General features: G+C 42.2%; 5 protein-coding genes, 2 long non-coding RNA genes, 1 other non-coding gene and 1 pseudogene across 17 annotated transcripts; 4 read left to right on the plus strand and 5 right to left on the minus strand.

Moving 5' to 3' along the window:
* Positions 1 to 204,377: 204,377 nt before the first annotated feature.
* LOC126203842 (alpha-tocopherol transfer protein-like) lies at positions 204,378 to 223,306 on the minus strand. 2 transcript variants are annotated; one of them, XM_049938216.1, is made up of 7 exons: positions 223,161 to 223,306; positions 220,956 to 221,090; positions 218,363 to 218,519; positions 214,465 to 214,717; positions 214,064 to 214,174; positions 213,832 to 213,937; positions 204,378 to 204,837 (listed from the first exon to the last, which is right to left on the minus strand). In XM_049938216.1, the coding sequence occupies exons 2-7, from the start codon at positions 221,032 to 221,034 to the stop codon at positions 204,683 to 204,685; spliced, it is 861 nt and encodes a 286-aa protein (XP_049794173.1). In that variant the 5' UTR covers positions 221,035 to 221,090; positions 223,161 to 223,306; the 3' UTR covers positions 204,378 to 204,682. The 2 variants fall into 2 exon arrangements, with proteins under 2 accessions (XP_049794173.1, XP_049794174.1); XM_049938217.1 differs by having other exon boundaries at positions 223,129 to 223,168.
* Positions 223,307 to 225,530: 2,224 nt separating this feature from the next.
* Positions 225,531 to 256,101, minus strand: LOC126203413 (alpha-tocopherol transfer protein-like). The gene is made up of 7 exons (XM_049937720.1): positions 255,952 to 256,101; positions 252,495 to 252,629; positions 250,247 to 250,403; positions 240,130 to 240,382; positions 239,758 to 239,868; positions 239,517 to 239,622; positions 225,531 to 226,018 (listed from the first exon to the last, which is right to left on the minus strand). Exons 2-7 carry the CDS (start codon positions 252,571 to 252,573, stop codon positions 225,864 to 225,866), a joined length of 861 nt encoding a protein of 286 aa, XP_049793677.1. The 5' UTR covers positions 252,574 to 252,629; positions 255,952 to 256,101; the 3' UTR covers positions 225,531 to 225,863.
* Positions 256,102 to 356,533: 100,432 nt separating this feature from the next.
* LOC126203414 (uncharacterized) lies at positions 356,534 to 365,427 on the minus strand. The gene is made up of 3 exons (XR_007540263.1): positions 365,291 to 365,427; positions 360,334 to 360,578; positions 356,534 to 356,915 (listed from the first exon to the last, which is right to left on the minus strand). It is a non-coding gene; the product is annotated as an uncharacterized LOC126203414 (long non-coding RNA).
* On the plus strand, positions 360,575 to 702,217 carry LOC126203412 (alpha-tocopherol transfer protein-like). Of its 3 annotated transcripts, XM_049937717.1 has the most exons (7): positions 360,575 to 361,961; positions 461,523 to 461,681; positions 524,902 to 525,058; positions 534,143 to 534,395; positions 687,170 to 687,280; positions 692,536 to 692,638; positions 700,748 to 702,217. In XM_049937717.1, exons 1-7 carry the CDS (start codon positions 361,946 to 361,948, stop codon positions 700,903 to 700,905), a joined length of 957 nt encoding a protein of 318 aa, XP_049793674.1. In that variant the 5' UTR covers positions 360,575 to 361,945; the 3' UTR covers positions 700,906 to 702,217. The 3 variants fall into 3 exon arrangements, with proteins under 3 accessions (XP_049793674.1, XP_049793676.1, XP_049793675.1); XM_049937719.1 differs by lacking the exon at positions 692,536 to 692,638; XM_049937718.1 differs by lacking the exon at positions 461,523 to 461,681.
* Positions 565,863 to 565,980, minus strand: LOC126204629 (5S ribosomal RNA; annotated as a pseudogene).
* An 811-nt stretch (positions 702,218 to 703,028) lies between the features above and the next one.
* On the plus strand, positions 703,029 to 879,702 carry LOC126203847 (hydroxyproline dehydrogenase-like). 3 transcript variants are annotated; one of them, XM_049938221.1, is made up of 10 exons: positions 703,079 to 703,099; positions 729,768 to 729,865; positions 749,905 to 750,094; positions 772,212 to 772,396; positions 804,255 to 804,378; positions 804,483 to 804,648; positions 820,119 to 820,270; positions 843,040 to 843,200; positions 869,336 to 869,529; positions 879,457 to 879,702. In XM_049938221.1, the coding sequence occupies exons 3-10, from the start codon at positions 749,927 to 749,929 to the stop codon at positions 879,633 to 879,635; spliced, it is 1,329 nt and encodes a 442-aa protein (XP_049794178.1). In that variant the 5' UTR covers positions 703,079 to 703,099; positions 729,768 to 729,865; positions 749,905 to 749,926; the 3' UTR covers positions 879,636 to 879,702. The 3 variants fall into 3 exon arrangements, with proteins under 3 accessions (XP_049794179.1, XP_049794178.1, XP_049794180.1); XM_049938222.1 differs by lacking the exon at positions 729,768 to 729,865 and having other exon boundaries at positions 703,029 to 703,099; XM_049938223.1 differs by lacking the exons at positions 703,079 to 703,099; positions 729,768 to 729,865 and adding an exon at positions 703,123 to 703,205.
* On the plus strand, positions 758,572 to 758,646 carry Trnat-ugu (transfer RNA threonine (anticodon UGU)). The gene has a single exon. It is a non-coding gene; the product is annotated as a tRNA-Thr (tRNA).
* On the minus strand, positions 768,270 to 782,768 carry LOC126203848 (uncharacterized). The gene is made up of 4 exons (XR_007540395.1): positions 782,635 to 782,768; positions 769,373 to 769,564; positions 769,167 to 769,269; positions 768,270 to 768,417 (listed from the first exon to the last, which is right to left on the minus strand). It is a non-coding gene; the product is annotated as an uncharacterized LOC126203848 (long non-coding RNA).
* A 115,089-nt stretch (positions 879,703 to 994,791) lies between the features above and the next one.
* Positions 994,792 to 1,076,457, plus strand: LOC126203486 (protein suppressor of sable). 5 transcript variants are annotated; one of them, XM_049937809.1, is made up of 14 exons: positions 994,792 to 995,065; positions 1,041,658 to 1,042,183; positions 1,043,853 to 1,044,021; positions 1,045,273 to 1,045,628; positions 1,046,032 to 1,046,253; positions 1,050,096 to 1,050,474; positions 1,061,358 to 1,061,652; positions 1,061,831 to 1,062,012; positions 1,062,116 to 1,062,231; positions 1,065,345 to 1,065,458; positions 1,066,771 to 1,067,033; positions 1,067,800 to 1,068,231; positions 1,069,871 to 1,070,258; positions 1,075,050 to 1,076,457. In XM_049937809.1, exons 1-14 carry the CDS (start codon positions 995,010 to 995,012, stop codon positions 1,075,671 to 1,075,673), a joined length of 4,122 nt encoding a protein of 1,373 aa, XP_049793766.1. In that variant the 5' UTR covers positions 994,792 to 995,009; the 3' UTR covers positions 1,075,674 to 1,076,457. The 5 variants fall into 5 exon arrangements, with proteins under 5 accessions (XP_049793766.1, XP_049793768.1, XP_049793767.1 ...); XM_049937811.1 differs by lacking the exon at positions 994,792 to 995,065 and adding an exon at positions 995,236 to 995,284; XM_049937810.1 differs by lacking the exon at positions 994,792 to 995,065 and adding an exon at positions 1,021,081 to 1,021,209.
* Positions 1,076,458 to 1,100,723: the final 24,266 nt, after the last annotated feature.

Here is a 1,100,723-nt window from a genome sequence, read left to right on the forward strand (position 1 = left end):
AAAAATACGAAAGTTCAAAAAATGTCCGACAGACGGCGCTTCATCTGATCAGAATAGCAATAATTAGCATAACAAAGTAAGTCAAAGCAAAGATGATGTTCTTTACAGGAAATGCTCAATATGTCCACCATCATTCCTCAACAATAGCTGTAGTCGAGGAATAATGTTGTGAACAGAACTGTAAAGCATGTGAGGCATTTGCGTCGGATGTTGTCTTTCAGCATCCCTAGAGACGTTGGTCGATCACGATACACTTGCGACTTCAGGTAACCCCAAAGCCAATAATCGCACGGACTGAGGTCTGGGGACCTGGGAGGCCAAAGCATGACGAAAGTGGCGGCTGAGCACACGATCATCACCAAACGACGCGCGCGAGAGATCTTTCACGCGTCTAGCAATATGGAGTGGAGTGCCATCCTGCATAAACATCGTACGTTCCAGCAGGTGTTTATCAGCCAGGCTGGGGATGATGCGATTCTGTAACATATCGGCGTACCTCTCACCCGTCACGGTAGCACTTACAAAACCAGAATCACGCATTACCTCGAAGAAAAAAGGCCCGATAACGGTAGATCTGGTAAATTCAATCCATACCGTGACTTTCTCGTCGTGCAATGGAGTTTCCATGACAGTTCTAGGTTTTTCGGTAGCCCAAATTCTGCAGTTGTGGGCTTCGACAGACCCTCGGAGCGTGAAATGAGCTTCGTCGGTCCACAACAAGTTACTCAACCAATCGTCATCTTCCGCCACCTTTTGAAACGCCCACACGACAAATGCCCTCCGCTTCACTAAATCGCCAGGTAACAGTTCATGATGCCGATAGATTTTGTGCGGCTAGCATCGGAGGGTATGCCTAAGTGCCAACCAAACAGTAGTGTATGGAATGCCGGTGCGACGTGCGACTGCACAAGCGCTGACTTCCCCGTGCATAGACGAACCCGCTGCGGTCTCCATTTCTTCCTGATCTGTCTCAGCAGCATTACGCCTTTTATTCGGTCGGCCACTACGGGGTCTATCGTCTAAACAACCCGTGGCTTCGAACTTCGAAATCATTCTCGCCACAGCTGCATTTGTCAACGGACCTTTACCCGTTCGAATCCCCTTCCTATGGTGATAGGATTGTAACGCTGAACTAGCACATTCCCCATTCTGATAATACAACTTCACTAAAAGCGCCTTTTCAGGTAACGTCAACATGCTGCGACTGCTGGCGCATCTTATTCTCTCTCTCATTACAGCTCCTTTTATACACGATTGTCATGCGCAGTCACTGACGTTTTGCTGTCCAGCGCCATCTGTCGGACATTTTGTGAACTTTGGCTTTTTTTTTTGTTCTAATAAAACCCCATGTCATTCCAAGCACGTGTGTCAATTTTTACCTCTCTATCTACATTATTCCGTGGTTTATTAAGTTTTCAAATGTATACTGACTTTATGATCACCCGGTACATATCGATATGCTCATGTACGTATGGCGGTAGTCTCACTTACACAAGGTATAAAAGAGCAGTGCATTTGCGGATCTGTTATTTGAACTTAGGCGATTCATGCGAAAAGGTGTCCGATGTGATTATGGCCGCACAACGAGAATTAACACACTTTGAACGCTGCGTTTTCGTAGAGTTGTCGGTGCTAACAGACAAGCAACACTGCGTGAAATGACCGCAGAAATCAATGTGGGACGTACAACGAACGTATCCATTAGGACAGTGAGGTGAAATTTGGCGTTAATGGGCTGTGGCAGCAGACGACCGACACGAGTGCCTTTGCTAATAGCACGATATCGCCTGCACTAACTCTCTTGGGTTTGTCACCATATTGGTTGGACCCCGGACGACTGGATAACCGTGGCCTGGTCAGATGAGTCCCGATTTTAGTTGGTAAAACCTGAAGGTAGGATTCGAGTGTGGCACATACCCAACGAAGTCACGGACACAAGTTGTCAACGAGGCACTGTGCAAGTTGGTGGTGGCTTCATAACGATCTGGGCTATGTTTACCTGGAATGGACTGGTTCCTCTCGTCCAACTGAACCGATAATTGACAGGAAATGATTAAGTTGCGTTACTTAGAGACCGCTTGCAGCCATTCATGCACCTCATGTTGCAAAACAAATGGGTCAAACGGCTCTAAGCACTGTGGGACTTAACATCTGAGGTCATCAGACTTAGAACTACTTAAATCTAACTAACCTAAGGACATCACACACATCCATGCCCGAGGCAGGATTCGAACCTGCGACCGTAGCAGCAGCGCGGTTCCGGAGTGAAGCGCCTAAAACCGCTCGACCACAGCGGCCGGCGTTTCGAACAAGTATGGAATTTTTATAGATAACAATGGATCAGGTCACAGGGCCACAGTCGTCCGTTACTGATTTGAACATCATTCTGAACAATTCGAGTGAACAAATTTGCCATCCAGATCGCCCGACATGAATCCAATCGAGCCTATATGGGACATAATTGAGAAGTCAGTTCGTGCAGAAAGTGCTGCAGCGGACACACTTTCTCATTTATGGACGGCTATAGTGGTTCAATATTTCTGCAGGGGACTTCCAACGACTTCTTGAGTCTATGTCACGTCGAGCTGCAGCACTACCCCGGGGATAAAGAGGTTCGACGCGATATTAGAAAGTATCCCGTAACTTTTGTTACCTCGGTGTAAGTCTTGATTTGTCATCATTGGAATGTTATGTCATTATTACCCGAATCCAATGCTGAGAAGAAGGACCCAGGTTCGATTCCAGGTACCTCCTCCAACTTCTCTGAGAAAATAGGGCACATCATGACAGATACAGTTATTAGTGACGACAGGGTCGTTGTAGCGAGACTGTGTTCCGTAACATCCAAAACACTAAACATAAATGCAAAACACACCCATTTTTAAAAAAAGCAGAAGCAACTCTAACGTTTAATATAGGCCAGTCTTCCGGTCCGGATTGAATATCAATCAAATTCTTTTCAAAGTACGCTCATATAATAGCTCCATACCTATCGATCACATACCACCGCTCGCTCGAAGAAAGATCCGTACCTGAAAAGTGGAACGTAGTACATGTCACGCCAATACTCAAGAAAGGAAGTACGAGTAATCCGATGAACTGCAAGCCCATATCACTCACGTCGATTTTCAGTAGGGTCTTGGAACATATACCGTGCTCGAACATTACGAATTATCTTGAAGAAACGATCTATTGACACACAGTCGCCAAGGATTAACAAAATATCGTTCTTGTGCATAACAACTACATGTTTATTCTCAAGAAGTAATTAATGCTGTCGACAGAGGATCTCCAGTTGATTACTTATATGTAGATTTCGAGAATGCTTTTGATACCGTTCACCACAAGCCGCTTCTAATCAGACTGCGTGACTATGTCGTATCGTCTGAATTCGTGATTTCCTGTCACAAAGACCAGTTGGTAGTAACTGACGGAAAGCCACTGAGTAAAACTGAAGTGATATCTTGCGTTTCCCAAGGAAGAGTTACAGGCCCTCTGCTATTCCTATTCTGTACAAATGATTCAGAAGCCAATCTGAGCAAAGTTCCTGAATTATTAGCAGACGATGCTACTATTTACCGTCTAGTTAAGTCTTCAGAAGATAAAAACCAATTGCAAAATGATTTACACATCTGTATGGTGCGAAAAATGAAAACTGACTGTAAATAATGCAAGTGTGATGTCATCCACATGAGTTCTAAAAGGACTCCGTTAAATTTCGGTTACACGATAAATCACACAAATCTAAAAGCTGTCAGTGCAACTAAATATCTAGGCATTACAAATTATGTATAACTTCCATTGGAACGATCACGTAGATAATGTTGCGGAGAAGGCGAACCAAATACTGCAGTTTATTGGCAGAGCTCTTACAATCAGAAGACGAAACAAATCTATTAAAGAGGTTGCCTACACTACGCTTATCCATCCTCTTCTTGAGTATTCCTGTGCGATATGGGAAACTTACCAGATAGTATTGACGGGGGACGCCGGAAAAGTTCAACGAATGGCAGCTCGTTTTGTATTACAACGAAATTGGGGAGAGGGTGTCACGGATACGATACTTGAGCTGAGGTGGCAATCACTAAAACAAAGGCGTTATACGTCACGGCGAGGTTTTCACGAAATTTCAATCGCCAACTTTCCTCTTCAAAGACAAAAATATTTTGTTAGTCATCGTAAGAAAATAAGAGAAATTAGAGCTCATACGGAAAGATTTAAGTGTTCTTTCCTCTCAGAAGAGTTGAAAGGTAGAGAATTAGTGTGAAAATAGTTCGTTGATCCCTCTGCCAGGCAGTTAAATGTGAATTGCAGAGTAGTTATGTAAACGTAGATCTGGAACGGCGTCCAGTCAGCCTTGTGAGGCTAAATGAGGAGCCGCCTGATTAAAGAAGCAGCGACATCATCGAAATTCTTCCACTGGCAATAACGCCTCGACAGGCATGCTGGCCACATGTCCCGCAGTTGTAGATCGCTCCCCGTGCTGCCTTGCACGTTTGTGTCGGTTAGTGGTAACAGGCCAAGGCCTAATGTCCGTAAGTGGTGGTTACGCTTACATTTTAATCGAAAAATGACTACCTAAGTTCCTTGTGACGTGATCGAGAACGACAAGGAGACCAGGATTGCTTTTCAGAAATTGATCAGCAAAAATGAGTGTGAGAGGATTACAATGTTGTAGCAAGATACATGACTACGGAAAGGGTAATCTCACAGATCAAAATATTACTCACACTTTAAAGGACCTCACGTTTCGATTTGGACCACTGTAATACTGGTCTCAGCCGGTCATTTGGCGTTCCCTCGCTGACGTCGGGACTGAAATGTATGAGGTGTGATCAAAAAATACGGTAAACAATTTTATTAGAAACAAAGTAATAATAGTGCATGTAATTTGAGTTAATCTCCTTCAAACTACTGTCCTTGGCTAGCAACGCACTTGTGCCAAGGTTGAATCCATGACTGGAAAAATGGTTCAAATGGCTCTGAGCACTATGGGACTTTACTGCTGAGGTCATCAGTCCCCTAGAACTTAGAACTACTTAAACCTAACTAACCTAAAGACATCACACACATCCATGCCCGAGGCAGGATTCGAACCTGCGACCGTAGCGGTCGCGCGGTCCCAGACTGTAGCGCCTAGAACCGCTCGGCCACTGCGGCGGGCCATGACTGGAAATATTTCTGGAAGGCTTCCTACGGAAAGGCGTTCAGTTGCTCTGTTGTGGCCCTCTCAATGATAGGAATTGTGTCAAAACTTTTCCCTTTAAGAACGGGTTTAATTTTTGGGAAGAACCCGAAGTCGCATGGTGTTAAATCTGGTGAGTAAGGCCGATGTGCCGGCCGATTTGGCCGAGCGGTTCTAGGCGCTGCAGTCTGGCACCGCGCGACCGCTACGGTCGCAGGTTCGAATCCTGCCTCGGGCATGGATGTGTGTGATGTCCTTAGGTTAGTTAGGTTCAAGTAGTTCTAAGTTCTAGGGGACTGATGACCTCAGCAGTCAAGTCCCATAGTGCTCAGAGCCATTTGAACCATAAGGCCGTTGTGGACAAGCAGGAACACTTTTCCCGGCCAGAAACTCGCAAATCAAAAGCGAGGTGTGGCACGGCGAGTTGTTGCGATGAATAAGGAAGCCAATGGCCCATTTTTCTGGTCTGTCTCTTCGCACGTATTTTCGCAAACGTTGCAGTACGCCCTTGTCAAATTAGGCGTTTGCAGTTGTTTCCCTTGGAACGGGTCTAATCGCAGTATGCTCTGAATGTCGTAAAAATGAGCACGCCTTTGATATTCTTATTTGACTGCCTTGGCTTTTTAGCGCGATGAGATTCATTGCTTTCCAATAAGCATATACAAATCGCTAATACCACATCCTGGGTGTTTCATAGAAATGTTATACTGAATCCAAACACTTTATTGCGCATTTCGGGGATTCCCCCTTCATCATACAATCTGTTAAAAAATATATACATCATGATCACAAAAATACTTCACGACCCAAACAGTAAGGAATAACAAGTGACAGACAAATTTACAGAATATACACCAGTGTATATAACAAAGAAAGTTGCGTTGACACTGACATATAGTTCACGAGATTTCACAGTGAAAAACAGTCAAGTGCAGTTGTTGAACATGAAAAGTAAAGTGTACAAAACATGCTAACCAAAGCGAAGTAAACTAAAATCCCGCCAAATGGCGTGCCAAACAAAGCGCTCCAAACGATTTCAAACACAAGAAAAATTACAGAAAGTAACAAAAAGGCTATAGTCAGTCGTGTGTGACGATGAATATCATCAAAATGCATAGCGTTATTGGGAGCAATACATATAGTACGGTAAAATACATTAAAATACGTACGTATTAAAAGGCAGTAACATATGCTAGCAGTAATTTATACAGACTACGTGATTAAAGCTGGAATCAGGGATATATGGACAGAAGAGGATATTTTACAAAAAATGATTTTTACACATGCACAGGAATTCAATTTTGAAGTCGTATAATAAAATCATAGGAATAAATCCGTGGGAAATCCTTGATTAAAAAATCACTGTGAACAAAAATTACGAGGAGAACAACTGAAAATTATGGTCAAACTACCAAATCGTTATTATAAAACATAAAAAAACTGTAGGAGGAGGAGCATGCTGCGCTCAGGGCGGCCTTACCCAGTCATCAGTTATATTTGAACGTTATAACAAGAGACAAACTTCAGCCAACAAAACTATTCCAGGTGTAAGGCAAACTAGGAAGACCAGACACACATTTTCACATAGGGTCGCATGGGAAAAAAAAAACAGTATCCACTCATATAGAAATAAATCAATGAAACAAACACAAGCGTGATAAACGAGAGTCGTGGTGGCAGCAGTCCTAAATGAGATCACTAAAATGATATTAAGATATTAAATAAACCGATTCCTGTTGCTTGCAATATGCACGTTAACTATAGTGCTAGGATCCAAGTTGTGGTGCACATACGCTTCGAGTTACTCCAGAATATCCAAGTCCCTAACCTTATGTTCGATGTGAAGGCTGTGTAAACCTCTATTCATCGAGGATAAAACATGGTCCTTCATTTTTAAACGGCAACGTAATGCACTATCATTACTTCTGTATGTGTGTTCTCTAAACGTTATTATGAAGTCTACCCAGTCTGATCCTCATAAATCCCGTCACGGAAACCACACACAATTTCATAAACTCCTGAATTTTTAGTTGTATTACCTCTAGTATCGTGCTTGTATCGCTAAAGAACCCCAAGTTTTTTGCATGTGCCAAAACCTACTTGTACCTCTGCCTTTCTAAAGGCTTGCGTTGTTTTATCGCATCATGGGTTGAAACAGGATAAGGATACATGCTGCGAGCTGTCTTTATACATAGATACTGTACGTAGGGTTGCAATTTGGTGAGGATTCTGTTGCCCATATTTCGTATACTCTCTTCAGAAAAACGATTGGCCAGGCCCACCTGCGTTACGACATAATCTCTTTATTAACCGCTTTGTCATCTAAACCTAACCTATCAAGCCTGTGGAACATAGACGAAAAGAGTGCACGCTTATGTGCTGCAGAATGACAAGAGTCTGAAGCAATAATGACGTCAGATCCAGTCGGCTTGCGAAAGATACCCGTAATCAACTACGAGCCTGCCAAGGAAATCTGAAGTTCAAGAAAATTCAAACTACCATCAACTTCGTTTTCCACCATGAACTGTGTGTTCCCATGTGTTGTGCAAATGAATGAAAAGGACATATATATCATCCGCATATCTGCGGTATACAGTAGTTTTCTTTTTTAGATCAAGATAAGAGTTAAAGTACCTATTAGCAAGATAATCCACAAAAATATCAGAAAGGATCCAAGAAAGGCTACACTCCATGGCGAGACCATCACTTTGATGATAAATGCGACCGTTAAATGTAAAGTAATTAAAAGACAAGGATACGCGCATGGCCGGCCGCTGTGACCAGCGGTTCTAGGTGCTTCAGTCCGGAACCGCTCTGCTGCTACGATCGCAGGTTCGAATCCTGCCTCGGGCATGGATGTGTGTGACGTCCTTAGGTTAGTTAGGTTTAAGTAGTTCTAAGTCTAGGGGGCTGATGATCTCAGATGTTCAGTCACATAGTGCTTAGAGCCATTTGAACCATTTGATAAGCGCATGAATTAACGAGCTCATTGGCTTCACCTAGAATTATTTTGCCTAACTTAAAAAAAATCATAATGATTTCCAGGCTTTCTTTAATGGGGATATTAGTGTCTGGAAGCAAGCATCGCCCCATCCGGGACATCAACGTCCATTAGCAACCTGACTAATTCAAGGCTATTTTTTTAAACTGTAGGGCTTTTAACAATAATATTATCTTGGAACTCTTCCATTTTGGTCCGTGTTTGCATAGAAAAACAGTAATATCACAAGTTGAGTCGGCCTAGATGCAAAACACCGTGTTATTTGTTTATTTCTTTATTATCTCAAACTTATTTCGGCGACAAATATCACCATCATCAGCGGGGGTTTTTTAATCTAAAACGTGCAGAAAATGGTATGGGTGTACAAACACAGTAAAACATTATTACATTTTTACAAATCGTCTTTTGAAATATAGTTTTATATTGATACTTTCATACTACCTTATTTATTGTATGCTACAGCATGTTTTAAGCTATTATTGGCACTGTTTGTGACATATTTTCTGTGCTCTTTTTTTCTGTTGCCGTCTTTATTACTTAGCGAACATCATATCATCTGCAGCCATGTGAGCGGCTGTTAGTAAACAAATACTCACCTTTGAGTATTCAAAGGCGTTCCGTATTATCCTTCTGAACCCACCGATTCCATATTCTGCTAACAGTAATTGGATCTCGACCAATGCGTGCAGGAATGTCGCGATACGATAAACCGCAATCGCGAGAGGCTACAATCCGACCTTTATCAAAGTCGGAAAAGTGATGGTACGCATTTCTCCTCCTTACACGAGGCATCACAACAACGTTTCACTAGGCAACGGCGGACAGCTGCTATTTGTGTATGAGAAATCGGTTTGAAACTTTCCTCATGTCAGCATGTTGTAGGTGTCGCCACCGGCGCCAACCTTGTGTGAATGCTATGAAAAGCTAATCATTTTCATATCACAGCATCTTCTTCCTGTCGGTTAAATTTCGCGTCTGTAGCACGTCATCTTCGTGGTGTAGCAATTTTAATGGCCAGTAGTGTATTTTCATGCCACGTGTTTTGTTGTCGTGCTTGTGTTGTCTTTTGTAGTGTTCTTAAGTGTGGTCTGTTTTGTCTGTAAGCTTCAGGATGGGTTTCAGATACGTCATCTGATAGTCTGTTCAGGGTGTGCCATTAGTTCTGATTTCTTACTGTTTTTCCAAGATCTTGTAATTCTACATTCGGTCTTAGGTGTGTTAATGTGTTGCAGTGGAGAAAACTACATGTTCAGCGGTGCCATATCCACTAAATTCGCAAGTGCCGGTTTCTTTTAGAGCTACACGATGGAGACAGGCAGCATACGGGCCATGTCCCGTCAGCAAATGGGCCATTCCTCTTGTGCAGTCAGTATACGAAGGTTGGAACTTTAATAGTGGCAATTATTTATTTACAGCTCGTACAAAATAGATACGTGTTTCAAAGTTTTACCGACCTTCAAAGTAGTCACCAATAGTGTGTATAACCCGTTGCCAGCGATGTGGAAGTCGTAGGATACTCTCAGCAGTGCCATTTGTGTTGACAGTTCGAGCGGTGCAGTCTATTGCCCGACGAATCTGTAGCAGTTCTGAAGCGAATGCCGTGAAGTGTTTCCTTCAGTTTAGAAATCGAGTTGAACTCACGAGGGCCTAAGTCAGGGGAGTGCAGTAGGTGATACAGCAATTAACAGCCCCACCAGTCAAACAAATCAGTAACAGCTTGCACTTTAGTGCTTGAGCACTGTCCGGCAAAATGATGGTCAGGTCCTGCAGAAAGTGTCATCTTTTCTGTGTCTAAGCTGGTCGTAGGTTGTGTTCCAAAAATGAAGAGCATAGATACAGAAGTGTGCAGGACCTGACCATCATTTTGTAGGACAATGCTGAAGCACTTACAGTGTAAGCTGTTACTGATTTGTTTGACTGATGGGGCTGTTAATTGCTATATCACCTACTGCACTCCCCCGACTTAGGCCCTCGTGAGTTCAACTCGATTTCTAAACTGAAGGAAACACTTCACGGTATTCGATTCAGAACTGCTACAAATTCGTCGGGCAATAGACCGCACCGCTCGAACTGTCAACACAACTGGCACTGCTAAAAGTATCCTAGGACTTCCACATCGCTGGCAACGGGTTATACATAATGCTGGTGTCTACTTTGAGGGTCAATAAAACTTTGAAACGTGTATCTATTTTGTACGAGCTGTAAATAAATAGTTGTCATAATTGAAGTTCCAGTCATCATATTTCAGAGTAGACACATCGTCGCATGTGTCTCTGGTTCCATTCCTCCTGCCATGTCTCAGTCTGCTATATGTTAAGCTGTCTTTGGTCTGTTATGTTGCGTCCAGTTATGTCTTGTATTCTGTCTGGCCTATCTTTCTTTAACCAGTATGTCGCTACTCGGTGACGAATAGTGATATCAACGGGGCACACACCCATGATTACACACAGTACCTCTATGGATGTTGTCCTAAAAGCTCCAGATATTCTGATGACCACGCTCCTTTGTCCGCTTCTTACAATATTTTTATATGTGGTCAGTCTGAGCGGTGTGCCCAGATGCTCGCAGCAAAACGAACTGTTAACTGAAAGAGTGCCATGTGGTACATCCGCATAGTCTGCAGTGGAAGTCTGTTGGATCGTATTAAGTCTAGCTAATTTACGCATTATTGTCATTGTTAATTTTGTTATAGGCTTCGTTTTAAGAGTCCCCTTTACTAACAGGTACACTGTTTTGTTAAATTCTATAGACAGCTTATTACTTGTACACCAACTGTTAATACTTTCAGGGAGTTGTGTGGCCTTTGTTTCTAATTCTAGTCTTGAATTTGCTGACACTACAACCAGCATGTCGTCAGCCTGTGGCACCACCCCTTATGCTCTGTTATCCTCATTGATTTTATTCAGTAGAGGCTCGATGTCAATGTCCCGGAATACTGGCTCGCAAATGGACCCTTGTAGACATCCTTTGGTAATCTTTTTGATAACCTTCCGGTGGCCACACTTCCATTCAACTATTCTGTGCTTGCAGTAGTCTACCAGACTATTACACAAAGCTGATGGATTCCCTGTATCTCTTTGTATTCCGAAGAAAGCCGGCCACCAGAGGTCGTCAAAAGCTCCAGCAGTGGCTATCGATACAGCCGCTGCATATTCGTCGCCAGTTGTGTGTATTGTTTCTATTACTCTGTTTACTGCGTCGTCTATGGATCTGTGTTGTCTGAAGCCGTACTGATGGGGATTTAGTCCCACTAACTCTCTGTACGATTGTAGTCTGTCACATAGCAGTCTTTCTTGTATTTCCCCTACGATGTTGATAAGCCATATGGGTCTGTAGGTCTTTTGGTCAGTCGGGTCTCGATCTACTGACTTTTTAATTATTACTGACCTGGCAGTTTTCCATAATGTAGGTATTCATCCCTCTAGTAATGTGTCGTTTAGTAAATTTGTTAGGTAAGGTATAATTTGTGGAGCAGCATCTTTGATCGTTTCCGAGTGAATGCCATCGGAGCCAGGAGTTTTCCTATTCTTTAATTTTCCGATTGCCAAGGCGACCTCTTCAAGTACAAAAGGGGCACTGACTCCGTTATTTGGATATGATTCAAGTTAGTAGTCTGCGTAAGTTTGTATGTTGTTAGTTTTCTTGTGTATAGTCGTCATCTGGAAGGAGTTTATTGGAAAGGTATAAAGCAGACCATCTCCAACCTTTTGTGAACGTGCCATCCAGTCTTCTAAGCGGACAGTTTATGTCAAATGGTGTAGCGTTAGCAGTTGCTGAAAAAAAAATAATTCATCAGTCTTTCATCACACCTCGTATACATGCCTGCCGGTTGCATGGAATTAATATGGTAAGTTGGTTTGACGTGAGGGCGTGAGAGAATGGCAGAAAGGGGCTATCGTATTTGCACGTGCCCATGAAGAGCAGTAAAAGAAGTCACCCGTTTTCTTTGTATATCGAAGCCGAGTGTCCACAGTTTCTGCAGCAAATTATGTACCACAGGCAACTATGTATCAACGCGCAAGAACGGTGGTCGTAAAAATATCCTAACCGGTAGGAACTGCAGACGAGTGTCACGCCTCGCCAACAACAATCGATTTTCAACCCGACATGAATTTCTGCTGTCAATGTAACGCTAGTCCATCTCATACAATTTCTAAACGAACCTTGCGAAAGGAACAGCAAGCAATGGAAAATTGGGGTTGGCTACGTTTGGTTCACAGCAGCACATGTAACTGCACGTCTTCAGTGTTCCGAACGACACACAAACTGACGAAAAGCGTGCACTGTGGTCCTCGGAGTCCCGGTTTTACCACATTTCATATGATGCGAGGCGTTAAACTCAACGACGGCTCAACGAGGCGTTAACTGGCAGTGCGTGGAGTATGCAGTTCAGGCCAGCAGTAGTTCTATGATGTTTTTTGGGGCTTTTTCCCTGAGCGATGGAGCGACGTGTCGCAGTAGTCAGCACATTGGGCCCGCTTTCGGGAGAACGGCGGTTCCGTAATCCAGATTTATGTAGGTTTTCCGTAATTTTCCTAAATCGCTCCGGCAAACGCCGGGATAGTTCCTTTGAAAGGGAACTTCCGATTCCCTTTCACATGCTTGAAACTATCCGAGCTGGGCCTGCCGGGGTGGCCAAGCGGTTCTAGGCGCTACAGTCAGCGGTCGCACGGTTCGAATCCTGCCTCGGGCATGGATGTGTGTGATGTCCTTAGGTTGGTTAGGTTTAAGTAGTTCTAAGTCCTAGGGGACTGATGACCTCAGAAGTTAAGTCCCATAGTGCTCAGAGCCATTTTATCCGAGCTTGTGCTCCGTCTCTAATGACCTTAACGTCGACGGGACCTTAAACCCTCATATTCCTTTCTTTTCATGAAACAAAAGGTTTATTTGAACAGTCTCGACGACCAAACGTTGCTCTTACCTCTACATCAGGGCCGGCCAAATGCTGCACACTGTGCAAAAGTGCGGAAGTACGGCACAAGTGCGGAAGTACGGCACAAGTGCGTACCTCTCAGCTAGCGGAAAAAGGAGAACAGTGACATCTGTGACCAGACACGTATACCAAATGAGCGGCGACGGTTCCGCTTTCTGTTTACGCGGTACCACGAGGACCGAAGCACACCCAGTCTTGCTTCCCTCTGGCGACTGTAACCACGCGTGAGGCGTACTGATAAATGGCGAGTATTGCAAAAACAGCAGAGAACGGGAGATCAGTGTGTAAACACGACTGTGAACTGGAGTTCTTTACAGCAGTAGGTGAAAACTCACGGTGTCTGCTGTGCCGCCGATTAATAGACGGCCACACCACTTAAAGACACTACAACTCATTTCATAGGGAAGAGTGGAGTGTACTGAACAGCGGTGAACGACAAGCCAAATAAAAATGCTCTTAAGAAAATGGATGAGAGAAATCGACAAGTTTTTAATGTAAGTCATAATAATTAATACCTCTTGAACTCTTCGTTTCTAGTGTTACATTCGTGTATATTTTACTGTACAATGCACTTTTTTCAATTTCCCAGAATTACAATCACACAGTACATTCGATTGCAAGCATGTTTCAAAATTGCATTAAGAATTGCAAGATCCTGGAAACGGTTTTCCGAAGGGGAGTTTGTAAAAGAGTGTTTAATTAATGCTGCAGAGCTTTTGTATCTCACGAACGTTAAGACGTTTCAAGAAATCGGCTTTTCCAAACAGTGACACGACGTATAAATGTTATGGTCGATTATCTGCGCAGGCTTCAAAAATGGCTCTGAGCACTATGGGACTCAACTGCTGTGGTCATTAGTCCCCTAGAACTTAGAACTACTTAAACCTAACTAACCTAAGGACATCACACACATCCATGCCCGAGGCAGGATTCGAACCTGCGACCGTAGCAGTCGCACGATTCCGGACTGCGCGCCTAGAACCGCGAGACCACCGCCGCCGGCATCTGCGCAGGCAGTTAATAAAAAAGGCTAATAACTTCGTTGCTTTCTCTGTTGTGTTGGAGGAAGCAACAGATCTTACAGGTACGGCTCAGATGGTGATATAAAAAAGAGTTGTCGCTAACGCTCCGTGAGTAACAGAGGACGTGCCTCTGAAACGGACTACGACAGGTATAGACTTACTCCAAGTTGTCGAGCAAGCGATTAATGGTCTCTGTACGGACTGTAATAGCTTAATGTCAGTGACCACGGATGGATCACCGGTAATGCGACGCCGTCAGAGATAACTCATACACTGACGCGCAAAAAGCTAGGACGCACAAAAGAGACATGGTTTGGAGTTCGCTGCATTCTACATAGGGAAACGCTTTGCGCAAAATCAGAAACGTTAGAAAACGTCAGGAAACGTGTGGTGCTTACTGTAAACTATGTGAAAGCACATGGGCTTACGCATCGCCAGTTTCGGCGGTTCTTGGAGGAATTAGGAGATGAATATGCGACATACCTCTCTATACCGAAGTGTGTCGGCTCAGTCGAGGTAAAATGCTAAAAAGATTTTTTGGTTTACTTTCAGCCGTCGATGAGAAGCGAAAGAGCGAACCGAAATTAGAAGAACCTTGCTGGATATCAGACGTTACATTTCTCGCAGACATTACGTCTTACATGAACAGCCTGAATGTCATTTTTCAAGGTGAAAATAATTTGGTTTCTGACATGCTCGAAAAAGTAAATGCTTTTGAAAGGAAGCTTGCTGTTTCGGAGAGCGAACTATTGTCTGACAGCACGGCACATTTCCCTGCCGTTGTTTTGGTCAGTGGAAGTGCTAATTTTCAAGAATATGTGTCAATAATTGTAAAAATTAAGGAGCAATTTCGAGCATGATTTATAGATGTTACGAATGTGTCTACTATCTTTCGTTTCTTTGCACGGCCGTTTTCAGCATCAGTTGAAGATGCTCCGTGTCTTCTACTGATGGAACTAATCGATCTGCGGTGCAATTCACGGCTGAAGGACAACTTCTTTGCAGTACAAAGTACAAAAGAATTCTACGAAAACTTTCCGTAGCAAGAATTTCCACGCCTGAATCACGAAGCTGCGAGAGTTATTTCCATGTTCATCTCTACTTATGTGTGACAAAGCTCTTTCTCCGTAACGAAAATGAATAAATTAAGGTTTCGATCGAGTATTAGCGAAAAAATCTTCGCAACTGTTTGTGTTTATCAATGTGCTTTTGTGTCCGACATTAACTTCATCATTTCTCATCACCAACGATAACATGTTTCGGATTTCTTTCTTTTTCTAATTTAAAATTATTATTTACTAACTAAAACGAGGATAATGGAATGTAGTCGAATTACGTCGTGTGACGCTGAGGGAATTAGATTATGAAATGAGACACTTAAAGTAGTAAAGGAGTATTGCTATTTGGGGAGTAAAATAACTGATGATGGTCGAAATAGAGAGGATATAAAATGTAGACTGGCAATCGGAAGGGAAGCGTTTCTGAAGAAGAGAAATTTGTTAACATCGAGTATAGATTTAAGTGACAGGAAGTCGTTTCTGAAAGTATTTGTATGGAGTGTAGCCATGTATGGAAGTGAAACATGGACGATAAATAGTTTGGACAAGAAGAGAATAGAAACTTTCGAAATGTGGTGCTACAGAAGAATGTTAAAGATTAGATGGATAGATCACATAACTAGTGAGGAGGTATTGAATAGAACTGGGGCACAACTTGACTAGAAGAAGGGATCGGTTGGTAGGACATGTTCTGAGGCATCAAGGGATCACCAATTTAATATTGGAGGGCAGCGTGGAGGGTAAAAATCGTAGAGGGAGACCAAGAGATAAATACACTAAGCAGATTCAGAAGGATAGAGTAGAATGGAGAGCTGCATCAAACCAGTCTCAGGACTGAAGACCACAACAACAACAACAACAGTGTTCATGCTGCACGATGTTACGTAGGCGAACATTATTATCTGAAAAAACTGGTATGAATCCGGTTGTTCAAGATATACTTGCGTGTTTAAAAATTATCCCTAATTATTTAGAGACGTGTTTGATATGCTTGCCATGAAGGGTATTCAGATACCTATCGCGGGCGTAAAACTAGTCCGACGGATTTATGCCCCATTTATTCTTCTGTTTTTTTTTTTTATATACCGTGACGTTTGTTGATAGAGCAGTGGAATAACACGATACCTTTCCATGACTACATTGCACAGTGTGAAAAGAACAGTAGAGGTTCAGTGTGTCCCAGCTAGTGGGTAAAGCGAAGCAGCGACATCTGTGCTTAGAGATATACACTAAATGACCGGTGATAGTTTAGTTTCCCTGTTTACACGTTTGCTAGGTTTGTAAACTGTGACCAGGAAGTTACACACCTGCAGATCTCCTCACGTGTTTGCTAGGTTTGCAAACTGTGACCCGGAAGTTACACACCTGCGGCATTTCCTCACGTGTTCGCAATTTCTGGCCGGCCCTGGCCTACATCTTTGTGATGAATATGCTGCTCACACTCCCTTAAACCAGGTTGACAACAGACGTGCACATCTTCCTGGTTTGATATACACTTAGGTACGAAATCACATCTCGACTGATCCGAAAATCATCCGATCTGAATCCCATAGAAAATGTCTAGAGCTATTCGGAACGGTGACTGAAACATAATAATGAATATCCCCGCAATTTGGTAGCTCTGCGGAAACAGTCATCAGTGAGTGGCTTCAGACAGATATGGCATGCCTGCAAAAACTTGTGGACTCTGTTCATCGCCGAAATGAAGCAGTTATTAAACGAAGGAAATCGGAAAGTTGTGGTAAGTTCCTATGGGACCAAACTGCTAAGGTCACTAACTTACGCTAAGGACAACACACACACACACACACACACACACACACACTCACTCACTCACACCCTCTCCGACTGGGGGGGGGGGGGGCGGGAGCCGCACGAAACGTGGCAAGGCGCCTCGGACCGCGCAGCTACACCGCGCGGCCTGTTATTAAGCCTAGATGTGATGTTAGACGGCGGTCGCGTAATAGCTCTTGGGGGCAACTAACTTTCCTTCCGATGTGCTTTGATACTGCCTATACACAAAGGAATTTTTGGAGAGCAGAAATGCGCCATCACGAATATTAAGAGTTTAAGCATCAGGCCAATACAAAGCAAAAACGGCCGAAAGGCGAACGGAATATAATTAAAGTTTAAAACAAATGAACATATTTCTGCAGGAGATACTATTGGTCAAACCTAGAAGAAGAGTTCATGTGATAAAGTTTCCCGAACGCAACAGCTGTTGAGATACAGAGGTTGGACAAATGTGTGAAAGCACCCGCAGAAACACATGCTTGGACACAAAGCAGCTGATAGCGAAGTTTGTACATTGTACTGTTGTATTTCGTCAAGAACGGCACACGTGCAACGTCTCCAGTACGTTGCAAGTGTCAGTCGCCGTCAGAATAGTTTTCTGCATGGTTGTGAGTGCATTATGTCAGAGCTAAGTGAATTCGAACATGGGCAAATTGTTAGTGCTCGAATGGTGGACGCTTCCGTAATCAAAGTAGTCGAAGTCACTGGGTCGGATAAGTTTTGTTTCACACTGTTTCCAGCTTCTGGCCAACTTTACGTCCCAAGAGTGAAACATGACGGTGGCTCCGCTGTGATATGGGCAGCTATATCTTGGTATTTCACGGACTCTGTGCGTATTCTGCAAGATTGCATTACTTCCAATGATTATGCAACCATTTTCGTTCATCAGGTCAGTCCCACGGTACAGTATTTGTTCCTTATGATGACGTTGTGTTCCAAGATGACATACCCCTATTCACACAGCTTGCATCGCCCAGGACTGGTTTCATGAGCATGATGATAAATTGCCGTATCTTCCCTGACCACTGCATTCGCGAGATCTCAATATTATTCAGCCTTTGTCGTCTACTTTGTAGAGAAGGGTCCCTAATCGCTATCCATCTCCATCATCATTAGCTGAACCTGCCACTATTTTGTAGGAAGAATGGTATAATTTGCCCCTCGAAACCACACAGGACCTGTATTTATCAGTCCGCAGCTCGTGGTCGTGCGGTAGCGTTCTCGCTTCCCGCCCCCGGTTTCCCGGGTTCGATTCCCGGCGGGGTCAGGGATTTTCTCTGCCTCGTGATGACTGGGTGTTGTGTGCTGTCCTTAGGTTACTTAGGTTTAAGTAGTTCTAAGTTCTAGGAGACTGATGACCATAGATGTTAAGTCCCATAGTGCTCAGAGCCATTTGAACCATTTTTTTTGTATTTATCGATTCAGAGACGACTGCAAGTTATTTTGAATGCCAGTGCGTTTTCTGCAACATTTAAGTTTGGTAATGTGTTGTGTCTGTGGTGTTTCCATCTTTTTGTGAAACCCCTGCATAGGCCGTTTTTCTTGTGACAAGAAACGAGTAAGGAAGGTCTCCAAAGAGCTCCAGTTGTGACGGAGCTAGCTAGCAACAGCGCCATGTTCCTTGCTTCCCAACCCACTACTCTTGCCAGTCTCCATCATTCTTGGCATAGCAGCCGTTAACGATGGAAGGGAAAATCGATGCTCTGGCCAAATGTGAACTGTGTTCTGTGATTATATTTCTGTGCTTTAAGGTGTCAACCACTACTGAAATCCATAGCCAGTTGACCGATGTGTACGTAGAAAAGTGTATGGAGCTCAAACATGTGCGTAAGTGGTGTAGGGAGTTCGAAGACAGCCGTACGAACATGTACGACGAGCCCGGCCCGGTGGTCGATCAGTTGCGGACGAAACAGTGACAAAAGTCGAAAAATTTTTGCCTGCGGTTCGCCGTGTGACTGTGCGAGAGATTGCTGAACTGATAGTGGAGTCTCTAAGACTACCGTGGACAGGGTTTTGACTTAAATTTTGAAGTCTCACAAAGTGTCTGCCAGGTGGGTGCAGCGGATGCTCACTGACGAACACAAAAAGAAGCGCATCGAAAATGCCTGCAAGTTTCTGCGCCGTTACCGGGAAGAGGGTGAGTAATATCTGGATTCAGATGTAACCGGGGACGAGACGGGTCCACTGCTTCACGCCAGAGATTAAGGAACAATCAAAATAAAGGCGGCGTTCCGGTTCTCCAAATGTCAAGAAGTTCAAGCAAACGCCGTCAGCGGGGATGGCGATGGCTTTTGGCATTCTGAGATAGGGAATGCATCCTGCTGGTTGACTACCTGTAAAGAAGTACAACAGTCAACGCGGCAAGGGACTGCGAGACACTAACAAAGCTATGCAGGGCTATACAGAACAAAAGGACGGATCGGCTAACAATAGGAGTTCGTTTGCACCGTGACAACGCCCGCCATCACGTCGCCAGCACCACGACACATCTTATAGCCAAATTCGTGTGCGAAATCATTGACGATCCTCCATACAGCCCTGATTTGGCTTACAGTGACTAGTGTTTGTACCCAAACTTGAAACAACACTGGAAGTGAAATTCTCAAGCGACAAAGAACTGAAGCAACTGTCCATTCATTCCTGAACGAATCGGCAGGAGAATGGTACGACGTGGGTATGAAAAAGCTTCCGAAGCGTCTCCAAAAATGAGTCGATCGTGACGGGGACTAAGTTGAAAAAAATCTAAAAGCCCACCTTTCACAATCTGTAATTGGTTTTGCAATAAAAGGATGTTTACTGTGCGAAAAAGCATTGGAGACCTTAATTTAGTCACAACGCTCGTAAATTACCATATTACGCTCCTGCAGGCAGAGCGATTCTCAAAATGAAGCATCAGGATTGCGTCAGTATCTGTGTATGTACAGCAACTGCCAGTGACAGAATCATAGGGCCGTATACTTCACGAAATAGATAAACAGAGGCGATATATCACCGATTTCTGTGCAATGAATTACCAGCGTTTTCGGAGAACGTTATCTTTGCCAAAAGACAGAAACTGAGCTTTATGCACGTCGTGGCATCACCTTATTTTCTACGTACCTCATCGCACCGTTTCATGGGCGATGGATTGGTCAAGGACGTAGGGTAGCGTGGCCTTCCCGTTCAACGGACTTGAATCTGTTCTGGCTATGGGGACATTCAAAGGCATTGGTATGTGTTCAACCAAACGACAGTGCACAGACGTTACTGGAGCATGTGGCTAAGCTAAGTGACACAATATGAATGGTGGCAGGTGTATTTGAAACAGTGAGTAATCCAGTGCGAAGAAGGCCTGAAGGATGCGTCAGGACGTGCGCTAGCCTGTTGTAGCGCTGCCTATAGTGTTTCCTTTTACGTAAGACAAAGATAGGAATGAAAGGCCAGATTGGCCTATATCTCAACAAGTATTCGTTTCCGGACGTATCAGTACAGAAACCTTTCTACTAGTTTTTACCAATACCACCTGCTGCATGAATGTGTGACACTTTGGTTAAACAACCTGTACTAAAAAAATGGTTCAAATGGCTCTGAGCACTATGGGACTTAACATCTATGGTCATCAGTCCCCTAGAACTTAGAACTACTTAAACCTAACTAGCCTAAGGACAGCACGCAACACCCAGTCAATCTGTACTAATGTGTTATACAAAGGAAAACAACTTTAAGGCAATACTATGGAAAGTGACTATCAAGTGGTCGAAGATGAGCTGGGAAATATTAGATTGCGAGAAAAATTTGACAGAGTGCCGAAAGACCTATATAGAGGCAAGACAAATAGCGTAGACGACATTCGCTCTGTAATTATAAGATCAGTAGGACATCCTACCGTGGCAAAAATATTCCAACTGACAAGCAAGATATATGAGTCAGATTAAATACCCTTAGAGTTCTACAAGAATATAATTGTTCAAATTCCAAAAATAGGTACGTGCTAAGAGATGTTAATATTACCAAAGCATCAGTTTAGTAAGTCGCTGATGTAAAGTACTGACACAGATTATTTACAGAAGAAACCAAGAAATGGTAAAAGCCGACATCGAGGACGATCATTTTGGGTATGTAAGAACACGTGAGGAAGACTTACCTTAGAAAGAAGGCAAACCTATATTTGCAGCATTTGTAGATTTAGAGAAAGTTTTTGACTATGTTGACTGGAGTATATTCTTTGAATTTCTGAAGATACCAAGGATAAAATATAGGGACTGAAAGGTCGATGTTATTTAATGAGTTCATTTCTCAAGCAGTACAGGAAACCTGGTAGTCGGAAAGGGAATTGTAGTCTGCGGAGAAGACTTGGAGACTTAAGGTTCTCGATAACATAGTAATTCTGTCGGTGACAGCGAAGGAACAGAAGAACAGTTGTTTCAAACGGATTTTGTCTTAAAAAGAGATTGTAAGCTGATCACCAAGAAAAGTAAAATTGGGGTAATGTAATGTAGTAGAACGATGCTCGGAGAATTACACTGCCTGACAAGGAAACTGAAGCACCCAGAAGGGGAGGAGGAAGCGACATGAAACTTGACGGGATGAGTGGGTATGTTATGTTATTTCAATGGTTAAAGTATCGAGTCAAATTTACAAAGAACTTGACTCTAAGAGCTCACTTATCAGCGTGACGTTGAACCCTCTTTGGCCCGGAAGCACGCATTGATCCACTTGGGGAGGGTGTGAAATGGTGTCGTGTCCTCTAGTGAGGCAAGCTACCGCACAACTGTTGCAACTAGTCCTTGATACCACGAAGATTGGCTCTAGGATGCAGTTGACAATCGAACTGCTCCCAAACATGCTCGGTCGGGGACAGATGTGGAGTTCTTGCTGGCCCCTGGAGAGCCTTAAAATCACGCACACAATTCGTAAAGACACGTTCCATGTGTGGACGAGTAGTGTTATGTTGAACAATAACACCACGATACAGTCACATGAAAGGTTCAACCATAATTAATGGCAGCCTAGGCTTGGGATGGCAAATTCCTAGTTTGGCTGCTTTTAGTCTCTGACTAATAGTATGTGATGACACAGAATGTTGCATGGGATTCATTACTTACGATGTATTTAGTGCACAATACGGCTATCCTACAGTGGTTAGACGTGTGCGACGAAACCTTCACAATCTCCAAGGTATCAAGGACCAATTGCAACAGCTGAGTGGCACCTTGCCTCATTAGAGGACACAACACCACTTCACACCTTCCCCAAGCAGATCAATGCGTGCTTCCATGCCAAAGAGGGTTCAACGTCACGCTGATAAGTCAGCTCTTACGGTCAAGTTCTTTGTAAATTTGACTCCAAACTGTAATCATTGAAGTAACATCACTGGCCTGGTGCCAGTCTTCCCAGTGGATGCCACTTCAGCTACCTGTGTATCCCTAAGCTACCCCAGTTATCCAGCCGGAGAACGAGAACCTACAGTTTAGTATGGAATCTGAACCACGTGTTGTTTCCAGCCAATCTTCACATCACTGAGAGGTGAAGGGGCTAGGTTAAGGGCAGACTCAAAAATCCGAGGTTAACACGTGAGGACGCAAGGTATTCTTGACGTACCTTTCTGCCATCAGAGTTCCTGCAGTCACTAACAGTTATGACCTTACGTTATTTCCAATGACTCCCAGCACCATACCGCCAGGAGTAACACCGCTATGCCACTCCAAAAAATTTGGTAAGTGAGACCTACCCCGAGGTCATCGCTGTACTCGGCGACTGCGGTCACCCAGAATGGAGCAGATACCTTGATTCGTAGCTGGAAATGATGCGACGCTGCTCTTCAGCAGTCCATGCTTCAGGGTCAATGGTCGCGGCTCCACTCCAAATGTAGGCTTTTGTGTTTAGGTATTAATGGCAGCCTAGGCTTGGGATGGCAAATCCCTAGTTTGGCTACTTTTGGTCTCTGACTAATAGTACGCGATGACACAGAATGTCGCATGGGACTCATTACTTATGATGTACTTAGTGCACAATACGGCTATCCTCCATTGGGTTACCGAGCGAGGAGGCGCAGTGGTTAGCACACTAGACTCGCATTCGGGAGGACGACGGTTCAATCCCGTCTCCGGCCATCCTGATTTAGGTTTTCCGTGATTTCCCTAAATTGCTTCAGGCAAATGCCGGGATGGTTCCTTTGAAAGGGCACGGCCGATTTCCTTCCCCGTCCTTCCCTCACCTGAGCTTGCGCTCCGTCTCTAATGACCTCGTTGTCGACGGGACGTTAAACATTAATCTCCTCCTCCTCCTCCTCCTCCAGTGCTTAGACGTGGGCGACGAAACCTCCACAGCGAATATGCGTGCCCTCATGTTCCCACGCAGTCCAACACTGGAACACTGTCATATCCGAAAATACCAAAATCTGAACATTACTCGATTCGACCAACTGACGAAATGGAGGCCCACAATGAGGCCGCTTTCAGACTTTCGTCAAGTGTTGATGACACTTCCTCAGACGATTACGCGGTGTCTCCGTATCCCTTAACTCATCTCTCATCATCTCACGCTGTTCACGCTGGTTATCTACCCTATCACACTTGCTAACAATACTAAAAGCGAACAACATTTACGCCCTCTGACGCCCGTTTTACCTGTCGCACAGAATTGTAACCGTAATTATTGACATACCCACCGATGGTGTGTACGTGCACGGAATTACTTTGGCATCCAATCAGGTCTTCTGGGTGCTTCAATGCTTTCTATCAGGCAATGTAAGTTAGGAAATGAGGCAAAAACTCATAAAGATCTTCGAGTAATTGAGGAATGCACGTTGGAAATTATTGGTAGAGCTAAGGAAACGAGCAATTAGATGAGAGACAGAGAGGAGTGAAAGATGTGAGTACGACTGTAATGGAAGAGAAATTGAAGTGGGTAGATCATGTAGACAGATGGGGAGGGGGGGGGGGGCTGGATCGAGTAAAAATGTATCTGTTGGATTTCAAGATTTTAAAGAGCGAGACTATGACGTCCTGGATGGTGAGCAGATGACATTAAAATACATGCAGGAAAAATATGGAGAAAACCTTTGTCTAGTTAAGTATGTCAAAAGGCTGACTATGTTTGTCATCTTTATACAACCACGACTCACATCTAGCAGATGACATCTTGAATGCTACTCATCATCAGGTATTCTTCGCAAGCAAACTTGATGTTCGCTGAGAAACAGACACAGATTTTTTTTTATTTCATCTTCCCCTACTTAGTAGTGAGGTTTCTTGTGCCTCTTGCATTTCCTTGGTTAGCAAGATGTATGAAAATACAGAAGGGTAGCAGAAGTGATGCACAAAATAAGCGTCCAATATCCTTGACATCCATCTTGTTGTAAAATCTTAGAACATGTTCTGAAATCAAACGCAATGAGGTATCTGGATCAGAATGCCTTCCTTTATGGCAACCAGCACGAATGCCGAAAACAGGTCACCTGAATGTCAACTTGCGCTTTCCTCACATGACATCCAGAAAGCCATGGATCAAGGCTGTCAGGTAGATAAAGTATTTCTTCATTTGTGAATGGACTGAGGATTTTTTGTTAGCAAGGACACACCGTGTTAACTTATATAGAGAGTCGTCGTCAGCTGTGCCTCATGGAAGAGTTTGGGGACTTGCACTTCATTTTATATATCAATGACTTTGCAGAGAATGTTATAGTATAGTTGGAATTTTCGCAGATGATGCCGCTACGTATAATGAGGTTCTGCCCGAAATAATGTACACGAATGTTCAGTCAGATCTTCTTAGCATTTCAAGATGGTACAAGGTGATAACTTGCTTTAAATCTTCAGAGGTGTGAAATTCTCACTAGTTTTTATAAAACGAAAAAATAAAGCAAGGGGAAGACTTCGGTCCATTCGCAGGGAACTAGGAAAATGCAGGCTCCAGTTCTCAGTTGATATACGAGTGAATAATTTCTTTTATTGCATCATACATTTCTTCAATCTCTTCATCATCTGCGGAGCTAATTAGCATATAAACTTGTACTACCTTGGTAGGCGTGGGCTTCGTGTCTATCATGGCTACAATAATGCGTTCACTATGCCCTTCATAGTAGCTTATCGGCGCTTCAATTTTTTTGTTCATTTATAAAGCTACTCCTGCGTTACCCCTATTTGATTTTGTATTTATCATCCTGTATACACCTGACCAGAACCCTTGTTCGTCCTGCCACAGAACTTCACTAATTCCCACTATATCTAACTTTAACAAATGGTTCAAATGGCTCTGAGCACTATGGGACTCAACATCTTAGGTCATAAGTCCCCTAGAACTTAGAACTACTTAAACCTAACTAACCTAAGGACATCACACACACCCATGCCCGAGGCAGGATTCGAACCTGCGACCGTAGCAGTCCCGCGGTTCCGGACTGCAGCGCCAGAACCTCACGGCCACCGCGGCCGGCTATCTAACTTTAACCTATTCATTTCCCTTTTTAAATTTTCTAACCTACCTGTCCGATTAAGGTATCTGACATTCCACGCTCCGATCCGTAGAACGCCAGTTTTCTTTCTCCTGATAACGACATCCTCTTGAGTAGTCCCCGCCCGGAGATCCGAATGGGGGACTATTTTACCTCCGGAATATTTTATCCAAGAGGACACCATCATCATTTAACCATACAGTAAAGCTGCATGCCCTCGGGAAAAATTACGGCTGTAGTTTCCCCTTGTTTTCAGCCGTTCGCAGCACCAGCATAGCAAGGCCGTTTTGGTTTATGTTACAAGGCCAAATCAGTCAATCATACAGACTGTTGCCGCTGCAACTACTGAAAAGGCTGCTGCCCCTCTTCAGGAACCATACGTTTGTCTGGCCTCTCAACAGATACCCCTCCGTTGTGGTTGCACCTATAGTACGGCTATCTGTATCGCTGAAGTACGCAAGCCTCCCGACCAACGATAAGGTCCATGGTTCCTGGGGGGATTAGCGATTATGATGTCATTATAACAACTGTGATTGCGAAAGTTAATAAATCAGTCAAGAAGGCTAAGGGAGTGCTTCTGCTAAATACAGCAGGTAATCAGTCATTAACAACGCACTTAGACCGTGAATTGGCATCACTCAGTTCTAGTAAGGTGGATGTAGAGGAATTATAGGCAAAGTTCAAGCAGATTGTAAATCTTTGTCTGGAGAGTTATGTGCCTAGTAAGTGGATAAAGGAAGGAAAAGACCCACCATGGTTTAATAACGAAATTCGAAGGGTGCTGAGGAAGCAGAGGCTGTTGCTCTCTCGGTTTAAAAGGGAACGCACAAATGATAATAAGCGAAGGTTAGTAGAGATTCGTGCGTCTGTATAAAGACCTGCGCGTGAGGTACACAACACCTACCACCGTCATACCTTAGCAAAAGATATCGCAAGAGAACCTGAGAAAAATCTGGTCTTACGTTAAATCACTAAGCGTGTCTAAGGTTTCCATTCAGTCCCCTGTTGATCAGTCTGGTGTGGCAGTTGAAGATAGGAAAACGAAATCCGAAGTATTTCTCACGTTCAAGAAATCGTTCACACAGGCGAATCGTACAAACATACCGTCATTTGACCATCGGACAGACTCCCGTATGGGCGACATAGTAATTAGCATCCCTGGCGTAGGGAAACAACTGAAGTACTGCAAGCAAATAGATCACCAGGTCCAGATGTAATCCCAATTCGATTTTACAAAGAGTTCTTTAGAGCATTGGCCCCTTACCTAGCTTGCATTTATCATGAATCTCTCGCCCAGGACAAAGTCCCAGACGACTGGAAAAAAGCGCAGGTGACTTTAGTATATAAGAAGGGGAAAGAAACAGACCCGTAAAATTACAGACCAATATCCTGAACTTCTGCTTGTTGCAGGACCCTTGAACATATACTCAGTTCGAATGTTCGTAATAAACTTTCTTGAGACTGAGAAGCTTATATCCACAACTCAGCATGGTTTTAGAAAGCATCGTTCATGCGAAACTCAGCTTGCCCTTTTCTCACATGATATACAGTGAACTATTGATGAAGGGTAACAGGCACAGTCCATATTTCTAGATTTCCGGAAAGCATTTGACACGGTGCCCCGTTGCAGGCTGTTAACGAAGGTACGAGCATATGCAACAAGTTCACAGATACGTGAGTAGCTCGAAGGCTTCTACATCTACATCTACATCTACATGATTACTCTGCAATTCACATTTAAGTGCTTGGCAGAGGGTTCATCGAACAACAATAATACTATCTCTCTACCATTCCACTCCCGAACAGAGCGCGGGAAAAACGAACACCTAAACCTTTGTGTTCGAGCTCTGATTGCTCTTATTTTATTTTGATGATCATTCCTACCTGTGTAGGTTGAACTCAACAAAATATTTTCGCATTCGGAAGAGAAAGTTGGTGACTGAAATTTCGTAAATAGATCTCGCCGCGACGAAAAACGTCTTTGCTTTAATGACTCCCATCCCAACTCGCGTATCATATCTGCCACACTCTCTCCCCTATTACGTCATAATACAAAACGAGCTGCCCTTTTTTGCACCCTTTCGATGTCCTCCGTCAATCCCACCTGGTAAGGATCCCACACCGCGCAGCAATATTCTATCAGAGAACGAACGAGTGTAGTGTAAGATGTCTCTTTAGTGGACTTGTTGCATCTTCTAAGTATCCTGCCAATGAAACGCAACCTTTGACTCGCCTTCCCCACAATATTATCTATGTGGTCTTTCCAACTGAAGTTGTTCGTAATTTTAACACCCAGGTAATTAGTTGAATTGACAGCCTTGAGAATTGTACTATTTATCGAGTAATCGAATTCCAACGGATTTCTTTTGGAACTCTGGATCGCCTCACACTTTTCGTTATTTAGTGTCAACTGCCACCTGCCACATCATACAGCAATATTTTCTAAATCGCTTTGCAACTGATACTGGTCTTCGGATGACCTTACTAGACGGTCTTCTTAAATAATAGAACCCAGTATGTTGTCCTCGACGGCGAGCGTTCATGAAAGACGAAGGTACCGAAAAGAGTGTCGCGGGGAAGTGTGATAGGATCACTGTTGTTCTCTATACACATAAATGATTTGGCGGGCAGGATTGGCAGCAATCTGCGGTTGTTTGCTGACGATGCCGTGATGTACGGTAAGGTGATGAAGTTGGTGACTGTAGGAACATACGAGACGACTTAGATAAAATTTTCAGTTGGTGTGATGAATGTCAACTAGCCCTAAATATGGAAATATGTAAGGTGATGCGGATGAATAGGAAGACCAAACCTGTAATGCTCGCATATAGTATTACTATAAACCGTTCATCATAAGAATAAAGCTGATGTAAAAAACACAAACGCGATGATTGGTCAGAAGCCGTACCACACGTACACTGGTGGTGTTACGCTCTTGGAAGTAGGTCCTACTTCTGTATTAGATATTTTATTACTAAGTTACGTTAAATGAAACCTTAAGGTATTCAAATGTATTAACAGCCATCAACGTTTTTCTTAATCACGTTGTAGCTACGTAGTTTTATTTCAAAAATCGTGTAGAGTCACAGCCTCTGCAGCATTGTGCTCTGGTTGTCGGACTGTTAATGCACAGTATGAAAATGGCTGAAGCTACTTTCTGTTCCGCAGTGAAACATGCGCGTGAAACACGGTAAAAAAGTGCCGAGAAATAGGCTGTACTTAATGTTTTTCATAAATTTACGAAGATAATCGGCTTTGAAATTTTCCTCAGAGTTGTATATACTGCAGTTTGTAATCAAATCAACATGTAACTTGTAGCGCAGTTGGTTGCGTATGGGTATATGAATCAAATGCCGTTATTCGTGCGTAAATTAAAATTTCCCCACAATCATTTTTTTTCTCGTTCAGTTTGAAATACCTACATCTCGTAATTATAAAACTCATCATTTTTTTATGAATAATGCACGTCTTCTTGTTTCTAATTACATGTTGGACTGGAAATTCCTGTTTCCATTTCAAATACAAATCCATAACTATCGATGTTTTATGAAAGACTTTTCATAAAAGTTGTTTAAATTAAGAAAACATAACAATTTAATTTTTAAGGCAAAAATGAAAAACCAAATCCTCTTTATTTGGACTATGTCCATCATTTTATAGGTAAGTATCGTAGAAACATGAAAAACAATTATTTTCACAGCATGGAGCACATAATACAAATGCTGCCTTTTTACATTTGCTACTGTACCATTATACAGGGTGTCCGAAAAGTCCTTCCCTGATTATATAAATTGATAACTCAGGCTAGAAGTAAGATACAAATATGAAACTGATGTCTAATTGTTTACAAACTATCAAAGTTTTTTTCACACATCAGTAAACTTTCACATGAGCACCCTTGGTAGCACGTAGCACATCTAGGCGATATTCAATTTCCGTCCACACATTAGCCAACATCACTGGATGGGTCGGTTCAACGACTGTGGTTATCCGTTGCCGCAGGGTTTCAAGATCTGGTACACGTGTTCGGTAGACCTTGTCCTTGACATAACCCCATGAAAAGAAGTCTAATGGGGTTATGTCAGGAGAGCGTGGAGGGCAAACCGTTGGCCCATCATGACCAATCCATCGCCCAGGAAAGATCATATCGAGATAGGTACGGACGTTCAAACCCCAATGAGGCGATGCACCGTCTTGCTGAAACAAGACATCGGGGTGATACTGAAGCAGCTGAGGAACAGCATACAGTTGCAACATGTCCAGATACACTGCAGATGTGATGGTAGCCTCAGCGAAAAAGAATGGCCCAATAATTCGATCGTGCAATAGCGCCCACCAAACATTCACCTTTGGACTGCCTCTGGTGCACTCCATGACCTCGCCAGGGGGTTGTGAACCCCAAATGCGCACATTATGGCGATTCACTACTCCACTGACAAAGAAAGGTCGCTTCGTCGGAAAAGGCAATTCGTCTGAGATAACCATCATCGTCCTCAATACGTGACAGCACTTCGACCGCAAAGTCATATCGACGTGTACTGTCATTGGGCAACAAGGCCAGCACGATTTGCACTTTGTATGCACGAAACAATAAAAGTTTGTGTAAAATGTCATTGAGAGAGCTTTTTGGCATCTGTAATTCACGTGAGGCCCTGCGCACCGATTTCTTCGGACTTCGCAGAAAAGACTGCCTTACAGCTTCCAACCTGTCTGCTAAGGTTCTTGGTCGACCAGACCTTGGAAGGTCAGCAACCGATCCTGTGTTCTTGATCTTCTCATACCAGGCTTTAATGCTCTTGACAGCAGGTGGATTCCTTCCAAATGTTCTCTGGAAGTGTTTCTGCACTGTGGTTGGTGATCGTGTCTCATGGTACCACAGGACACACTGTGCCTTCTCCTGATTGGTTAACATGGCTTCTTGGGCACTGCACCTCATCCACTACTTACGTACTGCGAACCTAAAACAGAAAAAAAACTTTGACGGTTGTAAACAATTCGACACAAGTTTAATATTTGTATCTTACTTCTGGCCTGCGTTATCAATTTATGTAATCAGGGAAAGACTTTTCGGATACCCTGTAATATGAACCCAACAGAATTGATCTGGAGCCAAGCTGCGGGATTTGGCCAGGAAGTAACAAGACTGTTAAAGTGCCAAACGTATTGGAAATAACGCGCGCAGCTTTTTCACACGTCACTGCCGAAAGCTGGCAGGATATAGAACGGCTCGTCATAAAAGAAGAAGAGAAAATGCTGCGCCTGGCTGGCTTCGTGGATTCTGTTGTTGATAGGCTCGTTATCAACGTAGCAGGTGACACTTCCACAACTGAAACGTATTTCTCGAATTCGGATAAGAAAGGAGCTAAGAGATTACCAGCCGTCTAAGGAGCGTAATGTTGGAGATTTGCCGTGTATTATTTCATTCTGCTTAAAAATGAAATGACATTCATAGCTGTATTGCTCCTCTGCTCGTCTCTGCTCTGCAGCTGGCCACGTCACTGCAGGCTAGCTGTACCAGCTGACCGGCCACTGCTAAGCTAAAAGAGCCGATAAAGCTGTTGTTCCGTATTATCGCTAATTCGATGTGCGCGTAAAGCACAGCACAAAACATACCATTATTATCGAACATTACAGTACTCGAGACAGATTGGCTGCAGTCCCATGTGAAGCGGAAATCCAATGAGGTTCCAGCAAACGCGGAAGGATACATAGTGTAATGTTTACAACAGGTTTATTCTTATGAGGAACGGATTATATTACTGCTTGACACAGTCACGTCGTTTAAATATCTGGAATTAGCGTTGCAGAGTGGTATGAAGTGGAACGAGCATGTGGTAGGGAAGGCGAATGATCGACTTCGGTTTATTGGGAGAATTTTAGGAAAGAGTGGTTCAGCTGTAAATAGACTGCATATAGGACGCTGGTGCGACCTATTCTTGAGTACTGCTCGAGTGTTTGGGATCCGTGACAGGTCGGATTGAAGGAAGCCATCGAAGCAATTCAGAAGTGGGCTGTTAGATTTGTTACCGGTAATTTCGGACAATACGTAAGTGTTACAGAGATGCATCTGGATCTCAAATGAAAAATCTCTGGAAGGAAGGGAACGTTCTTTTCGAGAAACATTATTGAGAAAATTTAGAGAGCCGGCATTTGAAGCTGATTGCCGAAAGATTCTACTGTCGCCAACATACATTGCGTGTAAGGACCACGAAGATAAGATACGAGAAATTAGAGCTCATACGGAGGCATACAGACACTCGTTTTTTCCTCGCCCTATTTGCGAGTGGAAGAGGAAGGAAGTGGCTAGTAGTGGTACAGGGTACTCTCCGCATGCAACGTATGGTGGCTTGCGGAGTGTCTATGTAGATGTAGATGCAGAAAGAGGTTACTTACAAAACACTGTCGTGACACATCCTACAACATCTTTCAAGTGTGTGGGACTCCTATCAGACTGGATTAAGAGTGGATAGTGAAAATATACGAAAGAGGCAGCATGAACTGTTGCTAATAGGGAAGAGTGTTATACCTTGGCGCACTTTTCAGGCGCCTGTAGCCAGTTCTGTAGTAGAAGTTTGATATACTAGTATTTTAGTAGTCTGTTCCTAAATGATGCCAGTCACTTTTTATGTGCTGCAGTCTTTCCTTAAATTATAGAAATTACTCTGGAAAAGTAAGATTTTTCGTAAAAACAAGTTCCGAAATACAACATAGTCATGTACCTAGGAACAAAAATTCGATTGAAATTTAAAAGTGTTGCAATCGACAAAATGTCACTGCTGTATTTAATATTCTGTTGCTTACATTACTGGGTGGTTATAATTAAAGTAAAAATATTCCGAGTGCTGTAATACGAGCTGTATATATCGTTTGGGACATCGTAGGTACTCATATATTCACTAATCGGAGTGCTCACGGAGCATGCTGAAAAGAAATATACAGATGCACCATCTGCCACAAGATGAAAAAAATGGCGCAGTAAGCAGTCAGTTTGTGAAATGTTTCCTGTTTTGACGCCAGTATACTGTTTGTCACGTGGCGATGCATGTTGATTTTGTAAAGTGGCTGTTGGAGTAAGAGGCTAAGAAGGTTGAAGTCTTGCGTACGAAACTCAGTGGCTATGTATTTTATTTATTTATTTTGATCCATCTTTGGAAATTTTTGTGCAGTCGATGTCGTTACAGGGAGTTTACATACACTGTACAAACACATTTTCTTGACATACTTACAGTACACATACTAATAATAATGCAAGGCACATAAAATATACACTAGAGAACAATTTCTTAATTTTGCAGTACGTAGAAAATAATATACAGAACTATCAAATAAACTATTGATATACTAAGGTAAATACAATTGGCAATAATTCAGTATCTCAGGTCATCGTTCGAACAGTTTGAAGTCCCAAAATATTGTAGAAAGACTTTTCCTTCAACCATTTTCCAGTTTTTGTTGTAAAGTCATTAACTGAAGTATGATGCACCTGTAAAGATAAAAATTTTATGTTCTGGCATTCGTAACTAGACTGTGTTTTCTTTAATCTGGCTGTGAGCATATCTGCCTGTTTCCCTTTGCCTAGTTTTATGTTGGTGTACAGCATCGCTTAAGATGTAGTTGTTTAAGTCTTCTTTCATCTTTAGCAGGCAACAGTACATAAAAAGTGATGAGACTGTCAATACTTTTAAGTCTTTAATAAGTGATCTGCAGGAGGTTTTAGAGTTTGAAACTCCAGTAATAGACCTGATAGCCTTTTTTTGGCCCCTGCATAATTACACCAAAAAAGGGTACCATATTGCATGTGGCAGTGAGGGAAGCCATAGTAGGAGTTAAGTAACAGAGGTGTAGTTACGCATGTCTGTGATTTATTCAATAAAAAGGTAACATATTAGACCTTTCTGAAAACGTTGTTTGTGTGTTAGTCCCAAGTTAATTTGGAATCAAGGTATGTACCAAGTAGCTTAAGAGTTGAGCAATCACTTTCACAGCTTGATAAACTGAAAATTATTTTCAATGCCTTTCTGAAGTTGACAGAGAGCTCATTGGCTTTGAACCATATATTAGACAGATTAAGATACCCTTTTTTCCAGCCTCAGTATGTTTATGCCTTTCCCAGAACTGATGAATGTTGTGGCATCAGACTAAAGTACAGATTTATAGGGCACGTTACTGGGGAGTTCACATATTATAAACAGTAAAGGGCCAAGCACAGAACACTGAGGAACACCTCGAGTTTCATCTGGGTATTGGGACTTTTGGTTATTGTAAGCTACAAGTTGCTTCCCGTCACTCAAAGAGGAACTTATGAGGGAAAGTTCTAAGTTTCTAACCTCATAAACCCAAAGTTTCTCCAGTAGTATTGTATGGTTCACTAAATCAAATTCCTTGCTTAGGTCGACCAGAATGGCTTCATCGGACAAGTTTGATTCAAACGATGTTCGCGCACTGCTGGTAAAGTTGTTTTATCAGACCGGCAGCAATAGCAGCGCTGCGATTCGGGAATATCGCCGACAGAGACATCTGATAAGAGACCCTATCTCAATAACTGGGCTGAACAATATGATCAAGAAATTTGAAGAAACAGTGAAATAGGTGGGGTATCAAGGAGAGAGAGGCGGTTCCCGTGGCAGTTGTTGATGAAACCTAACTACAGCTGTTCATGCAGCACATGCATGTGTTCGAGCTGTCACGGGAACTGTCTATTACCTGGTCTTCAGTTTAAAAGATTTTGCGGCGCATTTTACACTGGAATCCCTGCAAGATTCAGAATGTGCACCAAATGAAGCGCCATGACTTTGGGCTTCGTTTTTTGGTACGCATGAAAATGAATTACATGTGGCCGGGGAATATTCTTTGGACGGACGAGGCACATTTAGCTCTGCAAGATGGCGTTAATGCACAACACTGTCGCATATGGGATTCTACTCCGCCGCATGTTGTGCAGGGACACCCACTGCACTTTGCATATGTGACTGTGTGGATAGGTTTCACAAGCTCCTTCATTCTCGGTCCGTTTTTCTTCTAGGGGATGACAACTAGTGGGCCTGCTGGGTGCACAATGGCATCTGCACATTATAAGGACCTTCTTGTGCAACGCGTGTTTCCAGCTTTGCAAGAACGCAGCTGTGTCCACACAACTATTTTCATGCAAGACGGGGTGAAACCTTATGTCGCTTTTAGATGACAGATTTGCTTTGAGAAACGTTCGGTAATGACTACCTCATCTGTAGGCAGTTTCAAGATACGTGGCCTTCCAGATCCCCTGACTAAATCCATGTGACTTCTGGTTGTGGGGATATCTGAAAGATGATGTCTATCAGGGACCTATCAGAACACTTTGCCAACTGAAGGATACCATACGATGACATATTGCTCTAATTACACCGCATATGCGGCGAGAACTATCGACCATGCAGTTTTTGCAGATCCAATAGTTTGCTGAGCCGGGACACCATACTGAACACATGTTGTTAACTTGTGATCATTTCATAAAAGTAATACGTGAACACGAAAACTGAAGTACCGATTTTTAATATTAATTGTACAAGAAGGCCAAAGATCCTTGTATAATTCGAAAGGTACTTTGCCATAGATGCGCACAAAGAGAAAATAATGTGTGTGTGTAGCCATTCAGAGTGGGAAGAGGAAGTAGAAGCTTTCACATTTCGTAACACTAATGTTACATTCTCTATCACGCATTAAAATCTACAGTACTGAGTAACTGATCAGGTCAGAGAAAAACTGACAGGGAAATCTGCTCAGAAATGGAGATACTGGGGAAAGAGTGCAAGTACTAAGAGATGTAAAGAGTAGCCAAGGAGATAATGTCTGACGAAAGGAAAAACAAACTCAATGTGAAGATAGAAAGAGAAGACGGAAGTCTGTTAAGCGATCCACATGAAGTTCGTAATAGGTGGGAAGAGTAGATTTAAGTTGCCAATGAAGCTGATCAAAGACGTTCTGATCTGAAAATTGTAAAGGAACAAGCAGTAAACGAAGAGTAAAGGGGAGAGTTTATTCTAGAGTCAGAAGTAAGTAAGGCTTTGGAGAAAATGAAGAATAAAAATGCGTATGATGTCGACGATATTCCAGCAAAAATTTTGAAGATTTTAAGAAAACGAGGTGAAAAGAGTTGATATCTCTCTGCAGTTACATTTACGACAATGGGGACTGGCCCGAGGACTTAATTCTATCCACAACAGTCCAAAACCCAATGCGGATAAATTATAAAAAGTGAGAAGCACACCGGGCCATTAGCCTGATATCGCGGGCAGCAAAATTTCTCTTAGAGTTCTGATTAGAAGCCTATAAGGAACGCTGGACGAAGCGTTTGGAGAGGAGCAATATGTCCGAAAGAACAGACACCACATATACATTATTAAGGCGAAGACGGACATTGATCTCTTCAGTGCGGATCCACACCAGTTTCGATCTCTTACGGGAATCGGCGAAATGCCGCGAGTAATGAGGACAATGGTTAAGGGGCACTACATTAGTAGTGAGTGGATAAGTTGAAAGTTTGGGTCTGACGGGAGGCCTGCTAGGCTAGACCATGCAGTTGCGATGGCACTGTGTCCGGATGCCTTAGTGGTCCGAGCCTAGAGAAAAGGGGTAACGTGGAAAGAAAAAATACACGTTGTAGATCTGTAATTGAATTTGAAGGCGACGGTACGATGGGAAGTTAGATCTTGGAAGATAGTGAAATCGAGAGAGGATTCAGATAGGGCTGCTATTTCTCGCCTATCCTATTTAATGTTTATTTGGTAGAAATAGCGAAAATTTGTTTTGATGGCAAACAAGGCTCCAGGGTAGACGGAAGGAAAATAGTATGCTTAAGATTCCCAGAAAACATAGTGATTCTTCCATAAAATGAAGAGACACTGATTCAAATGCTAAATGACCTGAATGAAGCGTATGTGGTATACGGTATGACATAAATAAAAATAACAAGGGCTTATTGCAGGCTTAAAGAAAAGAAGAGCGAAGTATAAGTTAGGGCCTTAAACCACAGAACACGAGAATGCGTTCAAATTTTTGTAATTCCGGCTTAGGAAAGATAAGCATTGTAAATAAGACGTCAGAGTCAAAATGATACTGGCGAAATAGGCATTTAGAAAGCAGAAAAGAATCTTCGCTCGTCGTTTGAGCACAGAATTAAGAAAGTGATAGTGAAATACGTGTTGTGGAGCTTCGCCTTGTACGGATCAGAAAGTGGACATTGAGAAAGAAGGAGGAGAGAATAGATGCTTGTGAAATTTGGATGTGGCGCAGAATGGAGAAGACCACCTGGACTGTAAAACTCCGGAATGACGAGGTACTGAAAGAGTTGGAGAATACCGGAGGATGTTGCTGAAAGTGAAGAACAGGAAATTCTAATTGGAGAGGACACAGTATGAGACGAAACTGCCTTCTAGTAGAGAAATTTGAAGTTTTCTTTTTTTTTTTTTTCGGGGACGAGAGAGATAGACAGATGAAGATACCAGATGCTGGATGACGTCAGTAGACCAGAAGGAGGGAACCAAAGAATGAAAGAGAATACAGAGGACAGGAAAACATGAACGGCTATGAAGTCTAAATCTGCCACAAGACAGCTAACCAAGCGACGATGAGCAAGAATATCTATGGAGTGAGCATTCAGATACACCGACCAGAATTTTTGCTGTCGAAACAAATGGACTCCACAAGTGACATTACTACGTTGCAGTCTACGATTTGTTTGGAAACGCTCTGCAAATTCTGAATGTCGTTACATCGTTAGTACAGGAAGCACCCGTCAAAAGTACCATTTATTTTGTACAATTGTTCCATATGGATCTTTTGGCGTTTTCTCCAAAAGGAGCCGAAAATGAAGCCGTACATAATTCAGATGTTGCAGTGACAAAGTTAATCAACATGATATTCGAATATGAGATACAGAAAATCCTTCATGAGCGTCATTCACCAAAAGTTAGTGTTTTCCGTGCTACGTCACAACAAAAATTGTGCGGTCCAATTTCTTTCATTGAACTAAGCACTTTACCTATACATGTTTGAACAGTGGGCGACACCACAACACCATATGGATTCCACGGATTACATCGTTCAGGAAGATGAAGCACCCTAATATTTGGCTATGCGGATTTGTACATTTATAAATCATTCTTTAGGTCTGTTGCTCCAGATGGTAAACTGTTTATTTTCGAAGTTGTGTTTGAATAGATATATGTATCATACTCTCTTATTCTCAGGTAATATATTTAGGTTTATTGGATACTAGCTTTGCTGATGCTGCTTCGGTAGCGTAGACTGTGCGTCCCGCAAAGATTTTTTTCTTTGATCGAATTTTATGTTGTTTCACGATAATTAAAACCATAGAAGAACACTCGTTTCTGAATGTACCTCTGACTAAAAAGCGATTCTGGTAGCTGGAGTCCAAGGTTTTTACTAATCATGCCTTCTATGTTATTGTGGTGATATTTCCTTAGAAACTTTCATCCCCTAACACATATTTCTTTATATCTAACCGAGAAGTAAAATACCAGTTTTCATAGATTTAGCTTTAAAAATTTTTTTAATACAACGAAACAGTTTCTTAAAACTTTTCATCCCCATTTCCACTTGCTTAGGGGGTTGAATTTCCAAAAATACTGGAACACATTTTTTTTTATATCTAGCCGACAAGTCAAATATCAGTTTTCACAGGTGTAGCTTCAAAATGGCTTCTTTAATAACGATTTATTTTGATAAAGCTGTCACCTTTCAGCTTTCCATTTAGTAGCTGAATTTCCCAAAATACTGGCACACGTATGTTTTCATTTCTGACTGAGAAACCAAATACCAGTTTTCGTAGTTATAGCTTCAAAATTGCCTTCATGTTGAAATTTTTCAAAAAGCCTTTCATCCCTTATTTCACCGTCTCAGGAGTGTAATTTCAAAAAATTCCTTCTTAAACCATGCCACGAGTGCAAGATCCACACCCTTTCCAAATTTCAAGTTAGCGCTTTGGGCTGTCCTTAGAGCTTTGGACTGGGCGATGATGAGTCACTGAACCGGTGTGGCCCTATTTCATCTCCTTTGGGATCGAATTTCCAAAAAATCTTTATTTGTAACCGGGAAGTCAAGTACGAATTTTCATAGATGTAGCTGTAAAATACTTTAGTTGTTCTTTAATAACGATTTAGTTTTTAAAAAACGTTCACCCGCTGTTCCACCCCATAGGGGTTAAATTTCCAAAAATGACAAAGCACATATTTCTTTATTTCTGTTCGAGGAGCCCAATACAAATTTTCTTAGGTCTAGCTTCGAAACTGCCTTTATAGTGGCAGATTTTCGAAAAACCTTTCATCTCCTATTCTGCCCCTTAGGGATGGAATATGGGAAAATCCCTTCATAAACGAGCCCTACATCATAAGATCAACACACTCTGCAAATTTAAAGTATCTACCCTTAGTAGTCTTGGCTGGCCGATGATGAGTCAGTGAGTGAGCCAGTCAGTCGGAACACTGCTCTTTGTTCACTGAAGAGCATTATGGCCGCTGCCCACCGCGAGGTTGTATGATGCCTGGTGGCGCTGAAGACGTGACGCCATAAGAGAAGTACATGAGCGGAGCAGTGGCAAATGGGGAGTCATTCTAACGGCAAAAAGTGGCGCAAATGCAGAAATCCTCCACTGTAAGTGACTTTGTCAAAAGCCAGGTTGTTGTGGCCCAGTGTCTGGGAACGAGCATCTCGGAAACGGCAAAGATAGTCGGATGTCGTGAGCATCTATGATAAGTGGTTGAAGAATGCTGAAACTACGAGTAGGCGACAAGAAGTTGGACGTCCGTGCCTCATTATACAACACTGGGATCGAACGCTTACCCGCTCTCTAAAGCAGTATAGGCGGCGATCTGTGGCAACTCTGATGACAGAGTACAGAGCTGGTCCAGGCACAATTATTTTGAAGCACCCTGTTCAGCGCACAGTGTTGAACATGGTGTTCCGTAGCAGGGGACCTCTACATGTTCCCATATTGACCCAACAAAATCGTTAATTGAGCTGCTCGGGGGAACAAAATGGTAAGCGCCAAAATCACAGTTTCGAGGTACAGCGCATCTAATGTTTCAATTGATCTGCAAATCTGAATAATTTTTTTTAACATTCCTTTTATTCTGTAGTGATTCTAACATCTATCTTCTACTATACAGACATAAATGAAAATCAGAACTGACTAAAACAAATGTAATATACAAAAATTTTTAGATTGCCATACACGATTAACAACACATAGTGATAGAACATTACATATTAAATTTTACAGTAAGTCTTCAACACTTTACTGAAACTGCAAAATCATTCATCACTCTCATTACTAATGTCTTTTTCATCTAAAACTGTTGGCTTTAGTGACAGGAAAAATCCATTATGGACAGGAGGTATGTAATTTAGGAGCGACAGGACGTCAGCAACTTTCTTCTTTTCAATAAGCCTTGGCCCATTGTATTTAAGTCGAAGCGTAGGAACTGGTCCTTGCCTTCCACGTTTCCTGAAGTTTATTTCATGCCAAATGTCACGACAAAACGTCTCGCTGATGAATAAAGATGATGGATATTCGGAGGTCACCTTCCACCTACATATTTTCCTTAGGTCGACAAATGGCTCTGAGCACTATGCGACTTAACTTCTGAGGTCATCAGTCGCCTAGAACTTAGAACTAACTAAACCTAACTAACCTAAGGACATCACACACATCCATGCCCGAGGCAGGATTCGAACCTGCGACCGTAGCGGTCGCTCGGCTCCAGACTGTAGCGCCCAGAACCGCACGGCCACTCCGGCCGGCCTTTAGGTTGACATCTTGATCGTCAACTGTCTTCTTTCGGAAGACAAATGCTTCTTAGAGTGTCGTATTTGATAGAAATCCTCTCTTTTCGTATTATATACAAGCCGAATTCTTGATGATCTCGCACCATTGATCTGGACCGTACACATCTTGTACTTGTCGGCGAACGTAATTTTCAATTGTACTTCAGGAACATAATGGTATGTACATGCACTTACCATTATGTTCGTGAAACGTACTAAAGACAGTATATTTACAAAATTACATACCTCTGTGTCATCTGAATCGTTAGAAATGTATTCTGGATCCCTCTCGAAGATATTAGTATCATTGGAGGTATTTCCTCGTCTTCTGCCATGTTCACTGTTTCCATAATCTCAGAGATGTTTTTACTTGCCGCCATTCTCTCCGTCACTTACCATTATGTTTCCGCAACAGACGGACAGTGGCGCTTACCATTAAGCTCCTCCCTGACATCTGTTGAGTGAATTTGGAACTACTAGTAAGTTCACTGCATTGTGCATCCCACAGGTGGTGTCATTAGCCATCTACCGCAAAATTCACGGCGATGGCGCTTACCATTGTGTTCCCCCGAGCAGCTCAATTATGTCTACAGTGGGCCCGGGATCGTCGAGATTGAACCGCGGATCAATGGAATCCCGTTTATTGTTAAACCAGGCCTATGGTCGTGTCCAGCTTAGCCGTCATCCTGGTCAACGGCTACTCGAAACACGCAGCGCGCCACGGACACAGGCCAGACACATGTTATGGGAGACATACACTTGGGCTTCCACGGTACCTGCGGTAGTAATCGAAGGCGCCATGACAGCTGTAGACTACGTGAACATTATTAGCGACCTGTAACCCCTTACGCTTGATGTCTTCCTCAACAGCGATGACAACTTCCAACAGGATAACGGTCCGTGTTACAAGGCCAGTATCGTGCTGCAGTGGTTTGAGGAGCTTGACAGTGAACTCGCTTTGATATCTTGGCCACAAAATTCGGCTTATCTCAATCCGATGAAACTCAACTGGGACGCTGTTGGGCGCCAACTTCGCGCCTACAAACCAGCCACCCGTAATTTACGGGAAGTGTGTGACCCGTGCGTTGCCATCTGGTGCCACAAACCTCTGGAAAACTGTCAAGTACTTGTCGAGCGCATGGCACACAGAATCACTGCTGAATTTCTTTCCAGAAACGGACCAACACGCTTTTAAGTAGGAGGTCATAATGTTTTGGTTCATCGGTGTATATAGAGATTAAATAGGGCGTCTCTCTTAAGAATCATCAGCGCATTTTATCTGGTGCTACACGAGAAATTTGCAATTTCAAAACGTCAAAGAAAGTACGCCCGACGACTCTTATGACAGACGCGCAACTAAGCTCTTAATCGTGATGCCTTTCGCTTAAAACCGTATCCTCTAGCCCCTTCTTAACAACTGAACTGATCAGCCCGAAATATTTCGTTCTGTGTGCATTGTTGGCGGGGCCTGATGACGCAACCATGCATATCCAAATTCTAATAGTATTAAAAATGACCATAAAGTGAAATCTGAAATAAATGTATGACAGTACATTAACTAGATGTAAACTACTGTGAACCTCAATCGAATCGAAATAATATTCTAAAGGAATTATTGTGGCCAAGATAGATACGAAGCCCACGCCTACCACAGTAGTACAAGTTTATATGCCCACTAGCTCCACAGATGAAGAGATTGATGAAATGTATGACGAGATAAAAGAAATTATTCAGATAGTGAAGGGAGACGAAAATTTAATCGTCATGGGTGACTGGAATTCGATAGCAGAAAAAGGGAGAGAAGGTTACATAGTAGGCGAATATCGATTGGGGGGAAGAATTGAAAGAGGGAGCCGCCTGGTAGAATTTTACACAGAGCATAACTTAATCATAGCTAACACTTGCTTCAAGAACCATGAAAGAAGGCTTATACATGGAAGACGCCTGGAGATACTAGAAGGTATCAGATAGATTGTATAATGGTAAGACAGAGATTCAGGAATCAGGTTTTAAATTGTAAGACATTTCCAGGGGCAGATGTGGACTCTGACCACAATCTATTGGTTATGAACTGTAGATTAAAACTGAAGAAACTGCAAAAAGGTGGGATTTTAAGGAGATGGGACTTGGATAAACTGAAAGAACCAGAGGTTGTAGAGAGCTTCAGGGAGAGCATTAGGGAACGATAGACAAGAATGGGGGAAAGAAATACAGTAGAAGAAGAATGGGTAGAAGAAGAATGGTAGAAATTGTGAAGGTAGCAGAGGATCAAGTAGGTAAAAAGACGAGGGCTAATAGAAATCCTTGGATAACAGAAGAGATATTGAATTTAATTGATGAAAGGAGAAAATATAAAAATGCAGTAAATGAAGCAGGCAAAAAGGAATAGAAACGTCTCAAAAATGAGGTCAACAGGAAGTGCAAAATAGCTAAGCAAGGATGGCTAGCGGACAAATGTAAGGATGTAGAAGCACATATCATTAGGGCTAAGATAGATACTGCCTACATGAAAATTAAAGAGACCTTTGGAGAAAAGAGAACCACGCAGATCAGATGGAAACCCAGTTCTAAGCAAAGAGGGGAAGGCAGAAAGGTGGAAGGAGTATATAGAGGGTCTATACATGGGCGATGTTCTTGAGGACAATATTATAGAAATGGAGGAGAATGTAGATGAAGATGAAATAGGAGATATGATACTGCATGAAGAGTTTGACAGAGCACTGAAAGACCTGAGTCGAAACAAGGCCCCGGGAGTAGACAACATTCCATTAGAACTACTGACAACCTTGGGAGAGCCAGGTCTAACAAAACTCTACCATCTGGTGAGCAAGATGTATGAGACAGGCGAAATACCCTCAGACTTCAAGAAGAATTTAATGATTCCAATCCCAAAGAAAGCAGGTGTTGACAGATGTGAAAATTATCGAACTATCAGTTTAATAAGCCACGGCTGCAAAATACTAACACGAATTCTTTACAGACGAGTGGAAAAACTGGTAGAAGCCGACCTCGGGGAAAACAGTTTGGATTCCGCAGAAATGTTGGAACACGTGAGGCAATACTGACCCTACGACTTATCTTAGAAAATAGATTAAGCAAAGGCAAACCTACGTTTCTAGCATTTGTAGACTTAGAGAAAGCTTTTGACAATGTTGACTGGAATACTCTCTCTCAAATTCTGAAGGTGGCAGGGGTAAAATACAGAGAGCGAAAGGCTATTTACAATTTGTACAGAAACCAGATGGCAGTTATAAGAGTCGATGGGCATGAAAGGGAAGCAGTGGTTGGGAAGGGAGTTGTAGCCTATCCCCGATGTCATTCAATCTGTATATTGAGCAAGCAATAAAGAAAACAAAAGAAAAATTCGGAGTTGGAATTAAAATCCATGGAGAAGAAATAAAAACTTTGAGGTTCGCCGATGACATTGTATTTCTGTCAGAGACAGCAAAGGACCTGGAAGAGCAGCTGAACGGAAAGGATAGTGTCTTGAAAGGAAGATGTAAGATAAACATCAACAAAAGCAAAACGAGGATAATGGAATGTAGTCAAATTAAATCGGGTGATGCTGAGGGAATTAGTTTAGGAAATGAGACGCTTAAAGTAGTAAACGAGTTTTGCTATTTGGAGAGCAAAATGACTGATGATAGTCGAAGTAGAGAGGATATAAAATGTAGACTGGCAATGGCAAGGAAAGCGTTTCTGAAGAAGAGAAATTTGTTAACATCGAGTATAGATTTAAGTGTCAGGAACTCGTTTCTGAAAGTATTTGTATGGAGTGTAGCCATGTATGGAAGTGAAACGTGGACGATAAATAGTTTGGACAAGAAGAGAATAGAAGCTTTCGAAATGTGGTGCTACAGAAGAATGCTGAAGATTATATGGATAGATGACATAATTAATGAGGTACTGAATAGAATTGGAGAGAAGAGAAATTTGTGGCACTACTTGACTAGAAGAAGGGATCGGTTGGTAGGACATATTATGAGGCACCAAGGGATCACCAATTTAGTATTGGAGGGCAGCGTGGAGGGTAAAAATCGTAGAGGGAGACCAAGAGATGAATACACTAAACAGATTCAAAAGGTTGTAGGTTGCAGTAGGTTCTGGGAGATGAAGAAGCTTGCAGAGGATAGAGTAGCATGGAGAGCTGCATCAAACCAGTTTCTGGACTGAAGACCACAACAACAACATTCCAAGGGACTATGTATTGTGAAGCTTGAGGTGGAATATTATAGCTTCATGAGCGAAAAATGTTACAACGGACGTGCAGCTATACCCTTTCTTCTCTCCCTCAATAAAGGTCTAGTGTCTTACTATTGCGACGGCTCAATCGGTAGTCAAAATCCTGATGATATTTACAGCGAATGCCGACTCTACGGGAACCAATTCACTGCGGTGTTATGTACAAAGGCAGTCAACAACATTAGCAGATACGCGTTTCTGGAGTGATGAAATCGCCATAAAGGTCATTACGTAATAGATGAAGCCCTGATGATGCTGTGATTTCGAAATGTACTTTCGCAAGTGAAAAAAAAAAAAAGACAGAAGGTGGGGTTTATTACGAGAGCTGTTCAATAACAAATGATCATAATTTTTATGGTCATAATTTCTCGCGATAAAATGATATTCTGTTACCTTAATGTGTAATAAACACGACGTAGTTGTGATTCTTCAGTTTCTCCCGGCGTATTTGTTGCTCGAACAGTCCACTGGTATACTGCCGGTTCATAGTGTCCAACAGGCACAATATTTCGGCGATCAGACATGTCGCTATGGCGTATTTGTTGCTCGAACAGTCCACGGGTATACTGCCGGTTCATAGTGTCCAACGGGCACAATATATATCGCCGAAATATTGTGCCCGTTGGACACTATGAACCGGCAGTATACCCGTGGACTGTTCGAGCAATAAATACGCCGGGAGAAATTGAAGAATCACATAAAATACCTTTACGGGGAGGATATGTATCGCAGCAAGAAGAAACTCGACAAGCTGCGCCATCGAAGATGCCGTTTGCTGAGTGCTCTTGCATTCCTGAAGTGATGTCGTACCGCGCAGATTGTGCCGAACTTTGCTAAGGTCACGCATCACATCGATTCTGCAGCAGCCGAGAGAATTAAGAGACGGGCCAGCCTTGCCTTGGTACGTGAGATGGTGCACTTTACTCGCCGCAGCCATGAATACAACACCCCGGAAACTATTTAAACTTCATCTTAAACTGGCTAATCAGTTTAATATCGTGGACCTGGGACTGGGTGAATGGTGTTACCTGGACGACAGCCGATTCTGCACATAAAAAGGCCACTGGACGTCAGATTTCAAAATTCTCACGTCTCTCGGATAAGCCATCGCTGGAGGCACCATGCAAGACGATCATCAATCTCACTGACATGGAGCTGTCTCATGAGGCGGTTTCGGTTCTGGAGAAGAGACTCAACTTTGCTCCCATTCCTAGGTTCACGCCGGTCGCAGACATCGTCAGTGCAGTGGAACAGGTTGCAGCGCGATTACCACGTGAAGCAGCAGAAGAAGTGCGTCGGGAAGCCTGCCGGGCTCTGACCAGAACTAAACCTACGAAGACTAGCATTACCAGTAGAGAGAGGGCGGCCATTCGGGACCTAAGAGAGTGCTCTGAGATTGTTATCTTACCTGCTGACAAAGGCAATGCCACTGTTGTTCTTTCCCGTAAGGACTACATTGAGAAGATGCAGCGCCTGCTAGATAACGACTCCTATAGGAAGATCAACGCTGACCCCACGAAGAAGGTGGATAACAAGACCAGGGCTCTACTCAAGGATGCGGATGCACCAGAGGGGGACGCCAAGAAATTGTCACCTCAAGGACCTGCACCACCAAATGGCGACATATCTGTTCGCCGAAATATTGTGCCCGTTGGACACTATGAACCGGCAGTATATCCGTGGACTGTTCGAACGACGTAGTTGTTCCATTGTTGGGACTCCTGGTTCCCGCCTGTGAGAGGCAGGCAAGGTCAGACGTGTTCAGTATCGCCTACTGCTGCAATGGAGGTAACACGTGAGGAACAATATGCGGCTTTGAAATTCTGCTTTCCTCTCAACAAATCTTCAGCTGCCTGTACAATGTTACAGGAGGCCTATGAAGAGTCTGTTCTTCCCTACAGCACAGCTCGAAGATGGTGTAAAATTTTTAAAGGGGGGACAATCAATTTCAAAGGAAGGTGCTCCAGTTACTGCTCTTTCGGAGGAAAACATCAACACTGCTGCTGTCATTGTGAGTGAGGATCGACGAATTACCTTAAGATCACTTTCTGAAATACTCAACATTTCATTGGGTGCCACCCACACGCTGGTGACTGAAAAATTACGCATGACACGTGTGTGTGCGCCATGGGTTCCAAGACTCTTGATTCCCAAATAAAAGGTCATTCGCGTGCGGGTCTGCATGCAGTTAAAGTTGATGTTAGGAAGAAGATTCGAAGTTTCTTTCAAATGTAATCACTGCTGATGAAACTTGGCTACACCATTTTGATCCTGAGAGGAAACACAAAAGCACAGTGTGGAAATCTCCTTCATCACCAACACCCAAAAAAGCAAAAGTGGTTGCTTCTGCTGGAAAAGTTATGGTCATCTCATTCTTTGATATTCATGGAAAGGTTTATCAGCACACACATTAGTAACTGGACAATACTACAGGGATGCCTCGAAAATATTGCAAGTCCATATCAGGCGCAAAAGACCACATTTCCGTGAGGCAGGCTGGATGTTGCACCACGATCATGCGCGGCCGCATATTTCCAATGTTGTTGCTGAATATCTTGCAAAAATCAACGTGAAGTGCATCCCTCACCCTCCCTATAGTCCGGATTTAGCCACAAATGACTTTTTCTATTCCCTAACATCAAGAAACGCCTTCGTGGGATGCATTATTAATCATCATAAGCAGTGGCGGAGGCGATTTTGAAAGACCTCTCAAAAAATGATTTCCAGCATGTATTTGAAGACTGGCAGAAACGCTGGGACAAGTGCATCGCATTCATGGGAGACTGAGGAGGACCGTAAAAAATTATCATGATGAGTAAAGGCTTGTTGTCAAAAAAATTATGATCATTCTTTATTGAACAGCCCTCGTATTAAGGTTTTTCTTTGTTTCTCTGCCTCGTTTTGTTGTGACTTGGCAAGACAGCCAAGTCACTGGGAGGTAGCCGAAAGGCACGCGTTTAAGCTCACGCAGGCTGGCGTGAGGTCTGGAACAGGTAAAGTAATTATACTATCAAGAAAAGTACGTAGCTGCTGGAATACTTAACTTTAATCCATAATTGGAGAACATCGCTCTTGATGATACATGAATTACAAGATCAATAGCAAATGATAATGGCGCCTTGCTTGGTCGTAGCAAATGACGTAGCTGAAGGCTATGCTAACTATCGTCTCGGCAAATGAGAGCGTAATTTGTCAGTGAACCATCGCTAGCAAAGTCGGCTGTACAACTGGGGCGAGTGCTAGGACGTCTCTCTAGACCTGCCGTGTGGTGACGCTCGGTCTGCAATCACTGACAGTGGCGACACGCGGGTCCGACGTATACTACCGGACCGCGGCCGATTTAAAGGCTACCACCTAGCAAGTGTGGTGTCTGGCGATGACACCACACGTTTTATCAAGGATAGCACCTACAGCTACAAAGAAATGATAAAATGGTCTTCATCATGACACACGATGAATTGCTAAGACACTAATCAAATTGTTTGAATATAGTATAGTGTAGATGATAAAAGATCGCTCTTGAGCGTTACGACCTTTGCTGACGATGTCCTCAGGTGGATTCAGTATTCACCGACTTGAGTTTTACATTAGAAAATATCAAACGAGATTTGCGACCCCATCTCACGTATACCATTTAAGCTTGTCCACTGTGTATATTCTGAAGACTGTGGTCGTACATTAAATCAGTTACAGCAACATATAGATGCAGTCAGCTGAGAGTTGCAGTTGAGAGCGTTATGTTGTGTTACATGAGAACCGAGTTTCGGTATGCGAAAACACACACCATCTGATCACATGTATATGGACATTATTAGTGGAACTCTGCTGGGGTCACATTCAGTGAGATTTCTCAATATCTGTGGAGGAATGGCACCGCATTCTTCCTTAAGACTCAAAACCATAGAATTTAGTGATGTTGGACCTCGGGGTCTGGAGCTCAAAATGGCTCTAAGCACTATGGGACTTAACATCTGAGGTCATCAGTCCCCTAGACTTAGAACTACGTAAACCTAACTAACCTAAGGGCGTCACACACATCCATGCCCGAGGCAGGATTCGAACCTGCGACCGTAGCAGCCGCGTGGTTCCGGACTGAAGCGTCTAGAACCACTCGGCCACAGGGGCCGGCCCGGACTGGAGTGAAGTCGATATACTAACTCATTCCAAAAATGTTCCACTGGGTTCAGGTTGGAACACTGGGCAGACTGCTCCATTTCAGGAATGCTACTGTCCATAAATCATTGCTTCACAGTTGCTGCTTTATGACACAGTGCATTGTCATGCTGATAACAACAACATCATCTGCGAACTGTTCCTTTGCTATACGTAGTACAAAATGCTGTAAACTGTGTTCAGATCCATCCAGATTTACTGCTTTCTTAAGCGCAATAAAAGATCCACACTCTAACCATGAAAAACATCCCCATATCGTCACAACACCTCCTCCGTGTTTCACTTCTGGCACTACACAATACGGCGGATAACGATCTCAAGGCATTCGCCAAACTCAAACCCTTCCATCTAACTGCCAAAAGGTACAGCATGATTAATCACTCTAAATCATATGTTTCCAGTCATTCACTGTCCAAGGGCGTCGCTCTTTACAGCACCTTCAGCGTCGCTTAGCAGTGACTACAGAAATGCGTGATTTTTGAGGAGCTGCTTGACCATTATTTTCAACCTCGCTATAAGAGGGTATATAACATACCCACGGTCACTGTCGAAAAATGTTCGTTTTGGTGGTACATGTGGTATGGTATGGAGAGACAATAAGGTACTGACCATGAAATATTTGAACAGGGTACACTCAACGGTCAACGTCATTGTCACATCTTCCCCCTTCTCCATGTGCATCTTTTCAGGGGAACATTTGGCCCTGACTTCACTTTTATGAATGCCAATGCGCGATCACATGGAACAGAGAAAGTGTAGGAGCTGTTGGAACGTGCGGATATTTGCTGAATGGAATGGCCTGTATGTTCCTCCGATTTGAATACCATAGAGCACGTATGGAATGCGTTGGGGAGACATACTGCAGAATGTCCAGATGTACCTTCGACCATCCAGCAGCTGTCAACGCTTTAATGGAAGGATGTTATGCTCTACCACATGAACTCCTTACCAACCTTGTGGTGGCCAGCATGGGAGCACGTCGCAGAGAACGCTTTGCTGTCCGTGGTCAGAACGCATCCAATTAAGAACTGAGACGCGGTTTATGTAATGTGCAGGGTACCATCACAAATCGCGGTAACTACAGTATAATCATTGTCTTTGAACAGAAGTGTCATTTATTTTCGTCTCATTGCGCATTTCTTTCAATTGCGCTGTGCATTACACTGAAGCAGTTATTTCTAGGTGTTGTCCAAATTTTAATCGATTTATGTATCTTGGTAGAGCCACATCATGCGAAAGTTACTTTCGACATTAAGTTTTGCCCACAAGAATACGTAACAGATTTTGGAGACAATGTGAATTGCTCTTTTAGATTGTTTGCAGATGATGCTGTCTACCGTCTCCTAGTCATCAGAAGGTCAAAAAGAGCTGAAAATGATTTAGAAAATATATCTGCGTGATGCAGCAAGTGGAAATTGACGGTGAACAATAACAAGTGTGAGGTCTTCAGCATAAGTGTAAAAAAAAATTACTTAAAATTTCGATTACACGATAAAACAGATATGTAAAGTTTTTTTTTTTTTTTTTTAATTTGTGATAAGATCTTATGGGACCAAACTGCTGAGGTCATCGGTCCCTAAGCTTACGCACTACTTAATCTAACTTAAACTAACTTACACTATGGACAACACCCACACCCTTGCCCGAGGGAGGACTCGAACCTCCGACGGGGATAGCCGCACGGACCGTGACAAGGCGTCCTAGACCGCGCGGCTACCCCGCGCGGCGATTTAAAGGTTTCTGATTCATCTAAACGATCAGGGATTATAAGTACGAACAATTTAAACTGGAGCCATTACTTAGAAAAATAAATGGGGGAGGTGAACCAAAGACTATGTTGGTGGAACACTTCGAAGTTAAAACATGTCTGCTAGAAGACACTTGTCCGTTCTCTTCTGCAGTATTGCTGCCTGATGTAGGTTTATTACCAGATAGACCAGCCAGATAGCATCGAAAAGGTTCAAAGAACGGCAATTTGTTTTTAATTTTCAAGAAATAAGTGAGAGAGTGTCGCGGATATGATAAGTGAGCTGGGGCCACAATCGTTAAAACGAGGCGTTTTACATTGCGGTGAGATCCTTTCACAAAATTACAGTCACCGAATGCTAAAATATTTTTTTGACTCCCATCCATTTAGGCAGTAATAACTATCGTGATAAAATGAGGGAAATCAGAGTTCACGCAGAAAGATTTAGGTGTTCATCTTTCCCACGTGGTAAACGGCAATAGAACGAGAGAGAATACTGTGAAAATTGTCCTATGTACCCTCAGAGACTCTTCGAAATACCTGAGCGTAAACTATAGACTAATAATGCAGATGTAAATGATCGTGAAAACTTTGTCGAGTACAGAGCCTCCTACGAGGTGACTGTTACACCAACAGGTAGTCAGTCGTTCCCCGCGTCATACAGTGCTGCCTGCTCATGGGCGCCGGGTTGCTGAGTGAAAGGAGAGTTTATCCGCCGCCGGAGAAAGCACGGCAGTGGTTTCGCCTTCGTTAGCGAACGCAGAGTCGCCGGATGGGACGGAAACAGGTTACAAGGCGTGCAGTAGTTGGTGCCTACACTTGCTTTCTCTGCACGCTTAGTGAACCGCAGACTTCCGTAGGCACGTTCTAGCCGGCGACCACAGCAGCACCTTACCGGAAAACGGCACAGAAACAATTTCACACCAGATTACAGCGCTTATTCAGTCACAATATGACAAACTGTCAGTCTAGAGATCAGCATGTCACCAGCGCAGTAGGCAAAGGGGCGAAACAGAGAGGAAACTTAGCCGGCCGGGGTGGCAGGTTCGAATCCTGCCTCGGGCATGGATGTGTGTGATGTCCTTAGGTTAGTTAGGTTTAAGTAGTTCTAAGTTCTAGGGTACTGATGACCTTAGAAGTTAAGTCCCATAGTGCTCAGAGCCATCTGAGTTGACAGATTAGAAAAGTCAGTCACAGGTGGGTTTGAAAAGCACCTTGTCCTTCACATGCTACAGTCTTACTCTCACAACTTTGCATGCACGCCTCGAAGCACGAGTCTCATTTTTCACTCTTCTATTATCCAATATTTGGTGAGAGCACTGAAAATGTAAGGCAGGGTCCGGATTCGTACCGCAGTGGAAACGCTCATATAATTGTGAGACTCAAAAACGTGGAGTAATGTGCGTGTGGGAACTTCAGAAAGTAAGTTACACATTACTGTGGCACACCAAGTAACTTTTATCCAATCTGAAACTTTCTAAATGGTGGAACTTTCTAAGTGCTGAATGAACGGGATGCAGCTATTACATTTTACTTGTTAGTATAAGTCTTAAATTCCTATTACAGATTAGGATATACACTGAAGAGCCAAAGAATATGGTACACCTCCCTAATATTGTGTAAGGCCCCGCGAGCACGCAGGAGTGCCGCAATACGACGTGGTATGGAATCGCAGCACCGTATTGTGCCTGTTTACATATCTTCGCGTGTAAATAAGCATGAGTTGCTTTAGCTACTTTTTTTTGTAACACGAACATATCTTTATGTGATAACAATTAAACTAAACTGCATCTGACTATCCGTAAATAAAACTGAATATAAAGAACGGCATCAGTAATAATGAGAATGGTTTTGTCACGAAACAATCACAAAAAGAATGGTTCAAATGGCTCTAAGCACTATGAGACTCAACATCTCAGGTCATCAGTCTCCTAGACTTAGAACTACTTAAACCTAACTAACCTAAGGACATCATACACATCCATGCCGTAGGCAGGATTCGAACTTGCGACCATAGCAGCAGCGCGGTTGCAGACTGAAGGGCCTAGAACCGCTCGGGCACAACGGCCGGCCGAAACAATCACACATATTGACTAACTATTGCGTAACTAAAACTGTGCTCTGTTATAAAACATATCTACTGAATTTATGTGACAATTTTGCTAATGAATACGAGGGGCGTTTGAAAAGTCCGTGAAAAGTCCGATAGACGGCACCACCGGCGCGTATCGAGGTCATGTTTAGTTAGTAGCATCTTTGGAAAGAACGCAGACCAAGTTTCAGCCATATTGGTCTATTTCTTTGTGTTTGGCATTCGTGTGAATCAAGGAAGTTTAGTGATTGTCAAAATATGAACGAAAAAGGATTGTGTGCGGTGCTTAAAACTTACTTTATGAAAGGCAAAACGCCTCAGGAGACTACAAAGAAGCTTGATAAACATTACGGTGACTCTGCACCTTCGATTAGAATAGTTTATAAGTAGTTTCAAAATTTTCGGAGTGGCCATACGGGGACAAGTGATGCTGAACTTTCTGGACGCCCTGTGTAGGTTACGGCTCCAGAAATCATTGATAAAATCTATGCCATGGTGTTGGATGACAGAAGAGTTAAGGTCCATGAGATTGCTAGTGCCGTGGGCATCTCGAATGAATGGGTACATAATATTTTGCATAAACACTTGGACATGAGAACGCTATCCGCAAGATGGGTTCCGCGATGGCTCACGCTTGACCGAAAACGGAATTGTGTGAAGTGTTGCAAGGATGGTTTGCAGCTTTTCAGGAAGAATCCGCAAGACTTTAAGCGTCGTTTTGTCACTGTGGATGTAATATGGATGCATCACTATACTCCTGAGGCCAAACAACAATCTAAACAATGGGATACCAATTGAGAACCTGCACCAAAAAAGGCGAAGACCATTGTTTCGGCCGGAAAGGTTATGGCGACAGTCTTTTGTGATTCTCAAGGGATAATCCTCATCGACTGTATGAAAAAGGGTAAAACTTTACAGATGCATATTATTCATCGTCACTGGACCATTTGAATACCGAGCTGCAAGAAAAACGTCGGCGATTGGACCGCAAAATGCCCTTTTCCATCACGACAATGGACCAGCACGCACCTCAGCAGCTGTGGTCGCAAAATTAATGGAAATAGGATTCAAACTCGTTTCACATTCCCCTATTCTCCAGACTTGGCTCCCTCGGACTATAATTTGTTCCCCATTTTGAAGAAATGTCAGGCGGGACAAAGATTTTATTCAAACGAGGAGGTGATTGCAGCAACTAATAGCTATTTTGCAGACTTGCACAATTTCTTTTATTCGGAAGGGATCAACAAATTAGAACAGCGTTGGACGAAGTGCACAACTATAAAAGCAGACTGACGAAAAATAAAAAAATGTATACCCCATACACGTAAATAGTTTTTATTTTTGCATGGACTTTTCAAACGCCCCTCGTATTGTTCCTAATTTTCATCCTGAAGATTCGTTTAGGACCCACAAACGTTTCTTTACTTACGACGGATAAGTCTGCTCTACTGTGTATGCACCCTGCAAGAATGTGAAGTGCCCAACTGCATGATCACCTGCCTTACCTGACTTATTTTATTTATCAGGCTGCTTTATTCAAATTAAACTTTTGTTCCTTTTTTTGAAATTAAGGTTAAGTCAAGCAATAGTGCAAGACGTGACAGAGCAGGCTTTACCAACTCTGTCTTTCATCTAATACTTGGGATAAGCTTCGTGAAATATTTATAAATGACAAAAAGAAAGTATTCTGCAGTTATACTGAATCTTTTGAATGACACAAAAACGACTTGAACTAACATAAACAATAACCTTTTCTTAGCATTGTCATACCACCATAAAAATTACTTTTACACACAGTATCTAAATTGCAAAAAATTTGATATACTTTCAGCTAACGATTTACATCTTCATCTACAAGGATACTCTGCAAATCACACTTGAGTGACTCGTAGAGGATTCATCGGACCATATTTACAATAATTCTCTATTAGTCCACTCTCGAACAGCGCGCGGAAAAAACGAACACCTGTATCTTACCGAGCGAGCTCTGATTTCCCTTATTTTATTATGATGACCGTTTCTCCCTATGTAAGTCGGCGCCAATAATATATTTTTGCGTTCGGAGGAGAAAGCTGGTGATTTAAATTTCGTGGGAAGATTCCGCTACAACGAAAAACGCCTTTGTTTTAATGCTGTCCTTCCCAAATCCTGTATCATGTCCGTGCCACTCTCTCCTCTATTTTGTGATAATACACAACGTGCTGTTCTTCTCTCAATGTCTCGATGTAAACCGTTAGTCTTATCTGGTAAGGATCTCACACTGCGCAACAGTACTCTAAAAAAAGACAAAACGAGCGTAGTGTAGGCAGTCTCTTTAGTAAATGTATTACGTTTTCTAAGTGCTCTGCCAGTAAAACACAGTCTTTGGTTTTCTGGAAGAAATGATTTCCTTCTGTCACTTAAAATGTTTTTATACGAAGAGAAAGATCTCTCTACATCACACGAAGTCACAGGACAGTACCGAAAAGAGGCTATGTCACTAACAGAATAACCATTAAACTGTTTTTCAGATTCTCCTTGTAACACCTTATTCACATCCCGAAGAAACATTAAACCTGGATTCCTTGCATCAGTTTTGTTGCGTTGTGCCATACGTGCACCCAGGTTCGTCGTTGAGTACACCATCGCAGGCTCTCCTGTCCGTGATGCAGCGTCAAGGGTAACCGCAGCCATAGTCTCCGAGCTGATAGTCCATGCTGTTACAAACGTCGTCGAACTGTTCGTGCAGATGGTTATCATCTTGCAAATGTTCCCATCTGTTGACTCAGGGATCGAGACGTGGCTGCACGATCCGTTACAGCCATGTGGATAAGATGCCTGTCATCTCGACTACTAGTGACACGAGGCCGTTGGAATCCAGCACGGGGTTCCGCATTACCCTCCTGAACCCACCGATTCCATATTCTGCTAACAGTCATTGGATCTCGGCCAACGCGAGCAGCAATGTCGCGATACGATAAACCGCAATCGCGATTGGCTACAATCCGACATTTATCAAAGTCGGAAACGTGATGGTACACATTTCTCCTCCTTACACAAGGCATCACAACAACGTTTCACCAGGCAACGCCGGTCAATTGCTGTTTGTGTATGAGAAATTGGTTGGAAACTTTCCTCATGTCAGCACGTTGTAGGTGTCGCCACCGGCGCCAACCTTGTGTAAATGCTCTGAAAAGCTAATCATTTGCATATCACAGCATCTTCTCCTGGTCGGTGGTCTAGCAATTTTAATGGCCAGTAGTGTACATAGTTGCAAAAGAAATTATTTATGGGTGGAGAAACAAACAAGCCCGCAGGCAAACGGAAAGAAGGCATGCTACATCAAGTAACAATCAATGCAATCTTCCGTATTTTTATCTACTGTACCATTCTATTCATGATATCTCAGTTGACCAGAATATGGCTTACGACGTATGACACCAACACAACTTTCCATTGGTTCGGTTTTTCAACAGACTTGTAACCTCAATTATTCATTTTGTACTCCCAGAGCTGATTTAATTTTTTACTCCGTTTTGTAACAAAAATTTCAAATGCTTCCAGTTTCTACTACCCTTTTTTCTCCACTCACTACATTTCATTTCACATCCATTCATCAGAATTCCAGATATTCTGTCTGAGAAATTTCCTCAGTTTCATGTCAGACTTTATTTTTCATGTACATCTATATATACATCTACATCGATACTCTGCAAATCACACTTAAGTGTCTGACAGAGGGTTCATCGAACCACCTTCACAATTATTTTCTATTATTCCAATCTCGAACAGCACACGGAAAAAATGAACACCTATATCTTTGAGTTCGAGTTCAGATTTCTCTTACTTTATTATGATGATCGTTTCTCCCTTTGTAGATCGGCGTCAACAAAATATTTTTGCGTGCGGGTGAGAAAGTTGGTGATTGAAATTTCATGAGAAGACTCGTTTTGTTTTAATCATGTCCACCCAAATACTACATCATGTCACTGACACTCTCTGCCATATTTCGCAATGATACAGAACGTGCTGCTCGTCTTTGAACTTTCTCGGTGTACTCCTTTAATACTATCTGCGAAGGATCCCAGAATGTGCAGCAGTACTGCATATGTATACGGACAATCGTAGTGTAGGCAGTCGCTCGTGTACATCTGCTGCATCTTCTAAGTATTTTGCCAATAAATCGCAATCATTGGTGCGCCTTCCCCACGACATTTTCTACGTGTTCTTTCCAATTTAAGTTATTCGTAATCGTATTTCCTAGGTATTTAGTTGAATTTATGGCCTTCACAGTTGATTGATTCATCGTGCAACCGAAGTTTAACGGGTTCCTTTTAACACTCATGTGGATGACTTCACATTTTTCATTATTTAGTGTCAACTGCCAATTTTCGCACTATTTATATATATTTTCTAAATTGTTTTGCAGATTGTTTTGATCTTATAATGGCTTTACTAGACGGTAAACTACAGTATCACCTGCAGACTACCTAAAACGGGTGCTCAGATTGTCTCCCACATTTTTTTTTATTATCATCAATGAGAGCTCTTCTTCTACTGAATTATGTGTTTTTCGCCTGCACCATTCTGTTCATGAGGTCTCAACAGATCCGAACATGTCTTTTGCTATTCAGCGTGCAATTCTACGCACATATGCCGCAAATCACTGTGAAATAGCATTGCACCACATGTTAGGAATTCTTCCGTTGCAATCACGTGTGGAGAGAAATGAGAACGATTGCTTACATGGCTCTGTGTTCACTGTAATGAGTCTGATCTGGTCCTTTTGGTCTCTACAGCAACGACCCGTACGAGAGTGTTTCTAGATTATACTCGGTCTTGAAACTTCTTAGGTAACCTTTCGCGGGATAACTGACTCCTATCTTCAGTCGTATGCTAGTTCTGGCTTTTCAGCATTTCCGGAACGCTCTTCGGAGTTTCAAACAGACCTGTGACCACTCGCGCTGCCCTTCTATGCACGAGTTCCTCTGTTTGTCTATTTGATATTGGTCGCACATACACACGACCAATATTCTAGGATGAGATGCACAAACGTGATGTAAGCTGTATTCTTTGTAGAATTACTCCACTTCCACAGTATATGGAAGATGGACCGAAGTCTGCTGCCACTTGCTTTACCCACAAATTATCCTACATGATCATTTTATATCCCTACCTAGGGACTAGTATGAACTCACAGATCTAATTATGATTCATTGGCATTCTAGTCATACGAGTACGATACCACTTTTCAGCGTTTTATTAAAACAGCGTTAGATATCTCTGCATGTAAAGCAAGTTGCTACTGTTTACGCTACGTTGTAATCTTTTCAACAGAAGAGCGTACTGGCTGGATATTTATGCAGCTTTTTTCAGTTATTATTGATAGGCAACAATATGTCCCGCTTTCTTTACATCTACATAGATACTTCGCAATCCACCGTACGGCACATGTCGGAGGGTGCCTTGTACCACCACTAGCCATTTCCTTTCCTGTTCCTCTCGCAAACAGAGCGAGGGAAAAACTACTGTCTATAAACCTCCATACGAACACTCATTTGTCTCATCTTATTTTCGTGATCCTTAGGCTAAATATACGTTGGTGGTAGCAGAATCGTTCTGCAGTCGGCCACAAATACCGGTTCTATAAATTTCCTCTATAGAGCCTCACGTAAAGACCGTGTTCGCTCCAATGATTCTCAATGTAGTTCACGAAGCCTCTCTGTAATACCTGCATGTTGATCGAGCCTACCGGCAACATACTTAACAACCCGCCTCTGAATTGCTTCGATGTCTTCCTCTTATCCGACCACCGGGAATCCCAAACACTGGAGCAGTATTCAAGAATGGATCTCTTTTACAGATGAGCTACGCTTTCTCAGAAGTCTCTTAATAAAACGAAGTCGACCTTTCGCCTTCCCTACTATTAACAATACGGATTGAGGGTACGAAATGAAAGAGGAAGCCGCCTGGTAGAATTCTGCACAGAGCATAACGTAACCATAGCAGTTGGTTCAAGAATCATAAAAGAAGGTTGTATACATGGAAGAATCCTGGAGATAATAGAAGGTATCAGATAGATTATATAATAGTAAGACAGAGATTTAGGAACCAGGTTTTAAATTGTAAGACATTTGCAGGGGCAGATGAGGACTCTGACCACAATCTACTGGTTATGAACTATAGATTAAAACTGAAGAAACGGCAAAAAGGTAGGAATTTAAGGAGATGGGACCTGGATAAACTGACTAAACCAGAGGCTGTACAGAGTTTCAGGGACAGCGTAAGGGAACAATTGACAGGAATTGGGGAAAGAAATATAGTATAAGAAGAATGGCTAGCTTTGAGGGATGAAGTAGTGAAGGCAGCAGAGGATCAAGTAGGTAAAAAGACGAGGGCTAGTAGAAATCCCTGGGTAACAGAAGAAATATTGAATTTTATTAATGAAAGGAGAAAATATAAAAATGCACTAAATGAAGCACACAAAAAGGAATACAAACGTCTCAAAAACGAGATCGACAGGAAGTGCAAAATGGCTAAGCAGGGATGGCTAGAGGACAAATGTAAGGATGTAGAGGCTTAACTCATGAGGGGTAAGATAGATACTGCCTACAGGAAAATTAAAGAGACCTTTGGAGAAAAGAGAACCACTTGCATGAATATCAAGAGCTCAGATGGAAACCCAGTTTTAAGCAAAGAAGGGAAAGCAGAAAGGTGGAAGGAATATATAGAGGGTCTATACAGGGGTGATGTTCTTGAGGACAATATTATGGAAATGGAAGAGGATGTAGATGAAGATGAAATGGGAGATACGATACTGCGTGAACAGTTTGACAGACAACTGAAAGATCTGAGTAGAAACAAGGCCCCGGGAGTAGACAACATTCCATTAGAACTACTGACAGCCTTGGGAGAGCCAGTCCTGACAAAACTCTACCATCTGTGAACAATATGTATGAGACAGGCGAAATTCCCTCAGATCTCAAGAAGAATATAATAATTCCAATCCCAAAGAAAGCAGGTGTTGACAGATGTGAAAATTACCGAGCTATCGGTTTAATAAGTCACAGCTGCAAAATACTAACGCTAATTCTTTACAGACAAATGGAAAAACTGGTAGAAGCCAACCTCGGGGAAGATCAGTTTGGATTCCGTAGAAATATTGGAACACGTGAGGCAACACTAACCCTACGACTTATCTTAGAAGAAAGATTAAGGAAAGGCAAACCTACGTTTCTAGCATTTGTGGACTTAGAGAAAGCGTTTGACAATGTTGACTGGAATATTCTCTTTCAACTTCTGTAGGTGGCAGGGGTAAAATACAGGGAGCGAAAGGATATTTACAATTTGTACAGGAAACAGATGGCAGTTATAAGAGTTGAGGGGCAGGAAAGGGAAGCAGTGGTTGGGAATGGAGTGAGACAGGGTTGTAGCCTCTCCCCGATGTTATTCAATCTGTATATTGAGCAAGCAGTAAAGGAAACAAAAGAAAAATTCGGAGTAGGTATTAAAATTCATGGAGAAGAAGTAAAAACTTTGAGGCTCGCCGATGACTTTGTAAGTCTGTCAGAGACAACAAAGGACCTGCAAGAGCAGCTGAACGGAATGGACAGTGTCTTGAAAGGAGGATATAAGATGAACATCAACAATAGCAAAACGAAGATAATGGAATGTAGTCGAATTAAGTCGGGTGATGCTGAGGGAATTAGATTAGGAAATGAGAGGCTTAAAGTAGTAAAGGAGTTTTGCTATTTGGGGAGCAAAATAACTGATGATGGTCGAAGTAGAGAGGATACAAAATGTAGACTGGCAATGGCAAGGAAAGCATTTCTGAAGAAGAGAAATTTGTTAACTTCGAATATAGATTTAAGTGTCAGGAAGTCGTTTCTGAAAGTATTTGTATGGAGTGTAGCTATGTATGGAAGTGAAGCGTGGACGATAAATAGTTTGGACAGGAAGAGAATAGAAGCTTTCGAAATGTGGAGCTACAGAACACTGCTGAAGATTAGATGGGTAGATCACATAACTAATGAGGAGGTATTGAATAGAATTGGGGAGAAGAGCAGTTTGTGGCACAACTTGAGTAGAAGATGGGATCGGTTGGTAGGACATGTTCTGAGGCATCAAGGGATGACCAACTTAGTATTGGAGGGCAGCGTGGAGAGTAGAAATAGTGGAGGGAGACCAAGAGATGAATACACTAAGTAGATTCAGAAGGATGTAGGTTGCAGTAGGTACTGGGAGATGAAGAAGCTTGCACAGGATAGAGTAGCATGGAGAGCTGCATCAAAACAGTCTCAGGACTGAAGACCAGAACAACAACAACACTATTAACAATCTGACGTGCTCTATCTATTTCACATCGCTTTGCAACGTCACGCGTACATATTTAATTAATGTGACTGTGTCAAGCTGTAGACTGCTAATGCTGTGCTTGGGAGTTACAGAATTGTTTTTCGTACTCACCCTCCTTAACTTATGTTTTGATGTATTTAGAGTAAGCTGCCATTCATCAAACCAACTTTAAAGCTGTGTACAGCTTGTGGCACGACTTGTTGTCAGCAAAACTTGTTACTTCTATTTTTAGATTTTCTCTTTCACTTCGCTGCATCCCTAACCGCTGCAATGAGCACGTGTATACTTATTTACCGTTTTTCTGCTGCTTTCCGTTCTTCCTTTCATTCTTTGGTATATGTGTGTGTGTGTTATCTGTATAACTGAAAATATTCGAGTGTTTTGAAGCACGCTCCCCTGTAGCGAGACACTATCACAGTGACATTGTCGTATAGTGCCAGCTAAACTTTTCAGCTGCTTTCTGAGTTCAATGAATCCCTGTAGGCGTGCCTAACTCGAATAATTTGGGAGTTACAGAACTTTTATGAAACTGATAGAGTTTCGCCGTCAACCATCACGTTTTCCATCGTGAAAGTGCGCGGTGCCTTTATCCTGATCGGAGCGAATAGGAAGCTGCAGTTAGTGAGCAAGTTGGTTACATACATATGCAGAAGGTTGCTGCCCACCGATAACTTTAATATTTTTCTACGTTTGTGTGTTGTAGCGACAGATTCGCGGGGCACAGCGACGCTCACCTCCCTCGTACTCTGCAGTGCTCTCTGAGTCATATTGAATATTCAGTTTAGCCAGATTACTGTAGATGAACTGCTGCATGTGTATGTGTTGTGCATGAGTCTGCGTCTGATGCCTTTTTCGATGGCCAAATCATGATCAGTCGTGCTGAATCCGATTAAATCACGACTAAGTAGTTTTCTTGCTATATACTGAACAATGTTAACTAAATATCAGATTCATATCGAATTTTCTATCGGATGTGTGTGAGGTTGTGGGAGAACCCTGTCGAGTAGACTAACAAATCAGCACTAACTCTGAAAGGAGGAAAAGCACTCTATATTCCAGCGCCATTTCTCTATTCCAGTCATTCCTTTATGGATCCATAAATAATAATAATAATAATAATGTGGTCCAAAGGCATTAGTAAGCAAAAGAAACACTACGGTCTCATATCCTAATTATTTTTTGCACGGCTCACGATCTTCTTCTTGATCCTGTATGACCATCATGTCCAGCCGCATCCTAATGTCTCTACCGTTGTGCTACAAAAAATCATTACTAACTGTCTCATAGGGCCATCCATGCCATATATTGTGCTCAAATCTTGTCTACTGACATACAAGCTAGTGAAGAGCGCGCGTGAGCCAGACGTGACTATAAAAGCAGGGCATAGCAGGGGTAGGTATTAGGTAAGCATCCCTGAGATTAATTTCACATCCAGCGATTGAGCTCTTATATGAGGGGAGTCTTTCGGTGCTTTACTAAAGATAACTGCACCCTCGGCAATATAGTCTGAGGTTACTATTCACATCGCCAACACATCATTACAGGATACATAAACAGCAAGGGTTTGAGTACATTTCCCTAGCGCAAGCATGGCTCACCTCAGTCGAAGGCTCTTCATTCAAGACAACGAGCTGCGAACTCGCTACTTAAAAATTCCTGTTCCTGTCAAAAGTTTCTTTTGATACCCGTCTGATCGTACTCTCATTGCTAACAATGTCACCAAAGCATAGTTACTAGACGCGGTTTTCCGTAGTTCCTTCGCCAAAGAAGACAAAATAAATATTCCAGAATTCGAATCAACATCAGCTGCCTACATGAGTAACTTAGAATCAGATATCCACGGTGTAGCAAAGCGGCCTAAGTCCATACATATTACGTGGGTAAGTCAATTGTTATCCGCATAGTAGTTATAAAATGTTATTGTATTCGAACAGAAACTTACAAGAACATCATTTTTCGACATAGTCTCCTTGCGTTTCAACGCACTTGGCCCATCGTTGTACAAGCTTCCTGATGCCCTCATAAAAGAAGGTTCTCGGTTGACCTGCGAGCCAGGAATGCACCGCTCCTTTCACTGCTTCGTCCGAGGGAAATCCACGGCCCCTTAGTGCCTGTTTGAGTGGACCAAACAAGTGATAGTCAGAAGGGTCTAGATCGGGACTATATGAAGGATGATCCAGTACTTCAAATTTGAGTTTCTGCAGCGTTTCAGTAGTGTGGCAGCAGTATGCGGACGGGCATTGCCGTGCCACAACACAACACCTTTTGACAGCAATCCTCGGCGTTTGCTTCGAATTGCAGGCTTTAGGCTGGCAGTGAACATCTCACTGTAACGTAAACTGTTTACTGTTGTGCTCCTTTCCCCATAATGTTCAAGCACTGGATCTTGTGCGTCCCAAAAAACTATAAGCATCAGTTTTCCTGCGGACGGTTGGCTCTTGAACTTTTTCATGCACCGCGAATTTGCATGCTTCCATTCCATACTCTACCGTTCACTCTCCGGCTCGTAATGATGGACCCATGTTTCGTCACCAATAATGATCCCGTCTAAGTTGTCCCATTCGTCACCATAGCGATCCAAATGTTTTTTGCAGGTGTCCAAGTGCGTTTGTTTATGCAACTGTGTGAGTTGGTTCAAATGGCTCTGAGCACTATGGGACTTAACATCTGAGGTCATCAGTCCCCTAGAACTTAGAACTACTTCAAACTAACTAACCTAAGGACATCACACACATCCATGCCCGAGGCAGGATTCGAACCTGCGACCGTAGCGGTCGCGCGGTTCCAGCATGAGGCGCCTAGAAACGCTTGTCCACACCGGCCGGCATCTGTGTGAGTTGTTTCGGGACCCATCTTGAACAAACTTTATGAAACCCAAATCTGTTGTGGATGATTTCGTAGGCAGAACCGTGACTAATTTGTCGACTATGTGCCACTTCGTCAATAGTTAATCGTGTAAGAGAATCATATCACGTGAACGCTCAATGGTGTGTGTGTTGTGTGTGTTTGAGGTTTACGGGCGTTAAACAGCGTGGTCATCAGCGCCCAAACGCATAAAAACAGGAACAGATACAGTGAAGGGACTAAGACGGACAGCGAACAAGGAGAACGGCTAAAAGACCCAGACCTGACGCAGTTCCAAATCCTCACATACAGAGGCAAAACAAGAGGAGAAGAAACGCACTAAAAAAGGAAAGGAAACACAAGGAAAAGAGAACAGAAAACGAACGGAAACAATGAGGTAATCGTGACCGGCGGGCCTCTTACCTAAAATCTGGGTGAGCCAGTCACCCAGCAACACATTAAAACCCTCTCCCTAAAATCCGAGGCAACAAATTGGACAGGACACAAAACCGTAAGACCTTAACCACAGTCGTTGCGTCGTCTTGCAAAATAGAGGGCAAATCCGGTGGCAAAGAAACCACCGCCCTCTGGTCAGAGAATAAAGGATAGTCAAGTAAAATGTGGCGGACAGTAATCTGGACGCCACAAGCACTGCAGATTGGGGGGTCCTCCCGCCGGAGTAAAAAACCATGCGTTAAGGGACTGTGCCCGATGCGGAGGCGAGTGAGGAGAACCTCATCCCGCCTGCATGACTGGTAGGACGTACGCCATGGCCGCGTGGTGACCTTGACCAGACGCAGCTTATTTTCACCGACTGCCAGCCACTCCTCATCCCACTGACGCATAACACGAAAACGCAGGAGGGAGGTAACAGCATGGAGGGGGAAGGCACATTCAACAACGTGAGGGAGGGAACATGCATCTTTGGCAGCCACATCTGCCAGTTCGTTTGCCCTAATACCCACGTGCCCCGGCACCCAGCAGAAAGAAACCTCCTTCCCCTGCCGTTGCAGGTGAAGTAGGGCATCATGGATGTTCTGGACGACCGTATCCGCTGGGTACAAGTGTTGCATGGTCTGAAGGACACTCAGGGAGTCAGAACAGATGAGAAACTTCAGACTGGGAACACATCTCATCTGCTCCAACGCCCGCAAGATCGCAAACAATTCGGCATCAAAGATGGTAAGCGCCGCAGGAAGCCGTAACTTGACGACTCGATCAGCCATCCGTAAATACTGGTACATGGTCGGGATGCTGGTGTAAAATATCGGAAAATAAGGAGGTAAAAAAAAACGCAGGAGTGCAGCTCCTCCGGTACTCCGACAAGTCTAAAAGACGCTGGGCCTCTGGAGCAACCAGGGAGGCAGGCGGATAAAACCTTGGAGTTGGGGGGCCACACGCTCCACACCAAGGGACTCAAGCAAATGCTTGGCACGAATCCCAAATGGTCTCGTTGCTCTGGGACGACTGGAAAAGAGACGTTCGATAGGCGGTCGGGCAACGGTAGGTTACGCAGGGGAGGTAGCACAGGCAAGGAATTGACACACCCGTCGCACCATGAGGAGTTTCCGCCGGATGGCGAGCGGCGGTTCCCCTGCCTCAGCACACAGGCTGGGGATGGGACTGGTACGGAAGGCACCAGTGGCCAGCCTGATACCATCATGGTGTACTGCGTCAAGAATCTTCAGATACGAAGGCCTCGATTACCCATACATGGTGCAACCATACTCAAGACGCGATCGGACGAAAGCCCTATAAAACTGCAGCAGACGCGCCCGATCTGCTCCCCAAGACCGATGGCTCAGACACTTCAAAATATTGTGCCTTCAGGGCCCGCACCTTGAGGTCTTTAAGCTGAGGCAACCACGACAACTTGGAATCAAAAGTGAGGCCCAGGAACCTCACAATGTCGCTAAAAGGAAGAATGGTGTCCCTCAGACGCAATTCAGGCGAGATAAAAAGACGTCGAGAACGATTAAAATGAACACACACACATTTGTCTGCAGGAAAGGTAAAACCCGTCTTCGCAGTCCACGCCTCTAATCTCTTTATCGTAAGCTGCAACTGCCGACTAGCAGTGACAAGACTGGAGGAAGAACAGAAAACAGCAAAATCGTCCACAAACAAGGAGCATTGGGTAGGACTCCGGATAGTGGACGTGATACTGTTAACGGCGACGGCAAAGAGGGTGACACTTAAAACGCTTCCCTGAGGGACACCATTCTCCTGCACGTACAAATCAGATAGAACATTACCAACCCGATATCGAAAGAGGCGGTGGGAAAGAAAGGACCGAATGAAGATGGGGAGACGGCCACGAAAGCCCCACTGATGGAGTTGATTGAGGATAAGGCGGCGCCAAGTAGTGTCATACGCCTTATTAATGTCAAAGAATACACCTAGACAATGCTGGTAACGTAGGAAGGCCTGCTGGATGGCCGCCTCAAGCAGGGTCAAGTTGTCTATAGTTGAACGACATCTCCGAAAGCCACGCTGAGAGGGACTAAGGAGCTGCCTGGTCTCGAGCGGCCAAACTGGGCGACGGTTGACCATGCGTTCCAACGTCTTCCCGACACAGCTCGTCAAAGCAATACCCCGATAACTACTGGGATGCATTCGGTCCTTCCCCGGTTTGAGGAGGGGAATCAAAATCGCCTCCCTCCACGAGTCAGGGAACGTGCCGGGTAACCATATCATATTAAAACAATTCAGGAGAACTTCCTTGGATGGCAGCAACAAGTGCTGCAGCATGCTGTACCGGATTTGATCATGACCAGGCGCAGTATCATGAGCCACAGACAGCGCCGAATCCAGTTCCCACATTGTGAAGGGGCAGTTGTAGGGCTCAGAATTTGGAGTCCGGAAGTCCAAGTGACCCCTCTCGATGGCAGTGCGGTAGCGGCAGAAATCTGGATCACAGTTAATAGGGGCGGTAGTTTCCGCAAAATGCATGGCCAGTGTCTGGGCAATGTCTCTCGGCGCCGTGAGGAGACATCGCTGATGCAGCAATGCCGTGACAGGTAGTTGGCTGAGTTTCCCGGAAATCCTCCTGATGGCTTCCCATACTTTCGTAGAATTTGTGGAGCGGGAGATGGAGTTCAAGAACGATTGCCATGACCGTCGTTTGCTCTCTTTAATCACCCGCCGCGCCTTGGCCCTTGCCACCCGAAAGGCCGCAAGATTGTCAGCTGAGGGACGGCACTTGAAACGGCGCAGAGCTGCACGGCGGGCTCGGATGGCTGAGCGGCACTCAGTGGTCCACCAAGGGACAGGACGCCTCTTGGGAAGACCGGATGACCGTGGGATTGACAATTCAGCAGCATGGGAGATCACGGCTGTAACATGGTCGACCCATTCGTGGACGCTGGCACGATGTTCCAAAACAGCTAGTTGGCTGAAAAGTGTCCAGTCAGCTCTGCAGAGGTGCCACCGGGGCGGCACTGGTAATGCCACAGCCTCATCCAGGAGGCGAATCCAAAGGGGGAAGTGGTCACTAGAATGGAGGTCAGCAGCAACCTCCCACAGAGCAGAATCCGCGAGTGCTGGAGAGCAAAAGGAAAGGTCATTAGCTGATGACGACCCAGAAGCAGTACAGAAATGAGTGGGAGCACCAGAGTTGAGGATGCACAGTTGTTCAGACATCATGAGGCTTTCCACAACGCGACCCCTGGGGCAAGTAGTCGGAGAGCCCCATAAGGCATTATGAGCATTGAAGTCCGCCAGAAGAAGAAATGGGCGGGGAGTTGGCTAATAAGGTCTGTGAGAGCCTCAGAGTCTATTGCATCCTGAGTCGGTAAGTAAACTGAACAGACTGTGAGCCTCCGACCCACAAGAAGGTCAACTGCAACTGCTTGCAAGTCTGTAACGAGAGGGAGCTCAGATGAGTGGTACATGTCACGGACAAAAACCGGAATACCACCCTTTGCACCGTCAGATCATCTTTTCGATATACGGTATAGCCCCGTAAAGAAGGAGCATCAGTGGCCCGAAAATGTGTCTCTTGGAGACATAAGCACAAAGGGCACTCTCGTACAAGGAGTTGTAATTCGGCCACATGCGTCCTGAACCCATTCAGGTTCCACTGTAATATGGGAGCCAGTGATCAGAGTGGCTGAACTTTCAACCTGCCTGTGTGCTTTGGAGGAGAGCCCGTACTGGCCGGAGATTTATTCCTGGGGCGAGAAGATCGCCCCCGGTCGACATCAATGACCATCAGCTCCGATGACGACCCACGGGAGATGTCAGACAGTACAATGGCCTCGTCATCGGACCGACCCTGACTAGTCTCCTCAGGTGGCAAAACCTTCACCTTCGGCGTCTTTGTCTTGGGGGGCTTAGAATGCAGAGCCTTGTCAACAGTTGGAGCTTTACTCGCATGGGCAGAAGGCGCCATATGGGGAGAGGCGGGAAGTACCCCAATATCAGCAACTATGGCCTTGTCCGACGTTGCGGTGAGAGCTGCAGGTTTCAAAACAACCGCAGCAGCACAAGTGCACTGGCAAACGCAAGTATTAGTGATAACACTAGCAACATCCGTTTGCGTAGCAACAGTGGCCAACTGTACCGGTTTTTTCAGAGCGGAAGCAAAAGATGTTGTAAACACAGGAGGCTGCATGACCTTAAAGAGCTTCTTGACCTCACCATATGGGATGCACTTAGATGTTTTAATCTCCTGTATCTTCCGTTCAAAAAAAATGGTTCAAATGGCTCTGAGCACTATGGGACTTAACATCTATGGTCATGACTCCCCTAGAACTTAGAACTACTTAAACCTAACTAACCTAAGGACATCACACAACACCCAGCCATCACGAGGCAGAGAAAATCCCTGACCCCGCCGGGAATCGAACCCGGGAACCCGGGCGTGGGAAGCGAGAACGCTACCGCACGACCACGAGATGCGGGCTATCTTCCGTTCTTCGAGATAGATGGGGCAGACCCGGCTCCAGACAGGGTGACTCCCAGAGCAATTCACGCACTTCACAGGCGATGAACAATCGGCTCCTTCATGGGCAGGCTGACCACATTTACCACAAGTGGCTATCCCATTGCATCCCAACGTAGTATGCCCAAAGCGCTGACATTTAAAACAACGCATTGGGTTGGGGAAATATGACCGTACTGGCAAACGTAAGAACCCCGCTTTAACATGCTCTGGGAGTCTCGGGCAACTGAACGTGAGAATAAACGAGTCGGATTTGACTAGGTCCCCATCGACTCGTTTCATAATATGCTGCGCGTCAACAATACCTTCGTCAGCCCACTCAGATTTTAACTCGTCTGTGGGGATATCCAGCAAGTCCCTACATGTCACAACACCCTTACTATAGTTCAAAGTGGAATGGAGCTCGGTCTCGATAGCGTACTCTCCGAGACAGGTTGCTTTCCGAAGAGAAGCGACTTGACGGAAACTAGAAGTCTCAACTAACAGAGTCCCATTCCGCAGTCGCTTCACAGATTTCAGTGTTCCTGCAATTCCCTCAAGAACCTTGTGGATGTAAAAGGGAGAAACTCTCTCAAAGCTACCCTCCTTTCGTTTAATAATCAAAAACACATTCTGATTATCAGCATGTGCTCTGTTACGACAGTCTGATAAATCCCTAGCAACACCAGGCGCTGGAGGACTCGCAGCACGAAGTCGCTTTTTCGATGGGGTGTTTTTTCCTACCAGTGGCCCACCCAATCCACTGGTAGGGGGAAATGTAGAGGTCGAAGGGTCCATTGCGGTCCCACGAGCACCTAGTGAATTAAAGGTACGCTCAGACAGAGCCCCGCGTGCCTGAGTAAGCCTTATACAACTGGGGTGCGGCAGGTGCCCCAGAGGTTGCCCGCTTGCGACTGTTCCACCCCAACAGCCATGCATCTTATAGGCGCGAAACACACCGTAAGATTGAGGGGTTTTTATAGAGGTTGGCCTTCCTCGCAATCCAGGTGGTCAAGCCAAGATTACCATTCCCCGCAGCACACAACATTCCACCGCCGCGCCATACGGTGGTCGCTGAAGCATGTCCGGGGGTTACGGTGACAGGAGACTGGCGACGCTGACCAGTCCCCAGCTCAGGACCCCGGGGTCGCCAAGCCCGTACTCAGCAAATGAATGCTGGGTCCCTGGGGGCGTTGAATGATTTCTTCATTTATGCGGTAAACGGTCGTCCGGCTCCTTCATCGTGCGTAACACTAGTGCGACCATTTCGGAATTTTTCAATCCATTCGTAGACACTCCGTTGCGGCAAAACACTGTTCCTGTACTGTACAGAACGTCTTCGATGAATTTCGGCCCCTGATACGCCTTCAGACCACGAAAAACGGATCACTGAACGTTTCTCTTCTTTGGTGCATGTAGACAGCGGAGCAGCCATCATTAACAGCACGGCAGCGATAACGAAACTAACCTAGCAGCTTAAAAATTGCAAAGTTATAACAACAAATAAACAAAGCACGCGTCATCAACGTAAAGCGACACTAATACACAAAATAAACTAAATTGCGGATAATAATTGACTTACCCTCGTATAAAGATGTATGTACGTGTACGCGCGCACGCGCGCGCGCCTGCACGTTTGTGTGTGTTTTCCACAGGAGCAATTTGAATCAAGCTTGGCACACACGTCATTTACTGTGAAGCAACAATAGTTGAGGAGGTGAGAGCCCTTACCTACCGTAGTTCAGGAGATGTGACGTCATGAACGATGAGATGCCTGAAAAACTGCTGCGTCATGTATCACGTTTACATTTATTACTTCTTTCCTACTACCTTTCTTCTCAAAACATTTGCTAACAGTATCCACATACACCTCTGAATGTACCTACAAAATTGTGTCAATGAATGACGCATAGAGCAGGAGATATGACGTCATAAACGTGGAGATTCATGCAAAACTGCAGCATCGTTCTTGAGTTTAAATTAATTACTCCTTTGTTACTAAATCCACATGCAACATATTTCGCAGACGGTATCCACATATACCGCTGAATGTACCTACACAATTACATCATAGTGCGGCGCTTAGATCAAGACGTATGGTGTCGTAAATACGGAGATGCGTGAAAAATTGCCGCATCATACATGAAGTTATAACACAATTATTCTTTACTACTAAGACACTCGTTCAGAGAAGACTAATTAAGGAAATCCCTGAAGCCCGGCTGCGCTTTTGACAGCTTTCAATTGCGAAGCGCAAATGGCTGTAGCCCAAAACAGGAGCTGTCCTTAAGAGTTATGAAGAGGTGTTGACATAGAGGCTTTTACAAAATCTCGTTGTAGACACGAGAAGCAGCTGCGCCCAACGTAGTGAAACATTTGTACATTATGCGTATTCCTTTGTAAGACTGTTTCATATTTTCAAGGATGTTTTCACGAATACATGTAAATGAAATTTTTTTCATACAGTTGATTTTTTGTTTCCATTTCTAATACGAGAGTGAGTCAAATGAAAACCTTAAATTTGTAATAACAAATCGAAATTTCGCGCCGTTATCCTGTAAGTTGGTAAGCGTGCTACAAACAGCTTGCAGAATGGTCTGCAGGTGGCAGCATAGTGCAGATGCACACATACCGTCGCAGTATCAGTATAAAGATGGCCGCCCCACTTGTGACTTGCACCAGCGAAGAACAGCGTTCTGTTATTCGGTTTTTGCGTAGTGAAGATGTGAAACATATGGAAATTCATCGACGAATGAAGGTTCAGTACGGTGATGCATGTTTGTCACAGCAGCAAGTCTACGAATGGAGTAGGAAGTTCGCAAATGGTGTGACTTCAGTGGAAGATGCTCCTCGTACAGGTCAGGCACAATGAGTTGTAACTCCACAGAACATTGCAGCAGTTGATGCCATAGTGAAGGAAAACTGCCGAGTGACACTGAATGACATTGCAGCATGTTTACAGGTTAGTCATGGGTCAGCATACCACACTGTGCATGATGTGCTCCAGTTTCACAAAGTGTCCACAAGATGGGTGCCACGGCAGCTGACTCCTGAAGTGAGAGAACGACATGTTGATGCTTATGAAGAACTTCTTCGGCGCTTTGAACGAGAAGGTGATGGCTTCCTTTCAAGAATCGTTACTGGGGATGAAACCTGGGTTCACTTCCACCAACCGAAAACGAAGAGAGCGAGCAAGGAGTGGCGCCGTTCCTCATCACCAAAACCAAAGAAGTTCGAACAGAACCATCAGCAGGGAAGGTTATGCTGACTCTCTTTTGGGACGAAAAAGGCGTCATTTTGGAGCAATACATGCCTAGAAGGACCACTGTCACCAGTGCATCATACACAGATCTCCTAAAAAATCATCTGCGGCCTGCAATCAAATCAAAGCGACGTGAATTCCTGTCAGCAGGTGTCCTTTTGCAACATGATAATGCAAGGCCCCACAATGCCCGTACAACAGTTGCAACAATCACAGACCTGCATTTTGAGTGTCTTCCTCATCCACCATACTCACCAGACCTTTCCCCAAGTGATTTACATATGTTTGGATCGCTCAAAGACGCTATGGGAGGAAAGAAATTCCGTTCTGATGAAGAGGTACGCCACACAGTGCATGCGTGGTTGCGCGGACTACGAAAAGAATTTTTGTCCAAAGGAATTTATACACTTTGTAAACGCTGGAGCACTTGCAATGAGCGTGGGGGAGATTATGTTGAGAAGTGGTACAGCTTTGTACCACTTCTGCACAATAAATAATATTTTAAAAAATATTTAAGGTTTTCATTTGACTCACCCTCGTAGCAAATTGGCAAACTAAATACCCAGGGAATGTTGGGTTTGTCAGCTAGTACTTAGTAAAGGCATATCCTCCGGTTCCGACTGTATGCCAGTTAGGTTCGTTTAAGAGTATCCTGACATAACAACTCCATCCTTAGCAATCACATACAACCTCTCGCTCTACGAAATACTGGTAGCTAGAGACTGGGGTTTTCCACAGGTCACACCAGTACTCAGCAAAGAAAATGGGAGTAATCTGTTCAGCTAGAGACATGCCACTAACGTCGATTTCCAGTAGGATTTCGTAAGATATACCTTAATCGACCATTATGAATTATTTCGAAAAAAACGATTTATTGACAAATAGTAAACACAGATTCAGAAAATATCGTTCCTGTGAACGATTTATTCACACGAAGTAATGATTGCTATCGACAGATGATCTCAAATTGATTCTGTTTGCCTAGATTTGTAGAAAACAAGTGACTGCCAATCAAACTTCTTGGTACATAAAAACTGTGTGTGTGATCGAGACCCGAACTCGGGACCTGCGCTTTTCGCAGCCAAGTGCTCTACCGACTGAGCCACCCAAGCACGAACCAGAACTCGACCTCATAGCTGTACTTCTGCCAGCTCCTCCTCTCCTACGTTCCAATTTTCACAGAAGTTCTCCTGAGTAACTAGCAATTTAGCAGACCTGGAAGAAAGAATACCACTGAGGCATGGCTTAGCCACCGCCTGGGGGATATTTACAGAGTGAATTTTTCGCACTGCAGCGGAGTTTGCGCTAATAAGAGACTTCATTGCAGATTAAAACTGTGTGCCGACCGAGATTCGAACTCGGAACATTTGCCCTCTTCGGGCAAATGTTTAGGAGTTAGGAAATGAGGTACTGGCGAAAGTAAAGCTGTGATGACGACTCGTGAGTCGTGCTTGGATAGCTCGGGGTCGGTAGAACATGTGGCCGTGGATGACAAGGGTCCCAAGTTCTTGGCTCGGTCCGGCACTCAGTTTTAATCTGCCAGAAAGTTCCGTATCAGCTGACACTCCGCTGTACAGTGCAAAATTCATTCTGGATTTGTAATCAAATTACGTGTCGACGGAGTATCGTCGCAGATGTGCAAGTGGATTCGTGGTTTCCCGTCAGAAAGGTCACAGTCCGTAGTAATTGACGGAAAGTCATCAAGTAAAACAAATGTGATATCTGGTGTTCGTAATCTAAATAAACGATTTAAGAGACAATCTGAACTCTGAGATCGTTTCCAGATGATTCTGTCGTTTGCAGTCTTATCAGACGATCAAAACTAACTGCCAAGCCATTTAGAAAATACATCTGTCTGGTGAGAACAGTGGCAGCTGACTCTAAATAATGAAAAGTGTGTAGTCATTCACATGAATACTAAAAGGTATCCGCTAAATTTCGGTTACTCAACAAGTCACACAAATCTGACGGCTGTCACTTCAACTAAATAGTTACGGGTTATAATTACGAACGACTTACGTTACAACGAGGACAAAGATAATGTTGTGGAGACAGTGATCCAAAGACTGCGTTTTATTGGCAGAACACACAGGTCTACCAAAGCGACTACCTACACTTCACTTGTCCGTCCTCTGCTAGTATACAGCTGTGCTGTTCAAATGTTTCAAATGGCTCTGAGCACTATGGGACTTAACTTCGGAGGTCGTCAGTCCCAGAGAACTTAGAACTACTTAAACCTAAGGACATCACACACATCCATGCCCGAGGCAGGATTCGAACCTGCGGCCGTAGCGGTCGCGCGGTTCCAGACTGTAGCGCCTAGAACCGTTCGGCCACCCCGGCCGGCCTGCTGTGCTGTATAGGATCGTTACCAAAGATAGGATTGAAGAAGAACATTGAAATTTCAAAGAGGAACGACTCGTTTTGTGTTATCACGAAGCAGGGGAGAGTGTCGTGGGTAAGATACGCGAGCTGGGGTGGCGATCATCAAAACAAAGGCGTTTTTCGTTGCGGCCGGATCTCATCACGAAATTTCAATCACCAACTTTCTCCTCCAAATACTCAAATTCTTGTTGGCGCCCACTTCCGTAGGTGGATGTGGTGTCACAGCCAGACACCACACTTGCTAGGTGGTAGCCTTTAAATCGGCCGCGGTCCGTTAGTATACGTCGGACCCGCGTGTCGCCACTGTCAGTGATTGCAGACCGAGCGCCGCCACACGGCAGGTCTAGAGAGACTTCCTAGCACTCGCCCCAGTTGTACAGCCGACTTTGCTAGCAATGGTTCACTGACAAATTACGCTCTCATTAGCGGAGACGATAGTTAGCATAGCCTTCAGCTACGTCATTTGCTACGACCTAGCAAGGCGCCATTATCATTTGTTATTTATCTTGGTCAGACCGATGTTCACCAATACTCTACCTGTTCCAGACCTCACGCCAGCCTGCGTGAGCTTAAACGCGTGCCTTTCGGCTTCCTCCAAACCCCGTGAATTGGCTCCTGCCAATTCACAACAGTGGAAATGTCGTTGTAATAAAATAAGAGAAATCAGAGCTCGTGTGGAAAGATTTAAGTGTTCATTTTTCCCTCGCCTGTTCGAAAGTGGAGCAGTAGAGAAATAGCTTGAAGCTGATTCAGTGAATCCTCTGCCAGGCAATTAATTATGAATGGAGAGTAATCATATACGCGTAGAACTAGTTGAATAGCCGTTGATGTGCTGCTGAATCGAACGTAAGTCAGTGAATACTGCAATCACCTGTTTGCCATGAGCTGTGGCTTTCTGGATGTAACGTGAGAAAAGCGCGAGTTGAGTTTCATGTGAACGTTGTTTCCGAATCTATTCTACTTGCCGTGGAGAAGGTCGCTCTGTTCTAGATGCCTCATTATGTTTGAGCTCAGAATACGTTCTAAGATTTTAGAACGGGTGGGCGTTTATGAGACTAGACGGTAGTTTTGTTGATTACTTCTGACACCATTCTTGTAGACGGGTATGACTCGCGCTTTCATCAAACCACAGGGGTCAGCTTCTGTCGAGGGATCTACGGTGAATTATGGTTGAAGTGGGAGCTAACTCAGTTGCAAATTCTGTATCGCACCTAACAGGGACCCTGGAGCCTAGTTTATTTTAGTGATTTCATCTCTGTCTTAACACCACTGGCACTATTATCTATATCACTCACGTTTACGTATCACGTATCGTCCATGAATGTCTATCTCTGACAGATTTTTCATACCGCCAAAAATTTTTTGGGTATTGTGAGAGATGTTTCGATAATATTTTACTATGGTTGCCATTGAAGGTTTACCCTTTTGACAGCCAAATCACCTTTGATGCCGCAATGCTGCATCTCTCTTTCTCCCTCTCTATCTCTCTCTCTCTCTCTCTCTCTCTCTCTCTCTCTCTCTCTCTCTCTCTGTCTCTCTCTATCTGTGCAGCTCCGAACTTTGTTTTACACCTATTATGCAGCAGTCACTGTTTCTTAAGAAGTTTCTTTACAAAAGCTATAGACCATGAGGGCCCCTCTCATCATGAACTGTATCACTAGGTAAACACCTATCCAGTTTGAGATCGAGTACTATTTTGAACTTGACTCACTGTTCCACTACATGCTTCTGCTCAGAAGAATATGCTTTGAGTTTCTCTTTGGGACATGACACTGTGACGTCCCCTCTCTTCCTTTTCTTCTTCTGTTTTCTCTCCTTTCGCACCTCTCTCCTTTCTTCTTCTTTTCTCCTCTTCCTTCTTCGTTCGGCGGCTATATCTCAGGGTATTCAACACAAAAAAGGAGCGAGAAAGGGGGCACACGTGTGTGGTTGATCACGATGACGTAGTGCTATGTGTGAGTGTCACTCTTATCTCCGCTTTGATAAGATTGATGACTGAAGCAGAAACATTCTTCTAAAAGAAAAAGGTAAGTGCTCTCTTTTTGAAAAAAAAGGTAAATATGGCAGTGTAGACTATAATGTCTATCGTTCTACCAAACTGAAGGAACACGACATAGTTTGTAAAGTTTCAACTTCGGATGAAGTTTATTGATCCCAAGGAGCTGAAACAAAACTCATCCGTTCCAAATGTCATTCACAACGAGAGTAGTTAGTTTTCTGGTGTGTGTGTGTAGTGGTCATTAATGATTGAAATGATCGTTCCGGTAATTCTATCATAATCTGTTTATGGGTTGCTAAGCAACGTATTAACTAGCCGACTATTCCGTGATTAATATCTGTCGTATTCAAACAGTAAATCAACTCACACTTGCTTTAAGCATCAATAACACTTACTATCCCTTCCGATAATTCTTTGATAATTATTACTAAGTTAATGTCAATAATCATGGTCAGTGTAACTTAATCCTTCACGCGACTATAACACTCGATAGCCTATCGCGTATCTCAAACTTCGCGCCGATATTTCTAAGTCCGCGCGCGACTTGTTTGTAACAAAGTTTGACCGGGGTTTCCTTGACTATTTTTTAAACCTACTCCGGGTTGTGAATTATCATTTCTATGCCCATCCATAAAAATTACAGAGGACCCACACTCGATTATGACTTGTCCTCGCACTCGAGCATCTCAGAAGGTATCATCCTTCTCAAAGAGAAAAAATATCACGTATAACGCAGCATTCCGATCTGCTATGTCAAAACACATTTATATCCATCTCATAAAGACTCATTACCTATTGATCCTAAAACATATTATACTTAATTAAACTCTTTACTCCATAAATAACTAATAAAATTTAGAAATGATTTACATGTATACTGTGTCAATCACTCAAAAAGATTTTACAAAAAAATCTCGACTTGAGGTGACGACATGGGTTACTACCTGTTATGACTCTCCTACCCTCACGTGACACAAGGTATATCCGACTGTAATGGACATCCCCATAAGATTATTTCTTAAAGATTTCGAGGGTTACACGGACGATGACCCGTGTAATGCTACAACACGACTGTCCTTCTGTCTGACTTACTATTCCATAATGCACAGAAGAATTCTGTTATTTCTTCTAGCGACTTCCTTACTTCGCCATTTCTGAATTCTACCAAATCACAATTCTCCTAATACTCTTCACCAAATCCTTCTTGTTTAAACCGAATTGTGGACTAAGTAGCTATGTATTTGAATCAACAACTCGTGTGAGCCTCCTTACCGTGCTGCCTGCGGACACAACATTACTTGTCAAATTAACTTCCCATTAGTATCTTTTTCCGTTTCACTTTTACCAGGATGTTTTCTTGGATTGTTTCTGCGATTTACAAGCTGTGTCGATAAGGTGGAACGCTGCCTCACATTACTTATAAGACACTTCCCATCCTTTGTTTCAACATTTATTGCCCTACTAGGCTTTTAAACTCATGTAAATTCTGCTCCTCGCTGTTGTTTTTCCGCAATCTTCGTAATACACACTAAGACAAAAAAAAAATGACGGAGCACAAAGGAATTGTCCGACTGAGACGGAAATCAATACATGTAACATATTTTTACATACAGACAAATGAATACAATTTCAGAAAAATTGGATGATATATTCAAGAGAAAGAGCTTCACAAATTAAGCACGTCATAAACCCATTGTTACACGTCTGGCCCTTCTGCAAGCAGTCATTCGGCTAAGCACTGATTGACAGAGTTGTTGTATGTCCTCTGCGGGATATCTACCAAATTCTGTCCAATTAAATGTTTAGATGATGAAGATCGCGAGCTGGTTGGAAGGTCTTGCCCATAATGCTCCAAATGTTCTGAAGTGGGAAGAGATCTAGTGACTTTGCTGGCCGAGGTAGGGTTTGGCAAGCATGAAGAAAGCGATAGAAACTCTCGCCACATGTGGGTACGCATTGTCTTGTTGAAACGTAAGCCCAGGACGACTTGTCCCGAGGGGCAACACAACGAGGCATAGAATACCGTCGACGTACAGCTGTGCTGTAAGGGTGCCACGGATGATAACTGTGGTGTCACCGCCAGGCACCACACTTGCTAGGTGGTAGCCTTTAAATCGGCCGCGGTCCGTTAGTATACGTCGGACCCGCGTGTCGCCACTATCAGTGATTGCAGACCGAGCGCCGCCACACGGCAGGTCTAGAGAGACTTCCTAGCACTCGCCCCAGTTGTACAACCGACTTTGCTAGCGATGGTTCACTGACAAAATACGCTCTCATTTGCCGAGACGATAGTTTAGCATAGCCTTCAGCTACGTCATTTGCTACGATCTAGCAAGGCGCCATTATCAGTTACTATTGATATTGATTCATGTACCGGCAAGACCGACGTTATTCATTAACGGATTAAAGTTATGTATTCCACCAGCTACGTCCGTTTTTCTAAATTCTAATTTCCTTGTCCTGTTCCAGACCTCACGCCAGCCTACGTGAGCTAAAACGCGTGCCTTTCGGTCTCCTCTAGTAACACGGTGTTGGCTCTCCTGCCAACCAAAACATTGGCGACGAGGCAAAACCGCGTTCTTCTTTAAACTGCCCTGATTTACTTGTGTAATGGCTTCGCCACAATCTCCAGATGTATTGTCCGAATTTTATCGCTTACAGAATCAGCAGACGCAGGCCTTACTGGATGCCCTTGGACAGCTCGTCCAGGGCCAACGGGCAATGCAAAACGATGCGGCAGCCGCCGCTCCACCGCTAACGCAGCCACAACACGCTGTTGCACCAACTTTTCGACCATTTGATGCTGCACTGGAAAGCTGGACGGAGTGGTCACGCCAATTTGGATTCCATCTCGCCGCCTACAGAATTCAAGGTAACGAGCGACTGCCTTTTTTGTTGTCCTCAGTAGGGGTGAACATGTACCGTGTGATAGTCAAATTATTTCCCTGACGTGACGTAGCAACTCTGTCCTACGACGAAATTTTGTCTGCATTAGATGCATATTTCAAAGAATCAGTCAATGTAGTTGCGAAAAGGTATACCTTCTTTCGTACAAAATGTACGGCAGGTCAGACTAATCGGGAGTGGGTTGCAACCTTGCAAGGCCTTTTTTCTGTAATAAAAAAGGACATGTTCAGAGTGTTTGCCAGAAAAACCTCAGATCGGACACTCACAACCATTCCAGGCCCTTCGCTTCGCGCCGAATTCGAACCAAGGATACTCAGGCTCGTGAAACCTCGCCCATGGAAATTCATGTCGTTCATTCCACTCCGCCCAGTGCCACTCTCTCTAACAGTGACTGTGTTCGTCCCACAAATAGTGTGCGTCGACATCGCCGGAAATCCCGTCAAGTCGCAAGTGATTATGTGCCAGTGTCAGTTCCTGTTGCACGAGACAGTCGCTCTTGTCGTCAGCAGGACAATAAACTTTTTGTAGACTTGGACATTAATGGCAAAGTGATACCATTCCAGCTCGATACCAGAGCTGCAGTTTCACTGATCAATCAAGACACGTACAAACAGCTGGGCACACCTCCGTTGCGTGCCGCAAATGTTAAGTTAACTAGTTATTCAGGTGAAGATATCCCTGTATTAGGACAGTGCAGCCTTCTTGCAGCATACAAAGGACAAACAAAACTTGTGTCATTTTACGTGCTTCATTCTTCTTCTGCAGTGAACTTGTTTAGTTTCGATTTATTTCAGTTGTTTAACTTGTCTATAGTAAATCAGGTCCTATCAGTGAACCAGACTGTGCCTTCAGACAGTGTTTCTCGTCTATGTGAAGAATTTGCAGACATTTTTGCACCGGGCCTTGGTTGCGCTAAGAACTATAAAGCACATTTGGAAATGAAAGTAAACGCGCAACCGAAATTTTTCAGAGCGCGCAATATTCCCCACGCATTGCGTGATGAGGTCGCAAAAACATTACACGATTTGGAATCACACGGTGTAATTGAACGTGTGCAGGCTTCTCTCTGGGCATCACCCTTAGTAATTTTGCCAAAAACTTCGGGAAAATTGAGACTTTGTGTGGACTTCAAGGCAACAGTGAATCCGCAACTAGTGATTGCAACTTTTCCTTTACCCTGCCTGGAAGATCTTTTTGACAAACTGTGCCCGGGTAAATGTTTTTCGAAGTTGGACTTAGCAGATGCGTACTTGCAAATACCGGTGGACGAAGAATCCCAGCGCGTTTTGGTGGTTAACACGCATCTTGGTTTGTATCGATTCAAACGACTGCCATTCGGGTGTGCGTCCGCCCCTGCATTGTTTCAGCAGTATCTACAAACTGTTTGTGCGTCGGTCCCTACTGCAGCAAACTATCTGGACGATATTGTGATCTCCGGAAAGACGGAAGAAGAACATTTATTTCATGTCTTGCGACGAAATGGTCTTCGCTTGCGGAAGGACGAATGTGTGTTATTTGCTGGTGACTTGCCCTACCTGGGACATGTACTCAATGCCCAAGGCATACATACTAGTCCCGAGCACCTCCGTGCCATACAAGACTTGCCTTCGCCGCAGAATTTGAAGCAGCTACAGAGTGTGCTGGGAAAAATCAACTATTATCATAAATATGTGCCGCATGCCTCTCGCATTTCAGCTCCGCTTCATCGCTTACGCCGTAAAGGTGTTCCGTTCGTCTGGACGACGGAATGCGAACGCGCCTTTCGCCAGTTGAAATCGGCGTTGCTTTCCAATACTTTCCTTACGCCATTCGATCCCCAGAAGCCCCTTTTGTTGATGGTGGATGCATCGGATTTCGGGATCGGTGCTGTGCTTGCGCACAAAGATGGATCGCACGATCGCCCTATTGCCTTTGCGTCCAAATTACTCTCGTCTGCGCAAAGAAATTATTCACAGATCGAGAAAGAAGCATTGGCTCTCGTATTTGGTGCTACAAAGTTTCATGATTTCTTGCATGGTCGTCACTTTACCATAATCACAGACCACAAACCTTTGACATCGCCTTTTATCTGAACAAGCCTGTACCTCCACGTACAGAGCAGAAATTCATTCGCTGGTCTATTTTCCTCTCGCAGTACCGCAACGATATCTTGTATCGGTCCACTGCTAAGCACGGAAACGCCGATGCGTTGTCCCGTTTGCCTGTTGCTGAGGATAGAGCATTCGATTCCTCCGAACTTGCTTGCATGTTCATTGATTCGGCAACCGATGACGTGGTCGAATCGTTTCCGATTGATTTTCGTGGTGTAGCTACAGCCACAGCTGCCGACCCTGTCCTTGCTACCGTTCTATGTTTTGTTGCTACGCAATGGCCCTTGTCAAAGTCACGGATCGGGGATCCGTTGGTTCGCCGATTTTTTGCTCACAAGGAGAGACTTTTTGTTCGACGTAGTGTTTTGCTGTTGCGTTCTGATAATGATCAGTCCAGGGTCGTGGTCCCACGTTCGTTATAGTCCTCTGTCTTACAGCTTCTCCACCAAGGACATTGGGGTATAGTGAAAACGAAACAACTTGCTCGTCAGCACTGTACTTGGTTCGGAATCGATGCCGCGATTACGAATATGTGCTCTTCTTGCATGGTGTGTGCCGAATAACAATCAGCCCCACCGCGGAAATTCTTTGCATGGCCACAAGCCACTTTCCCTTGGCAACGCTTACACATCGATTTTGCTGGTCCATTCTGGAATGCTCGATGGTTGGTTGTGGTAGATTCATTCAGTAATTTTCCTTTTGTTGTCCGGATGTCTTCCACGACGTCATCTGCCACCATCCAAGCGTTATCTGCTATCTTGTGCATTGAAGGTCTTCCACAGACTATTGTTTCCGACAATGGCCCAAAATTCATGTCCGCCGAATTTCAGTCATTCTGCAAGGCCAATGGTATTCAACATCTGACGTCCGCGCCGTTTTCGCCACAGTCAAACGGTGCCGCTCAACGATTGGTCAGGACTTTCAAGTCACAGATGTTGAAGTCAAAAGAGTTGCATTCTCGGGAGGACGCGTTATTGCTCTTTTTGTCCTCGTATCGCTCTCAGCCCCTAGATGATCGCTCACCGGCTAAGTTGCTCCACGGTCGTCATCATCGAACCTTGATGTCTTTGCTACATCCGCCGCATCAGGTTCCTGTGCAGCAGCAGACACCTGCTTTTGCTCCAGGCGACGTTGTCTACTATCGTCACTACCGAGGTTCACGGCGTTGGCTCGCAGGGCGCATTCTTCGCTGCCTCGGACGCGCTATGTATCTGGTTTTGGGGGCCTCTGGTGAGGTGCGCCGGCATCTCAACCAGCTTCGCCTCTGTCGTCGCATGGGATCTGCCGCTCGCCGTCTGCTTTCAGCGACGGTGCCGTCCGGTCAGCGCCCTTGGGACCCATCTACTGGCTCGCCTCAGCCCCAGGTGTTACCGACGCTGTCTTCCATTTTGCCCCATGGCGACGCGCCGCCGCCGCCGCCTGTTCTCCCGCCGGCGACGCCCGCAGTGGACGCTTCGCTGCCGCCGCCGCCGCCACCGGGCGCCTCCCTGGGTCACGCACCGCCGATCGCTTCCCGGGACCAGTTGTCCTCCGACATGGAACTCTTGCCCGCTCCGGACCATATGTCGTCTTCGCCCGTCGGGTGGAGGTCGACCCTTCGGCCCCTCCTGCCTCTCTACGGGCGCATACACCGCATGTTGGCGTGCACCCTGGAGCAGGTTTTCAGGCGTTTCCTAGCTCCCCGCGGTCCGAATGGCAGGGTGCGGGTGGCACAGCCTCGCCTTTTGTTAGGCTCCCCACCTCGTCGCATACGTCAACATGGGGTCCTCCCACGGCGGGCGGAAGCCTTATGCCACCACCGTACGCCGATTTGAGGGGGAGGAATGTGGTGTCACCGCCAGACACCACACTTGCTAGGTGGTAGCCTTTAAATCGGCCGCGGTCCGTTAGTATACGTCGGACCCGCGTGTCGCCACTATCAGTGATTGCAGACCGAGCGCCGCCACACGGCAGGTCTAGAGAGACTTCCTAGCACTCGCCCCAGTTGTACAACCGACTTTGCTAGCGATGGTTCACTGACAAAATACGCTCATTTGCCGAGACGATAGTTTAGCCTTCAGCTACGTCATTTGCTACGACCTAGCAAGGCGCCATTATCAGTTACTATTGATATTGATTCATGTACCGTCAAGACCGACGTTCTTCATTAACGGATTAAAGTTAAGTATTCCACCAGCTACGTCCGTTTTTCTAAATTCTGATTTCCTTGTCCTGTTCCAGACCTCACGCCAGCCTACGTGAGCTAAAACGCGTGCCTTTCGGCCGCCTCTAGTAACACGCTGTTGGCTCTCCTGCCAACCAAAACAATAACCAAGGGGGGTCGCGCTATGAAGTGGAATGACACCCCAGACTACCACTCATAGATGTCGGGTAGTGTGACGGGCGAGAGTGAGGTTGGTATTTATCAGTGGCGTTCCCAGAGACGTCTTCGCTGCACATCGGGGCCTGCAGTCTCACTGACTGGAGTAGAGTTGTCTTCAGTGATAAGTCCCGCTTCGAACTGAGCCGCAGTCACCACTGAAGACGAGTTTGGAAACGCACCAAACAGCACCAAGATACCAACCTGTCAGATACCAACCTGACAACCAAGAGTGGTGGTCAGGGGTGCCATTTCACATGATGGCAGGAGTCCTTTGTTGTCATCCGTTGTGCCCTTACAGCATGCACAACGGTAAGTCGACGAAATTCTGCTTCCCTTTTCGTTGCCCTTCATGGCAAGCCATCGAGGGCTTACATTTCAGAAAGATAATGCCCAACCGCACACGGCGAAGGTTTCTACCGCTTGTCTTCGTGCTTGTCAAGCACTATTTCGGCAAAAATGTCGTCGGATCTCTCCCCAGCTGAGAACGTTTTGAGCATTATGGGCAGGGTCTTCGAACCAGCTCGAGACTTTGATAACCCAGCGTGCCAGTTGGACAGAATTTGGCGCGATACCACTCAGGAGGACATTCCAACAACTTTAACAATCAGTTCCAAGCCGAGTAACTGCTTGCATAAGCGCCAGAGGTGGACCAACGCGTTATGGACTTGCTCAATTTGTGGAGCTCTTCGTGTTGAATAAATCATCCACCTTTTTCTGAAATTGTAATCATTTGAGGTCTCATCTACTGATTTCCGTTCTATCTTATAATTCCTTAGTGATGCGTCGTTTTTTTCTTTTCTTAGAGTGTTATTTCAGAAATCTTATTTTACTTAATCTTGTCGGTGGTTTATTACAAGCACACAAGCAGGAACAAGATGTCTTGCATTATTTTTATTATTCTTTCCATTACTAAATAACAGTAATTTCATGTTACTCAATAGCGTGATGCTGTTTTTTTCTGTTGAGCGCCACTTCAGCGACTTGCGTGTGCCTAATCCATTTCAGTTATCCAACTGGCGAAAGGGGACCTACAATTTAATGTGGAATCCCAACTACATGTCGTTCCTGGGGATCCCTCACATCGTTGAGAGGTGGAGGTTAAATTAAAGGCAGACTGAAAATTCATTGGTCCGTTCGGGATTTCATCTCGGGACCTCTCTCTTGCCAGCAGACTATTTACCACTAGACCACAAAGCCCGGCATTTATCAAACACAAGGTAAATATTCTTTACTTTTCTCTTTACAAAGATTATCTTCGTCCAGTATATTTTCTATTATTCCCTGCATCTTTCTAGTTTGCTCATAGTTGCCGTTAGTTCACGAAGAACTTTTTTAATTGTCATTTTGACAATACATTACTAGAAAACCAATTGCAGGTCTCTTATTTCACCAGTTGTGGATACCACAACTTATTGTTTCTAATATCATCCACTGATTTAATAACTCCGACAATACCTTATAGTCGATTCTTATAGAGATCAAACAATTAAGTTCAAGTCATTTTCGCTCTTAACACAGCACCCTTATTCCCTGTAACTGTTTTTGCATTCGTATTTAATAGAAGTTACCTATCATGAGGTCTACGTCTTCACGCTTTATTTATCAGAAATGGCGTCCGATGTCTTTTTTATGTTTTCCATCGTGTTAGATGTCTTTCTGGTCCGTTCTGATTTTCTCCTTTCCATTTCTTGCTGGTTTCATTTCTAAGGTGCAAGACTGCTGGTTTACCATACTTTCCTCTGTAAGCCAAAGTGCATCCTGTATTAACTACAGCTTATCGTTTCAGACTGTGATGAACCGATGACAGCATTTCATTATTATTTTCATAATCATGAAGTTAATTTCCCCTTGTACTAAACTATACACAACACTTAACTTGGTCAGTATCACTACCTAACTCAATTTCAAATTCGTCTCACCGTTAAATTACTCAGTGCCCAATTATTTGAACGCTCTTTTATTTTCATTGCTCCTTTGAATTTTTCCTACTGTTCACGCATTGTGATTAAAATGCACAACGTGAATACTGCTTTGCAATTCAATGATTTTTTTCCTAACTACATGTTTAACCGGGATGAAGAGCAGAAGAATTTCCAAAGGTGTTTAAATGGTTGAAAGTTAATTTTCTGAGATTAGAATCACGGAGGAATATTAAGGTTTAACGTCCCACCGACGACGGTGTTATTAGAGATGGGGCACGAACTCGAATCTTTACGAAATTTGGCTTAAGCAGTTTAGGGAAATTACAGAAAATCTAAATGGGAATGGTCGAACGGAGATTTGAATTGTCGTCTTCTCGAATGGGTGTCCATAAGTATCTCATCTCTGCCCCCATGCTCTCTGAAATTTGTGGGATTCTGTACAGTTGCCTGCTCTTTCCCACGATGGAGGAAATCCTGTAGACAGCCATTGCTGATCGTTCTAGAGACATCATTCGTGTAATAAATAATGCCAAGGACTCCCTTTGCTATTATTACATATCGCAGGGTGTCCATAGAAGTCCGATATCATTTTAAAAAATTCTTAACTTGGAAACTATTAGAGACAGAGATTCGTGGTTTGTTGTAAAACGTTGAATATCTCTCAAAGCTATTTTTTTTTCGTCCTTTGTTGCAGCTTTGACTAGGAGTACATCAAAATGGCGACAGACCAGGAGAAGGCGCATCGTGACATCTGGTATGCAGAATCCAAATTTATGGCAACAGTACTGAAGAATTATCGACACCACTATGGGAGGGGACCACCAGCACAAACGAGCGTAATGAGGTCGTTCAAAAAACGTAAAAGAGACAGGCAGTGTCGGGGACCTCACTCGTAATGAAAGAACTCCTGTGTCTCAAAGACGTCTCGACAGAGTGCAAGCCACATTTCAAAACACCTCCCAGAAGTCAATTCGATAGGCATCATGCGACAAAATATTGCAGCCAAACTACCTTCCTTTGCAATATGCATTCGTGTATTTCATGCTGGTCTCCATAGACGCTGACAATGACGATCTGAAAAGTGCCTCTTTTCAGATGGGCAAGATTCCAAATTTCTCAACATACGAATCACCGCCAGGCCTGTATAAGGGAGGTTGCGGGAGGGGGGGGGGCGGCGGTGGGAGGGGGGAGAGGGTCAAGTTAACATTCTTGAAGGAAAAAAATCTTGTTTCACAAAGTGCCTAGCATCCAGCGCACGTTAGTCTATTGATTGTTCATATGATTTTGAAATGCGTCCCTGTCGGTTTTTGAACAAATTCTAAGTGTATTTCTGAGAGAATCATAAGTTGCCTTTTGAATGTGTGCATAGTGTACGTGATGTCTCTGCCAGGGGAATCCTTGCCGCCTGTGGAAACAGAAAACTTTCCCGAGGACAAAAGGGGACAGGGTTATACGAGCTGAGTCGAATAAAACCGAACGGGTGAATGCCAATCCCTGTTTGTTTACGCGGTTGATTAGGTGTTCAAATAATAACTGTTGTTATAATTAGTAGCAAAATCCATAGATTCAGTCGTTGATTGTTTGTGCAAATGATAAGCGTTGCGCCGGCCGTGGTGACCGAGCGGTTCTAGGCGCTTCCGTCCGGAACCGCGCGACTGCTACGGTAGTCGGTTCGAATCCTGCCTCGGGCATGGATGCGTGTGATGTCCTTAGGTTAGTTAGGCTTAAGTAGTTCTAAGTTGTAGGGGACTGATGACCTCAGACGTTAAGTCCCATAGTGGTCAGAGCCACTTGAACCATTTTTTATATGCGTTGTTATAATTAGTAGCAAAATCCATAGCTTCAGACTACCAGAGCGGAAATAAATGATTAACAGGAATAACAGGTAAGAAAGATAACATGTTACCTTCTCGGTGTATCCAAGAAAATAAAATTTTGACAGAAAATTTTTGCCAGATCGCTAGGCTACTAAGGGCCAGTTGTACAGCCCGCATCTCGTGGTCGTGCGGTAGCGTTCTCGCTTCCCACGCCCGGGTTCCCGGGTTCGATTCCCGGCGGGGTCAGGGATTTTCTCTGCCTCGTGATGGCTGGGTGTTGTGTGATGTCCTTAGGTTAGTTAGGTTTAAGTAGTTCTAAGTTCTAGGGGACTGATGACCATAGATGTTAAGTCCCATAGTGCTCAGAGCCATTTGAACCATTTTTGAGCCAGTTGTACAGTCCCCGGTTAGCATCCGCTTAAGTTCTCTTCTGGAAACAGCTCGGAAAATGCGTAGCACGAACACATAATAACGCCTAACCGAAGAATAAACGCGGGATAACTGAACCGGCGATACTGGTAGGATTAGCGAAGTGAATCGGAGAATAAGTTTTGGCAGTGGTGGGAACAGTTACAGAATTAGTGATGACAAGATCGTTTATTAGAACGAGGAAGGAGAAGAAACGGGGACATCACACAAATTTTATGGAAGAATGTGACAGTTCCAAATTTATGTAAAAATTTCGTACCACTACTACTTTTCGATATCATGCTTCAGAAACTGGAGGGTACGAATGAAATCTGAAATTATTTCCTAACATAAAACTTCGTGTCTGTAGCAGGCCTAACAGGCATCTGATGTGGGTACTTTGGGAATTATATTGTCGTGTTACTTATGTAAATGAGGTAGATAAAAATGAGCATTTGTGCCAGATATGGCGTGTGTTACAAATTGTTGCAATATTAGGAAGGCCAGTTTCGTTTTATCTAGCAGACAATTACAAAACAGACGCAATCAAATCGAGAAACCACGCCGATTTTGGGTACTATTCGTGTTAACATCTTTCAGTGTTATACAACGACATTTATATTTCGCATAGCAAAACGTTTTTCGAACTGTGATGAGTTAATAGATTCTTTTGCAGAAAGGAAAGCACGCCGTGTAAATCTGTAGCAAGATTAGAGAGAAAAAAATGCTGTAACTTAAGGATTGAAGAAATGTGTACTGTCTTGCTTGTCTCTTGTCTTTACGGATTATATGTTTCCCATATTTAATTTTATGTCACAAAAATGGTTCAAATGGCCCTGAGCACTGTGGGACTCAACTGCTGTGGTTATCAGTCCCCTAGAACTTAGAACTACTTAAACCCAACTAACCTAAGGACATCACACACATCCATGCCCGAGGCAGGATTCGAACCTGCGACCGTAGCAGTCGCACGGTTCCGGACTGCGCGCCTAGAACCGCGAGACCACCGCGGCCGGCTTTTATGTCACACAAGAGAGAAAGTTATTAGCTAATAGGCAATATAGAGTGCAAATTTTCTGAAAAGTCCTTATTCTCACGGTAACAAATAATCCCACCCAGTATTAACTGCCAGTTTTTTTTAAGTGGGGTAGGGTGTGAAACCGGCCGACTGGGAGCAGGAGAGGCGCCACAGGGCATTATCACGTCCAATGTTCTGAATATAGGCTTTATGGCTTCCAATACAAAATATACGCGTTTGAATTCCACAGAGCGAAATAAAGTGAAGCGTAACAGAAGACTGCTGTGACAAGAGGCGTGGCACTGCACATTGGCACACTTAAGAGCAAACAACATGTCATACATCTCCTCGAACATACGTGTTTTATATATCACGCTCCTCAGAAAGATGTGTGCTAGAAAAATAACATAATTTTGAAAAATCGATTTCTCCTTTTTAAATTTGTTAGCGTCCTATCTCAAACGCTCGAGAGGAGGGGGGTTCGGAGCCGCCACTATCAGGTAGATTCACTCCTCAAAGTCGTCTGCAATCACCGAGTATTCTAACTGTGGTATGGTATCACTGACCTGATGACCTTCACTGAAAGGATGAGACAGAGAACTGCCACTAGCCATAGGATCTTCTCTATTACTACACTACTGACCATTAAAATTGCTACACCAAAAAGAAATGCAGATGATAAGCGGGTATTCATTGGACAAATCTATTATACTAGAACTGACATGTGATTCCATTTTCACGCAATTTGGGTGCATAGATCCTGAGAAATCAGTACCCAGAACAACCGCCTCTGGCCGTAATAACGGCCTTGATACGCCTGGGCATTGAGTCAAACAGAACTTGGATGCCGTGTACAGGTACGGCCGCCCATGCAGTTACAACACGATATCACAGTTCATCAAGAGTAGTGACTGGCGTATTGTGACGTGCCAGTTGCTCGGTCACCATTGACCAGACGTTTTCAGTTGGTGAGAGATCTGGAGAATGTGCTGGCCAGGGCAGCAGTCGACCATTTTCTGTATCCAGAAAGGCCCGTACAGGACCTGCAACATGCGGTCGTGCATTATCCTGCTGAAATGTAGGAATCGAATGAAGGGTAGAGCCACAGGTCGTAACACATCTGAAATGTAACGTCTACTGTTCAAAGTGCTGTCAATGCGAACAAGAAATGACCGAGACGTGTAACCAATGGCACCCCATACCATCACGCCCGGTGATACGCCACTATGACGATGACGAATACACGCTTCCAATGTGCGTTCACCGCTATGTCGCCAAACACGGATGCGACCATCATGACGCTGTAAACAGAACCTGGATTCATCCGAAAATATGATGTTTTGCCATTCGTGCACCGAGGTTCGTCGTTGAGTACACCATCGCAGGCGCTCCTGTCTGTGATGCAGCGTCAAGGGTAACCGCAGCCATGGTCTCCGAGCTGATAGTCCATGCTGCTGCAAACGTCGTCGAACTGTTCATGCAGATGGTTGTTGTCTTGCAAACGTCCCCATCTGTTAACTCATGGATCGAGACGTGGCTGCACGATCCGTTACAGTCATGCGGATAAGATGCCTGTCATCTCGACTGCTAGTGATACGAGGCCGTTGGGATCCAGCACGGCGTTTCGTGTAACCGTCCTGAACGCACCGATTCCATATTCTGCTAACAGTCATTGGATCTCGACCAACACGAGCAGCAATGTTGCGATACAATAAACCGCAATCGCGATAGGCTACAATCCGACCTTTATCAAAGTCGGAAACGTGATGGTACGCATTTCTCCTCCTTACACGAGGCATCACAACAACGTTTCACCAGGTAATTCCAGTCAACTGTTGTTTGTGTATGAGAAATCGGTTGGAAACTTTCCTCATGTCAGCACGTTGTAGGTGTCACCACCGGCGCCAACCTTGTGTGAATGCTCAGAAAAGCTAATCATTTGCATATCACAGTATCTTCTTCCTGTAGGTTAAATTTCGCGTGTGTAGCACGTCATCTTCGTGGTGTAGCAATTTTAATGACCAGTAGTGTAGTTAAGTACATTGCTTGCCGCTGCTGGCGCAGCGAAAGAAAGAATTTTGACGATCACAAGGTTATAAGCAGAGAGAATAATTACATTTTTCGTTCTGGCTCCAAGGCATTAACACCTCATGAGGTGACCTCACCACACCCTCAAAGAAGTCATCATCATCATCACCATCTAATAGGGTCAGATCAGAGCGCCTTTCCTCCTCTAGTTCAGTAGCCCTTTATCTGATCCATTCAGGCATGTCATTGTCCCCGTCAGAACCGACATGTGGCAATTGGTCTGCCTTGCCTACAACAACAGCAAACAAGATATATAAACCGAAAAACAAGTATGAAATAAGAAAATTTTAAATCGCTACTATACAAGAATAAATTACAATAAAAATTATACTCTCTTGGCAATTCTGGCTGTGAACCCACCACAGGAGGCTGAACTTCGAGAGTCTGCCACGGTCCAGCCCCCTCCTGTCTCTTCTCACACTCCAAGGTAAAGTCCTGAAGTTGTACTGTAACAAGGAGGCGGAAATAATAAGGCCAATTTAAAATACACACGAAAATTTACCCTTAAAATACAAATTATTTACTCACTTGGTAATCCCATCTGCAGAACTCTATGCCTCTTGCCGCTACACTCTGAAGCTTGCTGCAGCTACCTCTCTTCATCTTGGGGAGAGAAAACAACAAGTACACACGGAGATGATGGAACGCACAACAAGACGGGCAGCAGTGGACTGAAGACCATGGAGGTTAGTTGTGGGTTTATATATTGACTGGGGCAACCAATGTGAGAGCTTCATTTGAATGTACAGCCAATGAGAAGCTTTTATGGAATGTCACTATTTCTGGAAGGGCTTGATGAGACCATCGTCTCTCTCTCTCTCTCTCTCTCTCTCTCTCTCTCCAAATAACAAGAATACTTTTATGATTAACGGTGTCTTCGCAAGCGTGCAGATACACGACGAAGGCTTTTAGCGGTGAGAAGTTTACCGTTTCTGAGACATAAGTTTAAAGCAAGATATTACGATTTCCGGGAAGAGTAACATGTGATGCCTCGTTAGGACCATCAGGAAGAATGCAGTCGGCGTTATTCTGGGCTATTTTTGCAAACAGGTCCTGTTAGGACAAAAATTTCCATAAAGACAAGCCGAGACGTCACGAAAGCTCCAGAAAAAGCGATGGTTAACTATTTCGGTGACACTTCACTATTTCCGAGAGGTAGACTTGGCTCTTATTTACATAGACATGTGACGTCAGTGTAACACAGAGAACCTTTCAGCTGCACCTGTGTGGGTGGGTCATTACACAAACATCTTGCACTTGGCAATTAGGCCTGTGCTGGACTGGCAGGTACGCATGGTGGCTGAGTAAATATGTACGTGACCGAAGACGTCTCGCATGTCCTGTTAGGATTGCTAGAGAGAATGCACCCTGTGCTAGTCTGGGAAGCATTGCAACACATTTCTATAGCGCGTCCAGAGGGTGACTTGGCCCTTATTTACATAGACATGGGATGTCGGTATAACACTCGATGAATTCTAACTGTATACCTGAAAATAGACGTAACTTTGACCTGCTGGCTGTAGGTGGCAATGGCCTGAGAGCAATGGCTAGCGCCCCTGCATTCATCTCTCCAGTGGTCGCTCATGTCTGGAGTCGGCGGAGTCGACGCATGCGCAAGTTCGACCTCTGGTATGTCGCAGTCGAATTTCTTAACAATAGTTCGAAAGCGATTTTATGTGCAATGAGTGTTTGTGCACTACATTATTTTCGGTTGTTTAAGCATTGTGATCGTATTGGCAGAGCATTATATATGCATTATTTCGGTAGTTTTATCCGTAGTGGATGTGTCTGTTGCATTATTTTGTGAACAGGTCTGTTGGCTGTGCTATGCACTATTATGGTAATTTACGAGTTATTTGCGTGTCTGTACATCTGTGTACTGCATTTTTTTCTGTAATTTTCGAGTTGTTTGCGTGTCTGTACATCAGTGTACTGCATTATTTCGATAATTTACGAGTAGTTTTCAGGTCTGTAGGCTGTGTGTTGTGCCTCCAAGCATGTCAGAGTGACGTGTTTTGTATCAGTGTAATAAATAAACTACATGAAATCTGTCCCTAAATAAATTGTTCCAAAATAAATAAAGTACACTCCTTCCTCTCTACAGCAGCCCACACAAGCTCAGTCCTTTTCCTGCCATTTTCCCCCCAAATCGCCATCTTGGATAACATCACAGAAGGGATGGCAGCACTCTCTGGTGGCAGTACTGTGTACCAGGTCAGTTGGACTCTGGGCCTCATGGTGAACACACTGGATGGAGCTACTGGCTCAAATTGTTTAAGTGATCACTGCAAGCAAAATAAAGACTTACGTCCATCCTAACCAGGAGCCCAGCACAGGCCGGGTCCTTTTCCCACCAATTCCAAGCAAGAGTTGGCAGTTGGATGACTTAGGTTAGTGGAGGTAGCCCAAGTGACCTTTTTTTCCCATCATTTTCTCAGGTTAGTGGAGTAAGGCCAATTGATTTTATCGCTGCCAAAATTTGAACTTCCCGCCATGACATCATTGCGACGTTGCCATATCTATCATCGCCATCTTGGATCCTCCATCTTGAATAAACCTGGAAACAATGCAGAGTGGGGCGACACCGGCCTTGTCCCACTACTGGTGTGTGGGAGCTGCAGTATGTTGTAAGATCTATAGCAGCACTTGGTAATAATAAATTTTATACCTGAAACAGTAACTGACTTTTCACACCTTTTGAAAACTGTGGTGTTCTCTGGCCCGTTTTCACTTAAGAAACTTACAGGAAACATCAACTGCAGTGAAGCAACGAAACGAAGATAAGTTCTGGTCAACATTTATTATTTCGAACGAACTGAGTTACACATGCAAAATTTCAAAAATATTTATTTAGCCTTTATCTTCGAAATTAAAATGTAGTAAAGAAAGTTTACTCTGAAATACTTTCTGTTGCCAAAATTTATCGCCAGCAAATTGGTTACACCGCAGGTGATATGACCATTTTTCTTCATAGAGAAAAGATTATGGGAAATGTTTTGCTGGACATGTGCGAACATTTCCATCTATCACTGATCTAAGGAGAGCTACACACGTTCATCATTTTCGAACATAGTAGTGCATCCCCACATTGGGGTCTGACGCGAGGACTGTGCTCAACGACACATTTGCTGAGAGGTGGATGGATCATGATTGCCCCCACGCTCTCTTGACGCCATTAGACATCTTTCTTGTGTGGTTACGTCAAGGATCGCATATAGACAACACTATGCAGTGATGTTTCTACCCTTCGTGCACAAAGCAGTCAGAAATGTTGATTGTGCAACACATACCCACACATGGTCAGAAGTCGACTCTCACCTTGATGTTATGTGCGTGATGACTGGAGAACACATTTGAACTCGGGAATCAGAAGTACAACACTTTGAGTCCCATTAAACGTTTTACAACTCTCTATTTCTAATGCACGGTTCACACTGGGAAGATACGGTACGTGATACAACACATTGCAATAAAGGTTGCGTGACACAATAATTATTGGTGTGACACCTGTGTTGCCACTGGGATGATGTGATGCGTGATGTGATGAGCATTGCGCCTTGTCATACAAGACAACAAGATGGCACGAATCACGTTTCTGATTCAGTTACAATTGCCATCACAAGCTCTTCCGAGCAGGCGCTATTCTGGCTTATCATTATTTAAAACTGAAAGAACTGAAAAAGGAAAGGATGTACTGGTTCCACATGCACAACGCTATAAATATCAGACATATACTGAGATGACAAAAGTCACGGATTAGCGATATACACATATACAGATGGCAGTAGCATCGCGGACACAAGGTATAAAAGGGCACTGCTTTGGCAGAGCTGTCATCTGTAATCAGTTGATTGATGTTAGAAAGTTCCCGACGTGATGATGGCCACACGATGGGAAATAACAGATGTTGGAAGCAGAATGGTAGATGGAGCTAGATGTGTGGGACATGCCATTTCGGAATAAGTTAGGGAATTCAGTATTCCGAGATCCGTATGTCAAGAGTGTGCCAGGGAAGCCAAATATCAGACACTACCTCTCACCACGGACGGCCTTCGCTTAACGACCGAGGGCAGCGGCATTTGCGTAGAGTTGTCAGTGCTTACAGACAAGCAACGCTGCCTGAAATAACTACAGAAATCAATGTGGGACGTACGACGAATATATTCGTTTCAACAGTGCGACGATATTTGACGTTAATGGGCTAAGACAATAGACGACCGATGTTACCGCCTATCGTATAACAGTGGGTCGTGAGCTCTGGGTGGGGGTGGACAATATTTTTGAAGAATGGAAGAAGCCCATGATGACGAGGAAAGTCCCGACGTGCCCTCCTGGGCTTCGTTAAGCTGCTCCTTACTTCCATGTAATCGTATTTTAAATAAAATGCAACTGTATTAAATAAATCTTTTACTTCATCTGAGAGTGTCCCGACGAGGTCCCAGGTAGGTAATGGCAACCCTACTTCCTCTGGCTTCTATGCGCTCCAACGATGCGGGTTGCTTCTGTGTCGTATCGCGAGTGTCGCATCGCGTTCGCGTCGCCTCGGTGTGAACCTTGCCTGATGGTTTCCAAATTATAATTTTCTAAAATGATAACATGACTTTATGGACACCCTATTAACCTCCATTCAGAGGTTTTCCACATGTTCTCGTTCACTGAATGTGTAACATGTCTCCTTCCTTTCTCAATCATGATAAATTATTGCCTTGCTTTTGAGTGAATTTACCTGCCGTATAAATACATTTTCTCGCTCATAATAAAGATGTTCAATGTGGTTCCGCTCGGAGCTCACCAGTTAACAAACCCACGTGATTTCCCTTAAATTCCGAAACCATCTATGCCCTTCGATTCCCGAACTGCTACGATAATATGTGAGTACTTATTGTTCTGTCTACAATGGCTTCATAAATAGGTGCTTTCATACGACTTTTTACTAAAATTAAAGGTTGGAATCCAAAGCAGAACACCAGACCATCACATTATCGGCATCCGCAAGCGTCCGAAAGAGCGGTTAGGTGTGAGGGGAGCAAGAGGCGGCACCTGTCCCTTTCCTGGGATCTGGGGTAGAGATTTTATTCAGTACAGAATTCTCTCGAATTTCTAGTAATTATTGCTTACGACGCTACTAAACTGCAGATTAACGTTATCGTGCGAGACTGGAAATGCTGTGACTGCTTTGGATAACAGTGCTGAAATAGTGGCTTCAATCCTTCTCTGCTTCTTCCTCGGAAGGCCCTTTCCGAGCTCCCAGAAGACACCGGTCCAGCACGCGCGGCACAGGTTTCCTTGCGTGACATAAAGATGGCAGCAGCATGCGCGTGCACTTCGTCTGTGTCCACTTTCGTCGAGAACGTCCCGTCTTCTTTCTGCACAACAGATGCTCAATTGTAGTTTACGTCTAGTGTGTGAATAAAGAAGACCAATGCTGACGCAAAATCTACTCTCAGTTTTACGTAGTAGACATATTGCAATAGACTCTAAAGAATACGGCCGTCTGTACTTAATGCATGAGTCTGAATTCATAATCGAAACAGAAAATCCCATTTTACACGCTAGAAGAGAGGGAAAAAGTTTGAAATTTCGTCTCCAGTAGTTGAAACTAATGACGGGAAACACCGAACGGCTAATACCGATACCGGTATCTTAGTTCTGAATAACCGGTATTTTTCGGTAATCGTTTGGCTCAGTTATAATAGTTGTTTTTACTTTTTACTAATAACCGAATAAAATACTAAATATCAGTTAGCCTAGCAGTAGTGCCAGTGCTAAAATTTTTCATTTTTGTATCAACCTCTTTTAAAAGAAGGAGTAATATTTATTCGTAAAATTTGCATTGGTTTGAGATGTTGCGTTATTATAGAAAATGGAAGAAGCGACGAGTGCTATTTTAGTAACAATGCCGACAGAAACCAGCGACAAACACAGGGAATAAGACTCGGTACAACATTCACTACGTTTACATGCGACACATCTCCCGAAAGACGAAAAAGAATTTCGGAAACCATTTTTCGCTGTCATGTTTATAATACATGTTAAGGCCTGAAGCAGATTTGCTAGCCCAGTTAAATATGGCGTCTAGAAAACAACTGATCCAGTCTGTAATTATTCAACAAAATCGTTGGTTCTCTTCACTTAAATATTACAGGTTGACAGCTTCATTCTTAGTCTAATATTTCTGCCTTTCCTTCGCTGCACGATAAGTCCATACTAACCAAATATTATGAAAACAAGACCTAACTTGACAATCCACGCACGTTTCTAAACAGGATGCGTTTACAAGGGAGCGAAAATAGAATTGCGAAATTGGAAAACTAGCAACTAGATGCGGATTTCCAGAATCGATTTTGAAGGCTTCACATGGTCACCCAGAAGACGTATTGAGAACGCGGTTTACGAGATCCGGTTTTGGGAGCCCCAGAAAAAATGTGATTTTTGAGACTATATAACAGTTTCTCGCTGTCGTCGCCAAACGTCAGTTGTATTGCAGTTTGGAAATATTTTTATGAAGTTAAGTAGCAGTGAAGTACAATGCCTCATTTTCTTTAAAAGATTAAAGATTTGTTTGCCATTTCTATGAAATAATAAATCCACTACTCTTGTCATCGCATTTACATCATGAGTCATTTCTCTTCAACAATTCACCCCGCTGTTCGGCAGGCAAATTACGGCGTAGTTTGCATCGTTCTTAGCAACGTCCACATTGTTTCTTGTCTTCAGTGTCTGCCGGTCAACAGACCAAGTCAGATGGCGCACTGTTATTCGGGAGGACGACAGTTCAAATCTCTCGCCCAGACAATCAGACTGGTTTTCCGGCAGGTCCAGCAAACGTCGGGGTGGAAATGGCTGAATTCCATCTCTATAATGTGCCCCGTCCCTAATGACCTCGTCGTCGACGATACGGTAAGCGGTAATCTTCCTTCCTTCCTTCCTTCCTGGGCAACTGACCGACTGTGAAATCTGAATCGTGTCGCCTCTCGACACAGTGTTCCTTTAATGAAGCTTTTCCTTGCCTGTTCAAACGCCCATCCAATCATACAAATTTAGATTTTCTGTGATTTCCCCAAATTACATGAGGCGAATTTAGCTGTGGTGTCTTGGAAAATGAGCTGGCTAATTTCCTTACTCATCTTTGTTGTGTCTGAACGTGAGTTCTGTCTCCAATTATCGCGTCACCGACGGAACGTTGAAGCCTAAACCTTATTTTTTCTTCTTCTCGTAGCTGAGCATCAAGGAAAGCACTCTGTAATAGCTGACAAGAATGTTTGACGAATGGTTGGTATATCAAAATTTTGGGTTCAAACAAGCCTCCCCCAACCTCCGATTGTTTAAACCTTTGTGTACCAATGGTTTCTGCCTGGAGCCGCCGTTTTACTAATTCTTTCGCATAAAACAACCGACGCTACTGCAAGCTCGAGACATCGAGTGGTACACTGAGGCTACGAATTTAGTGCATTTTAACAGTCACTTACAGTATTCAAAGCAACATTTGACGCGGAGATTGTGTTATATGATTGTAGGAGATTGTGACGCGCTTTTTTTTGTTTTTGTTTTTTTGTTTTTTTATGGTAATCGTATTGAGGAGATCATCCAAAGTGAAATTAACTGTATTTATAGTAATCGTACCACAAATTTTGAATTTGCTACTATTGTAAGTGGTTTCATAGCATGGGCTTTTGGTATGACTTTTTTAAATTTTAGACCCATTTTTGCTTGTTATTTATGACTATAATTTGTTTTAGGTATTATGAGTTGATGGAAGTTTCGAGATGTGAGACTGGGTCTAGGAAAAATGCGAAATTGCTTTCAAATATACATCATGAAATGATAGGTGGTTGTAAACTTCATGTCTTAGTGGCTGCAAAGTGAAACCACAACTTCAAAATAACCCATTCTTTACTTTTACCAATTTGTTATTTTATTCATTGCTTACTATAATGATAAAGGTCAATTCTGTGAAAAATATGTTAAATTAAATTTTTTTCTTATATTCTTGCGGCTCAAAGGGTTAAAGAATCAAACTTCATGTACAAAAATCTTGTTTTTCACCCATTTCAATGTTTATGACGTCGTATCTCCTGAACAATGATATGATATGTTAGGTATATTCAGTGGTATATGTGGAAACAGTCTGCAAAGTGTTTCGCGAACAGAGGTAGCAATAAAGAAGTAACAAATTAAAATGTCGTGCCTGACGCTGAAGGTTTACTGCATGAAAAGCGAAAATTTAGTAAGCCATAAACGTTCTTCCTTTCTTTATTTCGTGGGGAGTATCAACGAAGAAAAATTCGAAAATGTTTGAAATTACGTGTAAAGTTTGTAGGAAATCCCTATATGTTCTCATACTCGAAAACTGGATGAATATAGAGTGAATAATTTGCGCGGCATAAGTTAAACTTCCCCCATACATACACACAGTTTCAAACTTCAATACTTGACTTATTTTGTTAAGTATTTAACGTAAGGTTATACCTCTTAACGAATAGATACCTCTTAATGAGTAGATTGCTACAACATTTTAAATTAATAAATTCTGATAATAATTGTATGAAATAACGTAAATAAAATTTCGTTCCCCCTCTGGCTGCATGACATAGGCAACCCGAAACAGGTCTTGGGTGACCTGGTGATCGATTTAACCGTTCAGTATTACAGACTGCTGCTGGCAGTTAATCTTTTCGATTTACCATAACAGTGAATTCGTCCTTGGCATTTGACAAGAACGTCAATCTGATCTTGTCCCTCAGGTTCACCTTCATTGTTACAATAAAGGTCAATTAGGTATCAAATTCCGTGCTACGGTGAAACGCAAAATTTGTCGATACAGAATCAGAAAGACTTCTCCAGCACTATGGCGCTAAAAACGATGCAACAGATGATGAGCCTCACTAATGTATGTCAGCCATCTTAAAACGACCGATTTGTTCAAAGTTGGTAATGGCAAGAAACAATAAATTATTTACGTGTGCCATAAATTTAGTGTTATTATCTATTTCACAACATGTATTACCATACTTCTACACTACTCTCAACATTTAGTTTATTCACAAGGTTTCAAAGTGATATAAATATTGAAAACTTCCCTGAATATTCAGAAATGCAAAATTGTGCCCTTCACAAAATGCAAAATCATAGAATCCTGACACCATAATTTTAGTGAGTCTCTACTGGAGTGAGTCAGCTAATATAAATATCTGAGTGTAATAGTTTGTTGGAGTTCGAAAAGTAGTGATCAGACATGTGCAATTGTACGTAAAATATGAGGTAGACTTCTGTTAACTGGTAGCTCACTGGGCACATAAAATCACTCTATAAAGAAGATTACTTATAAAACACTTGTACGACCTATTCTACGACATTGCCCAAGTCAATAGCACCCATATCTAATACGACTAACAGGGTACACTACACATATACAAAGATGGGCACTACTAATGGTCACAGGTTTTCTTGACTCACGTAGGAGCCAGGCGACACAGACTCGCTGGCCACCAAGAGCTGTTGCAAGACGATTGATTCACGGATCCAGTTATATGGCTCCTTCCGTGTATAGTGATTTTACGACTATGACGAGTGAGGCCTGAAGATGGCATCAATGTAATGCCGAAACTGGTAGCACGTAGAAGTTCATAAAATAAAATAAACTTCTACAAATCATACGGCTGTTGGTAAATTATTGCATCAAGAAAAAAAATGAATGGAAGCAGGTGATCAGACGTACGTATCACCTGTGAGAGTCGTATCTAGACGTATCAGGGGTCCCATATCACTCCAACTGCACACGACCCACACCATTACACAGCCTCCACCAGCTTGAACAGTCTCCTGCTGACATGCAGGGTCCATGGATTCATGACGTTGTCTCCATACCCGAACACATCCATCAGCTCGATACAATTTGAAACAGGACTCGTCCGACGAGGCAGCGTGTTTCCAGTCATCAACAGTCCAATGTCGGTGTTGATGGACCCAGGCAAGGCGTAAAGTTTTATGTCGTGCAGTCATCAAGGGTACGCGAGTGGGCCTTCAGCTCCGAAAGCCCATATCGATGATGTTTCGCTGAATGGTTCGCACGATGACACTTGTTGATGTCCCTGCACTGAAAACTGCAGCAATTTTCGTAAGGGTTGGAATTCTGTCACGTTGAACGACGCTCTTCAGTCGTCGTTGGTCCCTTTCTTGTAGGATTTTTTTCCGGCCGCAGCGAAGTCACCGGGTTCCTGATATTCGCGGTACACTCGTGAAATGGTCGTAGGGGAAAACCTCCACTTCATCGCTACCTCAGAGATGCTGTGTCCCATCGCTCGTGCACCGACTGGAACACCACGTTCAAATTCACTTAAATCATGATAAGCTGCCATTGTAGCAGCAGTAAGCAATCTAACAACTTCACTACACACCAGTTCTATTAGGCGTCGTCGACCGCAGCGCTGTATTCTGCATATTTACATATCTCTGTATTTGAATACGCCTGCCTATACTAGTTTCTTTGGCGCTTCACTGTATTTCAGTTTGACTATAATGTGCAGAATATCTGTAACATGCTTGGAACGAGAGTACAATCGATTAATGGACTGGCTTCCCGGTTCCCCCGATTTGTATCCCATCGAGCACATGTGGTATGGGTTCGATAGATGTATTGCAGCACGTCCATATGCACCAATCACCATACAGCACTTCTCAGCCGCGCTTGTGGAAGGATGGAACGCGTTACCACAAGGACTGCTCACTAACCTTGTGGCCAACATGGGAACACGTTGCAGTGTATGCACTGCCGTCTGTGATGATCAGACACATTACTGAGAGTCGTGTCCTGCCTTTTGTAATAATTTTTGCCTGCCAGTATGGAGTGCTCCGGAAAAGATGCGAAGACAAGTGTAGATTACTCACAGTGCGCAAAGGGACATTAAAACATATTCATTCCGCGCTTGAAATGTGAATGAAGCGACGAGAAACACTGATATGTGGTATAGTGGAAAGCGCTCTCTACCATCCACTTCATTATGGTTTTGCTGAGTATAGATGTAAAATAGATCTAAAAAAAAAAAAAATACTGCTGTTGATATACCGTATTTCACTGACTTTCTTTCTCGTTATTTAACATGATGTGATTTAATTGGTGCGTTGGTGTTAATGATTACGCTATCATGTACCCTAACATGAACCAGATAATGGAGTCCCATACAGCCAAAGAGTTTAATGCCGCATACTTATAGTTACGATATCTGTGTCGTGTTGTGCGACACCTAGCGCCGTCTCAGATAACTCTTGTGCGAGATAAGTACACGATAACCTCACCAGGTAGCAGGAGCGATTTATGTTCCGGAAAACGGGGACTTCTATCATTGCAGGCTGTGAACCAGATATTTTTAACAAGAAATTTGCAACTTGAGAAAATTTCAGGTTGGTATACTACGGTAAATTTTGAATTTAGTCGTTATCCACAGAACTGGAAAAACAATGTGAAAACCTACCTGCAGTAGGGAATTGTGAGAATGAATGATTTTCAAAACTTCTCCTCTGATAGGCTGAAGACCGGCGTACTATGCTGCTACCAGCCCGCCCCCTCTGCGGGGAATTTAAACTCAATAAAGGTAAAAAAAACTTCTCTGGATTCCTGAATAACAAGATACCAAAGCAACGTTTGTGGTGCCTGGAATTATAAGTCAGTTTTAGTGCATCACTTCGAATAAACTGTCATTCTTTTGTACTAAAGAGAGACATTTATTTCACAAATGAATTTCAACACTTAATATGGAGATATACATGTACGCCATAAATAAAATGTTTATGCCCTGTCTATAGAAACCTACAACGTAAAAAGAGACAAAAGTAAAAGCCGCTTATTGCATGCTTCCCATTTTTCAAAATCTTTTGCACAGTGGAACCATTAAGTTTTCCATGTACTGCACATCTACATTTAACGTTAGTTGTTTCACATTACAATTATTTTGCCTACAGGTAGATCAAATTATCTTTAAGGTTATGTAAAAGATACCCGACACCTCTCCAACGTATTTGCTGTCGCGAAGCAGTTCTACAATGAGGGGAGCACCAGTGGTTTTGGCGGTACAAAATTCATTGTCGAAAGGAAAATGTTATCTGAAACCGATTTTAAACAGTGTATGTGAGGAATTTCGACAGGAAGTCAGAGCTTCCTCTTTCAATTTAGACCAAGCATCTATTAGTCCAAAGGTTCATTTGATCATTGCAATTTACCAGACACGAATCTTGAGCTGATAGTGTGCTCCTGTCCGCCCCAGTAGCTGAGTGGTCAGCGTGTCGGATTGCCGACCTCTGGGCCCGGGTTCGATTCCCGGCTGGGTCGGAGATTTTCTCCGCTCAGGGACTGGGTGTTGTGTTGTGTTCATCATCAATTCATCCCCATCCGGCGTGCAGGTCGCCCAATGTGGCGCCGAATGTAATAAGACCTGCGATATGGCGGCCGGACCTGCCCCGCGAGGGGCCTCCCGGCCAATGACGCCAAACGCTCATCATCATCAGTGTGCTCCTACTCCTGAGCGCCATTTTCCAGCCAGGTCCTACAGTTTATGTAGATTCTAGACCCTTATGCGCTGCACATTAAGTTACAGGATGGCTGTAATTAAACTTTCGCAGTGTAGAAGGAAAACTATTTACCACATGGGTATCCAAGTTTCGTGTCTGGTAAATTGCAATGATCAAATGAACCTTTGGACTAATGGATGCTTGAACTAAATTGAAAGAGGAAGCTCTGAAGTAATGTGTGACTGTAGAAATTCCTCACATACACTGTTTAAAATCAGTTTCAGACGACATTTTCCGCTCGATAATGAATTTTGTACCGCCAAAAACCACTGGTACTTCCATCATTATGGAATGATGTTCAGATTGTGCGCTACAGGATATACGTTGTTGATAGTGTTAATGTAATGTCTTAACATTAGGCGCCAGTACTAGTACGGTGTTGAAGGGTTGAAATACAAATATCTGGGCGAAGTGAGCAGGGCTTTACACGTAAAGCTGTTTTGTCAACACAACAGCAATAGTGCTGCTACTCTTCGCGAATATTTGTATGGACACATACAACGAATACGGAGATGTCCCCTTTCCCCATCGAGGATGAAGAACATTATTCGGAAGTTCGAATTATCTGTCGATTTGGGAATCACTCCTGTAAGAGGCTGATGGCCAATTATTACTGTTACCATAGCTGAGAATGCTGGACGCAATGTGCCATCTTCCAGCAGTGCACGAGCTGTGTCACGACAGCTGGACATTCCATGATCCACCGTTCGAAAACTGCTGCGGACAGTTGTATGATGGCATCTCTAGTGCAGTAACAACCTGTCGTGGATGTACATGGTCGTCACATTGGACAACGTTTGTAACGTGGAATGTAAACATTGTATGTAACTAATAAAAGTTCATGGGGAAATTAAAATATGTTTCTTTCAATGGTTTATTCGTTATTTCTCTTCCACATCTCCTTACAAGTTTTTCCGCTAAGTTGCATAGTCTTACGATCACCCTCTTTTTCGTGGGAGCCCTCTCAAGTGCGGAAGTTTAATAATAACCACACCGTAAACAAGCATTAGCAAGCGGCGAAACTCGCGTTAAAATAGAAACAAAATGTTAAATCATATTAGGGATAAAATCTAATTCCACGAGACAATTAAAGCGGCATTTTATTTACCTAGTCACAAACCCACATCCCTAATAAATCTATTAAAATGCTGTTTAAAAACCACCTATACATCAACAACAAATACGATTAAATGTCAATACAAATGTTTTCCACATTGTAGACAAACGGAAATAGAGGGTATTTCAAAAAGAATATACGTATTTCGAATGCATATATTTATTAAACTTTAAGACATACGAATATGAAACTTTACACACATACTTACGAACCTCTCAAGCTCAGATGGAAATGGAAATGCCGTGTGGCTAGGGCGTCCCGTCGGATAGACCGTTCGCCTGGTTTATCATCAAGTCTTTCGAGTTGCCGCCACTTCGGCGACTTGCATGTCGATGGGGATGAAATGATGATGATAAGGACAACACAACACCAAGTCCCTGAGCAGAGAAAATCTCCGACCCAAACGAGAATCGAACCCGGGCCGTTAGGTATGACATTCTATCGCGCTGACCGCTTTTTTTATCATTTTGTTCTATATTGTTCGTCGTATTTGGTAGTGGTGGACGTCCGATGACACCCGTTCAGGTTGTTCGTTAATCCGTTCTCTCAGTTTTTTCTGTCACAGAGGGTAGCTAAATCCTCTGACCGAACAAGCTTTTTTTTTTTTTTTTTTTTATGGGAGACAGATCACATTTCGAATCTGCACCCGCTGAGCCACCGTGCCGGCGCCACTCAGCTATCAGGGGCGGAAAAGCTCACATTACAAATGTTCAACACGTCCTCCATCAACGACACGAACAATATCACATCAATACTCAAATTGCTCCCACACTCGGTTCAAATGGTTCAAATGGCTCTGAGCACTATGGAACTCAACTGCTGTGGTCATCAGTCCCCTATAACTTAGAACTACTTAAACCTAACTAACCTAAGGACATCACACACATCCATGCCCGAGGCAAGATTCGAACCTGCGACCGGAGCAGTCGCACGGTTCCTGACTGCGCGCCTAGAACCGCGAGACCACCGCGGCCGGCCCCACACTCGGACAAGCATGTCCTTCGTCACTGATGTTATTGCAGTACGGATCCGGTTCTTCAACTCTTCCAATTTCTGTGGGAGCTGTGGTACGTAAACGTTGTCTTCAACGAAACTCCACAGGAAGAAGTCAGAGGATATCAAATCCGGTGACCGTGGAGCCCAGCTGAGACATACTAGGTCGCCAGCTCCATGACGACCAGTCCAACGGTTCGGTAGAGTTTCATTCACATATTCACGCACTTTGTGACTCCAGTGAGGGGGGTACCCCATCTTGTTTAAAAATGAAGTTGTCTTTGTGCAGCCTCTGAAATAACCAGTTTTGTAACATAGCGAGATACTGCTGACCGTTAGCCGTGTTTCCATCAGAGAAGAATGGGCCGTAAACAGATGGTCTGGATATCGCACAAAACACATTGACTTTGAGTGAATATCGTACATGTTCAATGGCTGGATATTGGTTCTGTAGGTCCCAAATTCGAACATTGTGTTTTTTTACCTGACCACTAACATGGAAAGTCGATTCATCACTGAACACGATGCGTTGTGCGAAAGTGTTATCATTGTCAACAGCATCAAGAACCTCGTTACAAAATGCCACACATTTGCGTTTGTCACCAGGACGCAGAACTTGTAACAGGTATAACTTGTACGGCTTCATAACCAACCGACGTCTCAAAATATGCCAAATTATTGTTGAAGGCAGTTGTAACTCCCGACTGGCACGACGAGTTAATTTTGAAGGACTACGTTGGAAAGCAGTTTGAATTCGTGCAACATTTTCTTCAGGAACACGAGGGCGGCCAGGAATCTTTCCTTTACATACACATCCTGTATCTAGAAACTGTCGATACCAACTGTGAATGTTCCACCCTCTCGGAAAATCAATTTGGTACCTCAACCTGAAACGCCTTTGCACTGTAATCACGGAATAGCACTTCTCAAACTCGAGATCACAAAATGATTTCTGCTGCGGAGTAGCCATTTCAAACATATGACGGTTACCAAGCAAAACAGAAGACAACTGACATCTAGCGGCTATTAATATAAGCTAGACTATGTATTCGTTTCTCCAACAGCCGAGCCGAGGCGCAGTGATCGATAGTTTGCACAAAATAATACTTTGTAATACGTAAATTCTTTTTGAAACACCCTGTATAATGCGTGTGCAAAAAAATCTTGGTTCACAGGTACAAAACGACTGATCTGTGGAAACTTTATCGGTGGATACTACACAGGTGAGGCTGCTGACGATGAACATTTTAGTCGGTGTTTCTGAGGCAGTGTGCTCACTGCATACCGAATGTCCAACATTCGCCCGCACATAATATTTCAGGTTTAAAATATAACCCATCATTTTGTAATGAGATTTTTTGATATGACGCAATGTAAAACATTTAATATCTTACCTGTTACTACGAGTGACTACCAAGAGTATTGTTTAGAAATCGTCACAGCTCTCATAATATTGAAATTTTGGTTCAAATGGCTCTGAGCACTATGGGACTCAACATCTTAGGTCATAAGTCCCCTAGAACTTAGAACTACTTAAACCTAACTAACCTAAGGACATCACACACACCCATGCCCGAGGCAGGATTCGAACCTGCGACCGTAGCAGTCCCGCGGTTCCGGACTGCAGCGCCAGAACCGCTAGACCACCGCGGCCGGCTTGAAATTTTGGGCTACAAAACTTATGTTGAGATGCAAATTCCTGTGGTAGGTATCTGAGGTGACTAAATGATCTCACTTGTGCAATAAAATATGTATGTGCTGTAAAGAGCAGGCTGGATTCTTCCTATGCGGATGGGCTAGCAATTGTAAATTATTAAAAGCTGTGCCTTACCAGAAATAAAGACCGGAAAGGGACGAGGAAGCAAAATGAAACCTCACGGTCTGAGAGTGTATATGTTATTTCAGTGATTACAAAGTCGAGTCAAATTTACGAATAACTTGGCAGTATGAGCCTACCTCTCAGTATGATGTCGCTGCCTCTCTGGTCTGGATGTGTGCACTAATTCGGTTGGGAAGAGCGTCATTAAGCCGTTGTCTTGCCTCCTGAGGCAAGCGGCCTCACTTTTGTGACTGGTCCTTGATACTTGATATTCTGGATACTGGCGGTGAGACGAGGTTGACGTCGGAGCTGCACCTACATCTGCTCTACTGGGAGATCAGGGGATCTCGCTGGGCACGGGTGTCCCTCAGCATCGCACAGACAGTTCTTATCGACACGTGCCACATGTGGACGAGCATTGCCCTGTTAGAAACATGGCACACGATATTGGCGCACGAGAGGTGACCCATGACGTCACCACACCACGACTGTAGCAGTAATACCGCTGCGCCTCTACAAAACACTGGAGGAATGGCCCCTCTCCTACATCGGCACTATAATCGCCGACGATGGTCAACCATGGTAATGCAGTGCCGCGATCCATCTCCGAACACAATTCGATGCCATTCATCAGCATTCCCGACCACGGTACTGCTCAAGACGCAGCCGTCTGTGCCGTGGTGTTAGCGGCAGCCTACACAAGGGACGGTCATCTGATAGCCCGGCTACTGCGTCTCTGACCAGTGGTTCGGGATGACACAGAATGTACCGGGGAGGCCGCTGCTTGCTCGCTGACGGCTAGCGAGGACTTTAAGGGGTTACAATGAGCTCGGTGTACAATACAGCGATCCTTCCTTGTGATTGTTAGACGTGGTCGATAGAAACCTTGACGACGAGTGCCCTCACGTTCCCGAGCGGTCCAACATCGGGCCACTGTCACTTCCGAATGTCCATCAAATCTGTATATTAAACGATCCGACAAGCCAGCCAAATGAGGCCCATGACGAGGCTCCTTTGTAGCTCTGTTAGCTGCTGATAGCTCAGTCTTACACGAGTATGTGGTATCTCTCTGTCCTTCACAGTGTTCACTCGACATGTAACACTTTTCACGCCTTTTATACACCCTATCCAGCTTGGTAACAACACTAAACAAGACCAACAGTAATTCATTTTGGTATCCGTTCTACTTCTCGTCCGCAGCTCGTGGTCTAGTGGCTACTGTTGCTGCTTCCGGATCACGGAATCCTGGGTTCGATTCCCGGCCGGGTTAGGGATTTCCTTCACCCGGGGATTGGGTGTTTGTGTTGTCCTTATCATTTCATCATCATTCGTAAAAGTGGCGACATTGGACTGAGTAAAGATTGGGAATTTATACGGGCGCCGATAGCCGCACAGTTTAGCGCCCCACAAACCAATCATCATCATTACTTTCTACCTCTCACACAGAATTGCCACATTGATTATACAGGGTGATTCAAAAAGAATACCACAACTTTAAAAATGTGTATTTAATGAAAGAAACATAATATAACCTTCTGTTATACATCATTACAAAGAGTATTTAAAAAGGTTTTTTTTCACTCAAAAACAAGTTCAGAGATGTTCAATATGGCCCCCTCCAGACACTCGAGCAATATCAACCCGATACTCCAACTCGTTCCACACTCTCTGTAGCATATCAGGCATAACAGTTTGGATAGCTGCTGCTATTTCTCGTTTCAAATCATCAATGGTGGCTGGGAGAGGTGGCCGAAACACCATATCCTTAACATACCCCCATAAGAAAAAATCGCAGGGGGTAAGATCAGGGCTTCTTGGAGGCCAGTGATGAAGTGCTCTGTCACGGGCTGCCTGGCGGCCGATCCATCGCCTCGGGTAGTTTCATAACTAACCTTTTTCGTAGGACTCTCCATACAGTTGATTGTGGAATTTGCAGCTCTCTGCTAGCTCTGCGAGTCGATTTTCCTGGGCTGCGAACAAATGCTTGCTGGATGCGTGCTACATTTTCATCACTCGTTCTCGGCCGTCCAGAACTTTTCCCTTTGCACAAACACCCATTCTCTGTAAACTGTTTATACCAACGTTTAATACACCACCTATCAGGAGGTTTAACACCATACTTCGTTCGAAATGCACGCTGAACAACTGTCGTCGATTCACTTCTGCCGTACTCAATAACACAAAAAGATTTCTGTTGAGCGGTCGCCATCTTAGCATCAACTGATGCTGAAGCCTAGTCAACAGCGCCTCAAGCGAACAAATGTACAACTAAATCAAACTTTATAGCTCTCTTAATTCGCCGACAGATAGTACTTAGCTCTGCCTTTTGTCGTTGCAGAGTTTTAAATTCCTAAAGTTGTGGTATTCTTTTTGAATCAACCTGTATTACCCGCCGATGGTGTGTTACGTTGACTTCCGAACATGTCACCTGGTTGTTTCACTTTTTATCAGGCAATATATATATATATATATATATATATATATATATATATATATATATATATATATAAGGATTTTTTTGGCCTAAAGCAGTGATTACGGGGTGCTCAAGTGATGCTGATGTGCGTAGTTTGTGCACTATGACGATGATTGTCGTGAAGGCTCTAGGTAACAATGTAATTCATTTGGATGAAGCTGGTGGGGCACTGGTTTATGAAAAACGATATGAGGTGTGTTCTAGCAAACGACGGGATAGAGGGATTAAAGTGTTGGCAGTTGCGTAAGATTGCAATTGTGCAAGCAGAGCAGGATTGTAAGTTTCATATGGTTCGTTTACAGATTATAAGATCAGTCATTCCACGATCTAGAAAGAAGAAGAGTGAGGCCCGATTGAAATTTCCCTGGGAAATTTAGAGATTGGAGGATGTGGGATGTGTTGTAGTTGAAGCTGTTATTCCAAACTTAATGTGCTTGTGCAGCATACGTGGGGGACAGTGTAGTCGTAGCCTCTTAGCGGCAAGTACGGTACCTGAGTATTAATCATACGACTAAGATATTACCTATGCCTGACTGACAGGCAGAATTACCCCGATTTCTTTCAATGCTAAGGTGCTATTGCGGTGTTAGTGGGCCTCTGCAACAGCAATTCTAGTTAAAAATGGGAAATTTGTGGTAAGTGAACCGTGAAATTGCTTTCAACTTTTTCTTAAGAATTTACTTTATTTACTAGCGATTCATCAAAACATTAACACATTTAATCACACTATGTGAGCTTGGAAGTAATTGTCAGGGAGTAACTGATTCAATCAAAATGAAATTGCTTTTAACAAATGGGAATTTTATTCCTAAAAGTCATTTTTTTAAGAAACATTTAAAATTATAAGCAGAAAGCACCCTCTAAATATCACATTACAATTTATTCAGAGTCAGAAAGAAACAAATTTTTGACTGTATGACCTTTCGGGCTGAGAACCTTGCCGCTCCCTTTTGACACGGCCATAATCACGACCGCTCACAGCAACCTGTGAAAGACTACACAGGTGCAAATCTGCAACACGCCAGATTACCTTAAAGTAAAAGTTTTAAAAATTCACACAAGCACACAAACTATGCACCCCGTAGGAGGGATGGAAATGGTAGAAAACACTCAAAATTAAAGATTAAGTTGCCACCGAAGGTGCAACTTGATTTTAACTACTAAGAAAAATCTTACGGTGGATGGGTGGCAACCTTATATACTAAAATAACCATTTAAATAAAAGCCCATGAAATGCAATCTTACATAAAATTATACAAGGTTGGGCAAACATGCTCTACAGAACACATATACCGCCTCTCAAGATGATGGGCAAGATAAAAATACATTTCAGGAATTAGGCCTTCACACCTTAAGCAATAAATTCGTTGTGATTCTTGAGTTTCTCCCGGCCTATTTGATAATCAAAATATCCACGGGTGTACTGCCGGTCTACAGTGTCCAACGGGCACAATATTTCGGCGATCATACATGTCGCCATCATCAGGTGAACTGACGGACTGAGCTCCTGTGAACGTGCCGGCACGGAGATCCGTACACTATGGCTGCTCAGTAGGAACTGGGTTCGGTCGCGGCGGCGGCGGATTTAAATACCCTCCGCCCGCGGCGCGCTCACTCCGCCGTCCGCGCCCCGCGCCACGGTCGCGCGGTGGAACAGATTGCGACGGCGTCTGAGATGACGTCGGTGTGACGGCTCCGTCCGCCGTGGTCGTCACAACTATACATTTGCTCGATTTACTCTTGAGTAATACATTTGCTCGATTTACTCTTGAGTAAATCGAGCAAATGTATAGTTGTGACGACCACGGCGGACGGAGCCGTCACACCGACGTCATCTCAGACGCCGTCGCAATCTGTTCCACCGCGCGACCGTGGCGCGGGGCGCGGACGGCGGAGTGAGCGCGCCGCGGGCGGAGGGTATTTAAATCCGCCGCCGCCGCGACCGAACCCAGTTCCACCTGAGCAGCCATAGTGTACGGATCTCCGTGCCGGCACGTTCACAGGAGCTCAGACCGTCAGTTCACCTGATGATGGCGACATGTATGATCGCCGAAATATTGTGCCCGTTGGACACTGTAGACCGGCAGTACACCCGTGGATATTTTGATTAATAAATTCGTTAACACACTGAATCCGACAAACATGACAGAGGCAGCTATTAACGTACGGCATTATGATAGGGAGATTACCGAACAACCCGAACGGCAGGTTGCTCTAAGCCGCCCCTATTCCACAAGGGAAAAACGGACCACCTAATTCATTAATAACGGGTGGGCAAACGGAGAATAATAGTGGGGCGATCCCAAAACAAAGCGGCTCGTGACCTCACCAAGAAAACAAGTAGAATTTAACAAGTAAATAAAGCAACATATAACCAATAACTCAGTGTCTAATAAACTGCGATTTCTGGCGAAGACCTGGCGCAGCACCCCCAAAACGGTCTCCCGAACCGTCCTCTGCCAGCCACTTCAACGTACGCAGGAAGGCGCGCCGATCTCCCGTCTCACGGCGTCGCAGCTCGCACCGACCAGACCGATGTCGTGGGTTGACTCCTGTTGCTCTCGTGTCGGCCGCGAAGCCACTACCCCTCGCTATACGGCGCGGCCCACTGGACTCACGTGGCGACCTCACATGCGGCGACGCTCAAGGCGGACAAGTCATCTTGTGTCTCAGTGCGCGACCGACCAACCGATCGATCAAACCGCCAATGACCGTTGCCTGAGTGACTCGAGCAGACTGGCGGCCTAACGCGCACTCAGATGCAGGAAGCCCCGACCGGGCGACCACTCATTGAGTTCTCTCACTGCGCCACAAATTCGGACGAGAGACAGACCCCAGACTGTCTCCAGACTCACCCAGACTGACCAACTGGCGAGCTCATAGCGCCCTTTAAATGCACGTGAACAGGCAACCTTTCCCCTTTCCCACCAGAGGGAGTCACCAAAGCTGCGACTGCCACAGCGGCGCCACCGCCAGAAATGGAGGGCGACTGCTTCACACATCATGCTGCGACGCGCTCTTCAAAACAGCAATTTTTACCACGGCTCAGTAAGGTCTTATGGGACCAAACTGCTGCGGTCATAAGCCCCTAAGCTTACACACTACTTAATCTAACTTAAACTAACTTACGCTAAGGACGACACACACACCCATGCCCGTGGGAGGACTCGAACCTTCGACGGGGAGAGCCGCGCGGACCGTGTCAAGACGCCCCAGACCGCGCGGCTACCCCGCGCGGCGATACGAGTTAAGAAGGGGAACATAAAGATGGGCCAAGGTGTGAACTGGAGGGAAGGAGACATACTAGGGTAATCCGCGCAGCCGTGATAGCTACAGCGCCTGGGTGTCGCAGTGGTTAGCGCATCTGCTTCGTGAGCAGGAGACTCAGGTTCCAGCCCCGGCCTTGATACAAACTGTAGTTCATTGCTTCGGCCTGTAGTCATTAACATAAGTACCTGTCTATTATAACAATGAATCTTATGGTCTACTGGTTTTGAAGGGAGTGCTAAATCTTGAGAGGAATGGAAATTCACTATAAGGAAATTAATGGACATGCATTCGATAGGCATCTTTTTAGATGGATGGCGATCCATAGTATCTCCATTTCAGCCTTCGTGATTTATCGCTTATACAATTTTATTACGTCTCATAAAGTGACTAACGAAACATTCTGAATCCGAACCTAGCGAGAGCGTGCAGTGGCCAGACTGTGTAGCGGCAGTCGGCAGGACGCAGGACGCCTGTACAGATCCCAGTCTGGCCATCCTGATTCATTTTTTCCACCAGTAACCTTGTAACAATACGAGTCAAGATAGATGTAACGGAACTTGAATAGCGTATTTGTCCCTATTGGTTACGATAGAGAGATCGATCTTTCGGTCCTGTCTGTATATTTATATATAGGTATTGGCAGAAGTAAAGCTGTGAGGACGGGGCGTGACTCGTGCTTGGGTAGCTCAGTTGGTAGAGCACTTGCCCGCGAAAGGCAAAGGTCCCGAGTTCGAGTCTCGGTCCGGCACACAATTTTAAGCTGCCAGGAAGTTTTAGATCAGCGCACACTCCGCTGCAGAGTGAAAATCTCATTCTATATATAATATTGCATGAATAAAGGCTGGGCGAGTGTAAAGCTATCGTTAAAAACGCACGCCGCGCAATTTGTTACGATTTAGTCGGTCATAATAATAATAACATGCTTTTGAATACAATTAAAATATAACGGCGATACCTGTTTAGTATTATTGGAAATAATATGTAGTAAATTAATGAGTAAGGTAGCCGCTTCTATAAGAAGAGGTAAAATTCGGCATATTGAGGTATTTTGCTTTATATCTACGAAGCCGATGATACGGCGTCATTTTTTCGTTTACTCTTAGAAATAAACAAGTAAAGAAGTGCTAACTGTGCGTTGTGAAAAAAATATAGGGGTGAGTGTTAAATTACTACGGTATACGATCAGAGTAACAAAACGACATTTAGTTACACGAAATCGCGGATAGCGAAGTGTGGTCATTAAATTGAGTACACCTACAGGGCGGTCAATTCCGGGATAAATCTATACGCATCTCACGAGGGACGCGGTATTGAGACCTTTTTTTTTTTTTTTTTTAGTTATATCGCGGAGAGCTGACTCCAATTTATGAAAAGTAGAAAAGCGTTAACTTTTACGCGAACCCTTAATAATAGCGGACCGGAGAGAAAAGTGTGTAATTGTCTTAACGCCCAACAAACATTCGTGGAGGGCGGTGGCTAAACTAGAAGAGTCAATTACAAAATACTGTATCATTATCATTGACTGTTGGTGTCGAGCAACCAAAACTGTTCATCAAAGTGTTTCGATGGAACTTGGGAGTTAGGGTTCAGGCACTCGCATATACTCCACATCAGAGTGTGAATGAGTGGTGAATGCGAAATAAAACTGTGAACAAAGTTGCGTTAAATAAAACAGAAGAAACAAGACAGTTTGGTCGTATCTGTCATTATTCCATAAACTGTAACATTTCTTATCGTTGTACGAAGCCTTTAATGACGATCTTTATGACAATTTGCTTCGAAGGGATCTCGTTACGAGTTAAGTTTTGGGGACCTGGTCAAGAGGGGGTAGTTAGTAGATCCTAACTACTGCAGCTATTCCGGAATCAGGAGCTATCGTGACCGTTGTGTGTTGTGAATAACTTAAGGTTACCGTATCTCATGCTCTAAGATCGACGCGCCTTTCCACTTGGTATAACGGTGCCTCACGGCAACAACGACAACGCCGACGACGAAGGAAGATACGGTAGAACCTCACCACCGATTCCTTAAAGAATCGAACTCTCATTTACAAAACAGCTTCAAATGGCTGATTACTTTGCAAACGAGTTACTGTGCTAAATATCTGACGTTGGTCCCAAACGATGGAGGAGAATAAACTAGGTAGTTTGTGCTCCGTTTTCGCGCATCTCACAATTCATGGTGTCATATCTCCTTAACTACGCGTCATACTGTGGTATCATGTTGCAGGTACATTCAGTCATATATGTGTATACTGCCTTCTAAACGTGTTGTGAATGGAGTTACTGTTTTAATAGCAAAGAAGTAGAAAAATTAGACATCATGGCTGATGCTGACCTTTTACTGCAAGAACAGCTTTTCGCGGATGATGCTGTAGTATACAGAGAAGTTGCAGCATTAGAAAATTGCAGAGAAATGCAGGAAGATCTGCAGCGGATAGACACTTGGTGCAGGGAGTGGCAACTGACCCTTAACATAGACAAATGTAATGTATTGCGAATACATAGGAGGAAGGATCCTTTATTGTATGATTATATGATAGCGGAACAAACACTGGTAGCAATTACTTCTGTAAAATATCTGGGAGTATGCGTGCGGAACGATTTAAAGTGGAATGATCATATAAAATTAATTGTTGGTAAGGCGGGTGCCAGGTTGAGGTTCATTGGGAGAGTCCTTAGAAAATGTAGTCCATCAACAAAGGAGGTGGCTTACAAAACACTCGTTCGACCTATACTTGAGTATTGCTCATCAGTGTGGGATCCGTACCAGATCGGGTTGACGGAGGAGATAGAGAAGATCCAAAGAAGAACGGCGCGTTTCGTCACAGGGTTATTTGGTACGAGTGATAGCGTTACGCAGATGTTTAGCAAACTCAAGTGGCAGACTCTGCGCGAGAGGCGCTCTGCATCGCGGTGTAGCTTGCTCGCCAGGTTTCGAGAGGGTGCGTTTCTGGATGAGGTATCGAATATATTGCTTCCCCCTACTTATACCTCCCGAGGAGATCACGAATGTAAAATTAGAGAGATTGGAGCGCGCACGGAGGCTTTCCGGCAGTCGTTCTTCCCGCGAACCATACGCGAGTGGAACAGGGAAGGGAGGTTCAAATGGTTCAAATGGCTCTGAGCACTATGGGACTTAACATCTATGGTCATCAGTCCCCTAGAACTTAGAACTACTTAAACCTAACTAACCTAAGGACACCACACAACACCCACTCATCACAAGGCAGAGAAAATCCCTGACCCCGCCGGGAATCGAACCCGGGAACCCGGGCGTGGGAAGCGAGAACGCTACCGCACGACCACGAGCTGCGGACGGAAGGGAGGTAATGACAGTGGAACGCAAAGTGCCCTCCGCCACACACCGTTGGGTGGCTTGCAGAGTATAAATGTACACTCCTGGAAATTGAAATAAGAACACCGTGAATTCATTGTCCCAGGAAGGGGAAACTTTATTGACACATTCCTGGGGTCAGATACATCACATGATCACACTGACAGAACCACAGGCACATAGACACAGGCAACAGAGCATGCACAATGTCGGCACTAGTACAGTGTATATCCACCTTTCGCAGCAATGCAGGCTGCTATTCTCCCATGGAGACGATCGTAGAGATGCTGTATGTAGTCCTGTGGAACGGCTTGCCATGCCATTTCCACCTGGCGCCTCAGTTGGACCAGCGTTCGTGCTGGACGTGCAGATCGCGTGAGACGACGCTTCATCCAGTCCCAAACATGCTCAATGGGGGACAGATCCGGAGATCTTGCTGGCCAGGGTAGTTGACTTACACCTTCTAGAGCACGTTGGGTGGCACGCGACACATGCGGACGTGCATTGTCCTGTTGGAACAGCAAGTTCCCTTGCCGGTCTAGGAATTGTAGAACGATGGGTTCGATGACGGTTTGGATGTACCGTGCACTATTCAGTGTCCCCTCGACGATCACCAGTGGTGTACGGCCAGTGTAGGAGATCGCTCCCCACACCATGATGCCGGGTGTTGGCCCTGTGTGCCTCGGTCGTATGCAGTCCTGATTGTGGCGCTCACCTGCACGGCGCCAAACACGCATACGACCATCATTGGCACCAAGGCAGAAGCGACTCTCATCGCTGAAGACGACACGTCTCCATTCGTCCCTCCATTCACGCCTGTCGCGACACCACTGGAGGCGGGCTGCACGATGTTGGGGCGTGAGCGGAAGACGGCCTAACGGTGTGCGGGACCGTAGCCCAGCTTCATGGAGACGGTTGCGAATGGTCCTCGCCGATACCCCAGGAGCAACAGTGTCCCTAATTTGCTGGGAAGTGGCGGTGCGGTCCCCTACGGCACTGCGTAGGATCCTACGGTCTTGGCGTGCATCCGTGCGTCGCTGCGGTCCGGTCCCAGGTCGACGGGCACGTGCACCTTCCGCCGACCACTGGCGACAACATCGATGTACTGTGGAGACCTCACGCCCCACGTGTTGAGCAATTCGGCGGTACGTCCACCCGGCCTCCCGCATGCCCACTATACGCCCTCGCTCAAAGTCCGTCAACTGCACATACGGTTCACGTCCACGCTGTCGCGGCATGCTACCAGTGTTAAAGACTGCGATGGAGCTCCGTATGCCACGGCAAACTGGCTGACACTGACGGCGGCGGTGCACAAATGCTGCGCAGCTAGCGCCATTCGACGGCCAACACCGCGGTTCCTGGTGTGTCCGCTGTGCCGTGCGTGTGATCATTGCTTGTACAGCCCTCTCGCAGTGTCCGGAGCAAGTATGGTGGGTCTGACACACCGGTGTCAATGTGTTCTTTTTTCCATTTCCAGGAGTGTAGATGTAGATGTAGATGAATTGATTAACATTTCAAGACCACGGGTTAATGCAAGAGCGAGATAAGCCTTTGCAAATGTGAAATGCTGGTGCATTCATAGCCAGTGTAACCGCCAGAATGTTGAGTGGAAGGGTGCATACATTGTGCTGTACAGGTGCTGGATGTCAGTTTCTGGGACGGAGTTCCATGCCTGTTGCACTTGGACAGTCAGTACAGAGACGGTTAATGGTAGTTGTGAATTAGGCTGCAGCAGTTGTCCGATGACGTCATATATGTGCTCGATTGGAAACAGATCTGAGCATGCCAAGGCAACATGTCCAAACTCTGTAGAGCTTGTTCGGTTACAACAGCGGTAAGTGAGCGAGAGTTATCTTCTTGGAAAACAAGCCCCTGGAATGCTGTTCATATACGGCAGCACAGCAGGTTGAAACAATAGCTTGACGTATAAATTAGCAGTAATGGTGCGTGAAGTAACCTGAGAGTGCTCCAGCTGTCATATGAAGCAGCACCCGAGACCATTACTCCAGCAGCTGCTCCACTGCGTCTAGCACACCGACAGACTGGTTGCAGGCGCTCAACAGGCCTCCTCCTAATCAACACACGGCCATCACTTGTACCGAGACAGAACTAGCTTTCATCAGAGGACACAACAGACCTCCACCCTTCCTTCCAATGAACTAGCAATTGACAGTACTGAAGTCGCAAATAGCGATGGTTTGTGTTGAGTAGAATGCACGCTACAGAGCGTCTAGCTCGGAGCTGCTCTTGAAGCGACCGATTTGCAACAGTTAGTTGTGTCACTGTGGTGCCAACTGCTGCTCAGATTGCTGTTGTATATGCAGAACGATGCACCAGAGTCGTACTCCAAACACGATGGTCTTCTCTCACGGTAGTGACACCTGGCCGTCCGGGGCCCGGTTTTCTGGTGCCCGTACATTCTCGTGATCACCGCTGCCAGCAGTCAGGTACAGTGGCTACTTTCCTGCCTAGTCTTTCTGCAGTATCGCAGAATGAACATCCAGCTTCTCGTAGCCCTATTAGACGACCTAGTTCAAACTCAGTGCGGTGTTTATAATTATGGTTTTGTCGCTCTTGATTAACATCGACTTACCAGGTCTAATCTCGAAGGTAGCTAACGCTCACGACCGTTGCAGCGTGTATTTAAAGCAACCTGACTGGTATCATCGTAGTGACGCTGCTAGGGCCAGTTTAGCGACTGGCGCGAAATTTGAACGGATAATATTTTTCAGATGTAGAAACACGCCTACCAACTTTCGTTTATGTCGCACAACTCCTACTTGGTGCTGCAATTTTTTTCCGTCAGCGTTTATGAAATACTGAAAACATAATTTTTGTCGCCGATAGGCAATCAGCAATTGGAATTATGTGACCGTTTAGTCGTTTAGAACCAGAATCAGTTAAGGCAAACGCCCAGTTGTTTGCAATAATATGGACAAACCCCGTATCCTTCTCGATCTTTCTGCAATGTGATCTCGTATCCTTTCTCTAATGAACTCGTCGTCAACAAGACATCAAACGCTGGTCTTTCTTCATGCCTAATTCAAGGCCGCTTCTACGTCCTTTCCAATAACGGACGCAGCACGGCAGCGATGACCATGTAAGGGCTGCTTTCCCTTCTCTCTCTCTAAACTAGAAAAAAAATTGCTAATCCGTATTGTGCGGCGCGAAAGAGACGGAGTATCATTTGTTCTGTATCAATTCGTAGAAAGACAGAGCATGCACTGGATGCTGCCTAGCAGCGAGCCATTTCAAAACTACCACATCACTCACCGCGAAACTAATATCATTTGCCACCCACTCCTCCTGCCGGGTTTCTGGGTACACTGTCGATCCTTTCCTGTGGGTTTTTTTTTATTTTTATTTTTATTTTTTATTTTTATTTTTTTTTTCGGCTGCGCGTGCATGAACAGGATGAAGTCCAACTAGTTTACAGCCTTGCGGACAGATGGCGACTGTGTTCGCTCAGAGGAGCATGCGAGGCGCCAGGCTCCGTGCTACCGAAGATATCGAGTCGTACCCACGGCCTATCAGAGCTACTTGTTGCTGCAAGGTGACACCGCGCCTTAGCGCAAAGTACACAAGGAAAACGATAAGAAAACAGAAATATTCCCCGAACATCATTACTCTCATTACAGGGTTTAACTGCAGTCAGAATACTCTACACCTGTCGATATATACCTGTACGTACCAGATGATGCCTTCGTAACATATTTAAAATATTTTCCACGGGGCTTGAAATATCTGAAAAGAAAATGAAGTGAAAATTAGAGACAGATAGGAAAGAATAACAATACCGAATAACAGATAATCAAAAATATCCCAACAGACGTAATGTAACAAAGAAAATTTGGGACAAAATATTTAAAAGGATTATTAGAACATCTGTTAATGGTCTTTGGCGTAATCCATAAAAAAATTTAAAAATTTCATTTTATGTTGAGCACAACGAAGAGTACAACAGTTTTTCAGATGTTATACATCGGCAAATGTTTATGCGTAAGGGGTCTCAAAATTTATAATTTTACCATGATTTTCCAAATGAAAAACACGTTTCTGAGACCTCTTATCAATTCGGTGCAACTTTTTCTGCGCTTCTTGTCAGTGACGGAATTGGAAAGAAGGAAATAAGTAAGTTACCTCGCTTTGCCTATTTTCAGTCAACGATTTTCTATGGAAACATTCACTGGATACCTCCATGACATAAGAACTATCAACGCTTCATTGAAGAAGTAACAGCAACAGCTAAAAAATGTATGCCAAGAGGATACCGAAAAGAATATGTTCCAGCAAAATTTAGATGGTTTACTTAAGTGAAACTGAAATAACGCAGAGTTAATTTTACACCTCAGAGCGGATTTTGCGTTCAAAAAAATGTTGTATGTCCTTCAGTATTACAACATTGGGTTCTCACATGATAAAGGAGACACTTTACAGCATATTTCTCCGTGCCACGTCATTTATCAACTACGTTTCCGCCTCACACCCGATTTTGCGTACATATTTTACGTTTATAAGTAGTGTAACTTCGAACCTCTCTGTTTCGGAAACGGATGAAGATAAAAGAAAATTTTCAAAATTGTTCAATATCTGAATATCAGGAATATATCGTAAAAAGTTCAGCCATTTGCTGCGTATAGCCGTCTTCGAATCTTCAGCTCGGTTTTGGTCCGCCGGTGATGGTGAAAATATAGTAAAAAGACCTTTTTAGGGGTTTCCCGAGGAACCGCTCATGAACTAATAGTGTCTCCGTAAGTCCCATCAAGCCCACCGTAGACCACTTCAAATGCAAAAGCAACCAACAGATTTTCTCCAATTGCCTAAGCAGGAGGAAGTACGTAATATTCATACATCTAACTTGTTCCGTGGGTTAGCGACACTAAGATGGTCCTTCTGTTAGGTATAAAATCGTCCCTAGCACAAAGACTATCCAAAGCACTTGACCCTGCGTTTGCTGTCGCATGCATACCGATACCGCGCAATTTGTTTTGAACAACACATTGAAGTTCAGAAGGAATAACGACACCCATACCAGAATGAAATTTTCACTCTGCAGCGGAGTGCGCGCTGACATGAAACTTCCTGACAGATTAAAACTGTGTGCCGGACCGAGACTCGAACTCGGAACCTTTCCCTTGCCCGCGAAAGGCAAAGGTTCCGAGTTCGAGTCTCGGTCCGGCACACAGTTTTAATCTGCCAGGAAATTTTTATATCAGCGCACACTCCGCTGCGGAGTGAAAATTTCATTCTGGAAACATCCCCCAGGCTGTGGCTAAGCCATGTCTCCGCAATATCCATTCTTCCAGGAGTGCTAGTTCTGCAAGGTTCGCAGAAGAGCTTCTGTGAAGTTTGGAAGGTAGGAGACGAGATACTGGCGTGAGTCTAGCTTGGGTAGCTAAATTGGTAGAGCACTTGCCCGCGAAAGACAAAGGTCCCGATTTCGAATCTCGGTCCGGCACAAAGTTTTAATCTGCCAGGAAGTTTCAATGACACCCATTGTTCAAAGGCTGGAGGAAAAATTAGTTATTATTCTTCATTCCTCAAACTGAAGTGCAGATTGTGTGAAAACTGCTGCTATCAATATTCTCGGAGAACTGTCTAACGGCATGAAATGTCTGACACACAGGGAAACTAAATTTGAAACCAGCCTCAAAAAAGAATACTTCTGGACAATTTCTAGTCTCTTATTCAAATGTTATTTAATAATTTGTAGCTTATGTATAAAACCCAAAAAATTGCATTCCTATCTCAGATGAACAAAATATTGTTCCTATTACATCACAAGTTATAAAACTTCAGTATATAGAAAATATGTTAAGTAGATTGAAAATTGATTTTTTGTATGCTGTTACAAATTACCGTACAAATTAGTCATGGAAAGTGTAATAATCTAACATATAGGACAGTTAAACAACCCGATATTGTCAATTTAAAGTACAAGGAAAGAAGGCGTTGACATTGATGAAAATTACCGGACTATCAGTTTAATAAGTCATGGTTGCAAAATATCAACACGAATTCCTGACTGACGAATAGAAAAACTGGTAGAAGCCAACCTCGAGGAAGATGAGTTTGGGTTCCGTAGAAATGCTGGAACACGCGATGCAATACTGACCCTACGACTTATCTTAGAAGATAGATTAAGGAACGGCAAACCTACGTTTATAGCATTTGTAGACTTAGAAAAAGCTTTTTACAATGTTGACGGGAATACTCTCTTTCAAATTCTAAAGGTGGCAAGTCTAAAATACAGGGAGCGAAAGGCAGTTTACAATTTGTACAGAAACTATATGGCAGGTATAAGAGTCGGCGGGCATGAAAGAGAGACGGCTGCGGTGGCCGAGCGGTTCTAGGCGCTGCAGTCCGGAACCGCGCGACTGCTACGGTCGGGCATGGATGTGTGTGATGTCCTTAGGTTAGTTAGGTTTAAGTAGTTATAAGTTCTAGGGGACTGATGACCTCAGATGTAAGGTCCCATGGTGCTCAGAGCCATTTGAACCATTTTGAACCATGAAAGGGAAGCAATGATTGAGAAGGGGGTGAGACAGAATTGTAGCCTATCAGCGATGTTATTCAATTTATGTATTGAGCAATCAGTAAAGGAAACAAAAGAAAAATTTGGAGCAGGAATTAAAATCCATGGGGAAGAAACAAAAGCTTTGAGGTTTGCCGACGACATTGTAATTCTGTCAGATACAGCAAAGGACTTGGAAGAGCAGCTGAATGGAATGGACAGTGTCTTGAAAGGAGGATGTATGATGAACATCAACAAAAGCAAAACGAGGATAATGGAATGTAGTCGAATTAAGTCGGGTGATGCTGCGGGTATTACATTAGGAAATGAGACACTTAAAGTAGAAGATGAGTTTTGCTATTTGGGAAGCAAAATAACCAATCATGGTCGAAGTAGAGAGGATATAAAATGTAGACTGGCTATGGCAAGGAAAGCATTTCTGAAGACGAGAAATTTGTTAACATCGAGTATAGATTTAAGTGTCAGAAAGTCTTTTCTGAAAATATTTGTGGAAGTGAAACATGGACGATAAACAGTTTAGACAAGAAGAGACTAGAAGCTTTCGAAATGTGGTACTACAGAAGAATGCTGAAGATTAGATGGGTAAATCACTTAAGTAATGAGGAAGTACTGTATAGAATTGGGGAGAAGAGGAATTTGTGGCACAAGTTGACTAGAAGGCATCAAGGGATCACCAATTGAGTAGTGGAGGGGAGCGTGGAGGGTAAAAATCGTAGAGAGAACCAAGAGATGTATACACTAAGCAGATTCAGGAGGATGTAGGTTGCAGTAGTTATTCGGAGATGAAGAGGCTTGCACGGGATAGAATAGCGTGTAGAGCTGCATCAAAACAGTCTGTGGACTGAAGACAACAACAGAAACTACAAGTTACTGTAACCAGTCATAAATTAATTTTGTTTATACTACGCGTTTCGGAGTGTTAAACCTCTCATCAGCGGGTGGGTATACGTCAATTTATAACGCATGTATGTGTTGAATACATGATTTTTGGTTAACCTGCGGCACTGTCTGCAGAAGACAAGTCTCACAGTTCTATGAAGATCTTCGATTGGAAAAGATGTCTAGCAATCCAAATGTAAATAACTCCAGTGGTCACAGGCTCCTCTTCGTGTCGTGTTTACCTCACATATAATAAGGGAGCGTAAGAGAGGCTAATAAGTACAAAAATATTAGTAACAGTGACAATAAATGGGCCCTCATCACTTTGTAATATTATCAAACTGTCAATATATTAAATGGGTGATGGTGTGTATTCACGTACGCTTAATACTAGGAATACTGACGAGCATATCGATCGCCACTAAAATATTCTCACTACTGCCAATACGTACTGAGTGTGTCAAGATGAGAACTGGCGGTTTGGCAATATTTACCATTCAGATGTTGACAGAGCTTCAAGAACCAACCATATAGCGTAACCGTGCACTGTATATGTTTTCAGTCAGTCTCTGTGCATGAACTGCATATCACTGCTCACATACAATTTTTCAAGTAATTAACACAAAACAAATAGGACTATGCTGGGGCAGACGCTGTATCTACCACTTTAGGGTGGTCAGTGAAGGATTAACTACAGCACTGGTTTCTTTATTAATGTGAAAACATAATAGGTGTATTAGCTTGTTGAATTAGACAGCAGTGCAGGAAAACGCTTGTACTTAGAGCAATACAATGTGCAATGGGTATAAGTGCAGAGTTTTCTATTGGCGGCTGAGAGCGGTGTACCGAACAACATAACATCGGTATTTAAGTCATTTTCAGACTAATAGCTATAGATATTACAAGTCGTATGTTTTTAGGTCGGGTAATAGCTTCAAATACATGTGGCAAGAAAATTTGGGAAATTTGTGGTAAGTTCCTATGGGACCAAACTGCTGAGGTCATCGGTCACTAGGCTTACACACTACTTAAACTAGCTTACGCTTAGGGCAACACACACATACACCCATGCTCGAGGGAGGACTCGAACCTCCAACGGGGGAAGCAGCGCGAGCCATGGCAAGACGCCCGAGACCGCGCGACTCAGACAGCGCGGCTACGCCGCGCGGCCTTGTGGTAAGAGCAAGTCATTATTGTTTATTTTTCCTGAGCTGCAGGTCGGGTGTTGAATTTTGGATACGTGGATGCAAAATGGTTACTCTATACTGACAGTGGTAGTTCACTTAGTGGCGCACTTACGACCACGTAGAAAACAGCAGGTAATAAATTTTGTATCAGATTGCGGACAGACTGTTCGAGGCAGGGAAAAGACAACCAGCACTCTGATGTGTGTACATATTAAGGTACCACATATAAAAATATCTGCACTCATACCCGTTACACCACGTATACATGCAGTAACTATTAAGAGGACTGCGAACGCATGTCATCCTCACCACATTACCACAAAACCTAAGAAAAATTGTTACGTCAATTACTTGAATATGTCACTGCAGGACAGATACGATTACTTCACAGATTTGGTTAATTGTGTTTGTTGATATTACAGCACGGAATTTCGAGTATTTTAAAGACCTGTCTGACGCCAGAAATCGCAAGGTACACCTAACCTCTTGTCCACTGCGATCACCTCTCTCAGTACCGTATTCTGATTCCCTATTTTGTATTGTAACAACAATAGTAAATTATCGAAAGATGTAGGAGTCTCATGAAAACAGTTTACGTAATCTTTCGGTTCCCTGTTTATGATTTTAATCAATAAATTAACGTACAAAAACTCGTTCCTTTTTCCAGCCATTCTCGGACATATTTCCTCTTTCCCGTTGTTTGCTATTGTTTAGCGGCTATAGGTAATACAAATGTGGCACACGCTTTCTTTTGGTGTTCGACATTACAATCCTGTCAAATTATTAATAAAAAATAGGATACCTTCTCTGGCTCAATGGTTTCCTTACACTTCGCAAAATTTCTAAGATTTACAATAAATTTTGTTGCCGATAAAGACAAATATCGTCTGAGTACTTAGTCTGCTACGTTTTTTGGAATTTCAGGAAAAATCAACAGCGCCATATTAAAAACCTGAAACATCGGCCAGCGGGGGAGATGACAGAAAAGTCGCTACTGTATTACAATTATTACGCAGACATTTCTTGCATGTTCAAAAATATAAAATTTTCATAGGCAGGAAAATTTTAGAAATAAAGCTTGGCAGACAACTCCTTTCTCTAATGACCGAGGAAAAGTTTTAACGACATTTTACTGTTTTAACGACCTTTTACTGTTTTAACGACATTCTACTTTGGAGCCACAAGATGTATCAGAACGGTGTACTTCACGGTCGATCATCTACTTTTCGTAGCTTGATATCTTCAGATAAGTAATGTACCTGCAAGTCATCGCTGTAAGAGCTCCGCACTTATAACTTATCACTGCGAACCTTGGCCCCTAGTACCAACTGGCTATTGTAAACATCACTTAACGAGCTTAAATGTCAGTACTTGAAATCCTGAAATGTCGGTCCTTGATCCACGACCTCTTCATCGCAGTAGCGCCACATCAAAGTAGTATTTTGGACTGTGACACTCATCGATCATCACCGATGTTTAATTCCGATGAGAAAAACCTCATATGACGTAAAGACGCCCAGGTGAATCTTTCCTACTGCTACACATGCTGCTAAAGTAACCTAACATTCAAGACTCGATTCCACGTCCAACTACATTTGTTTGAATGTGACTCTGATACCACCCTTGGTGAACCCAAAGTACACGCTGTATCCGTTCTCACGTGGCAGTTACCCCATACTATCGCCAGAGTGCTCGAACGCAGTTTTACGAGGGATGACATAGAGACAGTGGCAAATTTAAATTTTCAATCAGCTCGTAAGAAGGTTATATGATGGCTGAATTGGAAGCGCACTAAAGCCCTGTGTTCGTGTTCCTACATTTATAACTGCAATTCTTAAATCAACGCATGATATATCGTACAGATAGCAATTCCCCATCAGAACTAGGGAAGAGCGATTAGAATGACTCAACACACGCTCCTCCCGCTTTTACCGGCATAGTTATTACCGAAGGGAGTAATTTGAGGAAAAAAGAAAAACCATTTTCTCTGAGAATTTCAAAGGTTAGTATAACGTAGGTGCATATCGTCTTTATAGTAGCGTCTCCCACTCATATGTGGAGAGTTTCTGTGCTGTTCTTGTGATGTTTTGTTTGTCTCACGAGGTTCCAGTCCTGTCAGTCGCCAAAGTCTCATGTTCTTCTTTGTTGGGGGCTGAGGATTCCCATACTGCATTAACGTCGGTGGAAATATTTTAAGCTTTACCTCCTATCTCGTTGTTGGATCTTCGTGGCAGAAAACATCTGATCGTCTCTGTTCTTCCTTTGTGTTTAAGACTTCAGGGCTGCATAATTCCATTTAGTTAATGATTCATAATATGTCTACTTAAATAATAAAAGTCTGATGCTGTTGCACGCTTTATTTGAAGTCCTAAAGGTGCTTCCTCACATAGTAATATGTCGACTAGTGCTAGTACACGAAGATAGTTCCGTTTGCTATCATGACTAGAATGCAAGGCACCCATAGATTTGTATGGGAGACTCTTCGCATGTTTAAAATAAAAGCTAAAGGGAGCTGCCATGACGTCACAGACTTGAAGCTGACATCCACCACATCAACTGTCTCAAACATTAGTTGGTGGTGAAAGTGTTCTGATCAAAAATGTCAGATTGCGTTATTTACGAGTGTACGAATCGTTCTGAATAAAGTTTAAAGTGTAAAGTAATCACATGCCATTCGTAACAGGACTCATTGAAGCTATATTTTCATTTACGCATGTGAATTTTGGTCGCGCTGCTTTCTTTTACTGTAGTAGTTTTAGTTCTGTTATTCGGCCATAGATTTCCTATCTACCCAGCTTTCTGGGCGAAAGCTGTGAGAAGGAAAGATAGGAACCAAACGAAACATAGCAAAATATGTTCTCAGCATTTTCGGTAAGAGCACAGACCGAACGTCAGTTTCGTCAGTCCATATAAAGGAAAGTGCTCGATTACGAAAGTATTCTTGTCACATTTACGTACCTCTCTTCTTGATTATTTGAAATGTACCAAAAAAGCAAAATCACATTAACGAGGCCAACAGCATCGTATTACTGTATCAAACATACAATTAAGACCACTAAAACGTCGAAAATGTCTTGCTGACATTGTGTTATTCACGAAAGCAGTGTAACAGTTATTATTTGAAATAAATGAAGCGTGCACTCGGCAATATTAAAAACAAGAAGCAATCGTAAACACTAATCCGCTAATGTTTTGGGGCATCCAATGTGGCGGCGCCGTCTTCAAAGCAATCTACAGCGTAATCATGTAACGCCATCTCCCCTTATTACACTTCCATGCAAAATTCGCAAACTTAGTTGAAGACTGCCCCCTTATGCCATTGCACTACCGTATAATTAAAAATTTTTGCCGTCTGGGAGTGTTACAGCTGATCAAAGAAATTCGCGACGAATTGAGCGGTTCTTCTCTGAATATATTCCATATACAGCAAGCTCTCGATTTTTCAGGTTATTGCGGTCCAGGGCCTATAGTGATGACAAAAAAACAGGGATAATCCAAAACACACATATTTATACCGGAATCAGCTTTTTCTGTGTTTATAAAAAACACTACATGCCACTTCTGAAAGCCCACGTCATTACTTACGTGTTACTCGCCGTAAACTGACAACTTATTTACAAAACTGCACACAAAATAGGATGTATTCCGTTTCATTTCCTTTCAGTTCACTTTCTGGAAATAATCGTTCAGTATTTCCGTTTTTCATTCAGCTTTTTCGTGCCGACGGAGAGTCCGCCCGTGTAACAACAAATCACTGCATTTCAGAGCCTCGGTGTGCATAATAAAGTATTTCTCCATGGCATCGTCTTCGTTCACTTAGCTTCTCAGATTCCGGTTCATAGTCATCGGTATTTAAGACCCCGTTGATGTTTTCGTTATCTACGCGTTTACAGCCATAAATTTATATTCTAAACAAAAATATTTGTTCGGATTGCAACAGAATGATTCGTCTTATTATATTTTTCAAAACTGATCGAACTATGGATGGATAATCCACAAGCTGGATAATCTACTCCCGGATATTCCATAGTTTGCTATATGTAGTTCATCCAACTTTGTGTACGCTTTAGAACTAAACAAAACGTAAGAATGAATAGATAACTTGGTAACCAACCTCCTTTGTGTATATTTAAAAGATTTTTCCAATAAATCTCAATTAGGGACCTCCCTTCCTGACAACTCCATTAAATCACCCCGTATTGATACACCTCCTACCCTGCCCCTTCAAGATTTGACGGTTATGTAGTGAACGAGAAACGTCGAATCTATTTACGAGTACAAGGTGAAAAATACTCGGTCTGACGCAGAGACAGCGTTTTGGTCATTGATTACTACATCGTTTTTTACTGTTGTGAATGTACTGTCACAGAAAAAAGGTAATTCAGATAACAACGCGTATAAATCACAATCAAATTACTACTATGTAACGAGCCACAGAAGACCACGCGTCTCATATATCAACATAATCACGGAGGGTCCCTGAACAATCTTCTAAATTCTGCCGGTTTCATTCTGCATACTGCGTTCTGCATCTTGTGAACTAAATGAACAACTCACACACGATGGTATGCGTGTTGTTTGTTGACGCAAATGAACAACATACAGTGTAATCCTACAGTAAAAAAATGTTTGTATGCCGTTGTCAACAACTTTCTTTTCTGAAGAGACTCCTCCCTTCAGCCACGTCCTTAGGCACCACCAGCGTCCATCGGGGCTCTGCACGTGTGGCGGAAAGGTGCTTGGGTCCACACGGTGTGTTGGGGTCGCGTCCCAGTGAACTCCTCCTCTGCACCTAGCGACGCAGTTCGAACCAAATCTGGATTCAGCAGCTGTTTTTTAGAAGAGCCTTGCATTAAAAAGCAGATGAACTGATTCGTAGAACTATAGCTCCATATCACTTACCCATATTATTATCAGAATTCTAGAATATATTCTAATCTCCGACGTGCTGTTCTATCTAAAACAGAACGAGAAGCCCTTTGACAACTAGTATGGATTCTAGTAGATCGACCGTGGGCAAAACAACCCGCAATCTTGGAAAGCTTTGTTGTCATTAACACACCGATCCCTGCTACAAAAATTATCTTCGTACAGGCTGCCTGACCACGTTTATGACCGCAGTGAAAATCCCTGACAGGCATAAGGTAATACGTTATCCTGGATGAAGACTCCTCCACACAGTCGCAAATAGTTTTGCACCTCTAGAGAGTGAATGAGGAACACTGTTCTTCACGTTTAAGGTCTAATGCCTACTGAGTATGTAAACCTGTGACAAAGCGTCCCACGAGCTTTGACAAATAACGCGCGGGTAAAACAGACACATGCAGAAGAATGTGGTCTCTACTACTGCATGTCAACTGGTCGTCTATTGTGCATTATAGTACGACAAAGCACGAGCTTCAAATCAGTCTGACAATTTCGAGCCACTCGCGTGACACAGCGATGGACTACAAGAAGCTAATCAGCCTGCTGCGAACATGAAAATGCTTGTGGGCCAAAAATGCCTGCCGGCCGCTGGTGGCCGAGCGGTTCTGGCGCTACAGTCTGGAACCGCGCGACCGCAACGGTCGCAGGTTCGAATCCTGCCTCGGGCATGGATGTGTGTGTTGTCCTTAGGTTAGTTAGGTTTAAGTAGTTCTAAGTTCTAGGGGACTTATGACCTCAGCAGTTGAGTCCCATAGTGCTCAGAGCCATTTGAACCAAAAATGCCTCACCATCATACGAGCAACTGGAACTTCAAACTTGTGAGACAAGATATCAGTGGAGTTAGAAGCGACATATAATTTTCTTCGCTCTTGTGTGTTTCGTGATCAATGCGGATGGTACTGTACAGATTATCTTCTCTAGTTCTCCCCAAATTCTTAATTGCGTTTCCTGTTGTATTTAAAGAACTGTTACGGTAACAATTGTCGCTGATGTTAACGGACCAGTGTAGTCTGACTAGTTCTCTTACGATTCCTTATAAACTACCCTCTGTAAAATTTAAGTAACGCTTGAAGTGGGGCGTGCTAAGTGTCACATGCCAAACCTGAAGATGAATATGCGAGTTAGCCTTGATTGACAAATAGTTTCTTAGAGCACTTCTTGAAGAATTTTATATGTTAACGTTAAATCACTTTCGTTTCTAGGTCGTAAAATACCAGAGGAATGGTGTAATGACAGAAATGACGATTAGTAAAATCAGGCTTTAAATTTAATTACAAGATAAGTTTGCATAAGCAACCTACTTACGTGCATTTAACTAATTGGAAAATTCATATTCTTTTAAAACCATTGCTACTGTCCTCTGCAGTGTCTCATAAGGGTACACTGGTGTGCAAAACTTAAGAACGAAAGCAACTTTCGCTTGATGTGCCACTGGCAGATAGCAGAGCTCGATGTAAGCTGTATCACACACAGAAATAAATGCTAGAGAGTAGCGCAGAATGTAACTGAAAGAAATACGCAACAAGACAAACGGTAATGACGGTGGTATTCAAGGCAATAATTACACTAAAGTCACCGCAATTTGTGGTGGTCCCCTGGAAAGACGGGAAATCATTCTTAAGAGCGAGTGTGATCACCATGGACAGCAACGCATGCCGTGCAACGTGCTCCCACGCTGACCACAGGATTGGTGAGGAGTTATTGTGGCTGTTGTTGTGGCCCTCAGTCCAGAGACTGGTTTGATACAGCTCTCCATGGTACTCTATCCTGTGCAAGCTTCTTCATCTTCGAGTAACCACTGCAACCTACATCCTTCTGAATCTGCTTAGTTTATTCATCTCTTGGTCTCCCTCTACGATTTTTACCCTCCGCTCTTCCCTCCAATACTAAACTGGTGCTCCCTTGATGCCTCGGGACGTGTCCTACCAACCGATCCCTTCTTCTAGTCAAGTTGTGCCACAAATTCCTCTTCTCCCCAATTCTATTCGGTACCTTCTTATTAGTTACGTGATCTACCCATCTAATCTTCAGCATTCTTCTGTAGCATCACATTTCGAAAGCTTCTATTCTCTTTTTGTCTAAAGTATTTATCGTAGATGTTTCACTTCCATACTTGGCCACATTCCATACAAATACTTTCGGAAAAGACTTCCTGACGCTTAAATCTATGCTCGATGTCAACAAATTTCTCTTCTTCAGAAATGCTTTCCTTGCCATTGCCAGGTCTACATTTTATATCCTCTCGACTTCGACCATAATCAGTTATTTTGCTCCACAAATAGCAAAACTCCTTTACTACTTTAAGTGTCTCATTTCCTAATGTAATTCCCTCAGCATCACCCGACTTAATTCGACTACATTCCATTATCCTCGTTTTGCTTTTGTTGATGTTCATCTTATATCCTCCTTTCAAGACACTGTCCATTCCGTTCAACTGCTCTTCCATGTCCTTTGCCGTCTCTGACAGAATTAAAATGTCATCGGCGAACCTCAAAGTTTTTATTTCTTCTCCATGGATTTTAGTACCTACTCCGAATTTTTCTTTTGTTTCCTTTACTGCTTGCTCAATGTACAGATTGAATAACATGGGGGATAGGCATCAACCCTGTCTCACTCCCTTCCCAACCACTGCTTCCCTTTCATGCCCCTCGACTCTTATAACTGCCATCTGGTTTCTGTACAAATTGTAAATAGCCTTTCGCTCCGTGTATTTTACCCCTGCCACCTTTAGAATTTGAAAGAGAGTATTCCAGTCAACATTGTCAAAAGCTTTCTGTAAGTCTACAAATGCTAGAAACGAATGTTTGCCTTTCCTTAATCTATTTTCTAAGATAAGTCGTAGGGTCAGTATTGCCTCGCTTGTTCCAACATTTCTACGGAATCCAAACTGATCTTCCACGAAGGTGGATCCTACCAGTTTTTCCATTCTTCTGTAAAGAATTCGTGCCATTATTTTGCAACCGTGACGTATTAAACTGTTAAACTGATAGTTCGGTAATTTTCACACCTGTCAGCACCTGCTTTCTTTGGGATTGGAATTATTATGTTCTTCTCGAAGTCTGAGGGTATTTCGCCTGTCTAATACATCTTACTCACAAGATGGAAGTGTTTTGTCATGGCTGGCTCTCCCAAGGCTGTAAATAGTTCCTGTGGTAAGGAGCCCCATTCCTCAACGAGCGCAACCGTCAACTGCTGGGCGGTCGTAGCTGCATGATGAGTTGCTGCACTATGCCCCCCCGCCCCCCCCCCCCCCCCCGACGCATCCCAGAATCCACACGCTGGTGAGTCCATTCACCGAATATCCTTTCGTTCCAAGAGCTCCTTCACCTGCACTGCTTGATGCGTTCGCGCATTGTCATCCATAAGTGTGAAGTTGGGGCCGAATGCACCCGTGAAAAGACACCCTTGTGATAGGAATACAGTGTCACAATATCTTTGTCCAGTGAGTGTACGGTGTTCATAGATCTGGAAGTCAGTACACCTATGCAACATTATGCCTCCCTAAACCATTCACCTAAACCATAAGAACGATGATGTTCGACAATGTTCTGGAACCATCACTTGTTCATAACTCTCGCCATATGAGGGTATGTCCAGAATCACTAATCAGAGTGAATCTGCTCTTATCCGAGCACGCGACTATACTCCTAGTTGGCGCAGTCCGTATGCCCTTGGGACTATCGCGAATGCTGCAAGCCTGCTTTTTGTTTTTGCGCTTGTACCCGCTGTTTGACGTGGGTTCCTTCTTGCTTGTTGAACAGTCTTGCAGTCATTTGGTTGCTGTAGTTGACTGTCGCACGGCTGCCATATGGTGGTGGTGTTTTTGAACGCCAGCCAGTATGTTGTAGTCCGTGACGTCCAGCTTTCTGTGCAGGACTGGGAGACCTCTGGCAGCAGGCTCTTGCACTTTCATTCATTTCTACCGAGTAGTTAATATGTTACGGCATTTTATCTATTTCGTCCGTACATTTTGCTGAGCAGTGTATTTCGTTGTATTCATCAATTCTTGCTTCCCTCTTCCGTTTATTCGTCTAGCTAGCCGTGGTGTCTCCGGTGCGTATATAATAAGTAAATCGAAGAAAGAAATGACAGCATTACTAATCAAACGGCCGACTGCACTGATTTAGTCGGACTACTTCGTCAGCAAAAGACGCATAGTTTCCGCGCGGTGACGTGAAGCACCACATCGTGTCGCATATTTACGCATCCAGTAGCTACCTAGTCATTATATGGAAATGATATTGCGTGATATACTAACAGAAAACTCTCAAAGTCATACCTGCCACCTTTCGAAAATAGAAATCTACACTACTGGCCATTAAAATTGCTACACCAGAAGATGGCGTGCTACAGACGCGAAATTTAACCGACATGAAGAAGAAGATGCTGTGATACACAAATGATTAGCTTTTCAGAGCATTCACACAAGGTTGGCGCCGGTGGCGACACCTACAACGTGCTGACATGAGGAAAGTTTCCAACCGATTTCTCATACACAAACAACCAGTTGACCGGCGTCGCCTGGTGAAACGTTGTTGTGATGCCTCGCGTAAAGAGGAGAAATGCGTACCATAACGTTTCCGACTTTGATAAAAGTCGGATTGTAGCCTATCGCGATTGCGGTTTATCGTATCGTGACATTGCTTCTCGTGTTGGTCGAGATCCAATGACTGTTAGCAGAATATGGTATCGGTGGGCTCAGGAGGATAATACGGAACACCGTGCTGGATCCCAACGGCCTCGTATCACTAGCAGTCGAGATCACAGGCATCTTATCCGCATGGCTGTATCGGTTCGTGCAGCCACGTTTCGATCCCTGAGTCAACAGATGCGGACGTTTGCAAGACAACAACGATCTGCACGAACAGTTCGACGACGTTAGCAGCAGCATGATCTATCAGCTCGGAGACCGTGGCTGCGGTTATCTTTTATGCTGCATCACAGACAGGAGCGCCTGAGATGGTGTACTCAATGATGAACCTGGGTGCACGAATGGCAAAATCTCATTTTTTCGGATGAATCCAGGTTCTGTTTACAGCGTCATGATGGTCGCATCCGTGTTTGCCGACATCGCGGTGAATGCATATTGGAAGCGTGTATTCGTCATCGCCATACTGGTGTATCACCCGGCGTGATGGTATGGGGTGCCTTTGGTTACACGTCTTGGTCACCTCTTGTTCGCATTGACGGTACTTTGAACAGTGGACGTTACTTTTCAGATGTGTTACGACCCGTGGCTCTACCCTTCATTCGATCCCTGCGAAACCCTACATTTCAGCAGAATAATGCACGATCGCATGTTGCAGGTCCTGTACGAGCCTTTCTGGATACAGAAAATGTTCGACTGCTGCCCTGGCTAGATCTCTCACCAATTGAAAACGTCTGGTCAATGGAGGCCGAGCAATTGGCTCGTCACAATACGCCAGTCAATACTCTTCATGAACTGTGGTATCGTGTTAAAGCTGCATGGGCAGCTGTACCTCTACACGCCATCCAAGCTCTGTTTGACTCAATGCCCAGGCGTATCAAGGCCGTTATTACGGCCTGAGGTGGCTGTTCTGGGTACTGATTTCTCAGGATCTATGCACCGAAATTGCGTGAAAATGTTATCACATGTCAGTTCCAGTATAATATATTTGTCCAATGAATACCCGTTTATCATCTGCATTTCTTCTTGGTGTTGCAAATTTAATGGCCAGTAGTGTAGAAGACCCCCAAATCGCAAAAATTTAACATGTGCATGCGTCGCAAACCGTTCAACATTGGGAGCATTGGGTGCAGTTTAGACACTACACAAAAATGAGCTTTTCTGCACTTGATCTTCCAAGATATAACATGAACGACACTGTCAAAACTACTAAACTGAACATTTATTAACACTTATTTACAAAATTTTCTCAAGTTCACAGATCACTGGCAGCATTCAATGACACGTTGCATAGAAGAGATGAAGACGAAAAGCTTTCTTCAGAAGTTCTGAAGGAAAAATATTCATGTAACGTGGACCACTGCTTCTTGTTTTCGAAACAGCAATGGATCCCAAAGTTTCATTCTACATGGAGGACCTAAACTGATTGCAATTCGTCTTCACCATCCTGAACATACACTCACACTCAGCATTGCTGTGCGGTAGAGTCAAAACAGAAAGCATCAGCCTGGATAACTTATCGTACTTAGGAATACCATCAGCTCCACGAATGCTCATCAAGCGAGCCCATTTGATATAATCTGACAAGTTCTCGCTCTCATAAGTAGCAGATTCATCAACCTGCAGGGCCACAAATTGCCTCTGAAGCACATTCATTGCGTCCTCAGCTGACTCATTGTCCTTCCTCAGCAGCAGTGATGGAAACCTTTCTAAAAGAAATTCTACAGAAGCAAACTTGGTTTCCTCAATTTTTGAAACTTCTGCAACCTTTGCATGTTTCAGTACTTCATCACTGAGGGGAAACTTGTTTTTGATATAATCACATGCAGAGCAGTAGTAAGCCCTGACAGACGAAAAGAAAGTTGATTTGTCTTTATCATTAAGTTTCTTCACCAAATTCACTGTCTGAACGCCAATAACTAGATCATTATTGTCTCTCTGATTCTCAACAAGATGGTACTCATCTTTCTGTAACAAGGAATTCTTTATAACTTTAGGTTTAACAAACCTGGAAAGAAGCAGCTGTAATAGATTCGTCATTAGTTCGTTATGAATTTGAGAGAAGCACTCTGAAGTGCAGAATTGAGATTCTCAAATACAGGAATGATAGTGCACAGGAAAGCACAGTATGCCTTGTTTAAACCCGAAGAGAGAAACATAAACAGTTTTTCCTCACAGGTTTGAATAATGTTGTTCTTCAACACAGGATTTTGTGGCAGATGAAAATCTCGTTGGGGCCAACCAGTTCTGATGACTTGATAGCTATCCTCCTTCCATGGTCCTTAGAACCACGAAGTTCGGCTTTGGGATTTTAAATGATGTTAAGCTACTTGATGCACTCTGAATACTAACACGCACCTCATCTTTAAAGAACCCAACTAATTGATCCCACTGTTCCAACAGTCTCTTCATACACTTTCCTAAAGGTAGCCATCTTATGCCGACATGTTATAATGCCTTCTTAGTTCCTTGTCGTGAAGCTCTTGGAACTTCTCAAAGCGTTCCTTCCTCTAGCAACTCTTTTCTAAATAATAAAAAATGACGACTAAAAGTTCATAAATTTTAAAGGGCAAACTGCTTACACCGTTCTCAGCAGCCAAGTTAATCAAATGACGTGAGCAACCCACACATATGGCTGTGCTTCCCTTAAAACAGCAGCAACCCCATTTTTCTTTCCAATCATCCCTGGAGCATTGTCTAAACAGAACGCTACACAAGTTTCAATTGGTATTTTGTAGTACCCCAACTGCGAAATTAACAATTTCCCAATATTATGACCCATTAAATCACCCCCCAGGCTGGGACAGACAGCACCTAAGTAACTATTTTTTCCTGCTTTTCCTCAAAACAGGTGACGACTAACGGATAACGCTTAGCATCACTGTAATTGCTCCCAACTGTAGCCAGAGTAAGTGGTTCACGTTACATGCAGCTAATGAGTTTATTTCTTGAATCTGCAGCCATTTCTTTCAAAATATGTGAAGTCTTTGTACGACCACAAATGCATCTTTTTGCGATTTCTGAACAAGAGATCACTTGCTTAAAGTGGGCACCAGCATGATCAGCAGCAGCTAACGGAAAATTATGTTCAATTAAAAAGAACGTGAACAAACATTCTGCTCTTATTATATCAAGGTCAGCTCCAGGAGTGGTAAGAAATGAATCAATTTTCCTACTGCTATCCTTCATTTTCGTATTGGAGACGTGTTTAAGGGATTTGATAAGATTTATTAACTCAGTTTTCCCTCTGTAAGCAATGTTTGTATCACACGAACACATGGAACAGAATGCGAATGTTTCACCTTTCCGCGATTGCATGATACACGGAAATTCAGCAGAATATGCATCCCTGAAAGACTGATGACATCGCCTCTCAGTTGAACTCATCACGAAAATACTAAATCGACAAAAATTCGTGACACAGTTGCACGAATACCAGAACCACAGCAAACACCGCATAAAACCAAGCGTAAACAAAGCTTTCCCGCTAACACGCAGTCGAAACACAACACGTAAACACTAAATCGGACACCAATTCGTCACGCAATTGCATGTATACCAGAACATACAGCAAACAACACATACAAGCAAGAATAAACAAAGCTTTCCCGCTAACATGCAGTCGAAGCACAAAGAATAAACAGCGATACTCGGCGAGATGTGATTGTCGATAGAACATTCGATCGACTTTAGCCGGCGGTGTTTCAGACACAGAGTTAATGAGAAATGCGCAGCGATATTCTGCGAGAAGGCATTATCTATAAAATTGTCGGTCGACTTTCATTCGAATTTCAAACATTGGCATCTCAGAATAGCAGCTATTATCGAAAGTCAAAACTGAAATGCGATATGAATGGGAGAACAAGCCTGGGAGTTCAAAATCCGGAAAAAAACGATAGTCATCCGGAAAACGACCCCGGAAGACTACCCCGAAATCTGAAAATCTTCCGGGAAATCTGGAAAACTTGGCAGGTTGAAAGTTATCGTAGATGAAGGTGTTATCTATGGAAGACAGTTTGCAGTAGCATAAAGGTGTAAACAGACATGTCAACCTGACTAGAAGATTGACGACTAGCTCTTGTGTAGAGGTATGATGACTCTATATATATCACAGATGTAACAGGATAAGTCTAAAAGTCTTTGACCGCACAGGTAATAAGTTGTCGTTGGAATTATAGAAATGCCTGCTAGCAATATTGCGTAAGGTTACGAAATGGAACTACCACATATGATCATTTTCAAGTGAAACATACGACAGGCTGCTTACAAAACACGTGCACTCACTCAGAAACATTGTTCGAGCAGGTCACACCAACATGGCACATCGGGAAAATAATGTCAAGTTAATTGACTGGTGGAGGAAAATAACAGATCTGATGAAAAATGTTAACTGGCGGGCGCCGGAAGAAAGATGTTTTTTTTGAAAATTATGTTTCAACGAACACCTGATCTACATTCAATTAAGAAATCAGACTTTTTTATTTCTTGCAAGCTTTCATGTTTTTGTTGGTTTAATTTGGTTTTTTTTTCAGTCACGTATTTGTTTATTTGTTTCACAAATACAGTGCCACACAAATCCAGAAAACCCCCTATTCTTTAAAGGAGCGATCTTTCGCGTATTAAACAGCTTCTGATAACTTTACAAATGAGTAAACGAGGTAAATATTTCACTTTAAGTGTGCACCAAGCAAGAAAAACTTTAGAAAGGATTTGAAATAATGCTTACAGTTGGTTGATGTCGCTAAGTGCTCTCACTGTGAAATACTGGATGAACATAATCAGGGTATTTGAACGCCGTCAGTTAAGCTGTCTCAGGATGAACTCGCAGTTCCTAACTGTAATACTTGTCTTACTGTATTAATACGATTCAATGACCACATTATGACAGCAAGTTAAATTTTTGAATTCGGTCAATAATTACGCGAAACATTGAAAATCAAATTTTTGTTGCTCCTGGAAACCTTTAGACAGGTATCCTGTAGCTGCCACTAGATTCCAACCAACCGATACTAGGTAAGCTCGTATTATTGTTACTAAACGGAAGAAAGGATGGCGTTAAATGCCTTAATGAAGTTGAGCGCCGGCCGGAGTGGCCGAGCGGTTAAAGGCGCTACAGTCTGGAACCGCACGACCGCTACGGTCGCAGGTTCGAATCCTGCCTCGGGCATGGATGTGTGTGTTGTCCTTAGGTTAGTTAGGTTTAAGTAGTTCTAAGTTCTAGGGGACTTATGACCACAGCAGTTGAGTCCCATAGTGCTCAGAGCCATTTGAACCATTTGAACCTGAAGTTGAGGAACACTGCATCAACCTGAGCGCCTACGTTTCCCAAGGACGTCATTATTCTTGAGTATAAAACGTGTTACAACATATCTTCATGTTCTTCATTGGTATAGATGTGCGGCATTTTGGCCAGCGAGAGTACGAACGCAGTTAACCGATGCTTCTCCTAGATACACTCACAATCCCTCGCACTACTTCACTCAGAACACACCATGGACAACTGTGCGTCCATCGTGCTAGTTTGGTGGCAGAGAGACATTACGAGTAAGCAAAGTGGTAGGATGGGCTGGAATAAGTCAAAGAGGCTGGGTGGGTAAGATAAACACGCACTCGCTACTAGCCCAAAAACAAACGTACAGTACATTGAATGTGTTCTGTCTCAAAACCATTCGGAATAGGGCATATGTTCATCTGAAGTTTTTGCTTCAAAATTAGCGTTCCTGTGATATCCCTTAACGTACTGACCATTCATTCTGGGACACGCTTTATTTTGCCGTATTTACTTTCGCTCACTCCACACTTCGACAAAATAGGTAGCCTGTAAAAGTACCAGGAAGGGGCCTAAGGCACTGTCTCTGGTAATCGAATAAGATAACCTTGGCTTAATCTGTCTCATATGATGTCGCTATCAGCGGGTATTCACGCTCGAAACAAACAATTTGCTAAAGTAAATATTCCATTCGGAATCGTGGACTTTCATCAATGGTTATCTGTTGGAGGTAACGACTTGTACCTTATCTCCCCGCTTCCTCTGTTTAGAAATTCTGTGTGTACAATGTCGCATCGTCTGTAATGAACAGTGCATATTCCCACCATGACTTCTCATTTCAGCATTTCCCACGCAACTTGGTTAGTGTTTACAAGCACACCGGTCAAAAGTTAGTCTCCAGGAGCCATCATGGTAATACTACGCCTCTGGCGTCGATAATGGCCTCAATTCGACGAGGAGGAGAGTCCATAAGTTCCCTCAGACACGCCATGTTCGACTCAACCTACCAGACTGCAATGTTTCACCCGCTTTTCAAATATCCCCATATATTTTCTATGCGTTTAAGTTTGGGCGATTTAGCCGGCCAATGAGCTGTATCATGGAGCCTGAACCAGGTAAGAATGCGAATAACCCTGTGAACATGTCTGTTTTCCTCTTAAGAAACGTACCTGCGGACAGCACACTGATCAAAAGATGTAGAACAAAGGACGACTCAATGAGAATCCAGAAACATATTATAAATGTGGATGTGTGTATGCATGTTTCACACCTCCTCCTAAACCACAGGATCCATTTCAATTAGATTTGGTTCACGTATCGCTTATTGTCTGGAAAGAACTATTAAATGGGTACGAACCAACCATTTCTCAAAGGGGTGGGGGTGAAAAAAATAATTCACTATGCGCAAATAGATTTTCATCTATTGCTTGAAAACAAGACCACTTAGTGACTTGCAACAAACTTTACTCACAATTTCAAACCTTTATGAGACTTTTGCTCACTGACACCTCGTCACCCACAAAATGGTAAAAGGAAAAACGTTTGTCACTTGCTACATTTTTTGCGGGCAAGAGCTCTACCAGTTGAGCTATCCAAGCACTACTCACGACCCACCCTCACAGCTTCAAGCTGGCAGGTAGAAGATGAGGTACTAGTGGAAGAAAAGCTGCAAATAATGCAGTAAAACTACCGCAGTAGGCATGTCTTTTAATTTACTACTTGTTTGCTACTCACTCTATTTGCAACGTATTTAGCATATACCACTGAATGTAGTTGCAAAAATATATCATTTTACCACACATAAATCATGAGATATGGCGTCATACACTCAGAGATGCGTCAAAATATCTCACTTCATTTACGCTGTTTTAATTTATTACGTCTTTGCTCCTAACTCTGTTCGAAGAGATTTTGCAGACAGTGCCCACATATATCACTGGATCTACTTGCAAAAGTGTATCATTGTACAACAGATAGTTCATGAGATATTAATTATAAACCTTTAGCTGCGTGAAAACGAAACTGCAGGGTGAAATTTGCTAGAGATTCAGGATGAGTAAGAAGTAGCAACCTACTATCGGAGTGAGGGTTTAATACAGAGACAGACGCAGGAGGAGGAGACAGAGGCAGACAGAGAGGGGGAAGGAGGAGATAGACATAGATAGGGGGAGAATGAAGTGGACAAAGAGAGGAGAAGGGGAAATACTCAGAAAGGTAGGAGGAGGAAACTCACTCAGAGAGAGAGAAAGGGGGGAGGGGGACAGAGAGAGGTAGGGGGAGGAGATGGATAGAGAAGGGAAAAAAGAGATCATGGAAGAGAGAGAGAGAGAGAGGAACAGATGGACAGACAGAGAGGTGGGAGGAGGAAATGGGCAGTTGCAGGGGGAAGAGGAGAGGGGAAGGGGGAGACAGACAGAGATGGGAGAGGAAGATATGGACTTCGAGGAGGTGCAGAGGAGTAGAGAGGGGAGGTGATGGATTTAGAGTGGCGGGGGGAAATGAACACAGAGAGAAGTGGAAGTGGACAGAGAGGGGACTAGGAGATGGACAGAGAAAGGTGGGATGAGTATTGAACTTAAGAGGGGTGAGCAGGAGGTAGATGGGGGAGGAGGATATGAATGTAAAAGGAGTGATGAGGAGATGGACAGAGGAGGAAGGAGCAGATGACCAACGGGGGAGGAGATGAATGGAGAGAAGGTGGTGGAGGATGTGGACAGAGAGAGATGGAGTTGGAGGTGGACAGAGAGCAGATTGAGGAGGTGATGGGCAGAGGGGGAAGAAGTAGATAAACTGAGAGGGGAGGAGCAGATGGACAAAGAGAAGGGACAGAAACAGATGGGTAGAGAGAGGGTGGTGGAGGATGTGAACAGAGAGAGGCCATGAGAAGGAGCTCGACAGAGAGAGGCGGAAGGAGACAATGGAATATCAGAAGATTGGAATATGTACATACCTAGGCAAAGCCGGATACTAGACAGTACTGAAATAAACGTCCTGGTTCATGTTCACGGTAACCTGAACGTGTGGGCCCCGAGTCATGGTACGAGAAACACTCCTAAAACATCAAATAATCATCTCCACTATGAACTACTCCCTTACACTGTGGATTAAGCGGCTCAGTGGGCTGTCAGTGCACACGATGTCTTGCATCATTTGAAAAGATACAAAACTGAATTGCGGCTACATGAATCCAGTCAGCTATTGGCGAGTTTCTATGTTGTCTGGCCCATGGAGGACGTCCAGTTTTGTGTGCCGCTGTGAGTAATGCTCTTTATGACGCACTGGACACCAAAAATGTACGTTTTATGCAGTTCGCTTCACAGCGTTCGCTTAGAAACTGTTTGACTTAGGCCTACGTTCATTGACAGCAACAATTCATGTCCACTTTGGAACCATTCATTAGTAAGAGGGCGTGACACTCGCCCTATCCCTTATTTTACCAGCGCTGTTCTTACGCCATGTTCGATGGCTGCGAGTGGGACATCTCTTTGTAGATATGTCGGACCTCCGCTTTGATAGACTAACAAGTAGCACACCGTCATTCACGGTGTGCACATGTGCGTATCTAAACACGACAGCTACTTGGCATCATATGGCAGGTTAATATTGTGTGCCGGACCTTTGTTGTTTGCCCGCATCTCGTGGTCGTGCGGTATCGTTCTCGCTTCCCACGCCCGGGTTCCCGGGTTCGATTCCCGGCGGGGGCAGGGATTTTCTCTGCCTCGTGGTGGCTGGGTGTTGTGTGCTGTCCTTAGGTTAGTTAGGTTTAAGTAGTTCTAAGTTCTAGGGGACTTATGACCACAGCAGTTGAGTGCCATAGTGCTCAGAGCAATTTGAACCATTTTTTGAACCTTTGTTGTTTGCGGGCAAGTGCTCTCCCGGCTGAGCTGTCCAAGCACGACTCACGACCCGCCGTCACAGTTTCTCTTCCGCCAGTAACTCACCTCCTACCTGCCAAACTTGAAGCTGTGAGGGCGGGTCGTGAGTCGTGCTTGGGTAGTTCAATAGATAGAGCTCTTGCCCGCAGACAACACAGACCTCATGTTCGAATCCCAGTCCGGCAGACAGTATTAATCTAACAGGAAGTTTCAAATCAACGGATACCACGCTGCAGAGTGAAAATTAGTTCTGAAAACTTTAACTGCCTTCCGTCATTCTGTCACTTTCCACGTCGACCCATATTAATGTGCTGATTCCATACAACCCATAAGGGAACTGTGTTACTTCATATGGCTCATGGTGTGTTATACAACCTGATTTAATTGATGTATGAATATGCAATGATGTTCATATAGAAAGATAGATGTAATCAACACCTTGGGAAAGCATAAGATTATTTGATAAAAGATATTTAACTACTGATCTAGCCTTAAATAAACACTGAAGCAGCAAAGAAACTGGTACAGGCATGCGTACTCAAATGCAAAGATATGTAAACAGGCTGTGTACGGCGATGCGGTCGGCAACGCCTATATAAGACAAGTATCTGGCGCAGTTGTTAGACCGGTTACTGCTGCTACAATGGTAGGTTGTGAAGATTTAAATCAGTTTGAACGTGGTGTTTTAATCGGCGCATGAGTGATGGGTCACAGCATCTCCGAGGTAGCGATGAAGTGGGGATTTTCCCTTACGACCATCACGAGTGCACCATGAATATCAGGAATTCGGTAAAGCATCAAATCTCCGACATCGCTGTGGCCGTAAAAAGAACCTACAATAACAGGGCAAACGACGACTGAAAAGAATCGTTCAGCGTAACAGAAGTGCAACCCTTCCGCAAATAGCTGCAGATTTCAATGCTGGGCCATCCACAAGTGTCAGCGTGCGAACCATTCAACGAAACATCATCGACGTGAGCCTTTGGAGCTGAAGGTCCACTCGTGTACCCTTGATGACTGCACAACGCAAAGCTTTACGCCTCGCCTGGACCATTCAACATCGACATTGGACTGTTGATGACTGAAAAGATATTGCCTGGTCGGACAAGTCTCGTTTTAAATTGTATCGAGCGGATGGACGGTATGGAGACAACCTCATGAATCCATGGACCCTGCATGTCAGCAGGGGAGTGTTCAAGCTGATGGAGGCTCTGTAATGGTGTGGGGCGTGTGCAATTGGAATGATATGGGACTCCTGATACGTCTAGGCATGACTCTGACAGGTGATACGTACGTAACCATCCTGTCTGATCACCTGCATCCATTCATGTCCACTGTGCATTCCGACGTACTTGGGCAATTCGAGTAGGACAATGCTACACCCCAAACGTCCAGAATTGCTACAGAATGGCTCCAAGGGATGCCTTGCAACGTGCTGTTCAGAAGAGATCTCCACCCCATCTTACTCTCATGGATTAATGGACAGCCCTGCAGGATTCATGATGTCAATTGCCTCCAGCACTACTTCAGATATTAGTCGAGTCCATGCCACGTCGTTTTCCGGCACTTCTGCGTGCTCGCGGGGGCCCAACTCGATATTAGGCAGATGTACAGTTTATTTGGCTCTTCATTGTATAAATGAACACTAAATGTAAATGATCTGAGCTCCACCTAAGGGTAAATTAAATATTTGTTACGTAGTGAATACTATTCTGCATTGGAACTGTTGCAGCCATTAGACCTGAGGATAACCGGGTCATTCCCCCTGTCGTTCAGTTTTGGAAATGTATTTTCTACGAGGGGATAGCGCAGCAGGTTCGCTCAGGGGACAGCACAAAAGAAGGATGGCAGGTGTGACTCGGCGTTTTGGGAACGCCTTTTTTCCCCAATAGGAAGTTTCCTGCAGACAAATTGAGCTGTGGAGAGGAGTCTGCCGGTAGTCATAGTGAGAGGTCATGTGTGCGCTCTACAACACTGGAATATTTGTGGTAACTTTGGAACAATTGATGGTAACAAATAGTAACTAGCACTTCTGCAAGTAAACATCGTCCCTGTTATATTTTTGACGTGGACACAAGACTTTTCTCAGCATTATTGGGTGTGGCAAATGCTGCACCATATTGTTTCAAGTGTGTTGGGCAAGGGTAGCCAATATGACACTTCAGTCTACCCAAGTTATTGGGGACGTAAAAAATATGCTAGACTACCTTAGAACCGCGTCCTCTTCTTCACTGCATCAACAAACAAAAGCAACAGATATTTTATTCTTTAGTATCGTGCAATAGAGCCAGACTCGTATTAATTCGACAGTGTGAGAAGTGTTTTGATTTCATACACCAACTGTGAAAATTAACGAGTGTCCACATTTCACTTCAACCACGTTTCCCATATATTTTAAATCTTCTCTTAAAATTATTAGTTCACCAGTTAAAGCAGTGGTGCTGTTGTGTATTAACGATAGAAAAGGAGTCTCACAAATCTGATGGATCGCACTGCATCATATTTGCTGGACTTTCGATGACATAAATTCATTCACTCACGGTTCAAGATTAAAATAACTGATTGCTGAAGATCAGTATTAAGCTCAAGTCTGTTAACAAGTTACATAAAGTAATGCTTAAATGCGAAGTAAATTAAACTCTGTAAGTTTCATTCCGGTACAGCAAGCATTAATAATATTCATAAAATATTAAATTCAATAACTGTTATTAATCAAACTAACTAGTTGAGTTTCGTATCTTCAGGAGATGCCTGCCGTTTATAACAATTACTAAATTACTTCTCAGAAGAATAGTTCACAATCTGAATCATTATTGATTCTGCCCAGGTGCTTTAGTGGAAAACGTCATCTTTTAGTTGAAGGTAAGAAGTAAAGTGCATTTCATTGGTTCTCAACGATCCTCTAGTTTGTCCACTAAACGATTCAGACGAATTAAGATTGCTTAGTTAATTTTCAATCCAGATAATTATGTGAAGCGTCTACAAGTTAAAACAACAATCTACGAAGTGTTTATATTGTTGATTTAGTTGCGGGTCGAAAATTATAAAAAATGGTTCAAATGGCTCTGAGCACTATGGGACTTAACTTCTAAGGTCATCAGTCCCCTAGAACTTAGAACTACTTAAGTCTAACTAACCTAAGGACATCACACACTTCCATGCCCGAGGCAGGATTCGAACCTGCGAGCGTAGCGGTCGCGCGGTTCCAGACTGTAGCGCCTAGAACCGCTCGTCCACCCCGGCCGGCCGAAAATTATAAGTTCCGAAATTGGTGGCAACGTCACGCTGCTTTGCAGGTGCGACAAAAAACTCTTAACATAAGACGATCACAGAACACTCTATTTTACTATAAGGAAAGGGACTGATAGGATAGCTACAAACCAACTGGCACGTACACATCGTTGTGACCTCCTTCAGCCGTGAAGGATCACGTGACCATCTGGTTGCAGCACTAGAGCATCAGCAGCGCTTCAGATCAAGAAAGGGATGACTAGTATTTTGTTTGAAGAGCCTATTTTGTATTAATGTCTGCACTGGTATCGTTCTTAGCTCTCGTAGACTTTCGTTCTCAGTTTTCCCTGCTCTGTATCGTCGCTTTTGCAGCTGTAAGTTACGTTTCCTGGTACAGAGTATATGTAATCACAATGGCGACGCAGATTTGTATCCACCTCCAGAGCCCAGCCTTCAGCATGTCTGACTACCAGACAGAGGTCCTCGGTTCGAACACCAGCACAACAGAAGATTTTTTCCGTGATGCAGCGCTACCGTCGCAGGTTCGAATCCTGCCTCGGGCATGTTTGTTTGTGATGTCCTTAGGTTAGTTAGGTTTAATTAGTTCTAAGTTCTAGGCGACTGATGACCACAGAAGTTAAGTCGCATAGTGCTCAGAGCCATTTGAGCCAACCGTGATGCAGGGCAGTATGTCAACACGTGCTCTTCGCAATGAAGCCTTGTGGTGATGCCCTAAGGCACAGTGTGAAGAAATGTGAGGTCGAAAAGGCTAATGTCTTCTAGGTTTCACCTCGCTAAGGAGTTTACTTCACTCATGTTTTCACTAAAAAATGATCATAACGTGCCTGATGGGTAGTGGTTTGGGGGCAGTGATTTACGAGCCTATCGGTGTATTTAGACTCATATAAAAGTTTAATTTAGAAAAGAAGACAACTCAATAAGAAATACCAGAAGCAACGTATTTCAAAACTTCTTGGAGATGTCACTGCAGAGTATATGCAATACAATGAATTAACGGACAGGAAAAAGAAACAATCAGTTAGCACAACATTCCATCAGAAATACTTCCTACACGAAGAAATGAAATTTAGTACATTTCACGTATTTGCCAGATACCAACAGCGTGTTGCAAGACAACTGTAAATATTACAGACTGGGAATAGGATTTCTCAACATATTACATCTTTTATGTGAATGAATACGTTAGTGATCAACCAGACATGTGCAATATATTTAATAGCCAGCCACATCCTGTCAACAGCTAGCAGGTTAAATCAGAATGCCAATAATGGTCCAACCATGTTTCAACGAACAGGGTTGAGCAGCAAGTATTGAAAATTTTTTCACGGCAGGTTATGATTTCTCAGATGTCCTGAGATGTTCGCATTCGAAGATAGCGTATTTAGTTTAATTATTTTTTCTTATTATTTGGTTGTAGTTTTATTTATGTTTTGTTTCATAAGGCTTATTCTTTGATTCATGCTCCCCTTGCACCTAAATCGATCCGTGTTAGCAGACACACTGGTGGTGCCAAACATTTTTTATCATTTTATGCAAATCAACGTTCGATATCTAAAGTGAACAGAGACCGGGTGCCAAGCACCAACAATTCATTTACATACTTTTCATCTGTGTCACCTTCCGCCTTAGTCTTTCGTTTCCTGCCTTACTACACAACTAACATCTTTAAGAATCAGAAACAAGTCCTCAGTTAGCCACATGTGCAAGTCTACGGAAAAAAGGAGTGAGGTTAAAGCATAATATACCGCCGACGTTGAAGTCATTAGAGATGGGACACCAGCTCGGACCAGCCAAGAAAGAATCCTGTCGTGGCTCAGTTTAAGCAACCGCACAATCATTCGCCTATATAGACGCCTATAAACCATTGCAAGACTCACTCAGGATTGAAATTTGTTCTCCGCACTATGTCATATTTATTGTATCTCTTCGCTCATTGCCGGCCGGGGTGGCCGAGCGGTCCTAGGCGCTACAGTCTAGAACCGCGCGACCGCTACGCTCGCAGGTTCGAATCCTGCCTCGGGCATGGAAGTGTGTGATGTCCTTAGGTTAGTTAGGTTTAAGTAGTTCTAAGTTCTAGGGGCCTGATGATCTCAGAAGTTAAGTCCCACAGTGTTCAGAGCCATTTGAACCATTTTTCTTCGCTCATTAACTCTGATCGGTAGTATTGTAGGGATTCAGAGGGCAACTGGTCCCTTAATTTCATTTTAACATTTTAATGGCAAGACTAATACCCACCCTGACAGCTGCGCACATTATCACGCAGCTTTCGAGATTCTGAGAGGTGCGTCAAATGGTTCAAATGGCTCTGAGCACTATGCGACTTAACTTCTGAGGTCATCAGTCGCCTAGAACTTAGAACTAATTAAACCTAACTAACCTAAGGACATCACACACATCCATGCCCGAGGTAGGATTCGAACCTGCGACCGTTGCGGTCACGCGGTTCCAGACTGAAGCGCCTAGAACCGCACGGCCACACCGGCCGGCGAGAGGTGAGTCAGCCCCCGATCGAATCTGCCCGACGGGTTAGAGATGAGGAATGATGTGCCGGTCAGCCTGGATGTGATTTATGGGGGTCATCCAAATCCGACTAGGTGAACATCGAGCTGGTACTTACGTCCAGGCTGTTTTACTTGGTTCACAAACATTTCGAAGAAACGTTCTCTCAATTTCACATGGATTAACCCTAGACGCAAACAAATGAAGGGGGACCAAGGGGGGGGGGGAGGGAGGGGAGGAGGAGGCGACAGGAAGACCATCTGACTACCCTCTGCTACTCTCAATGCCAACTCCAGAATAACACGCAGACCATGTATAGACACAAAATAACGCCAGGACGCCGTGAATGCAGCATGCAAGGTACTTCAAATTGCTACGGACGTTCCTTCATGCTTTTATATGCAAACAATTAGGATTTGAACATAACCGTACGATGTAGCTAGCAGTAACACCATCTACATTCTGTACAGAACGAAAGATTATCCAGCAGGCTTATCATTCAGCAGCTGCATTTGAACATTCTTAGCTTGTGGAAATGCCGTATTATGGCCTGTGTAGGGAGGAGGAACGCCTACCAATAAGTGTCGAAATTCGACGGCGTAGGATCTTGATCTTTCTACTTATCCGGCACTTGAGTTACAAAGTCTACCTCCTCGAGCTGTGTCGCAACCGTAATGGCAGCGGCTAAATCCTTCGGATTCTCCGTCCACACTTTCCTCGACATATCAGATGGAAGTCACCTCAAAAATACATCCAGCGGCCTGTACTCTGCCTCTTACACAATCATCTTATCAGCCTCTTCATTTTGTGTGAACTCGTAGATTTGTGCATTGATATTTCTGATTGTATCCAGAAATGCTTCTAAAGAATCGTTTTGTTTCTGAGACAATCCATTTAGTTGTTCCCTGGTTAACCTAGCACTATTTTGTTTTCGGTAACGCCGAAGAGTTCGTTCTTAATGTGTTCAAATATAAACGCGTAATTTAACTCCTCATGATACATGACGTACGTCTTCGCATTACGCACCAGTCGTAACTTGGCCACGTGCAAGCGTATCTCATCTGACCAAATACACAGCAAATCGGCGGCTTCCCAGTCATTAATAAACCAGTCGGTCAACCTAAAAAAAAGATCCACTAAGTTAGCCACAATGGGACCCACCGAATTACCTGGTCTGTCCTCATTATCTGCCTCTGGAGTGTCTATCCCCCATTGTAATGCTTCATTCTTCTCTCTCAGCTTGGAAAACAGTTTCGACGAAACTTCACTCAGCTCCTGCGTCGTTATGACTCCTGTTTCCTGCATTGGTGCAACCTGTATGTAACAACACAGTACAATTAAATTACGGCACAATTCAAGGACACGAACTAGAAATACACAAACAGAGATATCAGACGAACGACACTAGTGTCTATGACAGATCACAGCCCACCGAAAGTCCGGGCGCTGATAAGACCTCGTGCCCATCATGTCGGCATATTTCACAATGATTCACGACCAACTAAATCACAATATTGTCACTTCAAACACCTTTCTTTATAAATACTCTTAAACTGTGTTAATCCGGAGCCCCATCAGCTTTCATGAACTGTACTTTCATATTACTACATTTGCCGGCCGGAGTGGCCAAGCGGTTCTACGCGCTACAGTCTGGAACCGCGCGACCGCTACGGTCGCAAGTTCGAATCGTGCCTCGGGCATGGATGTGTGTAATATCCTTAGGTTAGTTAGGTTTAAGTAGTTCCAAGTTCTAGGGGACTGATGACCATAGCAGTTAAGTCCCATAGTACTCAGAGCCATTTGAACCATTTATTACTACGCAAGTCCCGTCTGTTCACCATGGTCGTGAACAAAAGAAAAAAAGGCCACAAAAATAAAAATCACTCACCAGAATCTGTATGCTGAAATGCACCTGCAAATGGAGATGTGGTCCAGGATCCCAAACCACTGACCACTGTGAAACCGTTCGTAGCGACTGGAGTGGTTGGTTGCTATGGTGGTTGGTGGAACTGGATAAATCCAAGTCAGGAAACCGGTAATCCAGCACTCAGGGCGAGGGTAGCAGTGGTGTGGTGAGTGGGTGCCTGCTGGACGCCCGATGAGACTTCAGAGAAAGAGCGTTGGAAAACTAATCATTTATTACTCAGACTACATCAGTAGTCTGTTCGTTCCCCAAAGAGTTAGCGCGCATAGGGCATCAGTAGTACACGTTCTAGGGGAGGAAGAAAGCAGTGATCAGCACACTGCTTTTGGCTACGGGCAAGAAAGCAGTGACGTCAGCCCCAGTGACACCGCAAGGCCGCTGACCCAAGACGTGAACACTGCATCAACCGCTTCGACTAGAGACTGCTAACGGCCAAGGCGTGCCGGACCACGCTGGTGGCCTCGTGCTGCAGAGGCAACTCACAACAGCAGAGTCTGTCAAGAGCTGAGGCTGGCAGCAACCAGTTCGACCGCACAAGCGATGATGGTTGAACAGCTACACTGACCTGGATGAAAGCCAGCGATCTTCAGAGTGGAAGCTGGCATCAGCCAAAGTAGGCTCTCCGTGTGGCCCGCTGGACCCTGCACAAAGAGCAGCGCCGCAGTCAGCAGCGACTAAGTCCAAAGGAGGAGATTTGTACAACCACAGAGACTGGTAGATTGCTAGGCGCAAAGACTTCACGCCGTCATGGATTCTTGTAACTGATTGCCAGCAGACTGCAATGCCTCTGGCTGAAAACGAATATCTTTTTAGGTTTGTCCTGTCCTTTTTTTGCTACTTTACTGGTTTCTTCCACACAAGTCACAACAGAACCATGACCCGAACACGGATAATCAAACCATCCGCGCTGTAGGAGCTCCTCCTTTCCGCTGCAAAAAAATGTTCAAATGTGTGTGAAATCTTATGGGACTTAACTGCTGAGGTCATCAGTCCCTAAGCTTACACACTACTTAACTTAAATTATCCTAAGGACGAACACACACACACCCATGCCCGAGGGATGGCTCGAACCTCCGCCGGTTCAAATGGCTCTGAGCACTATTGGACTTAACATCTATGGTCATCAGTTCCCTAGAACTTAGAACTACTTAAACCTAACTAACCTAAGGACATCACACAACACCCAGTCATCACGAGGCAGAGAAAATCCCTGAGCCCGCCGGGAATCGAACCCGGGAACCCGGAACCTCCGCCGGGATCAGCCGCACAGTCCATGACTGCAGCTCCTTATTTTTTTTCTTTTTTTCTTTTTCTCTTTTTGTTCGTTATTGATCATTGTGTTAGGCCGTTTCGGACGTCGCAAGACATCTTGTTCAAGTTCCGTGGTTGATCCCTCCACTCAGTTTTTTTTTATTACAGAGGCCAACCGGCTCTCTGACCGAACACGCTGAGCTACCGTGCCGGCTGTTTTTTTTGTTCGCTTTTGTTCGTTGCATTGGCTCGGGGCGGACGACGTAAGACATCCGTTTTAGTTCGTTGTTGATCGATTAACTCAGTTTTTTTTTTTAATTACAGAGGGCAGCTAACCCTCTGACCGAACACGATGAGCTACCGTGCCGGCGGCCTTAGAGCGCTCGGCTAATCCCGCGCGGCCCTTTCCGCTGCATTGATGCTTTTGCGCCTCTGGTCGCCCTGCTTGGAGACAACCTGAGGTAACTCCCTCCGCGTCGCGGCTGTAACAATCACTGCATCAACAGGCCACCCTAACGTACCTTGCTCGGACGCCCCTTCTTCACCCATTTGTCTGACTCTTGCAGTATTCGAAGAAGCTGCCTCACTTTCCCTCAGCGGCGCGAAGTGAATTATTTGTAGCGCAACAACGCCTTCAATGGACCGCACATCGCAAACACTGGACAGCAGCTGACAGGAGGCGATTTTGTCTCGTTTCAAATGATACAAGGCATCGACTGCAGTGACAGCCGAATGAGGCGTTTAACCAGCGGAGCAGGTAGTTTTGACCGCCGCTTCCTGGACTAAGAGTATTCTTCGTGAATGCACAGACTTGCCCCACAACATGATACTATAAATATAACACATAATCAACTACGAAAGTGTAATAATTTGTTTCGGAAATAGATGTAGTAATGCCAGATTCCAACCTTATTGCTTGGATGTTAGTAAGAATGATTGCCTAAATTGGGGCAACGACCACTGAACTATTAGCAAGAGCGAAAGGTGAATAAATAAAATAGAATCAATGTAGATGTCGAACGTTATTTCCAAAATTGTTCACCTATAAACCCGGCAATAATGTTTTAGTGTGGCGATTTACAGAGGGCACCGCGAAAGGAAAACTGAATGTTAAGTGAACATGAACAATTGTACTAAATATCTCACCAAGCATAAAATCGTTTATGCAACGTGGCTTTTAGCCTTATACTACAAATGTGCCTGTGGGCCTGAACTGTTATACTCAAACAACAGGCGCTGAATAAGCACACTATCTGTAGAACAAACTACTGCGTCTCTGCCACCTGCTTCAGCAACAATACCTACCTTTTCTATTGAAAAGCATGCAAAGGAACATATTATACAGTATTATTAGCGATTGTTACTGTTGTTGACAGAAATTGCAACGATGAAAATCAGGAAATTCTACCAATTCCGCTGGGGAAATAATACGTTTCCCAGTAAATTATCTTATTTCAACTGCTGAATGCAAATCGGCTTAATTCGTTTAAACAGGAAAATGACTGACATGGAAAATGTATGGAAAGGATATTTGAATGTCAATTCATATACTTGTCTTTAGAAAAATGATTAACTCATAACGACACAAGTACTACTGGTGCCCAGAAAACGTGTAGCACACAGAGTTCCAAATGCAAGAAAATCGAAGAAAGTGCGATGTTCGCTAGTAGAGAGTGTGACTACATCGACATTATGAACTGATTACAAACGGATTCTGTAGCGAAATATATTCCTTCACAATGAAAGAAATACTACTATTCACATTTGAGACGCGTGTCCAGCACACGAAAGCTAAAACAACTTAGCGATCCGAATGAAGAAAATAGTTGAGCCTGAACCACACTTTCGTCGCGAATGAGTAACTGAACAGTACTGTAAGCGTGCACTGGCTGCAAGCCACTTCTCACCACCGTACCATCCAGTGACCAGAAACTCACAGCATTCGGCACCAAACCACGACCTTCCCCAACACGGCGGAACAGCAAGGTGTATATCCAAACTCGTGACGCAGCATTCCCAGCGAAGCTGGCTGTGACCAAATTGATCGGTTCACCCGGTACTCAAAGAGTCCTACCTGTACGCCTCACGGACTACCTCAAAGATAGCTAAGCTGTTCATAATAGGTAGTAAATACGGAAGTATATCTTTGCAGTAAGCCTGCAGAATTAGTAAACGAAAATAAATGAATTGTAAAAATATTTTAAAAAATATTGAATTCTGCAATGTAACAGACATCTTTCAAGGGGATGTAACATTGTTTGGAAGATAAACGTAGCTATTCCAATGTGTGGCATCTGAGGTGCGATTAGATCTTGTCATGGATGTGGAACCTTTGTCAGAGATCTATCGCTCTCCTCGGCCTGTACGTCACAATTTTTGCAAACAGAATCTCACAGGACTTTCATCACGCAGAATATGCCTCTGAGCGGAAGACAAGAATGGCATAATATGCTAACCGCTGCTGCGACGGATGCATTATGCGTACATTGGCTGTAATAAAATCTAATCCTGGATAGCAGGTGGGTAGCACAGGTTACAACGAGTGACAGTATTCGCTTTGAAATGCATTTTGTACGTCTTTACCAGCTTCAAATAATTTAGCACACATTTTGGGGAGGCGCACGTTTAATTATCAGCTTCTTCGTGCTTTCTTCATGCTTTCCACACCAAATATAATTCAGAATTCATTTTAACTGCACTCTTATCTATGTTTCTCGTACTCTGAGTAAGAGACGTAAATTTATAATGAGGAAGCAACTTGTTATGACTTAAGATGCGAAATTAAGAGAAAAATTGATTGTGTCGTATTGAAGGGACAATACCCATCATCACCCGAGTGTAGGAAAGGAAACGTGAATATTTAGAAAACGGATGTGAAAGCATACGAAACCGGCAAAGAAAAAGAAAACACATTGCAAAATCGAAACTGTACCTCTCCGATGCACCCCTCCACCTGCAACAAGCCTTGCATGATAATACTCTTTTAAGCCTGTCGTAGTGTACCATCATTCACTCTAAGACAAATAACTGAGAAGGTATGGGAATTCCAAGTAGATGTCCACATATTATTTTTAGATTTCAAAAAGGCCTACAACAGCATACACCGACAGACACTCCTAAATATAATGAGGGAATCTGAAAGACCATCAAAGCTCATACGATTAGTTAGAATCTGTATAGACAAAACTTTCTACGTCCACATCTACATGGTTACTCTGCAATTCACACTTAAGTGCCTGGCAGAGGGTTCGTCGAACCATTTCCATACTATTTCTCTACCATTCCACTCTCGAATGGCGCGTGGGGAAAAGGAACACCTAAATCTTTCCATTCGAGCTCTGATTTCTCGTATTTTATTATGATGATCATTTCTCCCTTATTAGGTGGATGTCAAACAAAATAACTTCGCATTCGGAAGAGAAAGTTGGTGATTAAAATTTCGTAAATAGACCTCGCCGCAAAGAAAGCCTTTGTTTCAGTGACTGCCACCCCAACTCGCGTATCATATCAGTGACACTCTCACCCCCGTTGCGCGATAACACGAAACGAGCTGCCCTTCTTTGCACCCCCTCCATGTCCTCCGTCAATTGCACCTGGTAAGGATCCCATACCGCGCAGCAATATTCCAGCAAAGGAAGGACAAGTGTAATGTAGGCTGTCTCTTTAGTGGGTTTTTCGCTCTTCTAAGTGTTCTGCCAACAATGCGCAGTCTTTGTTTCGCCTTCCCCACAATATTATCTATGTGGTCTTTCCAATTTAAGTTGCTCGTAATTGTATTTCCTAGGTAATTAGTCGAACTGACAGCCCTTAGATTTGTGCGCTTTATTGTATACCAAAAATTTATCTGATTTCTTTTAGCACCCGTGTGGATGACCTCGCACTTTTCTTTGTCCAGTGCCAATTGCCGCTCTTCGTACCATACAGAAATTCTCTCTAGATCATTTTGTAATTGGATTTGACCGTCTGATGATTTTACTAGACGGTAAATTACAGCATCATCTGCAAACAATAACATCATTTATGTAAATCATGAAGAGCAGAGGGCCTATGACACTACCTTGCGGAACGCCAGATATCGCTTCTGTTCTACTCGCTGATTTACCGTCTATCACTACGAACTGTGACCTCTCTGAGAGGAAATCACGGATCCAGTCACACAACTGAGACGATATTCCATATGCACGCAATTTGATTAATAGTCGCTTGTGAGGAACGGTATCAAAAACCTTCTGGAAATCTTGGAATGTGGAATCGATCTGAGATCCCTTGTCGACAGTACTCTTTACTTCATGGGAATAAAGAGCTAGCTGTGTTGCACAAGAACGATATTTTCTGAATCCGTGTTGGTTATGTATCAATAAGTCAATTTCTTCAAGGTAATTCATAATGTTCGAGTACAGTATATGCTCCAAAATCCTACTGCAAATTGAGGTCAGTGATATGCGTCTGTAATTCAATGGGTTACTCCTATTTCCTTTCTTGAATATTGGTGTGACCTTGTGCTACTCTCCAGTCTTTAGGAACAGACCTTTCGTCAAGTGAGCGGTTGTATATGATTCCTAAGAAAGTCACTATTGTATCTGCATACTCTGAAACGAACCTGATTGGTATACCATCTGGACCGGAAGACTTGCATTTTTTAAGTGATTTGAATTGTTTCGCAACACATAAGATATCTACTTTTATGTCACACATGCTAACAGCTATTCTGGTTTCGAATTCTGGAATACTTACTTTGTCTTCTTTCGTGAAGGAATTACGGAAAACTGTATTTAGTAACTCCGATTAAGTGACACCATCATCGATAACATTTCCATCACTATTGCGCAGTGGCGATATTGACTGTTTTTTGTCACTGGTGTACTTTACATACGACCAGAATCTCTTTGGGTTTTCTACCATATTTTGAGACAATGTTTCATTGTGGAAACTATTAAAAGCATCTCGCATTGACGTCCGTACTAAATTTCGAGCTTCCGTGGAACTTAGCCAGTCTTGGGGATTTTGTGTTCTTGTGAGTTTGGCATGCTTTTTTCGTTGTTTCTGCAACAGTGTTCTGACGTGTTTTGTGTACCATGGTGGATCAGTCCTGTCTCTTATTAACTTATGCGCTATGAATCTCTCTATTGCTGTCGATACTGTATCTTTGAATTTGAGCCATATCTGGTCTACACTTACATAATTAGCTTGGAAGGAATGGACACTCTCTCTTAGGAAGGCATCAAGCGAATTTTCATCTGCTTTATGTCATATAAAGACACCTGTAGGAGAAACTGAAAATTTTAAGGTGTTCTCTGGACCGAGACAAGAGGAAACCATTTCACCTATTTCCATTTTAATGTAGTCTTAGTTGAGATCAAATGTTTCAAATGGCTCTGAGCACTATGAAACTTAACTTCTGAGGTCATCAGTCCCCTAGAACTTAGAACTACTTAAACCTAACTAACCAAAGGACATCACACACATCCACGCCCGAGGCAGGATTCGAACCTGGGACCGTAGCGGTCACGCGGTTCCAGACTGAAGCGCCTAGAACCGCTCGGCCACTGAGACCGGCTTAGTTGAGATCGATGGAGAATTTAGTAACACTTGTCCACAAGGGATCCAATAGGATTAATAAGTAGTTCCAAAATAGAATTAATCAGAGTGATGCAGAATTATTACAAAATCGCTGATAAAACAGGACTGCGGGTCAATGAAGAAAAGACTGAATATCTGATCATATGTGACAAAATCCAAAGTGATGCATCTCTGGCTGTAGGTGGATCCACTTTCAAGACCGTTGACCGCTTCAAGTAATTACGGTGTCTTTTTAGTAACAACAATAGAAAGGAAATATAAATAGATGCCCGTGTAACAACAGCGAACAAAACACTTTTTAGTATGATCAAAATCTTAAAGAAAAGATCATTTAGTACACTTAGTGGTAACTTAAAAATCCGTGCCGCGTGGTATTAGCCGAGCGGTCTAGGGCGCTGCAGTCATGGACTGTGCGGCTGGTCCCGGCGGAGGTTCGAGTCCTCCCTCGGGCATGGGTGTGTGTGTTGTCCTTAGTATAATTGAGGTTAAGTAGTGTGTAAGCTTAGGGACTGATGACCTTAGCAGTTAAGTCCCATCAGATTTCACACAAATTTGAACATTTTTCAAAATCCGTTTGTATCAATCGACTGTTATACCAATAACGTTATACGGATGGGAAGATTAAAATTGAAAAAAAAAAAAGATGAAGAAAAACTGGTAATATTCGATAGAAAAATACTGAGGAAAATTTTGGATCGGTATGTGATAAAAATAACATGGTATATTGAGGCAACAGCTTTTGCTACTTTAGATGCGAAAGTAACAGAAAAACTGATTACGTCGTATTGGAGATTGAACTAAGCAGGCCGTGTAGCAAGAGTAACAGTAAATAGGCTACCCAACACAGCATTCGACATGGCATTAGATGGAACGAGAGGAAGAGGAGGATCCAGTATTAGGTTACCAGATAACGTCAAGGTTTCACTTCCATATCCGAGGGAAAGATAGTGTTTACTGGGCTTCCCAGGCGACATGGAAATGCTGCGCTGCGTTCTTTACAAAACCTAGTGGAGATGGATTACCAATTTCTACCTCCACCATATTGATTGAGAGGTCGCATGTGTCATGGGGGTCACTGTGAAAAGTTCTTAGACACTGGAGTGTGTTTCTGTTGGTAGGGATCGCAGGATCAAATCAGATGCCGACGTTCAACTTGCGCTTATCGAAGAGCAGTGTGGTTACAGTCAAGACTGACCCCACGCGTCGGACCTATCTTACTACGTATTAGGTTACTAATTCTTAAATGCACCATAGTGAGATTCGGAACTTAGTACAGAAACGTAAACTGTAAGTTTTCAGTGTTGTTCCTCTACCTGCTCAAGCTCAGATTACGAAAGGGTAGGAAGTGAAATCGGCTGTTCCCTTTTCGAAGGAACCATTCCGTCATTTGCGTGGAGCGATTTAGGGAAATCATGCAAAAACCTAAATCTGGGCGGTCGGACGGGGATTTGAACCGTCATCCCCCCGACTGCGGGCCCTGTATGCTAACCACTGCGTGACATCACCTGGTCACAGTCGAAGGAATGTCAGCGTTTGATGTCCCGTCTAAGTTAACGACATCGGGATAAAGTAGTTGTCCAGGTCGAAAGTAATAAATCGACATTTCGCCGCAGTAGAGCTCTTCAGTCTGTTCCCCTGAAGCGATTTGCAGGAAAAAAATCAAGGAGCATAAAAATCATAATGGTCAGTTGGGGATCTGAACTCATATCTGAAGAACGGAAACCTAGCGGCGTGGCCACTACGTCTCCTCGTCAGAACGCTACGCAGGCTGTCTCCACGGTTCATTAGTGAGCATGGGATATTCTAATACGTTTAAGCAAAGGTTAACAACGCACACGCTTTCGGTAAATGCTGTTAATTCATTGCCAGAGATATCCGTAGGTTCAAATGTTCGCATATCCACGTCTTCTGCGGGATCGAGTAAAAAAAACAAAATAGATTTTTATCTCGAAGTTATAATACCCTGACGAGAAGCACTTTCATTTGCAAGGCCGATGTTGACGTGCGAGACTTTAAAGCTATAAAGCTGCATTTGGGAATTTGACCTCAGTGGCGTTAGCTAATTAACTTCTTTAGAGCGCCTGTCTTCTAAAGAGATAAGTTACAGTGAGAAGTGGAATCAAAGTGCAGTGCAAACAGGACGCTGGCCACTGATAAAATTCGAGCGACTGCTGCTTCCAATCTTGATAATTTTCGTATGGCGAAGTCACGCGTTATATACGAAGCGGCTTAGAGGAAGAGGTTCCTCACAGAAGTCGAACAAGACTGCTGTGACTGTTACAGCCCTAAAGGGCCCCCAATTTCACCTCCGTAGCCAACTGCCTTAACGTACACGAGTACCGTGGCGCTCAACGAGCAGATACCTGATTCAGAATATGGTGGTGGAAGGAAGTTCACCAGAAGTCCAGAATAAATGTTTCACTGTGCAGAGGAGCGTGCGCGGCTTTTAAACTTGCTGGCAGATTAAAACAGTGTGCCAGATGGCGGCTCGAAATAGAAACTTTTGCTTTACGTTGGCAATGCTCCTACCGACTAAGCTACTCAGGCACGACCCAGCACTCGACTGCACATCTGAAATTTCGCCAGTACCTCACTCCTACTTTCCAAATTGCACAGAACGCTGTCTAGCATATCTCGCTGGACTAGCACTCCCGAAAGTTAGTGTATATCAGAAAAATGTCTTTGACACTCTGTTGGTTGTTCACTCTGCAGCGGAGTGTGCACTCTTATAAAACTTCCAGACAGATTAAAGTCTGTGTGCCTAGCTAGTAGTCGAAATTGGAACATTACTAGTTTTGGAAGACAAGGGAGGAAAGGATATGGCGTGCAGTTAACGACTAACTGATTTTCCGACAGTACACCCAGCACCTACAATCGTTCTCGGTCTTGATGCTAGATTTGCTACCTATTGGTTCGACAAGTACATCTACAGCTACATCTACATAATACTCCGCAAGCCGCCTAATGGTGTGTAGCGGAGAGTACTTTCGGTACCACTATCTGATCCCTCCATGCCTGTTCCACTAGCGAATAGTGCGTCGGAAGAACGATTGTCGGTAAGCTTCTGTATTGGCCCTTATTTCTCGAACTTTCTCCTCATGGTCAGTACGCGAGATGTATGTGGGAGGGGGGGGGGGGGGGGGAACGGAAGTAACATGTTGTCTGACTCCTCCTGAAAAGTGCTGTCCCGAAATTTCAGTAGCAAATCTCTCCGTGATGCACAACGCCTCTCTTGTAATGTCTGCCAGTGGAGTTTGTTTAGCATCTCCGTAACGCTCTCTCGCCAGCTAAACCATCCCGTGACGAAACGCGCCGCACATCGTTGGACCTTCTCTATCTCCTCTATCAGTCCTACCTGACAGGGATCCCAGATAGATGAACAATACCCAAGAATCGGGAGAACAAGCGGCTTATAAGCCACTTCTTTCGTAGATGAGTTACATTTCCTTAAGATTCTTCCGATGAATCTGAGTCTGGTGTTTGCTTTTCCCACTATCTGTTTTCTATGGTGGTTTCAGTTAAGGTCGCTCTGGATAGTTAGGCCTAGATATTTTACGGCAGACGCTGTCTCCAGCTGTTTGTCATCAATAGTGTAGCTGTATAGTAGTATGAGATCTTTACGGACATGCTCTGTGAACTTATGCGGGAATCCTTGAAGGAAGGAATATGGATAGCGGACCGAAAGATTATGGAAAACAACGGGGAGGACGTGAGGAAAGATACGAACCAAGTGGTTGTTGGACTGAGGTAGGATTGGTCGAAATCGGGGACCATGGTGGAACGGTAGGCATATTGCAAACACCAGTATACACCGACCAATATGCCAGAGAGAAACTACAGAGAATCGCACAGGAAAAGGGTAGACAGTAACCAGTGGAGCAGATGAGAGAACAGAATGCTGAAGATCCCGGAAGAAGAGAAAGCATGAAATTTTGGGAAAAGAGAAAAGATGAAGAAGAAAACGCAATCCATGAAAGAGCTACTGGTGGTCTTCAATAGACAGTAACGAAAGAAGAATACGAATAATGTTAGAGTATGGAAATTGCGTGTGTTACGTTATTACGTAAGATTTGTAGATTGCGGGTATACAGGGCGTGAAGTGTATAGTGACGTGTACTTCGATCACTAAAGTGTACCGTCTAATTAAGTTATCGTAGCTTACGAAAATGCCTAAGGACGGAAAGAGAAAGTGTCACTTTTCGCATGATTACATAAAAGAGTGGTATTTTGACAAGAAAGGATGGTACGATCAGAAAGCATTGCGTGAGATTTGTAGCTGTTTCATCTTAGGGGAGGATGGGGAAGGAATTCGACTGTGCCCTTTCAAAGGAACCATCCCGGCGTTTGCCTGAAGTGATTTAGGACAATTCCGTGATCCAATACCCGATTCTCGCTCTCTACGACTGTCTACTACTCACTAGCTACACATGCGTCTTAATATCGCAGCATTCAACGGTGTAAACTTAGTGTCACAGTTGATGATTTCATTTCCCGATGACAAGCAATTCTTCGCCATCCTAACTCATTCACATGCTAGTGTTACGACTAGTCTGACTTACGATTAATCTTTGAAGAAATTTCCGAGTAGCACTGTTTGCGTCCGGCAAATTGTAACATTAAAAATAAAACAACACCAATTAGTATATTTTGTAATCTTTCCAAGGCGTTTCACTTCATTAATTATGTTACTCTCCTAGAAAAACTATAATTTCATGGAATTGATGACTTTACACACAACTGGTTTCGGTCACACTTAACAAACACGAGGCAAAGAGTTGTGCTGAATAATTCAAACACTGTTGAAAGGAGAGAAAACTGTAATGATTGGGGAGGAATCATGAAGGGAGTCCTGCAAGGTTCAATTACAGGTCACCCCTATTCCTTATATATGTGAGTTACATTCCACTTGACGAAAAATGGTTCAAATGGCTCTGAGCACTATGGGACTTAACTGCTGAGGTCATCAGGCCCCTAGAACTTAGAACTACTTAAACCTAACTAACCTAAGGACATCACACACATCCATGCCCGAGGCAGGATTCGAACCTGCGACCGTAGCGGTCGCGCGGTTCCAGACTGTAGCGTCTAGAACCGCTTGGCCGCTTCGGCCGGCTCCACTTGAGATTCATGAAGCAGAATTGGTACTTTTTGCAGACATGACTATTGTTATAATTAATCCCATTAGAGTGAAAGCAAGATTATAGATTGTCAAACGATGTATTTCAAACAAACTCTCCCTAAATTTTGAGTAAGCACGCCATATTCAGTTCTGTACAGCAAATACAGCCATACCAACAAGTGACGTAGCTCATGAACAGGAGTCAGTAAAAAGGGTAGAATGCTCCAGATCTTTTGGTGTATGCATATGAAGCTTGCCCAGAAAGTAATGCACCGCATTTTTTTCTCAGCCGAAAACAATGCTACAAATGCGATAGTACCGTATTGTTTGAAATCTGAGTGAGCATGCCAAGTTTCCGTCACTCCCGACAGATAGTATAGCTGCAGGACACTTTCAAAATGACGTCTGTAGGTGATGTACGTTACAAGCAACGTGCAGTGATTGAATTTCTCACTGCAGAGAAAGAAACTGTGGGGAATATTCACAAACGCTTGTGGAATGTCTACGGAGCATCTACTGTCGACAGAAGTACGGTTGGTCGCTGGGCACGATATGCAACGGTCGGGGAGAACATCCACGGCTGTCACACCTGAGCTCCACTTGTCTGGGCTGTTACAGGATGCCATTCGTGGAAGACAGTTTAAGGACGATGAGGAGGTGATTCATATAGTGACGCACTGGCTACGCCACCAGGACAAGGACTGGTACAGACAAGGCATACACGTCCTTGTTTCTCGCTGGAGGAAGACCATGGAACGAGATGGAGATTACGTGGAAAAATAGGGTGTGTAGATAAAACTCCATTCTTTTGTGTGTGTAGTTATCAGTATGTTCAATAAAGAACTGTTGAAGGAAAAAAATTCGTTGCATTACTTTCTGAGCAACCCTCGTATTTATGCAAACTTGAACCGGAGGAACCATATTATTGAGCTGCTCAGACAGTTAGATTCTGCTATCTTTGGTCCTCATAGAATTGCTACTCTTGGAAGCACACGAAGCATCCTTCTCACATATTTTGCCTGTTTCCACTCAATGCCCTGTGGAATAATTTTCTGGCGTAACTTATCACTTTTATAGAAAGTAATGATTGCACATGTACGAGCAGTAAGAATAATATTTTTTGTTCACCTGCGATTGTCACATCTAGACACCTCTTTACGGAGTTAGGTATCTTAGCTATACCATCACGATACACAAAATAGCTAGTGAAATTAACCCCAAATCCATCACAATTTGGGAAGAATAGTGATGTCCATAACTACAACACTAGAGGAGAAAGTGACCTTCGTTACCCGTTATCAAAAATGTCAGTGTCTCATAAAGGAGTTCAGTATTCAGGAACAAAAAATTTTCATCATTGACCCAATAACATAAAATATCTGACAGGTAGCAAGAAAAGTCTATGCCTAACCTAAAATCATTTCTCCTGGATAACTTCGATTTCATGGGCGAATTTATATTCGAATGTGGTAGCCTGTAAAAAACTAGTTTTTAAATATATTTCCATGAGTAGGAATAAAAAATTCCGTATTTATTAATGTTAATACTAATTATGTATGTGTATCCTCCAAACTGGCTCGCTCCAGATCGTTTCGGTGAAAGAATCATCCAAATGATCTATAGAACGAGTAAATATTTAACTGACTGAAATGAAGACAGGCTGGGAGACCCATCTTCGTATCAGGCTGTGTGACGTAGCTTCCCCGACTACGCGCGTGGTTCTGTTTCCTCGTTTTCTGTCTGCAACTGGGAGACGTTGTAGCATTTGAACGTCACACGCGCAGACGGCGGTGACTGAGAACGCGCTTAGTACCCACTCATCTACGCACGAGTACGAGGATAAGTTATGAAGCTTCTCTACAGAAACTAGATATTAGGGGTAAAAAAACTATTTAATTATTGAAAAAATCTCTCTTCCATTAATACGGCTTGAAACACGTCACATACAGCGAAGGGAATTCAAAGGTAGTTCAGATAAATTTTTAGTCTGGTTTTTGTGCCGTACAAAAATCAACAGGCCAGAAAAGATACCTATGGTCGCTCCATTTCATGTTGGTTTGAACTGTCACACGAAAGTATTTAAATGATGTAACTGGTTGTAGCGACTTTTTGATAGTTGCATATATACTCAAGGGGAAGGGTTCATTGGTTGAGTCTGGACATCATCACACGTATCTGTTTATACCTTCTGACTTGAAAATTCATTAAATAACGATCAGCTGCTTTTAAGTGTGCCCACGCACGTAAATGCAAGCTTGACAACTATGCGCAATCAGACATTTTGTGAAGCTATCGACGAAGACCCTACGACTCCACCGAGTGCAAGCACTCTTGTAAAAACGAAAAAAAGGAGAAATGTTATATGTTGGGTAAACAGTTCTTAATCAAACGAGAAAGGGGTTCTCACATTAAACTACTCCGAGGTAAAATACATTCCCATGACTGGTTAATTATTTCGCGATAAATCGAGCAACCTCTTTGAACCTCCTACTAGTCGCGACATTGTCAATTAAAAAGCAATATACAAGTCATGAGAGAAACCGTAACACCACACGAAAGACTGACAGCAAAATCCCGACTTGTCGAGTTATTAAAGTCTTGGGAAATTTCAAATAAGCACCCATACACAACTGTAAAACAAAAGTGTTGAGTTGTGTACTTAGTCTTCCTGTCCCGGATCAATCTTCCATTTTTTCCGTTCTGGCATGATTCTCTACGACTATGTTAACTGCTTTTTATTTTGTTGAAAGTATAATGTATGGAACGTTCCTCTTAGCCTTACGATGATAGGATTTCGATTGTTTAAACAAGGCTAGCTTTAATATACTCGAATAAACTATTCCGGCATTTTGCTTTTGATTTGTTTCGTGTCGCTTCACGTAATGCCAGTACAAAGATTGCCTGGCAACTGACGTTTGCTTGTACAAGCCTGCATATTGTCGGTCATCGCGCTAAAGTACATCTATTTTGGCATTACTGTGAAAACTTGCAAAACTGAAAATCGACCAAGCCTCAAGCAGCTTGAATAATCCCAGTGGTTGCCAAAAATTATCCTACAGACAGTCAAGCACCCATGTGAGTCAATTCTAGCGTCCGATTCCACCTGTCCGTTTTGAGCAATGACGTCGTTAGGGCAAAGGCGCTAAGCAGTGTCAATCTTTAAAAAACAACAGATCATATTCGTAAACAAAAAGATGTATCATTACCATAAAATTACAATTACGATTCACGTGATTAATTACTTAGCCACGAATTATATCGAAAAAAGGATGGTAACGAAAATAAATAAGAACAGAGAAAGAGAAATGTACAGGTCTGAAATAAATTATTATTGTAATTTGTGCGAGTAAGAAAAGCACAGAGAACCTTTAAATCCATTACAGTATAGCGTATGGTGAAGTCGTAATATCGTGACATAGCATTAATTTATAATAACAATTATTATTGAATTAACGGGACTACTACGGGAAGGTTGTGGTTTTGCAACAAAGGGTAACTAAATTGGAAGACAACAACAGGGAAATGAAATACATAAAAATGTATATGAAACAGTAACACGAAATGTGGAGCAACAGACACAGAAATCCTAAAAGAAAAGCCAACACATAAGTAACTGAAATTCACAAAAAGTAACAAATACTGAAATCGGTAAAGCAATATAGGTCAGTTCTAGTTACCGATTCCAAACATTCCATGATTCGTTAATTAGATCGTTTTTTCAGCTCGGTTGTGCACTTCACTTTTAGTGAAGTTTTCTGCAGTTGCAATTTCTCTCCGAACTACGGCGAGAAAATAACCAATATTGAAATCTGTAACTAGTATTAAGCTACATAGATCAATTCTAGCTACCGTTTCCAACCATTCCACAGTTTGTTATTTAGATCGTTTTTGAAACATTGATATTACCCTCTTTATTACAAAACTTGGAATCAATACCTACTACAGGGTGTTTCAAAAATGACCGGTATATTTGAAACGGCAATAAAAACTTAACTAGCAGCGATAGAAATACACCGTTTGTTGCAATATGCTTGGGACAACAGTACATTTTCAGGCAGACAAACTTTCGAAATTACAGTATTTACGATTTTCAACAACAGATGGCGCTGCGGTCTGGGAAACTCTATAGTACGATATTTTCCACATATCCACCATCCGTAGCAATAATATGGCGTAGTCTCTGAATGAAATTACCCGAAACCTTTGACAACGTGTCTGGCGGAATGGCTTCACATGCAGATGAGATGTACTGCTTCAGCTGTTCAATTGTTTCTGGATTCTGGCGGTACACCTGGTCTTTCAAGTGTCCCCACAGAAAGAAGTCACAGGGGTTCATGTCTGGCGAATAGGGAGGCCAATCCACGCCGCCTCCTGTATGTTTCGGATAGCCCAAAGCAATCACACGATCATCGAAATCTTCATTCAGGGAATTAAAGACGTCGGCCGTGCGATGTGGCCGGGCACCATCTTGCATAAACCACGAGGTGTTCGCAGTGTCGTCTAAGGCAGTTTGTACCGCCACAAATTCACGAAGAATGTCCAGATAGCGTGATGCAGTAATCGTTTCGGATCTGAAAAATTGGCCAATGATTCCTTTGGAAGAAATGGCGGCCCAGACCAGTACTTTTTGAGGGTGCAGGGACAATGGGACTGCAACATGGGGCTTTTCGGTTCCCCATATGCGCCAGTTCTGTTTATTGACGAAGCCGTCCAGGTAAAAATAAGCTTCGTCAGTAAACCAAATGCTGCCCACATGCATATCGCCGTCATCAATCCTGTGCACTATATTGTTAGCGAATGTCTCTCGTGCAGCAATGGTAGCGGCGCTGAGGGGTTGCCGCGTTTGAATTTTGTATGGATAGAGGTGTAAACTCTGGCGCATGAGACGATACGTGGACGTTGGCGTCATTTGGACCGCAGCTGCAACACGGCGAACAGAAACCCGAGGCCGCTGTATCCTTTATTGTATCGCTTTTCGGTCCTTTGGTTGCATTAAACCTCCGTTGAAAACTTCGTCTTGTTGCAACAACACTGTGTTCTAGGCGGTGGAATTCCAACACCAGAAAAATCCTCTGTTCTAAGGAATAAACCATGTTGTCCACAGCACACTTGCACGTTGTGAACAGCACACGCTTACAGCAGAAAGACGACGTACAGAATGGCGCACCCACAGACTGCGTTGTCTTCTATATCTTTCACATCACTTGCAGCGCCATCTGTTGTTGAAAATTGTAACTACTGTAATTTCGAAAGTTTGTCCACCTGAAAATGTACTGTTGTCCCAAGCATATTGCAACAAACGGTGTATTTCTATCGCTGCTCGTTTAGTTTTTATTGCCGTTTCAAATATACCGGTCATTTTTGAAACACCCTGTATATTTGTTGCATTTTCACAGTAGTTCAGAGAACAATAGGAACTCTACAAATCCTACAAAAACCGAGTTCATACACTTACTTCAAACATGTCTAAAATTATGAACCATCGAATGGCTGAAATCGATAACCAGAATTAACCTCCTATGTGAGTCAGTTCTGCTTACCAATTCAGCATTTTCATGGTCCATTATTTAGGTAGTTTTTCCTGTTACTGTGTACAATAAAATATAATAGCATTTCTGCATTTATATTTCCTCTCTAAACTACTGGGAAAAATGTCAGACATTGGAATAGGGAACTATAATTAAGTTGTATAAAAGGTAGGTTCTAGTTACCGATTCCAACAACTGATAGCTCATTACACAAATCGTTTTTGCAGCAGGTGTGTGCTTTGAAATGAAATAGGATTTCTTCACTTGCAATTGCTCTCTGGAGTGCTGCGAAAAAGTAACTAACATTTTGTTCGGTGACTAGAATTAACGAATAAAGGTCAATTCTAATTACCGATTACAATATTGGTTACTTTTTGTGAACTTTCGTTATTTGCGTACTGCCTTTTTTATTTCTCCACGTTTCATGCTACTGTTTCATATGCGTTATTATTTATATCATTTTTCCGTTGTTGTGTTACATTTTAGTTTCTTGCCGCCCACTTTCCAGTGGTAGTCCTGTTAGATTCAATAATTGTTATTACATATTAACACTACTTTACAATTTTGCGACTTCACCACTATACTGTAAGGAATTTAAAGGTTGTCTATGCTTTCCTTACTCGCATAAATTACGACAGTAATAGATGTCAACAACATATATATTTCTCTTATGTTTTGTTCTTATTTATTTCCGTTATCTTCAATTCGTTTTGAGATAATCTGTGCCTAAATATATAACCTCGTGAACTGTGATCGTAATTTTATCGTATGCTACATTCATTTGTCTGCTAATATCATCCACTCATGGAGGTAAAAAAAATAGGGGGGTTTCATTACGTCACGAACTTGAAGCCGATGCCCGCCATCTTAACTAGCCCAAAACATTAGGTTCACCGCATTCATACCTCCATAGTTCAACGCTTTGACGCTTCCCATGACGTCACTCTGACGTGCCCGTACCCAGTTTCGACCGTGTTGGGTCTTAATCGTGTGGAGACGTTGTTGTTTCATCAAAAATGTCATCTTACATTGTTTACGGCTGTACTAATCGATCCGATCGTAATCTAAAGTTTAAAGGAATCGATTTCATTCGTAAGTGGTGCCATTAAAGCAATATTTGCTTTTATATACTTGAATTATTGCTACGCTCTTTACTTTTATTGTGGTGGTTTTGTTTCTGTCATTTGTCTTTAGATTTGCCTTAACGTTACTCAGTGTTCATTCTTTCTCTTCTTTCCTGTGTTTTCCTATATCCGACTCGCACTGTATCAAACGTCTGGTCGCCGCACAACACAGGCCTACGTAACCGCGCTGATTCTTGGCAGCATCTGATCCCCTAAATTCCTCTCGTTATTAATTATTATTCATTGTGTTAATTTCCTCCCCCTATAAAAAATATTTTGGCTAGAATAGCTGGAGACAGCAGTCTTGTGCGCGCGAGTTTTGTGTGTATGAATGTGTATGTGTGCTATACTCCCTTTCTGAAGAAGGCTTTGGCTGAAAATTTATGTGAACACACGTTTCGACGTGCCTGCCTTGTGCTCGGCGTGCAACTAGCAATCTATCTGTTTCGCTGTATAATTATTCCGCCATAAAGTTTGTTGTAAATAATCCACTGCACTTAAACACTAACAATGATGTACATAAGTACAATACCAGAAGGAAAAAATGGCATTCATTACGCCACATGAAGTCTGTATGTAGCACAAACAGGGATTTACAATGCAGCAATCAAAAATTTTGATCACTTACACATTGATATAAACTGCGTGACACACAGCAAATTAAAATTTGAAACTAAACTGAAAACTTCCCTCTTTGATAACTTCTATTCCGCAGACGATTATCTATTACTCTAAGGTGTAAATGGTGTTGGGTAGGAATTACTGACTAACAGCTGTCTGTCTTCAATTAAAATACGTAAACACTAATAAATAATCAGCGTAGACGCATATTTACAAAAAATTGATGTCAATATCATGATTAAGATTTATCGTTTAAATGATACATGGAACATGAAACTAAGTAACTAACTATTCGTATATTACAAAACATGGTATAGACTTATATGCTATGAAAACCTCAAAATGAAATTCAAAAGTAAAATCAAGCAGATGATCAATGCAGACGTATATTCCGGAAAAACTGATAGAGTTGCTGGCGAGAAATATTCCGGGAAAAGAAGCAAAGAGGCTACTGTTGGAAAGGTAGGCCCACATCTTACACTCGTTAGGCTATCATTACAAAAAAGTTACTCACTGAAGCGTTTGAGACCATTCCCTTAATCACACTTATGGCATTCCAAAAGGTTTAAAAATATATATCTTTTTTTACTCTGTAAGTTGCTATTATTGGCCACTGAATGACGCATCATATGTAAGATTTCAAAGCAAGAAGATGTGTAAACCACAGGGAGACTAACGCACGCACAATCTAATAAAACAAGAACTCATTCTGCATGGAAGTACACCTCTACGCAATTCTGTTTCTTTGACATTTCGGTGATCATTCACGTTGTTGACGTGCACATTATACGATGATAGCATGCCTTGCATCTTTCCTCATTGCACACGTTTATGGGCTAGCAAAGAACATGTAGGCAACCTTTTTGCAAACGTTAACACTGCTAATGTAGTCATTAGGGTTGAAAGGCGAAAATGTAATGAACAAGAAGCATTACTGATACCAAAAGCCAAACATACATTGGTTTCAGAGTTCCAGTTTCATTTGCTATCGATACACATAGGCTACAGTAACAGTGGAAATAAATAAACTACGAAAGCATGCTTTTCACATCACTGCTTTCTGTTTCTGATTATCCAACATATAGCAAAAAAAAAAAAAAAAAACAAGTTACTTTAAGGCCCGTCCACACACAACGATCTGTCTGCGCAAATGTCTGCGCACATCACATCTGCGCAGACAGATCATTGCGTGTGGACAGAAGATTTGCACCAACCTGAGGTGTGTGCAAACCTGGAAGTTGGAGTTGGTGGTTTGAGCGAAACCTCTCAAATCTGTGGGTTCAAACCACATCTGCGCAGACAAGTTGGAGCGTGTGGACAGGAGATCGCCGCAAATCTGGCGCGAAACAGCTGTTTGCTCAGTCTAGTGTTTGTATTTGTGCGCACAGGGCATTAAAATGGCTGATACTCATCAGTGTTCTCGAGAGTTTGTAAGTGAATTCATTGAAATATATAGAAACCACCCATGTTTGTGGAAGACCTTCATCAGGGCAATTTCCAACGCCTCCCCCTCCCAGATGACGAACTTCGCCGTGACATCTACCCTTCCTTCCAACTATAACCTGGCCTTGTTCCCCCCCCCCTCTCCCCAGGGCCCCCTTTTCCTCTTTCCTCCTTCTCCCGGAGCGGATTTTCCTCCGTCCCCCCCTCCCCTGAGACCCTGCACCCCATACTTGCCTCTCTCCTTCCCACATCCCACCCTACCTGTCGCTCTTCCGCGCACCCCCCACTCACCTCCCCCATCTCTTCCCCTCCCTCCCTTCTTCAGGTCTTCCTCATCTCCTAGCGCCTGGCAGATCCCCTGTATTGCTCTTCATCAGTGTGCCACATCAGTGTTGTTTAGTGCTGTTTCTCGTGTGCGTCAAGAGGTGTGCTTTTAATTGTGTCCTGCCTTGAGGTCCGCCGTCAGTGTTACGTTATGTGCTACGCCATCCGTCGCTACATTTATGCTCCAGACATACTGTGTCTTGTGTTCTTTTAACCGTCGCAGTGTGTGGCTTTTTGTGTGTGCTACTTTTAAACAGTTTTTTATCTCCTTTTTACAGTCACCCCGTTTTTTGTCTATTGCCTTCCATTATGTTCCCCTTTTTTATATCTATGTTCACCTTATTCTCTCCTTTGCTGTTTTTAAATGTCTTCTATTGTTTTGTTCTATGTCTTTCGGCTGAAGAGCAGCGCCTCTGATGCTGCCAGCCCGCCCCGATGGGGAATTGAAATACAATAAAGGAAAAAAAAAAGTTTGTGGAAGATTAAAAGTAAAGAATATAGTGACCGAGACAAAAAGACAACACCATACAATGCTCTAGTTGAAAAATTGCGGGCAGCTGACGCCTCGGCAAACAGAAGGAAAAAAAAAAAAACCGTTGCGAACTGTTTACTGCCGAATAGAGTTATCCAAAGTTCAGAAATCTAGAAGATCTAATGTAGGAGTAGATCAAGTATACCAGCCAACGTTATGGTATTTTGATCTGCTTGGCTTTCTTAAGGTTCGCCCTGCAAATCTCGCAGTAAATTTACGTGAGAAAACTGCTTTCGCTTTAGCAGCCACTGTCTACAACATTTTGACCGCTTTCTCTGTTTCCTGCGGTTGGTCTGAATGTTTTTTGCAACACAAGTTGCGAACACAGACCACAGCAGAACTTCCTCCATTTCTATATTTCAAAATAACTGAATTAAATTTTTGACGTTTACGGGGAGCGTAGTCGCTTGCCACTGATATTTCTTTTCTACACCGACAGATGGCGGGAGAGTAGTAGATTGGGGTTTGTGTCGTGTGAACACACCACATTTGCAGCGATCTTTTGCATGTACAGACATTTGCGCCGATGTCTGCGCAGACAGATCGTTGCGTGTTGACCGGGCTTTAACGAGGCCGAATGTGTGGTATTACTAGAGCAAATGCACATTCAAGAACAGAAAAACGTTCGAAATACCCTTCCTTACACTATGTTATTCACGTAAACACTGTAATTTTTAGTACTGAAAACAGTTGTTGCGCGCACACGACAGGAATAATGAACAAGAAGCAATCGCAAACAGTAGCCTGCTAATGTTTTGGGCTACTTAAAATGGCGACACGACCAGCTCACTCTGGCTTCAGAACAAAGTAAAGCAAACGTCTGTAGTGCCACCTCCCTTATTTTTCACCCCCACGCATTCGCTGCTTTCAAAGATTGCCTCAATGTAGCGTCTTTGCCTCTGGTACCACGTCGTTGCTCAAAGCCGACGAGTGGGATCGTACACTAGAATCTATCCCAAAGTTCTTCCACATGCATGCTTATTAAACTTGCAGTTAGATCTGTGGCCGCCTTAACCGCTATTCTTATAATTTACGGCGAGACCCACAAAGATATTCGCGTTTTTTCTTTCGATTTAATTAACTGACGGTTTATATAAAAATTTTGTGTTAGGTTCTGACAAATGTGTGACAATCGTCAATAACTGTTCCGTGATTGTGGAGAGGGACAACGGTGTTAGGAGACATCGAAATGAGAAAAGCTTCTAAGTTTACCTTAACGTAACACTCACCGCAGGAACAACAAAGTGCGACACCACTTCTTACAGAAGTAGCGAAAGCTTGCCGATTACGCATCGTTTGTGAGAACTCCACACATGTCGTGCAATGGCTCATCACTGCGGATAGCGAATGTCACAAATCAGTAACCACGGAAACCTCGTCGTGTCTAGTCATTGTCGGCGGAGGACTACGACGCCAGAAAGAACTTCATAATATCCTCGCGCACACAGGTGAGACAAGAATATATTATTTTGAATACGATTCTGCTTTCAGATGAAACAGTTTTCCGTGTTTCTGGGTTCGTCATTGCCACATTTGCCATTATTATGCTTCTCATGTAGAAAGGAGAAAACTGCAAACGAGGAAATTAATTTGTTGTTCGTCAATCGTCGTGTGTTGTAATAGCCAAGATAGTAATCGGTTGATTACGTACCTTCTTAGCGATCTAATACGTACGGGTAGTTGATTATAGCATCATTCGTTCAACCGGCTGTTGTAACACAGAACGCTGAAGATGATGAGCACATTTTGCACTATGGAACAATACTCTTCAAATGATATTTGGCGCATGCCAAATGTACAGAAAAGCTGATTAGCTGCAAGGAGTCTTGTTTTGAGAATGGCGGATATATGCTTTTCTCGCAGGTCTTGTAGAGGGCCCAGCTCTTAGCAACCTAGTAAAAATTAACATTATCTCATTCTGTTAAAAAATTCTCTATTTATTTCCACGATATTAGCCCGAGCAATACCAATGCATTTTCCATATCCCGTGTTACCAAGGGGTTTGGGCTGTACCTTTCCAACCCTAAAGAAATCAAAAAGCAAATTTCATTAATTGATGTTGACTTGTATTAACAATATGCTTTTTAAAGAGATGCCGATGTGTAAACAGGATTCAGAACCTGAAAATACCTTTCAACACACTCTTAGCAGTCGACCGGAGTAGCCGAGCGGTTCTAGGCGCTACAGTCTGGTCGCAGGTTCGAATCCTGCCTCGGGCATGGATGTGTGTGATGTCCTTAGGTTAGTTAGGTTTAAGTAGTTCTAAATGCTAGGGGACTGATGACCTCAGAAGTTAAGTCCCATAGTGCTCAGAGCCACTTGAACCACACTCTTAGCAATACTTAGGAAGGGCACCTAAAAAAAAGTTTTAAAATACAAATTTCGTTATTTTAAAGATATTTTGATGTGTTAGTAATGACCCGAACATGAAAATAATGAATACAACATTCTTCGGAGAAAGTGGGATCTACTACTAAGATTTACATTTTTGGATTAGATTTAACTGAAAAATTTGAAACATTTATGAAATCTGGTAGAAAAATTCATTAAAAACAATAAACATTTTTTTCAAAATTTTAAAATATAAAGTGAGTGACTAGAGAACGATACTTTTAAGGTGGGCATAAAGTATCTCCCCCACCCCCCCACCCCCACATTGATATTGCGAGGATTAACCACAATAACATTATTTGTAAAGAAAGACCTCTTTGGCCGCGACATAAAATGCACACATTCATATTCAGTAAGTGCGCTGACAATAAAGCCGTCGAACGCCTTAAAACCATCACCATCATCTCCGTCTTCTTCTTCTTTTCATTTAACCCCGCTTGGTGTGTTTCTACGAAGGTTTATAGCTAGCTCGTCAATTATGCTAATTTTCAGTTGTGCAATTTACGGAGTGACCTTGATCGTCTAGCAAGTAGAGCACTAGTCTCCAGGCATGCAGGTCCCAAGTTCAGTCCTAGATAGAGGAGGGGATTTTCTCAGGATGGAGACAGGTCCTCTCAGTCTGCTGTCAGACAAGGGCTGAGGATCGTTCCCGGGGCAAAAGGCGGTCTGGGCCATGGTCACACCATCCTCCCTCTCATAGTGTGGGTGGAAGAAAGGCTAATTACAGTCCGGCCAACAGACGTTACATTTACTAAACGTAAAAAATGTATCCTCTGCCTCCAGATTAAATGGGCCACAATTGGAGTCAGGTATGTCAGACAAGTGTCTGGGAGTAACAATGTGTAGAATGTCAAACAGGGCGACCGCCTGCGCTCATTTCAAGCTAAAGGAAACAGCAGGGATCGAATAAACGGTAACATCGTAAAAATAGTTATTTGTATACGAATGACATTACTTACTAAACACCTGTGCAATTTTTATTGCGGTCGATTTACACGACAATGTTTTGGGCTTACTCTTAAGTCTACTATGTATCACACCAGTATAGGACTGATAATACAAAATAAAACTACTAACAAGTCAAACACAGGCACAGGAGCTTCCTTTCCTCCGTCTGCTAATGAGATATGAAGAAACTGTGATATAAAGGAAAACATACCTTCGTTAAGCAGTTTAATGTATAGAGATTGATGCGGACCTAGATGTACCTAAAATTGCGTACATTAGTGCAGAGTCTGTCTTCAGTGTTTGTGTGTGTATGTATGTGTGTGTGTGTGTGTGTGTGTGTGTGTGTAAAGTTCGATGCATGCGTGTCCGAAAGAACATAGCATCGAACTTTATAGACACTGTCAAATACAGACAACGCAATAAAGTATTTCACGCCAAAGCCGAGGCAACCTGACGAGAAAACTAGTCTCCCGCTGTGCGAGAAGTGTGGGAAGCAGACACTGGGACAAGCGGAAGTTTGAGTCTGTCCAGAAACTGTTCAGATAGCCAAAGCGGTTAAGGTTACCGCTCGCGTAAAGCGGGAAATCGGGGTTCGAGTCCCGATCCGATACATATTTTCATTTGTTTCCAATAAATTGTGTAACTGTGGAGGCACCCTACACGCAATGTGCGAATACGTTTCATGATAAAACAGCGTACCCTTAAAACCACGTGGTTGCAACACATTAGAAGCTATTATTAGATAAAACAAAGTGCATGCACGTCACTGGACATACTGTCACGACCCTACCGAGCGTTCAAACACACCTTCAGTAATGTCTCTTGCATGTCAATTCTTCGATTGAAACTTGCAAGAGGAATTTGCATACTACACTGCCTAATAAAAAAAAAATAATAAAGCACCAAGAAGTGAAGGAAGTAAGAGGAGGGTTTAACGTTCCGTCAACATCGAGATCATTACAGACGGAGCACAAGTTCGGATTGCCTCAAGGATGGGGAAGGAAATCGGCAGTGGCTTTTCAAAGTAAGCATCCCGGCATTTCCAGGAGTAATTTAGGCAAACCACGTAAAATCTAAAACGAAAGGGCCGGGCGCGGATTTGAACGCTCGTCCTTCCGAATGCAAGTCCAGTGTGCCAACCAATGCGCCACCTCGCTAGGAATCTAGAACGGGAGAAGGAAACGAAAAGAAATTTCACGGGTTGAGACGAAATGTGATGTTATTTCAATAATTCAAAACCGAGTCAAATTTACAAAGTAATTGGCAATATGAGCCCCCTTATGACGTTGCACCCCCTCTGGTCTGGAATTACATTCTCTCTTGAGACAAGCGGGCCCAAACCGTTGTAAGTGGTCTTTGATATCCTAGATACTAGCACTGGGATGGAATTGACATCCGAGTTGTTCCCACGTATGTGCTATCAGGGACAGATCTGGAGATCTTCCTGGCCACGAGAATGCATCAGTATCATGCACACAGTTCCTAGAGACACATGCCGTGTGCAGACTAGTATTGTCCTGTTGAAAAATAGTACCACGATGAAAGATAACATATGACGACGTACGATATCCGTGATGAACCGTTGTGCCGTCAGATGTCCTTCAATCATTATCAGCCCTGACCAGACCCTATGGCTCCCGGTAGAATGGGATCTCTCCCCAAATCACCGCCATATATGGCAATGATGGTCATTCGGGGTATGCAGAACCACGATTCACCGCTAACACAATGTGACGCCATTCATTAGCATTTCGTGCTTCCCAGTCACGGCACCACTCCAAATGCAGCCATTTGTGTTTTGGTGTTTATGCACTACTACGTAGTGTCAGTGGCAGTCTACGCATTGAATGGTTATTCGCCAGTCCTGCTGCCGCTAGTCTCTGATTACTGGTGCGGTATGGCACAGAATACTACAGGGAATCCATTAACTTTTCTGGGATGTCAGGCGTAGATGAGAAGCGGTTAAGACGTGCTTGGTGCACAACACAGTGTTCCCCCTTGTGGTGGTCAGTTGTCGACCGGAGCCATGAAGACGAGTACGCCTGCCCGCATGTTCTCATGCAGTCCTACAAGGCACCACTGTCACATCCGTATGCCCACAAATGACATTAGTGGACAACCTGACTAGTGGGCAAAAAGGAGACCCACAATGAGGCCCCTTTCAAACTCTTTTAGGTGCTGATAACGCTGTCTCACACGAGAACGCAATGTCTCCGTGTCCTTGAGGGTGCCGTGCGGAGTGGTCGCACGGTTAGAGGCGTCATGTCACTAATCGTGGGGCCATTCCCGCCGGAGGTTCGAGTCCTCCCTCGGGCACGGATGTATATCTTGTCCTTAGCGTTAAGTTAGTTTAAGTAGTGCGTATGTCTAGGGATCGATGACCTCAACAGTTTGGTCCCTTAGGAGTTCACACACATTCGAACATCCTTGAGGGAGATCATACAATATATGACGCTGTTCACATGCCTTATATACCCTACCAGGCCTAATAACAACACTAAAGACGAAGAACAGTAATGTACTCCAGTGACTGTTGGAACTGTCACAGAAAATTGTAACTACACTGGTGTCAAAAATTAAAGCAACAAACGGAAATTTTCCAAGGTTCCGTTTATTTCGTCACAAAGTAGTATAAACAGGTGACAGTAAAGTAGAAAATGTAAAGAATGCACAACGTAAACAGCTGCAATATGCATAACGGTAGGCAAAAATGTTCTTCGTTTTTGCCAGCTTAACGGATTTGTACACACTTTCCGACAACTGGTTAATGTGCTCAGTACTGCCCTGGCATGTTGTGAATGATATCACCAATCTCAAGTTGAGGTAATAACGCCCATTCTTCCTGGAGAGCTGCTCGCAAGTGTTGGTGGATGCTGACGTGATGCAACCCGTCTTCCTAGTGCACTCATAGGATTCAAATCAGGAGAGCGAGCAGGCTACGCGATACGTGCAATATCTTCCGCTTCCAAGAAAAAGCCAACCGTTCTTGCTCTAAGAGGGCGATCATTATCGTTCATCAATACAAGTCTGGGCCCGCACAACCTCGCAACAGCGGCACATGAGATCCCAACATCCCGTCAAGATACCTGACAGCAATTAAACCTTGCTGATTCATCCATACTACTTCATGAAGAGGTTTTATTGTGGTCAACACAATCCCTGCCCACAACATTAGGGATCCTCCTCGATATCGGTCTCTTTTCACAATGTTTGAGTCCCGAAATCGTGTTCCACGTTTCCTCCAGATGCGAATGCGTTGAGAATCACTTTGCAGACCAACTCGGGACTCATCTGTAAAAAGAACTTTGGCAAACTGTTCGACCGCCAGGTGGCATGTTGACGACACCACTCTAGACGTTCCCTTCTGTGAAGACACATCAGAGGTACACATACAGCACGTGTGCAACAATAAAAACCACTCTGCTGAAGCCTTCTGGACAAAGTTTGTCTCGACAGAACATGTCCAGCGTATGGTGTGAGATCAGACGCCAGTTGCTGTGCAGTGCTAAGGTGGTATCATCCCTCCCTTACAGCCAAATAACGGCCCTTTCTTTCTGATATCACACGTGGGATACTGTTTCGGTCTCTATAAATCGTTGCCACATCCGAGAAACAACAGAACAATTCACATTAAGCCATCGGGCCTCATCAGTGCTTCCTGTCTTCTTATGGCTTTCCACAGCAGAGAGTCTGGCAGGCGCCTTCTTTGTGCCATACTGCACTGTCGGTGGCTGTATACACAGCGATTGTGGATGTGGGACTACCCAGCAAACACTAACCCGTTTGATAGGTACTCTCACGTCATCGTTGACGTGGTTGTTTGTTGACCGTAATGCCATTTTCCGTGCAGAAGACAACTGTATGACATCTGTTGACAGTTTGCACGATTATACGGTGAATTAGACACAAGACGAGGAAATAGGGTTCGTTGCTTTAATTTTGGACACAAGTGAATAATCATTTATGTACCCATCGATGGTGTGTACGTGTACAAGTTACATTGACATCCGACCACGTCTTCAAAGTGCCTCACTTTTTTCGTCAGGTGGGGTACCTTTTCTGCGTAATTTGTAACGCAATGATGCCAAATTTTAAATAGTGATGTATTTGTATTGCCGAATACTGTAATTTATCCTATTATCGAAGAATATAATTCTGTATTCGGCTACAGTACCTATACTTTCAGCAGTATGACGTATCTCACTATCTCACGAAAAATATACCAGAGTTTTTCTGTGAACAAAGCAAAGGCATGAAAGCACTTCCATCGAACCCAAAGCCACCAGACCTTAATTATGCTGAATACAAATTGAGATACTGTCCAAAGTAAAACCCGGCGACAGTTGTACAACAAAAACAAGTGACCCACGAAGCATAAAGAATAAACAAATAATGAGAAGATGGAGGTGCCGTCCAAAGTGACGGAAGAATAATTAAAAACAGTAAATACAATCGAACGTCAGTGAGTCATTTCCAATGCCAACTTTCATAATCAACAAAATGCTGATAACTCTGATCTCTAAGGACATTCCAACAGTAGCCTACCCTCTGCCTTGTTTTCTACACCTTTCTTGTAAAGCTTTGTGTTCTCCAATACAACAACAAAGAAATCTAGCAACGTATGTGGCGTTCGGCTTGCCTCTTGTCTGTCAAATCTTCCGCTTTAGGTCCAAATTGCACTTGGAAAGGCTTCATCATGGATCATGAGAAACAAAAGTAGAATCAATTAAATGCGGCTCTCGCATCAACTGGCACATGATAATATTAGTGATGTTGTCTCCAACAGAAAGTACGACTGCAGTGAATCGACACCAAATCTAATATCTTCTTTTCGTGTCTCATATTTCCCATAACTAAGAACAAACACATGATGTCTGATTTCCGTTCTGAACGACTTGAGATCATTTATGTATTTTAATTTGATTTTGTGGTCCTCGTGGCTATGTTGTCACTATCAGACACTGAAGACAACTCCTTGTAGATGCAGCCATCATTCTCTGAATCTCGCCATCTTTACCATGTGGTTCTAGTTGCAGCAGTTGATTCTGCGGATAGCACTTTGTAATATATTTTTCCCCGTGATCTTTCCTTCGAAATAATTTATACGAAGCTGGTATGACGAGTTAGCTGTCTAGTTAATTTAGTTCTCCTTCCCTATATCATGTTAATCAACGTACTTTTCTCTTTAATTTCTTTTAGTGTTCGTTCATTTGATTTTTTTAAGTCCGGTTAATTTTTGTGATTCTTCTCCGTATTCACACCTCCATTGCTTCTAATATTTCTTTTTCCTCGTTCACCCTGAGGCCATCCTTCACAACCATAATTAAAACGCTCCAAACACACGTCTTGATGACATGCCCAGTCGGAAATTGAGTTGTCCCTCTTTCAGGCTGCATGCGTTCACTAGAATTTGCACTTTCGGCGGTATTTGGCTTTTAGTACTGATGTGTTTCAAAAACATTGTCATTTACAATATACTGTGTGGAATTCCGGGCAAATGTGGTTCACATTTACAGATCGGTCATAACGGCGATAAGCGTTCTGTCAGGGGCAATAGCACGAAACTCCCATATTACATGAGTCACGTTAAGAGTCTGATAACTATTGTAATGAATTTATGTTGATATTCAGCGCCGATAAGACTTGTTGTGAACACTTGTGGTACGCCAGCAACAGACGTCAATCAGATTCCCTATTTCCCCTGTCCAGCTCCTCCCGTTGTATGAGGGATATGCGGCGAACAAACGCTGGTTAGAATAGCAAATAGAAGTACCTAACGACAAATTACAACTCAGGTAGCAAGAGCTCGACAGGAATACAGTTAGCAGGTGTATAGCAGCAAAACGTCAGAGAATCATTCGTCGCCGTCGTATGTAATATTGACAGTGAATTAGAATGAATCAGTAAGGTTCATAGGTTGTCAGTCAGCGATGTCGTTGTTTAAAGTAAATACTATGGCTGTAAATTTGCAAAAAAGCTGTAAACGGAGTCAGTTACTTACATAAACGTTAATTTATTTGTCATATACGTATTATAGCAAGATTTATACAAAAAACGAAATACAGATACATCTACTGTACATCTACATGGATACTCTGCAAATCACATTTAAGTGCCTGGCAGAGGGTTCATAGAATCACTTCACAATCCGTATTACTCCAGTCTCGTATAGCGGCCGGAAAGGACGAATACCTGTATCTTTCCGTAAAAACTCTGATTTCTCTTATTTTATCATGGTGATCGTTTCTCCCTATGCAGGTCGGCGTCAACAACATATTTTCGCATTCGGAGGAGGAAGCAGGTGTTTGGAATTTCGTGAGAAGATTGAAATGGCTCTAAGCACTATGGGACTTAACATCTGAGGTCATCAGTCCCCTAGACTTAGAAACTAGTTAAACCTAACTAACCTAAGGACATCACACACATCCATGCCCGAAGCAGGATTCGAACCTGCGACCATAGCAGCGGCGCGGTTCCAGACTGAAGCGCCTAGAACCGCTCGGCCACAAATGCCGCCGTGAGAAGATTCCTCCGCAACGAAAACCGCCTTTGTCTTAATGATGTCCACACCATATCCTGCATCATTTCAGTGACACTCTCTGCCATATTTTGCGATAATACAAAGCGTGCTGTCCTTCTTTAAACTTTCTCGATGTACTCCGTCAGTTCTGTGTGTAAGGATCCCAAATTGCGTAGCAATATTCTAAAAGAATGGACAAGCGTGGTGTCTCTTTAGTAGCACTGTTACATTTTCTAAGCCTTCCCCACAACATTTTCTATGTGAGCTTTCCAATTTAAGTTGTGCGTAATTGTAATTCCTAGGTATTTGACAGAATTTACAGCCTTTAGATTTGAGTGATTTATCGTGTAACCGAAGTTCAACGGATTTCTCACACTTTTCGTTGTTCACGGTCAATTGCCAATTTTCACACCATTTAAATATCTTTTCTAAATTTGCAATTTGTTTTGATCTTCTGATGACTTTACTAGTCGATAAACGACAGTGACATCGGCAAACAACCTAAGACGGCTGCTCAGATTGTCTCCCAAATCGTTTACAAATATAGGGAACAGCAAAGGGCCTATAACACTACCTTCGGGAATGCTAGAAAACACTTCTGTTTTACTCGATGACTTTCCGTCAATTACTACGAACCATGACCTCTCCAACAGACAATCACGAATCCAGTCACATAGCAGAGACGATATTCCATAAGCATGCAATTTCACAACAAGCTGCTTGTGTGGTACAGTGCCAAAAGCCTTCCGGAAATCCAGAAATACGGAATCAATTTGATACTTCTACAGTCGAGTCGACTTACGGAAATCACTGATATCTGTCAGCGCTTTTGACTGTAGCAGTATCTTAGTAGTAAAGAATAAATGTATAAAAACTTCATGCGTGAAGCGGCATTTTTCCACGCATCCTAGTGTTTATGGTGTCATATCTCCTGAACTAAGATAGGTACATGGTTCTTACACTGACAATGATTGTTGCCTGACAGGAAGGGAAATGTAAACCAAGTTTGGTTGAAATGGTTTAGGAGGGGAGTTTGAAATTTGTCTTATTCAAAAACGTTTTTATTACTATTGCCAGTCTCCATTTTATACCCTTTTAAGTCAGCCTTCTTCAGTTATTTCACTCTCCTAATAACAGAACTGATACGCTATTTTGTTGCCCCCTTTCCTAACATAATTCTTACAGCATCACTTGATTTAATTCGATTACAATCCATTACCTTTTTTTCTACTTTTGCTGATGTTCTGCAGGTACATCTACATCTACATAGATACTCCGCAAGCCACCGTATGATGTGTAATTTCCTTTCCTGTTCCAATCGCAAATAGAACGATTCCGTATAAGCCCCAATTTCTCGTATATTATCTTTGTGGTCCTTAAGTGCAATGTATGTTGGCGGCATTCCGGTCATGGGACAGTCACCTCCAAATGCCTGTTCTCTAAATTTCCTCAATAATAATTCTCGATAAGAACATCGCCTTCTCTCCAAGGAGTTCCCACTTGAGTTCCAGAAGCATGTTCTTACACACCGGTAACAAATCAAACAGCTCGCCCCCAAATCGTTCGTCTTAAAACCTTTCTTCAAAACATTACCTATTCCGTTCAACTGGTTTGGAAGTGATTTACCGGATCTGACCGTACTACAATGTCCTCGACAAACCGCAAAGTTTTGGTTTCTTGTCGCTGACGTTTATTTTCTCTGCCGAATTTCTCCTTCCTTTATCCTACAGCTTCCTTAGGGTACAGAGGGAATAACTGGAGGAAGAGGTTACACACCTGTCTCACGCCCTTATCAACGACTGCTTCCTTTCATGTCCTTTCGCTCTTGCGGTTGCAGTCAGGTTTTGTCTCCCTGTATTTTCTCCATTCCACCTTCAGAATTTCAGAGATTGTATTCCAGTCAACACTGTCAAAAACTTTTACTGTATCTGCAATTGCTATAAACATAGGTTAACTTCTCCTCAGTCTGTCCTTTAAGACAAATCGTAGGGCCAGAATTACCTCGCACATAATTACATTTCCCCAGAATCCAAACTGGTCTTCCACGAGGTCGACTTCTACCCATTTTTCCATCCTTCTGTAAATAGCTCATGTCAGTATTTTGCAACCACTGTTTATTATAATACTGGTTCTGTACTACACTACTGGACATTAAAATTGCTACACCAGGAAGAAATGCAGATGATAAACGGATATTCATTGGACAAATACACTCCTGGAAATGGAAAAAAGAACACATTGACACCGGTGTGTCAGACCCACCATACTTGCTCCGGACACTGCGAGAGGGCTGTACAAGCAATGATCACACGCACGGCACAGCGGACACACCAGGAACCGCGGTGTTGGCCGTCGAATGGCGCTAGCTGCACAGCATTTGTGCACCGCCGCCGTCAGTGTCAGCCAGTTTGCCGTGGCATACGGAGCTCCATCGCAGTCTTTAACACTGGTAGCATGCCGCGACAGCGTGGACGTGAACCGTATGTGCAGTTGACGGACTTTGAGCGAGGGCGTATAGTGGGCATGCGGGAGGCCGGGTGGACGTACAGCCGAATTGCTCAACACGTGGGGCGTGAGGTCTCCACAGTACATCGATGTTGTCGCCAGTGGTCGGCGGAAGGTGCACGTGCCCGTCGACCTGGGACCGGACCGCAGCGACGCACGGATGCACGCCAAGACCGTAGGATCCTACGCAGTGCCGTAGGGGACCGCACCGCCACTTCCCAGCAAATTAGGGACACTGTTGCTCCTGGGGTATCGGCGAGGACCATTCGCAACCGTCTCCATGAAGCTGGGCTACGGTCCCGCACACCGTTAGGCCGTCTTCCGCTCACGCCCCAACATCGTGCAGCCCGCCTCCAGTGGTGTCGCGACAGGCGTGAATGGAGGGACGAATGGAGACGTGTCGTCTTCAGCGATGAGAGTCGCTTCTGCCTTGGTGCCAGTGATGGTCGTATGCGTGTTTGGCGCCGTGCAGGTGAGCGCCACAATCAGGACTGCATACGACCGAGGCACACAGGGCCAACACCCGGCATCATGGTGTGGGGAGCGATCTCCTACACTGGCCATACACCACTGGTGATCGTCGAGGGGACACTGAATAGTGCACGGTACATCCAAACCGTCATCGAACCCATCGTTCTACCATTCCTAGACCGGCAAGGGAACTTGCTGTTCCAACAGGACAATGCACGTCCGCATGTATCCCGTGCCACCCAACGTGCTCTAGAAGGTGTAAGTCAACTACCCTGGCCAGCAAGATCTCCGGATCTGTCCCCCATTGAGCATGTTTGGGACTGGATGAAGCGTCGTCTCACGCGGTCTGCACGTCCAGCACGAACGTTGGTCCAACTGAGGCGCCAGGTGGAAATGGCATGGCAAACCGTTCCACAGGACTACATCCAGCATCTCTACGATCGTCTCCATGGGAGAATAGCAGCCTGCATTGCTGCGAAAGGTGGATATACACTGTACTAGTGCCGACATTGTGCATGCTCTGTTGCCTGTGTCTATGTGCCTGTGGTTCTGTCAGTGTGATCATGTGATGTATCTGACCCCAGGAATGTGTCAATAAAGTTTCCCCTTCCTGGGACAATGAATTCACGGTGTTCTTATTTCAATTTCCAGGAGTGTATATTATACTAGAACTGACATGTGATTACGTTTTCACGCAATTTGGGTGCATAGATCCTGAGAAATCAGTACCCAGAACAACCAGCTCTGGCCGTAATAACGGCCTTTATACGCCTGGGCATTGAGTCAAACAGAGCTTGGATGGCGTGTACAGGTACAGTTGCCCATGCAGCTTCAACACGATACCACAGTTCATCAAGAGTAGTGACTGACGTATTGTGACAAGCCAGTTGCTCGGCCACCATTGACCAGACGTTTTCAATTGGTGAGAGATCTGGAGAATGTGCTGGCCAGGGCAGCAGTCGAACATTTTCTATATCCAGAAAGGCCCGTACAGGACCTGCAACATGCGGTCGCGCATTTCCCTGCTGAAATGTAGGGTTTCGCAGGGATAGAATGAAGGGTAGAGCCACGGGTCGTAACACATCTGAAATGTAACGTCCACTGTTCAAAGTGCCGTCAATGCGAACAAGAGATGACCGAGACGTGTAACCAATGGCACCCCATACCATCACGTCGGGTGATACGCCAGTATGGCGATGACGAATACACGCTTCCGATGTGCGTTCACCGGGAAGTCGCCAAACACGGATGCGACCATCATGATGCTGTAAACAGAACCTGGATTCATCCGAAAAAATGACGTTTTTGCCATTCGTGCACCCAAGTTCGTCGTTGAGAACACCATCGCTAGCGCTCCTGTCTGTGATGCAGCGTTTAGGGTAACCGCAGCCATGGTCTCAGAGCTGATAGTCCATGCTGCTGCAAACGTCGTCGAACTGTTCGTGCGGATGGTTGTTGTCTTGAAAACGTACCCATCTGTTGACTCAGGGGTCGAGACGTGGCTGCACGCTCCGTTACAGCCATGCGGATAAGATGCCTGCCATCTCGACTTCTAGTGATACGAGGCCGTTGGGATCCAGCATGGCGTTCCGTATTACCCTCCTGAACCTATCGATTCCATATTCTGCTAACAGTAATTGGATCTCGACCAACGCGAGCAGCAGTGTCGCGATACGATAAACCGCAATCGCGATAGGCTACAATCCGACCTTTTATCAAAGTCGGAAACTTGATGGTACGCATTTCTCCTCCTTACACGAGGCATCACAACAAGGTTTCACCAGGCAACGCCGGTCAGCTGCTGTTTGTGTATGAGAAATCGGTTGGAAACTTTCCTCATGTCAGCATGTTGTAGGTGTCACCACCGGCGTCAACCTTGTGTGAATGCTCTGAAAAGCTAATCATTTGCATATCACAGCATCTTCTTCCTGTCGGTTAAATTTCGCGTCTGTAGCACGTCATCTTCGTGGTGTAGCAATTTTAATGGCCAGTAGTGTATAAACACCTGTCAGCTCCTATGTTCTTGGGATTTGGATTATTACGGCCTTCTCGAAGTCTGGGAGTGTTTCCTCGGGCTGATGGTCTAACTGCTACATAACGGTAGCTCTGCGAGTTCAGTCAGAGGGCTGCCTGTCCTCTGTAACAAAACAACTGAGCGTAATATTCACCGATGAATCTGAAGAGGTGTCACGTGACGTCCAAATGCTAAGAACAAAAACGAATAAAACGGGGAGGGGGGATGGGGAAAGCGATAAGCGCTTGACTGGAAAGAAAGCACCAACGGGATCGAATCCTGGTCAGACCCTGGATTTTTCAATTTGCGTTTTAACCTAGCTTCCACCTCTTAACGACGAGAGGAGCCACCAGAAATGACACGTGGCTCTGACTGCGCTTTAACTATACGTCCTCTTACCCGGGCCGCGGGTGGTTGCCGTTCGGTCTTACGAGCCTTGCCACGGTTCGCGCGGTTCCCCCCGTCGGAGTTTCGATTCCTCCCTCGGGCATGGGTGTGTGTTGTCCTTAGCGTAAGTTAGTTTAAGTTAGATTACGTAGTGAGTTAGCCTAGGGACCGATGACATCAGCGATTTGGTCCCATAGGACCTTACCACAAATTAAATCTTACTTGGTTGGACAACTGGAATAGGTTCGAGACACGCACGACACTCATTTTCGATGTTAGTAAGTCACAAAACTTCAGGATTTCTACTGATGTTAAGGTATTTACACTGTCCTAGGCATCACACAAGCCAAGAAATAAATAACAAGTGGAACTTTGTCAATTACATAAATGTAAATTTTCAACATGGTTCTCCACCAAGTGGAATTCCAATTTCTGTCACTCAGCGTTTAAGCCTAAAGAAGAGAAAAGGTTGCTTGTAATGTAGGTGTATAGCACAATAAAGCCTACTTTTGAGCAGTTGAGGAAATAGCAGCTTGTTGCCAGGAGTGGATACGGTATCAGTTCCCTCGCTCAGAGGTAATCTAGTACTTCAGTTGCTATCACCTGACTGCTGCGCCTCTACTGAAGTAGGCCGCTACTCTGTCCTTGCACAGGTACAAGTAAGGTGGCAATAACCCGGTGGTCTAGATACCTTCTTATCTCAATTGTCTTCGGCACATCGCTATATTTTCTCCACCGCAGAATTTCTTCTCTTACACGTGACCACATTGTGCAGGGGAGTAACTATTGTTCGTGTGCAAATGCAGAGGTTCTTCAATTAACTTCCAATTCTGTCAACTTCATTGAATTATTTGAGGGTTACCATGTAATGATCCTCAATCTTTTCTTTATTAAAGCCTTTTGTGTTTATTTTTGGGGCTATCGGACTGTCGAACTCAAGTATTGGGAGCTTTACACAGAGATCATGCTTCCTCACGAAAATAACCTGGCAATGTGCCTAAGACGAAGAATGAAACATATCGGTTTGTAATAATAACAGTACAGGTTAAATTAGTTTAATTTATTGTTTCGCCTAACACACTTCCCTAACGACGTCTACGTTCATCCAGACTCGTTTAACAGTTATGTTAGTCACTCATTCACACTGAAGCAACCATTGATACGTTGCGTTTCCACTGATCACGGAAGCCTATTTATTTACGTTCTACTGTTGCTTCTCAACGAGAATTAGTGATTTTGAAATACGACACTGCACCACACATAAATCTCAAAATCAACCCGGACGCCTTTCCGCGAAATAACTCAAGTACTTTTCTTACAGGAACCGGTCGTAACACTTTAGACGATTAATTTCACTTCCTACCAAATTCTGCACATGACTTAAGCCACTGTTGTGTACAGAAGCTGAACACCGACTTCTCTTTACACGCCAAGACGGTACGTGACCACTAGCACTGGGGCCCCCCCTCCTCTAGGGGGCGGGAGGGCTGGAGGGGGGGTGGCAAACCGTGAAACCGTGGTATCTGCCCCGGGCGTCAATTTCACGGGGCACCAAATTCATATGCATGAAGAAAAAAACCTTGTTTCACAAAGCGCCTGGTCTATCGATTATTCATATGATTTGATACGCATCCCAACTGGTTTTTGAACATTTTTGAACACATTCTAAGTTGATTTCTGAACGTATCATAAGTCGATTTTTGAATGCGTGCATAGTGTACGTGATGTCTCTGCCAGGGGGAATCCCCGTAGCATCCAGAAATAAAAAACTTTCCGCAGGCAAAAGGGAACGGGGCTATACGAGCTGAACCAAACCAGAACTGTTGAATGCCAGTCGCTGTTTGCATATGTGGTTTGGATGGATGTGCGAATGATCAGCGTTGTTGCAGTTATTAGCGAAATCCATAGATTTAGATTTCCAGAGTGGAAATAAACCACTAATAGGAATAACAGGTAAGAAAGGTTACATGCCTTGTCGGTGTATCCAAAAAAGTGAAATTTTGACAAAAAATTTTTGTCAGGTCGCTACACTACTGCCGGTACAGTGCCCTGTTAGCAGTCGCTTTAAGTTCTATTCTCGGAACAGCGCGGAGAACGCGTTGCACGAACACGTACGAACGCCTAACCGGAGAATAAAAGAGGGATAGCTGACCTTGTCATCCTGACAGGGTTAGTGAAATTAATTGGAGAATAAGTTGTGACAATGGCAGGAATAGTTAGAGAGTTAGTGATGACAAGGTTATTTGCTAGAACGAGTAAGGAGAAGAAACGGGGACATCACATAAATTATAAGGAAGAATATGACGATTCCAAATTTGTATAAAACTTTCGTACTACTACTTTTCGATCTCAAGCTTGAGAAGCTACAGCGTATGACTGAAATGTCAAACTATTTCCTAACGTAAAACTTTTTGCTTGTAGTAGGCCTATTAGGCATTTGATATTGATACCTCGTGAATTATGTTCTGCCGTGTTATTTATGTAAATGAGGTACATACTCGCTTATTAGGCATGTATCAACAATTGCTGCAATATTAGAGAGGCCTATTTCGTTTTATCTAGCAGACAGTGGCAAAATGGACATAATAAAATCGATAAACTGCATCACTCTTGTACTTTTCGTATCAACAGCTTTTTCACTATTAGACAGCGACAGTTTGACTTTTCATGGAACGAAACGTTTGACGAACTTTGATGACGTAACCGATTCTTTCGCAGAAAAGAAAGCACGGCGTGTAAAACTGTAACGAGATTAGAGAGAAAAGAAGACGGAGAGCTAAGTATTGAAGAAATGGGTACTGTCTTGCTTGTCTGTTGTCTTCACTGGTTTTATGTTTGCTATATTTAATTTTGTCATACAAAAGAGGGAGTTATTAGCTAATAGGCAATAAAGAGTGAAAATGTTTTGAAGAGTTCTTATCCTCCCGGTCACAAAAAAATCCCACCCACTATTAATTGTGAGTTGTTTTAAGGGTTGTAGGATGTCAGACCGGCCGACTTGGAGCAGGTGAGGCACCACAGGACATTTTAATGTCCACTGACCTGAATATAGGTTTCATAGCTTCCATTACAAAATACACTCGTTTGAATTGAACGGAGCGAAATACAGCGATGTGCGTTGGAAGAGTGCTCTGTGAAGAGACTTGGCACTGCACTTTGGCACACCTAAGACCGAATAACATGTCTTACATTTCCTCGAACGTATGTGTTTTATACATCAAACTCTCAGGAAGATGCCGGCCGGTGTGGCCGAGCGGTTCTAGGCACTTCGGTCCGGAACCGCGCGACCGCAGGTTCGAACCCTGCATCGGGCATGGATGTGTGTGATGTCCTTAGGTTAGTTAGGTTTAAGTAGTTCTACGTTCTAGGGGACTGATGACCTCAGATGTTAAGTCCCATAGTGCTCAGAGCCATTTGAACCATCTCAGGAAGATGTGGACTACAAAATGAACATATTCTTGAAAACCAATTTTTTTTTATTTTTACGTTCTGTCTCAAACACTCGAAGGGGGATGGGGAAACGATCAAGTTTTTGCCCCGATTCGGAGATATCGAAAATCCGGGGCTGCACTGGGGCATTGTTGTTATTATAGGCAAGACAATGCTTTCACTGATAAAAGGCGCCCTCAGCTGCGAAAGTTCCAGAAGCCAGCGATTAACTAAGCAGTACAATATCGATACGTTTGCCATTAAAGACAGAAGCACTTCTTATAAACAGTGATTTGTATGTAAAAAAAATTAACCTGGTAACGCCATTTGCTTCCTTAAAATCTACAAAATAAGTGGACCAAAATCCCGCGCTTGTAACAGGAATAAAGTTTATGTGGTTGCATGTTGAAACCAAGTCGTATTTTATAGGATGGTCAAGTAGTTGCCCGTATTATCATCCCTATTCTGTATCGGTGGAAAGATGCACTTATCGGAGGACAAAAGAGAAGAATACGCTCTTGTTTATTAAAAGACTCTAACTGAAAAGTGGGGTACCAGCTGCGCCATTCTACCTCCCTCAGCACCTTTAAAACTTTTTGCATGCGACATAATCGGGCTTTTTTAACATGCAGCTCGTCTGTCACTTCTACAAGCTCCCCCAACAGTCACTCACTCACACCCACTAGCCCATCGCTGTAAGTAGCTCGGCAATCCACTACTATTTATACTACAGTGTGTAATGCATATTAAGGGAAACTATTCCAGTTATCAACAGTATGACATGCGACATAATTATAACAAAAGAAGCAAGCAGAACATAGCTTCTTTCCCAATATAACTATAAAAATACACAAAAGTGCTTCCTATACAAGTCCATAAAAATTTTAATGCCATACCCCAACATATCAGGGATCTTCCAATTCAACAATTCAAAAAAAAAAGTAAAAGAACTTCTTCTTGAGCTCAGCATTAATGAAACTGATGAATTTTTAAGAGTGGCAAAGAATATGGTATGACTACACTTTATGTGATCAGTTTGTATATGCTTCTATATCTGAGTAAGCCTGTAATTGGCTAAAGTTACTATGCAATATCAATTTGTACCAGTAGTTTCTCTGTTTTGTATTTGTGTGAAGGTACTATAATTATTTGTGTAATATTTATATTGTGTAATATTTTTCTTGTTTTTGTAATTATTTGTGTAATATTTATACTGTATAATACTGACTTTCGTAATGTCTCAGATGATCTCTGAGGTCTCTACAACAATAAAAATCAAATCAAACCAAAGAGGCACTGCAGGCGATGTCGTGCTGTTAGCAAAGGCATTCGCGTCGGCCGTCTACTGCCATAGTCCATTAACCCCAGATTTCGCCACACTGTCCTAACGGATACTTCCTTCGCACGTCCCACATTGATTTCTTCGTTTATTTCACGCAGTGTTGCTTGTCTGTTAGCAATGACAGCTCTACACAAACACCGCTGCTTCTCAGTCGTACGGGAAGGCCGTCAGCCACTGCGTTGTCCGAGGTGAGAGGTAATGCCTGAAATATGGTATTCTGGACACACTCTTGACACTGTGGAATACTGAATTCCCTAATGATTTCCGAAATGGAATGTTCCAAGCGTCTAGCTCCAGCTACCATTCCGCGTTCAGTGTCGAATCATCTGAGCAGTGGCGTAACGTGAGGGGAGACTTTGAAACTTAGTCTCCCCTGTATTCGTGCTTAAAAAAGATGCAACAGTAATTCATAACAAAAATATAAACAACTTTCTACTAAGAGCACTAAATGTACGAAGACATCAGTTTTGTAGACCGCGCCGCCGCACCCTGAGTATTGGTGTATTTGCCTGTTTGAGACTGAACTGCTCCCAGTCTGTGCCTCCCTTCCCCTCCTTCACCAGGCTGTGTGCACTGCCCACATTCATAAACTGGACTAAAATACGTTACAAATAATGTATTAAGAAACTATGAAGACCACTGAGTCCTCGCAGATTACTGAGTTAAAATTATGAAAACACTGAAGCAGCGTTATCGGAGCTAATATTAAGTTGTAATTGTAAATAGAGTGTACATTAGCTCAGCGTGTTTAGGCTGATTTTACACACGCCGGAATGGTAAATGGTCATCTATCATTTTGACGGTCCAAAGCCTGTGCAAAGTGCGATGGGAATCAGCCTTTAATGTAAAAATTAAAAAGTGTTTCAAGCCTCACAAAAGTATCCCTATTGTTGTCACGTTAAGATAACCTTTTTCTACTTTCCAATATTGTGGCCATACTATTAAATAATTGTGAGCTCTAAAATTATTTTCTGAAGCTTCACAGTCGCAACTATCACCTAAAATATCATGGTTTGTTAAACTGGTAGTATACACTTTTGTAAAAGGAAATCGGAACTGAACCTTTGAATTGCACCTAAAATTTTCATCCCAAAACTGATCTGATCCTAAGGTTGACAATTTTGGCACCTCTAATATTCTTTATTTAAGTTTAGCTGCTAACATTTATAGAAGATGTCAATCTACTTAAGTACATTTAGATATATTCCTTTAAAAATTAAAATTTCTTACTAAATTGTTGATTATCATTAAACAGACCAGTAAAAGCAAGGAGCTTACTACTGAAAATTAATTGTTACTAAAGAACATCACAAATAAATGTATAATACCTACTTTTCTTATACATTAGAGACTTTTTGAAAAGATATTTGACCATTTCCTCTGTCACTGACAGTGTAATTTGGGATGCTTTGCAACACCAGGGTTATCTACTTCTAAATTACGTTTGCAGCTGTTCTCATTTCGAATTCTGGAATATTTGCTTCATCCACTTTAGTGGCACTGTCATCAGTAACATAACCGTCGCTGTCGCGCAGTAAAGGTACTTACTGAGCCTTTCCGCTGGTTTACTTAACATGGGACCAGAATCTCTTTGGATTTTCCGCCACATTTCTAGAGCGAGTTTCGTGGTGGAAACTATTAAATGCATCTCGCATTGAAATCCGCACCAAATTTCGAGCCCCAGAAAAATTTCACCAATCTTGGAGATTTTGCGTTCGTCTGCGCCTTTTGCGGTGCTCCTGCAGCAGCTTTCTGTCGTGTTTTGTGTAAATGGGGGGAACAGTTCCATCTCTTAATAATTTAATTTATTTGGTATAAATATCTCGAGTGCTGTTTGATACTATTTCTTTGAACTTAAGCCACATATGGTCTTCATTTACATAGTTTGGAAGGATTGGAGACTATCTCAGCTGCTTTTATAAATAGATATATTTCACGATCAGTTTTTTTTTAAATTCTTTGTTACGGAAGTGAGCCTCGCTACGACTTAGTGTTCACTAATCCTTGTATCCGTCGTGATGCTCAGGATTATTTGTGGCTAAGAGATCAAGTATGTTTTCGTAACCATTTACAATTTGAATGCCCTCGTCAACTAATTGTTAAAAATAATTTTAAAAAAGCATTTAGAACAATTACGGAAGTTGTGTTCTATTTACAATAGGGTATGAATTCGTCAACATACGGAAAGTAGATTGAAGTCACTGCCATTATTGTATGAGTAGGTACCTATTTGTGATGAGACTCAAGTTTTCTTTGAACTTTTCAGCAACTGTTTCATCTGAGACAGGGTGTCGGTAAAAGGAGCCAGTTAATAATTTATTCCGGTTGTCGAATATAACCTCTTCCCATGTTAAGTCACAGGAACTATCTGCTTTAATGTCGATTGTGAGCTTGAACACACATTACATTATTTTTCCTTAAGTTGTCCTTCTTGGTTCTGTTGTACAAGGTGCATTCAAGTTCTAAGGCCTCCGATTTTTTTTCTAATTAACTACTCACCCGAAATCGATGAAACTGGCGTTACTTCTCGACGTAATCGCCCTGCAGACGTACACATTTTTCACAACGCTGACGCCATGATTCCATGGCAGCGGCGAAGGCTTCTTTAGGAGTCTGTTTTGACCACCGGAAAATCGCTGAGGCAATAGCAGCACGGCTGGTGAATGTGCGGCCACGGAGAGTGTCTTTCAATGTTGGAAAAAGCCAGAAGTCACTAGGAGCCAGGTCAGGTGAGTAGGGAGCATGAGGAATCACTTCAAAGTTGTTATCACGAAGAAACTGTTGTGTAACGTTAGCTCGATGTGCGGGTGCGTTGTCTTGGTGAAACAGTACACGCGCAGCCCTTCCCGGACGTTTTTGTTGCAGTGCAGGAAGGAATTTGTTCTTCAAAACATTTTCGTAGGATGCACCTGTTACCGTAGTGCCCTTTGAAATGCAATGGGTAAGGATTACGCCCTCGCTGTCCCAGAACATGGACACCATCATTTTCTCAGCACTGGCGGTTACCCGAAATTTTTTTGGTGGCAGTGAATCTGTGCGCTTCCATTGAGCTGACTGGCGCTTTGTTTCTGGATTGAAAAGTGGCATCCACGTCTCATCCATTGTCACAACCGACGAAAAGAAAGTCCCATTCATGCTGTCGTTGTGCGTCAACATTGCTTGGCAACATGCCATGTGGTCGTCCGTCAGCATTCGTGGCACCAACCTGGATGACACTTTTCGCATTTTCAGGTCGTCATGCAGGATTGTGTGCACAGAACCCACAGAAATGCCAACTCTGGAGGCGATCTGTTCAACAGTCATTCAGCGATCCCCCAAAACAATTCTCTCTACTTTCTCGATCATGTCGTCAGACCGGTTTGTGCGAGCCCGAGGTTGTTTCGGTTTGTTGTCACACGATGTTCTGCCTTCATTAAACTGTTGCACCCACGAACGCAGTTTCAACACATCCATAACTCCATCACCACATGTCTCCTTCAACTGTCGATGAATTTCAATTGGTTTCACACCACGCAAATTCAGAAAACGAATGATTGCATGCTGTTCAAGTAAGGAAAACGTCGCCATTTTAAGTATTTAAAACAGTTCTCATTCTCGCCGCTGGCGGTAAAATTCCATCTGCCGTACGGTGCTGCCATCTCTTGGACGTATTGACAATGAACGCGGCCTCATTTTAAAACAATGCACATGTTTCTATCTCTTTCCAGTCCAGAGAAAAAGATCGGAGGCCTTAGAACTTGAATGCACCTCGTAGTGCAGATAATTACAATTACGGCTTTTCCCTCCAGAACCTAGGATGCTTTCTCTGTGACCCTGTCAATACCAGAGCTAAACAATGTAGAACAACAACGTACGTCACAAGCATAGCATTCTGTATTACTTCATTTCCTTATTTCAAACATTTTAAAATTGTACGTTGACTTCAGATGACATGTCAATCATAGATGTTCTTATCTATATTTAGTGAACATGTTTTCAGTTATGTTTTGAACATTGTCCCGCTACACTTTATTAACTAATGTTTTTAGAGAGTAAATTAATATGGAGTATGTCGTTCTTCTTTTGAAACATTCACATACCCATTTATTCTTTCCTTATTGTCTTTTGGGTATGCAGTTGTAGTAATTAAAGTAGGCACAAATGCAGTGATCAAAAAGAAATGATTAGTATACATTCGCATTCTAGTTACATCGTTCCTTTCTTGTTGCTCTCATGGCGATGGACTGTTTCTATCGCAATCAGTAAGCGTGAAAGGAAGATACCGTATAGACAGAGGGATCTATATTTATACTTGGCAGAACTAATTACATACTGACAAAATCGTCGGTATTGGTTTCGTTTCCCAAAAGCTATACATATTTCGATTTCGAAAAAGAAGCTCAATATTTCACCAAGATGAAGAAGGTCCCTTACGTACTGGTCGTATCGAGTAAGATGTGGAGACGGCGGTTTGAAAGCGGACAGAAGTACGAGGAAGGGCGTCCCTTACCTGAGGGATCGCTACTCAAGCTACCTGGCGAAGGGGCAAGTGTGGCAATGTCCGGCGTGGCAAATGTCCGGCATTCATTCTCGGCTCCCCTCGCCCACGAAGGCCGGTGCGCTGCGCTTGCTAGCAGGTATCGAGACTAGTCTCTGCCCCTTCTATGCTGGCTTTTAACACGGAAGTGAACAGTCGCGCTGTTTGTGTTCATAGTCATTCTTGTTTGATTTTAGTGCATATTTTCGTTGTGTCGCCAACATGAGTGAGCCAGCAACTGAACACCTTATAGAATTTTTATAAAAATGCCCTTTTCCACATTATCGTACAAAAAAAAGTGCGAATTCAAGGACAAACGACCTACTCCTATACTCATTGTAGTTTTAAGTGAAGCCAAACAAAAACGCACTTTTCAGACAGCCTGATACGCAAAGTATGCTTGGCTGACTACGAACGCAGTTAGTAACAGATTGTTGTTGTTGTTGTGGTCTTCAGTCCTGAGACTGGTTTGATGCAGCTCTCCATGCTACTCTATCCTGTGCAAGCTTCTTCATCTCCCAGTACCTACTGCAACCTACATCCTTCTGAATCTGCTTAGTGTATTGATCGCTTGGTCTCCCTCTACGATTTTTACCCTCCACGCTGCCCTCCAATGCTAAATTTGTGATCCCTTGATGCCTCAAAACATGTCCTACCAACCGATCCCTTCTTCTAGTCAAGTTGTGCCACAAACTTCTCTTCTCCCCAATGCTATTCAATACCTCCTCATTAGTTACGTGATCTACCCACCTTATCTTCAGCATTCTTCTGTAGCACCACATTTCGAAAGCTTCTATTCTCTTCTTGTCCAAACTGGTTATCGTCCATGTTTCACTTCCATACATGGCTACACTCCATACAAATACTTTCAGAAACGACTTCCTGACACTTAAATCTATACTCGATGTTAACAAATTTCTCTTCTTCAGAAACGATTTCCTTGCCATTGCCAGTCTACATTTTATATCCTCTCTACTTCGACCATCATCAGTTATTTTACTCCCTAAATAGCAAAACTCCTTTACTACTTTAAGTGTCTCATTTCCTAATCTAATCCCCTCAGCATCACCCGATTTAATTTGACTACATTCCATTATCCTCGTTTTGCTTTTGTTGATGTTCATCTTATATCCTCCTTTCAAGATACTGTCCATTCCGTTCAACTGCTCTTCCAAGTCCTTTGCTGTCTCTGACAGAATTACAATGTCATCGGCGAACCTCAAAGTTTTTACTTCTTCTCCATGAATTTTAATACCTACTCCGAATTTTTCTTTTGTTTCCTTTACTGCTTGCTCAATATACAGATTGAATAACATCGGGGAGAGGCTACAACACTGTCTCACTCCATTCCCAACCACTGCTTCCCTTTCATGCCCCTCGACTCTTATAACTGCCATCTGGTTTCTGTACAAATTGTAAATAGCCTTTCGCTCCCTGTATTTTACCCCTGCCACCTTCAAAATTTGGAAGAGAGTATTCCAGTTAATGTTGTCAAAAGCTTTCTCCAAGTCTACAAACGCTAGAAACGTAGGTTTGCCTTTTCTTAATCTTTCTTCTAAGATAAGTCGTAAGGTTAGTATTGCCTCACGTGTTCCGACATTTCTACGGAATCCAAACTGATCTTCCCCGAGGTCCGCTTCTACCAGTTTTTCCATTCGTCTGTAAAGAATTCGTGTTAGTATTTTGCAGCTGTGACTTATTAAACTAATAGTTCGGTAATTTTCACATCTGTCAACACCTGCTTTCTTTGGTATTGGAATTATTATATTCTTCTTGAAGTCTGTGGGTATTTCGCCTGTCTCATACATCTTGCTCACCAGATGGTAGAGTTTTGTCAGGACTGGCTCTCCCAAGGCCATCAGTAGTTCTAATGGAATGTTGTCTACTCCCGGGGCCTTGTTTCGACTCAGGTCTTTCAGTGCTCTGTCAAACTCTTCACGCAGTATCTTATCTCCCATTTCATCTTCATCTACATCCTCTTCCATTTCCATTATACTGTCCTCAAGTACATCGCCCTTGTATAAACCCTCTATATACTCCTTCCACCTTTCTGCCTTCCCTTCTTTGCTTAGAACTGGGTTGCCATCTGAGCTCTTGATATTCATACAAGTGGTTCTCTTCTCTCCAAAGGTCTCTTTAATTTTCCTGTAGGCAGTATCTATCTTACCCCTAGTGAGACAAGCCTCTACATCCTTACATTTGTCCTCTAGCCATCCCTGCTTAGCCATTTTGCACTTTCTGTCGATCTCATTTTTGAGACGTTTGTATTCCCTTTCGCCTGCTTCATTTACTGCATTTTTATATTTTCTCCTTTCATCAATTAAATTCAATATTTCTTCTGTTACCCAAGGATTTCTATTAGCCCTCGTCTTTTTACCTACTTGATCCTCTGCTGCCTTCACTACTTCATCCCTCAGAGCTACCCATTCTTCTTCTACTGTATTTCTTTCCCCCATTCCTGTCAATTGTTCCCTTATGCTCTCCCTGAAACTCTCTACAACCTCTGGTTCTTTCAGTTTATCCAGGTCCCATCTCCTTAAATTCCCACCTTTTTGCAGTTTCTTCAGTTTCAATCTGCAGTTCATAACCAATAGATTGTGGTCAGAATCCACATCTGCCCCTGGAAATGTCTTACAATTTAAAACCTGGTTCCTAAATCTCTGTCTTACCATTATATAATCTATCTGATACCTATTAGTATCTCCAGGATTTTTCCAGGTATACAACCTTCTTTTATGATTCTTGAACCAAGTGTTAGCTATGATTAAGTTATGCTCTGTGCAAAATTCTACAAGGCGGCTTCCTCTTTCATTTCTTCCCCCCAATCCATATTCACCTACTATGTTTCCTTCTCTCCCTTTTCCTACTGACGAATTCCAGTCACCCATGACTATTAAATTTTCGTCTCCCTTCACTACCTGAATAATTTCTTTTATCTCGTCATACATTTCATCAATTTCTTCATCATCTGCAGAGCTAGTTGGCATATAAACTTGTACTACTGTAGTAGGCATGGGCTTTGTGTCTATCTTGGCCACAATAATGCGTTCACTATGCTGTTTGTAGTAGCTAACCCGCACTCCTATTTTTTTATTCATTATTAAACCTACTCCTGCATTACCCCTATTTGATTTTGTATTTATAACCCTGTAATCATCTGACCAAAAGTCTTGTTCCTCCTGCCACCGAACTTCACTAATTCCCACTATATCTAACTTTAACCTATCCATTTCCCTTTTTAAATTTTCTAACCTACCTGCCCGATTAAGGGATCTGACATTCCACGCTCCGATCCGTAGAATGCCAGTTTTCTTTCTCCTGATAACGACATCCTCTTGAGTAGTCCCCGCCCGGAGATCCGAATGGGGGACTATTTTACCTCCGGAATATTTTACCCAAGAGGACGCCATCATCATTTAATCATACAGTAAAGCTGCATGTCCTCGGGAAAAATTACGGCTGTAGTTTCCCCTTGCTTTCAGCCGTTCGCAGTACCAGCACAGCAAGGCCGTTTTGGTTAATGTTACAAGGCCAGATCAGTCAATCATCCAGACTGTTGCCCCTGCAACTACTGAAAAGGCTGTTGCCCCTCTTCAGGAACCACATGTTTGGCCTCTCAACAGATACCCCTCCGTTGTGGTTGCACCTACGGTACGGCCATCTGTATCGCTGAGGCACGCAAGCCTCCCCACCAACGGCAAGGTCCATGGTTCATGGGGGAAGAGTAACAGATTATATTGTTATATATGTCTTCTGTTTGGTGGTGAAAAGGAATTATGCAATGAGGGCATTTGTACAATAAAGAACTTTGAGCCGGCCGAAGTGGCCGTGCGGTTCTAGGCGCTGCAGTCTGGAACAGCGAGACCGCTACGGTCGCAGGTTCGAATCCTGCCTCGGGCATGGATGTGTGTGATGTCCTTAGGTTAGTTAGGTTTAACTAGTTGTAAGTTATAGGGGACTAATGACCTCAGAAGTTGAGTCTCATAGTGCTCAGCCATTTGAACCAGCCAAAGAACTTTGACAGGAAAGCACAAAAGCATCAGTTATCAAAACGTCACCTGCAGAACAAAGAATCATATCAGTTACTGGGCAAAAGTAGAATGAGCACGCCATTTCTGAAGCCGCTCGTCTGACAGCAATAAAATACAACGAACAAGTTGCAACCAGCAGGAGAGTATTGGCTCGTATTATTCAGGCAATTGTATTTCTTTGTAAACAAGAACCACCCTTTCGCGGCCATCGAGAAGACGAATCCTCCAGAAACAAAGGTAACTATCTGGAATTGTTGGGTTTACTAGCTCAAGGAGAGCAGTTAATCCGGGACCATCTGTCATCATCTTCAACCTTTAAAGGAACTTCTCCAGGTATACTGAATGATGTAATAGAAATGATAACTCTGGAAGTTAATGAGAAAATAAAATCTGAAATTCAGAACTGCAATTTCATTTCGATTCAGGCTGATGAAACATTAGACGTGTCATGCAAGAGTCAAATGAGTATAACATGCAGGTATTGTATTGCAGACAAAATTGAGGAAAGATTCGTTGGATTTTACGATGTTTCTGGAGATAGAACTGCTGAAAGTTTGTCAAACATTATTCATGCAATATTGAAAGAATGGAATGTGGAAGGAAAAGTGGTTAGTCAAACATATGATGGCGCTTCAGTAATGGCGGGCGGAGATAGAGGACTACAACAATTCGTGAAGCAGTTCTGTCCCTACGCGCTATTTGTTCATTGTTGCGCACGCCAACTGAATTTGGTACTGTTACATGCCTCCAAAATCATACAAGTACGCATGTTTGTAAGTTAGCTTACTGTATTCCATTCTTTTTTCAGCAAGTCATCAAAACGAACTGTATTGCTAACTGAGAAAGGATTTAAACTGCCACATGCAAGCAACACTCGCTGGAACTTCCGTTCCATGACAGTTTCAACAACATCTAGTCATTTCTTAGGGCTATATAGTGTTTTTAATTATATATTTGATGATACGGATTCTCAGTGGGACCCAGAATCTTTGAGCTGTGTTGTGGGAATGAAACGACGGATGGATGATTCTACGTTTGTCTAGTTGCTTTGCTTCTACCGAGGGTGCTTTGTTTATGTTGATCATCTCTTTAACGTTCTTCAGTCAAAATCTCTCAGTATAACTGCTTGCCATGACGAAATAAGAACTGTTTTGAGAAACTTACGACAATTAAGAACGGAAACATTCGTTGATGAATGCCTTAAATGCACCTTCTGTTTGAATGGCAACTTATCATTCTGTGACAGTCAAAAGACATCTCTCAGGGCACTAACTTACGGGATACTGGATTTGCAAATTGTTCAGGTGGAAAGAAGGTTTGAAGACTTTCCCCAAATTCAGTTTGTTGAACTTTTGAACGAAAAGTGTTTCCCAAACTAACAAAAAGAATTCCCAAAGTTGAAACTGCTTCAATTATTAGAACAGTACCCTTTTTTCAAACAAGAACAACTTGAAAATGAACTGTGTTACATATACGCCGGTGAGAAAACACACTTATCTCCAAGAATCCTCTTAAAGTACGTTATCAACAATGATTTAGACTCCGTTTATGAAGAAACAACGAAGTTCCTGCGTTTGGTTTTGACCCTACCCGCAACTACAGCAAGCAGTGAACGAAGCATGAGTTCTCTTAAACGAGTGAAGAATTATTTAAGGAATTCAATGTCCAACATCCGGCTGTCGTGTTTCAGCACGTTAGCAATAGAAAAGACACTACTTGGAGAGCTATCCATTGATCAGATCTTTGTAAATCGAGTTATAGACTTATTCGTGGAAAGAAAAGTCAGGGGCATTGCACTTGTGTACAAGGAAATATAAGTGCTTCTTCTCTTGCTGCTGGAGTTCTACATATTTGTCATCGTTTCTTGAACAAGTTAGTTATTATTATTATTATTAGTGGCGGTGGTAATGGTAGTGGTAGAAGTAGTAGTTGTTTCATTTGATGCATTTTGTTTCATTTGTTTAAATTATTGTTTATTCTACTATTTTGTCTCCCTATAATAACTTCAGAGTCTCCCCAACCTTTACAACCACGCTATGCCACTGCATCTGAGTACAATTAACAGCTCCGCCAATGTATTGCCAGTTAATACCTGTACGCGATACTATCGCCATCTATATATGAGCTTATAGCTATCCTATGACTTTTGTCACCTTAGTGTAGTTACGTTCCACACTGGCGTGTAACGTGTGCTAATTCGGAGCCCTCTAGCGTAGTGACAGAGAGCTAAAAATATATAGTCAAGAAGAATAAAGTTGTAGAATGTTAATAACGTTGTGTTATTTAGAAAGCCTTAAGAGTTTTCACATATAAAAATTCGGAGGCATTGTTCTCTTTTTTTGTTTTTGTTTTTCTTGTTTGCCTAACCCTGTGACGAGGCTGTATAGTTACCACGTGCAAGCAGGCCACAAGGCAACAGCAACTACTTTCGGTGGTAAAGGGTTCTCTTCCTGCCAGCTATTTACGTTTGACACAAAGTGTATTTGATGATTACAACGGGACAAGCATCCTCTTTTTGCTGTAAAACGTAAGTCACATACAGAACAATATGTTCTAAACGAAAATATTAAATCTAATTTTCCAAAAATGCATGGATAATCTGCCAACTAGATAATCCACACACGGACAGTCGAAGCTTACTGTACATCCCCTAGCCAACGATCTAGGCTAACAGAAACTGTTACCCCTTATGATGAAGGGGCTTCATAGCGAATTAAATGTAAATTTGTGTCGAGAGTGCAGAATTCTATTAATTATTGAAACTGAAACCAAATGATCGTTATCAGTGCGATAAGAAACATTTTCGTTTGTGAGAGAGAAGGTAATCTTAAGGTGAATTTGACTAGTCGTTTTGAAGTCAACACAGCATGATTTCAGGTATATGTTATATATTTTAGTATCATGGTAGCTCTTTTACATGGTAATCTTTACAAACAGAGAGTGTCGCAACTTCATTTACACTACTGTCAGTTGACTGAACAGTGAATGTAGACTGCATAGTGAATATCGTAGATGTTATCCCATTCTTTTATTAGAAGTAGGACATACCAGTCCCATTTCTGAATACAGCCTGCAAGATTTTCTTGCCCCTGTTGTGTAAAAAGAGTGCACGCATCTTGCGAAGTCTGGACAGGAGCTCACTGGCTGCTGACTCATTCTCTGCACCCGCACACTTCTCAGTCGATGGACAGCTTCTTGAAGGAGCCTTCTGCACCGAAGAGGTCTCCCTGCGTCTTCAGCTTGCCTTGCCTCTTGCTCTCGTCCACTCTCCATTTCGACTCTGCCTCCACATAACTTCCTCCTGTCTTAGTCACCAGCTCTCGCATTTCGCCTGCAAAAAATTTTACATTTACATATTCTTGTTACACGTTTCTGAATGATTTTGCAAGTAAAGAGAACACGTGCAACAGAACAGACGTGTAGAAATCAAAGTTATTATCACTGAAAGGTAACCTGTCATTTCTCATACTCTATTGTTATGACAGTGTGAAGTGAAGTGTATGTGGCACAGAGGAATCATAGAGAGCCCATACCACTCGTGATCAGCGACACAACTATTCAGCGATATGCAGCTTACTCATTTTTTAGATATTATTTTACTTCCTTATATTTCTTCCGTACGAAGGTAACGTCTAATGAAATGTTTTATGACTAATTTAATTACTAATATGTAATACATCATGATTTTTTAACCATCATCCAAGCAACATAGTCAGTATGACTTAAGATTCTGAAACTATCCGTCACACTTGACTCTTAACAGTTTCCAAGAAAAAAATCGTAAAACTGAAATATAAACTTTGGATCACAATTCACTTAGGCCATGCACATACTCAAACTGATCAAGTGATCAGAGTGCTCTCACTTTTACTAACTGGGGAGAGCAAGGAAACTACAGTCACATATTTTTATCATTGCTCGAATGACCAGCAAGTAGAAGTGACTGTTGCCCGGCATTGCAGACTCTCTCAAAATTGATCATAAATTACCATTTACAGCTCACATGAAAAAGTATATTGCAGCTTATTATAAACTTAAAGAGTTTCAACTTCAGGATATAAAAAACTGCAACAGGCACACAATAATTCTGTGCCACACAGAAGACAGTAATTTTTTTTATTATTTATTTATTTATTTCTTTTTTTTTTACATCAGCTAGAAAAAATCTTTTGTTACATCAGCTGGGAAACCTGAATTTACTACAGAGTGAATGGTGGAATTTGTAAATCCTACACTGCAACATTTGGTGGGTGAAAGTGAGAATATTGCCGTATCGTAATGATTTAAAAATTTGAACACGCATGAAAACTTTACCAATGCATGGCAGACAAACATACTGCAAAAATTCACCGCATGTGAAGGTAAAATTAGTGAAAGAACTGTAAAAATATTATCGCAAAAACAACACCACATGAGCTAGATTAGCATTAACCTTAATTCAAGGCACAGCTTCTTACTTTATGAGTATTCTGGTTGTGCGATTATTTCAGTGACCTGCCTACACTGTTTGTTGATAAGCATCACCCTCCGGTGTGGCCTTGATTAAATTGTTGGCACCATTTCGTTACAGTTGGACGCATTTGGTTCATACCCCACCAGAATGCCATGGTGAATCTGTGTGCAATTTAGAAGTTTTGCCCACAAGAATCGTTTTGTCCGACATATTCAACTATGGAGCAAGTTTCCAGTTTCACTCCCACACTGTGACACACCTGTTATCCATACCACAGTAGAATTATATCCACAGAAAACCCAGACCATGTACAATGTATACTCCGCTAGCCACCAAGCGGTATGTGGAGGAGGGCATTATTCGCGCCAAAGTCATATTTCCCTCCCTCTGTTCAACTCTGTCTGAACGCCTCAGTACGAGCTCTAATTTCCCTTATCTTTGAATGGTGATCATTGCGCGATTTGAAAGTTGGTGGAAATAATATATGCTCTACATCCTCGACGAAGATCGGATTTTGGAATTTAGTCAACAACCCCGTCCGTTTAGCGCGCCGTCAAACTGCAAGTGTGTCCCATTTCAAACTTTCTATGAGATTTGTAACGCTCTCGCGATGGCTAAATTTTTACCAGTCACGAATCTTGCCGCTCTTCTTTGGACCCTCTCAATCTCTTGATTCAGGCCCAACTGGTAAGGGTCCCATACAAACGAACAGTGCTCTAAGACTGGACGAACTAGAGTATTGCAAGCAATTTCCTTTGTTGAAGGGCTGCATCGCTTCAGGATGCTACCAACAAACCGCAGTCTAGAGTTCGCCTTACCCGTTACTTGTGCAATCTGATCATTCCATTTGATATCATTTCGAATAATCACACCCAGATACTTGACCGATGTTACCACTTCCAAAGACTGGGCATTTATTTTGTACTCGTACATTAATGGGGATTTTCGCTTTGTTATACGCAGTAGGTTACACTTACTAATATTAAGCGATAACTGCCAGTCATTGCACCACTCATTTATTGTCTGCAAATCATCATTGATTTGTTCACAACTTTCGTGTGATACTACTTTCCTGTAGACTACAGCATCATCGGCAAACAGTCTAATGCCGCTGTTAATGCCATCAACCAGATCATTTATATAAATCGTAAAAAGCAGCGGACCTATTACGCTGCCCTGGGGCACACCTGATGTTAACGCTTATTTCTGTTGAAGTCTCCCTATTCAGGACGACATACTGCTCTCTGTCTGTTAGAAAACTTTCTATCCAACTGCATATGTCATCGGATAGACCGTAAGCGCGCACTTTTTGGAGTAAGCTACGGTGCGGAACTGATTCGAACGTCATTCGAAAGTCGAGGAATTGGCATCAACCTGGGAGCCGATATCCAGAGCTTGTAAAGCATGCACAAAGAGGGCCAGCTGTGTCTTGCATGACCGCTGTTTCCTAAAACCGTGCTGGTTTCTGCAGATGAGCTTCTCAGAGTCTAGAAAGGTCATTATGTCTGAACACTAAATATGTTCTACGTCTCTACAACAAATCGATGTCAGTGAAATTGGCCGGTAATTATGTGCATCCGATTTTCTACCCTTTTTATAGATTGCTATGACCTGGGACTTCTTCCAGTCCCGAGGAACTTTCTGCTGTTCCAGTGATCTCTGATAGACGATGGATAAGAATGGTGCAATATTTGTAGCATACCCAATATAAAATCTTGAGGGGATACCGTCTGGACCAGATGCTTTCCTGGCGTCTAAGGATTTTAACTGTTTTACAATCCCAGATACGCTAAACACTATGTCATTCATCCTTGCGTTTGTTCGATATTTGAAAGGGGGAATGGTGCTGCAGTCCTCTACCGTAAAAGAGTTTTTGAAAGCTAGGTTTACAATTTCGGCCTTCTGTTTATCATCATCCGTTACCTTACCCGTACTGTCAGCAAAAGAAGGTATTGAATTATTTGTAGCGTTCATAGATTTTATGTACGACCAAAATTTATTGGGGCTATTTTTTAGAATCTGATAAAATATTGCTTTCAAATTCGTTAAAAGAATCTCTCATTGACCTTTTGACAGCTGCTTTCATTTCGCATAATTTCTGTTTGTCAGCGGGGCAGTGACTACGTTTAAAACGACTGTGCAAAATTCTGTGCTTTCTCAGCAACTTTCTAATACGTTTGTTGAACCAAGGTGGATTCTTTCCCTTCCCTATATTTTTGCTAGGCACGTATGTCTCTAGCACGTTGTGGACAATACCTTTAAATCCCGACCAAAGATGCTCAATATCCTCGCGTCCCGCGGAGCATGCTTGGAGCTGACAATGAAGATATTCATTAATGACACTTTTATTTTCTTTCCCAAACAAGAAAACTGTACGTTTCCACTGACATAGAAGCCACAACGACATTATGGTCGCTAATACCTTCTTCTAGATTAACTTCCTCAAAAAGATCGTGTCTGTGTGTCACCAATATATCTCATATGTTCCCGTCTCGAGTTGGTTTTCTAACCAATTGCTTAAGGTTGTATGTTGAGAGTGCTCCTAGAATAACTTCACACGAGTCTTTGCTTCTGCCCCCTGTGATAAACGTGTAATTTTCCCAGTCAATGGATGCCGGATTAAAGCCTCCAACTATAACTACCTAATGGAAAATTTGGATATTTATTTCCTATGTACCAGTACTCAAGACTTTTCCTGAAACATTCTGCGATGTTTGTTGCAGATGCTGGTGGTCTATAAAAACATCCTAATACAATGGTCACTCCTTGTCTGATTGATAAATTTATCCAGACTTTTTCACAGTGTCACCCAGTATCGATCTCAATTGCATTTAAACAGCTTTTAACTGCAATGAACACACCACCTCCCATACCATCAGTCCTATCCTTTGTAAACATTGTCCAATCCTAGTTAAAAATTTCACTGCTATTTATGTCTGGTTTCAACCAGCTTTCAGAACCTAATACAATATTGGAATTACTACTGTTTATTTCGGAGAGTAACTCAGGGATCTTGCTACAGACATTTCAACAATTTAGTAACATGAGATTTAGCATATTTAAATCCTTTGGAATTACCTCTTTAGGTGTACTAACAATTTTTACAGTTGGCACACCCATATCAGTGTCGTGAACTGGTAATTTTTCAGGCCTTTTTACTTAAGGGAAGTTTAATCGCACAATAATGGGACCTATTAGCCTGTTAACATGCATGACATTCTATTTACTTATGTTAAGAGTTCATATCAGCAGTTCCTTAAGCTGAGAAATTGAAGAAAGAATGCATGGTAAATACACATATTAAATCACATTCATTTTGCTGAAGACATTCTGCTGTTTGCTGGTACTATAGATAATACACTCCTGGAAATGGAAAAAAGAACACATTGACACCGGTGTGTCAGACCCACCATACTTGCTCCGGACACTGTGAGAGGGCTGTACAAGCAATGATCACACGCACGGCACAGCGGACACACCAGGAACCGCGGTGTTGGCCGTCGAATGGCGCTAGCTGCGCAGCATTTGTGCACCGCCGCCGTCAGTGTCAGCCAGTTTGCCGTGGCATACGGAGCTCCATCGCAGTCTTTAACACTGGTAGCATGCCGCGACAGCGTGGACGTGAACCGTATGTGCAGTTGACGGACTTTGAGCGAGGGCGTATAGTGGGCATGCGGGAGGCCGGGTGGACGTACCGCCGAATTGCTCAACACGTGGGGCGTGAGGTCTCCACAGTACATCGATGTTGTCACCAGTGGTCGGCGGAAGGTGCACGTGCCCGTCGACCTGGGACCGGACCGCAGCGACGCACGGATGCACGCCAAGACCGTAGGATCCTATGCAGTGCCGTAGGGGACCGCACCGCCACTTCCCAGCAAATTAGGGACACTGTTGCTCCTGGGGTATCGGCGAGGACCATTCGCAACCGTCTCCATGAAGCTGGGCTACGGTCCCGCACACCGTTGGGCCGTCTTCCGCTCACGCCCCAACATCGTGCAGCCCACCTCCAGTGGTGTCGCGACAGGCGTGAATGGAGGGACGAATGGAGACGTGTCGTCTTCAGCGATGAGAGTCGCTTCTGCCTTGGTGCCAATGATGGTCGTATGCGTGTTTGGCGCCGTGCAGGTGAGCGCCACAATCAGGACTGCATACGACCGAGGCACACAGGGCCAACACCCGGCATCATGGTGTGGGGAGCGATCTCCTACACTGGCCGTACACCACTGGTGATCGTCGAGGGGACACTGAATAGTGCACGGTACATCCAAACCATCATCGAACCCATCATTCTACCATTCCTAGACCGGCAAGGGAACTTGCTGTTCCAACAGGACAATGCACGTCCGCATGTATCCCGTGCCACCCAACGTGCTCTAGAAGGTGTAAGTCAACTACCCTGGCCAGCAAGATCTCCGGATCTGTCCCCCATTGAGCATGTTTGGGACTGGATGAAGCGTCGTCTCACGCGGTCTGCACGTCCAGCACGAACGCTGGTCCAACTGAGGCACCAGGTGGAAATGGCATGGCAAGCCGTTCCAGAGGACTACATCCAGCATCTCTAAGATCGTCTCCATGGGAGAATAGCAGCCTGCATTGCTGCGAAAGGTGGATATACACTGTACTAGTGCCGACATTGTGCATGCTCTGTTGCCTGTGTCTATGTGCCTGTGGTTCTGTCAGTGTGATCATGTGATGTATCTGACCCCAGGAATGTGTCAATAAAGTTTCCCCTTCCTGGGACAATGAATTCACGGTGTTCTTATTTCAATTTCCAGGAGTGTATTTAACCACTTGTGAAAGGACATACTAGGCAAAGCTTGAAAATAGGCTTGGAAATGAATTAGAACGTGATAAAAATTATACAGGGTGACTCAAAATTCCTATTGCATGTTTCTAAGGGTTGGAGAGGGGACTTGGTAGATGAAGTTTTGATATGGAAGCCATGTCCACAAATGTGCCACTTGGATATAAAGTAAGTTTGAAGATTGAGACACTTCAAATCTCCCTCTTCACAGCACACACACAGTGGAGACAATGGGCCCCAATCTATGTGCTGTAGGAGCATGTGCGATAGGCAACATTTTGAGTACTTGTCCTCATGATTTCTTCTATGTGACAAAGGATGTCCTCTCCAAAGTCAAGAGTGCAGAACATGTGTGGAACACCACAGCCAGCCTTCCTAGTTTCAAAAGTACCAATTTCTCTCAGCTGTTGTTGTAGCTGGATGAAGCTGTTGTGTGATGTCATAATTACAACAGGAACTACAGTGCCCTCTTCTCAGCTTATGTGTGTACAATGAAGTTTGAGATTTGAAAAAAATCCAGACTTCAAATTTATTTTATATCCAAATGGTACATTTCCAGGCAAGGATTCCTTACCAAAACTTCATCTGCTATGTCCCCTCTCCAACCTCTAGAAACCTGCAATACCCTGTACTGGGTAGTGAACAAACTGAAAATGATTTTCTTTTCCTTAGTGCTACTGAAGACGAGACAGACATCAGAAATTGCTTTTGGTCTGCATTATCAGTAGTGGAGATACGTATGTCAAGGATAACTGGGAGAGGAAGGAAAACAATCAAATGGGCCAGGGAGTGCAAGAGGCAATTATGAACATGACATGGTGGTGAGCTGATCATGTAGCCATGCAAATAGGTAGTAAATGGAAATACTTTTCTTGAATTCAAAAAATTAGAAAATGATACAATGAGAACTTACTGGAACTGAGTGGATGGCATCATAAAACATCTGGGGGGCAATGTGGACATGTGTAGTTGAAGAATGCAAAAAAATGCAAAATTCTGAAAGAGACCTGGGTATATGCAGCAACAGGTGTCAAATGGATGTCGCTGATGATGTTGGCCTTGCAATATTTTCAGCAAACAACAGTGTCTGCATGTCTTTCCATATTTCACAACAGTTTTCTAATGAAAACCCCCTTCCACCCCCTCCCCATCCCTCCTTTCCTGCTTATAACTGCAATATCCTCGACTAATCTCGAAGAACTGCTGATATCTGCCATATCACTAATTCAAGTAAGGAACAATAATAATTGTATCACACTTCCTTGTGGCATGCATGCACATACTTTCACCTCTATCAGTTTCTACTCACTGAGAATGACATACGAAGCTCTGTTAAAGCCTTTAGTAAATTACAATTGATCCCAGAAGCAGCTACCGCTAACTAATCTTACAGGCTGTATTAGGAGGTGGAAACACACTGTCGTTCATACCTGATGGCAACCTCATTAATAGAAACAACAAATTTGTCTTTAGTGCAGCTTGGCCATCTGGTTTGCAATCTCTAAGGTGGGGTACATGTAACACTGCACCTTATTTGTCAGCAGCAGGCCACAGCCTTTGTCAGTTTTAATGTTTTGCAGTGACAGCTTCCTGAAGTTGAATATACACCACCAATGACTCCAATATGAGGAGACAAGTTTGTGCCACCCTGGCAAGACATTCACTGTTAAGTTATCACTACCTTCTAGCTGATTTATTTGCAACTTATATCCAATAGAAGAAAGGAGAAATGGTGCTGTCACTAACAACAATTTCATTACATGTGTGCAGACAGATGATACTGTCACCAATTTAATTAAGTATATGTGATAGGACCACTCTAGTTCTTTATGAACTGTGACTGTTAACTAATGATGATGTAGTGTAATGAAAATTTTTGTCATTGTGTGACTGTAGGAGGATAGGGATGACTTAGATAGATTTTCTGTTTGGTGTGGTGAATGGCAGCTTACTCTAAATGTAGAAAAATGTAAGTTAATGTAGATGAGTTTGAAAAAGAATCCAGTAATATTTTAATACAGTATTAGTCATGTGCTGCTTGACAGTCACATTGATTAAATATCTAGACATAACATTGCAAAGTGATATGAGATAGAATGAGCACATAAGCTTTTGGGATTCATATGAGTTCAGGTTAAAGGAAGACACTAAATCGATTCAGAGGTGTGCTGCTAGATTTGTTACCAGACAGTTCGATCAATGCATGAGTGTTATGGAGGTGCTTCATGAACTCAGATAGGAATTCCTGCATGGAAGAGAGTATTAAGCAAATTTAGAGAACTAGAATTTGTGACTGACTACAGAATGATTTTACTGCCACCAATAAACATTTCACGTAAGGACCATAAAGACAAGGTATGAGGAATTAGGACTTGTATGGATGCATGTAGACAGTTATGTTTCCCTCACTCCATTTTTGAGTGGAACAGAAAAGGGAATGACTAGTAGCAGTAAAAGGTACCCTTCACAATGCACCATATGATGGCTTGCAAAGTATGTATGTAGGCACAGATTTAAATGCAGATATTTATCTGAGATGTGATCTGTCACAGCAACACTAAAGCACAATCATGTGTGTCATAGCAAATATACTCTGATCAAATGCATTAGTGACAGTTTAGGTGAACCATCAATCTAAAGAGCACAGAAACTATAAATCGAAAGAGCTGACTCACAATCCAATTAATTCACTATGATCCCAACTCCCTGACTTCATAAAGAAAAACTTTAAAATTCCTAAAGCTAGGTTGTAAGCCACACAGGTACCATTCTATGGTGTAGTTTTTGTATTCTTCACTTCAAAGATTGGTCTGATACAGCTTTCTATGCTACTCTGCCTTGTGCATGTCTTTCCACATCTGCATGAGTGCTGCACCTACATACATTTGAATCTGCTTACTGTAGTCAGAACATGGTCTCCATCTACAGCTTTTTACAAATGAAAATGTTTAAGCAGTGTCCTGCAGCTGTCAACCTTGGTTCAATTCCATAACAGAAAAATGCAAAACTACAGTTATTCACATCACTTAATTCAGCAAATGAAGTCACAGAATTACTGTTACTCATACCACTTAATTCAGCAACAGATTTCTCTTTGCCACCATAATCCTTTGGCATCCACTCCTTGTTATACACCTTGTAGAAGTCTGCATTATCTGCCTTATGGAAGTAAAGCTGTAAAACAAGATTAATCTTAATGCAACCCATCTCTTTTGTGTACTTATAAAGTGTAACACATTTCCTACAGTGACTTAGTGTTGAAAAATCAAAAGCAAAGGCAAAAAAAATTATTTCACTTACTATTGCGGCCAGTTCCTTATTAAGGAATGGTTTGATAAGCATCATGATCTTGTCAATGACAGATGTTGTGTTGATGACATGTACAGCTTTCATTCTAAGTGGAAAGCCTTCCTATTCACAGAAAAAGAACATCTGAAAGAAAGCCATATACCAAAGGAAATAACTAAATTCTTAACCATAACCTAAAGCTTGTATGGAATTTTGTGGGAGGGACTCCCAGCCAATCACTGCACATGACTATTACAATTATTGTGGAGTATAAAATGTCCCTCACAGTTTAATTAGGAACTGTTTCATTGATTTACAAAGTGTTTTTAGTATTAAGAAAGTGCTAACTTCTAGAATTTAATATTTACCTGTAAAGTGATATGTCAGTAAAGTGTATTGATGTTAACATATACCTGAACATATACAAAAAATTTCCTGATTGTGTTCACAGATATTCTGGCAATATGTTGAAGAGAAAACCCAGTCTGGTCAAACAGGAAGACATAACCTTCAGCTGTGGGCTCATCCCTTATTATTATTTCAAGACCCAACAGAGCTGCCTTTACAATTTCATCGAAATCAAATTTTGAGGGATCATTATCCTTGAGACGTGTCAAAATCACTGTGTTTCCCTTCTCATCTTTGTGTGGCAGTTTGCAGGCCTCACTGTAAAAAGTCAAATTATACCATAAATCATTATTGTAGCTTACTTTAGAAATAAAAAATTTATGTTCAATAATGTTAGCATTTAATTTTGAGGAAAAAATTCCATTAATATAATATATAGTCCCTTAATGCTGAGTGGTTGGGAAGCTGGGCTGTTGGCTAGAGGATGTGGGTGCAGTGGGATAGTGGATAGTTAGGCCAGGAGAATTACAGGAATGAAGGATATGTAACAAGGATAACTGCCATCTACATAGTTCAGAAAACATAATACAGGTGGGAAGGATCCAGATGGCATGTGTCGCCAAACAGCCATTGAACTTGAGCATGTTATGATCAACAGCGTGTTCCACCACTGGATGTTCAACTCTCCTCTTGTCCACAGTGTGACTGTAGCATTCATTCTGGTGGGCAACTGATTGGTGGTCACACCAATGTAAAAATGCTGTGCAGAAATTGCAACAGAGCTCGTATATGACTCAGCTGCTACCACAGGTGGTCCTACCTCTGATGAGATAGGATAAGTTTGTTACATTCTAGCTGGATGAACTGGGCAGATCTTGCACCTGATTCTTCTGCAGGGATTTGACCCCTGTGGCAAGAGGTTTGAAGTATAAGTGGCATAGCAATAGACCAGGATATTATGTATGTTGGGTGGTTGGTCGATTACCATTTTAGGAGGGGCTGTATAAACTTTAGCTAATGTTTTCAATATGTAATAAATCTGAAATGAATACTATGAGACAAGGAAAAAGTAAACTGTTTCATTCTTATCCTATCTGGTAGGTCTTCCCTGACCCGGCATTCTGGGCAACTTTTCCAAATTTTCTCCCTTTTCGTAGACCTCACCAGTCCTTTTCCATCACCCCTCTCTCTTCCCCTTTAACCCTTCTACCAGAAGAAGGACCCACTGTCTTCGAAAGCTTGCAAACTGTACTACTTCTTATATATATGTTCCCCTGCCACCTCTTGGTGAGTAGATTTTTTATCTATCTAGTTACAATAACATAATTTTAGCATTATAATTCTTCAGTCAATTGTTTATAGCACTCACCAGACATTGTAAATTATAGGCACTAGGAACTATTGACTATTAAAGAAAAGAACAGGTTTTAGAACAGAAACTCAGTATTGTGAAAACAAATGATGAAATAGTTGTGATATCTGATTTCAATGTAGTAAACAATGTGCAATGCTACAAGAAAGAAAAAAAACATTTGAAAAAATAAAAAACACTGAGCTGTATAAACCATTCTTTATTTATCACAAAAAGTTTTAATTTAGCCGTTATTTCAATAGAAAATTAAGACAAGAAATGCAACAGTCTTATAATCTGTAGCAGGCCTTTATATCCAGTGATTTGAACCATGTTCACAGTTGTATATAAAACAGCTAATACCTCTTATTTCAAAATTTTGATGAAGGAAATTTAACTGATAAAAGCAAGCCATCAAATATGATAAATATTATGCAGTGAAAACAGTTGCTAGGCAGTCGCAATTATCTAATACGAATCTCATAAACACAGACTTTAACCTTTTAATGTAGTTAATTAGGATAAAATGTGGTGGATTTATTATAAAATTCACTAATTTTGATAATTGTGTAGATCACAAAGAGGCAAGTTCTGTTCCAAGAAAGCAGACATATGTGTTTCAGAACAGTAAGCCTGAAGATCTGATATCATCATTATCTTTTATTTCTTATGGTTAAGGCAAGCCAAGGTAATAGAAAACTTTGCTAGCATAGTTGAAAAAAAAAAGAAACTGAAATTTGATAGTAACATGAAATATTTTAGACTTTGAATATTAGTTTTAGTGTTAATAAATAAAATGGTGTATATGAAAGAGTTTTAGGTAATAGCATGCTTCCGAGACTGAAGTATTAGTTTCCATTCAAACCACTAAAAATGTTCCTTTGCAGTATCATTTGCATAAAACCAGGTAGCTCTGCTGGATAATTCTGTTCAAAGCTTCTACATGATTCCAGTTGAACATCTTTGTTATGAACTCAGGAAATTATTACATACTCCATTAATTCATCTAAGAACCCAATAACATCTATTCACTATATCAATGGGAAGAATGAAAATAAATTCCACCATCAGTGTGTCATAACTTAATTGAAAGCTGAAGATTAAATATCATTATAGTAGCAAAAGAACCTTGTATATTGTATTAGTTACATAACTGGTGTCTTTGGAATGAACAACAGTGGGCTTCAAAAGCATTCCAGTACATTGCATACACAAAAAAAACTTATTGATGTAGAAAATTTAGTTATGTCTGTTGTATGGGTATATGCTTAATTACAGTCTTTTCTACAGTAAAATGGGGTTTTTGAACTCAGAATCAAAATGTTACGATAATTTGTGAAAGGAGAGTCTATTAATTCCAGGTTATATTTTAGTTTAAAAATTCTGTCATTTATAAGTCTCCTGTAAGGTCTGTGGACAAACTAAAAAATATTGGCATCAGAAATAAAAGTGCTAATTTGCATCTTCAACAAGGATGCAGAACCCATGAATCCATATGTATGTAATGTCTATATCCTGTCTTGCAGTAAAGTTTATCGTTGTTTACTTCAAACTGCTCTAATATTTGAAATGAATAACACTGTAATCAAATTACTCTTCATACAAAAGTAAGAAAAAATAATAAATAAAACAAATAAAAAGCCCTTGAGTTGTATTGTACAAATATACACGAAATTCTCATTTGTACAATAAACATTTTTACTGAACTCATAGTCAGACTCATAACCTCAGAAATTGCCTCATGAGAAAGCAAAGACAGAAATTATGCAAAAAATGTTAGCATGTTCATCTAGTAAGCAAAGAAATGTAGGCTTACTGTTTATAGGAGAAATAAATAACTCTCATAAGTTTTAATTTGTATTATATAGTGACACTGAGAGAGAAGTTGTTTGCTGGGATTCACATAAAATACTTGTCTTAGCTGTCCAAGTATTGTTGAGTGTATGCCTCTTATTGGTGTACTCCCCATAACATCAAACAATGGAAACTCCAGATTGCTACTTACCATAAAGAAGACACATCACATAGCAGACAGGCACAATTAAAAGACATAAAGCTATCGATCACAGTCTTCATCAGTAAAAGAGAGACACACTCCATTCACACACATTCAAGCAAGCACACCTCATGCACACATTACTCCCAACTTCAGCATCTCAGGCCAGATTGATTTGATTTGATTTGTGCTGGAGCTTCTGGCCATGTGCACATATGCTTGCTTGTATGTGTGAATGGTGTGTGTCTCTCTTTTAATGATGAAGGCTGTGGCCAAAAGCTTTATGTAAGTGTCTTTTAATTGTGCCTGTTTGCAACTTGATGTGTCTTCTTAACAGTAAATAGCAATTTGTTTTTTCCTACATTGTTGATATTCCATGATAAATAATCATGGGGAGATGACACTTATTTCACCTGTAACTTTAAAATTCATATGTATATTCTTCACAAATTGTAAAGCATAGCATTATTATTGGCAATCTGTGGCACATTTTGAGACATATTCTGAAGTAAATGGCTCATATTTGTAACAGTTGCATTCATGGCAATAGTTGGCGGAAAACTTCATCAATTTGAATAGTTCTATCACATCTGAAAACAAAAAAATCAATGCTTACATGACATTCATAGCTGCCTGAACCTTGGGCAACTTTGGGTCTCTGTCTGAAAAAACTTCAGGTGCATGTGTCCTTACTGTGTAGCAGACATCAAGTGCTTGCTTCGCACGTTCAATGCTGTAATAACAGCTGTGCAGGAAAATCACCAGTTGATCATCTGCAATAGAGAGTACAAATCAGTTTTCAAACAGTAAACTTTTTAATTATTGATATAAAGGTGGTGTTTGCAACAACAGTTTCAACCAGACCTTTTTGCTCTACAAATGATACTTGCAAATCTTACTTTTGTTGTGAGGTGTGCACTGGATGTTTTAATTTAAAATATTATATTTTTGAATATTAATCCTGAATTAATTGTATGTATGTTTCTCATTCTCTGTGGCATAACCTTTGTAACTGTATGTTATTATCGAAGTTAATCTACTTGGACTTCAAGATTTTGAGGTATGGATGGTACCACACATCCACTTGAAAGCCAAATTTGACACCCAGTATTCATTCCACCATTTGGTTATTTTTAGCATTAAAATGTAGATTTTTTTATCTCTTGTGGTGAGTATCAAATGTGAACACTGTGTTTGTAAAAACATTGCTGATTTTTTAGACTAGATCAGCATAATGCAGATAAATGACATTGTTGTATGTTTTCTTTCTCAGACTTGATCTCTTCCATAAGTGTTGAATTCACTCAGAATGTACCACCATTTGTCGAGCTGAGTACCCTTTCCCCCAAATATTATTCATATATGTCACAGTCCTTCAAAAGAGCTCTACAACTCTGACAGTTTGCAAATCTGGATCAGAACGTTCAGCATGGCATTTCTTTTTGATGGATGATTATGATGGCTTGAGACATGGTGACAGAAGTTGGTGTATGTTCATTTTCTGGATATGCTGTGGCCAAAGGATCCATTTACTCTTCCCTTAACTAAAACATGAAGAAAAGGTAGCTGCCTCTTTTTTTAAGTTATATCACAAATTTTATATCAGGATAGATATATTTTAGATATTCTGAGAAATCATAAAGTTTTTCCATTCCATTTGGTCACAACATTCAAATATTTTCCACATGTTGATAGAAATAAATTGCTTTAAAAATGACAGAGAGCAGCAGTCAGCTGTCATTTCCTTTCTAGCTTTATTAAAGCAGAGCCATATTTCTTAGAGTTCATTCAAGACTTGAATGAAATGTGACAGGAGCCCAAAATATGGGGGAAGATGTGCTAGGCCATGTGTTAAAACTCTAAAATACTGCATTGATAATGGGCAGTTACTACCCAAAATCTGGCTCTGCTTAATAAAGCTAAAAAGGAAATGATGACTGATTGCTGCTCTCTGTCATTTTGAAAGTCATATCCTTTAAGGTTCTAGTGCCTTCGCTCATACTGTTCCATATATAAGTTTGCTAGAACTTGATAGCCCTCTCATTAATTTGTGCATAAGATTGTCTGTTAGCCAATATGTGGTGTTCCCGAAGAGTTTGGCAAATGATAATTGAACTTTTCACCTATTAGTTATAAAGTGCCATCAATGATGAGGTCATTAGAGGTGGAGCACTAGCTTGAATTAAGGGGGAATGGGAAAGGAAATTGGACAGCTTCCAATGTCTGCCTTATGCAATTTCCAGAAACCAAGGAAAACTCAAATATAGATGGATTTATGGATGGATTGCAATTTGAGCTACCATTCTACTAGACGTGAGTCGAATATCGTGCTGTTACACCCCTCACTTGGTCCTAATAGTTCCATTGATTTCAAAGGTGGTAATTTTGTACAGAAGGAAGTAGTATCAAAAATAACAATAACATTAACATTAACATTCTAGAGCCATAATTAAATGAGGCACTGAACAAATGCAACAGGGTGTGAATGAGGTGTCTGCTGTTCTCCAATGTTCACTGCAAAGGCTTTTAAGATATTTTTCCAGCTAGTACATGATTGTGTCAGTGCTACACAACTACTGGCCTTAGATGACTTTCTTCCTTATATGCCTGATGAATCTGTTAGCTTTGCAGTTCAACAGATGTTCATCTTCCAAGATCCTTAGTGACACCGCATGAGAAGCCTGATGCATTGAACAGATTCATCACATTCTTCCTGATTTCTTTTGTTCACATTTGGCTGTTAGTTATATCATTTGAGAGATCACAGTTTTTTTTTTTTTTTTTTTTTTTTTTTTTTTTTTTTTTTGTTACAATCCAGTGAAACATTAAGTTTGTAGCATTGTCCTTGTAATTTTTTTATGTGTGATTCACAGTATTTTCTGTTACCTACATCCATTATCACCAAAGTCTCTACAATGAACACTGTCACCCCTCAACTGCCTGTTTTCTGCGATATCCTACTTTTCTTTCCAGCATGTTCTCCTCAGTTTTCCACGTTTTCATCTTTCAGGAACCACTCAATTCGAATTTTTTTAAGCTCACTTTTTCTCTTTCATTTACACACATAGCTAAAGCATTAAGAATAAAAATATTTATATTCTTTATTCAGTGGCATAAATTATATATTCATCAGACCAGTTATACGCAGATAAATATGTTTAAATAATTTGCTGTCTATGAAACATATACTAGTTCAGTATGTTGCTCACCTGGAAGAGATGGAAGGTGTGGCTGCTTCTTCAGCCATTCCCGAAGTGCTTCCATATCCTCTTTTTTAACTCCACTCATTTTGGTATTATTGATTTTACTGTGAAACTGTTATAAAACGTTTGCCAGAAGTGCACCTGCAACAAAAATATTTCATTGCCCATATAATAATAAATTATGAAGAAATCATTATAACTGTTTTATTGCCATTGTGATGAGTACTATATATATTATTAGCACAGTATTCTAGTTCCCATCATCATTTTGTGGGTTCTGTTGCAAAAACCTGTCTTTATCAAAAGACATCTTAAGTATTTTGTACTTCCTGTGCCACAGTTCGGTACAAATTTAGTTTACATGTTATACTACTACCAACACCATTTGCAAGTGTATTAATAATTCCATAGTCCTACTTGCTGTAAAAACTAATTATACAGGAATATATTTTTCACTGTCTATTTGTATCAGTTTTCAATGTAAAATGCAATTTGTTAACATGTTTTTGTCACAGATATGGCAGTACTTACCTAGGCACTGAATATGATTTTCTCAATATAAGTGGTATTATTAACAGTAATGAAGGTGTAGCTATTTTTTTCATGTCATACACCTTTTTGTGATGGGAAAATTCAGTTTATTAAAATTTATGCAAACTGAAAATTTCTATATCTGCACAGTAATTGCTAAAAGAAAATTGTGTTTCATGATTATTCTTTACATCTGTCGGCAAAATTTATTCAATAGAATCACGGTTTTAGGAATAGGTTTTTTTTTTTTTTTTTCTTTTTTTTTTTTTTTTTTTTTTTTCAGGCTTTATGCATGGAAAAAATCTCAGTCAATGTACCTGTATTATTCATTCTAATATGGGAGGTATCTGAGGTGTTAATTCTTCCATCTTAAAGTTTTACAGGTCAAAACTTTTCAAGCTATCACAATTACTTATCTAGTCATCTTCAGAACCAAAATCACTAACAATATGATTGGACAATTCTTCCTCAAAAATAACTTAGAATTCTGCGCCGCTTAAAGATTGTATACTATTCAACTTTTCAACTTTATTTGCTTGAGATGTGAAGATCCTGCTAATCCATTTTTTAATGGCTACAATTTATTTGATGATACAGATCTGTTAATGATTTGTAGATGTGATATAATTGTGTATGTGAAAAGTATTAAGTTGTACTGTACTTCAGATTACACGTTAAATTCCAGGTTCTCCTAAAGTCAACTTTATAAATTAGTTCAAAGGTCAGAGCATTTCAGTAGGCATTACATTCTTAAAACAAACCTTCAGCCATTGAGTGCTAATGTCCAACTGTATTAACAGTAGTTTACCAATGTTAGTACCTGTATGCCCTTATATATTCAAGCATGGTTATCACCCAATGAACGTTTGTCAGTTCTTGACAATGTGGGAATTGCTACTAATGAGTTTAGTACTATATACATATATTATACATTGTTTTACAGAACTATAAAAGTAATCAGTAATATGTACTTCCATCTAAAGTGTACTGTAAAGTATATGAGCTGGTGGGTGAATAAAATTGAATGAACCATCTTTTGATGCATGAAATACTTTTTTTTTACAACACTAATCAGTTCAGCTAGTTAAATGTATTAAAATTACTACGAAAATAGGCATACTTTTTCATTAAGGATGCCATTAAACTTCATTGAGTCTGCCCTGAGTGTGGGCAAATTTTCTGTTCCTCTCTTAAATAAAGATATTTTTTCATACACATAGTTATTATCACTGTTCAGGAATAATCAGTGCACTCAAATATTTATTAAATATTGTACATCACTCTAGACAAGCAGAAACTGAATTGTACAATTAGAAAAGGCTTCTTAGATCTTTCTACTGACTATTGAAAAACTGGCTTGCAACCTTTTTTATTGTATTATTTCAAGTCACGTAAGCTGCCTAACATTTATACCATTTACAAAAGCAAATCAACATAGCTGAATCTCTGTGAGGGTGCATAGTTTAACTTGCTACCATTACAAGAGGTTCATTTCCTGATAAAGTTATTTGCAGACCATAGTGAAAAAGGATGTAAAATTTATGTCCTAGGAGTAAATCCAAAATAATATATGAAAAACCATATCCCAATAATTATAAAAGATAGACATATACTAATCAACTTGCTTAATGTATATCAGTAAATGTACCTGCAGCTATTAGATACAATTATTTGTCTAACCTGTCAGAGCTCCTTCTTTGTACACAGCTGAAACAGGACTGCAGCCACAGGCTCACCTGCTAAGCAGAGTCCACTCTTCACTTGGTGCAAGAGATAAGATTCATACCTCTCAAGATTGTAAGCTTAGCTGCTCTTTAATACTTTGCCTCCAGGTCATTGAGTAAAACTACTATTTCATGGGTACACTTGTCCTTGCTAAGTTTCATTCAGGTAAGAGAAAGTGAGAGAAAAAGAGACAGACAGAGAGAGAGAAAGTGTAATGTTTTCTGATATAAATTAATAGCTATTCAACCTAATCTGCATTAGAAGGGGATTTAAATTATGGTACTTGAATTTATGAATGTTAAGTGATATCTGAGCAAGATATTTGGAACTTCCTATATCCATATATTATTAATCTTAGAACTTCACAAAATTCTTTAAGTTGAAATGTGGATAAAATTTGGAAAAAGAAGCAAAATATTTTGCTCTTTAATTCCTACTGGTTACTAGTGATTTAAAGAGAAATGTATTTGGAAACATTTGTAATGTTTAGAAAGCTACTGCAATCTATTTCTTTTTTCTTATTGGCACAGATAGTGTTTACTTACATTTGCTGGAAAAGATAATTTTCAGGTCAGTTTTTGACTGACACAAATATTTTTACATTGCAGCAAGTCAGACCAGTTTATGATTAATCAGCCATTCAGTATTAAACTAAGTTACTTTTAAAAGCCACATAAGTAACAAAACATATTGTATAAGTGCACACAAGTTGCTTGCGAATCAACACTCATTACTTTTTACATGTAAAACACAAAAGGAAGTTACTTCCTGTGATTGTTATCATAATTTTTAGATTTTACTTCCTAGTTTCTGTATTGCTTATTGACTTTAAAACCACTGATAAGATTTTTAAAAGAATTTTTGAATGTCATTATGAAAGCTAGAAATAAAAAAAGATATCTACTCATACAAATATAACTGGAATGAAACTTTGCTTTATTAAATTGTACTCTTTAATCCTTTTCACCGATTTTGTATTCTTTCTTCCTTTCACTAATTTCTGATTACTCAAATCACTTATTTCTTCGTGTGGTTCTGATAATTATTGGAATTCTCCGTTTCTTTTTGTTGGGATGGTTCAGGAGTTTATACTTAGGTTTTTCTAAATGTACGGTACACTATAATGCGCACATAAGAAGCAGGATGTAGATTAGCCCTCTACATGAACCCAACCTGTCTGTGAAACAACATTCTTTATCTAGGTTTATCTTTCTTGATTACAGATAACTGTGCTTGAGTGTTATATTTTTCTGTTCCAGTGATTACATGATAAATATGTTATCTTCATCCACAGCAATAGTTGTTATTTTGCTGTTGTTTGAAGCACAGTTACAAGACAGAAACAAGAGATCAAAATGTTCTAAAATTCATATCACCAGTCCAGCAATATCTACAGGAGCAATAATATATAATATGTTAAATGCATCTCCTACATCCCAGATGGATCTTTGACATGGACCAATGTGTATATAATGAAATTAAAAAGAAACATGTGTAGTGCTTTGTTTTTCTTATCAAATGTAATTATAGTTTGCATGTAATGTTATATGCAGTTCAGAGTAATTATTAAACATTTGGGTGCCATCGGTGCCATATCCCCCCCCCTCCCACACACACACACACACACACACACACACACACACACACACACACACACTACAAATATTTCCAGAATCTGGGAACTACCAAGATTTGTTTTTTTATATAGTTGAGTTATTCAAGAGTCTATAAATGATTATTGTCAGTTTAACAATACAACAGAAATTACTACTTGGATAGCAACTGTGTGTTTTACATGTCACCTACTAGAGTTTTATGCTACCCACTTTTACTATCAATTATTTAAATACCTCAATTAATGAACTTATTAACTCATTCCACATCTCAGAATGTATCTGCATAACCACAACAAATTAATGAAATAATTTAATATATGCATTATGTTTATTTCCACACTGAATGTTTTTAAAACCCCACAACAGTGGTGACAATGTCATTTAATGAATAAACATTACAATCAATCAATTTAAATAAGTAGGTTATATTTTTCCATTCCAATATTTATGAATCACAAATGTAAAAGCAAAGTTATAACAGTCCTGAAAAATAATATTTTTACTTTATTGACTGAAGACAAGTAATTTAGTTCTTGAAACACTCTGCAAAGAAATAAATAATATCTTGTGACTGCATGTAGGAAGTTTTCATGTTCCTTATATTGTCAATTGAATCAAGCAGTTGTTACTTTCTTGGTAATAATCATGACTGTTTACAGGAAAGGAAGGAAGACTCAAGTTGAATTTTGTGGTTGCATTTAATCCAATGTAATTTTTTTCAGATAACGTTTATTGCAAAAACACAATACCATTCCTTACATTTTTTATCTTATTATACAGATAGTATTGTACTCTTTATGCTACTATTAGTTATTTGAACAAGAATTAATAGCTCACTGTATCATTCAAAATGTATTTTACTGCAAGTTTAACAGTGTAAATGTTTTCTATTTTATTTTCTGCAAAAGAAAACAACACATTTCTGAATATGGACTACAGGATCCTGTTGTTTCTGTGGTTTTGCGAGAGTACATGTATCTGCTTAACTCCATGCAAAAGATGTCACTGGCTGCGGACTTGTGCTCCATCTCAGGCAGCTTTTTCAGTCAATGGACAACTTCTTGAAGGACCCGTCAGCTCCAAACAAGTCTACCTTCGTCTTCAGCTTGCCTTGTCTCTTACTCTCATCCACTCTCCATTTAGCCTCCTCTGCCACGTAACTACTCCCTTCCTTGAGAACCAACTGCCGCATATCATCTGCAACATATAGCACACTTCTGTGTAATTGTAATCAAGTTACTGACTGAAAAGGATCCCACAAATATTTTATGCACCTAATTCAATGAGTAGCAACTTTTTCAAATGTATAATGACACAAAAAGTAAAATTTTCAGAAGAAGTGAACTACTTATACCACAAAAATTATTTTATTAATTTTACACAAAATACTTAGGTAGGGCTGCTGATAAAAATTCGTTTATTACAAGGATATTTTTTTCCTTTCAAGATATAAGTACTTTTTTGACAGACTAAATGGTTTTTGTTGTCTTCTATTGGACAATATGACTTTTGATGTAATCTAATTTGGACATCATGCATTTTGATTATTTTTCAATAACATAAAAATATTTTTGGAAAATTTACCACATTTTAATATTCAGTAATATTCAGAAAAGCATAAATGAAAACATAAATGTACTTCATTTCCAGTTACAGTGTGCACATTATTTTTCCAAAACAGGCTCCTCTTCTATACAATCCAAACAGTGTCTTGGACAATAGGTTCATTACATATAAGGCTGAAGATTTTGGTGAAAATTTTAAACACTTCATTTTCCCTCCAACCTCTTCTAAAGCTAAGGCTTAGTAGTTTATTACATCATCTTTCTTTTCTTGTTTAATCCTGTTCAGAGATGTCACTTTAGATCTATATGCTATGTTTCTAAAGCTGTATACATGTTTGTCTAATGGCAAAAATCACTTTGAAGGATTATCAGAAAAGTAGTTCAGGTGAGTTTTCATCATCACATCAATTACTTTTTTGTGTATCATGCATTTCTTCAGATGAAACCTTTTCAGATTACTGGTCCCATTCAGGTTTCAAATTTTTACTTAGTTCTTTGTAGTCAAATATTTCCCAATCTTTCCCCAAAATCTTTGTTTCACCCACCTCTCCGTAAACTTCCTGGTATGTGTTCAGATTCAATATTTCTGAAATTTTATAAATTTTTGTTTATTCTCAGTCAAAAATTCAGTAAAAACCTCAGTCAGCAGGTAAAAAGTAGTGTTCTTGAATTGGAAAGCAGAAAAGCGTATCAGTAACATGCACTGGAGATACTCTTCTAACTAAAAAAGGTGGAAATCAATTAAAAATATGCACCCACTCTCTATCATATACCTGATTTTAACAGAACAAATTTTTACATCTGCTGTAATATTGAAAACAAATACTAATTGGTCATTCTGGTCAGTTAAACAGTTTCAAATCAATCCACCAGTCTTACATTGTAGGCAACATTGCTTAATAAGAAAATAATTAAATCAACTGATGGACTTCATACAGTTTCATTCATTCATACTTGCTATATATTGCATTTTCTACTTTTCAAAGCTCTCCTTGAAGGTTTTAAAACACATTTTCATGGGACCTGCTTGTAGAAGCCTAAGGCATGGGTCAGAAAATACATGATTTCATATCAAATTCAATTTTGTCCACCAGTGGACATAATGCATTTTGAAAAGTTGCTCCTCAGTTATTAAAAATTAAAACATATAAATAACTGTCATAGTCAGAAAAATAATCTAGCCACGTCTGTTTGGCTAGGCACTGTAAAAGAGTGTTTAGAAAGTAGTTATCATTGAGAAGTTTATACCAAACAAAACAAAAAAAACAAAAATCTTCTTATGTCGAAGCATGTACTCATACATAGACCAAATGTATACGGTGATTACAGCATTATATTTTTTCCCTCTTCAGATGCACAGTAGGTTACTGATGTGAGCCTTGTCAGGGAAGAATAAAAAAGAAAGACTGATAAAAATTATGTGAGTAAATTCTGAATGGAGATTGTAAACAGGTATAAGTTCAGGAGCCGGCCGCGGTGGTCTCGCGGTTCTAGGCGCGCAGTCCGGAACCGTGCGACTGCTACGGTCGCAGGTTCGAATCCTGCCTCGGGCATGGATGTGTGTGATGTCCTTAGGTTAGTTAGGTTTAAGTAGTTCTAAGTTCTAGGGGACTGATGACCACAGCAGTTGAGTCCCATAGTGCTCAGAGCCATTTGAACCATTTATAAGTTCAGGTATAGAGACAAAAACAGAATAAAATTATAATGTCACCGTAGGTACAATCATGTTTTCATTATAAATTTACACATCACAGACCATTTTGTAAAATGAAAACAAGAACAAATCAATACATTGTATGTACATGAACACAAAGAAAACAGAACAAGAATGTAGCTTCTACATGTACAGGATAAGTCATAAATGTAATTTTTTTTGTAAGCTTGACTAGATAGTGAAGAGACGTTTGTGTTTAACCACTGCACAACCCTGAATAATATGGAAACACAGAAATGGTGCAGAGAAATGACAAATGGTGAGTGATCATGGGTGTATCAGCAGTGGAAAGTGCATTTAAAATGCTATATCTTAGTCAGTTTCTTGAATTTTTAGAACCGTAAGTAAGATGCAAGTAACAAGTTAAATTGCAATAGTCAAAAATGTATGACTCAATGATATTGGTAACAACAAACTGAAATTGCTACAATGCATATACAGTTCATAGCATAAGAATCTATTGGCCAATTCACTGACAGACACAAGCAAAAATGATTACCATTTTCTCCATTCAGTGTAGATTGTCTGCCACACAGAAGTAAACCTTTTAACAATGTATCACATAACAAAAAGATTATATGGGTTACTGAACACCAGTGGACATTCAAAGGTTGGAAAAGGGTCACCTATAATGAGTTGCAGTGTCGGTGAACATTGGTAATTCAAACACCACATGAGACAATTGTCCTCACTTGCTATTAGAGTATGCATCAGGTGAATGATGATATCCTCATTTGGGGAATGTTTATGTGGAGTGATGTGAAATACTCAAAGGCCTGTCTTATTCCTCACAGGAGAAGACACTTACTGAGATATCATTTGAACCCCTCACAGCATGTACTTAGAAACATATCCCTATAATGACATAGTGCACTGTCACATTCGATCTAAACAGTGTTTAAGTGGTTCCACAAACACTTCATGGATACAAAATTATTTGCCTGGTCTCTGATGTTGTCTGCTCTCTGTCCTATTAATGATGTCTAAGATGCTATCAAAAGCAGTATGCCTACTTTAGAGTTCTATCTGACTAACTTGCAACTAGAATGAAATTTTCACTCTACAATGGAGTGTGTGCTGATATGAAACTTCATGGCAGATTAAAACTGTGTGCCAGACTGAGACTCAAACTTGGGACCTTTGCCTTTCACGGGCAAGTGCTCTACCGACTGAGCTACCGAAGCACAACTCACGCCACGTCCTTACGGTTTTAATTCCGCCAGTACCTCGTCTCCTACCTTCCAAACTTCACAGAAGGTCTCCTGCGAACCTTGCAGAACTAGCACTCCTGGAAGAAAGGATATTGCGGAGACATGGCTTAGCCACAGCCTGGGAGGATGTTTCTAGAATGAAATTTTCAGTCTACAGCAGAGTGTACACTGATATTATACTTCCTGGCAGATTAAAACTGTGTGCCAGACCGATACTCAAACTCAGAACCTTTGCCTTTCGCGGGCAAGTGCTCTACCGAGTGAGCTACCCAAGCACGACCCACGCCCTGTCCTCACAGCTTTAATTCCACCAGTACCACGTCTCCTACCTTCCAAACTTCACAGAAGCTCTCCTGCAAACCTTGCAGAACTAGCACTCCTGGAAGAAAGGATATTGCGGAGACTTTGCTTAGCCACAGCCTGGGGGATGTTTCTAGAATGGAAGGTAGGAGACGAGGTACTGGTGGAATTAAAGCTGTGAGGACGGGGCGTGAGTCGTGCTTGGGTAGCTCACTCGGTAGAGCACTTGCCTGTGAAAGGCAAAGGTCCCGAGTTCGAGTCTCGGTCCGGCACGCAGTTTTAACTTGCAACAGTCTATCATTCTCACACCATCATCACTTTTGAACACTTGTTGTGTCCTGTGGAATTCACACCTACATAAGTGAGCACCATCATTAGAACAAAAGGGCATGCTGCATGTTGTGAGTGACATTTCTTTGTCTGAACAGCTTCTCAATGTACTTTATCCATATGGTCATATGTGCAATGTAGTACCATACTGTGACAAATAAAATTGAATATTGTTTTGATATTGATTTTTTCAGTTTATTATATGGTCTACACTGGACCACTTTAGTCAGTAATATGAACTAGGTTCTTCTGTTTCGTGTTGATCCAATACTTTTTCATTCTTTCAGATTGTGCCCTTCTCTCCCCATCTGAAATCACCCTTCTCATTCTCTGTTTGTTAATATATATTGGTAGTGTGATATAGTTGTGCTGATGTGCCTTGAGTTCATTTGTCTTGCCATTCAAATCCTCCATCGTAATCTGTTATTTTATCATGTCCTCCTTGATCTCTGTGATCCATCTAATGCAACTCTTACTATTCCATAATTTCTCAATTATTTTCCTGCTAATTCTATTTTCTGTTGTCTTCATCAGATGTCCTAGGAAAGAGATCCCTTTCTTTTTTATTGTACTTGTCACTGTTTCTATTCCTTTACAAACTGTTTCATTTGAAGCTATTCTCCAAACTCTGTCTTTTCTGCATTTTTTTTTTATTTATACGTGTGCTGACTATCCTTCTTTCTATTTAAAGTAATTTGTCTATTGCTACAGTATTGGTTGTTTTAAATATAGTTTAGCTAGCATATGTTATTTGTGGCTGTGTGACTATTTTGCAGTGTTTCAATTTTGTGGCTATTGAGAGGTATTTTTTGTTATATGTATTCTTGGTAACATGATGTGTTTTAATCAGTTTTTCTTCCACTCTGCCACAATGGTTTCTCATTCAGATTGTGTGTTATTATTTCTCCCAAGTGTTTAAACTTTTCAACAATCTTGATGTTATGTTCTCCAATTCTAATTTTGTTTGCCAGTGGCAGGTCTTTTAGCATTATTTCTGTTGTTTCAAAATGTATTTTAAGGCCAATATTGTGGGCTATTTCCTGTAATGTTTGTATTTGTTGTTTGTTTCTTGAATGTTGCTGGTGAGAAGAGGGAGGTTATCTGCAAATCCTAAAGAGTTCAACTTTATGTGATCTTTTTGTGTTCCAGTCTTAATGTTCTTTGGATTGTACTTGTAGCATTCCTTCATTATGTATTGAAGAGCACAATTAAAACGAAGTGGTGGCAGGCCACTTCCCTGACTTAAACCTGTTTTTACCAAGAATGTTTCAGAAAATTCCCCTCTTAACTTAATTTTCGAATTTGTATTTGTTAAGATAAGCTGCATCAGTTTAATTAATTTTGGGTGGAGTCTGAAATGTGTCAAAATTTTTAACAGTGTGGGTCTATGGGCAGAATCATATGCTTTCTTAAAATATATAAATGTAATTCAGAGAGGCTTGTTACGTTTGTGGTAATAATTCGTGATTAATTTCAGAGTAATTATTTGTTTGGCACAGCTGCTCCAAGGTCTGAAGCCTCCTTTGTATTCCCCTTGTTCCTTGTCCAGCTGTTCTTTGATCCTAATGTGTAAAATCTTGGAAACAATTTTGCAGATACAGTCCAAGTGTGAGATTTCTCTATAGTTATCTAGATCACTTTTGTCTCCTTTCTTATAAAGTGGGTTAATTATAGCTCTGCACCATTCTTCTGGGAATTTTTCTGTTGCCCAATTTTTTTGTAAAATAATATGCAAAGATGTCTGATTTGTTTTCCAATCATACTTCCACATTTCCACAAACACTTGATTTTCCCCACATGCTTTGTAGTTTCTTATCTCTTTAAGTGTAATTTCTATTTCTTGCACTATAGGTGGGTTTATATTTTCTGGCTTGGTTTTTACAGGGACACTTGTGTCTATTGTTAAAAGCTTTCCATGTTCAACACAGTTCAAGAGCTTGTTGAAAGCTTCTGCCATGATTCCTGCATTTTCCTTTTTATTATGGGCTATGATATTGATTTTTAAAACACTGCTTATCAGCAACATAAATATTTACATACTGTAGCCTTACTTTGCTATCACACTGCCCAAATATACAAAAAATGACTAACGTTCTGGCCAGCAACCTCAGCACTTTACCACATAAAGCAGATTGTATCATGAAAATTTATCTACTTATGAGCATCACTACTGTGACTACAAAGATAGACAACACTCTTGAACTGGTTTAAAAATATATTGTTGAGTGTCTAAAGAAGTGGTTCTCCAGATGTGATATCCTTGTCAGTTGTCACAACTGTAGCATTCCACTGCTGAAAATCATCATTGATCATCTACAGGCAATATGTGCCAGTATGTTAAAAAGTATGGAGCTACCCCCACATGTCATAAGAAAAATTTATCGTAGTATTGGTGGCAATTTAATAAGCAACAACCATTGACTGTAAACTGCATACACATTCTGCCATCACACAAGCACAGTAGTGATGAGATTACCTGTAACACATGAATTAGTTGAAAATTGAAACCTACCGTCACATCTTACTATCAACCAATATTCGGCTATGATGTGAATTTGTGGAGAACTTCATTGTTATCAGCATGCTCTATTCCATCACTGGAGATGATTCTCCTTATTATTCTATGTCTCCAGCCATCCCTCTACCATCAATTTCAAACTGATTCTCTAGTCCAGTTGGCTTCATCATGAGCATTTGCACCTTATTGACAATGCTGCTTTTGAGACTGAGTGCTGGTGATTTTCCATACAGTGAGCTGCTTCTGCAGTGTCCAGAGGTTACTGAACCAATGCCTAACACAGCATCAAAGAAACTTTCAATCAAGCACCATACTGCTAGGAAACCAGGGCCACTGGTCAGTGCGTTGCTACGTTTGTTGTCCCAAGAGATGCCTCAAGTCTCAAATGAAGAGACAAGGATTCTTCTTTAACCTTATGCTTGGGATCTGCTGACCTTCAGATATAATTTGGGCTTTGTCATTCCACGTTGTACTGAATATGTGTTTAGTGAAAATTGTTGCAAAACGTGGGCTTGCACTGGATTTTCTGCTTTTCTGTGCTTTCGTTACATTGTGGGTTCAGCATTTCTGACATTGGTTTCACCCCCATCAGTGGGCTTGGTGGTGTCTTGGTAAAGTTCATACCTGGAAACCAAAAGGCTGTGCAACAGACTCCCACTGAAATCTTGAAATTTTTCAGTCTGCCTTTGTCCCTAAGTTGTCACCTCTCCATGATGTGAATATATGCCAGGAACAATATTTAGTTCAAATTCTATGCTAAACTGTAAGTCTCTTTTTGCTCCTGGTATTACTTGGGTAGGGTAGGGACATACAAGTCTCCAAAGTGGCATCCCATTGAAAAACTTGCACCAGGTGACTGAACACCTCTCTTAAGAGACTCTGAACCAATCATGCTTTTTTTACCCACGTCAAAGCAGTCATTTCATTTAAGAATTTCTCTGAACCTTATTCAACTGATACACATTTGGCATGGCTGAGTAACCCTACAGCAAATCCCCCCTCCTGTGGCATAATTCCCATATTATGCATAGAAGAACTGCCAGTCGCAGTGTTTGGAAATCATACCTGGAAACATGAATGACAATGAAGCACTGAATGAGGCCTGGAGGTTTACTCAGATAGAAAAGGAAGTAATCTGAATCTGAGAATTGGCCTGACACATATTTTTGTTTAGTCGTGGCATATTCATTACAATGAAAGTACATTGCAGCTGCTTAGTAATCACTGGTATCTTCTATCACTGTATCTTTATTGCTTTTATCCCCACGAATTTATTCACTTAATTTCAGTGAATCTAATTCAACTAACTAGGCGCAGAGTCTAAAAATAATGATGGACTGCACCTTTGTGGTGTTGTGGTGTCCACTGGGAAAAAAAGAAAAGAAAAACACACACAGAAGTAGTGCATACTTCAGTGCAGAGTGAAACATTCATTCTGGAAACATTCTGCTAGGCTGTAGCTTTGTCATTTCTCCACAATATCCTCTCTTCCAGTTGTGTTAGTCTAGGAACAGATCACCTGTGTTTTCCATCAAAATCTAATTGCCACAAAGCTCATTCCTAAGGCTGCTGTTTGCACTGGATTTCATTTTAAATTAATACCATCCTGAGTACACAACGCTATGGAAAATACTTCTACATTTCACAGGTGAGATCACTCAGGATCTCAGCATCAATGAGGTGCGGTATGAATTATGTGATCTGCTAAAGCTGAAGATCTTGCATATCTGCAAGAAGTATCCAACACCCTCTGAGGCAGCGGATTAGTGATTAAGCACTTTTTTCCAAATGCTCATGTGTGAGCATTTGGAAAAAAAGTCTTTCATTGTGGAACATGCTTACTTCTGGAAATTGCAAGGGCTATGTACAAATTCACACAACCCATCATGGTACATCTCACTTGTGGTGGTTCTTGAGCTGAATGAAGTTCTATCATAGATTTTTTTCCTCCTACCATGTACTTTTGGCCACACCTCTCAGTACATTCCTGAGAGATTGACAAGAAGACTTATTGCTGTATGTAAGTCAAGCAAACACCACTATCACCAATTATCTTAGTGATCAAGCTACTAACTTACCCTCCTTGTAGAGCATCACTCACTCTCATAATTGTAGGAGCTGTGCTGTGACATTGCATCAACCAACAATGGCAGCCTTTGTTATTCTCTAGCCAAAAGCTATCACTGCTCAAAATAATTGGTCTGCATGTGATAATGAGTTATATACAGCGTACACTTAGATAAAATAATTGTGGAGTGTTCTCCAAGGCCAACAACTTATATTTATCATGGATAACAAAACAGTCCCTTTCATCTCCTTCCAGTGGCCAGATAAAGCATAACTGTGACTGTTGTGATATTTACACTATGATGCACTGTTCAAAACAGCTCTCAAGCACGTTGACAGTTAGTGGAACACACAAGTGGCCGACACTCCCATACTAACTTGCTCATCAATTAACGTGAATTCACCATTCATATACAGGAGGGAGACAATAATCTTAGGTATTCCTTATAGATCCAGCAGATGTGTTGCTTTGGTTTGTACAAATGTCACATTGTGACACTGAGCTTTTTTGCAGTGTCTCAATATCACACTCTGTAGTCAGTCAAGAAAGCATTAATCTCACTGAATACAGAGAAAGACTGCAAGTACTTTATAGATCAGGGTGATACCTGCTGATGTAATCAGGTGACTCATCATATTGCAACCCTATTTTGCAATTTGTTCCTCCAAATCAATGATTCAGACATTGCCAATACTGCCATATTGTGACAAACACCACAATTCAAAGGGCATGATTATTCTCTGACAGCAACTGATACATCTCACAATGCCCTGAAGCATTCTTCTAGGAGAATGAAACAGCCTACCCTATTCCTAAGACTGCCTTCCATGAGTGAATCATCTGCTTCAAAAATCCACACTGTGTTACACTGGACAAGCAGTCTCAACCACTCCTGCTTAAAGTACTTGCCTATGGCCAGAAGCAAGTAGATTGGTAGAGGTCTCACTCATATGCCATGTCTTTGAACACTTGACTCAGACTCTTCACATAACCTTACTGGGTTTACAAAAAGTTTTTAAAGAAGGCTTTACTGTAATAAAACCTGAAATAGTTTATGGTCAGACCCTTCTGCTTCTTGGTGTAATCTTCCCTGATGCATGAAATGACACCATCATAATGTTAGGTTTTGTGCAATACTTGTGGTCACATAACTTAAAGCTAAGTCTTCTTGTGTGGAAACAACACAATACTCAATGCTCATTCATTTTTCTTAACATCCAGTCACATAAGCAGATATTGTTGTCAAGAAACCTCCGGAATCACTTTATGATGAATAATACAAAGTGATATTTGAAGCAACATAAACAGTAATTCAACTACAGTCCATGTGTCAAGTTTAAACCAGCCTTTGTCTCAACAGACACTCAAACCCTTAAGCATGGGAAGACTCATTGTTCAATGGGTGACTGGACCACCCATATTTTACATAAGTGGCCAGCCAGTGACAATTTCCTGTGGCATCCTTGATGCTCCTTTCTCGTTTTCCTCACGTTTTATTTTATTATACAGCATTTTTCATCTTTTCCCACTTTCTTTGCATGTATGCTTCCATTTTACTAAATTTGTCCACATTTGTTTTTTTTTATGTGTGTCATGCGCTGATGACCTCGACGTTGAGTGCCCGTAAGCCCCAACACACACACACGCACGCACACACACACCCACCCACACACACACACACACACACACACACACACACACACACACACACACTGTAAGGCATCACCTGCATGTTAGCCTAGAAGAGCGTGGATGTATCCACTCCCCAACAAATGCCTTCAACTAGCAAACCAGTCATCATGCAGTCTGAATGTCAAGTACATTTGATTCCCATATACAATTAACACTTGACCGGTAGTACTGAGGCTATACTCTTTACTTCGGATTTATATATTATGTAGACTGAATTCTATAATCTTTGGGATCTATAAAAAATATGCTCTTTTTGCCAAATTAGTATGTATATGCTACATCACCAGTCACAAAACAGCCTTTTCCTCTAGAAATCAATATGAGGATCCCAAATGAGTAAGCATTACCCAAGATTAAGTCATGTATAATTTCTGTATATGATGCATTTTGCTGATGGATGGTTGTTGTTGTTGTTGTGGTCTTCAGTCCTGAGACTGGTTTGATGCAGCTCTCCATGCTACTCTATCCTGTGCAAGCCTCTTCATCTCCCAGTACCTACAGCAGCCTACATCCTTCTGAATCTACTTAGTGTGTTCATCTCTTGGTCTCCCTCTATGATTTTTACCCTCAATGCTGCCCTCCAATACTACCAACCGATCCCTTCTTCTAGTCAAGTTGTGCCACAAGCTCCTCTACTCCCCAATTCTATTCAATACCTCCTCATTAGTTATATGATCTACCCATTTAATCTTCAGCATTCTTCTGTAGCACCACATTTCAAAAGCTTCTATTCTCTTCTTGTCTAATCTATTTATCATCCATGTCTCACTTCTATACATGGCTACACTCCAGACAAATACTTTCAGAAATGACTTCCTGACACTTAAATCTATACTCGATGTTAACAAATTTCTCTTCTTCAGAAACGATTTCCTTGCCATTGCCAGTCTACATTTTATATCCTCTCAACTTTAACCATCATCAGTTATTTTGCTCCCCAAATAGCAAAACTCCTTTACTACTTTAAGTGTCTCATTTCCTAATCTAATTCCCGCAGCATCACCCGACTTAATTCGACTACATTCAATTATCCTCGTTTTGCTTTTGTTGATATTCATCTTATACCCTCCTTTCAAGACACTGTCCATTCCGTTCAACTGCTCTTCCAAGTCCTTTGCTGTCTCTGACAGAATTACAATGTCATTGGTGAACCTCAAGGTTTTTATTTATTCTCCATGGATTTTAATACCTACTCTGAACTTTTCTTTCGTTTCCTTTACTGCTTGCTCGATATACAGATTGAATAGCATCAGGAAGAGGCTACAACCCTGTCTCACTCCCTTCCCAACCACTGCTTCCCTTTCATGTCCCTCGACTCTTATAACTGCCATCTGGTTTCTGCACAAATTGTAAATAGCCTTTCGCTCCCTATATTTTACCCCTGCCACCTTCAGAATTTGAAAGAGAGTATTCCAGTTAACATTGTCAAAGGCTTTCTCTAAGTCTACAAATGCTAGAAACGTAGGTTTGCCTTTCCTTAATCTTTCTTCTAAGATAAGTCGTAGGGTCAGTATTGCCTCACGTGTTCCAACATTTCTACGGAATCCAAACTGATCTTCCCCAAGGTCGGCTTCTACCAGTTTTTCCATTCATCTGTAAAGAATTCGCGTTAGTATTTTGCAGCTGTGACTTATTAAACTGATAGTCCAGTAATTTTCACATCTGTCAACACCTGCTTTCTTTGGGATTGGAATTATTATATTCTTCTTGAAGTCTGAGGGTACTTCGCCTGTCTCGTACATCTTGCTCACCAGATGGTAGAGTTTTGTCAGGACTGGCTCTCCCAAGCCCGTCAGTAGCTCTAATGGAATGTTGTCTACTCCCGTGGCCTTGTTTCGACTTAGGTCTTTCAGTGCTCTATCAAACTCTTCACACAGTATCATATCTTCCATTTCATCTTCATCTACCTCTTCTTCCATTTCCATAATATTGTCCTCAAGAACTTCACCCCTGTATAGACCCTCTATATATTCCTTCCACCTTTCTGCTTTCCCTTCTTTGCTTAGAACTGGGTTTCCATCTGAGCTCTTGATATTCATGCAAGTGGTTCTCTTTTCTCCAAAGGTCTCTTTAATTTTCCTGTAGGCAGTATCTATCTTACCCCTAGTGAGATAAGCCTCTACATCCTTACATTTGTCCTCTAGCCATCCCTGCTTAGCCATTTTGCACTTCCTGTCGATCTCATTTTTGAGACGTTTGTATTCCTTTTTTCCTGCTTCACTTGCTGCATTTTTGTATTTTCTCCTTTCATCAATTAAATTCAGTATCTCTTCTGTTACCCAAGGATATCTACTAGCTCTCGTCTTTTTACCTACTTGATCCTCAGCTGCCTTCACTACTTCATCCCTCAAAGCTACCCATTCTTCTTCTACTGTATTTCTGTCCCCCGTTCCTGTCAATTGTTCCCTTATGCTCTCCCTGAAACTCTGTACAACCTGTGGTTCTTTCAGTTTATCCAGGTCCCATCTCCTTAAATTCCCACCTTTTTGCAGTTTCTTCAGTTTTAATCTACAGTCCATAACCAATAGATTGTGGTCCAAGTCCACATCTGCCCCTGGAAATGTCTTGCAATTTAAAATCTGGTTCCTAAATCTCTGTCTTACCATTATATAATCTATCTGAAACCTTTTAGTATCTCCAGGGTTCTTCCATGTATACAACCTTCTTTCATGATTCTTGAACTAAGTGTTAGCTATGATTAAGTTATGCTCTGTACAAAATTCTACCAGGTGGCTTCCTCTTTCATTTCTTAGCCCCAATCCATATTCACCTACTACGTTTCCTTCTCTTCCTTTTCCTACTGTCGAATTCCAGTCACCCATGACTATTAAATTTTCATCTCCCTTCACTACCTGAATAATTTCTTTTATCTCATCATACATTTCATTAATTTCTTCATCATCTGCAGAGCTAGTTGGCATATGGATGGTACATTCCTTGAATTTTAGGGAGAAATGCAAGTCATTCACTTGCCCTCTGCACAGATGATTTTATATTTTCATTCTGTTTCATGTTTCTTTATATTGTAACCGACAGATTAGAGTGATGGGAGAAAATCCAGAGATTCATCCCTAGTGCTCCAACTAAATATTACTTTCTCACAGAGAACAGGATGATAGTGAATGTGAAAGATTGAACTTTCTTTGATGGTAAATTAGTAGAGACACTTCTGGCCAGTTCTGAATGCTAATTGCTCATTGTATAATTTCTCATGTCATTAATTAGTAATCTAAGAATTATTATACCTCATTTGATACCTAACACCTGAAAATTTTTTAAAATGGTTGTCATTCATACCAGTTAGTTCAGCAACAGTTTTTTCCTTGCCACCATACTCGCTTGGCATCCATTCCTTATTATACACCTTGAAAAATTCATCATTTGGTGGTGTGTGGAAGAAGAGCTGTAAAACAAATATCAATTACAAATAGTCTTATAGAACACTATTGTTTGTGCACAAAATGTAATACATTTCTCAAAAGAGACACACAGTATTTATAACACATATATGGGAAAAATGTGTATTTTATTTACTTACAATGCTAGCCAACTCCTTATCAAGGAAAGGTTTGAGAAGCATCATGACCTTGTCAATGATAGTGTTTGTGTTTAGCACATGCACAGCCTTCATTCTAAGAGGAAAACCTTCCTGTTTGTCAAAAAAATACAAGTAAAATACAAGAGCAGTCCATGTAAGAAACAGGTTAACAAAATTCTTTGTATATATAGATACTACCATAGTTCATAAAGAAATTTGTTCAGAAGGCAATTTATTGTAATTCAACCAAGAAAATGTACTGAATTATAAATACACCTGCAATGGCGATCAAATTCTACAGTTTTGAGATTTCTGATGTCGTGGTTCTTCAATAGAATACAAATAAAAAAAAGGGTTGATGTATTTACGTACCTGAACATATACCATAAACTTCCTGATAGTGCTTATAGTTACTTTGGAAATATGTTGAAGACCAAAGCCTGTTGGATCAAACACAAAGACGTAGCCTGGAGCTGTAGGATTCTCTTTCAAAAGAACTTCAAGACCTAACAGAGCTGCCTTTATAATATTATCACAGTTAAATTTTGATGGATCAGTATCCTTCAAACGAGTAAAAATAATAGTATTTCCCTTATCATCTTTGTGTGGCAGTGTACAAGCTTCTCTGTAAAATAACCACAAATTATATCATAAATAATTGTTGCAACTTATTGTAGTTATCAAAATTTTAATCATTTTATTCTAAGAAATTTAATATATTGCCAGTATCAATAAATCATTAACGTACAATGACTATAGACATAAGAAAAATGTAAGTGATAATTTTCATATCTACATTCTAATCTAATGAGACTGTGATATGCATGATCATTTGCTGTTTAAATTTCACATTATTGCAATATATCAATACCAAAATTTTATAGATTTGAAAAATATGAGAAAGTAGTAGTCTTTTATTCCAATGAAGTTATGGGACAAATCATGTTATAAATACTTAACAGACAGATGATAATAAAACTGAAAGTGAGAGCTTTAATTTTAACAGCAATGTCAGTACATTTAGTCATTTGGCACAATGTTGCAATTAAGGTTCGTATTTTTATGTACAGGGTGACAATTATTGAATTATATGAAATAAAATCATCATAATTTCTGAATGGTTTGTGTTAGGACATTCAAACTGCATGATTGGCTGCAGGGCATGATGGGAATTAGTATGCACATGGTGCGGTCTAGCGATGAAGCCCACTTTCATTTGGATGGGTTCATCAATAAGCAAAATTGGCGCATTTGGGGGACTGAGAATCCACATTTTGTGATCAAGAAGCCTCTACACCCTCAATGGGTGACTGTGTGGTGTGCAGTGTCCAGTCACGGAATAATCAGTGTGATATTCCTTGGTGGTTGGTGACTACCAAACTCTACGTGAAGATTTTGGGAGATGATTTTATCCCCATTATCCAAAGTCAAGATGTGGTCCATGCAAGATGGAGATCAACCCCATCAAAGCAGGAGTATGTTTGGCCCTGGAGGAGCCCTTTGAGGGCTGCATGGCTTGAGGATACCCAGAGGCCACTGGCATGAGCCTCGATTAGCGACCATATTCTCTGGATCTGAACACATGCTACTCCTGTTTGTGGGGCTATATTAAAGACAACGTGAACATCAATAACCCCCTACACCATTGCTGAGCTGAAAACAGCCATTCAGGAGGTCATCGACATCTTTGACATTCTGACACTTCAGCAGATCATGCAGAATTTCACTATGCATCTGTCACATCATCGCCAATGATGGCAGGCATATTGAACATGTCATAACCTAAATCCAAATATCTGTAGTGATGTTTGCATGTTGAATAAAGTGTCTGCATGTTGTAGTTTGCAACTAATTTACTTTCTTCCATATAGTTCCATAACTGTCACCCTGTATATCTATGAATGCATATTTTGTTAGTTCTGTAAAAGGTTTACCAGAAAGCTTAGAAACATTATCAGCCTTTATTACGTATCTCTCAATGCCTGAGTTATGCTGTGAGCTGTTACCTTTACTTCTTCAATTATTTATTATTAAATACACTTTGTTATGGAAAGGAAGAGTCATAACCACAAATGTGATATCTTTTAAAAGCTACTAATGGTTGGATTGACACCACATAGAAATAGCACAATTAAATCAGGAAATACAATAAGAAACAAAACATTTTGATGCATTGTAATGAGAATGACAAAATATCATAGTGGCTATTTCATCCCATCTGGAAAATCTCCCCTGACCCTCTGTACTGGGTGACTTTTCCGAACTCCACCCCTTTTCCTGAACCTCTACAGTCCTTTTCCTTTATCTGTGTTCCTTTCCCTTCCCCCTTCTGTGAGAAGAAGGAGCCCCTGGCCCTGAAAGCTTACATATGTAGAACCCTTTTTATATGTGTGTACTCCTGCCACCACTTTGTGAGTAATTTTTTATCTTGCCAATTACATTACGCTATCAAAAATGTATTATTTTTATTGTTTTGTAGTGACTGAACTGATATCCACAATTCTATTAAGATGCAAAAGGTTCCTCAAGGCTGTTATTCGAAATTAATCAATCATAAAATGTGGAAAATTTAATCTTTACAATTAATAATTCATGTTTGTTAACATTGTCTTTCAAAATCAATCAATCTTAAAATGTGGAAAATTTTTCTTCACAATTCATAATTCATGAAGATAACATTACTGGACTCTTTCTATGAATAAAATCTTTTATAATATACATATAAAATCTGTAATGGACATACAGAAAGATTTTCATTTTCAATAAGTTGGCAGTTTCCTCAGAATTTTGCCACCCATTTAGTCAGCTAAAATTGTTGTATCCAGCAGTGAATATTATTTAGTTAGGTTTAATATTTCCTAGCAACAATAGTTGTTGTCTAATTTGTAGTCAAACAGCACTAAATTCAGCAGCTTAAAAAAAATATTCACATTCGAATCATGGTAGAGACAAATACACAGTGCCATTAATCAATGGACTTTTAGACTTCCTGGTGGAAAGTGATATTACAAACATTAAACATAACAAGGGCAACACCCATTGCCAGAAGACAGAATATTTACAACACCACATGAGCATGGAAAGTTTGGGAAAAGACAGTAAGACAGTGAAAACATGAACAAAATGTCATCTCATGATAAAGTATTTAAAATAGATAAATGCAATAGTCAGCAGAGGAACTGAAGAAACATTGATAAAAGCAAGTATTTCAAGTTTTGAGAACCCAGGAACTTGTATGTAGAACATCATAGAAAATTGCCATACTGTGTCAAAAATGCAATATATTGTGATATTTGGCAGAGCATACAATGTGTACAGAAACAAACTCATTGAGGTAACCCACATTCTAAGCTACATCCTCGCCCCAAAATAATGGATCAAAAAATTAGAATTACAAGCATACCACGTAGTCATAATCTCATACTGTCCTCATGTGTAAATATTGAAACATAAAAGGCAAACAGGTTATTGAAAAAACTCTTTCAGTTCAGTACTTATGCCTCCTTCCTCACCATGGATGAAATGCAGATAATGTACTTCCATGAAGCAAATATGTACTTGGAAAAGTTGAGGAAATCAAAGCCAAGCCAATAATCAGTACTCTTCTGAAAAATATATATTCAACATATGAGATCCTAGATCCATTTCCTGTGTCACCAGCTCCTAAAGAAAAGGAGGAAGAACCATCACCAGCATATGAGGAAAAATCATCTCCAACTACAGTTCAAGAAAAAAAAGAGTTAGCAGCAGCAGCAGAATGTGAGCAAGAAGACTAAGCACATCGTCATGCACAGCATCTTAGGAGGAAGCATCTTTGAGTTCTCCCCAGGATATGGGAGGCATGTGAAGAGTGAGTGCCACAGCAGTAAGGGATCACAGAGAAGGTGAAGCATCATGTGTCACCAGAATCAGTACTGGAAAAAAAATGGCTGAGCATCCATTGGAATCAGAAACAGCAGAATAGCTGTTGAGACAACACCTGGACCCATGGGAAGAAATTCCAGAAATGAGAAGTCTACACAAGAAGATCAAATCATTTCATATCCAGATGTAAGAGAAAAATCAATATAACAAACAGAACAAAAGTTTCTAATGATTTCAAATTAAGAACGCTGCACCAAAATGTGCAATATACATCTAATACATCGATATAATGAAAAGGATAGTTGCTTCTGACCATATAGCGGAGACACTGAGTCACAAAGAGACTGTTACACAATAGTCTTTCAGCCAACAAGGCCTTTGGGAGAGGGCAGGGTAGCAGAGTAGGAGTGGGTGATGATAAAGTGCTGCTGAGAGCATGCAGGGACAAGGTGGAGAGTGGGGCAGCTAGGTGCAGTCAGCAGTTTAGACGGAAGGAGGGGAAGAGAGGAGGGGTTTAGTGGAACAGGAGAGAAGTAAAAAGACTGGGTGTGTTGGTGAAATAGAGGGCTGTGTAATGTTGGAATGGATACAGGGAAGGGGCTACATGGGTAAGGACAATGACTAATGAAGGCTGAGACCAGGAGAGTTAAGGGAACATAGTATATATTGCAGGGAGAGTTTTGACTGCACAATTCAGAAAAGCTGGTATTGGCGGGAAGGATCCAGATGGCACAGGCTGTGAAGCAGTCATCGAAATGAAGCACATTGTGTTGCTGCTCAGCAGCAGGGTGGTCCAGTTTTTTCTTGGCCACAGTTTGCCGGTGGCCTGCAGACATACAGCTTGTTGGTCTCATACCCACATAGAAGGCAGCACAGTGGTTGCAGTTTACCTTGTATATCACATAACTGGTTTCACAGGTAGCCCTGCCTTTGATGGGATAGGTGATGTTTGTGACAGGATTGGAGTATGTGGTGGTGAGAGGATGTAGGGGACATGTCTTGCATTTAGTTCTATTACAAGGATATAAGCCATGAGGCAAGGTGTTGGGAGCAGGGGTTATGTGGAGACGGATGAGGATATTGTGTAGGTTCGGTGGGCGGCAGAATACCATTGTGGGAGTAGGAAGGATAGTGGGCAGGACATCTCTCACTTCAGGGCATGAAGAGAGGTAGTTGAAACCTTGGCGGAGAATGTAATTCAGTTGCTCCAATTCTGGGTGGTGGAATGATACACTGTGGCCAGATGGTGAGGCTTTGATAGGTGTCAGGTGAGTGGAACGATAAGGCATGGTAGATCTGTTTTTGCATAAGATTTGGAGTATAATTACAATCTGTAAAGGCCTCAGTGAGACCATGGTATATTTCAAGAGCGAATGCTTGACACTACAGATGCGACAGCCATGGGCGGCTAGGCCGTATCGAAGGGACTTCTTGGTATGGAATCGATGGCAGCTGTATTACCTACAAGCAAATCCAGGGTACAACTATGGATACCTGCATGGCACCATCCTATGCCAACTTATTCATGGACCATCTAGAGGAATCCTTCCTAAAAACCCAGAATCACAAACCCCTCACCTGGTTCAGATTCATTCATGACATCTTCATGATCTGGATCAACAGTGAGGATACCCTATCTATAGTACTCTATAACCTCAACACCTTCTCCCCCATTTGCTTCACCTGGTCCTACTCAACCCATCAAGCCACCTTCCTTGATGTTGACCTGCACCTCAAAGATAGTTATATCAGTACTTCTGCCCATATCAAACCTATCCACCAGTAATACCTCCACTTCAACATCTGCCATCCCTTCCACACTAAGAAGCCCCTTCAATACACCCAAGGCTGTCACATCCTTAGTGACTAATGGCTCCTCCAAAAATATACTGAGGGTTTCACTGAGGCATTTACAGATTGCAATTACACTCCCAACCTTGTACATAAACAGATCTCCCGTGCCTTATTTTCCAGTCATGCAACACCTCCCAAAGCTCCTCCGTCTGTCCACAGAGGAGGATTCCCCTCATGACTCAGTACCTTCCAGGACTGGAGCAACTGAATTACATTCTCCGCCAGGGTTTTGACTACCTCTTGTCATTCCCTGAAATGAGAAATGTCCTGCCCACTATCCTTCCTACTCCTCTTACAGTGGTATCCCACCGCTCACTGAACCTTGACAATATCCTCGTTCATCACTACAAAGACCCTGTTCCCATCCCCTTGCCTCATATCTCATATCCCTGTAATAGACCTAAATACAAGAACTGTCCCAAACATCCTCCCACCACCACGTACTCCAGTCCTGTTACAAACATCACCCATCCCATCAAAGGCAGGGCTACCTGTGAAACCAGTTACGTGATCTACAAGCTAAGCTGCAACCACTGTACTGCATTCTATGTGGGCGTGACGACCAACAAGCTGTCTGCCTGCATCAATGGCCACCAACAAACTGTAGCCAAGAAACAACTGGACCACCCTGTTGCTGAGCACTCCACCCAACAAGATGTCCTTCATTTCAGTGACTGATTTACAGCCTGTGCCATCTGGATCCTTCCCACCAACACCAGCTTTTCTTAACAGCACAGCTGGGAACTCTCCCTGCAATATATCATCTTTTTTCATAACCCTCCTGGTCTCAACCTTCGTTAGTCATTGTCCTTCCCTGTTCCCATTCCAGCATTATGCAGTCCTCTACTCCACCAATGGACTCACTCTTTCTATTTCTCTCCTTTTCCATTAACCCTCCCCTCTCCCCCTCCTTCTGTCTAACCTCCCAACTGCACCTAGCTGCCCTACTCTCTACCTTGCCCTGCATGCTCCCACTGCCACTTTACTGCTTTACCATACCCCACCCCTACCCTGCTATCCCTCCCTCTCACTGCCCCGGCCTCCTCCTTACCCCCACCCAGCTGCCTCTCCCATAATGCCCTGCTGCTTGTGGTCTGGCTCCAGCTGCTAGAGGTCATGTGTGTGTTGTCATGCATGTGTGAGTTGTGTTTGTGTGACGGTGTGCATGTGTGTATGTTGTCTAATTTTGACAAAGACATTGTTGGCCGAAAGTTAATTGTGTGACAGTGTTTTTTTGTGCTTTTCTGTGACTCAGAATCACCACTATATGGTGAGTAGCAACTATCCTTTTCACTATATTGTTACATTCCCTCTTGGATTGTCCATCACCTAATATATCAGCAACTTTAGAAGTATTATTATCTGCTGCTGTACTTAACGCTTTCATGGTGACAGAGCATTGAAGGAAAGTGAATTAATGCTTTTTAGTCCAGTGACTTACAAAAATGTAGCATACTACCCCAGAAAGAACTACAAAAGTATGGGAGTAGCAATATATGTACCAGCAAAGTTAGAGACTACAATCCACAACAGGTCTCAAATTGCACAGAATTCTGCTGTGATGTAACAGCAGTAAAAATAAAGTTTATTAGGGAAAAGTGTCTTCTTATAGGAATGTATCAATTGTGATGCTCAAGTACTTGAAGCCTGTTATTGGAATTTAATGTATTGTTGTATAAATCAAGAAGAAATTCACTTTTGTAATAATATCAGGCGAACTTTAGATAGATATCCTGGAAGACAATGGATGTACAAGAAGTTTTCATGATGTTGTAGGGACCCACAATCTCCAGTTCCATGTAAGAAATGCAAAAATGTGTACAGACACATGAACCTCGTTAACACACTTCATTCCTAGCCTAGAATTCTTGCTAAAAATATAAATATGGAGTGATATTTCTGTAGAGGATAGAGTAGGAGAGAGCTGGGAAGCTTCTATGATATATATTAAGATACTACATAAGTGTGCCCAAAAGTTCACAGAACTGTTAGTGGTAAATTAAGCATGAAATGGATCACCATGGAATATAAACATCTGAAATGAACTGATAGACCTGTATGCAAAATACCAGAAATATAGATAGGCCAGACCAGTCATGAGGTTTACAGAAACAAGAAGGAAGCATATACTAAAATGATAAGAGAAGCAAAAGATAACTAGCAATAACTAGGATAGAGATGTCTTCAAAAATCTCTCAAATAATATGTAATTATGTAAATTTGAAAAGTAAAGAATTACATGTCTTAAAATGTATCAATATAATATTAATAATGAATGGGAAAGAAGTAACAGATCCATTAGAACTGTGAAATATCTTCAGTCAGCACCATATAGACATAGATGAATAACTACTTAAACAAAACATAATACCACAGACAAAGTGCCAAAAGTGTGACTGAGAGCTTATTTCTCTTTGCAACAAACAGCTTGGAAGTTTTGAAGATTATTGAGGCATTAAAAAATAAAAATACAGGCGTACTGAATGGGATATCAACACAAATGGTTAAATAATTTGCTAATGCCTTACAGAATCCCTGACCTCTCTGATGACTCTAGTAATAAAGAAAGGATTACTCCCGACATGCCCAAAAAGTAGCATGATAATACCAATACTCAAAAAAGTGGATAAAGGAGACTCTGGAACTTACATACCCATAACTAGTACAACATCTGTCTAAAACATTATACACAATCATTAAGGATAAAATAATAAACTTTACATGACCATGAAAGACCTTTGTGCAACTAAGAGACTCCTCCCATTTAGACCCATCAGTCTACACAGGAATAAAACTGTGGAGCTTTTTTAATACACTGACTGCAGTGATGCCGGTGGCAGTCATAGCAGATCTATCTGTTCAAATGGCTCTGAGCACTATGGGACTCAACTTCTGAGGTCATTAGTCCCCTAGAACTTAGAACTAGTTAAACCTAACTAACCTAAGGACATCACACACATCCATGCCCGAGGCAGGATTCGAACCTGCGACCGTAGCGGTCTCGCGGTTCCAGACTGCAGCGCCTAGACCTATCTGTTGTGGTGCCTCCAGCCTCATGCCAGTCAATGTGTTCCAACATTGCTAAAAAAATATTTGCAAAAGGAAACTAGAGGTGCTATATTTTTCTTAAATTCATCACACCTAAAACAACTAGGGGCCCCTTAATAAGCCAAACTGGTGATTTTCCTCCAACCCTGGCAGAAAATATTGCTACTTGCCACACTAGCATCTAAAGGGTTGCTCTTTATATGAATCCCATGGGCCTCAGTGCTCTAACACTGACTGGCCAGTGATGATATGATGTACAGGTAATTGTGGTAGGGAATAGATATTATATGCCTGCTGCATCATGAGCAGATGCCACCTGATATTAATGGCTGGTTCCCCAATCTCAACACAAATGCTGGAGACAGGACTGGTCCTAAATACTCTGTGGCTAGCCTGTTTCCCTTCATAGAATCATACAAAAGGTTCATAAAATTGGAGTAGGCATGATCTGTTCACTCCCAGAGCCATGTGCCTTACACATTTTAAAATACTGAGTGTTTTGAGACAACTTGCTTTCATGTCTCTTAGGTGCTGCAAACAATTTAGTTTTTCATCAAATATTTGGCCCTTGTGAATCTTTCAAAATCTAAAATGATATCCCACTTTTTAATTTCTGGAAGATTAAAGATACTTACATAATAATTAAAATGAGCACACAGAGATTTTTCAGCATAAAACTTAAAACCTGTATTGTCCGCTCATTTCTCCAGCCTTTAACAGTTAATTGAACTGTTGTGTGGTTGCTGGGAGGCTGCAAGAAGAGCAGGAAATTGATAAATCAACCACAAATAAGAAGCTCCATAGAGGCCATTAAAAAGATGGCTACTATTGAAACACTACCTAGTGGGACACCTTTCTCTTGTATAAAACACTCTGGTGAGACATTACTGAGACTGTATTCAACATAAAGAGGGGATATGAAGGGCCTTAGAAAAACTGGAAATCATCCCTAAGAAAACAGACACATGAAATTAATTGAAGATGTTATGCCTTCTGGTAGTACTGTAGGCCTTCTCAGTGTCAGAAAGGATACCTACTATATGACACCTGTGCAGGAAAGCAAGTTGTATAGCTGCTTCCAGTACGCAGGTTGTCAGTGATGAGTACAGCTCACACGCGCACATAGCCACTGTTATCTCAGACCCTACTGCCCAGAAACAACATTGGCCATTTGTGCGTGTTTTGCTTGTGTTGATGTGTACAAGTTTTCTACTTCTGATGGAGGACATAGTCCAAAACCTGAACAAAAAGTAGCATGATAATACAATGAAAAAGATTGTTAAAATCTTTTTCATTGTTCTACTCTGTGACTCAATCCCTTCTCTATATGGTGAGTGGTAATCTATCATTTCCATCTTGTTGTTAGTTTTTTCCTTAATGTATAGTGACCCGTCATTTTTGCAAAATGTATGTCCACTTAGGGTTATCCAGTGGCTAGTAACATTTTTGTATTTGTTCATTAAGGGCATCAGTTTTATTGGGAAGGGCACATCATAACAGTTCTGTAGAACTCTCATTAAATAATTCACCTTAGTGTCAACACACCTGGTAGAGTAAATATTGTGTCCATATTCAGAACTGTGTTCTTGTTTTTAACTTTGTATGTTGTGAATAAGTATGCATTGCATATATACTGGTTGACACCCATACAGTGTAAACTGTCTGAGTGAACAAAAAATAAAGAAAAAAATAAGTCAAGAGGAAACTGAAAATGAGTGCTCACATTACATTCACAGCTGACTGGACATCAGCTGAATCTGGAGCTCTGTTTTCAAAAACTTCAGGTGCATGTGTCCTTACTGTGAAACAAACATCAAGTGCTTGCTTTGCACGTTCCAGACTGTAATAACAACTGTGCAAGAACATTATCAGTTGATAATCTGCAACAAAATGAAAAAAATATCAATTTTTTTAATTGCCATATTTTAAACAGTAATATAAAAATTGTGTTTTCAAAGCCAGATAAAACAGTTTTGCTACCAAAATTATCTTTCCAACATGTATCTTTGCTTTAGCAGTTTATGTTGAAAATTTAACACTTTGTTTTCTTAATTTGAAGTATGTCCACTTTTTTAGCTCTGTGTGTATTTCTAATGACATGACCCTCAGAATAATCAGCTGTTCTCAAAATATCAGCAGCAACACAAATAAACAGAAACAAACAGTTAACTGTACAAAAGAGAAAATTTATTGAGAAACCTGTAAACTTGTAACACAGCATTTCTGGTTAGTAATTACCTTCAGGATATAAAATTCTTACTTCTGCTAATAGATGTACATAAAACTTGAAGAAAATGCTCTAGCTTTCAGAATTATTAGTTCTTTTCAGCACAACATGAATGGTTTGAGCAGTTTACATCACAGGTCAGAAGATCTTGAGTTTTGCTTGAGCTTTCAAGAACCATGCAATCTTGTGACTTTTGTTGGCACTGTCTCTGTGACATACCTTAGAACTGCATTTTAATAATAAAATTAACTTTGAAACCTGGACTGCAGTATCTTCTATGTAGCAGGTCATATGTAGGAACATCAGCTATTAAGTAAATAAAAGGTCACTATCATGCTTCCGTCCAGTTATCAAGCTTTTGCTCATCCCATGACCTAGTGATGTCTGTTGGTACTGCCTCCATGATGCGCCACACCAAAATAATAAATTTTCATGATCACTATTGCAGTCATTTTAATATAATTTAGTTTGTGTGTTTGTCATTTAATTCTGGGTTATTTTTCTTCTTTGTTTCAGCTGAATGTTACCATCTTGTTTTTAAGCTGATTAAAAGATAGTAACTGTTTTATGTGTTATTCTCATATGTAAACAGGGATCAAAATATTCATTTGCAGTCCACTTGGTAAATCATTATTGTCTCTGATAACCAAGTAAAATACTATGTTCAGATTATTAGCTTTACTTTTGGTCAATTTATGCACCATCCTTCAGCAGCACTAAAGCACAAATGTATCAATACACTGCTTGTGTCTGACCCTAATGGTTCATGTTAAACAGTCATAGAAGAAGACAGAAAACATGAGTGTTTCAACAAGCTGTATTTTTGTGCTGTTTGTTATCTATCTGTTCTGGACCAAAAGAAGAACTAATTACTGAACAACTCAATATCTCCAGGTGCCTTTCTTCTCCAAAAAATTCTCAAGTTCCTTGGATATATTGTGAGAAGAGATAGACAGAAATCTACAGACAATAATCATAGTAGGAAAAATTGGGGGCTTGAGACAAAGGCAGAGAGAGCAAGCAAGTGGACAGGGTAAATAAAGAATATCTCCAGTCTACCTCTTTAGCAAGCTCTTAGAGAAGCAGGTAACTGTCCAGGACAGAGTTGCTTGGTTCATAGGATCCCAATGCTCAGCAATCAATTGCTCACCCTTAATTCCTTCCTTGAAAGAAAATAGGGATAAGCATCAGATATAAAAACAAACAGCAGTACGTGAGATACAACTCAGAAGAACAGTGCTCAGCAGAGTAGTGTTGGCCTATTCCAAAAGTGAATATGGAATTGTTTAGCTTTGAGCAGGAACCTCTTTAACTAATTGTTGTCTGTAAATTCTTATACTCTTTCCCTTTAATACACTTGCTACATATTTAAAATATGTATAGAACTCTTTTAACTGTGATTTATTGTCTGGAAATAATTGTAAAACAAAGAGCACAATGCTTAAGACATCAAAATATGAATCCCCATATTCCTCAAACGTACAATCCATGCTTTAAGTTATTTGTATGGTTATTATTTTTCAAATAAAATTTAGTGAAAATGGGTTTTTATTTATGCTGTATCACATTTTTAGGCAATTGCTGTGCCACAAAGATTTGATATGATTAACATAATGGTGTATTTTTATGTAACTGTGTTAAATTTAGGTGCTACAACTACAGTATAGTTCCCTGTCTCACCAACTGAGTTGAACATCATAAAAGATTTAGATGTATTACTAAAATTTACACAAGGTTCTCTCACCTGGAAGAGATGGGAGGTGTGGCTGTTTCTTCAGCCACTCCCGCATTGCTTGCAGATCCTCTTGCTTAACTTCACTCATCTTTGTTTTGTTGCTTTTACTGTCAGAGTCTTAAGGTGAGCCAACCAAGTACACTCCTGCAGTAAACAAAATATATGTGTTTCTGTATTTATTCACATCAAAAGAAAATGAGGAAAGCTACACGATGACCAAAACTATTGTTTTTTTATGATTTCTGAAAGTTCTAGAGATAATATTATTTGCACAATGTTCTAATTGGAAAAGTTCTTTCTATGTATTCTCTTTCCAACCTTGTATTTATGAAAATATAGGACATATTAGATATCACTCAGCATAGCTTTGTTCAAAATTGGTGGACTGGTCATTCCACTATGACTATAACTTCACAAGAATATTACCTGTTCAATATTCCACTTAGATCCCAGTTGCAGATATGACTGCTTAAGTAATGTAATGTGCTTCAGAGAATTAGAGACATCTTACAAATGAAACTTTCATGTGAAGTGTACCACGCTGACCAACAGACATGAAATGACTTGAGATGACAAGCATACACATCAGATTTTTTCATTTAGTGATGAGTAAAATATCTGTGCTTCTTAACAGCATAGCTCCAAAAGGACTATAACTTCAATGTGATGTAATGTAATTACAATTATTTATTGAAAAAGGTAAGCGGCAAGAATTATTGGAAAAATCAATGACATAGAAAAGAAAATACTTTGGAAACAAAACTTACATCTTTGTAATGGAATACATGTGCAAACATTAACTGAAGGAACAAACATAACAAAAACATGGAAAAGCTCCAGAAAGAAAGCAGTTTAAACAAGTAAACAACTACAAAGAGCAACACAAAGAATACTAAGAAGAGTGAAAAAAAATTCCAAAATAGTCATGTTCACAGGAAAGCAAGACAACTTCACAAAAAAAACTCCCAAAAATTTTGTAATCAAGAAATTGAGGGATGAAATGCAGAAATGGCTTAGCAGTGATGACAAATGTCATCCACTTCTAAAATGTCTACAGCTAAACCCTAAATTTAGAATTTCCAGAGATTAATGAAGATCTAGAAAAAAATTCTGCAGATACTTTTGATTACATTAAGAATGTAATAACTGAAAAACCCTACAAATACCAGAATTAAAGGGGAAGAAATACATAACAGCTAATATTCTAAAATGGCTCAACTAAAAATTATAAAGGGATTTGCAATCAATTTATGAAAAACTCTGGAAGACAGAAGATTCCAGATCGAAATTCACATTTTTTTCCGTTCACAACATGTACTTTTACAAGCATGGACAGTGTCAGTATAGTACAAATTACAGCATTATTTCTTACGTTATTCAGCAATTAAATAATTCAGACAGTAGGACCATAATTCATTCTACAATAATTCTAAAGTGGTATTCCATAAGAAAGATAACCAAAAATATCATTTCTGCCTTTTGTCTCTTAGGCAATGTTGCTGGTAACAGGAGAAATTTCGATAACCTAGATTGATGATTTGAATATAATCCTAAATTTACAAACATAAAACAAAATTATCATCAGATCATTAAATTCCATCATTCATGCTGAGGAGAAAGAACAAAAGTATGAAATTAAATTTCTGGTATTTGATGATGGTTCTTAGTATATTTTCTGAAAGCTGAACAAATGCAACTGTGCTAGTTAATCTCATGAAGTAGGTATCCAAAACAGGTTTAAGAATCTCTGTGGAAAAAAATAGATTCATGGTGGCACAAAAATTTTCAAAACATTCAGTAATATATTAATCAAATAGGAAAATCAAATATGCATAAAAATAATTCATGACTGTGATTTAGAATTATCTGCTCTAGAGGGAATGATACACAAGACAGAGAAATCCTGTGGCATCGTGAGGAATTTTTACAACACATACATAATATTGGAAAGAAAGATTATAAGGAAAAAGTTTAACCAAATTGATCTTCAAATAATTTTGTCATCAAAAGTTAATGTCAAGCTGGATTCAAGAGATCAAGAAAGATTTACGAAGGAACAACACAAGAGAAGAAGGGACAACACAGAGATTTTGGAACAAAAGTGTTACAAATGGGGAAAATTCCAAACAGGAGGAATAAAAAAATAGACTCAAAAGGGATAGAGGAGAAATAAAAGGAAACATAGTGTTAGGATGAAGGAATACTTGAGGGAAAATGAGAGAAAACAACAAGAGTTGAAGAACTGATATTGATATGTGGTCCTGAGGAGAGAAGAAGATTTAAACCACGTGGAAACAGCACAGCAGAAACGAACAGTGTCTTGTCCATACAACATTACTCATTCCCACCAACAATTTATGCTATGTTTGCTGTAAAAATAAGTACAATCTGTGGTTAAGGACTCTCATTAGCCTAAGTTGACTGTGAACTAAGGTTTGACAAAAGATTCAATTCAGACTAATTTTATCTGAGAAATATGGCAATAAAAGCACTCAGAGACATGCGAGCCACATTGTAAACTTGTTTTGTAGTGCATTGCTGCCTTACCTGAAAAGCTTGGAAGAGAAAAAGAAATTTACAGCAGGATTAAAAACATTTCTACTCAAGAAACGTTTATATGAGTACACTTGTATTGAATATGTTGATTCCAACTAATACTAACTCATTATGGCTTTTGCTGAGTATATTCTTAGACAGATAGTAGGTTGATAATCTAACCAAAGAAAAGGTGAAATGTTGATTGAAGTTGGTGTATGTGCTTATCTATTCATCTCTCTCTCTCTCTCTCTCTCTCTCTCTCTCTCTCTGTGTGTGTGTGTGTGTGTGTGTGTGTGTGTGTGTGTGTGCACATGCATGCATGGATGTGGGTGTCTGTGAGCATGTTTGTTTGTGAAATGACCAATTCACTAATATGATTGTTAGGTATGTTTGTAGCATATGACCATGCAGCTGAACAGTAAATTTTAAATGTGAGGGTTTCATGGCAGTGATTTGTTTACTGGTGATTATATAAGATATTAATTTGATGCCATTCCAAGTGCAAATTGAATATGACATTGTCATTGACAAATAAAACAAGCAGCAGTTCATCATTAAAAGAGTTAACTGTTTTATAGTATACAAAGCAGTTCACTACTGCTCTACCTAAATGGTAATGCATTTTTACGAATTCTACAGCACACTCTGTTCTCCCTCATAATGTGCTCCTTGAAACACAATGGTGAATAACAAAATGCATAATCAAAGTGTGTTCTTCTATACTGTCAAAGGCTCTGCTTCATTGTGGCATCTATTTAACACTCTGTGTCAATGATTTGCTAGCATGTTATAAAAACTGTTCTAGTATTATTTCAGAACAAATTTATATAAAAGCTACATTCAACTATGAGTAAGAGTAAAGGGATGGACACATGTATACCAGACTGTGTTTGACAGAAAAACTCGCAGCTTCAGACATTTGTCTCACCTGTCAGAGCTTCCTCCTTGTGCACAGACAACACAGAACTGCAGCCACAGACACACCTCTTAAGCAGTGTCCACTCCTTTGTGGGTCTCAGAGATAACACTCCCACCACTCCAGATTATCTGAAGTAGCCTGTCTTTAGTAGTTTGCCCTCTAGTCATTACATAAAACCATTACTTAAAGGGTACCCTTTTCTTTGATAGTCTGCATGTAGATATATATCTGTGTGTGTGTGTGTGTGTGTGTGTGTGTGTGTGTGCATGAGAGAGAGAGAGAGAGAGAGAGAGAGAGAGCAGATTGATTGATTTTCATATGGTAGACACACTACTTAAAGGTTAATAAAGCAGTATTTAAATTGATCACTGAGTAAAAAAGACAGTTGTATTTGAATTGTGCAATAAGAAAACTAGATTTAACACAGAGACAGGCTTTTGTACAACTAATTCATCCACCACCACTATTTTTTCTTAGAATGTGCAGCACCCTTCAGTCTGAGTTGCCCAAATTAACTGAATCTTCAAAGAAGTGTCAGTTGTGTGCCATTATGAAGTTTGTTCAAGTTGTGTGTTACAATCCAGCTGAAATTCAGCATCAGACAAGTAAAGTACATGACAAAACTATCAGGAAGAAGGGCTTACCTAGCAAGGAGCAGGCGAGGGCTTGTGTCATCCTCACCCCACCCCCTCCCGTCCCCCTCTTGCTCTTGGAAAAAAATCTTCACACATCAAACTCATATACTGCCACACCAAAAAGACAGATATATCAGTTCAGTATCAGTTTGAAGAAATGCAGAACATGCGGTGGTGATTCAAAATGTCAGTCAATGGGGGGGGGGGGGGGCTAATGGCAGAGGGGGGGGGGGTAGTGGGCGCGGGGCGGGGGGGGGGGGGGGGGATTTGAGAGAATGGAACATCGCTTAACAGAAGGACAGTTGGGGTCCTCCACTGACAAATTTGTAAAATTTTGTGTTGCTTAAAGTAGTTTTTGGTAAGTGTTTTGGAGTTCAGAGTAAAAACGTGTCTACAGAAGTGTGTGCTCAAGAAAATAATACGATTTGACCCAGATGTCCAGCAATTTTGAAGTTTTTGTTTGGGGTCAGCAGTTTAAGTGTTGGTAGGCATACCCAGCATATTTAGCTATCTTGATTATTTTAAGTGATACTCGTACATTGGTATACATCCAACGTATAATAATAAATAATAATGGAAACATCCCCCAGGCTGTGGCTAAGCCATGTCTCTGCAATATCCTTTCTTTCAGGAGTGCTAGTTCTGCAAGGTTCGCAGGAGAGCTTCTGTAAAGTTTGGAAGGTAGGAGACGAGATGCTGGCAGAAGTAAAGCTGTGAGGACCGGGCGTGAGTCGTGCTTTGGTAGCTCAGATGGTAGAGCACTTGCCCACAAAAGGCAAAGGTCCTGAGTTCGAGTCTCGGTCGGGCACACAGTTTTAATCTGCCAGCAAGTTTTTTAATAATGAAATACATTGCAAACTATATTGCTACATAATTATAAAAAAATTATTGAATCTGTCGAAATAATATATTCGCTGATTTCTGAAGTCATTTTATCCGGTATAATATGATACTCCATTGAGGGTGGGGGGGGGGGGGTTGCTGTAGCCCCCATAGCCTCCCCCTTGCCACTGCCCCTGAGAACGTGTAATGGATACTGACTAATAGTAGGTGTACTCAGAGCCATAAGTCCTGGAACCTCAGTCACCACAAAACTAACATGAGTTTACCCCCTCCATGTAGCTCAGATCCTAGTTACAGTGTTGATTATGAGTAAAATTAAACAATAGCAATGGTGCAGGAATTTTCAGTACAATGTAACAACTGCTTTCTAGTTTGCCACAGGAACAAATCTGTTGTGTTACTGGATCTTGTGCTATTAGAAGGAAGGGCTTAGCTAGCAAGGGGCAGGGGAGGGCATCTGTACCCCCCTCCCCCTTTTCTTAAAAAATATCTTCACTTATCAAACTCACATCTTGCCTCACTAAAATTGCAGGCATATAAATTCAGTATAAGTTTAAACTATATAGTTTGTGAATTATGTCAAATCACAATTACTGAGCTGTTCAGCAGTTTTCCTGTGATTAAACGAGTGGCACACTCCATCTGAGAACTTTGAATTTGGAAAATTGGTGTGGTGGGTTCACAAGATGTAGTGTCATCATTAGAAAATATAGTGCATATGTAAATCATTGGTGTTTTTCAATTGCTAGCATAAGGAATGAGAAAAATTCCTGAACAACACTGTAATTCTAAATGAGGTGTGGATCTTTTTCAACATTAAGGAAAGTATAGAACAATCAAAACAGGTGACACATTGTCACTAGTTAAACAATCCAAAATGTTGAAACACATCAGCAGAAAATGTATACCTACTGTGTCTTCAGACAGAAAAATGAATTTACTATTTGAGGTCACAAACCCTACAGTGCCCATAACTGCAGTCTCATATTGTGAAAGAATTCTTTCGTTATAAAAATAATTCCACAACAAGTTCTTACATGTAATATTCTTTTGTGAACTGTGGGACATGCTCTTGCTTTGTGGAAGTGACCAAATTAAAAAACAAAAGAAAAGTGTTATAAAATTACAATGAAATGAACACCCTTAGCTGCTTACAGGCGTTGATATATGTTGACGGGGACAGATGAAAATGTGTACCTCGACCGGTCGGGGCAACGGTCGGGGCACACATTTTCATCTGTCCCCGTTGACGTATGTCAATGCCTGTAAGCAGCTAAGGGTGTTCATTTCATTGTAATTTCATTCCAACGAACTGCATGGTCACCGATGGTATCTGTTCTTTCAGACATGTCCGAATCTTAGCAAATATAAAAGCTTTATATGCGGTTTTGAATATGGGATTCTGGAAAATTGATTTTACAGACAGAACTCTGAACTGAGTGACTTCTGTGTGTTTTATAACATGAAGTAGCATCTATGAGTGCTGTATTTCTTAACAAATGAGTTGCTGCAGAGCACTATGAGGAAGTGGATGAACCAACAGATTGTCTCTTTGTGTGTAGCTGCTATAGGAAACTAGTGCTCCAATATGAGACATGTGTTACCAATTCCACAAGTTCTGTTGAAAAGTAGTGTTACAGTGTACATGCTTGTTGCAAATTAGGGGTATTTCAATGTCAGGCAACCTAGCAGACATTGAAAACCTTATATCACTCATCTCAGAGCCAGGCTAAAGATTTATTGTGAAACTTCCTCACAATGAAATGCAGAAAAATCTTAGGGGGTGAGGTGGGGGAAGGGGGAATGCAATAGACAAAGGACTACTAGGGTCAGTAAACTGAAACAAGGGTAGGCAACAAAACAAAAGGGTGAAGTATCAGCAGGAAGAGGTTGCTTTCTGGCATTCAATAATAATATTTTAAGTCCCATGAACTGTTAACCTTAGAAAGAAATACATTTAAAATTATAACTTTTGGATAGCTTACAGATTTAATTAATATGGAACTACTAAAAGTGTTCACTCTGTAGTTGCTTACAATGATAATCTTGTATTTAGTTTCTCAATTTCACAAATATTTTTTTTTTTTCCATTATAGCAGTCCATAAAACTAATGGTTAACTATCCAACTGTGAATATAAAAGTTACATAGATACACAAGTAATAAAAAATACTGTTTGCAGTACACACAAATTGCTTGTGAACTGTAGTCTGCAAACTCTGGCCAATATTAAACAATGAGACATTGCACCCTGTGGCCATTACTATATGTTTCTCTGTATTAGCTTCTGAGATGTAAGCAAAACCAGTAAAAAAGATTCCAAAGAAATATGAATGTTTTTGTAAATAACTAACACAAAATTTCTAAATATTCAAATAATAATGTTTCAAAATTTCGTATATACAAGTATACTCAGAATAAAAATACTTTATTAAATTGTGGTCACTGCTCTATTTTTGAGTTCCTGTTTCCTGAATTATCTCATTGCAGGAACATGTTTTGTTTTTCCTCAGCAAAGGTTTTCACTCAGTGCTGTAATGTTTGTGTAATATATTATACATGAATATATGTTATCTGAGAAACAAAACTGTTTATCTAAATTTCTTTGGTTGATTACAGATAAGTGTGCTTGAGTGTTATATTTTTCTGTCACAGAGATTACATGATAATACCACGTTATCTTCATCTGTATCAAAGGTTATTATTCTACTGTTGCTATTGAAATACAGTTGCAAGACAGTTACTGAATAAATGTTTTCTGAAGTGTCTGTCCACAAGACAGCACAGTGTACTACAGCTATTGTATGAAACATTTAAAATGTATTTCCCACATCTCTGATGAGTCTCCTACATACTGAGATCTATGGAACTTTATATGAGTGAGAGAGAGAGAGAGAGAGAGAGAGAGAGAGAGAGAGAGTGAGAGTGTGTGTGTGTGTGTGTGTGTGCAGCACCAGTGTGGGTGTGTGCATGCTCTGATGTTTATGATTTAAATAGTTTTGAAAAACAGAATATTGATGGCATGTAGAAGGCTCTGACACGCAGGCCTGATGTAATGGCTAGTTTTGGTCCAATGCTTTTTAAAGTCAAGTGCCAAAACCAGGCACATTGCCTGATGTATGAGAGTCCATTTTAGGGGATATAATATCACTTGAATGTGATCTACAATAGATGAGCAATGCAGCTAGAAATTAAGTCAGATCACACTGTTAAACTACAGACAGGTGCCATAATTTATGGATAGGCAGTATGGTGAAAAGTTTTTTGATCACACAATGTAGTTGACCAATACTGCAAAATTGTTATAATTACATGAAATCCCCAGGTACACATATTCCTGTGTTTTGTCCTTTGTAATAAAGCATAAGTTGTTTGACCAGAATGGATGTGCACCTAAAAGAAATATCAGACATGCTGATCCTAATTTGGTTGCACATGGCAAAATATTTGTACTAATTCAGAGCTGTAAGATGCAGAGTTTCACTTGAATATGAGACATGACACTAATGCCATTGAACATTTCCTGGCACTATTGTTGGCTATGCTTGCCTTCAGTTTGATTCTAGATTGTATAGTGAGCATATGTATACTGTGCTTTCTCTAATAGGAATTCTGGTGTTTCATCAGTGACTATGATGTTGCTATCACCTGCAAAGACAATTTTTTCTTCATGTCCTGTATCATTTTGAAAGTCATTGATAATACTACCAACACAACTGGATCCAATATAAAACTCAGAGGAAAACCTTTCTTTCTTGTCTGACAACTGTCTTACTAAAAATTTATCATTAGCATATGTGTGAAAAAATCACTACCTTTTGCACCTTCTGATACAGACAAGTGTTGTGTTGGTAGTGAATGTGGACAATAAACTATCAGATATCTACAAAAATATAACAAATTAATAAATTTATTTACACTACATACACTTAACAACTGAGTTATACATAACTTTGAAGCTATGGGTTCTTCTGTGGAGCTGAGAATTTTCAAAATGATAGTAATGTTCTCAATTGTAACTAAATAGTCTTGACTGCTGCTAAACTTATACACCTCTCTGACACATTGTAATGTTTAGTAGTGTTGTGCTGCAAAGAAGTATTGACCTCACTGCAATCTTCCACCCTTATTTTAATAGGTCTCTAGATGCACTGTATCTCAGGGTGAAGCACTGAATGCAATTGCTTAAAAAGACGATGTGTGAGCCAGTCCAAATTGTGTGCAATGAGGTCATATCAATTTAACATCCTCTGGTGCCATAAAATTACATGAATATTCTTTGCTTGTCCTAGTGTGCCACTGAAAAAATGTCTGCCAGCTTAGCTGAGTGGTAACATGTTTGCCTATTATACAGTGGGCTGGGGTTTGATTCCTGGTTGGGTTGGAGATTTTCTCCACTCGTGGACTCTGCAATGTGTTGTGCTCACCATCACTGACACGCATGTCGCCCAATGTGGCGTCGCCTGGAGTAAGACTTGCAACCTTACGGCTGAACTTCCCTGTATGGGGTATCCCAGCCATCAGTGCCACACAATCTTTTTACTGAACAAATGTTCATATTTTCACACAGCTGATGAATAATGGCATGGGAAAGTTGAGTATCAATAACATGCACCTTGTCCTGAATAGCTGAACCAAACAAATCAAAAGAAATCATGCCAACAATATTAGGACTGGAACGTGTCTGAACAACTGTGAATGGCATTGATGAAGTAACAATGCTATGACAAAGAAAGGTGCTACTCAGCATACAGCAGAGATGCTGAGTCGCAGATGGGATAAAAAAAAAGGTTCTTACAATTATAGCTTTTGGCCATTAAGGCCTTTGTCAAATATAGAGACACACCCAGCCACCCACCCACCCACCCACACACACACACACACACACACACACACACACACACACACACACACGCACACACACATACACACACAAACACACACAAACGCACGTGCAAACACAAGTCACACACACTACTGCACTCTCAGGCAACTGAAACCACACTGTGAGCAGCAGCACCTGTGCATGATAGGAGTGGTGACTGGGTGGGGGTAACAAGGAGGCTGGGGTGGAGAGGAGAGGGATAGTATGGTGAGGGCAGACAGTGAAGTGCTGCAGTTTAGATGGTGGGCAGGGGAGAGGTGGGGAGGGGGAGGGAGGAAGTAGCGGAAAAGAAGAGAAATAAAAAGATTGGGTGTGGCAGTGAAATGATGGCTGTGTAGTGCTGAAATGGGAACAGAAAGGGGGCTGGAGGGATGAGGACCACGATTAATGTAGGTTGAGGCCAGGAGGGTTACAGGAACATAGGATGTATTCCAGGGAAAGTTCTCACCTGCGCAATTCAGAAAAGCTGGTTTGGTGGGAAGGATCCATATTTCACAGGCTGTGAAGCAGTCATTGAAATGAAGGATATCATGTTTGGCTGCGTGTTCAGCAACATGGTGGTCCACTTGTTTCTTGGCCACAGTTTGTTGGTGGCCATTCATGCAGACAGACAGCTTGTTGGTTGTCATGCCTACATAGAATGCAGCACAGTGGTTGCAGCTTAGATTGTAAATCACATGACTGGTTTCACAGGTAGCCCTGCCTTTGATGGGATATGTGGTGTTAGTAACTGGACTGGAGTAGGTGGTGGTGGGAGGATGTATGGGACAGGTCTTGCATCTAGGTTTATTACCAGGGTACAAGCCCTGACATAAGGGATTGGGAGCAGGGGTTGTGTAAGGATGGATGAGCATCTTGTGTAGGTTTGGTGGATGGTGGAATACCACTGTAGGAGGGGTGGGAAGGATATTTGGTGGGATATTTCTCATTTGAGGGCATGACAAGAGGTAATCATAACCCTGACGGAGAATGTAATTCAGTTGCTCCAGTCCTGGGTGGTGCTGAGTTACGAGGGGACTTCTCCTCTGTAGCCGGATGGTGGGACTTTGGGAGGTGGTGGGAGACTGGAAAGATAAGGCACAGGAGATTTGTTTTTGTACAAGGTTGGGAGGATAATTATGGTCAGTGAAGGCTTCAGTGAGACCCTCAGTATATTTCAGAGGGACTGCTTGTCACTACAGATGTGATGACCATGGGTGGCTAGGCTGTACGGAAGGGACTTCTTGGCATGGAATGGGTGGCAGCTGTTGTAGTGGAGGTATTGCTAGTGGTACTGACGTAGCCATTTTTGAGGTGGAGGTCAAGGGCCAGGTGAAACAAATGGGGGAGAAGTTGTTAAGGTTCTGGTGGAATGTGGATAGGTTGTCCTCACCTTAGGTCCAGATAGCAAAGATGTCATAATTGAATCTGAACCAGGTGAGGGGTTTAGGATTCTGGGTTTTTAGGAAGTATTCCTCCAGATGGCCCATGAATAGGTTGTTTGTAGGTAATGCCTTCAAAGGAGAAGTAATTGTGGGTAAAGATATAGTTGGTCATGGTGACTAGGAAGGAGGTTGTTGGTTTGGAATTCATAGGGCATTGGGAAAGGTAGTGTTCAGTAGCAGTAAGACCATGGGCATTTAGGAATGTAAGTGTAGAGAAAAGTGGCATCAGTAGTGACGAGCAGGGCACCGTGTGGTAAAGGGACAGGAACTGTCGAGAGTCGGTGAAGGAAATGGTTGGTATCTTTTATATAGGAGGGTAGGTTCCAGTAATAGGTTGAAGGTGTTGGTCTATGAGAGCAGAGATTCTCTCAGTGGGGGCACAGTAACTGGCCACAATGTGGCATCCTGGGTGGTTAAACTTTAGGAAGCATGTAGAAGTTAGGAGTGCAGGGAGCGGTAGCGGTGAGTAGAGAGACAGACTCCATGGAGAGGTTCTGGGATGGGTCTAGAGGTTTGAGTAGTGATTGGAGATCCTGCTGTATTACTGGAATGGGGTCACAGTGGCAAGGTTTGTAGATGGAAGTATCTGACAGTTGGTGGAGTGCTTACACCAGGTAATCCTTGTGGTTCAAAACAACAGTGCTGGAGCCTTTGTCTGCAGGTAGGATTGTAAGGTCAGGATGAGTTTTTAGATGGTAGACTGCAGTTCTTTCTGTAGATGTAAGGTTAGCTTGTATATTGAGGGATTTGGAGCATGCTGGTGAGGCAAGATTCAAGGTTAAGAAATTCTGGAAAGTTAACAGGGAGTGGTTTGGGGGCAGTGGTGGTGGGTCATGGTTGGATGGAGGAGTGAACTGAGTTAGGCAAGGTTCAGTATTGGTCTTTGGTTGAGTCTGATTGGTAGGGTTGGTGGCAAAAAAGTGTTTCCACTGCACGACCTGGGAGAAGGGGAGGTCTTTAACAAATCCTGCATGATTGAATTTGGGAGTGGGGCAGAGAGTGAGGCCTTTGGAAAGGACTGATATTTCTGTGGGACTCAGGCTTCTTGAGGAAAGGTTCATGACTGTGTTGCAGGTCTGTTTAGGCTTTGGATTTTGTGTGGTGTTGGGAGGGAGTTTTGGAGGGTGGAGTAGGTGTAGTACGTCTGCGAGATAGGGTTTGTCACAATGAAGGGTTGTGGGGGAGGTTTGGAGGTTGTTGTAGAGGTGGTAGACAGTGGTACTCCAAGGCAGGAGTGGGAAGTGAGCAGGAGGAGAGCTTTTTGAAGTGGTGTTGTGCATGTTGCTCAGTTTCCTGCAGGGCAAGATTTTCAATATGTGTTATGGGTTCCATGGGTCTGGGATTGCACAGCAGGGGAATTTAGCAGATGGAGAGAAGGTAGTGGAAGGAGGTTTGGGCTTGGTTGATATGGTTTTGCAGGACTATGTTGGTGAGGGCTAAGGATTAGCAGACTCTGAACAGGTGGAGGTCATTGTGTAAGGAGGGGTGGCAGCCAGAGATGGGTAATTTGATGGTAAGGTCATTAGGGGGGATTCCATGAGCCAAGTAACAATGCAGGAACAGTATGTGAGACTGGGATCTGGCTAGGGATAAGGAAACTTTTCTGTACTGATGCAGATTTAAGGAACAAGGACCCATGTTGGTGGAAAAATGTAGAATTATATACAAAAAATTATGCAAGAATGCACCAAAATTGATGAAGTAGTTGTTCTATATGCTGCATGAAAAGAGCACATTACAAGAATAAAGATATTTTTGCCATTGTAGGGCATGACATGTAGACATCATTTTTGTTGTTGAGGGGGTGGCGATTGCTCATAAGTATTTCCATTAAACAGTGCGAATGAAGCACCTGTATCTAATTGAAATGATGCAGAATGATCACAAATCTGCATGGGGAACAATGAGTTTGGTTTTTCCCCTGAATGTGACTATATGTTCTGACTTGTGGAAGACTATCATTGCCGGATTTATATTTGAGAAAGTAGTTATCTTACATCTGTTAGAGGACAGCTGGTTAGAAAGAGGCAAGTTTCACACTGAGCATTTTGCTGGCTCTGTGTTTCTGTCACTTACATCTGTCAGCAAGCTTTGGAATAATAGCAATGTGAAACATTTCATCATGAAATGTGGTTCCACAAGAGCAGTTAAATGTACAGTTCTTAGTCATGCCCTTGAGTTCAGTAACCTATTTCTTGTGCAACTGGTTATTATGATGATGGGTACAAAAAAATTGTAACAAGCAGTAGTTACATGAATCTGATCTTTCAAGAGCTTGGCTAATCTAACAATAAAGGATTTTAGCACATATTTTGCAAAATACATTACAATTTCTTATGAAGAGTTTATTACAAATCTATCAGAATTGCAGCACATATATTTTGACAACTAGTTTCAAACCAAGTGGTTCATTCTCAAACCTGACCTACTGAAGCTACAATACAAAAATAGATGTAAGCAAACAGCAAAATACAAATATGGAAAGTAAAAAACTATTTTATTAAGAAACACCTGCACTGAAAGTGCCTGATCTTAATTGCAACTATTTAAAATTTTCAATACATGCACCTCACAAGAGGGTGTTCATTACTGTTTAGTATGTAATAAATTAACACTTAACATAAAAAACCACAATTGAGCAAAAAGAGGGATGAACATAGATTGTCAGCTATAATTGAATGAGCACACAAAGATACTAGCAAAAAGAATGTCACCTGAATATTATTCTCTTACAGTATTAGGTTTAGTTTGTAACAGCCACTGTCTTATGGTGACATACTGTGCCTACATACACTCAGTTCTTAGCTGTGGCATTCTTTTCTGGTGACACAAGGAACAAAACATGGACACAGTTTTTAAACTGCCTTAAGTATAATAGCTAGAACCAGTAGTAAAACTCATTGTAAATAGCTGTTTTAAAAACTGGGCATTCTTACTGCACAGAGTGAGTTCATCCAGCAGTCTGTTGTGCACATCAGGAAAACATTACCAAATATTCTGCTAATAGTTCTAAGCACAATCATAGAACAGGAGCATGATGAGACTTAAATTTACCAAAGAGAAACAATTAAAAAAACCATAACAGCATTTTCTATCAGGGAATAAAATTGTGTAATAAATTGCTGATTCAGTTTTTCAGGTGCGCTGAGGAGCAGATCTGAATATGTGCTGGCATGGAGTCTGCTTTCTGAACAGAGTTAATTAATTATACATTCCATGGATTGTTTAAATGGTTCTTTTATTGAAATGATGAGGAACAAGTGAGTTTACAATATATGTACACATGATTAGCATTAAAATTAATGAAAATATTATTTTTTAGTACCATTCATCCAACTACACTTAAAAACAAGTTTTTTGTATGGGAGAGGGAGAGAGTAAGTTACAGCAATGGGCATTGTTGAACACACTGTGGATTCCCACTGGAGAAAGTAGAAAGTCCCCAACAGGTGTCCTTTGGGTTCAACGATGAAGAACAGAAATGTGTTTTACATTACAATTTATCTGAAACTGTGTGTAAATCAAGGAATATTGCACAATAGGGACCAACTGAATAGGGCAGTGCAGCTGTTTAAAACATTGACCTCATACCTGGGAGGATGGAGTCACCCTGGATTTGGATTTTCCTAAATCACTAAATCAAATGCCAGAATGGTTTCTCCATCAAGGCAATGGCTGATCATGTGCCCTATGCTCATAGATCACCTGTTCTGTCCTCAGCAAGCGTGTTATGTATTTAATATGTTGTATATTTTGAGCTAATGATTTATACTTGACAATTCCTACATCATTGTGAGATGATCCTCAAATGAATAAAGACAATAAAAATAAAATAATATAAAGTGTACATAATTACAATACTGGAAGAAAAAGTTTCATTCATTACTCAATGATAAAGTTGTCTTTAGCACAGAAATGGTACACAATGCTGCAAACCAAAATTTTTGATGACTTGCCCTGTGGTATAAAATGTCCGACAGACAGTAAAGTAAAGCCTGAAAACAAACTGAAAAAGTTTCTTCCAGCCAGCTTTTTCTATGCTAAAATCAGAACAACTAATGATACACAAAAATGGAATCATTATAGATTGTACTGCAAAATTTTAAAGAAAGTAATACAGAAGTCAGAAGCCCTTTTCTATAAGGAGAAAATAGCTAAATCTAATAATAAAATGAAAGCAGTTTGGAACATTATAAAAAGTGAGACAAAGACAAAAACAAGCGACACAGATGACCTAAAAATCAGGCATGGGGGTAACTTAACAGAAAATCAAAAAAGTGTGGCTGAAATTTTTAACAAACATTTCCTGTCAGTAACCCAACAAATTGGCTGTAGGCCCTCTGTTGAGGAAGCGATGACTTTATGTCAGGATGCATACTCCAACATAATACCAGAAATGTACATTAATCCTATGACTGTAGAGGAAATTCAAACAGTCATCTGGTCTTTAAAGTGTAAGAACCCTGCAGGAGTAGATAATGTATCCAATAATTTATTGAAATTTTCATGTAAATGGATTAGTGATATTCTGTGCCATATTTTTGATGCTTCATTTCAACAAGGCATTTTTCCTGAAAGACTCAAGTATGCCATTGTGAAGCCCCTACACAAGAAGGGTGATAGAGCTGAGTTCACTAACTACCGCCCTATTTCAATGTTAACAGCCTTCTCTGAAGTTCTAGAAAAATTAATACACAATAAAATTACTGAACACCTCATAATGAACAGACTTATCAACAAGAGCCAGTTTGGCTTTCAAAGGGGCTGTTCAACTGAGGATGCTGTGTATGCACTTACAAATGAAGTACTTGAATGTCTAAATCAAAAAAATGATAGGAATTGGTGTTTTCTGCAAATTATCAAAGGCATTTGATTGTGTAGATCACCACATTCTCATGCAGAAAGCTAAACTATTTGGAATAAGGGGTGTCACAGGTAACTGGCTGCAATCTTATCTTCAGGAAAGAAAAGAGAAAGTAATTTTAAACAGCTTAGATGACTCAAGGGATACCTCTGCTCAGTCTGAATGGACTTCTATTAGTTGTGGTGTGCCTCAAGGCTCAATTCTGGGGCCACTGTTGTTTTTGATGTTTATAAATGATTTACCATTGTGTGCAAGTCTGCCTTGCAAATTTACTCTTTTTGATGACGTTACCACCACCTTCATGAGTGGAAAATCAGCTGTTAATTTCGAGGAGTCAGTTAACAACAAACTCTCTGAAGTGATTAAATGGTTCAGTGTTAATGGTCTCTCTCTAAACTCAAGTAAGACAAATTTTATCCCGTTCCATACAAAAACAAAAAACGTGAGAGAAATAAATGTAACATGTGGAAATCAACTAATAGAAAGAATGGATGTGTCTAAATTTCTTGGAGTACATATTGATAGCAAAATGAACTGGTCCTTCCATATACAACAGACAATAAAAAAATTGAGCTCGGCTATGTATGCTATCAGAATGATGTCTTCCATTGGAGATTTAACCACTATGAAGTCCACATACTATGGGTATTTTCACTACATTATGTGTTACGGAATTATCTTCTGGGGAAATTTAGCTATGGCAAAGAAAATTTTTGTGGCCCAGAAAAGGGCTATTAGAATTATGTGCAGATTACCCCCTAGGACATCATGCTGTAACCTTTTCAAAAAACTGCAAATAATGACCACTGTATCCCAGTCCATATATTTTCTGATGTGTTTTGTAATTAAGAACCCTGCACAATTTCCATCAAATAATAACTATCACAAATATAATACAAGAAGGAAAGAAAATCCTCATTGTGAACTTAAGAACCTGACAGTTGTTCAGAGAGGTGTCAAATGGTCAGGAACAAAAATTTTTAACTGTCTCCCTGACCAGATAAAATGTTTAAGAGAAAATGAAACTCTTTTTAAATCAAAACTAAAGGAATATTTGTTAAATATGTCTGTTTATACATTAGAAGAGTTTTATGATGCAAAAAGGGAAATAGCATTTAGATAGAATTATCCATCTTGTTAACAAAGGAATGTGCTTGCAATTTTTCTCCAAATTAAAACATGAAATTTTGTATTAACACTCAAAGAAATCCGCTGTTATATGTACAATATCTGTTTTTCCTCTAAACTTTGTATTAACTAAATGCAGTTATGTATATATTCAATGAATTTATATATTTAATGAAGACTGTTTTGTATCTTTTTGTATGTTTGTTGTGTTGTATGTTTGACTCGTTCCACATCTCATGTGATGTGCTCACAATACGAGATCTATGGAACATGAAATAAATAAATAAATAAATATTCCATAGAAGAATTCCTGTTATTGTAGTGTGTGAAGGCAGTGGGATGGAATTACTAACTAACACCTGCACTTCTTTTTTTTTCTGAATAAAATGGTCGGCATGTATCCATATTTACAAATTAATTTGTTTTTTTGAATGTAAAATGTCTGTTTCTCCAGCATTATGATTTATGATGCAAACAATCCATGGCGCATGAAATTAACTATAAAAGCCCTTTGTGAGGTGGCTATAGGGAACAGCATTAGGGCTGTCAAGGGGAGTGGGGTGGTGAGGTGAGGGTAGCACCAATTCTTCACGATAGTTCTGGCACCATTACATGATTTCTGTGCTCATATAACAGTAGAGGTGATGCACAGGAAAGTGTTGTCCACTTCCATATTACATACACAGAAATGAAAATCACATCATTTGTTGGCATATTCAAGCAAGATATGTTAACCTTTAAATTATTTGTTGTTTATCGATTGAAAACAATGAAAGTGAAAGTAGATGGAGCTAAAACTTACAACACCATGAATCAAAGGTCAAATTAAAGGCCTAGTCTAAATATTAACAAAAGCAGAGCCAAAAATGTTACATAATTGCAAACAATCCCCATAACACTCTACAGGTGGTTAACAGAGCCATGCAATGAGGTTAACTGAGCAATTGTCATTAAAAAGTTCATATGTAGAAAAGTAACAAATGTTAAAGAATTCTATGACTTCATTCTCTGGAATACAGTGTACTGGCACACATACAACAAATAACAGAATCAAGCCTGCATACAAAAGTATCAGAATTAGCGAATACAGTGTGAAGTCATCCACATTACACCAAAACACGAAGTACCTGCATATTGAGCTGATCTTAATTGTACTGCTTTACGTAATAATTTCAGCCTCGTGTCCCAAAACTTATTTGGCTATTGGAAAAAGTATCACTGTTCCAGTCAAACAACATGACACCTGATCTACATATTTATGCAAACCTTTAGCAACATAATTTCTGAAAGTTATAGAGTATTTTCCATAGATCATTGCAATCAAAATCTTTACTGTGGACTACACCATGCTGTCTTCAAATTAAGAAACAGGTACTGCAGAAGATGAATATGAAATACTTTATACTCTTTGATAGGCTAAGGCATATCAGATTTGCAGTTATGATCTCAGAAACATCACTGTGGAAGTAGATGGCAAATAAATTCTTTGGTGAGATTCAGTTGGCATAGGTAGATCAGCCAAATTAGTTGGCAGGTAGTCATCAGCTGCAAATAGTATTTTTTCAGTAGTTCAATAGTATTTTTTCAGTAGTTCAATACTGCAAGCCCTAAAACTACAGCATAAATATAGCATGCTCTGCCAATCAGTCCAACAAAATCATAGATTGCAACTGGTCTTCCTGATTTTGCAAATACATTTGTAAATGGTCAGCATATAGCCATATTCACAAATTAATTGTTATGTGACTGTAAAATGACTCATTGCACATATAATGAATCAAACCCTTAGAACACCTTCTTTTACCATTAATAAAGAGATCGATATGACACCATTTTCTTCACATTATGACTACATTATCACGTTTAGAACAAATCAGGTATACAAACAAAGACTAACAACTTTGTCAGTGCAAGGAGATATAATCCACACTGTAAGTAAACCAATCTTATTACAGAACAGAAAAATGCAATATCTCTGTGAAATAATTTCTCTACAAATGTTGTATTTATCTTCAGATGAAAAATAGAATGGGTTATAACTTTATTTAAATGTTTATTAGTGCATGCAAACTAAAGGTATTTTTCCACAACTGTATTTATTTTTCTAAATCACATCTATTACACATTGGTTCAAAGATTGTGTAATGACCAAATTTGACTAGTTTAACCAAAGACATAAAAATGCCAATTCTTCTTAGGTTTTCATTTATGTGCTTTTTTATAAAAGCTAAATACATCTAACCAAACAACTGTATAATTCCAAGAATCGAAGTCATTGAAACAAAATTGTTGAATTGACCAGTAAATGTGGTGTTGCCCACATATCAGAAAGCATCTGTATTTGTTTACAAAGAAAGGAAAATTGCTTTGTCAGTCAGTCAGAGAGGTATGTCAGTGGTGGAAGCTAGTAGCTTGTTGTGTTTCGGAAATTTTGCACAATGAACTGATTGATGCAGTAACAAGGAAATGACATGGTTTTGGTAATATAAAAATGGAAAACATCTTGTTTCCAGTTTAACTGTTCTTATGACCCACTGCCCAAGTTCTGAAAACAGTTGGAGAAAGCAGAAACAAATTGGCATACGAACCAGATAAGTACCAGAATTCAAATTCTTAAATTGAGTGTATTCCTCTCATCATATAAACTATGAGCACTGACACACAAACAGGTGTACCAGTACTTTCATCGTTGTCAGAAGAGCAACCCAGCAATATAATACCTTTTATATATGAGAGAGGTTTACATATGGCTTGTGAACATTGGGCTCGATAGTTTATAAACCAATTATGAAACTGGATAACTCAATGTCGTGTTATTTTTCTGGATGCTAATGATGTTCTATTTACAGAGAATCAGCAAATTATTGCTTATGAACAATTCTGACATGTTTTCACAAAAAGGGAAGTGAAAATACAGATTTGCAATAGAAAGGTTGTAGTTGCACATTTATATGCTACATGGAAGCCATATTGAAAAAAAACAAGCCTACAGGACCAGCATCACAGAAATAAAGCCATCACAACAGCAAAGTGCTACAGCATAATAAGAATAGTTCAGTTCTGGGGGAAACATTAATGAGGACAAAAATGGAGGCAAATAGGGGGTGTGATGATGGTATTGCATGAAAGTGACTCTGCAGGAGTAGGCAAGAAGTCAGATTTACTTGAAATGATGACTTGTGTATTTGCTAAACTAGGAGAACTAAAAACTGGTATCTTGAATGTCGAAACAGACTTGGAACCTAAAAATTTCAAATGCCTGAACCCAAATGTCAAGTGACAAAATGAAGGTATTAATAAACAATTCTCAGAATTTGAAACTCATGCAGCAGAGAATGTAGATGCATTTGGTAGTAGAGTCAAAGTGTGTGAGGGGAAAGTTGTAATGTTTGAAAATCAACTTATTAATGACATGTCTCAGCATAAAAAATTGACTGAAGACCTACAAAGTAGCCATGATGTTGTATCCATTTAAGTCAAGAATATAAGCACAGAAACATCCAACAAATAACTAAGCTACAGGGTAAGTTTAAGGAAGCATATGGTGATGTAGTAGACATAGACTAGTGAGAGGTAGAAATTCAAGAACTATGTGCACCGAAAAGCTTGTGTAATAACAATGGCATTGTGTGATCCAACTTACCAATAAGGAGTTTCCCCAGTGCAAATTTAGATTCAGTTGATTTTATTCAGCACTGTAAAGACAATTTTGTTTCTGTTGTGACAGACAGTTTAAAAATTAAGTTTGTAATGAATTGCGCCGGCCGAAGTGGCCGTGCGGTTAAAGGCGCTGCAGTCTGGAACCGCAAGACCGCTACGGTCGCAGGTTCGAATCCTGCCTCGGGCATGGATGTTTGTGATGTCCTTAGGTTAGTTAGGTTTAACTAGTTCTAAGTTCTAGGGGACTAATGACCTCAGCAGTTGAGTCCCATAGTGCTCAGAGCCATTTGAACCATTTTTGTAATGAATTTATTGGAAGCAGAGGCAGTGTCCTGGGCAAACTTGAATGACAGTCAGTAGAAATCATTTAAAGAATTTGAAAAATGTTCTCTAGCAAAATTTTGGTCTGACTCAGAGAAAGCAACAACAAATATATCTCTATGAAAGAAGTCTGTAAAGCTCAGTTGAAAAAGTTAATACTTTCAGAGAAAGCTTTTCATGTCATGATCCAGATAGACGCCCTGAAGAGAAGGCTGCCACGCAAATTACAGGGGAAACTACTTATTCGACCTTATGTTTCAATTGGTGCATTTTCGAAATATATCAATAAGTTGGACAGAGTTTTGGATAGGATGTTGAACAGAATACCAACAGGAATTTTAATTATAGTGGGGTAGTTATGTGGGTATATTCTGTGGAAATCAGTGGTTTGACTATCTAAAGAATGGAGCAAGGAAACAAAATATGAATTCTAGAGACAGATCATGAGTAAGAAATAATGATAATAGGAGTGGGAGGTCGGATGGACAAAATGGGAGAAACCAGAATTGGAGACATGATGACAGGAATGACAGACAGGAAAACTCCAAGCTGCCTCAGTGGGGATCCACAGTTTTGAGGCAAATAAACCTGGGTATAATAGGACCAGTAAGTGGAACGGGAACAAGCAAAAGAGGTTCAACACAGCAACTGGGAAAGAAACAGACAGACTACACAATAAATAAGCACGATAGAGTTTAAAAAACATTGGGGCACTATAAGAGCCAAGGATTGGTCAGCAAATAAAAGTAAGAATTATTGAGAGATGGATAGTGAAGAGGATGTAGTACCTTTACATGAAAATTAGAGTTGGGCAGAAAGTAAAACAACAAATGAGGGTAATGAACATGATAACTCTGGTCTTTGTTTACAATGCAAGAACAGGGTTATGAATGATAAGTCTGAAAAACAGAAATCTGTGGGAATGATGCAACAGAAGGAACAGGTAGTAGGCAGTAATGATGTTCACAGTGAAAGAGAGGAAGATAAGACTAATTTTTGTGGAGAATGTGAAGTTAAAGAGGGTGTAGAAGAAGAGCTGTTATATATTGACATAAATGCAGATGAAGTGGTGAAGTTAGATAAAGAGGATAATGTTGTGGAGAGAATAGAGAGGGATGGAGTCCGTAAGGGAGAAGCAGCAGGAACACAATTGTTGTCGGATAATGTTCAACAGCCACCAGCCATTGAAAGAATAAAATTTGATAACTACAGAATTTATGATCAGTCAAATATAAGTTTCAGGTTTGAGGGAAAAGGAAAAAAGTTTCTAAGAATAATATGGGGAGGTTATGGGAATAATAATGATAATGAAGGATTTTGGAAATTGCTTGTTAAAATCAGTTAGGCTCATTATCCTGAATGATGGAAAGAGTTAAAATACTAATTAAATAAAAAAATAGGGTAAAATCAATAGTCTGTTTAGTGTAGTTCCCTTAGCAGAAAGCAATAGGAAAAATGAGGCACCTGAAATATGTGTAAACTTGATTAAAACGGAAAGCGGTAGATCTCATGAACAATGGAGGAAAAAGGCTTAGGTTTTAGAGAAACTGAAAAGGAACTATTATTTGAAAATACTGAAGAAAGAGATAAAGAGGAGGAATTGGGCTGCCTGTAAGTAACAATTAAGATAAGTGGTTGTGTCTACTAGACACAAGAAGCCTATCTCATGAACAATAGAAAAACTCAGAGATAAGATCATGATAGGTAAAGGTGCAGCTAAATTACCAATAATTAGGCTAAAAGTCAAAGGAGCTTCAGCAGACATAAAGAAATGGTAAAAAATCAAGTACTTTCTACTTTTGAGATTGAGAATAAACAATTTAAGCATGGTTGTTTGGTGATCCCGGGGTTGACAGAATATTTCCTACTTGGTATGGATATAAAATCTGTTAAATCTGAGCTCAAGAGGGTAATCAATAAGGAAACATATTACAAGGAAAAGATAGTCATATCAGATAACAAAGTAAAGACAATATGGGATATAGTGAAGGAAGAGACCTATAGAACCAGACATGAAGAGGGACAAATAGCATTAAGAGCATTGGTGACAGATATGTACAGTGTTGCAGAACTTTTCAACAAACATTTTATAACTGTTACTAAAAAGATGGGGTTGTCAGGTTCTGTAGATGCTGCTATGGAATACGTCAGACCAGACATTTCAAGTAACTTCCATAATATGAATTTGACCCTCACTACCCCAGCAGAAATAATGTCCATCATAAAATCTTTAAAACTAGAAACATCTAGTGGGTATGATGAAATATCAACAAAGTTAATTAAAGACTGTGATTCTGAGTTAAGTAACATATTAAGCTACCTGTGTAACCAGTCATTTATCAGTGGAATATTTCCTGAATGGTTGAAATATGCTGAAGTTAAGCCACTGTTTAAGAAGGGAGATAAAGAAATAGCATCAAATTTCCGTCCAATTTCACTTTTGCCAGCATTCAGAAAAATTTTAGAAAAAGTAATGTACAATCAGCTTTATAACCATCTTATCTTAAATAACATACTGTCAAAGTTGCAGTTCGGATTTCTAAAGGGTTCTGATATTGAGAAGGTTATCTACACCTACAGTGAAAATGTGCTTAATTCATTAGACAAAGCATTGCAGGCAGCTGGTATATTTTGTGATCTGTCAAAGGAATTTGACTGTGTATATCACAATATCCTTTTAAGTAAATTTGAATATTATGGTGTAACAGGTAATGGTGCAAAATGGTTCAAATCTTATATCTCTGGCAGGAAACAAAGGGTGTTATTAGGAAAGAGACGTGTCTTAAGCTATCAGGCATCATCCAACTGGGAACTAATTACATGTGGGGTCCCACAAGGTTCCATTTTAGGGCCCTTACTTTTCTTGTGTATATCAATGACCTTTCATCAGCAACATTATCAGTTCGTTTTGTTTCATGATGATACAAACATTACAATAAATAGCAAATCAAGTGTAGTTTTAGAAAGATCAGCTAATAGAATATTTGTGGACATTAATCACTGGTTCCTAGCCAATTCTTTGTCATTAAACTTTGAAAAAACTCGCTACATGCAGTTTAGAGCTTGTAAGGGTTGTCCCACGAGTATATGCCTAACATACGAGAACAAGCACATAGAAGAAGTGGACAGTGTTAAATTCTTGGGATTACAGCTTGATAATAAATAAATTCAACTGGGAGGAGCACACCACAGAACTGCTGAAGCGTCTTAACAAATCTCTATTTGCAATGCAAATTGTGTCAGATACAGGGGATATAAATATGACGAAGTTGGCATACAATGCTGACTTTCATTCCATAATGTCATATGGGATTATTTTTTGGGGTAATTCATCAGGCCAAGATAAAGTTTTCCGGGCACAAAAACGTGCAGTAAGAGTTATATGTGGTGCGAACTCAAGAACATCCTGCAGAAGTATGTTTAGAAAACTAGTCTGTGGGGTATGCCCCGTACTTCATTCTTCCTTCTTGTATTGTGGGTGAGTACATTAGCATTTGTAATCCTGTACTCACTACCTTTTGTGATGTAAATTATTGTTTTGTATATATACAACGATGAGACAGTTAAGATACCTAACTTCTTGAAACAGTTTCTGCACATTTCAGACGTCTTTCTTCTTAAAATGGTCCTAATTGCTCTTTTTTGTAATGTGAACACTCGTTTTGTCTCTTGATTGAGTTTCCCCACACAGTTACTCCATACAGTAAGTATGGTTCGAAAACTCCATGATACACTGTACACAGAAGGTTCGTGTCTGAATACGGTGATAGCTGCAGCATTAAGAATATGACAGAGCTCAGTTTATATATATATATATATATATATATATATATATATATATATATATATATATATATATATATATATATATACTATTAGTGAATTGCTTATGCATGTTGGTGAAGGCGGATCGCTCTCCAATTGTACCGCCTCCATTTTTCCGTTTGTTTAACATGGTGTACCAAAGCTCTCACGTCCGCTCTGATTTTCGACGATGTTATACGCTAGGAGCCGCATCTACCTTCTTTCGAAGTTAGCAGGGAACTACGCTGTTATGCGGCGGCTCGTTTCGGCCCATTCAACATCTGTCCTTCAAGTGTAACGAGCGAGTAACGGAGTTTATACACTCCTGGAAATGGAAAAAAGAACACATTGACACCGGTGTGTCAGACCCACCATACTTGCTCCGGACACTGCGAGACGGCTGTACAAGCAATGATCACACGCACGGCACAGCGGACACACCAGGAACCGCGGTGTTGGCCGTCGAATGGCGCTAGCTGCGCAGCATTTGTGCACCGCCGCCGTCAGTGTCAGCCAGTTTGCCGTGGCATACGGAGCTCCATCGCAGTCTTTAACACTGGTAGCATGCCGCGACAGCGTGGACGTGAACCGTATGTGCAGTTGACGGACTTTGAGCGAGGGCGTATAGTGGGCATGCGGGAGGCCGGGTGGACGTACCGCCGAATTGCTCAACACGTGGGGCGTGAGGTCTCCACAGTACATCGATGTTGTCGCCAGTGGTCGGCGGAAGGTGCACGTGCCCGTCGACCTGGGACCGGACCGCAGCGACGCACGGATGCACGCCAAGACCGTAGGATTCTACGCAGTGCCGTAGGGGACCGCACCGCCACTTCCCAGCAAATTAGGGACACTGTTACTCCTGGGGTATCGGCGAGGACCATTCGCAACTGTCTCCATGAAGCTGGGCTACGGTCCCGCACACCGTTAGGCCGTCTTCCGCTCACGCCCCAACATCGTGCAGCCCGCCTCCAGTGGTGTCGCGACAGGCGTGAATGGAGGGACGAATGGAGACGTGTCGTCTTCAGCGATGAGAGTCGCTTCTGCCTTGGTGCCAATGATGGTCGTATGCGTGTTTGGCGCCATGCAGGTGAGCGCCACAATCAGGACTGCATACGACCGAGGCACACAGGGCCAACACCCGGCATCATGGTGTGGGGAGCGATCTCCTACACTGGCCGTACACCACTGGTGATCGTCGAGGGGACACTGAATAGTGCACGGTACATCCAAACCGTCATCGAACCCATCGTTCTACCATTCCTAGACTGGCAAGGGAACTTGCTGTTCCAACAGGACAATGCACGTCCGCATGTATCCCGTGCCACCCAACGTGCTCTAGAAGGTGTAAGTCAACTACCCTGGCCAGCAAGATCTCCGGATCTGTCCCCCATTGAGCATGTTTGGGACTGGATGAAGCGTCGTCTCACGCGGTCTGCACGTCCAGCACGAACGCTGGTCCAACTGAGGCGCCAGGTGGAAATGGCATGGCAAGCCGTTCCACAGGACTACATCCAGCATCTCTACGATCGTCTCCATGGGAGAATAGCAGCCTGTATTGCTGCGAAAGGTGGATATACACTGTACTAGTGCCGACATTGTGCATGCTCTGTTGCCTGTGTCTATGTGCCTGTGGTTCTGTCAGTGTGATCATGTGATGTATCTGACCCCAGGAATGTGTCAATAAAGTTTCCCCTTCCTGGGACAATGAATTCACGGTGTTCTTATTTCAATTTCCAGGAGTGTATTTCATACCTGCCACAGCAAATTTGTGTTCGTGGGGTTTCTATTCTAATTCGAACGTTTGACTTACGCTATATTTCGGAATATCGTTTCTGCGTCTTCCGTTAACTATACGTGGTTAACATTATGAAGACAATTAATAACATTTGTGAAATACAACTTTGTTTGCGGAAAACATAATGATGTTCGAAGTCGCCAGTTTTCCCACGACAAACGACTTTCAACAACTTATTATATGCATAATTGTTGCAACTGATTGCTGGGAATAGCGCGAGATTCGATCCGGCGACCTTCGGATTACGAACCCAAGCACTTACCGCTGCGCCACGACGCTGTAGAAAACTATTAATCGTAGAGAGTATTTCACCGCAACGGTTTCTTTTAACTGTCGATTTTCTCGACAACGGCTGAGAAGTGCATCTTGGTGCTTTGCCACATCACATCTCTGGCCATGAGCTTTTATTATGCGGAGTATGAATTGAATCTGAATTTCACAATTGGCGGCCTCCCCTTGTTAGTGGTAATTTCACTGTCCTACTTCTTTCTGTAGGTGCTCATGCCAGTAGCTCGTGAACATTCGCCCAGCTTCGCCGTTTTCGATGTACTCGCCACAGGTCCAGTGTAATAATAATCTACCCTTCATTAAAGTCGTTTATCTCAATGGATTTCCCCATTTGCAGTCCATATCTTCGATAGGGCGATCCCCGTCCGCAACTGCTCTGCTTACATATTTTTGTTACCGCGTCACGTGCCGTCAACGCAAGCAGGCGGCATCCAATGGCGCGGTGAGTAGTGGTCATAATATTTTGGCTTATCAATGTGTTCCGTAAGTTTGGACGAAGTTAAAGATGGCGAGTAGGCGCGGTCCCTTAGTAGCCAAAAGTTACGAAAAGAGTTGTAATGTATGATGATGCGCAGCATTTGGCGCTCGAATGTTGCAGCAAAATGTTGCGTATGTAACCATGATATTTGTATCTAAGAAGTCTGCTACAGACAGGTGAGTAGCGGACGTGGCAGCATGTCGTTGAATATGGGATGATAAAAGGATCATTGTGTATCGGACATTAAGCATGAGTTCGGGACTCCGAGATCAACAACGTTTAGTATGGACCTTAGATATCACTGAGATAGTGATTCCATGCGCTTAAACAGCAGCACAGGGCAACCACGAGTGTTTCACGAAAGGATGTCACGTTGCCTGTGCAGTTATATGGGGCGATCGACGTTCTGCTGAGAGTCGAATCGCCGCCGATGTGAATGCGGAACATCAGGAAACCAGTTCTTACCAGGACTGTGCGGAGACATATGGACCATATAGGCAACAGCAGCATACGATCGAGGAGTCACACACTGTCTTTCCATAACTTTTATCACTCAGGGACATCACCTACACTACCTGATCAAAAGTTTCGTGACACATGTTAGTGAACATTAGTAAGGGACTTTACGCCTTTATCAAGGCTTGAACCCTAGATGTGGCACTTCGAATGAGATGTCTGAATGTTTGTGGAGGAATGGCAGCTCATTCGTCCTTAACAGCATAAACCAGAGAAAGAAGTGATGCTGGACGTTGGGGTCTGTGGCGGAGTCGATGTTCTAACTCCACCAGAGGTGTACCGTTAGGTTCAGGTTGGGACTTGAGCAGAGGAGTCCATTTCAGCAACATTATTGTCCACAAACCATTGCCTCATAGATGATGCTTTAAGACAGGGTGTATTGTCAAGCTGCATGCTGATACAAATAATGTGGCGGAGTCGATGTTCTAACTCCACCAGAGGTGTACCGTTAGGTTCAGGTTGGGACTTGAGCAGAGGAGTTCATTTCAGCAACATTACTGTCCACAAACCATTGCCTCATAGATGATGCTTTAAGACAGGGTGTATTGTCAAGCTGCAAGCTGATACAAAAAATGATTGTCTCTGGACAGTTCCTTTACTGTACATGTAAATTGAGCTCACACCCTTCCGGAGTTAGCGTCTTATTAAGCTAAATGAAGGAACCGTACCCTAACCAGGGAAATTACCGCTCCCCCCCCCCCCCCCCCGTCACCCCACCACACACCACTTCCTCCATGCCTCACTGTTGCTACTACGCCTGATGGCTGGTAATCTTCTTCATGCATTTGCCAAATGCAAATCTGTGTCACGGGGCAGATCACCAGTCGTCACTCCAAATCACTCAGTTCCAGTCATACACTGACCAGTGGCGTCGCTGTTTACATGACCAGAAGCTTTGCTCAGCACTGCCTAGCAAAGGCTGTGGCTCATAAGGAGCTGCTCGACCTCTGTACTCCATTCTCTTTAATTCTGTGTGCACAGTCGTGCAAACTGTACTGCTAGTAGCACTCTGGAACTCACGAGTGATTCATTTTGCTGATTTGATGCCATTTTTTACAACCACCCTCCGACTGCACGACAGTCCCCCTCTGTCAGTACATGAGTTTTGGCTGGGCTATTTTCCTTCCTTCGCGCTTTCACTTCACAGTTACATTACTACAGTCGACTTGATTTTTTCCTGATAGAGTTGTTAGTCACGTAACATCCAATGACTGTTACACATTCGAAGTCAATGAGGTCTCCTGACCAACCCATTCTGCTACTAATGCTTCTCTACTGGCAGGTCCGCTTCATGTGAGATTAGTGCTCAATTCCGCATAACCCAGGTACTTTTCACCAGATAATATACACTGTAGTGCCAAAGAAACTGGTATGAGCACGTAGATTCAAATACAGAGATACGTGCCGGCCAGTGTGGCCGAGTGGTTCTAGGCGCTTCATTTAGGAACCACGCGACCGCTACGGTCGCAGGTTCTAATCCTGCCTCGGGCATGGATGTGTGTGATGTCCTTAGGTTAGTTAGGTTTAAGTAGTTCTAAGTTATAGGGGACTGATGACCTCAGAAGTTAAGTCGCATAGTGCTCAGAGCCATTTGAACCATTTTTTTACAGCGCTGCCGCCATCAACGCCCTTATCAGACAACACGTGTCTGGCGCAGTTGTTAGATTGGTTACTGCTGCTACAATGGCTGGTTATCAAGAGTTAAGTGAGTTTGAACGTGGTATTATGGTTGCCGCCCGAGCGATGGGACACAGCATCTCCAAGGTAGCGATGAAGTGGGGATTTTCCGCTATTACTGTTTCACGAATGTACCGTGAATATCAGGAATCCGGTAAAACATCACATTTCTGACATCACTGCGGCCGGAAAAAGATCCTGCAAGAACGGGACCAACGGCCACGTTCAACGTGACAGAAGTGCAACCCTTCCCCAAATTGCTGCAGATTTCATTGCTGGGCCAGCAACAAGTGTCAGTGTGTGAACCATTCAACGAAACATCATCGATATGGACTTTTGGAGCCGAATGCCCAATATTGTACCATTGAAAGCTGCACGTCACAAAGCTTTACGCCTCACCTGGGCGCGTCAACACCGACATTGGACTGTTGACGACTGGAAACATGTGGCCTGGTCATACAGTCTCATTTTAAATTGTATCGAGCGGATGGACGTGTATTGGTATGGAGACAACCTCATGAATCCAATGACCCTGCATGTCAGCAGGGGACTGTTCAAGCTGGTGGAGGCTCTGTAATGGTGTGGGGCGTTTGTAGTTGGAGTTTTATGGGATTCCTGACACATCTAGATACGACTCTGACAGGCGAGACGTACGTAAGCATCCTATCTGATCACCTGAATCCATTCATGTCCATTGTAAAATCCGACAGACTTGGACGACTACAGCAGCGCAATTCGAGACCCCACACGTCCAGAATTGCTACAGAGTGACTCTAAGAACACTCTTCTGAATTTAAACACTTCCGCTGGCCACCAAACTCCCCAGACTTGAACAGGATTGAGCATATCTGGGATGCCTCCAACATGCTATTCAGAAGAAATTTCCACCCTCTCGTACTCTTACGGATTTAACGACTGCCCTGCTTGATTCATGGTGTCAATGCCCTCCAGCACTACTGCAGGTTGGATGCCAGTTCCGTATTGCAGCACTTCTGCGTACTTGCGGGAGTGCTACAAGGTGTTAGGCAGGTGTACCAGTTTCTTTATCTATTCAGTGTATGTCAGAGGCAGTAGCACCGAGGAAAAACCTTAACGAAGTAGCTCGAGGATAGCTACAAAGCTTCACGGAAGTTAAAAAAGTGGTCTAATTGAAACTGCCCTAATATCCCTTGACATATTAGTTACTTCTGACGAACAGTAAACTAAAGCACAAATTATCACGCAATTTTACAGGCTCCTAGAAATACAGTAGACTGAAGTTTGTGAAAATGCAGCACCAAGAAGAATACATGTAATTACAAACTGTTTTGTACTACAAATTATTTACATAATAATACGCAAATGATTAAGATTGCTGAACTACGCGAGATCCTCGACTTCGAGATTTCAACATCGTATGAAGACCTCACCCACTACCGTACCTTCGTGACATGGGATCGAACGTAGTCTGGATATCTTCCTAGTGAATCTACCCTGGTGCATTTTATTTGCAAGTCGGCAAACCTGGTCTACAGATGTTCTTCGGACTATTTGCCTCACAAATGTAAAAGTCAAGGAAACAGTGGCGTCTATTGATCGTCGAAGAATGATATGCGCAACAAAAGAAATCGTCGAACCGCTGATGCTGAAAGGTCGACGCACGTCACTGTACTCAAGTGTAGAGAGACGACACAGGACAGAACTGGACGGTCCATTATGGTCACGAGGGATGGCGTAGGAACGGAAATCTTCAGTAGCAAAGAAAAAAATTGAACTGCCGAACGTTTTAAATGTTCGTGTGGAAAGGAAAATCTGGGGGAATTGTCCCAGTTCAATTCTCACGCCAATGGAAACAAAAGTGATACGGATACACAAGGTGGATCGAAAAGGACTTTACAACTCTGGAATGATACCGAAATTTGTTGAGATAACTTGCAGAACCGTTAGTAAACAACCTGAAGTTTGATTCACATGGTGCACCAGTACCCCATTCCGCCACTAAGAGCGCCAGCATATTGCAAGTTAAAATGTCTACTTTCACTGATATGGACCGTGCTAGCTGTATGTTTTGGTTTCATGAAGCGAACTCTGCAACAACTGTTTTGCTTGAATTTCGCACAGAATACGCTAAAGATCCTCCAAGCAGGCTTACTGTTACTCTTGGCACAATAACTTTGTTGAGACGGATTGTTCACTGTGACATGATAAATCACCAGCTCACACGCATGTTGATGATTATGTCGAGCCGGCCGTGGTGGCCGTGCGGTTCTAGGCGCTACAGTCCGGAACCGTGAGACTGCTACGGTCGCAGGTTCGAATCCTGCCTCGAGCATGGATGTGTGTGATGTTCTTAGGTTAGTTAGGTTTAAGTAGTTCTAAGTTCTAGGGGACTGATGACCTAAGATGTTAAGTCCCATAGTGCTCAGAGCCATTTGGCATCCCACAAAAAACTGTTTGGCGACTCCTCCGTAGATGTTTACACTTGAAACAATATAGATTCACAATAATTCAGCACATTAGTGATGCAGATATGGTTGGACATGGGGAATTCTGTGTGGAATTGTTGGATCAGATAGAGGATGACGAGCCATTTTTGAACACAATAATCTTCAGCGATGAGTCAACATTTCATATCACTGCTATGATGAACACCCACAATTGCAGATTATTGGGCAGCGAAAATGAGCATGCAATCGTGGAAACGTACGTAACAGCTCCAAATTAATGTATTCTATGCCCCTAGGAAATTGAAAGTGTACAGCACTATCTTTTATATGGGTAAAACAGTCCCTGGTATTGTGTATCTCGATATGCTTGAAAAAAATTTTTTTAACTTCACCGAGACAGTATGGTTTACTACCAACGAGACGGTGGAGCAACTCAATTCCTCACGGTATTTCGAGATTTCCTCAATAATCGCTGCCCAGATCGATGGACTGGCTGTGAAGGACCAGTCGCATGCCACTTCGCTCCCCAGACTTGACACCACTGTATTTCTTTGGAAAATTTGTGGTAAGTCCCATGGGAACAAACAGCCAAGGTCATCGGTCCCCGAGCTTACACACTACTTAATCTAACTTAATCGAACTTCCGCTAAAGACAACACACACACACTCATGCCCGAGCGAGGACTCGAACCTCCGACAGGAGCAGCCGCGCGAACCGTGACAAGGAGCCTCAGACCGCACGGCTACCCTGCGCTGCTGAATTTCTTTCTCTAGGGTTTCATTAAAGACCGTGTATAAGTTTCTCCCCTACCAAACCACTTAGACGATCTGAAAAATCGAATGTACGCTGTCGTTGCAGAAGTTACGCCCGATTTGCTGCAACGAGTGTGAGTAGAAATTCACTACCGGTAGAATGTTTGCTCATCACAAATGGTAGTAACATCGAACCAAAATGACACTCGACATTTTTATGTGAAACTTGAGGTTGTTTGCTGCAAAATGACACATCTACCGATTCTGCAAGTTACCTCAATAAATTTCCATATCACCACAAATGAGTAAAGTCCTTTTTGACTCACCCTGTACATAGATATTATTGTCAGTGGCATTGGGAAATACCTGAAATCATTAAAATTAAACAAGGCTTCAGGGTCCAATGGCGACCCTATCAGGTCCTAAACAGAACTGACAGCTCAGTTATCTCTTCTTACAACCATAATGTACCGAAACAAAAGACATTGCTCAGTATTTGGGAGAAGCACATGGGAAACCAATCTTTAACAAGAGTAGCAGAAGTGATCCACGAACTACCGTCCATTATTTTTGACATCCATCTGTTGTAGTCTCTTAGAACACATTCTGAACTCAAACAAAGTATATTATCTTTTACTCTGTGGTGCATCCACAAAGTGTCACGTCCTGGATAGGGCTCGAAGGTGGATCAACCACGCGTTACGTCTGGAGACTCATTCTGTTTTCTAAGTTGCATCCATCATTGGGAAGATTGGGCCATGGGAGCTGTCCGCAACACATGCACCGACTCAGACATGAAGAAAACAGAGCAAACGCACTGTAACTGTCGAATGTTTGGTTGGAGGTGTCTGGGAGCGTTAGAGTGCAGTCCTACCCGGTACTCAGACCAGAAAAGTAGTGCATTTGCAGATGTTGTTGTTGTTGTTGTCATCAGTCCGGAGACAGGTTTGATGCAGCTCTCCATGCTGCTCTATACTGTGCAAGCTTCTTCATCTCCAAGTAACTACTGCAACCTACATCCTCCTGAATCCGCTTCGTGTATTCATCTCTTGGTCTTCCCTCTACGATTTTTATCATCCACGCTGCCCTCCAAAATTAAATTGGTGATCCCTTGATGCGTCAGAACATGTCCTACCAACCGATCCCTTCTTCTAATCAATTTTTGACACAAATTCCTCTTCTCCCTAATTATATTCAGTACCTCCTCATTAGTTACATGATCTATCCATCTAATCTTCAGCATTCTTCTGTAGCACCACATTTCGAAAGCTTCTATTCTCTTCTTGTCTAAACTATTTATTGTCCATGTTTCACATCCAAACATGGCTACATTCCATACAAATAGTTTTAGAAAAGACTTCCTGACACTTCAATTTATACTCGATGCTATCAAATTTCTCTTCTTCAGAAACGCTTTCCTTGCCATTGCCAGTCAGCATTTTATATCCTCTCTAATTCGGCCATCATCAATTATTTTGCTCCCAAATAGCAAAACTCATTTACTACTTTAAGTGTCGCATTTTCTAATCTAATTCCCTCAGCATCACCTGATTTAATTTGACTACATTCCATTATCCTCGTTTTGCTTTTGTTGATGTTCATCTTATATCATCTTTTCAAGACACTGTCCATTCCTTTCAACTGCTCTTCCAGGTCCTTTTCAGTCTCTGACAGTATTACAATGTCATCGGAAAACCTCAAAATTTTTATTTCTTTTCCATGGATTTTAATTCCTACTCCGAATTTTCCTTTTGTTTCCTTTACTGCTTGCTCAATATATACACTCCTGGAAATTGAAATAAGAACACCGTGAATTCATTGTCCCAGGAAGGGGAAACTTTATTGACACATTCCTGGGGTCAGATACATCACATGATCACACTGACAGAACCACAGGCACATAGACACAGGCAACAGAGCATGCACAATGTCGGCACTAGTACAGTGTATATCCACCTTTCGCAGCAATGCAGGCTGCTATTCTCCCATGGAGACGATCGTAGAGATGCTGGATGTAGTCTTGTGGAACGGCTTGCCATGCCATTTCCACCTGGCGCCTCAGTTGGACCAGCGTTCGTGTTGGACGTGCAGACCGCGTGAGACGACGCTTCATCCAGTCCCAAACATGCTCAATGGGGGACAGATCCGGAGATCTTGCTGGCCAGGGTAGTTGACTTACACCTTCTAGAGCACGTTGGGTGGCACGGGATACATGCGGACGTGCATTGTCCTGTTGGAACAGCAAGTTCCCTTGCCGGTCTAGGAATGGTAGAACGATGGGTTCGATGAAGGTTTGGATGTACCGTGCACTATTCAGTGTCCCCTCGACGATCACCAGTGGTGTACGGCCAGTGTAGGAGATCACTCCCCACACCATGATGCCGGGTGTTGGCCCTGTGTGCCTCGGTCGTATGCAGTCCTGATTGTGGCGCTCACCTGCACGGCGCCAAACACGCATACGACCATCATTGGCACCAAGGCAGAAGCGACTCTCATCGCTGAAGACGACACGTCTCCATTCGTCCCTCCATTCACGCCTGTCGCGACACCACTGGAGGCGGGCTGCACGATGTTGGGGCGTGAGCGGAAGACGGCCTAACGGTGTGCGGGACCGTAGCCCAGCTTCATGGAGACGGTTGCGAATGGTCCTCGCCGATACCCCAGGAGTAACAGTGTCCCTAATTTGCTGGGAAGTGGCGGTGCGGTCCCCTACGGCACTGCGTAGGATCCTACGGTCTTGGCGTGCATCCGTGCGTCGCTGCGGTCCGGTCCCAGGTCGACGGGCACGTGCACCTTCCGCCGACCACTGGCGACAACATCTATGTACTGTGGAGACCTCACGCCCCACGTGTTGAGCAATTCGGCAGTACGTCCACCCGGCCTCCCCCATGCCCACTATACGCCCTCGCTCAAAGTCCGTCAACTGCACATACGGTTCACGTCCACGCTGTCGCGGCATGCTACCAGTGTTAAAGACTGTGATGGAGCTCCGTATGCCACGGCAAACTGGCTGACACTGACGGCTGCGGTGCACAAATGCTGCGCAGCTAGCGCCATTCGACGGCCAACACCGCGGTTCCTGGTGTGTCCGCTGTGCCGTGCGTGTGATCATTGCTTGTACAGCCCTCTTGCAGTGTCTGGAGCAAGTATGGTGGGTCTGACACACCGGTGTCAATGTGTTCTTTTTTCCATTTCCAGGAGTGTAGATTGAATAACATTGAGGATGGGGTACAACACAGTCTCACTCCCTTCCCAACCACTGCTTCCCTTTTATGCTCATCGACTCTTACAACCACCATCTGGTTTCTGTACAAATTGTAAATAGCCTTTCACTCCCTGTATTTTACCCCCGCCACCTTGAGAATTTTAAAGAGAGTATTCCAGTCAACATTGTCAAAAGCTTTCTCTAAGTCTACAAATGCTAAAACGTAGGTTTGTCTTTCCTTAATCTGTCTTCTAAGATAAGTCGTAGAGTCAGTATTGCCTCATGTGTTGAAACATTTCTATGGAATCCAAACTGATCTTTCACAAGGTCGGCCTCTACCAGTTTTTCCATTCTTCTGTAAAGAATTCGTGTCAATATTTTGCAGCCGTGATTTATTAAACTGTTAGTTCGGTAATTTTACACCTGTCAACACCTGATTTATTTGGGGTTGGAATTATTATATTCTTCTTGAAGTCTGAGGTTATTTCGCATGTCTCATACATCTTGCAAAAGTGACATAAAATCTACAAAAATTACGAAAAATGACGGAAGATACGAGTCAACTGAGGGAAAATACGCCGAAATGCGGGGAAATTGAGGGAGCACTTGTGTGTCTTCTGCTTGGTGCAGAAAAATTCTTATACATTGGAACGAGAACGTGAAAGCAAGAGGGATACGAGAAAAAGTTGACATGGAAGCACTGGGAACTAAAGAAGGAGTCATTTTTTTCGTTGGCAGCAATAAAATGGTTGGAATGGAATGTTTAACGTGATTGACCACCAAATGTAAAGTAATAAATTGTTATACGTCGGATCCCAAGCCCAGGTGTCACCCCAAAGTCATCAGCAACCATCTTATAGATTTTTATAAAGTGTACTTATCTCAAGAGCGTTGTATTACCACCTGGGGTGACTGCCATGTACAATTACAGAATGGATTGCATGTTTGACCCCGAGCAGGACTTTTTAGGTGTTTTAAACCCTAACAAGTTGTATTTACAATGTGCTTCTCTGTTTTCTCCGCCAATCGCAACCTTGTGGTGTCAGCTGTATGGTTTTTCTAACAACACTCTACTGTATGTCTGCTGAGCTAATAGAGTTACTTGCAAGTTCACTGCTTTCTTTGATGCTTTCCTGGAAAAGAGAGTCGTCTACCTAAAAAGTGACATGGATCCGTGGCAAAGGACTATAGAAAGTAACGTAGATGGAGTGATCGGTTGAGAGAGAGTGAGAGAGGGATATGTTACTGTGAGGCCATTTATCACGCATTTAACCATTTTTTCCATTGTTCTCTCGGGGTGTATCAGTTATGTGGTATAACCTGCGATAGACTCGCATACAACTGCGTGCCCTGAGTGTGACTACTACTAACTACCTGTGATCGTTGACAGCAAACCTCTCCACACCACAGTCATCAGAGGACTTCCAGCTCATGTGTAATGAAACATGTCCATCGGTGGGAAGCTTATTGCAGTACCCTCCTCTAGACGAACAAATATGTATATGAAGTAGTCCATTTCACTCCCCATCTTGGACGTAAATCGAGTCTTCAGTTTCATATAGGTAAGAAGTGACTGTTACTATACTTTTCATGTTCGTCCTATCCTAAATGCATGCAAGTGGATCATCGGGGAGAGGGCGAGTCTTAGTAAGTTGGTGTAAAAGATGCTCAAACATTCTCGAACAAAATCAAACAGCACACGGGATGTCAGCAATGTGATCATGTCGATATGGAAAACTGTGGAAAAAATATGAAAAATGACAAAAAAATCAGTAAAATTCGAGAAAACCTGGTATAATTACGAAAAATTGATGTGAGATACGTAAAAATTGAGGGAAATACCACGAAATAAGTAAAACCGCGAAACAGCAAAATTATGGAAATTGATTGAGATTGCATACAATAATAGACAAATACCATGAAAAGGTACCGAGCAAAACCAATAACATTGTATGTTCTGGAGGAGGAGAGTCGACTGATGCTACATATACACACCTTAGTAGTGGAGAGAGGAGGAATTCTAGAGATGTGGCATCAAGGCAAATTGTCAATATTATCCCACACATGAATAATACAGCGTAAAATCAGACCAAGATTTCTGTGTGCAAGAGGAAGGTTACCAGGGGCAGTGATAAACTGCGGTAAGACCGTTACATTTGCTCTGGCTATTTATCATTGTGTTTATTTCCTCATAATATGTCGTAGTTTCTTCATATATATTTTCGGCTGTCGACTATCATTTTATAGGGATGTATGAACATATCATAATTTCCGTACCGTAACTGGGCTTGAACTTCGTAAACAGCAGGCATCATACACCTCTGGCCAACTATCTGATATTTGTGTTACAAAGATTCGATGTTTTCTTTCGTAAGCAAGGTAGTAGTTTTATCACTTTACATTTGGTCATCATAGTTTATCGTAGAGAAACTTGCAATGAGAATGTATGTCATGCGCTAGGAATATACACGAAGAGCCAAAGAATCTGGTAACCAGCCTTATATCGTGTAAGGCCCCACAACGCGCAGAAGTGCCGCAGTACGACGTGGCATGCACTCGACTTATGACTGAAATAATGCTGGAGGGAATTGACACCATGAATCCTGCAGGGCTGTCCGTAAATCTGTAAGAATACAAGGGGGCGGAGATCTCTCTTGAACAGCACGTTGCAAGACATCACAGATATGCTCAATAACGTTCATGTCTGGGGGGTTTGGTTGTCAGCGTGTAACGTCCCCTTAGAAAAATTACATAAGACTGTGCTTAAACTAACACACAATATTTTTAGCGCAACGCAATCTGACTTTCAAAAATCCCTACAAAAGAATGGCCCTGACTAACATTAACCTATACGTTTCACAAATCACTTACCTCACAAAAAATCTTGGTTACTCGAACTACTGCACCGAGCGAGGCGGCGCAGTGGTTAGACACTGGACTCGCATTCGGGAGGACGACGGTTCAATCCCGCGTCCAGCCATCCTGATTTAGGTTTTCCGTGATTTCCCTAAATCGCTCCAGGTAAATGCCGGGATGGTTCCTTTCAAAGGGCACGGCCGACTTCCTTCCCCATCCTTCCCTAAACCGATGAGACCGATGACCTCGCTCTCTGGTCTCCTTCCACACAACAACCAATCAACCAACCTCGAACTACTGCAATACAGCGAGCGCCACTACTGCCAGCTAAATAAAAGATTCAAACTACGGAAGGCACTAACTACTGATAGGCATAGTTAGCAAATGAAAGATTTTAATAGAGAACAAAAAATGTATTTACCTTAATAGTCATCAAAAGTCATTATATATATACCAGTTCATGACATCCAGTCTTAAAAATTTCAATACTCCGCCATTTGTCTCCCCACATCAACCACTGCTGGCGGCTCACCTCCAACTGCGCAACGCTACGCGCTGTTCGCATCCAGCTGCCGCTGCCCAAAACTACAATGGCAGACAACAATGCAAACTAGCCACAGACTGCACACAGCACAGCCAGTGATTTTCATACAGAGCGCTACGTAACGTTGCCAATAAGAAAACATAAACAGCCTACTTACTTAGCCCCCATGCTCCCCACAAAAAATTTTACAAATTGTTTTGGGCAGTGGCCAATAATGATTTGATAAAATTTTTCATAATTACAATAACAAAGATATCAAATGCACACACTTATTGATACAATGTTGGTCAAAAGCTAAAATTTTCACACAGTCCATAAAGACAGTCCTGATCATTCATCACAGTAAAATTGCAGTGTTTTTCTCAAAGTCTGATCAGTAAAGGAAAATGCACACGGAAGTATTGGATTTCCATGCAGTCTTGAAGAAGTAGTGTTGTCCTTCCAACAGAAAGACAGTGCTGACTCTCGACATGCAGACAGGTAATGGGCCACAACAGAGCAAACCCACAGCAGAGTCATTCGAAGTTTTGAAGAATATTGGTAGGTAGGTCATCACAGAGCAGACCCACTATAGTCTTGGTAGAGATTACGGTATTGGTGGGCCACCAGAGGTGCAGACCCACTGCAGTCCTTGTAGAAATAATGGTATTGGTTGGCCATCAAAGATGCAGACCCACTGTAGTCCATGTAGAGACGGCCACCAGCCATCTGTTGTGACTGTGCAGGTGCACAATCACCTTTGAAGAGTCTTGCAGATAGTATAGCAAGTCCATAACCACCACTTGTGCACTCACAAAGTTTTTGGAATTGTCGTTAGAACCAGCAATGCTGTTATCCAGTCCCTTGCTGAATTATTAACACAAGTGCAAACACTAACAGTCCCTACTTCTCACATATTGTCCATATACTATGACCAACAGAAACGTGTGCAGTGAAATGGAACTTACAAGTTAATAATATGATGAACTGGTTTCAAATGTCTGATTACAATTTTATAACATACGAATACAATTACAAAGGTACAAAATACATCATTAAAGAACATAACAATACAGATAACATTTGTAGTACAAGCTTTACAAAAGAACCGAAATAACATATAAATCAGTGTTACAGGAATTATGACATGAGTACATAAATAAAAGATGAGTACATACATAAAAGATCAGAATAACTTTCGAAACATCAACTTCACACATGAGCATTAAAACAGAACAGAATAAATAATGTCTAAACATCTTTACAAAGAAAATAACATATTATCAGAAAAATTCTACAACATAACTCTTATTAGCTAAACACATTAAGACAGGAAAAACACAAATTCACATAGTGTAATAACACAAAAATACAGGACAGGGTTTGTTTTCAGTGTGACATTTGGTACTGCAGTCCACCCCAAAACTTCATTCCATATATCTTTCCTCTTATTTCAACATTTGTTTCCACCAAAAAATTCTATCCAAGCATGCTTTCTGTATTTATATGTTCACACGTTTCTTACCTCATTATTTATTTTCCATTATCTTACCTCATATTTCCAAGAAAATCCTACCTAAACCTGTTGTCCCTAAACCCTACTTTTTTGGTTCATATCCTCTTTGAAAATACTTTTTTGGCCAAACCATTTTCTTATAGCTTCGCAACGCATTTCTTCCTATTCATCACAACTTGTTCTCTTATATGGCCTACCCCATCTTAAGCTAACTTAAATCTACTGAGCTCAGATGCTAAACTAAGGGACAAGGCAATGCAGCAGCACAAAACAATTAACACAAACAGCAATGACAAAAAAATGCAAATTGGCAAAGCAAGCAGGAATATTACAACTAATATAAGGCAATGAGCAGCAAACAAGAAAAATAAATCAGTAGTAAAACTGGCTTAGCAGAGTAATGTAAAGTGAAATTTAGTAGCACTATGCCTGGCAAACAGCAGCAGCAAATGCAATAACTTATATCTAAACATGACATAGCTCAAGCAGAAAAAATATTACACTAAAGCCAACAATGCAGACAAGGGAAATGTATATTCACATCTTAATGTCTATGTAATTAAAGTGGTGCACCATAACTTATTCTACAAGAAATATTACCAAGTAGTTGAAAAGAAAATTATGTATGCAAATCCTGTGAAGGGAAATGATTATTTGTGCTCTTTTTTCTAAGAAAGTACATCATAAACGTATTCTTTACTGGGTCTGTAGATAGAAAATAGTGATATTAGTACATCTATTAAATTTTATTCTAACCAATGCTGCAGTGCAGCTAGAAACTTGATATTAAACAAAATGAGCAAATATGTATATATATATAAAGCAACATATGAAACGTCATTAACTAGGCAAATGGCGTCTCCAAAGGCAAAAAAAATTCTCTCAACTAGAAAGACAATAGATGTAAAATGTTTCTCATCATTTCATTAGGCATTTTAGTAAATATTATAAATTAAGAGCTCCACAGTGTAATCATATGTTTTCAAGTTTGAGCGTGTCGTATTTGCGATGCTTTCTACAAAGGAATGTCAATAGCGAGGATAATGGCCCCTTTTTTTCTCCACCTGTGCCTCTGAAAGGCACACACTAATGGCTTTTTTTTCCAGGCGACCGTCGCGCAGCTGGGTGCCCACGACTCATTACATGAAGGTGGTCACTTAACTTTCTTACTGAAATATTTATGACACCAGTTTGCATTACAGTGACAGTCTCATATAAAAAATTTCACAGGTCGAGAATATGTGTTGCAAATGTGTAGAAACAAAATCCTATGAATATAACAGTGTTCAAAAAGTTTTCATCAGCATTGTGATACATTCGCGCATTTACACACAATTCGTAACTCTTACAGTACGATTCTTGGTTTTCAACATCCTTTTCCACAAATCAGAGTCCCTAACCACTACTCATTATTCATATACGTATTCGTCGACACTTCTTCAATATTTCATCATAATAAATACGTAGCATAATCAAATTCCTCATATACGGTAGCATGATCTTATTGATCATAAACATACCTCAACAGCATAATACACATCGTTGTCGTAAAAATAACATCAGAACACCTCAGTCAAATCTCAAAAACGTCGTAGCTTTCTGCAATAATGTCAAAACCTAAAAAAAATTCTCTGCTCATTTCAATAGTGTCATCTACCTCAAACATACTTTGAAATCATGCTCCCTTACCAAATACATCATTCAAAGCTCTCATAGTGTCACAATGGTTCCGAAAAAATATGAACAGTTCACAAAGTACAGACAAAATACAATTTCATAAGTGTGAGGTTACCCAACTGTGTAATTGCGTAAACATGTGTCGCTGATGTAGTAAAAAAAATGTTTGTTTCTCTGCTAAATGATCAGATAGCTGTGTAATTTGTGTGTTGGAGAAATATGGTACCGATGTGTAAAGTTGTATAAGCAAATACCATATTAGCTATGGCTCCTTGTGTTTGCCAGACACATAGTACACAATGGAGGTGTGTACCCCCTGAGGATTAATGAATAATACCCAGGTGTTACAGATTACAGCAATGGAATGAAATGTATCACGGAAAACCTTTGTATCATTGTACTTCAAATATCTTTAAAAATAAATGTTTTAAGTACAAAAGCCCACATCTCGTGGTCGTGCGGTAGCGTTCTCGCTTCCCACGCCCGGGTTCCCGGGTTCGATTCCCGGCGGGGTCAGGGATTTTCTCTGCCTCGTGATGGCTGGGTGTTGTGTGCTGTCCTTAGGTTAGTTAGGTTTAAGTAGTTCTAAGTTCTAGGGGACTGATGACCATAGATGTTAAGTCCCATAGTGCTCAGAGCCATTTGAACCATTTTTTTTTAAGTACAAAATTAATCACTCAAATACGTGTACTGTAGCACTAAACTGTGCGTCTTGTTGTAAGATAATCTCTGTGGAAGTGTCGTAGTTATCGTCCTTCGAAAGCTAAGTTCTGCAAAAGTCAATGTACTTACCTCATGATAAACAAAAGTGAAATGCTTTGCGTATAGATATCTTAGTTATTACGCTTATTGTCGTGATGAAGAATGTACTGTGCTGTAATGTATTGTTGTGCTATGGAAAAGGCTGTCTCATTGTAGCTATACCACATAAGTTACTACTAAAACACGTTTTACTTTCCAGAATAATTCAGAAAAACTGTGCAGATATAAAACAGAAACACCGCAAAAGCAACATTGTAAATTGTCACTCATTAGTAGCGTCGTGATAAAATCGTGTAGCTGTCACATAAACTAAGCATTGTGTCGTTTCGTATCTCACAGAAAGTACTTTAAATCCAGAATGTATTTTCAAGTAAACCAAAATGTTGCATTAAAATCTCATTAGCAGTACTGGTAAATGTTCTAAGTATGTGAGCCTTATATACGTTACGTAATCGTGCAACTAACAAGCAAGAATGTACACACACAATAACACTGTGTCGTCTGTTCACAATAACAATGCATTCGTAATTTCTGTTTAAATTAGTTGTCTTGGTTCTTGACTGGATATTTAACTTCAAACATTGTTGCATGTTAACAGATTCTAAGTCTGACAAAGCATACTGGTAATGTAAAGTGAAAAGTTATATGGCAAAGACAAAGTTAAAAAGCAGATTATCTTTCAATAAACGGTTTTACATGTGAAATGTGGTGTAAACCTTTACTCTTCCTAGTACGCAGAGTTTCAACTTCAACGCAATTATCATGTAGTATACGTCGGATTCTGTAAGGTCCATTGTAAACTAGAAAGAATTTGTGACTCAAGTATTTCTTCTTATGTGACAATGAATGAGCTTTAATGAGAACTTTCTGACCAATATATAATTTCTTTGGATTTGCTTTACCTAGTAGTTTTCTCCTTTTGCCTGCTGCAGATTTTATATTTTTTATAGCCAAATCAATTATGTCTTTGTGTCGAAGTTTGCGTTTATTTGGGAAAGGTACAAGCTCTCTGATTCTGTTCGGTGGTTCTTCATTCTTCAGTACAAGAGTAGGTGGTAAAGCAGTGGAGTCATGAGGTATTTCATTCAGCACGTTTTGAAATAAGTGTAAATATCTGTCCCAATGCTGATGCTTTCTGTGACAATAAAGTCTGCAAACCTTATTGATTTCTTTCATAATCCATTCGGAGGGATTACAATGTGGTGAGTACAATGAAATAAAAACAGGTTTGATTTTATGATTCCGAAGCATGTGTGACCAAACAGCAGATATGAATTGCGGTCCGTTATCTGAAATGACTTTAGCAACGTGGCCAACTTCACGTAAGAAATTTTTAACAAAGGCGTTGGATACAGACCGTCCAGTGGCTTTACGTAACGGAGTGAAAGAAACAAATTTTGAAGTAAGTTCAACAGCGACTAGAACATACGAAAATCCATTCGATGTTCTGACCAGGGGTCCCAAGAGATCAACAGCAGCAAATTCTTTTAATTTAGAAGGAATGATAGGAAACAACGGAGCACGATGTGAGATAGTAGATGGTTTCGCCTTTTGACAAAGTTTACAAATAGACAAGACTCTTCGAATTCTCTTTTCCATATTGTTAAAATAACAAGTCGTCCAAAGAATATGATAATATTTTCGTGGGCCAAAATGTGCATAGCTGAAATGAATGTACCAAATGAGCTTATTAACAAAATCGTCAGGAATGCAAAGTACCCATAGCTTGTCATCAACAGTGCAGCGTTTGAACAGTATGTTGTTTCTAACCAGATAATAATGCCCAATCTGTGTGTGTGTCTTTCCATGCCGTTTGCTTTTGATGTCTTTCCAAATCGGATCTTTATCTTGTTCATGAGCAATGTCCTTTAAAGATGTGGAGATGAAGTTTTCAAAGGCGACTTTCTGAATGTAAAGAATACTGAAATTTTTCTCGAGGTTGCCTTCTGTGTTACTTTTCTCAAGCCCATCCGGTGCGCGTGACAGTGCGTCCGCAACAATGTACTCTTTGCCGGGAATGTAGACTATTGTGAAGTGGAATTCTTGCAGAAACAATGCCCAACGTTTTAACCTGTCATGATTTAATTTTGAAGACATAAGAAATTGTAATGCACGATGATCACTGTATACTTTTACGTGCTTACCAGAAAGAAAGAAACGGAATTTGTTAAATGCCCAAACGATAGCTAAAGCTTCTAATTCAGTAACGGAATAATTTTTTTCAGATTTTGTTAGCACTCTGCTAGCAAAAGCAATGGTTTTCTGAACAGTAGTGTCATTTTCCTTTGCTTCTTGAAATAAATGGGCACCAAGACCGACTTTAGAAGAATCCGTGCTAAGGCAGAAATCTTGTGACAGATCTGGATGAGCTAGTATTGGCGCGTTAAGTAACGCTTCTTTCAAAGAATTGAATTCCAACTGTGCTTGTTCGTCCCAGTTCCAAATAGTATTTTTTCCAGTGAGAGAACAAAGTTTTGGTGTAACTAGAATTTGCATATTCAGAAAACGAAGGTAAAAATTTACGAGACCTAGAAAACTGCGGACTTGTTTTTTTGTGGATGGAACTGGAATGGCTCTGATTGCTTCTAACTTTTCAGGATCCGGCTGAATGCCTTCAGAAGAAATAATATGTGCCAAATACTTCACCTTTGCCCTACCGAATTCAGACTTTTCCAAGTTAACTGTAATTCCAGATTCTGCTAAAATATGTAACACGCTGTTGAGGATGCGATTGTGTTGTTCCCATGAGGCTTCTGCTATCAGAATATCGTCCACATATAAGGTGATGTGATGTTTTAAGAACTTAGGTAATATGGAATTTAGCCCGCGAATGAATGCTGCCGAAGAAATGTTCAAACCAAAAGGAAGTTTCCGAAACTGATAACAAACGCCGAAACAAAGGAAAGCTGTGTATTTTCTACACTCTGGATGAAGTTCGATCTGATGAAAGCTGGATCTGAGATCAATAGAAGACAACACTTTTACACCATTAAAATTTTGAAGAAGTTCTTCCAACGTTTGCGGCCTGTCGGTTTCAGGAATGGTGATAGTATTGATTTGCCTCGAATCTAAGACAAGCCTGATCGATCCATTTTTCTTCTCAACAACATGTAATGGATTGTTGTATGAGCTTACTGCAGGCTCAATAATGCCCTCGTCAAGCATAGATTGTATTTCTGTTCTAACACGGTCCCTATAATGCGCCGGAATTACGTATGGTCTAACACAAAATTTAGTATTCTCACGAACACGAAATTGGTATTGAAATCCCTTGATTGTTCCTGTTTTGTGAGTAAAAACTGTGGAATGTGCATGGTAAATCTCAAAAAGGTCTTGCCTATCAGTGTCATTACAATTCTCAATTGTTTGAATATTATTCTGAATTAACTCATTAGTATCAAATGCGCCGTCGATATCATCCCTGTCAGTACTTGCAGAGTGATTGTTAGTGTCAAGTTCCGTCGAAAATTCCGAACTGTTGTCTAACAGGAGGTAAAGCCGATTAATTTCTTCGTCATGGTTTGAGAGCCAATCTTCAAATTTCAAAGCTATTGACTTACCTTCTTTCTCTAAACTTATTTCAGCATCGTGAAAGTTTAAGATTGCTTTGTATTCATTCAAAAAGTCTACTCCCAATATAATTTCCGCCGACAATAATGGAACAATAAGAAAGTTCATAGAGAAGCTGTGGCCTTGACAAAAGAATTCTAAGTTGGTTTGTTGGCGTACATCTACACTTTTTCCAAAGATTGCTCCTTGTAATTTAATGTTACGTAACGGAAGTGTGGGGCAATCGTTCGATTTGTTGCATTTGCTAAAGGCTGTTACACTAATTACTGAAATGGGACTGCCAGAGTCAAGTACTGCCATAAATTTTACGTCATTTACTGTAATGTGAATCACAGGATATGCAATGTTGTTATGTTTTACGTCGTGTTCCTGGAGTAAGATGTCCCTAATGTCTTCTATTTTTACGTAATTACTAGCTACGGCAGCTGCGTCGTCAGTTTCAGAAGTACGTTTTGTGGCTGCCAGCGGTATGAGTCTCTTTGTTGGCGCGCGTCGTTATTGGGATTTGGAGGCCTAACTTCTACAAATTCACCTTGTTGAGAGGGCCCCGCCCTGTTTGAATCCCGCCAGTTCTGATGCAATTCAGGTCTGTTGTTACGATCATATCGTCTGTCGTCATGTCGGTAGATTCCATAGTTTCTTTCTTGTCGATCACGTGGTGGAGAATTTCTCCCTGAATCGTAACTGCACGCTGGACTGTTGCGTCTAAAGTTATTCTGTCTCCCTTAATAATAATTATTTTGGTTCCCATATTGTCTGTTTCTCTGATTGTCTCTGTGATAGTCACTACCGCGGAGAGGTGATCTTTCCCTGTAATTATTACTACTCTGCCAAAGGTTGTCATATGGGTGGTGTCTGTTTTGGTCACGATTTGTGTTGTGAGAATAGCCTTGTCGTGTCCAGTTATTATTTCTTTCATCGCGGAATTGTGACGGATGTGACCTGTAATTGTTGTGTTCCTGTTTTCGCGTTCTGCGATTGTCAGCGTCAATTTCCAGTTCTTGTAACAGTCCCTGAAAAGCTTCAATGTCATCTTTGCAACGTCCTGCCAAAATAATATGTCGTAAATGTTCAGGTAGTTTGATTAAGCAAATGCGGATGAGTTCTGAGGGGCTGTATGGGTTTGACAGGTACTGATTCTTGTGCAACATGTCTTCAAAATATTTCACAAGACTGGAAAATTCAGATTGTTCGAAATGTTTCATCGTTATGATGCTATGTTTTACTCGGTCTTGTGTAGCTTGAGACCAATATGCTGAGAGGAAGGCATGATAAAATTCTCCTTCACTGTGACAATCGTGAATGACCGATCGCATTCTTTCAGCTGGTTCATTCTCTAAGTAGCCACACATAAATTCTAATTTGTGCTCTAATGACCAGTTTGGAGGAAAACAATGACAGAATTGATGGAGCCACGCTTGTGGATGAATGTCGTTGCCAGAATTCTTAAATGTTTTGAATTTACGTGTAGTAATGAACAGCTTATAGTCAAAATCATCGCGTCGGCGAGTAGCATATCGGTCATTGTTACGTCGTGTCGGCGGTTCCATCTCAAAATTCGGTGCACCTTGCCAATTTCTTTCATAATTTCCGCAAGGCCCTGTGTTATTATTTTGCGGCTTTTCCGTATTTCTAAGTTCCCCTTCACGTGTTGGAGCGCGAGTGTCCTCTGAAATATGTAATTTTTGTATTACTTGTGCCAACTGATCTTGTACTTCCTGGATTTCTCTTTTGTATTGCGTATTAATTTGATTCTGCATTTGTTTGAATTTCTTAATTTGTTCATACTCTTCTGTGTCAGTGATGGCTACAGGTCTTGTGTCATTCAGATCATCATCTACCTTTGCAGATAAGTTTGTGAACTGATCCGAAAGTTCGGCTACTTTCTCCGATAGTGTACTTATTTCCTCAGTGTGTTTTTCTGAACCAAGTTTCAGAGTGTCCATTTGTATTGGAATCGTATCTACTGTATTCTTTAAGTTTTCCTGAGTTTTTGCAAGTAGCGTAACCGAATCGGTAGATGCAACTGAGTCAATTTTAGCCCACAAGGTCTCATGATTTTCATGAACAATGGTTTGCAGTTCTTTTATGGCTGCTTCGTGATTCTGTAATGCATTTTCATGCCGCGAAAAAATAGGTTGAAAATGCTCACAAATTTGTGTTTTTACGTCATTACAGACTTTTTGACATTTCGATTCAATGTTATGTAACTCACAAGGGAACCTCCCCATCGCACCCCCCTCAGATTCAGTTATAAGTTGGCACAGTCGATAGGCCTTGAAAAACTGAACACAGATCAATCGAGAAAACAGGAAGAAATTGTGTGGAACTATGGAAATATAAGCAAAATATACAAACTAAGCAGTCCATAGGAAACATAGGCAACATCAAGGACGATGTGAGCACAAGAGCGCTGTGGTCCCGTGGTTAGCGTCAGCAGCTGCGGAACGAGAGGTCCTTGGGTCAAGTCTTCGGTGAAAACTTTTTATTTTTTATTTTCAGACAATTATCAGAGTTCAGGCACTCACACATAATCAACTTCGCTGTGCAAAATTCCAGGACATGTTCAGATTTGCTTGGATATATGCAGGATTTGACGGTCTACACACGGAAAAATTTGAAAACCTTAAAAACATATGTTTTGACAGAGCACAGAGAAAACTGTGCGACTGTGAAACTGTTGCATTCATTTGTTGAAGTTTATGTGACACACTCTTACGTTTTCATCAATTTTTTGGAAGTGATTATCACATACACAAGAAAACCTAAATCGGGCAAGGTAGAAGAAAAAGTTACCTATTCGCCAAGTGTGCAAGTTAGGTGGGTCGACAACATATTCCTGTCATGTGACGCACATGCCGTCACCAGTGTCGTGTAGAATATATCAGACGTGTTTTCCTGTGGAGGAATCGGTTGACCTATGACCTTGCGATCAAATGTTTTCGGTTCCCATTGGAGAGGCACGTCCTTTCGTCTACTAATCGCACGGTTTTGCGGTGCGGTCGCAAAACACAGACACTAAACTTATTACAGTGAACAGAGACGTCAATGAACGAAAGGACAGATCACAACTTTGCGAAAGTAAAATTTTCAGTCGAGGGAAGACTTGAACCAAGGACGTCACGCTCCGCAGCCGTTCACGCTAACCACGGGACGACGGCGCGCCTGTGCTGATGTCATCCTTGATGTTGCCTATGTTGCCCATGGTCTACTCAGTTAGTATATTTTGCTATTTTTTTCATAGTTCCACACAACTTCTTCCTGTTTTCTCGATTGATCTGTGTTCAGTTTTTCAAGGCCTATCCACTGTGCCAAATTATAACTAAATCTGAGGGGGGTGCGATGGGGAGGTTCCCTTGTCAGTAGTTAAATCTTCACGTGTTTGTTCAAGTGCGGTGTCTAACTTTTGAAGCTTTTGCTGTGTTTGTCTCTGATTTTGTTCCATTGTGTCTAACTCTTGCTGTGTTTGTCTCTGGTGTTGTTCCATTGTGTCTACTGTTTGAAGATTTTGTTCCATTGTGTCTAACTTTTGAAGCTTTTATCCCATTTGTTGCATTAATTGTAATAACAATGCACTGGTGTCTGAAACATGTTCCTCAGTGCTATTCGGCAATGCATTTAAACCGCCAATATTCGCATTTTGAAAAGCAGAAAATGTGTCTTGACTTATTTGAGAAAACGGCGAAGACGCAAAACCTGAATCTACAGTATTTGCAAGATTGTGTCCTGTCATTTCGGATTCCTGAGGCAAGCTGTCGCCAACCGATCGATCGATAATGCTTCCCTGTTCACTAATTGTTTCACTGCCTACACCATTATTTGCAGCCCGCTCCATTTCCCTATGTACAATTACCAAATTACTACTTTGAACATTAGTTAATTCATTACACGGTGGCGCTAACACACTGCTTTCGTCTTCACTGTCATTTCTCAGTTTACTTTGGAGCCTAGTATTACGTTTTACACACGCCATTATTGTCACAATATTTCACACGACAACACAGAAAAGCACAATTTGAAGAGCAAAATAAGAAAACACATTAACATAGCATTGAAAATAATATCTCGTTAATTGCAAGCGCAGCTGCGAAATACTTGGTGCAAATCTGCATGCATGCCACAACTGTTTTATTGTACAAGAATGAAAACTACAACTACAAAGGAAATTCTCTCTATGATTACGCGCTAGCAATAAACAATAGCTACACTAATTACACAAACTACAAGAACAAAATCAGAAGATTCCAGTGAGGTATCCTGGCAGAGTCGCCATATGTAACGTCCCCTTAGAAAAATTATATAAGACTGTGCTTAAACTAACACACAATATTTTTAGCGCAACGCAATCTGACTTTCAAAAATCCCTACAAAAGAATGGCCCTGACTAACATTAACCTATACGTTTCACAAATCACTTACCTCACAAAAATCTTGGTTACTCGAACTACCGCAATACAGCGAGCGCCACTACTACCAGCTAAATAAAAGATTCAAACTACGGAAGGCACTAACTACTGATAGGCTTAGTTAGCAAATGAAAGATTTTAATAGAGAACAAACAATGTATTTACCTTAATAGTCATCAAAAGTCATAATATTATATAGCAGTTCATGACATCCAGTCTTACAAATTTCAATACTCCGCCATTTCTCTCGCCACATCCACCACTGCTGGCGGCTCACCTCCAACTGCGCAACGCTACGCGCTGTTCACATCCAGCTGCCGCTGCCCAACACTACAATGGCAGACAACAATGCAAACTAGCCACAGACTGCACACAGCACAGTCAGTGATTTTCATACAGAGCGCTACGTAACGTTGCCAATAAGAAAACATAAACAGCCTACTTACAAGCGGAAGTGTTTAAACTCAGATGAGTGATCTTGGAGCCACTCTGTAGCAATTCTGGACGTGTGGGGTCTCGCATGGTCCTGCTGGAATCGCCTGAGTCCGTGATCATACAGGAAGCTTAAGTTCGTGTCACCTGTCGGAGTCGTATCTAGATGTATCATTCCAACTGCACACGCCCACACCATTACGGGCCATCCACCAGCTTGAACAGTCCCCTGCTGACATGCAGGGTCATTGGATTCATGATGTTGTCTCCATACACGTACACATCCATCAACCCGATACAATCTGAAACGAGACTTGACTGACCAGGCCAAATGTTTCCAGTCATCAACAGTCCAACGTCGGTGTTGACGGGCCCAGGTGAGGCATAAAGCTTTGTGACATGCAGCCATTAATGGTACACTAGTGGGTCTTCCACTCCGAAGGCTCATATAATGATGTTTCGATGAATGGTTCACACACTGACACTTGTTGCTGCCCCAGCATTGAAATCTGCAGAAATTTGCGGAAGCGTTGCACTTCTGTCATGTTGAACGATTCTCTTCAGTCGTCGTTGGTCCCGTTCTTGCAGGATCTTTTTCCGGCCGCATCGATGTCGGAAATTTGATGTTTTACTGGGTTACTGATATTCACGGTACACTCGTGAAATTGTCATACGGGAAAATCCACACTTCATCGCTACCTTGGAGATGCTGTGTCCCATCGCTCGTGCGCCAACTATAATACCACGTTGAAACTTACTTAACTCTTGATAACCAGCCATTGTAGCAGCAGTAACCAATCTAACAACTGCGCCAGACACGTGTTGTCTGATATAGGCGTTGCTGGCCACAGCGCTATAAAAAAAATGGTTCAAATGATTCTGAGCACTATGGGACTTAACTTCTGAGGTCATCAGTCACCTAGAACGTAGAACTACTTAAACCTAATTAACCTAAGGACATCACACACACGCATGCCCGAGGCAGGATTCGATCCTGCGGCCGTAGAGGCCGCGCGGTTCCAGACTGTAGCGCCTAGAACTGCTCGGCCACCCCGGCCGGCGCAGCACTATATTTGAATACACATGCTTTCTTTGTTGCTTCAGCGTATTTTTTACGCTGGAGTATTAACAGCGTTGCATTTATCACAACTCATAGGTCAGAAGCCGCACCGCTCTGGCATTATAGCATGTTTTAAGTACAAAACCGTGTATCCCTAGGAATGTATGTGTTTATGTTCCATGATGATTTCTCTCTTACTAGCATCTTTTTGGCAATGACGCCAGACACTAGAGCAATACTTTAGAATTTATAGCACAGTTGATTTACATAAAATGCTTCAAACTACGTCTGCCTGCGGATCCATAAGGCATAAAAACCACACGTTTTTTGATCTTAGCTGTCTGTTATATCATCACAACATTTTCATATCTATTATACACCGATAAAGGGTACTAACCTCCTCGACATGCACGCATCTGGAGAAATCTTGTGTTCTTGGATGGGTGACATGAGTAACATTGGTGTGGAACAGCTATTACGGACTCAGCTCACTCTGTTCCTTCACGAGATGAGGAATGTAGCCTTCTACTTCTGGTCAGAGATCTTTCAATCTCTAACTTTATTCTAAGAATACGAGAATGATGTGCGATTTTCATCTGTGCGGGGAGAGACAGGCAATCGTAATAGTAAACTATGCATTATGATCGAAGTGCCAGAAATATGTAGATCGGTATAGGACGCTGTCTGTTATACTTTCGTATATACACTCCTGGAAATTGAAATAAGAACACCGTGAATTCATTGTCCCAGGAAGGGGAAACTTTATTGACACATTCCTGGGGTCAGATACATCACATGATCACACTGACAGAACCACAGGCACATAGACACAGGCAACAGAGCATGCACAATGTCGGCACTGGTACAGTGTATATCCACCTTTCGCAGCAATGCAGGCTGCTATTCTCCCATGGAGACGATCGTAGCGATGCTGGATGTAGTCCTGTGGAACGGCTTGCCATGCCATTTCCACCTGGCGCCTCAGTTGGACCAGCGTTCGTGCTGGACGTGCAGACCGCGTGAGACGACGCTTCATCCAGTCCCAAACATGCTCAATGGGGGACAGATCCGGAGATCTTGCTGGCCAGGGTAGTTGACTTACACCTTCTAGAGCACGTTGGGTGGCACGGGATACATGCGGATGTGCATTGTCCTGTTGGAACAGCAAGTTCCCTTGCCGGTCTAGGAATGGTAGAACGATGGGTTCGATGACGGTTTGGATGTACCGTGCACTATTCAGTGTCCCCTCGACGATCACCAGTGGTGTACGGCCAGTGTAGGAGATCGCTCCCCACACCATGATGCCGGGTGTTGGCCCTGTGTGCCTCGGTCGTATGCAGTCCTGATTGTGGCGCTCACCTGCACGGCGCCAAACACGCATACGACCATCATTGGCACCAAGGCAGAAGCGACTCTCATCGCTGAAGACGACACGTTTCCATTCGTCCCTCCATTCACGCCTGTCGCGACACCACTGGAGGCGGGCTGCACGATGTTGGGGCGTGAGCGGAAGACGGCCTAACGGTGTGCGGGACCGTAGCACAGCTTCATGGAGATGGTTGCGAATGGTCCTCGCCGATACCCCAGGAGCAACAGTGTCCCTAATTTGCTGGGAAGTGGCGGTGCGGTCCCCTACGGCACTGCGTAGGATCCTACGGTCTTGGCGTGCATCCGTGCGTCGCTGCGGTCCGGTCCCAGGTCGACGGGCACGTGCACCTTCCGCCGACCACTGGCGACAACATCTATGTACTGTGGAGACCTCACGCCCCACGTGTTGAGCAATTCGGCGGTATGTACACCCGGCCTCCCGCATGCCCACTATACGCCCTCGCTCAAAGTCCGTCAACTGCACATACGGTTCACGTCCACGCTGTCGCGGCATGCTACCAGTGTTAAAGACTGCGATGGAGCTCCGTATGCCACGGCAAACTGGCTGACACTGACGGCGGCGGTGCACAAATGCTGCGCAGCTAGCGCCATTCGACGGCCAACACCGCGGTTCCTGGTGTGTCCGCTGTGCCGTGCGTGTGATCATTGCTTGTACAGCCCTCTCGCAGTGTCCGGAGCAAGTATGGTGGGTCTGACACACCGGTGTCAATGTGTTCTTTTTTCCATTTCCAGGAGTGTATATGTTCAAGAATTAACAGTGAATGGACGTACTGCATAGTCATCTATCTACATTCGCAACCTATTATATAGTACTCACAAAGTAGTGGAGGAGTGGTTTAGCGATGATACAGAAATTGGGAAGCACGCTACTGTGTCATTAGTCAGCGTTGAAATTACAGAAGGAAAAGACTGGAAAAATTGCTGAAATTGATCACACTATCAACTTTGATGCTTATTACCGCAAATCGACGTGTCTTTTCTGACCCATCTGTCCACTGGTACACTGTTGATTACCACATAGTGATTGACTGACATCACTTGTTTGAGATGGAGAGAGAGCCTTAGTGAAGGGCAACGCCCTCCAGGGGTGGCCTGCACCGAAATAGTGATCGCGTACATGACTGCAATATGGGGGATCAGACAAACCGGACACCTAGACATCTGCGACCACGTCACTGTGAAAGATAACTTTAAATGAAGAGGTCATCAGTCACCCTCGGACAGCTGTTTGGAAACTCCCCACAATCATTTTGTGTATTGTGGAAGCAACAACAGCATAATTTACACTGTCCAATGTCCAGTTCTCTGTGAGGGCCAATGGATCGAAACGTGCTAATGTCGGTTTAGCACCTGACACAGACCTCAAAGTTGTGATGGAAAAACAAAATGATGGTGGTGTGTGTAGCTGTAGTCACATACTGCTTGGATACATTACAGCAGAAAAAAACGTTGTATCGAACAACAACACAGGGATCCTTTCCTGTGCCTGATAGTGTGTGAGATACTATCCTCCTACAGTGTAAATGACAAAACTTTATACTGGTTTGTGGAAGACACTTCAATTGCTGGCCACCTGCTTCAATGAATCAATACCTGTACGAGGTGTGGCTAGAAAAAAACCGGACTAGTACTGGTGAAACAATAAAACGAATGCAATAAGGCTGAAAGTCGCGTGGCCTGTCACGTGACTCTCGCTCCGCCTACTGCTCGAGTTTCATCTGCCTCCTGCACTCAGTCTGCCCGTGGCGTCTGTTTTAAGTAGTTGACGTTTTGTCTGTGCGTCGGAAAATGTTGAGTGTACAGAAAGAACAGCGTGTTAACATCAAATTTTGTTTCAAACTAGGAAAATCTGCAAGTGAAACGTTTGTAATGTTACAACAAGTGTACGGCGGTGATTGTTTATCGCGAACACAAGTGTTTGAGGGTTTAAACGATTTAAAGATGGCCGCGAAGACACCAGTGATGACACTCGCACTGGCAGACCATTGTCAGCAAAAACTGATGCAAACATTGAAAAAATCGGTAAACTTGTTCGGCAAGATCGCCGTTTAACAATCAGAGCAGTGTCTGAGTTAACAGGAGTTGACAAGGAAAGTGTTAGGCAGATTCTTCATGAAAGTTTCAACATGAACAAAGTGTGTTCAAAAATGGTTCCAAAGTGTCTCACAATTGAACAGAAGGAACGCCGAAGAATGATTTGTTCTGACATCCTGGAAAACATTGAAAGTGATCCCACCTTCTTACAAAATGTTATTACTTGCGATGAATCGTGGTTTTTTACTTACGATCCCGAAACTAAACGCCAATCGATGCATTGGAAAACTCCTGGTTCTCCACGACAAAAAAAGCACGAATGTCAAAATCGAAATTCAAGGCAATGATGATTGTTTTTTTTTTTTGACATCAAAGGGATTGTGCACATTGATTGGGTACCAGAGGGACAAACAGTGAATCAGCATTACTACATTAGCGTCCTGGCTACCCTACGTGAGCGAGTACGGAGAAAACGGAACGATTTGTGGAGAAAAAAGTCATGGATCCTTCACCAAGACAATGCCCCAGCTCACAGTGCGTTGTCAGTGAAGACGTTTTTGGCAAAATACAACATTCCCATCTTAGATCATCCACCCTACTCACCTGATTTGGCCTCCTGTGACTTTTTTCTTTTCCCTAAAGTCAAGTCAGCTTTGAAAGGAACTAGATTTGAGACTGTTGAAGGAGTAAAAGAAAAAGCGACGGAAGTAATGTATGGACTTACCGAAAATGATCTGCAGCATTGCTATGAACAGTGGAAAATTCGTATGGAGCGGTGTAGAGACCGAGGAGCAGAGTACATTGAAGGAGATAACATGAAATTGTAAATAATTGTAAATAAATGTTTTTTCCAGCATCAGTCCGGTTTTTTTCTAGCCGCACCTCGTACATTTAAAAGGATTTCCACATATGCTCAATGCCAGTATTTGTTTTCTGTATATCTGAAGAGTCGGATGCGGTAATATCTTATAGAGTTCTCTATTGGATAACATTAGTGGAGTATGCATAGTTCGTAGTTCATCTCTGTTGGGTGGTATAAAATAAAGATGATAAAGAGAATGTTTCGTTGACAGACATGAATGCACTCTCAGGGGCGCAGATCTCCTTCGGACTACAGCAGCTGTATGTAGCTCGGAGACGCATCGCAATGAAGCAGCGAAATCCTCATCTGTCCTCCAGTTCCTGTATGATGTAGCGTCTTCCTAATTTTCCTGATAAGAAACGCCATCATAACTCTTCGTACCGTCTTTTCTACTACCTTGTGTTACAGGAGAAAGCTTTGTTTGATGCTGGCCTTAAGCATTGTACACGGTTGACGAAGCTACGACAACATGTTTCCACTTCGGTTCTCTCCCATTAATTCAGTTCACCCTCTTTCTCCAACAGCTCCAGAGAATGGTAGATATAGTGCTTTCCGACTTCTGCTCAGTTCCGACTTAAATTGGATCATATGCACAAAGCTGCAGGCATGGCGGAGCGGGGACTGAGTAACAGTTACAAGATACAGAGGAACTGTCTAATAAACCACGCTGGCGTTTTGCTATAGCAGATAGGTTCAAAAAAAGGTGACTCGTTTCGAGGTAGGAGCGTGTCGCGAATATGATTCAGCAGTGGCTGTAATCATTAAAATATGTTTTCATAATATTTTAGGCAAGTATGTGGTTGAACAGACTTGATTCCAAATCACAGACAGCAATTCTACCAGAAATTGTTACACTATCAGCGACTCTTGTGTGAGCCTGTAGAACCAAGACCGCTGTTTTTGCAGAGTGACGGTAACACAGAAGTTGTGATGATGTTTTTAATAGCGCAATCCTTACGCGAAATGTATGTTGTTAGCGGTAGAATCCTACTGCGGTCAGCTTCAAATGTCGGTTCTCAATAGCGTTCCTCGAAAAAAACATCGCGTTCCATCCAGGGATTCCCATTTGGCTACCTGATGAGTGTAACTCGACTGCTGAAAAAAATTACTCGCCATGCAAAGTGACTTCCAGGATCAATTTAATTAATTAGTTTATCAATTTGATGTCAATGATGTGCCACCTGAAGGGTGGAAGCTATGGCTAGGGTAAAGCAGATATGATTCTTGACTTGGCATTTTTTCCTTGTGGCGGCATCTTTTAGCGATGTTTCAATCCCTCACATACACAGGGAGTGACGACCATCGTAATAGAATCAGATGTATTGCCGAATTTATAAACTCATACTTAGTATAAACCTGAGATTTACAACTTCTCTGTGCTGTTATCTTAAGCGACTTTGTATGTCGCGAGGCATTTGGGTGCTTTAAGGGAGTTAGAAAGCGAGGAGGCGTCCTATGATAGAGGTAGATCTTAGCACTCCAAAAAGAGTTTAATATTCTAGTTCTGTGATGCATGATGTACCTGATAAGAAAATATTTTTTCCTACATGATGAGAAAATAAACCAGAGGAAATGTAGCATATGCCATACAGTTCAGAATTTTCAAGTAACGATACTTCAGTGATGTGAGAAAATGTGTATGTCTCAATTTCTTCTGTCTTCGAAAATAACTCGTATAAAAGGGAGAAATCTGCATTTCACGTGAGAATTTCGAGGTGTATGGTCAACAACATCGCTGCCTCAGATTTTTTTAAACTGGTGAGTCTATGCCTGGGAGGAATTGTTTAGAGCTACCGTATACGTTCAAGCTGCAGCTGCTTGTTTCACATTGCACCAAGGCTGGCTGCAAGGCCGATCACGAGGCTTCGGCGACTGGATGTTGCGGATTAGCTCAGCCTGCGATAGGTTCAGGGAATGCGCCGAGCTGTCTCATCTCGCCCACGGCAGCAAGGGCTGACGAAGTGATCAGTGTGCTGGGTGAGTGTGACAGAACCGGACGTGCGTGTTGCATAAGAGGAGATTCAATATTGGCATGTGTTTACGCTGGACATATTGATAATATCTGAATTCCTACCACTCCAATCATCTCCAAATGCCCTCCTTGGCCAGGGGTGGCGCACTCTGGCTAGCACGTGCGTCCGATACGGTGGCTGCGGCTCCGGCGGTTGATTTCAACGACCCCTCAGCGTTGGGGCCAGCGGCACGCTTCGTATGGACATAGGGACGAGAGCACGCGGAATGTGCGGGTGTTTTAGCGCTCTCCTATATCTGCGCGTCATTTATGACGGCGGCCGAGTTTAGGTTCGTTCTGCGCATCTGACGTCACAAAACACAGTCAGCCAATGAACAGAGAACGACGTTGCCAGAGCTCGACTGCAGTACAGAGCACGGACGAGTGTCTTCAGTTTTAGAAACGTTCAGTCATAAATAAAGTAACTGAACGAAAGCAATGTCTTGATAGCAGAATTCCTTTTATAGAAAGTTTGGAAAAAGCATTCTTTACACCAATTGCTTCATATTCTATTAATTAATTAAACCAAACAAGCAATAAGCCTCCTAATTCAGGCGATAGCAAGGAAAGGTGTTTGTATCATTCTCACTAACCGCTTTTTCGCAATAAAGAACAGCTGTAATTGTTTATTTCCTATTGTACTTCGACGAAACGTGAGTAATTCATAGTCATACCAACAGTGTTTGTCGGTATTTTGCGTCCTAGTTTAAAGTCCTCCAGGAAGCATATTGAATAAAGAGCTGCGTTAGCGTAATGGTTTAAGAGTTTGGCTGCTAAGCAAAAGGTTCCGAAATCAAACCTTGTTTAGCGCTTAATATTTTCTTTATTTACAAACAATATCGAAGTGTCTTACTTCATGAATTTTATTCGTTTGAATGTAATTTTTTGAAATTTCTAGTGGCAACTGAAATCAACCGTACGGAAAGTATACGCTATGGACTTTTACCTCTGCAAACTCTTCAAAATTTCGTGCAGTGGTTTACTACATTTAATGCTACACAATAACTGCGTTGAACATCGAAACAAAATTAAGTCATTTATGGGGGGAAAGTATCAGTCAAGAAGATATGTAAAAATCAAATTTTTGGGCCAAATAGTTTTTGTGAAATCGAATGATAAGTGTGTCAAAGCAGTCGGAACACCATGTGTCTGCACAGGCGAGCAGTGCAGTGATGACAAAATCGCGTACAGCGCGGAATGCGGGGAGCACGTCTCTGTGGCAGCGAAAGGGTTAATGCGGCCGTGGTGGCTTTACTTCATAAACTGCGCGCTCCCCCCTAAACCTAAGTTTGCTTGGCGCGTGCAACTGGCAACGCAGCAATCTCTCGCGTCTGGGCGGGCATGCGCGAACCGCCAAGATAAAAGAATTGAACTTCATGACAGCTACTGCTACGGACTGGATCATGGTTTAAGGATGTCATGTTTAGAGCTTCTGAGTAGATCGCAATGGACTCTGTCTTGCATAGGTATTTGTTGTTGTTGCTACAATCCCATCAAATGGTAGACCCTTTCCTCCTTCCTTCTTCGTAGTGGTGTAGCGGAGCGAACCAGTCAACTTAGAAATTCTTTAGCACTTTAAAAAAGAAAATACACTCTGTAGACATGTAGAGGGCGGGAACTATAACCATGATGTTATAAATTTACAGCGAAATTTGAAATTCTATCATTTCATACATCACCACTTCCAGCTGTGATGTCGAATAATAATAGATTTGGATTATTTAATTAAATTTCTCATCAAAAACGTAACACCATTGTTTATGCTCGCGAACTACTGGGCAGTGTCGATCTTTTTTTTTTTTTTTTTTTGAGTAGTTTTAAACTGTATGAAGCAAGTTCTTTAAACGCTACATCAACAGTTTAATTAATATTTCCCTTGGCACATCTTTTGAAGCACCATTTTTGACTTTTTCCAGGTGTGATATTCTGCACCAGATTTAATAAGTTCTGAAGCAGTTCGTGAAATTCACCGCAAAGAAATGTGCCAGGATGGCTGGGACAATTTAGAACCCAAGGCGGAATGAAATACCCCATGTTAGTTCCTATGTCATCTGCAAAGTAAACTACAGCTCCCTCTCTTCGGATGCAATAACCTTCTTTTTAAAGTGTATTTTGAGTCAGCCTGCTCTTACTTTTGTAACATTAACAATTTGTGTGTGTGAAATAGCTACCGTGTCAGCCTTATATTCCCTAGATCACAATGGTGTGACCAGAGATTAATTATTTATTAACTTCAGCAGTATTTCAGGATCGATTACCAATCAGATACACTCCTGGAAATTGAAATAAGAACACCGTGAATTCATTGTCCCAGGAAGGGGAAACTTTATTGACACATTCCTGGGGTCAGATACATCACATGATCACACTGACAGAACCACAGGCACATAGACACAGGCAACAGAGCATGCACAATGTCGGCACTAGTACAGTGTATATCCACCTTTCGCAGCAATGCAGGCTGCTATTCTCCCATGGAGACGATCGTAGCGATGCTGGATGTAGTCCTGTGGAACGGCTTGCCATGCCATTTCCACCTGGCGCCTCAGTTGGACCAGCGTTCGTGCTGGACGTGCAGACCGCGTGAGACGACGCTTCATCCAGTCCCAAACATGCTCAATGGGGGACAGAACCGGAGATCTTGCTGGCCAGGGTAGTTGACTTACACCTTCTAGAGCACGTTGGGTGGCACGGGATACATGCGGACGTGCATTGTCCTGTTGGAACAGCAAGTTCCCTTGCCGGTCTAGGAATGGTAGAACGATGGGTTCGATGACGGTTTGGATGTACCGTGCACTATTCAGTGTCCCCTCGACGATCACCAGTGGTGTACGGCCAGTGTAGGAGATCACTCCCCACACCATGATGCCGGGTGTTGGCCCTGTGTGCCTCGGTCGTATGCAGTCCTGATTGTGGCGCTCACCTGCACGGCGCCAAACACGCATACGACCATCATTGGCACCAAGGCAGAAGCGACTCTCATCGCTGAAGACGACACGTCTCCATTCGTCCCTCCATTCACGGCTGTCTAGACACCACTGGAGGCGGGCTGCACGATGTTGGGGCGTGAGCGGAAGACGGCCTAACGGTGTGCGGGACCGTAGCCCAGCTTCATGGAGACGGTTGCGAATGGTCCTCGCCGATACCCCAGGAGCAACAGTGTCCCTAATTTGCTGGGAAGTGGCGGTGCGGTCCCCTACGGCACTGCGTAGGATCCTACGGTCTTGGCGTGCATCCGTGCGTCGCTGCGGTCCGGTCCCAGGTCGACGGGCACGTGCACCTTCCGCCGACCACTGGCGACAACATCGATGTACTGTGGAGACCTCACGCCCCACGTGTTGAGCAATTCGGCGGTACGTCCTCCCGGCCTCCCGCATGCCCACTATACGCCCTCACTCAAAGTCCGTCAACTGCACATACGGTTCACGTCCACGCTGTCGCGGCATGCTACCAGTGTTAAAGACTGCGATGGAGCTCCGTATGCCACGGCAAACTGGCTGACACTGACGGCGGCGGTGCACAAATGCTGCGCAGCTAGCGCCATTCGACGGCCAACACCGCGGTTCCTGGTGTGTCCGCTGTGCCGTGCGTGTGATCATTGCTTGTACAGCCCTCTCGCAGTGTCCGGAGCAAGTATGGTGGGTCTGACACACCGGTGTCAATGTGTTCTTTTTTCCATTTCCAGGAGTGTATTTCCTCAGGAAAGCAGGCATCTCTCACGTGCGCTGGTATCCGACCGGTTGGTTCACACATGCAGACCACTTTGGACAGCAATCGAAAGCCGACAGCGGTATTGCGAGCCTATTGGCATTTCCAAAATCCATCCAGTATGTCCCAACTGCGGGCACCCTTCGCGCATGGTACGATGCGAGGAAGTTTCCAGATATCTTTAAGCAGTCTGTGACAGTGTAAATGTGTGTTTCCTCACGCGATCGGAATGAATGAGCATCGCAATTGTTTAAATATTCCATACAGCACCTTTTACGCCATGTTGTTGTTGTAGTGGTCTTCAGTCCTGAGACTGGTTCGGTGCAGCTCTCCATGCTACTCTATCCTGTGCAAGCTTTTTCATCTCCCAGTACTTACTGCAACCTATGTCCTTCTGAATCTGCTTAGTGTATTCATCTCTTGGTCTCCCTCTACGATTTTTACCCTCCACACTGCCCTCCAATGCTAAATTTGTGATCCCTTGATGCCTCAGAACATGTCCTACCAACCGGTCGTGCCACAAACTCCTCTCCTCCCCAATTCTATTCAATACCTCCTCATTAGTTATGTGATCTACCCATCTAATCTTCAGCATTCTTCTGTAGCACTACGCCATAAATTGTTCAAATAAACAATATTCCACACTTTGTGTAAAGTGTTTAAACAATATTCCATATACTGCAATCGATTTCCCGCCAAGTTCTTCACATAAATGAATAAACTATCTACATTTACATCTACGTGATTATTCTGCTGTTCACAATGAAATGCCTGGCAGAGGGTTCACTGAACCACCTTCAAGCTGTCTCTCCACCGTTCCATTCTCGAACAGCGCGCGGAAAAAACGAGCACTTAAATTTTTCTGTGCGAGCCCTGATTTCTCTTATTTTATCGTGATGATCCTTTCTCCCCGTGTAGGTGGGTGCCAACAGAACGTTTTCGCAACCGGAGGTGAAAACTGGTTATTGAAATTTCACGAGAAAATCCCGTCGCAACGAAAAAGCCTTTGTTTTAATAATTGCCACTCCAATTCTGTCGCACTATCTCCCCTATTTCACGATAATACAAAACGAACCGCACTTCTTTGTACTTTTTCGATGTCATCCGTCAGACCTACCTAATGCGGATCCCACACCGCACAGCAATACTCCAGAATATGGCGGACAAGCGTGTAGACCTGCTGCCCTTTCTAAGTGTTCTGCCAATGAATCACAGTCTTTGGTTTGCTCTACCCAGAACATTATCTACGTGATCGTTCCAACTTAGGTTATTTGTAATTGTAATCCCTAAGTATTTAGTTGAATTTATAGCCTTCAGATTTGTGTGACTTATTTTGTAATCGAAATTTAGCTGATTTCTTTTAGTACTCATGTGAATAACTTCACACTTTTCTTTATTCAGGGTCAAATGCCACTTTTCACACCATACAGATATCTTATCTAAATCATTTTGCAATTCGTTTTGATCAACTGATGACTTTACAAGACGGTAAATGACAGCATCATCTGCAAACAATCTAAGACAGGTACTCAGATTGTCTCCTATGTCGTTAATATAGATCAGGAATAATAGAGGGCCTATAACACTTCCTTGGGCAACACCGGATATTACTTCTGTTTTACTCGATGACTTTCCGTCTATTACTACGAACTGTGACCTTTCTGACAGGAAATCACTAATCCAGTCGCACAACTGAGGCGATACTCCGTAGACACGCAGTTTGGTTAGAAGACGCTTGTGAGGAACGGTGTCGAAAGCCTTCCGGAAATCTAAAAATATGGAATCAATTTGACATCCCCTGTCGATAGCACTTATTACTTCATGAGTATAAAGAGCTAGTTGTGTTTCACAAGAACAATATTTTCTGAATCCGTGCTGACTGCGTTTCAAAAAATAGTTTTCTTCGAGGTACTTCATAATGTTCAAATACAGTATATGTTCCAAATCCCTACTGCAAATCGACGTTAGTGACATGGGCCTGTAATTCAACGGATTACTCCTAGTTCTTTTTTGGGTAAAGGTGTGACTTGAGCAATTTTCCAGTCTTTAGGTACAGATCTTCCTGTGAGCGAGCGATTGTATATAATTGCTAAATATGGAGCTATTGTATCAGCATACTCTGAGAGGAACCTGACTGGTATACAATCTGGACCAGAAGGCTTGCCTTTATTAAGTGATTTAAACTGCTTTGCGACGCGGAGGATATCTATTTCTACGTTTCTCATCTTGACAGTTGTTCTTGATTGGAACTATATCCAATGCATGGCTTCACATCCCATACATTTTTAAATAAATATTTCACATATTGTATAAATTTTTTAAACAATATTCCATACACTGCAATCGATTTCCCACCAAATTCTTTAAATAAATAAATAAACTACATTGTTTGAATTCCATACATTGTAATCAAGTTCCCACCAAATTCTTTAAATAAATAAACTATTTTCATACACAGTCTTATAAAACTACACGTCGTTTAAATAAACAATATCCCATACATTGTCTAAATTATTTAAACAGAATTCCATATACGACTTCGCTCCAAATCGTCGGTCAACTGAGTCTTTATCCCTCAAATTTCCGGGTGGGTAGGGGAGAGGGAGGGCTGTGGGATATCCCAGAGTGGAGCATAATTGATTGACTGATTTAATTAACTAGTCAAGCAAATTGATATCAAAAGTGTGCTTGTATCTGTGAGGGGAGTTCCCAGAGGGATGGGGGAGGAAAAGTGGGGTAGAGAGGAGGAGGGGGAGCAGTAGGCTAAGGACCTGTCAATCAAAAGGATGGATTGTCCCCAGGGCTCAAAATCCTCTTAGCAGAATAAATAGGTTAAGGGGCTTTCAATCAAAAGAGAACAATAGGTTTGCCACTGAATGTATACTTTCCCCTGAATGTATTGTTACCCCTTATTTAGGTGACCCACACTAACAAAACGCCCTGATGCTGGTGTTGTCCCACTATAGTATTTTGTGGTTTCTGAAACATATTTGACTTAATACTGCAGCTACTGTTGTTAGCTTAATTCATGACTGGCTTGAGAATTTCTTGACAGGGACGACGCAGTATGTTATCTTGGATGGAGAATCATTGACAGATGTAGAAATAACTTCAGGAGTGTCCCAGGGAAATGTGTTGAGACCCTTACTGTTCATATTGTTTATTAATGGCCTTGCAGATAAATGGTTCAAATGGCTCTGAGCACTATGGGACTTAACATCTGAGGTCATTAGTCCGCTAGACTTAGAACTACTTAAACCGAACTAACCTAAGAACAGCACACACGTCCATGCCCGCGGCAGGATTCGAACCTGCGACCGTAGCAGCAGCGTGGTTCCGGCCTGAAGCGCCTAGAACCACTCGGCCACAACGGCCGGCCCTTGCAGATAATATTAACAGAAACTGCAGACTTTTCAAAGAAAATGCAGTCATTTAGAATGAAGTATTGAATCAAAAAAACTGCACAAATATACAGTCAGATCTTAAAAATATCTCAAACTGGTGCCAAGACTGTCAACTGCCTTTACATGTTCCGAGATGTAAAATTGTGCATTTCACAAAACGAAAATACGTAGTATCCTATGACTACAGTATCAATGTGTCACAACTTGATTGAGTCAACTCATACAAATACCTAGGTGTACGAAATGCATCGGTCACACAGTGTAGGTCGTGGGGTAAAACAGGTGGCAGTCTTTGGTTCAGAGGTACTATGCTGGAAGAATGCAATCAACCTACAAATCAGACTGCATACAAACCACTCGTGCAATCCATCCTAAAATATTCCCAAGTTTGTGGGACTCATACCAAATAGGACTTACGTAGAACATTGAAAGTACACAAAGGGCAGTAACATGAATAGTCACAGATTTGCTTGAGCTATGAGAAAGTGTCACGGAAATGCTGAAACACCTGAACGCATAAGATACTTTAAAATGGACCCCAGCTTTATAAGTTTCAGGAACTAGTTTTAAGAGAGGAATCTAGAAATATTCTACAACCCTCTACGTATCCCTGCAGTAGGGTAGGGGAGATAAGATTAGACTAAAAATCCTGAATGGTTGGTGTTCAGTTTTAAGATGCAGTATGTTATCAAAAGTATCCGGACACCCACAAAAACATACGCTTTTCATATTAGTTGCATTGTGTTGCCACCTCTACTGCCAGGTACTCCGTATCAGCGACCTCAGTAGTCATTAGACATCTTAAGAGAACAGAATGGGGCGCTCTGTGGAACACACGGAGATCAAATGTGTTCAGGTGATGGGGTGTCACTTGTGTCATACGTTTGTACGCGAGATTTTCACACTCCTCAACATCCCTAGCTCCACAGTTTCCGATGTGATAGTGAAGCGAAAACGCGAAGGGACGCGTACATCACAAAAGCGTAATGGCTGACCTCGTCTGTTGACTGACAGAGAGCCGGCCGGTGTGGCCGTGCGGTTAAAGGCGCTTCAGTCTGGAACCGCGTGACCGCTACGGTCGCAGGTTAGAATCCTGCCTCGGGCATGGATGTGTGTGATGTCCTTAGGTTAGTTAGGTTTAATTAGTTCTAAGTCTAGGCGACTGATGACCTCAGAAGTTAAGTCGCATAGTGCTCAGAGCCATTTGAACCATTTGACTGACAGAGGTCGCCAACAGTTGAAGAGGGTCATAACGTGTAATAGGCAGACATCTATCCAAACCATCGCACAGCAGTTCCAAACTGCATCAGGATACATTGCGAGTACTACGTCAGTTAGGCAGGAGGTGAGAAAACCTGTATTTCATGGACGAGTGGCTGCTCACAAGCAAAACATCACGGCAGTAAATGCCAAACTACACCTCACTTGGTGTAAGGAGCGTAAAAATTGGACGATTGAACAGTGGAGAAATGTTGTGTGGAGTGTCGAATCACAGTACACAATGTGGCGATCTGGTGGCAGGGTGCGGGTATAGCGAATGCATGGTGAACGTCATCTGCCAGCGTGTGTAGTGCCAACAGTAAAGTTCGGAGGGGGTGGTGTTACGGTGTGGTCGTGTTTTTCATGAAGGGGACTGGCACCCCTTGATGTTTTACGTGGCACTATTACAACACAGGCCTACATTGATATTTTAAGCACCTTCTTGCTTTCCACTGTTGAAGAGCGGTTCGGGAATGGCGATTGTGTCTTTCAACATGATCGAGCGCTTGTTCATAATGCACGGCCTGTGGAGGAGTGGTTACACGACAATACCATCCCTGTAATGGACTGGCCTGCACAGACTTCTGACCTGATCCTATAGCACACCTTTGGACGTTCTGGAACGCCGACTTCGTGCCAGGCCTCGCTGACCAACATCGATACCTCTCCTCAGTACAGCACCCCATGAAAAATGGGCTGCCATTCCCCAACAAACCTTCCAGCACCTGCTTGAACATATGCCTGCGATAGTGGAAGCTGTCATCACAGCTAAGCGTGGGCCAACACCATATTGAATTCCAGAATTATCGATCGACGGCGTTATGAACTTGAAAGTCATTTTCAGCCAGGTGTCCGGATACTTTTGATCACATAGTATTAAAGGACATTTTCTACACACCATGAGCTGCACTTGAAACGTATATTTGCTAAACCAGTTCTCGGGTGTACAACCCATCATGCGAGCTTTCAAAAAAAGAAAATGATGTGGTGATTGTGTGGCCCTCAACTACGTACCCTCAGACTCAAAGTTGAAATTTTACAAGTTTTGGCTGGTTTCGTTGTCTAGGGACTGGGATATGTAGTTGCCACATTACTAGCCAAATATTGCTGAGTCTGCAGTATACAATATGAATATACACATGAATCGAATGGTCGAAGGTTCCTGTCACTCGGCAATCGCGAATGTAACATAGAAATTTATAAATAAAAGATTCGAATAAATAAAATCTGCAGGTACTGTCTTAACGACTTTAAATGATGAGTACGATAGTAGAAGAACTTTTGAGAATGTGGTATATTTCTGGAAAACACTTATTGGTGTTGATGGTCCAGCAATTAAATAAAATATAAGTTGAATAACAGGGAAACAAGAGATTCCTGCTGCACGTAATTAGTTAAGAACGACAACATAGCACGCAAGATATGCACTTCTAAACACATACTATGTCTTCACTGCAAAAACCTCAGAAATCTCACAAATTCACAAGTCTGCACTCCAAAGTATTTCTATCTCTCGCAACCACGCACAAACCGCTCCACACTCCAAGTCTCTCTCGCGACCGTGCGTCCCTCGTGTTGTACTGTCCCAGCCTCTCCCATGTCCTCTCCTGTACTCTTCTCCCACTTCCATTAAGTCTCCCCATCCACGAGCGCTATGATTGGCTAGAGGGCTCCCACCATGTCTTCAAGCCAACGCACATTCACAAACATAATGAAACACATTCGAAATACTGGATTTACATTTAAAGAACTTGAAATTAAATAAATATTCCTACGGATGGATCATAAACACACTCTAACATACATTATTAAATACTTACACAAATTAAATAAACATATATCAAAGGAATAGCAAGCAAAAGTAGTCCATTAGCCTAACGTCTCTGTGCTTTCTAGAACACAGTAAATATTTGTCCAATTTCTTCATGAATAGTATATATCGGATATAAAGAAAGACACAGATGAATAAATGTATTTATAAGCATGTTGCCACCGTTTTTTCGTGTAACTGAGGAGTACTTGTGGCCTGACGCAATCGATAGTAATCGTCCACTTTGACCTCCAATAACTCATGTACTATTCAAGTTACATGCCTGTAATTTATACCAATTTAGGTTCACACTACTAGCTTTCTAAAGACACATCGATCGACGCAATCGGACGAACCGTTTAAATTTTGGAAATTCTTTGCTGGGTGTTACTTGTATAATTTTCAATCAGATACTAAACTTTAAACTAATAAAGATATTGAAAATCTGAGTACACCATCAGAAACATCGTGCAAATAATGGTAATGTACTTGTTTATTTTTGGGGTATCATGATTCATTTGGCTACCATTAATTTCTAAACGAACTGCGAAATACGATTGTTTCACAAGTCCGCCATCTTTGGCACTCCCAGCATGTCTTCTTCATCGACACAGCGTCACCATGAATTCCCAGCCATGCGGCCGATGGACCACGTGGTCCGGCCGTTGTACGGCTGCCGACAAGTTGCGGCCTACCGAGAGGCCCCAGTGCAGCCACGCCAACTCTGAACTTAGAATTTCCAGGGCGCCACAACTCGCCCGTTACCTCACAATCGTCAGTGGCATACTATGTGTCTTCTACAGCAATGATATGCTTGTGAGTAAATAGGATAGCACACATGTTCAAATGGTTCAAATGGCTCTGAGCACTATGGGACTCAACTGCTGTGGTCATAAGTCCCCTAGAACTTAGAACTACTTAAACCTAACTAACCTAAGGACATCACACACATCCATGCCCGAGGCAGGATTCGAATCTGCGGCCGTAGCGGTCGTGCGGTTCCAGACTGTAGCGCCTTTAACCGCTCGGCCACTCCAGCACACATGTTGTCATGTATGTTATTGCTGTCAAATTGCAGTCAGTGATAAGTTTTGATCACATCTGACATAACTATAAGGCCACTAGAGGCTCCGAATTGCAGCAAGTAATGTGACAGCATGCTGTAATCGATTATCGAATTCGAAGATACACCCTCTCCTTCAGCACGACAACGCCACACAACGCACTAGTGCCGCAATATCGGCAACAATCCGAAGCCCTGGGTTCACAGTCATCGATCATCCTCCTTGCAGTCCAAACGTGGCCCCACCCGATTTTCATCTGTTTACAAAACATAAAAAACACCTTCGAGCACTTGTCTTTGACAGTGATGAAGCGGTGCAAGCATGGGTAAGATTTTCAACAAAGTCAAACATTCTACAGTAACGGAATCAACAAACTGGTCTCTCGTTGCGAGAAATGTGCTCGTTGCCAGGTTGACTATATTGACAAATAAATATGTAGACACGAAAAATAAAGATGTAGAATACTAATATTGTTTCTTCAATTTAAAAAGCCTTAAGAGTTTTCACAGGGGCGCTACTTTTCTGCACGCCCTTGCATGACACTTGTTTTGAAAATATTGTTTCCCCTTCCAGTAGATTATTCTTGAAAAACTCAGCAGTACATTAAAAATAAACCAACACAGACAGAAGCAAATATTTACAATATTATTCCTTCTCAAATGTACGTTAATGTTCATTCTTGAAACACAAGGAACATAATAGTTAAATCAGTCATCTTCATCAGTGTGTAACTTTTGAAAACAATATCTATGATGATATTTTTATTTTGGATTTTTTTATATAAAGGAAAAATGTATCCCCTGTGCTTGAAAGGTCTGAAACTGATGATTCACACAATTTGATTGACACAGGCAACTTTCATTCACAAATTTAGCGCTTGGAATAAATGCCATACCTGTCCCACTGTGATAGACATAGGAGACAGCGGTAGACGTAATAATATAAACAGTGCGAGACAAGTCTGCAACAGCAGAAAACTGTCGGTTCTGCTTTCTGGTAATTCAAGCGATTGTAACAATGTGGAACAATGACACCTTACTCTTCTGACTTAATGAACGCAAGGGGTGAAAACCGCGGTCATTTCGATAATAATAACGGCGTGTGACGAGGGCCTCCCGTCGGGTAGACCGCTCGCCTGGTGCTAGTTTTTCGATTTGACGCCACTTCGGCGACTTGCGCGTCGATGGGGATGAAATGATGATGATTAGGACAACAACACCCACTCCCTGAGCGGAGAAAATCTCCACCCAGCCGGGAATCGAACCCGGGCCCTTAGGATTGACAGCCTGTCGCGCTGACCAGTCAGCTACCGGGGGCGGACGGTCGTTTCGATAATTTCAGTGTATACAATGCCTAAGAATGTAGTGCTCCAAAAATTTTGTTTCAGTTTTATAATGGAGGGACTTATTATTCACAATAATTAAACAATATTTAAAAAATTTAATACATATTGGTGAATAACGGCTTCTTTTTCATCACAGTTACTGATCCCTTGCGACCTAAAACGAAATGTATGAAGAACGGACAAGATGAACGGAGTCCAACAGGAAAACTGGTCAAACATAATGTAGCAAACGGGAATCTTCAGCATGCACTAACTCAACAACGGGCTTCTACGCCTGACTCATTAAAAGGTGCGAGAAACAAACAAGAAGTGTGTATGCAGCGAAGAGCGTGAAACTGAACCTCAGGAGCCGTAAAATGCTAAACACGGAGAGGATAGTACTACTTTCCAAACACATCGAGTGGATGGAAAACGGCAAAAAAATATGAAACACTATCAGAGTCAATAAAAACGAAAGTGTGTTGGCAGGTGCGAGTCCAGTGTGCTAACTATTGCGCCACCTCGCTCGGTAGAACAATAAAAAAGAAAGTGTAACAAAGAGGTATAAAAAAGTACAATCAAAACTGCCACATGGATTATGCTTGAAGATAGGCACAAAAACATCCTGCAGTGCACAGATTTTCCCATAATAGCTTCCAAACACGTTAATCAAGTCAATCTGTGTCAAAAAGTTCTTTAAAATCTCAAACTTCGTGAACTTGTTAGAAATCATGTGAAAATGTCTACACTGTGGTGATGTTTTTGTGACTGAAGATGATTCGAAAGATTGAAACTGTTTGCAAAATAAAAATTCGGTGTGTATAAGGGTAACCCGAACTGCATGCCTAACTTCGGAGGTTGTTGTAGGGCATTTTATAAACATTTTGGTATCAGGGACCAGTGGTCTCCAGTAGCTTATTACACAGTGATAATGGAATTGTGAATTACAGTATTCGGTTTGTTACGTCAGCTGCTTTTGTTTTTGTGAACATACCTTCACAGTAGTGAAAAAGCATGTTTTATGCTATCAGCAAAATGTAAAACATGAAACACAAAGTAATGCAGCAGTCTGTAGACACGCGAAAAAGTCGCTTCGGAAATGTCTCAGCAAAGCGTTGTTCTGCCGCGCTTCCATTGCATCAGTGAACTGATGCACGAGTTTCATATCGACCGATTCTTCATCACTAAACCTATCCATAGCACTGCTGTCACTATGAATTTATAACTAACACAACCGGAAAAACAAATACAGAACCGGTCAGCAATGAATGCAAACTTGAGGGCGAAGAGCATAGCGAGTTAGCACAGCTCAGTGTTAATTTGCCAATAGATACCCGCAATAATATGTCTATGGTGGTCGGCTGAATTCAAATTTAGTAATCGTCGTCTTCAGTTGCTCTCGTTATTATTTCCTGGGTGTCTAATACTCTACAAATGGGCTGCTCGAGAACGTTTTTCCGTACAGGTGATGTATCATTTGCCCCCCCCCCCCTCTTTCCTTTGTATACTTTCATCCGTTTCAGTTTTCATTACTGATTGCGATATGCACTACATACAAATCTTCCACCTGGACGCCATTATCCCATGGTATTCCTAAGTGGCGGATGTGTCACTTGGGCCTCAAACTACTCCTGACTATACAATTATTGTGCTTAAAAAAATGAACTGGAGATCTGGGTGAAACTGGAAATACAGAGTAATGAGTGCCGGATAAACGACGTTCCATTTGTATGAAACTAATGAAATATTAATGTCTCTGGTGGAAAAACCAGCAGTAACGTTTATCACTAAAAGTACAATGCTTGGTGCCTTAACCCCTTCAGAGACCAAGTGCAGTAAATCAAGATCACTCTATTACACATGATGATGCCAAACACCTTCAGGTACCAATTTGAGATGAGGAAGCCTGGTTCAGAAATAACACCATCAAAAGATAAGAAGCCAAAGGTGTTTTAGAATAACTTGAATAGTGGAATACAATAACATATTAACCGTTATTTTACTCTGTACTTTATTAAGTGGGTGCTGACATTGTGAGGTAGATAAAACCCTCAAATAACATCAAGTTGAGGTGGCGACATTATGGATGGATGCGGGGTAGAAATCGGGGGTGGGGGAAGGGCAGGTAAAGGAAACCTCATTAGTAAGTAATTAGATTATTGATCCACGGATAATTTTACATTAATATATGCAGATGACACAATATGGACACTGGCTAGTCGGACTCTCATAACAGTCTGTAAGACTGTGATCTGTATTTACAAACTGGAGTGTACAGTATCTGAACAAAACATAAATGGATATTGATTAGTGGACATTAATATGGGGAGTACCTACCTTAGTCTTTATGAGGTCTTGAATTCTGATGGGGCCAATTTCGTTGAAATGTCTGAATGTCTGTGAAGGAATGGCAGCCCATTATTTCTCAAGAGATCAGAGTAGTTAATGATGTTGGGCACTGCGATCTGGAGTAAAGTTGACGACCTAACTCAGCTCAAAGTCATTCCATTGGTTTCAGGTCAGGAACCTGGGCAAGCCAGTCCATTTCAAGACTGTTGTTGTCCAAAAACCATCGCCTCAGAGATACTGCTTTATGACAAGGTGCACTGTCATTCTGATACAGTCATTGGCTCTGAACAGTTCCTCTACTGTACATACTACACAAAGCTGCAAAATGTGTTCATATCCTTTACTATTTAGCGTTTCCTTAAGCACAATAAAGGGACCACGCCCTAACTACGAAAAAAGCTGCATACTGTAACACCACCGCTTCCCTACTTCACTGTCAGTACTACACATGATGGCAGGTAACTTTCCGCAGGTATTCACCAAACTCAAATCTTTCCATCGCTTAGCCACAGTGTATAGGCTGATTCACCACTCCAAATCACTTGTTTCCATTCAACCACTGTCTAGTGACGGCAGTCTTTACAGCATCTGAAGCATCACTTTAATTGTCTACAGCAATGTGTTGTTTATGAGGAGCCGCTTGACCATTATATCCCATTTCTTTTAACTACCTACGCAGTCATTGTGCTAACTGTACTGTTTACAACACTTTGTAACTCACAAGTGATTCCTTTGCTACTTTAAAGCGATTTATTACAATCACCACTTACAATGATCGAGAGTCCCCATCCATCAGTATATGATGTCTGACTGGACTTGGTTGAGATTCGGTTGTTCCTTCGGGTTTCCACTTCATAATCACATCAACAGTAGTGGCTTCGGAAGCTTTAGAATGCGTGAAATGCTCCTGGTGGATCTGGTATTCAGTTGGCATCCAATGACCCAGTCCACATCCGAAGTCATTGAGCTCTCCTAACCAACCCATTCTGCTGTTACTACATCCCCATTGACAAGAAAACACTCATCGCCTCGAGTCATACTAGCTGGTCCGGCTCTCGAGACATCTGGTGGTCAATTTCGCATTATATAGGGGTGTCAGGATAATTTTGATCAGACAGTGTACCCACAGAAAAATTCTCCAGTTTATTAAAAGACTGAGTGAAAGATGGCGTACCAGCTGCCTCATTGTACCTTTCTCAGTACTTTAAAAATTTCCCAAAACAGTTGGCATGTGAACAAAATTTCGCTCTTTTTAATATGCAACTCACCTCTGACCCCCACAAGCTGCCCTAACTGTAACTCGCTCACGCCCACTAGTCCAGTGCTGTAAATATCTCATACTCACCCACTCCAACATGCCCACTCTCACTCTTCATTCAAGCCCAACTCATTGTCACCAATTTGTGTCGTTTTGTCACTGTCTTTTGTCTCACAACCACAGCCTCCTTTGTTCTGTGCTACTGCTCCTCTTTCCTATAACTGCCACTGTCTTCTTGCTCTCTCTTACTGATACTGCCTCATTAATTCTTTCCCACTACTGGTGTCTCTTCTCACTGTCATTGTTACAGACTCTGTCTCTCATTATCACTCGCTCTCCCCCAGTTCCACTTTCTCCCTCTTTTTATTTCTCCTCTTCCCTCCCCCCCTCCCCACAGCACTGTCTCCTTTAGTCTTTTCCCAGCTCTATTCTGTCACTTACAAAATGTTCCACTGCAAGTGTGTCCCTCTCTTTCTCTCATATTACCATCATCTTCTTCGCTTTTTTCTATATCACAACCACCGCCTAACATCTTCGAATATTTATTACTGTGCCGTCTCTTTCCTAGTGCCACCGTCTCCTACTCTCTCAGTATAAAAAACCGCGAATATTTTTGTACGTCAAAAATCTTGGGAAATTTTTAGAGGTCCTGAGGAAGGTAGAATGAGGCAGCTGGTACCCCGTTTTTTACGCAGAGTCTTTTGAGCAGGAACACATTCGTCTTGTTTGTGCTCCGATAGGAGCATTCTCCTGCCGATTCCTTTCTTTTCCCTGCTACAGCATGTCACATGTCACATGAATGAAAATAACTTCGTGGGTCAGGTAATTTTGATAGCTTACCTACATGGAATTGCACTAACTTAAATGTAATTTTACACTTCAGACCCGATTTTACAGGCACAAAAATTTTTCATGTGCTTCAGACAGTGACGGATACATATTGGCGGGGGGGGGGGGGGGGGGGGGCTCGGGGCCGCCCTCGCCAGTCAACCCTCGCACGCTATTCGTTCATTTCTTTCGTCAGTCGACTGGACTGAATCAAGTTACCGAGTAGTTGTACTTTCCTACGTAACATGCGCATCCGCGTTTCTGTCTGGCACATAGACAGCTAACATATACCTACGAGAATAGTCGCGCCCATTCTTGTGATCTCAATACGTTATTCTGTCCGGCATTTATTCGAGAAAAGTCGCGAATATTCTATTGTTTTCTAGTGCAGAGAACCTTCGAGGTCGACAATAAATGAGGACCGACTTCATGGATTAACTCTGTTGAACACTCACCCTGACATTGATTGTCCTGTTGATGATGTATTTAACCAATTTGCCAGTAAGAACAGGCGCATATAATTCATCATCTAAGGAAGAGAACCAAAATTGTAACATTTTTTTATCACAAGATGGCTTTGTCTTGTGTATGTATTTACTCAGTTTAAATAAAACTTTCTTAAACTTTGAATGTGACGATTATTTTTTATTACGGTAAAAGTAAAGGTAGCTCGAGATATCTTTAGCGCCTCCTCCTTGAGGTTTTTCTGCATCCGCCACTGGCTTCAGTACTACAACAACATGGGGCTTCCAAAACCTTCCCGAAGATAACATAGACACTTTGCAGCTTACCGTATCTCTCCGTGCTACGTAACTTTAGAACTATGTTCTCGCATCACACCAGATTTTACCTGTGTATTTTATGTATGCAAGTAGGGCAATTTTGAACCTATGTATCTCGGAAACAGATAAAGACATCACGAAAAATTTCAAGGTGGTTCTATACCGTGATCTTAGGAACATATCGTAAAAATACCAGCCATTTGGTGTGCACAGTCGTCTTGAAATCTGCAGCTCGGTTTTGGTATCCAAAAGCATTGTTTTCCATGTTTTCTCAGGACCTGGCTGTGAACTAAATAGTGCCTCCATAGGCCTCTTAAGGCACACCATGTTGTTGTTGTGGTCTTCAGTCCTGAGACTGGTTTGATGCAGCTCTCCATGCTACTCTATTCTGTAGAAGCTTCTTCATCTCCCAGTACCTACTGCAACCTACATACTTCTCAATCTGCTTAGTGTATTGATCTCTTGGTCTCCCTCTACGATTTTTACCCTCCACGCTGCCGTCCAATGCTAAATTTGTGATCCCTTGATGCCTCAAAACATGTCCTACCAACCGATCCCTTCTTCTAGTCAAGTTGTGCCACAAACTTCTCTTCTCCCCAATCCTATTCAATACCTCCTCATTAGTTACGTGATCTACCCACCTTATCTTCAGCATTCTTCTGTAGCACCACATTTCGAAAGCTTCTATTCTCTTCTTGTCCAAACTGGTTATCGTCCATGCTACACTCCATACAAATACTTTCAGAAACGACTTCCTGACACTTAAATCTATACTCGATGTTAACAAATTTCTCTTCTTCAGAAACGATTTCCTTGCCATTGCCAGTCTACATTTTATATCCTCTCTACTTCGACCATCATCAGTTATTTTACTCCATAAATAGCAAAACTCCTTTACTACTTTAAGTGTCTCATTTCCTAATCTAATCCCCTCAGCATCACCCGATTTAATTTGACTACATTCCATTATCCTCGTTTTGCTTTTGTTGATGTTCATCTTATATCCTCCTTTCAAGACACTGTCCATTCCGTTCAACTGCTCTTCCAAGTCCTTTGCTGTCTCTGACAGAATTACAATGTCATCGGCGAACCTCAAAGTTTTTACTTCTTCTCCATGAATTTTAATACCTACTCCGAATTTTTCTTTTGTTTCCTTTACTGCTTGCTCAATATACAGATTGAATAACATCGGGGAGAGGCTACAACCCTGTCTCACTCCTTTCCCAACCACTGCTTCCCTTTCATGCCCCTCGACTTTTATAACTGCCATCTGGTTTCTGTACAAATTGTAAATATCCTTTCGCTCCCTGTATTTTACCCCTGCCACCTTCAGAATTTGAAAGAGAGGATTCCAGTTAACGTTGTCAAAAGCTTTCTCTAGGTCTACAAATGCTAGAAACGTAGGTTTGCCTTTTCTTAATCATTCTTCTAACATAAGTCGTAAGGTTAGTATTGCCTCACGTGTTCCAACATTTCTACGGAATCCAAACTGATCTTCCCCGAGGTCCGCTTCTACCAGTTTTTCCATTCGTCTGTAAAGAATTCGCGTTAGTATTTTGCAGCTGTGACTTATTAAACTGATAGTTCGGTAATTTTCACATCTGTCAACACCTGCTTTCTTTGGTATTGGAATTATTATATTCTTCTTGAAGTCTGTGGGTATTTCGCCTGTCTCATACATCTTGCTCACCAGATGGTAGAGTTTTGTCATGACTGGCTCTCCCAAGGCCATCAGTAGTTCTAATGGAATGTTGTCTACTCCCGGGGCCTTGTTTCGACTCAGGTCTTTCAGTGCTCTGTCAAACTCTTCACGCAGTATCTTATCTCCCATTTCATCTTCATCTACATCCTCTTCCATTTCCATAATACTGTCCTCAAGTACATCGCCCTTGTATAAACCCTCTATATACTCCTTCCACCTTTCTGCCTTCCCTTCTTTGCTTAGAACTGGGTTGCCATCTGAGCTCTTGAAATTCATACAAGTGGTTCTCTTCTCTCCAAAGGTCTCTTTAATTTTCCTGTAGGCAGTATCTATTTTACCCCTAGTGAGACAAGCCTCTACATCCTTACATTTGTCCTCTAGCCATCCCTGCTTAGCCATTTTGCACTTCCTGCCGATCTCATTTTTGAGACGTTTGTATTCCCTTTTGCCTGCTTCATTTACTGCATTTTTATATTTTCTCCTTTCATCAATTAAATTCAATATTTCTTCTGTTACCCAAGGATTTCTATTAGCCCTCGTCTTTTTACCTACTTGATCCTCTGCTGCCTTCACTACTTCATCCCTCAGAGCTACCTATTTTTCTTCTATTGTATTTCTTTCTCCCATTCCTGTCAATTGTTCCCTTATGCTCTCCCTGAAACTCTCTACAACCTCTGGTTCTTTCAGTTTATCCAGGTCCCATCTCCTTAAATTCCCACCTTTTTGCAGTTTCTAGAGTTTCAATCGGCAGTTCATAACCAATAGATTGTGGTCAGAATCCACATCTGCCCCTGGAAATGTCTTACAATTTAAAACCTGGTTCCTAAATCTCTGTCTTACCATTATATAATCTATCTGATACCTATTAGTATCTCCAGGATTCTTCCAGGTATACAACCTTCTTTTATGATTCTTGAACCAAGTGTTAGCTATGATTAAGTTATGCTCTGTGCAAAATTCTACAAGGCGGCTTCCTCTTTCATTTCTTCCCCCCAATCCATATTCACCTACTATGTTTCCTTCTCTCCCTTTTCCTACTGACGAATTCCAGTCACCCACGACTATTAAATTTTCGTCTCCCTTCACTACCTGAATAATTTCTTTTATCTCGTCATACATTTCATCAATTTCTTCATCATCTGCAGAGCTAGTTGGCATATAAACTTGTACTACTGTAGTAGGCATGGGCTTTGTGTCTATCTTGGCCACAATAATGCGTTCACTATGCTGTTTGTAGTAGCTAACCCGCACTCCTATTTTTTTTATTCATTATTAAGCCTACTCCTGCATTACCCCTATTTGATTTTGTATTTATAGCCCTGTAATCACCTGACCAAAAGTCTTGTTCCTCCTGCCACCGAACTTCACTAATTCCCACTATATCTAACTTTAACCTATCCATTTCCCTTTTTAAATTTTCTAACCTACCTGCCCAATTAAGGGATCTGACATTCCACGCACCGATCCGTAGAATGCCAGTTTTCTTTCTCCTGATAACGACGTCCTGTTGAGTAGTCCCTGCCCGGAGATCCGAATGAGGGACTATTTTACCTCCGGAATATTTTACCCAAGAGGACGCCATCATCATTTAATCATACAGTAAAGCTGCATGTCCTCGGGAAAAATTACGGCTGTAGTTTCCCCTTGCTTTCAGCCGTTCGCAGTACTAGCACAGCAAGGCCATTTTGGTTAATGTTACAAGGCCAGATCAGTCAATCATCCAGACTGTTGCCCCTGCAACTACTGAAAAGGCTGCTGCCCCGCTTCAGGAACCACATGTTTGTCTGGCCTCTCAACAGATATCCCTCCGTTGTGGTTGCACCTACGGTACGGCCATCTGTATCGCTGAGGCACGCAAGCCTCCCCACCAACGGCAAGGTCCATGGTTCATGGGGGAAGAAGGCACACCATAGACCACATCTAATGCAAACAGAACCGACCGATCTGCTCCATTTCCCTAAGCTGGAGGAAGTGTGTAATGTTTAAACTTTGACCCTGTACTGTAGGGTAGTTACAGAAGTGCGATCCTTCTGTTGGGTATTCAAATAGTCACTAGCCCAAGTGTCCTCCAGAATACTTGATCTTGCCTTTCTACCACCAACAAAGCCTGAGGTATGAGCCTCCGAAAAATTCCGCTTTTATGCACGGCGTTATGGAACATACACTGACATAACAAAACATTGGGACGCCAAGAAGGATTGTGCCACATAAACGAAAGTTGGTAAGCGTATTTCAACATCTGAAAGATGATGTCAAAACAGATTTCTCACTAGTCGCTTAAGAGTGGCGATAGGAACGCCACTATGTGCTTGCAAATCAGGTTTGCTTTAAACGTATGCTGTAACCGTTATCAGCGCTAATTACCTTTGAGAGTGGACGTGGTGAGGAGATATTAGTTAAGGCTGCTCTTAAGGCGACTAAGACGCTATTATCAACACTTGACTGAGTTTGGACGATGTCATGTAACAGGGCTACGAGGAGCTGGATGTTCCCTCTGCGTTTGCAGAAAGACTTGGCAGGAATGTAGCCACTGTACACAATTGCTGGCAGCGGTTACGAGAATGCACGGTCGCGAGAAGACTGGACTGTGGATGGCCAGGTAGTACTACTGAGAGGGAAGACCAATTCAATTCAATTCAATTCAATTTATTCGCGTCCTTGTAGTACATCATCGAAATGATATAGGACTTGTCAATAAACATTACAATTTAAAATACATATACATGAAAATTTTTAATTGAATTTACTTGTCACTTAGACATTACAATTTTAATAGAACTTTTAGAACATAAAAATATACAAGTAGGATAACAACGTACAAAAAAAAAAAAGGTTAGTGATTCTCACATCAAAGATTACTTACATTCTTACATTAACAGTTTCACACTTTCATAGAACTGCGCTTTTACTGTCAACGATTCACAAACTCTTCAATACTGTAAAAACTATTGCTCAATAACATGTTTTTTAATTCTCTTTTAAATATGTACAGTTTTGGTATTATTTTTAGTTCTTTGGGGAGGGCACTGTAGAGGATTTTGGGTTGGTATAGTACACTTTTGTGATACATAGCTGTTTTATGAATTTCTCTGTGGAAATCATTCCTATTCCTTGTTTCGTAGTTGTGAAATTCTCTGTTTAATGTAGAAAATTCCTCGTGTTCTTTTAAGAAACATATGCTTTCATATATGTATAAAGATGGTAGTGTCATGATTTTTAATTCTTTGAAAGCTTGCCTACAAGAGTCTCTATATCCTATACCTTTTATTATTCTGACTGCCTTCTTTTGTAGTCTAAATGAGTTTTTGTTAGACTGATGTTCCACCAAAACTGTACGCCGTATCTTAATAAACTGTGCATGAATGAGAAATAAACACATAACACTGTTTTAATATTACATGAGCTTTTAAGCATTCTAAGTACATAACATGTTTGACTTAATTTTTTGTTCAATGATATTACATGCTTTTCCCATCTTAAGTGTTCATCAAACCATACTCCCAAGAATTTAGTGTATTATGCTTGTTCAATCTTACACTTACCCAGTTCTACTGTAAGGTTAGTTTTTATTTTATTTGTAATATGTCTGAAGTTGATCCATGTTGTTTTTTTGGCATTCACAATGAGTCTGTTTTCATTAAACCATCTGTCTGCTTCGTCTGTTGCTAATGTGACTTTTTCCTGTAAGTCAGCTTCACTATTTGCTTTAACAAACAAACTTGTATCATCAGCAAACAGTATTGCCTCTGCTTCAGATAGTTGACTTGGTAGGTCATTGATAAATATTAAAAACAGTAGTGGCCCTAATACAGATCCCTGGGGTACTCCATACAAAACTCTCTCGAATCTTGATGAATATGTCCTATCTGCCTGGCTTATCTCCACCTTCTGATACCTGTCTGACAGATATGATTCAAACCATTTGTGGGCAACTCCATGTATCCCATAGGCATATAACTTCCTAAGCAGTAACTTATGGTCGATGACATCAAAGGCCTTTGATAAGTCTAAAAACAATCCACAATTTAATTCCTTTCTGTTTATGGAATTCAGAACAAGTTGCAAAAAATTGAAGGTAGCTGTTTCAGTTGATTTATTTTTACGGAAACCATTTTGCACATTAACCACTATTCTATTCTTAATAAGAAATTTGTATAGTCTCTGATACATTATCCTTTCTATTATTTTTGAGAAACCTGACAACATTGATAAAGGCCTAAAGTTACTAACATCATATTTATCACCATTCTTGTAAAGTGGCTTTATAGTAGACATTTTAAGTTTTGATGGGAACACCCCTGTCTTAAAAGATTCATTTATAATTTCAGTGAGATGCGAGGCTATGTTTCTTGCACTTTGCTTAATGACTTTGTCAGGAATCCCATCACACCCACATGACATTTTATTTTTTAACTTATTTATAGCATTTAGTACCTCTGAATCAGTTACTGGATAAAGGAACATTGTCATGTCATTCATGGGGATTTTTACCTTGCTATTGGAATTGCATTTAGTTTTAATTAAATTTATGGCTATATTTGTGAAATGTTCATTAAATATGTTGGCAATCTGAAGTGGGTCCTTAACAGTTTTACCCCCACTTTTAATGACAAAGCTGTTATCTTTTCTTTTGTGTCTACCTATATTTTTATTTATTACCTCCCAAGTTGACTTCATTTTGTTGTTACCTTTCTCAATATAGGTATCATTATCAAGCTTCTTAGCTGCAATTATTACTTTCTTGTACAGGCTTCTATAACATTTCACATGTGCTTTCAGTACTACATTTTTCCTGGCTGATTTATTTAACTTTCTGAGAGTGTCTGATGACTTTCTAATCCCCTGTGTAACCCATGTTTTGGTTTTATGTTTAGTTTTGACTCTTTTTATAGGAAAGGCAACATCGAAGCAGTGTTTGTAGCTTTCAAGGAATGAGTCAAACTTTCTGTTGACATCACCACTTGATTCACTACCCCAGTTGTTATTTTCCAGAATGTAATTAAAAATTCTTATGCTGTCATCATTTATAAATCTCCTTTCTCTGTAATTGTTATTAATAACAGCGTCCTTGTAAGATGTGACATTTAAACTCAATTTGATATCCTTGTGATCCGAGAAACCAGTGTCAATTACTTCAGTGTTATATTCACACTTGTCCTTGTTTATAAATACTTGATCTATTATAGTTTCAGACATATTTCCGCATCTGGTAACTTCATTTACAGTTGCCATCATATTATGACACAAAAACAGATTGCACAGTTGCTGTTGTTTACTACAATCATTCTTAAAGTTAACATTAAAATCACCAAGAACAATTACATTATGTTTAAGTTCATTCAGCAGTCCCTCAAGGTTTTCCATAAAAATGGCAAAGTTGCCCAGTGGTGATCGGTACAAACACACAATAGTAATTTTTAATTTGGTTAGCTCACATATACTGTATTCAAAATCTTTTTCTATGCATTTTAGTTTACATTTAATTTCTTTTGATTCTACCCCTGTCCTAACATAAATACATGTCCCACCCCCTTTATGGTTGATTCTACAAAATTTGCTAATCATTTCAAAATCTGGAATAATTATGCTAGACGCTTGCGTTTCTTTTACCCAGTGCTCACTTATGCATAGTATGTTAATGTCTTTTAGATAGTCAGTTAATAGAACTTCTATTTCAGCTAATTTACTTTCTAGTCCTTGCACATTTTGGTATACAACTGTTAAAGTTTCATGTAGTGGATTTGCTGCACTATTTACCTTTGTACTTTCTTGTTGCTGACACTGTAAAGATTCTGCCTTTTCTTCTTCTTCAAATTGCGAAGGTCCCATAAAAAATAGTCACTACACACAGCAGCTCTTCTTATCCTGAGGCTCTTCCTTTGAGATGTCTGCAGAGCAGCTGATGAGTTTCTGGATCTAATTGAATGGTTCTTGGCTGTTGGTGTGGTTGCAGTCCTAGTTACAAGCGAGCATGAAGCATTGAGTGTGTCGAATGTGCTGACAGCTTCATCCTTGGGGGTTTCAGGTGCACATGAGTTTACACTAGGTTTGTAGGCTTTCTCATCTGAAGAAATTGTTTCCTCTTCAACTCTGCTGGATGTTCCTGACATTTCTGCTGGTACCCCATATTCTAACACTCCTTCAGATACTGGTACCGGTATGTAAGGTATCTCTCTCATCTTAGACGTTTCCTTGCAAATTTCCATTTGCTCAGTTACTGCTACGGTGAGGATACCAGGCAGTTTGTGTTGATCATTGAAATTATTTATTGTTTTCATAATTTGAGCACAGACATACAGTTGTCCTGCTCTATTTAGGAGATCTCCACTGTTTATGAAATGATGTTTTCTGAAATCTAGCTGGACAAATGTTGAATTTGGGTAGCACTTTGTTATTTTGTGAAGCAGTCTGTTAGTTTTTTTATTTCTTCGTTAACACGAGATTTCTTAAAAAAATCGTATGGAATGCTGGTTACCATCACATGTACATTTTTGAGCTTTTCGAGCGTCTCTCTTAGCGCTCGTCTTGCTGATAATACATCATTGCAGCGGACGTCTACTCCGCCCCCTAGGATTAGAACACAATCATTTTTCTTTATCTTGATACTCAGATTTTCGCAGTTGTTGACGATCTCTTTCAGTGGAGCATCAGGTTTTATTACGCTAGTAACACTGCATCCTGAGTTATATAGGGTTTCTGCCAGTCTTTTTCCGAGACTGTCGGCAAGTATATGTACAGTAAAAGCATTATTTGTTGTGCTCAAGTCTTCCGAAGTTTTGCAGTCTATTATACGATCTTCTTTCTTTTCACAGTCTCTATGTATTATATTATTACCAGATTTTAACGTTTTGAGCACATTATGGGCTGAGTTGTTAAGTTTTCGCTCGAGGTTTCTGTTAACAGTTGCTTGTATGTTAGGTGTAACGAACTTTTCGGAGGCTTGTTTACTTTCAGTTCTCACGACACTTACTGCTTCCACTCTCTCTCCGCAAGATTTATCTCGTCACATATTTCCCGTGCATTGTATCTCTTTTGTACAGCGATCTTTTTAGTTGCTTTTAGTTCGTATTTTTTAAAATTTTCGCTCGTTTTTGGAAGAATAGATGTGCTGTAGATTTCGGAGTTTGTGTTAAGTGATGATACTGCATTCAATTCACATTCACGAAGTTTTGCTTTTAGGACTTTTATTGTTTTTTTAGCACTTTGCAATTCATACAACACACTTTGAAACACATTAATTTCACGTCCGGTAGCGTAAGCGACTAACATGGCGTTAAATCCGATACAACTTCCCTGATCACATTCACATGAAAACACAGTTTTTGCATTAATGAATCTCACACACGCAGAATGTATCCATACTTGTGATTCTAAGCAAAGTCTGAAACCACTTTGCACATTTGAATTACAGATTACACACATGATTACTTTAGAATTACTGTTTTCTTGAGAGAAACTATCAAACAATGCTGTTACTGACGCCATTTTAGGCGTTGGGCGTATGACACTGGCGCATTGTCTGCATCTGCAGCAGCAGCTTGAGCAGCATTTGGCACCCCAGTGACACAACGAACTGTTACAAATCTGTTACTTCAAGTACGGCTCCGAACCAGAAGCCCTGTAGCGTGTATTCCGCTGACCCCAAACCACTATAATTTGCGACTTCAGTGGTGTCAAGCGAGGGTTCATTGGAGGGCAGTGTGGAGCTCGTTGTGTGATAAAAGCTGGTTCTGACTTGGTGCCAGTGATGGCTGTGTGTTGCTTAAGACAAGGCGAGTTGAGTGCCTGCAACGAACCCTTATGTGTGCTAGAGACACTGGACCTACAGCTGGAGTTATGGTATGGGGCGCAATTTCATATGATAGCAGGAGAATTCTCGTGATTATCCCACGCACCCTGACTGCAAATTTGTATGTCAGTCAGGCGATTCGACCTGTTGTGCTGCCATTCATGAATAGTATTCCACTGGGTATTTTCCAAGAGGATTATGCTCGCCCATATACCGCTATTGTAGCTCAACAAGCTCTACAGAGAATCAACATGTTTCCTTGTCCTGCTTGATCACCTGATCTCTCCAAAAGAGCACATATGAGACACCTTTGGATGATAACTCGAGCACCATCCACAAACAACATTAACGGTCCCTGTGCTGACTGACAAAGTGCAACAGGCATGGAACTTAATTCTGCAAACTGACATCCAGCACCTGTACATCACAATACATGCACCTTTGCATGCTTGCATTAAACGTTCTGGTGGTTACACTGGTTATTAATGTACCAACATTTCACGATAGCAATGGTTTACCTTGCATTTAAATTAACCTTTGGTCTTGCAGTGTTCATCATTTACCTTGCAGTGTTCATCATGTACCTAGACAAATGTATTCCCAAAATTTCGTTAGTCCATATGAATTATTTTTTTGATGTTGTGACTTTTCTTGTTAATTTATTAGATAGCACATGCTGTTGCATGGGTACCAATAATCCTTCATTCCGAGTGGTATGTTGTAGCATATGGTTCATAGCTTGCAGGTGTGATATTCATATACAGACAAAGCTGTGTGGATGTGTATGACACACAGTTGGAAAACCTGAATAGAGGAGTTTTGAAGCATCTGCAGTATGATATTACAGGAAAATGCTGAAAATTAAATTGATTGATAAGATAAGAATGAAGGATGTCCTCTGCAGAATCAGTGAGTAAAGGAAAATGTGGAAAATATGGACTACATGATGGGACAAGATGACAGGGCATGTATTAACACATCAGGGGTACTTCGTGTAATACTACAGGTACTTCTAAAGAGCAAACACTGTAGGGGAAGATTGAAGCTGGAATATATCCAACAAATAATTCAGATCTTTGTTATAAATACTGCTCTGAGAGGAAGAAGTTGACACAAGAAACAAAAGTATGATGCTTGATGAAATGAAAGCCCAAAAAGAGAAAGCTGAGAAGTTGTATTTAGCCAAGTACCCACAAGGAGGCATCCTGTGCACAGCTTGTTCCCAAGATTGTTTCAGCAGTTAAGGGAAACAAGGCAGGTGATATGGGTGGGGAGGAGGAGTCACACATTCTTGTAACCTCTCTCCTCCCACTGTCAAATTTAAGTCGATGTCACTGCTACCTTTAACATGCTATAGACTCCTACAATTATAGTAACAATAACAATAAAATATATTACATGATGAAACTTGGTTTGCATCAGTCAGTACATTGCTTTTGCATAACTTGCTTAAAACTCCATTTTATGCAATTACAGCATTTGTAAGGTATACATCCAATAGTGTGAGAAGTAGATGTAATGTGCAACTTATTTAAGAACTATAGTCCTAATAGCAACAAATTTTCACATTTTACATCATCCAAATCTACAAGTATAAAATCAAAGCATGCACTCACCATAACCAGTGTTTCACTTGGTGGTACCATTATCATCATAGATCTACAAAATACGACTACATGAGTTAAAAATGAGGGGAATACCTGCTGTTACTTTCAGACTCTTCCACCTGCATTCTGGAAATCAGTCTTTCTGTTTTTTTCCTTTCTTTCTTTTTTTCTTAGAGGGATGGCAGTTCTTCCTCTTTATGCCTCAGTTTACTCAGCTTCCTGTGGTTTCACTATTGTCCCCCTCATGAACCATGGACCTTGCCATTGGTGGGGAGGCTTGCGTGCCTCAGCGATACAGATGGCCATACTGTAGGTGCAACCACAATGGAGGGGTATCTGTTGAGAGGCCAGACAAACATGTGGTTACTGAAGAGGGGCAGCAGCCTTTTCAGTAGGTGCAGGGGCAACAGTCTGGATGATTGACTGATCTGGCCTTGTAACACTAACCAAAACAGCCTTGCTGTGCTGGTACTGCGAACAGGTGAAAGCAAGGGGAAACTACAGCCGTAATTGTTCCCGAGGGCATGAAGCTTTACTGTACGGTTAAATGATGATGGTGTCCTCTTGGGTAAAGTATTTCGGAGGTAAAATAGTCCCCCATTCAGATCTCCGAGAGGGGATTACTCAAGAGGACGTCATTATCAGGAGAAGGAAAACTGACATTCTACGGATTGGATTGTGGAATGTCAGATCCCTTAATCGGGCAGGTAGGTTCGAAAATGTAAAAAGGGAAATGGATAGGTTAAAGTTATGGGAATTAGTGAAGTTTGGTGGCAGGAGGAACAAGACTTTTGGTCAGGTGAATACAGGGTTATAAATACAAAATCAAATAGCGGTAATGCAGGAGTAGGTTTAATAATGAATAAAAAAATAGGATTGCGGGTTAGCTACTACAAACAGCATAGTGAACGCATTATTGTGGCCAATATAGACACGAACCCCATGCCTACTACAGTAGTACAAGTTTATATGCCAACTAGCTCTGCAGATGATGAAGAATGTGATGAAATGTATGATGAGATAAAAGAAATTATTCAGGTAGTGAAGTGAGATGAAAATTTAATAGTCATGGGTGACTGGAATTCGAGAGTAGGAAAATGGAGAGAAGGAAACATAGTAGGTGAATATGGATTGGAGGTAAGAAACGAAAGAGGAAGCCGTCTGGTAGAATTTTGCACAGAGCATGACTTAATCATAGCTAACACTTGGTTCAAGAATCATAAAAGAAGGTTGTATACCTGGAAGAATCCTGGAGACACTAAAAGGTATCAGATTATATAATGGTAAGACAGAGATTTAGGAACCAGGTTTTAAATTTTAAGACATTTCCAGGGGCAGATGTGCACTCTGACCACAATATATTGGTTATGAACTGTAGATTAAAACTGAAGAACCTGCAAAAAGGTGGGACTTTAAGGAGATGGGACCTGGATAAACTGACTAAACCAGAGGTTGTACAGAGTTTCAGGGGGAAAGAAATACAGTAGAAGAAGAACGGGTAGCTGTGAGGGATAAAGTAGTGGAGGCAGCAAAGGATCAAGTAGGTAAAAAGACGAGGGCTAATACAAATCCTTGGGTAACAGAAGAAATATTGAATTTAATTGATGAAAGGAGAAAATATAAAAATGCAGTAAAGGAAGCAGGCAAAAAGGAGTGCAAACGTCTCAAAAATGAGATCGACAGGAAGTGCAAAATGGCTAAGCAGGGATGGCTAGAGGACAAATGTAAGGATGTAGAGGCTTATCTCATTAGGGGCAAGATAGATACTGCCTACAGGAAAATTAAGGAGACCTTTGGAGAAAAGAGAACCACTTGTATGAATATCAAGAGCTCAGATGTAACACCAGTTTTAAGCAAAGAAGGGAAAGCAGAAAGGTGGAAGGAGTATATAGAGGGTCTAAACAGGGCCAATGTTCTTGAGGACAATATTATGGAAATGGAAGAGAAGGTAGATGAAGATGAAATGGGAGATACGATACTGCATGAAGAGTTTGACAGAGCACTGAAAGACCTGAGTCGAAACAAGGCCCCAGGAGTAGACAACATTCCATTAGAACTACTGACGGCCTTGGGAGAGCCAGTCCTGACAAAACTCCACCATCTGGTGAGCAAGATGTATGAGACAGGCGAAATACCCTCAGACTTCACGAAGAATATAATAATTCCAATCCCAAAGAAAGCAGGTGTTGACAGATGTGAAAATTACCGAACTATCAGTTTAATAAGTCAGCTGCAAAATAATAACATGAATTCTTTACAGACGGATGGAAAAACTGGTAGAAGCCAACCTCGGGGAAGATCAGTTTGGATTCCGTAGAAATATCAGAACACGTGAGGCAATACTGAACTTACGACTTATCTTAAAAGAAAGATTAAGGAAAGGCAAACCTACGTTTCTAGCATTTGTAGACTTAGAGAAAGCTTTTGACAATGTTGACTGGAATACTCTCTTTCAAATTCTGAAGGTGGCAGGGGTAAAATACAGGGAGCAAAAGGCTATTTACCATTTGTACAGACACCAGATGGCAGTTATAAGAGTCGAGGGACATGAAAGGAAAGCAGTGGTTGGGAAGGTAATGACAGAGGGTTGTAGCCTCTCCCCGATGTTATTCAATCTGTATATTGAGCAAGCAGTAAAGGAAACAAAAGAAAAATTTGGAGTAGGTATTAAAATCCATGGAGAAGAAAAAAAACTTTGAGGTTCGCCGATGACATTGTAATTCTGTCAGAGACAGCAAAGGACTTGGAAGAGCAGTTGAACGGAATGGACAGTCTCTTGAAAGGAGGATATAAAATCAACATCTACAAAAGCAAAACGAGGATAATGGAATGTAGTCGAATTAAGTCGGGTGATGCTGAGGGAATTAGATTAGAAAATGTGACACTTAAAGTAGTAAAGGAGTTTTGCTATTTGGGGAGCAAAATAACTGATGATGGTAGAAGTAGAGAGGATATAAAATGTAGACTGGCAATGGCAAGGAAAGCGTTTCTGAAGAAGAGAAATTTGTTAACATCGAGTATAGATTTAAGTGTCAGGAAGTCATTTCTGAAAGTATTTGTATGGAGTGTAGCCATGTATGGAAGTGATATATGGACGATAAATAGTTTGGACAAGAAGAGAATAAAAGCTTTCGAAATGTGGTGCTACAAAACAATGCAGAAGATTAGATGGGTTGATCACGTAACTAATGAGCAGGTATTGAATAGAATTGGGGAGAAGAGGAGTTTGTGGCACAACTTGACAAGAAGAAGGGACTGGTTGGTAGGACATGTTCTGAGGCATCAGGGGATCACAAATTAAGCATTGGAGGGCAGCATGGAGGGTAAAAATCATAGAGGGAGACCAAGAGATGAATACAGTAAGCAGATTAAGAAGGACATAGGTTGCAGTAAGTACTGGGAGATGAAGAAGCTTGCACAGGATAGAGTAGCATGGAGAGCTGCATTAAACCAGTCTCAGGACTGAAGACCACAACAACAAAAAACAACAACAACCTGTGGAGTCTTGAACAGTGATGGATTTATTGTCAACAGCAGGCACTGTCTGTACATGTAAAATATAAATACTTTTACTAAATTTTTTTGTGGGGGAGGGGGGGGGGATGATGGATTACCCCTATGATATTCTCCTCCTCCTTGGATCCTCACCTGACAAGGAAAACAGCAAACTGTACAAGTTTCCACTTTTGAAAAATCACTAGATGAGGAGAGTTCAATCATCAGTTGATCAGTCACACTTGAAATCAACATCATGCCTAGTGCAGTGTTGAATGTAGTGCAGAAACAGTAGCTATGTTCCTATCAATTACAAAAAGGTGCGAGTTGTGCTGCCTTACATCTTCACGCTGTGTTGAGAAAATTGGTGCATGGTTGATCCTCACTTTCCTTTTCCTTCTCTTGACTAGAAACATAATGTTCAATACTCATCATCTATGAGCTGTTAACAATCCCCATATTAGAGCTATGAAGAGTTCCCAAGATAGATTTATGTTTAACTTATGTGTAGTTACAAGAAATGATTGGTTTATTGGCTCTTACCTGCTTCCTCCTTCATTAAATGGACTCAGCAAACATTGCTTTTCTAGAGGGACTTGCTCATCCATGTTATTAGAAGATATGATACTTGATCTCTATGCACATTATGTGCATGATGGAGTCACCAGCATGGTTTGAGCAGGTAAAACAGCACTTTGTGCCATTATGTCATATCAGGTTGCATAGGGTACAACATTCGAGCAGCTGCTGTGGATGTAGTACGTAATGGAAGTGACAGAGATAAATAAAATAATTACAATAAGATTCCTCCCTGAATTTTTATCATTGTCACCTGACAATAAGTAAATCTAAAATTTCCCTCTTTTACAACTTTCAGCTTAGTTGTTGCCAGACTTGCGTTCTCTTTTTCAATTTCTTACACTTGTTTTCCTTCATCAAATTTGGGTGTATGTATCATTATCACAGAATGATACTATGTGTCAAGACTCAGGGCCACCTTTAGATCCAAGCTATACAAGTGATCACATGAGATGTCAAGCCCAGAGAGTCACCACATGCACCAAAGTGCAAAATGCATATACAAGGAGCGAAAACTGACACGGGATGCGAAAACATTCCAGTAAGCATGGGTCTACATATGAGCTGTTTGTGAAATAATTGTGAATGTCCATTCATTTTTTAAGTTCTTACAAAGTGTACAAGGAAAAGCAACTAATTTCTTAGGGGAATTGGGGGAGGGTGCAAATTGATATGTTGCTTGTGTGGAAAAATTTTCTCAAAGTGGCCTGTCCATGCTGTGGCTTAGTCATTTCTCTGCAGTACTCTTTCTTCCAGGAGTGCTAGTCCCATAAAGTTCCAGGAGAGCTTATGTGAAATTTGGGAGATGTACTGCAGAAGTGAAGTTGTGAGGCAGAGTCATGAATCATGCTTAGATAGCTCAGTCAGTACAGCACTTTGCCCATGAAAGGCAAATCTCCCATGTTTAACTCCCCATCCGGAACAATATTTCAATCTACTTAAGAGTTACTTGCTTGAGGGCTAGCTTGCATGAATGCACTTGTAAGCTTACTGGCAACAGAAAACAAAACCACACACACACACACACACACACACCAAAAGACTGATCTTTCCCAAACGTAGGCGAAAACGAATAAAAGAAACGAACAAGGTCTGATGATGCATAGTCTTCAAAAGTGTAATACAGATAATGGTAAGTGATGCACACTTTGAATTTATGTTGTGCAAGCTATAACTTTTTCAGAGTCTGAGATTTCATTGTTCTTAAACCAATTGTGTGACACACGTATTTGCTTTACAGTCCAAGGATGTCGGGTGATGGATGCCATGATTTGTATGTTGTTGACCATGGCTGTTGCTGACACTGAAGTGGTGGTTGTTTCTTGCAACTTGCTGCTTACAGTGGACCATTGTAAACCAAAGTGCTTATGCAACTTGGGTATTGGGGGCTCACTGTGAATGCTTCTATTGATACAGACACAATTAAACATGATGAGCTTCCATGCCTTGTCCTATCCACATGTACCATCACCCGAAGGGTACAACAATGTCTGATCATGCACAAGTCACTCTCCACTTCAAACACTTACTTTCACCAAAGTAACAGAACCAAGATATCTTCAACATACCAGTTATTTCTAGATCAACTGTTCATCACTGTGTCAACAGAATATGGTATGGAATGTAAAAGTGGCAAAGAAATACTGAGAGAGAGACAGTCATGGGTAAAACAGGTAGAAAACTTCAGTTCATTGGTAGTATACTATGAAAATTCAATCATTCTGATAAGGAGATTTATTAAAAAACACTTGTGTCACAAGTCATAGAATACTGCTCAAGTGTGTGGGATCAATACCAAATAGGATCAACAAGATTTATTTAATATACACAGAGAAAGACAGCACGAATGGTCACAGATTTGTTTGAGTTGTGGGAGAGTGGCACAGATCTCCTGAAGAAACTGCCAGACTCTGAGGATAGAGATAAACTATCCTGAGAAAGCCTACTTACAAAATTAGAAGAACTGATTTTAAATGGTGATTCTAGGACTATACTAGAGCTCCCTACATATTGCTCCCATAGGGATTGTAAAGACAAGGTTAGGTTAACTACAGAAAGCATGGAGGCATTTGAAAATGGTTCTTCACATACTCCACATGTGAAAGGAACAGGAAGAAATCCTAATAATTGGTACAGTGGGACATACCCTCTGCCATGCAATTCAAAGTATTTTGCAAAGTGTAGATGTATATATACACTTACTGTAGGGAGACTACATTCAGTACTATCCAAATGAAGACGGACATTGTGGAGTTGTTATATTAACGCTGTTGATAAAATGTGGTAAAATACAACTTACGTCAAAAAGTTTGATGACTGGCATAATTATGAAAGGCAAACAGAAGATATAAAAACAATATTATTATTTGTCCTCAAAATAATCTCTATTACCCACAATACTTCATTACAGTGTTTATAAGGCATCTGAAAACTGTCAGCAAAGGCTTATTTTGTAACTGATCAAAGCATTTATGTCACACTTCTCTGAAGATGCAGCACAATTTCCTGCAGGTGCCAGAGTATCCTTTTCTTGAACAAGCTCTTAATACTGGATTGTGTCAACTATGATGATAGGGTCAAGAGCACCCATACCTATGCGCAAGGGAGGGGGAGGGGGAGGCATGTTCCTGCCCCTCCCCTCACCCAATTCTCAGGGAAAGGAAGAAATACAGTGTATTTAGGTGTTTTCATTCAAGAACATGATTTAAAAGTCAGTATTACTCCTGTTCTTAAAATGGTCAGACTTGAAAAATTTTTATGGCTACTTGCAAGTCACCATTCATCTTCCAAAATATTAAAAATACACCCCACCCCAACGTCTATGCCTCCCCTTGTAAATTATTTATAGGCAACCTTCGATATGACTCAAATAACACCTGCAAAAGTTCTTGCTCTGAATAAATGTATTCTTAATCAAAGGATCTCTCTATCAGTCTTTTCAAGCATATAAGTGTTCTATCATGGTGATGATGAAATTTTAAGAAATATGACACAAGCTTGTTGTGATTTGTAGTAATGTAGTATTTCCTTCAAATTCATGAAATGTACAGCAGTTAGGACATTTGTTTTCTTTTGGGAAAGTGGAGTATATGCTTGCCCTTACTTGAATTAATTTTTTGTAAGTACAGTTGTATTTCACAGGGTGCATTAACTTCTCTGATATGTTTTTTATGTTATAATCAAATGTTATAATGGAAGTTTACCCATTTAATGTATTTCATAACATAGTTATCTTCCCCCATGAACCATGGACCTTGCCGTTGGTGGGAAGGCTTGCGTGCCTCAGCAATACAGATGGCCGTACCGTAGGTGCAACCACAACGGAGGGGTATCTGTTGAGAGGCCAGACAAACATGTGATTCCTGAAGAGGGGCAGCAGCCTTTTCAGTAGTTGCAGGGGCAACAGTCTGGATGATTGACTGATCTGGCCTTGTAACATTAACCAAAACGGCCTTGCTGTGCTGGTACTGCGAACGGCTGAAAGCAAGGGGAAACTACAGCCGTAATTTTTCCCGAGGACATGCAGCTTTACTGTAGGATTAAATGATGATGGTGTCCTCTTGGGTAAAATATTCCGGAGGTAAAATAGTCCCACATTCGGATCTCCGGGCGGGGACTACTCAACAGGACGTCGTTATCAGGAGAAAGAAAACTGGCATTCTACGGATCGGAGCATGGAATGTCAGATCCCTTAATCGGGCAGGTAGGTTAGAAGATTTAAAAAGGGAAATGGATAGGTTAAAGTTAGATATAGTGGGAATTAGTGAAGTTCGGTGGCAGGAGGAACAAGACTTTTGGTCAGGTGATTACAGGGCTATAACTACAAAATCAAATAGGGGTAATGCAGGAGTAGGTTTAATAATGAATAAAAAAATAGGAGTGCGGATTAGCTACTACAAACAGCATAGTGAACGCATTGTTGTGGCCAAGATAGACACAAAGCCCATGTCTACTACAGTAGTACAAGTTTATATGCCAACTAGCTCTGCAGATGATGAAGAAATTGATGAAATGTATGACGAGATAAAAGAAATTATTCAGGTAGTGAAGGGAGACGAAAATTTAATAGTCATGGGTGACTGGAATTTGTCAGTAGGAAAAGGGAGAGAAGGAAACATAGTAGGTGAATATGGATTGGGGGGAAGAAATGAAAGAGGAAGCCGCCTTGTAGAATTTTGCACAGAGCATAACTTAATCATAGCTAACACTTGGTTCAAGAATCATAAAAGAAGATTGTATACCTGGAAGAATCCTGGAGATACTAAAAGGTATCAGATAGATTATATAATGGTAAGACAGAGATTTAGGAACCAGGTTTTAAATTGTAAGACATTTCCAGGGGCAGATGTGGATTCTGACCACAATCTATTAGTTATGAACTGCAGATTGAAACTGAAGAAACTGCAAAGAGGTGGGAATTTAAGGAGATGGGACCTGGATAAACTGAAAGAACCAGAGGTTGTAGAGAGTTTCAGGGAGAGCATAAGACAACAATTGACAGGAATGGGGGAAAGAAATACAATAGAAGAAGAATGGGTAGCTCTGAGGCATGAAGTAGTGAAGGCAGCAGAGGATCAAGTAGGTAAAAAGACGAGGGCTAATACAAATCCTTGGGTAACAGAAGAAATATTGAATTTAATTGATGAAAGGAGAAAATATAAAAATGCAGTAAATGAAGCAGGCAAAAAGGAATACAAACGTCTCAAAAATGAGATCGACAGGAAGTGCAAAATGGAAGCAGGGATGGCTAGAGGACAAATGTAAGGATGTAGAGGCTTGTCTCACTAGGGGTAAGATAGATACTGCCTACAGGAAAATTAAAGAGACCTTTGGAGAGAAGAGAACCACTTGTATGAATATCAAGAGCTCAGATGGCAACCCAGTTCTAAGCAAAGAAGGGAAGGCAGAAAGGTGGAAGGAGTATATAGAGGGTTTATACAAGGGCGATGTACTTGAGGACAATATTATGGAAATGGAAGAGGATGTAGATGAAGATGAAATGGGAGATAAGATACTGCGTGAAGAGTTTGACAGAGCACTGAAAGACCTGAGTCGAAACAAGGCCCCGGGAGTAGACAACATTCCATTGGAACTACTGATGGCCTTGGGAGAGCCAGTCATGACAAAACTCTACCATCTGGTGAGCAAGATGTATGAGACAGGCGAAATACCCACAGACTTCAAGAAGAATATAATAATTCCAATCCCAAAGAAAGCAGGTGTTGACAGATGTGAAAATTACTGAACTATCAGTTTAATAAGTCACAGATGCAAAATACTAACGCGAATTCTTTACAGACGAATGGAAAAACTGGTAGAAGCGGACCTCGGGGAAGATCAGTTTGGATTCCGTAGAAATATCAGAACACGTGAGGCAATACTAACCTTACGACTTATCTTAGAAGAAAGATTAAGAAAAGGCAAACCTACGTTTCTAGCATTTGTAGACTTAGAGAAAGCTTTTGACAACGTTAACTGGAATACTCTCTTTCAAATTCTGAAGGTGGCAGGGGTAAAATACAAGGAGCGAAAGGCTATTTACAATTTGTACAGAAACCAGATGGCAGTTATACGAGTCGAGGGGCATGAAAGGGAAGCAGTGGTTGGGAAAGGAGTGAGACAGGGTTGTAGCCTCTCCCTGATGTTATTCAATCTGTATATTGAGCAAGCAGTAAAGGAAACAAAAGAAAAATTCGGAGTAGGTATTAAAACCCATGGAGAAGAAATAAAAACTTTGAGGTTCGCCGATGACATTGTAATTCTGTCAGAGACAGCAAAGGACTTGGAAGAGCAGTTGAACGGAATGGACAGTGTCTTGAAAGGAGGATATAAGATGAACATCAACAAAAGCAAAACGAGGATAATGGAATGTAGTCAAAGTAAATCGGGTGATGCTGAGGGGATTAGATTAGGAAATGAGACACTTAAAGTAGTAAAGGAGTTTTGCTATTTAGGGAGTAAAATAACTGATGATGGTCGAAGTAGAGAGGATATAAAATGTAGACTGGCAATGGCAAGGAAATCGTTTCTGAAGAAGAGAAATTTGTTAACATCGAGTATTGATTTAAGTGTCAGGAAGTCGTTTCTGAAAGTATTTGTATGGAGTGTAGCCATGTATGGAAGTGAAACATGGACGATAAATAGTTTGGACAAGAAGAGAATAGAAGCTTTTGAAATGTGGTGCTACAGAAGAATGCTGAAGATAAGGTGGGTAGATCACGTAACTAATGAGGAGGTATTGAATAGGATTGGGGAGAAGAGAAGTTTGTGGCACAACTTGACTAGAAGAAGGGATCGGTTGGTAGGACATGTTTTGAGGCACCAAGGGATCACAAATTTAGCATTGGAGGGTAGCGTGGAGGGTAAAAATCGTAGAGGGAGACCAAGAGATCAATACACTAAGCAGATTCAGAAGGATGTAGGTTGCAGTAGGTACTGGGAGATGAAGAAGCTTGCACAGGACAGAGTAGCATGGAGAGCTGCATCAAACCAGTCTCAGGACTGAAGACCACAACAACAACAACAACATAGTTATATTTGTGATCAGCAGCCAACTGCTATACCAAACAGTAATTTTCTACATTTCACAATAATCTTTTTAGGGTACACAATAATCATCTTGGATTCTGCAGTTCCATTAACAGCATTGTCCTCAGGAGATGTTAGAGACCAAAAGAGATTACCTAATATACCATCTGTGTGTATTGTGAACACTGACACTCTTTTGCATTTATTACTATTAGTTCTACTATTTATTACCAGATGTGCATAATTCACCAGTCATGGTCTGACAGACTGCATCTTATTTACAATATTAATGAACTGCAATGCAAATATTATCTGTATGACATTAAAAATAATTTAAACAAATTATATATTTTACTGTAGAATAAATTTATGATCAACATAGATTGCATCAATAAATTTAATAAATTTGAAGAAAGTTTGTCAGACCCATTCACTGTCATCTGAGCCAAGAAATCCCTGTAGTAATTACAGTTTCCCCAGCAGTAAGATCTGCACATCCAAGAGTAGTGAACAACATTCTCAGAGCAATTGTCAGAAAGTTCTCTCTTCTTTTTGATGGTTGGGAGCTTGCTACATTTATGGTCTCTTTGTTTTGAGTATTGTGATTGTACACATCATGCCTCTTGCTGAATGTACTTAGGTTTCCTGTGACATTGATAAGGCACAATAATATATACTGGCCGTAAAGAGTCATTATTCCATGCAGGGCTCTTGCTTACTACTTACAAGGGAACCTCCCCATCGCACCCCCCTCAGATTTAGTTATAAGTTGGCACAGTGGATAGGTCTTAAAAACTGAGCACTGATCAGTCGAGAAAACAGGCAGAAATTGTGTGAAACTATGAAAAAAACAAGCAAAATATGCAAACTGAGTAGTCCATGCGCAAGATAGGCAACATCAAGGATAGCGTGAGCTCAGGAGCGCCGTGGTCCCGTGGTAGGCATGAGCAGCTGGTTCAAGTTTTCCATCGACTGAAAAGTTTACTTTATTTTCGCCAAGTTATGATCTGTCTGTTCGTTCATTGACGTCTCTGTTCACTGTAATAAGTTTAGTGTCTGTGTTTTGCGACCGCACCGCAAAGCTATATTTGCTGGATTCATATTGCTCTCGGAATACATCTCACGTATTTAATACACTCTCGTCCAAAGTAGCGAACAGTCAACTGCCAGCCAGGCAGCCTCGTTAGCAGAAATACTCTATCTTCCGTGCGCTGTAGTCGACTGACGCCGTGTGTTTCGATGTTTGTTTAGGTATAGCGTCCCCATACTACGGCGCAGTTACCTCGCATCGGACGGACGGACGGACAGATAATAACTGTCTGAAAATAAAAAACTAAACTCTTTACTTGAGGGAAGACTTGAACCAAGGACCTCTCATTCAGCAGCTGCTCATGCTAACAACGGGACCACGGCGATCCTGAGCTCAGACTCTCCTTGATATTGCCTATCTTGCACATGGACTACTCAGTTTGTATATTTTGCTTATTTTTTTCATAGTTCCACACAACTTCTTCCTGTTTTCTCGATTGATCTGTGTTCAGTTATTCAAGGCCTATCCACTGTGCCAACTTATAACTAAATCTGAGGGGGGTGCGATGGGGAGGTTCCCTTATTAGTAAGATAATTTTTACTTTGTTCTTTTACAGTAATAGCATGTCTTCCAGTCTAATTAATGACCCACAATTGTAGCCCATAGGCAATATGGCTGTGGAATAGAGCATGATATGTAGTTACCAGATAGTCCTGTAATTAGTCTTTTCAATCTCTTCAGGAGGTACAAGACGTGACAATTTCTTGCGCACACAGGCCTACTCATTGTGTCAGTTTCACTAAGATATGTGATCTATAGATCAGAATAGATCCATAGCTGAGTAGTTCCACAGTTTCCACATTTTCCAGGCATGTGTTTTTGAAAGGCTGCATGCCAATGAGTGAGTCACTCTCTGTTCATTTTGAATGGCACATCTGATTTCAGAAGTATCCAGGTATAATTATTTCCCTTGGCAACAAGAGAAGTGTAATCAGCTAATTATAGATGTGAGTATCCTGACTTCAGATCATTTACAAAGATCCCTCAGATATTTCTGATATTCTGATATTATGCTTATGCTGGATGGCAACCTTTTAACCAGAACAATAGGTTCAGGTCTGCCTGTTGGGAAGTTTCCAATGTAGTCAAATATAGGCTGAAGTACACTCAAGCTCATAAATTAAGGATAATTTCAGAATGTGATGCCACACAATGTGGCACTACACAAAACTGGCACTAATAGCATAGGCATATAGGGAACAAACATGACACAGATCAGTAAGTCCATGGTATTGGTGATAAAGTGAGAAAACCGTCCCAAAACACATGTGCTACAAAACACCACTGTTTCCTGGATATGTACCCCAACATCAATATGGGATATGATCACCATGCACACATACACAGGCCGCACAATGGGTTGGCACACCAATGGGTTGGCATACTCTGTATAAAGTGGTCGAGCAGCAGCTGGGGTTTAGCCTCCCATTCTTGCACCAGTGCCTGTCGGAGCTGTGTTCTTGACACCAGGCTTTATGGGCTCTCCTGTGACCAGGGGTCAGTGGAATGCACCTTGCATGCTCTGGGTGAATAAATGATGTCTGTTCAGTCGCCTATAGACTGTGCATCTGGAGACAACTGTTCCAGTGACTGCGGTCCAGAGCAAGGCTACCTGCATTACTCCGTGGCTGTCTGCGGTCACTGGTGGTGACATATCGGTCTTCTTGTGGTACTGTACATTTTGGATGTCCCATACTGTAGCACCTGGACACGTTTCCTATCTGCTGGAATCATTGCCATAATCTTGAGATCACACTTTGTGGCACACGGGGGGCCTGTGCTACATCCTGCTGTGTTTGACCAGCCTCCAGTCGCCCTAGTATTCTACCCCTCATAACGTCATCAATATGTGTTCTTTGAGCCATTTTCAACACACCGTCACCATTAGCACACCTGAAAACGTCTGCACACTTACTCACTGCACCGTACTCTGACATGCACCAACACACCCCTGCGTATGTGGTCAGCTGTTAGCACCGCCATGCGACGACCGCAGGTCAAATGCACCACATGGTCATACCCCAAGGTGATTTAAACCTGCAAACAGTCCACTAGAGCATTGCTTCAACATGTATCAGCATTATCCTTAATTTATGAGCATGAGTGTAGATATCCAACAACAAAATTTTGAATGTCCTTCAGAGGTATTTTCTGAGTATTTGGGCACTAGGAATCCATGGTCTCCAAAAGCTCACTACAGGTAATAATACAACTATGATTTTTTTCATTAACTGTCCCAATTACTTGGTTTCTGTGAAAATATTTCAAAAATAGTAATAAAATACTGTAATTTTCTACACCCAATGGATTTCTTCTTCAGGGGCATGGAAGAGCCTAGTTTACAAGACTCCGGCAAATACTCAAATGAATTTGGTTACTAGGATCATCACAGCTGAAGAAGTAATACACCAAACTCCTGGGACTCTGGAATGTGTAGGACAGTCAATGATGCATTGCTGTACACACTGTGTGGTAATTGTGGTCAACATTTTGGACAACACCTGTAAGTGTACGATCCTGCATTTGTTATATATTGTATTGTACATAGATAGAACAGACTGAACAACTGTGATAGAAGTGTATGTGTTTTACTTGAGAGTTGTTGTATTTCTGTATGTTTTGTGTTTTACGTTTTTGGGACTGCATAATACAGGCTATTTCAGTGTTGTAATGGTGTTTTCACAAAAACAAATGTAACTGGGATAATAAATGGGATAAATAATAATTATGTTATTAGTCCATAAAGAGTCCCTCGAAATCACACATTTCTTCTATCAAAATACTCAAAAATACTTTAACAACCTCCAAAATTTTGTCAATGCAGTTCTGGTTTATAATGTATGCACTTATCTAAAACATGGGTGCATAGTTTGCTTAAAATAGCAGTCATAAACTACACAGAAATTTTTTTAGAAGCAACAGAATCTGGCAGCCATCATGAACTTATTATTTGCATATTTATACAAAACCCAAAAGAGCAGCGTAATTCAGAGAACTGAGATGCAAATATGGATTCAGGCTGTTGTGGTCTTTAATCGTAAGACTAATTTGATGTAGATTTTCATGATAGTCTACCTTGAGCATGTCACTTCATCTTGGCATAACTACTGCAACTATTTGAACCTGAGTGCTGTATATGAGTTTTGATATTCCACTTTAAGTTTCATCTCCCATGGTTCTTTTCAATGCCAAATTAACTAAAATTTTAAGCCTCGGGATGTGACCTACCAGCTTATTCTTTCTTCTACACAAGTTGTGCTCTAAATTTATTTGTCCTCTATTTCATTCAGTATCTCTTCAGTTACTTATCTGATCTATCCACCTAAGCTCTAGCATTCTTCTGTAGCTCCACATTTCAAAAATTTCTATTCTATTTCCATCAGTATTGTTTATCACACTTGTTTCATTTCTGTATATGGCTGCACTCCAAACAAACAATTTCACAAAAAAATTGCTAGTACTAAGATTTACTGTGTTTTTCTTTTCCGAAAAGCTTTCCTTGTTGTTGCAATATGTCAGTCTACTCATATTTTATATCATCTATAGCTCTGCTGTTCTCAACTACTTTGACCAAGCAAGGAGGCACACTGCTTAGCATACTAGACTCACATGCAGGAAGATGACAGTTCAGATCTGTATCTGGCCTCCAGATTTAAGTTTTCCGTCATTTTGCTAAATAACTCCTGGGATGTATCCTCTGAAAGAGGCTACCTTTCTTCCCTATCCTTGAAATATTCCAAGCTTGTGCTCTGTCTCTAATGACTCCAGTGTCAACAGGATGCTAAACCCTGATCTTCCTTCAACTATTTTGCTACCCCAATAGCAAAACTTGTCCGCTAATTTCTGTGTCTCATTTCTGAATCTTTCTTCTCCTTGAACTTTAATTCCCTTTCAAAATTACTTCATGGGTCCCTTCACAGTTTGCTCAAAATACAGATTGAGTTACATGAGATGAAACACAGAAAAGCATTCAGGCTGTATAACAGTATGAGAAAGAATGGTAAAGCAGCCAGGTTGAGAAAAGTGGCCACTGCTTATTTGATGTCTTCAACAGTGTTGCTTCCCACCAAGAAGTGCCCAAACTAGGTGTAATCGACAGTATTAGTGTTTCCAGTGATGCTGACAAAGGAAGCTTCCTCCATTATCTTTCTCTGAAAACATTTAGGTTTTTAGGTCATTTAAAGTAAGGTAAGTCACTTATATTATTTTAGTTGCTTCACTTCTATATAGAGCAATATGTTTTTGCAATTTCACAGTTTACATAATGCCTTTTGTCTTACAAATATAAGACACTATTGTTTTCTTTGGTTGCACTATTTACCATGTGAATCACTGGTACAGATATGGTGTTCAATCAGGAAAACTGCCCAGGATACACATTGGAAAAAGTGGCCAAGGCAATCACAGATGGCCACTATTCCTGACAGTTCATTTTCAACCTGTTTATCCCAATGAGAATTAGTTAATTCCATATTTTATGCACAGAATAACAATTGAAATCAAAACACTGCAAATCGTTTTATGCACAAAATTAATATCCGTTATTCTGTTCTTCTGCTAGGGTTTTCAAGAGCTTCAAGATGCCAACAAAATACATCTGGAAAACAAAGGAACAAACATGAGACCTTGTTGTGATGCAAAAGGCAATTGAAGCAATAAAGAGTGATATAATGTCTTTTTCAGCAGCAGCCAAATCATTCAGTGTTCCATGTAATGGGCAGTTTCCTGAGATGAACAAGAGCAATAAATCCTTAATTACATTTTTTTTAAATGGATAATTGATTTTATGGAAATTACCTGTGGCAGTTAGCATTCAAGTTGGCAGAGCATAACAAAATACCATGTTGTTTAAACAAAGGGTCTCAAATGGCAGGCAAAGATTTGATGGCATGCTTTAGAAAACAGCATCTTAATATTAGACTTAGGAAGACAAAATTCTGCCTCTTCTGACAGTTCAGTCCAAGGACAGCAAAGCGTTTACACTCATAGGAAGACAACAAGTCGGAGCCGCTATGTCATCTGATAGAGGTTCGGCATCAACTTTTATAGTGTACATGTCTGCAGGAGGAAATTTCATTCTGTCTTTTGTAATCTTCCCTAGGTGAAGAATGAAGGTTGAATTTAAAAACGGGTCTCTGCCAGGAACTGAATTTGTGTGGTTGAATAGAGCAAGTTTTTTGGATTGTTTTGAACATTTTTCTAACATGCAAAATCAACTCCTCAAGATCTAGTTCTACTAATCTTAGATGGTCACTTTACCCATACTAAGAACATAGGCTTCATTGACAAGGCCATGAAAAATCATACAACTGTTTTGTCCTTGGCCCCACACTGTAGCCACAAGCACCAACATTTTTATGTGGCATTCATGTCTCCTTTTAAAATCTTCTATGTACTAGCTTGTGAAAAATTTCTTTGCAATAATCCAGGAAGAACTACTACACAGTTTCAAATATGTTCACTCTTGGATGAAGTGTTTCTTCATGCAGCCATTTCAGTGAAAGCAATCAATGGCTTTAAAAAGTGTGGAATTTTTCCTCCAGATCCTAACATGTTTACTGATGAAGACTACACTGCAGCTGAGGTTATGATATTCCTTTTGGAAGGGGCACCAATATTGTGCCTTGTTCAAATATAGGTCCTTCTCATTGCAAAACTGCTGAGTCTTCTGCAAATGCTGGTCCTCTGGACATCAGACTATTGTGTCTTCTTCAAATAGACCTACTGGTTCATTTTAGGAGCCAACTTATGAGCATGTCTTCAAGTGCAGGCTGCCTTCAAAATATAGGTGATAAGCCTTCTCTAACAAAAGCTTTCCATCAGGGTACAACCACTGAAGAATGTCAATCCAAGTACCCACCAGGTGGGTTCCGCACAAGCCTACATGATGTACGACTTTTGCATAGGAAGCGAAGTGTGAATCAAAGACAAACTAGTAGTGAAAGAGGAAAGACTGCCATAATCACAAAAAGTGTTTATAACAATGTGTTGGCTGAAGCTAAAAGATGAAGTATGAAGAGCTTTTAATGAAAAATAGGAAGTACGAAGAAAAACAAATAGGTAAGGCCAATATTCTACAATGTAAGGCAACATAAAATGTGGCTAAGAAGGCTAAAAGTGGAACCAAATGCTACACAAGTTCTTCTAAAAAGAAACTTTTTGAAGAAGAAATAGAATAAGAAAATTCCACTTTTGAAGACAGCCATAAAGACTCCTTTTCCTGCAAGGAAATGTTTTCTAGATCTAAAGAAAATTAAGGATGGATAAGATGTCAGAGCTGTAAATGCGGGGCTTGTGAACTGTGCATTGGATGTGATGAGGATGATGACAACATGAATTTTGCATATGACTTAATTTTGTTTCTGAATGGATAAACTGAGAATGAGTTAGACTGAATAGTAACCCATAGTTAATTGTTGATTTCTTTGCTTGCAGAATGATATGTAAGTGCCACATACTTCTGTTAATAGCCATGGTTTAATGAAGATTCAATTTCACTTAGAGTGGCCATTTTACTCCACCTTCCCCTAATTGACAATATATTAAAATTCAAGAAGATAACAGAAGTATTAAAAAGGATGCAGAGATCTGAGCCATATATTGTGAGACTACACTTAGCTTTCTTTTCAGAGAATTCTTTGCAAAAGCCAAACTGAAAGGCAGTTAATGTGCTGTGCTATGAAAAATGAGTCTGTGTTCTATTGTACACCACTTTCTCAAAACATTGTAAGAAGTCTGAGAAGAGGCACTTGAGTCTGAAATCAGAGGTTATTTGCTTGCCTGCATTTTTTATGGGAATGTGTTGGTTTATATACTGAAGAGCCTCAGTAAATATGCCTTGTGCTATGCAGCAGTTACAAATATAGGTCAACGAGGATCCCATAATGTGAATACAAGCTTTCAATACACTTTTTTTTTAAAGTGAAAGTAAGAAGAATTACTGCTTTCACAACATAATTTTTGTAATTTCTTTGGAACTATATTTCTGACACTAATTCCTGCTGGTGGTTAAAACAGTGAGTGTTGGAGTAAATCTAATACAGTTTAATTTGATTATTTATGAACAGGTGCTATGTCTGCTGCCAACTGTGTAATAATGACACATAGTTCTTGCTTTGGTATTTCAGTGTTTTATTTCTTTGTAAATTACGTATATTTTAGCCATTCTGATAAAGAACAGAACAATATTGTGGTACAGTCTAGTAGTTACACAATAGTTTAAATCATATGTTTTATCCATCCATTCTCCCTACTTTTATTTAATTTTACCCTCATTTGTTACAGAGGAAAACATGTTTCTAAATGCTGAAGCAATATGTTTAAGAAATAATTCAGTTTGACACTAACTTAATCTCTGTAAATCAGTTTCCAGTACTTCTCTGAGGAGTTTTCTCTAAACTTTATGATCAAGATATTCACTAGACACTACTTTTAGAAACTGAATCTAACAATCTGGTGTGTTTTATTGCCAGTATTTGACCGTCATTGCTAGATAAAACATTTGTTATTGCTCTTACATCTAATCAGTGAGGGTATTTTTTGGTTTAATAACTTTTTGTATGCACTATGTCCTTCATCCACATTAGGGCTTTTACATTGGGAAGTAATTCAAAGCTAGACAATCATGACACTGAATTGCACTAATAGGTATGATCAGACAGGAAATAATGCTAAAGTCTCCACAAAGACAAAGTTTTGACTACCTCTTCTTCTAAGTACTTGATTAAAGTTAAGACAAGTCTTGTTGATAGTTTGAGAAATGTCAGTACTTATAGTTTGTGTGCTTGCAGATCAACTGCTGTTATATTGTAATCAAAGACTTGTTAAACACAAATTCCCTGAACTTTTGAATGCTGAGAGTTTCATGTAAGCCACTTCTCATTTTTACGGATCCTACAATATTAACATGTCATAACTACAAGCTCTGTTAAATTTCAGTGATTTCTAATTGACATTCAGTAAATGACAACACAGCTAATGATACTCCACGTTCCCTTTAATTTTCCTGTACTTACATCAAAAGTTCATCCTTGTTATTCCTTGAGATTCTTATATTTTGGTCCAAGTTCTGTGTTTTGGTTTCTTAACAGTTGTTTCAACTGCATTTTTGCTTTGCAGTTCTGTCTGTCAGAAGAATTCACTAAAACATGACCAAGCAGGAACATTGGAAATCACTGGTATGGAGTACCTGCAATGGTATGGAATACCTTTGGTTGGACTGAACTGAATGCTGCTGGCAACTACCTGTCCAAGTACTCTCCTGTCAAAAACATTAAGTTGGAAGTTGTATAACCCGTGATGATACCAAAACTCTATACAAAAAAATGTATATCATGAGTCCCATGAAATTATGAGTAAAACCAAATCACAAATTATAAGATATAACAGAAAACTATGTTTATTCATTCAAAATACAGGAATAAAAGTATGCAGTCACATTGTGACATACATAGCCAGCCAGCTCTCCAAGAAATTTATGATTTAACTGAATCAATTTTGTGTACATCACTACAGGTGCTGAATTTCTAGTTACAAAATTGTAGATTTTCATTGAACTTCAGATATTTTCTCAGTGCTTACTTTATGTTCTGTATACAATCATGTAGCTGCAATCTTTATATATAATATGATTCTTTAGTAAACCAAAATAGAATAAAATAAGAAAGAAAAAGTAAAGCTCCTGTGTTTTTGCGTGTGCCTGTCAGCAACTCTGCACTTCTGCTATTTGGTCAGTGGTCTGCTTTGTTCTTAAAGTATTTACACCACCAGAATTTCCCATACTATATCAAATGTTGTAGGTCAGATGATTGCACAACTGTCTTTTTCATTTTTGTATCAGTGCAATTTGATATCTTTCTATGGTCATTTACTTCTATTAACAAATGTCTGATACTCCATTTAATATAAAATTTAACTCAATTTTTTATGTGTATTGCCTTTGAACTGATTTATCACCACCGCAAAAATTATTCCTAGGCCAAATAAAAATGAAATAAAATGGAAAGCGAGTATGTTCTAAAGCTATTAATACACTAACACTGATTTATTGATTGAAAAACCAGTGTGATGATATACTAATTCCTTGTTAAGTAATATGGCCAATTTTATGTATTAGTCTTGGTTCATGAACATGTAATGCTATGTCAGGTCCCCACTTCCCTTTCTTTCCCCCTTCCTGCTTTCCCCAGCCCACCTGCCAGATGTCCAGCAGTGGCTCAGGAAGAGGAGTGGGGAGAAATGAGGTCCAGTTGAGTAGCAGCAGCAGAAAGCACAGGTAGGGGGAAGTGGAGAAAGAAGAGACAGGTGTATTGTAGCCTGCACTGGGCAAGGGGGTTTGGCACTCTATGTGGAGGGGGCGCTGGAAAGCTGGAGTTGTATAACATAGAAGGACAGCAGTGGGCAGTGTTGCACAAGCAAGAACGCCTGGCATCCGAGGAGCTCAGTAGCTGTCAGTGTGTAAAGTCAGGGCAGACAGTTCAGAATGTTTTGGTGCAGCTGGTGAAGTGCTTGCTGTATCAGCTGCATAAGGAACTGTATCTGATTAACACTTGGTTTTGAAAATGTGCATTTTAGCTCAGTGACAAAGGGAATATATTTTCTGTGCATCAGCAAGATATCTCAGTCACCATGACCGGCACAGCAGGTAAACAATACAATATTCCTTTATTTGTAACTATATGATAGTTGAAATTGAAGATGCCAGTAAACAACACAACCTCTTCAGTTTAAATGCCACAATGTGCCCTCATCATTCTTTCACTGGCACAGAATTCCAGTATTTCAATATAAGAAAAAATGTGATGTTAAATATAGCATGAAAGTTTTTAAGAATGAGTGTAAAAATATATTTCTTATCATTTCCCCTTCTCCTTGTATTATTTTGCTCCTTCGTGTAATGAAAGGAACAATTTAAGCTATTTATAATTTATATTCAAGTGCACAAAACTGTGGATTTTTACTCATGTACAGTGAGGTTTTGCATTACAACACTTGTTAGGTATTTCCATCCAAATGAAGTATTTGTGACATAAAATCTCAGATAGCAGCAAAAATAAATATGAATAAAACGTCTAGCATTGAGCTATCAAGAAATATATGGAACCGGTCTATAAAGGGACAAAAAAATTAGGTGTGTAAACAACTTAAAAAATTTAGAAGTGCACTTGTTATTAACCACTCAAAAAATTATTTTATTATATAGGTATGATGATTAATGATTGTTGTTAGTTTAATGACAAGTAACGATGTTCATTGCTATCACGTTTCTGCTGTCACCAATGTAAATGACTGTCATTATTTGTTCATTAACAGTGAAGTCATACAAATGTTAACCAAGATGTAATAGGGAAAGAGCAGTTATTAAGTATACATGAGATAGCAACAGCTTATCTCGAAGCACTGTTAGCAGCTTTTCTGCTAATCTTACTGTGTTAAATTTAGACAGTGAAGGCAGAAATAATGTGTAGCAGTAAAGAGTGGTAGTGTATTTGTAGCACAGTGCTTGGATTTATTTTCTAACAGTTGCTTCTCTTTTGTTAATCCCACATCCTGAAAGAAATCTATCAGTATATGATTTGTGGAACACAATAAATGATGAAAGAATGGAATCAGTAAGTTAATTGTCTTGCCATAGAATAATCACTCTGTTCTGTAAGATATGTCAGTCTTTTTAAACAACAAAATTAAAAACTTTCTGTTTTTGAATGGTTTATCACTCATTAAATAAAACTCTTAGCACATTAGGTCATAAGGGACATAAAAATACAACTTAATTTTTTGGTCAGGAAGTAATAATACACATCTATAAATAATAACAGCAATACATTTTTGTTTATTATTTGATAATGAAATGAGCAAATATGAAAAAAAGGAAGTTTCACTGACAAATGGACAGAGTGACCCAATTTTGTACACCTGTCAGCTGTAGAGGCTGCCTAACAGTAGTGACACTGCAATCTTGAGACAGCCCTGTGACCCACTTATTTCAATGGTCTGATGCACTGACAGCTCTCTCCACGTGGTTTCCCCTCATAGCAAGCAATCTACATCCTCCTTCACTACAGACTGTTCTGCTGCAAAAAAGGTCAACTGCACAGCTATGCATAACATTCCTTACAAAATGGGTAAAATGATTTAGTCGAAAGCTAATACAGGGAAACACTTACCTTTATCTTATTCGTTCCATTTATCTCTTACAAGGAAAAATTTCTAAATAAATACATAAAGTGAGTCTATTATATTTCACAACTGCACACAGAAAACACCAGTATTTTGCCTTCAAGCTTCTATTTTTCATCAGAACAAAGATGAAGATATGTTTGTGCACATTTTTGTGTGATTTTAAACAATCTGATCCATGTCCTGGTGAATAGAAGTTAGAAAACTCATAATTATAAACTTCATTTCAATATGTCAGTATTCCACTTCTCCCTTTTTTAAGGGAGGTGATGCTTTTGTTATTTCAGGTTTTAATGACTGTAGATCTTGATATTTCTGCAGTTGTTCAAAAGTGTATTCATTGAGTTCCTATAGTTAATTAATTTCTCTTGCTCCTTTTTTGAAAAATATTTTTTGCAATACCGAGCATTTAACTGCTATCTTGTCACCATCTGAAAACTTGCTGCTACTTATCCAAATTTTGTTAAGCCTGGGCGTCTCTTTTAGACTCAAAGACCATCTTTTCTTGTCTTCTTGTTACTAAACAGGGAAAGTCCACACCCATCAAGCCATTCAATATGGTAGTCAATTTGTTTGCTGTTTATGTTGTGATTCCACGTTTGTCTATAAAATAAGTAACCCCTGAAAACTGTAGACCTGTCCGATTACTGTGCAGATCTTTCACTTGATACCACTTAGGTTGTGGTGGTTTAGAGCCATAATGACATATCTACAAAACTGGCAATTTCGACGTATCTGCTTTACCACGGTCTTAATTTAAAGCTGGGAAATTGTTGAATGACTGAAAGTATGAAGTATTATGATTATCACAACGTGAATTTTGTGGTAGCAGTGACAGTATTTCTAGTGTTGCAAAATTTCTTTTGCCTTCATGGCTTCATCTCAAAACATGAATTTTATAGATACATCATTATGACTCTAAACCACTGTTGGCTGCCTGTCATTGCTGCAAATTTATGTACATAACTTCTGCATCATCCCTATGTTGCTGTACGAATACCGCCCATTTTTGACATTGAAAACTGGACGATTATGAGGAACACAATTTTTTTTGGTATGTTACCTGTTTTGACTAATGACAGTGAGACATGTATTTTTAATGCAAAAACCATTCAAACAATGTTGGCTGCTCATTGAGAAATGGGTACACATTGGAAACCACTGTGAGGGACTGGAAAATTAATAAGGGAACAGAACACCGAAGTGAAATAATTATGATTGTTATGCAGATGAAATGTAAGTTGCAGGGACATGAAGGTAGATGAATGGATGATGGTAGATGAACCATGAAAACTCTCTGTCAGATCCAAAGAGATGAGAAGAGAGCAAGATGATGACCTAAAGGACGGCAGGATAGATGATTGACTGATTTTTATTTCGTACTGTTAAATTACATTCTGTAAAAAGCTTGTACTGTGGGTAGTTACTATTAGAATTTCATGTTTAGTTGAAGACCATAACGTGTGGAAAACTGTAGAGGATGCTGTTATTCGCCAACGAATGTCAACTGGTTGCTCTTGATGGTAATAATGACTAGGAATTAACCGTAATGGAACGACTAGTCTGTAGAGGTGGCCACCACACTGAATTGCACCAAGGAGGTTATACAATTGAACCGCATGGTTAGTTGCACCATACGGGTTAACTATAGTCGATTCACAAACGATGGTGTTTCGCACAGGACAAGGCACGGACAGTCCAGTTCCAAGCGACAATAGTGGTACATACATACACGTGCTTTCGTTTGAAGAAAGCTTGTATCCTACAAATTATTATGTAGAATTTATCGCTTACCATCACCATCAGATATGACAACTTGCAACAGATGGAATAAAAATTTACTAAATAGCTCGCTACGATCACGTTTAATGCTCACTCTGGCTGCTACATTCACAGCAGAGCGCGCAGGATACTGTGTGTGTCGGAGGATGTCTGACGTAGGTGAGCAGAACGAGTCTAAACACGCCCGCCATCGTTTCTGACTCCAACTGTAGCGAACCGCTAAGGGAGCGGAAATTGCGAAACTGAGGCGAGGAGTAGCAAAGTTTGGATGGGAGTCCAGAAAAGTTCGGGAAATTGCGTTATGCTGTTAGCTGCTTACCTACAACATGGTGAGCATTTCTTTTCTGGCCACGAAACCAGTAGCGAAATGTAGTAGATGACTGTTTCCAACATGAAATCAAAAAATATCAACTACAGTGCTATTAAAAGTGTTTTACACAATGAACTCGTACGTCACCAGAAGTTGTCCAGGGTTCGTTTCTGAGTCTTTCGGCATAAGGGACCCGTGGTCTTCCACACAGTGGTCTATGGGGTACCATACAGGGTAATAATGTAGTCATGGTTCATTTGGTTCGTGACCCCAGTCACCTTCACGACGGTGAAAAAGCTTTTACTGTGAAATCACTAAAATGTACTACACAAAACACAGTGTAGTGGAACAATCCTCAGATATAAAAGTACCGTGACGTGGTTGCCGTCGCTGCAGAAAACCTGAGCATAACCAGTCTTCCATTGTTCAGTGAACCTGTACGTGAGGTAGGCTACATATCGGGCAGCTCTTGATCAGTAAAACTAGCTATGTTGTGGTGTCTCACTGTTAGTGTAGAACTTACCTTACTGGCAAATTCAACCCGCGAGACAACGCAGCAGAACTGACAACAAGTTTGAGGGCGAAGAGTAAATTAAGTATTATTATTGACCACAGCGAGTACCGTGAATTTGTTTCCAAACAAGACGCACAGCACAGACTTTGAAAATTGCATTCTTGTGCAGATATTTTTAGTCTAATACAGAAACAAAGATAACGTATGAACTAACGAGCCACCAGATACCACGGGTGACTTATACCAAAATACTTTTAAAATACCCCCGGACAGCCTCCGAAATTCCATCGGTTGAATTCGAGTGCACCTGGTACATAAAAACAAAAACTACAATATGTTTTTCCTCTTACTTGAGTATTTACTTTAGCTTTCATCTCAAAATCTTTCATTTCTGACAGTACTAATTTCCAGCAACTTTTTCGTTGCGAGCGGTCTAAGGTTGCAGTCGTGGACTGTGCGGCTGGACCCGGCGGAAGTTCGAGACCTCCCTCGGGCACGGGTGTGTGTGATTGTCCTTAGGATAATTTACGTTAAGTAGTGTGTTAGCTTAGGGACTGATGACCTTAGCAGTTAAGTTCCGTAAGATTTCACACACATTTGAACATTTTCTATTTTTCGTTGCGTTGTTATTGTTATTACTGAAATATGCATACGATTTTATCTCAGGTTGATTTTTATTTCTTTTATTGGTTTTTTTTCGACATTTTAATCGCATTTATTTCTGCTAATCTTCGGGTGGGCGCTGATAACCCCGTCGTTGAGCGCCCCTAAACACACAAACACACACACACACACACACACACACACACACACACACACACACACACACACACACACAAACACGTCATTGCTGAAGCTGGTGCCTATTGGTTAGCATATCGGTTTCTTATAACCATGGTCCGGCTTTAAACCCGGCAGAGACGGATGGATGTTTCTTCTTCCTCTTATCAGGTTAAGAAACAATACATCGCACACATTGTAATACAAAAATATAGCCTCTAAGAAAGCAATGGATTCATCTTTACTGCACTTCCTGTAACAATCAAACCTCGGATTTCGCGCCCAGTTGTTACTAGTGAGGCAGTCGGGGAAATAAAATTGAGGTGAAACTGACCTCTGTAGTTTCGAACAACATCCGAGGCCTAGTTGACAATTGTATTATTGTTGGTATCTGTCACTAGCCTGTGCACGACAGTAGCTATCCCACAGTACAGGGTCAAAATTTAAATATTATACATTTCCTCCAGATCAGGGAAACTGAGCAATTCGGTTGGTTCTATCGTCTTTGGTGTAGTCTGGGTTAGGCTTCAGGCAGCTTATAACGCCATCATTTTTTCATGCGCTGTTCCTGAGAGGACCCCGAAAAACGATGATATTTGTCTACGAAAAATACCAGTTACGGGGATGACCAGTTATATAATTTATATTCAAAGTACCAGTTGTGGGGACGACTAATTCTATAATTTCTATTCAAAATACCAGTTGTGGGGATGACCAATTCTATAATTTCTATTCAAAATACCAGTTGTGGGGATGACCAATTCTATAATTTCTATTCATGGTAAAATGTCGAATATTTTACAACGTGTTCTTAAGATGATGTTCTCAGACAAATTTCAAACTTTTTTCGATATCAGTTACCGAGATCTAGGTTCGAAGTTACCGAACTTACGCACGTTAAATATACACGTAGCATCCTTTTGAAGCGTATATGTAGTTTTAACTGACGTAGTGAACACTGGCAAGGATTCTAAGGTCATCAAACTATATTTTTAGTCAACATTGTTTCAGCAATAATTATGACGTACTGTGCCTATATACTGAGGTGAAAAAAGTCGTGGGGTATCTCCTAATATAGTGTCGGTCCTCTTTTATCCCGGCGTAGTGCAATAACTCGACGTGGCATGGACTCAACAAGTCGATGGAAGTCCCCTTCAGAAATATGGAGCCATGCTGCCTCTACAGCCGTCCATAATTATGAAACTGTTGCCGGTGCAGGATTTTGTGCACGAACTGATCCCTCGATTACATCCCATAAATGTTCGATGGGGTTCACGTAGGGCGACCTGGGTCGCCAAATCATGTTCTTCAAACCAATGTGGAACTACTTGTAGCCTGGTTACATGGTGCATTGTCATCCATAGAAATTCTATCGTTGTTTGGGAACGTGAAGACTATGAATAGCTGCGGACGCCCTCCAAGTAGGCGAACATAACCGTTTCAATAATCGGTTTCTGTTTGACCGGAGGACCCAATCCACTCCATGTGAAAACAGTCCACACCAGCTTGCACAATACCTTGTTCACAACTTGCGCCCACGGCTTCGAGGGGTCTGCGATACACTCGAACCCTACCATCAACTTTTTCCAGCCGAAATCGGGACTCGTGACCAGGCCACGGTTTCCAGCGGTCTAGGGATCAACTGATATGGATACGAGCCCAAGAGCGGCGCTGCAGGCGATGTGCTATTAGCAAAGGCACTCGCGTCGGTCGTCTACTGCCATAGCCCATTAACGCCAGATTTCGCCGCACTGTCGTAAGGGATACGTTCGTCGGACGTCCCACCTTAATTTCTGCGGCTATTTCCCGCGGTGTTGCTTGTCTGTTAGCACTGACTACGCAAACGCCGCTGCTCGCAGTCGTAAAACGAAGGCCGTCGGCCATTGTGTTGTTCGTGGTGAGATGTAATGCCTGAAATTTGGTCTTATCAGCATGCTCTTGATACTTTGTACCTCGGAATATTGAGTTGCCTAACGACTGACATTGTAATTTTGTCAGAGACAGCAAAGGACTTGGAAGAGCAGTTGAACGGAATGGACAGTGTCTTGAAAGGAGGATATAAGATGAACATCAACAAAAGCAAAACGAGGATAATGGAATGTAGTGGAATTAAGTAGGGTGATGCTGAGGGAATTAGATTAGGAAATGAGATACTTAAAGTAGTAAAGGAGTTTTGCTATTTGGGGAGCAAACCAACTGATGATGGTCGAAGTAGAGAGGATATAAAATGTAGACCGACAATGGCAAGGAAAGCGTTTCTGAAGAAGAGAAATTTGTTAACATCGAGTATAGATTTAAGTGTCAGGAAGTCGTTTCTGAAAGTATTTGTCAGGAGTGTAACCATGTATGGAAGTGGAACATGGACTATAAATAGTTTGGACAAGAAGAGAATAGAAGCTTTCGAAATGTGGTGCTACAGAAGAATGCTGAAGATTAGATGGGTAGGTCACATAACTAATGAGGAGGTACTGAACAGAGTTGGGGAGAAGAGGAGTTTGTGGCACAACTTGACAAGAAGAAGGGACCGGTTGGTAGGACATGTTTTGAGGCATAGAAGGATCAAAAATTTAGCATTGGAGGGCAGCGTGGAGGGTAAAAATCGTAGAGGGAGACCAAGCAGATTCAGAAGGATGTAGGTTGCAGTAAGTACTGGGAGATGAAGAAGCTTGCACAGGATAGAGTAGCATGGAGAGCTGCATCAAACCAGTTTCAGGACTGAAGCCCACAACAACAACAACGATTTCAGAAATGGAATGTCCCATGCGCCTAGCTGCAACTACGATTCTGCGATGAAAGTCCGTTAATTTGCGTCGTGCGGCCATAATCACATCGGAAACGTTCTCGCGTTAATCACCCGACTACAAATGACAGCTCCGCCAATGCAGTGCCCTTTTATACCTTGTGTACGCCAATCTGCCGCTATCTATGTATGTGCATATCGCTATCTCCTTAGCGTAAATTTTGTCACCTGAGCGTGTAGTGGGCACTTCCCGCCTATACAAGTATGCCCAAAGTGGTACAGCAGTGACAAAGCATGGGCTAAAATAGTCTTAACATGCCTGAAAAGAACTTAAAATGATTGTCAAATTCACTCAAATAATTCGAATAATATTTTTGCACACTTATGATGCAAATCGTAAGTCGGGCGTTTTCGACGGGTTGTGAGCGATCAACGAACTATCCAGAAAAATGTAAAGCAAACGACTTGTGCTAATCTCATATTAATCACACTAATTTGGTTGTATGGGACAAAATAAATGTGCCGAAGTATATAAAGAAACTGTCAATAGTTTAGTGGTTTACAGAATTAGTCTTATAGCAGTATAAACAGTGCACCCTGCTGTAGGAGGCAAGAGAATGGAACCAGTGGAAAAAAGCTGCTGTCGCAGCACAAAAAGGCGAATTTGTTCCTCTTTAAAAGACTGACAGGAAAGTGGAGAACCAGCTGCCTCAATGCTCAATCCACCTTCCTCATCAAAAATTTTGGCATGCCATGATGCGACCATATTCGCGCTTTTTTGTGCCGAAAGGCAACATCAGAGGGACAATGACTGTGTAAATAAAAGCAGTGTGCGTGAAAGAGAGGCGAGACTGTAGAAATGAAAAATACAGATGAATGGAGGCCACACGTTGGCTTTGGGAGGGGGGCCGCTCGACTCTCGCAGATCGGCAAACGTTTACACGTTCACATGTAGGTATAGGGAGGGCGCATTTTAGACCTGAATTTTAAACACGTGGGTGTAGGAGGAAAATTAGTTGGACCTTCGAATTTTGAGCTGCCGAAGTATGCTGGAGACAGTGGCAGTGGGAAAGAAACACAAAAGGAGACAGTGTAAGTGAGTGATTAGAGGTAACAGTGGGATATACCGGGAGAAAAAGGAGACAGCTGGAGAGAGATGTATATAGACATTGGCATTATGAGAGAGGTGCCGACTATGGAGGCTTAATTACAAAGAGCGACTGGGTAAAAGGATTTAGAATGATCTGTGTTAAAAGAGCGCGAATATGATGGCATGCCAAAATTTTTGGTGAGGAAGACGGAATGAAGTTCCCCTCTTTTCCATCAGAATCTTTCAAAGAGGAACGTATTCGCCTTTTTTGTGCTCCGACGTTAGCGTTTTCCGTTATTAGATAGTGTGTAATACTTCGTTATTTTGTAACTGCTTTGGTATTGTTTTCATAACAAATATCACAAATAGTTACTAAACCATCTTCTGATATGCTTTTTTCTATACACTGTGACCTGAGAACTATAAATTCAGAGCAACAGACAGATTCTATGCTCATAGATTTCCGGAAACCGTTCGATGTTGTACCACCGCTGTAGACTTAACAAAAAGTCCGGAGTCCGGGCATACTGAATAGAATTTCAGTTACATGACTGGATCGGAGACTTTTAGAGTGATACAATGAAGTAGTCGCGTACGTCGCATTTGGCCGGGAATCCCATTCTGGCGAATTCGGCCGTCTCGTCCAAGTCTTTTTATTAGACGCAACTTCAGGCGACTTGCGCGTCGATGGTGATGAAATGATGATGAGGACACACACGCGCGCGCACTCTCACACAAACACACGCACATTCAAGAGCGAACGGAAGTTCCAACCAGACAAGGCGCTGAAACCCGTGGTGGTGGTGGGGGGGGGGGGGGGGGGACTGATCGAGAGTCAGCAACCCTAACAACAAGACCGCGATCTGTTGTATCCTTCTCGGAGAGTGTTCGTTAGACACTGCTAACTACAGGAGTGTCCCAAGGAAGCATGAAAGATCCGTTCTTATTCTCTCGTACTGCTGTTGACACAGTTGTGTACACTGTACGAGGAAGTTTCGTTGTCGACCAACTGTAGATGGATTCGAGATGACCTGATACATCATTTCTGTTTCCCGTGAAGAATGGCAGTTGCTTAAAATGTGTAACAAATGTAAGATAACGCGAATGGGTGGGAGAAACATTCCTGTAGTGTTCGAGTACAACGTTAGTAGTTTACTACCTCACTCTGTCACGTCGATTAAATACAGTATCCTTCTCGGAGAGTGTTCGTTAGACACTGCTAACTACAGGAGTGTCCCAAGGAAGCATGAAAGATCCGTTCTTATTCTCTCGTACTGCTGTTGACACAGTTGTGTACACTGTACGAGGAAGTTTCGTTGTCGACCAACTGTAGATGGATTCGAGATGACCTGATACATCATTTCTGTTTCCCGTGAAGAATGGCAGTTGCTTAAAATGTGTAACAAATGTAAGATAACGCGAATGGGTGGGAGAAACATTCCTGTAGTGTTCGAGTACAACGTTAGTAGTTTACTACCTCACTCTGTCACGTCGATTAAATACAGTAACTTTAACAGGAGCGTACATAAAATACGAGGGCGGTTCAGAAAGTAACCTCCGATTGGTCACAGTGCGGGTTGTGGGGGGAGTAGCGACGCCATCTGTGCGTTCACGCACTCAACAGGTCAGTCGGCATCAAGCCGTGGTCGAGTGAACGTCGTACCTGCGCTAGTTTAGTTTTTGTGGCAGTTTGAAATGTGTGCTGCAATAGAAAACCCCGCCAAATGTGAAGTGCGTGCTGTCATAAGGTTTTTTACAGCCAAAGGATATTCTGCAGCAGTTATTCATCGTGAGCTTTGTGCCGTGTACGGACCAAGAGTTATGAGTGAAGGAGTTGTCCGTGAATGGGTACGTTTATTTAAAAGTGGACGAGAAATCGTTCATGATGAAGAGAGGAGTGGTAGACCATCATTGGTGACTGACGAACTCGTTCAGACAGTTGATGCAAAAGTTCGTGAAAATCGACGTTTCTCAATGTCGGAGTTGTCTACTGGTTTTCCACAGATTTCTAAGACTCTCTTGTACGAGATAGTGACAGCAAGATTGGGTTACCGTTAAGTTCTGTGCACGATGGGTGCCCAAAATTCTTACCGACCACCACAAAACTCAAAGAATGGCCTCTGCATTAGACTTTCTGTCACGTTATGAGGACGAAGGAGAACCATTGTTAAACAGAATCGTGACCGGTGACGAAACCTGGATTAAGTACGTGAACCCTGAGACAAAAGAACAATCAAAGATGTGGGCACATTCAAATTCGCCTACCAAACCAAGAAAAGCCTCGCAAGATTTTTCTGCCAGAAAACTGATGGCAACGGTGTTTTGGGATGCCAAAGGGGTGTTGTTGGTTGAATTCATGGAACGTGGTACGACCATTAATCAAGACGTGTACTGTGAAACAATAAAAAAGTTACGACGGGCTATACAGAACAAACGCCGTGGTATGCTGACTTCCGGTATCGTTTTTTTGCACGATAACGCCCGTCCTCACTCTGCTCGCAGAACAACGGCCCTTCTTGAGTCCTTCAAGTGGGACGTTATCAACCATCCACCTTACAGCCCAGACCTGGCGCCAAGTGATTATCACCTCTTCATGCATTTGAAGAAATGGCTCGGGTCACAGCGGTTTGATGACGACGAAGAGCTCAAAGATGCGGTCACAGGCTGGCTCCAGGCACAAGCGGGTGATTTTTATGCAGAAGGAATTTCAAAGCTTGTGAAGAGATACGATAAGTGCCTCAATCGCTATGGAGACTATGTAGAAAAATAGTGCAAAGATGTAGTTGTAAGATGTATATATTAAAATATTTTTATTTAACTTGGTGTATTTTTTTAAATCAACCGGAGGTTACTTTCTGAACGGCCCTCGTAAATTGTAACAAAGTCGAATGGCGGCCTATGGCGTGTTGAGAAAATTCTGGGATAATACAAAGGCGGCCACGCAGAGAACTCGAAGCCGAAATGTTGAGAGAAACATCATCATTCGTTTCAATTCAAAATAGACAGATTACTACACCTTGTGTAGTATCGCAAGAAAATCGCAAACTATCGTTATCAACATCGTACTGCATAGTTAGGTCGTGGGATTCTTGCCGGTCCAACGTTAGTTTTATGTCCACCAAAGAAACGTGATGCCAATCCAACTGATATTCCCCCTCACTGTTCATAATATGACTGACGACCCACCCTGGTTTCGCACAGGTAGCACTGAGTATCTACAGCCGAAACACGTGTCTGTCTTGGCAGTAATAAATTACATACAAAAGCATCCCTCGTAAATGTCTATTACTCAAAAGCGCATCAAAATCACTACAGTAGCTTCTGAGATTAGCCTTCACATACGAGTACAGACGGCAAAACCGGGCAGGGGACTTTAAGTTATAATATGTGTAGATATACAAGGCGATCACACGAGTGTTGCCAATCAGATCGTTGTGCGCGCAGATTCAACAGGCCCACCAAATAAAAATGTGTCAAGCTGTTCTCATAGCATAGATGACAGCGCACGAGACTGCCCAGCCTGTGGCTCGGGTTCGATCCTTATTACCGTACAATGACTAATTTTTGTATTGCTCTTTTGCCCGGTTTTAGGAAACTACAAGATACGGCGAAATGATCGGATAGCATTGCAGGCCGGGAGTCCCCATCTGATTAAGTTCGGTCGGAGAGTTGCAAGTCTTATCAGTCGACGCCACACGGGGCGACTTGAGTGTCGATGATGGTGAAAACAAAACACCCAGTCCCAGAGTGGAGAAAAACTTCGACCACTCAGCTAAGGAGGCAAACACGGACCTCTTTGGCGATACCGTCTCTGAAGTGTCACTTGAATTCGCGCGTATACTCTCTGTACATAGATTCTGGTCAAGCTTCATTGCTTTCTGGAGTTGCGGCAGCAGTTTACCGCTTTTTCCACGAGATATCGCCCCCTCTGTAACTAATGACTCCGCAGCTTCCATCATTGCCACTAGACGTCCTTCCAAATGCCAACTAAACAGATAACAATACATGTATTACACACCCGTCATTATTGTAATTTATAAACCTTCCTTGTGAATGAGTCTCTCTATTAGTGCAAATACATCAAAATCCCTACAATAGCATTTTCTTTTAATTTTTATCGAGTTAAGACAGTAATCTCAATGGAACATTTTAAAATTAAAGCAGTTTTGATCGCAATAGAATATTTATTAAAAATGGCAACCAGTTTCGGTCAAATAGCGACCGTCTTAAGACCATATGCATTGAAATTTAAGTACAATATGTTGGGAAATCTGATGACACTTAATGTAAGACACATAAAATATGACCAAAGTTAAAACACGCTATTTCATTGTCTGTATTATTCCGAATTACAATGCAATGTATCTTTGTATATGCATGCATGTCCAAACGAACAGGCTCTGCGGCGACTACAGCCGTTACGAAATGAGTTAACTGTATTAGCAGTTGTGAATATGGACAATCGTCAGTTGTAGAATGGAATGACTGAAGACATATGGAAATTTGGGTGTTGTGCTGAGTCGTGCACGGATAGCCAAATGGTAAGGCGACGGCTCGCGTTAAGCGGGAAATCAGGGTTGGCCCAACATAAATTCTCACTGTCGTCATTCCGTTCTATGTTTGATGGTTGACTATACAAAATTAAAATAAGTTATACCCATGATTGTAGGTGGTTGCGGTGAACGGAGCAGATATGCTAGATCCTTAGGGTAGAGGGGCTATGGATGCTATGGGGCTATGCTCTGCCCACCGCTTTTCGCATTTCGTCTGTAACAGCCAATCACGCATACTGACGTAAAAAGCGTTATTACAAATCATGTGCAGATAAAACAATTGTATATATATTAAGTTATGTAACATTACATTAATATCTGCTATATAAAGCAGTTTGTCAAAAAATTACATCCAAATAGATACAGGAGAATATACAAAATAATAGCCAGTTGAAACCGGCTGTCAGTACGGAATTGCCTTCTATGAGCATTTGAAGAAAATTCATAGAGCTTAATCATGACAGACGTAAAGCTACAGCGTTCCTGAGATTAGCCTTCACATACAGACGGAAAAATACAGCGGGGGACTTTACTAAGTATAGGTAGATTTTCGAGTTAGTACAGCGACGGTATGTACGAGTGATTTATAGGTCTCAACCCTGTCTAAATTGTTTCTGTAATGCCTGGCACAAAAGTGTTTACAGATGTAACGAAAGTAACAGGCATCTCACGCATTCTACGATGAAATGCGTGGTTATGGCCGATCCTTCCTGATACCTGTAGAAATTTCAGTGCTGACAGCTCAGTTTTTTGCTGTCTTTCAGGCCATACTATATGCAACACAGTTAAAAATCGACAAAATCCTGTTATGTACCGATTCCATGAGAACTCTGTTGTCTCTTACAATAACAGCTCAAGGAAAACGTTAAACTATCTAGCACATGATATTCTAAGACGTCTACTGAACCTTCGCCACTACAAATGGCAAAATGAGCCAGAAGTGTGCCCTAGTTTCCTTGCTGCACAATCCTTGCACATATTCTCAGTTTGAATATAAGGTTCTTTGAGAAGGAAAAGCTTCTATCCACGAATCAGCACGGTTATAACAACATCGCACGAGCAAAACACAGCTTGCCCTTTTCTCACATGACATCCTGGATAAAGGGCATCAGTCAGATTCCACATTCCTAGATTTCCGAAAAGGATTGGACACGGTGTCCCATTGCAGACTATTAACGCAGATACGAGTATACGGAATAGGTTCCCAGATATGTGAGTGGCTGGCAGACTTCTTAAGTAACAGAGTCCAGTACGCTGTTGTCGACGGCGAGTATTCATCAGTGACAATGGTATCGTCACGAGTGCACCAGGGAAGTGTGACAGAACCGCTGTTATTTTATATATACAAAATAATCTACCAGACATGGGAGCAGCAATCTGCGGTTGTTTGCATGATGCTGTGGTGTGCGGGAATGTGTCGAAATTAAGTGGCTGTAGGAGGAGACAAGATGACTAGACAAAATGTCTAGTTGGTGTGATGAATGGGAGCTAAGTCTAAAACTAGGAAAATTTAAGTTAATGCGGGTGAGTGGGAAGAACAAACTCATAATGTTCGAATGTAATATTATTAACGTGCAACTTGACACGGTCACGTCATTTAAATATTTGGGCGTAAAGTTGCAAAGCGATATGGAATGGAACGAGCATGCGAGGATTGTAGTAAGGATGGTGAATGGTCGACTTCGGTTTATTGCGAGAATTGTAGGGAAGTGTTGTTCATCTGTAAAGGAGACTCCATATAGGAAGCTAGTGCGATCTATTCTTGAGTGCCGCGCGAGTGTTTGTGATCCGCACCAAGTCGAATCGAGGGCAGTCGCCAAAGCAGTTCAGAGGCAGGCTGCTAGATTTGTTACCGGTAAGTTCGAACAACACGCAAGTGTTACGGAGATGTTCGGGAAATCGAGTGGCGATCCCTGGAGAGATGGTGAAGTTCTATTCGAGGAACGCTTTTGAGAAAATTTAGAGAACGGGCATTTGAAGCTGACTGCCGAACGATTCCACTGCCGCCAACATACAATGCACGTAAGGACCACGAAGATAAGATACGAGAAATTAGGGATCGCATGGAAGCACACAGACAGTTGCGTTTCCCGCGTTCTATCTCCGAGTGGGATAGAAAACGAAATGACTGTAGTTGCAGTCACGAACGATGGCGGTCGAGTTTAGGCTAGTTTTGCGCACCTACATCACGAGTCCTCCGACAGCCAATGAGCGTTCAGCAGTGTTCTGAGCGCTCTGCTGTGAATGTTATCTGCAATGTGAGCATCATATTTAATGATTTTTTACTTCATTTGGTGTGATTTATCATGGTTGACGGTGCTGATGAAAGGCAAATTCTGCCAAGCGAGCGAGCGACATAATTTGCAGGATACGCGCATTCCTCAAGAGCAAAGCATATGTAGCCGCATACCACAACTGCCGCTTGGAACTGGCAACAATGCTTGTCTCGACCTGCACGAAGCGCCATCATCCGTGGATCGGACTATAGCACTGGTGTAGAGTACCCTCCGCCACGCATCGTACGGTGGATTGCGGAGTATATATGTAAATGTAGATGTATAAATATTAGTAAGGAGAAAAACTTGGAATTGCCTAACATGCCAGAGAAATAAATCGCCAAAGGTGATGACCTTGCAGCAACATATTTAAAAATAAATCCTAAGACGTCTTACGATATCGAAAGACCTCCATAAATCGACATGTTTCGGGTGGGTACCGGGCCACATCGATTTAATGAAATGATATAATGGTATGACTTCACTGACCGCAAGACGCCATCTCGGGTAGTTCGGCGATTTGCGTCTCGATGAAAATGAGATGAAATAATGAGGGTGTGGCGGTTCCTTTAGTGAAGGAAATACTGAGTTAATGTGAAAGTAACTTCACCCTTCGGTTCCCAAGCCTACAGTAAAAATTAAAGTTTATCTCGGGTAAAAATGGAAATGCCGTGTGGCTAGGGCCTCCCGTCGGGTAGACCGTTCGCCTGGTGCAAGTCTTTCGAGTTGACGCCACTTCGGCGGCTTGCGTGTCGATGGGGATGAAATGATGATGAAAGACATACAACACCCAGTCATCAAGAGGCACATAAAATCCCTGGCCCCGCCGGGAATCGAACCCGGGACCCCGTGCGCGGGAAGCGAGAACGCTACCGCAAGACCACTTTTTTTTTATTTTTTAACTCCTTTTTTTTATTTTTAAAACTGTGTGCACGGGCTGCGGACTTATCTCGGGTGAACCAGCAGCATTAAGGATGTACGACGAAAATTCCCTGGGAATACTAATCAAACAGCACAAAGTTCAGGACTCGGATACTAGAATACGTATCTGACTACGTTAGTAACATTACGCTTCATGTCTGCAGAAAGCAATGTCAACTATATTCTTGATAAAAGCCACAGGCAATGCGCCTTGTATTATTAAAGTCCTGTCTGACTTTCAGTAGTTCAGTTACATCAGCAAAGGCCTGGCGCAATGATAATGATAATCTGGTCAGTGCAGAAAGAACATAAATCAAAGGTAGTCTCAATCCAGTTTTTAAAAAATAAGAAAAAAGCCAGCTGGTTATGGTCGCAGTGTATCTTATTGTATTATCATTGTTTTGCGCTTCAGCCACATTTGCGTAGCACCTCCGGGTACTCCGTCCCAGGGGATGTGTTACTGCGTGGCGGCTCGTACATTATTTGCTTGCAACGAATTTTCACAAAATGATAAATAATAAGATTTTCTTCTCACTTGCCGCACTCCTTCAATCACTCAACAAACGTTTGGAATTCACTATCGAAGCTCTTCATTTGGAATTAATATTTTAGAAGGGCCGTTGGTGGGGTGGCTTGCGTGCCTCAGCGACACAGACCGTAGGTGCAACCACAACGGAGGGATATCTGTTGGAGACCAGACAAACGTGTGGTCCCTGAAAAGGGGCAGCAGCCTTTTCAGAAGTTGCAGGGGCAACAGTCTGGATGATTGACTGATCTAGCCTTGTGACATTAACCGAAACGGCCTTGTATTTGTATGGAGTGTAGCCATTTGTAGCCATGCAGGGAAGTGAAACACGGACGATAATAGTTTAGACAAGAAGAGAACAGAACCTTTCGAAATGTGGTGCTAAAGAAGAATGCTGAAGATTGGATGGGTAGATCACGTAACTAAGTAACGAACAGAAGGAGGAAGTGCTGAATAGAATAGGGGAGAAGAAGAATTTGTGGCACAACTTGACTAGCAGAAGGTGTCGGTTGGTAGAACAGGTTCTGAGGCATCAAGGGATCACCAATTTAGTATTGGAGGAAAGCGTGGAGGGTAAAAATCGTACAGGGAGACCAAGAGGTGAATACAGTAAGCAGATTCAGAAGGATGCAGGTTGCAGTAGGTACTTGGAGGCGAAGAAGCTTGCACAGGATAGAGTAGCACGGAGAGCTGCATCAGACCAGTCTCTGGACTGAAGACCACAACAACAACAAAAAAGGAAGTACACTGTCTGATCAAAAGTATCCGGGCACCCTATGTAATTTGGAATTGACCATTAGACGTCATTAGAGGCGGACCCGCCAGTATAAGAGGAGGCTCAGTATCTTTCAACGTGGACTAGTAGTCATCGCTACGGTCGCAGGTTCGAATCCTGCCTCGGGCATGGATGTGTGTGATGTCCTTAGGTTAGTTAGGTTTAAGTAGTTCTAAGTTCTAGGGGACTGATGACCACAGCAGTTGAGTCCCATAGTGCTCAGAGCCATTTGAACCATTTTTTTTTTTTGAAGTAGTCATCGCATGTCACCTGAGTAATGACTCCATCGGGGACATTTCTACCCTTCAAAAGCTGCCCAATTTGACTGCTCCCGATTTGACTGTAAAGTGAAAACGCAAAGGAAGAACCGCAGTTAAACCAAGGCCAGGCAGACTTCATGTACTGCAGGATAGGGACCGCTGAGCGTTGCCGTGGCTGGTTGTAAGAAATGACGTTAACTAAGTGGAAGATATCGATCGTTAGTTCAAAAGCGCGACCAGTAGAGAAACTATCATGATAACTGTGCGTAGGATGTTGAGTAGAATGGAGTACAATGGTCGAGTAACCATAAGCCACACATTTCTGAAGCCAGTGCTAAGGGACGCTTGAGGCGGTGTTGAGATCGAAACCACCGGACAATGGATGTATGACAGGAGAAGTTTGGAGCGATGAATCACGCTCTACCCTGTGGCAACCCGTGGAAGAGTTTGGATTTGGCGACTGTCTGGACAACGTTACCTGCCATCATTTATACAGTCAACAGTGAATTACGATGGAGGTGCCGCTACGGTTTGCGGGTGGTTTCCGTGGTTGGGATGTAGTCTACTATCTGCATTTAAGATACCACTAAATGTGGAAGTTTATGACCACATTCCACAGCATTGTGTGCTGCGTACAGTGGAGGAACAGTTCGCAGATGATGATTCTTTGTGCCAGGATAACAATGCACCCTGCCAAAAAGCATCCTCTATGATGAACGGTACGGGGACATTACCTATTTACTTACTCCTCGGCTTTACAGCCCTTGAAGCGCCTTGGCCTGCATCACAATATCCTGCCATTCTATCCGATCCGTGGCTTTCCGTCTCCATCCTCCGACACCTAGCTTTTTCATGTCTTCTTCAACTCCATCCACCCATCTCTTTCTGGGGCGTCCCCACCGCCGTCTGCCTCAAGCTTTGCCATTAAAAATCCTCTTACATGCTCTGTCTTCTTCCATTCTGACCACGTGCCCTGCCCACCGCACTCTTCTTATTTTAATGGTAGTGACAATGTCAGGTTCTTCAAAAAGGTGCTGCAGTTCTGCATTCGTACGAATGCGCCAACCTTCTTGATCCTATATTGGGTCATATATTTTACGTAGCGCCTTTCTCTCCTAAATGCTAAGGATCCTCTCCTCATTTACAGTCATGGTCCACGTTTCGGCACCATACATAACAACTGGTCTTATAATTGTTTTGTAAATGACTATTTTGGATTTTCGTGATAGAAGCGAACTCCTAAGCATGGATAATGCGTCAAAGTAGCATCTGTTACCTGCTGCTATTTTGGCTTTCACCTCACTGCCATTGTCATTTGTCTCAGAGATAGTCGACCCAAGGTACTTGAAGTCTCTTACCCTTTCAAACTCCCTGTCAGCTATCCTGAGATTTGGTAGGTTTTGTTGGTTGTTCATTGCCATATACTTGGTCTTTTCGAAATTGACTGTCAGGCCAAGTTCTCTTGCACCTTTCTCCAGTTGTTGATAGGCTTCGCCTAGCACAGCAGTGTTTCGTGCGAGTAATGCCACATCGTCAGCGTAGGCTAGGTACTGCAGTGAACGATTTAAGAAGGTTCCTCCTTTATTTAACTCTCTTTCTCGTTAGCATTTGTAAAATAGACTGATATGCCCAGAGTCCTGACCAGAACCCAAAGGAACACCTCTGGGATGAGGTAGAACGACGACTTCCTTCCAGACTGTAGTGTCCAACTTCACTCCGCAATCCACCATACGGTGCGTGGCGGAGGGTACCTCGTACCACAACTAGCATGTTCTCTCCCTGTTCCACTCCCAAACAGAACGAGGGAAAAATGACTGCCTATATGCCTCTGTACGAGCCCTAATCTCTCTTATCTTATCTTTGTGGTCTTTCCGCGAAATATAAGTTGGAGGCAGTAAAATTGTACTGCAGTCAGCCTCAAATGCTGGTTCTTTAAATTTCCTCAGTAGCGATTCACGAAAAGAACGCCTCCTTTCCTCTAGAGACTCCCGCCCGAGTTCCTGAAGCATTTCCGTAACACTCGTGTGATGATCAAACCTACCAGTAACAAATCGAACAGCCCGCCTCTGAATTGCTTCTATGTCCTCCCTCAATCCGACCTGATAGGGATCCCAAACGCTCGAGCAGTACTCAAGATTAGGTCGTATTAGTGTTTTATAAGCGGTCTCCTTTACTGATGAACCACATCTTCCCAAAATTCTACCAATGAACCGAAGACGACTATCCGCCTTCCCCACAACTGCCATTACATGCTTGTCCCACTTCATATCGCTCTGCAATGTTACGCCCAAATATGTAATCGACGTGACTGTGTCAAGCGCTACACTACTAATGGAGTATTCAAACATTACGGGATTCTTTTTCCTATTCATCTGCATTAATTTACATTTATCTATATTTAGAGTAAGCTGCCATTCTTTACACTAATCACAAATCCTGTCCAAGTCATCTTGTATCCTCCTAGTCACTCAACGACGACACCTTCCCGTACACCACAGCATCATCAGCAAACAGCCGCACATTGTTATCCACCCTATCCAAAAGATCATTTATGTAGATAGAAAACAACAGCGGACCTACCACACTTCCCTGTGGCACTCCAGATGATACGCCCACCTCCGATGAACACTCACCATCGAGGACAACGTACTGGGTTGTATTACTTAAGAAGTCTTCGAGCCACTCACATATTTGGGCACCAATCCCATATGTTCGTACCTTAGTTAGGAGTCTGCAGTGGGGCACCGAGTCAAACGCTTTTCGGAAGTCAAGGAATATGGCATCCGTCTGATACCCTTCATCCATGGTTCGCAAGATATCATGTGAAAAAAGGGCGAGTTGCGTTTCGAGAAAAACAGTGTGGCATTCCTCCACAGACATTTGAGTCCTAGCAACCGTCATAAAGACACAGGGTGGCCCCACCCTATATTGATGTCCACTAACGGATGTCCAGAGACTTTCGACCAGATAGTGTAACTGTAGCGTCACAGGGGGTAAAGGACACGCTGACCAATTTGCCAAAAACGTGCGACATCTCGTGCGCTCTACAATATCTCGTCCGTTCTGTAAGTACTAGGATGCCTCCCAGTAAAGGCAAAAGCAAATGGTCATCGTTACGTAATGAGAAGACTAACTTCAAAGAAAGTTGGTACTGAGATGTCCAACAGGATAAAAATAATTCTATGGTCGTCTGCATTAACCTAGAACGAGGAAGATATAGCATCGACGATTCCTTGAATAGACGAAGCAATTTCAGAGAAGACCTTATCTGGACACGGTCGTATGTCTCCGTGTCTGAGCTTCAGTAGTAGCTCCACGTGCGCGACGGAGTGCGCTAGTAAACGCCTCGCCTTAGCTGGCCTTCTGTCGTGGCCGGTAACCGGCATTCCACAGGAGAAATTCCCTCGGGCTGGCCGCTCAGCTGGCGATCTATGCGTCGGACAGGCGCTATTGGTATGGAATCTGTGCCTCATACAAGTACACTTTCTCCGTCACAGACTAGTGGACGTTCCGCCGCTCGGCACTCCCAGCAATGTCGTCCCGATGCGCAGCTCGAAGAACCGAGCTCGCGTGTATGTACCGACAGATGTCTTTGGACACTGCACTGAATGATCTGGATTCCGTTACCAGGCGGTAATTCCTGCATTTCTGGCACGAGAATGTCTGGGTTGCGTTTCACGCAACTTTCTGAAGCCAAATAAGGAGGGGTTTTGAGATGGTGCCAACGACATTAACGCGTAAGCCGCCGCCGAAGTTTCAAGAAGGACCAGACCTCCACAAGTTAATTCTTCTCAAACAAAAGAGTATCCTGTCTGGTTCGATGCGGACCGCTACGACTTCCTCACCCGTGACAAAGTCTTCATATCATCTCAGACCAGAACTTACACTCCACAACCTGTATTGTTTGTTAGATATACTGCAAAATCTGCTTTCCCCTACACTTTTTGCTCTGAACGATAGAGCTCCCTTTAGACCTATAGCAGTTATCTCTCAAGACATATCAAACCATCATGTCACTGCTACACTACTGGCCATTAAAATTGCTACACTACGAAGATGTGCTACAGACGCGAAATTCAACCGACAGGAAAAAGAAGCTGTGATATGCAAATGATTAGATTTTCAGAGCATTCACACAAGGTTGGCGCCGGTGGCGACACCTACAACGTGCTGACATGAGGAAAGTTTCCAACCGAATTCTCATACACAAACAGCAGTTGACCGGCGTTGCCTGGTGAAACGTTGTTGTGATGCCTCGTGTAAGAAGGAGAAATGCGTACCATCACGTTTCCGACTTTGATAAAGGTCGAATTGTAGCCTATCGCGATTGCGGTTTATCGTATCGCGACATTGCTGCTCGCGTTGGTCGAGATCCAATGACTGTTAGCAGAATATGGAATCGGTGGGTTCAGGAGGGTAATACGGAACGCCGTGCTGGATCCCAACGGCCTCGTATTACTAGCAGTCGAGATGACAGGCATCTTATCCACATGGCTGTAACGGAACGTTCAGCCACGCCTCGATCCCTGACTCAACAGATGGGGACGTTTGCAAGACAACAACCATCTGCACGAACAGTTCGACGACGTTTGCAGTAGCATGGACTATCAGCCCGGAGATCATGGCTCCGGTTACCCTTGACGCTGCATCACAGGTAGGAGTGCTTGCGATGGTGTACTCAACGACGAAACTGGGTGCACGAATGGCAAAACATCATTTTTTCGGATGAATCCAGGTTCTGTTTACAGCATCATGATGGTCGCATCGGTGTTTGGCGACATCGCGGTGAACGCTCATTGGAAGGGTGTATTCGTCATCGCCATACTGGCGTATCACCCGGTGTGATGGTACGGGGTGCCATTGGTTACACGTCTCGGTCGCCTCTTGTTCGCAGTTGACGGCACTTTGAACAGTGGACGTTACATTTCAGATCTATTACGATCCGTGGCTCTACCCTTCATTCGATCCCTGCGAAACCCTACATTTCAGCAGGATAATGTACGACCGCATGTTGCAGTTCCTGTACAGGCCTTTCTGGATACAGAAAATGTTCGACTGCTGCCCTGGCCAGCACATTCTCCTGATCTCTGACCAACTAAAAACGTCTGGTCAATGGTGGCCGAGCAACTGGCTCCTGATAATACGCCAGTCACTACTCGTGATGAACTGTGGTATCGTGTTGAAGCTGCATGAGCAGCTGTAGCTGTACACGCCATCCAAGCTCTGTTTGACTCAATGCCCAGGCGTATCTAGGCTGTTATTACGGCCAGAGGCGGTTGTTCTGGGTACTGATTTCTCAGGATCTAGGGCCCCAAACTGCATGCAAATGTAATCACATGTCAGTTCTAGTATAATATAGTTGTTCGATAAATACCCATTTTTCATCTGCATTTCTTCTTGGTGTAGCGATTTTAATGGCCAGTAGTGTATAATCAGTGTTCTCCACCTACTCCTTTCCTGGCCGATTGGTGGAAAACCTCCCCGCTTCTTATCTAATCAGTACTTACAATTTTCAGCATTCCATCTGCAATCCCTTCTTCGCAATTTTCTCAAAGCCCATGATTCACCTCTGTGCTCTGGACGTACAGTCTCAAAATTTTAAAATAAGGCCTATGTTGACATTATTAGTCTCCTTTTAGCGAGGAATACCCTCTTGCATTAAAATGTCCCAAATTTAGAACCCAGTTTCACAAATCAAATGAGATTAACTGCTATGGTTCTCTCCCCAAAAGTGGCCCTGAGACTGTCAACAATATTGCACAACAATATTGCACAATATTACTGACGTTCTCCCTATACTGCTCAATAATACTTTGCTTCGGAATGTTGGACGATAACGACGTTGGTGATGTGATAATCAGTCTTCTTTGTTGCAAGCAGAGAAAAAAAAAGGAGGAAAAACTGGTCCAAGGTGCGTCAGTGATCACTAATGAAAAATTATTGAGAGAATTGAGGACGAACAAAAAAGATATTCTTATAACGCTTTGTTTCTTGATGGTCCACAATATTTAACACAGTACTGGAAATGGTTCTCCCCATACATTGGGTTCTCCATACATAGGCGTTGCCCTCTCCCCCACAAAAATTTCAGCGTACGCCAATGTCACCAACATCAAAGAAACAAAATAATGCAATGTGAGACACAGCTCCACTAAGTTAGCGCTTATCTATTACACTGGCCGGCCGTAGTGGCCGAGCGGGTCTAGGCGCTACAGTCTGGAACCGCGCGACCGCTACGGTCGCAGGTTCGAATCCTGCCTCGGGCATGGATGTGTAAGATGTCCGTAGTTCTAGGGGACTGATGACCTCAGAAGTTAAGTCCCATAGTGCTCAGAGCCATTTGAACCATCTATTACACTACGCCACCTTGCTACTGGCAACTTTTTCGAAGACTTGTAGACATAGTTCTGGAAATGGGTCATTCAATAATACAGGGTGACAGTTATTGATTAATATGAAATAAAATCGTCATAACTTCTGAACTGTTTGCGTTAGGTCGTTCAAACTGCACAGTTGGCAGCGAGGCATGATGGGAACTAGTATGCGCTGAATGGTTTGATTTAGCCACGAAGCCAACTTTGATTTGGAGGGGTTCGTCAACAAGCAAAATTGGCGCATTTAGTGGCTGAGAATCCGCATTTCGCGATCTTCACCCTCACGGGTGACTGTGTGGTGTGCAATGTCCGGTCACGAAATAATCTGTCCGATATTACTTGATGGCACTGTGATTACCGAACGGTACGTGAAGGTTTTGGAAGATGATTTCATCCCCATTATCCCTTGTGACCCTGATTTCTACAACATGTAGCTGGAGAGTGTTTGATGTCCCGGACGGGGAGCACTTTGGCGACGGCATTCTGGCTCTGGGGTACCCAGAGGCCACTGGCATGGGCTTCGATTGGCCACCATATTCTCCGGCAAACGCATGTGACTCCTTTTTATGGGGCTATATTAAAGACAAGGTGTACAGCAATAACCCCAAAACCATTGCTGAGAAAAAGAGCATTCAGGAGGTCATCGACAGCGCAAATGTTCCGACACCAGCGGATCATGCAGAATTTCACTATTCGTCTACGCCACATCATCGCCAATGATGGAAAGCATATCGAACATGTACGTATGTAAATACGAATATCTGTAGTGACCTTTACGTGTTGAATAAAGTGTGTGCACGCCGTGATTTGTAACTAATTTAGGTTTTCTTTCATATAGATCAATAATTGTCACCCTCTACATGCACTATAGGATTATATTCGGTTAAGTAATGTACGTACAGAGATAAATATCTAGCCTACTTACCTTTTAATTTTGCATTAATTAATTTCCTTTATAAACAACTTCCTTCGTGACCGTTCCCTATATTTTCTGAGCAAGAAATCATTCTACACATCATTAACATTTCTGCTTTTGTACTCATCTACCCTAATATCCCACAATTTGTGGAATGATTTATACATTTTGATACAACCTAACGTTAACGCTCTTTCGTTTTGTTTTGAACTCATTTTTCAACGCAACAACAACAAATCTAAACTAGCCTCGCCCCCTTTTCTGTGTAGGACGCGAGAGACGGTCAAGAATACTGTCGATACTGCGCACAGATGGCAACAATACTTTGAGGCAGCGCAGTATATTTCCAAAGTTTTTGATGTTCACAGTATTATTGCGCAACCTCTCAACCTCAATCCCTGACAGTCAATATAACTGCACAACCGGGAAATACTGTCAATATTGTTGCCCGTATAGGGGCCGATCAATAATAACATTTCACCACGCTGATTATCGGTGGACGAAGTGAAATTTCCCTTCATAATCTTTATATTACTGGACAGTATCGTTTGTGATGTTAGTTACAGGTAGCCATTCTGATGGACTGCACTTATGTTTGATACAAACTCTTCACTCTGTCACACAGATGGTCTGATATTCCATAGATTCGTATTTTCTTCATTAGGCAGCAATGCGGAACTGCACTGAATGCCTTTCGGAAGTCAGGGAACAAGGCATCCACTTGGGCGTCTGCATCTACCGTCTTCTCGATTTCGCGGACGAACGGAGCGAGCTGTGTGTCATACGACAGTCGTTTTCGGAACCCTCGTCAGTTTCTGAAGAAGAGAGTGTCGGACTACAGAAACGTCGTAGTACCCGAGCATAAAAAAACGCGAGTAGCGAAACCGCAGGACGATAAACCGTTGTCTCGACAGACCATCCTTCTGCTGCTGAATTCCGACACGTGTTGGTAGAGGTTTCTCCTTCTTACATGAGGCGAAACATGATCTTTTCACGAACAACAAACGTTCAAATGCGATTTCTGAATGAGAAACCCGCTGCTTAACTCTTCCTCATATACATAATGTAAACAACATGACGTTACCCCTACTTACTTCACGCAGCGTGCACGGAATGCTGATCCTTTACTTACCCAAGCATGCAGTACACTTCGCGCAGTTTGACGTCTGTTGCGCGCCTCCTTGACAGTGCTGCAGTTTTAGTGACCGCCTGTATTACGAAGGTGGTTTCAAAAGTTTTCGGAACGGAATAAAAAAAAGTACTTACGTCACTGAAACGTCTTTTATTTTTTAATGTAGTCTCCTTGTAGATTAATGCACTTGGTTCAACGATGTTCCAGTGCCTTGATCCCATCTCGAAAATGTGTTTCCTCCAGGCCTGCAAAATAGTTGTACACTCCGGCTATCAATCGTTTGAAGTGAATCTTCGTCCACCAACAAAAATTTTCAGTTTTGGAAAGAGATGGAAATCTGACATAGCCATATCAGGTGAACAAGGCGGGTGTGGCAACAATTCATACCTTTTTTTTTTTCTTTTTTTTTCTTCAGTCTACTGACTGGTTTGATGCGGCCCGCCACGAATTCCTATCCTGTGCTAACCTCTTCATCTCAGAGTAGCACTTGCAACCTACGACCTCAATTATTTGCTTGACGCATTCCAATCTCTGTCTTCCTCTACAGTTTTTGCCCTCTACAGCTCCCCTAGTACCATGGAAGTCATTCCCTCATGTCTTAGCAGATGTCCTATCATCCTGTCCCTTCTCCTTATCAGTGTTTTCCACATATTCCTTTCCTCTCCGATTCTGCATAGAACCTCCTCATTCCTTACCTTATCAGTCCACCTAATTTTCAACATTCGTCTGTAGCACCACATCTCAAATGCTTCGATTCTCTTCTGTTCCGGTTTTCCCACAGTCCATGTTTCACTACCATACAATGCTGTACTCCAGACGTACATCCTCAGAAATTTCTTCCTCAAATTAAGGCCGGTATTTGATATTAGTAGACTTCTCTTGGCCAGAAATGCCTTTTTTGCCATAGCGAGTCTGCTTTCGATGTCCTCCTTGCTCCGTCCGTCAGTGGTGATTTTACTGCCTAGGTAGCAGAATTCCTTAACTTCAAAGACTTCGTGACCATCAATCCTGATGTTAAGTTTCTCGCTGTTCTCATTTCTACTGCTTCTCATTACCTTCGTCTTTCTCCGATTTACTCTCAAACCATACTGTGTACTCATTAGACTGTTCATTCCGTTCAGCAGATCATTTAATTCGTCTTCACTTTCACTCAGGATAGCAATGTCATCAGCGAATCGTATCATTGATATCCTTTCACCTTGTATTTTAATTCCACTCCTGAACCTTTCTTTTATTTCCTTCATTGCTTCCTCGATGTACAGATTGAAGAGTAGGGACGAAAGGCTACAGCCTTGTCTTACACCCTTATACGAGCACTTCGTTCTTGATCGTCCACTCTTTTATTCCCTCTTGGTTGTTGTACATATTGTATATGACCCGTCTCTCCCTATAGCTTACCCCTACTTTTTTCAGAATCTCGAACAGCTTGCACCATTTTATATTGTCGAACGCTTTTTCCAGGTCGACAAATCCTATGAAAGTGTCTTGACTTTTCTTTAGCCTTGCTTCCATTATTAGCCGTAACGTCAGAATTGCCTCTCTCGTCCCTTTACTTTTCCTAAAGCCAAACTGATCGTCACCTAGCGCATTCTCAATTTTCTTTTCCATTCTTCTCTATATTATTCTTGTAAGCAGCTTCGATGCATGAGCTGTTAAGCTGATTGTGCGATAATTCTCGCACTTGTCAGCTCTTGCCGTCTTCGGAATTGTGTGGATGATGCTTTTCCGAAAGTCAGATGGTATGTCGCCAGACTCATATATTCTACACACCAACGTGAATAGTCGTTTTGTTGCCACTTCCCCCAATGATTTTAGAAATTCTGATGGACGGTTCAAATGGCTCTCAGCACTATGGGACTCAACTGCTGAGGTCATTAGTCCCCTAGAACTTAGAACTAGTTAAACCTAACTAACCTAAGGACATCACAAACATCCATGCCCGAGGCAGGATGCGAACCTGCGACCGTAGCGGTCTTGCGGTTCCAGACTGCAGCGCCTTTAACCGCACGGCCACTTCGGCCGGCCAATTCTGATGGAATGTTATCTATCCCTTCTGCCTTATTTGACCGTAAGTCCTCCAAAGCTCTTTTAAATTCCGATTCTAATACTGGATCCCCTACCTCTTCTAAATCGACTCCTGTTTCTTCTTCTATCACATCAGACAAATCTTCACCCTCATAGAGGCTTTCAATGTATTCTTTCCACCTATCTGCTCTCTCCTCTGCATTTAACAGTGGAATTCCCGTTGCACTCTTAATGTTACCACCGTTGCTTTTAATGTCACCAAAGGTTGTTTTGACTTTCCTGTATGCTGAGTCTGTCCTTCCGACAATCATATCTTTTTCGATGTCTTCACATTTTTCCTGCAGCCATTTCGTCTTAGCTTCCCTGCACTTCCTATTTATTTCATTCCTCAGCGACTTGTATTTCTGTATTCCTGATTTTCCCGGAACATGTTTGTACTTCCTCCTTTCATCAATCAACTCAAGTATTTCTTCTGTTACCCATGGTTTCTTCGCAGCTACCTTCTTTGTACCTATGTTTTCCTTCCCAACTTCTGTGATGGCCCTTTTTAGAGATGTACATTCCTCTTCAGCTGTACTGCCTACTGCGCTATTCCTTATTGCTGTATCTATAGCGTTAGAGAACTTCAAACGTATCTCGTCATTCCTTAGTACTTCCGTATCCCACTTCTTTGCGCATTGATTCTTCCTAATGTCTTGAACTTCAGCCTACTCTTCATCACTACTATATTGTGATCTGAGTCTATATCTGCTCCTGGGTATGCCTTACAATCCAGTATCTGATTTCGGAATCTCTGTCTGACCATGATATAATCTAATTGAAATCTTCCCGTATCTCCCGGCCTTTTCCAAGTATACCTACTCGTCTTGTGATTCTTGAACAGGGTATTCGCTATTACTAGCTGAAACTTGTTACAGAACTCAATTAGTCTTTCTCCTCTTTCATTCCTTGTCCCAAGCCCATATTCTCCTGTAACCTTTTCTTCTACTCCTTCCCCTACAACTGCATTCCAGTCGCCCATGACTATTAGATTTTCGTCCCCCTTTACATACTGCATTACCCTTTCAATATCCTCATACACTTTCTCTATCTGTTCATCTTCAAATTGCGACGTCGGCATGTAATCGTCGGTGTAATGTCGGTGTTGGTCTGCTGTCGATTCTGATTAGAACAACCCGGTCACTGAACTGTTCGCAGTAACATACCCTCTGCCCTACCTTCCTATTCATAACGAATCCTACACCTGTTATACCATTTTCTGCTGCTGTTGATATTACCCGATACTCATCTGACCAGAAATCCTTGTCTTCCTTCCATTTCACTTCACTGACCCCTACTATATCTAGATTGAACCTTTGCATTTCCCTTTTCAGATTTTCTAGTTTCCCTACCACGTTCAAGCTTCTGACATTCCACGCCCCGACTCGTAGAACGTTATCCTTTCGTTGATTATTCAATCTTTTTCTCATGGTAACCTCCCCCTTGGCAGTCCCCTCCAGGAGATCCGAATGGGGGACTATTCCGGAATCTTTTGCCAATGGAGAGATCATCATGACACTTCTTCAATTACATACCACATGTCCTGTGGATACACGTTACGTGTCTTTAATGCAGTGGTTTCCATTGCCTTCTGCATCCTCATGTCGTTGATCATTGCTGATTCTTCCGCCTTTAGGGGCAATTTCCCACCCCTAGGACAAGAGAGTGCCCTGAACCTCTATCCGCTCCTCCGCCCTCTTTGATGACAAGGCCGTTGGCAGAATGAGGCTGACTTCTTATGCCGGAAGTCTTCGGCCGCCAATGCTGATTATTTATCAAAATTTAGGCAGTGGCGGGGATCGAACCCGGGACCGAAGACGTTTTGATTATGAATCAAAGACGCTACTCCTTGACCACTTTTTTTTATATATAAGGAAGGGAAAGTAAACATTTGCTCCAATTTGTAATACGAATAGAATGGACAAAGTATATATCATTTCTAGGCTGCCGTTGAGCAATATAAGAAATGAAATGTCTTCTTCTTGAGTTTTTTTTTTTTTACAAGTAGTAAACAGAAATTTTATGGTGCACAAAAGACTATCACTTCATTGTTGAAGGAAAGTTGCTCCGCTGCTCTGCGAGAGAAGGATAATGTTAAAACGAAAATGGGAAAGAAAAAATGCCTTCTGCATTGGTGAGCATCTGGATAGTATCTTAAAATTCCGACAAGAACTAAAGTCCCAGGAAGCAAATAGGATTCATACATGCAGGTCACTGGCAACCTCTGCTATCCGAAATATTGTATTTGAAGCATTCAACCGCTAATTACGATTTTCAGCATATTTCCAAATATCCTCCTGTAGTCACAATGCTGGCTCATTTTAAAGTGTTCAATTTCTATGTAAGAATAATAGTCTAAGAAAGTAGCTGCATAATAAACGATGCTGTGTGGCCCATGATCCACGTTGCAGCGTTGTTTTTTGCTCGTGGATATCTCAGTTTTTGTGGCTGAATGATCTCTAAAAGGTCTACACCACTGGGCGTCGTACGGTCTATCACCGACAATCGTTGACGAAGAAATGTAATAATTTCTTCTGCATGTCCGCACGTGAACTTATGAATAAGCGCATCGACTTTTCCGCATGCGTCACAGTTGGGCGTTGGATGAAGGCCTATTTTATGTAGCTTTTCATTCGTTGCTACTTTATCGTTGACTGTTAGATACCAGTCGGCTATGACGCGTGACGGAAACATGTCGCTGTGCACATTCCGCCATACCATACTCCAATGTGTATGTGGATGTTTTTCTTCGAGACGATTCCTGTGCTTTGTTGTCATGAGAAGGTCATAAAACTTCCTGTTCGTCAGGCTTCCGTTATCGACGATGTTGTGTCGAATGTAGCTCATTTCTATGTAGTACAGTCGCACATGTAGGTAAGAAAGTGGAATGCCGGCGATATTAACGGGTGGTTCAAGGCTTTGAGGCTTCCACCGTGAATGAGGTTTCTGATGATACTTGTCCTTCGGGTATGAAACTCCTTCCTGATGCGATTTAGGAGCAGGGTGACACATTTTTTGTGTACTTTAATGAGGTTAAGGCCACCTTTGGACGAAGGTAAGGTTAAGGTGTCGAACTGAACTTTGAAAATGTGCCCCCTAAAAAGAAACCAACATAACGCTTGTTGTATACTCTTGGTTAGATGGTCGGAGATTGGAAGAATTTGCGCCAAATAATTCATCTTGCTCGTAATGGCGATCTCGATGGTCTTAACTTTCTGTAGTATGTTCAAGTCACGGTCGGAGTGAAGTATCAAAGCAGCACGTAATTTATTAAGCATGTGTGACCAGTTCTCCGTCAGGAATTTGTCTGGTTTGGCCTCAAAGGTAACACCGAGGGTTGTGTGATAATCCTTAACCTTGCACCAGGTAACATGGAATATGTCTCCGATACCGCCACCGATCTGCAAAGCTGTGGTTTTAGTTCTATTTAGTATTGCTCCTGAAAGAAACGTGAATGTTTGTAAAGGAGTTTCCGCTGACAGAAGTTGTTGCGATGATGACACAGTTACGCAGATATCGTCAGCATACGCAATGCTTGGGATAGCGACAGACTCGACGCTAAGCCCGATCCCGCTATGCGCTAAATTGTTCAGTAGCGGCTCTACTGCAATGGCGTACAAAATCATTGACAGAGGACATCCTTGGAGGATAGATTGCTCAATGGAAACTTCTTTTGTAAATTGGCCATTAAAGAGAATCCGTGAAGAGGCGTTTGTAGTAAGTTTGCGAATTAATTCTATGAGATGAGGTCCAAATCCTAGTTTCTTCATGCTTTTAAAGAGGAAGTCATGACGTACACGGTCATAAGCCTTCTCAAAATCTAGAAAGATCAGAGCGCCCTGTCCTTTGGTTTCAGCATATGAACAGATGATGTCCCTCAAATCGCAAGCATCTGAGATTGCACTTCGGCCTTGCACTGCACTGTACTGGTAACTGCCTAAAACCTTGTACATAACGGTTTGCATCCTTAGCTTAATCGATCTGGTGATGACTTTGAAATCGGCATTCAGGAGTGTGATGGGTCGCATGTTTTCGACCTTCCTGCTGTTCCCTTTTTTCGGTAAGGGCAGGATGATACCTTCCGTAAATGCCTTGGGTATGACTTCCAGGTGCCAGAGTTCATTCACTATCTCGAGGAGTGTCGGACCTAGGAGGTTCCAGTATCACTGGTAAAACTCAGCGCTGAGACCGTCGGGTCCTGGTGATTTCCCTTTCTTTGCACTGTGGACCTCCAGTCGAATTTCGTCCTCTATGAAAACAGATTCCAGATTTGCATTATCCTGTAGCGACAAGCGACAGCTCAAGGTCCTAAGAAAATCGTCGCACGAGTGTTCATCAACGGATTGCTTCTTGTAAAGTTGACTATAATAGTCGTAGACATGCGAGATGATGTCACGTTGCTTCGTGATGGCATTCTCAGCGTCATCAACGACGGCTTCAATCAACATGGCTTTACACCGTTTCGTCGTTCTCAGGATGTGGTAGAGAGAGGCCCGTTCTTCGGCGGCAACGTCCTTGGGGTGGGCTCGCACGATGATGCCTTGCATTCGTTGGCGTTGTATCGCCGTGATTTTCGCTTTATATCGTTTGATCTTTACGTCGATATCGCGAGAAGGATTGTTAGTGCGGCTGTACAGTTCTCTCAAACAGCAATAATAAAATTCAGTAGTCCGTTTCTGCCAGAAGCTTTTTTGACGGGCGTGGCTCATGAGGGTGAGGCGTAATTTAGGCTTAGCACACTGAATCCACCACTGTAGAACGCTAGCGTAACGACGTCGGTGCCGCTGGAGCTGTTGCCACGTGATGTTCACCTCCTCTTCAAGTTGGGCATCCTGCAGAAGGCTGACATTCAATTTCCACTAGCTTTTCCCGCGGTAAATTTGCTGGCGTTGTAGGTTAAGGTAACACTGATATGCACAATGGTCGGAGATGTTGACAGGAGCTATGTCACAGTTCACAGTGTGTCGCTGGAGGGCATCGGACACATAGATCCTATCCAGCCGACTGGCAGAATGACTCGTTACGAAGGTGTACGCTACCCGTTCACCGTGCAGTTGTTCCCATGTATCGTGAAGGCGCATGCCTGAATTAAATGTTCAAGTTCGATACATCTGTTCGTGTTAGCAGTTTGGTCTCTGTCGTTAAGCACACAATTGAAGTCACCACCGAGGATGAGATGTGCACGATAAGCGCTAAGAAGAATGGGAACCTCGTTTTTATAACATTTTGAACGATCTCTCTTATGAGTGCTACCTGAGGAGGCGTACACGTTAACAATCTGCACACCATTCACTCGAAGAGAAATGCCACGACCACTAGGCAGCCGCTGCACATCCGTAAAGGGTATACCGTCGCGCAGAAGTATGGCAGTGCCTACAGCATCCTGGAGATTGATGTTATCAATAAGAACGTAACCGGGCATTTCTAAGACTGTGACTACCTCCTGTAGGAGAGCAATGTCAACGCTGGTACCATACAAGAAATCAGTTAGCGAACGGAGTTTCACCGGACTTTGAATTCTATCGACGTTAAGTGTGGTAATGTTGTAGGTTTGGCTGTCGCACATGATGGTTCAGAGGACAATGAGCTCTGAGTGTTGGATCGTCCTTCTCGACGGCTTTGAACCAAACTCGTTGGTAACGTCTGGAGTACGAAGCGAAATGTCAAAACCAATAACGGGTCAGGGAGTGGAAAGGTCGCAGCGCAGTGGTCATGTGCGAGAGCGGCTACTGCTGCATTTCCTCGTCCTGCCGCCACCACGGCTCATTGCTGTCGGGGTGCTGCGCGGTGCGCGCGCCGACCTGCCCGCCACCGCCGGCTGAGTCTGTCACCGTGGTCGCATCCGCCTGGCCACCACGCGGGGCTGCGACTGACGTCAGCGAGTTCCTGCGGGAGCGCTGCTGCAGCTGCTCGCTGCTCTGTTCGCTCTTCCTCTTAGCCGTTACGGTGCTCTGTTCCCTCTCAGCGCTCAGTAGTGCCTTTGGTTTGTTCACGAATGCGTTCTTGCCTCGCGGTGTCCTCGCAGCGCACGGAGCAAGATGATTGAGGTTCAGTCTCGCTGCCACTTTCTGAGATGTGTACGGGTCTCGATTCATCCGACTTTACCTCTTTGCTACTATTCCCTTTGCTTCTCCTTCGGCGGCCTTTCTTCGTTTCTGCTGCAGTCTCTACCGGTAGGAGTGGTTCAGGCAAACTGATCTGCACCCGCTCCTGTATCTCACACGGCTTAGTGTCAGAGGTGGCTGGCGCATCGTTGGTATCCAGCGGTAACTGAGCCGGTGAGGATGACGGTGCCGAATCGACGTCCGTCCTACCGCGAATGTCTTTGACACTGCATTCCACCTGAACTGGAATCTCCGCCTCGCTAACATGTTCCGGCTGCCGGGGTGGTGGTACAGTCCCCGCGACTACCTCACTCAATAGCGGAACAAGCTTCTCACTACCGTCTGCAGGACGTTCCCGTGGAAGTTGAAATGGACGTCTACGTGTGCAGTTCATCCGCAGATGTTCTGTTGAATGGCAGATCGAACAGGTAGGGGGTTGTCCAATGTAAGTTACCTGTGCGCGACAGCCGCCAATGGTAACATACGAAGGTATATGCTTTTTTAAGTCTACACGTACACTTCGCACCCCGCGGTTAACTTGGTAGCGATATGCACTCGCCGGCCGCGGTGGTCTCGCGGTTCTAGGCGCGCAGTCCGGAACCGTGCGACTGCTACGGTCGCAGGTTCGAATCCTGCCTCGGGCATGGATGTGTGTGATGTCCTTAGGTTAGTTAGGTTTAAGTAGTTCTAAGTTCTAGGGGACTGATGACCAAAGCAGTTGAGTCCCATATTGCTCAGAGCCATTTGAACCATTTTGATATGCACTCGACCATTTTTCATTGGTAACTGACAAAACAGCGCCGTACAGTGACAGAGAACGTGCAATCAGATCATTCGGGCACTCAGGTGGCACATTAAATACCCTGACGGTACTCACTACGTATCCCGAAGGCACGATTTGGACATTACTAATACTGCCATCATTATGACGAAATGGTCTCACACCAGCATGCTCCTCAACGAATTTCTCATAAGTGTCACTCGAAATAAATTTGATAAATAACGAGTACTGCACAAAGTCCAACTGGAACGTGTCGACTATATCTTCAGGCAATTTCAAATCCTCAAAAATCCACTTATGAATTTCAAACGCCGTCGGTCGCAAGGCAGCGCGATCGAAAACACACTGAACGCTGTTCTCTCTGTTAATTGTCGACATCTTAGTTACAACAGTTATACAAAAACAAACGTTAACAGCGCTCGCACACGCTGCTCAGCTCTCCACCTCAGCACTGCTCGCGACGTAAACACTGGCCCGCGCTACCGCCCGTCACCGCGCGATGTGCACTGGCCGGGTGCCGGAACACGACTGTGGATAAACATGGCCTTTCCTCGCGTATCTTTTGTTGCAATTTGTCAAGGAGGCTAGCATAGTATTCTCCAGTAATTGTTTGCCCAGCGGAGGGATAATCTACAAACAGAATCCCCTTGGCATCCAAGAACACTGATACCATGACCTTTTCCGCCGAAGGAATTGTCTTTGGTGGCGGAGAATCAGCATGTTTCCACTGCTTTTACTGTTGTTTTGTCGCTGGGGTAAAGTAGTGCACCCAAGTTCCATCTGTGCTCACAAACCGTCTTGTTCGTTTCTTCTAAAACAGGCCGAACATTGTTCCGATATGTCCATTCTCGTGCGTTTTTGAGTCAGCAGACAATTTTTTTCGTTTCTAATTCTTCAGTTAAAATGTGATATTCCCTTTCCGATAACATCTGGCAAGCATGAGTAATTTCACGCACTTTCAATCGGCGGTCCTCCGTGAGCATTTTGTGCACTTTTGCAATGATTTCTGGAGCATTGACGCATCTTGGCCGACCACTGCGCGCATCATCATCAAAGCTCTCCTGACCAACTTTAAATTCATTTGTCCACTTGGCAACAGTTGAATATGAAGAAGCAGAGTCCTGCAGAGTATTCAGAAAATCGGCGTAAATGTCCTTTGCTTTCATACCTTTCTTTACGAAGTACTTAATCACTGCTCGAATCTCGATTTTTTCCATCTTCACAAATCACTACGCGAGAACAACAACAGTGCCACTTCACCGCCACAGCTCTCTTCCAAGAGCACTGACGTGGCACGTGTTTACAGGCAACAACTCGTTACTTTAGGCTGACCTCTCGTGGTGATTTGGAGAAATTTTCAAACCACCCTCATAAATATATAACTGTGGTTAATAGGCGGCGACAATCCCGGACAGATGTCTGAAAGTTAGCATATACTTTAAGCACCGATGATTATCGCCTCATAAAAATATCAAGAACAACACGCTAAGTACAGCAACGTTGCGACCTCTAGTTTACGGCTGGGAAACTCATTTTATCTGCGAAAGAGATTTCTTGTAAAGTCCTTTCGATGTTCACTGGAACACTGCTCGAGGTTGAGAAATCTGCATCCCGTTTTACTAACAGATGCACTGAACCTATCTACACTAGTGGCCATTAAAATTGCTACACCAAGACGAAATGCAGATGATAAACGGGTATTCATTGCACAAATATATTATACTAGAACTGACATGTGATTACATTTTCACGCAATTTGGGTGCATAGATCCTGAGGAATCAGTACCCAGAACAACCACCTCTGGTCGTAATAACGGCCTTGATACCCCTGGCCATTCAGTCAAACAGCTCTTGGATGGCGTGTACACGTACAGCTGCCAATGCAGCTTCAACACGATACCACAGTTCATCACGAGTAGTGACTGGCCTATTGTGACGGACCAGTTGCTCGGCCACCATTGACCAGACGTTTTCAATTGGTGAGAGATCTGGAGAATGTGCTGGCCAGGGCAGCAGTCGAACACTTCCTGTATCCAGAAAGGCCGTACAGGGCCTGCAACATGCGGTCTGCATTATCTTGCTGAAATGTAGGGTTTCGCAGGGATCGAATGAAGGGTAGAGCCACAGGTCGTAACACATCTGAAACGTAACGTCCACTGTTCAAAGTGCCGTCAATGCGAACGAGAGGTGACCGAGACGTGTAACCAATGACACCCCGTACCATCACGCCGGGAGATACGCCAGTATGGCGATGACGAATACACGCTTCCAATGTGCGTTCACCGCGATGTCGCCAAAGACCGATGCGACCATCATGATGCTGGAAACAGAACCTGGATTCATCCGAAAAAATGTCGTTTTGCCATGTATGCACCCAGGTTCGTCGTTGAGGACACCATCGCAGGCGCTCCTGTCTGTGATGCAGCGTCAAGGGTAACCGCAGCCATGGTCTCCGAGCTGATAGTCCATGCTGCTGCAGACGTCGTCGGACTGTTCGTGCGGATGGTTATTGTCTTGCAAACGTCCCCATCTGTTGACTCAGGGATCGAGATGTGGCTGCACGATCCGTTACAGCCATACGGATAAGATGCCTGTCATCTCGACTGCTAGGGATCCAGCACGGCGTTCCGTATTACCCTCCTGAACCCACCGATTCCATATTCTGCTAACAGTCATTGGATCTCGACCAACGCGAGCAGCAATGTCGCGATACGATAAACCGCAATCGCGATAGACTACAATCCGACCTTTATCAAAGTCGGAAACGTGATGGTAGGCATTTCTTCTCCTTACACGAGGCATCACAACAACGTTTCACCAGGCAAGGCCGGTCAACTGCTGTTTGTGTATGAGAAATCGGTGGGAAACTTTCCTCATGTCAAATGGTTCAAATGGCTCTGAGCACTATGGGACTCAACATCTTAGGTCATAAGTCCCCTAGAACTTAGAACTACTTAAACCTAACTAACCTAAGGACATCACACACACCCATGCCCGAGGCAGGATTCGAACCTGCGACCGTAGCAGTCCCGCGGTTCCGGACTGCAGCGCCAGAACCGCTAGACCACCGCGGCCGGCTCCGCATGTCAGCACGTTGTAGGTGTCGCCACCGGCGGCAACCTTGTGTGAATGCCCTGAAAAGCTAATCATTTTCATATTACAGCATCTTCTTCCTGTCGGTTAAATTTCGCGTCTGTTGTACGTCACCTTCGTGGTGTAGCAATTTTAATGGCCAATAGTGTATATCTCCACGCCAGTGACACACTTTACCGTTAATCGTTCATTTTAAGGTAAAGCAGTCAATAACCAAAAGACGGTTCCGAATATCAGCTTGCCTTACTCGGCATCGTCCTATTGGAGGTCGTATGCCCTTGCCTTCTTCCGACCTTTGGACTGATTTACCCAGCTAGTTACGCACTGAAGTGACGAAAGTCAATGGACAGTGATATGCGCATGTACAGAAGGCGGTAGTATCGCGTACACGAGGTATAAAACGGCAGTGTATTGATGGAGCTGTCATTTGTACTCAGGTGACTCATGTGGAAAGGTTTCCTATATGATTATGGCCACGAGACAGGAATTAACAGACTCTGAACGCGGAATAGTTGTTGGAGCTACACACTCCATTTCGGAAATCGTTAAGGGATTTAATATTCCGAGACCCACACTGCCTAGAGTGAGCCGACAGCACCAAATTTCAAGGACTACCTCTCGCCACGGACAACGCAGTTACCGACGGTCTTCAAACGACTGAGACCAACGGTGTTTCTGTAGAGTTCTCAGTGCTAGCAGGCAGACGACACCGCGTGAAATAACAGCAGGAATCAATGTGGGACGTCCGACGAACTTATCCGTTAGGACAGAGCGGTGAAATTTGGTGTTAATGGGCTATGGCAGCAGACGACCGACACGGGTGCCTTCGCTCACAGCACGACATCTCCTGCAGCGCCTCTCCTGCGCTCGTGACCATATCGGTTGGTCTCTAGACGACTGAAAAACTGTAGCCTGGTCAAATGTGTTCCGATTTAAGTTGGTAAAAGACGATGGGAGGGCTCGAGTGCGGCGCAGACCCGAGCTGTCAACAAGGCTGGGGTCGCTCCGTAATGGTGTGTGGGCTTTGTTTATGTGGAATGGACTGAATCCTCTGGCTCAACAAAGCTGACCATTGACTGGAAATAGTTATGTTCCGCCACTTGGAGACCATTTGCACCCATTCATGGATTTGATGTTCCTAAACAACAATGGATTATGATCGAGTATAATGACTTTTCTGGAGACTAGAAATCTACTCTGTAGGAATCAGCATGGGTTTCGAAAAAGACGGTCGTGTGAAACCCAGCTCGCGCTATTCGTCCACAAGACTCAGAGGGCCATAGACACGGGTTCTCAGGTACATGCCGTGTTTCTTGACTTCCGCAAGGCGTTCGATACAGTTCCCCACAGTCGTTTAATGAACAAAGTAAGAGCATATGGGCTATCAGACCAATTGTTTGCTTGGATTGAAGAGTTCCTAGATAACAGAACGCAGCATGTCATTCTCAATGGAGAGAAGTCCTCCGAAGTAAGAGTGATTTCAGGTGTGCCGCAGGGGAGTGTCATAGGACCGTTGCTATTCACAATATACATAAATGATCTTGTGGATGACATCGGAAGTTCACTGAGGCTTTTTGCGGATGATGCTGTGGTACATCGAGAGGTTGTAACAATGGAAATTTGTGCTGAAATGCAGGAGAATCTGCAGCGAATTGACGCATGGTGCACGGAATGGCAATTGAATTTCAATGTAGACAAGTGTAATGTGCTGCGAATACATAGAAAGAAAGATCCCTTATCATTTAGCTACAATATACCAGGTCAGCAACTGGAAGCAGTTAATTCCATAAATTATCTGGGAGTACGCATTAGGAGTGATTTAAAATGGAATGATCATATAAAGTTGATCGTCGGTAAAGCAGATGCCAGACTGAGATTCATTGGAAGAATCCTAAGGAAATGCAATCCGAAAACAAAGGAAGTAGGTTACAGTAAGCTTGTTCGCCCATTGCTTGAATACTGCTCAGCAGTGTGGGATCCGTACCAGATAGGGTTGATGGAAGAGAGAGAGAAGATCCAACGGAGAGCAGCGCGCTTCGTTACAGGATCATTTAGTAATCGCGAAAGCGTTACGGAGATGATAGATAAACTCAGTGGAAGACTCTGCAGGAGAGACGCTCAGTAGCTCGGTACGGGCTTTTGTTGAAGTTTCGAGAACATACCTTCACCGAGGAGTCAAGCAGTATATTGCTCCCTCCTACGTATATCTCTCGAAGAGACCATGAGGATAAAATCAGAGAGATTAGAGCCCACACAGAGGCACATCGACAATCCTTCTTTGCACGAACAATACGAGACTGGAACAAAAGGGAGAACCGATAGTGGTACTAAAGGTACCCTCCGCCACACACCCTCAGGTGGCTTGCGGAGTATGGATGTAGATGTAGATCTGGTATGGATGAAAATGCGCCATGTCACTACGCCACAGCTGTTTGCGATGGTTTCAAGAACATTCTATACAAACCGAGCGCCCTACATGAGTGCCATCGAACATTTGCTCAGTTCGCGTACAAAATCCTGCACCGGTAACACTTTCGATATTACGGACGTCTATAGAGGCAGCATAGCTCAATTTTTCTGCACGGGACTTCCAGCGACTTGTTGAGTCCATGCCACGATCAGTAGCTGCACTACGCTGAGCAAAAGGAGGTCCGACAAGGTATTAGAAGGTATCCCATGACTTGAGTGACCTAAAAAGCGTGGATTCCAAACCAAGGTGCAACTGGGTATTTTGACACATCAACAAACATCGCCAAAGATTAAAGAAGTGACAGATAAAGATCTTAGGATCAACTGCGGAACGAACCCGAGACTTTTCGATTTATAGTATGGCACTTTAGTACAGAACCACCGAGGCACAGAGTCAAACGTTCTAATAGTCTCGTAGTATTTAAGGCTGCATTGAGAGTTCCAACGACAACCGTCGTCAGACGCTGACGCAGGAGGTCGCCCGATAACTTCAAAAAAATGTTCAGATGTGTGTGAAATCTTACGAGACTTAACTGCTAAGGTCATCAGACCCTAAGCTTACTCACTACTTAACCTAAATTATCCTAAGGACAAAAACACACACACCCATGCCCGAGGGAGGACTCGAACCTCCGCCGGGACCAGCCGCACAGTCCACGACTGCAGCGCCTGAGACCACTCGGCTAATTCCGCGCGGCCCGATAACTTCGGACGAGAGCTTCCTCACCACGCGTGGGTCGAGTAGGTTAGGTTAGGTTAGAATCTATTCTGTGTATGAATTAAATTAAATATTAACCTCCAAGGGTGGGGTGAATAGCACGACGTCTCTGTGCTTGGAGACGAGTTCTGCAGTGCGGCGTTCGCTGTGAAAAACATGCCGAGTGAGCTGTGTATGTCCCGAAAAGAAAGTGAGCGGTACTGTAGGCTCTCTCTTCAGTTATTGGAATTAACAGACAAGTTTACGAAATAACCGTGTCTTATGTAAATGTGTGGTTTCAATGATTCACCGCATTAAGGAACTCTCCAAAACAAGTTACTGAGGCTATTGTTTGCTATGCTACAGTGGCGACTTCGGTGTATAAATTTTTTGACAATGAGGTTATGAGCACATAACGGTTAATTTACTTGGGGAAAGTAGGTGTTACCTGTGTGTAACTATGCAAGTATTATTTTATTAGTGAAAGGTAGATTTGCTGTTTCACAGCAGCATACTTCATTTTAGAAACACTGAATATAAATGCAACACTGGCAGAAGGTATAACCATATATTAGTACTAGAAACTTCACTGCTCTTTAAACACTCGCCCAGTGGATTTGAGAAAGGATGTAACAAGATTTCTGGCGCCAATATTATTTCAGATTGACTATATCCTTTAATAAAGAAAATCAATTATATTACAGAGCCTTTTAGTGCGCTTGCACGAAGCATGTTTCCAAAATTCGGGATAGAATAAATTAAAAATTTCGTAGTATATGGAGTACAAGACTGAAAACATTAACTTTTAAATTCGCATTTAGGGCATCGTAAATATGTTCCAACGTATCACACAAAAACTTTGAAGCTGTACTTTTCAGAACGTGATATAGGCCTAATCGTTGGAAAGATGTAATCACCAGATATTAAATATCAAAGTGTCACTTCTAATTTTACCTGAGCCAGATCTGCATCCTTAATGTGACTACCGGATTTTTTTTTAACAGAGCTCAAATCACACCTCTACAAGCAATCGAAATCTGTTTTGCAAAATTTATTTGAAGTTCTGCAGATGTGCGTTAATTACCTTCAATGACTGCCAGTCAGCATACGTGTGGAAGTTTGGAATAAGATACTCTGAACACCTAAAGCACTGTAAAGTGTGAACACATAAGGGCACCACATTCGCAATCCGCTTCATGTAACAGAATCACCAGCCTGCTGACATGATAATGACAGTAAGCAGTAATAAAAATTTGTAGCCAGCTAACGTCCACCTACCACAACCCAAAAAGATCAGCTACAGTAACCTTAAACATATCATACAGCATCTTCCCCCCGTCATTTAAACAATCTCCCGTCGGAGGTTCGAGTCCTCCCTCGGGCATGGGTGTGTGTGTTGTTCTTAGCATAAGTTAGTTTAAGTTAGTTTAAGTAGTGTGTAAGTCTAGGGACCGATGACCTAAGCAGTTTGGTCCCATAGGAATTCACACGCATTTGAACATTTGAACGAACTATTTTTCGAGGTTACAATCTACACCTAAAATTTACGATAAAAGTTTTGCCTACTTGTGGTTTCCAATAAACCAGCGATTTCAGTCCATGGATGTCCACCCCCGGTAGCTGAGTAGTCAGCGCGACAGAATGTCAATCCTAAGGGCCTGAGTTCGATTTCCGGCTGGGTCGGAGATTTTCTCCGCTCAGGGACTGAATGTTATGTTATCATCATCATTTCATCCCCAATCGACGGGCAAGACGCCGAAGAGGCGTCAAATCGAAAAACTTGCACCCGGCGAACGGTCTACCCGACGGGAGGTCCTAATCACACGACATTTATTTAAAAAGTCCACAGATTCCGAACTGTATCCAAATTATGATATTTTTCACCCTCAGGATGCCACAAAGTACCGCTCTGAGTAAACTTATCAGCTGGCCGAAGTGGCCGTGCGGTTAAAGGCGCTGCAGTCTGGAACCGCAAGACCGCTACGGTCGCAGGTTCGAATCCTGCCTCGGGCATGGATGTTTGTGATGTCCTTAGGTTAGTTAGGTTTAACTAGTTCTAAGTTCTAGGGGACTAATGACCTCAGCAGTTGAGTCCCATAGTGCTCAGAGCCATTTGAACCATTTTTAGTAAACTTATCAGTTTCTCGCGGTCCATGTTTCGTGTCATGTCGTGTCGGCCATTATGACCGAAAATGCAAACTGATTTGAATTTTACCGAGTGTCTTCTGAGATCTGTACGTTCGTGCGATGAGATCGGCTACCTTGTGACCGCACACGTACTAGCGTCCTGATTCGAGAAGATCTGGCGCCTTCAGACGATTTCGGTCGTCGGCAGAATCCACCGATATCGGTGTCACTGTGATCGCAGCACAATGAATAACTACCGGTCTGGCTGCAGGGACGGCCAATTACTTGTAAACATTACTCAACGGAATCACGGCACAAGGTACGTTACGATTAACAGTGAAAACTGACTCAGGTGAAAGTATGCGATAACACAGCAGAAGTAAAAGCGCTTTCGTAACGATCAGTCCGCAAACAAGCAGTTTGCGTGATAACTGCGACTGTGTGCTTATGGGCCGCCACTCACTCCTTTATGAAATATTGCCCCAGTTAATACAACTACATTTGAAATGCAACCTTCCTGATTAAGGCCCCATCTAATTGGGCTCAATATTCACCACCGCCTGTATTAACGAGAAATATAGTAGTACATCTGGATCAGAAAAACCACGTGACTGACTGTTGAACAAGGAAGGAAATGATGTCGGTGCGCCGTTAGGCGAACGCGTAATACGGGTTCGGTAGCCGTAGCTGTGCGGTTGCGTACCGAGTACCTTCACCCGTTCCCCGTTAACGTGCTGTGTCTAATGACCGCGATGTCAACGGTACGTCGAACTCTGGTCTTCCTTCCCGTTAACGTGCATTATCGAGTTCGCTCTAAAGGATCTTAATAGTCTCATCAATAGCCAAAGAAGTTTCACAGTTATCAAATTCCACAAAAGAATCGTACCACACTGATCAACAAAGTGTACGAGAACAAATTTTGGTGGTGGTAAGTTCCTATAGGACGAAATTGCTGAGGTCATCGGTCCCTAGGCTTACATACTACTTAACCTAACTTAAACTAATTTACGCTAAGGACAACACAAACACCCATTCCCGACGGAGAAGTAAGGCCGCTATTACACTATCAAATTTCTTTGTCAAAGATTTCATCAAAGATGTGATTAAATATTCGGTCAAATGTATTTGACTAAGATCTTTGACGTAGTGCTAGAAGTTCAAGATGGCTGACAACAACAACTTGTTATTAACTGCAGCAGTTACATGTGCCACAATTGCACAATGTGCACATGCGGAAGAGAAGCGGGGAAAGAAAGGAAATATACCTGGGTGAAGCCGTGGGTTTTACGACGACACGATAAAAGCATTCAACAAAACTTGTTACGTGAGCTTATAGTGAAGGACGTCAAGTCGTACATCAATTACTTAAGTATGGATGAGCATACATTTCTGTATGTGCTCAATGAAGTGTATTCTCATATCATGAAGCACAATATTCACTGAAGAACTGCTACATCTGCAGAAGACAGGGTCACTGTAACACTCCGATTCCTTGCTACAGATGAAGGTTAGGTTATGTTAGGTCAGGTGAGGTCAGGTCAGGTCAGGTCTCCAATCTTCTTAATATATTTTTGTATTCAGGATGCCTCACGTTGTAAAGCGCCTCATCAGCTTCATACATCTCTATTAATTCTGTAGTTGTCGGCACACGCCAATGTATTTACCGGCAATGTTCATAAAAACACTACAGACGACAGAACGCTGCAGCGATGCTAGCGCTCCATGTGGTAGCATCTAACATGTCACACTGCAGTGAACAGAAGACAAGCATCTTCTTTGATCAAATCTACAGCGAGGTCCTAGATTTGATGAAATATTGGACGACATTTGACGAAGTTCCCTATTACACCATCAAATATCTTTGGCAAAGATATTTGACAAAGAAATTTGATAGTGTAATACCGGCCTAACCTCCGACAGGGGGAGCCGTGCCAAGGCGCCTAAGACCGCACGGCTACCCCGCGCGGCTGAGAATACATCTCACCCATTACAATGAGGTGACAAAAGTCATGGGGTATCTCCTAATACCGTCTCGGGCGTCCTTTAGCTCGGCGTTGTGCAGCAGCTCGATGTGGCGTGGATTCAACAAGTCTCTGGAAGTCCGCTGCAGAAATATTGAGCCATGCTGCCCCTGTGGTCATCCATAATTGCGAAAGTGTTGCCGGTGCGGCATTTTGTGCGCGAACTGACCCATAAATGTTCGATGGGATTCATGTCGGGCCGACTGAGTGGCCAAACCATTCGCTCGAATTGTCTGGAATGTTCTTCAAACCAACTGCGAACAACTGTGGCCCGGTGACAAGGCGCATTGTGATCCATAAAAATTCCATGGTTTTTTGGGAACATGAAGTCCATGAATGGCTGCAAATGCTCTCCAAGTAGCCGAACATAACCATTTCCAGTTACTGGTCGATCTACACTACTGGCCATTAAAATTGGTACGCCAAGAAGAAATGCATATGATAAACGGGTATTCATTGGACAAATATATTATACTGGAACTGACATGTGATTACATTTTCACACAATTTGGGTGCATAGATCCTGAGAAATCAGTACCCAGAACAACCACCTCTGGGCGTAATAAAGGCCTAGCTACGCCAGGGCATCGAGACAAACAGAGCTCGGATGGCGTGTACAGATACAGCTGACCATGCAGCTTCAACACGATACCACAGTTCATCAAGAGTAATGGCTGGAGTATTGTGACGAACCAGTTGCTCGGCCACCATTGACCAGACGTTTTTAGTTGGTGAGAGATCAGAAGAATGTGCTGGCCAGGGCAGCAGTCGAACATTTTCTGTATCCAGAAAGGCCCTTACAGGAACTGCAACATGCGGTCGTACATTATCCTGCTGAAATGTAGGGTTTCGCAGGGATCGAATGAAGGGTAGAGCCACGTGTCGCAACACATCTGAAATGTAACGTCCACTGTTCAAAGTGCTGTCAATGCGAACAATGGCGCCCCATACCATCACGCCGGGTGATACGCCAGTATGGCGATGACGAATACACGCTTCCAATGTGCGTTCACCGCGATGTCGCCAAACACGGATGCGACCATCATGATGCTGTAAACAGCACCTGGATTGATCCGAAAAAATGACGTTTTGCCATTCGTGCACCGAGGTTCGTCGTTGAGTACACCATCGCAGGCGCTCCTGTCTTTGATACTGCGTCAAGGGTAACCGCAGCCATGGTCTCCGAGCTGATAGTCCATGCTGCTGCAAACGTCCCCATCTGTTGACTCAGGGATCGAGGCGTGGCTGCACGATCCGTTACAGTCATGTGGATAAGATGCCTGTCATGTCGACTGCTAGTGATACGAGGCCGTTTGGATCCAGCACGGCGTTCCGTATTACCCGCCTGAACCCACCGATTCCATATTCTGCTAACAGACATTGGATCTCGACCAACGCGAGCAGCAATGTCGCGATACGATAAACCGCAATCGCGATAGGCTACAATTCGATCTTTATCAAAGACGGAAACGGTACGAATTTCTCCTCCTTACACGAGGTATCACAACAACGTTTCACCAGGCAACGCCGGTCAACTGCTGTTTGTGTATGAGAAATCGGTTGGAAACTTTCCTCATGTCAGCACGTTGTAGGTGTCGCCACCGGCGCCAACCTTGTGTGAACGTTCTGAAAAGCTAATCATTTGCATATCACAGCATCGTCTTCCTGTCGATTAAATTTTGCGTCTGTAGCACGTCATCTTCGTGGTGTAGCAATTTTAATGGCCAGTAGTGTAGTTGCACCAGTGGACCCAGTCCGTTCCATGTAAACACAGCCCACAACATCATGTAGCCAACGCCAGCTTGACAGTGCCTTGTTGACAACTTGTATCCATGGCTTCGAGGGGTCTGCGACACTTTCGAAACCTACTGTCTGCTCTTATCAACTGACATCAGGACACATCTGAAGCCACCGTTTCCCAGTAGTCTGAGATCCCACCGATATGGTCACGAGCCCAGGAAAGGCGCTGCGGGCGATGTCGTGCTGTTAGCAAAGGTATTCGAGTCGGTCTTCTGCTGCCATAGTCCATTAACGCCAGATTTAGCAGCACTGTCCTAACGGAAACGTTCGTTGTACGTCGCACATTGATTTCTGCGGCTATTTCTCGCGGTGTTGCTTGCGTGTTAGCCCCGACAACACCACCCAAACGACACTGCTCTCGGTCGTTAAGTGAAGTCAGTCGGCCACTGCGTTGTCCGCGGTGAGCGGTCATTCTTGAAATTTTATAATTTCGGCACGCTCTTGACACTGCGGCTCTCGGAATACTGAATTCTTTGCCGGCCCCTGTGACCGAGCGGTTCTAGGCGTTTCAGCCCGGGACCGCGCTGCTTCTACGGTTGCAGGTTCGAATCCTGCCTCGGGCATGAATGTGTGTGATGTCCTTAGGTTAGTTACGTTGAATTAGTTCTAAGTCTAGGGGACTGACCTCAGATGTTAAGTCCCATAGTGCTTAGAGCCATTTGAACCATTCTGAACTGAATTCCTTAAAGATTTCAGAAATAGAATGTCCCATGCGTCTAGTTCCAACTACCATTCCATTTTCAAAGTGGGCTAATTTCCGTCACGCTCTGACAATCAAGTCAGATTTTGACATAAATCACGTGAGTGCATATTGCATGGGGGCTTGATTAAAAATGAAATGCAAATAATTTTAATTTCTGCTTTAGTATTAGTCTGTCCGATTACGAAGTCTCGTAACGGTTGGCCCTGACTAGTATTATTACGCTATCTGACTGCATAGAACAATAACAAGGAATGAAATGGAAATTTTCATTAACACAATTAATTAATTAAGTCCCCAGCAACTATAAAACCTACGAGACCAAAGCACAAGTGTACCTGTTCTGTGTGTGGAAGTATGACTCAACGTACGCATCTGGCACGGTTCTTCTTCAATAACACAAGAATTTTAAAATAACATTTATACTGAATTAATTAAAGAAAATAGAAATACCATAATTACTCAAGAAAACCAGAATTACACTCTAATACAAGAACACAAGCCAGATGCTTTGTTGACTGAACCTGTAATGACGCATTATTTAAAACATGGAAATAATGAAAAATAAATCAAGTTTCGTTACCTTCATATATTGACCAAAATCACTCTAATCATTACAATATATCTCCACACCGACTCGCTATTACCACATCTCAACAAGAACTTAGCATCACATCTCAGCAAGCACTCCCTACTAGCACATCTGAACACGAACTGACTACTACGAGTCCTCGACAAGCACTGCCTACTACGACATCTCAATAATCACTCTGCCAGTGGAGGCGGGCGAACAATGCTCTCTAGCGATCTCTGGCGCTGTGGCTCAGTGTAGCCACCTTTCATATGCCCTTCCTCCACGGCTAGAATTTGATGGTATTTTTGCCAGCATTGGTGGTGAAAATACCACCAAATTCGTCAAAAAAATACAGACAAAAATAAAAGATAATATTAATACGTAAATACCATATAACTAGATAAAATTTTGGCTTTGCACTGACCTTTCAATAACCTATTATATAGAATACAGTAAGCAATACAAATTCTTTCATGCATGTGACTTTACATAATAGTTTACACAAGTATTATGTGGTTAAACAGTTCAATCAATAGCGTCAGAAATGACGAATATGTGCAGGTAAGAGTCTCATAACTTTCCACAAACAGTAATACACAAAAAAATCAGTTTATACAAATATTCACATAAACGCTATCCATAGCCCATGAATAAGCAGTTGACAGTTCCAGCAATAGCACCCAGCAATGGTCAACAGGTGCAAAAACCAATAAGTAACATTTTTTCAATAGAAGCAGTCCATCAGTGGCACCCACAATGTTGATCAGGTGCACACAGCAACAGGTGACTTCATTTCAGTAGAAGCAATCCATCAGCGGCACCCAGCAATGTTGAGTAGGTGCAGACATCAACAGGTGACATCTTTTCATTAGAAGCAGTCCATCAGTGGCACCCAGCAATGTTGAGTAGGTGCAGACACCAACAAGTAACACCATTTCAGTAGAAGCAGTCCATTAGTGGCACCAGCAATGTTGATCAGGTGCACACAGCAACAGGTGACTTCATTTCAGTAGAAGCAATCCATCAGTGGCACCCAGCAATGTTGAGCAGGTGCAGACATCAACAGGTGACATCTTTTCATTAGAAGCAGTCCATCAGTGGCACCCAGCAATGTTGAGTAGGTGCAGACACCAACAAGTAACACCATTTCAGTAGAAGCAGTCCATCAGTGGTACCCAGCAATGTTGAGCAGGTACACACAGCAACAAGTCACATTTCTCAGCAGAAGCAGTTCCATAAAATACACTGTCACTGATCACACTGTTCATCAGAGTTTATAAGCAGAAATTAAACATGTCCTAGTGGCACCAATATTGTAGAAAAGGTACAAGTAACAGTCCATAATTTTTTTACAATCACTGATCACACAGTTCATCAGCAGAAATTAAACATATCCTTGTAGCACCAATCATGTAGAAAAGGTGCAAGTAACAGTCCATACTATTCACCATAACTACTGAGACAGTTCAGTCATGAATAATAGTTTGAATGCACATACAATTTCTTTAACAAATTATTATCAATGCTCTTACACTAAACATACAAATCATAATAAACACACAAATGATATCAGGTAATTGTCACATTAACTATTACAGTACACAATAACAGTTAACCTATAATATTTATGGGTGTCAGTGCAAGCCACAACAAACAAGTGAAATAATATTTAGGAGATAGGTTGGGATCACTTCTCTGGGATTATAAAAGGAAAACACACAAAACACACTCACTCATCTTTCATCCACATTAGTGCTACTGTGTAATTGAATAGTGTTAACTGTGTAAATGCAATTCTGTCAAAATTTTATGTTCATCATGTGTATCAAGTAGTAGTGGCAGCAATGTATAACAGTCAATAATAGTTAGTCAACGTCATAGTCATCATGTCAAGACCAATGTTTGCCAAGCCAGATCAAAATGTACTGTTGCTGAACAACTGTCAGTGAGCCAAGATATGCAAATACTTCCTCTCTTCAAAAATAAAGTGTATACTGCTTATTGATTTAACAAAGTGTGTGTGTAGGCAATCTTCTTTCTACTTGAGTGTTCTAGTCTGCCATCTTCATCCTCCTTGTTCCATATAAACCCACAAAAACAATATGCTCCTCATTTACTTTACCTCTTATTCACCAAAACTCCAATAATCATCATCATCACTTAATCTTAATACTTCAATAATACCTCGTTTACCTTACCTCTTGTCCACGAAACTCGAATAATCATCAACTTCACATAATCTCAATACCTCAATAATACGTCGATACATATAAACCTCAGCACCAATATCATTTCACTTCCATAACAACTCTTTCCTCTAGTCAGTCTCCTCGAACAAGTACAGACAAAATCCTAGTGCAACTTCAGTTCAGCATCCCATACAATCCGAAGACACAGTGTCCACACACAACCTCTGTGTAATCCATCTGACCCAAATTTTCTACTCATTATAAATTATAAGATACATTTTGGTTCCTTGTCCATCATTAAATAAAAGAAATACATACATGACCTCTAACAGACTTAGTTCGAATAACTCTCAGTAATTAAGTACGATTACGGAGTGTGAATAATCATAATATTTCACAGTGTGTACACCACTTCAAGAATCATAGCAGAAGCAAACATGTGGAGTATTTTTTGTGTCAAGTGTCACTTCCTATTTCAATTGCTCACGAAAATGCAGTGTAATACTGTCAATGGTCTAAACCTAGTTTTGGTCTGTCATGTCGTTAGCTTCCTTCCTATTAGCATAAATTTATACAGATTCCATAAAACCTCAGCTCATGCGACTTCTATGACTTTCTTGTACTAATGTCGTTCGTCGAATTATAGCAGTTCATTTTCTTATCTTAAAAATATAAGGCACTGAGCGTAAGCAAAACAAGCAATAGCGAGTAAATATACCAGTAGAGAACAGAATGTCAACAAGTGGATGCAGCACAATCCCTACAACGAGGCTCTGCCAAGCGAACAATCTACAATTAATACCATAGTGTGACCTAAACTCTATGTACGTACACAGTATATCAGCATTTCTATATTCTAAATTGAAGAGTAGTTATGACAACAGAACAGAAACGTGTAAATATGCAATCCATACGCACAGCAGCAAACATGCCCTACACAATAAACAGGTCATTAGCATCACATCGACATAAGCCAATAAATGTTCATATGTAATCTTAATAAGTACCCATGAAGGCGCAAGCAGATAAATCACAAAGTATAACTTACATATCTAACCACATCAGCGCAATTAATCAGGTGACAATTATAATTTAAATAAATAAGCACAGCAGGCACATAATTAAAAAATATGACATCAGTGAAAAAGCATAGCAGCCAAGCGATGCATAATATACACAAGTAATAACACTGTTCATTAATCAATAATTGTCAAAATCAGCAAATGTACACAAGCACGTCGCTTCACAAGTAAATTCATAGAACATGAAATTTAGCACAAAGTATGAATCACGTAATCGCGAGCAGCAAATTACGTCTAAAGTACGTACCTAAGTGGAATTATGTTACCTGAAAAATAAACTCAATTAACCGTTACCTTTTTTTGTTTATTACTTTCTTCTTCGAAATGACCTTCTTCCTGAAAATTTTCTCCAAAGCAAGTCGTCTTAACGTCGGACACGCACAGAATTTACCTGAAGGTCTTAAATATTTTATACAACCGTATCCTGAAAAATACTGAACGTTAATAACATAATTTATGAAGTCATCATAGCTTTATACAGAATTTATTCGGAGAAATTAGACTGTGTATTTGTTTACGTCTGTCAGTGCATTCACACTGAGCGCTCGATCAGCTGTAGGCGCGTGACGTAGGAAGCGATTGTTTGCGGTCAACGACTGCCTTGTGCGGCGCGCCGACTTGACTGTTGCTTTGAGTATGTGCCGCCGACAAAGACAGCGCGGTATCCTTGTACTCTCTCTATGTTTACGTATAGCTATTAGTTTCTCACAAGTATGTCATTCCACAAAAATTTTAACGTTTGATATATGATGTATTCCTTTAGAGCGTCGAGATTTAACAGTTTCTACTTCAACAGTGTTATCATGAATAATTTTGCGAACTCTATATGGACCGTTATAAAGCAGAAAAAATTTGCGACACAATCCCTTTCCTTTGTGAGACAAACGATGAGACTTAATTAATACCTTCTGACCAACTGACAAAGTTTTTAAACGACCAGGACGTTTAGCTGATTTCTCTCTTCTTGCAGCCGCAGACGCAATATTTCGTAGGGCCAGGTTCACAACTTCAGAATGCCGCAGTTTTCGTGAAGGCGGAAAAGGAACGATTTCAGAAATGCGATTTGTCGGTGCTTTATTTTTTAATATCAGTGTAGGCGGTAAAGAAGTTGAATCATTAGGGAGTTCATTCAGAATATTTTGAAAAATATGAAGATACTGATCCCACGTTCTGTGATTCTGATGACAATAAAGACGACACAATTTATTGATTTCGTTCATCCATCTCTCTGAAGGATTAGATTGAGGGTGAAAAAGTGAAATGAAAATTGGTTTAATTTTACGACGCCGTAGAGTACGAAGCCAAATTTTAGAGCGAAACTGTGATCCATTATCTGATATAACCTTATCAACATGACTAACTTCTTTAAGAAAATGTTTGATGAAAGCATTAGATACTGAACGAGCTGTTGCTTTGCGTAAAGGTGTAAAACACACATATTTTGATGTCAACTCCACTGCTACGAAAATGTACGCAAAACCATTAGTAGAACGAACCACTGGACTGAACAAATCGACTGCAGCCATCTCCTTTAATTTCGCTGGAATGATAGGAAACAACGGTGCTCTGTGAGAAACCGTTGGCGGCTTAGCCTTTTGACATAATTTGCATTTGGCAAGAACAGATCGAATACGTTTTTCCATATTACTGAAGTAACAATTTTCTCGTAATTTATGAAAGCATTTTCTGGGACCAAAGTGCGCATAACTGAAATGTGTGTACCAAATCAATTTATTGACCCACTCATCAGGAATACAAACTAACCAAACAGAGTTGTCGACCGATTTTCGTTTGAAAAGAATGTCATTGCGAACTAAATAATACTGTCTGATCGCTACGCTTTCCTTTCTCCTCCACTTCTCCTTAATGTCCTTCCAGATTGGATCCTTATTTTGCTCCTTAGCGATGTCCTGGAGCGAAGACGAAATAAAGTTCTCAAACGCAACACCTTGAATGTACATCAAACAATAATGGTTTTCTTTGCAGTCCTCTTCAGCACATTGTTTCAAACCCATAGGTGCACGTGATAAAGCATCAGCAACAATATTTGAAGATCCCTGTATGTAAACAATACGAAAATCAAATTCCTGTAGGTACAACGCCCATCGTGACAATCTGCCATGAGTTAATTTTGTCGACATAAGAAATTCCAAAGCTCGATGATCAGTGTAAACCTTAGTATGTCTACCAAACAAAAATGTGCGAAATTTTGTGAAAGCCCAAACAACAGCCAAAGCTTCAAGTTCCGTAATCGAATAATTCTTTTCGGATTTAGAGAGAACACGACTTCCAAATGCAATAGTCTTCTGTACTACAACGCCGTTTTCTTCTATCTCTTGAAATAAATGTGCACCTAGGCCTTTGTATGATGAGTCCGTCGCCAAACAAAAATCTCTAGATAAATCCGGATGTGAAAGAAGTGGAGCAGCAACTAAAGCGTCACGAAGTTGTTCAAATTCTGATTGAGCTTCCTCATCCCAACACCAATTAGAATTCTTTCCAGATAGTTCACATAAACGAGGTGTGGCCAAATTGTCCAATCTAACAAAGCGTCTAAGAAAATTACAGACACCAAGGAAACTACGAACATCACGTTTTGTGGAAGGAACAGCATAATTACGAATAGCGTCTAGTTTTTCTGGATCAGGAAGAATACCTTCTGTAGAAATAATGTGACCGAGAAATTTCACCTGTGAACGACCAAATTCAGATTTTTCCAAGTTCACTGTCATGCCAACTCGTGCAAAAATACGTAATAATGAATCCAAAATTTTGTTGTGCTCACTCCAAGAACGTCTAGCAATAAGAATATCGTCAACATATGAAGTAATATTGTCACGAAGATAAACAGGTAAAATTTCATTTAAACTACGAATGAATGCTGCAGAAGATACAGTAAGTCCAAACGGTAATTTCCGAAACTGGTAACAGTTACCAAAGGCTAAAAAGGCAGTATATTTTCTACAATCAGGGTGGAGTTCTATTTGCCAAAAACTTGCGCGCATATCAATCGTGGATAAAACTTTAATTCCATGGAAATGTTGAAGAAGTTCATCTAAATTTTGTGGACGGTCAGTTTCAGGAATAATAATATTATTTATCTGTCTGGAATCCAGAACCAAACGAATTGATCCATCCTTTTTAAGAACAACGTGTAATGGGCTGGTATAAGGGCTGACTGCTGGCTCAATAATGCCCTGATCTAACATGTATTGAAGTTCATTCTTAAACTTGGTTCTGTAAGCCAAAGGAATAGCGTACGTTTTCCCGCGAAATGGTGTGTGTTCTTTTACTTTAAATAAATATTGTAAGCCTTGTATAGTTCCTGTGTGATGACTAAACACTGTAGCATGTGAAGTCAAAATATGGTGCAGCTCTTCTCTTGCAACGTCATCTGGCACTTCAGCTTTTTTAACCTTTTCATTAATTAATTCTTCGCTACTAATTATATCCTCCATCGCGTCTCTGTATCTATTGTCATTGTCATGAATAAACACACTGTCGTCATAATGCTCAACGAAAGCATCAGAAGTAAGAAACCTTAAACATTTTGTATCTGATTCAGATCTTGCTAAACACTCGAAAAATTTCAAACATTTCGGCATTCCGGCAACAGTCAAATTCACACTTCCTTCTTTAAAGTTCAAAATTGCCTTATGTGTGTTAAGAAACTCCATACCTAATATAATCTGTGTACTGAGTAATGGAACAATAATAAAATTAGCCGAAAATTCGTATCCTTGACAAATGAAATTTAGGTTGGTCTGTTGTTTAACTTCCACACCTTTTCCAGAAATCGCTCCTCGAATTGTAGTTTTAGAAATAGGTAACACAGGACAGGCAATAGTTCTTTCACATATACGAAAAACTGATTCACTAATGACGTTCAATGGGCTCCCAGAATCTAAAACTGCAGTGAACTTATTCTTACCCACACATACTTCAATAACAGGATGTAAAAATGCGTCTACATTATTTTCCTTCTCATCTAGCAAAATGTCTCTCATGTCTTCCAGGCGTACGTAGTGTAAAGTCGTAGTGTCATTACTTTCTGAACCGTCTATATTGCTGCCAGAAGCCGAAGCTGCTAGTCATTGTCGATTGTTTGCGTCACGTCTTTGATTATTCCCGACATTTCGCGGATCAATTTCTACTATTTCCACTTGTCTCTCTGAATTTCTGTCACGTGGAGGATGCCAATTAGGTCCTTCCTGTCTGTTAGATGCAAATTCTTGGTTGTGTCTGTCATTAAAATTTCTGTTTTCCTGTCTGTCTGCATAACTACTTCTTGTATAATTTCGACTGTCACTTCTGAAATTATTGTTAGACCTACTACCCTGGTTATTTCTGTAGTAAGAGTTTCTATTATTGTATGAATAATTTCTGTCTTGATGATACCGATTACTGTTTCCGTATGATTGATCATTCCGGTAAGAATTACCGTTATTATAATTGTCTGTGTAATCTCTGTTAGATCGTCTGTTATTGTCATAAGGCTGGTATCTATTGTCCTGTCTGTTACGTCTGTCATTCTCAAAGTTACCCATATAACGTCCGTTCCGATCACTATCCCTTTTCTCTGAAAATGTATTGTAATTACTGCTACTGAAAAAATTACAAGAAGTCCCGTCGTCGTTGTCATACTCAAGTTCTTGTAGCAAAGTCTTAAAAGTCTCAATGTCGTCTTTACATCTTCCGGCTAAAGCAATTTGTCTTATGGATTGTGGCAGCTTAGTTAAACAAATGCGAATTAATTCAGTCGGGCTGTAAGGGTTGGAAAGGAACTGATTCTTTCGAATCATGTCTTCAAAATATTCTGCTGGCGTGCGGAATTCAGACTGTTTGAAATTACGCTGCATAATAAGACTGTGTTTGACTCTGTCTTGCGTGTTTTCGGACCAATATGCCGATAGAAATGCATGATAAAAATCATTCAGATTATTACAATCTCTAATGAGTGCACGCATCCGCGTCGCCGGTTCGTTTTCTAAATATCCACACATAAATTCCAGTTTGTGACTTAGTGGCCAATTTGGTGGGAGTGCATACATAAATTGATCTAACCATGCACATGGATGTATGTCATTCTTAGAATTGCGGAAGATCTTAAATTTCCGAACAGTCAAAAAGTGTTTATAGTCAAAGTTTTCGCCTCGTGGCGACAAAGACCTACCGCGTCTGTCCCAGTTTAAATGTCGATTATTGTCAAGTTCGCGCGCCTGGCGCTCTCTTGTTGCATCCCGTAAATGAAACAAATTATTTTCTTCAAACCCCTCTGCTATCTGTGATTCCAAATTTCTTTTGCTGTCTTTTCCTACAATTTCCCCTTCAATTTGTTTGACTTGCTTTCGTAATGCCTCAACTTCCCTTTTAACACGTTCATTAAATTTTCCCTGATTTTCAACATGCTTGCTTATGTTCTGGTACTCTTCGGTTTCTGCAAATGGTAATGGAGCTGTATCATCTGAATCTCTATCCCCATTTAAACTAAGACTTGTCAATTTATCTGAAATCTCCTCAACTCTTTCCGATAAGTCACCTATTTTTTCTTTCTGTTTACCTACGTCTTCCGTAAGTGTCACGACTCGGGTTTCAGTGTTGACACATTTGGTAGTTAACTGTTCATATTGTTGTGTTAGATTATTTATTCTGTCATTTGGTACGGATTCCTCGATTCTCTCAAATATCTCTTCCTTATCGTGTGCACGTTGTAAATTTAACTCTGAAAATTTCTGTACTATCACGCGATCTCTTTCTTCCTGTTCTCTATCCTGTTCCCTTTGTCTAATCTCTACTGCAATTAATCTATTATTGTGAGCATTCAAAACCGGTTGTACTTCCTCTCTAATCTCTTTCTTTAATTCATGCTTCATGTTTTTGAAACATGTCCCTATTCGCGAATCTAACCGTTTTCCATTGTTTTTAATTCAGATCCTAACTGTGATCCCATTGAGTCAAAACGTGTTTCCATTGTTCCTATATCAGTTTTAATTTCAGATCGCAAAGTTCCCATCTCTGTTTTCAATTCAGATCCTAACCGTGTTTCCATTGTTCCCATCCGTGTTTCCATTGCTCCCATTTGTGATCCCAGATTTAATATTGCACCCATCAACTGCTCCATAATAGCCGGTTCGAAATTCTTTTCGCCCCTAACATTTCCCGCGAAACCAACTTCTTTCGTCATGGCTGTAAAGCTATCTGTGTTCGATACTATTTCAGAATCTTCTATCGTTAATCTCGGATTCTGTGAATTTTCTGATTGAGAAAAATTTTGAAATGGTTCCGGACTATTTTCCCGACTTATTACATTGTTTTCAACTCCATTATTCATCATACTGTTGTCCTGTGTTGGCGAGTTCGCCATGTTAACAATTTCGTCATTCTCACTATCCATCATTTTTGCCTTTTTCATCGACCGCGTAATCATTTACAAAACATACAAAACTCGTCACTATATGAAAATTACACACAATGACACTTTATCTCCAACAATACCATTCACACGAATTGTTTCCCTCAAACACGATTAATCGAACAATTGAAATAATCGCACTAATTGTCAAATCCGTAGACAAGACAAAAAATCAAATTCAGAGAAAAAATACCATTATAAGAATGACAATTACCAAATCTACACATGCAAAATAGACTACAATTACTAAACTAGAAATTACTACAACAATCCTACTGTCTACTATTTCTACCATCAGAAGAATTCCAAGGGACGATCCGAAGCAGTGGTCGCCACGTGCATGGGGGCTTGATTAAAAATGAAATGCAAATAATTTTAATTTCTGCTTTAGTATTAGTCTGTCCGATTACGAAGTCTCGTAACGGTTGGCCCTGACTAGTATTATTACGCTATCTGACTGCATAGAACAATAACAAGGAATGAAATGGAAATTTTCATTAACACAATTAATTAATTAAGTCCCCAGCAACTATAAAACCTACGAGACCAAAGCACAAGTGTACCTGTTCTGTGTGTGGAAGTATGACTCAACGTACGCATCTGGCACGGTTCTTCTTCAATAACACAAGAATTTTAAAATAACATTTATACTGAATTAATTAAAGAAAATAGAAATACCATAATTACTCAAGAAAACCAGAATTACACTCTAATACAAGAACACAAGCCAGATGCTTTGTTGACTGAACCTGTAATGACGCATTATTTAAAACATGGAAATAATGAAAAATAAATCAAGTTTCGTTACCTTCATATATTGACCAAAATCACTCTAATCATTACAATATATCTCCACACCGACTCGCTATTACCACATCTCAACAAGAACTTAGCATCACATCTCAGCAAGCACTCCCTACTAGCACATCTGAACACGAACTGACTACTACGAGTCCTCGACAAGCACTGCCTACTACGACATCTCAATAATCACTCTGCCAGTGGAGGCGGGCGAACAATGCTCTCTAGCGATCTCTGGCGCTGTGGCTCAGTGTAGCCACCTTTCAATATGACGGCGTCGCCAATTCTCTGTCTTTTACAGCTTGTGAACTCGATACTACTGCCACCTGTATATGCACATATCGCTATCCCATGACTTTTGTAACCTCAATGAACGTTACAGATTGCAGTTGTTGTCCTCAGCTGACCGGTAACCAGCAGCTGAACTAGCTGAGCGATATAGACAGAGTTCGGAACTATCGTCATTATAAATACCTAAAACAGGCATGCAAAAAGGCGATGTAAGTAGCTGAAGTCATAGAAAAACCTTATTGATTTGTAATTTCTGCTACCCGTCACTTTTATTTGTTTTATGTTTAATTTAACATACCGCAACTCGTTTGGAACATGTTCTGCTCATTCACATGTTTATGCATACAGGAGTTCGTTACTTAAAAAATAGTCTTAAACTAAATTAACGTACAACTTTTTGTTTATTGTACGCCGCTGGAGTGGCTATTGGGGTATGTGGAAGGGTGGGGGTGTCATTGATTGGCCAGAAATTAGTGTCCAGTGATATCTTCTGCACGTGTGGAGTATGTCTCGTATTTATTTTGACTGACACTATATCTGGAACGGTCAGTGAGGAAACGCTGTTGGTAGCCTCTTCTTGGTTCAGGGGTGGTCAGTTGCTCAACAGTTAGACGTGTATTCGCCCATAAACATCTCCACGGTCAACGTTCACCCCTGTCAAAAATGGTTCAAATGGCTCTAAGCACTATGGGACTCAACATCTGAGGTCATCAGTCCCCTAGACTTAGAACTACTTAAACCTAACTTAACCTAAGGACATCACACACATCCATCACCGAGGCAGGATTCGAACCTGTAGCGTGGTTCCGGACTGAAGCGCCTATAGCCGCTCGGTCACAGCGGCCGGCTCACCCCGGTCATCTCTGGCCGTAGAACACCACTGTTGCCTCTCCAGCTTGTTTTGGATAGCACCGGTTTACTTTAAACACGATGGCACGCAAATAGTTTACAAACTTAGGCCTTTCGGAAATGCTTCCACCCTTGGCCCGAACGCCAATGACCATACCCTTTTTATGTCAGGTAAATCGCTCCGTTTTCACATTATGGCAACGATTGCACTGTTTTCCGCGACCCCCCCCCCCCCCCCCCCGCCCCCCGGCACGCGTTATAAACCCTCCACTGCTAGTGCTACCACCTGCCGTCTCTGAGTGCGTATGGCACGTTTACGTCGAACATAGGCGGTGTTCACATTAATGTTCCTCGGCCGTGCATACGTCAAGTTGCACTATACTTCGGGATTCCACGTGAAACAATACGTCCCCTTGTAACTGAGGGGGATAGCCATTGCAGTGATCGAAGAAGTCAATAGTACCAGTCCTCTTAAATCTGCAGATTGCAGACGTTATTATTACACAGGATTCATTAATACAAAGATCAATTAATAAGAACACTTTACTGTATTCCCGTTATCTTCTGCCATGCCTCACTATTCAGAGCATTCACCTTGCATACACTGCGGCGCTCCACTATTTCAATGATACGGTCTTTCTAAGAATGCCGTAGTCTGCTCTCTTTCGGTCTGCCAATTAAACACTGTATTTGGCCACCAATGATATGGCGTTCGCAATAAATGTCTGTACCAATTTAACGATTTTTCTTCAGTTCCATCATTGTTTCGTTTGTCCATATTCTAGCTTTTACTTCATTGTCCACTATTCTACCTGGTGAGCGATATACAGGGAAAATACCCTCAACCTTCAAGAAAAATGTAAAAATTCCAATTCTAAAGAAAATAGGTGCTGTCGGGTGTGGGTATTACCGAACTATTAGTTAAATAAGTCATTGTTGCAAAATATTGACACTAATTATTTACAGAAGAATGGAAAAACTGGTAGAAACCGACTTCAGGGAAGATTGGTTTGGATTCCGGAGAAATTCTGGAACATGCGAGGTAATACTGATCCTACGACTTATCTTATAAAATGGTTAAGGACAGGCAAACCTACATTTATAGCATTTGTATATGCGCTGACGGAAAAAGTCGCAACAAGAAAAAATACTTGATGTAGTGTACTGAAATTTCGGGAATACATTTGTCTAGGTAACACATTTAAGTGATTCACATTGCAAGATTACAGGTTAATGTAAGGGCGAGATAAGCCATTGCTAATGTGAAATGTTGCTACATTAACAACCGTTGTAGCCGCCTGAATGTTGAGTGCAAGCATGCATTGCGTTGCACATGTGGCGGATGTCAGTTTGCGAGATGGATTTTCACACCTGTTGCACTTGGTCGGTCAGTACAGGGACGATAATTGATGTTTATGGATAATGCTGGTATCTTCTTCCGGTGATCGAGCAGTTCAAGGCAATATTTCGACACTCTGCAGAGCATGCTAGGTTACAACAGAGGTATGTGGACGAGCGTTATTTTGTTGGAAAACATCCCCTGGAGTGCAGTTCATGAATGGCAGCACAGCAGGTCTTATCAGATTGACGTACAAATTAACAGTCACGTTACATGGGATGACCACGAAAGTGGTCCAGCTGTCATACAGAATCGAACCTCAGACCATAGCTGGAGGAGCATGTTCAGAGTGTCTAGCACGCAGACAGGTTACTCGCAGGCCCTCAACTGGCCTGCTTCTAACCAACACAGGGCCATCACTGACACTGAGGCAGAACCAGCCTTCATCAGAAAACACAACAGACCTCGACCCTGCCCACCAATGAGCTCTCGCTTGATGCCACTGAAGTCGCAAATGGTAGTGGTTTGGGGTCAGAGGAACGCACGCTGCTGTCCGATTGGCTCGGAGCTGTCCTTGAAGTAACCGATCGGCAACAGTTCGTTATGTCACTGTGGCGCCAATTGCTGCTCACATTCTGCTGCTGATGCAGTACGACGCGCTAGAGCCATAAGCCGAACACGATGGTCTTCCCTCTCGGTAGTGCAACGTTGCGGTCTTGTAGCGGCCGTAGCAGTCTTGTTCAGCGGGTATATTCCTGCCGGGCCTTTTTGTAACATCCCAGGAGTAGCCAGCTTCTTGTAGCCCTAGTACACGACCTCGTTTAAACTCAGTGAGGTACTGACAATGACGTCTTTGTCGCCTGAAAAGCATTCTTAAGTACTCTAACAATACCACCACTTGCAAAGTGGATTAGAAATCAGATTAATAATGTTGCTCACGCAGCATAGGTTCGCTTTATCGGGCAACAACAAAGTTATTGACTGTGGATGGTATCGTCAGAATGGAAATAATGAAGTCACTGTAAAAAAGTCATTAATTTTGGCACTTATCTTGAATGGATTCACACGTAGATTTCGTCGAAGTTTTTATGGCTCATCTTGTTGAGTCTAGGGTGATTCCACTTTGACTGCTAGAAGGTCCAGATCTGTATTTTAGCAGTATTTGAAGACCTAACAAATGCGTTTTTCAGGAAATCCTTAATGATCAAACAATCCCTGATCAGAACAATGGTATGGTAGAAATAATTTTTGACTTGGTGTTCACGATCCACATTTTTATTAAACTTCTTGTAAATTCACATATACTTCTTCTTAATTGTCACATAATGAAGAAAACCATTTTTATCAGTCTTCATATCTTTAATTTACACTTTAACCAAACACAAGACTTGACTGTTCTTTTACAAAGCGAAATAACAACTTAACTTCTGCAAAGTGAAACAAAGACTGCTCTGTGCGCATTCGCGCCAAAACGGTTACAAGTAAGTCAAAGATTTTGACAGTCTCACAGAAATGAATACACACAGGAACCATATCACTGTAATATATCGATACATCGGAGTACCTATACATTAATAAAATCAAATGTGAATATTGTCACAAGAATATGTCTGTTACTTCGCAGAAACGTAGTACGATATTACTGGTACCGATAACTTGGGTTAGAGTACCGTAATGGTCACGTAAATAAAGAACCATTACAGTACCATCAACTCATCGCATCCTGTCTCAAAAGTAACTAACGCTCGAGACCGTTACAGCGTGTATTTAAAGCAAACCTGATTTTCCACTTTTATGTGACTACCGCGAAATTTCATAGACATCATTTTACAGATGTAGAAACTCTCCTACCAACTTTCGTTTGTGTCGCACAGTTCATTCTTGGTGTTACGATTTTTTTCCCCGTCAGTGTATATTTGTAGAAGGATTTTGACAATGTTGATTGGAACACTCTTTAATTTTCTGAAGGTAGCAGGGGTAAAATAACGGTAGCGAACCGTTCTATGGAACGTGTACAGAAACCGGCAGGCAGTTACAATAGTCGGAGGAAATGAAAGGGAAGCAGTGGTTGAGAAGGGAGTGAGACAGGGTTGTAGTCTATCTCCAATGTTATTCAATCTGTACATTGTAACACGCTGTGAAGTGAAGCAAGGAGAAATCTGGAGAGGGAGCTGAAGTTCAGGGACAAGAAATAAAAACATTATGGGTTGCCGATGACATTGTAATTCTGTCAAAACCAACAAAGGACTTAGAAGCGCAGTTGAACGGAATGAGCGGTGTCTTGAAAGGAAGATACAAGTTGAACATTAAAAGAAAGCAAAACAAGAGAAATGGAAAGTTGTGGCGATGCTGAAAGAATTAGATTAGGAAGCGAACCAATACAAGTAGTAGCTGAGTTTTGCTATTTGAGCCGTGAAACAACTTATAATTGTCGAAGATGGGAGGATATAAAATGTAGACTGGCAATGGCAAGAAAAGCGTTTCTGAAGAAATTTGTTAACATCGAATATAGATATAAATGTTAGGAAGCCTTTTCTGAACATATTTGTATCGAGTGTAGCCCTGTACGGGTGTGTACCGTGGATGACAAGCATTTCAGACAACAACTGAATAGAAGCTTTTGAACAGTAGCGCTACAGAAGAATGCTGAAGATTAAATGGATATATCGCATAACTAATGAGGAGGTACTGAACAGACTTAGGGAGAAATGAAATACGTGGCATGACTTGACTTAAACAAGTGCTCGGTTGAAAGGACGTATTCTGAGCCTCAAGGATTTTTTAATTTAGTGCTGAAGGAAATGTGGGGAGAAAAAATTGTAGAGGGAGACCAACAGACGAGTACAGTAAGCAGTTTCAAATGGATATGCGTTGTAGTAGTTATTCGGAGATGAAGAGATAGAGTAGCGAAGAGACAGCCTCAAACCAGTCTTCGGACTAAAGACCACCACAACAACTACTACTATTACTTCATCACTAGGTTTTTTTTTCTGAATACTTGATATCCTGGGCCGCGCGGGATTAGCCGAGCGGTCTGGGGCGCTGCAGTCATGGACTGTGCGGCTGGTCCCGGCGGAGGTTCGAGTCCTTCCTCGGGCATGGGTGTGTGTGTTTGCCCATAGAATAATTTAGGTTAAGTAGTGTGCAAGCTTAGGGACTGAGGACCTTAGCAGTTAAGCCCCATAAGATTTCACACACATTTGAACACTTTTTTGATCTCCGGGCGTTCCAAGGATCGTTGGAACAACCTGTTTAGGGAGCTGCCTCAGACATTTCGCTGCTGGGGCTAGAGAACGGTGCTCCTCCGGTCAGCTCTCTCTGGTACTAATCCCCGACGAAGACGTCAGCTTTTCGGGTCGATAACAAAGCAGCCTGCTAACTAACGGTACCAGAGAGGGGCAATTATCACGCCATAATGAGAAAGCGGCAGCGTCATGCTACCAAATACGTTGCCCTAGCAACCGAAGCCAGGTGGCTGGGAAGAAGGGGAACCAAGAGCTTCTTTTGGTTCGCCAGCTGTTGCGACCAGCAGACCGTGCTGCACGGAAGAACGCTCTCTTCCGCAACGCCGCGCCGACGAGCACACCTTGAGGTCGTGTCCTACGTAACCGTCAGAAGCGAGCGACTGCGAGCGACGTCTGGATAAGCGACACTTCAGCAACAAGAAGCAGCATCGGCCGAAAAGCTCGGGTGTCCTGCGTGCGAGCGGCCAGCTGTTTCTATAAAATGGCGCCCCTAAACTGTCGAATACTGTAGCTCGAGAGTAAGGCTACACAATTAGCTTTACTTAGGAAAATAAAGCGAAAAGGAGTGTTGTGCATGAAATTTACTAAGGGAGGAGTCTCCATTCAGAATTTCATGATTTAAATCGTCAAGTACGAAGATCACCAGACAAGTTCTTCTAATACACGTGAATGTGCAGCGGAGCATCCGAATATCTCATCAATAAATTAAAGGCAATGTTTTTTACATCATCAATAACTTTTAAAAGCCGATTAAATGCGGAAGAATGACTGACTACCTTAAATACAAGAGATTGAGCATGGTACATTAGAGCCATCTGTGATGTAGCGGTAGCGTACTCGGTTTGCAAGGACGTGGGTTCTGTTCCGGCTACTTCTTATATTTAAACTCACTCACCTGCAATTCTGTATACTAAGTTTTATATATAACTGTTAACAATGCATCAAATTTCAAATGTTAGCTAGTGTAGGAGAATTCCTAAGGGACCAAACTGCTAAGATCATCGGTCACTAGACTTACACACTAGTTAAACTAACTTATGCTAAGAACAACACACACGCCCATGCCTGAGGGAGGACTCGAACCACCGGTGGGAGGGGCCGAGCTTACACTGCATCGCTAAGTATATTTTTAAGTTCTTGTCTAAGTACTGGATCTTTAAATGTACACACACTGAAACCTCCCCTTAGAAAAATTTATTAATGACTGTACTGATGAGCCCCTTACGTTATTTGATTTTCAAACAGCTGAGCAAAACTGAACGTACTCAGCCATTTCGCTCTTTACTTATTCTGATGAACACTAAACTGACACACAATATTTTTTGCGCAACGCATTCTGACTTTCAATAATCCCTACAAAAGAATGGCCCTGACTGACAATAACCTATACCTTTCATGAATCACTTACCTCACAGAAATCTTCGTTACTCGAAACTACTGCAATACAGCGAGCGCCAATACTAAATAAAAGATTCTGAATACTGAAGTCACTAACTACTGATAGGCATAGTTAGCAAATGAAAGATTTTGATAGAGAACAAACAATGTATTTACCTTAATGTTGTTCAAAAGTCATTTTATATATATATATATATATATATATATATATATATATATATATATATATATATATATATATAATCGCTACGTCGCGTTACCAACATAAAAACCTAAATAGCCTACTTACAACACCTGTCCCGGAATATCACACACATTAAATTCCTAATAAAATACAATGAGCTACCATGAAATTTTACTGATATTTGACTGTGGTGAACGCACTTCATCAGCAGTCAATGTTAGGGCCAAGCGTTTCAGTTAATCTAAATAGTCTGTATGAGCACAGCAAACAATATTTTTGAAAAGGATATGAATGGTTTTGTGAAATGATTTGTCTAAAAGTATGAAATGAAAATATTAGAGAAACATTTAATGCACCTTATTTTCTGTTATGATTTCGAGCATCATTCAAAGGCACGTCGAATGTTCATCTAGTTTTATTCAGAATGCATGACCTTATCGACACCTCGTCTGCCTACCTAACGTCTTCTGTTCTCGTAAATCCTAACTTTGGTACTTGTTTCGAAGGAAGCCTTTTTGACATTTAAATATCGCTCCAATGTATCTTCTTATTGCAAAATATCTACGCCTTGAACAGGTGAACTTTTTGACACTTCATTTACATACACTATGTGAGTAAAAGTATCCGGGCACCCCAAAAAACATACATTTTTCATATTAGGCGCATTGTGCTGCCACCTACTGCCAGGTACTCCATATCAGCGATCTCAGTAGTCATTAGACATCGTGAGAGAGCAGAATAGGGCGCTCCGAAGAACTCACGGACTTCGATCGCGGTCACCTGATTGATTGGGTGTCACTTGTGTCATACGTCTGTACGCGAGATTTCCACACTCCTAAACATCCCTAGGTCCACTGGTTCCGATGTGATAGTGAACCGTACAGCACAAAAGCGTACAGGCCGACCTCGTCTGTTAGGCTGACAGAGACCGCCGACGGTTGAAGTGGATCGTAATGTGTCATGTATCCAGACTATCGCATAGGAATTCCGAACTGCATCAGGGTCCACTTCAAGTACTATGCCAGTTAGGCGGGAGGTGAGAAAACATGGATTTCATGGTCAAGAGGCTGCTCATAAGCCACACATCACGCCAGTAAATGCCAAACGACCTCTCTCTTGGTGTAATGAGCGTCAATATTGGACGATTGAACAGTGTAAAAATGTTTTATGGAGTGACGAATCACGGTACACAGTGTGGGGATCCGATGGCAGGGTCAGGGTGTGGCGAATATCCGGTGAACGTCATCTGCCAGCGTGTGTACTGGCAACAGAAAAATTCGGAGGCGGTGGTGTCATGGTGTGGTCGTGTTTTTCATGGAAGGAGCTTGCACCCCTTGTTGTTTTGCGTGGCACTATCACAGCACAGGCCTACATTGATGTCTTGAGCACCTTCTTGTTTCCCCGTGTTGAAGGGCAATTCTGAGATGGCGATTGCATCTTTCAGCACGATCGAGCATAATGCACTGCCTGTGGAGGAGTGGTTACACGACAGTAACATCCCTGTAATGGACTGACCTGCACAGAGTCCTGACCTGAATCCTAAAGAACACCTCTGGGATGTTTTGGAACGCCAACTTCGTGCCAAGCCTCACCGACCAACATCGATACCTCTCCTCAGTGCAGCACTCCGTGAAGAATGTGCTGCCATTCCCCAACAAACCTTCCAGCACCTGAGTGAACGTATGCCTGCGAGAGTGGAAGCTGTCATCAAGGCTAAGGGTGGGCCAACACCACATTGAATGCCAGCATTACCAATAGATGGCGCCACGAACTTTTAAGTCATTTTCAGCCAGATGTCCGAATACTTTTGATGACATAGTGTAGCTTGCAGAAGCTTTTCGTGAAATATTTCAATTTTTCCTCAACTCAGTAATGAAGTTATCCTTAATTACTCTGATTACTTTCGAGCAATTAAATATTTTTATGCAAAGTTACATCTCATGCTGGTCACTTTAATACCCCGTTTGCCTATTTCTCTCTCTTAGGTTGGCTATCAAAATTCGAATAAAACCTCATTGTGTATTCTATAGGGAGACTTGTTTTCGCTCTGCTCACACGTTTGACAGAAACGTATCTAGTGTTACTCATATGATGAAACAGTCCTTTCTGCGTGTTGTCATTTTACAAAAACCATCGTTTCGATATCTTGAACCGCTTACGAGTACGGCGATTCTTATGGCCACTTGATTCCTGATGCGCACGAAAGCATACGGACCCGACGCGAGCGACCCGTCCGCTGATATAACAGCCAATATCTCAAATATGAAAAGAATAACATTCCGCTCTCACCTCTGAATACAGTTTAGACATATTTGTTATATTTCATAAGCAGTAGTGTATAGCCTAAAATGAACTGTACGGACAATCTACGTAATGTGATCTTACCTCTGCAAACTCTTAAAAATTTCGGTCACCCATGTACTCAGTTTCGTGTAGCACAATAACTATGGCGAATAGCGAAAATAAATTCAGACCTTTATCGAGTGAAGATATCAAGCTGTAAGTATCAATTTTTTTCTCCGAATAGTGTTCTTAAAATCGGATGGTAAGTACTTCATAGCTGCCGGCGCGTCCGCTCGACTGCTTTTCCGACAAGACTCGAAGCTGTCGCCCTCACTGTCGCGTACGCTGCAGCCACGAGATTCAAACACGTTTGAATTCAGACTCCCTTAGTTGCAGCATAGGACAGGCAGCGCTACGGACGTCGCCCACGTGGGACAATTCAGTAGTCATACCTGCGGCGGTGGATCGTCGTTTGAAGCTGTCGCTCGCTGTCGGTCGCTTCTGTCGTTTACGTAGGACACCGCCTTACCCAAAACTAGCTGTGGCCTTTGTTTCACCTGACGATGACGCTTATCTTTTGGTCTTGTACATGCATTTTTGCTGTTTTAGCTTTAAAATCAATCATTCGAGAGAGAAACAATCGATATTACGAGTATTATTCTAAGAGTACAACACGTTTGTTTCTCAGACATTTGAATTCAAAATACTAGTCGTAAAAATTCAAACATTTGTCGTAGGCCTGCAAGTTTTGGTTGATTCAAATGGCTCTGGGCACTATGGGACTTAACTTCTGTGGTCATCAGTCCCCTAGAACCTAGAACTACTTAAACCTAACTAACCTAAGGACATCACACACATCCATGCCCGAGGCATGATCTCTCAAAGGCTTTTGATTGTGTAAATCATGAAATTCTGCTAGACAAGCTCAAGTATTGTGGCATGAGTGGGACAGTGCACAAATGGTTTAATTCGTACCTAACTGGAAGAGTGCAGAAAGTAGAAATAAGTAGTTCTCGTAACATGCAAAGATCAGCACATTCCTCAAACTGGGGAACTATCAAGAATGGGGTTCCACAAGGGTCAGTCTTGGGTCCTTTGTTGTTCTTGTTATATATTAATGACTTGCCATTCTATATTCATGAAGAGGCAAAGTTAGTTCTCTTTGCTGATGATACAAGTATAGTAATCACACCTGACAAACAAGAATTAACTGATGAAATTGTCAATACTGTCTTTCAGAAAATTACTAAGTGGTTCCTTGTAAACGGACTCTCACTGAATTTTGATAAGACACAGTACATACAGTTCCGTACAGTGAATGGTATGACGCCATTAATAAATATAGACCTTAATCAGAAGCATATAGCTAAGGTAGAATATTGCAAATTTTTAGGTGTGTCCATTGATGAGAGATTAAATTGGAAGAAACACATTGATGATCTGCTGAAACGTTTGAGTTCAGCTACTTATGCAATAAGGGTCATTGCAAATTTTGGTCATAAACATCTTAGTAAATTAGCTTACTACGCCTATTTTCACTCATTGCTTTCATATGGCATCATATTTTGGGGTAATTCATCACTGAGGAATAAAGTATTTATTGCACAAAAGCGTGTAATCAGAATAATAGCTGGAGTCCACCCAAGATCATCCTGCAGACATTTATTTAAGGATCTAGGGATATTCACAGTAGCTTCTCAGTATATATACTCTCTTATGAAATTTGTTATTAACAACCAAACCCAATTCAAAAGTAATAGCAGTGTGCATAACTACAATACTAGGAGAAAGGATGATCTTCACTATTCAAGATTAAATCTAACTTTGGCACAGAAAGTGGTGAATTATACTGGCACTAAAGTCTTTGGTCACTTACCAAATAGTATCAAAAGTCTGACAGATAACCAACAAGTATTTAAGAAGAAATTAAAAGAATTTCTGAATGACAACTCCTTCTACTCCATAGAGGAATTTTTAGATATAAATTAAGAAAAAAAAGAAAAAAATATAAAAAAAAATAAAAAATAAAAATAAAAAATAAAGAAAAACAAAAAAACACAATAAAATAAAGTTGTTAAATTAACTTAAGTATGTTGTTAAATTAACCTAATTATGTCATGGTTGGAAAATTCGACTCGTTCCACATCATTACGAAATATCGTATTCATGATCCATGGAACTAGTATTAATCTAATCTAATCTAATCTCATCAGGATTCGAACCTGCGACCGTAGCGGTCACGCGGTTCCAGACTGAAGCGCCTTTAACCGCACGGCCACACCGGCCGGCCGCCTGCAAGTTTTCCTGTGTCTTCTGCATACTCAGTTTCCACCAAGATGTCAAACCAACCAGCAACGCTCTCTTTCACTTCGTTGTCATTCTCATAGCGCTGTCCCCTGAAAAAATCAATTTGAGAAAAAGATGGTAATTACTCAGGGCTCGGTCCATCAGTTGTGAAACGCCTGTCCTGCAGAATTTTTTCTCAGTCCTAAGTTTCAGTTCATCATACATTACTAAAGGTCGGACTGATCGTTCATCACGAATTTCGTTAGTCCGCCATTAAACATGACCTTTCATTTTCGAACTGAAGCTTCATTCATTACATTTCTATGAACTTCGGTTATCTGTCTGTAAATTACGACAGGGGAGACTCTCTTTCACTCAGAAACCATACAAAATTCAGATTTGGTCGGATCATAAATTTTGTCACACATTTTAAAATGCTTGTATCTAAGCACCGACATATAGGTAAGGTATGAGTGTGGTGTGTCTTTCCGACGTGCGTGTGGTAAATGCGTAAACGTGACGTATGACTTACCAATTCGTCAAAACAGGACCAGCGTGAATCCACCGATATGGAATGGTGCTCCAAGTTCCGTGCTAGTCATGGTAACGCACGTCCCTAGATCAGAAATGTAACGCAAGAGTTACCTCAACTTAGGTGGTGACACTCGAGCACGCCTACAAGTGCCGACGATTCCTGTTGGAAAGAATGGAGATTCGAGGTCATTAGAGACGGAGCACAAGCTCGGATTGTGTCAAGGATGGGGAAGGTAACCGGCCATGCCATTTCAAAGGAACCACCCCGGCATTTGTCTGGAGCGATTTAGGAAAATCACGGAAAATCTAAGGATGGCTGGACACGGGTTAGAACCGTCGTCCTCCCGTACGCGAGTCCAGTGTGTTAACCGCTGCGCCACCTCACTCGATATTCCTGTCGGACAAGGTTGTGCAGCAGGCAGTAACGGACTTTTTAACTCATCAGAACACCATGTTCTACCAAACGACTATTTTCAACCTGGTACGGCGGTGGGATGGTTACGTCAGAGCTCACTGCGATTTTTCCTGATTGGCGTACCGATTCTGAACTGTACGGCCTTCCAACGGAAACTTTTTGATCTCTCTTTATATTTAATGCTTCGTAGTGGGAGGATTTCTGCATTTCAGGTTTGTGAAATATAGCTCCATCTGTTTCCCGTCCCAGAGTCTAGCAACAGTAACATGTCTTTTAAATCCGGAATGAAAAAAAAAAAATTAAGTAACGGGTAACGTGGTTCTGTCTAGGTGCTAGCATCAACAACTACATTAAAAGGTGCTGTCTCACTCTTGGTCTGAATTGTCCATGTTGTTCTTGAAAACAAGTGCAGCATGCGTCATTTCAATCAGATCAAGATGAAAAACGAAGGTTTATAATATTAATGTGAAAAGGTGTACCATTTTTTTTAACAGACAGCAGATAGCCCTGTGACTGAACACACTGAGCTACCGTGATGGCGCCACTAAGCCATCCAGACACAGTGGTCAGCGCAACTGCCCGGACTACTATACCGCGCCTCCCGTCAGACCCAAATTGTCAGCTTATCCACACATTACTAAGTCGTGCCTCTACTCACAATCCTCATTACTCATTACTCATTTCGCTGATTCTCGTAAGTGTTCGGGCCTGTTATGCATTTGCATTGAAGAGCTCATTTTGCCGTCTTCGCCTTAATCATTTACAAGTGTTATCTGTTCTTTCTGGTATGTCCGCACTAGTGCACAACGGTTACTTCCTTCTGCGTGACAACTGCAGTTGGAGCTGCTTGAGTGAATGTACTATACTGGCCCCATTTCACAATACCACGCAGCACGCAATGCAAGGGTGTAGTTGCGCGAAACGAGGACATAACAATTACAGTTCACAAACGATAAAGACATCTTCATGCTGGGAAACTTGGCATTTTCTCAACAAGGGAGCACCACCACTGCAATCAGCGACACAGTACGCGTCCAGTACGTATGTTTTTACCAAATACGACCCACACAGATGAAACGCCTTATGAGAGTTATCACGCGCGTTTTCACAGTTTTTCTGGCAGCTACATATGTTTAACTATATTTCGTTGTCTGTTCCTATTACCGACTACATTAAGAGTGGTGGAGAGTAGGCCACGAAACCATAACTTCAAAACATACATCTTGGAAAATACTTTTAAAGAACAGCCTAATGTTTATTTTCCATATCTCTAATATTATAACGCCGGCCGGAGTGGCCGTGCGGTTCTAACCACTACAGTCTGGAACCGCGCGACCGCTACGGTCGCAGGTTCGAATGCTGCCTCGGGCATGGATGTGTGTGATGTCCTTAGGTTAGTTAGGTTTAAGTAGTTCTAAGTTCTAGGGGACTGATGACCTCAGATGTTAAGTCCCATAGTGCTTAGAGCCATTCGAACCTATAGCACTCCTCATATTTGTAATCATTTGTTCGTCACGTCTTCGTTGCCCGACTTGCCCTGCCTTGTGTACTGAGCTGCGTCGTGCTCTCTCTCTCTCTCTCTCTCTCTCTCTCTTTCTCTGTCCCTCTGCAGCCTCCATGGAACAGAGCTACTCATCGTGTTTTACTGCCCTTGTTAAGACCTCTCCTAAGAGTCGTCAGATGCATTTACTCTAGTGTTTCGGTAGATATTTGCACTTTCGTTTCTGCAATGTACAGCTGCAGTAAGTCCAAACAAACAGAGCTCCATCACGTCTTTCATGCAACGCGCAGTGTCGACGAACATGTTCGTTTGTTTCCCATTACAAACAAAAGTGTTTTTAAAGCTTAGTCTTACATATCCATTCGACTGTGCGGCTGCAAATTAGTCTAGTGTGATATTCGTTTTATTGGTAGATATTAAGAGGAGCAGTGAAACACGAAGAATAACAGGACTCCAGGAGCGGTTGAGAAGTGGTGCTGCATGGTATGCGGCGTTTCCATTACGGTCACGGCTGAGTGTAGTTGCTCTTCCAAACAGCAGTTCACACGAGCAAACCAGTTGCGTCTCTACCTACGGTTGCTAGTACTTTAGGTGCTGGAGCTATGCGTGGTTCTGTTTAAAAAGAATAGCTCGGTGTAGTCATACGGTCGAGCCGCACACGTCTGCTTTCATGCGCTGCAGCTAATTCGCTGCAGATAATAACCTACAGCTGCGATCCTGCAGTCAAATAGTCTGTGCATTGGCTAGAATTGGGGGTTAATAAAATACGCAGAAATATAAAATAAAAGATAAACGAATAATTTAATAAAAAAGGTTCTATTCTAACATCTGTAATTGATGAAGGCGACTGAGAATTGTGTTGAATAATGTTTATTCGAGAAAGGGCATCTCAATTAAACGGGAAGTGGTCCTACGATATTGTTAAAATACAGACAGAAAATGCCCTTATCAAATGCAGTAAAGTTACGTTGAGAGCTTTACGAGAATGGTAGCAAAAACCCCAAACTAAATTATGATCAAAGACTCGCCAAAACTAAGTCCAGCTTGTGATCACAGTACACGAAACATTCCCCGGCTGAAAATAGTTCAGAGTTTAACATGACAGTTCACAAATTAACACGCATGATACGAAGAATAGTAACTCATTCTCTGTCTATTCTCAGCTCCGTAAATCAAGAGGCAGAAGTTAAAGAGTCCTACTCTGGAGAACGTTCAGACTTCTCAAAATATAAAGTACCCTTAGAAGTCAAGAGTATTCTAGCGACCGTTCGCCGCCCAGAAACAATCACCTACACGGCGAAATCACACACGTTACCCAAGTCAGGTCTGGCTTCTTCCAGAATTCCCCACCAAAGTGTTGAATCACTGCCTTGCGCTCTTCACTCAAAAAATTCAGTCTCCACCTGAGTCCCGTAGTGTTCCGCTGCTGTCTGCTTTTCCATTGGCTGACGGCCATTCCCACCAAAAACACGTCATCTAATGTGCTGCAGACATGATTTGACTCATCTTCACCACTTCTCAGACTAAACTAATATATTACAACAATATTTAAATAGAAAATGTTATAAAGATTGTCATAATCGATAATTTACTATAATTATAAATAAAGTTTGTCCATAAGTGAATGTGTAAGTATTCTTTCCTAAGTGCGCAAACGTTAAGTGACAACGAATTGTCGTTAAATACACTACTGGCCATTAAAATTGCTACACCAAGAAGAAATGCAGATGATAAACGGGTATTCATTGGACAGTTATATTATACTAGAACTGACATGTGATTACATTTTCATGCAATTTGGGTGCATAGATCCTGAGAAATCAGTACCCAGAACAACAACCTCTGGCCGTAATAACGGCCTTGATACGCCTGGGCATTGATTCAAACAGAGCTTGGATGGCGTGTACAGGTACAGCTGCCCATGCAGCTTCAACACGATACCATAGTTCATCAAGAGTAGTGACAGGCGTATTGTGACGAGCCAGTTGCTCGGCCACCATTCACCAGACGTTTTCAATTGGTGAGAGATCTGGAAAATGTTCCGGGGCAGCAGTCGAACATTTCCAGAAAGGCCCGTACAGTACCTGCAACATGCGGTCATGCATTATCCTGCTGAAATGTAGGGTTTCGCAGGGATTGAATGAAGGTCGGAGCCACGGCTCGTAACACATCTGAAATGTAACGTCCACTGCTCAAAGTGCCGCCAATGCGAACAAGAGGTGACCGAGACGTGTAACAAAAGGCACCCCATACCATCACACGAGGTGATACGCTAGTATGGCCTTGACGAATACACGCTTCCAATGTGCGTTCACCGCGATGTCGCCAAACACGTATGCGACCATCATGATGCTCTAAACAGAAGCTGGATTCATCCGAAAAAAAAAAAACGTTTTGCAATTCGTGCACCCCCGTTCGTCGTTGAGTACACCATCGCAGGCGCTCCTGTCTGTGATGCAGCGTCAAGGGTAACCGCAGCCACGGTATGCGAGATGATAATCCATACTGCTGCAAACGTCGTGGAACTGTCCGTGCAGATGGTTGTTGTCTTGCAAACGTCCCTATATGTTGACTCAAGGATCGAGACGTGGTTGCACGATCCGTTACATCCATGCGGATAAGATGCCTGTCATCTCGATTGATAGTGATACGAGGCCGTTGGGATCCAGCACGGCGTTCCGTATTACCCTCCTGAACCCACCAATTCCATATTCTCCTAACAGTCATTGGATCTCGACCAACCCGAGCAGTAATGTCGCGATACGATAAACCGCAATCGCGATAGACTACAATCCGACCTTTATCAAAGTCGGAAACGTGATGGTACGCATTTCTCTTCTTTACACGAGGCATCACAACAACGTTTCACCAGGCAACGCCGGTCAACTGCTGTTTGTGTATGAGAAATCGGTTGGAAATTTTCCTCATGTCAGTACTTTGTAGGTGTCGCCACCGGCGCCAGCCTTGTGTGAATGCTCTGAAAAGCTAATAATTTGCATATCACAGCATCTTCTTCCCGTCGTTTAAATTTCGCGTCTGTAGCACGTCGCCGGCTGCGGTGGTCTAGCGGTTCTAGGCGCTCAGTCCGGAACCGCACGACTGCTACGGTCGCAGGTTCGAATCCTGCCTCGGGCATGGATGTGTGTGATGCCCTTAGGTTAGTTCTAAGTTCTAGGGGACTGATGACCACAGATGTTAAGTCCCATAGTGCTCAGAGCCATTTTTGTAGCACGTCAGCTTCTTGGTGTAGAAATTTTAATGGCCAGTAGTGTAACATTTAAATAATTATTTATGCCTTCTTGACACAAGCGTCTTTTGTGTCTCTGTTCACTTGTGGTGTGCGCAAACAAATGCGACTGACTACCTTTAAAATAGCATTTTTTTAAAAAAATTCCACTAGCAATCAAGAATTAAATAAAGTTACTGGCAAAATAGTAAAGTGTTCAAAATGGTTCAAATGGCTCTGAGCACTATGGGACTTAACTACTATGGTCATCAGTCCCCTAGAACTTAGAACTACTTAAACCTAACTAATCTAAGGACATCACACTCGTCCATGCCCGAGGCAGGATTCGAACCTGCGACCGTAGCGGTCGCGCGGCTCCGGACTGTAGCGCCTAGAACCGCTAGGCCACTCCGGCCGGCAGTAAACAGTTCATTACATAAATACGCAAGTATGACAAAATATGAGGCATTCATGCTACATTCATTAGCTGTGTAAATGTGGAGGATACGATTTTCTGCCAAATATTTGCAAAAGTTTTTTGTTATAAAAAAAGGTCATAAATCAATATAGAAAATACATCCAGATGAGTGGCTTTCAGGGATGACAGCTATCGTGCAATGCTGTCGTCGGTTTTTTGAAATCGGGCAAAGCAATTAAGACTTGTTAATTCATAGGTTGTTTGTGAAAATGTTAATTCATTGTGAAATATTACCTTTTGTACTTTTAAAGATATTGAAATATTGTTGTCTCATTGGAAGTGCTTCATATTTGAGATTTGCGCTAATATCTGACTGTGAGTTACTGTCGAATCTCAAAGAGATGTAGCGTAACTATCTTTAAGGCTCTCTGACAGTCCGCCATTTCTTGGAGCATGTCCTGTGCTAAGGCCATGCGAGTAACAGCCGCTAAAATTCCCATCTTCGGGATTTTCCCCATTTCCGGCGACGTTGCTAGTCTCTGTACGTGGACTCACTCGTACCGGTCATCTAGCCGGAAGCCGGAACTGTCGCTGAGACCTGGGCCGTTAGCGCTCAGCCGTACTCCAAATTCAGCTCTTCTTGTAGCACTTCCAAGCGGCCGATTAGCTCGCCGACACACACGTAACTTTACAGGCTGTGGCACCCAGCGCAGGCCAGGGCGATGCTATCGCTGCTACAGTTTTGCCATTTCTTCGTGTTTTAATGTCCCTATTAAGACATATCGATAAAACGAATGTCGAAGTGGACTAATTTGAGACAGCTCTATTGAATCAGCATGTAAAATTTCGCCTTTAAAAATCCCTTTTATTTGTCATGGAAAAAAGGCAACGTTAATGGTGAGTCACCTAACGTTACCGCTGGATGTATTTCTTAAACCACATCAAATACTGACGAACCGATTCCACAGACCGAACGTGAGGAGAGGGGCTAGTGTAATTGGTTAATACAAACCAAACAAAAATGCACGGAAGTATGTTTTTCAACACAAACCTACATTTTTTTAAATGGAACCACGTTAGTTTTGTTAGCACATCTGAACATATAAACAAATACGTAATCAGTGCCGTTTGTTGCATTGTAAAATGTTAATTACATCCGGAGATATTGTAACCTAAAGTTGACGCTTGACACCTCCGACGTTCAGTTGCGTGTTGTAACAAACACGGGCCACGGTCGGCGAGCAGCATCTGCAGGGACATGTTTACGATGACGACCGTGTTTACGAGTGTGGCTGTAGTGCACTGTTGTGGTTTGGTCTAGCTGTCGCAGTGTCCGCATGTAGCGCTTGCTGCTATTGTTATTCTGCATTCGTCTCCGCACGCAGACCAACTGTAGTACACCGTGTTACCAGACGTCTGCGATAGTGTAGTGTTGTAGGAACTGTGACCATGGTGTATTCGAACTCTGAAAAGGCGGAGGTGATACTCATCTATGGCGAGTGTCGACGAAATGCAGCTGAAGCCTACAGGGTGTATGGAGAACGGTACCCGGACAGAGAGCATCCAACGTGCCGCACATTGCAAAACATCTACCGCCAACTGTATGCAACAGGTATGGTCGTAGCACGCAAACTGGTCCGTAACAGGCCCATCACAGGAGAAGCGGGTGCAGTTGGTGTGTTAGCTGCTGTTGCCATGAACCCACACATGAGTACACGGGACATTGCGAGAGCCGGTGGACTGAGTCAAAGTAGTGTCATGTGCATACTGCATCGTCACAGCTTTCACCCGTTTCATGTGTCGCTACATCAGCAATTACATGGTGATGACTTCAATCATCGAGTGCAATTCTGCCAATGGGCATTAACAGAGAATGCGTTGCAGTTCTACCTGTTTACCGATGAAGCGGGTTTCACAAACCACGGGGCAGTGAATCTACGGAACATGCATTACTGGTCCGTGGACAATACTCGCTGGCTCAGACAGGTAGAGCGACAGCGACCGTGGACTGTAAATGTATGGTGCGGAATCATTGGCGACCACCTCATTGGTCCTCACTTCATTGCAGGGGCCCAAACAGCTGCAACATACATCGCGTTCAACGTTGCTCGAAAACGTCCCACTGGAAACGCGTCGACATATGTGGTATCAGCATGATGGTGCACCTGCACATTCCGCAATTAACACTAGGCTGACCCTTGACAGGATGTTCGACGGGCGTTTCATAGGACGTGGAGGACGCATAAATTGGCCAGCCCGTTCTCCTGAGCTTACACCTCTGGACTTCTTTCTGTGGGGTACGTTAAACGAGAATGTGTACCGTGATGTGCCTACAACTCCAGAAGATATGAAACAACGTATTGTGGCAGCCTGCGGCGACATTACACCAGATGTACTGCGGCGTGTACGACATTCATACGCCAGAGATTGCAATTGTGTGCAGCAAATGATGGCCACCACATTGAACATCTATTGGCCTGACATGTCGGGACACACTCTATTCCACTCCGTAATTGAAAACGGAAACCACGTGTGTACGTGTACCTCACCCCTCATGGTAATGTACATGTGCGTCAGCGTAAAAGACCAATAAAAAGTTGTTAGCATGTGGACGTAATGTGCTGTTCCAGTCTCTTCTGTACCTAAGGTCCATCACCGTTCCCTTTGGATCCCTACGTAATTCGGTGCTCTCCGATACACACGATCGAACAGCGGAGGAGTGGTACTCAAGCGTCAACTTTAGGTTACAATATCTCCGGATGTAATTAACATTTTACAATGCAACAAACGGCACTGATCGCGTATTTGTTTATATGTTCAGATGTGCTAACAAAACTAACGGGGTTCCATTGAAAAAAACGTAGGTTTATGTTAAAAAACATACTTCCGTGCATTTTTTTATGGTTTGTATTAACCAATTACACTAGCCCCTCTCCTCACGTTCTGTCTGTGAAATCCATTCGTCAGTATTTGATGTGGTTTACGAAATATATCCAGCGGTAATGTTAGGTGACTCACCCTGTATATATATATATATATATTGCAGCCCCGTCAGCAACTGTGATAGACTAATATATTGAAGATTCAGCCTCAGTTGCGCAAATTTTCTGATCTTACCATGGCTAAATTAATCTAGCCTTCTTCAGAAGCATAAAATTACTATAACATGTCAGACTAAGGCACAGTCGACATTAAAATTAAGACCTATAGTACCGTGGTGCCATGTCGAATTAAGTAGTTTTAATTATGTCAAAACAACATCGCTTTGGTTCGCTCTGAGACGCCTGGACACTTCCCTTGTTGAGAGCCCTTTCTGGCACAAAGTAACAATACGGGCGCGATCGAACCGCGTTATTGAGCGTCTAGGCATCGTTGAACTACAGACAACACGAGCCGTGTACACCCTTCCTGGTGGAATGACTGGAACTGATCGGCTGTCGGATCCCCTCCGTCTAATAGGCGCTGCTCATGCATGGTTGTTTACATCTTTGGGCAGGTTTAGGGACATCCATGAACAGTCAAAGAGAATGTGTCTGCAATAGAATATCCACAGTCAACGTCTACATTCAGGAGTTCTGGGAACCGTGGTGATGCAAATTATTTTTTGATGTGTGTAGAATCGTTATGCCATTTTCCAACAGGTCAGTGCTCGTCCGCACATGGTCCGTGTGTCTACAAACTGCCTGCGTGACACTGAGGTACTCCCACAGCCAGCATGACCCCCGGTCTGTCCCCAATACAACATATGTGGGATCAGCTCGGAGGTCAACCCCTTCCTAGCGCCAGTATCGAGAATATCAAGGACCAGTTACATCAGCAGTGAGCCAGGCTGCCTCAGGAGAGGATACAACGATCTTATGACAGCCTTTCCAATCGAACCTGTGCATGCATCCAAGCAAGAGTCAGTGCTACGTCCTGTCACATTAATGAGATCATGAGTCAGAAGCCTAAATAACCTCGTTTTACAGCGTGGACCGCTGTGGGATGCACAGAGAGAGTCACATAGGTTTTGGAAGGTACTGACAGGGATGTGGAGCCATGCTGACTCCTGTACCATAGCCATCTGCGGTTGAGGACCGATGGCGTGAACAGTCCGATCGAGATGGTCCCACAGATTCTCAATCGGGTTCAAATCCGTGGACTTTGGTCGCCATGGGAGTACAGTAAACTCATCCTCGTGCTCTTCGAATTAGAAAGGTGAACTGCGAGCTGTGTGACATGTTGCACTGTCCTACTCTTAGATACTGTCATGCCAAGGAAGAACAAACTACAGGAAGAGGTGGACATGGTTCCTTAGGAGAGAAGCATACTTATGTTGATCCATTGCGCCTTCCAGAATGATAATATTACCCACGGAATGCCATGAAAACATTCTCAGACCACAATGCCTCCTCCTCTGGCCTTTAGCCTACCGATGATTGTTGCAGGGTGTTTTTTTTAATTTCTTTATTTCATAACATAATAATTATACAAAATGACCCACCACCTTAATGATTAGTGGGTCCTATGTTTCTAGTTTTATAATAGCAGCTTCTACATTCTACTTGACTACAGACAGTACTGTAATTATTACTAGGCAGACTACTTCTAATTTAACTAGTGTTAGCATAATTTCTAGTTACTACGAAAAGGCTAGTATTAACTGCCTGCAGCGTTACAGTTGTGCCAGTGTTAATAATATAAACCTACTTGGATGCCTCGCTCATAGAGCTAATCCCTATGAGCATACCCCTGGCACAGGGCAGGCAAGAAGTTATTTATCGCTGCAGGTTCCTAACTTACTATCCTATTCTAATTAACTAAATCTACTTCCTATTCTACATCATAATCGGTGCGTTGTCTCAGTTCAGGATCACCCCACTCCCCGTTCCTGGTCGTGGCGGATTCCAACTGTAAAGTCGACCTATCCACGAACAGGCGGTACGGGATTGGGGCAGTGGTCGCAATCGGTGATTTTTTGCAGGGTGTTTGCTTTCAGACGTTTCATGCCATACATGCCAGTGGCCATCTGTCCAATGGTGGGTAAAAGGCGATTATCTGAAAACGCCACCTGCCGCCACTCGATGAATGTCCAGTTGTGGTACTGGCTCTGCAAATTCTAGTCTTCGTCGCCGATGATCAGCAGTCAGCATGGGTGCTTGAAGCAAGCACCTGCTGTAGGGGCCTATAGGCAGCAACGTTCGCTCAACAGTCGTTAGGTTGGTAGCCCCTTGGATCATCTGGGTGGTCAGTTGCGCAACAGCTGCACGTCTGTTCATCTGTACACATTTCCATAGCCATCGTTCACCGCCATCACCTACGGTCTGTTGTGCCGCTGTTGCCTCGGCATCCCACAGTTGTCTCGGCGCCGGTTTTGGATAGAACCATTTTCATATGCGCGATATATACCGGGTGATCAAAAAGTCATTATAAATTTGGAAACTCAATAAACCACGGAATAATGTAGACAGAGAGGTAAAAATTGACACACATGCTTGCAATGACATGGGGTTTTATTAGAACCGAAAAAAAACGTTATCGGGCCTTTTTTCTTCGAGGAAATGCGTGATTTTGGTTTTGTAACTGCTACCGTGACGGGTGTCAGGTACGCCGATATGTTACAGAATCATCCCCAGCCTGGCTGATAAACACCTGCTGGAACGTACGATGTTTATGCAGAATGGCGTTCCACCCCATATTGCTACACGCATGAAAGATCTCTTGCGCGCGTCGTTTGGTGATGATCGTGTGCTCAGCCGCCACTTTCGTCACGCTTGGCCTCCCAGGTCCCCAGACCTCAGTCCGTACGATTATTGGCTTTATGGTTACCTGAAGCCGCAAGTGTATCGTGATCGACCGACATCCCCTAGGGATGCTGAAAGACAACATCTGACACCAATGCCTCACCATAGCTCCGGACATGCTTTACAGTGCTGTTCACAACATTATTCCTCGACTACAGCTATTGTTGAGGAATGATGGTGGGCATATTGAGCATTTCCTGTAAAGAACATCATCTTTGCTTTGTCTTACTTTGATACGCTAATTATTGCTATTCTGATCAGATGAAGCGCCATCCGTCGGACATTTTTTGAATTTTTTTGGTTCTAATAAAACCCCATGTCATTTCAAGCATGTGTGTCAATTTGTACCTCTCTATCTACGTTATTCCGTGATTTATTCAGTTTTCAAATTTATACTCAATTTTTGATCACCCGGTAGTTTAACCATCGCAGCATGCGAACATTTTGCATATTTAGCCGTTTCGGAAATGCTTCCACCTTTTTCCGGAAAGCCAAGGATCATACTCTTTGCTCCGTCAGATAAATCGCTCAACGCTTTACGACAACGACTGTACTAAAGGCTGTATTGTTTTCCGAATCTTCTCGACACGCTTTTGTATTGTTTTCCGAATCTTCTCGACGCGCTTTATATACCCTCCACTGTAGTCGGTCTAAGAAGATCCCTGACAGCGCGTCGCGCTGTTGCCAGTTTTCAATTGCGAATTGTATACGGCTGCAGGAGCGAACAATATCAGTCTCTAGAGTTCTGTTAATACTCAGGCATTCTCACAGAAACGTTTACAAAATCACGCTACATTATTGGTTGAGGTAGTCCTGCGAACTTGCCATGTCCAGCCCACTGCAGCTATGAGAGATCAACTTTCGCCGAATCAACTATAGTGCTACCACCTGTCCTCTGCGGATGGTTATCGCCCGTTGACGTCGAACATAGGTGGTGGTCACATTAATGTGTCTCGACAGCCTCATAATGCTAATTTCTGTCTAAATTTGACTCGATTTTGTAATCACTGAAATAACACCGTACAAGCTTTCAAAGCTTGAAGTTTCATCTTATTTCTTCCTTCTCTTCTGGGTGCTTCATTTTTTTTTCCTCTCAGTGTATGTGATAATAGAAGCAAAAACATTCCAGTAAATATGTGTCTGCAAACGAGGTGTTTGGGAGATAATTTCAAACACCTTCGGATTATCTCGTAAACCTAGACAGAGTGGTGTGATTCGCTTCTCCTGTTTGTCAACAGTATGAACTAGAGTGCTGTGCATTTCATGTTCGCGGATACATGTCTATACAGTGCAGCGTTTTTGCATCTATTACCACATACTTTTATTCGTGTTAGTTTTCAGTATTAATTATGAAACACCGTGTACATGTCATCAACATATTTAATCGCCGTTAGACGCCTGTTGAAACTGGAGCCAGAATAATATGGCTCTGAGCACTATGGGACTTAACTTCTGAGGTCATCAGTCCCCTAGAACTTAGAACTACTTAAACCTAACTAACGTAAGGACATCAGACACATCCATGCCCGAGGCAGGATTCGAACTTGCGATCGTAGCGGTCGCGCGGTTCCAGACTGTAGCGCCTAGAACCGCTCGGCCACTCCGGCCGGCGCCAGAATAATAACTCAGGCGTTTCTGTGCAATCGTTTTACAATTAATCTTTACTACAATGGTGCAGTTCTTTTTGAGTTATTCCACAGCATTAACCATAATACCTTTATTAGGGTGGTAGTGTTGCAATACCTAGAGCATGGCCTCTCAAACACGGAAAATCGCGCGCATGCAAAGTAGTGTGCAAAGAGTGTGCACGGCGCATTGGTCCAACTCGGCTTAATTTGCCTTAACTCGGCTTGCGTGGTGTAACTACCGTAGTGCGCTGCGGACTGCGTTGATGATGGTTTTTTTTTCAACACTGAAATAAATGAGGGAAGAATTATTGGAATAATGGAACAACCTGCTTCGAAAAAAAAAGCAAAGATTTCCGAACGTCCATTTAAGCCGGAGTGGGAACAACCTTACTTTTTTTGTTAGCTGTGATGATAAAGCCAAGTGTCAGACCCGCCTTACAGTAATTACGTTTGTAAGAAAATTGTCTTTTGAAAGATACTACAGTAAATTGCATTCAAAAAAGTATAGTGAAATCATAGGGGACACCAGAGGGGAAGAATTAAGGAAGTCGCTAACTCGGCCGGCCAGTGTGGCCGAGCGGTTGTAGGCGCTACAGTCCGGCACCGCGCGACCGCTACGGTCGCAGGTTCGAATCCTGCCTCGGGCATGGATGTGTGTGATGTCCTTAGGTCAGTTAGGTTTAATTAGTTCTAAGTTCTAGGCGACTGATGACCACAGAAGTTAAGTCGCATATTGCTCAGAGCCATTTGAACCAGCCAGGCACCACACTTCAATTAAGAATGTATCAGACTGCGCAGAGGCAAAGACTGTGCCACAAAAAGACCAAAGATTGTTTAACACTAATCTAAATTGCTCTCTCTGACGTGAACATCGATAACTTACAAGATCAAAAGGATATGCCCACCTTACACATTTTGGCTGGGGACACATATGCGAAGAAATTGCCTGCAGGAATAGATATTGAAGCAAAGATTGTAGGAGAGGAGAGAAAGAAGAATATTTGGAAGGCTGGATGAAGTTAAAGAAGGATGAAGTTAGCAGCAGATTAAGCATCTAGCCGATATCCATCATGAGACAGATCTGCCAAAGAGGAAGAAGACGTATCGCTCGTAGCCTGGTTCAAGCCTTTCGACCTGAAGCCAGTTCAGCTGCTTGAGTGTCAGTGCCACTAGTTGTCTTTCCAAGCTGTTTATCATTTGACCTCCCGGTGCTGAATGAACCCCAATCCAGACTTCTCTCAGAAAAGTCTCCGATTGTCATCGAGAATCGTTAGGCCACTGAGGCGCTAGTCGATAGACTACGGAGGTTGCCTAAGGCAAAACAGCCAAGATCGCATCACGAGAGACTAACTAGATATTCTGCAGCACTGGGTTTTCCAAAACCGCAGTTGCGGTTGAGCTTGTGACGAACACATGGCGAGACATTGTTAGCACTGTAGTTGGAACACGACGAGCCATGACATTCTTCCATACAGTAACCTTGCTGGGGTTTTGTAAGCAAACAAACCGGTTGTCTCACACAGCAGGCGAAGACGTTAACGAGCCAAGTTAAGAAAAGAGGAAAGGCAGAAAGACTCCACCGCGTAGGGGATTTCCACTCTTTGCACGCGAGAGACTTACGCAACCAGGTGATATTAGAACAACACGGTTACTCAGTATAGGATTACGATTAAGAATAATCACATCTCCTTAATATGTAACAAGCATGTAATAAACAGGAGTTCCACTAATCAGTGCCAATATTGATACATTATGAACAAAGCGTGCAAATTATACGACAGCTACACTAGCTGATGATGATCATTCCTACCTATGTAGGTTGGGATCAAGAAATTATTTTCGCATTCGGAAGAGAAAGTTGGTGACTGAAATTTCGTAAATAGATCTCGCCGCGACAAAAAACGTCTTTGCAATAATGACTTCCATCCCAACTCGCGTATCATATCTGCTACACTTTCTCCCCTATTACGTGATAATACAAAACGAGCTGCCCTTTTTTGCACCCTTTCGATGTCCTCCGTCAATCCCACCTGGTAAGGATCCCACACAGCGCAGCAATATTCTAACAGAGGACGAACGAGTGTAGTGTAAGCTGTCTCTTTAGTGGACTTGTTGCATCTTCTAACAAGGGAACCTCCCCATCGCACCCCCCTCAGATTTAGTTATAAGTTGGCACAGTGGATAGGCCTTGATAAACCGAACACAGATCAATTGAGAAAACAGGAAGAAGTTGTGTGGAACTGTGAAAAAATAAGCAAAATATACAAACTGAGTAATCCACGGGTCGCATAGGCAACATCATGGACAAAATGAGTTCAGGAGCGTCGTGGTCCTGTGGTAGCGTGAGCACCTCCGGAACGAGAGGTCCTTGGTTCAAGTCTTCCCTCGAGTGAAAATTTTATTTTCTTTATTTTTGCATAGTTATTATCTGTCCGTTCGTTCATTGACGTCTTTGTTCACTATAATAAGTTTAGTGTCTGTGTTTTGCGACCGCATCGCAAAACCGTGCGATTAGTAGACGAAAGGACGTGCCTCTCCAATGGGAACCGAAAACATTTGATCGCAAGGTCATAGGTCAACCGATTCCTCCACAGGAAAACACATCTGATATATTCTATACGACACTGGTGACGGCATGTGCGTCACATGACAGGAATATGTTGTCGACCCACCTAACTTGTACACTTGGCGAAGGGGTAAAAAGATTCTTCTACCTTGCCCGATTTAGGTTTTCTTGTGGATGCGATAATCACTCCCAAAAAAGTGATGAAAACATAAGAGTTTGTCACATAAACTGAAAATAAAAAATTAAAGTTTTCACTCGCCGGTAGACTTGAACCTAGGACCTTTCGTTCCGCAGCTGCTCACGTTACCACGAGACCACGGCGCTCCTGCGTTCTCAGTCTTCTTGACCTTGCATATCTTCCCATGAACTACTCAGTTTGTATATTTTGCTTATTTTTTCACAGTTCCACACAACTTCTTCCTGTTTTCTCAATTGATCTGTTTTCAGTTTTTCAAGGTCTATCCACTGTGCCAACTTACAACTAAATCTGAGGGGGGTGCGATGGGGAGGTTCCCTTGTAAGAGTCCTGCCAATGAAACGCAACCTTTGGCTCGCCTTCCCCACAATATTATCTATGTGGTCTTTCCAACTGAAGTTGTTCGTAATTTTTACACCCAGGTACTTAGTTGAATTGACAGCCTTGAGAATTGTACTATTTATCGAGTAATCGAATTCCAACGGATTTCTTTTGGAACTCATATGGATCACCTCACACTTTTCGTTATTTAGCGTCAACTGCCACCTGCTACACCATACAGCAATCTTTTCTAAATCGCTTTGCAACTGATACTGGTCTTCGGATGATTTACTAGACGGTAAATTACAGCATCATCTGCGAACAACCTAAGAGAACTGCTCAGATTGTCACCCAGGTCATTTATATAGATCAGGAACAGCAGAGGTCCCAGGACGCTTCCCTGGGGAACACCTGATATCACTTCAGTTTTACTCGATGGTTTACTGTCTATTACTACGAACTGCGACCTTCCTGACAGGAAATCACGAATCCAGTCGCACAACTGAGACGATACCTCATAGGCCCGCAGCTTGATTAGAAGTCGCTTGTGAGAAACTGTGTCAAAAGCCTTCCCGAAATCCAGAAACACGGAATCAACCTGAGATCCCCTGTCGATAGCGGCCATTACTTCGTGCGAATAAAGAGCTAGCTGCGTTGCACAAGAACGATGTTTTCTGGAACCACTCTGATTACGTATCAATAGATCGTTCCCTTCGAGGTGATTCATAATGTTTGAATACAGTATATACTCCAAAACCCTACTGCAAACCGCCGTCAATGATATAGGTCTGTAGTTCGATGGATTACTCCTACTACCCTTCTTAAACACTGGTGCGACCTGCGCAAGTTTCCAATCTGTAGGTACAGATCCATCGGTGAGCGAGCGGTTGTATTTGATTGCTAAGTAGGGAGCTATTGTATCAGCGTAATCTGAAAGGAACCTAACAGGTATACAATCTGGACCTGAAGACTTGCCCGTATCAAGAGATTTCAGATGCTTCGCAACCCCTAAAGTATCTACTTCTAAGAAACTCATGCTAGCAGCTGTTCGTGTTTCAAATTGTGGAATATTCCATTCGTCTTCCTTGGTGAAGGAACTTGGGAAAACTGCGTTCAGTAACTCCGCTTTAGCGGCACAGTCGTCGGTAAAAGTGCCATCGGCACTGCGCAGCGACGGTATTGACTGCGTCTTGCCGCTTGTGTACTTTACATACGACCAGAATTTCTTCGGATTTTCTACCAAATTTCGAGACAATGTTTCGTTGTGGAACCTATTAAAGGTATCTCGCACTGAAGTCCGTGCCAAATTTCGCGCGTCTGTAAATTTTAGCCAATCCTCGGGATTTCGCGTTCTTCTGAACTTCGCATGCTTTTTCCGTTGCCTCTGCAACAGCGTTCGGGCCTGTTTTGTGTACCATGGGGGATCAGTCCCATCTCTTACCAATTTATGAGGTACGAATCTCTCAATTGTTGTTGCTACTATATCTTTTAATTTGAGCCACATCTCGTCTACATTTGCATAGTCAGTTCGGAAGGAATGGAGATTGTCTCTTAGGAAGGCTTCTAGTGACACTTTATCCGCTTTTTTAAATAAAATTATTTTGCGTTTGTTTCTGATGGATTTGGAATAAACGGTATTGAGCCTAGCTACAACGACCTTGTGATCACTAATCCCTGTATCAGTCATGATGCTCTCTATTAGCTCTGGATTGTTTGTGGCTAAGAGGTCAAGTGTGTTTTCGCAACCATTTACAATTCGCGTGGGTTTGTGGACTAACTGCTCGAAATAATTTTCGGAGAAAGCATTTAGGATAATCTCGGAAGATGTTTTCTGCCTACCACCGGTTTTGAACAAGTATTTTTGCCAACATATCGAGGGAGGGTTGAAGTCCCCACCAACTATAACCGTATGAGTATACGGATACCTACAGGTGGCCATTAATGTGAGGTGCGTTCAGCCTTCAGCTTTAAGATCGCTTAAACTATTCTGGGGATACTTTCCATAAGGTTGTAACGTCCCCTTAGAAAAATTATGAATTATTGTGCTTGTATACCTCTTGCGTTATTTGATTTACAAACAGCTGAGCAAAACTGAACGTACTCAGACATTTTTCTCTTTACTCATTCTGATCATCACTAAACTGACACACAATATTTTAGCGCAACGCAATCTGACTTTCAATAATCCCTACAAAAGAATGACCCTGGGTAACAATAACCTCTACCTTTCATGAATCACTTACCTCACAAAAATCTTTGTTACACGAACTACTGCAGTACAGCGAGCGCCAATACTGCCACCTAAATAAAAGATTCTGACTACTGAAGGCACTAACTACTGATAGGCAAAGTTAGCAAATGAAAGATTTTGATAGAGAACAAACAATGTATTTTACCTTAATAGTGTTCAGAAATATATATATATATATATATATATATATATATATATATATATATATATATATATATATATATATATATATATCAGTTCATGATATCCTGTCTTACAAATTTCGTTTTTCTGACGCACACACGTCCAGATCGTCCGCTCTCAAAACTCTGCCATCTCTCCCCACATCCACCACTGCTGGCGGCTCACCTCCAACTGCGCAACGCTACGCGATGTTCACATCCAACTGCCCAACACTACAATAGCGAATATTCCAGCAATGCCAACCAGCCACAGACTGCACACAGCACAGTTAGTGATTTTCATACAGAGCGCTACGTGGCGTTACCAACATAAAAACCTAAACAGCCTACTTACAAGGTTTCTGAATGTCTGTGGAGCAATGGCAGGCCATTCTTTCTCAAGAGCCGAAGCCAGAGAAGGTATAGATGGACACTTGGATCTGAAACGAAGTCGATATTCAAACTCATCACAAAGGTGTACAATTTGGTTCACATCGGGACTCTGGACAGACCAGTTCATTTCAGGAATGTCAATGTTCAGAAATCATTGCCTCACACATGCTGCTTTATGACAGGGAACACTGACGCGTTGATACATGCAGCCATCGTCTCTGAACTGTTCCTCTCCTGTTCAGAGTAATCAGTGCTATGAAAAGTGTTCATAGCCTTTTGCATTTAGCGTTTTCTTGAGCGCAGTAAGGGGACCACATCACAAGCACAAAAAACACCCCCATTCCGTAACACCACCTCATCCGTGTATCAATGCACTTGATGGGCGGGTAACATTCTACAGTCACTCGCGAAATCCAAACCCTTGCCACGGGGCATAATGTGATTGGACACTCCAAATCATTCGTTTCCAGTCAGTCGCTAACCATTGGCGTCGCTGTTTACACTACCCAAGCATCGCTTAGCACTGACAATAGAAACGTGTGGCTTATGAGAAACTGGTCGGCCATTGTTCCCAATTCTTTTTAATTCCCTACGGGCAGCCATCGTGTTAACTGGACTAAAGAATTCCGCTGATTTCATGCGATTTTTCTACAGCCACTCCCCACAACTGTAGACGGCTTCTGTCCGTCAATACATGAGGTCTACGTGGTCTACCTGGACTTGTTTTAGGAGCTGTTGTGTTCCATTCGCGTTTGCACTTCACCGTCATATCACCAACAGTGCGCTTGGTCAGCTTTAGAAGGACTGAAATATCTCTGACGTATTTGCTACACCAGTGATATCCCACGTTCTAAGTCAGTGAGTTCTGAACCACTCATTGTGCGGTTACTGCTTCTCTGGTGGCAATCCAACACTCCCCGCCTCCTTTCATACTGGCGGGTCCGTCTCTCCTGACATCTAGTAGTCAGTTCCTCGTTACACAGGCGTGACCGAATACTTTTGATCAGGTAGTGTAAACGTGTGTTATTCGAAGTAGTGTACAACGTGAGCTTCAAATTATATTTGTTGTTGTGGCCTTCAGTCCAGAGACTGGTTTGATGCAGCTCTCCATGCTACTCTATCCTGTGCAAGCTTCTTCATATCCTAATAACTACTGCAGCCTACATCCTTCTGAATCTGTTTAGTGTATTCATCTCTTGGTGTCCCTCTACGATTTTGATCGACCCGTCTCCAGCACTACAACAGGACAGCAGCTGCCTGTATGTGCAGTGTTCTACAGCAGTGTCAAAACTAGCAACTAGGACAAAAGGGTCGAAGCTCATTACTTTGTTGCTACATTCTATGTAGCTCAAACTTGTAATTGTTATACTGAAGAGCATTGATTATTTTGTCTGTCGCCCTTTGCTTGCGACACACATAAAGTTAACTATTGTATTTTTTTCTTTTGTAATAAAACTTATCAGTACGATTTGTTTGATTGTTGTCTAGCAATCCGACAAAGCATGTTTCCTAGACACCCCATATTCGACGACTAGGCAGGATTCTACATTTCTAAAAGTTATTTGCCGTTTTCACAATTAAAGGTTACTTTTGTATAATTAATTTGTAAACACCCTGTTTGTTTGAAATGTAGCCTTATACGGAAATGGGGCGTTTACGGTAAATAGCGCAAACGAGATGGGAAGAAAAGTTATTGAAACATACTGTTACGGAAGAATGCTGAAGATCAGAAAGACAAATCGGTTCTCTAATAAAGTGTTATTGCATCAAATTGGGAAAAAATGAAATTTATGACGTAACTTAATTAATGTAAGAGTAAAACTCCGATTGGAATCTCGTGAGGTATCAAAGGAAAATTATTTTGTTACTGCAGGGAAGTGTAGGTGGTAAAAAATGTAGAGGGAGACCAACGCTTCACTACAGTAAGCAGAATCAAGTGGGTGTAGATTGAAGTAGTTAGGCAGATATGAAGGAGCTTGCGATGGGATTGACTGCTTTGGAGAGTTGCATCAAACCAATCTCCGGACGGAAGACCGCAGGCACAACTCTATTCAGCACACCGGGCAAAACGTTAGTCCCCCCGTAACAGACGCCATACTAACACCGTGCAACAACGCCTTTACAACTGATAACAGCCCCCATTTTGGTCGGTGTGAAAGTCCACAAGTTTCCTCGGGATGCCATATCCAGCGGAAGCCGCTTGTTGACGATTAGATCCCATACAGCAACTACTTGTTGATTGTTATGTGTAGCCCTCTTTTAAAGAAAGTCGTAGATTTTTTCACGGGATTAAAATCGGGTGGTTTAGCGGGCAAGACGCGGTGCAATAGGGTGCCCAGGTTGTTCTTCGAATCAGAAGCGTATGTGTCCAGTCCTGCAACCACGATTGTTGTCACTTTGCTCTTTTCTCACATGATATACTGCGAACTATGGATGAAGGGCAACTAGCAGGTGCCATATTTCTATATTTCCCTTAGGCGTTTGACACGGTGCCCCATTGCAGGCTGTTATCAAAGGTACGAGCATATGGAATAGGTTCACTGATATGTGAGTGGTTCGAAAACTTCTTAACTAATGGAGTTCATTATGTTGTCCTCGACTGCGAGAGTTCATCAGAGACAAGAGTATGGTTTGGAGTGCCCCAGGGAAGTGTGATAGCACCCCTGTTGTTCTCGGTATACATGAATGATTTAGCGGACAGGGTGGGCAGCAATCTGCGGTTGTTTGCTGATCATATTGTAGTGTACGCTAAGGTGTCGAGATTGAGTGACTTTAGGAAGATACAAGACGACTTAGATAAAATTTCTAGTTGGTGTGATGAATGGCAGCTAGCTCTAAACGTGGAAAAATGTAAGTTGATGCAGATGAGTAGGAAGAAAATAACCTGTAATATTCGGATTCAATATTGCTAGTGTTCTACTTGAAACAGTCAAATCGTTTCAATATCTGGGCATAACGTTGCAAAGCGGTATGAAATGCAATGAGCATGTCAGAGCTGTGGTAGGGAAGGCGGATGGTCGATTTCGGTTTATTGGGAGAATTTTAAGAATGAGCGACCGCATGTAGGACGCTGGTGCGACCTATTCCTGAGTACTGCTCGACTGTTTGGTATCCGTACCAAGTCAGATTGAATGAGAACAATGAAGCAATGCAGAGGCGGGCTGCTACATTTGTTGCCGGTAGGTTCGAACAGCACGTGTTACGGAGACGCTTCGGGAATTCAAATGAGAATCTCTGGAGGGAAGGCGACGTTCTTTTCGAGAAACACGGTTGAGAAAATTTAGAGAATCGGTGTCTGAAGCTGACTGCCGCCAACATTAAGGGTGAGCACAAAGTCTTGCCCTGATTATAAAAATTTATAACAGAATTACCGTTTGACATAATAAGTTACATTTGATGTCGTTACATAGGGTAGTGTCATTAGTTTTTTTAAGACCACTTACGTTAGTAAACCCCAGCGTGTGCTCCCTTGGTAGCTCGCATAATGTCGAGGCGGTATTCCAGTTCCCGCCAGGTGGAAAAATCCATTACCGCTAACATTTACTTAGACGTTTTGCAACAGTGCAACAGTTCATTGCCCCACAGTTAGAAGAATATCAACCATGGATAATTTTCCAGCAAGATGAAACATCCCCCCTCGGAGCTTTGATAGTTCGTGATTTCCTGGATGAAACATCTGCGGAGCGCGGTTCTAGGCGCGCAGTCCGGAACCGTGGGACTGCTACGGTCGCAGGTTCGAATCCTGCCTCGGGCATGGATGTGTGTGATGTCCGTAGGTTAGTTAGGTTTAAGTAGTTCTAAGTTCTAGGGGACTGATAACCACAGCAGTTGAGTCCCATAGTGCTCAGAGCCATTTGAACCATCTGCGGAGCGGTGGATTGGAAGGAACGGTCCAACACCCTAGCCACCCCGCTCTCCAGACATTGACTTATTTTTCTAGGGCTGTATCAAAGACAGAGTCTTCGTCACACCAGTTGCTGACGTCGACGAACTGAAGGCTAGGATATAAGCTGCTGTGGGTACTGTGACAGTACACATGTTACGAAACACCTGGCGGGAACTGGAATACTGGTTATTCTGTAATAAATTGTTATAATCAGGGCAAGACTTTGTGCTCACCTGTACACTGACTTGTGTTTCGTGGCCACGTGTGTTACAAAGCTGCCGAATTTTATCACAAGGCTGCATTTAGACAACTAGGGCCCGCCATCTAAACAACTTCGTGTGCTACTCGTTGTTTGTAGACACGAAACAGACGCGAAACAGCAACAAATCCAGGAACTTCGTCCACCGTATGGTTGAGTGAATGTAGGAGGCCACGGCAAACACGATTGCATCTTTTCGCCACTGTGTCACGTCCTTACATGTACCCACGTTTACGCACAACTGAGCAGAGGCAGTGAGCACGCGCAGTAGTGCACGTGACACTACCGCTGCGCCATTTGTAAAACTATTACGACGATTCATCTTTGCCTGCGTCCGCCCCCGATAGCACGAGGGACTGTCAATCCTAAGGGCCCGGGTTCGACTCCCGCCTGCGTCGGAGATTTTCTTCCCCCCCCCCCCCCCCCGGTAGCTGAGTGGTTAGCACGAGGGACTGTCAATCCTAAGGGCCCGGGTTCGACTCCCGCCTGCGTCGGAGATTTTCTTCCCCCCCCCCCGGTAGCTGAGTGCTCAGCACGACGGGGACTGTCGTCAATCCTAAGGGCCCGGGTTCGATTCCCGCCTGGGTAGGAGATTTTCTCCGCTCAGGGACTGGGTGCTGTGTTGTCTTAATCATCATCATTTCATCCCCATCGACGCGCAAGTCGCCGAAGTGGCGTCAAATCGAAAGACTTGCACCAGGCGAGCGGTCTACCCGACGGGAGGCCCTCGTCATACGACATTGTGCGTGCGCACTGGGGTGACTATTTTTTTTTTCGTCTGGTGAGCTTATCTGTTCCCTGTCGGTTAGGATCTTTTTACGACCACTGTTCTCCCGCTGTGTTCATGGTAGTGAGAGGTACACCACTCCCTGTAAACATGCTGGACAGTCCTAATATGTACACCAACAAATCGGGCAACTACATCCTCGATATGAGCATGGTCAAAAACGATAGCTCCTTTCTGCCACTCTGTCACGCCTCCATGTCGACCCATCTGAGTGTGCTCGTTCGATACAACAGACTGGCACATACACATTGCCGTGACTTTTCTCAGCAGTAGAGCGTCCTGTGACCGCCTGGTAAAGTCCGCGCACGATTCGGTGGCCGACGTGCAGTGACCAATATTCGACCGAAGCGCTGGACACTCGGAGTTCATTCGTTTGTCCGGAAGGGGAGGCCCACATTGCTGGACTTCGGCCAGTCAGCGACGCGCTGCCATGACAGAATCTAGGCGCACGTTCTGCAATCTTTCTCAAATTATTTTACAGAAATTATTCGATAAAAAATATCATTTTTGCTTTACTTATAGCCTTTTTATGTCAGCTTCAGGATGACATGGCGGTTATTTCGTTAAAGTTATAGTTTTTGTGATGTTTGCAGGAAAGTAAGACAGTGCACAAATTTCGAAAAAGTTTCCAATTAAAGACAGGTGTCGCTGTGATTTTGAATTGGGGGAGATATTACATAATATGTCGCTGCGTATCAAATTTAGCTGATATATTGAAGTTTTCTTTAGACTTGGGTAGAGATCTCTATCTGTCACCAATCTTCAGAAAACCTATCTGTTGTAGCACACTCATTTGCGAGCGCATGTGAAAGCGACGAAGTCAGAATGAAATATTCACAACGTCCCTCATACTTCATAAACTGTTTGAGATATAGAAATGAAATTTTGGCAAACGACAGTACAGAAAGAGGAGAATATTTTGCTATATATTTATTATGCTGTATGAAACTTCCCCCTAGAAAAATTATGAATGACTGTGCTGGTAAACCTCTTATATTATTTGACTTTCAAACAGCTGAGCAAAACTCAGTGTACTCAGACATTTCTCTCTTTACTTATTCTGATCATCACTAAACTGACACACAATATTTTTAGCGCAACGCAATCTGACTTTGAATAATCCCTAAAAAAAATAGCCCTGACTAACAATAACCTATACCACTCATGAATCACTTATCTCACAAAATTCTTCGTTACTCGAACTACAATACAGCGAGCGCCAATACTGCCAGCTAAATAAAAGATTCTGACTACTGAAGGCACTAACTGTTCATAGGCATAGTTAGCAAATGAAACATTTTGATGGGGAACAAACAATGTATTTACCTTAATAGTGTTCAGAAGTCATAATATATATTTCAGTTCATGACATCCGGTCTTATAAATTTCGTTTTTCTGACGGACACACGTCCAGATCGTCCGCTCTCAAAACTCTGGCATCTCTTTCCCCAAATCCACCACTGCTGGCGGCTCACCTCCAACTGCGCAACGATACGCGCTGTTCACATCCAACTGACCAACACTACTATAGCGAATATTCCAACAATACCAACCAGCCACAGACTGCACACAGCACAGCCAGTTATTTTCATACAGAGCGCTACGTAGCGTTACCTACATAAAAACGTAAACAGCCTATTTACATGTGTTTTTCCAATAACATCAGTTTTTCGATGAAAGAACGTATTTTTAAGAGCCATTGATAGCTGGTGAAACGAGAAGTGCTGTGGGTCTTGGAACAACATAAGTGAAGAGATTACACGTTTATTTTTGTATCGATGACGTGTTTTTTCATAAGCTCTTGGACTTCTTCTCAGTTGCTCTCTGAATAAAACACTGTCTCAGGTATCTCTCGCAGTTGCGTCTGTACAACATGTTAGTGAGGTGACAATGCGTGAAGTCCGCTGTATTTTGGCAAAAGAAGCAAATTTTACCATGAGAGCAAGAGAAATGTAGGTTTTACTCAAAATTCGCTACTCACGGCGCTTCTCTGAATGTTACAAATAGTTAACGATCCAGGCGAAAACAAATCGCTGTTTTCTTTTTAGTGGAATTCTTTGTAGATACTAACGAAAGTAGACGTCCTGTAGATCTTTTTGAAAGATCGCCATGCAAGTGCCGGACTTTGTGGCCGAGCGGTTCTAGGCACTTCAGTCCGGAACCGCGCTGCTGCTACAGTCGCAGGTTCGAATCCTGCCTGGGGCATGGATGTGTGTGATGTCCTTAGGTTGGTTAGGTTTAAGTAGTTCTAAGTCTAGGGGACTGATGACCTCAGATGTTAAGTCCCATAGTGCTTAGAGCCATTTGAGCTATCACCATGCAAGTGTAGCTGTGGACGGGCTCCACTCCAAAAGAAATGCTCACTATTTTTGTAAAAATACAGCTTTCATTCTGCATGTGTGAAAGTTTTACAGTGTTTAGATACGGCCTTCCAGCTTGTTTTCAAACTTAGTTCAACCTGTTCCCGTGAGTGGTGCCGCCACAGCATGTCTTCAAGATGGCTGCTACACTTGACGCTCGTCAGAAGCAACGTGCTGTCATAGAATTCCTGTGCTGTGAAAACGAGACTGTGGGAAACATCAACAAGAGGTTGAAAAAGGTGTATGGAGATGCTGCTGTCGATCACAGTACAGTTGGTCGGTGGGCAAGCAGGTTACCTGATGAAAGCGGACACGGCAATATAGAGGATTGTCCTCGCAGCGGCAGGCCTCGTACTGTACACACTCCAGACAATGTGCAGAGAGTTAACGAATTGGTGACTGCTGACAGACGCATCACAGTGAACGAATTGTCACGGTACGTTGGGATATGGGAAGGAAGTGTTTGCAGAATAATGAAAGTGTTGGCGTTAAAAAAGGTTTGCGCCAGGCGGTTTCCCAGGATGTTGACAGTGGCTCACAAAGAAACAAGAAAAACGGTATGCAGCGAACTTTTGGGACAGTACGAGAATGGTGGAGATGCATTTCTTGGAAGAATTGTGACAGGTGATGAAACATGGCTCCATCATTTTTCACCAGAGACAAAGAGGCAATCACTGGAGTGGCATCATGCAAATTCACCCAAGAAAAAAAAATTCAAAACCACACCTTCTGCTGGAAAAGTTATGGCTGCGGTGTTTTTCGATTCCGAAGGACTCTTGCTTGTGGACATCATGCCAAGTGGAACCACCATAAATTCTGATGCGTATGTGACGACACTGAAGAAACTTCAAGCTCGACTGAGTCGTGTTGGGCCCCATCGGCAAAAGCAGGATGTTTTGCTGTTGCACTACAATGTACGGTCACATGCCAGTCAAAAAACCATGGAAGCGATCACAAAACTCGGATATGCAACACTGAAACACCTGCCTTGCAGTCCTGACCTGGCTCCATGTGACTATCATCTCTTTGGGAAACTGAAAGACTCTCTTCGTGGAACAAGGTTTGAAGATTATGCACGCTGCCAAACAGTGGCTCCAACAGATTGGTCCAGAGTTTTACCGTGCGGGTATACAGGCGCTGGTTCCAAGATGGCGTAAGGCAGTTGAGAGGGATGGAAATTATGTGGAGAAATGAAAATATTGTTCCTAGAGGATGTATCTACACACTGTAAAACTTTCAGACATGTAGAATAAACGAGTGATTTTTAAAAAATAGTGTGCATTTCTTTTGGAGTGACCCTCATATTTACAAAAAAATATGAGTGTAGGCTTCAGTTTCGAAGGGCACTTCCCCTCCAGCGCTCGGCATTTCCCCTACCGTGTAACCCCCACACCTGCCGCTCTCCGCACGCGTGCCCAGCCTATTGCGCATCTAGCGGTCACGTTATTCTGCGCGGACTCTGTTAACCGTACAGCATATACAGTGCAACAAGCAGAGCGGAGCACTCTTTAAAATGACTGAGTAATATTGTCTGGCATGTAAGTTAACTGTTTACTGGCTACAGGTTGAGTGGTTTCTTGAATAGCTACTGGTGTGTGCGCAGCTCCGCCGGCAGAGACGGAAGCGCCTCCGCGGGCCCAGAAGGAGCCGCCCTCGCCGTTCCTGAGGGGCCTTCCTGAGCCGCTGCCCGAGCACCAGCTGCCCGCCGTCCAGGAACTGCGCCGCTGGCTGGACACGCAGCCGCACCTGCCGCCGCTCACAGGTCTGTGCCCTCGCTCTCCCACGCCCTGTGGCAAAGTCAGACACTGAGAGAGGAACAATCACGTCGCACCAACGACCAGCTCCAGGAAAATTAAGTTCTTATGTCGGGTACTCATCAAGTATACTCAACACCTCGAAAGTGTCTACACTACTGGCCATTAAAATTGCTACACCATGAAGATGACGGGCTACACACGCGAAATTAAACCGACAGGAAGAAGATGCTGTGATATGCAAATGATTAGCTTCTCAGAGCATTCACACAAGGTTGGCGCCGGTGGCGACACCTACAACGTGCTGACATGAGGAAAATTTCCAACCGATTTCTCATATATAAACAGCAGTTGACCGGCGTTGCCTGGTGAAATGTTGTTGTGATGCCTCGTCTAAGGAGAAGAAATGGGTCCCATCACGTTTCCGACTTTGATAAAGGTCGGATTGTAGCCTATCGCAATTGCGCTTTATCGTATCGTGATATTGCTGCTCGCGTTCTTCGAGATCCAATGACTGTTAGCAGAATATGGAATCGGTGGGTTCAGGAGGGTAATACGGAACGCCGTACTGGATCCCAACGGCCTCGTATGACTAGCAGTCGAAATGACAGGCATCTTATCTGCATGGCTGTAACGAATCATGCAGCCACGTCTCGATCCCTGAGTCAACACATGGTGACGTTTGCAAGACAACAACCATCTGCACGAACAGTTCGACGACGTTGGCAGCAGCATGGACTATCAGCTCGGAGACCATGGCTGCGGTTACCCTTGACACTGCATCACAGACAGGAATGCCTGCGGTGGTGTACTCAACGACGAACCTGGGTGCACCAGTGGCAAAACGTCATTTTTTCGGATGAATCCAGGTTCTGTTTACAGCATCATGATGGTCGCATTCGTGTTTCGCGACATCGCGGTGAACGCACATTGGAAGCGTGTATTCGTCATCGCCATACTGGCGTATCACCTCGTGTGATGGTGTGGGGTGCCATTGGTTACACGTCTAGGTCGCCTCTTGTTCGCATTGACGGCACTTTGAACAGTGGACGTTACATTTCAGATGTGTTACGACCCGTGGCTCTACCCTTCATTCGATCTCTGCGAAACCCTACATTTCAGCAGCATAATGCACGACCGCATGTTGTAGGTCCTGTACGGGCCTTTCTGGATACAGAAAATGTTCGACTGCTGCCCTGGCCAACACATTCTCCAGACCTCTCACACATTGAAAACGTGTGGTCAATGGTGGCCGAGCAACTGGCTCGTCACAATACGGCAGTCACTACTCTTGATGAACTGTGGTATCGTGTTGAAGCTGCATGGGCAGGTGTACCTGTACACGCCATCCAAGCTCTGTTTGACTCAATGTCCAGGCGTATCGAGGCCGTTATTACGGGCAGAGGTGATTGTTCTGGGTAGTGATTTATTAGGATCTATGTACCCAAACTGCGTGAAAATGTAATCACATGTGAGTTCTAGTATAATATATTTGTCCAATGAATACTCGTTTATCATCTGCATTTCTTCTTGGTGTAGCAATTTTAATGGCCAGTAGTGTAAGTGGGACCATGAATTCTAGTGATGCTGCTAATCCTTCCCCTAATGTTCATCCCTTCAATGTGGCACTCTTCTCAGCGATAGTAGACTTGACGGAGTCCTTGGTTGTACCAATCTGCGTTTTGGCTGTTCAGGGAACATTCCACCTCGAGAATGACCACGTCGTCACTCTGGAGATGCCTGCCATGGAATGGTTTGTTAATGCCAAAGAAGCAGCACGTGTGACTGTTCTCCAGAATAAACGGGGGCCTTGTCATGGAGCAAAACTCCTATCTATCGAATTGATATGAAACCCTAAAGAGCCCTATACAAGCACCAATCGACCGGCCGACAAATTGGACGCGTGTAGCGTTTTAACCAACAAACCGACTGACTTTTGTTGTCGACTGTCGGTAGGAAATGAGTACCCGGCAAGCAGCCCCCTCCCCCTCTTGTACCACACCACACCACCCGATAAATTGTGCCTTGTAGCGCTGTCATGGCAACTGACCGGCAAAAGTTCACCTTTTGTCACTGCGTGTGGCATTAAATACTATTCTAATACACATGACACTGTGAGGGGGACAAAACTTTAATCACAGTTTCTGGAGAAATTTAAAACCTGCAGATGTATGTGGGACACGTCATATGAAGAATATACCTACAGAGGTGCAAGAAATGAAGCACTTGTTTAATTTTTTAATGAAGCCATAATGGTTTCATGTGGCACATAGAGTAAAACACACACACACACACACACACACACACACACAGTGTGGTCCATTGATAGTGACTTCGCCAAATATCTCACGAAATAAGCATCAAACGAAAAAACTGCAAAGAACGAAACTCGTCTAGCTTGAAGGGGGAAACCAGATTGCGCTATGGTTGGCCCGTTAGATGGTGCTACCATAGGCCAAACGGATATCAACTGCGTTTTTTTAAACAGGAACCCCCATTTTTTATTACATATTCGTGTAGTAAGTAAAGAAATATGAATGTTTTCGTTCGACCACTTCTTTCGCTTTGTGATAGATGGCGCTGTAATAGTCGCAAACGTATAAGTACGTGGTATCAAGCAACATTCCGCCAGTGCGGACGGTATTTGCTTCGTGATACATTACCCGTGTTAAAATGGACCGTTTACCAATTGCGGAAAAGGTCGATAGCGTGTTGATGTATGGCTATTGTGATAAAAATGTCCAACGGGCGTGTGCTACGTATGCTGCTCGGTATCCTGGACGACAACATCCAAGTGTCCGGACCGTTCGCCGGTTAGTTACGTTATTTAAGGAAACAGGAAGTGTTCAGCAACGTGTGAAACGTCAACCATGACCCGCAACAAATGATGGTGCCCAAGTAGGCGTTTTAGCTGCTGTCGCGGCTAATCCGCACATCAGTAGCAGACAAATTGCGCGAGAATCGGGAATCTCAAAAACGTCGGTTTTCAGAATGCTACATCAACATCGATTGCACCCGTACCATATTTCTATTCATCAGGAATTGCATGGCGACGACTTTTAACGTCGTGTACAGTTCTGCCACTGGGCACATGAGAAATTACGGGACGATAACAGATTTTTTGTACGCGTTCTATTTAGCGACGAAGCGTCATTCACCAACAGCGGTAACGTAAATCGGCGTAATATGCACTATTGGGCAAAGGAAAATCCACGATGGCTGCGACAAGTGGAACATAAGCGACCTTGGCTGGTTAATGTATGGTGCGGCATTATGGGAGGAAGGATAATTGGCCCCCATTTTATCGATGGCAGTGTAAATGGTGCAATGTATGCTGTTTTTCCTACGTAATGTTCTGCCGATATTACTACAAGATGTATCACTGCATGACAGAATGGCGATGTACTTCCAACATGATGGATGTCTGGCACATAGCTCGCGTGCGGTTGAAGCAGTATTGAATAGTATACTTCATGACAGGTGGATTGGTCGTCGAAGCACCATACCATGGCCCGCACGTTCACCTAATCTGACGTCCCCGGATTTCTTTATGTGGGGAAAGTTGAAGGATATTTGCTATCGTGATCCACCGACAACGCCTGACAACATGCGTCAACGCATTGTCAATGCATGTGCGAACATTACGGGAGGCGAACTACTCACTGTTGAGAGGAATGTCGTTACACGTATTGCCAAATGCATTGAGGATGGCGGACATCATTTTGAGCATTTATTGCATTAATGTTGTATTTACAGGTAATCACGCTGTAACAGCATGCGTTGTCAGAAATGATATGTTCACAAAGGTACATGTATCACATTGGAACATCCGAAATAAAATGTTCAAACGTAGTTACGTTCTGTATTTTAATTTAAAAAACCTACCTGTTATCAACTGTTCGTCTAAAATTGTGAGCCATATGTTTGTGACTATTACAGCGCCATCTATCACAAAGCGAAAAAAGTGGTCCAACTAAAACATTCATATATCTTTACGTACTACACGAATATGTAATAGAAAATGGGGGTTCCTATTTCAAAAAAACGCAGTTGATATCCGTTTGACCTACGGCGGCGCCATCTAGCGGCCAACCATAGCGCCATCTAGTTTCCCCCTTCAAGCTAGACAAGTTTCGTTCTTTGTAGTTTTTTCGTTTGTCGCTTTTTTCGTGAGAGATTTGGCCTGGTCACGATCAATGGACCATCCTGTATACCGGGTGTTTGGGGAGAAAAGGTCAATATTTTAAATAGTGATAGTAGAGGGTGATTCAAAAAGAATACCACAACTTTAGGAATTTAAAACTCTGCAACGACAAAAGGCAGAGCTAAGCACTATCTGTCGGCGAATTAAGGGCGCTATAAAGTTTCATTTAGTTGTACATTTGTTCGCTTGAGGCGCTGTTGACTAGGCGTCAGCGTCAGTTGATGCTAAGATGGCGACTGCTCAACAGTAAGCTTTTTGTGTTATTGAGTACGGCAGAAGTGAATCGACCAGCCACCATTGATGATTTGAAACGAGAAATAACAGCAGCTATCCAAACTGTTACGCCTGATATGCTACAGAGAGTGTGGAACGAGTTGGAGTATCGGGTTGATATTGCTCGAGTGTCTGGAGGGGGCCATATTGAACATCTCTGAACTTGTTTTTGAGTGAAAAAAAACCTTTTTAAATACTCTTTGTAATGATGTATAACAGAAGGTTATATTATGTTTCTTTCATTAAATACACATTTTTAAAGTTGTGGTATTCTTTTTGAATCACCCTGTATAAGTAATTCTGAACATTAATGTTACATGAACATAGGTCCGCAAATGCTTCGTTAGGGAGGTATGGGTGCTGAAAGGAACATTAATTCTGCAAAATTGATGTGAACAACGTAAACGTATACGCAATACAACTGGACCGTAACGTGATTATCTTGCAAACAATGCACGGTGTACATGCCATGTTTACGCTATACAACCAACGACTTATTGAGTCATGTCATGTCGAGTTGTTGCCAGAAAAAGGAGGCCCGACGCGATATTAGGAGACATCCCTTAACTTTTGCCACCTCAGTGCACTTTCTGAAGGCCCAGCGTATAATGCAAGACGGTCTCCTGACGTACCTTACGCGGTGGCTATTCGGCTATTGCCATCAGCAATAAGTTCTACAGATCTTTCACAAAATGAAAGCACGTGATCATGGGTTGCTGAGAGACTCGCACGCCCCCCACTCGCCAACCACTGGAGTTGGATCAGTACGGGATGCCACACCCGTATCGATACTCCAAACTCAATTTGCTGGGACGTGCAGCTGCGTTACAGCTGTTATCGCCACCAGAGGGCCAGCTCTGAGAACTAAATATCGCACACTGTATAGCCCATATCACCTATGAACTTACCAATTATGTACGCTTCCTACTATACCGTTCCCGCACGTCAAACTTCTTTATTTACTATCCTTCCTGGTGTTGTCATTTTAATAGTCAGCAGTGTGGTCAGACTAGTAACAGCTGTAACAGGAGAAGTAACAGCCTTAGCAGGAGAAACGACAGTTTATGTTTGTTCGTTAAAAGTAAAATAATAAACTAAGCTGCAGCCAGGTAGGTTTAAGATGCGGGCACAGATAGCAATGGACGTGGATATAATGGATGAGAGAGGGACAGAGAGACGTACGTGGTAGAAGACAAGTGCCGAAGAGAGGGCGAACGGAAATGGCGTTAAGAAGAAACGAAAATAGAAAAAAAAAAGTTTAACTGGGAGTAAGAGTGGAGAATTCGTTTCACTCTTTGGCAAAGAGAAATGGTTATTATGTTAATTTTTAGGGGAAATTTCTGAGTTTGACAAAAACAACTTATAGAGCTTTTTCTTAACTGCTCTACCCTGTTATGGGTAAAAAATTTCAAGTAGCTTGTTCCAGAGTCGAACAGCAACAATGGAGTATTTCGCGAGTGCTTTTGTTGCTATGAACGGCCACATTTAGGATACTTGAAAACTGAAACTTTGTGTTGTGATTTTGATAAGGTAGTAGGTACATGATAATGTGATGCGAGATGCGTCCTGAGGAACCGACAGAGTACACGTAACGATGGCAGTTTCACTAACTTGCGTCCGAAACGATCCTAATTGGGCGTTTCAAGCAATGACATGGCCAAAAACATCAATGTTGCAGGTGTAGAATACTCTTGTAGTGATTACTCTTCTAGACTACTCTTGTCGTGTTGGATGACGCTGCAATAGTGCATGTTCGGCAGAATGAGTGATTGCACCTATGGAAATAGGTTCCGAAAGCTCTGTAGGGCAAATAGGCCAGCGAAACTCGTCCTGCACATGATGATATTATTATTCGCCCAAGTGAGGTGCTGATACAATGGTGCATCCAAGTTCTTCTGGTGCCATATTGGGAGCCGGCCGAGAAGTATGGAGAACAATTTTTCACGAATTCAGGAGTAACTAATTTCTGATGAGGAACTAAAATTATTTTGGCGCTCTTCACTTTTGTTTTAAGTATCACATTTTGTACTCACCTGAACGCTGATTACCAGCTGGATGATTGAAATGTTCATATTCCACGGCTCTGGTACTAAGGTTCGAGTTAATAACTCGTTGACGGAGAGGATACTGGAGAGATGCACATCTTCGGATAGGGGAAGGAAATCGAAGTGTTCAGAGGAATCATCTTGGTATTTGCCTTATGCGATTTAGGTAACCCCTAAGAAACCTAAATATGGGTGCCCGAACAGATATTTGAACAGTGGTTCTTCCAAAAGCGATGACGCTACGCCAGCTAACCCCGGTGCGGGAGTGAACAGAATGGAGTTAGCACTCTTGAAGTACTGTCAGAATTAGTAATTTCTTTGCGCTTTCCAGGTCTGTAGCGCACCTCGCTAACGCGCTATTGTACACTGGCTCTCGACTTGGAGATAACCGGTTTCAATCATGGTGTAGGAAGAAATTTTCTCTTCGAGTGTTTTGTCGAAAAGGGAAGGAGAGCTGCGGTCATAAAATTTCCGATAACGAGGTTTCATGCGAATAAGCGGCTTATAATCAAATAGCATGCCTATGACGGACGTATCGTGGCAGTTGTGGGGCTGGCTTTGTGATTTCCTTACATAAAGCTCACATACTTCGTAGTAATTCACGGAAAATGAGCGGGTAAAACAGAAGTGATATCTTGCGATCCCAAAGGAAGTGTCATGGGCCTTCTGCTGTCGCTGATCTACGTAAATGATTTAGGAGACAATCTGAGCAGCACTCTTAGATTGTCTGCAGATGGTGGAGTCATTTACCTTCTCGTAAAGTCATCAGAAGATCAAACCCAAGAGACAAATGATTTAGACAAGACATCTGTATGGTGAGAAAAGAAGAAATTGACTCTAAATGCCGGCCGTTGTTGCCGAGCGGTCCTAGGCGCTTCAGTCAGGAACCGCGCTGCTGCTACGGTCACAGGTTCAACTGCTGCCTCGGGCATGGATGTGTGTGCCCTTAGGTTAGTTAGGTTTAAGTAGTTCTACGTCTAGGGAACTGATGAGCTCCGATGTTAAGTCCCATTTGAACCATTTGACTCTAAATAATAAAAGCGTGAGGTCTCCAGATAAGTTCTAAAAGAAATCCATTGAATTTCGGTTACATAATAAATTATACAAATCTAAACTTAAATTGGAAAGCTGTGGGTAAGGCGAACAAAAGACTGCGTTTTATTGTCAGATTGCCAGAACACTTAGAAGATGCAACATATCCACTAAAGGACTGCTTGCACTACGCTCGACCGTCCTCTGCTAGAGTACTGCTGTGAGTTATAGGATATTTACCAGTGGAATTGAGGGAGGACATTGTAAAAGTTCAAAGAATGGCGGCTCGTTTTGTACTGCCACAAAATAAGAGAGAGTGTCACAGATATGACGCTCGATTGAGGTGGCAACCCGTAAAACATAGGCCTTTTTTGATGTGCCGAGGTCTTTTCACGAAATTTTAATCTCCAATTTGCTCCATCGAATGCCAAAATATTTGGTTGACGCCCAACTACATAAGTAGAAATAATTGTCGTAATAAAATACGAGAAATGACAGCTCACACGAAGAGATTGAAGTGTTCGTTTCTTCCATGTGCTTTTTGAGAGCAGAACGGTAGAGAGAGAGCGTGGAGGTGGTTCGCTGAAACCTCTGTGAGGTACTTAAGTGTCATTTAGACATAGCTATAGCTTTAGTCCTGGATTAAAGTCCTAACCTCACCACTCTGGCTAATGGAATGAGGGCGTGCGGAACAGTAGATGGCAATCCAGCAGCCGGACGTGGACGATGAACTCGACGGCACTCTCGCTACTATTCGACAAAGCCGTCTTCACACGGAACGTGCGTCTCTCCGTGATGCACGCCAGACGTGGTGTAGTCGTGGTTGCTGCACGCTCTCAAACGTTCTCTTCATTGTCATATGCGACCTCAACACCCTCCAGTTGAGGTCTGGCATCTAGCTCGTAAATCACAAAAGTTGTTTGCGAAAACAAACGCGCATAAAATAGTAGTTTTTAGGAACGAGTCTCTTTTCGCAATTTCCTTTGAATGGAAGAGGAAATATTTTCGAACCTACTCACCATAATTAAAAAAGATATTTACCGATAAGATTCCAATATGAGGCAGTCTACAGAAACAAAAAGGCATCTAGCGGTCTGGCGCAGTGGTTAGCACACTGGACCCGCATACGGGAGGACGACGGTTCAAATCCGCGTCCGACCATCCTGATTTAGGTTTTTCGTGATTTCTCTAAATCGCTTCAGCCAAATGCGAGGATGATCCCTTTGAATGGGCACGGCCGACTTCCTTCCCTATCCGATGGGAATGACGACCTCGCCGTTTGGTCCCCTCCCCCCAATCAACAAACCAAACATTTTAGACAACGTTTCATAAGTGTGTAGCTTGTGTTTACTTTCTGATATACACTGGCAGTCACGTAAAGATTTCTGGCCACGAGGGAACATTCCAGCAAGAATTGCAACAGACACATTATTTATAATAAGTAACGTCGACTAGTGCAGGCAATACTTGCATGAAATCACTAAGAAAGTCCCAGAATCTTTTAGAAAACAAAAGGAGAAAAGAAGTTTAGATGTTAACCTCCTACTTCTTGCTTCTCAGCTCACAACGCTGTCAACTAACCTGTGACTTGAACATGGCAGCCAGGTCTCCGTATGTGGTAGAAAATTGTCTAAAGACTGTATCTACAAATGTCATTATTTGACATTTAACTACGACAAACTGTATCAAAAGGACGAGATTTGATAGCTCACCATTGTGCCGTAGCATTGAAACGGTGTACTTCCATAGCACACAGTTATAACATTAAAAACATCAAATACAGGAAGCCCTAACTACCGACATGTAGTTTCTAGTCAATTTATCATAACAAATCGTAGCTAAAATTGCGTGTTTCAAGAGACCCTCGCCGTCCGCTGTGGCCGAGCGGTTCTTGGCGCTTCAGTCCGCAACCGCGCTGCTGCTACGCTCCCAGGTTCGAATCCTGCCTCGGGCATGGATGTCTGTGATGTCCTTAGGTTAGTTAGGTTTAAGTAGTTCTAAGTTCTAAAGGGGACTGATGACCTCAGATGTTAAGTCCCGTAGTGCTTAGGGCCATTTGAACCATTTGAGAGACACTCAATTTTCTAATGCTTTTAAACAGGTTATCTCCACAATCACGTACTCTTTGATAAAGAAAATCCACCAAATACATAGTTTAGCTCAACACGGTATGGCGCGTCCTGAGTTCTGCTTGCGACGTAAAACGATGTCGCATCTCATTGATCACGTTTCTCACCACGAGACACAATCCGGACTTGCCACATTCTTTATTTCACGCTCCGCATTGGGGTGGAACGTAGAATTCCATGCTGTGACGTCACGAGCTCCTCATCCATGTGCATTTCCACATAGCGTGGCAGGATGGCTTAAGTGTAAGCTGTGTATCGGAATCGGGTTACATTCTCTCACTTCCCTGATCGTCAACAAGCCGAACGTGACACTAAACTACACACACACACACACACACACACACACACACACAATTAGAGTCAGATACATAGTTAGGACACGTTCCATGCAAACCGCCCACGTCATCTGCAAAGGCCTGCACCAGGCTTGTCTATGATAGTCCCTTTTCAGTCTATCTCAGTTAGAAAGTGTAATTTTTTTCCCGTCTCGTGACATACGGATCGTCCAACTTGTACGGGTCCCCAATTGCAGCACAGATTATTCTCTATCAAATATCTTCTCTGTGGACAATAATGCGTATGGAGCTGTCATCGGACAACAAACTTCATCTTCAAATTTCTAGGTCGCACTTTTTAATCGGAAAAATTTGTAAGCGACTGTGCTTATGTTGAACTAAACGTCCGCGAGGATGTGAAATTTGTTTATCCTGTATTATCTGTAGTTACCACGAGCTTGCGTTATCGCTCGTCTTGCTTATCACTCACTGCTTGTATCTGGGCTCCGAAATCCTGTTATCGTAAAACAATATACCAACACTGTTTCTGTTTTATCATGTAAACTCTCTGATATCGAGTTTGGAAACGCGATTTTAGCCACGGATTTTGCTTCCACAACTGAATTCGCTCCCATACAAAAGCTTTTGAAACCTGCTGAGGTTGTCAGGTTCCCACTAGCATTTAAAAATGACAACCAACACGTACGGAGTGATTCTCTGTGCAACGAAAGAGAAGAAGGAATATTAAACGGAGCGCGAAATCGTCCACCTTCTACATTTAACTCGAGAGCAACAGTTACAATGCTCACAAAAACCGAAACAGAATAGCTGGTTGCCAGAGGTCATTCGTGTCTAACTATCCAGATGATGTGACGATAGCCCGATGTTGGACTGCGAGTGAATGTGAGGCCAGGGATACCCGCCGTCGTGGTTCAGGTCGACCTCTCCTGTGTACCGGAAGAGAGGATCGCCGTATTGGGCACCAAGCGCGTCGCAACACCTCCTCGCCTGTGGATGTCATTCAAGAACAAGTAATGGGCTTCCTGCAACATTCTCTTCCAACGTTTGCCATTCATCGCAGACCAGCAGCAGCGAATTAGGGAATTACCGTCCCGTGCTGAGAGTGCCGTTAACACCACAATACAAACGGCTGCCTTTGCAATGGTGCCATGACTGGGAAGCATGGAATGCTGGCGAACGGCGAACGGCAGCGCTTAATCGTTGACCACCACTACCCCGGATGTCCACAGTCGTGGACCTGGGCAGAGGTCACACACTTCCATTGTTTTGGAGAGGAACAAGCGTCTTGGTGTGGGGGTGGGATATGTGAAAACGGCACCCAGCGGAATCTTCACCCAACCAGAAATCTGTAAAATTTACAACCAGTATACCTGGAATCTACCTGCTCACTACGTCACAGCCTATCTCCACCCCGAGCCCTCGCTCACTCCCTCCCTACGCCCACAGTGGGATGTTCCGGAATCCACACTGTTTGACATGGAGCAGGTGCTTTTCTTCTAGACACATCATTACGTTTGAGCTCAAAATATATGGTAAGATTCTACAACAAACGGATCTCAAGGACACTGAACGTCAATTTTGGGTTTCACGTATGTACGTCGCTTGTAAACGGGTATGGCCTGTACTTTCTTCCAACTACTGGCACTGTTGTTTGTTCAAGCCGTGTGGACGCCATCATGTAGATGACCAACGTAAACAAAATGTCCTACTGCCGGAAGAAGGGCAAGAGCGCCACTAATAGTCTGCTTAAGATATTCCCTCTGACATAAGCATATGGCACTGGTTTTAAAGCTTATATCATGCCTCTCATTCTTTTATGACGCATACTCTGTCCTAACAAGAAAAACTGTTATGCATTGTCAACTTGAAAGTTTTTTTTTTCCTTTTTTACTAAGTTATGACGTTACGTACGTTGTGATTAACACTCCGTTGTTTTAAAGTGCATCTTACTTAATATACAATTTTACAGTGCTCATGTATTTTCCCCTTCGCAATAACGACAATTATATGCGGAATTATCGTTAGCCTCACATAATTCTCGCACCACTGCAAAGATGAGTAATCTAGATATTAGTGTCAGTGGTGTTGAGAAACAGCTGTAATCGCTAAAATTCAACAAAGTTTCAGTACTCGATGGAATCATTATCATATTCTACAGCAGATTTCCATCTGAGTTAGCGCCTCTTTTAACCATAATTTGTCGTAGACTCCTCGGACGTAAAATAGTGCCCACTAGTTGGAAGAAAGCACAGGTCACACCCGTCTACAAGAAGCGTACAGGCGTGAACCACGACATCCTTGAAATCCATTTGCTGTAGAATCTTAGCACGCATGTTGAGCTCAAACGTAGTGAGGTATGTAGAAGAAAAAGACCTTCTTCATGTCAAACAGTGTGAATTCCGAAAACATCACCAATGTGGAACTCAACATGCAGTTTTTTCATGTGACTTCCGGAAAGGCATAGATCAAGGCTCTTAGGTAGATACAGTGTTTCTCGATTTCCTAAAAGCATTTGACTCAGTACCACATCTGCGGTTACTATCAAAAGTACGATCGTATCAAGCGAAATTTGTGATTGGATTCAAGGTTTTTTGGTAGGGAGGAAGCGGCAATTTATCTTGGATAGAGTCGTCGATATATGTAGGGGTAACTTCAGGTGTGTCCCAGGAAAGTGTGTTGGGTCGTTTGCTCTTCACGTTGAATACTAATGACCTTGAGGACAATATCAATAATAATCTCAGACTTTTTGCAGATGGTGAAGTCACGTCTAATGAAGTATGGTAAGAACGAAGCTGCACAAATATCCCGTTAGAACTTGATAAGATTTCCAAGTGATGAAAAGATAGGCAACTTGTTTTAAACGTTCTGAAATGTAAAATCGTGCCTTCACAATCGAAAACCACTTGGTATCCTATGACTACAATATCAACGAGTCGTAACTGGTATTGGTCAACTCATACAAATACCTAGGCGTAGCAATTTGTAGGGATATGAAATGTAACGATCTCATAGACTCAGCAGATTGCACACTTTGGTTAATAGGTAGAATATTAGGGGAATGCAATCCGTTTACAAAGGACATTGCTTGCAAAAAAAATGGTGTAGCCCGTCCTAGAATATTGCTCAAGTGTGTGGGATCCATACCAAATTGAGTAACAGGAGATATTGAACCCATACAGAGAACGGCAACACTAACAGTCACAGGTTTGTTTGACCCATGGAAGAATATCATAGAGATTCTGAGGAAATTGAACTAGCAGACGGTCGAAGATCAGGCAAATTATCCCGAGAGAGCCTACTCCATAAATTTCAAGAACCAGCTCTAAATAATAACTCCAGGAATATACTAAAACCCGCCCTACGCATCGGTCCGGTAGGGATAGCGTGGACGAGTTCAGACTAATTACAGCGACCTCTGAGCCGCTTCAGCGATCATTCTTCCCGTGATCGATAAGTGGATGAAATGTTAAAAAAACCTTAATAACTGCTACAATCTGGAGTACCCTCTGTCATGCACTTCACAGCAGTTTTCACAGCATTAGTGTAGACATAGAATTATTGTTATAAAGAAAATTGTTTCATATTTTAAGCTACATATAGTGGACGCGTGCACGTAGTGCTAGCAGTGGAAGAAGCTGCGTACAACTCATGACACCTATACCGGGCGAACACCACCGCTAAAATTTTGGAGGTTGTTCGGAATATTTTCTGGGTATTTTGTTATAACGGACCCGTAGTCTCTTATAGAGTAGTAATGTCAGTATGGTTTACTTGGGTTGTTACCTGAATTATCTCTATTTCTGTGAAAATACGTCAATTACAGTGGAAAAACCTGTAATACACAATCTTCAAAACATAGTAGCACGAAAAGATCCGGAAATTCGGGGGTTCGTATGTACAGATGCTAAACCATTGTTATGTTACAGCCGTCGCTGCGAGAACAGCTGAGCATATCGTCGTTGTGGCGTTTTTCCATTGCATTCAGTTAAACCACAGACGAGACGCATATCAGCCGTTTCTTTCAGTAAAACTACCCGTACTGGTGTGTATCAGTGTTAATGTACAACTGAAAGAGCCGCAAAAAAACAAATCCGAGACAGAACTGAGTAATAATGAATACAAGCTTGAGGACCAGGAGTACAGTGGGCATAACTATTGTCAACAGCAATTACTGTGAGTGAATGGAACAGGTCTGCTTCCAAACAAGACACAGAGCGCACATCGTCGACATTTTCATTGTTGTGCATATATTCGTAATCCAATACTGATACAACGTCCAAGAAATCAAACGAAATGTAATTATTTCTTAATGAACCAACGGGGACCACGGGTTCCTCATAACAAAATACTCGGAAAATACCCGAGAATAGCCTCCGAAATATTGTCCGTGGAATTCTGCTCCACCCTATATACACGCATAATTGCCTTTTTGTTAGAATCAGAATCTACCTTAGGTACATTACAAGTACCGTATGCTGATCCACAGGAACAGACCATATCGAGGAGAAGAGATACTATTTAAAAAAGTGGCTGTAATTCGGTTTTAATGTTTCCGATTGGTTTTTGAAGATGTGATCGAAAGCAAAAAGAAACTTATTGGATCCGACAGAAAATCAGGAAAATTGTATAGGCATTACAGTTCTTCTTCGAGCATCTCCAGTCCTGTTAATCAGCCCAACCGGTTAAGGGCCCTCGGATCTTCTAACTGCCAGGCAAGTTATGGAGTTGGGACGGGGGGATCAGTGGACTCTTCCCTGCCCTTTTCTGGCTGTAAATTTCATTAGGTACAGATTTTAGCGGGTGCAGTTTACGGGAGCCCCGGTCACAACTTCAGGTCACATCTGGTAGTGATTGAGGGAACTCTGACTGCATAATGGCACATCACGGGCATAGTGTATTCTCAAGTGATACCTCTCACGCAACAATATAGTGGTAGCAGTCTTCAAAAGGACAATGCTCGCTTGCACATTGTAGATGTCTGTATCAACTATCTGCGTACCCAGTAGTGGAGCCGACTCGAACGGAACTACGTCCTAGTGCCAGTATTCAGGATATCAAGTCCCAGTTACAACAGCTTTGCGCCAGCTTGCTTAAGTTATAGGATACAGTGGCTTTATGACACTCTTCCCTATCGAATCAGAGCATCCATGCAGATGGGATGCAGTTTCGCACTAAGAAGTCGGCTTATACTGCCAAGTTCATTGTAAACTTGACTCTACTTTGTTATCAGGCATATCCTGTGACGGTGACTGAAAATATTATGTTATACATCTTCTGCCGGTGGCTCTATTGGCTGAAGTATCTTTTTTAAAAAATACTTCGCAGCTAGTCCATTCGTTTACGTTTGGCGAATTTAAAACAAAAAAACACCAAATTTTTCGAAGTACAAGATGGACATACTTCTCAAATTGGTGCGAGCGAATGAAGCAGTTCTTCAAAATGAAAGACCTGACGGCTGCAGCATAAAAACCGAGATGATGTACAGTGTCCCGTTTCGGTCATTATTTTTTTGTGTTTTTCCGTTCAGTTCGAATTTAAAAATAAAATTCATCAAATATATGCTAAGTAACACGTCTAATTGTCATTTTTTATGAAAATACATGTCATCTGCTTTCTAACTGTATATTGCATACAAAAATCCAGTTTTCACTGAAAGCAAAAATTCTTAATTACGTATCTTTTATAAAAGTTAATCAAGATGGTGTAACTAAAAACTATGATTTTAAAGTTGTTTTGTATTCTACACTTCATTTAAACGCTAGCAGAACATGCCCCTTTGTTTAAAAATTTCATTCCATCTGCATTCGATTCCAGGGTCCTTAACCAGTAGCAAGCACGCTGCCACAAAGCTACATTGCTTTCAAAATGTTATTTATTTTAGCATATTAAATCTGGTCGGCGAACTTAGAAGTGGATTTGCTCGCGATTTTTTGACAGTTGATTCGAACAGCTTCGGGAGAGCTACATTTCAGTTTTGAACTTGACGTACCGTAAATGTAAAATATTTCAAAAATCCTTTTGTCGTGTGGCGTCAGAGAAAAATAAGCAATGTGGTCACATGTAAAGGCACATTTTAATCCTATTCCTGGTAAGTGTGGTTCATAAATCAATAAACCTTCTGCGGCCATCTTATGTATAGGGTGCGGTATCGACGCCTTGAGTCTGTCTCAGCACAACGAAACGCGCCGCCATCTTAATACCTTACGCTTATAAAACCTTGGCCATTTCTCGAAAACTGGCGTGAGCCATGGTCAAATTTAACCACGTTGAACGCCCTCGTTTCACTCTGACTGTGGTCGGTGCAACAGAATTTTACGTTGAAGAGGGTTAAATGCTGGATTTGTCGCGGTTAACTTTTAATAGATGTCGGTGGACTCCGCCGTTTGCGTAGCTGAGAAAAAGGAATTTCAAACTGCCGGTTAGTTCGGTGAACTAGGTAGTAGTATGCGTTCCTGTAAAGGCCCCTGTAAACGATCGGACTTGCTTGTCAGATTCACTGTTTGCTATCCACTGCTATCCACGGGTTTTTCAAACAAGAGCGCAGACGTACCAACCACGTTCCCCAAATTTAACCTCACTCTGGAAGCAGTTAACACGCTGTGTATATCATGTCACAAAGTATTTTAACACTAGTGTGCAATTTGCGAGATACAATCCTGGATACAAACTTTAAATCTCCGAAATCTGCTCCTATTGCCAGATATCTCAAAACTATAGATAACAGTCTGGCAAGCAACTGGCTATTGTTTAACAAACGCACACGTAGACAGTAAAACTTATCTGTCAATTCGGCCGCCAATAAAAATTTCTCTCAAACACGCCAAACAGTCCACGTTCCACAAATCTAAAACGTCAAGCAATCAGCACACTGCCAAATAATTTGACAGACACGTGAAGTTTGACAGACTGTTCGATCGTTGCCGGGGGCCTTTAAACTGTGGTTACTAATAAGCACTGCGCTTTTTGTACAATGAGAAACAGCAATTGGGCCGAGAACGCTTGTGTAATTGTGAAAATTGCCCGTATGAGTACATTAAGGCTACACGGAAGAGTTTCGTGGAATGACTGAAGACTTTTGGCCAGGTAGAGCAATCGAACACCAGTGAAATTAAATTTGAAATCATTGCAGACATGTATCTGTATCCTTAGCCAGATTTCGAAGCACCCAGAGGTAGCAGGGCTAAAGCTTTCACCATATGTGTGACAAAAGCTTTCCTGCAGTAGGAAAGTGACCGGAAGTGTACAGTTACAATGTTCGCGTAGTTTTCTTTCCATTGCTGGCGACCTGACATACAATGGTGGCGAAGTCGCTTTACGGATCACAAACTGTAGAGAATGTTCCCAGGAAACAACGGGCAAGAGATTTGGACTGTGCGAAAGTTCTGTAGCGAGCATAGCATTTCCGTGGGCTGGTTTTGTCTGCCTTTCGCATTACCTTTCCTGTCAGACGAAATTCATTTGCAGCACGCAGAATCTTTTCACATCTCACAATCAGATATACACTTTATATGAGGTAATGCTGAGTTGTGTCTACCAGTATTTGATCATTTCACAGACTGATAGTCTCGATCACATTATTGAATCAAATGCAAATTGCGTCATTTTGATCTGTAGTAGCTCTACCATTGTGGATACAGTTATGTCGTTATTATGTTTTATCTGAAGTCAGCAATCTTTGGCCTATGGTGATGTGCGCTACCATGTGGCTTCATATTCTGCGTAATTCGCTTTGTGCGTAGATCTAGCATTGTTGAGTGCGTCGGAAAATATTGTAGCTTTATGAATCTATAAATTAGTTTCCTTTGGTTGTCAAACTGTTCACCCTTGGCTTCCGAAAGACATGTGACGCAGTTCTCCGTTATTGCCTAATGAATAAAATGCAAGCGTACTTAATATCAGACCATTTTAGTGATTGAACTGAAGAGTTCGTATCAAACATTATGTTGTCCTAACGGAGAGAAATCTTCAAATGTAAAAGTAACTTTGGGGGTAACAAGTTGAGCGTTGAAAGATTCATTTATACACAATGATCAGCCACGTAAAGACAAATTCCCCTCATTCCGGTATTTATAAATTAACATGCGCTCAATGCCCTTTCTTACATTGGGCAGATTGGCTGTATGTTAAGAACGAGATTTCAGGAGCATGTACTCATTAAAAAAGGCGCAAGTAAAAATAATTCTTCGCTAGCTGAACGTTTGAAAGCTATCGGATACATGGAACCCATATTAGAACCGTTCCAAATTTTGCATTGTGCAGCCAAGAGCAAAAATTTGACTTGGGTGGAGGAATTACATACTCAGCGCTATGCAGGACCTCAGCGACTAGTGTCAGACAGGACAAATATACCTTGTTCATTGGCTGTGCAGTATTGTACAACCTCGTCATGTGACTTGAGTCGGGGAATGGTAGGGTGAACAACTTGCTCGTTTTTTCCCGGGATCTCCCATATTGTAGCAATTTTTCTTCAATCCTCCCGGCTCTCTTACTGACCGCCTCTTTCTCCCGTATATTTCGTCAGTGGTCATTGTTATAAAAACTAACCCCGCGAAGTACTGTCGATAGTTCAAGATCCCTGACAGTCAAATCTCGAAACATGTACCTATAATAATCGATACTATTGTTGACTTATAATTTTTTTCTGTTCGTGCTTCTACGGAATGAGGATGCTTTGGTTCAATGAAAGTCCAGGAGTGGAGAAAGAATGTCATAGCTTACACGTCTAGAGCGGTCATGAGAGGTGGAATGTTTACCTGCTTCTCCGTCAGTACTGGCAACCAACGGACGCGATCGCCTCGTGCCGATGAGTAGCTGTGGTGTAAATATGGCACAGGAGTAACAAGGGTTCTCGGAAACGAATTATAGAGACATTCACGTTTAAACACACTCGTTACATTATTTACTTCTCAACTGACTCACACAAGCTTACTGTGTGTTGTGTGCCACTGCAATCAATTATATTTTATAGAAATTCGTAATCGAAAAGAAAAAGAAGTGAAGGCATCCTCAAATAGTTTTATAATGGCAGCATGGTCATTAAAAACGTTGCAGGTGAGCTAGCAGTAATTTTTCGTACTGTCAAACACTAAATCAGTATGGAAATATAGACCGTGGAAAAAATTATGAAAGGAGTTCTACATGATTCTAATTCGGCTAAGATGAAGACATGTGGTCGAACTAAAGCAGAAGCAATTGTGAAAAAGGTTTTGGCTCCAAGAAGTGTTCAGAACTTCATTGATGTCTTACTAGATCCAGCTATATCAAGCAACTTTTTCTCTATTGCAGCCGATGCCTCCAACCACAAAAACAGACAGATGTTCCCTCTAATTTGAGGTATTTTGATCCTGAAAAGATAATAAGAAATACTTAAAGACTTCATTGAACAGGCTTATGTGACAACTTATGGTGTGCACAGCCTGATCAAGACTCCACTAAATTTTCATAATTTACATATAAATTACAGGAAGCACAGTTTTGTGTTCAAACTGCTTGAAGAAGAAGACAAGCATTTTGTGAAACCAAACGCTTAGATCACATACTGCATAATTCAATAATATGTGCATGTGATGCATTAGATGTAGGTACTGAAATGCTAGCCTTGAAAATATATGGATATTTGTCTTTATCACCCGTACTAAGAAAATGCTATTTAGTCGTACGGCTGAAATTCATTGCTATCGAATCTCCCTTAAACCTCCCATAAAATCATTGACAGATGTTGCTCATCTCCCTTAAAACCATAATCAAATGTTGGCCGCCCTAGGAAACAGGTTTTCTTGCAGAAATACAAGATTCACACGGACAATGTGACGACATTGGGAGCACCATGGACCAAGTTGGCGACCACTGTTGCGGGTTTCCTTGACGCCACAGCAGAGGGAAGTTAGCAGATTGTGGTGCGCTCAACAAGTGAAATCAAAGTCTTTTCATAGGAGTGTACAATATCGCGATAGACGTTTCCCAGTGTGGAGGCTTCGAGGACAACGAATTTTGATAGACTGCATTCCTCAGTGTTATACAGGTCTAGCACTGGGCAAGGTAGTATAAGCTGTCATTGACTACACAACATCAATTCTGGTTCACAGTTGATCTGAACAGCAGCCTGTAACGTTTCTAAAGTGTTAAAACCGGTGGTTGTGCTCTGTCCTGACCTACATCTATTCGGAGTGGATGGGTTTGCCTGTTTGCCCAGATCTTAAGCAGCACAGCACAAGGTATCCATATCTCTCATCCTAGTCCAGCTTGATGCCTAGACAGGTTAGAACAGTTGTTATACCAGAGGGGGCAGTTCTGTGTCCAAAATTTTGCACCATGTATCACCTACAAGTTTAATCATGTATTCTTCGTGCCAACTGTACCAGTGAAAAAATGGTCCTATCAGAGCACAAAAGGGTCGAATGTGCTCCCGCTTAAAAGACTCCTAGCTAGCCGCTGTGGCCGAGCGGTTCTAGGCGCTTCTGTCCGGAACCGCGCTGCTGCTACGGTCGCAGGTTCGAATCCTGCCTCGCGCATGGATATGTGCGTCGTCCTTAGGTAAGTTAGGTTTAAGTAGTTCTAAGACTAGGGGACTGATGACAGATGTTAAGGCCCATAGTGCTTAGAGCCATCTGAACCATTTTCTTAAAAGACTCCTGACTAAACAAAGAGATACCAGTTGCCTCACTATGACTGAAAAGTGGGGTACCAGCTGCCTCATTGTACTTTCATCAGCATCTTATAAATTTTCTCAAATATTTTGACATGGGAACATATTTGTGTTCATTTTAAAGTGCAGCTCTCTCCCACAAGCTCAGACCACTGTAACTCGCTCAGATATAGCTGTAAGTCTCTCATACCCATCCACAGCTACATGTCCAATCGCACTCACTCATTCGGCGCAACTTGTTGTCATTACCTCTTAGTGTCTTTGTAGCCGTCACTGCCTCCTGTCTCACAGCCACAGTGTCCTTCATTCTGTCCTACTACTACAATCTCCTGTCATTGTCACCGTCTTTCTCTTGCTCTCTCTTATTGTTGCTACCTCATTTATTCCTTCCCACTGCTGTTCTCTCTTCTCACTCTCGTTATCTCTCTCTCTCCCTCCCCCGTTGCTATTGTTATAGACTCTGTCTCTGACCATTAGCTCTCACCCTCTTCCACTTTCTCCTTCTCTTTATTCCTCTCCCACTTGCACCATCTCCTTCATTCTTTCTCTAGCATTGTTCTGTCACTGTCAACTACACTATGTGATCATATTAGACGCATTGTGCTGCCACCTACTGCCAGGATCTCCATATCAGCGACCTCAGTAGTCATTAGACATCGTGAGAGAGCAGAATGGGCGCTCTGCCAATCTCACGGACTTCGAACGTGGTCTGGTGGTTGGGTGTCACTTGCGTCATACGTCTGTACGCAAGCTTTCCACACTCCTAAACATCCCTCGGTCCACTGTTTCCGGTTTGATAGTGAAGTGGAAACGTGAAGGGACACGTACAGTACAAAAGCGTACAGGATCACCTGGTCTATTGACTGACAGACACCCTCGACAGTTGAAGAGGGTCGTAATGTGTAATAGGCAGACATCTATCCAGACCGTCACACAGGAATTGCAAACTGTATCAGAAACCACTGCAAGTACTGTGACAGGCGGCAGGTGAGAAAACTTGGATTTCAAGGTCGAGCGGCTGCTCATAAGCCACACATCACGCCGATAAATGCCAAACGACGCCTCGTTTGGTGGAAGGAGCGTAAACATTGGACGACTGAACTGTGGAAAAACGTTGTGTGGAGTGACGAATCATGGTACACAATGTGGCGTTCCGATGGCAGGGTGTGAATATGGGGAATGCCCGGTGAACGTCATCTTCCAGTGTGTATAACGCCAACAGTAAAATTCAGAGGCGGTGGTGTTATGGTGTGGTCGTGTCTTTCATGGAGGGGGCTTGCACCACTTGTTTTTTGCGTGGCACTATCACGTCAAGGCCTACATTGATGTTTTAAGCACCTTCATGCTTCCCACTGTTGAAGAGCAATTTGGGGATGGCGATTGCATTTTTCAACACGATCGAACACCTGTTCATAATGCACTGCCTGTGGCGGAGTCGTTACACGATGATAACATCCCTGTAATGGACTAACCTGCACAGAGTCCAGACCTGAATGCTATAGAACATATCTGGGATGGTTTGGAACGCCGACTTCGTGCCAAGCCTCACCGATAACATCAATACCTCTCCTCAGTATAGCACTCCGTGAAGAATGGGCTGCGATTCCCCAAGAAACGTTCCAGCACCTGAGTGAACGTATGTATGCGAGAGTGGAAGCTGTCGTCAACGCTAAGGGTGGGCCAACACCAAATTGAATTCCAGCATTACGGATGGAGGGCGTCACGAACTTGTAAGTCATTTTCAGCGAGGTGTCCGGATACTTCTGATCACATAGTGTATGTTCTACTAACACCGCGGCCCCCTCTTTCTCTCACACTGCCAGTTCTCCTTCGCTCTTTCCATACCATTGCCTACTCCCTTCCAGTATTTATTACTCTTCCGTCTCTTCTCCACTGCCACTGTCTCCTTCTCTCCCATCAGAAAAAAGTGCGAATACGTTCACTAGCCAAAATTTTTAGGAAAATTTATCAAGGTGCTGAGGAGGGTAGAATGAAGCAGCTAGAACCTCACTTTTCAGTCAGTCTTTTAAGCAGGGCCATATGCTCCTTTTTTGTGCTCTCACCATAAGAGCATGTTTCCGCTGATTCCCTTTATTCCCAGCTACAGCAGGGCATGTCACTCATATGAAAAGAGCTTTATGGGTCATTAAAATTTTGACAGTTTACTAACGCCTCAGATCGGATATTATGTGCGCAAACATATTGCATGCGTTCCAGTACTACAACTTTGGGTTCCCAGATTCCTTCTTATAATAACTGAGACACTTTACAGCATACTTCTCCGCGCTACGTCACTTAATAATTTACGGTTTCGCCTCACGCCGAATTTTAAATGCGTATTTTACATTTACAAGTGGTGTAACTTTGAACCTCTGTACGTAGCAACTGGACAAAAGATATCAAGAAAATTTTCAAGGTTGTCGAAATCGGTATCTTAGAAATTTCAGCCATTTCATGTGCATACCTGTGATGGAGTCCGCAGTTGGGTTTTGGTATCCAAGAACCATATTTTTGGGGTGTTTCTCGATAATGGATAAAGATTTTTGAAAACGGGAAGATGACACTTCTAGATAAAACCCTATAGAATATACCGTTAAAATTTGAGCAATTTGCTACAGTTATTCATTTAAATATCTGCTGATGACGATGAAAAACGTTTTTTTTGGGTACTCTCAGGAACCGTCCAAGAACTAAATGGAGCCTCCATAAGCCTCTTAAGGCGCATCATAGACCAGATCTAATGCAAAACGAACCAACCGATTTGCTCCATTTGCCTGTTCTGGAAGAAGTGTATAATATCAAAATTTTGATCCTGTACTCTAGGATACTTACAGTAAAATGATCCTTCTGTTGGATATACAGGGTGGTCCATTGATCGTGACCGGGCCGAATATCTCACGAAATAAGCGTCAAACGAAATAACTACAAAGAACGAAACTTGTCTAGCTTAAAGGGGGAAACCAGATAGCGCTGTGGTTGGCCCGCTAAATGGCGCTGCCATAGGTCAAACGGATATCAACTACGTTTTTTTAAATAGGAACCCCCATTTTTTATTACACATTCGTGTAGTACGTAAAGAAATATGAATGTTTTAGTTGGACCACTTTTTTCGCTTTGTGATACACTCCTGGAAATTGAAATAAGAACACCGTGAATTCATTGTCCCAGGAAGGGGAAACTTTATTGACACATTCCTGGGGTCAGATACATCACATGATCACACTGACAGAACCACAGGCATATAGACACAGGCAACAGAGCATGCACAATGTCGGCACTAGTACAGTGTATATCCACCTTTCGCAGCAATGCAGGCTGCTATTCTCCCATGGAGACGATCGTAGAGATGCTGGATGTAGTCCTGTGGAACGGCTTGCCTTGCCATTTCCACCTGGCGCCTCAGTTGGACCAGCGTTCGTGCTGGACGTGCAGACCGCGTGAGACGACGCTTCATCCAGTCCCAAACATGCTCAATGGGGGACAGATCTAGAGATCTTGCTGGCCAGGGTAGTTGACGTACACCTTCTAGAGCACGTTGGGTGGCACGGGATACATGCGGACGTGCATTGTCCTGTTGGAACAGTAAGTTCCCTTGCCGGTCTAGGAATGGTAGAACGATGGGTTCGATGACGGTTTGGATGTACCGTGCACTATTCAGTGTCCCCTCGACGATCACCAGTGGTGTACGGCCAGTGTAGGTGATCGCTCCCCACACCATGATGCCGGGTGTTGGCCCTGTGTGCCTCAGTCGTATGCAGTCCTGATTGTGGCGCTCACCTGCACGGCGCCAAACACGCATACGACCATCATTGGCACCAAGGCAGAAGCGACTTTCATCGCTGAAGACGACACGTCTCCATTCGTCCCTCCATTCACGCCTGTCGGCCTGTCGCGACACCACTGGAGGCGGGCTGCACGATGTTGGGGCGTGAGCGGAAGACGGCCTAACGGTGTGCAGGACCGTAGCCCAGCTTCATGGAGACGGTTGCGAATGGTCCTCGCCGATACCCCAGGAGCAACAGTGTCCCTAATTTGCTGGGAAGTGGCGGTGCGGTCCCCTACGGCACTGCGTAGGATCCTACGGTCTTGGCGTGCATCCGTGCGTCGCTGCGGTCCGGTCCCAGGTCGACGGGCACGTGCACCTTCCGCCGACCACTGGCGGCAACATCGATGTACTGTGGAGACCTCACGCCCCACGTGTTGAGCAATTCGGCGGTACGTCCACCCGGCCTCCCGCATGCCCACTATATGCTCTCGCTCAAAGTCCGTCAACTGCACATACGGTTCACGTCCACGCTGTCGCGGCATGCTACCAGTGTTAAAGACTGCGATGGAGCTCCGTATGCCACGGCAAACTGGCTGACACTGACGGCGACGGTGCACAAATGCTGCGCAGCTAGCGCCATTCGACGGCCAACATCGCGGTTCCTGGTGTGTCCGCTGTGCCGTGCGTGTGATCATTGCTTGTACAGCCCTCTAGCAGTGTCCGGAGCAAGTATGGTGGGTCTGACACACCGGTGTCAATGTGTTCTTTTTTCCATTTCCAGGAGTGTAGATGGCGCTGTAATAGCCACAAGCATATGGCTCACGATTTTAGACGAACAGTTGGTAACAGGTAGGTTTTTTTAAAATTAAAATACAGAACGTAGCCACGTTTGAACATTTTATTTCGGATGTTCCAATGTGATACATGTACCTTTGTGAACTTTTCATTTCTGGGAACGCATGCTGTTACACTATGATTATCTGTAAATTCCACATTAATGCAATGAATGCTCAAAATGATGTCCGTCAACCTCAATGCATTTGGCAATACGTGTAACGACATTCCTCTCAACAGCAAGTAGTTCGCCTTCCGTAATGTTCGCACATGCGTTGACAATGCGCTGACGCATGTTGTCAGGCGTTGTCGGTATATCACGATAGCAAACATCCTTCAACTTTCCCCACAGAAAGAAATCCGGGGACGTCAGATCCGGTGAACGTGCGGGCCGTGGTATGGTGCTTCGACGACCAATCCACCTGTCATAAAATATGCTATTCAATACCGCTTCAACCGCACGCGAACTATGTGCCGGACATCCATCATATTGGAAGTACATCGCCATTCTGTCATGCAGTGAAACATCTTGTAGTAACATCGGTAGAACGTTACGTAGGAATCGGCATAAATTGCACCATTTAGATTGCCATCGATAAAATGGGGGCCAGTTATCCTTCCTCCCATAGTGCCGCACCATCCATTAACCCGCCAAGGTCGCTTATGTTCCACTTGTCGCAGCCATCGTGGATTGTCCGTTGCCCAACAGTGCATATTATGCCGGTTTACTTTACCGCTGTTGGTGAATGACGCTTCGTCGCTAAATAGATCGCGTGCAAAAAATCTGTCATCGTCCCGTAATTTCTCATGTTCCCAGTGGCAGAACTGTACACGACGTTCAAAGTCGTCGCCATGCGATTCCTGATGAATAGAAATATGGTACGGGTGCAATCGATGTTGATGTAGCATTCTCAACACCAACGTTTTTGAGATTCCAGATTCTCGCGAAATTTGTCTGCTACTGCTGTGCGGATTAGCCGCGACAGCAGCTAAAACACCTACTTGGGCACCATCATTTGTTGCAGGTCGTGGTTGACGTTTCACATGTGGCTGAACACTTCCTGTTTCCTTAAATAACGTAACTATCCGGCGAACAGTCCGGACACTTGGATGATGTCGTCCATGATACCGAGCAGCATACATAGCACTCGCCCGTTTGGCATTTTGATCACAATAGCCATACATCAACACGATATCGACCTTTTCTGCAATTGGTAAACGGTCCATTTTAACATGGGTAATGTATCACGAAGCAGATACCGTCCGCACTGGAGGAATGTTACGTGATACCACGTACTTATACGTTTGCGACTATTACAGCGCCATCTATCACAAAGCGAAAAAAGTGGTCCAACTAAAACATTCGTATTTCTTTACGTACTATACTATTATGTATAAAAAATAGCGGTTCCTATTTAAAAAATCGCAGTGATCCCCCTTTGACCTATGGCAGCGCCATCTAGCGGGATAACCATAGCGCCGTCTGGTTACCCTCTTCAAGCTAGAAAAGTTTCGTTCTTTGTCGTTTTTTTGTTTGATGTTTATTTCGTGAGATATTTGGCCCGGTCACTATCAGTAGACCACCCTGTATAAATGGTCCCTTGCCAAGGGCTATCCAAAACACTTGAGCCTACCTTTTTATCACCAATAAAAACCGCGGTATTAATTCCGAAAAATATCGTATTTGTGGGTGGCATTTTGTAACAAAGAGGTACTGCATGCTGTCACACACGTACCGATAACGCGCAATAAGAAAATTTTCGTTATTTGCTATCCTTCCCATTGTTTGCAATTTTGATGGGCAGTATCATATTACGTCCTGCTACGTATAACTCGCGAAAAGACCATGAAGATGGAGACTTCAGAGTTCGTATGGAGCCGCGCGGGATTAGCCGGCGGTCTAGGGCGCTGCAGTCCTGGACTGTGCGGCTGGTCCTGGTGGAGGTTCGAGTCGTCCCTCGGGCATGGGTGTGTGTGTTTGTCCTTAGGATAATTTAGTTTAAGTAGTGTGTAAGCTTAGGGACTGATAAACTTAGCAGTTAAGTCCCATAATATTTCACACACATTTGATTTGAACAGTTCGTATGGAGGCTTGCCAAAAGTCGTTCTCCCGCGGGCCACGCATGACTGGGAGTACCAGTGGTCCCAGAAGATTCTTCGCCAGAGCTGTTGTGGAATGATGGATGTAGATGTAACTAAAGAAAGACACAAGTCATGAATCAGACTTATTTGACTTTAAATAAGGTTGCGATTTACCCTTTCAGTATAATGGGACACGACCAAGAGGGCCCATCCACAGCAGGAAGTCAGTTTTGCGCAGTGACGCTGATGATGCGACATTCGTGAAGCGTGGTTAGCTCTGACAACGGCAGTCCCCACAGTCTTGGACCGGCCGGCCTTTAACACGTCTCCAGAGCTTTTCATCCGCCGCAGACACTGGAATGTGACACCCGTGCTGTCGCCGCGTGTGGACACCCGGGACCACTGATGCTGGCGAAACCCGCGCCGTTATATCACGCTCGCCTGACCGCCTGCAAGTTTGCTGAAACCACCCGACCTGGGCTAAAGCCCGCCTCTCGACATGGCGCTGGCGGGTTTCCCACTCGTTGCGTCCGCACGCGATCTTGTCTGTTCAGGTGCTGTGGCTGTAACAGGCCACTTTCTCTTTTATCTCTGAGGCGTTTCCGACACAGAGCTTCATAACGTTGCTGCTTTTTGATTTCTGACTGTACCCACTCCAAGTAAAATACGAGGTACATCGTTAGGAACTTGCAGTATTCTTTGCAGTGATACTTCTGGTCATTCACTGCAGACTAGCGGGCGAGGTACAGCTTTGGTAAGACACTGGACTAGCGGTCAGGAAGACAGTGGTTCAAGTCGCCATCTGTCATCCGGATTTACATTTCTCGTGGTTTCCCTGCATCCCTTAAGGCAGATGCCCGGATGGTTCTTTCCGAAAGAACACAGTCGATTTCCTTCCCTGTCCCTCCCCCATCAGAACTAGTCCTCCTTCTCTAACAATCTCGACGTCGACGGGACGGCAAACATTTTCCTTCTTTCCTTAGCAAAACCACTTTTTTTGCTCTTTTAATTCAGAAATATTTACAACAACATTATGAAATTGAAACTTCCTGGCAGATTAAAACTGTGTGCCGGGCCGAGACTCGAACTCGGGACCTTTGCCTTTCGCGGGCAAGTGCTCTACCACTAAGCCAGCCAAGCACGACTCACGCCCCGTCCTCACAGCTTTAATTCCGCCAGTACCTCGTCTCCTACCTTCCAAACTTCGCAGAAGCTCTCCTGTGGCTAAGCCATGTCTCCATAATATAAGTGCTAGTTCTGCAAGGTACGCAGGAGAGCTTCTGCGAAGTTTGGAAGGTAGGAGAGAGGTATTGGCGGAATTAAAGCTGTGAGGACGGGGCGTGAGTCGTGTTTGAGTGGCTCAGTGGTAGAGCACTTGCCGGCGAAAAGCAAAGGTCCCGAGTTCGAGTCTCGGCCCGGCACACACTTTTAATCTGACAGGAAGTTTCATATCAGCGCACACTCCGCTGTAGAGTGAAAATTTCGTTCTGGAAACATTATGAAATTGTTTATTATACTGACTTAGGCCTAAATCTTCTACATTACTGGAACATTTGCGAAAACATTTATTGAAAGTGATGTTTGTCGTTTGATCGTACGTGTTTTTCATAGATCAAATTGTCTCTTGTTCTTTCCATGTTCTGAATCGCATCATCGAAAATCGGAGTTCACACGACGGTTCTACTGAGGAAGTTGGCGTATGTGTCATAGCAATTGTTGATGCTGTAGTAGCTTGTGGTGCTGGTCGGAGATGTACGTCCAAAAATCTCCTTCTCTCCATTCTATACTCGACAATAGGTAAAATACCGCTTGTCCCTTCAACCAGTTGACGGCATTGTTCTTCGAGACGGGATATAGTTCTTCTTCCGGATATAAAATTCACGTTGGCGTTATAAAATACGGCGGTTTTCTCTGCATAGTTGCTAATTTTTTTTCTGATTGACAACGATATGTTATTTGCAGTTCCACAGACAAATTGATGTTCATCTATGTCAGTCAGGTTGCAAGTGGTACACAAAGGGGAATCCGCCAGATGAATGGAATGTAGTCTGGAGTTCGTTGGAAGTTTCATATTCACAAAATAATACCACAATGACCGTACTTTTATTGGTAAATTCGGGTGGTGTATTTTCCTCCAGATATCATGCCAAGAGTGACCGACGTATTTTTCTTTTATGATGTTCTTGGTCTGAAAGTTCATTAAGTTTTGGGAGATTTTCTTGACTTTGATGACATCTTTCTCTTGTGTTCCCAATACAACCAAGCTATATTCTACGAAGAAATATTGTAGGTGGTAAAGTTCATTTGGGATGTGGTGGACGTCTATTGGGGCGTCCAGGCTGGCCGGCGCTGTTTCATTTAACAGAAATGCGGCAACACTATTGACTGACCGCTTCCACAGTTTATACGTTTTACACACATACAATGCTTGTGCTTTATTGTACACGTCTGTAAGATTCAATCCACCGCTGTCAGTCGGTAGTGTCAACGTTTGGTACTTGACTTTGAAGATGTGGCCGCGGCCGACGAAGTGGCCAAAAGCAGCCAAAATCCTGTTCGCCAGTTCCCTCGGTATTGGCAGCGCTCGAGCCACGTAATTTACTTTAAAGGATAAATAGACGTTCATGAGAGCCACTCTTCGTATCTCATCAAGAGTACGGAGATTGTGCTGACGTATACAGGCACGGATGGTGGTGAGGATTGTTTTGTAATTAACTGCGATGGTCTGCGGGATATTCCTTGTACATTCTACCCCAAGACATGTCATGCTGACAGTTTCCTTTATTGGTCCATGAATAGGACTTATTTCTGTCCAGTTTCGCACCAGATACTCGTTCATATTTGTTTATTATGTCGAGTGCTTTCTCTAACTCGTCGTTGTCTTTGACTATTAATGCAACGTCGTCGGAATATGGCCTGCAGACAATCCTACGGCCGCGTGTAGTGAGTCCTCCCAGGTTGTGGCTCAGGCGAAAAAGTAATGGCTCGATTGCTATTGCAAAGAGTGACATAGACATCGGGAACCCTTGTAGCACCGAACTTTTGATTGCAAAGGGCAAACCGAAGAAAGAGGGAAGTAATGAACAGCATAAATGAGAATGCGTTAAACTTGATATCAAACCTGGCGATCACGAACTGGAGAAAGTTAAAGAATTATGCAACCTTGGAAATCAAAAATCGCATGACGAACGAAGAAAAAAGGAGGAAAAAAGCAGATTAACATAGGCAAAGAGGACATTCCTGGATAAGAGAAGTGAGTTAGTGCGAAACATCGGCCCTAAGGAGAGGAAGAAATTCTTGGGAATGTACGTTTGGAGCACAGCATCGTATGGTAGTGAAACATGAACTGTGGGGGAAGCTGAGATGAAGAGAACAGAAGCGAGATGTGGTGCTATACAAGATTATTAAAAATAAGATTGACTGATAAGGTAAGGAATGAAGAGGCTAGAATGAGATTATCACTCTGCAGCGGAGTGTGCGCTGATTTGAAACTTCCTGGCAGATTAAAACTGTGAGCCGGACCGAGACTCGAATTCGAGACCTTTGCCTTTCGCCGGCAATTTCTCTACCACTTATTTATTTTTTTTATCTCATTTTGTTCGTTTTCGTTCGTTGTATCTGCTCTGGGCGGACGTCGAAAGACACCCGTTTCAGTTCGTTGTTGATCCATTAACTCAGTTTTTTTATTACAGACTGAGCTACCGTGCCGGCACCATCTGAGCTACCCACGCACGACTCACGCCCCGTCCTCACAGCTTTACTTCTGCCAGTACCTCGTCTCCTACCTTCCAAACTTTACAGAAGCTCTCGTACGAACCTTGCAGGACTAGCACTACTGAAAGAAAGGATATTCCGGAGACATGGCTTAGCCGCAGGCTAGGGGATGTTTCCAGAATGAGATTTTCCCTCTTCAGCGGAGTGTGCGCTGATATGAAATTTCCTGGCACATTAAAACTGTGTGCCGGACCGAGACTCGAACTCGGGACTCCCGAGTTCGAGTCTCGGTCCGGCACACCGTTTTAATCTGCCAGGAAGTTTCAATGAGGAGGCTGTCCGTAGAATCAGCGAAGAATGTAATACATCGGAAACAATAACAGGAAGAAGGGATAGGATTATAGGACAACTGTTAAGACGTCAGCGAATATCTTCCACGCTACTAGAGGGAGCTGTAGAGGCCAAAAGCCTTTGCAGAAGACAGAGATTGGAATACATCCAACCGCTAACTGATACCATAGGCTGCAAGTGCTACTGAGACGAAGAGGTTGTCACAATAGAGGAATTCTGGCGGGCCGCATCAACCAGTCAGAAGAATGATGACTCAAAATAAATTAATAGAAATGGAAAAGGGGACCCTTGCTAACACTCGCTTGTGCGGTTCTGGTCGACTACTGGGGTGGAAGAACTTTTAATCGCCAGTCTTTGGCCGGCAAAGGGAGGAAAAGCGATGTCGTATCTCTCTTGGTCAAGAAACTTCGTGCCAATATCCTTTATTAAATTCCAAATCTCTCCGGACTGCCTCGTGCAGTCATGGCACGTAACACTGTTATTGGGGGGCCGTCCGTCGCAAGGGTGCGGGCTGCTTGGGCGCTATTCGAGAGGGCCACGCCACGTTTCTTCCCTACCAGAAAGGCTTTAAGAGGTAAGACTTTACGACGTAGAGTAAAAGGGGATTCTGAAACCGTAAATCTTGTAGCTGATGCTGTCTCATAAAAACCAAGGCTTAGCTGTAGTCAAAAGAAGATTAGGGCCATTTAGACGACCCCAGGGAACGATAACACAGCCGGACAGCTCTACGACCGCTTGTTGCAGTAACGGAAGAGTGGAGGGAGGTAGCCACAAGCGTACCTAAGAAGACCGAGAAGTCAGTGAAGTAAGCGATGCGCTGCCATCCGTCGCCAGCAAAATATTGCTAGACACGATAGGGTAGCTGATCTGCTACAGGACGTAGAGAGAAACTAGATACATTCCGATTGTGGAATCATAAGCAATCGTAGTAAAAGTATTAGTTTTAGTACTACTAACGTAATCTTCATTAGTATGCAACGGCGCAGTTTAATTGTTCTTCCTGCACGAAACAGTCCACTAAAGTTTCGGTGGTATCTTCTTCTGCAGTCATATCCACACGTCTGATCTGTTAGGAAATGAATAACGTTCTTCGGCGAGAGAAAGCTGTAGCGAAAACTAGCCTCAATACACGTCTGCATCGGTTGCATCAAATGTTTTCCGGTCTCAGTTTATCAGCGCTGTTAAACCATAGATAGTTTGAGAGTGAAAACTTCAATATATTGTCGTTTTCTTGATACAAAGCCACTGCCAAGCCTGTGCTAATATCGAGATACAATTTCGACACACACACACACACTCACTCACACACACACACAATCGCAGTAACTCATACTAGCCAGTTTATGGTATTTAACCAACCCTTTTACCTACCAGAAGGATTACAAAACGGATTGTCTGTGACAGAATGCTAGCTCAAATGTTACACAACGTCCCGACTTCCAAACTGTGCCACGCCGGTTCTAGTTACTTCGTAAATCACAGTTCACAGAAAAATTTGCAGTTTCTAGTGTCCGTATTTCTCACTCGTTCACATTCACTTTGCGGCACTTCACGGTCAAGTGTAACTCATTATACTTCAAAACTGTCACACTTAATCTGAGCTTCTTGTACCGGCGTCCGAACATGCTCAACGCTGAGCTCCAAACTTTTCCTAGACTTCAAAAAGCTCTTAAGATACGTGCGAAAGTACCGTCCTCTGATTGGTTGATACCCCTCATAGGCAATCCGATATCAGAATTAAAGCCGGCCGGAGTGGCCGTGCGGTTCTAGGCGCTACAGTCTGGAACCGAGCGATCGCTCCGGTCGCAGGTTCGAATCCTGCCTCGGGCATGGATGTGTGTGATGTCATTAGGTTAGTTAGGTTTAATTAAAGTTCTAGGCGACTGATGACCTCAGAAGTCGCATAGTGCTCAGAGCCATTTGAACCATCAGAATTAAAGTGCGCAATCCCGCATCTTTTACATTTGACCAATCAGAACTTAATTATTTCTATGAGGAATTTGTTAAATTAACATAATCAAAAAGCCCACAAATATCAAAATAACTCCCTCTTTAAATACTTGAATTATTGTAAGATGTTTCATATTTTTCCAGTACCATAATCCGGCTAGCTGCACTTTACAAATTTGCCCTCAGAGTATGATTCACTCTATAAATACTGATACAATTCCCAAACTACCATTTACTCAGTTAAGGCACATAAATATCATTTGTTATACTACTTTGCACCCACCTCTTTATTCACACTAATAACTAAATATATTAAATCAACAATAATTAATAGAAGTCATAATATCCACAAAATATACAGTTTTGTTTCCTAAATACACTGTTTTTGTTACTGGATTTTATAGTCCGTAAGATGCTCACACCTTTTTCCAGTGGCCGTAATTACTTGGAACTGCTGCTGGATCATCGCGCACGTCTGTCATGCTAGAACCATGAGTCATCATTGTCTCTGCTACCTACCGGTACCGTCAATTTTTTTTTTATTTCCTTAATTTGGGTTCGGGGTCACAAGGATCGTACAGCCAACAATGGTTACAAAGTGCCAAAGAAAAGAAGTCACAAAAAAGCAGAATAGCACAAAATTACTATTTAAAGTAAAATAAAAGCGCAATCAAACACCAGACGGCCGTCGACAGTGACGAGAATGACATTACCGTCCAATTTAATATAGGCGCGATATAAGGTGCCACACCTCCAAAGTAGTAGCTGCCGTTCAAAAATCAAGGTGATGGTTGTAGAAATGCGGACATGTTATGCTCGTAATAGTCGTGGTGTTTGTTAGTGTGGTAGCAGTATATGCTGTTGGCAAAGTATTAGTATCATTATGTACAAGATAACTGTAAAATTAGCCGGCTGCTGTGGCCGAGCGGTTCTAGGCGCTTCAGTCCTGAACCACGCAGCTGCTACGGCCGCAGGCTCGAATCCTGTCTCGGGCATGGATGTGTCTGATATCCTTAGGTTAGTTAGTCTAGAGGCCTGATGACCTCAGATGTTAAGTGCGATAGGGCTTAGAGCAAAATTAGTCAAGAAAATGTGAAATAACGAAAACCAATGATTCTCTTTCTGTTACAGTTAAGAAACACCGGACAGAGTGGAAAGAGAGGCCATGGGAAAGTTGGAGTAGCTTATACGTAGCAGTGTAAATATTTCAGAGCACAGTATTAGAAAGAAATACAGATCAGGAGAAAATATTATGATAGACGCTGTAAACTTAATTCAGTCTTCAAAATAGAAAAAAAAAAACAGATTATCATGAAGATTTACATCAAAGTAGTACCGGTCCATTGTTGTTATCAAAAAAGTTAACTATGATAAATTCACAATTATGTCCCGGGACTGGGTTTCATTCTCTGCCTTCTGTCTTGGCTTCATCAACAACACAAACATAACAATAAAACAGTATACGTGCAAATCAGCCACCTGGGCTCTGCAACAGCACTTAGCACACAACTCACATACTACACGAAAAAAGAACTCCTTTGCAACAAAGGCCTCTGAGCCTACCCCTAGCGATCTCCCAGTTAACTAGTTCTGTTTTATATCAAGGCCCTATTGTTAATTTCGTTGTGGGGCGTTGCCACGAAACTTTGTTTACAAAGGTGATTGTTTTTGTGAAGTACTGTATTTTCTTAGTTTAACAATATCGTGAACGAGGACTCACACAACTATAAAAGTTCAGAGTAAGTAGATATACGAACTGTACGACATCTGCGGACGCAGTAGAAGCTATTGTAGAAGAATGCCCTTGAGCCCAGATCGAAGAGTGTTCGCCAGAACTCGTAAGGTGAGCTTTAAAACTGGTACCATTGCAGGGCTACTGGAAGACGTTCCTTTACTTGCACGGTTCATCATACATGCTTTATATTAGTGTTTTTGAAAACACAGTGAAGATGTGTCGAATATGTGACTGAAGCCACAGACGTTGAACGGCATACACCACACGTAGCCTTCTGCTTCTTTCTAACTCTCGCTCACGCATCCTCTGTCAGCTGCTTACACGTTGCGCGCCTCTCGTCTCTTCCCATGATCTCAGACATTCTACATCTACATCTACATGGATACTCTGCAAATCACATCTATGTTCCAATTTCGTATAGCGTGCGGAAAAATGAACACCTATATCTTTCGGTGCGAGCTATGATTTCCCTTTTTTTTTATTATGGTGATCGTTTTTCCTTATGTAGGTCGGCGTCAACAAAATATTTTCGTGTTCGAAAGAGAAAGTTGGTGATTGAAATTTCGTGAGAAGATTCCGCTGCAGCTAAAAACGTCATTGTTTTAATGATGTCCACCCCACTGCGATCCGTCTACATAGCCTCATCCATATTTCCTACTCTTACGGTGTCATCGCACGGGACGTGAAAAGAGTGTGGACGAGGAGTTGGTGACGTCACAGCGTGGAATTCCACATTCTGCTACATTGTGAAGCGTGAAATGAAGAATATGGTATTTATGTTCAGATTTTTGCCAGGAGCAGTGGAACATGACCAATGACATGCGGCATCGGTTTTACCTCACAAGCAGAACTTAGGGGGCGCCATATTGTATGGAGTTAAACTAAATAACTGATGTTCCCTTATTATACAGTACGTGGTGTGAATGCAAGCAATTCGAAAGCATCAGCTCAATGAAGATCTCTCGAAAACGTGCCGTTTTGGGTACGATTTAATACAATAAAGAAAAAGGGGAAAGTACCTACCTATACTTCAAGACTTCTCGTGTTTAATGCTTTTAGTGTGTGCGCTATGAAAGTATACCGCTTCAATGCTGCGGCACAATGATCTGTCAAAGCCATGTCGTGTTTGGTACAATTTCTCATGATTATATATCAAATAATGGCATTTGTAGATACAGCCGTTACGCAGAACATACCGCATAACTGAAGCCTGCTGACGCATCGAAGCTGTGGCGTACAACTGTTGTGACTGACAACCCGCAATTTTTCACAAACACAACTTTTATTGATGTAAGTTCACAAGGTTGATGACTGAACAACAAGCGAAAGGTAACAATAACGATGCCAGTAAGTCTCCTAATTGAGACCAACAAAAGTTCACTTCTAAATTTCCAAAAAGGTTCGTGGTAACACACACACACACACACACACACACACACACAAACTAGTAAGAGTCCAATTCAGAGACGATAGCCGGTGTTTACCATGGTGCGTTTGGAACGCCTTGGACATAGACAACCTCGACCTCTGTGGTGTAATATGGGTTGCCGGCCCTCAGGGGCTACCTTGGCTCCGGCATAACAACAGCTATACGAAGAAAAGTAACAGGTTCCCCCCCTTGGGGGGGGGGGGGGGGCGAGGGTGGGAGCACAACAGTGCAATTGTCGCAACTAGGAACTATTTATCTGACGTCCAAAAGGGCATGATCATTGGCTTCCGGGACAAGGGTGGAAGCATTTCCGAAACGGCTGGATTTTTAAACTGTTCACGTGCCGTCGTGGTTAAGTTTAACGTGCATGGCAAAATGGCGCTGTCCAAGAGCAGTGCCGAGGCAACCGTGGTGCACCACGGGCCATGGATGACAGGGGCGAACTATGTAAATTGCGTCTCAAATCAACAAAGTGTTTGTTCCCCAAATTTACATATCACCATAACAAAGGAAGGAAGGAATATTGCAGGCCTGAGTGGCCGAGCGGTTCTAGGCGCTACAGTCTGGAGCCGCGCGACCACTACGGTCGCAGGTTCGAATCCTTCCTCGGGCGTGGATGTGTGTGATTTCCTTAAGTTAGTTAGGTTTAAGTAGTTCTAAGTTCTAGGGGACTGATGACCTCAGAAGTTAAGTCCCATTGTGCTCGGAGCCATTTGAACCATTTTTGAAGGAATGTTACAATTTAAAGTCCCGTGGACATCGAGGTCATTAGAGACGGAGCACAAGTTCGGAAAAGGGATGGATGGGAAGGAAATCTATCGCGCCGTTTCAAAGAAACCATCATAGTATTTTCGTAGGCGATTTAGGAAAATCGCGGAAAATCTAGATGGCAGCAAGCGGATTTGAACTGCAGTCCTCCCACATGCGAATCCAGTATGTTAACCACGTCGTTCGGTACTACTATGACACATCTTACAACTTTCCAGCAGTGACATTAATAGAACATTAATGTATAAATGTCAGAGTAAACATGTCTCTGGAAGTGAGAGGGTCTGTGAAGGGAAACACCAAGTTAGTCGCACAGATCAGGTTCCTTAGTGAATGTGGCACTTAGCGGCTACTTAGTTTCTTGTGCTAAAGAGAAAGCCACCGAATACAGACTCCACAGCCTGAAAACTGGATCACTCTCCGATAACAAACTGTTTCATTTCAGTTACTGACTAAGCCATGACGAGGTATATAGACGTTGTCGTTTTTTTTCAACTGGATTGAAGTTACTGAAAACGCAAGATACTTTACTTTTTTAGAACGTAGTAGTACTTGCCTCTTAAGTGAGGCATTTTTTCACCGTAAAATGCTTTAATTCTTCATAGGCATGCATAAAATCCATTTAAGTAGGGGAAGGCGGGGCAAGATGGGGAAGCTAACTTTAAACCCTTACAAAAGGGACAAAAACAAACAAATTCAAGTAGGTTTGATTGTCATTTGTTTATTTACCATTGAATTACAATAGCATGCAAAGAAACGTGCAAACTTGTTACATTTAGTTAGAATTATCTCGATTTGAAACATAAACTACCAATTCCCCATCTTGCCCCATATGCGGGGTAAGATGGAGAACTAGCATGAATTCATATCTAAATCTTAAATAAGGACTGGAATAACGAAATCATGTGAAGATAAGGTTTCGAAACATGGTTCTGCGAATTGTAGAATCAGGTATTACGTTTTATTTAGGCCTCTTACTTTCACATACTTCACAAGTGTGGACAGCCTCGTCATCACCACTTTCTGTCCCTGCACAAGTGTCGTGGGCACCCCGACACTGAAACACATATTTCTGTCGCACGTTGAACTGTCGAGCAGCCCTGAAAGAACCCATATGACCTTCCATAACAGCATTTACAGCGCCTTCCATTGACTCCAATGACCAATCTTGCCTAGAAGTTTGTCGCCGATACTTGCGAACCATCTGAAATAAAACACGTGGAACGTACTATTGAGTCAGATCATTCCTGGTAATCTATATTATACAGCAAATACCATATTTCCAATAGTCAGTCGTTAAAGCATGGCAAGAATACTGACTTTGCACGTTTTTATTCACCATATAGCCTAAGGCATACTTTGTAATTAATTAGGAAAGTGTTGGAATATAACGAATACCATTCTATTTATAATTGTATTCAACGTATAATGTACGTGTTCAAAACCCGCAGCGAGGTAAACACATGAGACGATAAGAACGTAACGGTTGGACAGATAGTAGGGGCGAGACGCGGAAGCTCCCCATCTTGCCTCACCCCGTCTTGCCCCCTACCATTCTGTCAGGTTATATTACGCCTACAGGAACACTATGTAGTGAACATTGACTACTGACACATCAGTTTACTGTTAATAAGACGTACTATTCAGTGCTATATATACAGTCTGGAGAAATGTTCACGAAACACTTGTTTTAGGACCTCGAAAGGTGTAAAACATTGCAAATCAGTATAACAATTGTACGTACCTTGAAAAGCTCACGGAAACCGCCGCGACACTAAGGTTCAGCAATGTCAACACTCTGGGACCTGTGTATTGATGATGTTGACGTAGCTATCCACAGACGGCAATACTCTAACTGTAGCTTATAGCCCTTCCCCGTCTTACCCCACCTCCCAGTCTTGCTCCACTTTCCCCTACTATCATCTCTTAGCAAATTGAGAGCAATTTAGAAGTACTGTTCCTGAAATGAGAGCTCAGAATTACTGTCTAGCAAGCCACACTGCTTTGGATTAGACACAGTTTTTCCGGGAGAATCCAGGGATATTTGCTAAGAAAAGGCTCTTACAGTCAGTTCCCTATTCCCTGCAGATTAACAATCGTTTCAAATGGAAGTCTTATGTGCGAGGGGACGTCCAAAATTAAGTTACACATTATTATGGCAGGTCAAGTAACTTTTACTGACCGCTGCACTACACTGCAAAGTGACACAGACACATGACAAAATTTTTCAGTATAGTCACTAAATCTCTATACACAGCACTAGGAACGTTCTACCACACATTCAGTTTCGCAATGATAGCAATCCGCTCCCTGGTCACGGCGGCATTCGAGAACATCTGTGTGAATTTCCTCGTTGTTGGAAAATCTCCTTCCCCCATATACACCTTCAGCAGCAGGAATGGCTAGAAGACAAATGTAACGGCCGGCCGCTGTGGTCGAGCGGTTCTAGGCGCTTCAGTCCGGAACCACGCGGCTGCTACGGTCGCAGGTTCGAATCCTGCCTCGGGTATGGATGTGTGTGATGTCCTTAGGTTAGTTAGGTTTACGTAGTTCTAAGTCTAGGGGACTGATGACCCCACATGTTAAGTCCCATAGTGCTTAGAGCCGTTTGAACCATTTGAACAAATGTAAGGGTTTAGAAGGTTATGTCACTAGGGAAATGATAAATAACGCCTAAAGAAAATTGAATAGGCCTTTGGAGGAAACAGAAGCAGCGGTATGAATATCAAGAGCTGAAATGAAGAGAGGATATAAAATGTGGACTGGCAATACCAAGAAAAGCGTTTCTGAAGAAGAGGAATCTGTTAGCATCGAATATAGGTTTAAATGTTAGGAAGTCTTCTCTGAAATTATTTATATGGAGTGTAATGTATGGAAGTGAAACATGGACAGTAAACAGTTAAGACAAGAAGAGAATAGAAGCTTTTGAAATGTAGAGCTACAGAAGAACGTTGAATATTTGACGGGTAGATCGCGCAACTAATGAGGAGTACAGAATAGAATTGGTGAGCCAAGAAAAATGTGACACAACTTGACTAAATGAAGGGATCAGTTGATAGGACACATTCTGCGACATCAAGGGATCTCCAGTTTAGTATTGGAGTGAAGTGGGGGCTGTAAAAGTTGCAGACGGAGACGAAGATATGAATACAGTAAGCCGATTCAGATGGATGTAGGTTGTAGCAGTTATTCAGAGATGAAGAGGTTTGCATAAGATTAGGATGGAGAGCTGCATCAAACCAGTCTTCGCATTGAAGACTACAACAACAACAGCTTTTTTAGCTTACCGCCGTAAACTCTGTGTACACAGTCCTTCGCAGTGGAAGGTAAACGTTGGCCATGACCTTCTCTGCTGATGGCGCAACTTTTCATTCCTTCTACGAAGAAGAGATGTTGTGTTTCGATTCCTTAGACGCGCTGTTTCTTGCAAGTGTCAAATAATGGACCCGTCTGATCGCACTTAATGACGCGGCTTAGGAAACCGTTGCCTTTCACGGGAGAACGCCTAAGGAACTTCAGACACGCCATACACCTTGCGCCTTTGTGAGAAGGTGACAGTGACTGCGGAACCGAGCATACACACAACCCCGGATACTGCAGACGATCCCTGACGATGGAGTGAGCGCTGCCTATTGACATGCTCATCTGCTGAACACCATCCGCGATGCCACTCTGTGATTGATGTGAATCATCTCCTCGGCGGCCTGGAGATTGGCGTCTGCAGTCGGTGCCGATAGCCTTCCTTCCTCATTAGCGTCACTCAAGTCTGTGCGGTCTCGGTCAAACTGTTGGCAACATTTGACTACGGCTACACGTGGTATTGCGTTTGATTCGCACACCATTAGAATTGCATCGTGAATTTGTGTTCAGTTTACATGTTTTGCGCACAAGAACCGTACTGTGTCACGTACGAGGGACGTTCGGTAAGCAGTGCAACACATTTATTTCTCGGACATTTTCTGTTGAAAAAAAAAGCTGAATTTGGTGTGAGGCATCGTGGAATATTCCCTCTTCGGTCCGTATACTACTGGCCATTAAAATTGTTACACCACGAAGATGACGTGCCACAGACGCGAAATTTAACCGACAGGAAGAAGATGCTGTGATATGGAAAGGATTAGCTTTTCAGAGCATTCACACAAGGTTGGCACCGGTGGCGACACCTACAACGTGCTGACATGAGGGAAGTATCCGACAAATTTCTCATACACAAACGGCAGTTGACCGGCGTTGCCTGGTGAAATGTTGTTGTGATGCCTCGTCTAAGGAGAAGACTCGAAGCTGTCACCCTCCCTATCGCGCATGCTGCAGCGACGAGATTCAAACACGTTTGAATTCAGACGTCCATGGTTGCAGCAGAGGACAGGCAGTGCTACTGACGTCACCCACGTAGGACAATTCAGTAACAAAACCTGTGGCGGTGGTTCGTCGTTTAAAGCTATCACCCGCTGTCGGTCGCTTCTGTCGTTTACGCACGACGCGGCCTTACCCAAAAGTGCCTGTCGACTTTGTTTCACCCGACGATGATGATTATCTGTTGGTCTTGTACATACACTACTGACCATTAAAAATACTACACCATAAAGATGACGTGCTACAGACGCGAAATTTAACCGACAAGAAGAAGATGCTGTAATATGCAAATCATTAGTTTTTCAGAACATTCACACAAGGTTGGCGCCGGTGGCGACACCTACAACGTACTTACATGAGGAAAGTTTCCTAACGATTTCTCATACACAAACGGCACTTGACCGGCGTTGCCTGGTGAAAAGTTGTTATGATGTCTAGTGAAAAGAGGACAAATGCGTACCATCACGTTTCCGACTTTGATAAAGGTCGGATTGTAGCCTATCGAGATTGCGGTTTATAGCATCGCGACATTGCTGCTCGCGTTGGTCGAGATCCAATGACTGTTAGCAGAAATGGAACCGTGCTGGATCCCAACGGCCTCGTACCACTAGCAGTCGAGATGCAGCCACGTCTCGATCCCTGAGTCAACAGATGTGGACGTTTGCAAGATAACAACCATCTGCATGAACAGTTCGACGACGTTTGCAGCAGCATGGAGTATACGCTCTGAGACCATGGCTGCGGTTACCCTTGACGCTGCATCACAGACAGGAGCACCTGCGATGGTGTACTCAACCACGAACCTGGAAGCACGAATGGCGAAACGTCATTTTTTTTTCGGACGAATCCAGGTTCTGTTTAAGCATCATGATGGTCGCATCCGTGTTTGGCGACATCGCGGTGAACGCACATTGGAAGCGTGTATTCGTCATCGCCATACAGGCGTTTCACCCGGCGTGACGGTTGGGGTGCCACTGGTTACACGTCTCGGTCACCTCTTGTTCGCATCGACGGCACTTTGAACAGTGGACGTTACATTTCAGATGTGTTACGACCCGTGGCTCTACCCTTCATTCGATCCCTGCGAAACCCTACATTTCAGCAGGATAATGCACGACCGCATGTTGCAGGTCCTCTACGGGCCTTTCTGGATACAGAAAGTGTTCGACTGCTGCCCTGGCCAGCACATTCTCCAGATCGTTCCGCAATTGAAAACGTCTGGTCAATGGTGGCTGAGCAACTGGCTCGTCACAATACGCCAGTCACTACCGTTGATGAACTGTGGTATCGTGTTGAAGCTGCATGGGCAGCTGTACCTGTACACGCCATCCAAGCTCTGTTTTACTCAATTCCCGGGCGTATCAAGGCCAGAGGTGGTTATTCTGGGTACTGATTTCTCAGGATCTATGCACCCAAATTGCGTGAAAATGTAATCACATGTCAGTTCTAGTATAATATATTTATCCAATGAATACCCGTTTATCATCTGCATTTCTTGTTGGTGTGGCAGTTTAATGGTCAGTAGTGTAGTTTCATGAAGTTCCGATAGGTGTCATCGAATTCCTTTTGGCGGAAAACCAGAGCATCGTAGATACGCATAGGAGCTTGCAGAATGTCTCCTGACAGCTGGCAGTGAATAAAATCACGGGAGTATCGCGCTGATGACATACACCTCCCGCAGCGCACAAACCTTCCTGAGTGCCAGCCTGCCGGCCGACTTCACACAGCTGTGAGAACGCGCGGATGCTCTCGTTCGAGGTGATGGACGTATGACAATCAAACAGTTCGATGGAGAAATGGACATCTCTGTTGGTAGTGCTGACACACTCGTCGACCAGTTGGGATTCTGAAAGGTGTGTAACCGCTGGGTCCCTCACCGCCCACCGGAAGACCATAATGAGCAACGAAGGACCATCTGTTAGGTACTGACTGCGTGTTTTGTTTTGTCGTACATTATTACAGGAAATTAATCTCGGGTCCTTACCTCGAACCGGAAATAAAACGGCATATTAAGAAAGAACCAGAGGGTAGAGGGAAGTGGAGACCGCTCACTGTCGATACGTATCGCAAGACAAATATACCAAAGAAGAGGTAATTCTTTTGTTGTAGTGATATGTTGATGTAGCAAATCTGAAGTGAATAAAATACAAATAAATATCTAAATTTATGAATGCTCTAGCCACTCTAGTATTATCACGATGTACGAGTACAATCTCTGGTTTGTCTCAGTTGAGTGCAATTCTGAAACTCCGCGAGTTCAATGGCTAGTCGGTCCAGAATTTTCGGTCACTTATTGCTTCTGACAATAATTTATGAACGTGATAAATGCCAAGTTTCAGCGTCTTTCGGAGTCCACCTTTAACTGTATGTCCTTCTGCAACTAGCAGGGTAAATTAATTCAAAGGCCGGAGGAAGAAACCGGCACACCTCCCAGTAGAACCGTGACTTGTGCAGCACTGCAATCTTCAGACAAGTCTTCAGGCTGAGTATAGCTTTGCCTCTGCAACTAATATAATGTCAGAAAAAAAGAGAAGACACACAGTCCTTGACTGTGTTATACTGTCAGCTGGTATGTATGTCGTAAACATGGAAGCGTTCCGTAAGTTGGAAAAAATGGAAATTTGTGGTAAGATCTTATAGGGCCAAACTGCTGAGGTCATGGGTCCCTAAGCTTACACACTACTTAATCTAACATAAACTAACTTATGCTAAGGACAAGAGACACACTGATGCCCGAGGGAGGACTCGAACCTCCGATGGGGGGGGGGGGGGGGGGGGGATCCGCGCGGACCGTGACAAGGCGCCCCAGACCGCGCGGCTACCCCACACGGCCATAAGTCGGCCCGGCAACTCTGATAACAATGCCTCACAGAAAGGGGAAGCAACCAGAAGACATGGTCGCATGTCAATGTAAACTAGTACACCTACACAGCACTGGCAGGTATGTGAATTATCGTAGTTGCAATTTTCTGTGACTGGTAGAACGGCCACAGCGTTCATTAGTGTTGGTAGTTTATTGTGTTGTTATCTGGCATGGTAGGGTATAAAAGGGCAGTCAAGAGCGTAAGATGTTAAGTGATCACTGAAAAACGTAGAGACGCCAAGTACTCGTGTGAAACAGCATTATCAGTGCCTGACAGAGCTCGAAATGGACCACATTGTGCGTCTCAATTTGGCCGGTTGGTCGAATCGTGCAATACACGGAGTTGTGGGGCATTCTGATATGACGCTGATCCGATGCTGGGCTGGATGGGATCGTGAGGGCTGGCACAATCTTCGATATGTTTCCGCTCGACCACGTCTGGCCACCACATTGGAGGATCGCCGTACTGTGCACCAAGAACATGGTTACGCCTTCACATCTCCGCCTGCCATCCGAGAGCAAGTAATGAAGCCCTTGCAACATTGTGTGTCATACCGTGCCATTGCCCGCAGACTATATCAGAAGGACTAGGGAATTCCCGTCTCATTCGTACCCTGCCATTAACAGCACAACACAGACGGCTTCATTGTGAGTGGTGTAGTGACCGGGAATGGCGTCGCTTTGTTTCCATCGATGAACTGCGATTCTGCACTACCCTGGATCACAATGGTGGCGATCTGGAGGAGGTCCCATTCTGGAGAGGCACTGCTGTCTTACTCATGGAACAATGGCGCGAGGGGCCATCATACTACTTCAGGGTCACGGCTGGTAGCGATTGAGGGAACTCTGGCAGCACAACGGTACGTCACGGACTTCCTAGATCGTCATGTGTCACCTTTCATCCGATACATCATTGTGCAGTTTTTCAACAGAACAATGCTCATGCACACATGACACTGTTTCAGTGAACTGTCTGCGTGATATTGAGGTGCTCCAGTGGCTGCCGAGATCGGTGCATTTGTCCCTGACATAACTTGTGTAGGGCCAGCTCAGTTCTCTATCCCAGTACCATTATCCAAGATATCATGGGCCAGTTACAACAGCTGTGGATTAGTTAGCGTCCGATGAGGATACAACGGCTTTATGCCACCTTTCCCAATAGAATAAGTTCATCCATCCAGAGCAAATAGGGTGAAAAGTCATCGACATCTGCATATACATTGATACTCAGCAAGCCACTGTACGGTGCGCGGCGGAGGGTATCTTGTACCACAACTAGTCGTCTCCTTCTCTATTCCACTCGCTGACAGAGCGAGGGAAAAATGACTGTCTATATGCCTCCGTATGAGCCCCAATTTCTCGTGTCTTATCTTCGTCGTCCCTACGCGCAATGTATGTTGGCGGCAGTAAAATCATTCCGCAATCAGCTTCAAACGTCGGCTCTCTAAATTTTCTCTATAGTGTTTCTTGAAAAGAACGTCGCCTCTCCTGCAGGAATTACCGTTTGAGTTCCCGAAACTCTCTGTAACACTTATGTGTTGTTCGAACCTACCGGTAACAAGTCTAGCCTCCCGCCTCTGAATTGCTTCGATGTCTTCTTTCAATCCGACCTTGAACGGATCCCAAACACTCGACAGTACTCAAGAACAGGTCGCACCAGCGTCCTTTACAGGAGAACCACTCTTTCCTAAAATTCTCTAAATAAACCGAAGCCGACCATTCACTTTCTTTACTACAGTTCTCATATGCTCGATCCATCTCATATCGCTTTGCATCGTTCTGCACATATATTTAAACGACTTAACTGTGTAAGGCAGGACGCAAGTAATACTGTATCCGAACATTACAGGTTGTTCTCTCTACTCACCCGCATCAACTTACAGTTTTCCACATTTAGAGCTAGATGCCTTTCATGACACCAACTGGAAATTTTGTCTCAGTATTCTTGTATCTTCCTACGGTCACTCAACTTCGACACCTTACCGTACACCGAGGCATTACCAGAAAACAACAGCAGATTGTTGCCCATCCTGTCCGCCAAATCATGTATGTATATAGAGAACAACAGTGGTCCTTTCACACTTCCCTGGGACACTCTTGACGATACCCATGTCTCTGACGAGCACTCGTCGCCGATGGCAACATACTGGGTTCTATTATATAAGAAGTCTTCGAGCCACTCACATATCCGTGAACTTATTCCGTATGCTCGTACCTTCGTTAACAGCCTACAATGGGGCACCGTGTCAAATGCTTTCCGGAAATGTAGAAATATGGCATCTGCCTGTTACACTTCATCCATAATTCTGAGTATATCATGTGACAAAAGGGCAAGCCGAGTTTTGCGCGAGCAATACTTTCTAAAACTAATCATTCAGGGACATAAGCTTTTCAGTTTCAAGAAAGTTTATCATATTCGAACTGAGAATATGTTCAAGGATTCTGCAGTAAACAGAAGTTTGTGATGGTGGTCTGTAACTTTGTGGGCCCGTTCTTTTACCCTTCATATATACTGGAGTCACCTGCACTTTCTTCCAGTCACTTGGGATTTTGTGCTGAGCGAGAGATTCATGATAAATGCAGGCTAGGTAAGGGGTCAATGGTTTGGAGTAAAATCAAACTGGGATTCCATCCCGACCTGGTGCTTTATTTGATTTCAATCTTTCAGTTGTTCCTCTGCGCTAGGGATGCTTATCACTATGTCGTAGATACGGAAGTCTGTCCGATGGTCAAATGACGGTATTTTTGTACGACTCTCCTTTGTGAACGATTTATGAACGTTAAATTTAAAAGTTAGACTTTCGTTTTGCTATCTTCATGTGCTACACAAAACTGATCAGCAAGGGACTGAATAGAAGACTTAGACCAGCTTAGCAATCTTACGTAAGATCACAGTTTTCTCGGGTTCTCTGCAAGATATTTTACTAAGGTGTAACGGTGGTAGTTGTATACTTCGCGCATAGTTCGTTTTAAAAACACATGGATCTCGACTATCTTTCGCTTGTCGTTATTTGTGCGTTCCGTTTTGAACCGAGAGTGCCATAGCCTCTGCTTCCTCAGCATCTTCCGAATTTAACAGTTAAACCATGGTGCGTCTTTTCCACCCTTTATTCACTTGTTGTTGTTGTTGTTGTGGTCTTCAGTCCTGAGACTGGTTTGATGCAGCTCTCCATGCTACTCTATCCTATGCAAGCTTCTTCATCTCCCAGTACCTACTGCTACCTACATCCTTCTGAATCTGCTTAGTGTATTGATCTCTTGGTCTCCCTCTACGATTTTTACCCTCCACGCTGCCCTCCAATGCTAAATTTGTGATCCCTTGATGCCTCAAAACATGTCCTACCAACCGATCCCTTCTTCTAGTCAAGTTGTGCCACAAACTTCTCTTCTCCCCAATCCTATTCAATACCTCCTCATTAGTTACGTGATCTACCCACCTTATCTTCAGCATTCTTCTGTAGCACCACATTTCGAAAGCTTCTATTCTATTCTTGTCCAAACTGGTTATCGTCCATGTTTCACATCCGTACATGGCTACACTCCATACAAATACTTTCAGAAAAGACTTTCTGACACTTAAATCTATACTCGATGTTAACAAATTTCTCTTCTTCAGAAACGCTTTCCTTGCCATTGCCAGTCTACATTTTATATCCTCTCTACTTCGACCATCATCAGTTATTTTGCTCCCCAAATAGCAAAACTCCTTTACTACTTTAAGTGTCTCATTTCCTAATCTAATCCCCTCAGCATCACCCGATTTAATTTGACTACATTCCATTATCCTCGTTTTGCTTTTGTTGATGTTCATCTTATATCCTCCTTTCAAGACACTGTCCATTCCGTTCAACTGCTCGTCCAAGTCCTTTGCTGTCTCTGACAGAATTACAATGTCATCGGCGAACCTCAAAGTTTTTACTTCTTCTCCATGAATTTTAATACCTACTCCGAATTTTTCTTTTGTTTCCTTTACTGCTTGCTCAATATACAGATTGAATAACATCGGGGAGAGGCTACAACCCTGTCTCACTCCTTTCCCAACCACTGCTTCCCTTTCATGCCCTTGGACTCTTATAACTGCCATCTGGTTTCTGTACAAATTGTAAATAGCCTTTCGCTCCCTGTATTTTACCCCTGCCACCTTCAGAATTTGAAAGAGAGTATTCCAGTTAACGTTGTCAAAAGCTTGCTCTAAGTCTACAAATGCTAGAAACGTAGGTTTGCCTTTTCTTAATCTTTCTTCTAAGATAAGTCGTAAGGTTAGTATTGCCTCACGTGTTCCAACATTTCTACGGAATCCAAACTGATCTTCCCCGAGGTCCGCTTCTACCAGTTTTTCCATTCGTCTGTAAAGAATTCGCTTACTAAGCAGATAACTCTCCAGATCACGATTTACAGTCTGCTTAAACTTTGCCCATAATTCCTGTGTGCCCATCTTACTGGAACTAAGTGAAGCGAATTGACGGTCTAAGTGTGGTGCTAATAACTGCTTATCTGCTCTATCTAGCAGAAACACTCTCCTAGCCATGTTGACTGATTTATTAACTTTCGTAACCATAGTTGCTATAATGACGTCATGTCGATATTCCCCGCTTCTATACTGACATCGCCGATAAGGTCCGGCCTGTTTATAGATACAAGTCCTAAGATATTTCCATTGCGTGTCGGCTGCCGAGATGCTCAAGACAGTGTTCAGAAAATGTGTTGAAAAATATTTCACATGACTATCTGTCTGAACCCCCGGCAATGATTCATTAGACATCCCAGTCTATACTCAATAGATGGAAGTCGCCTCCAACTAGTATTGCATGGTGTGGTTATTTGCGCGCTAGTGACACTAGAATTTCCTTTAATGACTCTAGAACTGTCACAGCAGAATCGGGAGGTCGGTAAAAATCCAACAATTAACTAGGTTTCACCTACACCTGTTATACACGACCAGATGACTTCACTGTCACACTCAACTTCGACCTCAGAAGCCGCGCGAGCTAGCCGCGCCGTCTAGGGCAGCTTGTGACGGCGGTCCGCGCGGCGCCCCCCGCCGGAGGTTCGAGTCCTAACCTCGGGCATGGGTATGTGTGTTGAAATTAGCGTAAGTTAGTTTAAGTTAGATTAAGTAGCGTGTAAGCTTAGAGACAGATGACCTCAGCAGTTTGGTTCCATAAGATCTTACCACAAATTTCCAAAAATTTCGACCTCAGAAGAGACAATATTTTTGTCAATTTTGTCAACGACAATGAACACTCCGCCTTCTATGGCCTTTAATCTGTCTTTCCGATATACGTTCCACGACTCGCTAAATATCTCAGAATTTTCCAATTCGGATTTCAGCCAGCTTTCGGTCCCGAGAATAATTTGAGTGCGAAAATGTTCTTGGAGAGCAGTAAATTCGGGAATATTTCGAATACTTCGACAGCTTACTGATAAAATTACGACAGTCGAAGTGTCTTTATTCTGAACACCGTTTGACTTCGCTTGCTAAATATCGACTGGCGCATGTTCATCAGAGCACCTCAACTACTTCCTACCTAAAAAGCCCTCATGTGCACTCCACAAGTACTCTGCTGCACGAGTAGCTGCTTCCTTTGTATAGTGCACCCCTGACCTATCAAGGGGAGTCTTACAAAGCCCCACACGATAGCGCAGGTCTAGAAATCTGCAGCCAAGACCGTCACAGAGTCGATGAAGCCTTTGGTTGAGACCCTCCACTCGGCTCCAAACCCAAGGACCCCAATCATCTCTGGGAACGATGCTGCAAACAGCGAGCTCTGCTTACACCCCACGTGCGAGGCCATCAGCCTGTACGAACTGAGAATCGCCTCAGAGTCCATGCGATAGGCGTCATTGGTCCCGACGTGAGCCATAACTTGCAGACAACTGCACGCTGGACGCTCGATATCCATCGATAAGGCTGCCTACACATCTCGGATGAGGCCCCCCGGCAGACACACCGAGCGCACATTGGCTTTCTTTCCAGCCCTGAACGCTATCTACTGGAGCTCCCAATATCTAGCAAACCTGCCTGTTCGGACTCTGCTGGACAGCCAACTGTCCATTCACAGAGTGAATGGGCGACGCCTGGCGGCCAGTCTCCACATTGGCCCTCCGTCTCGAGAGACACACCACTTACCCTGCTGTGAGGGCGGAGCCAACATGTCGGGGGTGCTAGGAGGCGGAATCGTTAGCGCCAGGATTTCACCCGGAACAGATCACGCCCATTCGTCCCCCTCCATGGTAAGGGTGAAATCCTGGCGCTAAGGGCTCGCACTAGGAGAGCAGCCAGTTTCTCCTGCGTCCGCAAACAGCATGCACACGTCCTAACCATCCTAACAAGACTGCCTGAAGAAGTAAACGATAAAAACAGACAACTTGATACCCTCCTGATGAGTCACCAATGGATGCTGATGCGTTAATGAGCAGCTATTCGGTTTACGAAATCCAATTTTGGGAGTTCAGTGAGCAACTACTGCGCTACTGACTGAATGAATTTACACTTGCAAAAACGCGAGATTAAACCTCTTAGCGCTGATGCTACGGTCGCAGGTTCGAATAATCCCTCAGGCATGGATGTGTGTGATGACCTTAGGTTAGTTAGGTTTAAGTGGTTCTAAGTCTAGGGGACTGAAGACCTCAGATGTTAAGACCCATAGTGCTTAGAGCCATTTGAACCACATTTGAAACCTCTTAAACAGAAAAACACGCACGAAATAGAATAAATATACTAAGAGGAAAACACAGAAAAAGATGAACACATAACTTATGGCTCTGTTGTACTCGTATCTCAGCTGACAGCTGGAGCCTGACTCACGTCTTCTTCCCTCCACACACTGTGGGTTAAAAACGTGTCATTGTGCCGCCGAAGCTTTCGATGCCTTTCTTCATTTCAAATGAGGCAAATTCGCGACTCGCTGACCGTTCCACACGCCGCCATTCAGCTACGGTCCAGTTTCTGTATTGTGTGGCCCACTAACGAGGTTCAGATTCTGTACCACAGGGAGAGATGGTCTTTTGGGAGGCACTCGACCCATATTGCCACGCATGCAGTTCCCTTCCCAATGTTCGTTCATAAACTGGTTGAGGTGGAGTTGCAATCACTGCCAACAGCAATGCCTGTCGGGTTTGAAACCAGTTGTCATTGACGCGGCGTGACTTTCGTCTGTGGTCCCTGTCGGTGAGGATCTTATTATGACCACTGCTCTTACGGCATGTTACAGGGTTGCGAGTGGTGCACCATTACTTGCAGACACGTCGGACATTCATCGTTGATACATCAACAAATCGGGCATTTCATTAGCGATGTGGTCATGAGCAAGCGCAAACATGCACACCACTTCATTGCCATGACTTACGTCAGCGCTGGAGAATCACAAGACAAGCTGTTATAACTCACACACCAGCTACATTGCACCAAAGCGACAAGTGTGCTCAGACAGTTGACTAATATTGAGTCTGGTAGACTTTGTTGGGTACTGTAGAGGTTTTATACGTCGTATGGGATTCCTAATTACTAGCCTTTGTTACCCAAGACGAGCAGAGTACTCTCGAACCTTGTTTTTCTTCCAGACAGTGTATTTGGAACTCTATCTCACCAGCATCCGATGCTGGAAGTTAGAAGCGTTTGACAGTTCCTCGCTCCTTTCCATCATTATCGTCGAACCTAGCCCCTTCAGATCGTTGTTTTTCTTACAGATGCGTAGAATTCTCTCAGAATCCTCCCAACAAATTTAACTCTCCACTCATGTTCCCTATTACTTATTTCAAGTATTCTTACCAGCTAATATAACTTTGTAGACATTTACATACCCTGGGTAGTCATACGATATGACAAGCTCCGAGCCGGCCCTGGTGGCCGAGCGGTTCTATGCGCTTCAGTCCGGAACCGCGAGACTGCTACGGTCGCAGGTTCGAATCCTGCCTCGAGCATGGATGTGTGTGCTGTCCTTAGGTTTAAGTAGTTCTAAGTTCTAGAGGAGTGATGACCTCAGATGTTAAGTCCCATAATCCTCAGAGCCATTTTTTTTTTTTTTTTGACAAGCTCCGAAATCTTTCCACAAACAGTATAGCCAAGTACCGTCCGTTTCTTTCTCTACGTTATCCGTCCTGCTTTTCTCCTATCCAGTTTTAAAAAAATTACACAAAAAGTAAGTACCAAACCGTTCTGAGTTACCTTTCAGCTGCTCTGAAGCGATGCTAACCTCTCGGTTACACAATTACCAGCGAACAATCCGGGAGTGCTGTAAATCCTATACGATAAGTCGTTTATGATAATTGACATCGTTATCAGTCCTATTAAAATTGCTTGAGACACATCCGACGTGACTATAAGCAACTGTAGTAAGACTGCTAATATTCTCAACACACATAAACGGTTTGTCATTCTCGAATTATTCACTGATGGTATTTTCGTCATCTGGCATAGAATGCTGGTACCTGTCTGTTTTTTTTTTTATCTGCAAGCTGTTCTGAAACTATTGGTTCAAATTAATACAGGCTTTTTTTTTTCATCAGCCTTCTGATCTCGGAATAGCACTTGCAACCTACGTCCTCAATTATTTGCTGGATGTATTCCAATCACTGTCTTCCTCTACAGTTTTCGCCCTCTACAGCTAATACCATGGAAGTGATTCCCTCATGTCTTAACAGACGTCCTATCATACTGTCCCTTCTCCTTACCATTGTTTTCCACATATTCCTTTCCTCTCCGAATCTGCGCAGAACCTCCCCATTCCTTACCTTATCAGTCCACCTAACTATCAACATTTGTCTGTAGCACCACATCTCAAATGCTTAGATTCTCTTCTGTTACGATTTTCTCACAGTCCATGTTTCACTACCATACAATGCTGTACTCCAGACGTACATTCTCAGAAATTTCTTCCTCAAATTAAGGCCGGTATTTGATATTAGTAGACTTCTCTTACACAGGAATGCCCTTTATACCATTGCTAGTCCGCTTTTGATGTCCTCCTTGCTCCGTCCATCATTGGTTATTTTACTGTTACGTAGCAGAATTCCTTAACTTCATCTACTTCGTGACCATCAATCCTGATGTTAAGTTTCTCGCTGTTCTCATTTCTACTACTTCTGATTACCTTCGTCTTTCTTCGATTTACTCTCAATCCATGCTCTGTACTCATTAGACTGTTCATTCCGTTCCGCAGATCATGTAATTCTTCTTCACTTTCACTCAGGGTAGCAATGTCATCAGCGAATCGTATCAATGATATCCTTTCACCTTGAATTTTAATTCCACTCCTGAAACTTTCTTTTATTTCCATCATTGCTTCCTCAACGTACAGATTGAACAGTAGGAGCGAAAGGCTACATCCTTGTCTTACAACCTTTTTAATACGTGCACTACGTTCTTGGTCATCCACTCTTATTAATTCCCTCTTGACTGTTGTACATATTGTATATAACCCGACTCTCCGTATAAATTACGCCTACACTTCTCAAAATTTCGAGCATCTAGCACCATGTTACATTATCGTATGCTTTTTTCCCAAGTCGACAAATCCTAGGAACGTGTCTTGATTTTTCTTTAGTCTTGCTTCCATTATCAATATCTACGTTAGAATTGCCTCTCTCGTGTCTTTACCTTTTCTAAAGCGAAACTGATCGTCATGTAACACATCCTCAATTTTCTCTTTCATTCTTCTGTATATTATTCGTCTCAGCAACTTGTACGCATGAGCTGTTAAGCTGATTGTGCGATAATTCTCGCACTTGTCAGCTCTTGCCGTCTTCGAAATTGTGTGGATGATGCTTTTCTGAATGTTAGATGGTATGTTGCCAGACTCATACATTCTACACACCAACGCGAATAATCATTTTGTTGCCACTTCCCCCAATGATTTTAGAAATTCTGATGCAATGTTATTTATACCTTGTGCCTTATCTGATCTTAAGTACTCCAAAGCTCTTTTAAATCCTGATTCTCATACTGGATCCCCTATCTCTTCTAAATCGACTTCTGTTTCTTATTCTACCATATCAGACATCTCTTCCCCCTCATAGAGGCTTTCAATGTATTCTTTCCACCTATCCGCTCTCTCCTCTGCATTTAATAGTGGAAATCCCGTTCCACTCTTAATATTGTTCACCCTTGCTTTTAATGTCACCGAAGGTTGTTTTCACTTCTGTATGCTGAGTCTGTCCTTCCGACAATCATTTCTTTTTCGATTTCTTCACATTTTTCCTACAGTCATTTCGTCTTAGGTTCCCTGCGCTTCCTATTTATTTCATTCCTCAGCGACTTACATTTCTGTATTCCTTAGTTTCCCGGAACATTTTTGTAGTTCCTCCTTTCATCGATCAAATGAAGTATTTCTTCTATTACCCAAGGTTCTTTTTAGAGATGACCATTCCTCTTCAACTGTACTGCCTACTGAGCTAACAACCGTATCCCATCATTCCTTAGTTCTTTTTTGCGTATTGATTCTTCCTGACTGATATTATTTTTGCGTATTGATTCTTCCTGACTGATATTATTTTAAACTTCAACCTACTCTTCATCACTACTATATTGTGATCTATGTCTGCTCCTGGGTACGTCTTACGATCACGAATCTGATTTCGGAATCTCTGTCTGAGCATCATGTAATCTAACTGAAATCTTCCCGTCTCACTCAGCCTTTTCCAAGTATGCCTTCTCCTCTTGTGATTCTTGAACAGGGTATTCGCTATTACTAACTGAAACATGTGACAGAAATTTAGTCTTTCTCCTCTCTCATTCCTTGTCTCAAGCCCATATTCTCATGTAACCTTTTCTTCTACTCCTTTCTCTACAACCGCATTCCAGTCTCCCATGACTATTAGATTTCCATATCCCTTTACATACTGTATTACCCTTTCAGTATCCTCATACACTTTCTCTATCTCTTTATCTGCAGGTTGAGAAGTCGGTATGTATACCTCAACTATCGTTGTCGGTGTTGGTCTGCTGTCGATTCTGATCAGGACAAACCTATCACTGAACTGTTCACAGTAACACACTCCATGCCCTACCTTCCTATTCATAACGAATCCTTCTCCCGTTATACCATTTTCTGCTGCTGTTGATATTACCCTACACTCATCTGACCAAAAATCCTTGCCTTCGCCGGCCGCTGTGGCCGAGCGGTTCTAGACGCTTCAGTCCGGAACCGCGCTGTTGTCAAGGTCGCAGGTTCGAATCCTGCCTCGGGCATGGATGTGTGTGACGTCGTTAGGTTAGTTAGGTTTAAGTAGTTCTAAGTCTAGGGGACTGCTGACCTCAGATATTAAGTCCCATAGTGCTTAGAGCCATTTGAACCATTTTGAACCTTGTCTTCTTTCCACTTCACTTCACTGGCCACATATCTAGACTGAGCCTTTGCATTTCCCTTTTTTAGGTTTTCTAGTTTCCCTACCATATTCAAGGGTAGATAAGGTCCCTGATGGCAATTTCTGATTGTAAGAACGTTTACACAGAAGATAGATTGTCATGCTAATTACAGCAGCGGCATTCACAGGAACTGCTTAAATGCACGGTCATTGGCCTGTATGCACGCAGTACATCGTCGAACCATTGGCTATTGTTTCCGTTCGAAGATTCCTGGCAAGTACACACAATGGTGCCAGCAGCGACGGCAGTTACAGCGAGGAGGTCTTTTTCTGTTTCCACAATCTCTTCGTACACCAGCTGCTTCTTATAGCCCCAGAGGAAGAAATCAAGACACGTAAGGGTGTATCCAATTGCAGTCTTTCTCGGCGTATTCCACTGATTTATTCTTCTTCGCCAGAAGATGATGTGTACGAAACTCATCGAAACGTTGCGACAAGACGACGCTACCAGTCGGCCGATAACGCAAGAAGAATTCTTCACGTAAGGGTGTTCAAGCCACAGGGCCATCTCGTCCGAACCATCGATTCCTGAAGGTGGCTCCCAGGTGACTCCTCGCATCAATGCGGTCTCGTAAACTGACATGCGGTCGGGTGAGCAGTGTGCTGTCCACAAGCCCCTCTATATCCGCATCCAGTGACGCCTGTAGACTGAGGATGACACGGCGGCCGGTCGGTACCGTTGGACCTTCATGGCCTGTTCGGGCGGAGTTATCAATGCGAAATATGGGGGGGGGGGGGGGGGGGGGGCGCCCCATCGTGCTGGAAGGACAGTTCTTTGTCTAACATTCAGGGGAACATCCAGCCTGTACAGCCAACCATCCGCCTACAGAGCAGTTTTAAGTGTCAGTACACATTCCCAGTCAGCGACGTGGACGCAGCAGCATACGTCAGTACCACTAAAGAAGTCTTCCCTGACATTACAAGTTGACTTTAGAGGCCGTATGGTCTTTGTTGAAATATATTTGTTTTGATGTTCTCTATCTCCTGTATTAATTTGACGAATTGTTTGGAACACCCTGTACATTATTAAAAGGCTAAAGTAGGGTGACCAACTTTCCCGTATTTCCCGGTATCTACCGCATTACAGCAACTTTTTTTTTATTTTCCCGGCTACTTTACTGACCGCCTGTTTGTTCCGTATATTTCATCAGTGATCACGGTCATAAATATTAATTCCGCGGAGTACTATCGGTAGTTCAGATTCCCTGAACTACAGATCTCGAAAAGTTTTCCCATAATGATCGTGACTATTCTCGACATACAGTCTTTTTTCTGTCCGTGTTTTTACGGAAAAACACAGTTTGGCTTAAGGGAATGGGAGGAGCAGAGAAAGTGTGACAGCTTATGCGCCTGCAGCGGTCGTGAGAGGGCGAATGTTTACTTGTTTCTCAGTCAGTACTAGCAACCGACGAATACGCTTCGTACCGATCAGCAGCTGCGGTATAAATAACACACGGAAGTAACAAGAACTTGCGAGAAGATTAAATACTCGTTCGTTTATTTGAAGATGTGGTAGGAGCAATATTCTTGGTTAAAGCCCACGGCCTTCAACGTCAACCTAGCTTACTGTGTGTTGTGTAAGCATGACTTCAGCATCGCCCATAGAGGCAATGCCGACCGTCACCAACATCCTTGTACAGAAGTTCATAAGCGGAACGAAAGAGAAATGAAGGCGGCCGCGCGGGGTAGCCGTGCGTTCTAGGGGCCTTGCCACGGTTCGCGCGGCTCCCCCCGTCGGAGGTTCGAGTCCTCCCTTAGGCACGGGTGTGTGTGTCGTCCTTAGCGTAAATTAGTTTGAGTTAGATAAAGTAGTGTGTAAGCCTCGGGACCGATGACCTCAGCAGTTTGGTCCCATAGAACTTACCACAAATTTCCGGTTTCCAAATGACTACTTTGTTAATGGCAGAAATGACAGTGGAAACGTTTCATGTTAACTAGAAATAGTTGCCCATACTCTCAACCATATTATAAGCTACAGAAGTATGGATTGTAGATTTAAATAACCGAAGGATGTTTCCCATGACTCTAATTTGGCTAAAGTGATGCCATGTGGTGGAACTGAGGCAGAAGCAATTGTGAAAAAGGTTTTGGCTCCGAGAAGTGTTCAGAACTTCACTGGTCTTGAAAGACCCAGTCAAACAAAGCAATCTTTTTTCCAAGCAACCGATGCCTCCAGTCACAAAGACAGAAATATGTTAATTCTGGTTTATCTATGGAATAGAAGAAGCTGGCCGCCAAAAAAGTCCAAATTCTATTTGAAGTGTGCTTTGCCTCAAACTAAGCTCTTAATGACTGCTGGCAGCTTATGAATATTGGATCCCTTTTTGGACGAAAGTACGTGATTTCAAGCCTTTACATAGACTGTTTTTATAGCTTGTGCTGATACTGTGTAGTGAGCTCTTGGTTAAAAAAAGAGACATATTACTTACAACAAACCTCATTAAGGATTAAATATACTTAGAAGCAGTGTTCAGTATATGCAATGCTCTGAATAGGTTTAGGCATGCTCTTTTTGCATTTACACCACAAATGAGTCTTATTACACGTTTTTGCACTGTAAAAATTTTCTCTCGGTTTATAAGGTTACCCCACAATATAACAAATGATTCAAATGGCTCTGAGCGCTATGGGACTTAACTTCTGAGGTCATCAGTCCCCTAGACCTTAGAACTATTTAAACCTAACTAACCTAAGGACGTCACACACATCCATGCCCGAGGCAGGATCTGAACCTGCGACCGTAGCAGTCGCGCGGTTCCAGTGTAGGCCTGTGCTGTGATAGCGCCACGCAAAACAACAAGGGGTGCAAGCCCCTTCCATGAAAAACACGACCACACCATAACACCACCGCCTCCGAATTTTACTGTTGGCACTACATACACCTGCAGATGGCGTTCACCGGGCATTCGCCATACCCACACCCTGCCATCGGATCGCCACATTGTGCACCGTGATTCGTCACTCCACACAACGTTTTTCCACTGTTCAATTGTCCAATGTTTACGCTCCTTACACCAAGCGAGGCGTCGTTCGGAATTTACCGGCGTGATGTGTGGCTTATGTGCAGCCGCTCGATCATGAAATCCATGTTTTCTCACCTCCCGCCTAACTGTCATAGTACTTGCGTGGATCCTAATGCAGTTTGGACTTCGTGTGTGATGGTCTGGATAGATGTCTTCCTATTACACATTACGGCCCTCTTCAACTGTCGGCAACCTCTGCCTATCAACAGACGAGGTCGGCCTGTACGCTTTTGTGCTGTACATGTCCCTTCACGTTTCCACTTTATTATCACAACGGAGACAGTGGACCTAGGGACGTTTAGGAGTGTGGACACCCAACCACCTGACCACGTTCGACTTCCGTGAGTACCGCGGAGTGCTCCATTCTGCTCTCTCACGATGTCTAATGACTACTGAGGGCGCTGATATGCAATACCTGGCAGTAGGTGGCAGTACAATGCACCTAATATGAAAAACGAATTTTTTTTTTTTGGGGGGGGGGGTGACCGGATACTTCTGATCAGCTAGTGTATATCCAAGAATCGATTACAGGAAAGTTTTGTTTATGGCTGACTATATAGTCCTACCAGTTCACAGATTAAAACAATGCGAGATATTGTCATTAAAACTACTATGCTCACAGATCCAGCAGCTGGAGAGGTCTCTCTCATACGCCCTGTACTAATGAGTCCAACAGATTTATCCACTCATTTTGACTTATGTTCTCCATCAGGGTTCCATTTGCGATAAGGATAAGATCAGAGAGAAGGGAGAGGAGGAGATGGACAGAGAGAGTGTGGGATAAGAGATATACAGGGAGCTGGGTGTAGTTGATGGACAGAAATAGGGGGGAGAAGGAGGAGATGGTAAAGGGTGGGGGGGATAGGGACAGAGAGAGAGAGAGAGAGAGAGAGAGAGAGAGGTGGAGTGTAAACCGTATATCTAGTTGCCAAATATATTTAGTAACTGCGAAGCATTTCTGCCTTCGCTAGTTTCAGATAATTAGTGACCGAAGTCAAGAATTTAAAATGGCATCATAATCTACACATTAACACCTATAATGTTACGTTGAAGGTTTAACGCAATAAGACGTGTATTAAAGTTATAAACTGCGTATGTGTCAAGAGCCAGCGTTAAGTGTCGACGTGCAAAATTCCACATTACATTCATTCACTGTTTAAGAATGGGAACTCTATCAATTCTATTACCAACACAATTCGCAGACAGTATCCACGTATATCACTGAATGTACCTGCAAAATAATAACATTGTACGATGCATATCACGAGATAGGACGTCATAAACATTGAGACGGGTTGAAAACTAGCTTCTCTTAAAAACGCAAATTACGCGGACTACACTCAACCGGTTCAAAAAAATGGCTCTGAACACTATGGGACTTAACTGCTGAGGTCATCAGCCCCCTAGAACTTAGAACTACTTAAACCTAACTAACCTAAGGACATCACACACATCCATGCCCGAGGCAGGATTCGAACCTGCGACCGTTGTGGTCGCGCGGTTCCAGACTGTAGCGTCTAGAACCGCTCGGCCACCTCGGCCGGCACACTCAACCGGTTTTGGTTTGACTCTTCATTATTCTACGCGTGAATAATTCAGAACTAATAAAATCAACATAATTGGGGTTTTGCTTCTTAGCCATAAGGGTTTTACACGCTTTGCTACAGACATTTAACGCATTAACAGATTTATAAAGTAATCAGACGCTTAAAGCTGTTTTACACGTGTGAGTTTGATTCTTTAGAGAATCGTGGGCAGTGTTACTGATTTGTTCTATTCGTGAACAGGCGAGTAGATATCCTACCGTATACAGCATAAAGCACAAAGGGTCCTCTGCCACGGGCGTCATGGTGATGCCTGACAATTCCCCTGTTGTGTCTGCAAACTACTATGAAGCGCATACCAGAGGCTACATCCCATTGTACCAGTTATTAGGGTTCTATCCCGTTCCTATCACGTATGGAGCGCGGGAAGAGTGATTGTTTGAATGCCCTCGTGCGAGCTGTCATTAAACTAATCCTGTTCTCACGATCCCTACGGGAGAGATATGTAGGGGGTTGTAGCATATTCCTAGAGTCACCATTTAAAGCCGATTCTTGGAAGTTTCTAAGTAGACTTTCTCTCGATAGTTTACTTCAATAGTCTGCCAGTTCAGTTTCTTCAGCATCGCTGTGACACTGTCCCCACGGGTCAAACAAACCTGGGACCATTCGTGCTGCCCTTCTTTATGTATGTTCAATATGCCCTGTTAGTCCTATTTGGCACGGGTCCCACAAACTTTAACAGTACTCTGGCATGGGCCACACGATTGATTTGTAAGCAGTCCACTTTGTGGGTTGATAACGTTTTCCTAGTATACTGCTGATAAACCAAAGTGTACCACCTGCTTTATCCACGACTGTGCCTATGTGATCATTTCATTTCATATCCCTACAAATTGCTGCAGCCAATCATCTGTAGGGGTTGGACGATTCCAACTGTGACTCAATGATATTATAGTCAGGGGCGATGCCAAGGAAAAGTGGAGAATCATACTACACTGGATAAAATTACTTCAGAAATCAGCGAATATATTATTTCAACAGATTTAGAAGGAGAGCTGAAACTACGGAAGAAAGGTGTGTTGATAAAAGTAAAAGATCTCAAACACCAACTGAAGACAAGCAGTTTTTCCCAAACGTATATGTTTTCCTTCAAATATTTGGGACTATTCCTGTCACTGCAAGCACTCCTGAACAAAACTTCTCTACTTTGAGGCGAATAAAGACTTATTTGCGTAACACAATGGGGCAGGTGAGATTAAATGGGTTGGCTCTTGCAAATATCCGTGAAGAATCAGATATGGACATTGAAAATATCATTGACATATTTAGTAAAAAGAAACACAGACGAATGAGCATGGCAATTTGGGCAGAAGACGCAAATAACCAGTGAATTTTGTAACAGAATTTTTTTTATTCATGACAACTTCAAGTTTTTACGTTCATGTCATCTTCTGTATCCAGAAAATTAATGAAAACTTATTTGTTGTAAGTTGACCTTTTTTATTGTTTATATAATTTATAACATCTCCAATGTTAAAGTAAGTTTTCTTTACCCTGAACTCCAAAACAGTTACCAAAAACTAATTTAAGCAACACCAAATTTTACCAATTTGTCGGTGGAGGACTCTCCTTTTGTTAAGCCATATTCTATTCCCCCAAATCCCCTCCCCCCATTAGCCCCCCCCCCCTGACCGAGTTCTAGAATCGCCTCTGATTATAGTCATAGAATACTACGTTCTTTTGTTTTGTGAAGTGCACAACTTTACATTTCTAAACATTTAAAGGAAATTGGCAATTTTTGCACCACTTGGACATCTTATCAAGATCTGACTGAATATTTATGCAGCGTCTTTCAGGCGGTCCTTCATTACATATGACGGCATCATTTGCAATATTTCTCGCAAGGCTCCCCTCTCCAGTCAAGACTAGTTCAGCTTCCTCCCTACTAAGAGATACTCACCCAGTCACAAACTACGCACGATGCTCCATACGATCATACTTTTGGTAATAATCGTAGATGTGGTGCTAACTCAAATGCTTTTAGAAAATCGAGAAGTATTGCATCTACTTGACTGCCTCGATCCCAAGTTTTCTGTACGTCACTTGTGAAAAGAGCGAGGTCGGTTTCACACTATCGATGTTTTCGGAATCTGCGCTAGTTGGCATGGAGGAGGTCGTTCTTTTCTAGATACCTCATTATGTTTGAGCTCAGAATATGTTCAGAATATGTTCTAACAACAAACCGACGTCAAGGTTATTAGACGGTAGTTTTATGGTTTACTTCAGCTACCCGCCTTGTAGACAGGTGTGGCCTGTGCTTTCTTCCAACAACTGCGCACGGTTTTTGTTCGAGCGATCTACGAAAGAATATAGTTAACAGAGGGACTAGCTCAGTCGCAAATTCAGTATATGGTCTTATAGGGATTCTGTGGAGCCCTGGAGCTTCGTTCGATTTTAATGATTCCAGATATTCCTCACTGACACTAACACTTATTTCACTCATCTTACCAGCGATGCGAGGATTAAATTGGGATCATTCTCATGGACTTTCATTTGTAAAGGAATATTTGAAAACGGACCTAAGGATTTCTTGCTTTATTTTGCTATCCCGAACTTCATTTCCCCCTCTAATTCACGAGTGACTGGAAGGTAACTTTGGTGTCACTAATAGCCTTTATATACGACCAGAATTTCTTTGGATTTTGTCAAAGATCGTTTGAGAATATTCTGCTGTGCTAGTCACTCAGGGGTTCACGCATTGCTCTGTTGATAGTCGAACGCGTATCAATTTTGCATCTGTCTATCTATAGCCTTATTCTTTGTTGCAGACGAGCACCTGCACCTGTTCCTGCACAGCTGTTATGGAAACCTGGAGCCCACCAAGAAGACCATCGAGATGTACTTTACGGTGCGCACGCAGTGGACGGACCTCTTCTCCAACAGGGACCCGCTGCTGCCCGAGATTGAATGCCTCATGGACCTCGCGTACGTAGCAAGCACCCTTACGACACGAAAGGCCACTGACATAAAACGGATTCTTACATTAATTTTTATGCCACAACTCAGTTTATTATTAAACATAGTCTCCCGCGGATCAGTACATATCATCCAATATTTCTACAAAGGGCGTTCAAAAAGTTTATCACAGTCGTCTCTAATTTTTTTTTAATTTTTGGCAGGAGGCTAAAGAATTTTTTTTTAACTTAGTTGGAACATTTAGCTATACATTGAGCCTACTCAATGTAGCGTCCATCAGCTATGACGCATCTGTTCCAACGTTCTTTCCATGATGTAAATGCACTTTGGTAAAATTCTGAGGATTGACTTTTACACCATCGCTTGACACAGGAAATAAGGTCTTTCCCATTACCAAATGTTTTACAGCGCAGGTGAGCCTTCAGACGACCAAAGAGGTAAAAATCAGACGAAGCCAAGTCCGGACTGTAGGGAGGACGAGGAACAATTTTCCAACCCATTTTCCTGATTTTCTCTTGCGTCATAAGGGCTGTATGGGGTTTGGCATTGTCATGGTGTAGTCTGATGAGCTGACCCTAAAGCTGTGGTCTGTGGGTCTTGATGGCACGTCGCAGCTTGTAACAGTAACAATCAGTAACGGTCCCGGTTAACTGTGGAGTCAGGTTCCAAAAAGTCAATGAAAATGACACCACACTGATCCCAGAAGAAGGAGGCCATCACCTTTCGGCATGCTTGTCAATAATCTAGGCACCCAAAGTGCACAGATTTTTCTGTACCGTAATGACTGTACTAGTGATACCACACCCCCCAATGGCAAACGAGTCATTTCAGCAAGCTGTCGTGTCGACACACATCTGTCATTTTGGATGATTTGATCAATGGTCTCGTTATTCACATCACTCACTGCCCTCGATAGTCTACCGCACCAGTAGTGAGAAACCACCTTCTTTAAACCTCTGCAACCACTGCTGGATACTGCTGCGATCCACTGTGTCCTCCCCATAAGCAGGGAGCAACTTCCTGTCAATCGATGTGGCAGAGTCATCGCCGGTCTTGAGGAGGAACTTAATCACCGACCGTTGTCGCAACCTGACATCTACTTCACGGTACATTATCGCTCTCCTGTAAATAAAAGAACATACTTTTATATACCAACTTATAGCTAAATGCTCCAAGTATGTTCACAAAAAATTTCATTCTCATCCTGCAAAAAATAAAAAAATTAGAGACGACTGTGCAAAAATTTTTGAACGCCCTTTGTATGATTCAAAACCGTCTCCTTCACTGTTCAAAGTTTCTCACTGCCATCCTGAGAATACTGGTTCGATTCCTTATATTACCCAGGCGTTTTTCTTTCTGGGAGAACTGGACAGCGGTGTACTCAGTCCCGAGGGGCCAGATGAGGAGCAGCACCAGTGAGGAACATCAGTTCCAGCGTCTGGGAGAGCGATGTGCTCACCACAGGCTTCTCCATCCTGTTTCCAAACAGCACCGTAAGGCAGAGACTGACACGGTAACCTACTGGCATCGCAAGAACCTCCGCGCCGGAGCGTGAAGTTACTTATTTTTTTTAAAAAAAATGTATATGTATCAAGTATAAAACGGACGGAATACCCCCAGACCTCAAGAAAGAATTAAAAAAAAAGCAGGTGCTGACAGTTACGAATACTACCGAAATGTCAGTTTAATAACTCTTGGTTGCAAAATACTAACACTCATTCTTTACAGAAGAATGGAAAAACTGCTAGAAGCCGCCCTCGAGGAAGATCAGTTTGGATTCCGGAGAAATGTAGGAACATGAAAGGCAGCACTGACCCTAGACTTCTCGTAGAAGATAGGTTAAGGAAAGGCAAACCTACGTTTATACCATTTGTAGACTTATAGGAAGTTTTTGACAATGTGGACTGGAGTACTCTCTTTGAAATTCTGAAGGTAACAGGAGTGAAATGCAGGGATCGAAAGACTATTTACAACTTGTACAAAAACTAGACGGCAGTTATAAAAGTCGAGGAGTATAAAAGGAAGCAGTGGTTTAGAAGGGAGTGAGTCAGGGTTGTAGCTTACTGCCGATACAATTCAGTCTGTTCATTGAGCAAGTAGTAAAGAAAAAACTATGGAACAATTTGAAGTAGGAACTGAGAGACGAAATAAAAACTGAGGTTTGCCGATGACATAGTAATTTTGTCAGAGACAGCAGAGGACTTGGAAGAGCAGTGGAACGTAATTCGCAACGTCTTGAAAGGAGGATAAAAGATTAACATCAACAACAGCAAAACAAGAGTAATGAAATGTAGTCGAATTAAATCTGGTGTTGCTGGGGGAATTAGTTTAGGAAACGAGGCACTTAAAGCAGGAGATGAGTTTCGTTATTTGGGCAGCAAAATAACTGATGATGGGCATGTAGGGAGTATATGAAATGTAGGCTGGGAACAGCAAGAAAATCGTTTCCGAAGTAGAGAAATTTGTTAACATCGAATATAGATTTAAGTGGTAACACTTAAGTCTTTTCTGAAGATATTTGGTAGGAGTCTAGCCACGTATGGATGTGAAACATGGACGATAAACAGTGCAGCTAAGAAGTGATAAGAAGCTTTCGAAATGTGGTGCTACAGAAGAAAGCCGAAAATTACATGGGTACATCACGTGACTAATAAGAAGATACAGAACAGAACTGGAGAGAAAAGAAATTTGTGGCACAGCTTGACTATAAGAATGGATCGCTTGAGAGGTCTGTGACAAAGCAGCATGATTCATTGAGTCGTAGGTGCATTTCTTTGGCAGGGCTGGAGTTACACCACACAGGGCATGCGTACTCCACAGCTGAACAGCACAAGGCCAAAGAATGGGAAGGAAAACCTCTAGATCACTGTGCAGTTCAAAAACCGGGGTGTCACATTAGATGGGGCACTCGGCTCTGGAGAATTTGCATGAACACGAAGCAAAAAGTAGCTGCTAGAAACATAATCTTGCGTAAACTAGCACTAACTACATTAGGTGCATAACAAGGACAGTAACGACTACTACCTTACGTGGATTACGATGGCGTCTAAGTGTTGTGTCCTGATGTCTGAGTCACCAGTGGCAATGTCTAGTAGAGGAAAAAAATACTATCCCACAACATGGTTCATGGTTTGTGGAGGTCTGTGGGGGGATGGACGAAAACCAGTGGAGTGTTTTTATTTTTATTGTAGTTTCACATTTATAGTTTCGAAATAGTTATTTGTTTTTCTCTGCTATAGAGTGTCAAAGGTTAGTCAAAAATCATAACAGAACATATACAGAGGGTGAACAGAAACATGGAAACACCACAAGTAAAACGCATCACCGTGCCTAATACGGTGTAGGACAACAGATGAAAGTCAGAAAGCTTCCCATCGTCTCGGAATGGATGAATACAAGTCCTGTAGGTTTTTCAAGGGGACATATCATTCTTCCTGCAAAACAATGGGAAGTTCAGGTAGCGACGATGGAGGCGGATGTCTATCCCTTCTCTCAAAGGCTCAATAATATCGAGATCTGCTGACTCTAGCGGTCACGGTAGACGGAATGTTTCATCATCGTGCTCATAAAATCAGTCCTGCGCGATGAAAGCTGTGTAAACATCTCTTGTAACACAGCATCACCATTGGGGAACAGATATTGTACCTTGGGATGGGTTTGATCATCCAAAATGGTCAATTAATTCTTGGCAGTAATGTGTCATTGCAGAGTAATTACGGCGCCTATGCAGTACCACGATGTGGCTGTCCGAATCGATACCGGACCCTCGCCATTTTCTGCTCTTGGGACATAAACTCAGCTAGAAGTTAGAAACAGTGTGAAACAAGACCGATCCGTCCAGGTGTCATTGTTCCATTGCCCGATAGTCCAGATTATATGACTTCGACACCACGTTTTCCCGTTACGGGCTTTTGCATCACTGATATGTAGTTTTGGAATTCCAACTCCCGTTGTTTTGGTGCTGACAGTGTTCGCGAGTGCGACATTCAGTCCTGCAGTGACTTTTGCTGCTGCCGTTCTCATTTTTTGTCTCAATTTTCTTCAGTGACCGTCCGTCGCAATCACTTAACGCACACTTCCGTCCGCGTTGTGATGCAGCGAAAGTTTTTCCACTTTCACTGTATGGTGGTGTAAATTTTCGTATGTCCCACCATACAAGCACAAACAAAATGAGCAAGCTCTAATTCACTTAGCTGCGATATGTTGCACTCACAGCTACGCAAAAACACTATTCTGACCACGACTGACATTTGTAGCATATCGAGGACAGAGTTGCGCTGTAGTAAAACAACGGTTCGTTAGTTTTGGTGCAGTACATAAATGACGTTGTAAAGCGTAGGATTAATCGTTGAATTGGAAGCATTGGTATGGAGAGAAACATAAATAGATGCGTGAGGGAGAAACTGGAAGCCGAGGACTTCTGTTTTTTTTTATTTTTTTATTTCTTTTTCACATAATTAGAACCGCGCATCGTTCTTTCTTAGTCCATTGTCTGTTTTATATCCTTACAAAATGTAAATTGCATTTCAAAGGCAATGAAATTTAGTTGATCTCGTAACTTGTGCGCTTTTATGTGACCAAAGCAATTACTTTTGATGCAAGTACAGTTTACATGCACAAACATAAAAAATCTATATATTTATTGTTGTTACTTTGAACTCAATAGAACGTTCTACATCATGATGAAAGATAAGACTTTTCTGTTATTACTGACAAGCGTGAAGTTGTTCACGACTAACAGAAACGTGTTTTATATAAGCTCGGCGAAGTATTGAAGCGATGTTTGAGATGTTTTTGTTTTCCGTTTTTTCTTCATTTTCCTTTTTTTAGGATATTGCGTTTTCTAGCGCTATCGATAAATCTCTATTGTTTTTTATTTTAGCTACAACATCTCTGTGTATCATGTTAGAAATCAACGATTTTTGAATAAAGACCTAAATTAAAAATTGACAATTGCAATTTTGGTCTAAATACTGTTTATTTTTAGGTTACAGACAGGAGGGTAACTAGGTACAACAGAAATGTTCTGTAGGTTACGCGACTCTTTATATATCCTCATTCAGTTACTAGACGGTTCACCATTTCCGATTTCTACGTGAATCAAGTAAGACACTGATCGCATACGGCAAACAAAGCGATCGAAATATGGTAACGCCTGATTGGTATGCAACACACCTAACATACCGGTAACGCGGTTACGATCTTAACTGACAAAGGCTACTAGAAAAGCTACCGCAGTTTTGCGTTTACTGTGATAATCTACGGTAGCCTACGGTAGTTTTACAACTTTAATGGAGGACACTGCCAAATACAACAGCCCAACCTGCAGGCTTGGCCGGAGTCTGCATTTATGGTAAAGCATGCGTTTCTCACGGTGTTTCCATACTTTTGTCCAGTCCCTGTAAATCTATCTGGTGATGGAGCTTTATACCTCCTAAATGTGCTTTGGAATTAAATAACACTGCCTGGTAACAGTAAACTTGTTCCTTCATTTGATAACACAAGTAAGCTACAGTTCCAATTTTTTCTTTCAAGTGTATTGGATATACGGATTCCAACTGTGACTGCTGTTAAAACCAGCATTTCATTTTGCATTGCAGGCCTTCACGACACAGTGACGTTAATTATAGTTGTTGGAGTTGCTTGGTAAATCGCTTATGTGTGACGTGATGGAAGGTCAAATGGTTCAAATGGCTCTGAGCACTATGGGACTTAACTTCTGTGGTCATCAGTCCTCTAGAACTTAGAACTACTTAAACCTAACTAACCTAAGGACATCATACACATCCATGCCCGAAGCAGGATTCGAACCTGCGACCGTAGCGGTCACGCGGTTCCAGACTGAAGCGCCTTTAACCGCACGGCCACACCGGCCGGCATGTGATCGAAGCGAATGACCGATTGGAATTGCAGTGACATCGCTGGCGATGTAGCCAGCAATCCGTAATTCCCTCTGTGTAGGGCGCTTAAGTCAACTGAACGTTGATGTTAATGCCCCGCTGGCGAGGCACCACGCACCACGATTTATCGGTTTCGACGAGAAAGTCGCTCGTGTAAGGTGGGTATTTAACACTCATACAACCCCGATTTTTATCTTTCACTGCATACCATTGCGATCATAAAGACACCAAGTAATTTACGCGGAATATATTGGCAGTATTTTAGTGAACCAACATAAAAAATACATTGCAGCAGTTCTCACTAACTGTCAGTATTTTATTTTCGTAGATGTTACATTCAAGAAACGAAAAGGAATTTAGTTTGTCGTCATAACGATGCCAGTGGAACTCAGCGGAAAAACCATGAATAAGTTTTAATGTGCTGTGTATATAAAATTGAACGAAACATTATTGGATACAGCTGACAAGGAGGAAGTCATAAACACAGAATAGCCAAAGAAACTGGTATACGTGTCTAATGTCGTGTAGGGCTCTCGCGAACACACAGAAGTGGCGTGGACTCGACTAATGTCTGAAGTAGTGCTGGAGGGAACTGACACCATGATTCCTGCAGGGCTGTTCATAAGTCCGCAGCAGTACGAGGGGTGGAGATCTCTTCTGAATAGCACGTTGCGAGGCATCCCAGCCGATGCTCAATAATGTTCGTGTCTGGGGAGTGTGGTGGGCGACGAAAGTGTTTAAACTCAGAAGAGTGTACCTGGAGCCACTCTGTAACATTTCTAGAAATGTGGGTTGTCGCATTGTCCTGCTGGAACTGCCCAAGTCCGTCGGAATGCACAATGGACATGAATGGATGCAGGTGAACGAACAGGATGCTTACGTGCGTGTCACCTGTCAGAGTGGTATCTAGATGTATCAGGGGTCCCATATCACTGCAATTGTACACTCCCTACACCATTACACAGCCTCCACCTGCTTGAACAGTCCGCTGCAGACATTCAGGGTCCATCGATTCATGAGGTTGTCTCCATAGCCTTACATGTCCATCCTCTCGATACAATCTGAAAAGAAACTCGTCCGACCAGGCAACATGTTTCCAGTCATCAACAGTCCAATGTCGATGTTGATGGGTCCGAGCGAGGTGTAAGGCTTTATATCGTGCAGCCATCAAGGGTACACGAGTGGGCCTCCGGCTCCGAAAGCCCATATCAACCATGTTTCGTTCAATGGTTGGCACGCTGACACTTGCTGATGACCCAGCACTGAAATCTGCAGAAATTTTCGGAACGGGTGCACGTCTGTCACGTTGAACGATTCTCTTCAGCCGTCGTTAGTCCCTTTCTCGCAGGATGTTTTTTCCAGTCGCAGCGATGTCGGAGATTTAATGTTTTACCGGATTCCTAATATTGACGGTACGCTCGTGAAATGGTCGTACGGGAGAATCCCCACTTCAGCGCTACCTCGGTGATGCTGTGTCCAACCGCTCTTGCGCCGACTATAACACGACGTTCAAACTCACTTAAAACTTGATAACCTGCCATTGTAGCAGTAGCAACCGGTCTACAATTGCGCCAGACTCTTGTTGTCTTACATAGGCGTTGCCGACCGTAGCGCCGTATTCTGCCTGTTTACGTATCTCTGTATTTGTATACGCATGCGTATACCTGTTTCCTTGGCGCTTTAGCGTATATTGCGAATTGTTGTTGTGGTCTTCAGTCCTGAGACTGGTTTGATGCAGCTCTCCATGCTACTCTATCCTGTGCAAGCTTCTTCATCTCCCAGTACCTACTGCAACCAACATCCTTCTGAATCTGCTTAGTGTATTCATCTCTAGGTCTCCCTCTACGATTTTTACCCTCCACGCTGCCCTCCAATACCAAACTGGTGATCCTTTGATGCCTCAGAACATGTCCTATCAACCGATCACTTCTTCTAGTCAAGTTGTGCCACAAACCCCTCCCCAATTCTATTCAATACCTCCTCATTAGTTCTGTGATCTACGCATCTAATCCTCAGCATTCTTCTGTAGCACCATGTTGTGTTGGCTGAAGAGCCAACACCGTGTTACGAGTTGAGGCCGAAATGCACGCGTTTTAGCTCACGCCGGCTGGCGTGAGGAGGGAAGAACTATACTGACGTGAGGTCTGGAACATGACAAGGAATGAGATACTTAACTTTAATCCATTAATGATGAACGTCGCTCTTGAAGGTACATGATTCACATTATCAATAGCAATAGTAACTGAATATGGCGCCTTGCTAGGTCGTAGCAAATGACGTAGCTGAAGGCTATGCTAAACTGTCGTCTCTGCAAATGAGAGCGTATGTAGACAGTGAACCATCGCTAGCAAAGTCGGCTGTACAACTCAGGCGAGTGCTAGGCAGTCTCTCTAGACTAGACCTGCCGTGTGGCGGCGCTCGGTCTGCGATCACTGATAGTGGCGACACGCGGGTCCGACGTATACTAACGGACCGCGGCTGATTTAAAGGCTACCACCTAGCAAGTGTGGTGTCTGGCGGTGACACCGCACACCACATTTTGAAAGCTTCTATTTTCTTCTTGTCCAAACTATTTATCGTCCATGTTTCACTTCCATACATGGCTACACTCCATACAAATACATTCAGAAACGACTTCCTGACATTTAAATCTATACCCGATGTTAACAAATTTTTCTTCAGAAACGCTTTCCTTGCCATTGCCAGTATACATTTTATATCCTCTCTACTTCGACCTTCATCAGTTATTTTGCTCCCCAAACAGCAAAACTCCTTTACTACTTTAAGTGTCTCATTTCCTAATCTAATTCCCTCCGCATCACCCGACTTAATTCGACTACATTCCATTATAGTCGTTTCGCTTTTGTTGACGTTCATCTTATACCCTCCTTTCAAGACACTGTCCATTCCGTTCAACTGCTCTTCCAAGTCCTTTGCTGTCTCTGACAGAATTACAATGTCATCGGCGAACCTCAATGTTTTTATTTCTTCTCCATGGATTTGAATACCTACTCCCAACTTTTCTTTTGTTTTCTTTACTGTTTGCTCAATATACAGATTAAATAACATAGCTCTTAAAACCTTTCCAATGTGCTTATGGGGTCATATGGATCCCAGTGGTACTAGGTGAGTTAGTCTCGGCGCCGTGGAGACTGCATTTCAGCGTGATGCAGTAATGGAGTCGCTGTTGCAGGCACCTGATGCAGCTGCCGCGGCCGACGCCGGAGGGCTACCGCGTCATGCTGTACCGGCTGGTCAACCCGGACGCGTCGCGGCTGCACTTCGGCACCGCCGTCAAGGCGTTCTGCATGTACAACGACATGCAGCTGTCCGAGGACGGCCTCGTGCCCGGGTACGTCGTCGTCTTCGACATGGCCGGCGTCCACCTGGGCCACCTCGCGCGCGTCAGCCTAGCAGTGGTGCGGAAGTTCATGATCTACATACAGGTGCGTCACGTCTGTCTGCAGTACTTGGCTAACCCAGGCCCGTATCTAAGAGGAGGGAGAGGGGAGGCGGGGGAGAACGAACGAACGGCGAAGGGTATATCTGCCTCGGGCGGCAATTTCAGGGGGAACCAAATCATATTCTTGAAGAAAAAAAAACTTGTTTCACAAAGAGCCCAGCATCCAGCGCACGTTGGCCTATAGATTATTCATATGATTTTACGCGTCCCTGCTGGATTTCCAAAATTTTTGAACACATTCTAAGTAAATTTCTGAACGAATCATACGTTGAGTTTTGGTTCAAATGGCTCTGAGCGCTATGGGACTTAACATCTGAGGTCATCAGTCCCCTAGAACTTAGAACTCCTTAAACCTAACTAACTTAAGGACATCACACACATTCATGCCCTAGGCAGGATTCGAACCTGCGACCGTAGCGGTCACGCGGTTCCAGACTGAAGCGCTTAGAACCGCTCGGTCACACCGGCCAGCCGTTGAGTTTTGAATGGCACATAATGTGCCAGCGGAATCACCGTCGCATCGAGAAATAAAAACTTTCCCGCAGACAAAAGGGGACTGTCGTATACCAGTTGTGCCGAATTAACTGGATGGGTGAATACCTATCGCTGTTTTTTATGTGGTTTACTGGGTGTGCGAACGATAAGCGTTGTTAGTAGATTCAGATTACCAGTGTGGAAATAACGACTAACAGGAATAACGGGTATGAAAGATTTTCTCGATTTATCCGAGAAAATGAAATTTTGACAGAAAATTTTTGCCAAATCGATATACTATAATGGGCCAGTTGTACAGAATGTACATAAAGTCAAGGAACACTTTCAATTATTTATTGCACAAGAAAAAAACATTGAACAGATATCATACATATGTCAGTTTGAAGAGAAACACTGAAAGTTTTTTTTCCATGTATACCGCAACAGCGTAGTTTGCTAATTTGCCGATAGTCAGCGCTAGTCGCAAACATGGTGAGTTCAGGTGCGGAGCGAGCTTTCTGTGTGTTGGAGCCGACCGCGGTAGCCGTGCGGTTCTAGGCGCTTCAGTCCGGAACCGCGAGACTGCTGCGGTCGCAGGTTCGATTCCTTCCTCGGGCATGGATGTCTGTGTTGTCCTTAGGTTAGTTAGGTTTAAGCAGTTCTAAGTTCTAGGGGACTTACGGTCGCAGGTTCGAATCCTGCCTTGGGCATGGATGTGTGTGATGTCCTTAGGTTAGTTAGGTTTAAGTAGTTCTAAGTTCTAGGGGACTGATGACCACAGATGTTAAGTCCCATAGTGCTCAGAGCCATTTGAACCATTTTTTTCTAGGGGACTGATGACCTCAGATGTTAAGTCCCATAGTGCTCAGAGCCATTTGAGCCATTTTTTTATGTGTTTAGAACCAAGTACGGTAAGAAACCACCAAGAAGGAAGGCCATTTACCACTGACACAACAAATTCGTTACGACGGTTTTCTTGTGCCCGGCAAAGAGAAGCGGATGTCCCAGTGTGAGTGAACTGAATGTGGAGCGCGTATGAGAGACATTCATAAGGAGTCAAAAGAAATCAGTGCGTCATGCACCCCGTGAACTCGAAACGGCTCCTGCGACAGAAGCTGTCTATGAAACCATTTGAACTGGAGCTAGTGCAGAAGCTCAATGACGACGACGAAGACATGCGTTTTGAGTTCTGCTCACAGTTACAACAATTGAATGAGGGTGGGTATAATTTTGTTGATCACTTAATTTTTAGCGACGAAGCCACTTTTCACACTAATGGGGAAGCGAACAGGCATAACTGTCGAATCTGGGGTACAAAGCATCCACACGAATGCATTGAATTTGAGCGTGATTCCCGAAAGGTAAATGTTTTTTTGTGCCTTGTCACGTCGAAAACAGTACAGGCCTTCTTCGGCGAGAGCACTGTCACTGGATATTCCTACTTGGACATGTTGCAGTAATGGCTGATGCCTCAAATGCAATCGGACTCTCCGTTCATCTTTCAGCAGGATGGTGCTCTGTCCCATTTTCATCGTGAAGTTCGTGGGTACCTGAAACGGAGCTGCCGCATCAATGGATCGACCGTGCTACAAAAGGGGACAGCTGTTTCATGAAATGGCCTCCACGATCACCAGGTCTCAAACCGTGTGACTTTTTTTCTGTGGGGACACATTAAAGATGTGGTGTATGTACCGCCTCTGCGACGTGATGTAGCAGAGTTGCAGGAGACAATACGGGAAGCGACTGCCACAGTCGACGATGCATGGCTGGGACGGGTATGGCAAGAATTCGATTACTGTATTGACGTCTGCCAGGTCATTCATGTTTTGGATATAGAATGTTTGTAAAAAAAAGCTTTCAGAGTTTCTCTTCAAAATGCAATATGTATGACATCTGTACAATGTTTAGTCCTTGTGCAATAAATAATTGAAAGTGTTCACGTACTTTATGTACATTCTGTACAGTCCCCGGTTAGCAGCCGCTTAAGATCTATTCTGGGAATAGCTTGGAAAACGCATTGTGTGAATACGTAATAACGCCTAACCGGAGAATAAACGCCGGATGACTGAACCTGTGATTCTGGCAGAGTTAGTCAAGTTAACCGGAGAATAAGTTTTGACAGTGGCAGGAACAGTTACAGAATTAGTGATGACAAGACTGTTTTTTAGAAGGAGGAAGGAAAAGAAACGGGGACATCACGCAAATCATATGGGAGAAGATGACGATTCTAAATTTATATAAAAATTTCGTACTACTGCTACTTTTCGATCTCATGCTTGAGAAACTGGAACATACAAATGAAATGTGAAAATATTTCCTAACAAAATACTTTTTGCTTGTAATAGCCCTAATAGGCGTTTGATATTGGTACTTCGTTTATCATATCTGTCGTATTATTTATGTAAATGTGTAAGTAGGCTGTTTAGGTTTTTATATTGGTAACGCCACGTAGCGCTCTGTATGAAAATCACTGGCTGTGCTGTGTGCAGTCTGAGGCTGATCGGCATTGTTGCAATATTCGTCATTGTAGTGTTGGGCAGTTGGAGGTGAGCCGCCAGCAGTGGTGGATGTGGGGAGAGAAATGGCGGAGTTTTGAGAGCGGATGATCTGGACGTGTGTCCATCAGAGACAGTAAATTTGTAAGACTGGATGCCATGAACTGCTATATATATTATGACTTTTGAACACTATTAAGGTAAATACATTGTTTGTTCTCTATCAAAATCTTTCATTTGCTAACTATGCCTATCAGTAGTTAGTGCCTTCAGTAGTTTGAATCTTTTATTTAGCTGGCAGTAGGGGCGCTCGCTGTATTGCAGTAGTTCGAGTAACGAAGATTTTTGTGAGGTAAGTGATTTGTGAAAGGTATAGGTTAATGTTAGTCAGGGCCATTCTTTTGTAGGGATTATTGAAACTCAGATTGCGTTGCGCTAAAAATATTGTGTCTCAGTTTAAGCACAGTCATTTATAATTTTTCTAAGGGGATGTTTCAAATGAAATAGATAAAAATGACCATTTGTGCCAAAAGTCTCGCTTATGTGGCGTGTTTTACAATTGCTGCACTATTAGACAGGCCTATTTCGTTTTATCTAGTAGACGGTAACAAAATAGACGTAAATCACCTACTCTTGGGCACTATTCGTATTAACAGCTTTTTTTAGTATTAGACAATGATATTTTGATTTTTCATGTAGCAAAACGTTTGACGAACTTTGATTAGCAAATAAATTCTTTCGCAGAAAGGAAAGAACGACGTGTAAAGCTGCAGCAAGATCAGAGGGAAAAAAAATACGCTGGGACTTAAGGACTGAGGAAAGGTGTATTGTCTTGCTCGTCTCTTGCCTTTACTGCTTTTATGTTTCCTATATTTAATTTTATGTTACACAAAAGAGAAAGTTATTAGCTAATAGGCGATAAAGAGTGCAAATTTTCTGAAGAATTCTTGTTCTTTCGGTCACAAATATTCCCACCTAGTATCAGTTATGAGTTTTTTTCTGAGCGGTGGTAGGATGTCAGACCAGCCGACTGGGAGCAGGAGAGGGACTACAGGACATTTTAATTAGCACTGTCCCGAATATAAGTTTGATGACTCCATTACAAAATATACACGCTTGATCTCCACAGAGTCAAATGCAGTGATGTTCGGTAGAAGAATTATGTGTAAAGAGGCATGGCACTGCACTTCGACCCACTTAAGACCACATTTACTCGAACATATATATTTTATACGAGGGGCGTTCAGAAAGTAAGCTGCGATCGGTCGCGAAATGGAAACGACTATGAAAATCCGATAAAGCTTTGCACAGATGTGTTGGGTAGTGTCTCTAGTATAACCCCAGTTAGCATCACGTCGCTCTTCTCATTTCTGAGCTCGCAGTGAGTGCGTAAAGATGTCTAGAAAATAGTGTCTGCCGCCAAGTACGAGGGCCTGGTGAGAAATTTCGCCTGAAGCTATGCAGCTAACATTACATAACTGTCGTGCTGTTTCTTCTTCAAGACAATTCTCAGCCGCATTCTGCAGGGGCAATGAAGATGCTCCTGCATCGTTTTCAAATGGAAATGTGAGATTACCCACAATACAGTCCGCAATTGTCTCCCCCTGAGTTTCATCTCTGGTCACATGAACCGCTGTCTTTGAAGACAACATTTTGACACAGACAACGAGGTTTAGGCCAGCGTGGAGAATTGGCGGAAAGCACTGGCGGCTGCCTTCTATGATGAGGCTATTGAAAAGTTGGTACAACGCTATGACAAAAGTCTAAGTCAGAACGGCGACTACGTAGAGAAGTAGCTGAAAGGTGTAGCTAATTGTTACAAGTAAAACATTTCTGATGTTCACTGTGGTTTCAATTTGGCAATCAATCGGAGCTTACTTTCTGAACAGGCCTCGTATATCAAACTCTAAGATGAGCGCTTCAAAATGAACATTTTTTTTTAAATCCATTTTTGTAATATTTGACGTCCTATCTCTAACACTCTAGTGGGAGGGGGGCGGGGGGCACTATCAAGTTTTTGCCCCCGTTCGGAAATACCGTAGATCCGGGGCTGGTCTAACCCTCCCCTCCTCCCCCTTGCTAAAATTGCCACCTGATCTACAGCTTCCTATCTTGAGTTTGGCTGTAACTCCTTTTAGTTGCAGCCGCAATTAACCTGCGCCTCTAGATAAACCCTTTCACCGCTGAGTGCACAGTAACAGTACGGACGTCTGTGTGGGATCGGGACGCTCCACTTGGCAGTGCCCTCCGTTTTGGGCACGACACGTCGCTATGCACGATAGCGCCCGTTATCATCGCAGGCTCGTATTACTCACCAGTAATTTCTTAAGACAAATTGTACTTTGAATATTCTTTATTGTTGAACTTCCTAGTAGTAGATAACACTGCAAAGAAGCACACTTGGCGTTTGCCCCTAAATAAAAATTCATTTGTCCGTATCCACAGAAAAAAACTCTGGTCAGTAAAGGAGAAAAGAGGTTTTCCCAGGCATCTGACAAAAGTATGCTAAGGTTTACATAAAAATAGAAAAATAAGACTAGATGCTGCCAAACAACTGACACCAGTAATACAGATATACCAGGCAGTAAGTCAAAGGCAAGGTCCGAGAATGTCATCTACACTGTTCAACATCTACATCGACGTCCCGGTCATAGGGAATGGTTGACGGACAGAATACGTAAAGCTATGAGAGAGAAATTTCTAAATACAGTGCCCTTTGCCGACAACCAGGTAATTACACAGGACAGTGAAGAGAAACTAGAAATGGTAGTTCATAGATTCAACAATATAAGCATAAATTATTACAACTAAGGCAAAAACGAGGACAAACTGCAAATAGCGGTACATAGATTAAACAATATACGCCTAAATCATAAGTTAAAGACACGAAAAACCAAACCAAAAACAATCGTCTTTTTAGGAAAATACCCCATAAGTACCAAGATAATCATCGGCAACGCAATAATACAAGTGGTGTGCCATTTCCAGTATCTCGGATTGATACAACTTTTGGAAAAGATATAAGTAAGAAAATTAATGTCTACCAGCATATGTATGGCACAATAAGAACAACACTGAACGCTAAATTGGGAAGATAAAATCAAATTTCATAAATTTTGGCGTCACCAACAGAACTATATTGAGTAGAAAGTTCGACCATTAGGAATAAAAGACCTGAAACGTCAGAAAATGAAGTTCCTTAGGACTGTCAAAGGCTGCACAAGACAAGACAAAACAGGGGCAGAGGAAACACCGAAAGAAATGAGAGTACAGCCGTTAACTGAAAATGTAATCCAACGAAAGCAGGACTGGAAAGAGCATTTATTGCGTATGTCACCTAAGAGAGTCCCTTGACAAGCATTGGAATACAAGAAGGTGTGTGGCAAGGCCGAGGAACAGATGATAAGGTGAGGCTGGGAGAGGGCCATAAGGCCAAATCCTAGACTACACATTAGACAAAGTTATTTTTCTTGTAATGTGCAAGGTGACAATTATTGAACTATAAGAAAAAAACGTAAACTAGTTACAAACTAAGGCATGTACACATTTTATTCAACATGTAAACGTGACTACAGATATTCGGATTTAGGTTATGGCATGTTAGATATGCCTGTTATCATTGGCAATGATGTGGGGCAGACTAATAGCGAAATTTTGCATGACCCGCTGAAATGGCGGAACATCGATGTTGTCGATGACCTCCTGAATGGTTGTTTTCAGCTCAACGATGGTTTCGGGGTTATTTCTGTATGCCTTGTCTTTAACATAGCACCGCAAAAAGGAGTCACATGTGTTCAGATCCGGAGAATATGGCGGCAATCGAGGCCCGTGCCAGTGGCCTCTGGGTACCCCAGAGCCAGAAAGAGGTCCCCCAAAGTGCTCCTCCAGGACATCAAACACTCTCCTACTTCGATGAGGTCGAGCTCCGTCTTGCATGAACAACATCTTGTAGAAATCAAGGTCACTTGAGACAAAGGGGATAAAATCATGTCCCAAAACATTCACGTACCGTTCGGTGGTCACCATATCATCAAGAAACATTATTCCGTGACCGGACATTGCACACCACACAGACACCCGTCTTGATCGCGAAATGTGGATTCGCAATCCCCCAAATGGGCCAATTTTGGTTATTGATGAACCCATCCAAATAAAAGTGGTCTTCGTCGCTAAACCAGACCATACTAATTCCTTCATTTTAATTGAATGGACTGTGGGTGCTTGGTGAAACATTGTTAATTAACTAAACACTGTTTTTGCCTTGTTTCACAATTTTATTATTAATGTTACTCCACAACCTAGGTTTCGGGTTATAAGTCCATTTTCAAGTACATTACTGATTACTTAGTTCATTGTGTAGCACTTTGCGCTTGGGCATTAGACGGCTTCAGTGGGGCGGACCGTGCTAAAAATAACCGGTCCGAACAATCAAACCGCGCAAAAGTTTAAAAGCTGTAGGTACACTGTTTACTGTTTACTGTCAGAATTATGGTCCAAATTTTCGTTCAGGAGCTATTGCTGGGGCAGATATCTTGCAAGTGGCTTTTTTTCTTCTTAAAATATGAGGTCGAGCTGGTGGCGATTCCCTATCAGTTGTACTGCTACAAAACTGTTGGTCCGTGTCGCTCTAGAGACTGTCTATGCATGTAAACGCGGAATCACCTGCTGACTTGCGCGCGGCAGTTCAAAAAATGACAGTGACTGGTCGCCTTACTAGCTATATAAAACTTCGGCTAGCAAAAGCAAACAATCTACAGACTGCTCTTTATGGCTGTCTTCTGCAGCAATTCTGGAAGGATAATTCCGCGATGTTAAGTTTTCAGGCACTAGTATCTGCTAACGTCCAGCTGAGATTGTCGTCACCCAACGCTCATATTTACTCTGCAGGAGTCTCACTGTGTGTGAAAGCGTTCAAGTTCCTGCAAAGTCTTAATTTTAATGAAAATCGCCATTTACGAGGGTTGCCCAGAAAGTAATGCACCGCATTTTTTTCTTCGACAATTCTTTACTGAACACAATGAGAATTACACACACGAAAGAATGGTGTTTTATCTACACACCCTATTTTTCCACGTAATCTCCATCCAGTTCTATGGCCTTCCTACAGCGCGAAACAAGGGCGTGTATGCCCTGTCGGTACCAATCCTTGTCCTGCTGGCGGAGCCAGTGCTTCACTGTGTGAATCACCTAATCATCGTCCTCAAAATGTCTTCCTCGAATGACATCCTTTAATGGCCCATACAAGTGGAAGTCCGAGGGAGCTACGTCAGGGCCGTGGGGTGGATGGGGTAGCACTGTCCAACCCTGTTTTGCGATGTGTTTAGCAGTCCTCAGACTTGTGTGGCGTCGAGCGTTATCGTGTTGCAGCAAAATATCTCCTGGGTTGTTGTGGCGTCGAAGTCGCCGGAAGCGCGTCTTGATTTTCGTTGATGTGTTGTCATATGCTCCTGAATTAATGATACCGCCTCTTGGCATCACATCAGCGAGAATCACACCTTTACAGTCCCAGAACACGGTGATCCTGACCTTATCGGTGGAAGCAGCTGCTTTGAATTTTTTCTTCTGTGAGGAGTGGGAATGGTGCCATTCCATCGACTGTCGTTTTGTTTCGGGCTCAAAATGGTGAACCCAGGTTTCATGACATGTCACAATCCGAGACAAGAAGGCCTCCCCTCAGTCTCAAAACGGTGCAACAAATCAAGACAAATATTTTTTTTGTGCGACTTGTGATCCACCGTTAGACACCGCGGGACCCATCTTGCATACATTTTTGAATACCCAAGAGTGCGGAGAACTGCATCCACACTTCCTTTGCCAATTGAGATGCAGCGCCAACTGCCGAGCCGTAATGGGTCCTCGTAGTAATAATTAGTAAGCAGGCTGTGGCGAAGCCATGTGTCCGTCATATCCTTTCTTCCAGGAGTGTTAGTCCCGCAACGTATGAAGGAGAATTTATGTGAAGCTTGAAAGGTAGAGGACGAGATAGTGAAAGACGTAAAGCTGTGTGGACGTGACTTGTGAGTTGCGTTTGGGTAGCTCAGTCGTCATGGTCGACAGTTCCGTCGCCGCAGCGGAAAAGTTCGGTTGTCTGACAGCTCTTCTCAGCCCGCGCGCGATTACCTTTTGTCTGCAGCCTGGTGGAACTTTGTGAGTACTGACTTACTGTTTGCATAACGGAAGCCGAGTTAAGGAAATGTATGATCAAAATCGCATTCCCTTACGGGTCTGAGAGGCCTAAAATATTCCAAGTTGTTGATTTTCGATTCGATAACATTGCTCTAAAAGACGAAAAAGTTTTCGGAATACGGTACGATTTCCTTGGAAACTGCGTTTACGTCAGACTGCTAGACGACGAAACATGTCTTGGTGCCATGGCTAAAACTAGTAGCGACTCTTATTTCAATTACACTGCTGGCCACCGTAAATGCAACACCAAGAAAGACAAGAGGTAGCACAACAAAATTTATTTTGTAGATAACATGTTGACCAAGTATCAAATGATTACGTTTACAGACGTCTGTGACGTGTGGTTCCTGCCAGAATCAGTAGCCAGAGTAGCCTCCATTGTTGGAGATCACTGCTGCCACACGTCTCGGCATTGAGACAAAGAGACGTTGGATGTGTTCCTGGGGTACAGCAGCCCAAGCAGCTTCCACACATTGCCAAAGATCATCTGGTGTGGCAGCTGGGGATGTAATCTGGGTCACTCGTTGAGCAACCATGGACCATATGTTTTCTATCGGCGAAAGATCCGGAGAGCGAGCCGGCCAGGGAAGCAATTCAATCTGGTTATTGACGAAGAAACTTTGGACAATGCCTGCCACGTGTGGTCGCGCATTATCCTGTTGAAATATGGCTGTGGCCGAGCCCTGAAGGTAAGGAAGGACAACTGGCTCCAGCACCTCGGATATGTAGCGCCGGCTATTTAAAGTACCGGCAATGCGTACTAGAGGCGTGCGAGAGTAATATCCAATACCGCCCCATACCATAATACCCGGTGCAAGACCAGTGTGGCGGTGCATAATGCAGCTGTCCAGCATCCTCTCTCCACGGTGTCTCCACACTCGAATCCGACCATCGTGGTGCTGCAGACAGAGGCGTGCCTCTTCAGTAAAGACAACGTCATTCCATTCTGCCGTCCACATCCGTCTGTCATCACACAATTGGCGACGGAGACGTCTGTGGTTCTGCGTCAATGGTAGACGAAGCAATGGACGTCTTGCGGACAGACCACTCTGCTGTAAACGGCGTCGAATGGTACGCGCAGACACTGGATGATGCGTTACAGACGCAATGTGCTGTGCTATGGTTCGGGATGTCACTGAGCGATCCGTCACTGCCATGCGCACAATTTGCCTATCAGTACGTGCAGTGGTGCACCGAGGTGAATGCGATCGACCACGTCGGTCCGTCGTACCCTCCTGCATCCAACGGTCACATATCCGCATTACAGTTGTTTGGTTTCGTCCAACACGACTAGCGATTTCTCTGTATGATAATCCACAATCTCGGTAAGCCACTATCCTTCCTCTGTCGAACTCGGATACTTGATCAAAAGATGTTCGCTGTTGTCTACGAGGCATAACTGATCGTCTTGTGAAACAACCACAAGGTAAACACACGTGCCGAACGTACACTCGTCGAAATCGCCAAGCCTTAAATGGCGCTATGAGGTGGTGCCACAGGCGCGCGTGATGTGCGTCTGCGCTGAAATTCTAATCAGTTGCATATCTCATCGCTGCAAACTCATGGTGTAAATTTCACTTGATTCGGATGCTTCCTTCAGGGTGTTGCATTTACGGTGGCCAGCAGTGTACATTGCCGAACGACGAAATGTTTCGGTCTCAAATATAGCTTATTCTCGTGTATTTCCACATGCTGAATTCAAAAATCACCATGTAAATGACCAGTTAGCTCCTGCTTTGGAGGTACAATGAGATGTCTTTTTTCCAGATCTACTTTTTTGGTTTGGGGGTAATTACGTTTTTGGAGTTGTCACACCTGCTAATGACAAAACATATGGTTCCCCAGCTCTTTGTAGGTTGTAAATATTATTACTGTGTATTGCATATTGTTTGTATTGTAATTAGTGCACAATTTCCGGTTTTCGAGTGCTTTCGAAGTGTAACATTTGTTGAATCAAAATCCACGAAAATTTGTAAATTCAGCAAAAAGTTTTGTAACATTTGTGGTGAAATAACATTTTTGTCACACTAACGCAGTCTGATGCCACTCGTGAAGACTGTCTGTCGTGTCTGCATTACTGTGGTACGAAGGTGAGGATTCCGCATATATATTGCAACTCAAGTTCGTTTATACCACGAGAATGCCTGAGAAATGAAAAGAACGATGTGGCATTTCCTGTGCCTATGGTTTGGCGGTAAACTACAGACCACACAGGTAGCTACTATTTCTGTCTGACGCCGCGTAAGAAGGCAGTACCGTCAATGAAGAAAAAACGGCAGCCCTTTAGATATTTTACCAGCGCCTACTCCACGCCAAAGCTATGAGCTTCAAGCGGATGATGGAGACAGTACAGAAAAAGAAAAACCCGACAAGCCTTCCACATTCCATGTATAGGATTTCGACAAAAAAGGTGATAAACCTCACAGTATGCGTGAAGCGGAATTGCGTGATCTCGGACGAGACTTTTATTTGTCAAAGGAGAAAGAAAAACTTTTAGGGTCAAGACGACAGAAATGGAATCTTTTCCAATGGATGTCAACGTCTCACAGTACAGGTATCGTCATGGGGCTCTGATTTCCTCCTTTGAGAAGGAAAACAATTTCTTGCGACGCTAATGGTTTGTGAACTACTTGCATCTAAATTATGATCCAATTTACCGAAGGCTGCTATAGACTTCATAGAGGTTTGTTTGAAAAGTGTATGTGGTGGCACTCCGGAACAGGAGCCAAATGACAACGATCTTACAAAACCACCACATAGTGCTCTTCAGACCCAACCAACTCCCAGGCAGTCTTCTCTCAATTTGGAGCCCTTAGAATGTAACCGTCATTAAAAAAAAATATGAAATTCAATTTCAATGTCGTCGGTGTATGCAATTAAAATGTATCGTTTTCTCATTAACCGTTAAAATAAAATGCTTCAACCAATTCTGTATCACAAGCTAGAGCAAATAAAAATTTTTCTTTTCCATATTTCTTTTTATGAAACTAAAATTAGTGAGATTCGACTCATGTAACGAAGATTTTTTTGCGGTGTTCTTGTAGCGACGAAATCTATATTCAGTTTGCTTTCTGAAATCGACCTAGCATGGGCCAAGCAGTCGGTTTCTTCACATCATACAGTGCGACAGATCTGTGCTGAAAAATTGAGTGGCCTTAATCATTTCAGTGTTGACAACGGTGTTGAAAAATGTGAAAATCGAATTACGAAAGCACATTCTCTGCATATAATGGTCCGTGGTGTCCAAGTCCTTGTTGCCTCTCACGGGTAGACACGTACGTGTGTAGTTTGTGGCTCACCTGACCACATTAAAGAAGCTTGTCCGCGCGTCGAATTTTTGCATAGGGTTACTGATACAGGGGTGCACAAAAATACGGAAATATCAAAAATACAACTCATTACCATGCCTAATACAGTGTAGAAAAACCGTTACGTTCAAAATAGCTTCCACTCGTCTCGGAATGTATAAATAAGGGTCCTGTACGGTTTTCATGGGAACCTTATACGATTCTTCCTGCAAAATAGTGGCAAGTTGAGATAACGATGATGTAGGTAGATAACAAGCGCATACCCTTCTCTCCAAAGCAGACAAAATCATCATCTTAAACTAAAGGCTATGCCTTGTCGATTTAGCCACGTCCCTCTCTCCATTGTCATCTTCTTCAATTCTTCATACGATTTTATCCCCATATCTTCTTTGATGATATTAAAATACGTTGCTGTTGTCCTGCCTCTTGGTTTTTTTCCCTAAAAGTTTTCCTTCAAATACATTTTTTAGGAACTGGTTGTGTCTCATCATGTGCCCTATCATTTTTGATTATGTTCTTCCTGTATAATTTAGCAGCGTTCTGTTCTCATTCATTACTCTTAAGACCTGTTCATTACTTTTTCTATCTAGCCAGCTTGTTTTCGTCATTCTTTTCCATATACACATTTCCATTACTTCCAGTCTCTTTTTCTCTGCCTTTCCCAGAGTCCAAGCTTCACATCCGTATGTTAAGACACTCCAGACAAAAGTTTTGGCAAACTTTTTCCTACTTTCTAGGCTTATATGATTTTCTGTTAGTAAATTCCTTTTATTTTGGAAAGCTTGCTTTGCCAAGGCTATTCTTTTTATATCTGTGATACATTTATTGTCGTCAGTGATTGTGCTCCCCAAATAACATAAGTTCTGAACCTGCTCTAGAACTTCATCTTCTAATTTAATATTAACTTTATCATTTTCAAAAATGGTTCAAATGGCTCTGTGCACTATGGGACTTAACATCTGAGGTCATCAGTCCCCTAGAACTTAGAACTACTTAAACCTTACCAACCTAAGGACATCACTCACATCCATGCCCGAGGCAGGATTCGAACCTGCGACCGTAGCGGCCGCGCGGTTCCAGACTGAAGCGCCTAGAACAGCATGGCCACACCGGCCGGGTTATCATTTTCTTTCGTCTTTCCTACTACCATAGTTTTTGTTTTCTTCTTATTTATTTTTGTATTAAATTCTCTTAGGATTTTGACCAATTTTAACAACATAAACTCCATTTCCTTTTTGCTGTGTCAGCAAGTACTACTGTATCATCTGCAAAACGGATACATTGTATTCGTTCCCCGTTGATTTTAATTCCTTTGGTTATTCTTTTCAATTTTTCAATGTTATTTTTTCAATAAATAAGTTGAACAAATATGGTGATAATGGACATCCTTGCCTTGCTCCCCTTCTTATTTTTGCTTTCTTCTTCACACCATTCTCTTCTACCTCTGCTGCCTGCCTTTTATACAGGTTCCAGATTAATCTTCTGTCCCTCCAATCAAGACAAAAAAGGTGTCAATAATAGTGAGATTTGGAGAATGTGCTGACCAGCGAGTATGCGACAATACACCCACGCGCTCGCAGAACCAGTCTTGCACGATGCGAGCTGTGTGAACAGTCATCTTGGAGCGCAGCATCAACATTGGGGAGCAATCATTGTACCATGAGATGGGTCTGATTAGCCAAACTGGTCACATAATTCTTGGCAGTAATGCGACCTCGCACAGTAACCATGAGACCCACGGAATACTACGATACGGCTGCCTGAATCGTCACCGAAATCCAGCCACGTTTCATTCTTGGGACGTAAACTCGGCCAGAAGTTGGAAACTTCTGCATCTGCATAATGATGTGGATAATAGTGCTGTAACACTCCTATATGCACACACATTATACAAGCCATGTGAAACGTTACTTTACAAAAAGGTTTTCCGTGATGGCGTTACTAATGCTTAATTTAGGCAGTTGGACTCAGAATGAGTTATTCTTCTCCGGAACATATCACAATCAGTGCACAAATCGGTTCAGATTGTAAATCGTCTATGTTATGTCACGAAAATTAGTAATTATATTTTACAGTAAGGTAAAATTTTGATCGCTATACCCATTCGGACAAAATGCTTAGTGAGTCAGGAAATTGCTATTATTGAACCCAAAATTTCAATTACTGATTTATTATCTCCATTAACTACGTCATAAGAAAGCTATTGAGTCAACATTTACGTGTATTATTGATTTTGCACTTTACAGTGAGACACTAACCAGCACATCATTCACTCACATCATCGGTTATGAAAACATTCTGTATCGTTCCAAGCTAAACAACATACAGAGTGAAGTAGGAAATTGATCTCCAGCTCTACTTTCTTTACGTAGCTGTCCCATAAACGCAAGTACACACACTTGCTACACTTGGTAAAAAGTAAAATGCAACAAAAAATGCTAACCGATTCTCTTGAATGTTTGTGGACTAATACTGTCACAATTAACTTACTTTTAGGTAACTAGTTGACTGTTTATGAGAAACTGATTCTATTACAATGTTACACAACATGCAAATTTGTGGCCGTTCTTAACTAAAATGTATTTTTAAGTGGTTTTTCAAGATAACACAAATTTTAGTCTTTGTTAAAATACAGTTTATCTTTTCAAATTATAACGCCAAGGTAACCGTTAGGATTTGGGCCATAAACCTACTACACATAGGCTAGAATGACTTACAGTGGCTGGACAACACAGGGGACCACTGCGAGAAATACATGAACATAAATACAGGTGGTAGACAAGCCTGCAGGTTGCGCTGCTGTATTTGACATCGATCGACACCTCTGCGAAGTCCTCAAAACGTTGCGAGTGTCATTCATGGTCGGAACTGTGTTCTGAGTAGTTGTGAGTGCGTTCCGTCGGAGCTAAGTGACTTAGAACGTGAGCAAATTATTGGTGCTCATATGGTGGGTGCTTCCGTAACCAAGGGAGGTGAGGTGTTTGGTGTTTCAAGAGAAACTGTATCGAAGATTTATATTGGTTACAAGGAAATCGGGAAAACATCATACGCTAAATCACGACGTGGGTGAAAGTGTATGTTGAATGGTCGTGACAGACGCCATTTGAAAGGATTATGACAAAAAGCAAGAGGACAACCGCCGAAAAAATCGCTGCAGTAACACTCGCGACCCCTGTCAAACAACACGAAGGGAACTGAAGTGCGAGTTGCAATTCCAAAAGCAAGCATCAATTACGCAAACACCTCTAATAGGTTTACGTGGTGCCGAAGCCTTAAAACATGGACTATCGAGCAATGGAAGAAATCCATTTAGTCGGGTAAGTTTTGTTCCACAGTGTTACCAACTTCTGGCGGAGTTTACATCTGGAATACGGCGTCCCAAGTCTTTGATGGAGAGTGCTTCGTGCCGAGAGTGAAACATGGCGCGGGTTGGGTGATGATTTCGGCAGTTGTATCATGGTGTTCTATGGGCCCCATGGTTTGCAGAGTCGCCAAGGATTATGTGGCCATTTTGGCTGATCTGATCCACCCCAATGGTACAGTGTCCGTTCCCCAGTGGTAATGTTGTGTTTCGAGATGACGGAGCCCTGTCTACAGAGCTAACATCGTCCAGGATTGGTTTTGTGAGCATGAAGATGAATTGGTAGCATCTCTCCTGGCCATAATAGTCACCATATCTCATTACTCCTGAGCCTTTCTGGTCTGCTTTCGAAAGATGTGTGTGTAATTGCTATCCACCTCTATGACTTATCTATACTTGCCAGTACTTTTCGCGAAGCATGGTATAAGATTCCCTTGAAACAAAAAATGCAAGACCTGTATTTACCCATTTAGAGAGAACAGGAACCTGTTTTGAATGCCAATGGTTTTATTACACCGTGTTCAGTACGGCAGTGTTTTTATTTACTTCTTTTTGGGTTTCCATATTTTTGTCCAGCCCTGTTTTCCAAACTTCACAGAAGCCTTTCAGTATACCGTGCTGAACTAGGAATCGAACGCTCATAGGGCTATCGGACGATAGCGACGAGAGGTACCCAACACCGGAACGTGACACTGGCTCAAAACAGACCTTACTGAAGCGTATGCCTCAGCCACCCATTGGTACATGGCCACCTACACACTCTTCTACGACGATCATTAGGCATCAGAAAAATCCTGCAATCGTTGGTGAAGAGACTAGGACGCCACAGACCTATGTCCCATTGTTGTGGCGTAACAAGACAGCCACGCCACTCGGAAGTAGCCGAAAGGCACGCGTTAACTCACGCAGGCTAGTAGATAGGTCTGAAACAGGATACGTAATGAATGCTATAAAGAAAAGTACACAGCTCCTGGAATACTTAACTTTAATCCATCCTTGTGGTACATCGCTCTTGGCGATACAAGTGAGACTCTTTAGATACAAGCTATGTAATGCTAATGGCGCCTTGCTAGGTCGTAGCCATTGACTTAGCTGAAGGCTATTCTAACTATCTGCTCTGCAAATGAGCGAGGCTTCGTCAGTGTGCATCGCTAGCTACGTCGTCCGTACAACTGGGGCGAGTGCTAGTAAGTCTCTCGAGACCTGCCGTGTGGTGGCGCTCGGTCTGCGATCACTGACAGTGGCGACACGCGAGTCCGACATGTACTAATGGACCGCGGCCGATTTAAAGCTACCACCTAGCAAGTGTGGTGTCTGGCGGTGACACCACATTCCTCCCCCGCAAATCGGCGGACGGTCGTGTTATAAGGCTTCCGCCCGCCGTGGGGAGGACCCCATGTTGACGTATGCGATGAGGTGGGGAGCCTAACAGGCGAGGCTGTGCCACCCGCACCCTGCCATTCGGTCCGAGGGGAGCTAGGAAACGCCTGAAAACCTAGTCCAGGGTGCACGTCAACATGCGGCATATGCGCCCGTAGAGAGACAGGAGGGGCCGAAGGGTCGACCTCCATTGCGTCGGGGTACCCGACGCGCGAAGACGACATCTGGTTCGGAGCCGGCAAGAGTTCCAAGTCTGAGGACAGCTGGTCACGGGAAGCGATCGGCGGCGCGTGACCCAGGGAAGCGCATGGCGACTGCAGCGACGCGTCCACTGCGGGCGGCGCCGGCGGGAGAACAAGCGGCGGCGGCGGCGAGTCGCCATGGGGCAAAATGGAAGGCAGCGTCGGTAACACCTGGGGAGGAGGCGAGCCAGTAGATGGCAGAAACCGAGCGACGACAGAGGCGCAGCTGATTGAGATGCCGACGCACCTCACCAGAGGCCCCCAAAACCAAATACATAGCGCGGCCGAGGCAGCGAAGAATGCGCCCCGCGAGCCAACGCTGTGAACCGCGATAGTTGCGATAAAATACAACGTCGCCTGGAGCAAAAGCAGGTGTCTGCCGCTGCACAAGAACCTGATGCGGCGGATGTAGCAAAGACATCAAGGTGCGATGAGGACGACCGAACGTAGAAAAATATGTACCCGGGCACAGTTTGTCAAAAAGATCTTCCGGGCGGGGTAAAGGAAAAGTTGCAATCACTAGTTGTTGATTCACTGTAGCTTTGAAGTCCACACAAAGTCTCAATTTTCCGGAAGGTTTTGGCAAAATTACTAAGGGTGATGCCCAGAGAGAAGCCTGCACACGTTCAATTACACCTTGTGATTCTAAATCGTGTAATGTTCTTGCGACCTCAGCACGCAATGCGTGGGGAACATTGCGCGCTCTGAAAAATTTCGGTTGCGCGTTTACTTTCAGTTCCAAATGTGCTGTATAGTTCTTAGCGCAACCAAGGCCCGGCGCAAAAATGTCTGCAAATTCTTCACATAGACTAGAAACACTGGCGGAAGGCACAGTCTGATTCACTGATAGGACCTGATTGACTATAGACAAGTTAAACAACTGACATAAATCTAAACCAAACAAGTTCACTGCAGTAGAAGAACGAAGAACGTAAAATGACACAAGTTTTGTTTGTCCCTTGTATGTTGCAAGAAGGGTGCACTGTCCTAACACAGGGATATGCTGTCCTGAATAATTAGTGAGCTGAACATTTGCGGCACGCAACGGAGGGTTGCCCAGTTGTTTGTACGTGTCGTGATTGATCAACGAAACTGCAGCTCCGGTATCGAGCTGGAATGGTATCACTTTGCCTTCAAGGACCAAGTCTACAAAAAGTTTATTGTCCTGCTGACGACAAGAGCGACTTTCTCGTGCAATTGGAATTGATACTGGTACAGAAGCACCTGTGACTGGACGAGATTTCCGGCGACGTCGACGCACACTATTTGTGGGACGAACACAGTCACTGGTAGAGAAAGTGGCACTGGACGGAGTGGAATTAACTACATGAATGTCCATGGGCGAAGGTTCACGAGCCTGATTGTCCATGGTTCGATTCCGGCGCGAAGCAAAGGGCCTGGAATGGTTGTGATTGTCTGATCGGAGCTTTTTCTGGCAAACACTTTGAACATGTCCTTTCCTATGACAGTAAAAGCAAATAGCTTGGCGTGACGGGCAATTGTCACGCGAATGTCTAGTTGCACACCGCGGACATGATTTCACTGCATTTGCTCACTTACGCGGCACACGTGGAGAGCTAGGCGGCAGTTGCGCGGACGAGCGCGAGGGCTGTTTATCGTTCCATGCAGCGCGCCCGGCGGGCCGGTTAATGTGACACACGGCTGGCGAAGTTTCAAATGATTCCTGTGCAAAGTCAAGTATGTCTTGCCTATCTAATATGTCTATTACTTGCTGAAGGGAGGGATTAACTAGTTTCAAAATCTGTTCCCGTATACGAACATCAGAAACGTTCTGTGCAATTGCATCATGTACCATTGTATCTGAATAAGGGAGTCCACATTCACACTCAAAAGCACAATCCCTAGTAAGTCCTTGCAATGTTGCAACCCACTCCCTATTAGTCTGACCGGCCATACGTTTTGTACGAAAGAACGTATACCTTTTTGCAACGACATTTACTGTTTCTTTGAAATAGGCATCTAACGCCGACAAAATTTCTTCGTAGGACAGAGTCGCTACGTCGCTGTGGGGAAACAATTTCACTATCACACGGTAGGTGGACACACCTACACAGGCCAATAAAAAAGGCTGCCGCTCGTTACCTTGAATTCTGTAGGCGGCGAGATGGATTCCAAATTGGCGTGACCACTCCGTCCAGGATTCCATAGCCGGGTCAAATGGCCGGAACGGGGGTGCAACAGCATGTTGTGGCTGCGGTAGCGGTGAAGCGGCGGCTGCCGCATCGTTTTGCAGTGCACGTTGACCCTGGACGAGCTGTCCAAGGGCATCCAATAACGCCTGCGTCTGCCGATTCTGCAAGCGATAAAACTCGGACAGTACATCTGGAGATTGTGGCGAAGCCATGACACAAGCAAATGTAAGCAAAGCAAGTATAAAGAAGAAGACCGCTTTTACTTCCGTCGCCAACTGTTGTGGCGTAACAAGACAGCCACGCCACTCGGAAGTAGCCGAAAGGCACGCGTTAACTCACGCAGGCTAGTAGATAGGTCTGAAACAGGATACGTAATGAATGCTATAAAGAAAAGTACGTAGCTTCTGGAATACTTAACTTTAATCCATCCTTGTCGAATGCACATGTTTTGTTTGCAGTTGTTAGTTCAGGCTGCCACCGTACTTGCTGCGCTGGCATCGTTTGTTGTTGTTGGGGCCTTCAGTCCAAAGACTGGCTTGATGCAGCTCTCCATCCTGCTCTACCCTGTGCAAGCCTCTTCATCTCCGAGCAAGGCGCCATTAGCATTACATAGCTTGTATCTAAAGAGTCTCACTTGTATCGCTCTTGACGATACAAGTGAGACTCTTTAGATACAAGCTATGTAATGCTAATGGCGCCTTGCTAGGTCATAGCCATTGACTTAGCTGAAGGCTATTCTAACTATCTGCTCTGCAAATGAGCGAGGCTTCGTCAGTGTGCATCGCTAGCTACGTCGTCCGTACAACTGGGGCGAGTGCTAGTCCGTCTCTCGAGACCTGCCGTGTGGTGGCGCTCGGTCTGCGATCACTGACAGTGGCGACACGCGGGTCCGACATGTACTAATGGACCGCGGCCAATTTAAAGCTACCACCTAGCAAGTGTGGTGTCTGGCGGTGACACCAAACCCATTCCAGGCGTTGCCTTACCCACCTGTTACACGTACCACATTATAATGGCATACACCTTCCACCCGCCTCCAACAACGCAGCGCGCATTACTAAGTCGTTCCTCTCGAGGTACATAGAGAACGTAAGTTATGTGTTGCGATTATCAGCTCATGTAGTTATCCGCGAGCGACCATTACTAGCCAAATCTCGGGTGTCTTAAGTCTCACAATAGCGGCTGAATGTTCGAATAGCGTCGCTGTGGTGTACGCCAGATCGGCTGGCAACTTTTTACGGTAAAGGCAAATGCGCGCACGGGCTAAGTCTGAAATAACCATATAGCAATGGTGCAGACCGCATTGTCCCTTTCAGCGATCGGAGACACAGTGCTCTCTCTTAAATTGCACTCAGAGTGCTGGTTTCCTTTCACCTCCATTACACTACTGGGTGTACAAAAGAAAGCGAGATTATTTTTTTTAAAAAAAAAAGTACATATTGTGCAAGTCAAAAGGGCGGCGCAAAACATTTTTTTAACAATTTACATTGCCCGTCAAAAAAGTTCCAAGACTGATTTCATTCCTGACACATAAGCGACGTCATGTGTCAGGAATAAAATCAGCCTTGTAGCTTTTTGAACGGGCAGTGTAAACAGCTAAAAAAAAAGTTTTGCGTCACCCTTTTGACTTGCTCAATTAAGCGACGTCATGGCAGTTATAAGAACCGGGGGGCCAAAAGCGAAGCAATCTGTATACTGAGCAAGCAGTGAAAGAAACAAAAGAAAAATTTGGCGTAGGAATTTAAGTCCATGAGAAGAAATAAAATCTCTGAGGATTGCCGATGGCATTATAATTCTGTCAGAGACAGCAAAGAACTTCGAAGAACAGTTGAACGAAATGGACAGTATCTTGAAAGAAGGATATAAGATGAGCATCAACAAAAGCAAAGCGAGGATAATGAAATGTAGTCGAATTAAATCAGATGATGCTGAGGGAATTCGATTAGGAAACGAGAAACTTATAGTAGATGAGTTTCGCTATTTGGGAAGCAAAATAACTGATGAGATCGATAAGGGCAGATATAAAATGTAGACTGGCAATGGCTAGAAAAGCGTTTCTAAAGAAGAGAAATTTGTTAACATCGAGTATAGATTTGAGTGTCAGGAAGACTTTTGTGAAAGTATTTGTATGGAGTGTAACATTTTATGTAAGTGAAAGATGGAGGATAAACAGTTTAGACAAGAAGAGAATAGAAGCTTTTGAGATGTCGTGCTACAAAAAAATGCTGAAGATTAGGTAGGTAGGTCACGTAACTTATGAGGAGGTACTGAATAGAAATAGGGAGAAGAGAAATTTGTGGTGCAACCTGGCTAAAAGAAGGGATCGGTTGGTAGGAGACATTCTCAGGCATCAAGGGATCACCAATTTATTACTGGAGGGAAGCGCGGGAGGTAAAAATCGTAGAGGGAGACCAAGAGGCGAATACAGATCGAGAAGATTCAGAACGATGTAGGTTCCAGTAGTTACTCGGGGATGAAGAGGCTTGCACAGGGTAGAGCAGGATGGGGAGCTGCATCAAACCAGTCTTTGGACTGAAGGCCACAACAACAACAATCGATGCCAGCGCAGTAAGTACGGTGGCAGCCTGAACTAACAACTGCAAACAAAACATGTGCATTCGACAAGTCAGTTGTAAACAGACAGTGTGAAGCAGTCAACTTACTGCCGTAGCACGTCAACGTTCCCGTGCCACATACCCCAATGAAGCAACATCTCCAAATCAAGTGTTCAAGACACTTCAAAACGTTTTGAAGAAGACAAAGGTATGTGCAAGATTTTTCCCTCTCACTTTGACTCCTGAAGAAAAAGTATGATGCATTGACGCCTATGCGACTTGATTGGAACACAAAACAGTTCTCATCTGGAAAAAATAATCACGTGTGATGAGACTTGGTGTCATCAGTACGAGCCTACCATAAAACGTAACAATGCAGAAACTCACATGAAGCGTCAACACTTTGGTGACATAACCGCCATTCAAGCCAATGTGACGTTCCAGATGAACAACGCCCCAAAGGAGCAGTCTTCTGAGAGTTTCACATTGTTGTATGAGCATTTTGTACGTTGAAATCAGGTGGGAGGTGAAATGGGGCGGAGACTATGTTGAACACCTGGAGCATTAAAACCACCATCTTAATTTTCCTCTTTTTTGTTAATCCGGGTTGGAATGTTTTTAGACTGACGGGGTATGTCTCATTTTTTTTATTTCAATTTTCAAAAAGATGTGTATTACAAATTGCATCTTCAAACATAATGCGGAAACATCTATTTAATTCACCGATTTTATTAAGAAAAATAAAGGTTTTACACTGCAGTGTAAAGTTATGTGTAGAGCCTAATTCAATACTGTAAGAATTCTCTTAATAAAACTGCCTTCAGCCAGAGCACTCGTCGAGTTTGTCCGTTTCCTACACGTTCTACCATAAGAATCCTGCGAAATAGCAGCGCTATTACAAAAGCCATTGTACTGCTATTATTCTCTGTAACACTACTGAGCATATTGATTGCACTCGCTCAATATGATATTCACTTTGGCGTAATTTAAAATACCCTAATTGAGCTTCCTTGCAAATAAATCGTACAATAAAATAAACCAGTTAAAAACTCATAATAAAAGAAGAAAATTGTGACAAACATGACTGAGCGTATGGGGTGTTCAAAAGTGTATCAAGACGTATGAGGTACAAGACTTCGGATGTTTTGGAAAGTTAATTACCTTTTTATAAATGAAGAGCCCAAAGCTTTGGAAGTTCTATGCTGCAACATCCCCAATTTTGTGCTTTTAATTCATCAATATGAAGTTGTCCTACCAAGCAGCGACGAAATCAGTTAACATTAACTAACAATTCTTTACACACAGTTTTAATCGCCCAGTTTGTGAACAGAAGATATCCTGTATCAAGGAAAGCTATTATATTCAAACTTAGAATACGGTCAAGAATTATGCAGAAAATCGCTATCAAATTTTAAAACGTTACTGTGTCACTGTAATAAAAGACTTCATGTCTTGTACACCTTGAAGGTCGTATTTATTTCGGAAATCCTCGGAAAAGCAGCGTCAATTAATGGACTGCGAAATCCCAAGAGAACGATCTTCCGAAAGAGAAATGATCTACTGCTTCTCGTTTCTACGCCTTTAGTAGGCACGGTCTGTTTTTATGTAAGTTGTGAAATTCCAGATAAAGTGAGGTGGATGACGCTGTTATCGACGAGGTATGTTGTCTTCCAAATAACAACTCTTCCTGACAAAAAGTGACGGAGGTTACGTCTTGGTTTTACGACACAGGATGACGTTTAACACCACAAGGAAAAATATTTTTCTCCATCCGTCCCTGCGGCTGTCTCCGGAGAATACGAGCGCACACATAGTCACACAGATGAAGGAGAGCGACGTGATAATAACACAGAGGCAATGAAGAAAGTACAGGACATAAAGTATGTAGGTAACACAAGGGGACTGTCGCGCTCTTAAGTTATCGTCTACAAATTACAGTTCAACGGTACAGCATGGCGTCATTATTGTACTATTACACGATTGCAGAACATTACCGGAAGCAGTCACAGCCGTTAAATATCTGTGAGTATGTCTACGGAGCAATTTAAAGTGGAACGACCACAGTTAACCAATCGCAAGGAAGGCAGTTACGAGACTGAAATTGATTGGAAGCATCCTCAGGACGCGTAGTCCAGCCTCAAAATATGTAGCTTAAAACACACTCATTTGATTAATATCTAAGTATTCCTTGTCAGTCTGAGGCCAAAACCAAATAGGATAAATAAAGGAAAGGAGAAAATCCAAAGAAGAACAGCGCATTTCGCGACAGGTTCTTTTAATAAGCGCGAAAGCGTAGCAAAGAAGCTCATCCAGCTGTAGTAGAGGACGTTACAAGACAGGCGTTATGCATCGTAGTGTCGTTAACTGCAAAATTGCGAGGGCTAAGTTCCTAGATGAGTCAACCATTGCATTGCTTCATCGTGCGTATTGGTGATGAAAAGCCCATGGAGGTCAAATTAGAAAGACTGGAGTACACACGGAGGCATACCAACAATCTCTTCCCGTAAACCATTTGAGACTGGATCACGAAAGGGGACAAGTGAGAATGGTATAGAAATTATTCTCCCTCACACATCATAGGAAAGTATATGGAGTACAGATATGCATCTGTATGATTTGCGATAGTCAGTAACACAGAGAAAGAGGCGATTGTACGCGGTGAAACCTCATTCACCGTGCTGGACGCGAGGGAAGCTTTCACAACAGGATTTTGAAAACTGACAAGTCTACAAGAATCCCCACTTGCCAGACTCGTTGGCCCCGTTCGCAGGTAACGAGACTGGCCAGTTTCTGACCGACCTCCTCGTCTCGTTATGCTGTTGTCCTTCTATAGAGGCGTGCGGCTGGTGGTGTGAGCCTCCCCTCCCCCCCTCTCCGCCCCCTATCTGAGATACTGTCCCAGACAGTACAGTTACCGTTACATGCAATTTTCGCTCTTATTCTGCACTCATCACCAGTTTCTTGCCAACACAGCTTCCCAACATTACTCTGAAGCGTTTATAAGCAAACGCGTAGTACTTCTCGTAACTGGTGTACCACAAAATCGCTGGAAATACTGTCGCCAGCTTCGTTTTGACCCGTGAGACAGGTTTAAACATACGATATTGCCAAGCGACGATATTGCCAAGCGAATTTCAAGTACAACGTTCGACCTTTACGGGAATATACATAATGGATGTACGAGTACAGGTAGTAGACGAATGGTTGACGACATGTGGAAGTTTGGGTCTGGCCGTGATTCGTGCACGGATAGCCAAATGATAAAGAGACCTCTCGTGATAAGCGGGAAATTCGGATTTGAGACTCGGCATACATTTTCATCGTCGTTATTCCATTCTGCAGCTGTAGGTTGTTCTTACTCGAAATTGCGTATTCATTTAAGGTTTAAAATAGTCATGACATCCATGCCAAGAATAAATACACTGTAGGAATTCAAACAGGTACGAAATTACAAAAAGGTAGGAAATTAAGGCGGTGGGATAAGTTGAAGGGGCTACAAATTACTGAGAGTTTTAGGAGGAGGATTAGGCAACATTTGACAGAAACAAGAGAGAGGAATACAGCAGGAGACGAATGGGTAGCTTTGAAAGATATAGTGAAGGCAGCAGAGGATCAAATAGACACAAAGACAAAACCCAGTAGCAACCACTGAATATGAGAAATTACATTTAATTGACGAAAGAGGAAAATTTAAAACTGTAGCAAATGAGGCAGGCTAAAGGGACGTCTAAAAATGATACTGACAGAAAATGCAAAATGACTAAGCAGCAGTATCTACAGAACAAATCAACGTTGTAGAAGCCTGCTTGACCAAGGTAAAGCCAAATGCCGTTTATAGGAAAATTAAAGAAACCTTTGTAGAAAGGATAAGAAGCTGTCTCAATATTAAGAACTCAACTAGCAACCCAGTAATATGCAATGAAGGGAAAGATGGAACGTGGATTGAATCTACAGAAAGGAGGTGCAGGGTAATAAATTTGAATGTAGAAATGAAGTAGATGAAGATGAGATGGGAGATATGATTCTGCGAGAAGAATTTGATAGCCCACTGACAGAGCTAAGTGGTAAGAAGTAGACAACATTCCCTCGGAATTACTGAGAAAGACAGCCGTGCCAAAACTATTCCACATGGTGTCCAAAAAATACGAATCAGGCGAAATACCCTTAGACTTCATGAATAATGTAATAATTCCTATTCAGAAGATAGAAAGTGCTGAAAAGTGTAAACTTTACCGAATTACCAGTTTAAAAAGTTATGTGTGCAAAATATTTACACAAATTATTTACGGAAGAGTTGGAAAAAACGACAGCAGCTGACCTCGAGGAAGATCAGTTTGAATTCTGGAGAAATGTAGGAACAGACAACGCAATACTGACCCTAAGACGTACCCTGTAAGATAAGTAGCACTCTGTTACCTCAGCAAACGATTTCACATAGTATCAACATTGTTAAAGCAGGAGCTTAGCAGCAGACGTAACAAGAGTCGTAATCTAAATAAAAAAGACAACTTACAATATTTTATAAAACTGGTACAAACCGAATTCGGTAACGATCAATTTAGGTTTCGGAGAAAAGTAGTAACACGTTAGGCAATACTGACCATAACACGTATCTTAGAAGATAAGTTGCAGAAAGCTAAACCTCCGTTTGTAGCATTTGCAGATTGAGCGACTTCCTTTCTCAGCGTTGTCTCAACTACACTACTGGCCATTAAAATTGCTACATCACGGAGATGATGTACTATAGACGCGAAATTTAACCGACAGGAAGAAGATGCTGTAATATGCGAATGATTAGCTTTTCAGAGCATTCACACAAGATTGGCGCCGGTGGCGACACCTACAACGAGCTGACATGAGGAAAGTTTCCAACCGATTTCTCATACACAAACAGTAGTTGACTGGCGTTGCCTGGTGAAACGTTATTGTGATGCATCGTGTAAGGAGGAGAAATGCGTACCATCACGTTTCCGACTTTGATAAACGTCGGATTGTAGCCTATCGCGATTGCGGTGTATCGTATCGCGACATTGCTGCTCGCATTGGTCGAGATCCAATGACTGTTAGCAGAATATGGAATCGGTGGGTTCAGGAGGGTAATACGGAACGCCGTGCTGGATCCCAACGGCCTCGTATCACTAGCAGTCGAGATGACAGGCATCTTATCCGCATGGCTGTAACGGATCGTGCAGCCATGTCTCGATCCCTGAATCAACATATGGGGACGTTTGCAGCAGCATGGACTATCAGCTCGGAGTCCCTGGCTGTGGTTACCCTTGACGCTGCATCACAGACAGGAGTGCCTGCGATGGTGTACTCAACGACGAACCTGGGTGCACGAATCGCAAAACGTCATTTTTCGGATGAATCCAGGTTCTGTTTACAGCATCGTGATGGTCGCATCCGTGTTTGGCGAAATCGCGGTGAACGCACATTGGAAGCGTGTATTCGTCATCGCCATACTGGCGTATCACCCGGCGTGATGGTATTGGGTGCCATTGGTTACACGTCTCGGTCACCTCTTGTTCGCATTGACGGCACTTTGAACAGTGGACGTTACATTTCAGATGTGTTACGACCCGTGGCTCTACCCTTCATTCGATGCCTGCGAAACCCTACATTTCAGCAGAATAGTGCACGACCGCATGTTGCAGATCCTGTAGGGGCCTTTCTGGATACAGGAAATGTTCGACTGCTGCCCTGGGAAGCACATTCTCCAGATCTCTCACCAATTGAAAACGTCTGGTCAATGGTGGCCGAGCAATTGGCTCGTCACAATATGCCAGTGACTACTCTTGATGAACTGTGGTATCTTGTTGAAGCTGCATGGGCAACTGTGCCTGTACACGCCATCCAAGCTCTGTTTGACTCAATGCCCAGGTGTATCAAGGCCGTTATTACGGCCAGAGGTGGTTGCTCTGGGTACTGATTTTCGGGATCTATGCACCCAAACTGCGTGAAAATGTAATCACATGTGAGTTCTAGTATAATATATTTGTCCAATGAATACCCGTTTATCATCTGCATTTATTCTTGGTGTAGCAATTTTGATGGCCAGTTTTGTACACTCTTATAAATTTTGGAGGTAGGAAGGATAAAATGTAATGAGCAATAGGCTATTTACAACTTGTGCAGAAGCCAGCACTATGCGACTTAAGTTCTGAGGTCATCAGTCGCCTAGAACTTAGAACTAATTAAACCTAACTAACCTAAGGACATCATACACATCCATGCCCGAGGCAGGATTCGAACCTGCGACCGTAGCGGTCGCTCGGCTCCAGACTGTAGCGCCTAGAACCGCAAGGCCACTCCGGCCGACAAGCCAGAATGCATTCATGAGAGTCGAAATAAATGGAATGGAAGCAGTGACTGTAAAGGGTGTGAGATAGGATTGTAGCGTCTCCCCGTTGTTATTCAGTCTGTACGTTGAACGAGCACTAAAGGAACAAGCCAAACAGAAATTTAGAAAGGCATTTAAATGTCAGAGTGAAGAAATGAAAACCTTAAGGTTTGCTGACGAGACTGTAATTCTGTCACAGATGGTAAATGAGTGACTGCATTTCAAAATACAGGGTGATTCAAAAAGAATACCACAACTTTAAAAATGTGTATTTAATGAAAGAAACATAATATAACCTTCTGTTATACATCATTACAAAGAGTATTTAAAAAGACTTTTTTTTTCACTCAAAAACAAGTTCAGAGATGTTCAATATGGCTCCCTCCAGACACTCGAGCAATATCAACCCGATACTCCAACTCGTTCCACACTCTCTGTAGAATATCAGGCGTAACAGTTTGGATAGCTGCTGTTATTTCTCGTTTCAAATCATCAATGGTGGCTGGGAGAGGTGGCCGAAACACCATATCCTTAACATACCCCCATAAGAAAAAATTGCAGGGGGTGAGATCAGGGCTTCTTGGAGGCCAGTGATGAAGTGCTCTGTCACGGGCTGCCTGGCGGCCGATCCATCGCCTCAGGTAGTTGACGTTCAGGTAGTTACGGACAGATAAGTGCCAATGTGGTGGCGCTCCATCCTGCTGAAATATGAATTGTTGTGCTTCTTGTTCGAGCTGAGGGAACAGCCAATTCTCTAACATCTCCAGATACTGTAGTCCAGTTACAGTAGCACCTTCGAAGAAAAAGGGACCAAAAACTTTATTGGCTGAAATGGCACAGAAAACGTTCACCTTAGGCGAGTCACGTTCATACTGAGTTGTTTCCCGCGGATTCTCAGTGCCCCATATACAGACATTGTGACGGTTGACTTTCCCGTTAGTGTGGAAAGTTGCTTTATCACTAAACACAATCTTTGAAACGAAAGATTCATCTGTTTCCATTTGAGCAAGGATAAAATCACAGAAATCGATTCTTTTAATCTTATCAGCTGCAGACAGTGCTTGAACCAATTTCAGACGATAAGGTTTCATAACTAACCTTTTTCGTAGGAATCTCCATACTGTTGATTGTGGAATTTGCAGCTCTCTGCTAGCTCTGCGAGTCGATTTTCCTGGGCTGCGAACAAATGCTTGCTGGATGCGTGCTACATTTTCATCACCCGTTCTCGGCCGTCCAGAACTTTTCCCTTTGCACAAACACGCATCCTCTGTAAATTGTTTATACCAACGTTTAATACACCACCTATCAGGAGGTTTAACACCATACTTCGTTCGAAATGCACGCTGAACAACTGTCGTCGATTCACTCCTGCCGTACTCAATAACACAAAAAGCTTTCTGTTGAGCGGTCGCCATCTTAGCATCAACTGACGCTGACGCCTAGTCAACAGCGCCTCAAGCGAACAAATGTACAACTAAATGAAACTTTATAGCTCCCTTAATTCGCCGACAGATAGTGCTTAGCTCTGCCTTGTGTCGTTGCAGAGTTTTAAATTCCTAAAGTTGTGGTATTCTTTTTGAATCGCCCTGTATTCTACCAATGAACCGACGCCTGCCACCTGCCTTACCTACTACTGAGCCGATGTGACTATTTCAGTTGCTGTACCTAAAAAGTGTTATTCGCAAGTATTTGTATGAGTTGACCGAGTGTAATTGCAACTAGCTGGCACTCTACACAGGGGACAACGGTTTTCTTCGTTTTGTGAAAGACACAATTTAACTTTTCTGAACATTTAAAGCAAGTTTCTATCGTCACACTGCTTTGATATCTCATTATGATCTGAATGACATTTGTACAGGACGCCATTTTAGATGACTACATCATCTGCGGAAAGCTTGAGGTCACTATTAACATTGTCTGCCAGGCCATTAACAGGCAACATGAACAGCGAGGCTTTCAACACACATCCCTGGAGTACACCTGATATAACTTCTACGTATGCCGATGACTGCCCAAAATAACATACTGCGTCCTCCGTGCTAGAAGTTCTCAGTTCAGCCACCGGAAGAAGTGGCTTATCTTCCACCACTTTTGTTCAGATGAAAAACTTCAAATGCGCCACGGGTTGGGTGTTGTCTCAGGCAACAGAAATTAATGCAGAGGGAGAGAGACGATAAATATGAACGCTGATTATGTAGAGAACTAATAAAAAGGTACAATTTCAAGAAATTTCTAAGAAATTTGTTTCGACTGTTACAGCATTATATTTATAACTCTGCTTGCTATTATCTACATAAAGAAGTCCATTACAGGGAAGGGGGTGGAGAAGAGGAGAGGACTGCAAGCAGTGAGCCTACCTGGACACTCATCAACAGCAAATCACGAGTTGCAGAAAGCAGTTGTCATTGGACTGGCTAGAGGAAAGGTCACAGACATATAAAATCAAAGGCAGTCACTACGCACTAATTCATCCCAAAATTCCAGGAGTACCAGAGTATAATAAGAGAAAGACATCGAAGGGCTTCGCGGCATTTATAGCACGCCTGAAATTTAATCGTTCAACAAAGATCTCTAACCGCGCAACAAAAGCGCCACCCCTCTATGTGTTTGTGGTGGGGAAGAAGATCCAATACATTCCTACGATATCGTCGGATCACATATCACATAAACATACTTGCAAGTAATCTTCAGGCTCTTCTTAATCAGTTCCCAAGCAGCCACCAAACCTTGTTAGCATCCAACGATGTAAACTCCGTCCGAACAGGCCATGAAGGCCCAACGGTACCGACCGGCCGCCGTGTCATCCTCAGCCACAGGCATCACTGGATGCGGATATGGAGGGGCATGTGGTCAGCACACCGCTGTCCCGACCGCTGTCAGTTTTCGTGACCGGAGCCGCTACTTCTCAGTCAAGTAGCTCCTCAGTTTGCCTCACAAGGGCTGAGTGCACCACGCTTGCCAACAGCGCCGGACAGAACGGATGGTCACCCATCTAAGTGCTAGCCCAGCCCGACAGCGCTTAACTTCGGTAATCTGACGGGAACCGGTGTTACCACTGCGGCAAGGCCGTTGGCATCCAACGATGTAGCAATGCGTAAAATACTGTACGAGTTGGTCAACATCCCGATTGGTGCGCTGCTGATCTAATGCTCTTGGTAATTAGGATGCTAGGGGGAAGACCAAAGCACAATTAACTGACTACATTCCCACGTGCTGCTCAGCAGGATGTGAAACGGGCAGTCTATAAATGTATGTCACTATGTACCTCCTATACGAATGTGTCTGAATACTGGTATACTTACGCTGAGGTGACAAATGTCATGGTATAAAAGGGCAGTGCACTGGCGAAACTGTCATTTGTACTCAGGTGATCGATGTGAAAAGATTTCCGTTGTGATTATGGCCGCACGACGGAAAGTAACAGACTTTGAACGTGGAATGGTTGTTGGAGCTAGACGCATGAGACATCCCATTTCGGAAACAGAAAGGGAATTCAATATCCCAATATCCACAGTGTCAAGAATATGCCCAGAATGCCACATTTCAGGCGCTACCTGTACCACGCAGTGGCCCATGGCCTTCACTTAACAACCTAGAGCAGCGCGTTTTGGTAGAGTTATGTGTGCTAACAGACAAGCAACACTATGTGAAATAACAGCAGAAATCAATGTGGACGTACGACGAACGTACCCGTTAGCATCGGCAGGGATGTGGCAGCAGACAACCGACGCGAGTGCCTTTGATAACCGTACGACATCGCCTGCAGCTCCTATTGGTTGATCCTAGACGACTGGAAACAGTGGCCTCGTCACGTGAGCCCGATTTCAGCTGGTAAGAGCTGCTGGTAGGGTTCGAGACGCCGCAAACCCCACGAAGCAAGGGACACAAGCTGTCCACGAGGCACTGTGCAAGCTGGGATGGTTCCATAATGGTGTGGCTATGTCCGCACGCATTGGACTGGGTCCTCTGGTCCGAATGAATCGACCATTTCCTGGAAATGGTTGTATTACACTGCTTGGAGACTATTCGCAGCCGTTCATAGACTTCTTGTTCCCAACATCGATGCTATTTTTATGGATGACAAAGCGTCATGTCACCGGGACACAGTTGTTCGCGATAGCTTTGAAAAACATTCTGGGAATTTGAGCGAATGATGTGGCCATCCGAATCCTTTTAACATGAATGACATCGAACATTTATGGGACATAGTGCACAAAATCTTGCGCAGGCAACACTGTCGCAGTTGTGAACGGCTATGGAGGCAGCATGGTTGAGTATTTCTGCAGGTGAGTTCCAGCGACATGTCGAGTCCTTCACACGTCGAGCTGCTGCACTGCGCCGTCAAAAGGAGGTACGACACGATGTTAGGAGGCATCCAATGACTTTTGTCACGCGAATGTATACATATGGCTGTAACAACCGAATCTAGTTCTTGTGTACTTGTCACGTTTTCTGTCAATTCTCTATCCGCAGATTTTGAAAGAACTCTTACAGGACATACAAATGAATATTTAACGCTAATTTAGATACATAATTCTTAGTATGGACTGAATTCGGACTATTCCAGATGTGCGAGAACTACGATTTATCATTTCTAATTCTGTAAGAGTAGAATTTTTACAGCTTACTACCTCTGTGTGTCCCTGTTACATTTTCGTCTTGCTTACTCGTTTCCGTGTATTGTGGACGTAAAATTTGTTGTTTTTCATTTTTTTTGTCGATATCCGCCCATTGTTAAGCCTATGTTGCTTCGTATCAGGGTACGACTTAAGCTAATGCATACTCTGCATTTTCGAAACAAACTGTTGTATAACATTTATAGCTCTGTGATGGCTTTATAGGCACGTTCGGAAAGCCAATAATTCTTTTTAAAAATCACGAGTGTGACAGTGGTGCATTGCAAAATAATGTTTGGTTTCACTTGCAGTTATTGTAAACAGTATGTAGTACACCTGTGTAGTTCATACACACTCACGGAAAAGAAAAGTGCTACAGCATGGAGTACCAGTCCGATATTAATCAAGCTTCGTGGAAAGCCCGCTCGGCTAGCCACGCGGTCTAACACGCTGCTTCCCGAGCGGGAAGGCTTGCCGGTCCCTGGTACGAATCCTCCTGGTGGATTGGTGTCGAGGTCCAGTGTTCCAGCCAGCCTGTGGATGGTTTTTAACGTGGTTTTCCATCTTCCTCGGGTTTTTAAGGTGGTTTTCCATCTACCTCGACGAATGCGGGCTGGTTGCCCTTATTCCGTCTCAGTTACACAACGCTGGACAAACATTGTCTCCACGTACGCGAACACCATAATTACTCTCCGTCGGAAGTTCGAGTCCTCCCTTAGCATAAGTAGTGCGTAAGCTTAGGGTCTGATGACCTCAACAGTTTGGTCCCAAAAGACCTTACCACAAATTCCCAAGTTTCCATAAATTCGTCTGGTATGAGACGTTCCCGAGGGGGGGGGGGGGGGGGAGTCCATTAGAGGGGGCCGAGCCGCGTAATACCCTGGGTTCGGTGTGGGGTGGCGGTGGAGTGGGTGGACTGCTGTGGCCTGTTGTGGGATTGCGAACCACTGAAGGCTACGGCGGGATGAAACCTCTCCGTCGTTTCTGATCCCCGGTTTAAATACACACTTCACAAGCTTTGTGTAAATTTTGATCTGATATTGTTGTTGTGGTCTTCAGTCCGAAGACTGTTTCGACGCAACTCTGCAGGCTACTTTATCCTGCGTGAGCCTCTTCATCTCTGAATGGCTACTGCTGCCCACATCCATCTGAACCTGCCCACTGTACTCGTCTCTTCGTCTCCCTCTAGGATTTTTAACCACCCACACTTCCCTCCACTGCTAAACTGACGATTGCTTGCTGTCTCAGAATGTGTCCTATCTACTGATTAGTTCTTTGTATGGATTTACACTACTGGCCATTAAAATTGCTACACCACGAAGATGTGCTACAGACGCGAAATTTAACCGACAGGAAGAAGATGCTGTGATATGCAAATGATTAGCTTTTCAGAGCATTCACACAAGGTTGGCGCCGGTGGCGACACCTACAACGTGCTGACATGAGGAAAGTTTCCAACCGATTTCTCATACACAAACAGCAGCTGACCGGCGTTGCCTGGTGAAACGTTGTTTTGATGCCTCGTGTAAGGAGGAGAAATGCGTACCATCACGTTTCCGACTTTGATAAAGGTCGGATTGTGGCCTATCGCGATTGCGGTTTATCGTATCGCGACACCGCTGCTCGTGTTGGTCGAGATCCAATGACTGTCAGCAGAATATGGAATCGGTGGGTTCAGGAGGGTAATACGGAACGCCGTGCTGCATCCCAACGGCCTCGTATCACTAGCAGTCGAGATGACAGGCATCTTATCCGCATGGATGTAATGGATCGTGCAAGATCCCTGAGTCAACGGATAGGGACGTTTGCAAGACAACAACCATCTGCACGAACAGTTCGACGACGTTTGCAGCAGCATGGACTATCAGCTCGGAGACCATGGCTGCGGTTACCCCTGACACTGCATCACAACCAGGAGCGCCTGCGATGGTGTACTCAACGACGAACCTGGGTGCACGAATCGCAAAACGTCATTTTTTCAGATGAATCCAGGTTCTGTTTACAGCATCGTGGTGGTCGCATCCGTGTTTGGCGACATCGCGGTGAACGCACATTGGAAGCGTGTATTCGTCATCGCCATACTGGCGTATCACCCGGCGTGATGGTATGGGGCGCCATTGGTTACACGTCTCGGTCACCTCTTGTTCGCATTGACGGCACTTTGAACAGTGGACGTTACATTTCAGATGTGTTACGACCCGTGGCTCTACCTTTCATTCGATCCCTACGAAACCCTACATTTCAGCAGGATATTGCACGACCGCATGTTGCAGGTCCTGTACGGGCCTTTCTGGATACAGGAAATGTTCGACTGCTGCCCTGGCCAGCAAAATCTCCAGGTCTCTCACCAACTGCAAACGTCTGGTCAATGGTGGCCGAGCAACTGGCTAGTCATAATAAGCCAGTCACTACTCTTGATGAACTGTGGTATCGTGTTGAAGCTGCATGGGTAGCTGTACCTGTACACGCCATCCAAGCTCTGTTTGACTCAATGCCCAGGCGTATCAAGGCCATTATTACGGCCAGAGGTGGTTGTTCTGGGTACTGATTTCGCAGGATCTATGCACTCAAATTGCGTGAAAATGTAATCACATGTCAGTTCTAGTATAATATATTTTTCCAATGAATACCCGTTTATCATCTGCATTTCTTCTTGGTGTAGCAATTTTAATGACCAGTAGTGCAAATAACTAAATTTTCATTTCCTTATGAACTTGATGTCCATTGTCAGTGTCGCTAGCGGGTGTGACCCAGCACAGGGACGAATAAACCCTCGTATTCGTTTTGGCGTGGAAGCAGTCAGCCTACGAATGTCATCTGAAACGCAAGCTGTGCCAGTTCACGAAGATTGATTACTAATAAGAAAGTATACGTCCTCCCACCACAACCCACTAATGTTCTTTGGGTGACAATTCAGGGGACGAAACACGCCAATCGATGACCCGTACATTCCTTAACGCTTTTGTGTTGCGAACTGCAGTGTGGGGTCTTGCATTAGCCTGCTGGAAAGTGAATTTAGTATCCTGGTAACGAAGGGTATGAGAACTGGGTTTCACATTCTTGCCACATACTGGCGTGTGCCCAGCCGTCGTTTAACGATTATCAAATCAGCCCTGTCACTACGTACCACACCACAGTAATCCAATTTCCAGAGGCTCGAGAATTGATGCTTCCTGTGACCTTTCACCGTATCGTTTACGAACACGTTTGCGTCGATCTGACCACTACAGACAGAAACGAGACTGATCACTGAACACCACAGAATGTACATATAGACCAAGTTGATTCTGGCCGTAGACCAAGCAACTGTGTGTTTCTGTCGCATGGCATCGGCGATAAACGAAGCATAGCAACTAGAGGTCTCAACCTAGGTTCCGTTATTTTCATCGTATCACATACAGTTTTATTAGTTTATTACTTATAATTAAAATGTCATTAAAAACGCAGTATGCGCAATGAAAGAGAAGTACAAATAATTACGTATTTAAACGTAACAGCCATTTCGAAGTAAGTAAGTCTGAATTACTATGTCTTGTACAGGATGTATCAGCAAATGGCAACACTTTTCACTGTTGTAATAACGGAAATCATATACAAGGTACTCAACTACTGCTGAGCAAGAGTATCTAGAAGAATGTTTTATTTGACTATTTTGTTTTAGTTAATTTGTTGAGTTGTAACAACGCAGAGGAAAAAGTATTTGGACAATCCAGATACATTCTGTTATATTTGTGGCGTTCTAGGTTCGCCAAAGACAGATGGAATATAGCCTCGTTTGTTAAAAGTGTTTGCTTGTTTTGGAGTGAAAGCAGGACATAAGGATAAATCTTGGGCTCCTTATAGAGTGTATAACTTTTGTGTTGCGAGTTAAGAGAATGGTCAAAGGGAAAGTTGAAGTCCCATGGTTTTGGAGTTCTAATGCTTCGACGTGTACCAAATAACCACCTTCATAATTATTACCTTTGCATTTGTAAAGTAAGAGCCTTGAATAGGGAAAACAAAACAGGAATGATTTATCGTGGTTATAGGATCCAAGAACATCGTCAGAAAAAGCTTAGTACATCCTCAGAAAGTTCTACTACCTCGTGCCCTTCCCAACCCCCCCCCCCACCCCGCAACCTTCCTTCCACATTAAATTAGGGATAATGAAGCAGTTTACAAAGGCATTGGATAAGAATGGCAACTGTGTTAAATACCGTACCAATAAGTTTTCTGTCCTCCCAGAAGCAAAAGTCATGGTATATTTGCAGAGCCATAGACCGGGGACTAAGTAAGGATAAAAGTTTCGAAGGATGTATGACTCCTCCAGAAAAGAAAGCTTGGATTGTGTCCAAAGAAGAGGTTCAGAAGTTCTTTGGAAGAGTTAAACTGGGTGGAATACGTGAACAAAATTCAGGATAAATGCAAAGCCTAAGGATGCAACATGAGACTGAAGGTACTCTTCCTTCACTCACAGTGCGAGTCAGTGAGTGAAGAAGAGGGTAAGAGATTTCACCAAGGCTTTAAGGAAATGGACTGTAGGCATCAGGGGTGGAGGAGTGCACCCGTAATGGCCAACTACTATTGGTTGGTGCAACGGGATAGTCCTGCACAACGAAAGAGAACGTGTTGTTTTTTTTTTTTCATCCAAATGGCAGCGTTACTATTTACCTGCTCACGTAAGTGAACATAAGAACTGAATTTGACGGTTTTTTTATTTTATATTTTAAATTGGTGGCCTTCTTATTTTTCTGCACTAAATTCTCTCTCTTCTATGAAAGTAGTGCGGTAGAATAGTATTTAATTCATGTTTAGTACATTATATTGGTCTTGGATCGCATACGAAATCAGGGTGACTGAGAATTCCGGGCGTGAGGAGGAAGATGGTGTCAAGAAGTTCCTGATAAATTAATGGTGAACTGGGAGGGGCAGCGTACCACAATAATGGCTTCTCTTTCCTCTGAGCTGAGCTATATATCAGCCATAAGCAATAATTTAGCAGCAGTTTTTAAACATCGATAATTTATTTATATAGAATAAAATGGTTCAAATGGCTCTAAGCACTTTGGGACTTAACATCTGAGGTCATCAGTCCCCTAGAACTTAGAACTACTTAAAACTAACTAACCTAAGGACATCACACACATCCATGCCCAAGGCAGGATTCGAACCTGCGACCGTAGCAGCAGCGCGGTTCCGGACTGAAACGCCTAGAAGCGCTCGGTATATAGAATAAACAGACAAACTCCCTCAGTACATACCTTGAAGGCCTAACGGTACCGACAGGTCGCCGTGTCATGCTCAGCCCTCAGGCGCCACTGGATGCAGATACGGAGGGGCATGTGGTCGACACACCGCTCTCCCGACTGTTGTCAGTTTTCGTGACCGGCGCCGCTACTTCTCAGCTCCTCAACTGGCGTCACAAGGGCTGAGTGGACCCCACTTGTCAACAGCATTGGGCAGCCCTGGACGGTGACCCGCCCAAGTGCTAGCCAAGCCCGACAGCGTTTAACTTTGGTGATCTTGTTGTGTGCATAGTTCCGCGTAGTCAGCGCGTACACAACTTTCCCAATAGAGCGCGCCCCGCTAAGCACAACAGCGCACGCGCAGCGCTCGTCCGTCTCCGCACTACGAGATGGCGCTGTCTTAGAGACGGACCAAATTCTGCTTCTGCCGATCAGCGTATTAATATGTAACGCAGCCAATGAGATTGCTGCTAACGTAGAACCTTTTCTCCTCGCCGATCACACTCGCGCAGTGATACCTGAACGCTCGAGGTATTATAACGAGTGTACAGACCTCCGATTAGTCAGTCTGCATTAGTCTGTACCAGTCTATAGTCAAGTTTCAGAGATATGTGAGAATAAGATTAACGTACCATGACCAAAGGAACTTCAGATTGTCAATTGTAAACAGCATCCAGAATCATGTAATATCTATGATTTTTATTATTTTAATAAATGTGTGTGAAAATTAATCAAGTTCTGTTTAAAGTTGGTCACCATCAATCTGCTACTCTAAGCGTGCAAGTGGTATTTCTATCGTCTGACCTAACGGCAGAAGATAAACACCCCACGATAAGACCACAAGATATATTTCTGACACTCGCCTACTTCGTTAGAGCGACAAGTCAAATAATCTGATGGTGTGTGTACCAAAGGTCTTACAGTACGCACACCACAGATCTGACAGGAACTGGTGTTACCATAGCAGTAAGGCCGTTGCCTATTTATATGGAATAATATTCATATAATTAGCGCACGTATATTAAGTACTTTAAATTTTGTGATTTATAAGACTCAGTTTCGAAGCAAGGTTAAAAACGCAGAATTCCCTGGGATTTTATGAAATTCCTGAAAATCCCCGAGATTTTCCTGATCTTTTGAGGTAAAATGTAGTTCCCTGAATATTCCAGGTTTTCCAGAAGAATCGCCACCCTGGAAATACGAGTAAAGTATTGCAATTTTTAAACCATGTTGTAAAGTTCTGTATTAAGTATAATATTTAAGAATCCTAACGTGATACATAAAAAAACTGGAATTCTGTTAAGTTAGTCACATATCTTTAACATAGAAAACAGTTTAATATATTTCGAAAAGGTGTTTTTTTGCCTGTGTAATCAACCACTGCTGCGTGTGGTGACACACTGTCTGTAACCTCTATCTGTAATCCAGCTGTTGTCACCCGTCTATTGGCCAGAGCCAGTTGAACAGTCGTACCACCTTCTCGTGGTGTACTTCTTCTGGAAGGACACTTGGCTGCTCTCCCTTGCCACACGTTGCCCTTAAGTCCATTACGTCAGTATTCGCTGTGCTGTCACTGCACTGCAACCAGCTGCCTGTGCAACCTGTCTTTGTGATGCTCCCATGACACACCTACCAATGATATGTTCTTTTTCAAAGCCTCAAAACTCACTGATCTAGAAGGATTCAGTCACCATGGTCATAAGCTAGTACACACCAAATGTTTAACTCTGTGTTTCCCCCGATATTTTCTCGGCATATACGAGTATTCTTGTGGAAGCCAGAATTACATCATTGTCGTTAACGAAAATAAAAGGCAAAAAGTTGTCTCATCGCGATAACGAGACTTTGTAAGACAAGTTTATTTCTGTACATCCTGGTTAGTATGTTTATCACAAGTTTAGCTCGTGCTCTCGCGGTCGATTCCCGGCAGTCTTAGGGATTTTCACCTGCCTCGAGATGACTGAGTGTTTGTGTTGTCCTCGTCATTTCACCATCATTCATGAAAGTGCCGAGACTGGACTGAGCAAAGTTTGGGCATTGGTACGGGCGCTGATAACCGCGCAGTTGAGCGATCATCATCAGGTTTCTCATAGTTTCTTATATAATCTGATTGTAGTACCTAAACTAGGCTTCGATAGGCTACAGGCATGTTTCCTGTATAGCTGTCTATAAAAAAATAAATATTTAAATAAATAGACTTTTTGACATAACACGTTTTTAAAACAGACATAAAAGTTCAAAATGATTTCTCCTAGCCCAATACATATTCCTAACCCTACACAGATACTCCTGTCAATTTGTGGTTGTGGTTTTTAATAGCTATGAACAATACTTATAAAATTCGAAATGAAAAACGTCAGCCGCGAGAAATAGATAATTGATGCATGGATAGTTCGCCTGAAAGTCACTAAAAATTCTATTGCACTGCAAATGATATGAACTGTTTTGAGATTTCTCGAAACGACAGCTATTCTCTATACTCCTCATTATTATCTACTGAATGCACCGCACGTTTCTCGTTTTAAGTTTTACAAGTATTGCCTTAGGTATTAAAACATCGCAAGTACAAATTTTCCCTGATTTCTCGAGGAAAAATGTAGTTCCCTGAGGACTCCGTTTCAAAAAGGTGTTACATTAAGAAGGTTTTTATTTAAATAATCATTTTCTGTTTTTTAGACTTTCAATCGATTTCAAACATTTTGATGAAATTACAGAGATGTATGGTAAATTTCATGTTTACTTAAGTTTCTCTCCACCCAAATCAGCCAATATATTGCTTCCTCCTATGTACATCTCGCGGAAAGACCGTGAAGGTAAAAATAAGAGATTCCAGCTTACACGGAGGCTTACTCGCGGTTACCGCGTGACATTCGCGACTACTACAGGAAAAGGGGGAAATAGCAGTGGTACACGAAGTATCCTGCGCCACACACAAGAAAGCGATGTACTATTGCACTGTCATTCAGTTCTGAGCAACGTTGAAAGTTTGTAGCTCATCAGAAGTCAGTTTGAAATTACTCGCAACAACTGGATTTTAACAATATTCTGTCCTGCATCGACTTAGAGCAGTGAAAGGAGTTTTCACAACCAAAGCAAGCTCATGGCTTGGAAAGATAAAACCGTGCACGGGAAGTAAAAAGCAAAGATAATGAAAATAGTCGCAGTAGAAACAGCGGCGGCATGCGCTGCTGCGGCCGTAAATCATCGTTGCCATTTCATGCGATGTCAGTTGCTACATTCTCAGCAGCATTCCGCAGGTAGATTGGAGCGTTCTGGTTTCTACACTGATGTCGAGGCCTTCAGCTGGCTGGCTGGAGTGTGTTGGAATGTAAATGGTCAGATAACTTGTTTCCTCATGAGACGTGTGCAAGAATGATTAAGAGCCGTGCAGAAAGTTCTCTCCATTTCACATATTTAAAATTCTACGCGTTTACACCGAGTGGGTATTCACGGAGGGCCGGCCGGGGTGGCCGAGCGGTTCTAGGCGCTACAGTCTGGAACCGCGCGACCGCTACGGTTGCAGGTTCGAATCCTGCCTCGGGCATGGATGTGTGTGATGTCCTTAGGTTAGTTAGGTTTAAGTAGCTCTAAGTTCTAGGGAACTGGTGACCTCAGAAATTAAGTCCCATAGTGCTCAGAGCCATTTGAAACATTTATTCACGGAGGTCCAGTGTGCGCTTTAATTATCGTACGGCAGCGAAACTCGGTGGATATGGTAATGTGTTAATGCGGAACCGATATACGTTTAAAAAAGACTGGTTCCAATTTTGGCCACTAGGTGCAAATTTGGCGCTGTGAATCCAGGAAAGACGTATATAAATGTTCCCATTTTTAATGAATTAGAAAAGGTACGTGGACAGAAAAGGTGAAACAAGTGAGAAAGGCGTAAATCTGATTTTATTATTAACCAACGCGTACACAGTTTGTTCAATACGAGCACCGAAGACGCCGACGAGATGCTGCATCCGTAAAGTGGCGTGGTCAACAGTTGCTCGCAGCAGTTCCAATGGAATCTGAGCAACGTGTTCCATGTACTGGCCTTCAGTTCGTTCTGCTGGATACCCCAGAGCTAAAAGTCACATGGATTCAGATCAGGGGATCTTTGTTTGTTTTAGGACGTAAAAACAACTAGGGTCATACGCATCAGCTGATCTTGGCGGTCACACACCTGGAAAACCTCTGAAGATAACAGGTTTCTGGAAGGTTGCATTAAGCAGATCTTTAACTGGGCGAGCGACATTAGGTATTAAACGGTCCCGCATGGAAACGGTGGTTTCATCACAGCTGCGCTCTCCCAAAGCAGATAACACGTGCTGTGCTAGGAGGTCTCGATAACATGCAGACGTCACGACACACCTGAGAGGGCTCCTAGGTGTATTGTCTTCAGAGAAGAGCAGACCGAGAACAAAGGTACTTGTAAATCCGCATCTCACTGTCACATTCGGCGAGTGCGCTGGGTCTTCGTCCACAACACGCGGTTCAATAGTTCCCCGAATTCGGCGGTTCTGTGTACTCTCCGTACTGTTGACTATGGAATGGACAGTTCTTGTGACACTACACAAGCACTGACGCTATCCGGGGAACGTGCTCCACTGTCAGTCACGGCGACAGCAACCTCGTCAATAACTTACACCGGGATATGACACCTTCCTCTTCCAGGTGCCACACGGAGCTCCCACATGTTTTCAAATTTCATTAGCATCTTCTGAGACCTTTCAATCGGCGATGCTCTTTCGATGCACCACTGTAACTGATGCCCTCCACATAAAGCAGTTTCACTAACAGCACGTGGTTTCTCTTCTCGATAGCCATACTGTTCACTCACGTTGTGGCTTGTCAAATGACAGCGTGAATGCCATACCCTGATAGAAACAATGTAGAGCGCCAGAGTCGCACCCGGTGGCCGCAAAACTATTGTTTTCCTGCGTAAATCGGTTCCGCATCAACGCATTATTATCTAGCTACCAAGTTTCGCTGTCTTATGGCAATTACAGCCCACAACGGAGCTTGAGCAGCTGCATTTTAATTATAATCACACGGTACCATTTTCAAATTTATTGAAGTTTTCTGTATACGGTGGTATATGGTACTGCGGCAACTGAACTCGTCGACAGTTAAGCGCTCCGCGCTGTTGAAATACACCGATGATCCAGAGCATTATAACGACTTCCCACCGCGATACTGAATGACGCTCGATGGCGTATCGGCAAGGAAAGGATCGAATGGTTATAGTTAAACTTTCCCTATTTAAGACGTTATAACACGAAAACTAATTACCGTACGAGTACTAAACTTGGTAGCATTAATATCAAGGACATGGGGAAGAGAAATAATGGAGAATCAGTTCAGCTGAAACACTTTTAATGTTCTGCTACGGTACATCATACCATTGCAAAGCTGTACCAGTACTGCCAGAAAAGGGGCTCAACATAGCGCCCATCATTGTCCAGAAGAGTCTGAAAGCGGAGGATTGCATTCTGCACAGCAGAGCGAAACATGTCCCTAAGTATGCTGGCTACCTCTCTTGATATGCATGTCAGATCAGCACATGTATGAATGTTCCCTTGGTACACCCTGTCCTTCAGGTAGCTCCACAACCAGACATTACACGGAGCGTGATCAGGTAAAAGTGCCGGCAACACATTTGGAAACGATCCGCTGATAAATTCGATCGTTTGCAGATGTGTTTCGGTGAAGAAGGTGAACTTCACGAGCGACGTGCAGTGGGGCCCCATCTTGCATGAAAACTGTTGAGTTCAATGCGTCTCTTTCCTACAGGGCGGGTATGACATGCTGGCGAAGGATATCGCAGTAACGCTGGCCAGTCACACTGCACGTCTTTGGTCCTTGAGAGCCAACATGTTCAAAAAAGAATCGGCCAATGACGAACGAAGCCGTGAAGCCACATCACACGGTGACACGTTCACCATACGGAGGAAAAAAAATGGCTCTGAGTACTATGGGACTTAACGTCTGAGCTCTTCTGTCCCCTAGAACTTAGAACTACTTAAACCTAACCAACCTAAGGACATCACACACATCCATGCCCGAGGCAGGATTCGAACCTGCGACCGTAGCGGCCGTGCCGTTCCAGACTGTAGCGGCTAGAACCCCTCAGCCACGCCGGCCGGCTACTGGTTAGGTGTGTGAGACTATCGCGATGACTGATCATGGCACCTGGAGGCCATAGTTGGAATTAGACAGTGGCAGTGTAACGCATGGAAATTATGCACCCCATACTCTGGACATTATTGGTACCAAGTTTGGTACTCGTAAGATAGTTAGTTTCCGTGTTATAAAGTGTTAAATGGGGAAAGTTTAATTGCAACCATCTGGTATATAAGCAGAGCAGAAGCGAGTGGACGATAATGCTAGCGACGATACTGGCCGCAAACGGGAAAATCCACTGACATAAGTAAGTTTCACAGAGGGCAGACTGTTAAAGCCCACACACCTGTGATCGAGCATCTCGGAAATGGCGAAGTTAGCCAGCGGTTTGCGTGCCACTTTCTTAAGCACCTGTGAGAAGTAGATAAAGAACAGTGAAACCATGAATTGGCGACAAGATGTGACGTCCACACCTCATCACGGAACGCAGAGGTCGGGCGCTTGCCCGGTCTGTGAAGTAGGATAGGCCGCGATCTCTGCACACCTGGCGACAGGCTTCAATGCTGTTTCAGGCAGTGTTTCGGAATATACATTGTTAAACAAGGGGCTCCACAACACAAGACCCCTACGGTGTGATCCTGTGTTCCCATGTTGAGCCATCGAAACATTTTAAGAACCAAAAAAAGGAGGACGCACCACAAAGGAATTATCCGAATGCGACGGAAATCGGTAGATGTACAGATGTACAGGGACAGACAAATAAAAGAAGGAATGATTACTGTTTCAGTAAAACTGGATGATTATTCAAGAGAAACAGTTCCCCAAATTGAGCAAGTCAGTAACTCGCAAGTCCGCCTCTGGCCCTTATGCAAGCAGTTATTCGTCCTGGTATTTATAGACAATTACTGGATGTTCTCCAGAGAGACATAGTGCCAAATTCTGCCCAACTAGAGATCGTCAAAATTTCGAGCTGGTTGGACGGCCCTGCCCATAATGCTCCAAATTGGAGAGAGGCCCGGCAACCTTGCTGACCAAAATACAGTGATATGACCGCTTATGTTCTCTATACATGTAAATGATTTGGCGGACAGGATAAGCAGTAATCGGCGGTTGTTTGGTGATGATGCCGTGGTGTACGGTAAGGTGGAGAAGACGACTTACATAAAATTTCCAGCTGGTATGATGAATGCTCGGATGCAGTGTTACTCGTCTTGTGCTCGACACAGCCGAGTGGTCTAAATATCTGGCCGCAACGTTGCAAAGTGATGTGAGGTCGAACGAGCACTTGAGAACTGTGGTAGGGAATACGAATGGTCGACTTAGGTTTTTTGGGAGGATTTTAGGAAAGAGCGGTTCACCTGTAAAGGAGACCGCATATAGGACGCTGGTGCGACGTATTCTTGAGTACTGCTCGACTGTTGGGCCGGCCGGGGTGGCCGAGCGGTTCTAGGCGCTACAGTCTGGAACCGCGCGACCGCTACGGTCGCAGGTTCGAATCCTGCCTCGGGCATGGATGTTTGTGATGTCCTTAGGTTAGTTAGGTTTAAGTAGTTCTAAGTTCTAGGGGACTTATGACCTCAGCAGTTGAGTCCCATAGTGCTCAGAGCCATTTGAACCATTTTTTTGACTGTTGGGGGTCCGTTCCAGGTCGGATTGAAGGCAGACATCGGCGCGGTTCAGAGGCTGGCTGTTAGATTTGTTACTGGCAGGTCCGGACAACACGTAAGCGTTACGGAGATGCTTCGGGAGCTAGATGGGAATCCCTGGAGGGAAGGCGACGTTCTTTTCGAGAAACACTGTTGAGAAAATTAGAGAACCGACATTTGAAGCTGACTGCCGAACGATTCTACTGCCGCCAACATACACTGCGCGTAAGAACCATGAAGATAAGATAAGAGAAGTTAGGGCTCATACGGAGGCATACATAAGGTCGTTTTCCCCTAGCGGAAATACCAGCAAACATCGAACGATCAAAGAGACTAATAAAGAGCAGCGAATTTCACTCCAGGCCTCTCGCGAATAACAGTCGTCTGCGGCCCCTCCCGCCGGAGCTTCGAGTCCTCCCTCGGGCGTGGGTGTGTGTGTTGTTCTTAGCATAAGTTAGTTTAAGTTATGTGTAAATCTAGGAACCGATGATCTCAGCAGTTTATATTACCCCCACGACTCTGCACGACACCCCATCCTGCAGCAAGCACGTGGAACATGACGGTGACTCAAAGAGTGCACTATTTATCATTGGCTTATAATAAAACCTCGTGTCTCAGAAAAGTTATGCGTGGTTTCCTCAGTATGGTTATCGAACAATATATGTGGAGTCTTTTTATCCTCACTAGGACACGGTACATAGGTCATTACCCTTCATTGGCTTACTACTACTTGAGATACGGTGTTTATGTTTTATCTTTGAGGTGCAGGTATTCATTTTAAGCCAACGTTACGTTACTTAACTGTTAGCCGGAAATCCATTATCAGTTGCAGATTGACTATATAACGGGTCTATCAGGGGGCAACAAAAAATTTGATTTTCCTAGTTTCGCATAATTATTGACTGAATTTAAAAAATGTAAAATACGGTCATAATCTATTCATTAAGACGTATAATCTGTTGTTAAAAGTTTAACGCAATAAGACAAGTGTTACAGTTAGAAGCTGTTTGTCCGACTTGAGGCAGCGGAAGTGGCAGCGCGCAAATACTTTATTCATCCAGTTTTTGATAATGACAACATTCTTCTAGCAAAGTTCACTCGTAATTTAACACCTTAACGGAAGTTTTCTCGCTGACACCTCCCACAAAATGATGAGAGGGAAAAAGCTGATTGCTACCACATTTTTCGCTGTTCTTGCAGTAAAACTTCAGCATCAGATACACACACACACACACACACACACACACACACACACACACACACACTGGTCATACCGGACTCGAGAGTCCGTTACCGCAGCAATGTATTTTCGCCATCTATCCCTGTATTGGGCTATTTCCTTCCATTCACCTTCAATACCTATGCTTCTCAAATCAGCCTTCACATTGTCCTCCCATCTACGCCTCGGTCTCCCCACAGGACGTTTTCCCTCTAGGTGCCCTACCAGTACTCTGCGCGCTGCCCTGCCCTCATCCATTCGAGCTACGTGACCCGCCCATCGCAGCCTACGTGATTTAATAATACTGATTATGTCAGGGCTTGAATAGAGTTCGTGAACCGCTTCGTTACGCAGTTTTCGCCACTCTCCGCTAATGTCATCCCTTTTTGCTCCGAAAATTTTCCTCAAAATTTTGTTTTCAAATACTTGAAATGGCTTTTCATTTTGCACAGTGATTGACCAAGTCTCACACCCATACAGCACAACTGGTAGAATAATAGTTTTGTATACTCTATCTTTAAATTCCTAGACAATATCCGCGATGAAAGTAATCTATTCAGTGAGAAGTAGCACGCATTTCCCGCCCGTAATCTCTTCATAAGTTCTGATTCAATCTCATTTCTCAAAGTGATGTCCACGCCTAGATACTTAAATGTGATCACTTTTTCAAACTGCATGTCTCCAACTCTTAACATTTCCTGATCTACTGCTGCTGGCATTCTAGTAGTAACCAGGTATTTAGTTTTCTCTTCACTTATCCTTAGACCTACATCTTCACTAGCCTTGATTAACGCATTCCCATTTGTTGTTACAGATTCATTCCTATAGCTAATGATGTTTAGATCATCTGCATACTCCAGATCCTCTGAACTATCTGCTGCCATTCGTACTATATAGTCTAGGACTAAATTAAAAAGTAGCGGAGACAGGGTATCTCCCTGCTTAAGTCCGTTCTTTATTACAAATTCTCCCGACCTCAATTTCCCCACGCATACTCTACCTTTTGTGTTTTTTTCAAACTCGCTTCTATAAGTCAAACATACTTCTTTGGTATTCCAAGTTCCAAAAGAATTCTGTACAATTTTGATTGCAATACTGAATCATATGCTTTTGTAAAATCTATGAAAACATTATGAACTGGTTCATTGTATTCCCATTTCTTTTCCAAAATTTGACGCAGGGTGAATATTTGGTCTATAGTTGATCTGTTCCTCCGAAAGCCAGCTTGGTAATCCCCCACAATTTCATCTGCATATGGTGTAAGCCTGCTTAGTAGAATATTCGAGAAAATTTTGGAACATCAGCATCAGATATGGTGTTTTAATTTATTGCTTCTTTACCACCAACACTATTCACAACACAGATTGCATACAGTATCCTCATTTACCACTGCAAAATTAAATCATTGTTGTTGTTGTGGTCTTCAGTCCTGAGACTGGTTTGATGCAGCTCTCCATGCTACTCTATCCTGTGCAGTCTTCTTCATCTCCCAGTACCTACTGCAGCCTACAACCTTCTGAATCTGCTTAGTGTATTCATCTCGTGGTCTACCTCTACGATTTTTACCCTCCACACTGCCCTCCAATGCTAAATTTGTGATCCCTTGATGCCTCAAAACATGTCCTACCAACCGATCCCTTCTTCTAGTCAAGTTGTGCCACAAACTTCTCTTCTCCCCAATCCTATTCAATACCTCCTCATTAGTTACGTGATCTACCCACCTTATCTTCAGCATTCTTCTGTAGCACCACATTTCGAAAGCTTCTATTCTCTTCTTGTCCAAACTAGTTATCGTCCATGTTTCACTTCCATACATGGCTACACTCCATACAAATACTTTCAGAAACGACTTCCTGACACTTAAATCTATACCCGATGTTAACCAATTTCTCTTCTTCAGAAACGATTTCCTTGCCATTGCCAGTCTACATTTTATATCCTCTCTACTTCGACCATCATCAGTTATTTTACTCCCTAAATAGCAAAACTCCTTTACTACTTTAAGTGTCTCATTTCCTAATCTAATTCCCTCAGCATCACCCGATTTAATTTGACTACATTCCATTATCCTCGTTTTGCTTTTGTTGATGTTCATCTTATATCCTTCTTTCAAGACACTGTCCATTCCGTTCAACTGCTCTTCCAAGTCCTTTGTTGTCTCTGACAGAATTACAATGTCATCGGCGAACCTCAAAGTTTTTACTTCTTCTCCATGAATTTTAATACCTACTCCGAATTTTTCTTTTGTTTCCTTTACTGCTTGTTCAATATACAGATTGAATAACATCGGGGAGAGGCTACAACCCTGTCTCACACCTTTCCCAATCACTGCTTCCCTTTCATGCCCCTCGACTCTTATAACTGCCATCTGGTTTCTGTACAAATTGTAAATAGCCTTTCGCTCCCTGTATTTTACCCCTGCCACCTTCAGAATTTGAAAGAGAGTATTCCAGTTAACATTGTCAAAAGCTTTCTCTAAGTCTACAAATGCTAGAAACGTAGGTTTGCCTTTTCTTAATCTTTCTTCTAAGATAAGTCGTAAGTTTAGTATTGCCGCTTCTACCAATTTTTCCATTCGTCTGTAAAGAATTCGCGTTAGTATTTTGCAGCTGTGACTTATTAAACTGATAGTTCGGTAATTTTCACATCTGTCAACACCTGCTATCTTTGGGATTGGAATTATTATATTCTTCTTGAAGTCTGAGGGTATTTCGCCTGTCTCATACATCTTGCTCACCAGATGGTAGAGTTTTGTCATGACTGGCTCTCCCAAGGCCATCAGTAGTTCTAATGGAATGTTGTCTACTCCCGGGGCCTTGTTTCGACTCAGGTCTTTCAGTGCTCTGTCAAACTCTTCACGCAGTATCTTATCTCCCATTTCGTCTTCGTCTACATCCTCTTCCATTTCCATAATATTGTCCTCAAGTACATCGCCCTTGTATAAACCCTCTATATACTCCTTCCACCTTTCTGCCTTCCCTTCTTTGCTTAGAACTGGGTTCCCATCTGAGCTCTTGATATTCATACAAGTGGTTCTCTTCTCTCCAAAGGTCTCTTGAATTTTCCTGTAGGCAGTATCTATCTTACCCCTAGTGAGATAAGCCTCTACATCCTTACATTTGTCCTCTAGCCATCCCTGCTTAGCCATTTTGCACTTCCTGTCGATCTCATTTTTGAGACGTTTGTATTCCTTTTTGCCTGCTTCATTCACTGCATTTTTATATTTTCTCCTTTCATCAATTAAATTCAATATTTCTTCTGTTACCCAAGGATTTCTATTAGCCCTCGCCTTTTTACCTACTTGATCGTCTGCTGCCTTCACTATTTCATCCCTCAGAGCTACCCATTCTTCTTCTACTGTATTTCTTTCCCCCATTCCTGTCAATTGTTCCCTTATGCTCTCCCTGAAACTCTCTACAACCTCTGGTTCTTTCAGTTTATCCAGGTCCCATCTCCTTAAATTCCCACTTTTTTGCAGTTTCTTCAGTTTCAATCTGCAGTTCATAACCAATAGATTGTGGTCAGAATCCACATCTGCCCCTGGAAATGTCTTACAATTTAAAACCTGGTTCCTAAATCTCTGTCTTACCATTATATAATCTATCTGATACCTTTTAGTATCTCCAGGATTCTTCCAGGTATACAACCTTCTTTTATGATTCTTGAACCAAGTGTTAGCTATGATTAAGTTATGCTCTGTGCAAAATTCTACAAGGCGGCTTCCTCTTCCATTTCTTCCCCCCAATCCATATTCACCTACTATGTTTCCTTCTCTTCCCGCGGCGTGCATCTACATCTACATCTATGTGATTACTCTGCTATTCACAATAAAGTGCCTGGCAGAGGGTTCAATGAACCACCTTCAATCTGTCTCTCTACCGGTTCACTCTCGAACGGCACGCGTGAAAAACGAGCTCTTAAATTTTTCTGTGCGAGCCCTGATTTCTCTTATTCTATCGTGATGATCATTTCCCCCTGTGTAGGTAGGTGCTAACAGAATGTTTTCGCAATCGGAGGAGAAAACTGGTGATTGAAATTTCATGAGAAGATCCCGTCGCAACGAAAAACGCCTTTGTTTTAATGATTGCCACTCCCATTTACGTATCATGTCTGCGACAATATCTCCCCTATTTCACGATAATACAAAACGAGCTGCCCTTCTTTGTACTTTTTCGATGTCATCCGTCAGCCCCATCTGATGCGGATCCCACACCGCACAGAAATACTCCAGAATAAGGCGGACAAGCATGGTATAAGCATCACCATCTAAGTGTTCTGCCAATGAATCGCAGTTTTTCGTTTGCTCTACCCACAATATTATCTATGTGATCTTTGCAATTTAGGTTATTTGTAATTGTAATCCCTAAGTATTTAGTTGAATTTACAGTCTTTAGATTTGTGTGACTTATCACGTAATGGAAATTTAGCTGATTTCTTTTAGTACTCATGTGAATAACTTCACACTTTTCTTTATTCAGGGTCAATTGCCACTTTTCTCACCACACAGATATCTTATCTAAATAATTTTGCAAGTCCTTTTGACCATCTGATGACTTTACAAGACGGTAAATGACAGCATCATGTGCAAACAATCTAAGACGGCTACTCAGATTGTCTCCTATGTCGTTAATATACACTCCTGGAAATGGAAAAAAGAACACATTGACACCGGTGTGTCAGACCCACCATACTTGCTCCGGACACTGCGAGAGGGCTGTACAAGCAATGATCACACGCACGGCACAGCGGACACACCAGGAACCGCGGTGTTGGCCGTCGAATGGCGCTAGCTGCGCACCATTTGTGCACCGCCGCCGTCAGTGTCAGCCAGTTTGCCGTGGCATACGGAGCTCCATCGCAGTCTTTAACACTGGTAGCATGCCGCGACAGCGTGGACGTGAACCGTATGTGCAGTTGACGGACTTTGAGCGAGGGCGTATAGTGGGCATGCGGGAGGCCGGGTGGACGTACCGCCGAATTGCTCAACACGTGGGGCGTGAGGTCTCCACAGTACATCGATGTTGTCGCCAGTGGTCGGCGGAAGGTGCACGTGCCCGTCGACCTGGGACCGGACCGCAGCGACGCACGGATGCACGCCAAGACCGTAGGATCCTACGCAGTGCCGTAGGGGACCGCACCGCCACTTCCCAGCAAATTAGGGACACTGTTGCTCCTGGGGTATCGGCGAGGACCATTCGCAACCGTCTCCATGAAGCTGGGCTACGGTCCCGCACACCGTTAGGCCGTCTTCCGCTCACGCCCCAACATCGTGCAGCCCGCCTCCAGTGGTGTCGCGACAGGCGTGAATGGAGGGACGAATGGAGACGTGTCGTCTTCAGCGATGAGAGTCGCTCCTGCCTTGGTGCCAATGATGGTCGTATGCGTGTTTGGCGCCGTGCAGGTGAGCGCCACAATCAGGACTGCATACGACCGAGGCACACAGGGCCAACACCCGGCATCATGGTGTGGGGAGCGATCTCCTACACTGGCCGTACACCACTGGTGATCGTCGACGGGACACTGAATAGTGCACGGTACATCCAAACCGTCATCGAACCCATCGTTTTACCATTCCTAGACCGGCAAAGGAACTTGCTGTTCCAACAGGACAATGCACGTCCGCATGTATCCCGTGCCACCCAACGTGCTCTAGAAGGTGTAAGTCAACTACCCTGGCCAGCAAGATCTCCGGATCTGTCCCCCATTGAGCATGTTTGGGACTGGATGAAGCGTCGTCTCACGCGGTCTGCACGTCCAGCACGAACGCTGGTCCAACTGAGGCGCCAGGTGGAAATGGCATGGCAAGCCGTTCCACAGGACTACATCCAGCATCTCTACGATCGTCTCCATGGGAGAATAGCAGCCTGCATTGCTGCGAAAGGTGGATATACACTGTACTAGTGCCGACATTGTGCATGCTCTGTTGCCTGTGTCTATGTGCCTGTGGTTCTGTCAGTGTGATCATGTGATGTATCTGACCCCAGGAATGTGTCAATAAAGTTTCCCCTTCCTGGGACAATGAATTCATGGTGTTCTTATTTCAATTTCCAGGAGTGTAGATCAGGAACAATAGAGGGCCTATAACACTTCCTTGGGGAACGCCGGATATTACTTCTGTTTTACTCGATGACTATCCGCCTCTTACTACGAACTGTGACCTATCTGACAGGAATCACGAATCCAGTCGCACAACTGAGGCGATACTCCGTAGGCACGCAGTCTGGTTAGAAGACGCTTGTGAGGAACGGTGTCGAAAGCCTTCTGGAAATCTAAAAATATGGAATCAATTTGACATCCCCTGTCGATAGCACGTATTACTTCGTGAGTATAAGGAGCTAGTTGTGTTTCACAAGAAGTGCACCCTTCACTGGACTAAACAGATGGAAGTCGGAAGGTGCGAGATCCGGGCTGTAAGGTGGTCGAGTGAGTGCAGTCAAATGAAGTTTTGTGAGCTCCTCTGCGATCCGCAGACTTTTGTGACACACTGCGTTGTCATGGAGAGGAGGAGCTCGTTTGCTTTTTTGTAGCGACAAATACGCTGAAGTCGTTTCTTCAGTTTCCTGGGGGCAGCACAATACAGTTCAGAGTTGATCGTTGCACCATGAGGGATGAAACCAAACAGTATAGCTCCCTGAGAGTCCCAGAAGACTGGCGCCTTGCCTTTACCGACAGAGGATGAGGATACGGCTTTGAACTTTTTCTTGGGAGGAGAGACGATATAGCGCCACTCTTGGACTGTCAGTTTGTTTGCGGTTCGAAGTAATGACCCCACGTTTCATAGCCTGTGATGATGTTATACAAAAATTGTAATGATCAGCCTCGTAACGCGGAAGCAATTCAGCACATACACAACTGGCCATTAAAATTGCTGATCGTAAACGGGTATTCATTGGACAAATATACACTCCTGGAAATGGAAAAAAGAACACATTGACACCGGTGTGTCAGACCCACCATACTTGCTCCGGACACTGCGAGAGGGCTGTACAAGCAATGATCACACGCACGGCACAGCGGACACACCAGGAACCGCGGTGTTGGCCGTCAAATGGCGCTAGCTGCGCAGAATTTGTGCACCGCCGCCGTCAGTGTAAGCCAGTTTGCCGTGGCATACGGAGCTCCATCGCAGTCTTTAACACTGGTAGCATGCCGCGACAGCGTGGACGTGAACCGTATGTGCAGTTGACGGACTTTGAGCGAGGGCGTATAGTGGGCATGCGGCAGGCCGGGTGGACGTACCGCCGAATTGCTCAACACGTGGGGCGTGAGGTCTCCACAGTACATCGATGTTGTCGCCAGTGGTCGGCGGAAGGTGCACGTGCCCGTCGATCTGGGACCGGACCGCAGCGATGCACGGATGCACGCCAAGACCGTAGGATCCTACGCAGTGCCGTAGGGGACCGCACCGCCACTTCCCAGCAAATTAGGGACACTGTTGCTCCTGGGGTATCGGCGAGGACCATTCGCAACCGTCTCCATGAAGCTGGGCTACGGTCCCGCACACCGTTAGGCCGTCTTCCGCTCACGCCCCAACATCGTGCAGCCCGCCTCCAGTGGTGTCGCGACAGGCGTGAATGGAGGGACGAATGGAGACGTGTCGTCTTCAGCGATGAGAGTCGCTTCTGCCTTGGTGCCAATGATGGTCGTATGCGTGTTTGGCGCCGTGAGGTGAGCGCCACAATCAGGACTGCATACGACCGAGGCACACAGGGCCAACACCCGGCATCATGGTGTGGGGAGCGATCTCCTACACTGGCCGTACACCACTGGTGATCGTCGAGGGGACACTGAATAGTGCACGGTACATCCAAACCGTCTTAGAACCCATCGTTCTATCATTCCTAGACCGGCAAGGGAACTTGCTGTTCCAACAGGACAATGCACGTCCGCATGTATCCCGTGCCACCCAACGTGCTCTAGAAGGTGTAAGTCAACTACCCTGGCCAGCAAGATCTCCGGATCTGTCCCCCATTGAGCATGTTTGGGACGGGATGAAGCGTCGTCCCACGCGGTCTGCACGTCCAGCACGAACGCTGGTCCAACTGAGGCGCCAGGTGGAAATGGCATGGCAAGCCGTTCCACAGGACTACATCCAGCATCTCTACGATCGTCTCCATGCGAGAATAGCAGCCTGCATTGTTGCGAAAGGTGGATATACACTGTACTAGTGCCGACATTGTGCATGCTCTGTTGCCTGTGTCTATGTGCCTGTGGTTCTGTCAGTGTGATCATGTGATGTATCTGACCCCAGGAATGTGTCAATAAAGTTTCCCCTTCCTGGGACAATGAATTCACGGTGTTCTTATTTCAATTTCCAGGAGTGTATTATACTAGAACTGACACGTGATTACATTTTCACGCAGCTTGGGTGCATAGATCCTGAGAAATCAGTACCCAGAACAACCCCCTCTGGCCGTAATAACGGCCTTGATACGCCTGGGCATTAAGTCAAACAGAGCTTGGATGGCGTGTACAGGTACAGCTGCCCATGCAGCTTCAACACGATACCACAGTTCATCAAGAGTATTGACTGGCGTATTGTGACAAGCCAGTTGCTCGGCCACCATTGACCAGACGTTTTCAATTGGTGAGAGATCTGAAGAATGTGCTGCCTAGGGCAGCAGTCGACCGTTTCCTGTATCCAGAAAGGCCCGTACAGGACCTGCAACATTCGGTTGTGCATTATCCTGCTGAAATGTAGGGTTTCGCATGGATCGAATGAAGGGGAGACGCACGGGTCGTAACAAAATGGTTCAAATGGCTCTGAGCACTATGGGAGTTAACATCTGTGGTCATCAGTCCCCTAGAACTTAAAACTACTTAAAACTAACTAACGTAAGGACGTCACATACATCCATGCCCAAGGCAGGATTCGAACCTGCGATCGTAGCAGTCGTGCGGTTCCGGACTGAGCGCCTAGAACCGCTCGGCCACAACGGCCGGCGGATCGGCGGATCTGAACTGTAACGTCCACTGTTCAAAGTGCCGTCAATGCGAACAAGAAGTGACCAAGACGTGTAACCAATGGCACCCCATACCATCACTCTTCCAATGTGCGTTCACCGCAATGTCGCCAAACACGGATACACCCATCATGATGCTGTAATCAGAACCTGGATTCATCCGAAAAATTGACATTTTGCCATTCGTGCACACAGTTTCGTCGTTGAGTACACCATCGCAGGCGCTCCTGTCTGTGATGCAGCGTCAGGGGTAACCGAGCTGATAGTCCATGCTGCTGCAAACGTCGTCGAACTGTTCGTGCAGATGTTTGCTGTCTTGCAAACGTCCCAATCTGTTGACCCAGAGATCGAGACGTGGCTGCCCGCATCTCGTGGTCGTGCGGTAGCGTTCTCGCTTCCCACGCCCGGGTTCCCGGGTTCGATTCCCGGCGGGGTCAGGGATTTTCTCTGCCTCGTGATGGCTGGGTGTTGTGTGTTGTCCTTACGTTAGTTAGGTTTAAGTAGTTCTAAGTTCTAGGGGACTGATGACCATCGATGTTAAGTCCCATAGTGCTCAGAGCCATTTGAACCATTTTTTGAGACGTGGCTGCACGATCCGTTACAGCCATGCGGATAAGATGCCTGTCATCTCGACTACTAGTGATACGAGGCCGTTGGGATCCAGCACGGCGTTCCGTATTACCCTTCTGAACCCACCGATTCCATATTCTGTCCGCAGCTCGTGGTCGTGCGGTAGCGTTCTCGCTTCCCACGCCCGGGTTCCCGGGTTCGATTCCCGGCGGGGATTTTCTCTGCCTCGTGATGACTGGGTGTTGTTTGGTGTCCTTAGGTTAGTTAGGTTTAAGTAGTTCTAAGTTCTAGGGGACTGATGACCATGGATGTTGAGTCCCACAGTGCTCAGAGCCATCCATATTCTGCTAACAGTCATTGGATCTCGACCAACGCGAGCAGCAATGTCGCGATACGATAAACCGCAATCGCGATAGGCTACAATCCGACCTTTATCAAAGTCGGAAACGTGATGGTACGCATTTCTCCTCCTTACACGAGGCATCACAACAACGTTTCACCAGTCAACGCCGGTCAGCTGCTGTTTGTGTGTAAGAAATCGGTTGGAAACTTTCCTCATGTCAGCACATTGTAGGTGTCACCACCGGCGCCAACCTTGTGTGAATGCTCTGAAAAGCTAATCATTTGCATATCACTGCATCTTCTTCATGTCGGTTAAATTTCGCGTCTGTAGCACGCCATCTTCGTGGTGTAGCAATTTTAATGGCCAGTAGTGTATGTTTCTTCGTTGCTGTTTATGGTCTTCTGTTAGGCGGCGAAGAACCCAACTGGCACACATCTTTGAGTACCCCAAGTGGTGAAATGAAGTGAGCGTTTGGCGTCATTGGCCGGAAGGCCCCTTACGGGGAAGGTCCGGCCGCCTTGGTGCAGGTCTTATTTGCATTCGACGCCACATTGGGCGACCTGCACCCGACAGTCCGTGAGCGGAGAAAATCCCCGACCCAGCCGGGAATCGAATCAGGGCCCGTAGGACGGCAATCCGTCACGCTGACCCCTCAGCTATCGGGGCGGACACCCCAAGTGGTTGCCGAGGGTGTCAGCAGTACCGACAGAGGCGTCCAGTTGTGCAGCGAGGTGTTCGACTGTGAGCCATCGATCACCTCGAATGAGAGTGTCCTCACGTTCCAACTCTGCAGGAGTCACAGCTGTGTACGCATAGCCAGCACGTGTGAGATCGGACAGGTCTGCGCGGCCTTGTTGCGATGATGGCAGACGCATCGCCCAATTACCCACCGTGCCTTCGTTCGCTGCATGGTCCCCGTAGACATTCTGCTAGCGCCTATGAATATCGGCGATGCTCTATTTTACTACCAAAAGAAACTCAATGACAGCTCTCTGTTTGGAACGCATCTCCGTTACAGACGCCATTTTGAAGGCTTCTATAGCGCTGGCACCAATTGGAACGGCACGAAACTATAGGGGCTGAAGCGGGAACGTGCCACGATGTCCCATAGCAAATTCCTCATTTTTTTCTACCGAAAGTGTCGGAGAACAAACTGTATTGCGTTACTTATTGAACGCCGTTAGTACATTCAAAAAAGATTTCTTACAACCCCAAAAAGTGTTGGATTAATAGGTTTTATTATTTTCGACTTGCTTCGTCCTCAAATCATCATTATATCAATAAATATCACCAAAACTCTTAATGTAGAAGGACGGTTTATTGACTTCAGAGGCAGTACACACAAGTCTACTGTAACAACGATCATAGTTTTCAGACTACATTGTAAAATAATTACACTCGATAAAGTTGATTCCTGTGGTCTTCTGCATCTACATCTACGTCTGCATCATTACTTTGCAATTCACTTTTAAGTTTCTCGCAGAGGGTTGTGCGAAACACCTACAGACTATTTCTGCACCGTTCCACTCTCTCACATTGCATGGGAAAATGACCTCTCGAGTCTTTCCGTATGAGCTCTGATTTCTGTCATTTTGTTAGGATAATCAGACCTCCCTATGTAGGCTCGCCACAGAAAAATATTTTCGCATAAAGAAAGTTAATTATTGAAATTTCGTGAAAAGATTTCATTCCAAAGCAAAATGCCTTTGTGTTAATGATTATCCCCTCTCCTCAGTCCCCCCCCCCTTTCAACTCGCATGCCCCCGGTAGCTGAGTGGTCAGCGCGACGGACTGTCAATCCTAAGGGCCCGGGTTCGATTCCCGGTTGGGTCGGAGATTTTCTCCGCTCAGGGACTGGGTGTTGTGTTGTCCTAACCATCATCATTTCATCCCCATCGACGCGCAAGTCGCCGAAGTGGCGTCAAATCGAAAGACTTGCACCAGGCGAGCGATCTACCCGGCGGGAGGCCCTCGTCACACGCCGTTATTATTTACCATATGTGTGACACTCCCTGCCCTATTTCGCGACAACGCAACACGAGCCGCCTTTCTTTGGGCATTTTCGGTGGCCTCCGTGAATCCTATCTGGTAAGGATCCCGTATCGCAGGCAGCAGTACTCTTAGCAGAGGGCCGACAAGCGTTGTGCAGATAGTCTCTTCAGTTTTAACATAATGCATATTGTGACGATTACATGTGTGACACTGCTTCGTTCTACTTCCCTCTGTTACAAGATGTCCAACAGAAAATATCACAAAATCCGTTGAAATAATTATGACTGAAAGTTATAACATACGAGGACGTGTTGAGATTATGAGGGGCTATTTTGTATTGATATGTAATTATGACCGGTCTTTATGTTCTCAGTCTATAGAGAGAAAATTAAAATGTTCAACTATAGTAGACGAAAATTCAGACCACGGCAGTCTTATTGTCACAGCCTCTGCGCACCGATTGGGTTAACGTGGTTTCCAAGACGTTAATATCCGCCGATGCTGTTACAAGACTAGAGGATGCGGTTGTTGGTGCGGTTAAGGTAGCAGCGGAGCAGATGCTTCTCTTATCCGCACAGACCACCTCCTGTAACTCGTTCTCTACTACAGATCGCTTATAATTATTCTCACTGTCTTATCGACGTTACTGGTACACCGAGCGAGGTGGCGCAGTGGTAGGACACTGGACTCGCATTCGGGAGGACGACGGTTCAATCCCGCGTCCGGCCATCCTGATTTAGGTTTTCCGTGATTTCCCTAGATCACTCCAGGCAAATGCCGGGATGGTTCCTTTGAAAGGGCACGACCGACTTCCTTCCCCATCCTTCCCTAATCCGAGCTTGTGCTCCGTCTCTAATGACCTCGTTGTCGACGGGACGTTAAATACCAATATCCTGCTCCTGTTACTGGTAGATATTATGGTCACATGACTACGATGCCGGTTTGCAAAGTAATACCTCCGAATTTTTTATGTGAAAGCTCTTAAAGGTTCCTAAATGAAACAAATGTTATTAACATTCTACATATTTAATCGTCCAGTTCTTTGTCCCAGTTGTAGTCTGTTACATGGGGGTGTGTAACATAACTATGTCGCCGTGTGAGAAACAGCGTACTGTAATCAATTTTCTAATTCGAAGAGTTCGTCGTCCCATGGAGCACTCTCTGCTTCCTCATGACAATGGCAGTCGCACACACGAGCGCTGCGATGTCTGCAACAATCCGACGCCTTGGGTTCATTGTCATCGATCATCCTCCATACAGTCCCGATGGGCCCCATCCGATTTTCGTCTGTTTCAGAACGTAAAGAAAGCTTTCGAGGACTTCACTTTGATAACGGTGAAGCGGAGCAAGCAGAGATGAGATTGTGATTCCATCAACAAAGACAAACATTCTACAGTGTCAGTATCAACAAATTGGTCTCTCGTTGGGAGAAATGTGTTCGTCGCCTGGGTGACTATGTTGCGAAATAAATACGAAGACATGAAAAATAAAGATGTAGAATGTTAATAAAGTTTGTTTCATTTTAAAATGTTTAAGATATTTCACACAGAAATTCAGAGTTTCAGCAAGCCCTCATGTTAATTGAAAGCATTTTGGGAAGCCACCTTTATTCAATGGTGTACATAACGTTCGCAGGACGGGATTTCGTCTTACGAGAGAACGATGTTGCTCTCTTACACGTCTGGGGATTTTCGGCTTGATAATTGTAAAGGCAGGGATTGCTTGATTTCTGCTAAGGATCTCTGCTGCAGAAAAAAAATATAAATATGGACCACACCAACATCTCCCCTGGAATCAGAATATTTTATTTTCAATGAATGCTGCATGTCCTGATGATGTCGTTATACACTGATGAGCGGAAACATTATGACCACTTCCCATCGCGAGGTGAATTCCGCCTGCTGGCATTATGACGCAGTAAGTAAAGTCCATAAGCGGAGAAGAGTCGAATGGGGGATAATTCCAGCGACGATAATGGGCACAGATGGGGAATTCCACTGACATAAGCGACTCTGACAAAGGGCAGATAGTTATGGTCCCGCGCCTGGGAACGAGCACCTCTGGAACGGCGAAGCTGCTCGGCTGTTCGCGTGCTACTGTTGTGAGCATCTGTGGACAGCGGTTGGAGGACAGTGAAATCACGAACAGGAGGCAGGACGTTGGGTCGGTGGCTCACCTGACAACACAGTACAACTCTGGTGCATCCACAAGTATTTCGTAGCAAACCTTTCAGCACACTCCGCAGCAAAGGACCCTTACGTGTTTCATTTTGATCCAACGGCATCGTAAACTACGATAGCTATGGGCATCGCACACGGCACAGTACATTAATGTGACCACCCGTAAACAGTCTGAATAACCACCATTTACAGCATCTACGTACAGGAAGGGTCCGTGAGGTTCTGGAAGGTACAGTCAGGGATTTGGAACCATGCCGACTCCAATGCCGCGGCCAGCTGCGCCAAGTTTCGCGGTTGAGGATCCACGGTGCGAACAGGCCGCTCGTTTTGGTTTAAATCCGGGGAGTCTGGTGACCAGGAGACTACGAAGACTCATTCTGGTACTCTTCGAACCACGCAAGTACACTGCGAGTTGTGTGACACATTGCATTGTCCTGCTGGTCGATGCAGTTTTGCCAAGGAAGAGTCAAACTACATGTAGGGGTAGATATGGTCGCTATGGATACATGCATACATGGTTGACCCATTGTGACTGCCAGAACAGCGAAATCACCCACTGAATGCCACGAAAACATTTTCCAGACCACGACGCTCCCTCCTCCAGCCTGAACCCTTCCGATGATTCTCGAGTGGCCATACACGTCAACAGCCACCTACCCGTGTAAGCACAAATCGTGGTTCATCTGAAAATGCCAACTATCGCTACTAAAAAGGACGTCCAGTTGTGGTACTGGCGCACAAAATCTACCCTTCGTCGCCGAAGAACAGGAGTCAGCATGGGTGCATCAATAAGGCACCTGCAACGCAGCAACATTCGCTGGACAGTCTTTGAAAAGACACTGTTGGTAGTCCCTGAGTTCATCTGGGAGGTCAGTTGCTCAACAGCTGCATATCTACTCGTCCATATGCATCTCCGCAGCCTTCGTTCACGCCTGTCATCTATTGCCTGTGGTACATCACAGTTGCCTCGGCGCCAGTTTTGAATAGCGCCATTTTGCCATGCAGGATATATATTAATAATGGCGACACGTGAACAGTTTACAGACTTCGCCATTTCGGAAATGCTTGCTCCCTTGGCCCCAAAGCCAATTATCATACCCTTCTGGACGTCAGATAAATCGCTTTGTTTCTGCATTACAACAGTGATTACACTACTTTCTACGCCCATCCCCCATCCCACCCCCTCCCGACATGCTTTGTATACCTTCAACTCTTAGTGCTGCCACTTGCCATCTGTGAATGGTTATTCCACGTTGACGTCGAACATAGGCAGTGGTCGTATTAATCTGACTGGACCTTGTGTTATCGAGATTGGACCGCAGAGCCACGTTTCGCCTAGTCTGATTGATTACATTTCTTGTTGACCAGGCCGATGGCTCTGCCGAGATAGGCTGTCATGCTGGCGAACGTTTGCTGAAACGGTGTATCGCACCACAGACGCATACAATTGGGGGAGTTATTATGTTATATGCGACATTCACCCCGGCTTCCATGGGACCTTTGGTGGTACTCGAAGGCACCATGATAGTCGTGGACTATGTGAACATCATTCTGGACTACATCGATCCGTACATGCATGACGCAAGGGCTTCTTCCAGCAACAATATTGTCTGTGTTGGAAGTGCTCAATCGTGCTGCCGGCCGCGGTGGCCGAGCGGTTCTAGGCGCTTCAGTCCGGAACCGCGCAACTTACTGTCGCAGGTTCGAATCCTGCCTCAAGTATGGATGTGTGTGATGTCCTTAGGTTAGTTAGGTTTAAGTGGTTCTAAGTTCTTGGGACTGATGACCTCAGATGTTAAGTCCCATGGTGCTCAGAGCCATTTGAACCCAATCGTGCTGCAGTGGTTTGAAGGGCATGATAGTGAATTCACTTTGATGTTTCCAGAATGAAATTTTCACTCCGCAGTGGAGTGCGCGCTGATGTGAAACTTCCTGGTAGATTAAAACTGTGTGCCGGACCGAGACTCGAACGCAGGACCTTTGCCTTTCGTGGGCAATCGATCTACCGACTGAGCTACCCAGGCACGACTCACGACCCGTCCTCACAGCTTGTTATGCCAGTACCTCGTCTCCTACCTTCCAAACTTCACAGGCGGTAGAGCGCTTGCCCGCAAAAGGCAAAGGTCCCGAGTTCGAGTCTCGGTCTGGCGCACAGTTTTCATCTGCCAGGAAGTTTCATATCAGCGCACACTCCACTGCGGAGTGAAAATTTTATTCTGGAAACATCCCCTCAGGCTGTGGCTAAGCCATGTCTCCGCAGTATCATTTCTTCTAGGAGTGCTAGTTCTGCTAGGTTCGCAGGAGAGCTTCTGTGAAGTTTGGAAGCTAGGAGACGAGGTACTGGCAGAATTTAAGCTGTGAGGACGGGGCGTGAGTCGTGCTTGGATAGCTCAGTCGGTAAGGGGCTTGCCCACCAAAGGCAAAGGTCCCGAGTTCGAGTTTCGGTCCGGCACACAGGTTTAATCTCTCAGGGAGTTTCACTTTGATGTCTTAGTCACCTAATTCGCTTCATCTTCACCCGACAGATCGCACCTTGGACGCTATCGGGGGTCTAGCTCCACACCCACAGACCAACGGTCCGTAATTTAAGGGAATTGCGCGACTTGTACCTAGACATCTGGGTTATTTACCCACAGAAATCTATCAAGGACTTCGTGAATCCACGCCGCGCTGAATCACAGCTATACTCCTTTCCGAAGGTGGGCGAGAATGCTATCAAGCAAGTGCGCATCGCAACAATTCAGTCTGTTAACAGATGCTGAAGGTGGGGGTTCACATAATTTCATGCACACAAGTACAACATACAGTGATTCCTCTGTCCCCAGTGATGTTCTATCTGGCCTTCAAAAACCACGCACGAGATTTTCATATTCTCTCGCTCGCTACGCGGAATCTATTAGTCCTACAGAACAAATGAAGAGAACCCTTTTGTAGTAAGTATACAGTGGAACCTCACATAGCGAATCTTACTCGTAGTAAGAAACACTCGTTAAGTGAAATAATTTATCCCATACAAATTAATGTAAAATACGATAATAATTTCATGCACAAAAAGTACCCACATTTTTATCATATTTATGCCATTTATTCAAAGAAAATCATACATACAATATTATGTATGTTATTGTTCTCGATATAGAACTAATTCGTTTTTACTAGGAAGCTATCTACAGTCATTTCTTTCTGCTGACGCTTCAACACTTGGCGAATATACGACACAGCATTATCATCAAATAAATTTGTAACACGTGTAGCCACAGCTTTATTGGGGTGATGATATTCAATGTACGGTGCAACAGTTTCCCATGCTTTCAGCATTTCTCTTAATGGGCCAGAAGATTGCTGCTTTACTGTTACCACCACCACCACCTCCTCCTCCTCCCCCCCCCACCGCCCCCCTCTAAAGAGTTCCTCTCCACAACTTCCTGCTCTGAAACACACTGCAACTCCGTAAGCTCTTCGGTGGTCATTTCGCGGCTGTTATTTTCCACGAGCTCATCGATATCATTGTTATCCACCACTACTCCCATGCTCCTGGCCAAAGACACAATCTCGTTGGCTACAGGCTCCACAAGTACTGACTCAAATACCTCAAGTCACATTCTACAACTCACTCCAGCCAAAGCTTCTCCCAAGTAGAAGAAAGAGTTCACTTCATAATCCCTTCTCACGGCTTTTCGATCATCTTGACTCAGGCAACGATGCTGAAGTGATATTTCCAAAAATCTCTGAGAGTGAGATTGGTAGCTTCAGTCAACTCAAAGCATTACTCGAAGAGTACTTTCGTGCAGACCTCCTCAAAGTTAGAAATAACCTAGTGGTCCTTAGGCTAGAGTAACGGAATGGTGATGGGAGACAGAAATTGGATCTTGAGAGTTGAAATTCTTCAAGGAGGTGGTCTTGTAGGCCTGGAGAATGGGCAGGAGCGTTGTACATAACAAGCAAGACATGGAGTGGCAGATTCATCTAAAGCAAATACACTCCTGGAAATGGAAAAAAGAACACATTGACACCGGTGTGTTAGACCCACCATACTTGCTCCGGACACTGCGAGAGGGCTGTACAAGCAATGATCACACGCACGGCACAGCGGACACACCAGGAACCGCGGTGTTGGCCGTCGAATGGCGCTAGCTGCGCAGCATTTGTGCACCGCCGCCGTCAGTGTCAGCCAGTTTGCCATGGCATACGGAGCTCCATCGCAGTCTTTAACACTGGTAGCATGCCGCGACAGCGTGGACGTGAACCGTATGTGCAGTTGATGGACTTTGAGCGAGGGCGTATAGTGGGCATGTGGGAGGCCGGGTGGACGTACCGCCGAATTGCTCAACACGTGGGGCGTGAGGTCTCCACAGTACATCGATGTTGTCGCCAGTGGTCGGCGGAAGGTGCACGTGCCCGTCGACCTGGGACCGGACCGCAGCGACGCACGGATGCACGCCAAGACCGTAGGATCCTACGCAGTGCCGTAGGGGACCGCACCGCCACTTCCCAGCAAATTAGGGACACTGTTGCTCCTGGGGTATCGGCGAGGACCATTCGCAACCGTCTCCATGAAGCTGGGCTACGGTCCCGCACACCGTTAGGCCGTCTTCCGCTCACGCCCCAACATCGTGCAGCCCGCCTCCAGTGGTGTCGCGACAGGCGTGAATGGAGGGACGAATGGAGACGTGTCGTCTTCAGCGATGAGAGTCGCTTCTGCCTTGGTGCCAATGATGGTCGTATGCGTGTTTGGCGCCGTGCAGGTGAGCGCCACAATCAGGACTGCATACGACCGAGGCACACAGGGCCAACACCCGGCATCATGGTGTGGGGAGCGATCTCCTACACTGGCCGTACACCACTGGTGATCGTCGAGGGGACACTGAATAGTGCACGGTACATCCAAACCGTCATCGAACCCATCGTTCTACCATTCCTAGACCGGCAAGGGAACTTGCTGTTCCAACAGGACAATGCACGTCCGCATGTATCCCGTGCCACCCAACGTGCTCTAGAAGGTGTAAGTCAACTACCCTGGCCAGCAAGATCTCCGGATCTGACCCCATTGAGCATGTTTGGGACTGGATGAAGCGTCGTCTCACGCGGTCTGCACGTCCAGCACGAACGCTGGTCCAACTGAGGCGCCAGGTGGAAATGGCATGGCAAGCCGTTCCACAGGACTACATCCAGCATCTCTACGATCGTCTCCATGGGAGAATAGCAGCCTGCATTGCTGCGAAAGGTGGATATACACTGTACTAGTGCCGACATTGTGCATGCTCTGTTGCCTGTGTCTATGTGCCTGTGGTTCTGTCAGTGTGATCATGTGATGTATCGGACCCCAGGAATGTGTCAATAAAGTTTCCCCTTCCTGGGACAATGAATTCACGGTGTTCTTATTTCAATTTCCAGGAGTGTATTTTCTGACCAAAGGACCGAACACTTCATTGATCCAATCACAAAAAAGATCACGTGTCACCCAAGCCTTGTTGTTGGACCTTCATATCACATTTAACCTGCTCATCTGGACTTTACACTTCTCGTGGAGTTTCTAAATAGTAAACAAGCAGCGATTTAATTTTCATATCACCGCTTCCATTGGTACAGAGTAGCAGTGTGACACGGTCTTTCATTGGGTTGTGACTGGCCATTGCATTCTCCTCTGCTGTTATAAAGGTACGCTTGGGCATTCATTTTCCGGAATAGACCCTTCTTGTCATAATTAAAAACCTGTCGCGGCAGATAACCCTCAGAATCTACGAGCATGTTGAAGTTGCTGATGAAGTTCTCTGCTGCCTTTGTGTCGGATCTGGCTGCTTCGCCATGCCTCACGACGCTGTGGATGCCGGTTCTTCTCTCAAACTTCTCGAAACACCGACGGCTTCCTTTAAACACTTCCTCTGCCGCTGATGATCCTGGAGTCTTCTTAATGCGGTCAGCGAAAATCATTCTCGCCTTCTGGCAAATGATGTTCTCGTCTCTTAAACTTCTCGAACCACCGACGGCTTCCTTTAAACACTTCTTCTGCCGCTGATGATCGTGGAGTCTTCTTAATGCGGTCCGAGAAAATCATTCTCTCCTTCTTCCAAATGATGTTCTCGTCTCTTAAACTTCTCGAACCACCGACGGATTCCTTTAAACACTTCTTCTGCCGCTGATGATCGTAGAGTCTTCTTAATGCGGTCAGAGAAAATCATTCTCGCCTTCTGGCAAATGATGTTCTCGTCTCTTAAACTTCTCGAACCACAGACGGCTTTCTTTAAATACTTCTTCTGCCGCTGATGATCGTGGAGTCTTCTTAATGCGGTCAGAGAAAATCATTCTCGCCTTCTGGCAAATGATGTTCTCATCTCTTAAACTTCTCGAACCACCGACGGATTCCTTTAAACACTTCCGCTGACGCTGATGATCCTGGAGTCTTCTTAATGCGGTCAGCGAAAATCATTCTCACCTTCTGGCAAATGATGTTCTCGTCTCTTAAACTTCTCGAACCACCGACGGATTCCTTTAAACATTTCTTCTGCCGCTGATGATCCTGGAGTCTTCTTAATGCGGTCAGAGAAAATCATTCTCGCCTTCTGGCAAATGATGTTCTCGTCTCTTAAACTTCTCGAACCACCGACGGCTTCCTTTAAACACTTCTGCCGCTGATGATCGTGGAGTCTTCTTAATGCGGTCAGAGAAAATCATTTTCGCCTTCTGGCAAATGATGTTCTCATCTCTTAAACTTCTCGAACAACCGAAGGCTTCCCTTAAACACTTCTTCTGCCACTGATGATCGTGGAGTCTTCATAATGCTGTCAGAGAAAATCATTCTCGCCTTCTGGCAAATGATGTTCTCGTCTCTTAAACTTCTCGAACAACCGAAGGCTTCCCTTAAACACTTCTGCCGCTGATGATCGTGGAGTCTTCTTAATGCGGTCAGAGAAAATCATTCTCGCCTTCTGGCAAATGATATTCTCGTCTCTTAAACTTCTCGAACAACCGAAGGCTTCCCTTAAACACTTCTTCTGCCGCTGATGATCGTGGAGTCTTCTTAATGCGGTCAGAGAAAATCATTCTCACCTTCTGGCAAATGATGTTCTCGTCTCTTAAACTTCTCGAACCACCGACGGCTTCCTTTAAACACTTCTTCTGCTGCTGATGATCGTGGAGTCTTCTTAATGCGGTCAGAGAAAATCATTCTCGCCTTCTGGCAAATGATGTTCTCGTCTCTTAAACTTCTCGAACAACCGAAGGCTTCCCTTAAACACTTCTTCTGCCGCTGATGATCGTGGAGTCTTCTTAATGCGGTCAGAGAAAATCATTCTCACCTTCTGGCAAATGATGTTCTCGTCCCTTAAACTTCTCGAACCACCGACGGCTTCCTTTAAACACTTCTTCTGCTGCTGATGATCGTGGAGTCTTCTTAATGCGGTCAGAGAAAATCATTCTCGCCTTCTGGCAAATGATGTTTTGTCTCTTAAACTTCTCGAACAACCGAAGGCTTCCCTTAAACACTTCTTCTGCCGCTGATGATCCTGGAGTCTTCTTAATGCGGTCAGCGAAAATCATTCTCACCTTCTGACAAATGATGTTCTCGTCAATAGTGCCGCCTTGCAATTGCTTTTCAATTATCCATATAATGAGCAACCCTTCGACACCGTCCAGAATACGAAACCGTTGTTTAGCTACTCTTGTCTCTCTCTTTGAAGCAAATATCTCCTTAATCTTGTCTATGTTCTTGAGGATAGTTGCAAATAGTTGATGTAGACGGATTGTATATGGGTGCTAAAACAGCAACGCTCGCACCTTGTTCGCGTTTTTGGATGATTTTACATTTCATTTCGAAGGTCAGTTTCTTTCTCTTAAGGTCGTCTTCTTGCGGCTTTATCCTCGGGGTTATTCCTACGAAGGTTATTAAAATTTGCACACAAAAAAACACTGTGTGAACGCAAGTTTACAAAAATGTGTGGTCACAATCTGCACTAAGATGGTAGCAGAAAGAGCGCTAAACTCAGACTGCAGTACGTACTAAAGACGTTGTTCGTATGCCTCTGTCGTCAGTGAATGGTGTTCATATTGTTGAACATCCCCCGTCGCGCGAGAACGGCTGGTGACATCGCACTAAATCGTCGTCACTCGTCATGCGAAACATTGCTCATTAAGCGAGTCACTTTTTTACAATTCGTTTTGCTCGTTATGTGAATTGCGCATTATGGGAGGTGCTCGTTAAACGAGGTTCTACTGTAATGCAGTTAAATTTTGTAGTGGGACTCGCTTTCGCTGGAGGTCATAGTTTTGTATTGGGATGTGTTTTCGTTAGAGGTCGGACTACTCTCTACACTTGTAAATGGTAGCTTCTGTTTGACACTTAGTATTGTCCCAAGCCGTTGTCATTGTAAGTTATGTTATCGTATTGTATGCAGGTTTGTTCTTCTGAGGAAGACGGGTTTAAATCCGTCGAAACCATGGTAAAGGTATTTGAAAATCACCATTTATTGCAACTGGTTGGCTGTCTATTACACCTGTTGCTCTGTAACCGTTACTGCAGGGCACCTATGTTCAAAATACTAAAGCATATTGGAACAAATCAGCAACCACGTGTGTAGCAGTCAGTACACGAACACGAAGAGGTTTCAATTCATCGAACAATTGACTGACGCTTAATGTGCAAGTTATTGTTTTTACTAACTACGTCACAACTATTTTTACAGAACCCTCGTATTATTTGTATATTTAGCTACAAGGCAGTTTCGGATTCCTGATGGGGATGCTTTCTCCCGAAAGTGTGCATTCATATCATCCTGTGCTCTTCAGTACTGAAAATTGCTTCAAGGCGAGGCCCACGAGAAAGACAGGCCGCGGTGCGAACGTCATGAAGGTAGGCCTGAGCTCGCTCGCTCAACTCAGCAAACAAACTACGTTTCTACACCTGTTAAGTTGTAACTAGGTGTGTACGTGCGAACGAGAATTACATCTTCTACTGGAATCCGCTATTATGGAGTCTTACTTTTACCAGTCATACAATGATCAGAAGTCCATAGGCCTGCTTGTAATTTGTTACGACTGTAATGGGGTACAATAAATTTAAAATCATGCCAAAATGATTATCAGTTGCATAAGGCACCACTTTTTGTATGAAATGAGAACAGTTAACCGGAAGAGAATAAATGCAACAAACAAGCCGTTATACTATTTATATGGAGTATTGATCTTAAATAATATTTTGTAGTAGTACTGTTAATCAGTAAGACTTCATATAGCAGATTCCAGTGGAAGATGCAATTCTCGTTAGCACGTACACTCTCAACTGCGAGTTAACTGCTTCAGGAACGCATTTTGTCAGCTGAGCTGAGCGAGCGAGCGAGTTCAGGCCTACCTTCGAGACGTACGCGCCGCGGCATCTTTGTCTCGTGGGCCTCGAGTTACGGCAAGTGACGTTGTACCTGCAAGAAAGGCAGTTAAAATTACGAAGCGCCCTTGATCCTGGGACTTTCCCCGCGAATATGACGCGAGACAAACATGTATGTGCTAATGAGCACTCAAAAGCCCATTAGAGTCGCGCTGTCCTTAAACTCAGGGTAGTCTCAGCAAATTTCCCGTAGTTCCTACGTAAGAACGTGAAGGACACGCAGTATGCTGCATAACACCTACTATATGCCTCGCTCGAACAGTTTAATCAGACTGTGCTTGATAATACAAACTGCAAGCTCTATACTGGAGAAAACAGGCAGACAAAACTTGAAAGAGTCAGATTGTTCAAAATAACCTAAGATATTATATGATTGAGTAAAATACACTCCTGGAAATTGAAATAAGAACACCGTGAATTCATTGTCCCAGGAAGGGGAAACTTTATTGACACATTCCTGGGGTCAGATACATCACATGATCACACTGACAGAACCACAGGCACATAGACACAGGCAACAGAGCATGCACAATGTCGGCACTAGTACAGTGTATATCCACCTTTCGCAGCAATGCAGGCTGCTATTCTCCCATGAAGACGATCGTAGAGATGCTGGCTGTAGTCCTGTGGAACGGCTTGCCATGCCATTTCCACCTGGCGCCTCAGTTGGACCAGCGTTCGTGCTGGACGTGCAGACCGCGTGAGACGACGCTTCATCCAGTCCCAAACATGCTCAATGGGGGACAGATCCGGAGATCTTGCTGGCCAGGGTAGTTGACTTACACCTTCTAGAGCACGTTGGGTGACACGGGATACATGCGGACGTGCATTGTCCTGTTGGAACAGCAAGTTCCCTTGCCGGTCTAGGAATGGTAGAACGATGGGTTCGATGACGGTTTGGATGTACCGTGCACTATTCAGGGTCCCCTCGACGGTCACCAGTGGTGTACGGCCAGTGTAGGAGATCGCTCCCCACACCATGATGCCGGGTGTTGGCACTGTGTGCCTCGGTCGTATGCAGTCCTGATTGTGGCGCTCACCTGCATGGCGCCAAACACGCATACGACCATCATTGGCACCAAGGCAGAAGCGACTCTCATCGCTGAAGACGACACGTTTCCATTCGTCCCTCCATTCACACCTGTCGCGACACCACTGGAGGCGGGCTGCACGATCTTGGGGCGTGAGCGGAAGACGGCCTAACGGTGTGCGGGACCGTAGCCCAGCTTCATGGAGACGGTTGCGAATGGTCCTCGCCGATACCCCAGGAGCAACAGTGTCCCTAATTTGCTGGGAAGTGGCGGTGCGGTCCCCTACGGCACTGCGTAGGATCCTACGGTCTTGGCGTGCATACGTGCGTCGCTGCGGTCCGGTCCCAGGTCGACGGGCACGTGCACCTTCCGCCGACCACTGGCGACAACATCGATGTACTGTGGAGACCTCACGCCCCACGTGTTGAGCAATTCGGCGGTACGTCCACCCGGCCTCCCGCATGCCCACTATACGCCCTCGCTCAAAGTCCGTCAACTGCACATACGGTTCACGTCCACGCTGTCGCGGCATGCTACCAGTGTTAAAGACTGCGATGGAGCTCCGTATGCCACGGCAAACTGGCTGACACTGACGGCGGCGGTGCACAAATGCTGCGCAGCTAGCGCCATTCGACGGCCAACACCGCGGTTCCTGGTGTGTCCGCTGTGCCGTGCGTGTGATCATTGCTTGTACAGCCCTCTCGCAGTGTCCGGAGCAAGTATGGTGGGTCTGACACACCGGTGTCAATGCGTTCTTTTTTCCATTTCCAGGAGTGTACATCTCTTTCTCTCTCTCCCCTTTCCACCTATGGCTAGGAAAATTGATGTTCTGAGCAGAAGGAGGCCTAGTGAAACAAGTCCAGAGAATTGATATAAGATCGATCACCGGTGTCAGTTCGCACTACACCGTCCAAGCCTTTCTAAATAGTTACTATGTTGCGGCAGGCATCCTCCGTTCTCTATGAAACGTCCCCTTCGAAAAATGAACAACTTACCTCACAAAAATCTTCGTTAATGGAACTACTGCAATACAGCGAGCGCCAATACTGCCAACTAAATAAAGGATTCTAACTACTGAAGGCACTAACTACTAATAGGCATAGTTAGCAAATGAAAGATTTTGATAGAGAACAAACAATGTATTTACCTTGATAGCGTTCAAAAGTCATTATATATATATATATATATATATATATATATATATATATATATATATGATGTTATGTGGACATGTGTCCGGAAACGCTTAATTTCCATGTTAGAGCTCATTTTAGTTTCGTCAGTATGTACTGTACTGCCTCGATTCACCACCAGTTGGCCCAATTGAAAGAAGGTAATGTTGACTTCGGTGCTTGTGTTGACATGCGACTCATTGCTCTACAGTACTAGCATAAAGCACATCAGTACGTAGCATCAACAGGTTAGTGTTCATCACGAACGTGGTTTTGCAGTCAGTGCAATGTTTACAAATGCGGAGTTGGCAGATGCCCATTTGATGTATGGATTAGCACGGGGCAATAGCCGTGGCGCGGTACGTTTGTATCGAGACAGATTTCCAGAACGGAGGTGTCCCGACAGGAACACGTTCGAAGCAATTGATCGGCGTCTTAGGGAGCACGGAACATTCCAGCCTATGACTCGCGACTGGGGAAGACATAGAACGACGAGAACACCTGCAATGGACGAGGCAATTCTTCGAGCAGTTGACGATAACCCTAATGTCAGCGTCAGAGAAGTTGCTGCTGTACAAGGTGACGTTGACCACGTCACTGTATGGAGAGTGCTACGGGAGAACCAGTTGTTTCTGTACCATGTACAGCGTGTGCAGGCACTATCAGCAGCTGATTGGCCTCCACGGGTACATTTCTGCGAATGGTTCATCCAACAATGTGTCAATCCTCATTTCAGTGCAAATGTTCTCTTTACGGATGAGGCTTCATTCCAACGTGTTCAGATTGTAAATTTTCACAATCAACATGTGTGGGCTGACGAGAATCCGCACGCAATTGTGCAATCACGTCATCAACACAGATTTTCTGTGAACGTTTGGGCAGGCATTGTTGGTAATGTCTTGATTGGGCCCCATGTTCTTCCACCTACGCTCAATGGAGCACGTTATCATGATTTCATACGGGATACTCTACCTGTGCTGCTAGAACATACGCCTTTACAAGTACGACGCAACATGTGGTTCATGCACGATGGAGCTCCTGCACATTTCAGTCGAAGTGTTCGTACGCTTCTCAACAACAGATTCGGTGACCGATGGATTGGTAGAGGCGGACCAGTTCCATGGCCTCCACGCTCTCCTGACCTCAACCCTCTCGAGTTTCATTTATGGGGGCATTGGAAAGCTCTTGTCTACGCAACCCCGGTACCAAACGTAGACACTCTTCGTGCACTTATTGTGGACGGCTGTGATACAATACGTCATTCTCCAGGGCTGCATCAGCGCATCAGGGATTCCATGCGACGGAGGGTGGACGCATGTATCCTCGCTAACGGAGGACATTTTGAACATTTCCTGTAACAAAGTGTTTGAAGTCACGCTGGTACGTTCTGTTGCTGTGTGTTTCCATTCCATGATTAATGTGATTTGAAGAGATGTAATAAAATGAGCTCTAACATGGAAAGTAAGCGTTTCCGGGCACATGTCCACGTAACATATTTTCTTTTTTTGTGTGAGAGGAATGTTTCCAGAAAGTTTGGCCGTACCTTTTTGTAACACCCTATATATATATATATATATATATATATATATATATATATATATATATGGTGAAAAGTATTTAAACCGACAAATTCTGGGAGGTTGTAGGGGACATCAAAACAAATATTTTTCCCTAATGTCATTTTTTCCTACGAGGAGTATTAAAACCGGTGGAGGCCATATTACGATCTTCAGTTGTTAGAGGGCGTATTACGATCTTCAGTTGTAGGCAACTGCCTTCCACCAGTGTAGTAGTGCATTGTCTCTGTTTACTAATGGAGCGATACACCTGGAGTCAGTACACTGATATGGTTGGTGCGTACTACGTAGCGCACCACAACGGACGAGCTGCACAGCGGGTTTATCAACAACAACATCATAATCGCCGTCCGCATCATACGACCTTTGCTGCTGTTTACCAACGTCTGCGTGTGACCGGGTCATTTAGCAGATTGCCTGGACAGGGACGCACGGTAAGAACGTTGCAATTTGAGGAAGTTGTGTTGCAGCATGTGGAGTGGGATCCTTCAATTAGCACTCGTGCAATTGCACGTAACATGGGGACGAATCAGACGAATGTAAGAACAGTCCTTCGAGAGCAATTGTTACGTCCATTTCATTTACAGCGTGTCCACAACCTAGAAACAGATGATTATCCACCCAGAGCGCAGTTTTCGCAGTGGTACCTTGAACAGTGTGAAATGCATCCTACATTTCCATCCTCTGTGTTGTTTACCGATGAAGCAACGTTCGGGCGTGGTGGAGTCTTCAACATGCACAACTCGCATGTTTGGGGCGAGGATAACCCACATGCCACAGTTACTCATCAAGTGCCGTTCTTCGTTAATGTGTGGGTCGGTGTTGTTGGGGACTGTTTAACTGGGACGTATCTGCTACCTAGGCCATTAAATGGCAGGCACTATTACAATTTTCTCGCCAGAGCATTGCCAGAATTGCTGGAAGACGTCCCGCTCCCTACAAGACAACACATGTGGTTCCAACATGAAGGGACGTGCGTCGATTCCTGGAACGACGGTTCCCAGAAACGTGGGTTGGCAGACGTGATCTCGTACCATGGCCTGCTCGATCACCAGATATGTCTCCTCTGGACTTTTTGTGTGGGGAGAGATGGGCAACCTTGTTTACGCAACTCCTCTTGCATCAGAAGAGGATCTGGTTGCCCAGATAGTAGCAGCAGCAGGAACAATTCAGGATATTCTTGGGGATTTTGCCCTTGTCAGACAGAGCATGATCCGACGGTGTAACCTTTGTTTACGTGTCACTGGAGGAGTGTTAATGTGTTGTCTCTTGGTCATAAAAAATGGAAAAGTGTTTGTTGGTTTAATTAATCTGCCGCCAGAGAAATCTTCCTCTACCCGTTTAAATACTTCTCATAGGAAAAAATGACATTAGGGAAAAATATTTGTTTTGATGTCCCCTACAATCTCCCAGAGTTTGTTGGTTTAAATACTTTTTACCCAGTATATATATATATATATATATATATATATATATATATAATTTTGTGACATCCAATTAAACAAATTACCTTTCTCTGACGGACACACGTCCAGATCGTCTACTCAAAACTCTGGCATCTCTCTCTCTCCACATCCACCACTCCTGGCGGCTCACCTCCAACTGCCCAGCGCTACACGCTGTTCACATCCAACTGCTCAACACTACACAAGCGAATATTTCAACAATAACAATGAGTCTAACAAGCCACAGACTGCACACAGCACGGTCAGTGATTTTCATACAGAGCGCTACGTGGCGTTACCAACATAAAGACGTAAACAGCCTAGTTACATCTATAGGCCTATGGAGTAGGACATTGAGAAAGTTGTTACATTTATGGAATGGTTTATTAGGCTCCCTCCAAATTGGCAATTCCCTGTGGAAGTGTCACTTCCTTGTTTTCCTGTTCCAGCCACGATCTATACACAACTGGAATAGGAAAGGGGTGATTTAACATTGAAGCACAATGTATCCTCTCCCACACACAGTGAGATGGATTGCGGTGTATTGATGTACCACGTGTCTCAAAAGAAGGAATGTATTTCAAACTACTAGGATTAGATTAATTCTGATCACATATAAAATGCATGTACATCAATGCAACCTGCAAGTTGCCCAGCTTAAGAATTGCAATTATTTTTTGAAGATAACTTCGGAAAGATGGCGTCTTTCTTCCCGCACGCACATTAAAACCTATTTTTTAAAGTCCAAGATGCTATTCCAGGCGTGTGTAAAATGCATGTGCGCAGCGGAAAATAATAAACGCTAAAATGATGATTTGGCCGTGTCTGACTACCCCCTGAATCAGATCTTAGGATCTCTTTCTTAATGCTCTTTTTTTTACATATAAATTACAATTTAACCATAAATGAATGATGAAGGCAACTAATACTACTAAATGATAAACGTTGTTGTTCAATATATATTTATTATAGATTAAAATCAACCCTTTAAGTACAATTGTCTATATTTCCTACCTAAATTATCAATCAAATGCCCAACTCTGCCCCTTATTTTGACTGTGCAGTCTAATATCACTAACGTAAAATGACTGACATCATCTACGTACCAAACGCTAGAAGACACTACTTTCAATGATGATCTACGGTGATGTGGAACCTCAGTGGAAATAACGTGATCACAGCTGTTTAGCTTTATAGCTCTAATAAGCCGAAGCAATTTGCGACATCACCGTATGTACTGCGTCCGGTGCGTCGAAGTGATGGTTCTCGTACTCGTCCGCGACGATGGAAGAACTCCAGCCACAAATAAACTTTCAACCACTAGGACTGCAGAAGGCGGTCCTCTGACTAATATTCTCTAATACTGTCTTCTCCTCTCTGTGTTCTACAGACGAGAAACGCGAACTTCCAGCCACAAGGACGGAGTTCAGATAACGTCTCAACGTAAGTATAGGCAGAAGAAGTGCTCTCAATTACTGAACGCTGCATACTCAATGACGACTTCCAACCCGGAGGTGAAGTCCAGAATCTTATAGGTTCGCAACAGTACAGTACCTAACTGTTCTAACTATAAACTCTCCTGAGAGCAAAGACAGCAAGTCAGTCTGTACCAACAAAGCTGATACCGAGCGACCATCACGGACCTTGTCTCTCCACCGCTGGCTTCCCTGCAACGAATCATATTCCCGAAACCACGGAATATTCTCCCTCTCTACAGATTCTTCCGAACGCCGATCCACCATATGTTAGTCTTTTGTCGTTTGGCGCGGGAAGTTTCCGAGGGAAAACCTATACTCGTACAATGGTACGCACCTGAGTAAAAATCCTTGGAAATAACCCAGCCTGTGTGGTTTCCCAGGTGCCGCTTCTTCGTTCCTCTCACCTGCGTCCGAGATAAGCAGAGTTCCAGGTTATCCTTCCGGTCCTGCTACAATAGCGGCCGGCCGGCCCCCTACTGTGCTCCAGAGCTCAGGTGCCACGACGTCCCTCTAGCTACTTCCTGTGTCTAAGCAGGACCAACACCTGTGCGGGCCTTCCACCCAGAGCTTGAGTTCTGCCTGCCGTTTCATCTCCACTGGCGTTCCAACCTCTACTAGTATAGGCAATCATTCATTACGCCGTTCTGTTAATAAAGGCACCTTTCATGCAATAAGCGTTAACAATTATTTGCAAGGCGTACGTGACAATGTCAGTCTCCTTTAAATATTCATATATACGATGTACAACCTATCAAATGATATCTAATTGTGGTTGTAGTTCACGGCAAAGTATGTGGATGAGTGCTTGTAAGGTGCGAAATTATACCCGCCTTACAAAAGTTCTGCATAAATTTTGCCAAAGCGTCCTGCGAAACAGCAGCAATTTCTTCACGTATTGCAACTTTCAGATCGTTGAATGGATGAAGTTTGCGGCAGTAATCGTTGCATTTGAAATGACACTATAAGAGGAAGTCGCGAACCCACAGATCTGGGGAAAGTGAAGGCCAGTGCAGATCGCAAAAACGTGGGATCAAGTGTTGAGAAAACATACCTCGAACAACTGCCGTGGATGCATTAGCCATGTCGGCTGTGGCTCCATCTTAACCACATTTCTGCCATGTTGATCCCTTAAGCCCCAAGAAGTTGTGGCCGCCAAAAAAAAAAAAAAAAAAAAAAAAAAAAAGTACTGTGGTTTGTGATGCAATACTTTTGTGTTGTCTGCTGCCTAATAACGACAGTTTTGTTTATCTGCAAAACCGTCGGAGCGAAAGTTAGCTTCATCACTCTTCATTAACCCTACAACACAAGCGTTCTTCAGTTATCTAATGTTACAAACGTTCGTAATTTTTACGACACAACAAAAGCAAGAAAAATCTGGTAACACATTTTATTATTTATTAATTATCACTAATAAACAATAAAGGCCACAGTCCATAATCACAGAAACAATAGCTTTTGACAACAATGAGAACATTTATTTCGAACAATTAGTGCATAACTTCGCTCGGTGCTTTTTTGCAAAGTGCCTTACAACAAACAGCACAAAACGTTATTGCCATTTTTCTCTTTTTTGGCGGACATATGTGGCAGATAGTTCTCCTCGGGGCAGATGATATTCCAGCATTTCCACCAATGTTCTCAGGATGCCGTTCGATTCCAAGGACAGACAGTATAGTGAGGCGCAGGTCATATGATATTCTTGGTATGTGTAGCCTTCTTTGCATCCATGGTGAGAGTAGCTCTTCACTCAGTCCTATTAGGAAGTATTTTTGAATACATCACGGGAAAGGCAGTGATCAATGTCTTACAAATATTTACTATTAAAAACAGTCTTGATCACGATTTATTTATCAAGGTGACCGATTTCGACCACTACTGTGGTCATCTTCGGACCTACAAGTTGTATACAAAGCTCTAATTAGAGGGCTACATACATTAAAGAAAATACATAAAGTTATAAAGCTATAAAACGTTGAATTACCATTGAGTAGGAACCTCTTTCTGTTGGAGAATCACTACTGGAGAAACCAGTGCACGTCTTACTATATATACTGGAGGCTCCACCCACTTCTGACTGCATGATGTCATTACTAACCAATGAGTTATAAGTCGAATTACAATTTAAAATTTCTTAGTTAAAAGAAAATTGTCAAGAATTAAAAATAAATACACACTAAACTTAGCTTATTAAACATCTATTGTCAATTAAGAATCGTTAAAAATATTTAAATATGTAGGAAAATGAACTTCGGTTTGGCAGTACATGGGTTGCCCTCTCAAGGCCTGTTAGTAAACCATTTGGAACCACTGGTTGCTATGGTGAAGTTGGACGCCGTTGTAAAGATGAGGCAGCTGGCTTCTTTCCACTGAAGTTGTAAAGTCGATAGTCGAACTAGTGGTTGCCATGGTGAGGACAAACGCCAGTGCAAAGATGTGGCAGCAGGCTTCTTTCCAACGAAGTTCTTGCGAAGTGGAATGGCGAAGACTGTCGCGTCAGACGATGTATTATTGAGCAGCAACATGTCTTTATTGAAAGATTTTCAAAGAGCAAGCTACAATAATCTGTAGCTGACGTGTATACTACATGCTGCACAAATGTGATACGAAGTAATTGTCCGTATATATGAAATATTGTCTATGAAGTTGATATGTAGATTACATGTGACAATTTTTAAAGGCATTGCTATGCCTCAAGTTATATGCCAGTCTTATAAGCAAATAAAAATAATGAAAAAGGAAAGAATTCAAAATTATAAAATTATGAGCCATAGTGTCAAAAATAAAAGGATGTGAATTAGCAATATGCAGTCTAAAAGCATATAAGCAAAATTCTAAAACAGATAGTCAATCATAAAATGTCTGGTAAAACAAAATTACAATGTAAAGATAAAATATTTGCTAAAAGTCTTAATAATTTTTTTATAAAAATATTTTAAAAAACCTTTAAAAAAATATTTTAAAACAAAGGACAGAAGAGCAAACATTCTAAAGCAGATCATCGGAAAGCTCAAAGAAATGTTTGTCTTTGAACTGAAGTTGTTCGTTTAAAACAGATAATGGATTAGTTTTGTGAAGCGAATAGATTTCAATTTCTTCTAAAGTATTTAGCAGTGGTCCTTTTGGCACAGTATGTAATGTTTTCAAATTGCTAGAAATGCAACCCTCAGAATGATTGTATCCATCAAGCAATTTCTAGCAATTCGACTTATAACTCATTGGTTAGTAATGACATCATGCAGTCAGAAGTGGGTGGAGCCTCCATTATATATAGTAAGACGTGCTCAAGTTTCTCCAGTAGTGATTCTCCAACAGAAAGAGGTTCCTACTCAATGGTAATTCAACGTTTTATAGCTTTATAACTTTATGTATTTTCTTTAATGTATGTAGCCCTCTAATTAGAGCTTGGTATACAACTTCTAGGTCCGAAGATGACCACAGTAGTGGTCGAAACTGGCCACCTTGATAAATAAATCGTGATAAAGACTGTTTTTAATAGTAAATATCTATTAGGAAGTGTTTCCTCTTTAGGACATTCTCCTTTTCACGGGTGATGTTGTGAAAGTGGATTACCCACATATTAACAAACGAAATGTTCGAAATTCCGTAAAAGCCACGCAAAGGCCAGCGTTTAGTCTTCCGTCTGCAAGAAAGGTTGCGAGACATTTGGTATAATGAATTAACGCCACCTTTTGTGTCGTTGTAGCAATGAATCATCTTAGGTTTCTTAGTTACTTCATCTATTTCAGCTTCGCTGTGCACTGGCGATAACAGAAGAACTATTTTATTTGCCTTAGGTTAATATGAGACAAGAGTAATTTCCTTGTCAAAGGTGAACATGGATGTTCCTGTCTCTCTCTTCTTGGTTATAAGTAGTTCTGGAGGTAATTTTCGCTTATTGTGTCTCAAAGTACCAACGAGAGTGAGTTCCTCCTTTAGCAGATCGTCAGCTAACTTGATAGATGTGAACCAGTTATCAACTATAACATTTCGTTTAGATCCTCTCATTGTTTTTGAAAGCTCCTTCGCGTAGTATTCTTCAAGTGGCAGAACGTTAGTATCTGTGCCTTTGTCGAGATATGGGGAAGCATCAACCATATACGAGGGCCGTTCAGAAAGTAACCTCCGGTTGATTTAAAAAAATACACCAAGTTAAATAAAAATATTTTAATATATCCATCTTACAACTACATCTTTGCACTATTTTTCTACATAGTCTCCATAGCGATTGAGGCACTTATCGTATCTCTTCACAAGCTTTGAAATTCCTTCTGCATAAAAATCACCCGCTTGTGCCTGGAGCCAGCATGTGACCGCATCTTTGAGCTCTTCGTCGTCATCAAACCGCTGTGACCCGAGCCATTTCTTCAAATGCACGAAGAGGTGATAATCACTTGGCGCCAGGTCTGGGCTGTAAGGTGGATGGTTGATAACGTCCCACTTGAAGGACTCAAGAAGGGCCGTTGTTCTGCGAGCAGAGTGAGGACGGGCGTTATCGTGCAAAAAAACGATACCGGAAGTCAGCATACCACGGTTTGGTAGGCGAATTTGAATGTGCCCACATCTTTGATTGTTCTTTTGTCTCAGGGTTCACGTACTTAATCCAGGTTTCGTCACCGGTCACGATTCTGTTTTGAAAGGTGGCTACACTGAGCCACAGCGCCAGAGATCGCGCCAGAGAGTTTTGTTTAGCCGCCTCCACTGGCAGTGATTATTGAGATGTCGTAGTGGGAAGTGCCTGTCGAGGACTCGTGGTAGTCAGTTCCTGTCGAGAGGTCGTGGTGGAGTGTGCTTGTCGAGATGTTGTAGTAAGGAGTGCTTGTTCCATGTTTTATGCAGTTGTTTGATGGGCTAGACAGCAGATGTTATTCGAATGGAAATATTGTAGTGATCAGAGTGCTTTTCGTCAATATATATGAAGGTAAAATATTCCGTGTTTTTTTGTTTGTTTTTCATTATTTCAGTGTCTTAAATAATGCGTCATTACAGGTTCAGTCAACAAAGCATCTGGCTTGTGTTCTTGTATTAGAGTGTAATTCTGGTTTTCTTGAGTAATTATGGTATTTCTATTTTCTTTAATTAATTCAGTATAAATGTTATTTAAAATTTCTTGTGTTATTGAAGAAGAACCGTGCCAGATGCGTACGTTGAGTCATACTTCCACACACAGAACAGTTACACTTGTGCTTTGGTTTCGTAGGTTGTATAGTTGCTGGGGACTTAATTAATTAATTGTGTTAATGAAAAATTCCATTTCATTCTTTGTTATTGTTCTATGCAGTCAGATAGCGTAAAAATACTAGTCAGGGCCAACCGTTTACGAGACTTCGTAATCGGACAGACAGATACTAAAAATTAAAATTATTTGCATTCTATTTCAATTAAGCCCCCATGCACGTGGCGACCGCTGCTTCGGATCGTCCCATGGAATTCTTCTGATTGTAAAAATAGTAGACAGTAGTATTGTTGTAGTAATTTGTAGTTTAGTAATTGTAGTCTATATTGCATGTGTAGATTTGGTAATTGGCATTCTTCTAATGGTATTTTTCAAAATTTATTTAATTTTTGTTGCCTTGTCTACGGGTTTGACAATTTAGTGCAATTATTTCAATTGTTCGTTTATCGTGTTTGAGGGAAACATTTCGTGTGAATGGTATTGTTGGTGATAACGTGTTATATTCTCTGTAATTTTCATATAGTGACGAGTTTTGTATGTTTTGTAAATGATTACGCGATCAATGAAAAAGGCGAAAATGATGGGTAGTGAGAATAACGAAATTGTTAACATGGCGAACTCGCCAACAGAGGAAAACAGTATCATGAATAATGGAGTGGAAAACAATGTAATAAGTCGCGAAAATAATCCGGAAACAGTTCAAAATTTTTCACAATCGAAAAATTCTCAGATTACGAGATTAACGACAGAAGAAATGGAGCAGTTGATGGGTGCTATATTAAATTTGGGATCACAAATAGAAACATTTGGAACTGAGATGAAAGCAATGACAACATGGGTATGCTCAAAAATAGGAACAATTGAAACCGAGATGAAAGCAGTGGGATCACAGTTACGATCTGAAATTAGAACTAAGATGGAAGCAATGACAACACGGTTATGCTCACGAATAGGGACATGTTTCAAAAATACGAAAGATGAATCACAGAAAGAAATTAGAGAAGAAGTACAACCGATTTTGAAGGCTCACAATAATAGCTTAATTTCAACAGAAATCAGACATGAGGAACAGGACAGAGAACGGGAAGAAAAAGATCGCGTGATAGTACAAAATTTTTCAGAGTTAAATTTACAACGTGCACACGATAAGGAAGAAGTATTTGAAAGAATCGAGGAATCCGTACCAAATGACAGAATAAATAACTTAACGCAACAGTGTGAACAGTTAACTACTAAATGTGACAATACCGAAACCCGAGTCGCGATACTTACGGAAGACGTAAATAAACAGAAAGAACAAATAGGTGACTTATCGGAAAGAGTTGAGGAGATTACAGATAAATCGATAAGTCTTAGCTTAAATGGGGACAGAGATTCGGATGATACAGCTCCATTGCCATTTGCAGAAACAGAAGAGTACCAGAGCATAAATAAACATGTTGACAATCAGGGAAAATTTAATGAACACGTTAAAAGGGAAGTTGAGGCATTACGGAAGCAAGTCAAACAAATCGAAGGCGAAATTGTAGGAAAAGACAGTAGAAGAAATTTGGAATCACAGTTAGCGGAGGGCTTTGAAGAAAATAATTTGCTTCATTTACGGGATGCAACAAGAGAGCGCCAGGCGCGCGAACTTGACAATAATCGACATTGGGACTGGGACAGACGCGGTAGGTCTTTGTCGCCACGAGGCGAAAACTTTGACTATAAACACTTTTTGACTGTTCGGAAGATTAAGATATTTCGCAATTCTAAGAATGACATACATCCATGTGCATGGTTAGATCAATTTACGTACGCACTTCCGCCAAATTTGCCACTAAGTCACAAACTGAAATTTATGTGCAGCTATTAAAGTCCTCAGGGGATTCACTACACTAAGTGAATATGTGTCGTAGCGCTCACAGGGCCCCGACCTGTAGTGGTGCTATTTCCCTTTTAGTTTTCTGCACCGCTACCTACTCTTTCACTATTCTTTGCATCTATAAAAACAGCTCTTCTACTATCCATCTATCTAGACAGTAGTTAAAGAATAACCGGATTTGACTGTTTTACCCAAAAGTGACTTGGGAAATTACCGTTTGGACTTACTATATTTTCTGCAGCATTCATTCGTAGCTTAAACGAAATTTTACCTGTTTATCTTCGTGACAATGTTACTTCATATGTTGACGATATTCTTATTGCTAAACGTTCTTGGAGTGAGCATAACAAAATTTTGGATTCATTATTACGTATTTTTGCACGAGTTGGCATGACAGTGAACTTGGAAAAATCTGAATTTGGTCGATCTCAGGTGAAATTTCTCGGTCACATTATTTCTACAGAAGGTATTCTTCCCGATCCAGAGAAGTTAGACGCTATTCGTAATTATGCTGTTCCTACTACAAAACGTGATGTTCGTAGTTTCCTTGGTGTCTGTAATTTTCTTAGACGCTTTGTTAGATTGGATGATTTGGCCACACCTCATTTACACATTTCAGTTATGCACACTTTGGTCCCAAAATGCTTTCATAAATTACGAGAAAATTGCTACTTCAGTAATATGGAAAAACGTATTCGATCTGTTCTTGCCAAATGCAAATTATGTCAAAAGGCTAAGCCGCCAACTGTTTCGCACAGAGCACCGTTGTTTCCTATCATTCCAGCGAAATTAAAGGACATGGCTGCAGTCGATTTGTTCGGTCCAGTGGTTCGTTCTACTAATGGTTTTGCGTACATTTTCGTAGCAGTGGAATTGACATCAAAATATGTGTGTTTTACACCGTTACGCAAAGCAACAGCTCGTTCAGTATCTAATGCTTTCATCAAACATTTTCTTAAAGAAGTTGGTCATGTTGATAAGGTAATATCAGATAATGGATCACAGTTTCGCTCTAAAATTTGGCTTCGTACTCTACGGCGTCGTAAGATTAAACCAATTTTTATTTCACTTTTTCACCCTCAATCTAATGCTTCAGAGAGATGGATGAAGGAAATCAATAAATTGTGCCGTCTTTATTGTCATCAGAATCACAGAACTTGGGATCAGTATCTTCATATTTTTCAAAACATTCTGAATGAACTTCCTAATGACTCAACTTCTTTACCGCCTCTATTGATATTAAAAAATAAAGTACCAACAAATCGCATTTCTGAAATCGTTCCTTTTCCGCCTTCACGGAAACTGCGGCATTCTGAAGTTGTCAACCTGGCTCTACGAAATATTGCATCTGCGGCTGCTAGAAGAGAGAAATCAGCTAAACGTCCTGGTCGTTTAAAAACTTTTTCAGTTGGTCAAAAGGTATTAATTAAGTCCCACCGTTTGTCTCACAAAGGAAAGGGATTGTGTCGCAAATTTTTTCTGCTTTATAACGGTCCATATAGAGTTCGCAAAATCATTCATGATAACACTGTTGAAGTGGAAACTCTTAAATCACGACGTTCTAAAGGAATACATCATATATCAAACGTTAAAATTTTTGTGGAATGACATACTTGTGAGAAACTAACAGCTACGTAAACATGCAGAGAATACAAGGATACCGCGCCGTGTTCCGGCGGCGGCACAGACTCAAAGCAACAGTGAAGTCTGCGCACCGCACAAGGCAGTCGTTGACCGCAAACAATTACTTCCTACGTCACGCGCCTACAGCTGATCGAGCGCTCAGTGTGAATGCACTGACAGCCGTAAACAAATACACAGTCTAATTTCTCGGATTAAATTCAGTATAAAGCTATAGTGACTTGATGAATTATGTTATTAACGTTCAGTATTTTTCAGGATACGGTTGTATAAAGTATTTAAGACCTTCAGGTAAATTCTGTGTGTGTCCGACGTTAAGAGGACTTGCTATCGAGAAAATTTCAGGAAGAATGTAATTTCGAAGATGAAACTAATAAACTAAAAAGGTAACGATTAATTGAGTTTATTTTTCAGGTAACATATTTCCACTTAGGTACGTACTTTAGACGTAATTTGCTGCTCGCGATTACGTGATTCATACTTTGTGCTAAATTTCATGTTCTATGAATTTACTTGTGAAGCGACGTGCTTGCGTACATTAACTGATTTTGACAATGAGTGATCAATGAATAGGGTTGTTACTTGTGTATATTATGCATCGCTTGGCTGCACTGCTTTTTCACTGATGTTATATTTTTTTATTATGTGCCTGTTGTGCTTATTTATTTAAGTTATAATTGTCACCTGATTAGTTGTGCTGATATGGTTATGTATGTAGGTTACGCTTTGTGATTTATCTGCTTGCACCTTCATGTTTACTTATTAAGATTACGTATGAACATTTATTTGCTTATGCTGATATGATGCTAATGACTTGTTTATTACGTAAGATATATGATTGCTGCTGTGCGTATGGATTGCATATTTACAAATTTCTGTTTTGTTGTCATAACTACTCTTTAATTTGGTGTATAGCAATGCTGATGTACAGTGTACGAACATAGAGTTTAGGTTATACTGTGGTATTAATTATAGATTGTTCGCTTGGCAGAGCCTCGTTGTAGGAATTGTGCTGCATCCACTTGTTGACATTCCGTCCTCTACTGGTATATTTACTCGCTATTGCATGTTTTGCTTACGCTCAGTGCCTGATATTTTTAAGATAAGAAAATGAACTGCTATAATTCTACGAACGACATTGGTACAAGAAACTGCATAGAAGTCACATGAGCTGGAGGTTTTATGGAAGCTGTATACATTTATGCTAATAGGAAGGAAGCTAACGACATGACATACCAACACTAGGTTAGACCATTGACAGTTATTACACTGCATTCTTCGTGAGTAATTGAAACAGGAAGTGACACTCGACACAAAAAATACTCCACATGTTTGTTTCTGCCATGATTCTTGAAGTGGTGTACACACTGTGAAATATTATGATCATTCACACTCCGTAATCGTACTTAATTACTGAGGGTTATTCGAACTAAGTCTGTTAGAGGTCATGTATGCATTTCTTTTATTTAATGATGGACAAGGAACCAAAATGTATCTTATAATTTATAATGAGTAGAAAATTTGGGTCAGATGGATTACACAGAGGTTGTGTGTGGACACTGTGTCTTCGGATTGTATGGGATGATGAATTGAAGTTGCACTAGGATTTTGTCTGTACTTGTTCGAGGAGACTGACTAGAGGAAAGAGTTGTTATGGAAGTGAAATGATATTGGTGCTGAGGTTTATATGTATCGACGTATTGAAGAGGTATTATTGAAGTATTAAGATTAAGTGATGATTATTGGAGTTTTAGTGGACAAGAGGTAAGGTAAATGATATTGATGATAAGGTTTATATGTATCGACGAAAGAGGTATTATTGAAGTATTGAGATTATGTGATGCTGAGGATTATTGGAGTTCTGGTGGATAAGAGGTGAAGTAAGTGAGGAGCATATTTTCTTTGTTGGTCTATATGGAACAAGGAGGATGAAGATTGCAGACTAGAACACTTAAGTAGAAAGGAAGATTGTCTACACACACACTTTGTCAAATCACTAAGCAGTATATACTTTTTTTGAGAGAAGAAGCATTTGCATATCTTGGCTCACTGACAGTTGTTCAGCAACCGTACATTTTGATCTGGCTTGGCAAACATTGGTCTTGACATGATGACTATGACGTTGACTAACTATTATTGACTGTTATACATTGCTGCCAATACTACTTGATACACATGATGAACATAAAATTTTGACAGAATTGCATTTACACAGTTAACACTATTCAACTACACAGGAGCACTAATGTGGATGAAAGATGAGTGAGTGTGTTTTGTGTGTTTTCCTTTTATAATCCCAGAGAAGTGATCCCAACCTATCTCCTAAATATTATTTTACTTGTTTGTTGTGGCTTGCACTGACACCCATAAATATTATAGGTTTACTGCTATTTGTGTACTGTAATAGTTAATATGACAATTATCTGATATTATTTGTGTGTTTATTATTATTTGTATGATGAACTGTCTAATTAGTGATAGTGAATATTATGGACTGTTACCTGCACTTATTCAACATGGTGGATGCCACCTGGACATGTTTAATTTCTGCTGATGAACAGTGTGATTAGTGATAGTGAATTTTATGGACTGCAGTCTGCACCTGTTTAACATTGCTGGGTGCCACTGATGAATTGCTTCTACTGAAAAGATGTCACCTGTTGATGTCTGCACCTGCTCAACATTGCTGGGTGCCACTGATGGACTGCTTCTACTGAAAAGATGTCACCTGTTGATGTCTGCACCTGCTCAACATTGCTGGGTGCCACTGATGGACTGCTTCTACTGAAATGGTGTCACTTGTTGGTGTCTGCACCTGCTCAACATTGCTGGGTGCCACTGATGGACTGCTTCTACTGAAATGATGTCACTTGTTGATGTCTGCACCTGCTCAACATTGCTGGGTGCCACTGATGGACTGCTTCTACGGAAAAGATGTCACCTGTTGATGTCTGCACCTGCTCAACATTGCTGGGTGCCACTGATGGACTGCTTCTACGGAAAAGATGTCACCTGTTGATGTCTGCACCTGCTCAACATTGCTGGGTGCCACTGATGGACTGCTTCTACTGAAAAAATGTCACTTGTTGGTTTTTGCACCTGTTGACCATTGCTGGGTGCTACTGCTGGAACTGTCAACTGCTTATTCTTGAGCTATGGAAAGTGTTTATGTGAATATTTGTATAAACTGATTTTTTGTGTATTACTGTTTGTGAAAAGTTATGAGACTCTTACCTGCACATATTCGTCATTGCTGACGCTATTGATTGAATTGTTTAACCACATAATACTTGTGTAAACTATTATGTAAAGTCACATGTATGAAAGAATTTGTATTGCTTACTGTATTTCATATATTAGGTTATTGAAAGGTCAGTGCAAAGCCAAAATTTTATCTAGTTATATGATATTTACGTATTAATATTATCTTTTATTTCTGTCTGTATTTTTTTGACGAATTTGGTGGTATTTTCACCACCAATGCTGGCAAAAATACCATCAAATTCTAGCCCATGGAGGAAGGGCTACACTGAGCCACAGCGCCAGAGATCGCGCCAGAGAGTTTTGTTTAGCCGCCTCCACTGGCAGTGATTATTGAGATGTCGTAGTGGGAAGTGCCTGTCGAGGACTCGTGGTAGTCAGTTCCTGTCGAGAGGTCGTGGTGGAGTGTGCTTGTCGAGATGTTGTAGTAAGGAGTGCTTGTTCCATGTTTTATGCAGTTGTTTGATGGGCTAGACAGCAGATGTTATTCGAATGGAAATATTGTAGTGATCAGAGTGCTTTCGTCAATATATATGAAGGTAAAATATTCCGTGTTTTTTTGTTTGTTTTTCATTATTTCAGTGTCTTAAATAATGCGTCATTACAGGTTCAGTCAACAAAGCATCTGGCTTGTGTTCTTGTATTAGAGTGTAATTCTGGTTTTCTTGAGTAATTATGGTATTTCTATTTTCTTTAATTAATTCAGTATAAATGTTATTTAAAATTTCTTGTGTTATTGAAGAAGAACCGTGCCAGATGCGTACGTTGAGTCATACTTCCACACACAGAACAGTTACACTTGTGCTTTGGTTTCGTAGGTTGTATAGTTGCTGGGGACTTAATTAATTAATTGTGTTAATGAAAAATTCCATTTCATTCTTTGTTATTGTTCTATGCAGTCAGATAGCGTAATAATACTAGTCAGGGCCAACCGTTTACGATACTTCGTAATCGGACAGACAGCTACTAAAGCAAAAAAGTAAAATTAATTGCATCATATTTTAATTAAGCCCCCATGCAGTTTAACAATGGTTCTCCTTCGTCCTCATAACGTGACAGAAAGTCTAATGCAGAGGCCATTCTTTGAGTTTTGTGGTGGTCGGTAAGAATTTTGGGCACCCATCGTGCACAGAACTTACGGTAACCCAATCTTGCTGTCACTATCTCGTACAAGAGAGTCTTAGAAATCTGTGGAAAACCAGTAGACAACTCCGACATTGAGAAACGTCGATTTTCACGAACTTTTGCATCAACTGTCTGAACGAGTTCGTCAGTCACCAATGATGGTCTACCACTCCTCTCTTCATCATGAACGTTTTCTCGTCCACTTTTAAATAAACGTACCCATTCACGGACAACTCCTTCACTCATAACTCTTGGTCCGTACACGGCACAAAGCTCACGATGAATAGCTGCTGCAGAATATCCTTTGGCTGTAAAAAACCTTATAACAGCACGCACTTCACATTTGGCGGGGTTTTCTATTGCAGCACACATTTCAAACTGCCACAAAAACTAAACTAGCGCAGGTACGACGTTCACTCTACCACGGCTTGATGCCGACTGACCTGTTGAGTGCGTGAACGCACAGATGGCGTCGCTACTCCCCCCACAACCCGCACTGTGACCAATCGGAGGTTACTTTCTGAACCGCCCTCGTATTTTGTTCCTGCGTCACACGCTATGACAATTTTAATCCCATATTTAGCGGACTTGTTGACTATGAACATACGAATAGGACATCCACCACGAAAAGCAATGAGTTGTTCGTCCACTGTGATGAATGCGCCTGGTCTGTTAATAGTTACAGCAATTGATAACAAATTCATCCCATAGTTCCCTGATAGCTGCAAATGGATCGGACTGCTTTCGTTCCTCACGAGCCAACTTATCATCAAAACTCAGACAAGACATTAAAAACTCAAATCCCTCGGAACTCGTGGATGCTTTATATCTAGGGCTACATAAATTACCGTCAAATAATTCACGAGTTGATAAATGGTTATTCTTCAAAGCTGCTGTCAAAATCAGGGTACCAATTAAAGCTTTTAATTCTTCAGTGGAAGTTGTACTCTGAATGTTCTTTGGATTTTGATATTTTGATCTTTTCCTCATTACCTCCTCGTTCGTGTGATTTACTATTAATTATAACATGTCATCTGTGAAAAATGAAAAAAATATTTATAACAGTTCTAAGTTCTAGGGGACTAATGACCTCAGAAATTGGGTCCCATAGTGCTCAGAGCCATTTGAACCTTTTTTTTTTTTTTTTTTTTTTTTGAGCTGTACACGATGTCTCTCTTTTTAGGAGCTACAGATGACCAGCGACGTCCATCTTTATCCTGCAGAAGAGAGATCTTTCGACGCCGAATGATGTAGTCCTTACCATCGAAAGATGAAGAAACACTTTTACCTGAATTTGAGATGACGGGTGAGAGTGATGACGAGGAAGATGAAGAAACAATACTGGGTCGCTAGTTTGGTCGCACAGAACCTCGCTCCCCTCTCCGCCAGAAATTGGAGTGTGTGTGTGTGTGGGGAGGGGGGGGGGGCGGGGGAGGGGGGAGGTGAGGGGTCTGCACCAACAATTGTAATCTGCCGTTCTTCACTCTCGCCATCTGTCGGTTCAATATCATCTTCTTCAACGTTATCGGTTTCATCTTCACTTGTCGAGTCATACATGTTACTGTCATTCTCCTCTTGCTCATCAAGTAATTTCCTTATTTTATCTCCCAGATTTTCCTGACATCTGAAATTTTATAAGGCTGGAATTATAACTCACAATTAGGATGTTGTGTAACGAGCGACGAGACATGCCCAAACTCGGAGTACGCCGCATCTTAGTCGAGACGCTGCCGGAGCTCTACACACGGTTATTGTTTTCGCCCGCAGTCATTTGCGCTCCGTAGTTGAAAGCTGGCAACAACGCTGCCAACCGTCAGGGATCAACTTATCGCCGACTCAACTATAATGGAGCGACAAGGACTATAAGAACACACGGTCTTACCCTGTCGACTGTCGATATTTTCTCTTTTCTGGAGTTCGCGCCGTACGAGAAAGAGCAGTCGACTACTTCTTCGCAACGGATCCAGTTGTGCGAAAAGAGTTAACCCAGCGAAGTATTGTGTTGTGATCAGGTATCGAACCATTACGCTCAAAAGTCGGCTATTTGCGGAAAAGCCGTTGAACGGAGATAAGAGATTCATTACTTTTGAAATGATGTTCAACAGCGAAAACACGATGCTGAACGGTCCACTGCGCGTTTCTTACTGAAACTGGACGCTCCAACGTCTAACCGACGTAATAACAGCGCTCTGGGTGACAGACCGCTCTCCTCCACCTGTATCTACTAGCAACTCAAATCAACGCGTTTTATTTCGCGCCACACTGTAGAAGTAGATGTACAGTGAGTCCAAAAAGTATTCTTCTAGCTGCATATCTTTTAGAAAACAAAGTCTGTGTAACATGAAAAGAAATGAATACAAAATCTGAAGAGCTAGTCATGTAGGAAGTACCTCGGTAAGTCATTTTTGTTGAAAAGCAAGGAAACAAAAACAATCCAGATCGACAGTAGGGTTAACAAAATAGAAAATGTAATACAAGAGCTAATTCATAATGTATTCGTCCACCATCTGAACACTCCGAAATCCTGCGCGCAGTGGTTAAACTACACTACTAGCCATTAAAATTGCTACACCAGCAAGAAATCCAGATGATAAACGGGTATTCATTGGACAAATATATTATACTAGAACTGACATGTGATTACATTTTCACGCAATTTGGGCGCATAGATCCTAAGAAATCAGTACCCAGAACAACCACCTCTGGCCGTAATAACGGCCTTGATACGCCTGGACATTGAGTCAGAGCTTGGATGGCGAGTACAGGTACAGATGCCTATGCAGCATCAACACGATACCACAGTTCATCGAGAGTAGTGACTGGCTTATTGTGACGAGCCAGTTGCTCGGTCACTATTGACCAGACGTTTTCAATTGGTGAGAGATCTGGAGAATGTGCTGGCCAGGGCAGCAGTCGAACATTTTCTGTATCCACAAAAGCCAGTACAGGACCTGAAACATGCGGTCGTGCATTATCTTGCTGAAATGTAGGGTTTCGCAGGGATCGAATGAAGGGTAGAGCCACGGGTCGTAACACATCTGAAATGTAACGTCCACTGTTCAACGTGCCGTCAATGCGAACAAGAGGTGACCGAGACGTGTAACCAATGGCACCCCATACCATCACGCCAGGTGATACGCCAGTATGACGATGACGAATACACGCTTCCAATGTGTGTTCACTGCGATGTCGCCAAACATGGATGTGACCATCATGATCCTGTAAACAGAACCTGGATTCATCCGAAAAAATGACGTTTTGCCATTCGTGTACCATGTTCGTCGTTGAGTACACCATCGCAGGTGCTCCTGTCTGTGATGCAGCGTCAAGGGTAACCGCAGCCATGGTCTCTGAGCTGATAGTCCATGCTGCTGCAAACATCGTCGAACTGTTCGTGCAAATAGTTGTTGTCTTGCAAACGTCCCCATCTGTTGACTCAGGGATCGAGACATGGCTGCACGATCCGTTACAGCCATGCGGATAAGATGCCTGTCATCTCGACTGCTAGTAATTCGAGGCCGTTGAGATCCAGCACGGCGTTCGGTATTACCCTCCTGATTCCACCGATTCCATATTCTGCTAACAGTCATTGGATCTCGACCAACGCGAGCAGCAATGTCGCGATACGATAAACCGCAATCGCGATAGGTTAGAATCCGACCTTTATCAAAGTCGGAAACGTGATGGTACGCATTTCTCCTCCTTACACGAGGCATCACAACGTAGTTTCACCCGTGATGACTTTGTGGGTGAGCGGTTCTAGGCACTTCAGTCCGGAACCGCGCTGCTGCTACAGTCGCAGGTTCGAATCCTGCCTGGGGCATGGATGTGTGTGATGTCCTTACGTTAGTTAGGTTTAAGTAGTTCTAAGTTCTAGGGGACTGATGACCATAGATGTTAAGTCCCATAGTGCTCAGAGCCATTTGAACCATTTTTTTGAACGTTTCACCAGGCAACGCCGGTCAACTGCTGTTTGTGTATGAGAAATCGGCTGGAAACTTTCCTCATGTCAGCACGTTATAGGTGTCGCCACCGGCGCCAACCTTGTGTGAATGCTCTGAAAAGCTAATCATTTGCAAATCACAGATCTGCTTCCTGTCGGTTAAATTTCGCATCTGTAACACGTCATCTTCGTGGTGTAGCAATTTTAATGGCCAGTAGTGAATAAAGCTAACCCACAACGCACACTAGAGTCAACCGTGCGCGGCCCCACTCAATCGCCTCTTGTGGTTCTGAACGGCACCGATGTAATGCAATTAGCGTCATGGGCCGTAAGGGTAGTGAGACGACGTTGGTCGAAAGGAAACTCATTCTGCGCTTACATAATGAGTGCAAATCTTCTTACGAGATGCTAAGGTAGTCGGTAGACCTAGATCGACGGTCGTCGAAACCTTTCACGTACCGGACGCCCTCACACTTTGACTGATGCAGACGTGAGATTTATCATAAATGAAGGAGAAACCTAAAATCAGAGCTCCTGTATAATAGTCAAAAATGGTTCAAATGGTTCTGAGCACTATGAGACTCAACTGCTGTGGTCATAAGTCCCCTAGAACTTAGAACTAATTAAACCTAACTAACCTAACGACATCACACACATCCATGCCCGAGGCAGGATTCGAACCTGCGACCGTAGCGGTCGTGCGGTTCCAGACTGTAGCGCCGTTAACCGCTCGGCCACTCCGGCCGGCTGTATAATAGTCTAGGCGAAAGAAGGTATGTGCCAATACACTCAGAAATACCTTCAAAACATATGGGTACCACGGCCGAGTAGCGCGCAAGAAATTTTGGATCAGTGAACAGAATCGAAAGAAACGTCTTTATTTTGCGATGGAACATAGATTCAAGATGGAAGACTTCTGGAATAGAGTAATATATTCTGACGGGAGTAAATATAACACAGTGGTGGCTCCCTGATGGTGTGGGGCTGTATGAGTGCTGCAGGAGGTACAATGGATTATATCAACATTTTAAAGGACAATCTGAATCCTAGCGCCGAAAAATGAGGCCTGCAAGGAAATTACATTTTTCAACAAGATAACGACCCAAAGCATACGGCTCTAATTACAAGGCTGTGGCTCCTGTACAACATCCCAAAACAACTTGGCACCCCTCCTCAGAGCCCAGGCATTAATTCTATTGAACACATTTGGAAAGTACTGGAAGATAGGATTAGGAGAAGACACATTTCTAACAAGAGAGACCTAAAAGGTGCACTTCAAGACGAACTGTGTATCAGACAGGGTCAGCAGCACCACAAGATTGTCTGCTGACGATGCAGTTATGTCCGGGAAAGGCAGTATCGTCGTTCGATGATTGCAAGGAATTGCAGAAAGAACAGGACAAAAATTTTACTTGGTGTAGTGAGTGCCACATTCTTTGGATGTGGATGAATGTAAGACAATGTCCATACAAACAGAAGGAACCCGATAGTATCCAATTATTATATTGGTGGTGAACATGTCGAGTATATGACATTTAGGGGTAATATTAAGAAATGCACTTATAGGATCTCTGACTTGCCCAGTGTTTTCTGCTGCTACAAATCGGTTATTTATTTCAATCGCATAGGCTTCTTTAACAGTTCCTTCAGTCGTTCGATGTCTAAATTAGGTTTTGGTGTGGCTTTTGGTTGTTGATTCCAAATCATCTTGATTTTCATCTTTCCTACCACTAGGAAATGATCTGAGCCGATTTCAGCTCCTTTGTACGTTCTGACATCTCTTTTAAATGAAGTGAAACGTTGATCTGTCATAACATGGTCAATCTGTTTTACTGTTTTGCCATCTGGAGAGCACCGTGTACCTTTGTGTATATCTTTGTGAGGGAACATCGTCGAGCAAATTCTCATATTCTTTGACACTGCAAAGGTGATAATTTTTAATCCATTTTCGTTTGTGGGCGAGTGCTTGATATGTTTTCCTATTGTGGGGATGAACATATCCTCTTTACCTATTTTTCCATTAAAGTCCCCTAAGATAATTCTTATATTTCTTGTTGGAATACTTACAACTACTCTCTCTAATTCTTCATAGTACTCAACTTTTTCATCCTCAGTCGAATCTTCACGGTGCATGGACATTTATGAATGTTATATTGTACCACTAGTGTCTGAAGTGGAAAGCAGGGGTTTTGATTAACCAAGAGAAAACTGAATATGTGGAAATAGGTCGAGTCATAGACCCAAATCCTTAATTTGAGATTGACCAGCATGCTAAATTCAGAAAAGTTCTCCGGTTTAAATACCTTGGATCACGTTTGAACAGTAAACATATCATAACAGTGGATGTAAATGAAAGAATAGTCTCAGGGTCAATACTTCTGCACTCACTAAGCAACCCACTCAAAAGTAAAGCTTTGTCAATCACCACAAAGATGAAGATATACTAACACTATCATCTGCCCCATAGTACTGTACAGTTCAGAAAGCTGGAAGCTTACAAAGAATGAAAGAGAAAAACTGAATGTTTTCGAAAGAAAAGTAATGAGAAAAATCTGGGGACCGGAGTTGGAGAATGGCATATGGAGAATTCGAAAGAACAATGAAATTTATCAGTTAATGAAGCGACCAACTATCATCCAGAAATTAAAAAGTAGGAGACTGCAATGGGCTGGACATGTGGCTAGAATGGAAAACAACAGAATCACCAAGAAAACATTTGAAGGAACAAGACCATTGGGCCGACCCCGTACAAGGTGGAAAGGTGACATAGACATCGCAGCATTAGGAATTTCCACAGGATGGGGAGAGGCTGCGAGAGACAGAAGGTGGTGGAAGCAGATCAATGACGCAGCGCGTGGTCTACAGGGCCTGTGATCGCTGAGAAGAGAGAGAGAGAGATTAAGAAATGCACAGCAACTTCTACTTTAGAAAATTTGACTGTGCAAGTGTGCATACCGTTTCGAGCAACGTTTAATTTTTAGCCAAATAATTTCTGATTTATGACTGTCGATAGTGTTGCCTGTTAGAGTCGTTAACTTTCAAACACCAATTGTACGGAAATGCAGAGCTTCCCACATAAATTACATTGACAGTTGGCAGAACAGACTCATCTCTATAGTATTTTAAAATCATTTTTATTTGGATTTTGCCGTTTGGCGCTTTGAGCTTCCCTAGTCAGGGAAAAGTCGAACACCAAATTCCATCGCGGCTCAGATATTGATTGTTTTGGCACTCGCAATCGCATTGCGTTGGAGTAAGCGACAGTATTCGACAAAATGCATTAATTTCCTTCTCGTTCTAAACAAATGAAAAATATGTGTGAAATCTTATGGGACTTAACTGCTAAGGTCATCAGTCCCTAAGCTTACACACTACTTAACCTAAATTATCCTAAGGACAATGCCCGAGGGAGGACTCGAACCTCCGCCGGGACCAGCCGAACAATCACTGCAGCGCCCTAGACCACTCGGCTAATCCCGTGCCGCCTTTCTCGTTCTCGCTTTTAGCCCAATTTGCGTACTTTAGGTCGCATGCACAACAGGTATGGTAATATATCAGACAGATGGCTACAAGGGAATCAAAAAGCAGTTGGCCCCTCAGTCTGGTTTGGCGGAGGATTCGGCCAGCGCATTGAAGAGAGGCGAGTCGTGGCCACTAAGGAGATCAGAACGCTGCAACAGGTAGCAAACTGCGCTCGGCTTGGAAGCAACGATGCCTGTTTCCGGCCCACCGGCGTCTCACTGACTGCTTGCTGCCTTCGGCTGAGCTGAACACGTGTGTGTTTACACGCTGCAGTTCTATGTGGTAATACGGCTACAGGTTATTCTCCGAACGGATGCTATAGCTCTCTGCTTTTGATGATTGCCGTTCTAAACCAGCAACTATGTTAGTTTTGTTTCCTACATGGTGGCCCAGTGGAAATGCGCATGCCTGTCAACCGAAAGGTCGTTTCCGGATCTGACTACGAAATTTGCCGCCTCCTTTTAATCTAGCTTTCACTTCTCAGTGATGTAAAGATTCGCCAGGAGAGACACGTCGTTCGGATTCCATATTAAACTGCAGGATCCCTTTCCCTGACAGGCTTACTTGGCTTGAGACACACAAACCTCCGAACGGGCGACGAACTAAAAGATCTGCACCTAGTCATTGAGTTACACGGAATTGTTATTATTAATGTTGATTTTATAACAGTTGTTGTTATTTTACCTAAATTTGTCCATGTTGGATGGAATTGTCTGAGATCTGCAATTGTATTACGAAACTGATAAAATAAGGCCTTTTCAACTTCAGCCACGATTATTGTTAATTACATATTCCTGTGAAATGCGAAAATACACTACTGGCCATTAAAATTGCTACACCAAGAAGAAATGCAGATGATTAACGGGTATTCATTGGACAAATATATTATACTAGAACTGACATGTGATTACATTTTCACACAATTTGGGTGCATAGATCCTGAGAAATCAGTACCCAGAACAACCTCAAAAATGGTTCAAATGGCTCTGAGCACTATGGGACTTAACATCTATCGTCATCAGTCCCCTAGAACTTAGAACTACTTAAACCTAACTAACCTAAGGACAGCACACAACACTCAGTCATCACGAGGCAGAGAAAATCCCTGACCCCGCCGGGAATCGAACCCGAGAACCCGGGCGTGGGAAGCGAGAACGCTACCGCACGACCACGAGATGCGGAGCAGAACAACCTCCTCTGGCCGTAATAACGGCTTTGATACGCCTAGGCATTGAGTCAAACAGAGCTTGGATGGCGTGTACATCTACAGCTGCCCATGCAGCTTCAACACGATACCACAGTTCATCAAGAGTAGTGACTGGCGTATTGTGACGAGCCAGTTGATCGGCCACCATTGACCAAACGTTTTCAATTGGTGAGAGATATGGAGAATGAGCTGGCCAGGGCAGCGGTCGAACATTTTCTGTATCCAGAAAGGCCCGTACAGGACCTGCAACATGCGGTCGTGCGTTATCCTGCTGAAATGTAGGGTTTCGCAGAGATCGAATGAAGGATAGAGCCACGTGTCGTAACACATCTGAAACGTAACGCCCACTGTTCAAAGTGCCGACAATGCGAACAAGGGGTGACCGAGATGTGTAACCAATGGCACCCCATACCATCACGCCTGGTGATACTCCAGTATGGCGATGACGAATACACGCTTCCAATGTGCGTTCACCGCGATGTCGCCAAACACGGATGCGACCATCATGATGCTGTAAACAGAACCTGGATTCATCCGAAAAAATGACGTTTTGCCATTCGTGCACCCGGGTTCGTCGTTGAGTACACCATCGCAGGCGCTCCTGTCTGTGATTCAGCGTCAAGGGTAACCGCAGCCATGGTCTCCGAGCTGATAGTCCATGCTGCTGCAAACGTCGTCGGACTGTTCGCGCAGATGGTTGTTGTCTTGAAAACGTCCCCATCTGTTGACTCAGGGATCGAGACGTGGCTCCACGATCCGTTACATCCATGCGGATAAGATGCCTGTCATCTCGACTGCTAGTGATACGAGGCCGTTGGGATCCAGCACAGCGTTCCGTTTTACCCTCCTGATTCCACCGATTCCATATTCTGCTAACAGTCATTGGATCTCGATCAACGCGAGTAGCAATGTCACGATACGATAAACCGCAATCGCGATAGGCTACAATCCGACCTTTATCAAATTCGGAAACGTGATGGTACGCATTTCTCCTCCTTACACGAGGCACCACAACAACGTTTCACCAGGTTCAAATGGTTCAAATGGCTGTGAGCACTATGGGACTCAACATCTCAGGTCATCAGTCCCCAAGAACTTAGAACTACTTAAACCTAACTAACCTAATGACATCACACATATACATGCCCGAGGCAGGATTCGAATTTGCGACCGTAGCAGTGCGCGGTTCCGGACTGAAGTGCCTAGAACCTCACGGCCACCGCGGCCGGCGTTTCACCAGGCAACGCCGGTCAACTGCTGTTTGTGTATAGGAATCGATTGGAAACTTTCCTCATGTCACCACGTTGTATGTGTCGCCACCGGCGCCAACCTTGTGTGAATGCCCTGAAAAGCTAATCATTTTCATATCACAGGATCCTCTTCCAGTCGGCTAAATTTCGCATCTGTAGCACGTCATCTTCTCGGTGTAGCAATTTCAATGGCCAGTAGTGTATTTATTTATTAATTTCTTGGGTGTTCCAGTGAGGTTATGTTCCGAAATATTGTGGCCCCTTCCCAGTAAGATTAATTTATGTTACTGTGCACCACTCTGGGTGTTGTATTATTTGTATTTAAATAATTTAATTATTTGCTTATCTATTTAAATAATATAGCATACAGAATAACACACTAACATTAATTGATATCTCTGGACAGCGGCAAGCGTATTTCGGAATATGATATTACTGGCACACTCAGCAAAAAAATTCCTTCTCACTAGCCCATGAATATGTTATTAACGAAGCCCCGGTACGGTGCGCAGCAGAGGGTACGTTGTGCCACCGTCATTTCGCTTCCTCTTCGAGTTATAGAGCAAGAGAAAAACGACTATAATTATACCTCCTTACGAGCACTAATTTCCATTATGTTGATGGTCCTTAGGCGATATGTACGTTGACGGCAGTTGGGTCGCTCTACCGTCAGCTTCAAGTGCAGGTAATCTAAATTTTCCCAATTGAGTTCCTCGGAAAAGAAAAGCACCTTCCCTCCAATGATTCCACTTGAGTTCCCGAGGCGTCTCCGTAATACTTGCGTGTTGGTCGAACCTAACGATAACGAATCTAGCAAACCACCGTTGAATGCTTCAAATTCTTCCTTGAATTCGACCTGGTGGGGTCCCAGACGCTAGAGCACTACTCAGGAGTGGGTCGCGCTAGTGTTCTATACGCAGACCCTCACAGATGAACCACGTTTTCCTAAAATTCTCCCAGTAAACTTAAGTCGACCATTCGCCTTCCCCACTACAATCCTTACAGGCTCGTTAAATTTAATATCGCTTTGCAACGTTACGCCTAGATATCTATTGTACCTGACAGTGTCAAGAAGCACTGTTTTAATGCTGTATTCGAACATCATCGGATTTTCAAGTGCCCGACAAGGCAAAAATTTACAGTAACGCAATATTGTCTACAATGAAAATACGTGATCTAGATGGTGTGTTTATAAAATAGCATATAAAGTTTCGTCTGTTAAAAGCTGGTTTTTCGAGTTGTTGTTGTAGGATCATGAACAAGTAGTAAAGGAAACAAAGGAAAAAATCTGGAAATAAATTCAGGGACAAGAAATTCAAACTTTTTGAGATTTGGCCATGACAGAGTAATTCTGTAAGAGACGCAAAGGACTTGAAAGAAAAGTTTAACAGAATGAATAGTGTCATGAAAAGAGGTTATAAGATGAATATTCAACATCAACAAAAAAAAAGCTGAATGAAATAAAGGTGATACTGAGGAACTAGATTAGGAAATGAGACACTAAAAGTAGCAAAGGACTTTAGCTGTTCGGGCGGCAACGTAACTGATGGTGGTGAAGCGCAGAGGATATAAAATGTAGGCTTGCAATGGCAAAAAAGCGTTTCTGAAGAAAAGAAATTTATATCAAATATAGATTTAAGTGTTAGGAAGTCTTTTCTGAAAGTATTTGTATGGAATGTAGCCATGTATGGAAATGAAACATGGACGATAAACAGCGTGGACAAGAAGAGAATGTAAACTATTCAAATGCGGTGTTGCAGAACAATGCTAAAGATTGGGCTGGTAGACCGAATTACTACTGTGGAGCTCGTGAATCGAATTGGGGAATAATCCTGAGGCATCAACGAATCGTCAGTCTGGTATGCCGGCCGGAGTGGCCGTGCGGTTCTGGGCGCTACAGTCTGGAACCGAGCGACCGCTAATGATTAGGTTTCAGTGGTAATGTAGAGATGAAAACTGCCAGGACAGAGTAACGAGGAGGGCCGCATCAAACCAGTCTTCGGACTGACGACCACAGACTGCAGGTGCTGCAGCTGTACGAATGTCCCGCTGCTGCCGCAGACGCGTGCGCAATCTGCACCCGCACCTGTTGTAGTGGTAGCAGTGCACGTGCTGCGATCTGCCGGCGACCGCACCAACCGCACAGACGCCTGGTGACCCAGATAGCTGTGCAGCTAGATGTGCGCCCGTTGTGTTGCGTTTCCCGCCAGACGGCGAGCACCTAGCAGTGAGTGACCTCTTTACCACGGAGGACGCGCTTTCCCCGTGAAGCTCCTGCTCCCGGACGCGCGGGGCAGGTCATAAAAATGGCCGAATTACGGTCTCGTGCACACAGCGGGACAGGAAGCAACAGCGTCGTTCTGAGCTGATCTTTCTCCGTGCACCGAATAGACTATTGTTTCGAGTTACTAACTCTCCCATCTTCTCAGAATACAGCCTGTAAAAAGAGCAAATCAGATCATTCAAATCTGCAAATAACGATTGCGCCGATATTAAATGGAACGAAGTAGAATCAGTCGCGGACAAAACAAGCAGAACAATGCTATAAATCGATATCAACCTGGGCGTACGCAGAAATTTATCAACTAGGGGGCAAAATTTTAAAACTGCCATTATTCTACTTGTGTGATACGATGAGCTTGAGAACGTATCGTCTCCAACAACTAAATTTGACTGCAGGTACAATAAAATATCAAACCGTGTTGGATGTGAGGTCCGCCAGTTATGCAAAACACCGTTTTTTCTCAGTACCCAAACATTTTTCGGCACCAGTGCGCCATCATCAGTGGATTTTCGTTTTTATTTATTCTGCAATGTGAACATTTTTGTTAAATGATTATAAAATTACGTGCATCTTTAGTTCAAACAACAGATCATTTCTTTTTGTTGCTTGAACTAAAGATGCACATAATTATATAACCATTTCACAAAAATGTTCACATTGCAGAATAAATAAAAACGAAAACGCCCTGATGATGGCACAGTGGTACCGAAACATGTTTGGGTACTGAGAAAAAACGGTGTTTTGCATAACTGGCGGACCTCACATCCAACAATTTTAACTGCAAACACGTCCAATACAAGAAGTTGCAAAACAAAATGATGAAAATATCAAACGTTTAATAGTTGTCCAACGTTTTTGTAATGTAGATTACCTGGATTCTTAGGAACCTAACGCACGAAGGCGTGCTGAAACGTAATGCCTCAAATTCCTTATGTGAAACCTCTTATAGCTTCTTATAAGAATCATTCTACATCTTTATTCTGCATGTCTAAGTATTTATTTCTTTACCTAATCATCCTGGCGACAAACACATTTCTCCCAACGAGAGACCAGATTGTTGATGCCGTCACTGCACAATGCTTAACTTTGTTGACGGAGCCAGAACATCACCACTGCTTATCGCTTCATCGTTATCAAAGAGACTCGAAGGAATTCTTGAAGATTTGAAAACAGATGAAAATCGGATGGGGCCGTATCGGGACGGTATGGAGGGAGGTGGATGACAGTGAAGCCAATGCGTCAGTTTGTTGCAAATGTCCCAGCGCTCTTGTGTAGTCGCGTTGTCATGCGGAAGGAGAGGATGTTCCACGTGTGGATGAACTCTTCGAATTCGAAACTCGATCACAGAACGCGGTTTCTCACGCACCGACGTAGTTACGGTACCAATCGCCATGTAACATGCGGCAGAGGACTAGAAATATGTAGACATGAAGAATAAGAACGTAGAATGTTATTAACATTCGTTTTATTTAAAAAGTTTCATGAGTTTTCACGTAGAAAATTCGGAGGCATTACTTTTCCGCACACCCTCGTGTTACACTAGCTCATGTAACGTATAAAGGTTTCTATATTATTAATATGAATTTGGATGCCACCTTTTTGAGTATTGAACGAGTTAGGAAATAGAACATATTCACGAAAACTGTTTTTATTCACAAGCTAATTACGTTGTGTTCATACTGAAAATTAAACATCAGAATATTTTTAAAAATGATTGTCTGATGAAATTCTCTTAGATACTGACAAAAATAACCCGAAAAATGCCACTTATGAATACCACTTAGAGTGGAGAAATAGCTAACTTTAAAAAACGTTATGTCATCTGTAGCACATTTTACTTTTCACAAAAGTTAATACTTAATTTTGATGGGTATGATAAAATTTGCCCAATAAATGTTGTGAAAGCTACATCTTTTTACTTTGCTTGGTTAGAATGTAGTCCTGGGCCAGCATTAGACGAGATTAAAATAACCTTCAAATTGACCGCTAGAACCAACCTAGGCGTAAACTAAGGTGGTACTCACTACCTAGATATTGTGAAGCCATGCCAGCTGGACTGAAGAATTCATAAACATATGGCTGCATGTTGCACTTCGTTGCAATCCATACTTTGTTGGAAGGTTCCAAAGTCCTATAGATGTCATCTTCCCAGCCTTGAAGTTTCACACTGTTTTTTTCTCTCTTATATCACAGGAAATGGTATTTCTTCTTTTCGGCTGATTTACTTAGGTCTATCGATAAGATATTGGCGAGCGCACCTACGCTACACTACTGGCCATTAAAATTGCTACACTACGAAGATGACGTGCTACAGACGCGAAATTTAACCGGCAGGAAATTATTAGCTTTTCAGTGCATTCACACAGGGTAGGCGCCGGTGGCGACACCTACAACGTGCTCACATGAGGAAAGTTTCCAACCGATTTCTCGTACACAAACAGCAGTTGATCGGCGTTCCCTGGTGAAATGTTGTTCTGATGCCTAATGTAAGGAGGAGATATGCGTACCATTATGTTTCCGACTTTGATAAAGGTCGGATTGTAGCCTATCGAGATTGCGGTTTATCGTATCGCGACATTGCTGCTCGTGTTCGTCGAGATCCAATGACTGTTAGCAGAATATGGAATCGGTGGGTTCAGGAGGGTAATACGGAACGCCGTGCTGGATCCCAACGGCCTCGTATCCCTAGCAGTCGAGATGACAGGCATCTCGTCCGCATGGCTGTAACGGATCGTGTAGCCACGTCTCTATCCCTGAGTCAACAGATGGGGACGTTTGCGAGACAACAACCATCTGCACGAACATTTCGACGACGTTTGCAGCAACATGGACTATCAGCTCGGAGACCATGGCTGCAGTTACCCTTGACGCTGCATCACAGACGAGCGCCTGCGATGGTGTACTCAACGACGAACCTGGGTGCACGAATTGCGAAACGTCATTTTTTCGGGTGAATCCAGGTTCTCTTTACAGCATCATGATGGTCGCATCCGTATTTGGCGACATCGCGGTGAACGCACATTGGAAGCGTCTATTCGTCATCGCCATACTGGCGTATCAGCCGGCGTGATGGGATGGGGTGCCGTTGGTTACACGTCTCGGTCCCCTCGTGTTCGCATTGAAGGCACTTAGAACAGTGGACGTTACATTTCAGATGTGTTACTATCCGTGGCTCTACCCTTCATTCGATCTCTGCGAAACCCTACATTTCAGCAGTATAATGCACGACGGCGTGTTGCAGGTCCTGTACGGGCCTTTCTGGATACAGAAAATGTTCGACCGCTGCCCTGGCCAGCACATTCTCCTGATCTCTGATCAACTAAAAACGTCTGGTCAATGGTGGCCGAGCAACTGGCTCCTGATAATACGCCAGTCACTACTCGTGATGAACTGTGGTATCGTGTTGAAGCTGCATGGGCAGCTGTAGCTGTACATGCCATCCAAGCTCTGTTTGACTCAATACCCAGGCGTATCCTGAATCCTCAGGATCTATGCACCCAAATTGCGTGAAAATGTAATCACATGTCAGTTCTAGTATAATATATTTGTCCAATGAATACCCGCTTATCATCTGAATTTCTTCTTGGTGTAGCAATTTTAATGGCCAGTGGTGTATTATACATCGGTGTCCTCCAGAGTCTTCTACAAGACGCAGTCAAATGGAAACGAGACAGATGGAAAAAAGTACGTAAACTGCTTTTTGTTTCAAAAGTAATAGCTGTTAGTACATTTATCCCACTGTGAGACTAGACTGTCGCTGCCTTCAGGAAAAATGTTTGCAGTTGCCTGTGGAATGACGAGTGTACCCATGCGTGCACCTCTTCGTCTGAAGCAAATCAGTGGCCACAAATGTCTTTCTTCAGGGCTCCAAAAATATGGATGTGTAAGATCCTCCCAACGAAACATCTGCAGTATAGTCAAGGACTGGACCACATGTTGCCAAGGTTGTTTCACCTTCGCTGCTAAAGTTTCGCTGGGAAGCCCCCAATCTTCCTCCATACAGTTTTTGGAGCCTGAAGAAAGACATTCGCGGCCGTGGAGCTGCTTCGGAGGAAGAGGTGCATGCCTGGGTTCCGTAGGCAACCACAAACGCTTTTCCATAAAGACATTGACCTTCTATAGTTGGAGTCACGAACGATGGTGACCAATTTTAGGCTTGTTGTGCGGACGTACGTCACGTATTCTAAATGGTTCAAATGGCTCTGAGCACTATGGGACTTAACATCTATGGTCATCAGTCCCCTAGAACTTAGAACTACTTAAACCTAACTAACCTAAGGACATCACACAACAGTCACGTATTCTCCCATAGCCAATAAGCGCTCAATAGTGTTCCGAGCACTGTGAAAGCCGTTGCTAATGCGAGCATTAAACGTGATCGTAGCGAGTTGTTTGTTGAATTTCGTTTCCATTTGTTGCAAGTTGTCACTGTTGGTTGTGGTGCTAAGTGATAAATTCTGCATAATCAAGCGAGAAACATAATTTGCAGGATATACGATTTCTTCAAGCGGAAAGCAGGCGCATGCGTGTACCGCACCTTTCGCTTGGAATCATCAACAGTGCAATCCCCGTTCTAGTCAACATCTGCGCGAACAGCCATCGTTCGTCGATCTGACTATAGTCTCACAGTGGGATAAATGTATTAACAGTTATGGCTATTACTTTTGAAATAATAAGCGCTTACTTTTTCCGTCTTGTCGATTCATTTGACTGTCCCTTATACAATCGCTCTGCTGTCAATTTAGTCTCAGCATGCCTTGATTATTCGTCTTTCTCCATAGACGAATGGTAAACTACGGTTATGATTAAGTTGTGCAGAAATGAGAGGGTAACTGGATACATGTTTGCTTTGTACTGGGTGTTGAACTGTCCCTTTCTAGCTTGATACGGAATACTCGAGGGATCGACAGGAGTAACACCGTAAATCGTATTTCATCAATTTTCTGTGAAGTCTCACATCCTTAATGACAAAAACAGGACCGACACCGCTAGTGCGATAAGAGATCGCCATATTTTAGAGGGAACAGCCTCACAGGCAAGTACATCTACATCTACATTTATACTCCGCAAGCCACCCAACGGTGTGTGGCGGAGGGCAATTTACGTGCCACTGTCATTACCTCCCTTTCCTGTTCCAGTCGCGTATGGTTCGCGGGAAGAACGACTGCTGGAAAGCCTCCGTGCGCGCTCGAATCTCTCTAATTTTACATTCGTGATCTCCTCGGGAGGTATAAGTAGGGGGAAGCAATATATTCGATACCTCATCCAGAAACGCACCCTCTCGAAACCTGGCGAGCAAGCTACACCGCGATGCAGAGCGCCTCTCTTGCAGAGTCTGCCACTTGAGTTTGCTAAACATCTCCGTAACGCTATCACGCTTACCAAATAACGCTATGACGAAACGCGCCGCTCTTCTCTATCTCCTCTGTCAACCCGACCTGGTACGGATCCCACACTGATAAGCAATACTCAAGTATAGGCCGAATGAGTGTTTTGTAAGCCACCTCCTTTGTTGATAGACTACAATTTCTAAGGACTCTCCCAATGAATATCAACCTGGCACCCGCCTTACCAACAATTAATTTTATATGATCATTCCACTTCAAATCGTTCCGTACAGAAGTAAATGCTATTAGCGTTTGTTCCGCTATCATATAATCATACAATAAAGGATCCTTCTTTTTATGTATTCGCAATACGTTTCATTTGTCTGTGGTAAGGGTCAGTTGCCACTCCCTGCAGCCGGTCGCTGGTGGCCGAGCGGTTCTGGCGCTACAGTCTGGAACCGCGCGACCGCTACGGTCGCAGGTTCGAATCCTGCCTCGGGCATGGATGTGTGTGTTGTCCTTAGGTTATTTAGGTTTAAGTAGTTCTAAGTTCTAGGGGACTTATGACCTCAGCAGTTGAGTCCCATAGTGCTCAGAGCCATTTGATTTGAACCACTCCCTGCATCAAGTGCCTATCCGCTGCAGATCTTCCTGCATTTCGGTGCAATTTTCTAATGCTGCAACTTCTCTATATACTACAGCATCATCCGCGAAAAGCCGCATGGAACTTCCGACACTAACCCAAGTTATGTAGTGCTTGCAACCGCCATAGTGTCACTTGCTGTATTCGCTGATGCACTAAGTAGTACTGTTACTGGCAGTCAAATGAAAACCGAACACCCGCCATGGAATGTTCCCTTAAAAACTAATCACCACACGCGTTAAGACATTTATTCCTCTGCGAGACGGTCAATTCCTGTTTCGTAGAACACGATCGTCTGCCGACGGATCCGCAACCGCACTCACTCTTACACTCCGTCGTCCAACCGAAACCGACGTCTACGCGCGTCTTTCCTCAGGTAGCCGAAGACGTGAAAATCACTCGATGAGGGTTCCGTGCTGTACAGAGGATGTTGGAGCGTTTCCCAACCAAATCGTTGAAGCGTAGCCTTCGTCTGACTGGCCAGTGAGGCGGCGAGGGTGGGGGGATGGGGGGCGGGGGGCTTTATTGTGCAACAAGATGATTCCGTCCGACAGCATTCGGACAGCCCTAAGGTAAACGGCAAAGCCAACAGTGGAAACATCTCACATCTCCCCCGCCAAAGAAATCCAAAGCTGTTCGCACTAGTTCCGGTAAGCTCATGATCTTCTTCTTCGATCGCTGGGGCCCTCTGCTCATCGAATTCGTCGAGCGTGAAACCATAATCAATGCACAGCGCTATAAAAACACTTTGCAATTATTGCGACGTGTCATAAAGCGAAAAGCTCACGAAGGCGTCGGACGTAATCATCCTGTTGCACGATAACGCTCGCCCCTACACTGTCAATCGTTCGAAAGCTATGCTTCAGCGATTTGGTTGTGAAACACTGCAGCAACCTCCGTACAGCCTGGATCTTTCACCTTGTGATTTTCACATCCTTGGCGACCTGAAGAAGGACAAGCGTGGACGTCTGTTTAAGTCGGACGAGAAAGTGCGAGAGTGGGTGTGGTTGTGGATCCTTCAGCGGCCGTCCGCGTCCTGCGAAACAGGAATTGATCGTCTCGTCTCCCATCGGGATAAATGTCATAACACGTATTCTGATCACTTTGGACACATAGTCCCGATGTGGTCGGTTTTCAGTTGACAAACATCTTATACACCGAAGCGCCAAAGAAACTGGTATAACCATGTTGTTGTTGTTGTGGTCTTCAGTCCTGAGACTGGTTTGATGCAGCTCTCCATGCTATTCTATCCTGTGCAAGCTTCTTCATCTCCCAGTACTTACTGCAACCTACATCCTTCTGAATCTGCTAAGTGTATTCATCTTTTGGTCTCCCTCTAGAATTTTTACCCTCTACGCTGCCCTCCAGTGCTAATTTGTGATCCCTTGATGGTTCAAATGGTTCAAATGGCTCTGAGCACTATGGGACTTAACTGCTGTGGTCATCGGTCCCCTAGAACTTAGAACTACTTAAACCTAACTAACCTAAGGACATCACACACATTCATACCCGAGACAGGATTCGAACCTGCGACCGTAGCGGTCGCGCGGTTCCAGACTGTACCGCCTAGAACCGCTCGGCCACCCCGGCCGGCGATCCCTTGATGCCTCAAAACATGTCCTACCAGCCAGTCCCTTCTTCTTGTCAAGTTGTGCCACAAACTCCTCTTCTCCCCTATTCTATTCAATACCTCCTCATTAGTTACGTGATCTACCCATCTAATCTTCAGCATTCTTCTGTAGCACCACATTTCGAAAGCTTCTATTCTCTTCCTGTCCAAACTACTTATCGTCCATGTTTCACTTCCATACATGGCTACACTCTATACAAGTATTTTCAGAAACGACTTCCTGACACGTAAATCAATACTCGATGTTAATAAATTTCTCTTCTTCAGAAACACTTTCCTTGTCATTGCCTCTACTTCGACCATCATCAGTTATTTTGCTCCCCAAATAGCAAAACTCATTTACTACTTTAAGCATCTCATTTCCTAATCTAATTCCCTCAGCACCACCCGACTTAATTCGACTACATTCCATTATCCTCGTTTTGCTTTTGTTGATGTTCATCTTATATCCTCCTTTCAAGACACTGTCCATTCCGTTCAACTGCTCTTCCAAGTCCTTTGCTGTCTCTGACAGAATTACAATGTCATCGGCGAACCTCAAAGTTTTTATTTCTTCTCCATGGATTTTAATACCTACTCCGAATTTTTCTTTTGTTTCCTTTACTGCTTGCTCAATATACAGATTGAATAACATCGGGGAGAGCCTACAACCCTGTCTCACTCCCTTCCCAACCACTGCTTCCCTTTCATGTCCCTCGACTCTTATAACTGCCATCTGGTTTCTGTACAAATTGTAAATAGCCTTTCGCTCATATTTTACCCCTGCCACCTTCAGAATTTGAAGGAGAATATTCCAGTCAGACTCAGTATTAATGCTGGTAAAAATAATGAAAAAGGTAATAATAATATTGATAATAATTGTGAAAGTAGTACTAATTATGTTGAAAATAATTGTGAAAATAGTAACAATAATAATAATAACAGCAATTAATGTTAATGGTTATATGAAAACATAAAGTACGTATAACCATAATTTCAGTACTTCAATGAAAAAGACTTTTTTTGCATTTTTATATTCATACGTAAGCAAATCTACATCTACATCTACATCTATACTCCGCGAGCCACCTTACGGTGTGTGGCGGAGGGTACTTATTGTACCACTATCTGATCCCCCCTTCCCTGTTCCATTCACGAATTGTGCGTGGGAAGAACGACTGCTTGTAAGTCTCCGTATTTGCTCTAATTTCTCGGATCTTTTCGTTGTGATCATTACGCGAGATATATGTGGGCGGTAGTAATATGTTGCCCATCTCTTCCCGGAATGTGCTCTCTCGTAATTTCGATAATAAACCTCTCCGTATTGCGTAACGCCTTTCTTGAAGTGTCCGCCACTGGAGCTTGTTCAGCATCTCCGTAACGCTCTCGCGCTGACTAAATGTCCCCATGACGAATCGCGCTGCTTTTCGCTGGATCATGTCTATCTCTTCTATTAATCCAACCTGGTAAGGGTCCCATACTGATGAGCAATACTCAATAATCGGACGAACAAGCGTTTTGTAAGCTACTTCTTTCGTCGATGAGTCACATTTTCTTAGAATTCTTCCTATGAATCTCAACCTGGCGCCTGCTTTTCCCACTATTTGTTTTATGTGATCATTCCACTTCAGATCGCTCCGGATAGTAACTCCTAAGTATTTTACGGTCGTTACCGCTTCCAGTGATTTACCACCTATGGCATAATCGTACTGGAATGGATTTCTGCCCCTATGTATGCGCATTATATTACATTTATCTACGTTTAGGGAAAGCTGCCAGCTGTCGCACCATTCATTAATCCTCTGCAGGTCTTCCTGGAGTACGTACGAGTCTTCTGATGTTGCTACTTTCTTGTAGACAACCGTGTCATCTGCAAATAGCCTCACGGAGCTACCGATGTTGTCAACTAAGTCATTTATGTATATTGTAAACAATAAAGGTCCTATCACGCTTCCTTGCGGTACTCCCGAAATTACCTCTACATCTGCAGATTTTGAACCGTTAAGAATGACATGTTGTGTTCTTTCTTCTAGGAAATCCTGAATCCAATCACAAACCTGGTCCGATATTCCGTAAGCTCGTATTTTTTTCACTAAACGTAAGTGCGGAACCGTATCAAATGCCTTCCTGAAGTCCAGGAATACGGCATCAATCTGCTCGCCAGTGTCTACGGCACTGTGAATTTCTTGGGCAAATCGGGCGAGCTGAGTTTCACATGATCTCTGTTTGCGGAATCCATGTTGGTTATGATGAAGGAGATTTGTATTATCTAAGAACGTCATAATACGAGAACACAAAACATGTTCCATTATTCTACAACAGATTGACGTAAGCGAAATAGGCCTATAATTATTCGCATCTGATTTATGACCCTTCTTGAAAATGGGAACGACCTGCGCTTTCTTCCAGTCGCTAGGTACTTTACGTTCTTCCAGAGATCTACGATAAATTTCTGATAGAAAGGGGGCAAGTTCTTTAGCATAATCACTGTAGAATCTTAAGGGTATCTCGTCTGGTCCGGATGCTTTTCCGCTACTAAGTGATAGCAGTTGTTTTTCAATTCCGATATCGTTTATTTCAATATTTTCCATTTTGGCGTCCGTGCGACGGCTGAAGTCAGGGACCGTGTTACGATTTTCCGCAGTGAAACAGTTTCGGAACACTGAATTCAGTATTTCTGCCTTTCTTCGGTCGTCCTCTGTTTCGGTGCCATCGTGGTCAACGAGTGACTGAATAGGGGATTTAGATCCGCTTACCGATTTTACATATGACCAAAACTTTTTAGGGTTCTTGTTTAGATTGTTTGCCAATGTTTTATGTTCGAATTCGTTGAATGCTTCTCTCATTGCTCTCTTTACGCTCTTTTTCGCTTCGTTCAGCTTTTCCTTATCAGCTATGATTCGACTACTCTTAAACCTATGATGAAGCTTTCTTTGTTTCCGTAGTACCTTTCGTACATGATTGTTATACCACGGTGGATCTTTCCCCTCGCTTTGGACCTTAGTCGGTACGAACTTATCTAAGGCGTACTGGACGATGTTTCTGAATTTTTTCCATTTTTGTTCCACATCCTCTTCCTCAGAAATGAACGTTTGATGGTGGTCACTCAGATATTCTGCGATTTGTGCCCTATCACTCTTGTTAAGCAAATATATTTTCCTTCCTTTCTTGGCATTTCTTATTACACTTGTAGTCATTGATGCAACCACTGACTTATGATCACTGATACCCTCTTCTACATTCACGGAGTCGAAAAGTTCCGGTCTATTTGTTGCTATGAGGTCTAAAACGTTAGCTTCACGAGTTGGTTCTCTAACTATCTGCTCGAAGTAATTCTCGGACAAGGCAGTCAGGATAATGTCACAAGAGTCTCTGTCCCTGGCTCCAGTTCTGATTGTGTGACTATCCCATTCTATACCTGGTAGATTGAAGTCTCCCCCTATTACAATAGTATGATCACGAAACTTCTTCACGACGTTCTGCAGGTTCTCTCTGAGGCGCTCAACTACTACGGTTGCTGATGCAGGTGGTCTATAGAAGCATCCGACTATCATATCTGACCCACCTTTGATACTTAACTTAACCCAGATTATTTCACATTCGCATTCGCTAATAACTTCACTGGATATTATTGAATTCTTCACTGCTATAAATACTCCTCCACCATTGGCGTTTATCCTATCCTTGCGGTATATATTCCATTCTGTGTCTAGGATTTCGTTACTGTTCACTTCCGGTTTTAACCAACTTTCCGTTCCTAATACTATATGCGCACTATTTCCTTCAATAAGAGATACTAATTCAGGAACCTTGCCCTGGATACTCCTGCAGTTTACCAATATTACGTTAACTTTTCCTGTTTTTGGTCTCTGAGGACGGACGTTCTTTATCAACGATGATAATGTTCTCTCTGGTAAGCCGTCAGGTATTTTATCGTTTCGCCCAAGGGGGGTCCCTCTAACCTAAAAAAACCCCCGTGTGCACGCCACACGTACTCTGCTACCCTAGTAGCTGCTTCCGGTGTGTAGTGCACGCCTGACCTGTCTAGGGGGGCCCTACAGTTCTCCACCCAATAACGGAGGTCGATGAATTTGCAACCATTATAGTCGCAGAGTCGTCTGAGCCTCTGGTTTAGACCCTCCACACGGCTCCAAACCAGAGGACCGCGATCGACTCTGGGCACTATGCTGCAGATATTAAGCTCAGCTTGCACTCCGCGTGCGATGCTGGTTGTCTTCACCAAATCAGCCAGCCGCCGGAAGGAACCAAGGATGGCCTCAGAACCCAAGCGGCAGGCGTCATTCGTTCCGACATGTGCTACTATCTGCAGCCGGTCACACCCAGTGCGTTCAATAGCTGCCGGAAGGGCCTCCTCCACATTACGGACGAGACCCCCCGGCAAGCACACCGAGTGCACACTGGCATTCTTCCCCGACCTACCCGCTATTTTCCTGAGGGGCTCCATAACCCGCCTAACGTTGGAGCTCCCTATAACTAATAGGCCCGCCCTCTGTGACTGTCGGGACCTTGCCGGAGAATCGGCCACTGGCCCAACAGGCGAGGTATCCTGTGGTGGCTCGGAAACGATGTCATCACCACTAGGAAGCACCCCGTACCTGTTGGAAAGGGGTAAGGCAGCTGCCACGCGGCCAGATCCCACCTTCGCCTTTCGGCCAGGCACGCGCGAGCCCACCACTGTCCGCCATTCACCCTGGAGTGATGGCTGACCGGTAAGATGCTCACTGCCGGAAGACGCAGCGACATCAGGGGTTCCATGTGATTCCAAGGCCACCGAAGTAGGCATAGGTCTCACCACAGTTGCCCCAACGCCACTACGAGCCGACGCCTGCGCCTCGAGCTCGATGAGCCTAACAGACAAAGCCTCCACCTGCCCCCGAAGAGTGGCCAATTCTCCTTGCGTCCGCTCACAACAACCACAGTCCCTACACATGACTATGTTTACCCTACTCTATACGGTGACAAATTCCCAAGATAATCTTCTGATGAGCTACTCTGATAATCAAGAAACACTCACTGAAATACGAGACGCGAAAACTACGCTAGGTTTTCCCAGAAAAACTATTTAAAGGCTAAGCGCAGCAAATAAGTACAAAAACGCTTTATACAAACAGTACTCGCTGCTGCTGGTGCTCTCGCTCTGGCTGTCACAAGACAACTGCTGATTCAAGTGACTAGTGGCTAACGGCCGCGAAACAAACAAAAGACGGTTTTAGGGCGCTTTCTGTTCTAAACGATCAAGAAAACACTAAGAAATCTAACACGAAAACTAGTAAAGTTTTATCAAGAACTGTTAGTTACTATGCAGAGCAGATAAACACAAATAGAATCCCTTCCTTAGTGGAAGGTCGTAAACAAAATGCAAAATAAACGCTTTATACAAACAGTACTCGCTGCTGCTGGTGCTCTCGCTCTGGCTGTCACAAGACAATACTCCATTAATACAGGAAAATCCGCTATAAATGCATGCATGTACATAAACGTATGCTAGCCAAGCCCGCAGGTTGCGCTGTTGTATTTGACCACGAGCGGCACTTGTACAATGTGTCCCGGCCCTGTGACCGAGCGGTTCTAGGCGCTTCAGTCCGGAACCGCGCTCCTGCTACGGTCGCAGGTTCGAATCCTGCCTCGGGCATGGAAGTGTGTGACCTCATTATGTTGGTTAGGTTTAAGTAGTTCTAAGTCTAGGGGACTGATGACCTCAGATGTTAAGTCCTATAGTGCTTAGAGCCATTTGAACCATTTTTTTGTACAATGTCCTCAGTAACGTTGCAAGTGTCAATCGTGGTTCGAACAGTGGTCTGTGTTGTGAGTGCATTATGGAGGAGCTAAGTGAATCCGGACATGGAATATGAACAAACTGTTGGTGCTCCTGTGGTACGTGCTTCCGTAATCAAGGGAGTCGAAGTGTTTGATGTTTCAAGAGGCACCGTGCTGAAGACTTGTACCGCATACAGGGAAAGCGGAAAAGCGTCATCCTCTGGGGTACAACGCGGGCGAAAGTGTACGTTGAGTTATCGTGACAGATGATCATTGAGGAGGATTGTGACGAAAAATAAGAGAATTACAGCTGCGAAATTCACTGCAGATTTGAATATCGCACTCGCGAACCCTGCCAGCAGCAAAGCTCCAGTGGCACGGAACCGCAGGGCGACCTGGAATTCAGAACCAGTCATCAGTGATGCCAATGCCTGTGACAGAAAAACATAGCGCTGAAGCGATAAAACCTGGACTACGGAGCAATGGAGGAGAGTAATTTAATCGGCTGAATCTTGTTTCACAGTCTGTCCAGTTTCTGGCCAAGTTGTCGACCAAAGAGTGAAACATGGCGGAGGTTTGGTGATAATTTGGACAGCCAAATCGCGGTACTCCATAGGCCCCATGGTTACTCTGCATGGTCGCACTATTTTCAAAGATTAAGTGACCATTTCGGCTGATGAGGTCCGTCCCATGGTAGAGTGTTTGTTCCCTAATGGTGATGCTGCCTTCCAAGGTGACAGGGCCCCTCTTCACACAGCTCGCATCTTCCAGGAGCTGTTTCGTGAACACGAGGATAAATTGTCACATCTTTGCTGGCCACCACAGTCACCAGATCTAAATATTATTGAGACTTTGTGGTCTTCTTTGGAGAGAAGGGTGCGTGATACCTATCCATCATCGTTACCAGAACTTGCCACTGTCTTGCAGGAAGAGTGATACAAGACTCTCTTGAAAACCACACACGACATACATTTATCCATTCAGAGACGACTTGAAGCTGTTTTGAATGCTAACGGTTTTCCTGTAATGTATTAGGCATGATCAATTGTTATGTTTCTAGTGTTTCCATGGTTTTATCCGACCCCTGTATCTGTACGGATGTAAACGAAAATAAAAAATAATACTGTGCAAAAAATTTAACTGGAACATTAGTGAATTTAATGTATGTGTCGTGTTCTTCACTGAAAGAGGAGAGAGTACCAGTGACCAGTTCCATTAAAAGCTCCGGCTATAGTGACTTCGATGTCGACAGAATGCGAAACACTAGTCTTACTCCTTTTGAAATTCGACCGTTCTCTTTGTGTCGTTGGTTTTAATATCATGATCTGGTGATTTTGTGCTGTCTGGGTGGATTATTCCTTTACATTTACATCTGCCTGTGGTGTACGGGGAAGATGTCGTCGTTAAGTGCCTGTAGGAGGATACAAAATTTCTAGATGGTGTTATAAATGGCAGCTAGCTCTAACTGTAGAAATATATGGATTAATACAGACGAGTAGTAAAACAAATCCTTAATGTTCAAATACAAATACTGTACAATACTTGATACGGTCGAAACCAATCAAATATTTAGGTGTAACGTTGCAAAGCGATGTCAAATGGAACGAGCATGTAAGGATTGTAGTGGGTAAGGTGAATCGTTGACTTCGTTATATTGGGAGAAGTTTAGTAAAGTGTCATTCATCCGTAAAGAAGATAGCATATAGGACACTATGGCGATCCATTCTTGAGTATTATATGTTTCTGGTATGTTCGAACAACACACAAGTGTTACGGAGACGCTTCGGGAACTCAAATGGGAATCCATGCACGGAAGGCAACGTTCTTTTCGAGGAATATTATTCAGAAAATTTAGAGAATTGGCATTTGAAATTGAAGGCGAAAGAATTCTATTGCCGCCAACGAACGTTTCACGTAAGGACGACAAGAGAACTCAGGGCTCGTAAGGATATATATGAACATTCGTTTTTCCCTCGCTCTGTTTGCCAGTGGAACAGGAAGCGATATGACTACAGCGGCCGTCACGAAAATAGGAAGGCATCTCACAGTTCGACAGCATTGCCAGTTAGTGATCATTCAAATGTTAGTAGCAATTCCGAAAAAATATTTGACATCCCTATTTTTAATCTAAACAATGATGGAGCAATTTCCAAAAGAAAATTCTTGCCAGAAGCTACGGAAAAACATAAAAACTAACGTTACAAGTAATCCTGTAGAAAGGTACAGGGTGCAACAAAAAGAATCATCCGATTCAAAAAAAAATCATAACTGTTATGTTATTTGAGATATGTGCGTGAAAAACGTAATCTTGGAAAGAGAAAATTCTTGAGTTTTACATCGTAAGTCAACAAGAATCAACCAATTTTTAAAAAATCATAGGCGCTACAGTCTGGAACCGCGCGACCGCCACGGTCGCAGGTTTGAATCCTGCCTCGGGCATGCATGTGTGTGATGTCCTTAGGTTAGTTAGGTTTAAGTAGTTCTAAGTTGTAGGGGACTGATGACCTCAGCAGTTAAGTCTCATAGTGCTCAGAGCCATTAAAAAAAAAAAAAAAAATCATAACTATTATGTTGCCACTCGCCATATAGCGGAGATGCTGAGTCGCAATAGGCACAACAAAAAGATTCACACAATTACAGCTTTCGGCCATTAAGGCCTTTGTCAGCAGTAGACACACATACACACCCCCACACTCTCTCTCTCTCTCTCTCTCTCTCTCTCTCTCTCTCTCACACACACACACACACACAAACGCAACTTGCACACACGTCTGCAGTCTCAGAGAGCTGAAACCACACTGTGGCCTTAATGGCCGAAAGCTATAATTGTGTGAATCTTTTTGTTGTACCTATCGCGACTCAGCATCTCCACTATATCGTGAGTGGGAACTTTCCTTCTCTGGTATTGTTACATTCCATCATGGATTTTCCATTGTTTGATAACTATTATGTTTTTTGAGATAAGGTCAATGGTCCAATTTTCTTTGCCTAGAACACTGTTACACGAAGCACACATCTCGATATGCTTGAGAACATTATTTTGCCACAGTTGGAGACTGGTTTGAACGACTCCATTTATCAGCAGGATGGGGCACTGCCAGACTGGCATCTGGAAATGTGGGAATTTTTAAATCAAAGGATTACAGAGCGATGGATCGGTCGCACTTGTCCAAATGATTCAGCTTTACATTACTGGCCTGCAAGGTCACCGGAGCTGACTGTATGTGATTATTTCTTGTGGGAGTTTATAAAAGACTCCGTTTATGTGCCTCCGTTACCAACAACAATGAATGAACCACATAAAAGCAACTGTGGAAGCTGCAACTCAAGACACGCTCGCTGCAGTGCGGGAACAATTTTTGAACACCGCATTGACACATGTCGTGCATCTCAAGCGGGGCATATTGAACACGTATGAAAAGGTATGAAAAAAAACTTTTTGAGTTTCCCGTTCAAAATCGCGTGATACGCCGAGCGCCGATTACGTCAGCATATCCTCTCACACACCTCCGCTCATTGCAAAATCCAACCTTGCCATTTAGATTATGGTCATCTTTTTGCTAGCTGTTTTTTGAAGTACGCCGATGTGAAGAAACAGCGCACTAGTTGCGATAAAAATTGCTTTTAACGCAACTGGTGTGCTATTTCTCCACATCGGATGTGTTGTTATTCCGCTCACACCGCCAGCCCCTGTGCAATCGGACTTCTTGAGCCACCTATACTTGCTTCACAGAGTCACAGAAAAAGACTGGACGTGATTGCAGCTCAAAAAGTAGTAAAACTCCTTCACACAGTGAAAGTAAAATTACATTCTACTACAATTTCAAAAGGACAATTTCATATATTTCCCGGTAGTTGAGAACAAAAATATAAAATAAAAATATCGGCACTCGTTATTGTCATTTCGATAATGCTATATCGGGGTTAAAAATATTACCGGTGTATACAGATATATTTTGGAAAACATATCGATATATCGATATTTTGTCAACAGCCCTAATTAACCGTATACATGCAGTAACAGAGCTATAGGCAAGCGAATCGCCGCGATTAGCGCTGACGGGCAGCGGGTGTGATCTTGGGGTGTGTACGTGACGGCCACTTCAGTCGTGGTACCTGGTTTGCGGAGTATGCATGTGGATGAAGATGTAGATGTGGAAGGAGTTATATTAACTGAGTGGCTCGGTCATCGTCTAGATCTGTATCTACATGTATAAGCTGGTGATGTTTTATCGATTTCTAGGTTGTCCTCCGCATCTATATCTACGTAACTATTCCGCTTCGCATCATACACTACTGGCCATTAAAATTGCTACACCAAAAAGAAATTCAGATCATAAACGGGTATTCATTGAACAAATATATTATACTAGAACTGACATGTGATTACATTTTCACGCAATTTGGGTGCATAGATCCTGAGAAATCAGTACCCAGAACAACCACCTCTGGCCGTAATAACGGCCTTGATACGCCTGGGCATTGAATCAAACAGAGCTTGGATGCCGTGTACAGGTACAGCTGCCCACGCAATTTCAACCCGATACCACAGTTCATCAAGAGTAGTGACTGGCGTATTGTGACGAGCCAGTTGATCGGCCACCATTGACCAGACGTTTTCAATTGGTGAGAGATCTGGAGAATGTGCTGGCCAGGGCAGCAGTCGAATATTTTCTGTACCCAGAAAGGCCCGTACAGGACCTGCAACATGCGGTCGTGCATTACCCTGCTGAAATGTAGGGTTTCGGAGGGATCGAATGAAGGGTAGAGCCACCAGTCGTAACACATCTGAAATGTAACGTCCACTGTTCAAAGTCCCGTCAATGCGAACAATAGGTGACAATGGCACCTCATACCATCACGCCAGGTGATACGCCAGTATGGTGACAACGAATACACGCTTCCAATGTGCGTTCACCGCGAAGTACGGATGCGACCATCATGATGCTGTAAACAGAACCTCGATTCATCCGAAAAAATGACGTTTTGCCATTCGTGCACCCATGTTCGTCGTTGAGTACACCATCGTATGACTTCTGTCTGTGATGCAGCGTCTAGGGTAACCGCAGCCATGGTCTCCGAGCTGATAGTCCATGTTGCTGCAAACGTCGTCGAACTGTTCGCGCAGATGGTTGTTGTCTTGCAAACGTCCCTATCTGTTGACTCAGGGATCGAGACGTAACTGCAAGATCCGTTACAGCCATGCGGATAAGATGCCTGTCACCTCGACTGCTAGTAATACGATGCCGTTGGAATCCAGCACGGCATTGCGTATTACCCTCTTGAACCCACCGATTCCATATTCTGCTAACAGTCATTGGATCTCAACCAACGCGAGCAGCAATGTCGCGATACGATGAACCGCAATCTCGATAGGCTACAATCCGACCTTTATCAAAGTCGGAAACGTGATGGTACGCATATCTCCTCCTTACACGACTCATCACAACAACGTTTCACCAGGGAACGCCGATCAACTGCTGTTTGTGTATGAGAAATCGGTTGGAAACTTTCCTCATGTCAGCACGTTGTATGTGTCGCCGCCGGCGCCAACCTTGTGTGAATGCTCTGAAAAGCTAATCATGTGCATATCACAGCATCTTCTTCCTGTCGGTTAAATTTCGCGTCTGAAGCACGTCATCTTCGTGGTGTAGCAATTTTAATAGCCTGTAGTGTGTTACTTCAAGTCCTGTTCCATTCGCGAATGGAGCGCTGAAAAGGTGCCTACGGGCCGTTGGTACATATTCTCATCTCTCTTATCTCGATTTTACGGCCCTTCATGCGTGATATACAACGCGCATGCTAGAATCGTTTTACAGTCCGCCCCGAATATTCGCTCTGGAACCTTTCTCAACAGAATTTTGCTAAAGCCCATGTAAATGATATACTCTGTCTGACACCATTCACATCATGCATCCCACGCTACCCGCATCGTGCATCCCGCACTGGAGCCGTAGTTTGGATACAGATATTTTCTGTACAAATATAGCAACCGTAGCACTCATGCACCGATTACACCGGAATATTACAAACCTGGCAGCATAATTCTGAATCCATTTGAGTCTTTTCTTCGACTCGGCCATTGACGATCACAAACATTTGAGCACTATTCAAAAAGATGTCACACGTCAATCTTGAACTCGGTCTTGTTTGCAGCTTTACTATACTCTCCTAGGTATGTACCAGTCGATAAATACGAACTTTCCATCTGGTCTCCCTACTGCTGAATTTCCTATTTAAATCTTGAAGAGGGCCATCCTGATTTAGATTTTCCCTACTATTTCAGAACAGGACACCGGTCACTTTTACGACACACACATACACACACACACACATACACTTATACACATGTGCGTCCAGCTTCCATTTACAAACGATGGAGCCGGTATGTACGTATAGAAGAAGGTGAGTGATTTCTCAGAATATGGAGCAGCGGGAATATGATTTACAGCATGCGTAGACCTTGCAAAAGATTCAGCAGAGTTCTGTTCACCTGAACTTCAACATAACGTCATTTTTACATGCCACAGCCTCCCGTCCATCCCCATGTAGGCCCCCTCACTCCCCCCTTGCCCCCCCCCCTCCCCGTCCCCCACACACACACACACATTCATACACTTAACCTGAACCAAAAGAGGTATTTACATCTACAGTACTTTCTTTGTGTGTTAGTAAATCGAGGGTGTATCAACTTTGGTTGAAACTTTTTGGAAGGGCTATAGAGTTCTCACCGCCACCTCATCCCTGTACAGGGGGACAAAGAGATTTCTTAGATCCACAGCATTTGCTCGAGGTAGTAAGTGTGCATACCAAGCTTGGTCAAGATTTGTCCAGACAATCTAGAGTTGCCAAAATAGCCGCCTACACACATACCTCCATTTTTACTTATTTAAATTTTCAGGCACGTTTCGAAGATTACTTCACTATCTTCGGCGGGGATTACTGCCTGTTTGATATTCACTTGGAATATGACGTTTTCGCTTGCGAACTTCCTTATTCTGAGTCTTCCATTTACTGTAAGCGGACGAAATGAGGTGTGTTTGCTTTCAAGAGGTCAGGAATATCCATACATCTGGTAATGGTCAAATTTAATCAGAACACGGGGGCTTCAGGTAAACTGTTCACTGTAGGTGTTTAAGATATCGTAATTTAGTTTTCACCGAAACTAATTGTGAAAGAGTCCTCATTAAACAACATATAGTTTCCAGAATGAAATCTTCACCCTACTACAGCGGAGTGTGCGCTGATATGAAACTTCCTGGCAGCTACACTGTGTGCCGGACTGAGACTCGAACTCGGGACCTTTGCAAAGCTACGCTCCGTAGCGCCTGCTGTTGGAATTACATGAGCATCTCTGTAAGGCTTTCTTGATTACTATACGAAGCTGTGACGAAACGCGTTGCTCTTCTTTGGATCTTTCGTATTTATGAATCCTACGTGCTAAGGGTCGCAAACTGACGAACAATATTAAAGTATCGGTCGAATGAGTGTTTTGTAAGCTAGTTCCTTCGTGGATGGACTACTCTTTCTGAGATGTTCTTGCAGTGAATCTCAGTCTGGCTTCTGCCTTTCCTACGATTATTTTAATATGGTCATTCCACTTTAAACCGTTCCATACAAAAAACTGAGAATCTGTTAGATGACGATTAGTTTGGCTTTAGGAAAGGTAAGGTGCCAGAGAGGCAGCTCTGACGTAACGGATGATAATGGAATCAAGACCTGAAAAAAAGTCAAGACACCTTCAGACGATTTGCCAAAATGGAAAAAACGTCCGAAATTCTGAGAACATAGATGTAAGCTGTAAAGAAAGACAGCTGAAATACAGTTTGTACAAGGAGCAAGAGAAAAACACAAGAATGAAAAGCTGAGAACGCAGCGCTCGTATCACAAAGAATATAAGACAGGGGTGTTGTCTTTCGCCCCTATTGTTCAGTCTATCCATCGAAGAAGCGATAAGGGAAATTTTAAAAAATAGTTTCAGGAGTGGGATTAAAATTCAGAGAGAAAGGATATCAATGATAAGATTCACTGGTAACAATGCCATACTCTGTGAAAGTGAAGAATAATTACATGACCTGTTGAATGAGCTGAATTGTCTATTGAGCCCTTACCTTAGATCTACATCTACATCTACATCCATACTCCGCAAGCCACCTGACGGTGTGTGGCGTAGGGTACCCTGAGTACCTCTATCGGTTCCCCCTTCTATTCCAGTCTCGTATTGTTCGTGCAAAGAAGGATTGTCGATGTGCCTCTGTGTGGGCTCTAATCTCTCTGATTTTATCCTCATGGTCTCTTCGCGAGATATACGTAGGAGGGAGCAATATACTGCTTGACTCTTCGGTGAAGGTATGTTCTCGAAACTTCAACAAAAGCCCGTACCGAGCTACTGAGCGTCTCTCCTGCAGAGTCTTCCACTGGAGTTTATCTATCATCTCCATAACGCTTTCGCGATTACTAAATGATCCTGTAACGAAGTGCGCTGCTCTCCGTTGGATCTTCTCTATCGGATCCCACACCGCTGAGCAGTATTCAAGCAGTGGGCGAACAAGCGTACTGTAACCCACTTCCTTTGTTTTCGGATTGCATTTCCTTAGGATTCTTCCAATGAATCTCAGTCTGGCATCTGCTTTACCGACGATCAACTTTATATGATCATTACATTTTAAATCACTCCTAATGCGTACTCCCAGATAATTTATGGAATTAAATGCTTCCAGTTGCTGACCTGCTATTTTGTAGCTAAATGATAAGGGATCTATCTTTCTGTGTATTCGCAGCACATTACACTTGTCTACATTGGGATTCAATTGCCGTTCCCTGCACCATGCGTCAATTCGCTGCAGATCCTCCTGCATTTCAGTACAATTTTCCATTGTTACAACCTCTCGATACACCACAGCATCATCTGCAAAAAGCTTCAGTGAACTTCCGATGTCATCCACCAGGTCATTTATGTATATTGTGAACAGCAACGGTCCCATGACACTCCCCTGTGGCACACCTCAAATCACTCTTACTTCGGAAGACTTCTCTCCATTGAGAATGACATGCTGCGTTCAGTTATCTAGGAACTCCTCAATCCAATCAAACAATTGGTCTGATAGTCCATATGCTCTTACTTTGTTCATTAAACGACTGTGGGGAACTGTATCGAACGCCTTGCCGAAGTCAAGAAACACGGCATGGCCCTCTCGTGGACGAATAGCGCGAGCTGGTTTTCACACGACCGTCTTTTTCGAAACCCATGCTGATTCCTACAGAGTAGATTTCTAGTCTCCAGGAAAGTCATTATACTCGAACATAATACGTGTTCGAAAATTCTACAACTGATCGACGTTAGAGATATAGGTCTATAGTTCTGCACATCTGTTCGACGTCCCTTCTTGAAAACGGGAATGACCCGTGCCCTTTTCCAATCCTTTGGAACGCTACGCTCTTCTAGAGACCTACGGTACACCGCTGCAAGAAGGCAAGTTCCTTCGCGTATTCTGTGTAAAATAAAACTGGTATCCCATCAGGTCCAGCGGCCTTTCCTCTTTTGAGCGATTTTAATTGTTTCTCTATCCCTCTGTCGTCTATTTCGATATCTACCATTTTGTCATCTGTGCGACAATCTAGAGAAGGAACTACAGTGCAGTCTTCCTCTGTGAAACAGCTTTGGAAAAAGACATTTAGTATTTCGGCCTTTAGTCTGTCATCCTCTGTTTCAGTACAATTTTGGTCACAGAGTGTCTGGACATTTTGTTTTGATCCACCTACCACTTTGACATAAGACCAGAATTTCTTAGGATTTTCTGCCAAGTCAGTACATAGAACTTTACTTTCGAATTCATTGAATGCCTCTCGCATAGCCCTCCTCACACTACATTTCGCTTCGCGTAATTTTTGTTTGTCTGCAAGGCTTTGGCTATGCTTATGTTTGCTGTGAAGTTCCCTTTGCTTCCGCAGCAGTTTTCTAACTCGGTTGTTGTACCATGGTGGCTCTTTTCCATCTCTTACGATCTTGCTTGGCACATACTCATCTAAAGCATATTGTACGATGGTTTTGAACTTTGTCCACTGATCCTCAACACTATCTGTACTTGAGACAAAACTTTTGTGTTGAGCCGTCAGGTACTCTGTAATCTGCTTTTTGTCACTTTTGCTAAACAGAAAAATTTTCCTACCTTTTTTAATATTTCTATTTACGGCTGAAATCATCGATGCCGTAACCGCTTTATGATCGCTGATTCCCTGTTCTGCGTTAACTGTTTCAAATAGTTCGGGTCTGTTTGTCACCAGAAGGTCTAATATGTTATCGCCGCGAGTCGGTTCTTTGTTTAACTGTTCAAGGTAGTTTCCAGATAAAGCACTTAAAAAAATTTCACTGGATTCTTTGTCCCTGCCACCCGTTATGAACGTTTGAGTCTCCCAGTCTATATCCGGCAAATTAAAATCTCCACCCAGAACTATAACATGGTGGGGAAATCTACTCGAAATATTTTCCAAATTATCCTTCAGGTGCTCAGCCACAACAGCTGCTGAGCCAGGGGGCCTATAGAGACATCCAATTACCATGTCTGAGCCTGCTTTAACCGTGACCTTCACCCAAATCATTTCACATTTCGGATCTCCGTCAATTTCCTTCGATACTATTGCACTTCTTATCGCTATAAACACGCCTCCCCCTTCACTGTCCAGCCTGTCTCTGCGGTATACATTCCAATCTGAGTTTAGGATTTCATTACTGTTTACGTCTGGTTTCAGCCAACTTTCTGTCCCTAGTACTATATGGGCGTTGTGACCGTTTATTAATGAGAGCAGTTCTGGGACCTTTCTATAGACGCTCCTGCAGTTTACTATTAGCACATTAATATTGTTATTCCCTGTTGTATTTTGCCTACTCCTACCTTGCCGCGTCTCAGGAGGCGTCTTGTCGGGCCTAGGGAGGGAATTCTCTAACCTAAAAAACCCCCATGTGCACTCCACACGTACTCCGCTACCCTTGTAGCCGCTTCCGGCGTGTAGTGCACGCCTGACCTATTCAGGGGGACCCTACATTTCTCCACCCGATAGCGGAGGTCGAGAAATTTGCACCCCAGATCTCCGCAGAATCGTCTGAGCCTCTGGTTTAAGCCTTCCACTCGGCTCCCAACCAGAGGGCCGCGATCAGTTCTGGGAACGATACTACAAATAGTTAGCTCTGATTCCACCCCGCGAGCGAGGCTTTCCGCCTTCACCAATTCCGCCAACCGCCTGTACGAACTGAGGATGACCTCTGAACCCAGACGGCAGGAGTCATTGGTGCCGACACGAGCAACAATTTGCAGTCGGGTGCACCCAGTTCTCTCTATCGCCGCCGGCAGGGCCTCCTCCACACCTCGGATGAGACCCCCCGGCAAACAGAGTGAACACTGGCCTTCTTCCCCGACCTTTTCGCTATTTCCCTAAGGGACTCCATCACCCGCCTAACGTTGGAGCTCCCAATAACTAATAAACCCCTCCCCCCGTGTGCCTGCTCGGACCTTGCTGAAGGAGCGGCCACATGTCCACTCACAGGCAGAGCGGGCGATGCCACACAGCCAGCCTTCACATTTACCCTCCGCCTCGTGCGCCGCGAACGCCGCAGAACCCGCCACTCCCCTTGAGGAGAGGGTGGCCCAACCGCGCCCGGTACCCGCGAAGATGTCTCGACAGCAGGGACAGTGGGTAAAGCATGTAACACCGGGGTTGTACCTTGCGACGCACCAGACTCCCCACTGCCGCTACACTCCGAGGCAGCAGCCTGAAGACACCGCGGCCATCAACACGTTCAGCTGTTCGCGAACAGTGGCCAGCTCCTCCTGCGTCCGTACACAGCAGTCACACATCCTATCCATCGTAAGGAATCAATTTACTGAGGAGGGTTAATCAACTTTTAGCTAGACTGCTAATTCACTAAAGGCGGCTGACTATTGACTAAACTGTGATTGCTAGCCACTTCTTGTAGAAAACAAAGAAAATAGCACTACCTGTCTCTGGACTGTATTGAAAACAAACACTAGCACTACTGGCACTATGGTTGACTAAAGGGACTCTCTCTGACTGTATTCAAAACAAACACGAAATCTGTGGAACACCATTAATAGCACTCGACAAATAAAGCTTCCTAAAAGCACACGGAAGAAGAAGTGACAAGTAAGAAAAATACAATTAATACTTAAATTAAGGTAGCTCGCTGCACAGTAGACGTGAAGCAGACGGCGGTTAGGACGACACTGACACTATATTGAGGGTAAACCGAAGAAAGATGGAAGTGTTGAGATTACTCATAAACTTAACATCAAACTTGGGAACCACGAAGTTGTGGAATTCTGTTGCCTTGGAAGCAAAATAACACGAGACGGACTGAGCGAGGAAGACATAGAAAGCAGATTAACACAGGCGAAGAGGGAATTTCTGGCTAAAAGAAGTCTTCTAATGTCAAAGATCCCCCTATCTGAGGAAGATATTTCAAAGAATGTACGTTTGGAGCATAGCACTGTATGAACGCCAATCAAAGATTGAGGAAAACCGGAAAAGAGTAAAGTCGAAGCGTTGGGTGTGTGGTGCTATAGAAGCTTGTTGATGATGTGGACTGATGAGAGAAAAGCAGAGGTTCTTCGCGGAACCGGCGAAGAGAGGAATATATGAAAAACACCGACAAGAAGGAGGGCAAGATTGATAGTGTAATTCTTTTCTTTTTAATTTTTTTCTCATATTTCATTCCCACCCGGAAAGGGGAGGGCGAACCCTTGTATAAGTTAGCTCTTTTGAGCCACGCTAGACTAGCTGGAACTGGGGTTCGGGGATCCCAATTTAAAATAGTAACTTATCACACGGCACATTATTTTTGTACTTGCGCGACATTGCAGTCTCGGCAACATGAACTCCACATGGACCTGCAGGGAACGACATCTTTTAGTCGCCAGTGCTAATCTACAGAACACCGTTGCGTCAGTGAGCTTGATCATCCTACTCATTAGTGCGCTGAACATTTTGCGACGAAGGTAAGCAATAAGTTATGTATTTATATGACACAGTAAGGATTTAATCCACGACCATCGGTCAACAATAATAGAAGAAATGTATGAGATTTAAATAAAATGTGCTGTGTCGTCCGCACAGGACACAGCCAGGGCAAAAGCACCACAGCGCAAAAATGCGAGCTGGTGTGAGTGCCATAGAGACTCGCCACTTGCGCGAGTTCCATCAGCGCCACAGGCGGCGCTGAGGATGAAGATATCGACGTCACTTCGGCCAATTGCCAAATGGTTCAAATGGCTCTGAGCACTATGGGACTTAACTTCTGTGGTCATCAGTCCCCTAGACTGACCTAACTAACCTAAGGACATGACACACATCCATGCCCGAGGCAGGATTCGAATCTGCGTCCGTAGCGGTCGCGCGGTTCCAGACTGTAGCGCTTAGAACCGCTCGGCCACTCCGGCCGGCGGCCAATTGCCGGCCGAGAACAATCCACCAATGACCAGACGACAACAGACAGAAGCCTGCTCGGAAGATAGAAGAGCAGCTCTCGCCCACTTGGTTATAGATCATCATCCAGGGCTGACTTAGACGGGGAACGTCGTTGTGAACTCTGACCTGACAGTTGTTGTAATTGCATTTGCTATGTACTGTGAAGTTTACCTACGATTATTTACACTTAGCCACTGAGGGGCTCTTTTATGTTACATTACAAGCAGTGTTGCAGATTTCATATTTCAACCAGTCACAAAAATAAGTAAGCCTTTTAACTCATTTATGTGCCTTTGTTACTGATTTGTTGGAGTTTTGTAGAACCTTCGTTCTCCAATCCTGTTACCTGATCCTAAGGCATAGCTGTATGATAGTGGGAGAGAGAAATTGTCTTAAAGGTGTACTGCACCAGAAGCCGTTTCACGAACTCACAAACTCGGCCTACCACTACAGTGGCATCTCGGCCTCCACAGCAGTATCGACGAAGCCTTTACAAAACTGGCGTTGGGGCTTTACAAAAAAATGAATGTTTGTGAAACAAATAGTGTGACCTAATTTTTTTTCTGCGACCCTCACGTAGTCTTACGGAGGGGTTTCCAGCCCACGATACTAGCAAGTCAGTACACCACTGTCATTAAGAAACGGTTCTTCCCTTGTTCTTTACAATATTTCTTCCTGGCATGGATACCCTCGTCGCGAGAGGAGCTGGCAGTAGCTTGCCCTCGCTCACTGCTCAGACACGGCTTCCGCGAGTCTGCTCTACCGTCGCCATCTGACAATGTATTACTGACCTTGGCCGTGGTTCCGCTACGGCACACATCTGGATGGCATTGAACTCAGGTTCGCTGGAGCGTCACGCCCCCAGGTGCTGACTTCCCCAAAGCACAAAACAGCGGAAACGTGGCCTTGGTCAGGTCGCCTTCGTTGCGTTCAGTGCGGTGCAGTGTTCCACAGGCCTGTGGGAACACTCAGCTGCCTGTGGCGTTAACTTCTGACCGTCCGCGAAATAGAATGAGGAACAACGTAGGCTATAGACATATACCCACCTGTTTTTATGCTTTAATAATTTTTATTTTCTATGGATCAGTATCTGCTGTTCATTAAAATTTCTGTACTTTGTAGGATACCAAATAACTTATCGTGTCTATACAATAATGTAGGTACAATACAGGGTTGTTATAATTAAACAACTCCCCTTTAACACATTATAACACGGAAACTAGTTACCGCACACGTACCAAACTTGGTAGCATTAATATCAAGGACGTGGGGAAGAGAAATCATACTGAATCAATTCAGCTGAAATACTTTTAAATGTGCTGCTACGGTGCATCATACCATTACACATCGGTACCATTGCTGCTACACAAATGGCTCGATATGACTCCCATCAGTGTCCAAAAGAGACTGAAATCGCAGGATTGCCTTCTGCACAGCAGAACGAAGCATGCCCGTAGGTATGCTGGCTACCTCTCTTGATATGCTGCGCTTCAGATCAGAACATGTGCGAATGTTCCCCTGGTAAACCTTGTCCTTCAGGTTGCTCCACAACCAGAAATCACTGGGAACGAGATCAGGTGATCGTGCCAGCCAAGCATTTGGAAACGATCGGTTGATAATTTTATCGTTTCTAAATGCGTTTCGGAGAAGCAGGTGAACAGCACGAGCGACATGCGGTGTGGCCCCGTCTTGCGTGAAAACTGTTGAGTTCAATGTATCTTTCTCCTGTAGGCCGGGTATGACATGCGGGCGAATATATCGCAGTAACGCTGGCCAGTCACACTGCACGTCTTTGGTCGTTGAGCGCCAGTCTGCTCAAAAAAGAATGAGCCAATGACGAACGTAGGCGTGAAGTCATACCATACGATGACACGTTCACCATACACAGGAACTTCATGCACAATGACTGGAGGTGAAGATCCCCTCACTCGGCACTTCTGTGTGATCTCCTTGCCCGTCGTTGTGCGTCCTGTGGTGGAAGCTGCTGTACGACATGGATCTTGTACGGATACCATTTGAGAATGGTTCGAAGCACAGTAGAGTGGACCACGGGATGTTCAACTATCATGACACAGCACGCGCACTGCCTGACGATCGGGAATTGCGTGCAGCGATGTCTGCCATAGCAACACAACCACCTGCGGTGCAACTGGTCGTCGGCCTCTTCCCGAAACGACGCCCAATTCTCCATTTGTTTCGAACTTCTTTTTCATGCTCCGCACAGCAGGTGGGGGAAGAGGACTCTTCCATAATCCTTTCAGCCGGCGATATCCTAGAAGTGTAGCTGCAGCATTTCTGTTGTTTTGATAATAGAGCTTCACCAATAATACCCCGCTCCTTTTGTCCAAGATCATATCGACACGTCAAGAAATGCACTGCGACTGATTAGGTGTGTGATACTATGAATCACGATGACTGATCACGGCACCTGGTGGCCATAGTTGGAACTGGACGGTGGCGCTGTGACGCATGGAAATCATGCACCACATACTATGGACATTAATGAAACCAAGTTTGGTGCGCCTATGGTAATTAGTTTCCGTGTTATAACGTGTTATATAGGGAAAGTTTAATTATACGTATTCGATTTCCTTGCCGCATTACGTGCCCGATACGCCATCGAGCGTCTTTCAGTATCGCGATGGGAAGTCGTCATCTTGCTTCGGATCATCGGTGTATTTCAACAGCTACATAATTAAATTTGTAAGTGTTTTGGAGGGCACAGGGCGTGATACTTGGTATACAGAGCTGCCAGCACTAGCAGCAACAATTGCCCTAAACGCCCGAAAATCGTATCGAACGGAGCTTACATGACAGATGTGGGTATCCCATTTCACGCTGCTTTGTCAATCGTAGAACCTGCTGAATAGTGGTGTGGCAGTCTGTCAGAAATCTGTGACGACATGTTTTCAGCCGGCAAGCAGTCTGGGGAATATACTGGCCAGGTTAGCAGTTAAACATATTGTGTGTCGAGTTAAACTAGGACATCCTGCGTTATGTTTTTGAAGGACGATGTCACAGAAATCTCGAAGATAGGACGCAGCAAGCGACCTTAAGCCGTCAGAAATGCAGCAGCGCGTCCACATTACTGGCTACGTGAATTACACGTACCGAGTGAGATGGCGCAGTGGTAAACACACTGGACTCGCGTTTGGGAGAAAGACAGTTCAAACCCGCGTCTGGCCATCCAGATTTAGGTTTCCATGATTTCCCTAAATCGCTCCAAGCGAACGCTGGGATGGTTCCTTTGAAAGGGCGCGGCCAATTTCCTTCCCCCCCTTGTCAATACGAGCTTGTGCTCCATCTCTAATGATTTCGGCGTCGATGGGAAGTTAAACCGAATCTTCCTTTCTTCCTTCTTTGTGAATTACATGTGATCATAGTATGTTCCTGCTGGCACATATTTCCAGCACAGCAAATGTGGGGCCATATCATGATGACAAATACATTAGCGAGCAAACCATAAGGAAAAGTAACTTTTACATCGTGTGTCACTGCCAAGTAATGTAGCTCCATGAAATGTGGACCATATATAGAGCGGTACAGAAGGCAATTGAAAGGAAGACGCCATGAGCTGAACAGATACGGCACTTTTATTCAAAGACAACAATTACACTGAGGTCACGGTGGTTTATGATGGCCGGGTGGACATTACAAAAGCCAGGGCTTGGTTCTTAATAGGGTGTGTAATCACCTGAGGTGTAGAGGCAAGCTCTGTAACGTGTTCCCATGGTGGCCACAATGTACGTAAGGAGTTCTTGTGGTAGGGCGTTCTATTCCTCTACCAGAGTGATTGACGACTGTTGGCTGGTCATTGGTACAATTGGACGAGCCGGAATACGTCTCCTCAATGCATCACACATGTGCACAATGGAATTTAAGTCGGGAGAACGGACAGGCCAGTCCGTCTGTAGAATATCCTCTCGTCCCAAGAACACCTCAACCTGCGCAGTTCAGTGTGTTCATGCACTATCATTGATAAATATTAAGTCAGGGATGAATGCACCCCTGAAAAGACGCACAGTGGGAAGGAGTACAGCGTCACAGTAACGCTGACCGGTCAGTGTACCTCATTGAATGGTTTGGAGGCCAATACACCCAGGCAGTATTAGGCCTCCCCATACCATAGCCACAAAACTGATCACGTTCAACAATGTTCCTGGGTCCACTGAATAACCTCACAAGGCGACTGATGGGAACACGTGTACTTTACCACATAGTTAAGCACACGTAACCACCTTCTTTTCCCTAGTTTTTATCCTGTCTAGTACAGGGTTCACCTTTTGAGGATTTGTCATATTTCATTTAACTGGCCGCGAACTTGTCTTGGCGCGCTGGACTCGTCAAGGTAACTTGGAGGGGAAATCGTGTGCGCCACTTGTCTGTGAATCGTATAAACTACGTTCTGCGTAGTCGTTTTTTAACTGTTGTGTACCGTATTCTCTGAGGCGAAATACGGAGACCAGCATAGCATTTGCCCAAACGAGCATTGAAAACAGCCTAAAAACCACGCTCAGGCTGGCCAGTGGACCAACCCATCATCGTTAGTCTGGTGCACAGATTCGAGCAGGTGCCAGCTCACCTCCCTAACTCACAAGTTAGTATGCTGCGTGTTGCGCTATTCGATTGCACAGTGCATCAGCAATCATAAACAGTATCATTAATTTCCATTCAAACCTGCTAACAGTGAAATGTCTCCCGAGAATTTCGGCAATGAGGTTGCAGAGACCCTGGTACTGCAGAGCCCATGCTTGTGCTGTAAAGGTTAACAACCTTTGGTTCTCCCACACGTTTTCAATGTGTATGGCTGAGCGATCATAATGCACATTATCCAGGTCAATGAAAAGATCAAATCCGTATCAACTTCCACACATTTTATCACTCTCTCTCTCTCTCTCTCTCTCTCTCTCTCTCTCTCCTCTTATAGGCTTATCAAATCCACAGTTGAGCCAACAAACACAGTTGAAGCTTGAGAGGCAGGACGCATTAAACAATAGCTGATCTTCACCTCAACCATGACTGGAGTTATTACTTTACTATGCATTTGACTCAGTACCACTGCTACACTTATTATCGAAAGTACGATCGTGTGGGATATCAAGCGAAATTTGTGACTGGACTAAGAATTTCTTGGTAGGGAGGATGTAATATGTTATTGAAGATGAAGAGTCATTGACAGTTGTCGAAGTAGCTTTGACAGTTGTAGAAGTAACTGTGAGATGTGTCCCAGAGTCGAGTGGCGGGAGCCTTGCTGTTCATCTCATACGCTTAAATGTACAGACAAATGATTGCAATTTTAGAAAAATTGGATGATCTATTCACTAGAAAGAGCTTCACAGGTTGAGCAAGTCAGTAATGGACTGGTCCCACTCTGGCCCTTACACAAGCAATTATTCGGATTGACATTGATTAATAGTGTTGCTGGATGTCCTCTAAGGGATACTGTACCTAATTCTATCCAAGTGGCACATTAGATACTCAAAGCCTGGGATGCTTGGAGGGCCCTGCCCATTGTGCCAGAGTAGGATTTGGCATGCACTATGACAAGGAGTAGAAACTCTCACTGTGTGCATGTGGGCATTATCTTGCTGAAACGTAAGCCCAGAATGACTTGTCATGAAGGGCAACAAAACAGAGCACAGAATATCTTTGTCGTTCCGCACTGCTGTAAGGGTGCCATGGATGATGACCAAAGGGGTTCTACTATGAAAAGAAATGGCACCCCAGATCATCTGGCCGTAAAGCAGGTAACAGTCAGGTCGGTATCCACTGCTGTCTGGGGCATCTCCAGACACGTCGTTACTGGTCATCACCACTCAGAAGTGGGACTCATTACTGAAGACAATTCTTCTCCAATCAATGAGATTCCAGGTCGAAGAAGTGTGTGGAGATGCCCCGGCCAGCAGTGAGATACCAACCTGACTGTTGGTCACCATATGGTCCAACAACCAAGAGTGATGGTGTGGGGTGCCATTTCTTTTCGTAGCTGGGCCCCTTTCGCTGCTGTCCATGGCACCCTTATAGCACAGCATTACGTTAACTATATTCTATGCCCCATTTCATTGCCGTTCATGGCAAGCCATCCTTGGCTTATATTTCAGCAAGATAATGCCTGCTCTCGGCCAGCAAGGTTGCTGGACCTCTCACCAATCGAAAAAATTTGGGCATTATGGGTAGGGCCTCCAATCGTCTCAGGAGTTTGATGATCTAATGTGCCATTTGGAAAGAATTTAGTACACTATCCCTCACAAGGGCATCTAACAACTCTATCAATCACACCAATGTGTTACTGACTTGCTCAATTTGTGAAGCTCTTTCCCTTAACAAAATCATACATCTTTTTCTGAAATTGTAATCATTGTTTGTCTGTACATGTACATCACATCTATTGGTTTCTGTTCCATTCAGATAATTATTTTGTGATGCCTATTTTTTTGTCTTAGTGTATATAAAAATGAGTATTTGTTTGTTTGTCTTCTATGCATTCATATACCATTCATTCGATTACGATGAAACTTTGGTGAGTTGTTGTGCTCACACTTGCGAAGGTTTCTTTGGAGTGAGAACAAGCTACTACCCATAGGCATGAAGGTGAAAAGGATGTTACATAGGAGCTTAACTCAGGAATGTCTGGAGCAGTTTCAGTCAAATCCTATCTATACACGACCCATTATCTGTATAAAAATACCCCTTGGGATGTGGAGGTTGAGGTGAGCAAACATGACATGTTGAAATATTTGATAATGACCAATATTAACACTAAATTTATATTTTTCAGGGCCACTAGATTTATTGATGACAGTGACAATGATGTTTTACCCCTTGAGTTGGGGAAAGGGCAGGTAACATACCAGCATATCTCAGTGCCAATATTGGCACACACATCACTTGCCATCTGGAAACATTTACTGTGACAGTGAGTCACCCCTAAGGCAGTGGATTGGGATTAAAGGGGCATATAACAAAAGCTTACCAGTAACTCAGGAATTCCTGGAGCAATTTCAACCAAATTTGGTATCTATCACTAATGTGGGAGTGCCGATGAAAAGGCGTAATGTGTAGCAATGTCGGAAAATTACCTGTGACATTTATTGATTTAATTGACTTGGAATATATATTACAAGTTCTGTACATCATCTGAACAATTCTTTTATTGCAATGACTTTGAATGAGTCAGTTTACAGGATATGTATACATGATTAGTATTAACATTAATTAACACTTTTTAGTCCTACTCATCTGACTTGACTTATTTTCATTTATTTATTTATTTACTTATTTATTTTTGTTACTGGATACCAATTTTTAAGCAGAAATTCATCAATGGTATAGAAGGAGTTTCCAGGAGAAATGACATTGAAGTAGACTTAAAACTTGCTTTTCTTGAAATTTTATATTATTGGGCAAATGATCAAATATTTTGAAATAACAGGTCATTTTTCCCTCTAGCATTGTAGGTATGTATGTCACTGTTATTCTCAAATATATGAATCACAACCTGTCTCTCTTTCGTATTGTTCAGTGCATCAATCACATCATGTTTCATGGCCAAAGATAATGCCACATGGCTCAACAGCACAAACAATTTAATATCCTCTCTTGAGTAACATGATGATCTGCCTTTCACAGTTGCCAGGAGTATTGGTTGCTGACTGGCTATTGTTCTTGTCATCATAAGGAAGCCAGAAAGTCTGTAACAGTGCCACCTGATGAACTGGCCTCTGAATAGCTCTATTGACATTTAAGCTGTCACTTAGATTCCAGCCTAACTACACCATTGGAAATTGCTATAAGCAGCAATGAAAATCTTTTGCTTTTTAATCACACTGAAGTTACAAGATTGAAGAAACTCATTCTACATCTACATCTACATCCATATTCTACAAACCACTGTGAAGTGCGTGGCGGAGGGTATGTCCCATTGTGCCATTTATTAGGGTTTCTTCCAATTCCATTCTTGTAAGGAGCACAGGAAGAATGATTGTTTGAATGCCTCTGTGCCTGTTGTAATTATTCTAATCTTATCCTCACAGTCAATATGCGAGTGATATGTAGGTGACTGTAGTATATTTGTAGAAACAGCATTCAAATCTGGTTCTTGAAACATAGTTAGTAGGCTTTCTTGGGATAGTTTACGGGTGCCTTCAAGAGTCTGCAAGTTAATTTCTTCAGCATATCTGTGACGCTTTGTTAGTTCTGTTTGGCACAGGTCCCACACACTTGAGCAATACTCTAGAACCAGTCATGTGAATGATTTGTAAGCAATCTCCTTTGTAGACTGATTGCACTTCTCCAGTATTCCCCAATGAGCCAAAGTCTGCCACCTGCTTCACCCCCAAAGGAGATTATATGATCATTTCATATGCCTACAAAGTGTTACACCCAGGTATTTGTGGGGATTTGTTTCAACTGTGACTCATTGATATTATAGTCATAGGATACAACATTTTCTTATTTTGCAAAGTGCGCCGTTTTATATTTCTGTACATTTACGGCAAGTTGCCAATCTTTGCACCACTTTGAAATCCTATCAAGATCTGACTGAGTATTTATGCAGTCTCTTTCAGACAGTCATTCACTGTAGATAACTACGTCATCTGCAAACAGTCTGCAAGGTCATTAATATACAGCATGAACAGCAAGGGTTCCAACATATTCCCCTGGAGCACACCCAAAGTTACTTCTACATCTGATGATGACTCTCCATCCACAATAACATGCTATGTCCTCCCTGGCAAAAAATCCGCATCCAGTCACTAATTTCACTTGATACCCCACATGATGGGACTTTTGACAATACGCATAGGCATGATGCTGAGTCAAAAATTTTTTGGAAGAGATATTGCATCTACCTGACTGTGTTGATTGAAAGCTTTTAGTATGTCATGTGACAAAAGTACAGGTTGAACTTTACATGACTGACATTTTCAGAATCCATGCTGGTTGACGTGGATGAAGTCATTCTGTTAAAGATACCTCATTATGTTTAAGATCAGAATATGTTCTAAGATTCCACTTCTAGCACCCTTCTTACAGATGGGTGTGACATGTGCTCTCTTCCTACTAATGGGTGTGGTTTTCTGTTCAAGGAATCTACAATAGATTATAGATAGAAGAGGGGCTAACCCAGCTGCAAATTCAGTATAGAACCTGACAGGGACTCCATCAGATCCCGGAGCATTGTTCAGTTTCAACAATTTCAGCTGTTTCTCTCCACCACTGACACTAATACTGATTTCACTCATCTTTTCAGTGGTACAAGGATTAAATTGGGGCATTTCTCCTGGGTTTTTCTTTGTAAACGAACATTTGAAAACAGAGTTAAAGATTTCAGCTTTTGCTTTGCTACCCTCAGTTTTGTTTCCTGTCTCGTTTGCTATGGACTGGACACTAACTTTGGTGCCCCCAACAGCCTTTGCATAAGACCAGAATTTTTGTTGGTTGTGTGGAAGATCATTTGACAATATACTGCTATAGGAGTCACTGAAGGCTGCACACAGCCAAACATGTTTCTTTCAGCATCTCCCTATCCATAGTTCATTGTTTTGTTTTACACCTGTTATACAGTAGTCTTTGTTTCTTTACACTGACTATATACCATGGGGGGTCCCTCCCATTGTGAACTGTTCCGCTTGGTGCACATCTATCTAATACATGGTCAACTATTCGTTTAAACTTGAGTTGTAGTTCCTGTACATGCTCCTGCCCAGTGCTAAAAATTTTGTTCCTCGTTGGGATATGATACTACTGATTTTTTATCTAGTTTACTGAATGTATACATCTTTCTGCTTGTTTTAGTTGGCATTTGTACTTTGTTAATCATTGTTGGCACAACCGCATCATGGTCACTGTTACTAGTTTCGAAATGGACATCATCAAAGAGGTCAGGCCTATTTATTGCTATTAGATCCAATATATGTTGTTGCTGTTGTTGTGGTCTTCAGTCCTGAGACTGGTTTGATGCAGCTCTCCATGCTACTCTATCCAATATATATCCATCATGAATGGGGTTCCAAACTATTTGTTCTAGGTAGTTTACAGAGAAGAGATGTAAAATGTATCTGTGGTGTCACCGCCAGACACCACACTTGCTAGGTGGTAGCCTTTAAATCGGCCGCGGTCCGTTAGTATACGTTGGACCCGCGTGTTGCCACTGTCAGTGATTGCAGACCGAGCGCCGCCACACGGCAGGTCTAGAGAGACGTCCTAGCACTCGCCCCAGTTGTACAGCAGACTTTGCCAGAGATGGATCAATGACAAATACGCTCTCATTTGCCGAGACGATAGTTAGCATAGCCTTCAGCTATGTCATTTGCTACGACCTAGCAAGGCACCATTACCAGTTTATATTGAGATTGTAATTAATGTATCATCAAGATCGATGTTCTCCAATTATGGATTAAAGTTAAGTATTCAAGCAACTCCGTACTTTATTTAGTAGACTCAACTCCTTTAACTGTTCCAGACCTCACGCCAGTCTGCGTGAGCTTAAACGCGTGCATTTCGGCCTCCTCTAGCAACACGGTGTTGGCTCTTCTGCCAACACATCAGTATCAAAGGATATCTTGTCATGCCCACCATTCACAAATCTGTGATTTTTCCAGTTGATTGTTGGATGGTTAAAGTCTCCACCTATGATTACCGTATGATTGGGTAGCTTGGGTAAAAGTGGACTGAGGTTACCTCTGAAGTTTTTGGTTATATCGGGAAATAAGTCTGCTTGGTGGTAGAAAGATCCAGTTAGCATTTTAGGTCCACCCCTGACAATGAATCTTGCCCAAACAATCTCACATACAGTTTCACTTAATATTTCGGTGAATTTGAGTTTGTCTCGTTTGACAAATACATCGCCTCCATTTCCCATTACCCTATCCTTTCGATATACAGTTAAATTTTCCCCAAAAAACTCATTGCTGTCAATTTCAGGTTTCAGCTACCTTTCTGTACCCAGTATTCCCGAGAGAGCATACTCTCATATGTAAATAACATCAAATCTTGCAAAACAAACTTGTATTACATTAATAATGTCCCATAATCTGTAACAAATGTAGAGAAAATGAAAAAAATTAGCATATAGCAATACAAAAAACTAGTTCCATTGACTCCATAACTTCACAAACCTATTCATCGTGCCTCATTGAACTTGTGCAACTTCACGCATTATCTTTCATCTTACGATATTCTGAAGGCTTATACAACTGATATGTTATTAACTGACATTTAATTATAACAAGTTATACCATGAGTGCTGTGTTTGCGCCATTGCGTTGAACCAGCATACTGTCATAACACGCAACTTATAACACAAACACAATGAAATATGATGAAATTCAGTATGGGGTCTGACAGCTGTTTAGTTTCACGCTCAAATCAAGTTGCACTATGATGTCATGAATGTTAGCCAATTGCAAATCCAATACCTTGGCATCTTTTAGATGCAGTACACATGCTGTAAACACACAGCAGAGATATCACACACACACATACACACACACACACACACACACACACACACAGACAGTTGCAGTGACAGTCCTGTTTTCCAAAATGACAACAAGTTGTTTGCAGGATTACAAGTTTCCTCATAATTCAGATAAAGCTGCAGGGCAAAAGTTGCTAGAGATACAGATAAAATATGTATACAAATATAAGTGAAACATGTTAAATGTAACAAAGCTTATGTGTGACGTAAGTGTCTGCTTTGTAAAGTAACAACAATAATAATAATACTTTAGTCAATGTCAAGTGATTCATTGCATATCTGTAAAACAGCTTACAATTCCTGGTGCGTAGCACAATAATTGATTAACAATATGATCAAATTACAAATAAAATGGTTTGTTAAACACTTTTTACATATTCTTTTGAAGCACCTCTTTTTCTGCGTGTAATTATGGTAGCCTCTAAGATGTAAAAGGGATTTTGTCACAGGAATTTCTTTAGCTGAAATTTGAGCTTCATTGTGGGCAGGATCATAACTATACTAGGCAGTGCATTGGCTAACTTTAAACCTGTATATTGTGAACCCATTTCATAGACTACTGTTGTGTGTCTGCTGATGGAAAATTTTTCTTTATTTCTGGTGTTGTACTGATACAAATCAGAGCAAATGTTGGGCTGCAGTCTTTTAACAAGTAATATGGCTTTTAAATTGTACATGTTTATTACAGTTAGCTCATTAGTTTTTTGAAACAAGTCACAAAACGATTCCCTGCAGTTTGCTCCACAGATGGTTCTTGTAGCCCTTTTCTGAAGTAGCAATAGCTTATTCAGATTTGCTTTGGTAGTACTCCCCAAATTTCTATTCTTTAATTCAGGTGAGAGGAAAACAGAGCATGTTATGCAGTCTTTAGGACAACAGTGTCTTTGCAGAACTTGCTAAACATATTAATTGCAAATGTATTCTTAAACAGCTTATATGCTAGAATGTCAACATGTATGTCCCATTTTAGATTTCTTGAATTGTTAAACTGAGGAATTTTACACCAAACTCTTTTTTTTCTACTTCATTGCCTATGTATAGTTTAATTTCATCACGAAAACTACTTTGTTAAACTCCATGAGACATGTTTTACTTCTGCTTACATTTAAGTGGCTTTCATTAAAGTAATGAACAGTTTCATTTGTCACATTATTACAGTGGCTCTCTAGTTCATTAAATAATGTTTTATTTTTACACACAATGCATGTATCATCTGCATACAGAACTATTTTGGAACTTTGAATGTAATATCTTATGTTATTTGCGTAAATCAAAAAAAGAAGAGGACCAATACTGACCCCTTGGGCACTCCATATTTTATATTCATGATTTTGGATTTGTGAACACAACTTTCAGTTTCAAGCAGTACAAACTGTTTTTGGTTACTTATGTAAGATTTTATTAGGTCATGAGCAGTCCCTCTGATGCGAATGTTCCATAGCTTATCTAATATGATAGTGGCATCCACACAGTCAGATGCTTTCTCAAAGTCAATCTTTATACATGCAATATGTTGCTTGTTCTCGATGCCATTTATTGTCTCTTCAATTAACTGAGCAGCTACTGTGCTAGTTGAGTTATATTTTAAGAATCCATTTTGATTTTCAAACATTAGGTTGTGCATCTGGAGAAAGTTTGTAATTCTGTTATATATGAACTTTTCAACTATTTTGCAAAAGACAGGAAGTATTGAGATTCGTCTGTAGTTTTGAATCTTGAGTTTGTCACCTTTTTTTAAGATTGGTGTCACCTGAGCTATTTTTAGTTTATCTGAGAAGGTGCCTGATTCTATTACATTATTTCTTGTCACAGACAGAGGTACAGAGACATTTTGTCTACACACTTTGAATACATTAATAATTAGGCCATCAGACCCTGTGGAACTGGATGATTTTAGAGAGCTAATGTTGTTAATTATTTCTTAGCAATTTGTGGGGACTAGATATATGCTATGCTCAGATGGATTACCTTTAAAAATATACTGCAACTTGTTATGTTTGTCATTGATAGCTTTCCCTAATGAAGAAAAATATCAATTGAATATATTAGCAATTTCCAGATGATCTTTTACTACCATCCTACTGTGGTCAATAAGAAAGTCCATACAGGATTTGTCTCTGACTGATTTAAAACTGTTTATCACTCTCCAGACATTGTGCAAAGTCTGAAGCTTGTTTGTAATATAAAATTAGGACAATACTGTATATAGGTACTCCACATGCTGAAGTATCAAGAGCCCAACAAAAATTTATGAGCCCAACAAAACTTTAAGTCTGACACTATCTTGTTGGTCAGCAGAACAACAGTACACATTATACCATGTCCCAGCCAGCACATTGCTGAACTCTTAAGAGTTGCGTGGTCATGAAGGTGGTGTGCTGTCCAAGCTGATTCCTTAATGTGGCTGCAACAGAAGCTTTCTGAAGCTTATGTGCTGACCTAAATAGCTTTCTCATAAATGGATATTTATGGGCTTATTTATGCAAGTGACACGGTGGATGAATGAAGAGCTGCTTTTCTGTCAATGAGCTCTATCATCACTGTGTACACCACCTGGTGGCCTGGCTGGAGTGCTGTTGATACCCTCTGATGGCCTGGCTGCAGAGTTCCAGGGCTGCAAAATCCCATGTTTTCGAAACTGTATAGGCTGAGCTTGCTGCACCCTCATGATGCATATGTTGTGTGTGGTGTCATCAGTACCTATTGTCAAGAGCACCACAGCAATAAGATGAACTTTTAACCAATGAAAACAAAAATTTCAGTTGCTAATTGTTAAAAGCCTCACAATTTGTGGCCAAATACCACTGAAATTTTGATTTCATGTCAAATGTTAGGTTAGTTCGCCAGTTATCTGTTCCATGAATCATTACTCAAGACATAAAAATGTGGAATAGATCAGATTACAAGCTCTTAATGTAACTAATTATTGTATATGAGTACATATTACCATGTTTCATTATGTATACAACAGAACTAATAAGTTAGTTTAGTTTGCAGTTTTTTACATTATATGTGTTTAAGAGTTCGCAGAAAAAAAATTAGTAGGAAGAGTTTTCAAGATTAAATATTGTCATTTTGTTTTCAAGATAACATTTCTCTGCCTGGAATTTTATTTCAGCTGCCAGAGAATCAAACAAATTTGTCACAAATACTTCATCACACTGTTTTGCCAAAATCAATTAAGTTGATAGAAAAGTTCTTGTGTCTTTAATTTTCACAGAAGTGGTCAGCACTGAAATAGTTAAGTGCACTTCTAGCAAAAATTATGTACCGTTGATGAGGAACTATATCTTGTTGATTGAATTGCTTTTAAAAAATTACATACCTGGTAAGAGGTCTCATAGAAGCATATGAGGCTATGCTGAAAATTACTGACTCCAATTTTTATGTGAAAATTCTTAAAGCATTTCAAATAAAAATAAAATTTACTAAAATTCTACATCTTTATTCTTCATGTCTGCATATTTATTTATGAATATAATAGAGGGAAACATTCCACGTGGGAAAAATATATATACAAACAAAGATGATGTGACTTACCAAACAAAAGTGCTGGCAGGTCGATAGACACACAAACAAGCACAAACACACACACAAAATTCTAGCTTTTGCAACCAACGGTTGCTTCGTCAGGAAAGAGGGAAGGAGAGGAAAAGACAAAAGGATGTCGGTTTTAAGGGAGAGTCATTCCAATCCCGGGAGCGGAAAGACTTACCTTAGGGGGAAAAAGGACGGGTATACACTCGCACACACACACATATCCATCCACACATATACAGACACAAGCAGACATATTCAAAGACAAAGAGTTGGGGCAGAGATGTCAGTCGAGGCGGAAGTGCAGAGGCAAAGATGTTGTTGGATGACAGGTGAGGTATGAGTGGCGGCAACTTGAAATTAGCGGAGATTGAGGCCTGGTGGGTAATGGGAAGAGAGGATATATTGAAGAGCAAGATCCCATCTCCAGAGTTCGGATAGGTTGGTGTTAGTGGGAAGTATCCAGATAACCTGGATGGTGTAACACTGTGCCAAGATGTGCTGGCCATGCACCAAGGCATGTTTAGCCACAGGGTGATCCTCATTACCAACAAACACTGTCTGCCTGTGTCCATCCATGCGAATGGACAGTTAGTTGCTGGTCATTCCCACATAGAATGTGTCACAGTGTAGGCAGGTCAGTTGGTAAATCACGTGGGTGCTTTCACACGTGGCTCTGCCTTTGATCGTGTACACCTTCTGGCTTACAGGACTGGAGTAGGTGGTGGTGGGAGGGTGCATGGGACAGGTTTTACACCGGGGGTGGTTACAAGGATAGGAGCCAGAGGGTAGGGAAGATGGTTTGGGGATTTCATAGGGATGAACTAACAGGTTACGAAGGTTAGGTGGATGGCGGAAAGACACTCTTGGTGGAGTGGGGACGATTTCATAAAGGATGGATCTCATTTCAGGGCAGGATTTGAGGAAGTCGTATCCCTGCTGGAGAGCCACATTCACAGTCTGGTCCAGTCCCGGAAAGTATCCTGTCACAAGTGGGGCACTTTTGTGGTTCTTCTGTGGGAGGTTCTGGGTTTGAGGGGATGAGGAAGTGGCTCTGGTTATTTGCTTCTGTACCAGGTCAGGAGGGTGGTTGCGGGAAGTGAAAGCTGTTGTCAGGTTGTTGGTGTAATGGTTCAGAGATTCCGGACTGGAGCAGATTCGTTTGCCACGAAGACCTAGGCTGTAGGGAAGGGACCATTTGATGTGGAATGGGTGGCAGCTGTCATAATGGAGGTACTGTTGCTTGTTGGTGGGTTTGATGTGGACAGACGTGTGAAGCTGGCCATTGGACAGATGGAGCTCAACGTCAAGGAAAGTGGCGTGGGATTTGGAGTAGGACCAGGTGTATCCGATGGAACCAAAGGAGTTGAGGTTGGAGAGCAAATTCTGGAGTTCTTCTTCACTGTGAGTCCAGATCATGAAGATGTCATCAATAAATCTGTACCAAACTTTGGGTTGGCAGGCCTGGGTAACCAAGAAGGCTTCCTCTAAGCGACCCATGAATAGGTTGGCATACGAGGGGGCCATCATGGTACCCATGGCGGTTCCCTTTAATTGTTGGTATGTCTGGCCTTCAAAAGTGAAGAAGTTGTGGTTCAGGATGAAGCTGGCTAAGGTAATGAGGAAAGAGGTTTTAGGTAGGGTGGCAGGTGATCGGTGTGAAAGGAAGTGCTCCATCACAGCGAGGCCCTGGACGTGCGGAATATTTGTGTATAAGGAAGTGGCATCAATGGTTACAAGGATGGTTTCCGGGGGTAACAGATTGGGTAAGGATTCCAGGCATTCGAGAAAGTGGTTGGTGTCTTTGATGAAGGATGGGAGACTGCATGTAATGGGTTGAAGGTGTTGATCTACATAGGCAGAGATACGTTCTGTGGGGGCTTGGTAACCAGCTACAATGGGGCGGCCGGGATGATTGGGTTTGTGAATTTTAAGAAGAAGGTAGAAGGTAGGGGTGCGGGGTGTCGGTGGGGTCAGGAGGTTGATGGAGTCAGGTGAAAGGTTTTGCAGGGGGCCTAAGGTTCTGAGGACTCCTTGAAGCTCCGCCTGGACATCAGGAATGGGATTACCTTGGCAAACTTTGTATATGGTGTTGTCTGAAAGTTGATGCAGTCCCTCAGCCACATACCCCTGACGATCAAGTACCACGGTCGTGGAACCCTTGTCCGCCGGAAGAATGATGATGGATCGGTCAGCCTTCAGATCACGAATAGCCTGGGCTTCAGCAGTGGTAATGTTGGGAGTAGGATTCAGGTTTTTTAAGAAGGATTGAGAGGCAAGGCTGGAAGTCAGAAATTCCTGGAAGGTTTGGAGAGAGTGATTTTGAGGAAGAGGAGGTGGGTCCCGCTGTGACGGAGGATGGAACTGTTCCAGGCAGGGTTCAATTTGGATAGTGTCTTGGGGAGTTGGATCATTAGGAGTAGGACTAGGATCATTTTTCTTCGTGGCAAAATGATATTTCCAGCAGAGAGTACGAGTGTAGGACAGTAAATCTTTGACGAGGGCTGTTTGGTTGAATCTGGGAGTGGGGCTGAAGGTGAGGCCTTTGGATAGGACAGAGGTTTCGGATTGGGAGAGAGGTTTGGAGGAAAGGTTAACTACTGAATTAGGGTGTTGTGGTTCCAGATTGTGTTGATTGGAATTTTGAGGTTTTGGAGGGAGTGGAGCTGGAAGTGGGAGATTGAGTAGATGGAAGAGACTGGGTTTGTGTGCAATGAGAGGAGGTCGAGGTTTGATGGAAAGGTTGTGAAGGGTGAGTGAGTGGCCTTTCCGGAGGTGGGAAACCAGGGGATTGGATAGTTTTTTGAGGTGGAGGGTGGCATGCTGTTCTAATTTAGGTTGGCCTGTAGGAGGATGCTCCGAACAGCCGGTGTGGATGTGGGAGAGGAAAGATTGAGGACTTTCATTAAGGATAGCGGTTGACGGGTGTGTTCATTGGCTGAGTTGATGTGTAGGTGAGGGATTAGGTGGGTGAGGGCAATGGATTGTTCAGTTTGGAACTGGTATAGGGACTGGTGGAAAGAAGGGTTGCAGCCAGAGATTGGAACTTTAAGTGTGAGGCCTTTGGGGGTAACGCCAAATGTCAGACAAGCCTGAGAAAATAGACTATGGGAGCGTAATCCGGCTAGGGCGAAGGCATGTTTGCGGAGGGAATGTAAATAAAACTTAATGGGGTTGTTGTGGGGGTGTTGTGAGGGTGACACGGTTATAGAAGGTGGAAAGTGTAACATGAGGCTGAAATGAAAATGAAAATAAAAATATATGGGGAGAGATAAAGGTGAACTGGAAAGTAACTGGAGATCTGGTATGAAAAAAGGCGAAAAAGTGTTGGTTACATTTTCATTTCAGCCTCATGTTACACTTTCCACCTTCTAATACCATGTCACCCTCACAACACCCCCACAACGACCCCATTAAGTTTTATTTACATTCCCTCTGCAAACATGCCTTCGCTCTAGCCAGATTACACTCCCATATTCTATTTTCTCAGGCTTGTCTGACATTTGGCATTACCCCCAAAGGCCTCACACTTAAAGTTCCAATCTCTGGCTGCAACCCTTCTTTCCATCAGTCCCTATACCAGTTCCAAACTGAACAATCCATTGCGCTCACCCACCTAATCCTTCACCTACACATCAACTCAGCCAATGAACACACCCGTCAACTCCTATCCTTAATGAAAGTCCTCAATCTTTCCTGTCCCACATCCACACCGGCTGTTCGGAGCATCCTCCTACAGGCCAACCTAAATTAGAACAGCATGCCACCCTCCACCTCAAAAAACTATCCAATCCCCTGGTTTCCCACCTCCGGAAAGGCCACTCACTCACCCTTCACAACCTTTCCATCAAACCTCGACCTCCTCTCATTGCACACAAACCCAGTCTCTCCCATCTACTCAATCTCCCACTTCCAGCTCCACTCCCTCCAAAACCTCAAAATTCCAATCAACACAATCTGGAACCACAACACCCTAATTCAGTAGTTAACCTTTCCTCCAAACCTCTCTCCCAATCCGAAACCTCTGTCCTATCCAAAGGCCTCACCTTCAGCCCCACTCCCAGATTCAACCAAACAGCCCTCGTCAAAGATTTACTGTCCTACACTCGTACTCTCTGCTGGAAATATCATTTTGCCACGAAGAAAAATGATCCTAGTCCTACTCCTAATGATCCAACTCCCCAAGACACTATCCAAATTGAACCCTGCCTGGAACAGTTCCATCCTCCGTCACAGCGGGACCCACCTCCTCTTCCTCAAAATCACTCTCTCCAAAACTTCCAGGAATTTCTGACTTCCAGCCTTGCCTCTCAATCCTTCTTAAAAAACCTGAATCCTACTCCCAACATTACCACTGCTGAAGCCCAGGCTATCCGTGATCTGAAGGCTGACCGATCCATCATCATTCTTCCGGCGGACAAGGGTTCCACGACCGTGGTACTTGATCGTCAGGAGTATGTGGCTGAGGGACTGCATCAACTTTCAGACAACACCATATACAAAGTTTGCCAAGGTAATCCCATTCCTGATGTCCAGGCGGAGCTTCAAGGAGTCCTCAGAACCTTAGGCCCCCTGCAAAACCTTTCACCTGACTCCATCAACCTCCTGACCCCACCGACACCCCGCACCCCTACCTTCTACCTTCTTCTTAAAATTCACAAACCCAATCATCCCGGCCGCCCCATTGTAGCTGGTTACCAAGCCCCCACAGAACGTATCTCTGCCTATGTAGATCAACACCTTCAACCCATTACATGCAGTCTCCCATCCTTCATCAAAGACACCAACCACTTTCTCGAATGCCTGGAATCCTTACCCAATCTGTTACCCCCGGAAACCATCCTTGTAACCATTGATGCCACTTCCTTATACACAAATATTCCGCACGTCCAGGGCCTCGCTGCGATGGAGCACTTCCTTTCACGCCGATCACCTGCCACCCTACCTAAAACCTCTTTCCTCATTACCTTAGCCAGCTTCATCCTGAACCACAACTTCTTCACTTTTGAAGGCCAGACATACCAACAATTAAAGGGAACCGCCATGGGTACCAGGATGGCCCCCTCGTATGCCAATCTATTCATGGGTTGCTTAGAGGAAGCCTTCTTGGTTACCCAGGCCTGCCAACCCAAAGTTTGGTACAGATTTATTGATGACATCTTCATGATCTGGACTCACAGTGAAGAAGAACTCCAGAATTTGCTCTCCAACCTCAACTCCTTTGGTTCCATCAGATTCACCTGGTCCTACTCCAAATCCCACGCCACTTTCCTTGACGTTGAGCTCCATCTGTCCAATGGCCAGCTTCACACGTCCGTCCACATCAAACCCACCAACAAGCAACAGTACCTCCATTATGACTGCTGCCACCCATTCCACATCAAACGGTCCCTTCCCTACAGCCTAGGTCTTCGTGGCAAACGAATCTGCTCCAGTCCGGAATCTCTGAACCATTACACCAACAACCTGACAACAGCTTTCACATCCTGCAACTACCCTCCTGACCTGGTATAGAAGCAAATAACCAGAGCCACTTCTTCATCCCCTCAAACCCAGAACCTCTCACAGAAGAACCACAAAAGTGCCCCACTTGTGACAGGATACGTTCTGGGACTGGACCAGACTGTGAATGTGGCTCTCCAGCAGGGATACAACTTCCTCAAATCCTGAAATCCTGCACTGAAATGAGATCCATCCTTTATGAAATCCTCCCCACTCCACCAAGAGTGTCTTTCCGCCGTCCACCTAACCTTCGTAACCTGTTAGTTCATCCCTATGAAATCTCCAAACCACCTTCCCTACCCTCTGGCTCCTACCCTTGTAACCGCCCCCGGTGTAAAACCTGTCCCATGCACCCTCCCACCACCACCTACTCCAGTCCTGTAACCCGGATGGTGTGCACGATCAAAGGCAGAGCCACGTGTGAAAGCACCCACGTGATTCACCAACTGTCCTGCCTACACTGTGACGCATTCTATGTGGGAATGACCAGCAACTAACTGTCCATTCGCATGAATAGACACAGGCAGACAGTGTTTGTTGGTAATGAGGATCACCCTGTGGCTAAACATGCCTTGGTGCACGGCCAGCACATCTTGGCACAGTGTTGCACCGTCCAGGTTATCTGGATACTTCCCACTAACACGAACCTATCCGAACTCCGGAGATGGGAACTTGCTCTTCAATATATCCTCTGTTCCCGTTACCCACCAGGCCTCAATCTCCGCTAATTTCAAGTTGCCACCACTCATACCTCATCTGTCATCCAACAACATCTTTGCCTCTGCACTTCCGCCTCGACTGACATCTCTGCCCCAACTCTTTGTCTTTGAATATGTCTGCTTGTGTCTGTATATGTGTGGATGGATATGTGTGTGTGTGCGAGTGTATACCCGTCCTTTTTCCCCCTAAGGTAAGTCTTTCCGCTCCCGGGATTGGAATGACTCCTTACCCTCTCCCTTAAAACCCACATCCTTTCGTCTTTCCCTCTCCTTCCCTCTTTCCTGACGAAGCAACCATTGGTTGTGAAAGCTAGAATTTTGTGTGTATGTTTGTGTTTGTTTGTGTGTCTATCGACCTGCCAGCACTTTCATTTGTTAAGTCACATCATCTTTGTTTTTACATATATTTATTTATGAACATATTCACCCTTGCAATGTACACATTTCTCCCAACAAGAGACCAGTTTATTGCATGGGCATCACTATCAGGGGGGACAAAGGGGATGTGTTCACCCTCCCCCCTGCTGCCCACCCCCAATATTTTTTGAGAAGGAGTTTCTATTTTTGAGTCTTAGTTGACAAAAAACAACACAGCACTAAACAACACAGATCCAAGCTCAACAATTACATATATTAAAAGTTCTTATGCAGTAAGAATTAATGGTTTGTGGCATTTGCTAATGTGCCAGCATTCCAAGTTTTAATTATCTGTGTAGATACAACAATGGTAGATTAATCAAGCATACTTTAGTTTGAAAAACTATTCTCTTTGAAACAGTTTCCATAATAATTGTACACATATTGTCGATAAATTTAAATGTTAATACTATATAACATTTTTATATTCAGTAATTGCAAAATACATTTTAATCCAGGCTAAAAAGGAATGCTTTAGGAGTTTTAAGTTCCACTGAAATATGTGGTCTGAGGCATCAAAAATGCTCCAAAGACTGGTTTTAGATCCTAATTTTTCCCAGATTTTTACAAGGGAGTCTCCTGTTTGGACATTCTTGTGTACCCTATCTATTGAGTTGTCCCCACCTCCCCCTTCCCCTCTCCCCAATAATGTAGTGCTGGTGACACCCACGGTTTATCAGTATCATCACTCTTGAATGTTTAACTTTGTTGATAGAGCCACAACCTCACCTCTGCTTGCACTGCTACATCACTATCAAAGTTAAGTCTTGGAATGTGTTCTTGATGTTTTGGAAACAGACAAAAATTCTATGGGCCAATTCAGGACTGTACGATCAATGACAGTCAATCCAAGAGTGTCAGATTGTTACAGATGTCGAAGCATTCATGTGTAATCTGACATTATCATGCAGAAGGAGAGAGTGCTCCATGTGTGGATGAACTCGTTGAATTCAAAACTTGATTACAGTCCACTGTTTCCCATGCACCAATATAATTACATTAGACATTGCCATGTTATACAGTACAGTTCAGAGTCCTCTAGTGACAGGACTGCAAAAATACAGGCATCAAGAATAAAGATGTAGAAAGTTAATAACATTTGCTTTATTTTATAAAGCTTAAAAAATTCAAAGACATTACTTTTTAGCACACCTTTATACATTCTTTATCTCTGTTTGTTTTGCAGGGCAGGATGCAGGTCCAGTTTGCAAAGATTATTTGTTCTATGTGGGTTGGGTAGTACTTTTTATACTTGAGCATTTCTTTGTAGGCTAAAATTATTGTGTTTCTTCATTGCTTTGATTCCATCAGAAACAGACTACTGTCATTTAGATAGTCTGTAATACTGACCATTATGAGTTTTGAAAAATTTCATCTTCCAGCTTCCATTCATTTTTTACTTTGGTACAATCATGGCTTATGTTCCATTTTCCACATGTAATCTATTTCAGGAATGCTTATTCATCATACAATTTAAATAGAAAAACCAATCTCACTTAGAATATTGTGAAGGCAGCAATTAAATGAAACACAATAAAAAGGTGATTATTCTTTTGCAGGACTGCCATCCTGTCCGACTGAAAGGGGTGCATGTCATCAACACAGTCGGTTTCATTGACAAAGTGTTAGCACTTGTGAAACCATTCCTAAAAAGTGAAATCATAAAACTGGTGAGACTTCATAATATTTTTATTTAGCTCCATTTGACATTATCTACAACCTTTGTTTTTGGGTACCATACACTTTGTATGGCTATTACATACTAAAAAAATAGTTGCTGTACAAAATTGAACAGTAATTTAATTTTTACATTACAATGGAACCTGGCTTAATGAGCGCCTACTATAATGTGCAATTCACATAATGAGCAAAACAAATTGCAAAAAAATGACTCACTTAATGAGCAATGTTTCACATAACAAGTGACAATAATTTAATGGGATGTTACCAGCTGTTCACATGCAGCAGGGGAAACATTCAACAATATGAACACCTTTCATTGTTGGCAGCAGCATATGAACAATGTCTTTAGTACATACTGCAGTCTGGGTTTAGTGCTCTTTCTGCTACCATCTTAGTGAAGCTTATCGTCACACATTTTTCTAAACTAATGTTCACGCAGTGTTTCTTTTGTGTGCAAATTTTAATAACCATTGTAGAAATGTCCCTGAAGATAAAGCCACAAGAAGATAACCACAAGAGAAAGAAAACGACCTCAGAAATGGAACGTAAAATTGTTGAAAAATAAGAACATGGTGAGTGTTGCTGATTTAGCACACACATACAATTGGTCTACATCAACTACGTGCACAATCCTCAAGAACAAGTACAAAATTGAGGAGACAGATCTTTCAAAGGAAGTGACAAGGGCATCTAAGCAATAGTTTCATATTCTGGATGCTGTTGAAATGTTGCTCCTTATATGGATAAATGAAAAGCAATTGCAAGTCAACACTATTAAAGAGAACAACATTTGTGAGAAGGCAAGAGTAATTTTCTGCTGGCTTCATTAATAAGACGCCAGGATCATCAGCAGCCAAAAAAATGTTTAAGGGAAGCCATGGATGATTTGAGAAGTTTAAGAGAAGAACCGGCATCCACAGCACTGTGAGGCATAGCAAAGCAGCCAGCTCTAACACAAAGGCAGCACAGAACTTCATCACCAACTTCAAGATGTTCGTAGATTCTGAGGGTTATTTGCTGCAACGGGGCTGTAATTGTGATGAGCCAGGTCTATTCTGGAAAAAGATGCTGAAGCGTACCTTTATAGCACCAGAGGAGAATACATTCCCCTGCCACAAGCCAGTGAAAGACTTTCTCACACTGCTATACTGTGCCAATGCAAGTGGCAGTTGGAAAATTAAACCACTGCTTGTTTACCATTCAGAAACTCTATGAGTCTTCAAGATGTGTGATGTCCAGAAGAGCAGGTTAAATGTGATGTGGAGGTCCAACAACAAGACTTGGGTACATGTGATCTTTTTTGTGACTGGATCAGTGAAGCGTTTGGTCCTTCAGTGAATAAATATTTGCTTGAGATGAGTCTGCCACTCAATGCTGCTGCCCATTCTCCAGGCCTACAAGACCACCTCCTTGAAGAATTTCAATTCATCAAAATCCAATTTCTGCCTCTCAGCACCATTCGCATTACTCCAGCCTATCAATCAGCAGATTACTCCTAACTTTAAGAAATGGCACACTAAAGAACTCTTTTGCATTTCTTTGAGTTGACTGTAGCTACCAATCTTACTCTCAGAGTGTTTTGGAAATATCACTTCAACATTGTTGCCTGATTCAATATGAACGGAAAGGCATGGGAAGGGATTACCAAGAGAACTCACACTTCTGCTTGGAAGAAGATTTGGCCAGAGTGCATTGTCGAATGTGACTCTGAGGCATTTGAGTCAGTACCTGTGGAGCTTGTTGTCAACGAGATTGTGTCTTTGGCCAAAAGCATGAAACTAGAAGTGGATAACAATGATATCGATGAGCTTGTGGAAGATTATGGCCAAAAAATGACCACCTAAGAGCTTATGGAGTTGCAGTGTGTTTCACAGCAGGAGTTTGTGGAGAGGAGTTTTTCAGAGGAGAAGGAGGAGGAGGAGGAGGAGGAGGAGGAGGAGGTAACTCCAAAGCAGTAATCTTCTGGTGCAATAAGAGGAATTCTGAAAGCATGGGAATCGGCTGCATCATACATGGAAAGTCATCACCTCAATCAAACAGTGACTATGCACGCTACAAATTTATTTGAGAACAATGCTGTGTCGTATTTTCATCAGGTGTTGAAGCATTGGCATAAAGAAATGACTATAGATAGCTTCCTAGTGAAAAAGAATTAGTTATGTACTGTAAATATTTAAGTACATAATACTGTATGTATAATTTTCTTTGAATAAATGTCATCAATAAGATAAAACTTTTAGTACTTTTTCTGCGTGGAACACATTATTGTATTTTACATTAATTTATACAGGATAAACTGTTTCACTTAACGATTGTTTCACAGCATAACATTCTGAAATGAATTACACTCGCTATGTCAAGTTCCACTGTACAGACATTTAAAAAAACCACTCCCCTCTAATTCACACACAGGGTGTTTTAAAAAAAATTACTCTTATTCCTACAGAAGGTACTATTGGTCAAAACTAGAAGAAATGTTCCTATAATGATATGTCCCATAGCCCAGTACCTCTTAACATGTGGATCAATCATTCCTCTCATACCCATCTCTCTTGCATAGAAGTAGGCACTATATGCACTGCTGCATACGGTTACCACATATTTTCACACATCCCTCTGCCCTTCTTCAAAGTGAGTCATGCACTCTTTCAGACACATCTGGCTTCATTCAAACTGCATCACAGGCATTGGTCACACACTCATAACTATTGCACATTTCAGTGGGTAGAGTACACACCAATACCTTTAAATATCTTTGTAGCCAAGTAGTCCAACAGATTCTGATCCAGTGAATGGTTAGCCCATGCTATCAGACCTCCTCAACCAATCCATTAATGATTAAATGTGGCAATGAGGTACTGTCACATGATACATAGAAAATGGGGAGACGTCCCTTCATGCATAAACCATAGTCATTGTCTTTTTGCAAGGGCAATGTTCTCCAGTGGTGCTGGTTATGCATTATACAGAAATCAGTGATACATAGCTCCTATTAATCCGTTTGTTAAAAGTATGACCATATGAGTCTGTCAACTACAGTTCCTGCCCATAACTGCTTGAGGATTCACATTTGTCCCCATGTACATTTTGAAGTAATTTACTATGCCATCTTTTGTGAACCATGCCTTATCTGTAAATAAACTTAAGGCTGTGAACTGCGATCTTCAACAGCTCATTTCTCAACAAGTATTGGTTTGCAGACATAATACTGTAAGAACTTTTCTTCTTATTTTGACTCATACTACAACCTGCAGAAGTAAGTGACACTTCACCCTGTGTTCAACACTAGGCTGAAAGATTAAATATGCTGCAGCTAAACCTAGTCATTTTTTTTTAAATTGAATTGTATTGATCTCATAAACCATGTTGTGTGTTGTTACATATGGATATGGGATAAATGATAATAAGAATTTGTATAAAAACTATAATTAACTAATGATACAAAAAACAGTGGATATGGGACAAATTGCAATTACAATTTATATAAATATTATTAGGAACTCTTAATTTAAAAAAAACGACAGTCACATCTGTAGAATGAAATAAATCAGCTGAAAACTTGTACTTAAGAAAATATTTCACTTGGTTATTCAAAAGAAAAATAGCATCAGAAGAATTCCAGAGGTTGAAAATCTCACCACAGTTGTAAGGTTCTTTTATTTAGAACATGATCGGTTTCAGGCTCTCATATGTCCATTATCAGGTGTTATATAATACGCATAAAAAAGCAAAGAAAAAAATTCCATATAACATTTTAGAAACCATTGGATGAGGTAGGTGCTGTAAAACCTAAGTCAATGGCAAAATGACACCAGACAATACTATAGAATGTTCCTTTACCACTCATAATGCACTTTTAACATTTTTCGTGTAACTTTCTATGTTTTTTTTTTTTATTATTTTAAATGTAAATCACTAATTCAAATTGTGAATGACTGGGCTAATAGCCTCATGTTCTTCTTCTCATCAACAGATGGCAGTGCTTTTGCCACTCTGGTTTAACAGTGTGCTTCCCCCTTTGTGTATGCTGCTCTGTGCTCTGCACTTGCTGGTAAAAAACCACATCCTGTACTTGTCCACTGCAGCCCTCGAGGTCACAGCATGAAGTGTAGGTGTCCTGGTATTCATTGCATATTTTTTTACCCAGGCAATCATTTGTAGTCATCTGGTGTCACTTTACCATTGACTTAGGTTTTACAGCACCTAGCCTGACTGGTAGTTTCTAAAAGGTTGTATGGAACTTTTTTTTTATGTGTGTCTGACTGTAAAAACAATTATTATATCCAGTCTTGTGCTATTTTCAGTATAACACCTGATGATAGGAGTATAAGAGCCCGAGACCAGTTGCGTTCTATATAAAAGAACCTTACAACTGTAGCGGGATTTTCAACCTCAGGTTTAATGCTCAGTTGCAGTTGTTCCTCCAACAGAATTGTTTGATCTGAAGAATGAACTAACCAGCTATAAGCTTATGGTACATAAGAAAATATTTAACTTTGTTATTTTAGATTGATATTCACAAATTCTTCTACTGTACACAAGCAGTTCTTCTGAAGCAACATTTTCACTTTTCATTAATTGTGCTTTATTTGGTTTTAAACATTCAGGAAGCATGTTGTTTTGAGTATGATGTATGTTAACCAAGCTAGATGATTTTGAAATCAGAAAAATTTTACTAGCAGCAAATAGTACCCCATAATATGAGTAATCTGTGCTTTCAAAAATAGTTATTTCCTGACAGTTTGTATTCCAGGAAAATGACATTCGATCACATATAAGCTGTACAATCATTCAAAGATGATGAGTTTATGACATTTCATCTCTGCAGCAGTGAAAAGACAATGTTTTTTTATGTAACATGTATTTTTTGTCTCAAGGAGGTGGTATTTTGTAGGATTCTACCTTGATTTGTCTCAGAATTAAAATGGAAATACAAACCCTGTAATGTCTGTAACAATCTTCTTTTGCATATTACTGTCAGGATAAATTTTATTTTACTGGCTCTTCTCTCTGAATGTGGCACACTACAGAATTGTTACATACTGCTTCATTCTTCAACTCTTTTTTCAACATTTTGTGACCAAAATTGACAGCTGAAATCCTGCCAATGTATTGTGGTCAACAATAACTGGTTAAGAATATTTCCTTCTTTATAGCTTCAACACACTGTCACATATGTAGCTTGTGCAAATATGGTTATGTGTAAACCACTAGACTTTGTTCTTGTTTTTTTTTTTTTTAGCTTCACTTCCATGGCCCAGTAACATCATTAGGAAAATTTTTACCACTTGATATATTACCTGAAGAATATGGTGGAACAGGAGGGAAATGTCAGGAACTTGCTGGTATGTATATACAGGTCCTGGAGAATGTTGCCAGCTCTGTTTAACTCCTGATGGTCGTGCTATGGCAACAAAATTTACAGTTTAATATATATTAATATTTCTTTGGCTTTTGTTTCTGTTATCTTAGGAATTTTGGACCTTAATTACCATACTGCATAATAATAAGTTACAGAGTAATAAACTTTGCTTGTGCACTAGCACAAAGGCAGTTTTACACACAATCTGATGGGAATGAGCAACGAACTAATATCAGTATCAACTCACAGCTAGCAAGTGCTTTTGAGTAGCAGACAGGCACACATAAACAAAGTGCACAACACTACAGTACAGATTTCAAACTTGTATTATTTGGCAGGAGCACTTACATGCACAATTACTGACAGAAAATGTGTTGTCTCAAGAAGTGGTATAATGAGAATTGATAATAAATGAATTGAAATATGAATGGTCTGATGAATGACACTGACAGAGGAAAAATATAATGAACATTTAAGCAGGCTACCTCCATTTCAAAATGTAGTCATACATCCCAAACACCTATGGAGTTTAAAGCATCATTTGTATGGACACACTATTCTTGTGCACTTGGCAGCCCATAAACATTTCCACAAGTCTATATGAGTGGTTCCAATATTCAGACAGCACAAAATCATGATTTTTCCTGTATTCATGTAACCTGTTTCAACAAAAGAAGAAAATAATGTACGACTCCTGCAAGCACGCAAGCTTTCCTAGGAAACAGCACTAACAGCAAAGTGTGTTTGTTTCCCTTTCAAGTCTGTATCAGCAGCTCAGTTTAAAATACATGTAGCCCTCCAGGAGGATGAGTCATCACTCTATTGGATACTGAACATACCCAGGCTATCTGAAAAGAATAAAATTAAGACTAATCAATGCATGTGAGTGTGGTTGCCCATGGGGTATGGCAGTTTAATAAACAGTTAGTAGTGTCAGATGACAATGGAGATTTCTTCCATAATCCAATAATTTCTATAATACTGAGAGGAGAAAGGCTAACAAATCTAACAAGTTTCCTTGAAAGACTTAGAAATATACACAAGGGAGGAAGAGCTTGTGCAGTCATGTCAGAAACCTGTGCAGACACATCAGAGACGCTGGTCATAACAACATGAATTAGAGACTGGGAAGATCAGACAGAGAGTAAAACAGCTATAGATTTGGCTGAGAAATAGAAGGAGGCCTACACAAAGAGGACATTGTGTGAGGACTTTTGGGACATAATGATTCTCACTGGCTTTAGTGAGGCTCTCAGCAGAAGACCTTAGAGCAACATACCTAATGACCATGGTCTCAGTAGGTACTGTAGGTGGGTGGTCCTGGAATGCTACACACAGAACCTGAAGAAAGAGAAGATCTCACCAACAACGTACATGGTAAAATGAACATTTTTCCATTTGGGATTGGCTGACTGTCTCTTGAATTAAATTTCCATTCCTAGAAACAAATGCAAGCAGCAGGGTTCACCACAAGTGTGCAAAAATAGATTAGAAAAAGACTTTATATTTTCAGAATGAAATTTTCACTCCGCAGCAAAATTTGCACTGATATAAAACTTCCTGTCAGATTAAAACTGTGTGCAGGAGCAAGACTTGAACTCAGGACCTTTATCTTCACAGGCAAGTGCTCTACCAATTGAGTTACTGAAGCACGACTCATGTTTCCTTCTCTCAGCTGTATTTCCACCAGCACCCCGTCTCCTACTTTCCGAACTTCACAGAAGCTCCACTGCATACCTTGCAACACTAACACCCCTGGAAGAAAGGATATTCCAGAGACATGGCTTAGCCACATCCTATGGGTTGTTTCCAGAATAAAATTTTCACTCTGCAGTGGAGTGTGTACTGATATAAAGCTTCCTGGCAGATTACATCTACATCTACATTACATCTACATCTATACTCCGCGAGCCACCTTACGGTGTGTGGCGGAGGGTACCTTGAGTACCTCTATCGGTATTCACTTCTATTCCAGTCTCGTATTGTTAGTGGAAAGAAGGATTGTCGGTATGCCTCTGTGTGGGCTCTAATCTCTCTGATTTTATCCTCATGGTCTCTTCGCAAGATATACGTAGGAGGGAGCAATATACTGGTTGACTCCTCGGTGAAGGTATGTTCTCAAAACTTCAACAAAAGCCCGTACCGAGCTACTGAGCGTCTCTCTTGCAGAGTCTTCCATTGGAGTTTATCTATCATCTCCGTAACGCTTTCGCGATTATTAAATCATCCTGTAACAAAGCGCGCTGCTCTCCATTGGATCTTCTCTATCTCTTCTATCAACCCTATCTGGTACGGATCCCACACTGCTGAGCAGTATTCAAGCAGTGGGCGAACAAGTGTACTGTAACCTACTTCCTTTGTTTTCGGATTGCATTTCCTTAGGATTCTTCCAATGAATCTCAGTCTGGCATCTGCTTTACCGATGATCAACTTTATATGATCATTCCATTTTAAATCACTCCTAATGCATACTCCCAGATAATTTATGGAATTAACTGCTTCCAGTTGCTGACCTGCTATATTGTAGCTAAATGATAAGGGATGTTTCTTTCTATGTATTCGCAGCACTTTACACTCGTCTACATTGAGATTCAATTGCCATTCCCTGCACCATGCAGCAATTTGCTGCAGATCCTCCTGCATTTCAGTACAATTATCCATTGTTACAACCTCTTGATATACCACAGCATCATCCGCAAAAAGCCTCAGTGAACTTCCGATGTCATCCACAAGTTCATTTACGTATAATGTGAATAGCAACGGTCCTACGACACTCCCCTGCGGCACACCTGAAATTACTCTTACTTCGGAAGACTTCTCTCCATTGAGAATGACATGCTGCGTTCTGTTATCTAGGAACTCAATTGGTCTGATAGTCCATATGCTCTTACTTTGTTCATTAAACGACTGTGGGGAACTGTATCGAACGCCTTGCAGAAGTCAAGAAACACGGCATCTACCTGGGAACCCGTGTCTGGAACAAGCCTCAAACTCGGGACCTTTGCCTTTCACAGGCAAGCTCCATCAATTGAACTACCCAAGCATGACTCATGAGCCCTCCTCCCAGCTTTACTGCTACCATTACCTCGTCTCCTACCTTACAAACTTCACAGCAGCTCTCCTGGAAACCTTGCATGACTAGCACTCCTCAAAGGAAGGATATTGCAGAGACATGGCTTAGCCACAGCCTGGGGGATGTTTCCAGAATGAAATTTTCACTCTCTAACAGGGAGCTTCTGTGAAGTTTGAAAGGTAGGAGATGAGGTACTGGTGGAAGTAAAGCTGTGACAAGGGGTTGTAAGCCGTGCTTGAGTAGCTCAATCGGTAGAGCATTTGCCCATGAAAGACAAACAGCCCTAGTTTGAGTCTCGGTCCAGCATACAAAGTTCCACTTTATGTTTTATTTTATAATAAAAATTGGTGGTTGTTTAGTAGTAGTTTTAACTGTACCAGTTACACCAGGCTTTTCAAAAACATTTATTATAATGAACAAAATTAAGTAGCAGTATTAGTAGATTGTTCATTATTTAATCTTTTATTTTCTTTAATTATGTAATCATTTTATTTTTAAAATTAATTCTCCTTTTATTCATTATTTTGGTACTAATTGCATATTTATTATCATAAATACATCACATGCTGAGTTCAAGACAGATAAAAATTTTCTGGACCCAGACAATTATCTACTACAGTTCCACTACAAAATAAACTACTTCTAACAGCAACAAAGATGCTATCCTTCCTGAACATCATTATGTCCTAGCTGAACTAAAATCCAGCTTTAGCCAGCTTTCAGTAACTACAACAATTTTTACTTCAGTGCTTCTTATGAATACTTGGCACTTTGGTTCTTTTCCATTATAGCTCTGACAATTTACAACTATAATACTAATGTTTCTTAGATCTACTCTCATCTCATGTGTGACATGCACCCCTTGAGACTGAACCCATGTTTTCAAACTTTCACAGCCATCAAACGTAGAAATCATCCAGTCTATTTCACACAGTCCCCACTACCCTCGTAAGCACCTCCTGCGTGTAATTGACCCATGACATATTATACACATCCTGATATCTCTCCACTCTATGATTCAAGTTAAGGAGTCTGCAGCCTACACAGTTTCAGAACCCTCTGAGGTTCTGATGGTCCTGTATACAATGCTAGTGATGGTGCGCTCTTCCTTCACCTCACAAGCAAGAGTGACTGTCTTTACCACTTCAAATAGCTGGCAGACACCAGAGAGAATACTTCAGATCCAAACAGATGCACATCACTAGTACTGAGATGAGCCGCCAGTTGCAGTTGGAGGCACACTATGCCTGTTGTGACATGTGGAAGAACTTGTTCCCCCAGAATGTGCAAAGAGTATACACTGCACCCTCCGTGGCAGCCAGAAGCCTAAGAGGATCCATCACATGCCTAGCATTGGAGCTCCCAACTACTAATAATCATACCCTCTGTGAGTGCCCAAACATTGCAGGCAACTGCAGCAGGCTAAGAATCTTTATCAGCCACACCTCAATGTGGGTAGTAACTGGACCAACCACAGTAGTAAGTCTGTTGGGGGACACGTGGGGTTCTGGACATTCCTTGGATCCCCACAGTGTTGCCTATTGGTAACAGCTTCAAGCAATGAGACTGAAGCCAGCACCCCCCTGCAGATGTGAGTGAATGTCACCAACTCAGCTTGCATCCAAACATAGGATTCACAGTTCCTATCCATACTAAAGACAACGGAAAACTACTCTACACAAATGCACTAGAAATTTATGATTAAACTGTAAAAGCACACAGACACATCTAAATAATAAGTTCACTTCTATCTAGCAGTGAAACTACCAAAAAGCTGCTGGTAGCAGTGAAACAAAAAGTGGCAAAAAGTATGGCCCAAAGTGTACCAAAATGATCAATGTCATTAATACTTCATGTGAAGTGAAAATAATGACTGAATGATCAAAAACCAAACAAAGTCAGTCCAAAAGTATCTGACCAAGTTTCTTTGGTGCCAACAGAACAGTCCAAATTCAAATCTTCTGTGAAAGCAATTGACTATGAAGTCTGCTGAAATCAAACACTCTCCTCTCTAAATCCACAACTGCCACACACTTACAGTCTCTACAGACAGGTAATGGGTCATATGTCAAACCTCATTAATAAAATTGCTCATATAATCCAGTGGGATGTAAATGGTTCCTAAATTCATGCAGAAGAACTAAGACCCTTAGACCAGGGAAGATGAACATGCTTTTGTCTTCGAGAGACATATCTAGATCTGTTGCATACCTCTGTGTTCAAGGGTTTCAGCCTCCAGCATTTGTACAGAGAGGGCTAAAGGTTGTGTGTCATACTCATTGACAATGAAAACCCATACCTTACCTCTTCCCCTCTTCGTCATCTTACAAACTGGTATTGTAATCGTGCATAAGTCATATAAAGTAACTATCTGCAATGAAGATTTAAACCTGGACGTTCTAACTAATCTCATTGCACACCTCTCTTCTTCATTGCTTATAATGTTCCATTGGACTCAATTATTAAATCAGAAATTTTATGTGTCCTGAATACAATATGAGCATGTATTTGACTACTGTAACCAAGCCACTATCTGTTACTGAACTTTCAACAAGATGTCTTGCCCTCAGCCAAACTGAAGGATTCAATGATTCCCTATTTAATGACCATTCCCCTATCTGGATATGAAAAGTAGATCTAAAAGAGACAGAGAGAAAGCCATCACAGTAGATTTTCAAAAAATAAATGAAAAGCACAATATTGTGCATGTTTTACAGTATATTGCACACACAATACAGAAGATTATGCTTTTATTTTGTAATAAAAGTGGTAATCTCCAGACCAACCAAAGAGTCATAGTACAGAAAGTAGTGAAATATTTCTAGGGAGTAACAATCACAACAAGCCAGCATCAAGACTCCCACCATGACACAGAATGGAGAGAAGCAATTGGGACTTGGATTCCAGTAACAATAATATTTGCAAATGCCCGTTTTCCATTTTAAAGATGGTCTGGCATTTTACATGGCATCTGATGCAACAACTAATCATGACAAAACCCATTACATAGTATTAAGTACCTTATAGGAACTCCTCTCTACACTATTCAGCCACATTTTAAAGACAAGAGACTTGCATAATTCTTGGAAGGATGTGGTATTAACACCTCTCCTGAAACTAGGGAAGCCGCTAAGTTGCTCAAATGGTTATATCAAAAACAATCTTGCTAGTGTAGGGAAGATTCTTGGGCAAATGGCAAACTGGTACTCAGGTTAGATACTCAAGTCCAGACAGCTGCTAAGTTCAAGAATAGGTACACTCATAGTAACTCTAACGTATAGCATGAACATTTGCACTCTTTTACAACTGTAGTGACAGTAATCAAAAGTTTCAGGGGAAGTCTTAGCAGAAAACATTTATTACCATTTATTAATAATTGTTTCTTGTGTACTGTCTAATCACTCCCATTCTCAAAGTCCAATCAACAAGTCTTTGTTATAATATAATAAATGATGTATTTATATTTCTTTATCAGGACTACTGCTCTCCCTTCGATAGTATATGTTTTGCCAGTTACAGGGCTGGTATAGATGATGGTAGGAGGATGCATAGGGAAAGTCTTAAAGTAGGGATGATAGCAGGTGTAGGAGCCATAGGGTAGGGAGATGGGTGCAGAAGGAGCATAGGCTCTGACAAGGATATTGTGGAGATTAGGAGGGTGATGAAAAGCAATTATAAGTGTGGTGAGAAAAATATTGGACAGAATGGACCTCATTTCAGAGCATGATTTTAGGAAGTCATAGCCTTGTCAAAGTAGCTGCTTAATTCATTCAATGCCATGATAAAACTGAGTGATTAATGACAATCTATCCAACTACATTATATTTTCAAAAATTGATTATTTTTGTTGATCAACTCTTTGGTCTGTAACACCAAAAACATAATTTTGTAGCATGAAATCTCAATCTTTCCAGAACTGACAAATGAGTAAATTAAATCTTGTATACATTTTTTCTTCCTGCTCAAGTTAATATTTCCCACGAAAACACGACTCTGGACACAAACGGGTGTTGTTGAACATAGTTTTGAAATGGAGTTTTCATGAGCAAATACCACAAAATCTAGAATATTTGCCAATTATGTTAGAAAGAAGCAAAGGGAATCTACAGGATAATTAATTTCTTTAAAATCAAAGACAAAAATCAATTCCCAAAACATTACATAAAACATGAATAATGAAACTTCAAATAAGTACAATACATCAATCCTAAAGGCTCTCTTTTAATACATGAGATTTGCAATTGACAGTCAGGATAGGAATTGTTATACACTGTTGAACAAAGGTCCCTGTGGTACAGATTCTTACAATTGTTCATTAATAATTGATTTTGTGAGCTAATTATACAGAGCTCATCCTTTTAAATGAAGCAGCAAGTTTAGTTAAACACTGGCCATTGAAAGGTTTTAAACACTGAACTGTATTTTATTAGATCTTTGCACGTGTTTATAGTATTCTTGTGCATATGACACATCTGGGTTGCAATATGCTTATTTGTGTTGCTGTAATGTGTAAACTTTCATGTTCAAATTAAAGTATATTAGTGGTTCACAAAATCTCTACAAATAATTAACAAGGAAAAACAGAACAGTTCTACTGCACATAGCAAATTAATTTATTTTTATTCTTTGTCATTATTCTTCATGACTAAAATGAATAATGTGATAATTACTAATGGAATATTCTGATTTCCATTAATGAAGAAAAAATGTTTCTGATATGATGTGAATTTATTATACTTCTCAAAAATCACACAAACTCCTTCCCATATAGAGAGAGTCCTTACCTTCATTTGTGTCTTTAATTCCTCTTCTCTCTCTCTCTCTCTCTCTCTCTCTCTCTCTCTCTGTGTGTGTGTGTGTGTGTGTGTGTGTGTGTGTGTGTGTGTGTGTTTTTCATCATTTTTAGTTTTTATTGATTTTTTTCCTCTAACTACATTTCTTGTCTCCAGTCTTAGTTACATACTAACTTTGAACTAAATAAAATTTACCTCTTCTCAATTTGCTTACTTGAAATTACAGATAAATATCGCACCTTACTGCGGACAAGTTACAGATCATTTTTAATGGAAGAAGAAGTTCTCCGCGTGGATGAAAGTAAGCGTCCTCCAAAACAAAGCTGGTGGCAGATCTTCTGGGGCAGTGACACTAATTCTCTTCAACAGCTTTCTCTCGATTGAAAAATTCTTCTTGTCCTTGCGTATTACAAATTTTGTGTCACATTTTCAGAACTAAACAGTACTTCCAGTTTTCCTGACACTCCCACCCACTGAATGTTATATGCCACTTTCCATATCTTCTGTTACATATACTACTGACTTTGTGAAATACCTAACTGTGTAAAATGACAATGTTTAAAGTGAATAGCCACTCCTCAGGTGTCACAATTCCACTACAATATACTTGATTTCGTTTGTATATATTATATAGGCCTACTCACTTACTATTTACTTTTATATAAGTTCAAAGGCCATAGTAACATGGTAGTGTGCTGAAGAATTTAGGTTTGTGTTTGCTGACATGTATAATTGGCAACTGTCAGCAATGTTATTATTGTAACATATTGTTATTATGTTGATTATAATGATGTACACTGTCTCAGTTGTGAACCTGCAAGTTTCTAGTGACAAATAATTTTATAAAAACAAATAACATACCAAATATGTTACTCAATATTGTATTTAATCTGTATAGCAATAAATCATCTTATTCATCTACAGAACATAGCTTCTTATACATCAAAATGGACTTTTCCTAGTCATAATGTCGGCACATACCTCGAGCAGCATTAAGGAAAGCAAGACTCAGAACTTATAAACACAAAATATCATTTTAGTGTTATATGTCAATGGTGTTATCATGTTATCATAATCTGTACTCTGAACCAAAGCAATGGGAATGTGCAATACTTTTGCAGTAATTTTAGTTTGTTTTATAATATAATGATTAATGATCTTTATGAACAGCCATACCTGATTATTCTTAAAGACTGGTTATTTGTAAAGTTAAAATTTTGTCACAGATCAACTATTTACTGAGCTACAGTTTGAAATTCTGTGTATTTTCGATATTCAGATGCAGAAGTAGGTACTATTTCTCTGTTTGCTGGGTATTTTTATCAATAATTTTTCATTTTCTTTATTTTCAATTCATTTCTCAACTTGACTTTTTCTTGCTGTAGATCAAAAGAAGCAAATCTGCAAAACAAGGAGACATGTTTCTAATTGAAATAACAAGTGCTCTATTTGTACTATAGTCTGCTATAAATCTTACACTTTTTCCAATGCTCATCAGAGAACGTAAAAACAGAGTGTGAAAATGAAGGTTATTTTCTAGCTGCTGAATGATGCTATGTATTTGGTATGGCTTTACAGTTTACTGATCGTTAATCATCTGAACATTTACATGTAATTTTATTATGTTAGTTATTAATGTAAAACAGATCATATTATTTTAGTTATGCATTTTGTAAAAGTATATTCAAGATTTCTATATTTTTAGGTGAGTAGTCCCATGTATCCACAATAAAAAAAAGTGTTTATTGCATTGTCCATCAGTGATTTGCTGTTGTGAAATATATAATCAGTGCAGCAATAAACTTGTTTTCTTTTTCTGGATTTTATGTACATGGTTGCAACTTTGAAACAAATAAATAATGAGAAATGTTCAGGCCAGAGACCTGAATCACCAAGTGAATTTTTGAGTAAGCCAGTTTCAGTCGGTATTTATGTATTTGTTGTTGATATTATTAAGCGATGCTATGCTGTATTAAGGTCTGTATGTGACTGAATTGGATGGTTCAACTTGTAGCTCTAGTGAAGTGCTTCTTCAAAGAACTACATTTTTTTTACATAAACATTTCAGCACTACATGCCCTAAAATATTTGTGACTTCTAACATTGTTTGTTGTCATAAACTAAAGAAACTGTCTCATGAAAAACTAAAGTTAATGCACATTCAGTCTGTATGCCACCCCAGATTTCAAAACAGTATGCTGCACAAGACAGAAACATCTTCACAAGGTGCTGACAACTGATGAAAGATGCTAAAAGTGTTCATACTAAAAGAATGAGTGTTTAGCAGGCCTGAGCAGTAGACAGATATATACCAAAGGACAATGAACTGCTAAGCTTTTGTGCAAAGTCCTCTTTCAAAGAAGTAACAACACACACACACACACACACACACACACACACACACACACACACGAAGACAAGAGACAGAGAGAGATTAGTATGTAAGCTTCCACACAAGGTCCTTTTTAAGAGAACTAACAAACACACATATGCTCTCTTGCACACAAGGCCTTCTTTGGGGAGATAACAAACAAACATGCACACCAAGCTGTCTGCTACTCAACACCACTTCATTTCGGTGAGTAGTGGTCCGTACTTATACAGATATATCTTTTTCATCCAACACCATTTTAACAAGACTTTTGAAATTTAAATGACAAGCATCATTAGTCCCTATGACTGAGGTAATAACACAAACATAAATTCATCTAATATATTGGAGGAAGACTCATCAAGTGACAACTGCTGACTGCTTCTTGTAGTCACACAGTGGAAGATAAATTGAAGCACTCAGAACTGATAACTCATATGCATACAATGTTTTATATTCATATTTTACTTTAATTTCAAATAGAATTCCTGATTAGTTATAGGTATATAGAGATATATGTAATAATCACTAACAGATAACAGCAACCACATGCTATAATGGGGAAGGACCCGACTGGAAAATAACACTGTAAATTGATCAGAACAAAACATTAATTCTAACTAGCTGTTGAAGAGTACTTAATAGCAATATCAGACAAATTATTACTTTTATTAAATCAAACAATGGGAAGTCCAGAATTATACTTACATATGGTAATTGCCCTATATTTCACTCTCTTGTTGACATATGGAAAATGGTTATCTAGTTTCCATAACATTTTGTTATTCAAAGACTAATCCACATGAATAATTACTCATAAAATGCATTGTTGTGATGTATTTGCATATATTTTAGTCATCATACAAACATATGCAGTTGAACATAGTTGAAAATAATTACCAATACAACTGCTCAAATAGTCCCATGAAAATGTAAATAGCTTTTCAGCTAATACTGACTCAATGAAATACAAACACTTCCTGTTTTTAATTTGTTGTTTGATTAAACAGATAGCAATATACATTGTTCATTCATTCATTTACTGTGTTCTGTTGATCCTTTCAAGAAGGAGAACTTTCAGAGATATGGAACGAGTCAAGACAACTTTCAAAATAGCTGCTGCCCCCTCACTCATACTACAGAGCAGTGATTTGTCATTCGTGAATACCGCAAGTGATTTTAATACCTTATTCAGTATGCCACTGTATCCAAACATTTTAATGATTTAGGTGATGGATGATTTTCATAATTTCATTAGAAATTGTGCATTCGAATTTGAAAGGCTTAACAGATGTTTACTGTGTCTGTCTGATGAACATCACATTTTCCATAGCACACTGTTCATTTTGGTATCCCACTTTCAGCCATGACGAGCAACAATACACTGAATTCTGAGCTTGTTTCTATCAAATTATTTTATGTGACTTTATACAGGAATGAAATACACCAATCAACAAGAACATTGTGACCACTATCCTACTACTGATATAAGCCCATCAGATGACAGCGGTGTCCAGTGAGGAATGTCTGCTAGTCAGACACATGCACAGTGAATATTGTATCAGTGAGTGTGCTGTCTGTGTGTAGAATGGGGAAGTCATGCTATCTATCTGAATTTCGCCAAGGGCAGACTGTGATGGCTCTGACGCTCGTCATTAGCAGTTCAGAAACTGCATGATTTGTCAGGTATTCAAGGAGTGCTGTGGTGAGTGTCTTCAACACATGACAAAACCAAGGTGAAATCATGTCCAGATGTTGTGGGGTTGGGTAGCCACTCCCCCTTACAGATGTCAGACATCACAGGCTGGGCACACTGGTAAAACAGGACAAGCGACAAACTGTGGTGAAACTAACATCAGACTTTAACGCTGGGCAGAGTTCAAGTGTGTCTGAACACACAGTGCACCAAACACTCCTAACAATGGGCCTCCACACTTGACGACCCATGCATATGGCAACGTTAACACCACAACATCGACAACTACGACTGAAATGAGCATGTGACCATCGGCACTGGATGTTGATGCAGTGGCAGAGCATTGCATGGTTTGATGAATCCTGGTACCTACTTCACCATGTGGATGGGAGAGCATGGTTCTGTCACCTTGCAGGGGAACAGCTCCTTGACACCTGTACTGTGGGATGGAGACAAGCTAGTGGTGGCTCCATTATGCTCTGGAGAACATTAATGTTGGCATTCATGGGTCCATTGGAGCTCATGCAAGGCACCATTACAGCCAAGGAGTATCATACACTAGTTGCAGACCATGTGCACCCTTTAAGACGATCTTATTTCCTGACAGTGGCGGCATTTTTCAACAAGATAATATGCCATGTCACAAGGCGAGGAGTGTATAAAGTGGTTCAAGGAACACAGTGATGAGTTCCAATTGATGTGCTGGCCCTCCAACTCACAGATCTTAATCTGATTGAACACATCTGGGAGGTGATTGCACACCTTCCTGGGATTTACAGGATTTTGGTGACTTGTGTATGCAGATGTGGTGCCAAGTCCCTCCAGTGACCTACTAAGATCTCATACCTTCCATATCATGACACATTGCCACTGTTATCCATGCCAAAGGTGGACATACCAGCTATTATGCAGTTCGTCATAGTGTTCTCACTGATTGGTGTATGTGCAAGATGTCACTGTGCAGCCATTGACAGATTCATATTTTCACCTTGTTAGCTGAATAGGTTCCTGGTCAAGTGCAACTGGTCTATATTATGTAATGTGCTCTGCAAATATGTGATGCTCACTCTAGACAGATATACAGTAAAACAACCTTTTTACACTTTCCAGGTGCCTGACTCAAAAAAGTGTAAAATTCAAGAAAACGTAAAATACAGGAGAACATAGGAAACACAACAAGCTCTAGATTTTGTACCTAGTGATTTCTGTTTATAAAGACTGCCTACTGTAGCATTTTAATCAAAATTGTGTTGCAAGTTTTATTTACTGTAATTTTATAATGATTTTCAATAGTAAGTCTCATATTAGAACATGAATATCTTTTTAATGTGGTTTCATGGAAGACTTTTGCTTCCATGTTTTATTTACACCATAGGATATGATTGCAATGAAGAAGGAAACACATCTTTGTGTGTACTAGCACTCAGCCAATTACTTCATGATCATCACAAAGGCAGTGGATGAGTGCTGACACACACAAACACACACTCAGGTTCCCCTCTTCATTCCATTCATGTCCAATGATGTCAATAAAACATGGAAGCAAATGTCTTTCACGAAACAACATTAAAAAGATATTCATGTTCTGATGTGAGGCTTATTGCTGATAATTGTTATAAAATTACAGTAAATAAAACTTGTAACACAATATTTGTTAAAACACTAAAGTTGAGAGGCTTCATAAACAGAGAACAATAGCCACAAAATCTGCAGCCTGCTGCTGACATGGAGGATGCTCAGTTTAGGGACATCATGGTTGAAAAACATAGCCAAAATTGTCATCCTGTTACAGAGTATCTTAAGGAGAAATGTTTGTGTCTACCATCAGGACTTACCAATTGGCATATTTCACATGGAAGTAACAACGATTCATGAAAGCTCGTGATAGATACAGCCATCTTCGAAAGCGGTGTTTGTTTATATAAACGACTGTGAAATTAAATTATAGCTGTTGCAAAGAACACAATGAGCAAAAGGAAGGTTGTCACTAGAGTTGCTATCATCTGATCATGATTATCATTAAGGCAGGGACTCAGCACACTTTCCCACCCTTCCAAGCACTGTAAACATACAATACAAGTGGCCATGACCCGACACACCGAAAATGGAAATATTCATTACCATGCTACCACTATATTACATGATCAATAACTTTGCATATAGTCTGCATTTTCTCCATTGTTTCAAGGCTGACTTTGAGCAGGAATACAATGCACTTTTTGCATAAATCCATGTGAAAACCAATGGCAAAGGCCGTGTTAAAAACAAAGAAAAGTTAAAATGTTGGAAATGTTCTAATACAGAATCATTCATGATGGGAAAGCATTGTACTGAGAAAATGGACTTCTGTTAGGAGCAAAAAAAGTGATCATAACGAGAGGAAAATGTAAAATGTGGGGATGTAATAACAGGGTGTTACTGTACTTTTAGTTCCACAATTCCATAATGAGGAAGGAAGCAAGGAAGATTAGGGTTTAATGTCCCATCAAGGTCATGTTACACAGAACATGAATGTTTCAAGGATGGATAAGAAACTCAGTCATGCCTTTTCAAAGGAATCATACTGACTTTTGCCTGGAGTGCTTTAGGGATAGCATGGAAAATATAAATCTGGATGGCTGGATATGGATGTAGAACTTATCATAAAAACAAGGAATGGAAAATCCAGGATGGAATGTAATAATATTAGAGAAGGAAAGTTGCTACTCTCTATATAGCGGAGATGCAGAGTCGCGATAGGCACAACAGAAAGATTCACACAATTACAGCTTTCAGCCAGTAAGGCCTTTGTCAGCAATAGACACACACACACACACACACACACACACACACACACACACACACACTCATGCAAATGCAACTTGCACTCATGTCTGCAGTCTCAGACAACTGAAACCACACTGGCCTTAATAGCCGAAAGCTATAATTATCTGAATCTCTTTGTTGTGCCTATCGCGACTCAGCATCTCTGTTATATGGTGAGTAGCAACTTTCCTTCTCTAATATTGTCATAAAAACAAAAATATTTAAAGCATATCTACAAAAGATGAGATACACTTAAGTTTCCTCCCCAAATTCTAACCAAAAAAGTCTTAAAGGTGTGGATAAAATAAAAAATAATTGAAACATATTTCCAATTTACTTGTGCAGATTTCACTACTGCACTGAAGAGTTTAGGTTGGATTCTAGGTAATACATTAGTTGATATTTTTAGTAGTATATATCAACCTGTTCTATTAAGAAACTAACCAGTGGGGTAAAAGAAGTTGGGCACATCTAAATGTTTTCTAAGTAGCTAAACTTTTTATCATTGAAAATGTGTGTTCCTTGATGTTACCTTTCTGAACATAAGTCCCCCACCTGAACTTACTGCCAAGCTGAAATCCAAAGGATTAAACTCGTTAATCTCTTCAGTTTGGGTGGCATCAGATTTTAAACTTATGCTCGGTGGACACCTCTTGCAAATTCTTAGCCATATATGGTGTGTCTCCTCAAAGTTTAGTGACAAAGAATGGTCTAGAAACCGTTTACACACCTCAAAAAAAGTTTTGCATCACCCCAGCTCCCAGAACTCCTGAAGATGGACGTTGACTGTGGATACTGTATCTACATCTACATCTACATCCATACTCCGCAAGCCACCTGACGGTGTGTGGCGGAGGGTACCCTAAGTACCTCTATCGGTTCTCCCTTCCATTCCAGTCTCGTATTGTTCGTGGAAAGAAGGATTGTCTGTATGCTTCTGTGTGGGCTCTAATCTCTCTGATTTTATCCTCATGGTCTCTTCGCGAGATATACATAGGAGGGAGCAATATACTGTCGGACTCTTCGGTGAAGGTATGTTCTCAAAACTTTAACAAAAGACCGTACCGAGCTACTGAGCGTCTCTCCTGCAGAGTCTTCCACTGGAGTTTACCTATCATCTCCGTAACGCTTTCGTGATTACTAAATGATCCTGTAACGAAGCGGGCTGCTCTCCGTTGGATCTTCTCTATCTCTTCTATCAACCCTATCTGGTACGGATCCCACACCGCTGAGCAGTATTCAAGCAGTGGGCGAACAAGTGTACTGTAACCTACTTCCTTTGTTTTCGGATTGCATTTCCTTAGGATTCTTCCAATGAATCTCAGTCTGGCATCTGCTTTACCAACGATCAACTTTATGTGATCATTCCATTTTAAATCACTCCTAATGCGTACTCACAGATAATTTATGGAATTAACTGCTTCCAGTTGCTGACCTGCTATTTTGTAGCTAAATGATAAGGGATCTATCTTTCTATGTATTCGCAGCACATTACACTTGTCTACATTGAGATTCAATTGCCATTCCCTGCACCATGCGTCAATTTGCTGCAGATCCTCCTGCATTTCAGTACAATTTTCCATTGTTACAACCTCTTGATACACCACAACATCATCTGCAAAAAGCCTCAGTGAACTTCCGATGTCATCCACCAGGTCATTTATGTATATTGTGAACAGCAACGGTCCCATGACACTCCCCTGTGGCACACCTGAAATCACTTTTACTTCGGAAGACTTCTCTCCATTGAGAATGACATGCTGCGTTCTGTTATCTAGGAACTCCTCAATCCAATCACACAATTGGTCTGATAGTCCATATGCTCTTACTTTGTTCATTAAACGACTGTGGGGAACTGTATCGAACGCCTTGCGGAAGTCAAGAAACATGGCATCTACCTGTGAACCCATGTCTGTGGCCCTCTGAGTCTCGTGGACGAATAGCGCAAGCTGGGTTTCACACGACAGAGTCTCTTTGATTGTTCAGAGATGTCACTAAACCCGTCCAAAGATGCATGAGCAGCACCTATTAGACAGAGGGGGTCCAACAGCCGATCAGTTCCAGTCATTCCACCAGGAAGGAGGTACACGGCTCCTGTTGTCTGTAGTTCAACCATGACTAGATGGGCAATATTGCACTTTGATCATGTCCATATTGTTACTTTGTGTCAGGAAGGGCTCTCAACATGGAAAGTGTCCAGGTATCTCGGAGTGAACCAAAGTGATGTTGTTCGGACATGGACGAGATACAGAGAGACAGGAACTGTCAATGACACGCCTCGCTCCGGCTGCCCAAGAGCTACTACTGCAGTGGATGACCGCTACCTACAGATTATGGCTCAGAGGAACCCTGACAGCAACACCACCATGTTGAATAATGCTTTTTGTGCAGCCACAGGACGTCATGTTACGACTCAAACTGTGCACTTCACTCCCAACGTCCATGGCGAGGTCCATCTTTTCAACCATGTCACCAGGCAGTGTGGTACGGATGGGCCCAACAACATGCCAAATGGACTGCTCCGGATTGGCATCACATTCTCTTCACCAATGAGTGTCACATATGCCCTCAACCAGACAAGAGACGTGTTTGGAGGCAACCCTGTCCAGCTGAACGCCTTAGACACACAGTCCAGTGAGCGCAACAAGGTGGAGTTTCCCTGCTGTTTTGGGGTGGCATTATGTGGGGCCGACATATGCCACTGGTGGTCATGGAAGGTGCCATAATGGGTGTACGATACATGAATACCATCCTCTGACAGATACTGCTACCATATTGGCAGCATACTGGCAAGGCTTTCATCTTCGTGGATGACAATTCATGCCCCCCTGGTGCAAATCTTGTCAATGATTTCCTTCAGGATAACAACATTGCTCAACTAAAGTGGCCAGAATGTTCTCCAGACATGAACCCTTTCGAACATGGCTGGGATAGATTGAAAAGCCCTGTTAATGGATAACATGACGCCAGGCGCTGTGGCCGAGCGGTTCTAGGCATTTCAGTCCGGAACTGCGTGACTGTTATGGTCGCAGGTTCTAATCCTGCCTCAGGCATGGATGTGGGTGACATCCTTAGGTTAGTTAGGTTTTTTGTAGTTCTAAGTTCTAGGGGACTGATGACCTCAGATTTTAAGTCCCTTACTGCTCTGAGCCATTTGAACCATCTAATGACATGACGCACCAACCACTCTGAGGGATCTACTCCAAATCACCATTGAGGAGTGGGACAATCTGTACCAACAGTGCCTTGATGAACTTGTGGATAGTATGCTACAACAAATACAGGTGTGAATCAATGCAAGAGGACGTACTACTTGGTATTAGAGATATTGGTGTATACAGCAATCTGGACCACCACCTCTTAAGGTCTCACTGCATGGTGGTACAAAATGCAATGTGTGGTTTTCATGAGCAACAAAAAGGGTGGAAATGATCATTATGTTGATCCCAGATTCCAATTTTCTGTTCAGGTTCCGGATCTCTCGGAACGGAGGTGATGCAAAACTCTTTTTATGTGTGTATTAAAAACCAAGAAAATTTGATTAACAGCTCTTTCTGAAACTGTACTCAATTTGCTGGTTTATCACAATGTTTATATACTCAGCTAACAAAACAAACTTAGCATCTGATAATGCTATTGATGTAAGATCATTAAATTTCTGCTACCTACTAAGCAGAGAAACATGGGATGAAATGTTCAACATAAGAGATGTCAATAGAATGTTCAGGAACTTCCACACAACGTTTACTTAAACATAGTCTTCCCAATTAAGCAGCATAGATTAAAGCCATTTGGAAACAAAAGTTGGGTTACAGCTGATATAAAAATCTCTAGTGCAAAGAGTTGTGTTGGGACTCTGTCTTCCTGGAGGTGTGGCGCTACCTGCTTTTTCCATTGGTACGTGGGTCAGCACCTTCTTAATGCCATTTTGAGGCACTGTACTGGTCGGTGTTCACTCTATGCTTTATGACTGCACAATACCCCCCCCCCCAAAATACCACACCATTGTCATATACAGAGCCATCTTATGACAATGGGAGGGATGGGCAGCCGGAAGTTGGGTGGCATGAGGAGCCGGGAGCTGCAACTGGAACTGACACCAAACATCCAGCCAAGCTTTGACATCCATCCTGCATGCCAAAGGGAGTGTTGATCACAAAAAACCCTGAAAGGGTGCTCACCCTCTTCCTGAGCCTGTCTGATGAAAAACAGAGAGGGTGACGATGACAACAGAAGCAAGTTGAACTGCTGCAGCAGCAAGGGTAATGGGTCCAGCTCCATTGGTTCAGCAGGTGGTGCCGAGGAGGCACCTGTGGGCTGCCATACCAGCCACATGACCCCAGTAGGATGTGAATCTGGGGACAGATTCTTGCAACTGACAAGCACAAATCTGGTTCTGATGGCAGTGCAGCAACCAATCAGGACCTTGAATTAAATACATGCAAGCGCCCAAATTTTGAAGAACCATTCCACTCTCCAAGCACCTGGTATGACGAAAAACTCTGAAACGGATAGGATCATTAGGTGCAAAGTGATACCTGAAGAGTGTGGGGCACGCTGTGCGCTGTGGTGGGTGTAGCAATTGGAGCAGCATGCGGTGGCACCAGCCATGTAGAAGCTGCGCTGGCGATGTACCATCATAGGGCTGGGAGCTGCCCATTGAGAGGAAGAGCAGTAGTGCTTGTGCCCATGTGTAGGAGGCACATAGTTTGTTCATCTCTTGCTTGAACGCATGCACAAATCATTCAATGTTTCTGTTCAACTGAGGATGAAATGGAGCAGTGGTAAGCTGAGTGCCAGACACCATTGGCTGTACAAAACTGTTCACAGTCATGAGCCATATACTGTGGTCTATTGTCTTCAACCAACACTTCAGACTAACTTCCAAGCAAAAAGAAAAAAAAGATGGTGAATCCTGAATGATACTACATGATGTAGTCTAGTTCATGGTCATTATAAATGGATATTTGCTAAAAGAGTGCACAACGATAAGCCAAAGAGTGTTCCAAATGGACCAGCAAAGTTAATATGCACTTGTTGACAGAGCGATTGAGACTTTGGCCAAGATGAAAATGACAAATTGCCTATTGGCTTCTGTCTCGGGTTCTTCGGCCGACGTTCATCTAATGATTTTTCTGACGTTTCACCAGCACGAGTGGCTGGCATTGTCAAAGCTTCACCCTCCATTGCCGGTGGTGAACTGGAGGCGAGCTCGCGGCCGCAGACTATATGTACCTGGCGCGCCAACGTCCGAGGGCTTCTCCGCGGCCATTTCCGGTACGGTTCTCCTCTTGCTACCTGCGACGGTCATTCGCTGCAGTATGGGAAGCCAGGATCCGTTGACCTTAAGGCTTTCCTCTTTCTTGTTGAAACTGTTCGCGTGTTTTTGTATTTCTACAGCTTCTCTGAACAAGCGCGTGTGATAGTGCTTCTCTACAGCTAGAACTTCCGTGTCGGTGAATTTTATTACGTGGTCGGTCCCATTCAGTGCGTGCTCTGCCACGACCGATTTCTCCACCTGCCCAACCTACAATGTCGCTTGTGCTCTTTGATCCTGGTGTTAATTGATCGTCCAGTCATTCCGACATAAACTTTTCCGCATGTGCATGGTATATGGTATATTCCCGACCTTGCAAGTGGGTCTCTTTTCTCCTTTGCCGATCTAAGACACTCTTTGATCTTCCTTGTCAGTTTGAATATCATCTTTACGCTATGTTTGCGCAATGTACGGCCGATTCTGTCCGTCACTCTGGGAATGTATGGCAGAAAGGCCGTACCCGACATTTCTTTTTCTGGTTCCTTACTTCGCCGAGTGTTGGGCTCTGTTACACTTCTAATGTAATTTGTGGAGTACCGATTGCTCCTCAGAACAGTTTCCAGGTGTTGCATTTCTCGTTTGAGGTGTTGCGGCTCACATATTTGTCCTGCTCTCGTTACGAGCGTACTAATCATGCCTCTTTTCTGGCTCGGGTGAGCCGCAACACCTCAAACGAGAAATGCAACACCTGGAAACTGTTTTGAGGAGCAATGGGTACTCCACAATATTACATTAGAAGTGTAACGGAGCCCAACACTCGGCGAAGTAAGGAACCAGAAAAAGAAATGTCGGGTACGGCCTTTCTGCCATACATTCCCAGAGTGGCGGACAGAATTGGCCGTACATTGCGCAAACATAGCGTAAAGACGATTTTCAAACCGACAAGGAAGATCAAACAGTGTCTTAGATCGGCGAAGGAGAAAAGAGACCCACTTGCAAAGTCGGGAATATACCGTATACCATGCACATGCGGAAAAGTTTATGTCGGAATGACTGGACGATCAATTAACACCAGGATCAAAGAGCACAAGCGACATTGCAGGTTGGGGCAGGTGGAGAAATCGGCAGTGGCAGAGCATGCACTGAATGGGACCGACCACGTAATAAAATTCGCCGACACAGAAGTTCTAGCTGTAGAGAAGCACTATCACACGCACTTGTTCAGAGAAGCTGTAGAAATACAAAAACACGCGAACAGTTTCAACAAGAAAGAGGAAAGCCTTAAGGTCAACGGATCCTGGCTTCCCGTACTGCAGCGAATGACCGTCGCAGGTAGCAAGAGGAGAACCGTACCGGAAATGACCGCGGAGAAGCCCTCGGACGTTGGTGCGCCAGGTACATATAGTCTGCGGCCGCGAGCTCGCCTCCAGTTCACCACCGGCAATGGAGGGTGAAGCTTTGACAATGCCAGCCACTCGTGCTGGCGAAACGTCAGAAAAATCATTAGATGAACGTCGGCCGAAGAACCCGAGACAGAAGCCAATAGGCAGTTTGTCAACAAGTGGCCACGAAAGCCTTAACAATTTTGCACGATGAAAATGTTTGCGGTGAGGCAGATAGATTTTCAGCACAAGCATGACACTGTGACCTCATCTGTTCAATGTGAGCATCCGGCCAAGTACAGTGCCAATGCATTGACTGTTATGTGCATACAATTCCCCAATGTTCTTGGTTCTAGCAAATGTCCAGAGTCATTTTGCTTTAAAATCACACCATGCTGGATGGAAAGTCTATGCTGATGAGCAAAATATCAGTACACAAAAGAATTCTGAATGTTTTTCACTGAATGAGGGCAAGCAGTATACATGTAACCAAAGATTCAATTCAAGATCTGCTTCTGTGGCCTGCACAATTTTCCTATAGTGCAGTGGAAACGTCTGTAGAAGTTCAGTGTCTGGCACATAGATCTGACAACAAGATGTGGTAGTAGCATCAAATTCAGAATCAGGACAAACAGGAAGGTGAGAAAGAGCATCAGAATTTGCATGCTTCAACATGGACTGGTAAAATTTTTCATACCGATACTGTGACAATAAAAACGTCCAAAGATGCAGCTTCTGAGCCATCCATGGCTGAACAGGTTTGGATGGATGAAATAGAGACTGAAGTGGCTTACAGTCCATCACTAGGTAAAATGTCTGAAAAAACAGAATGCGAAACTTTGTCGTGCCATAGATAATAGCAAGCACTCCCTTCTCAGTTTGGGAATAGTTACATTGAGTCAAGGTAAATATCTTGGAAGCAAACTCAGTCAACCTGTCCTGTAAACCAAATCGGTGTGAGAGCACAGTTCTGATTCTGTATGGAGAAGCATCCACTGCCAAAACCAGAGGCTTAATAGGATTGATATAAACACGGCACCTGTCACTCAACAAGGCATTTTTAAGTTTCTGGAATGCATCCTGACAGTCTTTGCCCCCAGACAAAAGGCACATTCTTCCAGTGCAAACGATACAATAGAGCCAAGTTCTGGATTGTGTCGGGTATAAAGTGGATATAATATGTCAACTTCCCCAGAATTGACTGTAATTCCATCATGTTCTGTGGGGCAGGGAGGTCCTAGATGGCCAGCAAGTGTGAGTGAAGGGGATGAATATCTTAGCTTTTAAGAACATGTCCTAAGTACTGAATTTCAGTCCCAAAAAGAGGCACATTTGTCCAGGCAACACTTGAAACCTGCTGCTGAAAAGACTTGAAAAAGTGTACAGAGGTTACTAATATGTTCCTCCAGTTTATATCCTGACACTACAATATCATCCAAGTAATTTGAATAGACTGAAACTTTTGCATAAACTGTTCTTAGTAGCTTCAGAATATGGCAGGTGTGGAAGTGCTGCCAAAGAGTAAGCACAAAAATTTAAACAACCCTAAATGTGTGTTGACCCCAACACTTTCTGAGACTCCTCATTGAGCGGAATTTGCAAACAGGCCTCACTTAAGTCAATTTTTGAAAAATAGTGGCCTGCACCAAGCCTGTCCATTAATTCCTCAGGGTGAGGCAACAAATAAGTATCAATTATTGTTTGTGGATTCACAGTGGATTTAAAGTCAACATAGAGAGTCTTCCAGAAGGGTTTGCTAAGATTACTAATGGAGAAGCACATTGGCTAGCCTGGATATGAGCAGTAACACAATTGTCTTGCCATTCTTAAAGTTCACTTGCAACTTTGTCTCTAACAGCGTGAGGGATGGGACGCGCCCGAAAAAACTTAGGTTGTGCATTGTCCTTCACTGTAACACATGCAATAAAATTATTTGCTCTGCCAAATACTTCAGAAAATAAATCAGGAAATTCCACAATCAACTGAGTAACACTGCATTGTGCATTGAAAGCAGAAACAGAAAGTACACTATCTTGAATATGGAGACCAAACAAATGAAAATAATCTAACCTAAAAACATTTTCACAGTCTCATGAATACAAAATTGTAAGTCACTGTTCTGGTTTGAGACTGGAATCTGTCAGACAAACTACATGTACCAAGCACTGGAATGTTCAGACCATTATATGCAGTAACTTGCATGTAAGATTTTGTCGACTGTGGTGAGCCCAGCTGTTCATAAGTGGCACAGTTAAGCAATGAAATGGAAGTGCCAGTTTCCAACTGAAGTTGCACACAGCATCCGGCAATGACTAAGTTCACAAACAGTTTGTTAGACTGTCATTGCACAGTACTTAGTTGAGGTGAAGGCACATCCTGAATTCAGTCATTACTAGTACAGGTAGCTGGTTTTGGAAAAATTATATTCACTGGGTGAGAAGGTGCTTCGCACTTACAAGAGTGAATGTTCTTTTCCTGTTCCAAGCACATAGACCGTACACGATCTGGTTTCCAGAAGCAAAGCAAGTAGCATTCCGTGAAGGGCAATTTGTCATTTATGCATGGGAAAGCCAAAGGGGCATCATTTCGCAGCAGACAGATGCACTGACACTTGTTTACTCTATTCATTGCACAGTGGCCTGTTTGCACACAGTGGTCAGTTGAAAGGCCATACCTGTTTGTCACTTGCGTTACAAGCAAATGGGAGCTACCTCAAAGTTTTTCAAGTTACTGTCACAAGAGTCCCAATGTTCAATAATAAGTACAACTTGTTTCAAAGTAGGATCAGAATTTGTTCATGAATCCTACTGTCTGGCACAATGTACATAATTGTATCATGAATCATTGCGTCACTATATCACTGTCCACAGCTGCATTGAAAACAACACTGCCCTCTCAAACCCTGAAGTTCAGTGACCCACTGACAGTATCTCTGTTCTGGCTTTTTCTGCAATCATAAGAACTTGTAATGAGATGCAGCAACCTGAACCTGAACCTCATAATACTTAGAGCACAATCCAAATTTTCAAAAACTAGCAACTCTGGCCTACTAGTCAGGAATAACTTCTGAGAGAGGCGGTAAACTCCTGTGCTGACCTTTGACAAGAAATAAGAAAATTTCATAGTACCTTGCACTTGATGTGCACCAAGATGAGCATTGAACTGAACATACCACTCATTCCATTCTTTTTTTTTCCATTAAAAGCTCAGAACAGTGGAATCCACAGAGGTGGTGACGTGGACATGGCTGGCTGTTGTAGTGGTGATGGTGCAGCAATGGCTTGTGTATTAATGAGCTGCTGGACTTCTGTTATCAACTGTGACATTTTGTGGTTCTGAAACTCAGTAAACTGCATTAGATCAAAGCCAGCAGCAATCTGAGGCACAGGCGCAGTTGGTGTAGGAGGTGAGTTGGGGGCCATTTTAATGAGAGGAGCACGACAACAAAATAATTAGCAAAGTAAAGATACAAAAAGCAGAAGCATTGAGGCTAGCCCACAAGAAAGAACACAATCAGTAACAATGCTTCTTTGAAAGAAAAGAGAGAAATATTAGTGGAATGCTGTGATGGAGCACTAAAGAATGAAGGCGGTGTTTGTTCTAGATTCTGTGGTGCCAGATATTGTGTCCGCTACTGTGGAAGTCAGCACTAACACAAACAAGGAAGGAGAGAAGCTGTGATGGCTGGTGGCAGAAATCCAAAATGATTTGTACATTAAGCTTTCTGATTAATAGGATACTTTATTTATTTATTTATTTCTAAAATAAAAGAAACATAATTAACTTCTGGTTATGAGGTGGCTTGAGGTGTGTCTTGTGCCTTCTACATCCAGTTACATTTATACACTACTACTACTCGCACAATGCAGGCTAAGTATCATCTTCCTATTACTCAGTACTGATACTCTTGAAGGCTGTGACCAAACTCAGGCCCAATCAGCTATGGGCAGCTGGTTAAGTCAGCATTGACAGGGGCTGCTGAACTCTGTCTCGCTGAAGATGTGGCGCTCTTTCCATTGGTGCATGGGTCAACACCTTCCTGATGATACTTCATGGTGCTGTACTGGCCGGTGTGTAGTTGATGCTTTATGACAGCACACAAAGAAAAGATTTCTGCATTCCTATAGAAACAGCTTTCTGCTTAATTAGAGACACAAAATATGAGGGAATGCTGAAAAGTAATGCCTCTGGATTTTTTGTGGGAAATCTCTTAACACTAGAACTGGGTGATATGGTCTAACCTATAAGGACCAACCAGGATTTTGAAATAGTGAACAAATTTGGATATATAGCAATATTTTCATCTTATTTATATGGTTTATCGGTAAACAGTTTTACTTTTTGCTGAAGAATTATATGGTACACTGAACATTTTATATCTCATAATTACTCCAAACACATATGATAAAAAAATAAATAATGGATAACTTCCCCTAGCAAAAATACGTTTCAACATATAATTTTGAATAGATCAATAAATAGTACAGAAAACATTTATGACCCTAATTTCACTCATTCAAAGCCACCTGCTGCATCACAACACCTCACCTGAGACATGTGTATGCCTAATCACAGCCCACAAACATGCTTGTTGCTCTTCATACATAAGTTCTTGCTTCTATTCTTCCCTATATATCCTCCAATAGAAAATGTATTTAGTACCCTTGTGGCCTTATATCCTGAAGCCAACTCTTCTGCCAACTTATATATAAACTTATTGTAATAATTTCAAGTTGAACAAATACATTTCAAGGAAGACGCAATGTATGAAAGTCACAGATCAAGTAAACAGAGTAAGATGTGTGTACACTTTAACAGTCAAATCATAACTGACTCCAAGTCTAGCAGCCGCTGGCTGGCTGGCCGCTTAGGTGGCGCTGCTGCTGCACGGCTGGCAGACAGCGCCGCATGTAGAGGACGCGCATAACTGCGTGGCGGCACTTTGAAACATTGGCGAGTCGCAACACTTATTTCTGCTTATTTTTCCACCTGTTGCTTCCTTACAGAGTACCTTGCATTAATAGCTGCCAAATCCAATATGTAGAACAAAAAAAAGTATGGCCATTGGGTCAATGATGTCAGTCCCGTGCTTGTTGTTACTGTTGTACACCCTTGATTCCGGCAGCCTTTTATGGTGTCATTCATTAATAGTAACTATGTCATGCCTTGAATTCAAAAGAAGCATATTTTTGTTCTTTTTTCCTCTAATAGCATGTTGCAGTCATTTCACCTCACTATAACTATAGTTATGTGCAAAGGTGCTACAGCAGATTTTTCCAATTGAGAGATTTCCCTTCTAGCTTTCCTCACTGTGCCTAAAATGCTTCTGCTCAAGCATTTCAAAGTTTCTACAAGGCATTTGGTTCTGAAAAATTATCACATATAATATTCCTTCCTGTGGAAACAAAGGACTGTATAAAACATATTACAACATGGTCTGCAAGAGGAACACCTCTGGGTTACTGCTCATCTTTGCTTAGCTTAGGAAAACCATTCACCAGATACCTGGAATTTATATCAACTGCAAGCCCAAAGCGTATTCCATTTGTCTGATTTATTGCCAGTATACTGAATGAAAGAGCATCTACCCTTGCATGGAAACAGTCGCTCATCCACAGTGATATTTTCAGATGAAATGAAACACTGCAAGGAACTGACAATGAAAGGATTCCACACAGGATAGCAGGTGCAAAGCAATATGTTCTTAGTTTTTGGAAATGTATGTTCTTTTCATCAAATCACATAAACTACAAAATTCCAGTGGATTTTTTTTCCTGCTCATTGAGTTCTGGAAAAATATTGGGTCCCCACAAATTTGACCATAATAACTTCAAAGGAAAGTTTCGTGCTCCATATATGCCTCATTATGTTTTGGGGTGATCAGCCTTCTGACTGGTTTGATGTCGCCCACCATGAACTCCTCTCCTGTGCTGACCTCTTCATCTCAGAGTAGCACTAGCAAAACTAAGTCCTCAATCATTTGCTCATTTGCTGGATGTATTCCAATCTCTGTCTTCCTCTACAGTTTTTGCCCTCTACAGCTCCCTCTGGTATCATAGAAATCATTCCCTCATCCTTTCCTCTCCAATTCTGCACACAACCACCTCATTCCTTATCCAATCAGTCCACCTAATTTACAACATTCGTCTGAAGCACAAAATCTCAAATGTTTTGATTCTCTTCTGTTTCGATTTTCCCACAGTCCATGTTTCACTACCATACAATGCTGTACTCCAGACATACATTCTCAGAAATTTCATCCTCAAATTAAGGTCAATATTTAGTATTAGTATACTTCTCTTTGCCAGGAATGCCCTTTTTGCCATTGCTAGTCTGTTGTCGAGGTCTTGGTTTCTCCATCCGTTATTGGTTATTTTACTGCCTAGGAAGCAGAATTCCTTTACTTCATCTACTTCATGACCATCAATCCTGATGTTAAGTTTCTCGCTGTCTCATTTCTACTTCTTCTCATTACCTTCCTCTTTCTTCATTTTATACTCAATCCATACTCTGTGCTCATTAGACTGTTCATTCCGTTCAGCAGAGCAAGTAATTCTTCTTCACTTTCACTCAGGATAGCAACGTCATCAGCAAATTGTATCACTGATATCCTTTCACATTGCATTTTAATTCCACTCCTGAACTTTTCTTTTATTTCCATCATTGCTTCCTCGATGTAAAGATTGAACAGTAGGGGCAAAAGGCTACATCCTTGTCTTACACCCTTTTCAATACGAGCACTCTGTTCATGGTTATCCACTCTTATTATTCCCTCTTGGCTGTTGTACATACTGTATATGACCCATCTCTCCCTATAGCTTACCCCTACTTTTCTCAGAGTTTCGAACATCTTGCACCATTTTACATTGTCAAAAACTTTTTCCAGGTTGACAAATCCTACAAACATGGCTTGCTTCCATTATTAACTGTGACATCAGAATTGCCTCTCTTGTGCCTTTACATTTCCTAAGGCTAAACCAATCATCATCTAGCACACCCTAAATTTTCTTTTCCATTCTTCTGTTTATTATTCTTGTAAACAACTTGGATGCATGAGCTGTTAAACTGATTATGCAGTAATTCTCGCACTTGTCACCTCTTGCTATCTTTGGAATTGTGTGAATGATGCTTTACTGAAAGTCAGATGGTATCTCACCAGATTAATACATTCTACACACCAACATGAACAGTCATTTTGTTGCCACTTCTGCCAATGATTTTACAAATTCTGATAGAATGTTATCTATCCCTTCTGCCTTATTTGACTGTAAGTCCTCCAAAGCTCTTTTATATTCAGATTCTAATACTGGATCCCCTATCTCTTCTAAATCAACTCCTGTTTCTTCTCCTATCACATCAGACAAATCTTCCCCCTCATAGAGGCTTTCAATGTATTCTTTCCATCTATCCACTCTCTCCTCTGCAATTAACAATGTAAACCCCATTGAACTCTTAATGTTATCACCCTTGCTTTTAATGTCACTGAAGGTTCTTTTGACTTGCCTGTATGTTGAATCTGTCCTTCCGACAATAATTTCTTTTTCAATGTCTTCACATTTTTCCTGCGGCCATTTCGTCTTAGCTTCTCTGCACTTCCTATTTATTTCATTCCTCAGCAACTTGTTTTACTCTAATCAAAATATCCACGGGTGTACTGCCGGTCTACAGTGTCCAACGGGCACAATATTTCGGCGATCATACATGTCGCCATCATCAGGTGAACTGACGGACTGAGCTCCTGTGAACGTGCCAGCACGCAGATCCGTACACTATGGCTGCTCAGGGGGAACTGGGTTCGGTCGCGGCGGCGGCCGATTTAAATACCCTCCGCCCGCGCCGCGCTCACTCCGCCATCCGCGCCCCGCGCCACGGTCGCGCGGTGGAACAGATTGCGACGGCGTCTGAGATGACGTCGGTGTGATGGCTCTGTCCGCCATGGTCGTCACAACTATACATTTGCTCGATTTACTCTTGATTAACCCAATCGCTGGTTCCCAAGCCTTGCTAAGATTATAGCCACAGTCACGGTTTATGAGGTCGTCATTGGTGCGAATTTCGATGGCCTCTCTAACAACGCTGTCCCAGTATCTCGACGTCTGTACCAGAATCCTCGTGCGTTCATACTCCATAGCGTGATTTTCTGACAAACAATGATCAGCGACCGCCGACTTGCTCGGATACATCAGTCGAGTGTTCCTCTGGTGTTCACGGCATCGATCCTCGACGGAACGCATCGTCTGACCAATATACGACTTGCCACACTGACACGGAATCTGTTACACGCCGGCCTTCCTCAAACCGAGGTCATCTTTGGCGCTCCCTACCAGTCCACAAGTTTTATTTGGAGGACAAAACAGTTCCGACCCGGTGTTTCTTCAAAATGCGGGCGATTTTCCCCGAGAGTGCGCCTGTATATGGGATAAACGCAGTGCCTACCTCCTCTCTCGTGATTTCATCCATCTCCACAGGTTTTGCTGTAGTGGGTGGGCGGAGATCACGTTGAATCTGCCACTCTGAGTACCCATTTTTTCGAAATACAGTTCTCAGATGTTCCAATTCCTGGGGTAGACTCTCTGCGTCAGAGATAGTGCGCGCCCTATGTACTAGAGTTTTAAGCACCCCATTCCTCTGTGAAGGGTGGTGGCAGCTGTCTGTGTGCAAATACAGATCAGTGTGCGTTGTCTTCCGATACAACCCATGGCCTAGGGTGCCGTCAGGCCTTCTCTTGACCAAGACGTCAAGGAAAGGTAGTTTACCCTCCGTTTCAGTCTCCATAGTGAATTTGATGTTGGGGTATATGGAGTTTAGATGTGTAAGGAAGTCAAGGAGTTTATCCATACCATATGGCCAGATGACGAACGTGTCGTCCACGTAACGGAAAAAGCAAGTAGGTTTCCATTCGGATGACGACAGGGCTTCCTCCTCGAAGTTCACATGAGCTCAGTCCATCAGTTCACCTGATGATGGCGACATGTATGATCGCCGAAATATTGTGCCCGTTGGACACTGTAGACCGGCAGTACACCCATGGATATTTTGATTATCAAATACGCCGGGAAAAACTCAAGAATCCAATCATACACCTTTACGGGGAGGAGATGTACCGGAGCATGAAGAAATTTGAAAAGTTGCGCCACTGTAGATGTCGTTTGCTAAGTACTCTTGCCTTTTAAAGAGATGTCGTCCGAGAATGTTGTTCCAAATTTTGCTAAGGTTATGCATCACATCGATCCTGCCGCAGCTAAGAGAATCAAGAAACGAGCCAGCCTCGCATTGGTACGTGAGAGAGTGCAATTCACCCGCCGGAGCCTTGAGTTTATCTCACAGGAATTACTCAAACTACATTTGCAACTGGCTAGTAATTTCACTTCTTTTTCCTGGGATTGGATTGATGGTGTCACCTGGGTTGCAGCTGATTCCGCCCATAAGAAGGCAACGGAACGTCAAACAGCTAAGTTCTCACGTCTCCTTGACAAACCATCTCTGCAGGTTCCGGGTAAGACTGTCATCAATTTGAGTGGCATGGTGTTAAGTGATGATGCGATCTCGGTTTTGCAGAAAGGTCTCAACTTCGCTCCCACTCCCAAGTTCACTCCGGTCGCAGAAATTGTTAGTGCTGTTGAACAGGTTGCAGCTCGACTTCCGCCTGAATCAGCTGAGGAAATACGTCGTGAAACTTGTCGTGCGTTGACGAAATCCAAGCCGATGAAGTCAAATATCACTAGTAAAGAGAGGGCGGCCATTCGTGATCTGAGGGAGCGCTCTGAAATTGTTGTCTTACTGGCTGACAAAGGCAATGCTACAGTTGTTGTCTCCCATAAGGACTACACTGATAAGATGCACAGCCTGCTAAATGACGATTCCTACTGGAAGATCAGCGTTGACCCTACAAAGGAGGTGGACAAGAAGACGAGGTTGCTTCTCAAGGACGCAAATTTACCGGAGGGTGACGCTAAGAAATTGTTATCCCAAGGTCCGGTACCGCCTAGACTATATGGACTCCCGAAGATTCACAAAGAGGGGGTACCATTACGCCCCATTGTCAGCAACATCAGGGCACCTACATATTTGTTGGCCAAATACCTGACGGGAATATTAAGTCCTTATGTGGGTAAATGCCCTCATCACATCCGTGATTCCGTGGATTTTGTTAAACGCCTTGATAGCTTCAAGTTGGGTGAGTCAGATATCATGGTGAGTTTTGACGTCGTTTCCTTGTTCATGAGGGTACCCCTGCGAGAGTCACTAGAATTGATTAGTCAGAAGTTTGACGAGACGACCACTGAACTTTTTAGGCATGTCTTGACTTCCACGTATTTTCTTTTTAATGGAGGATACTACAATAAAACGGAGGGAGTCGCCATGGGTAGCCCACTCTCACCGGTGGTAGCGAATTTGTACATGGAGAACTTCGAGGAGGAAGCCCTGTCGTCATCCGAATGGAAACCTACTTGCTTTTTCCGTTACGTGGACGACACGTTCGTCATCTGGCCACATGATATGGATAAACTCCTTGACTTCCTTACACATCTAGACTCCATACACCCCAACATCAAATTTACTATGGAGACTGAAACGGAGGGTAAACTAACTTTCCTTGACGTCTTGGTCAAGAGAAGGCCTGACGGCACCCTAGGCCATGGGGTGTATCGGAAGACAATGCACACTGATCTGTATTTGCACGCAGACAGCTGCCACCACCCTTCACAGAGGAATGGGGTGCTTAAAACTCTAGTACATAGGGCGCGCACTATCTCTGACGCAGAGAGTCTACCCCAGGAATTGGAACATCTGAGAACTGTATTTCGAAAAAATGGGTACTCAGAGTGGCAGATTCAACGTGATCTCCGCCCACCCACTACAGCACAACCTGTGGAGATGGATGAAATCACGAGGGAGGAGGTAGGCACTGCGTTTATCCCATATACAGGCGCACTCTCGGGGAAAATCACCTGCATTTTGAAGAAACACCGGGTCGGAACTGTGTTTTGTCCTCCGAATAAAACTCGTACACTGGTAGGGAGCGCCAAAGATGACCCCGGTTTGAGGAAGGCCGGCGTGTACCAGATCCCGTGTCAATGTGGCAAGTCGTATATTGGTCAGACGATGCGTACCGTCGAGGATCGATACTGTGAACACCAGAAGCACACTCGACTGATGTATCCGAGCAAGTCGGCGGTCGCTGAACATTGTTTGTCGGAAAATCACGCTATGGAGTATGAACGCACGATGATTCTGGTGCAGACGTCGAGATACTGGGACAGCGTTGTTAGAGAGGCCATCAAAATTCGCACCAATGACGACCTCATAAACCGTGACTGTGGCTATAATCTTAGCAAGGCTTGGGAACCAGCGATTGGGTTAATCAAGAGTAAATCGAACAAATGTATAGTTGTGACGACCACAGTGGACAGAGCCATCACACCGACGTCATCCCAGACGCCGTCGCAATCTGTTCCACCGCGCGAACGTGGCGCGGGGCGCGGACGGCGGAGTGAGCGCGGCGCGGGCGGAGGGTATTTAAATCGACCGCCGCCGCGACCGAACCCAGTTCCCCCTGAGCAGCCATAGTGTACGGACCTGCGTGCCGGCACGTTCACAGGAGCTCAGTCCGTCAGTTCACCTGATGATGGCGACATGTTTGATCGCCGAAATATTGTGCCCGTTGGACACTGTAGACCGGCAGTACACCCGTGGATATTTTGATTATCAAATACGCCGGGAGAAACTCAAGAATCACATTGTTTTTCTCTATTCCCGAGTTTCCCAGAACATTTTTGTACTTCCTCCTTTCATCGGTCAATTGAAGTATTTCTTCTTTTACCCATGGTTTCTTTGCAGTTACCTTCTTTGTACTTATGTTTCCCCTCCCAACTTCTGTGATGGCCATTTTTAGAGATGTCCATTCCTCTTCAACTATATTGCCTCCTAAGCTATTCCTTACTGCTGTACCTATAGCCTTAGAGAACTTCAACCATATCTAGTCATTCCTTAGTGTTTCCATACCCCACTTCTTTGTGTATTGATTCTTCCTGACTAATGTCTTAAACTTCAGCCTACTCTTCATCACTACTATATTGTAATCTGAATCTATGTCTACTCCTGGGTACACCTTACAATCCAGTATCTAATTTCGGAATCTCTGTCTGACCATGATGTAATCTAACTGAAATCTTCCCGTATCACTCGTATCCTCCTCCTGTGATTCTTGAGCAGAGTATTCACTATTACAAGCTGAAACTTGTTACAGAACTCAGTCTTCCTCCTGTCTCATTCCTTGTCCCAAGCCCATATTCTCCTGTAAACTTTTCTTCTACTCCTTCCCCTACAACTGCATTCCAGTCTTCCATGACTATTAGATTTTCATATCCCTTTACATACTGTATTACCCTTTCAGTATCCTCATACATAGATGACACAGTGGCACCTATTGCATCTTGGCCAACGATCCAATCATCATCACGGATTTCTCAACATGCCCTACTATCTGTAAACTTCTATATCTTTTGAAGCAAGCTGTCATCAATTAGTAACCTACAAGTACTGTAATACATTTCCTCCGTGACAGACCTCTTCACATAGCCTTTAGATGCCAGCGTTACATTCAAGGTGTTCTGCTGTGGCCGTCTTCCAGGAACAGTTTGTGTAGGTGTAATGGAAGGATTTCCTTTCACCTAAGTATTTTCTTTCCCTCTGCCATGAATGCCTTTAATATTGTTAGTAGCTAGGGGTAAGGACACACTGTTGTCTCACCTACCTAAAAATATATAATATTGTGTTGGTGCATAAGCTTGCAGCATTTTTCCATGAGTTTACTAAACACCACAGATACACATAACAGAGATTTCAGAATGAATTTTTTTTATTTCCGCCAATGATCACAAAACCTTCTGTCCTTAGACTACTGGTTTTGGCCTGCTGTATTATTTTAGGATGTGTTATAAAAAAATCTGAAGATGGTCATTGCTGACCAAAATTGGTAGTCTAAGGACCAAAAATTTTCTGATCATTGATGGAAATAAAAGAAATTTACTACGCTCTTCTTGGATCACTGATTTAATCTGCGATCATCTCAAAACTTGTTAAACAGAGACTTTAGTCATCAATAATAGATTCTCCTTCACAAATTACTTGGTGTAACATTTTGGTTATGTGACTGTAGAAATCACATGGTTTTGAAGGTAAGAACTCGTCGAGTCACATTCAGAGTGCATTTTCACCCAGAAATGAAGTTCCCTGAAGGTTGTTTGCTGGAGAGAGAAGGAGAAAATCTGAGGGGGTAAGATCAGGTGAATAAGGTGGGTGGGGAATGACTTCCCAGCCCAACTCCTGTACAGTGTTTTTTGTCAGTCTAGCAGAAAGCGGGTGGGCATTGTCATTGAGAAGCATCACTTTACACAGTTTTTCTGGTCATTGTTTTTGGACTGTGTCTACAATAGTTCTCAGTTGTTGACAGTAAATGTCAGCAGTGATGGCTACATTTCAGGGAAGCAATTTATAGCACAATACATCATCACTGTTCCATCATCTTTTGTGGCTGGGCACAGGTTTCTGTATGGGGAGTTGCTGCCTTGTTTGGGCTCAACCATTCCTTTCTTTTCATTATTTTAGCAGAAAGACAGTAACGATACACGATAGGAATGGTCAGTACTGTTCATGAGACAACTGATGATGAGCAAACAGAGATGCACATATCACCACCCACTGATTTTTGTGATTTTGGCTTAGAGCATGCCAAACCCATAAACCTAATTTTTGAACCTTCCCCACAGCATGCAAATGTTGCATGATTGTGGAATGATCACAGTTCATCACATTTACCAATTCTTCAAAAAAATGGTTCAAATGGCTCTGAGCACTATGGGACTCAACTGCTGTGGTCATAAGTCCCCCCAATTCTTCAGTATACTGATGTGGATCATTGTGAATTAATGCACTTAAATGATCTTCATCAAATCCCCAAGGTCTTCCTAAAACTGGGGAGTCACCAATATCGAAATGATCCTCCTTAAAATGAGAAAACTGTTTTCTTGCCATGCTCTCTCAAATGGCATTATCCCCATACACAGTCAAAAGTTTCTGCCTGCCTCCATTGCTGTCATCCCTCTACTGAACACAACAGAAGAATATGTCAGAAATGTTCTGATTTCTCACACTTGTCACTCTATTTTCTAGTGCCCAAGGCTCCACTCACCATCTCCAATGACAATATGTAAACTCAGATAGCAACAGTGAAGTACAAATGAAAAAAATGACAATGGTTGAAAAATATACTTAATTACGTGTCTTTCCTTGAAAGACACAGAATTAAGTATGTTTTTCAACCATCTGCAAAACTGAGAAAACTGTTGGGTTCAGTTAAGGATGACCTTGTACTGAGGAAATGTGGTGTGCACAAGATTCCTTGTCAGTGTGGGGCAGCATATATAGTCCAAACATGCTGCACAGTACAAGAATGCTGTGATGAAGATCAGCGTCATACCTGCCTTCGTCAACTGGAAAAGTCGGCAATTGCGGAACACTGCCTGAATACAGGACATCGTATGATTTATGAAAAGACGGAAGTTTTATCCCTGGCATCATCTTTCTGGCACTGCATCATTAAGGAAGCAATTCATATCCATACAGCCAATAATCTCATCAACAAGGATACGGGATTTCAACTGAGCACAGCCTGGAATCCTGCACTGCCTGGTATTGAACAATGACGCGAAAATTGAGATTCTTCAATAACAGGTCCACCATAACACTGGCTAGTACAGCCATTGGTGAGTAACGTCTCGCTGCACTGTTGACAAACGCAGCGTATAGTGCATGGATGGGAGAACAGCTCTGCGATTTTCGGCAGAGGGTGTTTGAATAGGGCAAATCACTGTGCATGCGCTATTTCCGCGGCTGCACATTCTTTGCACGCACATTCTAAAAATGGGGCATCGGTGTGCATATACCATCAGTCATACCTAGCCATGAGCAAGGTTGAACCACCTGAAGATGTCAGACAGTTGCTCTAAGGAAATATTGTGGAATTTGCACAATGTGATCCGGCGGCAATCCTGTGAAGACTATTCACAGCTTTACAGGTCTTAACTTAATCCAAATCCAAAATGGTCTGATGCAGTTAGTGCAGTTTGGAAACAAAATATATGATATGCTATGGCTCTCTCGAAGGTTCTAGATTATTTGACAAATCAACATGTAGTACTTTGAGAATTTCAGCGTAAGTTCTAGAAACACTTGGCTCTCCACCGTCTTGAACACCTGATATTTTAGTGATGAGGGTGAGAGAGCATTAGTAGTGCCACATATATCTGTGTGTCAGGTGGGACAGCTGTCATGAGAAGCCAGGAGCTGCATCGGATGAGCAACCCCGACAAGTGGTTACCAGCAGCGCCTTGGAATTTATATCAAAAAGTCAAAGAGTGTTTGTATAATGTTCCACGGTTTGTGGTGTTATATGGATTGTTACAGAGACAGATGAAACGTGTATTGTATAGAGACTCTTATTTCATGTCTTGGCTCTGCATGAGGCAGCACATATGTAATTGTATGGGTGTTTTGTCGATTCTGACATTTATCTTGGCACCAGTTGGCTTGCTGGAGCTTGTACAGAATAATTGTTACTTTGGGGATGAGAGTTGAAAATATATTGTTGTTGAACTGAAAAGATTCTATGAGTACATGGTTTATTTCAAGAATAGAGAGCTGGTTAATATTATTCCCTTTAACCCGATACAGTCTTCGGAGAAGAATTAAACGGTGAGAGCGACTTAGCTGATGACCCAAAGAAGAGGATCAGCTGCACAAACAATGTACGAGTCAACTGGAAGAGACATGTGAGTCGTGCAACCCAACACAGCACTGTCATTTGTCATCCAAGAAAGTTTTAGAGACACTAAGTTAGTGTAACTCGTGTTTTTAAATTATTCATCAAATTTAGAACGTTTCTTGAGTTGTTGTATTTATATGAAGATTTGACAACAAAGGTTAAAACATTTGCAAATATTAAAACTGGAAACTTCCTGTTATGTTACAACATTGATTACATGTTGATATTTCAAATATAAAAATATACATGGTGATGTAAGTTTTATCTGCAGTTGAAATAGTCTATTAATATTATTAATAATTATTAATAAACAGAACCACATTAGTTCTCAGAATGAGATTTTCACTCTGCAGCGGAGTGTGCGCTGATATGAAACTTCCTGGCAGATTAAAACTGTGTGCCCGACCGAGACTCGAACTCGGGACCTTTGCCTTTCGCAGGGAAGCGCTCTACCATTCTTTCAGGAATGCTAGTCCTGCAAGGTTCGCAGGAGAGCTTCTGTAAAGTTTGGAAGGTAGGAGACGAGATACTGGCAGAAGTGAAGCTGTGAGACCGGGCGTGAGTCGTGCTTCGGTAGCTCAGATGGTAGAGCGCTTGCCCGCGAAAGGCAAAGGTCCCGAGTTCGAGACTCGGTCGGGCACACAATTTTAATCTGCCAGGAAGTTTCACATTAGTTCTGTTTAAACAGGATTTGCTGTTAAATTTTTGTAAACTAATTTTCAAAGTGCATCTTTGCATAAAGTGAACTTTCTGATGCGTACACAAAAAATATAATAATGGCAAAATTACACTCAAGAATTAGAAACATTCACAAACATCCATAGTAATGGATTATGTACTCTGTAAATGACAATAAGACCATCTCTGTCCAGAATTTAGGTGATATCACATATTTCATTAGTTGGGAAAAAGGTTCCATCAGACCCTGTTTTATTACACAGTGAACTGCTGTATATGTTTCAGTTGGCTGTGTGGAATCAGGACAGTAAAATGGGTCAACACAGAGACGTGTATAAATGGTAGAAAGGAGCTACACTGTTTGGAAGTGCTGACCCCACACCATAAATGAAGTAGTTCAATATGCTGGTGTTTCAACACAAACTATCCAAAGTGTCTCCAAGCAACAATATACCTCTCACAGCCATGTAGAATGGTATAATAGCAGTGGCCATAGGACGATCCTAACTGACAGAGACCTGACACAAGTTTCACAACTTGTCAGTGACAAATGGCAAAAGATCTGACAGGAATTGTAGCTGTCATTGAATGAAGATCCAGTTTATGAGTGAACAAGCCCATAGAAATTTTTTAAGACTGTTTGGAACAACACAAGTCAATCCACTGGTCAAGTTATATCATTAGAGGGAGATTTAAACTAGCTATAAAGTGGGAGACTGAAGTGAATATGGGAGTTAGCAGGAACAGGATTCATGTGATACTGTTTTACACGCATTATCTGAAAATTAGCTTCAGCATTTTGTCACGTAGATGAAACATGAGGGTAATGGGTTGGATCTCATGTTTGCAAACATGTATGAAATTTTTGGTTTGGTTAATGTACAATAAAGAATCAGTGGTTATGAGAACATATAGCATAGCTGTCTAGGGGTGTCAATACAAATGTTAAGAACACTAGGAAGATATATTTGTTTTGCGCATGTGAAAAGAAATGATTCCAGTTGCCTGAGCAGTCAACATGAAACATTCATCTCTTACATTTTACATTTGATCAGAATTTCTTTGGATTTCCTGCCAGGTTTCCAGGCATAATTTCTCTGTGAAATCTGTTATAATCATCTCGTATTGAAGTCTGTGCTAAGTATCAAGTATCTTATCTGGGAGATCCTGCAACCCTTTAAACATGGTATGCTTTCTTTTTTTTGTTGCTTTTCCAACTGTGTCCTTGCACCATGAGAGCTCTATGCCATCTCTTATTTACTTGGTATAAAACTGTCAGTGCCATCAACACTATTTCTTTGAAGCTATAGAGGCCTTGGGTGGGTGGTCTCTACAGTGTCAGAGTTGAGTTGAGACAGTGGGTTGACATCAGGATGCTGACCACTGGTGGCTCAGGAAAACAGGAGCATTAACAGTAACATATTTTTATTAGAAAACAAGGTACAACATTCAAAGCATTGTTCCATAGTAGTTGTGTCCTGTTGGCATGCATTAACAGCAATATGGACGGCAGTTTCTGATGCAATGGCTGACCAGTGGCCAGCTTGACATCAGCAGTGGAGCAGGACTGCCAACATGGTGTAAGTTCACCAACCTAATTTTCACAGTCTCTTTTCCATCACTTCTTTAGTAACATGTCAGTCTATCATCTTGAAGCTGATAATATTATTGAGTACTGGATGGTGCTTACTCAATAATATACACAGCACCACAATTTTGATTTCACCTTCCTACACATTTATTGTCCATGAAGTTCTGTTGTTGGCATGTTGGCCAGTTTTTCAACTTCATAAGATTAATAGCAAATAAACCAAGTTGCAGTTCACAGACAAACAAGAGCCAGTGGCATAGTTCATTGAATAAATTATAAAGTCGTTGAAGCACAAGTTAATAAAACACTGCCCAAGAATCAATGGTAGCTCTAAGCAATCACTAAACAAAGCAATTAAGTGTGACACAGAACATACTTTATGTTTACACTAAACATTACAGTTCATGACAGTATTCTCTCCCAGTAATCCACAAGTTAGGAGTACACTACAACAGTTTGCTTAGATCAGCCATTAATTAAAGTCACCTCTTTCTCAACAATTACTCATTCCAATGACAATGATAGTTCAAGCCTCCTACCAACCACAACACAATTCAGTGAAAATATTCATTAACGTGAGTTACAGAAAACATCAGCATCACTGAGTTTTTTTGGATGCTGATACAAGAATATTCGTGAACACGAGGAGCACATTCAACATAGGTTGTGACTTACCAATGGAGTGGTGATGCTGGGTTTTACAGGCATACATGATGACATTCCAACAAACAAAGTTTCATGCTTTTGCTACACACAAATATTTAAACAGAAAACTCAAGAAGTGAACCCCCAGTTAGTCATACAAGAGAACCAATAAAACAATTTTATCACACAATTTCTTTTAACACCACTTTTAAGATCAATGAGCGGATTAAGACAGCAATCAATGAACCAGCATGACATAAATGTACTTAGACCAACCTTTCAAATCATGTACTGGATTCACCTTCCTGCAGTTAGGATAAACAGTTTTAAAAGGGTCCACAGATAATCTTTATATAAAAAACAAATCCAATCAACTAACATGCCAGACAGAAATTGCAAAAATCTCACTAGCAGTTAACAAGAAAGATTTAATTATTTACTTCAAGTTTCTGCTACCAGTCAAAGTTTCTGGTAGCGGAAACTTGAAATAAATAATTATCCCATACAGTCACGGTCCACAAACATAGCCATTATGGCTGAAAATAAGAAAGATTTAAATTTACACATTGGGTTCACCATCCCGCTTTTCAGAATGAATAATATTAAAATGGCCACAGGTAATCCTTACACAATAGGCAAGTCCATTACTACACTGAAATGATAATAGCTCACACATTAACATTACTCATATACAGCTGTCGTTCCAAAATGTGAACACCACCTTTCTCAACAATAATCAAATGAATAACAGGATACTCCATACTCAATATAATGTAACAAATATAGTTCTTGTCAGTATAAGCAGTTGCATCCAAAACCACATGGACTCAATACAATAACCACAATGTGCTCCAGTAAGGTACTTCATTGCAACCAACTAAGTCATCCAATCGTGTGAGCACTAAATGCGTCTTTTCAATCTGTTAAAGCCTCCAAATCCACATAGACTTTATGTGGCTGTTTAGTGTTGGTCAGAGTCCACAATTTGACGAAAGGCAGTATGCAGAAGTTCCAACGGGGCCCTACATAGAATTTTTCATATCCACTCAATCCAGCAGCAGCTTGAAATCTTCTGATCATGTGCCCTGACCAGTCCAATGGATCACCAGGGCACAGACTGCAGCCACTCTTTATCAGGCATCTCTGTCAGAGTGAGAAGTTTTCATCATACCCCTCTGGAAGGCTCTGCCCGCACACTGCCACCAGCACAGATGTGACCAGTCCTGGAGTGCCCTCTCAGGCATTATGGCCACTGGAGGCACCACTCAGTGGGAATTCAAGTGGCACCCTACTGGCACCGGAATCAAACCATCGCACCCTCCCCCCTCCTTACACCACACATCCAGGTCATGCAGAATGATGAAACTCGTACACTGGCATTAGTCACGTTGTAGCATTTTTTAAAAAGCTTCACAGTGAGTATAACATTAAATAAACTAGCTATTACTGGTGCATCACCATCTTCAAAAGGTTTAATTTTAAAAACATACACCCTAAAAATTTGCTAGGTCTGTGAGTTTTTAATGAGCAAGGTGACAAGTGTTTCAGAGCAAAGGATCTGGACAGGGCCCTCAAATCTGGGTAAGAGTTTCCCCACCACCTTATCTGCCTCCCAACTCACTGCCACAAAGTTTTTAATCTAAATCTTGTCACCCAGCCTTAATGAGACTGGCCGTCTCCCAGCATTATAGCAGCATTCTAACCTCTCATGTGTACCTCAGGATTTCTCTTGGCACACTTCCAGTTTGCCCGTATTCATGCAGAGGCAACTTTCTCTGGCAGTAGGTCATCCAATGCCCACAAATTAGATAATGGAGAATTGGGCTAAAACACAAACTTCATGGCCATCAGAGTTTGCTTGTGAGGCTCGTGTATTAAAAGCATACCCCATTTGGGGCAGTAAGCTGCCCCACCGGGTATGGTCTGCATGATTGAGGCAATAATGGCCGCCCACAAGTTTCAGGTTACTCTCTTGGCAAATGACGGATTAGGATAGTACACCATTGTAACAGTGAGACTACTTCCACTCTCAAAGTAGAAACTGCAGAAGGCCTCTGAAGTAAATTTAGGAGCATTGTCCATAACTAATTCACTACATATGCCCAAAGGTCCCAAATATCACCTGAAGGCATCTGATAGTAATCTGGGATGTCATACCATGCATCGGGATTAACCAACAAAAACACAAAAATGTGCACATGCATACAAGCGTGTAGTGGTTCCCACCTCGTGAGCACAGGAATGGCCCCACATGTACCTCTCCACAGGCTGATTCACCACATCAGATGTCAGGAACCCTGAGTGGGTATTCAATGCTGGTTTGCTAATGGCACACTTCTACAACTTGCCACCAGAAACTCATCTCTTTATCCATAGATTTCCAAATAAAATGCTCCCTTATCTCCATACTGGTCTTGAAAACACCCAGATGATCACCCACCAGGCTTTCTTGAAGGTACTTAAAAACCAAAGGTACCAAATTCTTGAGAAAGACAATTTTATGGTCACTCCCTCGCACCATGTGACACAGAACATTCCCTTTCAGATAATATGGCTTATTTGAGTCACCTTTCCTAATTCTCTCCTTCAACTCTGGTAACTGTAGCTCAATATCCTGTAGTCTGTCTGTGTCTTTAAAGAGAAGCAGACAACCACTTAAGATCGGACAAATTACATGATCTAAGCCACCTGATGCATTTGATTCACCTACTTCCTCAACCAGGAGCCGATCTTGCTCATCTCAAAACATTCTGCTCAGACTCTCTCTAATGATATTCTCTGTGCCTCTTATGGGCCTTACTTTGCCTTACTTTGAACTGGAACACCAACATTCTCATTGCCCAACCAGCAATGTGCCTGGTACACCTCGGTCTTGCCAGCACCCAGCTAAGGGCCTGGTTATCCATTTCTAACATGAATGGACAGTGTTAAAGACAGATTCTAAATTTTTCAAATGTGAATAACACTGCCAGTGCCTCCAGCTCATACATGGATCACTTCATTTCTAGTGAGGAGAGGGCACGTGAAGCATACACAATAGTGTGGCACCCCTCATCCTCCTCCTGCAAAAGAATAGCTGTGACACCTAACATCGAGGCATCAGTCAGCACTAAGAACTCGTTTTTAACGTAAGGCATTGCCAACATCAGAGTGCTCACCAAAACAGTCTTCAGCACCTCAAATGTGGCTTCTTGGTATGGGTTCCACTCAAATTTTCTTCCTAAAATCATTTAAGGGAGCTGCTAACTGGGCAAAGTTAGGTATGAATTTCCCAAGAAGATTTAGCATCCTAATACACACATCAAAAAAAGTTTTGCATCACCCCACTTCCCAGAACTCCTGAAGATAGACGTTGTTACTTTGTGCCAGGAAGGGCTCTCAGCAAGGGAAGTGTCCAGGCGTCTCAGAGTGAACCAAAGCAATGTTGTTCGGACACAGATGAGATACAGAGAGACTGGAACTGTCGATGACATGCCTAGCTCAGGCCGCCCAAGGGTCACTACTGCAGTGGATGACCACTACCTGTCGCCTATGGATTATGGCTCAGAGGAACCCTGACAGCAACGCCAACATATTGAATAATGCTTTTTGCGCAGGCACAGAATGTTGTGTTATGACTCAAACTGTGCACAGTAGGCTGCATGATGTGCAACTTCACTCCCGACATCCATGGCAAGGTCCATCTTTGCAACCACAACACCATGCAGCGTGGTACAGATGGGCCCAGCAACATGCCGAATGGACCACTCAGGATTGGTATCGTGTTCTCTCCGCCGATGAGCATCGCATATGCCTTCAACCAGACAATCGTCAGGGACATGTTTGGAGGCAACCTGGTAAGGCTGAATCCCTTACACACACTGTCCAGAGAGTGTAGTAAGGTAGAGGTTCCCTGCTGTTTTGGGGGAGCATGATGTGGGGTTGACGTTTACCGCTGGTGATCATGGAAGGCGCTGTAACAGCTGTACGATACGTGAATGCCATCCTCCGACCAATAGTGCATCCATATCAGATTGGTGAGGCATTCATCTTCATGGATGACAATTTGTGCCCCCGTCATGCACATCTTGTGAATGACTTCCTTCAGGATTAAGACACCACTTGACTAGAGAGGCCAGCATGTTCTCCAGACATGAAGCCCCCCCCCCCCCCCCCCCGAATATACCTGGGATAGATTAAAAAAAACTGCTTATGGATGACGTGACCTATCAACCACTCTGAGGGATCTACCCTGAATCTCCATTGAGGAGTGGGACTATCTGGACCATCAGTGCCTTGATGAACTTGTGAATAGTATCCCACGAAAAATACAGGCATGCATGAATGCAAGAGGATGTGCTACTGTGTATTAGAGGTACCGGTGTGTAAAGCAATATGGGCCACCACCCCTGAAGATCTCGCTGTATGGTGTTACAACAAGCAATGTGTGGTTTTCATGAGCAATAAAAATGGTGGAAATGACTATGTTGATCTCTATTCCAGTTTTCTATACGTGTTCCAGAAGTCTCGGAACCGAGGCGATGGAAAACTTTTTTTTGTGTGTATATAATGTACCACCCCTTTTGTAGTCTTTGGAGGATGAAATGACGGATGGCCGTCAGTATGGCTTTGGTCTACCTTGCCCCCTAGGTGTCCTAAAAAGGAAATTTCAGGTTGGGGAAACTTAGCTTTGCCAAGCTTAACAGTGAACCTGGCCTTCTTAAAACACTCCAAAACCTCTCTAATATGCTCAAGATGTTGTTTGAAATTCTCACTAATGATCACTAGGTCATCAAGGTAATGATAAATACGTCTAAATTTTAACCCATAAAAAATATTATCTAAAATTCTAGACAGGACTGTGGCACCGGTGGAAAGTCCAAACAGCACTGTTGTACTCAGAGATTCCAGTGAGTAATGAAAGGTGTCACGGGTTTTGATTCTTTGGCTAATGGAACCCGATAATAGGCCTGATTATGTGTGAGAGCTGTAAAAATCTTGGCATTCTTAAACCAGCCAAAACCCATATGCAGATCAACTAATGGTATTGACTGCAGAACTACCTTCTTATTCAAGGCTCTATAATCCACTACTGGGCATACCCCATCCTTTTCCTTAAGTACCACAAATATGGGGATGCATAGGTTGATGTAGACATCCTTACAACCCCCTATATCAACATTTCGTCTATGAGTATCTTGAGATACTTAATATGAGGTGGAGAGAGATGATACGGTGGGTGCCATACTGGTATGTTGTCAGTAACCTCAAGTTTGTTCTCCTCCCCTTTCACTGTACCCAAACGATCATCAATACATTGCCAAATTCATTACACAAATGGCATAACCCCCTGCCTGCTCAAGGGACAGATAACTAAAATCACAACCATCCTTAAATCCCTCAATAGTAAGCACTCTAGACTGATTCTCGATACCACTTCCCTACCAGTGCTTACAAAATGGCCCTAAACCATAGGACGCAGTATCTGATAAAGTTGCAGGTCAGCTAAACCAAATATCTCCCCATGATCCTGCAGTACTAATAAAAAGTACAGGCACTGCTCAACATCCTCGCTACATTCCTTTCAGCGGGTTGGGTTGTTTATTGAAAACTCACTATCACAACTACTTAGACCCTGCATTCTCGCAGCTATTTCCTTAACTGAGTCCTGCAACTGTTCACAGAGCACATCCATGGGCATGACACTGTGCAAATTCTGAACTCTATTAGCATAGTGCACCACATGCACTCTAATTCTACTAACCGGCAAGCATGAAGGCTCCCCAGTTTCAAAAAAGGACACTAACAAGCTAATCTCTGCTAACACACACTGAATGCTGGTGATGACATCACTCACCTGGTCTGGCTGCAAGTCCAGTGCGGTGACAGGCTTATTGATTACCTCCTTCATCCACTGTGCTAACTCAGCTGTGCTCCTGGCAGCATCGCCATCCCTAACAGCAATACAACTTTTTTAACCCTACTGAATGCAATTATGCACACCATCCACAATCCACCACAACCACATTGTGGTGCTGGGGTTTACAGGCATACATAATCACATTCCAATGAACAAAATTTCTTAGTTTTATTGCACAAGAATATTTAAACAGAAAACTCAAGAGGTGAACTCCCATTAGCCTTACAAGAGAATCAACAAAACAATTTTATCATACAATGTTCCTAATTTTTTTAATACAATGTTTAAGATCAATGAGTGGGAAAATTTGAATTTAAATCTTCATTCCCCTTTTACCCTTAATAAATAGCTAAACAACTAATATTAAGACAGCAGCTAATGAACCAGCATGACATAAACACACTTGGAATCAACCAAAACAACTTTCAAATTATCTACTGGGTTCATCTTCTTGCAGTGAGAATAAATAGTTTTAAAAGGGCCCAGAGATAATCTTTACATTAAAAAACAAATTCAATCAACTAACATGGCAGACAGAAATTGCACAAATCTCACTACCAACTAACAAGAAAGATTTAAATTTATGCACTAAGTTCACTGTCCTGCATTTCCATTACTACACTGAGTTGATAGCTCATATGTTAACATTACTCACATACAGCCCTCCTTCCAGAATGTGAATGACACCTTTTTCAACAATAATCAAATGAATAACAGGATACGCCACACTCAATGTAATGTAACAAATATGGTCCTTGTCAAGGCAAGCATGCACATCCAAAACCATGTGGACTCAATACAATAACCACAATGTACACAAATAACATACTTCATTACAACCAACAAAGTTATTCAGTTGTATGAGCAGTAAAAAAAAAAAACGTGACTTTACAAGTTGTAACAGCCACACTAATCCGCATAGGCTAACAGTTACAAATGGTCATCTCAACAAACATCACCCTTTTTTTAGGCTGTTTAATGTTGCTCAAGGTCCACAATTTGGCAAATGGCAATATGCAGCAGTTCCAGTGGTCCCCTTCATAGAATTCTTCATATCCACCTATCCAACTAAGGCTCGTAGCCTCCGTTTGATGACCATGTGCTTCAACCAGTCCAATGTATCACCAGGGCAATGACTGCAGCCACTCTTCATCAGCTGTCTCTGTCACAGTGAGAAGTTTTCGTTGTCCCCATCCTGAAGGTTCTGCCCACATGCCACCAGCAGCATGGATACCACCAATCCCAGAGTTCCCTCTCAGTACTTGCAGCCACTGGAGGCACCACTCAGCAGGAATTCAAAGTGGCAGCCACCAGTGCCGGAATCAAACCATCACAAAGGTATTATTTGTTTGTAAGCTCCAGTGGAATTGGGTGCAGACTGATGGCTTTGGGTGATGTCTGACTATTTAAAAAAATTATAAAAGTTTATGGACACATTTTATGCATCTGCATTAGGAATACCCAACTTACAAATGCAAATGCCAACTGAAAATTACAGTAAATTATGCAAAAATCTTAATTAATCAATGAAGCACATCATCATATGAATAAAATTTAGGTCTACAAATTATAATGGTGAACATCAGAATTTAACAAGCTTAGAGGCAAAATCTGCAATTGAAAATGTAGCTACTTCTGAAGGTGGATCTTAATTATCTCGTAAATTAATTAGTTTCAAAGAATTTGAAATATGCTACTTGAAAGTTTAATGGCCAATCTTTACAGCTAGTGATGTCACCATGCCTAGAAATGCATTCTACCTCACCAGGCTTTTTTTATTATGTAATGAGGTGGTGGTGGTGGTTGTTGGGAGGTTTAAGGGGGACTAAACAGCGAAGGTCATCAGTCCCCTAATGAGGTGGAATTTTCATTTAGGTATAACTTTTAATTAACAGATTTCCTAGTAGACTGAGTGCAATATTAGAATCAGCACATCAAAAATATTATCCTGAATAATGAATCTTAGTGTTAAACAATTTTATTGATGTTTTGGAATATTCAAAAACCTTTTACATGTATACCATTTGAATAATGTACAATAAAAACAAGCAAAGCAAAACAGATAAAAAGACAGTTATTAACAGGAGTTGAAGTCATAACATGTGGCGCAGCTCAACTTTCTATGGCACGGTGGGATACCTGTGGTACCACATGCACCATCTCAGTGCAACTCTGCAATTCAGGGCCAAAAGTGGCTGCAGATATGGAAGACCACCACAGTTCTTGTAGTAGAAGACAGCTTCCAGTAGTGATGTCCACCCTTGCAAGTGGAGGCATGCAATGTCAGTTTACCTGCATACATACAGGCAGATGGGAGAGTGCATCACCCTGCGTTTATGAACACCTGCCCTTCACAACAGAAGTCCAACTGCAGCTGAAGTGAGCCTGAGGAAGCCACCAGTGGGAAGGTTCCAAGCCCACAGGAGTGTGCTTGCAAGCAGTAGACAGGTCACCAGTGGTGGCATCTGTGACTTGTGGTGGCAGCTTGCAAAACCATGTTGCCCCATCAGCTGATGTGGACCACAATTCTTAGTACGTTCTGCCAGATTGCAAATGTCTCTACTGAAAATGGTGGGTATTTATGCAGGTTCAGTGCCCAGTTGTGCTGAGAAGGCATTGCCTCTAATCACAGACACCAATACAGTTCAGCAGTCTGGAGGTGTGGCAAATTGCCTGCCACTGCCATGGCCAGCCTGCCATTCTGTTGCATCATCAGTACTGCAAGCGACGACCCCTGGCACACAATGTGGAAATTGGCTGGGGATACCACTGCGTCTGATGCAATGGAGTTTTGCTCTTCTCTGCATCCATTGGCATCTGCAGCCCGCAAGTGAAGCAGCCACAGAGCTGCTATTTTACTTAATAGTGCTGAAAATTAGTGGCAGTGCTACAGGCCCTCCCTCCCACAGTAGATCCAGTCCATGGATCTTACCTCTGGATAACTGTGTAAAGACTCAGCACACATTTTCACAATGACAGTGATGTGCAGTACATTTTCTTAATTCAACTCAGGCTGAATCACAAGGTTTGTTGACAGCATATTAAGCCCACAACTTTAGTCCACTGGCTTTCATTTACATACGACATGAAATAAGTGATTACTCATAAACTAGCAGGGTAATGTTACCAAACTCTCCCCTTGCATTCGTTATCCCTTAACAGTACATTAGTTTAACAGGTTCTGTACATTACACAAAACAGAATACAAATGTTACACTGTCTCCCACTAGTCAGCACACCACTGGCAGCTACTCAGCATGCCATAAACTATTTAAAAGCCTTATTAGTAATTACACAAAAAGTCATTCAGAGCACTGTGTCATTAATCCCATCGGTATGGTTTTATACAAGAGAAGAATCTGAACCATCATTCACTGTATAACTTTATTTCATCTGATACTAAAATGTAGACTTTCACGGCCAGAAATATCATATCCATTATAAGTATCCGGGCTGTTATGCCGTGGTCGGTTGATGAATTCTGTGTCGATTCCCAACGTTTCGTCTCCGACTGCGGGAGACATCTTCAAGGGGGTCCGTAGCTTGGTGGAAGGTCCAACACACCCACTGGCTCGTTACTACTAGCGAGCCAGTGGGTGTGTTGGACCTTCCATCGAGCTATGGACCCCCTTGAAGATGTCTCCCGCAGTCGGAGACAAAATGTTGGGAATCGACACAGAATTCATCAACCGACCACGGCATAACAGCCCGGATAATTATAATGGACATTTATTTCATCTGTTATTATAAGTTGTCTGTCTTGAGCTGACTGCAATGTAATTAAAAAGAACTACACCAGACTCGTTTCACTTTTATTTACAAAGCATCATCTGTGGTATTCTGTAAATTGGATACACAAGTTTGTACATTTATTTTTTGATTCTTTTATGTTAAAAACAGCATTTTCTTTATGAAGTTGGTCTGCAAGCTACTTATGGTGTTTCTTTACATAGTCTCCATTATGTTCATGGATGCACATATTATGCTTTATATTTCATGGATGCACATACTCTTACCATTGTTCACAATAAATATAGAACAAACTAATAAAACATTAGAAATACCTTTCTCTTTTATGAATTATTGTAACACATTGTTTCTTATTTAATCACATCCTGTACTCCACAGGTAGACCAGTGTACTTGTAGTTCTGCCTCTCTTAACAAATTATCCTTAACAAATCATTCTTAACAGTAAATGGTTCAACTTCATTAATCTATTATGTCTGGCATTTCTATTCAACTATCTGATGGCTTCTTTGCTCACTGTTTTGGCGCAACATTTGAAACTTACTTTCTATGACCAAAGTTGCCCTTATGTTTCCCCAGAAAATATACCCCTAAAATTGTGTTCGCATATTAACCACATACAGCACTACCACAAAAAAATACACTGAAAGGTAATTCTACTTACTTCCCTGCTGTAGTGCTAATCACAGACTGAACTCCTCTCATAGTGCTAGGCTTTCCTGTAACCCCACTAACCCAAAGCAACATTCCGATGTTATGCAAGATTACATCATGCAAATTAAGCCTTAGTGAGTTTATATGCAGTTCAACTGATTATTCCTTAACATAAATGAGTCTTGTGACAGTATTTCACTGTGAATAGCTTCCCCTGACACAACAATTTCCCTTAGGTTCCACTGTGTTTCACAGAATGTCAGTTTTGGCATGATGCTTGAGCCAAAAATCTATCCCAGAAGCTCACTGTTTGAATCAGCAGCCTGTGCTGTCTGCCACTCTGTGAGGCTGTGACCTAGTGCTTGTACTGCCATAACCTTCTGATCATCAGGCTCACATTCCTTGAAGGATTCTGCCATGTTGGCCCAAACTTTTCCCTTAAAAACACATTTCCTCCTTTTTCTCCTACCCCTTTTTTGCTTCTAAGGAGACAAAGCCGCATCTAGTGGTGGCTAATCTGTGTCCTTCAGAAATAAACTTGTCTGTATGTATTACTTTACTACTTATAACATCTGCAAAACAATCAGCAACAATAAAAAGCATCTATGAATTCTCTGTAGTATTTACAAAAACATTACTGCCTGTAGCTCCACTCTGCATGACACAAAAATCATCATCACATGTACTTTCCTATAGACCTGGCCCAGACTCTCCAGCCTGGAAACAACACCCATTATCGTGCAATGGGGTAAATACTACTGCACTTAAATCACCCATGTTGCTATCTTCATACTTCTTTACTTTGGTATAGCCCAACTTACTTCATCTAGTATGACAGCTACTTCAGCCTCCGTATTTTCACAAGATTCGGAACTGATTACTCTCCTTAACTTCTACAACATTACTGCTCTCTGCAACTTCTCTCTCCTTACTTTCTGCGTCCTTCTTCTTCCTTAATTTCCACAAAATCCTGTTATTCCTTACTCCTAGCAAATTGTGCTTCTTTCTACCTACCCAGTCATAAAATGTCTTCTGCTTCTCTTTCACATACTGTAGAGTAGCTCTCCTGCATGAAGCTCTGTTCCTTTCTTCAGCCTTTATTTCCTTAAACATAAATGCATAGTCAGCTTGCAACCAAGCTACTTCAGCTGCTAAAATTCATAATGTTTTATCCTGAATAGCCCACTGAGGTGCTGTAAATGACATGATTAACCCTATACCAGCTATATGAACAACAAAAAATGATGAGAAAAAACAAAATGGTAACATTTAAATGTACTATTATCCTAACACTTCCCTCTATTTTTACATGCTTACTTACCAAGCCATATTCAGCACTAAACAAACCACAAAATATGTTGTGTCTGTTCCCAACAGTGCAAACGAACATACATTTCCTACAATTCTTAGACTCTGGCAACATGAAAACTCTGTTCAATAAATATAACAAAACAGCAAACCAAAATAAAATTCTGAAAATGACACTTAACTTAAACAAGATCATTATACTTCTTACTGTACTGAGCTTCACTTCCTGAGCTGCTACACATACTTAACACCTTATACTCCTACAGATAATGAGCCACCCCCTAACTCACATGTCAATATAAGGGACAGTCAAATGAAAATAAGAGAGGTGGAAAAATGTACATAAACTGTTAATTATTTCAAAAGGAATTGCCTTAACTACTGACACATTTGTCCAACTGTGAAACAAGATGGTTAGTGCCTTTATGTAGAAATGTTTACAATTGCCTGTGGAACCATGATTGTACTCAGGCATGCACCTCTCTGTCCAAAGCAAACTGACAGTCATGAATGTTTTTCTCCAGGGTTCCAAAAACATGGAAATTGCTTGGGGGGGGGGGGGGGGAGATCAGGACCATATAGAGGATGTGTAATGGCTTCCCAGTGAAATTTCTGCAGTGTACTCACAGAAATCTTGGCAAAATGTGGGTGGTCCTGCATCAGTCTAAATAATAATAATAATAATAATAACCATAATATATTACCTCTGTCATTTCTCGTTCGTATCAAAAATTTCCTGTTTAAAAATTTTTCTTGGATTTTTCATCACTTTTGCATTGAAACCCCCACATGCATAACTTATCACTTAGTCACATCATACATGTCATGATTTGCGTTTAAATGCTTCTGGAAAGGGGCAACTTATGACTAAGTGCCAGTGGAATCCAGTCTGAAAAAGAAGTATCTATCCTTTTCCAGTAATATTCAGTGTGTTCATTATGCCTTTTTGGGCTAAATTTGTCCAAAAGACAAAGCTGCAGAATAAATATACACAGTCTTGTCACATTAATATGACCACCACCTACATTCAATGTCAATGTGTAATAACCTCTCACAGATGGCAGGCGGCAGCACGAGCAGTGGAGGATATAGACTGAAGTGCCAAAGAAATTGGTATAGCCAGTGCTGTTTTTCTGGGGGAACGCTGGGGGATGCATACCCCTAAACTTTTTCGTCGACAAAGTAATTCTTTTACGATGCTGAGAGTGCCAAAGATTTATTTCACGGATATAATTTTTGTATTTCATTTTTTCATGTTGCTAATTGCAGTTTTTGATGGGAAAAGCAATGTCATTGACTGTTTCAAGCATTTTGAAGCTGCAGCAACCGTTCTCGACAACTGAATCGCTGGCAGTCAGTTCGACAAGCATGTAGTGCTGTCGCCCGCTAATAGTGGGTGATGGTAGTGCTAAACGGATATGCATACGCTCAAACGCCGAGCTACCGATAGATGTCTCTACAGTCCTGCTACCATGATCCTTTATGATTTCAAGTAAAAAACTTGGCTGCAGAATTTGCAAAGAAGTAGGAAGTTTAGGCATAGAAAGAAATAAACAAGGCATGAAAATTGCACAGCTTTGGGCTACAGTATCTGTGTCATCTTCAGGTGGTTCCAGAAAAGAAGAAATGGTTTCTTTGCGTGAAGTCAACTGAAGAGTCCGATACCATTTTTTTTTTTTTGTAGTTCGACATGTTGATGACGTCATGGCTGAAAGCAGATGGGTGGTATCCCATGCTTCAGTTATAAGTAATTTTCGCTGCATTATATCCATTGTCGGAGTACCCTCAAACTTTTTTTTTAGAAAAAAAGCACTGGGTATAGCCATGCGTATTCAAACACAGAGGTATGTAAACAGGCAGAACACAACACTGCAGTCCATAAAAGACAAGTGTCTGGCACAGTTGTTACATTGGTTACTGCTACTACAATGGGAGGTTATCAAGATTTAACTGAGTTTGAACGTGGTGTTATAGTCAGTGCATGAGCGATGTAACACAGCATATCCAAGGTAGTGATGAAGTGGAGATTTTCCCGTACGACCATTTTGCGAGTGTACTGTGAATATCAGGAATATGGTAAAACATCAAACCTCCAACATCACTGTGGCTGGAAAAAAGATCCTGCTAGAACAGGACCAACAACGACTGAAGAGAACTGAGGCATTGAAATCAAAAAGGGGATATGTCACTCAACTGATGTTCTGAGATACATTGAAAAAACTGTATAACTCTGAATAGTGTTATTCCCAAACCTTATAGTTAGTCCCACAGACTCATGAGGAAGAATACAATGTTATACTAACAATCTGTAATCATAGGATGAAGGCAACTAATAGAAAATGGTAATAGAAAATGACTGACATATCCCCTTTTTGATTTAAACAACAGTCATTGTACTGAAATGTTGTATAGTGAAACAAAATACCACATCTACAAGCAAAATATTAGTTTTAATCATTTCAACATGGTCATACACATGTAACATTGGAGAGTTAATTCCACATGATTTACTTATTAAATAACCCCTTTTATATCGACAGAGATATGTGTTCATAAATTTGTCACTCTTGGTCACTGTCCCAAACTTCACTTCCAGATCATTGGCGTCCTCTCGACCAATCACTTTATTAATGTCGCATTGCTTTAGAAGGCTATCAAAATACTCATGAAACTGCAAAGAGCGTGTAATATCCTTCAGTTTCTCATGTTTCAGTGGAATGACGTCCATGTATGCTCTCGGCACATTATGGAAATGAGGGACTGTCCCAGCCTTAACCAGACGAAAATCATATTTCACCATTCCACTGCTATTGGGTGAAACAGAGACACATTTTGATTGGTCAGTGTACTTAAATTGTTTGTAACGTGTAACAGCCCATTTTTCTCCTTTCACAGTTGCAGACTTCTTAAAAAATGAATCTAGATGTTTCTGATAGTCAAGAAATGTGTCCTGTGTGCATAGTTCAATATGTATGCTTTTCCTTGCTTTCTGTAGTACTGTGAACCATAGGTGGGGAGTATACACTGTGTCCTGTTTACCTTTTCTGTAATTCCAGACTTGTAAAGTCCCTATCATAGGCATTGTAGGAATGCCCACGGGTTGGGAACATGTGGAAAACGTTGGAAAATCTACCATTATGAACTAAAGTGTACCAAAATTGAACCATGGTGTGATTCCTATTCTGTCCTGTACAGGCATCTGAAAATCCATACAACATTTTCACACTAGAGGCCACAGGTTTAGTTATGAAATCCATAAGAAGAGAAACCACTGCATTAGGGCCCTTCGTAGCAGTTACTTCATCAAACATAAATTAAAGCTTTGCTATCAGAAAATCTATGAATACCAAATACAAATACCCATGGCTGCCGCAAATAGAACATATCAGTTATCAGTATGTGGGGAACAGGCATGTTCTGCATTAAATCGAATGTGATCATTTCTGATTTTCCCACCTCTTCTCCTTGTACAATTTTTTCACAATGTGCCCTTGACCTTCTTTTGTTTAATCACATTCCTCTTCCACAATTGGGGGCATCTTTTCTTCCTTCTAAATTCATGTAAATCATCTTGGGACTCATCTGATGGTTCCATCACCAAAGCCGTTTTGAAATCTCACAGCTGATTGCTGCAAACCGTTACAGTGCTGCCCTCACGCCTCACGTTCTTTCGTGCAATATAGGGACTTGTCTCTGTGACAAGTCCTCTTTCTGCACGAAACATAATTTCAACACTGGTTTTGACAGGGAAGAAAACACTGAACAAGTCCCATTTTAGAACCAACACATGCGGAATCGTGTGAAAATGCCAACTACAGTAATAACTCATACACCCCAAAAATGATGACAGGTCCCTTTTCTGATCTCAACGCCTCAATCATTCAACATGACAGAAGTGCAACCCTTACACAAATTGCTCCAGATTTCAGTGCTGGGCCATCAACAGGTGGTAGCATGTGAACTATTCAATGAAACATCATCGATATGAGCTTTCGGAGCCAAAGACCCACTCATGTACCCTTTATGACTGCATGACACAACGCTTTATGCATTGCATGGGCCTGTCAACACCAACATTAGAGTGTTGATGACTGGAAACGTGTTGGTGGGTTGGATGAGTCTCGTTTCAAATTTCATCAAGTGGGAGGATGTGTAGGGGTATGGAGGCAACCTCATGAATCCTGCTTGTCACCAGGGGACTGCTCAAGCTGTTGGAGGCTCTGTAATTATATGGGGCATGTGCGGTTGGAGTGATATGGGATCCCTGATAAGTTAGATACGACTCTTGACAGGTGACTTGTATGTAAGCATTCTGTCTGATCACCTGCATCCATTCATGTCCATTGCACCTTCCAATGGACTTGTGCAATTCCAGCAATACAATGTGGCACCCCACATGTCCAGGAACACTCTTGTGAGTTTAAACACATCTGCTCACCACCAGACTGCCCAGACGTGAACATTACTGAGCATATCTGGGATGCCTTACAACATGCAGTTCAGAAAAGAAACCCCACCCCCTTGTACTTTTATGGATTCATGGATAGTCCTGCAGGATTCATGGTTTCAATTCCCTCCAGCACTACTTTAGACATTGTTGCCTGCCACACCATTTTGCGGCACTTCTGCGTGCTTGCGGGGACCCTACACAATGTCAGGAGGGTGTACCAGTTCCTTTGGCTCTTCAGTGTATACAGTGTGTCAGGAGGGTGACATGGATCAGATTTTATGCTCCAACAGACAGGTGACCATTGGTGAGTAGGGCGTGAAATTTTTGAAAGCCAAGGGTCCACGGTGGACGTGAGAGTGTCATGGTCTGGGGGCTGTTTTCATGGTATTTCCTGCAGGATCTCGTCATTCTGGAAGGCACAATGGATCAAAGCGGGTATGTGTCTATCCTTGAAGACCATTTCCACCCCACATGTAGTTTGTTTTTCCTCAGAATGCTGATACCTACCAGCAAGACAGTGCAACATGTCACACTGCTCGCAGTGAACAAGCATGTTCCAAAGAGCACCAGGATGAGTTTATTGTACTCCACTGGCCAACAAAGTGCCCAGATTTAAACTCAACTGAGAATATGTGGGGCCACCTTGATCAGGCTGTTCCAGTCACGGACCCTCAGCCAAGAAACCTAGCACAGCTGGCCACGGCACTGGAGTCAGCATGGCTCCACATCCCTGGCGATACTTCCAGAGCCTCATTGACTCTCTTCCTGCAAGTCTCACAGTGGTCCACACTGCAAAAGGTGGTTGTTCAGGCTTTTGACATATGACCACAGTGTGACTGGACAGTGTATCTGCACTTGAAACTTACTACTCATTAGAATATAGATTATTAATATATACCTTGATTACACAGATTATTAATGTATACCTTGACTTGTTCCATATCCCCAAAGGTTTTCCTTCATCATGGGGTCTATGGAACATGGTGATTGACTGAATGAATGAATGAATTAACTAATGAATGAATGAATAACAAATTAATGTAATCAGCTGATATTATAATTTTATTTTCAGCATACTGCACTCCGGGTAGAAGATGCATGTCAGTGGCAGATTATCACAGTTAGCCAAGCAGCTACTGGGGAAGCTTACTTTCGATGATCATCATGCTGTGTTCAGCCATAAGACTAACTGGGAACTCCTGCGAGCACTTAGTGTCCTGCTAGTGTGTGGTTCTGATCGACTGGTAGACAACAGTCTCCCGGTTTGTATATTGAACTTTTTATAAATCCTGCGTACACTTTTAATATTCTGTAATTGAAGTTCAGCATAATTTGTGTGTAGATGCATGAAAAAAAGCTGTTTCACTGATTTATCAAACTAAGAACATAGAGGCTGATAAAAATGATCACCTTTGCCTGTGGCAATTTTAAGCTGAATGTTTGGGAAGTGTGACTGTTTAATCCACTAAGGAATATTGTTGAGAGGTGCTGTCATTAGCTGTCTCTAAACTAGTCTCTTATTGGAAATACAAGGTGTGCCAAGAAGTTTGAAGAATGACACCCAGTAAACAAATTAAAAAGTAGAAGAGAAAATATCTTTACACATCTTCAAAGTCATCTCTATTGACTAAATACATATTCATCAATATTTGTAAGGCTACTGGAAATTATCAGTGACTGCTTCTTTTGGAAGTGCTTAAAACACTGATTTGATATGTCTATAGAAGCCCATCAATATGTGATGTAGAGATGATGAGAACTTTCTGACATATTTGGTAAAAATTGATACCAAAGCTTTTCACCTCCCTTGATGATAACTTGCAGATGTATTGATGAAATCCTCTGCAGTTTGCATTCCTGTTTATTTCTACTTGTTACTCAATCTGTGTAACATAACTTGAGAACAGATCTTCCACTTATTCAAATCTTTATTATATGGTGGTATCAACACTGCCCTTGCTAAGAAGCAATTCACCAAGCATCAACCTAAATTTTACCAGTAGCTGTTATAATAGCTCAGTGGTATCTATCATACTGCTTGTTAACAGTTGACCTGAATATGACTCATCAGTGACAGTTTCCTTTCTGTCTGTCTTAAAAATATTGTCTGACATGGCTTCTGTTTCACACACTTGGACCAACAGTGTATACTTCTCGGTATCTGGTTTTCACAATTTGTAACCAAACTTGATGTTTAAGCATTGCTTCCTATATGAGTTAAATCAGTGTTTGTCTTGGCACAACCTCAGTGTGTCCAGTACTAGAAGGCACTTCCCAAAATGCCTCTTGACGTGTAGGTGCTCACATGCCTCTTTAACACACATTGCCATTTAAATATCTGGCCACCCACTGAATTTTTTATTTTAACTTTGCATGAAATTAAGGTAGTAGGGGGGTATTATGTACAAGTCCACCACAAAGGGGAAAATAAACCTTAATGTTGTTTATCAGAACATTATCCCTTCAGCTGTTCAAAAGAATGTTACATGGTGTGCTGCAACGCAGCATAAAAAACATTTGCCATTATGAATGAGCCTACAAGATATTTTAAGACTTGCTTATGAAAAATCAGTACAAAAATTATGAATGCTTAGCATTTTAATTAATTGCAAATAGCAAAGTGCAATCAAACTAATTTTTCTCCTTAACAAAAGTGTCATACACTGTCTTAGCTCCAAATGTTAGTCTTCAGACTGTGGGCAACAATTCCAAATGTCCTTGCATTCATTAACTGTTGTTATTTAATATGATAAGAGTTACATCTTTACAGACAGCAATGAAAAGCACTAACAAGAAATTAATTGTCTTCTACTATTTGTGGTGTGAAAACAGTGTCTAGCCACCAAGTGTACACATCTGCGAAGATTAGACAGTCAACATAACACTGAAAAGATTGACATCACTCATCCGTCATCACTTATTAGTCATGTAGTCTAAAGTGCTCTATTTCATCGTCAAGCAGTTTTATATAGTATCAATATTTTAACAACCAGGAGATTAACAGCTGGCATAAAAAGAGCTGCAACCTATATAAACATTGTTTATAAAACAAAGAAAAGCCAAGCTTGAGGAAGATCAGTTTGGGTTCCAGAGAGACGTAGGAATATGTGAGGCAATACTGACCCTACAACTTACCTTAGAATATGTCCGCCCTTGGTAGCCACGTGGTCAGCGCAACAGAATGTCAATCCTAAGGGTCTGGGTTCGATTCCCGGCTGAATCGGAGATTTTCTCGTGCAAGTAGCCAAAAAGGCATCAAATTGAAAGACTTGCACCTGGCAAACAGTCTACCCAATGAGAGACCCTAGTCACACAACATTTACGTCTTAGAAGATATGTTAACCCTTTTGTGATTGATGGGACACATACGTCCCACTAAAGTGATACACAGTTTTGAGTGTTAGGATGTCTATATCCCATATCTGTCTACTGCTACAATGTAGTGAGAAGCTTTTGAAACTCCAAAAAAAAAAAAAAAAAAAAAAAAAAAAAAAATTAAAAAAAATAAAAAAAAATAAAAAAAAATATTACAATGGACCATTAGGTGCACATATACAAGGCTGTGAGTGATTAAATTGGCTAGTATATGTTTATAACTGGCACAGTGCATCTGTTTCATGAAAATCAGATCAAATCACCATCTTCTCTGTATCAAAGAGGTCTGAAGTAACTAAGTGTGTTTTTTAAGATAATATACATTGGCCTGAAACATTACTACACTCTCTAGTAGTTCTGTTGGTTTGTACATAAACAGCAAACTCCATAGAATGTTGAAGAGATTGGTATATGATATGTCAAACCCACATTGCAATATTTACGTGGAAAATTTGTGTGCAATATTTCACATTTTTAACTGTCATGAGAATAAATGAGTTTTGCCTTTGATTTGTAATACTTTTTCTATATTTTACATCCTGATAAAATCACTCTGCAAACAAAAATTTAAGTCTGAAAGTCCAAGATTCACATAAAAGTATGGACCTAATTAGGTTCCTGGAACACATGTGTCACACTGATTTTCAGAATTGGTCACCTCAAAATTATTTTGGTGGTGAAAGTGTATTATTGAACATAACGGAAGACAGTGCTGGCCTTTTATTTTTCAAATATATGGAAAAGAGCTTTTAACCTTGTAAGGGTTAAGCAATATAAACTTGCATCCTTAACATCCGTACATTTAGACAAAAGTTTCAACAATGTTGACTGAAATATGCTCTGCAATTCTGGTGATAGCAAGGATAAAATGTTGCCGGCCGGTGTGGCCGAGCGGTTCTAGGCACGTCAGTCTGGAACCGCGCGACCGCTACGATCGCAGGTTCGAATCCTGCCTCGGGCATGGGTGTGTGTGATGTCATTAGGTTAGTTAGGTTTAAGTAGTTCTAAGTTCTAGGGGACTGATGACCTCAGATGTTAAGTCCCATAGTGCTCAGAGCCATTTGAAGCGAAGGATAAAATACAGGAAGAAAAAAGTTATCCACATCTTATAAAGAAACCAGACTGAAGTTATACAGATGGAAGAACATGAACAGAAAACAGTGGTTAGGAGGGAGTGAGTAGGATTGTAATCCATCCCCAATGTTATTCAGTTTATACATTGAGCAAACAGCATAGAAAACTAAGGAGAGGAGAGAAGAAACAAAAATATTGAGGTTCACCTATGATATTGTAACTGGTGGCAGAGATAGCAAAGCACTTGGAAGAGCAGTTGAACATACTATCATGAAAAAATATTATAAAATGAAAATCAACAAAATAGGCAATGTTGAGGGTATTAAGATTAGGAGATGAGACATCAAAAATAGTTGATGAATTTTGCTATTTGGGCAGCAAAATAACTGATGATGGCCAAAAGAGAGAGAATATAGAATGCAGACTGGCAACAGCAAGAAAACTATTTCTGAAAAAGAAAGATTTTTTAGTATCTAATACAAATTCAAACGTCAGAAAGTCCTTCTTTAAGGTATAAGTGCGCAGTGTAGCCTTTTACAGAAGTGAAACATGAACAGCAAACAGTTCATACAAGAAGAGAATAGAAGCTTTTGAAATATAGTATTACAGAAGAATGCTGTAGATTATATTTGTAGGCTGAATAGCTAATGAGGAGATGCTGAATCAAATTGAGCAGAAAAGAAACCGATGGCACAGCTTGACTAAAATAATGAATCCATTAACAGGCTTCATGCTTGGGCATCAAGAAATCATCAACTGGTAATGGAAGGAAGTGTGGAACAAAAATTGTAGGCAGAGACTAATTCTTGACTATAATGGTAAGGTTCAAATGGATGTAGGCTGCGATAGATATGCAGAGATGAAGACACTTGCTCAGAACAGACTAGCATGAAGAGCTGCATCAAACCAGTCTTTGGACTGAAGACCACAGAAGGACAACAACAATAACAACAATATTATCTTATTGCTTAAAATTTTGTAAAATACAAGGTAAGTTACAGTGCATCATTTTAAGTGTGCAAACAGTAAAAATGTTATAAATGCTCAAATTGCAATTTACCCTGAAGCTGTAAATATACTTTGACATGACATACAAATATGGTTCTCAGGTTTGGCACTGGATAACATTGTGCAAATCCCACAATTTTTCATCAATATAATTGTACATCTTCAGGTGGTGGTAACTGCTGCTTTCAATGCTGCAAGATGTGATTGATGGTAACCACATGATAGTACTGAAATTTATCAGGCTAGTAGCAACAAATACACATGCATGAGAAAGCACTCACAGTCAGATGAAAGCAGCACAGCAGCTGTAGAAAAGCCTTCTGCATGTGCACTGTGGGCAATGACTGTGTTCCTCACCACTTCTGTGGTTAAAAACTAAATTAAAGCTCTACAGTTTGCTGCATCCAATCATGAACCCGAGATTCTTGATTCTTCTGTTTTAATTTAGTGGCAACCAGTGCTGGCTTCCAGGCAGCAGTTACTTGAAAACCTGCATCCCTGTTGATAATATTGTCTGCTGCATTGATTATGTTGGCTTTCTTAAAAACTCTATCCAGAATGATGACGCTGAGAATAAAACTGCAGTCTCCTCATAAAACACGCAATGCCTCATGTTCAGGCAATGCATTCTTGTATGGCCGACATGTATGCCCAACGTAAGATTTCACACATTAGCATGGGTTCTTATATTCACCACATTTTCTATCTCCAAGATTATTTGTGACCAAACACAACAAATTCCTCAATTCTGATGGTCGATGAAGAACACTTACTTAGAAAAGAAAACATTGAATATCTATCTGTCAGAATAACTGTTGTGTTGCAATAACTTTTTTTAGGTGTTGTTGGTTTCTAGACTACATATCCTCTATGTACCAGAGAGCATGAGACATTGGTGCATTGTGAAGGATGGTGACAGCTTGTGACCTGCAAAAAAAAAAAAAAAAAAAAAAAAAACTTTTGACCTTCTGAAGAATTCAATTCAGACTAATGTCATTGTGGGCCTGCATCAACAGGCTGCAATTCCCTCAAGACTGTATAGCCTACCAAGGAACCATAAATGAGTCAACTTACGGTAGACACTATGTCCCGAGGGACTGCAGACTTTTCTTCTAACTACGACATCCAGGAATGGTAAGATGCCATCTTTTTCCCACTTCCATGATTACCTTAATATTTGGATGGAGTGAGTTCAAATGTTGGAGAAAATTAGTAATGTCTCTGTCCAATGGGGCCACATCATAAATGTATCATCTATATACCACCAGAAACAGGAAGGTTCAAGACTTGCCAATTGCAGTGTTTTTTCCTCAGAGTCCTCCATAAAACAGCTGACCTCCATGGGAGACAGAGAACTTCCCATGATGATACCATCCACTTGTTCAAAATACTGGTTATTAAATAAAATAAGTTGAGGAAAGTACATGGTTAAACAATGCCATAACATCTTTCTCAAACATACTGCTGGTAAGCTCTGATGAGTCCTGTAGAGGTACTTTCATCAACAAAAATACTAGATTAAAGCTAACCAAAAGATTTGACAATTGTTTAGATGCCTTCATATGCCCTATTAACACCTCTGAATTCTGTAAATGATGGTCACATTTGCTTACGAGAGGTTCCAACAACAAATTAAGGTGTTTATCCAGGAAATAGGTAGGATCTCAAATGTTGCTCACTACTGGACAAAGAGGAGACCCACATTTATGGATCTTTGGTAGGCTGTATAGTCTTGGTGGAATTGCAGCCTGTTGGTGAAAGCCCTTGAGGACATCAGTCAGAATATAACTCTTCTTCAGAAGGCCTACAGTTTTTCTCTGAATCTCGCCAGTGGGATCTTCTCTTAGCTTCCAAAAGGTAGGGTTGTCAAGCAATGCCTCTATCCTGCTATTGCACTCAGCTCATGAGAGAAGGACATTGACATTAGCCTTGTCAGCAGGTAAAATAACAAGGTCTTTGTCTGCTCTCAAGCCTAGCAGAGCCTGCCTTTCTGCTGAAGCAATATTACTCTTTTTAGGCAGCTTAAGGTTAAATTTCAGCTGGTGTCCCTCCTAATCTCTTCTGCAATGTCACTGGGAAGTTTCAAAATTGCCTGTTCTGTCACTGGATGGGTCTTCTCTTTGCCCATTAGGGAGCAACAGCAGAAACAATAACTTCCGATTCACGACCAGACACAGTGCATTGCAGAGATTTAATTCAGCTTTTAACCTCAGGAGCGTCCAGCGTCTTTGCCCACAGCACACATGTGGAAGGACTCTCTGCAGCGCCCGGAGGGGTCGCTATGAATGTCACTTTCATCCAACTGTGAGTGCCTTCTCCCGCAAGCGTATTTTCTGCCCCTAGCCTGATAACTTTCAATGCCACCATGGGAATATCAACAGTCACATATTGCAGCATTGACAACAGCAACTACAACCTCCTGAAGATGTAGAACAATTGTATTGGTGGAATATTGTGGGATTTGCACACTAGTATTCAGTGGTAAGTGTGAGATATGTGCTTGCAACAAATCTGTTAGGAAAGTCTAAATACTCATATTCCTTGACATATTCAATACCATTCCAAACAATGATCAAAGGATGAGTAAGTAAATAAATAAATCTATAGCAAATAGCACTAACAAGGAATACTGACTGTATATAAAAAAGACAGGATGAATGGTCACAGATTTGTTTGACTCACAGGAGAGTGTCACAGAAATGATGAAAAACCAAATGGCAAATACTTTATTTTAGATGTCAGCTGCGCCACATAACCCTGCACACAAAGTTTCAAGAACAGATATTAACTAATGAATCTAGACACATTACCATGCTTATCTGTCACTCCTGTATGATGTGTGATGAAAGGATTAGACTAATTACAGCATACACAGAGGCATTTGTGCAACTATTCCTACATTGCTCCATATGTAAATGGAATGGAAAGACACCTTAATATTCGGTGAAGTGGGAAGTACCTTCTACCAGGCAGTTACCTTCTACCAGGCAGTTCACACAGAATTGCATAATATGGGTGTAAATTCTACTAAGACAAAGCAGAAAGATTCATAGGCTCTTGACAAATCACATGACCTGGAGAAACACCAAAATTGTTTTTTCTAGTGTATTCTTTACTTGTAGGTGGAAATTTCTGACAGTATAATGGGCTTGACTAATATTCCCCCAATCTCAACACATATCGAAAGGAGCATAGTTTCATAATATATCTACACCTGCCAAGAGTCTGATGATTTATGGCTGAGGATACGCTTGGTCTACAGGGTGTTACAAAAAGGTACGGCCAAACTTTCAAGAAACATTCCTCACACACAAATAAAGAAAAGATGTTATGTGGACATGTGTCTGGAAATGCTTAATTTCCATCTTAGAGCTCATTTTAGTTTCGTCAGTATGTACTGTACTTCCTCGATTCACCGCCAGTTGGCCCAATTGAAGGAAGGTAATGTTGACTTCGGTGCTTGTGTTGACATGCGACTCATTGCTCTACAGTACTAGCATCAAGCACATCAGTACGTAGCATCAACAGGTTAGTGTTCATCACGAATGTGGTTTTGCAGTCAGTGCAATGTTTACAAATGCAGAGTTCGCAGATGCCCATTTGATGTATGGATTAGCATGGGGCAATAGCCGTGGCGTGGTATGTTTGTATCGAGACAGATTTCCAGAACGAAGGTGTCCCGACAGGAAGACGTTTGAAGCAATTGATTGGCGTCTTAGGGTGGACGGAACATTCCAGCCTATATATGACGGTAGTATCTGTTCCCGAAAGAACAGTTACCGTGGATGACCATGCAGCTTTGCTAGAAATGAAATGATAATTAAATGGACACCCTAGCTGCCAACAGGCATTGATGTACTTCATTGGGGACATGTTGAAAATGTGTGCCCTTATCGGGACTCGAACCCGGGATCTCCTGCTTACATGGCAGACGCTCTATCCATCTGAGCCACCGCGGGCACAGAGGATAGTGCGTCTGCAGGGACTTATCCCTTGCACGCTCCCCGAGAGATCCACATTCCCAACATGTCCACGCCACTACAGATACTACCGTCATATATAGTTAAAATATGGCTTCCTGGCCATTGACCTTCTTGTGCGAACGCACACGCTATGCCCGAACTCGTACGGGACTTGGTAGATTAATCTGCCACGAGTAATGAGTATGAGGGGCAAACATCTATTAGGCGCACTACGAATGTAGTGGTGTGGACATGTTGGGAATGTGGATCTCACGGGTAGCGTGCAAGGGATAAGTCCCTGAAGACGCACTATCCTCTGTGCCCGCGGTGGCTCAGATGGATAGAGCGTCTGCCATGTAAGCAGGAGATCCCGGGTTCGAGCCCCGGTCGGGGCACACAGTTTCAACATGTCCCCAATGAAGTACATCAACACCTGTTGGCAGCTAGGGTGTCCATTTAATTACATTCCAGCCTATGACTCGCGACTGGGGAAGACCTAGAACGACGAGGACACCTGCAATGGATGAGGCAATTCTTTGTGCAGTTGACGATAACCCTTATGTCAGCGTCAGAGAAGTTGCTGCTGTACAAGGTAACGTTGACCACGTCACTGTATGGAGAGTACTACGGGCAAACCAGTTGTTTCCGCACCATGTACAGCATGTGCAGGCCCTAACAGCAGCTGACTGGCCTCCACGGGTACACTTCTGCGAATGGTTCATCCAACAATGTGTCAATCCTCATTTCAGTGCAAATGTTCTCTTTACGGATGAGGCTTCATTCCAACGTGATCAAATTGTAAATTTTCACAATCAACATGTATGGGCTGACTAGAATCACACGCAATTGTGCAATCACGTCATCAACACAGATTTTCTGTGAACGTTTGGACAGGCATTGTTGGTGATGTCTTGATTGGGCCCCATGTTCTTCCACCTACGCTCAATGGAGCACGTTATCATGATTTCATACGGGATACTCTACCTGTGCTGCTAGAACATGTGCCTTTACAAGTACGACACAACATGTGGCTCATGCACGATGGAGCTCCTGCACATTTCAGTCGAAGTGTTCGTACGCTTCTCAACAACAGATTCGGTGACCGATGGATTGGTAGAGGCGGACCAATTCCATGGCCTCCACGCTCTCCTGACCTCAACCCTCTTGACTTTCATTTATGGGGGATTTTTGAAAGCTCTTGTCTACGCAAACCCGGTACCAAATGTAGAGACTCTTCGTGCTCGTATTGTGGATGACTGTGATACAATACGCCATTCTCCAGGGCTGCATCAGCGCATCAGGGATTCCATACGACGGAGGGTGGATGCATGTATCCTCGCTAACGGAGGACATTTTGAACATTTCCTGAAACAAAGTGTTTGAAGTCACGCTGGTACATTCTGTTGCTGTGTGTTTCCATTCCATGATTAATGTGATTTGAAGAGAAGTAATAAAATGAGCTCTAACATGGAAAGTAAGCGTTTCCAGACACATGTCCACATAACATATTTTCTTTCTTTGTGTGTGAGGAATGTTTCCTGAAAGTTTGGCCGTACCTTTTTGTAACACCCTGTATAACCAATGGGGAAGACAGAGCAAAAGTGTGCACAATCTCATCTCTGGTTAGCAGACTATGGACCCATCAATGTCTACAATAGATTTAGGCAGGAACAATGTGACTGGAGACTTATCCCTCTTGGACAGTGTGATCCGTAATTTAAGTGGGAAGTGAGAGTGGTGAATAATTGGTGCTCTGCATTTAGGGAAGTCAAAGCAAGAGCGTCTGTGGATTCATTAATTGATTCACACATCATGTTCCATAAATCCTATTGTACAGGAGAGTCTTCAGGGATATAGAATGAGCCAAATTATGCATTAACCACCAGAAGAAGACATTGCTGACTACTTTTAAAAAGTACACTAACAAAAATTAAGACAAGTCCTAAGCTACTCAAACTGATGATGACTGTAATTGTCTCCATATTACTTAATATACACCACAGAGCTGCTGTTCCCATCTAATACTTTAAGTGTAACATTTATGCAACTTTACATACTCTACTACCAGCTGTCTATGTACTGGCAATGCTAGGTTTTATCTAATACAAATATTAAAACTTACATTCCTGATTCACAGTATTCTGATACACTATCTGATCTAACCAGCAATACAAAACAAGAAAAAATATAATGCAGAACTGACCACTAGATGTCGCAAGAGGAGGAACTGATATAGGAAAAAAAACAGAAAGCACTGTGTCATCTGTAGAGAAGCAGTAGCGGCAGAATGGAGTCAGCCATTTTAAACATGGACTAATCACTGGACATCACTTTAGCAACAAATCCATCAGGAACCTTTCAAACCTTCTAAAATTGCCCAAGTCAACTGTTGGTGATGTGATTACGAAATGGAAATGCAAAGGAACAACTATCGTTAAACCTAGACTGTTGGACAGCGACCAATAAGCATAGTGACGGGTGGTTGTAAAAAAATCACATGGAATCAATGGAAGGAATCACTAGTGTTTTCCACTTTGCTACTGGCAGTCCAGCTAAAATAATGACTGTGTATAAGGAGTTGAAAAGAATTGGGTACAATGGTCGACAAGTTCCTCATCAGCCACACATTTCTGCGGTCAAGTGCTAAGTGAAATTTGAGGTGGCATAAAGTCTGATGTTACTGGACAGCAGATGACTGGACATCAGTGCCTACAAGTGATGAATCATGCTATACCCTGAGCCAGTCCAGTGGAAGGGAGTGGGTTTGACAAAAATCTGCAGAACATCAGCTGCTATCATGTGTAATGCAAACAGATAAGTACACAGAAGCTAGTGTCATGGTACAGGAGCATGGTCCCCATGTCATGCTTAAGAAAAAACTAAATGCTGAAGAATATGAACACATTTTACAGAACTCTGCACTGCATATGGTAGAGGAACATTTAGGAGACAGTGCTTTTATCAGCATGACACTCACCCTGTTATAAAGCAGCATCTGCAAGGCAATGGTTTGTGGACAATAACATTTCTGGAATGGATTGGTCTACCCAGGCTCCTGACCTGTACCTAACGCAACCCTGTTGGGATGAGTTAGAACATCGGCTTCTTTTCAGACCCCAGTGCACAACGTCACCACCTTCTCTCGTTTCAGTTCTTGAGAAAGAATATTCTGCCTTCCCTCCACGACGCTTCGCTGAAGGTGTCCCCAGCAGTGTTCAAGCCATTATAAAGTGAAGAGTGGACACACCACAGTACCATACATTAATGTATACTAATAGGTGTCCGGATACTTTTAGTGAAACAGTGCAAAACATAGGAGCAGCTAATGAGGTATTATTTTACTTAGTTTTTAAATATTGAGTGATTTTGAGTTTTCTGCCAGATGTGATTGACTTTTGCATCAGAGTATGTAATGCCATTTGAGCCCTAGATGTCTGGAACCGCACAACTGCTACGGTCGCAGGTTCGAATCCTGCCTCGGGCATGGATATGTGTGATGTCCTTAGGTTAGTTAGGTTTAAGTAGTTCTAAGTTCGAGGGGACTGTTGACCACAGCTGTTAAGTCCCATAGTGCTCAGAGCCATTTGAACCCTTGATAGTGATGAACGGCTTATCCAGAAATCAATTTTACTTCTTGTATTGTGGTTGCAAATTGCTGAGTTCATCCTAAATTAACTCTTGTCATTAACCATAAATACCATTAGGAAGTATATGTTTTGGCATGTAACAGTAATAACCCCAAGGTCCATGAACAAGCTTCTGCAAAATGTTTGATTATCAGTTTTGCTCAATATTCTTATTGCACACTTCTTTCACCTTAGCTGCAATGCCCCAGACGATTATGCCAAAGGACAGAACTGAGTGAATGTATGCTATCAGTTCTGTTTGCAGGCCAACACAAGGAGAGATATTTCTGAGTAGAAGCAGGCGGAACCTAGCTTTTTGTTTAATTTATCCACATGCTGGTGCCACTTCAATTTATTATGCAGATGCTGGTGAACTTCACACATGCACCTGCTGATCACTGCTGCTGGTATCTATGTCTCTTTTTTTTTACCATGTAGATGTGTCATCAGCACACATTACAGTTTATGACAAGTCCTCGATCATCTAGGTAAATCATTTATATAGACCAAGAACAGGAGCAAGCCTAGGATCAAACCTTGCAGCACACCACATTTAATGTTTAATATTTTGGAAAATGGGTTACAAATGATGTGTAGTACCATATTCTACAAATACATCTACAAAACCTCCTGAAACATTGCTTTTGAGTGTTCCAGAGAATGAGAAGGTGATTAAAATGTGGTTGCACTGTACTGGCAAATTGCCACCATGTCAATACCCAAGTTCACTAACTTAATTAAAAAATGTGTTAACATTAACTTACCCCCACAACATGCTCTGCCAATGTTACAACCAAGGATAACACCATTCAACAAAATTAAACTCCTAGTGCAAATCATTGTTTTACCCACCTACACCTCAATTGTCCAATAGCTCAGTCATGTTTGGTCCAGTTCTCGTGAACAACAATGTTCTTTCGATGTAAGATGGTATTTATGTTTGCAAACAGAGTCTGGCTTTAGCAGCTGCCCGGAGTGGATGTGTCGTACTTCCACCTGTGGAGCATGTGAGCTTGTGTTTGTTTACACCACAACTTAGCCAGCGCGTGAGCTTCGTGCATTGAGGTCATGGCAAATAAGTTCAGGAAACTGACATCATATTTCAATGATCAATAACACTATGTGCAAGCATGTTTTGAATAATACCAAATAGGGACTCCGTTTCCAACATACTGAGGGTAATGTCAGCGTAGCCAGAGTTGAAGATGCAGGATTAGGTGTTAGAACTATTCACCTTTTCAAACTGCCATGTGAGGTACCTACAGAGGCCATCTTGGTGGCTTTCTGTTCATGACCATAAGGCAGAATGCCACTTCCGCATGTACCCTGTTCTTAACAGGGTGCATCAGATCACAATTGATCTGTGCAGTCGTCTTATCTGACCATCAATGGATGTCAGGCCATAAGACATCTGCGTACTTGTTATGGCTGTTGAAAAGAGGGAAACATCAGATCTGAATTCTGCAGTGACGGATAATGCAACTACCAACTAGAGAAGTGGTATTTCCCTCATCTATGGTACTTTTGATCACATATGTGACGGTGCAGGCCACCTGGCAGCTCTCGGAATCACGTGAACAGCTGATGGGCAGTGTTCTGCTCCTTCCTGAACAGGTTCCAGATGAGGTGACTGATGGTGTGACTTCAGCCATGTCCTCAGTTCTGGTGGTTGTTCCGGCTGCACCCATGGCCAATGCTGATATCGAACGTGACTCCTTGGCCGACTCTCTGGTTGTCATGATGGCGGCCTTTCTGCCTGGCTGGCACGACTCCCTCCCATCTTTGGACATGGGTAAACAACACTCCCCTGAACAGCACAGAAGGAGGTGCCATACGACGTTGGAATAGGTCTCTGAAGCCCGCCCAAATGATACAGTACCTGTTGTGGAAATCAATGTTTCAGCATCTGAGACCGTGGACGATGGCGTCATCAATTCGTCTGTGGAATGGCAGCCCTCAATGGCTCTCACATTGATGGAATGGAATGTTCCTGCTTTTGAAACCTCTACAGAAGAAGGAATGATACCAGGCAATCTGGCAGTGTCAGCAGCCACTGAACATATGGGTATCACGGCGACAGAGTCACCGTGGTCATGGAGTGAGGATTTTGAAGACATAGCAGATCCCATACAGGAGTCTTCACCATTAGGGGAAGCAGCCTGCTGATGTCAACTTCTGCACTGTGCGAGAGGTAGCAGCAGACATCAACAATTCACTCCACGCATGTCATTAATGTCTATGTGCCTTCTGGTAGTGGATGTCGATGTGAAAGGGCACGATTTTATTTGGAGGAGATTGCCCCACTGTTCTCAGACCGAAATGAACATATTCTCTTTCAAGGGAACTTTAACTGAATACTCGGCCGGAAAGATCAATACCCGAATTTCATTCCAAGCTAGGAGCTGTGTCTCATTGTTAGTGATCTTGCCTTATGGGTTACCTGGGAGGTGAGGAGCGCAGAAGGTCTGGTCTTCATGTTTCACACGAGTCATTTGGCTAGTCGGTTAGACTGCATTTATATCTCCCATTGGCTGGTTGATGAGGTACTCAATGTAGAGTGCTGGTCTGTGGTGTTCTCTGACCACTGCACGTACATGAGTACATTGCTCTTTCCCTGTCAAGAAATTTGGAGGAGTCAAGCACCATGGAAACTCAACACTCAGCATCTGCAGGATCCTGACTGTCCTCAAAATATCACTGAGACATGGGAAAGATGGTTAACAGCATCTCCGATCCTATGCATCCACCATGGACTGGTGACAAAATATGCCAAACCAATGCCCCGGCGCACATTCATCATTTACAGCAGGGAGGCACCCGCATGATTTAGGCACACTGGTGACTTCTACTTCAGTGCTCTTCAAGACCTTGATGGCCAGCCACCTTCCCCCAAAGAAGAAACTGAATGCAGTGTGACTGAGGCAAAGCTACTAGCGATTACTCGATGGAAACTTCAGAGGGCTGTGGAGAGCGCCTGCAGACCAGACGTGGTGTGACGAGAGAGTCACTCCATACACAATATTGTGAACAATTGCAGACAGTAGCCAAACTCACAGATCATAGATCATCATGCGCAGTGGGTCACCTCCCAAGCAGACATAGTCGACTGCTTTGTCAAATATTATCATTAAGTCGACCGTGCCAATGATGGGGCCATCATAAACTATGATCCTATCAGTGGACTTTCCGTGTACCCTCACACTTGAATAAGGGGTTGTTAATGGAACCTTTCACCTCTGAGGAGGTCACTACCGCTATCTTCAGGGGTGCACTGTGCAAATCATCAGTCATAGATGGGCACCCTACTGAATTTAATCATACATTTTTTGGTCTCATGTCTACACAATGGACGGAGATGTGCAATTAATTGATCATGCCTGCAGCTGTGATTCCGCCAGCTTTTGTCGAGGGCCTTATTGTTCCTATTCATAAACTGACACCTGGAAATACTATGGATCACTATTGCACTATCACCTCATTAAATAATGATTACAAGATTATTGTGTGGTTATTGGTGATGCACTGCAGACCCTTCTTACCATGTGTCCTCTCCACTGCACAAACTATGCCAGGTTGCACAGTTAATGTCCAGACAGCAACCGGAGATGGTCATGACATGTTTGTAATGCAGAGAAGTGCAGACTTCATGCAGCAATGGATGCTGTAGATTTTGACAGCGCATTTGAAAGGGTGCACTACGTCCTGCTATATTCTCTTTTGGAACGGGTGGGTTTCACTGCCTGATTCATCAGCGTCTTTCAGCAGCTCTTTAGCAGTGCACGTTCATTGGTCCAGGTCAATGGGCATGTGACGGGTCTGACACCAATTCAATGGTCGATCCGACAAGGTTGCTCCCTGTCCATACACCTTTATGCAGTGGTGCTGGAGCCGTTCATAAGCCTGAAGATGATGCAGTTGTTTGGACTCTCCTTACACAGTTACACTTTTCAATGTTGTGCATATGCAGATGACGTCTTGCTGCTGGTCCCTTCTTGGGAGGAGGTCGTACAGATCCTCAACACAATCAGAGCTCATGGGAGAGCAGTTGGAGGTGAGATGAATGTGCACAAATGGCCATCATGCATAAACAATAGCGCAGTGTCGAGGCCTCTATTATATACCATTTACTTGCTGTCCTCGTGCCTGCATACCTCTCCCTGTCAGTCCCGGCCTGTAGAATAAGGCCTGCATAAACACACAGTGTGGCCTTCATTGTGGAACTCAGTTCTGCTTCCATCGAACTCTCACGGATGTGCCTGCCACAGGCAAAGGATTTCTGTGTCCTTTTCCTGCATGGTGCCACCTGTAATGTCATAGAAAGCAAGTTCATATTGTTGCAGTGGGCTGTGATTTGGTAACACATTCATCACAGCTCCTTTCCGACACATATGAGATCGTCTTGGCATTATGTGACCTGTGGTTAGTATCCAACTAATCAGCAGCTCCATGCCATAGGACTGGCACTCTCTCCCCTCTGTGCTATCTGTCGTAGTGTTAATGATGATCATCACCAATTCAGCTGTGTCGCTGCTGTTGTTGGGATGACAAATGGTTGCATGTTTTCTATGAGTTCCATGGAATGTTATTGGCGCTGTGTTCTTTCTTTACTCAGCAATGGAATGTTTATCTGCAACAAAGTCATGGGTGGCTCTCGATAAAGAGCTGGACTTCGGCATATCTATATGGAGATGCTCATCACTCACGTCACGCCTTGATTTTTGGCAATACTTGCAGACTGCACATGCAGAGGTTGCGCGCAGTCTCCAGTATCATGTATATTTTGCCAATTACCTTAACAGCATGTTTTCTATGCCACCACTCAACTGGCATGTTCCCAGAGTTGCAGGTGGTTTCCAGACTCAGAATGAAGCATGACGCACCTACACCTTGGATTTGGACTGCCTGCCATCCTATATCACCTTGCCGGATTTCTGGCAGGGTTGCCACAAGTTTCCCCAAGTGAAATTTCCCGTAATTTTTCTGATTTCCAGACAAGTTATAGCACATTTTTCCCTCACAAATTTTGAGATCTCAAGGGTAAGTAAAGACATAAGTTGACAAAAAACTTAAGGACTTCTGTATTTCTATGTGTGAGCAAAAATCTTAAGTACTAACATCAACATCTTTTGTAATGAACTGTTTTTGGATAAAGAAAGCAGGCCACTGATTTTCTTTTATTTCAATAAAAAGAAACACTATTGGTGACAAAAATACACATTTCGTTGTAGTCGCAAGACATTTTTAAAATACCTTCACTGATTTCAGAAAAAACTCAGAAAAAAGTCAGCTTCTAGAAAGAAGTGTATAAGGTGGAGAAAAGTTGTATAAACCAACACTACAGGTGACTGCCAATAAAATGTTGGTTCTATTATGTTCGGTACTGTCAGTTATTACTCACTTTGTTATGTCAATTATTTTACAGGTACTGTGTGACTTTTCTTTCAAGAAATACATGTGTACATAGCAAACAAACTGCCAGCAACTGTTATCATCCATATTTTCTGATATATAAACTACTTTTAAAGTGCCTAAATGTACTAGAATAATTTAAATATCTATAAAATGCTGCAATGTACAATGTACTTGTGGTGAGACAGTTGCAATTCTTGAAATCCATTAGCCACAGTGAGGAGCATCACAGTCCTGGGTCCATGAATAAACCATGAAAATCTGCCGTATTACACCACACACAAACAAACCCAGCCCGCGGGCTGATCGATGAGACTATATCAGACAGGCAGAGCCCACATATTAGTGGGAAACTATGGGCTTCAGATCAGCAGGACCAATCCATGAGATACCCACAGAAATGGCCTGCAGTTTTGGCCCATCACGAAGTTCACTCAGGTGGCAAGCTATTCACATGTCACAGACACTATGTTGATGAAAGGAGACCATGGTTATCAATCCATGCAACAGGTAACTTGTGCAAATACTCTGAGAATCAGTACTAACAAGGATGGGTAGCAACTCATCATAAAGATGATCGCTGAGCCTCACATTCACACAATCACTCAGACACAACTCACACAGATGACTGCTGTCTCTGGCCACTGTGTCAACAGTCTCTGAGAATTAAATCCAAACAAACCACTTCTCATGCCTCCTTGCCTCTCGTTGGCACCTGCTAGGATAGCAGCAAGAAGTGGTGGCATCATTGACTGTAAGTTAAGGGGAGTGGTAAAAAGGGGAGAAGCAGTAAGAATGAGGGAGTACGGAAGCAGAGTACGTACTCAGCTGTGCCCAGCCACCGACGGTGTGTGACATCTCCGTAAACAAGTCATTTCACCTACTGAGACAAAAACAAGGCTTTTCCAGTATTTTTTTTCAAATTTCCCTGATATTTCTCTAATTTCCCTGATACGTTTGAAATTACCTGATATTCCCTGATTTCCAGAACTTGTGGCAAATAAATAAATAAATACATAAAATTAATACGAGCCATGTAAGGGAGCAGCACAGCTGCAGGAAAGGGGAGGCATCGTGGCCGGGCCTTGGGATTCGACCCCTGTCTCCTCCAACCTGTGGCTGACTACGGCCCTAACAAACAGAAAATACAAAATAAATGAATAAATAAATAATTTTTTTAAAAAAAAGAGAAAAATAGTGGAAAAGAAAGATGTTTTCCTTATTTCAGTCATTGAGAAAATGTAAGTTAAAAAATAATAAAATAAAATAAAAAGTAAAAATAAAAGTTGGTAGAAAAAACATATTGGTAGAACACTTGCACACAAAAAAGAACATTAAAAAAAGTCATTAGAGCTCTAGTCCGTCGAATTTTGTAAGACGATGTCCATAAATAACTGGTTCAAACCTAACCCAAAAGGACAACTTAACTTATTTGTAAAACGACTCAGCAGTCCTCACATATGAAAACCTAATCTCAATTACAAAACTTCATCACACTGATCAGAAAAAGAATACTATAGTATTTTCCTTACGTTTGCAATTGCTGCTCATACGCGTCAGGCTCAAAACGATATTTTTTGGTTAACATGGCCACAGTTTTTACTTTATTACAAACAACGCTTTTTATCTTCATACTGTCCAGCTAGGATCCTTATTGTTTAAACTTTTGCAGTTTCATCATCTTACATAGAGATGAAGTAAGTCTGCTTCAGACACTAATATTAGTTTACACTCACAAACATTACAGCCCTTATGACCATTTCTCAGACTAAGACAAATGTGAAGCTGTATATAACACATTCCACAATGGAAACAACTGCTACAATCAATTCTTGCTAACACTATTTTTGTACTTCAAGTAAAAGTTTAAAAGTACATACCTTTTCCAGGATTCAAACATGTGAACTCTTTACTTGCAGTTGGATGCATTACCCATTGAACTACCAAACACCTGCTTGATACAGTATCTCTGCTCAGTGTCTTCTACAAAGGAAATCATCACTAAGTTTTTGCCAAGAATAATTTTATTGTGCTTTGAATCACAGCTAGTGACTGATAGTCAAGAATCAAGTTATAATATACAGACCCATTTGCAAAAGTTCTACAATTCCTTAGTGTTGAATGAGGTTAATGATGTTGCTGGGAACTGGGAAAAGAATGTCTGCGGTTGCACATATTGCCGCTCTAAATGGGTGGAGTACATACGCATCACCTTCCACAAGGCTGCCATTATCAGCGTTCACAAAATTGCTTTCTATTGTGACTTTGGCCAAAGCCCCTGTAACACATGTATACCTTCATCTTACTTCTAGTCTGATGCCAGAACAGCATTAGCCAATGACAGAGCGCTTTCGATCATGTGATCAAATCTTGATATTTAATTACTTTTAAGCTTTAATTATCTAAAAATAACAGAATTGTTTTCAGAATATTGACTGTAAATGCTATTTAAATTATATAATCAATCAGAATAACAACAATCTGAACCATATTTTTTAACATAGGAAGATAGCCAATTATGTGATCTACATAATACAAGACCTTGGCAATACCACAGAAAACATCAGCATGACACCAAATGTGTTCAAAATGTAACTATCATAAAATTAAATCATATGAATGTATCATCAACTTCTCTTCCTGAAATTAAGAAAATCAAGCATTCACTCAACAATTTAAGCTCACCTGGTTTTAATAGTGTTTCCAACAGAGGAGTAAAAGTTTGTTCCTATGTAATAAGCCCAGTCTTATCTGAACATGTAATGCATCACTAACTCAAGGGATTTTCCCAGGCAGACTGAAATATGCTGTTGTTAAAACCCTCTTCAAGAAAAGTGATAAGAGATATGACAATAATTACCGACTCGTTCTACTGCTGACATCATCCTGCAAAATTTTTGAGAATATGATGTATTCTAGAATAGCATCTCACCTTAGCAACAATAGTATCCTTAGCAAATAAAAGTTTGGATTTCAGAAGGGTTGCTCTACTGACAATGCCATTTACACATTCACCCACCAGTTTTTAACAAGTATTAAATAATAAAATAGCACTGCCTGATATTTTCTGCAATCTGTCTAATGCATTTGACTGTGTGAATCACAGTACTCTCGTAGATAAATTAACATTTTATGGGACTGGTGGCACAGCCAACCAATGGATAATGTTATATTTAACCAAAAACATGCAAAACATTGTACTTAGTAATTGAAACAATACAATCCGGGGACATAATCTGACGGGAGAAATCATGTATGGGGTTCCCCAAGGTTCAGTCTTGCATCCACTACTGTTCCTCATATATGTAAATGATCTTCCATCTAGTATACAACAAACAGAACAACAATCAGAATTAGTTCTTCTTGCTGATGGCACTAGTATCATAATCAATCCAAACATACATATAGATACAGAAACTTCTTCCCATTTTCCATCCTGAAAATTATCTCTGAACCGTTTCACTGAGGTAGCATTTATAGTTCTGTGAAATTTTACTTTTCCTTTCTTAGCTAAACCTGATTGATGGGGATGTTTTAATGCTGCCCTTTGACAACCATAGTCAGATAATACAATTGTTTTGGGGCTCACAGCTATTTCATTAAAGACAGTTTGATTCAGGAATAAATTATCAGCTGCTGTTGCATACGTGCTTCTGATCTTGTTGAGAATTTTGTTGTGAGGCAAGTGCACTCATACTTGGGAAGAAGGGGGAGCTGCAGCTCAGTGAAAGAAAAATGTATTGCGTGGTCAGGTGTTTTTCTTTTAAGAAAATGATTTGAAAGTCAGTATTATTCAGGTTTTTAACAGGGTTGTAACTAGAACTTTACAGCTACTTACATGTGGAGTCAAACTATAGCTCGACATCAGCAATTTTACGTGCCCTTGATCAAAACTATTAGAGAAAAAATCTTCAGTGAAATTTATACATACAGTTACTTCCTAGTTATCTGCACTGTCTCATTAGTGCCTCTTCTATCTGCCTAATGAAGTTTAAAACATTTCATGTTGGGGGCCTGCAGATTGCCAGAACTTCTATCTTGTATGTTTACAAGTCTTTTACTGAGGAACATCACTCAAGCAGCTGTTCAATGCACTGTGACCTGAGTCTATAGCTTTGGACTTAATTCCATATTTTGTATCTAAAGCTGGTGCTCCGTTTCTCATATTACACTACAGTAATGTAATATTAACTTATAATTATCTAGATGCATGTGTTCAATTTCTGTGACTTACAACAGATGTTTTGTAATGCATAGCATATCTGTAAAAATATCTTTAAAGAAGAGAGAGCAACTGACCATAAGAGTTGTAACTTTCAAGCCACCAACTATCAGTCATAACACAAGAGCCTGACCAGCAAATAATAGGACATACACAAGTAAAAAAATACTACCAACCATAACAGATATTGTAGAGTGGACATAACAGTTGCTAATGACTGACAATTGCTTCTCAGTTGTATTATCGGTGAGCACCAATTCTGATAACAAATCTGAGCAAGCCTTATTTTTTATTTGGTCTGGTTTTTATCCCTTCTCCAGGCATTTGTTTTCATTAAATGTTGTATTTCCTTTAATATATTCAAGTGTGTACCTCTGGTAACCATAAACATAAAAGATACGTAACCTTTTATAAGCCAGCCCATTATTTTTGTTACCAGTTATTACAATTAATATCTTACTTAACTTCAGTGTTTTAAGTTTTAGCTTATCCATAGGATGTCAGAAAGAAAGTTTATTGCAACCTATCAGGAACTGAACTGAGACACATCTAGTTTATCTAGTTGCTGTGCATACTAGAACGGTGGTTACTACAAATACTAGATACTAGTACATGATAATAATAATGTGATTTGTTAGAGTTTCTTGACAAAACAGAGGTCTGTTAACATGATGTTAGAACACTTAAAAATTATATATTGCAGCTGTTGCGGTTGGCAGATCGAATGGGACTCAGCAAACTGGTCTTGAAACCAACAGTGTATGCACAGTTTGTAGCAGGCACCACAGAGCAAGACCTTTCAAGAGCTGCAAGAGATCTGAAGAATCTCAACCTGAGGCTCATGGTGGCCCCCACTCTGGAAGAAGATAAAGGAGAGGCCAGTGACAAGTAAGCTGAGTGCTCAAATCATATCGGTGATGTGTTTCTCAAGGTGATAATGTGACTAATACACTCCTGGAAATTGAAATAAGAACACCGTGAATTCATTGTCCCAGGAAGGGGAAACTTTATTGACACATTCCTGGGGTCAGATACATCACATGATCACACTGGCAGAACCACAGGCACATAGACACAGGCAACAGAGCATGCACAATGTCGGCACTAGTACAGTGTATATCCACCTTTCGCAGCAATGCAGGCTGCTATTCTCCCATGGAGACGATCGTAGAGATGCTGGATGTAGTCCTGTGGAACAGCTTGCCATGCCATTTCCACCTGGCGCCTCAGTTGGACCAGCGTTCGTGCTGGACGTGCAGACCGCATGAGACGACGCTTCATCCAGTCCCAAACATGCTCAATGGGGGACAGATCCGGAGATCTTGCTGGCCAGGGTAGTTGACTTACACCTTCTAGAGCACGTTGGGTGGCACGGGATACATGCGGACGTGCATTGTCCTGTTGGAACAGCAAGTTCCCTTGCCGGTCTAGGAATGGTAGAACGATGGGTTCGATGACGGTTTGGATGTACCGTGCACTATTCAGTGTCCCCTCGACGATCACCAGTGGTGTACGGCCAGTGTAGGAGATCACTCCCCACACCATGATGCCGGGTGTTGGCCCTGTGTGCCTCGGTCGTATGCAGTCCTGATTGTGGCGCTCACCTGCACGGCGCCAAACACGCATACGACCATCATTGGCACCAAGGCAGAAGCGACTCTCATCGCTGAAGACGACACGTCTCCATTCGTCCCTCCATTCACGCCTATCGCGACACCACTGGAGGCGGGCTGCACGATGTTGGGGCGTGAGCGGAAGATGGCCTAACGGTGTGCGGGACCGTAGCCCAGCTTCATGGAGACGGTTGCGAATGGTCCTCGCCGATACCCCAGGAGCAACAGTGTCCCTAATTTGCTGGGAAGTGGCGGTGCGGTCCCCTACGGCACTGCGTAGGATCCTACGGTCTTGGCGTGCATCCGTGCGTCGCTGCGGTCCGGTCCCAGGTCGACGGGCACGTGCACCTTCCGCCGACCACTGGCGACAACATCGATGTACTGTGGAGACCTCACGCCCCACGTTTGAGCAATTCGGCGGTACGTCCACCCGGCCTCCCGCATGCCCACTATACGCCCTCGCTCAAAGTCCGTCAACTGCACATACGGTTCACGTCCACGCTGTCGCGGCATGCTACCAGTGTTAAAGACTGCGATGGAGCTCCGTATGCCACAGCAAACTGGCTGACACTGACGGCGGCGGTGCACAAATGCTGCGCAGCTAGCGCCATTCGACGGCCAACACCGCGGTTCCTGGTGTGTCCGCTGTGCCGTGCGTGTGATCATTGCTTGTACAGCCCTCTCGCAGTGTCCGGAGCAAGTATGGTGGGTCTGACACACCGGTGTCAATGTGTTCTTTTTTCCATTTCCAGGAGTGTATAATGAAACAAATAACATATAGCTCATTTCCTTAAAATGTCTTTTCTTAAATCCAAATTATTTCTCAACATTCTCTCATTTTACTCCAATATGCACATTTCTCACCAATGTAAGTTTAGCAAACTATACAATGTCCTGGGCCAGGTATAACAACACTACGCTTCATACAGAACTTTTTTTTTTTTTTTCGAGGTATTCTCTCAGCATATCATTCTAAGCATCTCCACACCTAGGATTGCTAAGGCATTTTAGTATGGCAGTATTTGACAGAGAGATAACTGGAATTAATCTTGGTGTCAGAAAAAATATCTCCAATTATTGGTCAGCAAGAGAAGAGCACATGATGTGAAATGCTCCTGATGACCAGACCTTGCACTGTAGTTCTAGATTAAATCCTAAAGCTCCTAATAGTGTCCCACAGACTGAAGGCATGTGTCGGTGGAGGTATTAATCCTCTTGAACCCCTTAGTATTGTTTAAGATAAATAGGTCAATGTTAGCACTGGGTTTCCACTCTCTTCCTATCTTTCATTTACTCTTTCATAACAGCATGAACACAACAGTACATCGCACAAGCACTATCGTGGTCATTCAAAATATGAATTCCATATGACACAGATACAAATTCTCTTCTTTGCAAGAGGCCAGAGAAAGGCAATGGCAAACCATCCCCACTAATACATTGTGCTATACAGCACTGCAAGTTTCCCACATTTCCCAACAACCATGTTAAAGTATCAGATACAAATTCAGCATTAATAAGTAGTTGCTAAGGCAGAATCATAAGTGCAAGGGCCATGAGACAACAGTTTCTAGCTGTGTTGAGACATTTTCATCATGACAGTTCCACAAGAGTAACGAGATGAAGGGGCACTTTTCCTCGACAAATAGTAAATTTTTAATCCTTACAAGTTAAACAGCTGAGTAATGAGGCTGAAAAGGGCTATTAATTATCTCTCCCATTTCTGTATAGTTCAGGTGGTGGAGAAGGAGTAGCAGTATCACCTGCCTTGATGACGGAGGTGACACATTTTGTCACGAGACGCATGAGGCACTGAAAGCACTGGGAGCCACATTTATCCATGAAAGTTCAGTTGTCACCCGAAACTCTGACAAATATGTCAGATCTGGATCCAATACGGGGCATATCAACATCTCTCAGTGCGATCCTTGATGTGCTCAATAACCAGATTTGGAGATCACACAAGCACCCTTATACCTGTTGAGTGATCCTCAAAACATTTTGGCACAATTAGCAAGTGATGGGGGAGTGCACTGTCTTGCTTGAGATAAAGGCCACTTGGTGAATAAAGGCTATTGGTGAACAAATAGATTGCACATGATTTGACAATGGGTACTTGGTCCACCTCCATAGCACAGCGGTAGCATTACCGCCTACCACGCAAGGGGGCCCGAGTTCGATTCCCCGCAGGGGACTGGGTGTTGTGTGTCCTTCATCATCATTGACACGCAAGTTGCCAAAGTGGTGTCAACTAAAAAAGACTTGCGATATGGCGGTCGAACCCGGAAGGGGATATACCGGCCAATAAATGCCATACAATCATTTCATTTCAGTGGGTACTCGTATTTTTCACTAGTGAGAGACAATAGCAGACCCTGCAGGAGACTCAGCTCACTCCATATATAGACTGTTCACAACATTCTGAAAAAGCACTCCCAAGCTCTGGAGCGGCTGAAGCCTGTGGTTGTCAGTAGGCTTTAGGCAACAAGTGTTTTGTGTCTGACTACTCCGCAATTCAATGAACTAACAATACAGTACCTGAGTGTCCTATAGCCCTTATGAGCACATGTGCAGTGCCAGAGCTGTGTGATGAAAGAGTCGATTGTTCATCTCATATTGCCACTCTCCTTGCAGATGTAACTGTGTACATTTTTCATATGTGGAGCTTGCTTTACCCTCTCCTAAAACCCCTTAGCAAACTTAGTCAGAATGGCGTGAACTAACTATAAACAAATTACACATGATACAAGGCATGTTCAGAAAGTAAGTGTATTATATTTTTATGTCTTTTTTAGAAAAAGTATGTTTTGAAAAAAAATACAGGATATTGTTGATAAAGTTGGTGACTATTTTTTCACATAGTTGCCATCCCATTCAACACATGTGGTTAAGTGAGCTGTAGCACCAGATTCCTTACGCCATCCACATGGAACTCTCCCACCTGCTTCTTCCCCTACTTCACAACCTGTTTCTGTAACTGCTCGTCGGTTGAAAATTTAATTCCACTCATGTGTGCCTTTGGGAGGTGAAAAGATGATAATCTGAAGGCACCATATCAGTGGAATATAGGGGGATATACGGGGGAGGAGTTCAAAACATCTCAACAAAATGAGTCCAAGAGTGCCTTGGGGACTAAGGCTGTATGAGGATGGGCGTTTTCATACAACAAGCACACTCCTTTGATCAGCCTTCCCTCTTTTTGTTTTGAATATTCTTTTTGAGTTTTTAGGGTCTCAAAATATCACTGTGCATACGTGGTCTCCCCTTGAGGCAGAAATTCGATCAAAATTATGCCTTTTTGGTCCCAAAACAATGAGACCACGACATTTTAGCTCAAAATTGTGCTTTCAAATTTTTTAGCAGAAGGGGAATTGGTATTACAGCACTGTGATAACTGTTTCAGGCATGTAATAAACAAGCCATGTATCATCTTCAGTCACATTAGAGCTCAGAAAATACTCAACTTCCAGTGCCATAATCTGTACCACTTCAGGCAGCGGGGCTACCTTCATAGTCTCGGATGTTACTGAATTTAGAATATGTTAAAATTCACAAGTAAGAAACATATATTTTTTTGTTTTCACCAAAACAATTCCTGCACCGAGATACAGGCCTCCAAAGACGACACTGTGAACACCATTTTGAAGATGCGAATTTCGGAAAAATTTTTAAACAGTTCAAGATATTTTGTTAGAATTTTTTTATTTGAAAGATAATTGCTTTATGATTACAATGGTATCCTCCACAGCCAAAGTTCTTTTACTGTTGTGTGTTGAATTTTTTTATAATTTACAGAAAAAATTTTTTTTTCAAAAATGCCAATCCAGAAAAGTTAGATTTTTTTCTGTTGGTTAGTACCATGTAGTACCATATTCTCTGTAAAGGAGAGCTTCCACTTTTAAGTTGGACAGGTTTTATTTTAAAAAATCATTTTTTTCCAACTTTCAAGAGTAATGTATGTCTTCACTGAAGTTGTTTCTTACTAATTTCTTTGTTACAATGTTTATTTCTACTGTCTTTGTTGTAGTTATTTCTTATCACTTTCTTTGTTGAAGTTACTTCTTTTCACTTTCACTGTTGCAGATATTTCTTACACTTCGTTGTAGTTTCTTGTCAGTTTCTTTGTCATGGTTCTTCACTGCAGGCTTCTGTATTGTAGTTGTTCAGTGCTAGTTTGTGCGGCCACAGGAGAGTGAAGCATGCTGACTATTTGCATATCCATAAAAGAGTGATATATAAGACAAACAAAAAAATCAGAATGTGCTGAGGTTGGGAATAAGTGTTCTCATTTGAAGACTCTGTTTCAAAGTGAAGATTTTTCCAGTGACGACTTTTTGTGTTCTAAATGTTTTGACAGAATAACAATAATGATAGTATTTGAACAAGGTGGTGCCTCCCATGGTGCAGATGATGCAGATTTTGCATCAATACAGGAAGAATTAAATACCCTGAATCAGTCAACTACAGAGGTAGGTGTTAGTCCTGTTAAGAAACTGTGGTCAGTGAAGTCTAGTCATATGCTCTATACATCAAGAAAGCACAGAGAAATTACTAAAGCTATGGATGAATACACCACAGCAAAACTGACCACACTCTTTAAAGTAGAAATTCCATCTTCAGAAGAAAATGAACCAAAGCACTCTTGCACCTTTTGTCAGGAATTTTTCACAAACATCAATTCAACTGTTGAATATTGTGCATCCTACAGTGAAAAGGTGCAAGTTTTAACTATTATTCCAGAGACATTTGCAAAGAAAACAATTCTGAACCACATTCTATCAGTACCAAAGTACATGGTAGACAAATCAAATAATGTGAGGTCTGTAAAAGGAGTCTCTGGAAGACCAGATCCCTATTATAGTCATCCAGTAGAAGGATCTCAAGTTCAAATAGTGCAGTCATTTTATCTGAAAGATAAATGGGACTGTACTGCCAGAGTGCCAACATAAAAGATACTATTACTGTAACATTGAAGGTCAAAAAGTTGTGAAAGTGAAGAGGTACATGACTCGCAGTATTAAAGAAGCTTTTGCAGTTTATGAGAGCAACTATACAAGATCAAAATTTTATGCGCTATGACCTAAGCGGGTAGTTCCACACCCACCTAGAGATGTATGTCTATGTGTGTACTGCGCGAATTCTGGATTTTTTGTGGTAACTTAGAAGAACTTACTGGAGCACATGACATATGACACCTTCGTTGGGCGTATGAAGTCATTAATAGTCTGTGATGTAAAGTGAGAGACTTGTTTGTTTAAAGAATAATGAACTGCCCTGGAAAGGGAGGACTGTCTTTACAGACACTTAGCCTGGAAGACATAGCAGATAACTCTGCAGAAATTACATATCTGACATGGGAGGAAAATAAACTAATTAAGAAAACTGTTGCCTTGACAGTATCATTGATGAATTTGGTAAATGGTCAATGAAAGCAGTAACACACCAGCGTCTGAAGAAATTGCAACAACAACACATTGCAGAAGTGAAAGGGTGTGTACAGACTGAAGAACTATGTTGGATGCTTCACTGTGGTTTTGCTAAGAACTGGTCTGTAATTGTCACACAAAAAGTACAAGGGTATCATTGGAGTAATGACCAGGTTTCAATTTTTACAGGAGTGACATATTTTCAAAACAAGACCACAAGTGTTGCAGTTATAAGTGACAACACAGGACATGACTCGGGACACGCTTTGCTAGCAATGCGACTGCGAACAGGGGCAGAGAAGATCATCATTATTTCTGGTGGTGCTCCTAGTCATTTTAAAAATCGTTACCAGCTGTTTGAATTGAGTTAGTCGCTTGTGCCAACTGACTGGGTGTACAGTGCTACTGGTCATGGGAAGGGCCCTTGTGATGATGTAAGAGGCCTGCTGGAGAACCATGTTACAAAACATAATCTTTCCAGACCAAATTCAGCTGTGATTCAGAGTACTGAGGATTTTACAAGTGTCGTGAAATCTTACACATCCACAGCCCTCGTTCTTTTGTCCAAAGAGGATATAGAAGCATTCCGTGAGCAGCAAAAAGAAGAGTGGTCCAAACAAACTACTCCTGTGAAAAGAATTCATAAGACACATTTTTGGACTCAAAGTGATGGGCGAACGCATATTGCATGCACTTTAAAGAGCAAGAAAGAAGAAATTTCATTTGTTCAGCCAACACCTCAGAAACAACAGGATAATATTCAGATTCACAACCTGAGAAGGAGGACATTCATACTGTGTGTGTATGACTGTGAATGGTCGATTGCAGGGATCATAGACACATGAGTTAAATGAAATTGTAGTGAACTTTATGCTACCACATGGACCAGTTGATGGATATAGGTTTCCAGCTGAAGGACTGCAACAACACCATCAGTGCTCACTTCCTGTTCACAATGTTTTGAAGATTGTAAGTGTTCCAGCTCCTACTGGTTCAACAGTAAGGCATCACTCTACATCAAAGGAAGATACTGAAGCCGTGGAACACATTTTTAGTTCGTTGACTGACTAATTTCAGTACAAAACAGAGTGCACAGAAGTTGTATAAATTGAAATCTTTAAGTCTTTGAACCTTTCACATACATTTTGGAATCATTTAAAATGCTTGAAAAATGAGTCTCTTACTCATCTTTCAAAACTAAAATTATGTTAAATAAGGCTAGGTTTTGATTTTTATGAGCCTGTTATGTGATAATGTGGTAATAAAATAGGTTTTATGTATGGCAAAAATTTCAATTGTTTATAAAACCTGTTCTACCTAAAATTGGAAGCTCTCCTTTACAGGGAATGTAGAACTATATGGTACTAATCAACAGAAAAAAAATCAAAATTTTATAGATCGGCATTATTGAAAGAAAAAAAAAAAATTCCATAACTTATAAAAAAAGTTCAGAACGCTATAATAAAAGAACTTTGGGACCGATGACCATCGCAGTCTGGTCCCTTTCTTCCCACAAACCAAACCAACCAAAAGAACTTTGACAGATAAGTCTAAATGGATTATTTCTTTGTAATCATAAAGCAATTATCTTTTAAATAAAATAAACCAAAAAAATATCTATAAGTGTTCCAGAGATAGGCCTACAGTATTTTAAATTTTTTTTAAAATTCACATCTTCAAATGGTATGCGCAGTGTCATCTTTGGAGGGCTGTATAGCCTCGGAGCAGAAATTTTTTTGGAGGAAACAAAAAATACGTGTTCCTTACTCAGTCCTTCATTTTAACATATGCTAAATTCAATAACATCCGAGACTATCAAGGTAAGAATTTTTCCTAGCTTGCCTGAATTGAAATGGACTATTCCCAGTTCAAATCGCTCAAGAAACTCACAGGCACTACTAACCCAATTTTTCTGGTGTTGCTCTGTCAGCTGCTTTTGGATCCATTTTGTGCACAGTTTGCAGTGTTCCTGCATTTCTGTGACAGTCTCATATAAGAGAGTTCTGGAGAGTTATGGAAACATTGCAGAAATTTCATCCTTTGTCAACTAATGGTCTTCACAAACAGTTTCATCAATTTTTTCCACCAACTCATCAGTCAAAATGGAAGGCCTTCCACTTCTTTGTTCATCATAAACATTTACTCTGTCTCCATTGAACTCCATATACCACCTAAACACACTCGTTCTGTTCATAATACCTTCGCTGTAAACTGTGTTGACTCACAAAAAAAAAATTCAGTAGGCCTACATATTATTCTTACTGTAAGATGCAGACCACAGCATGTGGCTCACACTTGATGGGATTTCTAACTGACATTTTTCATGCAACTGAACACTATAACGTGAGTTTATGTTCTACTGTGTTCCTACAACGCTCACTCTGGTCAGGGGGTCCCTCTCTACCACTCAGTGTTTCCAACCCTCAAAAAACAATAATCCACAGCCCATTATGGTCAGAGTACACTTACTTTCTAAACATGCCTTTTAATACACCCACCATCTTTTGAGTTGTGTCCTTGTTGGGAAACGTGGTGCCTCATCTAAAGTGGTTTTCAATGTACTGGTACTCTGCAACTGAGGGGTTACAGCATGTACTGTGATTCATCAGCCCAAGCTATATTTGTTCATGACTCAACATCTACATCTGTACTCTGCAAATTACTGTGAAAAGAATGGCTGAAGGTACTTTTCATTGTATTACACACTAGGGTTTAGTGCTGTTCCATTCACACGCAGAGCACAAAAAGAATGATTGCTTAAATGCCTCTACGAACACTGTAATTAGTCTAATATTGTCTATGCCACCCCTGTGAGAATGATACATAAGAAATGTGAGCTCACAGCAAAAAATATTTGTCACCCCTTGAAAAAGCACACAGTTGCTTTGTAGTTCTGTAAATTGTATATAACAGTACCAAGTAGTCCCAACATCCTCTGCTACCGACACAGATCATGTCAGTGGTGTACTGTGTATATACCAGTCATTTGTACAGAATCAGCACAGTAAAGTGGGTTGCTTGAATATATGATGGAATGTCAGAACAGAGTTATTGCGGTTGGGTGTGTCCATGGCCACACCATGAATGAAGTTGCCCGATATGTTCATGTATCATTGCAGATTGTCCAGTGTTCCCCCACAAGCGACAGCGTACTACTCACAGCCAAGTTACCGGGGATCAGAATACTTGTCATAAAAAGATACAATTGGCACAGAACCAAGGCCAATGTCACACTTTGTTAAAGGTAATTGACTTCGAACCGAACAGGAACTACTGTGGTCAACCAGTCTGTGAATTAACAGTGAGAAGATAACTGCATGTAATGGCCATTTGGAGTTGGGCACCTTGCAAAAGACTACTGATCACAGCGGCACATACAACTGCATGTACGGAATGGGTCAATAAAACAGAAACTAGACAGTAGCTGACTGGAGGTGTGTTGCGTGCTTCCACTAGCTGTGGTTTTTCTTCTTTTCATATGAAGAAAGGCGTAAGAGTGCACTTTTGGCCCAGTGAGGTGTTTAACCTGTAGTGCGTGGAGGCTGTAGTTCATTCCCGTACTGTTTTTTCAAACCGTGATCGGGTCCAGTCATTCAGGTTACCATGAACAAAAACTAGATTGATTGTTGGAAGATGTTGATTTCCACATTATCGATGATCAAGTGTTGTCCTTCCTTGTACACTTTTACATCTCTACCGAGATGACAAAACCTATGTTCAAATGGCTGCACGCATATATTCCTGATTTGATGAAGCACTGGCGGTTTCAGGTCACGTTGAACCCATAACCCTGATAGTTGTGGAAAATGCTAAGCACCTTCATTTTTGAACCGTTAACTGAGCAACGTAATCAACATTCCATCTTGTTAGCTGCATTTACTTAGCAAATCGTTTTCGAGTTTGATTCGTTGTGCAAAAGCTCTTCTAGAGCTCGTAACTTATATAAGAAACGAACATGTAATCGATTAATGCGTAGCAGCAGCGACACAAAGCTGGTGGCAAGTCGCTATAAGGAACAGGTACAGTCTCTTCACATTAACGATTTCTATGCACACGGATCGACACTTTATTCACAACGGCTACTTACTGTTAACGGCGCACAATACTATTACGTTGCTAAGGTTGGCATATAGCAGAAACATTCCGGTGCCACACGATTGCAGCCGACTTCCCCATCACAGGGAGGCTAAGTAAACGTGCGGCGAGTCCGCGACCAGTAGGCCTACTGCTTATAGCGTCTTCTACAGAATAAAATTTTTGAATCACTACCAACTTATTACGAGAATACATTGACGCTGATGAAGTACCGAGATGCTCCAATTCTTCTTTTTACTAAACTGAAAGTCTAGGTATACACTGTTTCAGATTTTTGCAGTCACGCGAATTAATGGCGGGAACTGACAGTTGCCCACCATTGCAGTCGCTAAGGCACGCTGATTGTCTCGAAACTGATAATAAATTATTACAGCTCAGCTTAAAAAGTAAAACTTATCATGTTATGAATTATAAAATTTGGATAAAAGAAAATTTTGTGACACGCCCTGTAGAACTATGCCACACAGTTATACGATACACCGATTGGGAAAGCCTGGTCTACGTTGTGCTTAGTGGTGGAAGCTGAAAACTTAACACTGCAACATACCGTCGCTGAGAATGAGCACAAAGGCATATTTAACTGGATTAAATATCAAAGCAAGCATGAAAACTTCTCATAAATAGGTTGAAACAGGGTAAACAAACATACTGAAAAAAGCATGAACTGGAAACTAGTTAAAGCAGCATAAAACAGGATCACAAGAACATTTACAACTATAGGTACTCTGCAGGCCGCCTTATGATGTAAGGTACTAAGTTGTACTTCCCTCCATTCCTGTCCCGTCGCGAATAGGCTGTAGGAAGAATGATTGCCGGTAAGCCTTCGTGTGAGTACAAAATGAGTCACATTGGAACTAACCCTTAACTCACGAGGTTACTTTTCATGTCAGCAGAGGCGTCCGATCCCACGCGTCTGCTTTGACCAGTGACGTAAGGGTGTTGTGGTCTGTGACATCATGTCGCCGCGGAGTTTAGTTTATGAGTTGGTTGTGTTTGTAGATATCGTCTTGTGTTACGGCGCGGAGTTTAGTTTGAATTTTTTGTGTTTGTAGATGTCTTCTTGTTGCGGTTGGTGGTGTTCTCTAGTGGTGTATATATGGACCGCGTGTTATGTGGTGTATTGGGTTCATTTGAGCGTCGTTGGTCACAGTGTGAATTAATTTTTATTTACTGCGATTGAAGAAAGGAAATTGGTTCCAGTGAGCTATCAATTTTTTTGTTTTTTGTTTATGTGATTGCGGCGTCGATTGGTGTTAGTAGTTTGCTGTTTGTCGTGCGGTAAGGCGTTTAATTTATTTTGTGGCTTCTTTTCTTACGTATGAATATGACAGTGAAATTTAACAGTTGGCGGTTGCGTGCTGAGATGGGGGAGGACATGATGTCCCTTATAAAATTTTTGCACGCGTTTGGACAGCTGGCATTAATGGTCAAGTGCAGTGTCCGTAAAGAGAATATGCGGGACTGTCACATGTGGCGGTGCCGACGGATAACCTTTGGCGCTCCATTAGACGCGGTCCTGGTTCGAGAAGTGTAGGTTGGCCATGGGAGAGTATGTTTTGATGACTTATTATTTTTGTTATAGATCGTCCAACAGTTTTTGAGCGCATGAGACTGGTGTGCGTAAGAGAGAGGACGGTTTTAGATTGGTTTTCTTTTTGTAGGGAAGTTTGTTCAGAATAGGTGAAGTATAGGGGTAAGTTGGGTGGACCGGGGGTGGTGGTCGAGATAGATGAGTCGCAGTTTGGGAACAGAAAATATGGGAGGGGTAAGTCTCCAGTTGGTTTATGAGTGGGTGGGGGGGGGGCGTTATTTTGGGGGGTCGGTATGAAGATTGTATTTTCAGGATTTTGGACGGGCTTACGAAGAGGGAATTGGTGGGGTTAACTGAAGAGTATATAGAGGAGGGTAGTACGGTAGCGTCAGATGCTTTTTCGCCTTATAGGAGGTTGAGGAAGAGGGGTTATGATCATTTAGTTGACAATCAGAGTTCAAGAATTACGAGATTGGGGCGTGTACTAATACAGTAGGGATTTTGGGGGGCGGTTAAATCAGTCATAGGGAGGGGGAAGAGGCCCTCTTCTAACCTGCAATCTCATTTACATAAGTATTGCTGGCAGAATAGCGTCCCTCGGGAGTATTGCATTTTTTGCGTTTTTCTGAGGGCTGTTAGTAAAATGTAATTCGCCAAGGATGGTTGGTTGGGCGGATTTTTGTTTCTGGGAGGGGGGAAGGGAGGGTGAAGGCTGGGGTTGGTAGGTTGTGGGTTGGTTGGGAGTCTTTTTTTGTTCTTGTTTGTTTGCGTGTGTCTGTGTGGGGGGGGGGAGGTAGAGGATGGGGGTGGGGAGGGTTGTGTTTGAGGCTGTGGCTGTGTTTGATTGGGGTGGCTGATCTAGTGTGTAACGCCGGAATTTTTTTGTGGTAAGTAGTCGTTTTTTTGGGCCTATTGGTCGCGAGTTGTGATGTTATGTGCGGTTTTTCATGTGTTGTTGGTTCGATGTTATTTATCGCTGGTGTAGGTGCTATCGTCATTTGTGGTTGATTTATGTAACTTAGGGGAAATATCTGATTCCAGTCTTTTAGTTGTAGATGCATTTTGGTATCGTGAGCTGTTGTTGAGCCATATAGACCAAGATATGTGTCCAGTTCGAATGTATGTAGTCATAGGTGTATGTGTTTTGGTATCATCAGTTGTAATTGACCTATATAGGTCAAGGGAAGTGTCCAATTCCAATGTGCCGTCGTAGCTCTGTGTGTTTTGGTATCGTCAGTTGTAGTTGACCTATACAGATCAAGGGAAGAGTCCATCGATAGTTGCAGTCTGATTATAATTTTTGGGTGTTGGTTTTTGTTTTGTGGTATCGACAATTGCGGTTGAGTTATGTAGGTGCAAGGAAGTGACCGATTCCTGTCGATGTTGTGAGTGTAGCGGAATGTGGGAATTTTGTGTTACTTTTATGTCGTCGTTTTGTGTGGTTTGGGGGGTCGTGGTGTGTGTCTTTATGTGTTTATATGTAGTTTGTCCCCACCCAAAAACTCCCAATTCCCCGCGCTGATCCCGCTAGTTTGATTATATTTTTGGAGGGAGATGTGTCTGTTGTTTTTATATGTATTTTCGTGTTTGTTGTCGTTTTTATGTAATGACGTCATAGACGCCATATTGGAGACTTTTAGAATGGTCTTTTGCACCATATTGGTGACGTCATGGATGAAAGCAGACGGGTGGAATCGAACGCTACTGTAACGTATATTACGAGGTGGGGTCTCGGGAGCTCTACATTTAAACAGATTTAAAGCGCCAGTCATTTGAAATTTTTAAATTACACAATATTTAATTTTACAATTATATGTGTTGTTTAAATAATCCTTGTTGATTTCAATACACTGAATAAAGCCTGCAGTTCCGTAAGGCTTTTTATTTTTTATCACACACAGTTACATATTTCTGTGCATGTTTTTAAATACCGCTAGTATACATAAACGAAATATCAGAGAACTGAATTTTACATTCTGAAAAAGCTATCTCCTAAGCAAGTAAATTTTCACATACAGTAAATTTTTCGTAATGGGCACTTCCCAATAGCGGAGAACGGTTGCAACTGTTGCTGTCAGCAGTTTTGATGCTACCGCGAAAGGCTTTGATGATGCCGCAACTGCTACGCTGACCTCACGTGACGACTTCTCAATAACGGACATTTTAAAATCCCCCTGCCAAATAACATTAGCTCTCATTGTAAAAGTCTTTGTAATGGCGCACACCGTCGGACACGGGCACTGAAATGAATCTCCCAACAACAATGAAAGCTTCCAAATAACGGAAAGCGTGAAAACAACGACGGTTGTAAGTTAAACTGCAACGATCACAATCATGTGTGCCTTTAAACTGCGCCGTGCGGCACGCCGCACTGAGAACGGTTGCAACTGTTGCTGTCAGCAGTTTTGATGCTACCGCGAAAGGCTTTGATGATGCCGCAACTGCTACGCTGACCTCACGTGACGACTTCTGATATGCGCCGACACACTGCTTGGTTCGTCAATCCGCGCCGCAGGTAGCGAGCCCGCCACCCAGCGACACAGGAGTTGCGTGTGAAGGCGCCCATTTAAACCAGTGGAAGCGCCACCGAAAAGCGCTTCTCAGTGGCTCCGTGTCGCTGAATGGTGCCTAAAGTGCATACTTTTGCTGACTTCATGCGAGAGAGTTTATGTACCTAAGTGCTAAGATGTTACATAAACGGAAACGGTTAACGCTGAATGAAGAGGTCTAGATAATCAAAGTCTACGAAAAGGAAAAGCTTAGCGTGAGAGACATGCTCACGGAGTTTGCTGTTGGAAAAAACATAGATCACTGACATTTTAAGTTACCAGTAAATGCGTTTTTCTCACCACACCAGGCTGGAAAGTTGACAATTTGGCTTTTGAATGGTTCTGCCGTGCTCGCAGCAATAACTTGCAAGTTAGTGGACCTCTGATCCAGGAGAAAACACTCGCAATCGCCAAGGAGTTACGGCTTATCGATTATAAAGCATCTCTAGATCGGCCTGACAAATTTAGGGCGAAAACAGCGTGTCAGACTGACAAAAAAGGGTAACTTGAATTTGAGAGGGTTCTGAAGAGAGAAACATTTATAACTGCGACGACACTGGTCCTTTCTTCGGAACACTTTCCAGTAAAACATGTTCCTGAAAGGTGAAAACTGTTTAAGAAGCAAAATTTCAGAAGAACGACTCACGTATCTACTGTGTTAATATGATAGGCGAATCTGAAAAGCTTTTAATTATTGGTAAGGCTTTGTCTTGAGTTGAAGGTGTAGTGGTTTGCTAATAAACGGTCTTGGATGACGAGAGCAATAATGACTGAATGGTTGCTGGTACTTGACACTGAATGGAAAGGCAAAATAGGGAAGTGATTTTGTTTATGGATAGTGCCCATCCCATTGTGATGATGCACTAAAATTGTGAAAATAATCTTTTTGACTCCAAATTCAACTTCGTGTTGCCAACACTGGATCACGGGAGTATTCAAAATTTCAAAATGTTTTACAGGAGAAAGGTGTTGAGACATATATCGTCTCCAATGGACAATGTGGAATCTGGATATGAACTTAGAAAATCTATTAATTATAGGGTCCAACTCCTGGATTTCTTTAGCCTTAAGAAAAGGAACATCCGCTTTAATCAGCAACTGTTTCAAGAAGGCAGGGTTCATTTATAACGACCGAGCTCCAGCAATTGATGAGGGAGTCGAAGAAAACATCGTCAGGGAACATGAGCATTAACTTCACATTTTAGTAGAGGAATTTGGTGGATCTGAGGGATATGCCAATACTGATGACGCACTGTTGACAGAAAGTATATCTACTAGCGTAAGTGAACTCATGCAAGAGTGTGGTGACAATGTCGAGAACGAACAACAAAATGAAGATGAAGACGACGTAACTGACCCGAACTTTACTACAATTTCAGTTAAGCAGGCAGTGGAAGAGGTAAGAAAATTGAAACACTACTTTTTAGTGAGAATTGATGAAGAAGGACTCAGTTTAACTCAAGCAGTTGAAACACATATTGAGAAGATAATTATAAATGACTCTGGTTCACAAAAAGAAATACGTTAATGTTTCAAACGCGCCTTCCAGAATCTATGAAAGAAATTCTAATACCGTATTATACTAGTGAATGGTGGTTTTGTTTAATGTCGTACTTTACTGAAAGATAAATTTTCACTACTTTACTTATACAGTAGTATAGCACTTTTCTGTCTACAGTACACTGAATGTAATGTATTGTATATTGTATTCTTATCCTTTTCTTAATGGTGGACGCTACTTAATACCTGCCAGTTTTATTTTCCCCACAGATATATGTTATTCAGAAGTTTTAGTGTATAACTATATTCCGTGATTTAACCAGCACATAAAAAATTGCACTCGACAGATACAAAACGAAAGTCTGCAAAACTGACATTCAGTGCTGGGATCTACCTTTTTTATCATCATTCCGAACACATTTGACTAACACTTTTAAGTATTTTGTTGGAGAAACAGAAAGGTCCCATTAGAGCTGCCCTGAAGTTCTTCTTCTGAATGATCCTCCGTTAGCAGAACTGTGATAACTGGCTATTGTAACTTTTTTCGTCTACTGATCTATATCACTGACATCTTCCTCCACAAACCGGCTAACAATTTTATCAAACTTGGTCCATTGAAACTGATATGTTCCTGCGAACACATTTTGTACCATACCGAAGAAAATAGCTACGTAGTTAACGAGGCATCATCCAGGAGGCCCCAACGCGTCAGAAACACGTTTCAACAAAAAAATGGTTCAAATGGCTCTGAGCACTATGGGACTTAACTGCTGAGATCACCAGTCTCCTAGAACTTAGAACTACTTAAACCTAACTAACCTAAGGACATCACACAAATCCATGCCCGAGGCAGGATTCGAACCTGCGACCGTAGCGGTCGCGCGGTTCCAGACTGTAACGCGTAGAACCGCTCGGCCACTTCGGCCGGCCACGTGTCAACCGCAAAGAAGACAATAATAAAACAGACAGCAAAACATTTTACGGTTGGCTGTTTAAGGGGGAAATGTGAGGATACGGAAGAATTCCGCCTAACTGACGTTGGAGAGCTACGGTATGCGAAAATTTTCTTGCGGTCTGAGAGATCACATCTATAGAGTTAAGGGGCTCCGAAACGGCCTATACTTGCAATGTTAAAATAACGCTTATAAATTACGTCTTTCCTCACGAAGTATTTGAGGTAGGAAGTTGAACTTTTTACAGATTATTTATTGGAATATGGGCTACAACTTAACACAGGGATTTTACAAAAATTTAGTTCAGTTATTAAAGATGATTTTTTTTCAATTGTAATGAAAATTCACAACTTTTTTTGCAATTTTTTATTTATATATTCAAAAATATACAGTTTTTTGGAAAAAGGCTGTGTTAAATTATGCAGAAGGTACTGTGTAACATTTACTGAATGTTTGAAACAAATATGTTTGGAAGATCCTTAGAAAACATGTAATTAGTTTGAGAAAATAAAAGTTTTGGGAATCGAGCGAAAAAGATTGGATTAACTTTTTAGTGCATTCCAGGTCCATAGGATGGATTATCTTCATCCTCTGCAAACTCCTCCTCCAGCTTCCTCTTGTTCCTCCTCCTGTTTACTCTTGCTTGTATTTCTAGACTCTTTACAGCCCTGTCTGCAGCCCGAAGGCGTTCCTTGTCTAAAGCAAGCATCACTCGTACCATGTTAGAACCTATCTTCATTCCCATATTTCTAAATACCTTGCACCTTACAATGTTGCCATCATTGAAAGTCGCAACAGCATCATACATACCAGCCGGCCGCGGTGGTCTCGCGGTTCTAGGCGCGCAGTCCGGAACCGAGCGACTGCTACGGTCGCAGGTTCGAATCCTGCCTCGGGCATGGATGTGTGTGATGTCCTTAGGTTAGTTAGGTTTAAGTAGTTCTAAGTTCTAGGGGACTTATGACCACAGCTGTTGAGTCCCATAGTGCTCAGAGCCATTTGAACCATTTGAACCATACACACCAAAGTGACGTGTTTCTATTCCAACAAATACAGTCTTGGGGATTCTCGACCATATAACACTATTTACACTTTCATTGGGGTTTTGAGTTTTTCCGTGAATACACTTTTTCAACAGTTCAGGTGCTGCTAAGTCTCTGAAAATAGGTTTTATCACCCCCATTATTGCATGAGGCAGACTATGCTTATGAGTGTACACTTCACCAGTTAGCAATCCTTTGTTATATTTACACCAACTGTCTTCTTCTTTGGGACACAAGCTATATTGGGGATTTTCATCGGTTGAAGAAGTATGAAGAAAAAGAGCCCAAACAGCCTTCTTCATTTCGTCGACACTTTGTGTATTTTGTCTAATAGCCATTCCATAATAGTCCTGTATTTTGTCAATTACACTGTCAGTTAACCTTCCCTTCCGATCCAACCCTTTACCATCACTGAGTTTTTGTTTTTTGTACGAAGTTTTCAGTCGCCGAAGTCTTGTTCCCATTCGCTTCTGTACGTGTCCAATACACTCAGATTTCTGCACTACAACATCATCACCATAGGGCTTCGTCCTTGAACATGTTTGAAACTTTTAGAATCACCGTCACCAAGGTAATTAACATATCACACTTTATCACACGCCTCAGAACGCTGGAATATACTGGCAACACCAGCTACTTCCATTCCTCCACTACTGCCACTATAGTTAGCTTTGCAATTATTTTCATGTGTACCTTTATATTTTTGTGGACATCTACAATACTTTGATATTACTGCTACATCTAAAACTTTCCCTGTATTCATACTGGTGGCAGATACTACACCATGAAGAGATGTGTGTCCCCGTTTATGCCAGGTACCATCGAACGCTGCAGTCAAATCTCTGTTACCATTATTTTCCATTACTGCCTCTTCCACAGCGTTCTTCATAGATTCTATACAGACATCTTCTACTTTAGACCCTATTAATTTATTATAGGTCGTAAACTTGGTTGGGGGATTTGGAAGATTCATGATGCCACAGAAAATTGCACCTGCAGTAGCACCCTTACCAACTGAACGCAAGGAATAAACAAATCTAATGTTGTGTTCGTAGATTTTGCTACCATTTTCTTCAGTTGCAGTTACTGCAACACTGTTCCAAAAGGTGGTCATGTATGAACACTTATCACATTTCAGTTGTATTTCACTAGCAAGTCCTACGTGCTTTATTATGGAGAGTTCCAGACCAACTTCACTACAATGAATACATCTTACACAGTTTGAAAAAATTCCTTTGAGAACCGACATATCAAATATTTCATTCACATCCGATTCGCCCATAAAACATTCATAGTTTTCACTCATTGAACCAAGCTTCTTCTGTGAAGTATTTTCTTTCCCACTTTGACTGCTATGGGCAGGTGTACTTGAGAGGTTAGGTTCACTCACTTGGTTATCGTCTTTATTGTTTACAGTAATAACACATACCTTTGGCTTTCCAACATTTCTCCTTTTCTTAAAAGCCTTCAGAGGATTTCTAATAACTTTACTTTTACTCACTATTATACTTCAACAAAACAGAGACTCAAGAAACAGAATTAATTACGAATATTTTCGAGATAACGAAAGAGCAAATAAACATGAAACAATCGACAATCACACCAGCGATATATATTGAACCATCACAGGTTAGCCACAACACATACTTTATCTCACATCACTAAAATGTACCTGATGAACACGGACGTTAATAATAACACCATTTGACAGCAGTTTAACAGCGCCACAGTGGGTCACGCCCATGTAGAACACATTTCAAAAAAAATTTAAAAATAGTTGTAGTCTTCGGAATTGAATAAATTATATATCTATTAAAAGGTAATAGTCTGCAGATTCAGGAAACGCAAAAAAGTAAAAATTGAACTTTTCATGATTTTGATCCTTTCCGGAGCCCATTAAGAGTTAATTCAAACGAATAACAATCAGACTTTTGGAATATTCTTGTTCACGACTCTTTCACAAATACCCTGCGTCATTTTGAACGACGGTATTTCAACAACCGACTCTTTTGGCGAGCTTTGCTACCAATACGAACCAAAAAAAATATCTGTAGATAACATTGTGGCACAATTTCGTACTAGCAAGCCAGAGTGGAACAGAACATATAAATGAAACTCCTGCGCCAATTTGTAATATGTAAAATGTGTTTCAATTCAATAGATCACGTTGAATGCAGTCATCAAACGACCGAAAATATAAATATTTTTTATCAATGACCTATCATTCCCACTGTTCTAAAAATACTGCTCAGTTATGTGCACTGCGCACAAATCCTATACAGTGTTACTATTTTCAATTGCTGTTAGCGGTTATTTTGCCCGCAAGAAAAGAAAATAAAAGAAAATTATTTAAATAAAAAACTTTTTTACGTAACACTTTCCAAAACGGACTACGAAGTATAGTATAATTTCTCCTGGCACCATACAGACTTCTAACCCCGTGTAGAGTCCTGAAAATTTATGCTAGTGAATTTTTAACAGCTATGAGAATTGTTGTGGAACATAAAACGAAAATCGCATGCGACAAATAATAGTAAGGAGATGAACTACTCATGCACCCCACGTTTTCCGTTTTCAATTCTTCAAATATTTACATAGCTCTTTAAAATTCAAAAGCACAGATTTTCAGGACTCTTTGGGGTTAGAAATCTATAAGGGGCTATGAGAAATTATTGTATACTTTTTACATTGTTTTAAAAACATGTTATATTGAAAAGTTTTTTTATTTAAATAATATTTCAGTCGATTTCAAACATTTTTAAGAGATTACAAAAGAGACTTGTGGTAAATTTCAGGATTATTTCATTTTCTATTCACCTGTGTCACCCAACACATTGCTTCTTCCCACGATTATCTCACGGAAATACCTAAAAGGCAAAAAATTAGAAGGAATAGATCTCACACGAGGACTTATCAGCAACCGTTCTTACAACGAAACATCATCAAGTGAAACACGAAAAGGGGAGAAACAGCAGTGGTACATAAAATACCCTCCTCCACACACCAGACAGGAAAGCGAGTTAATGACATGTTTACTTTTTTGCAGAAAATCTGCAATCAGAGGTTCTATGACCTAGTTTGTTGTCCGTCTAGACTGCGCACACCATCTGATCAAAAGTTTCTGGCCAGCCCCATATAGTGCGGAACTGAGCACTAGATATCACTAGAGGCGGACCAATCAGTATAAAAGGAGTATCGTATTGTCAGTACGGGGACAGTAATAGCAGACTGGATCAGTTAGGAGAGCTCAGTGACCTAGAACGTGGACTGGTCGTTGGATGTCACCTGAGTAACAAATCCACCTGAGTAACAATCCTTCTAAATTGCCGAAGTCGAGTATTGTTGATGTGATTGTGAAGTGGAGACAACCAAGGAACAACCACAGCTAAGCCTCGTGCACTGACGGACAGGGACCGTCCAGCTTTGCGGAGGGTGGCTGTAAAAAAATCAGATGAAATCAGTAGCAGTAATCATTAGTGAGTTCAAAAGTGCTACCTCAGATTCACGTAACACATTGATTGTGCGTGGAGAATTAAAAAGAATGGGGTATAGCGGTTGACCATATCATGAGCCACATATTCAGTCAATGCTCAATTACACGTCAAGTAGTGTAAAGAATTACGTCACTGGACAGTCTATGACTGGAAACAACATCGATTATATTTCCTAGAACATCGTGCATTATTTATGTACCGCCTAAAATGGTGGTCGCTAAAGTGAAGCATTATTGGCAAACTTGAAAAATGCTAGGATATGTCAGTTTGTTCTGTTAACTTCCAATAATATATCCTCAGATTTAAATGAAACCACCCTTAAATTTTAAAACTTGGAGATACCATTATGACGCTTCACAAGCATCATGGAGCAAATCAGATGTTGGGGTTGTTTGCTTCGGTAATCCACAACATCGGTAATCTTCAACAATGTGGACTGAATGGTGTATTTGATAACGTTGGTGCCTGCACCAGCATTGAGACTGTCTGCCACAGATTGAACTGGAGCCATTATTTGATTTTCAGTGCGCCATTGGTCTCAGTGGTCGACGGCAGAGGCATTTCACTCTGTGAAGATCTGCCCAGAGTAGCGATGTGGACTCCTTACAGGGTTCGCACACGCTCACGTTTCACTCTGCTCATGCTATGATATCTACATCTACATCTACAAAGTTACTCTGCAATTCACACTTAAGTGCCTGGCAGAGGGTTCATCGAACAATTTTCGTATTACTTCCCTACCATTCCACTCTGGAATGGCGCGTGGGAAAAAGCAACACCTAAATCTTTCCGTTATAGCTCTGATTTCTCTTACTTTATTATTATGATCATTTCTCCCTACGTAGGTTTACGCATTCTAAAGAGAAAATAGATCTCGCCGCAAAGAAAACCGCCTTTGTTTCAGTGTCTACCAACCCAAATCGCATAGCATATCGGTGACACTCTCACCCCTATTGTGCGATAACACGAAACGAGCTGCCCTTCTTTGCACTTTTTCGATGCCCTCCGTCAATCCCACCTGGTAAGGATACCATACCGCGCAGCAATATTCCAGCAGAGGACGGACAAGTATAATGTAGGCTGCCTCTTTAGTGGGTTTTTCGCTCTTCTAAGTGTTCTGCCAACAAAGCGCAGTCTTTGTTTCGCCTTCCCCACAGTATTATCTATGTGATCTTTCCAATTTAAGTTGCTCGTAATTGTAACTCCTAGGTATTTAGTCGAATTCACAACCCTTAGATTTGTGCGATTTATCGTATACCCAAAATTTATCGGATTTATTTTAGTACCCAAGCGGATGACCTCGCACTTGTCTTTGTTTAGTGCTAATTGCCACTTTTCGCACCATACAGAAATTCTCTCTAGATCATATTGTAATTGGAATTGATCGTCTGATGATTTTACTAGACGGTAAATTACAGCGTCATCTGCAAACAATCTAAGGGGGCTGCTCAGATTATCACCTAGATCATTTATATAAATCAGGAACAGCAGAGGGTCTATGACACTACCTTGAGGGACGCCAGATATCACTTCTGTTCTACTCGATGATTTACCGTCTGTCAGTACGAACTGTGACCTCTCTGAGAGGAAATCACGAATCCAGTCACACAACTGAGACGATACTCCATATGCACGCAATTTGATTAATAGTCGGTTATGTGGAACGGTATCAAAAGCCTTCTGGAAATCATGGAATATGGACTCGATCTGAGATTGAGATCCCTTGTCGACAGCACTCATTACTTCATGGGAGTAAAGAGCTAGCTGTGTTGCACAAGAACGACATTTTCTGAATCCGTGTTCGTTATGTATCAATAAGTCATTTTCTTCGAGGTGATTCATAATGTTCGAGTACAGTATATGCTCCAAAATCCTACTGCAAATTGAGGTCAGTGATATGGGTCTGTAATTCAATGGATTACTCCTATTTCCTTTCTTGAATATTGGTGTGACCTGTGCCACTTTCCAGTCTTTAGGAACAAACCTTTCGCCAAGTGAGCAGTTGTATATGAGTGCTAAGAAAGGCGCTATTGTGTCTGCATACTCTGAAAAGAATCTGATTGGTATACCATCTGGACCGGATGACTTGCCTTTCTTAAGTGATTTGAGTTGTTTCGCAACACCTAAGATATCTACTTTTACGTCACGCATGCTATCAGCTGCTCTGGTTTTGAATTCTGGAATATTTAGTTCGTCTTCTTTCGTGAAGGAATTACTGAAAACTGTATTTAGTAACTCCGCTTTAATGGCACCATCATCTGTAACAATTCTATCGCTATCGCGTAGTGACGGTATTGCTGTTTTTTGCCACTGGTGTACTTTACATACGACCAGAATCTCTTTGAGTTTTCTACCATATTTTGAGACAATATTTCATTGTGGAAACTATTATAAGCATCTTGCATTGACGTCCGCACTAAATTTCGAGCTTCCGTGAAACTTAGCCAGTCTTGGGGATTTTGCGTTGTTCTGAACTTGGCATGCTTGGTTTTCACTGCAGGTTCCGCAGACTATGAGGCGCCGTCCATTGGGGTTTCGCCACTTTTTTATGTTCCTAAAGCATTCTTTTAGTCTACGAAAAAAAGTCGTGTCCACGCAGCGAAGAGTTCTACAAGAACACTACAACCGAGTAGTTGTAAAAGTGCGGTGTTTGTAACGTGTACATGGTGCTTAGATAATTAGTGCTTCCCCTGTTTTTACCATGAATATCACCCCAGTACGTGTAAGTCTTCATCTGTAAAATAGTAAAATTATCTACTTTTATGTACGAAGTTCTAGCGTACGCCTTAATGACAGTCTCTTCCTAGAAATGTATTTACAATTCCAAATTATCCTTTCCCTTTCCTTGTCAAGCCATTTATGAAAATATTAATCAAAACAGTATAACAGGCATTACTTCAATTTCTTTGCAGCGTTAGTAACGTAAAAACTGAAAATAAAAATAAGTTTCTCCACAAGGACTCAACTCCACAATCCTCGGACTATCAATCTGTACTCTTCCCGCTGCACCAACTGCTGCTAACACAAATGGCTCATTCCGCTTCCGGCCTGCGCCGGGAAAGCAGCTTTCTGCACACGCTTGGATATTTGGAGCCTCCACTTACGTCACTTCCATTTCTGGCCTGTATGCTCGTAACTGTAAATTGGACGAAATCGCTGACAAGCAGTAGGCGTGGTCCCCTTGTGAGTACATTTATTTTTGTGTTTTAGTGCCAAGAAAGCGTCTTAATTTGTTGTATTGTATACAAGAGCAATAGCCTTAATGTTTGAAGGCATAGAGATTCGTCTTAGCTAGAAGATCCAACGAAGACTTGCCAAACTAAAAGAAGAAGAACAAAGGCGTGCTGAAAAGTAAAACCTCTGAATTTGTTACGTGAAAACTCTAAAAGCATTTTAAATAAGAGAAACGTCATTAACATCCAACATCTTCATTCGTCATGACTACATATTTGAAGCCCTCTGTCGCTAGGGGCTCCGAATTGTAGCGTATAACATGGCTGTGTATAACGTAACTAGGACGATGCATGAGTAACAGCGTGCTGTAAGTTTCGAATTCGAAGAGTTCGTCCACTCGTGGAGCACCCTCTCCTTCAGGTTGATAAGGCCAGACTACACATCTGCAAGAATTTGATGCCTTGGGTTCACAGTCATCGATCATCCTCCACATAGTTCCGACTTGCACCCATCCGATTTTCATTTGTTTCCAAAATTTGAACAAACCTTTTAGGATTTAATTTTGATAGTGATGAAGCGGTGCAAGCGGAGGTGAGATTGCGGTTCCGTCGACAAAGTCGCTTATTCTGTAGTGACTGTATCAACAAACTGGTCTCACGTTGGGGGACATGTGTTCGTTGCGATGCTGACTACATTGAGAAATACGTATGTAGACATGAAGAATACAGATGTAGAATGTTAATAAAGTTTGTTTTATTTAAAAAGTTTCAAGAGCTTTCACATAAAAATACGGAGAAATTACTTTTCAGCACCCCTTTGTATCTAATTTATTTCCTTAATTTATTCGTTAAGAGAAGAAAATTGCCTAGTGTGCAGAATTGTCGACAATTATGACAAACTATGACACGAGCGTCAACGAAATTTATTCGTAAAGCTAAAGAAGCCAGTAGACGAAGGCGTTCATGGTGAACACTAGGAAGCATTTGGGGAAAGTCGGAGGCCCCTAAATAAAAACAAAAAAAATGAATACAAGTGGTTAGCGTCGCTACCTCATGATACCGGGATCCTGGTTTCGATTCCAGGCCGCGTCAACTATTTTATTTATTTGATCACCGAGAATGTTGAAATAAACATCTTTGTTCAGGTCCGTGATAAACTGAATTGGCGGGCCCACATCATCATACGAAGTCACCTTTAAAATATCACAGAACCACGTTCCGCCTGGTCTACAACCTCCACGCATTGCCGGTTAAACGTCTCACTGGGCCGCCAGTATATTCGACTCCTTCCACAATAATAAAATCGCCGGCCGCGGTGGTCTCACGGCTCTAGGCGCTCAGTCCGGAACCGTGCGGCTGCTACGGTCGCAGGTTCGAATCCTGCCTCGGGCATGGATGTGTGTGATGTCCTTAGGTTAGTTAGGTTTAAGTAGTTCTAAGTTCTAGGGGACTAATGACCACAGCAGTTGAGTCCCATAGTGCTCAGAGCCATTTGAACCAATAATAAAATCAGAGTTGTCGGACCGCACTCCAGTCAGCTACTATCCTTTTGTTGTTTGTTGTTTGACTCCAAATGACGACTGCGTGTACACGGTCCAGTCACATTAATGTGTCCACCGGCTGTGTTCGACGTCGACGTGCAATAACCACTTACAGACGGCAGGGGGTACACTGGCGGTGGACGGTATATAAAGCGCGTTGTCTGACACGGAAAACAGTGAGTTGTTTTCATATTGCGGAAGCGTAGCGACTTTTTTTTTTGACCTCTAAAAGGGCTTGGTCATTGGTTTTTGGACCAAGGGTGGACTCATTTCCAAAATGGCTAATTTAGTAAACTGTGGTTAAAGTATGGCAAAATGATGCCATCCAAAACCAGCGCTGAGGCAATGTGGTGTACAATGGGCCATAGACGACAGGGGTGACTGACACCTGTGGAGAAGTGTACCGCTGAAGAGACGTGCAGCTGTTGAGCAATAGACCGCCCAGATGAACCAAAGGGCTACCAACAGTGTCTCGTTGACGACTGTTGTTGCGTATGGTCCTCTGCAGCGTGTGACTGGTTCATGCGCTCATGCTGACTGATGTTCATCGGCGACAAAGGCTGGAATTTGCACGCCAATATCGGAGAGTGGCGGCAGGTGTCCTTTTGAGAAGAATTGCGTCTTATGCTCCATGTGACAGATGGCCATTGGCGTGTACGGTCCTGCAACAATGGTCTGAAGGGCCCAGACTTGAGGATGGAGAGTTGTGGTCTCAGGAATGTTTTTGTTACATCTCCTGGGTGACCTCATCGTTCTGGAAGGAACAATGGATCGACTCAAGTATACATGTATCTTTGGTAACCATGTCCACCCCTACGGGCAGTTTGTTCATCCTTGACACGAAGTCATCTACCAGCAGGACAATTCAACAAGTCACACAACTCTCTGTGTACGAGTATGGTTCTACCAGGTGTACCGGTATGAAATAAGCGTTAAGATACATATCTGTCGGTAGGGGACATTAGTTGTGAACGAGCCTTAATTTTTTTTTTGTTTGGTTGGTATGACATCTGTCAAAGATATTTAGTATACATTAAGTCATGGAACAAACAACATCATATGTTTTCATCGTGTTAACAATGTCGAATTTTGTACCAGAAAGTGATGATTTGCGGAAAACATTAATTTTTTGTTTTCATTTGAAAAAAAGTGCTGCAGAGTCGCATCGAATGCTTGTCGAGGCATATGGTGATCATGCTCTATCAGAAGCAACATGCAAAAGATGGTTTCAACGGTTCGGAAATAATGATTTTGATGTAAGAAATGAAGAACGTGGAAGACCACCAAAAAAGTTCGAAGACGCCGAATTGCAAGCACTATTGGATGAAGATGATACTTTGAGTCAGAAGCAAATGGCAGCAATGCTAAATGTTGCACAACAAACAATTTCTGACCGTTTGAAAGCTATGGGAAAGATCCAAAAATGTGGAAAATGGGTGCCACATAAATTGAATGAAAGACAGATGGAAAACCGAAAAACCATTTGTCAAATTTTGCTTCAAAGACATTAAAGAAAATCAATTTTGCATCGAACTGTTACAGGCGATGAAAAATGGATTTATTTTAAGAATCCTAAACGGGAAAAATCATGGGTTAATCCGGGACAACCATCAACATCGACAGCAAAACCAGTTCGATTCGGCAAGAAGACAATGCTCTGTGTTGGGTGGGATCAGAAATGTGTGGTGTTTCATGAGATTCTAAAACCCGGTGAAACTGTGAATACTAATCGCTACAGACAACAAATGATCAATTTCAACCATGCACTGATCGAGGTAGAGACAAGGCCGATAATCGCTCTTACAGATGAGGAAACTTGGCGAGAGGCGAATAGGTCTCGCGCTCTGGAACATTCCGTACAAACTTAATTATATGTTTCCATAACTCATTCATCATGGGAATTGAGAAACTCGAAGATTTTCGCCTACTGTCGACAATGAGACTGGCAAGATTTTGGTTATGGGAATTTCAAGACATTTGAGAATGTTTTAATTTCAAGTCTCAAATAGGATAACGGATGACATGATACTTTTTCGTGTGATATAATTACAAATTAACAATTTTCGGATTTTTTACTTTCCTTATACTGTAAAACCTTGCTCCTTCCAAGTTCCGTGATTCTAGGTGAAAGGGAAGGACTGTATGGGTTTTAATGAGCGAGTAAACCAATATCACGTGACATACATGGCCGTAGCTTTCCATAGCATCGACTTGGAAAATTAACCTTTTTATAGCACCAAGGGACCATAGACATTAGCATGTGACAAATTTCAACTTGCTGCCTCACCCTTCCCTGAGCAAAAGGGTTCTTGGCAGACGGACAGCCAGCCAGTCAGATAACAAATAACAAAAAAAAAAAAAAAATCGTGTGATATAGTTACAAATTAACAGTTTTCGGATTTTTTTTCCTTTCTTGTACTGTGAAACCTTACTTCTTCCAGATTTCATGGTTGTAGGTTAACGGTAAGTAATCTATAGGTTTAAGGGGACCACACCGTGGTTCAGGTAAAAAAAATCGATTTTCGGTTTTCATCATATTTTGATAGATTAAGGTTTTATTTAAGTACTCTGAAAAGGATTTTGCCGAATTTTTTTTTCGAGCATTTAAAGAGCATTTGCCTACCACTTGTGTTTGTGTCACCCACTGTCAACCCAACCACTGTCAACTCTAAGCCATATGGAGATGCCATTAGTAGCAAAATAGAATGTGTAGGCCATGTTCAAAAACGGTTGGGAACAACGCTGAGAAAACTAACTGTTGATATGAGAGGAAAAAAATTAGAAGATGGAAAATTGTTGATGGGACAGGGTCGGTTAACTAAAACTGAAATAGAGAACTTGCAGGTACACTATGGGCAGGCAATAAGGAGAAATAAAGAAAATCTGGAGGCAATGAAGAGAGATTTTTGGGCCAAATTCTTCCATAAGTGCTCTACTGATGATAAGCCATGTCACGGATTGTGTCCATCAGGAGGAAATTCGTGGTGCAGATACAATAGGACTCATGCAACTGGAGAATCTTATTCTCACCAGCATTCTCTTCCTGCTGCTATTACAGCAATTAAACCTATTTTCAGAGCCTTGGCGCATCCTGACCTTCTAAGGAAATGTCTGCATGGGCAGACACAGAACCCAAATGAATGTTTCAACAGCATAATTTGGAACCGCCTTCCTAAAACTTTATTTGTAGGCCTGCATAAAATGAAACTAGGAGTTCATTATGCTGTTGTTACACTCAGTTGTGGTAATACTGGAAAGTGCTGAGTACTGAAAAAGCTGGGAATTAATCCTGGTGAAAATATGATCACTGGGCTGCAACACTACGATAAAATGAGGGTAGGCGATGGACAGGTCTGCATCTAATATGGCCAAGAAAGCAAGACAAACATCCAGGAAGGTGAAAAAGAAGCTGGAAGACCTTCTAGAGGCCAAAGAAGGGCCATCGTATGCAGCAGGACAGTTTTAATTAACTGTATGTAACAAAAGTTTTTCTTTAAAGTCAATATCCCGCAAAGTAATATTTTCAGTACATATGCCCCATTATATTCGAAACTATCATAGATAAATGAATGAAATTTTCAGAGACTCTGCATAACATAAAAAGCCACCTCTGGTACTACATTCATTAATATTCCCCCATTAGGAAGTTCACAAAAAATATTTTAGGCAGAAAAAACTTAATATTGTTTGTTAATAAATTTAAGAAAGTATTTCTTAAAAACTATAAAATAGATAAAGTAGATTTTAGTACAGTTGACTCTGTTAGCATCATGTAACATACAGTAAAATATTAAGGTCCTGCATCAAATAGTTTTTTTCAGAAATACTTGCCTAAATTAACATGGGTTAGATAGCCAGGGTGTAGTCCCCTTAAGTGAGTGAGTTTGCGAATATCAAAATATGTGACGTAAATAGCTGTATCTGTTGACTGCATTGGCTTAGAAGCTTTAACTTCTTCACTGCACCAAGGGGCTGTAGATCCTAGTATGTGACATAAATTTCAACTTGATACGTCAACCCGTTCCTGAGGAACAAGGGTTTTAACAGCCGGACAGACAAACAGACAGATAGATAGAGGGACAGCAAAGTCATCCTATACGGGTTCCACTTTTACCGACTGAGGCACGAGACACTAAAAAACTACCTGAACAAACATATGCCGTACTTCGCACCACACAGATCGTCAGTAAGACCGCGTGCAGATTCAAAGATTTACCCTAACCTCTATAATATCAGTAGATATCTCGAAGTCTCACTATGGAACCTGTCAGAATCCGCCCCCTGTTATACTTGCAACATGCATGGCCGTCGCAAAGCAATCTACGTTGACCTATGTTATTACATTTGTGAAACCAGTGGAGTAGTAATGACATAAAAATTCCAGCCATAGTTCCTCAGAAAACTACTCAGCATCATTAAGTAAATTCCTTCAATATCTGTTAGGTTGTACCGTTTTCCGTCCTTTGATGTCCCAGATACGAAAAAGTGAAAGCTCGCAAAAATGTTCTTGGAAATGGAATACAACTTAGGTATGAAGTTACAGATTCAGTTGTTGGCATTTCAGGTGGCTGACTGTGATTTTGTATCATGTAAATACCTCAGGGATTTATTTCCGTAAAGTGACCACAAGTTTCTGCACTGATAGCTTACTTAACTGATGGCAAAAGTAAGGTCTCCTATTTTTTTATAAGTACATAGACCTGTTTATTTCTACAATGGTTTACATCAGTTTACAGCTTGAACATTTAGCTGTTTTTCGACATAATCACCATTTCTGTCGATGCATTTTTGTAGACGCTGTGGCAGTTTTTGTATGCCCATGTCATACCAACTCGACGCCATGCTGTTGTTTGCCGAGCGATGTGTGGGCGAGCGTTGTCATGGAGAATGTGTACGCCCTTGATCAACATTTCTCTTCTCCGGTTCTGAACTGCCCGTTTGAGTTTTTTCAGAGTCTCACAGTACCTGTCAGCGTTAATTGTGATCCCAGTTGGCATAAAGTCGACCAACAAGACCCCTTCCCGAGCCCAAAAAACGGTTGTTATGACTTTACCGGCAGACTGTGTTTGTTTGAATTTTCGCGGCTTTGGCGAAGAAGGATGCCACCACTGGCGTGATTGTTGCTTGGTTTCAGGTGTAAAGTGGTATGCCCAGGTTTCGTCACCCGTGACAATTGAGTCCAGAAAGTTGTCCTGTTTGGCTGCAAGGCGGTGAAGAAACGAGCGGGAAGCATCAACTCGTTGCTGCGTGTGGTCCTCAGTCAGCATGCGTGGCACCCATCTTGCGCACACTTTCCGATAGTTCAATGTTTCCGTTAAAATTCTGTGAGCGGTTCTTCGGGAAACCTCAGGAACCAGCGTGCAGAGAGCATCCAGGGTTATCCGCCGATCTTCACGCATGCTTTTTGTTCAACCTTCAACACTGTCTCCTCAGAAATTGACGGTCTCCCGCTCCTCTGTTCGTCGTGAATTTCGGTCCGACCAGCTGCAAACTCTCTACACCACTTACGAACATTTTTGACATCCATGAACGACTCACCATACACTTCCGTCAATTGGCGATGGATTTCAATCGGCGCAGTGCCCTTTGCCATCAAATACCGAATAGCTGCGCACAATTCGCAGTTGGCGGTAACATCCAACGGGAGCTCCATTCTCAACGGCTGCCAAGCCAAGACTGAGTGCCTCAGTGCGGCGTGCGCATGTTTACGCACAGCGCGTGAAGCACTCTTCATAACAGTGTGACAAACTGCCACACAAACAGACTTCTGTACTTATAAAAAAAATAGGAGACCTTACTTTTGGGATTACCCTCGTATCTTTTCACAGGCAGGAGAAGTATGACAGAAATTTAAGCGAACTGGTAAACTTGGCTGAAATGGTGTCAAAGCACGGTGGCCGAAACCCATGTCTGCAGACGAAGATAACATCTCTTCTCTCAGCCGACACTTTGGTAAGCTCTTGCGATAAGCACAGACTTATGTCGACGATGCCACTCCTTGACTGGAGCACCCTTTGTTGTTCAAGCACTATTAAGTAACTTTCTCTTCACTGCAGGTCAGCTTAACGAGACAGTTCTACAGTGGAGACATCAACTGTACGTCATTGGTCGAAAAAGTCGCAGCGGCGATATCCGACGATAGGAAATCTTGCGACATACAAGGCCTAACCGCAGAAGAGACCAATAATCTTCGCCATGCCGTCCGAAGGCTATCCATTCTTGGTAAGGAAAAGAGAAGTTACTTTCTCTCTCAATTAGAGATACACAAAACAAAAATGGTTCAAATGGCTCTGAGCACTATGGGACTTAACATCTGAGGTCATCAGTCCCCTAGACTTAGAACTACTTAAACCTAACTAATCTAAGGACATTACACACATCCATGCCCGACCGTAGCAGCAGCGCAGCTACGGATTGCAGCGCCTAGAACAGCTCGACCACAGCGGCCGGCTACGCAAAACAAAAAGCAAGACAAATAATCAAGAAGAAAAAACATACAAGGAGTAATTTTAACGTTTATGGAAGCTAGTAAAGTGTGAAAGAGGCAGGCACATTATGAGGAACGTTCAATATGTAATGCAAGGCATTTCTTTCTGAAAACAGGTTGGTTTCATTCAGAACACATCATATTATTCCCCACTCTTTTGGCTACAAAACTCCCATTTTTCAATATAATCTCCGTTCAATGCGAAGGTCTTACACTGCCTTACTGGGTTCACCTGTATGCCTTCATGGTACCACTTTACTGGTCGACATCAGAGCCAATGTCTTGCTGCATCAGTAACCTCCCCATCATCCATATATTACTTCCCACGGATTGCATTCTTCATTGGGCCAAACAGATTGAAGTTGGAAGGTGCGAGGTCGAGGCTGTATGTTGGATGAGGAAGAACAATCCAATGAAGTTTTGTGAGTTCTTTTCAGGTACTCAGACTTGTGTGAGGCCTTGCCTTATCACGAAGGAGAAGTTCATTTGTATTTTTGTGGCGACAAACACGCTGAAGTGGTTTCTTCAGTTTCCTGATGGTGGCACGATACACTTCAGAGTTGATCCCTGCACCATGAGGGAGGACACCAAACAGAATAACTCCTTCGGAGTCCAGATGACCGTCGTCAAGATTTTACCAGCTGAGGCTTTGAACTTTTCCTTTGGAGGAGAAATGGTGTGGCGCCATACCATGGATTGCGGTTTTGTCTCCAGTTCGAAGCGATGAACCCATGTTTCACTGCCTGTGACAATGTTCGACAGAAAATTGTCACGATCAGCCTGATAATGCGCAAGCGATTTCTCACAGAAGGTTCTTCATTGCCCTTTATGGTCTTCTGTTAGGCAGTGAGGGACCCAGAGAACAGGCACCTTTGAGTACTCCAACTAGTGGACGAGTGTCTCAGCACTACCAGGAGAGACGTCCATTTGTGCAGTGAAGTGTTTGAGTGTGATCCATCGATCACCTTGAATGAGAGTGTCCGCACGTTCCAACATTGTAAGACTCACAACTGCGTGTGGCTGGCCGGCATGTGGGAGACAGGTTTTGACAATCTTGTCGCGATGATTACAGACACCTCGCCAACGACTCATCGTGCTTTTGTTCACTGCCAGGTCTCTGTAGACATTCTACCAGCGCCTATGAATATCTGCGATGCTCTGGTTTTCCGCCAAAAGAAATTCAATGACAGCTCTCTGCTGGGAACGCACCTCCGTTACAGACGCCATTTTCAAAGCTACGTATAGTGTCACCACCTATCGGAATTTCGTGAAACTATCGTGGCTGAAGCGGGAACATTGCACGACGCTAAAGCGGAGTTATTGAACGCAGTTTTCCGAAATTCCTTCACAAGGGAAGACGAATGGAATATTCCAGAATTTGAAACACGAACAGCTGCTAGCATGAGTTTCTTAGAAGTAGATTACTTAGGGGTTTCGAAGCAACTCAAATCGCTTGATACGAGCAAGTCTTCAGGTCCAGATTGTATACCGATTAGGTTCCTTTCAGATTACGCTGATACAATAGCTCCCTACTTAGCAATCATATACAACCGCTCGCTCACCGATAGATCTGTACCGACAGATTGGAAAATTGCGCAGGTCGCACCAGTGTTTAAGAAGGGTAGTAGGAGTAATCCATCGAACTACAGACCTATATCATTGACGTCGGTTTGCAGTAGGGTTTTGGAGCATATATTGTATTCAAACATTATGAATCACCCCGAAGGGAACGATCTATTGATACGTAATCAGCATGGTTTCAGAAAACATCGTTCTTGTGCAACGCAGCTAGCTCTTTATTCGCACGAAGTAATGGCCGCTATCAACAGGGGATCTCAAGTTGATTCCGTATTTCTAGATTTACGGAAAGCTTTTGACACCGTTCCTCACAAGCGGCTTCTAATCAAGCTACGGGCCTATGGGGTATCGTCTCAGTTGTGCGACTGGATTCGTGATTTCCTGTCAGGAAGGTCGCAGTTCGTAGTAATAGACGGCAAATCATCGAGTAAAACAGAAGTGATATCAGGTGCTCCACAGGGAAGCGTCCTGGGACCTCTGCTGTTCCTGATCTATATAAATGACCTGGGTGACAATCTGAGCAGTTCTCTTAGGTTGTTCGCAGATGATGCTGTAATTTACCGTCTAGTAAGGTCATCCGAAGACCAGTATCAGTTGCAAAGCGATTTAGAAAAGATTGCTGTGTGGTGTAGCAGGTGGCAGTTGACGTTAAATAACGAAAAGTATTAGGTGATCCACATGAGCTCCAAAAGAAATCCGTTGGAATTAGATTACGAGATAAATAGTACAATTCTCAGTGCTGTCAATTCAACTAAGTACCTGGGTGTAAAAATTTCGAACAACTTCAGTTGGAAAGACCACATAGATAATATTGTGGGAAAGGCGAGCCAAAGGTTGCGTTTCATTGGCAGGACACTTAGAAGATGCAACAAGTCCACTAAAGAGACAGCTTACACTACACTCGTTCGTCCTCTGTTAGAATATTGCTGCGCGATGTGGGATCCTTACCAGGTGGGATTGACGGAGGATATCGAAAGGCTGCAAAAAAGGGCAGCTCGTTTTGTATTATCACGTAATAGGGGAGAGAATGTGGCAGATATGATACGCGAGTTGGGATGGAAGTCATTAAAGCAAAGACGTTTTTCGTCGCGGCGAGATCTATTTACGAAATTTCAGTCACCTACTTTCTCTTCCGAATGCGAAAATATTTTGTTGAGCCCAGCCTACATAGGTAGGAATGATCATCAAAATAAAATAAGAGAAATCAGAGCTCGAACAGAAAGGTTTAGGTGTTCGTTTTTCCCGCGCACTGTTCTGGAGTGGAATGGTAGGGAGATAGTATGATTGTGGTTCGATGAACCCTCTGCCAAGCAGTTAAATGTGAATTGCAGAGTAATCATGTAGATGTAGATGTCCGACAATAAATTCCGCATTTTTTCATCCGAAATTGACCTAGAAAAAAATGTGTTGCGTTACTTATTGAACACTCCTTGTATATGAAACACACAATGCAGTCGGTTTTAACCAGTTATTGCTGAGGGAATTCGATACGTAAATGAGACATTAAAAGTAATTGATGAGTTTTACTATTTGAACAGCAATTTAACAGACGATGGCCAAGAAGAGAAGGTACAAAATGCAGATTTGCAATTGCAAGAATAGCATTCCTGAAAAAGTTAAATCTATTAACATCGAAAATAAATTTAAGTGTTAAGAAGTCGTTTCTGAAGAAATATGTCTGGAGTGTAGCCTTGCACGGAAGTGAGACATAGGCAATAGACAGTTCAGATAAGAAGAGAATAGAAACTGCTGGCACATGGGTCTGCAGAAGAATGCTGAAGATTAAATGGGTAGAATGATTAACTGATGAAGAGGTACTGAGACAAATGGGGAAAAAAGGCTGTGTGGTGCAACGTGACCAAAAGATGGGGTCGGTTGATAAGCCACATCGTGAGGTGTCAAGAAGTCCGTCAGTTTGATAATGGAAAAAGTATGAGAGTCAAAATTGTAGAGGAAGGGCACGGCTTGAATATAGAGAGTAGGTTCAGGATGTAAGTTACAGTAGGAAATGTAGAACACACTTTGTATGCCGTGATGGCGCTATAGAAATTTTTATGGTTCCAAGATGACCAGTTTCAACAGTCTTATGCTGCCATCATCTGTAGTTTCACCTATTATATAAAACACAAAATTGCACATACCTTATGAAACCTGTTATAAAAGTGCCACGTTACATTACATGAAGTCAAAGCATAAAAGGCACTCCACACATACACATATCTCGATTAAAAAACACACAGCTGATAACATCCTCGTTCCATCCATACACATCAGCATCAGATATGACTTTCCTAAGCTTGCCGCACGGTCCTACGCTACAGGCATACATGGCGGGAGTTACGCACAGGCGGAACGTAAACTGTGACGTCACCGGGAACCCTCTCGCCACATCGCACTGCATTGAAGCTTATAGGCAAACGGCGCTCATATGTTTAACTCATATGCAGGTATGACTGCTGTCGAGATTTTCAAGGTTTCAGTGTATTATTGTTATGAAGCTTTATATTAGTTAAAGTACTGTTTGCTATGGTTGGTGAAATGCTAGTGCAAAGCGTCCAAACTCCGTCTTTTTCAAATTTTGTTTGTAAGTCTGATTGAGTTTTCAAAACGCTAAGGCTTACCCTTAAACGCATGATTTTTTTTATTTCAAGCTGCAAAAGTTACCACGTTTAGTTTATAGTGCCTACATTACGAAAAAACTATTTAAAAAAATTTTTGTAATTAAATTAACAAAGCATTATTGTTGACAATCGCTACCAACACAAAACATACCTAATTTCAAATCTGTCGTAAAGACACTCGAATTAACTGTCTACACCATATCTACTTACGTTTTCAAAATAAAAAAGTAATTTTCAAACCTACAAATCAGTGCACAAACATCAAAAAAAGTCTCTACTTTCCGCCAAAACACACGCTCAGCAGTACATCCACACAGCTGATTGTCGAAATGGTTCAGTTCATGCTGCCATTTACGATCGCTATGAAGAACTACTAGCAGTTACCAGCTGCAGTAGAGTGAAAACACTTAACTACACAACAAATTCGTTACAAAATGTTGCTCAGTATAGGATACATCGAAGAAATGAAGTCTGTAGCTTATCAGCTACGCTATGCATTAAAGTGTTAAATCAATGAAACCTGGTGGTAAATTACTTGAATCTCGTTTTTAATAGTGACTTCACTAGGAAGAGGATATCTGAATGCGTCTATGACAAAAAATAACGCTTTGTCAGGTAGGCAATGTAGAGCCGCATTTGCAATATCTTCACATGAGCAGTTAGTTACACCGTCCTTTCATGACGACTTGTTGCTGTCAGAGAAATAGCCCTGAATCACTTTTTGAAAATGTTTTCATTTGAACAACTCATTGCTACATCAAGAGAGGCGATCCTTTTGGCAAAGGTCTTATACAGGGTGAGGCGTGTAAAACCGACCTGTGAAGTCAGCGCACAAACATAAAATGAAATTTTTGGTAAGTTCCTATGGGAGCGAACTGCCGAGGTCGTCGGTCCCTAGGCTTACACACTACTTAATCTAACTTGAACTAACTTACGCTAAGGACAACACACACACCCATGCCTGGATTTTCTGTCGACCAGTACCAGTTGTTCTGGAGATTTATGTACTCAGACAGATGGAACCACCCCTCGTCACTCATGATGAGCCTTAGTGGATGCAAGACACTACTGGCAACATTCCTCAACAGCCATGAACAGAAATGCACTCACTTCTGCAGGTCAGGCTACTTCAGCTGTTGCACAACACTTAATGCGGTACGGTTTTAATAACTTCAGTCCCCTTAAAACACCTACTTCTCTCACTCACATGAACCTGTTGACTTAACCTCTTGGTTGACTTACGAGGACTGCTTGTCATGATCTCCTGCACCTGCCCTTTAATTCAGATGGTCTGTTCCTGGAAGCATTTTGAACCGATCCTGTATGGCGCCATTTTTCAATCAATTCCTGTATGATGCTTTTTGTCGGCGCAGAACGTCCTGCAAAATTTTCCTGAAACCAATTCTTTGTTTTCACGAAAGATGCAGTGCGAATGAACGCTTCAATAATGGCATCACGCTCGGGTAACGAATACGGCATTTTCACACACATCAACCCGGCTTCACACAGCTAGGCCTTTTTCTCAAGTGGGCTAAACAAGTTTCACTTGCTGTGGCTGCAGGTGTTTTACACAACAAAAAAGTTCTGCGCAGTGTTGGTACATGAGAGGAAATGATTAGATCATGCGCGATTGCTTGGACGACGTTGCTCGTTTTCCATTATTATTGACGCGCGTGGACACTCGGGAACATTTTCATTGCGTACGACGGGCAGGTTTTAGGTGCCGCACCTTCAAATGGTTCAAATGGCTCTAAGCACTATGGGACTTAACATCTGAGGTCTTCAGGATTCAAACCTGCGACCGTAGCAGCAGCGTGGTTCCGGACTGAAGCGCCTAGAAACGCTCGTCCACAGCTGCCGGCTGCCGCACCTTGTATTTCTGTTTCTACAATTTCTAATTGTAGTCGTAAGTACATATTGTCGCATTCTCAGCAGTGCTAGTTTTTAAGGTTAACATTTTATCGAGTAGTAATTTCTTCGTTAGCTGGTAATACACTGAAGCGCCAAAGAAACAGATACAGGCATGCGTATCCAAATACAGAGCCGGCCGCGGTGGTCTAGCGGTTCTACACGCTCAGTCCGGAACCGCGCGACTGCTACGGTCGCAGGTTCGAATCCTGCCTCGGGCATGGATGTGTGTGATGTCCTTAGGTTAGTTAGGTTTAGGTAGTTCTAAGTTCTAGGGGACTGATGACCACAGATGTTAAGTCCCATAGTGCTCAGAGCCATTTGAACCATTTTTTGAACCAAATACAGAGATACGTAAACAGGCAGAATACGGCGCTGCGGTCTCCGATGCTTATATAAGAGTACAGGTGTCTGGCGCAGTTGTTAGATTGGTTCAGATGGTTCTGAGCACTATGGGACTTAACGTCTGAGGTAATCAGTCCTACTTAAGCCTAACTAACCTAAGGACATCACACACATCCATGCCCGAGGCAGGATTCCAACTTGCGACCGTAGCGGTCGCGCGGTTCCAGACTGTAGCGCCTAGACCCGCTCGGCCACTCCGGCCGACTGTTAGATTGGTTACTGCAGCTACAATGGCAGGTTATCAAGGTTTAACTTAGTTTGAACATGTGTTATAGTCGGCGCACGAGCGATGGGACACAACATCTCCGAGGTAGCGATGAAGTGGGGATTTTCCCGTACGACCATCTCATGAGTGTACCGTGAATATCAGGAATCCGGTAAAGCATCAAATCTCCGACATCGCTGCGGGCGAAAACAGATCATTCAAGAAAGGAACCTTCAACGACTGAAGACAATCGTTCACAGTGACAGAACTGCAAACCCTTCCGCAAATTGCTGCAGCTTTCAATGTCGGGTCATCAACAAGTGGAAACATGCGAACCATTCAACGAAACATCATCGATATGGGCTTTCGGAGCCGAAGGTCCACTCGTGTACCCTTGAAGACTACACGACACAAAACTTTACGACTCGCCTGGGTCCTTCAACACCGACATTGGACTGTTGATGACTGGGAACATGTTGCCTGGTCGGACGAGTCTCTTTTCAAATTGTATCGAGCGGATGGACGTGTAGGAGTACGGAGACAACCTCATGAATCCATGGATCCTGTATGTCAGCAGGGAACCGTTGAAGCTGGTGGATGCTCTGTAATGGTGTGAGGTGTGTGCAGCTGGAATGATATGGGAGCCCTGATACATGTAGATAAGTCTCTGATAGGTGACACATAAGTAAGCATCCCGTTTTATCACCTGCATCCATTCACGTCCATTGTGCATTGACGGACTTGGCCATTACAGCAGGAGAGTGCGACTCCTCAAACGTCCAGGATCACTCTTCTGAGTTTAAACGTGTCCGCTGGCCACCAAACTCCCTAGACATGAACGTTATTGAGCATATCTGGGATGCGTTTCAACGTGCTGTTCACAAGAGATCTCCTCCCCCTTGTACTTTTATGCATTTATGGACAGCCCTGCAGTATTCATGGTGTCAGTTCCCTCCAGCACTGCTTTAGACATTATTCGAGCCCATGGCACAGCATGCTGCGTCACTTCTGCGTGCTCTTGGGGGCCCTACACGATATTAGACAGGTGTATCAGTATTTTTGGCTCTTCACTGTAGTAATAGTCAATAATTTTAAAAATAACGTATATCTTTAATTAAACAATTAATTTTTATGTTGGCCAGACAGGGGGGAGATCTTTTTTCAATCCCTTCAGAGAACACACAAGCGTACATAACAGAATTACCTTTCCGGATAACCTCCGCGCGTCTAAGCATAAAGTACTAGACACGCCGCAGTCTGGAAATTCTAGATCAAGCCCCCGAAAGTTTAATATAGCGACAAACATACAGATTTACAGAAATAAAGAGATACCCAGGTCACCTTCTTAGTAACCAATTAGAGTCAGCTGAGCAATATTTTTTTAACATTTTCGATGCTGTATTGTAAGATTATGTAAGGAAATGGAAGAGAGTGCAGATTACTAAGTTGGTTGGATTATATATAAAGTGTACACATAGAGACATATAGGCGCTTAGAACAGCCTTTAGGTACCATGTCATTATCCCAAACCTTACAGGTAACCTACAGCATGTGTAAACGTCTCATTTTATAACGAATACACACATCAAAAAAAGTTTTACATCACCCCGGTTCCGAGAGATGTGGAACCTGTACAGAAAATTGGAATAGAGATCAACATAAACATCAATTCCGTCCTTTTTATTGCTCACGAAAGCCACACATTGCGTGTTGTACCGCCATACAGCGAGTCCTTCAAAGGTGGTGGTCCAGATTGCTGTACACACCGGTACCTCTAATACCCAGTAGCACGTCCTCTTGCATTGATGCATGCCTGTATTTGTCGTGGGATAATATCCACAAGTTCATCAAGGCACTGTTCGTCCCACTCCTCAACGGCGATTCAGCGTAGGTCCCTCAGAGTGGTTGGTGGGTCATGTCGTCCGTAAACAGCCCTTTTCGATCCATCCCAGGCATGTTCAATAGGGTTCATGTCTGGAGAACATGCTGGACACTTTAGTCGAGCGATGTCGTTATCTTGAAAGAAGTCATTCAAAGATGTGCACGATGGGAGCGCAAATTGTCGTCCTTGAAGACGAATGCCTCGCCAATATGCTGCCGAAATGGTTGCACTATCGGTCAGAGGATGGCATTCACGTATCGTACAGCCGTTACGGCGCCTTTAATGACAAGCAGCGGCTTACGTCGGCCCCACATTATGCCACCCCAAAACAGCAGGAAACCTCCACCTTGCTGCACTCGCTGTACAGTGTTCAGCCTGACCAAGTTTCCTCCAAACACATCTCTGACGATTGTCTGGTTAAAGGCATATACGACAGTCATCGATGAAGAGAGAGTGATGCAAATCGTTAGCGGTCCATTCAGCGTGTTGTTGGGTCCATCTGTACCGCGCTGTATGGTGTCGTGGTTGCAAAGATGGACCTCGCCATGTACGTCGGGAGTGAAGTTGCGCATCACGCAGCCTATTGCGCACAGTTTGAGTCGCAACACGACGTCCTGTGGCTGCACGAAAAGCATTATTCAACTTGGTGGCGTTGCTGTCAGGGTTCCACTGAGCCATAATCCATTGGCAGCGGTCAACTGCTGCAGTAGTAGCCCATTGGGCGAGGCATGTCATCGAAAGCTCCTGTCTCTCTGTATTTTCTCCATGTCCGAACAACATCGGTTTGGTTCACTCCGAGACGCCTGGACACTTTCCTTGTTGAGAGCCCTTCTTGGCACATAGTAACAATGCGGATGCGGTCGAACCGCGGCATTGACCGTCTAGGCATGGTTGACCTACAGACAACACGAGCTGTGTACCTCCTTCCTGGTGGAATGACTGGAACTAATCGGGTCGGACCCCCTCAGTCTAATAGGCGCTGCTCATGCATGGTTGTTTATATCTTTGGGCAAGTTTAGTGACATCTCTGAACAGTGAAAGTGACTGTGTCTGTAATACAATATCAACAGTCAACGTCTATCTTCAGGAGTTCTGAGAACTGGGATGATGCAAAACTTTTTTTGATGTGTGTATATACTTTGCACCCAGCACGCAACGGATATCTCATATGACAGTCGTTTATTATTTGATCGTCCAGTGCATTAATTTGAACCTTTATCATCATATTACCATGAGGGGTTGTAGCTGTAACAGACTCCGTCTCATCCGTCAGCCATAATGCTAATAAGGACCTAGGACTCAGTTCAGCTACTTGTTTTTCGTCATTGCTATTTCCCTGAATGTCCCCGTTTATAATAGTTTGCTGACACACAACATGGATTGCAGAAATCCTTCACGCGCTGTCATGACCTATCCACAAACATATTACATTACTTTTTATAATACACCATTTACATTCGACTCTGCAGTAGACACCTCGCACCCGGTATGACTCGTGTCACAATTATATTGTTCCTGAAGTAAGTTTACCACCGTGTGGTTTTTCATGGGTGGTACTTTGCGGGGCCCTTCCTAGGTCTGGCCGGCTTAACATTCGCGCTCGCACCATTGTGATTTTCTCTTTTCTTCATGTTGCTTGGATAATTAAAGATATGGGTTACTTTTAAAATTTTTTGACTGTTACTGTAATTGCCTCACTGTGCAATAAGCAATCAGTATGTATGCCTATAGATTTTATATGCAGCGTAAGCCCATGGTGATTTTAAATGTAGGTCAGTTGGCATTCCTTGTTGTTATACCGGGCATTTTGAAAAATGCATCTTTATTTCTGGTGCACCGCTGTTCATTGCTTATAATTTCGGATGTGTTCATTTAGCATGTACTACTTGCGCCACCCAATGATGAGATAGGTAACTTTTTAGCGGATATGCCGTCCCTATTTTAACACTCCGCCCGTAGTGTAGTGCTGTGTGGCGAGCATGAGAGAGTCTTGTTCGACGCCGATTTGCATCGATGGCACGATGATGTCATTAACTGTGTGCGTTTTCTCAGCTGCGTGTTTTTTTATCGAGACACATATGTGTGCGGAGTGCCTTTTGTGCTTTGTAATGTAACATGATGGATGGATGGATGGATGGAGAGGGTTTTAAGGGCGCACGACGGCAAGATCTTCAGCGCCCGCTCAGTAACAGATTGAGACGGGTGTCAAGAAAAGACTCAGAACAATAAGATAAAACAGAACGTAAGACACAGGAAGCAAGCTTGGAAAAGCGTGGGACGAAGCATGCAGCCAGTAGTAAAACATGGACAACCCAGGAAGAAAGTGGTTAGAGGGAGCTAAAACAATATAGCAGGTGGAAGTGACTGGCTGACCGCAAGGAAAAAAGGGAGGAGCCAGCCACTCTGCAATACACTAAAACCTCCAGCCTAAAAGTTTAGGCCAGAGTCCAGACAAATCACAAAACTTTAAACCCTAGACACACACGTCTCATCATTAGCTAAAACACAGGGCAGATCCCCATCAACTTGTGCTTCTGCCCTTGCATCACGGTATAAAATGCAGCCTGTTAAAATGTGCCGGACAGAGATGTGCACGCCACAAGCATCACAAAACGGGGGATCCTCCTGCAGTAATAGAAAGCTACGTGTGAGAGGACAGTGCCCAATCCGAAGACGCGTGAGGGTCACTTCTTCCCGCCTGAGCACCCGGCAGGAGTTACACCACGGCCGATTTGTAGACTTCAGCAACCGCAGTTTATTGGCCTGCACCGCCAGCCATTCTTCCTCCCACAACTCCATGCACTTCTTGTGGAATGCAGAAATGACAGACTGCAAGGGAATAGGACACTGGACCACATCCTGCTCTCTGCAGGCCTCCTTGGCAGCCCGATCGGCCTGTTCATTGCCCCATATTCCTACATGACCAGGCACCCAGCAGAAGGACACCTCCTTACCCCGCCGATGGAGCAAGTACAGTTGGTCATATATCAGCTGGACCATCTCCTCAGTCGAGTACAGATTCTGAAATGATTGTAAGGCACTAAGAGAATCGGAGCAAAGGAGAAATCGATTGCCCCTAACACGATTCATCCGCTCCAGTGCCTTCAGGATCGCGTGGAGCTCCGCTGTGAAAACGGTATATTCATCAGGGAGGCGAATCCGGGTAACGTGATCAGGGAACACTACAGCACAGTCAAGGAAATTCTCCTGTTTGGAGCCATTAGTGTAAACGACGGCCGGCCGCGGTGGTCTAGCGGTTCTAGGCGCTCAGTCCGGAAGCGCGGGACTGCTACGGTCGCAGGTTCGAATCCTGCCTCGGGCATGGATGTGTGTGATGTCCTTAGGTTAGTTAGGTTTAAGTAGTTCTAAGTTCTTGGGGACTGATGACCACAGATGTTAAGTTCCATAGTGCTCAGAGCCATTTGAACCATTTTTTTGTAAACGACGGTAAAACCGTGATGCGAATCTAAAATAAAAAACTGGAATGTAAAATCTGGTGTACTATCTCTCTTAAAATTAGTCAAATCTAAAACAAGTCTGGGTCTCCGGAGGAGCCAAGGTGGAAATCTGCTCCAACCGCGACGGAAAACGTGAAGAGCAGCCATATCCATCGCAGAGAGGCAATCCTGTGCACGAATCCCATAGTGCCGCGTCGCTCGTTGCCAGTTATGAAATAGCCGTGCCAGAGGAAGCTGAGCCACGTTATGGTATGCAGATGTGTTTGGTGTGGACAAAGTTTTATACGCCTGGCGCACCGTAAGTAGCCGCCGCCGCATATGAAGTGACGGTCCACCAGCCTCTGCACAGAGGTTTGGTATAGGGCTAGTTCTGAATGCCCCAGTGGCCCTTCATGGTGCACAACGTCCAACATCTTTAAGTAAGAAGGCCTCGCAGACCCATACACCGTGCACTCATAATCGATCCGAGATCGCACAAGCGCCCTGTAAAACTGGAGCAGACAAGTCCTGTCGGATCCCCATGTAGTGAGGCTAAGACATTTTAAAATACACTGCTGGCCACCGTAAACGCAACACCAAGAAAGACAAGAGGTAGCACAACAAAATTTATTTTGTAGATAACACGTTGACCAAGTATCAAATGATTACGTTTGCAGACGTCTGTGACATGTGGTTCCTGCCAGAATCAGTAGCCAGAGTAGCCGCCATTGTTGGAGGTCAACGCTGCCACACGTCTCGGCATTGAGTCAAAGAGACGTTGGATGTGTTCCTGGGGTACAGCAGCCCAAGCAGCTTCCACACGTTGCCAAAGATCATCTGGTGTGGCAGCTGGGGGTGTAATCTGGGTCTCTCGTTGAGCAACCATGGACCACATGTTTTCTATCGGCGAAAGATCCGGAGAGCGAGCCGGCCAGGGAAGCAGTTCATCTGGTTATTGACGAAGAACCTTTGGACAATGCGTGCCACGTGTGGTCGCGCATTATCCTGTTGAAATATGGCTGTGGCCGAGCCCTGAAGGTAAGGAAGGACAACTGGCTCCAGCACCTCGGATATGTAGCGCCGGCTATTTAAAGTACCGGCAATGCGTACTAGAGGCGTGCGAGAATAATATCCAATACCGCCCCATACCATAATAGCCGGTGCAAGACCAGTGCGGCGGTGCATAATGCAGCTGTCCAGCATCCTCTCTCCACGGTGTCTCCACACTCGAATCCGACCATCGTGGTGCTGCAGACAGAAGCGTGCCTCGTCAGTAAAGACAACGTCATTCCATTCTGCCGTCCACATCCGTCTGTCATCACACCATTGGCGACGGAGACGTCTGTGGTTCTGCGTCAATGGTAGACGAAGCAATGGACGTCTTGCGGACAGACCACTCTGCTGTAAACGGCGTCGAATGGTACGCGCAGACACTGGATGTTGCGTTACAGACGCAATGTGCTGTGCTATGGTTCGGGATGTCACTGAGCGATCCGTCACTGCCATGAGCACAATTTGCCTATCAGCACGTGCAGTGGTGCACCGAGGTGAATGCGATCGACCACGTCGGTCCGTCGTACCCTCCTGCATCCAACGGTCACATATCCGCATTACAGTTGTTTGGTTTCGTCCAACACGACTAGCGATTTCTCTGTATGATAATCCACAATCTCTGTAAGCCACTATCCTTCCTCTGTCGAACTCGGATACTTGATCAAAAGATGTTCGCTGTTGTCTACGAGGCATAACTGATCGTCTTGTGAAACAACCACAAGGTAAACACACGTGCCGAACGTACACTCGTCGAAATCGCCAAGCCTTAAATGGCGCTATGAGGTGACGCCACAGGCGCGCGTGATGTGCGTCTGCGCTGAAATTCTAATCAGTTGCATATCTCATCGCTGCAAACTCATGGTGTAAATTTCACTCGATTCGGATGCTTCCTTCAGGGTGTTGCATTTACGGTGGCCAGCAGTGTAAAGCCTTAAGTGACCGTCGTTTCAGGTCTTTAAGATGAGATAACCACGTAAGCTTTGAGTCAAAAATGAGCACCAGAAATCTCACTGTGTCTTTAAAAGCGAGGACAGTGTCCCTTATCCACAACTCAGGAAAGGTTAAAAGCGAACGAGAACGGTGAAAAAGAATACATACTGACTTCTCGGTGGAAAACTTAAAACCACTCTTCTGCGCCCAGTCATCCAAACGTTTAAGAGTAAGTTGCAACTGACACGTTGTCGTTGCAAGGCTTGAAGAAGAGCAAAACAAAGAGAAATCATCCACAAACAAGGACCACTGGACGGGACTTTTCACTATGGAGGTAATGCTATTAATAGCGATGGCAAAGACAGTCACTCTTAAAACGCTACCCTGACACTTTTGTAAGACGTACGTGTCATTTTGTATTTTATATAATAAGTTAAATTAATCGAAGTCTTCCCTCCCCCTCCCCCCCCCCCACTCCTCATTATCTTCATGTTCTCTCTCCTTAGATCAGATGATGACAGCCAACAGCATAAAATTGCTGAAACCGGTCATTTTGGAACAATGAAAGTTTCTATACTGCAATCGCAGCGTACGAAGTGTGCTCCTCATTCTTCATTTCCAATCGTACTGATCGCTCCCAAAGCACAGCATGTGTACTTTACACAGATATGAAGAGGCCTGCACAGGATACACAGTAGCGTGGAGAGGTCCATCAGAGCAGTAATTTAGCTGGAGACCACAAAAAGTACATTTTTATATTTTCTCCCTTTGCTATTTTAATATCCTGTGTGACATCTAAGAAATTGTTCTAGGGCTTGCTTTGTTGCTTGGTTTTACCCTGCATTCATCAACTATATTATACTGCTTCCTCCTGTTTCGGTTGTTCATTGCATAATTCTGCTTCAGAAACTCTCAATTATCTCTGGTTTTATTTTATGCAAGTCTCATTTGCAAATTTTCCTATGTACCTTTCATTTGGCAGGTTTGTCTACTTTCATACAATTCTCCATATTATAGGTCTGAATCTCGTTAATTTCTAGTTTTTTATAGTGTCACAGTTTTCACAAATAGTTGCGTAGCTAGTCAGAAAGGCATAATATTGCAAAGAATAGTTGTCTGGTGTTAAATTATGACTTTGATTTAACAGTTAAAATATTATGACTTCATATGTAAACGACAATTCCAGGGAAAACAGCTTCATCGAAATCCGTGCGGTTACTGGTTGATGCAGAGTACAGTTACGTCAATGGAGGCTGCAGTTTGATGACCCTTGCAATGATGACTGTTTTCAATCAGGTGTCACCAGTGATCGGATATACTTACCAATGTTACTTTAAGGTATGTACTAAAATGAATCTAGTACGTAAATGAATTTCTTTTATTTTCACCAATAATCACAAAGCTTTTGGTCCTTAGACTACAAGTCCGGTCAGTAGTTTATTACCAATGGTAATAGAGCCAGTATGTCAGAACGGCGGCTTAGTTTAAATCATATTTTAAATATGTGCGACGATGCTATGCTGATTCTGTGTATATTTTGTGACGATGCTACTATGGCTTTATTATTTTAGGACATGTTACAAGACGGATCTGAAGATGGTCATTGCTGACCGAAACTGGTAGTCCAAGGCCCAAAAATTTTGTGATAATTGGTGGAAAGAAATGAAAGTCATTCTACACTTCCGGGATCATTACTTTAAACCACGGCTATTTCGCAACTTTTGACATGTACATCTTTTTCAACATTTAAGAGAATAATCAGATGAGAGGGGAATGTATACCGTTACAGGACGTGGAAGGTAGAATGTGGGTGTAGAAGTTGGTTCCGATCGACCCACTGACTGATTCTGCGCGGCGTAGAAATAGGTTCTCGGGACACACTATAGTGGTGTGCACGTAAGATGGCGACTGTTAGCATGATGTGCAGTAGCAAGGGGCAGTATGGTAGTGTACCACGTGACGCTCCAGCCAGAAGTGTCTATATGCCGCGTCTGTCTGTAGCGTGTGTTTTGGGTTGCGCAGAAAATATTTAGCGGTTACTTTTATGTTAGTTCAGGTATGTTGAAGGTTCTTGGCTCCTGTTGTATTCATTCTGATTGGCATAAAGGAAACATGACGTTAACAACAAACGGAGAGGGGGGGGGGGGGGAGAGCAACAGTTGCAGGAGAACAATGACATAACTGTCAAAATGAATAGTTTACAAGAAAGGCAGAAAGCCAAACGACATTTTTCAAAAAGTACATAAAACAACAGTAAAAATATCTATGGAATTGAAAGTTGGCCTAATTGTGACAGTAAGGTTCTCTACGAAATACAAAAATTATTTCCTTCAAACAGCATCTCATTCACGCCCTTGCAACCCTTTAAGTAAATGTGTAAATGTGTCATTGTTCTTCCGACATTGTTATCGAAAGTAACAAATACGACTAAAGAATGTGTGTGGGAAAAAATGAAATACACTAGACTCTAGTTAATCCGAGCATTCCTGGCACATAATGGGTGCCGGCTTAGCGGAAGTGCCCGATTATTGAGTGTCTGAACTTTATTTTATTCATTTATTTTGTTTTTTATTTATTTTGAAAACATAGGGGATATAGTGTACTACTTTATTAAACCGAAGGATACAATTTTAAAACACAGAGGATATACTTTAATACATCCAAAAATACATTAATTTTCAAAGAAAACTTAGTCCTTGAGTGTATGTATACTGTACATAATTGTGCAGTAGTATCACTCACTATGAAACATATCTCTAATTTTTAACTGTCGCAATGATGATATGCGATGGTCGCATGTTTTATCACGCAACCGCTTTACAAGCATTACATCGGTACTGTATGTATCTGGTTGTTGCATAATGTACTCCAGGAAGACTTCGGCAGCTTCAGCACCAGCAGCGTGAGACATCTTCATGCTCTCTCTTCCTGTGTCCTCTTCTTCATCACTTTCATCATTACTTTCTTGCACGATTTTAATTATTTCTTCATATGTGAAAGTTTGGTCCATATCACAGTTGTCCTCATTCAGCCACTTAGTAACATCTTCATTATCAATTTCTTCTCCTCCTGGAAGGTTGTGGAACATGTCAGTGTACAAAGTAATTGATAATTCCGAATTGACTGGCTCATCGCTGTCATTCACTACTGGATCCAACTCAGCCTCAATGGATGGCCACAATTTTCTCCAGCTCTTCATTATGGTAGCACTCTCCACTTTATCCCATGCTTCGGCTGCTCGGAAAACAACATCACGTATGTTAATTGCTTTCCACGCCTTCAGCATAGTCTCGATACAGTCGTTTTCACTTTCGTTCAGCAAGGAGACAAGAAGTGAATGTCGATAATGACGTATAATTGATTCCAAAATTCCCTGGTCCGTGGGCTGAATTAGGGCTGTCACATTGGGTGGGCGAAAAAGTGCTTGTATACCATCGGACTTTAGAGAAACATCTGAAGAATAACTGGGAACATTACCAATTATAAGGATAGCTTTCAGTGGAAGCTTTTTCTTCTTTAGCTCTTTTCTCACTGCTGGTTCAAACGTTTCATGGAACCAACGATAGAATATTTGTCTGTCCATCCAGTCTCTCTTCTGACGAGGGGAAAGCCTCAGACACGGCCAACCGATTCGGCTCAAATTTGGCAGGTCGCTTGAGTACAACCTAAAACGAAGGAATCTAAGATATTTTGGGTCAACACCCCCGCAACTTTGAGAAAACTACCCCTAAAGGTTATGACGAGCAATCGACTCAAAATTGGAGGGATCGATAGATAATAGTAAATAGAGCATTTTTCATCATCAGGTACGGGGTCCGCAAACGCAAACTTTTCCAGAAATCGAGGTAAGAAACTTTTACAACTGCCGCTTCTGTACCCACATGGTAGACGCTTGTCGCCGTCAGTTCCGTTTCAGCCGCGCTCGCGAGTGGCCGCTGTTAACTGTTGCGCTGCACTTCAGTGTTTACATCTCTGTGCATGTGCTTCGCCGAGTGCCGTCCGTCCGTTAATCTCCGTGTTCGTTCCTGTTCCTTGTGATCTGATCGCTCTTTCTGGTCTCGCTGCTGCTACTTGGAATTTCGGTTGTTTAACCGAAATTGCTTCGCTGGATTAACCATGGCTACAAACCTCAGGAAGAATACTCTGGTATTTGCTTTTGACAGGGAATCCCGTCCTGTTCAGCCGACATCCCTGGAAACAGATGACTGGATTACACAGGTAATTGGTCTAAATTCTGAAACCGTTCATACCTGGCAACTAGATCAGGAAAAATACTGTGTTTTTGTCAAGTTAATCAGTGCTTCGACTGTTGATAAAGTGTTACGAAAGTGGGGCTATGAAGTAGATTTTGTGCATAGGCATGGTTATAAAAGTAAGGTTTCCATCTATAGAGCGGACATTCATTACAAAACCGTTCGTTTCTTGAATCTTCCCATTGAAATTGAAAATGATAAGATTAAGGAAGCTCTTTCAAACTACGGAGACGTTAAATCAATTGCAAATGAAAGATGGTCGCCTCGCTTTAAACTGCAGTGTTTTAACGGGGTCCGCTGTGTGGAGATGGACGTTAAGACGAATATTCCGTCTCACATAACTGTTTGTGGGTATAAGGCACAAATTGTTTATACAGGTCAGGAAGCTACATGTCATATATGTAACGAAACCGGCCACTTCAGACAGGAATGTCCGCGGCGAACTGTAGTTCTTAAAAGTAATTTGATACAGCGTCAGAAGCTTACCTTAAATGATCTGTTACCAAAGAATAGCCCGGAACAACTGGTTGAGGATGTTAACGCAGCGGGCCAAGCTGATGTCTCCCTTCACGATAACAGTCAATTTCCCCCGTTAACAACAAAAGGAAATCCTGTTGCCACTACTCGAGAAACTGAAACGCAACCGAAATAACGACCTCTGGAGATAACTGATAGTTGTTCAGAGGACGAGCTGTCTTGTCCCACTCTCACACTTCGCAAACAAAAACAGTGCGATGAGGAGGCAGAGGAACCTGAAGGCAAAATGCGAATGGAAACTAATGAACAGAAAGATAATACACATACGGTACCAGAAAATGAAGGGGGTGTAAGCAGCATTAATTTGCAAGAAACAACAGGTGCAGTAGCCGATTGCAAAGATCAGAATCTATCTGTTAATAAACAAATTCAGGGAGAGGTTGCAAAACTGCAGTCTCCATTTGTTTCCCTCGATCAGAAAGTGAGTGAAATTAATAAAGAACGAGGAAGTGGTGGCCAAACTGAAATCACGGTCAACACCTCAGGGCAGGCGCCGGCAACCGAAATTGCGAAAGCGTCTACTGCTGCTCCAGATAAGCCGCGAAGTAAAATACCGACGCAATCAAATGAGAATGTAGCTCGTAACCAAGGGAAGGGAAAATCCGGTAGGGGCGACCCAAGCCCAAAGAATGTTCAGTCCGAAACGGTCGTACACGAATCACTGGAGGAAAAATCAGAAAGTTTACCAGGAAATCAGTCTGCTTGCGTTACAAGAGAAAACATCAGAAGTAGAAAAAAACGGGACAGTAACTAATAAACTGATTGAAGTGTTATTCCATGTTAGTCTTGTACAAAAAGGTGTGCATTATTCAGGAACACACATTTTCAATAACTTGCCAGCAGCCATAAAAATCTTAACAACCAATGAAATTCAGTTTAAGAGAAGCCTAAAGGATTTATTGGTGGCCAACTCCTTCTACTCCATTGATGAATTTCTTAGTAAAACCAACTGATTTGTATATAAGTACAACATAACTTCTGCACAATTTCAGTGCAGTAATGTGTTCATTGAAAATTTGTGTGTGTGTGTGTTAGTATAATCTAACTTCTGCACCATTTCAGTGCAGTAATGTGTTCATTGTAAATAAGTATTACAGTAGTTGTATTACCTTATAAATAAATAAAAAACTTTTTTATTTTAAATTCAGTGCATTAGTATTTGTAAAATTACTCTTAGTGTTCATTAAAAAATGACGATCATTCCACTTGGGACCTGTGGAATGGTACATTAGCTTATTTGTTTTAATTGTAAATATTTGTCATGTATTGTTGTTTTTCTGACATGTTCCACATCCTGGAGGACCTCCTCACTACGGATCAATTGGAATGAAAGTAAATCTAATCTAATCTAATCAGTCTTCCGAGAAAACTGTTACAGCTTAACTGAACCCTGAACCACAGGAAACTAAATTAGTTCATCAAAACAACTACATAGTGCCAGCACAATGACGCAATCTTATTCTGTCACCACTATAAACATAAATAAAATCACGATCGGTTTGAAATTATCGGCCCTTAAGGAATTTTTGTACGAATCCGCGACTGATATTGCCCTGTTACAAGAAGTTCTAATTTCGGATTTGGTAATTCCTGGTTTTGTCAGTTACATAAATGTGTCTCCCGAAACAAGTGTTGGAACAGCTTTTTTGGTGAGGGAGTGGATTACAGTAAGCGAGGTGGGACGACTGGAATCCGGAAGGGGAATAGGACTAAATGTCTATGATGTGACTATCATCAACTTGTACGCCCCTTCAGGAAGCTCTCATCGAGCTGACAGGGCACGTTTCTTCAAAGATGACCTGATATACTTGTTAAGGAAATCGCCAAGACAGTGATTTTAATTGTGTTTTAAATCGAAAAGATCAGTTACCTAATTTTAATTTCTCAAGTGAACTAAAACAACTAGTTACTGGTTTAGAATTAAAGGATATATGGGAAATCAAATACCCCTCCACTGTTGAGTTCACTTATGTCACGGCAACATCATGTAGCAGGATTGATAGACTATATATTTCTAAAAATCTTGAAACTTCCGTGACAAAAGTAGAAACCATTCCTACGTACTTTTCAGACCATTCAAGTGTCTTAGCTTGCATAAATCTAACAAGACAGCCGGTTCGCCGATTCAAGAATCAGAGGAATTTGAACACTTCCTTGTTAGTAAATCATGATTTAGAAGATCTGATTAAAGAAACATGGGCAATATGCCTGCGAGCCCGTAGTAGATATGCCACTGCTATTGACTGGTGGGTTAAAATGGCAAAGCCAAAGTTGAGGAAAGTTCTTATTCAATACAGTGCCCAGAGCGCAAGGGAAATGAAATGCACTATAGAGTATTACTATTCCGTGTTGAGAGATCTATATGATCAAGTCTCAGCAGGTTCCTCACTTCGGATAGCAGACATCAAAAAAGTCAAAGCCAAGTTACTTAATATCAAGAGAAGTCAAATGGACGGGTTGAAAATAAAATCGAAGGCAAATTCGGTGTCAGAAGATGAAAGTACTTCCCTGTATCATTCAGTGAAGCATACGAAAAACGGGAGAAGGACTTTTATTGATGAAATTCGAACAAAACACGGTACGATTCTCAGAACCCAGCAGGATATCATGGACGAGATTTATCGCTATTATTGCGAGCTATATTCTGTACATCAAAGTAGAGATGCTTCCTCGGAAGAATTCCTTGACATCCTAGCCCCACAGCTGACAGAAGATGACAAAGAAAATTTTCTCGATGTTGTCAGTGAAGAAGACGTGTATGAGACTCTGTGCGCCTCACCACCAAAAAAATCCCCAGGACCGGATGGTCTGCCAACAGAGTTTTACATCCGTTACTGGCCAATAGTATGTGCGAAAATCACGGACATTGTAAATGAGGTTATTCAGGGTAAAATGATTCCGGCTGAGTTTAAGGAGAGTAAAATTGTTCTGGTGCCAAAAAATAATGGAAACAAAGATTTAAATAATTTTCGTCCAGTTTCACTGCTGAATTCTGATTATAAATTAATAGCTAGAATAATAAACAAGAGAATTTCATGCCTTGCAGATAAAATTATTAGTCAACATCAGAACTGTGCGCAAGGCAGAACCATTTTTCAAAATCTAGCGGAATTCAGGGATATCATTGCAATAGCATCTGTAACAAACATAAAGTGTGCTTTATTGTTTTTAGATATTTATAAAGCGTTCGATGTAGTAAATCATGAATATCTTCTACTGACATTGAAGAACATAGGTTTCAACGATAGGGTCATACAGTTGATTAAGAACATAGCAACTGGAATAAATGCTAAAATAGCGGTGAATTGTCAACAATCCAGGCCGATGCAAATACAACGAGGTGTTCCTCAAGGAAGTCCCCTGTCCATGTCGCTCTTCGCCATTTCGCTGGAACCTTTCCTCCGACATGTCCATGCTAGATTAAAAGGCTTAATATTATCAGGAAATAAAACAGTTATAAGAGCCTATGCTGACGATATAGGGGTCATTATAAGGAATAATGACGAGGTAACCACGCTAGCAACGGTGATTGCTTCGTACTGTAGAGCATCTGGAGCCAATGCAAAAGAGAAAAAAAAAAGTAAGATGTTAAATCTCAGAGGTTTTGATAATATCAACGTCGAGTGGGCAAAATTAGTCAGACAACATAAAACACTTGGGATCACCCTGACAGCATGCCCTATGAAAATGACGGCTTTAAATTGGAAAGTTGCAGCAGATAAAGTGCAAGGAGCCATTGTAGAGAATTTAACTCGATATATGAACCAAGTTCAAAGAACACAGTATATCAACTCATGCATTCTTGCTAAGGCTTATTATACTGCCCAGCTGTTTCCAATACCGAGAATGATAGCGAGAAGAATAATGTCCAAAATCACCAACTTTTTGTGGAGAGATGAAGTGTTCAGAGTACCTGCTAAAGTAGCCACTTTAGATCCTAAAAATGGTGGACTAGGATTAACTGATATAACTGATAAAGCCTCTGCTCTTTTTATCAAAAGGCAAGTTAATTTAATAAGAGACTCGCGAGAAAGCATAACCAGCCAACTTTTCGAGATCATTAAACCTCCAAGCCTGCTTCCCCCGATTGACGTGCAGAATATCAACAGTCGCTTACAGCACGTGAGGATTTTCTATGTTGAGTTCAGTTATGTCAGTGTCGAACCCAGGCAGTCCCGACATTTAACATCGAGAGCCATAATGCGGGAACGAAAGAAAAGCGAAGGAAGAAACAAAATAGAACGACAGTTTCCAAACATTGAGTGGCCTGAGATTTGGGAAAACATTAGTTATAATGTGCTCACGTCTAATATAAAAACGTCATGGTACAAGACAGTTAACAACATAGTTAGCACCAATGAAAGACTGCACGCAATCGGACTCTGTGAAACAAATTTATGTCAACAATGCCATCTAGTTGACACAGTAATTCATAGATATACTTGCAGTGGTCACATGAATAGTTGGAAGTGGATCCGGGAGCAAATAGCTCTGATTACAAGAACATCCCCTGAGTATATATCGCTGTCATTGATACACAGGCCTGAAGCACACTATTTTCCAGAAGCAAAAAATAACGCTGTGTACTGGTTGCTGGGAAATTTTGTTAACTACGTCCTTAACAAATTAGGATCCGATAGCATCATAGAGTTCAAGGTACACATACTGTGTGAGTTCCACAAAATTAGAAGCTATTCGAATCACAAGGAAAAGTTCGGTAATATGTTAAAAATTGTATTTGAAAGAATAGGCATTGGTAAATATAAAAAAGAAGACTGTGTTGACAGTGATGTATTGTAGTTACCTTAAGGATACTAATTAAGATTTTACAGTGTATTTATGATGTGTGCATTTTCTACTTCAGAGAGTAGTTTTTGCAATTTATAAGCTAATGTACAGAACTTATGTGACATTGAGATCGTGTGTCTAATAGTGTCAAAACACAAAACATTAAAGGTGCATTATTGGCTTATACTAGAAATTTGGAAATAGACAGTTTTTATAGAAATGTCCGTATCGATTGGTTAAAACCATAAGATTCTATCTGATAAATGTAATATTCAATGGCTGGCACATTGCCCTGTTCATTTTTGCACTGTGATGTGTAAGTCAGTTTCTCAGTGAAAGACTGATTATATAGATCTGATCACTTCAGATACTTAAGATTCAATTAATGTCCAGAAAGTGTAGTTGGAAGACTAGTCAACTTTATTATGGATCTCCTTTCTGCCATTCTCAAGTATTTCAGAAATTGTTTAATATGATTATTAAATTGTTTTATATTTAAAATTATCCCACCAACTTGCTGATATCCATCATAAAGAAATTATGCTTCTGTAAAGATTGCAGCTCATGTAATTCAAAGTGCAGATTTTACTTCTTCAGGCTGAAGTTTGAATGTCTTTAAAAATTTTTTTCTTGATGTTTAACTTAATTCTTTCTGGTAATTAGTCAGTAACACAATCTTCTGTTGTCTTTCCTTAACGTCAGCATAATTGAAATGATCAAACCGTTTTGTTTAAATAACTTCATGTATGTATAACTTAGTATATATTTGGAGTGTAACATTGTTTTTTAATAAATGTTTTTATAAAAAAAAAAGTAGCGCAACGGCTAAGGTAACTGGCTGAGAATCGGAAAACTCGGGCTCGAATCTCGCAGAAACATAGCAGATGTTATTCATTTCGTTTGTATTTTTCCATATCTCAATTGATAAGGATAGGAGGCTTAATAAGGTAAGTAAATCAATAAGGAATGATAATAATAAGGTAGGCAAACTAATTTCTCAAACGCCGTGAGTTAATAAATTATTAAACTTTTAAGCCTTGTCATATGAAAACAACTCCGAGTAAGAGTGCTACGAATTCCTCACGAGGGATTACAGATAGCCTACCGCGCGGCGCTTGTTTACAGCGAGGCACGGGACAGAATACACGTGGGAGAGTTATGTTGTCCCTGTTGCCTCTTCGTCATATCATAGTTGTGGACCTGCAAGAGTGAAGGTGTCCAGCACGAGCCTTATACACTCCTGGAAATTGAAATAAGAACACCGTGAATTCATTGTCCCAGGAAGGGGAAACTTTATTGACACATTCCTGGGGTCAGATACATCACATGATCACACTGACAGAACCACAGGCACATAGACACAGGCAACAGAGCATGCACAATGTCGGCACTACTACAGTGTATATCCACCTTTCGCAGCAATGCAGGCTGCTATTCTCCCATGGAGACGATCGTAGAGATGCTGGATGTAGTCCTGTGGAACGGCTTGCCATGCCATTTCCACCTGGCGCCTCAGTTGGACCAGCGTTCGTGCTGGACGTGCAGACCGCGTGAGACGACGCTTCATCCAGTCCCAAACATGCTCAATGGGGGACAGATCCGGAGATCTTGCTGGCCAGGGTAGTTGACTTACACCTTCTAGAGCACGTTGGGTGGCACGGGATACATGCGGGACGTGCATTGTCCTGTTGGAACAGCAAGTTCCCTTGCCGGTCTAGGAATGGTAGAACGATGGGTTCGATGACGGTTTGGATGTACCGTGCACTATTCAGTGTCCCCTCGACGATCACCAGTGGTGTACGGCCAGTGTAGGAGATCGCTCCCCACACCATGATGCCGGGTGTTGGCCCTGTGTGCCTCGGTCGTATGCAGTCCTGATTGTGGCGCTCGCCTGCACGGCGCCAAACACGCATACGACCATCATTGGCACCAAGGCAGAAGCGACTCTCATCGCTGAAGACGACACGTCTCCATTCGTCCCTCCATTCACGCCTGTCGCGACACCACTGGAGGCGGGCTGCACGATGTTGGGGCGTGAGCGGAAGACGGCCTAACGGTGTGCGGGACCGTAGCCCAGCTTCATGGAGACGGTTGCGAATGGTCCTCGCCGATACCCCAGGAGCAACAGTGTCCCTAATTTGCTGGGAAGTGGCGGTGCGGTCCCCTACGGCACTGCGTAGGATCCTACGGTCTTGGCGTGCATCCGTGCGTCGCTGCGGTCCGGTCCCAGGTCGACGGGCACGTGCACCTTCCGCCGACCACTGGCGACAACATCGATGTACTGTGGAGACCTCACGCCCCACGTGTTGAGCAATTCGGCGGTACGTCCACCCGGCCTCCCGCATGCCCACTCTACGCCCTCGCTCAAAGTCCGTCAACTGCACATACGGTTCACGTCCACGCTGTCGCGGCATGCTACCAGTGTTAAAGACTGCGATGGAGCTCCGTATGCCACGGCAAACTGGCTGACACTGACGGCGGCGGTGCACAAATGCTGCGCAGCTAGCGCCATTCGACGGCCAACACCGCGGTTCCTGGTGTGTCCGCTGTGCCGTGCGTTTGATCATTGCTTGTACAGCCCTCTCGCAGTGTCCGGAGCAAGTATGGTGGGTCTGACACACCGGTGTCAATGTGTTCTTTTTTCCATTTCCAGGAGTGTAGAAGTCAATCTGAAAGAGTAGTTTTCCGTCATTAGGCTGTCGCGAACCTCTCGGATAGATGTAGTGATTTTTCCATCGATAATGCGCCGAATGAAATACGTTTTTGAATGAATACAGTGTTCTTCCGTAAGTAACATATGACGAGGGTCAGCCGACGTGCACAGTAAAAAGTAATACCGCCAAACTGCACACCTGTGTGCCAGCTGTGTGATATTTATTTCTATCGCCAGGTTGAAAACTTTATTTCCAGGCTTCAGAGTTTCAGTGTGCTTCTGGAAACCCAGCGGGGATGGCACAACCGCACGGATGCAATAACTATTCACAGCATAATTCATAACCAACTTTCAGCACCGATTTTTGAGGCAATAATATCGCATGCGTGGTGTGCATCAAAATTAATTCCCGAAAAAGACATATTTTTAAATGTAAACCAAGTTTGTTTTCCGCCGACTCTTCGGAAGGAACAGTGTAGCTGTCGAAAAATTGCATTCATTATATGTTCTGGGTGCCATGAGTAATATTTGTATCGAATGTTTATATGACAAGTACCATCCACCTAGTTGTTTGAAGAAAAGTGAGGACACGTAACAGTGACTGGAAGAGCCATTGTAAAGTGACCTGGAGTAACATTTTAGATGTTTACTATCCCAAGAGGTTTGAGAAATTTATTTGCCTACCTTATTATTATCATTCCTTATTGATACTTACCTTATTAACCCTCCTATCCCTACCAATTGAGATATGGAAAAATACAAACGAAAAGAATTCGTTGAGATTCGAACCCGAGTTCTCCGATTCCCAGCCAGTTACCTTGGCCGTTTTTTTTTTTAACTCATTTTGTTCGGTGTTGTTCATTGCATCTGCTCGGGGCGGATGTCGTAAGACATCCATTTAAGTTCGTTGATGATCGATTAACTCAGTTTTTTTATTACAGCGGACAGCTAACCCTCTGGAGCAACCGTGCCGGCAGCCGTTGAGCTATCGGTGCTGTCGGTGAACAGCGTGTACCATGTGTGCACAGGAGCGGCAGTTATAAAATTTTCTTACCTCGATTTCGGGAAAAGTATGCTTTTTCGGACCCCATACCTGACGATGAAAAATGCTCTATTTACAATTACCTATCGATCTCGCCAATTTTGTGTCGATTGCTCGTCATAACCTTTAGGGGTGATTTTCTCAAAAACGCGGAGGTGTTGACCCAAAATATCTTAGATTCCTTTGTTTTAGGTTGTACACAAGCGACCTGCCAAATTTGAGCCGAATCGGTTGGCCGTGTCTGAGGCCTTCCCCTTGTGAGCCCAATACTGCACTGGTAGAGTATTTATGTCAGTGTGTTGAAAACAACGTGGATGTTGGGATTTTCCAATCACCATAAGCGGTAGTTTATGACTCCCATTTGCATTACAACACGCCATTAATGTTAAGCGCTGTTTCTGTTGCTTGTAACCACGAGCTTCTTTCTCGTTCTTAGCAGCTAATGTTTTGGAAGGAAGATTTTGTGAAAGAGTCCTGTTTCATCAGCATTGTACAAGGCATCAGCAGTTAAATCGTCTTCCTCTATTATCTTCCGTTTCTTGCTTATATACTCATCAACATCCTTTTAGCTGAACGACTTCCCCGGTGACTGTCAGCTGCCAAATGCCATGTCGTTTTTTCCAGTTTGATAGCTAACCTTTGCTCGCTGCAAACAAGTTAATACCGCCGAGTTGTTCGTTAAATACAGCTGCTTTTTCTTTTATAATCGAGCCACTGACTGGAATTCCTTTACTGCGTTGTTGCATGAACCATCTATAAAGAGCTATGTCCAATTCTTCATTTCCACTCTTTCGCATAAGCTTCCGTTTTCCCAACTCACTATTCATTTGTGTTGAGTACTGTCGAATAACATCATCTATCTTTTTGGTGTCATAAATAGTTGCTCGTTCAACATTGAACTCAGCAGCAATGGCTTTCTGCGAAGAACCTCGATTTAACTTATCTAAAATTTCGAGCTTCTGCTTGAGGTCTAGCGTAACGTGTTTCCTTTTAGAAGACACGATTCTGAACTGTAAAGAAAGCTACAATTTCAAATACAGTATATAAAGCATTATTTAACTAAGCATTGTTGCGCACGATAATTCATTGTGCACGTATTTTTGGATGTGGGTTACTGAGAGGCCGGGCTACTGAGGGCCGGGTTAGCGAAAGTCTAGAGTATATCTCTAAACCATAATTTTTTGTTCACTCTTATAGTTTCATTGTTTTATTATCATTTTATTATTTGCATCTTATAACTGACATAAAATAATATACTAAGTGAAATAAAGAACTTCCAAATGACATAGAAGCAACAAATTACATTTATATGGAAAGAGAACCATAGAACGAGAAAGCCTTGCAATATTTAGGAATGATGTTGCTGTTAACCAAATTGTTTAAATCTTGAATTTTGTTTCCTGAGAGCGTAGTACAAGCAGGTTTCAGATCCAAATTACTCCCATCTACATTCTCTGTTAAACGCCTCTTTCTCACTTTGAACTGAACTTGTCCCCGCTGACTATTTGTAGCTTTTCTTATACTGAAACACAATACTTCCCTTTTCACATGGAAATAATTTAATTTCGGACAATTTGAAAATACTCCTGTCATCGTCCTTGGCCATGTAAGGAACCATCTCATCATGCAAAGCCTTAATGTCATTGAAATCTGAAAAATCCATTTCTCTAAGATGCAGCGGATTTCCCTTCTTTTTTGCCTTGTTCCGGTACATAAATTGGCCCTGACTTCTTAGCACTCTTAACTGCTCTCTCAATGATACTGTGAACTGCGTCTCCCTCTTTCTGGGTGTGATCACGCATCAAATACTTGTGCATAATGGACCGAATATCCAGTCTTTGTACTGCATACAAATACGTTGCAATCATGTATCTGAAATAGAAGAAAATTAACATTTTAATCAATGTGATATTTACGATAGAAATATTTTGTTTCATGATTTCTGCGAATCACAGTCTGAGCTTATGGCACTTACTTGTCCTTCTGTTGCCCTCCACAATTTTCGTTCATCCCAGAAAGGTTCTTGGATAACTCTTCAAGATATTGTAAGACTCAGGTTGTTATTTCTACCACGCCTCTGTTTCCAATGTCCTCCTGCAAAAAAAAAAAAAAAAAAAAAAAAAAAAAAAAAAAAAAAAAAAAAAAAGGTGGTTCTGTTGTTTGCAATCTCAGTGACCTGCATCAAACAACAAAAATAAGCAGAACAGACTTCAAGAGTAATAAAAGTGAAAAAAAAGTAAAGTATGTATGGACACTTACTGTGAAATTGTAACAGTTGAGCGTCGACTTGTAGAAAAAGGCAGATGTTTGTCCTTTCGTACCAGTAAGACAGCTTGCAAATCATAAACAGCTAGTTGTATCTTCTTATTTTGAGCCAACTCCTTATCCAAGTTTTTTTCTATGCGACTCAATTCTTTTTCTTCCCGATGTTCTTGTAGTTTTGCCTTGTCTTCATCTTTACATTGGTCACACTGATCCTTCTTTGGAACAAAAAATCCCATGTTAAATTCGGTATTGAATATAAGCGCATAGGCATCATAATTCGCAGCTGGCAGGTTAGCGGAAGATCGCTCTGGAGAGTAATTTCTGTGCATTTCTGCGACGGATAAGCCACAATCGATGAATACTCTTGTTGTGTCACTTCTTACATAATGACTCTCAACATGGGGAACTGACTCCAAGATTTCTGGATCAGTCTTACGGTGTTTTCCATAATTTTCCCTTTTGTCCACAGGTGACATCCCTGTCCCAGTCCTCTCCGCTTTCTATAACAGTACGGATTTGCCTTTCGGTCATTCCCAAAGTGTTTATCAGAAACGTTTTGCACACACGAATCTTGTGCTAATCTTTCACCAAGTAGAAAAAGCAATTCGGCATTCTAGGTTCTTGGGCAGTAATGCGATGATATTTGAGGACGAGCGTTTCATGCATGTATTTAGAAACTTCCATTGTCTTTATAACGATCCCAGTGCCCAGTAATTAGTCCGCAGCTCGTGGTCGTGCGGTAGCGTTCTCGCTTCCCACGCCCGGGTTCCCGGGTTAGATTCCCGGCGGGGTCAGCGATTTTCTCTGCCTCGTGATGACTGGGTGTTGTGTGGTGTCCTTCGGTTAGTTAGGTTTAAGTAGTTCTAAGTTCTAGGGGACTGATGACCATAGATGTTAAGTCCCATAGTGCTCAGAGCCAGAGAGCCCAGTAATTAGTGAACAGCTGACATCTATAGCCTTCTGTTACTTTCTTTGTACAAAGAGGATACATTTATCAGTACACGGAGCACCCGTTTTTGGGCCTTGGCAATTTCACCCGTACGTGATGTACAACTTCTCTCACTGTTTCTCAACGTTTTGGTTCTTACTCTGCCCCAGTTGCTAACGTTTCGATTTCTTTTTTTAGGCTTTTTAATGAGAGATTTTTCTTTAAGGACGACTGATTTTTCACTGGAATTAGACGATTCATCGATGCTTGATGGATGATAATTGTCACTTGAGCCAGAGGACAAATCTGAACTGCTATCGGAAGTGCTGCTCGGCAAAGGGAATGTTACTGGCACCCATTTCAAAACTGATTTTGTCGCACCTACCCTTTCAACTACATACACATTTCAAGCCTCCGGCAATTCTGTTACCTTGGATTTATGTTTTGATGATGTTGCCTGTGGTTCCACCTTGCTCACTTGCTCGTCTGTTATTTCACAGTGTGGGCTTGATAGTTGTTGCTCTATACTGCTCACCCGTGCTTGTGGTTTACTTATGGAACAGTTTTTTTCTCTTGTCCGTTTGTTATCCTCCGTTAACTCCTGAAGAGCAAGTCGCAAAATCTTCTTCGGTCTGTTGCTCATTTTTACCCCTATAAAACGGAAATGAAATTGACCTAAATGTATTAAAAATCCATTTTGTTCACATTAACAATGACGCGAAGAACAGCTACGACAAAAAAGTTATTTAAAAGTTGAGGAAGCAATGAAGCTATGAACAATTACGGCGCAGAAGTTATTCAGACATCGGGAAAACAATGACACAATGTACATTTACGTCGTTACAAAGATTTTAGTTGAAATGATTCTGAGTCCGCAGTATTCATAACTTGTGTCGTTATTTCACTGGATACGTTACTACACTCACCAAACTGAAACACGCAGCTGACAATTACGACAATGTTCTTTCCAACCAAGTCACACTAATCGATATTTCCACAAAGATGCAACTACCCTCTAGCGGCACTATGTATAACTACAGGTCTGACGATCTTTCACTGCATGCGCTACCTTTTTCCGGGATGACTGGTGCAATATCCTCGATTTGGTGAATTTTGCAGTTGTGTCATTATTCTTCTTTCATCGTATCGCAGTCTGCAATCTGTTTCTCCTACTTCTAGTTTTTTGTGGTTGTTACACACTTCAAATCACTATGGGCGCAATTTCTAAATTAGTTTCCATTGTTGTGTTTTCGGTGAGTGAACACTGTAATGAGTCCTTTCGCTTATTTGGGTGCAACATTTGTAAACTTGTTAAGTGTCAGCTGCCTGTAAGTGCACCAAACGTTGATCCTCTGCAAGTGTTCTTACATTTCGCAACTTACATTTATGCAAAGATCACGTAAATTCCGTAAATTATGGGGAGGGTTTTTGTTGTACCTCAATATGTTCGCACATCTGTGTTTTGTTTGCTTTTTCTCTGTGCAGAACAATCCTACAAACACGTCACATAATTTATTACCTGATGTTTTCTGCAAAGTCATAACTGCACCGTTAACTGGACTACATCTGTCAGTGTAGAATAACCATTTTGTGTCCACGCGTCAACACTTCAATACCTGAGCTGCTGCCGAGATGAAAATATAGATTAATGGCTTGATGTTGCTATATCTACTTGGAGGTACTATTCAACCTAAAAACGCAGGACCTGTAATTATTAGTCTAAAAATGACCTAAATACTAACGTAATCTTGTTCAGTACACAGCCCTCAGTCACTTATATCGTTTACACCCTGTATACGGGGTGGTCCATTGATAGTGACCGGGCCAAATATCTCACGAAATAAGCGTCAAACGAAAAAACTACAAAGAACGAAACTCGTCTCGTTTGAAGGGGGACACCAGTGGCGCTATGGTTGGCCCGTTAGATGGCGCTGCCATAGGTCAAACGGATATCAACTGCGTTTTTTAAAATAGGAAACCCCATTTTTATTACATATTCGTGTAGTACGTAAAGAAATATGACTGTTTTAGTTGGACCACTTTTTTCGCTTTGTGATACATGGCGCTGTAATGGTCATAAACGTATACGTACGTGGTATCACGTAACATTCTGCCGGCGCGGACGGTATTTGCTTCGTGATACATTATCCGTGTTAAAATGGAGCGTTTACCAACTGCGGAAAAGGTCGATATCGTGTTGATTTGTGGCTATTGTGATCAAAATGCGCAACTGGCGTGTGCTATGTATGCTGCTCGGTATCCTGGACGACATCATCCAAATGTCCGGACCGTTCGCCGGATAGTTACGTTATTTAAGCCACATGTGAAACGTCAACCACGACATGCAACAAATGATGATGCCCAACTAGGTGTTTTAGCTGCTGTCGCGGCTAATCCGCCAATCAGTAGCAGACAAATTGCCCCAGAATCTGGAATCTCAAAAACGTCGGTGTAGAGAATTCTACATCAACAACGATTGCACCCGTACCATATTTCTATGCACCAGGAATTGCATGGCGACGACTTCTAACGTCGTGCACAGTTCTACCACTAGGCACAAGACAAATTACAGGACGATGACACGCCTGCCGAGGTATCCGAGCGGTTCTAGGCGCTACAGTCTGGAACCGCGCGATCGCTACGGTCGAAGGTTCGAATCCTGCCTCGGGCATGGATGTGTGCGATGTCCTTAGGTTAGTTAAGTTTAAGTAGTTCTAAGTTCTAGCGGACTGATGATCTCAGATGTTAAGTCCCATAGTGCTCGGAGCCATTTGATAAACAACTGCTAAACGAAAAGGCAGACGAAGCTCTTCGGTGATCTTCGGATCGCGCCTAACTTGGATGGCAGGTGAAGTGGATCGGTTGTAAGATCAGAGCTGGTTGGGAAGCCTCGGAGGATAGACATGTTGTCTGCTGTAGTCGCTGTTAAGACTTTATTAGGAAACTCTGGTTATTTGGAACATACATTTGAGAAGAGAGTGCCAGTAATTGCGTAAATACGTACTTCATTATTTTGTTGAAGAATGGAAATTATTTGTGAAGTGGAATGTAATTGTGCAGTTTCTCTTGTTCTGCCAATAAAAAGCGAATGGGATCCCATATAAACAAACTAATTGGAAATTTAATTATTACATAATATCAATCTCTCGCTAAGAGTTTCTTACAGCCTCAAGATAACGGTTTCACGACCTCGTTCTGTATTCTGCGCAGGGGACAACTACTGCGGAAACCTGCGGGTTGGAGAACATTTATTACAACTTACGCAATCCACTCAGGGCGGTAGAAGCAAATAGGCACTCGCGTGTACTGCAATCTCAGTACAAATGGGATCAGTGACACAGAGGAGGTATGAAGGAGAGAAATTTTAGAGGGAAGGGGTTTATCACACGCGCTTGCGTTATCTGCCTCTCTCCCTCAGCCTCTCTTTTTCAACTTGCCGGAACAAACTTTGTCTGGGTGCCTAAATATTTTAGCAGTCTGTTTCAGTGTGCCCGTCCGTGACTCAGTGCTGCAGTGTATCCTTTCTGTTTTGCTGTTATTACATACTGGACTAATATATTAGTGCAGTATGTAATATATATAATGTGTGTTTGTGTTAGCGTAATGTAATTGGTTCTTGTATCTCGAAAAGAGATACATGTCTTATACTACATTTTTAGACAATACAGAATATTACGCGAAGGAAAACTATAGTATATGTTCTCTTTGAACCTATTATGAAATGAATAAGGAACATTATTCGAAAAAAACAAAGTTGCAATGTACTACAACATAAAATGATGTGTTCAGTGCACTGTTCAATAGCGTGTAGGCCATCCACGAACACTCAGGCACTCTTGAATGCAAAGGGACCTGCTCAGTACCAATTCACTGCAGGCCCCCTGAAACATATTGTCCCATTTGTCAATGGCAGCAGTTCTGAGAGCTTCAATCGTTAATGGAGGATGTTGACGACTACAAACTGCTCCTCTGAGCACTATCCATGCATACTCTATGCAGTCCATGTACAGTGAACATGATGGCCAATCCGTTCTTAGGTCCCCGGGTCCCGCCAGATACTGACACACAGTGCGAGCACAATGAGGTCGGGCGTTATCATACTGTAGAGTGAACCCTTCCCCTACAGTCCCTGCGAAACCACTGACTATGGGTCGGACAGTGCTGTTTTCATACACTGCAGCAGTCATGTTGCTTTCAATTGAAAAGCGTGTGTGCGGCGGCCATACATGATACCCTATGCGAACAAAAGTATCCGAACACCCCCAAAAACATATGTTATACATATTATGGGCATTGTGCTGCAACCTACTGCCAGGTACTCCATATCAGCGACCTAAGTAGTCATTAGACTTAGTGAGAGAGCAGAATGGGGCGCTCCGGGTACGGACTTCGAACGTGGTCAGATCCCTAGCTCCACTGTTTCCGATGTGATGGTGAAGTGGAAACGTGAAGGGTCACGTACAGGCCATCACACAGGAATTTCAAACTGCATCAGGATCCACAGCAAGTACTGTGACAGTTAGGCAGGAGGTGAGAAAACTTGGATTTCATGCTCGAGCGGCTGCTCATAAGCCACCCATCACGCCGGTAAATGCCGCGCAGGATTAGCCGAGCGGTCTTAGGCGCTGTAGTCATGGACTGTGCGGCTGGTCGCGGTGGAGGTTCGAATCCTCCCTCGGGCATGGGTGTGTGTGTTTGTCATTAGGATAATTTAGGTTAAGTAGTGTGTAAGCTTCGGGACTGATGACCTTAGCTGTTAAGTCCCAAAAGCTTTCACACACACACGCCGGTAAATGCCAAACGACGCCTCGTTTGGTCTAAGGAGCGTAAACAATGGACGATTGAACAGTAGAAAAACGTGTGGAGTGACGAATCACGGTACACAATGTGGCGATCCGATGGCAGTGTGAGGGTATGGCGAATGCCCGGTGAACTTCATCTGCCAGCGTGTGTAGTGTCAACAGTAAAATTCGGAGGCGATGGTGTTATTGTGTGGCCGTGTTTTTCATGGAGGAGGTTTGCACTCCTTGTTGTTTTGCGTGGCGCTACACAGCACAAGCCTACAGTGATGTTTTAAGCACCTTCTAGCTTCCCACTGTTGAAGAGCAATTCGGGGATGGCGATTGCATCTTTCGACACGATCCAGCACCTGTTCATAATGCACTGCCTGTCGCGGAGTGGTTACTCGACAATAACATCCCTGTAATGGACTGGCCTGCACAAAGTCCTAACCTGAATCCTACAGAACACCTCTGGGATGTTTTCGAACGCCGACTTCGTTCCAGGCCTCACCTCAGGCCTCTCCTCAGTGCAGCATTCCGTCAAGAATGGGCAGCCATTCCCCAAGAAACCTACCAGCACCTGATTGAACATATGACTGCGAGAGTGGAAGCTGTCATCAAGGCTAAGGCTTAGCCAACACCATATTGAATTCCAGCATTACCGATAGAGGGCGCCACGAATTTGTAAGTCATTTTCAGCCAGGTGACCGGATACTTTTGATCACATAATGTATCTGCCCAGAATACGATTGGGCCACCGGATTGTTGGTGACGTTCCACAGTCACTGAGGGATGATTGCGTTCTCGTTTTCGCTTCCATATGTGAACAGAGTTGTCGTCAGGATGCAAACCTATTCGCAATTTGTCTGTGATCAGCATTTTGGTAACCCCTGTGGCTTCTCGAAGCTCGTTGCGAAGAGCAGTCACTATCTTTGCATGGTGTCTCCGTGCAGATATCATTACTTATCGGTCCTGAGCTGCTGTTGCGTCTATGGTCTTCGTGATGTCGTTCTGATATTGAATGCATTTCCTGGAACTTTTTCCATAGTCTGGAAACAACACTTTGATTAATGTGAAAAATATTCGCAATGTCAACTTGTCTTATCTTTGTTCCGTAAATGTGATGATTTTGATACAGTCTGGCATGGAGGACCTGTTCCGAGGTATTATGCATCACTACGAGGCACACGGACAACTGGTGTATTCACAAGAACTCAGCTCTGGTGTACCGTCTTTATTTACAAGCTGTTCAAGTGGCTCTGAGCACTATGGGACGTAACATCTGAGGTCATCAGCCCCCTAGACTTAGAACTACTTAAACCTTACTAACCTAAGGACATGACACACATCCATGCCCGAGGCAGGATTCGAACCTGCGGCCGTAGCAGCAGCGCGGTTTCGGTCTGAAGCGCCTAGAACCGCTCGGCCACAGCGGCCGGCTTACAAGCCGTGACTGTACGGCCCCTGATGAGGCAGAGTGGCATCGGCGAACGAGTTCGCGTTATGTGAAAGCCTTGCCGCCCCGGTTCCCGTAAGGTCACCGAACTTATGCTGTGTAGGACATGGGCACTACTGCACAACAAGAGTGATGCATTGTAAGAAGAGCGCCGGCCGGAGTGGCCGAGCGGTTCTAGGCGCTACAGTCTGGAACCGCGCGACCGCTACGGTCGCAGGTTCGAATCCTGCCTCGGGCATGGATGTGTGTGATGTCCTTTAGTTAGTTAAGTTTAAGTAGTTCTAAGTTCTAGGGGACTGATGACCTCAGCAGTTAAAGTGCCATAGTGCTCACAGCCATTTGAACCATGTTGTCAGAAGAGCGTCCATGTTCCGTGTTTATTGCAGACAGTTCTGCTGTGGTTTGGACAACATATGCATCACTGTGTATGTCAGACAGTGCAGCAACAGGAAACGTACTCCAAAGCTGATACACGCGAGACGGTATGAGACTGTATGAACTGTCGGCTAGTTAGAATGATAAATAGCGGAAACTATTGATAAGTCCAATGCTGGATTTTCAGTGCACCAGTACCACTATTCTGGAACTCTATCTCACAAGGATCGGAGGACATCACCTCGAACGGTCAAATACTAAGGGTGCGAAAGTAATTAGCTCATTGCTTTCGTGTCTCGTTATGTAAAAAAATCGACGAAAGAACGCCAAGAACTACTGTTACTGTCATTCTCGACATCTTACCATATTTTCTCAGATAACGACAGAAAACTTTGAACGTACCCTTAGTTATTCGTTCTTGCAGCAGAGGGCCCACCCATTTGCTTGGTCATTTTATTCTGTGCAGTCCCAAAAATTTCTAACACTGGAGTTCTGCGTCCTTCTCGCAGCTCACTGAACAATAAAAGTGAAGAGCCCAGATATGGCTGCTCTCTTAAGTTGGCAGTCTTGTTGTTCTTAGTGCTTAGTGCTAAAGAGGCCATTTGCCCGATGTATCCCGATTCACGGCGAACCATAGAGAACAAGACATTTCTGTCGTCCGTACTACAGTTCTGCTATTGCTCCCGCCGTTTTCCATCTACTCTTACGCCTGAAGAAATTACTATCTGGTCAACATTTTAACAGTAGCTAAAAGGTACAGGCATCTGTCACACAATAATTAAAATCAAAGGCAGCAGGTTTCTAAGGCACCAACTTTTACTCCACGGTAATAAATAATCTCATTACCTGCTGCGACTGTATAGAGAAACTGCCCAACGAGTGCTGTATAACGTTCGAATAAATCATTCTAGGCAGCTGTTTCTATTAACAGCACTAGGGAAACTTACTCTCTGGCTTACTCTAGTAACATGTCCGACCTTTTTCTCTCCACAATTTTCACTTAAATCTTCTTCTTGTTGGAATTTAAAGGGCGCCTCTGACATGCTCTCACAAGAACTTAAAATACTGGAAGAGCTTGGAGCATGTTTCGCAGCAAAACTCGTCCGAGGCGCTTACTTGGAAAAGGAGAGGCAGCAGCCAGTCCCATTAACCTGCGAATCATATGAGGCCACAGGAATCAATTACTGCAAGTAAGTACATTTTCCTTAGTACTCGATCTAATTTTTATAATTATACAGGCTGTAGTAGAATTATTTTTATTATTTTGTGCACACTGCTTTTGGGCACAGGGCTGCTGCAATTGTTGTTATTTTATATATATATAATAATGAGTTGATAATGGCGTAGGGGTCATATTCGATGTTGTTAAAGAATACTTTTTAGTAAAACTGAATCTGCATTTTGATAAAATAAAAGAAACCGGACAAGTATGAGAAGAACAAGTGCACTGGGGGTTCTGCACAAACTTAATTACGTAAAATGTAAACTTTCACGGTCGGAATTGTCACAATCAATGAAATATTCCGGGCTATTATGCCGTGGTCGAAGGGATTTCACTTTAAAATCCGACATTTCGTCCCCACCTGCGGAGGACTTTCCAAGAAGGGCCGTAGCTCTGTCGAATGTCCGATTCACACCCTGATCGCTAATGACTACAGCAAAATTCCGCTTCCGCGAAGGTCCCGCGCAGTGGCGTGACGTCACTGGTTTTGAATAAGCGATCGCAATTGGCCGTTGTCGACTGGTTGGAAGACTGATACACATCTTCTTCAGCGCCGGAATCCAAATTTCATTGAATTTCACGCCCTCCTCCTTCCTACTGAAATTCCTGGCACGTTTCTAAGTCTCTATGGCGTCTCTGTATAGCCTTTCTTGGTATCCGCTTGTGGCTGCCAGTGCTTGAGTTTTATCAAAATGAATGTGTTGGTCTCCTGGCTGTAAAGCATGTTCCGCAACAGCTGATCTGTAAGTCTCCCCTGTCCTGCAATTGCCCTTGTGCTCTTCTAGTGGTTTTTTGGCAGTTCTTTTTCTAGTACTCATGTACATCTCCCCACAGCTACACGGAATCCTATAAATTCCAGCTTTTCCCAGCGGTTGGCGAGCATCCTTGGTCGATTTTAAATGATCATGTATTTTCCTTGTGAGTGTGTAAATTACCGCTATGTTCCGATTTTTCGAGCCCTTTCCCACGCGGTCAGTCATGTCCTCAAAGAATGGCAGAAAAACTTTCGATTTCATCGGCGCTTGAACATTACTATGATTTCTACACTGGTCTTCACTGTCCTTTCACCTCAACGAAGGAATAACCATCCTTAAGCTATGTATACTACTGACAGCCTTGAGAGAGCCAGCCCTGACAAAACTCTACCATCTGGTGAGCAAGATGTATGAGACAGGAGAAATTCCCTCAGACTTCAAGAAGAATATAATCATTCCAATCCCAAAGAAAGCAGGTGTTGACAGATGCGAAAATTACCGAACTATCAGTTTAATAAGTCACAGCTGCAAAATACTAACGCGAATCCTTTACAGACGAATGGAAAAACTGGTGGGAGGCGACCTCGGGGAAGATCAGTTTGGATTCCGTAGAAATGTTGGAACACATGTGGCAGTACTGACCCTACGACTTATCTTAGAAGAAAGATTAAGGAAAGGCAAACCTATGTTTCCAGCATTTGTAGACTTAGAGAAAGCTTTTGACAATGTAGACTGGAATACTCTTTCAAATTCTGAAGGTGGCAGGGGTAAAATAAAGGGAGCGAAAGGCTATTTACAATTTGTACAGAAAGCAGATGGCAGTTATAAGAGTCGAGGGGCATGAAAGGGAAGCAGTGGGTGGGAAGGGAGTGAGACAGGGTTGTAGCCTCTCCCCGATGCTATTCAATCTGTATATTGAGCAAGCAGTAAAGGAAACAAAAGAAAAATTCGGAGTAAGTATTAAAATCCATGGAGAAGAAATAAAAAATTTGAGGTTCGCCGACGACATTGTAATTCTGTCAGAGACAGCAAAGGACTTGGAAGAGCAGTTGAACGGAATGGACAGTGTCTTGACAGGAGGATATAAGATGAACATCAACAAAAGCAAAACGAGGATAATGGAATGTAGTCGAATTCATTCGGGTGATGCTGAGGGAATTAGATTAGGAAATGAGACACTTAAAGTAGTAAAGGAGTTTTGCTATTTGGGGAGCAAAATAACTGATGATGGTCGAAGTAGAGAGGATATAAAATGTAGACTGGCAATGGCAAGGAAAGCGCTTCAGAAGAAGAAAAATTTGTTAACATCGAGTATTGATTTAAGTGTCAGGAAGTCGTTTCTCAAAGTATTTGTATGGAGTGTAGCCATGTATGGAAGTGAAACATGGACGATAAATACAAGACGAGACGAGAATAGAAGCTTTTGAAATGTGGTGCTACAGAAGAATGCTGAAGATTAGATGAGTAGATCACATAACTAATGAGGAGGTATTGAACAGAATTGGGGAGATGAGGAGTTTGTGGCACAACTTGACTAGAAGAAGGGATCGGTTGGTAGGACATGTTCTGAGGCATCAAGGGATCACCAATTTAGTACTAGAGGGCAGCGTGGAGGGTAAAAACCGTAGAGGGAGACCAAGAGATGAATACACTTAACAGATTCAGAAGGCTGTAGGCTGCATTAATTACTGGGAGATGAAGAAGCTTGCACAGGATAGAGTAGCATGGAGAGCTGCATCTCAGGACTGAAGACCACAACAACAAGCTATGTATTGCTGAGGTATTTTAATTCTGCGTCAAGCAGCTCTGGTTCACAGATTTTCCTTGCTCTATCCGCCAACGTTTTTATGAATCTTAATTATGTTTACTAGTATCGCCTGTGGCCGAAATTAGACAAAATGTGTATATAGCACTCCGTCTTCAGGCCACATGTGACCCATCGGGACCATACGACCGCCGTATCGTCCTCGGAGGAGGATGCGAATAGGAGGGGCGTGTGGTCAGCACACCGCTCTCCCGATCGTCATGACGGTGTTCTTTGACCGGAGCCGCTACTATTCGGTCGAGTAGCTCCTCAATTGGCATTACGAGACTGAGTGCACCCTGAAAAATGGCAACAGCGCATGGCAGCCCGGATGGTCACCCATCCAAGTGCAGGCCACGCCCGACAGCGCTGAACTTCAGTGAGCTGACGGGAACCAGCGTATTCACTGCGACAAGGTGGTTGCCTAACTTTGTATATAATGTAACGAAATTCAGATTTTTATATAATTAATTGGAATTTATTCTTATGCATTTTCATAGTTCTTACCTGAACACGGTGCGGATTTTTTGTTCTTACTCGAACGCTATGAGGAAAAGAGAAAAGGACGAAGAGGAAGCAGGAGATTTTTAAAATTTGGGATTACGTTCTGGGTGCACATTTAAAGTATCTTTCAAAACAGAATTGTTGTCAATGGCCACATTATTCCTGTTAATCTGTCTAGGAAAAATTTCTCTCTCTAACTCTTCGTCTTCAATCCAACCCGTCAGCGTTCTTCTTCGAGGTATAACCCAAAGCAAATATCGTTTTCCGTATTATGAGGGAAACAAAGAAACTGCAAATCATGAACGTGCTTCAAATGTTAACGGCAGCAAATGAATACAAATTTAGGTTCCGTTTACTCTTACGCAGAACTAAACGAAGAAACGATTCCAGTAAACAGTGTTAGGTACTCGTACAATCTATGTTGGCTCCGAAGGCTTCGTTACTATGGTGTTTCGTTTCCCACTGCTGACAACAACGGCCTAGCAGTTGTGCATTCGAAATGCGTTATTGCAGATGAGCCATCTGCAACATTTAAACATGAAAGTCCCTAGAATGAGACTTTGCGAAACGTTGTTACTTTCACAGCTCGTTTCTACAATAGCACCAGATCGGTACATGCGTTTTCTGATGTCTACTTTTCTTTGACCTCTCTCAGCGGTGCGTACACACTATTTCTTTGTTCACACCTATGGCTGTGAACCTTTCGAATTATGTAAGTTTCATTAGCCTCCTTGTATAATTAATGTTAAAAATTGGTACTTCAATTTTCGATGTTCAGGTGTTTAACATTATGACAGATAATTATTATTTCGTGTGCTTTAGTGGCCAGGGGCATGTCTTCCTATTGGATGCCACTTCGGCGACTTGCGTGTCCCCAACCTTCCCGAGTTATCCGACCTGGGAAAGTGGACCTATAATTTACTGTGAAATCGAACCCACATGTTGCTTCTGCCGATTTCTCACATCGGTGAGAGGTGAAGGATAAGTTAAAACGAAGACTGGAAAATCTGTCGTCCGACCTAGGTTCGATCTCGCGAACTCACGGTTGACAGACAAATGTTTTACTGGTTTTTTCCCCTTCATTTTGTTTGTCATTGTCCTCCTCATTTGATCTGGGCGAACGTCACACGACACTCCTAGTTCATCGTTGAATACTTCTCTCAGTTTTTTTTTTCTTTCTTTATAGCCGAACAGGCTGAGCTGTCGGGCCGGCTTGTACGGCCACGCGCGACACGCATGATCACCGAGTTTGCGAGTATCAAAACATGTGACGTATATAGCCGTATCGTTCGATTGCATTGACTTGAAAGCTTAAATTATTTACACCTCCTCCAGGAGACCGTAGATCTTAGGATTTGACATAAATTTGAACTTGACGTACTTTAAAAAGAATTACTTTTACGTACTTTAGGAACGGATTGCTAAAGCCAAAACAATGAAAAAAACGTCCATACAAACTTATGCCCTAAAACCTTTAATTATAATCGCATATAGAAACAGATGTAAACGAGAGGAAACTTAATGGACATCCTGTGGTAAATAATTTTGGCGAAATACCTCAAATAACAAACAGATAACTACAGGAAATCATCCAGCCTTGTAGCTTAAATAGTGAAGCAAACAGAGTGAGACTCTCTAAGTGTAATAAAAGCCTACAGGAACCCTTCGACAAGATACAACACGGAAAAAATAATAATATCCCAGAACATATCACTAAGACAGAACAACAAAGTAATGAGACCGCAAGCATAACACACTTCGTAAACTTGGATAATTAGACGCAGATCTTTAAATAAAAATATAAAAAACCTAGAAATAAATCTTCTGAAAAACATGTTGGATCAGTCTGAATAAGTGGAATTTGAAAGAACAGGAAATCTCAGGAATTATAACAGAATATTGAGAAATATTTCTGACACTTTCCTGAAGAGATAATTGAAGTTTTACAGTCAAATTTTCAGGAAAAATTTACGCCGGGATAGCCGCGCACCTCAGCACGCCGCTTCCAGGATTCGAGGAAGCGCGCCGGTCCCGATTCGAATCTACCGGGTGGTTTAATGACGAGTGCCTGTGTCAGCGAGCCTGATGAGGTTTTTAAGCTGTTTCCCACACGCGAATATGTGAATACCGAGGTGGTACCAAACGTCCCGCCTGTCGGTTTAACGATTGGCAAACATTTAGAAAACGTTCGCGCAATTTCACGCGGAGAACACTAGACCCAGACAGATGGGGTATACAAATTCCGTCCTCGAAGGGGGAAAGGGGGGGGGTGCTAATAGGAAGGGCATTTGGCCATCCTCTACCACTAACACTGCCAAATCGAAAAATTAACACCTGTAGGTACGAAACAAAGGTCAGTAAAAAGGTCAAATTTTCCAGACTGAATTGTCAAGCTGACCAGAACTATTGTCAGTTTATTCATCTCAAGGAATGTTACGAACAGTTGGCTGCTTGAATCTGAAAAAGGTCTCCAGGAAATTAGCATCACAGATGAAATGGGACAGGACAGACCTGTGTTCATAACACTTGGCGCGAATTATCAATATGTTATTCACATCCACTTACATAGGGAAAAATGATCATTGTAACACAATAAGGAAAATCAATTCTCATGGAAATGCTTATGGGTTCGTTATCCCGGGCGCTGTTCGAGAGTGGAACGTTAGAGGAATTGTGTGAAAGTGGTTCGATAAATCTCCGCCAGGTATTTAAGTGTGAATCGCAGCATAGTCATGTAGATTTAGATGTAGACATCAATTTGGAGACAAACCGAGAATTGGAATCATAAGAGCATGGACATAAGAACAGAAGTGAAACTTCAGATAAGATATGGAAGTACGTATTTTGGAGAAGAAGAAATGAAACTCATCGGCTAAACAAGTTTCTCGGTTGAAACTTCCTGGCAGATTAAAATTGTGTGCCGGACCGAGGCTCGAACTCGGGTCATTTGGTTTTCGCGGCCAAGTGCTCCACCGTCATTGTCTGGCACAAAGTTTTAATCTGTCAGGGAGTTTCTTATCAGCGCTCATTCCGCTGCAGAGAGAAAATTTCATTCCGAGTTTCTCGGTTGTACATATTCATGTAATAATAAATGTAAATATACTAATTCCTAATAAACGTTCAAAATGTACTCTTCATCCTTTCACACAGGCAAGCGTTCGCACCCGCTCAAACACCGCTGGGTGTCATCGAACACTTTCATAGATTTCTATGACACGTTAATGAGGCAGCTCCTCTGTATTGCGGGCGTCTGCTGCATAAACCAACAGTTTAAGATGGCATCGCTTATAACTATCTTATGGTTTGAGGTGAGAGAAATATGCAGGCAATGGAACTAGTCCATCCCTACACATCCATCTGCTATGGTAGATATATATATACTCCTGGAAATTGAAATAAGAACACCGTGAATTCATTGTCCCAGGAAGGGGAAACTTTATTGACACATTCCTGGGGTCAGATACATCACATGATCACACTGACAGAACCACAGGCACATAGACACAAGCAACAGAGCATGCACAATGTCGGCACTAGTACAGTGTATATCCACCTTTCGCAGTAATGCAGGCTGCTATTCTCCCATGGAGACGATCGTAGAGATGCTGGATGTAGTCCTGTGGAACGGCTTGCCATGCCATTTCCACCTGGCGCCTCAGTTGGACCAGCGTTCGTGCTGGACGTGCAGACCGCGTGAGACGACGCTTCATTCAGTCCCAAACATGCTCAATGGGGGACAGATCCGGAGATCTTGCTGGCCAGGGTAGTTGACTTACACCTTCTAGAGCACGTTGGGTGGCACGGGATACATGCGGACGTGCATTGTCCTGTTGGAACAGCAAGTTCCCTTGCCGGTCTAGGAATGGTAGAACGATGGGTTCGATGACGGTTTGGATGTACCGTGCACTATTCAGTGTCCCCTCGACGATCACCAGTGGTGTACGGCCAGTGTAGGAGATCGCTCCCCACACCATGATGACGGGTGTTGGCCCTGTGTGCCTCGGTCGTATGCAGTCCTGATTGTGGCGCTCACCTGCACGGCGCCAAACACGCATACGACCATCATTGGCACCAAGGCAGAAGCGACTCTCATCGCTGAAGACGACACGTCTCCATTCGTCCCTCCATTCACGCCTGTCGCGACACCACTGGAGGCGGGCTGCACGATGTTGGGGCGTGAGCGGAAGACGGCCTAACGGTGTGCGGGACCGTAGCCCAGCTTCATGGAGACGGTTGCGAATGGTCCTCGCCGATACCCCAGGAGCAACAGTGTCCCTAATTTGCTGGGAAGTGGCGGTGCGGTCCCCTACGGCACTGCGTAGGATCCTACGGTCTTGGCGTGCATCCGTGCGTCGCTGCGGTCCGGTCCCAGGTCGACGGGCACGTGCACCTTCCGCCGACCACTGGCGACAACATCGATGTACTGTGGAGACCTCACGCCCCACGTGTTGAGCAATTCGGCGGTACGTCCACCCGGCCTCCCGCATGCCCACTATACGCCCTCGCTCAAAGTCCGTCAACTGCACATACGGTTCACGTCCACGCTGTCGCGGCATGCTACCAGTGTTACGCCGCTTTCACACTATACGGTTTTGACCGTACGGCAAAAAGCCGTACGGCTGTAGGTGTGAAGAAATGTATGGCGCCTTTCACATTATACGGCGACGGCAAAATGCCGCTGCCGTGCCGTGCTGCAGCCGTGTCTTGCCACTACAACAGACGGTCGCCGTACGGCAAGTTCGACAACAGTGGCCTACGTGACTAAGTGCATGCTTTCACACTGGACGGTTTTGAGCCGTACGGCGTCGACTAGTTCGTTGTAGTGTCGTTTTATTCATTTGTGTTTATTCTTGTTTACTGAAAAGTGTAGAAGAATGGATGAAATTGATACTGAACTTTTGATAACCTTGGTGGAAGTAAGACCTGTTCTGTGGGACAAAACTCTAGATGCGTATAGAGATCGTATTGCTACAAAGAATGCTTGGCGGGAAGTTTGCGTAGCACTGAAGCAAGATTTTGATGAGATGGAAGACAAAGATAAAAATGCGTTTGGTAAGTATTTATTTAATATATTAATATTACATTTAATACGTTTTAAACAGTTTTTATTTAACGTTATAAATTTTATTCTAAAAGTAAATCGTTTGTTTATAAGTAAATTACTGCTACCAGTCACGTTTTTTTTGTTTTGTTTATATTTTGCACGACGCGTTTCGGGAAATAATTCCCATCCTTAAGTGCGTTTTTCTCTAAGTTTTCATCATGTGTGGTGTCTTTTTATGTGTCAGGTCTTGCATTCTGTTTTCTTTACTGTAATTTATAAGAGAAACACGCACAAGACCTCACAAATAAAAAAACACTACACATAATGAAAACTTAGAGAAAAAAACGCACTTGAAGATCGGAATTATTTCCCGAAACGCGTCGTACAAAATATAAACAAAACGATTAAAAACGTGAGTGGTAGCAGTAATTTATTTATAAAGAAAACTATTTACTATACAGTCGCAGGCTTTCACAAACAATCTACAAAAAGGAAAAGGCTTGTTAATTTATATCTTTGACATCTGCCATGACACGCTTCCAGCATTTGTCATAAAATATTTACAAAGAGTGTTCCTTATGGCGTTGGCTGTCAGTCCTCCTCTTATGTTGGCATCTTGGGCTAAGTCTTCCAAACCAGTGAAGGATGTGGTGTCTTCAATTATAAATCCATCTCTCTGACGTACAAAATTGTGTAAAACAATGCAAGCTTTAACCATTTTTACTGCAAAATCTGGATGAACATTTAAAGGTCGGTGAAACAACCGCCACTTATTGGTGAGGATGCCAAAAGCACATTCCACATACCTCCTTGCTCTGCACAAACGGTAATTAAATACACGTTTCTCAACTGTCAAGTTTGTTCCCCCAAAAGGCCGGAGCAAATGCGTGTGTAGGCCAAATGCTGCGTCTCCCACGAAGAAGTAGGGTACTTTTGGACCTTCCGTACCAGGCAGACATTGGACGTCTGGAAATTCCAGGGAATTACTTTCTATTGACTTCCATAAACTGGACCGTCTGAACACTGAAGAGTCACAGTCTTTGCCATAACTTCCTACGTCGACATAAATGAACCTGTAGTTGGAATCCGCTACAGCCATCAGAACCACAGAAAAGTATTCTTTGTAATTGAAGTACATTGATCCGCTATTAAATGGGGCAGTAAGACGGATATGTTTTCCATCCACCGCTCCTAAGCAGTGGGGGAAATTAGCAGTACGTTCAAATCCAGCCGCTATTGATTCCCATACCTCTTTGGTCGGTCTTTGTATACATTCTTCCCGCAGTGATGACCAAATTGCTGTGCATACATCATTAACCACTTTACTTGCTGTAGAAATCCCAATTCTGTACTGGAAATGTAAGTCAGTGAAGGAACAACCGCTTGCCAGATACCTGAACAAAACGAAAAAAAATCAGTGACATTTAGTTTGCAGTGGACATTTTTTGTTACAGTTTTGCTTTTTTCTATACAAAATTAAAATGTTTTCATACAGTTTTGTTTTCTTTTGATGTAGGTATAGAAGTAATACGGAGGTGGACCAATCTACGAGACTCCTTTGTGAAGTCAAACATAAAAATTCAAGCTGCGAAAAAAAGTGGCTCAGCAGCAAAGAAAATGAAAAAGTATGTATATTCTGATCAGCTGCAGTTTCTAAAAAAGCTGTATGATGCTCGAGAGACGGAGGACAGTTTTCAATCGGAACGCACCGCCAGACTGGAAGAAGATATAGAAACGCAGGGCTCCGTCGAAAATACTGAGAATGTTTCTGGGCCATTTGATACAGCACCCACACAACAAACATCCAAAAGCGAGTGCCATACAAACAGAAAACATAGAAAACCTGATGCAATCGAAATGAAAATATTACGAGCTCTGGAAGAAGACAAACCTTGCAGCAAAATGTCATTTTTACTTAGTCTGAAGCCTCATCTGGAAAAATTTGATGAACAGGATTATCTTCAGTTTCAGATGGGAGTCCTCAAAGTTATAGAAAATATATATGAAAGGAGAAATATATTGACAGCTCAACCTCCTCCATTTACCCATTACACACCTCCCATGCCCTATAATAATAGATTTCAAGCTTATTCTTATTCACCTATGGAAAATGCTGCTCCAATATCCTCTTACCATACGCATCAGATTCGTCCTCCTCCAGCTGCACCAAACCCAACTACTTTTCTCGAACAACCATTACAGACTTCTCAAGGTCGCAGTTCTTATCAACGAATTAATAAAGTGCCACCACCATACCCTTCGCCTTCCACAAGTAGCCATGAAGGCCCACCATCAACAACGCAGTTCTACAACGTTTTTGCAGAGAGCCTGTCGCCACAAAGTGACAGTACAGTCAGTCCTGCTACAAACTCTTTGGTTTCAACTGCTGATATTGATATTGACTTTTCTACTTCATAATCTGAGCGTAATAAAAATGTAAAACACAAATAAATAAGTAAATAAACAGAACTAGTTTTTATGTATTAAATTACCTTAACGTGATAGCCAGCATTTGAACAGGTTGGATGCAATTGCGGAATTGTGTGTTTTGTCGTTGTAACACATCCTTTAGTTTTCTATGTAATTCGTCAAACGAGGTAATAGACATTCGGAAATAGTTAAAGAATTTATTTCCGTCGTTCCTCAAATCTTCAAAGAGTGTATAAAATAAACCCACTTCGTCTCTTCTCTGGTTAATGGGGTGTACCCACAAAAGACGACCTTTTCTTTTGCGGCGACGATGAAGCAACCACAAAGCAACAACTCGTTTACGGTTCATCTTGATACACACATTAAGCAAACTGAATAGACACCAACAACTGGTCACGTCAAAAAGCCGTGTAATGTGAAAGCAACACAGGCACGGCTAAAACTCGTACGGCTTTTTGCCGTACGGTCAAAACCGTATAGTGTGAAAGCGGCCTAAAGACTGCGATGGAGCTCCGTATGCCACGGCAAACTGGCTGACACTGACGGCGGCGGTGCACAAATGCTGCGCAGCTAGCGCCATTCGACGGCCGACACCGCGGTTCCTGGTGTGTCCGCTGTGCCGTGCGTGTGATCATTGCTTGTACAGCCCTCTCGCAGTGTCCGGAGCAAGTATGATGGGTCTGACACACCGGTGTCAATGTGTTCTTTTTTCCATTTTCAGGAGTGTGTATATATATATATATATATATATATATATATATATATATATATATTATAACGATTGTCCCCCTTTAGGAGAGCGATTGAACTTGAATTCATAATTTCATCTTCGGATGTTTTTCTTCTTTGCTTCCCAAAACCTCCTCATCCTCTCAGAATTTTCCTTCTTCCGTTCCTCTGTCCATTTTTTACCAGGCTGACGCGATGTTCTTTCCACAAACTTCACACTTGTGATTTTATGCCGGCACTCGGTGCGATCTTCGAGATTTTTTATGTTGATCTGCTGTAGATCCCTCTGGACTTCTCTCAGCCATTCTGTGCCACATTTACTCCTTGTTATAATATTGAATAATTTCTTTGCTGTTCTGGAGTCTTCCATCCTGTAGATGTGAGTATAAAATTTGGCTCGGCGCTTTCTGATTTCATCTGTTACTATGTTGATCTTTCTATAGAGTTCGTTTTGTGGTCTCTTCATCCAAATGCCATTTTTGTTGATTGGACCGTAAATCTTCCTGAGAATTTTTCTTTCCTGCTTTTCTATTTCCTTAATTTTTGAACGACCATCAATCACCATTGTTTCAGCTGCATAGATTGCTTCCGGAAGAATCACTGTTGTATAGTGCTTTAATTTTGCGTCTGTCGAAATGCACTTCTTGTTGTAATGCGTCCATGTTAGCTTGTAGGCCTTCTGGAGCTTGGTGATTCTTTGTTCATTGGCAATTCGGTTTAATCCTGAGGACTGTATAGTTTCACCGAGGTATTTAAAATGGCAGACTTGTGCAATTTTACCATATTTTGTTATTAAAGGGGATTTATTTTCTGGCTGCCTTTCCATATATTGGGTTTTTTCATAAGATATATATATATATATATATATATATATATATATATATATATATATATATATATATATGATATGTTCGTGAGTATGGCTATGTGGTGGCCATTTATCGGCTACTAGTCGACACACTAACTGATATGTAAAGTGAATTACCATATCACTCTTTAGTACTGCGTATGTGGTGATACATTTAAATTTTGCTTTTTTTAATACGCCTGTTACCAGATTTTAATACATGATCGTCTACAGAATAGAAGGAATTGTTCCAGAGAAGTGATTTTAGACTATATTTAAAATGTGCTTTAGAACCTGTGAGACATATCATTGGGCAAATGATTTTTTTAGCTGCATACTCAACTCTTTTCTGAGCCATTGACTGCTTTAAGGAGGAATAATAAAGATCCTTCCTCCTTCTAGTGTTGTAGGTACGATTGTAGACGAACACCACATACTGTTCACTTCGCTCTCTTTTGAGCAATCAGTAATTTCACAGTGATGAGTTAAAGCAGAAAAATATGCCCTAAGACATTAATAATTGGAATTGCGTAAAATTTCTTACAATATTGATTTCAGCCTTTACAAAACTAGCAATTATACGAAGAGAAAAAGCTATTGATTGTTTCGGTATCTCAGCAATATACGAGGGTTGGAACTTTAATAGGGGCAACTATTTATTCACAACCGATACAAAAGAGTTACACGTTTGCACCTGTTACTGTCCTTCAAAGTACTCACCAGCGTTGTGTAGAACCCGTGCCGGCCGCGGTGGTCTCGCGGTTCTAGGCGCGCAGTCCGGAACCGTGCGACTGCTACGGTCGCAGGTTCGAATCCTGCCTCGGGCATGGATGTGTGTGATGTCCTTAGGTTAGTTAGGTTTAAGTAGTTCTAAGTTCTAGGGGACTGATGACCACAGCAGTTGAGTCCCATAGTGCTCAGAGCCATTTGAACCATTGTAGAACCCGTTGCAAGCGATGTGGAAGGTGTAGTAAACCGTTAGCAGAGGCTGTTCTGTTGATGGTGCGAATGGAGCGGTCTACTGCCTCTGGAATCTCTGGAACAGTTAGGAATAAAATCGAAGTCACAAGGACTTGAAGTCCGGGGAGTATGGTGGATGGTACAGTACTTCCCAGTCCCCTCGACCGAAGAGAGTAGCCACAGCTTGCGCTGTATGCGTCCGCGCATTGTCGTGCAAAATGATGGGTGGGTTGCGCAGAAAGTGTCGCCGCTTCTTTCGCAAAGCTGGTCGCAGGTGATGCTCCAAAAACGATCAGTAATACTGCGCACTGACGGTCTGCCGTGGAGGAACGTAATCCTTTAGGATATGGTTCAAATGGCTCTGAGCACTATGGGACTTAACGTCTGAGGTCATTAGTCCCCTAGAACTTAGATCTACTTAAACCTAACTAACCTAAGGACATCACACACATCCATGCCCGAGGCAGGATTCGAACCTGCGACCGTAGCGGTCGCGCGGTTCCAGACTGTCCTTTAGGATAACACCATCGCAGTCGTACACCTGGATCACCACAACTTTCACCATACTTGGGATTTGACGCACTTTCGACTTTCGCGGAGACCCATACTGACGCCATTAGTTGGATTGGCGTTTCAATTTTGGCTCATACGATGTGGCCCATGTCTCATCCAGTTACGATACGGCGTAAGAAAGCCTCTCCTTCGCGCTCATAGCGCTCCAAGTGCGTCTGAGCAGCGTCATAATGCATCCATTTCTGCATTTCCGCCAAGTCATGCGGAACCCATCGTGATGCAATTCTTCGCATGCCCAAGCGTTCCTTCGGGATGCGAAGCTCAATCGTATTCTCTAATCCGGTATCGTGGGCGAGCTCGCGAATCGTATGGCGTCGATCAAGGTCTACTAACGCGGCAACAGCATGCACTTCTTCTTCAGAGACGCTAGGACGACCTGCCCGATGCATGTCTGCCACAGTTTGCCGACCTTCGTTGAAGGCTTTTACCCAACGTGCCACTGTTCTGTACGGCAATACCGATTCCCCGCACGACTCTTGAATACCTTGATGACACTACCGTGCTGTACGACAACTGGTACATTCAATCTTGATCCAACTCCGTTGTTTCTGTTTCAAATGGTTCAAATGGCTCTGAGCACTATGGGACTTAACATCTATGGTCATCAGTCCCCTAGAACTTAGAACTAGTTAAACCTAACTAACCTAAGGACATCACACAACACCCAGTCATCACGAGGCAGAGAAAATCCCTGACCCCGCCGGGAATCGAACCTGGGAACCCGGGCGCGGAAGCGAGAACGCTACCGCACGACCACGAGCTGCGGACGTTCTTGTTTCGAAAACATAGTGACACTGTGATGTTAGACCGCTTGCTCACGAGTGACTGTTTCCCTCGATTGTGCGCACGGCGGTTACGTGGGACAGACGAGTCCATTTGCTCGGAGGTAACGTAGGTATTTCAACAATGTGTGCTATTAGCGACATTAGTAGATTCTATTGCATAGTGCCTCCACAGCAGTGTTGCCACTATTTAAGTTCCAACCTACATATTCTTTCTACTGCAGATACAACAGTTCCGAAGCCCCATTTATAAAATTCATAAAACACTTATGAATTAAGAAGCAAATTAGCGGTCTGACAAAAATGTTGCTTAGTTTGAAATTCCTCAGTAACAGAAATTCTTATAAAAATGTATTATTTCTTAAAATATATGCATGGAAATCGTGGCTGACAAGACACCACGATGACACACTGGATTTGTTGGACAAAGTCTATATGACCGATACAGAGCTCATTTGGCTTGCAGACTTCGTAAGTGCGAGTATAACTTACAGTATCCTGAATTTCCTTTAAGTAGTAGGTTTATAAATTCATGCTTCTCCAACGCAAACTACGTCAGACAAACGTACATAAACAGTCTAGATGGCTGGCTCGCAAAATACAACTACATCGAATGTAACTATAGTATTGAAGATCTCCATATTCATTAAATATACATGTCTTTGAGAGACTGTTACGTTTGAGAGATTGTTATGCGTCCGTAGAAAGGTACAGTCAATTTGAAGCCTGTGTTTTGGATGCCGCTGATATTTGTTTGCCTTACCTTCTGACTGCCGTCGTTGCTCCATGCTCCAATTGCATTTCCCGGTATCCTTAAGAGTTTGTTACCGGGAACGGACACTTTCATCTTGCTCACCACTCGCCACATCTCAAACCAACGCTAAATAAATGCGTCGGCCACTGCAGAGACCTCTGTATTGTTTACAACTGCGCCATATTGCGATGTGCTTTTACTCTGAGAGGTACACGGTAAATAATCGCCGCACAATTAAGGAAACCAACCATCCAGCGATAATACACATTAAGACACAAAAAAGACGCATCATGAAGGAATCATCCGAATGGGACGGAAATCGGTAGAAGTGATGCACATGTATAAACAAACAAATGATTTCAATTTTAGGAAATTTATTCAAGAGAAAGAGCTTCGCAAATTGAGCAAGTTAGTAAGGTCCTCCTCTGGCCCTTAAGCAAATGGTTAATCGGCTTGGCATTGATTGACAGAGTTGTTGGTTGTCCTCCTGAGGTGTTGTTGTTGTTGTTGTTGTTGTGGTCTTCAGTCCTGAGACTGGTTTGATGCAGCTCTCCATGCTACTTTATCCTGTGCAAGCTTCTTCATCTCCCAGTACCTACAGCAACCTACATCCTTCTGAATCTGCTTAGTGTATTCATCTTTTGGTCTCTCTCTACGATTTTTACCCTCCACGCTGCCCTCTAGTACTAAATTGGTGATCCCTTGATGCCTCAGAACATGTCCTACCAACCGATCCCTTCTGCTTGTCAAGTTGTGCCACAAACTTCTCTTCTCCCCAATCCTATTCAATACCTCCTCATTAGTTATATGATCTATCCATCTAATCTTCAGCATTCTTCAGTAGCACCACATTTCGAAGGCTTCTATTCACTTCTGGTCCAAACTATTTGTCGTCCATGTTTCACTTCCATCTAATCTTCAGCATTCTTCTGTAGCACCACATTTCGAAGGCTTCTATTCACTTCTGGTCTAAACTATTTATCGTCCATGTTTCACTTCCATACATGGCTACACTCCATACAAATACTTTCGGAAATGACTTCCTGGCACTTAATACTATACTCGATGTTAACAAATTTCTCTTCTTCAGAAACGCTTTCCTTGCCATTGCCAGTCTACATTATATATCCTCTCTACTTCGACCATCATCAGTTATTTTGCTCCCCAAACAGCAAAACTCCTTTACTACTTTAAGTGTCTCATTTCCTAATCTAATCCCCTCAGCATCACCCGATTTAATTTGACTACATTCCATTATCCTCGTTTTGCTTTTGTCGATGTTCATCTTATATCCTCCCATCAAGACACCATCCATTCCGTTCAACTGCTCTTCCAAGTTCTTTGCTGTCTCTGACAGAATTACAATGTCATCGGCGAAAATCAAAGTTTTTATTTCTTCTCCTTTGATTTTAATACCTACTCCGAATTTTTCTTTTCTTTCCTTCACTGCTTGCTCAATATACAGATTGAATAACACCGTAACATCGGGGAGAGGCTACAATCCTGTCTCACTCCCTTCCCAACCACTGCTTCCCTTTCATGTCCCTCGACTCTTAATAACTGCGATCTGGTCTCTGTACAAATTGTAAATAGCCTTTCGCTCCCTTTATTTTACCCCTGCCACCTTCAGAATTTGAAAGAGAGTATTCCAGTCTACATTGTCAAAAGCTTTCTGTAAGTCTACAAATGCTAGGAACGTAGGTTTGCCTTTTCTTAATCTTTCTTCTAAGATAAGTCGTGGGGTCAGTACTGCCTCATGTGTTCCAACATTTCTACGGAATCCAAACTGATCTTCCCCGAGGTCGCCTTCCACCAGTTTTTCCATTCGTCTGTAAAGAATTCGCGTTAGTATTTTGCAGCTGTGACTTATTAAACTGATAGTTCGGTAATTTTCACATCTGTCAACACCTGCTTTCTTTGGAATTGGAATGATTATATTCTTCGTGAAGTCTTAGGGTATTTCTCCTGTCTCATACATCTTGCTCACCAGATGGTAGAGTTTTGTCATGACTGGCTCTCCCAAAGCCGTCAGTAGTTCTAATGGAATTTTGTCTACTCCCAGGACCTTGTTTCGACTCAGGTCTTTCAGCGCTCTGTCAAACTCTTCACGTAGTATCGTATCTCCCATTTCATCTTCATCTACATGCTCTTCAATTTCCATAATATTGTCCTCAAGTGCATCGGCCTTGTATAGACCCTCTATATACTCCTTCCATCTTACAAATTCCATCCAGCTGATGCGTTAGATCGTCAAAATTCCGAGCTGATTATAGGACTCTGCCCATAATGCTCCAAACGTTCTCAACTGAGGAGATATGCGGTGACCTTGCTGGCCAAGGCAGGATTTGACAAGCACGAAGACATGCTGTTGAAACTCTCGCCGTGTGAGAGCGGGCATTACTCGCTGAAACGTAACCCCTGGATCGCATGTCATAAAGGGCAACAAAATGGGGCTTAGAATATTGTCTACGTACCGCTGTGCTGTAAGGTTACGGCGATTGACAACCAAAGGGGTACCACTGTGAAATGAAATGATATTCCAGACCATCACTTCTGGTTGTCGAGCCTTGTCTTTGGGCGACTTTCAGGTTGGTATTCCACTGCTATCCAAGCTGTCTCTAGACATGTCTTCGCTGGTCGTCGGGGCTCAGTTCGAAGCGGGACTCGTCACCGAAGACAGTTCTACTTCAGCCAATGAGATTCCACGCCGAATGTGCCCGACACTACAGCAAACGGGCTTGTTTGTGTACAGTGGTCAGTGGTAGTCAGCACCAGGAACGCTATGAGCTCATCCCCATTTTGTGAGCGTCATGTTAACGGTCAAGGTGGTCACCGAATCACCAGGTGCACGTGAGATCGATGATAATGATGAATCCAGGGCTGTGAGTGCCTCTTCACGATTGCTCGGTCCTCTCGTTGTGTTGTCTCTCTGGGTGGACCGCTTTCTTCTTGATGCTCTGTTCGACCATGGTTCGCCCATTCCTGCCAGCATTGTCGAATTGCGGCATCGCTCCTATTCAAATGTCGAGCGATTCGCTATTTACTCCATCCAGCTTCCTGCTTCTACATATCCTCTCTCAATTGCCGACATCTATGTACATTGCCCTCGCGCCTGTCTGCGAGGCAGAGTTACTGTGCGGCTGAGTGCACGGAGTGAAATTCGCAGAGACGTTATGCCGTGGTATCGAACGTCCCATGTTTACCGTGCTTGCTAGCTGCGCGGTTAAATTGCTTTTCAGCGTAACACATGCATCCATCGGCTTCCAAAGTTTACAGTTTAGCATTTCCGTCGATTCCTGTTAGTATCAGTTTGTGACCAATTTGCGTAACCTCTTCGTGGTGCGTCGCTTTTGTGTGTGTTAGTTTTGTAGGGACGAGCAAAGCTGTACAGCTGAGGTTTTGTATTTAATTAAAATGTACCTTGAGTCGTGTGTAGTATTTGTTATGTGCAATGACGCAAGGATGATAAGGGGTTACAGTATGGGTAAATTGGGGAAAAATTTTTAAGGTTATTTTCTTACTTAGTTTAATATTTGGATTCAAGTGAGAGGAGAGCGACCAGAGTAATGGTGTAATGTGATGCTTGTGTATGTCAGAGGAAAAGGGGTGGGGGGACTGGCTGTGAAAGACGATGTGTGGGCGACGTTTTGTTGAATTGGGAATGTGATGAAGAGGGGTGGTCTTGTACGTGGGGTAGTGGACCCCAGTTTATATGTTGTACTTATCCTGGGTCCTCATGACTGTATTTACGCCCCTGAGGGAAAGATTCAGTAAATTCCTCATAATATATGCTGGGAGAGATTATGACTTAATCATCAGCCAGCTGCAATTCCTACCCAGATATTACTGTTCAACTGTTGCTTGCATCTACCCTAAATTGTAGGATGAGGATTTACATACACTCACAAACGCCTTGGGAGTTCATGCAAATGCAGAAGCAAATGGAGAACATTATGAAAATTTGTCATAATTTTCTGGCTTGATAACTTTGGTCTTTCATTAATAACTGAAAAACGAGATTTTGAAATATATTTTAATACAGACTTTTTCTTGCTTTAGTACGAGAAATACACCTGACCCCTCTCATCTCTCCCCACTCCCCAGCTTCTAGAAGAATTCCTGATATATTCCATACATTACCTGTGACATTCGTACGAAACCTGCTTTACTTGAGTGAATGTTCTTTCATTAGCTCTTATAAAACGTCTCGTGTATGGATTTTCCTGTAAAACAAAACATACTTTGAATATGAAAATTCTTAATTAGTATTGTAAGATAATTAAAATTAGTTATTGGTTCATTCTTTTTTACGATGAATCAGAAATTGTGTACTGGATATATAAAGCTTTTACAAGTATGGTTTTTCAAGTTTATCGTTTTCTCATCTTTGCCATTTACTTGGATGTGAATATCATAATAAAAGTTGCAAAAGCAGACGGTAATAACATCCGGAAGAAAAACAAAAATAATTTTTGTAGCATCGGTTGTTTAGGTATCGTTTTAATAACAATTGAAAATGAAAAATGTAATGACAAAAATAAAGTTGGAATAAAATGATACCGAATATTAAGTGAGAGCCTTTTTGACAGTATTGCAGATTAACATCTTGTCCCTATTTTAGCTATTAGATATGTCATGTAGCTTAGTGGCAGAAAGGACATCGAATATTTCGGTCGTGACCTGTTTACGGAACAGTCCTGGCAGTAGCTTGAAGTGATTTACGGAAATCGCATCAGAACATGTCTAACTGCAGACTACGCTATGGAAACGATCACTGTTAGACAACGTATAATTTATGTGTTACTGATGGAGCATATGTGAGATCATGACACCTGTAAGCGCCACACTTGGATACTTTAACCATCAAGAGATTACCGGTAACATGAATTTTCCAATTTCGGCGAATACTGAATGGAAAACTAACCGTGGTTTTCGTGCAGTATTCATTGGCGAACTGGCAACCATGCTTAAACCTTTTGCTCAGTGCATTGTGGATACACATGGCCAAACAGGAATTGTAACAGATGATGTTACACTCACAATTAATCAGTTGCATAGTCATTAAAAGTTTGGTTGGTTAGAAGGCAGATAGGAAAGGCTGTATAGTTACTTGTTAGTTAATTTGAAGTTTTACATTTTTAATGTCGTAAAGTATATACATTTTTCACTTTTTCTTTTTTACTTTCTTGTTTACATTTTTCCCTTAGACCTCTACATCAGTGACATAAGATCATAAAAATCATTAAATGTGGTGAACTTTCTAAAAGAAAAAATAAGAAATCTCAGAATACTGATTCGTAAAACGTCAAAGTGGAAATAGCGAAGAAAATAGTAATACTAAGAAAAATTCAACGCAAGTATTCATTTTTTTTCCAAAGTATGAAAAACAAAGAGGCAAGGAGCACAGTGCAGTCATTTCTGAGATTACATGTATAATGTGATTGAGGATTTTGTATATTTTTATTGCGTTAAACGTAAATTTGTTGAATGGCTTTACAGTTAAGATTGATTTTAAATAGAACTATAGATTGCCCCTGTACTTCAGGGCTCATCATTCGGCAGGAACACATGGTAGCGTGTAGCAGAGTTACCATGTCCTGCACAAAACATAGCATCTTACTTTTTATTCAATTCGCAAACTATTCAGTGTAAAAATGTAGAAATAGGGTCAGTGTGTTCTGTAAGAGTTACACTACGTTTTAATTTCAGTTTTATTTGTAGCAAAAAATTATTAAGACAATATACGGACAGTTTACGAACATGAGTTTTCTGTCGACGTTAACGAATTTTCTACCATTTTATTGTTATTGAGTTTTGAAGCACGCATTATCTGAACGAAATAATACATCACATTTCATCTGCTCCAAAACAGAAATCGGTCGGAGTTTCTTGAAAAGAGATAATTTCAGTTAAATGTGATGCACAATGGTCAAATTTCGCGCAAAGTACTAAGAGATCGCCTGTTTCGTTGTCTGACAAATATCAGAAAGTAACCTACTTTCGCCGCGCCGCTCGTGTTATAGTTGTGGATTTTGTGCTTTTGTATCATCTTAACTTTTATTTTGTTATTTGGCATCATTTTCGTGGCAAACGGGCATGTATTATTTTTTCATTGAATTTGCTTCCATAAGCGATGCCAGATATCTGAAAAGGAAAAATGATTCACGTTTTAAAATAACAGAATAGAGCCGATGCCTGTACTGTGCAAAAGTAAGAACGTATGTTGATGAAGGTATTTTCCAGTGAACACATGGTGTGTCGTGGGGCAATCACTCTGCTTTTAAAATAATTAAAAAGCCACGATCGCTTCAATCGTTTATTAGATGACCGGTTTCAGCACTCTGAAGGTGCCATCATCAGATCTGAAACGTGGCTTAACATTTATAAAACCATATGGACATCATGGTTTTATAAATGTTAATCCACGTTTCAGATCTGATGATGGCACCTTCAGAGTGCTGAAACCGGTCGTCTAATAAACGATTGAAGCGTTCGTGGCTTTTCAATTATTTTGAAGGTATTTTCATTGGATAACATATTTATGCAAAAAATCAGCTCTATTGCAGGAGAAAAATGCTGTTGCACATGACGTTATGTGCTACGTAAAAACACAATGCATGAAGTAAACAGCTACTATTTATTCCCTTATAAATTTAGTTTGATTCGCCTGTGTTTTCGTTATCCAAAAAGTCGTAATTCTTGAGCATAAAACATGTTCCATAATTCTACAACAGATTGAAGTCAACGATGTAGGTCTAATTATGTGCATCTGGCCTACGACCTGACCCTTCTTGAAAACGGCTATAGCTTGCGCTTTTTTCCAGTCGCTAGGTACCCGTGCTTGTTCCAGCAAACGAACTATGATAAACCGCTGCTAGAAGGGCAGCAAATACTTACGCATATCTTCGTAGAATCTTACAGCTGTTTCATCTGGTCCTGATACCTTTCCACTAATAAGTATTTATAGTTGCTTTTCTATTCCGTGATCGTATATCTCAGTTATCTACAATTCGTACGATGACTGGAAGGAGAGACCGTATTACCGTTTTCCACAGAGAAACAATTTCGGAATTTCTCTTCATTATCTTCTGTTTCACTGCCTGTATGGTCACTGGGTGACTGAATAGATGACTTCGAATCGCTTTTATGTAAGGCTAAAACCTGTTACGGTTTTTAATCCGATCAGTTCAGACTCATTTAACGCTTCTCTAATTAGCCTCCTTATGCTCGTTTCCGCTTCGTTAAGCTTTTGTTTGTCTGCTCGGTTTAGACTTCTCTTGATTCTGTGATGCTCTCTTTGTTTACGTAACAGTTTTGTAACACGTCTGTTAAACTACAGTAGGTCTTTTCCATTCCATAAGACATTGCTCTGAACACACTTGTGTAACACATACTGAACTATGCTCCTGAATTTTTTTTACATTTCTGCACCATATCTTCGTCCTCAGAACTGAATATTTGTTGTTAACATTCTTTGTAATACCAGACCGCTGATATCACCCTCTACGTTAACTGATTCGGTAAGTTCAGGTCTGTCTGTAGTTAGGAGATCTAAGATGTTTCCTTCTCGACTTGGTTCTCTAATTACCTGCTCGAAGAAATTTTCGGACAAGACATTCGGAATAATACACACGAATCGCTATCTCTAGCATCAGTTTTGATAGCATTTCTCTTCCAATATATACATTGCAATTTGAAGTCACCCCTTATTACAGCAGCGTGATCTGGAAAGTTATTAACAATATTCTGCAAGTTCTCTCTGAAGCCCTCTACCACTACATCTCCTAACTCATGTGGTCGATAAAAGTATTGGAATACCACTTTTGACCGATGCTTAACTTCACCCAGATTACCCCACATTCTGAATCAGAGATAACCACACCAGACACTCAGCGTCAAAAGACGCCACAGTAAAAGGCAGGCTGCAGAAGGCCGTTAGTGGCCACACACAGCGTCTTTTTTCTGCCAAAGTCCGACGCAAGGCGCATCCTCAAGGTCACACGGTAGTCGGATGGGCCGGGGCCCATTCCCTGCGTCAAAGGACGCTTCTCACATTGCATTCCCACGTGAACCCAGTAGTAACTTTGCAGTGCGTCAACGCAAAGTAGTGTGTGTAGTCAAGTGTTTCATTGCAGCTTTTGCGATGTGTGAGATGGAAAAAACTGAACTTGATAGCGAACGTATTATTTTAGAAGTTCAAGCTCTACCTTTCTTATACGACATTCAAAATGCGGATTATAAAAACTGACAAAAAAGAAGAGACTGTTGGTTAGCTGTGACGTCTGATGTTGTTGGTGAAGGTTGGGACAACATGGACAAAGAAACAAAAGAAGCCTTAGATAACTGTAGTAAAAACATTTAATTTTCGTAGTATAAAATATCAAAAATACAATAAAATACTTAAATTTTATGAAAGACATCTGGTGAATTACATTTGTTAAATTCAGTAAGTACAAGAAGTCACAATATATGCGCTTTATTGTAAAATATTAGAGGTGTCTTGTTATGCCAGCAGTCTTTTTCACTCAGCAATGTTTGCGAATAGGTTTTGCCAGGGTACAGAACCTTCGGTAGAACAGAAATATTCAGCAAACTGATCTCTTGTGTGTGTTGCTTTCACGGTCCCCTTGTCCCCTGGGCCGAAATGCTGTCCAAACGACACCATATCGTGTCTTCAAAGTTGTACCCATCGTTTTCCCTCACAAAGTTGTGCAGTACACAAGTGGCTTTAAGAATGATGCCAACCAAATCGATACTGTCAATCGGACGGTGGAACGTACGCCATTTATTGGCTGAAATGCCTAATGCACATTCCATGTACCGCCTGACGCTCGATAAACGGTAGTTAAAAATTCTTTTAATGTTAGTCATGTCCTTACCGGGGTATGGTCTCAGAAGGTTTTCACACAGAGCAAAGGCTTCATCTGCCAGAAACACATATGGCAGTAATCAACCAGATGTATCGTTTGGTAAGGGGGCTGGTGGTGGGAATGGTAAATTGTTGGAATACAGTTTCTTGCAAAAATTACCACTCTTCAGGATGTTTGAATCTCCCTCGTGTCCAAAGGCCCCAACATCTATATATCGGAAGCAGTAATTTGCGTCAGCTACTGCCATTAAAACTAGTGAAAAATACTTCTTGTAGTTAAAGTATTCACTACTCGATCCCCATGTATTGATCACTCTAATACATCTCACGTAATGTGGAAAACTGGCTTTTTTTTTAAACTGTAAACTAATATTCAATCAACCTTCAGCAGTTAATTGTTTGATACATTGGCCTTGCATTGTTTCCCAGATTGCTGAGCATGTCTCTCGAATAATCTTTGAAATTCTTGAACGTCCAAGTAGAAACTGGAATTGTAGAGATCTGATAGAACTGCCAGTTGCGCGACACCTATAATGAAACATTGATAATGGATTAAAAGTAGAACCAATATTTATAACAAGTTTTTTTTAGGGAGGGTTGTGCAAAAAAAGTGGAAGAGCATCAAGGATTGCTGCTACAAAAATGTGATAATGCACGACGGCAAAGGTGGAGATTCATCAAAATCCAGGAAACATTACATTTATCACAAACTGTTGTCATTTCTCCAATCTTTATGTGTAGAAAGAGAGTGAGTATTCAATATTTATAATGTTCATGCATTTTTAAGTTCCGGACTAAGCCATGCGTGGGCACAGATTATAAAATTGTACTGTGGACAATTACAGTTTTCTCTTTTTACCACAGGACATCTGGGAATATGGCTGTCGATCTAACAGAAAGTACACAAGACGCTGACAGCAACGCTGCACAACAAGAAGCAAACACGACACCTGAAATACAACATACTACATCCAAAGCCTCTCCCCCTGCTCGCACAGAGCAAAGTGAGAAAGAAAGTCCATTTCCGATGAAACGAAAACAGGACGAATTTGAAAAAAAGTTGTTGGGCGTTTTGGAAACGAGTTTGCAACAATCACATACAAAGGAACCTAGAACTAATGATCCAGATGAAATGTTCTTACTTTCGCAAGTGCCCCTTATTAAGAACTTTAGCCCAGCTGACAAGACAGATTTTCAATTAAAATATTTACAATTGGTTCAGTCCTACACACATGCACAGGCGTCCAGAATTTCATCTGAAAGTGACGAGCAATCATCTCAGTCCACAAGCAGCACACCTACAATGAATTTGAGGAAAAATCAGAAGATTCAGTCCTGTCCTTTTATTCATTGTAAAAAAATAATACAATAAGTAATAAAACTTCACTTACCTCAGAGTAATTGATAGTTATTCTTCAGCCCTTACACAATCACGTAGTCGAGTGTTTCTTCCAGTAACAGCATTCGACACATTAGACAGCACCGTTTCGTACGACTTAATAGACATCCTGAAGTACTCAAAAAAATTTTCAGGGTTTTCTTTAAGTTTATTGTGTAGCAGATTGAATGTTCCCCCTCTCTGATCTGTCCTCGATTATTGGATGAGTCCAAAAACGTCTTTTTTGTCTACGTCGTCTCCGTCGATTCAGTAACAATGCTGCACATATTATTGTTGCGGATTGTTTACTTAATACATTCATTTCTCAGTGCCGTGATGTCACCCAGGCAGATATGAAACGCTGCTGAGCCATATATGGCCACATTCAAGTCTTTGGTCGCCAGGACGCGTTGCGCTGAAAGAAGCTACATACACGGCCGAATGTGGCCACTACCAGGCGACTTTTGAAGCTGCTTCTTTACACGCTGAGCGTCCAGCTTCAAAAAACGCAAGTGTGGCCTTCAGGTTTGCACACCAGTGTAATTCCGCCGTAACTGACTTCAGAATAAAGTAATTTTGAACAGACAGCGATTCCTGCATATTTTTTCCTGGTATTTTTCTTTCTTGAGTTTTGGTGTGTTGGTGCAGAACGATCTCGTCCTGTATGTTCACAGAGTGCTGGATCAGGCCCTGGACTACGTTGTTGAGAACCGGAAGAGACCCAGCTTTCTCGTGGTTGGGACCCACAACGAGAGCGCCATCCACCACGCCGTGGAGAAGCTGGGGCAGCTCGGAGTGCGACCTGACCAGGACGACATAGCGTTCGCTCAGATCTACGGGATGGCCGAGCAGATATCCATACCACTGGGTAAATCCACTCCATCCATCGTGCTTTTTCGCCACAGCACACTTATCCCCTCGAAGCTAATTCCTAAAGAGTGGTCCGCAGCTCGTGGTCGTGCGGTAGCGTCCTCACTTCCCGGGCCCGGGTTCGATTCCCGGCGGGGTCAGGGATTTTCTCTGCTTCGTGATGACTGGGTGTTGTGTGATGTCCTTTGGTTAGTTAGGTTTAAGTAGTTCTAAGTTCTAGGGGGCTGGTGACCATAGATGTTAAGTCTCATAGTGCTCAGAGCCATTTTTTTTTTTAACCTAAAGAGTGACTAACAAGCAGACCGTGCCTACTCATCACCGATTTGCCCAAATTTATATTACGTGCAGGGCTTGGCCTGAGATGAAAGAAGTACGACTGCCAGATAGCCAAGCGTCTAGAAAAAAAATAGGATTTTTGACGCGGGCCGGGCGAAAGATGACCCATTTACGTTAACGTAGGTCCCAGCCAGCGGCTGGCGCAGCGAGAGAAGTAGGGAACGCTAATTCGAGGGTCGTACGTTCAAAATGGTTCAAATGACTCTCAGCACTATGGAACTAAACATCTGATGTCATCAGTCCCCTAGAGTTAGAACTACTTAAACCTAACTAACCTATGCACATCACACACATCCAAGCCCGAGGCAGGATTCGAACCTGCGACCGTAGCAACAGCGCTGTTCCGGACTGAAGCGCCTAGAACCGCTCGACCACAGCGGCCGGCTGTCGTAGGTTCGAGTCCCTCTGTAACATCCAATTTTTGTTTTCATTGTTTACGTTATTTTACTGCAAATAAACTGAAATAATGCTCACTATATTGTATTTATTAATAGTCTCATAAAAATCACAAAAAGGAAAGGCAAAGAAATATATGGGGTTGCAAGTATATTCCCAAGAAAGGATTGTACTTATAGCGCACTCAAGGATTCTGCAAATAACTTTTCAAGAAGGGACTGTATTTAAAATGTCCTAGCAGACAGGTAAAGCCAACGGCCTTGCCGTAGTGGTAACACCAGTTCCCGTCAGATCACCGAAGTTAAGCGCTGGCGTGCTAGGGAAGCATCTGGATAGGAGACCGTCCTGGTCTACTGAGCGCTGTTGCCAAGCGGGGTGCACACGGCCCTTGTGAGGCCATCTGAGGAGCTGACTGAAGCAGACACCGGTCTGGAGAGCGGTGTGCTGACCACGTGCCCGTCGATATCCGCATCCAGTGACGCTTATAGGCTGAGGATGACAAGGTGGTCGAAGGTACCACTGGGCCTTCCGTGACCTGTTCAGATGGAGTTTAGTTTAGATCAAACAGGTAAATCGAGAAGTTTCATTAACTGAAGTCAATAGAAAAACCATTTTATACTCACTTATAATAAAGTATTTTGGTTGTATCATTCCCAGGTTGCCAGTAACAATCGGCTTATAACCGAGCCCTGTACCACCGAGGGGCAAAAGAAGTTCTCGTGAAACGACGGGATATGAACAAAGTAAACCCTGAAACTTCCCCATTTTAATGTAAATAATGACTGTGCTGGTAAAACTTCTACGTTACTTGATTTTCAGACTCCAGAGTGAAGCTGAACGTACTGAGACTGTTTTCTCTTTACTTATTCTGATCATTTCTAAACTGACACACAATATTTTAGCGCAACAATCCCTACAAGAGAATAGCCCTGATCAACAATAACCTATGCCCTTCATGAATCACTTACCTCACAAAAATCTTTGATACTCGAACTACTGCAATAGAGCGAGCGCCAATACTGCCAGCTAAATAAAAGATTCTAACTACTGAAGGCAGTAACCACTGACAGGCAAAGTTAGCAAATGAGAAATTTTGATAGAGAACAAACAATGTATTTACCTTAATAGTGTTCAAAAGTCATAATATATATATATATAAATTCGTGACATCCAGTTTAACAAATTTCCTTTTTCTGACGGACACACGTCCAGATCGTCCGCTCATATTAACATCTCAGAACTGTGGCATCTGTCTCCCCACATCCACCACTGCTGGCGGTTCACCTCCAACTGCCCAACGCTATAAGGGCTGTTCACATCCAACTGCCCAACACTCCACTGGCGAATAACTTCCAACAACGAGTCCAACCAGCCACAGTGCCGGGATGGTTCCTCTGAAAGGGCACGGCCGACTTCCTTCCCCATCCTTCTCTAATCCGATGAGACCGATGACCTCGCTGTTTGGTCTCTTCGCCCAAACAACCCAAACCAGCCACAAACTGCACACAGCACAGTCGGCGATTTTAATACAGAGTACTGCATCGCGCTACCAACATAAAAACCTAAACAGCCTACTTACAACCCTTTCTACAAAATTATTACCAACGGTCTACGTTATGCATACAAGAGAGCACCCACTCTTTTGGACTGAAGATTCAAAAACCGGTGGATGTGTTCGCGGCAAAGTATGGGAATGTCGTCTTTGTTCCACCAAAATCTGGAAAACTCACAAGTGTTATACAACACAATTTTTGACTGATGTGATAAAGTCCTACGAACAAATTTCCTCTTAACTAACTCGTGGGGAGGATACACAAATCCACAATTATACGATGAAATTTTTCGAGATGAAAAGTGATTCCCCTCAAATTCATTTCACTAGAGGAACCCCGAAAGGTCAGTTGTTATGGTTATGTAAAGAATTATTCGAAAATACTCAAAACTGCTTTTATTTGAGCAAGAGAGAAAAAGAAATCACATCCCGAGAAGACTGCATCAAACTACATTCCATTTACATCAGAAGCTGCCCTCTGCCAGACTGTACGATGAGGGAGAAAGTTTTATGAATGTAAACAGTTTTTTCCCTATTGAAACTTCAAAACAACCAGATATCTGTATAAATTTGACTTTTATAATGTGTGCAAGGCGCCGAGAAAATTATTGCTTTTCCCATTTTTACTACGACTTTCACCCTAGCATTTGTTAAAACATAAACTGCATAATGAGAAAAATTATTTTACAGACACAGTTTTCTTCACTGCATTACGATCTGTTCCTGGAAATTTATATGCCATGACACATTTTCGTATGCCTTGCTCCGTGCATTACCCTCCAGAAGAATAGCGCAATTTCTTAACAGTATGCTGAGTGACAGATCGTTTCAGGTAATTATAGGCAACACCACAAGTGTCCAGAAGACTTTCAACAATGGCCTACCTCACGGTCTAGCTTTGCTACAATTTAGCTTGTAAATTGCAGATGTGCCATCGTTGTTTTGGAACATGACGTTCATGAATGGCTGCAGATAGTCTCCATGTAGCCGAACAGCAGGCCGCGGTGGCCGAACGGTTCTAGGCGCTTCACTCCGGAACCGCGCGACTGCTACGGGGGCAGGTTTGAATCCCGCCTCGGGCATGGATGTGTGTGATGTCCTTAGGTTAGTTAGGTTTAAGTAGTTCTAAGTTCTAGGGGACTGATGACCTCAGATGTTAAGTCCCATAGTGCTCAGAGCCACTTGAACCATTTCGTTTTCAAGGATTTTATGAAAATATTAATTAATGCAATATACTGAGCAATATTTCGGTTTATTGACAGTGTAAGTAACGTAAAATATAAAAGGAAAATTGGTTTCACCACGGTAACTCGAACCTGCGATCTTAGCTTTACCGTTCTCTACTCTTTCCGCTGCATCAATCGCTGCCTGGAAACCACGCTGAGATAAATGGCTCATCCCTCGCACGATCCGTGCCGTAAATGCTATCTTTTTCCTAAACTCTCGGGCGCCTGGAAGTCCCACTTGTCATTGCCACATTCACTTCAGGTCAAGCCCTGCATATACCATAAATTTGGACGAAAGCGGTGATGAGTATGCGCGGTCCTCTTCTAAGAGTACATTTTTCCAGCAGCTTGCAAACGGTGTTACTCTCCTCTCCTCTTTCTGAGCTTATTTAGAGTAGTTGTCAATAATAAACATGAATCGCCACTGTCTGTTCGCACGACAAAACTACACTGTTGGCCAATAAATGGCAACATTGCGGAGTACAGCGAGTTACGAAAATTTACGCTCGTAGCTATTGTGCCTATTCAGTATAGTAGAAAGAATGGACGATCAGCGTTTCAGTGATGTTTGGATGTAAAGGGTGCGAAATTTAGTACGCTGAGCAGCCCTTTCTAGCAGCAACAATGACTCGAACCCAGTGGGCTGTCGAGTTGAACTGAAGTTGGATCACAGATATGGGGACGACATTCCACGCTACAACAAAGCTATCCCAGAGATCATCAGTCACAGTGGTGGGCGAGTGGTGGCGTGGCAGTATGTCGCAACCCATGATCACCTTTCATCAGCTGAGAGGTCTGGAGAACCTGCTGGTCAGGGCAACGGCTGAACACCCCCTGCATCGAGGTAGGTTAGGACAGTATGAAGAAGCTGTAGTTTTGCGTCGCCATGTTGAGAGATAAAGTCACGGAGAGCTTGACGAAGTGGCACAACCGTCGGCCTTAACACGTCTGAAATGTAAAGCTAGCTTTCCATGTCACTGGCTATGCGAACCAGAAGTGATCCTGTTGTGTATTCAGCGGAACCCCCATACCATCAGGCTTGATGTTGGACCTATATGATGATGAATTCAACCTAGAAACGTGCGTTCTGGTCGGATACTCCACATCGGATACTCCACACACGAACATGTCCAACGTGATGCTACATGCAGAACCGAGATTCGTCTGGAATTAGGACGCGGTGCCACTCTTGTGTCCACTGTTGCCGTTGGATGTACAACTGTCAGTGCGTGTAATTACCGCCGCATCAAAGGATAGTCATCGTGCTGACTGTCCATTGTGTTCCAGAGGTGGCATAGTCCGTGTGGATAATTGTGCCGCTGCAAACATGCACTTTTCTTGAAACAAGATAAGCAACATGGCTGTACAGTCCTGAACGGCCGGGCAAACAGTATGTCAGTCCTTGAGATCCGGTATGACGTTGACTATGACCCTCCTTAACCCACAGTTTCCATATTTGTTATCCAGTCGTCGGGTCCTGATCAAATGAGCAGCAATATCACGAGACAATAAACTACAGCCTTAATAGGCCACGATCCTGCTGCTGCCGAATTCCGACGCATGCTGACAAATGTTTGTCCATCTTACATGATTCTCTCTCTTTCTCTCCTCTCCCTCTCCTCTCTCTGTGCATCTATCTCTCTCACACACATATACACTACTGAAATGTGATTTCTCAACAAGGAAGTAGATGCAGAACATCTTCTCTTGCACAGGATGAAAGTTATGTTACGCCTACCTACTTTGTGCGGCTGTTTTGAAATGCAAATTATATGCATATCCAACCATGTAGTACGCTTGCAAATTTGTCATTTGCCCTTCTTGTGGTGAAGTTGCTGTTATAATGTCCAGCAATGAATAATAATGTAATGGTGCTCGAACTGCAACTCTAATCCAGATGGAGGTAAGTATTCACCAATAAAGGAGACTATAGGGGTTGTAGAATAGTTCCTGATCACCAGATCTTAGTCTGCGCCCTGTGTAATGGTGGTAAAGGGATCATACAGCTTGTGTACGCAGTTCAGTCTGTCAAAATGTCATGAAGTGTCATTTCAAGCATAGGTTGTGCTCGCATTGTCACTTAACGACAAAGATGATTTGTCAACGCGATGTACTGGAGTACACTGACCCCCCATTTTGAGTCACAGACCAGTGAAGACCTACTTGTTAACTGTCACCTGCGATCAACACACCAGCTAGTGAACAGTACTTACGTATTTTAATTCGTAGGTACACCAAAGAGAACGCGCTCCCTTTTTGGAGACTCCTGGAAAGGCTATCTCGTCCCATATAGTACACAACCGCCTCTTACGATTAATTTGACCTTAAAGTCAGAAACTGAGACAAGCACACCCTTAAGACCCAAGCTAAATGACTTTATGCACTTTGACACCTCATTAAAAGTGACCTCAGTTGAGTTTAAATCATCATAAATACGTCTGCCTCCATACCAACAACAATCCAGTCACTAGTTTCTTTGGATATTCTCAGAAGGTCTTGTTCTCGTTAATAAGCGTTGGTGTGGTACTGGGTAGTTACAACTGAAATGCAACTACTTACAGAGGTCCACTGTGGGCTGTAATTATCGTACGGCAACGAAACTTGGTAGATTTGATAATATGTTAATGCGAAACCTGTTCATGTTGGAAAAAAATTAGTTCCAGTTTAGGCCATCATGTGCAAATCTGGCGCTGTACGTAGCATGACGGTATGACATCCACGCTGTCATTTTAAAGCCATAACGTGATTGAACAGTATCGCTGCCTAGAAGAGAGACCGTGCACTGTTTGTGAAACTGTTTTATGTGAACTGCAGCAATTACAGTGCTCTATTGGGAGTGTATCGCCGACTGGAAGGTCTGAGGACAGGTATTATCTCTTTAAATGGTTTAAAGAAGATGATAACGAAATTAAAAAAAAAGGTCAGTTTGATGTGGCAAGTGGAAGTGGAAGGCGTCCTATCCTGGTAGAAGTTATTAACGAGGTTTTTGTTGCTGTAACTGACCACACAGAAAGTGCCCCATGTAGTGGTAGTGGCAGTGCAGTGTCGCGAGAACTGTACGCCCCACCGTCAACAGTAAGCAAAGTTTTGCGGTCTATATTACACCGGTACCCGTACCAGATCAAAACGGTGCAGCAACTGAAACCTCACGATGAGCAGCAACATTCTGAATTTGCTCTTCTTTTCTGGTACGAATCGAAGTTGATGACATTTGAGTAGGTAATATTCCATGGAGTGAGGTGGCACATTTTACACTGCTGAGTGCAGGGAATACACAGAATTGCCGAATTTGGGGTCCTGTTAAACTGGGTGTTGTGCACGAGGAGCACTTTCACTAGCTGTATGTGATTCACAAGCTCCTTTACTGTCTGTCCATTCCTCTTTAACAGAATACACCCAGAGGGCCTGTCAGGTGCACCACGACGTCTTCATGTTATCAAGACCAACTTGTACAGCACATGATTCCTGCGTTTGAAAAGCACTGTTTTCATTCACGATGCGGTAATAGTTCTTGTCATTCGCCCAACGAAAGATCTGCATGATGCAACATTTCACGAACGCGTTACCTCCAGAGCTTTTGCCAGATGCATGACCTGCAAGACCACATGACCTGAATCCATGTGATTTTTGGCTCTGAGAATTTCTAAAAGAATGTGTTTACCGTGGACGCGTTCAGTCTCTACCTCGTCTGAAGGCTAGTATGCAGGAACACCTTGCTTACATTCCAATGGAATCGCTGCGAGCAACTGTTGATCACGTCGTTTTACGGTTGCGGCATCTCATCGACATCTCCGGTGCTCATGTTGAAGAAACCCTGTAAGTGGCAGTTAGGAATACAACGAGGATAATTCCAAAAGTAAGGTCTCCTATATTTTTTTAATAAATACATTGACCTGTTTATTTCTACAATGGTTTACATCACTTTACAGCTTGAACATTTGGCTATTTTTCAACATAATCACCATTTCTGTCGATTCATTTTTGTAGACGCTGTGACAGTTTTTGTATGTATGTCATACCAGCTCCACGCCATGCTCTTCAGAAAGTCATGGACCTCTTCTTTCACCTCGTCATCGGAGCTGAATCGCTTTCTGGCCAAATGTTCTTTTAACCTAGGGAACAGGTGATAGTCACTGGGCGCCAAGTCAGGACTGTAGGGTGGGTGGGTGATTATGTTCCACTGAAACTGTTGCAGGAGAGCAACAGTTTGCCGAGCGATGTTTGGGAGAGCGTTGTCATGGAGAATGTGTACGCCCTTGCTCAACATTCCTCTTCTCCGGTTCTGAATTGCCTTTGAGTTTTTTCAGAGTCTCACAGTATCTGTCAGCGTTAATTGTAGTCCCAGTGGGCAAAAAATCGACTAACAATACCTCTTTCCGATCCCAAAGAACGGTCGTCATGGCTTTACTGGCAAACTGTTTTTGTTTGAATTTCCGCTGCTTTGGTGAAGAAGGATGCCGCCACTGGCGTGATTGTTGCTTGGTCTTACAAGGGAACCTCCCCATCGCACCCCCCTCAGATTTAGTTGTAAGTTGGCACATTGGAGAGGCCTTGAAAAACGGAACACAGATCAATCGAGAAAACAGGAAGAAGTTTTGTGGAACTATGAAAAAAAATAAGGAAAATATACAAACTGAGTAGTCCACGCGCAAGATAGGCAACATCAAGGAGGGTATGAGCTCAGGAGCGCCGTGGTCCCGTGGTTAGCGTGAGCAGCTGCGGAATGAGAGGTCGTTGTTTCATGTTTTCCCTCGAGTGAAAAGTTTACTTTCTTTATTTTCGCAAAGTTTTGATCTGTCCGTTCGTTCATTGACGTCTCTTTTCACTGTAATAAGTTTAGAGTCTGTGTTTTGTTATTGAAGTCGCGAGCTATATTTGCTGGATTCATATTGCCCACGGAATACATCTCACGTATTTAATGCACTCTCGTCCAAAGTAGCGAACAGTCAACTGCCAGCCAAGGAGCCTCGTTAGCAGGAATACTCTCTCTTCCGTGTGCTGTAGTCGACTGACGTGTGTTTCGATGTTTGTTTAGGTGTAGCGTCCCCATACTACGGCGCAGTTACCTCGCATCGGACGGACGGACGGACAGATAGTAATTGTCTGAAAATAAAAAATTAAACTCTTCACTCGAGGGTAGACTTGAACCACGGACCTTTCGTTTCGCAGCTGCTCACGCTAACCAGGGGACCACGGCGCTCCTGAGCTCATATCCTCCTTGATGTTGCCTATCTTGCGCGTGGACTACTCAGTTTGTATATTTTCCTTATTTTTTTCATAGTTCCACACAACTTCTTCCTGTTTTCTCGATTGATTTGTGTTCAGTTTTTCAAGGCCTATCCACTGTGCCAACTTATAACTAAACCTGAGGGGGGTGCGATGGGGAGGCTCCCATGTTTGGTGTGAAGTGGTATGTCCAGGTTTCGTCACCCGTGACAATTGAGTCCAGAAAGTTGTCCTGTTCGGTTGCAAGGCGGCGAAGAAATGCGCGGGAAGCATCAACTCGTTGCCACATGCGGTCCTCAGTCAGCATGCGTGGCACTCATCTTGCGCACACCTTCCGGTAGTTCAATGTTTCCGTTAAAATTCTGTGAGCGGTGCTTCGGGAAACCTCAGGAACCAACGGTGCAGAGATCATCCAGGGTGATCCGCCGATCTTCACGCGTGCTTTGCTCAACCTTCACCACCGTCTCCTCAGAAACTGACGGTCTCTGGCTCCTCTGTTCGTCGTGAATTTCGGTTCGACCAGTTGCAAACTCTCTACACCACCTACGAACATTTTTGACATCCATGCACGACTCACCATACAATTGGCGATAGATTTCAATCGGCGCAGTGCCCTTTGCGTTCAAAAACCGAATAACTGCGCGCAATTCGCACTTGGCGGTAACATCCAACAGAATCTCCATTCACAACGGCTGCCAAGCCAAGACTGAGTGCCTCAGCGCGGCGTGCGCATGTTTACACACAGCGCGTGAAGCACTCTTCATAACAGTGTGACTAACTGCCACACAAACATATTTCTGTACTTATAAAAAAAAATAGGAGACCTTACTTTTGGGATTACCCTCGTATTTATTTGATGCTATTCACGTCCTGTTCCTGATCCATTACATTTGGAAACTTTTCTCTAGATATTTGTTGCACTCACAGCGCCACATTGGCACCTGGTGGCCAAAATTGGAACTAATTTTTTTCACATCATAAATCAGTTCCGCATTTACGCATTAGCATATCTACCAAATTTTGCTGTCATTCTATAACTACAGCCGGGACTGGAATTTGGTGAATAGCTGTACTTAAATGATAACCACCCAGTATGAGTTACACTCCTTTTGGAAATGTTTCTTACTTCGACTTACGGAGGTCGGTGGCAGGAACAAAACCGAATGAAGGCGGTGCGGTGTGTTCGCAGCCGCTGCGGGCTACACGGTGTACAAGTCGGTCCCCGTGGGCGGCCTGGGGCAGGCGCTGCCCTACCTGGCTCGCCGCCTGGCGGAGAACCGATCCGTGCTGGCCGGCGCCCGCCACGAGCGCCAGCTGCTGCAGAGGGAGCTGCGACGCCGACTCCGACCTGCTGGCGCCACGCGCTGACCGCAGCGAAGCGTCGCCGCCGCATCTCGCACCTTGGTCTCCATTGTCTGTCAAACATGTGAATAAATACTTGCAATCGTAATGAAAGTACACTGCCTGACAAGAAAAGTGAACCACCCAGTCGGATGCCAATGTGATTTCGTACGCTTTCAGACCATAGGCGGGTATGTTAATGATCAGAACGTCCACCAGGGTGTGGTAGTGCTGTAAGAGTTTAGTGTTGTTAACTGATAGGGATAGGAGGTTGGGTTGGGTTGTCTGGGGGAAGAGACGAAACACTGAGGACATAGATCTCATTGGATTAGGGAAGGATGGGGAAGGAAGTCGGCCGTGCCCTTTCAAAGGAACCATCCCGGCATTTGCCTGGAGCGATTTAGGGAAATCACGGAAAACCTAAATCAGGATGGTCGGACGCGGGGGTGAACCGTCGTCCTCCCGAATGCGAGTCCAGTGTGCTAACCACTGCGCCACCTCGCTCGGTTTAGTGTTGTTACCCAGGCTGCTGAGGTATAAAAGTGATATTAACAATGTCAGACGTTCACTGGTCACTGTGAAGGAGACAGAGGTGGCTCGTGCTCTTGTGAGACAGTGTTATCAGTACAGGACAGAGTAGTTTGAGAGGGCTCTCATTTTGTGTCCATTTAGCCAGCTGCTAGATCCGTGCAATTTCCAGATTTCTGGGGCATTCAGGTGTGACAGTCGCCCGATGTTGGGCTGCTTGGGGACATAAGGTGAGGCGTAATCGATTGGTTAGTTGGTTGGTTGGGGTTGAAGGGACCAGACAGCAAGGTCATCAGTCCCTTGTTTCAAATGTGGTCCATTCAGACAGTTTGAAATCTCAGAAAAGTCAGAACGATAAAAGGGAAAAGGCTAAAAAAACGTAAAAGTACAATCATGTCGTCAATGGTAAAAACAAAGTCAGCAACAGAGCAACCCCAAGGCTATGCTAGAGGCAGGAAATATCCCACCTCTGAAGCAGTAGAGGCAAGACCACCTGCTATTTAAAAGGGTGCAACCGCTAGAATGTAGAAGTGCTTATGGGAAAAGGAGACTAACTAATTATAAAAAGCGATAAAAACAGAGTAAAAGGGAAAGAAAAGAGGATCTTGGCCAGGGAGGGGAGTCGGGAATCCCCAAACACAGTGGGAGACACCCCAACCCTCACCGCCCTGCCCCAACACCAGAGTGAGATTAAAAACCTTAAAACTGAGAATAAAAACCACTTTCACGGGAGAAACAGAACTAGTTTGACCGTCTGGGAATCGTCAGCCGACATTAAAGCGAGTCCTATTCGACCTCAAATTTCTTGTCGTCCACGTCTGACCATCACAATGAAGGATTGCCGTATCGTTCATCAAGCTTATGTAACCACTTCACATTTGCACTTGCCGTCAGAGCCAAGTAATGGACAGCCTGCAACATTGGTCAGAGACTAGTAGCCGACGGACTAGGGCACTGCTCTCCCACACGTAGCCTGTAGTTAACACAACACAAACGGCTGCGTCTGGAGTGAAGCCGTGACAGGGAGCATGATATGGTGATGAATGGCGCCACTTTGTGTTCAGCGATCAGACAAGATTCACCTCTAACCCAGATGATCATCTTCAACGAGTATGATGGTGACCTGGAGAGAGGCCATCTGGAGGGAGGTCGCATTCTTCTAATGTGGAAATGCACAGCTGTGTTAGCCCATGAGTTGAGTCCTGTGTGGGAAGCCATCGGGTATGACTTGAGATCACAGCTGGTAGTGGAAAATGGATATGAGTTTTTGGCGTCATTGGCCGTGAGGCCCTTTGCGGGGCAGGTCTGGCAGCCTTGCTGCAGGTCTTATTACATTCGACGCCACATTCGGTGACCTGCGCGCCAGATGGGGATGAAATGATGATGCAGACAGCACAACATCCAGACCCTGAGCGAAGAAAATCCCCGTCCCAGCCGGGAATCGAACCCGGGCCCATAGGACGGCCTTCCGTCATTCTGACCACTCAGCTATCGGGGCGGACACAGGAGGTAGTGATTCAGGGAAATCTCATGGCATAGTGATACGTCACGGACATCCTGCGTCCTCGTGTGTTATCTCTCATGCAACAGTACTGTCATGCTTTTTTTTCAACAAGACAATGCTCATCGACGCAAGCCACGTGTCTCTATAAACTGTCTGCTTGACGGTGAGGTACCTCTTCGGACAGCAAGATCCTCAGATCTGTCCCCGATTGAACATTTGTGAGACCAGCTCGGATGGGGACTCTGTCCAGGCGCCTGTATCCAGGATATCAAGGGCCTTGCCTTTGGAGGGAATACAACAGCTTTGAAACCCTTCCCAACCGAATCAGCGCATGAATTCAGGCTAGAGGGGTGCAATGTTATATTGATAAGTGGGCTCATACTGCCAAGGTCTTTGCAGATTCGAATCGTATTTGTGATCACTGCAGTTACAGTCCGCAGCTCGTGGTCTGGTGGCTAGCGTTGCTGCATCTGGATTACGGGGTCCAGGGTTCGATTCCCAGCCGGGTTGGGGATTTCCTTTCCTCGGGGACAGGGTTTTTGTGTCGTCCTCACCATTTCATAATCATCATCATTCGTGACAGTGGATAGATTGGATTGTGTCAAAAATTGGACTGTGAAAAAATTGAGACTGTATGGGCACTGATGACCGCGCAGTTCAGCGCTCACAAACCAAACATCATCATCATCACCATCGCAGTAACATCACATATCCTCTCAGCTCGTGAGGTTTCGTTTCCTCTCTCTTTCTGTGAGTTTCACTTTTTTTTAATCATGCAGTGTACTACTTGTTTCATTTATTTTCTCTGGGTTCCTTACATTAGCGCACAAACACAAATGATGCACATAAAGAAGCTGTGTTTCAGTATCCCACAATTGAGATGTTGGTCCTGCTGCGTAACATTATTCCAGTGTGGAGAACGTTTCATTTATTAATAGTTGGTCCGTAAGATTTTTACAGTAGTTCCGTTTGTTTATTGAGTGTTTGAAATGAGTTTCATTAAATTTTTAAGATCAGGTCTTCCGAACAAACTTCTTTCAGAAAACCAGCTGGAATGCTCAACAGGGTTTGGTATGTATTAATACTCAGATCACATTAAACATATAATGATTTTGAAAAGCTTGTCACGTCATAATATAGGCCGATGGTGGCCCAAAATTGAGGAATACACACCATGACAATAGTGTAATTGATGAAACAAATAACAAGATTAGAATGATGCAAAATAATGGCTGGGTTACAGACTTTACTTAGATTAAAGCTCATACAAGCACATACTGAAATGAACTGCCAGACCGGCTGGTCAAAACGTATCTGGATCTTGGGACGATGTTAGCTATAGGAAACGTTCCAAAACTTTCTGAAACAAATGTTCCTAAAAGCATCTCTAGCAGAACGGGAGAAATTACAGTAAGACATTATAAAAGGTATCATTATAAAACTGTATTTTCCAACAGTGCATTAAACTCTAGCGATTTAGTAATGGGGTACGGAAAACAGAGAGATTACTGTTATTGATTTAGAATAACCAACGACGTCAGGTGTGCGTCCACTGCAAGCAGTCAAATTGTGGACGCCGTGATATTTAAACATAATAACTTGGCCAGATATATACATAGTATAGAAAAGTGTAATGGTGAAAGGCAGAATTTGACCAGCTAACAAAAAACGGTACAGTTCTTTTTAAAAGACGTTTGTCAATTCTGTAATTAAAAAAGGATTTCCAAGAATAAGAATTTTAACAACCGATTGCAAAGCAAACTGCGAACTACCTTAGAACAACTACTCTAAGAGGAATTACACAGTATTCAAAATCTCTCTTCTGTGCCTACAACAAAGCTCGTAATTTCGTGAACCAACACATGTGCTATTACTTTATGTAATGGATCATGCTAAGCAAATAAACCACAAATTAAAACAGCACAGAACATAAACTCCAAAGTCTTATAGTGGCAAGTTAAATTACATTCAAAGTCAAACAGTAAAACCGCTTTACCATACGAATTCAATGATTGCTGTAAAGACTTGGACATTGCTCTCATTAAAAAGTGTAAACGTGTTCTGTGTGAACTGGACAAGTAATGAACTCGAATGTTGCACACATTTCTCTTCACAAATTTATATTTGAAACAAGAAGATAGCAGATGGTGTAAATCCCACACAGGCTCATTGTCACGGTCACCCCACACAGATTCATTGCCACGGTCACAAAATGGCAGTGCACTGATGATGATTCTATACAGCTGAGGCAGAAAACATTCAAGACCAAACCTTATCCTGCAAATCGTGTTGAGTGTTCGGTTTGACAAAAGACGGTCTGTAGACCAGATCTTGACCGGGATGACAGGTCTTAATTCTGCCACCCCAAACGCATTTTGACGTGTTCCAATATTCTTTTCACTCGGTCGTAGTTCTCGGTGCCAAACAGACATAAAATTCTTTTGATGATGAGCATAATATTATGACATAACTAATTAGGCATTGTCACTTTACCAGCTTGTCAGCTGTCTCTTCATTGGTTATAATTATGCTCCTTCTAACCCACGGTACATCTTCGTTTTATAAGCTCCTACATTATTTTAAGAATGAAGCGTCTTTCTGTCCTGGACCAGGGTGAGTAATTTTAAATGCTTTTTTTCTGACAAAATTGGTGAGAAAATTTTGATGTTATTGTTTACCATTTTTAGCAAAACAATTTTAACTACATGGCGACAACTGCTAGAATTTTAGAAGTTGCACTGGAAGTGGCACTAGTTTTTGTCTCAATATTTTTCCTCCAAGAAAACCATGGGGAACTTTAACATGTGTGGTCCAGGAAGAAATGACAAAGACCTGAAACTTCACTCGTTTCAGTCACTTAGTTCCTTGTATTATGTTAATCAAGAGTTAGATTGCAATTTAATAATGAAACCGAATATTTTTCTATTAACTGACAAATACGTGAAAAGGAAGAGAAGAAAATATAATCGGGGAAGATGGACGAAGGAAAAGGAATAGAAAGGAAAAGGAATTAGTAGTAGTATTTAGAACACAGTTTAATCATAACTAAATCACGGTGTAAAAATCATGTGACCAAGAGACACCGAAGGATGTCGTATGGATTACATAATGGTAAGACAGAGACTACACGAAACTATAAAGGGCAGTTAAAGGAAAACGATCCAGACGTAAAAAATAAGCTCTTTATTATTTTAAAAATAATCGCCATAACTGTTAACTGAGGCAACGGCCTTGCCGCAGTGGATACACCGGTTCCCGTGAGATCACCGAAGTTAAGCGCTGTCGGGCGTGGTCGGCAGTTCGATGGGTTACCATCCAGACCACCATACGCTGTTGCCATTTTTCGGGGTGCACTCAGCCTCGTGATGCCAATTGAGGAGCTACTCGACCGAATAGTAGCGGCTTCGGTTAAGGATACCATCATAATGACCGGGAGAGCGGTGTGCTCACCCCACGCCCCTCCTATCCGCATCCTCCACTGAGGATGACACGGCGGTCGAATGGTCCCGGTAGGCCACTCGTGGCCTGCAGACGGAGTGCTTTTTTTTTAACTGTTAATTGATTCATCCCACTGTGAGACACGACGATCAGTGCCTTCATGGTTCAAAAATGGTTCAAATGGCTCTGAGCACTATGAGACTTAACATCTGAGGTCATCAGTCCCCTAGAACTTAGAACTACTTAAACCTAACTAACCTAAGGACATCACACACATCCATGCCCGAGGCAGGATTCGAACCTGCGACCGTAGCGGTCACGCGGTTCCAGACTGAATCGCCTAGAACCGCTCGGGCCACACTGGCCGGCGTGCCTTCATGGAAAAATGTTTCAGCTGTCTACGGAACCATGATTGTACCCACGCGTACACCTCTTTGTCCACAGTAAATCGACGGCCACGAATGCTTTCTTCAGGACTCCAAAAATATCGAAATCGGTCGGGACGCCATGGAGGATGTGCAAGGGCTTCCTAACGAATATTCTGCAGTGTTATCGACACAGCCTTGGCAACATGTTGAATTCGATTTAGTACCTCCTCATCAGTTATTCGATTTTTTTGTAGCACCACATTTTAAAACCTTCTATTTTTTTCTTGCATGACTTGTTCATCGTCATAATTTCTGTGAAAGGCCAAACACTTAGTTTATATTCGATCTTAACAAATATATCTTTTTCCAGAAACGCTTTCCTTGCTATTACCAATGCGCATTTTATATCTTGTCTACTTCGACCATCGTCGTTTATTTCGCAGCTCAAATAACAAAGCGCGTCGACTATTTTTAGCGTCTCTTTTTCCTAATCTAGTTTTCTCAGTAACACCTGTTTTAATTCGACTACATTTCTTACCTTCGTTTTACTCTCGTTTATCTTTATTTCCCAACCTTTTTCCAAAGACTTTCATTCATTTTAATTCTAATTTGCTAATAACACCTTGTGTAATATAAGGGTATGAAAGTTTCAGTTCCATCACTCATGCCCTACACATTCCTTTCAGTTGATCTTCAGAGTTCTTTGCCGTCTCTGATTACAATATCGTCAGAAAACCTCGGACTTTGTATTTCTTCTCCATGAACTTCATTTCTCTTTCCTCATTTCTCCTTGGTTTCCCTTGCCGCTTGTCCATTGTGTAGACTGATAACAATAGACTAGTACCCTGTCTCCTCCACGCCTCAACCACTGCTTCTCTTTCATGTAAGCCGACTCCTACAACTGCAAGATGATTTCTGTACAAGCTGTCAATAACTTTACCATCTCTGTATTTTATACCTGTTACATTCAGAATTTCAAAGTGTGTTTGCCAGTAAACATTGTCATATGCTTTATCTAAATCTACAAGTAGTTGAGCATGTTTGCCTTTTTTCAGCCTATGTTTTAAGGTAATCGTAGGGTCAGTATTGCCTCCGTGTTTCAACATTTATCAAGAATCCAAATTTATCTTCCCTAATGTCAACGTCAATCAGCTTTCGCAGTCTTCTGTACATAATTCGTATTAGTTTTTGCAACCAAAGTTTACTAACTTGCTGGTTCGGCAATGTTCACTCATGTCAGCGTCTGCCTTCTTTGGAATTGGGATTATTACATTCGTCTTGAACTCTGAATGTCTTTTGCGAGCATCATATATCTTGCACATCAGATGCAATAGTTTTGTTGTGGTTGACTATCGTCTATTGTAGGAGCGTTGCTTCGACTTAGGCCTTTCAGTGCTCTGCCAAATTCTTTTAACTGTACCTTCTCTCTCATTTCATCACCTATTTCCACTTCTCTTTCTTCAAAATTGTCTTCATATTTGTTTTTCTTCTATAAACCGCCTGTGTATTCCTTCCACATTCCAGTCTTCTCTTGTTTGCTTAGTACTGGCGTGCCATCTGTGTTCTTAAAATCCCGCAGATGCTCCTTTTTCCCCAAAGACCACTTTAATGATCCTATAGGCGGCATTTATCTTTCTTATACGCAGTCATGCTTCTACAGCCTTTGTGGTTCACCATTTTGCACTTTGGCGTCTCATTTTTAGTCGTCTGTATTCTCATGTGCTGCCTTTTTCTCCTTTTGTCAATTAATTTCAACATCTCATGTATTCAAGGATGTCTGCTAAGTCCGCGGCTGGCGCGCTGCCAAGATTGCGTAAGCCAGCCTCGCGCGCTGGGGTCAAAGGTCAAACTGATAAGAACTTTAACATGGAACATGCTGTTGCCTCCTTGAGCCCCCGGTTCGTGATGTACCCTTGTCCGGTTTTAAGCTACGCTACAGATCACTTTATTTATGAAAATACAAAGTACAATCACCAACAAATTTTACATATTCACATACACCTTTGCCTTTAATCCAAATGAATACAGACTCATTTACAGATACCTCACGTCTATTACGGGTATAAAGGGAAAGAGGGGAAGGAGACATATAAGCAGATTTGCCGAAGTCTTTATTTGCATGTTCAGTCACGTGATAGGTACGGACCATGTGTCTTTCGTGGATGCAGACTGAACTTCAGCATCGATATTAATGATTCCTTCACCCACGGCAACGGATGGTTAACTGTAGCCATTGTACGAGGAGGTACTTGTGTTCCATCTACAAAACAATTGAGAACATCGAATTCACGACATCTGCTGCTGACAAGAAGAAGAATACTGTGAAAAACATTGCTGCTACCGCACTTGTCGACGGACCATGTGTCTTTCGTGGATGCAGACTGAACTTCAGCATCGATATTAATGATTCCTTCACCCACGGCAACGGATGGTTAACTGTAGCCATTGTACGAGGAGGTACTGGTGTTCCATCGGTTGGTGGTCTTGAGAGTCTCGTCGATAGAGACATTATAGCCTACCGTACCTATCACGTGACTGAACATGCAAATAAAGACTTCGGCAAATCTGCTTATATGTCTCCTTCCCCTTTTTCCCTTTATACCCGTAATAGACGTAAGGTATCTGTAAATGAGTCTGTATTCATTTGGATTAAAGGCAAAGGTGCATGTGAATATGTAAAATTTATTGGTGATTGTACTTTGTATTTTCATAAATAAAGTGATCTGTAGCGTAGCTTAAAACCGGACAAGGGTACATCACGAACCGGGGGCTCAAGGAGGCAACAGCATGTTCCATGTTGAAGTTCTTATCAGTTTGACCTTTGACCCCAGCGCGCGAGGCTGGCTTACGCAATCTTGGCAGCGCGCCAGCCGCGGACTTAGCGCACATTGGATCCTCTGCTGCAGTCGCTATTTCTCTTTCAAAGCTACCCATTCTTTTAGTCGATCCCTTTCAAACCGTCAACGGCCTCCCATTCGTTGAACTTATCCAGGTCTTATCTCGTTAATTTCATACCTCGGCTATTTCTTCAGTTTTGACCTGCAGTTCATGGCCATTAAATTACGGAGAGTCCACTTCTGCCCCTGCAAATGTTTTCATTTTAAAATATGGCTCCGTAATCTTAGTCTTACCATTATATAACCTATCTGACACTTGCTAGTGTCTTTAGATCTCTTCCATATATAAAATCTCCTTTCGTATTACTGTTGATTTGATTAAAGAATCTGAGAAAGCTTTAGTTTTGGTTTATGGTAATGATTTAATGGAACTTGAAGTAATTGAACTAGGATCTGATGACTTGAGTAAAGCCGACAGTGACTTAGAAACTGAAAAATTCCCTCATAAATCATTATATTATACACTGCAACATAAGAGTCTTGATGACTTTCTGATTTAGTTACAAAGGAGAAACATGCCAATGGATTGATAAGAAACATCTTCTGACAACACGAAAGAACTTGATGGAAAAGGCTGCGTGGAAAACTTTAGGAGAAACAGGAGATGGCTTTCAGGAGGAGGTTATTGTCCCTATTTTTGAAAACTGTTTTATTGTTATTTTCTTTTTTTTAAGTTAAGTTTTACCATTCTTTGAACTTGATTTCTGTGTTCGTTTCGTAATATTTTCTGTGAATATTCATCCAGCCGTATCTGAGACAAGCGTTACATTACTTCTGGTAAGAACAATCATCTCTAAACGCAGTTGGTAAGTAAAACATGGACCAAGGTCACCCGAAGTTAGAATGAAACGGTTTCACAAATTTCGGGCTGTGCATCGCAAAGTTTATTTTAAAAATTCTAGGATAAAGGCGAAAGACCCAACTTCGAGTCCTGTTGCAACACAAGGTCTTAATCCGCCATGAGGTTTCATGTCAGCACACATTCCGCTAAAAAGTGAAAATTCATTCAGAAAACAATCCCCTTGGCTCTGGCTAAGCTATGTCTTCGCAATATACTTTCTTACGTAAGTGCTTGTCCCGCAGGATATACAGGAGAACTTTTCTGAGGTTTCGAAGGGAAGGCATGAGGTACTGACAGAGGTACGGTTGTGGGGGTAAAATGTGGACTGTGCTTGGTTTATTAACCCTTTGGTTAATATAAATATTTTTAAAGGGCTCGGAAAATATTTTGTTAAAAAAAGATGTCAGTCGGTAGAGCACTCGCCTGCAAAAGGCAAAGATCCAAGGTTCGAGTCCCGTTCTGGGACACAGTTTTAATCTGGCAGGAAGAAAATTATTGTGTTGTAAAAATATCAGGTCGTTTCTCATTATTTAGAAACATATCAATGAATTTTTGAAGGACGTCTTACTCATTACTGACCATGTCCTTTAAAAAATTCTATTTGACTGAGAACACCAACCACAAAAAGTTAATATAAATGAATCTTTCTCAAACCAAGTAACCGATACAGAACTGAAATGTTAAAGAAATCGCAAAAAAATCGACCAACCTGACCCCAACCTCGTGTTGCAGTGACGCTCTTAGCTGTCGTTTCCACGTGCTACAGCCACATTCTAGTAGCTCAGTTTTCAACCAGTAAACCCCCGTTTCGTTAGACTCGTACTGCCGTACATAAAACAGCTCCATTCGTATGTATGCAGATGGGTTAGTCTGTTAAATATTTGACCTTAGGGAAAAGTTTGGGAAACGTTTGAAGTTGTGTTACAGTTAGTTGGAAGACACTAAGTGTTCTCATTACGAAAAACCCTGGATGAATATAGTCTGGTAAATTTGTGCTCCATTTTAAGCAAAAGCTAATTTTTCACGCATCTCGTGAACTACGTATCATACAAAGATATAATTTTGCAAGTGTGGTATATGAGAATACCGGCTGAGGAATGAGGTGAAGGTAGAGTGGGTAGTAAAGAAATAATAAATTAACATGCCATGCCTGATGCTAAAGTTTTATTGCAAGAACAGCGAAAATGTAGTGAGCGACAAGTTTTTCTTTTTCCTCTTAACATTTTGTGAAGGTTGACGGTGCGAAAAAGTTTCATCAAGGATAGAATTTATAAAATAAAAATAACACAACGACAGAAAGGTATAAAAATATAGACTGGCTACAGAAAAAAAGCTTTCTTGAAAATTAGAAATGCGTCAACATTAAATAGTGTCTTTCCGCCTGCTTAGCTGAGTGGTAACGTGCTTGCCAAGCATGCAGCGGGCCTGGGTTCGATTCCCGCCTGGGTTGGAGATTTTCCACGCCCATTTACTGGATGTTGTGTTGTCTTCATCATCACCGACGCACAAGTCGCCCAATGTGGCGTCACCTGAAACATGAATTGTACGCGGCGGCCGAACTTCCCCGGACAGGGCCTACCGGCCAACAAAGCCACACGATCATTTCATTTTTAAAAAAGGTGTCTAAAAAATTTTACTGCAGGTGCTTATGATACTACCTGGAGTGGTTACTAAATTTCGCATCCTTCCAGGGCGCTCACCACTCTTTAGCGAGTTCATGCTTGGCCACTTCGGAGCCCCTGCCTTTGCAGCACCTTTTCCCTTCCATGCTGCATGTCTATCTTCTTCCTGTTATTTTTCTCCTCCCTTGGAGAACATGTCTGGGATATTTTTGGGAATGTGTTCTGCATTTTCAGTAGTCTGACATCAGAACAGTCTCCCCACTGTTTTTCGTTCCTCTTTTCTTTCTTCTTTCCGCTTCTCCTATCCTTCCTCCTCTTCAACATTTGAGGTTCCTCTTTTCCTTCTTCCTCCCTGTGCGCTCCTGAAGGCCAGCCCACGCGTCTGACGCGTAATAGGTGACTGGCTAACGCGTTAATTCCCAGCCCCGGGTCGACAGGTAGGGTTCGCACATACCCCCTGGTACAGGTCAGGCTCAGGGAGGGATAATTGCCTGAGCTGTTACCTTCCCAAATTGCCAGTTGGGTCCTCTGTTAGGTGTTCGGGAGATGTGACCTGAGATGTGAACAATCACCCCTCTCTGAGGGGGTGGGGGAAGGGGAGGGCAAGTTGGTAGGAGCGTACCAGCGGAGATGCTGGCAATCATGGGAGATTTTCTCACAATGAGCTAAACATCATCTTCACAGTCTACAGCTACTACACGTAAACGGAATTAGGCAAATGATTCAAAGACCCTCTCAGTTGCACAAAAATCTCCTTGTGAGCACATTTTAGTGCAGCCAGTTTCAATAGCACACTGCATTACATGGTAAGAAAAGTACACTTTTACTCTAGCACAGCCTCGAACAGAACAGAACGAACAAGAATTTTTTGACCTCGTTCAAGACTCGCAAACCACGACTAGCATCTGAGATTGCTTGTTCCTCATTGGCTGAGATCGAACTAGGCTCAAAAGATCGTCAGCAGAGAAAATGGCTCTGAGCATTATGGGACTTAACATCTGAGGTCATCAGTCCCCTAGAACTTAGAACTACTTAAACCTAACTAACCTAAGGACATCACGCACATCCATGCCCGAGGCAGGATTCGAACCTGCGACCGTAGCCGTCGCGCGGCTCCAGATTGTAGCGCCAGAACCGCTCGGCCACCTCGGCCGGCAGCAAAGAAAACCACGGTAGCATACGCCACAGTATACATACAGAAGTCAACCAGCTGATTCAGAGATAACAGCAAAAGTTTCTCGTAAGTAGTGGACACGTAGAAACAATGTATAGGAGATGACAAAGGCAGGATGTCCCAGGAGAAATTGTCAGTATTCATGGATACGGAGGGAACGATTATTTGAAGCAAAAAGGCCTAGTAAACATAAGCTCTAAAACGCATACGTTAAGACCAACGAACACTTCATCTTCGATACTGTCAAACAAATCTCCTCCACTGCAAGCTCTTTGCTTTCCACATTTTGGGAGGTGGTGGTATGGACCAAAACAAGAAAAAATTGTCCATTAAACTTGGGCTCCAATGTGCGTGCTTCAAGAGCTACGAACACTTCATCTTCGCTGCTGTGAAACGTCTCTTCTATTGAAGAAGTGTTCGTACCTCTTCAGTTAAGCGTTTTAGAGCCCATATTTGCTAGGCTTTTTTGCTTCGAATGATCGTTCCTGTCAAACGTTTGAACATTGACCATTCCTCTTGGGACACCCCGTACAAAAGACAACTTTCAAGATCTAGCACAAATTAGTCTCAAGAACTATTTTCCGAGAGTATTTATTAAGGGTGTTGCCTTTTATGAAGGTTGAATACAGTAAGCACGTTCAAATGGATGCGATTTACAGTTAGGTGACAAAAGTCATGGGATACTTCCTAATATCGGGTAGGACCTCCTTTTGCCCGGCTTAGTAAGGCATCTCGACCTGGCATGGACTCAACGTCACTGAAAGTCCCCTGCTGAAATATTGAGCCATGAACCCTCTGTAGCTGTCAGTAACCGCGAAAGTGTTTCCGGTGCAGGATTTAGTGGACGAATTGATCTCTCGATTATGTACCACAAATGTTCGATGTGATTCATGTCGGTTGATCTGGGTGGCAAAATCATTTACTCGAAATGTCCAGAATGTTCTTCAAACGAATCACGAACAATTGTGGTTCGGTGACACGGCGCATTATCACCCACAAAAATTCCATCATTGTTTGGGAACATGAATTCCATGAGTGGCTGCAAATGGTCTTCAAGTAGCCGAACATGACCATTCCTAGTCAACGTTCTGTTCAGTTGGACCATAAGACCCAGTCCATTCCATGAAAATACAGCCCATGTATGGAGCCACCACCAGCTTGCACAGTGCCTTGTTGAGAACATAGCTCTGCCACACTCGAACCCTTCTATCAAATCTTACCAGCTGAAATCGGGACTCATGATCAGGCCACGATTTTCCAGTCGTCTAGGCTCCAACCGATATGGTTACGAGTCCAGGGGACGCGCTGCAGGCGATGTCGTGCTGTTAGCAAAGTTACTCGCGTCGGTCGTCTGCTGGCACAGCCCATTAACGCCAAGTTTCACCACGCTGTCATGACATATACGTTTGTTGTACGCCCCACATTGATTTCTGCAGTTATTTCACGCACTGTTGCTTGTCTGTTAACACTGACAATTCTGCACAATCGCCATTGCTCTCGGTCGTTAAATGAAAGCCGTCGCCAACTGCGTCGTCCGTGGTGAGAGGTAATGCCTGAAATTTTGTATTCTTGGCACACTCTTGTCACCGTGGATCTCGGAATACTGAATTACCTAATGATTTCCGAAATGGAATGCCCTATGCGTCTACGAGGGTAATCCCAAAAGTAAGGTCTATAAGTACATAGACCTGTTTATTTCTACAATGGTTTACATAAGTAAACAGCTTGAACATTTAGCTGTTTTTCGACATAAGCACCTTTTCTGTCGATGCATTTTTGTAGACGCTGTGGCAGTTTTTGTATGCCCATGTCATATCAGCTCGCCGCCATGCTGTTCAGAAAGTTATGAACCTCTTCTTTCACCTCGTCGTCGGAGCTGAATCGCTTTCCGGCCAAAGTGGTATGCCCAGGTTTCGTCACCCGTGACAATTGAGTCCAGAAAGTTGTCCTGTCCGGCTGCAAAGCGGTGAAGAAATGCGCGGGAAGTATCAACTCGTTGCCACATGTGGTCCTGAGTCAGCATGCGTGGCACCCATCTTATGCACGCCTTCCGGCAGTTCAATGTTTCCGTTAAAATTCAGTGAGCAGTGCTTCGGGAAACCTCAGGAGCCAAAGTGCAGAGATCATCCAAGGCGGTCCGCCGATCTTCACACATGCTTTGCTCAACCTTCAACACTGTCTCAGAAATTGACGGTCTCGAGCTCCTTTGTTCGTAGTGAATTTCGGTCCGACCAGCTGCAAACTCTCTACACCATTTACGAACATTTTTGACATCTATGCGCGACTCACTATACACATCCGTCAATTGGCGATGGATTTCAATCGACGCAGTGTCCTTTGCGTTCAAAATCCGAATAACTGCGAGCAATTCGCACTTGGCGGTAACATCCGACGGGAGCTCCATTCTCAACAACTGCCGAGCCAAGACTGAGTGCCTCAGCGCGGCGTGCGCGTCTTTACACACAGCACGTGAAGCACTCTTCATAACAGAGTGACCAACTGCCACACAAACAGAGTTATGTACTTATAAAGAAATATGAGACCTTCCTTTGGTATTACCCTCATAGCTCTAACTATCATTCCGCGTTAAACGTCTGTTAGTTCCTGTCGCGCGGCCTTAATCACGTCGGATACCTTTCCTTATGGATCGCCTGAGTATAAATGACAGTTACGCCAATGCACTGTGCTTTTATACCCTCTGTATGCGATGCCATCTGTACATTTGATTATCGCTATCCCGCAGCTTTTGTCACTTCATTGTGTATTACTTAAGCAGAGACGAAGAGACCCGTTCAGGATCGACTAGCATCGAGACCTGTACCAAACTAGTCTGGTTTGAAAACAACAACAACACCATATCCACTGAGTTTTGGACATCGTCTAACACCTGACACAGCTGCTGCAGTTTCAGTCAATGGATCCTTTTGGTAGACGTCTGTGAGCAGATGTTTTGTTAGAGACTGAGAAGGCAGTGTCTGTATTTCATCCCAAAGCAAGACAACCCGACAAGCAAAAACAATGTCTCTCCCTGTGCGGAAATCATACGATTTGTATGTGATCACTACGGTATGTTGAAACTAGACATATGGAAGTTTGGGTCTAGGCACTAGTCATGCACAGAGAGCCAAAGTGCTTAAGCTGACCACTCGCTTAAACTGGGAAATGCGGGTTCGAGTCCAAGTCCGGCACACATTTTCATATATTATTAGTAAATCGTATGGCCGGTGTACAATCATATTCCCAGTTAGCGAACGTACTCGATAATTTAATACGGCAGTCAATCATCAGCAGTATCTGTTACTTACGTGTATGCATGTATGTCCGAAGGAACATTACATCGAACTATGCAGACACTGTAAAATACAGACACTGACCTACTGAGCTCGCTGACATTTTCCAACAGCTTTACAACCAAAGTAGAATGTATATTGTAAGTAATGGTAATCACTTTGAAGGCCAGGAAAGGTATTTTGTTTGTAACCCTTGTTTTCTTTATTTCCTGAGACCATTCACTGAACTTTTCAGACGCACCTTGTACAAAACCTCTATTTTTCATAGTTCTCTGTTCTTATGACCAGATCTTTTGTGGATCTATGTTAGAGTTCCATACTCTGGATCATTGTTCTTCCTTTAAATCATGGATGTGTCTGCTCTCGGCTGGAGTTTAAATTCTCCAGGCAACTGAGGTACGACAATAAAGAAGATTCTCTCTGTAGGGTCCTTTTGGTCTATTTTTACTTTCATTCTTGATGTTACATGGCACAAGTGAATCTGTTGGGTTCCCCTTCGTATTATGCATTAACTTTCTTGTTTTCTTAGACTTACGCACAGCCTTAAGGTTCCGTTTGCAATCTCAAACTGCGTAATTTGAGAAATGAGATGATCGTTCATACGCTGAGTTACATACTTACGAAGTTCAGTTAAAGGTGAAGCTGCCCTAAACATGCGCTTTAGTTGGAACACACATTGCTTTACTAGACATGGACTTAATGGGAATGGTAGCCATTACATTCATCCGACCTCGAAACTGAGTTATCAGTTACAGGTTGACCTAAACGTGGGCTCCAAAACACAGTGCATCTTAGCTTTTTTTAACACATACAAATTAAAAACCTCATAAAAGATATTGTCATCGAAGTCTCTAATTGAAATGGACGTAACAGATACTTCAGATACACTGACGGAGAAAAAACCGCAACACCAAAATATAATTAATGTACAGTAATGAAATTTCGTGAATAGATTCGTCTAGATAATATATTTAAGCGATTAACATTGCAAGATCACAAGTTTACGCGCATGCATTGTGTTGTACAGGTGCTGGATCTCAGTTTGTGGGGTGGAGTTCCATGCCGGTTGCTTGCACTTGGTCGGCCAATACAGGGTCGAGTAGTGCTGTTGGTGGATCACGCTCAAGTTGTCATCCGATGATGTCTCATACGTGCTCGCTTGGAGACAGAGCTGGTGATCGAGAAGGTCAAGGCTACATGTCGATACTCTGTACAGCATGTTGGGCTACAACAGCAGCTTGTGAGCGAGCGTTATCCTATTGGAAAACACCACCTGGAATGCTATTCATGAATGGTAGTCCAACAGGTCGTAGCACCAGACTGAAAAATTTGCAATCAGGGTGCGCGGAATAAACTCGAGAGTGTTCCTGCATTCATTCGAAATCGTAGCCCTCACCATAACGCCACATGTACACTACTGGGCATTAAAATTGCTACACCAAGAAGAAATGCAGATGATAAACAGGTATTCATTGGACAAATATATTATACTAGAACTGACATGTGATTACATATTCACGCAATTTGGGTGCATAGATCCTGAGAAATCAGTACCTAGAACAACCACCTCTCGCCGTAATAACGGCTTTGATACGACTGGGCATTGAGTCAAACAGAGCTTGGAACGCGTGTACAGGTACAGCTGCCCATGAAGCTTCAACACGATACCACAGTTCATCAAGAGTAGTGACTGGCGTATTGTAATGAGCCTGTTGCTCGGCCACTATTGACCAGACGGTTTCAATTGGTGAGAGATCTGGAGAATGTGCTGGCCAGGGCAGCAGTCGAACATTTTCAGTATCCAGAAAGGCCCGTTCAGGACCTGAAACATGCGGTCGTGCATTATCCCGCTGAAATGTAGGGTTTCGCAGGGATCGAATGAAGGGTAGAGCCACGGGTCGTAACACATCTGAAATGTAACGTCCACTGTTCAAAGTGCCGTCAATGCGAACAAGAGGTGACCGAGACGTGTAACCAATGGCACCCCATACCACCACACTGGGTGATACGCCAGTATGGCGATGACGAATACACGCTTCCAATGTGCGTTCACCGCGATGTCGCCAAACACGGATGCGACCATCATGATGCTGTAAACAGAACCTGGTTTAATCCGAAAAAATGACGTTTTGCCATTCGTGCACCCAGGTTCGTCGTTGAGTACATCATCGCAGGCGCTCCTGTCTGTCATGCAGCGTCAAGGGTAACCGCAGCCATGGTTTCCGAGCTGATAGTCCATGCTGCTGCAAACGTCGTTGAACTGTTCGTGCAGATGGTTGTTGTCTTGCAAACGTCCTCATCTGTTGACTCAGGGATCGAGACGTGGCTGCACGATCCGTTACAGCCATGCGGATAAGATGCCTGTCATCTCGACTGCTAGTGATACGAGGCCATTGGGATCCAGCACGGCGTTCCGTATTACCCTCCTGAACCCACCGATTCCATATTCTGCTAACAGTCATTGGATCTCGACCAACGCGAGCAGCAATGTCGCGATACGATAAACCGCAATCGCGATAGGCTACAATCTGACCTTTATCAAAGTCGGAAACGTGATGGTACGCATTTCTTCTCCTTACACGAGGCATCACAACAACGTTTCACCAGGCAACGCCGGTCAACTGCTGTTTGTGTATGAGAAATCTGTTGGAAACTTTCCTCATGTGAGCACGTTGTAGGTGTCGCCACCGGCGCTAACCTTCTGTGAATGCTCTGGAAAGCTAATCATTTGCATATCACAGCATTTTCTTCCTGTCGGTTAAATTTTGCGTCTGTAGCACGTCATCTTCGTGGTGTAGCAATTTTAGTGGCCAGTAGTGTATATAGGTCCAATGAATCGAGAACGCAAACAGGTTGGTAGCAGGCCTCAGCTGACTTCTTCCTCTAACATCACATGGCCATCAATGGCAGCTTTCGTCAGAAGATACAACAGACCTCCATCCTGCCATCCAGTGAGCGCTGGCCTTACTTCACCGAAGTCGCAAATGGCGGTGGGTTGGGGTCAGTAGAATGCACGCTGCAGGGCGTCTGACTCGCAGCTGTCCTTGAAGTAACCGATTTTTAACAACTGGTTGTGTCATTACGGCGCCAACTGCTGCTGCACATGCAGCCTTATGCGCCACAGCCATACACTGAACACGATGGTCTTCCCTCTCGGTAGCGCCACGTGGCCGTCCGGAGTCTGACGTTCTTGCGACTGTACATTGTCGTCACTTCCGTTGCCAGCAACTAAGTACACTGGCTACATCTCTGTTAAGTTCCTCTGCAATATCGCAGAAGGAACATCCACCTCCTCGTTGGTATTACAACACCTCGTTTACACGCAGAAATGGTTGATAATAGCGTCTTTGTCGTCTTAAAGGCATTCTTGACTAACATTAACTCGCCACGCCCAATCTCTAAGGTAACTAAAGCTTAAGACCATATTAAAAGCAAATCTGATTTGCATATCTTCTCTTGCGACGGGCGCCAAATTTTAACAGACATCATCTTTCAGATTTAGAAACACGCCTACCAACTTCTGTTTATGTCGCTCAACTCTTTCTTGGTATTGTGGTTTTTCTTCCATTAGTGTAAGACTGTTGGACCACGAGGGCTATTTAATTTGTCGCGTACCAACCATATCTAGGAGGCATTCCCCAAGCTATCTCGTAAGGTCTACAGGCTCCTGGAAGTTATTATTAGTATATTAACTGTATTATTATTTTCGATTATTCCCTTTTAAGAGAGCGATTGAACTTGAGTAGTCATGATTTCTTCTTCTTTCTTCGTTCTTCCCAAATTCTCTCTTGTTTCCTTCCGACCATCTTTTACCCGTTCTGGTCTCCGTGTGTTCTTGTTTCAAGGTGTGTTTCTTTATGATGTTTCTAAACTGTTCTCTAATGTTCATGTTGTCTTGTGTGATCCCCAGTTCTTTAATGTCTTCTTATGCTTCAGTGATTCACTTTGTCTTGTTCTTGCTCTTGTTTACTATCTCAAAGATATGCCTTGTGAGCCTGCTTTTATTCATCCTGCTGAATTGTCCATAAAATTTCATCCTTCTCTTTATAATGGTGTCTGTTATTGTTTCTGTGTCTTTGTAAATCTCTCTAGTTGGCCTCTTCATCCAAATTCCTTCCCGAAACACTGGTCCATATATTTTCCTCAGAATTTTTCTTTCCTGCTTTTCAATCTTCGTATGACCATGAATCACTGTAGTTTCTGCAGCATAAAGTGCTTCTGGTAGGACTACTGTGTTGTAATGCTTTACTTTCACATTGACAGAAATAGATTTCTTATTATAGTGATTCCAAGTGAGTTGATACGCTTTTTGTAATCTGGAGATTCTGTCTCTATTGGCTATTGAGTTCAGTCCTGATGGTTGGATTATCTCTCCCAGATATCTGAAGTGGGCAACTTGTGCCACTTTCCCGTACTGGGTAGTAATGGGGAGATTATCTACAGGGTTGTTTTCCATTTACTGTGTTTTCTCGTAGGAGATTTGCAGCCCAGTTTTCTGTGAGATTTCATGTAGCTTTTCCAATGCAAGTTTGGCTTCCTGTCTATTGTTCGTTAGAATTGCAAGATCGTCCGCGAAAGCCAGATACTTCACCCTGATTCTCTGCTCTTTTTTAATCCCAAGCTGAGTTCATTTCATTTCCTTTTCCCATCCTCACAATTTTTTCCAGAACCATGTTAAATAGAAGGGGGGACATTCCATCTCCCTGGCGAACACCAGTATGGATATGAAATGCTTCTGATGTTTCTCCCATGAATTCACTGTATTATTATTATTATTGTTATTATTATTATTAATCGTATGGCACATACGCATCACTCTAGAAATAAAAATACAGTATAAATATACTACAATACATAATTTACAAATAAACAGACATTATTTATGTAATTTATCACATTCGCTACGAATTTTGAGAGTGTTCTTCGACAATGTGTGGAAATCCACGGATGTACTTTGCATGGTAGTCTTTCCCCAAATATACACTATGTCATCGCATCTGCTGTGGTTGGTCTGGATTCCGTCATGTCCTCCGGGACAGATCAGGTTGCGTGGTTTGTTATTGACACGGGGAAAGCTATGGAACTATGGTGAAGTATTATACTGAGAGGACCAATGAGATGGGATAGCGATATGCACGTATACGGATGGCGGTATTATGGCGTGCACGAGGTGTAAAACGGCAGTGCATTGTCGGAGCTGTCATTAGTGCTCAGGTAATTTATGTGGAAAGGTTTCCGACGTGATTATGGTCGCACGAAGGGAATTAACATACTTTGAAATTGGAATGGTAGTTGGAGCTAGGCGCATGAGGCATTCCATTTCGGTAATCGTTAAAGAAATTCATAATCGAAGATCCACAGTATCAAGACTGTGCGAAGAATACCACATTTCAGGCATAACGTCTCACCAAGGACAACGCAGTGGTCGATGGCCTTCACTTAACGACCGAGAGCAGTGCCGTTGTCATTGCTAACAGAGACGCAACACTGCGTAAAATAGCCGAGAAACCAATCCAGGACGTACAAGGAACGTTTCCGTTAGGACATTGCGGCGAAATTTGGCGTTAATGAGCTATATCAGCAGACGACCGCCACGAGTGCCTCTGCTAACAGCACGACATCGCCTGCAAAGCCTCTCCTGGGCTAATGACCATATCGGTTGGACCCTAGACGATTTGAAAACCGATTTCAGTTGTAAGAGCTTATAGTAGGGTTCAAGTGTGGCGCAGACCTCATGACGTCAACAAGGCACTGTGCAAGTTGGTGGTGGGTCAATAATGGTGTGTTTACACGATATGCAGAGAGTTCTCTGGATGTTTGGCTACAAAAATGGTTCAAATGGCTCTGAGCACTATGGGACTTAACTTCTGAGGTCATCAGTCCCCTAGAACTTAGAACTACTTAAACGTAACTAACCTAAGGACATAACACACATCCATGCCCGAGGCAGGATTCGAACCTGCGACCGTAGCAGTCGCGCGGTTCCGGACTGAAGCGCCTAGAACCGCTCAACCACCAAGCCTGCTGTTCGGCTACATGGAGACTATTTGCAGCCATTCATTAACGTCATGTTCCCAAACAAAGATGGCATATCTGCAACTTACAAGCTAAATTGTAGCAGAGCTAGACCTTGAGGTAGGCCATTGTTGAAAGTCTTCTGGACACTTGTGGTGTTGCCTACAATTACGTGAAACGATCTGTCACTCAGCATATTGTTAACCAATTGTGCACAGAGCAAGGCTGATAGACAACACCCTGCTACCACACGCTATAATACGCTGCTGGCAGGTCAATCAATGCATCAGAAGCCCTGTTTCTGGAAGCTATATTCTGTGTAAGTTGTCAATGAAAGTACTTGATCCACACAGTCATGTTTGGCCGGAATCCGGCCTTTTCAACAGGAATCTTTCCAAGTATCTCGGTATGTGTTCTGCTACACAGCCATCTCTCAAGTAATTTGTTCGTGATACTCAGAAAGGCAGAAGGACGATAACTTTTAGGTTTGTTGTTGTTGGGTTTACCTGGTTTGAAGATGCCAGTGATCTTCGTCTGTTTCATAGCTCGTGAAATGAATGGTTCAAATGGCTCTAAGCACTATGGGACTTAACATCCGAGGTCATCAGTCCCCTAGACTTAGAACTATTTAAACCTAACTAACCTAAGGACATCACACACATCCATGCCCGAGGCAGGATTCGAACCTGCGACCGTAGCAGTCGCGCAATTCCAGACTGTAGCGCCTAGAACCGCACGGCCACTTCGGCCGGCCACCGAGCTTCATCTGGTTTAGTGTCTTGTAAAGCCTTTGAGATTTCTTCAGGAATGAATGGGACAGAATATGGACTATGATGTGACAATTCTGCCATCATGGTTCTCAGATCTCGTTTCACTTGAATGCCGTGGAGTCGTGATTAATTATTATTCGCTAGTCATCTAACGTAGTTGTATGTTTATGATCGCATGGCAAAGTTATGCTACTGCTACGAAATAAAATTTGACATAAGCTAAAGGAAAGAAATAATACATATTCTCGCTGAAGAACACACGTGGTGTGTACGGCTTCGTAGCGCAATGCTGGCTCTAGTGGAATAAATTATTTCCGATCGCCAGAAGCGGCACGCGACGTTGTGCTCTCGTTTTTCCGCAGTGGTTGCGTAACTGCTGCATTCTTACATAAGCGCGACATTTTCTCCGGCCTCTCACTTTTATACACAAGATTGAAGAGCGAAGCTTTGGCTGTACAGGGAAAATTGAAAAATGGAAATTCGCAAGCTGCCGTGTGCTGAGGAGGTGCCATTGTGTCTACCTCATCCCTAATGATGGACAGAAGTCCATACCGTACCTACATGGGTAAACTACATGACCGCCAGTGTCGAGCCGGAATGTAAGAAGATCAACTGGGACACCTAGGGAATACGCACTAACAAGGGGCAGCGGAAACATGCACAACCTAAATATGAATAGCCGGACGAGTATTTAAAACCTGTCGTCATCACGAATACGAGCGCATTGTGCTAACCGCAGCGCTATCTTGCTCGATTCAATTTGGGGTATATATTGCTTTGGGGGCAGAGGGGAGAGGGGATGGTAACCTTTCATTATTACGAAATATTCAGAAATCGCGAATACGGTATTACATCAGCTGTGTGGTTCTATAGGCATGTAAAAATTTGTGCCGAATCGAGATTCGAACCGGTATTTTTCCTTATCGCGAGCGGTCGCCTTAACCAATTTTCAAAAAAACGTTCAAATGTGTGTGAAATCTTATGGGACTTAACTTCTAAGGTCATTAGTCCCTAAGCTTATACAGTACGTAACCTAAATTATCCTAAGGAAGAACACACACACCCATGCCCGAGGGACGACTCGAACCTCCGCCGGGACCAGCCGCACAGTCCATGACTGCAGCGCCTTATACCGCTCGGCTAATCCAGCGCGGCTAACCAATTTTGTGCTTGTGCATGTGCGTTTGTGGAAAGGAGAGCGGATTAAACAAACACTCGTTATTCGCACAACTGTGCCTTTCTAGGGGTAAAGAAAGTATCTAAACACCAAAAGCAAAATTAAAGCCTAAGTACAACGTGAAGGTCGCCCTTCCGACGGAACTGACATTAGACCTTACACCGTCGGCTAATAGCGATAAGACGTCCGCCGATCCTTCTTATTCGCCACTGTAACAGGTCACGTCTTCACAGAGAAGTAGTCCGTATTGTTCTGTCACTTGCTCTGATCCGTAAAACTGACATGCACTTAACGTTAACGTCTCATACCCGGCACACCCCAACTGCGGCAGAGCCTCAGAGTGAATCATTCCAATAGGAAGTTCCAAAAATCGAGAAAGTGTTTGTCACCATCCTGGTAAAGATACAATATGGTCAAACTCTTGATCCACGTCACTGCATGCACGTGGATAAAATGTCGTATCCGGGGAAAGACGGGACGTCGGACTCACTGCTGTAGGCTTCGTTCCCAGAATTTGGGCCAACATCTGTCTCGCCAACCTCCACACTTCCATGGCAGAACCACATTCCACTCGGTATTCATCCGTATCAGGTAGACGGCACTGGAGACATAGCGGAAAGTCTGCCATATGAACGGAGTGGAGTCTCTGGCTATTTACATATTCGTGGTTGGCCATCAAATACCAGTCCGCTCAGGCGTCCGAATCGAGGAGAGCGCCGTGCACTGACGCCAGACTGCTCGCCAAGTAACCAAGCGAGAATGGCTTTCAGTCGGATTTCGGATATTACCTCTCATCATCCGGGATTAATCGATCACGGACGCTCTTTAGTCGCTCGCTCTGCTAGTCGACGTTGACGTAACTGAACGCCACAAAAGACTCTTTAAGGTGAGATACTTTCGGGGAAATATGCGCCACTGCAATCGGCGGTTCGTGAGAGGTGGCGGCCAGTTCTTCTAACCACTTCGGCTATCGGTGTGCACCTCCTAGACCAATCCGAACTTACTTAAGTCGTGGTGTCTCTCACTCTCTCTCTCTAGGTCCCATAGAGCTCGCACACCACTCGTGTAATGCCTGCATAGAGTGAGACAATGTTTTTCTCGGCGGTTCGCCTTGTTCAAAATGGTTCAAATGGCTCTGAGCACTATGGGACTTAACATCTATGGTCATCAGTCCCCTAGAACTTAGAACTACTTAAACCTAACTAACCTAAGGACATCACACAACACCCAGCCATCACGAGGCAGAGAAAATCCCTGACCCCGCCGGGAATCGAACCCGGGAACCCGGGCGTGGGAAGCGAGAACGCTACCGCACGAACACGAGATGCAGCGGTTCGCCTTGTTCTGACACCAGATACAGTCAGTGCAGTGTCTATATTTCACAGTGTCTGCATGGTTCGATGCAAATGCCCTTCAGTGATACAGGCGATCACGCGCGATAAACGGGAAATCAGCGTTCGAGTCCTGGTCCGACACAAACTTTTATATGTCTATAGTGAACCATACAGCTGATGTAATATCGTATTCCCAGTTTGCGAATATGAGTACATTCCATAACTTAATACTGTTGTAGATCTACAGCAGTATCTGTTCCTCCGGACATACATGCATGTACGAGCCGGCCGCTGGTGGCCGAGCGGTTCTGGCGCTACGGTCTGGAACCGCGCGACCGCTACGGTCGCAGGTTCGAATCCTGCCTCGGGCATGGATGTGTGTGTTGTCCTTAGGTTAGTCAGGTTTAAGTAGTTCTAAGTTCTAGGGGACTTATGACCTCAGCAGTTGAGTCCCATAGTGCTCAGAGCCATTTGAACAATTTTTTTGCATGTACGAAGGACATTTGCATCGACTATACAGGGTGGTCCATTAATAGTGACCGGGCCAAATATCTCACGAAATAAGCATCAAACGGAAAAACTACAAAGAACGAAACTCGTCTAGCTTGAAGGGGGAAACCAGATGGCGCTATGGTTGGCCCGCTAGATGGCGCTGCCGTAGGTCAAACGGATATCAGCTGCGTTTTTTTAAATACGAACCCCCATTTTTTGTTACATATTCGTGTAGTACGCAAAGAAATATGAATGTTTCAGTTGAACCACTTTTTACGCTTTGTGATAGGTGGCGCTCTAATAGTCATAAACGTATAAGTAGGTTGTATCACGTAACATTCCGTCAGTGCGGACGGTATTTGCTTCACGATACATTACCCGTGTTAAAATGGACCGTTTACCAAGTGTGGAAAAGGTCGATATCGTGTTGATGTATGGCTGTTGTGATCAAAATGCCCAACGGGCGTGTGCTATGTATGCAGCTCGGTATCCTGGACGATATCATCCAAGTGTCCGGACCGTTCGCCGGATGGTTACGTTATTTAAAGAAACATGAAATGTTCAGCCACATGTGAAACGTCAACCACGACCTGCAACAAATGATGATTCCCAAGTAGGCGTTTTAGCTGCTGTCGCGGCTAATCCGCGCATCAGTAGCAGACAAATTGCGCGAGAATCGGGAATCTCAAAAACGTCGGTGTTGAGAATGCTACATCAACATCGATTGCACCCGTACCATATTTCTATGCACCAGGAATTGCATGGCGACGACCTTGAACGTCGTGTACAGTTCTGCCACTGGGCACAAGAGAAATTACGGGACGATGACAGATTTTTGCACGCGTTCCATTTAGCGATGAAGCGTCATTCACCAACAGCGGTAACGTAAACCGGCATAATATGCACTTTGGGCAACGGAAAATCCACGATGGCTGCGACAAGTGCAACATCAGCGACCTTGGCGGGTTAATGTATGGTACGGCATTATAGGAGGAAGGATAATGGCCCCCCATTTTATCGATGGCAATCTAAATGGTGCAATGTATGCTGATTTCCTACGTAATGTTCTACCGGTATTACTACAAGATGTTTCACTGCATGACAGAATGGCGATGTACTTCCAACATGATGGATGTCCGGCACATAACTCGCGCGCGGTTGAAGCGGTATTGAATAGCATATTTCATGACAGGTGGATTGGTCGTCGAAGCACTATACCATGGCCCGCACGTTCACCGGATCTGACGTCCACGGATTTCTTTCTGTTGAAGGATATTTACTATCGTGATCCACCGACAACGCCTGACAACATGCGTCAGCGCATTGTCAAAGCATGTGCGAACATTACGGACGGCGAACCACTCGCTGTTGAGAGGAATGTCGTTACACGTATTACCAAATGCATTGAGGTTGAGGGACATCGTTTTGAGCATTTATTGCATTAATGTAGTATTTACAGGTAATCACGCTGTAACAAAAAATGGCTCTGAGCACTATGGGACTTAACATCTGTCATTAGTCCCCTAGAACTTAGAACTATTTAAACCTAACTAACCTAAGGACATCACACACATCCATGCCCGACGCAGGATTCAAACCTGCGACCATAGCGGTCGCGCGCTTCCAGACTGCAGCGCCTAGAACCGCTAGGTCACACTGGCCGGCCACGCTGTAACAGCATGCGTTCTCAGAAATGATAAGTTCACAAAGGTACATGTATCACATTGGAACAACCGAAATAAAATGTTCAAACGTATCTACGTTCTGTATTTTAATTTAAAAAACCTACCTGTTACCAACCGTTCATCTAAAACTGTGAGCCATATGTTTGTGACTATTACAGCGCCAACTATCACAAAGCGAAAAAAGTGGTTCAACTCAAACATTCATATTTCTTTACGTACTACACGAATATGTAACAAAAAATGGGGGTTCGTATTTAAAAAAACGCAGTTGATATCCGTCTGACCTACGGCAGCGCCATCGAGCGGTCCAACCATAGCGCCATCTGGTTTCCACCTTCAAGCTAGATAAGTTTCGTTCTTTGTAGTTATTTCGTTTGATGCTTATTTCGTGAGATATTTGGCCCGGTTACGATCAATGCACCACCCTTTATAGACACTGCCAAACATAGACACTGCATTAACAGTATTTCATGCCAAAGCAAGACAAACTGACGAAAAAACATTGTCTCTCCCTACGCAGAAATCACACGAACAGTGTGGGAGCGCTGTGGGACGTAGACTCTACGTCTATGAAAGTTTGAATCGGCCCGAAAAGCATCTGCGGCTAGCCGATGTGGTTAAGGCCTCCGTGCGTGATAAGCATCAAATGCAGGTTAGGATCCCGGTTCGACACAAATTTTCATACGTCCATAGTAGACCATACAGCTGATACAGTTGATGTAACACCGTATTTCCAATTTGCGAATCCATTTCATAATTTAATACGGCTGTAGATCGTCAGTAGTGTCTGGGTAATTGCATCGAACTTTACAGACACTGTCAAACACATATTTTGCACTATCTTTCATTATTAATTTTTTGAGAATTAAAACGTATGTAGCACCTTCGTGATATAGTAACAGCACAAGCGTACTAGTAAAAAAAAATAGATTTCATTATGAGCTTATAACGACTGTACCAGATACCAGCTGGCCGAAGTGGCCGAGCGGTTCTAGGCGCTACAGTCTGGAACCGCGCGATCGCTACGGTCGCAGGTTCGAATCCTGCCTCGGGCATGGATGTGTGTGATGTCCTTAGCTTAGTTAGGTTTAAGTAGTTCTAAGTGCTAGGGGACTGATGACCTCAGAAGTTAAGTCCCATAGTCCTCAGAGACATTTGAATCATTTGAACCAGATTCCAGCAACAACAATCTATATTTCATAACATGTACCACTATCTAGCATTATACGAGTACAAATAGGCAAAAATTCGTTTGCTCAACATGGCACAGTAAAATAAATAATTGTGACTACATTTTTAAATATTGATGCCACTTGATGAGCAATTAATAATTCTGAACGTTTATTGATTCTTTTAACATATAGGAACAAAAATGTGTCTAGGTTTGTGTGTCTACGTACCGTCAGCTATATCTTTGTTAAATATACCACTATTACACAATGTTTACTCATAATCAAGTGAAGCCCGCAAAAAACCGCTAATCAAATCATTCTTCCTCATAAAGAAATATTATAATGGACTCTTGGCGCTAAACCATTCTTTATCGATATTTGCTCTTACCACAACAAAAGGAACGAAACAACTTGCCTTATCTGAGCTTCTGGAAGAACACTGTAATGTAAGAGTCTTCGTAATATTTAATTATTACAAACATTAGTGACTATCGTCATCAGTGCAATATACAGGGTGATTCAAAAAGAATACCACAACTTTAGGAATTTAAAACTCTGCAACGACAAAAGGCAGAGCTAAGCACTATCTGTCGGCGAATTAAGGGAGCTATAAAGTTTCATTTAGTTGTACATTTGTTCGCTTGAGGCGCTGTTGACTAGGCTTCAGCGTCAGTTGATGCTAAGATGGCGACTGCTCAACAGAAAGCTTTTTGTGTTATTGAGTACGGCAGAAGTGAATCGACGACAGTTGTTCAGCGTGCATTTCGAACGAAGTATGGTGTTAAACCTCCTGATAGGTGGTGTATTAAACGTTGGTATAAACAGTTTACAGAGGATGGGTGTTTGTGCAAAGGGAAAAGTTCTGGACGGCCGAGAACGAGTGATGAAAATGTAGCACGCATCCAGCAAGCATTTGTTCGCAGCCCAGGAAAATCGACTCGCAGAGCTAGCAGAGAGCTGCAAATTCCACAATCTGTCCGTAACTACCTGAACGTCAACTACCCGAGGCGATGGATCGGCCGCCAGGCAGCCCGTGACAGAGCACTTCATCACTGGCCTCCAAGAAGCCCTGAACTTACCCCCTGCGATTTTTTCTTATGGGGGTATGTTATGGATATGGTGTTTCGGCCACCTCTCCCAGCCACCATTGATGATTTGAAACGAGAAATAACAGCAGCTATCCAAACTGTTACGCCTGATATGCTACAGAGAGTGTGGAACGAGTTGGAGTATCGGGTTGATATTGCTCGAGTGTCTGGAGGGGGCCATATTGAACATCTCTGAACTTGTTTTTGAGTGAAAAAAAACCTTTCTAAATTCCCTTTGTAATGATGTATAACAGAAGGTTATATCATGTTTCTTTCATTAAATACACATTTTAAAGTTGTGGTACTCTTTTTGACTCACCCTGTATATCAGTTTAACATATTATTTTTTTCTTTTTTTATTCTCTGGAAATAATAATTTTTAATATGCAATCGCTCCTTGCTTTCGCTTAAAGAAGCAACTCCACCAAGTGGGAAATCTCGGAGAGATTGTTCAACCTGGTCTCTGCAAGACGTCACTCAGAATGTTTACATGGGGCTCCAAAAACCGATTACATAAACCGATTTCCTTATACCGCTTCCAGTTGCTCGTGTAAACACTCCGATATCGATTCCTGAAATGCGGTTCTAGCTGCTGGATTTCCGCTTCCACAACCGATTTTCGCTCCCATATAAACGCAGACCATTTTTAAAACGTGCCCGGGTTGTCAGGTTACGTCTAGCTTTTAAAATTTTTTTGGCTAATCTGAACGGAATGACTTGCAGAGTGAAGCAAAAGAAGAAATATTAGACTGAGCATGAAGCTGTTCGCCTCTAATATTTAACTGAAGAGAAACAAACAATGTGCTGACTAAATCAGAAACTGGAACAGCTCATTTCCAGACGCAATTTGTGTGAAACAACATGCGATCGGAAATCCAATATTTGAACAGTCTAACAAAACCGCTTCAGACAGTAACAAGTAAACACGAAAACTGACGTCGCTTTCATAGCCAGCAGCTCGATACCATTTTTTCTGTTAAAGAAAATCAATGAAAATGTAATAAAGATGGTGATACGTAATCATTCAAATGCATTCGTTAGCACAGGAGAAACAAAGAGCTGAAAAATAAAAGAAAAAGTTACGTACTCGTTTTGCAAAAAGAAAATTTAGAGAAATGACCAAAATGTTCCCAAACAACGTGAAAATGTCTGCTTACGTTCCTTATGTTAGAGTGTTAATTCGTGTTACGATACGGAACTTTCACGGCCTGTTACTGAGGCGCTCTATTTTAACTCAGCTAAGAGAGTTTAATTAGAAATTGGAATAGCTAAGAAAAGTTCAAGACACCGTGTTTCTAAAAAGACTTTAAAATATTAAATTTCATATACGTTTATTAAAACGACTTACAGACCCAGCCCTATTGTAATTTTGTAGACAAACAGGTCAACTCTTGACTCTCTGCTGCAGAATCGGCGAAGGAAGTAACATTCGGAAAACACGAGAAAGGTGGGACAAGATGATATGACATTTGTTAAGGCATCAGGGAATAACCTCCGAGGTACCAGATGGAACTTCAGAGCTTAAAACAAATGGGGGAAGACAGAGACTGGAATACACCCAGCATACAACTGAGGACGTAGGGCGCGAGTGCTGCTGTGAAATGAAGGTTGGCGCAGGAGAGGAATTCGTAGCGGGCAGCATCAGACTATTCAGAAGACTGACGACGCAAAAAAAATTTCTTTTTTACAATCACTTCCAGAGGAGTTATCTCATCTAGAACTCCACTGTTCATTCATTTCTCGGTACCAAACGTGGCACACATTACTTTACAATAAGAGAAAACAGGGCTTCCACAGAACTTATCGTTTTTTCCCGCGCGCCGTTCGAGAGTGGAACGGTAGAGAGACAGCTTGAAGGTGGTTCATTGAACCCTCTGCCAGGCACTTTATTGTGAATAGGAGAATAATCACGTAGATGTAGATGTAGATAATGTAAAAAGCTTGTGCTACACTGCTCATGAATTTATATTGTTTCGAGCTTCTCAGCTTCGTCCACTTCTCTCACTTCTGCTCACAAATACGGTACTTAAATTTTTACGTACGTGATATTCACATGAATAACGTCATCAGCATCATCCTTTTTACATCCGCTGCAGTGTTAATACCACCTTTAAGAATATTCACGTATTCCGGTCTTCAGCTATAAGTACCAATATTTATGCTGCCTGTTTCCCTATGTCACCTACTCACCTTCCATTTTATCATCGTATACGTCTTGTATTACTTCACAGAATCCGTGGCCCATATACCATCTATTAGCATGCCTATACAGGATGAGTCACTAACTATTGCCACCGAGAATAACTCCGAAAGTATGATAGGGGCTGAAACGTTTGTGGGACAAAAGTTGCATGGGACAAGGGGGGCCATAACATGACGTTGGTTTTTTGTTGCTAGGTGGGGTTGCTTCAGAGATATGAAGGTCAACTTTGTGTGTTTTTTTTTTAATGGGATGCTATAGTTTGGTACTTATTTTCTGATAGCGGCTATCGGGACGAACCCAGTGATGTAAGGTCTTTGAAAGTCAATGAACGTCACAAAGGTGGTATGAACGTCCATTTATAGAAAGTGTTCGAAGTGATGACCATTGGTATCAATGCAGTACAGCAATCTTGTTATCATGGATTGAGTGGTATTCCTGATCACATCGGCACTTATCGAAGCACATGCTCGGCCAATTCTCTCTCGCATATCTTCAAGTGTAGTTGGAACGTCTTTATAAACAATGTCTTTTACGAATCCCCACAAGAAAAAAATCCAGAGGCGTCAAGTCTGGTGAACGAGCCAGCCACAACACACCTTTGCGTTCAATCCAACTATTTGGGGATTGTCTCTACGATTCATTTCTAGCCATCAGCGAAAAATGTGCCGAACATCCATCGTGTTGATACCACATTCTGTTCCTTGTTTCTAAAGGTATTTCTTACAATAACAGACCTAATGTTTCTAGCAGGAATGTGGTGTACTTCCTACCATTAAGATTCTCTTCGATGAAATAGGGGCCTATAATTCTGTCCTCCAGAATCCCACACCATACATTCACCGACCACGGTTTTTGGCCAAAGTGGATTTTCAGTTGTTCAATAATGCATGTTATGGAAATTAACATTTCCATGGTTCGTGAATGCAGCCTCGTCAGTAAATAAAATCAAATTAATAAATGTGTCATCCCTCTGAACCTGAAGTTGAGCCCATCGGCAGAATTCAATGGGATGCATACAATCCGTACCAGTTAATTCTTGGTGTAGACTGATATGATAAGGATGATATTTATGGCGATGAGGAACACGAACAACACTACTCTGGCTCATGCCAGATTCCCTTGCGATCTGACGCGGACTTACACAAGGATCTCGAACCACAGTAGCAAGAGTACCAATTTCCGTTTCATCGTTAGTAACTTTCCTTTGAAGGATATGTTTCCGATGGGTTAAAGATCTAGTTGTTCTCAATTTATCATACACATATTTAAATGTACGATGCGTAGGGTGAGTACGTTGAGGAGCTTTCACTGAATTTCGTTGGCATTCTCCGTAAATGAGAAGCATATCGGCTTGTTCTTCGAAGAAATACAGCATTCACATTCGCTTGGTACGACGATACTAGTCTTACCGTTCCTATTAGTGTTGTATTGCGAAACCGTCGAATGGTGTTCACATGTCAATGGCACGTTAGATGGATACGCCGTATTCGGCGAATATTTGCACGATATACAAGAAAGAATTGACAGGTGCTTCGATAAGTGCCGAAGTGATCAGAAATACCAAGCAATCTATGATAAGAAAATTGCAGCACTGCATTGATACCAATGGTCATCACTTCGAACACCTTCTGTAAATGGACGTTCATGCCACCTTTTTGACCTTCGTTGACCTTCAAAGACCTTACTGTTACACATCATTGGATTCGTCTCGATAGCCATTATCAAAAAGTAAATACCAAACTATAGCATCCCACTTAAAAAGACAAAGTTGACCTTCATATCTCTGACGCGACCCCACCTAGCAACGAAAACCAACGTCATATTATGGCCCCCGTTGTCCCATGCAACATTTGTCCCACAAACTTTTCAGCTACTATCATACTTTCTGAGTTATTCTAGGTGACAGTAGTTAGTGACTCACCCTGTATATCTAACCTGTCTCCATTTCATTTGTATTACGGCTGTCATTATGTCTGCCAAAGTAGTTGGTTCGCTGATCCATTAATGAGTGTTTGTGTTTCTCCTGGTACATTCCCTACAAACATCTTTCCCGTGAATCTGAACAGAGCTCAAAATATTTTTGATGTCTCCTTCAGAACTGTTATTGTGATGCAGTGTGAAAATTCCTTCCTTCCAGGTGGTGTTGCACACCGAAAATGTCCGGAATGGATGTGATAATTCTCTTCAAAGGTGACGTAGTGGACGCTCCGACGACTTTAAGCAGGGGAGTTATTTTCCAGACAGAAGGACGTCTTTGTAACTAGTCACCAGTGGACGTTAACGATAACGTGTAATACAGGGGAGGTGACGAACGAGATACGAAGATTGGAATAAACTTTTGCGGGTCTGCATCTCGAAGCAAAGAGGGAAGGAATAGAGGGAGAGAGACTGAGAATTCCAGGGGTTACGACTTTCGTATGAAGAGATTAAGGGATCGTTTACGTCAAGTAATGGATTTAGCGCCCTAATCATTGTTACGATGGAAGAGGCGATGGTTAGATGCAGGAGGGGAGGGGAGAGGAGGGGGCGAGTTATTAACGACTGTGGTTCATCATCATCATCATCATCAGTGTTCTGCCAAAAGGCAGTTTTCACATGGTAGTTCTCCAGGCTGTCCGGTCTTCTGCCATCCTCTTCAGGTCTGCATAATTTCCTCTTCCCTTTATGTCGTCTATCATCTTGTATCTCCTTCTTCCTCTCAGTCTTTTCCCACAAACCAATCCTTCCAAAGCGTCTGTTAGCAAGCACTCCCTTCTCAATGAATGTCCCAACCAGTTCTTTTTCCTTTCTCTTACAACCTTCAGCAGACATCTTCTCTCACCAATCCTTTCCAATACTCTTTCATTACTCACTCTTTCCATCCAGCTTATTCTCTCCATTCTCCTCCACATCTATATCTTAAATGCTTCTAACCTTTTTTCATCCTCTCGTCTCAGGGTCTCTCAGCGTCCATGTTTCTGCCCCATATAGTGCCACACTCCAGACAAAACATTTGCCAGTCCTTTTCCTTAGACCTTAACGTAATTTGCCACATAAGAGTCTTCTCTTTCTGTTGAATGCCTCCTTCGCTATGGCAATTCGAGGTTTCACCTCCCACTGACATCTCAAGTCTTCAGTTATTGTGCTTCCAAGATATTTAAATGGACTTACTTGTCTAATGGTAGATTGTCCTATTTTAATATTGGATAGTCTGCGTTTTGTGTTTATTTGCATCGCATATTCCACACAAGCTTCATTCAGATCTTTCAGCATCTTATTCACTGTCCGCTCACTGCCACTAATACCATGTCATCAGCAAACCTTATACATTCTATTCTCTTTCCACCAAAACATAGTCCTCTTTTCCCATCTAAGCCTTTCGCAATAATCTCTTCAAGGTATGCGTTAAAAAACTGTGGGAAAATGCAACAACCTTGTCTAACACCTCGTCCAATGCTGCTTCCTTCTGACATTTCATTTCCAATCCTTATCCTTACTTTCTGGTGTAAATATAGATTCTGTATCAGTCGTCTCTCTTTCCAATCTACTCCTTTCCTCTTAAAAATATCCATGAGCTTGTTCCACTGAACTCTGTCAAAAGCCTTTTCGAAATCTATAAAAACAGCAAAGACTTCTCTACCTTTTTCCATATAACTTTCCCCTATAGTTCTTAACAGGCCAATAGCATCTCTTGTTCCTTTTCCTCTTCTAAATCCGAAATGCTCCTCTGCGATCCCTCTATCCAGCCTGCCATATAGCATTCTATTCAACACTCTCAGCAAGGATTTAGCTGCATGAAAAGTTTGACTGATGGCCCGATGCTCTTCACATTTTTTAGTGTTTCCCTTTTTCTCTATTGGTATCATAGCTGTTGCAAGGAAGTCCTCAGGCCATTCCTCTTTGTCATATATCTCGTTACAGAGGTTGCATGATACGACGAATAATGACGACGACCTCCACGAGTTGAACAGCACAGTTGTGCATGTGCTGGGAGTAGAGGATACAACTATGCAGTAAGCAGATTTGGTGCGAGATATGTTGAATAACGCCGGCCGCGGTGGTCTCGCGGTTCTAGGCGCGCAGTCCGGAACCGTGCGACTGCTACGGTCGCAGGTTCGAATCCTGCCTCGGGCATGGCTGTGTGTGATGTCCTTAGGTTGGTTAGGTTTAAGTAGTTGTAAGTTCTAGGGGACTGATGACCACAGCAGTTGAGTCCCATAGTGCTCAGAGCCATTTATGTTGAATAACACCAGGATAGTGTGGAAATCGACTGCAGTGTTAACAGGACACATGAAGACATATGTGGGAACAGTTAATAAAGATTCTGGTAGAGTGCAGACTGGACTGAACTTGCTGGATGAGAGAATGGCCGTAGCAAGGTTCCTGAGATCATTGACCGAGCGAGGTGGCGCAGTGGTTAGCACACTGGACTCGCATTCGGGAGGACGACGGTTCAATCCCGTCTCCGGCCATCCTGATTTAGGTTTTCCGTGATTTCCCTAAATCGCTTCAGGCAAATGCCGGGATGGTTCCCTTGAAAGGGCACGGCCGATTTCCTTCCCCATCCTTCCCTCACCCGAGCTTGCGCTCCGTCTCTAATGACCTCGTTGTCGCCTGGACGTTAAACACTAATCTCCTCCTCCTCCTCCTCCTCCTGAGATCATTGACAGACGGCTAAGTGTGGTAGTGTAAGCATTGGAGGAGGCAGTCCATCACGTGATGCATCGACAATTGAGTCCTACGTTATTGCTACCACACCAGTTCTTAGCTGCAACAAGAATTAACGGCAGAGTTACAGCACATAGTGCAATTAACTGCGCAGGGTTCGCCACTGTTTTATGATATATCAGCAGTTGAAATCCACACGTAAAACATGTCCGACCTTTAGAGTATGTCAGTTAACTGCCAGAATCGTTTCATATTATGCTACTTACGCGGCCCTGATAGAGAAAGCATAAGAATAGTCCTCATAAGCGACGTAAACAATTGTAAGAATAAACGAATAATACCTCCTGCATGCTTCCACCTTAGTTGTAAGGCAATGGCTAGACAATTTAAATGAAACGTAAAGAAAAAAGTTTTTTGTCCCTTTGTTAAATTTTTCGTATGTACACGTTTCAGAAAGTGTATTGAGGCACATACTAGCAGAGTAATGGCACAGACAAGACACAGCTGGGAGGACCTTTTCGTAGTCAGTTCACAATAGCGTCTTTAGACAGACAATGGACTGCACCGCGCGTGCGGGCTGAGTCGGCAACGTGTGTCAGTGGATGCTCAGTAAACACGCCCACTTGTTTACCTCTCCGTGGTGGAGTCACTTATCGATCGAATGTTTGTATAAGAACGGCGCCGGGCTGGCGAAAAGTAATAATCTCTCAAGAGGTGCTTTCTATTGTCTAGCTTCAGTCGTTTTGTTCACGATCTGACACACGGAGTGAGAATGGAGCTCTTGTTCCCTGGCTTTAACTATTCTCTCGGAGTTACACTATGTGATCAAAAGTATCCGGACACCTGGGTGAAAATGACTTACAAGTTCGTGGCGCCCTCCATCGATAATGCTGGAATTCGATATGGTGTTGGCCCACCCTTAGCCTTGATGACAGCTTCCACTCTCAAAAATGGCTCAAATGGCTCTGAGCACTACGGGACTCAACAGCTGTGGTCATAAGTCCCCTAGAACTTAGAACTACTTAAACCTAACCAACCTAAGGACATCACACACATCCATGCCCGAGGCAGGATTCGAACCTGCGACCGTAGCAGTCGCGCGGTTCCGGACTGCGCGCCTGGAACCGCGAGACCACCGCGGCCAGCTTCCACTCTCGCAGGCATACGTTCAATCAGGTGCCAGAAGGTCTCTTGGAGAATGGCAGCCCAAGCTTCACGGAGTGCTGCACTCAGGAGTGTTACCGATGTCGTTCGGTGAGGTCTGGCACAAGGTGAGCGTTCCAAAACATCCCGAAGGTGTTCTACAGGATTCAGGTCATGACTCTGCACAGGCCAGTCCATTACAGGGATGTTATCTTCGTGTAACCACTTCGCCACAGGCCGTGCATTATGAAAAAGTGCTCGATCCTGTTGAAAGATGCAATCGCCATCCCCGAATTGCTTTTCTACAGTGGAAAGTAAGAAGGTGCTTAAAACATCAATGTAGCCTGTACTGTGATAGTGCCACGCAAAACAACAAGAGGTGCAAGCCCCCTCCATGAAAAACACGACCACACCGTAACACCACCGCCTCGGAATTTTACTGTTGGCACTACACTTGATGGCAGATGATGTTCACCGGCCATTCGCCATAACCACACGCTGCCATCTGATCGCCACATTCTGTATCATGATTCTTCACTCCACACAACGTTTTTCTACTGTTCAGTCGCCCATTGTTTAAGCTCCTTACACCAAGTGAGGGGTCGTTTGTCATTTACCGGCGTGATGAGTGGCTTATGAGCATCCGCTCCACCATGAAATCCAAGTTTTCTCACCTCCCGCCTAATTGTCATAGTACTTGCAGTAGATCCTGATGCAGTTTGGAATTCCTGTGTGATGGTCTGGATAAATGTCTGCCTATTACACATTACGACCATCTGCAACTGTCGGTGGTCTCTGTCAGTCAACAGTCGGCCTGTACGGTTTTGTGCTGTACGTGTCCTTTCACGTTTACACTTCACTATCACATCAGAAACAGTAGACCTAGGGATGTTTAGGAGTGTAGAAATTTCGCGTACAGACGTATGACACAAGTGACACCCAATCAACTGACCACGTTAGAAGTCCGTGAGTTCCGCGAAGCGTCCCATTCTGCTCTCTCACGATGTCTAATGACTACTGAGGTCGCTGAAATGGAGTACCTGGCAGTAGGTGGCAGCACAATGCACCTAATATGAAAAGCGTATGTTTTTGGGGATGTCTGGATACTTTTGATCACAGTGTATGTCTCCATATGCCTTTCTGACGCCAACAGGGCTGCAGGTATGCCTGCATTGGGTATTGTGGCGGGAGGATGCTAGAAGTCGGATTACAATGTCCATTACATACGTTATCGTCACAGCATGATGGTGTCACATAGTTTGGTCAAGTTCCCATCTACAGGTGGTAAAATCTGATTGGCCACCCACAAAACTTCATGTGAGAAGGGACAGTAACTTCACGTTGATTTGTGGACCAGTTGTTGTACGATTTCGACTGGATGAAGCATGCTATGCATGTTTTCTTACGAGAGACTAAGTGAAACTCAGATGCGAAGCACGAGAAACATTCTTGGAGCAAAAGTTGATCTTCAGTTCTGGACGCTGATCCTGAGTAGTGCAGACTCTGTGCGTCTGCGAGCAGAGTCCAACGGATGCTGGTGCTGGCTTCACCAGCAATTGCAGTCGTTGTAATTTATAATAGTGCCATCGCGAAATAGGGCATTAGGTTCGAGCCGAATTTGACAAGCTTTACAGAGCCAAGTATTCCACATGGATTCGTTCCATTTATTCAAGTAGGTGTTTCTCTTTAACTCATGAGTGAACGTTACATCTGTAGGTGCTTATCCATTGCCGGCGAATGTAATTTCACCTCATGCATGCTTAACTAACATTTATGTAGTACAACATTGTCAAAGCAGTTGGTTTTGTACGGTCGCACAGCGAAGATTTTTGTCCAAACTCATTTCAAGTGATATCTTCCGTTAGATCTTGCCGGTTTTCCTTGTGGCCCAACGTAGGGTACCATGCCCATTTCTTATGTTTCTTTAAAGACGTTAATTAATATGCTGACGTTCCATTTAAGATGTTAGAAACTTTTCTAATTGTGATGTTAATAAGAAGTAATAAATGCATCGATCATAATCAGGATCTACAGATTCCTTTTCTTAATTAATCTTTATTACAATCTACTCCCATTTAATTGATCCTTTCTGAATTAATAATTCACAAGTAGTAGGTATTTTTCAGTTAGCTTACCCTGCCAGGATAATTCTATTTTATATAGACCTCCCAATCCATATCTCCGTTTTATTTAGCTCATCCTACCAGGATTAATTATCCGCCATTAGTAGAAACGTTTTGGATGGGTAGAACCCGGCAGCCAGAGTGAAAATATCAAATGGACAGCAGGAAGGCAGAGCCATTTCAGTGTCGATGGCCCGTTTACTTCACATCCAAGCCACAAACTTGTGGTTTACATGCGTAAAACCGATGTGGTAGCAAAACAAAGACAGGCTAAGTCCTTACAAAGATATCGCAGTTTTCCAGACACCAGTCCCAAGAAGGGACCTATGTCGGTCCAATATGTCTACGAGTCTACAAGTGTACAGGGCTGAACCAGTCAACCTCTTCAGATTCTACCTGTGCTAGCGGTAATGCTGCTGTCTATGCCAAGTCCGATGTTGTGGATTTAGCACCCTCCAGCTGGCGGGTCACCTTGAAAGTTAATAAATAAAAAAAGTAATAAAGATTATGTGAATGTACACATGTTTGCTTTAGTTCTGGATACTCTCTTTCTCAAAGTATACAGGGTGATCTATTGATAGTGACCGGGCCAAATATCTCACGAAACAAGCATCAAACAAAAAAACTACAAAGAACGAAACTCGTCTAGCTTGAAGAGGGAAACCAGATGGCGCTATGGTTGGCCCGCTAGATGGCGCTGCCATAGGTCAAACGGATATCAACTGCGTTTTTTTAAATAGGAACCCCCATGTTTTACTACGTATTCGTGTAGTACGTAAAGAACTATGAGTGTTTTAGTTCGACCACTTTATTTGCTTTGTGATAGAACACGCTGAAGTCACAAACATATGGCTCACAATTTTAGACGAACAGTTGGTAACAGGTAGGTTTTTTAAATTAAAATACAGAACGTTGGTACGTTTGAACATTTTATTTCTGTTGTTCCAATGTGATACAAGTACCTTTGTGAACTTATCGTTTCTGAGAAAGCATGCTGTTACAGCGTGATTACCTGTAAATACCACATTAATGCAATAAATGCTCAAAATGATGACCGTCAACCTCAATGCATTTGGCAATACGTGTAACGACATTCCTCTCAACAGCGAGTAGACTCAATAGACCGCGAAACCCTGTGTGAAACTATGGAAGAATTCGGAATCGGCCGAAAGACCCGAAAAATCATGGAATAGGCACTTTCAAGAACAACTTCCAAAGTGAAAATTTATGGGTGAGATATCGGAACCGTTTGAAATTAGAACGAGAGTGCGGCAGGGTGACGGACTATTCCCGATTATTTTCAACGTTGTTCTAGAAAAGATCATCATAGAATGGGGACCTCATGTAAACGTGTCCAAATTGGTATCAGAAAAGAAAACTGTACAAAGTAAAATGCCCTGCCTTCGCGGACGATACTGCGATTATCACAAAGAACAGGACAGAAGCGATTCACGCAGTTGAAAAACTACATAAAATTGCACAGGAAACTGGACTGCAAATTTCGTATGAAAATAAAACGGTGTATGGAAAGACGGCCAGAAAATAAGTCTCCGCTAATCACGAAACACGATAACATCACACAAGTCAGCCACTTTAAATACATTGGCGAAACTATAGAGTCATCAGGACTAAACAGAATAAAAAAATGGCACTGAGCACTATGGGCCTTAACGTCTGAGGTCATCAGTCCCCTATAACTTAGAACTACTTAAACCTAACTAACCTAAGGACATCACATACATCGATGCCCAAGGCAGGATTCGAACCTGCGACCGTAGCGGTGGCGCATTCCCAGACTGAAACGCCTAGAACCTCTCGGCCACACCGGCCGGCTAAACAGAACCACCTATGAATAAAGGATCAGCAAAAGGCATATAAATTAATATGAGCCTACTTCGACAAGTAATGCATTTCGGCAGACGCAAAATTGAGACATTACAAAACTGTAAAATACGCAGCTGAAGCAATGGTAATTGGCGGTCACTCCAAAATTAGGAAAATAGAAAAACAGGCACGAAAAATTCTTAGGAAGATTTATGGAGCGATCAACAAGAACGACATTTGGATGAAGAGACCTCGGAACGAACTCTATCAAAAAACCAACACAAGAACCAAAGAAATCAGGAACCGCCCAACACAGTTTTACACACATCTATAACATAGAAAATCTCAAAGACCGCAACAAGTGCCGGAGTAAAATCATGAATGTGAAGTTCGAGCAAAGAATAACGCAACAACCTGGTAAACGTTGGACAGACGAACGGAAGAGATAAAATTCTGAGAGGATGAAGAGTTTCTGGAAGAGGAAGGGGGAAAACACAAAAAAAAAATCGTGAATTCAAGTTCAATCGGTCCTCTAAAGGGGAATAATAGATAAAATAAATAATTAAATAAATAATACACACACATTTTAGTCTGGAGGACCTACTTTAGCTGCTGACGACTTCCACCCTGGAGATTACCGGTTCCCATCTGGGGAAGTGCAGCCCCTCGTCCACCATCTGCTATTCTTCCTACTGGCCTCTGCTCTTGGCAGGCTCTTCTGTTGTGAGCTGCCTCACTGGCGCCGGATCCCCAGAGTGGTTTTCTCGCCTTGGTGGTCCTCCCCTGGAACTGTTAGCGGCTTCTTGTCAGAGCGGTTGACACAGTGCTGCCACAGTCTGTCACGACACTTCGCTTCGATTTTGTTGCCTACCGCACCAGCAGCGCCCCAAGCGGCCAGTAACTTAAACTGTGAGTTCGGCGCGATCGTGAAAGCGAATAGTGGTTGTTTATTTTGATTTCTACAATAGTTTTGACAAGTTAGCCGGCCGCGGTGGTCTCGCGGTTCTAGGCGCGCAGTCCGGAACCGTGCGACTGCTACGGTCGCAGGTTCGAATCCTGCCTCGGGCATGGATGTGTGTGATGTCCTTAGGTTAGTTAGGTTTAAGTAGTTCTAAGTTCTAGGGGACTGATAACCACAGCAGTTGAGTCCCATAGTGCTCAGAGCCATTTGAACCATTTTTTTTTACAAGTTAGTGCGTTTGTAGCGCAATAAATTGCAGCTGTCTTTTTTACATTTCCTAAGAATCTTGAGAGGTATATACCATCATGTTACTAAAGTGTATCGTCAGGATTCACTTGCAAACTACATGTGTACTAATGATTAATGTTTCGTTTTAGGAGCAGAAAATGGTTAGTTAGCAGCAGACGAGAAGACCTTAGGAAAAAAGACCCAGTTTACCTGCATAATTATATTAGGTTTTGTTCGCTACATTTCGAACAAAACCAGTTCATGAACGCAGACAATAATAAACTCGTGTAGAATGCAGTACCCACACTGTTTGACACCCCAAATAAGCCACCTCAACTGACGATGAAGAGGAAACTGCTACAAAGATTCGACAATCCATCTAAAGCTGTAAAACAGTCCTATGACACAGAAGCAGCCAGTTGAACTCTCCATGTATCAGTGCCAAATTCGTGTGAATTGTCAACACAGACATGCTTTGACGATGAAATGGTCAGATTAAATGGAGTTGTTCGTGTCTTGCAAAAGCGTTTGGTATGTATTTCATTCACTTCTGTTGTTAGTCACTTAATTTTCCTTGCTTCCTTCGTGTGATGACATTATTTTGCTAGCACCTTGTTCACTGACAGATTGTTTGAAAATTATTCAAATATTTGGTTTTGCATGAAATGTAATGTAATCAGCTCATTATAATGTTTTCAACATATTTCTCCCACTATTCGGCAGTTGCTTGTCCCACTTAGAATAATATAAAGATGAATGTCGTACTTGTGGCAACAGGCGACAACAATGACAAACACAGTAGGCCTACAGAACGATAAATGAGCTGTCAATCGCTTTTGCATGTAGAGGTACATGTGTGTGCTTCTTACGTGTGACATCTGTGTGTTTATATTCTTTTGATATCAACGTGGTAAACTTCAGTTCTATCCAATGTCACAAGTGTTTCTTCACGAATGTGTTGTAGCTTGCCGCTCGATTCACGGTTTTTGTCCATACTTGCGCTTATTTTAGAATCATTTTTAGAAACATATATGCCTTCTGATAACACACAAACCCTTAGAGGAAAGAAAATACTCAAATATTTTGTAAATTACGTAGGAAATGGATGCAAAACAAACATGCTTACGACACGTCTGACGTTCATCTTACTCGCCGCGTGGAGCGCTAGTGTCGCTCCATCTGTCAAACGGTAACAGCTTCTACAGCAGTGAGTGTCGCGACTGTTAAGTTAGACTGTGGTGCTGCCGCCCTGCTGGCTCAGCGACGTTGCACTGCTCTGGCATCGCCGCCGCGCCACATACTAGTGGCAATGCACCGCGAGCTGACTGCTGCGCCTTCTTTAACTGGGCGCACACTGTTCACGTCCCCTTAGGATTGTCAGTGACGCAACGGATGTACTTTGAGTGATAAATGATTGTTTCTCCAGTTCTGTTTCTCTGACATCTCATTGGGCGTCTAACAGGTAGCCCTCACTTAGGGTGGTGGTATTCCGGCATCGTGACGTCGATCTACCCAGTCCCACCACTCACTATCGTGGTCAATCAATGGGTCATTATACAGTCTTTCAAAAAGAATTAATTGATTTCAAAATTCCATATTTATTAATAAAAACGTGCTACAAACATAGGATTATTTGCAAAACACTCACAGAATCTCGAATTTTTAGTTGTTGTTGTCGTGGTCTTCAGTCCTGAGACTGGTTTGATGCAGCTCTCCATGCTACTCTATCTTGTGCAAGCTTCTTCATCTCCCAGTACCTACTGCAACCTACATCCCTCTGAATCTGCTTAGTGTATTCATCTTTGGTCTCGCTCTACGATTTTTACCCTCCACGCTGCCCTCCAATACTAAATTGGTGATCACTTGATGCTTCAGAACATGTCCTACCAACCGATCACTTCTTTTGGTCAAGTTGTGCCACAAACTTCTCTTCTCCCCAATCCTATTCAGTACCTCCTCATTAGTTATGTGATCTACCCATCTAATCTTCAGCATTCTTCTGTAGCACCACATTTCGAAAGCTTCTATTCTCTTCTTGTCCAAACTAGTTATCGTACATGTTTCACTTCCATACATGGCTACACTCCATACAAATACTTTCAGAAACGACTTCCTGACCCTTAAATGTATACTCGATGTTAACAAATTTCTCTTCTTCAGAAACACTTTCCTTCCCATTGCCAGTCTACATTTTATATCTTCTCTACTTCGACCATCATCAGTTATTTTGCTCCCCAAATAGCAAAACTCCTTTACTACTTTAAGTGTCTCAATTCCTAATCTAATTCCCTCAGCATCACCCGACTTAATTCGACTACATTCCATTATCCTCGTTTTGCTTTTGTTGATGTTCATCTTATACCCTCCTTTCAAGACACCATCCATTCCGTTCAACTGCTCTTCCAAGTTCTTTGCTGTCTCTGACAGAATTACAATGTCATCGGCGAACCTCAAAGTTTTTATTTCTTCTCCATGGATTTTAATTCCTACTCCGAATTTTTCTTTTGTTTCCTTCATTGCTTGCTCAATATACAGATTGAATAACATCGGGGAGAGACTACAACCCTGCCTCACTCCCTTCCCAACCACTGCTTCCCTTTCATGTCCCTCGACTCTCATAACTGCCATCTGGTTTCTGTACAAATTGTAAATAGCCTTTCGCTCCCTGTATTTTACCCTCGCCACCTTCAGAATTTGAAAGAGAGTATTCCAGTCAACATTGTCAAAAGAGGGTGGTGGTATTCCGGCATCGTGACGTCGATCTACTCAGTTCCACCACTCACCCTAGTGGTCAATCAATGGGTCATTATACAGAGTCTTTCAAAAAGAATTAATTGATTTCAAAACTCCATATTTATTGATAAAAACGTGCTACAAACATAGGATTATTTGCAAAACACTAACAAAATCTTGAAGTTTTAGTTACGCTATTACAAATGTTCTATGTGTCCACCAGCAGCAGCATGAACACCACCTAGACAGTAGCTAAGTTCGTCATAACTTCTATACAATGTCTCTTCTTTTACAGAAGTTATGGTAGATGTTATTCTGTTCTTATCTTCTTCTGTGTCGCAAGGTAAAGGGAGACGAGTACACATTTCATAACATGTCCACGAAGAAAAAATGGAGTCATGTCTGGCAATGTTGGCGACCAAGAATGTAGGGAAGTGTCCTGGGGTGCAGTGCGCCCTATCCAGCAATGAGATGTCTTCAAATGCTGCAGAACTGGATTTCTCCACAAGTTCAGGAGTACTCCAATCACTTCATTTTCCAACAAGATGGAGCTCCACCACACTGATACAACAACGTGCTGCAGTTTCTCAGCCACACACTACCTCATCAACACTGTATAGACTGATGACCACAGCAGTTGAGTCCCATAGTTCTCAGAGCCATTTGAACACTGTATAGGGCGCACGGGACCCGGAGACACTGGCTCTGAGCACTATGGCACTTAACATCTGACGTCATCAGTCCCAAAGAACTCAGAAGTACTTTAACCTAACTAACCTAAGGACATCACACACATCCACGCCCGAGGCAGGATCCGAACCTGCGACTGTAGCGGTCGCGCGGTTCCAGACTGAAGCGTCTAAACCGCTCGGCCACTACGGCCGGCCCCCGGAGACACTGGCCTGCATCCTTGGCCACCAAGATTGCCAGACATGATCCCATGCGATTTTTTCTTGTCTGGTTGTGTGGATGAAAGGATGTTCATCAGCCGTTTACCTCATGACACAGAAGAACAGAATAACATCCGTCATAACATCGGTAAGACCAGACAAATTGTATAAAGTCTAGATATTGTTTCTGCTGCTGCTGCTCCTGTACACACAGAGCATTTGTAAGAGCAGAGTTATTTTTTTTTAGATTTTGTAAGTATTTTGTAATTAATCCCATCTTTGTAGTATGTTTTTATCAATAAATATGGAGTTTTGAAATCAGTTCTTTCTTTTTGAAACGCCATACAATACACGCACATTAAAAACCTTCTATTTTAGACGCATAGAAACTATTTAGTTTATCAAAAGAACTTCTGGCAATTTTTACTATTACATTTATTTCGTTTCCTAGCCATCAACTAGTTGTTGTAAACTTGTAATATTATATGTATTTTATTAGGGAATTGAGTTATAAATTTAAAAAAAAAAAAAACCTTGCCTCCCGATCTAATTGCCACTGAGACTAGAGTCAGATGGGAATTACATACAACCACTCTGCTCTGTTCTGGGGTAGTTATTCGCCAGGGATATTTTAATGTAACACCTTTCAATCTGTAATTATTGCTATATGAAGAGTCCGAAAGAACAGATACCATCTTAGAATGAAATGATAATTAAATCAGGACCCTAAGCTGACGACAGGTGTTGATATACACTACTGGCCATTAAAATTGCTACACCACGAAGATGACGTGCTACAGATGCGAAATTTAACCGACAGGAAGAAGATGCTGTGTTATGCAAATGATTAGCTTCTCAGAGGATTCACACAAGGTTGGCGCCGGTGGCGACACCTACAACGTGCTGACATGAGGAAAGTTTCCAACCGATTTCTCATACACAAACAGCAATTGACCGGCGTTGCCTGGTGAAACGTTGTTGTGATGCCTCGTGTAAGGAGGAGAAATGCGCATCATCACGTTTCCGACTTTGATAAAGGTCAGATTGTAGCCTATCGCGATTGCAGTTTATCGTATCGCGACATTGCTGCTCGCGTTGGTCGAGATCCAATGACTGTTAGCAGAATATGGAATCGGTGGGTTCAGGAGGGTAATACGGAACGCCGTGCTGGATCCCAACGGCCTCGCATCACTAACAGTCGAGAAGACAGGCATCTTATCCGCATGGCTGTAACGGATCGTGCAGGCACATCTCGATCCCTGAGTCAACAGATGGGGACGTTTGCAAGACAACAACCATCTACACGAACAGTTAGACGACATTTGCAGCAGCATGGACTATCAGCTCGGAGACCATGGCTGCGGTTACACTTGACGCTGCATCACAGACAGGAGCGCCTGCGATGGTGTACTCAACGACAAACCTGGGTGCACGAATGGTAAAACGTCAGTTTTTCGGAGTTGAACTGACAAGGGCTTAAGTCAGGGGAGTGCAGTAGGTGGTATAGCACTTAGCAGCCCCATTAGCCAAACAAATCAGTAACAGCTCGCACTGTACGTGCTTGAGTATTGTCCTAGAAAATGATGGTCAGGTCCTGCAGAAAGTGTCATCACTTCTGTCTCTATGCTCTTCATTTTTTGAACACAACCGACGACCAGCTTAGAGACAGAAGTGATGACACTTTCTGCAGAACCTGACCATCATTTTGCAGGGTAATGCTCAAGCACATACAGTGCAAGCTGTTACTGATTTGTTTGATTGATGGGGCTGCTAAGTGCTATACCGCCTACTGCATTCCCTTGACTTATGCCCTCGTGGGCATTTGCTTCAGAACTGCTACAAATTCGTCGGGCAATAGACAGCGCCGCTCGAAGAGTCAACACAAGTGGCACTGCTAAGAGTATCCTACGACTTCCACGTCCCTGGCAACGGGTTATACAGAATGATGGTGACCACTTTGAAGGTCAGTAAAACTTTGAAACATACATCTATTTTGTACGAGCTGTTAATAAATAGTTGCCACTATTAAAGTTCCAAATGTGTGTCAATTCCAAAGGGACCAAACTGCTGAGGTCATCGGTCCCTAGACTTACACACTACTTAAACTAACTTATCCTAAGAACGACACACACACCCATGCTCGAGGGAGGACTCGAACCTCCGGCGGGAGAGGCAGCGGACTCCGTGACATGGCGGATATAATTTCAGGAATACGGTTGTCAATGTAACATATGTAAGTGATTGACTCTGCAAGATCACATGTTAATATCAGTGAGAGATAAGCCACCGCAAATGTGAAATGCTAGTACATTAATAACTGGTGCAACCGCTAAAATGCGAATGGAAACGCGCATGCATTGTGCTGTACAGGTGGTGGATGTCAGTTTGTAGGATGGAGTTCATGCCTGTTGCACTAGGTCGGTCAATAGAGAGACGGTTAATGCTATTTGTGGATGACGCTGGAGTTGTCACCCAATGATGTCCCATATGTTCTAGACTGGAGACATCTGATGATCGAGTAGGCCAAGTTACATGACGACACTCTGTAGAGCACGATGGGTTACAAGAGCGGTATCTGGACGACCGTTATCCTGTTGGAAAACACCCCTTGGAATGCCTGTTCATGAATGGCAGTACACAACAGGTCGACTCACCAGATTGACGTATAAATTCGCAGTCAGAATGAGTGGGATAACCACGAGAGTGCTACCACGCGAAAACGCAACCCACACCATAACTCCAAGTGTACGTCCAGTGCGTCTGGGCCACAGAAAGGATCGTTGCAGACCCTCAACTGTCGTCCTCCTAACCAACACACGGACATCAATGGCATCGAGGCAGAATGGAAATGGAAATCAGCGTTTGGCGTCATTGGCCGGGAGGCCCCTTGCGGGGCAGGTCCGGCCGCATTGGTGCAGGTCTTTTACATTCGACGCCACATTGGGCGACCTGCTCGCCGGATGGGGATGAAATGATGATCAAGACAACACAACACCCAACCCCTGAGCGGAGAAAATTTCCGACCCAGCCGGGAATCGAACCCGGGCCCGTAGGACGGCAATCTTTTTTCTTTTTTTCCTTTTTTTTCTTTAGAACACTTCGCTAGCACATTCTCCCTTTGACTGAGTTAATTACTGCAATATCGTACCTTACGGTCATTGCAGTAGTTTAAAATGCTTGTGGAAGCGTCTTTGTCACACCTGAAAGTTAGTATGAAAAGAGGGATGGCTGAAATAACGTCGTAAAAAGGAGAGAATGAGACAAAGCCAACAGCACCCGGAGTTCCCAGGCGGTCACCCATCCAAGTGCTAACCGGGCCCGATGTTGCTTAACTTCGGTGATCGGAAAAGAACCAGTGCATTTTTTTTTACTTTTTCTTTTCTTTTTTTCTTCGGACGAGAACCGGTGAATTCCTTTTACTTTTTTCTTGTTTTCGTTTTTTTACTTTTGTTTTTCATTATTTTTTGTTTTTCTTTTATTTTTATTTTTTTATTTATATATTTTTTATTTTTTACATACTCTTCAAGTGGAACCGCATCCTATTACTCAGTTACTCTCTCTCTCTAGCTCTCCTCCCTTTTTTTCCTAATATGAACATATATATATATATATATATATATATATATATATATATATATATATACTAGTTTATAGGTAGACATAGAACAAAGATAGACAGATACATGGAGACTGGTTATATTTCACCACGTGCGCTAACTACACTCCTGGAAATGGAAAAAAGAACACATTGACACCGGTGTGTCAGACCCACCATACTTGCTCCGGACACTGCGAGAGGGCTGTACAAGCAATGATCACACGCACGGCACAGCGGACACTCCAGGAACCGCGGTGTTGGCCGTCGAATGGCGCTAGCTGCGCAGCATTTGTGCACCGCCGCCGTCAGTGTCAGCCAGTTTGCCGTGGCATACGGAGCTGCATCGCAGTCTTCAACGCTGGTAGCATGCCGCGACAGCGTGGACGTGAACCGTATGTGCAGTTGACGGACTTTGAGCGAGGGCGTATCATGTGATGTATCTGACCCCAGGAATGTGTCAATAAAGTTTCCCCTTCCTGGGACAATGAATTCACGGTGTTCTTATTTCAATTTCCAGGAGTGTATATACCTAGACATCTAGACTTTTTTTTTTTTCTTTAGAACAACATGTAAGACGCAAGAATGAGATAAGTGTACGAGTCATCAAAACTCAATTGCGAGACTGAATAGACAATTGATGGAAATAAGAGAAGCTCGCACACATCTTAGAGTTGTTTCGCATACGAATGATGCGCTGCAGCTGATAAGAAATTGGCCCGTAACGCTGACCACTCAGCTATCGGGGCGGACATCGAGGCAGAATCACCAACGAGATCTTGCTTGATACTACTGAATTCGCAAACTGCGTCGGTTTGAGATCGGTGCAACGTACGCAACAGCACGTTTGGCTCTGAGCTGTCCTTGAAGTAACCGATTTGTAACAATTACTTGTGTTATTATGGCCCCAACTGCTGCTCAAACTGCTGCTACACATGCAGCACAATGCGCCACAGCCATAAACCGAACACGATCGTTTTCCCTCTGGGTAGTGCCAAGTGGCCATCCGGAGCCCGGTTTTCTTGCGACTGTACATTCTCGTGACCACCGCTGCCAGCAATCTTGATAAGCGGCTACATTCCTGCCAAGTCTTTGTGCAGTATCGCAGAAGCAATATCCAGCTTCTCGTAGCCCCATTACATAGCCTTGTTCAAACTCAGTGAGGTGTTGATAATGGCGTCTTTATCGTCGGAAAGGCTTTAATTTACGTTCACGACAGTTACAACATGTATTTAAAGCAAACCTGATTTGCATCTGCAGAGTGGCGTTGCCAACGCCACTCTTATGCGAAATTTGAATAGACGTCATCTTTCAGATCTAGAAACACAACTAGCAACTTTCCTTTGTGTCGCACAACTTGGTCTTGCGATTTTTTTCCGTCAGTATATATATTGTGAGTTTGTGTTATATTACAAGTCCACTTTATTACGATGCCCATTTGTAGAACCTCCCCGCCCTAACCCCCCACCCCCGAAATCAAATCCTGGCTACGCCTATGGTATAAATAAACCTCCTATTGTTATAGTGCCTTCTTTGTGTTTTATGCTGAACAAAGCTGACTGTACCTTCTTTCTCAAACGTCATACAATTGTTATACATATGATTGCTGTATAGATACAATATTGATTGTTCTGTATCTATAATCCTCAATATTATCTTTTGTCTTAATGTTACGTTACGTCTACATTCTTGCAGCGCCGTACCGTAGGTCTCTAGAAGAGCGTAGCGTTCCAAAGGATTGGAAAAGGGGCACAGGTCATCCCCGTTTTCATGAAGGGACGTCGAACAGATGTGCAAAACTATAGACCTATATCTCTAACGTCGATCAGTTGTACAATTTTGGAGCACGTATTATGTTCGAATATAATGACTTTTCTGGACACTAGAAATCTACTCTGTAGGAATCAGCATGAGTTTAGAAAGAGACGATCGTGTGAAACCCAGCTCGCGCTATTCTTCCACGAGACACAGAGGGCCACAGACACGGGTTCCCAGGTAGATGCCATGTTTCTTGACTTCCGCAAGGCGTTCGATACAGTTCCCCACAGTCGTTTAATGAACAAAGGAAGAGCATATGGACTATCAGACCAATTGTGTGATTGAATTGAAGAGTTCCTAGATAACAGAACGCAGCATGTCATTCTCAGTGGAGAGAAGTCTTCCTAAGTAAGAGTGATTTCAGGTGTGCCGCAGGGGAGTGTCGTAGGATCGTTGCTATTCACAATATACATAAATGACCTAGTGGATAACATCGGAAGTTCACTGAGGCTTTTTGCGGATAATGCTATAGTATATCGAGAGGTTGTAACAATGGAAAATTGTACTGAAATGCAGGAGGATTCACGCATGCTGCACAGAATCGCAATTGAATCTCAATGTAGACAAGTGTAATGTGCTGCGAATACATAGAAAGAAAGATCCTTTATCATTTAGCTACAATATAGCAGGTCAGCAACTGGAAGCAGTTAATTTCATAAATTATCTGGGAGTAAGCATTAGGAGTGATTTAAAATGGAATGACCATATAAAATTAATCGTCGGTAAAGCACATGCTAGACTGAGATTCATTGGAAGAATCCTAAGGAAATGCAATCTGAAAACAAAGGAAATAGGTTACAGTACACTTGTTCGCCCGCTGCTTGAATACTGCTCACCGGTGTGGCATCCGTACCAGATAGGGTTGATAGAAGAGATAGAGAAGATCCAACGGAGAGCAGCGCGCTTCGTTACAGGATCATTTAGTAATCGCGAAAGCGTTACGGAGATGACAGATAAACTCCAGTGGAAGACTCTGCAAGAGAGACGCTCAGTAGCTCGGTACGGGCTTTTGTAGAAGTTTCGAGAACATACCTTCACCGAGGAGTCAAGCAGTATATTGCTCCCTCCTACGTATATCTCGCGAAGAGACCACACTGAGGCATACCGACAATCTTTCTTTCCACGAACAATACGAGACTGGAACAGAAGGGAGAACGGATAGAGGTACCCTCCGCCACACACCATCAGGTGGCTTGCGGAGTGTGGATGTAGATGTAGATGTAGATATCATGCCGCATCGCTGACCGGGTCTGCTTGGCATCTGAGTCAGAGTGTGTCATTTGACGTGTTCAGTCGTCGTATTTCTTGTGTGTCCACTGACTCCTGCGTATGGTCGTTCTTGCGTGTATGCCTCGTATAAGTTTCGCGATGCTTCGTCAAATGTATTACTGAGTACACACCACTAAACCGGTCTTCGTATAATTTTTCCAATGTCGGAGTAATGAGACTCTTTGAAAATCGAGTATGGTATTTACCATTAGCGAGACTCAAGTGATCCACGTGTTTCACGCGATCAAGAAACAACCGCCGGGCGTTGTCTTTCATTTGGCGAGATGCTACGGCCTAAACATAGGGCTGACGCGCCACCATGCTCCACAGTTGCTCCTCATTGATAATCTCTTTCTCATTTCACCCATATAGTTGCTTCTTTGACATCATTTTGTAACTTGTATTTTAATTTATGCTTCATGGCGTGTCAAACCTGATATTGAATACTAGTGCACTCTTTCTTCCCCGTTTCAGTGCTTAGTATTTGTTTCTTTCTATTTGTTTGCGAATTTTAAATGTAAGAAACACTTCAACTAATGAGTCAAATTTGGGATACTCCCACTGTAATGATTTTGGTACGGCCCTATATACCCATGATAAGTTTTGACTGCTAGATTCACGCCTGTAAACATGCTCAAGTCACATGCCCCTAAGACCACAAGGTACGGCACGACCTTCCTTGCGTTCTTACATGGATATGGTGTCTGTTCTTTCGGACATGCCCGAAAGAACAGACACCATATCCATATAAGTATATAGTTCTGGCAACACCGGCCATGACCTTCTTCTTCTGTGCGGATGCACACATATTCCCCGTACTCTTTCGGGACTTGGTAAGAATGTCTTCCACGAGTAATGAGTGTGTTGGGGTGGGACACTACGAATGTGCGGGAGGCGTGCGGGACATAGTCCCTGCAGTCGTACTATTCTCTGTGCCCTCGGTGGCTCAGATGCATAGAGCGTCTGCCATGTAAGCAGGCGATCCCGGTTTCGTCCCGGTAGGGGCACACATTTTCACCTGTCCCCGTTGATATATATAAACGCCCGTTAACAGCTGAAGGTATCAATATAATTCTAATTTCGTTCTAGACGGCTGCAAGTCATCAATGTCCGAAAGAACAGACACCATATCCATATCAGTACACTACTGGCCATTAAAATTGCTACGCCACGAAGATGACGTGCTACAGACGATAAATTTAACCGACAGGAAGAAGATGCTGTGATATGCAAATGATTAGCTTTTCAGAGGATTCACACAAGGTTGGCGCCGGTGGCCACACCTACAACGTGCTGAGATGAGGGAAGTTTCCAACCGATTTCTCAGACACAAACAGCAGTTGACCGGCGTTGCCTGGTGAAACGTTGTTGTGATGCCTCGTGTAAGGAGGAGAAATGTGTACCATCACGTTTCCGACTTTGATAAAGGTCGGATTGTAGCCTATCGCGATTGCGGTTTATCGTATCGCGACATTGCTGCTCGCGTTGGTCGAGATCCAAAGACTGTTAGGAGAATATGGAATCGGTGGGTTCAGGAGGGTAATACGGAACGCCGTGCTGGATCCCAACGGCCTCGTATCACTAGCAGTCGAGATGACAGGCATCTTATCCGCATGGCTGTAACGGATCGTGCAGCCACGTCTCGATCCCTGAGTCAACAGATGAGCACGTTTGCAAGACAACAACCATCTGCACGAACAGTTCGACGACGTTTGCAGCAGCATGGACTATCAGCTCGGAGACCATGGCTGCGGTTACCCTTGACGCTGCAGCACAGACAGGAGCGCATGCCATCGTATACTCAACGACGAACCTGGGTGCACGAATGGCAAAACGTCATTTTTTCGGATGAATTCAGGTTCTGTTCACAGCATCATGATGGTCGCATCCGTGTTTGGCGACATCGCGGTGAATGCACATTGGAAGCGTGTATTCGTCATCGCCATACTGGCGTATCACCTGGCGTGATGGTATGGAGTGCCATTGGTTACACGTCTCGGCCACCTCTTGTTCGCATTGACGGTGCTTTGAACAGTGGACGTTATATTTCAGATGCGTTACGACCCGTGGCTCTACCCTTCATTCGATCCCTGCGAAACCCTACATTTCAGCAGGATAATGCACGACCGCATGTTGCAGGTCCTGTACGGGCCTTTCTGGATACAGAAGATGTTCGACTGCTGCCCTGGCCAGCACATTGTCCAGATCTCTCACCAATTGAAAACGTCTGGTCAATGGTGGCCGTGCAACTGGCTCGTCACAATACGCCAGCCACTACTCTTGATGAACTGTGGTATCATGTTGAAGCTCCATGGGCAGCTGTACCTGTACAGGCCATCCAAGCCCTGTTTGAGCCAGTGCCCAGGCGTATCAAGGGCTTTATTACGGCTAGAGGTGGTTGTTCTGGGTACTGATTTCTCAGGATCTATGCACCCAAATTGCGTGAAAATGTAATCACATGTCAGTTCCAGTATAATATATTTGTCCAATGAATACCCGTTTATCATCTGCATTTCTTCTTGGTGGAGCAATTTTAATGACCAGTAGTGTATATAGTTCTGGCAGGTGAAGGTATTAATATAATTCTAATTTCCTTGCGTTCCTCTTGTGCATTGAAGAGGGGGGGGGGGGGGCGGGGCAGGATAGGTGTACCACCACAAACTGCTATACATACGAACACTCATCAACGAGATTGTTAACGTGCACTGTTTTCTTTTCGAAGTGTTGCGTGTAGATAGTTTTAGTCTTATTACGATAGACTTTAAAGCCTATTTTTACAATTCAAAAAATGGTTCAAATGGCTCTGAGCACTATGGGACTTAACTGCTGAGGTCATCAGTCCCCTAGAACTTAGAACTACTTAAACCTAACTAACCTAAGGACATCACACACATCCATGCCCGAGGCAGGATTCGAACCTGAGACCGTAGCGGTCGCGCGGTTCCAGACTGTAGCGCCTAGAACCTCTCGGCCACTCTGGCCGGCCCATTTTTACAATTGCTCTGTTTAATTCTTCCATACGTTGTTTGAGCGTTATGAGCACTAGAGGCAAACTACGCAATATTATCAGAAAATTATATGTACGGCTACAGCCGATGTGGTCACGAGGCCAGCAGAGGTGCTTCAGGCGATGTTGTGCTGTTAGCAAAGGCACTCCCGTCGGTCGTCAGCTGCCATAGCCCATTAATGCCTAATTCCGCCGCACCGTTCTAACGGATACGTTCGTCTTACGTCCCGCATTGACTTCTGCGGTTATTTCACGCAGTGTTGCATGTCTGTTAGCACTGACAACTCTACGCAAACGCCAAACCTCTCGGTCGTTAAGTGAAGGCCATCGGCCACTGCGGAGTCAGTATGAGACGTAATGCCTGAAATTTGGTATTCTCCGCACACTCTTGACCCTGTGGACCTCGGAATATTGAATTCCCTAACGATTTCCGAAATGTAATGTTGCATATGTCTAGCTCCAACTACCATTCTGCCTTCAAAGGCTGTTACTTCCTGTCGTGCGGCCTTAATTACGTCGGAAAACTGTCCACATGAATCACCTGCGTCACGTCAGTGTACGCCGATATGAAAAGTACGACTTTCCTGTTTTCTGTGAAGACCAACTGCGAGGAAGAAAAGAAATCAGGACATTGCTGTCTGTACAATTATTGTTTAAAATTATATGTATGGAGGAAGAATATGTGTCTGGGAGGAAGAAAATGTCTAAAGTTAAAAACAGAGGCAGAGAGGCAGAGAGAGAGAGAGAAAGAGAGAGAGATAGAGAGTGCGTCGCCGAGATGTGACTTCGTAATCTGCATTCTTTCCGATTAAAACTGCATTTTTGCGTTAAGCTACTGTAGAAAAAGCCATGGATTTTTTTTCCACGAAGAGTAAACTTAGGACAAAGTAACTGAGAAAGTACTAGCTAATGCTGTATTCCTACCTGTCCCTTGAATTGTAGTCAGCGTCGAGATAGAGACAAAATTTCAAATTACATCCGTTATTATAGGCTCATTTTCTTAACCTCCTTGTAGCATATATTCTATATTCAGCTTTTATTTGTATATAGTTCGATGAATTGCCTAAACTTTTTGTGTCAGACTATAACATATATTTTAGACCATGTGCTTTCGGCGCATCACTGTACAACTACACTATAGATGAAAATATGCTTGAAACAGTATCCACCATAAAATATCTTGGAGTAGTTATTCAGAGTGACTTTAAGTGGAATGACTACGTAAAACAAATAGTGCGAAAAGCAGATACCAAATAGAGATTCATAGGAGTAGTTACAATCAAACTACAATAGCCCATTACATACAGTATTGTAAGCTGCTTAAAAATGTTATTAGGAAGGCGAAGAGTATGGTACGCAAATAGAATAGCTAATTCACAGGATAGAATTAAAACCATATGGTCAGTTGTGAAGGAAGTATCTGGTCAGCAGCACAAAGTCGACGATATAAAGACAGTTCGTAGTAAAAATATTTCTGTTACTGATAAATCATATATATGTACAGTACTTAACAATCATTTTCTGAGAATTGTTGATGAATTAAATAAAAATTTATTTTCTACGGGGAATCATATACCTCTTGGAAAATGCCTTTCTGAGACTGATGTCTGAAATACTCCTCTCTGATACTGACAAGGGAGAGATTGAGTCAGTAATTAAATCACTGAAGACTAAGGACTCTCATGGATATGATGGAGTGCCTAGCAGAATATTAAAGTACTGTGCTGCACATGTTACACCTGTACTTAGCCATATTTGTAAATTTTCCTTTAGGAATGGTCAGTTTCCTGAACTATTAAAGCATTCAGTAGTAAAGCCGCTTTATAAAAAGGGAGAAAGATATAATGTAGACAATTTAGACCTATTCCTATGCCATCAAAGTTTGCTAAAGTTGTTGAAAAGGCTGCGTATGTGAGGATAATTGATCATTGTATATCACATAATTTGCTATCAAATGTACAGTTCGGCTTTAGAAGTCGTTTAACAACAGAAAGTACTATATTCTCTTTTCTCTGTGAGGTACTGGATGGGTTAAACAAAAGGTTTCGAACGCTAGGCATATTTTTTGATTTAACTAAGGCATTTGATTGTGTTGATACAAAATATTGCTCCAGAAGTTGGACCATTACGGAATACTGGGAGTAGCTTACAATTGGTTCACCTCTTACTTTAACAACAGACAGCAAAAGTTTTCTTTAATTTACGTCTATGGTCACAATCTTTTCTGTTTAACAGATTACCGGTTTCGGTCTTTAATGAGCATCATCAAATCTGTCTCATAAAAACAAAGTCCTAATGCACTGCAGCCATAGTGGCATAGTCAACTGTTAAATGCCACTATGGCTGCAGTAATCTGTTAAACAGAAAAGATTGTGACCATAGACGTAAATTAAAGAAAACTTATTACATATACGGGTCACTGTGTTTTTTCGCGACGATGTCGCAGCTTGTGAGACAGCAAAAGGTCATTATTCACAATGTTGAGAATGGCTGTGATGTGGGATCTGAGTGCGGTACAGTCAAGGGGGGGGGGGGGGGGGGGGATGCCCCAGGGATCAGTGTTGTGGCCACTCCTGTTCCTTATTTATATAAATGATATGCCCTCTAGTATTACGGGTAACTCTAAAATATTTCTGTTTGCTGATGACACTAGCTTGGTAGTAAAGGATGTTGTGTGCAGCATTGGCTCGGTTTCAAAAAGTGCAGTTCATGACCTCAGTTCATTTAACTGACGTTAAATCACAGTAAGACTCAGGTTTTACAGTTTGTAACACATAGTTCAACAAATCCCGACGTTTTAATTTCACAGAATGGGGATATGATTAGTGAAACTGAACAGTTCAAATATCTATGTGTTGAAATACATGGTAAACTGTCATGGAAAGCCTATGCTCAGGTTCTTGTTCAAAGACTTAATGCTATTATTGCTTAATGGTATTATATTTCAGGGTAACTCTTCCCATTCTAAAAGGATAGTTTTTTGCAGAGAAACGGGTGGTTCGGGCAATAAGTGGTGTAAGTTCACAAACTTCCTATCGACAACTGTTCACTAGTGTTGGTATTTTGACAATGGCCTCTCAATATAAATATTCTTTACTGTTGTTTCTTGTTAGCAACATCAGTTTATTCCCCTAGAATAAGCAGCTTTCACTCAGTTAATAATCGGCAGAAATTCAACCTGCATTTGTATCGGATTTCCTTAACTCTTGTACAGAAAGGTGTGCAGCATAGTGCTGCATCCATTTTCAATAAGTTACCACAAGAATTCAAAAATCTTAGCAATATCCACGCGCTTTCAAATCGAAACTGAAGAGTTTCCTTATGGTCACTCCTGTTCTGAGTTCCTTGAAAAATTAAGCTGATTCTTATGTTACATTGTTGACTGCGTTTTCTGAAACTTATGGCTTGACTTTTTTTTGGGTTCATAAACATTTTATTTTTATGTGTTATTACTCTTGTGTTGTAATTTCATGTACTGACACGTTCCATGACCTTGGAGATTTGCTCCTCAATTTGGTCACACGTAACTTGACGTGCAAATAAAATAAAAACAAACAAACACCATCCGAATAGGCCTTGAATGCTCAAAGGTACCGACCGGCCACCGTGTCATCCTCAACCCGTAGGTGTCACCGGATGCGGAAACGGAGGGCATGTGGTGAGCACACCGCACTCCCGGCCGTTGCCACTTATTGTGACCGTTGTCGCTACTTCTCAGCCAAGTCGTTCCTCAATTGGCCTCACAAGTTCTGAATCCATCCCGCTTGCCAACAGCACTCGGCAGACCCCGACAGAGGCACATCTAAGTGCTAGCCAAAGCCGACAGCACTTAACTTCGATGATCTCAACGGGAACCGGTGTGTCCACTTCGGCAAGGTCATTGCCATTCATAGGAAGAATCTCAAGGAAATCTGGCTCTGAGCACTATGGGACTCAACTGCTGAGGTCATTAGTCCCCTAGAACTTAGAACTAGTTAAACCTAACTAACCTAAAGACATCACAAACATCCATGCCCGAGGCAGGATTCGAACCTGCGACCGTAGCGGTCTTGCGGTTCCAGACTGCAGCGCCTTTAACCGCACGGCCACTTCGGCCGGCCGAGGAAATCTAACTCATCCACGAACGAAGTGGCTTATAAGGGGCTTGTTCGAACAATTCTTAGGCACTGCTCATCAACGTGGAACCCTTACCAGGTAGGTCTGATCGAAGAAATAGAGAAGAGCGGAGCGTTTCGTCACAGTGTCGTTTAGATGGCGCGAGAGCATTAGAGCGATGCTCAACAAACTCCGGCGGCAGACACTACCAAAGAAGCATTCTGCATCACGGAGAGGTTTACTATTGGAATTTCGAGAGAACACTTTTCGGGAAGAGTCGGACAAGATATTACTTCCTCCCAGATACATCTTGCGAGAAAATTCGAGAAATTAGAGCTAATACAAAGACTAACTGACAGTCGCTCTTCCACGCGCCTTTCGCGGTTGTAACAGGGAAGGTGGGATCAGTTAGTGGTACCAGAAGTACGCTGCCCCACACACCGTCAGATATGAAATGTCGTGTGACTAGGGCCTCCTGTCGGGTAAGCCAGTCGCCTGGTGCAAGTCTTTTTTAGTTGACGCCACTTCGACGCCTTTCGTGCCATGGGGATAAGATGATGATGACAACACAACACCCAGTCCTTGAGCGGGGAAAATCTCCGACCCAGCCGGAAATCGAACCCGGGCCCTTTTGCTTGGCACTCAGCTATCGAGGCGGACACCGTCAGGTGGCTTGTGGAGTATGGTGTAGACATAGATATAGACGTTTCTGCAAACTCACGGTAAGTTTCAGCATCTGCTTGACGAAAGCTGTTTATCATGACGTCAACATCTTTTCGAGAAATAAAGGTAATTTCGGGACTCGAACTCGAGACCTTTGCCTTTCGCGGGCAAGTGCTCTACCATCTGATCTACCCAAGCACGACTCACGCCCCGTCCTCACAGCTTTACTTCCACCAGTACCTCGTCTCCTACTTCCCAAAATTCAGAGAAGCTCTCGTGCGAACCTTGCAGATTTCACATCAGCGCACACTCCACTGCAGAGTGAAAACCTCATTCTGGAAACATCCCCCAGGCTGTGGCTAAGCCATGTCTCCGCAATATCCTTTCTTCTAGGAGTGCTAATCCTGCAAAGTTCGCACGAGAGCTTCTGTGAAGTTTGGAAAGTAGGACACGATGTACTGGCGGAAGTAAAGCTGTGAGGGCGGGGCGTGAGTCATGCTTGGGTAGCTCAGATGGTAGAGCACTTGCCCGCGAAAGGCAAAGGTCCCGTCTTCGAGTCTCGGTCCGGCACACAGTTTTAACCTGCCAGGAAGTTTCACATCAGCGCACACTCCACTGCAGAGTGAAAATCTCATTCTGGAAAGGTAATTTCGTTTTTTGTAATTTTGAACGAGAATGTTGTTCAGAATTGCTGTAATATACTAATACACTCTACAGTACTGAATAAGTACGCCGTCCGCGGTGGTCTCGCGGTTCTAGGCGCGCAGTCCGGAACCGTGCGACTGCTACGGTCGCAGGTTCGAATCCTGCCTCGGGCATGGATGTGTGTGATGTCCTTAGGTTAGTTAGGTTTAAGTAGTTCTAAGTTCTAGGGGACTGATAACCACAGCAGTTGAGTCCCATAGTGCTCAGAGCCATTTTTTTGAATAAGTAATTGCTTATTCCATCGCTTTTTTTGTGTAGCCGTAAGTGTACATTCGGCAACTACCTATGCTTTCACATTCAGAGGAGGAATCCAAGAGGAAGAAGAGGAGGAATGTAACGACAAATATGTTGCAGTTCCATTGGTGAAGCGCCCCCGAATACCAAAGTGTGTGCCCTCACCAGCAGCAAAGATGTTCCATGCCATCACCTACCTGAGATCATGAATAATACCCAAAAACTCTTTTCACACATATGTTGCCTGCATGTAAGGGTTTCATAATTATGGTATGCACCAGACGCAAAATACCTCTCCGTCTCACCGAAAACAGGAACGGTTATTTGCAATTCCATAAAAATTGCAGAATTACAAGAAATTTTCTGGCCATATTCTCACGCATAATAATAAAATAAAATTTTGTGACAGTTACATAAATATGCATGATGCGACAACATAATTTCATGATTTGAAAACGAAATAAAACCCATTTTATTAATGAGATTTTTTTAATTTTTTAAATAATGTGGGTACATATCTAAAGTTTTGGTTTACAGAGTTCTGAAAATCTTATCAGGTTGATGACGCCCTCAATTGCCCACACACTGAATAAGCCGATTTCTGGCGTTCTCATGACCCTTACCAGCAAAGGAGAGGGGACGTTGGCAATTTCTATTCGGATGTTTGCCTTCAGGTCTTGTAGGCTCCTTAGACGGTTCACATAAATGCCGGATTTCAAAAAACTCTACAAAAAAATCGCAAAGGGACCAAATCGGAGAGAAATCAGGAAGGTATGCTGCTGCATCCGTATTTATGTATTTTTCTTGCAAGTGTATAAATGTTCAAATGTGTGTGAAATCTTATGGGACTTAACTGCTAAGGTCATCAGTCCCTAAGCTTACACACTACTTAACCTAAATTATCCTAAGTACAAACACACACACCCATGCCTGAGGGAGGACTCGAACCTCTGCCGGGACAAGCCGCACAGTCCATGACTTCAGCGCCCTAGACGGCTCGGCTAATTCCGCGCGGCAAGTGTATAAATAAAATCGATCAAAGCAACCCCTGAAAACATTTCATTCCTAGGATAAAAAACACAGGTGTGTCCTGATGTAGCATATATGCGACATGTCCTAATACCGGGTGGTTATAATCAAAGTGCAGCTACTCACAGAGGTCCAGCATGGACTGCAATTGTCGTATGTCTGCGAAAAGTGGCAGATATTGTGCGTTAATGTGGAACCAATTTATGTTGAATAGAAATTAGTTCCAATTTGAGAACCCGGTGTAAATCAGGCGCTGTGAATGCAAGAAAAACATATGTAGTGGGCTAAGAACGGGGTGTGGGCAGAAGAGGTCAAGGAAGTCAGAAGACATAAAGTTGGTTTATGATTACGCGCTGATTACACAATTTTCTCAATATGAGCGCCGGAGACGTCGACGAGATGCTGTACAGCATCAGGCAGCGTGAATCGGTTCCGCATTGACGTATTAGCATATGTAGAGCTTTTCGCAACCATACGGTAATTACAGCCCAATCTGCACCTCCATGAACAGCTGCACTTTAATTGTAATTACCCGGTGTTTTGGTGAATCAAGGCATTTTTTTTTAATTTAGCATTTTGGTCATATTTTGTCCCATAACAACGCATTGACCAACAGTATAAACTTTTCATTCATAAAAAGTAAGCTCAGGACTGAGGGTGTTCAGGCGATCATTGTAGGCAAAACCACCCCTTCCTTCTGTCTCCTCGACTTCTATATCACAATTTATGGACATCCAATCACCCTCACTCCCATCCTCAAGTATCTTGGCGTCACCCTTCTCCTAGACCTCCCATCTCTGGACTATCCAAGCCAAGGCACACTTTCGACTCCGTCTCCTCAAGCTCCTTTCTGGCCACACATGGGGTCTGGACCTCTCCACCACATCTATAAATCCCTTATCCGCCCTATCCTCTGCTATGCTCATCCTGCCTGGATCTCCGCCCCTCATACCTTCTACAAATCCCTTCAAATTCTAGAATGCCATGCACTCTGCCTCGCCTATTGCATCCGCCTCCCATCCCCCACGTGGATCCTATATGACCTCATCCCATTCCCGCACCACCTCCTTTTCCTCGAAAGGATACGGATCCACTACACCGCCCGCAAACTTGATCCCCCTCACCCGCTTGTCTCTCCCATCCTCTCCCACCCCTGTCCACTGCCACACCTGCATTCCCACATCCCATCTCTCCGCACTCCATATCCTTCGCCAAGGTGGGTTCCACCAACTCCCCCTCCCTGATGATGCCCTCCTCCTCTCCATCTACCCCTCCTACCAACTTTGATCCTCCTCTACCACACCCTGTGTTTTTTTCTCACAGGCACCCTCTCTCCCCTCTCCCTTCCTTCCTCCTTCCTCCCCCCGGGCTTCCCCTACACCCCCTACCTTGTTTCCTCCCCCTCCCATCTCCTCTGCCACTGGCATCTACACCCTCCCCTCTCCCTCCTACCCCACCTTTTTCCGTTTTTGGCAGGCCCCAGACTCGTACACATATCGTGAACTTTTGCACGCCGGAGATCATCGCCTAGTGTTCGTGTGTGCCGTCATGTTTGTGCTCCATTGTTCCAGTGTTTCATCGTTTCTGCTCCATCGTCCGCGTGTGTCATCTCTGTCGTCTGTGCGTGTCCACGTTTCTGAAAGTTTTTATTTTGGACACTGGGCCCGTGAACGGCTCCATGTGATTTAATTTTGTGTGTTTACATTTGTATGTCCGTCATGTCTGTTTTTCGATTGTCTCCTTTTGTATGATTAGTCATATCTGTGACCGAATACCGGCGTAGTATGCCGCTGCTGACCTACCTGTATCAGGTGTGAAAATGACAATAAAGAAAAAAAACTGATGGTATTAATCCAATCTGTACGTTGAAACACACTGAGAACATCGCTGTAGAGTTTCGCAACGCTAAGGAACAAAGTTAATCACGGCCCTACAAGCTGTGAGCCACGTTGACTGTCCTGGTTATCGTACAAAATCGGGGAATGGAACGGCTCGGAAAAGCGGTCGAGTTCTTTGTTGACACTGAAGAGCAGCTGTATTCGTCGAGGTCACGATCGATAGACACCTGCGCCGTGAGAAACCTTTGCGTGCGGTCTGTCGCCTGAAAGTTACACCGTCGCGCCGCAGCGGCGGCGCAACGGTCGATACTTGCGCCCCAGCGCTCGCTGCTTAATTACCGTCTCCTAACAGGCGAAAACGATCCCAGCACTCTGGTTGAGCGTCTGCGCGCTACGCTGAACAACAGCTTAACCGCCGAAAAGCCGTCTAATCGTCTGAGATCTGCAAATTTTGCGTTAATTCGGAGATGACACCGTCAAAAAGACTATATTCTCACCCACTAACGTCTTATGGCATTATCTACTGGGGCAGGTCAACATTTCGGAAGAAACTGATCCTGTCATAGAAGGAGGGAAGGATGAGTAATGTTTAACGCCACGTCGATAACAAGGTCTTTAGGGCTGAACGGTCATCCGGCTATTAGCCAGATGGCCACTGATTCAAATCCAGTAGGATCCACGATTTATAATTAATTTCTTTCAAGAATATTATTGGAAGGTTACCTAAGTCTGATAGAAGGGCGAGGAAAGAAATATTGGAAAACATAATGTATGTGGAAGGAAATCGGCCATGTCCTTGTCGCAGCAACCATCACGAAATTTGGATTAAGTCATGTAGATCCAAATGCTCTAAGCACTATGGGACTTAACTTCGGGGGTCATCAGTCCCCTAAGAACTACTTAAACCTAACTAACCTAAGGACATCACACACATCCATGCCCGAGGCAGGATTCGAATGCGACCGTAGCAGCAGTGCGGTTCCAAACTGAAGCGCCTAGAACCACTCGGTCACAGCAGCTGGCTAAGTCATGTAGGGAAATCACTTTGAAACACAAATCTGAATCGCAGCCGTCAGTCAGAATGAGACCATTGTCGTACCACTGGGCGACGTCGTACAGTTACATTGCGTAGAAGTGTATAACCAGTATAACTGATGTGTCCACTCTAGAAACTTGTTTAGAGGGTTCTTCAAATATTTACTTCGTTATGGAATCTCTCTTTCACATTCTAAAGGTGGCAGGGGTAAAATACGGGGAGCGAAAGGCTATTTACAATTTGTACAGAAACCAGATGGCAGTCATAAGAGGCGAGGGGCACGAAAGGGAAGCAGTGGTTGAGAAGGGAGTAGGGCAGGGTTTTATCCTATCCCCAATGTTATTCAATCTGTACATTGAGCAAGCAGTAAAGGAAACAAAAGAAAAATCTGGAGTAGGATTTAAAGTCCAGGGAGAAGAAATACAAACTTTGAGGTTTGCTGAGGACATAGTAATTCTGCCAGTGACAGCAAAGGACTTGGAAGAGTAGTTGAATGGAATGGACATTGCGTGAAAGAAGGATATAAGATGAAAATGAAGAAAAGCAAAACGAGGATAATGGAATGTAGTCGAATTAAATAAGGTGATGCTGAGGGAATTAGATTAGGAAATGAGACACTTGTAGATGAGTTTTACTATTTGGGAAGCAAAATAACTGATGACAGTCAGAGTAGGGAGGATATAAAATGTAGACTGGCAATGGCAAGAAAGGCGTTTCTGAAGAAGAGAAATTTGTTGACATCGAGAATAGATTTAAGTGTCAGGGAGTCGTTTCTCAGAGTATTTGTATGGAGTGTAGCCATGTATGCAAGAGAAACATGGACGATAAACAGTTTAGACAAGAAAAGAACAGAAGCTTTTGAGATGTGGTGCTACAGAGGGATGCTGAAGATAAGATTGGTTAATCATGTAACTAATGAGGAGGTACTAAAAAAAAACTGGGGAGAAGAGAAATTCATGGTACAACCTGACTAAAAGAAGGGATCGGTTGCTAGGAGACATTCTGAGGCACCAAGGGATCACCAGTTTGGTACTGGAGGGAAGCGTGAGGGATAAAAATCGTAGAGGGAGACCAAGAGAGGAATACAGTAAGCATATTCAGAGGGATGTAGGTTGCAGTAGTTATTTGGAGATGAAGAAGCTTGCACAGGATAGAGTAGCATGGAGAGCTGCATCAAACAAGTCTTTGGACTGAAGACTTCAACAACAACATGTAGCTTGTTGCCACCAATCAGCCACAGCTTGAGAACAATATACTACACTGGTGTCGAAAACTTAAGAAGAAAGTAACTTTCGCCTAACGCGTCACTGCCAGGTAATATAGCTCTATCAAATTTGGTCCATAATAAAAAGAGCTGCTACAGTACAGGGTGTTTGAAAAAGAACTCCCTAGTTTTAAGTATAAATTTAATGGGGAAATTAATGAAAATTTACATCAGTGAGTACATATCATGAAAGAGAAATCCCTTAAGTTTTGTTTCATGTTAGTAGACTTCAGCGTGGGATCCATTTGTTGCCCTGCACACGTCAAGACAATATGCCACTTCTCGCCACGTATTCACCAGCATTTCAGGTGTAACTGCCCAACCGCCGCGACGATTCTTTACTGTAATTGATTGATGTCTCTGATCTTTTCACTGTACACAACATTTTTTACTTGGCGCCGCTCGGGGCAGCCGCGCGGTCTAGGTGTCTTGTCACGGTCCGCGTGGCTCCCCCCTGTCGGAGGTTCCAGTGCTTCCTCGGCCATGGGTGTGTGTGTCGTCCTTAGCGTTAAGTTAGTTTAAGTTAGATTAAGTAGTGTGTAAGCTTAGGGACCGATGACCTCAGCAGATTGGTCCCATAAGACCTTACCATAAAAGAAAAAGTCCAGTGGGTTTAAGTCTGGTCTTCGTGGTGGCCAAGGTATTGAACCAGCCCTGCCTATCCACCTTCCTGGAAAGCGAGTGTCCAGAGCTGCATGAAAATTGTTACTGCAACGAGGTGGGGCGCCATCTTGCTGGAAAAATGCAAGTCTCTTTCCCGCCTCAATATTGTCCATTTGGAGAAAGAATTCCTCTGTCAACATGTCACAGTAAATTTCCCTGTTTATTGTTTTTTCTATAAAAATGAAAGGACCAATCACACGATCTTTCATCAAACTGCACCAGACATTAACTTTGGGAGAGTCATATTGATGTAGAATAACTTCATGTGGATGCTCTGACCCTACCCCCCGCCCCCCACCTCGCTATAATTACGCAGTTACGACGATTAACTGTTCCACTGACATGAAATGTAGCGTCACCAGGAAAGAGAATCTTTTTTAAAAAAATTACATCATCATCAATCTGTGTATAAAGTCAACAGCAAACTCATAGCTTTCGGTTTCATCAGTAGGTTTTATTTCATGTAACAGCTGCAACTTTTAGGCATGCAACTTAATTTTATGCACAGCATCATACACAATACATTTACGCACTCCTAACTGTAGACTGCCTCTGGTTAATGACTTCTTCATGCTCCGAACACACGAAACACGACTCTGTTCAGCAACATCTTTCAGAAGTTTCGGCCTACCAGGTGATTTTGCTTTTAGGACACTACCAGTTTCCTTGAAAGACTTTAGCCATTGCCGGATAGTTTTTGCTGTAGGTGCTTCACCACCATACTGACGTCTAAAATTACGTTGCACTGTTATAACTGACTCAGTTTTCACAAGGCAAATAACGCACTGCGCTTTCTGTTGCGGAGTACCCCAGAGTGCCCCAGAGAGCATCCCAGAGTGCCCCAGTGAGCTAAAACACTAAGAAGAATCGCTTCTCGGCTTTTGGCAAGATCAATGTGTAGAAGTCTGTATGAGATAACAAACTAATAAACAGTGAGCTAAAACACTAAGAAGAATCGCTTCTCGGCTTTTGGCAAGATCAATGTGTAGAAGTCTGTATGAGATAACAAAGTAATAAACAAATATAACCCACCCACCTCCCCAGGAGTCGTAACTCCTGCAGAAATAGGGAAACATATGATTATAATCATTATTAATCAATAACAACGCTGCATGGCTGTGTAAAACATGCAGTTGCCTCGTATTAATTTAAATGCAGCAGCTTCGTTATATAGCAGCAGTACAAGTCCCTCTAACAATCTGTTTAAGCCTGCATGTACTGATAACAGCCGCGCCATACGTCACACTTCCTGCAGATAATTAGAAGCTGGCTGGGCGCGGCAGGAAGTAGCGCGCCGATAAACCGCAATGGCGGCCGGAAGCAGGCTTTTCCAGCGGACCGCGCTTAGTTAGAACTATAGCGCGGTCGTGCGAGCTCTAGCGGCAGCCAGGCGAATCTCGTCCAAGGTCACCCGCCTTACGTAGCTGCTGCGTGTGAATCTACACAGCCATCCAGCCGCCATTGCTGTTTTGTGGCGCGCTACTTCCTGCCGCGCCCATTCTTATCAGTGTGAGCTTCCGCTACCGAGGCACCTGCTAGCTCATTCAACTCGATGCAGCCGCACGATACACACAGCCATGCCGTACAGGAGGAGGATTTATAGAAGAAGGAGCAGAATGCCAGTGTACAAGCTTCTATAAATCCTCCTCCTGTACGGCATGGCTGTGAGTATCGTGCGGCTGCCTCGAGTTGAATGAGCATGCAGCTGCCTCGGTAGTGGAAGCTCACACCAATAAGAATGGGCGCGGCAGGAAGTAGCGCGCCACAAAACAGCAATGGCGGCCGGATGTAGGCTTTTCCAGCCGACCGCGCTTAGTTAGAACTATAGCGTGGTCCTGCGAGCGCTAGTGGCAGCCAGGCGAATCTCGTTCAAGGTCACCCGCCTAACGTAGCTGCTGCGTGTGAATCTACACAGCCATTCTTGTTAGTGTTTTAGCTCACTGGGGCACTCTGGGATGCTCTCTGGGTCACTCTGGGATGCTCTCTTGGGCACTCTGGGATGCTGTCTGTGGCACTCTCTTAACTGTGTTCAGTTAGCCGCTATTTGTTTATTACTTTGTTATCTCATACAGACTTCTACACATTGATCTTGCCAAAAGCCAAGAACATGGCTGTGTTCATTTACACACAGCAGCTACGTAAGGCGGGTGACCTTGAACGAGGTTCGCCTGGCTGCTGCTAGAGCTCGCAGGACTGCGCTATAGTTCTAACTAAGCGCAGGCCGCTGGAAAAGCCTGCTTCCAGCCGCCATTGCGGTTTATCGGCGCGCTACTTCCTGCCGCGCCCAGCCAGTTTATAATTATCTGCAGGAAGTGTGACATATGGCGCGGCTCTTATCAGTACATGCAGGCTTAAACAGATTGTTAGAGGGACTTGTACTGCTGCTATATAACGAAGCTGCTGCATTTAAATTAACACGAGGTAACTGCATGTTTTACACAGCCATGCAGCGTTGTTATTGATTAATAATGATTATAATCATATGTTTTTCCTATTTCTGCAGGAGTTACGACTCCTGGGGAGGTGGGTGGGTTATATTTGTTTATTACTTTGTTATTTCATACAGACTTCTACACATTGATCTTGCCAAAAGCCGAGAAGCGATTCTTCTTAGTGTTTTAGCTCACTGTTTATTAGTTTGTTATGTCATACAGACTTCTACACATTGATCTTGCCAAAAGCCGAGAAGCGATTCTTCTTAGTGTTTTAGCTCTCTGGGGCACTCTGGGATGCTCTCTGGGGCACTCTGGGATGCTCTCTGCATGGCTGTGTAGATTCACACGCATCAGCTACGTAAGGCGGGTGACCTTGAACGAGATTCGCCTGGCTGCCGCTAGCGCTCGCAGGACCGCGCTATAGTTCTAAGTGCGGTCCGCTGGAAAAGCCTACATCCGGCCGCCATTGCTGTTTTGTGGCGTGCTACTTCCTGCCGCGCCCATTCTTATCAGTGTGAGCTTCCGCTACCGAGGCAGCTGCATGCTCATTCAACTCGAGGCAGCCGCACGATACACACAGCCATGCTGTACAGGAGGAGGATTTATAGAAGAAGGAGCAGAATGCCAGTGTACAAGAGTGTTGATAGTTTTTCTATTACTCCAAATGAAACTGGACAACAAGAGTTACTTCAAGGACCTATTACCTTTGTAGGTTGCAAGATTCAATTTTCTTGTACTACTACAGAGGTAGTTAGTGGAAATTCCTGGCTAACAGTTGAAGCCGAGAAGTGATTCTTTTTGGTGTTTTAGCTCACTGGGGCACTCTGGGATGGTCTCTGGGGCACTCTGGGATGGTCTCTGGGGCACTCTGGGATGCTCTCTGGGGCACTCTGGGATGCTCTCTGGGGCACTCTGGGATGCTCTCTGGTGCACTTTATTACTTTGTTGTCTCATACAGACTTCTACACATTGATCTTGCCAAAAGCCGAGAAGCGATTCTTCTTAGTGTTTTAGCTCACTGTTTATTAGTTTGTTATGCCGTCTCAAGGTCAAGCAGACCTGCCAACTGCAGGGGAGCCAAATTTGGAGAGCTGATTATTCAAACACCACAAACTAGAGTAGTGTATGTCACTTTGTACAGATTCTAGAACACATTAAAACTAGCAAGCTCTTTTTGAAAACACTGTATAATGCAGAAGGTAACTGATTGAAAGACGCAGTAGGACGAGCAGAAATGCACTTTCATTCAATGACAATATTTACACTGAAGACACCGCGAAAGGCGGGACAAGGTTATTAACAGCGTGAGTGACCACCACGGACGGCAATTCGTGCTTTGCTAACGTGTTCCCATGTTAGCCTTAAGGTTAGTAACAAGTTCTTGTGGTATGGCGTTCCTGCTCCTCCATCACAACTCCAGGATGGTCGTCTGCGCATGTGGACGTGCTACAGTATGTCTCACCAATGCATTCCATACGTGCTCGATAGGATTAAAGTTGGGACACGGGCGGGCCATTCCATTCGCCGAGTATCCTCTCGTTCCAAGAGATCCTCCACCTGTGCTGTTGGATGCAGCCGCGGAATTATCATCCATAAAAGTTAAGTCAGGGGCGAACTCACCCTTGAAGAGACACGCGACGGGAAGGAGTGCAGTGTCACAATAACGTCGATTGGTGAGCGTAACGTTTTCAGATATCTGGAGGTCGGTATGCCCATGCAACGTAGTGTCCCGCTACACCGTAACCAACGGACCACCAAAAGTATCATGTTCAATAATACTTCGTGGGGAAGGAGTACACCGACACAATAATGTCGATCGGTGAGTGTACCGTTTCCAAAGATTTGGAGGTCAGTGCGTCTTTTCAGAGATGCATTCGGCCATGATTTCATTTATGCGGATGACAACGTGCAACTGCGTGGAACAGAGGAAGTGGGGGAGCTCCTGGAAGGAGAGGATATCGTCCCCCGACGTTGATCCTATCGAGCACGTATGGAATGCGTCGAGTGGACGTATTGCAGCACCTTCACGTGCACCACCGACCATCCAGCAGTCGTCAGCCGCGATGGTGGAGGAATGGGATGCCCTACCACAAGAACTTTTTACCAACCTTGTGGTCAGCATAGGAGCACGTCGAAGAGCGTACATTGCCGTACGTGGTGAACCTACACCCTGTTAAGAACCATGTCCGCCGGCCGAGGTGGCCGAGCTGTTCTAGGCGCTTCAGTCCGGAACCACTCGGCTGCTACGGTCGCAGGTTCGAATCCAGCCTCGGGCTGGATGTGTGTGATGTCCTTAGGTTAGTTAGGTTTAAGTAGTTCTAAGTTTAGGGGTCTGATGACCTCAGCTGTTTTAGTGCTTAGAGCCATTTGAACCATTTTGAAGAACCATGTCCTGCCTTTTGAAATGTCGAATGGACCGACATAAATCGCAATAAGTTCAGTGTGATTACCGTCTTCGAATAAAAATGCCATTCTTGCTTGTATCATTGCATACTTTTTTTGAATTACCTTCTGTATTTTACTCTACAAGTTCCTTCTGTGTATGGTCCAAGTTTCATTGAGCCATGTTACTTGGCAGCGCATATCACGCGAAAATTACTTTCGTTCTTAATTTTCTGCACCTGTGTGGAAAGTGTGACTCGATTGCTAAGGAAAACGCTGTAAAAGCAAACACTTACAGAGAAATAATGATCTACTAGATGAAACGACTTATTCCTATGCTATACTGTTTTTAAGCTGCTTGAACACAATTTTTTATAAAGTTAGAAGTACACTCTAGGACAAAAAAAAAGAATATATATGACGTAACAGAAAGGAATTAAACGAATGGGATCGATATCTGCACACGCGATGTACGAATACAGACAAACAAATGCTTATAATTTCAGAAAAATTGGATGATTTATGCAAGAGGAACAGCTTTACAAATTTAGAAAGTAAATAACGCGTTGTTCCACATGTGCTTCTACAATCAGTTATTCGGCTTGGCATTGATTGACAGAGTTTCTGGATGCTCTTCTGAGGGATATTGTGCCAAATTCTGTCCAATTAGCGCGTTAGATCGTCGAGATCCAGCGACATTTCCGGTCAAAGTGCGGTTTGGCAAGAAGCAGGAAAAACTCTCGCTGTTTGCGGGAGGGCATTATCTTGCTGAAATGTAAGTCCAGGATGGCCTGCCATGAAGGGCAACAAAACGGGGCGTAGAATATCGTGGACGTACCGCTGTGCTGGGAGGGTACCGCAGGTGATAACCAAAGCGGTCCTCTTATGAAAAGAAATGGCTCCCCAGATCACCACTCCTGGCTGTGAGGACGTTTTGCGGGCGACTGTCAGATTGGTATGACGTCTTTACTGGTCATCGCAGTTCAGGTCGAAGCGGCACTCATCACTGAAGACAATTCTCCTCCAGTCTATGAGATTCCAGGCCGACGAGGTATCTGGAGAGGCCCCAGACAGCTATGAGATAACAACCTGACTGCGGTGCGCCATACAGCCCTACGACCAGGAGTTAATACTAACGCAAAACTTGTAAATGTCAATACCATAGGCCTCTTACTTTTTGTTTAAAACGTTGTTTTCTCTTTGAAATAGCATATTGGTAAAATTTTAGGTAAAATGTTTGCTTTTTAGGTCGATTTGGTCGTTTAGAATATTATTCGGATCTTTTTTAATTTGAGTTAAAATTTCTAGCTCTTCAGTGATGTTTAGATATTTTCTATTATCGTCCATTTCTAAAATTGACATGCAATGTGATATGAATGTCGTTTCGTGATTTTACTGTCTCAAATATGTACTGAATACTGATGGATTGTTTTCACTGCTGTTCATGTGTTCTCGGAACCTTGTTTTAAAACTCCTTGCCGAGAAATCAAATGAAACTCTCAAGAAAGTTTATGATTGGTCAATAAGCAATAAAGTGACATTGAACATAAAGAAAACTAATGCTATGAATTCCAGTTTGAAGAGGAAAAATGACAATGTTAAATTAAATGTGGATGGCACCTCTATAGACTCTGTAACAAATGCAAAATTTCTAGGAACGAGTATTGATTCTCAGTTGAAGTGGTGTGAACACGCAAAGGTACTAGCAAACAGAATGTCATCACCATGTTATGCCCTTAGAATCCTATCATCAGTGTGTAACATGCATTGTCTTTTAGTTACATATTATGCATATGTACGCTTTATTCTTAGCTATGGCATTCTTTTTTGGGGAACAAATGCACAAAATATGAACACAATTTAATAACTCCAGAAAAGAGCCATAAGAATAATAACCAAAAATACTAGTCGACCTCGTCGTAATGATCTGTTCGAAACACTGGGGATTTTAATTGCTCCATGTGACTACATTTACCAGTCATTTGTACACATCAAAAATAACATTGGTATCTACCGCACAAACAGCTCTGTCCATGACCATGCAACAAATGATAGACTCAACTTACATTTTCCAAGAAAAAATAAACATAAAACTCAAAACAGCATTTTCTACCAAGGATTAAAACTGTACAATAAATTACCAAAAGAGATTAAAGAAACTGCAAAAATACACTTATTTAAAAAGGAAGCTAAAAAGTACCTGCTTCGCAATACATTTTCTACATTGAAGGATTACTTAGCTAAAACAGAGTAGGGGTTTGATAAAAAATGTTATACAAATAAATAATAATAATAATGATTATAAAATATCCAACATTCCAAATAACACCCTCACTTTATGTTTTTTTTTTCTTCTTTTATCTTTTCTAGAAATACTTTCCCCCAAGCTATGCGTAGCACAATACTAACACCTCTTCCTCTTTCTGAGCTCAACATCTCACTCATTATGGAGGGATGCTGACTCAGTTTTTCAGGATAGCAAATGGGAAGTTGCGGTACAGAAAATGCCCAGAGATCACCAGTGTGTGTGTGTGTGTAGTGTTATAAAACAATGTGTGTATAGTGTCTGCAGTGATTGATAGTGAGATATGAGTGAACAGTGTGGAATTACATTATTTAATAAGTTATTTGTAAAAAAAGTATTGTATACCAGGAGTAAATCTAATGATTATCTCTAACTAGAAGTCTGTAAATATATGTGTATACGAATTAACTTATTTTAAATTGATCTAAATTTGTAAATATTTTGACATGTCCTATATCCTTGTAAAATGAGATCTACGAATGAATAAGGCTACTACTACCACTACTACTACTAAAATGTCTCCCTGTTTGGCTGATGTACATTTGTTTTTTATTATATTTCATTTATAAATTCCAGACCTGGAAAATTTTTTGTTGTTCCCGTTACTGGTGTGCTCATATTCTTCTGTATTCTCTGATTTGAATCCAAGTTGTAGATTCGTTTTGTATAGTGGTTGCTGAATTTATGTGATATTCGCCCCAGTACGGTAAAACAATGTATTTGGCTATCTCTTTATTTTGAATTCGTCTGTCAAGGAGAGGCCACGACGCTCGGATCACGGATTTAATTCAAACTTTGTACACATTTAGTAGACCATTAGGATAACATAATTTGCAGTTAGTAAGGCGTAGTACATAGACGAATTCGAGAAAATCGCAAGAGAAGTTTCACGCGCCAGGGGATGTACCGGTGCGTTGCCACCCTGAGCACTAGATGGTCATTTGGTTAGCATTCAACTCCCATACTCGCTGGATATTTTTTAATTTGTATTATTTTCAGCACTAGTCATATTATTTCATGCAAATTACATTTCAAAGGTCATATGATGAAAAGACGTGTATTTGCATGCAATTTATTGAATTTGCTGCGTTATTTGGTTGTATGCTAATTTTTACTATCACAAGTACTACATTTATAACTGTCGACTAGTAAACAATCAAATGCATAAAGCTTTCCCGAAAACGTATGCCTGTCGTGATTTCCGAAGTCCCTTATACTTGCAATCGGGTAAGGCACCGAGTGCTGCTTTGCATCTGGACGCTTCGAGCTGCAGGCACAGGTTTCAAGGACGAGGGACGAGCTTGGAAAGACCCAGTCAAACATCGATAATTAAAGATGCAAATAACTTTATTCAATAACACAATGAGTTACAATATGCCGGAATATGAAGGCAGTGTACGATTAATCGTCGGATGTTCTTTCGGCGTTACAAGTCGCAGGATATAATCGTTAACTGTGGCCATGAAAAGGGCTCAGGTATATATGTGTCTGGTGTGAAAGGATCAGCCGTCAGATTATTTTGAACCGTATTCTGACGTTGACCAGGGTACGCCCGATTGCTTTTATCATTCTGACCGCTGATCATCGCATTCTTCTCGGAGGCTCCTTTCGTGTGCCCCACAGGAATGGACAACTTGGAAGTCCCTGAACAGACTGAGATCCGGAGTTGGAAGATCAAAAGTTAGCCTGGGAAAATGGGGATACACTGATCCAAATGATATTCGGAGCGACTATGGAGAAGAACAGACAGTCCGGCACATGCTTCGGTGTGGTTTGTGTCCAGTCTCCTGTACAGAAGATGACCTTCAACAAGCAACAGAAAATGCGCTGGAAGTGGCCAAGTTTTGGTCAAAAGTAATTTCATCATAACTGTGTAAAATGTATGTACATGTACCTGTATGTTTCTGACAGGATGATATTTTTCACACAGACATGGAAAACATAAATTAAAAGTTCATATACTACATCGAATGAATGCAGTTTTCCAGGATCCACAAGGAATCTTCAGGTTTTCTAAGGAAAACAAAGCTAGTTGACATTTTGAAAAATTTCTCATCCTTCTGATAATTTGGATGCAATCTAAGCGTAACACAACGATTTCGTAAACATCGGAGCCAAAAATTGGAGATGTACGAGTATTTTAATATCATCTTCACGAGAAGCAAATTCTCGTTCGCTAACAAACCAAATATGAACAGCTTTGCAGGCCCTTAATAAACGTCGCAAATATTTTTTTCTAATAATAAAAATTAATAAACAGCAAAATAAAATTGGCAATTCAATAAAAAATTCGTGGAAATACATGTGTCTTTCCATCATATTACTTTCCAAATGTAATATGTACAAAATAATATGACTAGTATTGAAAAACTTGTAAATTTAAAAAAAAAAACATGGGCAAGACTCAATCGAGCGATTCACAGATTGCGGAACTTGACCGCTAACGACATGATCGCCGTCATCTCATGCTCATGGTCGCAAGGTACCGGTACATCACTGACGCCTAAAATTTCTTTTACGATTTTCTAGAAATCGCCTAAGTAGTAGGCCTTACTACTTGCACATTGTTTTATCATAAAGACTATTAAAAGTTTACAACGTTCGAAGCAAATCCGTCAGCCGAATGTTGTGGCCTCCCGTTGTAAGTGTAATTTCTATTTCTTAATTTACTTTTATTTGTTTTGTTTATTTTGCAAAGAATTTTGTCAGTATTTGTAAGATTATATCCATTGTTGTGTGCTATGGTTTAAAGTGTGGACGTTTCTTATTTAATATTGTCTTGGCTTAGACTTAGTGTATATTTGTGGGCTACATTCTGTTAATGCGAGATCGAAAATAGGCTTCTTTGTTGCTACTATGATAGTTGTTGTGTTTCACTGTATTTGCAGTTGCACGTTTTCTGAAAATGTTGAAGACATGTGCTGAATATTATTGCCCAATTTTTAGATACAAAAAATTTATTTTGTTATTCTCATGTTTTGCTGTGAATGTGATGGATGGGTTGCAGTTAGCTGAATTGTGAATGGAATGTATCTATCCATTGATTAGAACTATATCAACATATCACTAGTCATCAATATATTTTTGGCGTATTATCGTTCCCCTTAGTGTGCTTACTGAAGAAATCATTGTCAAGAAGTACAGGGTGAGCACAAAGTCTTTCCCTGATTATAGCAATTTATTACAGAATAACCGTTTGAAATAATAATTTACATTTGATGCCGTTACATAGGTTAGTGTTACTAGTTTTTTTAAAGACCACTTACGTTAGTAAACTTCAACGTGTGCTCCCTTGGTAGCTCGGGGAACGTCGAGGCGGTATTCCAGTTCCTGCCAGGTGTTTCGCAACATGTGTTCTGTCACAGTACCCACAGCAGCTTGTATCCTAGCTTTCAGTTCGTCGACGTGAGCAACTGGTGTGACGAAGACTCTGTCCTTGATGTTGTTGTTGTTGTGGTGTCTTCAGTCCAGAGAGTGGTTTGATGCAGCTCTCCATGCTACTCTATCCTGTACAAGCTTCTTCATCTACGAGTAACTACTGCAACCTACATCCTTCTGAATCTGTTTAGTGTATTCATCTCTTGGTCTCTATCTACGATTTTTACCCTCCATGCTGCCCTCCAATACTAAACTGGTGATCCCTTGATGCCTCAGAATATGTCCTACCAGCCGATCCCTTCTTCTAGTCAAGTTGTGCCACAAATTCTGTGATATATTGATATAGCCCCAGAAAAAAAGTCAAGGGGCGTAATGTCTGGAGAGCGGGGTGACAAGGGTGTTGGACCGTTCCTTCCAATCCACCGATCCGAAAATGTTTCATCCAGGAAATCACGCACTGTCAAATCCCAGGATGGTTGATATTCTTCTAACTGTGGGACAATGAACTGTTGCAAAACGTCTAAGTAAATGTTAGCAGCAATGGATTTTTCCGCTAAGAAAAACGGTGCAAAAACCTTATTATGCGTGAGGCCGCACCAAACATTCACTTTTTCGCTGTACAGTAACATGTGGAGACTCTCAGCCACATATACGGACATTATGCCTCTTTACCATTCCACTGAGATGAAAGGTGGATTCATCGGTAACGCATATTCGATTTAAGTAATCGTTAGCGTCATCAACCCTGTTGAGAATCTCAGTTGCAAATTCAGCACGTGTCAGAAAATCATTCGGTTGCAAGGCCTGCACGATTTGCACTTTGTAAGCGTGCAACCTAAGCTCTAAAAATGGTTCAAATGGCTCTGAGCACTATGGGACTCAACTGCTTTGGTCATCAGTCCCCTAGAACTTAGAACTACTTAAACCTAACTAACCTAAGGACATCACACACATCCATGCCCGAGGCAGGATTCGAACCTGCGACCGTCGCAGTGGCACGGTTCCGGACTGCGCGCCTAGAACCGCGAGACCACCGCGGCCGGCTCAACCTAAGCCTTTCATGAAGAATCTTCACCACACTTGCTTGCGGTATTTGAAGTTTACGTGATGCTTGACGAGTTGATTTAGACGGACTCCGCTGAAACGATCAACAGCTGCATCACTCACACGAGGCCTGCCACTTCGAGGACGATCTTCAACGCTGCCTGTTTCGTTAAACTTTGTATACCATCGCTTTATTGATTTAACGTCAGGAGGGCTGCATCCATAACAAGCCCGAAATTTACACTGAATACTGATGGGCCACTTCGTTTCGTGAAACCAAAGCACACATTGCGCTTTCTCCTGCTTCGACGCCATTTCGCCAGCAACTAACGTGACCTAACAGACCGCGTCGGTGTTGTGGAGCACAGGCGCCATCTATCGGTCACAACAATTAGTAACACTAACCTATGCAACGGCATCAAATATAACTTATTATGTCAAACGGTTATTCTGTTATAGATTTTTATAATCAGAGCAAGACTTTGTGCTCACCCTGTATATTTACTAGATTGCCAGCAAGCCAAATTCCCATTGCAAGACCTGTCTTGGATGTAGTATTGGTTGACATCTTTGACAACAACACATTGCGTCATATACATTATAAGCCCCGATTAATCTCATTTATTTTAATATGAAGGAGTGTTAGCAACCATATAAAATTAAAAGAACATCACCAAAAACGTCTGTGAAGGCATCGACGTAAAATACGATTGCATACTGAAAGTAATATCTCCTAATTTTTTAAAGAAAACAAACATTATTAGCATTATACATCCATTCTTCATGTCTACATACACTCCTGGAAATGGAAAAAAGAACACATTGACACCGGTGTGTCAGACCCACCATACTTGCTCCGGACACTGCGAGAGGGCTGTACAAGCACTGATCACACGCACGGCACAGCGGACACACCAGGAACCGCGGTGTTGGCCGTCGAATGGCGCTAGCTGCGCAGCATTTGTGCACCGCCGCCGTCAGTGTCAGCCAGTTTGCCGTGGCATACGGAGCTCCATCGTAGTCTTTAACACTGGTAGCATGCCGCGACAGCGTGGACGTGAACCGTATGTGCAGTTGACGGACTTTGGGCGAGGGCGTATAGTGGGCATGCGGGAGGCCGGGTGGACGTACCGCCGAATTGCTCAACACGTGGGGCGTGAGGTCTCCACAGTACATCGATGTTGTCGCCAGTGGTCGGCGGAAGGTGCACGTGCCCGTCGACCTGGGACCGGACCGCAGCGACGCACGGATGCACGCCAAGACCGTAGGATCCTACGCAGTGCCGTAGGGGACCGCACCGCCACTTCCCAGCAAATTAGGGACACTGTTGCTCCTGGGGTATCGGCGAGGACCATTCGCAACCGTCTCCATGAAGCTGGGCTACGGTCCCGCACACCGTTAGGCCGTCTTCCGCTCACGCCCCAACATCGTGCAGCCCGCCTCCAGTGGTGTCGCGACAGGCGTGAATGGAGGGACGAATGGAGACGTGTCGTCTTCAGCGATGAGAGTCGCTTCTGCCTTGGTGCCAATGATGGTCGTATGCGTGTTTGGCGCCGTGCAGGTGAGCGCCACAATCAGGACTGCATACGACCGAGGCACACAGGGCCAACACCCGGCATCATGGTGTGGGGAGCGATCTCCTACACTGGCCGTACACCACTGGTGATCGTCGAGGGGACACTGAATAGTGCACGGTACATCCAAACCGTCATCGAACCCATCGTTCTACCATTCCTAGACCGGCAAGGGAACTTGCTGTTCCAACAGGACAATGCACGTCCGCATGTATCCCGTGCCACCCAACGTGCTCTAGAAGGTGTAAGTCAACTACCCTGGCCAGCAAGATCTCCGGATCTGTCCCCCATTGAGCATGTTTGGGACTGGATGAAGCGTCGTCTCACGCGGTCTGCACGTCCGGCACGAACGCTGGTCCAACTGAGGCGCCAGGTGGAAATGGCATGGGAAGCCGTTCCACAGGACTACATCCAGCATCTCTACGATCGTCTCCATGGGAGAATAGCAGCCTGCATTGCTGCGAAAGGTGGATATACACTGTACTAGTGCCGACATTGTGCATGCTCTGTTGCCTGTGTCTATGTGCCTGTGGTTCTGTCAGTGTGATCATGTGATGTATCTGACCCCAGGAATGTGTCAATAAAGTTTCCCCTTCCTGGGACAATGAATTCACGGTGTTCTTATTTCAATTTCCAGGAGTGTATTTGTAGCGTCCTACCGCTAGAGGACTCCGAATTATAGCGTGTAACATGGCGTAGTCTAACGTAACAACGTCGGTGGGTGAGGAACAGCGTGCTGCAATCGAGTTTCGAATTGAAGATTTCGCCCACATACAAGTACTGATTGTACAAAAGCGAGAAGTAAGAATAACATGTGGTGCATGCCCACAGACGTCATGTAGTTACCTCTAGAAGAAAAAAATGGTTCAAATGGCTCTGAGCACTATGGGACTCAACTGCTGTGGTCATTAGTCCCCTAGAACTTAGAACTACTTAAAACTAACTAACCTAAGGACATCACACACATCCATGCCCGAGGCAGGATTCGAACCTGCGACCGTAGCAGTCGCACGATTCTGGACTGCGCGCCCAGAACCGCGAGACCACCGCGGCCGGCCCTCTAGAAGAAGCTAGGCATTTTAAATGCGCAGTCACAGTGCACTATTCGCTAACGAGATTCCATCAGAGTTTGGGGAGAACTGTGATGTCCATACCTATAGCACTAGAAGGAAAAATTATTAATCATTGTTAAAGCTTTCAGTGGCTCAGAAAGCAGTTCAGTAGGCAGGAACAAAAATTTTTGACCATTGGCCCAATAATAGGAGTCTGACGGGTGGCAAGATTTAAATCCAACTACACGCATCAAAAAAAGCTTTGCATCACTCCGGTTCCCATCACTCCTGAAGATAGACGTTGACTGTGGATATTGTATCAGAGACACAGCCCCTTTGACTGTTCAGAGATGTCACTAAACCCACCCAAAGATGTAAACAACCATGCATGAGCAGTCCCTATGAGACGGAGGGCGTCCGACAGCCAATCTGTTCGTCATTCCACCAGGAAGGAGGTACACATCTCGTGTTGTCTGTTGTTCAACCATGCCTAGACGGTCAATACCGCGCTTCCGCATTGTTACTTTGTGCCAGGAAGGGCTGTCAACAAGGGAAGTGTCCAGGTGTCTCGGAGTGAATCAAAGCGATGTTGTTCGGACATGGAGGAGAAACAGAGAGACAGGAACTGTCGGTGACATGCCTCGCTCAGGCCGCCCAAGTGCTACTACTGCAATGGATGACCGCTACCTACGGATTATGGCTCGGAGGAACCCTGACAGCAACGCCACCATATAATAATGCTTTCCGTGCATCCACAGGACGTCGTTTTACGACTCAAACTGTTCGCAATAGTGTGTTCGTCGTACTCGTCAAACTTCTTTGACTTGCGCTCGTGCTGCTTCTATCTTCATCCACACTACTCCAGTTGCTTGCCAGGCTTTGGCTCGTGAGGATCCACACCGTACTAGCAGGCGTGACCAGTGCCAGTTTCCTAATTTAAAAATTGACGAAGTGGTTATAGCAAGTGCCAGCTTCCTTGTGGTGCTCCTTTTAGCTGAGGAAGAGGATAGAAGAAGACGCTACAAAGTCCCAAGAAAATGCAGGTTGGGGGTGACCACAGTTTTCAGAAGCAGAGAAAGATACAGTGGGAGTGATTTGATGGATGACTTGGATGTTGAAAACATACATTTCAAAACATTCTGCTGTATGTCTGCATCAGATTTTGAATATCTGATAAAGTTGGTAGGACCGAAAATATCAAAGGCTGATAGCAAATTTCGGAAAGCTATACCAGTTGCTGAGCGGTTGGCACTTACGCTCAAATACCTAGCAACTGGCGATTCCTACACCAGCCTCAGTTATTTATTTAAAGTCTCCAAGCAAATGATATCAAACATTGTTCAGAAGTATTTGCAGTTCTTACTGGCAGCTTGAAGGAGTTTGTAAAGGTAAGTTAATAAATTATACAAAATTTGTTATTAATGCACTTTTATTCATCAGGTAATAAGCAAAAGAAATAAAAACTGACTGGCCGAAACCCGGAAAGCGCTCACGCAGTGGCGCGAGAATCGCCAGAGGCCGGATGACGTGTACAAGGTGTGAAGAGTGGGGGGTGCTGAACATTTGATAAACAATTCCTTACGTCTATTCTTCTTAATATCATACTAGGCGGCCAATATTTTGTACAGATTGCCTGAGGATGCACCGATAAGTGGTACGAAATCGGTCGCAGATTTCATAAAAATCATGTTTGACATGCGAAATTACACATCATGCTACCACTAACTCCATAAACAGGACATCTCTATGCTGCTCATTTTTGGAACACAACTACGACCAGCTTAGAGACAGAAGTGATGACATTTTCTGCACGACCTGACCATCATTTTGCAGGATAATGCTCAAGCACGTACAGTGGAAGCTATTTCTGATTTGTTTGACTGATGGGGCTGCTAAGTGCTATACCACCTTCTCCACTCCCCTGACATAAGCCCTCGTAAGTTCAACTCGATTTCTAAACTGAAGGAAACACTTCACAGCATTCGCTTGTAACCTCCCCACAGAAATATTTAAATAATTTTAAATATTAATAATGAATGTGATTCTAATTTAGTGTAACCTCCCCACAAAATTTTAAAATTAAAAATAAAATATTTGGTTAAAGATTCTAGTTTTTGTGTGACCTCAGAACAAAATTGGTTCCCATTTATAATCTCCGTACAGAAATGCATTCACATTTAATGTACCCACAAAATTCTTTTCTCATTTAATATATGCTCGAAACAGAAAAATTCCTAAACCTCGTAATAAAAAAATAAATTCAGTAACCTGGTAAAATTTAGACGACAGCAGTGCTGCGTCGTGGCCCTGTAGGATCATTCTGAATAAAAAGCAAAAAATTCTTACCTCAATAAAAACGGCGAATATATCTGCTCTTACTTAACATTTTTCCGGCACAGCTCCGTGCAATGCTGGCCTATACATTTGTGATTTGTGAAAGGAAGCAACTGATTTTTTTTTTAATGAATGCTTTTTTAAAAAAATACTTTATATTACAAAAATTATTATTAGGACATTTTTTAAACATTTGGATAACAGTTCAGATACATTACCAGATATGCGCGAGGCTGCTTTTTACCTTATACAACAATACTCAGGCTCCGGACTCCCGACCAGAGCAGACTCCAGACAAGCGCAAACAACCTCAGACTAGCGACTAGCAACAACTAACTGCTACAGTTACACAGTTCGTTCTGCAGTCAACACTGCTCTCTGGTCAGCGATTCTCATATCGCAGGCAGCGCATACCTCTTACGTAACCCTCCACTGTAGGGGAGCAAAAATTTGGCAGCGATGGTGAGTCAATTGGACTTGCCATGAGCAACAAATTTTTCTTAATTAACTAAGTTTACAGTCTCAGAATATATACATATACAGGGTGAGTCACCTAACGTTACCGCTGGATATATTTCGTGAACCACATCAAATACTGACGAACCGATTACACAGACCGAACGTGAGGAGAGGGGCTAGTGTAATTGTTTAATACAAACCATACAAAAATGCACGGAAGTATGTTTTTTAACACAAACCTACGTTTTTTAAATGGAACCACATTAGTTTTGTTAGCACATCTGAACATATAAACAAATACGTAATCAGTGCCGTTTGTTGCATTGTAAAATGTTAATTACATCCGGAGATATTGTAACCAAAAGTTGACGCTTGAAACCTCCGACGTTCAGTTGCGTGTTGTAACAAACACGGGCCACGGTCGGCGAGCAGCATCTGCAGGGACATGTTTACGATGACGACCGTGTTTACGAGTGTGGCTGTAATGCACTGATGTGGTGTGGTCTAGCTGTCGCAGTGTCCGCATGTAGCGCTTGCTGCTATTGTTATTCTGCATTCGTCTCCGCACGCAGACCAACTGTAGTACACCGTGTTACCAGACGTCTGTGATAGTGTAGTGTTGTAGGAACTGTGACCATGGTGTATTCGAACTCTGAAAAGGCGGAGATGATACTCATCTATGGCGAGTGTCGACGAAATGCAGCTGAAGCCTGCAGGGTATATGCAGAACGGTACCCGGACAGAGAGCATCCAACGTGCCGCACATTGCAAAACATCTACCGCCAACTGTATGCAACAAGTATGGACGTAGCACGCAAACGGGTCCGTAACAGGCCCGTCACAGGAGAAGCGGGTGCACTTGGTGTGTTAGCTGCTGTTGCCATGAACCCACACATGAGTACACGGGACATTGCGAGAGCCGGTGGTCTGAGTCAAAGTAGTGTCATGCGCATACGGCATCGTCACCGCTTTCACCCGTTTCATGTGTACCTACATCAGCAATTACATGGTGATGACTTTAATCATCGAGTGCAATTCTGTCAATGGGCATTAACAGAGAATGCGTTGCAGTTCTACCTGCTTACCGATGAAGCGGGTTTCACAAACCACGGGGCAGTGAATCTACGGAACATGCACTACTGGTCCGTGGACAATCCTCGCTGGCTCAGACAGGTAGAGCGACAGCGACCGTGGACTGTAAATGTATGGTGCGGAATCATTGGCGACCACCTCATTGTTCCTCACTTCATTGCAGGGGCCCAAACAGCTGCAACATACATCGCGTTTCTACAGAATGATATGCAAACGTTGCTTGAAAATGTCCCACTGGAAACGCGTCGACGTATGTGGTATCAGCATGATGGTGCACCTGCACATTCCGCAATTAACACTAGGCTGACCCTTGACAGGATGTTCGACGGGCGTTTCATAGGACGTGGAGGACGTATAAATTGGCCAGCCCGTTCTCCTGATCTTACACCTCTGGACTTCTTTCTGTGGGGTACGTTAAAGGAGAATGTGTACCGTGATGTGCCTACAACCCCAGAGAATATGAAACAACGTATTGTGGCAGCCTGCGGCGACATTACACCAGATGTACTGCGGCGTGTACGACATTCATTACGCCAGAGATTGCAATTGTGTGCAGCAAATGATGGCCACCACATTGAACATCTATTGGCATGACATGTCGGGACACACTCTATTCCACTCCGTAATTGAAAACGGAAACCACGTGCGTATGTGTACCTCACCCCTCATGGTAATGTACATGTGCGTCAGTGAAAAAGACCAATAAAAAGGTGTTAGCATGTGGACGTAATGTGCTGTTCCAGTCTCTTCTGTACCTAAGGTCCATCACCGTTCCCTTTGGATCCCTACGTAATTCCGTGCTCTCCGATACACACGATCGAACAGCGGTGGAGTGGTACCTAAGCGTCAACTTTAGGTTACAATATCTCCGGATGTAATTAACATTTTACAATACAACAAACGGCACTGATTACGTATTTGTTTATATGTTCAGATGTGCTAACAAAACTAACGGCGTTCCATTTAAAAAAAGTAGGTTTGTGTTAAAAAACATACTTCCGTGCATTTTTGTATGGTTTGTATTAACCAATTACACTAGCCCCTCTCCTCACGTTCGGTCTGTGGAATCGATTCCTCAGAATTTGATGTGGTTTACGAAATATATCCAGCGGTAATGTTAGGTGACCCACCCTGTATATAAGTGCAGAACATGAAATAAAATATAGTGCACATGCACTGAGTACAGAACACATCAAGAAATAACAAAATGTATATGCAATGAGTACAAATCATATTAACAAATGACATAAAGTGCACACGCACTGTAGTACAGAACATATCAAGAAATCACAAAATGTATACGCAATGAGTACAAAACATATTAACAAATGACATAAAGTGCACACGCACTGTAGTACAGAACATATCAAGAAATCACAAAATGTATACGCAATGAGTACAAATCATATTAGCAAATGACATAAAGTGCATACGAAGTATAGTATTTTTTTACCATTTTACAAGAACTAGGATAGGAAAGGGAAGGTTTGCATCATGGTTGTAGCACAGTAGGTTGCACATAGCTGCACTGAAAGTCCATATCTTTCTGCAGAAGCACAACACCAAGTGAGACAATCTGAAGTTCTCTTCCCTGAAGTATTAATCAGTGTAGCCAAGACACTGAAATGTCGTATTAATATTCAATGTTATCATTTTGGTAGTACATTAGGTACACCAAACAGTGGGACCATAATAACATCTCCATCGCTCAAGGTGGTGGACAGCATGTCGTGTCAACACCACACTCTTTCACCAACGTAGAATTAGTGCAGAAACCAAATATAATGCTCCATGATCATAAGGATAGACAGGACAAACGTATATTGCAGTAATTTCTGGTAATTAGGTCAGAAGATGAAGACATTAAGTCTTATGCCAGTCATCACTGAGAATTACACTAGTCTACCTACTGATTTGAGTAATTGGTGGCACTCATCGCCTAGTTACTGAACATCTCTGTACTATGTATGAAGTATTACAGAATAATGTTCATAAGTCATCTGATTATAGTGCACATTGGCACTCATTGGCCAGTTACAAACCATTTTTATGCATTATTCAAAAGTGATCATTCAAAACAAGAGTTAATTAATGGCATACTATTTACATAATTCAGCTAGTTATAGTAATCATTGGCACTCATTGGCCAGTTACAAACCATCAGAAGGGTTTAATATTGGAGACATGGTGATTGCCTTTACTTTTTCTGGTTCTCAGAGTTTCGACGTGTACTACATTGGGGTGAGGAATGCTGCGAATTCGATATGGACCTGCGTATAGAAGCTCAAATTTACTACATCTACTCTTTCCTCTGTTAGATAAATAATGTGTACGTACTAATATCTTCTGTCCAGTGTGAAAGTCACGGCGTGTACAAACCTGTTTTAGCTGTCTTCTCCGGCGCTCTGCGGCACGTTTGATCAGCGCAATGTCAATTATTTCATGGTGTCGTAGTCGACGAGATGTAGGAAAGGTTACTAATTCTTTAATTTTGTTAGGTGGTTCAACATTTTTCAGTATAACAGTCGGAGATAGCATAGTAGATTCATTTGGGATGGAATTAATTACATCCTGGAATGAGAGTATGTGTGTGTCCCAATCAATGTTTTTTTATGGCAGTATATTCTACACAGTTTACCAATTTCTTTCATTAGTCGTTCACAAGGGTTCGAAGAAGCATGATACCTGGATATATGGATCGGAGAAATGTTTCTAGCTCGTAACATACGTGTCCATATAGCAGATCGAAACTGTGATCCATTGTCGGAAATTACTTTCAATACATGCCCTACATGGAATAGAAAATGTTTTACAAATGCTTTCGAAACAGTTTTAGCAGTAGCTTTGCGTAACGGAGTGAAGGTAACAAATTTTGAAGTGAGTTCAACAGCGACAAAGATGTAGCAAAAACCTCTATTAGTTCTGGGATTCGGACCAAAAATATCTACAGCGCCCATGTGTCTCAATTTAACAGGTACAATGGGATGTAATGGAAGAATATGTGAAGTCGTGTCTGACTTAGCTTTCTGGCAGATTTTACATGACGCTAAAACTCGTCGAATACGTTTCTCCATGTTGGTAAAATAACAGTTCTGTCTCAGTATATAAAAACATTTTCTGGCTCCATAATGTGCGTAACTTAAATGAGTATACCAAATTAATTTGTTAACAAGCTCGTCAGGAATACATAATAACCAATTGTTGCTGTCAGGGTGAGAGCGGCGAAACAGAATATTATTCAGTACAGTGTAATGGTTTCTAATGGTAACATTATTCCTATCTTGCCAAAGGTGTTTAATTTCTTTCCATACGTTGTCTTTACTCTGCTCTTGTGCTATGTCTTGTAATGACGACGGAATGAAATTTTCAAATGCAACTTGTTGAATGTACATGACGCTGAAATTTGCTTTGCAGAAGTTGGTTACGATGTCTTGCTGATTGTTGTTGAGAGAACGGGATAGTGCGTCTGCTACAATATTTTGTGTGCCGGGAATGTGAACAATTGTAAAATTAAATTCCTGTAAATAAAGTTTCCATCTGCTTAATCTGTCGTGTGTAAAGTTAGCTGAAAGTAAAAACTGTATCGCTCTATGATCTGTGTAAACCGTCGTATGTCTTCCATAAAGAAAATGCCGAAATCTCGTAAATGCCCATAAAACACATAATGTTTCAAGTTCTGTAACAGAATAATTGCGTTCAGCAGGTGACAGAATGCGACTCGGAAAGGCGATGTTTTTAATTACTGTAGAACCATCTTCTTCAATTTCCTGAAAAATGTGTACGCCTAAAGCGGTGTTAGAACTGTCGGTGGCAATGGAAAAATTTCTAGTAAGATCTGGATGTGATAAAAGTGGTGCATTCAACAAAGCTTCTTTCAGGTTCACAAATTCAGAATGTGCTTGGCTATCCCAGGACCAAATAGTGTTTTTACCTGTCAATTGACATAATCTAGGGGTGTCTAAAGCAGAGTAATGAATAAATTTACGAAAAAAGTTAATTAAGCCCAAAAAGCTGCGTAGTTGTTTCTTCGTCGTAGGAATAGTAATGTCACGTAAGGCTTGAAGTTTTTCCGGGTCAGGCGCAATGCCTTCTGCTGAAATTACATGTCCAAGAAATTTTATAGAAGTTTTGCCAAAGTGCGATTTGCTAAGATTGACTGTGAGTCCTTGTGCACGAAAAGTTTGCAACAGTTGTTCAAGAATCATATTGTGTTCAGACCAGTTAGCTTCTGCAATAAGAATGTCGTCTACGTACGTTGTGATTCTGTCTTTAAGTTCTGTCGGAAGTATAGTATTCAAACCGCGAATAAATGCTGCTGAAGAAATAGTTAAACCGAACGGTAATTTACAAAATTGATAACAGTCACCAAAACAGAGAAAAGCCGTGTACTTTCTGCAGTCCGGATGGAGTTGAATTTGCCAAAATCCCGATTTCAAATCTAATGTGGAAAAAATAGCAGTACTATGAAATTTCTGTAGAAGTTCTAGTGTCTGTGGGCGATCTGTTTCATTAATAATAATGTCGTTGATGTGACGCGAACCAAGTACGAGGCGAAGTGAACCATCCTTTTTCTTAACAATATGGAGCAGGTTTATGTACGGACTAACTGCCGGTTCAATAATTCCTTGGTCAAGCATAGCTTGCAATTCTTTCTTAACTTGTTCTCTGTGAATATACGGAATGGGATAATGTTTGGCTTTAAATGTGTCGTGCTGTTTAACTTGAAATTCATAAATAAAACCGGACATAGTACCAGGAACGTTGTCAAAAACTGGAGCTTGCTGTAAAAGAATTTTGCGTAGTTGCGTGCGTTCGTCGTCTATATTTGCACTGCTCTGTTTAAGTTTATCAGAAATCATCTGTATAACGTCATAGTCGGCTTCGTCTGGAGTGTTATAGTTGTGTACGTACGTATCTGTGAACAATGTGGAATGACAGTCTATGTCACGTGATGCGGAAATGACCTCTGTACGATTAATTGTTTGTTCTTCTGCAGATAAAGAGTGCTGAAATTCTAAAGCCAGTTGTACATTTTCATCCTTTAACATTAAATAGGAGTTTTGAAAGTCAATAATTGCGTCGTGTTGTACCAGAAAATTCGTACCTAAAATAACGTCTGTCGCCAATAAGGGAACAATTCAAAAATTTGAGTGAAATGTATGACCTGCAATACAAAATGATAAATATGTCTGTAATTTTACATCTACTCCTTTACCAGATACTGCTCCTTTTACTTTTGTTTTGCCTAATGGTAACGTAGGATAGGTATTCTCTTTATTACATTCGTTGAAAGTTTCCTCATTTATAACTGACATAGGTGATCCAGAATCGATTACGGCTGAAAATTTGGACGATCCAATCTTTACTTCAATGACAGGGTGGGAAATGGTTTTTTGAATAACTGGTTTTTCATGCAAAAGTGTGTCTCGGATGTCGTCAAAAGTAATAACATTTTCGTGAACATGATTCTCTGTGTCAAAAGTATTGCTTGCGTTGCTGCAAGATGCAACCTGTACTGTATCTAATCAAATTCTTTCTGACGTGCTATTATTTTCGGGAGGATGCTGTGGCATTTCAACTATTTGTACTGTTCTGTTATTTCTTCCTGACGTATTACGTTCGGGATGATATCTACTGTCTGGTTCATTCATGATAATATGTTGTTGCGGATGATTTTGCTGCTGGAAAGACCGACTGTTATTAAACGTACGCTGAAAATTCTGCTCATTATTTTTACGTCTGTCATGATAGTCATTGCTATATGGCGCGTTGCGATAGGAATTGAAATGATGTGTTTCCTGTACGTACTGGTTTCCTTGTTGCGGTGCGTTACTATTTGGTGGAGCCAACGCTATGCGTGTAGGCGGCGAAACATTAAAGCTTGGTTGACCTTGTACATTACATTGTTGGTTAGGTATGCTAACCGGCTGGTTTTGTTGCTGTTGTGGGGAAAAACATCTATTGTTACCAAAAATGCGTTTGCTGTTGCTGATAATTTTACACATACTGATGATTAAATTTTGGTCTGGTATTAAAGTTCTCGTGGTTGCCATTTCTGGAGCGTCTAATGAAAACTGTCACTTTCGGTAAAACTTGTCGTATCTACATCTACATTCTACATCTACATTTATACTCCGCAAGCCACCCAACGGTGTGTGGCGGAGGGCACTTTACCTGCCACTGTCATTACCTCCCTTTCCTGTTCCAGTCGCGTATGGTTCGCGGGAAGAACGACTGTCTGAAAGCCTCCGTGCGCGCTCTAATCTCTCTAATTTTACATTCGTGATCTCCACGGGATGTATAAGTAGGGGGAAGCAATATATTCGATACCTCGTCCAGAAACGCACCCTCTCGAAACCTGGCGAGCAAGCTACACCGCGATGCAGAGCGCCTCTCTTGCAGAGTCTGCCACTTGAGTTTATTAAACATCTCCGTAACGCTATCACGGTTACCAAATAAACCTGTGACGAAACGCGCCGCTCTTCTTTGGATCTTCTCTACCTCCTCCGTCAACCCGATCTGGTACGGATCCCACACTGATGAGCAATACTCAAGTATAGGTCGAACGAGTGTTTTGTAAGCCACCTCCTTTGTTGATGGACTACATTTTCTAAGCACTCTCCCAATGAATCTCAACCTGGTACCCGCCTTACCAACAATTGATTTTATATGATCATTCCACTTCAAATCGTTCCGCACGCATACTCCCAGATACTTTACAGAAGTAACTGCTACCAGTGTTTGTTCCGCTATCATATAATCATACAATAAAGGCTCCTTCTTTCTATGTATTCGCAATACATTACATTTGTCTATGTTAAGGGACAGTTGCCCCTCCCTGCACCAAGTGCCTATCCGCTGCACATCTTCCTGCATTTCGCTACAATTTTCTAATGCTGCAACTTCACTGTATACTACAGCATCATCCGCGAAAAGCCGCATGGAACTTCCGACACTATCTACTAGGTCATTTACATATATTGTGAAAAGCAATGTCCCATAACGCTCCCCTGTGGCACGCCAGAGGTTACTTTAACGTCTGTAGACGTCTCTCCATTGATAACAACATGCTGTGTTCTGTTTGCTAAAAACTCTTCAATCCAGCCACACAGCTGGTCTGATATTCCGTAGGCTCTTACTTTGTTTATCAGGCGACAGTGCGGAACTGTATCGAACGCCTTCCGGAAGTCAAGAAAAATAGCATCTACCTGGGAGCCTGTATCTAATATTTTCTGGGTCTCATGAACAAATAAAGCGAGTTGGGTCTCACACGATCGCTGTTTCCGGAATCCATGTTGATTCCTACATAGTAGATTCTGGGTTTCCAAAAACGACATGATACTCGAGCAAAAAACATGTTCTAAAATTCTACAACAGATCGACATCAGGTTTCTTTACTCATTCTTAATAATAGATAGACCGATAGATGAAGAGCTGTTTTGATAGATATAAAGGATAGTAGAAGAGAAGGCAGCAGTGCAGAAAACTAAAGATTAAATAGCACTACTATGGCTCGGGGCCCTGTGCACGCTACGGCACATATTCATCGAAGCGTAATGAATCCCCTGAGGTGACTTACGCACTGCAAATAAATTTTAGTTTCTGCGTTACAGGCAATGGCGGTGAAAATTCAGAAACAAATTGTCGTATCCAGTTCAATTCTAGTTTCTACATTACAGGCCAAGCTGATAAAAATACAAAAGCAAATTGTCGTATCCAGTCCAAAGCGTGACTCTGTGTTCTGTCATTATTAAGTACCTTAAATTTTTTCACGGTCAGAAAGTGCTTGTAATCAAAATTATCGTCTCTGTATGTATTAGCAGGTTCGGGATTGCATGAGAATCTGTTTGTCTGTGTCTCTTCGGATTCTAAGTCGCGTGGTCTCTGTAAATTACTGAAATTATACTGGCTGTGTGAGTGTGACAAATGTTCGGAACGAGGCGTATGCTGTGACGTGTTAGTGACTGAAACATTTTTCATTTCTGTCACTTTAAAACGTTCGTCAATTTGGCTGATCTGTTGTTCAAATTTCTTATCGACTTCCGTATCCAGAGTGCGTGAAACTTCTCCTGACATTAATTTAAACTCGTCGTGTAACTGTGTCGCATTTTCAGAACATTGTTTAGCGACTGCGCTAATTTCATCTCTAAGTAATTCTGTTGTGGCTGCATGTGTATTACTTAATTCTTGTGCAACAGATCTAGTTTCTTCACTACTGTTACTAGCACAAGCCTTAATTTCCTCACATAATTGTTCTTTAGTATCATGGCGTTGCACGGTAACGGCTGTAATCTGTTCACTAAGTTGTTTGTTCTGTTCATTAAGGTTGTCGTGTTTTTCATTTGACTGTTTGAAACTTTCATTCAACTGTTTGGAATTGTTGTCTAGTTTTTCAATCCACTGTTCGAGAATTTTATTACGTTGTTTGTACGATTCATTAATTTGTAGCAATAATGCCATAACTTGATCCCAGCCAAAATTAGCGGCTCTATTCTCTGTACTGTGTGATGGTGTATCTGCAATTGTCACGTTTTGTGTATCCATTTGGTTATTCTGTGATTCTTGAAAATGTTTGCTAATAGGATGTGCACTGTTGGTCACTACACCGGAATTAAATAAATCTGACGTATTCTGATTACATTGTTCATCTTCGTGAGAAAAATTTATCTGTTCACAATTCAAATTTTGCAAACCGGGTGTGTCAAACTGGGCAGCGTTCATTGTATCGGAACGTGCCGTGTCATCAGTTGTTAAATTTACTGTGGACACAATTGAATTTATTTGTTCATCATTTGGACCAAAATCATTACTAGTGGTCGGCAGGAACTGATTATCTGAGTTAGGGGATCATCATTATTACACTGAATGTCGCAAGTATTATCGGTCAAATTATTCGTGTCGACTATTTCACTCATTGCACATCGCGATGTACTGTTAACAGTTTTTCGCGGCATTTTCACTAATCAAAATTAAACACAAAATGAAATAAAGACGAAGCAAAAAAAAATGGAACAAACGCAATTACAACAAAGAGCAATACATTGCCGATGATCTGTGAACGCAAGAGTGACAAATTAGTAAATGTGTTGCGCCAGATGCAAACTACATTTAAGTAAATAAGAGCAGATATATGATTACTTCTCAGAGATTCACAAACAAATACGAGCCTGGCAGGGTCGCCAAGTGTAACCTCCCCACAGAAATATTTAAATAATTCTAAATATTAATAATGAATGTGATTATAATTCAGTGTAACCTCCCCACAAAATTTTGAAATTAAAAATAAAATATTTGTTTAAAGATTCTAGTTTTTGTGTGACCTCAGAACAAAATTGGTTCCCATTTATAATCTCCATACAGAAATGCATTCACATTTAATGTACCCACAAAATTCTTTTCTCATTTAATACATGCTCAAAACAGCAAAATTCCTAAACCTCGTAACAAAAAAATAAATTCAGTAACCTGGTAAAATTTAGACGACAGCAGTGCTGCGTCGTGGCCCTGTAAGATCATTCTGAATAAAAAGCAAAAAATTCTTACCTCAATAAAAACGGCGAATATATCTGCTCTTACTTAACATTTTTCTGGCACAGCTCCGTGCAATGCTGGCCTATACGTTTGTGATTTGTGAAAGGAAGCAACTGATTTTTTTTTAAATGAATGCTTTTTTTAAAAAAAATTACTTTATATTACAAAAATTATTATAAGGACATTTTTTTAAAAAATTTTGATGACAGTTCAGATACATTACCAGATATGCGCGAGGCTGCTTTTTACCTTATACAATAATACTCAGGCTCCGGACTCCCGACCAGAGCAGACTCCAGACAAGCGCAGACAACCTCAGACTAGCGGCTAGCAACAACTAACTGCTACAGTTACTCAGTTCGTACTGCAGTCAACACTGCTCTCTGGTCAGCGATTCTCATATCACAGGCAGCGCATACCTCTTACTCGCTTCAGAACTGCTACAAATTCATCGGACAAGAGACCGCACTGCTCGACCTGTCAACACAACTGGCACTCCTAAGGGTATCCTACGACTTCCACATCGCAGGCAACAGGTTGTACACAATGCTGGTGACTAGTTTAAGGTCAGCAAAACTTCGAAACATGTATCTATTTTGTATGAGCTGTAAATAAATAGTTGCCACTATTAAAGTTCCAAACCTCATATTTAGAGAGCAGCCAAATTTTTTTTTGACGTAAGTGCTAGGTCAAAGTGTCTGCAGAACTCTTGGGCACTTTCCTAGAAAGATGCAAGCTACAAGAAAGATCCATTAAAACCACAACACCATTAGACTCCAGATTGACAGACAGATCTGCGCTAAAGGTTGAAAGAGAGAGTGCAGTAGAGATTAACAACTTATACTTCTACTGGTCATAGTCTGTCTAATCTTTAAAACCATTTATTGGACAGTTAACCATTTTTTGATTGTTCTCTCCGACAATATCGGTTGTGGTAAATTTACTGCTTTTGATACATATGCAATGGCGTACTTTGGAACAAAATTAATGTACACCGGGAGAGAGGGGACTCCAGAGATGCTGTCAGCCCAGTTGCTGTTTTGTCTCTCCTCCTCACTACACTGCTGTGTGATATGTCATGGCTGTTTTGCAGCTGAATGCTACTTGAAACACTCCTGGGAGCAGTTTTGCATCACCCCAGTTCCCAGAACTCCTGAAGATAGACGTTGACTGTGGATATTGTATCACACTGTCCCTTCGACAGTTCAGAGAAGTCACCAAATCCGCCCAAAGAGTAAGCAACCATGCATGAGCAGCGCCTATTAGACAAAGGGGGTCCGACAGCTGATCAGTTCCAGTCATTCCACCAGGAAGGTGGTACATGGCTCGTGTTGTCTGTAGTTCAAACACACCTAGACGGTCAATACTGCAGTTCGCTCGCGACCGCATTGTTACTTTCTGCCAAGAAGGCCTCTCAACAAGGGAAGTGTCCAGGCGTCTTGGAGTGAACCAAAGTGATGTTGTTCGGACATGAATGAGATACAGAGAGACAGAACTGTCGGTGACATGACTTGCTCAGCTCGCCCAAGGGCTACTACTGCAGTGGATGACCACTACATACGGATTGTGACTCTAAGGAACCCGGACAGCAACGCGACCATGTTGAATAATGTTAATAATGTTTTTCGTACAGCCACAGGACGTCGCGTTACGACTCAAACTGTGTGCAATAAGCTGCATGATGCGCAACTTCCGACGTCCATGGCGAGGTCCATCTTTGCAACCATGACAGCATGCAGCGCGGTACAGATGAGCCCAGCAAGGTGCCGAATGGACCGCTCAGGATTCGCATCACGTTCTCTTCACCAATGAGTGTCGCATACGGCTTCAACCAGACAACTGTCGGAGACATGTTTGGAGGCAGCCCGGTCAGGCGGAACGCCTTAGACATACTGTACAGCGAGTACAGCAAGATGGAGGTTCCCTGCTGTTTTGGGGTGGCATCACTGGTGGTCATGGAAGGCGCCGTAATGGCTGTGCGATACTTGAATGCCATCCTCTGACTGATAGTACAATCATATCAACAACATATTGGCGAGGCATTCGTCTTCGTGGACGACAATTCGCACCCCATCATGCACATCTTGTGAATGACTTCCTTTGGGATAACGACATCGCTCGACTTGAGCGACCACGGTGTTATACGGCCATGAACCCTATCGAACATGCCTGGGATAGATTCAAAAGGGCTGTTTATGGACCACATGACCCACCAACCACTCTGTGGGATCTACGGCGAATCGCTGTTGAGGAGTGGGACAATCTGGACCAACAATGCCTTGATGAACTTGTGGATAGTACACCACGACAAATACAGGCATGCATCAATGCAAAAGGACGTGCTACTGGGTATTAAAGGTACTGATGCATACAGCAATCTGGACCACCACCTCTGAAGCTCTCGCTGTATGGGGGTACAACATGCAATGTGTGGTTTTCATGAGCAATAAAAAGGGCGGAAATGATGTTTATATTAATCTCTATTCTAATTTCCTATATTCGTTCCGAAACTCTCGGAACCGAAGTGGTGCAAAATTTTTTTTTTATGTGTCTACGTAAGGGGTTGTGGTCGTCGGCTGTAGATATGAGTCATTTCAGCTCAAGATCTCATTCCAGCCTAAGACGTGTGACCCTTATTTGACTCCTGTGATCCTTACAGGTATGATGATTGCTTTTTGTTTTTCTCATATTTTTGCATGTGCTCATTATAGCTGCTAATAATCTGATGACTAATTTCTACTTCTTCTTCTTCTTCTGTTGCAGATTTGATGAATTCTTCCAACTATTACACGATCCGAAAAGATGATGATGCTTTCATCGTCCAGCCCCATTCATCCACAATATATTCACCAAGCCTACAGACACTGCTGTAGTATGGAGTGATGACCCCTGCTTGGCCATGTCCTGGACCAGCTCGCAATCATCATGGACCTTCATCTACATCTAAGTGATTACTCTGCTATTCACAATAAAGTGCCTGGCAGAGGGTTCAATGAACCACCTTCATGCTCTCTCTCTGCCGTTCCACTCCCGAACGGCGCGCGGGAAAAACGAGCACTTAATTTTTTTCTGTGCGAGCCCTGATTTCTCTTATTTTATCGTGATGATCATTTCTCTCTATGTAGGTGGGTCCCAACAGAACGTTTTCGCAATCGGAGGAGAAAACTGGTGATTGAAATTTCATGAGAAGATCCCGTCGCAACGAAAAACGCCTTCGTTTTAATGATTGCCACTCCAATTCACGTATCATGTCTGTGACACTATCTCCCCTATTTCACGACAATACAAAACGAGCTGCCCTTCTTTGTACTTTTTCGATGTCAGCCGTCAGTTCCACCTGATGCGGATCCCCCACCGCACAGCAATACTCCAGAATAGGGCAGACAAGCGTAGTGTAAGCAGTCTCTTTGGTAGACCTGTTGCACCTTCTTGGTGTTCTGCCAATGAATGGCAGTCTTTGGTTCGCTCTACCCACAATATTATCTATGTGATCGTTCGAGTTTAGGTTATTTGTAATTGTAATCCCTAAGTATTTAGTTGAATTTACAGCCCTCAGATTTGTGTGACTTATCGCGTAATCGAAATTTAGCTGATTCTTTTAGTACTCATGTGAATAACTTCACACGTTTCTTTATTCAGGGTCAATTGCCACTTTTCGCACCATACAAATATATTATCTAAATCATTTTGCAAGTCGTTTTGATCATCTGATGACTTTACAATACGGTAAATAACAGCATCATCTGCACAGTCTAAGGCGGCTACTCAGATTGTCTCCTATGTCGTTAATATAGATCAGGAACAATAGAGGGCCTACAACACTTCCTTGGGGAACGCCGGATATTACTTCTGTTTTACTCGATGACTTTCCGTCTATTACTACGAACTCTGACCTTTCTGACAGGAAATCACGAATCCAGTCGCACAACTGAGGCGATACTCCGTAGGCACCCGGTTTGGTTAGAAGACGCTTGTGAAATGAAAGCCTTCTGGAAATCTAAAGATATGGAATTAATTTGACATCCCCTGTCGATAGCACTTATTACTTCATGAGTATAAAGAGCTAGTTGTGTTTCACAAGAGAGATATTTTCTGAATCCGAGCTGACTATACGTCAATAAATCGCTTTCTACGAGGTGCTTCATAATGTTCGAATACAGTATATGTTCTAAAACCCTACTGCAAATCGACGTTAGTGATATAGGCCTGTAATTCAGTGGATTACTCCTACTTCCCTTTTTGGGTGACTGCAACAACGATCTGACCCGTTTTTTGTACCATGGGGGATCAGTACCATCACTATTAATTTGTGTGGTATATACCTCTCAATTGCTGTTGATACTATCTCTTTGAAAACATTCCACAACTTTTCTACACTTACATGATCAGATCGGAAGAAGTGAAGACTGTCTCTTAAAAAGGCGTTAAGAGCATTTTATCTGCTTTTTTAAATAGATACATCTTGCGCTTCTTTTTGATGGTTGTAGGTGTTACGGTATTCAGCCTAGCAGCAACTGCCTTGTGGTCGCCAATCCCTGTTTTCGTCAAAACACTCACTATTTGTGCAGGATTATTTGTTGCTAGAAGGTCAAGTATGCTTTCGCAACCATTTACGCTTCGAGTGGGCTCTTGAACTAATTGTTCAAAGTAATTTTCTGAGAAAGAATTCAGTACAATTTCGGATGATGTTTTATACCTGCCACCGGCTTTAAACGTATAATATGTCCAGCATATCGATGGTAGATTGAAGTCACCACCGACGATAATTGTATGAGCGCGGTAATTATTTGAAATGAGACTCAAGTTTTCTTTGAACTGTTCAGCAACTATGTCTTCTGAGTCCGGGGGTCAGTAAAACGATGCAATTAATAGTTTAGTCCGATTGTCAGGTATAACCTCTACCCATACTATTTCACATGAATATCTAATTGAATTTCGCTACAAGGCAAACTACCTCTGACAGCAATAAATACTCCACCACCAACTGTATTTAATCCATCCTTTCTGAACACTGTTAGATCGTTTGAAAAAAATTTGGCTGAACTTATTTCCGGCTTTAGCCAGCTCTCTGTACCTACAACTATTTGAGCTTCAGTGCTTTCTATTAGGGCTTGGAGCTCTGGTTCTTTCCCAACACAGTTATGACAATTTACAGCTACAATACCAATCGTTTCTACAACTACCTTACTGTGTTTTACCTGTCCACTTTCTGGCGGACGCCCCTTCTGTGGTTCCCTGATACCCTCTAACCTAAAAAACCGCTCAGTCCCTTCCACACAGCCCCCGCTATCCGTGTAGCCGCCTCCTGTGTCTAGTGGACTCCTGACCTATTAAGCAGAAACCGGAAACCCACCACACGATGGCGCAAGTCAAGGAATCTACAGCCTACACGGTCACAGAACCGCCTGAGCCTCTGACTCAGACCCTCAACTCGGCTCTGCACCAAAGGACCACAGTCGGTTCTATCGACGATACTGCAGATGGTGAACTCCACCTTAATCTCGGAAGCAAGACTGGCAGTCTTTACCATTTCCACTAGCCACCCGAAACCAGACAGAATCTGCTCCAATTCAAAGCGCCACACGTAATTGGTACCGACGTGAGCCACCACCTGCAGTTGGCTGCACCCTGTACTCTTCATGGCATCCGGAAGCACCCTCTCCACATCCGGAATGACTTCCCCCGGAATGCACACAGAGTGCACACTGGCTTCCTTCTCCTCCTTGGCAGCCATTTTCCTAAGGGGCCCCATTACGCGTCTAACGTTGGAGCTCCCAACTACCAGCAAACCCACCCACTGTGAATGCCCAGTCCTTGCGGGCCGAGAAGCTTCCTCTGGAACAGGGTGGACGACTGCATCCGGCTAGAGACATCGTCAGCCACAGATAACGCCCGAAACCTGTTCGTCAAACGAACCGGGGAGGCCCTACGATCGCCCAATCGGAAAGATTTACGGTGCCTGCCAAGCTTTGGAATGATTTCCCACTCGACCACGGGTGAGGGGTCAACCTCAGTGCAGGCAGTACCCGGGGAGGTCACAGTAGTGGACCGATCGGAGGACACGTGGGACATGTTCGACGTCTCTCGCATCCCCGCGTCCGATCCCCCACAGTGACGCCCCTTGGCAGCAGCCTCAAGCTGTGTGACGGAAGCCAACGCAGCCTGAAGCTGTGAACGAAGGGTCGCCAGCTCAGCTCGCATCCGTACACGACAATCACAGTTCCTATCCATTACTGCAGTCGCTCCTGTTTGAAGCTCGTAAAAATATGTAACAAGCGAACGGTGTACTCGCTTTATTAGTAGCAGGAACTAGTGGCGCGCTCTCGCTGACGGTCTATATGCACTCAGTGCTAATACTGAAATGGATCAGTAGGATATGATATTACAAGGCAGCACTGCAAATAACGACGCGACAATGGGCTGTAATTTAGTGTATGAGTGAACTACTACAGCTGCGTGCATAATTTCTTTTCTTTAATTACATGTGATACTTAATATTTTTCTTCCTTCTGCAAGTGCATTTGATATGGATGAAATGGAGGTCATATACGGTCAAGAGCATGGATCTGCAACAGCAGACATGACTATTATGCACTCGTCACCTTAACCCACTATGTTGACGATGTATTCGCCGTGCCTGAAGACATCATCAGCATCACTTCTATCATCATCATCAACATGGTACAAGCTGATTACGTCATCTCATTTGCTGACACATCTGTACCCTGGCTCATTCCACTATCATCATCGACTTATATGGATGTAGATGTAGATGTAGATATGAAGTCGGACAGTGCCTCAAAATCACACTGGACTTAGCAGCAGTACAGCTGCTCACTCTGTTATGGATCACCAAGTAATTCCTGCAGCCGCACTGAACTTCTCTACAGCTGCTTGCTCTTTTTGGAAACCCACTTCCCCACCGATAATTCGAATGTATGCTAGCATAATCCTGTCACTTTCCTTGATGCCCGCCAAGGCATTTTGGAAAGAATGCTCCCTAAAATTGTCAGTGAGCCATGGTATCCTTCCGTATGTGGAACACAGTGCTATATTGTGAGCTGATGCAACTCCTGAAAGAGGGCAGTGATGCTAACGATGAGGAAGGCATCGACTAAGTTTGTAGAGCTAGCGTGGTATCGTAGGCCTTTTCAATCACAGTGTGGTTCAGAACTTGTGTCAAGAGTGTCATTCTCATTCACTTTTCCAAATGCAGGAAAAGGGATGGGTAAAGCACTCAGCTGTGTATTCTATCTCAATATTTACTCACGTGTCTAGAATCCACTTAATGAGGGGTCCAGTTTCATTTCTCCACTGAAAGACACTGCCGCTAAGCAACCATGCATAAATGTTCAGAATCTAGATGAGAAGAATGTATAGTCCTTCAAATGGTTGCTCCTCACTAGTCACAGAAATTATAGTGTTCGTCCTGAACATACCAGTAAACGTGAAACATCTGATGTCCGTGGGCATTACAATTTACAAGGCATATAATTCCCCATAAGACTCCAGAATCTACCAAAATTCGAGAGGCAGAATCTCGGTTATTCAATTAATGTATATACTCTGGATGTTGATAAGCCATGAGATGGAGACTACTGTTAGCACACTGTGCAGAACAAAGAAGTGAAGCATAAAGTAGTTCGCTCTATCTACTTTTCCCCATCAGCCAGTCCATACCCCAAACACGTAGAGCTCTAGCTAATCACTGAGGGGGACGAGCAACATTATACAATTACATGAGAAGTAGTTTATTTTTTAGAATTATGGACGCTTACAAAACCATATTTTCGTAAGTTACCAGTATGAGTGTATCGGATACATAACTTATTTTGTAGCAAACCAGTGTTTGTGGGTCATAGGTCTGCCAAAGAATATATCACCCCTGAATTTCATTGTATATCAACGAATAAACCTGTGTTTTTGAGAATCTTCGGAAGCTATCGTTGTTCTTTGCATAACCTACTAGTAGTCTGTAGTAAATCGGCGTTTGTGATTTAGTTACTGTAACAGACATTTTAGCTAATATATTGTGTTACATATAATTTTCGCTTAAAGAGAAGTAGCGCTGTATATTATCTGCATTTACAGTAAATTAACTCTGTTTCCGAGTCTGCTAACAACCACAATTAATCTCAAAACGATTTAGGAAACTAGTAATTTTTACCATGGGTTTTTCTGTTCCATTGATAGAAATCTCGTTTTGTATATTTGCTTCAAATGTTACAGGAAATTAGCAACTTTTTAACTCAACAGATTAAAACATAACCAGCAAGCTTAATTTAAAGTCATTTGTTCACTGCCTTGTAATACACCGCATCTGCCAAAAAGCAGCTCCACTGTGAATGATGTTCTCGAACACAGTATGAGTTAGTTGATGTTCACAAGCAGCTGGAAATCGCCCTGACTACTATCAAACGATTGGCGGCTGCTGTAAATCAGTGTGTTGGAAGAGCTCCTGAAAGTCATGTACCTGTGATACCGGTACCAGAGGTACCTCATCTACTATCCTATCCTGTGGATCCACTCTCTTCCGCAGAAAGTATGGTATCTCTCATTACTCCTCCACTTGACTGCACAGTGGTGTGCCAAAGGTGGATCTGGGCATTCTGTACAGGGTGGATGGAGGACAGGGAGGACTCAGGGTGTTGTATTGATCCCCCTAACCAACAGGTTTGAGGTGCTATCTTTCAATGAAACTGAACTGAGCCACAGAACTCACTTCACTTGCTTTTGAGGAAACCTATTTTGATCTGTGTCAAGAGGAGTCAAATAAAAAAGGGTAATGGTCTATTTAACGTCAACAGTTCCACCGTATGGTGAATGATGGTACCTCTTAAGGAAATAACAGCAAGGGACAGGAAAGAACACCAGGAGCACTCAGTGTGTTTCCCTGGAGAGGTGGGGGGGGGGGGGGGGGGGCTCAGTCAACATGTTATTCCAGTAGCTATTGAGGGAACAGTGTGCAGCCAAACGCAGACTGTGGCACACATTAGAATCGATTATGCCTGTCGTCTGGGCTCTGAGGTCATACTTGAGTCATTCCAGCGAATGGCAGAGAAGATTTAGAAGACCAGCCTTGGGCGTGGAGTTCCAACGAAGCTCATAATTTGCAGCATTGTCCCTAGAATTGATTGTGGCCCTTTGGTTCTGAGTCGAATGGATGAACCGCATCAGAGACTTTGAAGGTTCTGTGACAAGCTAGGATGTGAATTCCTGGACTTGTGCCATAGGTCTGAGAACTGTTGGATTCCCCTAAATAGATCAGGCTGCTACTCAGGTAGCTAATCAGGTGGCACTTCACACAAGTGATCCTTAGATAAGGTGACTCTCCATCAATTCAAGATAACCATAGACGAAACTCATAAGTATCAATGTAAGACCGAATGAACTGCCCCACACAGATGAGAGTTTTAAAATCCTAATCATAAACTGCTGAAGCATTCCCAACAAAGTGCCAAAATTTGAAACACTCATGAAAAGCAGTGAAGCTCACATAATACTGGGTACAGAAAGCTGCTTGACACCTGAAATTGATAGCAATGAGATTTTTGGGGAAAATTTAAGTGTATATCTAAAGGATAGGCTAATGCGAAAGTTGGTGGTGTATTTGTCACAGTACACAAGAAACGCAAATCCACCGAGATAGAAACTAAAGCTGTATGTGAGATCGTTTGGGCAGGACTCAGCATCAGGGGTGGGCATAAAACGCTAATTGGATTGTTCTATCGCCCACCAGACTAATCTCCACCGAGATAGAAACTGAAGCTGTATGTGAGATTGTTTGGGCAGGACTCAGTATCAGGGGTGGGCTTAAAACGCTAATTGGATTGTTCCATCGCCCACCAGACTAATCTCTTGATGTATCAGAAAACTACAGACAGACTCAGTTCACTTTTAAGTAAGTTCTCCAACCATTCTGTAATAATTGATGGACCTTCACCATTAAACAATTAATTGGGAAAATTACAGTTATGTTAGTGGTGGCCGGCCGGGGTGGCCGAGCGGTTCTAGGCGCTATAGTCTGGAACCGCGCGACCGCTACGGTCGCAGGTTCGAAATCTGCCTCGGGCATGGATGTGTGTGATGTCCATAGGCTAGTTAGGTTAAGTAGTTCTAAGTTCTAAGGGACTGATGACCTTAGAAGTTAATTCCCATAGTGCTCAGAGCCATTTTTTTGGTTAGTGGTGAGCATGATAGGACATCCTATGAAACATTACTAAATGCCTTTTATGAAAACTACCTAGAACACACTGTTAGGGTCTTCACTCATGATGGAAGTATTTGGATCTAACGGCAATAAATAGACCTGATCGCTTTGACGATGCCCACGTCGAACTGGTATCAGTGAGCATCATGCAGTTGTATCAACAATGATTAACAAAATACAAAGGGCAACTAAAACAAGCTGAAAGATATATATGTTCAGTAAATTAGATAAAAATTCAATGAGAAAATTGAAACTTTCAGCAGAAGACAGGAGCGTGTAGACTGTAGAGGAACGATGGTTGAAGTTTAAGAGTATAGTTGATATGCACTTATAGACATATACTAGGAGAACAGTTCATAATAGGAGGGAACCTCCACGATATACACTCACTGTAAAGAAACTTCTAAGAAGACAGGGCTATAGACAGAGAGGTGATGAATGAAACGTATTTGGCTGTCAAGAGAGCAATGCATGATGCTTTCGATGAGCACCATAGCAGAATATTGTCAAATGATATTTCACAAAACTCAAAGAAATTCTGGTGGTATGTAAAGGCTGTTAATGGCACCAAAGTTAGTGTCCGGTCCTTAGCGAAGGAGACAGGAACTGAAATTGAAAGTAGCAAAGCAAAAGCTGAAACGCTTGACGACGGTTTCAAACATTCCACTACAATGGCAAACCAAGGATAAATGCTCCAATTTAAGTCTTGTGCCACTGAAAAGATGGATGGATTAAGTATTAGTGCCAGTGGTGTTGAGAAACAGCCAAAATCGTTAAAACTGAACAAAGCTCCATGACCAAATGGAATCCCTATCAGAGTCTATACTACATTTGTAGCTGAATTATCCCCTCTTCTAACTGTAATCTATTGCTGATCCCTAAAACAAAGAAACTATGCCCCATACTTGGAAAAACACAGGTCACATCCGTCTACAAGAAGGGTAGTAGAAAAAACTTCCTTCAAATATCCTTGACATCGATTTGATGTAGAATCTTAGAACACATTCTGACCTAAAACATTATTAAGTATCTTGAAAAGAATGACCTCCTCAATGTCAACCAGCATACATTCCGAAAACATCGATCATGTGAAACCCACCTTGCATTTTCCTCACATGGCATATGGAAAGCATTGGATCAAGGCAGTCAGGCAGATGCAGTATTTCTGCATTTCCGAAAAGCGTTTGACTCAGTACCACATCAACGCTTATTGTCAAAAGTACAATCATATGGGGTATCAAGTGAAACTTGTGGCTGCATTGAGGTCTTTTTTGTAGGGAGGATGCAGGATGTTATCTTGGTTGGAGAGTCATTGGCAGATGTAGAAGTAATTTCGGGTGTGCCCCAGGAAAGTACGTTTTGACCCTCGCTGTTCACTTTGTATATTAAAGACCTTGCAGACAATATTAGTAGTAACCTAAGATTTTTTGCAGATGACGCAGTTATCCATAACGAAGTACTGTCTGAAAGAATCTGCATAAATATTCAGTCAGATCTTGATAAGATTTCAAATTGGTGCAAAGATTGACAACTTGCTAAAATTCTGCAGTTCACTAAACGAGAAGTTGCAGTACCTATGACTATAATATCAGTGAGTCTCTGTTGGAATCGGCCAATTAATACAAATACCTGTGTGTGCAATACTTTGCAGAGATATGAAGTGGAATGATCACAGTCATGGGTAAAGCAAGTTGCAGACGTCAGTTTATGGGTAGAATACTGGGCAAGTACAACCTGTCTAGAAAGGAGATTGCTTAATGTAGCAACTAGGTACAATCACCAAGAAGTTGACATGTCTGGATATGTGGTCAATAATTATTTTAGAATAAAACCTCCAAACAAAAAAAGTTATCGAACTGATGAAAGACGAGCTGAATGGTTTGCAGATTGTGGAGTTGAATGATCAGAAGGAAAATGTAAATAATGCATAAAAGAGTAAGAAATGTATACAGAAATAAAATGGGAAACGTAGTATTTAAGCTCATCTTTTCTGGATTCATATTAGAATAAATAAAAGTGTCTGACAGTCTTAAGTCGTCCTGGAAAAAATAAATTTGCAAATAAAATAGTGTATTTGTATGCAAGGAAAAAATCTGTGTAAATACACCAACAAAAAATATCAAAAATTAGCATTGCAAATTATTATATACAAGAAAAAGTAGCTTTGAAAAAAAACCACTGTGAGATCTGTCATGAGAGACAAATAGCTTTGCAAATAAAGAAAAACAATTATTATACAAAATATACCGAAGAACAAGAAATTGTTAATAATAAAACGTAATGTTAATTTGTTATGTCACTGTTATTATTTCTAAATGCTTTCACGACAGAATAATGTTTATAGGAAAAACCTGAAACTCTCCCCATGATACACATGTGTCGACTGACGAGCTCTACACAGTTTAGTTAGTTATAAATGATGGCAAGTGGGAGGAGAAGAATCTCGGCTCTTACTGGTCCACTGAGTTTTCTGTCATTTTGTTATGCTCCCATTGCATTTTTAATGGCTGAGGGCAACATGACCTCATTGTGATAGTGCAAATATTGGGCTGGAGCTTTTGTGAATGGATAAAATACGAAGAAATGTGGAAAACACGAAAAATTGTGGAAAATACGAAAATCCGTGAAAGATATATAAAACAGTGGCCTCTGCTGTAGCCTCAAATGATGTAATATTAAATACTTATTAACAAGGAGCCATAGCCAAGGATTCAAGTGACGTAATAACATTAGAAAGATCTTAACAAATACACTTCCTACAACCTCTCCCTATGCCATATGGAGGGATGCCTGATCCTCATTGGTCCAGAGATGAGGGTTTGAAAGGGTGAGATGGCAGATGAGGAATGCCTGTGGGTGTCTTTGATCAATTCCCGGTGGTTCCCTGAGTGCCAGGGTTGAGAGGGGGAGGGGGGGCAGATATCAAGGAATCCAAGTGTATAACTTGACACTGGACTGTAAGCTGAGACCGGATGTGGTAAGATCGTTATGTAGGCCAAAACCCACCATGCTATTCTACTGCTAGTCAGCTGTGGCCCATCATATCACAAGCACATATTGATAACTCGGCTGCAGGCTACCGAGACACTGCAACGTTTCTCAATGTCTGTCAAGGTGTTCTGGAAAGAGTGCTCACTGGATGTGATGTGTTGCACGATGTTTACCTGTCCTCATTCTCGGCTTGCTAACCCACTTGAATATACGGTGCAGCTATAGCTAGATTCCTTAGTTCACTAAACAAGCCTCTGGAGGATGGTCTTGCTTTCACACCACAAATAACTGTTGTTTCATGTTTTTTAGCTTGGCATGATAAGTTCTGTATGACATTATGGAATGAAACTAAGCAAAGCCGGCCGAAGTGGCCGTGCGGTTAAAGGCGCTGCAGTCTGGAACCGCAAGACCGCTACGGTCGCAGGTTCGAATCCTGCCTCGGGCATGGTTGTTTGTGATGTCCTTAGGTTAGTTAGGTTTAACTAGTTCTAAGTTCTAGGGGACTAATGACCTCAGCAGTTGAGTCCCATAGTGCTCAGAGCCATTTGACCCATTTGAAACTAAGCAAAGTATGTTAGCTTCTTTATCTTTGAGTCACGTGTGTCTGACCACATTTGCATTGAAAATAGATATTTGTTTAGGTACACAGCAGTTCTGTAATAGGTGCCTCCGACTTGAATTTATCATCAAGCTGTAATCTGAAGAATTTAGCACTGTCTACTTCTTTTGTATGCTTGTCCTCATATTTTAGGCATATACTGGCAGGAAACCTCTTACAAAGTCTAAACTGTATATAATGTATAATCTTTCCCTATTTTTTTCAAAATTTAGTGACAGAGAATTTGCTACGTATCATTTTTAATGTGCATAAAAATTTCCTTAACTGATATTTCTAAAACTACACTTTGCTAATTATTGTAGTGTATGTTTCACCTTAAAACAAAACAGAGTTGGAATCTGGTACTGTTGCTGGTAACAGGTCATTGATATATAGGCTAGAGAACAAAAAGTGAGGGTCCTAAGACAGAACCTTGTGGGACACTATATACAGTTAATTTCCAGCTGGATGACGCTACATAACCTGACTGATTGATTTTCACTGTGAGACAAAACAACAGTGGTTCTAGCTTGAGTAGTAGGAGACCCTTTATTAGTTCTTTATTACATTTCTTCAAGAATTAATTACCTGAATATTCTGTATTTGTGGTATACTTTCATCCCTCTCACCAAACAGTCTACGCTTAGGGGCTTCTTTCTCTGCACCCATCATGTGTAGACGTTGATTAAAGTTTCCATGGACTGTCATTAGTCCTACCATGAGTTCAGTCTGTCTCCATTTCAAACCCAGGATTACAGAACTTCTCATGAAACATGGTTTCTGCATCATTAGCTTGCCATGTTTTTGTTTTTGGATCTAAGTCAAATATTCTGCGTGATGCTTCCTAATCCAGTTTTATCTTACCATCGCCTCAGTAATCGTTAAGACAGGTTCCGGTCCAAGAAATGGAATCATCGCATCTGTCCTGGTCAGTCGAAGAGCTTGTTCATAGGCATTAAGTACTGAGTGATCAGGGATCGGCAGCAGGTTTACCCTGTTGGTCTCCTGCCCTCCCCCCTCCCCTCCTCTAGATTCACAAGAACTTCACAGTATTTTGTCACGATCCTTGATCTCGTTGCAGGTGTTGATACAAATTTCAGAGCTACTTGGCTGTCTGAATGAACATAGTTGCCACGATCCTTGTAGCACATGTGCAGATTCTCCTTCCCACATAATCAGATAACAGATGTTGACATTTGGAATACCATGGCCAGCTTCCCAAGAGAGACTGTTCTCTCTAGTATAGGCTGTAACCTGTATACCACTGCCCCAGCAGCCTTGTCTGTTTTCGACGCGTCAGTAAACAAGACTATGTGTCCTGCAAGGTACGTGGTTTGTTATTCCTCTGCTCCCTAGTTCCAATTTTTATCGTGGAAGGTTTATTGAAGCAGGTGGAAGATACCGTACAGTCAGAGAGCATTTCCCCGGCCATTCCTATATTTACCACATGCACTATATTTGTGTGAGATTTTGGGTACCGTAAAGATTTCCAGTTTTAACATGTATGCCTTTGTCGCTGTCTCCATTGTAACCAAAGGTGTAATGGGTGTATGTCCACCATGGTCTCCATCCCTGCAGTGGCTGTGCGTGCAATTCCGCCTGTTATGTCTAAGCAGGCAAATCTCCACACGCAGCCAAGCTTCTTAGCAGCCACCTTCTATTCTACTTCATTTACCATACCATAAAAAATGGTTCTGAGCACTATGGAACTTAACTTCTGAGGTCATCAGTCCCCTACAACTCAGAACTACTTAAACTTAACTAACCCAAAGACATCACACACATCCATGCCCGAGGCAGGATTCGAAGCATACCATAATAGCCCCATAAATAGTCAATGATCTTATTACAGTGGTGTGTATCCATTACATACTCCTATTGTCACAGGCCCTTCTAGTGCACAAAAGAGCACATGCTGCCATCGAACATACAATACTGGCCATTAAAAATGCTACACCAAGAAGAAATGCAGATGATAAACGGGTATTCATTGGACAAACATATTATACTAGAACTGACATGTAATTACATTTTGCCGGCCGCAGTGGACGAGCGGTTCTGGGCGCTACAGTCTGGAACCGCGCGACCGCTACAGTCGCAGGTTCGAATCCCGCCTCGGGCATTGACGTGTGTGATGTCCTTAGGTTAGTTAGGTTTAAGTAGTTCTAAGTTCTAGGGGACTGATGACCTCAGAAGTTAAGTCCCATATTGCTCAGAGCCATTTGAAGCATTTTAATTACATTTTCACGCAATTTTGGTGCATAGATCCTGAGAAATCAGTACCCAGAACAACCACCTCTGGCCGTAATAACGGCCTTGATACGCCTGGGCATTGAGTCAAACAGAGCTTGGATGGCGTGTATAGGTACAGCTGCCCATGCAGCTTCAACACAATACCACAGTTCATCAAGAGTAGTGACTGCCGTATTGTGACGAGCCAGTTGCTCGGCCACCATTGACCAGACGTTTTCAATAGGTGAGAGATCTGGAGAATGTGCTGGCCAGGGCAGCAGTCGAACATTTTCTGTATCCAGAAAGGCCTGTACAGAACCTGCAACATGCGGTCATGCATTATCCTGCTGAAATGTAGGGTTTCGCAGGGATCGAATGAAGGGTAGAGCCACGGGTCGCAATACATCTGAAATGTAACGTCCACTGTTCAAAGTGCCGTCAATGCGAACAAGAGGTGACCGAGACGTGTTACCAATGGTACCCCATACCATCACGCCGGGTGATACGTCAGTATAGCGATGACGAATACGCGCTTCCAATGTGCGTTCACCGCGATGTTGCCAAACACGGATGCGACCATCATGATGCTGTAAACAGAACCTGGATTCATCCGAAAAAATGAAGTTTTGCCATTCGTGCACCCAGGTTCGTCGTTGAGTACACCATTGCAGGCGCTCCTGTCTGTGGTGCAGCGTCAAGGGTAACTGCAGCCATGCCCTCCGAGCTGATAGTCCATGCTGCTGCAAACGTCGTCGAAGTGTTCGTGCAAATGGTCGTTGTCTTGCAAACGTCCCCATCTGTTGACTCAGGGATCGAGACGTGGCTGCACGATCCGTTACAGCCATGCGGATAAGATGCCTGTCATCTCGACTGCTAGTGATACGAGGCCGTTGGGATCCAGCACGGCGTTCCGTATTACCTTCCTGAACCCTTCTATTCCATATTCTGCTAACAGTCATTGGATCTCGACCAACGCGAACAGCAGTGTCGCGATACGATAAACCGCAATCGCGATAGGCTACAATCTGACCTTTATCAAAGTCGGAAACGTGATGGTACGCATTTCTCCTCCTTAACACGAGGCATCACAACAACATTTTACCAGGCACCGCCGGTCAACTGCTGTTTGTGTATGTGAAATCGGTTGGAAACTTTCCTCATGTCAACACGTTGTAGGTGTCGCCACCGGCGCCAACCTTGTGTGAATGCTCTGAAAAGCCTAATTATTTGCATATCACAGCATCTTCTTCCTGTCGGTTAAATTTCGCGTCTGTAGCACGTCATCTTCGTGGTGTAGCAATTTTAATGGCTAGTAGTGTATATCTTTCATGAGTTTGGTAGCTTAATACACGTCTCTCTCCCACTGACACTTTTTCTTTTCTGTCAAAGCTACAGGTTTAGATCCATTTTGCAACATTTCCTATTATACCGTAATACTCCACTTTACTTAAAAAAAATATTGTGATGCTAACGACTCCAAGAGCTGTAACGGTAAACTCTTTGAACCATTTCAAGAAAAGAAGTCCAGTAAACAGTGGCCGACGTACACGCATAGAGCTCAGTTACAGCAGAAAGACGGTCAGTCCTGCGGGGCCACCCGAAGCGGCTCAAAAACTTTGACACTATTTTTTTGTATGACACTCGTTTTCGAAGTGTTTGAACTATGTGACAAACTGGCCAGATTTCTACAGAATCCAGATTTGAATGCAACCAGAGTGAAACTAAAAGCAGCTCTTGCGGATCTTAGAACTGTGGAAGCGTTTGAAATATTGTTAGGGAAAGCCAAAACATTATTCTAAAAACCTAAATGTGGAAGAACCAAATATCTCACAGCTAAGAAAAATACCAGCGAGGCTGAAACACACAGAAACGTCATCCATTCCGGAAGAAATGTCTCAAAAACGAAGATTTAAGAAAGATGTGTCTCAAATTCTTGATCTCCTTCTGAATAATATTCATCGAAGGTTCAGCCTAAAGGACGTTACGCCACTATCCCAACTTGAAGACATATTTGTTACGATCTCCCAAAGAAATCCTCCATCTACATAACGTTTCCAAGAGTTGCTCGAAATACACGAACACCAACTTTAACCTGTACCGTACAGGATTCATGCACAGTTCAAAAAGCTGCGAATCATTACAGCTGGTTTACAACCATGAAATATATTCCCCGTTGGAAAATAGATTATTGCTGCCCCTATTAGAAAAGAGCTCTTTGGTGTTACGTGTAGGGTTAAAGAATTGGTTTAAGAAGTATTCCCCTCATCATTCTGATAACGATAGTTCCAGCAACGTCATCATCCTCTGAGAAGTCTTTCAGCATATAACGACGACTTCAAATTTGCTTGAGATCAACAATAACACTATCGACACTTACTCCTTCATTTTCAAAACTGGGCGTCAATGAATATATGAAAGAATTCTTTTTCCGAACCATGGAAAGGAAAGCTACGTTTGGAAACAGCATATAAATTTTTTATAGTTTAAAAAGAAACTAAATAAAAGCTTACTTCTTCTACAAACAATAAAAAATTCGACTTTCTTTTTTCCATTAAGATGCGATGCTCAATGTTTATAAAATAATAATGATGATACGATGTTTATCTCTGGCCATTTGATATTAAGGTTCACAGTAAATCTGAACGCTTGTTCGTAAGTGGTCTCAGAACAAGGAAGAACTGATATCTTTCCAGGTACGTGATGTCATTTTCAAGATTAAAAGAACGGAATTGTTTTCAAGAAGCAGAGCCTTTAATACTGGGCCTGTATTTCCGATTTTTAATATTAATGAATTGTTCCTCTCTGTAGAACAACATTGCTCTGGCAGCCTGAACACCATCCCACATTATTTATATACATTTTTGCGTAAAGGTTTTGCTTAAACACGTCTAATTAGACGAACTGTGTGACTAGGTTTACTTGCGTTCCTCCCTCCAGCAATCCGTAAATAGATTTTATTGCCTTTCCCTCGAACCCCTTCACCCCACGTCACCCATCGTCACCACTGAAAAACCAATTTCTACGCAATTGCTGTTCAGATCTTTACGCTTCTCACATACATCACAGATCTGTACAGTTAATTATACAGCTCATAAAGTATGGAAGATATAGTTAATTATCTCCAGTGGCTGGCACCAGAATGAAGGCCTTGTGACAAAATTTCTAGAACATCGTTTGAAAGTATGTTTCAAGAGTACAAGTAGCAAAAACAAAATGAGAGAAAAACGAGCAAATGTCAAGACATGCCGAACCTGATTTATTCGAGAGAAAACAGATCCACAACAAAGGGTGTGAATACTGATAATTTTTTTTTTAATTTTTCACGACTGTCGGATGTGACAGTAAGCAAGATATTAAGTGGGACAAAATTTCGGTTGGAGATCAGCTGTATGCACATGGAATCGTATCGCCACTGGCGTTGTTACTGGGAAATAAATGATGTAAACGAGAGTTATAGCATTCTTTTCAAACAAGCTTCTGCCCTGGACTGAAGCTTCACAAATAACCTACAGTATGTAAACGAAAATGCAAGTTACTACGGCGGTTATTAAGAATGGCGGCTTTCTTCCTTCTTTCACTTAAAATTTATTACCCGTATATTTCTTTCGCGTACGTTGCCTCGCACAATGCGGAAGAGCATTATGTATTCTGAAATGAGAAGTAACTGATGAAACAAAATGAATGTGATATTGTACAACACTACGAACTTATATGACTGCAATGACCTCGATATCAATGGAATAACTTACAAAAAGATAAGGAAACGACATATTAAATCTCCTGTAGCTACTAGTCCGTATACTAAAGTAATAAGACGGAGTCCATTTCTATAGGACGATAGTAGAATATCATTGTTGTTCCAAAATGTGGCGCTCTTCATCTCACAAATATAGCTGAAAGTATATAAAAGCTTGGAATTATATTCTGATACCCAATCCACGTTAATTTTAGAGGTGCTTCGACGAACGAATAGCATTGTTCCAATTTATTATGCTCTTAACAGCGCAGTCTGTACGGTGCGTTTGTAAAATGCACTTACGTAGCATCTAAACTTTTGAATTGGGCGCCAGTAGTTCCGTTCTGACTCGCAGTGGCGCTCCGGGTTTTAGCTTCAACCGTGTTGTCGCAGCGACGAATGGGAGAGCAGGAGCTTACGTATCAGTCCCTGCGCAAGGCAACAGCCGCCATTCGTGTGCAAGACGTGAAACAGTTAAATACGTTGCTTGGGTTTCTCCGCTTACACGAAAAAGAAGGCTGAGAAAGGAAGATGGCCACGATAATAAGCGTAGTCTTTATTTTCACAGCTAACATTTCTTCCTTTAATTATTAAGTGATGTAAATTCACGATCAGTGATATATATTTTTACTTACGCATCTAAATAACAAATCAGACTCCCTACAAAAAAACTTTGTGTTGCAAAATGGCTCACGAAAGTGCATTAACCCAGGCATCAAATATAAAGGATGAAGAAGAAAGGTTTGCATTTCTACGTTCCCAAATTAACGGAACGATTAAAAGAAATATATTATCCTTCCATTTAATTTTAATTTCCATTCTTCGAGAGTGTTGTTAATAATTGTGTAGACCCTTAGCCAAGTAATCGAAATTTTGTGCTAATTAAGAACGAAATTAAGCTGTCGGTGATATATACGGATTTTGTGGGGTCATTGATTTTCATTGCATGAGTGGTTCATGGTACACTATTTTAAAATAATGGCTTAAAATATTGTTTTAAGTTTGTCGTCATTTTATACAGTATGCTAGTAAGAATTTAGAAGATGCTTTGGTGCAGGGCATATACCATTAATGCTTCTTTTGTTGCATGTCAAGTATATTCACAAAATAGGTAAATTTTAAATATGAGGGTAACGGATTTTGTTTTGTGTTCATTATGTTCAAAATGTCGAGATAGTAACTGCTTATGTGGCCATACTAGGGCGTTGTGACGTCATCGCTCCATAGGGCGTATAGTGACAACGCAGGGCGTTAACATGAAAATAGCTCCCTAATAGGCTTCCATCAATTATTATGCAATCTTGATTAATAACTGAGAAGCAAGTAAGCTGCACGATCTTAATAGTTGTTTCATCCATAACGTTTAAGTCCAGACTATAGAATGTATTAACCTGTTTACGTGTCACTACGCTAATTTATCTTCTTGTACAAGCTGTTAGGTTAAAAGTAACCTTTAGTCTTCCGACGACATACTGTAAGTAAGAGATTTATTATTTTTTTTTTAAGAATAGCATTGTGTTATTAAATATTAATAACGTAATATAAGATCCCGTTGTTGCATACAATGCTCGACGTAGCTTTTTTTTTTCTTTGCACATGTTTTAAGTTATGTTATTATGTCTTCATACTTTTTTGCGTACATCACGTGCTGCATGACGTAAGTGACGCGTTGCCTCATTCCGTCCTGAAATTGTGTTCGGAAATGTCCACCTGTTTGTTAGGTCTTAGTGTTCTGCACTTCATCTGTCCTGTTGTACGAGTCAGAATGAAGCTTAAAAAATTATTTTTCACTGCATGGACGTATTGTCCGCAGAAATGTCCTACGTATTTCGTACCCACTTATTGTCCGCAGAAATGTCCTAGGTATTTCGAACCCCATTCCACTTTCTTTTTTTCCTTTTTATAGTGCATAGAGGGAAAACGCTTCTACATTAATGTGGATTTGTTAGGCTAGGAGTAGACAACAAAAGACAATTGTAATTGAATGACCTTATCCCATCCCTTCGCGGCGCGGCGTATAGCATTTAATCGCTTACGACGTGGTCGGTTTCTCAGGTAATACGCTAATCAATACCATAACAATGTTGGAATTGTGTAGCAGTATGTCGTAGAACAACGTATACGGAAAAATGTAGGGAGTACGCTCGTACTGATTTCTTTTGTACAATTGATTTTTCTCACAAAAAGTCTGCTTTTTACGAGTTAGTTTTAGGGCATGAAATAGGGTATCGCATTACTGGTTACGTAACGTAAATTACTCTTTATTCTCAGGTGCTTCAGGAACTTCCATTTAATAAACTGTGTCTCATTTTGTAACGTAATATACTGATCAACTGTAAATTAATCCGTTCGACACGTGCAAGCTACGACAAAAATTCGTTAAATGCAGTTATTTGTACGTCTGTTGTTTATAGTCTATTAATATGTGCTGTTAACAACAGCAGAGTTTTTATATGCAGTTATGTTAAAGATTCGAAAAACATTGTAATACGGGTTCAAATAGTAATATTAACTTGAGTGGGGGGGGCGGGGAGAGGAGAAAGACACATACGCGTGAATTACACTTTGATTGACATCTTTGGTGAACATTTGAACTGTTTTTTTTTAAACTGTGTGCTGTAAGAGCTCAGTGAACAATCTTTCATCGGTCTCTTCCCCTGCTCGGTATGTCTTCATTTCTTTCCAGCTAACATGACATCTGACACGCTTGGTGATAAGAGCGTTAGAAAGCAAATTGAACTTTATACTGCAGTAGGTGTACAGTTAGGGAGAGGCGCGTTTGGAGCTTAGATTTTACGTACTGTTGACCATTAGAAGTAATGCAATTTATTTGCCTGATGCATTGACGTCCTTGGACTTGCACTGCGTCGGTAGTCGCTAGAAACCCTATTCAAAGAACGTTGCTTCTATTGTCAGCGTGAAGTACCCGCATTCACGGGTCTTTGCGAATTATTTATGGTCATGGGCCACGAAGAGATATTTCAATAGATTCGTAGAAACTTCGTTGCAGTGCATAAATGACGCGCTCTTAATTTAAGAAAGAAACAAATCACAGTTATGCAAAATTGAAACTCAGAATCAAGATAACTGTTGTGACGATGTCATCAGTGCGTATCGTGAATTGTAACACTGTGAACATGTTTATCAAGTCGCGTATTCCAGTACAGATAACGAAATTCTATCATAGTTAGCGGCGGATCTTTCGTAGTATTCCGCAATAATTTTGGAATTAGGACGAGCCAAATAGTTTTGGCGAGCAAAGAATATAAAATTTCAATCAAGATATAGCTTCAGAATAGCGGCACCCAAAATGATAATTAGTTCGCAACCGTAGCATCTTTCTCATTCCCTTTTTCCGGGTGGTAAATAATGTAAATATCAATATCAGAGCAGTCTAACGTATGTCCCATGGTAATTGCCTTGAAGTTAAGGTCAGTCCACGTTTGAGCGACGTGCTTAGCTCTTTCTGCACGAGTTCAAGAGCGGACCAAGGGTCAGGAGGGGAGGGGGGGCGCTGCTGCGCAGCTCACATGAGTTTGGCGGCGACTGCCGAAAAACTGCAAGCCTCCCGATTATCCGTTTTAATGAGTAACCGCAACTGCACAGAAAACCGAAAAAAGAGGGTAAACCAAAACACATGTTTTTAACAGAAACTTCCGTTTACAGAGCCAGCTACAAGACGCATTGGAAAAAAATTACTTGCGGATTATTCGCAGGATTGACAACTTATTTACAGAATTACACTTAAGACATACTGTGCCTCGTCTCACATTTTTAGGTCATTTTCGGTAAATAACCGTGCTTTTTTCTGTTTTTTTTTTAATTCATTCTTTTCCTTACGATAGTTCTTATTTTTCCAACACCAGTAAGAAATCAACGCATTTCGGCCCGTTGATGGACGTGTTAATGGATTACTCGCTCGCCTCGTATACAGTCTCTTCTTTTACCAAACACACTTTGTTCACTTTATCCTGTTCGTTTATGTAACTGCTTCCTAGGCTTCGCTATTTAACCACCCGCAGATGGTTTTGTCGCCTACGTCGTCACAACCCGAACTTTTGATTATTATAACATTATACATCAGGTTTAATATTTATTTTTCCGAAAAATCGCCGATCTATGAACGGATAATACGCATCAGATTAATCGGGAGATCGCAGTAGGTGGAGATTTCACGGCAGATGCCACGGGGTATACTTGCTGACAGTCAATAATTACGTTGTAGTTGACTTGGAAATCATAGTAATGTGCGGCGCAGAAAGCGAATTCGGTTTTCGTAGTTTTTTTCAGTAGGTGAGGAGGGGATAGAGGCGGCACAGCAGTCTCCTTCTCTCTCTCCCCCCCCCCCCCCCTCTTCCGTACGGATCCTTGCGTGGGTACCCATTTTTGGTTTCTGGTGAGAGCCCCGTGCAGGCAGTCGATCTTATGCCATGAACATGTAAGCACTGCTATGGCACTTCCTTTCCATCAAACAGCGACAAGTTAGCTCGACTCTAATTACCTAAATGTCTATTAAACGTTTAACTCTTATAGTTAGTCTTCCCACCGAATGAAATAGACACTGGACGCTTGTTCAGAAGGACAGGAGTTCAGATATCCATCCAGTGTTCGTAGTTTACTTTTTCCGTGCTTTCAATAAGTCAAACTTGGAAAGGATTTCGTTTATAATGCTGTATAACAGATTCATCCTCTCGGGACTGAGCCAGTGCCCGGTCTCATCTTTGCCAACACACAAAAACTTTACCAATGTCGTCCTCTGCATCCTCCCAATTTAAGTGTATTTTCGACGACCATCTTTATTGGTGCACCCTTTAAAAATGTCAAATTCAATAGGATTTACTGTTCAATCAAGCGCTAATCCACAGCCGCACACACCCATTCTCTTCCGTTTTTACTTTCATCCTTTTTTTTAACGACTCCACGTTCGATAAAGTACTAACTCGTCGAAGAAAAACAAATCAAGAAAATACATTAGGGAAGAAGTAGAGTGTTTTTACAGTGACCGGCCTGTGATATTGAGAAACCCAATGTTTTGTAGGAGCTAGTCTCCACAAATTTCGTGAAAAGTTATGTTATTCTCGTATTTCAAAAGAAAACCAAATCTGTATGGCTGGGAAGGCACTGGAACCACGTCCTCCTGTTTACGCTGTGCTGTGAAGCAATTTGAATTATTCAGCGTACCCTTGATCGTATTGCAACTAATTACGCTAATTTAGTTTCCCTGTGCTAATAAAAGAATTGGTGTAAGGTTCTTAAGCGATACATTATTTGTCTAAATTTTAGTTTCATATCGGCAACACTAGGAATAGTTGCTTACACTGGAGGAGTTCAGGCACACATTGAAGAAACAGATTCCCATCACTACTTTCCTGAAGTTCTTTCTCTGAGTGATACTCCTGTTCGATAGCAGAATTGTGATCACTGGCTAATGTAAAATCGTCTGCTTTTTCGTTTATTTCTTCATCCATATCATATGGCTCTGTGTCTGAACTCATCTTTAGGAGGATCAGGGTTTAAGTGCAGATCATAACCTCTGTTTTGCTTTCCATAGTTCCCGGAACTTGCTGTTTGCAAATGCTGAGATTGTTCGTTTGGCACGGCATTGCTGCTTCCTTCCTCCTTGCAGAGCTGAACCAGTGCGCGGTCGTGATTGTTCAGGTTGTCTACAAATAATTAAAACTGACCTCTGGTCTATTCAGAACGGAAAGAAATAATATTACAGCGCTATTAAGAGATCGAGATTATTAAGAAAAGCAGGCACCCACATGTCTGTGCAAGAGTCTTGATATCAATCCCATCTTTGTCTTAACCAGTTTTCGCGTTTGCAGCCGGGTTCTCTCGCCCTCCCCTCCTCCGCTCTCCCCCCCCCCCCCCTTCCTCCTGTTGTCGGAGCGTGGTCCTGGCGAGTATATCTACCATTTATACCTATCCTTCCTTATCAAAAATCGACAGTACCCTTCACCGGTCAAACAATTTTTGTTCTTCAGCAACAATTGCTAACAATTATGTAGTTCGCAGTAGTAGCCTCGGGGTTCATATTGTTGAAAGTTTTCTGTGATTTCGCAGTGTGATGCGAGTATGTCTTCAAGATGTCTGTCAGTTTTAAATAGAAAGTGTGTGATATTTTATAGGTAAGATTGCTATTAAATGTAGGGTTGGTGCCTTTCCCATCTCCTCCTGCGTCTCATATAAGTCTCTTCGTCAGGGTTCATGAAACGTGAACAAATGATACTGTTTTCTGCAGTAATGAATGTATTAACATGTGTTTCTTACCTGTACACGATCGCTTTAAGAAAACATGTGAGGTGTCTTTGTGTAGACAGAATGATACGGGCGAATGACCTTAACAATGAATTGTAGATCTGATTCTTAATTTCGACCATAATGAACAACTTCATTCGTATTAACCCTTAACTCGCGAGGTGACTTTTGAGTAACGTATAACACGAGGTGAGGTTTCTGGGACCCGTATGTTTAAACCGAGGTTTAAGGCAAGAATCATATGAAATTTTTAATTGATGCTATATAACACTTTTTACAATTATTTAAATGTTGTTTAAATGCTCCTTGTTTATTTTATTGCAATAAACAATGCCTGCAGCGTTTTACTATTTATCACACAAAAGTACTTAATTTTGTGTTGCTATTTCACATAAATTGACTGTTAGAGCACTGAATTTTACATTCTGAAAAATTATGTAATCTTTGTAGCAAATAAATTTAACTTCGAGTGTTTAAATTTGCGCATACAAATTCCATCCGATAGGTACAAGAAGAAAGTCTGTCAAATTTGACATTCATATTTGGGAACTACATTTTTCTTGTCACCACTTACAACACTTTCGATTTTAACAGGCACTTTATTTCATTGAAAAAATAGATTCCCATCACTACTTTCTTGAAGTTCTTCCTCTGAATGATACTCCTGTTCGATAGCAGAATTGTGATCACTGACTAATGTAAAATCGTCTGCTTTTTCGTTTACATCTTCATCCATAACACTGACACCTTCCTCCGTAGACAGACTAACAATTCATCAAACTCGGAAAGTTAAAAGTGACACATTGTGAGCTATAGGGTGCCGTACTGAAGAAAACAGGTACGTAGTTCACGAGGCGGCTGTCTAGGAGACTCCAACACTTATCAGTAACACGTTTCGACAATAAACACAGAAGGCGATAACGCAACCGACAAAACATCGTAGGCTTGGCATTTTAAGGAGGGTACGGGGAGTAAAGAAGCATTCCACCACAACTGGCCTTGGGGAGCGAGTTCGAAAATTTTCGCGTGTTCTGAGAGACCACAATTTGTGAGTTACGGGTTATGCATAAATAATAACTCACAGTTCCTTATACACGATCACGGGGGACTACCACCGTAGTACCTCCATCCTGGCCAAAACTGAAGCTGTCTTCGCAGCTCAGTCCATTACGGACTTATTTATTTTCAAGGAGATAATAATAATGTATCTAGCGGGATTCAGTAGTGACGAGTATCAAACGGTGAATCACACTGCTTTGAGTCGACAGATTGGACTGTTGTGTGCCTGCAGTCTGTGTAACTTAAGAGTGGAAGTAGCTTTTTAGGGGGAGGGAAGTTGCTAGTTATGCTAAATTCTGCTATCAATAGTACTCGGAAGTGTACGGGAGTTTGGCTAGTGCTTCCCACGACAGCTAGGGCATTGTAATTCGCAGATGCGGGGTGGGGGGTAATAAAAGTTGAAAACTGGCTGTTGTCAGGTCTGTCCACTCGAATAAAACAAAGAACAGAGTGATAACTGTCCGGCAGAGCATGACTTTTCAGTCAGCTAAATAAACATACACACTTAGAGTCCGCAATGTCTCCGTCTTTCCGAGCTCTCTAAATCGTATTCCCGTATAGCTTCTGGAGCTTTCTTTTTATCTCGAGGTCAAGTTTTCGTTAACTGTACCAGGCCGCTATACAGTATTTCCAAGAGTTGTGCCAAAACGGAAGAACCAGCGCACAAGAAAAGTTTTCGCCTTCTAGGCGTGGCACAGCAATACCTAAAATTCAGTGCAGGTACGTCTTTCTTTGTAGGAAGTACGTACACACTTAAATTATTTTACCGAATGCAATGGGTAACACAGTGGATTCTTATTCGGGAGAACGGTGGTTCAAATACCCGTCAGGTCACCCAGATTTAGGTTAGTTAAACTGCTTAAGGCAAATTCCAGGATGACTCCTTTGAAAGGGTCACGGGCATTTTTCTTCTCCAACCTGAGCTTTGAGCTTCGTCTCTAATGACCTCGTAGTCAATAGACAGTTAAACCCTATTCCTCCTCCTCCTCCTCCTCCTCCTCCTCCTTAAATCAGTCTAGTTCTTTAACTTACCATTATGGCCGTGAAGATAGAGTCTCCCAAGATACTTTCCATTCTCCCCCAATGATACATTGTTAGTCTGAATTCATATTTATTGGGCAGAAGTATCGACCTTAACCATGTCTCTTCCTGACAGTCTAATACAGTCAGTAATAAATATTGTTGGTTATAATATACCAGTATAACATATTATCATGACAGTATGGAGGGAAGGAATAAGAAACAGTGATAATCAGCGTCTAAGTCCGCTGATGCCAAGCACCTTCTGCGTTTAAAGTTTTCTTAATTTTGAGTTTTGTCGCCTTGTTCATCCAATTCGTATTACAGAACCAACCGCGTAAAGGTTGTCTTAAAAACTGGGAATATAGAGGTGGGTGGGTGTTTCCACTTTAAGACGTTCATCCACTGTAAAAAAATTATGCGGTTAAAAACAAGGATCATAAATTCTATAACCGTGTCTAGAAATCATAGTTACACAAATCTTTCACTCGATACATATATTGCACTGACACGGATTATTGGCTTTTTTTCATTCAAATGTGAGTGTAATTTCGTATTATATTACACGTATGAAACGAAGCAGTTTCTGTAACTTGATTATTTGAAACTGCATTTTCCCTCCCGAGTTTTGAGGGGTTAATGGCTTGATGGCTCAATAATACTGTAAGGTTTCGGATCGAGAGGCTGCGGATTCAGTCCCTGGTCGGTCCCAGAATTTTCATCTCTTAGTAGTCACTTCTTTCACTTCTTGCAAAGTTTGTTAATGTTAAAAATGTCGAGTTTCACCATAGTTCGGAATCCACGTTACACGGTAGGACTCCCTATAACTAGCTGGGTATGTCATCAGGACGCAGGAAGGTGCCACCTCCAATAGAATCGTATCTAATAAAGCTCTGCGGTGTTAAAACTAACCTTCCTTGTCATGATAAATTTACCCTCCTTTTAATGTATCCCAAAGCAAGCACGCACAAGCAAGCACCAGCGGTTTAACAATCACTTTTCTACAGTGGGTGTGGATCTACACAGCGTATAGCAAACATAATTTTTATATATATTTTTTTAAAGTTGATAGATGACCGCACTGCATGGATGTCAGCTGTTTTCTGTTGGCTTCCTCTGAACTACTAGTGCTGGACATGACATTAAAAAACATCTCCTGTCCAAAATTCTGATTTGAATTCGAATCATGGGCTGAAGCTCTCTAGAAACCAGCCTATATGCATTATGACAATGCATCGAACGGCTAATACAGTTGGGACAATCCAAGTTTCCATATATTTGCAATTAGTACTTTTGGGTCAAAGACAGGTTGATAGGCCCGTAGAGGACTTAGTTTGATTCCAGTGAGCTGTAACGTATAATTTTACATGATTATATTCAACATAAATTTTTTAGTAGATATTACAGAGATCTGTCACCAGATGCCTTTCAGATTCACATGGCACATACATTATCTGATCAAAAGTATCCGGACATCGTATTAGTTGACATTGATATGGGTTATGTATACCATTCACCTTTATTGCGGCCTCAAATCTGCTGGGGACACATTCAGTGAGGTGTCGGAATGGCCGCCTATGCTTCGTAATTTGCCGAAACCAGAGAAGGCAGCGGTGTTATGCGCTGGGATCTGGAGTGAAGTCGACTTTCCAACTCATCCCAAAAGTATTCCGTTGAGTTCCAGACCGGGCTCTGGACATGCCAGTCCATTTCAGAAATACTACTGTCCACAAACCATTGCCTCACAGATCGTGCATTATGACAGGTGCGTCATCATGCTGATAGTCATCATCTCCCAACTGTACCTCCACTGTACGCAGTACACAGTGTTATAAAGAGTGTTCATATACTTCCTCAATTTAGCGTTTTAAGCGCAATTAGGGGACAACATCCTAACCAAGAAAAACACACCCAGACCGTAACATCGCCTCCTCCGTACGTCGCTGTTGGCACTACTGATGATGACAGGTAACATTCTCCAGACATTTGCCAGACCCAAACTATTCCATCGGATTGCCACAGATATAGCGTGATTCATCATTTCAGGTCACACTTTTCAGCCATCCATTTATCCAGTTGCGTCGCAGTTTACCCATCCTCAAGCTTCGCTTAGCATTGACAACAGAAGTGTGCGGTCTGTCAGGAGGTGCTCGATAATTGTGTCCCATTCTTTTCACCTCCCTAACGTAGTCATTGTGCCACCAGGATTGCTGGTAGCACTTTGGAACTCAAGAGTTATTCTTTCTGCTCATTTCATGCGCTTTTTCACAACCATCCTGCACAATGCTCGACGGTCCCTGTCCTCCAGTACATGAGGTGTGCTTGATCTTGATTTAGCCGTGTGTTCTTTTGTGTTTCCACGTCACAGTCGATTTGGGCAGAGTAGAAGATTGGAAATGCCGCTCACGGATTCTTTACTCGGGTGTCCAATGGTTAGTCTACGTTCGAAGTCAATGAACTCACCTGACCGACCCGGTGTGCTATTACTGCTTTTCTACTAAAAACGCAATACTTCCCACCTCCTTTTATACAAGCGGGACCGTCTGTAGTGACGTCTAGTGCTAGTAGGCAGTTCCGCATTGTATAGGACTGTGTGGATTGTTTTGACCAGATGGTGTTCGGCTAGGCGAATATTGTGATGTTACTTTTGCTTCCATAAGAATGGTCTTACTGATTTAACTCTAACAGATAAGTTTAAATAATTTTGGGACAGTGTCCGAAATTCTTTTAGAACAAAGATTAGAATCCAGAATGAATATTTTATTTTCCCTGATTCAGAATCATATGATTCCAAGTCTGCACCTAAGCTCTTATGCCAAAAAACGGCTCTACCTTGTGTTCATCCGAAGGAGAAAGGCTAAGGTATGAAGTCCCATGGCGACGACGCCCTTATAGACCGAGCAAAATTTCCTTTTCGAAGGCACTACCCTGGCGAAAGTGAAAGAGGAAACCAAAATTTCGAAAGAGACTTGAGAATATGATCCAAATTCTTTCCTAAGCTAGACAGACCAATGGCATAACTACTACGACTCTTTGGTCGGTTCGAAGTCACTAAGACGAAGGAGCTAGGTTGGTTAATAGAACTAGCTTTTGTTTTTTACTCCTTCCACAAGATATAACTATATTGGACAAGTCTCCTGTTCTTTGATCTTGTAGCGTATGTGATCTTATAAACAGGAAATCTTCATGCTTGAGGCTTGTATTTTGTGTAGCGAAAAAGACTGTAGCAGTTTTATGAGACAGCAGTTGTATTCTCATGTTGGGAAAGTTAGCTGTTTCCACACTTTCGCAAAGTGTTACGGTAATCACCTTATTTCTGTCGGTGTCAAACAAGTTTTTTGAAATCAGCGAACTTGGACTGCTGAAATGCTAAAATACGTAAACGGTCATACCACAATGATTTGATAAGATCCGCTTATACATTCTATACAGTTAACGGCATTTTTACTCGCTTCCCGAAACAGGTCAATGGTTTAATCAAAAATAAAGATTTATAGTCACACGAATCGGTCTCGGAAGTTTAAAGTACTTTGCCATTCAAGTTAATGAGATGTTGAATGTCGCATTTGAGAATTTTCGCAAGATAGGAGATGGGATACTGGCGGACATACAACTATGAGAGAGGATCTTGAGTCGTGCTTGGGTATCTCAGTCGGTAGAGCACATTCCCTCGAAATGCAGAAGTCCCTGGTTCGAGTCCCTGTCCGGCATACAGTTTTAATACACCGGGAAGTTTCAATGAATTTCCTGTTTGCTGATGCCAATAGAAAAATAGATGCAACGATGTGTTTTGTGCCCACTGATGACTCAGATATGGTTGTGGTGCCCCTTAGTCATTCCATGCCTCGCTTTCCCTTTATTGCGAAAGGGGTGAGTCATCAACCGTTTCGTTTGGTGTCCTCCAGTTTGCTTCGTTGTTGTTTACTGCGTACATCGCACAATCGGCATTTTTGTCCGACAAATCTCCGGCCGTCGAGCTCGCTTTCCTGGCATTCACTCTGCTCTTTCGGCTTTCCAGGAACCGATCAATGCTCGCCGCTGTGTTTATTCGCGTGCTGGATCGGTATAAAGCTAGACGCGAGCTTTTTGTAAGCTCTCGTGAACAGCGTGCAAATGACCTAATACTTAAAGTGTTCCACACTGCTTTCCGTACCCACTGCATCCAACCAGCCGTCCCATCATTCAACTATCTATCGTCTGTTCTCTCTCTCTCTCTCTCTCTCTCTCTCTCTCTCTCTCTCTCTCTCTATCTCTCTATATATCTATCTATCTATCCCTCCCTCCCTCCCTCCCTCCCTCCCTCCCTCTTTCGTTCTCTTAGGATGTAGTAAGTGAGTGAGTTACATCACACAAACTCCACCTTCCATAGATGCTTTGTCAATTCATTGTGTGGTCTGACAAGTGAATCCCATCCATTATTTTTATACCTTGTTAACTAAGTTACCACTCAACATCGTACCGAGCGACGCGCCACAATGGTCAGCACACTGGACTCACACTCGGGAGGACGACGGTTCAAACCCGCGTCTGATTTAGGTTTTCCGTGATTTCCCTAAATCGCTTCAGGCGAATGGCGGAATGGTTCATTTGAAAGAGCACGGCAGATTTTCTTCCCCACGCTTCCTTAATCCGATGGGATCGATGACCTCACTGTTTGGTCCCCTCTCCCAAATCAACCAACCACTCTACATTCGTCTTGGTCCCATAAGAACTTACCCCCACTCTACATAGTAACGCTATTCCTATCAATACGACTAACTGCAACTCATTTCTCCCGAGGGAATTCCAAAACACATACGAATAAATCGCGTAAAAATGGAGAATTGGTTCAACAACTTAAGTTTGAATACTACGTAGTGTAACAGTTGCGTTCTAACGTTGACACGCAGTAGATCTACATCTATACTCAAAAGTACCATTTGTTGTGTGGCGCAGGCTACTTTATTTATCACTGTCAGTTCCCCGTTCCCTGTTTTAAAGTCAATTAAAACCAGTGCCTACGCCCAGACCCGAGACAAGTATCTAATACGCAACCATCTATTTACGAAGCAGTAATGCTACGACAGAATAGTAATAAAGTAGCTGTAGTAGTAAAATACTACTTTTAAAGCCTCTTCTCATTTCAGAGTCTACAGTGTCTCCATACCCTACAAATCACTGTGAAGTGCATGGCAGAGAGTACTTCCAATTGTACCACTTATTAGAGCTGCTTCCCGTTCCATTCACGTTTGGAGAATGATTGCTCAGACACGTTGCGTGCGCTGTAATTGTCTAATCTTGCCCTCGCGATCCTCGTGGGAGCGATGCATAGGGGGTTGTGGTATATTAATCACTTAAAATAGGCTCTAGAAAGTTTGTAAGTAGTCTTCCTAGGGATAGTTGTGCGACATTCTGCGATGGGTCGCACATATGTTTCTGTAAGCAAGCTCCTTTGCAGGCCGAGTCTCTGTAATTGCTCCATTTCAAATATCTACAAATTGTCATACCCAAGTATTTAATGAGTTGATATTTTAGTCATAGGACACTAGTTTTTTGTGAAATTCCGATTGCGTTTCTCTACATTTAAAACAAGTCGCCCATCTTTGCAACACTTTGAAATCCTATCAAAATCTGACAGTACTGGGTAGCGGTGGAAAGCCAAGGGAAAGTGTTAGTGTTGACGTTTATCGTTGTTTTTTTTTTTCATATATGTTTTTCCCTCTTACTCAATCTCTGTGTAATTAGAGGGAGCGGTAGCTACGCCCAACTTTTCATGTACTAATAGTTTACTGATCCCGAGATGGCGGAAAACTTCGAATACTGGACTTTTATTCCAACTCTGTCATCCTGACTTAGTTTGTCGGTGTTCTACTTAGACCAGTTCACTAAAATGAAGAATAGTTTCTTAAACAAGGCCACAATCAATTACCTATTTCATTCTTGTTCAGCATAAATAGCGTATAGCGACGTTACACCTAAACTTTGTTCTCCTGCACTTCGTACGTTGCCCTTTCATACTTCCTTCAATTACAATTAATTTTGAGCGTGGTTCTGTTTATGTACGCAGATCATGAAATGTTCTTCGTGACCCACCCGGGTCTGGCATCGAACTAACAGCAATTCTACCCCCGCCACCCTCTCCAGTTCCGTGTAAAGTAATCACTCAGATGACCAACTGTGCGCGAATTTGTTTATATCATAATTATTTGTGATGAGGCAGATAGAATAACTCTTGCACTTGCGAATACACAAAGGTATTTAGTTGTCTTTTCGCGATTCAGACAACCTTCAGCGTACGAACGAGGAACACAGTCCAGCGATAACAGCGGTAGTGGAATGACCTTGCGAGTTGGTCTCCTCCTTTCTTTGTTACATAGCTGACGCGAAGCTAAACGTGCGGCCTGCCGTCCACGTGGTCCTGTTGCCCTGGTTTTGTCACAGGTGCCACAGAGCGAGGTAGCTCCTCTTACTCAGTTAAAGCAGATGCGGAGGCAGATATGGGTGTTGTTCCACTGAAAAGGACACGGCAGATTTCCTTCTGCAATCTGACTTTGTGCTCTGTCTATGATAACCTTGTCGTTAAATCGTAAACTTACTTACTTCTTCCACATTCTATCAGCTCCTTCTGTTATTAACTGCCCTCTTGCACCCCTAGGCCCAAACATCAATACTGCCATGACTTAATTTATCAACTGCAGCTTAGAATGCTGCTTAGTATCTTTCATATGGGTGTTAATTGAAGATTGGGTAGTGAAATTTTCGAGAGCGTTTCAGCCTTCCAGATTTCTTAATATTCAGCAGTTTCGTGGTGTTTAAACCATGTATAAATTTTTGTACGGAGCAGCAGCTATCAGTTTAGGCACCCTCGCAACAGGTATCTTTCAAGTAATATCGCCAGGAGGACACCGCAAACCACATGTTATTCTCCTGTTATCGGCAGTCGGACGGAGCAAAATATGAGTCAACGTTTCCACAAATTACTGCAACCAGATGCCTTTTGTTTTATTATTCAGTATTTATTTTCCATTATCTGTTTCGAATCGCCGTGCCATTCATCATTCGGTGGTATATATTCGTTGCATGTTTTTAGCATTGTGGGGATCGTGTAGAATTAGTAGTATCAAACCAACAGCTGCTACTAACTCTACACGACCTCCACAATGCTGCAAACATGCTGTTAATATGCACCATCTGATGATGAATCGTAAGGCGATTCGAAACTCGTAATGGACAGTAAGATTTGAATAAGACAAAAGGCGACTGGCCACAGTAATTTGTGGAAACGTTTATTAACCAGTCGCAATGTTCCACATCCATAATTGATTTACGTTTTAAAACGTAAGTCGTTCTAGGGTAGGCTATCTTTTTCTTCTGGAAACAGTACTACGCTCGTCTCAGTACAGGTGTTAATCTATCGCAATCACTTATCGAATACCCCCTCTCTTTAATTTGAATCTGGCATTTATCATGATTGTGCCTGCTCGAGTTAGGTCCAGCGAAGCCACATCACATGCATGCGACATCGGGACTGTAGGAGGGGAGCTCAATTACTTTGAACGCTGTTTCACAACGGTGTGGTGGAGCGTTGTCTTGGAAAAAGAAAAAAAGAAAATAGAAAACTGATGGTACTAGATCTTAGATTGATTGTTCTTCAAGCTCTCCTCAAGTAAGAATTTAGCTGCATACAATTCTGCGCGTTTCCTACAAGAAGAAAACCCTCTTCTGACAGATGACTTAACAAAACAGTGTAAGAAAGCGAGGTTTCGTCGGTTGTAGAAGTGCCGTTCGTATAGCTAGATGCTAACTCTTTTTATGGGATTTCTTGAATCGAGAGAGCGATATCTTCTTGAACTATGAGTGTAGCGCCTCGCCACTGCACTTACCCATCGGAAACTTTTTGACCATCTGAATATTCATGTGTTGGGCCAACTGAAATTTTGAGCCAGATAGAAATTCGAACCCAGTTCATGTGATAATCTTGAGCAGTCGGCGTATGGAGGAGGATGTGCGTAATCTTCTCCAAGCACCGGGGAAATTTACTCATAATACGAGTGGACTGCAAGTTCCCGAGAAAAGCTGTTACACAATACTGTGGTTAAGAGACTGGACTCTGATGAGGAGGATAAATCGCTTGTGAGTATCGAAATTAGTGTTTCCGTGGTTTGCGTAAATTGAGGCTAATACTAGGATGTTTCCTTTCAAAAACACTATTTACGTTTCGCACCCCATTCTTGTCCTAGTCCCATTTTTTTGTATTCCGTCCGCAGCTCGTGGTCTTGCGGTAGCGTTCTCGCTTCCCGCGCACGGGGTCCCGGGTTCGATTCCCGGCGGGGCCAGGGATTTTCTCTGCCTCGTGATGACTGGGTGTTGTGTGTCTTTCATCATCATTTCATCCCCATCGACACGCATGTCGCCGAAGTGGCGTCAACTCGAAAGACTTGCACCAGGCGAACCGTCTACCCGACGGAAGGCCCTAGCCACACGGCATTTCCATTTCCATTTTTGTATTCCATTTCGTAATGTCGTCGACAGTACCTTAAACACTATTTTTACTTCCTTCCCTGTATTTCTACCACTATAACTTTTCTAAAAGAGTAACCGTTATGTGTATTACTAACAGCTAACACGGGACACGGTCCCAGTTGCGTGTATGTATCTAATGGCTTCCGGAGGCAATAAGCAATTGATTTTCAATATTTTATACAGTTATTGGTCGAATTTAAAACTTTAAAATGCTGTCAGAGCACACTTATTAAGAGCTGTAATCTTATAAAGATTTAACATAATAAGTCAAGTATAATAGTTAGAAACTGTGTATGTATGTGCGTGTCCTGAAACAGCGTCTCTCATGGCGCGTAGATAACCGAAACTATATTCATGCAGTATTTGGCAATTAGAGCACTTAGCTACTTCCAATGAACTTTACAAATAATTTCAAACCTTTACGAACCTTTTTTTCGCTGACACCCCTGCAAAATAATGAAAGAAGGTAGTCGCTTACTACATTTTCGCTGTTCATGTAGTAAAACTGCAGTATCAAGGATAATGTTTTAATTTATTACGTTGTAATTACTAACACTACGCAAAACACACTTTGGAGACAGGATCCACATATACCACTGGATGTACTTGTAAAATTATAGTATGGCACGGCTCATAGATCGGGAGATAGGACATTTTATACACGGAATTTCGAATCTTTAAATATTCGGAGCAGGGATTTAAGATGCAAAACCTAATAAAAGCAATCCGAGTTGCCCGTCGCGGTATGTGTATACAAATGTTGATACATGTACGTTATAAAATTTTGACTGTGTGTCACAATGCGATTGTAGCTTTCATTGGCACCTCGCCAAGATCTTTGCTTTGTTAAAAATTATGCCAGTTAGTGTTTCAAGTTTCACCGTATCACCACTCTTAGGGAAACAGCGATTGTAAGATACTCGGCAGTGTTTATTGCAATCTCAGACATTCCTTAATACAAAATTTCAAAATTTTCTTAGTTCCTTACAAAAAATATAACAATTTTACTGATCAATGTGACGCAGTAGGACACAGTGGATTAGTTTTTTAGAAGGGTTCGCTTTAAACACCCGACAGAATAACCTAAGTTTTGCTTCCTTTCGTATTTGTAAATCATATGGATGGCTCTTTTAAAAAATGCTAAGATCGACTGCTCAGCGCTGTTCTCTCACCATACAATGACCACGACTGCCCCCCCCCCCTTTTTTCCCGTCTGGTTCCACATTCCTGAAACCGTGTAGTGTTAGATTTTATCTAGATAGCGCCAGATTTTATCAGGCTTATCACAAGTGCAGAGCAGAGGAAATTGACGGCACCCATCAGTGAAGAGAGGCCTGCCTAGTCTAGTAGGAATTTTATGCTGTTCCTATTGACTGTACTGACCACGTTAATACTAGTAATTGCTGAGGAAAAGGCATGGTACTTGGTCATAATTGTCTGTTCCATGATCAATGCGGATGAGAGGTAAAGTCATCTCTGCAGAGCTCATAGCTAAGTGGCCAGCATAGCTTTAGAATCGATAGTGTATGCGGGTCAAAGTGTTCCAAATTTGACCCTCGCAGTCTGGGTCTCTCAATGTATTTCATTATCTCTTTTTAACGGTACCTTCAAAGAACGTTACGAGAAAGACGTAATTCTGTTTTGTAATCATTTAGTTTAGAATCCAATTTAATAAGCTGTAGTCAGTCGAAACGTCACTGATGACACTATCTCTTAGCTTTTCGTTTTCGATGTAACTGTGATGCGAAAGTGTACTGCGAAATTATAGTACTTCTATAGAGAATAACCAACCGAAGACGTGCAATGCTAGGGTTCGTACTCTGGAGGCGCTGGGTTCGAATCCCTTTTCAACTATTGGTTCCTCTAAATCACAGTCTTTTACAGCTTATGCTCCGTTTCAGGTGGTAACGACGCCAACGTGCCTTTAAATTCCAATTTCCTTTTCTAACAAGACTTTTCATTTACTTAATTAAACAGGCAAGCTATCAACGAAAGTTTTATTGGTTACTCGACTTATACTAGGACTCGTTTTAGATACGCTTTAAAAAAGCGTGTAACAAAAGGAGGGAATAGCAGTATTTTCGGAAAACAAGCAAGGCATTTTCTGCTAGTCTGCCTTCCGGCAATCTGATCAATTTGCAGTCATCTCATTTTGTAATCGTTATCAGTAAAAAGTAGTGTCATACTGAATAACCTACCCTAGCACAGATTTTAAAGTCAAAATAATCGTAAACCATGGTCGGTACTTTTCTTCTACTTTACACAGAAGAGTCTAAACCGAAGAGGATATGTGTAAATTTAAATTACGAACGCTAAGCTATCTCACTGTACCTACCATACCATACCATCAAAACCATGTTATCTTTTATGCAACGAAATACTATAGAATGGCTTTATTACAGCTTTGTGAAAACCATGTCGATGCTTCAGGTCTTCGTTTCTCATATTGTGCATATGTTGGTAAGAAACTGAACTGGCCCTCTTAAAGATATACGTATACTATTCCGAGAAAATCTACCAACAAAGTTTCAAGAAGGCCTTAAATGATGACACATGAAATATATAACAACCTCCTACGTTTCGTACACATAGGTATTGTGACGATAAAGATTAGAATAATTACAGCACGCACAGAGGCGTTCAGTCATTCTTCCCACACTCCGTACGTGAATGGAACGGGAAGAAACCCTAATAACTGGTACAATGGGACGTACCCTCTGCCATACACCTCACGGTGGCTTTCAGAGTATAGACGTAGACGTAAGTGGGCTCAAAACATTTCTCCTCATCACCTCTAGCCGCACCCCTTTGGGATTTACAGTCAATTGCGAATATTCCATATCCAACTGCTTATCGGATTTTGCATTATCAGTAAACTGTGTAGGCATTTCGTGGCGACTTGCCATTTCCGTATTCTATCATTACTGTATTTGCCATGCAACATTACTATTGATAGAAAGGAATCCACAACATATCGGATGTTTATAACCTTCATGTAAAGATACACTGGTACACGGTGAAATGACTCATCAAATAAACGGCTGTATATAAGGGAGGACAGGTTGTCAATGTATGCGCCGGGTTACCGTTATTTTCGTTTTCTCCTTTAAACACTCTACACAGATAGGGCATAGGTTCTATGCACAAGGCTGTCATCGTTGTTTTCCCTAATCCTTGCGGAGTCAGAGATCCTGGTGTATCCTTAAAAACATTGTAGTCATCTGAACATGGAACCCTTAACCCATGCTAATCTTTGTTAGACAGTTTTCTTGTTCTAGAGCCACAAACGGCTTGCGTATTTCAGATGTATATTTTCATCAACACATTCCGCCCTTCGATTGACAGTTGGCCAGCTGTTAAGATATGTGAGGTGAATTTAAAGCAATCCTATTTTAACATGGTTTTCCGAACTGGGAGTTATTTCGTGTTCACAACCGCACAAATCTGCAAAAAACGAACAATAGCAGTAACACTTTAAAATATAGACAGAGAAGGAAAAAAATCGTGTGTGATTGCTACAATTCAGACGATTAGGAGGCACTTTACCATCTGCGAGACAGCATCGTGTTTTATTCAGGCATCAACAGCATTTCGCAAAAAGAAAAGAAGTGGCGTAACCACTCTTGGTCGTAGTAGGTACGCACTGGTTTGGCGTAGGGAATAAACGAATTTAATATAAACGGAAGGGTGACTTGAAAATTTCGTTTCTTGTCTGACAGTATAATGGCTAAAGTAATTACAGATATCTCAATATAGTATTTTAATCTCAAGTGGAAATGTTTATTCTTCGGTTAAGTAGGCGGTAATAATTTGCCGTGTGTTCCTTTTTTGTGGATGGTTATGTACAAGGCACAGTTAAATGAAAACTAGACAGATGGAGAAAAGTAAGTAAAGTGTTTATTATTTCAAACGTAATCGCTGTATCTGTCAGTACATTAATCCCACTCTGAGACAGGCTGGCCAGTGCAAATGGTTCAGATGGCTCTGAGCACTATGGGACTTAACTTCTAAGATCATCAGACGCTAGAACTTAGAACTACTTAAACCTAACCAACCTAAGGACATCACTCACATCCATGCCCGAGGCAGGATTCGAACCTGCGACCGTAGCGGTCGCGCGGTTCCAGACTGTAACGCCTAGAACCGTTCGGCCACACAGGCCGGCACTGGCCAGTGCATTTATGGAAAAATGTTTGCGATTGCCTACGGCACCACCATGGTTGTACCCTGGCGCACACCTCTTCATTCGGAGCAAGACGGCGGTCATGAAGAATGAAATCGCACGGGGAGAGATTCCTGTGTGTGGTGGTATGCGCCCGCCCACATGTTGTCAAGATTCTTTCGAGTATGGAGCAGAAGTTTTGATGGAAACCATTACAAATTCTCGGTGAAGTCCCGATCTCTTCCGATGCGATTTCCATATTTTTGGAGACGTGAAGAAAGACATTCGTGGTTGTCAATTTGTTCGGACGAATAAGTGCACGCCTGGATACAATCATGGATCCGTAGGCAATCGCAAAAAATTTTCCATGAAGTCACTGACAAGTTGTCTCAGATTGGGGTAAATACGTTTGAAATACTACAGTTTACATACTTTTTCCCCATCTGTCACTGTTTCATTTGACTGCCCCTCAAAGAAACAGTAAAATTAGGAACACAGTTCTTACAGTATATCGCAAATGATTTTATAACATAATGATTTATAACATAACATATAGGATCGCGGAGAATCAGTCGGAGTATACGGAGTATAGCGACCGTTTGTTTCCTCTCTGCGACAGATGCGATAAACTGCAGCCGGGTCGATATCTGTGGGGCTCCAATAGGGGTGGAAGCACATTCCACGTAGCGTGTGCAGACGACGCCCTTCTGCTAACATTTATCACGAGAAAATTCTTCAGTTGATCAGTAAAAAAGAAAAGAAATTCTTGTCACAGTGAAAGAATTCCTTATTAGTAAGTGTTGTGGCTCCCTACGTAAGTATGGTTACAGTTTTTTGGCCTGGTGAATAACTTTATTATTCTGAACGGAATATTGTTAGGTGGATTATTTAGTATCAGTTGTCATTAATGTTGGTAGATTTTCAAAATACAAGGTATTACTTTTTAGGGATGTGCAGTGGTTGATTCATTACACTAATTGGGGGTAGTGATGTTTGCTATTCCTGCTTTATATGCTGTGATGCGCTTTCTTTACCCGTGTCTTTTTCTATCCTTATATTGCAATTGTATCGATTGATTTAAAAATCTCCAGATCCTCCCTATTCGAGTAGAGAGAAGCTATTGTAGTACTGAAAGTGCAGTTCCATCCAAAAATGTAATACATTTAGGATCAGCAAAATAGATTGCTAATTTTGTAGTGGAAGTTCAGTGCACAGGCATAATAGATAATAGGCCAAGAAAATCAGAGTTCTCGCTTCCAAAAATTTGTGAAACTCTGAAAACTGTTTTAATTACTCAAGTAGGCCTCTGATATGAATAATCTTAGCTTGCCTAATTTATAAGTGAAGCTTTAGCCATGACGAAAAAAACACAAATTTTCGATTTTTTCTCTTTTTTTCACATTCCTCCAAAACGAGGATCAAATGATTTTGGAACAAGTTTCGCCATAGAAGAGTTAAGTCAGAAAATGGTTCTTTTTCGCAATTTGCCAAAAACTCTCTTTTCGCCAAAACTGAGATTTGGCCAATTTGATGCAAACTTTCATACGAGGGAAATTGTTGAGCATTAAATTTTGTTTTCATAGTGTCAAAGAAAATGACAAGAAACCTAGCTGGCAAATAAAAATCGCCGTTATCGCTTATATACAGGGTGAGTCAAATGGTTCAAATGGCTCTGAGCACTATTGGATTTAACATCTATGGTCATCAGTCCCCTAGAACTTAGAACTACTTAAACCTAACGAACCTAAGGACAGCACACAACACCCAGTCATCACGAGGCAGAGAAAATCCCTGACCTCGCCGGGAATCGAACCCGGGAACCCGGGCGTGGGAAGCGAGAACGCTACCGCACGACCCAGGGTAAGTCACTAACTATTGCCACCAAAAATAACTCCGAACGTATGATAGAAGCCGAAAAGTTTGTGGGACAAAAGTTGCATGGGACAGCGGGGGCCATAATATGAGGTTGGATTTTTGTTGCTGGGTGGGGTCGCATCGGAGATATGAAGGTAAACTTTTTTTTTAACCATTTACAGAAGGTGTTTGAAGTTATGACCATAAGTATCAATGCAGTGCTACAATCTTCTTATCATGGATTGAGTGGTATTCCTTATCACATCGGCACTTATCGAAGCACATGCTCTGACAATTCTCTCTCGCATATCTTCATGTGTAGTTGGAACGTCTTTATAAACAATGTCTTTTATGAATCCCCATGAATCCCCACAAGAAAAAAATCCAGAGGCGTCAAGTCTGGCGAACCAGCCGTCCACGACACATCTCCTCCGCGTCCAATCCAACTATTTGGGGATTGTCTCTACGATTCATTTCTAGCCATCAGCGAAAAATGTGCCGGACATCCATCGTGTTGATACCACATTCTGTTCCTTGTTCCTAAAAGTATTTCTTGCAATAACAGACGTAATGTTTCTTGCAGGAATGTGGTGTACTTCCTACTATTAAGATTTCCTTCGATGAAATAGGGGCCTATAATTCTGTCCTCCAGCATCCCACAACGTACATTCACCGACCACAGTTTTTGGTGTGCAACTTGCCGCAGCCAACGTGGATTTTCAGTTGCTCAATAATGCATGTTGTGCAAATTAAGATTTCCATGGTTCGTGAATGTAGCCTCGTCAGTAAATACAATCAAATTAATAAATGTGTCATCCCGCTGAATCTGAAGTTGAGCCCATCGGCAGAATTCAGCGCGACGCATACAATCCGTACCAGTTAATTCGTGGTGGAGACTGATATGGTTCAAATGGCTCTGAGCACTATGGGACTTAACATCTATGGTCATCAGTCCCCTAGAACTTAGAACTACTTAAACCTAACTAACCTAAGGACAGCACACAACACCCAGTCATCACGAGGCAGAGAAAATCCCTGACACCACCGGGAATCGAACCCGGGAACCCGGGCGTGGGAAGCGAGAACGCTACCGCACGACCACGAGATGCGGGCGGAGACTGATATGGCAAGGACGATATTTATGGCGATGCAGAGCACGAACAACACTACTCTGACTCATGCCAGATACCCTTGCGATTTGACGCGAATAACGTAAGGATCTCGAACCACAGTGGCAATAGTACCAATTCCCGTTTCGTCGTTGGTTAACTTTCCTTTGCCGTATGTGTTTCCGATCCATTAAAGATCTAGTTGTTCTCAATTTATCATACACATATTTAAATGTACGACGTGTAGGGTGAATAGGTTAGGATACCTTTCAGCGTATAAGTCTCTCGCTCTCACTGAATTTCGTGGGCATTCTCCATAAATGAGAAGCATATCGACTTGTTCTTTGAAGGAATACATCATTCACATGCGCTTGATTCGACGATACTAGTCTTCCCGTTCCTATTAGTGTTGTATTGCGAAACCGTCGAATGGTGTTTACATGTCAGTGGTACGTTAGATGGATACGCCGTATTCGGTGAATATTTACTATTTGCACGATATACGAGAGAGAATTGTCAGAGAATGTGCTTCGATAAGTGCCGAAGTGATCAGGAATACAATCCATGATAAGAAGATCGCAGCACTGCATTGATACCAATGGTCATCACTTCGAACACCTGTTAATGGACGTTCATGCCAGCTTTGTGACCTTCAAAGCCCGTATTGTTACACTTGATTAGATTCGTCTCGCCGGCTGCTGTGGCCACGCGGTTCTAGGTGCTACAGTCTGGAACCGCGTGACCGCTACGGTCGCAGGTTCGAATCCTGGCTCGGGCATGGATGTGTGTGATGTCCTTGGGTTAGTCAGATTTAAGTAGTTCTAAGTTCTAGGGGACTGATGACCACAGATGTTAAGTCCCATAGTGCTCAGAGCCATTTGAACCATTTGATTCGTCTCGATAGCTGCCATCAGAAAATAAGTACCAAACTGTAGCATCCCATAATCATCTTGAACTGGGACAACAAAAAAAAGGTTGATCCTTATATCTCTGAACGTCATATAATGGCCCCCATTGTCCCATGCAACTTTTGTCTCACAAATTTTTCAGCTACTATCTTACTCTCGAAGTTATTCTTGGTGGCAATGGTTAGTGACGCACCCTGTATAAGTAACATGGATTTAGCACTCAGTTGATGCAAATGTAATTTCCACATTTTTTGTAATCATGAGTTTTCGATTAAAGGCTCTCAGAGGAATTTAGAGAAAACGAGAAACACTCCGAAATTTTTGTGGTTTACTTTTCATCACAGCTGAAGCTCTACTCAGAAATCGGCACAAACTTTGATTACTCATATCGGAGATCTACATGAGTTATTCGAACAGCTTCCAAAATTCCACTGTTTTTTGGAAGACAACCACGTTTTTGGAGCTAATTGTACTCTCTCATAGCACTAGGTACAAGGTAGTCGGCAACGCCCTACAGCATCCGTTTAACCACCTGTCGGGCTCAAAATGCTGTTAAATTTCTGCGTTTGTTTACCTTGCAATGTTTGTAGGATCTGGAGTATTCTTTTTCATTCGCAGTTTCCTAAATTGGCTACAATGAAACTGGACGGATTACGTTAGCTATGACACATGTGCACTGAATGGAAAACCCAATATTGAGTCACTGCTTGCTCTCTTTCTAGGAGTAAATTACGTAAATACCTCAAGTACATCAACACTCTTCAGTGGTTAACAAGCTGCTTTTTTAATTGTTATTAAAAAGAATCTAAGTGTAAAATATGTGTATCTGTGACAACGAATTTAGTAGTTCCGGAGAGAGATCCAATCCTTTCTTTCTTTTTCTCATGAAATAAATTTTCCACTGCTACACTTTACTAATTTGTGTCAAGACGCGTTAAACATGATTTTACCCATCCGTGTGCCAGGCTAGTACAGTGAAAACCAAGACTGGCACCAACGAGCGTGAGCTCTTCGGCACTGAAGCTAGTTGCGAGCAAATAAAGAAATAAAATATTCTGTGGAAAGTTAGTTCCAGAATTATCGTCAACTACGGATCTGCAACAAAATTCTCCCAGAAGAATGGAGAATATTGTGAATGATTCCAAAAGAGTAGGGTTTCATGTCCCGTTGACGACGGATTGAGGAAAGAAGTCGGTCGTGTGCTCATAAGAACCACAAGGATATACCCCTGAAAACTATGTAGGGGAGTAACGGAAAACCTAAATCTGGATTTGAACCAGTGCCCTCCCGAAAACGAGTCCAGTGTGTCACCTCGCTCAGTATAAGTAATTCCAAGCGTTAAGAAGTATTCATACAGCAGCTACAGATACTATGGCCACAAAAATTAAGAATAGAATGCTGCAAGTTTGAGAAACGCGATGTGTCCTGTGTTTCCATCGACAGAATAGCGACAGTTAATGTATTTCACACCCCAAACCGAAAAATTTTATTCAACGCTTTAGCAAGAAAAGGCGGCAAGGCCTCATTACGAATCGAGTATGATAGCCGCGCTGTTGCCACTTTTTAGACGGAGCGGCATGCAGCTGTGATTCAGCGGTCGGTGCGATGTTGCCGCATGTAATCGATTCGCGCCAGCTTTGGGTGCGTCAGGTACGGTACGAGAAGAGGCTCAGAACAGAATTTTTCTCTTCGGTCGCAAGCTGCGCTTCTCCCGTGGTAACGATCCGCCTCTTGTGGAAACCGATTCCCCCTACCCTCGCCGTGCCTTCGGAACCTTCCTCCATCCCGTACCCGGCGCTGCAAGTAGGCGCGCGCTCGCCCGGTAGTGACGTCACAACAGGCGAGCTCAGTGCGCAGGCGCGCGGCTCTCGGCTGCCTAGTAGTAGCTGCAGCTGCCGACCCAGCAACGCAAGACCATCATCTCTTCTCTGGCCCGCCCGCCCGCCTGCCTGCCTTTTGATCTGTGATCAGTCTCAAAATGAGGGGGGGCGCACGCGTTGTAAACCATTGGTGAGACTTGTGTCGTTTACTGCATCATCACGACTTAAATTCTCTTCGCTGTGGAATTATTTCTAACCGTTGCGACTGTGGCCGCGCCGAAGGGGAACGAAAAGCAAAATGCCGGAACGGCAGCCGTCGTCGATTCCGTATAAAAGAATTACTCACATTGGGGATTTCTTAGTTATAGCGCCCATGCAGACGAGCTGAAGTGCTTGTATTATTAAATGCTCAGTGAAGTTTATTAATTTTGCTCTGAGCTAAATATAGCTACACTTTTTGAATAAATCACTTTTTTTAGTTACGAAGCGTACTCTCTCTCGTTGTCGAGGTACGTTCCGAAATGACTATCGTTAGTGGGAGCCTTACCGCGAACGTTGAAATGAGGCCAGTAGTCATGCTTTGTTGCTAGAACGTTCCAGACGAAAATAGCACAGCGACGAAAATACTGCGTCGCTACTGTTTGGACGGTAGTCATATTGAACGTAGAATCAGGATTTTTACAGGAATCGGGACGCTGTCTACATCTTACAAGGGAAATCTAACCCACAGAAACGTGTATCTGCCACATTCAGTGGAAGTTAAAGAAATCTGTGCTCGACGGTAGAACATAATTGAACATCAGGTCGTCACAGGACATGAGTGGCAAAAAATAATCGCACGCCGTCGTAACATCGCATCAAAGAGGAGATGAGGTATTCTGTCATAAGTGTGGTATGAAATGTAGTAAATATTTACTTGCAAAAGTTTGAAACGTTTTCAACGATTTCCTTTGTCCCGTTACTGCGTGCCACAGTGGCCACTGCTGACGTCATCGCGGGGCCTCGCCCGAGGCTATTTGTAGCTCTTATTAAATTAGTGTGAGTTCGTGTTTTGTGCGTTCCCGGTTGAACTGTAAATTTATCCACATGGTAACAGCTGTTATAGCCGAGATACAGTAATAAGATTAGACAGAATATCCCTGGTTTTCGCGATATCTGCTGTTCGTAATACTGTAGCAAGTAAAATCCGAACAGCTTGGATCCTACAAGATTCGGAGGAGACTAAGAGTGCGACTCTTTGTTATTTTTGCCGAACATAATAAACAAATAAATATCATTTCAATGATTTTATTGCCATCAGGCAAGGAGGAAATATGTAGTAGATGTTACTTTTTCGTTTTATTTCTTTTTTAATTTTGCTGGGAAATTAACTCGTTTCCGTACAATTAGAAATCTTCATAATTCCATTTAAGAATGAAAAACCATTCCAGAGGTTTGGAATTATCATCTGTAGTGCTGGTGCGTGGGACGAGCGCCAAACAACATACTGACATAGCGATAACGGTAACTGCGTAGTGATAAGAGTAGTTCTTTCATGCGTCACGGTGTGTGACGCCATTCAGGTTCCGGGCGGTTTGTTAGTCTTAGTTTCACTCGTTTTTGTAATACTGGTCAGGGAATATTTCGGCAGGTATTTATTTCGGCGAAACTTGTAGTCGTACGCTGACCAGATGTTTCAATGTAGTTATTCGCGAAAACAGTCATACTGAACGTCATTTCCGTATACAGGACTACAGATAAACACCAAAGTATTACGAAAGTGTTTCTTTCCTACATTGGAAGGCAATATCACATAACCGATGAGACATTCCGCTATTCAGTTAGGGTAGTAGTTCGCGAACCTGGGATATACCACGTTTGTCTTTCATCAACACAAAACATATGAATATAAATGAAACAAATTACGGAAAGTAATGGCGATTACTCTCCGTCTTTGTACCCACCCGATCAGAATAAATAACACATTAATCCCCTAATTCGGCTCATACTGTCATGAATCACCTGGAAGATTGACACACGGCTATGTTTGTATCCCGAAAACACCTGCAACTAGCATTGTGACAGTTCAGTAAACGTGCCGCACCTAGATACAAAATGAAAAAAGAAAAACGATGAACAACTTTAGAATTCATACAGGTTGTGCAAAAAAGTAATTTGTTAACATTTGTTTAAAATGTTTCAGTATTAGATGTGAGTTTTACGTTGATTGTAATTTCAGTTACCACAAAATGAACACCATTATTTTTTGTTTGTGAAATCGGAAACTGTGGGGCTATAGTTTCCTTGGCGGGGAGAGAGAGAGAGAGAGGGAGAGAGCGTCAAGTACTGAAACCACAGTGTGTGTGTGTGTGTGTGTGTGTGTGTGTGTGTGTGTGTGTGTGTGTGTAGGGGGGGGGGGAAATTGTGTGTGTGTGTGTAGGGGGGGGAAATTGTGTGTGTGTGTGTGTGTGTGTGATTCATGTTTGTCGGCTAACGGCACACTGTTTAGTGGAACTGCGCGATTCATAATACCTCTCAGTTAACTTTCATAAGGACACTTACGTTGTGCCCTCCGTAGAAAGGAAATATTCATTCTGTAAATACAGTCGTTCCAGGTTCGTTTCAGTATTTAGTTGCTAGTTTAAATGTTGCGAGGCAGGGAATAGGAACTCGTACTTCACCGGGGATTTATACATTTATCATACCGTGCTAAACTTGCTATTCGGAGCCCGGAGGTGCCGCAGCGATTGAAAGCTTATTTCACTCGGTTTTCCAAGTAAGGACGGGTGTATTGATTAGTGTACTAAAAGTCTGATATCCGAACAGAACGTTACTGCGCCGGGTAACGACTATGAAAATTGAATGTTACGAAGTTTGGCGGTCGTATAATTACATCATTGATTATGGGTGGGGGATTTTGATATCGAAATCAATAGTGCCATCGCTATCCTTATGTTTCAGTCCACTGCGCGGACTTTTCTTGCAGTAGGCTCTCGTGCCACTTCCAGCAGGATGGCTGAATTTATTACGCACGTCATCAACCATTGCCTTAACGTAGGGAGGCGTGAAATGGAGAAAAAAAAGATGGACGTGCTGTTACCCGAGCGCGTTTGTTCTGCTGTTTTGTAAGGCAATAGAGGCAAGGCCAGAGTAAGTTCTGTCGGCATCGAGGTCATTAGACGAGAACTAGTTCAGCGATACTGAAATAGAGCAGAGCGCACTTTAGAGATCTGCCCCAGTATTCATCTTACAGTGAATTACCGAAACCACGAAAAATGTCTCAGGATGGTCGCGGGATTGAACCGTGCTTCACTAGTTTTCATTGGATTAACCACTGCGCTACATCTGCCTCTCCCTGTTGTTAAATAGTAATTTCTTGGTGATTCTAGAAACTCCGAAAAGGGAAAGAAAGGAAAAGCTTGTGTTGAGTGCGGGAGGGGGGGGGGGGGGGGAGAACAACTAGACGCAACATTTCGACCAAAATCCGTGCCTTGGCATAAGTATTGCACCAGTTTTTAAGTGGGAATCTCGCTTTGGAACCTTCACAACAGGCTCTAGCCAAAAATTCATATGTTGCAGTTCCCGTTGGACGACAAAAAATTTTGGTGTTCTTTGTAACTTGGGTCTAGAGATTCTTGAGCTCGTTAATGTAAGCTGTCGCGTACTTTTTCATATATGATTGTTGTTAGCCGTTACATACGTGAGTTGGAAGAACGAAATGTGGTCTTGCGTTTCAATATGAGCTTTAAAGAGATCTTTGTCATATAATCTCTGCTTGAGCAGTGGTAATTGGTATTACGTAACAAATGATCATTAAATATTAACGCCTTTCTAAGCTCGTTGCTGAACATGCAGCGGACGGATTTCAATGAACTGTTTCCTCGTTTTACACTGCCTTTCTACGCGCTAGTTTAAGTCCGTCGTCAAATCAGATGACTAGTAGTTCGTTAAGATTTCGCATAAGCAGTTTCGAAAACAATCGGCATCTAACCTGAACCACACTTCACCATTATTCGGCCAGTGAAGTGAGTCTAACCTAGCGTAAATTTAAATTGGAGGGATGCTATTCATTAGAAAAGAACACACACCATCTTTCTCCAAGATGCTCAAATTATAGCATTGTAGCCTTTAATTCAATAACACCGGTAAAAATTACAGTCCATAGCGTGGTTGGCTGGCGAACCGGAAGGTTAAGTTCGGTCGGCTGTGCGAAATTTTGTAAAAAATGTTCCGTTAGATATCGTAAGATCTGTCGAAATATACGGGATAACGGGATACGGTGCCATTGTTACGGAGATAAATTGTTTGAACTCTGCGATGCTTCGTTGAGGTTGGTCCTTTTGGAGGTGGTACGCTCTTTACCATCCTTCCGACCTTTTGAGATGACTTACCAGCCAGTTATTATGTCTACAGTTTAACATTTGATATTTACAACTCTTGGTTTATTGTAAGAATGTAGTGTGATGAAGTCGTCATTGTTGTTGTGGTAAATGCAAACATACGGAGCTAGGCGCCTCTCTTTGTACTCGAAAGCTAGAAGGCGGCTGTTCGAAGGTCGCTACACTTACGGAAGTGTGCGCACAACGCGGCAACGTCGCTTGGTGAGAGTTGCTCAGGTATGCAGCTGGGTAGCGAGTTCTTGCAGGCGCCCGAGAAGAAGCACAATAGGGAGCCCGCGCTGGAACACCTTGTGGGAGCATTGTGTACTGGTTATCTCCTTTGAACTCACTGCCCAACCGTCGTTTTCCAGCCCTAAAGAGCTGTTCACACTGGAAGCACGACCTAAAACGTCTGTCTCGTAGGCGTCACTTAGGTCTTTGAACGTAGGTACTCTCTAATTTCTCGTTTTCAGCCGTCATTGTGGCTACCACGTGGTATACTATATGTCTTGCCATTACCGTTCTTTCTTGTGCATATTTTTATACTTTGCTCGTTAAGGAATGGATTTATATAGGTAGTTTTTTTTCTCTCTCGCATTTTACGTCTGACATTATCATCTCCTTCCCTCTTTGTCGTTCTTGATTTATGCGGTTTACTTAGATACAAATGCAATTTAGGGAAAGATATCACATTGGTTCTGTCAGCTCATTTCATTGTGGTAGAAAACCTAACGGCTATGAGAAATATAGTTCTTTTATTTGATGTTCCCAATAATTCGTATTAGGTGTAAAAAAATTGTAAGAATTTTGCATGAATATGATGTATTTCTTGGATTATGCGTCGGTGCATCACTTACTCAGTTGAAGGAGAATGGGCAAGGCAATCGGCCAAGGGATATTCAGTGCAACCAATACAGCATGTTTTGTGGAGTGATTTAGGGAAGCTACGAAAACCATAGCGTGGATGTCAAGTGGTCTTGATTCGTAAACCGGATGTAGTGTGTTCGAATACTGTCTTAAGGCATGAATGTTGATATAAATGAATCTGAACTGAATGCCATTATAATAAAAACATTCAGTTCTAAAAACGTTAAAACTCAAATAGGAAAATACATTACATACCTAAACCTTTCCCGCTCGTATCAGCTGAATGGCTGATGTACAAAGGCCAGTGAAACCCAAATTATTATTCTTTCTTCCGTCTGACGCTTACAGTATTTTAAGGCTCTTTTCCATGAGACGCGTTTCGTTTTTAGTGTACTTCAAAGCTTCCTCTGTGGTCATTCTGGAAAGACTGTATACAAGTAGATAGCGTTTCTGTACTTTGCCATTTGTAGATTAAAAATATTTTTTCTAAATAAATTTGGCGTACAATTTAATATCCAAATCTCGAAACAGTACGTATACCATATTTCCAGGAAGACTAACGAACGTGTTTTGCAAATAAAAGTAAGGCGTCTGGTGAAGAACAGCTGCTGCGGAAGATGGCCCTGCAAATAAACAAAAATACTTGTGCTCGTGCAATGATATGGATTACCTATTTCTCTGATAGAAGTTTAGTGTCTTAACCAGTATGCCACCCACCTCTATAGTTTTTTGTAATTTATTGAAATTTGAGAGCCTGGCCACATTCTAAACTTCTCGTAAAAAGCCATGTTTTCGCCTGCGGGCTGCTTTACACTCTATGGTGCCATAAATGATTCTACAAGCGTCGACGCCTTTCTTACACCAAAAATGTAAACAGTCCCTTATGTTTTTATTAACAGATTCACATCATTGCTTTCCACCCGTTGCATTTGTTTTTCCATGACGTTTGATGATATTTTGTCGATACGGGGAGAATGTTATGTACTAGGAAAACCATTAATTATCCATGGTTTCTGGAATATTCAACTCCAGGTACTGAACCACCGTGTTACGTACCTAAAATCATTTCAGATTTGGCTAAACAAACGACAGAATATGAACGATCATTATGAGGAGTGGGAGGGACGAGCGATTGAAATATATTATTAAAGGGGGTCGGTGTTTTATTATAGGTTTCAGTGATTTTTTTAATTATTCGTGTTAATGTCAGATGATGAGTGTGTGAGTAGGAATTAAAAACTTGTCTACATGGCTGTGAAAAATGTCAGTTTGTACAGTAGGTTGGATTCCACGTAAAACAATTGTATTCCTCATATAAATGGGTAAGCCTTCGTTACATGCATGAGAGAAAGAGGTAATACTGCCCCTTGGATGTTACATGTAAGTAGGCTTCTGGGTTCTACATTGAAATTAATATATTGTTCAGGAAGAATGTGATGTATTCCGTATCCGACGATTTAAATAAGAGATTTGTGACATGGACCGAGAGGAAAAACTGACATACAAAATAATGTTTCGGGTTCTCTAAATCTCTATGCGGTTCTGTATGATTACAGTTTTCCTTTACCCTATTAAAGTGCAACGCGCTTGATTTCCACTCATTACCAAAGATTGAGCCCGTATCTCGTGATCAAATGATTAGCGTAGCTGCCTCGACAGGTTGATGTCGAAGGTTCGATTTCCGTCTGCGTTGGAGATTTTTGTCCGCTAGGCAATTGGGTGTTGTGCTGTCCTCATCGTCGTCGTTTAGTTATCGACACGCAAGTGGCCGAAGTGGTGTCAAATAGCAAGACTTGCACTGAGCCGAAGTACCCCAGGCGGATCCGCCGGCCAGCAGTGCCATTCGACCATTTCACAAATGACTTCAGGCACTTCTTCTAGCACGGAAAAATATTGAATTAATAGATACAAACATCTTTTTTTTTTAAAAAAAAAAGAGGGACGGCGAAGATGAGACAAAGTAATATATTTTTTAAACCAAAGTAATTAGATGTCTACTCCGAAAATCACAATTGGAGGAGCAAATATGCTCATGATGGCTTTGAATATGTGTTGTTTGTCCTCACCATACGAATTTCTTCTCGTGTCAATAGTTTGAGAAGGGCCTATTCAGATACAGTAATTAAATGGCACCAGCCGGCCGAAGTGGCCGTGCGGTTAAAGGCGCTGCAGTCTGGAACCGCAAGACCGCTCCGGTCGCAGGTTCGAATCCTGCCTCGGGCATGGATGTTTGTGATGTCCTTAGGTTAGTTAGGTTTAACTAGTTCTAAGTTCTAGGGGACTAATGACCTCAGCAGTTGAGTCCCATAGTGCTCAGAGCCATTTGAACCATTTTTGAATTAAATGGCACCGTGTTCTAGGAAGCAGAATATCACGGTCGTACTTGAATGAACACACACACACACACACACACACACACACACACACACACAGTCTGTCCCTCCCCTCCCCTCCTTTTCACTGTGACACTGCACCGAGCTGCTTCCCGTCCTCTCTAGCTCTGCAGTCCTCCCCCCCCCCCCCATAAATCTCTATCACTCTCCCTCCCTCCCCGTCGCTCATCGCGCGCTTTCTCCTCCTCCTCCTCCTCCTTCTCTCTCTCTCTCTCTCTCTCTCTCTCTCTCTCTCTCTCTCACACACACAAAATAACAACGTACTTGTGAGTTAAGCACTAGACTAATCTAATGACCGGGAAACAAATACTCTGCTACAGCATTTCTCTTTCCGTGTTGCGAAGTGCGGAGCAATATGTCCTGCGCCGGAACATTGTATCTGCGGGCTACTTTGTAAAGAAACTTTCGGCGCTACCAATTTGTATAATATTTAGCATAGATAATAACGTTACCGATAGCTATTGACACAGTAGGTGATTGTGCTCAACAAACTATATTGTAGGTATGTCGTGACGCCCCACATAATAGGCTTGGGATTTTTTCATTTGTGTTATCGTTCATTTTGTTTCCTTTGGCAGGACATTTCGTGCTGTGAGGTAGTGGAGGGTGATAAAATAATTTTGCTGTTTTTTACTACTTTTATTCCTCACGTATAGGTTGCGGAGAATCAGAGCTATTATATCAGAATAGGATAAGGACTATTAACTTTATACGGTATTTCTATTAAATAGAAATTTTGTGTTTCGTCTGCATTCGAAATAGTTGATGCGCTAACGACTTATGGGTTCTATATATTATTGCAATACGAAATATCCACACACGTTTTTTTCAGGTACTTGCCCACTGCGTGTTTGGTGTAATCTGACAGTTTTATTGAGTTAAGTGATGCAGTGGTTCTTACACTGGATTCGTTTCGGATAAGAGATTTTATTCACCGTTCGACCATTCAGCTTTAGTTTTCCGTTGTTTCCGTGCATCATTTTACGGGAAAGCCAGCGTGACTTCTTTAAAATAAGCACGGTTATTTAAATGAGAGTCTGTGTTTCATTTGTACGGGGCGTCGTCGTTGACGGAACGATAAACTGTAATATTTCTCTTTTTCTAGGCCGAAACCGTAATATTTCTCTCTTTCTAGGCCATTTATCACATATTTGCACATCTGTCATCCAATTACCCTTTTACTATTATAACGGGGGCGTTTCCCAGATGTATTGATTCTAGAAGAATATTTAACTACCACCCTGTGATGTATGTAAGTAGCTATCAGGTTACGAAAACGCTAGAGCGGCACCATGTGACTGGCTCATCTGCGGAGCGATATTTTGATACGTATTTTGCGTATGTCTGACATTATTCAGAGCTTCGTTAACTATAAATGGATAACGTGCGTCTTCACCTCATTTATACTGTAGAACGAGAGAAACAAGGAAAAATCGGGAAAGCATTAAGTCTCATAAGGAAGAATGCACGTTGTTATCTTGCTTCGTTAAGTGGTAAAATTTACGATAGTGTGTGGTATTCCGTACAGGCTCATTTGGTATTTTTGCTTTTGTGACTGTCCTAACTTTCCCTTACTGCACACCAAAATCTAGAAATGAGAATGAAATTGCGCGGTCCCTACCGATGGAGGGTGTAGTCCTCCCATGGGCATGGGTGTGTATATTGTTCTTAGCATAAGTTAGTTTAAGTAGTATTCTAGGGGCCGATGACCTCAGCAATGTGGTCCCATAGGAATTCACACACATTTGAACATTTTGAAAATGAAATTGCAAACAAGAGGTACACGTAGGAGAAGTAGCGGTTGACAAGACGCATCTACGATACTAATTGTTAAATGGGAGTACACTGTAACCATGAAAAGTAACAGCTCTTGTAACCAGCTCTCAAACCGTCATTAAAACCTTATTTGTTTGAATTGCGTAAAAGAGTGGCAGACAATAACGCTGGTTGAAAAGCTCGCTGTTCAGCATAAGCTAATAATTTTGTACGCAGCGAGGTCTCGCTGGATAAGACAGTGGATCCCCATTGAGAAAAAATGATGTTCTACCCTGTCATCCAGGTTACATGCTACGTAATGTTCATGTTTATAACTAACAGGTTTCTAGGAGTATCGGAACACACAGTGGGAGGAAAATGAAATGAAATGGGCGTATGGCATTGTTGGCCGGGAGGCCCCATTTGGGGAAGGGGAAGTTCGGCCGCCGAGTGCAAGTCTTATTTCTGTCGACGCCACACTGGATAACTTGCGTTCCGGTGATGAGGATGAAATGATGACGATGATGATGATGATGATGATCGGGAATCGAACCCGCTGCATGGGAGGCAAGCACCTAACCACCCAGCTAAGCAGGCGGGAGAAACGTATTGGAAACAGAATATTTGTTATGATAAATGTGGTTAAACTTATCGCTGTAGTTGACTGTAAACGATGGGTTAGGAGTTTGAATTCCACCGCAGACAAGTATGCGTGTTTTAATCGATACGTACTACATATTGTAATTATTACGTTCTAAAAGCGGCGATGTGACTTCGTTTGTCTACACGATCGGTTGACAGATAGTTTTATCAGTCACAGCTGTAGAGTATCCAGGAGTACTGAATATAACCAATTAAGGTGGAACGACCAGACAAGTCTAGTTGTGAGGAATTCTGATGCTAGAAAGGTTCTCACAAGAATCGTAAGAGGAATATCGTTTACCCGAAAGACGCTGCGCAGATTGGTCGCCGGTTGGATCAGCCAGTGCGATTAACTCGCAGAAGTGCTTGACAACTCCCACTTGGGTACAGTACAATGGCGTTATGGATCGCGAACAGCCGGGAGTCACGTATAAATACGAGTAACGAAACATTGCTTCCTTGCTCTCCCCGTTTATGCCTTCTACTCTGTGTTTTGACTTTCTCGTTTTATAGTTTGATGCGTCTGACTGGATTCGTCCACTTTTAGCGAACCCGCTCTCTTCCGCGAGTAACTTTGGAATCGCGGGACTGATGACCTCGCCGTTTAGTCCCATAACCCTCTTCAATCAATCAGTCAAACATTACTTCCCCGACTTGCAATATTTTACTGATCTCCAGGATGAAAGCAGAAAAATTAGTTCGTACACATTTTTATCTAATAAATGATGGGGCTTAAGACCTGGTAGAAGCTTTTCTAGTTGACACCACTTAGGTTATTAGCCGGTCTGATATCTTTACTGTGACTGCATCGTGTAGGTGACTGATGAACTTTTTTACTTTACGCGTGGCTAAGGCCTTATCGACCATAACCTGCTCTACGAGCCTCTTCCAATTATTTCTATCCAGGGAAGTTGTTGTCCAATCAGAGTTGATGCCCATCCTAGCTGTATCTTCCCGGATATTCTCCATCCACCTAATTCGAGGTCTTCCTCTTCTTCTCTTTCCTTCTAATTTCTTAGTGGATGCTATTTTGGGTAGTGACTGATGAAAGCGAGTCGTATTTTTGTTGTTGTTGTTTTCGATGATGGTGGTGGTGGTGGTGGTGGTGGTGATGATGATGATGATAGAACTCAGATGGTAAAACCCTGTATGTTAAGGTACCGACAAATTTTCTGCACGCGTGCCATCTGCGAATTCAACAGAAAGGAGAAATGATAGAATTACTGAAGTACAATGTGAGAAATAGCACGAAGTTTTTTTTAAAAGAAAGTCTGCGCATAGATAAACATGAATAAGGAAGCAGATGAACTGTGTGTAAGTAAGATTGAAATGCTTCCACAGGTTCTACAATAATGATGCCCTTGTATTGATGGGGACCATCGCGAACAGATCGGCGGGATGTGTAATACCCGTCGCTCATCTACGTTGGCGCTGCCACACGCCTGTTCCAGCAGGACTGCTGTATTGATTTGCGCCGCAATTGTGGGTTGGGGCCCAGCTCAAGAGCTGGGGGGGAATGCTGCAGCAGCCACCAGACACGGGTCGCCAGTTGGGTTGTCCGCCTCCACGGAGACTCCGAGTCTCCGTCGTCGCTGTCTCCGGTGTGTCGTCGCAACTATTAGGAGCGACTACTGCATTCCATTTACCATTCCTCTTTACATTCTTGAAAAACTAGCTTGCGTCCTGGGGAGGACATACAGGGTTTCAGATTTTTGTTGCCATAGTATGACGAACAATTTCGAAGTAACTGCAAGACTTAACGACTGTTGGTAAAAGGATAATTATGTTATTCTTACCTGTACCATCCGTGATTATTGGTTGTGGTATTCATTGATATGCAGGGTAGCTGCCTCCCTAAGACTTAATTAGCGGCAGAAAGAATCTTTCCAAATACTTGCTAGATTTCTGCTGTACTACCGGTTTATATTGTTGATATTAAAAAAAATTGTAAACACTTATAGTGAGAAGAGTAGAATTATTTTAACCGATATGAATTTATACTGAATTGTCATTATGGTTACAGACAGTCATTTTGCCTTTATTGTTGTTTTATTTAAAACTCAAACTCATTTCAAAGGGGTAGCCTCTCATCTTTATATGGCGAAAACATGTGATTATATATGTTTAAGTAAATAAACTTAGGAACATCTTCGTGTGGACAAATCACGAAAGTACTGATAAATGTTTTCCATCAAGGTAGAGAAATTTTATTACACAGCCTAGCGTATGGGAAAGGTGTTACATCCCTATATTATAATGAATATGAGATTGCTCGCAAAAGTTTTGGCTTGCTGTACAAATTTGAGTTCGTCGGTGGTTTGATGGTAGATTTGTGTGCCACAGCAGCTCATTATAGAGACATTTGTTTTAAAATATCTTTTGTTTCCCTTCAGATTTCTGTACAACTATAAAGCATGTTCCACGGACTGAATAGCTGTTATCTATTATTACAATCATATAGGACATTTATATCACCAAAATGACGAATGTATTTCAGTGTTTTTAGTTTCCAGCAGTTTTTGGCTCGGCACTCTTGATCTACGTTAATTCCCAGTTTTTTCACACGTGAAATTCTTAAGAAATAAGTAGCGTTTAGCGGGATCGTGTTTATACCTAATAGCAAAGCAAATTCACTAATTAACCTGAACATCGACGTAGTATCCAAATGAGCAAGTCATTTCGGTGAAATTTCATATTCACTTTAACAGTATTGTCGGAACGTCCGATGGTACTTGTAGGAAACCTGCAGATCTTATCTGGAAAACATTCCCATAGACCCACTGTATGTCTCATGTAGTGGCTAAAACATGAACTTGTATTGATTACATTTTCCGTAGTTTCCCAAGATAAATTAAGGCGAATGCGAAATAATGTTTTTAGATGGTTACTGACGATGGCCTGCATCATTCTTATCTAGCATTCCAGTCCCTGCTGTTACACGGCGCAAAGATTTGTCGTGTTTCACTTTATATCAGAGCATAAGGAATGAGAATTTGTGTGTCATTGGTTATAAGGGTGAATTCTTCTGATGATTTTTACTTTAAACCATAGGTTGTTAGCGCCCGAATTATGAGCTTTTTGTGAATTGAGCCAGGCGAACTCAGACATCACTTCTTTGTAATGGTTACGGCACAGTCTTATCTGAAACACACTTTAAACTGAAATGCAAACGTACTTGAGACTGAACTTCCTCCAAAACAAGGCAAACGGGATCACCTTGGAATATTTTTGTCTGTGTGCGGATATTGTGGGTTACCCTGTATCCTAATTTTCAGCAGTTTTCAATCCACACATTATTAAAATTCATGCACATTATTACAATTCATGAAGCCCACTTCAGATTTATAACACGTTCGCGGCGTATTACAGATTCCAGGAAGACAAAAGTACGCTTCCGTTCATATGTATTCTTTCAGTAATAAGAAGTCTTATAGCTGACTAGTCATCAACTTTGTGTTTCAGCTACAGGCTCGATCGTACCTTAGATGCAAAAATGAAAATGACTGTCGAAAGGCTGTTTACGGTTTTATTTATACTCGTAGAAATTAGCAAACAATCTATGTTCGCAGCGTTTGTACTAACTCAAGGATCCCATTCATATAAGAAAGTTAACCTTGCTTTCGTTTCAGGTGGAACAGTAATCGACATCTACATGTCATTAATGAACTTCTAATCTTTAGGGTTATATACAAATCTAGGCGAAATATAGTCTTTCGAAAGAATTACATTAATCGTTCCGACACGTTTATTAGGCATGTATTAATGTTTAGAATGTCACAGAAACTATAGAAATGATACGACGTTAAATTTATGCCAGTAATTGCTTTGGAATAGAAAAATTTATTAGCTTCTGTGAAAAGTTTCCATGGAATGTCATGCGCTTCAGTGAATAGACAAATGGCAAATGTGCACAATATTTTTTCGCAGAACGTTGTTTTAATACTCCTGCAGCAGAATTTTATTCACAATTCGTATGTTCGATGGCACAATTCTACAGTAGTTCTACCTGTCTCTATGTCGCTATCGCTAGTAGATCAGTCTGAAACAGATCTGTCTGAAACAGAACTGTCTGAAGTAAAATATGAACGGTAAGAAAATTTAAGACTGTGAGGGGGCAACTGTTTTTGAGAGCAGCGTGTGTATGTCGTGGGGGAGAACATTCTTAAGAGAACAGATCCGAAATAGACTTTATCGCGCTTCGAAGAATGTTGTGAATGCACTGAAAATAACGTTCTCACCCGTAAGAGAGTTTTTGCGTTGTTTGAAATGTTTTTTTAACTGTGTACACCGTCGGTTTTAGTTTAGCTAATTTTTTGCTTATTCCGAATTATAATTTCTGTCCCCAGAAACACTGTATTTGCAAAGATTCGTTGGTCCTTTGATGGTGTTGGTCCTCCAATAACAGTCGACGATACGCTTTGTTTTCTACTCCATAAAATATACAATTAGTGCATTAGTCAGTACACTAATTCAGAAATCTGAAAGGCCATTGTTACATTAAAAATGTTGTCAAGTGTAGAAATACATTTTAATTTTAATATTTCTGTGGGACCTTGAATATGCGGTTGCAAATGCGCTTTTGATTTCTTAGGATTTTTCGTACATCCGTGTACGGCTCGATTACGGGACGGGAGAGATAGAGCGTTCACAAGAAGCAATCAAAGCCATAAGCATAGTAAATTAAGTTTTGGTGATCTTTTTGCCACCGTTCCATATTTTGCGTGACGCTCGTCAGAGCTTCATCTGTGTACTAGTGACTTGCGTCAAATGCACCTTTTCTTCTGGAGTCAATTTTCACACTGAACTTAATTGTATCCTAGATCACGTAATAATGTATGTGATCTGGGGTTGTACGAGATTAGATTGCCATTATATTATTATTTCTGTAAATTATATGTGACTGGCCTACGCGTATGAACAGCATCATGTTGCTGACAGCTGCGTTCTTTGCGATTTCACTAGATGATGACATGCAGGAGATGTACTAATTTACATTCTTTCTTTGTGCCATATACGTTCTTCCGCAATTTACTTTCTTTCGTTCTTCCGTAGTAAAATACCTGCAGCAGATATCAGAACGCTGATTGAACGTTGAAACAATGAAACATAAGAAACAATATTATGAACATAAGAAAACGTCTGAGAGAGGAAAAACGACAGTCCACTGCAGATTAATTTGCGCGACAGCAAGATCAAGATCACGCAGGTTGTTGTTTAGCCGAACAAATTGTGTCGGGTGTTGATTAGTTTTTGGATAGAAATGCTTATGTGTATTGATTTATTGCTGTTGAGAACATTACCGTAAAACCAACGATCTCCACTCGGTTCAGAGGGAAGCGGTCTGTGACGAGAGGGGACGGTTAACATGTTTTAAAATGACATTACATGATTCCGTTTGAATATCTTTCAGTCACTGCCTCATGTTGTTTATGAAATAAACAAACCTGTTTTCTAGACGAAGTTCATGAGAACGGTGAGCCTGCTTTCGACTGAAACTTGTACAGGAAATTATCTGTAGCTAGGTGGATCATTAGTTTGACACCTTTCAAAACAATCCATTCCTCGCCGTCTGGGCTACGATTTTCTCCAGCAAAAGACTGTTAAGAAATGTGGATTTTAACACTTTTAACGTGTACTGTAGATAAGCTTATTTATTCTGAAATAATACGTAATCCTCTATTGTAGAAATACACAATGAATTTAGAACGTCGTCGTTAAAGAGTTGATGATGGTTTTTCGCTCGACATTTGCGTTGAGATTGCATTAGTGAATGCCTCTATGTTTTGTTACTGTCACATTTAGGCATAATAGTTGATCTGTTGCGTCAGTGACCCTTGCGGGTGGCGCGTTGGATGGGGGTGGGGACAGGCCGGGATACTGGAGGTGGCAGTGGCAATTAAAAAGCAAGCAAGCAAACAAACTCAAGTAGGCTACATAGGCGCATTTAACTGCACATACATTATGTAGTGGTGGCGCACTTCTCACTTTTGTTGTCCAGGATAGGCGTTACGCCGGCTGTCGTGGCCGAGCGGTTCTAGGCGCTTCAGTCTGGAACCGCGTGACCGCTACGGTCGCAGGTGCGAATCCTGCCTCGGGCATGGATGTGTGTGGACTGATGACCTCAGATGTTAAGTCCCATAGTGCGCAGAGCCATTTGAACCATAGGCGTTACAGATCGGATCTACATAATACTCTAATTATCTGTGTAATGTAGTCAGAATAAACACAGTTGATTGCCGCAGTGCGTATTTGAATGTATTGTACATTAGTAATGTTTAGCCAAATTCTTACGAGATACGTAAAAACAACTTACAAATTTCGAGTGCTATGTATTTTTCGAAATTAATGTGTTAGTTACGGGGACTAAAAACACGTGGTAAAGAAGGAAGGTGGTCACAGCTCTGCAGTACTTTTATAGGACATAAGTAAACGATATGCCTTTTTAAGACTTGCGACTAACTACTAGCACTATTTTCAGTTTCCAATGCGTTCAACAATATCCACATGAAAATCGAAGTGGTAACAGATAATATTAATGCACATTTATCTTTCAGCTCTTTACACATTGAATGAATCGCGATTTGCGTGGAAGGGACTGAAAGGAGATGGTGCTTATAACTTAGTCCAGTTTGGAAGATGTGTTAAACATCCTTCCAGACCTTGCGTCTGTTACATCCTAGGGTTACTTTCGTAGTCGTATAGTTACACGTAGGCAGAGGAAATGAATTCAGTGCTTCGGAATTTCCGGGTGTGCGACGACAGTCATTTAGTAGTAGAGAGTACGAAAGATTTGCTGCAGCTATTCTCAGAAGTGCACGATAAGGCGCTTTTTTGTTTTTGTTTTGTTTTGTAGGTGATGTACACACTTTACACTGGAAGAGTAGGAGAGGCTCCTTTCTTTGCAGTAATGAACAAATTCGTAGGCTATTTGTATAGAGAGGATGTTTTAAACAGCGGGTCCTAACATTTGATGGAAAGGTTAAAAAAAAAAAAAACATTTTCCCACCGGACAAACATAGCCGTCCGCAGGGGGAAGGGGCTGGAGCGTGCACTCTTGGCCCCACCTCCCCCCTCCTCTCTCCATCCCTGTGTGTCTGCCCTTCCCACTGCATGCTTGGAATCTGGAGTACAGAGTTTTCATTCATTACAAAAGTCTCAAACAGTTCTAGAAGTGAGTGAATAACCATCAGTTCATTGGGATGTAATTTCTTTTCTGTCACCAATAAGCTTTGGGATATGTCACATGGTATCTCTCGAAACTAACATGTTCATAATAAAAACTGGTGATTTTAGAGTCTTGGCCCTCCGCCCTCCTTGCCCCCTGGGTAAATTTTTATTGACATCCATGTTGACAACCCAATTATTTTAAGCTAAAGTGTTTAATTCTTTGTGTTTAAATATCAGTTATTGTGTGTTTGAAATGTATTACAAATGCTGTTAGAGAACATAGCCCATTCTTGAAACCAGTATGATGAACTTGATCACCCAGCTGATTTATGTCAGTGTCATTTTCAAGAATGGCTGAAGTTGCTGATTCCAGATTAAAAGATGAAATTTTATCCAAAAATTTACTGCATGCAATTACTTACTGGTATACTAAAACCTGTTACCTTTCCCAGAATACAAATGTTACAAAATATTTTGTTGCCCAATATTTCATTTATGTTTATGGACATCCAAATACAGCATCACAAATTTAGGAGCTTGGAGTGAACTATGAAGTGTAATTTGGACAACCATATTTGTGACTACTATTCATCTATTTACATGACTTAGGAATATGTATGAAATTAACGACAAAGCTGAAGCTGCTGTTAGGGTTTTCAGTTGGAATACTGGGTTGATACAGTTTCCTGTATCCTGTGCAAGACTCTTCATGTCTGAATAACTAAAGGAACCTACATCCTTTTGAATCTGCTTACTGTATTCATATCTTGGTGTGCCTCTACATTTTTATCCCGTAAATTCCACCTGTACTAAACTGGTGATCCTTGATGTGTTAGAATGTTTCCTATCAACCAATCCCTTCTTCTAGACAAGTTATGCCACAAATTCATTTTCTTGCCAGTTCTGTTCATTACCTTCTCATTGTTTACATGCTGTAACCATCTAATCTTCAGCATTCTTCTGTAATACAACATTCTTATCTGAACTGTTTATCGTCTACTTCGCACTCCCATACAATGCTACACTCTAGACAAATATCTTTGGAAAAGACTTCCTAATTTAAATCTATATTTGATGTTAACTAAGTTCTCTTCTTCAGAAATGCGTTTCTTACCATTGCCAATCTACATTTTAAATCTCTACTTTGGCCATAATCAGTTATTTTACAGCCCAAATAGCAAAATTTAAGTACTAGTTATGGTGTTTTGTTTCCTAATCTAATTCTCACAGCATCCCCTGATTTAATTTGAACACATTCCATTACACTTGTTTTAATTTGGTTAATGTTCATCTTATATTCTCCTTTCAAGACACTGTCCATTCCATTCAATTGCTCTTCCAATTCCTTTGCTGTCTCTGATAGGATTACAATACCATCAGCAAACCTCAGAGTTTCTATTTTATCTCTCTAAACTTTTAATTCCTTCTCCAGATTTTTCTTTGGTTTCCTTTACTGCTTGCACAAAGTACATATTGAATAACTTTGGGGCTAGGGTACAACCCTATCTCAATCCCTTCTCAACAACTGCTGTCCTTTCAATATCTCTTGACTCTTACAACTGCTGTCTGATTTCTGTACGAATTGTATATTACCGTTTGCTCCCAGTATTTTACCCCTGCTAGCATCAGAATTTCAAACAGTATATCCAATCAAGATTGTCAAAGGCTTTCTCCAAATCTACAAAAGCTGCAAACATGTTTTCCTTTTCTTAACTTCGAAGATAAATTGTAGAGTCATGATTACCTCAAGTGTTCCTACATTTCTCCGGAATCTCAACTGACAGTCCCTGAGGTCAGCTTCTACCAGGGGCCTTGTTTCAACTTAGATCTTTTGGAACTCTGTCAGATTCCTCTTGCAGTATCATATCTCATCTTATCTATGTCCTATTACCTTTATATAATACTGTCTGCAAGTTCATTTCCCTTGTGTTAAACCTCTGCATATCCCCTGCCACCCCTCTCCCTTTCAGCTTCCCCAAGTTTGCTTAGTACTGGTTTACCATCTGAGCTCTTGGTATTAATACTGCTTTTTTTTTCTTTTCCCCAAACATTTCCCCTTTTGACTGCTTGATTTGTTGCATTTCTCAGTTTAGTCCTATCATTAGTTAAATTCACTATCTCCTGTGATATCCAAGAATTTCTACTAGACCTTATCTCATTACCTATTTGATTGTCTCCTGCCTTCACCATTTCATCCCTCAATGGTACCCATTCATCTTCTACTGTATATCTATTCTCTCTTTCAGTCACCAGTTGCACAATGTTCTGTCCAAAACTTCCATCAGTCTCTGGCTCTATCAGCTTATCCACATCCCATCTCCTTAATTTCCTACTGTTTTGCAATTTCTTCAATTTTAATCTACAGTTCATAACCAATGAATTGTGGTCAGAGTTCACATCTGCCCCTGAAATGTCATACAGTTTAAAATCAGGTTCCAAAAACACTGTCCTACCATTATGTAATCAGTGTGAAACATTCTGGTGTATCCAGGTCTCTTTTACGTGTGCAACCTTCATTCGTGATTCTTAAACCAGGTGTTAGCAATGATTAAATTATGCTCTTTTTCCTGATAACAATGTCCTCCTGAGTAGAGCCTGCCTGGAGGTCCAAATGGGGCACTGTTTTACATCTGGAATATATTACCAAAGATGAAGCCATTACCATTTAACCATACGGGAGAGCTGCATGTCTTCAAGAAAAATAATGGCTTGCTTTCAATCGTTTACAATAGAAACACAGCAAGGTCATGTTGGTAGATGTTGCAGGTCAGGATCAGCCAGTCATCTAAACAGTTCTTTGCAACTACTGAAAAGGCTGCTGCCTCTCTTCTGGAGTCACGTGTTTGTCTGGCCTCTCAACAGATACTCCATCATTGTGGTTGCACCAATGGTGCGGCTGTCAAATGGTTCAAATGGCTCTGAGCACTATGGGACTTAACAGCTATGGTCATCAGTCCCCTAGAACTTAGAACCGCTTAAACCTAACTAACCTAAGGACATCACACAACACCCAGTCATCATGAGGCAGAGAAAATCCCTGACCCTGCCGGGAATCGAATCCGGGCGTGGGAAGCGAGAACGCTACCGCACGACCACGAGCTGCGGCTGTCAGTATGGCCAAGCTATGTGACCTGAATTTGAACTGTTTATGCTCATCATAAATTCTCTCTTCAAGAAGAATTTTTATTTAAATATAACACAGTAACATTCTGAAAGGATGAGGTGGGGAGGGGGGGAGGGGAGAGGACACATTTGGCGGCATACAGAATTTTAGCTTCTGAAATAATAATTTTCAATAATAAAATGGAGAGAATGTAAAATAGTTTAATGGTACCAGAGCATATGATAATTTAATGGGAAATAATCTGATAAATAATTATGTAGATATAGTGAGTAAATGAAAATATGTATTCGCTGATTTATCGTATGTCTGACAATGGCATGAACATTTTGCAGTATGACTGAGGCTGATCTAGAAGAGGGTGAGATTGAAGATGGAGAATTACCAGAAGAAGGTGAGGTGCAAACTCCTGATGAAACTCCACCAGTGCCAAAGACTGAACAGGTACCAGTGCAAGTTCCAGTTGTTCCACCTCCAGTAAAGAAGGAACGCCGTGTACCTATGATTCCCCGCCCTCCCCGCCGCCATCCACCACAGCACCACCGAAGACAAATGGGTCCTCGGATTTACCATGAACCACGGCTGATGAATGAGGACAGTGAAACAGAAGAGGATGACTGGGCAAGCAATGTTGAGAAAGCATTGAAGGCAGCTTTAGCAGGTACTGAGGCAGCAACTGGACCTGCCAGCTCCACTAGTCCAAATGCTACAACTGTGTCTAAAAATGAAACCACTACTGATAATGAAGAGAAGGACGAAAATAGAACATCCTCAGATGATGAAAGGCGACTAAAGAAAAAGAAACGCAAGAAGAAACACAGAGAGGAGAATGAAGATGAAGATGATAAGAGAGATTCTAAGGTAATTTTATTTACAAATAAGAAAAAATAAGTTGACACAGACAATAGTTGGCATCTCCAACTTCTTTTTTCATTATAAGAAAATATTGTCTTCTGTTTTTTAGTAGCATGTTTTAGTGTGCTTACAATACTTTTAATCAACATTTGTTTAGTAAGTTAGGCAACATTAGCATTGAAAGAAAGTAATTTTCTCTTGACACTAAATAGACTGAACAAGCATTATTTCAATGTGTTTTTGTCATTTTTAGTGCATTCAACTTCTACATCATTACAGTTGAGTTCTTCCTTTAAGAAATTCTATATTTAAAATCTGGAAGCAGTTAGGTTCATTGAATTGTGGGTAACATTAGGACAGACCTGTCAAAACATTTCCGTTGGTCCTGAGAGGGTTGGTAGGAGTTCTGTGGAAGACAACCAAGCATGACTGTGTGATGGGAAGTCTCTCATAACAATGCAATTCAAATTATGTTTGCTTTTCTACTTGCAGATACAATTTTACTCTAGCAGTTGTCAGATTTTCATGCATGCTATGATTTAAGACCAAAGCACAGAATATTTTTTTCCTGTTCCAGTGTGATACGGATTTTGTTTGACATCAGGTTGGAATGTGAGACTGAGTGACATGTCTGACACACCAACAAAACAAAGATCGCACTGAAGTCTGTCTGCACAGTTCATAATAATTTTGTATGATAGTCATGTAAAATATTGAATCCAGTACATCTGTACATCCTATATCATTATTTTTGTCTGTGGCCTCCCTTTTGTCCTAAGATCTTTAATTGCACTACTAGTACTATTTATTTTGTTTGAAAGTTCTCCCTCACTTGTTAGATTTATCAGTAACAATCACTCCTGATGAGCAGCTGTATTGTTGTTTTCTGTATATGTAATAAAGGATAGGCAGTTAGGCAGTGGTTGCCACTATTGAAATGCGTGGTCAGACAGGTTTGTACATTGCTTAGTGACTGTGTGCAAGAGCTACACTATTGAGTGTCTGGTCGTGCATTTCACTGAATTGCTAAGTGGCATTTTCTGGTTTCACTGACTGCAACACAACTGAAGCCAAGTTTCAGTCAAGGGACAGGCTTTTTTATGTTCTACCACTTCCCTTGGATTTTTTGGTGATAAATAACAGAATGTTAAAATGTGTTAAGTAGTTAGTACCTGTTATGAATTATATATTGTTTTTTCTGAAAGATACTAGTACAGAGCTTTGAGGCAAACAAGACACCAAGAACTGTCAGTTCACAGAAAAAAATACTAGGCATTAGTTTGTGAAAAATATGGTCTTCCTATACTTGAATGATGTTTGAGAGAGTATTTTTTTTGTCAAATGAAAGAAATGGAAGCCAAAACATCAGTGAAAAGAAAAATATATATCTGAGGCCCCTCTTGAGAGTGCTGTCCTTTGGGTATGTTGCCATGTGTCTTCAGAGCATAGTTACTTATTGCTTCAAAATGCATTTGTAAAGTGTCACAGAAATATCCTGATTTATTTCTACTTTTGCTTCTTATAATTTTTTTCTTCTGTTGTTGTTTACCATTGGTTTAAATTTTTTAAACTCAGGTCGACAAATGATAATTTTTCTTCTATGCAAGTAATTATAACTGTGCTTTCTGTTAGCATTTAAAGTGCAAAGAAAGATTGTATTTTGTGGTATATTTAGAAACGGAGAAAAACACACCATAAAGATGTTTGGGAAGACAAGGACGAACAAGGAGATGAAGATGAGATGTTATTTGTCCGAGGAGCATCTCCTAACACCAGAAGTAATTTCCACCCTGAAGGATCTCCTTCCAGAAATTTTGGGGAGAACTCTTTCTTTGGTGATCAAGGTTAGTGTAATGTAAATGGTTGTATTTATTCCTGTTTGGTAGAATCAGTCAGTCTTCAAGCAAAAGTGTAACTGCATTGTTAAATTCTCCACATAACACATTTCACAATTATAATTCTCATCACATATTAAATACTCACCAAAACATTGTATTTTTATTAAATTTTCTTACATTATTTTTCCTTTCTCAGTAATATTGATATCTTAGTGAGCTTTCTTAACCTTCTTAGACTACTCACTGTTTTGATTTATGCATTTGTTATATTTATTTGTTCTAATTAACTTCAAGTATATTAGAATTGTCTGAATATTTAAAACAATTCAAAAATGCTACAAATGGATTGTCTTTTATTGCTTTGGGCTCATACATCACTGTTAACAGTTCATTTTAAGTAGTCATTATCTTCAGTATGAGCTTGTGCTGGATTAGGTATGGCCAAGTGATCTGTAGAAACAGATCCCATGTACCCTTAGGATCAAATATGATAAAGATTACATTAATGAGGATCATACCATCACATTGAGGTTTGTTTACTATAGTATGCCATTACAGCTGAATTAGGGAAATGGCATTTACTAATTTCGATAGATGTGGAATACGATCTAAAAGTACTAATCTCTCCACATGTAAGAATGTGTCAGTTTTTCTAGAGAATACTGAGTGTCAGTTAGGTACACTTCTTTTAATTGGGAACTAGGTAACTACTAGCGTTGTGGATTCCAAGGCTGTGTATCTGAAGATACTGAAAGCTTGTAAGTCACTACAGTAATGGGCTATCTGTGAGATGACTGGCTTTATGCAATAAACAGAAATAGAGGCTTATTTGTCATTGTATGAGATACCATTAATACTTAGATCTGCGAGCTAGAATATTTTGGAACTTTTAAAGAAAACAGTAGGAATTAGCCACCAATATTTGATCACTGAATGTTAACAATTTTCTGATTTCTGTTCTGGGCAGTGGAGATGGAGATGGAGGTTGGAGGTGAAACTTCAGTTGAATTGGGCAAAATGTGTGAAATCAAATGTGTAAGGAATGATTCTGAGTTGGATAATTGGAATAACTTTGTGAGAAATTGTGAAAACAAGTGATAGAATGTGAGTTAAACATCAAAAGATTATGGAAGATAGGGGCATATTTTTATAAAGAATGTTTCCATTCTCTTTGTGTATGGAAGATAGGGGCATATTTTTATAAAGGATGTTTCCATTCTCTTTGTGTTCCATTAATTTAAGTGACGTTGTTTCCAGGTGCATTTGATGAGGCATATGATTCCTACCATGAAGAGGGATCTGACTATGAAGCACGAGATGAGTTCCCTGTTCGGAGGGGAGCACGAGGTAGTGATGAAGACAGTTTGCGCCGAAACATTGGCCGAGGAGCAAAACGAAGAATGCGAGGTGGGAGTGGTTCGATGGGACGTGGTGGGGGAGACATTGGTAGCCAACGTGGAGGACATCACATGAACAAGAGAATGCCACTAAGTCGGAAGGATGTGACAAGTGGAAAGAACATTGGCAAGATGCGTGGAGGTATGAGACGAATAGGAGGACGTGACAATCGCTCTGATGTTTGTATGTTCTTCATGCAAGGGAAATGTCACAAGGTTAGTAAATCTCAATAAATCCAACTATGTTCAGCCTTTACTGAAACAACTTTCTCGTAGGGCACAGCTCTCATAATTTTAATGTAACACCGTGTTTAGTAAGGTGATATGTCAGTTAAGAAATCAGGCTATGAGTTAGCACATACAACATTTTTTGCTTGTTTGGAAATTAGTGGCAGCAATTGGTCATGTGATATAGCTCTGTGCAAGTTAAGACAGATTAATATATCCATGCCAACTGCACTTCTAAATATCAGCCAACACATAAAATGATTGTTGATTTTTAAATATGAAATGGAGCAGACCAGCTCCAATTTCAGTCACTAAATAATTAAATAAATATTTAGTTATTAAGCTCATTATATAAAGGTGAATTGTAGTATAATTAAATTTGTATTTACAGGGTGAAGATTGTCCATATTCTCATGATGCCATGCCCGCCCGAAAAAATGAACTGTGCAAATTTTATTTGATGGATTGTTGCGCAAAGAAAGACAAATGCTTGTACCTACATGAGTCTTTCCCATGTAAATTTTTTCATACTGGGCTTAAATGCTATTCAGGTGCTCGATGCAAATTCAGCCATGGCCCTTTGTCTGAACAAATGAGAACTGTCCTAATGAAGGTAAGGTGCTAAAGACATCTGAAAACAAAATTTCAGTATTTCCTTTAGATACCATAATTAATTCTAAGTAAAACTTAAAATTTCAACATATAATGTGGATGATTGGTTAATTATGGACATATGTAGTATTAAATTTGGAAGCCACAGTTTAGGCATGCTCATGTTAAATGTACTGTATGTTTTATTAAGATGAGCTTTGGTCGTAAGGGTATTGTGCTAAGTTATTAGTGTAGTGCATATTTTATGATGTGTTTCAATCAGTTTATTGAACACAGCAGGAAATGTAAGAGATAAATTAATCATAAAATAACTATATATTCTGTTACATTATTTAAGACAGTCTGACAATGCTCAAGCAGTATACCGATTCCACACTTGAAGAAACCTAATGGTTTGTAGTTAAAGATTCTATGAAACAGGTTCAGAATGCATTTTTGTACAGAAAAAAGTTTTTCTGATAGCTTCTCTGGTGAAATCAGTCAAGTGCAGGTGGGCATTATCTTGGAATAGCAACACTTGATTCAGTTTTCTTGGTGGTTTTTCTTACACTGTAACTGAAAGATATCTCAGTTATTGGCAACAAATGCCTGCTGCAGTGGACACACTCCTGGGGAGCAATTAGTATTACAAACCACAATTTTTGTGCCATCAAATGTAAAATATTATCTGTCTACGCTGCTGTTTGCTTGAGAAGGCATCCTATGTTAGGAAATGGCCAATAATTTCATTTTATGAAGTTCAAATGGCGTTATAACTTGTGACTTGGTAACAGTGTTACATAGGAATGGTCAATGAGCAAATTAAGGACTTTCAAGCAGAGAAGCAGATACATTCAGCCATTTGAGTTTTGTTACTTTCAGTTAGAGCATGCAGTTATCTTGCACCTGACTTCCGAACCTTGCCCATTGAATGGAAATGTCGCATGAAGGTTAAATGGTAAAAGTGCATCATATTTGCCAATTAACCAAAATCATTCATGCCAGAACAATCTTTCTTGAATCAAGAAAATCATTTTCAGAGATAATTTCTTCAATAGCAGGTTACCCCACATACAGCACAAATGTTTCAAGCAGCCTCCACTGCCTAATGCCTCTATTAATTCCAAAATGAACACTATGTCACAAATGTTAGATGTCCTCCCTCTTGAGACCATATTTTGTAACACACAAACAAGATTTTTTAAGATTCAAATATGCAAAATCCAATATGCAACTGCAAGGCAAACACTAGAATTTCAAGGAAAATGGCAATTGATACACTGATGCTAACCTATTTGCCAACACATCAAACATAAACATTTCAAACTTATACACTAAACCAGTTTTGTTTTAGACAACTTAACTTTGATGGTAGTTTGCTCCCTTCAGTGTTCCTCATGTTGTATGCTGTGTGAGCAATGTCTGCACTGTGGTGTTATTGCATGCTGTCCACTTAGTTTATCAAAGTTTTTAGAAAAATCAAACTAAAACATCAAACAATCATATGCTTGCCAATGTTAGATCAGAAACATGCTCAAGATACATTGCATCATGATCACCTGAGTGGATGATGGCTGTTGCCAGGGGCTACTGTCTGCTGCATGGCAAGGAAACTCTTAAGCGCAAATTGTTGTGATCTTTACTCAGCCACAAGCTCTTTTGTGGAAAGGTACCTATACTGTTGTTATTTTTGGGCTTGCATTGGACTTATACTTTAAGCAGACAGACAAAATACAGTTAAAACATTAAAGTAAGGAGTGAACTGGGACTTCAGTCTTCGCATCTTCATGTGAGACTTTTACCACCAGATCACACGCAAATATAGCACAACAACAACAACAACAACAACAACAACTCAAGTGGAAGACAACGCTTCCTCCAGAAACTTTCATACCTTACTATATTTTCAGATCATGCAGATGGATAGGAGCTCCACATTCACGTTTCTTTGTTTTTTTTTTTTTTTATGTGAGCAACAACTGAATTGTTAGATACACAACAAGCAAAAATGAAAGATATGCAAGTAAAGAAGTAACTGGAGAACTAGGTGCAATTGATGCTAACAAACGATACTGGAGAAAGACTGCCTCCTTCCCCCTTGCTACTGAGGTCATGAAAATTCCTGAAATATTTGAGGTCACATTTCACCATCTGTTCTAATAGTATTTATGTCATCATAAGTGCACCTTTATGTATGTTAGAGTGACTAAAAGAAGAATAGTATTGGCTGTAAATATTAACAGTATTAGTCTACTAAATGATTTCAGCAGATATTAGTCATGGATGTAAGTGATTTAAAGGACAGTGATTAATTTCATATTATTATCGGATCCTACCTGTGAGTTATAGGTAGTCTGAAATTGTCCCCAGCAGACAAAATAGATAAGGTCATCCATGATTTCTTTCTCCAGTGACAAAACGTTGTGCTGTATCATATATCGTTCACTGGTGGGGTGTGGTGGTTGAGAGAGAGAGAGAGAGAGAGAGAGAGAGAGAGAGAGAGAGAGAGAGAGAAGAAGGGGGGGGGTAGGGGAGGGGATGGGGGGGGGTTAGTATACAGGGTAGTCAGAAACAGTCCGAAAAGCTTATAAGGTTGTTTCAGATAGGTTGTGCTGAGAAGTAACTGGTAAGAAAGAAAATTGATATGTTGCACTGCTTCAGAGTTACTTAGCACTGAAGTTAGCCAATCAGGCCATTGCATGTGGAAATTCAAGCAGCCTACCAGATACAATTAGTGTCAATTGCTATGTAGTGTAGATGATAGCATATTAAACAACTCAGCCTTTGTTTGATTCTTACTATGGCCCCATGTCCAGTTTCTGTATCACTCTTTTGTTCAGTTTTAGTTTAGGGAAGTGAATGAAGAACACATTTGGTGACACCATCTCTGGCAAGCCGCTTGAATTTGCATGCACAACAACCTGATTAGTTAACTTCAATGTTAATTAACTCAGACATGATGCAAAGTACTGAATTTTTTTTTCTTAAAGATTATTTCTCAGCACAATTTGTTCTACAATACTTTTACAACCTTTTCAAACTGTTTCCGTCCATCTGGAATGTACTACATTTAGTTCCTACTTTTAACCAAAATCATCAACTGTGGTATTTACAGACTCTTAAACTGATCTTGTTCTTTTGTGGTCAAAAAATAGCTGTGGGAAAAATTCTTATGGTGTATAGAACATCAGTAGCATTAATAATGAGTGCTGTAAGCTGCAAAATACACATTTGGTGTCATGTTTTAGTACTAATGTCAACAGGGTGAATATGGTTGACGTCCATATGTTCTAATTTATGAAGTAGCAGTTGTTGTCTAAGCTTTAAATTATTTATTTCTCTCAAAGTTTTTCACTTTGTGGCTTGTGACAGTGAAATCTAGGCAAATATTTCGCCTGTCACTAGCATAACAATAGTTCAAACACACCTTCTCTTCCAGACAATATAATCTATCAAAACAATGCTTTTCTGTCATTAAACTTGCACAGGACCACATGTAGACTGTGATGACAAATGGTTTATTGCAGAGGGTGAGGAGTTGAATACTACACAAATTGTGACGGCATTCCCTTTAGTTTGAATGTGTTAGCTTTTAAACTACTGGTTTGGCAAATGGAACTGACATGTATTTACCCCATGGCAAATATTTCATTATATATGTTTAATAATATTGGATATCACTTTACATTTCTGTCTGATGGCCCTTCTGGTTTATCTTTGTGAATTATAGTTGGGAGTAGTTGGTGTGCTGCGCTGCTTGACAAGATGGGTTGCGTAAAATAAGTAAAGGAACTGAATGTAGCATTTTATGAACATAGTCCCCAAAATTTAAATTTTAATTATGAAATTATCTGTTTCTTATAGCATCTGGAGACTGCACCAAAAGACTTGCTGGGTGATTACCCACGTGTGGGTCGTGACAGTAATTCTTCTGGATCGTACCACAAAAGAAGAGATAATGAACGAGGTGATCGTCCAGACAGAAATGACAGGGAAAGGGATAGGGAGAGGGAAAGAGACAGAAGCGAGAGGGTGGAAAGAGGGGAGAGGTCTGATAGGAGTGACAGGAGTTCTGTGCATCGATCTGGGAATGGGAGTGCGAAGAGAGGTTCCAGATCTATCCCATCACTTTTTGACATAGAGGTTCCAATCCATGTGCAGCGGTTAGCTGAGCAAAAGGATGTTGACGGAGAAAATTCCCCAGCACGTCGATCTACACCCATGCCAGAATCTGAAAATGAAGGTATGTTAAAATGTAATATTCATTTCCCATTTTTATTTGATAGTACATTTTGTTGAAATGCATCAGCTCCTCTCCTTTTATGTGTGACTGTAACCATGGAAATTTTTATCACATTTTATTTAACAGTTTATAGCCCATTGCTTTAAGGACTCGAAGGATATTTCTTTCATTGGTTTTCACTTGTCTTCTCTGGTCACCTAAATGTGTCTCTGATTAATACAGTTGAATGTTTTTGTGATTGGTTACATCTTTTAAAGATTGAGCAGTCGTCTAAATTGCACTTTGTAATTGTGTATGTGTTTAAATTTTTTTTTTTTTTAAGGCTTGCTATTCAATATCCTGTTTTTTCATGGCTTTCATAGTTTAGGCACCTAATGTATGTACAGTCAAATGATTAGGCTAAAACAAGGTCCACACTAGTTATCCTAATCACAATGATAACTGGCAGCAGAACGACCACCATTGCAAATTACCATCAGTATTGCTGACATTCTACCCAACTGCTAGGAAAATATGTGTCCTTATTTAACTGATTTGATTGTTCATATTGTGTTGCTTCTTTTGCCTATGAAAAGGAAAGTTGCACTGCGCTTCAGGATAAATGTTCAACTGTAGGTTGTTCTTTAATCAGATAGGTTAGTGAGTTCATTGGCTGGAGGAGGCAAGGGCACACCACTTCAAATAGTCTTGGATAGTATAGAACCATGCTATTCAAACCAATCTCCAGATTTAAGGCAGCTTTACTTTTGTTGAGACTGTGGCTTAGAATGTAGATCAAGATTCATTCAAGTCTCCTAATACAGACACATATTGTGGTACTTGGTCATAATGCAAATAACTTTCCCGTTTGTTTTTACTGCAGTTACTTTTGAATGATAATTTGTGATGTCACTTAAAGTTAGTGTCCACATATGCATAAGAAAGGTTTCTGTAAGACAGTTTGTATTTGAATGCAAATTAAAATGTTTGGTGCCATTTCTTTCTAGGCGTGTGACTCTAAAAATTATAGTCAGTAAAAATAAATAAACCGCTGCACATCATATTGACTACTAGGAAATGTACCCAGAGCCATTTCTTGCGAAATAGCAAATTTGTATTTTGCGGTTTGCCACTATTCTCCTTGAAAATAAAAATGCCAGATGGCTCTCGGTTCTAATAGACTTAAGTAGCATTGTACCTTCACTTTGTGATAGATTCCTCATGCTGATAGCCAGTGTCAAAAACTAATAAAAATTTTATAATAGAAAGGATCTGCATGTATTTGAACATTATCTGCCCAACAGCAAACTAGTATTTACGTATTGCATACAATTTATGTTCTCTCTGTCAAACTCGTTGTGAGCAGTAGGTACCCATTACGAAGTGATAGCATTAACATATCCAGTATGTTTTTTGACACAAATTTGATCGAACTTTGTAAGTATAGTGATGGTTCATAAGCTCCTTGAACATCGGATGTTGCACCAATGACACAGGGCCGGGGGGGGGGGGGGTGAAGGATATGCTTGTGCTTGAGATGTTCCCTTACTTTTTGAGGATTCCACCATTCTTTATTCCATATTTCCATGTAACTCTTTGTAGGAAATAAGTGGATTGTGAGTGGCTTCCTGAACAAAGATGTAACCAGTTAATTTCTCTTTTTGATGTTGTGAGCCTTTATGCAACAGTGTTTCTCATCATGGAGACTATTTTATAAGAATGTGAGCAGTTGTACATAGTGCTTTAATAGTGTAAATGCTGATCTAGAATCTTAACAATAGAGTGATCGGTTCCTCCCCGTGTTGGTACACATGTTGGAGCCTCTGTGGGATTACTTATCAGCTCCAGTATTACATCTATATGTTTATTCTACAATTCACACATAAGTGTTTGGCAGAGGTTTCGTTGAACTGCCTTCAAACTATTTCTCTTCCATTCCACTGTCAAATAATGTGCAGAAAAATCCTTTTGTGCAAACTCTGATTTTATTTTATTATGACTTCATTTTATTTTATTACAATGATCAGAGGCCAGAAGTTTAGAACCTACAAATAATTAAAACAAGGAGACAGAACACATTATAAATAGCTAAAATAGGTCATACAGAAAAACCTGACATTATCACGTCAATTTATTTACTAGGCTACACTAAGACAACCACACAATCCACATTGTATGTTAACATATATTATATCTTTAAAGTATTTAGAGTTTTAAACAAAATGAGAAATGTACTCAACAGGAAAAGGGGGAAAAAAATTCTTGAAAGCTTCTGCATTACAATGCCTTATCAGCTTATTGGTTGCACCTGACAATCAAATGCTTTTTTTTAATTTTCTGGAGTCATGTTGAGTCTCTTGTCAGATAATACATTTTTCAACTGAGTAAATGACTTCCCAACATCAACAGAGGTAATTAGAGCAAGCCTAAAATACTAAGCTATTGTGGGATCCTTTTTTACTGTAATAGAATTGTCAGCTTATAGAATTTTTGGAATATTTCTAAGTTTGTCAAGATCAGGACTTCCCGAAAAAGCCAATTTTACAATTTTCCCTAACTAATGAACCCTATTTCCCTGGTACATGCTCCACCATTATCACTGCATCAAAGGTTGCCCTTTTTCTTGAAGGTGGCAGATCACATGTGGGAGGAAACAAACTCGACCACAATGAAATTTCAGTCATTTCTCACGTCTGAAGATTCATGAATTTTCCTTGATGCTACAGTTGAAGATACTCCATCCTCCAGAGCAACGCCACCTTAGTCATCTCAGGGAAAACTGGAAGTATTTTAAACTGTTGCTGAAATCCGTGACTTATCATTTAATTGCAATTGGTTGAAAGGGCAGCGGGATACTTGTTGCAATGTCTTTAAGGGGATGGTCTTTGAATACCAGGGGAAACCTTGAAAAAATTGTCAGTTTTATAAATAGTGTAACCCAAAGGATAAGATTTGTAAGCCCATATGATGCTTACCTCTTTTAAAACATCTTTTGGGAATATTTTTTACGTATGAACCACAGCTTTAGCCCTCACACTTTTTTTAATTGTATTTTTTTGTTGCAAGTGAAATAAACCATGCTAATTATTTATGTACACATCATAGGTACACATTACGCAAAATACAAAGTAGAAAGTTTATTTCTGTCCTGTAAGTTATTTACACTATTATCTTTAAAGCCAACTATTGGAAAGATGGTGCTATCATTTAAGTATGATTATCAAAAATTTTGGAAATGAATTCAGGGTTTTTCTTTTTTATATTAAAAAAATCTTATTTTCAAAGTTAATTCACAATAGTAGTTTACTTTATAGTTATCTAAAAAACACAGATGATGTGACTTACCGAACGAAAGTGCTGGCAGGTCGATAGACACACAAACAAACACAAACATACACACGAAATTCAAGCTTTCGCAACAAACTGTTGCCTCATTAGGAAAGAGGGACAGAGAGGAAAAGAAGAAAGGATGTGGGTTTTAAGGGAGAGGGTAAGGAGTCATTCCAATCCTTGGGGCGGAAAGACTTACCTTAGAGGGAAAAAAGGACAGGTATACACTTGCGCGCGCACACACACACACATATCCATCCGCACATACACAGACACAAGCAGACATTTGTAAAGGCAAAGAGTTTGGTCAGAGATGTCAGTCGAGGCGGAAGTACAGAGGCAAAGATGTTGTTGAAAGACAGGTGAGGTATGAGCGGCGGCAAATTGAAATTAGTGGAGATTGAGGCCTGGTGGATAACGAGAAGAGAGGATATACTGAAGGGCAAGTTCCCATCTCCGGAGTTCTGACAGGTTGGTGTTAGTGGGAAGTATCCAGATAACCCGGACGGTGTAACACTGTGCCAAGATGTGCTGGCCGTGCACCAAGGCATGTTTAGCCACAGGGTGATCCTCATTACCAACAAACACTGTCTGCCTGTGTCCACTCATGCGATTGGACAGTTTGTTGCTGGTCATTCCCACATAGAAAGCTTCACAGTGTAGGCAGGTCAGTTGGTAAATCACGTGGGTGCTATCTCACGTGGCTCTGCATCTGATTGTGTACACCTTCCGGGTTACAGGACTGGAGTAGGTGGTGGTGGGAGGGTGCATTGGACAGATTTTACACCGGGGGCGGTTACAGGGGTAGGAGCCAGAGGGTAGGGAAGGTGGTTTGGGGATTTCATAGGGATGAACTAAGAGGTTACGAAGGTTAGGTGGACGGCGGAAACACACTCTTGGTGGAGTGGGGAGGATTTCATGAAGGATGGATCTCATTTCAGGGCAGGATTTGAGGAAGTCGTTTCCCTGCTGGAGAGCCACATTCAGAGTCTGATCCAGTCCTGGAAAGTATCCTGTCACAAGTGGGGCACTTTTTGGGTTTCTTCTGTGGGAGGTTCTGGGTTTGAGGAGATGAGGAATGGCTCTGGTTATTTTCTTCTGTACCAGGTCGGGAGGGTAGTTGCGGGATGCGAAAGCTGTTTTCAGGTTGTTGGTGTAATGGTTCAGGGATTCCGGACTGGAGCAGATTCGTTTGCCACGAAGACCTAAGCTGTAGGGAAGGGACCGTTTGATGTGGAATGGGTGGCAGCTGTCATAATGGAGGTACTGTTGCTTGTTGGTGGGTTTGATGTGGACGGACGTGTGAAGCTGGCCATTGGACAGGTGGAGGTCAACGTCAAGGAAAGTGGCATGGGATTTGGAGTAGGACCAGGTGAATCTGATGGAACCAAAGGAGTTGAGGTTGGAGAGGAAATTCTGGAGTTCTTCTTCACTGTGAGTCCAGATCATGAAGATGTCATCAATAAATCTGTACCAAACTTTGGGTTTGCAGGCCTGGGTAACCAAGAAGGCTTCCTCTAAGTGACCCATGAATAGGTTGGCGTACGAGGGGGCCATCCTGGTGCCCATGGCTGTTCCCTTTAATTGTTGGTATGTCTGGCCTTCAAAAGTGAAGAAGTTGTGGGTCAGGATGAAGCTGGCTAAGGTAATGAGGAAAGAGGTTTCTGGTAGGGTGGCAGGTGATCGGCGTGAAAGGAAGTGCTCCATCGCAGCGAGGCCCTGGACGTGCAGGATATTTGTGTATAAGGAAGTGGCATCAATGGTTACAAGGATGGTTTCCGGGGGTAACAGACTGGGTAGGGATTCCAGGCATTCGAGAAAGTGGTTGGTGTCTTTGATGAAGGATGGGAGACTGCATGTAATGGGTTGAAGGTGTTGATCTACGTAGGCAGAGATACGTTCTGTGGGGGCTTGGTAGCCAGCTACAATGAGACGGCCGGGATGATTGGGTTTGTGAATTTTAGGAAGAAGGTAGAAGGTAGGGGTGCGGGGTGTTGGTGGGGTCAGGAGGTTTTGTAGGGGGCCTAAGGTTCTGAGGATTCCTTGAAGCTCCGCCTGGACATCAGGAATGGGATTACCTTGGCAAACTTTGTATGTAGTGTTGTCTGAAAGCTGACGCAGTCCCTCAGCCACATACTCCCAACGATCAAGTACCACGGTTGTGGAACCCTTGTCTGCCGGAAGAATGACGATGGATCGGTCAGCCTTCAGATCACGGATAGCCTGGGCTTCAGCAGTGGTGATGTTGGGAGTAGGATTAAGGTTTTTTAAGAAGGATTGAGAGGCATGTCTGGAAGTTAGAAATTCCTGGAAAGTTTGGAGAGGGTGATTTTGAGGAAGAGGAGGTGGGTCCCGCTGTGACGGAGGACGGAACTGTTCCAGGCAGGGTTCAATTTGGATAGTGTCTTGGGGAGTTGGACCATTAGGAGTAGGATTAGGATCATTTTTCTTCATGGCAAAGTGATATTTCCAGCAGAGAGTACGGGTGTAGGACAGTAAATCTTTGACAAGGGCTGTTTGGTTGAATCTGGGAGTGGGGCTGAAGGTGAGGCCTTTAGATAGGACAGAGGTTTCGGATTGGGAGAGGGGTTTGGAGGAAAGGTTAACTACTGAATTAGGGTGTTGTGGTTCCAGATTGTGTTGATTGGAATTTTGAGGTTTTTTGGGGAGTGGAGCTGGAAGTGGGAGATTGAGTAGATGGAAGAGACTGGGTCTGTGTGCAATGAGAGGAGGTTGAGGTTTGCTGGAAAGGTTGTGAAGGGTGAGTGAGTTGCCTTTCCGGAGTTGGGAAACCAGGAGATTGGATAGTTTTTTGAGGTGGAGGGTGGCATGCTGTTCTAATTTGCGATTGGCCTGTAGGAGGATGCTCTGAACAGTCGGTGTGGATGTGGGAGAGGAAAGATTGAGGACTATTATTAAGGATAGGAGTTGACGGGTGTGTTCATTGGCTGAGTTGATGTGTAGGTGAAGGATTAGGTGGGTGAGGGTGTGTAAATGTATTAAAAGGAGTGGTTTTGTGGTGGCAGATTGTGAAAATGAGGCTAACAATTGTCTGACGAAGAAATAATGACGTTAAAACCTTGTAAATGTATTAAAATGTGTTTACTTTATAGTTAAGCATGTTTCAAGACAGTATACACATTTAAGCTCTCTATCTGTAATAGTTTTTAGCCAAAGTGTAGCAGAACATGAAATAATTTAACTTGCAGGAAATTCAAGTTGAAGTTAAAACTTGTGTTTTCTATTAAACTTGCGTGGCCTTAATACATCCCAGGTCCATATTAATCTTGTTTCCTTTGTTGTTCTTCCTCCCTTCTCTTTTTCACACTACTACTTATTGTTGTTGCTTCTTTGGGGGCTTCCAACATCAATTTTTCTGCTTCAAAGAGTCTCCTTCTGTCAGTGCCTATTAGAGCTCTATGCATATTTAGTCCACCAGGCACTCCCATCAGTTCCACAACATTAAGCCTTGACAATGCACCGTCATTGAAACACAGTTCCATAACGTTAAGCCTTCGCTGTGCACCATCTTTGAAACATAGAACAGCATTTGGCACGCCTATTTTCAAAGTGTTTAGTCCTACTAGAATAGTTTTTGGTATCCGTTCCCACATGCAGTTGTTAAACTTTCATTTGGATTTTGAGTCCTGCCATGTAAACATTTTTCTAATAATCTTGTGTCACTAGGATCCCTGTGTATAGGTTTTATAACTTCTATTATAGCTAATTGCAAAGAATGTTTATGCTTGTAGGTCTCACCTTGAGTAACAGCACTCTGGTAGCCACACCATGACTCACTGCCAGGTGGGCAGAGTGCATGACATGGGTTGTCACCTGTGGTAGCCCATACTGCCTTTTCCATACCCCTAGGGTCTTTTTTATTTTGTCTTATGGCTTGTCCATAATAATACTGCAACCTGTAGTTCACTGACTGCTAACATATTTTGCACAGACATCACTTAAAACTCCCGAGCTGCTAGGCCGTAGTCAGTGTACAAAACTTTCTCCTAACATTTTCTCTCAGACTGCGGGAGACATCTTCAGAGGTAAAATGGTTAACTGGTGACTTTTGCACAGAATTACTCTACCGTCATTATAAAATGTATTGGAACCGGAAATATTAATGTAACTTTACAATCTACTGTGATAGGAACACAACATATCAGCAAGTTACTAGATACATGCTCAACAGTGTCACAATGGAAACTGAAAGAAAGAGAAATTTAGAACAATAATGAAACCATATCTCAGCTTCAACATTCATTGTTGCTTTTGATGGAGATATCATCTGATGATAGGCCAAGGAAACACAAGTGATAATTAAAAAACCCTTACCTACTGGTATCTCTTTTCATGGGGACACTTATTAATATTTTTAATAATAAAGGTGCAAATAATGATTAAAAAGGCATTTACTTCAGCAATTATGTAAAAAAAAGGCTGAGAAAGGCAACACAAAACTGCTGCTTGGCATTCACAAAAATGCAAATTGCACAGATTCACATTAAAATTGAAGATAGATTTAACACATTTAAAAAGAAATTCTGCCAAAGTTCCCATCTCTAACAATGAATGTTCCTCCATATGTGGGTGGGCATCATAAAAGTATTTTTGCATCTGAGAAGAGTGAAAGTCCATGGAAAGATTGTGCTGCAGTAAAAAACTCATTGTTTTAATGATTACCATCTCAATTGCGAAAGTCTTTCCCTATTTTGTGATTATATAAAATGAGCTGCCCTTCTTTGAAATTTTTTATGTGCTCCATCTATCCTATATGATAAAGATCCCAAGCCATGTGACAGTATTCTAGAAGAGGACAGACAGGCATAGTGTAGGCAGTATCTTTAGTAGATATGTTGCATCTCCTAAATATTCTGACAGTGAAACACACACAAGCTTTGATTTGGTTTCCCCACATTTTCTTTGTGATCATTCCAGTTTAAGTTGTTTGTAATTGTAATCCGTAGGTGTTTAATTAAACTGACAGCCTATAGATATGTGTGATTTATCATGTAGCCAAAATGTAATGGATTTCTTTTATTATTTAGTGTTTTATCCATCCTCAGCAACTGTAGTTGTACATAACGAAATAATAAGCAACCAATTGCATAAAAGAAATTTTCTTTCTCTACTTGTTTTGGGCACTTAGTGCTCTTTTTCAGAAGGTTATACAAATCACATTATTTGCGAGTGTCAACAGTAAGATGCATACAGCAAAATGCCATGGTTATGTGGTTCATAGTGTCTGTATAAAATTCTGTTGCACTTAATTAGTGGGTCACAGGATATTGCGTGAGAAGAGTGCAAGCTGAGTTTCACGTAAGTAATGTCTTCAAAGTCCATGCTGATTTGTAGACAGAAGCTTTACCGTCTGAAGGAAATTTATTATATTCGAACTGGGAATATGTTCAAGAATTCTGCAGAATCTTGATGTTAAGGATATTGATCTGTTTGTTTATACAGACACTGTGAACCACATAACCATGGCATTTTGCTGTATGCATCTTATTGCTGGCACTCGAAAATATTGCGATAGGTAGTTATGAAGAAGGGCACTCAAGTGCCTGAAACTGATAATGAAATTAAATTTTTTTATGCAACTGGTTGCTTATTATTTCATTATTATTCCTTATATTACTCATCTGGATGGCCTCACAACTTTTATTGTCTAACTCAACTGTCATTGTTTGCACCATGAAGATATAGTGTTTAAATGATTTTGCAGTTGGTTTGAATCTTCTGGTGTTTTTAATAGATGAATGGAAACTAAGAGCCACAATTTCCTGCTCCACTCTTAATAACCTTGTCTCTAATGAACACTCATCAACAAGGACAATGTACTGGTTCCTATTACATAAAACTCTTGAAGCAACTTAAACATCTGGAACGTATTCCATATACTCATACCTTCATTAACAGTCTGCAGTACTGCACCATGTCAAATACTTTCCAGGAATCTAGGAGTACGGAATCTGCTTATTGCCCTTCACTCGTGGTTCACGGGATATCGTACAAGAAAAGTGCAAGCTGAGTTTCACATAAGCAATGCCTTCTAAGTCCATGCTATTTTGTAGACAGAAGCTTTACCATCTCAAGGAAATTTATTATAATCAAACTGAGAATGTGTTTAGGAATTCTGCAGCACATTGATGTTAAGGGTAGTGGTCTGTTCTTTTACACTTCTTACATACAGGTGACACTTATGATTTTTTTATTTTATTTTTTTCTCCCAGTTGCTTGTGACTTTATGCTTAGCAAGAGATTCGTGATAAATGCAAGCTAAGTAATGTGCCAGTGTTGTAGTTTACTCTCTATAAAACCAAATCAAATGGGGAGTCCATCTGTACTTTGGCAGTTACTACTAATTATGACCAAATCTTGAAATATAGGATCAATCTGAGATCCCCTTTCTATGGCACTGACTATTTTGTTTGAATAAAGAGCCACCCAAGAACAATATTAGAACAATGTATGGCAGACACATTAATTTTGTTTTTCTTTTGGTGATAGGATCCCAGTAAGTGCCTCCACAACTTTCTTAACTTAATGAGACATACATATATTTGAGAATGACACTTCTTAATATGTAGGGATGATTTACTGCAATACTTTCGGTCTTGTGTTTAAGAAAAAGGTCTAACAAAGGTGTTTAACATACAGGCACACATCACTGCATCTTAGTTTTTGTGTGTGTATGTGCTGCATGTTGTTATGTGCCAGCAATAAGAGTTGCACAAGTAGACAGGAGAAATCATTTATGGAAGTGAGTCTTCACTTTACCATTCCAGCTGAGCTGGTAATAATCTACTATTGCTCCATTGTATGCAGAAGCCATGACTGCAACACCAGTGGCAAACTGTAGCAGTAAAATGCAAGGTGGGTGCTTGGAAAACGTATGACTCAGTGTATTGTGCATCTTCTTGGTTCATAGGACTAATTTTCTTTCTGTTAACCTTAAACAGTGTTAAGTTTCTCTCCAAGTAAGTGTAGAACCCTCTCCAAGCTTGCAAATCAAGAGATATTACTTATGAAAAGACTGAACACAGTTCTTTCTTTCTTTAATTAGTAACCATTCTTTACCACAGTTTTTGTTGTCCACCTTGATTATGTCTTGTCAGCCGGATTGCTCACACACACTCATGTACACTGTTACTCAAAAACTACTATTATATAATTATAGCTTACACTGCATTAGCCATAGCCACCACTAATACACTGTATACACAATTATCAGTGTTTATACTGTCATGCTTATGAAGCTATACATATATGAAAAATGACACATAATATTACATGCCAGCAATCTTACTAGGACATTCTTCTACATTTAACAATTTCATTGAGTGGTCGTTTCTTTTTGTGATGGTGATTCATGTTATATTGTATTTTCATTGGTCCTATTTCCTACAAAAACAGCTTATGCATAAGATGTTGGACAAGTCAGTTTATATGTAAATAGGTGAAAGTGATTTATTTGCATAAACATTTAAATTTACAAAAAATACATTCCAGACATTTAAATATTCTTCATTGCAGTAAAAACAGTGTATGCAACACATACTTCTCTGTTACAGATGGAACAGACTCACCTACTTCATCTTCAAAACTGGAGTCAAGGCCTTCTAGAAGCAAGGAAAATAGGTGGGTTTCTGATAACTCAATGCCATCAGGGCATAACAAAGAATTTAATGCCGAGAAAACACCAGAGAGAAAGAATGACTCTGATGTGCAACATGATGTACAAAGGCCGACTTTCCGTTTCTATCAAGATACTTTAAGTTCTGATGAAGGGGAACACCGAAAGGGAGATGATAAGCATAGGAAGAGAGAACACAAGAGTAAAAGAGAAAGTCATCATAAACGCTCAAAGTGAGTAAATAGTATTTTATTTCTTCATAGATTTTATGATGTTGATTTGAAGCTACAGATTCAAAAGAAGGCACATACTGCATCTTTCTGTATTTATTTCCTCCAATCAATGATAGACTGTATGAAGAAAATCATCAATAATTACATACATAATAATTTAAGTGGAATTTTTTTACAGGCTTTCTCCTGACTCTGCAACACTGGACGAGTCTGTAAAAAGTAAAAGTTTCAGCATGACTACAACAGATGAAAAATCTTCAAATTCTGAAGAAATAAGTATTGTTAAATCAGAGCCGCAAGATGAGAAACCACAGAAGATTGACTCAGCACATGATGCACGAGATTCTCAGGCAGAGACTGGTAAAATTATTAAATTATGTAGCTCACATAATTCATTGGAGAAAAGAACGTGTCTTGAAGTTAAGGATCTCTCATAACATCTAATCTGAATTAACATTCCTAGGTGAAAGTGGCACTGAAAGCAACGATGGAGCCAATATTCCTCTCCACCTTCCCAAGAAACAGCGAGAACTGTTTTTGAGAATACAGCAGCAACAGAGAGAAGCAGACAGCAGTCAGGTATGAAGGAAGCTATTGCTGTTTGCAATATCAGTTTGATAAATTATGAAGCCATGCTAATCCGTGCTGAACAAAGAATAGACCACGATATGCTTATAATAATAAATTATGACAGATATTAAGTGGATGCTTTGAGCCTGTGCCACAAATGTGAGTGCTTTCATCACAGCAGCTGGATGAGATTGATTCAGTACATATTTCCACATTATAAACTATATCAATCACTTCTTTGATTTATATAATTCACAGTTGGCCACTCTAATTGTAAGTCACCACGATCATCTCTAACTTTGCTTGTCAGGTGGCACTGGACCTCTAATGAAACATTATTTCATATGTAAAATGTTAAGAAGGGTGTACATTAATCTGTAAGATTGGCAGATGGTGTAACAACACTAGTATAATATTTTAATGAGTTTAGTTTTTACGCTATGCAGCAAATAATATTAGTTTATTTTGGTATCTGCTATGTGTTTTGCGGTGTGGGTCATGTATTTTTATTTACAATTTTCTGCTTGGCTTGTGAATATGTCCAGTGAATCATTAAACTGTAATGACGATTTTGACTTTGTGCCAGACATTAACAGTGCTGGACATTTCTAGATACAATTGTTTGGTGATTTGTTGTGAGGTTGTGTCCTTCATATTAGCTATCAGTCACGTAAATGACACAAATGCAATTATTTCACAGCAATGAGAAGCCACACATCTTACAAGCTAGTCTCCTGCATATTGTCTTGTGATAAGCAAGTTGATTAACTAGTCTATAGTACTGTGTGTCATGGAAATGTATGTGTCATTATCGCAGGATCACATAGCAGATAATACAGTGTGTTTGTTATTCTTCGTGAATATGTTTTGTAAAGATTACAGATGCTCAGAATTTACATTTTTTATCTAGAATGTAGACCATTCTTTGGGGAGGGGGATTTCACGTAACATTCAGTGAATTTTAGCCTGTGAGTAAGACTACACATATACCCTAAATTTATTTTTCAGTTTCCCACTTATCCCATTAACTGTAACCACCACCACCATCACCACCACTATCATGATTGTAGTCATCAGCCATTTAATGTCCACTGCTGGATAAAGACCTCCTTTGACTTCTCCATGGATTACAGTTTTCAGCTGTGTGCATATATATTTTTTCTGTATGTTTACATACTGATCATAAACTTCCTTTATTTTAAGACATCAAAAGCTTAGTTTTAAAAACCTTATTTAATTTATCAAAAGCACTCTATGCCATTGTTACTCTTCTTTTTATGTCTTTTCCTTTCCATCTAGTTATTGTTTCAGTTATCCTAAATACAAAAAATTATGAACTGATATTATGACTTCATTTTAATTGGATTTTATTTTCTATGGAATGTGTTGGTTATACATTGTTTTGTATTATTATAATTGATTTATAAGCCTAAATTAAAACCTGATGTGGTCCCATAGCATGGTTATAGTTCATCTGTGCTAGCGACAAACAATAAATTGTCATCCACAAAATACACAGGTTCAGATAACCATCAACATGTATTCCTTATAAGGTTACCCAGTTTAAGGACCTGAAAACTTTGACTAGGAACCCTTGAAATAGCTTTTTGTATGGAATCACTTGTCTGATTTCTCTTTCAACTTTGAATGTCTCAGCAGAATCTTGATGAAATATAAAGGAAGCTATAGAATTGATACTTTTATTCTTTAGAACATTATAACATATGTAGAATTGAGGCTTTGTTTTGAAGGACACTGAGCTAGGTGGTATAATGGTAGGACACTATACTTGAATCTGTAAAAGAAAGCAGTTCAAATCCTCATCTGGCCATCCAGATTCACGATTTCCATGGTGTCGTAAGTTGCTTAAAGGTAAATGCTGGGATGTTTCCTTAGAAACAGACATGACTGATTACTTCCTGTTCCTCCCTAAGCTGAGCTTCATCTCTAATGATGTTGTTATCAATGGATATTTAAACCCTAATATTCTTTCCTTTTTAAAGGATATTGGTATAATTTTAGTTGAAATTGCATTTGGATAATGTATGAGTCCCAGACAAAGTGGTTTTGGATACCCATTACTCTGTTATATAACTTTGTTCATGACTTGCAGATGAACCATTGTACTTTATTCATAGCCAATCTGTTCCTTTGCCTGATCAAAGTCTAGTGGTCTTTCTGTGTGGTTTTGGTAATCGTATTTAGTATGGAAAGTCTGGTGGTTCTATAGCTTTTTATGTCTTGTGTTCCCCTTTGTTGCAAAGGAGGATTATTACAGCATTGTTCCAGTTTGGAAATTGCCTTTATTTCACAAACATCTATTCATAATTTTTCAATTTCCTATTGTATAACTTTTCATCCAGCATTAGTCATTTATAGTGAAACACCATCATCTCCATGAGTGTTTCCTTTCTTCCATATCTGGAATGACTTTATATGCCTTATTTGGTATTACACCTGGAGCATCATTATTGACTATGTGTTTCTTATTCATTTCTTGAACAAAATAATTATTTAACCTTTTAGACTGTTAACTTCTATACTTGATGTGCAGTTTTATTTATTTTTAATTGATACCAATAATTATCGCCCAACAGAAACACCTCCACATCTTTTACTCTAAATTACGTAATGTTTCAGATGCTTTATTTGAAAAGGAAATTTTAGAACATAATTTCTCATTGAAGCCCATTTGTAGCATACACTTAGTTGAGTAGAAACGCCTGTCAAAATAGGGCAGGGTAATTTATCATACCAGAAGTAAAAATGCTCTTTGGAAATTGTCATGAGAACAGTAGATTTATATGACCACTGAATTGCTTGTATCTTGAACAAAGGAACTTAGAATCACAAGCCTTACAATAACATTACTGATAATTTAATAATGTATACTGAAAAAATCTAGTATGACAGGAGGAAAAAAAATTAAGTTGTTATTATATTTTTTGCCAGGTGAGATAGTTGATATTGTAAAGTAAATGGATTGCATGGAGTTTCACGAGAAAGTAATTATATAATTTCAGTAGTTAGCAGTGCTGTTGTAAGGAGCCCATTTGAATATGTATTGCTATTTCATGCTGTAAAATTTTGAGGTGTTTATTTATTCCAATGCTAAATTTTAGGAGCGTAGTGGGGACAATGAGGATGATGATGACAATTGTGCAGATGAAAACTGGTACTCGAGTGATGAAGAGGATGTACCTTTGACTGACTTACTGAAAAAGCTGTCCAATCAGGTATGCTGTTGTTTGTATTTATCTTTCTTCCAGCCCATCAAATTTGTTATACTGGATCTGTGTAAACAAGAGACAGTTACAATACATGTTATGAAGAGGAAAGGTATGGAATTAGGACCAGTTACACAGGAACATTGAAAAGTCCTGAACAAGTCACAGAAAATAATAGTAGTTTAATATACAAACTACATACAAAAATATTTACTATTAGCGCAGAAATTTAAGAGCTTCCAGTTGCAACATATGCTTGAAATGGCAGCTGTGTTCAGAAATGCATGTGCGCTATCAGATCAGAATGTTGGAGGCAACTTGAGGAACACTTTTACTCTGTACACTGATGTTAACTGCGCTCACGTTGTATGTTGTAAGAACCTCCACTCTGTATGGATTGTATGTTTGGAGCCTGTGTTGTAGGTTAGAGATACTAGTTGACAGTGAGTGTGATAACAGAGATCTTACCTTCAACTTGTGTTTTAGATACTTCCATGCAAATACTCTAATGGTGTTAGCGCTCTCTACAGCCTCACCTTTCATGGTTTTATGCTTAGTCAGTCTGCATAGTCTTCTAGATCTCTTCCTAATTATAATGAAAAGTCATTTGTGCTAACCAGCACTTAATTTATGTACCCACCAATACTGCTTCTGGATATGTGTGAAGAATCTCACCTGAAATGTGTGTTTATGATAAATAGATAAAGTTAAACAGTGAAAACTCTTCACTGCTATAACACATCTTGCATGTGTACTCCTTATTATGTAGTTAGTTAATTAATTAGTTGTTTCATGTTTCATGTTCCATGGAGCATTCTGCACAATATATTATAATTATGTGGAATGCGTCATTTTACTTTCACTTCGCAAAATAATTTGCAAATTTGGTTACATGCTGAACATTTATAAGAGTAATAATTTTTTCTTAATTTTTATTTCTAAATATACAAAATGTAAGTTAGAAATTGCTACCCCCAACTGTTACACATTACAACAACAGAAATTCTTCTACAGAATAGGAGTTGTCAAGGAAAAACTTTTTCAGTTTGTTTTCAACTTTTACTGGCATGCTTGCAGGAATTCTTAAAGTTTTAACCCCACTTGTTACTCTCCTCCAGTGTAATTATAAGAGAATGAAATCACTATATGTTACAGTGTAATAATAAGAGAATGAAATCATCATATGCTGTAAAATTGTAGCTATCTGCATTTTGAACTTTGTTATAATTCACTTGCATGATAAGAGTGTAAATTACATACATACTTCAAAAGAAAATTGTAGATGGACATCAAATTTGAGTTTTCTGTTTATTTTTCACAGGAGCCGCAGCCGCCTAAACAACAAATACTACAAGATGAACAAGAACGAAAAGAAATGACCCCACCAAAGTCTGTAGATCAGACTTCAGCACCAGTTGTCCGAACTGTGACAGGATTAACATTGAAAGACTTGTCACAGATAAATATTTCAGAATCAGTTACAAAACTTTTGTCAACAATACGGAACCAAGGTGTTGTGCCCGTTGCAACCAGCATAGCTGTACAGACATCAACAGTTGCTATGGTTACTCAGACACCTGAGCGGTACGTCCATGTGTTTAACAATACAGGAAAGCTCTCTCTCTCTCTCTCTCTCTCTCTCTCTCTCTCTCTCTCTCTCACACACACACACACACACACTCACTCACTCACTCACTCACTCACTGCCTCGTCACACTCCCCATCTCATCATGTGCCCTTCCTCTGCCATTTTCTCATTCTGCATACACTACAAAGCAAATTTATTACTGTTTCTCTAGTCACTTGCGATGTCACGGAAAAATGTAATGTCTTAAAGCAGTGTTCAAGTGGACATAATTCTGTTTTGGAATCAAAAGGCAAATTTTGCACAGGAAAGGATGAAATTATGACAGTGAAGAAATGTTTGTAAAGTAAACTACAGAAATCATAAGATGCAATTGCAGGAGTGTCTACACAGTTGTTACTTGTGAAGATAAATTTCCTTTTCATTTTTAAAGAAGAGAGTTTGCTGATAGATGATGATAATAATAATCTCTTGTGATATGAGATGCTGCAAGACAAATTTTGAGAATGTGGCAGGGGCTATGTCTTACATAGTGAACATTAATTGTACAACAGAATGTAACTTTTGACAACTCGCTGCCATTACACAAAATACTAGATGAAATTTCTTACACAACTTTGTTTTGTCTTCATATGTATGCAGTAATTTCATTCAAGATCTGTATGTTAAATACAAAATGTAACTGTTGTCTTGAATGTACTAATGATAGTACTTAGTGGTTGATTTGAATCAGAAGTCTTATTTCCATTATTTCTGCTGTTTTAGAACGACCATTTCGACACCAATACAGTCACCTCAGCAACAGGGCAGTCCTGTGATACGAGACCCTCGCGTTTCCCGGGATCCTCGCAGTAGAGCAGCAGCGGCAGCAGTAGCAGCAGCTGCCGTACCTGTGTCTTCAACTAGTGGTATTTCAGCCGTTACTGCAGCAGCATCAGTGGGGCCTGGGCCTCCAGGTCTTTTGTCCCCAAGTACAAGTTCTTCTGCTCCATCTGAGGCACCTGCTCCTCCTACCCGTCGACCTGACCCACGAACGTCTCGTGCAGATCCTCGCAAGGCTGCAGCAGTGGCAGCTGCCGCAGCTGCTTCTGCATCCACATCATCTGTTGGAGCTAGTCCGGGTGGAGATGACAGCCACAGCAAAAGCATTTTGTCTGGCCCACCACCTCGGCGGACGAGCTTTACGAGTATCTACAGGTATAATATGACTTATGGGAATTACATTACATAAAATGGCAGGGTGTAAAAGATGTAGTTTAAAATCTGAATGCAGGTGAAAATATCCACTATCCATTATGAATAATGCACAAGTTAACATCCTACTACTGCAAAAAATATCAGCTGTGCAGACTGAATAGCATTAAAGAAAATAATCTTGTCTATTGCAATGTTTTACTATTGGTTTTATTTTTTGTGTAGTTCATAGAATGGTTACATATGTATTTGCTGAGTATTTTAAATTATCTGCATTTTCGTTTATATACTCTACAAACCAGTGTAAAGTGCATGGCAGAGAGTGCGCCCCATTTTACCAGTTATTAGGGCTTCTTCCAATTTTACTCATAGATGGATTATGGGAAGAATGATTGTGGAGATGCCTCTGTGCAAGCTGTAATTATTCTAATTTTGTCTTTGCAATCCATATGGCAGTGATACATAGGGGGTTGTCATATATTCCTAGATTTATCACTTCAAGTTGGTTCTAGAAACTTTCTAAGTAGGTTTTCTCAGGATAGTTTGCATCTATCTTCAGGTGTCTGATCCACAATCATTACCTCTTGTTTCCTCAACTGTTGCCAAAATAGCCTTTTTTTAAAACATGTTGAATGAGGCCTCCATGCATACACACTGAGTGCACATTGTGTTCCTTCCCATTCCTTGCTGCTCTTTCCCTAAGGGGTACCATTATTTGCCATATGTTTGAATTGCCAATGATTAATAGACCCTACCCTTTTATGTTTGGCCCCCCTTAACATGGGACTCAGCACATTTCCCAAGAGGTGAAATCAGTCTCGTTAACTTACTTTAGGTATCAGTGGGAGAAGCACCTTGAACTGCTTAGTTAGGGGGATGGGTGTAACATCCTGAGTAGTAGGACTTCCATTTTCTCTGAAATTTAGATCATGTCCTAAGCAGAATGAGTTGTAAATACTTTTGTTCAATGGAATGACTTATTTCATCTGTTTAGAGGCATATTCACAGCCATCAAGGCTTGAGTCCTCAGTTGAAACACAATTCTGGCTTCTCGTAGGCATTCATTGTAGCACATACTGCATTAGAAATACATAATTTCAGTAACGTCTTTGAGGCCATGATGAAGTGAAATTCACCACTACTTAAGTTATCCCAGAGATGCTAGTACAACAGTATAGTTGGAAAACCTCTGGATAGTTTTGGAGATATGGCAGGGAACTAATGGGAAGTTGGGAGGATGTGCTCAGATAGTTCAGTTGCCTGTGCACTGCCTGCAGGAGGTACTTATTTTTAATTTGTTGCAAATGTTCCCTCCTTTACTTATCTAATCACATCTCTAAAGATCTAACTCTCACTGTTTTATACCAGTTTTGATTGTTTGCTACTTGAGATGTACCTACATACACCAAACAGTAGTTGTTCACAGAGAATAACATGAAAAATATAGAAGTGCAGCCATCACTTACTGCTGATGCAAAAGATAAAAATTGTTTGTTACTGTTGAGTGTCTTGTAATTTTAAATAGTTTGTAGCTATGTCTATATTCTATACTTTGGCATTTGATAAATTCCTTATGATTATTTTCAATAACCATGTAACTTATCTTAATTAATAGAAACATATTATTTACATTTGTGTGCAGCAATGCAATAACTTCGCCAGGCGATGTGGATCTCCGTAACCTACCTCGCATGACTGCTGCAGCTACAACAGCATCCTCATCTACAACAGGAGATGTGGACCTGAGGCATGTCGGAGATACTGATTTTAGGCATATCACAGGATTTGGTGGGTCCAGTGACACTGACCTGCGGCCACGAATTTCAGCTGATCCTTCAGCTGCTCTTAGCGGAGATGTCGATCTTCGCCGTGTCCTCGAGTTGCCTTTTAAACCAGTACCAATGCATACACCAGCTACTGAAATAGATGCTTCTCTCACTTCACATCCTCCAATTCCATACAAGGTTGTAGAAATCACCATTCCAAGGCCTGATTACACGAGGCTGAAGCTGAGTACATCTGATCCACAGGTAAGGAACATTCATTGCAAATTCAATAGTGTGTTGCATTATAGAAATCGTTCATTAAAAGAGATACATTTAAAGAAGTGACACCTTATTGATTGGCAAAGAAATACAGTGGAACATTGCTTAACGAGCACCTCCCATAATGCGCAATTTGCGTAATGAGCAAAACAAATTGTAAAAAAATATTTTGTTTAACAACCGATATTTTGCACAATGAATGATCGTTTGCATAACGAGTAATGACAATGTCACCCCCATTCGCACATGGCGGGGTAAATGTTCCAACAATATGAACATCTTTCATTGTCGGCAGCGGCATATGAACAATGTCTTTAGTACATACTGCTGTCTGGGTTTAGCTCTGTTTCCACTACCATCTTAGGGCAGCTTGTGATCACACATTTTTCTGAACTTGTGTTCATGCAGTGTTTTTTTATGTGCAAATTTAATAACCATCATAGAAATGTCCCCGAAGATAAAGCTGCTAGAAGACAACCATGAGAGAAAGAAAAGACCTTAGAAATGAAACATAAAATCATTGAAAAACGCAAATGTGGTGTGAGTGTTGCTGATTTACCATGCACATACAATCGGTCTACATCAACCATTTGCACTACCCTCAAGAACAAGGACAAGATTAAGGAGATAGATGCTTCAAAGGGAGTGACAAGAGTACGTAAAGAATGGTTTCGTATTCTGGCCAGCGTCATAAGTTTGCTCCTTACGTTGATAAATGAAAACAGTTACAAGGTGACACTATTAACCAAAACATCATTTGCGAGAAGGCGAAAATGATTTTCGCTGACCTCGTTAAGAAGACACCAGGATCATTAGTGCCAAAGAAGTGTTTAAGTGAAACCATGGGTGATTTGAGAAGTTTAAGAAAAGAACCGGCATGCACAGCATTGTGAAGCAAGGCAAAGCAGCCAGTCCCAATGCAAAGGCTGCAGAGTACTTCATCAGCAACTTCAACATGCTCGTAGATTCTGAGGGCTACCTGCCGCAACAGGCTTTTAATTATGATGAGACAGGTCTATTCTGGAAAAATGGCAGAGGAGAATGCATTGCCTGATCACAAGCCAAGGAAAGACTGTCTCGCACTGCTATTCTGTGCCAATGTGAGTGGCAGTTTGAAAATTAAACTGCTGCTTGTTTACCATTCAGGAACTCCATGGATCTTCAAGAAGTGTAAAGTCCAGAGAGTAGGTTAAATATGCCATGGAGGTCCAACAACAAGGCTTGGAGGACACGTGATCTTTTTTGTGATTGGATCAATGAAGTGTTTGGCCCTTCAGTGAAAAACATTTGCTTGAGATGAATCTGCCATTCCGTGTCTTGCTTTTTATGGACAATGCTCCTGCCCATTCTACAGGTCCACAAGACCACCTCGAGGAAGAATTTCAATTCATCGAGATCCAATTTCTGCCTCCCAACACCACTCTGTTACTCCAGCCTGTGGACCAGAAGATTATGTTCTCCAGCCTATGGACCAGAAGATTATTTCTAACTTTAAGAAGCTCTAAAGTAAAGCACTCTTTGAGCATTGCTTTGAGTTAACTGAAGCTACCAATCTCACACTCAGAGAGTTTTGGAAATATCACTTCAACATCGTTGCCTGCGTCAAGATAATCAAAAAGGCATGGGAAGAGGTTACCAAGAGAACAGAACTCTCACTTCTGCTTGGAAGAAGCTTTGACCGGAGTTCGTTGTCAAATGTGACTGAGGCATTTGAGTCAGTACCTGTGGAGCCTGTAGTCAACAAGATTGTGTCTTTGGCCAAGAGCATGAGTCTAGAAGTGGATAACAATGATATTGATGAACTCGTGGAAGATCACAGCCAATAAATGACCACTGAAGAGTGGAGTTGCAATGTGTTTCACAGCAGGAAATTGTGGCAAGGATTTCTTCGGAGGAGGAGGATTAGGATGAGGAGGAGGAGGAGGAGGAGGAAGCAGTAACAGCAAAGCAGCAATCTTCTGGCTCAATAAGGGAAATGAAAGCATGGGAATCGGTTGCATCATACATTGAAAATCATTACCCCAATAAAGCAGTTGCTACGTGTGCTACATATTTGACGATAATGCTATGTCACATTTTTTGCGAAGTGCTGTAGTGTCAGCAGAAACAAATAACTATAGATAGCTTCCAAGTAAAAAAGAATTAGTTATGTATCATGAATAATAAAGCACATAATATTGTATGTATAATTTTATTTGAATAAATGGCATGAATAAGATGAAGTTCTTAGTAATTTATGTGGGATAAGTTGTTTTGCTTAATGATTGTTTCACCCTATGAATAAGATTGTGGACTAAATTATGCTCGCTAAGTGAGGTTCCACTGTATGTCCTATTTATTATGTGGTACATGTACATTCAAGTTATCTCCGTCTTTCTGTGCTGTTGTGTGCCAAGAAGCAAGGGTTCACGTAACCATGCAATGGGTATAGGTCTAACATAGTTTTGCTCATTTGCTTCAATTCATTGTTTTGTACATTTAATTGTCACTCATTTCTGTGTGTTATCATACGTCCTTTCCTTTTATTGTTATTTCTTTACAGCTATATTGTGTGTTGCTTTTTCAAAATCTTCATGGTGATTTTTTTTCAGTTTTTTAAGTTCACTGTTTTCCTCTTGTTGCATAATAGTTCAAACTTGCTTATTTAATATTATTGTAATTCTAAGTTTTCTCTCTTTATGTATTCCTGCCCCCGCACCTCCTGGCACCCTCTCTTCTGTGTTTGTGTGTGTGAATGGTTTAAAGAATTTCCAAAGCTGACTTGCATTCTTCAGTCTCTTACTGCAATGCTTATATACTTGAAGTATTTCATCTAGATGATGGATGTGTGGTTGACTTTACTGGCATCATTGTTTCTTTTGGTGCCTCTCTCTCTCTCTCTCTCTCTCTCTCTCTCTCTATCATAATGCTGGCAGTATTATTTTTGGCTCTACATACTTTCTTGAATGTAGTCTGTGGTGTAAAACTGCACAGCATAGCCAAAGGTCTATGTTTAGGTTGGAAGCTGACAGCTTGGATGTAGGGTGGGAAAGCCAATGAGTGAAATTACTGTAATTGTTATGGTGAATGCTATCAGCAGGTTTAATGTTTACTGGTTTTCTAATATTCCTGATCTCTATACATGAGAGCATTCTTAATTACCTCCCATTTTAAATTGTCATAACTTTCTGAATGTCTTAGCCTTCTAGGATACCAAACAAATCTCTATTAATGCTCATTTCTCTGTAACAGTTAACTGTATCTCGACCAAACTATTGTGCAGAAATATCTCCAGTTCTTCTAAATCATATTGTATGCCCCACTGTCATCTTTTCCCAAACAGTGACCTCTGCTGTATTATTTGTCTTGAGAACCTTTTTTTCTTGATGCAAGTACAAGATTTGGCTGTTATATTGCCATTATTTTAACTCTGTAATACAAAACATTAACTTGTGAACAAAAAATAAAACTGATTGTAACCACGATTTTTCTATTTTAATTGACAGTAAAGTGTGCTTTCCCCCAAAAATATATCAGTTTAACTGGATAAATTACCATAATCATCAGCCACTGCTGAATATTGGCCCTCCAAAATTCTCCATGTGTTATGTTCTTCAGCAATAGCTTCCATATTGCTGTTTCATGTTTTCCATTGTTCTGTACCCACATTCCACTCAGTCATCATTTTTGTCTTTTTTCCCTCTAATAATCCAACAAAGAATTTCATTGGTACATCTGTCACTCATTCTTTGGCTACACCTCCCACCCATCGCACTTTATATGCATTATGGATGTATCTTCATTTACCACTATAGTTTGTTCCCTAATTCAATTGTTTCCACAACTCTACAGATGATACAACTTAAAGTAATGGCATTACTCTGTGAATAGGAAGACATAGCAATGTCGAGAATCTGAATGAATAAATAATGAATGCTCACTGAGCAACTCAAAGGGTTTGATATGTTCTCACATTCGAGTTCCATTTGTTTCTGTCATTAGTCTAAATTGTTTATAAACTTTCACTTCAGGCATATTGGAAGCTTAGTTTCAAAAATACTGTTTAATTTCAGCACTCGAGCCATATTTACTCTGTTTATTTTCCTGTGCTTTCATTAATTGCCGTGAACTGTGCTAAATACAAAAAAAAATTGAGCAAGTGTTTCTGTTACTTCATTGTTAATTTGCTCTATTTTCTTTTGGAAATGTTTGCTGTATATTTACTTCAGTCTTAATAATTGATTTTCGGACCTTTACTTTCCCAATTAAATTCTACAGTTAGTTGTTGCTCTGCAGGCAAGCCTTACAATGGCCTCAGCAGAATGAAAGTGGTCCTGCTATGTCCCATTAATATGTATTCCTTCTTAATTTTCACAGTTTAGGGTTTTGAAAATTTTTCTGTGGGGCTGAAGAGAATAATTTTGCTGATACAGAATCAGTAGTTTGATGGATTCAAAAGAGTTGTTAATATACATTTACTTCAAATTGGACCAAAAGCTTTTTTAAAAATATTCATGTATCCTAGGCACAGTTGTAATTCATACTTTCACCTTTTTAAAAGATCCATTTGCAGTATCCACTTCTGCAACCAGCTTGTTTCTTTTCTTGTGGTTATGATTATAAAAGAATCTTTTAGATTAAAGATAGACAGTTGATATATAGGGTATATAGTTTATTGTCATTTCTGTCCAAAATTTGTTTATATTATTATGTTTATCATATATGAAGATGTGCTTACATAAAATGTACTTATGCTTATTTGTAAGATGTTGTGTTTATTGAATTGTGTTCTTACAGGCAGAGAATGATCCACGATTACGCAAAATATTCAAGTTACCTGATCCCCCTGTGACTACCTCTTCAAAGACTTCCACAAGCTGTCCAACAACAACTACTACTACAACTACAACAACCACCCCTAGGACAGATCCTAGACGCTTGGCAACTCCAACTTCAGCTTCCTCAAATGCAGCAAGTGTCAAATCAACAGTCCCGCACACTGCAGTTACTGTCTCAAGTTCTACAGTTGTATCTGCCCCTGAACCAAATACTCTTGGTGTACCACAGTCACCTTTTGGAAATATGGGTGATCTAGGTGTGGGACCTGTTGGCATGGTAATGCCTGGTGTTGGAACAATGGCCAATGTGGATCCTCGGCTACCAAGGACACCTGCAGTGAATACGGGTCGTCAAGGCTTGCTAGGTGTAGCGCCCCCAGGTTTCCCTGTTGCACCCAATCCAGCCTTAGCTGTAGGTATGCGGATGCCATTTTTTCCTGTGGAAGATGGTGATGGAGGCCACTGGAATCCAATGCAACCACATCAGCAGAGACCTATATGGAGAGGAATGCGCAGAAATGTCCCAGGTGCATTTGGTGAGCAGGATATGGTTGGTGGACAGACTTTTACTCCATCACTATAGTGTTAATTTAACAATCCCCATCACAATAATTGGCAGTTCATTCAATCAGTACTTTGAGTATACTAGTGTTACTAGTATGTTATTTATTGACTGTATTTGAAGTGAGTGTTCTCATGGCTACACTTCAACAGTGCAGGTGTTTTGTGTGACATGCCCGAGTTGTGGTATCATGTATCCTTGATATCAATACATTCACAATAAATTGAAAAAAAATAGGTGGTGCTCATAAATACATTTTTCATCAGTCTTTACATGTAATATATGACTCCTCTTTATATTTTGTGCATTGATTATGCTGGCTGAAGAAAGCCTTGATCTCATTTAGTGAACAATTGTATAAGTGGCAGCCTGGAGTTTTTTAAGGACTTGAATAGCTGAGACAGCAATATGGACAAGTGGAAAAATGGAAAGTGGTGTAATTAATTTTGTACAGATGTAAATGTATGTGATACTTAATTAAAAACTGAGGAGTGACTGAAACCATACCATCAACAACTACACTAAGTTTTGAAAGTCTGTCCAAAGTGCAATATTTATGTATAGTTTATATTATGTATCACAAGTATTCCATAGTACTTGGTGCAACTGCTGAAGGTAATATTTATTTAGTTAAGCTGCAGCTAAGATATTTTACTTCTTAGCTGTTAATAGTTTCATGACTATTGTTTTGTTTATGGCAGATGTTCCTACATTAACTGAAAGGGACTTTTGCATTGTGTTATGTAAATATAATGACACAAATAATGAATTACACAAATCATTCTCTAGTTAGTGTACAGTGAATTAACTTTTATACTGCTTTGTTCTATTTTCATATTCTGTTTTACAGTAAATCTCATAAATCAAAATATAAATAAAATTTTCTAAATATTTTAATATCATTTTGCTCTATGAGCTGATGTTTTCCTTTAAGTTTTACAAGATGTGTATAATTAGCCCTAATATCTATGAAGTTTCACTCTTTTTCTCTGCAATTTCACATTTTTCGCACTCAGTTTTGCTGTTTTTATTATGTGGCTGAAATTATTATTTATGTGTATAATTAGCCATAAGATCTATGAAGTTTTCTCTTTTCTTTATAATTTTACATTTTTCGTGCTCTTCTTTGCTGTTTTTCTTACTATAGCTAAAATTATTTCATAGTACAGTTCTCCTTTTTAAGTCCATAAAGATCTTTTTTTATATTTTAAATCAGTGTGACGAAATACACATATTAGTGAAGCTGGTTTAAATAGACAAGAAAGCCTTTCTTGTGCAAGTGCTCAGGAAACTTGTTGGCTTGGGTGAGCATGTGTGTAACCTGCTATTTTTGCCTGGTCATCTAGATGCAATTTTACTTTCTCAAAACTGAAAGTAAAGAAGAGGAGTCTGTCAGCAAAGTTTTATTGTTGGAGAATGAATGTCTTGACAGTTAACGGATATTCCAAAATCAGTTTCTAACTGAGATTTCAAAGTTTGTATTTAATATCGCATAATAAGACTTCACATTGTTTTTGAGGACCACTGCTCTGTGATGGAAAGGAGTGTTTCCAGGATGTGGTAAATACAAGGTTTTCCTATGTTCATTTGCATTTTGTTAGAATTCTACTGGAGAGACAGTTCTCACAATCTTAAGTTGTTATTTTTAAGATCCATATTTATGTCCTGCTAATGGGCCAGTCCTGTTAGACAAAGCCGTAGTCTGACTAGTCATTCATAATTAAAATTCTGTTTTAAGATCCCATGAAGAACATTATAGATGACCCCATTGCATTTCTTCTTAGCCCTTTGATATATATAATTCCAGTATTCAAATGATTTGGATTTATAGAAAAGGAGAGTATGAAATCAATCAGCACATGGGTTCAGATTACAGTGAAACTGACGTGCATCACATATAATAATTGTTATTGATAGGTGCTATTTTTTAAACCGAGAGTGATGGATTGCATCATCATGATTTGCACTATATTAGTGTGAAAGGTTTTTACAAGTTGTCTATGTTTGTAGACTGCTTATCAGATAAAACAGTTTGTTCCTTTTCTGTTGGAGTGCTACATATATTATTTTCTTGGACACTGGATTTAGGTCCTGTGTGTAACTCACACCACTCCCGTCTTTGCTGTCAATAGTATTACACATCAAGCAGTCCATGAGTTATAAAAAGTGTTAAAGTGTCATTACTGCAATAATAGAAATTCCCCAATGGAATGTAAATAATAATTGAGAACTCAGGCAATATCTCATCTTTAACAAAAAATATTGTTTGTTGTACAGGTACACGAAAAGTAATGATTACTGGTAGTTTTCAAACCACTGTTATTGGTTGGAACAAGAAGATAATATGACGATTTACACACGCTTTTTGTGCAGCACTTCTTTGCCAGACATCCTGCTCACTTTTCAAATCATATGCTTGTGTAATGTCATTAATATTACAGCAAGGAAATACTGATACAGAAAGAATGCTTAGCTTTTTACTGGATAAAGCATACCTTTTTTGAGAAGTACATGTGTTTTAATTTGAAACAGGGGATTGAATATTCGACATATTCATGAAATTTGTAAATCATGCAGATATACCAGTATATACTACATGTATTTTCAGATAATGATAATTATTATTATTATTATTATATTTATTATTATTATTATTATTATTCAGTGCAGAGCAGTGGGTAGAAACAGTTCAGTGACCACATAAGTGGCTGTGGAATCAAAACTAGGATATTAATGCAATTATAGTGGCAGCAGAAAGCAAACAATGGAAAATCCAGGATGGAATGTAACAGTATAATGAAAAGGATAGTTGCTACTCACCATGTAGCGGAGATGCCGAGTCGCAGATCGGCACAACAAAAAGACTGTCACAAAATAAGCTTTCGGCCAACAAGGCCTTTGTCAAAAATAGACGACAGACACAAACTCATGCAAATGCAACTCATACACGACTTGTGTCATGTCATGTCTTGTATGAGAGTTTTGTTTGCACGAGTGTGTGTGTCTTGTAATCTGTTTTTGACAAAGGCGTTATTGGCCGAAAGCTTATTTTGTGACAGTCTTTTTCTTGTGCCTATCTGCGACTCAGCATCTCTGCTATATGGTGAGCAGCAAGTACCCTTTTCATAATACAGTAGCAGCACATTAGACTTCAGGGCAATTGTGATGTGTTACCTTTTTTTTATATTTTTGATGGAAGGAAATTTAGTATTTTCTTTCTGTGTGGGACAGTAGATGTAATTATATCCTTGATAAGCTGGTGCCATTCAAATTGCCTAGTTAGTAGGATTTCGTGCACATGTAACATTTAACACAAAACTGTGTTTCCATGAATAGTCCTGTTATGTCCATGGACGTTTCCAGAATTTTGACTTCAATGAGAGACATTCATTTTTACGCCGATTTTTCTCACAAAAAATATTTTCAAGTTATGGAAATGTGATCATTCAATGTATCACCATGAGCAGGATAGCACTTTTAATTGCTACTACTTTCCATTGCATATGATGAATCTTCATTCCTCTATGGTGCTGTTTGATTATGAGCAATTCATCTGCTTACTACTTGCGTTACTTCAGTGTAACACCACTATTTTTTCTGCAACTGATTAATGGTGTGCAAGAGTGAACAAGACTGTCAAATTTAAAAGTATGAAAAATTATTTCATTCAATAGTAACACTGTATCTCTTTTCTTTACTGGGACTGAAATGTGTATTAAAGACAGCGTACTTGATTAAAAAATTGTAAATATCTCAGCCACTCGTTTGATAGAAGGACAATTGTGTATTACATTTTAGGCATCTGATGCAAAATGCTTCAGATAATGTGACATCCTGAAGTAGCTGTAGCATATGGTGAACAAATGGGATTGATCTTCCGCAGCTCTGCAGATTTATTGTATCTTACTTTGTATCCATTTTTTTGAGACTGCTGGTTTTTGCTGTTTCGCAAATCAAAATGTATGACATGTTTCTTAGGACCCCTGAAAGTCCATTTATCACATGACTACTCACATGCAAGACTTCCACAGATTCTGGGAGATGCACAAAATACATTTTTTTAAAAAAGGAATAATGCAAATTTCTCCAAATGTGGAAAAACTAACAATTAATATTTCCATCCTTTGCTGGGTCTGACAATTACCTTTCCTCCAACATCCTCAAGTTTATTATAAAATGCTAAAGTCAGAAATGAAGTTTTTCCGGAATACATATTTCTTTCCGTATTTTATGAAGTATGAGATAAGTGACAAAAATGAACAGTAATGGGTAACAATCTATGGCAGTCCTGTGTCAAAGGTGGGGATGGGGGTGGGGTGGGGTGGGGTAGGGTGGGGTGGGGTGGGGGGCATGGATGGTACAGCAACATTGTGTGAATTGCAGACTTTTCGTTTGGACAAGAGGTATGACTAGGATAGTTTATGGTAAGGCGACTGCCTGTGCAAGGCAGGAAATTCAGGTTTGTCTCTTAAATGGAGGAGAATCGTTCTTCTTAGTAAGGAGAGGCGGGGGCAGCACAATATTTTAGGTGTCATGAACACAATATTTTAGGTGTCATGAAGAGTAGATGTTTTTTGTGGTAACTAGCTTATCTAATAAATATTGGGGTAAGGACAGGAGATATTTTATTATTTTTAAAATTATTTAGTAATTTAAAATTTTAAAGACTGATTAGTATATTAGTATTTTTTCTTTGTCCCTGACATTTTTGCGTGCTTTCTCTCACATTTATTATTAGTGACGTGAATGATTATCTCTTATGGCTTCCCATAATCACCAACAAAATTAGGTCCCCAGCAAAGGGATTGACTTTCTGAAACCATCTATATGGTGAAGTAGGTTAAGAATTCGGGTATCACACCCCACAGCTATTCACCCTGGTGGACTTACGTTTGCACGTAATTGATGACAAAAATTTGGAATTTTACACGATGCTCAGTAGTATTAAAACAGAAGAATTATGTACACTGGTTATGTGGTGTGATGGCTAGGGTAAGGCCTATACATACTGAAGGGCATGGGTTTGAATCTCGTCAGGTGCTAAAATTTTTTTATTTTAAAATCTTTTTAGAAATGCCTATGACCATTATTTTTATTCAAATAATTGGTTTAAATATAATCTTGTATTTCTATTGCTTTGTCTCAGCATTTTAATCATCATGTGAATTTTTTTTCATTTTTTCTTTTTATCATTCTTTTTTCAATCAGAATTTATGTGAATGTGAATTTAATTAAATATTTGAAAATGCTACTCTATTGGTCTAATAACAAAAGACAAAATCTATTTATATTGACTGTGCAGTGGCGCCAAAAATGTATTTTTCATTACAATCTATGCATTTAGTTTTTTGTGTTGTATAGCCTAAATTCCTATTACACTATGGACAAAATAATGCAGATAAAGGTATTTTTTTTTCTTAAAAGGGATTATAAGTAAAACAAAGTTCCAGCAAAATGAGGAGTAGAAATAATGAATGTAATAACATGGGGCAAAAAAAGAGGGTGATAAAACAAAAGAAATAAAATAAAAATTAATTAAAATCACGCTATCAGAAATTTCATGCAGAAAAAGAGTGATGGGAAGAACAATGACAGCAAATGAACTGATATGATGATTAAAATGTGACGAAGGAATAGAAATAAAAAAATCAATTTAAACCAATGAATAGAATAAAATAATGATCAAGGTAATTTCGATTAAAATTTATAAATAAAAGAAAATTAAAATACTTGGCGAGATAAGAATCCACAACCTACTGCAAGTCAAGGCCTTACCTTGTCCATTCCATTACACCATGCAACCAGTAAATATGATAATACTTATTTTATGGTACTGATTGTCACCCAAAGGGTCTACTGGATGAATGGCTACAGAATTTGATAGCTGGGATCTTAACCTATATCACTGTATGTTTCAAAAAGCTGATCCACCACTCCTTGTAAGCAAAATTGAAAACACTTTCAGCAGTAAGATAGCAGCATTCTTCATGTACTGTAAAGGTAAAATTGCAGATGTTGAAGGAAACAAATTGGATAGAGCTTATGAACTGCACTCCTTATCTAAACTAAAACTGATTTACGGAGAGGAATGAAAAGGGTGGGTCTAGGCCTGGGAGGGGAGGAGGGGGGATTGTGGAGGATAGGTCAAGGTCAGCTAAGTTTATGCCATGATAGAGCAAGAAACAGAACAACACAAATTATAACATTAGCCAGAAGCTGAAAACATTTTATTTTGTCATCTGGCACAAACTGCTCATCCAATTGTACTTTGTTGCTTGGACATCATAATCGTATAATACGCCGAAAACTTGTCACCAGTGGTGCTGAATGTGTTCGTTGCAGTTAGTGCCTGAATTCGTGGGTAGCTGTCTTGCAGTTTATGAAGTATTAATATTAGTATTACAAGTGATTAGGCAAAATATCCATAGAATGTTAAAGAAATCGATTGCGTTAAATTAAGTGCCATTTGGGAGGGGGGAGATCTAATTACTTAACATTGGAAGGAGTAGCAAACTATGAAGTTAGCTTCTCTCATGTTATTTGAGGAGCTTAATATCAAGTGTCATCCTAAATGCCTTCTTTCTGGATTGCTTGGACATTGTAAACATGAAATGTTGGTGAGCCAGTGACCATTTGGTTATGAAGAATGTGGCTTATTTTGAGGCAGTCTTGAAAACTGATATATGAGATGGAGTATTGGAAATGAAAACAGTTGTTAGCTTCAGTTTGTCTAGTACATGTATGTGATTTAAATGGAGCTGCTTCTGACTTTGAACGTTGTTTTTGTTATCATATCTCGTTTTGGTAGTGTTGTGCTGTTGTAGGCAAAACTACATGAGAATAGTTATGTAACATTGCTTAAAAACCCACATCCAAGATCAAGGAGTTTCACTTTCGAATGTGGTACAAAAAGTTAATGACTGCCTTGTGCCAAGATCATTAAAGGAAAAAAGTAATGATTTTACTGGACCGAAGTACACACAGTAGATTACCATACACAATTGCTTCAACAAAATGTAATTTTGAATTGTGTTGGACCTTTGTGAAAAACAATTCCCATTATAAAGAGATTAACTGTAAGGGGGGAGGGGGGGGGGGGAAGAGGATGCTATTGGCCATGGCATTGAACAAGAAAGTCCCCTTAGATTAAAAGTCTCTTGATTTCCTATTGTTTATTTTATTTTATGATTATAATGAGCCAGACTAAATAGACTCAAGTTTTGCACAGAACAGGAGTATTGAGGAACAATATTGTCAGTATGCAGTTTTATATCATATTGGTTTCTCTGTTAATATGATTGTAATATGTGTTCTCACTAAATAACAACAAATTATTCCCAATATGTGCTGCTCTAAGCAATAACTAATTCTGTGCAAATGCTATCTGTGGCATACAAGACAGTATATAATTTTAATCTGTTTGACAGCGCACATGAAATTGCTACCTCCGATTCTTAAGTTTCAGAAATTAATCATCAGTAGTGACAAAGATATATTCATCCTTTTTGCTCGTTTGATAGGTTTTCTGTTTCCAATCTTGACTCACTGTATGAAGGTTATTCATGACACCGGTACTTAAACTGCAGACTGTACATGTCTGTCTTTTCAAAATGTCACAAATTTTACTATATGGTTTGTGTGTTGTGGTGCTTTTGACTTCAGTTTGCCGAGTTCACCTTCATGTGTGGTTTATAATAACAACATACTAAAATTATCTCACACATTGCTCTTTTCAATAACATGGTCCTCTTACGCCCATATATAGTTCCCATTTTTAAATTTTGCCGTAAATAGGAATAGAGCTGTAGTTTACTCTCACTTGCTGACTGTGTATTTTTCTTCTGGATGCTTTACTTCACGAGAGCCCTAACATTTAATATTTGATGTGGTTGGTGAATTTCAAATGTAAAAATATGTTGTTTTAGTATATTTTTCTTTCACTCTTTCAAATGTTGGAAAGGTTGTAATTTGTAGTGTGTTAAGTATTTTAATGATAGCCCTTGGGAGTCCTTGCAAATAAAGCGCTTCACAAATAGTCCTGTAATCTAAGTTCACCATTTTCCTGTGTGCATCTTCCGTCTGTATAGATCACCTCACCTGGAGATAACTAACACACATTAAGGTTACAGATAATGAAAAACAAACAAGTCTTGTCATAAAAGGACCATGTACAGTACATTAAAATAAAATTATCTTTGGTTTATGAGGTAAAGGGAGAAGTGTTTGGACTTTCAGCTGAAACAAAACAAAAAGTATGTGGACATTTGCAAAAAAAGGTTCTTAGAAACTGTGTAAAGCTAGTTAAGTACAAATTACTGAACTAAAGAGAGGAAGAATAGTGTGTACACACTATACCATTGCACCTCACTGCTAGTGTTGGCAACAAAATAACGTAAATTTGGACCTGTGTGTCCATTAATATCATCACATTACATCTCTCCTTTCATACTGCCGCACTACACCCTTTCTGGGATGTATGATTTTTACTTTTTGTGCACATTGCTCTTGTAGCAGATTCTAGTTGTCACTCGGTAAGAAGCATCAGTTGTTTGATGCATACAGAATATAAATACTGTATGAAAAGAAACTGCTTTTTTCCTGCATGAGATTATGATGCATCTAACTGAAACATATTCTATTTGGTGATACTTCAGACTACCACCCGGTACTGTAATGGGTGCAGAAATGTGTTAGTTTCTTTCAGACTTTTTGTTTAAGGTCTTTGAAGAGACCAACAAGATAATTAAAATCATTCTCAGTGGCCTGTAATGTTCTACGGTTCTTTCATGTGATATCAAGTCCAGTCACCTGCTATGCTTTTCTTTGCAGTTATTTATCTCATCATTATTGGTAGATATTCTTTGAGAAGTCCCTGACACTGATTGAGGGTAATTGGAACTTGTTCAAGATGGAAGTGCATTACCATTGTCTTCACTGATGTCCAGTTCATGTAATTGTAAAAATCTGTGCATCAGGGTGTCTTCCATATACAATACCTCTTTACAATGTGATAATATTGTGAATTCCACAGTCTATTGCAAGTAAAGCTATCATCAACCTGAATGTTTGCTTGAACATCACTGTGCTTTATGAGGCATGGTTCTTATTGTAGGTGGTACGCCTTTGATGCCTCTGATCTCGAAGTGTGCTACCAGCCATTCATGGAGGGGCCTACAATTTAAGGCGGATTCCGAACAATGGTGCAATATGCCATTTGTGAAATTAATATGTAATTACCAGATGTTAGAATAGTTTTAATTGAGAGAAAAAATCCTAGAACCAACTGAGGACTGGACCTGGGCCTCTGGATTTTGTAACCCTAGACATACCTACTGAGCCATATGATGTCAGTGATATAAATTGGTTGTACTTTTGTAGGTCTTGTGTGTTGGTGTTCTTTTAGACATGTGAGAGATAGGGAGAAGTAGTGTGTGTGTGTGTGTGGCGGGCGGGGGGGGGGATTTGTGGTGAAAGGGAAGATATAATTATTGGAGATTGTATTATGACTTCAATAATCATATTCCATATCATAACAGTGTGTGGTGGTGCAGTGCACTGGACTCTCATTAGAGATGAGTAGAGTTCAAATCCATGAATTGCCACTCAGGTTTAGGTTTTTCCTTGATTTTCTTAGATAACTTCAGGTAAATGCCAAACAGGCTCCCTTGAAAAGGCAACAACCAACATCCTTTCCAAATCCCAGGAATCACCATGTCATCAGCACCATCTTCAAACTGTAATCTTCTTTCTATCGAGAGATATGGATGGAAATTTGAATGCAGCTGCTTTATCACTATGCTCTACTGCACTTGATGCTAGGCATGAGTGGCTATTACATTTCAAAATTAGCATTCAACCATGAAAGATTTCATTTAAGCAATCACACTACAGTGATGGAAATGTGGCTCTCAGGTGACACACTAAGTAGACTGCAATACATACTTATTCTTGAAGCACTCTTTGCAGACAGTTCATCAGTTATTGAGACTACCTACACAGGACCCGACTCCTTTTCACTGGTTTTGCAGTGATTGTCAGACTACTTTAAGCCTTTACTGTTTGTGTTAATTTTGTTCAAGAGTTTGCACATTTGCAGAACCAGTTTCTCTCTTACGTATGCTATGCCAGCAGATACAAGTCTTTGCTGCCTAACATGCGTGACTATCTGGGTCAGTCAAAATTTGGTGTTGATACATGCTTATACAATTGGGAGAGCAAAGAAGAAAGGTGTGATTTGTCTTTGTAAAAATAAAAAAATTCAGAGTCTACAAGTTGTGCTTTTGAAGGGACAAAAGTCCTATGCATCAACAGTCGTGTGCAGTCTTACATAGCATGTGTAGACACATGGGTTGCTTCACAATAAATAATCCTTTGACAGGTATGTTGATCTTTGGAGTTTGTTCTAGAAGTAATGACTTCTTTATAAGGTGTATGCATATGTATTTGTGCTCCTTTAATAGTTGTGCAATTGTCAATTTGTATTTTCTTGACCTTGTACGTGTATATGGTAGCCAAAGTTGTTAACACCATCCTCTTACAAAACAAAATGTTTGTAGTTAGTGATCGAAGACATGCATACAGCAGGTTCCTCATCTACAACAAAACAAATCTTTTCATTCTTCATGTTGTTGTTGTTGTTGTTGTTGTTGTTATGGTCTTCAGTCCAGAGACTGGTTTGATGCAGCATCCTTCATCATCCCCCAGTACCTACTGCAACCTACATCCTTCTGAATCTGCTTTGTGTATTCATCTCTTGGTCTCCCTCTACGATTTTTACCCTCCACGCTGCCCTCCAATACTAAATTGGTGATCCCTTGATGCCTCAGAACATGTACTGCCAACTGATCCCTTCTTCTAGTCAAGTTGTACCTCAAACTCCTCCCCCAATTCTATTCAATACCTCCTCATTAATTATGTGATCTACCCATCTAATCTTCAGCATTCTTCCCATTTTTCGTAGTGTGCACATTTTGTTGTTGCTACTGCTCCCTAAAAAAGTAGCTTTTAATCTTGACTTTGTTAGCTCAATGCAGTTTTTTTTATTAAAAAAGAAAATTCTACAGAATCCAGAGCCTCTAAGTACTTTGAAATCTCATCTTTTGAAAGTAGAATTATTGTTTTGAGAGTTTAACTCTTGTAAAGGTCTGTTACAGTTGTGAAATGAGGGATACTTAAATTCCAGGAAATGATAATGTAAAGGGTCATTATTTAAAATTTATTACCACAGGCACCAAAGAGAGAATGACATTAAAGGTATATGTGGGGAGAGTGGGTAACTAGGGAAAGATAGTAGGAAATGTTTCAACTTTGACTACAAGACATTGATTAGACCCAAATATTCTTCATTTCAGTCCATTCATTCTTTTGTTTGCTACATCACCGGAATATCGGTATATTCTCATACAGTTATTTTTATTGCAATAAAAAATAATATCCAATAATTGCTACACGCATTGGAAGATGAAAATGTGTCATAACTAGTACCAAAAAAATGAATATTAAAACTTCACTTTCATGTTCATTTACAAATTTTTCTGTGTGCTGCAGTATAATTTGTTTCTCTACTCACTACTAACTGCTCTACCTTCATGGATCTTAGGCATAGTGATGTTTCATTTAATAAATCTAAGCAGAAAATGAGGAATGCAAATGTAATGTTATTACTAGGAATTGGAATAAATTGTAGCAGTCACTTTATATTCTTAACTATATCAACTGCATACCCATTCAGTACATTTACAATGGGAAAGGTCTATGTTATTGCTACTTTGTTGAAAACTGACATACTGAGACTGTGGCTGTATAAAAAATACAGGTCGATTCTTGCAAAGAAGAAAACGGCAACCAGCCATTTTTTTTATAATGCTATTCACTTATATAAACAGTGCCTTATTTCTACACAGTAGGTTTGTTTGTTTGCAGATGTTTCTGGCTTCACTAAATAATCTTTGGCCAGTTTAGACAGTATCATCCACATTGTTTTATTAACTTTGTGGATTTTAAATGGAACAATTATACTCACATGAAAAAAATGTACGCATATCACGAGCAGTTGCCTTATCATTAGGCTATCTGAGCACACTTCCTGTCTAAAACCTGCACTTTTACATCCATTATGTGTACTCCTGTACAGGGGAGACATTATAATTGGAAGTCGCTTGTCCAGTATCTGCAGCTAAATACAATTTTGCCTTGCCTTTGTTGCTGCCTGTGCAAAGGAACAGTGCATCGTACTTCTGAACAACACAGGCACTGCAAAATCATAGTAAACTAAATGGTGAACTGATACAATGCTGAGACCACTACAGGATAAAGTCATCCGATTCTACATATTGTGAATTTCCTCCATAATCCCTCTCAGATATATCATATGTATGCTACCTGATTATGTAACTCATTTTCTTGGCCATCTTCAGGATATAACAAGAGAGAGTGACTGTGTAATATGAGGTCTATTTATGATTTTTTTCAGTAGTAAAAATATTTCAAACTGAAATCCATGTAAACTCCAAACATAAGACAAAAGGCTTTGAAGTATGATACAAAGGAGTAGGAGAATGTAGTAGCAGAGAGAATACGATCCAGTTCTTTTAATATACTTGTCATCTGAAATGGAAGTAATTGTTCAAAAGACGGGTCACAACAACACTTAAAGACGAAATGCTGAAACAAGGAAAACTAGTGATGATCAGGGCATTCAAATTTCCACATGCACTGACATTCGTACTTTGTATTTCAAGGGACATCCTTGAACCTGAATTTTTTTTCCAGCCTCTCGCTCCCATCCATTTTTTGGGTGTAAGCCTTAAAATTTTCTAAAATTAATTTTTTTGTGTACCTTTGTTGATTAAGGTATTTAACAGACATTACAGCTTATCTCATCTGATGGTGATAGTCTTTTCCTTCTGTTTCAGCGTAGCATTGACGTACTCCTTGGTCTATTTTTGTCTTTAGATAGGGATACATGAATGTTACAAAAATGCTACTTCATTAACTGTGAGGCCAGATTCCAGTAAAGGCAGCATATTTTTACTTACAATTTCGTTAGGTGTGTGTTTCTTTCATTTTGTGATTTCTGTTTAAATAGGGGCAGTAATTTAATGTTTTAGTAGTGCTGCAGTGCGAAATCAAGGGAGATATTTATTAATTACCATTACAATTAAGATGACGTTGCATGGCACTGTATAATTTTTAAATATAAATACTCAACAAAACTGAGTTATGATCAGTGGGTAAAAATCATGAAAGTAATAAGCTACCATATATACAATACCAATGTATTTCTGGGACTGCTAATCCTTAGTGATGTATATTTGGTTAATGTAAAGCAATCCTTGCGGTTTTCATTCAATTTTGTTAAACACACTTGTATTTGCCTAATAATAATTTTTCAACTGGCTATATGGAGCTATTGTAAATGTTAAAATATATAACAAATTTTGAAATGTTTATGGAAAACAGAACTTCCTATGCTAGTCCTGTTCACATACATAATCATGTGAACATTGTGAACTTACATAGAATGCACATGATATTAGAATGTCTAGCTTATAGACTTTACTGTAACATTAACACAACTTGTGATACTGCCATATTTTATGAGTACAGCCTGTGTTTTAAATCTGTTCATTAAAACTGCATTTATTTCAGGCTGAAACTATAAAGTTAATTAATATGAACAATTATGTGCATCATTCAGCAACTCTATTGTTGTTCATAACACTCCATACAATTTTCTTACTACTTCTTAAAACTTAAATATTTTTGCAATTTTTTAAGACTTACAGTTTTGAGAATATACTAAAATAAAAAAGATAATGATAACATTTCCCACAACTTCCAGGGAAATTTTGAGAAAACAAGTAATACTCATTAATATCAAATGAATGGTGCAACACATTGTATATAAGCTTCATGTAATGTTGATTGAAATAAGATGCTGTATGGTATTACTGAAGACTGTCAATTATTAGCAAAGCTGATCTTTGGTTTTGTTTATGATGATAATGTTATTTGAAGTTTGTTTAGAGACAATTTCACAAAAAAACTGCTGTGATATAAAGGCTGTGATACAGTATAGTCTGTTTACATTATTTTTTTAATAAAATATAATCAGTTTTGTATTTGTATTGAGTGTTATTCTAATACAAATATTTTTTCCTTTTTCACTTTTTATATATATATCTCCCTGTTCCAATCAAGCACACAGAATTACAATAATGTTCGCAAATTAATCAAGGTTTAATAGTGGTAAGTAATACACACGGGAAAATCTAGTCACTTACTGTGCTGACATTTCAGCTATCCCACAACTTAATCTGCAGAGAAATCACTGAACTTGAACAGCTGACATGAGGGGTATCCCAACTTGAATAGCTAAATCCAAATAAAAATGATTTTAAAATATGGATGATGTGTGTTTACCATTGAAGTCATTTATCTGTGAAACTGTGTACAATCAATATCAGAAGATTAACAAAGGTATATAATGCAACAGGACAAGTCACTGAAGAAATGATGACTATGTTATAGGCAGTTAAAATTGTCTACAAGTAATAAGTGAAGTATTTGGCAAAAAACCTTCACATTTGTATGAAACAATGTTATCATGTGAAGTACTTGCAGTCACACACAGAAGTTGCTGTGCTGGCATACAGTCTTCCCTATAAAGTGCAAATGTGGAGTTTTAATGAAGTGATGAAAATATAGCAGAATAGTACAGTCCACACACTTGTTAAGAACAACATGCGGGCACGCTGCATCATTTTTGGAGTATTCAGAATAAGTAGTCAAATGTCAGGAGCCACAGTGTTCACACTATACAGATTTTTGCCATAATCTGTTCCAAATATCGCCGTACTGACACGCTGGGTTATCACTGAGGTTCAAACCCAACTTGTACAGACATTGCATCATTTTTCTCAGTGTATAATTGGTGCCATTCAGCTACAGACAATGACCAAAGACTTAAACCTTACCATGCAACAATGAATTACAGCTATAACATATGTAAAAGGCAGATCACTGTAGTTTCCTGTTCCATGGGCCATTCTGCATGATAAATGACAATGATGTGGGACAAGTCATTTTTCATTCACATTGCAAATTGTGTAAATATGGCTACATGCTGAACATTTGATTTGGTTTATCAATTTTTTTTCAAATAGGTGTACATTTGTGAGTTTTTAATTCCTACCCAGTACCTTTTACACATTACAATAATAGAAATTCTTTTACAGAATAGGAGTTGTTGAGGAGAAACTTTTTCAGTTTGTTGTCAAATTTTACTTTGTTGTCTGTCAGACATTTTATATCACTCGGTAAGTGATCAAAAATTTTAGTTGCAACATTGTGCACCCCTTTTGTGTTAAAGATAGCCTTAATATGAAGTAATGAATTCATTTTTCCTTCTGGTTTTGCAATTACGTACATCATTGTTCCTTTTGAACTGTAGTGAATTATTTACAACAAACTTCATGATGGTATAAACATACTGCGAAGCAGTACCCAGAATACCCAACTCCTTAAACAGATGTCTACAAGATGATCGTCAATGGGCACCACATAATATTCTTACAGCACATTTTTCAACACCGAAGACTTCTTTTCTTAAAGATGAGATACCCCAGAACATTATTCCATGTGAAATTATTGAATGCCAGCTTACTGATTTGTCTCTCCCCAAGATTTGCAATGATTCTAAGTGCAAATGTGGCTGAATTAATCTATTTTAGGAATTCCAAAATGTGCTTTTTCTGATTTCAATTCTCATCAATATGGACGCCTACGAATTTTACCGTTTCCATCCTATTCATTATTTTCTCACCACTTTGTACCACTAAATGTGCAGAACTGAATATGTTGTGTCTCGTAGTGGAATGAAGTAATCATGGCTCTGGTTGATTAGTATGTGTAAATTAACTATCAGAGCCATAAAGGTCACTCATCATTTATTCATTCACACAGTATGATGTAGGAAAACCTTCAGGGATGTAGAATGAGTCAAGTTATAAGTAGAAGGAGCCACTGTAGGCTACTTTTGTGTGAAATATACCAACAACAAATTATGACTAATGCTAGTCTATTTATAATTGTTGAGTATTACTAATGGTATGTTTTTGGGTCATTGAAATGTTTACACACACACACACACACACACACACACACCTGAATACCTGAAAACTCCAATAATCAGTTTCTTATGGGTGACCACCAAAGCTTGATAAATTTAAAGAAATACATCATTCCACCACAGTGTGTTAAGAAATTATTGTACTTTATTAAGCTTAATTAAGTACAATTTTAAAACACAGCATGGCAGAACAAAGTCTTTCTTCATACTCATAGGAATTACTTCTACATTAGACTATTTATGAGTATGTATATTAGAAGAAAAACCAAATAAAAAAATGGAAACCCCAGAATGGAATAATGACAGTAATGTAAAGGATACCTTGCTACCTACCATATGTTGAGTTGCAGGTGGGCACAACAAAAATACTGCTAAACATATGAGCTTTCAGCCAAAAGGCTTTCTTCTAACATAGTTGTGCTTGCTTGAATGTATGTGTTTTCTATGTTAGAAGAAGACCTTTTGGCTGAAAGCTCACATGTTTAGGAGTATTTTTGTTGTGCCCACCACTCAACATCTCCTGCATATGATGAGTAGCAGTCTATTCTTTTCATAATATTAGGAGAAAAACAGCTACTTCAAAACAAGCATTTGGCACTGCTCCTCCTCTTACACTATTCAGCTATTTTATTTAATACTATAAAACTAAGTATTTATGTATATAATAGAGGGAAACATTCCACGTGGGAAAAATATATCTAAAACACAGATGATGTGACTTACCGAACGAAAGTGCTGGCAGTTCGATAGACACACAAACAAACACATGAATTTCGTGTGTATGTTTGTGTTTGTTTGTGTGTCTATCGACCTGCCAGCACATTCGATAGATATAAGTATTTATGTAACTATACACAGAATAATATTAATATCAGGGGCTTTTCAGTTCTCTGTGTGACATCCACCAGCAACTTCATACGAACTTTTGCACCAGAAAGCAAACCTCCAGTCTGAAACCTAGACTTTAATGTGTGGTCTACATGGAAACTATTTTAATTATAGTACTGTGGTTGTGAATTTCAAAGTCCAGCCTGTATTCACTATTATTATTAACAACTGCAAATACCACTAGGGAATTAATGTATTGGTACACAAGTGTAAGAATAAAGTCCCTAAAGATATATCTGCTAGATGTATGATTGTCAACTTTTCACGATATTTTACTGTACACTTACATAAAATAAATACTTTTTTGGCCTAAGCCGCATTTCCCCACAGATAAGTACTGAATAAAAGTACACTAGCAGGTCTGCAGGTCAGCAAAGTGATAGTGCAAATGATGTTGACATCTACCCAAGAAAATAACAATATCCAGATGGATAACAATAATGTAAATTCCTGGATAGGGCAATACATAAAATAAGGGAATACCATTCACCTATAGTGTACTGATGAGTTGAGCACAGAAACATATAACAGAAAACAGCATTCACACTAGCTCTTTTAAAAGTAGTACACACACACACACACACACACACACACACACACACACAAACTGAAAAATTGTTTAGCAAATGTTACAGGTAAATGTTATGCAATTGTTTGAAAGAGTCAAATGAACATACACTAGGGTAGCTTATCTACTTCAGGTTTATGAAACAATCAGCTATTTTTTATGTCCATCAACAGTGCCTCACATTTTTTATGAAGTCCTTATTTCATGTTGCAACTCTTAACAGAATCTACAGGTGTTGCAGTATCATTACTCGTACTTCAGTACTCTTTGTAGTTAGTGTATCTTCCAGAGCCTTGACCCTCCTTTTCATGATATTTCAGATTTTCACATTGATTTGAGCTGTGTGATTTACTACTTTGTGCCTTCAATAGTTTTATTTTCCTTCAGGCAATGTACTTCTGCTGCCGAATATTCTCTCTATGTTGACAATTCATTCACTGTCTGTAAATTTTTCACTCTTTCCTGAAATTCTCAATTTAAGTAATATGCTTACTCTGCAGTCTCTTCTGGAGCTTTAGCAAATTTTGTCATCTCTTGAGAAATTGCTGTTTATATCTCTGTTGTTTATGCCAGTTTTCCAGTTCCAGTTCCTTCACTTCTTTTTTCCATTTGATATGACTCTTCCCAAAGTATTTTTTTTTTTTTTTGTTTCTTCCATGTTTTATTCTGAAATTCATCAAAGAATGCCATCACAACACCCAATTCATCTGAACATACCTCTTTTGTGATTTTAGCAATTTTATTGAGCTCACAGCTGGCCAAGCCACTTCCTTACATCTGATAAACATTTCATACGAGTACTGGCTTTTTAGTTTTAATCACAGACTATTTCTACCTTTTTTGTAAGCTCAGCTGTAACCTTCACTATTAAACTTGAATTCCAACAGTCAACATGTATAGTTCCTTCATGCCACAAAACACAACACTGTCAATGGCTTAAGACTTTGGACACAATGCATTGGAAGTATTGCTGCTATTTACTGTTCCCACTGACTTGGCATTCCCCTTAGATGCTGGCCATTTTCACCACTTGTCCTTTGGAGATGACAGCAGCTGCCAGTATAATTGTCCTCTGTTGTAGTCCTCAAGGTAATTTGGAGACACTAAGGCTGGTTGGAGATAGTAAACCAGGTGTTCCTTAGTTAAACATTCAGATTCAAAATTTCTGTTTATTAATAAAATATGGAATTGTGAGATACCTACACTGTACCATCGCTAGAAGTATGTACTGTTCATGCTCTAACTGCTTATACTTACATCTATATGAATTTTCGTTGCTTCTAGCATTTTCCAAATGAAGCATGACACAACAGGGTTCTTAATTTGTTGTTGGTGGCTGACCTTTTCAACACTGATTTGTAACTTTTGAGAAACTTCTGGTAGTTTCTACACCATTTGTTCATCACCCCCATGCTGTGTCCTCTCAATATGAAACCTGGCCAAAGATAAATCTGATCACTTATTTCAAAGGTTCTTTGCTCATTACAATGTGGTGAATTTCAATAGCTGCTTCCCAACCTATGCTAATATCTAATGTCTGTGTTCTTGCCTTAGTAGTTTCTCTCTACTAAGACTGCCTGTTCCAGTCATCCCAGTGTTGAATATGCCAAAACCATCACTTAACAGCTCAGACCTACCCCTCAACCTCTATCTATATTCACTTCCCTCACACTGTCAAAGACTCCTTAACCCTGTCTGACAACTGCAATCAGTATGTGCCTAATGCCGTGTGTGTGGCTTTGTATGATTTAACATATACTAGTAACCAAAATTTTGGGGATTCCTGATAGTACTCATGTCGATAACCACACATTTCATTATTTTGAGTCAACTGTCTCTTTTTGCACCATATAGGTATCTTGTCTGAATCATTTTTCAACTCCGTTTGATCATCTGATGACTTTATGAGACAGTAAATAACAGCATCATCTGCAAACAATCTAGATGACTGCACAGATTGTTTATATAGACCATGAACAGCAGAGTGCCTATAAGATTTCTGTGGTAAATGTCAGACATCACTTCTATTTTACTCGATGACTTTCCATCAGTTACTACAAACTGTGCCCTTTCTGACAGGAAATCACGAATCCTGTTGTACAATTGAGATGATACTCTGCAGGCACAGAATTAATGAATAAGCTTAATTTGATTAGCAGGTGCTTGTCAGGAATGGTGCCAAAAGCCTTCTGGAAATCTAAAGCTATGGAATCAATCAGAGATCCCCCATTGATAGCACTTGTTAATTCATGTGAATTTGTGTTTGACAAGAATAATATTTTCTCTATATAATTGGCTATTTGTCAATAAATTATCTTTGAGGTAATTTGTAATGTTCAAACACAGTATACGTATGTTTCAAAATCCTACTGCAAATCGACATTAGTGATATGGCTTTGTAATTCAGCAGATTTCTTCTATTTTATTTCTTGACCACTGGTGTGACCTGTGCCACTTTCCATTTGTTTTTTTTACGTCGGATATTTTGTCGAGTGAGCAATTGCATATGACTGCTAAATATGAAGCTATTGTATCAACATACTCTGAAAGGAAACTAACTGATATAATATTTGGACCAGAGGCTTTGCCTTTATTACGTTATTTAAGCTGCTTCACTGCACCGAGGATATCTACTTCTAAGTTACTCATGTTAGCAGTTGTTCTTGATTTGAATTTTAGAATATTTCCTTTGCCTTCTTTGGTGAAGGAATTTTGGAAAACTGTATTTAGTAACTATGCTTTAGTGACACTGTCATCAGTGACGTAACCATTGCTATCACACTGTGAAAGTATAGATTGTGTCTTGCCACTGGCATACTTTACATATGACCAGAACCTATTTGGATTTTATCCAGATTTTGGGACAGAGTTTCCCTGCAGAAATTATCAAAAGTATCTCACATTGAAGTCCGTGCTAAGGTTCAAACTTTAGCAAAACATCACCAATTTTGGAGATTTTTTGTCCTTTTATGTTTGGCACACTTCCTTAATTACTTCTGCAACATCGTTCTGTCCTGTTTTGTGTAGCATGGGGGACCAGTATCATCTCTCATTAATTTATTTGGCATATATCTCTAACTGCCTTTGACACTATTTCTTTGAAGTTAAACCACATCTGGTGTACTCTTACTCAGTCAGACTGGAAGGAGCGGAGACTGTTTCTTAGGAAGGTGTCGGGCTAATTTTTATCTGCTTTTATTTTTGTGGGTTTCGATCTTACAGTATTCAGTTTTGCTACAACAATGTGGTGGTAACTAATCCTTGTATCTGTCATGATGTTCCCTGTTGGCTCACGGTTATTTGTTGCTAACAGTATGTTTACGCAACCATTTACACATCGAGTGGGTTCCTGAACTAATTGTTCAAACCAATTTTCTGAGTGACGAACTGCCTATTGGCTTCTGTCTCGGGCTCTTCGGCCGATGTTCATCTAATGATTTTTCTGAGTATGCATTCAGTATCATTTCAATGCTTTATGCCTACCACCGATGCTAAACATATGTTTTTGCCAACATATTGAGGGTAGCTTGCAGTCACCACCAATTATAACTGGGTGAGTGGCGTATCTATTTGAAATGAGAATCAAGTTTTCTTTGAAGTGTTCAGAAACAGTGTCATCTGAGTTGGGGGTTGGCAAAAACAACCAGTTAATAATTTATTCTGGTTGTCAGGAATAACTTCTACCTATCCTAACTCACGGGAACTTCTTCACCAGGAAACACTCCACCACCAAGCTAGCCACAGAATGGGGAAACATAATACATGGGGGCCCACAAGAATTGTTTTTGGGTCTGACATTGCTCTTAATGTACATAAATGAGCTTCTAATGACTTTAATGGGTGATTAAAAAACTGTAATGTTTGCTAATGACACAAGTCACCGGACGAAGATTAAATTATTGCTGAACTGGTCTACAGCTGGTTCGCAGCAAACAGTTTACGTCTTATTCTGCCAAAAACTCACATTGTGAAACTTCAATCAATCAGCAATGAATTGCTAGCAACAGTAGTATTCCTTGGAGTTCAGCTGGATAGGAAGTTAAAATGGAATCAGAACGCACTGAACTCTTGTCTTTTCTTGGCTAATCAGAGCTACAGCTGCATTTATGAAGCTTTATGGAAATTATTCATGAATCCTTTATTTTTTCACCTCTCTACCTTCATACTTGGTTCAAGCTGTCGCTAAAACCAAAGTTTAAAAGTCTAAATAAAAGCTACATACAATATCTGAACACAATTGAACTACATAATTATTAGATGAACACAAGTAAAATAAAATGGCTATAAGTGTTTTACCCATCTGCATGTTACTGTAATGCAGTTTCCTTATTGAAACATGCTTGTTGTTATTTAAAAAAAAAGAACTAGTCCACATTGAAAACAGTTTATTATGCATGAAACTCCTTGTTTACTTTTGCTAATGAATATGCCTATAGCTTCATATCAGAGAGATTCTTACAAAAGTCTGACATTTGTGTACAAAAGACAAAATTTTAAAAACAACCAATGCAAGGGCAGGATAATCAACCCAGCAAAGTAATATTAATCTCTCAGGTTTTCTTGTTGCAATTGATTCATAGTGTGCTTCTGGATGTTCTGCCCAGCTGTTTCCATTTCATGCACAATATTTCGACAACTGTCCCATTCGTTTTCTACAGCTGCTGCAAGTTTTGCTGTTATATGTACTTGCTGCCTGGACTCCAACAACGGTGTGAAGTATTGTTGGTGTCACACAGCTGAGTTTGATTTCCAATGCCCACTAAGCCCTTTGATGCTTCTAGATGAGACTCTCCATCAAAAATAACATGCTACATTCTCCCTACCAGAAACCTTCACTCAAGACACAATTTTTTTTATGATAGCTCATATGGCCATGATTTCTTTAATTTTAAATGTTGGTATAGTACTGAGTCAAATGCTTTTTTTGGAGGTCAAGAATCTACATACCTAACTGCCTTGATCCAAAATTTTCAGGGTGTCATGTGAAAAAAGTGCTACTTAAGTTTCTGATGACTGTTGTTTTTGGAGTCCACATTGGTTGCACAGAGGGGATCATTCCATTCAAGACCCCTCATTACATTTGAGCTCAAAATCTTTTCTAGAATTCTACAACATGTGGATGTCAATTATACTGAATGGAAGTTTTAAGGATTTCTCTGTTATTCTTCTTGCAGAAAACCATGACACGTGCTTTCTAACAACCAGTACTGGCATTAATATCAGTATCACTCACACAGCAGTGGGGTGTGAATTAAGCTGGGCTGTACTCCCTTACCATCTTCACAAACAAATATTTGAAAATAAAACTAAGATTTTCTGTTTTCGCTATGCTACATTTAACTTCCGTTCCTGAAATCTATGAGGGTGTGGACGTCTTCGACAGTTTTTATACTGATAGCTTATACACATTACCAGAACTGCTTCTAGTTTTGTTGGATATGTTTCGATGAGGCACTGGTGTAGTAGTTGAAGGGTTCGTGCATTGCCCTTTTGAAAGCCAAACCAGTTTCATTCATTGTCCCTCTATCTATTATCCCTATGCTTCGTTTTATACCTGTTTTGCCTTCACAGAGACTGTATTCTATAGATGATCTTTCTCAATCATGATCTGTTCTACTAGATACATAACCAGCTTTTGGTCAACTATTCTAAAATTGAGCCATGGTTCCTCTACATGCTCCTGCACTGGGCTAAATGTTTCAATTGCTTCTCGGAATTGACACTACCTCTCCTTTAACTAATTTACTGAACATGTACATATTCCTACATGTTTTACTTGTACTTTTGCCATTAATGTAGCGGTCACTAATATTAGTTTTGATATGGACATGCTCAATGAGATTATGTCTATTTGTTGCCACTAGATCTACTATATTTCCATCATGAGTGGGCTTCTGAACCATCTGTTCTTAACAATAATTAGAAAACCATTTAGTATTGCTTGGCAATGTATCTTCTCACAACTACCACTTATTAAATTGTAATTACCCAAATTGATTGTTGTAATTGGATAGATAAAAAAATCAACTCACAAAGCAATGGCAGGAGAACACACAAATAAATGTATTTCTGACATGTTCCACATCCTAGAGGTCCTCCTCACTACGGATCAATTGGAATGTAAGTAAATCTAATCTTAAAATTTGCGAGCTTTTGGGTCCGGGGGCTGCTGCTCCTGGCTGAAGGGGAAAGAAGAGGGGGGGGAGGTGCAGGAAAAGGACTGGCGAGGTTTAGAAATGGGGAGAGTTTGGTAAATTCGCCCAGAATGCTGGGTCAGGGGATATGTAACATCTGGTAATCCTCTCATCTGCCAGTTGTAGCAGTATGCAGCTGACTCCTGTGGGACAATATTATGCCTATAGAAATTACCGGATAACTTAGTCTACTTCTAAAAGCTTTCAGTATGTCACGTCTTGCAGTTCACAAATATCTAAGAAAAAGACATTTTTTATAATTTCACACCAAAGGTGCTGGCTGATTAGTTTCAGTCTTTGTTCATTTTCGCAAGCCAGCTATTATTAACCACATTTGACACATCCACTCATAACAAATTTTGTGTCGCCCTCACACGTAAAAATTTCTGTGGACTCACACGATGAGCTAATGACTTCACGTCATTCACTTACCCGCTACGTCTGTTTGATTCTGTAATGCTGGGAACTGGGGGGGCATCGGTTTTTAAATATTTTGTTATAAGGGGAAATGGGTATTCTTTAAATGTTTTCCTTCCTCTCATCTGTGCTTATTGTTGTTTAGGTCATATTTTTATTTTTTTACTTCGAAATCGTTAGCAAAATAAATAAAAAAATTGTTAACACAAACGCATGAAAGAAAAATTGAGGATAGCCTTTATCCTTCATACCAAAAGCTAGAGCTACGTGCTTATAAATATAATTATGAAAACCACGAAGAAGACATTCCCTGAAGTACACACTGCAAAAGGTGTGACAACTGTTTTGGCACACATTGAAGTAATATTTCGAGTGTTTATAAAAACGGTCTGAGTCATCTTGAATAATTTCGTTTCAAAATTAGTCAGATTTTATGATTGTAGGCCAATTCACAAATTCTGGTGAAAATCTGCGGGGCTCAATTTTAAATTATTACGTTATTCAACATAACACAACAACGAAAACCGCAACATTATTAATATACAATGTATTGCATAACCGGGCGCGTAGATCAGACTAGTCCTTAATATGAAGTACTACTGTACCAACTGAGAAATTGCCATCCTGTTTCTTTCGACTGTTGTTCTCCACAATACACTGCGCCTTTGGCGTATTAGCACTTTAGCAGTGTTTTTTTTATTAAGAGGTTAAAAAGCTATCTACCAAAAACTTAACACTCAGTCCAAATTCAAACCTACATCGTGTTAGTAGCTTATGAAATATTTGATGAAGAACATTCTTCTATTATTGATGCTTTCAAGTGCAATCAGGTGAACTTTTTTACATCATCGCAAGCTACAGAAAGGAATTCG

The sequence above is a fragment of the Schistocerca nitens genome, chromosome 9 (assembly GCF_023898315.1).
Source record: "Schistocerca nitens isolate TAMUIC-IGC-003100 chromosome 9, iqSchNite1.1, whole genome shotgun sequence".
NCBI classification, from domain to species: domain Eukaryota; kingdom Metazoa; phylum Arthropoda; class Insecta; order Orthoptera; family Acrididae; genus Schistocerca; species Schistocerca nitens.

Coding starts and splice junctions, on each gene's coding strand:
- LOC126203847 (XM_049938222.1), top strand. CDS start 749,927: ATGCATGTCAGTGGCAGATTATCACAGTTAGCCAAGCAGCTACTGGGG. Junction 750,095..772,211: donor TGGTAGACAACAGTCTCCCG/GTTTGTATATTG, acceptor TATATATTGCAG/CTGTTGCGGTTGGCAGATCG. Junction 804,379..804,482: donor TTCTCTCAGCCGACACTTTG/GTAAGCTCTTGC, acceptor TCTTCACTGCAG/GTCAGCTTAACGAGACAGTT.
- LOC126203412 (XM_049937717.1), top strand. Junction 525,059..534,142: donor GAATGCCTCATGGACCTCGC/GTACGTAGCAAG, acceptor TCGCTGTTGCAG/GCACCTGATGCAGCTGCCGC. Junction 687,281..692,535: donor AAAGTGAAATCATAAAACTG/GTGAGACTTCAT, acceptor TTTTTTTTTTAG/CTTCACTTCCATGGCCCAGT.
- LOC126203842 (XM_049938216.1), bottom strand. CDS start 221,034: ATGAGTGGAGTTAAAAAAGAGGATATGGAAGCACTTCGGGAATGGCTG. Junction 214,718..218,362: donor CAGGCAGCTATGAATGTCAT/GTAAGCATTGAT, acceptor GACTTTTTACAG/TGAGGCCTGCAAACTGCCAC. Junction 204,838..213,831: donor ATCTGTTGCTGAATTAAGTG/GTATGAGTAACA, acceptor AATTTTTTGCAG/GCGAAATGCGAGAGCTGGTG.
- LOC126203413 (XM_049937720.1), bottom strand. CDS start 252,573: ATGAGTGAAGTTAAGCAAGAGGATCTGCAAGCAATGCGGGAGTGGCTG. Junction 240,383..250,246: donor CAGTCAGCTGTGAATGTAAT/GTGAGCACTCAT, acceptor GTTATTTTACAG/AGAAGCTTGTACACTGCCAC. Junction 239,623..239,757: donor ATAAGGAGTTGGCTAGCATT/GTAAGTAAATAA, acceptor TTTGTTTTACAG/CTCTTCTTCCACACACCACC.
- LOC126203486 (XM_049937809.1), top strand. CDS start 995,010: ATGGCTCACGAAAGTGCATTAACCCAGGCATCAAATATAAAGGATGAA. Junction 1,067,034..1,067,799: donor GTTACTCAGACACCTGAGCG/GTACGTCCATGT, acceptor CTGCTGTTTTAG/AACGACCATTTCGACACCAA. Junction 1,070,259..1,075,049: donor TGAGTACATCTGATCCACAG/GTAAGGAACATT, acceptor GTGTTCTTACAG/GCAGAGAATGATCCACGATT.